The 856,569-nt window shown below is 42.1% G+C and overlaps 8 protein-coding genes and 6 long non-coding RNA genes across 53 annotated transcripts; 7 read left to right on the top strand and 7 right to left on the bottom strand.

The window, feature by feature from the left end:
* Positions 1–72,633: 72,633 nt before the first annotated feature.
* LOC128352417 (uncharacterized) lies at positions 72,634–99,700 on the bottom strand. Of its 5 annotated transcripts, XR_008320396.1 has the most exons (5): positions 98,419–99,700; positions 84,077–84,346; positions 81,320–81,390; positions 76,845–77,077; positions 72,634–74,080 (listed from the first exon to the last, which is right to left on the bottom strand). It is a non-coding gene; the product is annotated as an uncharacterized LOC128352417 (long non-coding RNA). The 5 variants fall into 5 exon arrangements; XR_008320397.1 differs by lacking the exon at positions 84,077–84,346; XR_008320400.1 differs by lacking the exons at positions 84,077–84,346; positions 98,419–99,700 and adding an exon at positions 82,249–82,276.
* LOC128352419 (uncharacterized) lies at positions 81,945–84,232 on the top strand. Its single transcript, XR_008320401.1, has 3 exons — positions 81,945–82,129; positions 83,754–83,902; positions 84,144–84,232. It is a non-coding gene; the product is annotated as an uncharacterized LOC128352419 (long non-coding RNA).
* A 75-nt stretch (positions 99,701–99,775) lies between the features above and the next one.
* On the top strand, positions 99,776–125,804 carry PDHA1 (pyruvate dehydrogenase E1 subunit alpha 1). Of its 2 annotated transcripts, XM_053312998.1 has the most exons (12): positions 99,776–99,973; positions 108,505–108,519; positions 111,096–111,164; positions 113,230–113,403; positions 116,835–116,961; positions 117,466–117,557; positions 118,590–118,682; positions 121,373–121,528; positions 121,637–121,708; positions 122,564–122,631; positions 123,905–124,013; positions 125,314–125,804. In XM_053312998.1, the coding sequence occupies exons 1-12, from the start codon at positions 99,911–99,913 to the stop codon at positions 125,476–125,478; spliced, it is 1,203 nt and encodes a 400-aa protein (XP_053168973.1). In that variant the 5' UTR covers positions 99,776–99,910; the 3' UTR covers positions 125,479–125,804. The 2 variants fall into 2 exon arrangements, with proteins under 2 accessions (XP_053168973.1, XP_053168974.1); XM_053312999.1 differs by lacking the exon at positions 108,505–108,519.
* Positions 125,540–272,525, bottom strand: MAP3K15 (mitogen-activated protein kinase kinase kinase 15). 8 transcript variants are annotated; one of them, XM_053312982.1, is made up of 31 exons: positions 272,379–272,520; positions 269,432–269,513; positions 240,264–240,403; positions 238,937–238,960; positions 225,672–225,749; positions 219,605–219,798; positions 211,401–211,569; positions 210,663–210,769; positions 182,860–183,030; positions 179,443–179,555; positions 177,962–178,121; positions 174,671–174,821; positions 171,893–172,000; positions 168,576–168,625; positions 165,705–165,800; positions 164,517–164,604; positions 158,370–158,503; positions 156,827–156,954; positions 155,091–155,221; positions 154,778–154,883; positions 152,195–152,352; positions 147,491–147,674; positions 146,671–146,848; positions 145,400–145,574; positions 139,603–139,788; positions 130,667–130,772; positions 128,651–128,858; positions 127,462–127,574; positions 126,798–126,895; positions 126,632–126,708; positions 125,540–126,529 (listed from the first exon to the last, which is right to left on the bottom strand). In XM_053312982.1, the coding sequence occupies exons 3-31, from the start codon at positions 240,384–240,386 to the stop codon at positions 126,448–126,450; spliced, it is 3,696 nt and encodes a 1,231-aa protein (XP_053168957.1). In that variant the 5' UTR covers positions 240,387–240,403; positions 269,432–269,513; positions 272,379–272,520; the 3' UTR covers positions 125,540–126,447. The 8 variants fall into 8 exon arrangements, with proteins under 8 accessions (XP_053168957.1, XP_053168956.1, XP_053168954.1 ...); XM_053312981.1 differs by lacking the exon at positions 269,432–269,513 and having other exon boundaries at positions 272,379–272,525; XM_053312979.1 differs by lacking the exons at positions 269,432–269,513; positions 272,379–272,520 and adding an exon at positions 258,646–259,349.
* LOC128350506 (uncharacterized) lies at positions 261,642–271,353 on the top strand. Its single transcript, XM_053308928.1, has 3 exons — positions 261,642–261,721; positions 267,667–267,844; positions 268,379–271,353. Exons 1-3 carry the CDS (start codon positions 261,642–261,644, stop codon positions 268,856–268,858), a joined length of 738 nt encoding a protein of 245 aa, XP_053164903.1. The 3' UTR covers positions 268,859–271,353.
* A 5,104-nt stretch (positions 272,526–277,629) lies between the features above and the next one.
* Positions 277,630–563,132, bottom strand: SH3KBP1 (SH3 domain containing kinase binding protein 1). Of its 7 annotated transcripts, none has more exons than XM_053307972.1 (19): positions 563,005–563,132; positions 523,289–523,420; positions 470,965–471,088; positions 430,660–430,766; positions 419,398–419,524; positions 416,219–416,293; positions 402,123–402,319; positions 362,600–362,675; positions 352,223–352,317; positions 331,678–331,779; positions 327,632–327,683; positions 317,918–317,998; positions 314,326–314,488; positions 309,972–310,057; positions 302,004–302,113; positions 300,267–300,392; positions 299,007–299,278; positions 283,681–283,744; positions 277,630–281,765 (listed from the first exon to the last, which is right to left on the bottom strand). In XM_053307972.1, exons 2-19 carry the CDS (start codon positions 523,325–523,327, stop codon positions 281,724–281,726), a joined length of 1,938 nt encoding a protein of 645 aa, XP_053163947.1. In that variant the 5' UTR covers positions 523,328–523,420; positions 563,005–563,132; the 3' UTR covers positions 277,630–281,723. The 7 variants fall into 7 exon arrangements, with proteins under 7 accessions (XP_053163947.1, XP_053163943.1, XP_053163945.1 ...); XM_053307968.1 differs by lacking the exon at positions 563,005–563,132 and adding an exon at positions 561,268–562,021 and having other exon boundaries at positions 523,263–523,420; XM_053307970.1 differs by lacking the exon at positions 563,005–563,132 and adding an exon at positions 561,268–562,013.
* On the top strand, positions 343,642–352,046 carry LOC128350179 (uncharacterized). The gene is made up of 4 exons (XR_008319191.1): positions 343,642–343,828; positions 346,022–346,160; positions 349,668–349,714; positions 351,669–352,046. It is a non-coding gene; the product is annotated as an uncharacterized LOC128350179 (long non-coding RNA).
* Positions 517,850–544,957, top strand: LOC128350180 (uncharacterized). The gene is made up of 3 exons (XR_008319192.1): positions 517,850–517,928; positions 518,934–519,098; positions 544,841–544,957. It is a non-coding gene; the product is annotated as an uncharacterized LOC128350180 (long non-coding RNA).
* A 10,871-nt stretch (positions 563,133–574,003) lies between the features above and the next one.
* Positions 574,004–617,934, bottom strand: BCLAF3 (BCLAF1 and THRAP3 family member 3). 5 transcript variants are annotated; one of them, XM_053305135.1, is made up of 13 exons: positions 617,796–617,927; positions 613,660–613,803; positions 603,707–603,780; positions 599,698–600,276; positions 598,685–599,353; positions 596,466–596,644; positions 595,143–595,251; positions 593,405–593,468; positions 593,017–593,135; positions 588,153–588,267; positions 582,279–582,377; positions 575,944–576,093; positions 574,004–574,410 (listed from the first exon to the last, which is right to left on the bottom strand). In XM_053305135.1, the coding sequence occupies exons 3-12, from the start codon at positions 603,745–603,747 to the stop codon at positions 575,947–575,949; spliced, it is 2,121 nt and encodes a 706-aa protein (XP_053161110.1). In that variant the 5' UTR covers positions 603,748–603,780; positions 613,660–613,803; positions 617,796–617,927; the 3' UTR covers positions 574,004–574,410; positions 575,944–575,946. The 5 variants fall into 5 exon arrangements, 4 of the variants coding, with proteins under 4 accessions (XP_053161110.1, XP_053161109.1, XP_053161111.1 ...); XM_053305134.1 differs by lacking the exon at positions 613,660–613,803 and having other exon boundaries at positions 617,796–617,934; XM_053305136.1 differs by lacking the exons at positions 613,660–613,803; positions 617,796–617,927 and adding an exon at positions 617,682–617,703.
* On the top strand, positions 615,053–617,417 carry LOC128349156 (uncharacterized). Of its 2 annotated transcripts, none has more exons than XR_008318589.1 (3): positions 615,053–615,180; positions 615,766–615,883; positions 616,776–617,417. It is a non-coding gene; the product is annotated as an uncharacterized LOC128349156 (long non-coding RNA). The 2 variants fall into 2 exon arrangements; XR_008318590.1 differs by lacking the exon at positions 615,053–615,180 and adding an exon at positions 615,234–615,368.
* A 2,008-nt stretch (positions 617,935–619,942) lies between the features above and the next one.
* Positions 619,943–726,497, bottom strand: MAP7D2 (MAP7 domain containing 2). Of its 15 annotated transcripts, XM_053305119.1 has the most exons (19): positions 726,341–726,497; positions 687,934–687,999; positions 660,990–661,067; positions 660,001–660,164; positions 656,590–656,704; positions 655,741–655,836; positions 650,652–650,762; positions 648,035–648,157; positions 647,028–647,176; positions 645,378–645,505; positions 639,162–639,406; positions 636,454–636,580; positions 635,911–636,115; positions 634,815–634,919; positions 631,288–631,341; positions 626,791–626,884; positions 624,935–625,121; positions 622,029–622,304; positions 619,943–621,571 (listed from the first exon to the last, which is right to left on the bottom strand). In XM_053305119.1, exons 2-18 carry the CDS (start codon positions 687,938–687,940, stop codon positions 622,055–622,057), a joined length of 2,238 nt encoding a protein of 745 aa, XP_053161094.1. In that variant the 5' UTR covers positions 687,941–687,999; positions 726,341–726,497; the 3' UTR covers positions 619,943–621,571; positions 622,029–622,054. The 15 variants fall into 15 exon arrangements, with proteins under 15 accessions (XP_053161094.1, XP_053161098.1, XP_053161093.1 ...); XM_053305123.1 differs by lacking the exon at positions 660,990–661,067; XM_053305118.1 differs by lacking the exon at positions 687,934–687,999 and having other exon boundaries at positions 726,341–726,492.
* Positions 726,498–749,592: 23,095 nt separating this feature from the next.
* EIF1AX (eukaryotic translation initiation factor 1A X-linked) lies at positions 749,593–759,653 on the bottom strand. The gene is made up of 7 exons (XM_053310187.1): positions 759,398–759,653; positions 758,075–758,158; positions 756,614–756,717; positions 754,386–754,436; positions 752,866–752,947; positions 752,672–752,763; positions 749,593–752,072 (listed from the first exon to the last, which is right to left on the bottom strand). Exons 1-7 carry the CDS (start codon positions 759,411–759,413, stop codon positions 752,067–752,069), a joined length of 435 nt encoding a protein of 144 aa, XP_053166162.1. The 5' UTR covers positions 759,414–759,653; the 3' UTR covers positions 749,593–752,066.
* An 11,972-nt stretch (positions 759,654–771,625) lies between these two features.
* Positions 771,626–853,766, bottom strand: RPS6KA3 (ribosomal protein S6 kinase A3). 3 transcript variants are annotated; one of them, XM_053306829.1, is made up of 23 exons: positions 853,385–853,766; positions 843,715–843,771; positions 827,881–827,997; positions 825,886–825,967; positions 818,901–818,981; positions 814,747–814,826; positions 814,224–814,330; positions 813,458–813,495; positions 812,721–812,863; positions 796,778–796,848; positions 790,902–790,990; positions 790,749–790,813; positions 790,553–790,655; positions 783,889–784,013; positions 782,919–783,044; positions 782,134–782,223; positions 779,756–779,914; positions 778,180–778,341; positions 777,016–777,092; positions 774,601–774,718; positions 773,333–773,473; positions 772,603–772,727; positions 771,943–772,060 (listed from the first exon to the last, which is right to left on the bottom strand). In XM_053306829.1, the coding sequence occupies exons 1-22, from the start codon at positions 853,460–853,462 to the stop codon at positions 772,650–772,652; spliced, it is 2,187 nt and encodes a 728-aa protein (XP_053162804.1). In that variant the 5' UTR covers positions 853,463–853,766; the 3' UTR covers positions 771,943–772,060; positions 772,603–772,649. The 3 variants fall into 3 exon arrangements, with proteins under 3 accessions (XP_053162802.1, XP_053162803.1, XP_053162804.1); XM_053306827.1 differs by lacking the exon at positions 772,603–772,727 and having other exon boundaries at positions 771,626–772,060; positions 853,385–853,763; XM_053306828.1 differs by lacking the exon at positions 772,603–772,727 and having other exon boundaries at positions 771,626–772,060; positions 782,919–783,041; positions 853,385–853,762.
* An 86-nt stretch (positions 853,767–853,852) lies between these two features.
* On the top strand, positions 853,853–856,323 carry LOC128349806 (uncharacterized). The gene is made up of 2 exons (XR_008319001.1): positions 853,853–854,185; positions 854,774–856,323. It is a non-coding gene; the product is annotated as an uncharacterized LOC128349806 (long non-coding RNA).
* The last annotated feature ends 246 nt before the right edge of the window (positions 856,324–856,569 follow it).

The following is an 856,569-nucleotide window of genomic DNA, read 5'->3' as shown; positions in this document are numbered from 1 at the left end:
AATCTTCTCTGGCTTCTGCCCTCGGTTCACTGAAAAAGAAGGCCATTGGAAATGGCAGTAAACTCCATGGGGCCAGTATGGAATGCCCAGAGGGGAAGTTCGGAGAGCTGGAATGCCAATAGATCCGACAGGAAGAACTCCCTCACTATCACTTCCTGTTCTCTCCTTGATATTTTCCTGTACTTCATATAAGTGTATTTTACAGTGGTGGTCAACCTAAGGCTCTGCTGTTGTTGTTGAACTACAACTTCCATCATCCCCAACCACAATTTCTTGCAGCTAGAGATGACAGGAATTGTAGTGCCAAAACAGCTGGACAGTATCAAGCTGACCACTCTTGCTCTGTTATTCTTGATGAGAGCAGTTTTCCAGTTAAAAATAAAGGTGGTGTGTCCATCCCAAAACCTATAGACATTCCGCCTCATTTATGTTTTCTGCACTAGTTTTATAGGCACATCCTTAAAAGGTACAGTGTGCTGTCAAGTCAATTTTGAATCCTGGCGCCCACAGAGCCCTGTGGTTTTCTTTGGTAGAATACGGGGGTGGGTGGGTTTACAATTGCTTCCTCCTGCACAGTATGAGATGATGCCTTTCAGCATCTTCCTATATCAGGGCTGCCAATATAGGTGTTTCCAACAGTCTGAGAAACATACCAGGGGGGGATTCAAACCTGCAACCTTCTGCTTGTTAGTCAAGCATTTTCCCACTGCGCCACTTAAAGTAGTAGGCACATCTTTACAGCTATTCAGTTTAGCAGGTCAGTTTATGCCTGTCCTCAGGGGCGTAACTACCATTAGGCAAGGGGAGGCAGTCCCCTTGGGGCCCCACTGCCTCGAGGGGGCCCCCAGAGGCACATCACATGACTCCCCACCTGCCCATGTTGCACCCCCTATGAATTATATTGAGTCTGTTGGAGATTGGCAGGAGCAGAGAGTAAAAAAACTAGATTCAATGTGAACTAGATATTCACCGTATTCATAATGGGGATGTGTGTGAGTGCACTATATATTGTGAAGTGTGTGTGTGTGTGTATATCAGCGAGGGGCCCATTTTAAAATCTTGCCTCTGGGCCCCCTCCAACCTTGCTATGCCCCTGCCTGTCCTGTAATGCAGAAGTTTTCTATGTGCATTACAGGACAGGCATGAAGTGAAGTCCTTATAAAGTTTAGCTAATTGGTTATTTATTCTTATCCATACAGAGTGAGTCAGTCTTTTGTGGTTTCTCATTTTGTTGCCAATATATACCTACTGGGAGCTTTTAGTCTACTTTCCAGTAGGCTTATGAGATTACCCAGCATTCCATCCATGTGTCCCTGTGTGTGTCTCCCCACCATCAACTTCACTTCACAATGCCTGGACCAACATGAACCATATTGGGTACAACTGTAGGGAGACATAGGGATACCTCAATGGGATAATTTGTGATTATGTGATCCACCCCAGTTCAAAATGACAGACACACACGTTTGAGACACAAGTGGGCTAACTTGTGAACCACTTAACTGATTTGAACCAAATTTGCTACAGCTGTAGGGACACATAGGGTCCCTCAATGGTATAATTCATGATTGTGTCATCCACCCCAATTCAAGAAGGAAGACACGTGAACATTTGAGGCATAAGTGATCTGAAACAAATTTGTTACAGTTGTTATAAGTGGCACACAGGGATGCCTCAATGATAAAGTTTGTAATGATGTCATCTACTCTGATAAAAAATGGTGGATGTGTAAACGTTTGAGGCACGAGGGCTAATTTGTGGACTGCCTAACCGATTTGAACCAAATTTGCTGTGACTGTAGGGACACCTCAATGGCATAGTTTGTGATGTCATCCATCCCAATTTAAGGTGACAGATATGTAAATGTTTGAGGCGCAAATGGGCTAACTTGTGGACCATCTAATTGATTTGAACCAAATTTGATACAGTTAGAGTGAGTGACACATAAGAAAACCTCAATGGTGCAGTTTATAATGATGCCATCCACCCTGATTCATGGCAGACATGTGAACATTTGAGGTGCAAGTGGGAACTTATTTGGACCAAATTTGGTACAGTTGTAGGGACACATAGAGTCACCTCAAAGTCTGTGATGATGTCATCCACATGAACATCTGAAGAACAAATGGGCTAACTTGTGAACTGCCTAACCGATATGGACCAAATGTAGTCCAGTTGTAGGGATAGTGAAAGGAAAGTAGGCAGATAAGTATTTACTAGAATCTTGTTTGTACTAGGAGAGTGTTTTATAGCTGTTTCCCTCACAAACACAAAGTAACGTTATAGATTTAACTCCAGGAGAGCATTCAAGCTTCCTGCAATCTTGTCTCTCAAGGATCTGCAGATGTCCTTCCATGATAGAATTCTCCAGGCCGGCTGTTGACCATGAGGCAGCAAGATGTCATTGCTGGTGCTCACTAAGCCTGCTCCCCATCCTCTCTCAGTTCCCTTCTAGCGCCTTCTAAGAACAAAAACATGTTTCTCCTCCTGCCACAAGGCCCTTTAGGTCCTGCCCACTGTGTGCTGAGTGGCTGTTCCCTAGCCTGTCAGTCAGGACAGGGTTCACTTCTGGTTTACTCTTCAGGGTAAGGGAGGGCCGATTGCTACAAGTGGGTTAATGTAGTAAATAAGTAAATCTATGTTTGTACCTGTGTGTGTATGCACTTGCTGATCTCTTTTAGAATTTGTTCTGGGTAAACTACATTGCAGGGTTTTAAAAATATATTATGCAGATACAAGAAAAACACATTTAGAAGCTACCTTCTAATTTGTGGAATAATTTGGGCATTATTATACTGTTTGAGGTATTGATAAATATAGCAGTGATGGATGAAAACAATGAAGAATCCTGTGGCACAAAACTAACACATTTACTGAGGCTATTCCCATGATCGACGGAAAGTGGGCTAAGGGAGCTTAGCCCGCTTTCCATGGATCGTGGGAACCACTGGGCTCACGGGCAAGCCTAGTGCTCCCAAGGTGGCTAGCCTGCTTAAAACATTCTCCCCTTAAATGAGGTTAACGGAGCAAGTGCTCCATTAACTTCATTTCTTTGCTCGTGTGTCACCGTGGCACATGGCGACACACAAGTAGACCTCTGACCGGGAGGCTGCAACCAGCCTCCTGGGCTTGGGGGTCTCTCTCCAGGATGCGCCATGTGTTTGCGTGCGGCATCCTGGAACATCTGGAGGATGCCCCCGATCCCTGTAGCCCCTACCGGCTCCGTGGCGGAGCCAGCAGTTGTGTGGGCGGCTTATGTGGCCTGGCCACCCAGCTACAAGCTGCTGCTCAGAACCCCATCAGTGTGAAGTGCCTCATTATGTCATATGCTTTTGAGAGCCAGAGCTCATTTTATCAGACACCTTAAGTGGTCACTTCTGTTGATGAGTTTCTATATCTCTGGAGGAGAGAGAGAGAGAGAGAGCAATGTTTTTTACACAAAGGATAAGGATTTCCAAGTAGCATTTACTAAGCAATTCATTTTTAATGTTCTGTCAAATATGAAGCAACAAAAATCAAACAACCTGCAAGAGCCCCTGGAGTACCGTTAAGGATACCACCTTCAAACTACTACATTGTAGTTGTAGTGATCCTCACACCACTCCAGAGCCAGCCAATTTTTAACAATCATTTTGTGGCAGACATGTTCCACAGCATTAGGACATAGAACAAAAGTGGAGCCCTTACAGAGCGGTTACTGTGGAACTCAGCCAAAGGCTTGCCATGCAGCAATTTTCATTGCTCTCCCTTTCCCTCCAAAAGTCCTTTTTGGCTTCAAGGAATATATTTCTGAGGGTCAAGCTGGTTTACGTGACAAAAGGAATAACAAGATGGTTCCCTGTCCTCAAAGTATTCACAAAATAAAAAGAAATGCAAGGGAATACCGGCGATAGCAATGTTTGGATGGAGAGGCCCAGTTGCTACTCCTATAGCACTTTAAAAGTGCCTCTTTGCCCTGTGAGCAGGAGTCAACTTTACTAATTTATCAATACTGGAACAACTGATACAAAACACCTATGAGGGTAAGCTGACCTTGTAGACCTCTATTGGAATTTGTATGACAGGAGTCGTATCTTATCCAGACCACTGTATGTGAAGAATTTTTTAGCTCATCTGCAATTCATGAAAACCAGAGTATTTGTCTATAAATCAGATCAGTTATGCAATTTATCAGTGGGGAGACCCCTGAGACCCGGAGGCTTGTGGTAGCCTCCCATTCAGGGTCTCCTTGTGAGTCACCATGGCATAGATCCCTATTGGCTTGAGAAGAGCACTTAATTTCCTCACTTCTTACTGTAAAGATCATGCTCTGCAGATTAACTACTCTAAAACGCAGATTATGAGGTTTGCTAAGCGCCCCAAGTTTATATGCTGTTCTATTGACAGGCATAAGCTTGAGCAGGTCAGTTGCTATAAGTACTTAGACATTGTATTTCACTCCACTGTTAGTCGTCAACCCCAACAAAAATACGTCATCCAAAATGCTCAAAGGTCATTATCGGCAATATTGGCATTTTCCTACTCTAGAGGTGGTACTTTTATTCCTGCAGCCATAAGACTCTTTGAGTCCAAGGTGCTGGCTCCATTTGCTTTAAGGAGCACAGCTTGGCCTTTATCCTAACATACAAGCCTTAAAAGCTGTGTAATCTAAATTTCTTAGAAAACTGTTTCAGGTACCATGGGCTTCCTAAGGCAGCTTTGACAGTTGAGGTAGGTTTGATAAATATTTGCAAAAAAAATCAAATTTTTGTTTAAAATAAACTTTAATCCCACTGGATTGCTACCACTTATGCTAGCAGATAAATTCACCTCTAACTGGGAAATGGAAGTTAAAAGGAAATTGTTCTCTTATGGTTCCCTGCCACCACCACCCACTCCCCACCACCCCGTTATTGCTACCAATGAATCTTGATCAAGCCAACCTGGCACTCACCCAAAGAATTTGTGATGTAGTGTGGCAATCCGATAGAAGTTCTTTATCAAAGAGATTAATGGTGGGTAACCAACTTTTGAATATGAAACATGCTAATTATTTAGATAAGCTTAGAATAGCAAAATACCTTAGAGCTTTTACACTAGCATGCTTTGACGTTCTTCTTTCTGCTATGTTTGAGGGTAAGATTTGAAAAGTCCCTTATGCAGAGCGGTTTTGTCCTTACAACAAGGCAGGCGCTATTGAGACACTATCCCATGTGCTGCTATACTGTGGTTTCTACAGGGACTCTCGTTATGAATTAATAGTTCCCCTTCTAGCAAATTACCCTGAATGCCCAGATGAATTCTGTTTAACTATCTTTTATCTCACAGTGATGACAGAATCACTTATGCAATAGCTAGGTTTTGCCTTGTTGCCATTAGAATTTGTAGCAAGAGAGTACCTGTATAATTAGATTTCATGAAGTTTATGAATACCTGGTTTAATTATTGTTACTCTTTGGACTGTTTGTATATATTTTTCTGGTCAGTAGCTGCAAATAAACTGAACTGAACTTTATATTTTGCCTGGAAACCTATTGGCAGCCAGTGCAGTTGTTTTAAGACATGCACAATATGGTCTCTCCTAGAAATACCAGAGAAATCGAGCTGTTGCATTTTGGATCAACAGAAGTTTCTGAACTACATACTAAGGCAGCCCCTTGTAGAGGTGATTGCTGTAGTCAAGCCTAGAGATTACCAGAGAGTGCACCACAGTTCTTCAAGGAACGGACACAGTAGTTGTATCAACCAAAGTTGATAGAAAGCGTTCCTGGCCATAGCTTCAACCTGAGATACCAGAGTGAGGCCCGGGTCTAGAACCACTCCCAAGCTACATACCTGTTCCTTCAGGGGAAGTGCAACCTATCCAGAACAGGAAGACCTAGCATGTCCCTCAAAGTATGACCCCTTAGCATGAGTACCGCTGTCTTGTTTGGAATCAGTTTCAATGTATTATCCCTCATCCAGTCCATTACTGCCTGTAGGCAGGCATTTGGGTGGAGCTATACTATTTCCTGATGATGGTGTTATGGAGAAATTGATTTAGGTGTCATCAGCATATTGATAACACCCTGCTCCTTATTTCTTGATGATCTCACCCAGCGGTTTCATGTAGATCGGGGTGGAGAACCTTGGCCCTCCAGCTGTTTTTGAACTACAACTCCCACCATCCCCAGCCACAATAATTGTGGCTGGGGATGATGGGAGTTGTAGTTCAACAACAGCTGGAGGGCCAAGGTTCCCCACCCCTGATTAGGGATGTGCACGGAACCACGGAGGCGTGGTCCGGCACTGAGGGGAGTGTGGCTTTAAGGGCAGGGGGGGTAGTACTTACCCCTCCCGCCGCTCTTCCCCCTCCAGCGCTCAACTTTGCAGCAAAGTCGAGCACCAGAGGGGGAAGAGCAGCCGGAGGGATAAATACTACCCCCACACCCTTAAAGCCACACTCCCCCCCGCTGGACCGGCCGAAGTCCGAACCATTCCGGAGGCCTCTTGAATGGCCCCAGACCAGTTCGGGCACACTCCTACCCCTCATGTAGATGCTAAAAAGCATCAGTGATAGGATGGAGCCCTGAGGGATACCATACAATAGCTCTTGTTTCAGAGAGAAACTATCTCCTAGCAACACCATCTGGAATCTTCCTGATAAATAGGAATGGAACAACTTCAAAACAGTACCAGCTATTCCCAAATCCCCCAAACGATCTAGAAGAATACCATGGTTAATAGTATCGAAAGCTGCAGAAAGTTCCAAAAGAATGAACAGAATCACATTCCTTCTGTCCATTCCTTGGTAGAGATCATCCATCAAGTCGACCAAGGCTGTCTCTACCTCATAGCCTTCCCTAAAGCCAGTTTTAAATGGATCTAAATCAGTGTTTCTCAAACTTTGTTGGTTCGCCGCCCCCTTTTAGAAAAAATTGAATGCTTAATGCCCCCTGCCAAGCCCCGCCCCCAGGGTGGGGGTGAGCTGCCCAAGCCCCACCCCTGGAATGCCCCGCCCCTTGCCTAAGGCACTGCTGGGGGTTGGGCCAGCCCCGAGTAATGGTGAGGACATAGAGGACAGGAATACGAACTAAACTAGTAACAGAATAAGTTTTAATGAGAAGGATGAGCCTGATGAGATTCTAACAATTTGTCAATATTCGGCTCCATGTTTGTTAACAGCATTCTCAAATCTCCACGATTAGCTATCTGCAGCCTATTTCTTTTTTTTTGTTATTAGCATTGTTACTGCACTGAACCCACGTTCCACTAAATAAGACGAAGGGAATGCAATAAGAAGTTTTTGAACAATAGTCCATAAACCAGGATAAAGTTCGGGTATCTGCTTCTGCAGCCAAAACTCTTGGTATCCAGATTTAAATTTAAATTTCAGCTCTTCATTTGTTCTTAACTCAATCAACTCTTCTAAGTTTGGAGATGCTTCTGAAATTTCACAGGAAAATGGGTCCAAAAGCCAATCAGGTACATCCATTTTTTAAATATCCTGAAATCGTTTTTTGAAGTCCAATTCCAGAGTTTCCAAATGTTGGCAATATTCAAGTAAATCTTCGTCATTTTTTTCTACTGTTGACAGATTTGGAAAGTGGATAAATTCTCCCCGTCCCAAGTTTCTTTTATGTATTTGAAGCTTTCCCACAAATGCAGAAATTACATTTTTAGTTTTTATTAGATTCAGGTCATCACCTTGGAGCTGAAGGTTCATTTCACTTAATTTGTTAAACAAATCTGTCAGATAAGCTATATCTGGTTTTGATTTCATCAAATCTGCTCTTAAAGTAGTATCTTTGTCTTCCAAAAACTCTAGCACTGAGTTGAAAAGGTTGGAAAAACGGCTCAAACTGGCTCCCTTTGATAGCCAACGAACTTCTGTATGAAGAAGCAGACGATTCTAATCTTCATCGTTCTCCATACAGAGTTGTCCAAATAACCTGTCCTGCAAAGAATTACCTGATTTTGTTCACTGCTCTGATGACGAGATGAAGTGAGCTATGTAAGCGTTCACTCAGGTTTTTCGCTACTAGATGTTGCCGGTGAATAACACAGTGTACAGCCAATATGAAGGGCGGCAGCTGCCTGAAGACCTCCAGTGTCTTCAGGCAGCTGCCGCCCTGGGCTTCAGTCCTCCAGCGTCTCAGTGGAGTCTCAGTGGGTGGCAGAGGATTTAGCCGGCTCCCCTGCTGCGCCTGCGCAATGAGCCCCTCCCTTGGCTCATTGCGCAGGCACTGCAGGGGAGCTGGCTGAATCCTCTGCCGCCCACCAATTGGTTCCTGGTGCCCCCTAATTTTACATGGAGCTTCCAACGCCCCCTTGGATTTCTCCAACGCCCACTAGGGGGCGATACCGCCCACTTTGAGAACCATTGAACCAAAGAATTTGTCCACATCCTCAGGAGTCATAAATTGAAACTGATCAATTCTAATTGAACCAGAGGAGTTACTGGACACCTCTGCAATTGACCCCACTGTGGAGTCCACGTTGGCTCGAATGTGAGAGATTTTATCCACAAAAAAGTTGTTAAAAGCATCACAGCCAGCGGGATGATCCAAATCTAAGTTCAGAGAAGAGGGAACCTGAGTCAATTCCCTAACAACTCTGAACAACTCCACTGGACATGAACTTGCAGACGTAATACGTGTAGAATAGAATTGCTTCTTTGCTGTATGTTTTGCTACAGAATAAGCCTTCATATGGGCTTTATGTCATGTCTTATCGGATTCAATTGAGTCTTCCGCCACTTACGTTCCAGTCTGGAAGAAGTTGTGGCCTGAGGCAGTCACTTCTTTATCTGCTGCAGCTGATCCCTCAGTAGCAGGTACCACCATTATAAGAAACATAGAAGTCTCTCAAAGTATCTGGTTGATATTACCAGTGCACCACTGAGGAAGGCTCTTACAACTTTCTGTTTCCAGACTATGCAAACTCCCAGTAGAACAGCACCTCTGTGGCTCTGGTCATGTGGAGGACATTATCCACTATGTTCTTTATTGTCCTATTCACGAGGTGATCAGGGGAAAAACACATTTGTTCAACCAGGCTTTTAATTAGATACTGTTTTAATAATTTGATGGTTTTTAATAGTGTTAACATTGTTTTAAATTTTAAATTGTTGTAATGTTTTAACCTTTTATTTGAAATTTTTATTGTATTGTTGTAAACTGCCCAAAGACTTACATTTTGGATAGTATACAGATATGTAAAAATAAATAAATAAGCAAACAAACAAACAAATAAATAACACTATTGATAGATAAACTTAAAGGGTCGGATGTAGAATGTTTGACCTATATTTTTGTGGACGCAATTTCTAATGTCATCTGCCAAGTTGCCACCTTCGCTATACTTTCTTTTAAACTCAGAAAGAAATTTATATGTAGCATAGGTTTTAGCTCAATCTAATTGATGTAATCTTTCAGTATGTTGCATTTGCTTTTGTGGCTGTGGTCACAACAATAAACTTATTACTTACTTACTCACTCAGTAGCTTACTCATCAAGCCACATGAAGTGAAGGAATTCCTCCAATCGCATCAGGAGGAGTTGACTAAGGAAGAATTGGAGGACATCATCCAGGCAGTTCCTGAGATTGAGGGAGAAGAGGAGAAAGAGGAAGAGAGGCTCCCCAAGCCCCTCACCACAAAGGGCTGACTGAGGTACTGAAGCTGGGGACTGCCTTGGTGGACAAAGTCTTTGAGATTGATCCCCTGATGGAGTGCAGCATAAAGTTCAAAAGGCAGCTGGAGGGTTCTGCAAAGCAAGGGGAAGCAGATGACCATCACCAACTATTTTGGAAAGATAACTATACCCACCACCACAGCTGCAGAGTGGTCATCATCGGAAAGCAATACCTTCACTTTCCATGGCTTCGAGGGGGAAGAGGAGGAGATGATGTTGTTGTGTTGATGATGATGATGATGATGATGATGATGATGATGATGATGATGATGCCAGCAGCAGATCTGCCTCTGCAGGGCCTGCTTCTGTTACTTGATCTGTGCTCCAAGCAGAGACTTGAGATGGAGTGCTGCGAACTCCAGCAGTGGAGTGAAGGAATCCACTGCTTTTTCAGCTTGATTTTTGCTGCTGCAGGCCAGAGACTGGAGAGAGAGATGGAGTGCTGTTAACTCCAGCAGTGGAGTGAAGAAACTCTGCTGTGTGTATTTACTTGAACTGAAACCAATTCTGTGCTGCCTCTTTGGCCAGGGGTTTGTGCTGCTAAGTGTTATACTTGAACTATGGGGTAGGGAAACTTCACTATTACAAATTACTGGAGCACCTGGAGAGTGGCCGAGCTGAGGTGGCCAGGGAACAGTGCTATGCAACATCCTTATTTCTGCTCTCCCCACAACTTTTTGTGATTTTTCGGTCATTTTCTGGGACTCTAGAACTTAAACTCCAAATTCCCTTTGGCTCAAGGTCTCATTATTTGCAGTTTCGCTATCTGCAATTGTAGGCTGGAACAAAACCCCTGCAAATAAAGAGGACCACCTATATACACTTGTATCATTTAATGATAATTTCATGGATTAATTGACACTTGGGATTAATTTTCATTTGGTCTACCCATGCTGTTGTTTATCTAATGATACTGAAGTTTTTCCTCTAGGTAATATTGGAGTTCTTTCAGTAATTTCCCAAGAGGGTTTGAAACAAGTGTTTCTGGGGCCTGGAAAGCCTGGTTAGGTCTGGAGGCTAAGAAATAATTCTGCAGCCCCAGTTCTGCCACTGCTGAAATTACACATCCTCATTGCTCAGATAAACTGCTCCTGCTGTTCTCCAAGGAGTTGCTCGGAAGCAGTCACATGTCTTACCAGAATGACATGTCTGATTTTCTTTACCTTACAATGGGTATTCAATGGCTGATTAGGCTGCAAAGCTAATAAAAAGATGCATTAGTGACACTTGCCTGCACTGCAGTTCACACTAACTCACTCTGGGTCCAAGTGAATCTAGCTTTGATTTGATTAGATTAGCATACTGAAAACCTTTCAAAAATATTACATTTAATGTTATTTTAATAACTGCCAATATATGATATGGCATGTTATATTTATTTTGCAGGTTGTGTCCAGGGCAAATACCTTTTATTATCTCACTCTGTTGACACTGGTGAGTGCCACTGTTGTACATTCTAGAATAGATATTGATCCACTTGTACCTTGCCACAGTTTTGCCTCTAGTCTACTGAGCTAGGAAAGAGTGTTATGCGGGAGAAGCAGTGTAGTCTTGACATCTGTCATAGCTAACTTCATGGGCTCTTCCAGTGGTACCACAAATCCCTGTTGCCTGTGCCACAATATGGCTACCCATATACATAGCTTCTAAAACTCTGAATATCACATTTCTCATAGCATAAACTGTATTGATGAAACATTAAAATAGTATGTAGTGGACTCTTTGAAAATCACATTGAGAGGGGAACTTCCCCTCTGACTAACAAAATACCAGCATTAAAGTCTAGATTCAAAAAAGAAATATTTCATGTTTTCCAGGACAAAAGCTAAAGTTTAGTCATCTCTGTTGGCAACAATAAATAAGAAATGATTTAGAATTGGGTAGTATCCAGTGAAATTATTGGAGCAAAACCAGATGTATTTTGTCATTCAAGCCTAGATTTTAAAAGCCAATTTTTCAGTGCAGAAATATCTTGAAGTGTGACACATCTTCATCAAGAGATGAAAGTCTAGAACCACTGGTAGTTTACCTGTAAATTGCAATCACCTTGAATGTAATGAAATCCTTATCCAAAATATACAATATACAGTATGTACTTCTAAATCACAGGCTGTATAAATAACTAATGGATAGTATTCTACTCATATAAGTTTCTAATATTTCTCCAGAAAGCACCAAACTATTTTCAGTGAGTTAATAAGGTTGTTCTCATCACCGTTCCTGGAGCGGGGAGGGCAGGCAGAGGAGGGGCAGGATTGTACCTACCTTCCCTAAAAGATTATCGGCTGTCCTCTGTGTGGTGCATGGCTTGCACACCCACATGATCTGCACTGCTCTGATCGGTGCAGATCTCTGGCCAGGAAAATGAAGCCCAGCTTCCAGGTACCCCTAAATGCACTGCACAAGGGGCTCAGTGCATTGTGAGATTTCCCCTCAAGCCAGGTGCTCTAGGCACCTGGCTCTGTATCTGTTCAGGCTGCGTGCAGCCCAAGCATACACATGATCCTGTACCTGGGTAAAAGGACATACTCACACCCTTTTACCAAGGTAAGAGGGTGTGTACCAAGGTAAAGGGGTGGGTAAAAATCCCGGGCTACGCAGGAAGGCAATGCTGGGATTGACTTTGATCCCGGCATTTCACATGAAACAGCCCTACCTAGTAGGGCTGCCCAAGCTTGGGTAGGGCTGCTTGTGCAAACAGCCTCTATATCTTTCCTATCAGCTTGTTTTAATATATAAAACATTCTGGCAACAGAGAACAGGAAGTCGCTTTCAATCATGATTACTCCCCCCCCTTTTAATATAATCAGTAATGTGCAGTATAATTACAGTCCTGTACTTTAACATTTTTAATAAAATTGTTTACATGTTTAAAAGGATGCACATCCTAGGTTGCAACTGATACCCTAGTGAGGCATTCGATTTCACATGCATATCAATTTTGCAGGATTGTTGTTTATTACCGACAGACTGGAAATGCATATGACACCTAATACTATACAGTAGCATCTGATCAGCCACTTTTGGAAGCAGAATTGTAGATCATCCATCAGGGCTTTTCTTATATTGTTACATTCACCATTATTTTTAATTCGATTTCTATACCGCCCTTCCAAAAATGGCTCAGGGCAGTTTACACAGAGAAATAATAAATAAATAAAATGGATCCCTGTCCCCAAAGGACTCACAATCTAAAAAGAAACATAAGACAGACACCAGCAACAGTCACTGGAGGTACTGTGCTAGGGGTGGATAGGACCAGTTACTCTTCCCCTGCTAAATAAAGAGAATCACCACGTTAAAAAGTGCCTCTTTACCAAGAATACTTGTGATGGACTGATACAATGACTGCTGCAAAGTGACGAGCAGTTATCTTCTGAAGGCATTTTGAGTTCAGTCAGGAGATTGAGCTGAGGCAGTAGCAAGGGCTGGTATTGCTTTGCTATGAACATTGTCTGATATTATGTATTTTATTATTTATGTATATTTCTATACCACCCAGTCCAAATGGCTGTAGGTGGTTGGCCTAGATGCTATATCGTGTGAATACTTATGTGGTATAGCATCATCATGCAAAGCTGTTGTGAGGCCAGAAAAGGGTATGTTAGGACCAGGTTAGGAATCAGTCATTCCAAAGGTCTTGTGACATTCAGTTACACGGGCGTGTGATTACAAGCCGAAGATGTTCAAATGACATATTTTAAATGGCATTGCAGCATTTGGCATTGTGATATGTTTCTGATTTTGCAGAGTCCTTTGGGAGGACAGGGAGCACTCCGAACACTACAGGCTCTTGCAGAACAGCATGGATGCAGGGGGAGATGCAGGGGGGCTCTTGGCATGCCACTATAGTCCCTGAAAAAGCTCATGCTTTGTTAGGCGTAACCAGTGAAGAAGCACTTGAAGTCTCCATAGACAGCTACCATATGGTGAGCCGTGACAAAGTGAGAAAGATTTGTCAGAAGACTGAAATGGTTTAATAGCTGATATCATAGTAGCTGCATCATGTCATCTCAAGCGTTTGTGTACGTACTTGATGTACATTGGTATATCTAGTTTAAAATCTATGATTGCATGCCAGGAGCTCAATGACAACATGATTGGATGTTGGATGGATAGATCCAATTTCCTAAAGGGAGAGAGAGAAAATGGTATCTAGATAATTTGTTTTTAAGTAGAACATACCCAGGGAAACATCCATTCTGCTTATTTTAGAAGGCTTGTTGAAAGCTAGGAGCCTTGCATCACGCCATATACTGTCACGACTTTCACTTGCCTATTCTCTGGTATGAGTGAAATTCATTGCCTAAGCTCTTATCACTATAACCTTTAGTTCCAGTTCTTTTCCCCCCAAGGCTCCATCTGTACCTCTGAATGGAATAAGATCATTCAGAAGCAACCTCAGTCTCGTTCCTCACGTCTCCAGTAGTTAGAATCAAACAGAAATTTTGTCTTTCCTTACTAACTCAATGATAAAAAGCAAACACTTTAACTATGATTATGAACATTACTCTAGCAACTGAGAGGTTCCTGCAGAGAAAAAGTAAAATATTTCATATCTGGTAATATAATCAGGACTCAGTCTGAGCCAGGGCTCTCCAGGGACGTTTTGACTTATAATGAAGCAGTAAGAATGTAGAGAACATATGTGAGCATGTACAAGGTGTATTTTCTCACCACTGACAACAGCTGCCAGTCCTCACACATCTGTAATTAGGGCAAGGGAGTTCCCAGTTCTGACAAAGCATAACTTTGAACAAACTGAAAACCAGGCAATTCTCAGTTTACAAATGGTAACAGTGACAGGCCTAGTTGTCAAAATGGATGTCAAAGCCAGCATCAAAACCTATGAGACTCAATGAGCTGGGGTCTCAACTTGCAAATGCAACAAAAGAATGGCTTCCATACCTCTTGGTATTAACTTGTAACAACTGGAAACTAGGCACCTCTCATTTTAGAAATTGCAACAGGGATGGCAACATCCCTGAAACATTTCACTCAAAGGATGCTTGGATACATGTTGGCATTTAATTCGTGTACAGAAAGTCCCTAGTACACTAAGGGGAATTTACCATTCCATATTCCAAAGCTATCTTAATGTGGAATAAAACCTATGGTATCTGAACTTTATCTCACATAATCAGAGCGAGTCAGCAGCTGGTGGCAACAATTGGTACAAAAAATAAAGTAGTAATTTGGCTCCCTTCTAAGGGGTCAAATGGCTTTAAAAATTGTCTGCAGAATTTTGCCTCTTCCTTGTAAGATAAATATGGTTGACACTTAACTAGTCACTAGCTTCAGAGTGATTCCTTTGCAGCTTTTTGTTATCTGGCTGGGCTTCTTGAGCATATCCTTGATGCCAAGCAACAGGCAATTTTCGAGTGACGTATGGCAAATCAAACATTCAAATTAACAACTTCCCTTCTGTTTGGTATCCAAGAGAGGTGGCAACCCTAAAAATAAAGGAGTTTCTATCAAGCTGGTGCCAGACAGACTGCAACATTGCTAATGCAGCCACTGAGGTGCTGAAAGGCTGACATCTTCCAATATTCAGAGGATGGTACAAACAAAAAATAAAGTAGGGTAGAATTATCAAAGCCTAGTAGATGTGAAGACAACACCTGTGTGTAGCCCTGTAAAATCTTTAAAGCTTCTACTTTTGGTAATAGTACTTTATAAAAGTTTTGTCAGCATTTCTATTAAGCAAACATATTTTCAAGGAGTTGTAACTTGGCCATTAAAATCTGTTCTGGGTGGAACTTGACAAGTTTTCATCCTGGAACACTTCACTTTTTGCAAATTCAATTTTTTAAGGTCCAAGTTGCAAGCAATCCAGCTACAACTCAAAAAAGCTGTTTTGCTCCAACTTGGGCTTTTATCTTAGTATTGGAAACCAGATCCACAAGATTACTCAAGATCAGGGGGACTGCCCCACAATTGACACTGTACAGTTCTTCATTACATCTGCTATATCTGAAAGCAGGCAGAAGTACCTCCATGAGATGGACAGAAGTTTTGGTTGTGGGCCTTTGCTTGATAGGCACATGTATTCCCAGTACTTCCTCTTTTTACAAACTTCTGTAACAGTCTTCAATGGATAATTCATTTTTCATTCAGTGGACATGATAAATCATGCAAACAAACTGTGTTTGTTACATCAATCACTACTTTGGTTTATAACTTCAAGCACTTCAATTTTGTTTGCCATTGAGGTACATAAATCAGTTGTGCAATGAGTTCTAATAGCAACACACAGAAACAGAAGTCCCGCCCCCTTTTCTTATTCTTGGGTTCCTGTATTTGACTATCAACTCTCAGAGCTGGGAAGAGCCAAAATATACACCTGAGACAATTCAGCCAATCAAAGCAACAGCAGGTAATTGCCAAACTTATTCATGCTAAATTAATTCATCCAATGCCTTTCATCAAGACCGGTTCCAATTTGAGGGAGCCCTTATCAAAGTGTCCTCAATGGGCCCCCTCCTACTTGGGTGGCCCCTCTAAGGTTTGTGAGTCTTACCTTGGTGGTGGAGGAAGGGACTTGTAAACACTTTTGTGTAGGGGTTATTATGCCCTCTTGCTCAGCATATCCTCTTGCTCTCTGGGGATACAACAAGAGGAGAGGAGTCTATGCCAAGGAGGAAAGAGGAGAGGGATTATCCACCCTAATCCTCCTTCCCAGACCTTTCCTGATTCCCAGAGATCCCAGTGAGGATCTAGGGTGCCATAAGCAGCAACTTCTGATAGAGGGCGGGGAGGAACTAGCATACTGGGAAGCCCACAAGACAACAGTAAGAGGAGGAGGAGCTGGTGATGCGGATACAGCTTCAAGCTGAGGATGATATGGTCACCTTCCCCAAAAGCCTTGGATGTGGATCATATTGGTCTGCCCCCATTAAATCTATCTTAGCCCTCAAGCCCAAATGACCATGTGGTAAAAGCACATCCAAGACATCTAAAATGCTTCATATGTAAAACAAATTCCTGAAATGCTTGATTTCATATTTGTCATAATCTGTCAGTAGCACAACTTATCTCTGAAACAGCCATTATTACTAAAATACTTTGAACACTTTTTTAAAAGTCCCAAATTTTTCAAGATATATTCATTTGCAGAAATACTGATTTTTCCCCCATTGGAAATGACTCAGTGCATGAAGATTTATACCAATGAGAGACTGAACCGATTAAAGGACTACAGCTTCTTGGCAAAAGGAAATGATTGGGACTGGGTCCTATGTTACTTGGGTTTATTCTGTTTGTTGTGTGCATGTATTTTTGATCCCATGTAATTGATTTCTGGGTCTGGGTCCACCACACTCCTCCCAGATTATAACTCTTAGTGCAACATGGTGTATCAAATCCTGGTGGTAATGTGGCATCAGTGTGAAAGTGTTCTGGTTGAATGTTGTTCTTTTCCACCAAAAACCAACAACATCTTCTGGCCAACATGCTGCACAACACAATGATGATGTTTCCAACCTGCTGGAGCCACTGCACATGCGAAAGCCAGCCCTGCCAGTGTTGCACAACTATCTAAAATGGTGCATGGCACCTGCATACTCTTTTAAATAGTTTCATAAGCAACCTTGCACAACACTGCTGGGCTGGCTTTCACATGCAGAACAGCTCTGGCAGGTCAGAAACACCAATAGGTTACACGTTTGTCACTTTCATTAGAAATCTCTATGTGTTCTTTTTCCATGTTCATATGTCCCTTCCATCCTTTCTTGCTCTCACAGTTATGTGTACATTTTTAGGTTTACAGAATCACAGATTAAACATACCCATATAGTGACGGGGAGGATCTTTCCTCAGAGTGACAAGAGATAATGTCAAAGGTAGGCTGGAAACAAAGGAGATGGCATTGGAGTGAGAGAGCAGCAGGGGTCAGGAGAGAATGTGAGTTTAGATGGTGAAAGATCAATTTAGACTGCAATCCTATGCGTGCATTTTTGGGAGTAAACCCCCAGGTATCATCAGTTGCCCTTTATGGGAGCAAGGAGCAAAGTTTTTGCTCCTGCCTTGTTTGGTCTTTGAGCAGGGGTATTTTCATCCTCCTTGGGGGTACGTCTAGAACTTCTTTGTCACAGCTGTTTGGGGAAACAGTTGGCATGCTGGTAATAACCTGGGAAGATACAGTGATGAAAGATAAGACCCAGAGGTTAGGAGGCAAATATGGTCATTCATAAAGTAGGGAGGACTTGTAGAGGACCTTGCCAAAGAGAGGACAGGGCCAAACAGCAGGTTGAGAACTTCTATTTTGTCCTGTGCTTTGTCCTTGGCTTGTTTAGCTGTTAGGTTCCTTGAGCTGGAGGAAAAGTAGGTCCATTAGTGAGAGTGTGGGGTACAACTTGAATCAGGAACAATCCATCCCATCCCCTTCTGGGTTTGCAGTGAAGACTGACATGTTACCCCCTGATCCCTGCATGAAGCCATGTTGGCTGGTTTTAATGCATTTTCAATAAAGTTGTGGCCATATTCAAATTCTTTTTGTGTGTGTGTCTCTTTTTGATTTAACTTTGTAATAACACTCCATGCAGGTGTAACTGCAGTTTGGGAGAAGTGGAATACATCATTCATTATGAAGTATACTGCCCTTCGTACATATTTCTGAGAGAGGCACTTTTAAAGATATATTTGTCCAAAATGGCTGGCTAGCTTGCAAAGCTTCTACTTAGCTACCAGCACGAAATATCAACATGCATGTTTCTGTTAAAATCTTGTTTGTGACTGGTTCAGCCTAGATTCACTTGGAAATGCTGAGCAAAAATCCTCTAGGCTAGAGAGGTGATGAACACAAGTGATGTGATATGAACTATGTGTGACACTGATGTATTGTATTGTGGATCTGTAAGGAATTAAAGCCTTTGTCTCAGGGCTAGCTCATGTGAGGGAAAGAAACTGCAGAGCCAGCCCTGCTGAGCTGCCTGGGTGGGCTTCTCATAAAACTATTCTGTATTTCTAGTAGATTTTAAATGCTGCTGCCACCATCCCCTTATTGACAGAGCCTGAACTAGGGATGTGCACAAACGGAAGCCCTTTTATGGGCCTCTGAACAGGTTCGAACACGGGGGGGGGGCGTGGGTGGGTCTGAAGTTTGAAGGTGGGGGGTCTCACTTTAAGGGCGGGGGAGGGTGCACTTACCCCTCCCCCCGCTTTCCACCCATCAGCGCTTGGTGTCGGTAAAAGCCTTCGAGGAGGCAGGGTACCTCCCTATGCTGGATTCCTCTTTCCTTGAAAACTCAAGGAAAAACTGTTCCCTATGCTGGATTCCCTTTTCCTTGAAATCTCACCATAACTCCTGATTAGAAATCAAGCTTCCTACAGATATCTCACCCTGAGAAATTATCCTGCAGCCTCCAGCCATGAGGCATCCGATCCCATGCTAGTCCACACTCTCTGCACAGACTTCCTATCTTGTTCCCAGAATTCCCAGCAAGAACTCTCTAGGTCCCACCCATCCCGGTAGACTGATTGGGCGATCTCTGGAAGTCTGTCAGTCAAGACAAAGGTTCACTTCCAGTTAACTCATTAGAGGGAGGGGAGACTGGTCACTATAGGATCTATTTAGTTTTTTATGATACATTGTAAGATAGGATTTCCCCCCCTATATTATAAGGATTGGTTTGAATTTAATTATTTTGCCCTGTCTAGTGCATGACTATTACATAATGCCATGCATGTACATGAGGCTTTACAAATGAGAGGATGGGACTGAGGGACTTACAATCTAGGTATCAACACAAGGAAAACAACAGAGGGAAGCGGAAGGAAATGGAGGCAGGAGGAAGCAGAGGAAGAATATATTAATGTTTCAGGTATATGCTTATGCTTTACTGAATGGAATGGAGACTAAGGTGTTGTGTCAAAGGCTTAATGTAAGGGTAGGTTTTAAGAAGGGATTTGATGGAAATAGGAGTGGAAACATTGCCCAGGTATTCTGGGATGCAGTATCCTGTCCTGTCTTAGCTGCCCGCATGGTTTAGGCTGAAGGCAAGACCGTGGTCAGACTGAGGCAAAGCAAGGCTGAAGCAAGGCAGGGCTGTAGGACCCTGGATAGGTCTCAAGGAGCAAGTTGACTCGAGCAAACAGAACCCTTAATTGCTCTGGAGCTCAGATTACTTCTCCTGGGTTCTGCCCCCATACCATTGTCCTGAGTCAGGTGCTCCTTCTCCATTCGAACTGATTTTCCCTGGTTTGCTGGTGGCACTGGCACGCTGATATGGGAGAGCACATAAGGGAGAAGCTGGCTCTATGTCAGCTTCAGGTTCCATGGGTTCTGCTTTAGGGGGCTCCAACACCATGGCTTCTTAGCCTCTGTTTCAGTGGTGAGGTCTATGATTGGGGCCAGCAGTGGTTCCACCTCCCTGCACCTCCCTTACTTTGGTAGGATCCAGGAGGTCAGCACCAGCTCTACCCGCTCTGCATCAGACTTGGAGTGCTACTGAGAGAGGGAGTGGCAGCAGGTTGGGCCATGATAGGCATCTGCAACAGGGACGTAACTACCATTAGGCAAGGGGAGGCAGTTGTCTTGGGGCCCCACTGCCTCGAGGGGTCCCCCAGAGGCACATCACATGACTCCCCACCCGCCCATGTTACACCCCCTATGAATTATGTTGAGTCTCTTGGAGATCGGCAGGAGCAGAGAGTAAAAAAACTAGTTTCAATGTGAACTACAGTAGATATTCACCGTATTCATAATGGGGATGTGAGTGTGTGTGCACGATATATTGTGAAGTGTGTTTGTGTGTGTATATCAGTGAGGGGCCCATTTTAAAATCTTGTCTCTGGGCCCCTTCCAACCTTGCTACGCCCCTGATCTGCAAGCAAAGGAGGCAGAAAAAGAGAAAGGTCAGACACATCTGAGGAAGCAGGAAGCATTTGGACTGTTGAGATCAGTGGAGCTGGAGCAGTGGAAGTCATGGGAAAGGCCATGGAGGCTTTGAAGGCAAGGACAAGGAACTTGTGCTGCATCTGGGAGCAGAAGGGAAGCCAGTGAAGGAATTTGCAGGGAGGGTTGATTTGGTTGGAGCAGTGAGAGATGTGAATGATATTAGCAGCTGAGTGTTGGATGGGGGTGAGGAGATCAAGATGAGTCAAAGGAAGGAAGACCAGCGAGAAGTAGGTTGCAGTAGTCAAGGCAAGAGATGATCAGAGATGTGAACATGAACTAGAGTTTTTCCTGAGGGAACAGAGAGCAAAAGCCACATGCTTGTGATATTGTAAATGGCAAAGTAGTATGATTTAATGACAAAATGAAGATGGGGAGTAAAGAGGAGAGAGAAGTCAAAGATTCAGCCAAGACTTCAATCCTGTTAAGAGGGTATATGGGGTTGTTGTCAAAGGACAATAAGAGAGTATGAGGACAGGAGAGCTTGGGGGGGGAAATGAAGAGTTTGGTTTGGGACACAGTGAGCTTGGGATGACAATGATAGGTCAGACAGGCAAATAGGACTGGATGGAGGGAGAAAGTTCTGGGGTAGAGCTGGCTCAGCATACAGATAGTAATGAAATTATTATTATTATTATTATTATTATTATTATTATTATCATCATCATCATCATCATCATCATCATCATCATCATTATCAATTCAATTTCTATACCGCCCTTCCAAAAATAGCTCAGGGCGGTTTACAGGAGAAATAACAAACAAATAAGATGGAACTTTACAAGTTTTGAAGATGCTCACCACTTTAGGTGCCATAATTGCCTTGAAGTATGCAAAGAAAGTCATCACTAAGTATAAATGAAAACAAGACAAGTTAGTCATGACTAACGTAAGTGCCATTAATTTCAGTGAGACTTGGTCATGATTAGCTTTCTTTGAATACAACCCACTCCTGGCTGAAAGTAAATGATTACTCTTTGGTTTATCTCCTCTCAAACATTAAAAAAAGTTCAATAGTGTAATGGAGTTTTCATAGGATTGTAGCTTAAAGAAAAATGTTTTAATGTGCAGATAAATATTACTTTTATAGTTTAGGGTATTTGGCACATAAGACACAATGTGCCTTGTTACTTATGCACAACAATTTTCTTTTGACAATATGGTGACCAGACACTGAACAATGTTATGGAAAACATATGTTTTGATCTTCAGTATCTAGAGGAAATCATATGCTTTCAATGCAAATTATATGGCTAAAGAAGTTCAAAATAGGCGTTTTAATGAGATCAGACACCATGTGAGAATACACCCTCCTTTTTAAACACTCCTAATGGCATGCTGCTACACAGCACATCTGTACAAGAAATGGATGCACAATTCGTTTAGCATAGGATGATTTGAGAGGCATTTGTGTCTCTGCTTGAGATAAAAAATTATTATTATTTAATAGAATGCTAAAGTTTGCTTAAACTACTACTAAAAACTACTACTACTACTAAAAACTTTGTCATAAGGATGCACTATGTGGTCTTATATGTGTGTGTGAACTGTCTAGAGCCTTGGGAGTCAGGCAATATATAAATTAAATACATAATAAATGACTGAAAGCCTGTATGGTTTGCAGGGCCCCTCCCCTTCTTGGATTCCTAAGGCAGCTCCCCTCCAAAGGGGGCACCCAGGCTGGGTTCTCTTTCCCCTAAGGAGGCGCATCAGGAGACAGGCCCTGAGCAGTCAAGCGTGTACTTTGACCCTGGAGCTGGAGCTGGAGCTCCAGCTTAGCCAGCATCACCTCTGATTCTGGAGATCCAGAGGCAAAGTAGGGGGCTCTCTGAAATGGAGCAGAACTCCACCAAGAGGCACTGCATCCTCAGTCCTTTGGACTTCCCTAGGGGAGCAGCTGGTTCTGGCTGCCCTTGTTCTGATGATCATTCTGCGGGGTTATAATCAGAGGTAGGAACCAAGCTAGGACAGATTCCCCCCTCTTCCTCTGAATCAGTCTCTGCTGTATCTATGTTCAGATTAACCCTGACATCAAATCATCACATTCCAATGTTTTCTGTGTTGTCTTCCATATTTTTTCAGACCTAATGTTTATTTTTGGAAAGAAAGAAAAGGAGTTGCATCATCAGGCTGCAGGACAGACAAAGCACAGGTTTTTTTAAGGGCTACCCTGGCTGTAATGTTTAAAAAAAAAAAAAAATCAGGTTAAGAGCAGCTGAGAAATAATCGATAAATTGTCTGCTAGTTGCTATAATAGAAAGAAAAGAAAATAACAATGAAAGGAAAACACCATCCCTAGAGGGAACAGAAGCTGGCATTAAGGAGCAACTTAGCACTAATCCACCTCACTCATGCTGAACAAAAACCAATAAAATGGGTTGAATGTGAAAGCAGGAAGTTTTAATTAACAGCAGGAGACCTGAATGTGATTCACTTGCAAGAAAACATTACAGAAGTGTATTAGCCCTGGGGAAGGGCATTTCTGAATAATATAGCACTATATTAAGTGCTGTGTAGAATCACCAGTTTAATTACACTCCCAGAAAACTACAGAAAAGCAAGGCCTCATCATTGTGGGCTCTAGTGAGGAAGCAGTCTTTGACTAAGACTTGGTTTGAATCTCCGCTCAAGGGCAGATTCAGTGTTCCACTTGGTAAAGACAAGAAGATTAATCACCTGTGTTGAATTCACACGTCATATATTGTGCCTGGAATATAGTTGATTATTTTTGTGAAGCAGCTTTCACAGATCAAAAGACCACATTCAGTGATTTCATATCACCTCACATGGCTCCATATAATATTCATTGGGCCCCAATCACATTTTTATCCAAAGATCTTCTATATGATAAGTCTGTCAGTCAGATAATCATTGTAAGAAAGAATAAAACCGAAATTACAAAGCATTCTGCAAACTAGAAACATTCTATTTTGTGTATTGGATGAAAGCCATAGACTGGAAATAAATTAGTGATTGAGAAGTACAGTTCTTCAACCCAGAAAGGTCCATGGCAACATCTCCACAAACATGCTTACTGGTCCAGAATACAGTTCTGCTTTTTTCTGTTTTTGTTTTGTCATTTTTACGAGCTGCCAAGTAACATCTTAGATAGTGATAGCAGACCTACCCTGTATATATTTTGCAGAGCATTTATCCTCAAGACTGAATTCGCTACTGGCATTTGGAGTTTAGATAACCCATTTAACTGCAACAGTTTGCTAACAACACTTGGCAATTACTGTGTCAAAAAATGTGTAAACACGAGACAGCCACTCAAATATTAGGATTGTGTTTTATGAGCTGTGTGACTTGAACATTGCCTCCTAGCCTGTTCTTTTCCAGACCATTGCACTTTACAACTACGTACTAATAACTAATGGTTTAAGGTGCTACCACTTCAGGCATTACAGGGCTGTTAGGATCCACAGAAATCTAGTTTTTGCCAGTCTGAGAAATAAGTTCCTTTTGACTCAATTGCAGAAGTTGTTCTCTTTTGCTTATCATAAGTTTCAGGCTGAGATTCTGCTCCAATTCATCCATAGGATCCTTGCTTTACAAAACCAGAAGAAAAAAATATTTTGCCAATTAATAGCAGTGGAAATAGCAAACTCCAGCATTATTGTCCAAGCTGCAAATTTATGCTGGAAGAATATATTGATAGACACATATGTTATTTGTTATATTCCAAAGTTGGGCAACCTTTTTAAAACTGCTGAGACAAATTTATTTTGTGTCAGAGGCAAGATGCCTATTTCTCTTCAGAGGCACAATACTTCTGAATGTTAGTTGCAGGGGAGCAACAGCAAGAGAGAGGGCATGCTCTCACCTCTTGCCTGCGGGCTTCTCAGAGGCATTATTGTGAACCAAGCCTGATCTGTATACTAGATATGTTCCGGAGCTAGCATATGAAATTAGGCTTGTTTCATCAGTGTCACAAAGTGACCAGTTCTTTATATGATGACCATGTATAGTCTGGTTATGAAGGTAGAAATAAGAAGAAGAAGACCCAAAAATGCTTCAAACAATTCAATGGGCTTTATTGATTATTGAAGAACAGTAGCATCAATCTAACCAAGCAGATTGCAGAACAATCAATCTGAACTACTAACAATATTTCAGTTACTAGTGTTTTTAAGCCCGTTATAATAACGGGCTCTAGGGGGTGTGTGCTAGTTTGCTCCTCTTCCCTTCTCCTTCCAGTTGCTACTTCCTTCCTCCCAGTTGCTAGGATGGAGTCCCGTCGCCCGAGACCCTCAACAACAGCCGCAGGAGCAGCAGCCAGATAGGCGGCTGCAAGTTGGTTTTGGGATGGAGGGGCTTTTCTTCGGCCGGGCTGCGCACCCGGCGGCAGCCGCTTCTCGTCGGCCATCCCACCCGTCCGGTGGCGGGGCCTCTCCTCGGCCAGCCGCACGCCCGACGGCGGCCGCTTCTCCTCGGCCGGCCGCGCGCCCGATGGCGGCTGCTTCTCCTTGGCCCGCCTGCGCGCCCGGCGGCAGCCGCTTCTCCTCGGCCGGCCGGCCCGCCCGGCGGCGGCCGCTTCTCCTCGGCCGGCCCGCCAGCCCACCTGGCGGCAGCCGCTTCTCCTCGGCTGGCTCGCTTCTCCTCGGCCGGCTTCTCCTCGGCCTTGCCAACATGGCCGCCCGTGTCTGGGCGGCCATATCTTTTTTGGCGGTTCTGAGCATGCGTTCCGCGCATGCTCAGAACCGCCGAAAAAGACACGGGCAGCACGGCCGCACACTCAGGGTCTTTATTATAGAGGATAACTAGCAACATCAGTAGTCCAGTGTTCCTAACTATCGTGTGTGTGTGTGTGTGTGTGTGAAATCTTCCTAAAGCGCAACATAATTCAGATATAGATGGAAAGCGGCAGAGTAAGGAAGGTACAGGAGTAGGATGATTGGAGGAATCAGGAATTAGTAGAGGGAAGAGGGAGTGGAAGAAGGGGGAAGAAAAGAGGGATCCAAGGCTTGCAGAAGCAGCATATTACCAGAGTCCGATGTGGGGAAGCAAATGTGCGCAGCTTGAGCGTGAGGCTTGAAAACGATGAGGCTTCAGATGAAGAAGGCTGGTGCTGGGGTCCACAGGCAGAGTTAGCCCTTGATTCTTCGCCCCGTGGCAAGAATTATTGAGCAGTCTCTTGTCTGCAGGTTCCAAGCCTCTGCTAGCTCCGCAGTTAGACAGCCAACACTTGGGATGCACACATGAGCAACTATTGCTTATCAGGCAAAGATTGCTAATTGCCATGTCCAGAGACTCCCTTCTTATAGTGGTTTCATCATTTGATGTCCACTGAGTCTCCTGGATTTCAAAAGGTGTCCATTCTTGTTATCCTCTGGATATTGTCTTTTAATTATCAATATTAGTTCAGGATATTAGCTCTGTACAGGCTCTGAGTTCCATCTCCTGTTAGTTGCTTTGGGGAGAAGATTGTTCTATTGACATTCTCAAAACAAATCTGCATCTTTGAGCCTCAAATGGGCCTCTTCTCCTGTCCCCAGATTTCTGGCGCCTGGTCCCAGAAGGTGTTAAAAGATGTTAACAAAGAAGAATCAAAGTGATAGGTATGAGACAATGATTAAATTATTTTCTTTTGTGTACATCTACCCCAGAATTTGGAAGGCCATGTTTGGCTTTTGGCTCACGTTGGGGTTTTTTTTTGCCCTGATGGGCTTGCCCCGCTAGTCTTAGAAGATTCTTTTAAGACCCACTGGAAATGGGACATCAACAATAAATTAAGTAGGTTGGGTTTATCATTTCCAGTGATAAGACGGTTGGGCCTCGAGAAGGCTTCAGACACCATAAACCAACGTATAATGGACATTGCCAAGCAGGAGGATGTTAGCAAAATAAGATCTGGGGGTTTTATGGGAGCCCAAATTGATAGACAGCTCCCGGCTAGATACCTGATAAAGCTATCTTTTGTTGAACAGCATAGAGCAATGACTGTGGCCAGACTCAATGCCCTTCATTCTGCCATCCTGGAAGGGTGATTTCAGAAGATACCCTATCTCCAGAGATTGTGCCCGTGTCAAGCGGGAGAGGTTGAATCTACTGAACACATTTTGCTGAACTGTTGTTTTTACAAGGATCTAAGAAAAGAATTAATCTCTCCCCTTTTAAGAGAGCCTAGATTGACCTCAGGCCAGGATTGAGTGGAGTTTTTACTCACAGACTTCGACGATTTCATCTCGGCAAGAGTTGCCACGTTTCTTTGCACTGCAAGTAAACTTCGCATAAGATATGTTGAGAGGGTAGACGTGGGCATAGCACATTAGGAGGGTGAACAGATTTTATTTATCTGTAACTTCCCTATGTATGATACTGTAGCTTTTATTGTATTGTTCCAATTGCAGTTTCTATTGATACTACTGATGTGATGAGATGTATAGCTCTCTGTGTGGTTCTGTTGTAATGAGAGGCCGTTGGCTATAATAATAATAAAGTTGAAGTGTATATCTACCTAGCATGGAATTCCTAAAGACAGCAATCATTCATTCATTCAATTTAATTCATTCAGTTGGGTGTAACAATACTATTAATTCTACATGGTGGATGTTTCTCAGAGAGAGAGAGGATTATTCCCTTTGGACAGAGCAGAGCAATCATTAATAAGGATTAACATAGACTTTTTGTAGGAGGAAATGCTCGCTCAGCTCTTAGCTTCAACCAGAGACATTATCTGATAGTAAGTTAAATTTTAGCATTTGGATAGAAGACCAAGCTTGGACTTTGTTTCTCTTTTGAGTACCCATTTCACAAACTTTGAGAATGTAATGCTGGATTGCCTCTTCCTTCACCGAGCAATTACTAGAGGCAATCATGAGACCTGAGTGTCAGGCCTGGTTAGTTCATCTTGAGTTCAGGCATTAATTGATTCCTTAATAAAGTGGAATCAGACACAGGCCTGAATTCTACATAGTTCTGGATTGGTAGCTCTGGGTCCAATGCTGTAGTCAGAGTGGCCACAACAGCATCTGGTGGGCCAGTATGTATAACAGATTAGATAGGCCTTTGGCCTGATCCAGCAGGGCTATTCTTATGTTCTTATTGACCATGTATGTATATTAAAACTTTTTATTTAACATGAGACTTAAGATGAGTCCTTCTATGCCCTGAGCAATTTCTGGAAGAGCGGTATAGAAATTGAATGAATGAATGAATGAATGAATAAATGATGATGTTAAAGGTATGGAAATTTAAAAGTAATCTGGTCACCCTGACTTACACCTTATATTGTTATGACACTCTTCAGATTTTGTTGTATATTATTCTCTTTCTTTCTTTCTTTCTTTCTTTCTTTCTTTCTTTCTTTCTTTCTTTCTTTCTTTCTTATATTTATAAACCACCCCATGTAAAGGCTATGGGGCCTTTAAAAATTAATCAGAGCAGGACACCCATACTTCCTGTTTTATGTTTCCATTCCCCTAATCAGAAATAGCTGTTGCCAATAATTAAACAAGTACAGCTTCAGTAATCACTTGGTATATATGGTGGTGATTACTGCAGATATACTTGTTGATGAGAGGCTAATTTTTAAAGGAAGGATAATATACGACAGTGTCTGAAGAGATATGAAGTGTAAGTCAAGCTAACCATATTTAAGACTATTTTTAGACTATATGAGTAAAGTGAGATTCACCTTAAGTCTCATGTTAAACCAAAGGTTTTTAATCTACTTTCCTTAAGGAAAGCAAGCTCATGAGATCACCCAGCATTCTCTGTGTGTGTCCATGTGTGTGTGCATGCTCACCCACCGTACCCCCACATCAATTTTGTAATGCCTGGACCAAAATAAACCAAATTGGGTACAGTTGTAGTGACACATAGGAACACCTCAACTGTGTAGTTTGTGATGATGTCATCCACCCCAATTCAATATGGCGGAGGCATAAACATTCAGAGTACATCTTGCATAGGGGTCAGGGCACACAATTGCACTTTCAGGGACACTGTATCCCCATTTTGTATAACAGGTGGATTTGCACAAACAGGGAACAAATCCATTCCAGTTTAGCTAGTAGGCTAAGACTGCACACATCAGGTTTATATGCAGCATGCAAGTAAACAAATACAAAAGGTATTGTACTGATGTAATAGGTTTTGGGAAATGTACCAGTTTAATGGCAGCAAGCTTTGGTGTGGTTCAAACCATCGTTCAAATGTAGGTTTAATGCGAGTTAACAACATTAGCATGATTATGTGAATCCCTGCCAAGGCATAAATCTCAGATTCATCTCAGGCCATAAACCATCTTGGCATGGGTCCACACAATTATGTTAGTCAATAACCCACATTAAACCTAGATTAACATGACTGTGTGAACCAGGCCTAGTAGTCAAAGTCTGATTTTCAGTTGCTTGTTTTTGATAATTCCATGTTCCAATTGTTGTGTACTGCCTCTGTAAGAGAGCAGCCCAGAACAAATGGGAGGAAATAGTTTCTTTTTGTAGCAGGAGCCTATGTGAATAGTTGAGTTTGTATAATCTCATCCTAAACAGTCCTAAACAATACTAGGCCCACAGGGACTACAAACTAGAGATAGTGGGCAGATTCAGACATCACATGGAAATATTATTTATTTAATCTAACTCAGGAGTGTAGCTAGGGGAGAGGGGGCCCATGTTCACTCCTCTCCCTGGCAACCCCTCAGAGTGAGGGAGATAATGAATAAAATAGGAAGAGGTGGAACTGGGGGCCCTCATGAGCTGGGGACCCCAGGTTCTTTGAACCCATCCACTCAATTATACTACACCCCTGATCTAACTGTGATTAATGTGCATGTCTGAACCTGAGCCAGTCAGTAAACCATGATTTATGTCAGGCAGTCAATCTAAAATCTTTATCCAAGATTTGAAGTTGGTTTGCTTGTTCAAATAATGGTCTTGTGTGATGTCTGAATGCACAACTGTGTTTTAATCTTGGTTTGTTTCAGTGGCTGATATTACACTAGCTAGTTACATGAAGTCAGGAGCTTTGATTCCAGACTAATGTTGCACTGGTATTACAGGGTGTTGGCAACTGTGGCATGCCTCCTGATATGAAACTTCTTCCTCAGTCCATATATGTTGCACAGAATGATGCAGAGCTATCTGCTATCCTTGTTGCATGAGTACAACACTTGCACAAATTGACCAAGAGCACAAGAGATTGAGCAACTTTGAGCATCCACTCAGTGACGTTACCTTCTTGCATGGCTGCCTCTTTGTTCATTGCACCAGTGCAGCATTAGTCTGGATGTCAGCCAGTAGCTGTGCCCTTGCAGGGCTCTCACAAAGAGAGAAGCAAGCCTAGAATAGGAGAAGTAAAGAGAAGAAGGGAGACCCAAACAAACCAGGATATGGTGAAACAAAGCTGCTGCCCGTCTGAGTAGACAATACTGAGCCAGATGGACTTGGTAAAAGTCCTATGTTCCTATGTCAATTTAGATTTCTTAAATAAACCTTAGTTAAAATAAACCATGGTTCCATGTGATGTCTGAACCTAGAAACTCAGATATGTTGCTTACTAACTGGGCAAAGAGGCACCTTTGAAAGTGTTGCCCTCATGCATTTAGCAAGGAGAAAGCAACTGTTTCTGTTTGACCCAGCATAGCTTCTTCCCAGTGGCTGTTCGTTGGTGTCTCTCTTGTGTCTAAGACTGTGAACCATTTCAGGCAATAGAACTATTTTTTCATTTTATATCATTTTATTTGATATATAAACCATTTAAAGATTTTTTTGTTGAATAACAGTATAAAAATAATATAGTAAGGTCATTCTAATCACTATTTTCGGCAGGCAGAGAGGGTGTGAGGGGAAGGCAAAATCAAGCTTACCGTCCCCCCAAATTATCACAATCCATGTGTGGGATGTGTAGCTTGTGTGCCTACATAATCCATGCTGCTCTGAGCAGCACAAAGTTCTGGAGGCCTGGAAAATGCAGCCCGGCTTCCAGATATCCTTAATTGCACCACGTGATGAGCACAGTGCACTGAGGGATTTCCCCGGCTCTGTGCCTGGGCACACACAGCCCTGGAACAGGTAAAAGTCTGGGTAAAAATCCTGGGCTACCCAGGGAGGCAGCACCACGATTGGCCTCGATCCTGGTACTCCTCACGAGCCTGGATAGGGCTGCTTGTCTAAACAGCCTCAATGCATGTATGTTGTGTTTGGTGTTTTGTTTCTCACCAATAAGTATTATGAAGTGGGCTTTCCAGTGAATTGATAGTATGAAATAGGTTATTAGAAGAGGTCAACTGTGTGCTAGAAGTCGCAGAAATGCTACTTGGGCAAAAGCTTGCTTTTTTTCTTTAGACATTGGGGATGGGGGCCATAGCTCAGTGGTAGACTCCCATGTGGAACCTTGAAGAGCTGCTGCCAGTCTGTGTAGACAGTCCTGAGCTAGATGGACCAAAGATCTGGAGCTGATAAGGCAGCTTCCTGTGTCCATATTCTGGTAGCAGAAGTTTATGGTGAAATGGTGTTTGATGTGTATACTGTCATTTTCTCTGCAAAATGTAAGTTTCTTAAGGGATATGTTTACCTTGGGATAAGTTTTATGAAACATGGTATATAAACTGAAAAATAAATAAACGGACATAATTCAGTTCAGAAGTAGAAAGAGAGCCGTGCATGGCAACCCTCTTGATATAGATAGATGCAGAGTTTTGTATTGAGCAGTTTGAGAGGAGTGAGGGTGGGAAGGAAGAAACTGCAAGCGGGGTAGGACAGAAGGTTCCATGGAGAAGATGGAAGAGAGTTATGGAAAATCAGGGAGCATGCTGCAGTAGAGACTAATGCTCCTCATTTATAGTACACCCATCACTATTACTTCACCAGCAAAGCAGAAGTATCCTCCACTTTTTGCTGTAATGTCTCTTCAAAATTAAGACAATACATTATTTTATTAGTGGTAGTATTAGTATATCCAAAATCACTAGATACAGTATGGAAAATTTTAAAATAACAAACCCTGCATGCAGGCTGACAATCATGGGATCATAGAAAGCTTCTGTATACTGAGTCAGACCATTGGCCTATCTAGCTCAGTATTGTCTACACAGACTAAAGTACATCTAAAAATCCTGAAGGTTGCAGTAATGAGAAAATACAGGAGGCACATTTGAGTTGGCGAAGTTGGTGATATTCAAAATGAATATCAGCCCTCTTAAGAACAGCTGCTTGCCACCAACCCCAATGCCAGATTAACTGACAGAGGTACTTTTTGAAAACAAAAATGAAAGCCTCAGACACATGCATGCTGGGTTTTGCTTTTGTTTCATTTTATAAATATCAGTCAAGGACAGCTGAGTTGGTGAGGGAAGCAATATAAAAGAGCCTCTACTAGCCTTACTGAAAGAAGCTAATAAAAGAACTTAGTGGTTTTCAAAATGCCATGGGTTTCTTGGTTCCCCCCCTCAACAACATCTCCTATCAGCTAGACCAGGACTTCATGGCATGTGTGTGCATGTGATAATCAGCCGTTCTACCCACAATGATTAGTTTAAAAGTGACAATGACAATATTTAATTGGAACACTTGGAATTTTGCCCTGATGTGGTGTCATTCCACTCCTGGAGATTCGAGGAGGTGAAGAAGGCTCTGAGGATGGGGCAAGAGCCTGTCTGGGAATCAGGGGGTTCCACAATGCTCCCAGCTTCTTCTGAGGGAGCAACCACTTCTGGCTGTTCCAGCTCTGAAGGATCTGGGAGTTGGTACCAGGTGTGGGGATTCAGACTGTGATGGGCTCTTCCTTGTTTGATGGAGCCTCTTCTGAGTCACTGTCTGGGCAAACCTCGACACTTATGTAATTGGACTGCATATATAACATACAATAAATAAAATATAAGCAATCTACTATTTTCTGACTGAACAGTGGTGATTTCCCCCACAACTGGGGAATGGTAAAAATGCACATTGAATGGCGCATGAATGAACAATGACTAACAAGCAATGTATATAGCTTCACTGAACATATCTTCAGTTTCGTTCAAGCAAATATTATAAGCTGCAGAAGGATATTACTTTGAAAAGTTACCAAATTATTAAAACTTTGAAGAAGACCAAGAAAAATACTCCAGTGTGCTACAGTATTAAGAGTGGTTTTTCATGTCTTCACCAGATTCTGCACAGTCCTGTTTGGGTGTTACCTGTTCTGTCTCAACACCTTGCAAATGAAAATAATTGGAATTCCAAAGCATTGATTGTGCTATCATATTAATGAGGAGTCACAGAAAGTGCAATCTATGGTTAAGGTGAATTATAAATTATGATGTGGTGCTGTCAAGGGAACAATTAAAAACATTTCTTAGAATACGATACTTGAACAAAATGATATTAAAGAGCACACATATTTCAATTGCCCATATATACTGTTTCAAACCAAACAGAAATTCTGTTGGATTTTTGCTTTTTTAAAGTCCACTTGCTGAATGTTCAGACTCTGATCTGTAGATTCAAGGATCTAAATAAAATGTGCTTGAATGAGACACATAATTTACCCCTGTAGTTGCTCTTAGAAAATACATACAAAGATATGACTCAATAATTTGTTTGGGGAGTAGAAAGTGGGGAATAAGTGTAAGGCCAAAGAAAGGGGTGTCTGACTCTCATTTATGCCAGCCAATATGGTCTAGTTTCCAATGAGAAAAATGAAGGGGAAAAAGAGCAAGAACAGGAATGCTATATACACCTAATAACAAAGGGATAGAAAAGTCATCCCTCGATTGATACTGATCCAACAGTTTAGGTGCTCAGGGCAGGGTAGTGGGTAAAGGGCTCCATTGCACACACAGGAGCTCTGTACAGACATGAGTGCCTTATTTACTTAAGCCTAAAGTAGCATTTCCCAACCTTTTTCATCGTGAGCACACTTAGATTAAAATATGTATATTTGGGGCACACATGCACACAAACCCCACCCCACTCAACACACATAACTTTGTTCTGTCAGCAAAGCTGCCACACATTGTTTATTTTCACTTCCTCTTTATTCTTAAATTATTTATATTCTTATTTGTAGCTGTCCCTTGCATCGTTGCTGGAGCTGATTCATCCCATATCACCCCAAGCAGGATATGTCACTCCTGGTGCACAAGGGAGCAAACCAGTTCCAAATGTGGGGAGCTTAAACTCACTTCATTCCTGGTGCATAAGCAGTGCATTTAAACTCCCTGCTTTTGGAGTTGACTCAGAGCAAGTCAGTTGTGGCACACAGTGTCCTGTGGTACTGGTTTGTACTGGCTGGGCAAAACGGGTCTGAAGATGCCTCTCAGTGATCATTTTCCCCACTTGGAAGCCAATGTGGCAGCTTCTGTTTTTACAAAGCTTTGTGCACGAATAATGCTGCTTTGGATCATGGTACGCAAGTCTGCATATACAACATAAATTTATCTATATTCCATGGCAGCTTCCCGATAGATTATTTTTAGTATTTATCAATTTGATTATAAATATACTGCATTAGTTGTTGTTGTTTATTTACAATCTTAGATCAAACATATACTGCATTAGCAATGGACTCTACTCAAAATTCATTTTTAAAAAATCTCAGTTGTGTAATAAAAATTTAATTTGTTAATGCTACCTTTGTTGGGGGCAAGGAACTGGGTTTTGTACTGTTCTTGTTTACTGTTGTTTTTTTAAAAAATCACTACTACATTATTCCACATATTATTTGTTTTAATCTATTATTTACATAGTGATGTGATTGGTAAGTAAGGATTGTCAAGTATTAACTTTAAAATCTCTGAAAATAGCAAAAGGAGGAAGGATTGTGCTTCAAAGGAAATAGAGATACTGTAATCCTCATTCTAGGTTCACTTGATCAATGGAAGTCTTTCCTTCATTTATACTGCTCTGGAACTTAGGGCAACCATACCTAGGTGAGTAAAAGTGACTGTTCTCTCTTTGGCATTTTCCCTTATAAATGTAGCAAGGGATTCCTCAGGATATATCAGTCCTACGAATATTGCAGTGAATTGCCAGCCTTGCTGAGGGGATTAATGGCAGACATCAAAGTCATAAGGGCAGTTCCTAAAGGAGTCATTTTATGTTGAAGGATATTTAGGCTCAGACACAAGCACGTTGTTATGTGCTCCCAACTCCCCTAAGTAATCAGAAGTTTCAGGGACAATGCTACTAGTTTCAGGTAAAGTACACCAGAGAGATATTTGTTTTTAAATATAGCAGAGCATTAGCGGAAGCAAACAAGCATTCCTTCAAGGCAGAAGACCTTCCATGGATCAAAGTGCCAACCCTGCCAAGGCAGCACCTTCGTTTTCAGCTAACTTCAGCTCTCTGCTCTTTCCGTCTTTTCCAAACTGCCAACACACATACACACACCTGTCCCCTCCATTCAGCGGGGGTATTTATTTATTTAAAATATTTATACCCACACAACAATAAAATAGATACAATATAAAATAAAACTATTAAAATTAACCAAATTAAGTTTGCAAAGGTAAAAGTCAGGCTAAAACCACAATTAGAATTGAGTTTCAAATTAAAAGTTATTTTAAAGCTAAACATTGAGAATTATAAAAGCTAAGTGCTAAAGAATCGGCGAGATATAACCAAGATGGAGCATTAAAAAGCTTCTTTAAAACGAAATGTTTTAAGTTGGGTTTTTTTAAACACCGAGGGAGGGAGCATGGCAAAGCTCTTCTGGGAGGGCTTTCCAAAGCCGAGGGACCACAACCAAAAAGGCCCTGTCTCTAGTCGCCACCAGCCAGATCTCTGTTAATGGTGGGGCCATGATGAGTTCCTGCTTCTGAGATGAAGAGCAGAGGGTCCTTCAGGGCCTGAGATGAAGAGTGGACTGCATTCACATAAGGGCTAATGCGACAGGTACCCTGGCCCCAAGCCATGTAGAGCTTTAAAGGTCAAGACCAGCACCTAGCCCAGAAGTGGACCGGTCACCAATGAAGCTTCCGTAGGATGAGTGTGACACTCATGAAGTGACTTGCGTCCACAAACATCCTTGCAGCAGCATTCTGGACCAGCTGAAGCTTCTGAACTGTCTTCAAGGGCAGCCCCACGTAGAGCGCATTGAAGTAGTCCAATCTGGATGTTACCAAAGCATGAGTGACTGAGGTCAGGTCCAACTTCTCCAAGTAGGGTCGCAGCTGGCATACCAGCTGTACATATGTGCCACCTTCTCCAAGCTCTGATTGGTATCATTGTTCTCGCACAAAGATTCCCCATGTATGAGAAAATAATCACCTAATATTTAGTTTTCATGGCTGAGAGATCAACTGCCCATTCTGTACCATTAACCAGCAATAGGGATGTGCATGGAACCATCAGGCGCTCCATTCTAGGAGCGCTGAACCAGTTCCGTCCACTGATATTCAAGCCAGTTTGGAGGACGGGGTGTTTCATTAAGGGGCAGGGGAGGTGCTGCCTACCTGCCAGTCCCGGCCCTGCCACTTTTCCCCCACTGGTGCTCTTCCAAAAAGCGCACGCGCACACACATCAGCCATTTCCGTGGCAACGCTGATCGGGGCTGCAGGGAGGCATACTGCAGCGCTGCGTGCCCACTTTTTGCGAGAGCACCAGCAGGAGGAAAGTGGCATGGCAGGGGCTGGCAGGTAGGAAGCACCTCTCCTGCCCCTTAAAGAAACACACACACACACACACACTCTCCCGGGAGTGCATGGAACCGGTTCCATGCACATCCCTAACCCGCAATAAGAATAACCAGAAATAAGGATAGTTAACATAAGAACAGTTAACTAGATACCTAGTAGCTACAACAGGACATCCATTAAATAAACCAAACACAGCTCAGATGTCTTGAGAACAGCAGAAGAGCAGACTGATCTTCTGCCTTTAAATTTACCCCTGAAGCATAAGATGAGATGATGCACAATACCTTCTCTGGTCTGTTTTCCCTCTGACCTTGATATCCTCCTTTCTCTGTCTTCTGTAATGGGCAGGACACAATAAAGACCACAAAGTAGGTGAGAGTAGAATGGTGGTGGACAAAACAACAGGGAAAATAAACTAGGAGGTGCTTCACACAAGCAGTGTGACTCACCAAGAGGTGGTTTGCAGAGAGTCCCCGCAGACGATCACTCACCCATTGCCGGGTGGGCAAATCGCCTGCCCAGACGAGCAGTGGCTTGTCTCCGGCACTCCCGCGCCTGGCCGCAGCTCACCCAGCAGCTCCAGGCGCCGGGCGTAGGAAAGCGGCACTGTGCGGCACCCTGCCCCCCAGAGCCCCCTCCCTCCCCAGTGTGTCCACTGCAGCTGCAAACAGCTGTAGCAGACACATTTGTTAACCGGGTGTTTGGACGCACTTGTGCCCAAAACCTGGGTTAAGTGGTGGGCTACCTAAGAGGGCTTGCTGCTGCCACGCTGCTGGGAGCCCCACAGCACGGTGGTTCACACATGCAGCCGAAACTGGGCTGGGCTCCCTTAGCATGCTTTCTGCTGTGCGTGTGAATAGCCTCTAGCTGTCCTTTGATTTAGCTGAGAACTTAGAAGTTTATGAGCAGTCTCCTTACCCTCTTATTTATGCCTCTGTTACCAGAAATTGTACATGTACCCAGCTTGATTGCAAATTGTGAGCAAATGGAAGCGTATTTATTTATTTAACATATTTATATACCAGCCAAAACTAATGTCTCTTGGCGGTTTACAATAAAACTGCCCAGCTTAGCTTAAGCTTAGATAAGTAACTTCAATTTCATCTTTAAGTAAAAAGAAAATAGTTGTGTAGAGTGGCTTTATAGTGCTAACTGAACAGAGACATCATGGTATCAATTTATTGCTTCTTCTTCTTGCTGCTACAATTTTTAGTTCAGATCCTACACATCCAAGTACGTTCAAACAAATGGATTCATAAAAGGCTTCTGTTCAGGAAAATTCTAGGAGATTCTATCCTAGCTAATAAGTACCAAACTGAAGTTCAGGAGATGCTTATCTGCTCATATATGCCCATTACTTTGTACATTGACTTTTCTGAAGATGTGAACAGAAACATTTCTTTGTGTCTTAAAGTACATTATACCTTTATTATACAAGAGCCAAATAGTACTGATTATATTCACTCTGGATCATGAATGCCCTCCAATAGAGAGGCTTTTATTTTAAATAGGGGGAAATAGGTATAGGAACATAGGGAACATAGAAAGCTGCCATATACCGAGTCAGACCATAGGTCCATCTAGCTCAGTGTTGCCTACACAGACTGCCAGCGGCTTCTCCAAGGTTGCAGGCAGGAATCTCTCTCAGCCCTAACTTGGAGATACCAGGAAGGGAACTTGGAACCTTCTGCATGCAAGCAAGCAGGTACTCTCCCCAGAGCAGCTCCATCCCCTAAGGAGAATATCTTACAGTGCTCACACATGTAGTTTCCCATTCATATGCAACCAGGGTGGACCCTGCTTAGTGAAGGGGACAATTCTTCCTTGCTACCACAAAACCAGCAATACTTGGGCTCTGTACAGATGTTTCCTAGCTTCCCAGATATGCATATTTACTCAGACGTAAGTCCCATTGAGTTCAGTGGAGTTCACTCCCAAGGAAATGTGCACAGGATTGCAGCCAAAGTCTCCCGTTGTTGTCTCATCATAAACATAAGTTTCCTGAAGCAAAGGGAAGGATGAGATAGGGACTGTAATCTTGCATTTCTCCTTTTGAATGCCTATTTTTAAGCTTTAAGAACGATTTCAGGAGATCCACTCAGGACTCTCCAGCGTCACATGTAGTTTGGCCTTCACTACTATGCAACACCAGCTCATGCTATTCATCTAGATGCTGAAGGCCTCAACAATACTGAACATCAATTCCTTTGTTTAACACATGATGAATAATCATTGTGTTGGCTGTCCCTTAGTCATAGTGCAACAATGTGGGATACCTGCTATCTGCGACTTGGGATATATTTTTTGTGCTTTCACAATTGAAAAGAAAAAGCATTATGTTATAAAGAAGGCTTAGTTATATAAAAAAAGAGAACTTGCTAGTAGGGTTGCCACCTGGCAGAAAAAAACACATGCCTGGCTTGCTTGTTTCCCTTTAATAGAGGCCATGAATCTTTTCACAGTTGTGAATCTTTATCAGCCGTGAACATGGAACTATGGGCGTTTTAACTTGCTGATTGCTAAGATCAAACTGCTGTTAGAGGAACAGTTCCAGGTATTAGCTCAAAAGATGGTAACCCTACTTGCCACACAGCCATCTCAAGCTTCCCACTGCATGTACATACAGTGAAACAGACATGTATGCTTGGTATACACATTTTTTCCCTTATGGAAGTGATATGTATTTTGGAATCTTTTTTATTGTGGAAAGCAAAATAGCTGTGAAGTATACCACATAGTTCCTTCCACATGTAAATTGAACATTATGTGATTGGAGCAATAGAAGTATATTTAACTCCTTCTTCTGTAGAGACTCCTGGCCAATATTCTGTAGAGAAACTGGTTCTTTATACAACACAGAATTTATGGAATTTGCTGTCATAGAAGAGAGGCCTATCAATGGTTATTAGTCATGATGGCCATGTGGAATCTCCACGTTCAGAGGCAGTGTGCTGGGGGTGGGCAATGTCAGGGGAGGGCTATTACATCCATTTCTGGCTTGCGGGCTTTCTAGGGCCACCATGAGAAACATAATGATGGACTTGAGAGAACTTTGGTCTGATCCAGCTGGCTCTCTCTTTGTATGATATCTGTTGGTAGGATTCTGATACAAAAGAGAAGAGGGCTTCTGAGCCTTTATCAGGGGTAAAGAGTAAGGAATTTCAGCAAGTGCAGCTTTCCCTTGCTTGTATGATCAACTGCACCTAACAATATGCCATCTTCTGCCCAAGCATTAATTTAAGGGGAGGAGGTCACCGTGTTTATTGGAATTCCACAAATATTTGATTTTTTTAAAGCTTATCTTTTGAATGCTGTTTATTTAAAGAAGCGCATGTCTCTAATAATTACTTTTTTGCAACCCTTCTTTGTTTCTAAATACAGAAGCCCTAATTAGTATCTGCAATGACTTCTAAAAAGGCTGGCATGTCCATTATCTTTATTTATGGTGTTTTCAAAAACTATACGCAAACTGTCCTGAGGAAAATACAGGACTGGTAACATTTACAAGACAACTGGGAAAGCCTGATAAACACTAACAGGCCACTGCACACATTGTCAGGAATATACAATCCCCCAGCTTGTCAATAGTTGGTGCTCCTTAGCCTTTGAGATAGCACCTCTTAAATCAATAGCTTCTTTTTAATTTTTAATGTCCTCCTACCATTAGCTCCTTCTCATGTCCCCTTTTTATTGCTTATCAAAGCAATTGGCTATGACCTTGACATTTTTCTCTCCCCACCCCCAGGTTTTTCAGCAAAGCTCATGTTTCACTCGAATGAGCAAGCACAGAAAAACCTTTCCAGTGATCTGACAGCCCTCCCCCAGTATAATGCTTCAGGTGCATTCAGTGCATTGTTTGGCCAAAAGGCAGCTTTATGGCTCCCAGGATAAGGTATATAAAACCTAGATTGTTAGCATTTACACAATCCTGTTTTTGTTGTATATATACAGCCAGTGGCACGTAATCAGACACCTTATGTTATTAACAAGAAAAAGTAAGACACTAAGGGCTGCATATTATTCAATGGATAATAAATAATGAAGATCATCTCATCTGATTATTTCTTCTCATGCTGGTTTGCTCAAAGGAAATTTAGGGCAGCTATCCATGAACTAATCTTAGTGAATGGTGTTATATAATGCAACGGATGAATGTTGCAATGTCAGCTTGCAAGTTAAACTTGCAAATTCCACCTAATAGAGAAAATAGTAGCTTCAGGGGTGCATGTGTATGATTCCGATCAGGGAATCAGCTTGGCAGCAAAAAGTGTGCCTCTCCTGCACTGTGCCCCTGACTTGGATTTGGTCCTGTAATAAAAGGGTTCTACCAGGCATGCAGAATGGATTGAAGAGCTGCCAATCAGGAGAGGAGTCCCTCCTACAAATAGAACCTTGAAGAGTGGGAAGGGGAGAAAACCAGGGCTGGCCCAAGGATTGGGGGTGTCCCAAGAAAAGCCTGGCTTTAGCACCCCCCAAGGCCCATGTGGGTGCCTCCTGTCAGGTGATCCCTGTCACCCGTCCTGGCTGGCTGTGACTGGCTGGCTGGCTGTGGTGACGGAGACTATCCCCGTCACCTGGCTGGCTGGCAGTGACTGGCTGATTGACTCCAGTGCATACACGACCCAGCCTGTCGGCACCCCTCCCTGCTTGGCACCTTAGGTGGCCACCTAGCTGACTTAGTGGTGGGGGGGACAGGCGGGCCCTGAGAAAAATGCTTGGTTTTTAGCAGTTGGTCTGAGGGAGCTTTGGGAGGGATCTCTGAGGAGAAAAGCCTTCAGGAAAGTTATCAGCTGTGTCTGTGAGGAGCCCTTGGGTTCTGTTTCGATGTTATCCATCCATAAATGTACTTCCTAAAGAGAAAGTTTATTTCAGTAGCAAGACTGTAGCCTTTTTGAGATAAGCTGGCTCTGTTGTTGTTTACTTTTCCCTTCAGTTTTAATCCTAGTAAGCCCATAGAAGCCAAATAAACCTACCACCTATACTACAGAAATCCAGCCTTGTTTTGAGAAGAATTCTCCTCAGACTATTTCCCCCATGATGCATTCCACTTGAACACAACAGGTGCTCCTCCCCAGACCCCGGTTCCCTAGGGTCAAAAAATGGACTAGAGGCAGCAATTCTAATTATTTTACAATATAAAAGGCCCTGTTTACCGCACTGAAGGTAAGTCACATCACAGGCCTCATGGCTACTTCTTCAAGGGGGGTGGGAATCTTTGGGGCATTCCAGTCATGGAAACCCATGTATTGTATATTTTGACATATGCAATAACTTTCTTCCCTTAATTTGTTTTGGTCTTTTATATTAATCTATAATAGTTTAAGAGCATTATCAGGCCTTAATGCTTCACTTATAATCAGGGTATTTCATCAGTATATCAGGGACATCTACTGGGAGCTTCCCTTCCAGGGCTAATAGCAGCTTGGCGGCAATGCTCCCTCTAAGAGGGATTCTCAGATATTGTTGACTATCACTCCGAAAATCCCCAGCTGCAATGGCTTTTGCTTGGGGATTCTGGGAGTTGTAGTTAACAACATTTGGGAATTCCAGTTAGAGGGAACACTGCTTGGCGGTGGTCCATTTTCATCAGGTCTGTGGCACAAGAGGAAAAGATTAAATACCCCTTCTCCAGATATGCTGCCCCAAGCCTGATTGAAGGTCCCTTGAAGTAGCATTTGAGTTATTAAAAAAACAAAACACCAACCCACAAAGGGCCTTCTATCATAGTACATGTTTGGTCATAATTATAACAAAAAGTGGGATGTAATATTAGAGACATTCTTTTAAGCCTCCCAGCCGGGGGCTGCTTTTAAGCTGCCCGGCCAGGGGTCTACTCACGAGTAGCCACGGCACCACGGCTACTCACGAGCAGATAGCCCGGGTTTGCAGAGTGCTTGCTCCGCAAACCCAGGCTAAGGGGCAGGCTACCGGAGCGGGTTAGCTGCTCCAGAAACACCGGGCTCGGCTGCGAGCCTGGTGGTTCTGACGATCACAAAAATTGGGCTAGGATTTTCCTAGCCCAATTTTTGTGATTGTAAGAATAGCCCCATTAACTGGAAGCATGCCTCACATCTGCAGTTCACATTGGACACTGCTCTGTGTCCAAATGGGTTTCGCGCCCATCTGAACTCTAGGTGAGTAGGGAGACATCACAGAGATGCAAAAGCAAAGGAGCTAGAGCAAAGACGAGACATTGCCTTATGCATCATAATTCCTCCTCCTAAAAGGATAATTTCTCATTCTCCTGCTTCTAGTGCTGAAGCATGCATGCTGCTGCCTTCCAGACATGCCAACATAGTAAGTGAATAATATGTTTATTTATTTATTTTCTTGCACGTAAAGTAAAATAAATGTGAAGATTCAGGAAACAACTGACAGTGGTTTTAAAAGTGTTAGGATTAGATAGCATACAAATTGCATTCAAGGTTCTAGGGCATGGAGAACGACAGTAATGGAACGTCTGCAAAACTTCTAGGAATTTAGCAAAGTAAATCCCATTAGTAAAGATACAGCAGCCGTGCCTCTAGATTCAAAATGCAAGTTAGATAACTTAATTTTTAGACTTTCATTAAAAATGTTGTTATTTTTCATCCTCATTTTGTTGAAGAATAACCTTTGCACAAATGCCACATACTAGAAGTTACAAATAGGGTTGCTACCTCCTCATAATGTTTGTCAATTGCTCATGTTTAAAGACCTCTGTCCACATATACTGAAAACATAATATGAACACGGTTTGTTCATATATTTTCCTTCATTTTCAAAACAGTGACTGGCATCCTCACAAACAGTATGCCCACATGCTGAGAAGACACATCCCTTCTATGGAGAGTGTCCTGAGCTCCACAGAACTTATCATGTGAGTGTGGGCACTTTTTAAGGATCTTTCTTTCCCCTTTGAAGTGCCCTAAAAGCCGCCCCAAAAAATGTCTCCAAGGGTTGCATAGTCCTCAGTGGCTCACATGTCCTACAGGCTAATGCAGGCAGTTCTGAAGCGCCTGTGCCACTGTGGGCATCCAAAACACATACATTTCTTTGCAAAAGGGCTGTTTGGCTACTACTTTCCATTGCACAATCACACATTGTGACATGACTTGTGTTATTTCCAATGCAAGTTGCATTGCAGTTTGCAATCATGCAACAGTAACTCGTAACTTATTGTTGCACAGCAATGTGGGTGGGTGTTTTAGATGCTCACAGTGTTTAGAACCATCTGGTTTATGCTGCATGTCATATCAGCCATTGACATATTTTTGGGTGGCAGAGGGCACATCTGGAGGAAGAAGAGTTTCTGAAGGAATTATCCCACTTGCATAATAAGCACTGTAGAGCTTAGGAAGCTCTCTGCAGCAAAGATGTTTCTTTCCAGTGTGCAGGCATGTGATTAAGGGGATGTCAGCCACTGTTTTTGAATAGAAAGGACTTTTGGAGGCAGCAAGGAGCGATAGCAAGAACACTTTCTTAAAAAAAACCCCAATAATAACTATAATGGGTAAATTGTTTTGTAAAAATACTATGCAAACTATCATTTTTGTGTCATATCCATTCTTTAAACTGAAACAAATGTGTAAAATAATGAAAGATTAAAATAAGATTTTTTTGTGGGGGGAGGTAGTTTCCAACTTCATATTTAGTATTTAGCACAATACAAGTACATACCCATGGTCACAATAAGCTCTGTGATGTCATCCTTGTTTTGCCCTACTGATGCAGGGATAGAAAGAACTGTCCATACTCTGTCAGGCTAAAAGTTGTTAACAGTATTTTCAAAGCAAGTACAGCTTGGTTCAAAGCTAATTTAAGTTAATTATCATGGAAACCTGAAATATTTTGCAACCTCTTGCTGTTTAGACTGCCTTTAAGCAGCCTGGTTTTTCAAAACTGATTATTTTTGATAGTTATGATGAAGCTGCTGTGGAAAACTGTTCTGTTTAATCTGCTTTATCCATTTTAATTACTGTATGCTGTGTTACATAATCAGTGTCACACACTAAGGATGTCTACTATTTCTGAAATAATTAAGTTAGTATATCTACAGTGGCTTATTGACTGTTAATAGATTTCTCAATGCCCCCCCCAAAAAAGGGTTACATTATTTTAGAAACTTGTTTTTACAATTCCAAGGTAAAATGTAAAAGGCTAGTTTTAATAAATTCTTGCTTGTAAGTTATAGTACATTGAAATGAGCAAGAAGGAAAGTGCTCATCATGCACCCATGAGACAAGTTCTGGCTCCAAAGCCTAGTTCTGGAACTCTGAGTATAGAAGTGTGTTTGGCTGAAAATGTGTCTTGGATGAGTAATAACTCTAAATTGGAAAACTCTTGCTTTGCAGACAAAAGAAAGGGGAAATAACATAATATGGGAGAATGGAAAGCCAGGAGGGGGGGAAATCTAACCCCAATTTCCAGCATTTAGCACCATCTCAGTTTTCTTCAGTATCCATTGTTTCATGGCAAATGGCTTTTAATTTTATAAATCCTAACTATGAAAGAAACCCCATACATCCAGCAAAGTTAAAGTTCACAGATGCATTGCTATGCACAAAATTACTTATTATAATTTTGTAAAATTATACGGAATTATATAAGACTGTAAATAAACAAGTATAGTTTATTTTGGTTGTGGATCTATCAAAATCCAAAAGGTTACTTATACACTTAAGGTTGAGTTGAACAGGAGGTCAGCAGGACCTAGTGGCAGGATAACTCCCCAATATTCTCTTTGCCAGCTTTGATGGTTAACCCAGCATTTGGGTCAATCAAAATGGACTGGAAGTCAACTTGAGTTCAAATGGTAAAAAGCTTGAAAAGAATCTGACTGAACATGCTTTGGAGCCCATTTTGCAGACCTGTGAGGTAGTAGTAAAATGGTAGCAAATATATTTTTGTCTGCTACCATTGTATCAGTTAATCCCCTCCAGCTAAGCTTTTCTAGGAGGTTCAGAGTCTATTAGATCCAGATTCCAAGCTCCTGGGTGGTAAATAATCTGTTGCTCCTTTTGACAACTTTGATTCTTTGCTGATAGTGTCTCAATGGACAGCTGTTGGTGCTGAATCTACCAGCAGTGTCAAATGTAAGCACTTGTTATTGGGGCTTGCTTGGACCTTCTCAGTCTGCTAGAACAGGGGTAGGGGACCTTGGCCCTCCAGCTGTTTTTGAACTACAACTCCCACCATCCTCAGCTAATTGTGGCTGGGGATTATGGGAGTTGTAGTTCAACAACAGCTGGAGGGCCAAGGTTCCCCGCCCCTGTGCTAGAAGTTCATTTAACCTTTTCAGTATGCAGAAGCCCTACTAGAAGGAAAGTTGGTAACACTTGAAAGGATGTTGACCTAAAGATGGACTCTGTCCACAGAGGAGGCCAGAAATTAATGTTTTAAGACACATGAGATGTTCCTAATCTAGCAGCAGAGAAATTGGTTTTTACTGTTTATTTGGTTTTTATTGTTTGTAGTAGAAGTTTGATTGTCTTCTCTTCTACATTTGTTTTAATCTCATGCTGGTCGCTGACTGAAATAAAGAGAGAGAAATTGGGGAAAGGTGGCGATTTTTAGCATAAACCAAAGGCCATTTGCCAATTGACAGAAATAATCACAGAATCGTAAAGGCCAAATAGCACATTGTAGTTGAGCATCAGGATCCTCCTCTTTCTTTTTATAGGAAATCTCCTTCATTGCCAGCAGTAGCAGCATTTCAAAATGTGGCTTTTCTTCCTGGCAACTGGCCCACAATGCCATGGAGAATAAGGCAATGTCACAACATTGCTTCCTTTCCCTGGTGCATTATTGGTGTGTGGCGGTGGGCAGAAGGGAATGGCTGCACACTATAACTATGGTAGCAGCCACGTTTTTCCTCAGTAATGCACAGGAAAAAGAAGTACTGTGACATTGGTGCCTTTGCTGAGGCATTGCGGACCTGCTGCCATGAAGAAAAGCAGCATATAAAAATAGTGCTGATGCCCAGGTCTTGATTCTCCTCAGATGATTGACAGGCTGTTGGAAGGAAGTAATTCCTGTGCCACCAGACAGGTAGCCTAATTTTGTAGTGCAGCCCTCCATTTGCGTAAGAGCTTAATAACGGGAAAATAGGTGATGGATTAAAGGCCAGAGCAACTTGTAGCTATAATATGGCTAGCTGCAGGTGGGCATGCAGGTAGAGGTATCACCTGTATATCATCAGTAAATCTAACGACAATATTTTCCCAAGCTCCTGAATTGTTTAACCCCTCTAAGATTTAGGAGTCGAGAAGGCAACTGGTTGAGTTCTGATTTGTGCGTAATAGTCTCATAAGTATGAAATACTGCTGCCTCCTTTATTTTTAATTATTTTAGTAGTATTTTCAGTACCTTGATCTACGCTGAGTAGGACTTTTAAAAATTTATTTGGTGTTATTGTTTGTAATAGAAGTTTGATTGTCTTCTCTTTTACATTTGTTTTAACCTCATGCTGGTCGCTGACCGAAATAAAGAGATTATTATTAAATACTGCTGTTGCCTCTGCTGCCAGAAAAACTGGAAATTTCTTAAAGAAGAAAGATAGGTAGACTGCTAGTCAGCTATCATGTAAGTCCTCTGCACTGATACAGTCCAATATTATACAAGGGTGTATCTGACACCCTTGCATTGGATCAAATTTGAACAGTTTATTGGACAAATTGTCATCAGACCACGTCTGAATAAAAATTGTCCGATAGAGCCTGCACCACATCAATTCCAGTTATCAACCTGATGCAATGTTCAGTCTATTTATATAAACAACAATTGCAATTACAGTATTTTTTTAATGTTGTCAGTCACTTCACTGGAGAACATTCAAAACAGATACAATTCTACTTACAACTCCAAAACTCAGTGCTTACTCATTCCTCCTTCTTTTGGTGCTGATGCAGGTCACCATGCAGGAAGACATCTGTCTCTGACAGTGAGCTAGGTCTCATGATCAGTGAGACCCAGTTTGGGCAGCACAGCGGGGAGAGCGAGTTAAGCCCACTCTCCCCGCAGACAATCCGGGTGGGAGCCCTGGGAGGCCGGATTGGCCGCCCACATGATTGCCGGCTCCAAGACAGAGCCAGCGGGGCCTGGGAGGAGAGGGGGCCAACTGGCCCCCGGAAGCGCCAGCATGCCCTGCTTGAACGCACAGGGCATGCTGGCGAGACCCCCGGAGCTGGGAGGCTGCTTTTTGCCTCCCCTTCGGGGGTCTCCTCATGAGTAACCACGGCACGGAGCCACGCCATGGCTACTCATGATCTTGAAAACCGGGTTTGTGGACTGCTTGCTCTTCAAATCCGGTTTGGGGGGGTAGTTAGGCGGGTTAACCGCCTAGGAGCCACCAGGCTTGCCTGGGAGCCTGGTATCTCCCATGATCAGGCAAAATCAGGCTAGGCTCCCCTAGCCCGATTTTGCCTGATTGTGGGAATAGCTCCAGTATCTTCCAAAGTTTATATTTCAGAAATTCAGTCCACATACAAGGCAACAGATAATAGAAGGTAAAATAAATATGAGGGAAACCTGCACTAATTTGAAAACAAAAACATTGGAGAGGATGTGTCTAATCAAACTAGCAACAGTAATATAATGCCCCCTTTTTAGTTCCAAACCTTTATCTTTCCCAAGCCAAATACCAAGGTTACATACACATGGTTCTGGAATGCTGTCAAGGATTAAAACAGATGGAAGGGGTTGTTTCAAGGATGAAGAGACACCTTTCTCCATTGCTTGAGGGAACAATGGAGAAAGGGTGATAGGGCTAATGTTATGCACAGCTTTAGTGCAGTGAGGAATGGAAGGTGGTCATGTCTCTTATGAAAGGCTGAGGCATACAGACAGAGCACTGGGGAAGTTCAGGGTATGAGACTACTGCATGCACTTCCCATGTAATTGTTCCTTTCCATGTGGCCAATTTATGCTGAGGGTGAGAGGAAACATACATGGCTCTGTGGAGTACTATGGGCTAATATGCACTGAAGGATTACATTCAGAAGACTCATATTTTAGTTTATTTCATGAAACTAGAATAATGTAAGATCTAGATTAGTGTATGGCATGTGATGAAACATCTGGACCTTTAATCAGGAAAAGTGGATTTGTTTCAGTCTTAAAGAAACTATGGCAAAAGATCTAAGAAATATTTGTCTTGATACTTTAATGGCTGCAAAAGAAGCAGGGTTTCTATTTATAACATTTACTTCAAAAGCTATTATAGTATCCAAATTGTGGTAATACTTTGAATGAGCCAGATCCAGCCTGTATTATTGGCAAGTTTTATTGAAAAATATTACCCTTTTACTGTCCTTAGCTACACCAGGAACACATTATATGAAATTCTTCCCCCACTCATTTCTTTCAGACACTCCCTGACATACTAAACACATGTACTTTAATAACATTCACAGAAAATGCATTTCGCAGAAATGAAAACTGCAATTTATATGAAATAGTCATCATTTGTATGTAGGATTTAAGGAATATTTTAAACCACAAAAACACAAAAAAAACCCCTACATGTCATTTTTGATATATTTTACAGAATTTCATAGATGACCGAGGCTCAGCTGCAATACAGAGTCACTTGCTATAGATAGGTACACTCTAGGGGGACTGAGTGGTGTGATCTTTGGTTTTGCCCTCCCAGTTCCACCGGGCATACTTCCAAGAGCAGTGAAATATACGAGAAATGCAACTTCTATTAAAGTCTCTATTTTTTAATGATTATGATGGATTTATCCTTCACCAGCTTGAAACCTCAACTAAAGCATTGCAGACATACCTGTGTCTATTTCCGAGAATATTTCTCTGCAGTGAGTGCTATCTTAGGTTTTCTGATTCTTTCTTAAAGACATGAAAAATAAAAGCGGACATACAAACAACATCTTATATTTAGAAAAGTTTCAGATAATCTATCCAATATTAAACCAACACAGTGAAGTGGTTAGTGTGTCTTATTAGGATTGAGGAGACCAAGGTTCAAATTCTCACTCAGTCATGGAACTCATTGAGGTCACTCAGTCATGGAACTCATTGAGGTCGTACTTGACCTCCTTTCTCAGGTCCAGGGAGGTGTGGCATGAGAGCAACAATTGCTGCTGCCTTCCCTCACACAATCGTTGCTCCCACCCCAGACCGCACTTTGACACAAGCACCACTGTGGTGAGCAGCGCGGCAAGAGGGAGGCTGGGGGAAGGACACCCAGCCTCCAGAAAACTCACAATGCACCACCCTGCTCACAAGGTGCATTGAAGGCATTCTAGGGGGCAGGGCTCTCCTTCTCCCAGCCTCTGAAAATGGGGCTGCAGGCAGTCTGTGCTGCCACACGACAGAGTGGTGGGGTAAGAGGGCCCATGCATGCCCTCTTACTTCACTTTTAGCCTGGGTAAAAAATCCAGACTTCCCAGTGGGGCAGCGCCAGGACTAGGTCCTATCCCGGTGCTTCACATGAGCAGCCCTATCTGGGTAGGGCTGCATGTGTGAACTGCTTTAAAGTGTCCTTGGGCCAATCACCATCTCTCAGCCTAACCTACCTCACAGTGTTGTGAGGATGAGAGAGAGAGAGAGAGAGAGAGAGAGAGAGAGAGAGAGAGAGAGAGAGAGAGAGAGACATATACTACCCAGAGCTCTTTATAGTGAGATATAAATATCAGAAATAATAATAAAAGGTAAGCTACTGTGGCTGTAATCCTATGCACATTTATTTGAGTCAGTCCCTCCCACTGAAACCAGTGAGGCTTATTTCAGAGCAAATATACAGAGGATCAGGCTGGAAGAATTAAAACAGTTTTGCTTTTTATACTGTTGATACACACACACCCCTACAATAGTATAGCATCCTAAAAGTGTTAAAGCCACCACAGAGTTGGTCATGTCAGCACAGCCAGAGCCTAATGCCGCTTATATTAGGCATTAACTTGGACACAACCCCTTCCCCAAAGAGTTTACGATCTACATTGTATGATCCAGACAATGAAAGGAGAGAAGACATGGACTGGTAATGAGTAGTGAGAATGTGTAGAATAGGGGAGAGTAAAGCTTCAGGCAGTGCAGCACTAGGAGGATGGCTTTGTGTGAGTCTTGCATAATTAGATGGATATCATACCCACTCTTAGTCATATCCGCTGTGACTTGTTACATTCCCCCTTGTCAAACTATGTGTTTTCCAATTGTTCGATGTTTAGAACATTTAAATCCTTCCTTTCCATTCCATAAGAACCAAGGCAGCCACATTTAAAAAAGCAACTAACACAGAATAAAGCTGTGAATAAATAGTAAAGATAGATAGATAGATAGATAGTTTTACTATTGCTTTATTCTGTGTTAGTTGCTTTTTTAAATGCAGCATAGATAGATGGGTAGATAGACAGATAGACAGACAAAGCCACAAGTGGTAATAGAGTAGAGAGCAGATGCATCCAATCATGCAATCTGACCCAAAAGCTCTCTGAAACAGGACTGTTTTGACTTGGTACCTGAATCCTAATAATGAGGGAGCCAAGCAGCAACCCCTTCTCAACTGGGAGTTAAGAACAGCCCTGCTGGATGATGCCCAAGTGCAGCATCCTGTTTCACACAGTGGCCCAATAGATGCCTCTGAGAAACCCACAGGCAAGAGGTGAGGGCAAGCCCTCTCTCTTGCTGTTGCTCCACTGCAACTGGTATTTAGAGGCCTCTTGCCTCTGAGGCTAGAGGTGGCCTATAGCTACCACACTAGTTGCCATTTATAGACATGTCCTCCATGAATTTTTCTAAGCCCCATTTAAAGCCATCCAAGCTAGTGGCCATCACCACATCCCGAGGCAGAGAATTCCATAGATTTATTATGCGCTGTGTGAAAAAAGTAATTCCTTTTATTGGTCCTAAATTTCCCAGCCTTCAGTTTCATGGGATGACCCCTGGTTCTAGTGCTATGAGAAAGGGAAAAATATTTCTCTCAGTCCACTCTCTCTACTCCACACATAATTGTATATACCTATATCATGTCTACCCATAGTTGTCTCTTTTCCAAACTAAAAAGCCCCACGTGTTGTAGCCTTGCCTCATAAGGAAGGTGTTCCAGGCCCCTGATCATCTTGGTTGTGCTCTTCTGCATCTTTTCCAGTTCTACAATGTCCAAATGTGGCTGCACCATAGATTTGTATAAGGGCATTATAATATTAGCATTTTCCTCTACCTGCTTCCTAATGATCCCTAACATGGCTTTTGCCTTTTTCACTTTGGAGCAACTCACAGTCTGTTTTAGAGTTCACTACCCTAAATAGTTTAGGGTCTTTTGCAAATTCAGCCACTTCGCTGGTTATCCCAAATTCTAGATCATTTATGAACAAGTTAAAGAGCAATGGTCCCAGTACAGATCCCTGGAGGACTACAATTCTTTCTTTCTTCCATTGTGAAAACTGTCCATTTATTCCTAATCTTTGTTTCCTATCCTTCAACCAGTTACCAACCCATACATGAACCTGTCCCCTTATCCCATGACTCCTAGGTTTACTCAAGAGCCTTTGGTGGGGAGCTTTGTCAAAACTTTTTGGAAGTCTAAGTGTACTATGTCAACCGGATCACTTTTATCCAAATGTTTGTTGACACTCTAAAAGAACTCCAAATAATTCGTGAGGAAAGACTTGCCTTTGCAGAAGCCATGCCAGTTCTCCTTCAGCAAGGCCTTTTCTTCTATATGTTTAAAAATTTTGTCCTTAAGTACGCTTTCCATCAGTTTACCCAGCACAGAAGTTTAACTAAACAAACTGGCCTGTAGTTTCTCAGATCCCCCCTGCATCGCTTCTTGAAAAAGGGAGTTACATTAGCTACTTTCCAGTCCTCTGGTACAGAGCCTGATTGTAAGGACAAGTTACGTATTTTGCTAGGAGATCAGCAGTTTCACATTTGAATACATTCAGAACTCTTGAGTGGATGCTATCTGGCCCTGGTGACTTGTTAATGCTACCCTGTCCGAAGTTGCCTTCTCTCTGGTTGGTTCCATGACCCACTGTTCTATGGCACAGTTATTTAGCATGTCTAGAAATCTGGCATCTCTGTCAATACCCACATGTGAACTTGCCCAGTCTATGTGAGGGTAATTTAAGTAACCCATTATTACAGCTCTGTCTTTGATGCTTCTCTGATTTGCTTCTCCAACTCCAGGTCACTCTCAGCATTTTGATCCAGAGGGCGATAGCACACCCCTAGTAACACATTTCCATTTAGTCCTCATATTGTCACCGATGGTGATGCTGTGGAGGACTCTGGTCCTTCTAGGTTCTCTAGCTTTTTGGATTCTATCCCTTCTTCGATATACAGTGCTAATCCACTCCTCCTTGTCCTTTCTGTAGAGTATTCAGGGATAACATTGTCCTACTGGTCCTCACCGTACTACCAATTCTCTTACACCTACTATATCTATGTTTTAATTAGCAATCAAGCACTCCAACTTGCCCATCTTGGCTCGGAGACTTCTAGCATTTGTTTGTATTCCTGGCTGTCCCTGTTATCTTCAAAAGTCTTCTCCAGCACCAAAGTTCAAAAGCATCAATGCTTTTCCTATCTTTCTTCTTCAAAGTCCAGATTTTGCATCCATAGAGTGTCATGGGAAAAGCTATTGTCCTAATGATTCTAATCTTTGTAGGTATAGACTGCTTGCCCCAAAATGTATCCCAGAGCCTAACAAATCTACACCCCTCCTCCCGGCACCACTGTCTCATCCATGCATTGAGACCCCTCAGCTCTGCGTGTCTCTCTGGTGTTGCGTGTGGAACAGGTAGCACTTCAGAGAATGCTACCCTGGGGGGTCCTGGACTCAGTGGCGTAACTAGGGAAAACGGTGCCCAGGGCAAGCACTGAAATTGCGCCCCCCCACCGCACCCCCCGCCACCCCCCAACATACATCTGACAGACACATGTTTCAGAAAACTTTTATTTTAAAAATTTAAAAAATTACAAAAATTACCAATATCATACATGTGGTCAAGCTCCTATCTACCACTTCAGTTTATTTTTTAAAACTATCCAAATTGTGGGGCTATCATTAATTTGTTTGGATAGCTCAGGTTAAAATGCTGGAAAACGACAAATTTCAGTATGCTGGGGCTCATGAAATCCCCAAATATTATGCGGAGTTGTACTTGGAAAAACTAAAAGAAGTGCCTGTCTAATTCTCTGCTATGCATTGTAGCATCACGATTACATAAGTTTTAAAAATAAATGGAGAATTTGACTTTTCCCAGATACTCTGAAAATAATTAAATGATATGCAGAGTAAACTGTATCACTGCTTGGAATATAGTCTAGTATTTCAGAAAGACAGTAAAAATGAGAGAAAGAGCAAGAAACTCCCAGTGGGCCTTAATACTAAGGATTTCACATTGATTCAAAGACAAACTGACCATTAATAGCCATATTAAGACATCACATTTAGCTCACTTATCACAAGAAGCAAAGTAAGAGCAAATGGATACAATCTTAGCTCATAAACTTCAGCTCAGTATTCACAAGCCCTTATTCTCTGTACATACTGCCAATCTGAATATGTGTACAGTGACATATTATATTATTTAAAAAAAAATTACCTGTAGCCCCTTCGGGGGACATCTTAAAGGCTGTGGGGGGTCTGCAAAATTTCCCCCTCCTCCCACTGGCCTCTAGGGCCTCACAGGCACCATCTGAGCATGTGCGGTGGTCATTTTTAATTTTTTTTAAAAAATGGCCGCTGAAAACAAAATGGACACTCATGCTCAATGGCCTCTGCGAGGCGTGGCATGCTCAAATGGCCTCTGCGAGGCGTGGCATGCCCTAGGGCCTCACAGAGGCCATTTGAGCATGCCCAGTGGCCATTTTGTTTTTGGTGGCCATTTAAAAAAAATTATTTAATTTTAAGAAATTGCACCCCCCTTCGAGTGGTGCCCGGGGCACGTGCCCCCCCTGCCGCCCTATAGATATGCCCCTGCCTGGACTTCAATATGCTACCTAGCAGCCTAAATTGGGCTGCCAGGACCTCACAACTGCATTTCCAAACATTTCTGGTGCCGACATGCACCACAGTGGCTGACTTCATCAGTCTCATCGCCACCAGGACCAGCCCTACTATTAAGCAGAGTGACAGACTGTGGGTTGCTTCAGGTAGAGGATTATGAGCCAGTTCTCAGATGCAGTACAGTCAGCAGCCCACCCAGCATCTTTGCCTTGGGTGCCTGGCAGAGAAAGGAAATTGAAATAGCATCACAATGCTGCTTCCCCCCCCCCTTCCCAATAGAAAAACAAGGAAGAGGAAGATAGCTGAAAGAAGGAATGAAGGGGGTTTGTTTTCATAGGAAAAGAGTCACAGATGAAAAAATATGCCAATCAGTGCTCTGCTTCAAAGAATAAAATATCATGGGACAGCATTGGTTGCTACTACCAAGAACACAGTTGGCTGGTAAAGGAGGAGGTGAATTACTGCAGATGTTGAAATAGAAATAAAGGTTGCTTCTGATGTCCAACCAAAGGTACTTATTGAGCCAGGTCTTGGAAAGACCTTAGGTGCTTGTCTTTCCTGGATGCCAATACACGGCCAAGTGAAGAAAGTGTGAGAGGGAAAGAAAATAACCAACTGAACTGAAAAGATCCAAATGCAGATACCTTAATTATTTCCTATGTATTGTTGATATCTGAAATAACTGCACAAGAAAAGATGACACTGCGTAAAAGAACATCTTGAGAGGCATTGCCTCTCAGATTGCATTCTTTTACAGTCATAAATCTTGGAGTCCTACAAACTGGAAATGGAAAACCCGATTAGATCAGTGTTGTTCTGTTTCTTGCCAATGCCACATTTTCCCTCCACAGTACAATATTACTGAGTACATCATTATCCAGAGTAGTTCTAAATTACTCAATCAATTGGGCTTCCACAGTTTCTCCAGAAGAAACTGCTCCACATCCTAATTCACAATTGTAAATGAAGAGCAGAAACAAGTTGCTTTGCTCAGTTCAACATATTTTATTTTATTTTTAATGCAAATTTTCTTAACATTTCTTTTAAATTTTTTGTAAAGAATAAAATGTGACAGGAACTCCAGGGAGGAAAAGCAGCTTGGAAGTGTGCGTGGGATGTGGCAATACAGAGAGATTTGAACTAGAAAAACAGCTTCTTCTCTGTGCAAAAATACTCCATTTCAAAGCCATGTTTATTGGTCATTGGGCATTTGCATGTAATGTATAGTTTGCCCCCAAGTTGCTTTGAGGTCAATGGGAATTCTTACAAGTGAATATGCAAAGATTAGGCAGTAAGCATAATTTGGGCATCGGGGGGGGGGGTATATCTACTGATTTGGGGCAGCTATTCCAGTGGTGGTGGGGAATAGAAGAAGTAACATTGACAGGTCAGCAGGCCATTGCAGGGGAAGGGAAATCAGAAACTTAATTGCTATTTTTTCTTTCTGGCTGTCCTGCCAGCTCTTTGACTTTAGAAAGCAATGCCAACCACCCACAGAGCCTCGTCAGTCTTGCTCCTTTGTAATGCCAGGTCAGTCCAGAAAAAAACTGGAATCATCCAGATTCTGGATGAAGGGGCCAATCTGGTATGTATTACAGATACTTGGTTGGGGGAGGATGATGGGTGTGGAGGGCAACTCATCAGGGCAGTGGACACGATCACTCCTCAGCATCCTCTCTGACTCACTTTGAAACTGGTGCCTTTGTATACGGAAGAGTTATGGGGGCTGAAGTGGCGAGGGAGACGACTAAAGCACAAGTGGAGAAAGATTCAACTCAAATCTGGCGATATGTGCAGCAAAGAAGTGATTCTTTTCCTCCCATATCATGTCTGCAAGTTTACATCCAGCAGAGTTGTTAGGGTTGTGTGAAGGAGCTAATGTGCGCCCCTTCCCCCTTGAATCAGTTCTTGGAACCAACAATTACTCGCTGTGATGTTTTTAATGAGTTTTTTGTGGACAAAATTTCTCATATTTGCGCTGACTTGGAGTCAAAATTCACAATTGTTACAGAGTCTGATGCCAAGCTGTCTAGCAGCTCCTCTTATGTGACGACCCTGGATCAAATTCAGTTTGTGACTCTTGAGGATGTGAACAGGTTGTTCGGAATTATGTGGCCTACCACCTGCCCTCTTGATCCTTGCCCGACATGGCTTATACTTTCTGGCAGGGCGGTTATTGTAGAGAGCTGGTAGAGATTCTAAATGCTTCTCTGAGGGAGGGCAGGATGCCTCCTTGTCCAAAGGAGGCAATCATTAGATTGAAGAAGAAGCCTGCCTTGGATCCCTCAGAGTTAAGAAACTACAGGCCTGTCTCCAACCTTCCATGGCTGGGCAAGGTGAATGAGCAAGTGATGGCCTCCCAGCTCCAGGCAGTCTTGGAACAAACTGATTATCTAGACCCATTTCAAACTGGCTTTCAGGTGGGCTGTGGGGTAGAGACTGCCTTGGTCGGCCTGATGGATGGTCTCCAATTGGGAATTAACAGAGGGAGTGTGACTCTGTTGGTCCTTTTGGAAGTTTTCGATACTATTGATCTTAGTATCCTTCTGGAACGTCTGAGGAGATTGTGGGTGGGGGGTGGGGGACTGCTTTGCAGTGGTTCCACGCCATGGGCAGATTCCAGATGGTGTCTCTTGGAGACTGTTGTTCTCCAAAATCTGAACTTTCCTATGGTGTCCCTCAGGGCTCCATGTTGTCTCCGATGTTGTTTAATATCTACATGAAACCGCTGGGAGGGATCATCAGGGGATTTAGTGCAGGGTGTTATCAACATCATCAAGTGAAGGCATAACCTCCCTAAATGCCTGCCTGGAGGCAGTAATGGATTGGATGAGGGATAACAAACTGAGGCTGAATCCAGATAAGACAGAGGTACTTCTTGTGCAGAGTTGGAACTCAGGAGACAATTTTGATCTGCTGGTAACCCTATAGGCAAGTAGTTTGTTTTACAAACACCTCTTCTTCCTTGCATGAAAGAAGTTGTTCTGTATTCTCGCTATAACAAATTAAAGTCTAAGGATGTAATCTATGAAGCATCTGAGCTGGAGCCTTTGTATTTAAAATAGTTAATAACACGTTTGGAATGTGTTAAGTGGGAAGGACCTCAACCTGTAATGTTCTCAGATGCTTTACCCCTGATGCAAATAGAAAATAGTCCACACCAGGTATCTGAGTTAGCACAAGAACTAGCATATGACTCCCATTCAGATTCACTGCAATGTATTTCTGAAGTAGTGTACTTAGGGATGTTTTTTTTTGTGTGTGTGAGGGTGGTGTTTTTTGTCTGTTTGTTTAAGCTTCCATGGTTTTGTGCAAGGAACTGCGGGGGGAGTCATATGCTAGTTATTGTGCCTGGAAGTTTTTCACACAGGGCTTTTAAAGCCCTTTAGCTCACATCTCCTCTGGAATAAAGGGTGTGCATTCACATATCAGGCAGATTTACCCCAAAGTCCCTGCGAGCTATCAGGGAGCACTTCACACACAATTCAGGTTTTTCACTGCGCATTAGAGGATATGTGCATTAGCAAACAAGCACCTATATTGGGCAGCACTGATATTGGAAGTAGGGGTGTGTGAACAGGAACTCAACCAGTTTGACTTTGAGCTGGTTCAGTTTGACAGTTTGGGGTCAAGCCAAACCACCCCCGGTTTGGTTCAACCCTGGACTGAACCTCCCTCAGCCATCTGGGGGGGGGGGGTTGTGGACCAAATAGATTTTTTAAAAAAATTCCAACCTACCCCCTCTGGGGGGCTTGCCCAAGGCAGCACAGGGGTGTCTCTGGAGGTTCCCCTTCCCCCCACCGGCCTCTGTTCTTACAGCCATCGCCTGATTCAGGCAGTCTTCAGCCCTTTCCGTGCCTTTACTCCAGTTCAGTGGCCGTTTTGGAGGCTGCCGCACGTGCACAAATAGCCCCTGCTTGGCCTGGGTCATGACCCACCATGCAAGGGCCATTTGTGCATGTGCGGTTGCCTCCAAAATGGACGGAGTATACAGAGATGGAAGGAGTATAATGAAAATATGTACAGCAGGGATGTCAACATCTAAGATACTCTAAAAGATATTCCCTTCTTTCAAGAACTTCTAGTACGGGAAGATGAAGTTAGATCAGCACTCCAGTCATTACCAAGTCAGAAGGCTATAGGAATTGATGGACTAGCTACAGAAATATGGCAGGCAACAGAAGATGATTCAGTCAAGGCTCTAACCAAACTATGCCAGCATATTTGGAGAACGACACAATGGCCAACAGATTGGAAGAGGTCAGTCTACATACCCATACCAAAGAAAGGAGACTTAACAGATTGTGCAAACCATCGCACAATATCCTTCATTTCACATGCGAGCAAAATAATGCTCAGGTTCATCCAATGCAGATTAGAGCCCTATGTGGAAAGGAAAATGCTGGATGTTCAAGCTGGTTTAAGAAAAGGCAGAGGAACAAGAGACATTATTGCTGATGCACACTGGATAATTGAGAAAGCCAAAGAATACCAAAAAGAAGTCAATATTTATTTATCATATGTGCTTTATTGACTACAGAAAAGCCTTTGATTGTGTCAACCATGTCAAGCTTTGGAATATACTTAGGAAAATGGGCATCCCAGAACATCTCATTGTTCTCATGAGAAACCTATACACAGGACAGGAAGCCACAGTCCAGACAGAACATGGTGAAACAGACTGGTTCCAGATCGGCAAAGGAGTAAGACAAGGCTATATATTTTCTCTTTCTTTATTCGATTTATATGCTGAACATATACTGAGAGAAGCTGGATTGCAAGAAGATGAGCATGGTTTTAAAGTTGGAGGAAGAACCATCAATAACCTGGCTACGCTGATACCTCTCTAATAGCTGAGAATGTGGATGATCTGCAAGTTCTAGTAATGGAAGTCAAGGAGTACAGTGAGAAAATGGGACTATGACTAAATGTAAAGAAGACTAAACCAATGACAATGGGTACATCAACCAGCTTCAGAATTGATAATGAAGACATTGAAGTGGTGGGTAGCTTCTGCCTTTTAGGATCAACTATCATCAGTAAAGGATCCAGCAGTCCAGAAATACGCCGCAGGGTTGCAATAAAGACCTTGGAAACGATATTTAGATGCTGTGATGTGTCTATACTTACAAAGATAAGAATCGTTCAGACAATGGTTTTTCATGTGACAGTCTATGGATGTGAAAGTTGGCCTTTGAAGAAGCAAGATAGAAAAAGTATTGACAGTTTTGAACTTTGGTGCTGGAGAAGACTGAGGATACCATGGACAGCCAGGAAAACAAACAAATGGATCATAGAACAGATCAAACCAGAATTTTCACTCAAGGCACAAATGACCAGGCTCAAACTATCATACTTTGGACACATTGTGTGAAAACCCAGCTCCCCTAAGAAGTCCATATTGCTGGCTAAAGTTGAAGGAAAGAAAAAAAGAGGACAACCAGCAGTAAAGTGGATGGATTCGATTACGACAGCAGTGAATGCATCATTGAGAGACCTTAAAGGCCAAGTTGAAGACAGATCATCCTGGAGAGAATCTATGTATGTGGTTGCTTAAGAGTCGATACTGACTTGATGGCAGTTAATGAATCAATCTATCAGTCAATCAATCCCTTTCATCCCCACTTCTGCCATGATTCCTGAGGTACTTAGAAAGGAAGAAACCGTATTTCAATCTGATTTTCAGTGTTCTGTCTAATAAATCACTTCCTGAAAATCGTGCTGAATTGCACGCTTTTCTGGGAGTATGTTCTATTGAACATAGTGGGACTTACTTCTGAGTAAATATACATCTATTCTGTTGAGACTACAAGCCTCTTTTGTATGTTTTTTTTAAAATGTAAAATTGCTGCTTTTGTCCTCTTTTGATAACTGTGGGGGGCAATCTCTCTCTCTCTCTCTCTCTCTCTCTCACACACACACACACACACACACATATAGAGAGAGGGTAGAGATCACTTAAGTGTTGAGTCCAAGTAGGAAGGCATGGGGGCTGCTGCTGCTGCTACAGTCAGCCATCCACATCTCTTTCTCCAATGCTTTGGCCATAGGAATAGTGGAAATCACTAAAATGTGTATGAATAAATGTGTTTTTCATCATAACAGGGTGAACATAGCATACATGGTAGACCCATGTGAGGCAATTATATCACGCAGATTTCAAACATATACATCTCGTTTATCCACATGCACACTTTAAAGTTCTGTGGCTTGACTTTTGCCATTTATATCCTCAATAGAATATATTCGATTCTATATAGAATAGAGATTCTGCGAGGTAGAATCTCTACCTTGTTCTGTGATCAAGCAAGAATAAATACAGTAAGGAAAAGCCATGAAAGGTGTTTCACGAATTGGCAGGCAGATTGTCCAAGGAAAACAAGGGATGTGCAAAACTTCATTCAGACCACCTGCAAAATCACGTAAGAATCAGCTGTCAGGTTGGCATAATCCACTATCTGGAAAGACTCTTAGAGAGAGTGATTGAAGCAGGACAAAGTAAATCTGCATCCAGTGTGCAACCATTCCCCAAAATCTGCAACAGCTGGTAATTTCATCCCTCACTGGTTTCCTGTCTTTCTTTCCATCCCCACCAGAGGCAGCTGTAAGTGTACAACTAGCACTGGGCATGTGTACAATCATAATGTGATAGTTAAAAAAAACAAATGGGCACCTGCTTTGCTAACTCCCTGTGCTCTGGGATTAGCATCAATGCCAAGCAGGGTACACAGGAAATTTTATCTCTGAATGTGCCTCTGTTCTCATCTGATTAAGTATGTCTCTTTGCTCTGTAAACAACAGGAGCAACAAAAACTACACAATCAAATGAAACAAAGGTAATGAAAAAGTAGTGGTGTTTTTTTAAGACAACATTGTCCATAGATAAAAAGCATTATTGGATAGGAATCCATACATTAGAAGATTTATATAAATTAGTAGAAATGTTCCTCATACTTGCCAACATGTCCCATTTTTGTTTCCCCAAATTTAAAAATACAATTGGTCATCTAAACAATAAAACTAGGAGATATAATTTTAACAACTGAGATCAATAGGTTGATCTTATAGATTTACTGATTCTACTAGTTATGCAATAAGATATTTGTACCTTGACAACATGGCATTTTTTAATGAGTTGCTTTAAGCTCAAAACCATGTAGGAACATTTGGTTTCTCTTTTGAACTTAAAAGTAACGACAAAAATCTATAATTTGTTTTGCAGATGCATGTTAGAAAGCAAAATATGGAACATGCAAATTCAATCCACATTGAAATTTAATTTCTTGTGCAGAGGAATAGAAGGTCAGAAAAATTCAAAATTTAACTGCTTGTATTATTTCCAGAGGATTTATTTTTTTTTTTTGGGTGGGGGAGGACTATGTTTGAGGCATGTTTTCAGGAAAAAATTGAGTTGGAAGTTCATATTTCAAATTTTATTTATTGATTGATTTTTTACATAATAGAATTTATATTTGATTATAAATTAACATAAATATGATATGCACATTTAAACATTAACATAAAAAGAAGCCCTTAGAAATGTTCATCTATGTGGTACAGCATGTTTCCCGATAAAAAATGGTGAAGGCCTTGTCTGTTACTGTTACTACATAATCAATATTAGTGCATATAGTTGGAGTATGCAGAGTATAAAAATCCATTATAACCTTATAACAGGTAATTTGTAATTAGGTTGGGATGTAAGATGCTGATGTATCTTTATTATGGCTTGTTATTATGGCTTCTCAGATATCATGAGTTGATCTAGTACTGCAGAGTGGGTGGATCATTCTGCCAGGGACAGCCTCCATCACTAGATACATTGGTTATGTGCAAAGAATTCCATAGCACAGAAAGGGGAGGAGATGGGGTGTGGCTGAAGTAGGATTAAAGATGATTGACCTGGAAAATCCACTAAAGGCATTTTGTAGAACTATCAATTCAGGTCCACAACTACACACTTGCGTTATGGTTGTATTGGTGATATTGGACTGAAATTCAGAAAGGCAGGGAAAAGACATGGCTACTTACCCAACACATGACATCAATGCGATGACACTGGTGCATGTTCCCTCTGTGCATTGCTGCAGCTGTGTATATTTTTAGAACAGAGGTGTCAACTAGCCATTTCCAAATCCAATAAAGTGCGCCGGGTGCACTGGTGCTGCACGGAATCGGCCATTTGCAGCACTGCAGTCTCTGTACAGTACTGTGTGTTTCTGGTGGTGGGGCTCCTTTACGGGAAGCTGAACCCTATAATGTCCCAGTGGAAGCTGGGATGGCATTCGAGGTGTGGCAGGAAGTGTACGGAGGGATAGTTCTCCAAGCACTTTCCCCAAGAACTCGATGGGGAAAGCACTTGGAGGAACTACCCTCCCCTTGATTTCTGCACAATCTTCTTCTGCACCCCACACACTGTCCTAGCCACTGCAGGGGTAGTAAAGGCTCATTTTCCTGTAAGGAACCCCCCCCCCCGCCGCCGCTGCCAGAGTTGCACAATACTGCACGGAGATGGTGCTGTGTCACCGGCACCCCAGTGCACTTTATTCAGATTCAGAGAGACCGCAGCACAGGCCTAATGTCAACTAAAAACAGAATGATTGAGGTAGTGCAGTGTCGCTTCTAAGAGAATGAGCTGTGAACCAGAATGGCCCATTTCAAATCTCACCTTTGCCATGCACTTACACTTACTTGGCGAGCCAGTCTCTCTCAGCTTCACCTCTCCATTTGTAGTACAAGCATAATGATGGCTTACCTTACAGGGTGGTTATATGAATGATTGAAGAATGTATGTGAAGCATTTGAACACTTTAAAGTGCTATATAAATGTTACATATCATATTGTAATTAATTCCAAGAAAAAAAACCTAATATAAAATAAATTAACTTAAATCAAATCTCATTGGAGCTTTTCCAATAGCCTGACTGAACTTCCCTTCAATGAGGCTTGGTCTTTACTGTCACCAAGTAGTGGAAATTAAAGTGGAGGCTGGTCAGTAAGGGCAGGAGGGGCAGTGCCCCCCCCAACAAAAACAAACAAGCTAATAAAAGATCGGACTTTCCAGCAGCCAGGTAAAGCTTCAGAGCAGGGAGCTTCTTCCAGCCCCTTCTCCCCTGCCTGTAACTTCTTGTTTTGGTCCTACTGGCTGGAACAGCTGCTACTCAAGCTGCTCCAGCCAATCTGATTCCTAGGGGGCTCCTCCTGGCACTGCCCTCAGGAAGAACTAAAATAATAGGTTAAAAAGGCACTTCCTGGTTGCTTCAGGGACTCAGGAGTATATTTTAAATATATGTTTCCCCTTCTTCCTGGGGGGCAGTGCCAGGAGGAGCCCCGTAGGAATCAGATTGGCTGGAGCAGCTTAATAAGCATCTGTTCTAGCCAGTAGGACCAAAAGAGCAGGCAGAGTAGGAGGGGCTAAATAAGCTCCATGCTCTTTAGGATTCCCTGGCTGTTGGTAAGTCTGATCTTTTACTAGCTTGTTTGTTTGGTGGGAGGTGGGATGCAATCCCTACTTTCTTCCTTCTGCCCTTCCTTTCTGTTTTCTGCCTTTCTCCCTGCTTTTTGCCCTGGCTTTTTTGCTTTCTGCCTTCTTCCCCCCACCCCACAAAACCTTTCTGTTTTCTAATTTTAACCCTGCTTTTCTGCTTCCCTCTACCCTCTTTCTGTTTTCTTCGGTGCTGGCAGGCTTGAGTAAATACCCAAGCCCACTGGTGTGGAGGAAAGGTGGGCAGGGTGGGGTGCTTCTGACTCAGTTCTCCCCTGCCCCTCCTGCTCCAGTGCCCACCAGCCACTACTAGCCTAAGTTATCTGAAATACTCTGGTACCACCACTGCTTTTATGTACTAGATATTTCAATAAAGCTAAGTAAATAAGGCAAGCATAAGAATGGAGCAACCACACACTCCACCTGCCACCAGTGACATTGCCTGGCCCTCACCTAAGCATCCTTATGCTGCTTCATGCAGCCCTGTGCACCCCACCTCGTCAGCTGCCCGGATCAACTCCATCCCCACTATATTCCTTCAGGAACCGAGGAAAAGGACCGGCTATCCGAACAGCCAGATCAATGAAAATGTAGTGAGCCACTCTATCATGCCAAACAAAGCAGTTATTCAAATGCACAGGCACTATTCATAACTGCCCTTCAGTTTGTCAGTGTGTGGGGAAACTAGTCACCATTGAGGTGAATAGAAACGTTTGATTTGCCCTTGGTGAAGATTTGTTTCTTCACCTACCCCCCACACACTGATCTGTTTCATAGGCAATATGATCTTACTTGTGGGTGCTTTAAATAGAACAGTCGCAATCACAATAAGTAGGTGAATGTGGGTATGGGGTGGGGGCAAAAGAACATAGGAAGCTGCCTTATACAGAGTCAGACTATTGGTCCATCTCGGTCAGTATTGTCTACACAGATTGGCAGCTGCTCTTCCAAGGTTGCAGGCAGGACGCTCTCTCAGCCCTATCTTGGAGATGCCAGGAACTTGGAGCCTCCTGGTCTCCTCAGCACAGCAACATCATTTGGTGAACAATCAGAGGTATTTTTATATTGAAGGGAGGGTCTTCATTAAACAGCATCTCAGCTTTGTCCAGGAATTGGCGATGATTTCATTGCCTCGCCCACTCAGGGCTATAGGGCTTGGGAGATGGCTACACAAGGAAATTTCTCTTTAGCACAGCCAAACGTGTAGCTTAAAGAACTGGAAACAGATGACTGCTGTTCTTGCGCCCAGTTGGCTTGCCTGGGAAAGAGGGAAGCTGTAACTGAAATGATGTTTCTGCCTTAGTGATAGACTGGTACCCACATTCTAGGTCAGGGCCCTTCAGCTTTGGCCCTTCAGTTGTTTTTGGGCTACAACTTCCATAATCCCCAGCCACAGCAGTCAATAGCCAGGGATTATGGGAATTATAGGCCAACATCTGCAGAAGGGCCAAAGTTGAGCAGTCCTGTTCTAGGTTAATTGATATTGCAGATATGTGTTTACAGTTGTTAATAGAGTTGTGGCCTGAGTTTTCATTCATTTAACTCCATGTACTCCATGTAGTGTTATTATTTAATGTTTGTGTCTTATTTGGGGTCTATATGCGTGCAACCACAATGAGAGCACCTGAAGCCAAACATATGGGAACTGCATATCCTGTGCTTATCTTGCACTCATTTCTGAGTTGCTCACTAAGCACACTGGCTATGTCTCAGCACTCCACATGTCTGAGTGAACAGAACACATAGTCCCTCGGAGCCATCTGGTGAGCCTTCTTTCTTTGTACCAAGCAAACGATGGCAGGATATCTGTGACTGGATCTCCTATGGGTTTGTGTTTGCTTTTTAAATTAAAGATTAAAGGCAACTATAGCAGAATCAGGCTAGATTTGGGTAGTGGGGCAGGTACCTGTGCAGCACTCAAATGTTCTCTCCAAGAGCAAAAAAACCAGAATGAGACTGTTCTCACAAGCAGCCTAACCTAGGCTAGAGCAGCATAACCTGGGCTAGGCTGCTTGGGTGGAGGTCTGGGAGCCGCATGGATCCTGGCGCTTCTACTCAGCCTAACCTCACTCCCAAGCCCAGCTCTTAGCTGAGGTCAAGGGAGCAAGACAAGGTTAAGGGAGCAACCAGCTGGTGGGCTGTGTGTCTCCTTGGCTCCATAGAGCTGAGGAGACACAGAGGCAGGCGCTTAGAGTGCTTATCTGACGGGGGGGGGAACCCCCCAAGACACCTTGTTAATCACGTGGTGCCTTGGGGAACATGCAGAGGCCAGGAAAACATAGGAACATAGGAAGCTGCCATATACTGAGTCAGACCATTGGTCTATCTAGCTCAGTATTGTCTTCACAGATTGGCAGCAGCTTCTCCAAGGTTGCAGGCAGGAATCTCTCTCAGCCCTATCCTGGAGAAGCCAGGGAGGGAACTTGAAACCTTCTGCTCTTCCCAGAGCGGCTTCATCCCCTGAGGGGAATGTCTTGCAGTGCTCACACATCAAGTCTCCCATTCAAATGCAACCAGGGCAGACCCTGCTTAGCTATGGGGACAAGTCATGCTTGCTACCACAAGACCAGCTCTCCCAGAGTCCCAGTTTCTGTTGCTTCACGCGGCACCCGGCAACACAGGCTGTGTGCCTATTTATTTATTATTTCTTAATTAAAAATTTCTTATATACTGCCTCTTCCAGAGACATGTCAAAAGGATCCAGAGCGCTTGTCTGGGAGGAAGGTTAGTTCAAACAGCGTCACCTACCCCGCCCAGCTAGCCATGTGAACAATCTCTCTGTATGTGTATGTATGTGAGAGAGGGAAAGGGGGGGGGAAGAGAAATGGCATTAAGGCAAAGTGTTACCAACCCTTCTCCAGTGCCAGGGTGTTGGCCCAATCTAGCCCACCTGCAGCTGCTTGCCATTTCATCAAATTTGACCTAACTTTACTATGGTTCTGTCTGAGCCATTTCAAAAGGCCTGCTAGCCACCTTCCCCTCCACTAGTTATTTGAAATGAACGCCTTCTGAACATTTCTTGAGTGAAAAATAAGTACCATAGTAACAAACATTTGAGCTGAGCTTGCAACTGACATGTGTTTCCTTTTTTAGTACAGCTGGACTTTAAAATATTAAAAAGTTGCTTATAAATAATATCCAGAGTGTAGAATCAATGAGTTGACAAGAAATTTAGCTAATCTCCAGGAAACATAATTGCATGTGGTCTAAAACAGTGGGGGGAGGGCAGAAATACCCCTCCTTAAATAGTACCCTTTCTGTGCAAATCTGGTATTAGTTACATCTGTGGTAAGCAATCATTTGTAAATGGAATAATAATTGCAGCTTACTCTGCATCGCCAACAAACATACAGACATGGCCTCAGGGGGAGGGGGAGGGGGAGGGGGAGGCAAGGTGGGTATTCTGTTTATCAGAAAGCTTGATCTCGCTCTGGGGAAAAAAATCATTACAAGTTACAAATTCAAGCTGGCAATAGTCACTGCAAATGCTCTGACTAGTTTTGAAAAGGTTCCTGGTGTGTGTGTGTGTGTGTGTTGGTCACAGTCACCATGGTAACTAACTGGTTCTACATAAAAGTTATCATGCAAGCCAGCAGGGCTGTAATGGAATACATTCCTTAGGATGAGTCAATACTTTCGCTGAAACTGAAGCACACTTGTCAAAATGAATTTTAAGATAGTATTACTCTGATGAGGCTGGAAATTAAAATGGTTCAAAATAAGTTTGTTCCTTGAAAATTTGAAAATGATGAAAATGTTATTAATTTAAGATGCTTTCATGACCCCATTCCTCCAATATGCACATTTGCTTCAATATGACAATCATTTCATATCTATATATATATAAAATACACTAAGGTCGTACTTGGCAAGCCCCACCCACACAGTGCTTTACCAATCGGAGGTAACTTATGGAACAGAAGTACTGTGGTGATTGGGCCATGGGGATTCCATGTGAAGATAGGGAAGAAGAGTGGGTGGTGGTGAGTGAGTGAGCAAGTAGGGAGGGGAATGAGCGAGTGAGCGGGGAGGGGGCAAGTGAGGGAGTGAGTGGCAGGGAGGCGGGGAGGGGGTGAGTGGTGGGAGGGGGTGAGCGAGCGAGCAGCAGGGAGGGGGTGAGTGAGAGCAAGTGGCTGACACTGAGCAATAAAGCAGGGGCTGTGGCAGAGGGCAAGGAGAGCAACAAAGTCCTAGCGCACAGATGATCTGTGTTCAGCTAGTATTTCATATTTATTTAATGCATTTTATAGTGCCCCATCTAAATAATATTTATTTAATGCATTTTATAGTGCCCCAGCTGTAGCCAGTTTACAATAAATAAAAACATCAATTAAAGCAATCAATAAATGAAAATAGCAATTAAACAATCAAACTGTTAAAACAATTTTAAAACAATTTACCTAAGGACAGTGCTGCTGAATCAGGCCCAAGGCCCATATAGTCCAGCATACTGTTACACACAGTGGCCCGCCAGATGCCCCTGAGAAGCCCATAGGCAAGTGGTGAGGGCAAGCCCTCTCTCCTGCTGTTGCTCCTCTGCAACTGGTATTTGGAGGCATCTTGCCTCTGAGGCTGGAGGTGGCCTATAGCCAGACTAGTAGCCATTGATAGACCTGTCCTCCATGAATCTGTCTAAGCCGTTTTAAAACCCTCCAAGCTAGTAGCCATCACCACATCTTTTGGCAGAGAATTCCATAGATTAATTTTGCACTGTGTGAAAAAGTATTTCCTTTTGTTGGTCCTACATTTCCTGGCTTTCAGTTTCATGGGAAGACCCTTAGTTCTAGTGTTGTGAGAGGTAGAAAAATTTCCTGATGTCTTCTCTACTCCATGCACAATTTTATAAACCTTTACCATGTCTCCCTGTAGTTGCCTTTTTTCTACACTAAAAAGACTCAGATGCTGTAGCCTTGCCTCATAAGGAAGCTGCTCCAGGCCCCGATCATCTTAGTTGCCCTCTTTTGCATCTTTTCAAGTTCCACAATGTGCTTCTTAAGATATGGTAAACAGAACTGTATGCAGTACTCCAAATCTGGCCACACCATAGTTTTGTACAAGCACGTGAGAATATTAGCAATTTTATTTTCAACCCCCTTCCTAATGATCCATAGCATGGAATTTGCCTTTTTCACAACTGCTACATACTGAGTTGACACTTTAAATGAACTGTCCACCATGACCCCAAGATCTCTCTCCTGGACAGTCACTGACAGTAGGGATGTGCACGGACAGATTCAGCACACCATTTCTGGAGCGTCAAACCTGTTCGAACAGTGGCATTTGAGCTGGCTCAACGTGTGGCTGGGGAGTGCCCTTAATAAACAGCTAAAGAACTCCTTATCTGCTCTCCCCCTCCCTGCTGCTTTCTCCCCACTGGTGCTCATTTTAGAAACAGCCATGCGGGGCTGCAGCATTCCTTCCTGCAGCCCTGATTGGTGTCAGCACACACCTGAATGGAACACACACACGCCAGCCATATGCATGCCAACGCCTATAAAACATCAATGGAATGTTTAATCCAGGAACGGAACCTTCATGGTTGGTGATGGACAACTGTACACTGATGGGGTCTTAGCTGTCAGTTAGGGATGTGTATGAGCTGTTCATGCACTCCCTTGCAGGGCGGTGAATACTGCCTTTAAAAAACAGCTAAGGAGCTCCTTTACCTGCTCGTCCCACCCCACCACTACCCCCCACACACTGGCACTCATTTTAGAAACAGCCATGCAGGCCTGCAGCATTCCTTCCTGCAGCCCTGATTGGTGTCAGCATGCACATGGCCAGGGCACATGCACGGAAAAGACAGAAAAAATAAGGCAAAAATTAGAAAAAACGCCCTCTGACCCCCCCGGAAATGATTCCCTGATGCCCATAAATGACCCCCGAAATGCCCCAAAATTGCTCCCAACCCCCCAATCACCCTTGACCAGGAACATGACCCCCTGACCCCAGAAATAACCCAAAACCTACCCAAATTTGGGTGGAAAATGACACCCAACTGTGGATACTTGGGTCACAGTTGGCAAGGGTGAACACAATTTCCCAGTCATGGATACTGAAATCTGCAATTTGGAAATCCATGGTTGGCAAGGGACGACTGCATATGTAAAGTTGGGATTTTTTGCCCCAATAGGCATCACTTTGTTTCTTGCTTACATTGAACTGCATATGCCATTTTGTCACTCACTTGGAGATATCCTTTTGGAGCTCCTCACAATCTGTTGTGTCCACTTCCGCAATGCATTGTGGCCACTAGACGAATTCCTCCTCCAGATCTCAGCTCTGCCAACCATCTCTGGCAGAACCAAAACGAGTCTCTGATCATCTGGAAGGAGACAGGAAGGAGCCTGCCTCCCACACAGCCTACCCCAATTTGGCTGTGTGAATGACCTTATTATATGGCTGATGCTGCATTGCAGCAGACGGCAGGCTGATAAGTCTCTTTGCCTGGTAATATCTGTGGTGAGACAGGGAATAAAGCACTTCAGTTCTCCTGTGATGGTCCCTAGAGCCTTACAGCAGGGACTAGAGTCAGGGCCCTTTCAGTAACAGTCACACAATTCTGGAATTACCTTCCCTTGTCTCCCTTGTTTACTATATTTAGATGAATAGTAAAGATCTTTTAAACAGTGTTTTATATTACTAGAATCTTATTTTATAATTTTATGTTATTTTTTAAAATGCTACTGGTTTATTCTGGTTTATTTTGTTGCTCTATATGAGTATTGTTATTTTCATGGGTTTTTGATCATTTGGCATATTTATTATCTGAATTGTTTCAATAATTGTGTAAGCTATTTTGCTGATTCTATATGAAAAATGTAACATTTATTAAATAAATAAAATCTTGACAGAAACTTGGAAATAATGTTGACATGTTGCACAGAAGTCTGGAGCCACTGTGCATCATGTCAGGGTTGCTATGGACTCATAAGTTAGTAGGCCTGTGTGCCTTTAGAAAATTCTAATTTGTATAGAGATTCAACCCAAATCAAATTTGACAATATCGGATTTGGATTCTATGGGTTCTGGTGATAGCAGATATTAGATCAGATTTGGAATTTAAATTCAAATTCTGACTTAAATTTGGATTTCCTCCCATAGTGGTCAAAGGGGAAATCCAGTATGGATTTTACCAATTTTTACAGATTTGGGCAATTTTGGTAAAGTCCGAATTTTCAAATCTGAATTTGCACAGGCCTATAAGTTAGCCCCAGTGCTGTAGAGTACCCCTTGTACTGCCACTCATTCTTTACAGTGTCAGGGCTGCCTAATGACTCTATAGCAGCCCTGACATGTTGCATAATGGTCCTATGCTGAGCCATACTCTGTAACGCTGTGCATCATGTCAGCCAATGCAGTTACCCATTAAATCATTCAAGTGCTGAGCTTGCTTGATTAAAGCTAAGCACTTTGCTAATGAGAGCCAGCGTGGTGTAGTGGTTAGAGTGCTGGACTAGGACCGGGGAGACCTGAGTTCAAATCCCCATTCAGCCATGAAACTAGCTGGGTGACTCTGGGCCAGTCACTTCTCTCTCAGCCTAACCTACTTCACAGGGTTGTTGTGAAAGAGAAACTCAAGTATGTAGTACACCGCTCTGGGCTCCTTGGAGGAAGAACGGGATATACATGTAATCATCATCATCATCATCATCATCATCTAAGCTTGCTAGATGAAAGCTAAGCACTTTGCAAACATACCCCTGCTTCTTTTCACATTAATTACCTTTTTGTTTGTAACTGTTCACACCAAAACATTATAAGTGCAAGTTTGCTCACTCCACAAGCAGTTGATTGCTCTGGATGTCAGCCACTGTTTAGATAAAAGGAATGGCAATGCCAAAATTTTTTAATGTCTTGGGTTTTGGAAAAACACTGGTTGGCATGAAGTGCAGCATTTTGGCGATGGTGCAATCTGCACCAGGGTTGCTATGGACTCATAAGACAGCCCTGATGCTGTTGAGAATGAATGGTTATGCAAACAGCACGGCCACATTTATTTTCATTCACCACAATGGGAATAACTGCCATGGCACCACTTGAATAACTGCTTTCTCTCAACAGCATTGGGGCTGCCTTATGAGCCCAAAAAGCAGCCCCAGTGCAGACTGCACCATCACTGGAATGCTGTACATCATGATGGCCACTGGTTCCTTTTGTTTTGTTTTACTTTTGCTATATGTCAAGTACCACACTCTAAGAGCTCAGAAGCTGAGAACTCTAAGGTGGGATGGAAGTCTCTACATTTCCCAACAGTTACCAGCCACAGGACCCCATTTATTTCTTCTGTAAACACTCTATAGACATAAACAAGAACAGTGTACAAGCAAATAGAAGTTCATTGATATTTATATCTGGAATTTATGCAGTGCTTTGTAGTAATTTGTCATCCATTAAGTTCTGTTTACACTGTATTACTGCATGCCATTTAAACTGGAACTGATGGTAAGAGAGGTATTAAATGTTAGTCATTCTCATATTTTCCTGTATAAAATCAAGCTGTAACTTGTCAAAAATAAAACCAGATGGCAAAGTGCACTTGCTCCTATGCTAGTCAAAGGCGAGGCAGCCTTAATTAGAGTTAAATGAGAAATTTAATAGTAAGACATAAATCATGCAATAACCATGCTATTTCTGTCTGGATTTTTAAGGCCCTGGCAGGTCTTTCTCTAAGCTAAAAACACTCAAATTTCCAAATATAACTTTCTGAATGTTGACAGGTCTGAAACTTACTTTCTTTCCATTGCTAATGGAGATGGATGAACTTTATTATTTTACATGGAGTTTGAAAGAGAGTATTCAAAGCCTTTCTCACTAATTTTGTGCTCCTTGCCAACATTTTAATGTAACAATCAATTAGCAAGCTAATTAACCTTTTTTTAACACAATGTAACTCAATCATTTGTGTAACAAGAAAACACAGCAGGGGAACATTACATTTGAGACTTCATATGGCAGCCTTTTCATGCATGGAAAGGGGCAAGTTAAGGCTAGCTGAGATCTCACTGAATGCTTTCCAACCTCATATTATTCACTACTATATATTTAGTAGATACAACACTTGATTCTTCACTATATAAGACTGTCCAAGTGGTTGTGCTGGAAACACACAGTTTTATTAGAGGTTTGAGACAAAAAGTAGAATTTCAGTTTTGGGAAAATAATATGTTATGAAGAATTGTGACTAAACGGTAGATACAGCACTTGCAGAAGAGTGTTTAACAAGAGTAATGAGAATAACAAGCATACTTAGTGGAGTTAAAGATGTTAAATCTATTTCTTTTCAACAGGCATGTTTGCCACTATATCAGTCTTGGTTCAGAACCTTAAAAATTGTATGTCTCTATTGTGAAGTAGCCTCATGAGAGGTGGGATTGCTGCACCAAAGCAGCAGTCTTTGCAGCCATGCTCTAAATTTTGCATATGCCAGAGCCAGAGGTGCTCTTACCTCTGAACCTTGGGACCCTGGCCTGTGGCCTCCAAGGTCAGGGGAGCCTTCTGCCGCCACCCCACACCTGCCTCCACTGTCCCATTGCGAGGCTGAACCACTGATTTTTTCAATAATTCTAGCCACTGGGGTTGAGGGGGTGAGCGGAGCAGGCCTCCCCATGGTGGCAGCAGCAGTAGCAGGCAGAGTGGGAGCAACCACTGGGCCTGACGGCCCAGTGGCCTCTGACAACTGTGAGGTGCTCCAGTGTGCCTGCACAGTTATAATAGTGTCGCAGTGCTCTGTTATAAATGTGCAGGTGCGCTGGAGCCGCTGGGGCTGGATGGGCAGGCTGAGCAGCCACTCCCACTCTGCCCATTCCCACCACCACTGCCATGGGAGGATGCCAGGGAGGCCTGCGTGGCTCACCTCCCACCCTCCAGTGGCTAGAATTATTGGGGGGGAAAGGTGGTTTGGCCTCCCAGTGGTGGGGGGAAGCTCACAGCAATGTCAGGGGGCTCGCAGCAGTGTGGGGAGTCTCATGGGGGGGGTCCCCACAGCAGTGGGGTTAGAGTTAGCAGTGGGGCTAGCCTTGCGGTGGGTGCAGTCCAGGCACCAAAATTACCTAGGTACACCACTAGCCAGAGTTGATTCGAAGTGATTCAACCTGTGATGATTCAAACTGATTCAACCTGTGATGTTGATCACAGGTTTCAGTGCTCCTGCATGTAACAAATAAAATAACTTTATTAGATATAGAAACACAGGATGTAAAACAGAAGGGTTTTTTTTTTTTTAATAGCTTTTCATATATTGTATCATGTGTTATTTCTGAACATATGAATTCATCATCTGTGACCCACTGGCAGTATCCAGAATAAGTTAGACATGACTAAATTCCATGGATTTCAATTGTGCGTAATCATTACTGACGAGGCGGCATGCTGCTGAAAGTTTTCATTTTAAATTGCTCTTTGTTGGTAAGCTGTTAGGCATGAATTCTAGGAGAAGCATGCACATAGAGTTTGTTCCAGCATTGCATTTCCTTAATCTTTGGGAACTGAAGTTTTTTCTCAGTGGCTTGTTCAAATTATTAGTATCTGTAAGAGATTAGCAGAGAAATAGCATACAAGATTTACAAGCTACAAGCTTTCATTATGGCCAGACAATGAGCTGCAACTAGTGGGCTATCTTTGGGATTTGCCCCAGATTAGCATAAAAAAAATACACCTCATAAATAGCCAGTGTTTCTCCACTTCCCTACCAAGTCTTCGGGCTGATCGGCACAGGCATATTACATCACTCAGTATATTGTTGCTCTATAAAATGATCATATGGGGGACTGTGGCTGAATATATGAACGGCTCCATAGAAAACTGTTATGTTTGACTGGCACAAACCAGTCAGTTCAGCACACTGCCTTCCCCCTCTGCCACATAAAGAGCTCACAGAGGACAATTCCCAACCACTCCCCACAGCCCTGCAGTTCCTCTTCTGAAGCTTCTGATCTCCTTAGTGCACTGAGCATGCTGAACATGATTCTTGCCCCGCACAACCAGATCCCCTTTCTCCCTCCCCTCCCATTTCTTTACCTGGTGTTGACTTTGGTAGCTGCTGCCACTTAGGTGCATCCTTTCCCACTGCTTATCCAGTGGCACCACTCTCTCCATCTTTTGAAAAAGCAGGGTAAAGGGAACAGAGCAGCAGGATATTGTACTCATACTTCCTGTTGCTCTGTTCTCCATCCCCTGACTTCTCAAAAAGCAGGGAGAATAGGAAAACTAGAGTAGTAGTGGGAGGAGGATGTTTTTGCATAGCAGCAGCAACCGCCACCAATACTAGGTCAAGAAGGGCAAGGCCAGTTAGATAGTAGTGGCTGGGCTCCACCTCATCTAATCCACTTTCTGAAGTGGCTGTCTCACTGGTCCTTATTAGTGGTTTGGCCCTGATATTTCAGGTTAGGTTAGGTAATATGAAAGCAGTTTGTCTGTGATGGTTGTTTCAGTCATAGAAGTCATCAAGAGATAAGCATGCATGTGTCAACTCAGGATGCTGGACTCGATGGACTCATACTTCTGTTTTTCTGATCCTCCTGGGTTCTTCTCATATTCTTATTCAGTTTTCAAGGGCCAGAGACATGACTGAATAATACTTATGATAATGTAGAACACAGAAAACTCTTGTCTATCCTTAGCATTGACTTTCTGTAGGCTGATTTTCCATGACTAGCTAAAGATAAAGCCAGAATGCACAGTGATGTTTTCTTTCTTCATAAGACAGTTTAAACATATGTCTGCTACCTAAGCCAGCTCTCATATAACTTTCAGCTCTATCTAGCAGTTGGCTTCTCAGTGAATCAGCATGCACTGGTAAAACTTCTGAATCTTTTACATGCTTCTGAGGGGAGATGAGAAATCACCTGCAGCCTCCTGCATCTTGCCTGAACCGATTATGTAGACAGACTTCATGAGATGAGAGAGGCGAGGAAACTTCTGATACTGTTTTGGACTGGTGTTAAAAGAACTACTGTGGCTTTCAGTCAGGCGCGGAGAGAGGCCAGCGGTAAGCCCAAGTTCTGCTGCCGCTGCCACCCTAGCACTGTCCCTTGCATCTGACGTCAGATGCAGGGACCGTTTAGCCACGCCCCTGCATCTGACGTGGGGATGTGGTTTAGCTCCCAAATGGGGCTGCGCAGCCCCATTTGGGAGCTAAATTGGCCAGTGTCAAATTTGCAGTGCTTCTAGGAGCATCCAATCTAGGGCAGTCAAGCGTGGAGCATGGTTTGGGTCTGAAGACAGATCCAAACCAGAGGCTAGGATTCAAGCTGGAATAGGCTGTAACAAAAGCTGTAGCTGATGGTATCGCTAAAGCCAAACCACATTTGTTGGCATTTGGGCTAGAAATAGGCAAAATCATGCCTTCAGGCCATACACGGGTCACACTTCCTTGCTGTTGGGGCTGATATCCATGGCTGACAAAATAATTCATATTGCTTGATTTGATCACCAGTAGGTGTGATCTTGATGAACAAAGTGAAATGTTTGAACAAATTGTATGGGCTGGAGTGAATGGGTGAGCTCAAAGCTTATCTGGCACACCAGGAAGACCTTTCAGGTGGAGAGATAATAATTCTTTTGACACCTCCTGGTCTGTGCCAGGCCATTAGCTCAGTAATAGAGGGGTGGGAGTGCTCAGCCTTATCTGAGTTCTTGTGAAGATGATTAGTGAAACTAATCTTTTATGCCAAAAAAGGGAGTTTTACTATTCCTTCAAGAAATAGTCTGTCTCCTTAACTCACATCTGCTAGCCAGCTTCCTTCTCTGAATAGAGAGGGCCATAGGGTTACACCTTGTAGTCACTTGTTATGGGTAATAGTTGCCCCATGTTTGCTTGTGCTAAGCCACCAACTTGAGAATTTTGCCAAATATGGGCATGTGAAGAGTTCACAGTCCTGTGAGCTCATAGCCAAGATGGAGATTGTAAGCCTGCAGTTCCAAATCACATATTGGGATACAGTTTGTAGCCCCCAAACAGGCAGTTCTAGCAACAATAATATAAGGCTTTGGGATCAGTTATGGACCTCTCCCCTTCTGCCCATGAGGGAAAGTACAAAAATTGATTGCAGTGCTTTGGAGCCCAAGCTGTATGATTTCCCCCACAAACTTCTACAGCATTGCCTAGGGGGTTTCAGTTCCCTGGGGATTTTCAGTTACCCCATTCCTGCCCTTCTTTTTGTTCCTTGCATTAGTCCCCCTGCCCACCTTTCTTCTGTTCACAGTTCGCTTAACAGCCTTACCTCCTGCACCATGCTGTGTATTTCACCTCATTGTGTTGCTTCACTTGAAAAGCTAGCACTTCACTTACCTGGCTTTATTATGACAAACATTTCACAATTTGCCTGTTTCCTGCTAAGTTTCCTTCTCCTTGCTCATGCTTGCTGGAATCAGTTCAATCTGCCTCCCTCCCTTTAATGAGGCAATTTGCTTCCCAACAGCCTCCCCCAAAGAATCCTGGGAATTGTAGTTTGGTAAGGGTGTTGAGAATTCTTTGTTCAAGATCTGTAGCTCCTCTCACAAAAACTGCAGTTCCTGGGCTTCCTTGGAATGAAGGAATAACCAGTAAACTATTATAGATATAGGTAGAGTTTCATTGAAGAGGAATTCCCCTTCAGGGGCTACTTCCTATTTGAAACATGGCATTGTGATGTGAACAATCAGATATGATAGAATTCTCCCTTTTATACAACTCTCAAAGGTACCGGAAGCCTCTTAGAGTCTGGACCAGACAACCAATGTTTATTAGCAACTTTGGTATGAAGTTCTGCTGAAATAACAGAGTCATGCTTTTTGCAGTGAATAATAGCTTCCGTGGGTGAGAACAGGGCTTTCCTATCTGCATGTCTTTTGGGTTAGTCTTGTTGACCAGGTTCCAAAAGGGGCATGCCTTGGCTACAAATTGGTCCTTTTTAAAACCAAATGAATAATGTATTCCTAGTCTAAAGTCTGGGGGAAAATGGTGTATCTGGAGGTAATTTATTAAGTAATATATTCCAGACCTTTGAAGGAATAATTTATGCACTCCAGTTTTCTCAGTTGTATGTCCAACTGGAAGTTGTCTGGTGGCTGTGTGAATTTTTATAAATCTTTCAATGGTGGTGGATGCCAGATGTTAAAATCAAGGGCATTATTTAGATTATTCTTGAAGGTTTGGCATCTGGAAGCAAATTAGTGGGAGTAGTAACATAAATCAAGGCAGCAATGAAGACATCACTAGCCTAAATCTTGATATGAACATGATTTTGAAAATGTATACCCCCACATCGCACATAACTCAAAATTTGTCATAAATAGCTGACATTTTGCACAGAACTGTGTAACAGGAGCTGCTTTAGTAGAAGACTGCATAGCAGCTCTGCCCAATGTGTTGCCGAGCAGGGAAATGCACATCAAAGGAGGGGGGAGTGATTTTCACTTCTCTCTCTCCTTCCTCCATACTGATGGTTTCTTTAGGGATATGTCCTTGAGGGCTGCACAGGAACATCGTGGGCAGAGCTGGGATGCAGTCTTTCACTGACATGGCTCCTGTTGAGCAATTCTAATACTGCATAGTGTCACCCACTGTTTCTAATACTCTCTCTCTCTCTGCCTCTGCGCTCTCTCTCTCTCACACACACACACAGTGGCGTGGCAAGCTTTGAAGCGGCTGGGGACAAAGTGCAGGCAGGGGCCCCTCCGCTTCTCCATTATGTAAGAAAGCACGTGCGCCCCAAGCCACATCCCATGTCTGATGTCAGATGCAAGGGGCAGGGCCAATAATCTTGCAGGACTGGGTCAGCTACTTACATCAGGGGACCTGCCACTCTCCGCCGCCCCCTCCTCTCCGCCACTGTGGGCAGGCACCACACACCCACAGTGAGAGGTCTAGCCTGCTCCAGTGCCACTTTGCCCCAGCCCGCCCGCACCCACATGCTGCTACTGTAGCAGTTCTGACCGGTCTGCCGAGAGCTAGCCATGGGCCGAGCCCAGCATGGTCACTGTGGCAGGCAAGCATAACTATAGCTAGTTCTTCCTGCCCACCCCACCCCATCTAATCTCTAAAATGAGACCCTGCTGGGTTTCTCGCCATTGGCCCTGCCCTTTGCGTCTGACATCAGACACAGGGCCAGGGCCAATGCCTGGGAGAGGGTCCATCACTCTTCCAGCTGGCTAGAGAGGAGAGGGGCATGCTTTGTGCTCCCAGCTGGCAAGTGCTTTGCTCTCTGGCTAGGTGCAGGAAGGGGCAAGAAGGCACCTTGACTGAGGGCAAGGTGAAGCCCTGGGGCACCACAAACCCTCTGGGCCTGGGGACAGTTGTCCTCTCTTGCTGAATAGTCGTTATGCTTCTTCTTTCATACATACATACATTCACACACACACACACACTGCACAGTGTACCTTTCTCATCTTTGTGAATTATTGTGAAATTAAAAACCCTACATTTAAGATCTTCCTAGTCAAATATCAAACAGTGGGGAAAACTGTTTTCTTTCAGCAAAACATCCATATAAGATACATATTTGTATATTTATCTCAATATTCTAAAACACACAAAGGGTCAGTTCAAATTCAGATCCAGCACATGAGGAAAGATCCCAATGTCCATCCTCAGTCCCGATGCTCATCCAACTCCTGATGCCCATCCTTTGATCACATGTGTGGGGCTGTTCATTTTAATGAAACAATTTGGTGTGTGTGTTTAGGGGTCATTCAGATGAACAATCCACACATTATCAAGAAACATGCTAGGAGGGCATCAGGATGTCTGTGGAGGATGTCCTAAGAGGTGTGCTCTTGGCACATCTCCTTTTCCATGTGTTCTGGAGCCAATATTGTTTGAACCAGCCTGAAGAGAGACATTCTTGACCACATCCCTACTCTGTATATTTCCTTCATTATGGAACTTCACCCTACTGCACTAGCGATGTGCATGGAGCCACGCGGGGGAGGCTCAAAGGTGGCAGGGGTGCTGCTTTAAGAGTGGGGGAGGGTGCACTTACCCCTCCCACCACTTTCCCCCTGCCAATGTCCATTTTAGTCAAATCATGTTCATATTGGTTCCACTGGTTTGACGGCAGGGGGTGTCCAACTTTTAAGAACAGGGGAGGGTGCACTTACTCCTCCCGCTGCTTTCCCCCCACCAGCGTCAGTCAAATCCCATCGGGCCGGAAGCATACCTCTCTGCTGCCCCATTGCCCCTGTTGTCTGGATATGACCAGAAGTATCCGACACGCCTGCACATCAGGCACAGGTGCATGCCGGACATGATATGTGTGGGCCCGCAGACACGTCGGATGCTTCTGGTCATATCTGGACAATGGGGGCAACGGGGTGGCAGAGAGGTACATTGCTGCCCCGATGGGATTTGACTAAAATGGACGCCAGTGGGAGAGAAGCAGTGGGAGGGGTAAGTGCACCCTCCCCTGCTCTTAAAGTTGGAGGGCCTCCGAACCAGTTCCATGCACATCCCTACTGCAGATGTGCTGACCCCAAATTTGCTCCCTGCTTCCACAGCCATATGTGAAAGCTATGTTTCAGAAGCTATGGAAGTGGAGAGACATTTGGAGGATGTGGGGGATGAAATTAATGTTGGGGAGCTGGACAAAACTGCTACTCTCAGAGGCTGCAATTTTTCCACAGAAGCTCCCAGAACTACTCTACATGATGTCATAGAAAAATGTCCAGAAACTGCAGTTGGTACAGAATGCAGCAGCCAGATTGGTCTCTGGGTCATCTTGAAGAGACCATTTTACTCCTATATTAAAAGAACTACATTGGCTGCCAGTAGGTTTCCCGGCAAAGTACAGTGTTGGTTATAACCTATAAAGCCCTAAACAATGTAGGCCCTGGGTCTTTAAAAGAATGTCTTCTTCATTACAAGCCCCATCACCTATTGAGATCATCTAGAGAGTTTCATCTAAAATTGCCACCAGCGCATCTAGTGGTTACATAAGGATGGGCCTTCTCTGTTGCTGCCCTGAGACTCTGGAATGCACTCCCTGCTGAAATAAGAGCTTCTGACAACCTTTTAAAAAGGTAGTTAAGACACAGTTGTGCACCCAGGTTTTTAACTAGACTTGTGGTTTTAAATCGTTAAGGTTTTAATTCCTGTTTTAAGTTGATGTGAAACATCCCCAGAGATGGAAATGTGGAGATGTACAAATATAATAAAATAAATAAATAGAATCACTGATGGGGGCTTTGGGAGGAGAGAGAGAGAGAGAGAGAACTAGCATGCTCAGTGGCCTCCAGGACCTGTGCTATGCTGAAGCTTTCAGCAGGAAAAAAAACACCCAGAAAATTGGGTTGTGTAGAAGAATTGGCCTGCTTGAAACCCTGTTATAGAGGTGGGCACTAGGCTCAAGGAATGCAACATTTTTGTTGCAGGTCCCACTTGCAGATCTAATGCATCAACCCTATCTGGATTTGAAATTCAGTTTTTTTCCTGGGATACATAGTTAGTAACACAGTAAACAAATGGTTCAGAGCACAATACACCAGGAACTGTTCATATGCAAGTCTCATTATATTTAATTAGAAGTTTCCAGTCAACTGGCCTTCAGTCATCTGTTTCAACCATTCAAGAATTTTTTTTAAACAAGTTTCATCTCCTTTTTCCATCTTAATTTCTCAATTTTTCCCCATCAAGGGAGTTTGCTCTCTTTCACAAACTCAGCCTGGAACATAAACATTTCCCATTCAGCCCTTCATTTATTTATTGGTTTCTTTTTTTATCTCTCGATAGGAAAAAAAATCACAATACTTTGCATGTTTCTCACTACTAATATCCATTGTCAGACTTACTATTAGTAGTCAATGAAGGTTTGCATGTGAGAATCCTCTGTAGATGACATACAGCATGGGAAATTGCTTTTCTAGTGAAATAAGAAATGTAGAGAAGTGAAGCTATTGTCAATGTTACCACTATGATTAAAACATAACAAGAAATTTAGCTGGATCTCAACAGAACTCTGCACTGCACCTAATAATGCAATGTTCATATTTGCAGGATGTAATTTAAGATCTAAGGGTTAGCAGACTCCACTCTTTCCATCCCCATAACATTTAATAAGCTCCTTTATTCTAGTAAGAATTTCATGGAAATTCTTCCTAAATATATATTTAACCAGCTGGGCCAGGTGCAGAGCATCTGCGCCTCCAGCTGGCCCACCCACCACCACTGTTCCTACACCACCTCCACCACGCCGGCATGCCCGGCTTTCTGGCTGGCCGGGCGGCCACCCCTGCCCCGCTTCTTAGTCCCCGCTTTCTGGCAGGCCAGCTGGCCAGCCTGCTTCCTCTCCCACCCCCACCCCATGCTTTCTGGTTTGTAGACCAACCGGAAAGCCAGCCCACCACTTCCTCCCACCCCCTCCTCCTGGTGGCCGGGCCAGGCTGATGCAGCACCTCCTCCTGCCTCTCAGCGGCCAGGCTGGGTCGCCCTGCCGGCACCACCTCCAACCGGCGGCCAGGCCAGGCCAGCCTGCCACCACCTCCTGTGGTCGACCAGTGGCTAGGCCAGGCCGGGCCGCCGCCACCATTGTTTCCTGTCCCCATCGCTATCCCCCAGGCAGCTGCTCTTGCGAGAGCTGCCACACATGGAATTAGCAACAGGTACGTTTAGAATTAAATATATAGATGGTAGGGAAATAGTGAGTCCTGTTAACGTCATTGCTGGCCTGTCTCCAGTTTCCAGCAGATTCAAAATGCATTCACTGTAGTTGGTTACCTACCTTTCCTGTTGTTACAAGCATGCCATTCATCCCAATTTGTTTCCAAGCTCAGTTCAAGGTGCTGGCTATGACTTTTAAAACCCTTTGCAATTTAGGCCCAAAATATATTAGGATCTGTTTTCTCTCCTACAAACCTGCCCACCTGTTAAGATCTTCAGTGGCAGCTTCATACCTGCCAACGTATCCCTATTCCCCTATTCAGGTGAATAGGGACATATTGGTAGGTATGCAGTCTTGTTTCATGCTCCACCTCCTATGGAGGTCTGGTTGGCAATGACACAGGATAAAGCCTTCTTGGTATCAGCACCTCAGCTGTGGAACTCCCTACCCACAGAGGCCCAGATGGCCCTTTCATTATGTGCTCTCCATCGTTGAAACTTTCATTTTCAGCCAACATTTGGCATCTGATAGTTCATCTCCTGCTGCATTTTAGGGAGGTTTTTTTAAAACAAACACACACACACACACACACACACACACTGTGTTGTTATTTTATTTTAATTTGGTATTGTTAATCTTATAAACTGCTTTGGGCACCTGTTGTAGGAAAAGCAGACTATAAATGTCATAAATATCTACAGATATACATATATCTCCTTATACATTTTCTAGTCCTGACTTTTAAAGTTCTCCATCTCTCTTCCAATAACTGTGCCTCCTTCACAGCCATTCTTACTCCCTCCATCCTGTAGAAGTCCACAGGTTGCAATGCTTTCCCAGTTGTTCCTTTCTCTCAATCCCATCTCTGCTGTGCTGTTCCTCAAGGGCCCTTTTGAATAATCTGTTGCCCTATTACAGATCCCACCACTGTATGTAGTTCAACCTTTTATTCATTTTAAAAATGTGGAAAACAAGAACAAGATCAGAAAATTCAGAGGTCCTTGGCTCATTTAGTTTTCAGTGAAGGGTAAACAAACTCATTTGTTATCATCAGCAGATGAATTTTCTATTTTGTTGGCAAACAAAGCAACCTTTGAATAATCCAGGATTGTCAACCAGGAAGTACAGCTGAAACACCCTGTTCATTAAAGAGGGTTTTAACTTAAAATACCAGCCCTGCAACAATTAATCTGACAATGAAATTCAAGCTGTCTGGCTTATCAAATGTAAACAATGCTTCTCTTTTTTGTTTACTGCTACAAATGAGTCCAAGGATGCTTGTCTCAGATTTTTCTTGTCCCAAGAAAAACAAAAACAAGGAGCACAGGCAAAGCGAAGCACTTTTATGTCCCATTACTGCAATAGCACTGTCAAACATATGCAGTGGAATTGATGTGATCCGAAAGTGCTCAAATCTGTTTGGATTATGCTTTATGTCCAAGTTTTTGAACTTTATTTGTACCTGGGATATGGGTACAGCTGCTACTGCCTGGGAAAAGTCTATATTTCATCAGTAATCAGGATGCAGCTCCTAACACACTGGTCATACTCTCCAAAGTATTTTAACAGAATTCTGAACAATGCATTGTACTCCATGAATGCCATGTTATATTTCATATCTACAGATCTTTGTGCAACAGCTACACATATTTTCCAGCATTCTGTTGTATGATGGCAAAATAAGTATGTCACAGGCAAGCAATAATATAATTCAATTTATTACCACTAATGACTCATTACCCAGGAGAGGCTACATCTGGAGCAATTTATGATGGTGAGTTCCTCCTATTTACAAACAGAACCAGTTTGTTAGATGTCATTTTTAAGAGGAATGTTTTGTTATTTTGTTATGCAACATTTTACATATCTTTTTCTTCAGTTATTGTTAAGAATTTTCAGGAATAATTTTGTAATACAGACACCCAAATTTTAATGTGAAGTGGCATACCTGTATAATCCTTTGCCCTCCTTTTTTCAGTTTTCTTTGGTGCTCGCTCAATTTTATGTCTTTGCAGAGGCTTCTTTCTGGCATTTTTGAACAACAGATTCTTCTCTTATGAACATTTACAGAATTTATGGCCACTCAACCCAAACTAATGGAGGGGGGCTTAATTAAGGTTGGAGCCCCAAGCTTCTACTAGAGAAATGTTGCATAAAGAATATTGTCTGTAAGATGCATTTTGAGATGAACCATGATCCCACATCCTTCTGGACACTTCTGGCAATGTAAAGAGAGAGAGAAGATGCTGAATGAAGGAGAGAGAGGGGTGGATACGACAGTTTGGAAGAGCTCATGCCACTCCCCAAGCCTTTGGGGTTTCTCAGTTCTCTGAAACAGTTGGACATTTTGGTACATTGCTGGTGTATTATTCCCTGCTTTGTTCCCCCTTGGCCCACCCAGTCTTCACCAGTGTTAATATTTATTCAATGCTGGCATGCAGTGAAGGGTGGGGGCTTCTAATTTGCAGGATTTTCATGTGTAATATGCATGCTCAGTATCTAGGAAGCCAAGAAACATGTCAAGTTAACGAGGTGGATGTTTGCATCATGTACTGGCCCTTTCTCATTGTAAACAAGGGGTATTTCTAGATGGAGGACCTTTTCATGAAAACTTCTGTGAGCAGGTACAATGAACTACATGTCTATATCTAGCAGTTCTTGCACTCTCTTCTGACTATTTTCTGTCTGCACCAGGGGACAGAGCATTAAGGAATATTGTGGTCTGGGGCCCTCTGCTGCCCCACTCCCTGAGGATTTTAATTTTGATGCAGGGTGTTATCAGTACGCTGATGACACCTAAATCTATTTCTCCAAATCAGAGTCATCAGGGAATGGCATAAGCACCCTAAATTTTATTTTTATTTATTTATTTATCACATTTGTACACCGCCCCAAACTTTCATCTCTGGGCGGTTAACAATAACATAAAACAAGTTAAAATATATACAAAAACTTAAAACAATTTAACCATTTAAAAATCAACCACAAATTAAAACCTTAAAATTTTAAACTGAATGCTTGCCTGGAGGCAGTAATGGCCTGGATGAGGGATAACAAATGGAGACTGAGTCGAAATAAGACAGAGATATTTATTGTGTGAGGTTGGAACCCAGGAGACAATTTTGATCTGCCAGTTCTGGATGGGGTTACATTCCTCCAGAAGGAACAGTCTGGGAGTTCTTCTGGATCCAAACTAGGGGTGTGCATGGAACTGAGAAGCCTGATTTGGTTCAAATCAAATTGAACCAGGCCCAGTTCAGTTCTGTGCATGTCAAGCCAAGCCCCAGTTCAGCTTGAGGTCCAGCTCAAAGATGGGAATCCAAAAACTAAAAAAGAAAGAAAGAAAGAAAATTAAAAAGAAAGAAAACTTAATGCCCAGGCTGGTGGCCTCTTTGGGTGTGTGTGTGTGTGTGTGTGTGTGTGTGTGTGTGTGTGTGCTGCTCCAGGAACAGGATGGGGGTATTTTTAGGGCTGGATCAGTCCATTTAAAGGCCTTTTTGGCCCTCTCCTTGTGGCCATTTTGAAGGCCGCTGCACATGCTCACTGGCCATTTGAGTACCGCAACCTGGGCAAGCCATTGAACAGGCCTGGCTTGATGGCAAACCAGCTCAACCTCGAACTGGTTCACACATCCCTAATCCAAACCTCTCTCTGTCTCAGGTTGAGGCAGTTGCCAGAAGTGCTTTCTGTCAGCTTCGGCTGATATGCCAGCGGCATCCATTTGAGATAAACGACTTCAAAACAGTGGTGCATATACAGAAAACTATCCGGAAACTGCAGTTGGTACAGAATGTGGCAGCCAGGTTGTTCTCTGGGTCATCTTGAAGAGACCATTTTACTCCTATATTAAAAGAACTACAATGGCTACCAATGTTTCCAGGCAAAATGCAGGGTTCTGGTTATAACCTAGAAAGCCCAAATCAGCTTAGGCCCAAGGCATTGGTCCTGCTGACAGCCGAGAGGAGTCTGCATGTGCCCCAGGAGTACTCACTGTAGAAGAGACACTGAGGCACTTCACACAATTAGTGTGAAGCACCAGAAGGGTTCACGTGGGGAGAGCGGACTTAGCCCGCTCTCCCCACACACAAGCAGTTACTCGTTGCTGAGCGGCCAGATCGGCTCTGTCGGGAGCTCCGGGGATCGGGGGAAGGGGAACACTGCCGCGTGTGCACGGTGCCATCCTGGGGTCCTCTCCCCCCACCCTGAGTGTGCCAGCCGCGGTTGCTTCATTAACCTCATTTAAGAAGAGGAATTGTCAGGCAGGCTCACTACTGTGGAACCACCGGGCTCAACTGTGAGCTCAGTGGTTCCTACAATCACTGAAAACCGGGCTGGGCTCCCCTACCCAGTTTTCAGTGATCATCAGAATAGCTTCAATGAGGGATTGCTGGTCAGGCATAGCTGAAGCTCAGAAGTTGCTGTGGATTGCAAGTCAAGGAGCAACAGCAGAAAAGAATAAAAAAACTCAGGCCAGGCACAGTGAGCTCAGTCAAGGAACTGGTCTTGGTTAGCAGCAGGGAGAAGACTCCTTGCAGCAAACAGATGCTACCAGCAAAGACCCAAAGCCAGGAAGGAACTTATATAGTCCACAGAAGAGCCACTCCTTTCCTTCAAGCTGAGGTAACTCCTGAGTAGACCTCAGTTAGTCCTCCTCTTGAGTAGACCCATCCTGAGGCAAACACCTGGCAGCCATCCTGCTATTTTTCCCCCTTTCCTCCTATGCATTTATCCCCATTTAATAACTTAGCTGCAATCCTATGTGCACTTACCTGGGAGTAAGTCCCATTTTCTTAATGGGACTTACCTCTGACTAAACATGCATCTTTTCTGCTGTTGAGACCACAGGTTTTTGTTTTCATGTTAAATGTTTGCTTTTTCACTCTTTCCATTACTAGGGTGAGGAAGAATAACCAATACTAGCTTAACCCATGCAGAGCATCTGCACGCTAGTACTCAATTGCTCCCCTCACCCCCTGCCACAGCCCCGCTCACTTCAGAGATCTCTCCACCCTCACCTGAGCTGCACTCCTGCTCCTCCTCCTCCATCCAGTTTCTTCCATCCCCCTCACCCCTCTTGGGCACTCCTCCATCCCCCTCACCCCCTAGGTTGCAGCTGTAGCATTGCTGGCACCTATTGGCCAAGCTGCAGTCCCCTATCCCCAGAGACCTCCCCACCCTCACCTGAGCCCCGCTCCTGCTCCTCCCCACAGCAGTTCGTCGCTGCTGACACTACCATGGCAACTCATTCCCCTCAGGCTGTTGACAGGCCCAAGCCCTTCCCTTCCCTTGCCTGCCTGCGTCATTGGCCTCAGTAGCACAAAGCAGCAGCAGTGGTTGACTGGGCCCTTCCTTGCTGCCAATAGGCACCACCATGGCCGCTCATTCCCCTTAGGCGACTGACAAGCTCAGGCCCATCCCTTGCCCTTCCTTCTTTCTCTCTTCCCCTCCTTTCCTTTTCTCTCTTTCTCTCTCCTCCACTCCCCCTTTGCAGGGGGGACATAATGGCAACCTCCTTTTCCTGAAGAGGCTTTTTCCTCCCTACAAACCCTCTCTTCACAGATCCCTGCCCACTATCCTTTTATATATAGATTCCTCTCCTCTGCAATCAAGAACATCTTCCAACCAGTAACAGTTGCATTCCAACTGACCTTAACTATCACAGTCTCCTCCTCCTTATCTGCATATAGAATCTCCATTGCCCAATCACCACGTTGCTTCTGCTCATGAACTCTCACAATAGCTGCCATACACGAGATTAGCCATGGGTACACCTTAGAGAATTAGATAGATAGATAGAAAGAAATACTGGGGGGAACACGCAATATGAGAGTACAGGTGAAGGAGAAGAAGAAAAAGTTGAATCAGTTAGGTGTTGAGCCCAAGGAGGAAGGCATGGAGACTGCTGCACCTGTCTTCATCTCTTCCTCAAGACTTCGGCAATAGGCTATAATGGGGAATCACTAAAATGTGTATAACTTCTTGTTGGAATGGAATGAAAATGATAAGTAGAGTAGACCCTCATGAAGCCATTACATTTGTAGTGATTAGCCTCCCCTTCCTCTAAAGAGTTAACCAGAAGTGAACCTTCGTCTTGACTGACAGGCTGATGAACTCCAGGGCTCAGCCAATGAGCACACCAGGTGGGTGGGACCCAGGGGCATAGCTAGGGGAGAGGGGTCCGATGTTAATCCCTCTCTCTGGCGGCCCCCCCAGAGTGAGGGAGATAATGAAGAAAATAGGGAGGGATGGAGCTGGAGCCCTCAGGAGCTGGGGGCCTGTGTTCTTTGAACCCTTACGCTCAATTATAGCTATGCTCCTGGTGGGACCTAGAGAGCTGTTTCCAGGAAGAAGGTAGTTCTTTGTTAGAAGAAGCAAGACTGGAGGTGCACAGTAGGACATGTGGCCATGGAGGCTGGCTGCAGGAGAATAACTCTGTAGATCCTTGAAAGACAGGAGAGCAGGCAGCTTGAATTCTCATCAGGAGTTTGGAAAGTTCATGGCAAGGAGCCAGGGCTTATGACTTTGGAAAGTTTAGCATAGGGGAAATTTTGTTTAGTCAGATTTTGCATTAGGGATATTTCTTTAGTGTGTGTGCTTTTGCATATTCCTGATACTGTTCTATTATTGTTTACCTGTAACGTAATTAAAATAAGAAACACTAGCCTATGCCCGATACACCTAGGGCATTGCAAAGCATGCATTAAGGCAACCTATTTGTGTAACCCTACTAAGTATTCTTAACTGTATCTAAAAGCTGAGAAAGCCTCAGACAGAAGCAGTTTGTAGTAATTTAATAAAACCGGGGTGGTTTTTTTTTAGTTCTTTTCTTTTTACAAGCCTCTCTGAGTTGGTTTTTAACTCAGGAAAAGGGTGAGGGGAGGAATGGGGATTTCTCTGGTGCTAACATGTCCTCAAACATTCAGCAGCTATCAATTTTCTCATCACATGTAGGCTTGCACGTGAACGATTTTTGTACTTATCCAATAGCAAAATAAAGAGAATTTTCCCTAGGATTCCACCCCAAACCCAGGGAAATTCAAGCTCTAAGAGGGGTGGTGATGACAGCATTTTGAACCTACCGATAATACAGAATAGTTTTAGGAGAAGCCTAGCCAGGCAGCTCAGCAAGGATGATCCAGCATTTCTTCTCCTTATGTGAGCTAGCCTTGAGACAAAGGCATTAATCCACTACAATACTATTCAAATTTCATGGAGATACATGCTGGGGTTTACATACATGCACACTTCAAAGTTTTGAGGCTTGAATTTTCCCATTTAAATCCCTGTGTGATTAGAGGAGATTAAGATTTGCTCAGTGTATGACCAGAGATTTGATGTGGTTTAGTGTGGCTTCTTGTTCTACAGATCACAAGCAGCAGCAATCTTTCAGAGGGCCAAAGAGAGGCAGCTGGAGAGGAGAAGGCTTATTTCCTTAAGGCTAAATAAAAATAAGAGAAATGTTGGGGGGAAGTCAATAAAAGCTTTTTTTTTAATGAAAAGTAGATGAAAAAAATCATAAAATGGCTCAAACTGGCTGCAGTTAAAAAAGAAAAAAAGAATGGTACAAGGTGAGAACGGGAATAAAAGTGCTCTCAGGTACACAAGTGAGGGTGTGTATGGGATGTACCCTTGTGAACCCAACCCTAACAGATGGCACCACTGATAATTACTCCTCTACAGGTAGTGCTGCTGCCAGGTCCATCTACACTTTTTCCACCTCATGCAAGGTCTACCCCTTCTGTGATCAAGTTAGAATAATGTAGTATGAAAAGACACTGATGTTTCATTGATAGTCAAGCAGAAGTTACACAATGTACAGAATGCTGCTTCTCACCACCAAATTGCCCATAAGAATCAGTGGTCATGTTGGAAGAAACCACTATCTTGAAAGTGGTCATGTTGGAATAAACAACCATCACAACTCTTCCAGGATTTCAAAAGCTATTTTGTGGGGGTTTTTTGTAAGCAGACATCAGTTCCAACTTAAAGGACCATTTAAGAGATATTGAACATTCATTGTCACATCAGGGAAGCTGTGTAGATGCAGCACTAACATTCAGGTTGTATCAGTCTTCTCCACCAAAGCTTAATGCACAATAAAAATGTATTGAAACATTATTCCTGAAAATTGGATATAATGATTGACATTCCTGGGCAGGTTGTTACTTCAAGCAACAAACCTACTTGGAGACACTGAATCACTGGGAAAGACAAATAAACCTGCTTTTACTATTTAACTTTAGTAGCCTCACATAAAGAACACAAGCAACTTTCAATGAAGTCACTACAACTAAACAGCCACACCCTCTGCACTGAAACAAGTTTATTTTCATGTGGTCTCATTAATAATGTTGTAATACTACTTTTTTCAAGTAACCAAGCAACCTATAGCCTATTAATCACAACTGTTATTATTAGCTGTACTTTAGTAACCACTTGAAAGGATATATGAATAGGGAAAGATAACTGTATTCTTTAAGTCATAGTGCCATCTTATGGTGTTTTTGATATGATGTGTTCTATGGGTGGCCAAGGAGAGCTTTTCTTTTCATTCACACACACACACACACACACACACACACACACACACACACACACACACACAAACATATATGCAAAATGGCCGGATTGGATCTTTCATGTGGCAACAAAATACTATGAATAATTCATTATACATTGTGTACAAACGACCATTTTGTACATCAACACCACTCTTTCCTAATCTTGGTTTGCAAAATATCAATCTGTTCTTACAGTGAATGATGATGACCTGTTCACCACAGGCAATCTGTTCACCAGACGACATGTCCAGCACAATCTGGGCCTGGAAAACGAGCAACAGGCCACATACAGAGAGCAGTTGCATTATTTGGCTTTCACAAAGAACAGAACTGAAAGCACTTTAAAATGGTTGTTGTTGTCGTTACATAACTATTTAAGTGGACATGGCCAAAGTCTTAAGTAATACAATTAAAAGAAAATTATAGCTTTATAATTAGGGCCATGGGATTTATATTGAAAGAAGTCTAATTTTTATTTAAAATGAGAGATTGTTATGATGTGAAAGCCAGAATTAGAGCTGTAAAGCTATCCAAAACATGATGGTATATTGAGTTCCCACCCAGGATTACTGAAAACAATGAGTTTTGAACTTTTTTAATCCCTTGGGTGTGCTAATACTAAACTCACATATGGCAGTTCACTGTTGCTCAACAATTAGATGTTACAAAAAACCAGTTATGTTCATTTGGAAGGTTTAAGAGTAACGTTTCAAAATATTCTGCTGCCTTCCTAGTATCCTTTTGATCATTTATCATATTGACATTCCGGTCCTAATCATTAGCGCTGATGTATATTTTGCAGTACTTAATTAAAAATTATGCTACACATGAATACATGCCTTCCAACAAGTATATAATTACCTTTCCTTGGCAGTTTCAGTTATCTGAAGAGCCAAGTAACAGCCATTTAGACTATAAATCCAATACATGCTTATGAAAAGCTAACTTTGCACTCACTTCCCTAATCAAACCATTCTTTGCAACTGCTCAACTAAACCTTTGTTTAGAAAACAACTTTTCACTCTTTTAGAAAAACAAAATGTTTTTTTAAAAAATTACAGTTGTAGTCTTTTTCCATTTGAAATGGAGCTCATCTAATATATTTTAAAAGATATTTTTAAATTAACCAGTATTCTTGCATCATATTGAGGCACTTCACATGACACGTGTGAAGCGTCTGAGGGGGTTCTGTGGGGAGAGTGGGCTTAGCTGGAGTCACAGAGCTGGCAGGGGCTGCAGAGGCCGCACAGCCCCCGGAAGTTCTAGGATGCCCTGCACGAGCACGAGGGGCATTCTGGAGAGACTCCCGAGCCCAGGAGGCTGCTTGCAGCCTCCCAGCTGGAGGTCTACTTGTGTGTCTCTGTGCACCGCAGCGACACACGAACAACAAAATGAGGTTAACTGAGCACTTGCTCCATTAACCTCATTTAAGGGGAGGGTGGTTTAGGCGGGCTAGCCACCTTGGGAGCACAGGGCTTGACTGCAGGCCTAGTGGTTCCCATGACCACTGGAAAGTTGGCTAAGCCCACTTTCCAGTGATCGCAGGAATAGCTTCATTTTGTTTTCACTGAACTTTCAAAATGTAAGCAGTTTTCTGTGCAAAAAAAAAAATGTTGAGCCGGGTCCCACGATCCGTGAGACCCGGTTTCTTCAGGTGAGCAGGGAGGGAGCCCTGGGCGGCCGAATCGGCTGCCCACACGGTTCCCGGCTCCGAAACGGAGCCGGCGGGGGCTGGGGAGTTCGGGGGATGCGCGGCCCCCGCAAGCCCCAGTATGCCCTGCGTGAGCGTGCAGGGCATACTGGGGAGACCCTCGAGCCGGGAGGCAGCTTTTCACCTCCCAGCCAGGGGTCTACTCGTGAGTAGGCACGGTGCAAAGGCATGCCGCGGCTACTCACAATTGTAAAAAGCAGGTTTGCGGAGCACTCGCTCCGCAAACCTGCTTTTTACCAGGGGTTCCAGAGCGGGTTAGCCGCTCTGGAACCACTGGGCTTGGCTGCGAGCCCCGTGGTTCTGATGATCAGCAAAAATCGGGCTAGTGGAGGCTAGCCCGATTTTTGCTGATCGTCAGAATAGCCCCGTTATTTTACCAATTTTGGAAGTGTCAAAACACAGCTCACACCCCAAAAAGGCCCTGGGTTAAAACAAGCAAGCTTAAATGTAGAATGTAAGCAAATATTTGATATTTTTAAAGATTTACAGATTATAGCCTTTAAATGCTACTGATACTGATAATATATTTGACTTAACCCTCATCTGGATTTTGGGGTGGAATTCCACCCAGCTGCGTAAAGGTGTATAATGCACTCCCAATTATGCTCTTGTTGACAAACTCTTATTTGGAATCTGACACACAATATATCCACAAGTATGGCCCTTAACTACTTATGATAATTATGTTATTTATAAAAATATGGCACAGGTTAGAAAACTACACCAAAATGAATGGCTTTCTATGATGGGGTGGTTTTTATTCAATTCCCATAAGTCAATTGGAAGAAAAACCACCCCAGAAATGAATGGGCTTTCTATGGTGAGGTGATATCTATCCCATGCCCATTTTAAGCTCTTTGGAATAGAGGAAGACACCCTGTTTCTCTTTGAAAACTTCAGTTTTGTTTCCCCAGATGATGATAGTGTCTCAAAACTAGTCTGAGGCACTGTATTCTGTGCTCCCAAGTTAAGGCAGATGAAACCAGCCCCAGTGTTTGGAACACGTAAAGCATTCAGAACCATCTGACTTCGCAGAAGCAGGGATTTTAGCCTGCAGAACAAAGCCAAATGGATCACAACAGCAGCAACTACAACACAATAGCTTCAGTATGCCTGGCACCAGTGATTCAACCATCCGCAGTACATCTCTGGTCCTTTCCCATTTCTCCTCCTGGGAGACAGCCCTGAATGGAGGAGTTGAAACGTGGTTCCAGGTGGAGAGAGCAAGAAGATGTAGCAGTGGGATGTGTGTGGTAGGGATGTGTGAACTGGCTTCGACATTGAAGTGACCCAGGTCAAGGTCAAGCCAAACTCCCTTGGACTGGCTTGGGGCTGGTTCAGAAGTTCTACGTGAAATTTAAAAAAAAAAATTTTTTTTAAACCTACTGCCTCTGGCAGCCACCCAAATGGCCAGTGCGCATGCGTGGCGGCCTCCAAAATGTCACCTGCCAGTGCAGAAAAGGCCAAAATGGCTCTTTTAAGATCGGGGAGGCTGCCAGGGGGGAAATCGCTGGAGACTTTCCCTGCGGCAGCACGCCCTGAGGCCACCAGAGGTGGTAAGTTTTAATTTTTTTGCCCCCACCCTTGAGCAAGGCCAAAAATGATTCAGACTCAAACAAGACTGGGGCCCAGCTCAACATGCACAAAATCAGAGCAGGCCCAGTTCAGCTCGAGTCCAGTTCAACTCGAACCAAACTGGGTTTTCCGGTTTTGTGCACATCCTTAGTGTGTGACTAAATAGTTTGCTGAACCTCACTCACCTGTCATTGAATGTACCATAATAAAGTGTTACATGACAAGATAATGTGTTACATGACAAGCAGTAACAGACTGGTCTACAACCAGTCTATTACTCTCCCATTGCACAGTGCTGAGATGGGGTCCGTGTCCTCAGGTGAGAGGCCAGACCAAGAGAAGTTTAGTCAAGCAGGAGGAGGCAGTGAGTGAAGCAACTCCCTCCCCTGCAATCTGAAAGGGAGAAAGAGGAACATCGTGAACCCCGAGGGAGGAATCCAAATACTGTCTGAAGTCCTGGAAAGCCACTGCCAGTCAGAGTAGACAATGATTGCTGCAGATGGACCTATAGTCTGACTTAGTAGGCAGCAAATTCCTATGTCCTGATGGAAGCACCTTGACCTAACAGAACTGAAAGTATCTTAGCCTGCTAGTCCTAACTGGTGTGTTTCATGCCAATCAGGCAGTGTTGCAGAGAATGTGGGCATTTGGGGGCTTCTTACTTTTGTGCCACAATACCGCTGAGATTATTTGAGGACATTACAAGTAGTTTAAGCTTCAATGTCAAAGTCACATGACAGGAGAGAAGACATTTGCAGTGCCCTGGATGGGTGGGCACAGGCTATTGTTTCTTAGCTTAGTTACGTTATAGGCACACACAGTCCTAGACCAGTTTATTTGCTGGCACCAGAGAACAGAGAACACGAAATATACAGAGAACACAGAGCACAGAATATACAGAGAACACAGAATATACAGAGAACACGAAAGGAAAATAAAAGTCTAATGCAAACTGACTAACAAACTGTTCCCTAGGCTAAAGTTCCAGAAGCCCTGGCTTCCTTCACCCTTGAACTCACCCCAAACTCCAGGAGAGAATTCAAGCCCCTGCAGTCTTGGTGGATACCAAGAACGGCAATCCTCCTTTCTGCAGCCATTTCCCTGGCCACATGTCCGGCTGCAAGCCCAGCCTAGCTTCAACTGAACAAAGAAATCCCTTTCTTCCTGTCTTATGGCCCTCTAGGTTCTACCCACCTGCTGGCTGATTGGTTGAGCACCAGCCTGTCAGTCAGGACAGGATACACTTCCGGTTCACTCTTTAGGGGAAAGGAGAGGCTGTTACTTGCTGATCATTACAAGGCCTTTCCCAGCCCTTTCTTCATCCTGTGGCCTTCTACACTCCCCAAAAGCTGATGATGAGGACTGGTGGATAGTGCAAAGATTGTGTGAGGCATGGTATGGGGGCACAGCTAATGGAAGGAAGAAATTATGGAAATCTGACCTCCCTTGTGAGGTCATGTGGCTCAGGAGCCAGTGGCAACTCATATAGACATAGGAAGCTGCCTTATACCGAGTCAGACCATTGGTCCATCTAGCTTAGTACTGTCTACAGACTGGCAGTGGCTTCTCCAAGGTTGCAGGCAGGAATCTATCTCAGCCCTATCTTGGAGATGCCAAAGAGGGAACTTGGAACCTTCTGCATGCAAGCAATCAACCCTAAGTATGAATCCCTGAGTCTTTGTTTCCAGCATGTGTAAAGCTTCGACCAAAGTCAAACATTCCACACAATCCCTACAGTATGGTGTGGGGGCAACCATTTCTACTGCACAGTGCTGTGTTTTTCTCAACACCAGTGGGGCTTCTTTAAGGGGAATGGAGTCCTCTGGAGCCCAGCACTATCTTGGAAGGTGCACATGGAATGCTGGGAAATGTAGTCCTTCCCAGTGCTCTATATTAGGAATGTGCCTGGAACCGGTTTGAAAGACCAGTAGTTCTGCCGGTTCGATGGGGGGGGGCATACCTTTAAGAGTGGGGGGAGGGTTCCTTTACCCCCCTGCCACATTTTCCCCTCCAGAGCTCCATTTAAAAGGTCTGTGTCGGGGCAGCAGCATACCTCCCTGCCGCCCTGGTATCCTCCTCAGCTGGAATTAAAAGGAAGTACCCGGTGTGCGTGTGCACATTACACTCACTTGTGCACCCAGCATGCACGTATGCTCCAGGTACTTCCTTTTATGTCCGGCCGAGGAGGATACCAGGGCGGCAGGGAGGTATGCTGCTGCCCCGACACAGACCTTTTAAATCATGCACATGGGTACCATACCCTCCCTACCATCTCACAGATGAAACATAGGTCCACATTAGGGTCGTGCACACAGCCAAACTAGGGATAGGGAGGGTGGGCAGAGAGGAAGGCAGGGATGGACCTACCTTCCCCGCTTCATTCTCCTCTTCATTGTGTAGCCACGTGCCCACACAATCCGTGCTACTCTGAACAGCATGGATCACCAGAGGCCAGGACTTGTTTTCCCAGCCTCAGGAATCGCACAAGGCACCACGAGACAAGCACACTGCTTTGGGGGATTCCTCCGGGAGTCAGCAGCACTAGGCACCCAACTCTATGTAAACTTGGTCTCTGTACAGCTAGAGTATACTCCAAACCCTGGCACTGGGGTTAAGGGTGTGCTTGTGCCCTTAACCATGGCTAAAGGCTGGGGTAAAAGGTCAGGTTAAGCGGGACAGAAGCACCGGGATCAGAAGCAATCCCAGTGCTCCACACATCCAGCCTAATCCAGGCTGGGCTGCCCTAGCCTGGGTTACGCTGCTTGTGAGAATAGCCTCATTGTATATTTGGGCTAAGCTGAAAGGGGACAGGAACTGCATTCTTCACAAAAACATTTGCAGCCCAGTTCCTTTCACGAACTGAAGGAGCTACAAAAAGCATAAAATGTTTGCCATTCAGAATGAGTACAGGAAGCATCTATATATTTAATTCTCTTGGGACATGCGTGCCCAGGATTTGGCGGCAGAACTCTCGCGACACACTGCGAGAGTTCCGAAGTGAGGAGAGGGGGAAGAAAGTGCCGGCAGTGGCCACTGGCTGCCAGGTGGAGGGGGGAGAGAGAAAGGCGGGTGGCGAGCAGCAGGCGAGGGAGAGAAAGGCGGCAGCGGGCGGAGGGAGAGAAAGGTGGCGGTCGACGGGGAAGAGAGGCGGGGGCGGGCAGGGGGAGAGAAAGGCGGCGGCAGGCAGGGGAGAGAAAGGCAGCGGCAGGCGGGGGAAGAGAAAGGTGGTGGTGGGCAGGGGAAGAGAAAGGCGGCGGTGGGCAGGGGAAGAGAAAGGCGGCAGCGGGCGGGGGAGAGAAAGGCGGCGGCGGGCAGCGGAGAGAAAGGCGGCGGCGGGCAGCAGGCAGGGGGAGAGAAAGGCGGCAGCGGGCAGCAGGCAGGGGGAGAGAAAGGCGGCGGCGGGCAGCAGGCAGGGGGAGAGAAAGGCGGCGGCGGGCAGCAGGAGAGAAAGGCAGTGGCAGGCAGCGGGCGAGGGGAGAGAAAGGCGGCGGCGGGCAGCGGGAGAGAAAGGCAGCGGCGGGCAGCAGGCAGGGAGAGAGAAAGGCGGCGGCGGGCAGCGGGCAGGGGGAGAGAAAGGCGGCGGCGGGCAGCGGGCAGGGGGAGAGAAAGGCGGCGGCGGGCAGAGGGCAGGGGGAGAGAAAGGCGGCGGCGGGCAGCGGGCAGGGGGAGAGAAAGGCGGCGGCGGGCAGCGGGCAGGGAGAGAAAGGAGGCAGCGGGGCCCTTCTTGGCCACCTGCCACGGCTCTGTGTGGGGAGGAATGGGAGGGGAGAAGGGCTGGAGATCACAGAAGGGGAAGAGAGGAGAGACCGGGGTAGGAAGAAGAGGGAGGGGGAAACAGCCGGCCCCAAAGCGCCACACAGATGCTCTGTGCGGGGTTGGCTAGTTGTCCTTATTCTGAATAGACTTTGTGATGCCATCATATAGCTAAATCTGATTGGTTACATGACAACATGCTCATGACGTCATCTCCAAGTTGCTGGGGTCACAGTTGTTCTTTTCAAAAAGCAGCTGTTTTAAATAATTACCTAACATACATGCCATCAGTGGCGGTTGGTGGACACTAAGGCTGAAGGCAGGGAAGCCCGATCACTAAAGCAGGAGCTTCCTCTCCCCACTCAACATATTTTTCTCCATGCTGATGGGGGGAGCAGAAAAGTGGGGCACAAAGAATAAATCAGAAGCAGGGGGAACAAGAAAGCAGGGCAAAAGGGGGGAAATGGGAAGAAAGCAGAAACCAGGGGCCAAAGGGCAGAAGACAAAGATGGGGGAGAAAGTAGAAGGCAGGGGCTGAAAGGCAAAAGCCAGAAACCAGAGAGCAGAAAAAGACTGGCAGGAGGAAGGAGAAAGAGGAGCAGAAAAGAGAGAACTCAAGGGGGAGAAAGCCAGGACTTGCATCTCCTAACCAAACAAAATAAACAAACTACGAAAGAAACTCAAACTTACCAGTATGGGCAGCTAGCAAATCCTGCAAAGCACAGAGCTTCTTCCAGCCCCTCCTCCTTGCCCATTGGTTCCTTCCTTGGTCTTACTGGCTGAAACAGGCTGCTAATCAAGCTGTTCCAGCCAGTCTGATCCCCAGGAGGCGCCAGCCTGCCATCGACCACTCCAGGAATCTTAAAAATGGGCTAAAAATATACTTCCTGGTGGCTTCAGGGGCTGCATTTCCTACCTATTTTTTCGTTCCTGGAGTGGTCGATGCCATAAACTGTTCAAAACAATAGTCATTCAGTATGTGTCGAAGTAGAAATATAAGTGTTCCATTGAATAATTACATGAGGTCTGAGTCTTGGGCACAGAATAAGGACAAGTCCCTCATTGCAGCCCCCCCTTAAATGAGACGTGTGGTGACATTTAAACGCAAGAAAACCAAGACATTATAACATCGCCTTTCTCCTTCAAGCCAAGGGAATCTAGGGAACAGCATGTTTTTGGCCTTTGCTCGCCGGGAGCCACTAGGGGTCAATAACAGCCGCCGCCCATGACGGCTCAGACAGAGTGATATATGAGAAGTCCAGAGTGATGACTACGGCTCGGTATAGGAGATTTCCAGGTTTTCATTCGTTAAGTCACTTCTAGCTCTCTCTTGGGGAGGAGAAATCCAGATTTTTAAAATAAGTGAACGGCAGCTTGTGCACCGGAACCAAAAGGCAACAACAGAAAGGCGAGTGCCTACTGTTTAGATGCTGGTTTTGTGTGGGAAATGTATGTGTGTGTCTCTGTGTTAGTTTTTTTTAACCCTTTAAAGTATAGCTCTACTAATGCAAATTCCAATGCTAGTACAGTCTGTACTATATTGCAGGTTGTTAGGCCAGGGGGTGAGCGAACGGAGCAAAAGACAGCCTGCAATGTTGCCAATTTAATATTGTAGGTAAGAAGAGGGACTGAAGCTGGTTTGGATTTCCAGCCAAAAATGCCCCATGCAGAACACCCCGCAGATTGTCGCTGCAAGAATCAATCTTCCATTTCTCCACCAGCACCTCTTCCAGTCCAAACCCAGCTCGACTGCTTTATCTTGCATACAGACGTACTATGCTTTTAGTCTTTAAGAAACTTGAAGACGAAAACTACGCAAGAGACGAGTCTTGGCTGCTACCTTTTTTGAGGGATGGGGAAGGGTAGCTCCCCCCTGCCATGCCAGCTACGCTAAAATGCCGGATTTCTCTGGGCAACTCTTCCCCCGCAGCCCGCCGGAGGAGGAGGGGGCGCGCGATGAAAACCGGAAATGCGATTTTGTGTCACTCTGGCCAATTATAGCTTCATGGTCTCTCACACCGGGAAAGTTGCGTGTCGGCCTGGCAGCGGTGCCGTTCACCGGCAAAGGGCGGGGCGTGGTGGTAGCAGTAGCAGCTGCCTGAAGGAGAGTCGCCGGCCTTTGCGGACATCATCACATCCCTGAAAGCAGCAGGGTCGGTTGCGAGCGACGCCCCGGCACTCCATGCGCAAGATGCTGCTGGCCGCGCTCTCCCGCCTGCTGCAGGGCCCGGCGGCCCAGAGACCGGTGAGCCCCTCCTCGGGAGGCCCTGGAGGTGAAGAGGGCTGCGGGGGGTCCCCAGGGAACCAGAAGGAGCCGCGGAAGTGACAGTTACTCCCCTCCGCGTCCCATAGAGAGGCAGGCTCTTGCCTGGGCGGGAGGGCACCTGTGGGGCTGCCCTCCCCCTAGCCCGGGAATGGCAAGCGCGCCCACCCAGCGGGTTAAGTTAAGCACGCGCGGGAGGCAGATTGAGGCCGCCTTTTCTCTTGCACAGGGCGGGGCGGGGGCCGTTTTAGATCCTGTTGCTGCAGACCAGGCGGGGAGCCTGGGGAGATGGGATTCCTCCGGGCCCTTCCCGGAGCCTGGCTGCTCTTGCCAGGTGCTCTAGCGCTGACAAGGGCACAGACGGGGTAGTTTCTAGGCCTGGGGCTTCCGCTGCATTTTGATATCGCGGCTTTTGCTTGGTTAGAGCCAGAGGCCCAGAGGTGTAGCTATAACTGAGCCAATGGGTTCAAAGAACTCCCGGCCCTGAACTCCTGAGCCCCCCCCCCCCCATCCACCCTTCCCTGTTTTCTTCATTATCTCCCTCCGAGGGGCTACTGGAGAGAGGCCCCCTCTCCCCTAGCTACACCTCTGCTTAGAGGAAACTCAAGCCCTTTGGGGACCAGCTCAATAAAGCTACATTGCAGAGACTGCCAGCATTGACTTCTGGGCAGCAGCCACCATAGTAGACAGGAGAGCTCCTTTGGAGGTTTGCATCCCCTTCCTCTATGGTAACATATTCCCTTTGCTAACTCCTTCTTCTGCCCACACAAGCCACTACTCTCTGGCCTGCCAAAGCAGACCCTCAAGCAACTCTTTGATGCAATGAGCATCCATCTCTGTCCACTTTACTTGTCCTTCACCTGGGCAGCAGTAGGTATAGAGCCAAGCACCACCATCTGGCAGGTGTGGGCTGGCAAGCAGAAGTGTCTGCTCCTTGTCACTGTGCCACCTGGCAGCAAAGAAGACAGGCAGGTGATCAAGGGGAGATGGCAGCAGCAGCTGCTTCAAGGAGCATTCACCTCACTCACCAGCATGCTCTGCTCTCTCAGCCTGGAGGGTGCAGAAATAGCTGCCTCCCATCATTGGTCATCTCTCCTCATTCAGCTGCCCTCTCTTTTGGTTGGCCATGCATACTGAAATCAGTATCATGCCCCAGGCAGATGAGTGTAGGTGGCTGCTTCTCATTGGTGCTGGCCCACTCATCCAGACTGGTGAAGTGAATGAGTGACCGTTACAAGGAGCAGCCATTGTTTCCTTTTGAGCACTTGCCTGTCTTCTTTCTCTAAGTAGTGTGGCAGTTGGAATTGGACCTGCTGGGACATACCTGGGCTAGGCTCAATCCCAACTACCCTGGTGTCCAAGTAAGCAAGAGAGTACAGGAAAGCAAAGTTGCACCACCCAGAAACTGAGCACAAAGGCATGAGTAGAGATTATCTACTCTTCCTCACAGCCCCCTTTGCTGCTCTCATGCTTGTGCAGACAAGTGACAAATGACAGTGTTGCAAAGAGAGCCATATATAGTGAGACACCCATCAAACTGAATACTTAAATGTACCTTATTGAAGAATTTTCACTGCACATGTTAGACAGATCCCACCATTATTTGCACACTATTTTTGTAGGCATTGTGGTTATGTAAGTTTACTTGTGTGCAGTGGTCCGTGCAAGTCTTCCCCAAGTGATTCCCAAATTCAGTCATATACATATAATTTACAGTTTGGTAAGCAAAATTGAAATAAATTTGCATCAAGCCCATGCGCCATAAAGCTAATGCATCTATAGACAAAACATTTTTCTTTAAAGTTAGTGGCACCATCACTGAAAACGATAATGCACGCAGAAGAAGTTTTCAAGATATGAAGATTACAGGTAGGGATGTGCACAAAACTGGATTTGCCAGTTCAACTCAAATCTGGATTCAAGCTGGCCCGGTTTTGGTCCGATTGAACCAGACCTAGTTTGAGTTTGAACCAAGCCAGTTCAACCAGCTTTGAGCTATACTGGTAAAGGAGAATCTGGTGAGGATTCTCCTTGACCAGTACAGGGGCAGGGCGAGGGGGGCTGTCTAAAGTATAGAGGGGTGGGAGGTGAGTAAATCTGTACTTATACGTAGAAGCCACAGCTGTGGGAGGGGGGCATCAGCAGCTCCCCCTGCCCCTGCTGGTCTCCCCTTGAGTAACCTGGGCTGCCAGTGGCCAGTTCAGGCCTTCTCAGGCCTGGTTCGGGCCTCTGTGCATGCACAGGGGCCATTTTAGTGCACGGCCATGCAGATTTACTCCTCTCCTGTCCCCTCTATACTCTGGACAGCCCCTCCCCCCGCCTGCAATGGTAAAGGGGAATCCTCAGTGGATCCCCCTTTACCAGTATAGCTTCAAGCTGGCTCGATTTGGCTCCAACTTGGACCAGCTGAGGCCGGTCCAGTTTGACTCCGAATCTGCCAAGCCAGATTGCACACCCCTAGTTACAGGAGAAAGGCCTGATTTTCTTGCTAGACTGCCTGTGACTGTTCAATTATGACACTGGCTTAAATGTTCTGAGCCTCCTAGAAGTTTACTGATAAATATGGATACTCTATGTTGCTGGGAATCCACAGAAAGAAAATTCTGGGATAGTCCCACAGAACTAGAATGAATGTGAAGAGTATACAAACAGTACTTTTGTCCTTAAAGCATGTCAGAAAAAAGGGATGACTTTGTGAATAACTCCCTAAAAAAAAACCCCCTACCAATACTGTTTCCTTATGTTAATATTAATACAGTTCAAAATCCTGTTCATCCATGTCTCTCATCTTAACCTGTCTCAGGAAAGGTTGTGGAGGACAGGATAGCTCAAGATTCAAAAAGAAAACTAATATATCTGGTTCTTTCCATATTTCAGGTTATATGACTATTTGTGGTATCATATATACTCTTTTTGTTCAACTTTGCATGTTCCAGTTTTTATCTCATGAATGAGATCTGTTCCACCCTAACAGCAGTAGTTCATTTCAGAATTATGATTGGACTTAGTGGGAGTATCATCATGAATCTTGCACACTAAGTCTTGAATCTTTTTGTTTTTTTTAACAAAAATACAAATATACACTTTTCTATGTCTGTAGGAGTTTCTCATTGCATTTTAAAGACACAGTGATTATGAACATTTGAAAGTACATTTTAAATATTGGCTATATTGTTTTGAAGATAGACTTTGGTCATTGACCAGTACATAGATACAAGAAGTTGTTCTAGTAAGAACTAATCAGCCTGCTTTCCTTTCACTGTCTCTACAACTGGATTAAATTTGGTTCAAATTGAGGTCCACAAGTTAGATCTCTTGTGCATCAAATGTTGATGTGCCCACCATCTTGGATCGGGGTAGATGACATTACAAACTGCACCATTGAGGTGTCACTCACTACAACTGTACCCAATTTGGTTCACATGGTTTAGACAGTCCACAAATTAGCTGGCTTGCAGCTCAAAGTTCATGTGACCGCCATCTTGGATTGGGGTGGATGACATCATCACAAATTACATCGTCGAGGTGTCCCTATGTGTCCCTACAGCTGTAGCAAATCTGGTTGAAATCAGTTAAGTGGTTTACAAGTTAGTCCACTTGCACCTCATAAGTTTCTGTGTCTGCCATCTTGAATTGGGTTAGATAACATCATCACAAACTATGCCATTGAGGTGTCCCTATGTGTCCCTACAGCTGCAGCAATTTTGGTTCAAATTAGTTTAGCAATTCACAAGTTAGCCCACTTGCACCTCAAAGGTTTACGTGTCCGCCATCTTGAATCGGTGTGGATGACATAACAAACTATGCCGTTGAGGTGTCCCTGTGTGTCACTCACTGCAACTGTGCCTAATTTGGTTTAGATTGGTTAGACAGTCCATAAATTAGCCCGCTTGTGCCTCAGATGTTCATGCGTCTGCAGTCTTGAATTGGAGTGGATGACATCATCACACACCACACCATTTGGGCATCCCTATGTGTCCTTACAGCTGTAGCAAATTTGATTCAAATCAGTTAGGAGGTTCAAAAGTTAGCCCACTTGCGCTTAAGTCCACACATTCGCCATCTTGGATCGGGGTGGATGACATCACAAATTACACCGTTAAGGTGTCCTTATGTGTACCTACAACTGTACCTGATTTGGTTCATATTGGTCCAGGCGTTACGAAGTTGCTGGGGTGGGTGGTGGGGACACACACAGACGGACACACACACACACACACACACACACACACACACACACACGAAGCTGGGTGATCTCATAAGCCTACTGGAAAGTAGATTAAAAACAATATTGTTTACTAATTTACAGCAATAGTAGATAGCAAATAATATTACCGTAATGCGCTATGTTGTATTGTATTGGTTTTGGAATGTATTGGAGAAGGTGGTGAATTTGCATGATAAAAACAGTTAAATATGCTCTCACCCTCTTTTTATTTCTGCTCCTATGCATACAAATAGCATGCAATCTGATTCTAGGCATGTTTACTTGGAATTAAGTCACTGTGAGTTCAGTGGGACTTACTCCCAAGAGTACATAGTATTGTGCCTTAATCACTATTCTTTAAGAATGGAGGTCATTTAAATGCAATTTTAGACAAGCCAGATAAATTAATTCCTTAGATTAGCCTCTTAAGGCAGACAAAACCACAGTTGGTTAGCTAATGGTCTGCGCCATAGATACTGTTCATTAAATGATTTTATCAGGTTCCTTGTGGCCTTACCAGATTTTAATCAAGGGTTGGAATAATCTTGTGCACAGTTTATTTCATAAGTAAAAGCAAACTGCAAGAGATATTTAATGTTTTAGGCTTCTGTGTAAAGCCCTGTCTGTTCCAGAGAATGTGTTTTGTAACCATAGCACCCTTAGGTAGCACTGATTATTATAGAGCCTGACTGCCTGTGACTCCTCGCAAGGAGGCTGGTGGCCCGTTTTCGCTGCCTGCTTGGCCATCCTCAGTGGCTCGTGATGGCTCCTCCTCCTCTTCAGTCTCCCTCTCTCCCTGCCAGCTCCCAGCAGCTGCTCGCAAACTCTTGCGAGAGCTGCCATGCACGGGATTAGCCACGGGTACGCTTTAGAGAATTATATATATAGACTATATGCAATACTCCAGATGTGGCCATATCATAGATTTGTATAAGGGGATTATTATATTAGCATTTTTATTTTCAATCCCCTTCCTAATGATCCCTAGCATGGAATTTGTGTCGCACACAGCTGCCATGCACTAAGATGACACTTTCAATGAGCTGTCCACCATGACCCCAAGATTTCTCTTCTGAAATACACTCAGACCACATCAGTGTATATGTGAAGTTGGGGTTTTGTTTTGTGTTTTTGCCTAATATGCCTCACTTTACCCTTGCTTACATCAAACCGCACTTGCTATTTTGTCGCCCACTCATCCAGTTTGGAGAGATTGTCTTGAGGATTTGACAACCCTAAATAGCTTAGTGTCATCTGCAAATTTGGCTGCTGCTTATCCCAACTTCTACATCATTTATGAACAAATTAAAGAGCACTGGTCCCAGTATGGATCTTGTGTGTGGGGGAGGAACCCCACTTCTTACTTCCCTCCATTGTGATAACTGTCCATTTATTCCTACCCTCTGTTTCCTCTCCTTCAACCAGTTACCAATCCACACATGAACCTGTCTCCTTATCTCATGACTAAGTTTACTCAAGAGCCTTTGGTGGGGAACTCTGTCAAAACTTTTTGGAAGTCCAACTATACTATGTCAATGGATTATATGCCTGTTGACACTGTCCATATGTCCATACGCTGTCAAAGAACACCAAAAGATTTTTGAGGCAAAACCTGCCCTTGCAGAAGCCACGCTGGTTCTCCTTCAGCAAGGCCTGTTCTTCTATATGTTTAACAGTTTTGTCCATAACTATGCTTTCCATCAGTGTAACCCAACACAGAAGCTAAGCTAACCAGCCTGTAGTTTCTTGGATCCCATTTTTGAAAATCGAAGTTCCATTAGCTATTTTCCAGTCCTCTGGTACAGAGCTTGATTGTATGGGAAAGTTACATGTTTTTGCTAAGAGATCAGCAATTTCACATTTGAGTTCCTTCAGAACTTTTGGGTGGATGCCATCACAATTTTTAATTTTTAGTTTTTCATGACAACTTAGAACATCGACTCTCATCACCTCAAATTGGCCCTGTTATTCAGCCTCCAAGCTTGAGAACCTGAGTTCCAGATTGGTACAGATCTGGTGTGGAAAGTGGCTAAGATGCAGCAGTTTAAAAACTGACCCTTAAACTCTGGAAAACAAGTGTTGGCTACTGGGCTGTTCATTGGGCGCTGCAATCCCAATGAATCTGCAGCATCCCCCTGGTGCTGTTTCCATCATAGCCATCACATTCCTGGTACGGGGAGGGTCTCTTTTGCAGGAAGCAGAGCCTATGGGGCTGAGAATTCACACAGAATTCACCATAAATTCTGAATTCAGCAGAATTCACATCTGGGAAGTGTACTTCCTCCCCACGCTATTTCCATGGCTACGGTGGAGTGGTGTATGAGCTTGGGAGGGAATGCCAGGAGGTGGTAATGAATTGTGGAAGAGATCTCGATCTAGGTTGAATGCTTCTGAGGAAGCACAAGCTGGTGGCATGGTAACAGGCGTCCTTACAAGCTAGATGATGCAGTGGGGGCAGGTTGATGAATCGACTTGTGAAGGCACATATGGCAGCAATGAGGTGGCAATTGTACTTATTGGGATACAAGGCAGAAGCGAGATGACTGGCGCTTTGTGGTGGCATTTAAGCTGCTGGCATATGGCCTTTGAACACAGGCTTGAGAGGTATACTGCATAAGAATGGGAAGACTCCACTTAACCAGCATGGGTAAGCTCTTCCCCTTAGTGTCTAATCAGACTTTCATTTTTAAAACATCTGGAAAGTCAGTAATCCAAAAACCTTTGGTTTGAGATGAGAGTTAAGATGCTTTACATTTTCACTCATGCTCTAAAAAGAATGGAGATTCCAAGTTAAGGTGCCCATCTTAACTTCTGTGCCATATAAGCTGCAAAGACTTTGTACAGTCTGGTATATGATGATGGCTTCAGAAATGAGGCTCCATACACCCATGCTTTGCTTTGGTCTTTTGTTTGAACATTGGGCTAGGGAGGGATGCATCCAGGCAGGCATTTAACAGGTACAGCTTCCCCAATCACTTCCTGGGGATGCCCCTGATGAATTTCCACCTGATGCATATCTGATCAAGGCAAAGTGGGTGCATGGAGCCTCATTTCTAAAGCCATTATATACTTGATTGCACAAAGTCTTTACAGCTTATATGGCACAGAAGTTAAGATGCGTACCTTAACTTGCAATTTTCATTCTTTTTGGAGCACAAGTGAAAATGTCTTAACTCTTATTTCAAATCGAAGGTTTTTGGATGACTGAATTAAGAAAAGCTGATGTGAATTGTTTAGTAACTGGGTACAGTAAATAAAAGAGCAAAAATAAACACGTTCATTAGCATATCTGGAGAGTACTCTTTACCAATTAATCTTATTCTTTGCTACTAAACGCTTATGGAAATGATGCTGAAAACCAAGGCAATTGCCCATTTAAAATTTGGATTCTTAATCTAATTAAGAAACTGGATCAATATATCTGTATTCCATTTGAAACTTGCTGGACTAGTGGACCAGTGATCAGCTTCTCAAACTATGGCGTGTTAAATAGTTTTCTTCTCCCCCCCCCCAACCCCCCGCACCCGCTCTTGTCAGTTTTGTAGTTCGAGAGAGCAGTTTTAGGGCAGAGGCAAGGAAGGGATTTTTCACTGTTTCCTCTTCTGCTACCCAACATGAGGGCTTTTCAGCCTCCTAAGGCGGGGCTGCTCAACTTTGGCCCTTCAGCTGCTTTTGGACTACAACTCCCATAATCCCCAGCCACAATGGCCAGTAGCCAGGGGTTATGGGAGCTGTAGGCCAACATATGCAGGAGGGCCAAACTTGAGAGGCCCTGCTCTAAGGCAGTGGTAGGCACTGTGTGGCACTCCAGGTGTTGTAGTAAATTGTGGCTGGGAGTGATGGGAGTTGTAGTTCAGCAGCATCTGGAGAGCTGCATGTTGCCTGCCCCTGCTCTAAGGGATAATTCACACTCAGCGACTTTTCTCCCTAAGAGGCATTTCTGTGTAGCAATAAGCATCTAACCTGTATGTAGATCGTCAGAAAAAGAGACTTGTTTAGATATAGGGAAGTATTGGAGAAGTATTGAAGAAGATCCTAGTGAGTCTAGGCCCAGGGCACTGTTCTCTGCCCTTTGCTGTCTCCCTCCTCCCCCACTCTTTTAAAGGAAACAAAAATGAAATTTTGTACAATAAGATTCACTTTTAAGTTTGACTTGTATAAAGAACAACAGAAAGTGCGGCCTGGCCTGACTAATTAAAATCCCTTGATTCATAATTTATTGATGAGAACTTCTTTTTCTTAGATTGGTATGATAGTAGCTGACATCCTTTTCTATTTTTGTTCCCTCTTAATTCTGCTACTCTAGGGAGCTGTTAGTGAGGTAAGGCTGTATCATTATTTTAACTGTGTGTTCTTTTCTCGCTTTAACTGTCAATATTTGACTTGATGTAAAAAGCTATATATGCCTTTCTTACTTGTTGATCTTATAACTTCATTTAGCCTTGCAAAAACCCAGTACTACATCAGTGCACAAGAATTTCATCTCTTTTAAATATAAATGTCCCCGCTCCCCCATGATGGGGGCAACCTTAGCTATGCCTGGTATGGAAGCCATAATAAAGGCTTTTAAAAATATGAATCCCAATAAACTTTCTTGTGGCTGGAGTATATCCCTTTCTGGCCAGCCTGTTAAAATGGATTCTGAGATGCACGTTCGCGTGAGTTTCTCTCTCGAATCTACAGGACAACTTTGAAAAACCAGAAGCAGTGGAAACTTCCTGATAAATGTAGTATCTCTCCCCCCACCCCCAATATTTCTTCCAGACATATGCTGTCATTTAATTGTGCCTCTGTAACTAAGTGCAAGATATTCCATTCCTTGCCTACCCTGCATGTACAGCACATGGCATGAGGATGACTGATAGTAATTGTTTGCATTTGTAGAATGTTTCAACATAGTCACAATAATTGCTGGGAGCTGTGATAATACACAGAATATGGCAGAGCTCCTTAAACGCTGTGTAGTGTTCAAAAAGGGGGAGATCTTATTCTAACATGTTCACCTCTACATCTTAATCAGTTTCTGTATCTCAGAACTTCTATGCCTGGAGTGCACCAATACTCTTACTGGCATGCTAAATATTCTGGTGGTATTCAAATATGCCTTCTGCTAATGGAAAGACACTTCTGCTTTCCAAAGTTGCCCTCTGATTTCTTCCATCTCCCCCTTGCTTTCAATCTGTTCTGGAGGGTCCTTCAACCCTCAGGCAGGTTCTGGGAGGCTGTAGCCGAGCACAGGCAGCAGGAGAGGGTTACTGTGTGAGCCGAACTCTGCTTGAATAGCATTGGATACTGTTCCTAATAAACAATGCTTACTGGATACTATAATATTCCTGTTATGAATGTTGCACCACTCTCTCTCATTGCACATTTACTTGCTCCTTTTTTCCTGTTGATCTTTTATCCCTTCTGCCCAGTTTCTTCCACTTCTACATACAGAATAATCCAAAAGTAATTACTGCGTTCTGCCTCCCCCCCCGCCAACAGTCACTAACAGATGCAAATCCCTGCACCTAAATATGCACGTAAAAGCTCAAAGTCAGTTTCGCTACCCTAATTGTCAGAACAAGCATATTCAGCTATTGTCAGAACAATCGTTCGTTTATTTATTGAGTTTGTATACCACCTAATATAGAAATCTCTAGGCAGTGCACAGAATTAAAACATAACATAAAATACAAAACATTTAAAATTCATAAAAAGATAAACGTCATAATAGATTTAAACACATTAAAATTTAAATAATTGGTTTCAGTTGAAGGCCTGGGAAAATAGGTACATCTTCAGAGTCCTCCTGGAACGATGCCATTTGTTGCAATTGCACTCACTGATATTGCAGTAAGCATGGTATCAGCACAGCACATAAATACAATGATGAAAGATTCAACAACTCCTGCTGTTCGCACAATCCACGTCAACGCAGGAACAGGATGACTCCTAATAATGTTCTGTAGGCAGGGCAAGTACACACCAATGAAAGTGCCCATATGTGGAGCCTCAATTTAATAGTTGAAGCATATTAAGAATTTTACTAATGCAAAGTAATTTTTTCACCCAGTCCCATTAAGTCATTGTTATTGGCTTGGTACTGTCTTTCTGCGATATCCCATGACCTTATATTGCATTTGTCCCTCTCAAATGTTCATGCTTTTTCACCATGGGCCCTCTGTACCTGCATTTTTAAAAGAAGCTCAAGGCTGCCACTTTCCCCTCTGGTAGTGTGTATATTACTGGTCTCTCTTCAGAAACTAGGATTGCCAGAGAATTTCAAAATGAAGACACACTGAAGCAATTATGTTTGAAATGAAAGACATCTGTTTTATGGAATTTGAGTTGAGACATGAGTCAGGAGGAGATTGCATGGTATTTGGGAATGGAATATGAAGTGGAGAGAAATCTTGGCAGGCAACTGACTTGGCTGTAGTGCTGCTTGCTTTCTCCAGTGATCTTTGCATCCTGACCAGTAGGCACATGTCTGTCATGTGGAGTTCTGCCCATGTGTGAATGTGATATGAGACCACAGAGCAAGACAGTTAAACATTCACTGGTAAAAAGTGAAGCTTACTCATGTTTATGGGAGGAGGGGATGTTTATAGTAAATGTAGCCCCTATTTGCTGGCTTACTGAACCTCCCTCCTAAATGTCTTGAGGATTAAATACATAAACGTACACCTTCTATGGCTTTAATAATGTGAAGACGTAATATAGGAAGGTGCTCAGTGTATAATTTCTAGGTGTATAGAATTACTGTTTGTGGAACACATTTTGGGCTTTGATAACTTTTCAATTGCACACTGAAATTGGAAACCTTTTCATCTTGGGGAAGTTAAACTTTAAAAAAAACCACTTTAATTTTAACTGTCATTCACACATCTTCCTCCTCTCCCCCCCCCCAAGGTTGCTCGTGTGGTCGTTGCCTCTCGTAATTATGCAGATTTTGCAAATGAAGCTACATTTGATATTAAGGTAAGTGGGTTGGTTGATTTATTTTGTAAAACTAATTTTGGAAACAAGCATCATGATGCATCTTAGCATATGCTGTTCACGTAGACTATTTACTAAAATACTGGCTCTGATCCAAAGGTGCCCTTCCTCTAGCAGAAAGCTAGGTACAGAAGGGCTGTTTCCAACCTAGTAGGAAAGTGCTGCATGAGAAAAAGTGACCCCAAATCCAGAAAAACCCTTCTGTTGTGCAAGCTTTTCTACAGGCTCTTAAGACCTTTTTATGGCCAGCTAGAGTTTGCTACAACCTGTACCTATTCACCATGTGTCTTTGTAGTGTAGCCCAGCCCGTGTTACATCGTGGTGCTGCACTGTAAAAGGTTTTCCCCCAAAACGAGCTCAAGGCTTCACAGAACAGCACACAGAACAGTACTCCTCCTGTTTATGATTCTTCAGAACCAAACCATTGTTTTAAACGAGTGAACCAAAGTCATCAGTATTTGAATCTGCTCAAATACCAAAAAGGAAATCAAAAACGTAGGCCCTTCCATTCCCACAGACAGTTGTTCTTGGAAATGAAGGTTTATTACCCATTATATTCTGGATGACATGGATTTTAACCATATGACCTTGGTGCAAATACAGTATACATGTTATTTGGCAGTTTGCATTTCTTAATATGGAAAAGATCCTTGGTATTTCTAAGCCAGTTTGCACACATGAACTTGGCTTGCTGTTTACTAAAACATTTTGTTTATCAAGTTTAAAATAGGATTGTTATAATCCAGTTTCAGATTATACACAAGTGCACATCTTGTATGTGGGCTACTGTAGTCTACATTATATTTGTATGTTCTAAACTCTGTCCATAATAATATCAGAGCTCTCCATGATCTGTTGGCCTTTCGTAAGGCATGTAAGACTGAAATGTTCCGCCGGGTGTTCGGTCGCTGAGATAGCTGGTCATAGAGTGATCTTGTTATTATGTCATGTGGAAGTTATGAGGCTATGTAAGATATATGTTTATGAAATTGTGTTGTTGTGTATGTTTGCTTGTAAGCTGCTCTGAGTCCTATGGGAGTAGGGCGACATATAAATCTAACTAACGAAATAAATAAATATTGGATGCACAGTAAAAAGTATTGTACTAGAGACTCTAGAACATAAATGCTGTGCTGGGTTGGATCAAAGGTCCTCCTGGTTTTCAGCCAGATGCTTGCAAGCCTTAAGGAGAACACGAAGGCAACACCCCTCCTCCACTCTTTGCTCCCCTGCGACTGGTATTCAGAGGCATGCAGCCTATGAACCCAGAGGCACCATTTAGCTATTGTGGCTAATAAGTCTGTCCTCTATGAATGTCATAATCCCTTTTTATTTCCATCTAAAACAATGGTATTGTTTCATCTCGTGGCAGCAATCTATATCAATCAATGTATGTGTTATGCAAATAAATACTACTTGTGTCTATCCTTTATTTACTGCCAGTTGGTTCCACTGTGCAACAATGAGTTGTTATGTTTTGAGAGAAAAATTCTCTATCCACTTGTTCCATAGCATGAATAATATTCTTTGTAGGCAAGGTGCTCCAATCCCAACTCAACACTGCACAAGTCCCTGCATTGAGTCTGACATGACCAAGGAGACTCTCCGTACTTACCAAATCCCCAAGGGAATTGGCAGCCAGTGAAACTGACCAGGTTGCCATGGAACTTTAAGGGCAACTACCAATTACATTGCTTTCACGTTCCAGTCTGGATTACGTAGATGCAATCAGTAGAAGACAGGAGAGATGACAGAAGCTGTATTGTATTTGCTAGGGAGCCACCATCCTTCTAAAGACTACTCTGCATCTTGTGTTTGGTTTTAAATGGTTTTAAATTCTTTTAAGTTTTTGTGTATGTTTTAAACTTGTTTTAACGTTATTGTTAACTGCCCGAGACGGAAGTTTGGGGCAGTGAACAAATCTAATAAATAGATAAATAAATAAATAAATAAATAAATAAATAAATAAAATAGTTACATTTTTTCCATACAAAGTCATCTTTGTATGAAAAAATCAGAAATGACTACTTGTCCTTCTTTTCTTCAGAAATCTGATCTCCATCGCTTGGAAGAGGGGCCGCCTGCCACAAGTGTGATGACTCGAGAGCAGGGTTTGCAATATTATAAGACTATGCAGACTATTCGGCGCATGGAGTTGAAAGCAGATCAGTTGTATAAGCAGAAGATTATTCGAGGCTTCTGTCATCTATATGATGGTCAGGTGGGTGACTTGGTAAAGAAACGTTGTACCCAAGGCTTGTGCTCCTTATCTTCTGCTTCATTTTAATGAAGACTTTTATAGGAAAGGATATTGCTCAAGAGTGTGTGTGTATCCTCTGCATCCATACAAAGACATCAAACCACTTTTAAAAGAAGAGAAAGAGGAGGTTTAGCAACTCCAGCATGACAACTGTATTTGATCCATGCTAGTATGTTTGGCAGCCACAAGCAATAATGGGAGGGTTTCTGAAAGTGAGTGTAGCTGTGCCAGTAGTCCTAGCTTTGCAAAGTTCCACCCATTTCTGCAAAAAGAAACCTGCAAGATCACCATGTGAGTTCAGCAGAGGTGTATCCAGGGAAAATAGCGCCTAGGGCAAGCACGGAAATTGCGCCCCTATCCAAACAGGGATGATGGGACTTGTAGTCAACAATATCTGGAAATCCTTGTTAAAAGGAACACTGTACCATCTAGACATTGTTGTTGATCAAAACCTGAAAACATGAGCCATCTCGGTTAAAGACTTAGAACAACAGTTATGCGAGGATTCCAAGTGTCATTTTCTCTGTCTCATCTCATTCTTTTTAAAAAACATGACTTTGTCCTAAAAATATGACACCTGCCCAAATAGCCACTAGCAAAATAGGGGGAAAAGAAGGTGGCGGGGGGGGGGGGGGGGAGCCTATAAACCGGTGAATGATTCCTGCCATCCTTTGTCTTGTGATGACTGTTGGCTCATGATGGCGTATATGTGCATTCACCACACTAGTGCTTACTTTGACACCAGGAGGGAGGAGGATACATTAGTTTGCCACACTAGACAGCGGAATTTGCAACAGGAGCAGACAGCCAAGTTCTGCCAGGGCCAAAACTAGCCCCTGCCAGACTAAGAAATTATTGTAATTTGCCCCTTCCAGTCATAAGCAGTGTGCTGTAGGAGTGTGCACAGTTCGGTCCGGCACAATTCAAAAGACCGCCGGACCGGTCTGGAGGTCCGGATGGGCGGGGGACTGTTGCTTTAAGCGGGGGGGTGGTAGTACTTAACCCTCCCCACCGCTCTTCCCCCTCTGGCACTGGTCATTTGCCCCCATCGTTGTTTGTAAAGCCTTCAAAGAAACGAGCGCCGGTGTGCATGTGCCCTGCGCGGCGCGCACGCTCATCTCTGACGCTGCCGCGTGCGCTGCATACGTCACGGCGCGTGCGCTGCAGCGTCAGTCGAGTGCATGCGCCGCGTAGGGCGCATGCGCACCGCTAGCGCTTGTCTCTTTGAAGGCTTTACAAACAATGACGGGGGCAGGGGCGGCAGAGGAACTCTGCCGCCCCAAGAAGATTTTTCAAATGACTAGTGCCGGAGGGGGAAGAGCAGCATACGTCACTTCTCAGTCTCCCCCACACCTCCCATATCAAAGCCCTATGGCAAGCAGATCCCTATATATGGGGGGGGGGGGGCGTGTAACCACAAACAGAAATTCCCATTCTACCTGGCAAAAGCTGTGCTGGATGGTCTGATTAGAGGGTCTTCTGCTGCAGAGAACTCTGCCTGCCTGCCTGCCTCCTTGCTTGCTTGGGGCCTGCCAAGTTCACGCTTCAGGGAGGCCTGCATAGAGGCCTCTCTGTAAGCCCCGCCCACCCGCCGATCACCAGAGAGGCGGGGAGAGAAGAGCTTTGCAGTTTGCAGGCTGATCCTAGGCAGGAGGGCAAGGCAAGTAGGACAGCAAGTGGCTGAGGGACCCTGGGGCCGGGCAGGTGGGCAATGGGGTGGGGGAGCAGGCACTGGCATGGCGCCCCCCCCAGTGGTGCCTAGGGCACGTGCCCTGGCTGCCCCCCGCCCCCCCAATTACGCCCATGAAGTTCAGCTATAGTTTATCTAGTGCTTTTTTGGCTTTCTCCTTCTACACTTCCACAGACTCCAGCTACTGGCAACAATTCCCTCCCACAAACCTTGCTAAATTAAGAGTAATGAGGTTTTCCATGTTCATAAATGAGGTTGGTGTTGTCACCTTAACAAAAAAAACAAAAAAAGTTATTGTAGTTTGTTCGTGCAGTGCACAAGAATATCCAGTCTACTGTTTTTGAGGCCCAGTTTCTCTTAACTGCTTCTGGGTTAATCTACCTGAGACAAGTTATTTGATCTGTCAGCTAAGATAGCATTCACTAGGCCTGTGCAGTTAGCATCTGTCAGAATCTCTGATATACTGCCCTCCAATGTGCCATGCAGAGGCTCCAGGCAGTAGTTGCTGTTTCTGGCATGGGGTGTGGCCTTCTACTGGAATCGGAAGGGTACTCAGGGGATGCTGGGATGGTGTGGATGGGATGCTGGAAAGACATGTGAGGATGCCTCGGAACTTATTCCTCCCTGCACTTTCAAGCGCTGGGAGAAAGTACAGTCCCCAGACTTCCCTGTGCACCTTCCTGGTCTTCCCTGCGCAGCTATTAGTCCTGGTACACTAAAGTGCCACTGCAGCCACCATGTGTGCATGCCGGAAACAGGAACTGGTGCCTGGCGCTGCACAGACCTAGCTTCGCCAAAGCAGGACAAAGTCTTCTTCACCAAAAGTCTTCCCTCAAAGGATTCCCTCAAAGGAACAATCTTGTTGATTGTTCTATCTCTTTTTCTGGAAACCAAGGGAGGTGTGTTGTTTTTGTATTTGGTTTATTGCAGGGGACCCTTCAGTCCTTAAAATGTACTAAATTTGTTTTGACTTCCTTTCTCACCCGTTATGTGTGTTCAGATATTTCAAACTGAAAGAGCTTCAGAGTAACACTTGCACACCCAATCCTAGCAGAAGGCATCTTCCTCTCTCCCTGCTGAAGCTACATGAACACCTCCCCCAACAAAAGCTGAGGCTCAGGGAACCGTTTGCAGGAGCATGGGATGTGGCCTGGGGGCTGCAGAGGGAATGCCTCTACTTGGGGCATCCTGATATTTCCTCCGTCCTTCTTTCGCTCCCCTGTGCCACATCTCACGCCATTGCCAAGTGTCCCCTGACCCTCAACTGCAACTTCTAAGGAGGCTTAGATGGAAAGCTTCAGTGGGGAGAGGGGCAGGGGAGGTGGCTTCTATTTCCACTTATGACACAAATACTATTCTGGATGGCATCCAGTCATCTGGTCCTATAAGGTTTCCAAGAGATTAAAATATCTGGAGGAGGCAAAGCTCTGTTGATGGCTTTCCATACGATGCTTACTACAGTGTAGTTCCAGATGAGGGAATATATGCAGATCTTTCATTGCCAGTTCTTAACTTTGGCATCATGTGATGTACTGGACCGGGTGCAAGGACCATTATTTTCCCTAGGTAGCCTATTTTTCTGTTTCATCAGTTCCCAAATGGTCGTGCAACTGAACGGATTGTTTAGAATTTGGGTAAAATGTTGTACTTGTGGACTGTGGCATCTTGTACCCTATCTTCAGGCTTATTTTCCTTACTTCAGGAAGCTTGCTGTGTTGGACTTGAGGCTGCCATAAATCAAACAGATCACTTGATCACTGCCTACCGGGCTCATGCCTTTACGTATACTCGTGGTGTTTCAGTCCGAGAAATCCTTGCTGAGCTCACAGGTTTGTATGAAATGAAATGTAAACATAGGAAGAAACATGACATAGCTTGTACTGTGGATATATGTAGGAGACTCTGATTCAAATATTTTCTCAGTGACAAAATTCCAGCTTAATTTACCAATCGGGAATTTGCTACACTTGTTTCCCACCATCTCGCCAAGGAGCAGAGGGCTGGTTCACATACAGTATGTACATTCAACATCAGTCTTTCTAAACTTGATTTTGGTTTAGTAATCATTAAAAGCACAGTTTTAAATGCCTTTCTGGCTGTGAAGCTAACATATCTTTTATTCAGTTGCAGCTGTATACCAGTTAGCATATTCCATTCTAAGCATACCTGTATGTTGCCAAAATGAGTTTTAAGGGGGGAAATTGTACCTTATTCTGGAATTTTAAAATCTGTCCAGTTTCTCATCAAGGGGGGGATGGTAGGCAAAGGAAGACACTTATCCTATTTAGTGGATGCTAGATCAGATTTTTAAAAGTCACTTTTAATCATTTCAGGTCGGAAAGGTGGATGTGCTAAAGGTAAAGGAGGCTCAATGCATATGTATGCTAAGAACTTCTATGGTGGTAATGGTATTGTTGGTGCTCAGGTGAGCTACATGAATAAAAATTATTTTGCTTGTGGGATAGGGTAGATTCAATTTTCAATCTAGATCATATTCTTAATATTCTAATACCACATTCTTAAAGTGTACTTAAGCCCCAGTGACTTAAGTGAGTTTAAGCATGCCCAGTTTGTGCTAGATATTCAGCTTTGGCCCTAGTATTTTTCCTTTTATAACTATAACTTAAACCTAAATTGGTAGTGACTTGTAAATTTCAGGCTTTATCTAGACAATGTCATTCTTGCTCTCAACATAGGTCTAAAAGAGCCTTGGTCACTCACTGAATGACCTTCACTAGAAGAAAGTCAAGGGGAGTGTGACTGGGTTGGTTGATGCTCCTGGTTTCAGCAGCTTTTGATACCATAGACATGTTATCTTCTTAGCCTAGACCAGTTTTGGTCAGTAGCCAGGGTCTTTGCTCCACTCACCCAAAGAACTGGAAGGCCCATGGAAACCCCATTACAAGTACTACATTGGGGAACAAGAAAATAAGTATCATAATAAGTAAACTTCAGCGGAGAATGATATCTACTTAAGCTAATGCTTTGAACATTATATGTTGGTGTGATGCTACTTTGAAATATATTTTCTTTGTTTTGAAAGCTCATAGCCTATTGAGTGAGGCTTGTGGCCTATCTAGAAGTTAAGCTGTGGCATAATCAGAATTAGGCAATTCTATACGTTGTTTGGAACCTTTGAATTAAGTAGAAACCATGTATGTTAAGGGAAGACGAAAACCAGAGGGAGAATGTGTGACGCTGACTGACCACCTCCGCAATGTCCCTGGGGCTGGCTTTCATGTGTGCAGTGGGTGGAAACACTGACATTGCCTTGGCCATTGTTTAAATGAATTGGTCTCCACCTAAACGTTTTGCTGCAATTGGGCTATATTGCATTTAGTCTTCATAATCTGCATAGTGCTTTTATGATCATAGTTAATTATTACTGCTATATGCTTGTTACTGTATTTTCTGAAAATGACCAGTAACTAGCTTTGCATGTTTAAATTAATGGTAGGTTCCTTTGGGAGCTGGTATTGCTTTGGCATGCAAGTACTTTGGCAAAGATGAGATCTGTGTGACGTTATATGGTGATGGCGCTGCCAATCAGGTAAGCTTCAAGGTTTACTCTAGGCAGTTAGAAGTATACATAAATAGAATATTCGTCATAATATGCTTTCATGTATGGAGAATGTTTCTGAGCCTGGATAGTGACAGTGCAGTGTTTCAGTTTGGCCTGTCAATATGCCCAGTTTCTTATCTAAGTATGAATTCATGTAAATGTGATAGAGAGCTGATTCATGTGGGTGCCACTCCCCTGTGTCTTATTTCATCTGGATATAAGGATTTTATATAGTGTTTGGAAGCAAGAGTTTTGTGGGTGGAGCTAATTATGTAGTTCCTTCCCACCTGGATGTCGCTGTGACCCACCCTCCTAGTCAGGAGGGAGGATGACAATCTGGTGAGAAGGAACCATGTAGCTCAGTTTGGGTATGGGTTTTAAACCAGAGTAGCACAGGAAGAAGCTTCATAGAAACAATTCTCATGCCATGGTTGTAATGTGTAAATTGGTCATCAGCCTCCTAGAATGCACAGCCGGGAATTACTTTTTTTTTTTTTTAAGAACATATGTGGATTTTATCATGCTCAATCCAGGCAATGAAATGCAAGCAGTTGGACCACACCCCATCTCTCCCACACCCACTGCAGTTTACATGATAGTGCCAGTAGCTTCAGTGCCATGATTGAGCATGATAAAGTCCCCATATGTTTTCTAAATAAAGTAAGGGCATCTATATACACTCTCCCATGGGAGAGCAAGAAGAGAGGGGGTGTATATAGACGCCCTGTGGATCTAGGGAGAGCGTCGGCCTTGGGAAAAGATGGCTGGGAGCAAGTATGTACACATGCACTCGTATTTTGGAATGAAAAGGAGCAGTTTGTTTTACCCACATCTTACATTAGTTGCAAACATGAAGACATTCCTGTGCAAAGAGGCACCTTTTAACGTGGTGATTCTCTTTATTTAGTATGGGGAGAGCAACTGGCCCTATCCACCCCCAGCACAGTACCTCCAGTGACTGTTGCTGTTGTCTGTCTTGTGTTTCTTTTTAGATTGTGAGCCCTTTGGGGACAGGGATCCATCTCTTTTTTGTTTTGTTTTGTTATTTCTCTGTATAAACCGCCCTGAGCCATTTTTGGAAGGGTGGTATAGAAATCAAATTAATCATCATCATCATCCCAGTGGTAATTGGTGCCCTGGGTGCAGTTCCAAAAGACAATGAAGAGCACCTCAACACCATAGGGGCCACAGAAATCACCATCAGCCAATTACAAAAAGCAGCTTTACTGGGAACAGCCTATATACTGTGAAGATATCTATAACAACAACAACATTGACAATAAAATTCAGCCATTCTACGTCCTTGGGAAGGACTCGATGTCTGGATAAAACAAATCAGTCAGTAACACCTGTCTGTGTAAACAAGAGAATAATAAAATAAGTAAAGTTAAAGTGTGCCATTGAGTCAGCAACCACATAGGCCTGTGGTTGTCTTTGGTAGAATACAAAAGGGGTTTATTATTACCATCTCTCGTGCAGTATTAGATGATGCCTTTCAGCATCTTCCTAAATCACTGCTGCCCAATATAAGTGTTTCCAATAGACTGGGAAACATACCAGTGGGGATTCGAACTGGCAACCTCTGGCTTGTTAGTCAAATCATTTCCCCGCTGTGCCATTAGGCGGCCATGTTTATCAAGTAGACTGTTTTAATTGGGATCTAGTTAGTGCCACATCTTTTGAATTAGTAATGGATAACATTTGGTCACTGCTGATCTACTAATCTATGTAGTGTGTGGTTTTTTTTTTTAAGGTGGCTGAGAAAACCCTGAAGCACTCAAAATCATTGTGAACCGCCCAGAGACGCAGGTTGGGGTGGTATACAAGTGTGATAGATAGATAGAATATTTGTGTCTTAGAGCAAAATCTTCTATACATGGTGGTAACTGTTTTTATGAAAGCTGTGAACTATACAGTGAGGCTATTCCCACAATCCCTGGAAAGCGGGCTAAGGGAACTTGGCCCACTTTCCAGGGATCATGGGAACCACTGGGCTTGCAGGCAAGCCCGGTGCTCCCAAGGCGGCTAGCCCACCGAATTCCCCCTCCCCTTAAATGAGGTTAACGGAGCGAGCGTGCCATTAACCTGATTTTTTTGCTCATGTGTTGCTGTGGCGACACACGAGTAAACCCCTGGCCAGGAGGCTGCAAACAACCTTCCAGCTCGGGGGTCTTTCCAGGATGCCCCATGTACTCACACGGGGCATCCTGGAACTTCTGGGGGCCGTGTGGCCCCTGATTCCCCGCTGGCTCCATGACGGAGCCAACAGCCGTGTGGGTGGTTGATCCGGCCGCCCAGGGCTGCCCTTTGATCGTCTGTGGGGAGAGCAGGGAGAGCTCTCCCCGCCGACCCAGAAGAAGCTCTTCTTACCGATCGTGAGAAGAGCTTCCGTGTGTTTCTTTTCCATGAAGCGGCTAAATTTTGTGTTATGACAATGCTGAAATCAGCTAGACCATTTGCCAAGCGAAGCAATACACATAGTAGTATTTAAAGAGAGTGAGAGTGAGAGTGAGAGTGAGAGTGAGAGTGAGAGTGAGAGAGAGAGAGAGAGAGAGAGTGTGTGTGTGTGTTTGTGTGTGTGTGTGTGTGTGTGTGTGTGTGTGTGTGTGTGTAATGCAAGATAGAGAGAAATGAAGAGGGAACTACAAATGTACTGAACCTTTTTATTCTTCTCTTAGGGGCAAATATTTGAAACGTTTAACATGGCAGCACTGTGGAAGCTGCCATGCATTTTTATCTGTGAGAACAACAGATATGGAATGGGTACTTCCGTAGAGAGAGCTGCAGCCAGTACAGACTACTATAAAAGGGGAGACTTTATTCCAGGGCTTAGGGTAAGAATAACTTTAACATTGTCCCTCTTAAAGTAGAATTCAGAGGCAATTCATTGAAATCTTAACTCCCCCCCTCCCCTGCCCCCTCTTCCCCTTCTGTGACCATAGGTTGATGGCATGGATGTTCTTGCTGTAAGGGAAGCATCAAAATTTGCTGCTGACCATTGCAGATCAGGAAAAGTAAGTTTTAGTTTGGTTGCTCTTGATATTTGCTGGGTTTCTCTTGCATAACAAACTGAATAAATTTAGGTAGAGCTTTGGAGTTATCTGCATATTCATCTCTACCCAAAGCACAAGGTTTTCTACTCTTCATTTATCTTGTGAATCCCAAAGCAGTTTCCAGTATGTGATGTCCATAGGGCTAATAGTTTAACAGACCAAGAAAGTTACCCTCTGCCTTTCTGGTGTGCTCTTCTGCAGGATAGTCCTCCCTGCATGCCTGGATTTGTGTGTGTGTGTGTGTGTGTGCATGCACGTGAGCGTGAGCATTCACTGTGCCATCACCAGTTGTCCAGTTTATGTGGTAAGCCACTGCACATGAATGGTTCACCATGTGGTAGCCAAAATATGTCAGCACAGCAAGAATGCACATAGTGCTTGCAATTATAACTCTTAATCTGGCAGGGAGAGCTCCTATCCTACTTCAGGCACAATGAAGGGAAGGTACAATGGGAAGTTGGGGGTGGGTGTGTAGCAGGGTTAGTCACAAACACAAATTTTGGCTGGCTGCTCAAGCCAGGACCTGCCAAAAGCAGGTAATAAGTTAAACAGCAGCTTTAGTCTGGACACTGCCCACTGTTTGAAGTGGTTTTTAGACCATCTTGTGACTGAGTCCCATTGAAATTTAATGCATCATTAGTAATGACTGACTTTTTTCATTGATTTTAATGTTGCTTAGTCATGACTAACTACTTCTAGCCAGTAGTCCTAAAATGCTCAAAAACACTTATCTGTTAGTTGACATTGCCTATTGTATAATCAATATATTGTCAGTGTGCTCAGAGCTATGATAGCCTCTGCAATTGAATTTTATAGGGTCCTATTGTGATGGAATTGCAGACATATCGTTATCATGGACACAGTATGAGTGACCCTGGAGTCAGGTACACTTTCTCTCTCTGCATTCCAAATAATCTTTTTGGGGGAAATTAAAACTAGTTTCTCTTTCCTCCTAATGCATGATGTATATGAAAAACAGCTGAATGTTAGAATGTCCCTGTTTTTCATATCTGAACCTCCTACATTTTCTCTCACGAGAAACAGACAATTTTACTTGTCCTACCTCTCTGATATAGGCTGTATAAGTTTTACTGGGGAAAGCAGGGTAACTTTAATAGTGAAAAGGGAAGTTTTTTCTGCTCATGAGCTGTGAGCCAGAACATGACTAACACCTCCCCTTCCACTTCGTGTGTTAAATTAAAAGATGACACCTTAAAACTATAAAAGCACACTATAAAGCCACGCAAGTAATATTCATCTGGAGCAGCCAGTTAAATTATTGCATGGTGATTTCAAAATGACATGGTCTTAAACCTGTGGCCTTCCTCTTTCACCATCAGTCTCTGTGTGGGATGGAGGATAAGAGCAGCTGGTAATTCTGGTTTGCACTTGCATTAGATGTGACAGGATCCAATCATTCTTGGTGCAGAGGAGACTTGGAATTCTGTGCTGCCCATAGAGGCATGCCCAGAACAGTGACTTGGGCAGAAATACAGGGAGTGTGTTCTCCTTTTGAGGGTTGGTAGCACTTACTTGTTACACCCCCAAACATTTAGAGTGAAAATTAAAGTATGCCTTCAATTTTAATTCAGAAAACGTGTGCTGAAGCTACTGAAAATATGAGAAAAATGCCTCTAATTCATTACTTGCCGTCAGCCCATATACTCTTCCCCTTGTTGGTTTTTTTTCTTTCTTTTCCTTCTTCAGTAGAGAAAGAAACAGAGGGCCAGTCAGGATACTAAATAAATGCTTAGGAGATTACAGTAGCTCCTGGATGCTCTCCTCTTTAACCAGGACATGTTGTGCAGTATAAAGCAGGCAGTTCTGAGCCACATGCAGGCTCCTAAGGAACCGCTGATGGTCTTGCACTTTTTGTGCAAGAGCAGAAATCCTTGTTTCCAATCCAGGAAACAAGTGCTTTTGATGTGTGGGCACGCTACTTCAAATATTTGCAGTGGTTCCATAGGAGCCCACAGCAACACAGGCAGCTCAGAAGTTGAACCGCTTGTGTTACACTGCAGAACGTGTTGGCCATTGTTGCTCAGACATGCCTGGATTATGCAGGACTGCTGTTGATGGAGGAACATCTGCCTTCCCAGGAAACAAATAGTTCAGAAGTCTGCTATGTTGTATATTGTTGACTTGGCTTTTTTGCAGTTACCGTACAAGGGAAGAAATTCAAGAAGTGAGAAGCAAAAGTGATCCCATTACCCTTCTGAAGGATAGAATGGTGAACAACAACTTAGCTAGTGTGGAAGAGTTAAAGGTAACAGGCCTATGCTTCCAAGTTCAATTTTGCAAAAAACAGCTAAATCACTAGGAAATATAATTAAAGGAATTCTAGTTCAGGGTATTTGATATATTTTAAATTGGTCATTTATCCTATAACAAAACCTATCAGTGTTCTCTTTAGTTTTTTCCATCTGTGTGCGGAATGAGTTTTGTTCTGGGTGGCAGTATGAGGGCAGTGTGTATGCACATATATTCAGAGTGGGGCATTCTTCATTCAATCTGAGTAGGATATAAAAATAACAGAGGAGACATTAAAAAAAACTTGTGTGCTCACGCACGCCTTAGAGAGAACACTGTTAGCAGTGTACTATCCGGCATCTTCCTCTGGGACCTGTATTGTCAGTGAAATCTTGCCAGGTTGGGTTGGAAAAAACTTTAAAGGAAACCAAACACCATCAGAATGGCATCACATCATACATGCCACCTGCTGATGAAGCAGGGCTAGCAGCTATTGATTGGAGGCTCCCTTACTTTGCTCCCTTTACTTATTAGCTTTAATGCTAATATTGTATTGTCAGGGCCATGGGAGTCTAGAGATTTCTTTGTTTGTATGTGATTGCTTGTGCATGTCCCTCTGGTATGATCTGACCTATACTGGTTCAGCTGACCCTCTACTACCCACTGTGATCTATAGGCTGTGGGAACATGCTTATATAGAAAACTGTACATTAGTTAAAATGTAGTGGTAATTCCTGGATACAGTGGCTTGCATCCTGACTAATGAAGTGCTTGTGTGACCAGCAAAGTTGTGCCAGTGCAAAAACACCACATAGTTGCATTAAAGACAAGAGATTTGTGTTACCGCACAAAAGTTTCCTTTAACACACATGAGATGTGTCACAGACTTTGAAAGTAGCTAGCACAATATTCTTCCACAAGCACTTTATTATGTCAGCCAGTCAGTTAAACAAATAATACATGAAGTGTTTCCCTGTGCAAGTTCTCTACATACATGTGAAAACGAATAACTTATGGTCATTCTAAATCGGGATTGCATGTTGGGAAGGACAGAGTTTCAAGTTAGACTGACTTCTGAAATGTAATAGCAGTTCGCTTTAAGTTCTTGATTCTACAGTAGCATTCAGTTGTCTGCTTCCAAACTCTGTACTACAAGATAAGTGACAAATTGATTTGGGGAATGTAATATAATATCTGATTGTTTATAGATGCTGTAGTAGTAGTAGTAGTACCAGTAGTAGTAATTTTGGATTTAGAGAGGAGAGGAATATGTTTGTTTCCATTCACAATTTCCTGCCCACCCCACTCTCATTCAGGAGATCGATGTGGAAGTAAGGAAGGAGATTGAAGATGCAGCACAGTTTGCCACAACTGATCCAGAACCACCTCTGGAAGAGCTAGGCAATAATATCTATTATAATGAGCCACCCTTTGAGGTACGTGGCCCAAATCAGTGGATTAGGTACAAATCTGTTGGCTGAATTGAGAATTTTAACACCAGCAGCCAGCTAACTGATGGATTTGGTTTTTGGGGTTTTTAAAAAAAAAAATATATATATATATAGGGGTCTAATTCTTGTATCTTGTCTAAGAAAAGAGAAAAAGACTTGTTCATATAGGTGGAAAATTTGTTTGGCAGCGAATGTGACACTGTATTCTGAAAGCTACTCAAATAACTGAATTAAGCAATGTTTCTGTATACTTAGTAATGATCTTGGATTGTTGTATTTATCAAAGTTAATCAATTAAAAATCCCATTATGTACAGTTGAATAATTGGCACATTAAAAGTTTCCTAAGCAGTGTTATCCCATGTACTTTTTTGTACATCATACTTTCTCTCTCCACTCCTGCCATTCCCTAAGGAAAACAACTTTTTTCAGTGCATTATTTTTAACTTTAATCTTTTAGTACATACAAAGTTGTGCAAGGATACTAAATGATTTAAAGTACTCTGAGCCTTATATACCTTATTTTCACTTTTCATAAATATACACACAGTAATGGTTTATATGTAATAGTTTATTGATTGGAAGGTAGAGAGTTGTGCAAACAATGTTTAAAAAGCAGCTATTAGCCTAAAGTTGCACCATGTATTTATTATACATGAGTGGTTAAAGTTCATATGTTAAATAGGCTTCTTTTCGATGCATCTATATCAAAAGCAAGTTGTTCTCCAGCTAGTGTACAATTTACACATGGTTTTTAAACAGCTGTATATTCCAGCATGTCTTAATAGTAGAAAATGGCTAACTGCCAAAAGAACAATAATAAAACATGCTATTACAACTGTGTGGTCCTCCTCTTTAATAATATTTCCAAAGATAAAACCTATTTTATGTCTTTGTGCAAAACTTGTAGGACCAGTATACACAGGCTGTACAAAATAATAACTTAATTAGCTGGAATGTGTACTTTTTTCATAACCCATGGTAGAAATGTGATGGCGTGCTAACCTTCCATTTCCAAGAGTTTATTATTCCGTTTTCTGTGTTGTGATATTGCATTCCAAATTCTGCAGAGAAGACCACCACTGTATAGAGAGGGGGTGGGGTGGGGGAGGGAGAGAGTATTTTAAAAGCAAACAGTCCATTTGAAAGCAGATACTTCTAGAATTGCACAACCCTTTTCTTACCGGAGTCTAAGAAATCGCAAGTCATCTTTAGTGATATTGTAGAGAATATCACTAAGTGTATAATCCTCTTGAACAAACTGAAAGACAAATAAGTTTCAATATGTTAAATTTGATCAACAATTATCAGTCAATATTGGAACTCTCCCTGACCTCTATTTAATATTACCCTGTCAATTGTATCTGAATCAGCGCTTTGCTGTTGCAACCAGGTGATAAGATCTTGGTCTACAGTGGGCTGAAGAGCCGATGGAGATGGTTGAATTTCTGAAAAATAGAAATGTGTATTTACTAAACATATACTAATTTTTTTTAAAATCAGCTTTGTCTTAGGGCTTGATTTTTTTTAAAGGTAGCCAAAACATATTACTATTAATATGACCACAAGTGAGCATGCAGTCCCTGTGGAGAGGTGGGTGGTCAGCCAGGTCGCAGCCTGCTAGAGTCCTTTGGGTTGGGCCTCAGAATTATGGGAGGAGCAGGTTCACTTGACCTTGCTCCTCTACTTTGCAGTTTCTCTCTTGGCACCTGGTCCCTTTCTAGAGAACGAGGCACCGTCTGGCTCCAAACTACCCTTATCACCACCCTGACCTTCCTGAAATACAGAGTCTCAGGCCAGGCATCCTGTAGCTGCACTGCCCCTCCACTCCCCAGAACCTTTATTATTGGGCTCTTGCCCAGCCCCATGGTTCCTGGTGATTTCTTCATTGGCTTGGGTTGGTGCTACTTGTGCATCAGTCCTCTCTGGCCCAAAACCGGGGAACCCAGCTGTCCCTGCTGAGACCCTGCCGGCTGGCAGGATGAGTGACAGTAACTTGCATTCCTGTACCTACCAATAGTTTTCAACTGTAGCTGAAGAAGATGCAAATCCTGTGTTTTTTGCTCTAGGGTTTGCCGCAGAAGTGTCTGATATTCCCTCTCTCTCTGTACCAGACTTTCCAGTAACCTAAGGGTCAGATTTCTGACATGAGTATTTTAATGGGGGGAAGTTAATATAAAAACAGTAGTACACTTTTTATTTGTCAGGAATCCTAGTTCTGCAAAACACGTTTTAGTAAATCTTGTTTGATTTCCATTTTTACATCAACTTAAACCAAGAGGTCCTATGAAAACAGCACAGAGAAAGCAAGGGGAAAGGCCATTTTGGAGCCTTGTGCAAAATGTCTCTTGGCTCTCCTTTAAAAAAATTGAAGAATTGAAAGAATGAGAGCCACTTTAGTAAAGTAAAGTTGTGCTGTTGCGTCGGTGTCAACTCCTGGCGTCCACAGAGCCCTGTGGTTGCCTTTGGTAGAATACAGGAGGGGTTTCCCATTGCCATCTCCCGTGCAGTATGAGATGATGCCTTTCAGCATCTTCCTATATTGCTGCTGCCTGATATAGGTGTTTCCCATAGTCTGGGAAACACACTAGTGGGGATTCAAACCAGGAACCTCTTGCTCCCTAGGCAAGTTACTTCCCCCCTGTGCCATTAGGTGGCTAGTTGCTTTAGTACAGGCCTGTATATGGCAGCTGCTTCTGAGGAGCTAGAGCTGCACATATGCAGAGACTCACTTGGTTTCCTTTAGAGGCAGCTTAAGCACAGTACATGTGCTCAGGAAAGTTGTTAAATTAGAAGAATGAGCTTATTGTTAAGGAGCATCTATCTGTAATAGAAAGCTGCTTGGGCCTCACTCACAGGCTGACATGAAACTCCCAGAACAAACCACATAAGATGGAAATGTGCCATTTTCACAGGTAGGTTCTAGATCTATCATAAACATTCAAAGCCCCAGAAAAAGTCAGTGTCCAGGGAAACATGCAAAAACTCTTCAACTGAAAAGTGTGGAGAGAAATCATATGTTTCTATACCCTATAAAGAGCGAGAAAGACTAGAGCCTCAGTGTGATAAGACATAAGACCAAACTGAAAGACAAATCTGTTTCAATGTGTTAAATTTGATCAAAAATTATCAGTCAATATTTGAGCTCTTCCTGACCCCTATTTAATATTACCCTGTAATATATATTCAGGATAGTAATTTACCTGTTAGTTTCCTGCTTAAGTCTGCTTAGCTGTAGGCTAAGTTGCTGCTGGGTGTCAGCAGACACTGAAGTGAGCATGCATACTCCAGATGTGGTAACTGGCTCCTCATGTCTTTTTTGTTCTGCTTGGTGGTAATCATCCTCCACTTCATCTGCATCTTTATCTACTCCTTCAGTCTCTGATGCTGGTTCAAAGTGAGTTCGAAGTTCTGCACAAACCAAAAAGAATCGCAAGGAGAAATCCTAACTTTCTTGGTTTTCCCATGTGTATAGTACCCATTCAAGAAGAGAGAGAGAGTGGGTGTGGGTGTGGGTGTGTGGAGTTAATCTTCACAGGAGGCCTGTTTCCTGAAAAATGCTTAGGTTCATTTAAAAAATGACAGGTGCCTACAGAGTTCTTTAAAAGTGACTAAATTGATCACATTAAATGGAGGCTATATTGCAACAAAAGGGTGCTACCTTGTTAAAAAGCAGCAGCAATAATAATAAGTGTGCATTGTTAGCAGGTATATCTCTGCTTAGACTGATATTCACAAACATGAAGCATACATTCACCTAGATTTAGTGTTCAGAACAATCAGAACTTGCTTTGTGAAGGTATTGGGAAATACTTCCAAGGAGAAGTATAGCTACTATTACATTCACAGAGGACCATAAATTCTTGAACTGTGGCTGTTGAGATCACAACTGAAAATGCACAAGTGCCATAGTTGGTTTTTTTAGCTTAAATTTCTTAACATCTGCTGAATCTAGTTCAATAACCTGAAAACAAGCTTTTTCTGCAGTGCCTGCAGTTGCAGTGAAAACTTCTCCACAAGCGGTGAGGGCATATTTCTTATGCAGCATCTTTAAATGAACAATAAAAGTGTTGGGATATCAGATTACTACTACTTCCTGTCACATATAGTTTTGCTCTAAGAGCCATTGTTATAGCCATATGAATTGAGTGGAAGAGACAGGCTGGTCTGAAAATACACTTCAGTATTCAATGCACACATGATTACACAATTTACAGCAAACTCTAAATACATCTGTGTGCTAGAACACCTACAGAGTTAAAATAAGCAAGCCAACCAACTGGCAAAGTTATCAAGTTTCAAATTCATATGACTAGTCAATTGGCAGGACACACCACACATCCGGGCACCTGAAATATTTTTTTTCATTATTCCAGAGATTGGTATGATTTAACATACTTGTGTGTTTAACAAGTGTTAAACATAATTTATGTTTACGTTTAACATAAACATAATCTCTCAGGATTATGGATTGGGTTCTAACATGAATGAAAGTAGGCTAGCCCAGTTTCACACTGGTGCCAAATTGAGGGTAGCTTCCACCATCCAGTCCCTTTCTTTATATCCATATGGGTAGCAGTTCAAAGCAGGAATACAATGTAATAGTCGATGTTGTCTGTCCAACTCCCTCGCTGGGCCATCCTTTTTTCTGAATCGGACATATACTGCATTCTTAAACTCAAAAGGTTTATTTTAGAGTGGCCAATAAGAAAGACTACCTGCTGTCAGAGAAGCCTACTTCCTACATTCAATCATTCATTCCATTTATAAACCACCCCATCCAAAGGCTCTAGGTGGTGTACAACAAATTTAAAAAGACCTAAAAACACATACCATTTAAAACAGTTCTAAAAACAATATAAAAACAAATAAAAAAATTTTTAACCATTTAAAATTAATTAATTAATTAATGCATAAGACATTGTTTGGCTGTGTTCTTCAGAGTATGGAGTAATGGATCCAGTTGCAGAAATTCAATATAAGTGTCATAGTGGAGACTGAATGGAAAAAGGTAATGCCAGAAGAGTTACTTTTGCATACAGCAAAACATCCTTCTTTGTGGGTGGATTCTTCAGCATACCTTTGATTACTTAATCAATTTCTTTCACATAGCGCGGTCCTGTTAAGGTACACTAGTATGTCTCATCCCACAGTTTTGAAATTAGTATTACTGGGTCTATGCATATCTTATTTAATGTACAGACTTGGCTTTCGCCTACCTGGAATAAGAATAGTGACAGCAGCTTGAACCGCTCGTCGTATTATATTATCCATTGCAAACATCCAATGAGGCCTGATTAAATGATTTCTTAGTACTTTATTGACCTATAAGAAGAAGAAAAACAATCTAACTTCAATTAACCACACAATTTGTAATCCAGAACCTGAATGGATAAATGGGTTTGTTTAATTAGAGAGTCCACTGGAATCAACAAATGCAGCTTAGATCAACAGTGGTTTCAAATACCCAGATGATATGTACTAATCAGAAAAAGAGCTGCAATGCAGAAAAATAGTGGTCAACATGACACCCAGCATTCCAGCACTAGAATGCTCCATGATGGAGTTGCTGCAGACACAGAGGCAGCCCTGATGCTGTTAAGAATAGTCACACAAGCAATGATGCTGTAGTTGTCACATTGCGGTGAGTGGGAATAATTGCGGTAGCACTCCTCGCATAACTGCTCGTTCTTAACAGTGACAGAACTGCCTGTGTGTCCACTGCAGCCCCAGCATGTAGTGTTCTGGTGCTGAAATGCTGTGTGTTAGGTTGGCCAGCATTTTTTTAAAAAACAGTTAAGTCTAAACATAGCCTTACATCCTAATGAAGTGAGAACACAGTAAAATACAGCTCTTAACACAGTGAGAGGCTTCTCCACTTCCACAGAGCATGGGGAGGGAGACTCTCAGGGCCATCATCTGGGAAGGCAGAGAAGATCAGCAAAAATCCACGCACACCCCGTGCACTGTGTAAGTGGAGAAGCTTCCCACTGCATCCTCACTTTGTTAGGATGTCAGCCATAGACTAAGTTGTTGGTTTTTTTTAAAGTGAAGTCATTTCTATCTGAACCAAAATGTTTAATGTAATCAGTATACACTGCTTTACAGAATAACAAATAGAAGAGACAGGTCACTAGTCAAAGGAGCTTATAATCAAATTTTAATTGATGTGCTTGGAAGGCAGAATTTCAAACCTTGAAAATAGTACTCAAATAGGCTATGGGAATTGCTATTGAAATATCTCAATAATTATTTTTCACCCCCACTGACTCACAAAACTGTGATGCAACTGCAAAGAGAGAGATTGCAAGGATACGGCTGCAATATGGTTTTTTTCTAACTGCATAATGATTCTAGTCCTATTCATATGATTTTTTTTAAAAAACCACACTGTAACCATGTACAGCATCGAAAGTAGGGCTGGAAGTCCTGCCTGGCTTGCTACTCACCTCCACACCAGCCTTGCTCATGGGTATACTGTAGTGGCAATTGTCTGTAATGCTGAAAGTGTGATGGCGGTTGCTTCCGTGATTCGCAGAATGGATTGCCCCAGGTTTCAGAGTCAGAAATGCACCTAGATAATTTTGGAGCCCGTGCCTAAAGGCCTTTGGAGCACACACACCCCCACTACAAGTTAAGCATCCTCCTCCTACACACACACACACACACACACACACACACACACACACACACACACACACGGGTTCTTGAGGGCACAAACAGCAATTGAACTCACAAGAACATTAAGAATATAAAACAGGTATATTCTCTGCAATTATGCATTCACAGAAACATTTCAACACACAATTTAACATATTCCCATCCCACATTTCTTTCCCCTTCTCTGTCGCTAAAGTAGAGGTCACGTTCAGCCGCCCAGTGCAGTGGGCCAGCAGCACAGCAAGGTGACCACACCACCTGGGACAGACTAAAGAGGATTTGGGCAACCCCAGGGAGTGTGGAGGCCCTGGACTTTGGCCCAGAAGTCCAAGGGTAAGAGCACTTGTGATCAGAGTTTGCCTCTGCAGACAATTACCACTGTAAAAACAGGTTGCTCACCTGTAACTTATGATCTGGGAGAGATCCATCTACATCCATAAGTATGGGTTCTGCGCCTGCGCAGGGACCACGCAGCAGCCATGCCTCAGCTTGTCGAGGCATCCAAGCCCCGCCCCCACGTGGGTAGTGTGCTATTTAAGAGCGGGCTGGACACCATGTTCCCCAGTTTTTGGACGACTGTCTAGGAGGATGACCATCCAGGTACGAAGGTGAGTTCATCAGCGTCGAAGCATTAGTGGTGAGGGGGCTGCACACAAGCACACATATAGAGGAGCACTACTGCAGAGGGGAGGATGGGAGGGTCTTATGGATGTTAACGGATCTCTCCCAGATCATAAGTTACAGATGAGCAACCTGTTTATCTGGATTGAGATCTGTCGAGATCCATAAGTATGGGTGTCTAGCAAGCTCCCCCAAGGAGGAGGGGGCAGTAGTGGTCATTGCAACACCCTTTTAAGTACGCTTCTCCCAAAATTAGCCTCCGCAGCAGAGCACACATCTATGGCATAATGTTTGATAAAGGGCATCTCCGTGGACCATGTTGCCGCTTTGCAGATGTCCACAAAAGATACCCCTGACAGGTGTGCAGCTGAGGAAGCATGGGCTCGGGTGGAGTGAGCTTTGATTGCTTCTGGGGGCTTCTTGCCCTGCAGGTCATAGGTAAGCTTGATGAGCTCAACCAACCAATGTGACAATCTCTGTCGCGATATACAAGAACCTTTGGTCGAGCCTTCATAGAACACGAAAAGGCGGGTGGGATGAGCGGAAGTTCCTAGTCCAAACCAGATAGAATAGGAGAGCCCTGCGTACATCTAGCAAGTGCAAGTGCGCTCCAACGAGGTTGTAGGACTCCTGAAGAACGTAGGGAGCACAATGTCGTAATTCAGATGAAAATTAGAGATGACCTTTGGTAAGAAGTTTGAGTCCGTACGCATCAGGACCTTCTCCAGATAGAACCTTGTATAAGGTGGATCTATCCGCAGAGCAGTGAGCTCACTCACTAGCCGCGCTGTCGTAATAGTGATCAGGAATGCAGTTTTCAAGGAAAACACAGTCTTAGGGGAGCCGTGGCCATAGGCTCGAACAAAGCTTGAGTAAGCAATATAAGCACCAGTGAGATGCTCCAGGGTTCCACTGGAGTTCTAATGGGTGGGTAAACATTTGAGAGACCTTTGAGAAAGGCCTCACTTTTTGGATGTGAAAACAGGGTCTTGCCATCACAGCCCGGGTGCTTTGAAGACAAGGCCGCCAGATGTACTTTCAAAGAGACATTAGCTAAACCTCTAGTCTTCAAGGCAGTGAGGTAAAGGAGGATGTCCTGAATGGACGCACATTTTGGCAGGAAACCGTGAGCTTTAGCATGAGTCTTGAACCTGAGCCACTTTCCATAGTAGTTCCGCCTGGTAGAAGGCTTCCATTGATTAAGCAAAATGCGGTCTAATGTCCAATTTGCCATGTGGTCAGACGGAGAGTTGGTACGTCTAGGTGCAGGACGAGTCCTTCATCCTGGGACAAGAAGTCTGGAGTGCGAGGGAGATGACGGAAGCGGTTCCGAGATAATTTGAGTACTTGAGGAAACCATGGCTGCCTGGGCCACCACGGTGTCACCAGAATGCCTGATGTTGGTGAGGTCAGAAGTCAGGCGACTACCCAATTGATAATAGGCTGTGGAAGGAACATGTAGGGAGTTTCCCGTGACCAGTCCAGCTGGAAAGCATCCCCCAGGGATAGGGGGTTGGAACAGAAACGAGTACATTTCCTGTTCTTGGAAGTCGCGAAGAGGTCTATGGTTGGATAACCCCAGAGTTCGAAGAGGAGAGTGACATATTGCATCTTGAGTGCCCACTCATGTTGACACTCCTGAAGAAATACACGACTGAGATCATCGGCCAGGACGTTCTCCAGACCCTTGATGTGGATTGCTACTGGGGACACCTGATGCCAGATACACCAGTGCCACAGTTGAACACTTAGGGCACACAAGCTTCGAGATACATTTCCGCCCTGGCGATTGATGTACGCCTGGGCCGTAGTATTGTCCAGCTGAATCTGAACAACGTTGCCCTGGATCAGAGGTAAGAACTCCTGTAGATCCAGGAATACAGCCAGCAATTCCAGGAAGTTGCTATGCAGCTGTGCCTGGTTGTGGGACCACTGACCTTGAACAAGGTGGTGTTGGCAGTGAGCTCCCCATCCCAGAAGTGATGCATCGGTAGTCACCCAAATTGTGGGGGATGGAATCTGGAATGGTACTCCGACTAGAAGGTGAGTGCGATTTGCCCACCAAGACAGTGAGCTCAGAATCTGTGGAGGCAGCTCTAGGTGCTTCCTCTGTCCACAGTGGGACGGAAAACTGAGAAAAGCCAAAGTTGCAGTTTCCGCATCTTTAGTCGAGCATAGGGTAGAACAGCATTGCAGGAAGCCATTAGGCCGAGGAGGCGCTGAATCTGTTGTGCTGGCTGTATCAGCTGTTGTTGGAAAAGATGAACCAGATCTCAGATACACAAGTATTGGCCTTCTGGCAAGTATGCCCTTTGGGTCACTGAGTCCAGCACTGTCCCATGTAGGTAGTCACCTGCATCGGCTCCAGATGCGACTTCTTCTAGTTTACCTCGATCCCTAGTTCTCGGAAAAGAGTTAGTACATACTGGATGCGCAAAAGTAACTCTTCTCTGTCTTTGGATGTCAGGAGCCAGTCGTCCAAGTATGGGTATATGGTGATGCCCCAGGTTCTCAGATGGGTGATCACTACCACCATACACTTGGTAAAAAACCCGTGGGGCGGTGCACAGCCCAAAGGGCAAGACATTGTATTGGAACACTTGGTGTCCCACGGTAAAACAGAGATACTGCCTGTGGTTTTCTCAAATGCTGATGTGGAATTAGGTGTCTTTTAGATCCAGCATCGCAAGCCATTGTTCCTCCTGAAGAAGTGGTAGAATCTGTTGCAACGCCATCATTCTGAATTTCCTTACTTGTTCAGGAGGCAGAGATCCATGATGGGGCGTATCCCTCTGTCCCTCTTTGGAATTTGAAAATAGCGGGAGTAGAATCCCTCCCACCTCACCCATGGCACTGGGGAGATAGCACCCTTCTCCAATAACTCCACCACCTCATCCTTCAATGCATTTGATGGAGGGGTGATCCTCATTCCTGTGAACTGAGGGGTTTCTTTGAACTCTATGGCATACCCTGAAGATATGATCTTCAGAACCCAGCAGTCTGATGTTATGTGGTGCCATGCGGGGGCATGGCGTGCCAGCCTGATGTTGTTGCATGGCAGCGTTGGTAGTATGATGGTATGCATCAGTCCAGATGTTAAGGCCCCCGCAGGCAGGAATGGGGAATGAAGTAGTGCCAGTGGGCCATCCTGAGGCTCAAGCTGTTTGGTGCGTTGTGAGTTGGAGGTCTTAGCCTTGCCCTGGAAAGGGTGTTTGATATACGATGGATATGGCCTCCTGTACTCACAGCGATCTTGTTGCCGGAATGAAGAACTCTGCTTATTCGAGTAGGCACGATACTTAGAGCCATAGGTTAAAGTCGAGGGTTGCGTAGAGAACATTTTGGCCATGAATTTAGATTTCTTGAGCTGCTCCATGGTTGCGTCCATAGACTCACTAAAGAGTCCTGCTCCATCAAAGGCCAGACCCTCAGTTTTGTCCTTCATGTTGGACTGGAGAGTGGTCGATCTCAGCCAGGCGTGGTGGCGAAGCGTCACGGCTGCAGTCGGGGATCGGGATTCAGACTCTGCGAGGTGCTTCACAATGCTCAATTGCTGTCTCATTAGTTCTGCTGATTTCTCCAGAGTCTGTTGATATCTCTTCTTAAAGTCCTCTAGGGACAAGGTCTTAAGATTGTTCTGAAGTAAACCCCATATGCTATGACTGTATTTGGCAGTGCAGGCTGCATAATTTGCCACCTTAATGGATAGACATGAGGTGGAATAAATCTTTCTACCTAGCAAGTCTAGTTTTCACTCTTCTTTCTCTGGTGGTGTCGTGTAATGTCCCCCTGATTTTGAAGCAGTGCAGTCGACCACTAGTGAATTTGGTGCTGGGTGTTTCAGCAAGTAGGTGTTATCTTTTTCCTGTATCCAGTACAGGCTCTCCAATTTCTTAGAAGTGGGCGTGGAAGTGTGGAGTGCCTCTCATGCACACTTAGCAGCTCTGGTGATTACCTGGAGCATGGGTAAAGTTACAGGTTGAATGGACTGTGTCTTGAGCATGAAGTTATAGACCGGGTCATCAATCATTGAGAGCTGCGACTGTAGATCCAGGCCCGGTGCCTCTGCCATGGCACGCATGTGCTTATGGTAAGACTTCATTTCCTCATTCAGGGACACGTCGGTGGTATATCCGCAGGAGGGTCCACGAAACTGTCCACATCATCCAGATCCGACTCAAAGTCGGAAGAGCCATAATGTTCAGAGGTTGAAGCCACCAGGGAAGAGGGAATTGTCATTTGAGTTTCCACTGTAGCATATGGAGACGGGAATGTAGCACACGTTTGGCTACCAACTGTGTTGTAGAATACCGCAACAGTCTGTGTGGCCTTCTGATCTAGCAATCGGGGTCGGGTCTGTGATGCCATTGAAACTGACGGAACCCCTGTGGGCTTGGAAGGCAGTTGAGCCAACGTAGTGAGCAGCAAAGACGGAGCGAGTGGAGTATAAGGCCTCCAGGGCTGGGCAGCCATATCGGAATATGGGGCACCAGGGGAGCAAATACCCAGCACTGACACAGTTGAGGAGGCACCTATCGGGGGCATATGTGAAAACCCACAGGTGTGCCAGGTGGAAGTATCATGGAAATGGCCAGCTGACAAGGTAGGTAATGTAGAGGCCATGGTAGTGACTGTCTTGGAGTTGGTAGGCAAAACCCCCTTAAAAGTGGATGTCAGTAGTGTGCTAGACGTCGAGTCCAAAATAGAAAGTAAGGTCTGAGCTGTGGATGGGTCGAGTGCTGTTGCCGAAGCGGCAGCTTCGTCTTCATCAACGTTGAAGGTTGGTAGTGGTGATCAGCATTGAGGAGATACCCTAGTCGATATCAACACCACCGGTGTGTGCAAAGATGACGCAGGAGGAACCGTACGTTGGGCACTCAGTGTCGAAGGTGGTGATGACAAGATTGGTGTCGAGGCTGGTAACAAGGAATGAGCCCTCGAGGTTGAGACTCCCGGTGTTGAGGGTCGGAAGGTCAGAAGATGTCAGACCAATGTCGATGCCGAAAAAGCACACAGGAACCAAAGACACCAAGGGCGGAGCCTGCATCGAGGAAGGAGACAGAGTACGAGTCAGGTCAACAAACTTCTGGCATTTCGGCAGTGGAGGCGATGAAGCTTTAGAAGCGTGGTGTCCCATCAATGTCGAGGCTTTCAATGCTGATGATGGGCGCATAGGTGACTTAGATGCTGAGAGACGCTTAGGCGACTTCGATACTGAGAAGGTCTCGATGTCGAGGTCTTTTGTTGTGTTGACGTCGACGATTCTAATTTCAGATGTGCCGACGTTGAAGACAGTGTCAATGTCGACTTTGTGGACTTCGACTTATGAGGAGTCGACAATGAAGGGGCCAAAGCTGACTTAGGAGGTGTTTTCAACACTACAGCCAACGGGCGTGGTTCGCCAGGTGTCGGAGGACTTAGAACCTCATTGTAAATGGCGGCCTGTAAACATAGTGCCCTATTCTTGTGGGTTTGTTTCAAGAAGGATAAACAAATCTTGCAGGAAGCAACATTGTGCTCTTCCCCCAGGGACAACAGGCACTAACCATGGAGATCCTTCGAGGGGAGCTTTGCATTACAGCTCTCACAGCGTTTGAAGGATTTTTTCCTCCTCAGCCATGATGGGGCACGCAATCGGTCAGTCAGGTCCGTTCCATAGGTCAGAAAGCCAGTCAAAACACATCAGCCAGTCCAAGTCAAAGCACCAAACTCAGTTCGTCAGCCAGAAGAAAAGGTCAAACACAAAAATCAGTCTGAATATACAATTTTTGAAGACGAACTCATGAAGGAACTTTACCAATGGGAGGCGGCAGACCTAAGTCCAAATGCAACGGCAGTCAGAAAAGAACTGGGGAACATGGCATCCAGCCCACCCTTAAATAGCACGCTACCTGAGTGGAAGCGGGGCTTGGACGCCTCGACAAGCGGAGGCATGGCTCCCACGTGGTCCCTGTGCAGGCGCGGAACCCATACTTATGGATCTCGACAGATCTCGATCCAGATCTGCGAGTAGTGCTAACAAGGGGGTGAGTGATGCACTGTCAATCAATCAATCTTTATTATGGTCACAGACCAGCATAAAAGTACATTTTAAAACCTAAGTAACAATAGATTAAGATGATTTTAAAAATACAATAAGAAATACAAAAGACACTAAAATACATTACTAGTATAAAATGATTTAAAATATAGGCATAAGACTGCACTAAAAATTTAGCTGTGGCTGGAATAAGAGACATAGTAGGTTCTGGACGACATTTTACTACTAGCATAAAATGATTTAACTGCGGCTGAGTGATGTGCTGAGCAGAACTTCTGGCTCTGCTTTCAAAGCTGTGCATAGTTACAGATTTATTTATTTTTAATATAAATTGGGGTTGAGTCGTCCATTTATGTCATGTTGTGTGCACAGACTGTGCTTGCTACACATTCTGCCAAAGACTTTCCCCATGAAAATAAGTATTGGGACTCCTTCCATAGTAGTGAATACTATTACACTGTAGTAATATTAATGTATTATTAGTAGTGAATACTATTACACTGGAGCCTTTCCTTGTGCATTCTGTCCTGCATCTTGACTGCCATGCTATGGAAATTATAGGTCTAGAGACTGCCAAACAGTTCAGCTGCCACATTATAGTCTACAATTCCTTTCTCCTCCCATGCCCCTCCTCCAGCATAATAGATGCTTCATATTATCTGCTTGAATAGCAGCAGATGTAGTGAAAGAGCACTGCATCATCTCTCACGGGCTACAGTGATGGGGGAACATTGGTTGACCCAGAGGACCAGTGGATCCATGAACATGATTTGCAAAAGCAGAACTTTTCTCCACACATCCCCATCACAAATACTATACTTTTGATGAACTTACTGCATCCTGAAACCCAAACAATACTAGATGCATCTGATTGATGGAAGTACTGTCAAAATCCAGGTCAATTTTCAGCTTGGATATAGTTGATGCCATAACCCTATGTTCAGGCGAGCGTATGAAATCTCTCAAAATCCCAATTATCTGCTTGATGTGAGTAACTGAAAGATGCAGTTCTTCAGAACTCTGAAAAAAGTTGAATATGCAAAATTTAAAAAGCACAGATCAGCAAATGCTACATTCCATAGATATGAAAGCCTGTTTGCTTAGCAGGCAAACAAAAATTCTTGGTATTACTTTAACAACATTAACTGGAAAGACTTTTATGCCTGTTTTAAAACAGTTGCACTGGCTGTCAATAGGTTTCTCTGAGCAAAATACAAAGTGCTACTAAGTACCTTTAAAGCCCTAAACAGCTTAGAACTAGGTCACCTGGGAGAGTGCCTGTTTCAGCATGATCCCCGCTGCTCATTAGGTTCATCAAGAGAGGTCCGTTTCTGGCTGCCACCAGCTTATCTGGTGGCAGCTCAGAATTGGGCCTTCTCTATAGTTGCTCCTGGGCTGTGGAATGCACTCCTTAGATATATTAGAGGCTTAAGATCTTTACCAGCCTTTAAAAGAGCTCCAGACACTTTTTTTAAAAGCGAAGTGTTTAGTGACTCTTAAATGGTATTACTTTTTATTATTATTATTGTTGTTGTTGTTGTTGTTGTTATTGTTTTTAACTGTTTATCTTGTTTTTATTCATGCGAACTGCCTAGAGCCTCTTGGTTAAGTGGTATAGAAATTTAATAAATTAATTAAAAATAAATAAGATAAAGGGGACTGCCGTAACCATATCACTAAAAGTCACATCAGAACAGACACAATTTTGCCATTTTCAGTCTTGCTAATATTGGGCAGCAGTGATATAGGAACATGGTGAAAGGCATCATCTCATACTGCGCGGGAAATGGCAATGGTAAACTCCTCCTGTATTCTACCAAAGAAAACCACAGGGCTCTGTGGTCGCCAGGAGCAGATACTGACTGGATAGCACAACTTTACCTTTAATCACTATTTTGGAAGATTCATTTGCAATTTTTGCCAATTCACAGAAAGAGCAGCAAAGGGCAGGTTTCTAGCAAGCACGTCACAAGTACTTTGATACATGCATTAAATTAGCTAACAATGCAGAAAATGAATTAAAGTCAACATTAATGTAATCCAAGACTGAAACAAAACATTTCACTAAATTTCATTTTCTTTGGTGTAGATCAAGCTGGTGATGATGCCTTTCAGTGAAGGAGTATTGTACCACTCAATCTTTAACAGGCAAATTAATATTGTAGGCAAAACCATGGGAAAGATATGAGGATGACACTTTGTCTGCCACTACACACAATAACAGTGTGCACTTACTAGTAATTTCTAGTGTGAGTAGAGAAGCAGTTTGGATGAACTGGCCCCCACAAAATTAGGAAGTGGTGCCCCTGAAAACTGGGAGAGGAGAAGGATATGCACACTTGTGTATGTCCTTATTGCATGTGGTGGGCCGGGCTGACAAAGGATAACCTAAACTAGCCCACTGATAGATTTAAAATGTGCTGTATTGCTCAGGGAAATGCTATTAAACCTCAGGTACATTCAGAAGGCAATATTATAAGATATTTCAAGTCATTTGGCTTCTACTGTTTTCAAACTAGCCCAAACACATCAAGTAGAGATATATGTAATATGATCACAGGCTACGCTTTTTTGAATTAAGCAATTTGAGAATTCATGTCTGATGTATTCTGATTTTGTTTGTTAATTTTTGTATAAATCTAACAGAATTCTTTTTCAGTGTTTTAATAAGCCAATATACAATAAAGATTCTAGTGCAATGCTTTGGAGATGCTTTTTTGTGATGAGGAAACCACGTGCACAGTCTAGACTTTCTGTACGGAATTGCCAGACCAATTCTGTGATAGGTAGGTAGGTAGGTAGGTAGGTAGGTAGGTAGGTAGATAGATAGATAGATTACAAATCTATCTATCTATCTATCTATCTATCTATCTATCTATCTATCTATCTATCTATCTATAAGCCTAACTCAGATGGCTCTAGGTGGTTCACATGAATACAAACAAAACAAAATAAATAAGCCATTAAAAATTAAAATTAAACCATTTAAAAGTCATTAAAAGTCAGGTTTTAAGAGTGTGTCTTTAGGGCTCCTTTAAAGGCTGGTATAGTTCTTTAGCCTTCAATATCTCTAGGAAGTGCATTCCACAGTTCAGGATCACCAATAAAGAAGGTGAAAGATTTAGAGGTTCTGAAGAGCAACCAGAAGAAGGCCCAATCTCGAGTTGCTGACAAACAAGCTGGTGGTTAGGGATGTGCATGGAATTGGCCAGGCCAGTTCGGTTTAATCGCTGGACCGGTTTGTGGACTGGTTCGGGGGTCTACTTGTAAAGTGGAATCCGATGAGGATTCTCCTTTACAAGTAAAGGGCCAGGGGAGCTTCCCTACCACTAAAGGGGGTGAGAGGAGAGTCAGGGGTATTTATCTTCAGCAGCAGCAGTGGCTCCCTCTAACCTCCTCCAGAAAAGCCCTTCTCCAGCCCAGTTCAGGCCTCTGCACATGCACAGTGGCCACTTAAGTGAGGTCACTAAAGCAAGGTCATTTACCGACCTCACTAAAATGGCCTCTGCGTGTGCATGGAGGCCAGAACCAGGCTGGAGAAGGCCTTAACTGGCCCACAGCCTCCCCGGGCTACTCTGGAGGATGCCAGTGGGGATTGGGGGAGCTGGAATCCTCCAGAGTAGCCTGCCTCTTCATTGTTTAAGATAAGTACCCTACCCTGACTCCCACTCACACCCTTTAGTGGTAGGGAAGCCCCCCTGAACCTTGACTAGTAAAGAGGAATCTTCATCAGATTCCCCTTTATGAGTATTCACCCAAACTGAAGCTGGTATGGTTCAAACCTGTACCGGTAACCACCCTACCTTTTGGGGGGGCCAGTCTAGTTTAAACCTGGCCATTCAAACTGCACCGGTTTGAGACGAACTGGGGTTTGAACCAGATCAGTTCGCACACCCCTACTGGTGGCAGCCAGAGGCAGACCTTCCTCAATGACCTCAATGTGTGGTGGAGATCATGCTGAAGCAGATGCTCTCCTAGGTAACCTGGTCCTAAGCCATTCAGGAATTTAAAGATCATTACCAGCACTTCGTATTTTGCCTGGAAACATATCGGCAGTCAGTGCAATTGTTTTAAAATTAAGAGCCGTTCTCAGATCATTTGAGTTTTTAAAAGAGGCTCAAGGAATAGTTACAAACTAGCCGGATCTGTGCGCTCTTTGGGGCTGGCTGTTCCCCCCTCCCTCCAGCCTCCCTCCCTCCCTCTTCTCTTGCCCCTCCCCCTCCCTCCCACCCCACTCTCTCTTGCCATCCCTCCCCTCCCACCCAATTCTCTCTTGCCCTCCCTCCCATTTCACCCAATTCTCTTGCCCTCCCTCCCCCTCCTGACCCACTTTGTCCTGACTTCCCTGCCCCTGCCTCTGCCCCCTTCTCTCTTGTCCCCCCTCTTGCCCTCACTTCCCCCTTCCCCACTCTCTCTTGACCTCCCACTCCCCCCTGCCCCACTCTTGACCTCCCCCTCTCTTTTATCCTCCTGTCCACCCCTCTCTCTTGCCCTCCCCTCTCCCTCTTGCCCTCCCCCTCCTCTCTTACCCTCCCCTCCCCACACTGAGTACTTTACCTCCACTACCACAGGCAAGGCCCTCCTTAGGGCGGTAGGCGGACGAAAAGGGCCCTGCCGCCGCCGTTCCTCTTCCCAGGCAGCGAACAGGGAAGTCCTGCCACCCGGTTCCCTTCCACCCCGGCGTCCCACGGGCGCCTTGTCTCAATGGGTGCCTCCGTGGGCGGGGTGGGCGCCACCTCGTCGCCACGGCCAGGCCCACTGCTGCCGAGTACTGGCTCCCTGGCCTGTCGCTTTCCTCCATGGTTGCCACTTGCCTCCCAGTGCCAGTCCCGACCCCCCACACAGAGCATGTGTGTGCTCTTTGCGGCCAGCTACCTCTCCACCCCCACCTGCCCCAGTCTTCGGCGGGCCGAGTGCCAGGCCTGCCACCGCACCTCGCCTCCGCAGCTGGGCCCACCGCAACCGCCGCTGCGGCCTGGCCCGGCCCACCATCACCACGGCTGGGCCCGCCACCACCTTGCCTCCACAGCCGCCCAGCAGGCCAGTTCTCCTGGGTGCACCCCAACCAATCAGGCGCCTCCACCGCCCAGCCAATCATTCCAAGGCACACCCAGGAGAATATATATAATAGATGTACATAATTTGACAAGGGCGGGGGGAATACTTGGAAGGGGAGTTTCAGGTGAAAAGTGGTACATGGAAGAATCAAGTCCCCCACTCCTTATCCAGCTGAAACTGCTTTCTCCTGACCCTGCTGTGTAGTGAAGTACTGAGCTATTGAAGTCTTCTTGCACACATTCCCATGCAATGTACAGATGAGCTCTGAGACCCGAACTATAGCATCTTGTGCTACAGGAATTAGAGCACACTGAATCTACGTTTTGCATATTATATAATGGAAACATTTAACAACAAAGGAAAAAAGCTAGGCTACAGTTAAAGAGAATGCTCTCTCTCTCTCTCTCTCTCTCTCTCTCTCTCTCACACACACACACACACACACACACACACTCACTCCAGATTGATATACAAGGACAACGTGAGCAAAAACCATTATGAAAATGCTTGTTGTCCACAGCTTGCGGCTAGCAAGTCACAGAAGACTAGAAGGAAAGCAATTTATTGTTTGTTGTAGTTACACACAGGGATGACTTCTCTCTCATATCCTGTGTTCTGCCATAACGGTTTAAAATTCATTTGCATTTGATATTGACGTCTTCCTGCTTCTTGCCCTGTGACTGGCAGAACACTAGCAGTGTTCAGAGTAGAAACAACACACTACAGATGTTACCAGACATTTTTTTAGTGCTGGGAGTGGGCTAACACCATGAGTACTGTTTCCTTCTATAAATATCTACAAACACCTTCCTTATGGCAAGCTTTAAAAAAATAGAGCAATAGTTAAAACTGATTTTGACCTCTCATTTTTAGCAGTGCGCCTCAAGTTTCGGTTCACCGCTAGAATTACACATCTCCCTAAGATTCAAATAGTTATTATTTTCATTCTGCACCAAACTTGACATAACTCTTCCTTCACTCTGAATGGCCATACATGCTCCCAGTCCTTCACCAATATGCAGTTTCATTTTTTGTGTCTCCCTGGAAATCTTGAGGCAAAATGTGTGCATTTGGGAGTGTAAAGAAGGACTGAAGAAGAGTGTGCAAGGGTGCTGCTGTACTCTCGTCCCATGATTTTTTAGAACGTCTCTCTGATCCTGAACTTCCTCCCCATAATCCTAATACAACCCAGCAGAGAAATGCAGCTGATATTCCAATATCAGGCCTCCTCCCCGATTTAGAATATACAAAGTCACTTTGTGTGAAAGAAAAAGAAAAGCTCAAGGGAACTTCAAACATCAGATATGTGGTTTAAAATTGCCATCCCTCCCTCCCAGATTTTATCTGGGGTATATTTAGGCAAGAAATGTAGTGAAAGCACATCTCCAGGGTATCCATAACCAAAACTAGGGGGAAAGGGTCATGAACCACAGCAATCTTTAGCTTATTGCTTTCCTTCCCAAGTTACATACTTATATGCTTTAATTTTTTAATTAAAAATACCAATTTTTAACAATGCTGCTTCTTTAAAAACAAACAAACCCACACACAATCCACCTCAAAGTGGCATTACCTGTGCCACACATTCTTGTAAGTTGGAAGCAACTTGGTTCTGCTCCTCCTTGAGGATTTTATAGAGAATTGCACGGCGTTCACTGTCCTTTCGCAGCAAGAAAAGACCAGAATCTTTTTCCTCAAGAGAAGGGGAAGAACTCCGTTCATCCGAAACTGAGCTCTCATCAGGAATACTAGGCCAGAAATGACATCAGCATTATTCACTAGGAAGTATAAATGAGCAAGCTGCCATCTACAAGGATATAAATCACTCAATTAAAATTTATTAACTAATTAAAATTAATTGGGCTGATCACTCCAAATGAATGAAACAGAATGAATGTACACCCTATAGTTGAATGTAGCAATGAATCAACCTACCAAATGAATGTACACCCTACAGTTGTTCATTAGCCAAAAATGCAGTCCTCTGTGTGGCAGACCCTAGGCCAACCGCATACTTAACATCTCCAGGAACAAGACAGAATGATCATAGAAACTAATATAGTCTTAGATTATCAACAGAAGCAGGGAGTCCAGAACCCAAGAAGTCATCATTCATCTCCATTCTGTGCTGGTCAAAACTCACTTGGAATACTGTGTCCAAGAACATTGATGAATTGGAACAAGCTCAGAAGAGGACAAAAAATGGTGAGGGGTTTGGGAACCGTCCGATGAAAAATGGTTGAAGGAGCTCAGTATGGACAGCCTGGAGAAGAGAAGACTAAGGGGAGATATGATAGCTGTCTTCAAATGTTTGAAGGGCTGTCACACAGAAGGAGCAGACTTGTTCTCTGTTGCTCCTAAGGGCAAGAACAGAACCAATGGATTGAAACTACAGGGAAGCCCATTGAAGCTAGGACCAGGAGGGAGGAATTTCCTAACCGTAAGAGCTGTTTGACAGTGGACTAGCCTGTCTTGTGCAGTGATGGGCACTCCTTAGCTAAAAGTTTTCAAAGAGAGGCTGGACAGCCATCTGTCAGGAATGCTTATGTAGCAGTTTCCTGAACTGAGCAGGGGGTTGGACTGGTTCCCTTCCAATGTTATGACAGTCATTTGGAACAGCTTCCTGTGCTTTTGGGGTAAGGGCTTTGATTATTCCATCTAGATGGTTACAAAGGCTCTTGCTTGCAGAGACTGCGACAAAACTCATTTTAAATTGACATTCAGTTCTAACAAATGCTTTTATCATTAGAATTCAGATTAAGAACTGCGTTGATCCATTAGCTAGAAGCACAATAAGCTTTCCCAGTAAAACTAATAGGCACTTCTGCATAGGCCAGGGCTTACCTCAGTAAATTGGAAACGGGATGCTTGGCTTGAACCTCCGACACAGACCGCTTTGCCTTTTCAAAGAATATGTCATGTTGCACATCAGAGTCTGGCGAGACTGAGCCATATTCACTGCTGCTGCTCCCAGCCTGCTCCCCTTGGACTGGCAGAGGAAGAGATGTACTGCGATTATAATCTGTAGCACAAGAGGAAAAGGGAATTAGCAAGGAAACCCACCCATCCTTTAAGCAAATGAAACAACTCAACTATAATGAAAATTGAATAAATATTAATAGCAAATTAAGTTAAACTACTCAATATGAGAAGGCTGTGTGTTTTTCATACAGCATAAATAAAACATGCCAATTAATATGAAAAGTTCCAGAATAACATCAGCAGCGGTTTTGACCTTGCTAGTGCAAAACAACTAAGAAGTGGGCTAGAAGAGACTTTGGTCCAGTTCAAACATAGCAGAGCTGAGCTAAGAATGGACTACACTAAGGGTGCTTGATCTAAGCTAAGACAATGAAAATAGGTCCCTTTGAGGTTTCTCCAAAAAGATTTTGCCAGTGAAAATATCAGTAACTTTGAAGGACCTTGGCCAAGATCATCATCATCTTTTACTAAAGAAAAAAAAATCCCAAGACACTGGTTTCAGCCAGTTTGTGAATGTGTTACATGAAAATTAGGCCAAATATGCACCATAAAAGGTACTTTTTCAGTCTCCAGCTTTCTTGGCATGTCCAAAGTCCTGAATAACAGAAATGAATAATTATTAAAATTTCTCTTTTCATAACCCTCAGTTACTTTGTAGATATTTTGGTTGATAATTCCTTACCCGAAGGCTTGAATGCAATTCTGTTTTTTTTGCCCTTGTTCACTTGTTTCAAGAATGGGTCTTTAAGTAAGTCAGATGCTGTGACACGTTTATTTGGATCAGGTTCAAAACAGAGCAAAATAAAAGCTCTTGTTTCAGCAGAAAGTGACTCAGGAATTTCAGGGTGGATTTTAAACATTCCAACCTGTAAGAAATGAGGACAGTCCACATCATTTGAACAAGAAATGCTGAATGGCATTTTTTTGACATCACAACATATCACCACACAATTTAAGACACAGAACAGTTTTGTTGCTATACTTTCTCTTAAAATTAGAAAGTGTGTGTGTGTACACGCACATGCACACACACTTTGGCATGGTACACCAGCTAGACTAAATTACTTAAATGTGTTCAATCTTAAAGAAGATTAAATGTATAATCTTATTAACTTAATGGGACAAGTCAGTCATGACCAACTTGTCTCAATTATTTCAACTACTTGTGACTAATTTAGTCTGGATGTCAGCTATTGCTGTTATTTTTTTATTCACACGAGACTTTTCTAGGTGCTCATTATATTACATAGCGTAGAGGGGAAGCTGCTAGACACAGTCACCTGTGAGGTCACATAGTGAGTTAATGATTTAAATAGAGATTTCCCTATTAGGCAGAGAGGGGGTGATCTAGACTACAGAAGAAGGGCAGAGGGGATTTAACCCCTGCCTGCTGCCATAGTACCAATCCAAGATTGCGGGGGAGGGGGAGTCCACAAGTCTTCTCCCACCATATGTCCATCCAATATAAGGTTCTCATCTAATGTAAACAGCATTTCCCCAGGGTTATCCAGAACTTCTCTCCTCAAAGTTTTTTAGCAGAATGGATCTGGTGAGGTACTTCTAGCAGGGGAATCTGGTGGGGTACTGTGTGAAACAGCATGCTGGACTGGATGGGCCTTGGGCCTGATCCAGCAGGACTGTTCTTATGTTCTTAAGCCTGGCCTTGCAAGTGCTAAATGGTCACATTTTTCTTTACAACGCAAATGCAACATACATTTCACATCAATGGACACTCTCTTTGGACTGGTTCTCACACATCCGATTTCAAATTAGTGAACATTGTTTCTTCAGGCTCACCTTACTCACTCCACACACCACTCTATTTATTATTATCATCTACTGTACCTTTCAGCATTAACAGTGACTGAGCCATGCAGATGCCAGCATAAAAACAGAGTATAAGGACAAAACCAGATATCAAAGTCAGGAAATACAAATTGTTTCCCCTTCCCCAGCTCTTCCACATGCCTCTAACCCCACAAGCAGATGAACAACAAATAAATGTTTTGAGGGGAGGGACTCCTAATAAATAGCAGAGCTAGTGCAGTTCCACCAATAAGACAATAGTCTACCTCTAAGAAAATGGGTTCTGTAGGCCACCGTCATACCCCTTGGGAAACTCCTCAAGAGTCTCAAGCATCTGGGTAGTCATGACTATTATACACACTATGGAGTTCTATTTGTGACAAAAACTTGCCTTGGTCTTAATGCAGTGGTAAAAATGAGTCAGTAAGGTTGTAACTAGGCAGCTAAGCACAGCAAGATGGATTGCCTTTATTGATTGATTTATTGATTGATTGTTAAATTTATATACCGCCTTTCATTAAAACAATCCCAAGGCAGTTTACAGCAAAATTTAAAAACAAGATGGTAAAAAAGACACAATTAAAATATTAAGTGAAAAATATTAAACAAATCTGATTAAAAATTAAAAACAAAAGCATAAAAGCAATACGGAGTACAAAGAGCAGCAGCAGAGAATCAAATAAATGTCTGGGCAAAAAGCCAAGATTTTACAGAGACGCCCAGAGACGAAAGTTTGGGGCGGCATACAAATTTGATAAATAAAATAAATAATACACTCTTTCTAAAAGCTGTGATGGAGACCAAGGAGTGAATGGCCACCGGGAGAGCATTCCAGAGGCTGGGGGCAGCAACAGAAAAGGCCCTGTCCCGCATGCACGACAACCGAGCCTCCCTCATTGCTGGCACCTGGAGCAGAGCCCCCTCACATGACCTCGTCAAGCAGGCAGCAACCCTTGGGAGCAGGCGGTCCCTCAGGTATCCAGGGCCCAAACCGTTAAGGGCTTTAAAGGTCAAAAACAGCACCTTGAATTGGACCCAGAAACAAACTGGTAGCTCTTTCAAAATGGGTGTGATGTGCTCCCATCAGACAGCCCCAGATAAAAACCCTAGCTGCCGCATTTTGCACTAGATGCAGTTTCTGGAGGTTCACTTTACAAAATTGCGGTGAGATCCTACCCTTCTTTAGGCCTATATTGTGTTTTTACTTTAGTTCTGATTTTCTTGTTTGGCAAATCTGTATTTTACTGTGACTGAAATATGTCAAATAACACTCATATAAGCCTAGTTTATAAGCTTTAATTATAAACTAAGTAGTTCAGAGTCACTTATTAAAGCCTTGACCTCCCTTGTCTGGTTGCATCAGCCTTGGTTAGCACTTCACAGTTCTCAAACAAATAAATATTTTGGAAATTAAATATTTGATACATTCTACTGAGTTTGCAAAATTATGTTTCCCAAATTTAAAACAGCTGCATAGAATAGGCTTTGGAGAGCAAGCAGGATGGGCCCAGCACTAAAGCTGGTCATAGGGTACAATAGCAGCTAAAGAGTTAAAGATTTGTCTGGTGCATGCTAAGATAATCAAGCATTTAGAGCAGAACTGAGGCAGTGTGGCACTATTACACATTTACAATAGCAAATTAGCTTCAAACATACAGTAAAGCTCAATGCTGGCTGAAACAAAACAACAACAGAAACAAGTATCTGAATCACAAGACAGCATATTGATGTATTAACCACTTCTAACTTGGCACAATAACTCAATTTAACAGGTGCCATTTCAAAGATTCAGGAAACATCAGTATATGTATACAGAGGCACTCTTACCTCTGGACTGCTGGGCTGGAGTCCAGGGCCTCCACAACCCCTGGGGGCCTCCAAATCCTCTTTAGTCTATCCCAAGTGATCTGGTCGCTATGGATGTACACAAACTGGCAGACGGCCAGTTTGGCATGGGAGGGGTTACCTTTAAGAATCGGACACAATTTTGTGGCTATTCAGGACAAAATTGAGTTCTTGGGTCTGTCTATGGACTACCTGGGCCTGTTAAGTCACGACCAGGCTAGGCAGATCCTGAAACAAAGACTCTTGGACTTTGAAATCCAACAAGAATTCTCCTGAATCTCTGATTGTACTAAAAGGAGGCTGGGTTTGAGCAGTTCTAGTTGGGGCCCTGCTGCTTATTTGAATGCCTTGAGCATGACGTGTTACCAGAGGGCCTTTTTCAGAGCAAGACATGATATGTTACCTTCAGCGGTGCTCTCGGGGAGGTTTCTGGGGAATCCTAGGGAGGATAGATTATGTCCATGTGGTATAGGGGAAGTTGAATCCATCCAACATGTTTTGTTGCGCTGTCCATTATATAGAGATTTAAGATGTTCCTTATTAACTCCTCTTCTGGCACCCTTCCCAGGTTGCTCAGGAGATTTTTATGTTTCCTATCTTCTTGCGGATAGAACTTTATATGTCACCTTTAAGGTGGCCAAATTCTGTTCTTTTGCAGTATTGTTACGGCAGCGAGCTTGTCTTTGATTAATTTTAAAATCTTACTGATTATTTATTCATGGATATTTATCTATATATTTACATATTTCTTTTTTCCAATTGTATCTTTCTATGTTATGAGATGTTTTGTTTATGTTATGTTGTGCTGACCTTGGGTCGCAAATAAAGAACTTTGTACTTAAGAATCGGGGAGGGTGCTTCCCCCTTCCGTTGCGTTTCTCCTGCCGGTGCTATCTAAAATTCGGGGAGGGTGCTTCCCCCTTCCGCTGCGTTTCTCCTGCTGGTGCTGTCTTTAAAATAGCTGGCGCTGGGTGGCAGTGTACCTCCTTGCTGACCTGGTTAGTGTGAAACTGGAAGTGCCCAATGTGCATACGTGCACACACGCAGTCAGGCACTTCCAGTTTGATGCTGACTGGGGCAGCAAGGAGGTACACTGCCACCCTGCACCAGTGATTTTAAAGACAGTACCAGCAGGGGAAATCCAGCGGTGCTGGAGGTAAAAGCACCCTCCCTGATCCTTAAACCACATCACATGTAAACCACATCACGCCAAACTGTAGACTTTCAAACTGGTTTGGCAGTCCGCAAAAAGACTGCTGAACCGGTTCATGCACATCCCTACTGGTTGCTGCGCCACCGGCCTGCACTGTGTTGGGCAGCTGAGCATGACCTCTGCTTCAGAGACGGAGTGGGGAGTGGGGAAAGAAAAATGTGGGATGAGAATATGTTAAGTTGTGTGTTGAAATGTTTCTGCTAATGCATATTTGCATAAATATATGTTTTATATTCTTACATTCTTGTGACTTCAGTTGCTGTTTGTGCCCTCAAGAATCCACATGTTAAAAATACTCCATGTGTCATCATGTGTGTGTGTTTAGCGGGATGATGCTTAACTAGGTGCACCTCTGTATGTATAGCAAACTTGTTTGCCAAAAGCTGTGGAGCTACCCTAAGGCTGACTCCTCCAAGCAACTGAGCAGACTCATGGGAATGAAGTAAACTACTCCAGAAGAGGTGATATCAGAATTACGGCAATGAGCATTAGAGCACAAACTCTTTGGTGAACAGCACTTACTTTGAACATAGCAGCTTGTGGTTCCCCCAGTTCATGAAATGGAGGCTTCCCTGTTGCCATTTCAATGATCGTGCAGCCCAGCGACCAAATATCAGCTGGTGCACCATATCCTCGAGGCCCCTTATCAATAATCTCTGGAGCCATATACTGCAAAGTGCCTAAAGTCATGAAAAAGAATAGGTACACGTCACATTTACATTACTGAACATACCATGCTCTTCCTTAGGTGTTTAGCAATCAGGCATTTCTCATGCAAACTGATTTAACAGATGGATAAGTGCCATCCCCAAACAACTCTCAGCTGCTATACTGCATTTCATCACAATTTTTCTGCATGACTGCAATAGATTTCAAAGAGATGAAAATTCATTTAACCCATGAAACTAGGTTGAAAAGGTTACCATTGACTACATTTTCCATTGCTTTTGCATATGTGGGGTTTGACTGCATTTGTCATAGATTGGATAAAATTGGGCTATGAAGATGCCAATTTACTGGGTAGTCCACTGAGAAAAGATCTAGCGACAGCTTTAGAAGCATGGCCAATTAATAATTAGCTGTGCACATAGTTGCACTTAACAATAAGTTTCCTGGTTTGTTTGTTTTTAAAAGGTACTGTACAAAAGATACAGCAGCATGAGTATAGCCCAACAGCATTGTATCCTAAGGTACTGCAGCAAATTATTTTTTTACCACAAAGATAAAAACCAGTTCTACTGCAAGAACATTGATCCTGCATACCACTTCCCTTACTTCATATGGAATTAGGGCTGCAATCTTGAACAATCTTAACAATAAGTGGGGTTTATTTTCTGAGTAAAATAGTTAGGAACAAGCTGCAAGACTAATAATTTAAAGTAGGAGATGCAACAAGAGTTGCAAATATGACTTCAAATATGCAAGAAGATCAAAGCAAGCAGAACTGCTGCTCATCTGGAGTCCCAAACAGCCACTTGTCTCTGGAAATCGGCATCACTTGCAGACTGTACTACGGATAACATGACAAGTCTTACATGACGAATACAACAAATCAGACACTTACTGCAACTTTTTATTCGGCTAGGAAGACACTTGCACTTTGTACTTTCTTCAGAAGCCACATAAGGTTTTATGATGTTTAACTATTGTATTTTCTGTTACTGTGCAGAGAAATCAGTCATATGACTTCATATGTAATTTGGTGAGGCATGCAGTTCACTTGGTGCTGGGTGCGCTCAGACTAGCAGTCTTGTGCATTTAATTGTACCAGTACTAATCTTTGTGAGTTTCCTGTATGTGCATGCTTCCATCTCCCAGAATTGTGAGAGAACAGCTGTTGTTGTTTTGCTTTTTGTTTTGATGATTATTTTATTAAACTAAATTTGCACAATTGTACTGTGACAAGATCTGCCTCACTAATTAGCAATCGAGAAAAGCAATGTGGACTTTCAATTGGGTCAGTTGCAAGCCATTTTGATTAATCAAGATTCCAGGTGTGGCAAGTATTCCCTTTCCCAGCTCTTGTTATACTACTAGGGATTTGTCCCAGTCTTTATTGAGGTCCCAGCCCTTTAATTCCAGCCTGGTTGTCCACAATGTAACCTGGAGCTTTTCTGCAGGCGGCTTTTACAGAGCTTTTGCATGCTGAGGTTTAGGATGCGTTCATTTGAGGGCAGGATTTAGCCTGAATTCAGTACTGAGACAGCAAGGTTCTGTTTATATAGCAAGTGGAATTATTCAGGTTTTATCTTTACGGATGGAGCTTAACTCAGAGTATCTGCTTCCAAAGATAGTTGCACTTTCTATGAAGTTTTTCTGGGCTACTCAGTCATTCTGTAGGGTATGATTCTGATGTGTGGAGAGACCTCACTTATAAAGCATCGGTGCACAAGGCCATAAATTATGTTCTTAGAACATGTCCACCCAATTATGGTTCTGCCCCATTGTGTCCTTCCCGTGGAGAATTACAAGAAAATGCAGCTATTGCGCCAGCCTCCAGTAATACTACAGGGATGCAGGGTTGCTTCTTTTCCCAGAGCATTGTGGGCCACTGGCTGGCAAAAAAAAGGCAGCATAATTAAAACAGCTGCAGCAGCTGCCCAATAGGCAGCAAACTTCCAATAAAATTTGGAAGGAAGGAAGGAAGGAAGGAAGGAAGGAAGTCCACTGCTGAGATTCAGTTAGTCTCTCAACCCCACCAATACTGTACAGTTAAATACAATATTATATTGTATCAAATTGTATCTTTTTATCAGACAACTTTTTCTTCAGATTGTATCTAATGAAAATTTGTCCAACTGGGCTTGCATCACATAGATTCTGATTATTGTCCTGGTGCAATGTACAGCACTAACAATTACATAGACACTGGTAAACTAAAAGCATGTTATCAAATGTCAACTGCGCAAAGTTGCAGCTAGGCATCCCAAGCATGCAATGGCCAATGAATGTGTAGCTCTGGTGTAATCTAGCCATCCTTACAGAAGGAACCTCCCTAATCCCAACAATTATACCAGTCTACAAAGAAATGGAAACAAAAACCCAAATCCCAACTATGAGCACTAACCAGAGAAGCAAACAAAAATGTTCTGGCTTTGTTCTTACCTGTAAATGTCTCTGTACAAGGATTGACTCCTGCAAGGCGTTTGGAAGTTCCAAAATCAGAAATTTTTACTACACCACTGTATGTGTTCACTAAAACATTATCTCCCTAAAGGAAATAAACAGTAAGAAACTGGTACACAACATCCACCAGAAGCTCTGCCAAAATTCCCCTGAATTCTGTGTCTTTATATTTATTAGCAATTCTTGGGAGAAACTGATTAAGCCTCCGGTTAATCCTCACAAAATACAACTGCAAGTAATGAAGCATTGCATTTCTGCTATATATAGTAAATCAAAGTATACACATGCTCACTTTTATGTCTCTGTGTACAATTTGATTCTCATGAAGATACTTCAGGCCTTCTAGGATCTGCTTGGTGTAAAACTTAATTGTGGGTTCTTTCATTGGTCCCCATTTTGATCTTAGCAGTGCAGAAAGACTTCCTGGATTGAGGCAAAAATGAAAGAATACAACATTATTTTGTCCAAGCCTGTTATAACTAAATCCTCACTATTTTACACATGCTGGGCAAAAATTATACATGGCATGCAGACACAGAAGCTTATGCTGTGGATACAGATGAAGAGACAAATCTCAAGTCTGTCAGCATTCCATGTGTAGATGGGTTAGCTCTAACACTCTAGTGAGAGGTTATGTGCAGGGAGTTTATATGGGCTTTTCCTTGGGTCTAAGGCTCTACAACACATTATTTCAACTTTTTTGTTTGTTTGTTTCTTGATGTTTCCAAAACAAAACAAACATCTGTAAACATATTTATTCCAACCCTGGAAGTGTAGGCAACCAGAACAGAGTTCAGTTCAAAATCACAAGGAAGATTTAATTGCTAATCTACCCCTTGAAAAGTACATTTTAATATGGGCTCAGCTTGAGTTGAGACTCAAGGACTAATCAAGCTTTGCACTCCAGGGAGACTTCTAAGCTAATATTAGTCTCAGGATCATGCTTGGCAGAAAGATTTATTTATTTATTTAGATTTATATACTGCCCTTCCAAAAATGACTCAGTTGCTTTGACCACAGTGGATGGCAGGATGCAGGTGGTATAGTGTGGGGCATCTTGCCACTCTGCTGGCAGCTCCCAAAATGCACCACTCGAGGCAACCACCTTACATTGCCTCATGAAAGGTCTGCCCCTGCATCTCGCCATCTGTCATCTATGGTCAAGCTCCTAACATTAGCACCCATGTGCTCCTAACATTAGCACCCATGCTGCACTAGCCACTGTGTTAGTACTGAAATGTGAAGTCCAACATGCTTTGTTGCAGCAAAAATGCATTGCTGAGGCTCAAACATCATGTTTCCATTGTAAGAGAGTGCTTCTGGAAAACAGGTGAACTCTGAAAGTATTGAGCACCCACACTTCAGGACTGGGCACTGATGTTAGGAGCGCCCATGCTGCATTAGTCATGATGTCAGCCAGTGAATTTAGGAACAACAACAATAAAAAAAAAATAATAAAAATACAAAGAGTGTGGGGAGGAATTGTCAAATTCAGATTCAGATTCAGAAAACCAGATTCAGAAAGTTCTCTCTGGAATGTAATACTAGGTCAATCAGTATTGTGTTTGAGCATGGAACAAATCTAGCAAATTTGAGCAGTTTGTGAAAGCAATATTTACATGTGACTAAATACCTCACAACGTGGATGCACATTTCCTGATCCAGCAAAAGATATGCATACATACTGTCTTACCCTTTTCAGGCTGTGTATCAGGGCTGCTCAGCTTTGGCCCTCCTGCAGATGTTGGCCTACAACTCCTATCATCCCTGGCTATTGGCCATTGTGGCTGGGAATTATGGGAGTTGCTGTCCAAAAACAGCTGGGGGGCCTAAGTTGAGCAGGCCTGGAATATGTTATAGATGTTTGAGAGGTGAATCAGTAATATTACACAGATAATTTACATGCAACATAAAACTATACACCAAACCTATTATTCTTATGCAGCAAAATTGTGTACAGAGAAAAGCTAGCTCCTACTCCAATTTATAGGAAGGTGCAAAATAAGGGGAAATTAAAACAATACAAACCTCCTGGTACCTGTTCCATGAAGATTTTAATATATCCATCTTCAGAAATAGAACCAAGGTACTGGACAATATTTCGGTGCTTTAGATATTTGTGGAGGGCAATTTCTTCATGCAGTGGCTGAGAGTATCTATCATGAAGATATAAGCCAAAAATAGTTGAAGCTTATAAGTGAATTACAAGAAAACCTGCTAGTCTAAAATGACTAAGTGTAAAGTGTACACAGGTCCAGATCCATACACAGGCACAGTCATTCACATATTATGTTGAACGTAGGTACAGAAGTACACTTCCTATCTGTACCATGCATCTGAAGGGCCTATATCCAGTTTCACTTTTAAAATGAACAGAGGTACAGTCATTCTCACAAACATATGTATGAGTATACAGACTTCTGTACACTAGTGCAATGACTGGATCAGGCTAGTGTCTCAGCAAACAACAGGATGCATGCAGTGAGAGGAAGTGATAAACTAATGCTGGGAGGCAGAGAACTGCAACAGGATAAGCAGCAGTAGCAAGTGCATTGGGGCCACCACAGTTGCTTCTTTCCTCCACACACCCACTGGAAAACAGAGGAAACCCATGGATGAGAAATGAGAGGGAGAGATTCCCTCTTCCCTCCCAATAGCTTAAAATAAGTGGAGCACTCAGGACTGGCCTTAGTCTTCTTGCCACCTGAATTAAGAATTGCCTATTTGCATCTAACAATCAGCCTTTGTCCTTCAGAACCCTACTAAATGAGCAAAGAGGTGACTCTTTTATACATGAAGTCCCCAACTTACAAAAAGGTTGTGTTCCAAAAGTTTGTTTGTTAGTCGGATGTTCATAACTTGGAACACATATAGTTCCCAAGAATGACAACTTTTTGTAAGTGCAGGTTGACCTTTGTAAATTGGAGACTTTCTTAATGTAATGGAGCTCTATTTGTAAGCGTAGGTGTTTGTAACTCAGGGAGTGCCTGTACTTAACACAAAGAGAACAACTCTCCCAATTCTGCCCAGCATATCTTTCCTTTAGTGGCTGCTGCTGGTGTCTCATTTGCATGTCTTTGGATTGTGAGTTCCTCTGGAACAGGGAACCATTTTTCATACCTTTCGCTATGTAACTGTTTTTAAAACCTTTTTAAAATTGAAAAACAGTATATAAATATGCTATTAACAGCATCAGCATCGTCAACAACAACATACCACCATCACATTTAAGAAAGTATAGGAAGTATTTTGGGGAGTTTGCAACCAATGTGCATGCCCATAGGCATCCCTGAGGTATTTCCACATATCCATTGCCAAAAGAGGGATGGTATATTTTAGACAAAAATTATTTAACATGCTTTCCCTTAAACTAAAAAACAAATCTTCTGCTTGGCTGTCGCTCAGAGCAAAAGGAGAGAAACATGATTCTGTATTTTTATGTTAAGCAATTTACAGTGTAAGTGGAGTGCACTGAGTGTCATACCTGTGTGAGAGAGTGAGAATAACTCAAGATCAAGAAGAATTCCCACCCACCAAATGTACTGGAAGATAATACAGTATCAAGACTCACCGACTGTCCCTCTCTGGTATTTCTTTGATGGCTATTCGGACCTGATTGCTAAGATCTCTCCCAGCATAAACTATCCCATAGGTTCCTTTGCCTAAAACCACTCTGTCTCCATTCTCATCATAATCGTACTCGTACTGAAAATGAAAGAGGATCATAACAGAATGCACAAATAGTCATTTTTCAGATACAAAAGGAGGAACATATAGTTAAAGCATCAAACTGATATTTTTAAACAAATGCTATTAGCAATTTATTGCCTTGGAAGACCAGCAGATTTTCTAGAAATCAAAGCGCACACATCTTTTATAATATCTGAAACTAACTATGGTATGTGATGAACCTGCACAAAATAAATTTGTATGACATAAAAGCTATATTATAATCAACAGCTAGGGTCACTGACCACACACACACACACACACACACACACACTCACTCATTTTTACACTATGTGAGCAGTTGTCCATAATAAGAACGTATGGCATAAATGTTGCCTTGGACATTGAGTCAACAGGGATTTTTGTCTGAATAAATAATGAAGAATCTACAACTACAGTAAAAGAAAATCTGTGGCAAGTGGGTGTAAAATGTCACATGTAGGAAGATTCTCATTCTTTTTCTATGTAACCCACTCTGAGAACTTGTTTTGTTGAAAAGTAGTATATAAATAATAGCAGTGGGAAGAAAGAAGGATCAAAAAAGCAGGAAGACTCTAGATTTGACTAGAAATTTTTTGATATAGAATGATAGCACATTCCAAGGCATAGATAAAGCAATTTAAGTCTCATTTCTCAACAGACAGATCTCTGCTTTTTAAGCCTACTGATACAACCTATGCAAATTAATTCACTTTTGAGAAGGTCCCTATTTTGATATTCCCAATAAAAAAGGCAAAGACAAAACAAAAAACAAAGGGTAATAACCACACAAGTAGTGCTCACAGAATCAATTTTCCCTACCCCTCCCTCAGTCTCCTCAAAAGTCATTCCAGAAGGTCGAGGGTCCCTCAACCACTAGAAACAATGGTTGGGGGAGGGTAAGCTCAGGAACTGCAGAAACTAAGAGGGAGTGGGGGAAATCAATTCCATGACTGCTGATGGTAATCCTGGATGCTATCCAGTGATAAAAAAGGATGCTGTTCCGATGGTTTTATTGTCTATTATTTGTTTAAGTGTTGGTGTAACTTTATTGTAAGCCTACATTTAGCCTTTACAAATATAGGAAGCTACTTTATAGAAGTCAGGGCATGAAGAACATAAGAACAGCCCTGTGAATCAGGCCCAAGACCCATCCATTCCAGCATCCTGTTTCCCACAGTGGTCTACCAGATGCCTCGGAGAAGCCCACAGGCAGGAGGTTAAGGCATGCCCACACTCCTGCTGTTGTGCCCCGCAACTAGTATTAAGCAGCATCTTGCCTCTGAGCCTGGATGTAACCTATGGTCAACATGACCAGTAACCACTGATAGACTTGTCTTCCATGAATTTGTCTAGGTCCCTTTTAAAGCCATCCAAGCTAGTGGCCATCATCACATTCTGCGGCAGAGAATTCCTTCCATTAATTATGTGCTACGTGAAAAAGTCCTTCCTTTTGTCAGTCCTGAATGTCCTGGCAATCAATTTCATGGGATGGGATGTTCTGGTGCTGTGAGAGAGAAAGAAAAAATTCTCTTTCCCCACCATGCAAAATTTTATAGACCTCTATCATGTCTCCCCTCAGTCGCCTTTTTTCTACTCAGTATTGTCAACACTGTCTGGCTGCAGCCCCAGAGATTTCAGACAGATATTGCCCAGCTATTTCCCTGGAGATGCTAGGGACCTGCTGCGTGCAAAGCAGATGGTCTTCCATTGAACTATATGCCCATAAAACACACCCTGTTTTAATTTATTCTGTTAACCACCTCGGGGCTGTAGGGAAAACATGGAAAATAAATAGATACAGGAGCCTCTTGAATATTGTGAGTTTATTTTCCGCAGTTTTACCCATTCACAGGTCACCTCTGAGTATATGAATGTATGTTATGACATGGGTAGTTTTGGTTATTTGTGGGTTTTCTACCCCACTAACTAAATTGCAGGCTGCTCCAGGAGGCTCACAGTTAAAGAATCCACTCTCATGCCATTCCTCTACTGGCGTGCAGGGTTGGATATTTAAACTGTAAACCTCCCCACATGTCATGCTTTGTAGGCAGAAGGTCCCAGGTTCAGTCCTGGCATCTCCAGGTAGTGCTGGAAAGACTCCTGTCTGAAACCTTGGAGAGTTAGTGTAGATGATACAACGCTAAATGGACCAATGATCTGCCTCAGTATAAGGCAGTTTCCTATGTTCCTATATGGGTCTAGTCAGCACCTGGATGAGAGACTTCCTCGGAACCCCATCTTTGCTGCTTTGAACACAGTGGAAGAAAGGTGGGATATCATTATAAGTAGTACGTTTGGTCTCTACCTTATTACAAGTTTGATTAAAAAGGTCTCTCAATTCACTTCTAAATGAAAATGTCAGCCATTTTGTAAATATATTAATGAGCAGACATTTGAAAATAATTAAGCAAATAGGTGTGTCATAGCATAGGATGTACAGTTCCATTTCTCTTAGTCCTGTCCCTTGTTTTGTCAGACAAGTTTATCTCTCTGCAGTAGTACTGGAAACCAGGCTAGTACAAGCATCTCTCAGTTGTCTGTGCAAATTTTCTATCAGTATGCTCTTGAAATTCTTCCCTTGTTCATTTTGAAAGTCACTGCCAATCTTTCTGTCACCATACAGAGAATGTCAGGGAAGTTTCTGTATTCCCCAATATGACCTGCCCACTAAATAAGTTCACCTTTCAAGCAGTTTCATTTTTCATGCTTCAGCACTTCACAGTTCATTATACTGAGCTGTTATGTGATATGCACTATTAAACCAACTAGGACCTGACAATGTTTTTTTTAGCACATCCATATTTCACAGTTAGAGAACAGTATTTAGCACACAGAGATAGCTTGAGAAAGACAAGTGAATTTGTAAATGTGAGTCTTAATAACATTTTTAACATATATCTAGGATTGTGGAAAACATCCTAAGATAAATATTTCTGTGCAATGGGCAGTCCTCCAGGCTAGATATTCTGATGACAACTATTATGCTCTATTTTATTTTCTAAGCAACCAAATCTCAGTTGGGGATATATATATATATATATATATATATATATATATATATATATATATAAAATAACCATAGTTGTGTGTCATTGCACTTTTGAACAAAGCAGCAGCATCTTTTACATGATCTTTTACATGACCTTGGCAAAGACATGCATAGTGATGTCAAGTTCATGAGATATGATATTTGGAATTCAATAACACTGTTCGAATTACAGGATCTTCATCCAGAGTACAGACATACAGATATGGCAACTTTATTTCATTCAGTTCAGGGAAGTCCAAAATATTGTACAAGAGAAGCTCCATTTGCGCGGGGGTTCCATTCTCCACTACTACCACAACCGCGGATTCAGAGTCATTGGGGCAATGCAAATCAGGGGGTTAGGTATCTTGTGGGTGTAAAAAGTCCCAAAAATGGGGGTTAAAGTCTCTAGAAATGTGGGGTGAAGTGGCTTTGTATGCATTGCAAGTCTCCAGCAGTGCCACCCCCCCCCCGTATTAAAAAGGAAGCTGCAAAATGGCCCAAAACCACATTTTCAGGGTTTGGGGGGAGTTGTTTTTTTGGCAAAATGAGCTGTTTTGAGGCTCCCAATCTCAAAATGGCCAACCCTGAACCACAGATATGTGAGGTTACTCCTTCCCCCACCTGGTTTCCCCACCCCGCATATAGTGAGGTCAGGTGTCAATTACCTAAACGCGGATATGCGAAACCACAAGTGCTGAGTCCGCGATTAACAAGGTTCTCCTATATTGTGCCTTCTAATCTTTGCCAACTATGACTATTTTTAAAGGTTGCAGTTACACTAAATGCTACTTAGAACCTTTTCTATCCCTGAGCTATGACCCCACTCTTACTCTTTATGACTTTCATTTTGGCACTTTGCTGAGAAAGCTTGCTATCTAGCAATGTTAGTGCACTATACTGAGTTTTCACATCTAGTCAGTTGTTATAAGGCATAGGGCTGATTCAGTCTTTTCTATTGGAATATATGGGTAGAACATTCTCATTTTAAATACACAACTGCACTAAAGCAAATGCAAAAACCATAGATGTGACCATCAGCAACGTGTTTCTGCTGCAGAGGGCTCTGGGGACACAGGAGAGCACTCAGGGAGTGCTCACTGGCTCTGTTGTGCAAAAACAGGTGCATAAGTGAACTAACAGAGTCACGGGAGCAGTCCTACTGCATGCTCAGAAGTGCTATACACATGCACACTTCAGCAGTCAGGATGTCAGCCACTATACACACTTCTGTGCCACACTGACATCTTTTTAAGCACATTGTCAACTCAAAAAGCATATGCTGCCCTCACATGCCTTCTTCCATTTGTGGTAGTGGCAATTTGCCATAGTGTAACTGCATGGGCAGAACTACCATTAGGCAAGGGGAGACAGTGGTCTGGGGGCCCCACTGCCTGGAGTGGCTCCCCAGAGACACCTCACATGACTCCCCATTGCCCCCTGCCCAGGCCCAAGGCCCCTCAGCCACTTGCCCTATTCACCCTCTCTCCTGCTTGTTCTCCTGGCCGGCAATCTAAGCAGCAGGCAAATTGCTAGGAGCTCCTTTTCTCCCCGCCTCTCAGCTGATTGGTGGGGCTTCCAGGGAGGCCTCCGTGTAGGCCTCAGTGAAGCCTGAAGCTGGAGTAGGCCTGCAGGCCCTAAGCAAGCAAGCGAGGGAGGCAGCAGCCAGAGTGGCCCCCACAGTTCTCTGCAGCAGACCGTCTGCCGCCCAGCTCAGCCCAGCCCAGCCCAGCATTTGCCAGGTAGAATGTGAACTCTTTGTGGTTACCTTCCCCACCCGGATATATAGGGATCTGCTTGCCACAGGGCTTTGATAGGTGGGGCGGAGACTGAGAAGTCTCTGAATATTTAATTTAAAACAAATTGGAAAATTTGCTGGCTTTAAAAACAAACTATCTAAAAAGTCCTATAAGTGGCTTGTTCCATGGCAGAAAATTACAAAAACTTCTGGAACAAACAATATTATATTTATTCTATTTATTCATTCATTCAATTATAAATGCACTTATGTTCAAGTTGTTTTGCAACTCAGAAGGTCTGAGTGAGAACTGTGAAGCATGTGTTGTGCTTTTATTTTATTTTATTTTTCTTGTGTGTGAACTGCTCCCCAATAACTCGCAGGGACTTCAGGGTACATCTGGCCAACATGTGAATGCAGCACTTCCATTCCCGAGGAGATGTGTGTTAAAGGGCTTTAAAAGTCTTGTGTGAAAAACATCCTGGAATCAAACTTTACTGAATTTGTTCAGAATTCTGAGAAAACATACATAGGCTAACACTCCATGGTTGAAAGTCTCCTTTGCTAATCTGCAGCGAGGGGGCCATTTTACTAATTAGTGTTTCTAGTGTGTTCTAGGCATTAAAAGTAGCACAAATATATACTACTCAATGTATATCACTATATATTGTGAAGAGTGTGTGTGTGTGTGTGTGTGTATTCAGTGAAATGTATTTCCAGGCAGCATACTTATTTTGAAATATCAGACTTAAATCCTTGGGGGCCTGGGGTGTGCGGAGGCCCTGGACTTTGAGGCGGGGGGCATTATAAAATCTCATCTCTGGGCCCACTCCAGCCTTGCTACGCCCCTGTGTAACTGACTGCCATAGACAGAAGGCAAGAGAGAGAGAGAGAGAGAGAGAGAGAGAGAGAGAGAGAGATCCCTGCTATCCAGCACTTAGTTGACAGAGATTTTTGAGGCAGCAAACAACAGCTAGATACCTAGTTCCATAGATGTTTAACTGAGATCTCATGCATTTAAAGATATAGTGAGAATTAATTTTTCCTTTGTAAAAGTAAGTTTCCATTACCATTACACTTTGCTTAGCATGACACAAACATACTGAACGATGTTTAGAAAAGTTGCAGTTCCTAAATATTTAAAAGGCTTAATGTTATTATTTAAATATATTCATCATTTAAGAACAGAAATACAGAAAACAAACACAAAATCTCCTGTTCCTCAAATCAAAACTACTTACTTCTAATGTGTCACCATCAATCTCTCCTTCCAGTTCCAGAGTACTTCCTACAGCATCAGTTAAAATCTCTTTAACCAAACCACAGAATCTGAAAACAAAATCCATTCCCACAGTCAAAGACAAGATTTCTGCAGAACTGACCATTCTCTCTCCAAAATCACTATGGCATCAATATTATGTATTGATAATAGTATTGTTACTTTTAACAATAATATTATTACTTTTGTGGTAGAAAGTGAAATGCATAATAGACTATGCATATTTCAAAATAATCTAAAACTCCTGAAACTCTTTTGGCTGATTACAACAATTTAAACTGAATTGAACAACTGAACAATTTAAATTGAATTGAACAACTGAAAAGCGGTATATAAATATTTGTTATTGCTGCTGCTGTTGCTAAGTGCATTTCTTATATAGTAATTTTCACTAGACACTGCACTTTAAAAAACTGATTTGAAGATCCTTAAATACTCATTTTTAAATGTTTAATAAAGCACATATTTACTTTGTTGGGAAGTTATCTCCAAAATCTTTTTAAAAGCTTAACGTCAGCTTTTACACTATGTTTTAAAATGCATTGCTACAATGGCTGGTTAAACGTCTGGAAGCCACACCACATTTCACTTGTTAAGTCAGAAGCAGGGGTTAAATTGAGGAAGATTGCTGTAATCTGTTCCCTTGCTATCAGACAAGAGACCTGTTTTGTAGAATGGTGCATATGCCACGCATGAGAGCTTGGCTCAGAGTCCCTTGTAAGGAACATTTACTATTTACATCTGAGATAGAATGGATGGAGTTCTGTTTTAGTCAACCATTTCAATATTACATCACCAGTGAGGTATTCTCAATGGAATACATGCTACTTCGACATTGCTAAAAACTAAGTAGATCTTAAGCTAGTTAGTCCTTTGGATGACAGACCAATTTATACCCCATGTAAGAGTTGTATATAAAGCTAACAATGTAATGAATGCTCATTCAATCTGCTCCAGGTTCCTCTGGTCCTATGTTCTGAGAAGTGTAATATGTACAATGGCATTAACCATACAGAATGAAAAAAATAAATCCAGAAGTGATATTTTTGTTTATTATGTAAAATTACATAAATATCTATGGTATATCCTCAACAGTTTTATGCATTATTTTGATGGCTAGGATAAACAAAGTGAAATAAATTACTCTCACCTACTACATTGGCTCTCCGTAGAAAAGTAGATTTGAAAGTCATCAGAGTTATCATGGACATACAGAAAGCAACATCGTTCATCAAATTTTGATATGCTGCAAGCAGTCAATTGAAAACAAAGTTATTGAGTACAAATATGGGTAAAGAAGGACAATATTATGTTGAGGAGCCAAATGGAGGATATCAGCATAATCTAATTCCACATACAGAACTTCTGAATTTTCCTCCTGAGGCACAGGCTCAAACAGAGATAACCAATGGTAGTACTTTACATTCAGACCCGCTGAACCTCCCAAAAATATGTCCTTGGGGGTTCTACAATCCTCAGGGACATATCTATAGGAGGCATAGTGAGCTGCAGAAGGAAGGGGAGATGGGTGGAAACTGCACCTTCCCCATTGTGCCAAAAGTTTTGCAGTGCAGGTGTTAGTCTGGATATCAGTTACTATCACTTTTGGTTTTTTAAAAATCTGCCTCCTACTGACTGGATAGGGGAAAGCCTGCACAGTAAGGTTACAACCAGAAAGATAAGAAAAAATGGGAAAACATGTTGAGAAACGACAGTATACAACTTGCATAACAGAAGTCACAGGTTGCTTAATAGAATATGAGGGAAAGCTAAGATATTTGATCTTCCAAGGAACACTCGCAAGCTGTGTAAGGAAGCAATTGGTAAAATCATGAGTGTCAGTTGTACTATATATTGTTATATTCTAAACTGTGTTCTGTAAGAAAGTACTGGCTAAATTATGATTGCTGGAGATTACTACTTATCAACTGTTAGTTTTTTTTAATCTGGTCAATGACTGTAATAAAGATTCCATTCAGTTCCCAAGAAACCCCATGGTGATCCAGATCTTTTTTTTTTCTTCTTTTTGGGGGGGGGAAGGGGGGATTTCCTGGCTCTGTACCAACCTGTTTATGCCTTTCATTGTTCAAGTTATATACTGTGCATGTTGCAACCCTCAGGTTGCTTGCTGCTAACATTATCCAATCAAAAGCAACAATATTTTCAGGATCATTGTATCATAAATAGACCACAACAGTATATATAAGCAAATCTAATGAATTAGAATTATAAGCAGGAAAAGAGTATGTTTTCCCCAACTCCCAAGACAGCTCTATATCTATATATGACACAGATAAAAGCTCTAATTTACATAAGTCAATGAAGGCTAAATTTTGCAGACAGTGTCTGTCAAATGCTATATATGCAGGAGTAAAATAAATCCATATTACCCTAGACTATCAAGAGCAAGCAATGACAATATTCAAAGGCTACACAAGAAAAATCAATATCTGCCCATCTTCCAATTTGTTGATCTAAATATAGCACATTATACAGCAATACATGTGGATAGGCTGACTTTTTGAAAACTACATCTTTTAGGAATGATGGTATGAACTTGAGCATTACAGGAAGCTGCCTAACAATGAGTTAGACAATTAGTCCATCTACAGTATCTCAGTATTATCCACACTGGACAGACAACTGAAATAAATATAACTCTTAAGTTTGCATAATGAAGTGCCATTGAAATCAATGGGACTTAAGTTGGTCATGCCTTATATATTTCAATGGTGCTTAGTCATAAATAACTTAACCTGGAACTGCCCACTGACTAATGGTGGATCTCTAGGGTTTCAGAGAGGGTATCCTGCCCCAAGCCCTACCTAGAGATGTTGCGATTGAACTTTAGATCTTCTGTATGCAAAACACATGCTCTACCCCCTGAGCTAAGGCCCTTCCCCAATAACCTTGTGTTTAAAGAAGTGGCATTACAAAATCAAGAAGATTTTGTAATATTCAAAATATAAAATAGTTTGTGGAGGGGAAAAAGAGAAATTTGAAACTGGTATGCTGGAAATTATTAAAACGTACATTTCTCTTTTCACTCTTACAAAAGCTCAAAGTGGCTACTAGGGCTGGGTTCTCACAATCCCAGTGATCCTGATTAAAGAGTTAGCCTGGATTGTTGAGCCCTGAGGGGCTGGTTGTAAGAACACAGATTTCATGGGTGATCCTGGGCAAACTGTAGTTAAACTGTGTTTAACCAGGATCTTGCCCAGGAAGCAAATATTTGCAACTGATCAATAGCTGTTACAATCGTTCAGGTTCAGGGAAGACTTCTTTAGGAGTGGCCGTATGCCCACCTCTTTCAAGTTGGCTGGACCTACTCCCGTTCACAAGGAGATACTAAATCTCCCACACCCAGATATCAATTGCTTCCTGCTAGACATTACAAGCCAAGAAGGCGAAAGACTAGACACATGCCTGGTAAGCCTTGTCGCCATCGGCAGGCTACAATAACTGATTTTGAACAGCAAAAACTAGATCAGACAGTGCCTTGGATACAATAATAACTGAACTGCAGAACTATAGGAAGTTCCCATATAAATATACTTTAGAAAAGACCTCCATTTGCCTAGGCCTTACTCTGTAGCATAATAGCAATCACATGATGTCAGTCATCTACAGTGATGTTTTAAGTATATCTTTAGTTGTTTCTCAAGAATTATTGATTAGATGGAGCTAGGACAACTACTCAAAGCAGGAAAGAGCAAGTTAACTAGTTAAAAATAATGGTGTGTGTGTGTGTGTGTATAGACACACACACACACACAAAATTTCCCCCAAACAAGTTTAAGTGGAAATGTTTATATCAGATAGATAGATAGATAGATAGATAGATAGATAGATAGATAGATAGATAGATAGATAGATAGATTCTCAGTCCTGTTTCACTTGAAAATCATGTTCTTTTATGTTCAGAACAGAGAAAGGAAAGCAGAGTTCATTGTCATAAACACTAAAGTATAATGAGAGAAATAAATTGGGGGGAAATGAAAGAGTTTTCAAGTGCACCAACCTTATTCCTCTAATAGAAGCAGCCGTAAAATTCCACTCATGAATCTGTTTCTGTGTAAAACAGAATGGATAACAATACAGATTATTTCAATATAATCTGAAGATTATGACCATGTCTCATCACACAGAAGGGTCCTAAAGATTGTACCAATCTAATTCTCCCATTTGGGTGCTAGCATTTTCATGCTCCAGTATCAATATTGACAAGCTTGCTGCTCCAGTTCATCTAGGATAGGCAAGGCGGAAAGGATGGCAAGGTACACAAGCAGGAATCTGGGAAGATAGTAGGTCTTGGGAAGGTGTACCACACTATTCTCCTGTACCTCTTCTGTCTTCAGTACATCTGAAAGTATCGGTTTGTGTGTCATGACAGACAAACAGTATGACACATAAAATCGGTTTGTGTGTCATGACAGACAGACAGCCACTGCCAATTCATGGTCAAGTCAGGGCAGGTCTGTAAATGAAGTGCAGTGAGGCAACTATCCCATGTGGCAGTTTACCAAAAGCAAAAGTGGGAGGCATACTGCACACACCTCACCAGCCACTTCACCGCTCCATCAGCTTGCTGCCTGCCCCACCAAAGGTGGCTCATCAGGGCAGCTGTGCCACCAAACAAACAAAACAAACAAGCTACTAGAGAAACTCTAACTTGGTACAGGCAGCCAGCAAATCCTCTAAAGCACAGAGTTTCCTCCAGCTCCCTCCTCCTTGGTCTTATTGGCTGGAACAGCCTGCTAATCAAGAGACATGTGCCCAAACTGGTTCGGCGGTCCTTTTCCAGACCACCGAACCAGTTTGGAGATCTAGCGTTCGAGCTGGTTTGGTGGCGGGCAGGCGGTGTTACCTTTAAGAGACCAGGAGGGTGCTCTTCACCTCCTGCCATGTTTCCCCCACCATTGCTCTCACCAAAATTCCTGGTGTGGGGCGGCAGCATAGCTCCTTGCCGCCCCAGTCAGTGTCAAACCAAAAGTGCCCCTGAAGGCACCAGGAACTGAATTTTTAATCCATTTTTTAAATTCCTGGAGTGGTCGATGTCAGGCCAGCACCCCCTAAGGATCAGACTGGCTGGAACAGCTTGATTAGCAGGCTGTTCCAGATAGTAAGATCAAGGAAGGAAGCAACGTGCAATGAGGAGGGGCTGGAGGAAGTGCTGTGGTTTGGAAGATTTGCTGGCTGCCTGTACTGGTAAGTTTGAGTACTAGCTTGTTTGTTCTGTTTGTTTGGTGGGTAGAGGGATGCAAGTCCTGGCTTTCTCCCCTTTGAGTTCTCTTTTCTGACACTCATTCTCGTTTTCCCCTGCCCCCCCCCCGCTTTCTGTATTTTGCCTTTTGACCCATGCCCCCCCCCACTGCTTTCCTGTCTTTTGTTTTTTGCTTTTGCTTTCTCCCCCTTTTAGCCCCTGCTTTCTGCTTTCTCCCCCATTTTCTGGTTTCTGCTGTTTTTCCACTTCCTGGTTTCTTCCTTTTGCCTGCTTTCTGCTTCCCTGTTTCTGATTTATTCTCTTTGCCCCTGCTTTTCTAGCTCCTTCCCTGTTTTCCTCCATGTCTGTGGGCTCTCCCCCCAGCAGCCACCACTATGCCCCAGTAGCCACCACTATGCCACACCCATCCTTGCCCAGTGGCGGCAGCAGCAATGGGCCCACCACTCTAGTCCTCTGCACTTCGTTCCGCTCCATACCCTGCTATTAGCCTTTTGCAAAGGCAAGGGGCAGGAACCGCAGAAAAGAAGCAGCAGTGGCCAGGTAAGGGGAGATGTGGGGGGAATGGTGCACAGTGTGCATCATGCAACACCGTAAGGGCGGGAGGTGGCCATATCACTATGCTGCTACAGGCACCAGTAGGGGGCCTGGCCCAGGCCTCAATCAGGTTTCTGAAAGTACATAGGAACAAATTAAGTAGATATTACCATTTGACACAAAAACCCTTGGAGAAACAGATAATCTCCAAGAAAAATCAGTGCATAAAATACATAACCTAATCAAAAGTAACAGATGCACCATGTACCTGCAGAAAGGACATAAGGGCCAGGCCTTGGCAACATCAATGACACTGGAGAATTAGAGCTCTTTTTCCTAAAATGCACCATAAGGAATTTCTCTTCCAAGGAAGTCTGATGTACACCCAAATGTAATTATGCCTTCACACAGCATTTGTGACAATGGCTAGGTCAAATAAAACCCAGACATCTCCCTAATAGGGATATTTTTCGGTGTACTCAGCTTCTACAAACCATGCCATAAAGTATGCATTGCAATGAAATGAAGTATATCCTGGTGAAACTGCAGAACTATCAAAATGAGCTGTCTACAGGACCTGCTATTGGCTTCCTTAGTCAAACACCAACAAAGTGAAGTATATGCTCATTCCTATTCTTCTCTGTTCCCTTCTTCAAAATAGACATTTTATTGATAAGTAGATATATACACTGCCCAGAATAAAAATGAGGAGTTTTGGTTGTGGATTCTGTGGCTTAGCAGCTATGATTCCAAAGCAGTCACAGCCATGACTTCAAAGTAGTTGAGCATACTCATGCCATAGCCTGCCAAGTAAAATGCATCGAAATATATGATATGTAAAGTAAAGTTGTGCCCTCAAGTTGGTGTCGACTCCTGGTGACCACAGAGCCATGTGATTTTCTTTGGTAGAATACAGGAGGGGTTTACCATTGCCTCCTCCCGCGCAGTGTAAGATGATACCTTTCAGCACATATCAGCGGGGATTTGAACCAGCAACCGCTTGCTTGCTAGGCAAATAATTTCCCTGCTGCACCATTAGGTGGCTTATATGGTATGTACAACATTATAAAAATTGTACCAGAACTAGTATTTAACAACTGGTAAGTGAAAGGTGAAATCATTAGCACTAAATTAATGACCCTCTGTTTTCCTTCGAGTAGATTTGGAAACTCAGGAGTAAAGCTCTGGCACAAGCTTGGTTTCATATTCTAAAGAGAATTCTGCAAGTTGAATTTGTTTAATTTTTTATTATTTACAATTTTTATTGGCATTATGTGGTAATTTGTTTCAATTTGTCTCATGACAAATAGGAATTGTCTCTGAAATATATTACAGTAAAATATATTTTAAAATGGAATTGATGATTATGTTATATTTAATCCTATCCTAATGTACTTCTTTGGGACTTAAGAGGAGTCATATATTGCAACATCTCAATTTTAACATCAGTAGAACTGAGAAGACATGCATGTCTAATGATGTTTATGTGAAGACATTCTTTAAGAATTCTAAACACATACTTTGGCATACAAGTGTAAAGAATTTATAGTGTGGCAAAAACAACTCGCCATTGAATTTACCATTTCTGCAGGAGACACGTGCCACAGGGAAACAGTTCTCTCATCGGCTTCATTGTTGATTGAAACATATGCAGGCTGATATACTTTAGTTGGTTCTATCACTAATACCTAAAACAAAGAACGCATTTGTTCAGTGAAATCTAACTATTGCCATAACACAGGCTGCTCAGAGTGAGCAGCAGAATGCTAATCCTGAATTTGCTTACAAGAAAATAATTTTTCCTCTTCATCAATGAGAAATTTAAGAGATCTTTCAACAGAGTCACAAAAAGGATAAAACAAAGAATTATATGATCAGGTTTCATACAGTTTCTTATAATTGTCCCTTCTTGCAGTTTCTTGTAATATTAAATCCTATTCACTGCTATTTTAATTAAGCAATTTAAGGAAAATAACAGAAGATGCATGAAGTTTATTCCTAATACTTCTACAGATTAATTCTGGTTGCTATTGACAGATTACTCCCAAGCCCTTAATGTGCAGGATTCTAAAAACTTCATAATTAACCTATGGTAATTATTAAATGACTGAGACATCTGCTGAGGAGGCTGGGGAAGGACTACATAATATAATTAACTGGCTAAGTTGTTAAAATTGCATGTAGTCAGGTTAGTTACTTATTGTGCAAAGGTCACCACATAATGGTTCCTCCTTCCTTTTTCTTCCTAGCTGAATGACTTTTCCATTCAGTTACTGCAGTCCAGGGTCAGGTGGAAGACCTAAAGAGAAAGTGTGGGGCCTCACACTTCCAAACTCTTTCACAGGAAGAAGCCCTTTCTCCCTTGGTATTGCCCCATTCCAGCTAAATTATCATCTGTCCCATGAGAGCAGATGGAAGTAGCCCCACCCAGTAGACCCATGGTTCACATCTTGCTCTCTACTTGTGTGCTTCTTTTGAGCACTCCCTTGCTGGGCCTAGGCTTCCAGATCTGCCTCCACATCAAGACAAAACACAAAAGAACCCAAATGTATATATCCAATGTATAAAAATATATTATTTAGAATTACGCTAATATATAATAGTAATAATATTACTCATAATATAATAAAGTGTATAAGAAATTGTTAATTCAAAAATAAAACAAGTATCACCACCAAGCAGAAAGTGGAAATATGTATACTCCATAGTTCCACCAATAGCTAGTCCATGCCTAGGACATAATCCGATATCCTGATATCAATTCATTCCCTAAAGAATCCAATGGTGCATTCCTGTATAAATTCTGGAGTTGAAGAAGTCCAAATGTGAAAATAACTGCTGTCTTGATGAATTGTCATCTAGAGAGCTACTCCACAGAGCATAAGAATTTTACTTCTGATACAAAAATCATTGGTGGCTTACTTGATATGGTGGACACAATGAGGTTAGTATCAACAAAGTCTGTATTTTGAAGCAATGCCACTGAATAAGGCCTCATTTCGGCTGAAACATGTCTGGCAATTCATCAAGTTACTTTAGCGTTTGGACTTCTTCAACTCCAGAATTATGAGTATGTTATAGGTATTGTAATTGTAAATAATAATTTTTTATACATTGGATATACATTTGGGTTCTTTCGTGTTTTGTTTTGGTATATGTGAATGCAGTCACAGGTCTTTTTTTGGCTTCTGCCTCCACATCACTGTTCCAAGGATGGTCAGTTTCTTTCTCCACCTCTGGACTGGCCTATGGCCTGATCCAGCTAACATAACATCTGATTGTCATCAGTCTGAACCAAATTGAGTAGACATCTCATTGTCAAGAGCCACAAGGGCTCTGTGGTAACCAAAATAATCCTTCAAATAAAAAATGACTTTAATGGATACCCCCAAACTATTCTTTCTGCCAAGATCAAGTCATATAGTTCCCTGCTAACCAAAAGTCTTGTTATTACAGGTGGCCCTCTTTATCTGCAGGGGTTCTGTTCTTGGCTACAACAGCAGATAACGAAACCTTGAGTGAATGGGAATTGAGGGAATTAGGTTCCTGAGAATGCAAAAAAGCAGAAATAAGAGCAATAAAGCAATGTAACATGCTCTCCAGCTGTCCAGCAATGCCCCTCCAAACCCCCAATTCTTCCTATTTCCGTGAAAAATCATGGGGAATTTTTTAAAGAGCCACAAAATGGCTCCATTCAGTAGAATGGTGGCCGGAAATGACCTCGAGGTCATTTCTGGCCACCTAGGAACCACGGATAGGCAAATTTCGTGTATTTAGATCAGCAGATAGTGAGGCTAGGTCTATATGGCCCAACTGCAGATATGCAAAACTGCAGGTGCCAGGACCGCAGATAACGAGGGCCACATGTATTGCAGTAAAGATAAAACTCTATCCATGAAGGAACATTTGATCCAGGCCAATCCATGTGATTTTACTTAACACTTTGTCAACATCTACCAACAGCATTTTCAGCTAGCTGAAAGAGGTGGCTATTACCACCATTTTGAAGCGTATACAATACATGCTTGAGTCTTGACAGCTGATTATCTCTATAGAAAAAAATGTTTTAACTTGTGCCGATTGCCACACAGAAGTGGAATGACTATAAGGCCTTTTTGCTACAAAGTTTTTGCCATTTCTCAGCCAGATCCTGCAGATCATTTTTGGCAAGAGAACTCAAGTAACGACTTGCCTCACTCCTGCTGAAGTCCAAACCATGGCTCTGCCCTAGATGACAGGCAACACTACATAGGTTTACCTGTCACCAGATTCTATCAGGGCAGTTCATAATATCAGGCCACAGATTTCTGATACTTTCTGCTTGATACTAAACCACTTTTGTGCATTAAAGGTCTTACTGGAAATCTCAAACCATTAGTTGTTTCTTTGGTTGCCTCAAAAATGATATCTAACCAGAAGTTCAATCTCTCTTGTCTAGGAGAGTGTTCTGTGGTGAGTTTCTTGAAACGCTGAATTAACATCAGGTTCTGTACTAGGGACTTCAAATACCTGAAACACAAAAATCATCATTTCCTCTTAAGTTAGTGATGAAACTAAACTTTTTATTGGAATAAATAGAAATTTCTGATTGAAACAAATAGTTTGGAGCTTGCAAGAGTGATTTGTGTCTTTAAATATCTTACAATGCACTGTAATTAACTTATTCAAAGCACAAGCCACCCATACTTACACTTACAACTTAAAACCAGTGCCCAGATTAGCTGGCATGTGAATAAGCACTGAAAAGACCCAGAATAAGTATATAGCCCTACACCGCATGTTCACACTTTTCTCATCAAAATCCCCTGTGGATGTTGGAGCTAGGGCCCTGGCAGCATCAGCTCTCCACTGCAATGTCTCATAGTGACCACTGCGGCGGAGGGGAGGGGTATGGTCATGGATAAAAGTGCTGGACTCCTCCCCTCTTTCTTCTTCTAGTGTTAGTCTCCATTTTGTCTCTCCAGAGATGGTTGTTTGTTTAGTCTCCTTCCCTTTCAGCCTTAAGCTCAGCTTTCCTATCCTTTTGTAACTTCTAAATAAATCCTTGTTCTTCAAACTTAAAGAACTGTCTCCAGACCTCTTGCTTGGCTGAATTCTTCCCAAACTGGCTTTGCTCTTCTAATGCGAGCTGAACTGCCATTCTTCTCCTACAGTGGATTCTTGAGATTATTCTCAGGAGGCTCTACATCACTAACTGACATTCCAAGAGCAAGTTGATGTCTTATGCATTTCAACTATTTTTCTTCCTTCCTTCAGAATTGTTACATAAATGGATTTGTATATAAACCATGTATAGTAATCTATTGAAAAATTACACACCATAAATCAATATCGTATTACCAGAAAACCATTGTATCCAAAAAATGCCATACAAACAAGTTCCTTACACATCTGTGGTAATTTACAAAATGGACAATTGTATGGATGTATTAACAATAAAGAAACACAATTGTATGGATATATTAACAATAAAGAAACACACAGTGGCAATGAAAGAGTCCCAAGGTAGTAGCTGAAGGGTCAAAAGATGATCAATAGCTCCTTTTTAGGTGTACAATAAATCAAGAGCTTCTTGTAGTGTGTCACAGGATCAATTCTCACATTTGCTCAATCTTGCTACTGCTCCAAAAGATCAATTCTTGCTGTTATTCGCGGTTACTCAACAAGTATCCTGGTAAGCAGGTATCTAGGTAGTTTGTAGCCTGTTTCCTCCTGCTCTAAGCAGGGCTTCATCAGGAGGAGTTTTTAGCAATTTTCATTAATGGCTCATTCTACAAAGAATAAAAAAACCCCACAATAATACAGTGATCCTTTCACTATTAAAATACTCTCAACAGAATTATTATATAAACTCAAAAAGAGGGAAGGTTTACTTACTTTGTTGCTCCTTACTTTAAACAATTTTCATTAATAGCTCCTTTTCAGTAGTTTCACATTGGAACTCTACTGATTCAGGGTCATTCAAAAAACAACTTCTGCAATGCTGCTTAATATACCTCTCAACCTCCCTCAGCCTTATACACTCCCGTTAATTAACAACAGTGTGATCATTATACAATCAATTATATAAATACCTAAGATTACAGGCACTAACACACATGTGCAGAAAACGCCATCAAAGCATCACAAAGAAAGGGGGAAAATGTTAGACCTTTTTTTAAAGGATAAAGGTTCAAAAGTCTATAAGGATCTACAAAATGTATGAATGTTCCATTAATACAAAACTTTAATAACACCAAACATCTGTTTATCTCCACCTGTTTGGTCTCTATAGGCCTATAGGTATAGGCCAGGTCATTGACCTGATTCAAGCCCAATGGTTCTAAAGTTCGAAGTTGGTATATAAAAAAACTTCCCTTTGTAGGAGAACAGTTTTAATATCTGAATAGGATAATTCTTTAGGTTTGTATTTATAAATGACAAAAAATTCAAAATCCCTGGGGGAATGTCCTGCCTGTATAAAATGGCTAACCGTGGGGCATTCCAAATTCTGATTCCTTATGCGGGTACGGTGTTCCAAAATGCGAGCCCTGACTGTTCTAGTTGACATCCCTACATACCTAAGAGAACATGTATTATATAAATGATGTTTTTTGTTAAACAATTTGCAAAAAAGTCCAAAACATGTTAATACATCCATACAATTGTCCATTTTGTGAATTACCACAGATGTGTAAGGAACTTGTTTGTATGGCATTTTTTGGATACAATGGTTTTCTGGTAATACGATATTGATTTATGGTGTGTAATTTTTCAATAGATTACTATACACGGTTTATATACATATTCTTATGTATATGGTTTCTTTCTTTATGACCAGTGTGTCCTCCTTACTTTTCATTACATAAATGGATTTGGCAGAGCAGTTCAGGAATATCCCATTTAATAGATTATTAGGTCCAGAGTTTGAGAGATTTCTACACCTTAGTTATACAACGGAGAGTTTCACCAAGAGTGGCTATTCCCATCAGAGAAATGTGTTGATGGGAAAAGCCATTCAGTGGCAGGAAAAGGGTGATGATTTCCCCATATTTGCAGTTCTTCGGAATTCTTTCAGGGTATGGACCTGTCCTATGCCAACACACATTCTGTGTGCAACACAGTCCTATGCCATCACGCATTCTGCATGCAGAGGATTTATTTATTTATTCACTCATTCATTCAATTTCTATACCCCCTCCCCAAAATGGCTCAAGGCCGTTTACACCGAGAAATAATAAATAAATAAATAAGATAAATAAAATGGATCCCTGTCCCCAAAGGGCTCATAATCTAAAAAGAAACATAAGATAGGCACCAGCAACAGTCACTGGAAGTACTGTGCTGGGGGTGGATAGGGCCAGTTACTCTCCCCCTGCTAAATAAAGAGAATCACCATGTTAAGAGGTGCCTCTTTGCCAAGTTAGCAGGGGTACACGTTAGCAGGATGCTACAGAAATAATAAAATTCATTCCAGCAACCCCATATAAACCACGACACAGGCAAACACACAAAATCTCCTACAGCACAAAGGCCACAGTCTACTTCATTCAGTTTTCTTGAGAATGCAAATATGGCCACTTTATTCATCATGTAATGGTTATCATGCCCTGAGCAGTGAAGGAAACATGAGAAGCAACAACAGATTCAAATTATGCCATGATACATACCAAATTGGTGGTTTCAGTTTAAACAGCCTTTCTGCTGCTTGCACTGCTTTACCCACATCACTGGCCAACATGCTTACACTGAAGAACTGCCCAACATCCCAGTAATTATTCATTTTTTCCAAGCTCCCTTTTCTTCCCAACAAACTGTTTAATCGTACACCTTGAAGAATTCACATAAAAAAGATGTTACAAGTTAACACAACAGTTCCTATTCAGAGACTGAAAAGAGGAGGGCATGCATTCTTAATTATGGGAAATAGAACTGCAAGGTTTGTGAGGGAGCTGAGAACACCAAGCGCATAAAGACATTAACCTTCAATCCACAACTAAATATCACTGATGGGAAGGAAATGTTATAGATGGCATTTTTCTTCTTCACTGATAATGTATTTTATCTATCTATCTATCTATCTATCTATCTATCTATCTATCCATCCATCCATCCATCCATCCATCCATCTATTCATTCATTACATTTCTATGCTGCCTAATAAGTCTCTTGGTGGTTTAATTCAAGAGGAAATCAACAGTACAATCTACATGTGGTCAAAGGCACTAATTATGTACAATCTTCCTTACAGCACTTTACAATAGGGGTATGCACAGAACCGGCTGGTTCGGTTTGAATCTGAACTGGACCCATGCCGGACCAGGCCAGTTCGGTCTGGTACCCCCTCAAACCCCCCAGGTTCAGTTCAGTCCAGGGGGGGTTCGCGAACATTTTTTTTAACTTACCCCCTTTGGGGGAGTTGTTGGAGGTGGCGGGGGGCTGGTGAGGTTCCCCCTCCCCTCGCCGGCCTCCCTTTATGCCTATACTGGTCATTTGGCCAACTCTTCAACCCATTCGGGCCTTCCCTCTCTGGTGTGGTGGCCATTTTGGAGGCTGCCGCACCTGCACAATTGGCATCTGTGTGACCCAGGCCACACAGAGGTCAATTACGCAGGCACAGCAGCCTCCAAAATGGAGCTGTCCTAACGGCCAGTATAGGTATAGGGAGGCTATCGGGGGGGAGGGGGAACCTCCATGCCCACCACCACCACCTCCAACAACTCCCCCAAAGGGGGTAAGTAATTTTTTTTTTTTAAATCACTGTTAAATACTATAGTGCATGATCATTCATAAACAGGAGTTAGCAACCCCACATTACACCAAAGAATTTTGTGTTTGTTCACCTATTTTCCTTAATTCTATAGAGGTCTGCAAACCCTGCGAACAGTTCGCGAACAGTCCACGAGCCCAACCGGGGGTGTTTCAACACATTCGACACTGAACCTGTTTGCACATCCCTACTTTACACTAGAATTGTATATCACATGCAATATGTAATATACAATATATACCTCCCCCCCAAAAAAGGTTAATATAACTCTCCAATATACTTCATGCTAGCTATATCACTGTTAAATACTATAGTGCATGATCATTCATAAACAGGAGTTAGCAACCCCACATTACACCAAAAAATTTTATGTTTGTTAACCTATTTTCCTTAATTCTATAGAGGTTTCAAACTGCTGCCCTGCAACAATTAGCAAAACTGCAAGGTTAATTCCCGAGTATAGAGTTGACTGGAGTTCAAACCCTTTACGATACCTGCAAAAGACAAGATTGTACAATTTAGATAACATACTTGCAAATAAAAACCATCTGAAAATTTCAGCTCACAATTAACAAAACAACTCTTTGTTGCATACCTCAGAAAGTTAGTTGATTTTTAAAAATATTTAAACAGATAAGTAATCGTTATTACTTATAAAGTGGGCCTGTGGGATTTGATTAACATGAGAGAGAGGACATTGTTCACAGCACAACCAAAATAAAGAAGTGAGAGGAGGGTGCGGACATCAGGCTGCGGAACGGACCCTTCAAGACGTTTGAAACTCCTGGACAAGAGCGGGCATTGCACTGTATGTAGATCTGCAGGTACTGACATTCCCAGGAGTAGAGAGGCCCAGGTTTCCAACCCACCCACCCAGAACTGCTGCTTCGCACGTTGGGGGCCACATTGGCAGGTGGGATGGTAGGGCGCAGGGTTTGACAGCAGCTTCATGGCCAGTCATCAAGACCAGGAAAGCACAGGCCCGAGTACCCATCCCCACAGCTTTCCTGCACGGAGCATCCTCCCTTACTCTTTTTAGTCTGCCATGCTCGTGAGAGCTCAGACCGTGGGGTTGTGGCCTGCCATTGTTGCCCAAACCATGACTGCCAGCTTGTACAGCAACAATACCACATCATGCAGTTTGCACTAGTTCCCCATAGATGGTTCTTCTCATGAGCAAGATTTAGGGAGCAGACATCCCACCCACCCAGCCCCTTTCCCCATCCTTACTTGGTGAAAAATAGAACTTGGCTGCTCTGGAATCCCTTCTGGGGTTTGCCTTCCAGACCCCGCCAATTGCACCCTCACAAGAAACAACTGGCATGGATGGTGTGGGCAGTGAGCTGCAGAATGAGCCCTTCCAGCCATTTGAAATTCCTGGGCCAGGGCCGGTGTATGTAGATCTGCAGGTGTGGAGATTCTCAGTAGTGGAGAGCCCCAGTTTCAAGCTACCCCATGATGGCAGCTTTGTATGTTGGGGACCATGGGTAGGGGCACACATTTCCACAATGGCAGTTGGGTTGGCAGGATGCTGGGTTTGACAGTGGTTTGACTGCGGTTGCTAAGACCGGGAAAGCACTTGCCCACATGCCCATCCTCACAGCTTTCCCACATGGAGCATCCTCCCTTACTCCCCTTAGTCTGGATGCGTGGAGCATCCTCCCACACTCCCCTTAGTCTGCCACTCTCATGAGAGAGCGGTCGGTAGGGTAATGGACTGGAGGTTTAGCCTAGAACATGAACACCATCGCATAAATTTCCAATTAGTGCCCCAAGGACTGCTCTTCTCATGAGTAAGACTTAGGGAGCAAACCTCCCCCTCTGAGAAAGAAATGGGTCTCCCTTCCCCACTCTTACCTGGTGAAAAATAGAACTTGGCTGATCTGGAATCCCTTCTGGGGGGTCTGCCCTTTAGACCCTGCCAATAGCTCCCCCACGCAAATTATTTGCATGGACGGTGCAGGCACTGGGCTGCAGAGCGGGCCCTTCCAGCCACACAAAATTCCAGGCCAGGGCCATTGTTGCGGCATATGTAAATGATACACCATGGGGCATTTTAAGCTATCTCTGCCAAGCCACCTGGGCTTGGTAGGCAGAGAAACCCATGCATATGTGCTGTGGGGTGACCTGGCAGGTCGCCCCACCTGACCTATTGCCAGGTGAGTGGTTGTGATCTTGCTGTCCGCCATCCACTGAGACCGGGCAAGGCGTTGCTGGGGTTCCCTTCCCCAGGGCTTGTATGGACACAGTATCCTGTCTGGGCATCTCCCCAGCCCTAAAGCCCGTGTGTTTGCCACCATGGCCTGTTATTCTCATGAGAGAGCATTTCCAAGTAACCAGATCAGAGTCAGCGAAGCAGAGGGAGAATACACCCCTCATGTATTCTACCAAAGACAACCGCAGGGCTATCTGGATGCCATACCTGCCTCACATGAGAATTCTGATCACTTCCCTGAATGTTTCTTCTCATGAGTATGACTTAGGGAGCAAGCACCCTAGGTCATACTCATGACTTTAAAAAAGGAGCAAGAGACCCCTTCCCTACCCTTTCTGTGTGAAGAATATAACTTGGCAGTGGCTGCTGTCCTGCTTGGGTCTGCCTTTGGGCTTCCCCCTCCTGCACATTGTATCCAGTTATATAATGTAGTTAATTGCCAATTATACAAATTCTGTTCAGGCATGTATGTGTTACCAGTTGAAAGTCTAAACAGGGTTCAGCATCCCCACAATCCCACAAACAGAAGATATTCCACTCAAGCAGGGGCGGGGGGCTGGTTATTTTCACCAATCCATCCTTTTCTCTGCAGTTCCTTGCTTCCTGAATATACATCCCTGGAGGTCAGATGACCCCCCAAGCAGATGTTGGAGTTGCAGGGGGCAGAAACATAGGGAAGGGGGATCAGTGAAAAACACCCCTTTCCCTTACATGAAGAGAAAAGTCTTCCATTCACAGAAGGACTATTTGGTATGCTGGCCACACTTACTAGGATGTGAGTCTCACTGAACTCACTGAGACATTTCCAAGTAACCAGATCAGAGTCAGCAAAGCAGATTCAGATGCAATTGCGGATGATTAAAAACAGAAATTATAATTACTGTATGGAATTCATTGTCACAAGATGTGGTGACAACCGCCAGCTTAGATGGCTTTGAAGGGAATTAGACAAACTAATAAATAGATGATAGATCTTATCAATGGCTTTTAATCATGATAACTAAATAGAAACTACAGTGGCAGTATAACTCTGGATATCAGTTGCTGAAGGCTACCACCTTCCTGACCTGCTAAGTCACTCCCTAGAAGCGCTAGAATGCCCACTGTGAAAAACAGGATACAGATGTACCTTTGATCTCCTACATGAGGGAGAATACACCCCTCCTGTATTCTACCAAAGACAACCACAGGGCTCTGTGCTCGCCAGGAGCTGAAACCGACTTAATGGCACACTTTACCTTTACTGACTTAAAAAGCTTTAAAAGGGAATCAGACACAATCATGGAAGACAATCCATGATAACAGGTATTAGGCACCACAGCTCCATGCTCAGAAGCAATATGCCACTGAATGTTAGTTGCTAGGAGGCAGAAGAGGACTGTTGCCTTCCATTCCTGCTTGCAGGCCTCATGGAAGTATTTTGTTGGGTTGGCCACCGTTGAAAACAGAATGCTAGACCAGATTTACTTTTGACTTGAGCCAGAGGGCTCTTCTCATGTTCTAATGTAGATATTCCTTCATTCTAAGCATTACAAAGTTTATTTGATAATCTGAATCCACCCATCCATGGTCTTTTTTCTTACCATTCAATTGCTCTGTCTCTGCTACTGGTGTCTTTACAATCCGAATCAAGGAATATGTCTTTGTAGATTCTCCCACATAGGCAGAACATGTCTGGTGCTGGATGATCACATATCTGGAGCACCTGAAGCATCACTTGCAGTGCCTTTCCTCGATCACCTGCATTGTTCCTTCTGAAATTCAGGCAGAATATTATGAATTATATATGAATAAAGAACTATACATGTGAGATCTAACTCACTCCGTGTTTCTGTCAATGTACAAACATACATTAGCTTTCTGAGTTTAACTAGGTTTAAGTTTACATAAGTACTTTATGTAAACTTCAGATTTCAGCTTCAGATGCTGGTTTATTTTGAACCACGGTAGCCAGAATCATCCAGTTTGAATGTAACAATAGATCCTGGCTTGTTCTAAGCCAGGATGGGAAGTAGAATTCTTCCTCCCTTCACAGGCAAAGGGAGTGGGGAGAGCACACATGCCCAGGGTTAGGGGACATCACTCAGTCCTGGCTCCACATTATGTCTGAACTAGGCCACTGTCTTGTTCAAAGAAACAGCGGGATATTGAGGACTATAAAAAGTCTTGTAGCATCTTAAAGACTAACAATGCTTTTAACAACACACTTTGAGGCTCTTCTCACGCACAGCCTAACCCAGGCTAGGGAAGCCCAGTCTGGGTTAGGCTGCATGTGTGAACTGCTGGGATTGGGCCCAATCCCAGTGGGGCTGCGCCACCTAGCCCAGCTTTGTAACTCGGCTTTTAACCGGGGTTAAAGGTGCCAGCAAACCATTTACACCAGCTCCCTGATTGTGTGCAAGCTCAGGTTGCTTCCAGCCTGGTTGCACACAGCAACGGGTACCTAGAGGGCCTTCCGTCTGGGGGAATCCCACAATGCACTGCATTTGGCATGCAGTCATCCCGGCCTCTGAAGTGTCGTTTTGGCCTCTGGAGCTGTGTGCTGCTTGTTAAAGCACTGCTCATTTGGGGGGAAGAAGGTAAGATTTGCGCAGCCTTCCCTCCCTCCTGCCCACTTCCCTGCCCACCCAGTCATGTGAATAGCCCTATTATCAGTAGAGCTCCATATATATATTAAAAGCAATTAACTATTTTCCATCAACACTACTTCAGGACCACTGTCTAAATAAAGTAGATGTACCTTAGGCAAAATCAATGTAGAACTTTTTCTGTTTACATTATAAAGACATTTTAAAAGTTTTTTTTCCACGTTCAAAGCAAACACCACTTTACAGGCTAAAAGCCACTTCGACACATGCTGTTAATCTCTAGTGGGGTTTAAACTATTTATCAACCTCTTTTCAAATCTGCTGATGAATTGCTGATTCCCAAATATCTAGGAAGAGGCTTGTATTTAAAAACTAGTGTGTGTACAATGTCAGATGAATAGCACTTCCCCATTTTTATTCACAAGGGAATATATTAAGTTGTCTCAGCTTCTGAAGCAATGCAAAGGTAATAAAAGTATAACTATAATATAGCTGCATAAAGCACCCTTCCATACACATTAGTTTGCACAGAACTTCTTGCAAAAGTACAACTATACAGATCTGTAGCTAATTGTCCAGTTTTTGTTGGGACATTAACTTATTTGCATGGATTTTACATTACTCAGCAGTAAAACAAATAGAAATCTACATCAGATTATCTAAATGCTACTTACTGGCAGTGTTTCTAATTAACACTGGAATGAAAGTTGTAAACACATTGTCATGTTCAACATACAACTCCAATAATGGTTGCACACACACTGAAGAGTTGTTTGGATCAAAGTCAGTATGCAGTTTTCTGGAGGTGCAGTAAACAGCTGCTATATTTGTGGCCAAGGTATAGCACAGCCAGAATCAACTTTGCAGGAGCAACAGACACTTTCAAGCTAAAGTAAAAGTCGGTTCTGTCTGAAAACTAAAATACTACTCACTAAGAATGCTACTGTTAACCGGTGTCAATAACTTCGTTACTTGGTCATCTCTTTTTGACAGAATGTTGTGTAACAGCCCAGAAGGCTACTGAAGGTTTAGGGCATTTATGGTTCCAAAATATCCTGAATGGGAGAAGCAACATAGCACATATTCTCCATATAATGCAAGGGTGTCAGGGGCCTCACCCCACAACTCCACCTCCATCAGTTTCACCAAGTAGGGATCAGTCCAGCTGGCAAAGTTTCTCCCACAGCTTGTGGAAACACATCTGATGGTATGTTTCCCTGCTTCCTCCTGGTATCTGGGCCCCGATGCAGCAAGGACCTTGCAGCAGTGTCAGCACAGCCTCCAGAACAACACTGATGCTACTGTCAGCTGACCTCTCACCAAGGTCTGATGAGAGACAGGGTTTCCCACACAAAAGCCAGGTGCACTCGTGGGGCTGCAGTGAAGATGGGTGGGTATTTAGGCCAGAAAGGGAGGAGAAGCAAGGAGCAGCAGTGGAATGAGGGGACCCCAGAAAAGGGCTAGCTGAAGGCAGGCCAACTGAGCGGAAGGAAGAAGAACAGGATGGCAGCTCAACCTTCTTCCCCTTCCTTACTGAGGACTCAAAGAGAAAGAGAGAGTGTGCACAGGCCAACATGGAAAGGTGAAGCACTTCACAGAGAGTATAAGGTCATCCTTTTCCACTAGGTAGACGTTGGTGTCAGTGAGTATGTGGTGATGGGGCGGGGTCAGCAAAATGAAACAGCAGCTTTAACTAAGCAAGACAGACACAGACACAGGTTGGTTAATAGGCTGAATTAAATCAGAGAGGGCAGAGACCTCAGCCTTCTTAAAGTGCAGAGTTTTCTCTCAAGGAACTAATATAGCCTCTATTGCTGCTTGTAGGAGTGTTCTGTCTGTCTAATGCTTAAATTGTATATCTGTGAATAACCAAGTATTACAAAGACACCATTAGCCTCCAGTGATCTCTCCTCCTAAAGAAGCCAGAATCCTAGTAGCACTAAACTCACAACCTAAGGGAACTGGGGAGCATACGCAACATTGTGTTAATTCATCAAATACAGACAGTTTATAAACTGCTTGTGCTACACCTTTCTTCAAAAGCATTGAGACATTTTTTTCTAGCATGTCTGCACTAACTTTGCTTTGATTAAGTAATCAGAATAATTCCTTCAAAAGGTACACTTCTGACTAATCTAGGTAGTTTTGTGTGTGAGTGTGTTCAGGAAGCCCACTATGGAAAGGTTTGGAAATCATAGCCATAGACTAAAAAGGAGTAGGCATTATACACTATAGAATAAAACAATTTTCACATTTCAGATCAGCCTGTAACTTATTTTGGAGATTACATTAAATAGCAGGATCCCACAACCCTCACATATTTCGGAGGCACATAGACTGCAGAGGGAAGGAGAGATTGGTGAAAATTGTTCCTTCATTTCATGTGTGCAAAGTTTTTCAGTGTAAGTAGCATTAGTCCAAATGTCAATCAAATATGCTTATGAACATCACTCTTAAAACACACACGATATTCCTTCCTAGGTTTCCCTCTATAAATGCTTTCTGTTTATCAAAGAATTTATCCCACTGTTTTATCTGCAATCTATTTATGAACTTGTCATTTTCTTTCTTTGAAGTAGTATTATTTTAAATATTAAATGGAAACATTTTCACTCCTGGACAGACAGTGCCCTTTTATAACCTTACACAGAAGAAAGTTTGCTTGAATTTAATCTCATACTTACTGCATGCACTCTTGAAGTATGCATACTTACTTCCATGGAGATATAAAAACAAACAATACCGATATGTTATACTGAGCCTTTTACAAAAATTCCAACTAGATACAAACAATTAAACAGCAGAAATGTTCCCTCTATAAAAGATTTTCACAGAACTCTTTTCAAACTTCCTTATCCATCAATCTATCTAAACCTTATAAAGATGAATCAAAATGGCACAAAATTTTGAGCAGAGAGCATTTGCATTCTCTGCTTATCATTAGGGTGGATGATAAGCAAAGCAAAAACTATCTCTGCTTTTTTTTAAAGTACACATTCATTTTAGTTAGCAACTACACCTACTTCTTTTGTATTTGTTAGATTGATTGATTGATTGACTGATTAAGTGCTGTCAAGTCAGTGTCAACTCTTGGCAGCCACATGGATAGATTCTCTCTAGGATGATCTGGCTTCAACTTGACCTTTAAAGGTCTCTCAGTGGTGCATTCATTGCTGTCATAATCTATCTTGCTGCTAGTCATCCTCTTCTTCTCTTTCTTTCAACTTTGCCCAACGTTATGAACTTCTCAATTGAGCTGGGTTTTCGCATAATGTGTCCAAAGCATAATAGTTTGAGCCTGGTCATTTGTGCCTCTAGTGAAAATTCTGGATTGATTTGTTCTATGATCTATTTGTTTGTTTTCCTGGCTGTCCATGGTATCTTCAAAAGTCTTCTCTAGCACCAAAGTTCAAAAGTGTCAATACTTTTTCTATTTTGCATCTTCAAAGTCCAGCTTTTGCATCCATAAAGTGCCACGGGAAAAACCACTGTCCGGATTATTCTAATCTTTGTAGGTATAGCCACGTCACAGCATCTAAATATCTTTCCCAAGGCCTTCATTGTAACTCTACCAAGTGCTAGTCTGTGGCATATTTCTTGACTGCTGGATCCTTTACTGTTGATGGTCGATCCTAAAAGGCAGAAGCAACCCACCACTTCAATGTCACCACAATGAGACTGTGGAATGTGCTCCCTGCTGAGATACAATCCTCCCCATCTCTGGCAATTTTTAAAAAAACACCTGAAAACCCATCTTTTCGCCCAAGCTTTCTCAGCTTTTAAAAATTTTTTGTTTTAATTTTATGGTTGATTTTAAACTATTGATTTGTTTTAACTCTTATTTGTGTTTTAATTGTTTTATGTTAACCGCCCAGAGACGAATGTTTGGGCGGTATATAAGTTTGATGATGATAATGATGATGTCTTCATTGTCAGTGTCAATTCTGAGGCTGTTTGCTGTACTCATTATTAGTTTGTCATTAGTTTAGTAAATATAAATTAGTTTACATTTAATTGTAGTCCCATTTTTTCACTATGCTCTTTGACTTTCATTACTAGAGCTTGCAGATCATCTGCATTCTCAGCTATCAGAGTGATGTCATCAGCGTAGCGCAGGTAATTGATGTTTCTTCCTCCAGCTTTAAAACCATGCTCATCTTCTTCCATTCCAGCTTGACTCAGTATATGTTCCGCATATAAGTTGAACAAATAAGGAGAAAGTAGATAGCCTTGTCTTACTCCTTTGCCAATCTGGAAACAGTCTGTTTCACCATGTTCCGTCTGGACTGTGACTTCCTGTCCTGTGTATAGGTTTCTCATGAGAACATATATTCTGCGACACCCATTTTCCTAAGGATATTCCACAACTTGACATAGTTGACAGAATCGAAGACTTTTCTGTTGTCAGTAAAGCACATATTGACTTCTTTTTGGTATTCTTTGGCTTTCTCAATTATCCAGTGTGCATAAGCAATGATGTCTCTTGTTCCTTGGCTTTTGCTTTTTCCTCGGTTTTCTGAAACCAGCTTGAACATTCGGCATTTCCCTTTCCATATAGGGCAAGTTGGATGATCCTGAGCATTATTTTGCTAGCATGTGAAAATAAGGATATTGTGCAATGGTTTGCACAATCTGTTAAGTCTCTTTGGTATAGGTATGTAGACTGACTTCTTCCAATCTGTTGGCCACTGTGTCATTCTCCAAATTTGCTGGCATATTTGGTTAGAGCCTTGACTGATTCTTCTTCTGTTGCCTGCTATATTTCTGTAGCTATTCTATCAATTCCTGTGGCCTTCCGACTTGGTAATGACTGGAGTGCTGATCTAACTTCATCTTCCCATACTAGAGATAGTTGCTATTCGGGAATATCTTCTAGAGTATCTTGGATGTTGACGTCCCTGCTGTAAAGATTTTCAGTATACTCCTTCAATTTCAGTTTGATCTCCTCTGAATCAGTTACTATCTGTCAATTGGCATCCCTTAACATACGAGTTCGAGGTTGGAACCTCCTTCTGAGTTCAGAGATCTTGAAAAACAACTTGCCTTGTTTTTCCGTGTCTATTTCCATTCTCAAGGTCTTTACAGATGTCATTGTAGTACTACTCCTTGTATCTTCTAACAGCTTTCTGAAATTCTCTATTATGTTCCTTCCTGAGGTCTTTATCTTTCTTGACTTTGGCTTCTCTTCTCGGCAATTTCCACTGTCTAGTCTGACATCCATTTTGCTTTCTTCTGTTTTTTGGTCTTTGGCAGTCTCTTTTCACATTTGTCCTTAACAACTTTGATTTAATTCCACAGTTCCTCTGGTTCCCTATCAATGAGGTTCAGAACTTCAAAGCAATTCCTGATGTTCTCCTTGAAAATGGTGGGTACATTCTCAAGATCATGTCATGGAAACTGGATAGCTTTGTTTTTCCTTTAGCTTGACTCGGAACTTGCACATGAGCAGTTCGTGATCAGTTCCAAAATTGGCCCTTGGCCATGTCTTTGCTGTTATAACTGAGTTCTTCCACCTCCTTGCACCAATAATGTAATCAATTTGATTTCTGTGTATTCCATCTGGTGAGATCCATGTGTATAGGCACCACTTTGGTTGTTTGAAGAATGTGTTAGCAATGAAGAGATCATTGGCTTGGCAGAAACTAATAAGTCATTCTCCTGCTTCACTTCTGTTTCCTAGGCCATGCAGTCCAACTGTGTTTTCCTCCTTACCATTTCCAACTTTGGCCTAACCTACTTCACAGGGTTGTTGTGAGGAGAAACTTAAAGTGTGTAATACACTGCTCTGGACTCCTTGGAGGAAGAGCAGTATATAAATGTAGTAGTAATAATAATTATTATTATTATTAATTCCGACTATGAACAGACAAACATCTGCCACACAATACACCAGATATAACTGTAGTCGATAAGAAAGAAAAACAAGTTAAAATAATTGACATAGCAATACCAGGGGATAGCTGAATAGAAGAAAAAGAAATAGAAAAAATAACAAAATACAAAGATCTACAAATTGAAATGAAAAGGCTGTGGCAGAAAAAGACCAAAATAATCCCAGTGGTAATTGGCACCCTAGGTGCAATTCCAAAACTATTTGAAGAGCACCTCAACACCCTAGGGGCCACAGAAATCAGCCAATTACAAAAAGGAACTTTACTGGGAACAGCCTATATTTTGCAACAATATCTGTAATAACCAACAGTATTGATGATAAAATTCAGCCATCCCAGGACTCGATGTCTGGATTGACAAACCAGTCAATAACACCTGTCTGACTGTGTAAACAAGAAATTCCAGTCTCCAACAACCAGCATCACATCCTGCTTGCATGTTCTGTCAATTTCAGACTGAACTTCAGCATAAAACTCATCAACTTCCTCTTCTTCTGCATCGGTCGCTGGGGCATAGACTTGAAAAACTGCAATGTTAAAGGGTTGTCTATGAAATCGAATTGATATTAGTCGGTCACTCACTACATTGTACCCAAGTACTGTCATTGCTATATCCTTCCTATGAAAGCAACACCGTTTGTTAGATTAGCACAGGATTTTTGTAAAATATCTATATCAAAACTTTGGCCAGTCCCTTGTGACAGTGTATTTCGCTAGATTTGAAACACACTGTTACAACTGTTGGGGTAAATGCAGACTATTGAGGATGAATTTGATCTAAGAAATGTACATCCTTACCTCATGAACCAGAAAACAGGGATGAAACTGCTGGATACAGTTTTTGCAAATAGAGCTAAGTGAGACATGACTTTCATCAGGTCATTGGCTTTGGAACTCTTGCTTTTTCTTACATAAATAGCAGGTGTTGAGCCCAGATCTGAATTAGGACTGTAGTGAGGGGTGAGAGGCTTTAAACCTACCCCGTTGTGGTCCCAATCAGCTCTCCTGCACATGTGCATTTGTATTTGCTTCCACTATAGTCAACAGAAGCTTTCTTGGGGATGATCTGGATCATGACTCCTTCATGTGCTTACATAAGAAAAAGCAAATACATCAGGGCCAGTGAGATGTCCAGAATTACTTCTAGTTTAGCTCCTACAAAGAAGTATGTTAACTAGATAAGGCAGAGCAGATACGGCAAGTAGGCTGCACATTACAGGGGTCTCAAACTGGTGCTGCTCTACGGTAAATCACTAGTAAAGACATGCCAAAAACTGGTAGAATTAAAGTGAAAGGGATAGGAATTGAATAGATGCATAAAAGCAACAATTTCACATATTCTGTGTTCGTTAATAATATTTAAAAAGCAAGCATACGAATCTACGTGAAGGGGCATATATGTACGGAAAAATGAACAGGAAGATTAGTACTGGGGCGGCTTGAGACATTCGAGAAAGTAAACATGAAGATTGCTGCAGATTCATCTTCCTGGGGTCATCTATCAGTCCTTTCTGAATGCAAGTTTCTAATAGGAGTTTCAAAAGCTATTTGTTCTAAGAGAAAAAGTTCAAAAATACTATTAGATGCATGCACATCCTTGAACAGCATGAAATGAATGAAGTAGTCCTTCAAATCCCAGCATACTCACATATTTACATCTACATTGCTTAGGTGTTTTGAAATTTACATCATAGACAGCATGATCACATAGAGCTTTTTCATATCCCTTTAACTATATGTTATGTAGAGGTTCTCAAACTTAGGACCCCAGCTGTTGCTTGGCCATTGTGGCCGGGATTATGGGAGTTAAAGTCCAACAATATCCGGGGACTCAAGTTTGAGAACCCTTGAGTTATGGGATTTTAAAAAAGGGAAATCAGTGGGCAACATTCAGACTTAGTTAATCATGACTAACTTGTCTCATCAATCTCAACAGTGTTTAGTCATGACTTACCAGTCTAGATGTTGCCCTTGGTATGCAATATGTACTCATGTCCATAAGAAGATATTTGTCCTATCTCACAACTCAACACTTTTTGTTTTAGGTAAAGACTAACAGCTGAAGGAGACACTGAGGTGTTGAGTTAAAGGGTGCCTGTTAATTCTGGCAATGGTTCTGGCCATCTTTTCATCATGTTTGTCTATGGGTAATATTTAGGCTATGACTTTAGTCTTGAAACAGCTGTCACCAACAGTTTACTATCCAAGTTATCATTTATAAAACATGACCTCAGTGTTAGATTGCACAGTAATGAAAATACAGGACAGCTGAGTCTATAATAAGTATGACGGAACCATTCACAAAGTAATTGGTGTTTAAAATAAGCACACACAGTATTTTCATACTGTGGCATCAACAATCTTAGGTCATTTCTCTACTATAAATGATCATTTAGATTGGACACAACCTAAGTTGTACAATGAAAATATATCTCAGCTATTATTGACTGCATTAAAATTCAAAGGAAACTGTTTCACAATAATGTTTGCTTACCTACATTAAATGAGACCTGCTTCTAGAAGTTTAGGACAGGCAAAAACTAGTAAATGTAAACAAGGATATTCATATTATGTGAGAGCATAATTTAAGCAAAGATTATGTGTTTATGTACAGCTTGGCCTCAAAACAGAAAAAATATTATGTATATCAATAAACTCTCAAATAGCATCAAACTCAGTGATGCCATTTGTAGGTGGAGCGCAAACAGAATCATAGACTGAGGACAGCATAGGTCAATTTAAAATACCTGTGATTAGTAGCATTCAGAACTGCTGTAATTTGACAATGAAGACCACAATTGTACACCACCCAGAGCATTTGGATGGGGAGGTATAGAAATGTTTTTAAAAATTTTAAAAATAGGTTGCTTCTTTCCTTAATCAAGGAAGGTATCTTTAGGACTTTATCACATGCTTTCCCTATACAGATGTGTGACAGGGGTATTCCCTCTAACAGGGATTCCCAGATGTTGTTGACTACAACTCCCATAACTCCTAAGCAAGAGCCAAAAGGGGATTCTGGGAGTTGTAGTCAGCAACATCTGGGAATCCCTATTAGAGGGAACACTGCAGGGGAGGAAAGAGTACAGTAGGGAGACCTATTTTATTGCATGTACACTCAGGAGCTGATTAAATATGACTTCATAACACACATTAAAATGCAAAGACAGACATGTGAACATAGCTTTGCTCTACATTTGTTTACACCTAGGGAAAATATTATGTGTGAAGTAGCCTATTTGTATTTATGTGTACTACTTGCTAAGGAATGAAACATAGCAGGAACCTATCTTTCTTTTTACCATAGTACTAGTTCCCCTACTTTTTCCCCTTCATAAAAATAAACTCATCATCTTATAATGTAAATGGGTCAATTCAAATGAAACATCCAATTGGCACCACTCACATTTAATTAAAAGCAAGTGCATGCACATCAAAAAGCATGCAAGTGCATGCACATGCAAAAAGCATCACTTACTAATGTGGGGGGCAGGAACTTCCAAACTGTCTTTAATCATGTGGTTCTAATACTGCTTTAAAAGCAGTGAGTATGTGGATCAGAATATCATGTCAACATAAGAACAGCCTTGCTGGATCAAGCCCTAGGCAGGTTCCCTGGATTGATTTTGCCTTTTTCACATCTGCCACATACTGAGTCAACACTTTCAACTAGTGATCCACTATGACCCCAAGATCTATCTCCTGGTCAATCACAGCCATCTCATATCTCATCTACATATATGTGAAGTTGCGGGGTTTTGGCCCAATATGCATCACCTTACACTTGCTTATATTGAACTGCATTTGCCATTTTGTCGCCCAATCCCATAGTTTGGAGCTATCATTTTGGAGCTCTTCACAACCTGTTTGGGATTTCACTATCCTCAACAGTTTAGTGTCATCTAGAAATCAGGCCACTGCTGCTTACTCCAACTTCTAGATCATAATGAACAAGTTAAAGAGCACTGGTCCCAGTATGGATTCCTGGGGACCCCGCTTTTTACTTCCCTCCATTATAAAAACTGTTCATTGATTCCTACCTCTATTTCCTGCCCTTCAACCAGTTACCAATCCACACATGTACCTGTCCCCTTAGCCCATGACTGCTACGTTTATGCAAGAGCCTTTGGTGGGGAACTTTATCAAAAGCTTTTTGGAAGTCCAAGTATACGATGTCAACTGGATCACCTTTATCCACATGTCCGTTGACACTCTCAAAGAACTCCAGGTGGTTAGTGAGGCAAGACCTGCCCTTGCAGAAGCCATACTGATTCTCCTTAAGCAAGGTCTTTTCTTCTATATATTTAACAATTTTGCCCTTAAGTATGCTTTCCATCAATTTACCCAGCACTGAAGTTAAGCTCAACAGTCTGTAGTTCCCCAGATCCCACCTGGATCCATTGTTGAAAATGGGAGTTGCATTAGCAATAGCAATAGCACTTACATTTATATACCACTCTATAGCCGGAGCTCTCTAAGCAGTTTACAATGATTTAGCATATTGCCCCCAACATTCTGGGTACTCATTTTACTGACCTCGGAAGGATGGAAGGCTGAGTCAACCTTGAGTCAACCTTGCATTAGCTATCTAGTCCTCTGGGACAGAGCCTGATTGTAGGGACAAATTGCTTATTTTTGCTAGGAGACCAGCGATTTCACATTTGAGTTCCTTAAAAACCCTGGGGTAGCCCATCTGGCCCAGCAAAGGTGGGATCCACACACTTCCACTTTTTATCATGCGATGAGTTGGGCCATTTACTCATATCATTTTGCACATTATTTGCTTCAGGATTTAAATTAAATATTCTATTCTATATTCATATATATCCAAATAGAAGTATTACATATTTTATAATTATTTGCTTTATAAGAGAAAAAAATAGCCAGATGTCAGGCATTCCACTGATGTAAACTGCTAGAGACTACTACAGGAACATTTAGATTATAAGTCTGAATGAGGTAAGTGAACACATACATCCCGCTTCCCTTCCTGGCATGCTGACCCACAGGCCACATAATCAGATGGAGGCAGTTCATCCAAAGTGCTCCATAAACATTAAATGCTACATAATGCAATATTTGCATATGAGGGATCATTCAAACAAACCATCTCCCAGGTGATTATGCAAACTAGAAAAGCATGCTAGGAGAGAGAGCAGGATATGCATGCTCATATCCCTCCTTGCATGATGGACAGGGCTGACTGTGATATTGTTCAAATTTGTATTGTTTGTCCATACTTACTCCTAGTAAATTAATAAGATCATAGTAATAATAAGACCATGGTGGCCTTATTTTATTCAGCACTATTAGCTGACAATATGACAAAACAAGAAGCTTACTGAATACCAAACTAATGATCTAAAGAGAGGGTTGTCACTGAGGTGGAGTTGCTTAAGATTTATCTTGGAACCAATTACTCTCTAATTATTGGTTCTAGAAGGAAGAGAAAGATTTTCTCATTTTAAAACAAAATTTGTACATTCATGGTCAGAAGGATATGCCAGTAAGTATAAGGATAAAATGCATTCCTTATACATCACATATGCTTAGTGCTGGACATTAAATACAGGCCTCAGCAATTTTACATACCCTCCAACATTTCACCGATGAAAACTGGGACATGCCTGTGAAGGTGCCCAAACAACCTGGGAAGCTTGGTATACATGTCTGGCTATAAACATGTCACAAATGGAAAGCAGACAGTAAGGTGCATGCAGAGCACATTATACCAGATCATCAAAACAGCTGATTCAAGCACACATTCCCCAACTTTTCACAGATGAAAAGTAGGGGTACACTTTTAACAACCAATAGAGATGTGCACAAAGCATTTTGTGCACAACCAGGGGTGGGGGTGGAGAGTGGGAGCTTTAAAAGGAGGAAGGCAGGACTGACCTGCCCCTCCGACACTCCTCCACCCCCACCCACCCACCCTCACTGCAGTGCTGCCGGTATTGAACACTGTGCCATGCAGCTGCAGGGCTGCTCCCAGCCCGCAAGTGGCTTTGGCAACATGGAAAGTTCTTGGAGTGTTTGAATCCACCCGCAGTAAATTACAAATATACTTCCACCTTTTCAGCATTTTCCTCCACAGGAAAGACTCAGCTTAAAACACTCTGAGTTAAGACAAACAACATTTAAGACATTTGAAAAATGCCACCTTGTTTCAAGTTTACAAGCACAACTGTGCTTCACTGTATACCACTCATTGCAGAAAGTGAGACCCCCACTAGATGGCTGCTGGTGCATGGGCTATGACAGGGGTTCCCAAAGTCAAGGAGCACAGTGAAAAAAAATGGGACTTTGACTAAATGTAAAGAAGACTAAACTAATGACAACAGGTACAGCAACCAGCCTCGGAACTGATAATGAAGACATTGAAGTGGTGGATAGCTTCTGCCTTTTAGGATCAACCGTCAACAGTAAAGGATCCAGCAATCAAGAAATACACCTCAAACTAGCACTTGTTAGGGTAGCAGTGAAGGCCTTGGAAAGGATATTTAGATGCTGTGACATGTCTATATCTACAAAGATTAGAATCATACAGACAATGGTTTTCCCCGTGACACTCTATGGATGTGAAAGCTGGACTTTGAAGAAGCAAGGTACCGTAGGAAAAGTATTGACACTTTTGAACTTTGGTGCTGGAGAAGACTTTGGTCAGCCAGGAAAACAAACAAATGGATCATAGAACAAATCAAACCAGAATTTTCACTCGAGGCACAAATTATCAGGCTCAAATTATCATACTTTGGACACATTATGTGAAAACACAGCTCCCTTGAGAAGTTCATTATGCTGGGAAAATTTGAATGAAAGAAGAAGAGGGAGACCAGCAGCAAGGTGGATGGACTTGATTACAACAGCAATGAATGCACCACTGAGAGACCTTAAAAGCCAAGTTGAAGACAGATCATCCTAGAGAGAATCTATCTATGTGGTTACTAGGAGTCGACACTGACTTGATGGCACTTCATTAATCAATCAATCAATCACTCCAACAAATATAATAAATTGTAGCTGGGGATTATGTGAGTTGTTGTTCAGCAATATCTGGAGTCCAAAGGTTGGGAACCAAGGTTGGATGAGAAAGGAATGGTGATTCAGGCTCACATTGTCATCATGAATGGTGGTGGCATCTGCTGCTGCACCTGTGGAGGGATTGGCTGCCCTGCCTGACCAAGATGCTCTCACTGCCATCACTTCAGCAACTCCTTCTCCAGGCTCTGTGTTGTGAGGGTGAATCCAGCCCCTTCCCAGCCCACATGCCAGTTCTTGCCTACCCTCCTTCCTTCCCTGTCCAACCATTGCTGAAGAGGAAGAGATGAAGGTTAGCTAACCACTTGCCAATGGCAAATGCTGTTCAATATAAGCAAGTGTAAAGTAAATTATTTACTAAATATTGGGGGTAATATTGGCCCCAATAATTTTTTATTTTTATTTATTATTTGACATATTTCTATACCACCCAAAACTTGCGTCTCTGGGAGGTTAAAATTAAAATCATTTAAAAGATAAAAATATTTAAAACCCAGTATTAAAATTATTTAAAACTATAAATCTAATTAAAAACCTGGTTGAACGAGTGTGTCTCCAATGCCTTTTTAAAAGTTGCCAGAGATTAGGAGGCTCTTATTTCAACAGGGAGCACATTCCAAAGTCCAGGGGCTGAAACGTAAAAGGCCCGTTCCCAAGTAGCTGCCAGATGAGTTGGCAGCAGCCGCGGGCTAACCTCTCCAGATGTTTTCTTAAATACCCAGGGCCTAAGTTGTTAAAGGCTTTATAGGTAATGAACAGCACCTTGTATTTTGCCTGGAAACATATGGTAGCCAGTGCAATTCCTTCAAGACAGGAATAATATGGTCTCTCCTAGATGACCCAGAGACCAACCTGGCTGCAGCGTTCTGAACCAACTGAAGTTTCCGAACTACGTACGAAGGCAGCCCCACAAAGTGCATTACAGTAATCAAGTCTGGAGCTGACCAGCAGATGTACTACTGCTTTGAGGTTGTTCATCTCAAGAAATTGACACAGCTGGTGTATCAGCTGAAGCTGATAAAAAGCATCTCCAGCCACTCCCTCAACCTGGGACACCAGGGACAGGTTTGGATCCAGAAGAACCCCCAGATTGCACACCTGTTCCTTCTGGGGAAGCGTGACCCCATCCAGAACAGGCAGATCAAAATTGTCTCCTGAGTTCCGACCCCGCACAATAAGTACCTCCGTCTTAACTGGAGTGGATTCAGCCTCAGTTTGTTATCCCTCCTGATGATCTTGACATGGAGAAATAAAGTTGGGTGTCATCAGCATATTGATAGCACCCTGGACCATATCCCCTGATGATCCCACTCAGTGGTTTCATGTAGATGTTAAACAACATTGGAGACAACATGGGAGCCCTGAGGGACACCATAGGAAAGTTCAGAGTTTGAAGAACAACAGTCTCCAAGGTACACCATTTGGAATCTGCACATGATGTAGGAGTGAAACCACTGCAAAGCAGTGCCTCCCACCCCACCCCAATCTCCTCAGACGTTCCAGACGGATTCTATGGTTAATAGTATTGAAAGCCACTGAGAGATCCAAAAGGACCAACAGAGTCACACTCTCTCTGTCAATTCCCAAGTAGACATCATCAATCAGGCCAACCAAAGTAGTCTCTACCCCATAGCCCACCCAAAAGCCAGTTTGAAATGGGTCTAGATAATCAGTTTCCTCCAAGACTGCCTGACGCTGGGAAGCCACCACCTCATCAAGCACCTTGCCAAGCCATGGAAGGTTGGCGAGAGGCCAACTCTGAGGGATCCAAGCGAGGATTCTTCAGAAGTGATCTAACCATTGCCTCCTTAAGACAAGGAGGCATCCTGCCCTCTCTCAGAGAAGCATTTATAATCTCTACAGGATTATCTCTCCCTGCCAGATAATATAAGCCATGTCAGACAAGGATCAAGAGGGCAGATGGTTGGCTGCAGCATTCCAAGCAACTTGTCCACATCCTCAAAAGTCACAAACTGAAATTGATACAGGGTCATCACATAAGAGGAGCTGCTGGACACCTCGGCATCAGACTCTGTAGCAATTGTGGAGTTTGAATCCAAGTCAGCCCAAATACAAGAGATTTTGTTCACAAAGAACTCATTAAAAACATCACAGCAAGTAATTGTTGGTTCTAAGTACTGATTCAAGGGCAAAGGGGCGCACATTAGCCGCTTCACGACCCTGAACAACTCCGCTGGACGCGAACTTGTGGAGGCGATATAGGAGGAAAAGAATTGCTTCTTTGCTGCACGTAATACCTGAGCATAGATCTTCAAATGCTCTCTATGTAATAATCTGTTGGATTTGAGTTGAGTCTTCATCCACTTGTGCTCTTGTCGTCTATCTTGCCTCTTCAGCCCCCATAGTTCTTCCATATACCAAGGGGCAAGTTTTGATGCGGGTTGGAGAGGATGCTTAGGAGCGATTGTGTCCACTGTCCTGGTGAGTTGATTATTCCAATTCTCCACCAGAGTGTCAACAGGGTCACCAACAGAGCCAACACTAAATCCCTCCAAGGCTTCTTGGAATCCTATTGGATCCAGTAACCTTCTTGGGTGGACCATCCTAATGGGTGCCTCGCCCCTAAGGAGGTGGGATGTGGTCGTGAGTCCAACCTTAACCAGATGGTGGTCTGTCCATGACAAAGAGGAAATCACAGGAGTCCCCACCCACGGAACACCAACCTGTTCAGAGTGAAAGACCAGATCAAGCATGTGACCAGCAATATGCGTTGGTCCCGAGACCACGTGGGATAGGCCCATAGTCATCATGGCCTCTATGAACTCCTGAGCCAGCAATCACTACACCAACAGAAGTCCCAGTCTATCCCTGGTCCCAAACTTAGGTACCCACATTCAATATGGTCAGACACTTCAACAGGGATCCTGGCAAGGGAGATATTGCTATTGCAGATCACAGCCACTCCACCTCTCCGCCCACTTCGCCTCCCCTCCTGTCTTCTCAACAGACTACCCTGGAGGAAGAAGCTGGGACCAGACTGGGCCACCAGCTTCCCCCAACCAAGTCTCCATAATACATACCAGATCGGCCCTTTCATCCAGAATCAGATCATGGATGATTTCAGGTTTATTAATACAGGCAAAAAGATTATACAAGAATTGTTTTTTAACTGGGCTTCTTTAACAGAATTCTATAAAGGAGTAAGAACTAGATGGGATCTTTTACCAGCAAATTATTTGTCCCATATTACACTCAGCAAATTTCAGTGGGATTTACAAGGGCGAGAACAAATTCTTTTTCTTCTGCACTATTAGCTGGGAGATAATTCCAGTTCCTCCCCTGGAGGAACGCTATTGTAGATGCCCCAGTGGAAAAATAGAATCTATTGAGCATATTCTATTATCCTGTAAAATACATAGGCAATTGAGGGAGCACTTAATTTTACCTTTGGTCTGTAAACTGACGGAACAATCTGCTGAAAAACTTGTTAAATTTTTACTTTCTGATGATGAGGATGTTTCAATTTTTAACTCTGTAGCTAAATTTTACTATATTGCTTATAAGATGTATAATGAGAATCTATAGAGTTTCTTATACATTTGTTTTGCCTTTTGCATGTATGGATTGTTTGGTCTAGGATTGTAAATAAAAACTGACTTGACTTGACTTAACATACCAGATCAGCCCCTTCATCCAGAATCAAATCATGGATGATTTCAGGTTTATTCTGGACTGACCTGGCATTACAAAGGAGCAAGACGAGGCTCTGTGGATGGTTAGCATTGCTTTCCAAGGTCAAAGAGCTGGCAGGACAGCCAGAAGGGAAGGCAACAATTAGTTTCTGATTTCCCTTCCCCTGCAACGGCCTGGTGACCCATCAACATTACTTCTTCTATTCCTCATCATCACTGGAATAGCTGCCACATAATCAGTGGATACACCCCCTTGTATTTAAATATTGTACATTTAAATAATTGCTAAATATTGGGGGAAGCATCAGCTTCACATATACACTGAAGGGATCTGAGCTGTCAGTGACTGACCAGGAGAGAGATCTTGGGGTCGTGGTGGACAGCTCATTGAAAGTGTTGACTCAGTACATAGCAGCTGTGGAAAAGGCCAATTCCATGCTAGTAATCATTAGGAAGGGGACTGAAAATAAAAATGCTAATATTATAATGCCCTTATACAAATCTATGGTGTGCCCACATTTGAAGTATTGCTTACAGTTCTGGTCACCGTATCTTAAGAAAGTTATTGTAGGATTGGAAAACGTGCAGAATAGGGCAACCAAGATGATCAGGGGCCTGGAACACCTTCTTTACGAGGCTAGGCTACAGCATCTGGAGCTCTTTACCGTGGAAAAGAGGCAACTAAGGGGAGACATGATCGAAGTGTATAAAATTATGTATAGAGTGGAGAAGATGGACAGAGAAAAATTTCACTCACACACACACAACACTGGAACCAGGGGTCATCCCATGAAATTGAAGGCCAGGAAATTTAGGACCAACAAGAGGAAGTACTTTTTCAAACAGCATATAATTAATCTAAGAAATTCTTTGCCATGGGACATGGTGATGGCCACCAGCTTGGATGTCTTTAAAAGGGGCTTAGACAAATTTATGAAGGGCTATCAATGGCTACTAGTCTGCTGGCTGTGGGCCACCTCCGGCCTCAGAGGCATGATGCCTCTCAATACCAATTGCAGGGAGCAACAGCAGGAGAGAGGACATGCACATACCTCTTGCCTGTGGGCTCCCTAGAGGCATCTGGTGGGCCACTGTGTGAAACAGGATGCTGGACTAGATGGGCCTTGTGCCTGATTCAGCAGGGCTGTTCTTATGTTTTTATGTTCTCCTTTTCTTCTACAAGAAGTGAGAAGAAGCCAGGAAGGACTGGGAAGGGAGTGAGTGGGAATGGTAAACAACTTCTGATTCTTCACCATCAACTTCTCTGCTGCATGTCTGTACATATCTGTGACTGACACACCACCAGCTTCAACAGCAGCAGAAAACATGTTGTTCTGGTAAGTACTAATCTGCCTACTTTCCTTTCACTATCTGTACAACTGGTCTAAATTTGGTCCACATCGGTTAGGCAGTTCACACATTAGCCCACTTGCACCTCAAATATTCACATCCTAAATCGAGTGGATCGTCACAATCCACCCAACTGGGGCATAATCACAAACTATACCTTTTAGACATCCCTATGTGTCCCTACAACTGTACCAAATTTGGTCAAAATTGGTTCCCACTTGCATGTCAAAGGTTCACATGTCTGCCATCTTGAATTAGAGTGGATGGCATCATCACAAACTACACCATTGAGGTGTCCCTACATGTCCCTACAGGTGTAGCAAATTTGGTCCAAATCAGTTAGGCAGTCCACAAGTTAGCCCACTTGGGCCACAAATGTTCACACATCTGCCATCTTGAATCAAGGTAGATGACATCATCACAATCTACACCATTGAAGTGTCCCTACATGTCCCTACAAACTACACCATTGAGGTGTTGCTACAGCTGTAGCAAATTTGGTTCAAATCATTTAGGTGGTTCACAAATTAGCCCACTTGAGCCTCAAACATTTATGCATCTGCCATCTTGAATTGGGGTGGATGACATCATCCCAAACAACAGCATTGAGGTGTCCCTACAACTGTACCCAATTTAGTTCATAATGGTCCAGGCCCTGCTAAGTTGATACAGGGGGACACACACACGGACACACAGAGGGACGGATACACACACACACACACACACACACACAGAGCCAGGTGATCTCATAAGTTTACTTTCCTTGAGGAAAGTAGACTTTCCTTGAGGAAAGTAGGCTAAAAATAGGGTATCCAGCCTTGGTTAAGGAACTAAATCCCGTTTATAACATTAAATTAGGAAAATGGGTTCGAAGTTAAGCTGTGAAGATTTGAGACAGTGTTTTCAGGAGCCACTGTGTCGTAAGTCTGAGAACCTCCTGTATTTTCACCATAGTTTCTGGGGTCACCTAAAAGTACACTCCTGAGTTACTCCATTTATTAAATGCCATTTAGTGCCAAGAACATTGCTAATGTTCTGCAAACCTTTTTAGTCCTACCTGGGTCTAAATCAATTAACTGGTGTGATACCTGACTCACTCATTAAAAGCAGATTAAATTTTAGGTTTATAACTAAAGCGATTCCATATGATGGAATGATGTTGGCATGGTTATGCAGTCTGGTTCCAAACTGTAATACGATTTAAGCTCACAATAAATCCATCTGTTTGTGTTCCTCGATGAAACTACAGCTTAAAATAGTTAGCCTCAATATATAACCTTATACTGAGGCACAGCAATATTTCTTTGCATAATTAATTAATTGGTTACTTTAAACTTAAAGCAATCAAACTAAAGCAGTAGTTTAACTGACCCAGCTCAACAAAACTCTTTGGAGTGAGTAACTAAGCTTTTACACAGTATTCTAAGCATAGGGGGGAATGTCCTTTATATACGTAAGGACATATTTTCTGTATTATTTTGTATTTCTTTACTAAGAATGTTTCCCCATGTTTTCACAGAGGCAGCCCATTTGGCTGACATTTTCATGAAGCTACACAAAATTATTCCAAGAAATGTAATATAGCAGCCACTGCTGTTGGAGAAGCCCCATTACAACAGCAATTTTATCTAGTTGCCCCAGTCCATCAATGTAACTTTACGTTAGGGACTTTGCTCATGTGGAACAGCTGTTCTACATGCACAAATGTACACTATAGACACATGCATCTGCCAGTGGACAAAAATTGGCAGATTTGAAAGGCCTATTTACCACGAGCTTGTCACTGCATATGGTTCTGTGCAAGTAAATCAATAACAGCTGCAAATGCTGATGTAAACTGTCAGGAACATACTGCGCACAGAGATATGTATCACCTAATGTGTTCCTTGTGACCGGCCATTGTGCAAATTAAAGTGCATACTTCCTTCTGTCTCTTCATGCAGGTGGGACTACATATTCACATCTCTTTCTTGCTTCCACACAATAATTGCCAATTTAACACCTGGTAACTAGCTTTTAAAAGTGGTGGCTCTCATATTTAGCGAAGGGAAAGCCGGTGTCTCTGCTCAGTTCAACATGGCTCAGTTCAACTTGGAACCAGTGGATGTTGCTGGTGTCCCTTGAGCTTCTGTTTATCTTGTGAACCCTTTTGGGACAGTGAACAATCTTCTCAGTCTCATTGCAATGCAAACCGCTTGTGGGTTGTAAAGTGATATATAAATATCCACTGCCACCAAAACAGGTAATGGAACTGGGGCTATTTTCTCCTCAAGGCACAAATCTTCACTTAGCCATGATGAACAAGAACTGCCCCCTTGCTCAGTGCTATAAGCTCTTAATTCTTCAAACAGGCTTTTGCCGTTGCCATTTTAAATACCATCTACACAGCTACATTGCAGAGTGTGTCTAGATATTACTTTAAGTAAATGACACTTTCCAACATGTCAGTTTTCAGTTTTCTAATTCCCACCAACAGTTGTTGCTATTATTAGTGGGGGGTGGGGGTGGGGGTAGAAGCACTGTAAAACCAAAATAAGCAGCAAAGACTTGCACAGTCTGATATTTGAACATACCTACTTCACAAGCATGAAACAATTTCAGTTACATAAGGCACATATTACAGGTGAGCAGGAAAAAGTGAAATTATTATTGACTGAATTACAAATCTATTAAATTGTAGATTGCCTCCTATCTTTCTGTAAGGAAGTTGTTTATTCTAGGATTTCCATAATATTGATTTCCATAATAATTATTTCCATAATAATGATTTTTAAAAGATGCTAGCAAAACACACAAAATTTCCCCACTAGATCAATCCAGTGGCTCACCTACTGCAGCATGTTAATTAAGGAAGCACATAAAACAGCAGTCTATTTTTGATCTGAATCTAGACTAAGAACTTTTCAGTAGGCTTGTGCATTTTGATTCGGGTACAAAATGTTGAAAATGGCAATTTCGGAGGTTTTGTAACCAAAACAAAATCAAGAATTAAAAAACAAAGATTTTTGTTTCCAAATCAAAATGACTGTGTTTTGGACAGAATGCTTTGTTCTTTGGAAAAGCATTGCAGTTGAAATTGACTTCTCTGACTCTCTCCACTCCAGCTGAGGCACTGAGTAATTAGCAGGAGATAAGACATGCAAAAAGCCTTTAAGCTTGAATGGTTTAGTTAAGTATGTGTTGTATTCAGTGTGATTGAAATGCAAACTGACCTTGCAAAGGGATTTGGAAGACAGCATTTTGAGACAGAAATACCCAAATATCTTTGGGAGTTCAATGCAATTCCAAAGCTCTTGCTAAAAGCCATGGTATAAATTGTGTGGAGAAGCTTTTTGAGAAGCTGGTTAGGAAAGTTTTGAAATTACACAGGTTTTTCTTTCCAAAGGTTTAGAAAGAATCTCTTGACTTGTTCAGGGGTCTTTTGAAGGGCTATTTTGTTTTTCTTCTGATTTTTATGAGTTATAGTGGTCTCTAAGTTTTTTTTGCCCAAGTTGAGCAGTCTAATGTAATTTAGGCCACAATGCAATTTGGTGGGACATGATGTCTAAGCCAGTGGTTCACAACTTTTGCCATTGCAGGGACAGGTCATCCACATGGGACTACAGGAGACAAAAGGAGGGGGGTTGGGAATATCTCTGTCAATTTATTGACATCCTCAGGAATCTTAGTTGCTTCTCTCTTTCTTGTAACCATGATCCATAGTTTTGCACTTTCTTAAATGCAGTGATGATAATTCTCAATAATTCTGAACAGTAGGCTGATTTGTTTGGGCTACGGCTCACTCCACTTCAGTTAAATGAACATTTGAAGCTGTTCCATAGTACCAAGGCAGTTTTATTTTTTATGTATTTATTTTTTTACATTTTATATCCCACTCTTCCTCCAAGGACCCCAGAGCGGTGTACTACATACTTAGGTTTCTTCTCACAACAACCCTGTGAAGTAGATTAGGCTGAGAGAAGTGACTGGCCCAGAGTCACCCAGCTAGTATAATGGCTGAATGGGGATTTGAACTTGGGTCTCCCCGGTCCTAGTCCAGCACTCTAACCACTACACCATGCTGGCTCACTGGTCTATCTTGCTATCTCAAATAGGGGTGTGCAAGTTGGATTTTCTGTGTTTCAATTTGTAACCAATCGAAACAGCCCTGATTCGATTTGGATCTGAATCTAACCCACCCGAATCAACCCAAATTCGATTCGGATCTGAATTGCGGCTGATCCGAATGGAATTGATTTGGGTTTCAGATCTGTCCTATTAATTTCCCCAGATTCCCAGCTTTCATTTTAAAAAAAAACTAAGCTCTAGCCCTTATAGAAGTGGAATTATGGAGCAAAATGTGTGGTCACTATTTTTTAAGTGTTCGGATTCTTTGGTGTATAATAACTTTCACTCAATGAATCCTTATGAGGGTGGAAGAGTGTGGTGAGGTGGTAGTCCCTAATGGGTGGAGGCTACCACCCAAATTATTATTATTATTATTATTATTATTATTTATTTTACATTTATATCCTGCTCTTCCTCCAAGGAGCTCAGAGCGGTGTACTACATACTTGAGTTTCTCTTTCACAACAACCCTGTGAAGTAGGTTAGGCTGAGAGAGAAGTGACTGGCCCAGAGTCACCCAGCTAGTTTCATGGCTGAATGGGGATTTGAACTCGGGTCTCCCCGGTCCTAGTCCGGCACTCTAACCACTACACCACGCTGGCTCTCTAATTGCAGAGGAATTGGACAAAGGGCTGATTTTTGGTGAATTGTTGAAGGTTTAGTGTCTTTGAGGAAGATTTGGGGCATAAAGTGGGATCTGGGGTGGAAGCGTGTGGTGAGGTGGTAGTGCCTAATGGGTGGAGGCTACCACCCAAATTGCAGAGGGATTGGGCAAAGGGCTAGTTTTTGGTGAATAGTTGAAGGTTTAGTGTCTTTGAGGCAGATTTGGTGCATAAAGTGGGATCTGGGGTGGAAGAGTGTGGTGAGGTGGTAGTGCCTAATGGGTGGAGGCTACCACTCAAATTGCAGAGGGATTGGGCAAAGGGCTGGTTTTTGGTGAATAGTTGAAGTTTACTCATCTTTAAGGTTTTTCCCTATAAGGTATAATGGAGGGTTCAGCAGCCCCATAAGTGCACTTGGAGGGTGCTGGGGTGGCCCAGAGTGAGTGGTGGTGTAGTGCACATAGGGTGCCAGCCACTCCCATGGGGTTGCTAACCCATGGGGTACAGGGTTCTGTTGTTTCTGAGGTGGTCTGAGTGTAGATTCTATGGTAGCAAATGAGAGTGGATTCATGGTTTGTACTGAAAATCTCATTTGCGACCAGAGAATCTACACTCAGAACATCTCAGAAACAACAGAACCCTGAACCCCATGGGCTAGAAACCCATGGGAGTGGCTGGCACCCTCTGTTCACTACACCACCACTCACTCTGGGCCACCCCAGCACCCCCCCCCCCAAAGTGCAGTTATGCGGCTGCTGAAACCTACATGATTTCCTATGGAAAACTTCAACAATTCACCAAAAACCAGCCCTTTGCCCAATCCCTCTGCAATTTGGGTGGCAGCCTCTACCCATTAGGCACTTAACTTAAACTGAGTAGTACCTCACTGCCTTGCGGGTGGGAGTGGGGTGTAGTTGGCACATGGCAGTTGACAATTGGCACTGTCCTAAAGACAGTCAAAATGAATAGAAGAAATGAAGGTGTGTAATGAATCCTCATAAGGATTCATTGAGTAAAAGTTATTATACACCAAAGAATCCGAACACTTAAAAAATAGTGACTACACATTTCGCTCCATAACTCCACTTCTATAAGGGCTTGAGCTTAGCTTTTTTTAAAAAATGCAAGCTGGGAATCTGGGGAAATTAATAGGACAGATCCGAAACCCAAATCGATTCGAATCGAATCAGCCGTGATTCGATTTGTACCCGAATCTAGCCAATGGACCACAGGGGTGATTCGTTTTGTCTCCGAATCACCCGAATCAGCTAGATTCGGGTACAAATCGATTTGTATCCAAATCGATTCGCACATCCCTAATCTCAAATGACCTGTGGTCACTGTTCCATGGGGAGGGAGTGTTTTTATTGAAAAATTTCTTGAATCCACAAATGGGTTGTGCTGTTGTGCTACTGCCACAGGGACAGGTTCCCACCCACTGCAAAATTCTCAAATAACTGTTCCAAAAAATTAAGTGTTGTTGTTGTTCATCATTCTCTTCACTCTTTCAACTTGTTTATGTGGGGCTTCAGGGGCAAAACAGTGGGTTGGGTGGCAGTGCCCCAAGGGTGGTGCACCCAGATTCCAAATAGGGCAAAGGGCTGATTTCTTAGGAATTTTTGAGGTTTACGTGTCTTTAAGATTTTTTCCCCATAGGGGATAATGGAGGTTTCAGCAACCCCATAACTCCACCTGGGGGGCACTGGGATGGCCCAAAGTCAGTGGTGGTGTAGTGCACAGAAGGTGCCAACCACCTCTCTGGATTGCTAACTCATTAGGGTACTGGGCTTTGTTGTTTCTGCGGTGTTGAATTATAGATTCTCTGGTAGCAAATGAGATTTTTTATGAAAAACCATGAATCCACTCTCATATGCTACTGGAGAATCTACTCTTAGAACACCTCTAGAACAACAAAACCCTGTACTTCATGGGTTGGCAACCCATATGGGTGGTTGGCACCTTATGTGCGCTACACCGCCACTTGCTCTGGGCCACCCCAGTGCCCCTCAAGTGGAGTTATGGGACTGCAGAAACCTCCATTATACCCTACGAGGAAAATCTGAAAGATACGTAAGTTCATTAATTCTTTAAAAATCAGCCCTTTGCCAATTTCCTCTGAAAAAATTGTGGTAGCTTCCTTGTATCAACTGAACACTACCACCAACCACACTCCACTCTGGGCCACCACACACACCCCCACGTGAAACTATACTTTTCCTGAAACCTCCATTATACCCTATGGGGAAAATCTGAACGACACGCAAACTTCAAAAATTCACCAAAAATCAGCAGTTTGCCCAAATCCTTTGAAATTTTGTGGTAGCTTCCACTCATTGGGCACCCACCCACTATTTTGACCATGTGACCCATTTTTTAATCTGAATTAATTTGGATTCAGATTCGGATTTATTCGGATACAAAACAAAACTGGGGTGATTCGGAAGGCTTAATTTTGGACAAAATACAAAATGGGGTTGATTTGGATTTGGTACAAATTGGAACAGAAAAAATACAAAACGCGCAACCCTACTTTTCAGCAAAAAACAAACAAAACCCAAAACAAAACATCATTTACAAGCAACCCGGCATGCCCGGAAGAAAGTGGCAAGACAACTAAATTTTGACCCCCTACATCCACATGGAAATGACACTGTGAGAAAACCCGCACATTTTGATAGATAAACTGCCAATTTTATGGACGCATTGGGTAGAAAAAGCAACCAGTCGACTATCACCGTTGATAAATGAGGAGGATAATTACAAGCCCTTAGCCTCCCTGCAAGAGGAGTTCCACCTACCCCCAGTCAGTGCCTGGCAGTAAATGCAATTGAAACATAGTATATCTGCTCAATTCGGACCCGGTGCACTGGTGGCACCAGCAAGTCCAGATATATTAGTGCACACCATTAAGATGTCTCCTCTTTCAAAACTAAACAAATATCTGTATGCCTTCACGCATGGAGACACGGACCCTGGCTTGGATATATTTAAGGACAAATGGAACCTGGAACTTACACATAAACTGTCACCAGCACAATGACAAGATATTTTGGGTAGTTTTAAATGTAGCTCAATGGATCTTAAATTCATTTATTCATTTGTTTGTTTATTTATTTATTTACTGACCATTTATCCAATGTATTTACTTATCTCGAGGGCTTATTTTTCATGTGCCGCTAACTCGAGCAAGTCGTGCACCCATTCCTTGCTCCTAGGGGGAGCGGGAGATTTCCATCGTCCTTGGATAAGGTGCCGCATTGCACCTTATCCAACAGAAGATTATTTTCAGGGCATAATGGACCCCTCTACACCGTAAGCGATTAAAAATGGTCTCAAATAGTAATTGCAGGAGATGCAATAATCCCCATGCCAACTTAACACATATGTTCTGGGACTGCCCCATAGTGCAAGGATCCTGGAGGAAGGTATTTATGTGTATTAATTTAGTGATGGATTCATCCCTTGCACTGAAGGATCTGAATGCAGTACTGGGGTATATCCCAACCAAGTGGGGACTAAAACCAGGTCCTAAATAATGGCTATAGAGAAGCTTAGTGGTAGCCAAGAGATTAATACTGAAGTGATGGAAGTCTCCCGCTCCCCCTAGAACGGGTGCATGACTTGCTCGAGTTAGTGGCACATGAAAAATGGGCCCTCATAAAAGTAAATACATTGGATAAATGGTCAGAAATCTGGGATAATTTTACTGAACTATTCTTAGAATAATTAAACACACAAACAAAAAACAACCAAAAACACCATTTCTGATTTACCCACATCTCTTGGTGCAACGGTGTGTATTTCCTTCCACTCCTGCTCACCCTCTTCTTCTCTCTCTTTCCCCCCATCTCTCCTTTCTTTTCCCACCTCCCCCCCAAAGCCAGCGCAGTGCACAAAGGCTGGCTAGGGGAGGGAAGGTCGGGCTTGGGGATGGAGTGGAGCAGATGGGGGGAAATGGGGAAGGATGTGTGTAAAATACTAAATGTCAAAAATCTTTTTTTTTTAAATCATTTAATCTTACACCAAGTATTGTAATCCATGCTTGCAATTATTAATGTGATAATAATTATTAATGCATTGAATTATTCGTGCTGTTGGATTCATGGGGTTAACTATGCATTTCAGTTTATTATGAATGAAATATTTAATCTTACCGATTCAATGCAAATGCATAGTGAAATTTAATATTTTGCTGATCAGCCAGATCACAAGTTGGGAGCATTTCCAGTGTTTCCACCAATTTCACCATAGCATCATAGTCCTAATAAAAGTTGAAAAAGCCAATAAAAGACAGCTTTACTAAATGAAATTCATCCATCAAATAGTTTTTAATTTACTAGTTTTCCAAAAGTAACTACAGTCAAGAATTTTTAAGAAAGATTTCTAGCTTCAATCCTTCACAAACATTTTACCCTAGGACAGCAAGACACTCTCAGCCTATAAGGAACATACCACTCTACTGGGAGCAGGATTTATGAACTAATACAATCCTTAATGACACTTGTCCTTCTCTGTGTTAACAAGTCACTCATGTCACTCTACTAGTTAGTTAACATTTCTCTTTAAACACTTTCATATTTCCAACTGAAGACAGATTTTCAATGAAATGACAAAGCAGCCTTACAGGTAATCTATGTGTGTGCAATACTGTAGATTGCTATAAATCAACAGTAGAAGGAACACATTAACAAATGCAAATTAGAGCTGGATAACAAAAAAACTATGAGGTGCGTATTCTCAAATTACAAGTCACGTTGATAAAATGCGTACGAAAATGTGTAGCAAATTGCTATTAATAAGACACTGGATTTGAATCAAAGTCACCTTTCAAAACATCTAACCACGGGTGAAAATTCTAATAACTTATTTCCTTCATTGTAAATATAACATACCTGAATATCTCGATATGACAGAAGTAAATTTATTACAATGTCAGAAGTCAGAACTTCAGTATTATCCATACGAAGCTTAATCCTGGCCAGCTCTTTTGCCAGTTCTTCTCCTTGATACTTCTCTCTAGCTTTTCTAATGTCATTTAGCAGAGTTTCCTTGTAGTATGTGCTAAGGGATTAAGCACAGGAAAAAAATACATTAGTTATCTAAATTGTTGTCTTCAGCTAGTTGAACTAGACTAGTAACTACCAAAGCATCAAGTCTTGGTTTCTCTGTGGGGAATTCCTCTTGGTGGCTATCTGAAGAGATTCAAAGTATATTTATTGAAAACAATTAAGGAACATTCGGAAGAGAGGGACTATTCTGTCTTCTATCCTCAAAAGCCTGTGTAGGTAATTCAGACATTATGTAGTACCTGTATTCAGATATCTGTACACAGGTACATGTTCTGTGTTAATGACTGTGCCTGCATTAATTTCAAAAGTAAACCTGGGTACAGGCCCCTCAAATTCATGGAACATATAGGAAGTGCACTGCTGTACCTGCATTCAACATAACATGCGAGTACTTACATTCAATATGTGAATAACTGTAACTGACAGATCTGTAGCCATGTACACAGATTGTACAAGTGTTGAACATAACATGAAAAGAGCTATGTTCTGCACAAAATCTACACACACACACACACACACACACACACAGAGCTTTTTCCCACTTAGGCTCAGTACAGAATATCAGACCACCATGCAGAGGTTAAGAATGGGGCCACTGGTAATGATCCTATGCATTCCTTCTATCTGATATGCCACAGGACTAAAAGTTTCTACCCCTGCAGAGTACTAAAAGCACAAAGCATGAACAAGGCTAACTCCCTGCTCAGTTCACACACACAAAAGCAATCTCTTGTTTCCCTCTTAACTTCTTCTGTTTTGTTCCTTATCTTACTACTTTTCTGACTTAAAACAGGATTTTTAAGAATTCTGCAGGGCCACCCTTCAAAAAAGCCAAAACAAAACAAAAAACACCACAGCCTAATTATTAGAAGCCTTTCTTCTTTTCAATAGTTTTGTTTCACACTTTGCTGTAACAGTTTATTTAGAATTATTCTTCATTTCTATTTCTTGTTGGAGCAACAAAAACAAAAACATAATAAACTACTGATAGAAAAAAGAACCCCAGGAAACTCTATTACCAGAAACCAATTACCAGAGCTACTTTAACATGCCCAAATTCTTGGATGTGTATTACTGATTTTATTTTTCTTCTAACACAGCAGATCACCAGGCCATATAAACTGCTTTATAAACTCCCCTTTGGGCTGCAGTGCATGTTATCTTAAATACATCTTTAACAAATAGGCTCAAAGCAGTACGTGAACTGGAACTAGGGTTTTTAAAGCCTCCAGATAGGCATAGCACCCAGTAAACACGATCTTTTATAGCTTCCCTCATAAACACAGAGCAATTTTATGTTTAACTAAGCTTTATTCAGAAACAACTCTATTTTTCCTCCTCCTTCTCTTTCCGACTCTGCCCCCAACGACTCTCTACAGGATCCCCACTGTGGCAAACTTCTTAACATAAATGTTTGCTAGACAGAAAATACACAGTAAGTAGGGTTAACACTTTCCCACTCTGCCATTTTTACACTGAAAATTGCCAGAGTGGCCGTTTGCCCCAAATCAGTTATTTGTTTGTGAAACATAGGCTCTTGGGCATATTGAACGTATTGCATGCCTCTTTGGATGCTGGCCAGTATGTTTAATGTTAAAAGACTCTTATACACTGAATTTTAATCTTCTCTATTGTTCTTTGAAAAATAAAACTAATTTTATGTGGTGCAATTTGGAGGAAGTTAGGTTTGTCTAGATCAGGGAGTCTCAATGTTGGGTCCCCATATGTTATTGGACTTCAACCCCCATAATCCTCAGTTCCAGTGACCTTTGGTTGGGGATTATAGGAGTTCAAGTCCAATTACATCTGAGAACAACATTGAGAATCCCTGGTCTGGATCACACTGAACAAAATAGGACTTAAGACAGGGGCGTAACGATAGGGGTGGCAGGGGGGTCACGTGCCCCAGGCGCCACTTGGCAGGGGAGCGCCAAAAAGTGCCCCCACCAATCCCCTGCCTTTGCCAAAAAATATTTTTTTATTCGCATTTGATTTTTTTTTTTTTTTAGTCCGCAAAGACGCAGCACTCCCCGCCCCGCTGCCCTGCCACCAGTCACGAATGCGTCGGGAGGAGGAAACGCCGCGCATGCGTGTCTGGCCTGGGAGGAGAGCTCACCGCCTGGCGCCTGCACGTGCGTGCACTTTGTCTTCTCTTTAATCAAGTTCTAAAACTGTGTGTGCTGCTTTCTGATAAAGTGCACCATGTGGCCACTGGGGGCAGTGAGCCGGGAGCCGCCGCTGCTACCGGAGGCGGCGGGAACCGGGTCTTTTTCCAGAGCCCTCGTGGCGGCTCGTCCTGGGAGGATTCGGTCGCCCCATTAGCAGTGGTGGTGCAAGTCCAGCAGCAGCAGCAGCGGCGCCATCAGCAGGGCAAAGTGAGTCAAATACGATCGCAAAGAGCTGCGGAAAAGGCTGGTGCTGGAGGAGTGGATCGTGGAGCAGCTCGGGCAGCTCTACGGCTGCGAGGTAGTAGCCGCGCGGTAGCCACTGGCCAACTTCAGAGGGGTGGGGAGAGAGTTGGCTTCTTCCGGGCAGCAGCAGGCTCCCTCCGCCCGGGTCCGATTGTACAGTCTGGCCCTTGCCCGAAATACAAGAGAACCCGCCCGCCCATCGAGGCACACACGACACCCCTCACACGGCACAGTTATCCAGCGAGCGCTGAGCAAATGCAAAACACTCGCAGTTCAGATTTCCGTCTCGCTATTTTAGGCGTCTTCTAGACTCAAGCATAGGCTGAGCTCCGAGCAACCCCAGCTCGCGCTTTCTTTTAATTGTTTTCGGGGGGTTGTCTTGTTCTTCGTTAAATGTACTTGCAGAAGAGAGGTAATTCAAACAGTTTTACTGCAGGCAGCAGACCCCCTAAAGGAGGTATTTGCATTCAAGTTTTCAGAGGAACCTTGCCCTCTGCAGTCTTATTTTTTAATTTTGAATATGAAGCGACAGAGTGAAGTTGTTCAGCAGCAGCGAGGAAAAACACTCTGGAGACTCTCAGAGCAGAGGCACGCTCCTTTAGACCAGTTGATATCCGTTTCCTTCACGGGCGGAAGGAGGGGAGTGTGGCTAAATCGTGTCCTCAATCCTCGGTCTGCATAGACCGAATTCTTTAAATAGTGCTCGTCGCTTTAAATTGCTCTTTAAGAATATGAAGAGCTCCTTGGTTGACAACTGTGTGTGTGCGAGAGAGAGGGAGAGAGAGACACACACAGACAGAGAAGCCACTTCCAAATGACATTCCCAGTGCTTGGTTTCCCCATTCTTTGCCCCGTTCTCTATTCCCCCACCCCCACCCTTTATTTTCAAAGAAGGGGGGGGGGTATCTGTGTATAGGATTTCTACCTAGCCCTGTAAAAACCCTTTAAAAGGCAAGTTGGCACTCCTTAAGATCTTGGCATGTTTTGTGATATAGGGTGGCGGGGGGGGGGGGCATTTTTCAGTGTTCATACATGCAGTTTCTTCTCTGTATCATGTGATGCATATTACACTATGGTTCTGCCCACCGCAGCTTAGCTGAAATTGTTCAGCTGCCTACAGAGAAGCTCTGACTTTATGTGAGGGTGATGAATGTTTCATTTGCTGTTTCTTCCTAGGTTCAAAATCTTTACCTTTTGATGCCACATACTGTTGACAATTATAGACATTGTCTGAGCTGATTTATCTGGCTGTAATCTCTCTGTGTGATCACAAATCACAGGTTTAGGTTGCAAATAGACTTAATGGGTTTTAAAAATGTGTGGTGAACCTTGGGTTAAGTGGAGTCTCCCTGTTCTGATAATGCTGTGTACAACTGGAAGAATATAGTAACCTTGGTGTGTTTCTGTTAAGTTTGTCCAGAAACTGGTCTTATGTTACTGGATGCCTCTACAAGGAGGTAGGTTTGGCTGGGAGTGATTGGCTACATGCATTGATTTATCTGGTTGATTGGTACATGCATTATGATTGGTACATATGATTGGTACATGCATTAAATCCTGATCTTGTCCGTAGCCAATTGACTGCCTGAAGAAAATCGCTTCATTATAGAAAATCGCTTCATTATAGAGGGTTTCAATTTCTTGCCCAGAATATCCATCTGGGACTGTGTAAATAAAATATCGGCGACTCAACCGGTGGTAGAAAAATGAGAGTAAAATAGGCAATTTGCTGATATCCTTTGCCTTTCTTTCTTTCTTTCCTTCCTTCCTCCTTTCTCCATACTCTTTTTTTAATCTCTACTTCACTTTCCCTCGAGCTCCTACTCCTTCCTTCCTGGGGGTATTTATTTATGTGTATTTATTTCAAGCAAGTCAGATGTATGCTGGGGGGGGGGACGCAATTTCAGTGTTTGCCCTGGGTGCCGTTTTCCCTAGTTACGCCTCTGACTTAAGAACTTAGACTTTTTGGAAGTCTTGTAGAACATTTGGAGTCACAAGGAATTACATAACAGATACCACTTACTTCTTAACAAGTGGATCCTCATCTATTGAACAAAAAAGTACTCTTTGCAGAACTTAAGCACCGATTACTAAATATGTGCAACTAACTGTACCTGTATAACATACAAAATATCCTCATAGCACAACAAATTCTGGTACAAATGAAAGTGTTCCTGCTCACCATCAGCTCAGCTCAATGGATTTATCTCCAGTTTAGGCTACTAGTGTGTCAATAGCATCACAGTTCAGGGCTGGAATATTCCAACTAGCATATTCAAAATAATATTTCTCATTTGCCAATACATTTTGATTTTACTTTTGACTTATCTTCCTTAAAAACCAACAATTAAAATAGCAATAGCAATAGCACTTACATTTATATACCGCTCTATAGCCGAAGCTCTCTAAGCGGTTTACAATGATTTAGCATATTGCCCCCAACATTCTGGGTACGCATTTTACCGACCTCGGAAGGATGGAAGGCTGAGTCAACCTTGAGCCCCTGGTCAGGATCGAACTTGTAACCTTCTGGTTACAGGGCAGCAGTTTTACCACTGCGCCACCAGGGGCTCAAAATAAAACTGATCTGCTACAGACTATACTGTATATGCACCTGAAGTTGAGTTATCTATCATTCACTAAAATATAATTTGAGATCTAAACATGAGCTGTATCTATAAACATCAAGAGGGCAGAAAACAGACTGTCAGAAGACATTTTGCTATTTCATCTCTTAACTTAATTCAAACAATTGTTACCAGCTTTTTTAAGAAGTGGGACTTGAGCACATATTGATTCCACTCCAGCTAAAATTAGTCATGATGACTATGTCCTGATGGGTGTGAAGATCCTGCGTTGCCCTGCCTCCCAGAGCCACCTGGTACTGACAAGGGCTGCCTTGCTCCCCTGTCTTCCCCACTGGCTGGTGCACAGCAGCAATGCTGGCCATCCCCAGCACGGCACACGATGCTCCTGCTGCCCACTGCAGCTTCCCAGGCCCAGCCGCTGACCTGGCTGGAGCGCGGGGGCTGGAGCGCGGGGGCTGGAGCCACTTTCCAGGTTGGACCCTGCTTCCTTCCTCAGTGGCAGCAGAGGCATGTCCACACTCCAGCTGGCTCCCCACCACACTGTATTGTTTCATTAGAACAGGGTTTCTCAAACAGGGGTCCCCAGATGCTGCTGGACTACTACATCATTCAATCAACAGCATCTGGGGACCCAGTCTGAGAAACTCTGCTCCAGAAGATTATATTCTTAAGAAGCCAATGTTGTTAATAGAAAATAGTAAATTGCTTAAAATTTCAATAGTACAATATTGGGGGGGGGGAATCTAAAGCTATTGTATACATACATGAACACACTGATTTTCCCATCACTATGATATGAATAGACAGTGAATAAAGAATATTTTCATGCATGGCGCTAACTGAAAGGGACATTTGCCATAACTGAAGACCAGGAGGATAATGGCAGAAAATGTCAATAATGAGCCTCCCAGCTCCAGACAGTTTTGGAGAAAACTGATTATCTAGACCCATTTCAAACCGGTGTTCGGGCAGACTATGGGGTGGAGACTGCCTTGGTAGGCCTGATGGATGATCTCTAACAGGAAATTGATGGAGGAAGTGTGGCTCTGTTGGTCCTTTTGGATTTCTCAGCAGCTTTTGATACTATCAGCCATAGACTATAGTATCCTCCTGAGGGGGTTGGGAGTGGGGGACACTGCTTTGCAGTGGTTCTGCTCCTACCTCTCAGGCAGATTCCAGATGATGTCACTTGGAGACTGTTGCTCTTCAAAACATGAACTTTTATATGGCATCCCTCGGGACTCCATACTGTCGCCAATGCTTTTTTAACATCTACATGAAACCGGTGGGAGAGATCATCAGGAGATTTGGTGCAGGGTGCTATCAGTATGATGATGACACCCAAATCTATTCTCCATGTCAGTATCATCAGGAGAAGGCATAACCTCCCTAAATACCTGCCTGGAGGCAGTGATGGGCTGGATGAGGGATAACAACCTGAGACTTACTCTAGATAAGATGGAGGTACTTATTGTGTGGGGTCAGAACTCAGGAGACTATTTTGATCTGCCAGTTCTGGATGGAGTCACACTTCCCCAGAAGGAACAGGTATGCAGTTTAGGAGTGCTTCTGGATCCAAACCTCTCTGTGGCATCTCAGGTTGAGACAGTAGCCATTGGTGCTTTCCATCAGCTTCAGCTGATATGCCAGCTATGTCTGTTTCTTGAGATAAATGACCTCACAACAGTAGTACATATGCTGGTAACATCCAGTCTTGACTACAGCAACACACTCTATGTGGGGACTACCTTTGTACATAGTCCGGACACTGCAGTGGGTACAGAATGAGGAAGCCAGGTTGGTCTCCGGGTTATCTCAAGGAGACCATATTACTCCTGTATTGAAAGAACTACACTGGCTACCAATATGTTTCTGGGCAAAATGCAAGGTGCTGATTATAACCTACAAAGCCCTAAGCAGCTTAGGTCCTTGGTAATTCAGAACATCTTCTTCACCATGAGCCCCACTGCCCATTGGAATAATCCAGTATGTCTGCAGTTCCCACCAGCTCATCTGGTGGCTACACAGGGACAGGTCATCTCTGTTGCCAACCCTAGACTCTGGAATGCACTCTCTGCTGAAATAAGAGCCTCCCCATCTCTGACTACTTTTAAGAAATCTTTAAAGAAGCGTGTTTTCACCCAAGCCTTTTAACTAGACTTGTGGCGTTAAATCATTTTAAGATTTTTATGTCTGTTTAAATTTGTTTTATGTTGTTGTAAACTCCCCAGAGACAGATCTTTTTGACAGTGTACAAATATAATTAATAAATAAACAAAATTAAGCATTTTAAATTAGTATGAAGGATTATTAAAGAATAAATGGAATATAAATGTAATGAAAAATACCTACCTTGATGTCATTAATAAATGTCGAAAAGTGGGGCAGTTTATCCAAACTAGTCCTCAATGCACAATTTAAATTCTACATTAAAGTAGTGTTAAAACTACATGTTATTAATACTGCCTGATTAGACAACAGCATATCAGGTGGCAGGGAGACATGCACACTCAGGCTCCTCCCCATGCACACCAATGTACATATTTAAATGGGCCATGTAGTGCTATATTTACTGCAAAAAAGTGCAAAACTCAATGATAACTGTAAAATTTGTTTTCTATATTTAGGTGTCTGCTGTGAAAGGGTAAAGTTGCAGACCAAAAACACCAAAACTCATGAGGCTCCAGAAATATTGATTTCAAAGCATCTTATTACAAATGTAGGCTTTGAAATTCATATTCACGTTATTTATACCCCTCCTTCCCCCCGCTGACTGGACTTGAAGCTCTGCTTCTGCTTATCTTAGAAGATAGCTCTAAATTACTATGGCTAGCTTACTAGAACAGGTGCATGAGAGAGGTAACGTTTAAATCAAATTAAGACCATACCATAATGCATTAGGCAAGAAAAATCTATGCTTGCTAGAAAGCATGGGGCTTCATTCATACACACACACACACACACACACACACACACCCCTTGGAAAAATAAAACTATAAATAAGGTGGCAAAAGAATGGTAAAATTACCATGATGTGACATGGATGTCCTTGAGAAGGTTGATAAACCTGTCCATCAGTGGAAGACAGAGAGGCCCCAGAATGGTATCCCAGTTAGGCTGCATGTACTCAGAGGCTCTCCGCTGGGCATCACTTTCACAGCAAAAGTAATCAGCACACGGTGTAACAATGTATGGAATGAAGTAATAATTGCCAGTTGAAGCCTAAAGAAGATAAGGCATCAAAATATTAGAACCAAGAGACCGTTATTCTCATGGATGGACTGATCTCACTTTGAATCTTTTAGGAAACAAGGCGCAAATGACAATAGACAGGCACCCTGAATGCTTTGAAATCTAAATACTGCACATCCAGTTGTCCATAACATATCAGTGAAATGCTTAGCATTTTAAGCATTTATCACATAAGAAAAGACAACAGACTTGCAACATTAACACTTAAGCTGTAAAGCTCTACAATTTCGAACAAAGCTATTAAATTCCTATGAAGTAAGAAAATGATGAATGTTTTTAAAGAACTAAGGATATAACTAGAAACATGGAAACTGGTGGTGGTAGCTGCTACATGGCAATCAATGGAGTGATGGGTCTCACAGTCACCTGTTCAGTGATGGTCAAATGCTACATTTTGACCCTTCCACAAGGCACATATTGATGGAAACATGAGCCAAGAAAGAAAAACTGTTAAATTAATCTCCTTAATCCAACCTACAATCAGAATTCCCCCCCCTACATTGATTATTACATGGATAGTTGCTATTGAACACATTCTAGTAGGAACTCCTGAGGACTATGTACTTTTCAGGTAACTTCAACACAGAAAGCTCCCTTGTTTGAGGCAATGGGACAGGAAAGATATTCAACTATTCCAGATCCTCCAGTCTATAACAACTCACAGGAAGAAAGTATGTCTTCTTCCCCACTGTGCTAAGTTAAAGTTATATACTAAGCAGAAACTGTTTCCCTGAACTAAGTTAAATATACTAGCTAATGTCCAGAAAATAATTGCACATGCCAAAAAAAATGGTTCACATGCACAACAGAGGATGGCATTTTTCACCAAATTCCCCTTCCCTCTGCAACCCACTCTGCCTCCTAAAATGTCCTGAGGGTTGCGGGACTCTCATGGATATATTTTTAGGAGGTATAGTGGGCTGAAGAGCGAAGTGCAATCATGCAAAAATCACTCCTCCCCTTGGTTGCACATGCAAACCTCTTTTTTTTAGCATGCTCAACTTTAGTTGGCTGACATTCAGACTAAAGTTGAGCATGCTAAAAAAAAAAAAGTTTGGTTGTGCATGTGCAACCAAGGGTAGGAGTGATTTTTGCTTGATTCCACATCCCTCTTCAGCCCACTATATAAAAATATATCCATGAGGGTCCTGCAACCCTCAGGGACATTTTGGGAGGCAGAGTGGGCTGCAGAGGGAAGGGGAATTTGATATGGCCACAATCTTCAAACACTGCAACCATAACTATGTTATCAAATATATATTATATGTTATCAATAAGTAGGATATCAAATCAGTATATAAATGCCTGCAACACAAATGGAGACCAGGATCAAAGTATTTTTAACTAAACATACATTTATATGTAGAGGCCCTAAATATGTTTAAACTACTTATGATAAAAGCTCTTATCACCTTAGAAAGGGTAAAACCCATAGCGACCAGTGCAGATGTACCATTCTCAGACTTTTAAACCTTAATCACTTTCTCTCATCCAGCCATGCATATTTGCCCACAATTTTCCGTTTTTTATTTACAGAAGACATAAACAGAAACAAAGACATCACAATTCAAGTTAAAAAAACAACTCTTGTATAATCTTTTTGCCTGTGTTAATAAACCTGAAATCAGCCATGATCTGATTCTGGATGGAGGGGCTGATCTGGTATGTATTACAGAGACAGTGTTGGGTGAGGCTGGTGGTCCAGTCTGGTCCCCGCTTCTCCCTCCAGGGTAGTCTGTTGAGGAGCAGCGGAGGGGAAGTCGGGGGGAAGGTGGAGTGGCTGTGGTCTTTAAGAATAACCTCTCCCTGACCAGGATCCCTGTGGAAGTGTCTGATCATATTGAAAGTTTGTACCTAGGTTTGGGGACCAGGGATAGACTGGGACTTCTGCTGGTGTACCGATTGCCCCGCTGCCCAACGGAGTCCCTAACTGAGCTGATGGACTTGGTCTCAGGGTTGGAGTCTCCCAGGCTTGTGGTGCTGGGGGACTTCAGTGTTCAATTTGGGACCAATTTGTCTGGAGTGGATCAGGAGTTCATAGTAGCCATGACAACTATGGGCCTATCCCAAGTGGTCTCAGGACCGACGCATATTGCTGGTCACACACTTGATCTGGTCTTTCACTCTGAACAGGGTTGTGTTTTGTGGGTGGGGACTCCTGTGATTTCTCCTTTGTCATGGATGGACCACAATCTGGTTAAGGACCACAATTAAAATCAATTAATAAAAATCAAAACTAAATCAATTACACAATTAAGTTTAATTGGTTTAGTTTTGATTTTTATTGTTAATTGAATTTAATTGTTTTTATTTTGATGTAAACCGCCCTGTGCCATTTTTGGAAGGACAGTATATAAATCAAATAAATAAATGCTATACAGAAAGATCACTCATCCACTCACTCACACCCCACAGTGCTCCTACTCCCAAATAAGTTGCATATTCTGCCTAACTAAAAAGTCTCCATCCAGAACTTAGACACCTGGATGGCTTGTGGTGAATTGGGTTCTGCAGTCTACCCTGTCACATTCATGCTGAGAGGGGAGGCCTGCCCCAGCATTCACCCCAGACCTTTTAGGATGACCTCTCTAAAGTCATACCTTCAAGGAGAAGGATTATACATTGCTTCCTGAGGAATGCCCTCTAAGTGCTTTTAAGAATGCCAAAGACATACATAACCGAGGGGTAAAAAGACCAAAAAAAAAAAAAAAAGTATATAAAACCTAAGTATGGCTGAGAGTTCAGGAAAATACCTCCTGTGGCCCCCTAGCCCCATCCTCCATATCTGACATCTGATGTCAGGCGCAGGGGGTTGGTTAGCCACGCCCCCACGTCTGACGTCAGATGCGGGGGTGTGATCTCCATGCCAAACAGGGCCGCGCGGAAGGGAGACCAGTCCGCGCAGCATTTGGCATCGCAGGCTGGAGCGACTCTCCCTGCCAACATAGCACAGGCTGATCTCCCTCCCAAACAGGGCTGCTGCGTTGGCAGCAAGACCAGAAGCAGATCTCCCTGCCTTTAAGGCAGGGAGAGTCACTCTGGCTGCACTGCCAATGCAGCGTGGGCCAATTTCGGTTCCAAACGGGGCCACATAGCCCCGTTTGGGATCAAAATAACACACACACACCCTGCATCTGACATCAGACGTGGGGGGCTTGTATGGCGCATGCGACCCCTGATTGGTGGCGACCCAGGTTCTTTGAACCCATTCACCCAATGGTGGCTCTGCCCCTGATACCTCCGCCCTAACTAAGACAGAGAACTAAATAGGTAACTGATTGTAATTATTCAGTTAAGGCATTTAATTGCCATCTTGTCTCTGGCCACAATGCTAATTTGAAGAATTGTGGAATTTGAAGAATTCCACAACCTTGAAGCTATTCTTCCAAGCTGTGAAATGGACACTTCAGAAAGAATGACTCTTTTGCAGAGGGCTAAATTACATGTTACGAACATAACAACAGCTCTGCTGAATCAGGCCCAAGGCCTGTCTAGTCCAGCATCCTGTTTCACACAGTGGTCCACCCGATGCCTTTGAGAAGCCCACAGGCAAGACGTGAGGACATGCCCTCCAAACTAGTGGCCATCACCACATTCTCTGGCAGATAATTCCATAGATTAATTAATTATGTGCTGTGTGATAAAGTACTTTCTTTTGTCAGCCCTAAATTCCTAGCATTCAGTTTCATGCAATGAACCCTGGTTCTAGTTTTGAGAGAGAGGGAGAAAAATTTCTGTCCACTCTCTCTATTCCATGCATAATTTTATACATCTCGATCATGTCTCCCCATAAGTGCTTCTTTTCCAAACGAAAAAACCTCAGATGCTGTAGTCTTGCCTCATAAGGAAGGTGCTCCAGGCCCCTGATGCCGTGTGTGTGTGTGTGTGTGTGTGTGTGCGTGTGTGTGTGAGAGAGAGAGAATGCAGATGGGATGTTACATGATTAATGTGGAGGAACATTCAAAATCTTTCTGCCCACAGAAAGCTGGCAGGTCAAGAGCCCTGTACGTACACCATTTCCAAGGTGAGTGAATACACCTATGTGTGCTGAGCTGAATGTCTGCATGGTGTATATTCACATACAATATACACAAGAAGGGTTCTCTCTGTGCAATTGGAAAACCTACTTTCCCAGGGTTCGTGATGGTGTGAAGAGCACCCTACACACAGCATGGGATATTAAAAGTATTCTGAGCTAGTGGTTTCATCAAGAAGCAGTGTAATGCAAACAAAGTTTCCACATGCTCAGTAGGCTTCCCCATTCACTCTAGTTGAAGCGGCAACTCAATGCATAAATTCCTTGGCAAACAAATACCTTGACCATTAGAGAGAACATAGAAGTCAACTGGCATGGAAGCTTCAGCACACATACACCAGAGTGTCCACACAGCTTTAGATCGGGGACAGTGTCTAGCGAGTTTTGAACCACATTTGGTTAGAGTGTTCAACATCCTACCAAAGCACTTGTGCAATGAATGAATTTGTCCTAGTACAGGAAGACAGCATAGTTGCACTAAAAACAGGGATTTACAGAACTGTGCTCCTGCATGAAAGTTCCCCTTAAAACAGATGAGGTGTGCCACAGGTTGCACAACACTAGCCTGGAACATTAACTAACTACAGACCTAGCACAAGTAGCTGGCACAGCTTTCACTAGAACTTTGTTAGTCAGGATGTCAGCCTACAGAAACAGCGTCAGCTAGCATATCTCACAATGTCCAAATGATCTCTTGTTTCCTCTTGGAAGGTGTATAAAAGCAAAGCTTTCAGATTTTTTCTAAATGCACAGGAAATCTCTGCAATGCAAACATAAAAGAACACTTTACTGTTTAAACAAACATGTTCAAAACAGAGGCAAGGTGGGAGGACTGTGTATACAACCAAAGGGGAGAGCTAACAAAAGGTGACTAGTTCAGCTATTATCAAACAGAACTTTATAAAGTTCTATTCCACTGCATAAAGGCATACCAAAGAACAAAACAAAACCCATAACTGCACAGCAAAGTCAGGCATCATTCATTAGATATAACAGCAAAGCACAGACAAGCACCATTCATTAAACTAATTTACAAAGACATTGCCAGGAGCAACATGCACAAGACTTCTATTTATCAGTTATTTAAAAGATCAAGAAAAAATGTCAACGTCAAGCAAAAGTTTGATTCATTTTACTTTTTTTAAAGTATGTGGTCACCTAAATATCTTATTTGCAGATTGAAGCTATATTTTTAAAGTCTGGATAGAGAAGTATTTACCACTTAAACAAGAGTATGACAGCTCTGCTCTTTATGTTACACAGACAGCGCAGGAAAGTCTGTAAGTGCACTGTTGCCAGAGTGATATGAGAAGACTTGGGTCCTGTGGGAGGACCATGCATTACGGTTCTTCCTCACACTGGTATCATCCCTCTTTGTACTGACATACAAAGAAACAGCATCGTAGGCTCTTCATATCACCCCAGCAGTGTGGAAGGAGTAATACTGCAAAGGCCTCCACACCACCAGCATATTGTAAGAATTGCCCGACAGATGGTCTAAATCAGGATAGGCAACCTTGATTCTCCAGCTGTTGTTGAATTACAACTCCCATCACCCCCAGTCACAATTTGCTGGGGATGATGGGAGTTGTAGTTCAACAACAGCTGGGAAGCCAAGGTTGCCTACCCCTGGTATAAACAATGTTATTGACTATTCCAAGGGTCAATAAAATAGCCAATAAAATAAACTATAGCCAAGTATCATTTTGAAATACACAAACAAGAGTGTTTTCAAATGCACAATAGAAAAGAAATATACAGCAACACTTATTAAACATACAAGTGGAATAAAATAATGAATACATACTTTGCCTATCACACCACCACTGTGGTATTCAGGAGGTAGTTGGACTCGAAGAAAAGCTTTGTGGTTGGCAACTGCAGCCTACTCCAAATTGTAATGGGATATGATGGAAAATAAAGATCACAGAAGTAAGCATACTTTCAAGAAAAGGCACACAGAACAGAAAAACTATTAAAAGGAGGGAAACAGTGAAATATGAGTACACACATGCAGCAAGAGTATATATGTGATCAAAAATGGTTATGTCCTTTATAATGAAAGTAAAGAGGCATTCAGTAGAAAGCCAGGGATAAAATTTCTTGTTACATCAGTACGCTCACCCAGAAACCTTCCATGTGTTCACAAGCTATTATACACATAGTTAAATTTATGCCTAGATAGAACAATATTTTGGTAAGAAATCCCTGATGAAATTAAACCATACAGAATGACAGTAGCCTATATGACTGAACACTTGTCCATCTCTTACAACTTCTTCTGACACAAATATGCACCTGTTAGCTAAATTCACAGTTGCGGTAAATTTGCCAGCTAAAGAAATGAACAGAAACCATGGTGTATTGAGGCACTATCAGGGAAGCATGCTACTACTTTTCTGTGCTTAAAGGGCCTTTGAACCTATAACAGAAAACTCCAATGCAATGTGAAACTCAAGAGGAATTGTAGAATAAACGGCAGAATTGTAGATGCGGCAGAGTATAAAACAGCATAGATGACTTCCTATAACTTAAAAACAAAACAAAAACAAAAAACCCAAAAAACCCTTGAGGGCTATCCCCCCCCTCCCCTGTCAGGAAGATAAGTGTTGATAAGTCTGACATAGATCAACGTAGATCTAATCATATAAGATCAGGTGTAACTTACTTAATTCCATTATGCCTTTTATTTATGCATAAAAGAGAAGCTATGAGACTTGAACATTTACTTTTACCAGCACTAGTTAGTCCAATACTCAGAATCACTTCAGCTGGCTGTTCTGTGCTTAAACATATGAATTGCAGTCCAATGGTCTAAATATGTTGTAATAAACATGTATAAATATAGAGATAATTTGTACAGCCTCTGATGAAATTGCAAAACAATCTACTTTCAGCACAGGCTATGATGTATTAATTATTTTACTATTTAGTACCCTAACCAAAGCATACTGGGTTAGGGTACAACCATCTGTGGATGGCTTCACATATTGGGAATTTCAGATAATCAGTTTGTATGGACACCCACATGTGGAGTCTTCTATATACACCACACAACACATTCTCATAGATTTCTCAGTCCCCAGCTTCCATGTTGGCCCAGGGCTTCTTAATGAATATTCCTGGTTCTAGAAGGACATTACAGAGAGGCTCTTATAGTCATAAAGGCATTCATTTGCATAAGTTCCATACCAAACAGCTGCCTCTCACATTGAAGACAGTCAATCCTATGCATTAGATGCTTAAATTAAAGGTTAGGAGCAACAGTATCTAGCCTATCATAACTGCAGAAATTGGCATGCATTAATACCACCACTTAGATGACTATTGTGATGGGCCCAAAATAAGCAATATAAGAACAACGCCATCACTCAATGACATATTTAATGTGAAATAGTCATGATTATAATTAATTTTTTTGGTGTGTATTTTACTATTATAGTGTAGCTCATGCCCAATACATGAAGAGGGTCTGAGCACGCACATCCTGCTCCATGTCCTGGCACATTGCTCAGCTTTGCAGAATCACATAGGGAAGTCCTCTCCCACATCTGATTTAAGTAATACCTAGAATAGTAAATACTACTACTACTACTACTACTACTACTACAGCATTTCAATTATTTGAGGAGATAGTTTGGATGAACCACCCTCCCATGCAACTAGGCACAGAAGAACAGTGAGCTAGGAGGGGAGTGGTACATATGTAGCCATGTCCCTCATAGCATAGTAGGTGGAGTGAGATGAACCAGTACACTGTTGTACATTTGATTGTAAGCAATCCTGAAAAATGTAATTTGAAGGATGAGGTATAAGTTGGTTGGTTAAATAAAAGTGTCCAATGTTAAGTTCATCACTAGAAAAAAAAAGCACCAATGTCTTATGTAATACTTGAATTCCCTTTTTGTGTGATTCTGTGATCTATGTGTTCTCTCAGGTTAGTGATATCATGTCATTCCCTATATCAAGAAAATTACTGGGAATCTAACTTCAGATTGTTTAAATGCTTCCATATACTCTGCAGCCACCAATTTGCAGAGACCTAAGTTTTGGGCAGTATAAATATGATTAAATACATAAATAATTTAATTGAAATTCTGTTGTTGTCCAAAGGGACAAACAAAATACTCAGTTAATCAGACTTCGGACAAGAGAGTTTGACATTCATGTATAATTAGGCTGATAGGGGCAGAAGGCAGAGTGCATTCACACCAACAGAATGCTCTATCATAATTTTATTTTATCCAACTCAGATCTCTAATGCCCCAATTCTAACAAAACACCTAAAGTATAGTCAAAGATTCATCTCACTCATTTATTCTTGTTTTAGGAAAACAGCAGTAATCTTCATTGTCTATGTTGTGCTTTGGGTTCCAAATCCATACCCAAATAACTACAGGACACGCATAGTTGGAAGAAATTAGCGCCACTTTATTAAATAATTACAAAACCTGCAACGAGGAACTGAACTAAAGTGCAGGTATCCCCTATGTGGGTTAACCTCATAGAAGGCATGCCCACAGGAGGGCGAAGGACCAGGCTTTGATTCGACTCGGTTTACAGTCCAAACCTCTTCTCGACCACAAGGTTACCCCCAACAAGGGGAAACATGCCAGACCACCTTAACCCAGGTTGCAAGGCACTGAGTGGCGTTCGCTGGCATGCATCCTAGTGGGAGCGGATCCAGCCGTAGAGTCACAAGATCACCAAGCCCTCTTCCATATTCCCACACACCATAACGGCCCTCCAGCCCAACACCAATGCAATTAACCTGCCCTGACCCACACTCATCTGCAAAGTGACCAAATAAACCCAGCGACAAAGTCAAATGAGAAGTCAGTGAGAAGTAAGCGGAAAAAGGCCACAGCCATAGCCAAAGCTAAGACCCCCCCAAAATCCCTACTTGGCCCCAAAAGGCAACCAGAATATCCCTCACTGAGTTAAGGGATGGGTGGGAGGGTGCCTGCTCGCAGAGCAACTGAAGGGAAAAGTGATGGAGCTGGCTGCTTATGCAGGTGCTCCTAGAATTTGATTGGCTCGCCGGCAACACAAAAATGGCGGCCCACATGCCCATCTCTTGGGCCAGGCCTGTAACTCTGATCCCCACTCTCCCAATTTTATTCATTCATTCATTCATTCGATTTTTATACCGCCCTTCCGAAATGGCTCAGGGCAGTTTACAATTAAAACAGAAACCATTAAAACCAATAACAATTAAAACAGTAATATAAATATGAACACCAATTAACAATTAAAACATCTTAAAAAACAATTAAACTATCAGAACAATTAAAACCCTGAAAACCTAGTTAGCATTAAAACAATTAAAACTAATTAAAAACCCCAAAAGGCCAGGCCAAACAGATCGGTTTTAATATCGCCGCTAACATGGCGAAAGAGGCTGGGAGCATCTTTTCTAGAAACTTTAGTTGTTGTAAAACATGGTAGGATCTTTAGAAATTATTTGATACATTGCTAAATTTCTCCCCTGACAAAATCAAATGCAGACTCTCTTTCCCAGTTGAATCCAGCAATCCAAGCTTAGGGTAGTCAAGGAAAGCTAGAAGTGGAATACAACATGCAATAAAGACTATATTAGATATGTAATCTCACATATTACACAGAGTCCTCAGTATTCAAAGAACATAATTTCACCTCTGTTCCCAAACCATGATCTCACCATGGTAACACACTGCGAAAGTAGAGGTTGTTCCACAAGGCTGAATATTTGTAATTTATTTTATAGATAAGTGCTTTGATAGGCTTGGTAGAGTTGTGCACACACACCATTGCTGATTGAAATTGCCAGCCAAAGTTCAGTTCTCCAAAGAATTTCAGCCACATAAAGGAAGGGGCATAGAAAACTGTAACCTTTCATTACATGCAAGGCCAGTTCTGTTTCGGGAAGTGAACTCAAGTATGTAAGAAGCAGCTCATAATTCAAGATTTAGGATTCTCAGTTGGGCAGTAAATTAGCAATACAGAATTATAATTGTTTGCTTTGAGGGAGTCAAGCAGGGCAAAATCTCATCTCCATCTTATCTCCGTATATTTCATTACTAAAACAACAGAAACTACAAACCCCGGATTTTGGGGTCTTTCTCATGTACAAGAGCTTAAATCAGTATCTGAGCCTTATCACTCAGAGCATCTACAAAACTACTGGAAGATTTTCACATTTAGCTCAGCTAGGCTCAAAGGTCATGTCCCAACAGATACATTGAACTGAACTGCTTATATGATTGATTTAAGCTTTATATCCCACTTCCTCCTCCCTTGACAAAATTAGACTTCTGGTTGAATGTGTGTGTGTTTTTTTAAGGAAGGTGGTGGGGGAGTCAAATTACAATCTACAGCGGATAAGAAAAATTACTTCCTTTTAAAGGGTATCAATCACTTTCTTCTTTCTGCATTGTAAAGTTACTAAATATACAAAAAATTAATAACAAGCCATTTCATACTGGTTGAGGATATCCAAAAAATCATGCCCAGCTGGAAAAAAGAAACACGTTGAGGATCTGACCAGACCAGGAGTGGGAGATGGGATGAGAAGTCCCAGAGGTTTTTTTAAAGCTGAAAAGCAGCCAGGAGGGAAGGGGCAGGGGTGGTAAGTTTGATTAGGATAATGGCACTAAGGAGGCAAGTTAACTTTCATCCACACCATTTCTACAAGGAAGATCACCATACTGAAGCTCCTTTAAGGTTTGCTGAATAAAAAAGGCAGGTATATTGTACCTGTGTTGTACGTGTCTTTTTTGCCTAGCAAAGTTATTCGGTTATTAGTGGCTTGGGGGGGGGGGTAATTTCACTTGGGAAACAGGATTACATCCCCTAGGGCCACAGCCCCTTATACAATTCAATACACACACTGCTGCTCTGACAAAACAGATTCCCTGTGTCACATCTAGTTTGGCCCTGAGCCAAAGTACTAGTTTGGAAGTTTCAGCACACCCCTCACTCTAGTTGACCAAGGACCCAGTTCTCAGATCACTTTTTGATACATAGCTGAATCACAGGACCATTTACTGTATGGCAACCGTGACATATGCCTGCCAGTACTACACACTATGGTGGCTGTGCAATTGAGTGAGCAGAGCGTGATGTGGATTGGTTTCCCACACACTGCTGTAAGCAGAGTTTTTCAAGTCATCACACTGGCATGTAGAAATCCATTTAATGTTAAGGTCATCTGAGCAGGTCTGACTTCAGTTACCACCAGCACGTCTGGTGGCGACTCAGAGGTGGGCCTTTTCTGTAACTGCTCCTGAGCTGTGGAATGTACTCCCAGCAGAAATCCGTAATTTGCATTCATTATTGGTTTTCAGGAGAGCCCTTAAAATCTAGTTTTTAAATTGTTTTAAATGTTTTAATTATTAAAATTGGTTTTATGTTGTTTTTATAGTTTTTGTTTTTAACTATTAATTAATTTTAATGGTTTTTATTTTAATTTAAATTGCCCCGAGCCATTTTTTGAAAGGCAATATATAAATCAAATAAAAAAATAAAACATAATAAATTAATAAATGTAGAGTTCTGCATGAGCTACCTGCAAACATGTGCATTTATCAGGCTAGAAGAGGTTGTGTGGCTCAGTCCACAGAAAAACTACTTTCAGTGATGCAACAAGCTCTGAAGGGGCCCGTGTGCAAGTACTGAACATATTGTATTGATATCCCATAAGATAATTTTCTCATAGGGATAAATGGGAAACTAAAAAAGATTAATAACTCCTAAATGGCTGGGCAGAAAACTCAGTTTTAGAGCCTTTTGGCGGGGGAATCATTAATTCATTTTTTAAAAATCATTTTTAAAAATTCATAACTTCCCACCATGAAACAAAGAAATAATGATATTTTAAAACAGTCCCCCATTTTGTCTTAATGGGGCATTAAGACATTTTCTGTCTTAAAACAGTTGAATCCCCCATTCAAGCCTCATTTGGAGGGAACTGTCCATTGCCTTCATATAAAAGTAGTACCCCCATTTTGGGGGGCACTTCATGTTATAATGCCAGAATCTCCAGGCAGAAAGTTCTCAAAATTAATATGGGGATAGCACATGATGGTAGCATTAAATTTGTGAATGTTCAAGGAGCTCAGTCCACCGGTTGATTTTTAATGAATTTTTTAAAAAGTTTTAATTTTTAAAAAATCATTTTAAAAAACACCAATGAATGTTGTGATCTACTTGAGCATCCACACATGTAAATTCTGCCATCATGTAGAAACACCTAATTAAATTTCAGAGCTTTCTGCCCAGTCATTTGGGGTTTATTAATATTTTTGGAGTTTCTCATTTATTCCTATGGGGAAATTATGATTTAAATGGAAATTTGGGCACAGCTCCTCCCAGGGGTGGATTACTCTTTTTGCCACCCACAGGTAGCCAAAGATTTACCACCCCAGGAACAAGAGCAAGGGGGCTTTGGGGCAGGGAGGGAAACTTAATTCTGTTTTTTACCTTTAAAAATGCCGCTGTGTAGCAGTGGAGGCTCCACCCACTTCTTAAACCATCACAGGCCGTGAGGTCGGGCACTGGAAGATGGTGGTAAAAGAGCTCCACACTCAAGCCCGGCTTACTCACAAATGACACAGAACAGGCAAATTCGGGCCTCTGAGTGTGCGTGAGCAGAAGCCCGAAATCTCCCGCTCTGTGTCATTTGTAGGTAAGCCGGGCTTGAGTGAGGACCTCTTTCACCGTCATCCTCAGTGCCTGACCTCACCTCCTGTGATGGTTTAGGAGGCAGGTGGAGCCTCTGCTGCTACACAGTGGTATTCTTAAAGGTTGTGGGGGGGGGGGGGGATTAAGTTTCCCTCCAAGACACTGCTCTCCAAGATTTGCCGCCATAGGCGGTTGCCTATACTGCCTATGCAGTAATCCACTATTGGCTCCTCCTAGTGTCATTTCATTTATTACACACATTTGTTCAATTCTAGATCCACCCCATTACTGTGATTAATGCCACCACATCAGTTAGCAGAGGTAGCTGCATTATTTTGGGTACCCTCAAGCAAAGTCACCTGATCTTTCTTTGATATGGAAGAGAGGATATGTATAACCCAAGAATTCTCTTAATCTGCTCTCATCTAGTCACAGAGATAGTCTTATTGATGCAGAGAACTTTAATGAAAATGCCATCACAATAATACAACAGAAAACACACAATTCAGTTGAGCCCTTTTCTCCTCATCTCCCTCTCCAACAAGACCATGACACACACACACGGAGTGGCTGGGTGAGAGCAATAGCCAGATAAGTGAAAGGAAGAAAAAGTGCAAAAACCTAAGTATACCAGCCTTCAAATTACTCAAGCTCTGAGCTGAAGGAACTAACTTGTATGCTGGAGATGCAGAAAGGAGAATCTGAATGAGAATAATGGAAGTATCCACAGGCTCCACAGTCTTATACATTAACATGTGTGATATGGTCACATCCATATTGGGTGGGAAAGGGCTCCACTGAGCCCAATGCCCATCAATTTCTGTGTGGGGATGGATCATGTTTTAGCATTCATGTATTGTACCCTATACTTCTTCCAAAGCTACCAGGAGGAGGTACATGTAGTTTATTCAATTTTATTCTCACAACCAGTCTGTAAAGTAGATTAGAATGCAGTGACTGTTAGGTGTCCAAGTGAGATTTACAGTAATGTAAAATCCTTGTTCAGGTGTGATATTCCACCCCCTAAAGCACACTGCCCCGCTTTTCCTTTTTGTGTATGATTTGTTTTTAAAAGATGAATCTGAATTGCATTAAAGAAAATTGCAAGACTCGTGTATGGAAAAAAGCCTAAAAGTTATGTAGTCCTTATAATAAGGATGGAATAAATCAGCTTAAGGACCCACAGATACAGTAATCAGGTCACCAATGGTGACGAGCATACATTTAATTTTGATAATCAGCAAGGAAAGCTTCTGGTATACTTTACTATAGGAACAAAGTATACTATATTTGAATAGGAGTAATAAGAGTACAGGAGTAATACATTTAAAACCATAAACTGTGGCAACAGTTTTTCAAAATGCTACCAGGCTGCATTTTGAGTGATGCACTAATGCAGTACAAGTGTTGCCCTTTGGAATGCTCTCTTAACCCACATTTACCAGGCAACTGGTACAAAAGGATGTCCTTCCTTTGTCTCCATGGAACAGGAAGTGAGAAAGCTTGGCCTTGCTGGCTGCTAGAATAATGGAAATAAAAAGGAAAGATTGAGCCTTTGGTACGAGATGATGCCTTTGCCATTGTCACTGAAGTGAGCATCTGCCTCCAGCACCTTCCTATATCGCTGCCACCCAATATAGGTGACTACAAATATGTATGTACTAGGTACAGTCTGGGAAGCACACTGGCAGGGATTTGAACTAACAGCCTCTTGCTCCCTAGGCAAGTTGCTTCCCTGCTGCACTACCACAGCTGATGGTAGAATAATGACTGGCAGTCAAATTTGTGAATTCCTGGGGACCACAAATTTGTGGTCCTCCAGTTAGAGAGAAGATTACAACAGGGATCAAGTTGTGCTCCAGCTGATTTTTTTCTTTTTCTTGTGAGAGTATTAATAGATGAGTTTTGTTTCATGATTGAGGTTTAGACTATTGCCATATTTTAATGCTGGAAATGAACTTTCTTCCAGGTCAGATAGATCAGCAATTCTAGATAGGATATTTTTGTATTTATTATTCAACGCCCTTAAATCTATCTATTCTGTATGTAAGTTTTGCATTATGACTTGGTCTGTTCTGTTGTTGTACAGGTGGCCACCGGGGTTTGTGTGGGTTCTGTTCTCACCAATAACCACAAGTACAGAAACCATGACTAAAGAAACCTTACCCCATTGGAATCCAGGGTTAGGCTCCTAACAACAACAAATGTCAAAAAAGCAGGAAGTGGGGAGGTCATAAGAGTAGAAAAACAAAGTACCTTGCTCTCCAGGACTCCAGAAATGCACTCTCAAACTGGCCTACTTTTTGGTGAATATTTGCCAAAAATATTTGTGTGCATATTTTTTTAAAGAAAGAGCCTCAAAATAGGTCTTCAGTAAAAAGGTGGCCGGAACTGACACCGCAAGTTCAAGCCACTGGGGCTGCTGTTTTAAAAAGAATTAGGAGAAAATAAAAGAAGTTGGCACTCCAGTTGAAAATGATGAGAGAGAGAGAGAGAGAGAGAGAGAGAGAGAGAGAGAGAGAGAGAGAGAGAGAGAGAATGAATCATATAAGCCCAGCAGGGACTCTCTGTCTCTCTCTCCACTCACTGGGCCAGGCAGGCAAGCCCAGGCCATCACCACCATAAGTCTCTGCTCTCCTCTCAGTGCTGCTGCAGTCTCTCTCTCTGATCTTTCTCTCCTGAGACACAAATGGTCCTCTGTCTCTCTGCCTCCAAGCAGCCTCTAAATACATTTTGAAACTCCCTCCTTTGGCCTTCCCCTCTCTTCCCCCTCTCCCAGCCAATGGGACACAGCTGCCCATGCCAGCACTTGATTTGAATGACAACAAGCCAAACAAGGAGCAAAGAGATAACAAGCCAAACAAGGAGCAAAGAGATAACAAGCCAATCAGAAGCCACTGCCAGAAAACCAATCAGCAAGGGGGAAACACGGAAACAAAATGGCATCCGCTACTCGAATCACTCCAAGCTCAAATTGGGGGTGATTCAATTCTACCTTGCATCAGGCACTTCATTTTAGGAGAGATCCGATTTGAGCTTGAATTATGCCAACTCGGGCTCAAATCAATTCGAGTTGAGGGAAATCAGAGGCATATGGCCAGTGATAGACATTAATAGAGATTATCATTATTTATTGTATTTTCTGGAACCGAAAATATCTCTCCTTGGAAAAATCACCACACTCATATACAGGTTGAGTATCCCTTATCCGGACTGCTTGGGACCAGAAGTGTTCTGGATTTTGCTGGATTTTGGAATATTTTCATAATGAGATATCTTGGGCATGGGATCCAAGTCTAAATACCCTGTTTCTCCGAAAATAAGACATACCCATAAAATAAGCCGTAGCAGGATTTCTAAGCAGTTGTGCAATATAAGCCATAAGAAAATAAGACATAGTGGTGATCTCTCCTGGCTCAGTAGTAGGCTGCTTGCTGAAGCTTTTCCCCTATCCCCCTGGTATGTGTGTGGGGTGAGAGAGACCCACAAACAGGGGCGTAACGATACCGGTAGGGGTGGCAGGCTGCAAGCTGAGGCATACGGTAGAGGGAAGTACGGTAAAAAATCACCTCAGAAAATCTCCTCCTCAATCTCCCCTCCTCCTGGCGCGGTGGTGCGGGAGGCGGCAAGAGTACGCCGGGAAGCGACGCCGGGCCTTGGCGTCGCTCTGCGCACTGGCGGGCGGGAGTGCGCAGAGCGACGCTGAGGCCTGCCGTCTGGCCCGGCGTCGCTTCCTGGCATACTCTCGCCGCCTCCCGCCACCGCCGCGCTTACTCTCGCCACTGCCCGCCACCGCCAGGAGGAGGGGAGATTTTTGAGGAGATTTTTACTGTACTTCCCTCTACCGTATGCCTCAGCTTGCAGCCTGCCACTCCTACCAGTATCGTTACACCCCTGTCTGTGGGTCTCTCTCACCCCACACACACACCAGTAAAGCTGCTGCTCCCCAACACTGACCAGCAACAGTCTGTGGGTCTTATATGGATCATATGAGAGTTATGCAGGGCTGGACTGGGGGCACCGAGAGGGCGCCGGAATGTATATGGGGAGGGCGCCAGAATGTTTATGGGGAGGGCGCCAGGTTTTGATCAGAATAGGTAATTAAGGGTGAGAGTTGGGGCGCAGGGGCACCACATGGGTAGGGCGCACCGGGAATATGCCCTGTTGACCTATGGGCCAGTCCGAGCCTGGAGTTATGACGATGTTCCAGAAGAAGATGACTTAACTATAATTGAATAAATGTAGATTGTTGTACCACACTTAATAAAAATAAGACATCCCCTGAAAATAAGCCATAGTGTGTCTGCTTGAGGAAAAATAAATATAAGACAGTGTCTTATTTTCGGGGAAACACGGTATGAAAGGTTACTGTATTTTCCCTCTAGTGCCAAAGAGAGAACATGAAAGAACATTAAAAAGCTTCACAATAAAAACAGAGCCACAACTAGAGAGAACTACAGACAAATTACAGCATGTTTAAAAGCAGCAAAATTGGGAAGCTGCGAGAGAGCGAGGGGGGCTCTCCTTCTCTCCTCTTCTGCTTTTTTAATGTTTTAAATCATCTTTAGCGATCTCAGCCATTTTAGCTGGGGTGACGGGCTCAGCGTCTCCCCAAGGGAATGTGTAGCATCCAGCCAGCAGCGTCTCCTTGTGGTGGAAGCTGAGAGGGGGGAGGGACTGGGGCGGGGGGGGGGGGAAGGGGTGGGCTTGCAATTGCAAAGGTGGTCTGCTTTTGTTCGCCCGTGTGTTCTGCTTGTGGATCAGGAACACACAAGGAGAGGAAGGCAGGTAGCTGCGCCTACAGCCAGTTCGATTTGGGACCTGAAGTGTTTTCCTTTTGCTAGTGAGCTGTGCGTGTGTGAGAGCGATTGTTACAGCAGTCGTCAAGGCTTTTAAAAAAAATAATAAACGTTTGTAGCTCATTGCCTGATGGCTTCTGGCACAAGCAAGGTCCATCAGGCTGGGACTTGCAATGGGTCTTCTAAAGCTACTAGTCATTGTAGTTCATCGGAGGAAGGAGATCAGGAAATGCATATGAAAATGTCTAAGAAGATTGCCCAGCTCACCAAGGTAATAAAGAAGTTTTGTTTTTTGTTTTGCTATGGCGCACGCCGTGGTGGTTTCCGGATGTTGAAGCATTCTGGATTTCGGATGTCCGGATAAGGGATACTCAACCTGTATGATTTTACTATATTTTACAAAGGTAATTAAATTACCTTAATTAATTAATTAAATTATCTCACAGTCCTTTCCAGTTTCAGATGCTTTCAAAAATTTCCACAGTAAAAACCATCACTGCTAATTGAGCAAAGAGGCACCTTTTAAAAGTAGTGATTATGGAGCTGGAGGAGAGCAACTGGACCTATCCAGCCCCAGCACAGCATCCCGCCAATGGCCACTGCTGATGTCTGTCATATTTCTTTTTAGATTGTGAGCCCTTTGGGGACAGGGAGCCATCTTTATTTATTTTTATTTCTCAATGTAAACCGCTTTGGGAACTTTTGTTGAAAAACAGTACATAAATATCCATTATTATTGTTGTTGTTGTGTCTGAAACTCAGTTCACTGACACAAGCATAGTCTGAAGTAGTAGTCTGCATGATTTTCAGTTACTAGGAAATTTAAGGAAACTAATCTCCCTTTCATTGAGTAGGCTGCAATTCTATGCTTACTACAACTACTAAGGCTTGCTTAAGCTCACAGACCTCAAAAGCAACATATATATGTAAACTGGATGCAGAATTACAACCGTTTCAGACACCATAGACCACTATTCCACGTGAAGTCTGCAAGCCTCAAGAGCACATTCTGTCTCCGCCCCTGCCTGCATGAGTCTCAGAAGAATTCTACTTCTACGTTTAGACACAAACCAAGAATGGTCATGAATATCTGACTTGCCTGATCTTAGTTTGTTCTAACCAACCTCCTTGAAATTATCTGAAATCTGAAAACACACCTTGGGTCAGATCTTGGTTTATGTCATAGGAACATAGGAAGCTGCCATATACTGAGTCAGACCATTTGTCCATCTAGCTCATTATTGTCTACACAGACTGGCAGCAACTTTTCCAAGGTTGCAGGCAGGACTTGACAAATGATGTCAAGGAAGTTGGTTAAAATAAACCAAGATTGCTTGGCTCAGTCATCACAATCTTGGTTTGTTTGTAGTTCAGCTGGAAGCAGAATTCTTCTGAGGCTTGCATGGGCAATGGAGGGAGGCACACATGCTTCCTAGGCTCAGGGACATCACATGGAACCAAGATTTAACCATGGTTCAATATGACATCTGAACCAGCCTATTCCATACTTCTTAACACTCAAAGTTATACAGCATCAAGGAATAGCTGTCCTCTCCACAGAAACCCTTTATTATCAGCACATGTTTTAAAATATAGGATTTTAAATACTTACTGTGTTTTTCTGGGACACCATGTCCTGGAAAAGAAAGGGGGGGAAGGAATTGAAATTTACTAAAGTGATCTCTTCCCCACCCACCCCAAGTAAAAAACCATAGTAATGTAATTTTGAAGACTGAAATGATTTCAAGAATCCAAGGCTTCCATAGAAATGTGGCTTCTACTGAATTGTGAAAATATGTGGTGTCATTTTAAAGTGAAGTGATTAAAAAGTTGCCATTTTAAATAAATGATAAGTGAAATGTGGGCAAGTACAAGTCTGTTCAAAATCTGATAAAATATTTTTAGTTACAGCAGCTTAAAAACTGGGTTGTTTCTTCGTTCATTTATCAAAGTTTCAACAACAAGAAAAAAAGAACAATCTTGATTCCCTTGAATACCACCATATACAAGGTAGGACCATGGAAGCCACACATATACTAGTCTTCAAATGGAAATCAGATCTCTGCATTTCCCCCTCTAATATGCAAATTAAAATTAAGAAATTCTGCTTCTAGTATTTAAACTGCTAAACCCAGGCATTTTTCAATATCTCTCTGAAATCTGGAATGCTTCGACACTTCACCAAGAGATATTCCATATCAAGATGACAAGTCATTCTGATAATATTAGGAATATAAAGATAGTCAATATCAACTTGGTAGCTAGTACAATAAAAATCCAGACAGATATTCAAGAGGTACAGCTTTCCCAATCACTTCTACATGAATTTCTGCCCAATGAATGAATTTCTGCCCAATGAATGAATTTCTGCCCAATGAATGAATTTCTGCCCAACAGTGGCTTCTTTCAAGTCAGTGGGTGTCAGAAGTTCATTGCAGGAAAAGCCAGTCTGATGTGTAGTAATAAATAATCAGGTAGAATTCAACAGGCACAGTTTTTCCAGTCCCTTGCTACAGACACACATAATGACACTGTTTAGTGTTTAGGAATTAAATGAAGGTTGGTAATGCTGCAGGAGGTGTAATTCCTTTTCAAAAACATAATTTCTAGGATGAAGAAACCTTCCATGTAAGAGAAGAGTTACCAATTCACTAATGCACCAAAAGCATTAAAATTGTAACTTGAAACTTTAAATTAAACTTAATTTAATCAGTAATTAAATATTAAGCTTAATTTAAGCAGTAAAGATGCTCTAGTCTCACATTTTGCTTGCTTACAACTTAAGCTCCATTTTGTGTTTGAGGTTATAATTTAGTTTATTAATAAGCACATATATTTTTTATTTTATTATAATACATATGCCTATTTAGACAAGCATATTCATACCAACATATCAAATCCATATCTTTAGCCTAATTAAGAAATAAATAGAATCATACCTTTAGTGACTGAGCAGTATCAGCATCAGTGTCATGGTAGAGTATAACATTATTGGCCATGTCAAAGCTTTCACGTACTCCAAGATGATAGAATAGGGATGGCTGTCTAGAAACATCACTCATATCCACCACTGCAACATCTGCAATAAGAAAATCAGATAAAGCCTGGTGTGGGATCAGTTTATCTCTAAAATTAATCTATCTTTGTGCATGTGTAGCAATAATTTCTAACCACTCACTATTGAGGCATTGTGACCAAGTGAACAGGGCTTCAGTTATCAGAGTTCTAGGCCAGATACAGAATCTGAACAATATTTTGTTGTTTACAACTGTAATTACAGATTATTGAGTGATTATGGGGGGCAGTGCAACAACTCCATGCCAGTAAGCCTCAGCCAAGAAACATTTCCCCCTCCGTTTTCTAAACATTATGCTCAGAATATACCACATGCAAGTCTCGATCTATATAAAACTGAAACCAAATTGGAAACAAGCAGGGTTTCACAGACAATACGTAAACTACAAGATGAGATACTATCTGAAAATTGATAGTTCTGAATACACAGATACAGCCCAATTCAGACTTCATGCAGTAACGTCTCTGCTTCTCTACCACCTGACTGCTAAGGAAGCCCACAATGTTTGAAAAGGAGATTTATGTTGGTAAAGACACTAGGGTTCACTGTGAGACATGCCATGGCAATACACTCTTCTGCCACATAATTTGGGCAAGGGCTATGGCTTTGCATGCAGCAGATCCTGGATTCTACAGACAGTATCTCCAGTTGAAAGATCAAATAGCAGGGCTAGGAATCAGGGGTGCAGCCAAGTTGCTAGGCCCTGAGGCAAAGTTCTATGATGTGGGTCTTCTATGATGCTCTGTATTTCCCCCAGCCTTCCCCTTGTACCAACAATATTGCTGCATAGCACAAACCACTTAGAAAAATATATTTTCTTACATTATGCAATACTAGTCTACATCCTGTCTTTTGTAAACAGGAGCTTTTTAGTTCTAGAATAAGCCAGTGTACTATTTATATAGAATGTTTGGGGGGAATCACTGATTATTATTTAAAAATGTAACATGTTAAAAAATAAGCACTTTAGGCCACAAGCTTTTAAGCTGTTAATCAATAACGAAAAGTTAAAGCAAATTGCCTCCCAGTGTCAAAGGCTTTCCACAGCTCAACAATCGAAGAGAACTTTCTACATTGGTGAAAATGTCTACTTTATCTACAGTTTTCACAATCTAGTTCTGAGGGGAAGTACCCAGTAAGTATGCTAGAAATACAGTGCCAATTCCATTATGTATATCTGATCCAATAATAACTGCCATTTAAAATATTACTATTGAATTCTACACCAGAGGGAAATAATCAGGAAGAAGGATGGATGAATAGTACCTAACATTCTGGAGAAAATTCAAATCTTCAAAAGCTATTTATCTTTTTAAATATTTGTAAAGAACCCGAAACAGGTTCTATAAAAATTTAGGTGGCAAGTAGAACTGCACTAATGTATCAAAGTCAAACATTTTCAGCATGACAGAGGAACACAAAATGTTTCCCACAAATGTTATCCCTGTTCACTGCTCGTCTTGGCAGCTGCTTCAGGATACTTTAGAAACACTGGTTAACTTCCAGACGAAGTTATTCCTGAATAGTCCTATTGAAATTAAGTGGTTCTTTAAGCTACTTCCATACTCTATCCAGTAAGCTAATCTGGATATCAGCCAGTATCTTCTTTTGTGAACTATGTTATCTTAGTCAGCTAGAGATGATGTAGCTAGCATGACGACACGATATAAATAACCAATCAGCTCTGTCTTCATGACAATGTCACAAAGCTAGTTCAGTTCAGTTCAGTTCAAAGCCAAAACCTGCTTCCTGCCCTCACACCTGAATTGTGAGGGCAGGAACTTTTGCTCCTGCTTAACCCATTAAAATATTGCCAGGGTAAAATATTGCCAGGCTCTCTTAGCCTGCTTTTGGTGGATCGTGAGAATCTCCTCAGTATATTCATATATCTTAACTGTTGATGATTATGTTGGAAAAGAAGAGGAAACTGATCTGATAAAGATGCAGGAATGAAGAACTCAATTAATTAGATGGAACACAAACACACACAAAAAGTTAGAACTGCATATACAGCTTCTTGGTTAGTGTAATTCAGAAAATACATTGTGTACATCAGTACAACTTTAAAACAAAGCTCATGGTAGCTTAGCCATGTCTGAGCTACAACTTCATATAATAAAGGATGAATATAGATATACAGCTTTATTAAAATATATTGAAGTCTCAGGTGTGCTGAAACTAGTGATGGGGAAATGTCTCCTAGTCAAGCTTGGAATTTGGCTTGAACAATTTCCCACAACTCAGAATTTTCTTTTTTACCCATGTCAGGTCTTTTTGGGCCCTGCCATGATCTACAGGATGAAATTGGGAATGCAACAGGGTGCAATCCAATCCCTTGCATATCCCCTTTAATTCTTAATACCATCCCTCTTCCTTGCCCATGTCTCTCCCACATATAAAATTCTTCTTGTTTTAGCAGCAGAAGACCTCTCTCTCTCTCTCTACCCTTTCTGATGTCTATTGTAAGAAGTGCTGGGAATTGTAGTTTTTTCCAGTGTTACTGACCCACGGCACCCAGGGGAGAGAGATACCCCTCAGTCACTGGAGTAAGGGGAAAGGTAATTAGGGGGAAGAGGGGATGTGCAGACAGGGCAACAGGGTTTAGGTTCCTCTCCAACTTGGATTAAATTGAGAAAATCCAAGTTGAGGAAAAACATTTGGCCCATAATGCTTGTCTCACTTTAGAGGTGAGCATTACAATACTGCTAAATTTGGCTTCCAGGCTGAGCTCCAACAATGTTCAATATCATCACAAATAAACACAACAGATTCACTACAGGGAGGGTCTATTTAATAAAAGCAACATAGAACCAGACCAGCACTTTGGAGTACTCTGTTTTAGAAGCTTTTTGGAAAAGTTATTTGTTTCTAGCCCAGAAACAATAACATTGTTATGGTCAGAGAAAGTGATTGTACAGTAGTGTTCCATTTCATTTCCTTTGAACTAGGAAAATATTTTAGCTGTCTAGTTGAATAACAGTTATAAAGGAAAATTGGTTTGTTATGATAATTGTTCCTACAGTTTGAAAACTCCAGTGACTTAATAGATATTACTGAAATCACCTTAATTGTTCAACCTTACATGAACCTAAGAAGTGTAGTATAATGATCCCGATCAAGATTGAAGACAAAACGTTGAAAATATGGCAGAGACAATTAAACTCTTTTTATTGGACTTCAAAAAACCAAGAGCCAAATTCAAGATTATACAAGATACAAAAGAAAGAGGAGATCTAGCTGTTCCTAATCTGAAACTATATTATCATGCTAGTTGTTTGACATGGATCTCAGACGGGATCAGAGCACCATAAGGCTCGTTTACGGATATGGAGGAATCAGGTTTGTCGGAAGGATAAGCTTTTATGGACTAATATAAAAAGAAATAATCTAGAAATAAAATCACATACAATTAGAAACAGCTTGTTAAGCATTTGGGACAAATATAAGAAAAGGATTAGTCCAAAATTATCACCTCTGGCATCAATTTTGAATACACACACACACACACACACACACACACACACACACACACACACAGAGAAGAGAAATCCAGCAAGTACGACCTTTGGAGAAAGAATACATATACTTTACAAAACTTAACTACTGGAAAGGTTAGACCGAAATCAATTCAAACTCTTGCTTTGGAATGGCTTGAAGAACCTCCTTGGTTTCAATATTTACAAATTAGTTTGACTGTACAGAAAGAAACAGAAAAACAAGGTGGAATGCTCAGAGATCTAACATAATTTGAAGAATTAATAACTAAAAATGTGGATCATTTACTGGGATTGATATATAAGCTGTTATTAAAATATGATACAGAAATAGAACAGATCAAAGACTGTATGGTTAAAAGGATGCAAAACATAAATAAAACAATTGTTATTCAGGATTGGGAATATCAGTGTAAGACAAACATTAAATTTACTCCAAACAGCAATTTAAGAGAAAATTGGTATAAAATATATTCCCATTGGTATACCACTCCAATGATCATCAACAAGATTGATTGCAATTATCCATGAGATAGTTGGAAACGTAAGCATCATGCGGGGACTTTTTATCACATGTGGTGGACTTGCAGTAAAGCTTAACAATTTGGGGGGAAAATTCACTACAAGATGAAGCAAATTTTAAACATAAATATTCCTTATTTACTAGAACTTTTTTTGCTGAATATGACTAAACCTAGCATACCCTCTAAATATCATTGTATATGATTACAGTGATTGTATATGAGTTATCATTGTATATGATTACAGCTGCCAGGATTCTTTATGCCACTAACTGGCAATCACAGACAACTCCGACTCTGGATAAATGGCTATTAAAATTATGGGAATACACCTGTATGGCTATCTTCGTCACAATTCTGATGAATCATTTGCATTAATTTAGGAACCCTTTATAAATTTTAATATTTTGCAAGGTTATCATCCACACCCAAGATTTGGTTTTTCTTAAATGTAAACTATTTATATTTGTATCTTTGCCTAACTTCACCATGGGGTAAGGGTGGGTAACTGGGGGAAGAGGTTTTTCTTGAATGTTATTCTAATACTTTATATATAATTACTGTAAACTGGAAGTTCACGAGATTATAATGTAACCATGTTCCTCTCTTTAAATAAAAAAGTTTAAATTGGGTTTTTTAAAAAAGAAGTGTAGTATAGTACTGTGTGACCATGCACTGAGACAAAGTATTTCTTAGAAATTGTTAAATATTTATATGTGGTCCAGTCCCATCCATGTTTACTTGGCAGTCCCACAAACGTCAATGCTTTCAAGCATGGATTGCAGCCAGTCTATTAATGTGTAACTTTCTGACATTGTAAAAGTTAACATGCCGTGATTCTACCACATAGATTTTGTTCATGAAAGTGTTGTGTGAACATACACATGGCAAAAACTAGTATTTATGACACCAAAATAATATAGCTGTTTTCATCATTTAATGGTATATTCATGCTACTTTCAATGACAGTACCACATCAAAAAGTAGCATGTGTTGTCTGCCCCATGTGTTATCCCTTTTAAGCTGCACTGATTTCAAAGAGTTTTTGTAAGGTAATGAAACCATTGCCTCAGAGAAAACAATGCAATGTTAACAGTTAAAAGTATTGTAATGAAGACACTGCTAAATATCCCTGTTGCTGTCCACTTCAGTGTAGCTTTTGGTTCTTAGAGTTAAAGCTCTACAGTTCTCTGAAAAAGACTATGGATTAATTCACAATGGATACACATCATTCATTCAATGACTCACAACTGCCTATGTCTAGCCACCAACAAATAAGTCTGTTTGAGCTATATGAAAGCTCTGTCCCTGGCATTTGAGCCACAATGTCTGTTTCATCTGATATTTACAGTCTCCAGTGTTGAACATACATGTGTGCACTCACCCTAAACACACCTTATATCCCCTTATGCTTTCTCTGCTCAGCCTTTTACCTTCTCCTCCCTCACACTTCCATTCCTACCATGTATCATTCCTTCAAACTCTTCCCCTGTAAACACACTCCTTCAGAAAGTCTGTTTCTCAATAATACTAATTGCACCTTGAATGAACTTCTCCTTCAATATGACCTTTTCTTACTGCTTCCTCACTACACCTTTATCACTGTCTGTTCACTTCCAACCTTCCTCACCTGATATAGGCTAAGCTACCTAGGCATATACTACAAAATCTTTAAAGTAAAGTGTGCAATTGAGTAGGTGTCAACTCCTGGCGCCCACAGAGCCCTGTGGTTGTCTTTTGTAGAATACAGGAGGGGTTTACCATTGCCTCCTCCCGTGCAGTATGAGATGATGCCTTTCAGCATCTTCCTATATCGCTGCTGCCCATAGGTGTTTCCCACAGTCTGAGAAACATACCAGCGGGGATTCGAACTGGCAACCTCTGGCTTGCTAATCAAGTTATTTCACCACTGCACCATTAGGTGGCTGCACATTGTTTTTATGTGGTATATGCCTAGATCATCTTTAATGTAGCACACTGCACAAAAACACTAATATTTTTAATATATTATTCCATTTCTATACCACTTTTAAGTAAAATAATCCCAAAGAAGTTTACAATTAAAATTATAATTTTAATTTACATAACTGAAACAATGTACAATTAAAATACAAATTAAAAGTACAAATATTAAATATAAAAATAATATATCTCTATTTAAAAGTTTAAAAAGCTATATAAAAGAGTAACAAAAAACACAAAGTAGTAGCAGTAAAAACTGTACTTTCATATAAAAACCTGGGTGAAGAGCCACATTTTTACTTATTTTCTAAAAACTGTGATGGAGGCTGAGGAGCAGATGGCAATTGGGAGAGCATTCCAAAGCCTGGGGGCAATGACTTAGAAAGCCCTGACCTGCATGCCATTGGCACGCGGAGCAGAGCCCCCTCCAATGATCTTGTCAAGTGGGCAGAAACCCTTGGGAGCAGGCGGTCCTTCAGATATCCAGGGCCCAAACCATCAAGGGCTTTAAAAGGTTGAAACTAACGCATTGAATTGGACGCTGAAACAAATTGGTAGCCCGTGTAGTTCTTTCAGAATGGGTATAATATGACCCCAACAGGCAGCTCCAGATAAAATCCTATCTGCCGCATTTTGCAGTTTCCAAATATTCCTCAAAGGCAGCCCCATGTAGAGCGCATTACAGTAATCCAGCCATGACTTGGGTAACTGTGGCCAGATCTGGAAACTAAGGCTTGGGTAACTGGCTAGATCTGCCCTCAGGCAAGGGAACACAGCTGGTGCACTAACCGAAGTGGTGCAAAAGCACCTCTGGCCACCACCTGCACCTGAGCATCCAAAAAGCAGAGCTGGGTCCAGCACTATTCCCAGGCTGCGCACTTACTCTTTCAAGGGAAGTGCAATCTAATTCAGAACTGGATGAGGAATCAAATGAGGAATCAAGAAGTAGTCAAATTCCTCCATCCCGATTGGCTCTCCTACTGACCAATATCACCTCCATCTTGGATTCAATCTCAGCTTATTAGCCCACATCCAACCCATCACTGTCTCCAGCCCCTGCTTCAGGATATTCACTGCCTCCACTGGATCAGGTGATAAGGAGAGATAGAGCTGAATGTCATCTACATACTGCTGGCAGGTCCTGGATGACATCTCCCAGCGGTTTCATGTAGATGTTGAACAGCATGGGGGACAAAACCAAACCCTGAGAGACCACACAGGCCAATGGCCAAGGCAGGGGCGTAACAAGGCTGGAGTGGGTCCAGAGACAAAATTTTAAAATGGGCCCCTCACTGATACACACACATACTTCACAATATATAGTCATGTGACTTGCCTCTGGGGGGCCCCTCGAGGCGTGGGGGCCCCCAGGCAGCCGCTTCCCCTTGCCTAATAGTAGTTACACCCCTGGGCCAAGGAGCTGAGCGGTACTAAACAGGCCTGACCCTGCTCAACTTCTGACATCGGACAAGATTGGGTGCTTTCAGAATGATGTGGCTGTAGGCTGGAGCTGAGCAGTAGTCGCCCAGCAGTTCTCATATGTGGAATGCGCAGAGAGAGAGAGAGAGAGAGAGAGAGAGAGAGAGAGATTATATAAAATGTGACACTGAATCACAACCATTGCATTTACCATATAATTCGTCAGCAGCTTACATGTCAGTTAAACAAAACAGAATGGAGCATATGAGTCTGTAAAGACAGTACATAGTGAACTAAGCCAGCCAGAAGTAGTAGGTGTACTCAAACACTTCTCCTAAATATATACCAAGACTATGGTATTAAGTTACAATTGTACCCAAATACTACATCTATCATTCTCCTGGAACACACAGCACTGGCTAAAAATAGCAATACTGCTTATTCCTGTGATTAGGTATCAAATGAATTGCATCTGCTTCTGAAACAATTTGTTCCAATTAGTATAAAATTAGAGCCTATTAAATATTTAAAAAGCAAACTCAACATTTCCACACATGCACATGTGTGTGTGTGCGCACACACACACACACACACACACACGTAGTCTTTATTAATTTTGTTCCCTTTCTTTAAAAGTCCATAGAGAATGCAGACCCACTCTACTACAACCAATGGAAGTTAAGCATTAATTTCAATGGGATGAATATGAATAAGAGATCAAAAAGGTGATAAAAGCCCACATATTATTATAGAATTTCTAATCTAAAGTTCAAATGTAAAGGTCAAATGTATTCTAGTAGAAATGTTTATCTAGTGTTTGTTGTCATGGTGAGATATCTTTAAGATCTTCAAATGGGGGGGGGGGGACAACAACACTGTATGCTTTCATCTGAGAAACAGTTGGTAAATGGAAAATCCCAGAGTTGCTTCTTACTATGAATAATGACTGACGAACTGTGAAAGAGTATGTTAGTCTAGTAATGTTGCATTTGTGCAATCTGTACAAATTGCAGATTCAAAATTTGCAAAAATTGTGTTACACAGTATTGGAATAGTAAACTGTGTAACACAATTTGTGCAGGGGTGTAACTACTATTAGGCAAGGGGAGGCGGCTGCCTGGGGGGCCCCACGCCTCGAGGGGCCCCCCAGAGGCAAGTCACATTATTCCCCAACACCCCCAGAGCTTCCTTCATTATGATTCTTCCTTCGACCTGGCTAGTGTCTCTCTCTCTCTGTCTCTCGACCCTCCCTCCCTGCCTCCCTCCTTGTAGGCTCCTCCTTCCCTGTCTCCAGCCAGCCTTCTCTGGCGATGGTTAGGGCTCACAGAAAGGCTCTCATTGGCTGGCAGGTGCATGTGTCGGCACTGTAAGGGACAGAGAGGATCCATGGAGATTTCATAATCCCATGTGAATTAATGACCTATTCTTCTATACAGTGGTCCCTCGACTTACGTAGTTAATCCGTTCCGAACGGACGTTCGTAAGTCGAAATTTTCGTAGGTCGAAAAGCGCACCCACGGAGGTCTGGAAACACTCGTAAGTCGAGGAAACCGCATCTAAAAATTCGTAAGTCGAGGAAGCCAAATCTAAACCGCCAACTACTTCCGGTCTTTTTTGGCGTTCGTAAGTCGAAAACGTTGGTTGTCGAGTAGTTCGTAGGTCGAGGGACTACTGTATAATTAACTATATAACTATATAACTATATTTATGTTTATAATGATATAGACTATATATTTATATAGTTATATAAATATAACTATATAAATATCCACCATATTCATTATGGGGATGTGAGTGTGAGCGCACTATATATTGTGAAGTGTGTGTGTGTGTGTGTGTGTGTGTGTGTGTGTGTGTGTATGTATCAGCGAGGGGCCCCATTTTAAAATTTTGTCTATGGGCCCACTCCAGCCTTGTTACGCCCCTGAATTTGCGCAAACAGTAGAAATGCAGCATTACTAGACTGATGTACTCTTGCACAGTATGTCAGCCATGGTATTCCAGAGACAGACATCTATCTGGGAGTTTGTCTTTGTTTTGGTTTCTTTTGCCCCAAGCATTTTATGCTCTATATGACAAAGTTCATCTATGGAGAGTTTTTTCCTCATGTTTTACATGAAAACTTCAGTACAATTATTTTTTTATGATCTAGTTTTCAAATGTTCCTTGAAATTTTAGCCCTAATTAGCTCAAGTACTGTTTTTCCCCATCTCACAGGGCCAATAGCAGCTTCAAAGGCTCCATTTGCATTGGGAAAACTATATAGGACAGAGGGTTATATGTCGTTGCCTGCCAAACCCCCTACACTTATTACATTCAGAGTCCCACTACCCACTCACTCAATAGCTGTAGGATATCCCATTAAGAATAAGTAGTGTGATGTTTAGCTTGTCTCTAGGACACTCTGGTGTTCTTAAATAAATAACAGGCAATGCTTTTAAATAAGAATTATCTGGTAACCCTAACAGAGAAAGTTGAGAAAGGCATAGCACAGTAGTCAAGAGACTGACCTACAGATCATAAAGTAAATAGTTCCAACCATAATATACATTGTTTCTGAAGGAACATATAAAATACTACATATGATAGCCTCAATGTGTAGAATGACTTTATACAATTCTGTCAATTTTATTTCTTTGACCTGTTGTGTCAATTCTTGTCACACAATTTCCCCTGCAAAAAAAAGAGAGAGAGAGTCAGGATATTATTGCTTTTATTGTTGTTGTTGTTGTTTACACAGTCAGACAGGTGTTATTGACTGGTTAGTTTTATCCAGACATCGAGTCCTTCCCAAGGACCTGGGATGGCTGAATTATATCATCCATATTGTTGCTGTAATTGTTATAGATACCGTCACTGAATATAGGCTGTTCCCAGTAAAACCCTATGGTGTTGAGGTGCTCTTCAAGTTGTTTTGGAATTGCACCTAGGGTGCCAATTACTACTGGGATTATTTTGGTCTTTTTCTGCCACAGCCTTTCAGTTTCAACTTGCAGATCTTTGTGTTTTGTGATTTTTTCTATTTCTTTTTCTTCTATTCTGCTATCCCCTGGTATTGCTATGGCAATTATTTTAACTTGTTTTTCTTTCTTCTCCACTACAGTTATATCTGGTGTATTGTGTGGCAGATGTTTGTCTGTTTGTAGTCGGAAGTCCCATAATATTTTTACATCTTCAATTTCTTCAACTTTTTCAATTTTATGGTCCCACCAATTTTTGTCTACAGGTAGCTTGTATTTTTTGCAGATGTTCCAGTGTATCATCCCTGCTACCTTGTCATGCCTTTGTTTGTAGTCAGTCTGTGTGTTCTTTTTACAATAGCTGATTAGGTGGTCCACTGTTTCATCTGCTTCTTTACAAAGGCAGCACTTGCTGTTTGTTATTGATTTTTCTCTTTTTGCATTTGTTCTTAGTAATAATGCCTGCTCTTGTGCAGCCAGTATTAAACCCTCTGTTTCTTTCTTCAAGTTGCCATTCTTAAGCCATTGCCAGGTCTTGCTGATGTTTGATTTTCCAGTTATATTGTGCAAATATTGACCATGCAGTGGCTTATTTTTCCATTTTTCTGCTCGGTTCTTGACTTGTTCTTTCTTGTAGGACTGCTTTGTTTCATTGGTGTTGAATAGTTTCTCACTATTGACCATTTGAAGTGCATCTTCTTCACTGTCCTTGATATATTCTTCAAGGCCTCTTTTCTCCTCCTCTGCTGTTTGATGGACTTGCAGCATTCCTCTTCTACCTGAGCTGTGAGGGAGGTATAGCCTATCTACATCACTGCGGGGGTGCAGAGCATGATTGATGGTCATTATTTCCCTGGTCTTACTATCTAGCATCTCTAGCTCTGCCTGGGTCCAGTCTATTATTCCTGCAATGTATCTGATAATAGGTATAGCCCAGGTGTTTATGGCTTGTATGTTGTTCCCACCATTGAGTTTGGACTTTAGGATTTTTCTAATTCTCCTGATGTATTCACTTCCAATTTTTCTTTTAACTTCAGTATGTGCAATGTTATCAGCCTGGAGAATGCCCAAGTATTTGTAATGTTCTTTCTCTTCCAGGTTTTTGATGTTGCTTCCATTGGACAGTTCTATTTCTTCTGTTTTTGTTATTTTTCCTCTGTTCATTATTAATGCAGCACACTTGACTAGTCCAAACTCCATTGCTATATCGCTACTGAATATACGGACAGTGTTTAGCCATGATTTGATTTCTGATTGGGACTTTCCATACAACTTCAAATTGTCCATGTAGAGCAGATGGTTTGTTTTACTTGATGTTTTAGATGTTTGGTATCCGAGGCCTGTTTTGTTTAGTATTTGTGAAAGTGGTGTTGTTATTTTTTATTATTATTATTATTAGTAGTAGTAGTAGTAGTAATAGTAGTAGTAGTAGTAATAGAGTCAGACTACATTCAGATAATTATTCTCCCCTTGCTAAATATCACACACACAAACACAGATACATGCATGAGAACCACCACTTAAAACATGCCTATTTTCCCACTTAGCAGGGGTGATGTTGTTAACTTGGATGAAGACAGTACAGTCTGCACAATATGATGCTGGTATACACAGTCTGGCCTTGCAGCAAATTCCGAGTTCTCATATTATCTTGAATAAAGCAACTCAGATAAACTGAAATGGAAGTAACAAAAGTTTAAACTGTTTGGTTGATTTTTTCCCCTGGCAGCTAAATGGCACAACGACGAGTGTAATTCAGCAAGAGAGATCTGAATGCAGAAACATATTTCTGTATGTTTGCTTGCTGGTTGACATCCATTTGTACCACACAATGCTACCCATATGGATTCACTGGCTCAATACCTTCATTCCTGTGCCACAAAAAGTGTGAAAGAAATTCAAATGTGCTTCTCAGCGTCCCATATGAAAATGCCATTCAACTTCTTAACCTAAGTCTCATTTTCCATTTCCACAGTTGCCCTCGGACGCTAGGTCTTCTTTACTGAAATGTCTACTATATTGTTTATGGCTTATCAGTTCCTCCAGACTTGGGACATGAGTAGCAGTGAGCAGGAGGGACAGATAGAAATATTTTAATTTTTTTTTTTAAATCTGTTATCTGTCATTTAATGCAGCAATGAAGGAACTCTTGAATAACAAAACCAGCATGTGAAGTGCTAGTAACACATTTTAAACATATTTACCTATGAAACAACACTTGATGAAGGGTTATGAGGACGGAAAGGATGTTCATAAAGGGCAACATTTTTACACTAACACTCAGTGTCCATGATTTAGTTTGCTTTAAGTGCACCACAAAATAAGTCATGCAAATATGCGTGGGACTTGGACCAAGAGAGTTAAAACGGAGGTCAGGAGGCAGCATAGAAGAATACAGTAAAAGAATGAAAGCAGTTTATCTCCTCTACTTTGGCTCTACATTTAAATATATTCTACCTGAAGAGCTACATTCCTACCTTGCTGTTGTCACCACAGTAGCAGTACTTGAAAGGAAAAAAAGAAACAAAAATAACAAGCAACAAGCATGCCTGCAACTGCCAATGCAGGGTATAGAAATTTCACCCTCCTCCTCTCTCACACTGAGTTGGTTGGAACATGCTCAGCTAATAGCACTCCTGAGGTGAGTTGTCTGCTCATAGAATGTTCCAAGAGTCTGGACTAGCACCAGAGAGCTGGAGCTGTTTTCAGCAAGCAGTGAAGAGATCATTGGTGGGCATCCAGGGTCGATATTCTGCTGCCTTCTGAATACAGCCTGAAGCATCAATTGATCCAAGGAATTGTGAGCTTTATCTGATCATCAGCACTCATGGTGCTATAATAGCATTTTGCATTCAAAAGATACGTTCTTTTGCTCTTCTGTGCATTCCTGTGGGTGCTGAAGAGGATTGTAACTCCTTGAAGTTACATAGCAAGGACTCACTATAAGACAATTGCAACGAGATAGCAGTTATATGCATTGACTTATGCACAGTCTCCATGCCCAAAGTTATATATAAAAAGGCAGAATATTGGATTTAACAAGCTGCAAAATTATTTGTTGCTATACATTTCTTTATTGGATTAGCTCAGGGTTGGCTATTGCAACCATGAATGGGAGTTCTGTTGTCAATACAGAATGCTTACTACCCAGTGGTTAGCAGGATACGTTTTCATCACTGCCTGTTGCAGTTTTAAAGATATATTTTTTTAATGTGACCGTTCTGTGAGATCTTGAAGAACTAATAATGGAGAAGTATTGAGGAATAATTAAGCTATCTTAATTACTTGATTTTTTAGCTAACATTATTTCACAACTGAATTTGGCACTATGATTTTTTGCAAGTATGTAAAATAAAATATACATCTTTTAACAGTTTAAGATGGGCAATATACTGAATTTCCCTCCTACTGTAGAGCTAATGAATGCCCTGAAGCAACTATAGTAATTAGTATTGCTCCTTGCTTTGTCATCATACTTTTTTCAGCTTTATTATTGTATTTTTGTTTTTCTGCTTCACAAATTTATCATCACATAAGAATGGCTGGTGAAGCGGACGAAAACCCACATTAATAGGATAGATTTTTCAGTAACACTTCTAAATAATTAAACAAAGAAGTGGGTACACGGATTGGTTTGGAGTCCAATACTCATTTTCTCAAGTTAGTTTTAAACTTGAGGAAAGGATCCGATTATTAAACTCCAATCCAGTTAGTTTATCAGGAAGATAATATTTTGTTGAAGTAAAATATGCGTTAAATAAAAGAATGAGCAATCAATACCATCCAGTCAGTACAGATAAATAATGTTCCAGGAAGCATTTCACAGTAATAAGCAATGCAGAAAGTTGACTTGGTAGCAAACACAAAAAGTACTAATGAGTTTGTGGGCCTAGCCCAGCCTTTCACTTGCATCACTGTCAAAGGGGAGTGTGTAAAGGGCTACAGGCCAGGGAAGCTGAAGGGAGAGATCTCCCTGTTAAGTTCTCCACTGAACATACCATAGCACCTTAGGTAAAGAGCAGCGAAGTCCCTATCCGACCTTCTCTTTCTACAGCCCTTCATCTAAATCAGGCCTGTAAAATGTAAGGCCATGGGGTCAGATCTGGCCTGCGAGGACTTTTTTGCTGGCCCCCAGCAGGATAGTAAATATTTCCTGCTGCAACAGCAGGAGCCATGAAACATTCTTGACTTGTCCCCACTGATAAGCAGCAGCAACTCAATGCAGTTGAGTGCTTGAGACCAGATGAGATACACGTGGCAGCAACAGAGCACAATGAGCTAGTGAGCCAGTTGCTGCTGTTTGATCAGCACCAGTGACGACGGATGGAGTGAGCTGGAACAGTGGTGGCAGGCAGGCACAAGCAGAGCACACCCCCAAAAGGCAGATGATCACTCTTTTGGTCAACTCCCTCTTCTCTGAGGGTGGCCATCCTCTGCAGAAGCTGTCTTACAACATCATCCTATGCATGTTTATGCAGAAATGCATCCCTCCCACAGCTTGCTTCTAAGTAAGCATGCCTAGGATTACTTCTAAGTAAGCATGCCCAGGATTAGAGCCTGAAAGAGGAGAGGACTTGGCATTTGTTTGAGGCTGGTATGCACACCAGGTGCCCCACTGACTGAGCAGGAGCATGGCCTATTTTCTGTCCACTATCCTTGATTAAAACTGTGGATCCCTTGATCGGGAGGCGGTGGGGAGGAAGATCCATGAGTAGTTAATTGCTTTTATTAATAATGGATTTTAATGTAATAATGTGCTGCAGGGGCATAGCAAGGTTGGAGTGGGCCCAAAGACAAGATTTTAAAATGCACACCCCCCCCAGAAGTAAAGAAATCTTAAATGAGGCTGAATAGTGGTAACAAAAACTATCTATATCTATATCTATATCTATATCTGTATAGATAGATAGATAGATAGATAGATAGAGATAGATACAGATATATAGATATACAAACACACACACACACACACACACATACAAACACACACACACACCTATGTGCCACAATAGAACATCATCCCAAATTATTTTTAAAGAAAGACATGCTCTTCTGGTAGCTCCAGGTCTTAACACTCACATCAATTTCGGAGGATGAATACAACTGAAGGAGTCCCGGGTGGCTGTGCGGCTGAGGGAGTCAGTCATGTGACTTGCCTCTGGGCCCCCCCAAGGCAGTGGGCTCCCAGACAACTGTCTCCCCTTGCCCTATTATAGTTACGCCCCTGATGTGCTGAAAATTGTCCTTGGCCCCCACACAGCAAATAAAGTTTGGTTCCAGCCCACCAGGGCATTTGAATTGTGCACCCCTGATCTAAACCCTGAGTGTAGAACAGCCTGTTCCCCAATTCACTCTGTGCCACTGTCAGGTCACTCTATTGCCAGGCAGAACCGAGCCCAGAACAAAAAGGAAGAATAAAGGGAAGAAGCTCCATGGAGCAGAGGTGTATGGGCTGCAGGATTTCAGCCCATCAGATGTGGACAGACCAAGTGGTACTAAAAAATGGGGTGGGGGATGGGGCTCCCTAGAACTTTCAGGTACAATCCTAACATTTTATTTACAAATATAAATGTTTTATTATAAGATCCTCAAGAATAAGTTCCCATTCTCCACCATCACCATCTTTAGACAGATTCACATGAGACAGGTCTATCAAGAGAAGTTAACCTTGATCGATAAAATACAGCTCCATGTTTAGAGACATATCTCTTTGAATGCAAGATGCTGGAGACAAAATAGAGACAGCCATTGCCTTCATACCCTGCTTATCAGCTTCCAGTATTATCTGACTTCCCGTTACTAAAAAAGAGAGTGCTGGACTAAGTGGACCATGGTGTGATCCAGCAAGGAAATTGTTACGTTCTTATGAAAAAACCTGAGAGCCTTGCAAGAGCTCCATTGTAAGTTAAGACCAAGGGTGCACAACTTTGGTCCTCCAGCGGTTGTGGGATTCCCATCATCCAGCCACAGTGCCAGTAGTCAAGGATGATGGGAGTTGTAGTCCAACAACAGCTGGAGGACCAAAGTTGTGCATCCCTGGTTAAGACCAAGGTAAGTTTTGCAAGAGACCAGCTGCAATTCAGTTAATATTTACAAGACAGGAGAGCAAAGCCAAGATTAAGACCGCAATCCTGTGCACACTTACCCACGTGTAAACCGTACTGAACAACAGGACTTTTGAACAAATATGCATAGGATAGCACTGCAAGTCTTTTTAAGATCAATCTTTAAATATGGCAACAAAAATGTCTGTTTTTAATACACAGAGGAATGTGCACTGATCCTGGTATAATCAATCAACCAATCTTTATTGGTACAGTCATAGACCAGCAAATAACTCAGTACAGATCAGAGAAATCGAGACCCTGGTATAAGTTAAACCTTGTATATTGCACTTCAGCTGTCCAAGTTCCTCCCATTACAGCTACTATCATTCCTTTTGTACAGACTGTGAACGGTGACTGAGATATTGCATTGCTCAAGGACAACCAACAGCTAGCTAGCTCCCCGATGCATCCTTCCTATTCTATAAGTTCCCTCTTAACTTAATTTGGAACAGGACTCAGCAGCCACATAACTTGTTTTCAGTGGTCTAGCAATGAAGCAGCAAGATGCTGGGTTCTTATATGGTTTTGCTCATAATGAGCCCTGAATAACTATAGCCGATCCCAGGGGTGTAACTACCATTAGGCAAGGGGAGGCAGTCTTGGGGCCCACTGCCTCGAGGGCCCCCCCAGAGGCACATCACATGACTCCCCACCCGCCCATGTTGCACCCCCTATGAATTATGTTGAGTCGCTTGGAGATAGGTAGGAGCAGAGAGTAAAAGAAACTCAATTCAATGTGAACTAAGTATTCACCGTATTCATAATGCGGATGTGAGTGTGCATGCACAATATATTGTGAAGTGTGTTTGTTTGTGTGTATCAGCGAGGGGCCCATTTTAAGAGCTTGTCTCTGGGCCCCCTCCAACCTTGCTACGCTCCTGGCCGATCCACACACATGGAAGTTACAGTGCCCACAAGCAATGAAGACAGAACTCCTGCTTTTTTTTTTTAAAAAAAAATTATTATATAGAAGAGGGAATTTCAGGTGCAACCTACTGTCTGAGCAAAGATACACCTTTTAAAGTGGCGATTCTCTTATATGAATCAAGTGGTGATTCTCTGCCACTTTTTGGGACAGAGAACCAGCTAATATTTTATTATTCCATATAAACTAATGTAAGAACTTTTGTTGAAGTGGTATATATACCCATAGTTGTTGTCTCCCAGAGCTGCAGCTGCTACAATTCTTTTTTTTCTGCAAAACGATTCAAAGAGCCTTCCCCGCCCCGCCAGCAGGGCTGTCCTTAGGGCAAGGAAAGCAGGGCGACAGCTCCAGGCCCTGCTCTTTTAACCCCTAAAAAAAATAACTGGAAGGGGCCCGCAGTGGCTGATTTGCCCCAGGCCTTGTTCCCTGCCAGAGCTCTTCAAGGACAGCCCTGACTGCACACCTGTGGGGCAGGCTACGGTTTCTCAGTGGTGGTGATGGTCATTCTACTGACCATGAGGGGTCAGTTCTTCCCATCAAAGGAGGCATATTTTTCAGGGCAGGAAAAGTTTTTAGAAAAGAGATGGCTTCACTTTTCTTTTCTTTTCAAGTGTGACATTTGCTGCAGCGCCCCCTTTCTTCCTAGTCCAGAGCCGGGCTCTCCCAGCTGCTTATCTGGAATCCTGTATTATAAACAGGCAGGCACCACCGGCGGCTTTAAGGTCTTCTTGCTGCTGTTGCTCCATCAGCATGACTTCCGCCAACTTTGCAGACGCTGGTTGCCGACGGAGCGCACACCTCCTCGACAGAGACAGCGGAGCGCTCGCGCGCTTCTCCTCCCAGTCCCCGGTACTCACCCGCGTCGTAGAAGGCGTCCAGCACAGCCGTCTCGCCAAAGTCCAACTCGCCGAAGTTCACCGTCGCGAGCTGGGCTCCCTCGAGCTCACAAGCTCGCACCAGGCACTGCAGCGCTCCGGCTTCGGGGCTCCGCGCCCCCGAACCGCCTTTGGGGTTATCGTTGAGCACATACACGGCCCGCAGGCAGCGCTGCCGCAAGACCGAGCAGCTGCCCTCACCACCGGCGGCGGCGGCGGCGGCGGCGGCACCCGCCCCAGCCGACTCGGAGCCCGCAAGTGCCTCGGTGTCGTTCTGCGGGCTGAGTTGCTCAGCGTCCCCGCTCACTCCTTGCTGCTCTCCGGCAGCTGAGGCGCTGCCGCCACTGGCCGCAAGGTTCTCCATGGGGCTCGGTGACCCGTGTGCTACCTAGGACAGGGAGGCGCGCCGTGCCCCGCGGCAAAAGCTCGGCGGAGGGAGCCCACCTTCCCCAGGGTGCACACCTGAGCTAAGCGTGGCTCATTGCGGGAGTTGGGCAGAACCAAACTGCGCCGCCACACGGTCTCGAGCCAATTGCTCAGGGAGAGCGAAAGAGCCTCGCCTCAGGGGGAAGGAAAGTGCCGGCAACGCCTAGGTGGCGCCTCGGCCGCAGCAGCAGCTCGCCTCCTGACTTGTTCCAGACTGACTGAACTCCGGAAAGCTCCCACAGCGCTTGTGTCACTTGACCAGCTCGCTCACCCGCTGCTGGTGCGCCGCCTTCCAAGCCCCACCTCCCTTTCACACACGCACAGAGCGAGTGAGCGAGAACGAACACGTGGGGGGGAGATGTTTTCAAATTGCCCACTTGCATCACTACTACAATGTTTTCAAAACACAAGAAAAATGCCATTGACTTCTGTTACGGGGAGAAGCTACAGCGTGTAATAGGTACAGTATCCCAGAACCTCATAGGTGTTCAACTTGGAGGTCAGGCAAGCTTATTCACTAGCACTATCAGTAACCTGGAAAATTCAGAACTAGACTCCAGTAGCCATACTGCTACAAGAGATACAAATTTATATCTTGAGGAACATGAGTGAAAGTAACCCACTTTCCACTCGTTCTTCACTCCCTGAACGTCTAATTTTCCTTGTGGTCAATAGTTAAGAACATATGTGTTCCGTATAAGTACCCATTGCAAATGCTTAATTTACTTTTTTTTTAATAATGTAACTCTTCAAATAAAGACACTTGAAGGGTATTGCTTTCCTGTCACCATACAATGCTACTTATTTATAGCTGACACTGACTAGACTAAAAGGAGTCTGTGGTCTGGTCAATTCTGCCTCTCCATTGTCTCATGTAGAAAACAAATTGGAAGAATAGAACAAACTGGCTTTCCCCTCCAGACTGAGAATATTTCCCTTGCCTCTTTTCACTTTTTTAAAATAGTTCCAAAACGGCTATGGATGCATAGAGGCACACACAACAATCCAACTAAATCCTATTGACAGCAATGGGGCTTAAATTAGTTACAACTGGGATGATCTCAGTATTCAGAGTAGAACAAGGGGTAGGTCAGCAAGGCAGCCATCTCAGGCACAGCATGCATAGGGATTCAACAAGTGCAGAATTTAACTAAGCATGACAGTTTATAAGCATATGTTTACTATCAGCAAACTCCAATGTATATACAGTACTATTTTATGATGCATCAAGTCTCAGGCATTGAAATGAAGGCCCAAAGTCTTTCAGAGGACAGCACCGCATGGATATTTGGCTATAAAAATATTTGCAGTGTGGGGGAGGGAGGCATTATCTGGACCATTACAGAAGGCAGGTGACGAACATAGCGACAGTGCAAAACAAGAATACTAACCTTCTTTCAACCGTAATTCACTAACCCTACAGTCTGATATGTACGCACCATCTGACTGCTTCTCAAGAAGAAAGCTATACATATGTTTATGGCAGGAGAGGGTAGCAGGATCCTGTTATATAGCTGGTTCACATTACCACCTGAAAGTAAGTAAAACCAGAGGTTTCCCAGGGTATGCATCCTCCCAGCAGACTGATAACAAAGATGGAGGAAAAGATGGGAGGAGAGAGTCACAGGAAGAACATGCATTCAGTTCAATTGCATGTTCATACACATAGTTTCAGCAGAGGATGGGGACTAAGATGACTTCACTAAAAGCATGGGTTTTTAATTTGAAGGAAGACAGATATCACATACAATTTCTGGATGGGAGTATCATACATAAAGGCTAAAACCATTTTAGGTGGCAGGAGAGCTTCAGATAAGTGTGCAAAGTCTTAAAATTCTCATGTTTGCACTCATGCGCACAAGCAAATAATAAATACTTATTTTACTGAATGACTTATATGTGTGATTCACCTATAGATTAGCACAATCCACCTTCAAACCACACTGCCAGTTTTAAAAAATAATGTTAGCAAAGTAACATCTTCACAACAGCTTGATATTTGCTGGAAAAAATAGTTTTGCAAATGAAGATTTAAACTCTCAATATATTGCATTGATCCAAATATTTCCTTGGATCTTGAAGTAGAGCCATACATACATTGTCTTTTCAACCTATGGTTTCTTTCCAAACTTTAATGAACAGTGTATTAGGTGGGGGCTTTTAAAAAGGGTTTTGGCAGTCCAGAAATTAAGTTAGTCGAGATAACAAACCACCTGTTTCTAGCTTAATATCTCTTTTTAGCCAACTTTTTTTGGTAAACTGCAAAATAGAATAGTCCAAAAGCAACTAATGCTGTCTAAAATAGTCCTTAAGGAATTCCATCTGTCCATCTGTGTTCTTTGTGTTAAGTATAATGTTCTGCTTGACTAATACATTTCTTATATAATGAACAATTACATACAAAGTGATGCCCTCCCTCTTGTGCCTCTGATTTTAAAGTGGCAGAAATCCAGCACAGTTCTTTTATGACCTAATATTTTTTGTCCTTCTAGTCCTAGTTGTCTGCCAAAATATTTTGTTTAATTATTTAACAGAAATACAGGATTGGGGTAATGCTGTACTTACTTGGGAATTATGAAAGGAACATTACTTACAGAGTTAGAATAATTGCTATCTTCAAAACATTTCACAGGTAAGTACACCATTATACAGGACAGTTAAATGTAATCAAAATTATTTCATCTTCCCCAGAACATAATATTCCCAATGTTAATATTATTTATCTTTAACAAAATAGCCCCAAAAGGATTAAGTCATTTTCACACTAGTGCAGCTAGCTAAAATATGTTTCACCCCAATCCAGAAATGTAGATCCTTGCAGGGAAGCTGGTTTCTGTGCAGAGATCCTTTTGCCAGATTGGGATCAATGCAAAGTACAGGCTACTACACATGTGGATTCCTCTTGACTGGATAACTGAATCCAGCAAGCTGGTCTGAGGGGGATTCTAACACTATCAGGCACCACATATGTACTACCCAGCTACAGATCAGTGCTGATAGTATATTAATCAGAGCACAGTCTCCATCCAGGCTATGTAGTTTGCGGGACATGCCCTTGCTATCATATTCGACTGCAAAAAGGGCAAATTCCATAATTCCCAACTATCAATTTTATTTTAAAATATTCATGTTTCACCCTCTCCCGCTCAATACTGCTCAGGGCAGCTTACAACAATAAAAACAATATAAAACGATAAAACAGATAGCACGCTAAACATTATAAAATTAATAAAAGAGCAACTATTAACAACTAGTTCTGCTAACAAATTGTAAGATCAACTATTAACAAATTAATAAAATATAAAGATAATAATAATAAATAATAACAAACAACTTTGTAAGCCGCCCCATAACAAACTGTAACACAACATTAGAACATCCAATAAAAACAAACACCACATTAAATAATAACAGACGAAAAGGGAGAAAAGAACATACAATACAAAGCAATTTAATAACCAGTTAAAAATAAAATTTAACAATCAAAATTTAAAAGGCCTGAGTGAACAAAAAGCCTTTACCTAGCATCTAAAAGAACAAACTGATGAAGCCAAGCAAACCTCACTGGGGGGCTGTTCCAAAAATGAGGTACAACCACTGAAAAGGCCCTCTTCCTAGTAGCCACCCGTCTCACCTTGTTTGGCAGGGGCACTCGGAGGAGATCCTCCAAAGAAGATCTTAAAGTCCTAGTCAGAACATATGGGGTCAAGGTGCTGTTTCAGGTAACCCACTCCCAAGCCATTGAGGGCTTTAAAAGTTAAAACCAGCACTTTTAATTTGGCCTAGAAACAGACTGGGAGCCAGTGCAGCTGATGAAGCACTAGTGCAAGATGCTAAAAATGTCCAGTCCCAGTTAATAATCTTGCAGCCCTGTTTTGTACTACCTGCAGTTTCCGGACTGTTTTCAAAGGTAGCCACATGTATAAGGTGCAGAAGAGGGCAACCAAGATGATCAGGGGCCTAGAGCACCTTTCTTATGAGGCAAGACTACAACAGCTGGGGCTTTTTAGCTTAGAAAAAAAGACGACTGCTGGGAGACCTGATAGAGGTCTACAAAATCATGCATGGTTTGGAGAATTTGGAGAGAGATAAATTCTTTTCCCTCTCACATAAGACTAGAACCAGGGGTCATCCCATGAAATTGATTGCCAGGAGGTCTAGGACCAACAAACGGAAGTACTTTTTCACACAACGCGTGATCCACTTGTGGAACTCTCTGCCACAGGATGTAGTGACAGCCAACAACCTGGATGGCTTTAAGAGGGGTTTGGATGACTTCATGGAGGAGATGTCCTTCAATGGCTACTAGTCGGAGGGCTGTGGGCCACCTCCAGTCTCAAAAGGCAGGATGGCTCTGAGAACCAGTTGCAGGGGAGAAATGGCAGGAGAGAGGGCACGCCCTCAGCTCCTGCCTGTGAACTTCCCAGCAGCATCTGGTGGGCCACTGGGTGAAACAGGATGCTGGATTAGATGGGCCTTGGGCCTGATCCAGCAGGGCTGTTCTTATGTTCTTATAATGCATTGCTGTAATGTAAGCAAGTGGCTACCAGAGCATGAGTAACTGTGGCCAAGCTCTGTCCAGGTAAGGTCAAAGTGGGCAAATCAGCCAAAGCTGATGAAGGACACTCCAAGCCACAGAGGCCACTTGAGCCTCTAGTGACAGTGCTGGATCAGTGAGCATCCTTCTTTAGCAGGTGTGCATCTAGAACAGGCTGAACATAATTCAACCGGTCAGAGGAACCACCAATCCGCAGTACTTCTTTCTTGTCTAGAATGAGTCTCAGTTTGATCACAGGAACATGAGCATGCTCAGGGGCATAATTTCTGTGTTACAGAGAAGCATTAAACCATCTTGACTCTAGCAAACCCTCTCTGTGTTGCTGGTTACCCCCTCCATCTTCTCAAACTTACGTTTTTGCTTGGGAAGATGGAACGGAAACTGGCAATGACAGCTGGCTAGCTATGGTAGGGACTGAGCTCTATTTTGAGCCAGATAAGATATTTGAATGGATCCTGATAAAACATTAAAGGCTCATTTAATCCCATCCCCAGTTGCAAATTCTGTCTCTTTGCTGCTGAATCTCCTTTTACTACCTCAGACCATTAGCACCATGTGAACGCCTATCTCTAGATGGGAGCCTGTAGGTCATCTGTTAAGAGTTCAGATGACATGATTAGACCTCAGATGACATGATTAGACCTCATGCAGAAATAACTTGAAATTTAGTGGTGGTATTAAAAGGTGTACAAATACGAAATGGTTTTCCTTTAATTCTGTAGTGTAAAGATTCCTCTTGGTATTGAAAAGAGGTTTTTAACATGGCAAGAGGGAGGCACAGTGCCGGTTAGGTCACTTTTGCGGAAGTAAAATATTTTACTTTCATGGTGTGAACTAGTACTGTAAAAAACAGAGGGAGAAAGGATGGGTTCAGGGTCACAGCTGTGGTGGGACCAGTAGGGTAGATTGACCTGCCTGAACTATTGGCTCACCCCTCCTAAGAATTTTGTAAAAGGAAAACAAAAAACCCACCAAAGATATGAACCAGGCCCAAACATGATACAAGCGATAGCTTCAATTTAAGGAAGAATATATTATTTTTAGGAAATGTTATTCTCTAATTTTTAAAAAAGCAAACAGTGGTGCCCTCTCCTACCAAAAAAAGATGGCAGTACTCTAAAGCCCTACTCACCTGACCTGTCCAGCTCTGCCAAATGAAGACTGTCCCAAGCTCATGTGGATTTCAAGATCACTGTCATCCTTATCATGGTGAAGTGACCCCAAAGAGGGGGGTGGGAAGTGAAACACTTCAGCTATGACTGTGATAACATGAAATTGCTCATAAAGATTGGCCCGTTCTGGGCCTCACCCCTGTCTCAGTGGCCATTTTGGCATGTGCATGTCTAATTGGCCTCTGCATGGCCTGGGTCATGACTGGGCGAAGGTGGCATTTTGGAGGCTGGTGAGGGGGAGGTGCCTCCAGGGGCCTCCCTGTGGCCACGCTAGTGACCCCTGGAGGGGATCAGTAACTAGAAATATTATTTTTTTAAAAATTATTCACCAACACCCCTGAACGGCTGGGGATGTTTAGTCCAGTGCTGAACCGAACCGGGGGTGCTAAATCTAGTGCCAGACGATTGAACTGAACAGGTTCAAGGATGAACCTGTTCAACCTCAAACCTGTTTGCACACCCCTATGAGATTGCTGTTTTCTGTCCCATCCACTTAAAGAAGACAGCAAGCTCACACCACTTTGCTGCCAAGGTAAGCAGCTGTGCATTCATGTTACCAGGCACATTTTAGCACTTGTCAAAATTCCAGAAGAGCTCATTTAGAGAAAAGCTTCAAGGGCAGCACAATCGAATGACGATTTACTCAGAAGTAAACACCATTGTGTTAAATGGGGCTTACTCCCCTAAAACGTAGGCATAGGATTTCAGGCGAAGATTAGGAAGTCTCATCATCTGTGACACTTTGACTCATAAATAAAATCAGCCATTTTATTTATTTATTTATATCTATGTAAGCTGGGAAGTGTTATATAAATATCCATCATATTCGTATCTGCTAACCTTCGGAAAACAAGATACTTATTCTACATTTTTGACTGAACAAAGTGGAATCTTTAGTTTGAATTGCCTATGGCATTTTCTTAGTTTTTATTTGTAATACAATCTTTCTGTTGAACACTGAAATACTGGAATGACATTTGGCATATATACTTTGCACAAAAAATAAAAATTTATTTCAAGTCTGAATATCAGCTTGATTCCTGAACCCAATTATAGAAGGGAGAAGAACATGCAAAATGTTCTTAACTGATATCTGTTTTGAAGATTGAAGTGTAACCAATGAAGGTTGGTGAACAGATTTAGGACATGATTCTACATTTCAAGTTCTAACCCCTGCTCAGATCTCACACCCATTATCCAGAAGGCTAGAATATATGTAATGTGAAATCTGCCATGGCAATTGAAATATCAGAATGTCACATGGCATGCATATTTATCATCGAATTATCCATTTGATGTCTGAATACTAGCTTAGGACACACACCGATTTTAAGTAGGATTTGTGGGAAGATTCCAAATACATGGCAATGCAATGAATATTCTTCTTGAAAGGGGACAGGATCTGTTTCTTGAAAAAATATTCAGAACACAATTCTCTGCTTGGTTTGAAACCAGTTTAACTCCTGCACACATTTAAAAATGTGGGGGGTCAGATGCAAAATAGATTGCACAAAGAAACAAGAAGCAAGCACTCACAATTCAAATCTTGTGATTTACTAATTTGTGTTTATGAGGAACGTTCTTAACACTTAAATAAACAACCTAATTGTGTGTTTGTGGCTTAATTGCTCATGCTTCAAAATATCTACTTCCCCTCACCTTTTGGGATACTGAAGAGTTTACAAAGTTCAGAACTAGCCAGCATTCCATGCTCATACACAATAAAAAGCACCTCTGACATTTAATTACCTGTCATTACCAAGTGCCATTGTTTTCAGCGGAGCAATGGCTTCCAATATTTCCACCACAAACATGTTGTGAGAACAGGGAAAGCACCTGGAAAAAGGACACTGGGGATGGATGAGGGCTATACAGCAGTGCAGGGGTGGAGACACCATTGAGCAGGTGGGGTAAAAGAATCTGGCCGTGAGCCATGAATGGGCCATGCGAACCCCCTGGAGATCATTCCCGGTACTATTTAATATTTACATGCATCCACTACCCTCAGTAAATGCACCCAGCCAGCTGGGAGTGAGCTCTGGAGGGTTTGCACAGACCCGCCGGAAATGGGTCCATGCCTCTTTTGTATGTGACATCATGTGCACGTGGGCATATCCCAGTCTCCGGAAGGCCTCGAGAGCGCATTCTCAGGCAGTGTTTGCTGGTGGGGTGCATCTATTTCCCTTCCTCTCCTTCCACCCATCGGGCTATGCCCACGTGCGCATGATGTCATGCACAAGAGGCATCACTGGCATATGCATGGCTGGGCTGCTGGGGACGGGGCAGAACCCTGCCTCCATTCCCTGGCTCCGCCATTGCTGCAGTGCAGGGAAAGAGAAGAGGATCAGAAGCAGAGAGGTGGGGCACTGGGGTAGAAGGTTAGGTAAAGGGAATACATACAGAAGGGAAGAAGAGAGGGTGGAAGGAAAACAGAATGGAATTGTAAACAAACTCTGGAAGAAACAGGAAGCTGCAGAGGAGGAGGAGGGAAGCAGCAGGAACAGAACTTGACAAAGAAAAGTGGGTAATGGACAAGAGCTGAAGTAGAAGGAGAGGACCTCTCCAGGCACAAAGAAAGAGAAATAAAGGTAAGAGGGAAAGGAGACTGTGAGGATACTATCTCTTTAAGAGGGTCGGGCTTGAAAGATAATTGCCCAGGTCTCAGCAACCCCTCAGTTGGAGTTGAACTGTCAAACAGGGCAGAGCTAGTATATTTATCTAAGTATAACGTGGACTCTTTAACTATGTAAATAAAGTTTTGTTGTTTATTTCATGACTGAGAAGCTGGAAGTTATTCATACTAGATTATCACATGGTACCGTGAGTGACTGGCTGGTTGCTTGCCAGCTGGAGTATTTATACAGTAGACACCAAGGACACACAACAAAGAAAGATAGACCAGCTCAGAACTCCAGCACTTCTCACTCTTTCCAGGAATGCAGCAGACAACTGGAGAAGATTCAGACAAGAATTTGACCTCTTTCTGAAGGCAAGTGGAGCTGTTCAGGAGGAGGATGAACAAAAGGTAGCTATCTTTTTGAATAATCCTGAGACTGAGGCCTTAGATTTATTTAACAGTTTTGAATTGAGTGAAGAACAGCAAGCTTGTTATAAGAATGTGTTACAAAAAATTCAGGAGTATTGCACCCCTAAATTAAATGAGACACTTGAGAGATAATAGTTTCATATGCAAGTACAGAAGGAAGGGGAGACGTATGAATCTTTTAATACAGATCTTATACAGTGGTCCCTCGACTTACGTAGTTAATCCGTTCCGAACGGACGTTCGTAAGTCGAAATTTTCGTAGGTCGAAAAGCACACCCACGGAGGTCTGGAAACATTCGTAAGTCGAGGAAACCGCATCTAAAAATTCGTAAGTCGAGGAAGCCAAATCTAAACCGCCAACTACTTCCGGTCTTTTTTGTCGTTCGTAAGTCGAAAATGTTGGTTGTCGAGTAGTTCGTAGGTCGAGGGACCTCTGTATTCCTAAACCATGCATGTAATTTTGGAAAGCTTGCAGATTCACTAATTTGAGATCAAATTGTTGTTGGTATTCAGGATCCAGGCCTGAGAAGAAGATTACTTGAGAATTCCGATTTAAACTTGGAAAAGTCAATCAGCATTTGCCAGGCTTCCGAACTAACACAGGCCAGACTACAAGTTTTGGAGGGAAACCAAAACTATGCAACAGTAGACTCTCTTAGACAGCCTCACAGCAAAAAGAGTCTGCAACAACACAACAGAATGGAAGCTTCTGGTTTAAACTGTACTAGAACTTGTCAAAGTGAATCTGCAAAAAACTATGTGAATGACTGTTCAAGCTGTGGAGTTGAACAGCAATTCAGGCAATGCCCTGCTTTTGGAAATACTTGCCATATTTGCAAAAAGCAGGCTCACTTTGCAAAAGTCTGCAGACAAGCACAAACTGTGGCTATAAAAAACAAAGTATCAGTGTTCTGCAAGGTGGAGAAAGCATCAGAGCTCCTTTGCACAGAGAAGACTTTAACATTAGCACAGTGGAGACCTTTTATGTGGTAAGTTTGCAAGACACAACAGCTTCCAGTGACTGGACAATTTCTCTAAACACTAATGGGACTTTTGTTACATACAAGCTGGATACAGGCACTCAAGTTACAGTGATATCTGAGATTAATGTGAGAGGCCTAGAGACAAAGTCAGGTCATATGGAATACAGATTCACAGAAGACTTACAGAGGGGAGTTTCTTCTCACTCTGGATGAGAACTAGATGCCATGGTAAAGGGTAACATAGTGAAGCTATGCTTTGCAGTGGCAGACCAAGATTTAATGAACACTTTCAAGATGTCTTTATGGGCATAGGTAAGCTCACAACACAATATAAAATTGATCTGACTAAGCCTTATTTTTCTGTCATTCATGCACCCAGGAATGTTCCTTTGGCTCTGAGATACAAGTTAAAGCAGGAATTGGATTGACCGATAGAACGACATATAATAGAAAAAGTTGAGGAACCCACACAATTGGTTAATTCTCTAGTCATTGTAGGAAAAAAGGATGGATCCCTAAGATTATGTCTGGATCCTAAATAACTTAATAAATTTGTTAAAAGGGAACATTTTCTAGTACCCACAAGAGAAGAGATTTTTGGTCAATTGTCAGGTGCAACATCTTTTTCTTCTTTAGATGCATATGCTGGATTCTGGCAGATGCCCCTGGAAAAAAAGCAGCAAACAACTGTGCACTTTCAATACACCTTTTGGAAGACATTGCTTTACTAGATTGCCATTTGGGCTGTGTTCTGCCCCTGAAGTATTTAACAGAAAAACAACATCAGATGTTTGAGGGACAGAAGGTACTAGAATCTATACAGGTGATATCTTAATCTGGGACATTCATTAGAAGAACACAATCTGAGAATACAGAAGATTTTGGAGAGGGCTTGTGAAGCTGGTTTAAAACTCAACAGGCAAAAATGCAGGTTTCGAGTTAAAGAAATAACCTATCTTGGAGAGAAGTTAACTAAACATAATGTCCATATTAATCCCAAGAGGATTCAAGCAGTCACAGACATGCCAGCACCCACAGACAAGGAGGGCTTACAAAAATTTATGGTGAATTTTGTTGGAAAATTTGTTCCCAATTCAGCTGTTCATACAATTACTCTCAGGAACCTATTGAAACTGGGATGCCAAGTTTGAGAAACTTAAACGTCTACTAAAGACATCACCAGTTCTGCAGTTTTATGACAGCAAAAGGCACATCAAGGTGTCAACAGATGTTTCTCAGCATGGCCTTAGAGCAGTGTTGATGGTGGAAACCTGTTGGTTATGTGTCCAGAGTCTTAATCAAAACAGAGCAACGGTATGCACACATTGAAAAATGAGGCTTGGGCAATAGTGTTTATTTGTTAGAAATTTCATGTGTTTATGTATGGAAGATCAATTGTGGAGGAAACTGACCACAAACCATTGGTATTGATAGCAAAGAAGGGGTCTGCAGATAAACTTTCCAGATTGCAAAGACTGCTCTTTGAATTGCTCTGCAATTGGAGTATAGTCCTGGCAAACTTAGTGATTACTGACACTTTGTCCAAAGCTTACAGTGGGACTGAGACTGAAGCAGACACTGACTCTGATGTAGTACACGTTAATCTGCTTAAGAAGACATTCCCAATCTCTGACCAGATGTGGATAACAATTGCACAGGCCACATCTCAGGACAATATTTTGCAACAGGTCATCTGAGTTATTAATTCTGACGGGTCAAAAATGCATCTACCAAGTCCTTATAGTCATTTTATGGAGGGCCTGTATGTGCTAGATGGAATTCTGTCCTAAGGTACTAGATTTGTAGTTCCAGCACTCTAAAGGCAGAAATGCTGAAATGGGAACATGAAGGACACATGGGCATGGAAAAATGCAAACAACATGCTAGAAGTGTCCTATGTTAGCCCAACATGAACTCCGACATATAAAAATTTATACAAAATGATGGGACATGTCAAAAATACAGAGACTATAAACAAAAGCAGCCTATGATGGTGATCTCACTGGCCAGTGAACCATGGCCCCAGGTAGGCACTGATCTGTTCTTTCATACAGGACAAAACTATCTGTTGGTTCTGGATTATTATTATCTTTTTCCTGAAATTGCTCTGCTATCCAACACGACTGCCAACCATGTCATTTCCTGTCTAAAGTCCTTATTTGCAAGGCATGGCATTCCTGCTGTTGTCATGTCATATAAGTCACTGCAGTTTGCCTGTTGTGACTTTACAGCATTTGCAAAGCTGTATGATTTCAAGCATATTACTTCCAGTCCCAGATATTTGCAATCTAATAGGCTCATGGCGAATGATGTCAAGATCATTAAAGAGCTGCTTAAGAAAGCAGAGGATTCAAATGCAGATCCTCATCTGGCTCTATTGAATTATAGGGCTACTCCTTTGAAAATGGAGTTACCTTCTGCTGAACTGTTTGGAAGAAAATTAAGAACAAGATTGCCTTCCTTCCTGGACATAGATAATAAAACCAAAGATGTTGTAAATGCATGGAAACTCAATAAAAAGCCAAACAGATATTCTATGATGATAAAGGCTCATGTGATCTTCCATCATTGCATCCACAAGAGAGTGTATGTCTCTGTATCTGACAACTTCAAAAAAGTTCACCATGCCCATAAATTTTTGTGTGCCCTCTTTATCTACAGGTGCTGGTGTGTCTGATGATAATTGAAGTAGGACTGAAGCAATCACAGAGATTATTAAAATAGACAGAAAAAGAGAAGTACATATGGAGTTAGGGGAAGGCCTACTGGAATAAAATCAACTTTCATTTGAAGGTTGAACTACATATTTGTGAGCATACTAGAGTCACCTTAAGATGTTGATAGAGATTTCTAATAATAATGTATAGGTTGGTTTTTAAAAGGCAAACACAATGATCAAGAAATTGGCCTTTCAATGAATCAAATATATGCCTGCCTGAAAAGAAAAAAACTCTGGAGTTCTGTTGAGCAAAAACGAACACAGAGACAAAGTATATTTCACTGAAATCTTGCATAATTTCCTTCCTTTAGAATAGTTCAGCCGTGCATAATCACATGAGCATTGCAGCACAGAAGTTGGCAAATTCAGGTCTGACAAACCAAGTATGTTCATAGAGAGGAACTATCAGGCACCATAACAGGCTTTAAGAAACACCCAATTTGTGTCAGGAAAGCTTGAAAAGTGGTATAAAGAACCACCACCCAAACACCAAATAGTTTCATTCAAGTCTTTTCAATTGAAAGGCCAATTAAGTGTGCCAGAGTGTCGGGCCTGCATATAAGTTCTGCCTCATCTCCTGGCCGACCTCCAGCATAGGCTTCTTGTGAAAGCAGCATCAGTGGCTCAAAAGCTGAAGCAACCACATCCCCTTGCATTTTCCTCTCATGCTGCTTCTCATTAGCCACTTGCAAATGCTCCGTTTGTCTCTCTTGCTGCCCAAATCCAAACTGTCGCTTGGAGTAGCTACAAGCCTTTAAAGGCCATTAAATCTCTATATCCGACAAAGCAATCACATAACACTGTAAATTACCTCAGAATCTTGGCTCACAGTCGCATGAGACACATTTCTCTTTGAACAGTAGTTTTGCTGTCCTCCAACGAATGGTGTTAGGAATTTACCTTCTTTTTTTCACCTTAATGACTGCTATGCAGAACTATTTAATTTTTCACCAGGGCTCAGCTAACGTGAATCCTAATTAGCAGTAGCTGAACTATCTGCAACAGGTGTTGGCATTTAACATCAGAACCCAAACATAGCAGGGAGCAGAAGTGGATACTTTACCCAGAGGGTTAACCATATTAATCTGTAGCCTCAAAAACAACAAGTCTTGTGCACTATAGAACCAAACACCTTTGTAGCATAAGCTTTTGTGTCCATTTCATATGGATGAAATGTGGAGGCATGGCTATAGTGGTGGGGTCAGGGAACAGAGAAAAAGCTGAAAATGAAAGTGCAAGAGGCCTATCTAATAACAAACATACAAGTATAGAAGATAAGCATGGTGGCAATTTTCAATAGCAGTGAGTGGCAATAAACATTCTAGTTAACCAACACTAAGGTGATTCACCAAACACCCCCCGCCCCAAACCCCCACCACACCTTGCCTCTATTCAAACCTATGGTGATGGTATCAAACTTAATTATACATTCTGGTTCAATGTATTTTCACTCTAGTCTTCCTTTCAAGTTTTTCTGTTGATAAATTGCCCTTTTAAACTCTGCAGTAGACCATCCTGGAAGATTAAAATGTTCTCCTGCAATTTCTGAATGTTCCCATTTCTGATGTTGGATTTATGTCCATATACATAGAAACAGATCTGTTTGTCCTGACAAACACAAGGACACTGTTGGTGGATAGCAGCATATATCATGTTGGGTGATGAATATATATCAACATATATCATACGTTGATATATATGGATAATGGATATATGATTAATATATGGATAACAGCATATATCATGTTGGGTGATGGAGCCAGCATGGTGTAGTGGTTAGAGTGCTGGACTAGGACCGGGGAGACCAGAGTTCAAATCCCCATTCAGCCATGATACTTGTTGGGTGACTCTGGGCCAGTCACTTCCCTCTCAGCCTACGCTACTTCACAGGGTTGTTGTGAAGAGAAATTTAAGTATGTGGTACTCCTTGGAGGAAAAGGGCTCCTTGGAGGAAAAGCAGAATATAAATGTAAAGTAATAATAATAATACTAATAATAATAGAATGAGTATAGCTAATATTACTGGGTCATGTATTTGGGAATATCTGTACTAGTATAGTACAGATATTTGGAGATAACTGGCATCAGGATTTGAGGCAAGGTCACAGAATATTAAAGTTGAAAGGGACCTTGGAGGACTTTTGGACCCCTACTCAGTGCAGGAAAATGCCATAATATCTCTGACAGATGGCTATCCAGCCTCTGTTTGAAACCTCCAGTGAAGGAGAGACTGCCCTGCATAAGGCAAACTGTTCCAATGTAGAACAATTCTTAAAGACAAGCAGTTCTGCTGTTTAGCTGAAATCTGCTTCCTTGCAATGACAATCTATTGGTTCGAATCCTGTCCTTGGGAACAGGAGAGAACAAATCTGCTCCTCTGTTACAGCTATTCAGATAGGGGAGATAACTATTTTCAATTTAGTCTTCTCTTTTCCAGGCTAAGCAAATCTCACTTCTTCAGCTGTTCTTGGGACCATCTTTGATGCTTTCCTCTGAGCCCATTCCAGCTTACCAGTGTCCTCCTCAAAATGTGGGGCCCAGAATTGGACATAGTATTCCAAGTGAAGTCTGACCAGTGCAGAATCGAGCAGAATGATTACTTCTCATAATTTGGACATTATGCTCTTGCTATGCAGCCTAAGGTTTCATTTGCTCTTTAGCAGCTGCATCACACTGTTGGCTCATGTTCTGTTACCATGCCTGTCTGGCTTGGTTGCTCCCCTGCACACCTGTGATCTTTATATTGCAGATATTTGGAGAGAACTGGCATCAGGCTTGGTGGCAGGGTCACCAAATTTGGACTTGGCTTTTCTATAGTTGTGACACTGTTGTCTCTGCTTCTCGCTAAGATGCCAGTCACATCTGCCCATTCAGTGGCAGATTAGTCATTCCAAATTGGGTATGTTCCAGATGTCCCTAAAATCAATAATGTGATTGCAGCGGATTGGGAAATACCACTGTAGTTGTTTGCTGCCTCTAGGCATACACAGAGTTAATCATAATAGACGGGCCCCTCTGCCCATTAGACTTGGGAGGAAGACTCTTTAAACAAGCACATAAGGAATGCCAAGAAACACAAGGTCAGCCGCATCCTACAAATAAGTATTCCCAGTCCCAGTCAAGATGTGTCATACTGGAAATCACTCCCTTTTGCACTCACAACTTGCATTGAAATCACCCCACACCACTTTTGCTTGAAGAAAACACTTGAAGAGCACCTAAAAAGAGCTCACTATTCAGCAGCCGAATACACTGCAATTCCTTTTATTCAGAGTCATTCAGGAGCTTGATCACAGTGGGCACACCCTTGGTCATATTCCCAGGTTGCTTTCCAGCTATAAGACTCCTTCACCTTTTTTGCCTCATGGGACAAAGTACAGATCGAGATCAGTGTGTTTCTTTCTTGTTTTGCTTTTGTCACTGTCCCAAAGGCATCTCATTTTTTGCACATGCACAGAGTTTTCTCCTCTTGCACCAGGCAATTTTTGCTTTCTCCCCTTTCCCTGGGAGGTCCTTTGGAGTACCTCCCTGACCTTTAGACTGCAGCTAAAGAACTACACTTCCTTTCCAAGAAAGAAGCCAGTATCTCTGCAACATAAGCCTTCAGGCCTGGTTTTGGAACAAAAACTGCTTTGGTCACCCTCTGGGATAACCTGTGCAGATAGAGAAACAAGGGAAGTACAACCCTGTCAGTTCTCTTGGACACCTCAGCAGTTTTCGATACAACTGGCCATGGTATCCTCTTGGATAGGTTGGCCAAGTTGGCCGTGGGAGGCCCTACTTGGCCGTGGTTCCAAACCTACCTGGATGCCATTTCCAAAAGGTAGTGCTGGGGGATCACTGCTCAAGCCCTGGGCAGTTGTGTTTTGGTGTTCCCCAGGGTTCCATTCTTTCCTCTATGCTATTTAACATCTACATGAAACCACTGGGAGAGGTCATCCGGAGGAGGTTAGGCTTGAGGTGCCATCAGTATGTGGATGACACTTAATTGTATCTTGTGTTCTCGTCATATGTAGGTGAGGCAACTGTCCTAACAGTTGCTTCACCTGCATGTGATGCAATCATGGACTGGATGAGGGTGAACAAGTTGAGACTCAATCCAGACAAGACAGAAATACGGTTGGTCAGTGGTTCCTCTGCCTGGGTGAATGATGTTCAGTCTGTTCTACATGGGCTGCATTCCCAGATCTGTGTCTTGGTCCCTACTTTCCTTCTCGATTCATTGCCCTAAACATTATCCGGTCAGCATTAACTCTTGAATGTGTATTGGAGGCAATTCAGTCCTATTCTCATTGCATTAACCCCTTAAGGGAGACCATTGCCAGAAGCTTTATAGGAGAGCATTAACTATTGTTTTGATTTGTAAATTTATGTTCTCTAATAAAATGTTCTCTAACAATAATAATATTTTCTACTAAAAATTAGTACTTTCAAGATACCTGTGACTCCCTCCTGAGCACCCTATCCGACCCATGACCAGGTTTACTGATACTTTCATTATTAAATTGTCTGTAGGTAAGTTTGCTCCCAATCTGAATTAGTTCCCCCACTTTATCAAAAAACATAGGCCCAATTCAGAAATTATGCGGTACAAGTATACAGATGTCTGTACACAAGTACATGTATTTGTGTGAAGGACTGTACCTATGTCCATTTTAAAAGTGAACCTAGATACAGGCCCTTCAAATACATGGTACAGATGACAAGTGTGCTTCTGTACCTGCATTCAATATGTGAATGACTGTACCTGTGTACAGATCTGAATGAAGTGAAAGTGAAATATTTGAATGTTTCTGTTTTTGTGGTTAGAAAGAATTTCTCACTTTCCCTTCCAGCCATTAAGGGTTTAAAAGTTGTGAAGTCCTTTTAATCACTTTTTTAAAAGTCTGCCTGTTCCTGCAATGGGGAAGAAAAATAATAATATACAATCAAAGGAATGTCCTTTTTCTCCACATGGGGGTGAAATGATGATCCAAAGAGGGGCTTCAAATCCAGAACCTTTTGTAAAGTTCTAGCTTGAAACAAGCCAGATTTCACCATTTTTAGCCTTTAAAACAACAACAAAAAACCCAAAACAAAAGTCAGAAGAGTGACCTATAGCTTGCCGGGGGGGGGGGGGGGGGATGACACAGAGTCCTGGACATCACGTGTGCCAGATTTCATAACTTTATGCCCATCCATTGGAATATAAAGGGAGTGGGGCTAAAGGGTTACCCCTTTTGATGAAGGCAAAGGACAGATTATTCCACACATTTGTGGAATGATGATCCAAGGAGGGTCTTCAGCTTCAGGAGCTTTTGTAAAGTTCTGCCTTGAAACAAACCACATTTCACCATTTTTAGCTATTTTTTAAAAAACAAAAAAATTCAAAAGTTATTAAAAGGGGGGGAGGGTTGGCCAATTTTCTTCATATGCACTACAGGTGACCCTGAGCCCCTTCCCCATGTGTGGCAAGTTTCAAGGCTCTAGGACCAACTGGTGATTTTTGGTGATTTCACTTCTATTGGGGGAAATGGCACTATTTTACAGATTCCGGAATTCCTAAGCATTTCTGATATTTTTTATATTTCAGAATTAATTCTGATTTTACTAATCTGATTTTAAAGATTCTGATTTGGATTTTACCTAATTTTAGAAGTTTTGGCCAAATTTTTGAATCTGAATTGGCACAGGCCTAATAAATATAGGGACAAATATTTCACTAAATATATTGAAAAATATAGATGATGTAATACTTTGTGTTGTCTTAATCTGAGATTTCTAAATAGAAGAAATAAATAAATACAGACTGTAGATCTAGGCTAGTCTAACTGAATTATGTAAGGAAACAGTGTGTGTGTGTATATATATGTGTGTGTGTGTGTGTGTGTGTGTGTAATGGAAACATACGTATTAAACATGAGTTATAAAAGAAAAACACAGTTATTAATGATAACCAAAGCCATATATTTTATAGTGCACCTTGATTTCAATATGAAATAAATGCAAGTAATAAAAGTTGCTTAATAAAGTTTGTTTTAAATAGCAAGTTTCTGTGTCTATTAAAGTCAATATAATACAACTCAAACAAGAACAAAATTTAATCACCATAATTCCAAGAATCTGCCAAGTGTGTCTGTTTTGCTTTGACCAAATATATATATTTTCAGCATAACCATGTTATAACTCTAAATGTAAATTCATCACTGGTAATCTTTTTCAAATGTGTTGAAAATGTCATTTCTTTGTAATATATTTTCTATTATCTGTAAATTCAGTGGAGGATAAACAACATATTTCCAAGAACAATGAAGCTTTGAACAAGTTATTTCCACAAAATCTCATTTAATCTTATTTTACAAATCACAATACGTTGGACTCCTCAATACAGTTTTATAAAATGACAATTTACCATCATAACAGGAGGGGGGGCGGATTAGAGGCCCTGATTTCAGGATGATTAATGCTGCTCAAGTTTTTACCAATATAACATTTTTAGAACCATGTCTTGTATTTCAAGACTCTGTCTATGAATTCATACTGTAATAATTCACAGTTGTTTTTTTAAGTGAGTGAAATCAGGCATCTTGTATGCTCTCCTGTAATTCAAAGGCTTGTTTATATATAATTAGAAGCACTACCTATCCAACTGCTGACTTCTCTCACTTTTGAAGTTAGTAGCTCTAAGTTTTTATTGCTAGAAAACTAGGAGAGAACTAGAAAGGTTCAATACAAAAAAAATACTGGTTCAGAGCCTTCCATCCATAACTCTTGAGAATTTGTTTGTTGAAAAGCGGTATATAAATAGTAACAAATAGAACAGATTCAGGCCCAATTAAGATGTTATTGTTGCAGCATGAGAGCTGCCTTCACATGGTAAGAAACCACACTGTTCACTCAACATACAGTTTCTTTCGGCAGATGTTAATGGAGCAGCATAGGATGCAACCATACAGGAGGTAGGCATGTGCACGAACCTGTTCGGTGTTCCATTCAAGGAACGCTGAACAGGTTTGGAACCACTGCATTCGAACCAGTTAGAACGCAGGGGTGGGGTGGCTGTAAGGCGTAGGGAGGGTGTTCTTACCTCCCCTGCCACGTTTTCCCCACCAGCACTGTTTTAAAAAATGCTGGTGTGTGGCTGCTGTATACCCTCTTGCCACCCCAGTCAGCGTAAAACTGGAAGTGCGCACATGTACCCACCACACAAGCACATACAGCCGACCCTGCACAAGCATTTTTTAAAGCAGTGCCAGAGAGGGAAGCCCAGCGGGGGAGGTAAGAGCACCCTCCCCATGCCTCAAAGCCACCCCCTGCCTCCCGGGTGTGCAAGGACACACCCCTAACAGGCGCAGTTCCCATGCTGCAATGGTAATGTATGAACCAGCCCTCTGAGAACAGCCGGGAGACATTCTATCTCATGGTGGCTTTGCATACTCATTTGCCACACTGCTGCCTGCAGGTTGGAACGTATGGGGATCCCTATTACATATACAAGTGCATGTTAAAAGCATTCATTACCAGTAACACATTCAAAACAACATGCCACTGAAGAGCAGCCATGGCCACACCAACAGGCTTTGGCATCCTAAGTACATATCTGAAGTTTTCACTAGCCTCTTGCCCTGAATCCGAAACACTAAGCTGGCATATTCATTTGTAGTGCTCTTGCACTATTGTTGCAATGCCAGATCATTATCCTTAGTAACACTGTATTAACATAATTGTTGCAACACACTGTCCTAAGTGCTTGTAAGTCTTAGGACTGGGAATTAGAGAGTTTCTTTTGTAAAATGAGTAATACTGACCTGTCTTTTTCACACATAGATGTTGTAAAAATTGAGTCAATTTTGTGTTATTTCACCATAGAGATCTTCATGCTGTTCTAAAATCCTAGTAGGTCTCACAGTGACAAATGTTTAATTAGTGATATATACATATAAGCCCGATTCAGACATTTACGTTATACATGCCTTCAGGTACCTGAACACATGTACTTGTTTTTGTTTGAATAACTAACTGTATGTGCAGTCATTTTAAGTGAGCCTGGGTACAGGTCCCCTGAAATACAGGATACAAACAGGAAGTGTACTCTGTATAAGATGTGTTCAGTATAAGATGAGAATAACTGTATGTGCATGCAGATTGTATATGCATTGAACATAATGTGTGGATAGGGCTATAATAACGTAAGGGTTCTGATGTGTCTCTAATCTCAAATATTTGCTGTACCGCCTTGTATGCAACTATTTATAGATTTAGCTTCACAGAAATCTTTATAGATACTACCACCTGTAGTACACTGGTAATAGAAGTAAAATAAATAACTTCTGTTTGTGAAGAAATGCTGGCCACACTTGTTATGATAGCAGATCCACTGCAGAATATTTAATGTAAATATAACAGCTCTGATGGTGGAGTAGTGCAAAACATTGTTGTACTGTTAACACTCCACAGCAGAAAGTGGGTGATTCACTAGCACATATGCATAAATATGTTCTAGGATGGGGTAGGAAACCTTGGCTCTTCAGCTGTGGTTGAACTATAACTCCCATCATCCCCAGCCACAACATCGCCTGTCTAGGAGGTTTAATGTATTCTATATTAAAATATGAAATAGTGATGTGCATGGACCAGTCCGGAGGCCATTCTACAGGCCTCCGGACCGGTCCGGAAATGGGGCATTTCGGCGCCACCAGGGGGGGTCCTTTAAGAGCGGGGGGGAGGTACCCTGCCACCCCAAATGCTTTCTAAAATATGCGCGCCGGTGGGGGAAAAGCAGTGGGAGGGGTAAGTACACCCTCCCTCCACCCTTAAGGGAACCCCAACCCCAGTGCCAGACTGCAGCTCTGCGGTTCCGTATACATCCCCAATGTTAAACCCAGCTACAGTTTTTGTTATGAGCTATTTCAGGTTGTATGCGCTCTCTCTCGCAATCTCTCTCGCTCTCTCTCTCTCACACACACACACTCATTCAGTTACATTTAAAAGCTGAAATCCTCACTACTTATGAATAGAAAAAGCAAACATTGCTTCATTGCTTTTCCATAACTGTAGGAAACACGACCCAGCTGTTAGAATTCCATAACAACAAAACTATTCCATTTCCCAACATTAGCAGGCTCACAATGGAGTGTGACAATTGACATCAAAAGCTCCAAATTAACATTGCACAACATTTTGTGCATGAAATAATACAACTCTCTCTTATTGTTTTATATTTTATTCATGTTTACTCTTAGATTACGCATATTCTGTTCACCCAAGATGTGCAGAAGTGGAGATGAAGCAGGTGTTTAAAAGTCCACATGAAATTAAGCAGAGGTGAATTCAACTGAATAAAAAACCCCTACAGCTGTTGAAATACAGCTGCTTCAACCTGCTGTGGCTATTTAAACCACCTTAGCAAAAACATCTGTCTCTTCTGAGCAAGCAGCTAGGATATCGAAAGAGTGACCTCTAGCGGACTGACAGGCCTCATTGTGGTAGCTACATTACTAAGATCTGGCCTACAACCAGCTCCAATCAGTGTTTGGCAAAAGAAGGCACAAATCATTGCAAAGACCAGATTTCTCTTCAATTTCCTTTTTAAATACACTATTTGTACACAAATGAAAGATTCATCTTGTAGATAATTTTTGGACATAAGATTGCATATGTAATAGTATTCAAAACAACACAAATTAGGCTGCTCTATGTGAAGGAAAGGGGGTGGGGAGAGAAACAATCCCTCACCCAAATATCAACATTCATTTCTGGCTATATGTAGTACAAACATTTTAAGAATCTGTGACAAAAGACAATTTAAAAAGTCAAAATCATAAAACCTGTAAACTGATAAACCTTAAGTACATATTACTTATGGAAAATATTAAAATAGTACCACTATGAACTAAACTGCCTGAGTTTTCAGTTTGTTTTTGAAGTTGAAGTAGAGAAGATTTTAGCACAGAAAGAACAATTTCAGTCACAACCAGTGCCATAATTGAGCAACTGCTTCACGTGGAAATTTCCCCACTGGAATTTGTGTTGTGCTATTAAAACTCTTGTGCTAGTTGTTCAAACAAAGGGATGTAGAGGCAGATCTTTACTCATTTGGCACAAAGTTATTTTGTCTGGGGCATAAATTTGAGTCTCTGTCACAATGAATAATACAAACATTCCATCTATCAGGTATTCACTTTGATTGAAGAGCTTTCTTTATATCATTTACCTCCATCTATAAAAGGAAAAAAGATCCAGATTAAATTATTTCCATGCAGCTGTTTTCTGAAAATATTAAGAATGTCCAATACCTAATACCTTCTATGCTTGGTGTCGATTGGAGATTGTTGCTCTTTGAAATCTGAGCTAAAGTATGGTGTCCCTCAAGGCTCCATACTTTCTCCAATGCTTTTTAACATTACATGAAACCACCGGGAGAGATCATTAGGGGATTTGGAGCTGGGTGTTACCAGTACGCTGATAACACCCAGATCTACTTCTCCATGTCAACTTCATCAGGAGCTGGCATATCCTCCCTAAATGCCTGCCTGGAAGCAGTAATGGGCTGGATGAGGGAGAATAAACTGAAGCTGAATCCAGATAAGACGGAGGTACTTATTGCGCGGGGTCAGAACTCTATACACTATTTTGATCTACCTGTTCTAGATGGGGTCACACTTCCCCAAGAAGAACAGGTTCACAGTCTGGGAGTACTTTTGGATTCACACCTCTCCCTGGTTCCTTAGGTTGAGGTGGTGGCCAGGGATGCTTTTTATCAGCTCCGGCTGATATGCCTGCTGTGCCCGTTTCTTGAGATCAATGGCCTCAAAAAGTGGTACACCTATTACTACTACTACTACTAAATTTGATTTCTATACCGCCCTTCCATAAATGGCTCAGGGCGGTTTACACAGAGAAATAATACATAAATAAGATGGATCCCTGTCCTCAAAGGGCTCACAAGCTGAAAAGAAACACAAGATAGACACCAGCAACAGTCACTGGAGGTACTGTGTTGGGAGTAGATAGGGCCAGTTACTCTCCCCCTGCTCGATAAAGAGAATCACCACGTTAAAAGGTGCCTCTTTGCCAAGTTAGCAGGGGTACCTGTTGGTAACCTCCAGACTTGACTTCTGTAATACGCTCTACGTGGGGCTGCCTTTGTACATAGCCCTGAAACTTCAGTTGGTTCAGAATGCGGCAACCAGGTTGGTCTCTGGGTCATCTCAGAGAGACCATGTTACTCCTTTACTGATGGAGCTACATTGGCTGCCAATAGCTTTCCGGACAAAATACGAAGTGCTAGTTATAACTTATAAAGCCCTAAATGGCTTAGGCCCTGGGTATTTAAGAGAGTGTCTTCTTCACTATGAACCCCACTGCCCATTGAGGTCATCGGAGAAGGTCCGTCTCCAGTTACTGCCAACACGTTTGGTGGCTACACAGAGACGGGCCTTCTCAGTCGCTGCCCCGAGATTGTGGAATGTGCTCCCTGCTGAGATACGATCCTCCCCATCTCTGACAATGTTTAAAAAACACCTGAAAACCCATCTTTTCTCCCAAACTTGCTTAGCTTTTTAAAATTGTCTGTTTTAATTTTATGGTTGATTTTAAACTGTTGATTTGTTTTAACTTTTATATGTGTTTTAATTGTTTTATGTTAACCACCCAGAGATGAAGGTTTAGGTGGTATATAAGTTTGATGAATAAAATAAATAGATAAAATAATTCAAATACAGATGTGCATACAACACTTTCCTTATCCAATTTGGACAGATTGGTGAACATATATAAAAAAGCCTTTTAGAAAGGAGATTCAAAGGGACAAACTGGATGTATCACGGATATTCATGATCAAGAATATCCTGCTAACTTGGCAAAGAGGCACCTTTTAATGTGGTGATTCTCTTTATTTAGCAGGGGGAGAGTAACTGGCCCTATCCACACCCAGCACAGTACTTGTGACTGTTGCTGGCGTCTATCATGTTTCTTTTTATATTGTGAGCCCTTTGGGAACAGGGATCCATCTTATTTATGTATTATTTCTCTGTGTAAACCGCCCTGAACCATTTTTGGAAGGACGGTATAGAAATCGAATAAAACAAACAAACAAACAAACAAACAAACAAATAAATAAATAAATAAAATACCTGTAACCGTAGCCGGATCTTCTTTTCTTCATCTAGTTCAGACAGCAACTGTTTAATCTCTTTTCTGAATAAAACAAAAGAGAAATGCTTCAATTAATATGCTCCATGCAAGAGAGTATTCAATCGTTTCTTCTAGACATGCTTTATTTTTATGGGGTTTAAATGTCTAAAAGCAAAGCTAGATAAGTCAACCAGGAGGTCTGTAATCAGATCTCCTGCCATTTGTAGAGTGGTTAATGCAGTTGCAGGACCTGCAGTTCCAACTGATGCTGCAGCACTGTGTGAGTGGTGGTTTAACCTTCTTACCTGTGTGTTTTCCAAATGCGAAATAGCCACAAGTTATTTGCCTTGCAGGGGCAGGGGAAGAGAGGAGAAAAACAGGTTTGCACACCTGTAACTTTTTATTTTATTTTATTTTATTTTTTGGTGATCCGGTATCATTCACAATGTGGGCGCTGGGCCAGTGCAACAGTTCCCAAGGCAGGATTTCAAGCTCCTCATAGTGCTCTGGAGCATGTTTGATATCTTCAGCGGCAGAGAACTTCCCAGCTCAGTTCCTGAATGGCTGCAGTGTAGAATGGGCTTCACAAAATAATCAAGGTAAGTGCAGTAGGTACATCCGAAGAGCGGACCTGCGTAGGTGTTATGAATGACAGTGAATCATCAAAAGAGCAAAAGTTACAAGTGAGCAACCTTTTTATTTTAATTGTGACCTGGTATCCTTCACAATGTGGGTGCTTAGCGAGCTCTCCTAGTAAGGTCTATAAAATCATGTATGGTGTGGAGAAAGTGGATAGAGAGAAATTCTTCTCTCACATAACACTAGAACCAGGGGTCATCCCATGAAATTGATTGCCAGGAAATTTAGGACCAACAAACGGAGGTTCTTTTTCACACAATGCATAATCAACTTGTGGAATTCTCTGCCACAAGATGTGGTGACAGCCAACAACCTGGATGTCTTTAAGAGGGAGTTTAGATAACTTCATGGAGAAGAGGTCTATCAATGGCTACTAGTCATAGGGCTATAGGCCACCTCCAGCCCCAAAGGCAGGATGCCTCTGAGTACCAGTTACAGGGGAGTAACAGCAGGAGAGAGGCCATGCCCTCAACTCCTGCCTGTAGGCTTCCAGCGGCATCTGGTGGGCCATTGTGTGAAACAGGATGCTGGACTAGATGGGCCTTGGGCCTGATCCAGCAGGGCTGTTCTTATGACGCTGGTGGAGGTGGAGAAGGAGGCCTTTGGACAGCTGTAGGAGGAGAAGAAATCAGGGCTGTCTTGGTCATCATGGTGTATTATGCATCTGGTCCTGTGTTGTAGGATTTTGCTCAGAACACGAGAAGGAAAGAGAAGGGTGGGAAGAGACAGTCTAGGGCAGTGGTCTCTCTAATTTTTTTCATCTTTGTGAGGAATGAGTTTTGTTCTGGGTGGCAGTATCAAGGCACTGTGTGTGCACATGCATTCAGAATGGGGCCTTCCTGATTCAAACTGAGCAGGATCTAAAATTAACTGAGCAGTCATCAGAAAACTTGTGAGCGCAGACATTTGTGCACGTCTTATTGGGAACAGTGGTCTAGGTGATTTGATAGGCATTCCCTAGGAACCCTTCACCTACTGCCACTTTTGAACAAAAGGGGACACTTTTTGTTTTGTTGAGTCATGAAGAGGTCCACTTGGGGAGTTTCTCAGTGTACTAAAAGATCAAAAAGAACACTGGGATTGATCTCCTATTCATGTCGACAGGATAGGTTTGTTTCCCTGATGAGAGTGTTTGCCAATGTGTTGCCTATGCCTTTTATGTGAAAGGCCAATGGGTAGATGTAATAGTGAATGGAACAGTCCCACAGTCAAATGGACAGGTTGCAAAGGGATTTTGGAACTGTGCCACCTTGGCAGTTTATGGATATGACTGCTGTCGCACTGTCGAGTAGGATTTGGACCATCTTGCCCTTCAGAATTCGAAGGAAAGATTTGAGGGCTAGAACAGTCAAGAGTTCTAGATAGTTTATATGGAGGAAGTATTGTTGGTGCTTCCAGAGACCTTGTGCATAATTGGTGAGCAGTACTTTGTCTGGACAAGTGAGCAACCAATCATCAAGGAACAGGGAGACTGAGATACTTTCCATCTGGAGATGGGCAACAATGGCACCCACACATTTGGTGAAGACACGAGCGCTGTGGAGAGGCCGAACGGGAGGACCGTAAACTGGTAAACTTGGTCCCCAATGGTGAAGCACAGATATTTCTTGTCAAATCCCCAAGGGAAGATAGGCATCTTTTAGATCTAGTGTGACAAGCCACTGTTCCTCAACTAGGAGAGGGAGAAATTGTTGAAGGTGAGCATCCGAAATATTTTTCGTGTGGATGAAGCTGTTAAGGGAATGTAGATCTAGGATTGGTCGAAGACCACCATCCCTTTTGAGTACTTGGAAGTAGCTGGAGTAGAATCTGCCCATTGATGCTTTTGTGCAACCAGTACTATTGCTCCTTTTGACAATAGTTCTTGAACTTCCATTAGTAAGGTAGGTGTGTGTTTTATTCCTAGGAAAGGGGGAGTTGTACGGAATTCTATGGCATAGCCAGTGCACATGATACTTAGCACCAAGGCATTGGATGTGATAAGACACTAAGTGGAAAGGAAGTGTGCAAAGTCTGATGGGTGTGGAAGTTCCAACGGGCATGGGGAAGTGAGAGTCAAAGATGTTGTTTGGATTGTTCCTGGATGTTGGTCTTTTGTTGACTACCTTTTTGAAGAGTGTTTCTGAGAGTATTGGAAATATTTTCTGGTATCTCTCCTGTCAGAGCAGTTGTACTGGTACCTGAGTTTGTCAAACTTCCTAAATCTTTGAGTGTCAGCTTGAGGAATGGAGGAGGATGTCAAGGTCCTGGCTGTAAACGTGGATTTTTTCATGCACTCCATAGTTTTGTCAGTTTGAGAGCGAAAGACATCTACCCCGTCAAAGGGGAGATCTTCAATTTTTGTGTGTCATGTTAGATTGTAGAGAGGACGGAGCCAGGCTTGTCATCTTAAAGAGATGGCACTAGCCAAGGTGCAGGATTCACTTTCCAGCAGTTATTTTGTGGTACTTAGAGTTTGATGTGTGATGTCTGCTGATTTAGATAGTAGATCCTTGAATCTTGTTTGTGTCATTTCAGGAGTGTCCTTTAGGTTGTCTTTGAACTCCACCCAGACTGAGTAATGGAACTTGGTCATACAGGCCATATAATCAGCTATATTCATTGAAAGGGACGAAGAAAAATAAATTTTCCAGTCAATGGAGTCAAGTTTCTGCTCTCTTTGTCAGTGGGAACAGAGTGCTTCTGACCAGACTTGGTACCCATAACACAATCCATGACTAGCAAGTTTGGTAGGGGTGCTTAAATAACAACTCGCAGTCATTTTCCTGGAATCTATAAAAAATTTTGAGCCTCTTGGAGGTAGATGTGGCACTAAATGGTGCATCCCATGCAGATTTTGCTGAGTTGATCAATACCAGCAACACGGGAAAAACTGCAGTTTGTGAGGTTGTAGTGGAGGTCTTTAACAACTGGCATTGGAGATTTGAGTTCCTAGCCTAGCCATCTCAGCCACCCAAATCTGATAGACTTTATTTCCTCAATTGGAGAGTTGGAAAGATTAGTTAGCATGTTGGCATCTGGGGAGGGATCAGATGGGTTTTCTGTGAGTGTGGATTCAGTGTCTGAGTGAGAGGAAGAAGTGTAGTCACATCATTGGACAACTGTTTTTCTGGAGTAGTAGGTATTGCCATAATGCTTAAGGAGGAAAATGTTTCTTTAGCAGGAGAAGCCAGAGGAATTGGGTTGGAGGGCTGCAGCACAGGAGAGTGTGTGACAGGGGGTTGTGGCACGGGAGAGGATCCAGTGGACTTTTGAAAGCAGAGTCTGGGAGAGCAGACAACAATGCAACTTGAGAAAGGTTGGCAGATTTGAGTTGCTTACGTTTCCAAAGGCAGAATTCTGCATAATCATAAAGCAGAGATGCGGAAGACATGAATAGGTCATCTCCCCATACTCCTGATATGGCCTGGGTCCAGGGCCTCAGGGGAGCTCCAGTAAGGGAGTAGGGAGGAAGAGAATCCTTTCCTTCCAAGGTTGGACAGGAAGGTGTGATGGAGAGCAATGAGGGGTTGCTTGCATTGGAGATTCAGATGGTGTCTTGGGAATCTACAATGCACCCGAGGCAGTATCAATATCTAGGCCATGGAGGAAAAATCTTTTGAACAAAGCCAGAAGGCATTGTCATGGAAGAGAGAAAGTCCTTCAACAATGACAACGTTGACGCAAAATGTGATCCATGTCAAAAGGTGTCGAGAAAAAGCCTGAAAGAGCGGGTGTGAGAATAGAAGGTGCACTCCAAGTCGAGATCAGTAGTGTGGTCGACATCAAAACCTGGGTTGTGGCAGACAGGGATGGCAGCGCAGTCCTAGAGATTGAAGTTGAGTCCGCAGCTGTTCAAGCCACTTTGATCACCTTCAGTGATAAGAAAGATGAATGGGATCCGACAGTCTGAACAACGGACAGAGACAGTGTTTGAAAACTGTCCAATGTTGACGCCAGTGAGGGTCAAAGAGGATGCATTGAAGAAGGTGGGTGGGTCGATGCTGTAGTCAATGTTCAGGCTGAAGGTTGTGCTGGCACTGATGGTGGTGCTGGGTGAGGTAGGCTGAAGTGAGCCCTCCAGAGCTAATGGCATCAATGTCCCGGTCAAAAGCTTCCGATGTTATGATTGAAGAAAGCTTCCAATATTTTGATTGAGAGAAAGAGTCTCTTCCTGATGTTTGTGGTTTTTATTATGTCTATGGCTTTCTTTAGAAACATCCTGTGGCTTCTTAGAAGTAGTTGCAGAATAGGGATGTGCACGGTCCGGAGCAGCCCGGACCGGCACCGAAGGGGGGCCTTTCTTTAAGGGCGGGGAGGGCTTGCTTACCCCTCCCGCCTCTTTGCCCCCTCCAGCGCCCGTATTTAACAGACTAACGGGGCGCTGGAAACCAGGTGCCCCCGCCGCCGCCGCCCCCGGGCCTCCCCCCGCCGCCGCCGCCCCCGGGCCTCCGGCGATCGGCGTCCTTTGTGGTGCGTGCGTGCGCAAAGCGCCTTCAGTATGCAGCAGGCCTTTGTAGCGAGAGGAGCTCCGTCCGGTAGCTCCTCTCGTTTTTTCTAAAGCATCAAGTGAGTCCTCGGGTGGGCGGGCAGGCAGCTGGGAGGGAGGGAGGGAGGACTGGCGGCGGCGGCAGGGGTATTGGTAGTTTTGGTGGATAAATCTGCCCGCGGCGGGGGGGGGGGGGGCGGCTGGTTTCCAGTGCCCCGTTAGTCTGTTAAATATGGGTGCTGGAGGGGGCAAAGAGGCGGGAGGGGTAAGCAAGCCCTCCCGCCCTTAAAGCAATACCCCCCACCCGGACCCGGACCAGCAAGGGCCGAACCGGTCCGGCAGTTCGGCCATACTTTAGAATGGCCGCCGGACCGGTTCGGACTCACCCCTATTGCAGAAGCAGACAGGGAAACTCCTAAGTCGAGAACAACTTCAATATCATAGATATCAAGGGTGCTGGTGATAGCGGGGAGCATGACATTGGAGTTAAGGGGTGCAGAGCTTGTTCATATATGGCTGCCCAGAAATGTAATTTCCATGTTTGTTTGGGAAAGGATAACAAACGGAGACTGAATCCAGATAAGATGGAGGTAAATTGTGCGGGGTCTAAACTCGGGAGATGAGTTTGATCTGCCTGCTCTGGATGGGGTCACACTTCCCCAAAAGTAACAGGTAGGCAGTCTGGGGGGTGCTTCTGGATCCAAGCCTCTCCCTGGTCTATCAAACTTCAGGTGATATGCCAGCGCCATCTTTTTCTTGAAACGACCTCAGAACAGTAGTACATATGCTGGTAACTTCCAGACTGGATTACTGCAATGTGCTCTACATGGGCTGCCTTTGTATGTAGTCCAGAAACTACAGTTGGTCCAGAATGAGACAGCCAGGTTGGTTTCTGGGTCATTTCAGAGATAACATATTACTCCCATACTGAAAGAGCTACACTGGCTGCCGATCAGTTTCTGGGCAAAACACAAGGTACTGGTTATAACCTATAAAACCCTAAACAGTTTGGGCCCTAGGTATTTAAGAGAATGTCTTCTTCATAATGAACCCCACCGCCCACTGAGATCATCAGAAGAGGTCCATCTGCAGTTGCCACTTGGAGAGGACTGTAAAAAGAAAATAACTTTTAAAAGAGTTTTATTCAGTTACTACAGACTGCTTCCCTCTAAGGCTTTCTCCGCTTGTAGGTACAGTTAAGAATACTTAGTAGGGTTACAAAAATAGGTTGCCTTAATGCACATGTAAATGTTTATAGAATCTTTTGCAATGCCCTAGGTAGGATGGGTGTAGGCTAGTGTTCCTTATTTTAATTACGTTACAGGTAAACAATAATAGAAAAGTATCAGGAATATGCAAAAGCACACATAGCAAAGAAATATAACACCCCTAATGCAAACTTTGACTAAACAAACTTTCTCCTAGACTAAACTTCCCCTTTTCCTTGAACTCACCAAACTCCTGATGGAACTTCAAGACTCCTGTAATCCTATCTTCCCAGGCTTTACAGTTATTCTCCTGCAGCCAACCTTCATGGCCACATGTCCTCCTGTGCACCTCCAGCCTAGCTTCTCTTCTAACAAATAACTACCTTCTTCCTGTCAACAGCTTTCTAGGTCCAACCACCTGGTGTGCTGTTTGGCTGAACCCTGGAGTTCATCAGCCTGTCCGCCAGACAAGGGTTCACTTCCAGTCAACTCTTTAGAGTGAGGGGAGGCTGATCACTACACACACATCTGTTCACCCAGGCTTTGAATTAAATATACTGTTTTAATAGTTTAAAACTTGTTTTAAAATATTCTTTTAAAATTCTAAATTGTTGTAAAGTTTTAACTTTTTCTGTTGTCATTTATTTCATTTTGTTGTAAACCGCCCAGAGACATAAGTTTTGGGTGGTATTAAATGTAAATAAATAAATAGATAGATAGATAGATAGATAGGCAGGCAAATTTTACAAGAACGGCTGTTATGGTCTTCCCCAAGGCACAGCAAGCAGAGTTTGTGCTTGCTGGAAGAGGGGAGGGTTCCGCGGCAAGAGGAACACTGTTTAAAAGTCTTTTAAAAGTCCATTAGCAACAAATCCAAAGTGTTAGGCAAAAAATGACCAGAAAACAGTCCAAGGTCAGAAAAAACTAGATGAACAAGCTGTAAATTTCAGGAATTTCAGGAATCAGAGGATAAAAAACCAAGAGAACTGTTCACGATGGTGGTTGAGAAGGAACTAAGCTGGGAAGGAACTAAGTATCTCACTCTTTGTGCATGAAGGGCAGAGCTTCAGGGCACTATGAGGAGCTTGAAATACTTCTGTGGGGACTACTGCACAGGTGGAACGCCCACATTGTGAAGCATTCTGGATCACCATTAAGATCACACAGGTTCTATATAGATAAATGTATGTTTACCACCTGAAACTGTGTGATGTGTCAACTCCAGGGATGGGGGGAATTCAGACTGGGGAAATTGCACAGATGGAAGGTTAACATCCCTAGTCCTAATTGCTCCCCAGCTGCATTTACCAATTCAGTTTAGTTTTATTTCAGTCTCTGACCAGCAATACAAAGTAGACAGATAAACTTTAAACATTAATATCAATTCATCCTACAGTGTAACAACTGGATTAGGTATTAAAGTCTGCCTGATTCTATTGGCACAAAATTTAGCTACATTATAAGTCACATCAGAGTCATGGGCAGCAAGAAGAAAACAAACAAAAAACTCAACTGAATGGCCTGGAAAGTTTCTTAGTAAAGGAACTATAAAAGAAATACGAAAATCTTAATAAAAATACAGTATAATAAAACATGGGCTATAGACTCAACTGCTCCATCTCTACACAGGCATACCCATTCCTCATAAGGAATACGCTTAAACCTACCCTCCAGAACTGTGGACAGGAGAGCATTACAACTTGCCAATGAGAACATTCTTCTGTACTTAGGCACTGTTAATGTGCTAAAGTACAGTACCTAGCTGGTTTGGAGTTATATATTTGGGTCCCAAGGTAAAACTTATTTATAACATAACTTAAATCATTTTGGAGTTCAGTATCTAGGAGCCTTTGTTTGAGGGCTAACTTGGCACGTTCATGGCCCTACTCGATAAATAGCTCAGGAGAGAATCCAAGTATACAGAATTTCTTCACTATTAGTAAATTCCATCACGACTCAAAGCCATTCTTCAGTATCAAAGGTGCCAAATCCTTAGGGAGAAAAACAAGATTTAACCATATATTACAAATGGCTAGCCAGATCCTAGTTTCCACACTTGGAACACCTGCCTCTGAATGTAAAATCACATTAGCCACACAGCAAGGGACTTGAAACAGGCTTCTCAAAAACATGGTTTGGGTTGTTTCTAAGGCTGCAAAATTGGAATATAGGTGATCTGGGCACCATATAGGAGATAGGCTAACACTTTATCTTTGTATAGTTTGATAGCAGCAGGGATAAAGTGTCCACATCTAGTTTAAAAAGAAAAGGCAAGAATGCTGAAATATATATTTTTGGCATTTTACATTACAGACTCTTTAGGTGCATTTAAACTGCTTTTTGCTTGGAAAACTACTTCTAAATATTTAAAACTGTCAACTTGCTTGATTTTAAATCCATCAGTGCTCCAATTCAACTTCTTAGGGGACTTCGCAAACATTATGATTTCAGTTTTTTTGCAATTAACCCACAAGGAATCTTCCTTGCAGAAGCATGCAAGAGCCCACAATGCTCTTCTTAACCCAACAGGAGACAGGGATAAAATCATAGTGTCATCTGCGTAAAGGATCACAGATATGTGCTTGGATGCTAATTTTGGAGGGTGGTGATCTAAATTACTTAACCTCTCCACCAAGGAATTTTTATAAAAATGGAACAAAGGTGTGCTAATATGCAACCCTGCCTTATACCTTTTTGGGTAAGAATATCTTCTGAAAGCTGTCCCTGTGCATTGCATCTAACTCACAAGGAGGTTTTCTCATGCAATTTGTAAATAAGAAGCGATCTCTGATAAATCGAGGAGGCTTTAGGTTTTCACCATAGTTTCTCCCACGAAATTAGATCAAAGGCAAACTTGAAATCTACAAAAGCATAATATAATGCCAAATGGGAATTTTGAGTATATTTTTCTACCAAGCCCTGGTGTATGGTTGAATGACCAGACCTAAATCACCTTCAATAGAATCTTGCTCCTTCAATAGAATCTCTTCTGTCTCAAACCAATTAAGCAATTTCTCATATAAATAGCAGGTATAAATCTTACTAATGATTTTTAATAAGTGTATAGGGTGATAATTGACTGGATCATCTCTCCTGCCCTTTTAAAATATGGGGATTATTATGGCCAGTCCCCATTCTTCAAGAACACAGGCCATCCAATCAATCAAGGTAAAAGAGAAGCTAAAATAGGGGTCCACCATTCTAAATTATTTTTAATTAACTCAAGTGAAATAAGATCACTCCCACAGGCTCTGCCTGGTTTTAAATGAGTTATCAAATTGGCCAGCTCTGCAGCTGTAACTGGAGGCCACTCAGGGAGAAAAGCAGACCTAGACTCTACCTCGAAGAAACTTTCTACTTCCTCAAAGTACAGATCACAAAAATGGGCTTCCTAGACTGCAGCTGAAATATGGCAGCCCAAACAGGATGTTCCATAAGCAGGACTCTCTGCAACAAGGTACCAAAACCTAGCTGAACCTTTTGCCAGCTGCAGTGATCAATTGTTGTCTGGCAGCTTTCACTGCACTATTTTATGTAGTAGTAGTATTAGTAGTAGTAGTAGTAATTATTATTATTATTATTATTATTATTATTATTATTATATTATTTCTTGTTTACACAGTCAGACAGGTGTTATTGACTGGTTTGTTTTATCCAGAGATCGAGTCCTTCCCAAGGACCTGTGATGGCTGAATTTTATCACCAATACTGTTGGTTATTATAGATATCATTGCAAAATATAGGCTGTTCCCAGTAAAGTTGCTTTTTGTAATTGGCTGATGGTGATTTCTGTGGCCCCTATGGTGTAGAGGTGCTCTTCAAGTTGTTTTGGAATTGCACCTAGGCCACCAATTACCACTGGGATCATTTTGATCTTTTTCTGCCACAGCCTTTCAATTTCAATTTGTAGATCTTTGTATTTTGTTATCTTTTCTGTTTCTTTTTCTTCTATTCTGCTATCCCCTGGTATTGCTATATCAATTATTTTAACTTGTTTTTCTTTCTTCTCAGCTACAGTTATATCTGGTGTATTGTGTGGCAGATGTTTGTCTGTTTGTAGTCGGAAGTCCCATAATATTTTTACATCTTCATTTTTTACAACGTTTTCAATTTTATGGTCCCACCAATTTTTGTCTACAGGTAGCTTGTATTTTTTGCAGATGTTCCAGTGTATCATCCCTGCTACCTTGTCATGCCTTTGTTTGTAGTCAGTGGCAACAAAGCGGGATGCACGCCTGATAGAAAGTAGGATAGAAAAATACCGTGCAAAGGCAAATACTGAGGGACCAAAAAAAGCTATTGTTAGCGGAGGCACTGCAAATGCTGCATAGAAACCAAAATTCAAAATAAGATAAATCGTATTGCTAATGTATGTGTATTGCTAATGAACGTGATGATAGGTCTTTCATCTGGTTATATAACTATTGTGCTTGTACACATCAGTTACTGACAAGAATTTGGCTGTCACTTATCATCTGTATAGGAAAGTTTTGTGAATTGCAATTAGGAAGAAAATGTTATGTGTTACGTACTGCATGTGTTGCTGTATTTTATAACGTTTGAAATATCCAACTGATGATTGTTTTTGCAGATAGTGCTTCTTGCAATAATTAATGGCAACACATTTGTGACATGCTTAGAATCTGAAGAGTAGAATGAATTGTGTACCTGCTCACTGCTTTGGCAGCTTTAGCAGGATGATAATGTTGACAACCTGAAAGTTAAGATAAATCGTATTGCTAATGAACGTATTGACATTACACAGCTGATGCCTTTACATGCTTATCACTATCTTGGAAGACCAATTTGTAGGTGGGTTCACCTGATTAGAATTTTCTTAATTGGTATCGGACTATATATTCTCAAGCCTTGCAGCTTGTCAACTAGTAAGCGTTTTTCTCCTTAAGAAGATGTAAGAGGAAAGGTTGCCTCTAAAAGATTGTAAGCCTAAATAGGAGGAAAGTTGGTATGTATCGCTTTGTATATAAGAGGGAGGATATTGTTAACAATATTATGATTATCTATGAAAATCCTTGACTGGGAGACTTGTTAGTTCTTGTTATTAGAGAATAATTGTGGTCTCTGATGAAGGATCAGGATCATCCGAAATGGGCTTAAGAATCCCGGGTTAGCCTATTGGACTTTCTCCAGTTTGGCAAGAAGCTTCAGTTCCCCCCCTTCATGATGCTATATTTTTCCACATGCATGCTCAGACATTATTCTACATATCCACGTTTGTGACTCATTTGGAATCTTTATCAACGTTGGAGTGCTTATTATTCTTCATATGGACTTGTATACTATAAATTGTAGTATATTCATGTGTTTGTTCAGATGTACATCCATTCCTTGTTATGAATATTCATTCATTATTTGAGTCAATGAGTTTGGGTATATGTATGTGCAGAATTATCTATTAGATTACTGCTTATTGTTTATCTATTGTTTATCTATTAGATTACTGCTATTAGATTACTGCTTATTGTTCTAGTTTTCTAGATTTAAGATTGACATGACTTTATTACTAACTTTTATAATATAGCATCCAGAATTTGTCTCACAGACTTTTGCGTAGTGCTTTCTTTATTTTGAATTTTGGCTTCTCTGCAGCATTTGCAGTGCCTCCGCTACCAATAGCTTTTTTTGGTCCCTCAGTATTTGCCTTTGCACTGTATTTTTCTATCCACTGTATTTTTCTATCCTACTTTGTTTGTAGTCAGTCTGTACGATCTTTTTACAACAGCTGATTAGGTGGTCCACTGTTTCAGCTGCTTCTTTACAAAGGCGGCACTTGCTGTTTGTTGTTGACTTTTCTACTTTTGCTCTTATTGCATTTGTTCTTAGTGCCTGTTCTTGTGCAGTATTATTATTATTATCATCATCATCCAATAGTTTATACTTTTTTCTGCAGTAATAACCTTGGGAAGGCATTAAAGCTGGAGAAATTCCCTATATTCTTCAAAAGCTCTAATCAAGCTCCTCTTAGCATTATAGCAATCCATCAAACCAACCTTTAGAGCAATGTGGTTTAAGCCGCATTTCTTTACAGGTGTGCTGCATAATAGGTATTGAAATGCTTCTGTGAGGTTGCCATACTGTAACAAAATATCCATTTCTGTCTTGGATGTCACAAGGAGTGAATTTGCATAAGCCTCTCTGAGTTTAACCATGTTAAAATAATTCTGGTTCACCTGTTCAGACCACCTTATTTGGGAGGGTCTAACCTCCACTAATGCATAAGGTCTATAAATTGGGTCTGCAAACAGTTGGCTGCTAATGGGGCTCAAGAACATAGCTGAGAAATGGTCACTGTCTGGATGTGTAACAATTTAAAATTTTTCCAAAGAGACTAGCAAATCATGAGATATTACTATCTAATCAATAGTACTTTTATGTTCCCCCACGGCCAGGACAATCATCTGTTGTAGTGCCATTTAACAAACAGAGATTTTAATTAAGAGTTTGTGCCAAGCACAAGCCTGCATAATTACAAATTACATCCTCAGTATAGCAAGAATGTAGGAGGGGCATTTCTTCTTGCTCAGGTGGATGACGCTGAAATTTCATGAACGATCATTAACACCCATCCTCGCATTAAAATCACCCAACATTATTAAGGTTGCCTGAGGATGAGAAGCAAAAAGGTTGGAGATATAATTGCCAAATTTCTGCCATAGCTCTCCAATCTGAAGTTTAGTACTTAATGGGGGGAAATAAACATGAACCAGCAACAAATTGTGGTGCTTAGATTTAATTAGAACTGCAAGTGCATACTGATCAAAAGATATGAACCTAGAATTCACTGTCAGCAGAGAAGTAGAAATAAGTATACCAAAACTACCTTTAAGTCTTCCCCTCCTGCTGCATTTACCATTTAAGAAGAACTTGTGGGAGATTTGATGATGGTTGTTCTGCTGTTTTGCCTAGTTTGGCTCCTACTTAAGCTGATTGTCACATATGTTACTACATTAACATGACATTTATGCAATGACTCAAAGAATACTATGCATGGATCCAGGCCTAACTGCACGTGCACCTGGGTTCTCTTGGTTTCTTATTCCACTTACAGCTCCTGCTTATGCATTGGAAGCCACTTCACAGAATTTCTAGGTTTTCTACAGTACTTTTATTGAGGGTGGGCACAGTGCAAGGGCTGCAGTGGGAAGAAAGGCTCAGAGACTCAAGAGTGCAAGCAAAAGCTCTGCCCACACCACTGGTTAAATCACACCACTTAGAATCACACCACTGGCTAAAATTTATTGTCTACCCATATCAAGAATAATGATAAAGCAGAAAATTATTGATCACAAGCATACAATATGAATAAGGTGAAGCTAATAGGAATAGCAGACAACTGCTTAGCTAAACTAGTGAGAATGTGAAGAAGGCTCCACAGGTTTGCCTTCTGAGGCTCCTCCAGAACCCTTGTCTATTGTACTTCTGTCTTGCTTAGACCTGTGTGGTCTTAGCTCAGCAGAATCTTTGCTCTTGAAAAACATGGAAAGGTCTGCTGTTTTTAAGTATGGCAAAATTAGTACAAAGTCATACTTGAAATCAGAGATTATAGACAGCATTTTTTAAAAAGCTCAAAATGTTGAAGAATAATGCCAGCAGAACTGAACGACTGAATTTACTGTGAATGAGTGCTTGAAGTAGTGATTTCTTAGGAAACAGTACTACTTCACAACTCTAAAGGCTGTTCATACATTAGATTGTACAGATGTACAATCTGTGTATGGTGTACAAGTGCTACAAAGTATACATTGTGTACAGTGTATGTACAGCATACAGGTCAACTATTTTGCTGTACAGCAGTACATTACACTTGATGTCCCAATCCCCACATTTATTTTTAAAATAAATATATGTATAATCATTCACAGAAAAACATGTATATACAGACACCTGCACATATGTACAACAATGCCCTTAAGTATGAATCGTAAATAGGAAATTCCTTTTTCATTTCAGAGTTCTTAAGTAGCTAATAAGAAGATTAGAAAGTAACTCATACATGGCAAATTCAAATTATGGAATCTTATAAATGCATTAGAGCTCTACAGTATGTTGTAGTGTTTGCAAGCATTTCCATTACTAGCCATTTCTCATAACACCTTGAAAGAAAAAGACAAAGGACAATTGAACAAGCATAGCCCCTGCTAAATGGGCAAAGAGGCACCTTTTACCATGGTGATTCTCTTTATTTAGCAGGGGGAGAGTAACTGGCCCTATCCACCCCCAGTACAGGACCTCCAGTGATTGTTGCTGGTGTCTATCTTATGTTTCTTTTTAGATTGTGAGCCCTTTGGGGACAGGGTTCCATCTTATTTGTTTGTTATTTCTCTGTGTATGTCCCTGAGCCATTTTTGGAAGGGTGGTATAGAAATCAAATGAATGAGTGAATGAATATAAAAGGTTGAACCAACAGATAAAGACAAAGGATGACACCCAGAAATTCTCAGGCCAAGTCAACAGCAGTAGAAGGGACATGCCTTCTGTGGGAAACAGAATGCTGGACTAGACAGGAGCTGGGCCTAAACCCCTGCTAACTGGGCACCTTTTACCGTGGTGATTCTCTTTATTTAGCAGGGGGAGAATAACTGGCCCTATCCACCACCAGCACAGTACTTCCAGTGACTGTTGCTGGTGTCTATGTTTCTTTTTAGAATGTGAGCCCTTTGGGGACAGGGATCCATCTTATTTGTTTGTTATTTCCGCCCTAAGCCATTTTTGTAAGAGTGGTACAGAAATCAAAACAACAACAGTAGTAGTAGTAAAATTCAGCCATCCAAGGTCCTTGGGAAGGACTCAATGTCTGGATAAAACAAACCAGTTAATAACACCTGTCTGACTGTGCAAATAAATAAATAAATAAATAAATAAATAAATAAATAAATAAAAAACCAGCAGGGCTGTTCTTATGTTCAGACTGACACTGTGCTTGACTAACACATGACAAGAAGTATTATACAGCATCACAACAAATCCTAAAAGGATCACTAACACTTACTTCTGCTGGTCTTTCATTGTTTCAATGATGGTTCGTAGCTCCTTAACTTGTGTTCTCAGCTCTTCCAAAGCTGCTTCACCTTGGCTGGAGTGATCAGTCTTTGGCTTTCCTTCAGTACTGAATAAAGATGGGGAATTTGACCTATGGCCTATTGTTCCTACTGAAACTGAATGAAATGCAGATGAAGATGAGGATGATAATGAAGATGGAATATTACTTCCACTTGTCAAGCCTCCTGGCTTGGTAGGCAATGAAGCTTTATTATCAGATACCTATTTAAAAAATAAACAAACATGCAAGCATTAGGATGCCAACAATGACAAGCTTCTATTTCCTAGCACTGTCCTACAGCCTCTCTGCCCATAAACCATGTTGACAGTGCTCTGGACAGATGTTTTGAACAGTTGGCAATGGAATAAACAGCACAATTTTACACTGCTTCTCAAATATGTCTCTCCAAAATGATCTTGACATCGAGCCGACATGAGCCTGCCATTAGTCATCACCCATGGAAGCACTGCTGGTCAGATTTCATTCTGAATTTGCCTTTACTGACCAGAAAGAATGTCACTAAAAATTGGGTCACTGGGGGGCCGGAATTAACAGAAAATATACCAAAGAAGGCAAGACACAAAAGATACTACTTTTTGTAATATAAAAGAAATCAAAATTAAAGTGATTTGACCGATTTATTTCATTTTTAAATGTCAAATGTATCTAATCTAATCAACGTGGTTCTGTTTGCAGCCACTGAAAAAGCATTTAAAACTGCTAGAGTCTAAAGAATGTATGGAAATAAGTGATATTTCCAAGGGGAAAAGTAGCAGCAATATGGACTTATACTTGGCATTGGAAAAGCACAGCAGATAGAAAATGAAAAGTGTGAAACTCAGATTCAAATTCCTATTTAGCTTTGACATTCTCTGGGCAAGTCACTGTGGTCTGGTTCTCACATTTGAGTTCTTGCCAACAGCTGAAAAAAGGGGCAGGCCTTTATTTCATACATGTGCCACATGCAGACAATCATGCAACTCCCCCAAACTGACATCATATTTTGATTTTTTTTTCTTTCATTCTTTTGGGGTGGTGGAAAGATTGTGGAAATCAGGTGATCACATGTCCCTACTCTGAGGTGAAATCAGATTGTGTGTCTAGTTACTACCCTACTGAACATTACATAACTGTCCTCCACTGCAATGACAGTATTATTACACTAGGGACCATCCCTCACTTTTGCTAAAACTATCCCAAATAACTTACTAGCGATATTGTAACAGTCTTTGTTTTCTTCAATGGTTCAGCTACTTTTTGTGGAAGAGAAATGCGTTCTTCCTTTTCATCTTCAGGACTTGGTGAATCAAAGAAGTCAGGACTCGAAAGTGAAGACTGTAGAAACAGAATATTTTCTTTCTATATATTTATTTATTTATTACATATATATACTGCCTCATACAAATGTATTGTGGTGGTTTAGAAATGAACAATAAAATCAGAATTAAAACCAACATTTAAAAAGTAAATAATAGTAAAAAACCACAAATTAAAACAGCAGCAACAGTAATGATAAAAACCAACTTAGAGCTGATTGATGAAATAAAAGCATCTTGAGCACTCTTTTAAAACCTGTAAGAGATGGGGAAACGCTTTACATGGCTGCTCAACTTTGGCCCTCCTGCAGATGTTAGCCTACAACTCCCATAATTCCTGGCTATTGGCCACTGTGGCTGGGGATTATGGGAGTTGTAGTCCCAAAAGAGCTGGGGAGCCTAAATAGAGCAGGCCTGCCTTACAACAACAGGGAATTCATTCCAGAGCCTCACGGCAGCTATAGAGAAGGCCTGACTATGAGTCCAGGTGATTCAGGGTCAGGCCTTGACTAGATATCTGCCTAGTATTCCAGATGTGTTCTAAAAAGGATGTTACTTGCTATTTTATTTTCAATCCATTTTCTAATATCTTTAGCATGGAATTTTTCACTACTTGTGTACACTGAACTAGTATTTTAATAAAAATTCCAAGAGGTGTATGGAGAGAGAGAGAGAAATTTGTGTTAAGTTAGGAGTTTTTGCTCCAGCATGCATTGCACTGAGCCTCATTTGCTATTTTTGTTATACATTTACCCAGTTGGGAGGATCCTTTGCAGCTCTTCATACTATGCTTAGGATTTAACCATTCTGGTGTCATCTGCAAGCTCTGCTACCTCAGAGCTCACCCTGAATACATATAATTTATAGGCAACTTATGAGCATCTTTTTTCTGAATTCCATAATGCTCACACTCTTCACCACAATAATTCCATTCCTATCTGTTACCTCCTTTTCTTCCTTCCATCTCTCTTTTGCTCTGTTTCTGTTCCCTTCCCTAATTCCTAATGATCTCACTGAGCTGTGCAGCAACTTCAGTTTCCCAACAATTTACATACTGAGGGAGTCTCAGGTGCACATGGGCCATACAGTCTGCCTGGCTGGAGCATGCTTGAAAAACTGGCACCAGTTCTATTGTGTGCCTCTGAATCCAGGAGGTAGAGGAGCAGCACAGAACACAATGGAGCAAGGATTATACCATCCCTACCTTTACTACTGTTGAGTGGCCTTTGTGTTACCACAAGGAGAACAGGTCTCATACAATAAGCCTTTGGAATTTATCTATGGAGCTATAAACAGTCAGGGTGGAGGACACGATTGATCCAGGCATTTGTTGCAAAGGCTTGCTGTAGAGTCTATATCAATTGCAGCACTCAAAGCTGCATGACAAACCCTTTGTTTAAGAAAAGATGCATGGCATGGATGATTTGCAACTAGATTCATCTTGGAGCAATACCTGCAAATATCTCTTGACTGTCCATGAAAAATCCAGGAAAAACAGAGCTCTGTTGATCTTCTGCATACGTTTCTAAATATGTGGTCAAACTGGATTATGCTCAATGTATTATTTGGATTAGTGCACAAAAGAAAGAGGTAAACAAAGAAAGTGTATAATTTCTTCAAGGATGCTTACTGATGTGAATGACTGTGATGGAGGTCTTCTGCCAGTAGCTTTTGGTCTGGTAGTTGTTGGGTGACTTAGCTTCTCAGCAACTGGTACTACGGAATCAAAGCCTTCCAAGTCTTAAAAACATGGGGGGAGGGGGGATCAGATAACAGTGAAAATTCTGAAGTTGCTTTAAATAGAAGACAAGACAATTTAAAAATGTCATTTCTATATTACATTACTAAATTCCTATAATGTTAATCTGATCTGTTTCATGCAAAAACATTAACATCAGTAACATTTTTATTCCACTCTTCCTTCAAAAGGAGCTCAGGGTGGCAAACACCCCCCTTCTGTTTTACCCTTACAACAACTGTGTGAAGTAGGTTAGATTGAGAGATGGTAACTGGCCCAAAGTCATCCACTGAACTTAACAGCTGAGTAGTGGTTTGAACTGAGTTTTTCCTAGCCCAACAACTAGGATCTAACAAATACAGAACACTGACTCCCAAGAGTGGATTAAGAATGAATGAAATTATGCCTTTTGCTGATTAGCAAGGTAATGAATCTAATCAAGCACAGATAGTGCTATTCCAGCACTGTACATAAAATGAATGACTAATCTAAAAGCACTTTCACAAGCAATAATAACCATATTTGAATTTTACACACCTGCATGTAAAACAAGATGAAAAATTCATACTGAATAGAGTACAAATTTTATTTTAAAATACTCTCTTTTGTTCTATATTTTTCATTTCAGACACCTAGCAGCAACACACTGGAATTTAAGAGTATTTGCAGTATCATTTCTGAAAATACCCTGCCTCTTAAGAGTGAAGTAAGTTAATGTGTTTACTTCACTGCCCAAGCAACCTTACACCTTTGACTCGTAATGTGTCTGCTTCTAATTCCTCCTTTAATCAAGTCCTGTAGGATTCAGTCTGTCCTGCCATAGTGAAATGTTATACATTCTGTCACTCAATATTTGGCAGAGCATGGAGTTCTAAGTTGACCCTAGTAGAGATGACGATACAATCATTTACAGAGGAAGAGCCTTCTGTTAGGCTTGTGATGCCCAACAGCCTCATAAAATTCTAAAGCTGATCAACAACTTATTTTTCTGGAAGAAATATTATGTATTTCCACCAGAAAACCTAATGCAGAATCTGATTGACTACTAAACCAATTTGCTAGTTGAGCAGCACAGAGCTAGGTGGCTTGTTTAAGGTCACAAAGTCAACCGTGACTTGATTTTGACCCACTGTCTCTTTTTTCAGCCTCTATACAACAGTAACATTTCAGTTAAAGGGATAAGCAATGATTAACTTATACTATTTTTATATTCATCCTTTCTACTGAGGAATTAAGAATTATATACAAGGCAACTTCAGTAAATTAGGTCTTTAAAAAAAATTCCATGACTGCTGCTTTTACCAATTGTTGGTTGCTGCTAGTAAACTGGAAAGAGTAACTTGGAGACAAGATGTTACTGAAGCAGTAGTATATTCATGTACATATTTGTTCATCATTCCTATTAATATATATTTTTTCATGCAGTACATAATCTTCTCTGGAAGAGTGAAATCAAGTTACATCAACAAGGACACAAGCAAGTACATGAAAGTCACACGTAGAAAAGGGTTACAGGTTCACAACCTGCTGTCAGTACATGCTGAAATCATCTGAAGGTTAAGCTTTATTTTCCCTCACTTAGTTTCTAACCTCCCTCAAAGTTATTACCTGACCTCTTCTACATAATTGACCTCTTAAAAAACACCAAGTCTGAAAATTACAAAATCTTCCATTGCTAGCATATTATAGTGACACAAAAACCATAGAGAGTTGGTCAGTAGCAGTATATTTACTGCTGCTAACCAACTCCGTATGTTTTTTGTGTCACTATAATATGCTAGCAATGGAAGACTTTGTGATTCCAACTCTGCCTTCTGCACTGAAACAGCTCAGTGGTTTTTTTTGGGGGGGGATGGGATAAAATGGTTTTTGAGGTGAGCTGGCCAAGAATGGTTCACACATCACTAAGTAGGGTTGTCTGCCCTAGGAGTTACTTGAGTGGTCCCATCCATTTACTTCCAGTACAAAGCTGGCACAGCAAAAATCTGAACAGAAAGAGAGCATTTTAAGGGCAAATGACAAAGTCTTATTTTCTGTGATCAGTTGCCATTGTAGCAATGGTGGCACAAGACTTAGGAACATAGGAAGCTGCCTTATACCAAGTCAGACCATTGGTCCATTAGCTCAGTATTGCCTACACAGACTGGAAGTGGATGCAGGCAGGAGTCTCTCTCAGCCCTATCTTGGAGATGCCAGGGAGGGAACTTGGAACCTTCTGCATGCAAGCATGCAGATGCTCTTCCCAGAGTGGCCTCATCCTCTAAAGGGAATATCTTAACAGTGCTTACATGTAGTTTTCCATTCAAATGCAAACCAGGGTAGACCCTGGTTAGCAAAGGGGACAATACATGCTTGCTACCACAAGACCAGCTCTATCCAGACATTATGCTGTACATTCACACACGTCTGTACACATGTATATACTTTAGTGTGAATGACCACATAGATTCACTTTACAAAGGAAACTAGGTACTGTTTGGAAATGTCTGGAAATTAGAGGTGTGCACGGAACCGCGGTCCAGCACTGGGTTGGGGGTTCCTTTAAGGGCGGGGGGGAGGGTGTACTTACCCCTCCCATGCACATATTTTAGTCAGCAATTGGGGCGGCAGGATACCTCCCTGCCGCCCCTTCCCCCGCTCGGCTGCAAAAGGCTTCAGCTGAGTGGGGGAAGGGGAGGCAGGGAGGTATCCTGCCGCCCCAATTGCTGACTAAAATACGTGCACCGGAGGAGGGAAAGTGGTGAGAGGGGTAAGTACATCCTCCCCCTGCCCTTAAAGGAACCCCCACCCCAGTCCGCCCGAACTCCGAACCTCCCATGTCCGGACTGGTCCGGAGGCCTGTAGAATGGCCTCTGGACCAGTCCGTGCACATCACTACTGGAAATGTATACTGTATGTGCATTGAACATACTTTGTGAATAATTATACATGTACAGATCTGTACGTGCATACACTGTATACATCTTGTACATGCATTCATTCATAACATATGAACAGGACTTATCCCTCTTCAAATTCCCTGATCAAAACCCACATCTTCTGTGAAATTTTTCAGTTCTTAGATTAATTTCTCAGTGCTTGTCCTCAGCTGAAAAGAAGCCTTAAGTATGTGTAAGTACATTTCTAGATACCAGGTGTGTAGCTAGGGAGGAGTGGGCTCATATTTGCCCCTCTCCCTGGTGGGCCCTTGTGTGCACCACCCATGCTCCCCTGCATGTGGTGTTGCATGCAGGGTGCTTGGCAACCACCTGGAAGGGCCCTCCTGAGTTCATTTCCAAGCCGACAACGAAGCCGGTTGGGTGTTTATTTACTGGTATCTTCTAGAATAAGAACCAGTTTGTTTGAAATTTTGGAAAGGGATTGCTAGTCAGTGTTGTCAATTCTGAGCCAGATGGGATCAGATGGGACCAGTTCAGTATAAGGCAGCTTCCCATTTTACAGCACTACTTGATAGTGATGGTCCTTTGCAAGATATTGTCTTTCACCCTATCCCCAAAACCAGATAGCTTCATTCTGTTTGGGAGTGGGGGTGTCTTTCAAGGTTGCCATTCAGTCACACATTATCAATACTGATGCGAAAAGTTATTTTTGCTTTTAAAACAAAGATGTAGCCCAATGTAAGAAACAGAAAATGCCAAGTAAGGAGATATAACCAAGGGTTCGCAAAAATAAGCATCTACCTTAGTTCTGAAACACATAAGCATAACTCTACGGCCATCTTAGGAAATTTTTTTCCTTAGAACACTGGCATAAGTATTAAGTGAAAATTCAGTAGCAAGAAAGGACAAGATGTTACCCTGTGCACATCTGATGTGCAATTCACCAGCAGGTTTTTATTTTAAGAGATTTAAAAATGTGCCAAAAAATATTACTGATAAATTAATATGCTGCTCTTAGATAAATTTAATATACATAGAAAATATGAATATGCAGACCATTGGTCCATTTACCTCAGTATTGTCTACACAGACTAGCAGTGGTTTCTCCAAGGTTGCAGGCAGCAATCTCTCTCAGCCCTGCTAACTGAACCAAGAGGCACCTTTCAAAGTGGTGATTCACTTATATTTATCAGGGGAGAGCAAGTGGCCCTATCCAGCTCCAGCACAGCATCTTTTCAGTGGCTGTTGTTGGTGTTTACTCTATATTTATTTTTGATGCTTTGGGGACAGGGAACCATCTTATTTATTTATTCTTTATTTTTCTATGTAAACCGCTTTGGAAACTTTGTTGAAAAGTGGTATATAATGTAAATAGTAGTAGTAGTAGTAGTAGTAGTAGTAGTAGTAGTAGTAGTAGTAGCAGCTGCCATATCTTGGAGATGCCAGGGAGGGAACTTGGAACCTGCTGTTCCCAGAGCAGCTCCATCTTCTAAGGGGAATATCTTACAGTGCTCACACATATCGTCTCCCATTCATATGCAACCAGGGCAGACCCTGCTTGGCAAAGAGGACAAGTCATGCTTGCTACCACAAGACCAGCTCTCTGTCACTATCATCACCTCTAAAGTGTGTTCAACATACATATCTAGCAACATATCTAGCAAAATTAAAATGATAGTAAGCGAGGTTATATTATTCCTATAGCTGTCTGAAAAGATGCAACTATTTTAAAATCATTACAGAGGCAGTTATCTAGTGGTCCAATGAGCAGATTAGCTTTTCGATATACAGTGGTGCACATCTGTGTGTGTGTTTTCTGTTAACTCCAAAGGACATTTCCCTCCTCAGAAAATACGAAAAACCCCTGCATGAGCAGTCCATTCTGTCAATTATATGTTATATTGGCCCAAGATGCGTGCATTTTAGTTTATGGTAAAGATGGGCTTGCACTATTTAACAATGTTTTTCATTTAACTTATAGTGATGCTCTACAAATGTATAGTGAGATTTTAGGAGGGCAACACACTTCACAATAGTGATCAATATTGTATGCATAATGGATATACGCAGACACCAATGCAATGTTTCCAGAGGCATTGTACTAACACTTATAAACATCTCAGTCCACTGAACCACTGCTTGTGTAATAGCAAAGAAACAATAGAATGTCAAGAGAATGATACAAGACATGCTGCTCATTCTCAGGTAAAATAATGACAGGACAGACAGAAGGTGGAGAACAGCCTTACCATCATCAAGTGAAGAAGAATTACCCATGGTAAAGGGATGTAAATGGGGAAAGCTTGAAGAAATGTGAGTGGAAAGGAAAAGAAAGGCATCACTAGAAATGCAGAAAAAAGAAAAGAAAAAAGGTATGAGGAGGAAAGGGAAAAGATTTCTAAACACACACTTAACAATAAGACTAACATACTTTCTTTTAAGAAGCGAGGTGGGAGGCACAGATAGACATAGGAAAATAAAAGTCTTGTGTGTCAATACACACACAAAAAAACACACACATATAAAATCAAATGTAGTCACCATTAACTGATTAAGTAATCTGACCCTATTAGATATAAATACTCCAGGTCTTCATGCCAAGAAAATTACATCAAACCAATATATTCTCCTGGGAGCCATAATCACACACAAATGCTGCCACAACTTTGCAGTCGCATAAGAGGGCCAATAGAGTCAGTAATGTCAGTCGGTCACAGTAACTCCAGATGGGAATAAGGCTCATCTCTTTCCATTTGACACGATGTGAAATCCTACTCATCCATGCTGATTGCAACTTACAGCCAGCATATTACTAACATTGCTCCCTTTCCTCCCTAAGGGGATATTTCCAGAACGTTGTGCTAGCTTTTTCTTTTACAAAACAAAACTTGCCAACTATTTCTGAATCATATTGTGCTCAAATCAATCTACGAAGACTGTAGAGGGAGCCCATTCTCTTGCAGATAAAACCATGTAAGATGCTAAGACAGTATTGAGAATATTTCTCACCTCACATGCATTTCAGTTTAATTCCCACTGCCCTCAATCTGCCCTCAGTCTATTTGTAGATATACATAAATCTATTTATGTTCTCCATCATTTTCACTAACAACAATCTAATATCAAGGGGGGGGGATCAATTCACTATTTATTTCCTTCCTATTTAAATAATTAACCCATTAAATATATCTAAAACTGTCGCTTTCTAGTATGTGAAGCACACTGGACAATGCTTTAATTTTTCAGTGTATATTTAATTCTATATCTCAATATATGGCTATTTATTTCCTTTTTTTAAAAAAATGACCATCAAGAGGCTTATGAAAATGCAAATAGACTATGAACACTCATGCTCTATAAATTGCTATGGACTTATTTCAAATTAGGAAATTGTGACTTGCCATTACAAATGGCATACTGTTGTGACATTTATGCTTGCAAAAATATAAATCCTATACTTTGATTTAATTAATTCCCTTAAACAAAATGAAAATACTAGAGATTAACCATACAGTTGCATGATAGTGTTTTTTATGTTGTTTCATTTGTTCTTGGCTTTTTAAATATTCAAAAAGGAGATTCTGTTCCAAATTCCCTAGCTGATCCCTTATCGGTATCATGGTTAGAGTTGTTCACTGCTAAGAGGAAGCATACAGCAGTTCTGATTATGTGCAAATTCTAAGAAGCTATTTTTTAAAGCTGTAGGACATGAATTTATAAAATTAGTTATATAACTAATGAAGAGGCCATCAAAAGCAGCACACACACACTGCATCCTGGTGAAGCTCATCACTAGAAATTATAAATGTGTCGATTTAAAAGTTCATGCAGATTTTTGTAATTTGTTTATCACTATAGCTACCTTACTTTGCTATTTACAAGTTTGGCTGAAAAAGCTTTGTTTTATAAATTGAACCATTCCTTCAATATTAGAGACACAGCAGGAAAAAACACAGCAGGAAAAAACAAATGCAAGAAACAGAAGCAAAAATTGGAACAAAAATATAGGACTTTAACATACTGCTGATTCTAAACATGTTTTCATGTTTACTTCCTATGTTTACTCGGCATTAAGTCCTACTGAGTTCAATGAGATTTAACTTCCAGGTGAGTATGCTCAGGATTGTAAGCTAATGATTAAAAGTTTGGTTTTAGAAGTTAGTATAACAGTTGCAAATAAATGCAAGGCTGCCAACTCTGGAGAGAAGCAAGATTAATTATAGCAGCATAACATTATCAATATGTGTTCTGTGAAGAAACCACAACATAAAAATAACAGTGCATGCTAGCAATGAAATTCTGTAATGCTTACAATTTAGGATACAAAGACTCTGACTCCTACATGTCTGCTGCAGCACAGTTGTTTCTGAACTGAGTGACTGAAGCAGATGACATTGGAATATTTCCATCAGCAAATGACACTATCCTTGGGTTTGCTTACAGATATGTGACCACAGCAAGAACACCTCACTTTTTAATGGTCAGGACTCCTCTACCCCATCAACTCAGAACATATATCTTATGGACTGCAAATTTACAAAGCAGGGGTGGTGGGAAACCAAATTTTATTTTTAATCCTTTCAAGTTTGGTTACATAGCATTTCAGGTTTAAGTTCAGGAAGTCTGATACATTCTTTTTAGCTACCCCAGAGATCTAGAACTCCTTTTAAAAAGAGCAGCAACTATTTCAAGTAATACTTTTTAAAAAATTAGTTTTTTAAAATCTAAATGATCTGCAATCACAATAAACAAAACTTCAAAGATGTAAAATATTTTGAACCTGATTGTTTCTACTTTAAAGGAACATTTAAAAAAATAATATGCAATAAATGTACTGTATTTATTAATTTAAAATGTTAAAACATTGTATGGCTATATAAGCAAACATGAATGCATATGTAGAAGCTTGATGAAATTAACTCATTGACATCTAAACAAGGTAACTTCATAGGTCAGGTATAAAAAAAACACCTCATCTTACCAACATCATTGGTTCTTTCTGTAGAATCCTTTTCTAAGGTGCCGGACAGTGTACATCCTACTAGGTCAACTTTTGGAATATCACTCCTGCAGTCAGAAACAAAAGGGGAGGCATTTATATGAATTGTCTGTTACAGTAAATGCTTAGTTTGAATCTAACAAACACGAGGAAAGAAGTTTTCCTCTCCTAGGTCACAGCACGCTGTCAGAGGGAGCCATCTCCTGTAAACCGACATGCTGCCTGGATTAACCTTATCTTGTTTCTCTTTAACACCTGTCAAAGGGGCCTATTTTAGACACACTAGTGTCCTAAACAATTTCTCAGATGTTAACAGTATCTTGAGATGAAGAAAATAAAAAGGACACTCTTTTGATCAGCAATTTTAAAAATAATTTATGCCTGCAAATCACCAGAATGTGAAGACTCCATTAACTGATAACCTGATGAAGTGTCAAGCTGTGATAATGGGGCTAAGCCCTCCCCAATTCTGCTGCTAGCCACAGCTTCTCCAGGATGAGTGACTCACTTTGACTCATTAGTTAATGGCTTTTTACAACAATTTTACATGGAGATGTATTACATTTAAGTGGTGTCATCATGGATGAGCACCAAAAGGTATATGGATGTTCTGAAAAGTAAAGATCATCATGGTATAGCTTATTGTATATCTGCTTTCTTTCCAAAACATCAAGCACTTGAAAATATTAGCTTATGGTGACTGCTGTATATATATGCCCTGATTTTTATTAAGAGAATGCTTTAAAGTTGCCTGGTGTCCTTCCATCTCCTTCACTGAGTAAGTTTTATTCTAAGCTGTAGATATAATATTGAACTTTGGTATCACAGCTCCAACCAGAGATGTGGAGGTGTTTCTTACACCAGGAAGCTATTCATTTTTTTCTTGGGTGAGATTTTAAAAAGTTCTTTTGTTTCTGGTATGATGAAGAAATGACGTGATAGTGAGGCACTTGTGCTTCCTGGCTTTCCCACATCTATTCCATCTAAAGCCACATTTAGACAGGCTGCTCTGCCTCTCCCGTGTGTAACTCTACTTTGCAGTGAAGATGGTTAGTGTCAGGAGACAGAGCACCCAATTATTTCCACAGCAATCAGATCTGGAGTCAATCATTTGCAAACTCTATAGCACCCACAAGGCAAACACAGTTTACTTTCATTGCTGCCAGATAACCACAACCACTTCCTGACACTGGCTGACACCGGGACTAACTTTCCGTTGACACATCAGAGTTTTCTTGCATGAAGAGTGATTTTTGGTGATCTCCCCTTCCCACTGCAGCCACCTGTGGCTCACAAAACAATCTCCCTGAAGGTTGCAGGACCCTCAGATACATAATTTCAGGAGTGCCAACATCATCACCCCCCTGCCTTACACTGCAGAAAACCCTGTATTGGTGGAGGGTTAGTTTGCATGTCAGGCACTGACATCCTGGAGTGCTTCAGGCCTAGCAGCTGTAACTTTTGAAAATTAAGCAATTATCAATCTCTCTCTTCTTGATTGATTGATTGATTGATTAAGTGCAGTCAAGTCGGTGTCGACTCTTAGCAACCACATAGATTCTCTTCAGGATTATCTGTCTTCAACTTGGCCTTTAATGTCTCTCAGTGGTACATTCATTGCTGTTGAAATAGAGTCCATCCACCTTGCTGCTGGTTGTCCTCTTCTCTTTTGTTCAACTTTCCCCAGCATTATGGACTTCTCAAGGCAGCTGGATGTTCGCATAATGTGTCTGACGTATGATAGTTTGAGCCTGGTCATTTGTGCTTCGAGTGAAGATTCTGGATTGATTTATTCTATGATCCATTTGTTTGTTTTCCTGGCTGTCCATGGTATCCTCAAGTCTTCTCCAGCACCAAAGTTCAAAAGTGTCAATGCTTTTTCTATCTTGCATCTTCAAAGTCAAGCTTTTGCATCCATAGAGTGTCACGGGGAAAACCATTGTCCAAACAATTCTTATCTTTGTAGGTATATACGTGCCACAGCATCTAAATATCCTTTCTAAGGCCTTCATTGCAATCCTATCAAGTGCTAGTCTGTGGCGTATTTCTTGACTGCTGGATCCTTTACAGTTGACGGTCGATCCTAAAAGGCAGAAGCTATCCACCACGTCAGTGTCTTCATTGCCAATTGCCCACCCCCTATTCCCCACAGTGTCTTGCTACTGAAGGAAAAAGGACGCCATTTCCACTACCACTTAATTTCATGGCTGATTTTTTAAAAAATCAAGCACCTCTGCTAACCTGGCTACCACAAATCCTTACATTAAGGCTGAACTCTAAATCTTTAAAAAATTTTTAAAAATAAGTTAACTTTGGTTCAAAACTGTTGGTTACAGGGGATGAAAGTTTTCCCTAAACCATTCTCTTTGTCTTATTTTGCTGCTGCCACCTGTTTCAGGATTCTGTCAGCAGCGATGCCTCCTGCAGGTCCACCAATACTACAAGGACTGCCACTACTGGTAAGGGAGGGCTTTTGCCTCTTTTCATCCCCACCCCCACCTTAAATTGCCAAAATAGCCCCACTTTGCTACCTACAAATGTTGGTGGTAGAAGAATGGGGGGCATTTTGACTCTACAACTTTCCCCGCAAACTATCAGTGCCACTGGTTCACAATGGGTGTTTGGACTATGCTTTTCCAGCCCGTATGATTAAAAAGGCGACATGTCAAGAGGACACCCATCTTGGGGTCTTTTAAGTTCAAGTCCTGACTAGTTTAAACTAGTTGGGCTGGGTGGGTGAGTAGAATGGTGATCTGGATGAACTGCTTTCCACCTCCGCCCCATAAAGGAGTACATTTTCAGGTTGTTTGCAAAAACTGTCAGGTTTTGGGTGCACTCTTGGTTGAATCCCCTTTTAATTGTGTGGGCCAGATAACTCCATCCAAACTGTCCCACTCTGTGTCACTTTAGAGTCCAGTGATGACAGACCTTTTCTTGCAGCTTCTGAATCTGGGAAGACCCACTACTCATATGCAGTAAAAGTGCCTCAAACAGGCCTCTAAGACATAGTGGCTGCCTTCTTTACAAGAGTAAGTCTTATTGAAATTTAGTAGAGCTTTCGAGTAACTCCTGAATTGTACAACTGAGTAAGAACATAACATAAGAACAGCCCTGTTGGATCAGGCCCAATGCCCATCTAGTGCAGCATCCTGTTTCACACAGTAGCCCACCAGATGCTGCTGGAAGCCGCAGGCAGGAGTTGAAGGGATGCCCTCTCTCCTGCTGTTACTCCCTTGCAACTGGTATTCAGAGGCATCCTGCCTTTGAGGCTGGAGGTGGCCTATAGCCCTCCAACTAGTAGCTGATGCTAGACCTCTCCTCCATGAAGTTATCCAAACCCCTCTTAAAGCCATCCAGGTTCTTGGCTGTCACCACATCTTGTGGCAGAGAATTCCACAAGTTGATTATGCATTGTGTGAAAAAGTACTTCCATTTGTTGCTCCTAGATTTCCTGGCAATCAATTTCATGGGATGACCCCTGGTTCTAGTGTTATATAAGAGGGAGAAGAATAATTTAGACAGGATGTCAGTCAGTAAAACTAATTCTTTGTGTGTGGAGCAACACTGATGAAATCAGAAGTGGTCCACAACTCTTTCCTAAAACTTGGCAAGGAGGCTTATAGAAGCCACAAAACTTGAAACATGTGTTGGGGGAGGAATGAATGTGCTCTTGTTGCTAAGGCAACAGGGATGATACTTCCTGTCAAGCTGCTTACTGACTGTAGTAACACAGGGCATGTAGGCCTAGTTATCTTGGGAATTGACACGTTCTCCACCCATCCACCCAGCTTTCCTGCATAATTGGTGAATATATTTGTCCCCTTCACAGCACTCTGTGAAACACTTCTGGGCATTGACAGGGAGGCACTTTCCCCAGAAAATCCACCCCTCCACCCACCAATTTTGGTTCAGCCCTAAAAATGGCTGTTATTCAATATTGTTGAAGTTAATACAAAGTTTAATCTACAGCCTTTTTGTCTGATCAAGGAAGACCATCATCATCAAACTACTTCACAAAATGGATCAGTATTATTTTATTATGCCACATGTAGAAAAAAGTAACTAGTACCACTACCGGATTGGAAACCAACCTTACAACTACTTCAAAACAGATTTCAAAATAGTAATATAAATAATATTCGATTTCATTTCAGGATTTCTACTATGTCACATTTTTAAGGCTGGAGTTCTACATATAGATATACTTCACAGGAAATTAAGTAAATTCAGCGGTGTATACAGAATTGTAGCACAATATAGGTATGTCCATCACCCATCAAGTTCTCTTACAGAGCTAATCAATCATCATTTCAGCTAGCAATGGAAGAAACAATACCTTGTATGGGTCATAGGCACAACTGGTCTTTCTGGTCTTCTTGGAGGCAATGTACCAGGTCTGTTCATAGAGTTTGTTTTGGGTGGTCGAGGTTTCTTCGGTGGTATAGCAGGAACAGAAGGCTTCTGTAAATCTAACAGTTTTTGTTCTCTCTCTGGTCTTTCTTTAAATCCATTTCCCACAAAAAGAATAAATACATTTTTAAGCAGACCTTTCTGACAGTACGGAAGCTACAATACTGGCAAAACGCAATTGCAGACCAATCTGGCATTGTTGTTATTATGGCAGAAATAATATGCTCATATTTTATTTACTGTGTGTGCACCTGTGCTTCCCCCACCCCCCACAAGGGCACGCGCACACACACACACACACACACACACACACACACACACACACACACACCATAATCAATTTAAGTGTTCTTATACTTTGCATGACTTTTATAAAGCACAAATACAGGAGAACCCCATTATTCACAGGAGTTCTGTTATGCGGAGGGAGGGGGCGGATAGTGAATCCACAATGATGGAGCATTAGTGCTAGGGGAATCAGGGAATTAGGTTCCTGGATTGTCCAAAATGCCGAATCTACCAAAAATCAGTTGCCCTGCCCCAAATCAGTCCCAAATGTTCCCTACCACGCTCCAGTGTCACCCACAGTGCCATAAATTGGCCCAAAATCATGGGTTTTGCCCCCATTTTTAGTAAATGCCAGAAAATGGCTCCCAAACAAAAATTAGTGGCCAGAAATGACCTTTGAGGTCATTTCCTGCTACCTTGACCTGCGAATATGTGGGTTTTACCCTTTTTACTGTCCCCCACCCACATATACCAAGGTCAGGTACTAATTACCCGACAGCAGATACACATAACCGCAAGTGCTGGATCCACAATTAACGAGGTCCTCCTGTAATCACTTAAGCTCAATAGTAGAACTAAAATCCATATACAAACATTCCTCTAGATCAGGGGTTCCCAACTTGTGGTAGTTCAGCTATTGCTCCTGCTCTAGACCACAGTTTCATCATCTTTGTTCTCTATAGCTGTAAATCTAAAAGGTAGCACACCTGCATCCTTAAATCAATGAGGTAACTCTTTGACAGCAATGAGATTTCTACAGAACTAAGTGATATGACAATCACCAAGTAATTTTCTTCAAACTACAATAAAACTTTCGATAAAATATAGGCATTCTTAATGTTCCACTTAAAATCACAAATAGTTTAATGTTTACCTAATGCTTTGCAAACAAGGGAGAATCAGTTGCCCATCTACTTGCCATGAGCCTCCCTGAACTTTCTCCCCCCTGCCACCCCAGTAGCCTTCTCCAACTCCTAGAAGATATGGAGAGCCAGGAGGAAATGGCAACTCCTGTTAGAGACAAGTAGTTTCACTGGCACCATGCTAATGGTGGCTTTTCTGTTTAAGTCAGTGTGGATTGGCTTAAACAGGACTCTGTAAAGGAAGCTGCCAATGCATCAATTTTGTTTTCCCTTTCCTTCAAGCGGGAGATAGAGTTACAATTACCCATGCATGCAAATGTGTGCTATCAATTTGAAGCACATCTCCTTTTTGTCAAAATAGCTGTGCATGGGAGAGGGGACCATGGGATGTTGGGTGGTTCACACTTTCCGAACACCCTTTCTGTTAGGGCATGGAAAAAGAGTGAACCTCCCCACATGCCCTGGTCCTGATAAGATCCACCCTCCATCCCCATTAGCCTTGCCAACTGTCCCAGACATCCCGTAATTGATGAGATTTTCAATGAGACACCATGAATCCACTCTAATATGCTATCATAGAATCCACACTCAATACCTCAGAAACAAGAGAACCCTGTACCCCATGGGTTAGAAACCCATGGGGGTGGTTGGCACCCTATGTGCACTATACCACCACTCGCTCTGGGCCACCCCAGCACCCCCCAAGTGCACTTATGGGGCTGCTGAAAGCTCCATTATAACTTATTATGAGGAAAAACCTTAAAGATGCGTAAACTTCAACAATTAACCAAAAATCAGCCCTCTGCCCAAATCCTTTGAAAAAATTCAGGTAGCTTCCTTGCCCACCCTAGGAACTACCACCCACCACACTCCACTCTACGACACCCCTTTGCCCCCGACGTGAAGTTATACATTTGCTGACACCTCCATGCTTCTTTATGGAGAAAAACCTTAAAGATGCGTAAACTTCAAAAATCACTTAAAAATCACCCCTTTGCCCAATTCCTTTCAAATAATTCTGATAGCTTCCTTCCCCACCCTAGGAACAACCACCCACCACACTCCACTCTACGACACCCCTTTCCCCCCGACGTGAAGCTATACATTTGCTGCAATCCTAATTATTCTCTATGAGGAATTCAAAAATACTTTAACAATTCACCAATAATCAGAGGAGTGTCCAATTGCCTTGGGATTTTTTGGGTGGTAGGCACCCCTGTCTTTCTACCACCCACCCCACTTTTGTGCCCATAGGTGCTCCACAATAGGGGATATGGACTGGTTCGGGTCCCATTATACTCTATGAGAAAAATAATATAAAATATTTCAAATATTCATAAAAAATCATAGGGGTGTCTGATTGCTTCAGGGTTTGCATGGTTGTTGGCACCCATGGGTGCTCCACAATAAGGAATAATGGCCTGGTTCGAGCCCCATTATATCCTATGAGAAAAAAGAATTTTCAAAAATTCATAAAAAATCGTATGAGTGTCCGATTGCTTTGGGGTTTGGGTGACAGGTACCCCTGGGTGCCAGCTACCATCCTACCAACTTTCAGGTGTCCGAACTGATCCAAACCATTCTGAACCAGTTCGGATCCGAACTGAACCAGGGGGTGGTTCGGACAAAACCAAAACCAAACCACCCCCTCCTGGTTCGGACCCGGTTCAGATCTGAACCGAACTGGGCAAACCGGTTTTGTGCACATCCCTAGGAAATTCTGACTCTTCTCAGGCAGGCAGTTAGGGGTGTAGCTATAATTGAGCCGATGGCTTCAAAGAACCTGGGCCTTCGAGCTCCATTCCTTCCTATTTTCTTCATTCTCTTTCTCACTCTGAGGGACTGCCAGGCAGAGGGGCAAACACGGCCCCCTCTCCCCTAGCTATGACCCCTGCAGGCAATTATTTGTAAGCCTACTTCAAAGTTCCCATAAACACAAAGTGTCCCATACACACATTTCAGTTACTGTTACAACAGTCATACAGTAAATATAATTATTATATAATATTGCAGATGGGGAAAAGGAAGAATGAGGTTGAAAGAAGGTGGTTTGACTAAGACCACCACAAGTTGATGGCTGAAGATTAAAACTAGGGAAAACACTACAGTAGCATTGTATTGGCAGCAGTATGAAAAATATACTACAGAATTTATGAATGACTGAGATGGAACTTCCCTTACTCCTGTCCCAGAAACTATCCAGAATTCACAGCAGGATCTCTACCAAATATCTTTACTATTCCATTTCTCTCAGGTTAATATGAACAAAAAGGTATGAATAGAAAAATACACATATTTGATCTCTTTGCTAAAAGGTCAGAAAACATGGGCCCAAATACTGTTTTTAATGAGAAGTACACTTCCTACCTTTCTCTTCTGTTCGATGAGGAAGACATTCTGGTCTTTCAGGCGGTACCTTTTTGACGTCATGCTTTCTATCTGTGGTGGCTGTCAAAATATTGCAATTTAATTATTGAGGGGCAAGATTAGAGTATTTTAAAAGCTCTCTCCATCCCCACCCCTCTGTTTTTATTTTCCATTGAAGGACCAGCAGCCCTTAGATGTGGAAGACTGAGCTGAATAGGGTCTGCATGAAGCTGCCACTATGCTGCATAGTCTGGTGTTCATGTGCTCTCCTAAGAGACAACTGCTGTTCACTAGGGGAAGCAAGACAAAATACAAGGCTGTAAATAACAGATACAGTATGTTCTCTTGCTTTTTTTTAGTAAATAAAACTACGGTCGACCACCTTCTTGGTCTAGTCTGCCATTTCTAGAAACAGACATTAGTGAATCTCATAATGTAATCAAAGGATGCATCTCAAAATACTAATGGCTTTAATTTTAATTGTGAATATCTCCAGCAAATAACCATTGTTAGTGCTCTTATTTAAGAACTACTAGATGGCAAAGGTGTATTATTGCTACTGACGTTTATTGTTGAATGATATATTGTTGCTACCGGGCTACCAAGATTTATCACTGAATGAATGGTAAACTTCCATTCAGTCATTAAAAATCAAAGCTATTTTATTTTCAAAAAAGGTAGACATGCACTAATAAAATAAAAAATAATAATTACAGCAAACTGATCTATATTCCATGGATTAATTAAGAAGCAGAACAACCCTTCCTCGACTAATGTAATTTGCTAAAATGCAACATTTCCCTTTCTCACCCAACTCAACTAATACTTGGCTAGCATGATCTCCCTCAAAAATTCTCAGTCATCAGCATCCCCAAAACTTCTAGAGTAGTTATGACTGTGACAAAATGGGGGTGTTTGTCTGTATTTGGGTTTGTGAAATAGTTTAAAGTTATATTGGAGGTTCTGTATTGAAGGTAATAGAAGCAACAAAAGCACAATGGTAACTGGGCAGTGGGGATTCCATATGCAGACTTCATGAGAGAACTGTCTGTGGCAATTAAGGTCAGTTAAAGTCAGGGTGGTTCTGTTAACGGTTGGAAGATGTGCTGTACTGTAACTCTGCGAAAGAAAGAGAAGTGTTATTTTATGTTCACACAAAAATAAAATCTTGGTGGTTTATCCTGAGTGGCTTTATTATCTGTTAATTTCCACGTGAGGACAGAAGGATTGTGGTGACAAGGTGGCAGAGCAGCACCCTGAGATGCTTGAGGGTTCAAGGGGAGAACTGAAATTTACCTTATGTTGTGGCAGCGGTGGATTAATGTCTCAAAATCTCAAGATGAAATGTCACACATGATGGCCATAGTGGATGCAATGTAATTGACAGATAAATAAGGCAAGGATTTGATATATTAGGGAACTTGGTCAACTGAAGCCTAAGTTTGAGTGGCCTCTGTAGAGTCATGGTAGCAAGGCTAGCACACATGAATAAGGCTGAGCTTATTGGACTGTCAGGCCATAGTACTCTCAAGTGAGGGCCTAGACATCATTGGACTGAGAAATGAATTGCAAAGGCTCCAATGGTGAAGGAGCCCACTGTATAAGTGGGCATTGTTCCCTCTAAGGCGTGCGCATGTGTGCGCGCTCACGCGGTTTTTTATGTCCGCTCAGTTAATTTTTGATCCCACTCAGGTTGAATCAGGAAGTCCCCATTCTGAATGCACATGTGCACACACTGCCTTGATACTGCCGCTAAGAACAAAACTCATTCTGCACACAGATGAAAAAAATTAGAGAGAACTCTGTATGTGGGATGTGGTCAGCCAGGACCAGAGTATATACATGAGCTGAAAGAGCAGAACTGGTTGAGAGAGATGGAAGAGGAGAGGCTGAGGACAGAAAAGTGCAGTGCCAGTTGGAGGAGTAGTGGATGAAACATGAGAGGGAGATATTACAGTTCAAGTTGTAGCAGCCAGCAAAGATCACTCCTAAAGTTTTTTCTCTTTTTGCTCCTGGAGAGGACCCCCTGGGTGTTTTTGTCCAACTTTGAAGGAGCAGTGGAGAAGTGGGGTTTACCTGAAGAAGATTATTTCCAGCTTGGTCAAAGAAGACTTGCCTTGGGGGTGGGGGAGCTGTTACATATGTTGAATACGAGAAGGCTGTATATAGGAGGTTTAGATTGGGGCCTGACTTTTTTCAGGAAGAGGTTTAGAATCCTGAAACCTGAACAGGAAAAATCTTATGTGCTGGTTCAGAGCAAACTTGATGGATTTATTGAATAAATGGGTTGAAGGAGCTAAAGCCGATGGCTGGGAAATGTTGGTTAGTTTGGTGTGCCGAGACCAATTTTCAGATTCCCAAGAAAATTAAGTTATGCATTAAAGCCAGGAACCCAAGGGATTTTTTCCAAGCAGCTGCCTGGCAGATCAATGTGTGTTAAATAGGGTGGGCATTATTGCAGAGAATTCCTGTGTTAGAAGAAATAAATCAGTCTGTGATAAGAGTCAGTAATAAGAGTCAGTGATGAAAGTCTTCTTCAAAGATGGGAATAGGTGCCAGAGTTTTACCTGAGTCGGGGGGACCAATGGGGTGAACACAGTCTTAGCGAGGGAGAAAACCTGTTACAGTTGTGGGGAAATGGGACACCTTAGAGCCAGCTGTCCCAGGATACAAGATACAGTTATAGTCAAACCAGTAAATAAAGCTTCCCTAGTACAGGAGAATAAAATTGACATTGAAAAAAAGAGGGTGTATACATGTTTAGTAAGGTTAGTCAATGATCAGGTGGCCCAAGCAGAGTTACAAGAGCTTGTTTGGATAGAAGAAGCACATAGTTTTGGATTCTTGGATACTATGATGTCACCTATAAGGGCTAATTTAGTGTCTCCTCAGGTCATGGGTGCAGGAAAAACCATGTGGATTAAGGGATTAAGAGGATCACCATTTGAAGTATCAGTAGCATGTTTTCCTATAGTGTGAAGAGAGGGGAAGAGATGAGGAGCTACTTGTACCTATTTTTCTGGGGAGGGAAGTATTGGAAGCATATGCTCAGATTTATGTGGTTAACTCAAAGACAAAGTGTTCAAGCGACAACTTTTCATCAGGACAGGGGTTTGACAAATGACCAGACAGAGGGTAAGGTTGTGCACAAACTGGTTCAGAGACCCTTTTTTGGGCCTCTGAACTGGTTCGAATATTTGGTGGTTCAGCTGGTTTGAAGTGGGGGGTATCTTTTAAGGATGGGAGAGGTTGCTCTTAACCCCCACCTGCATTTCCCCTGCCGGTGCTGCCTTTAAAACGGTCCGGAGGGGAGGCAGTGTACCGCCTTGCTGCCCTGGTGCCTCATTGGGCCGAAGTGACTGGAAGTGCCTGGTGTGCGTTCGCACATCATGCATGTGTGCACACACAATGTGCGCACATGTACTGGGCATTTCTGGTCACAGGAGGCACCAGGGTGGCAAGGAGATATGCTGCCACCCTGCTGAACTGTTTAAAAAGGTAGCACTGGTAGGGAAAATTTATTTATTTAAATGCAGCAGGAGGAGTAGGAGCACCCTCCCCGTCCTTAAAGATATCCCCCCCCACCTTCGAACCAGCAGGTGCCATTTCCATGCACACCACTAACAGAGGGTCAGAGGCAACAGGCCCAAGGGCTTGGGGGCAAGAAGAAGAGAACAGCTTGGGTGGGGCACTGACTGGGTTGTTTTTGCCTCTGCCCCACCTTTCCTCCAGGTGTGTTGGATGTCCTCTGGGCTGCTGCTGCTGGGGCTCTGCTGCTATATAGGGCAGGCTGGCCCAAGGGCGCGAGCCAAAGGGTGAGAGCACAAAGGGCTCTCGTTCTTGTGGCTCTCAACCATGGGGCGAGCTGCTGGGGGCCGGGAAGACCTCCCTTCCTGCTACCAAGAAGTCAGCAAGAGACTGCATGAATATGGATTTGGTTTTTATTAAGCTAAGGAGCTGTGGTGGGTTAGTCTGGGGAGATGTGTCTGGGAGAGCACAAAAGCAGGGATGGAGTGGGGGCAGCAATATCACAGGTAGCAGGCAGAGGGAGGTATGGCGGTGGGAGTTGGGCAGGCAGTTACAGGGGGAAACAGTCCAGGCAACTGAGGCCTGTTCCTTTTTCCAGCTCTTCTCCCAACCCTCTGACCCCAGGGAGCTCTGAGAACACTCCCTCGAGGATTAGGGTGCTGCTGCTGAATGCCAGGTCAGTCAATGCAAAAACCTCTCTCATCCATGATTTGATTGTGGATGAGCATGCTGACCTGGTATGTGTGACGGAGACCTGGTTGGATGAGTTGGGTGGGGTTGGTCTCTCTCAGCTCTGTCCTTCAGGTTTCCAGATCGTGCAAAAGCCCCGCTTCGAGGGTCAGGGAGGGGGCTTTGCAGTCATCTACCAAGAGATCCTCCTCGTTTCCAGGTGCCCGGTCAGGAATTCTCAGAATTTCAAGTGTTTGTCCTTGAGGGTGGGCCTCCGAGATAGACTGGGGATTCCGCTGGTGTACTGACCACCACACTGCACTTCAGTCTTCCTACCTGAGCTGGCGGGGGTGGTCTTGGAGGTGGCCTTGGGTTCCCCCAAGCTTATTGTTTTGGGGAATTTCAATGTCCACGCTGAGGCCCCCCTAGTGGGTGTGGCTCAGGATTTCATGGCCTCCATGGCAACCATGGGCCTGTCTCAGTTGGTATCAGGCCCTACCCACGTGGTGGGACATATTCTGGATCTGGTTTTTGCCGACCGGGAAATAAATGATCTGGAGGTGGGGGAATTTGAGACATCTCCCTTGTCATGGACAGATCATCATCTGGTGGGGTTTAGTCTGACTGCTCCGTCTGCCCTCTGCAGGGGTGGTGGGCCGATTAGGATGGTCCGCCCCCGGAGACTTATGGATCCGCTTGGATTCCAGATGGCCTTCGGGGAGTTTCCAGTGTCCAGAGCTGGTGACCCTGTCGAGGCCCTGGTTGATCTCTGGAATGGAGAGACGGCCCGGGCAGTTGACACGGTTGCTCCTAAACGCCCTCTCCAGCTTGGTGGAGCCCGATCTGCTCCTTGGTTTTCCTTGGCGCTTAGGACGATGAAGCAACTCGGGTGACAGCTGGAACGACGCTGGAGGAAGAGTCATGAAGAATCCGACCGAACACGGGCTAGAACCCATTTTAGGGACTACGCTGTGGCAGTGGGGGAGGTGAAGAAATGTTTTTTCTCCGCCTCCATTGCATCTGCTCAGTGCAGACAAACAGAGCTGTTTCGTGTGGTAAAAACATTGCTCCACACATCCCCCCAGGTAATGGGGGAGGAATAATCTACAGCTCACTGTGATCGGTTTGCCTGCCACTTTGCAGATAAAGTCGCTCGCATCCGTGCTGACCTGGACTCCAGAGTTTTGGCAGTTCCGGCAGATGTGCCTTTGGTACCATCTACTCCTGTTGTGTTGAATTCTTTTCAGTTGGTGCAGCCTGAGGATATGGACAAGATCCTGTGCAGTGTGCGAGCGACATCGTGCACTCTTGACCCTTGCCCTTCATGGCTAATAAAAGCTGCCAGGGAGGGGACAGGCAGATGGTTGGAGGTGATCATTAATGCTTCATTAAGGGAGAGCAGGATGCCATCGTGCCTCAAGGAGGTGGTGGTAAGACCACTATTAAAAAAGCCCTCCCTTGATCCCTCCAACCTAGACAACTATAGACCGGTCTCTTACCTGCCCTTTTTGGGCAAGGTGATAGAGCGTGTGGTGGCATCCCAGCTGCAGAGGGTCTTGGATGATACAGATTAGCTGGACCCTTTTCAATCTGGCTTCTGCTCTGGATATGGGACTGAGACTGCCTTGGTCGCTCTAGTGGATGACCTATGCCAGGAACTGGACAGAGGGAGTGCATCCCTGTTGGTTCTGCTGGACCTCTTGGTGGCGTCCAATACCATCAACCATGGTATCCTTCTGGGCCACCTCTCAAGTATGGGAATCGGAGGTACTAAGCTGCAGTGGTTCCGGTCCTTTCTCGAGGGAAGGGTCCAGAAGGTGGTGCTGGGGGACGAATGCTCGGCACTGTGGCCATTGGCCTGTGGGGTGTCACAGGGTTCGGTCTTGTCCCCCATGCTGTTTAACATCTACATGAAGCCCCTGGGAGAGGTCATCCGGGGACTTGGACTGAGTTGTCAGCAATATGCGGATGACACTCAGCTCTATCTCTCCTTGTCATCTGATCCTAGGGAGGCGATGGAGGTCCTGAAGTGGGGGCTGGAGGCCATGATGGGTTGGATGTGGGCTAATAAACTGAAATTGAATCCGGACAAGATGGAGGTACTGTTGGTCAGTAGGAGAGCCAATCGGGATGAGGAGATTTTACCGGTTCTGGATGGGGTTGCACTCCCCTTGAAGGAGCAAGTACGCAGCTTGGGGATATTACTGGACCTGGCTCTGCTTTTGGAAGCTCAGGTGGAGGCGGTGGCCAGGAGTGCCTTTGCACGACTTCAGCTAGTGCGCCAGCTGCGTCCCTTTCTTGACAAGGCAGATCTAGCCACAGTTACCCATGCCTTAGTCACATCACGGCTGGATTACTTTAACACGCTCTACGTGGGGCTGCCCTTGAAGAATATCTGGAAACTGCAGCTAGTGCAAAACGGGGCAGCTAGGATTTTATCTGAAGCTGCCCAATGGGAGCACATCACACCCATTCTGAAAGTGTTGCACTGGCTGCCAGTTCGTTTCGGGTCCAATTCAAGGTGCTAGTTTTGACCTTTAAAGCCCTTAATGGTTTGGGCCCGGGGTACCTGAGGGACCGCCTGCTCGCAAGGGTTGCTGCCTGCTTGACGAGGACATCTGAGGGGGCTCTGTTCCGGGTGCTGACAATGAGGGAGGCCCGGCTGTCATGCACTCGGGATAGGGCCTTCTCTGTTGCTGCCCCCAGACTTTGGAATGCTCTCCCAGTGGCCATTCGCTCCTCTGACTCCATCACAGCTTTTAGAAAGCTTGTTAAATCTTGGCTTTTTATCCAGACTTTTACATAATTTTTTTTATTGCTGCTTCTATGTGTTTTTACCTGTGTATCGTTTTTATGCTTGTATTTTATAGATTTTAAATTTGGTTTGTTTTTATACTTTTAGCTTAATACTTTTATTGTCATTTTATTGTACGTTTTTTAACTTTTGTAAACCGCCTGTGATTGTTTTTAATGAAAGGCGGTATATAAATGCAACAATAAATAAATAAATAAATAAATAGATAGATAGATAGAGTAATGAGTTAAATGAGGGATGACACAGGGTGGAGAACCTGCAGAAATTGAGTTAGGAACATCCTATCAGTCTGGGATTTCCAAAACTCGCATTTTGGGTGGTATTTGTTTTATTTATTTGTTATTTCTCTGTGTAAACTGCCCTAAGCCATTTTTGGAAGGGCTGCCCTAAGCCATTTTTGGAAGGTATAGAAATCGAACTCCCCTAAGCCATTTTTGGAAGGTATAGAAATCGAATAATAATAATAATAATAATAATAATAATAATAATAATAATAATAATAATAATATGCTAAATAAATACAGGGGGATACTATGGAGCAGGTGTAGGCAATGTGTGGCTCTCCAGATGTTGCTGACCTATAACACCCATCATCCCCAGCTGTAAAAAAATATGGCTGGGCATGATGAGAGTTCTTGAGAGCCACACTTTGCCTACCACTGCTATAGAAGATAATAATGCTGAGAGCGAGGATGGGAATCCGGTAGAGGACTTAAAGAGCAGTGTATGGGCAAACAATGATGAATTCAGGTTCATCACTGAGAGAGAGAGAGAGAGAGACAGAGACAGAGAGACAGAGAGAGAGAGAGGTTCGTCACTGAGGAGAGCTGGTCTTGTGGTAGCAAGCATGACTTACCCCTTAGCTAAGCAGAGTCTGCCCTGGTTGCATATGAATGGGAGACTGCATGTGTGAGCACTGTAAGATATTCCACTCAGGGATGGAGCTACTCTGGGAAGAGCAGAAGGTTCCAAGTTCCCTCCCTGGCATCTCCAAGATAGGACTGAGAGAGATTCCTGCCTGCAACCTTGGAGAAGCTGCTGTCAGTCTGTGTAGACAATACTGAGCTAGATGGACTTTGGGTCTGATTCAGTATCTGGCAGCTTCCTAAGTTCCAGTTGTGAGGTCATGTGGGAGCCTAGTTTAGAGGGTTTAAGAGGATTAGCCTTGAACCAAGAAGTCCCTTTCACGGAGCAGCTCAGAGAGCAAGTGATGTGGAAGCAAGGCTTGTTATACAGACTTTGCTTAACTGTATAGGAAAAGGTGACTTGGACTCTGGTCAAGCAGTTTAATGTGCCAGAGAAGTTTTGGCTACGTTTGCTAAGACTTGTGAATGTAATATCTTGTGCAGGACATCTAAGCATGGGAAAAACTCATAGGAGGTGTGTCAGTGTGGGGGTGGAGCTTTCAAGCATGATCTTGGAGATGCTGTCTGCAAGTACAGCATCCTCACTTTGTAGAACATTTGAACAGGGCTTTTGTTTATAAGGTCTGACATGGTGAGGAAAATTAATTTCAATGCCTGAAAAATTAAGCAGCATTGTATCTGTGTTGCAACATAATCTTTTTGCAGTTGAGCAAAAGTGTTGCATCAAATGCAAGAAGTCTGTAAATGAAGTTGCATAGTTGTCAGCCACCAGAAACATGCATGCAATATTGCACAGTATGTCATCCAATGGGACTATTTTGTGTCATTTTCCCCATGTTGATCAGCATATGTTGCAAAAATGGCTTCACACACAAAGTGAAGAATCTATGGTGACCTGTCCACAGAGTGCTATGTCAATCTCTTCCCAATTTGATAATATAAGAGTGTAAAAAGAGTCCTGCTGAATCAAACCAAAGGTCCATCTAGTTCAGCAGTCTGTTCTGCACAGTAGCCAAACGGATGTCTCTGGGAAGCCTGGGAGGCAGGATCTTTAGACAAACACTCTTCTGCTGTTGCTTCCCAGCAGCTAGTATAGCCATCATGAATAGTAGCCACCATCAGACTTGTCCTCAGTGAATTTGTCTAATTCCCAGGTGGTTGGCAAAATTTTATTGGCCTAGAATGGCACAGGATAATTTCCTAAGGATTGCTGCAAAACTGAGCTTTGGAAAAAGATCAGTGCTTCACTTAAGAAGAGGGGGAGATGTGACAAAATGAAGGTTTTTGTTGTCTATTTTTATTTATGTTTGTGATATGGTTTAAAGTTATATTGAAGTAATAGTTTTGTATTGAAGGTAATAGAAGCAGCAAAAGCTCTGTGGTGATTGGGCAGTGGGGATTCCATATGCACATTGTGTGAGAGAGAATCTGTGACAGTTAAGTCAGAATTAGGGTGTTCGTAATGGATGGAAGATGTGCTGTATTGTAGCTCTGTGAAAAAGAAAGTAGTGTTATTTTTATGTTCAAAAGAATAAAACCTTGGTGGTTTATCCTGAGTGGCATGGTTCTCTGACAGTTCCCACATGAGCACAGGAGGATTGTGGTGTCAAGGTGGCACAGTGGCACCCTGAGATGCCCGAGGGCTCAGGGCGAGAGCACTGAGGGAAATTTACTTCAGGTGGCGGTAGCACTGATTAATGTCTCAAAACCTCAAGGTGAGATTTCACAATGGAAGTACAAGTAGTTTAACAATTATTAAATGGCATGGTGGATAGAATAATTTCCATCCAACGGTGTATTTGCTGATGCTTATTATGTGACAACAGTGATCCTTACCTGATCCTTGTTTGATTGTGGGAGCTGATGGAGGTGGTGGTTTTTTAGGTCTCTAAAGCAAAAAGGAGTGCACACAGTTAGCAAGAAATTGTACTGAACAGATGATGCTTTTTATTCTTATACTACAATGAGAAAAACAAGGTCTCTTTAGTTTGTAAAGCCTTTCATTAGCATTGCAAATAAATTAAATTCATGCAGAAAATGTAAATCAAGAGAACTCCTTTCCGCTTTAAAATTATTTTACAGAAGAGGAAATATTAGAGACGCCTATTAAACAACCAAAGCTATCTTGAAAACACAAGTAGCACTACAGAAGCTGAAAGAGATGAGTCAGCTGGATCAATAAATGCAAATGCAGATCAAGAAAATGGACTCTCAAGGTCATGTTTTTCGCTTTTGCTGCTATATGGCCTTATTCCATTTTTTAAAAGCACATTTTAATAAAACTTTCCAATTCTGACAAAATTAAATTGTGAACATCAACAACCCATTAGAAGTCACCTTTTTCTCTCTAAAGCTCACACCACTCCAAATCCAAAACAATCTGCAGTACAGGAAATGTAAAACAAACACAATTACCGAATCACTTCTTGAACCAATTCCCTTCTTTTGCATTATGTTGACATGATAGAGGTGTATACAATTATGCATGGAGTAGAGAGAAATTTTCCCCTCATCTCACAACACTAGAACCAGTCATCCCATGAGACTGAAGATCAGGAAATTTAGGACTGACAAAAGGAAGTACTTTTTCACACAGCACATAATCTATGGAATTCTCTGCCAAAGGATGTGGTGGTGAACACTAGCTTGGATGGCTTTAACCTGGAGGACAGGTCTATCAGTGTCTACTAGTCTGGTGGCTATTCGCCACCTCCAGTCTCAGAGGCAAGATTTCTCTAAATACTAGTTGTAGGGGAGCAACAGCAAGAGAGAGGGCATTATTTATTTATTGTTAAATTTATATACCGCCTTTCATTAAAGCAATCCCAATCTCAACTCATGCCTGCGGGCTTCTCAGAGGCATATGGTTGGCCACTGTGTGAAACAGAATGTTGGACTAGTGCAGACGGCCAGTGAATGACTAGCCCCACGCTAGCCCCACACAGTGGGAGAGAGTTCTCAAGTCCATCATGGTGACAAAACTCTTAACACTTCAGAGATGAAAAGATATTGCTGTGAATTTTGAAATCCATTCTCAGGCAATTTCTTTCTGGAAATGAATGCTGAGGCAGACAATTCATATTGAAGAAAGAGTACAGTAGCTGTTTATTGGGGGTTGAGGTGCAATAAGCAAAGAAGAGTGTATTTGAGTGTATAAAATGTACAGCCCTTTGGGGAGCAGGATTACATATTACATTCTTATACCACTGTGCAGCACTTCCTAGGTGAAATACAAGAGGGAGAGAAAGAATAGTTGGCAGTGCTGTACTTTTGGCACTGCTTATACACCCCCCAAGAACTTGTGTCCTAGATGACCACCTAGGCCTGCCAAGCCGACAGGCAGCCCTGGGTCCCAAGCAGTCACGGGGAAGCGGATTCAGGAACAGGAGCATGACATGAGGATGAGGGGGTGGGTAACACTTTCTCTCTCCACTAATGTTGCACCCACCCAAAGCCACACCCTCCTGAAGTGGCTTTGTCTGAAGTGATTATTTCTGCAAGTATTTACAGTGTGTATGTATGAGATTGTTAGTGCATAAATGACGAGGTAAACATTAACTCCCATTAGCCATGATATATCAGGCTGCCCCCCCAAACAGCTATTTGTAGCCTTAAAAGGACCAATTACTACCTTAAATCCCTCTGTTGAAAACTGGTTTAAAGTGATAGGTTTCAGAATTATGTTTGTATATCTGCAGAACAAATTTAGTAGAGGATCTTGTATGTTCTATCTTGTACTGCCTTTTACTGTACATGCAAAGATATATTTAACATTCCAAAAGCCATTGTTTGATAGGATTATTCAGGAGTCAGTTGCTGGGGGTTACAAGATCTGTTGCACTGTTCATCCTATCAGCTAAAAAAAAAAAAAACACCCCGCAAAAAGTTATATTTATTTACCATATTTTTATACCACCTGATATGTGCACCCCACATATTTTATACCACCTGATATGTGCACCCCACATATTTTTATACCACCTGATATGTGCACCCCACATGGGCAGTGTACACAATTTAAAACACAACAGATATAAAACAGAGTTCATTATATATTAGTTTGTTATATACTAATATATACTATATACTAGTATATATTAATATACTAATTAATTGGATTTATAGTTTTAATACTTTTAATGTTGGGTTTTAAATTATTTTAACGTTAATGAAGTTAATGTTTATATGATTTTAATTGTAAACCGCCCAGAGACGCAAGTTTTGGGCAGTACAGAAATATGTCACATAACAAAGAGAGAGAGAGAGAGAGAAAATAAAATATAATATATTAACCATATATGAATATATTAGTTATATTACTATATGATCAGTTTATGGAATATTCTGTACTTGTAGGATATAGTATTTTACATGCTGTATTAATGCAAATGTATCTATCCAAGATTTTATACTGTCATGGCCAAAACAGTGAAATAAAGCTACCTTCCTACTGTAACAAAGCAATCCAAGTGTTGCCCTTTTCCTCTTGAAATAATGCATTAAGTTATAACTGCTTGTAAGATAAAAGCCTCTTTCAGACAATCCAGATTCCTCCTGCGCATATAGTGAAAATGTGGAGGGCAGGCAGAATGTGCCTCTTGGCCCCATATCCTGGTGTCTGAGTGATGAACAGAACGCCTGAAAACAGAATGTCTGAAAAGGGAAGCCTATAGATGCTAGCTAAGCTGAATGTGCAGATACTGGAGCCAGTGATTAGGGGTGGGCCAGCAGGCACATTCTCATTTCCTCCCGCATTCACTCTACATGTTGAAGAGGGATGACAAAGCTACTGCCACAACCTTGACATGGTGAGGCAGGTGACAATGCTTAACCAAATAACTATTTGCAGTAAGAACTAGGTTTGTTCAAAGTACAGATACTTCGCTAAACAGAAGGTTTAGTGCTTCAGCCTCAAGAGCTATATTTTATCTCCTGGACTACCAAAATGGAATAATTAATTACAGAAAAAGTCTGACCCAATGTATCTATGTTAGGAAGAGTGAGAATATTTACTATCTTTATGCTACTGAAATGGACCCATGTGGTTGAAACCCTTCCTGCAAAGGGTAAGTTTAGTATTCACAATGTTACCTTGTCAGCACTATTGCTACCATGTCAGCACTGTTACAAGTACCTGCAGAGTCACCCAATATTTGTGATAGGCCCAGTGACATACCGTATTTTATGGACTATAAGACTCACTTTTTTCCTCGAAAAATATCTGCCAAAATTCAGGAGCGTCTTATATGTTTTAACAGTTTAATATGTTAAAACTCTGAAAAACTGGATTAAAATTAAGGTGCGTCTTATAGTCTGTAGCGTCCTATAGTCCGTAAAATACGGTATTTATAAACTGATGAAATGGTTTTGGCAGATATACAAGGACTTCTGGACTTTTAAAAATGTGCATGATGGTAGAAAACCTCTCACTCATCCACACATATATACAGAGTAACAAAACAAATGATCGAGTGACATACGTTCAAAGCATGTGGCTTATATGTTTACTCCTTAGCATGCCCAGTACTAATGATCCAGTCACTTCTTCACATTTAACAGCAACAAGTGGAATATTTTTGAATACAATTCCATAAAGCAATTTAAACATGAAATAGAAGCAAAAACTAATAGAAACAGAGGTTTCGGGGCACTCTGCAGAGCAGTTTCATCTGATTTACAAGACAACAAAATACTCTGGAAGAGCAATACAACATAACCTCAAGCTGCACAAACATGCAGTCATATGTAAATGTGCATCCATCCATAAAATAGTTTTCTGTGAGCTTTTAAAGAACCAGCGTTTGGATGATTTTAAGAAACATATTGCATAAGGCAGACATAAGTTTATAAAATATTTAACTTCAACTATTATACTGCCCTACCTCTTTTTCAAAATCAGGAGGAAGAAGCTTAACAAAGTTATCTGGAAATACTCCTCTTCTGCCATTGAGCTCTCCTTCCCACCAGCCAGCATCAATGCAATCCTACAGCACATTAAAAAGAAACAGAGAATAACTGAGCATATATTGAAAGACAGGTTTCTTTGCCAGTAGAAATAGCATAAAGCTATTTGATTTATGATTAGGTTTTCATACTCCTCTGGTTCATTTCCCAACTGCCACCTGTTAATTGCATGCAATTTCTCTGAAGGGCAATTCCAATAAATTGATGGGATGGTGATTAATAGGGTGATATAGATAGGAGGCAATATGGGTGTAGTGTGGTGTCTAGTGTTAAATGAGTTAAAAAGTCACAGACAGGTTGCAAGTTCACTTCTCAACACATTCTTGAAAATGGGATCGCGGCAATAGTGGCAGGTCATGACTTTGTCACATATTTGCAAGCTGTTCGAGCATTAAAAAGTTTGGTACCTCCTCCACTAAACACCCAACAGGCAATTTCAATTTATTTATTTATTTATTTGATTATTTATATACCGCCCTTCCAAAAATGGCTCAAGTGTTTCAGGTGATTTGAGCTGCAACATTCTACGTTGCAACATTCAGTGGTTGTGGTGCACATCTGGGCTAGGGATTTTGAAGACAGGGCTGTCCAGTTCTGGTGTGATAACATGGCCACAGTGCAGGTGATCAACTCAGGGACTTCCAGGAGTCCCCGGGTGATGTGCTTGGTTTGCTGCTTCACGCTGCAATGCCTGCGCCACAACATTCTTTTTGCTGCATGGCACACGCTGGGGTTGGATAACAGCATTGTGGATGCGCTCTCTCGGATGCAGGAGGAGCGCTTTCCAACTCTCGCCCCAGCAGCCAGGGAGCTTCCCAAAGTTTTTCCACCCCACCAATGGATCTTTGGTTTCTAGAGGCAGAGGAGGCCATTTGCCTATCCCTAGCACCTAGCACAAGAGTGCGCTATGCATCGGCTGTCCTTGAGTTCCATGCATTTAGGGTTGATACAGGGCTGGAGGACCTATGGCCCATCCCAGTTGAGCACATAATGCACTACAGCACACATTTACATGGGAGGGGCTTGGCCACGGGGTCCATTGCAGGTAGGTTGGCAGCACTTGCTTTCCAGGCAAAAATGAAGGGGTTTGCAGACTCCACGGCTGACTTCCGGGTTTGCTGAATGCTCGAGGGATGGGTGCGAGAACACCCCCCTCGCCCAGATACAAGGGTCCTGCTGGCGCCAACAACCTTGCAACTTTTTAACGATATTTGTTTTTCCACCTTTGAGGTACGGTTGCTTAGGGCTTGTGGCCTTCTTCGGTGCGCTGCGAATCAGTGACCTGGTTGCCTCCTCCAGGTCTGATATGTCGGCGCGGGCTTTGCAGAGCAGGGATGCCCGGATAGAGAGGGACAAGGTGGTGTTGCGCCTGAGGTGGGCTAAGACCGACCAGAAGGGCAAGGGAGTCACCATCACCCTGGCAAAGGGGTCTGACGAGGGCCTTTGCCTGGTGTGGGCCATGAAGGATTACATGGCGGTGCGTGGGGAGGGAGAAGGCCAGTTGTTCTGTCATGTGGATGCTACGCCCTTGACACGCTTCCAGTTCTGGGTGCTGGTTAAGGAGGCTTTGAGGAGAGCAGGTCTAGACCTGCGGGTTTATGGCACCCACTCCTTTCGGATGGGGCAGCATCTTCAGCGACAGTGGCGAAGCTGCCTGAAAACCGCATCTGGGACTTAGGGAGGTGGCGTTCGTCTGCATGTCGCCGCTACATATGCCTGCTGCCAAAGTGATGGCCCGCAGAAGTAACACCCAATTTCGTCTTACAGATGGTCAGGCAACTCCTTTCCCTTTGTGGATACTCATCTAAGGGCACAGCTATGTGTTTTGGGCTAGTCGGTGAGCTCGGCAGACCAGCTTGGGTACCCAGTTGGGCCTGGCAGGAGCGGCGGAAGTGGAGTGGATGGGGCACCGAGGAATGCTGTGGAACCTTTTCCTTCCGCTTCTAGATGAGTACATTGCTGCAAAGGGGGCACCACACATCTTGGTTGTACGCCTGGGAGGCAACAACTTGGGTTTGTTGCAAGGCAGAGCCGTGAGCCTGCAGGCAATCAAGGATTTTTGGGGCCTGGCAGCCTGATGGCCTGAAATGCGGTTGGTCTGGTCTAACCTGCTCCCAAGGACATGCTGGAGGGGCCAAGGGGGCCCCCTATGCTTCAATAGGGCATGTAAAAAAGTAAATAAGGCAGTTGGAAGAGCGATCACTGCCTTAGGGGGAAAAGTAATACAGCACCCTGACACACAGGTGCAGGAGGCGACCCTGTATAGAGGGAACGGAGTGCATCTCTCTGACCAGGGGTGAGGTGTTCCTCCGGGACTTGCAACGCGGTCTCCAAGAGGTACTAGCGGGGTGGGGAAAGCGGGGCTAAACAGAGGTTTGCCCCACTTCTGTGGCAGAAGAGTGTAGGTGTTGGGTAGGTAGATTCAGGGATCGGTGTTTGGCTGGAAGACCAGCTGGGTGGGGGGATCAAGGAACAGCCTTTCAGAGCTTTGATGGCCCGTAAGGTTGGGAATGGCCCCCACTCGGGGGGTGGGCACAACTCACCAGCTCAGAGCTTTGACGGCTTGGGTTGGGGGGGTGTCGGACCACCATCCCCTCGGCGGGGTGGAGCCCCGCGGTGAGAGGAGGCCAGGACTTGGAGCCTAACCAAATCAGGACCCGGCCCTTCGCCCAGGTGTGGGGTGCCCTTCACGAGGAAGGGCCACCACGTGAGAGGAGTACCCATACTCTAGTTAATTGGGACCCCGTTGCAAGTGTTGTTACCTCTGTACAATAATAAAAGTGGCCCTTATTTACTCCAACTAAGCGTGTCCTGTCTTCATTGGGGGCCTGGGGGTGCAAACTGCAACTTATGCAAGATACTGCAGCTAAAGTTCTGACCAGGGCCAGTTTGGGGAGCTTGCACCTCCCTTGCTGCAATAATTGCACTGGTTACTGCCAGTCTCTTTCCAAGCACAATTCAAAAAGTTAGTTATTACCTTTCACGTCCTATACATTTTGGAACTAGGATACATAAAGAACAAGCGAGAAGCTCTGAGCAGTAGGGATGTGCATGGAACTGGCACCTGCTGATCTGAAATGGGGGGCACACGCACTTTTGGAAGACAAAAATATTTTGAGAAAGGTAAAAAGCCCAACAAATTATTGGTGTACCAATTGAGAAGAGAACAGGAGAAGAGAGCTATCACTTCAATATTCAATGGGGAAGAATTAATCTCAAATATGGACAGATAAGATGATCGACCAATTTATGGAATACTATACCAGATTATACAGAAAGGTAACACTGGATCTTGAGAAGGTTTCACAGTATTTAGAGGATTTACAAATATCAGAGTTCACTAATCAGCAGAAAGAGCTGCTGAATAAACCAATCTCAGAGGAAGAAACAAAAGAGGCAATACAGCAGTTGAGGCCTAATTCACTGGGACCGGATGGATATTCAGTGGTTTATTACAAGTCTTTTCAAGAAATATTAATCAGTCCATTGACCCAAGTAATGAATGAAATATTACATTGATATACGTTGCCTTCTTCTTGGCAAGAAGCATTCATTTCTCTTATTCATAAGGAAAAGAAGGATCCAACTAGACCAGAACTATACAGATCAATTTATCTGCTGAATGTGGATTACAGACTTTTTGCGGCAATTTTGGCAGGAAGGCTGAAATGTTTTTTAATTGATATAATACATCCGGATCAGACAGGATATGTACTGAAGAGATACATGAAAGACAATCTGAGATATATATTGAATGCTATAGATGATATTTCAAAGAATACAAGTAAAGCAGCGATGATTTTCTTGGATGCGGAGAAAGCTTTTGATAATCTTGATTGGTCCTTCTTGTTTAAACTATTAGAAAAAATGAACTGTGGTCTCAATTTCCTTACATGGATTCAAAGTATTTATCAGGAACAATCAGCAAAGATAATAGTGAATGGGACGATATCCAAAAAATGCCGTTACAAAGGGCACTAGACAAGGGTGTCCTCTTTCACCATTGTTGTTTATCCTAGCTCTTGAACCATTGGCGATGAAGAACATATGGGAGGAACAAAACGTTTCCGGAATTAAAATGGCGGAGCAAGAACATAAAGTAAAATTTTATGCAGATTACTCAACCAAATGACTCTTTGGACTCAATAATAGAACATATGAATCATAGCATGGTTTCAGGATATAAGATGAATAAAAACAAAACACAGATCCTTACACAGAACCTGTCAGATACAGAACTACTACATTTGAAAGACAAGACTGGATTTCAACTGACAGAAAAACCAATTAAATATTTGGGGATTAATTTAACAGCAAATAACAAAGACCTGTTCAAGAATAATTATTTACCATCGTGGAGCATTATTATGGCAGATCTAACCAGGTGGAAAAAAATTAAATCTTCTTGGCTGGGAAGGATAGTATCTGTCAGAATGAGTATTTTACCAAAGATGAGCTTTTTTATTTCAAATGATCCCTATTAAAATTGAGGATAAGACATTGAATATGTGGCAGAGGAACATAAATTCTTTTAACTGGGCCAATAAAAAACCAAGAATTAAGTTCAGGGTCATACAAGATGTAAAAGATCGGGGAGGACTGGCTGTTCCTAATTTGAAATTATATCATCCTGCCAGTTGCTTGACATGGATTTCGGACTGGATTAGAGAACCATATGGTTCAATGATGGCTATGGAAGGGTTTGACCTTCCAGAAGAGTTATGTAAGTATTTATGGACTAATATAAAAAGGAAAGATCATGACATAAAATCCCATACAATTAGAAGTAGTTTATAATATGTTTGGGACAAATATAAGAACAGGATAAGTCCGGAGCTATCGCCTTTGGCATGTATCATAAACATCTTTTTTCATGGAGAAGAAAACTCTAGAAATTTTGCCCACTCAAGAGAGAAGGCATACAATTTGCAAATACAGAAAAAACAAAAATGAAACCCATCCAGACTCTTGCTTCGGAATGGTCCTATGAGCCCTCATGGTTTCAATATCTACAAATTAGTATTACAGTGCAGAAGAAATACAAAGACAAGGTGGCAAACTTAGAAACTTAACAGAATTTGAAGTATTAATTACTAAAAATACCGATCATTTACTGGGATTGATATATGTTGCTATTGAAATATGATTCAGAAACAGAACAGGTATAAGACTGTAAAATGAAGTGGATGCAAACTTTAAACAGAACAACTGATATGCAACAATGGGAATATCAATGGAAGGTGAACATTAAATTTACAGCAAATAGCACTTTAAAGGAAAATTGGTACAAAATGTATTTTTAATGGTATATTACTCCCATGATGATTGCAAAGATGGATATTAATTACTCAGGAGATTGTTGGAAGTGTAAGAGCCATGTCGGGACATTTTATCATATGTGGCGGACATTTAGCAAAGTGCAACAATTCTGGGGGGAAAATCACCGTAAGATGCAAGAAATTTTAAACATAAATTTCCCTTATTCTCCAGATGGGGTTTTTTTTTGGTTAAATATGACTAAATCCTATATTCCTACCAAGTATACGGAGCTGTCTTTGTATATGATTACTGCAGGCAGGATCTTATATGCTGCTAAATGGAGACAACAAATAATCCCGACTGTAGATGAGTGGTTATTAAAATTATGGGAATAATATGACTCTATGGCTAAGGTTATTGCTTACTTACGGAATACTTCAGATGAAACATTTATTTCTATTTGGGAGCCTTTCATAATTTACAATTTAGCACAGGGTCAACAGCCTCATCCAAGATTTGGTTTTTCTTTCTAGAATAGACGGCTAATTAAAGTGTTATTTCTGTGGGGGGGGGGTTGGGGTTTTTTGGGTTTGTTTTTTTTACAATTCTTGGTAAGGGTGAGTGTGTATGTGAGTTTTCTTTGGAAGGTGGAGAACAGAGGGCTGCTGAATCCCTGATTGATGTATGTAATTATGAGATGTCCAAGAAATGCTAACTGTAAAGTTACTTTGATCTTTCTTTCTTTTCTTTGTCTCTCTTCTATTTCTGTTATCTTGCTGAAAAAAATAATAAAAAGATTTTTTTAAAGGAAAAAAAAGGGGGTGGGGGGAAGGAGGTTCCAACCTCAAACTGGTATGTTAAGGGATGCCAAAGGACAGATAGTAACTGATTCAGAGAAGATCAAATAGTCATGGATGGAGTATATTGAAAATCTGTACAGCAGGTACATCAACATCCAAGATACTCTACAAGATATTCCCAACTTGCAAGAACCTCTAGTATGGGAAGATGAAGTTAGGTCAGCATTACCAAGTCAAGAGGCTACAGGAATTGATGGAATAGCTACAGAAATATGGCAAGCAACAGAAGAAGTATCAGTCAAGGCTCTAACTAAACTATGCCAGTGAATCTGGAGAATGACAGTGACCAACAGATTGGAAGAGGTCAGTCTACATACCCATAGCATAGAAAGAAGACTTAACAGATTGCGCAAACCATCGCACAATATCCTTAATTTCACATGCTAGCAAAATAATGCTCAGGATCATCCAACGCAGATTAGAGCCCTACATGGAAAGGGACATATCAGATGTTCAAGCTGGTTTTAGAAAACGCCGAGGAACAAGAGACATCATTGCTGATTCAGGCTGGATAATTGAGAAAGCAAAAAAAGACTTTGTCTCTGTGATACTGGGGAGGTAGAAACCACAGAACATGTATTCTCTCCCCCTCCCCACTTTTATAGAGACATTTGGGCCAAGTTTATATTTCTGTTATTTTGCATGTACCCTGGCCGCCCAAACCACGTCTATACCTGCCCGCTGCTCTCGGATGAAGACCCGGCCTTCACGTATAACACCGCCAAGTTCTGTGTGGCAGTGTTTAGGATCTGCCGGGTCATGACTTCTAGGCCATTTCCTTGCATCAGCTCTGCATAGTTTTAAACTGCTGATTATACTATTATTTTTAGTGTTCCTATTTAGATGTTTTATTTTATATACTCTGTTTTAGCCACTGGTTTTTTTGCATTTTATATATTCCACATTTTATATGCTTTAAATTTTAATAATTTTATAGCTATCATCTTTTTGAAGGGTAGCAGCCTTTTAGTATTATAATATTATAGCTTTTTAGTACTAGAGTAGAAATTTAAAACAACATAGTTTTATGGCTTCATAATTTATTTTAATCATGCTGTACTGCAAGCCTGCTCAACATCGGCCCTCCTGCAGATGTTGAACTACAACTCCCATTACCCCTGGCTACTGGCCAATGTGGCTAGGAATTATGGGTGCTTTAGTTCAAAAACAGATTGGGGGCCCAAAGTTGAACAGGTCTACTCTACTGCTTTATCTTATGCTGGTCTCAAACTGTATTAAAGATAGCAATAGCAATAGCAATAGCACTTACATTTATATACCGCTCTATAGCCGAAGCTCTCTAAGCGGTTTACAATGATTTAGCATATTGCCCCCAACATTCTGGGTACTCATTTTACCGACCTCGGAAGGATGGAAGGCTGAGTCAACCTTGAGCCCCTGGTCAGGATTGAACTTGTAACCTTGTAACCACTGTGCCACCAGGGGCTCATGATGATTGATTGACTAGCCATGCTAGGTCTTTAGCACATCAGAAAGAAAGGTGCAATGGCCGGTGGGAGTTGTCTTTGCAAAGGCTGCCACAATTCCTTGACTCTTGCAAAGACTACAGCTCCCAACAGCCACTGCACCTCTCCATGATACTCTGACAATGCTGTGTGTAAGGTCCACTCAGCAAACAGAGTTTTGCTGAGTCCCTCACCCTCCTCACCCTTGTACTTTATCCACAAGCATACTGTAAACCAGAGCAACTGGAAGGAGGGAAGAAAGGAGGGAAACCCCTCCCCATTCTTTGCTGCTGCTAATGGATAATATTCAAACTAATGTTACCTGCTCTGAAAAATCCTGCACATGCACAATGGAGAAGTGATGTTCTCCAATCTCCTCAGCCCACTCTGCCTGATGAAAATATGTCCCTGACCCTTGGGAACATATTTTGGGAATTGCAGAAGACTATGGAAAATCTTTCCTTCCCTTTCGTGTATACAGTTTTTCAGCTTGTGCAGTGTTAATCTGGATGTTAGCCACTGTTTCCACTGTTGTACAGATTAACAAAGGTCATGGTTTTTGCTGTAAAACGCCTTGGGATTGTTTGAATGAAAGGCAATGTATAAATTTAACAATAAATAAAACGAATAAATGTTTTGGGAGTTGGGAGGGGGTAAGCTTTTCTGACACTTGAATTGGTTTGCCTTTGGAGATTATCAGAATTAGTCCAGATTTTTTCAGGAAGAAATCAGATATTAATAATAATAATAATAATAATAATAATAATAATAATAATAATAATAATAATAATTTGATTTATATACTGCCCTCAGGGTGGTTAATCTCAGATAACCATCGTTAATATAAGGTGAGAGAGAGCGTGAACGAGAGTGCTTGAATCCCTCATTTTTGGTTTAAATCAGGGTTTCTTAACCTTGATCCCCCAGACATTGATGGGAGTTGTAGTCCATTAATATCTGTGGGCCCAAGGTTAGGAAACCATGGTTTAAATTGTAAGTTTCCTTTTATTTCATTTCAACAACACATCTGGATTTTGTTAAAAAAAACCAAATTCCAATGTAGTTTTTATTTGCCAAATCCAAATATATATCCCATAGAGACTTTTCAGACAGCAGGCTTTACCGCAGGTTTACTACGAGGCTTTACTGTGATTTCGAGGCATAATGGATACTCTGATGCAAAAAGAGGAAAGATGTGGAAAGGGGGGAAAGGTAGTTGTGCTGCACTTTGAAGAACTGTGTGGACCCTTCCTATTTTGTAGAAAGCCTGTTGATTGTGATATACTAGAGAACTTGCCGCAGAACCTAGCAAACAGAATATAGAACCAAGGTCAGAAAGGACATTTGAAGTTGCCTTACGCATATCAGTGGTACATCTAACCCATTCCTGCCTACTTCAGCTATAGCAGCAATTTTCAAGCAGAAGTCTTTTCTAGGCCTGCTACTGAGATCGTTTTAATTAAAAAGGATTTAACCTGGGGCCTTCTGCATGCTAAACTATAAGCTCCATCATTGAGCTCTGATTCTTCTATAAATATGGGATTCTTCAGGTTTTAATACTTTCCTCAACATGCAGCAAACTGGAAGAAGAATACAAACATGGCTTTTTATTAACGATAATCTATGATTGCTTGAAAGAAAAAGTAACTATCTTCTTGGCAACTTTTATGGTGTAAAATTACTCTCTTCTGTAATTACTGTGAGGGAAATAATTTAGACCTCAAATACTATTGAGGTTTTATTACAAGTTTCCAAAAGACAGCATGATTTACAGAGATCTAGTGAGTGAAATGTTACCGTATTAGGAGCTGAGTGGCAGAAGCAGGTTTTCAAATAAAACTGCTACATAATGTGTTTGCATATATTCAGTATTCGTATGACTAAGGTGCCCTTTAGACTTTTCCCAGGTTGTGTGGAAGATGCTTATCTATAAGCAGATCCCACACAGAACAATGAAATTAACACATGGGTCTTTTCTGTGGAACCTGTACCTGGGAGTTGATAATTCAGATGCAGTCCCAGCCACATGGAAACCATTCACAGATAAATGGCTCCCATGCTGCCCAGAGAACATTTAAAGGCAACATTTAAAATGCCAGATATATTAGAAGTTAAATTAAAATTAAACTGCCATTAATTTAAGAATAACACTTTACAGAGTAACACATTATTTACTTTCTTAAAACCTATCTATGCTGTTCTCTCTAGCTCACAATAAAAGCAGGAACAATATATGAAACAAATCAACATAAAAGATAAAAAACAGTAACAGAAATTTAAAGAAACTAAAAGCAATGACAGAGTTTAAACTGAGAAACAAATTAAAAACAAATTTAACATACCTCTTAGAAGAGGGTTTTCAAACTCTTTTTAAAACTCAGGAGTGAGGGAGATTGGTGAAACTCCTCTGACAGGACATTTGAAAGATGAGGGGCCAATATTGAAAAGGCTTCTTACACCAATGCGCATCAGCAAGAAGAGCAAAAATCTCTAAACACTCACAAGCCCTATTCACACGTTATATTCAACACTTATACAATCTGTGTACGGTAGATGCACACATACATTGAACATAACTGCCCACCTGTACCCTGCATTTGAGGGGGCCTGTACCAAGGTTCACTTATAAAATAAACACTCATACAGTCATGCACACAAAAGCATATGAATGTATCACTAGCAGAGTCAGACTGTGGGTGGCCTGTGTCTAGCCGCTGCAGTAGCCCTGCTCGCCCCACCCCTACATCCGACATCAGACACAGGGGGCGTGGTCTGGCTCCCAAATAGAGCTGCGCGGCCCATTCAGCAGTTAGATCCTAACAGGGCCCCGCAGCCCCACTCGGGAGCTAAACCAGTACCCCTCATGTCTGATATCAGACGCAGGCGGCGTGTCGGAGCCATGAGGCGCGGCCCCTGAGAGGCGGAGACCCAGGTTCTTTGAACCCAGTCACTCAAAGGTGGCTACGCCTCTGGAATGTATGCACAATTAGTTTATTGTCTCAATAGCACTGCTAGACACAACAGTTAAACACCGACTTTCGGCGGGGGGGGGGAGAACCAATAATTCTTACAGCACATAAAATTACTAGAACTTTATTTTAATTTTAAGATTTAAGTGAATAGCCTTGTAAAGCTGTATTGTTAAGAGAGAGCTATAAATCTTGATACAGACTGCATTAATGCCAGTTTTATGAGGACTGCTGTAGGTGACATTATTTATCTTTATCAACCAAAACTGCTGCCTATAGGTCAGTTAAGAATTGTCTTAATCTTTCTTTTGACTCTATCTGGTTTCACTGCAAATCCCTTAATACATTTACTGGATTATTTAAAGTAGTGTCAGTCCTCAGTGAGCTATCTTTGTACACTGGGCAGCATCCAGACTAAGTTAGCTCTTACTAACAATATTATTATAGCTGGTGACCATCCAGCTGAGTATACCTTCTGGGCTGGTTCTAGATTCTCCACAATTGATTGTATAGCAATCTCAACAGGTTTGCTAACAAATCTAGGGCAATTTAAAATTGCTAGCCTCCCAGATAGTGACTATCTCCCTGGAGAGTTACATTTGAATCTCTGTGGAAGCTTTTTACTTGCAGAACCAACCCATTTTACAAATTCAGTGTTAGAGGTGCGACCCTCTTGTGTAAGTTAGTCTGAAAGGACAGAAGAGCAAGTCTCAATTCTAAAAATCTTACTGTTCTTTGCTCAACATTTGCTGGCTACTGAGATAGCATTAGGCTACTGAGATAGCATCGTAGAGCACTATAGTAACATTGTCCATGTACTACATCCAGTGTTAATTTTTACCAAATCTCTGAAGGGCCATGGTGCTATTTTGCACTCTATGAGCTGGTTTGATATGGATTGCATTAATGCTAAAAAGGCGCTTGTCAGTGCATATCAAACATATAGGGATCATCTGTCGCTTTCTTCCCCCAGAGCATTATAAAACAGAAAAGCAATACAAACAGCTGTTGAAAACAGTTTCATTCACTGAGCCACCTGCACTTAAATTGAAAAGATGTTGAGAAAAAAATAATTCCGGAAGATTGAGTTAATTATGTTAATATATTTAGTTTGACTAAAGTGAAACAACTGATTCTTTAAAAAACAACAACATAGATGGCCTATTCTATCAAATTTCATTGTAGAGTGAAGGTTATTTTGCTATTCTAAACAATTCCCAGCGTAGCCTAACATGTAATGCCTAGGAGAAAGCTGGAGGAGGCAGGAGCAGGTTACCTAGGTAACCAAGAGAAGCAGCTGAACTGTTGCTGGAGCTGTTGGTGAGGGAGAGCAGTTAGAACTGTCAAGGAAGAAGAAGAGTGGAAAGAAGGCTACAGAAGAAGCTGAGGTGAAGAAGCAAAGACTTGCCTATTGACCCAGTTCCAGGATTTAAAGTGTCAGGCCTGACTGAAGCTTTGAGGGAGTTTGATGGGACGGTGGGAATGGCACCTCCAGAGGTGGGGGAATCTGTCAAGGTTTGTTTATACTGAACGTTTGTGACCACATTTTATTTACTTTACATCTGCTTCTTACTTTTGCCCATAAATTATTTTAAATTTACCCTGCTGGTTAGATCTTAATTTCTGAAAACCTGGGACCTGCTACACCAGTATATAACAATGCAAATTTTTTTTAAAAAGCAATACAACTTTGTTCAGAGTAGAAGTGGTGGATATGAAAACATACTGTAAAACTTAGCACAATCAATAATTACTTAAAGAGTCATTTATGAAAGAGCTAATTAATCTAATTGGGCAGAAAATCTAAACGTTTAAAGAAAGCAAGATATTGTCTCCAAAGTCAAATACATGCCCCAATAACTGGTGGAACTGTCCTTGAGAAAAGTGAGTTTGTGTTTGTATTTATGTTTGTGATGGTTTAAGGTTGTATTGACAACTTGTTAAAAGTTGTAAAAGCAAAACTTAAATCTATTCAAACTCTTACTTTGGAATGGTCAGAGGAACCCTCTTAGTGTCAATATTTACAAATTAGTTCAATAGTGCAGAAAGAAATACAAAAACAAGGTGGTAAGCTCAGAGACTTAACGGAATTTGAAGTATTAATAACCAAAAACACTGATCATTTGCTGAGATTGATATACAAGTTGCTGTTGAAATACAATTCAGAAACAGAACAGATTAAAGACTGTATGATTAAGTGGATGCAAAATTTAAACAGGACAATTGATATTCAACAATGGGAGCATCAATGGAAGGCAAACGTTAAATTTACAGCAAATAGCACCCTAAGAGAAAATTGGTACAAAATGTATTTCCGTTGGTACATTACTCCTGCGACCATTAGAAAGACGGACAGCAACTACCCAGGAGAATGTTGGAAATGCAAGGATAATGTGGGGACATTCTATCATATGTGGTGGATTTGTGGCAAAGCACAACAATTTTGGGGAAAAATTCACTTTAAGATACAACAAATTTTAAACCTAAAATTCCCCTATTCACCTGAGCTCTTTTTGTTAAATATGACTAAACCCTGTATACCTACCAAACATAAGGAGATGTCCTTATATATGATTACTGCCACCAGGATTCTCTATGCTGCCAACTGGCGGCTCTAGGCAACCCCAACTTTGGATGAATGGCTGCTAAAGCTATGGGAATACGCCTCGATGGCTAAGGTCACTGCTTATTTGCGGAATAACTCAGATGAAATATTTGTGTTAACTTGGGAACCTTTTATAAATTACAATATTTACAAGGTTAACACCCACACCCAAGATTTGGTTTTTTTTAAATATTGAGGGCTGACCAGCATATTATTTATATCTTTCTGTAATATCTATTCTGAGGGTGAAGGCTGACAAAGGGTGGAAGTAGAATCTTAGATTGTCATATGTAATATGTCATACTAGCCGACCCGCACAAAGCATCTGTGTGCTCTTTGGGATCGGTTGTTTTCTTCTCCCTCCCTCCCCACTCTCTTGCCCTCCCTCCTCCTCTCACCTCAACTCCGCAGCCGGGCCCCCCGCCTGTCTCCACGGCCGGGCCGGGTCCGCCGCCTGTCTCCGCAGCCAGGCCCCCCACCGCCTTGGTGACCAATCCTCCTGGGTGCGCCTCAGCCAATCAGACGCCTCCGCCACCCAACCAATCAGCTGGGCGCAGGGACACACATTCTAAGGCACACCCAGGAGAATTAATAATATAGATGTTAACTGCTGGAAGTTCAAGAGATAATGCAATCATGTTACTTCTTTTTATTTTCGTATTAAATAAACATATTTTTAAAAATAAAGTTGTATTGGAGGTTTTTGTACTGAAAGGAGTAGAAACAGCAAAAGCACTGTGGTAATTGGGCAGTGAGGATTCTGTATGCAGATTGGATGAGAGAGGATCTGTGACAGTTAATGTCAGTTTAAGTCAGGTTGAGGGTTGTGTTAATGGTTGGAAGATGTGCTGTGTTGTAGCTCTGTAAAAAAAGAAAGAAGTTATTTTTATGTTCAAACAAGAATATATATTTGGTTGTTCATCCTGAGTGGCACAGTTTAAACACAAGGACAGAAGGATAGTGGTGGCACAGTGGCCATGAGTTGCTTGAGTATTCAGGGCAAGAGCTGAAATTTACCTCAAGTGGTGGCAGGAGCTGATTAACATCTCAAAGCCCCAAGGTTAGACATCACAATACTGTATTACATATTCTGTTCTATTTAGTAGGTGGACCTTGTTACATGGCTTGTGTACGGAGCAAGACAATAGTGGATGTTGAACAACTTTTACATGGACCTTTGGCACTTGGATAAGATACAGTAAATTGTTCTATACCTCATGTCCACATTCTGAGAGAAACAAGGTAGGCAAATAGATGGATGGGTTGTTCATATGGTGGGTGGGTGTGCATGCACACTCATGTGTACTGTTGTCCAACTTCACTTGCAGAATATTTACACTTGCAAAACAGTGTTCTAGAGCAACTAGGCAAACGTTGCATTCCACCGTGAGTATAAAGTTGTGCAATATGTCAGCCACTGCATCCTGTGTCAATGTAATAACCCCAAATAGTGAAATAAAATATAACCCCAGGATCAAAAGTTAACTGATTAGTTTTACTGCCTTGTATGAAAAGGATTGATTTGATCATTTCAAATACTGAATCATACTTTGGATGCCTGGCCTCCATGTGTGGGGCCCAGGACAATTGCTCTTCTTGTGCTTCACCCCCACAAAGGCCCTGAGGACTATCCTTATGTTATTCCATGTGTATGTTTGTACATTATATTGTATTTAAAGGCAAATCCAGTTTAACTAATGCTTATTGTTCAACATTCAAAGCAAAGACTGGCTAGCTATTTTTCATCCATCTGGTCTAATTAGCACTCCTTATTCTGTGCAATTGGTTTAATTGTGCAATGATTTGCAGCTTTTTTTCTGCTGAACTGCAATAACTTCTTGGAACGTTATTGCTTTGTTTGGAACACATATTCACAATCCTGGTTATGGACTTTGCATTTCAGGAAATTAAAGTTCCATTCATTTGTTGCATTTATAGTGTCATTAGTCTCTGCTAACAAAAATCAACTGGCTAATACCTCTGTTAAGTGGTTGGGGTGGGACTACATGTTATATGTGGCTGCTGTTGAAAATGGCATCTTTGTGCCAAGTTCCATTCTTTCTGGTATGTCAGCCACTGTATCCAAGGGTGTGACCCAAGGGTGTGACTTCATCATTTTGTGCATTTTCCTTCCTCAACTCCATATCATTGTCTGCCACTGGTGGGAGCAGGGTAATGCATAATGTGATAATGCATGTAGTGAGTTCAGTGGTCCCAGGAATGGGGAGGTGGGGGTTGATTTAGATGCCTTTTTTGAAAGCAGCTCCGTGCCATGTATAGTGTGCAGGTAATACATAAGGTTAGGGCAAATGAAAAACCCAAAGGCAAAGCAACATTACACTAAGTGATGCCCATGCTCAGTATAATTTATTGTAATAATAAATTAGTACTATAGCATGAGATAGTAAAAAGAAACCATTAATTTACAAAATTGAGAGGGGGGTCATCTACCTAAAAACTATGAGGAATACAGGGGTGCAAAAATAATGTATATACAGTGGTCCCTCTACTTACGAAATTAATCCGTTCCAAATGCACATTTGTAAGTCGAAAAGTTCGTAAGTCGAAAAGCGGTTTCCCATAGGAATGCATTGGGAATGGATTAATGCGTTCCGGAGCCTAGAAAAAAGACCCAGACCCCCAGTAAGGCTTGCAAACTGCACAGGAACATTTCTTTTCAAGAATAAACAGGCAGTAAACAGGCAGGCAAGTCAAGGAAACCGCATGTAAAATTCGTAAGTTGAGGAAACCCCATCTAAAAATTTGTAAGTCGAAAAAACCGCATCTAAAACCGGATCTAAAACTGCCGTTTGTAACTCGAAAAATACTTATGTCGAGTAGTTCGTAAGTCGAGGGACCACTGTATATCTTAATTATGGTTGATTGTTCTATGCCTTGTTTTTTTATTTGTAAATTTTAATAATCTGATACAGCCAATGAGCAAAATAATAAAGCTAGATTGAGAGGACTATACTTTAATTATTTTACAGTCCATATAATTCATATTTTTTAGTAAGAAATAGAATGCAAGAACCTGATGTCTTTATTTTCTGTTAATTAAGTGTACATGGGATTGGCTATAAAGACCTTTTCCTCTTTATGCTTGAGTGAAAAGCTTTTCCAGGGCAAATAGCAGGCATGGGTGAGTGGGAGATTTGTTTCAGAACTATCACAGGGACAGAGGGTTACACCTCTCTCCTTCAATGAATGGTCCCAACTTGTGGGGGCTGATTCAGCTGTTATTCACTCAATTTAAAAAGCAAAAAACCAAGCACACTAGTTCTAATTGCATGCTTAAAAGTAATGCATAGTTGGATCCCAACTCTGCACTCTGTTCCACTACCACCAACACTGAAACATTATGTATTTGTTTTGTAAAAACAATATGTATATTTTGTTCTTACAAAACAAAAATATTTTTGGCAGAGTCTGTTTTCATAAAACAATGACCATGTGCACAATTAAGAATTCAGAACTAAAAGCCATATGACAGGCAGCCCTGAGAGCATTGCACAAGTAGTTGCACATCTGCTAAAAACTGCATACCTGGACTTGTACTGTGTTAATTAAATTGGAAATAATGTAAGTAGTGATATGCAACTGTGAGCACGCAGCTGTAAGTAGTTGCACAAGTGCCAACTTGCAGAACACACCAGGGCTGCCTGCTAAGTAAGCTGTAGCATTGTTGACCAGGAATCCTTATGACAACTAATACTGACATCTATTTCATAATCTGGAGCGAGAAAGAGATCTGTTTACCTAAAATGTATCTGCTTGTTTAACTTCAGTAGGTCTGCTGGTTTGTTCTATCCCTCACCTAATGCATATCCCAGATACTAAAGAGAAGAGGAAATATTAAGAGCATTAAGTTTTATATAGTGGCAATGGAAGAAACATTAGGGTTTTAACAGAAGGGGGAAAGGAAACAGAGGATGGTGTCATGAACCTGTATTCAGAACAAAGTGGACATCCTTGGATAATTCAAGGGATGAGATAGGGTGAGAAGAACCTATGACCCAGACCTTGGGTGTCCCGTGTTGCAGAAACCTCCCATGCAAGAAGAACTTGGGGAACCTGAGCTAGCATTTCCATCATGACCTGAGGACACAGCCCTGTCTTTGACCTCCAACCCAGAGGGGTCCCTAGAGGAATTACCAGTATTAGCAGAGGCCCCCCAAGCATCACAGGAGCCAACCATTAAAAAAACCCAGGCAAGGTCCTTTCAAGAAGCAGATCCTTCTCCAGGGAAGGGTCAGGGCCAAGTCACCATGTTTGGGCAACAACCTGCTTTGGAGCCATTGGAGCAACATTCCATTAATGTTGCCATACCCAGCTCCTGTAATCCTGCTCGATGTTATCTGAACCTTTCCTGGTCCTCAAAGCTGCTCAAGGTTGATGGCACTCCTGTATCCTTACCTTGGTGGAGTCTTAGCTCAGCCCACAACAGGTAGATAGTGCAAGTTGAGGTAATAGGAACAGAACTCTCCATCTACCATATGATCCAACCCATTACTTTCTTCTTCTGCTGCTTCTTTTTTTAAAGCTGAAAGTTCTCTGAGAATGTTTGACTTGAATTTTTGATAGGTGATGCAAATAATTCTACAGAACTGCCTCCCAGTTGTTACTTTCCTTTACAAAACAAAACAACCTACTGCTGCTTTTATTTTGTGGCAAAGATGATAACAGTGCTTTTCTTTTCTTTTTTGTTTTTGTAACCAACCCCGCCCTCTGCCCCAACTCTCTCTGGAGGATGCTATTTCAGCTCATAGTAAGCCAAGACACACATGGGACAGAATGTGAGTATGGGGCTACTAAATCTGAAGAGGCAAATACTTTGGGGAGGGAAATCTTACAAGAGCAGTGAGTGAATTTCATTTAATCATAATAAAATACTTTCAGTTGTATTAACTGGTCTTTAAAGTGTCATTTTGACACAAGTCAGAAAGTTAATTTTTCATCTCACTGTGATAATTTAGAGGAGAGCATAATTAAGTTTAGTTTTTTAGGATAATAAAATATCTGTGTCAGAATGGTCAAACTTAAAGAACAAAAATTTCATTTCCCATATACTAATGAATTTAAGATGATGAAATTCATTCTAAATCCTAAATTAGTGTATCCTCTGAATGAAGAAATACCATTGTGCCCTTCTTTAAATGACCACAACAAGATGAACAAAATGGTGTGTTGTGCCAGGAAATGCAATGACTGAGCCGTGGTGGTGATGACATATGTGAAATGTACCTATATCAAGAAGAATTCCAGAGATAATTAATACTGAGTTTGGAAATGCTTTTAATGTACATGATTAACTTATTAATTTATTATTTAATTCTTAAAAATCAAGTCAATAACTAAGATTAGAAAGGCTTATGTTTAGTTTTTCCATAAAAGCATACTCCAGCATCTTTATGAATATTAAAATTATGTGGATAACATGACATCATCAGTTCTATGGCTTGTTAGAAGTAGTATCTAGTAGGGCTGGCAATATTGGGTTTACAGTTCCTGAAATGACCTGATAGAGGCCATTCCAGAGGGTATAGAAGATATTCCAGATCCCAAACAGGGAAGCCTATTTTGGTCCAGAATTATCCGATACTGTTCAGGAAATTCAAAAGCGTTCTGGAACTCCAAATGGTGGTAGGAAATTGCATTCCCACTGCCTATTACTGCTGGGAGTGGGGGAGCAATTTTCTGCCATCTATGTGCCTACCCTTGCATTTCTCTCTTTCTCTTTTTTAATTTTGTAGCTGGTTATTTTACTTATAGTTTGAAAAATAAAGTGGTAGATTCTCTGATGTTACATAACTTTTCTTGCCCGATTCTCCGCAAGTAAAATTTCTGGGTTACTAATAAATAAATAAATAAATAAATAAATAAATAAGGTAGTAAGATCCACTTGTAATTAAATACACAGTCTAGCCATCCTTATTAATTGCGTGCCAACTTTCAGGGCTCCTTTTTTAGCTCCCCCCCTCCAGAGATTTTTTTTTTAAATTTCCCAGTAGACGTCTATAGGGATTTCTGCCTATTAAAAATGGACTCTGAAGCTGATACTGGAATTCAGAAGGGTCCAGAGAACCTGGAATAACTATGTTTCCGATTTGATCTGGAATTTATGATCGTGCACAGTGCTAGAAGCCAATATAAACTTTAAAAAGTATACACAAAGATCTGAATAGATGCAAAAATAAAAATGTGCTGTTTCATATTTCATACAAGATTAGTTCCTAGAAGAGCATACAGATTTTCTGGCCAGCACAGGATTTACTGATATTATCCCTCAGGAAAATGGTTCAAATTGAAGGACAACTGAAGTTTATGTTGCTGAAACTGAAGTGGTATCTTATCTAAACAGTATTAGGAAAGCAGAATCAGGAATATTCCTGGAGCCCTCAGTTATGGTACAAGGGGTCACCGGCCTTCTCATTTCCCCTCTCATCTTTCAAAGGGCCCTTTGTGTGGCACAGAGGTATGGTAATGTAGAATATAAGCATTTGTGCTTACTGCTTTTCAGTGAAGGAGGCATGAATTGTATTGTTTAAATAAGGGGGCATGTCACCCTTTTCACAGGAACCTTGCTTCAGTACTGCTTAATTCTGAATGGTTTTTAGAAGGAGGAAAGCAGTTCTGGATTACTGCAACTGCAAGCCAAAACACCCCAAGACAGATGTAGTGTCTACTTGTGGCATTTACTGTATGTCATTAAGCATTTTCATTGTCCTTGGTGTTTTATTCATGTTTTAGGCTGTGATCCTATGCAAACTTACATGAGAGAACGCTCCTTTGAACACAATGGAATTTACTTCTGGGTATGCATGAAAGAGAAGAAGAGGACGACCAGCAGCAAGGTGGATGGACTCGATTATGACAGCAATGAATGCACCACTGAGAGATCTTAAAGGCCAAGTTGAAGACAGATCATCCTGGAAAGAATCTATCTATGTGGTCGCTAAGAGTCAACACCGACTTGATGGCACTTAATCAAGCAATGCATGAATAGGATTAGGATGTAAAGGAGGGAATGCAAGAAGCAAAGACAGGATACATAGTGCTGAAAACCAATTAATGATGTAGAATAAACATTATGCCTTTTAAAACTAGGAATAAATATTTCCAAAGACATAGCATGATCCATCAGTGTTTTTCATATAACAAATTATGCTTTAGTGCCAGCCCTAAAACTATACATCATGATCACACAAAGAGACCCATTTTGACTGAGCATTAGCAAGTGTCAAAAGCTATTTTTCATATAAAAATGCATGACAACTTTTTAAACAGAAAAACATTACAATTACCTTATTTACAAGAGTGACAATATCACCTTCTTTGATTGTCAATTCATCTTCATTCTGTGCTTCATATGGAAATATAACTTTGCAATACTCCTTTACTGAAAGAAAAACAAACACACACCCAATGTATTTCAATATATCACTATCTAAACATACTCCCTCTACATATAATCATGTACAGGCGAACCTTGGTATTCACAGGGGTTCTGTTCCCCGCAATTACCATGGATAAGGAAACTGCAAATACTGAGTCATTAGGTCAATGGGATTGCCGGGGTTAGGTTCCCGCAGGTCCAGAAATTGTCGGGGAAACGACCAGAAAATGTAAAAAATGGGAGAAATAAAGTGCCCTACCATGCTCCGTGGGCCTTCAGCTGCCCAGCAATGCCCCCCAGAAGTCCAAATTGCCGCATTTCCCCATGATTTTCCAAAAGAAAGATGGGGGGGGGAGGTTGTCCCAAATAAGCCACGTAATGGTTCCTCTTCACAAAATGGTGGCTGGAAATGACCTTCGAGGTCATTTCCAGCTGTCTCCAAAACGGGGATATGCAAAATTAACCCTTTTGGTTGTTTTTTTTCCATGTATGCCGAGATGAAATGTCAATTGTGTTTTAAATTTCTTGCTTTTAAATTTTTTTTTGTTTTTGTTTTTAATTAATGTTTTACTTTTAATCTTGTTGTAAACTGCCCAGAGACGTAAGTTTTGGGTGGTGTAAAAATATGATAAATAAATTAAATAAATAAATTACTTGACTGCAGATATGCATAACAGTGGATGCTGGATCAGCTTATAGTGAGGTCCACCTGAACTGCAAAAAGTACAGGTGGACCAGCTGAAGCGGCGAGGTAGATGATTAGAGTGCAAGTGGAAGAAGGTGGGAGTCTGATCGGGCACAACGCAGAGAACACTGGAAGACCTATGCTCTGGCAGTGTGGGCGGCAAAGAAGCAGTTCTTTTCTGCCCGCATTGCTTCCACAAATTCACATCCAGCTGAGTTGTCTAGGGTTGTGAGGGGGCTAGTATGTTCCTCCTACTTGAATTTAAACTTGGAACCATCTTGGATGGTTAAACTTGGAACCACGGCCACTTGCTGTGACGTTTTTACCGACTTCTTTGCGGATAAATTCTCTCATATTTGCGCCAATCTGGATTCCATAGTTACTGCAGAGTCTACTGTGGCGGTGTCCAGCAACTCCTCTTATGGGATTAGATTAGATGCTGTTTAAAAATATTGTTTTTAAAATTTTAAATTGTTTTAATGTTTTAAACTTTTTGTTTTTGTTTTAACTAATGTTTTAATTCCTGTTTTTAATTTGTTGTAAACCGCCCAGAGATGTAAGTTTTGGGTGGTATAAAAATATGTTAAATAAATAATAAATAGGTCATTTTTGGTTTGTGACTCCTGAGGAAGTGGACTAACTGCTTCGGACTGTGTGTCCTACAACCTGTTTTCTTGACCCTTGCCCAACTTAGCTTATCTCATCTGATAATCATATTATAGAAATAGAAATAAATAATAATATAGAAACTGAATAAATATAACAACAACAGACCTGTTTCTAATCTTCCATGGTTGGGCAAGGTGGTTGAATGGGTGGTGGCCTCTCAGCTCTAGGCAGTTTTATATGATACAGATTATCTAGACCCATTTCAAACTGGCTTTTGTGTGGGCTATGGGGTTGAGACTGCCATGGCCTGACAGAAGATCTCAACTGGCTATCGACAGAGAGAGTGTGACTCTGCTGATCCTTTTTGATCTCTCTGAGGCTTTCGATACCATCGACCATGGTATCCTTCTGGACTTTATGAGAGGGGTGTGATTGGGTGGCACTGTTTTACAGTGGTTCCACTCCTACCTCTCTGGCAGTTTCCAGATGGTGTCACTTGGAGACTGTTGTTCTGCTAAGCAAGAACTGAAGTGTGGAGTCTCACAAGGCTCCATATGGTCTTCAATGCTTTTTAACATCTACATGAAACTGCTGTGAGGTTTGGTGCTATCAATATGCTGATGACACCCAGATCTACTTCTCCATGCCAACCTCATCAGGAAATGTCATATCTTCCCTAAATGCCTGCCTGGAGGCAGCAATGGGCTGGATGAGGATAACAAACTGAGATTGAATCCAAATAAGACAGAGGTACTGACTGCTGGGGGTTGGGATCCAAGAGATGGTTTAGATCTGCCTATTCTGGATGGAGTTACACTCCCCTGAAAGATCAGGTACGTAGCTTGGGAGTGCTCCTGGACCCAAAACTAACCCTGGTTTCTCAGGTTGAGGCAGTGGCCAGGAGCGCTTTTTATCTACTTTGGCTGATACATCAGCTACTTCCATTTCTAGAGGTGAATGACCTTAAAACAGTGGTACCTATGCTGGTAACCCCCAGGCTTAACTACTTTAATGCGCTCTACATGGGGTTGCCTTTGTACATAGTCCAGGAACTACAATTGGTACAGAATGAGGCAGCCAGATTGGTCTCTGGGACAACATGAAGGGACCACATAACACCAGTTTTAAAAGAACTGCACTGACTGCCAATATGTTTCCGGGTGAAATACAAAGTGCTCGTTATTACCTATAAAGCCCTTAATGGCTTGGGTCCATGCTATTTGAGAGAGATCTGGTTATAGGTAGGTCCAGTTACGGTAGCCACCGGCTCGTTTGGTGGTGACACAGGACCGGGCTTTCTCTGTGGCTGCCCAGGGTTTTGGAATATGCTCCCTGCTAAAACAAGAGCATCTCCTTCTTTGTTTGTTTTCAGGAATAACCTCAAGACTCTGTTTTCTCAGGCATTTAATTAGAATTTTAATAATGTTAAAAACTTGTTTTAATAATTATTTTATTCTATTGTTTTTTATTGTCATTTATTATAATTTGTTAAATATTTTCCATTGTATATATTTTACGGTGTACAAATATTTGTACACTACCTAGATATGTACATATCAGGCAGTATAAAAATATGTTAAATGAATAATAAAACCAACAAAAAAGAATTTCCTAAAGTTTCAAAAGCAGCTGGCTTTTAGAAAGTTTATGAAATATTAAAACATTTGATGTTCACACAACAAAGAAGAACAGTGAGGGTTTCTGCAGAAATGCTAATTAAAAAGCTACTCTGGAAATACCGTGCTTATTTGACATTCACATTATGGCTGTCTTAAGGTATAACCTGTAGCATCACCACTTAGCACTAATATTTTTAAAGGGAGTGGAATAGAAACAACATGCCTGGAGTTACCAACCAGAGCATCACAATCGCCCTGCTTCTCTCCCACCATCAGCTGCTGGAGCATGTTTAGTAAGTGGTGCACCTTAGATAAGCAGTTTGCCCTCAGAATGTTTCAGGAGTTTTGTGTAGTACCAGAGAGAAAGGATGGGCTGAGAAGGCCTGCAGAGAACACTGTTTATGGACCTGCTTTTTTAAATTTTATTTGCAAGATGTAGCCATCCAAAAGTTGCAGTTCTTCCACCTACTGAATACAGCCTGACCATCCACTGATCCAAAGGAACTGTGAGTTTCATTCTGATCACCAGACTGGTGGCTCTTCCAGATAGGACTTTTCCAAGTACAATTTTACTCTGTTTTGGCAGGCTTGCATCGTCTTTTCCAGTGTGAATTCATACTCTGTTCAGATATACAGGAGAGTCCTGGTGTGATTTTCTCAGCACTATCTGCTGGCCAATTCTTGCTTTCTGTAAAGAACCACTATTCATCAGAAAAGTAGTAAGCGTTTATTCATGGTATGCAAGAACCAGCCAGAAGATGGCTGAGAAAAATATCACTAGGACCCTGGCTTTGTATTTCACAATGGCTAGAATTAGTAAGCTTGCTGAAGTGTGTGGAAACAAGGTAAAATTGACCTTGGAAAAGTGCCTTTCCAGCACTTATTATTGCTATCTGGGAGAGCCCTGGAAGTCATGGAATTATAATATCGCTTTAAAATATACTAGCTGAACCGGCGCACAGTATCTGTGCTGCTAGTCTTTCCTCGTCACTTCCCCCCTCCCTTCCACTCCAATCTATTTCCCGTCATTTTCGCCTGCTGGCTGCCTCCTTTGCCAGGGCCTGCCTCCTCCTCTGCCGCTCTCCCCCCTCCCAGCCCCCACAACAGGCCCAGTTGCTGCGCCAGCCTCCGCCCAGCCATTTTTGGGAAACTGCTGCTGCCAGCCACCCAGCTGGGCTCCTCTTGGTGGCACAGCTCAGCCGCCCGCCGCCTCCTCTCCTTGCTAGCTGTGCCCAGCTGCCGGAGTGGCACCCCCTCGGCCTCCTCCACCAACCCCCAACCGACATTTCCCTCAGACCCGAACTCTCGCAGCATGTCGCAAGAGTTCCATCGCCAAATCCTGGGCACGCATGGTCCCAAGAGAATTAAATATATAGTAGTTCTTATATTGTTCTATGCATCCCTGTGGGTGCTGAAGAGGACTGCAACTTATTACAGAGTCATATAGTAGGAGATCACTATAAGGCAATAGCAATCAGTCTAATTATACATATTGCAAGTTGTGCATATTGCATTTCATATAAATTGTTGAATGTTAAATTTAATAAACTATAAAATTATTAAAGAGTTACAACAGGATTCCCAAAAGGAATCCTTTTGATACTGCCCCCTAATATAACATACTTTTGTGACCATACCTCAGTGATTAAAGCTACTGATTTGATTAGGCAGAGATTTAAAAACACACATTCTTTTTCAATGAGAGGGATGAGCTTGCTTGCTGCTGCTTAGCTTTTCAGACCCAGGCTTTATGTTTGAAACCATCAGTTTAATTTTGGGTTACAAGTATTTTATCATTATTTGCTCTTTATAGCAGCAACTGCTGAAAATTCTGATTCAGACTACTAAGATGCTGCAAAGGGAACCAGCATTTTCACAACCTTCTTTGTAACGGTAATTCTTTGTACACATCTTCCACACTAATCATCAGGAATTTAAAGAAGTCCCAAAGAGCTGTTCCACCATATGTGAGGTTCAGGGAGCCAGATGAGGAGTCATAAGCCAACTACCAGTCAGCTCCTCCACTATTCCCAAAGCCGAGGACAGGCACAGCAATGGCTTCTTTGGCTGATGGGCCAGAAGAGAGTTCCTTTATTAGAAGACACTCATGAGAGCTCATCTCCTGAGAGAGACTTCTTCTAGACCATCAGCCAAAAGAAGCACTGCTTTTGTGCCTGCCCTTGGCTTTGTACATGATGGTGGAGCTGGGTGGTTGTTGGCTTCTGTCTCCAAGCCCACGTCCCATTGCCCCTGACCATCCACACACCTTGAAGACAGCAAGCGAGGCCCCTGCGTCCTAAAAGCTCTCTCCTGATCCTCTTTAAAGATACTTGCAACTTCAGGACATCCCTACCAACAATTTGAGAATTCTTCTTAGAATTCCCAGAATTGTATGTCTGCCAGATGGGGCTCCTGCAATAAAAGGACTTCTTTAACTTCAGAAGTTACATCTTGTAGCTCCCTCCCTCTCTTTCTCTTTCTCCTTGGCCTGAACCAGCCTGACCTGAATTAATCAGTGATAGTTCTTCTTGGCCTCCTTAACCACATCAAAGAAACAACAGAGAAATTGTTTTCCCCCCCCCATTAAACATTTTTTGTAATTATATTTCCGCTGCCACCAATTATATGATGAAGCCTCTCTAACCCTTATAACATAACTCTATATAACATGGCTTTGGAGGCATGAGGAGGATTTGCTACAGAAATCAGATGTACTTTAAAACAAAACAAGAATAATATTTAAAGATCTTATCTGAGGTTTGTTTCACTACTACTTAGTAGGACTGATGGTGATGAGAATAATAATACAGGGGTCTGCTTTAAAATCCAATGATAATCTTAATCTAGTATTACTTGTCTGTAGTTTATTTGTATTTCAAAGAAGTTGTCGCCCTGTATCAGAAAAATGTATTTCTGAAATAATTTTTCTACACTTCTCACATACCACACTTTTTGATATCTCTTTTGCCCTTAAAAACCCTCTTTGCCTGGTCTGCTATGTACAAGAACCACTTTCTGCTACAGTGGTTTTCAGTGCTCTGGAAATAGCTGTCATGCTTCTCATTCCCATCACACAGCTCTGAGGAGAATTCCAAAACCCAAAGCAAGATTAAGAGTCCTTCCTTAAAGCCATGGTGGCATTTGATCTACTTGCTATTGTTATCAGAACTTAGAAAATGGAGAAGTTATTTTAAAAAAACCACCCTGTGGCCTTCAAAATAGACAGGAAGGTGGGGAAAATGACAAGGGAAAGAGCATTTGCGGATAATATAGGTTTCATAATTTTGAGGAAGCTTTTACGGAAAATCACATTTCTGGTTCTTTGAATAAATGGGGATTTCAGACTTATTTGCCTTTCTGTTATAAAGAAAGAACAATTAGGGAACATCTATAAAAGTACTTTATTTCCTTAAAGTACCATTTTTAGAATTCCCTCAACAAATTCCAGTTTTTTACTTCTGTTTAGCAATTTCAATGCAGCATAATCAGAAATCCTTTCGAATTTCCTTCTCTCCATTTCTCTTGCAATTTTAGCAGTTCCAATGTACCTTGTCCTCATTATGAACTACTAAATCAAATTAAATCAAATGAATCTTTATTACGGTCACTTACCAGCATAAAGTATAAGGGATAACTATATATTACATATTAAAAATAAAAGTAGATTTTACAAGCCTAGGTATGAGCAACACAATACAATCATATGCTAAAAGACCATAAATATCAGAAATAGAAGTAGTATTTAAAAGAAAACTATGGCTTTCTAGGTCAAAATCAAGACCGCAAACTAAATGACCCTTAATGGCTGGGATCTGAAGATTGCAGTTAACAATAATTAATAATGGCCATAAAAGAATCATAAAGGCATAAAAGCAAAAATGCATTAAAAGGTTATATGAAAGGCGTGGAGGCATATAAAACCATACAAGGGCAACTATATAGTAAGAGTTTTATCAATTTAAGGCAATGTGAAAAGCCAAGAAGCTGTGGGACTGTAGAACTGCAGGAGCACAGGGCTGCCATGAAGCACTCTGAGGCAGCAGGCAAAGGGCATGCTGGAGTTAGTCCATAAAGTTGGGCGCTGGGCACGAGCAATAGGTAATCATCCACCGGATTTTAATTACAGCTGCGCAAAACCTGGCAACACTGTAAAGTGGTGGCGGGGTTGTTTTCAGAGAGCAGTAGAGATAGTGGTCCCTCTAATTTTTTTCATCTCTGTGTGAAATGAGTTTTGTTCTGGATGGCAGTATCAAGGTAGTGTGTGCGCATGTGCATTCAAAACGGGGCCTTCCTGATTCAATCTGAGCGGGATCTAAAATGAACTGAGCGGATATTCAAAAACTTGTGAGTGCACGCATGTGTGCACGCCTTAGAGGGAACAGTGAGTAGAGAGCTGAAAATTGGTCCATATGGTTAGGATACTTAGGGAATAGTGATAGAATGAAGGTGGAGTGAATATCCCTGTAATATGAACATTGAAGAAGGATGTGCTCTGTTGTTTCTACTTGCCCAGAGTCACAAAGGTATTGGCGTCCTGAGGGTGGGATCTTCTTATTTCGTCCGTCAAGAACAGCTGAGGGGAGAACATGGCAATGTGCCAGTGTGAAGGTCCTCCTGTGCTTTGGAACTTCCAGTTGTGTTAGATATGCCACAGGAGAGACAGAATACCTAAGTCCTTCACAGATGAGGAAGTTCAGGGCCCTGCCTATATCAGATTGGAGCTCTATGTCTGTAATGCGCTGTTTGATGAGAGCCTTGGCTGGATCGTAGCCCATATTAACTAAGAGGGGTGGGGATAGGCCCAGGGACAATATTTTGGTCATAACTGACCATTTCCAGTTGGACTGAAAGTCATCGCTCAGGGTTAGGGGGGAAAGACTTAAGGGACAGAAAGATAGTCTAAGCCAATAGTTAAGTATTGTAATCCAGACCCTTGCCTCCACTTTCATCAAGCCTGTCTCCCACAGGGTGGCATTAGAGACACGTCTTTGAACTTGGAGGGCTACTCTTAACAACTTTGATTGCACACACTCTAATGGGGCAAAGTTGGAGAACGGACCCAGCTGGACACCATAGAGAAGCTGTGCTAGTGGCTTAGCTTCATACAATTTAAGCACTGTGGGTATATAATGGCCACTTCTTGTCCAGAGAAACTTAAGGATAGCAGAAGTACTCCTCTGTGCATTTGATGCAACATAGTCCACATGTGTCTTCCTAGTGCCAGTGAAGGACTACTCCCAGGTATTTAAAGCCAGGAACCTGTTCAGTCTTGTGCCCTTCTATAGACCATATGGACTACTGTAAATGCATTTGATTTTTGCCATTGTTGTGGCTTGCATTTCCAGGATTTGTTTTCCTAAAAAGTCCTTGGTTTGAATTTTAAAATAAAGCTTCTTGACTACTTCCCAATCTGTTGACCTGTGCACAAAAGCTTTTAAAAAAAAACACATACTCATTGAGAAAAATGTGTTGGTTTAACTATGTGTTTTTTTAAGAACAAAAAAATGTCCTCATGCCTCAGCAGGAAGTTTTTCACACAGGGCTTTTAAAGCCCTTTAGCTCACATTTGCTCCGGAATGGAGGATGTGTGCTCATATTTTCCCATTTCCCCTTATTCCTTGCCACTTCCTACCACTGGAATGCCTTCCACCCAACGTCCTATTCTTTTCCTCTCTTATAATCAAGTGGCTCCTTAACTATTCACTCTGGTTTTTCCCAGTTCATTATTCTTCTCTTTACTTTCCTCCCTCCTTAATGTATCTTTTCTTGAATCTCAGGTTACAAACCTGTAGACGGGGCCTCTCTTGATGCTTAATTTGGATACAGCACCAACTGATTTTAAGTACAAATAACTAAATAATTATAGCAGAAATATATTATTATCAATGATTATTAATACTTATTTCTCCATTCAAACAAGAAATATTTATATACCGCTTTTCAACAAGAGTTTCCAAAGCAGTTTACATAGAGAATAAATAAATAAAGGTGGCTCCCTGTCCTCAAAGGGCTCACAATCTAAAAAGAAACATAAGATAGACACCAGCAACAGTCACTGGAGGTACTGTGCTGGAAAGGGCCAGTTACTCTCCCCCTGCTAAATAAAGAGAATCACCACGTTAAAAAGGTGCCTCTTCAAGACACTGCTTTATTTTTCAAGACATTGCTTTATCAAGACATTACTTTAACTTCTACAATTCAATTCTATAATTCAAGAATTCTATAATTAAAGACATTGCTTTTTCTTCTACAAGCCACAGTTATCAACTTTGCTATTGGAAACAAATTTATAATCATCTCCAAATCAGCACAGTAACCAATTGTCACAGATAACCAAACAATATATACAGATACTCTGCCATTTTCTCAGTGCAGCACAAGCTACTTAAGAACTCTGCTGAACACACGTACAGCATTTTTCATCATTTGCCAAATAGATTTTAAGGTATTATGTTGAAACCTCCTTTTCCAATTTTATTAAGTATCTCAGAGAGAGAAAGACAAGAATGTAATGGAGGAAGCTCCATTCCCTGATGTATTTCATTGGCTCAATCTGTCTGCTTGCTCACCTTTCCCAATAGAAAATGAGATGGACAGGCTGAACTGCAAACAAAGCAGGAGGAGAGTAGGGACTTTCCTCTCTCATAGCATACTACAGTCTCAGTTAACCATACTTTCAGACTTTTCCAGAAATAATCTAATCAATTTCAAAATAGCATAATTTGGGGGAAGTGGCTATTAAGAACTTGATTGTCTAAACAGGATTAAAACATGAAAAACTAATTGTAATATAACGACTTTTCTAGTTAGCAAATCAGAGGTAAACAAATATACTTAATTATAGGTTTCAACCACATTTAAACTCAATTATTCAGAGTGCTGGAAATGCCCTACTACTATTTTTATTTCCTCTGGGAGAGGCTTTACCATATGACAGCATGTTTTCCTGCAAATTAAACATGCAGAGTGAGAGAAGTATAAATACTTCTTGCTTTTTATTCCCAGGCACATCTGCAAGACAGAATTTTTAAAACCAATTTAAAATTATCCCCCCCCCCAACAAATTGGATTTCTTTAGGGGCTGAAAGTGCAATTTAATCCAATATTCGGTGGAAGACAGCAGGATATAAAGTAACAGGATAATACCATTTTTAAGGTCTGTGAAACAAAATGTGTTCTCTTGACCTCTTTGTCCAAAGCCTCATGGTACATTTTCTTTATTTTGAAATTTTAGAACTGCCAAGATAGAAAAGTGGCCCAGATTTCCCAAGAGGCCTTACTACTCTCGGAAGGGCGGTATAAAAATCGAATAAATAAATAATACTCTGAGCACAAGGAGTGGGTGGGGCATGGAAATAATAGCAAGACCTACTCTTTGTTCTGCTGTCCAGTTCTATTTTCGCTGGCTCCTGAATTGCTGTAGCTGTAGGTATTCTTTTTCCAACAGTCTGTAAACATATAAAAGATTCTTTTTAATCTGTTTTATATCAAACAATATAACTAATAAATCAGATACCACTATTAATGTATTTGCGCCTCTAAAGAAGCATAGTCAATACAAACATTTTCCACCTCCTAAAAATTCACTGAGTTCTTACCTGCTACGATTCCCTTGAGAAGTTTAACTGGTTAGTTAATTGACCCTCTGTTACTTTATAATTACATATTTTTTCATGCAAAAGAAATTCTCCTCTGTGCTGTCATATGATTTATCAAAGCTCTGTTGACACATATCCCAGCAAAACTACCTTTTAACTCTACTTCATTACACTGATAATCATACAAGCATAGGTAGAAACAGGGATTTAATCATGTGTTACCCTGTTATAATTGGCTATGCTATTCCATAGCATTTAACTTGAGGTAAAACAGTGGCTTACAGTTGTCATGTGATTATACTCAAGAGAAACAGCATTGATTAATGGATTTATGGAAGCCATGTGGACAACATTTGGTCAAAGGAAATAAATATGAAGGGAGAAAAGGGAGTTTTCTGGTTGCATATTTACCAGCACTGAATCCACAACCTGAATTAAACAATTTTGGGGGAGATGGGAATTTGATTTTACATCTGCTACTTTCATATCTAATGGCTACGGAAGCTGAAGAATTGAACAGCTTGCCTTCTTAAGAGAGTGGTAGCAGCACATAAGACACTGACCTTTTCTGAATAAGATATAACAGCAGAGGGGCAAACTGGAAATATGCCCCCTGCTATATAAACTCAAAGAACAAATAAAAGAGTGATTCAGGTGACTAAATACAAAGTAGAAGTTTAGAGGTCCTTCTTTGTTTTAACAGAAAAAAGAGAGGCTCTCAAATGCCATTAAGAGGATCCAGGAAGACAGTCTAAAATGTATGAGGTGTGGGACAAATCTACCTCCTGAACTAATTTAATTAATTAGCTAAAATGATTGGATACAAGAACTCAGGGCAGTGGAACAAATTTCATTCTGGCAGGCTGTTTGTATGGAAATTGAAATAGTTGATTTATGTTTAAGGTGACAAGAGGTGACCTTGCTAATTAAATACATTTGCTTTTAGATAGATGACATTGCAGGGTTGCCAGATGTGTTTTTTTTTACAAAAAAGATGTCTTATGTTCAAAGTATTGCCCTGTACCAGATTAAAAGCCCCATAGAACATACTCTAGGACAGCCCACTATAAATCCATGTAACGGTTTTGTGTTTCCGATGTCTCATAAAATACAGAACAAATACTGTTTTTGCTTTTCATATTGTTTTTGAAACCCATTATAATGCCCTTCAGAGTTACAGACATACGTTAATGCTATGTTTTGTTTTGTTTTGAATAAGTCCTTGCCATCTTTTGAAGCATTTCAGACACAATACTCCAAGGGCCTATCATCCTAGAAACTGCAATTTGAGACTTTCACTATCCTCAGATTTGAGTAAACAAATTCAAGGCAAAATTATGGTAAATGTGTTGCTGAGGGCTTTGAGGTTCTTCCATCTTCCCACCCTACTGAACTGGAGAACAGTCACAAAATCATGTCATTAAAAGTGCCAGGTTTCAATGGCTAAGTTAAGCTTTTCAAACAAAAGCTTTCTATTTCCACTTACAAATTTCAAGTACATCAACAGTTTAGCTGAGAGGAGAGTATTCTAATTGTAAAACTATACCAAGAATTCTAATCTAAAATTAAAAGGAGGTTGGTGACTATACACACACACACACACACACACACACACACACACACACACACACACACACTGCAATAATATGATTTGAATTGAATAGAAGTACTGGAACACACATTAGGCATAGCATGTGGTGATAAGACAGATCAGGGGTCATTATTTCAGCATGCAGTATCTCAATTCCACACCCCACCCCCTAGAATTTCAAATCTAGATTTTCCAACTTCTCATCTGCACATATATTTAAGCATTAAACATTTTGATCAGAGGTTTATTCAGAGAAGACTAAAAATTACACTCCCTTATTCACAATCTTTCTTCAGACATGACAATTATGTGGGAAGAGCAGGAAGCACTACTGTACTGTACTTCCTGTGTATACGCTTCTCTAATTTGTCCAAATTAGAACCTTCATATTCCTGCCCACCTCTAATGGAAATATATGGAAGTTCTATTTCAGACAAGATAAGAAGTGCGTGAATATAAAGCATATGACATTTTCACTTTCTGTCCTCTGCACTATGATCACATCTGAAACTGCTTTGAATGGCTTTTACTTATCTGTATGTTCATCGGGCTTGGTTACATGCAGTAGAGGAGCATGAATGACCACACACTGCTGACCACAAGCAACTGTAATGCCTCTGGGAGTCCCACATAAAATATGAGAATCAACTGTGCAATTTGGATCTACAGAATTTAGATTTTTACCATGTAGTGCTATGGCAACCAGACAACTACACATAGATGACCACAGCCATCCAGAAGATTATCCTGGATGAGCATGCTGACTTGGTGTGAATTATGGAGATCTGGTTGGATGAATGGGCAGATGTAAATCTCTCCCAGCTGTGCCTATCAGGTGTCCAGGTGCAGCATCAGCCAAAGCAGGGTGAGTAGGGAGAAGGGGTTGCCCTGGTTTATCATGATACCATCCCCTTCACCAGATGCACTGTCTGCAATTCTGACCAGTTTGAGTGCCTGCATGCAGTGAGATCATGAGGGATAGATTCTGTTGGTATACCACCCACCCTGCTGTCTAACAGTCTTCCAGCCAGAGCTGCTTAAGGTGGTTTTGGATGTGGCGGTGAGAACCCTGAGGCTGTTAGTCTTGGGGGACTTTAATGTTCATGTGGAGGCCACCTTATCTGTGCAGCTCGGGACTTCATACCCTCCATGATTACCATGGCCTTGTCTTGATTTCTGGTCCCACACATGTGGCAGGCCATACGCTCAACTTGGTCTTTGAGTCAAGGGTGGATAGTGGTGCTCTGTGGAAAGTCGAGGAGGCCTTAATACCATGTATGGATCACTATCTGGTGACGATTGCCCTGAGGTTGGACCCAATATAACTCTAAAGGAGTGGGGGACCAGTTAAGATGGTTGCACTCAGAGGCTTATAGATTCTAATGGATTACTGATGGCTCTGTGGGGATTTTCCTGCTGAGAGAATGGACAATCCTGTTGATGCCCCGGTTTTCCTCTGGTATGAGGAGATGAATCGGGTGATTGACATGGTCACACCCAGGTGTCCTCTCCTGACCCGGCTAATCCAAGTGACTCCCTGGTATAGAGGTGAGTGGCGGACAATGAAGCAGGCTGGCAGACTGCTTGAGTGTCGTTGGCAGAAAACTCAGAATGAAAGTGACAGAAAACAGGTTAGAGCCCATATTAGGGCCTATTCAATGAAGGTGATAGCAGTGAAGAAATCCTACTTTTCCACCACCATAGCATCTGCTCAATGTCGTCGTGGAGCTTTTACGAGTTGTTTAGGGCCTCCTATGTAAGGGTTTCAAAGACCATCAAACAGAACCCTTGGCAGCCTGCTGTGATCAGTTTGCATGATACTTTGCAGATAAAACCACTAGTATCCATTCTGACTCGGATGCTAAGGATTTTGCGGCACCGGAACTGGATGCTGCCAATGCACCATCTGGTCTGGTTATACCAGATCATTTTCAGACTGTGTTGCCTGAGGAGGTGGACAGGCTGCTTGGAAGGCTGAGGCCTACTACATGCGTGCTCAACCCTTGCCCTCATAGTTCATAAAGGCTGCTAAGGAGGGACTGGGTCCATGGGTGGCCAGGGTGGTGAATGCCTCTATAAAGCATGGGGTGGCACCCCCCTCACCTGAATCAGGTAGTCATTAGGTAGTCATGAGGACAAAAAGTCCTCATTGGACCCAGATGACTTAAGTAACTTTCAATTAGTTTCTAACCTCCCCTGCTTGGGCAAGCTCCAAGCAGTCCTGGGTGAATCTGATTATTTAGATCCTTTCCAGTCTGGCTTCTGGCCTAGATATGGAACAAACACTGCCTTGGTCACCCTGGTGGATGACCTATGCCATGAGATAGACAGAGGGAGTGTAGCTCTGTTGAGTTGCCTGGACCTCTTAGCGGCTTTGATACTATCAACCATGGTCACCTCTCTGGGTAGGGACTTGGGGTCACATTTATACAGTGGCTCTGCTCCTACCTGGAGAAAGAAGGTGGTGCTGAGGGATGCCTGCTCTATCCCTTGTCCTTTGGGGTGCCACAGGGATCTTTTCTCTCTCCTATGCTGTTTAACATCTACATGAAACTTCTGGGAGAGATTATCCATGGATGTAGACTATGGAGCAATCAATATGCTGACGACACCCAGCACCACCTAACTTTTAGTTTAGTTTGGTCTGGTGGCTGTTCTGGACCAGATGGGGGCAAACAAGCTGAAATTTAATTCAGATGATGCAAGTTTTCTGGGTTGGTAACACTGGTCATCCGAGCAAAGAAGTAAATCTGGTCTTGGACAGGATCACACTCCCCACAAAAGACACAATCTGCAGCTTGGGGGTTCCTTTGGACCAAAAGCTGTCCTTGGAGTCAAGATGGCAGCAGTGTGAAGAAGTGCTTTTTAGTCTGGGTTCCTACTTGGGCAAGTCAGACCTAACCTCAGTCACTCATGCTTTGGTGATGTCCAGATTGGACTAGTGCAATGTGCTCTACATGGGGCTGCACTTGTAGACAGTTCAGAAGCTTCAGCTGGTCCAGAATGCTGCTGCAAGGATGCTCGTGGGTGCAAGTCACTTCATGAGTGTCACGCTCAGCCTGCAGCAGACTTCACTGGTTACCAGTCTGCTTCCAGGCTAGGTTCAAGGTGCTGGTCTTGACCTTTAAAGCTGTACATAGCTTGGGGCCGGGATACCTGTTGGACCACATTCACCCATATGAACCTGCCAGGGCCTCCGCTCGACATCTCAGGCCCTGCTTATGGCCCCACCACTAACAGAGATCTAGCTGGCAGGGTCAAGAGGGAGGGGAGGGGGTGGGGGCAAGAGGGAGGGGGGGCAACAGGGAGGGGAGGGGGTGGGGCAAGAGGGAGGGGAGGGGTAGGGCAACAGGGAGGGGAGGGGGTGGGGCAAGAGAGAGTGAGGGAGGGGGCAAGAGAGAGTGAGGGGGTGGGGCAAAAGAGTGTGAGGGAGGGGAAAAGAGAGAGGGGCAGGAGGGGGGCAAAAGAGAGTGGGGCTGGGAAAGGGGACCAGTACGCCCCCAAAGAGCGCACAGATGCTCTGTGCGGGTTGGCTAGTAATTGTATATTTTGCTTCAGGAAAACACTGCAGCAGTAACCCGCACCTATGTGAGTACGAATCACTGAGAACCTGAGTTGCTAGCTATGAAAATGAACATTTCAAACCTCAACATCTTAGTTCTCAGCATTTCAGCTGAAGGGAACACAGTGTGACTAATCTAAAGGCAATCAAACATCACTATGATTCTATTTATAATGCTATTTCATTAACCTGAATCATGGGTTACATTCTGAAAATTTACATGGGATTTTTCTTTTACAGTTTGTAACTTTTAAATGTAATTTTAATTTGGTCTTCTAACTTATTTAATTTTATTATTTTTAAAATTATTTTATTTTATATCTATTTTGTTAATGTTATAAGCTGCCCTGAGCAGTAGTGGAGGGATGGAGTAAATATTTTAAATAAATAGATAAATAGGATTGCATCAGGTCCTGATGGCCCAACAGTAAAGCTGAACCCATCAAGAAGTATTCAGAAAGGAAGATAAGCATTAGATATTATCATATATTTCAGGAGTGAGGTCCTGTAAGCCTCATTTATATTAACAGCACAGATTTACAACCACAAGGTTTAACGTGAAAATTAAAGTTGGCACTTTTATAGAATAGTAACAAGTAGTCAATATATTAATTTTAAATATGCATGGAAAACCAGAGTTATTTTTACAGACCTCAGGAAGTGTCTAGGTGTGCCTACATAATAAGGCTTATAGTCTCTCTGAAAGAGATATTTTGCTCCATCTTATATATTCCCTTTCCAATCCACCTTCCCAAAAGACTGTTCACTCTTTATTGAAAAATACTGTGCTTTCTTCTGGTTTAAAGGTAATAAAATTCACCTCCAGTGACATATAGTACTGCTGACATGAAAACACTACACGTAACTGGGCTGACATATAACAGCTCAACCTCCATCTTGTAGATGGTGTTATTGGGGACAATGCAAGCAATGACTACTGCTTTGGGTTGTTGCTATGGTAGCAGTAGATAAGATAATCAAAGCTGTAGTACATGTTGGTGGCCAGACCCAACATCAGCTCGGATATAATGGAAGTGATTATATCATCAGCAGTCATCACCCAAGAAGCCCCCATCACTGCTGTAATTCAGCTGGATTTCCAACACATTGGTGTGCCAATTGGCTCCCACCAATTCAACAGCTGATGTGTTCCTGTAGTGGCACCTACTTGTCCCACTTGCAGGAGGAGGATGGAGCTGGGATGGCAACATCAAGCATAGGAAAATCACCATGAAGACATTCAGAAGCAGTGACAAAGTGAAAAGGGCAAAGATTGGAGGAGCTATTCCTCCACTAAGAACAAACAGCACTTAATTTAAAGTATCATCTACTGATACTGGAAACATTATTCATTGCAATAGTTTCCAATGAAAAATGACCTAATAGGGTTTGCATTGTTCCTACTCCTAAGTGGAGCCTACATAATTAGAGCTTCCATTTGTTAAATTTGTTTGTAAATAAAATCTCTTTATTATTGTATTATTATTTTCATCCTAAGTTTGGCTGAAAAAACAGTGATGTGGAACACATGCTATTGATACCATGTTCTTCAGGAACAAAATTATCAGAGTGGCTTCCAACGTGCTAAAAATAATAATACAATACACAGTTGGGGTGTATACACAGATACTGGGAATAGGAAATGGCAAGTCATTCACAATGTTGGAATGGTTTATAAGTGGGACTGTTGTTTTTGGTTGTGAAGACATTACAACCTGTAATGTCTGCAGATGACTTCAATGGATAAGCTTTCACACTATCCTCTCTCACACAGTGCCTCAAGGAGAACATATTATTTTGGGGTGATAACTACAGCATTAGATTTGTTGAGCCAGAAAGCATTTTAACTAGTTATCCATTCCAATCCACTTGTCCATCTCCATGGTACTGACTCCTCTCCACAGTTGTTTTTTAAGCTATCGATGCAAGCCATGCTATTTTAAAAAAGGTATAAGCTGTTTTCCCAATAGTGTGTGACTGGCTATTTATTTCTTGTCCCCACGAACTTTGAAATTTCCAAGAATGCCAGTCATGAATGAATGATGGTTGTTTTCTGACACATATGACCTATAGTAAATGAAGTTGTAGCCTGAGGGCCAGTGGACACAACTTCTAGACTTGTGGTAGCTGCTTGAAATTTGCTGCCTATGTTGGTTCTCTCCCTGTAGGCAGTTAGTCATGTGCCTCCATACCTTTAGTGTAAGCCAGAAACAGATAAGAATCTGGCAGAGGATACAGAACCAAATATGAACTGAGAAAATGGACAGTATCGTAAACTGAATCAGCATTTAAGTCACTCAGAAAACATCAGAAATGTAATCCTTTCCCTACCATAATATGACCTCTCTGCTTTTGACTTATGGTCCAACACATGTCCAAACTATAGACCAACCCAAACACTGAAAATACATCAAACCAGGATTTCTTTGCAGGTTGTCAAGATGAAGAAGTGTTGAATTCTTCAAAAAATGAAAAGGTGAAAGCAATGATTTGCTTTTAAGAATGGCAAAAGGCTCAGTTGGAGAAGTCTGTCTTCATGCAGCTATAACCAAATGTGATTTATACATTGATAGTGTGTTTAGTCCTTATCCGCCCCCCAACTTGGCAAATGAGCAGTCATAAAACCAGCACAAGTTATGAAATCTGTGCACTTGGCTTCTGATTTAAGTATGAGGGTCTGCTAGAGTAAAGGCATTTACTTCCTCCGGAGCGTATTTTCATGGTCACGTGTATTGCAGAGAACCAAACTGGCAATCAATAAGGCCAATAAGACATGGCATGTGAAATTACTTTAAGGGTTGATTCACAAATACATTTATATTGCTTCAAATATCTATCTATCTATATAATTAATTCTCTTAGCCGGTGTGTGTCCTGAGTTTGGCGGTGGAACTCTTGCGACTCATTGCGAGAGTTCCTGGGCCCAGCAAGAGTTGAGGGGGAAGAAAAAATGGCAGCAGTGTGAGCAGGTCGCAAAATGGCAAGAGGTGGTGGCCTCGGCTGGCTGCTGGGAGGCGGCGGGACGGCCTGTCCTTTCCAGGCCAGGCCATTCATGGTATGGAAGAGGAAGCGGCAGCGGTAGCGGCCCAACCCGGTGGGAGGTGGCGGGGCAGCTTGGCCGTCCCAGCAGGGGCGTAACTACCATTAGGCAAGGGGAGACAGCTGCCTGGGGGCCCCCATGCCTCGAGGGACCCCCCAGAGGCAAGTCTCATGTGAAGTGAGTGTGTGTGTATCAGCGAGGGGCCCATTTTAAAATTTTGTCTCTGGGCCCACTCCAGCCTCGTTACGCCCCTGCGTCCCAGGTATGAGAGGCGGCAGCGGCCTGACCAAGCGGGAGGCGGAGGCAGCAGGATGGCCTGGCCTGGCCAGGCTGTCCCAGGTATGAGAGGTGGAGGCCCGACCAAGTGGGAGGCAGAGGCAGCGGGATGGTCTGGCCTGGCCAGGCCGTCCCAGGTATGAGAGGTGGTGGCGGCGGCAACCTGACCAAGCAAGAGGTGGCGGGACGGCCTGGCCTGGCCGTCCAAAATATGGAAGAGGTGGCAGCCCGGCTGGGCCTGGATGCTGGAGGCAGGAGGCATCAGAGGCCAGGATGGGAGGGAAAATTTTTGGCCTGCTGCCGCCCAGTAAGAAGAGATTGGGGGAAGGGGGCTGGAGGGGGAGGGGGGAAGAGAGAGTAGGGCTGGAGGGAGGGGGAAGGGGCAAAAGAGAGTGGGGCTGGAAGTGGGGAACAGCACGCTCCCAAAGAGTGCACCGATGCTCTGTGTGGGTTGGCTAGTTATAGTTAATTGCATTAAACAATATGTTTGGTGTGATGACTGAATATATGAGACCACTGAAGACTGTGGCTTGGATCCTAATTTTTATTCCTGCCTTCCACTTCCTCTGCATCCCAGTCTTGTGCATTGCGCTGGTGGTGGGGGAGGCCTCTGAAACATGATGGCATGCAACATGAGCAAAGTGCTGCAGGAAAGGGGATCAGCAAAAATTCCCCTTGTGTGAATTGATGTGCCTTCTTGCAGGAGAGCAATTTCAAATTCAAGCCCTTTATATGCAGGTTCATCAGAATTTTTCTGTTTTCTATACAACAGTATGTTTAAATGCTTAATGAATGGTGATAATTATAGTGAATGAAAAAGTCATCAGAGATCAAACCTTATAGGTCTTCAGTAAAATAATAAATTATAATTTTACGGTTAAGATGCAACTTGTGGTCAAAACATAACAAATATAATGAATATTTATATACCACTTTTCAACAGACATTCCCAAAGCCATTTACATAGATAAAATCAAAACAAACAAATAAAACGGCTCCCTGTCCCCTAAGGGCTCACAAACTAAAAAAGAAACATAAGATAGAGACCAGCAACTACTAGAGGGATGCCGCGCTGGGGATGAATATGGCCAGTTGCTCTCCCCCGGTAAAGAGAATAATCACTTTTTAAAAGTGCTCCTTTGCTCAGTTAGCAGGGAAAACATTAAGGATTCCTAAATTAAAGAAAGTAGTCAGCTTTTCTGGCAGTAGTCACTAAAAAGCAAAGACCTAAGTATACAAAACATTATTTCATGTCTGGGATGAACCAGACACAATCCCCGCCCCCCACAATTCAGTCCTAATTCCATACAAACAAGAAGTTTTAAACTAATACTTTGCAAAGCCATTTCACACAGGTTAAAAAGGACCACCCAACTACGATATATCTTAATTATCTAGTATTAAGAAAAAGAGGTACTTCATATCCTTCAAAATTATTGATGATAGTCTTAGCAGTTTTAGTTTGCTAATCCCCTCAGTCATTGGGTATGTTAAGAAGTTTAAAAAGCTTTGCCACAGGAGGTTTTATTGGGATTACTGTATCCAAATGTCAAATGGAATGCAGGAAGTGGAATGCATTAGTTTAGGTTGAGCAGATGCAGCCAAAACAAACAGAGCAAATCATTTCAGGATCAGTGATGAGAACATGCCAACCACACATACACTGAAAGGGAGAAAATGAAGGGTCTTTTACATAACACTCCCCATTGCTAAATGATTAAAAACTAAAACTAAATGTAATAAATATGAAAATATTAAACTAGAGTCTTGATTGTTTTGTTCTACCCACTTTTTTTTTTCAAAAGTAAAAAAGAAAAAGAAAAAAGCCTGTGATGACATGCCATCCATCTAAACGAATATGAAAAGATTAGTATACAGTATCATTCTTATAGTTGGAAGTTAATTAAATTTACACAGTTTTGCGAAGTGCACATTTCCGGAGTTTCATTTATTTATTTATTGCATTTTCCCTCATCCAGCCTCCAATGACTGTGAGGACATACATGGTTCTTCCCGCACTTTTATGAGTCATAACAACCTTGTGAGGTAGGTTACACTAAGACACAATTACTGGACGAAGGTTGCCCATTGAAACTTAATAGCTTAGTGGGGATTTTAACCTGGGTCTCCTCAGATTTAGTCCAACATTTTAGCTATCACACCATGCTGTCTCTCTGTTTCAGAAACTGTTGTTTATAGCAGTACAGAAACAAGCAGAACTAAAATCCAACAGTCCAATTAGATGTGATATTAAATGTATCACCTAGTTTGGGAAGTTTCTTAAACCTTAAAAGAGTAGTTGCATAGGCTGTGACATGGCTTGGGACTGCCACACAGAAGAAGGTGTTCAGCCCTCTAATTCCATGGCATTTTCCTGCCAAAAATCACTCCCTGGCTGCTAATGCTATAGGTCAGACTAGACACCAGAGTGGCAGCTACATCCATTATTCCCATGCCTGCCCCATTCATATATAAAGTAGGAGGAGCCTCTGCCTTTCAACGTAGTCTAGCACAAATTCGATAAACAAATGGTCTGATTCAGTATGTTCATACAACTGCAGGTGGGTTGTCACATATTTTAATGTTCTGCTATGTTAAACGCACATAATGGTGGATAAAGACAGAGGCATCTGCCTATGGCAGCAAAATTTGAGGAGAGGCAACTTTTGCTGCTCCACAAATTTTGCCATGCCTCTCTGGGGGCGGCGGTAGCTGTAGGGAGGGGAGCACAAGGGGGAATCCTCCCTTTCCCCTCTAAATATTGCCATTGCCATGGCGGGATGGGGCACAGTGTGAGTGGCTAGCTACAGGGAGGGTGGGGAGCAAGGATGAGGAGAAAAGAGTGTTCCCATTTAAAACAAAAAACAAAAACCCAACAACTTAAAGTTTCAGGAGTGGTGGTGGCCTGTCTCTGGCCGCGCCACCCTCCAGTAACATCCTGCAGTGCACGGTGTCATCTGACCTGGCTCACACCACCACTCAGGCTCCGCCTCCGATGCCGAGCAAGTTCTCCTCGCTCCCTCTTATTTCAGACAGCCTTTTGCTGCCTAACAGCGCTTTATTTCCCTTTCTCTCTCACACACCCTTTGTGTTCCCCTTCCCTACAGCGGCAAATTTCTCTTTGCTTATGGGTGGCAAAGAGGTTAATCCATCCCTGAACTCACAGCACTCAGGAAACTAGCACAACAGGCAAAGGGCTGGGGTAGAACCTCTCACCCCACAACATGCTAGCTTCTCTGTGCAGGGACTTTTTGTTATTTTTAAGAGCATTCAGAAGTGATATTCTTTACTAACTGCCTGAAGTAGTGTACTACATTTGATTCTCATCTCAGCACTTTATCAGCTCATTACCATTGTATGCTTGTGCATGTGTAAACCTGGCTAGAATGGAGCAGCCATGTGGACTGCCTTAATTATAAATAGTTTCACCTTTAGAAAAGACTATTTTCAACATAAACATTATCAACAAACTAGAGAAGGGAGTTCAGTCTCTCAAAGAGATTTTAAAAACAAAACAAAACAAAACAAAACAAAACAGTTTCTCCAGAATTCTTGTAGTTCTGATTTAACTCCTTATATTTCTGACACCTCTATTTGTCCTTTCACTGGAGTGTAATCAGGAAAGCTACTTTTAAATGCACTAAAAGGGTACACAAAAACATTGCACAAAAACCATTATTTTAAATTTTAATGCTTTACCTGTGCGAACTCTGATCAGCAGCAGTGGTGCTGATCTTGCTCCATAGTATACCCCATAGAGGTACTCTTGTTTGGGGGAAATGGGGTATCATTTAAGAGCTTTTAGTAAAAATATGAATGGGGGATATATTTACTTAGTTATATTTTTTAAATTTTTTTTTAACAATACAGTACTTATTTCCTGCCTTTCTATGAAAAATGCTCAAAGCAGTTAGCCACAAAATTTACAAAGCAACAACCAATGATAAAGAGATGACATCAGATAAAATAAATCACCTCCAGGAAAACAGTTAAAAACCCCAATTAAAAGGCCAAAGGCCTGTTTAAAAAGGAAGGTGTTCACAGAATATGATGATAAGCCGTTTTAGGAAAGGGATTCCAAAACCAAGGGGTGGCAAGAGAAAAAGGATCTTGTATGGGCCATCAACCATGTTCTCAGATGTCAGGATGACACAGAGAAGAGCATGATTGATTGATCTTCATGGAAGGACTGGTTCAAGTGAGAAAGACAGTTCCTTGGATATCCTGGCAATTTAGGGCTTTAAAGGTAACAACACCTAGCAATTTAGCAAAGGATCAGACAACACCTAGCAATTGACTAGAGACCAGTGAAGCTGTTGCAAGAGATACTCATACTCCCAAACACTGGTTCCAGTGAAAATCTTTGCTGCATTTTGGACCAGTTGGAGTCTCCAGACACGTTCAAAAAGGCAACCTCATGTAGAGCACATTGCAGTAAGGCAGTCTTGATATAACTAAGGCATTGCTGACTAGCTAAATCTGCTTTCTTTAGGAATGGATGCAGCTGGTACAACAGCTTAAACTGGGATTAAAGCACTCCTAGCCACAGCTGCCACCTTTGATCAGGCATGCTTTTGCCTGGCTTAGACTAGTGTGCCAGGGGTGTGTGTGTGTGTTGGAATGGGGAAGCTTACAACTTTGAATGGAAAACAAATTCAGAGAAAAAGAAAAAAGGATTCACAAAACGGCAGGGTATTGTTGCAAAGGAAGGACAACAAGCAGACTTACTGGAATTATTAGCCGCCAACTCGTTTGGCGGCTACACAGAGACGGGGCTTCTCGGTCGCTGCTCCGAGATTGTGGAATGTGCTCCCTGCTGAGATACGATCCTCCCCATCTCTGGCAATTTTTAAAAAACATCTGAAAACCCATCTTTTTGCCCAGGCTTTCTCAGCTTTTAAAAATTGTTGATTTAAATTAAATTAAATTTAATTTTAAAATTTAATTAAAATTTAATTAAAATTTAGTTAATTTAAAAAATTAAACTGTTTTAATTTTATTGTTGATTTGTTAATGTTGATTTGTTTTAACTTTTATTTGTGTTTTAATTGTTTTATGTTAACTGCCCAGAGAAAGGTTTGGGCAGTATATAAGGTTAATGAATAAATAAATAAAAGCAACAGCCACTGGAAACACATGTGCTGCTGGATACCCTTAATTTAAAAAAATTCTTGGAGGGGGGAGGGCTCAGAGGTGCTCTTACCCCTGGATTTCTGGGCCAAAGTCCATAGTCCCTGGGGCCCCCCAAATCCTCTTTAGTCTGTCCTGGGTGGTGCAGTCGCCCAGTGGAGCATGATGATGCTTAATTCGCAGGGGAGGGATACCTCCAAAGGCCTTTAGGTCCAGGCTCCAAAATTACCAAGGTGTACCTCTGGGTGGGCTACAAGCCCTTCTATGCTCCAGCTGTACAATGGAGGGAGCTCTCAGCTTCTAAAGAAATACATTATTTAGCCGACCCCACACAGAGCATCTGTGTTCTTGCACAGAGCATCAGGCGCCTCCGCTGCCCAGCCAATCAGCTGGGCATCGCGACGCACATTCCAAGGCACACCCAGGAGAATTATATATTTAGATACAACGTTTTTAAAAAGTATAAATGGAACAGGCATGGGGCTGTAGAAATGTGTGTCACTCACCACCATGTCTAATGGGAGGAGCCTGTGACACTCACACAAGCATATTCCACAGAGCTTTCTAAAACTGTCATAGGTGTACTAGCTGACAAAAATACCCCCTGCATTCTCCTAGCAACAGCACAATGGTATCTGAGCACTGGGAAATGTGACCTCACAAAACAAGTGCTTAAGGAATACTTGGCAACAAGATTAATCATAGTTCTGCATTTATTGAGTGAATAGTGCTCTAGTCTAGGCCATTTACTTATTCCTTGGTCTAGAGCTCCATCAACTATTAGATAAGTACTATCTTATCTGGGTTGCATTTCATTCTTCTGTTCTCACAAGCTAAATTAATGCTAAAATTAATTAGAATTAATTTTAACAATTTTAATTTGTTTTATACTATTGTTTTTATTGTGTTTTATGAATTTTAATGTTTTTTTAAATATCTTAAATTTTGTACACCACCTAGAGATGTATATATCAGGTGGTATAAACATATGATGATGACAGACAGACAATTGTATTGGTGCTCTGTCAGCCCAGTACTGATACCACGGTATTCTACTTTCTCTGGAATTTGAAAAAGTGAAAAAAATGTGAGTTAAGGTTTGAGGTTGAGCACACTCAACCTCAAATCCTGCAATAGCCTTTTGCAGCAGCCTCCTGCAAATGTTTAAAAGAAGAGTACAGGGGACATCTTGTGGAACCCTACAGGGTAATTAACTCTGAGTTGAAACTTCTCACTGCAGAATTTCAGACTCAAATGAGATGGAGAGAATGCAGAAAATATTGGTGTCATTTCTGATCTTTCTTAATTTCCATGGTTCAGAATAGGAGTCGGTCAACACCACCTTCTGAAACCTATCTTACTGCTTCCTGTTCCCTACTCTGCCAAGTGCTTCAGAAAGATGGCCAAATTGAATCAAAATTTTCTGAAAGGTCCTGGAGAATCAACAAGGACACACTATCTTCCATCAGTAGCAATCCACCAACATGGGCAAGGCCCAGGATTGGTATCTGGGTGGGTTTGCCATACAGTTGCTGCTCTTGTGCATGACTGAGGAAGTTGTGGCCTAGTATTACTGAAACAAAGGAGCTGGTGGGGGTGGTTGGGCTGGGGATATGTGACTGGGAGAGCAGAAGAATGGGGATAGTCTGGGGTAGTGATTTAACAGGTGGTGGGCAGAGGATGATATGGCAGTGGGAGTTAGGTAGACCATTACGGGGGAAATAGTCCAGGCAATTGAGACCTGTACTTTTTCTGGTTCTTCTCCCAACCCTGCAGTCCCAGTGAGCTTTGCAAACACTCTCTCTAGGATGAGGATGCTGCTGTTGAATGCCAGGTCAGTAAATGTTTGATTGTGGATAAGCATGCTGATCTGGTATGTGCGATGGAGACCTAGTTGGATGAGCTGGGTGGGGTTGGTCTCTCTCAGCTTTGTCCTCCAGGTTTGTCCTCCACACTTTCTGATCCTGCAGCAGCCTCGCCTTGAGGACAGGGAAGGGGGAATTGCAGTAATCTATTGTGAGACTTTCCCCCTTTCCAGATGCCTGGTTAGGCAATCTCAGAATTTTGAGTGTTTGTCCATGAGGGTGGGCCTTTGAGATAGCCTGCGGATTCTGTTGGTGTACTGACCACCCTGCTGTGGTCTCCCTACCTGAGTTGGTGGGGGGCAGTCTCAGAGGCGACTTTGGGTTCCTCCAAGTGTATTGCCTTGGGAGACTTCAACACCCACGCGAAGGCACCCCTTGTAGGAACAGCTCAGGATTCCATAGTTGTCAGGGCAACCATGGGACTATCTCTATTGGTATTGGGCTCTACCAATGTAGCAGGACATGCTCTGGATCTGGTTTTTTCTGACCAGGGAATACATGATGTGGAGGTGTGGAAATTTGATATAACTCCCTTGTCATGGACAGATCATCATCTGGTGGGCTTTAGTTTGACTGCTCTGGGAGCAGTGGACCAATTAGAATGGTCCACACCTGGAGGCTTATGGATCTGCTCTGTTTCTGGACAGCCTTGGGGAGTTTCCAGTGCCTAGAGCTGGCAACTCTGTCAAGGTCCTGGTGAATCTCTGGAATGTGGAGACAGTCCATGCTGTCTGGTCCAAAACCAAGCCTGAAACCAGACTGAAATATGCCTACAAGCAGAAAAGGTAGGAGGGTATATTCAGCCAAGGTGACTGTGGTGGGAAATGAAATTCAAGCAAACACATCAAAATAATAAAACTATCGTTTAAAAATCCTATAATTAATCACAACAGAAAATACGAAACACTCAAACTCAGCAGCAGCTATAACCAATCTACTGTATCACTGGTATATTTATTTCTCTCAGATTAGTGTTCCATGGCAACCAACACACCAATAACAGGATTTCTGAAATGCTCTTTCATCCACTAATGTAGAGATTGCATGCACACTTACTTCAAAGTAAATTCTATCAAATTAAGGTGGCTCAATTCTAGTTAAACGAGTTTAGAATCAGGATACAAGTCTGCCTAAACCTACTAACGTCCAGCACAAACACATCTTCAGCACTGCTTTAAATGGTACATGTTTTCTCTCAGACATACACACACTCTTTTGTTTCTTCCCTTCCTTTTTGCGTACGTATTTAACTATATTATGTGGCCTTTTCTCTGTTTCTGTTAGTTCTTCCCAGGAGGTAGGTTTTCCTTTTCTTTTCCACCAGTGCAATGTCTTCCTCATAACTTCCTGCCCTCAAGTTTTTTTTTAAGCTAACATCTGTGTAAAAATAACATTGTTTCCTTTTTAACTGTTCATCAGACAACCCACACATGTTTCCAGACTCATCCAAGTGTCAGTTTCTGTTACAGGTTATGAAAAAGAACAGAAACTGACAAATAAGTAATCTTCGTATTCTTCCACAGAATGCCATATCAACACAAAAGATGACAATGAAACAGTTGGTCTTGTGTGCAGGGACTGAAACTTTGCTGAGCAGCCAAACTGATGTAATTAGCCCAACACCAAAACCACAGCAAAGAGCAGCCTGCACAACTATTACACATTTCCACTGCAACAGGTCCAGCTTCAGGTTTCCTTGGATGTTTTCAGTAGCACCCAATTTTTTCCACATTGCTATAAGAATGAAGTGCTAAAACCAAGTTAGTTCAGGAGCTTTTCCCACTGGCCTCTGTGAAATAAATGGAAGACTGCAAAAGCACAGACAATGTTCACTTGCATATCTTTTCATTTGAATATTTCCAGATGGAGGGTGATGCTGTTTTTTGTGCGAGATTCAGTGGGCTTGTACTTGAACTGCTTAGGGGAGTTGTTCTTGGGCATCCACACCTAGCAGTGCTCACACTAGTTCATCCTTCTATTGACTATGTGCACCAAGTCAGACATTGTGAGTTTTGGCCCCTCCCACTTTCACTACCCCCTAAGCTGCTTAATGTATGCATGTACAAAATTTATCTTTTAATTAACATATTGTTGTTACATAATAGCAGCACACTGCACTCCTGCAGCACCCAAATTTAGGCTGATAGGTAGTGTATTGAAGTCCAGGACCCCCGAGGTAGCATTCTCAGAAATGCTACCTGTTCCACACGCAGGTACAGTGAGACAGGCAGAACTGAGGAGTTTCAATGCGTGGATGAGACGTTGGTGTTGGGAGGAAGGGTTTAGATTTGTTAGGCACTGGAATACATTTTGGGGCAAGCAAGGCCTGTACAAAAGGGATGTGCTGCACTTGAACCAAGATGGAACCAGACTGCTGGTGCTTAAAATCAGAAAGGTTGCAGAGCAGCTTTTAAAATGATACCTGGGGAACTGCCGATGGGAGCTGGGCAGTATCCCGTTTGGCAAAAGCCTTCCTTTACAGTATGAGGGTGCAAAGGATTCAGATAAAACAGAAGGGGACTGAACAGAACCTCACAAAGAGCAGACAGGAGCCTGTGCCAGCTGGTCAAAGAGTCAAAAGAAAGATAGCATACATCAGGTGAGAGATTCAGCATATTGGTGCTTATATGACAATGCCAGAAGCCTCCGGGCCAAGATGGGTGAGCTGGAGTGCTTGGTTGCTAACGCAGAAATAGATATAGTGGGCATAACAGAAATATGGTGGAACAGTGGGATACTGTTATCCCTGGATATAAACTCTATAGAAAGGATGGGGGGGGGGCCTTGGAGATGGAGTAGCACTGTATGTTAAAGATGGCATAGAATCTAACAAACTAGAAAACCTAGGTGGACTGGAGTCCTCACAGAAACTCTGTGGGTGACAATACAAGTGGGAACGTGATACTGGGGATGTGCTGTCGCCCTCTGGATCAAAACTCCAGTGACTGGGAGTTCTAGCAGGAAATCAGGGAGGTGTCAAGCAGAGGCAGGGCTGTAGTAATGGGTGACTTCAATTACCCACACATTGACCAGGTAAATTCACAGTCAGGTCATGACAAAGAGGTCAGATTTCTAGATATGCTAAATGACTGTGCCCTAGAACAGTTGGTCTTGGAACCAACCAGAGAGAAGACGACCTTGGACTTAATTCTGAGTGGCACCCAGGACCTGGTGTGTGATGTCAGTGTCATCAACCCTTTAGGGAACAGTGACCATAGTGCCATCAAATTCAGCATACATGTGGGGAGAGAATCACCAAGAAAGTCTAACACAGACATTTTGAATTTCAGAAGAGGAAACTTCTCCAAAATGAGGAGTATGGTGAAAAGAAAGCTGAAAGGGAAAAATCAGGAGAGTCACTTTGCTCCAGAGTGCATGGAGTTTACTCAAAACCACAATACTAGAAGCCCAGTTAGATTGTGTACCCAAAAGGAAGAAAGGTACCACTAAGTCCAGGAGAATGCCAGCATGGCTAACAGGTACTGTCAAGGAAGCTATAAAAGGGAAGAAGACTTCCTTCTGAAATTGGAAGGCCTGTCCAAATGAAGAGAACAGAAAGGAACACAAACTCTGGCAAAAGAAATGCAAGGCAACAATAAGGGAGGTGAAAACAGAGTTTGAGGAACATTTAGCTAAAAGCATCAAGGGGAATAACAAAAACTTCATTAAATACATCAGAAGCAGGAAACCTGCCAGGGAGGTGGTTGGACCATTAGACAATGAGGGAGTGAAAGAGATTAGATATGGAAGTTGCAGAGAAGCTAAATGAGTTCTTTGCATCTTTCTTGATAGTAGTGGATACTGAGCATATACCTGCTCCTGAACCAGGCTTTTCGGGGATGGAGGCTAAAGAACTGAGTCAGATAGAAGTGATGAAAGATGATGTTCTAAACTGTTTGGAAAGACTGGACAAATCGCCAGGGCCGGATGGCATCCATCCAAGAGTCCTCAAAGAATTCAAATGTGAAATTGCTGACCACCTTGCTAAAATATATAATTTATCCCTGAAATCGGGCTCTGTACCAGAAAACGGGAGAGTAGCAAATGTAACACCGATTTTTAAAAAGGGATCCAGGAGCGATCAGGGAAATCACAGGCCGGTTAGCTTAACGTCCGTTCCAGACAAATTGATGGAAAGCATCCTCAAGGATAAAGTTGTAAAGCACACAGAAGAACAGGACCTGCTGAGAGTGAACTAGCATGGCTTCTGCAAAGCTAAATCTTGCCTCACCAACCTTTTGGAGTTTTTTGAAAGTGTCAACAAGTGTGTGGATCAAGGTGATTGAGTTGACATAGTATACCTGGACTTCCAAAAAGCTTTTGACAAAGTTCCTCATCAAAGACTCCTGAGGAAACTTAGCGGTCATGGGATAAGGGGACAAGTACATGTGTGGATTGCTAACTGGTTGAAGGACAGGAAACAGAGGGTAGGTATAAATGGAGAGTTTTCACAATGGAGGGAAGTAACTGGGACCAGTGCTTTTTAATTTATTAATAAATGATCTAGAAGCAGGGGTAAGCAGCGAGGTGGTCAAATTTGCAGATGATACCAAACTCTTTCGGGTAGCGAAATCCATAACTGATTGTGAAGAGCTCCAAAAGGATCTCTCCAAACTGCGGGAGTGGGCGACAAAGTGGCAAATGCGGTTCAGTGCTGGCAAGTGTAAGGTGGTGCACATTGGGATGAAAAACCCCAAACTTCAAATATATGCTGATGGGATCTGAGCTGTCAGTGACTGACCAGGAGAGGGATCTTGGGGTCATGGTGGACAGCTCGTTGAAAGTGTCCATTCAATGTGCGGCAACTGTGAAAAAGGCCAACTCCATGCTAGGGATCATTAGGAAGGGGATTGAAAACAAAACTGCTAATATTATAATGCCCTTATACAAAACTATGGTGTGACCACACTTGGAGTACTGCGTACAATTCTGGTCACCACATCTAAAAAAGGACATTGTTGAACTGGAAAAGGTGCAGAAGAAGGCAACCAAGATGATCAGGGGCCTAGAGCACCTTTCTTATGAGGCAAGACTACAACTCCTGGGGCTTTTTAGTTTAGAAAAAAGGTGACTGTGGGGAGACATGATAGAGGTCTATAAAATCATGCATGGTGTGGAGAAAGTGGATAGAGAGAAATTCTTCTCTCTCTCCCATAACACTAGAAACAGGGGTCATCCCATGAAACTGATTGCTGGGAAATCTAGGACCAACAAACGGAAGTACTTTTTCACACAATGCATAATCCACTTGTGGAATTCTCCGCCACAAGATGTGGTGACAGCCAACAACCTGGATGGCTGGGTTTGGATAACTTCATGGAGGAGAGGACTATCATCAGCTACTAGTCAGAGGACTGTGGGCCACCTCCAGTCTCAAAGGCAGGATGCCTCTGAGTACCAGTTCTAGGGGAGTCCTAGGGGAATAAGTGTAGGAAAGAGAGCATGCCCTCAACTCCTGCCTGTAGGCTTCCAGTGGCATCTGGTCGGCCACTGTGCGAAACAGGATGCTGGACTAGATGGACCTTGGGCCTGATCCAGCAGCGCTATTCTTATGTTCACACACCCCCACACACACTTCTCTCAATACCCTCAATACTCCCATGGTGCTTGGACTGAAGAAACAAAGCATTTCCTTATTTGCTTGACATGGTTACTAATGTCTTAATCAATTACCTCCTAAAAATTCCACTGAACTGTTTCCATTTTCTCCTGGCCAATCATCCCCTTCTATTTGCTTAGCTGAAATCTTACGTGCACTCTTTTGAGAGTAAATCCAATTGAAATTAGTTAGGTTTACCTCTGAATAAACATGCATTAAGTGCTATTAGAATTACAATTTTAATCACTTTTTAAAATTTAAGTCAGTCAATCAAATGTTTATTATTGTCACTGACTAGTAGATCACAATTCAACCCACCACCATCCATCCAATTACCTATATCAGACTAAAACACTATCATTCTAATAAATCAATCTGCAACAAAACAAACCTAAATAGAACAAACAACTTAGTTTACATAATCTCCATCGACTAGAATGTGAAAAGTGTTTACAGAAGCCCTATCCACCCCCAGCACAGTACCTCCAGTGACTGTTGCTGGTGTTTATCTTATGTTTCTTTTTAGACTGTGAGCCCTTTGGGGACAGGGATCCATTTTATTTCTTTATTATTTCTCTGTGTAAACTGCCCTGAGCCATTTTTGGAAGTGCGGTATAGAAATCAAATAAATAATAATATTAAAATAATAATTTTTCATGAATTTTATGTGCAATAGCACAACATTTAGCAATACTTGTGATTACATGTACAGTTCTGTTGGAAAGAACATAAGCAAAACAAAATTCCTCTAACCTACCCAGTATACAAGATAAAAGGGGGATGACCAACCCTAATCTTTATCAAGACCAATAGCAACAATCATTTGGAGACATGCAACAGAGAGAAAGATATAGAAAAGATTTAGTAGGGGGATGGGGGGAAACCTTCTATCACTAGAGCCCCTGGTGGCGCAGTGGTAAAAACTGCCACCCTGTAACCAGAAGGTTACAAGTTCGATCCTGACCAGGGGCTCAAGGTTGACTCAGCCTTCCATCCTTCCGAGGTCGGTAAAATGAGTACCCAGAATGTTGGGGGCAATATGCTAAATCATTGTAAACCGCTTAGAGAGCTCCAGCTATAAAGCGGTATATAAATGTAAGTGCTATTGCTATTGCTATTGCTAAATACTTAATACGACTGTTATTGTGCAAGAACAGCAATCAGTATTAAAAGTAATAATAGGTGTGAAAAAAATCATAGAGTTGATCAACTGGCCTGTGTGTGTGTGGAGGGGGATGAACCACAAGGGCGAAAACTAGGGAAAAGTGCACTCAGCTGCAAGGCCTGTGGGAGTGTACCCTAGGGCCCAGCTCTCCCATATGTCACCACTTACATGGGTAAGCACTACTCAATAGGTTGTGCTATGCCTGTCACAATTTGCCTCCTCGCACAAAATTTTGCATCACGAATTCAGGTTAGAGAATAGTAGTATTGGAAAAGGAACACTTTTTTTCATTTTGGGGGTAGCTAATCATGGCTAAAACGCCCAGGAAGGGCTGTAAGTCATCTGAACTCCCAGCAAGATTGCACACAGGATTAACTGAAAATGATGAAATCTATCACCATCTGAAAAGATGCTGCAGTAGGTCTTGTAAAGGAGAGGTTCCTGATCAGTTCCATCCTCTGTTTATCAGTGGGTAGAGCCAGCGTGGTGTAGTGGTTAGAGTGCTGGACTAGGACCGGGGAGACCTGAATTCAAATCCCCATTCAGCCCTGATACTTGCTGGGTGACTCTGGGCCAGTCACTTCTCTCTCAGCCTAGCCTGCTTCACAGGGTTGTTGTGAGGAGAAACTTAAGTATGTAGTATACCGCTCTGGGCTCCTTGGAGGAAGAGTGGGATATCAAATGTTAATAATAATAATAATAATAATAATAATAATAATGTGAATTCACTTTATGTGGTTAAAAATGTGCAGAACACTTCAGACATTCAGTATCTATCAAACTTTTAAAATACTGCCCTTCCATCCATCTCTTTCTTGCTCTCTTTTGTTCCCTTTCAAACAGGAAAAGGAAAGACACATGGCACATAGTAATTGAAAAATCTATTCATGGAGCTATGTAGCTTCATTCTATGTTTCAAGCAGAAGCCCCAGACATACAGACAGACAGACAGACACACACACACAATTGGAGATCCATAGGTACAAACACAGATTCAGGAATTGGCATATCATACAATAGTAGTTCATATAATCCTTCACTTTGCTGTACAATTGCACAAATTGTCATGTTTTAAATATATATATATTTACTGTAATGGATTTCAGATGCAAGCATAACCTTGTTTTACTTTCAAACAAATATAAAAAAGATCTTCTAACTAAAAATAACATTCCAGTATTCTTTCTCTGGAAGAGAACAAGAACTTCAGCACAACCAGGCTATTTTGGAAGCCTACTCCCTTCTCCTCTCGTCTTTTTATTTTAAATCAAACAAGCCTATGAAAAGTTTAGTCTTCCTAGAAAGATGGAACAAGATAATAGAATAAGATGACTTAACACACTACTGTTTTGCTTTAAAAAAATCACACTAAAACAAGAATCTCATAAAACATCGGAATAAGTTTTCAGATCAAAGAGGAGAAAAGATACAGCTAAAGTGTTCCAGGGCAAGTTCTGCCTTTGCAAACGGATTGTTTCTTTCAGTATGTTACTTATTACTTCACAAACACAGATGGAGCTGCTTTCCATTTTAAGACTTCAGTGAAAAGTCTTCCACTTTTAACACATCATTTTTATGCCATGATATGATCAGCCAAGGGCCCTGCCTGCCAAACATCTGCATTCTACATTACATGAGTTGCAGATAGAAGCGAAAAAGAAGTGTTTTTAAAAAGACATACCTCTTCTCCCATTGTGAAGTAAAGCTTCCTTTCTAGAGATTATACTAAGCGTTCAGAAGCAGCACTGGGAGTCCTCCCACTTCCTTGTAAGTGCTGAGCTCACTAAGTCTGGGAGACCAAGCCTAAAACTGAGTCACAGTTAAGGCTAATAGAGCTACTAGGAAACAAAGTTCACATTTGTTTATTTCACAGAAACCTGGAATTTCTCTCCGTTTTGACTAAATCGGGATAGCGGTTTTCTCTCCTTCCCAAAGAGAAGAATGTGGCTTCTTCTGGCTTAACACATTCAGAAACGCAGAAGAGGCAACATGGGCACAGGAGGGCATAATCTTTCTCAATCACCAGAGAGAAAAGTATTTTAAAATAAAACATTATTCATAAATTATTCCAGAGTAGCATCCCTTGTTTAAATAAATCATCTATTTACAAAATGAGATGATCAAATATCTTTCTTCCTTAAGATGTTCCTCTCCCCTTTGCATGGTGGAAAATGGTTATTTCTCAGCAGAGTGACTCAGAAGAGCCAGGCATGTGGATTACAGGTTTTTATTAAATAAGCTATATTGCATAACAGATGATCGAAGTATCTTCTGCAGTGCTGTTATGTACCTATATACAAGTATCAATGAGCATCTAATGCTCTAAAAGGAAGGTGTTACAAGACCAACTTACGAAGAGAACTCTGATTAAAAGCAGGGGAACCTTAAGAGATAGGCAAGTAACAATTTTATCAGGGCTCCCAATCACATTTGTTTATGTCCTAGCCAAGAAAACATGGTAACATTTAACAAACAGAAATAACAACCACCCTGGTCCAGTTTCTCACACACACACTGGGCACCTCCAAAATGCTCAGCTCAAAACCATGCAGTTGAACAGGTTCAGATTTGACTCACACAAAGCAAGATGCCGCCCACACTGAGTCACCAAACCCAGTTTCCTAAAGTTGAGTTTCAGTTCAAGCTATATTGAAAAACACTGCTTGGAAACACTGACTGAAGTATAGCTCTTCAATTTTCCAGCAGTTTACCCTTAAAAATAACTTTATAGGACATCATCACTATTTCAGAATGCCAATGTACTCCAGTGTGCAGAGAAAAAGCTGTAAACTTGACACATCTCAATTCAGGTCTACCCAGAAATTAAATACGAGCTCAAAACATATAGCAATCATTAGCTGAGGCTCACCATTTGTGCGTTTAGCTAACTAGACAGTGGTGCTGTAATGGCAAATTAGGCAATCTTTTCAATGCTGCTGAAGTTCAATAATGTGCCCACATTATGATGGTCATGGTTTAGTGGATGGAGCTAATCCAGCTACATAGTTGGAGTTTTAGCATCTTTTATCAATGCTATTTTTGAATCTGCTTGGATAAATAGCACTGGGCATTCAAATAAACACACTTCTATGAAAAAATTGAGAAGTCCATTTAATGGGTTAATTTCATTGTCACACAACGTGTGACCAAAAAGCAGAACACCCCAACTGACAGGGACTACTAGTTAAAGTTGTCAGTGGCTGACATTAAGTTCTATGAACAAACTAAATGGGCTGCAACAGGCCTCTCACATAGGTCACTGTCATCATTAGAAGTCAATTTCACCCTTACTCCAACAGTACCCCTCCAAGTACCCCATACACTGGACAAAACCATCTTCATCAATTGAATCTCTGTGGAGTGGGTGTCTGTGTTTGTGTCTAGCATAGTGAGGACAACTAGTACTGGGCAGAGAGACTGGATCAGGACTCAGGGTCACTGCCTGGGCATTAGGGGTATGCACAAAACCAGAAACCCCAGTTCAGCTTGAATTGAACCAGACTCGAGCCAAACCGGTCTGGTTTTCTGCACAAGTAAACTAGGCACGGTTTGGTCCCCCAAGTTCAGGAGTGGGTGGGTTTTGAAGCCATACTGGTAAGGGGGAAGTGGGGACCAGGGGTCTTAGCTAAAGGAAGTTGGTGTGGAAGGGAAGTTACATTTTACCTTAAAGTTGCCACCAGTTGGTGGCCACGGGCGTGGGGTGGGGACTCCCCCCGACCCCTGCCAGAGCAAACAGGCCATGTTTGGGCCTCTGTATGTGCAAGGAAATCAACAGAGACCATTTGTGTGATCATGCATATTGCATGGTCACACAAATGGCCTCTGCGCATGCGTGGATGCCATTTTATTGACCTGCATGCACAGAGCCCCAAACCAGGGTGGTGAGTCACTGGTGGCAACTTTAATTTAACTCCCACCCCATTCCAACTCTGTTTAGCTAAGCCCCCTAGTACCCCACCCCCCACCTTTACAGGGGAATAATTACCAGAATCATTAGCAGGGAGAGAGTAACTGGCCTATCCACCCCCAGCACAGTACCTCCAGTGACTGTTGCTGGAAGTGGGGAAATAGAATCTATTGAGCATATTCTATTATCCTGTAAATTACATAGGCAACCAAGGGAGCACTTAATTTTACCTCTGGTCTGTAAACAGACAGATCGATCTGCTGAACAACTTGTTAAATTCTTACTTTCTGATGAAAATGTTTTAAATTTTAACTCCGTAGCCAAATTTTGTTATATTGCTTTTAAGATGTATAATGAGAACCTATAGAGTTTTCTATAAATTGTTCTGCTGTTTGCATGCATGGATTGTTTGGTCTAGGACCGTAAATAAAACTTGACTTAACTTGACTGTTGCTGGTGTCTATCTGATGTTTCTTTTTAGATTGTGAGCCCTTTTGGGGACAGGGATCCATCTTATTTATTTATTATTTCTCTGTGTAAACTGCCCTGAGCCATTTTTGGAAGGGCGGTATAGAAATCGAATAAATAAATATAAAATAATAATTCCCTTCACCAGTATGTTCCGAGCCAATTTGAACCGGGCCCTGCTTGGCTCATCCAGAACCCCACAGAGCCGGCTTGTAAACCCCTGCTGAGCATGAAGCCAGGAGAGAGGGACAAAACCATGAACCAAGAAGAGTGGAAGCCAAGCAAGGATTGCGGCTAACAGGTGGAGTTGGAACCATCTATGCGGAACTCTGTATGGAGTTGTTGTATGAATAAAGGCCAGGCCTTGAATGAGACGTATATATGGAAGCCAGGAGTCCCACCCCTTCCTGGAGTTCAGATCAACCTTGATCCAATGCACTTGCTTCCTCCTGGATTCCCTCCTCCTGAGTAAGACCATTGGGAAAGAAGCCTCAGGCGGCCAAGTAGAATGGTAGAGCTCATTGCCTCCACTGCTGTAATTCTGGAAGCAAAGAAGGGGGACCTGGAGGTGAGATGGGGTCTCACAGGGAAATATTAGATCCTTGAAGTCCTCAGGTTCCTCTGATAGGGTGGCTACAAGGAGTGGACTTCAACTGTTCAAGGTCCATGAGGGGCTCTCACTGGGGCCAGAGGTTCTAGCAGGAACGTGTTCTTCCTTCTCCAAGAGGATCTCCTCAGACCCTGAGCCTGGGTGGGTCCTGATAGCAACACATGACATAATATGACTCTGCAGCATCCCTGCAATGTATCCCCCCGCCCCCACCCACTTGAATAGGAATTGCTCTAGCAGCAAACAAATGCCAGATGGATAGAAAAATGACCATATAGCCACTGTCTTATTCCAGCTATAATGATTCTCAATACAGTTCACTTGGTATTACAAACAAGACAGTTAATAAATTCAATATGCAGCTTAGATCACTATTTGTGCCCCATCCTGAATTGCAAGAGAAATGCCAACAACATAAAAATCCAAAATACTAAATACTGCGCTTCCACACCAGCATGGGCATAGCTACAGTAGCGCACAGACACTACCAACCTCAATCTTTTATTTATTGTGCACTAACAATGTTGGTAGTTGCCCTGCATTCCCTCCTCCTGCTACTTCCTATTTGCTTACACAGTCCTCCTTGCAAAAACCACACAGAGTTAACACTCAGCTCTAGTCTGCCAGAGCCAATATGTTTTGACCTTTCTTTCAGCCCTTTTGTTTGAGTATGTAAGTGGGAGACTCAAAGAGACATAGGTTTTGGGTGGTATAGAAACATGTTAAGTAAAGTAAAATAAAGACTCTGGAGCCTTGCCCATCAATTAACGCACCAATGGGGTTGATTCCTTTCCAGCAATTGTGTACCCAGGTCAGTTTATCTGAGGAATGCTATCTTCTGTTCATTGTAAAGATAAATCTGGTCCCATCTACTCCAACCTCATTTGGTGATATCACATCCCTACCCCCACCCCACCATTGTGCCCTCTTCTTCTGGTGGACTGTAGCTAGCCCTGTTTGTTCCTCCCTGGTTAAGCTGGCCAGGTTCACCTGGCCAGGGTCTGCTCATTCATTAGGTAAACTAGGTGGTCACCAAGCAAGGAGGGGCCAACAGCCTGAGTCATGTGCCACCTGGCAAATCAAAAGCAGAGCCAGACCATCCACCCCTGAGAAGGCAACATGTGGGGTGCTCTGTTGCACCCCTTGCCCCCTTCACCCCTGTGTGAGCAAGTGGGTGGGTGATCCCCTGCCTCCATCCCAGTTGCCCTCTATGCCACCCACCTGCTCTCCTTGCCACCTCTGCCTGCTGTTCTTAGGCAGCCAGCCTGCTACAGCACATTATAATCGTGTTGCCGCATCACGTGGAGATGTCATCACATGCGGACTGCTCAGAAACAGCTGGTAGCGGCAGGAGCAGGGGCTAAGGCACTAGAGCGGTGAAGACAAGTGGACAAGCAGGAGGGAGACAGGACCACCCACCCACTCGGATGATGGGGACTGCCCACCTACTCACCCACAAGCTCCAATGACAGGAGGGACCCATCTGAGTGGGTGAAGAGGCAGGAGATACCAAAGCCAGGCTTCTTCACCTGGGGCGCCAGCAGTCCTTGGACTGACCCTGACCCTGGCCTATATAACCTGTAAGTATTCCTGTAAATTAGGTCTGTAGGGTTAGAAGAGGATTTGAAAATTTTTACTTTCTTATGTACCTGGTCTTTTCCTACCCTAATCCTTGTTCCTAAACTTGTAATAAAATCATTGTTGCATTTTGACTGTGGTTATTAGTGTGTGACTGGTCTGAAAGGTGTTTACCTTCCAAAGTGCCTGTCTGACTCATGCAGTTGTTTCCTCAAACTCAAAATACATAGGGATGTTGACTGTGTCTTGCTCTGTGTATATGGGAAGGCGGAGGCTGCTGATTCCTAATGAACAAGCCTGAGAAACCTCGGTCCTCTCCTAGGGTCTTTAAGGTAGTATTACGGAGGTGGTGGCAAGAAGGATCCAAAGAAAAGAGGAAGCTGGGGAGCCAGGGAATAGATAATGCCTGATGGATCCTCTCCCCACCAAGATCCTCGTCATGCTGTCTATTAACCATTTGCTCTTAGTCGCAGTTTGTTGTTATGCCGAGAAACAATTTAAAACAGGGGTTTCCAACTTGTGGAACTCCAGATGTTGCTGAACTACAACTCCCATGATCTCAACTTGATTGTAGCCGATTTAAACTATGGCTTGAAACTATGGCTTAAGAATGTAATAATGCAATTGTAGTATTGACAGTATTTTAAACAATATTTGGTTTAGCATAAAACTGGTCTAAACAGACATTAACAGTATTAACATAATCTTTGGGTGCAAATGTGTGTTTAACAGCACACACGTGCTATTAACATCTATGCATATTTCCCATCCCAGGCCAGTTGATGCTCAAGACCCTGAAAATGAAGTGCAATGAAAAGGACTACAAGCTCTGCAGCCTTTGATTTTTATTGTGCTTCTTCTCTTGCACATAATCCTTACTACAGGGAAACTAATCAAGGAGGTCTTTTGTGGCAGCACCTCTTCCCTCCATCACTACATATACCGACATTTTAACACAAATGAATGCTAGAAACAGAAAAGTGCAAAATACATTTTATTTTATTTTATGTGGGATGAGGGGGATAATACAAGTGAAGTGCTTTGCACGACTCAAAAAGTGGTCTACAAATGAAGTATTATTTTTATTATTATAATTAATTATTCTCTTTTGGAATGTTTGCTCAGTGGAACAAAATTAACTTTGCAAACTACTGCTACGATAGAGGGATTGCTGTAGTAGTAGTGGTCAGATTGCACTGCCTCCTGTACACATCTAGTCCAGAGTTTTCAAGCCTGCTTTTTTTCACTCAGAGAAATGGTCTCGCAGAAACAATATAAAAATGTGCTGCTTTCTCATAGATATCAGTTCTAGAAACTGCTGAATCTTAAAGGCACATTTTTGACAGAGGAAGAAATAATATTCTGAAGAGGCTCTATCAAATTCAAAGAACAAGGAAGTGTGGATTAGTTGGTTAAACATACTGCTGTCACTTGGTCCACTGGAGTTGTGGGTTCAAATCCCAAGATCCTGCACCAAATGATTTGTGCAAATGTGCAAACCCCCATCCAGGATTGCTTTGAGCTTCCAATGTCAGGAATCATAGCTCAGCAGTAAAGCATTTGGGGCACTTAGTGGTAGGGCCAATGTTATGCATGCAGATGGTTAAATCTCTGCTATCTCCAGGTTGGGCTGGGAAAGACCCCTATTTAAAACCCTGGAGAGTCATTGCCAGTCAGTGAAGATAATACTGACAGATGAATCAATGTCCAGACTCATAAAAGGTAAATGCAAATGTTCAATGTAACGGAATATTTTCAGAACACCTAGGCCTCTTGATGTCAGTCATATCACAGAAAGCAGAGTGCCATTACCTACTGTTTCACAGAGTCTGCTTTTTGTACAAACTAATGATAGTGTTAGGACAGAGTTGTTATAACCTTTATCAGACACCATCCCTAACTTTGCTACAGGCTTCTAATGGCTTAGATACAATAAAACTAAACATAACTTGTGTACTCTTATCCCATTGTACAGCCATTCTCCTAGATGTGAGAGCCAGCGTTCATCTGGTAACGCCATCTGCTAGAAACACGGGAAGGAGTGGTAACTGTTTCACTTTAAATAACGTGAACCTGTATTTTGTATCACTTGCTCATATAGTTGAGTTTAAAATTGAGTAAAAGAAGCTACAGAATTGCCTTGTAAGAAATCTACCTTTTCTCCAGTTCCCCAGCCTAAAACAAGTTTCACTAAATGCAGTCGTTTGGAAAAACCAGCTTTGCCCAAAAGGGTACAATGATTTCTTAGAAAAGGAAATTCTTGGGAAAGTTGTTTGCTTTCCAAGACTCATCATCATCTGAGAAACCCTACCAAGATCGTTATGAATTGAAAACAGACCTCTTATTGAGAGAATCTGTGGGGTTTTCAAGTCAAACAGGGGAAAAATAAATTTCAATTTCAAGTGATTATACCACATTTCTCTTTTAATTTCTTCTATATAGAAACTGATTCTATTGACTTTTTGTGGAAATGTGCAGGAGGAAGTGACATATCCAATATAATTTATGACAGAAAAAATCACAAACTCTAGATAGTAACTAAAGACCCTTAATTGCATACAAGCTTTCGGACTCGATGTGAACAAAGACAAATTTGTTGGAGCCTGTGACTAGGGATGTACACGAACCAGTTCAGCGCCTCTATAGGTAAGTGCCAAACTGGCTCAGGTGCCTGCAGCTGAACTGTTCCCTTAACAAGCAGGTCCTTACCTGCTCCTGTGCTGCCCCACTGCTTTTATGAGCATGGTGCTCACTCTACAAAAGGCCATGCACGGCTGCAGCGCTGCTCCCTGCAGCCTACATGTGGTGGCCATGTATGTGCCAGTGCCGTGCACAGGCTACAGGGAGCAGTGCCACAGCTGCACATGGCCTTTTGTAGAGTGAACGCCATGTCTGGAAAAGCAGGTGGAGGTGCGCAGGAGCAAGTAAGGACCTGCTTTTTAATGGAGCCGCTCCCCACCCTGCCTGCAGCTGCCCAAGCCCATTTGGGCTCATCCCTATTTGTGATTGTGGGGGAAAACAGCAAACACTAAAAAATAATATAGATACAGGAAAAAAGTGATTGACAAACCAGAGTAGAGTAGAACTCACCAAAAGTTTTCTTCATTATGGCTTACAGAAACAACAAAAGCTAGTAGAGTTCCATAGTTCTCAAAATGAGGCATAAATTAATATGTTTCTCTTTCCCATTCAAATTCCTGTATGTCTGAAGTAATCATGTTGCAATTGCTTGGATCATTTGATCCTTCAAGGATATGAACAGGGCACTTGGCGTTATGAGCGCCTTTGGACTCATTCTATGGACTCGTATTGCCGAACAGAATTTCGCAACAGTGTGTGTGATAGACCGAGTCACATCTGTTAACAAATATTTGAGATAGAATATGTACAGGGGTTATGTAAAACAGGGTCAATTAATCTTTGCCTAAGACCTATATAAAAGACACACCGCAGGAGTACACGTGCAACTGACTCAATCTCCTCAGACTTACAGGGGCAATATCTCTGCTCAATCTAGAGATGTACATATCAGGTGGTATAGAAATATGATAGACAGACAGATTATACTATATCTGCCAGCCAGTAGTTCCTAAGGGAAGGCATTTATACGGCCCTCGAGAATCTACATTTAGGGAAGGTGAGGAGGAATAGATAATCTGCTGGGCGAGTTCTCTTCCCACCACTGAGCATGTGGAGTGACCTAGATGTCCTCAACAGGTCTTTCTGAAACTCAATATCCCAGATCCTTTGTTTAATAAGTTTTTTGGTCCTGACCAATCCCACAGAGAGGATTGCCTCAGGTGAAAGACCATAGGGATGGAGTTTCCTGACACAGTTCTCCCATCAGCTCCAGCACTGCCTATCCAATAATACCAAGGGAAGGAGACTAGAGGGCATTAAGTTGATTCTTGCTCCGTTTATTAGTATTAGATACCAAGCTCTGGTCTCTATCAAGATAATATCCACTTCCAGTCTTCAGAGTGGCATTAGAAATACATTTGGGTGTCAGAAATAATGTTCTTAAGAACCTAGCTTGGACCCGCTCCAGGAGGGAATCGTTAGCATAGGGTCCCAGCTGTGCCCCATATAACATCTAAGCCATCAACTTTGCCTTGAATAAGTTAATGGCAGCTGGAATGAACATCCCTCCTTGCCGCCTGTGGAAGTTGAGAGTTGCTGACACACTTCTCTGTGCCTAAGTACCTTTGTGCAGTCTTCCTCCCAGAATGCTGAAATATGACCCTCCAATACGTAAAACATTTAACCTGTGCTATATCATGATTGTCAATCCTCCATTTATATTTTTTCTCCTATTGAAGAAGGCCAAGATTAGTTTTCTGATCATTAATGTCCAAGTGCTCTTCCTTGCAATAGAGGACTAAGACCTTAAGAGTTCTCCTCATCCCCACTTGTGACTGGGGAAACAAGCAAGAGCCTCTTATCAATCAAGGTGCTATGGAGCCTGGACCATAGGCGTACTGTAGAAATTGAATCGAATGCCTATGGAGCCTATGAATGAAGCAAATAAGGTAGATCTGGAGGATCTTGTGTATTTCTCAGCTAAGTGTTGTACGACCAGACAATGGTCAGTCATAGAATGCCCTGGTCTGAATCCTGCCTGCTCATCTTCCAGGAATTGCTTCTGCTCCAACCAGTCCATGGGTTTCTGATTTAATAGCCTAGCATACATTTTGCTAATTATATTAATCAGGCTTATGGGTCTGTAATTAGATGGAACATTTATATTACCCTTTTTGAAGATAGGTACCACAATTGCCAGACCCCAGTCTTCTGGTATGCAGGCTGAGTTGTTCATATGGGTAAATAAGGCTGCTAACACTTGTGCCCACCTCTCGGGATTTGCCTTGATCATCTCAGCTGGGATAAAATCAATTCCAGGGTCTTTACCACTCTTGAGTTGATCAATAAGTTGTTTGGCTTCTGCAATCAATACTGGGGGCCAATTCTGAGTTATTTTGAGTGAGAGCTCTGACTCAGGGGTGGGATGATTGGCAGTATCAAAAAGTGTGTTAAGATGTGCCTCCTATACCTTAGCTGGAATGCAGCAAGTCAGGAGAGCTGAATAGGCTTGAGCCATAGTTGTCACTGCCTCTATGACAGAGGTAGGCACCACAGAGTTTTGAAGATGTTACCTTGGGGGGGGGGGCATGCCATCTCAACTCCAGATTGACAAAAATGATCTATCCAATTTTCTATCCATATACTATTTTCCTGATTTTGTAAATGGCATCAAGCGTGTGATGGCTCAGCAATTCCATGCATTTCTGAATGATGAGCCCCTGGTGGCGCAGTGGTAAAACTGCCGCCCTGTAACCAGAAGGTTACAAGTTCGATCCTGACCAGGGGCTCAAGGTTGACTCAGCCTTCCATCCTTCCGAGGTCGGTAAAATGAGTACCCAGAATGTTGGGGGCAATATGCTAAATCATTGTAAACCGCTTAGAGAGCTCCGGCTATAGAGCGGTATATAAATGTAAGTGCTATTGCTATTGCTATACCATCTTTCCTTGAGCTATTTCAACCTGTCATCTGGATGCTCTGGCCTGGTTTGGACTGAAGACTGCTTTGGAAGCCTTGGCGGATTATCTTTGCCCAATAGCAGCTTCCCTCCTGGCACATATAGCAAGGCAATAAAGGGTTTGGCAAGGGAATAAAGGTTTATTAACTCTCCCTTTCAATGGGCCTAATTGATATTCCCCACCACAGCTACTGTATTTAAAAAGAAAGATGGAACTACAATCTGACCTTAAGCTATAGGCAACAGCCCAAGGAAACAATGGAAAATTGAATCCATGCAGGACAAAGCTATGAAAAAACAACTGAAAAACAAAGGGCCAAACTACTTTCTCATTGCCTGAAACAGTCAATGGAAAGAAGGAATTTGGAGTAACAGTTAAGAGAGGTAGAAGGAAAAGTTTTTGCTTCTGTCAGGGTAACAAATACAACAGATTGAGACTGCAGTTAACTTATCTACCTAAATGCAGTGCACTAACAGGTGCACTGCAAGAACAAGATTACATGATCTTGTGCATAGGTTTTTTTGTTCATTCAAATACATTTTTAACTTTCATCTCATTCTCTTATTTTTTTTTAATAGTCTCCCCCCAGCACCACAAGTCCTTTTCTCTCTCTGAAATGGTTACCTTGCATCTATGGTTCCCTTAAATCCTCTTGCCCCACTTCTTTTAAGTGTCTTGACTGAGCTGCTGAGACTGTTTAAATGAATTATCTCACGGAGCTGCAGATACAATTCTGGTGGTTAGGGCCACCACCTTTTCTCCCCAGGGACCCTGTACCATCAACAACGCAAAACATTCAAGAAGTCACCAAAGGAGCTTTCATTGCTGCATCTCTGTTGGAAATGTGTTTTCAGATGCATATCTGACATACAGCTGTTAAAAGGTAAACCCTTCCACCTACTTCTACAAAACAGATCAAAAAGATATCCTATATTGCTCCATATTCAAAAGAGAGACATTTTGGCAACACCTGGAGGCAACTCAATTTAAAGAATATATAGAATTATAAATTAGAATTTCAATTAAAGTCACAGTCCTAAACATACTTATTGGGATATAAATCTATTGAAATGAATATTATTTCTGAGTCTGTATGTTCAGGATGTTTGCGAAAGTACACCACCTACTCAGAAACTACTTTGCCTCTGCTTTGCCCCTTTCCCAAGCTGTATGAATTATAAGGAAACACCTTCTAACCATTGGCTAGAAACATCCCTCCAGTGTCTGTTGCAGCTGGTGTCTATCTTAGGTTTCTTTTTTAGATTGTGACCCCTTTGGGGACAGGGATCTATTTTATTTATTTATTTATATCTATGTAAGCTGCTTTGGATACTTGAAAATCGTATATAAATATTTGTTGTATTTGTATATCATCAGTAAGATAAATTATGTTTAGGATAATCAGCTGAATGAAGACATCTTAAAGGCTGAATTATTTGAGCTTTAATCAACTAAGCAATTAAATCTTCATAACTGTTCTTATAATAAAAAGCAACAATTCTAAAGATGACATACTTTGTTTCTAGATAACTCACACAAATTCCAGCAGGCACCATCTTAGAAAAAGAAAAAGAAAAAGTAAAGATTGTGTAGTTGAGTCGGTGTCAACTCATGGTGACCACAGAGCTATGTGGTTTTCTTGGTAGAATAAAGGAGTGGTTTACCATTGCTTTTCTCCCGCACAGTATGAGATGATGCCTGTGCCATTGTTATCTGCCTCCAGCACCTTCTTATATCACTATCAATCCCATCAGCGTACATGAAAGTTGTGTGTGTGTGTGGGGGGGGGAAATATCTTTTCTAAGAAGGCTCTTGCTATATTATGCAGTTTTGTAACTAATTGTTTAACAACATACATTTAGAAATCTGATGTCTAGTTAACTGAGGATACTTTTTAAATGTATTATTCTAATCAACTGACTAAACACTGTAGCCCCAAATATGAAACAGAAAATTTCTATCATTACCAAATAAGGAGCAGGATGAATACACTGCCAGAATTCCAATGCACAAAGGAAGAGGGTGGACAAAGGCTCCTCCAGTCCCCACCCCAAGAGAATCCGTGTTAACAGAGGCAGGATTGCCCAGTGTCAATGTAAGTGGAATGTTCTACCTACTTCATCAGTGCTTTCGAGAGCAGCACTATTTAAATGCCAATGTTCTATTTAAGTCAATGTATGCAACTCATTTAAAATGAGACAAATAAACACTTCTGCTCTTTGATGCAACACTAGAATCTCCTATGCACTGAAAATACTGTGTCACCAAACCAGGGAAGCTGTGACACCCTGATTAGGTCACACAGGATTTTAAATGAATAGAGTATTTTTGTCCTCTAGTTTTTACGTGATATTCTATGTTTCTGCACTAGATCTTACAGTTTATGAAAGAGCATTAGAAAAGGATGACCAGATTATAACTGGAAGTTAGACTTCTTGACTCTCCCTATTTATGGGAAATTGGCCATGTCTCTGTTTCTGCATAAATATAAATACTAAATGAATTAATGAATTTTCCCATTTAAAAAACTTGTCATGTTTGATAAGTTAATTTTCCTTCTTCAACTCACTGTTCTCAAAACCAACCATGCACACCCAATCTCTTGTCTACTACATATCTTATATTACATATTAAACTTTCAAATATGTTAACTATATACAAGATAGCATTTATTGCATATAATAGCATGTTCAAAATAATAATTCAGAATACAGTACAAGGGTAAAACTTAGTTATAAGAACTGACTAGTTGTGTGATCTAGGGATGTGCAAAACGTTTCGGGCACAGATCGATCTGTGCCCGAAACGAGCAATTTCGGGTGATTCGGGGTCAAACCGAATCACCCACGATGCCCCCCGATATTTTTCGGGCCCGAGCCGAATCACCCCTGATTCGTGCCCGAAAAATTTGGGTGATTCGGGATGACGTCTCTTTGAATTTCCCGCCTTTTTGCCTCCATTGATTTCAGTGCAAAAAGGTCTGGTATGACGTCTGCTCGAATTTTGGGTCCCAGGGGCAAAATAGTGGTGTGGGGTGGTAGTGACCAATGGGTGGAGGCTACCACCCAAATTTCAGGGGAATTGGGCAAAGGGCTGATTTTTGGGGAATTTTTGAAGTTTTAGTGTCTTTGGGGCAGATCGGGGGCATAGCGTGGGATCTGGGCAAAAAGAGTGGGGTGGGGTTGTAGTGCCTAATGGGTGGAGGCTACCACCCCAATTTCAGAGTGACTGGGCAGAGGGCTGATTTTTGGGGAATTGTTGAAGTTTATGCGTCTTTAAGGTTTTTCTCCATAAAGAAGCATTGAGGTGTCAGCAAATGTATAGCTTCACGTGGGGGGCAAAGGGGTGGCCTAGAGCAGTGTGGGGTTGGTGGTTGTGCCAGGTAGGGGCAAGGAAGCTACCTGAATTTTTTCAAAGGATTTGGGCAGAGGGATGATTTTTGGTTAATTGTTGAAGTTTACGTGTTTTTAAGCTTTTTCCTCATAGGGTATCATGGAGCTTTCAGCAGCCCCATAAGTGCACTTGGGGGGTGCTGGGGTGGCTCAGAGCGAGTGGTAGTGTAGTGCTCATAGGGTGCCAACCACCCCCATGGGTGTCTAACCCATGGGGTACAGGGTTCTGTTGTTTCTGAGGTATTCTGAGTGTGGATTCTATGATAGCAAATTAGAGTGGATTCATGGTGTTTCATTGAAAATCTCATTTGCTATCATAGAATCCACACTCAGAATACCTCAGAAACAACAGAACCCTGTACCCCATGGGTTAGAAACCCATGGGGGTGGTTGGCACCCTATGTGCACTACACTACCACTCGCTCTGGGCCATCCCAGCACCCCCCAAGTGCATTTATGGGGCTGCTGAAAGCTCCATGTATACCCTATGAGGAAAAAGCTTAAAAACGCGTAATCTTCAACAATTTACCAAAAACCAGCCCTCTGCCCAAATCCTTTGAAAAAATTCAGGTAGCTTCCTTGCCCCTACCTGGCACAACCACCAACCCCACACTGCTCTAGGCCACCCCTTTGCCCCCCACGTGAAGCTATACATTTGCTGACACCTCAATGCTTCTTTATGGAGAAAAACCTTAAAGACGCGTAAACTTCAACAATTCCCCAAAAATCAGCCCTCTGCCCAATCACTCTGAAATTGGGCTGGTAGCCTCCACCCATTAGGCACTACCACCCCACCCCACTCTTTTTGCCCAGATCCCACGCTATGCCCCCAATCTGCCCCAAAGACACTAAAACTTCAAAAATTCCCCAAAAATCAGCCCTTTGCCCAATTTCCCTGAAACTTGGGTGGTAGCCTCCACCCATTGGGCGCTACCACCCTACCCCACTACTTTGCCCCTGGGACCCGTTTTTCCTACCCGAATCGATTTGGATTCGGATTTAATCCGAATCGAATCAGGGGTGATTCGGGAAGCCCATATTCGGGCACAGAACAGAACGGGGGTGATTCGGTTTGGGTCCCGAACCGAATCACCGAAAACCCAAATTGCACACCCCTAGTGTGATCTGCTACAATATGAATGGGATGACAGCTGGGATAATATGTTAACCACAATATATTTAGGAAGAAGTCTCTAGAAATATACAGACCATGAGTACCCAAAATGGGGTAAAACACAGCAGATAATATGTTGTTAAACTACAAGAACTGCTTTAAGACAGTATAGCTGCTTACTAAGATGATGTACCACAATAATATTAGTGTAATCTTCAGACAGACACTGAAGGATTGTTTTTTAACTACTAGTTAGTGAGACCAAAGGGAACAGGTGTGCATTCAGGAATGAATCACTAGTGTGAAGTATCATTCTTCTAGCCAATGAGGATGATTAGTTACCAGTTTGTCAGTGCTCATTGTCTTGACTTTGGCATAGCAGAGGGCAAAACCTAATGGCCAAACTTAGGGAAGAAACCAAGCAGCTCCAAACATTATGTGACGAATTGTTACAAACTGTACCTTTTCAACTGGCAGAAAGTCATTATCTACTTCTATTGACCTTGGACGAAGCTTTATAGGTTTGTCCTTAAAAATGTCTCCAAAGCCAATCCCCTTGACCTTTTTGGGTTGGATTGTTGCTGCTCCATTGGCTCCTTCTGATTTTGTACTGCTTGAGTCTCCACCATCGCTTTCAGAGCCTGTAGCATCTCTTAAACCTATCAGAAGGGAGGGAGAAAAAGAAACCTCTGACTTGGTGTTTGATAATTTTGAAACAGAAAAGTAAACAAGTCACATTAACACCCCATGCAACTATATTGGAAACTGGAAAAACTATATTGTTGGTGAAGACAAAGCAATCAGGAGCTGGTGTATTAAGGTTCTGGAGTATATATGCAACAAGCACGTCTTTCTTTCTTTCTTTCTTTCTTTCTTTCTTTCTTTCTTTCTTTCTTTCTTTAAGTCTGAATGATACCTCTAGAACCTTTGCAAGGCTGAAATATGGGTATTCTCTGAGGCTTCTCATCTTTAGCTTCTCATCTTTAGCTCATCCAAAATAAAATTCGTAGGCACACCATCCCCCTTTTCACTACTCCAAAAAAGAATCTTGCTAGAGAAAGTGATAATTCACATGCATATTATTGGCTCAAATTTATTTACATGCCTGAAGACAGACTTATAAAATGTCTGTTTATGGACTAGTTTCATATTAATCTGATTAATATATTTAACTCATCCTATAGGTTAGCATGCCTGATTCAGTCTAATGGCTTCTCAACCACTTATTTTGCTGGACTCAAACAACCCAGTATTTTAAAAGAGGGTGTGCAACCTTTTAAATTGTATGTAATTTGTCCCTTCTGGTCAATGCTAGCATGGCTCTGTAATGTGTGATGTTTTAAAGATAGTTTTGAAACTTATCTAGCAGACAGACACAAGTTGCCATTAAACAATGTGCTTGTTACAACAAATGCCTTTTGCAGTTTTAGACAGAATATATCTTAATACACTGCCTCCCTGACCCCTTATTTGTAGTAATGGGGAAAGGGAAGATGTTTCACACCATTTATTTTCCTATCCAATTACTGTGATCATGTGGTACAAATTCTCCTGTCAATGAGAGACTATGACCATTGGTCAAGCCAACGAGATATAGATTTTTGTCTGCAAACAGCAGCAGCAAGAGGCTCTTGCAAAAGTTGCGGCCTTTGCTTTGTGACGGCTAAAATGCAAATTAACACCCACATGCTTCACTGACATTTTAAAACGTTTTAATGTCATTTATTTTATTGAAAAGATTTTTACGCAGCCCTTCCACTAATAGTATTCAAGACTTTCATACAAACTTGACAGAATAGAAAACGTTAGTTTGGGAGAAGGAATGCTTTCATCTAGTGCCTATAGTAATGTTAGCATAAGGTTAATATGTTTGGATTGGGGTGCTACAGCAGAGAAGGCATTCTTTCCGGTGGCCACCATTCTAACTGGTGGAGCGCCCTGAGCAGGGCATCAGTTGGCAATCTCAGTATACAGGCCAGTATGAAAGACCAGTTATGGTTTATGGCTGAAACAAAAAAGAGCAAACATTAGTGGCGGGGAGGGGTGTCGTGCTGAGCACCATCAAGGTTACCTTCTTTCATACCACTATATATGAAGCAACACACACTACTACTACTAGCTCCAGTAGGTGGCAATTCTCAAGATGAAAGAAACTACTTCTGAACAACAGCTGTGCAATGAGAATGAAGAAGAAAAATCAAAAAATCAAATTAAGTGCCAGGTCAGGTTCTATATCACTCCACCCCACAATGGTATTTGTAGTAGCAGTTACGCAATCAAAATTAAATCTAAGGAACAAACAGAAAGCTAGATATCAGTTAATCAAATATGCAGTCAAATAAGCTGTGTAACACTATCTCTGTCAACACATTTAATTATATCCCTCTCTAGCTAAGGCAATCTTGTTACACATCCACATCCCTGTGCAGGAATAAAATACATTTAAACAGACAACCAGATTGGCATTACCAGTCTTAGTGAAAAAGGCTAGTGCATATAGATTAGCTAAGAGAGGAAACTAATTTTCCCCACAAAGCACTGAACATCTTCATGGATAATCTCTACCTTGTAGTAATGGTCTCATACCAAATATTTCTCTGTCAAGCAAACTCAAGATGTGTTGTCAGATCATTCAGTTCCAAAAGGTATACAGAAATATAGACAGAGCAATCATCAGAAAGAAATAGTGTGAGAAATTCTGAAAATTAAAACGTAAGTAGTCCGCAACCTAACACCACAATATTAATCTAACAAACCTGTGTTGTGCCAACTACAGCACTCTAGTAAATAATTCTGGACTGCAACAAACTCTGGTTGGGACTGTACTTAATTTCATTAGCATATGGAGAGATCTGAAATTTATGAAATGTAATAAGCACTGTTAACATCCATGTGTGTTCCAACAGGATTTGCTTATGTAGTAAAAGGTGCTAGGAGATGTTTCATATTAGAGTCTACTAACTGGGCCACAACCAACTTCTTCCACACTTTACCATAGCTCTGGCAATAGATTTCAAAGTGACACTATAAAAAGCAAATATTAACTTTTCTTCTTGCCCAACTCCCTACTGAGTTTTCCAGAAACAAGTACCCTCCCAAATCATATCAGTTATTTTGCAATTTCTACTCTAGAATGCAACAGACACTTCAGAATTAATACACTATCAATAATCTCCTCCAGATTTATGTTGGCATCAGTCCAGAATCTGCAATACAAAGAGATACTAAGACAGAATAGTGATAAGCTGAATTAATCTTTTAAATTTTACCAGTGTTTACTTTCAGTTCCATTTAAAATATAGAAAGCAGTGGTTTTTATTAAGTAATTTTTATTAAGTAATAAAAAGAAACACAATAGATATACAGATTATTTCCATGCTTTGAAAATAAGTTCTGCTGGAGAGATCAGTATTATATTACTACTTGTATTCAGCGACATGCTTCATTTGGGGTTTACTTTCTCTTATTTCATCTGGGAGTGGACAGGAAGCCAGCATAACATTTGAGTGGTGTGTCATGATAAGTAATGTGAAGGGTTTTGGCAGAAGACTTGTCGACAGAGGTGACGGGACTGAGGTGAAGTGTGTGTTGCTAATTCTCTGACTGGCACGTTTTCCCCTTTAGGTGCTTACTTCCCAAATTATGTTTCCATTCCAAACTACTCAATTTTTACATTTTGTTTCTGAATTTAATTCCTCCTTCTTCAGTTCCACTTGTGTTTTGTACTAAATACAAATTTTGATGCAGGTCTGTGTGTATTCCTCTGTTCCCTGTTCTTCCTAATCCTTTCCCTTGTCCAGCAAATGATGAAAGATAACCTTTCATTCTTGGGGTTCCCTGAGCTGCCCTCTAACTTGGGATGAATGCCATGTTGCCAAATCAAGGGCGATCACCAATACTCCTGTCTACATCCCCCCTCCCCGCACTTCTTTATCTCATTCTGTTCTCAACTCCTCCTGCCAAATGCTTTCTGCCTCCTGCCAGTCTCCTTCTGTTCTTTCCTCTCACACTCTACTGCTCCTGAAACCACCAGCTATCACTCTCTTCCCACAAACCTGCCCCTTATGGGGCACATGCTTTGTGAAGCCACGAGGTAACTGGAATGTCCTTCCAGAGCCTGCAGTTCTTTTGCATGCCTAGCAGTTTGCCAGTGTGTGTCTCATACATGCTTAACTCTGTAAGCTATTAGCCTGTTATACCCAAGATGCTGCAAGCATTCCCTTGCTGTGTCCATTATCTCCATCTCTTTTGTGCCAGGATACCTTGTGCTACTCATAATGTGCAGCGGTAGCAGAGCAGGGATAGCGGCAAGAGCTCCTCTTGCCTCCCCAACTAGGTTAAGTTGGCAGGCACACAGGACGCTACTCGGGGCCAGCATGCTGAAAGGCATTGCAGGTGGGTCTTGCGAGAAGGTGGTGAAAGAGTCCCTACCCAACCTGCATTCCACCCCAAATGAGGTGATCGGGGCTGATTTCAGGCTTCTGAGCATGTGTGCTTTAAAAGTTTAATTTAAAAAGAAGAAGCAGCAGCGAGAGAAAGCTTGTCCCAAATGGGATGAGCATTTCCCTGCTGGAAGTAGGGACATCCTGCACAGTGAGGGACACTTGGCAACCCTAAGACAAACACCCTGTCCCCACACACCACTCCTGCTGCCTTCTTCAATAACAGACTGGCCATATGAAACCATGCTGATGCTGCCTGCCTGGAAAAGACTGGCCACTGCAACTTCAGGCTGATGGACCATGAAGCTTCAAGAAGCTGGCCCATGTGCCCTCCCCAAACAGTGTGTTTCTGTGTACTAAAGCAACAGGCATACACTGGCCCATCAGTGTTCCCTCTAACAGGGATTCCCAGATGTTGTTGACTACAACTCCCATAATCCCTAAGCAAAAACCACTGCAGCTGGGATTCTGGGAGTTGTAGTCAACATTCGGGAATCCCTGTTAGATGGAACACTGTGTCCCATTCTCCAGACTTTGTTGACTACTTTTATTAAAAAAGGTGCCCTTCGAACACTGGATTATACAGGCTTTAAAAAACTTTTTCTTTCACTCTCTCATACCCTCACATGCAAGTTTCACTTCTCATAGGGCAAGCACCACTATCCAGAGAATTTGAGGACCTGGGATGACTGCTATTTCCCAGAATCTGTGTCTTTCTGAAATGTATGTCTGTTACCTACCAGTCATTTCCCTATAGATCGGGAGCTATTGAAGAGTCAACAGCCACTATTCAGGAATGAGAAAGCATCAGAGAACCAACTTGAGGTGGTTATTCCAGTACATAACAATGGGAAACTTTATATTTTTAAAAAACCCTAAAACTGAAATAAAACTAAAAAAAACATTTTTTTTAAAAAAATGCAAAACTACACTAAAATGCTATCTCCTGCATCACCCTACTCCTAACTCTAAATATTATAGTCCGACAAATGAGCAAAACCCATTCACTTTCCTAAGAGAAATTAAGGAGTGCTCCTCCGCTTCTAGGCTGGTTGGGAGCTGTGGAGAAGATTGGAGGACTCCTCATGAAGGCAGCAGCTTAGCCCTCCTATGCTGCAGGAACCGGAGCAGTGTGGTCAGAGCCGGGCTTGATGATTGGGAGCCAATGAGAAGCAAGGGAAACTGCTGCCTCTTCCTTAAGCATGCAGACTATGTTGTCTCCTGCTGTTGGACCCTCCTCCACTCCTTATTTTAAGCACACACCCACCCTGGACCAGTTCATCTCATAGCCTAATGCCCAATTCTGAGGGCGGGGGGAAAGTTGCATGCATTTTATAAAGCGGAAGAAATATTAACTAATGTGTCTACAGTACAATGCAAAAGAGTATCAAAGCACAAAGTCCTATAACATTACTGATGGATGTATCTATCTTTTTGGGATATATTCTTCCAAGAGATTATATTGTCCAATTTTCCCCCCATTTTCTTTCAGTTATATTGACTTCCTTTGCGTAATGACTCTTGTATATGCCAAAAAAGCTTGCCCTCTACACACTTTGGCAACAAATCATGCAGGATAAAAGGGGAATGAGCATCTCCTGTGCCATGGGACAACATGCAGTAAGCAGCAAGAATATCAGGGCCCTCTTCTGCATGGCTGTGAAACTTTCAATATGGATGCAGGCAGCTGTTACCATTCTCAAACTGTAGCAAAGTATAATTACATTTGTAAGTGTGCATGTGCTACTTCTGTCTGGTGCCTTCCTTCCTTCCTTGTTTTGGTTTCCCTTGTACTTATAAGTGTATGTTGCTTACTTCAGAGGAGGTACAATATAAACAATGAAGTTCCTCATAATACTGAAAGTTTTCCCTTATAAGTACAAATCATTTTTTGTGATTTAGAGACTGGCTTTTATCTTCCTTTTACTCCTCCACCCCAAGCTGTGCATCATTTATATTCCTAGCTTCTGTCTAATTTTTAATCAGCACAACTGTCCTTTGCACATGTGTTTATCATGTTTTTCACATTTATACTGTATTACTGGAGTGTGGGAAGCTATTCAGAAATGCATGTTTGGAATGATTATAGTAAATGGCAAAGCCATCCATATTTTCCTTTATTATACTTTGTACATAAAATGCGGTACTTTTTATCAGCTTCTGAAAAATTACATTTAATGAGTATTTTACAATTAACGTCAGAATAGCAAATGCATCTAGATACCCCTCCACAAAATCTAGAAAAGTCAGTTGCTGCTGGATATATCTTGAAGTAGTCATGATAATAATCTATCTATCTATGGGTCAGATCATAGCAAATCACAATATCCCTGGTGGTTCTAGAAATACTTGGATAAATCTTAAGAGCAACCACAACAGCATTTTTTGGGTCTGTTTTCTCCAAGCTCATTCCTACACTTATTTATTTAGCCCTTTCAAAAATGGCTCAGGTTAAAAACAAATTTACCTGAAAATCAAACGTTTCAGTAATGGGTACATAAACTGGAGTGCAATGCATAGGAATACAACATATATTTAGCTATATAGTATGGGAGCATGCCCAATGCCATGGGATTTTTGTAATGAAAGCAAACCACCTACACAGTTCTCCTCAAAATACTGCAAAGAATAAGAAAAAACATACTGGCAGTCTGAGAATCTGCTCTGACTGCCATGCTGATCTGTGAAAGTTGTTAATAATTAAACAATAGATAATAAACATTTTGCATAAGTGACTTGTATAAGTTTTGTATAAGGGTTTTTGTTTTTTTTACAAAAATAAACTACCTAACACCTAATTAATATTACCGCAAAAGAAAAATGTTCATAATTAAAAGGTTTTTTGCACTTTGGCACATCACATTATGTGTGTATTTATTTGCTTCTTCCTCGAGATCCTCATCGTCATCTTCCTCTAGCTCCTCGTCCTCTAGATCTTGATTCTCCATCATGTCACAAGCATCCTCTTGGTTATGTGTATTTTGAGATGCACAGGAACATGTCACAGCAGATCAATCCTGCTTTATGACAGTTGCATCTTCCTCCCTGACATCTGGAGATAGTGCATCCACACTTCACCAATTGCAGTACAGCCTTTGGAGCTGGGAGTTGATCCGATTCAAATTGCTTTGAGATTCAGATTTCTCCTATTATTTTCCCCAGCTTCCTAGCTTCCATTAAAAACAAAAACAAAACAAAACAAAACAAAAACACACACAGCTAAGCTCTAGCCCTTGTAGGAGTGGAGTTCTGGAGCAAAATGTGTGGTCATTATTTTTCAAGTGTTTGGATTCTATGGAGTATAATAAATTTTTCTCAATGAATCCTTATGCGGATTCATTACATACTTTCATTTCTTCTATTCATTTTGACTGTCTTTGGACAGTGCCAACTGTCAACTGCCATGTCCCAACTAAACCCCCCTCCCATCCACAAGGCAGTGGGGTACTACTTAGTTTATGTTCTAGGAATTTTTTCAAGTGTTTAGACTCTTTGGTGTCTAATAATCTTTCCTCAATGAAACCCTATGAGGATTCATGACACACCAAAGAATGTAAATACCTCAAAAAATCATAAAATATAAACGGAGTATCCAGTGGCTTGGGGGTAGTTGGCACATGGGATGCCACTAATTCCCCACCCCCACCTGCAAAGCAGTGGGGTCAAAATGAATAACAGAAGAAATGAAGGTGTGTAATGAAGTCACCAAAGAATCTAAACACATCAAAAATTCCTAAAAAAATAAAAAAATAAAAAATAAAATAAACTGAGTACCCCAGTGTGTGTGTGTGTGTGGGGGGGGTGTAGTTGACAGGTGGCACTTGCCAATCACAGTCAAAATGAACAGAAGAAATGAGAGCATATAATGAATCCTCATAGGGATTCATTATGAGGAAAAGTTATTATATACCAAAAAATCCAAACACTTGAAAAACAGTGACTGCACATTTTGCTCCATAATTCCACTTCTACAAGAGCCAGAGCTTAGCTTTCTAATAAATAAATAAATAAATAAATGAAAGAAAGAAAGAAAGCAAGAAAGCTGGGGATCCACATTAGGGTTAGGATAGAGCAACTTCAAATCCCCATTATTTCCTATGGTGGAAATATGCAAAATTAGTAATAACTAAAATAAACAATTAAAAATCAATCAAGTGCCCCACTGGCATAAATTTGGGTGGTAGGTGGAACCCATGGAGACCTACCCACCACCCAAATGTGATGCCCCCAAGACCTTTATAAATGGTCCAAATAGATCTGAATCCAAATCAAATCAAATCAAAATTGAATCTGGGGTGATTGGGGGCAGATTTGGACACAAAACAAATCAGGGGTGATTCGATTGGGGCACAAATTGAATTGACAAAAATCAATTTGTGCACAATCCTAATATGTAGTTCTCCAGGTAGGAGTACAATATTATCCAAATGCTTTCTAGCCATTTGGAGGTGATTTGCTGGCTTGTAGAGATCCATGTCTAGTGTGATGACTGTTCTACAGTAAGGACCTACAACTTTTGCATTGATACCCTGTGCCTGCATGAGTAGTCAGGAATTTCTTCCACTCATGTGCAGATGCTGCAATTAATGTTGGTGTACCAACTTGTGTTTTGGGGAGTCCATGTGCTAACAGTGAGTTGTATCCAGACCATGTGGGAATGCTGCATTTGCTAGAGTCCATTACTTTATCTTCATCACCTACTCCACTGTTTTTGCCTGTACAAGGAATGCTGATTACATTCAGTTTGTGAGATCTAACCACTGACTGTCCCATAAGCCAGGTAATGTCTGCAAGAGAGGATTCTAGTAATTGTGGTTGGGAGTATTCTTTTAAATTGGATGAGATGTATACCAAACGTTGCTTTTGCTGATGCTTTATAACAATCCAAAAATTTAGTTATTGTACTGGGGAGTTTCTTCAGTGAGCAGTTTTGATTTCTCCTTGTTAGCTGAGTTATTGGTGCCTCATCTTCAGCCTCACATCTCTGATATATAGCTATTGCTGTTCCATGAAGTGTTCATTTACCATCAGGAGTATCTTCAGTGAAATCAATATTGTCTATTGCAAAGAATATGAACCTTCCTTCAACTACATCAGGAGGCAAATAGATGCCATCATTCTTTCAACAACAGTTGTAGCTATCTGTGTTCAAGTCTTAAAATCCTGTTATAGACAACACATGAACCAAACTAATGCATCATGTTGAGAAGCTTCTTGCTCTGAAAAGCTTGGAGAACTGCTATTGCAATTCCCAGTTGTGAGGCATTTCATGGGTAGTCCTTTGAGTCTGTGATTTCTTGTTTCGGACCTAATCCTAGAACAGAAACAAAGACACTGCAGTCTGAGCTAAACTGCTGGTTGATTTCATAGTCTTTCCCCCCCTGTGGATAGGCTTGTGTTTGGTCCTTTGAGAACCCAATGGAATAAGCTATACAATTCACTTGTAACAGTGTGATCTGTAACTTCTGTGAACCAGAAAATACTCATCTCTCTGCTTTGGTAATAAGTTTTTGTAGAATCTTAGCAGCATCATAGAGTATTGTCATGCCGTCATTTCCGTCAGTGTTGCTCTCTCCTGATAAATGAATTGTAGCATTTCTTAAAATTCTGATAGAAACACGTTCTGATTCATTCACTTGTTTTAGTTTATGGAGTTCTACACTTGGTATATCATGCTGCATACGTTGCTTTATTTTGGCGGGGCTGTGATAGCTGTCTACACTATTTGCCATAAGGATTCTTGTGTATTGCTCTTGAAGATGAGCCATGGTGATGGCAAGCCATATTTCCATCCAACAATGTATTCTCAAGCAGACTAAGGAATTAAATTCCAGCTGCCACCTCATTTGCCTTGCTTGTTTTTTTGTGGGTTGAGTGCTGAGCGATTGACATTTGTTACGTGTTGCCCAGCACCGTTTGTGGTATTTGATAGTATCTGATGTACAAAGCTTGACAAGCAGTTTCTCATTTCCACTTCTTTCAACTACATCTTTAAGTGACTGACCAGCATTTTCTGTAGCAACTAAATGCAAAGGGTTCTTGTAATCCTGTCCATTCTCACAAAAGAAACACAATTCCCTTTTGTAAGGTGATAATCGAGATCGAGTGAAGGTACTGCTTGACAGTATTGGGTCTTCCTCAGTATTTAGTTTTATCTTTTTTTCATATTGTTCTTTGGCATGATTGAGCATTTTGGTATGAACAGTCTCTTAATAACATTTTCTATGCCACAAACATCCTTTTGCTTGAAGATCTTGCTATGTGACATCACCAAGGCGCCAACTAATCTCATACTGAGTATGCTCCTTGATAAAGCTCAGTATTTTTTCATAGGATATAGCAACAGTCTTCTCCTCCAGTCCCTCATTTCTCTTTCTCTGACAGATGATACAGAGCGAGTAACTGTCATATTTCACTACTTTAGCTCCATGTACATCAGGGTGGGAAACGCCTTCCACTGTTAATTAATGAACAGTTTCAACATTTAAGTGGCTCTGAGGATCTGAAACACACACCACGAATTGAAAACTATACTAAAGCAAACTTGAACACGTCAAAAACAACCTCAAACCCTTAACTAGGGAAATGTCATGATCAGCTGGTTTCCGCAACACGCAACTCCCCCCAAAACCAATGATAATGTTGAATTACATTTTTATGTTATAAAGGGAGTTAAATAATTGCCTAACTGTGGTTAATTACCTTGTCTGTTGGTTTAACAGACATGAATATTGCTTTTACATTATAAAATACATAAAAAATTAACTTTCTACTTTGAGGGATTATAAAACCCTCCTACCTACCTCCCACCCCAAATGCAAAGACAAAGAAGGTGAATGAATGAAAAGAGGATTTGAGGGTATGGAGTAGATCTGAGCAAAGAAGAGGAGTCTGGATATAAATGCATGGGATGGGGAGGGGAGGGAAATAGAAAGTGAAACCAAAAGTGAACAGAACATATTCATGCAGTCCTGAGGAAACATTTTCTGAGTATATCCTCCACTGTAGCAGGGAAAAACCTATCATGACAGCAGACAGTATCAGAGACACCATTTGGGAATTTTAAAATGAAGTTCCTGTAGCCAACTCTTGTGGGTAAGAAAGGCATGTGTGTGAAATTCAAACAATGCAACAAAATAATTTTTAACAAATTTTTAACCTTTCCCCAAAACTCCCATTGGATCCTATGGGTGTTTGGGGGAATGTTTAAAAGTTTTAAGTAAAACTGCATGCTTCCTGTTTCTTTTGTGGGTTGGGTGGTAGATAGTACACACCATGCCCTACCACACAACAAACTTTGGTAGCTCTAGGAGTTACCCATGGAGAACAATGGGGTGTTTCAAGTTTCCCCTTGTTCCCTATGGCTGGAACAAGCTGCACTCTCAGAGTGAACAGCACAAAAGTCTGACATTGTAAATTTGCAATGCATCTTGCAACCCTGCCTTGAAAATCACTGCAGAAGCACACAACAAAAGGGAATCTGCCCTTCCCAATACAGAACACACTTTTCAAACACAGTCCAAATATTGCCGAAGAAGAATCACTGATCCAGAATCCCCTGCCCGGCACAGTGGCACATGTTGCTCTCTCACACATTATTATGACACCTTGGGTTCCTTCCTAACATTGCAGCAGATGCCACCACAGCTTCCTTCCTTAGCAGCAAGCATTGCCATAAGCTCAACTAGAGCAACTTCAGCCACATTTTGACTGAGTACACCTTGCAATGCAGATTGCAGAGCAGAGCAGTGAGTGAAGCAAATGATAGAACAGACATGTGGCTCATCACAGCAATCACCAAGAAATCTCTCTCTCTCTCTCTCTCTCTCTCTCACACACACACACACACACACACACACACACACACACACACACACCTACCTGCCACTGTCTATCTCTCACCACAACACTATGTACAAACAAAAACAAACCACAACTCAAGGCTCTGCCTTTTGCCAATCTGAGATGCAGCAAAACCAGATAGTTATAAAAGCAATAGCAGCATATTATACTCAGTGCTGAGAAAAGAAAACTACAAAATCAAACCTTCTCTCCTCTCCTGATGTATCCTCTTCAGGCACAGTATAAGGGCTCTCTCTGCCTCCCAGTCCCTTTGAATACATTTTGAAATTCCCTCCTTTTGTGTTTCCTGACCCTCCTCCCTCCCCCCAGCCAATTGGGGGCACAGACAGTTGACCATGACAACACTTGATTTGTATGCTGCTAACAAGCCAAACAAGAAGCAAGGAGAGCACAAGCGAATTGGAAGCCAGTGTCAGAAAAACAATCAGCAAAGGAAAAACAGACCTCCAAAATGGCAGCCAGAATATTGAAACGTTTTGATTGAAATGGGGTTAATTTGTTCTGAGCTTGAAACAGGCCCTTTATTTAAAGGCTGAAATTTAAAGGGGTAAACTTTATTTAAAGGGTGGGAAAAGGGATCAAAATGCCCCCTTTTGAGTTGAAACATTTCAGCGCCGCAATGTTCTGCACATCCCTAAGTGCTTAACCCTACTTGTTGTTTGTGTTGTTTGTTTGTTTGATTGATTTCTATACCGCCCTTCCAAAAAATGGCTCAGGGCGGTTTACACAGAGAAATAATAACAAATAGATAATAAATAAGATGGATCCCTGTCCCCAAAGGGCTCACAATCTAAAAACAAAAAACAAGACAGACCTCAGCAACAGTCACTGGAGGTATTGTGCTGGGGGTGGAGAAGGCCAGTTACTTGATTGAAATGGGAAACTTCCATCCATTGATTCCCCCCCACCCCCATAACCTCTCGGCCCATTTGCTGTTCCCTTGCAAACTGCTAAATGCACATATAAAACCTCAATTGAAAAAAGGGGGAAAGTGGTAAGCAAGTGAAGGGTAAGAGTATTCTCACCTGTTTCTCTGTCACTGCCTTCCAATTTTGTTTGAGGGCCAGTGTTGTGTCGTGTTGAGAGTGACGCAGTACAACTAGGGAGATCAGAGTTTGAATCCATGCTCAGCCATGAAGCTCTCTGACTAACTTTGGGTCAATTACCACCCCTCATCCTAACCAATTTCTCATGGGGTTGTTGAGAGCAGAAAAAGAAAGTAGCCCATTAAAACCACTCTGTATACGCAGTTTTCTGTGCTACTTCTCATTTAGGGATTTTGGCAGAGCTGGTTCTGGGAACATGGGTTTATGCCAAAGATTTATATCCTTGAAACAATTCTGTCCAAACTTCTAGATATGAAATGGCCTAGAAAACCAATTATACTTGTATCTGCTATACTGGCAGGTATACTCTGTCTTCTTTGTTAACAAATAGATGTGGAGTTCATTATTATCATCACCCTATTAAAAAAAAATCGATGTGTGGTCTTGAACAAATTGATTATTTATTTATTTAACATATTTTTATACTGCCCAAAACGTACGTCTCTGGGTGGTTTACAACCAGATAAAAACAAAGATAAAATGTTAGTTAAAACCAAAAAATCAAAATAAAACAAAATTTAAAACACAGCAATTTAAATACAATTTTAAAAAACAATATTCTAAAAACATTAAAACAATTAAAACAATATCAGTTAAAAGACTGGTTGAACGGAACAATGTTTAAATTTTCCCCATCATGGTGATTTAATACAAAGAACATATGAAGTTCCCTTCTATCAAGTCAACCTATTGCTGCATCTAGCCCCGTACTGTCCCATCCAACCGACAGCAGCTCTCCAAGATCTCAGGCAGAGATCATTCCCAGCCATGCAACTTAAGCTCCTTTTAGCTGGAGACATGGAGAAGTGTGGCATTCTGCATGCAAAGCATGTGCTCTATCACTAATCAATAGCACATCACCAGCAGTTTGGTCACCATCAAAACTGTTCAGTAGAATTCCATGCCTTTGTGTTTCCCAACACTGTACAGACATGTACACCCATGCTGAAAGGCAATAGTATTCTCAATGCAGTGCAGTGGAATCATCAGCAAACCAAACCAACTTTAGCTCACAGACAGACAAATACTCACGCCGAATAGCCAAGACTGAGTGCAATAGATGGACATTATTTAGTAGCAGATGAATTGCACATGATCAAGGAACAAACTTAGCTTAGCATTCCTTTATTTTTTTTAATTAACTCACTGTTATAGCGTCTGTAGCTGTCAATCTTTGTTGGTGCCATTTTATACAGAATTGTCCCTTGAAAGGCAGACTTTCCTGACAGCAGAATGAAAGAAAAGGAAAGCAACACAAAAAAGGAGGTAGGAGAAATCGAATAATGGCAAAAGAAAGGAAAGGAATAGTTTTTAATTTCTGTTTTGCATTGAAAGTTTGATTAACAAAATGAGACTTTCAAGAGAAGAAGTGTAGTTGATGCAGTCCTTTGTATGCATGTCAGAAAGGTAGTGCTTACAACAGTGCGAAGGATTAAGTCATAACATGAACTGTACAGTGTGCATCATTTCCTGTAACCTCTAATGTCCAATCAATTACAGATGCTGGCGGGGGGCAGGGGGATACATGTACATATTTCTCCTCTGTGTATGACATAAGATTCCTTTTTTAAAGTCCTGGTACATTTTCTGCTTATCTTTTATTCTACTACTCAATGAACACATTTTAAACCAATTAACTTCATAATGCACTAACATAATGCATCCTTCTTTTACTCACCAACTAAGATTAACTACATAGTGTGATGCTATGTGAAGAAATGTGAAGAAAAGAAATGTGAAGATTTCAGTTATAGACTGAAAAATGAGATACTTAAACAAGATTTTAAAGCTATTTTTCTTTAAAGCAATGGCTTATTTCTTGTAAACATTTTTTAAAAAATCTTGTTTCAAACACAATGTTGTTATCTTTCTAGAGATCTTTTTCTTCAGGTATGTATGGGCTTCTGGGTAAAAGAGACACAGTGGCCCCCAACCTGAGCAAGAGACCAGTTCCTCCTTGTGAGAGCACTGTTTGCATCACTTCAGTGATGCTTAATTACTTTCTATGCTGGCCTTCCAAGTGCCAAGTGAAGGGGTGTGTGTGTGTGTGTGTGTGTGTGTGTGTGTGTGTGTGTGTGTGTGTGAGAGAGAGAGAGAGAGAGAGAGAGAGAGAATATATGTGTGTGTGTGTGTGTGTGTTTAAGTATCTGTAAGTACACCCCTACCTTTGAAGTATTTAGGTACACATACCTAAGAGCTTCCCTTGTTGAAAGTAAAGAAGTTCCTCAAAAGATGAAGATATAATGTGACAAGGCAGAACCAAGTACAAAAAAGGAATGTTGGTATTTAAATAGAGCAGCCAACAATGATTCCATGAGGAATCCTTTCTGCCAGACAGATTGGTCTGTGGGCAATATGAGAGCAGGGCCATGTAACAGTCTGCAACAGGGCCCGAGATAACATAGTGGTTGCTAACTGAGGCTGAAACAATATATTGTGATATGAATATGGCTAGAGCTGAAAACACCCCTTCTTTCCTCTCTCTGTGTACATCTGCTACAACTTACATTATCAAAACATGATGCATCTCCCTACCCACTGTCAGCCAATAACGTGGTCACAAAGAAACACAATGTCATGATCTTAGGACATGAGTAAGCTGCATTATCACCTTAAATGGCGCAGCAGGGAAATACTTGACAAACAAGCAGAAGGTTGCCGGTTCGTATGCCTGCTGCTACTAAATCAGGCAGCAGCGATCTAGGAAGATGCTGAAAGGAAGATGCTCCTCATACTGCATGGGAGGAGGCAATGGTAAACCCCCACTGTATTCTACCAAAGAAAACCACAGGGCTCTGTGGGCGCCAGGAGTCGAAATTGACTTGACGGCACACTTTATAAAAGCTGTATTAGCTATTATAGTAGGGCAGAGAAGAGTAGTTTTTGTAGAGTCTAGTTCTCACCTGAGCTAATCCTTCAGGAAGCTCAAAGGAGTTGTTTAAATCAAGGCAATACTTTTCAAGTCCAGATTTAGATTTATCTTGCAATAATATCACAAAGGATAATCAACATTATAAACCACTGTGCAATTTTTGTACAATACAACAAAGCAATATTTATAACAATACATAGAAGATAACAAAAATTGTTATTTTTGCTTTAAAATGGGATCAAGCTATTTTGCCTCCAACTCAAAAAGAGAGGCTTGCATATTTTACTTCTGAACTGAAAAATTAACCCTTAACCAAAATCAGATTGAAAATCTGTCACCATGAAAGTACTACATTATATGACTCTGCATGTCATTTAGTATTACAATTGATAGTAGAGTAATTTGGTCTGTGGGAATGCAAATCCTTAAAGCTACTGCAAAAATTCAACTGCAATAGAAAATAGTATCTGAACTGTAATTTCAATTCCACTAAATATAGTTTACAATGTGTGTTGACCATTCATTCTGGTAATAAAAAAGCAATCTGAGGAAAGCAGCAGCAAGCATAAAACTTTTCAAACACAGTTGGCACGGACAATAGTACTGAAGCAAGCAGATAAGTAGAGAGACCAGCAATAACAGGCTTAAAGAGCCTTTTGGTCGTTTCTTCCAAAGATTAATGGATGTGAAAGGGGTCTGCAGAACTTCCTAAGGAAGATGAACTGCGATTGCCCCAAACAATAAATTGCGACTCCATTAAAACTGTTGCTAAAATAATTCCATTCACTGTACAGGTGTTTTGCCAAGTCTGATCACTTGACAGAGACAGAAGTCCTTACAATATGAATAAATATTGTCACAAAAGTTCAAATTTTTTAATCTATGGACAGACCAAAGCAATTTTAACACACCAAAGAGAAAAGCAGAGCCAGTGCAAGTATAACACTTGGCACAGTTCTAGTAACCGGGAGCAGGTGGGGACACAGGATCATGTGCTCTCTTCTTCACATTTTGAACCTAGTTTCCTGAATAAGTGTTTAGGGGAGCCCAAAGGGGAGATACAATCCAAGAGGTAGATGGAAAGCCAAACCATGGTTAAGAGAGATGGGGTAATTAAAAAAGCAGAAAGAACATGGGCAGGTAGGGAAAGGGTAATTAAAAAAGCAGAAAGAACATGGGCAGGTAGGGAAAGGGTAATTAAAAAAGCAGAAAGAACATGGGCAGGTAGGGAAATACACAATTGGGGAACCTGCTCACAATTGCTAAGCCATAGTGAACATTATATCTGTACCACCCCACACTGTTCACTCCACAATGTTTACCAGATAGTTAGCTTTTTCCACTTCATATATGATGCAGTGGATGATTCAAAACAGGAAATGCCGTGTTGTCAATAAGAAACAAACAAATCAACTAAAGCTAAAATAATAGGACACTGAATACTTAATCCTTACTTGGTTTTATTAGTTGCTCCTCTAGGACAGTTCCAGCATCATCACAATCAGAGAGCTCCTTTATGAAGTTAGAAGGAAACATGCCAGTCTTCCCATTGAGAACTCCTTCCCACCAGCCCTCTTCCACCTATGTAGACAAAAAACAAACATATGCACAATATATTCAAAAGTTCAAACCTACATATGAAAAGTTTGGGAAATGGTTTTAGCAATGCTTACATACACAGACCTTTTATTGGCTTTTCATAGATAATAGACAAATCCTTTTAGATTGCCTATAAAATCTGTGAGTGGGTGAAACCACTTTAGGATTATTGTGCTACAACCAATCCATTAGGATACAGACTAGCAGTTTGAAGTGCAGCATTATCAATATGGTGAAGAGCACTGATAGCATCACAGAAGAATTATCTAAGTCGAATTTGCTAGGTCTGTCTCCAATGGAATTGAATTGTTTCTGGGCTGAAATGTAAGTTTAATCAATACTTAAAGAAAGTCAAATGACCATATTACTTCAATTACGCTGTAGTGCACAACAATTTATATATTTCCTATTCTTTTATATACAATATGATACTGTGTGGCTTAAATATATGCAGCTGAACATAGTGGCTGATATCTTCACAAACTGAGTGTACATGTTAGGAGGGTCTGTGGTGATGTGCTGAGAGTCCTCGTGCAACTTCCCCAGTCCTCCTGTACTCATGCAGCTGCGCAAGAGAACTACTACTTCCAAGCACTTACGCTCCAGAAGTGTTCTGTAAGAGTGGAAACATGTCACTGAACAGCACTCAGTAGTATTAACCTTCTTGTGCAACAGTGTGAGTGCAGGAAGATGGTTCGTGGCGCATCTCCATAGACCCTCCTAATGTGCATGTTCTGTTAGTCAGGATGTCAGATACTGAATCAACAAGACAAACGATTTACATTGGAAGAAGCACTATATGAATTATAACAGTAATAGAAAATAAATGTGTGCCACATCAAATGATTAAGTTCCTCCTATGCAAATATATTCCATGTGGAATGACAGCGTCTAAATACCAAATGCCCTTGGGTTATAATGTGACAGCAGAAAATGACTCATCCTCTATACCAGCTAAGGATTTCTTTGACATTTTAATAATTTCCATCCATCAGACATTGCCTATCCACAGAAAACTGACAGAAGAGGACAGATTCAGTATGTCAAAGATCAGTCTCTAACATGGGTCCAACCTACCTCTTTCCAGCAAAAGGAAATGAAAAATTATGAAAAAATCTTTTTTTGAAAACTGTACAAGACTGAACAAACAAAGCAAAGTTTAAAAAAAAAAACAAAACAGCAAATGTATTACATAACATTGGTTGAGCATATTATGTTTAAAAAGACATTGACAAATCATTTCAATTTGGGAATAGCTGAGTGATTTTTTACTTCTAGCTTTGAATTAAGTACACTTACTCAAAGTTCTTGAATTTAAAAATTTCATAAACTCATTGATTACAAAATATATCCACTGGCATACAGTGCAGCAAAATGAAGCAGTGCAGGTGGGGCTTAACTGCCCACATTTCACTGCATTTTATGTCAATGACAGTTTGTCTGCAATACAGTTAAACCAATATACAAGTCAAGGCAGGTATATATTTAGTACACATGTGTGCATGCACACAGAGCACCTTTTCATAGAGCAATTATTTTGAAGGAAGGAAGAAGAAATACAAGATAAGGGCATAGAAAGATAACCATTTGACTTCCTTACATACAGTAACAAAAATGCTAGTATTACTATATTCCATTCAGTGATTATTTTTTATTTATTTATTTTTGTTTATTGTTAAATTTTTATACTGCCTTTCATTAAAATAATCTCAACGTGGTTAGCATCAGCATACTACTGATGCTAAACCAACAATAAATAGCAGCAACAGGCTATAACAGAAGGTTCACTCCCCATTTCCAAGCACTAAAGCCTGAACTTTCTTATTTCACTTACATGAGTACAACTCTGATCCAACTGGCTGCCATGGGAAGCAAGCCACCAAGCACTGCTACTAGGCAAATGCCATTCATTTCAACAGATTGAGCTCCTGGTTATCAGAAAGTAGAAATGAAACTACTAAAACTTTCAAAGTCCAGCCACCCCAGACCATTAATTAATATGTTAATCCCCTCAGCCAGTCCAGCTGCTGCATCAAGGTTTCTTATTTCTTCCTTTGAAACATAAGCCACTCTGATTCACACTAGTTACACCCCCTGCTTGTTTAATCTTAATAGGCATTTATTTTCTTAATTCATTATTCATGTTGTTGAATACAATTAATGTAGGCAGCATATCAACTCAATTATTCATCTATAAATTAGAAAGCACAGTGCTATAATTTTTATATTTCCAGCATAAATAGAAGTATCAAAGAGGAAGTCCTTCTAGAACAATGTTTTAGTATGTTCTGACAAATTATTATTCTTCATCTAAACATCTGAAAATCCACAGACAACATATCTCCCCTGTTGACCAAGCACAAATCTTTGGCTTTATCTTGGATTCCCCCCCTTCATTTGCTCCAGGGCTCAGTCTGTCACCATGTCAAGCTAGTCCTTGTATGACATAGCAAAGACACATCTATTCCTCTCTGTCCCTCTGGTGAAAATGCTAGTTTGCGCTCTGGTCATCTGCTGTCTTGACTATCGCAACCTTCTTTTCTTTGGCCAAGCACTGTTACACCTCACCCTCTCACCTCTGTCTAGAACCCTGCTCAGAGTTTCATTCATCTCCCTCACTATATAGGTGCTGCTTTTTAAATCCCAGCACTGGCTTTCTGTTAACTCCCAGATACAGCACAAGCTTTTCATCTTCAAAACCCAGCATATCCTTGACCTCCCCCATCTCCACCATCCTATCCCAAAAATATGACTGGTGTGTGTGATCATTGCTCCTCCAGCTACACCTCCTCCAGCAGCCTTTTGAAGGTCTCCTACTTCTAAAATGACTCTGACTTTTCCACTGTGATGCACTTTAAATTTGGAAGTCCCTCTCAGAACACTTACATGATTCCACCTCTCTCTCCCTTAGAATACCTCCTCAAAATCCACTTTTCCTTTCACTTAATCCAGAATCCTTATCCACTACCAAACTAAGACCAAGTAGGTTATAACTTAACTGCAAGCATATTCTTGCTGTTATTCTCACCCCATCTTCCTTCCTTTCTTTCGTAGCCTGACCCTCTGCAAAATTTAAATTCCAGGCTCCTCAGAACAGGAATCTGCTTTTTTATTATTACTATCAAAAGTGTATGCATACTGATATAAATGAATATAGATAGGATGTGTGCACATAAGAACTGTACGTTGTAGCAACTTCAATTACAGGACAGAAATTATAATGCACTGTAACTATGCACACACCTGTCTCTGAGATTTAGCAGGTCCAAACTGGGATAATCTTGCGCCTTATGATTTGAAATTGTGTGATACATTTAAGCCAATAAAAGCTTACAAATGGAAATACATTATTCATGAAAGCAGCCTATTTCCACATATATATATATATATATATATATATATATATATATATATATATAAATAGTACAATCCATCACTATACTAGCAATCTCAAAATTACTGCACGTGTACAGAGTATTACTCAGTATGCAAGCACAGAAGAAAATGCTTTCCTATAGATGAAGAAAAGCAAGAACAAGGATTCCTGCAGCAAGGAAAAGGTTCCTTTGGTTTAATTGCTGTCCTACTGTGGTTGCCAGGAGTCAACACCGACTCGCCGGCACACTTTACCTTTACCAGTATTATTATGTATGGCATAGTTCACTCAAAGTTAAATGGTTTTTTACTTTCTGAATAACACAACCACCGCATTTTCTTATCTGACTATTCATCGCAACCACTGTGAGTTGAGTAAGTTTTATTTATTGCATTTTTATACCATCAAATTATAAAATCTCATGGCAGTTTACAGAGAAGGAAAACACACAGATAAAAATGATTAAAACCAACAAACACAGTTAAGAGCAGTTGAAACATGAACCAAAAGTCTGGTTAAACAGGTGTGTCATTAAGGACCTCCTAAAGGCATTGGAAACACCCATATCGGGCAGCAGCAATATAGGAAGATGCTGAAAGGCATGATGTCACACTGTGAGGGATATGGCAATGGTAAACCCCTCCTGTATTCTAACAAAGACAACCACAGGGCTCTGTGGTCGCCAGGAGTCGACACTGACTCGACAGCACACTTGACCTTTAAAGGCATCAGAGATGTTAAGATGCTTACCTTCAGCAGGAAGCTTGTTCCAAAGCTCAAGAGGCAGCTATAGAGGCCTTAGCCCAAGTTGCCACCAGACAAGCTGAAGCATGATACTAGTTCCCAATATAACAGGAGTAATGTGGTCCATGTTATCCTGGAGATCAACCTGGCTGACAAACTTTGCAATAGTTGAAGTTTCCAGACTATATACAAACGCAACCCTATGTACAGCACATTGCAGTAGTCAAGCCTAGAGGTTACCAGCATGTGCACCACTGTTTTCAGGTTGTCCTCTAGAAATTGACATCGGTTATTGCCAGTCCAAACTGATAAAAATTACTCCTACCGGTAGGCATTGCCACAACATTAAGTACTAGTGAGAGGAATGAGTCCAGAAGTACACCCAGACTGCATACCTGTTCCAACTGGGGGAGTGTAACTCCATCCAGAACAAGAAGATTGATCCCTTCTACTGAGTTATGGCCACCCACAATGAGGGATTTAAACCAGTGCAGGGATTTGAGGTGCTATCCACATGCTCTGAGGGACAAGACAAGTTAATGATTTGGCAGCAGAATTTTGGGTAATGACTCAGGAGAGGTAAGGGAAGACTATGGAGAAGAACACTGCAGCAATCCAGATAGGAAATTATTCATTTCCTCCAGAGATAGCATTGCATGCATGAACTGAGCAATATAAAAGTGGAAGAGATATTAGAGGGAAATTTTCTGAGTAAGGAGCACATCACACATCACAAATGTTCCTGTTCAAATGAAGAAGACTTCTTTCCCAGTACCGTATTTACCTGAATAGAAGACTACCCTGAATTTAAAACAACCTCTTAAAAACAGAGGTTAAATACAGGTTATGCCTCTATTTAGCCAAAAGGAACAGACTTTGAATTTAAGACAATCCCCCGTTTCTAAAAACAAAGAACTCAGAAAGGATCTAGTCATGGATTCAGGTAAATATGGTAGATTCAATACTGAGCATGAACTGCAAAGCTCTTTAGAAAATGAGGATAGACAGAGATGGGAGGGTGGAGAAAGAGATTAACCTAAACTAACACACAGAGATAGCTAGGTGATTATTCTGGCACAGCCATGCCAGTACAGTTAACATAAGGAGTGTTTTCAATGTTCTACCATTATAAGCCCTGAATATTCTATTGCTTATAAATTCAGAAGTATCCACCCAATACCTCTGAAATCATGCACACATAAATCTGGGGGCAAGAGATACCACCCCTCCAAATTTCGTACACGTCTGTTGCAAAATGGCTGAGATACAACAGTTTATGTTTTTAACTCCTAAAATGAGGTTTCAAGTTTTGGTGACCTTTTTTCACCACAGATATTTTTTAAATGTTTTAAGTTGTTTTAGCATTCCCCCAAAATTCAGATCCATTTATGAGATGGTGCCTCTTTGTGGTTTGAAAAACATCAATCTAGTGAATTTTTTTTTATTAATTTCAAAATCCCTATAACAACACGGAAAATAACTAAGGGAAATTTAGCTAAGAGCATAACTGAGTCTGCCCACTGAGAATTCTGAAGCCAAAAGTTGTGAGGGACAAGTCCTGGCAATTTCTAGCAAGTGATTTCCTGGTTCCAGTGCCTGATAAGGACAGTTTATGAGCACTGGCACCATTCCTCCCCTTCCCTTGCTTTTCATAAGCATTTGTTTTATCCCTTTAGCCCCTTTCTCTCACCCTCACCAGAATGGGGGAAACAGAGGCCCGCAGCAAAGCTTGGAATAAATTACTAGAAAATAAGTCCATTTATTCCACTGGGGCTTACTTCTGAGTAAGCACACTTAGGAATAAGACCAGCAGAGATCCTAGGCAAGAATGTGGGTTCTCTTCCCCTCCGCCCTTCCTCAAAGCCCCTCAGCAAAGCACAGAAGGAGGAACGCCATTTATTTCTGTGGGGCTTACTTCTGAGTAAAAATGTAGAGGATCAGAACCAAGGACCCCATGCTACAAAGTTCTGAAGGAGGAACCCTCAAGGAAATCTGTTTGTTTGTTATTTCTCCATGTAAACCACCCTGAGCCATCTTTGGAAGGGTGGTATAGAAATTGAATGAATGAATGAATGAAATCCTAAATACCATTCCTATCTAGAAACATGAGAGCCAAACTGCTAGTGAATATGGTAGCTTTACTTGGCCACACTTAAAAATGAAGCCTCCAAGTTTATAGGTGGTTTGGCTCTTATGTAGAACCTCCATGTTCAAGGGCAGTCTACACCACAATAATAGTTTGTTGGCACTGGGTTAGAATGGTTTCCGGGATTTCCTTGCTGTACTTCTTAGGAACTTTCTGGAAGTATGTAGCTGAGCACTGTGAGAAAGAGGATGCTGGGCTGGAGTACACATGCCTTTTCCAGCAACATTTTGGTAACTGAACCTGCAATTCTATGTGCACAACTCAAAAGAAAGCTCCATTAAAGTAAGTGGGACTTGTTTCCATATAATGAGTGAACAGTTAAACAATCTCTGAAAAAATGGTCTTGTGGGAGGGGAGAATAATGGAAACGTCCTTTTAAAGATGAAAGTGGAAAACAATGTTAAAATCCTGTGAGATAAATCCACCAACACCACACCCAGCACAAAGATTGTTCTCAGAGAATCTGACATTAGCAAAGCATCCTACAGGGCATAAGCTCCATTTGTATATTTAAAACAAAAATGCCAAAAATTCATCCTCTCCTACTTTGTAGTGAATGCAGCAAGAAAGAGATAGCAACTGACATAAATGAGGAACATTACTCAAAGTTATCCTACTGAAATTAAAACAATGTCCAATGTCCTTTTAATTTTAGTGAGACTACTTTAAGTAAGCCATTATCCTATCAGCCATTAAGTGGCGACCTGAGGCTTAAAGGGAATAAATCTACTTCGTCTATGCTCAGAGGCTACATCACTTGTGTAAAACTTCTAAAATATACTTCTAGTATATTTAGACACTAATAAGTATCTGAGTCAGACCATTAGTCTACCTAGCTCAGTATTGTCTACACAGACTGGCAGTGGCTTCTCCAAGGCAGGAGCCTCTCTCAGCCCTATCTTGGAGAAGCCAGAGAGGGAACTTGAAACCTTCTGCTCTTCCCAGAGCAGCTCCATCCCCTGAGGGGAATATCATACAGTACTCACATGTAGTCTCCCATTCAAATGCAACCAGGGCAGACCTTGCTTAGCTAATGGGACAAGTCATGCTCGCTACCACAAGACCAGCTCTCCTCCCACGGTGATCTCTCTGAGGAGGGATCCCCTCAAGTAATAGAAATGTCAACACATAGGTATTCTGTGAACTATAGCTATCTGTTATCCCTCATCCAGTCCATTACTGCCTGCAGGAATGAATGCCCTTTCCTGATGATGAAGATGAAAAGGAGAAGTAGATTTGTGTGTCATCAGCATATTGATAACAGCAACAAATCTCCTGATGACCTCACCCAGCGGTTTCATGCAGATATTAAAAAGCAATGGTGACAGAATGGAGCCCCAAGGGACTCCATATAACAGCCTCTATTTTGAGGAGCAACACTGTTTTGTGTCACCAAGCTCCACCATCTGGAATCTACCCGAGAGATAGGAGCGGAACCACTGCAAAGCAATGCCCTCTATCCCCAACTCACCCAGGCGATCCAGAAGGACACCATGGTAGATGGTATCGAACGCTGCCTAGAGATCCAAAAGAACCAGCAGAGTCACACTTCCTCTGTTGATTCCCTGGTAAAGGTCATCCAGCAGGCCAACCAAGGCAGACTCAACCCCACAGCCTGCTCTAAAGCCAGTTTGAAGTGTCTAGATACAGTGTTTCTTAACCTTTTTGGAGTCAAGGACCGCTAAATTCCTCGTGCAGAGTTTCAAGGACCGCTACATTCTTCATGCGCAGTTTCCCAGACCAGCAGTTAGTAAAGGGGTTTCAAGTTTAAGTTTTTCTATCTATCTATCTATTTAACAGACTTCTATACTGCCCAAAATTTGCATCTCTGGGCAGTTTACAATTAAAATAATATAAGCATTAAAATAATTAAATTTGGAATCTTTTGCAAACATGGAATATTGGGGGTTCTCAACCTTGGGTCCCCAGATGTTGGTGGACTTCAACTCCCATAACCCCCAACCACAATGGCATTTGGCCATTATGGCTGGGGATTATGGGAGTTGAAGTCCACCAAATCTGGGGACCCAAGGTTGAGAACCCCTAAATTTAAAAGCCTGGGTGAACAAATATGTCTCCAGTATGTCTTCAGTATGTGCGGGGTGGGGGTGCTTGTGATTACTCAATGGAGAGGGGATGTTGGGCCATTAGAAAAATTCAAAAACTACGAAACCAACATACAAGCAAGCTTTTGCATTCCCCAAAACTCTTCATCAGGCTGGATGTCAAGCAAAGCAAAAAGAAGGTGAGGAGAGGAGAGCTGGGCAAGTTGTCAGTAGAGCCCGAAGTCTACAGTTTAACCCTCTCTTGATGGAGGTGGAGTTTTAGCCAGAGTTGTGTAGTCGCAGGGCCGGATCCAGACCACGTTAGTCAGGACCACCCACTGAAATTAATGTAGTCATCTCTCATTTGTCTCAATGCTGCTTGGTCATGATCACCTGGCTTGATCTGGATCCTGCTCTTAATTGTGCACTTTGTGAGGCGGACCTAATGAAACCCGTGCAGCTCCTCCAAAACTCCTTACAAACAGTTACGTGGCAGGCGCTGGGAATGGTGTTTTTTTTAATGGTGAAAGAAAACATGAAGAACAACGGTGGGGACCTGGTGTTAAAGGGAAGGGGGCAATTCTGAGATGGCGGGGCACGCGGGGCGTTGTAGTGGTGGATGGCTCGTCTTCCCCGCTGGGGTGACGAGGCACTGTTCAGGGTGGGCGAGGCAATGGTGCACCGGACTGCGCTCGGAAGGTCACCTGGGTCCAAGAGCTGCTGCTGCTGTGCTTGCGCACCAGAGTGTAGCAGCTGTTCCCCTAGCGCACGCTTCTGTGCCCCCTCCCAACTCCCCTGCATGCGCCAATCACACCAGCCTGCCTTTGGGGCCACAAAGCTCACGTGGTCCCACATGCCGCCCGTGTGTCACTGCGAGGCAAGCCAAGGCAGCCCTCTTCCCTCCCTCCACTTCTTAGCCCTCACTGCGGCGTGATCCCGGCCAGAAGTTGTCCCCCCGCCCGGCGAGGTCATAAAGGGGGCTGCCATCTTCCACTGGCGGTGCAGACCAGGGGGTTATGGGGGCCGAGGCACCACAATGCCCCACCAGTGCAAGAGGGAAACGGCGTTCCCTCTCAAGGTGCCTTGGCTGCAACAGGCAGCTGGTTTTAAATCAGTTGGGATCGGACACGAACCGCCCTGGGCATCAAATCCCCAGGATCACTTCATTCTGTGCCATTCATCCAATGACCCTTTTGCATGAATGCACAAAATGGTCTCTTGCCTCTCCACCGCACCACGCTGCCTTCCTCCGCCACTTAGCCCTCCTTGATACGTGTGCTTGCTCCCCCTCCCCAAGGAAGGTCCACTTGCACTCCCTTTCTGCAAAGCCCGAGCCAAGGTGGCCCTCCTCCTTCCCTCCACCGCTTAGCCCTCACCACGGCATGATCCCAGCCAGAGGTTCCACCCCCTGGCGAGGTCACAAAGGGGACCACCGTCTTCCACTGGCGGTGCAGACCAGGTGGTTACAGGGGGCCGAGGGACCACTACACCCCACCGATGCAAGAGGGAAACAGGGTTTCCTCTCAAGGCGCCTCGGCCGCAACAGGCAGCTGGGTTTCAATCAATCAACCTTTGGCTGCAAATAATGAGCATGCAAGAACCAGCAGCCCTTCAAGTGGCACCCACTGCCATACCTTTTCCTCGATGCCCCCACGCCACATACAGTTTGAAGTTGTAAAGATAAAGATAGCTGTAGGAAGATCTCAGCAGCATGTGGAGGCAAGGTGGAAGCAGGGTCCCGTGCCTCCATGATACTCCTCCTCTCCCTCTTCCGTGCCATGTGCAAAATTGAGGAAGTGAGGTCCTTGATTGCAGTTGTTTGGCGGGGGGAGTTGACTCCCAGTCAGGGACCGGCACTCAACCCTTCGGGGACCGGCAGCGGTCCAGGGACCGGTGGTTGAGAAACTGTGGTCTAGATCATCAGTTTCCTCCAAAACTGCCTGGAGCTGGTTGGCCACCACCCTCTCAATCACTTTGCCGAACCAAGGGAGATTGAAGACTGGCCTATAACTATCCATCGCTAAGGGGTCCAGGGAAGGCTTCTTAAGAAGCCATCTAACCACTGCCTCCTTCAGACAAGGAGGCACCCTACCCTCCCTCAGTGATTCATTTATGATATTTACTAGGCCATCTCCAACAATTTCCCTGCTAGATAGAAGCAGCCAAGTTGGGCAAGGATCCAGAGAACAAGTGGTAGGCTATATTGCCCCAAGCAGCTTGTCCACATCCTCAGGAGTCATAGATTGAAACTGATCTGATCTAAAACTGCAAGATTTCTGGACACCTCCTCCATAGACCCCGCAAACGTAGTGGAGTCCAAGTCAGCCCAAATACAGGAGATTTTGTCCACAAAGACAAAGTTAATTGACGTCTTAACCCAGATCTACCAATCTACACCCTAAAGTCATCTGAATAGCTTTTGAAAAAGACATACTAAAGACACTATTCTGTTAGCTTCAGGCATGGCACCTGCACACAAAATATTCCAACAAGACTCAGAAAAGGTGTGACCTCCCCTCTTCCTGCCCATGTGTGCAAACTGGCAGTGTGAGGGGCCACTGGGATGAATAGGCGGTCTGCCCATTTCTCCAACTTCTCCACCGGTTTAAGTTACATATGCTTGAAATGAGAAACTTGTATCAAGGCAAAAGAGAGGCTGTGTAGCTGTGGGCTTCTGTGTGTGTATGGAGGAGAAAGGAGGAGAGACAAAGAGCTCTATTGAGCCCTGATGGGAACCTCCATGTACAGGGACTAAACATGCAATGGACTAGATAATGTAGGAGGACAGTACAAGGGAATTACTTACTTCTCCCACCACCTCAATGATGTCTCCAACTTTTAACTCCAGTTCATCTTCATTCTGAGGCATGTAACTGAAAGCCACCTGACATCTTCTCCGTCTATTTCTCTCTCCTATACAAAACAATTTAAAAAATAATAATTGTGCTTAAATATCAATTACACATGATCCATTACAAAGATGTGAGGTATTCTATATTTCTAATCACATTTGCATGAAAATTACTAGCAATGTAGCAGCAGCAGCAGAGCAATTGTATGCTTTGTGTGTCCACAATGGTTTAGCAAACGAATGCAAACATATCTGTGAAAGTAATTTATTTTAAACATTTATATCACACCAAAACCTTTAGGCTATTTTCCTTTAGTGCTAATAGCAACTGCAGAAGTGTTATTTCCATGAGAAAAGAAACAGAAGGTACTTCAACACATTCAGTAAATGCACAAGTCAAATGTTGAGAGCCAAGACAAGGTGCTTTCTAAGTAATTCTTTACTAGTTCTTCTAAACTATGTAGAGATAGTGGGAGGCGGGCAGGTGAGAGTAGAAAGATAGCCACCATGATACTCTGAGGCCTCTGTTCACATTTATTAAAATATACTATTATCCCAAGGTTTTCTTAAATTCATTTACTTATATACAAGATATAATCCCTGAGAAAGAGAACTGGAATTATTGTTCTAACATATTTCTAGCAAGATTCATATTAGGGAAATCCTAACACACAGTAAAATACCATGAAGATAAATGTGTCATTGTGCTTCTGTCCCACCACATAGTATATGTTCCCATAGTAGTCACGGGAAGCCAAATCCGATATTGAGACTTCAGCAGCTCTGATTAAAATTGTGCCCCCTCACTAACTGATCTGAAAGGGAAGCTGCCATTTGGCACTAGAGGCAGCTTCTCTTCAGAGGCAAATGCTATTGGAGGTAGATGATCCTCAGTCTCACAAAGCATGGGGATTGAAGTTAACCCTTTTCTTCCTTCATGCCACAGTCTTGATCTGGATTGCCTCTGCTGGTGGCTGGTTTTTGGTTTTGTTTTTTAAAGCAAGCACAAGGATGCTTTTAGCAATTGTTTGCATGGGTTGTAGTTAACAGAAAACCAAAAACCATACAAAGGGCGAAGGATGAGGGATTTGTTGAATAAAAAATCCAAAATGGCCAACGTATTTTGGCATACCTTCAAGAGGCACTAGAAAGCAATGTACATAAATGTTCAGTATAAAATTATGTAAAATGTTTTTAACCTTATTATATAAACTACACTATCCAGTTGCTCTGTTTTTTCCTCTGTACCCAAACTTTGGGTTCTCTATTTCAGTTCAGAGAGTAAACATACACGTTTATGTAACCTTTCATTGAAACATTATATCTGTCTCTTAGTAAACTAAGCTGATTTATTTGCTATCTTAGTCTGCACTAGAGCAAGTGCCTCCTTAGTTAAAAATATGTTGGTCCTACACACATGGGCTCCAATTGCCATCTAATCTAAGAAATTCCTTAAAGCGCCCTCAGAATAAAACAACAGTTACTGATGCAGCGGCAGACATGAACTCAGCATGAGAGTTTATACATCCAGCCATCCTCAAGAAAAATCTCACCAGGAGGAACCCTCAATTGCAATGCTCATGTTAAAGACTTATTATTACTTCATGCCTACAGCTAGGCAATTGCTATAATCCAACAGTAACCCTGCCATACAAAAGGGGTATTTTATATACTACTTTGTTATTTGGTGGTTAACCTAATCCTTAGGGCTATGACAACAGGACAAAAGTCATGAAAGAAGCTTCACAAAAGTCATAACACAGGAATAAAGATCTTGGTCCTACTGCTGCTTGGACAATAACCAAAAAATGTAAGAAGAAAATTAGCAATTATTTGCCATTCTTGCATGGCTCTACCATAAGCATTTCAGGATGGTTCTATTATTGTCCAGCCCTTTGGGGTTCAGAATGCTACAAAGCAAAGCTTAAATCAAAAGAGAAACCCCCTTGTGCCTACAATGGAGGAGAACGAACAGCAGAACCACCACCACCACCTAATGGCAAATGATTGCTTCTCTGTGACTACCCCTGGAGAACAAATAGATGCATGATACATGAGAGGGTTCAGTGCATGTTTTCCTTTACCACTCACTCCTTTTGCACAGCTCCTGCAGGGCAACATCAAACATTGTTTTGGAAAGTGGCTAGCTGCCAGCCAGTTGATGGAACTGAGAAGGAATTTTACCATGCTTTGAGGGTAGGCGGTAGAGGGAGGAGAGATGGGTTTCAGCCTTCCTCACAGCAAATCTATACCAATATTAGATGGTTGCAGTAAAAATGTGCTACATCTCAATACCATAACTAGCAGGTGAACACTAGACACAGAGATTACTCCAAGGGGTAGCAGAAGTGCTCCCTCCCAAATATTTCCCACTCCCACTCCCCTATCTACCAGACTGAAAACTATAGGTCAAATTAATTATGTTTTAAGACAGCTCATCCAATTACTCTTCTACCTCAGAACAAGCAGTAGAAGCTATTACAGCAAGACAAGACAGGAGATTCCTCCAGCCTTCCAGGAGCCAGGCCAATGAGGCATGGAGTTAAGATTCTAAGTAAAGTGGTTTACTTAGGAAATACATCAGAGAGACAGGAAAGGCCTACATGCATAGCTGCTCACCACATCAGGAAGGAAGGGTGGAAGAGGAAGTTTTCTCCTTCTCAGGTGAGACAATGAAACCTGTGATTATCAGTTTAATAGGGGTGGGGTGTGTGGAGCCAAGATGGCACTGAGCTAACAGCTCCTTTAAAGTTTGCTGCTGTGATGAGGATTACTATTTTACTGATGTTTCAAGCTGAGAGTTGTAAAAAAAAAAATTACCTTCAGTGGATACTTACAATAGTGTAAATTATGACAGAAGGCTGCTGTTGCTGATTTTTCTCATGAAAGAGTGTATGGAAGGCTAAGTAATTAATCCCTAGCATGTGAAATTGGCTGTGAGTGGAATATGGTGAGTTGACTATACTAATAATTGGGCTGCTGAAGGATGAGCAGCAAGAAAAGGCAGCGTTCCAGCCCTAATTATCAAGAGAAATGACAGGTTGCTTACCTGTAACTTGAGTTCTTCTAGTGGTCATCTGTGCTCTTACACGAATGGGCTTTGTGCCTGTGCAGAGACCACATCGGAGCTTCCAAACTAGAGTTCTAACTCTTGGTTCTAACCCGCCCCCTATAGGCGCCCCTTGGTATATATACCACCCCCTCAGTATATAGGTGGCTGCGTGGGCTTCCCTCTCCAGTCTTGAGTCCGCAATCTGAAAGAGACTAGCAGAAAAGACATGAGAAGAGGGGAGGATGGGTGGGCATGTAAGAGTACAGATGACCGCTAGAAAAACTCAAGTTACAAGTAAGCAACCTGTCGTTCTTCGACATGGTCTCTGTGCTTTACACGAATGGGCGCATAGCAAGCTGCACCCGTGCCATCCTCACCTGGAGGAGGAATCAGGCGAAGATGGATTGTAGCACCGCCCTGCCAAATGCCGCGTCTTTCCTGGCTTGGACATCCAGGGCATAGTGTTGTACGAATGAGTGTTTTGACACCCACATAGCCACCTGGCAGATGACGTCCAAAGGAATGGACCTGTCAAAGGCAGTGGAAGCTGCAACCACGCTCGTTGAATGTACCTTGATGGAGGGCGGGAGAGGCTTCTTGGAAATTTGGTATGCTAGGGAGATGGTGCAAACCACCCATCTGGATATAGTCAGTGTAGAAGCCTGCTTGCCTCTGTTAGGTCCAGAGTGGAGTACAAAGAGAGAGTTGGAGGTGCAAAGGGCAGAGGTGCTGTCGATGTAGAAAGTGAGCGCCTTGCAAACGTCTAGAGTATGGAGACGTCATTCGGCCTCAGTCGACAGCTCGGAGAAGAATGCAGGTAAGGAGATCGGTTGGGAGCAGTGAAACGAGGTAACCACTTTCGGTAGGAAGGTAATGTCCAGTCTAAGGACGGCTTTTTCGTGGAAAATTAAGTATGGCAGGTCAACTCTAAGTGCCCTGAGTTCACTGACCTGCCTGGCCAAAGTGATAGCCGTGAGGAAGGCTACTTTACAGGAAAGGAGGTTGAGAGAAATTGTAGCCAAGGGTTCAAAGGGAGGGTACATGAGGGAGGAGAGCACTAAGGTCAGGTCCCAAGCCGGGGCCATGACCAGCGGGTCTGGATAGAGGTGAGTGAGTCCTTTAAGGAAGCGCTTGACAGTAGGGTGCTGGAACCATGATGGTGTGGAGGGCGGCGAGTTAGCCACTATGGCTGCAAGATGAACGTGCAAGGAAGTCATCTTAAGTCCAGCCTGCTTGAGGGACAGCAGATATGAACAAGCATGTTCTACAGAAACAGAGTGTATGGGAATCTCCTTGTCTTTTAGAAAGTTCTGAAAGTGTGTCCACTTGTGGGAACAGGAGATGACAGTAGAGGGTTTACGTGAGGCCTGGACTATTCTTTGCAGGTCTACAGGCAGGTTGGGACTATGTGCCGAGCTGTGAGATGGAGGCAATGTAGATCTGGATGGAGAAGGTGACCCCCTTGTAGGGAGAGGCGGTGAGGCGTGTGTGGGAAGCAGTGGTAGTGGTGTTTGGATAGTTGGAGGAGTTGGGGGAACCAGGGCCTCCTGGGCCACCACGGGGCAATGAGTATGCAATGCGGGCGGTCCTGGGAGATCTTCTGAAGGACTCGAGAAAGTAGAGGAATTGGAGGAAAGGCATAGACTAGGAGTCCTGTCCAAGTCATGGCAAACGTGTTCCCCAATGAATTGGGTCCGATCCCAGACCTGGAGCAATATTGGTGGTATTGTGCATTTGCCTCTGATGCGAAGAGGTCTATTTCTGGGAGGAACCAGCAGCGGAAGTGGGTGCGGAGCATGGGGGGATGTAGTTGCCATTCGTGTGATGTTGTTTGAGTTCTGCTTAGCCTGTCCGGCATGACGTTGTCTTGGCCCTGTATATGGACCGCCAGGGGGGTGACGCTGTGGCGAATGCACCAGAACCACATTTCCATGGCCAGGAACAGGAGGGAGCTGGAGGAGGTGCCGCCCTGTCTGTTCAGGTAAGCTTTGGCGGTAGTATTGTCCGTTTGGATGAGAACGTGAGAGCCCCATATCAGGGAGAGAAAGGCTCTCAGGGCCTTGAAGATGGCTAACAGTTTGAGATAATTGATGTGGTGTGCAGCTTCGGTCGGGGACCAGATGCCATGGATGTTGTGATTGTTGGTGTGGGCACCCCAACCTTCCATGGATGCGTCCGTGGTGAGTAGGACAACAGGACGCGGGGGCTGGAAGGGGGAGCCGACGCTGAGGTTGACAGGGTCCGTCCACCACCGCAGGGAGTATAGGACCCGAGGCGGGATCCTTAGGGTGTTGACGAGGGAGTCCTTGTGTGGAGAGAACACTGAAAGGAACCAATGTTGAAGAGTCCTGGCCTGTAGATGGGCATGAGGGAGGATGTAGGTGGTGGAAGCCATGTGGCCTAATAGGCACTGAATTGTTCGTGCTGACTGACGTGGGTGGTAGAGGAGGTGGGATGACAAGTCCAGTATAGCCTGAATTCTGTGCTGAGGCAAAAAAATGTTTGACTGAATGGAGTCGAAGAGGATTCCCAGTTATTCTATCGTTCTGGAAGGCTTGAGCTTTGACTTCTCATAGGTCACCTGGAGACCCAGGTTGGAAAGGAGATTGATGACCGTGTGAAGGTCTCTGAGTACAGACTGCGGGTTGCTGGCTACCACAAGCCAATCGTTGAGGTACGGAAAAATTTGAATGTTCTGTTGTTGCAGGGCCACCACCACCTGGGCCATGCATTTGGTGAACACCTGGGGTGCGGATGCCACCATGAAGGGGAGGGCGCGAAATTAGTAAGTGTTGTCTGCTATTTGGAAGTGGAGGAAATGACGGTTCTGGGGTCTGATGGTAATGTGATAATATGCATCCTTGAGGTCTATAGAGACGAACCACTGATTTTTGTGCAGAAGGGAGATGATAGTGGGGATAGTGACCATCTAGAACCTGCGATACGTGATGTAGGAGTTCAGCTCCCGGAGATCCAGGATGGGCTGAAAGGAGCCGTCCGGCTTGGGGACTGTGAAGTAACGGGAGTGGAAACCCGGGGACTGTGGATTGTGAACCAGTTCTATTGCAGATTTGGAGAGTAGAGAGTCGACTTCCGCCAAGAGAGCCGGGGTGGGCGGAGTGGGTAATGGAGGACTGTATGGAGGAATGGATGCAAATTCTATAGCATAACCGACCCTCACGATGGTCAGAGCCCAGGAGTCTGTGGTGATATTTTCCCAGGTGGGAATGAAAGGGGAGAGTCTGGTACCCCAGTGGGGAGGAGGATGAGAGTCATTGTCTTTTGGCTGGGGGCTGAGATCCTTTGGATCGTTGCTGTAATTTGGATCCAGCGAAGTGTGCACGCTTTCTGTAAGGCTGGTACCTGGCAGAACGAAAAGACTTGTCTTGAGATTGATAGTATTGATGTTTGAAGGAGTATGGTTGATGCTGCCATTTTTGTGGTTTATAATGACAGGATGTGGACTGTTGAAAACCCATGGAATGGGCCGTGTTACGAAGTTTCCTCACTTTTTGAAGAGTATCATCCATTTTCTCTACGAATAGAGAGGAGCCATCAAAAGGAAGATCTTCCACTCTAGATCTAGCGTCGGGCGTGAGGCCAGAAGACTGGAGCCAGGCATGGCAACGGAGGTCGCCATCACCTTAGCGGCCCCTTCCGTGGAGTGGAGAATTGCATGGAGCTCTTGTTTGGAGACCTGCGTGGCCTCATGGAGGAAAACCTTGGCGGGACCCTGCTGTTCTTCAGGGAGATGGTCCAGAAAGGGGGCAATATGGTCCCAAAGAAAAGACTGATACCTGGCGTAGTAGGCCTGGTAATTTGTAATTCTTATTAATAAAGAGGCAACTGAATACAAACGCCTTCCAAACGTATCCAGTTTCTTTCCTTCCTTGTTGGGTGTGGGGTGGAGGAGGAATACCCCCGGAATTTAGAGAGGGAAGACTCCACAACAATAGAATCAGTAGATGGGTGTTTCAGGAAGGAGTCGTCCTGATCTGTTGAGGTGTGAACCTTGTAGGAGGAGTCAAGCCACTTAGATGTTTGGGGAAGGGAGGAAGGCTTGGTCCAAGAGGCCTTGGCCACCTTGAGAATGGACAGGTTCAATGGGAGCGATACCGATGGACGGGCATCATCTTCGATCAGCTGGAACAGGGGGTCGGGTTTGGATTTATCCCCCTGAGAGAGCTAGACTCCCAAGGAAGCCGCCATATGCGAGACAAAGCCTGTGTTTAATTTTGGAAATCTTCCAATGGAGAACTGGGCCTAGGATCCAATAGCAGAGAAGGAGACGAGGAGCCCAATGATATTCTGTCAGATAAGGATGACTCTGGGCCCTCCTCATCCGATGAGTCGAACGGAATCAGAAGTGGAAGCAGCCGAATTCGGAGTCGAGGAGCTGGTCTGGAGTCCGGGGCAATGGTGGCCGTAGCTACCTGTACAGGTGAATCTCTAGGTGGAATCCGTGGTGGTAAAAGGGATGTAGTTTGGGGTGGAGGTGGAGGAGGGAGAGGTGTCGGTCCCGAAGGCGGATTCGGGATCGAAGCCGAAGTCGAGTAAGCTGGGCGAAGAAATGCAGGAAGCCGAAGGGGCGGCTCTGCGGCAGTCGAGGCCTGAGGGCGTTGGCGAACCTCCTGATGAGCATAGAAATAGCCCGCTTCTTCCTCCACTTACCTGGCGTAGCGCTCGTTCAGAGCAGCTTCGAGGTCCTGATTGGCATCCGGAGGGAGTTCCTCGGGTTCAAAGTCGTGCTCAGACTCGTATACGGGATTGTGAGGACTAGAACCATACGCCACCTCGGAATCTAAAACAGTCTCCGTTTGTAAAGTGTGGGATCGACATTCGGTATCGTGCATCGACTTCTGTTTCTTTGTTGGCGGTTCGGAGGGAGCACGACGGTCCTTCTTTCTCTTTTTGGCTGGCTGGACAGAGCGTGGCTCAATCAATGCCGCCGTCAAAATCAACACTGCCACCGAACTCCTCAGCACCAGCGTCGAAGCCCGAGCCACGGGATCAACCGGTATATGTGCACCTCTGGGGTGGTCGCCGAGATCCCGGAGGAGATGAATTGGGCTGTAAGCCCCAGGCTGCAGGGGAGGCACTGGACGAAGCCTGTATAGTGGACAGTCTGTCCAAGCCTGTACCCTTGAACGCTTGTTCCCAAAGCCAAGAACGAAGCCGAGAGGCCCGATTTTTGCACGTCTGCTTGGTAAAGGCCGCACAATGCAGACAAGAGCCAACTTTATGGGTTTCACCCAGGAAGAAAAGGCAGAGTTTGTGGCTGTCAGTCGAAGGGATTTTAGATTTGCAGCGACCACACTGCTTAAATTTTGCAGTCTTTGCCATAGGCCGAAGAAGGTACCAAAGAAAAAACGGAGGCAAAGAGGCCGTAGCATGCCGGGCCTGAAGGCCGCGACGGAACAGAAAACAAAACAAAGGGAAGGAGGGAAGGATACCGGGGAGAAATAAAAACGCTAACGAAGGGGAGTACTGAACAGAAATATAGGGGGAAAGGTGATAAAGCAGTACTTAGCAAAGATTCTAGCAAGGAGTTGCTCAACAATGTGTCTTTGATCGCGGACGAGGAAAGACACGAGAGGGAAGCCCATGCAGCCACCTATATACCGAGGGGGGTGGGGTTACCGCCAAAAGTTAGAACTCTAGCTTGGAAGCTCCGATGTGGTCTCTGCTCAGGTGCAAAGCCCATTCGTGTAAAGCACAGAGACCACGTTGAAGAACAAAATTGCCAAGCAAATGTGTATAGGTGACCTTATTAGTATAAAGAATCCAGTGAGCACCATAAACTCTTTTTCTACATCAAATAAATATGTGCCACTGGCAGTGGATAGGTCAGATGTAATGGAAGGGTGATCTACTCCTAAGGAGGACTTAAATTAAATGAGGGACTTGGCTCCCGATTTAAATTCTCCTCATTTGGTTAATTTCCTTCCTTTAGAAGAAGAAACACTAAGAAGCCCTATAGTGTTGAAAGGTCAATGTCAGCTAAGCCAAGCTGTTTACAGCACTGTTTTTATAGCACAACAATGTCTCTTAATGACACAAACTGTGATAAACATCCTGGGGAAAATGAAACTTTATTGTTCAAAAAATGGACTTAATTGAAACATCTTTCAATTCATTTATACAGAAATATCTAGGAAATTGCTCTGGAAGATGTAAGCTAGATTTCCAGCAGAATGTTAACTCTATAGTGAACTTTCATTCTATGAAGTGTCACTCAGTAAATCAAGCTGCTAAGAAGTGTGAAATAATGAACTGCACTTGGACTTTACAACCTACTCAGATTATTTTGCAAATCGCCCCTAATCAAATTAATGCTGGATGATGGGTAACATATGATTGGTGAAAATTTCTCTTAGTCAATTACTTAGATGCCAAATTCAACAAGTTGATACAACAGCTATTGAATGGTTTCCTAATTCTGAGGCTTTCCCTAATTCTGAGAGTTCTACCAATGTTTGAGCTGCCAACGATTCTATCTGTGCTCTTAAAAATGAGATTGTATCAGTCTAACAAAGGGAAGGTAGAACAGAGAAAGCATAGTCAGAGAGAGGATTCCCTTGTTCACCATCTCTACCCCTAGTGGTCAATAGGGTTACTGGTGCTAAGTCTTGATGCCGTCAGGAGCTGCTTCTCCACCACATTCCTGGCCAGGAACTGGGTTGGGTGAGAACATGTGTGCAGGGTAATCTCCCCTGCAGATTTCAGCTGATCTGGTACTGACCTTTCCCTCCATTCCAGTCTTTCCTGCCACATGGTCTTGGGGAGGAAGAGGATACTAATGTGGAAAGCAGGAAAGTTTTGGCCTAATCCAAAGAGAAAGTATTTTCCAAGAACATGGCCCATTTTCTGACCCGTATGACAAATGACTGGTTAAAGGACTTGTTAATGATGGATACTGAAAAAAATGTTGTCAAAAATCTATTGATATGAAGGAAGTTGGAGACAGATTTGTTTCTCGTTGCAAAAACAGGCATATTCGGCTTTATTAATAAGGTAAATACACACTGGTAAAGTAATTAATGTTAGTTTGATGTATAGTAAAATCCTCACTCCCCTAAAAACATTCTTTGCCACCCTTTGATCCCCCAAACTAGTTCTTATAGTAGGCCTGATTAGGCAGGGATCATAATCGGTACGCAAGTGGAGATTTATTTTATTTATTTATTAAATTTATACTCCACCCAAACCTATGTCTCTGGGCAGCTAACAACAATTAAAACACATATAAAAGTTAACAGTTCAACATATAACACAAATAAAAGTTAAAACCATACAATAATTTAAGAACCATAACATTAAACAAACAGTATTTTTAAATTAAAAACCTGAGAAAGCTTGGGTTAAAAAAGGGTTTTCAAATGTTTTTTAAAGAAAGCCAGAGATGGGGAGGATCGTAACTCAGCAGGAAGTGCATTCCACCATCTCGAGGCAGCAGCTGAGAAGGCCCATCTCTGGGTGACCACCAGACGAGTTGGCGGTAACTGGAGACGGACCTCCTCAGATGACCTCAATGGGCGGTAGGGTTCGTAACGAAGAAGACACTCTCTTAAATACGATGGGGGAATTAAGAAGGCAGATGGACTCCCTTCTATCCAAATGGGACCTCCTTAAGGGCCTCAGGAGTTGGAACATACTGCCAATCAGTCCACTGGGGACTGTCTACCATCTGCATTCCCAAGTTTGCAGCTATGAGCACCATGCACAACTGGCATTGGCTGCAGCCTTAAGAGTACTCTTCCTCTCCAGTTTATGCAGCAGGTGGCCTAGGCCAATGTCGCTAATGTTCCTGTCCACTTTCATGTCAAAGTAGAGAAGCTATAACTAAAAAGTAGTTGCCTGTTTTTATCCCAGCGTGGTGCCTCAAATTCTCTCTTCCCTCCACTCCCTAATGCATACACACATTTATTATTTTGAATTGGGTTCTATGATCTTGTTGTTTTGTTGCTACTAATACATAAGAGTAATCCTTTGCAACTTGCAACAAGAGTACACACTTCTTATTTGGAACTGAAAAACAGGATGACAGACCTAAATTCTAGAGGACATTTTAAAAACTATATTTAAATTTAAATTACAATAAAAGATAGTGTTTAAAATGTTATCTGTAAATATTTCAATCACAACATTTATCATTCGTCCTCTAATAGTTCTCCAGCATTCTTAAAATAGCTAAGCCATATCAACTTGTGATATCAACGTTTTTGAACAGAAAACTGTTCAAAAATATAATCTAATTCAATTATTTCTGTCCTTTGCCTGAACGTCTCCTTGGAAACCATACCCTGTCTCTAAAAGCTGTTTTGTTGAATATGTTTGAAGAGTTGATTTTGCTTTCGACATAGAAAATTTGCATAGCTACAAAGAAGACGCAAACACAGATGACGAAAGTTAGAAAAATGTAGCAGCCTATGATGAAAAGACTTCTTTAAAATAGGCTGAACAATCTAACTAATATTTTAAATGTTTTTCTTCCAAGTAGTGATTAACATTTAATTTTTCCACTATGATTTAAATAGGAATGCAAGATTCAATAGGGAGAGAATCAGCTGAAGTTTAAATTGGTTAATAGTGTGGACCAGTTCTAATCAGTGGACTGCAAGAGTTAAGGAAACACATTTTAAATATGATTTTGTCTGCTGAATGCACCTGAAATATGGTGCGAAAGAAATGGTTGAAGATGGCCTAACAGTGTGTCATGTTTTCTTTCACGCCACATTGCAAGTGAATCCAGTCTAGAGATCTAAATGAATCTCAATCACATGTCTTTGAGGCATCTCAGAACAGTAAAGATACTGCAAATGTATTTAAATTTTATCAATGGGGTGCTTTGGCAACAATCCCAATGGATAAATGTGTTAGGAAATATTATGCAAAAATCAATTATTTTTACATGGATTCTTCTGGAACGATTCTGTCAGAAGGATCTTTACTTGGAGGCAAACTGCATCATATCTCTCCTGGAAGTCAAACTCTGACAGAGGTTTTCATGCATGCACATATCAAACATACTTTCACAGAGGTAAGCATTACATGGGCAGATATCCAAAAACTTGTGAGTGTGCGCACATGTGCACGCCTAAGAGGGAACAGTGGTTGGGGGCAGAAACACGTTGATGGATTATCATCTGTCTTGGCTCCTGTTTAAAAAACCAGTTGCCTGACATGCCAACGTCCATCTCTCATGACCTTCTATGGATGATACAAACCTTTTTTTAAAAATGTAGTTGCACATTTTGCTGAAATTAACTAGGCAATTTGAGAACAACTTTCTTTTAAAAATTATGTTATTTTTATTAAATGTTTAGCATTAAGTTGTGGTTATTTATGCTACTGTAGGTTTCCCAGATGTTTTTCTAGCTTTTTTTTGCTTTTAAAAATGTATCATAAACATGTTGAATTTTAAGATAAGGTGGGTAGAAGGGAGGCCGATGGTCCACTGGCCAGTTTCTGGTGGACCACGTAGCACCTGCTAGGATTACTGGGATTCTTGAGAACAATACTGGATTAGGTGAACCACAGTCTGATTCAGAAAGACAACACCACTTAGTTATTTCCTGTTAGGAGACCCTGAGTTAGGCTCTCTTCCTTTGTGAAAACCACACGGATTCTGGTAATACATACACACATACCCACACACACACACACGAGTTGATAATGGAAGATTTCTCAGCCTATCCCTGTAATAATATTTTAAAACCCCTTAGGATAGGATGTGTAAATAGTTCTTTAACTTCACTATGAGAGCCAAAGCTCCCCCCGCCGCCCCCCACTGATGGTTGCACAAAGTCTCACCATTTCTGTTTGTGCTGATATGGTTTAGTAAACTTCATATCTGGACAGGAGGAAAGTATTCAGTACTAACCTACATATAATCCCCAGAGATCAGAGATGACATTCTTATAAATATATTCTTAAGTTTGATGAAAGCAACACTTCCAAAAAAACCCAAAAACCTCCCTTGCCCAAACTATTTTCCAAATGCCAACTTCTATCTCCAGAGTACTCCTGTCCTGAACATTTCACCAGCTGTATATTTGTGAGCCAAACAGTACTATGATAAGATGCTTCTAGATTGAGAACATATCTGTGACCAAGTATAAATTAGGGCAGCAAGCTTTAATAGCTCAGTCAGCTTAAGCCTTAACCTGATTTATTTCCATAGACCAATTTTATTCAGTGGGGCAGTGCTTAAGAACACACTTTTGGGGGTGGGAGTTATCATTTGTTACTATACTAGGGAGGGGAATGAAAATGAAAATAGAATGGTCTTTCCTTCTAACACTGAAGAATCAGTTACCATTCCTTCTTACCCTGAGTTTGTCAGTTTTGTGTCAGTTACCTTACACTTTCTTAAAAATCTCAAGAAAGATGCCTGTAAGTGAGGATTTGGCAACATGTAAATTAATTTAAATATCAATTAAGAACTCTTTAAATTGCTTGACAGCTCTATTATGTTATAAAAATTGTATGGTGAGAATTTTTATAACTAGTTTTAAATTTTTATAACTGGAAACACTTGGAGGTACCTATGACACGCAAAATTGTAACTGCCAAGATAGGTTTTGGGGGAATACAAATGTACTAAATAAATAAAATATATGTGTACTACAACTTGTAGTCTGGAGAAAATCTATGTGGTTGCTAAGAGTCGACACTGACTTGACAGCACTTAATCACAACTTGTAGTAATATTGTGGTCCTAAGCAGACTTACCAGGAAGTAAAAGTCACTGAAGATAGTGAGACCTGGTTGCAAGAAAGCATTTTAAGAAACAGGCTATGCATTTTCATAGTTATGCTGTTTAACATCTACATAAAGCTGTAGAAGAGGTCATCTGGAGATTTGGCCTGAGGTGTCATCAGTATACAGATGATATTCATCCGCATAGTTTAGCACGTTTAGTTCCTGCTGATCTTTCCTTTTCCATCAGACACAGGTGAGACAGTTACTCTCCTGAATCAGTGCCTGGATGTAGTAATGGACTGGATCAGGGTGAACAAGCTGAGGCAGACAAGACAGAAGCACTAATTCCCTTTAAGCTGCACGCGCACACACAAAATCCATCCCCGCCGCCGCACAGCTATTTCAAATAGCCACGCAGTCTCAACCTTGCCAAGCAACCACCTGCCTCTACCACTGGCTTCCAGACTGCCAGCTTTGTTCCCCCCAACTGCTGCCTTCCCTCGTCTGTTATCTGCTGCTGCTGTCAGCTTCCTCACAGCCAGCTGTTGCTCCCCAACCCCGCCTGTTCGTCGCTGTGTGGGCTCTTGCTGTGGCAATATTGGGAAAATTGACTCCCTCCTGCAAGCGACAAAGTTGTCTCCCACGTTTAGTAGGCATTTGGTTTCAGGGCCAGTGGAGGAAGGAAATGCAGGAAGAGTCTTAGCTCTGCCACTTCATTTGGTCAAATGTGTTAAAGCGGGTAGTGGGAGAAAAGGAAGCTACTGTGTGCCCACATGAAAAATATTATTTATTTAGTTGTTTAACATATTTTTATACCGCCCAAAACTTATGTCTCTGGGCAGTTTACAACAAAATAAAAACAGAAAAAGTAAAACAAAAACAAATTTAAAACATTGCAACAATTTAAAATTTTTTAAATATATATTTTTAAAAAGCATGAAAACCATTACAACAATACTAATTAAAAGACTGGGTGAACAGATGCATCTTTAAAGAATTTAAAAAAGCTGTCAGAGATGGGGAGCCTCTTATTGCTGCCATGGAAAAATAGATCTCTCCCAGCGGTTTCATGTAGATGTTAAACAACATCAAAGACAATATGGAGCCCTGAGGGACACCATACAAAAGTTCAGATTTTGAAGAAGAGCAGTCTCCAAGGGACACCATCTGGAACCTGCCCGAGAGGTAGGAGTAGAATCACTGCAAAGCAGTGCCTGCCACTCCCAACCTCCTCAGATGCTCCAGAAAGATACAATGGTCGATAGCATTGAAAGCCACCAAGAGGTCCAAAAGGACCAACAGAGTCAAACTTCCTCTGTCAATTCCCAATTGGAGATCAACCATCAGGCCAACCAAGGCAGTCTCCACCCCAGAGCCAGCCCGAAAGCCAGTCTGAAATTGGTTTAAATAATCGGTTTCCTCCAAGACTGTCTGGAGCTGGGAGGCCACCACTCTCTCAATTACCTTGCCCAGACACAGAAGGTTGGAGACAGGCCTGTAGTTGCTAAACTCTGAGGGATCCAAGGCAAGCTTCTTCAGAAGCAGTGTAATGATTGCCTCCTTAAGACAAGGAGGCATCCTACCTTCCCTCAGAGAGACATTTATAATCTCTACCAGGCCTTCTACAACAACCCCCCTGCCAGACAGTATAAGCCATGTCGGGCAAGGGTCAAGAGAACAGGTGGTAGGCTGCACTGTTCCAATCAGCTTGTCCACATTCTCAGGAGTCACAAACTGGAACTGATCCAACCTAATCACATAAGATGAGTTGCTGGACACATCCACATCAGACACTGAAGTAATTGTGGGGATGGAGTCTAAATCGTCCTGAATATAAGAGATTTTATCCACAAAGAATTCATTAAACACATCACAGCAGGTAATTGATGGTTCCAGATTCTGATTCAAGGGAGGAGGGGCACACACTAGACCTCTCATAACCCTGAAGAACTCCGCCAGACATGAACTTGCAGATGCAATACGGGCAGAAAAGAATAGCTTCTTTGCCGCACGTATTGCCTGAGCATAGGTCTTCAAATGACCTCTACGTTGCAATCTGTCAGATTCAAGCCGAGTCTTTCTCCACTTGCGCTCCAGTCGTCTACCTCGCTGCTTCAGCCCCCGTAGTTCTTCTGTATACCAAGGGGCCAGTTTTGAAGCGGGTCGGAGAGGACGCTTAGGAGCAATTATATCTACTGCTCCGGTGAGTTTGCTGTTCCAGTTCTCCACTGGGGCATCAACAGGATCATCGGCATAGCCAACACTAAATCTCTCCAAGGCTTCTTGAAATCCTATTAGATCCAATAACCTTCTTGGGCGGGCCATCCTAATAGGTCCTTCGTCCCTGCGAAGGTGGAAAGTGATTGCGAGTCCAACCTTAACCAGATGGTGGTCCGTCGATGACAATGGGGAAATCACAGGATTCCCCACCCACGGAACACCACCCTGATCAGAGGGAAAGACCAAATCAAGCGTGTGACCAGCAATGTGCATCAGTCCCAAGACCACTTGAGATAGCCCATAGTTGTCATGGCTGCTATGAACACCTGAGTTGCTCCGGACAAATTGGTCCCAAAATGAACATTGAAGTCCCCCAGCACCACAAGCCTGGGGAACTCCAATACCATGCCCAAGAACAAGTCCAGCAGCTCAGTTAGGGACTCTGCTGGGCAGCCGGGCGATCGGGCGAAGTCCCAGTCTATTCCTGGTCCCCAAACTGAAGTACACACATTCGATATGGTCTGACACTTTAACAGGGATCCTGGTAAGGGAAAGGTTATTCTTATAGATCACAGCCACTCTATTTCCCCGCCCATGGTCCCTCACCACTCCTCAACAGAGCACCCTGGAAGGAGATGCTGGGACCACACTGGGCCCCCAGCCAGGTCTCTGTAATACATACCAGGTCAACGCCTTCATCCAGAATCAAATCAACGATGGTTTCTGATTTGTTCTGGACTGACCTGGTATTACAAAGGAGCAAGGTGAGATTCCAAGGTTGGTTGGCACTGCTCCCCAAGGTCAAAGAGCTGGCAGGACAGTCGGAAGAAGTAACCGCTATTGAGTTTCCAAGTCCCCTTCCCCTGTAATGGCCCACTGACCTGCCAACGTTACTTCTTCTGCTCCTCACCACCACTGGAATTACCAACCCATGATTATTGGATACGCTTCCTGTCTCCCCCATCTCCAGATAAGCCCATACACATTTATAAACAGAATTAAAACAAAATCACTCAGGACTAATGAAAACAGAAGCCACATTAAATACCTACCCATATGAGAATTCTTGGGCCAGGAAACCTGGCCCTCACCCTCACTGTTCTCCGAAGTGGCTCCCGCAAAGGGGCGACTCCCTTTGGTGTTGCCCCTTCAGTGGTGGGCCCACCACTACAAGCAGCAGGCTCAGAGATGACCACCCTGGTCAGATGGAAAGCAGGGACTGCTGAGTCACTCCTGGGCCTCAATCCTGCAAAGCAGCCACAGCCAGAGGCCAGAGTCCCACAGGCCAGGCAGGGGGCTGGCAAATGGTCTCACCTTCTCCTGTAGGCAGGCATGCAGCAGCAGCAGCAGCAACAGCAACAGACAGCCAACACCAGTCTCTCATCCTGGGGACTGTCTGGGAAGCAGGTGTTCTCTCCTCTGCTGCAGGGCTTCTTATCACAAACCCTTTTAAAAAATTATTTAAAAGAGAGAGCAGAGGAGCAGAACTCAGCTGCAGTTTCTGCTGTGCGAGCTTTGAAATGAATAGCACCAGTGCAAGAGCTGGATTTCTACTTCTGGTTCCTAGTCCTTGTGGTTGAATGGAGTTTGTAAAAACATGAAAACATCAGGGTCTCCTTAGGTCTTATAAATGTGAGGGTGAAGGGAGGGACTGAAGTAAAGGCAATGCCTCCTTTTTGCTTGATATTTTTGTGAAATGGCTGCTTATTTGCTTGATACACTGGCTGGATTGCTCTGTTGACCTGATTTTTTTGATAGCTAGCCACCTAATGATACACTGATACACTGGCTGGATTGCTCTGTTGACCTGATTTTTTTGATAGCTAGCCACCTAATGGCACAGTGGGGAAATGGCTTGACTTACCAAGCCAGAAGTTGCTGGTTCAAATCCCCACCGGTATGTTTCCAGACTATTTCGGAAATATAGGTGGGAAACACCTATATCGGGCAGTAGTGATACAGGAAGATGCTGAAAGCATCATCTCATGCTGCGTGGGAGGAGGCAATGGTAAACCCCTCCTGTATTCTACCAAAGACAACCTCTGGGCTCTGTGGTCACCAGGAGTCGACACCGACTCAATGGTACACTATGCAACAGAAGAATAAAACTGAACTTTAAAGAAAATAAGTTGCAGATATTTCTCACTTGTTCTAGTTTAAGCTTTTAAAAATACCTTTTGATACCCCTTCTTCATTTCAAACAACTTCCTCCATTCTTATGGAAACTATAAGAGCAAATTTTGAAACAAATACTCTTCTGTTTTAACATATATGTGTATGTTACGTTATCCGCTCTGTGTGCACATTTAATTCTTGGTAATAATTTAGCATTCTTTATGCTGCACAAATTTATTTATTTATTTATGCAATAAAAGTTCTGAAAATGGTTGATACTGGAAAGACAAAATAAAATGATTCCCTGACCTCAAACAGAAGGAAAGGGAAGCCTACTGTCTTTACAGGATAAGAGCAAGAAAACAAGGATGAACTCAGATTTAAATAAATAAAACTTAGACAAGAGGAAGTTATTTATTTTATGTTATTTAATAAAATTGATTAAATCTAGTATAATTTTATTATTCAATACAAAATATTTATTTTATAGTCCACTTCTAATCATAAATTACGATTAAAAACAGAAAACAGATAAAGGAAATTGGCCAACTCCTTGAATATTGAAGTATTATCACTTCCAATAACTGTTTATTGAAATAGATGTTTTTATTATACTTTGTAATAAAATAGAATAAAATAGTAAAATACAATTCTTTCTTTCCATATTTATGGTGTGTGGGCGTTGTATCTATAGTAGTACATAATAATGAACACTAGTGGGCCCAGGCACAGAGCATCTGTGCCTCTAGCTGGCCCACCGTCAGGGCCTGGCCCACCGCCGCGGCCGCCTGCGCCACAGCCGGGCCCGCCGCCTTGCCTCCGCGGCCGGGCCCGCCGCTTTGCCTCCGCAGCCAGGCAATTCTCCTGGGTGCACCAGAACCAATCAGGCACCCCCGCAGCCCAGCCAATCAGCTGGGCTGCCGGGACGCATTTTTCCTGGGCACACCCAGGAGAAAAATATATATAGATGTTTGCACCCTGCCTTAATACTGCAGCACAGAACAAAACTAATTCCGCTCACTGATGAAAGAAAATTAGATGAAACACTAGACAGAAGTACTGATGATCAGTCGTTTCTCTGCCCACATGAATGTTCAGCCTGTCCTAGATGTGGCTGCACTCCCCCTGAAGAACCAGGTTTGCAGTTTGGGGGTGCTCATTGATTCAGCATTGTCACTAGAGGCTCAAGTGGCCTCTGTGACCTGGAGCGCCTTTTATCCTGTTGATATGCCAACCAAGACCTTCTCTGGACAGAGATAGCTTGGCCACAGTTACTCATGCTCTGGTAACCTCTCGCTTAGATTACTGCAATGCATTGTACATGGGGCTGCCTTTGAAAACGGTCTGGAAACTGCAGCTGGTACAAAATAGAGCTGCAAGATTAACTACTAGTCTGGATGTTTTGAGCACATTACACTAGTGCCTCTTAAGTTGCACTGACTCCCAGTCCGTTTCCGGGCCCAATTCAAAGAGCTGGTTTTAACCTTTAAAGCCCTAAATGGCTTGGGACTGGGTTACCTGAAAGAGTTCCTTGCCCCATATGTCCCAACCCGGACCATAAGGATCTTCTCTGGAGGCCCTCCTATGAGTGCCCCTGCCAAATGAAATGAGACGGGTGGCAACTAAGGAGAGGGCCTTTTCGGTGATTGCACCCCATTTATGGAACAGCCTCCCTAGTAACGTTTGCTTGGCTTTATCACTTTGTTCTTTTAGAAGCCAGGTAAAGAACTTTTTGTTCACTCAGGCCTTTTAAATTTTGATTTTTAAACATGATTTTTAATGGATTATTAAAGAGTTTTTAAATTGCTTTGTTTGTTTTTGCATTTTCTTTTTCCCTTTTTGGTCTGTAATGAATTATTATTTCATAGTTTATGTTTAAGAATAACTTCTTTCAGAGAGCCATTACAATGTGTTAGAGAGATTTTTAAAAATATCCATACATTATGAACACCTCACAGTAAAATGTCAATAAGCAGACATTAACCAAATTAGTTATACATGCCCAAGATAACCATTTGCGACAACCATTTAGCATGTGCTTGAGATCACACCTTTCATTATACATCACCCAGTTCCTCAAACATAAAACAATTTTACTTCATTACCTCAAAGTCTAGGTTGAGATTAGTTCATATTAGTGAATTAAAAGCCCTAGGAACATAGGAAGCTGCCATATACTGAGTCAGACCATTGGTCTATCTAGCTCAGTATTATCTTCACAGACTGGCAGCGGCTTCTCCAAGGTTGCAGGAAGGAATCTCTCTTGGAGAAGCCAGGAAGGGAACTTAAAACCTTCTGCTCTTCCCAGAGTGGCTCCTTCCTCCTGAGAGGAATATCTTACAGTGCTCGTACTTCTAGTCTCCCATTCATATGCAACCAGGGTGGACCCTGCTTAGCTAAGGAGACAAGTCATGCTTGCTACCACAAGACCAGCTCTTCTCTTTGTATGTTGTATGTGTGTTGTATGCCAGGATAGGATTCTTCAGTGTGAGCTGGCATATACTAAATTACCCAGGAGACTGAGGCAGAGTTTGACATAGGCTACTGCAGGCATAATGCAAAGACACAGCTTTTTATTTTTATTTTTAAGGAAGATTAAGATGCTGGGTTGCCAGATCTTTTAGTACCATTAACATAACTGAAGTATGTTTGTCATGATAAAAATTTCTCAAGCACAACCTGAATCACTTCCAGATGGTGCATTTTGTAGACAGATAAAAGTAGAAATCAAATTAAAAACCTTGCTTAAAGCAAGTGATGACAAAAAACTTATATTCTCATGTTACAGAATTATATTGATAGAAATTCAGGGCTCCATAATACATAATATACATAGAACACCCTCCCTGAAGAGCTTCACCATGCTCCCTCCCTCAGTGTTTTTTTTTTTTTTAAACTGAACACATATCTTTTTAAAGAAGCTTTTTAATGCTCCATCTTTGGTTATACAGTATCTGGCAGGTTCTTTAGTTTTTAGTTTTCATCATTCTCAATTTTTAGCTTTTTAAGTAACTTTTAATTTGAAACTTAACACTGATTTGAGTTTTTAATCTGACTTTTCACTTGTTTACTTAATTTGGTTAATTTTATTACTATTACTGTATATTGTATCTATTTAATTTTTTTGAGCTACCCTGAGCAGTAGTGTACTGGATGAGTCGGGCATAAATATTTTATATTTTTAAAATAAATACATAAATAATAATAATAAACAATAAATATCTTTTTTATGAAGATTGCCCTCAGTATCCCAGTGTTTAGATTTAAAAACGTAAACTGACTTATGTAAAGATAGATTTGTAAAAATGAAGGCAAGTCTTGAATTCACTAGGCTCTGCTGTAGATAAACGAAGACTGCTTGATAACAAACATCAGCACTATTCTGCCTCCAAAGGAGATAAATGAATTTCTTTGCAAAATAAATATATATAAATAATCTATGAGCTATATCATGATCCAGCTGCTATTCTGATTTTTTATCTCTGTGTCAAATAATAATCTGTGCTTGTATTACACTGTAATGAAAATATAATTATAGTGGCAGTCCTGACAGACCCATACAAATCTGTAGTATAAATCATCCCTACCTAAGTACAGAACCCATCAATAGTAGTGGCTGGATAACAATACAAGAACTATAGCTTCATTTTCAAGCTAAGGCAAGCAGTGAGGGGGGAATTGACTCACAAGCACATGTCCCCCGAGTCAAATTTCTTTCTCCCTTCACATTACACCCCAACCTAAAAGTTACAAGGATTTTTTAAAAAAAATCGTACAAGTATTGCTTGTCAGTATTCATTTCAAACCTATAAGCAGTAAGTCAAAATAGACATAACTCAAAACTGAAGATCTGTGAAAGAAACCATGGAGGAAGAGGAAAGTACTGGCCTCAGCGGGTGGTGTTGGGGAAGAGAGAATGTGTGTCTTCCAATTTCAACTCTTTCCCTCCATGTGACTCCAACTGTGAAAAAGAAGTCCCCTTGCTGCTTCTGTTTCTTTGGGGAGTTGAGAATATTTTGACTCTTGAAAAGCATGGAGCAGCAGTACTATCCTGTCCAGTATGGAGATACTAAGTGCTATTACAAGTTTCCGAGGTTCCTGTGTCTTTGAAAATTCAGCTGCTTCCCAGTTCAGTGCGGCAGAGGAATATGTGCAGAATAACATGTGATTTGCTCACTGAATACCCTCAACTTAGGAACAGTTTCTTTTCCTATGAAGGGAAGTTTTAATTGTTTAGTGCTATTTCACTATTACAAAAAAAACACCACAATAAATCTCGGTAAGAACTAATCTGCCTACTTTCCTTTCACTATAATCTTAACTTGCTTAACCCACACAGAGCATCTGCGCATGAGTATTTGATTGCTCCCCTCTCCCCTTGCCATAGCCCCCCACACCTCAGAGTTCACTCTACCCTCACCTGAGCCACACTCCTGCTCCTCCTCCTCAATCTGGTTGCTTCCATCTCCCTCGACCGCAAGGTCACTCCTCCATCCTCTTCACCATTCTTGATTGTCCAAGCTGCAGCCCCCTATCCCCATAGACCTCTCCCACCCTCACCTGAGCCCTGCTCCTCCCCACAGGGCAGCAGCGCCCTTCATCGCTGCCGCCATTGCCATGTCCACTCGTTTCCCTTAGGCCGCTGACAGGCCAGGGCCCATCCCTTGCCTGCCTGCGCCAATAGCCCCAAACAGCAGCAGTGGTTGAATGGGCCCTTCCTTGCTGCCAATAGGCACCGTCACGGCTGCTCATTCCCCTCAGACCGCTGACAGGCTAAGGCCCATCCCTCGCAATTCCTTCTTTCTCTCTTTCCCTCCCTCCCTCCTCTACTCGCCCTTCCCTTCTTTCTTTCTCTCTCTTTTCCTGAGTTAACAGATCTTATTCATCTTGTTTCCTCATTTAATTCACACAATGGCAGCCTCCTTCTCCTGAAGGGGCTCTTCCCTCCCTCATGACCCCTCTGTTCGCAGACCCCTGCCCACTATGCTTTTATATATAGATTCCCCTCCTCTACAATCAAGAACATCTTCTGACCAGTAACAGTTGCATTCCAACAGACCTTAACCATCACAGGCTCCTCCTCCCTATCTGCATATGGAATCCCCACTGCCCAATCACCATGGTGCTTCTGCTCTTACAGGCTCCTCCTTCCTATCTGCATATGGAATCCCCACTGCCTAATCACCACAATGCTTCTGCTTGCGAACTCTCATGAGAGTTGCGACACACAGGATTAGCCATATAAGTAGAAAGAAGATTGGTAATTATCTACCTCCGCCTCAAACATTCGCATGTCCACCATCACCACAAACTACACCATTGAGGTGTCCCTACACAACTGTACTAAATTTGGTCCAAACTGGTTCCCACTTTAAAATTTATTTATTTACTTACTTACTTACTTAATTTCCATACCACCTTATATAGAAATCTCTAGGCAGTGTGCAGACTAAAACATAATATAAAATATAAAATATCTGAAATTCATAAAATAGGTAAAAAAATCTCAATAGATAAAAACACATTAAAATTTAAAAATGTAGATTTCAGTTAAAAGCTTGGGAACATAGATACGTCTTCAGGATCCTCCTAAAAACAAACAGAGAAGGAGGCACCCTTATTTCAGCAGGGAGTGCATTCCAAAGCCCTGGGGCAGGCACAGAGAAGGCCCAGTCCCGAGTTGCCAGCAAACGTCTTGGTGGCAACCGTAACCGGACCTCTCTAGATCTTAATAGGTGACAGGGTTCATGACAGAGAAGGCTTTCTCTTAAGTACCCTGGACTACAATATACAGCTTCCTATGGACCATTGGTCTATCTAGGTCAGTATTGTCTACCCAAACTGGCAGAGGCTTCTCCAAGGTTGCAGGCAGGAATCTCTCTCAGCCCTATTTTGGAGATGCCAGGGAGGGAGCTTGGAACCTTCTGCTCTTCCCAGAGCGGCTCCATCTCCTAAGGGGAATATCTTATAGTACTCAGACTTCTAGTCTCCCATTCATATGCAAACAGGACAGACCCTGCTTAGATAAGGGGACAAGTTATATTTGCTACCACAAGACCAGATCTCCTCCTCTTTCACCTTCTTTCCATCCCATCCAGTATCAGCTATTAAGAAGTTCTTATAAAGATTTCAGTAGAAATAAAGGGTGGGGAAAAGGCATTTTCACAATGGTGCTTTGTTATGTATAACTAAATATTTCAAGGGTAAATAAGTGTTGGTTTAATTCCTTTCAATTATATTAGAACACATAACCACTCGAGCAATAAAACTCTCACTAAACACCAAGTGTTTTAACAATAGTCAAATGTTTAGTTAGTAAAATGTCCTCTCTTTTTGGTACTGTGTGGGTGGGTAGGGAGAACAAGATTTTTTTCACTTCCTTAATCTATTTGCAAGGAGTTCAGATAAACATCCTTATTAAACATTAACACTGCAGCCCTTCACGAATCAACAGAAGACCTCTAACTGTGTTAGGAGTATAAGTGAAAGCCTTTTACAAGTATAAAACAAACAGCAGCAGCTTTGCTACTCAAGACTGTAATTTATTTCACAGGCATACAAAAGCAAATTATTTATATTGGGCTAAATCAGCAACATATACCAGCACAGTATTTGCATACAGCATTTGATTTTTATAACACAATAAAGAGTTTTGCAGCACCTTAAAGGCTAAAAAAAATTATTGCAGCACAAGCTGTTGTGGACTAGAGCCCATTTCATGAGATAAAGGTAAAGTGTGCTGTCAAGTCGCATGAGATACATGAAGCGAATTTCTCAGTAGGCAGGTAGGGGTGTGTGTGGCGCGCGCGCGCACACACACACACATACACGTAAAATGGACAACAGTGGGGAAAATGAAGTCACATAGAAGAGGAAATGCAGAAAGCCTAGTCTCGTAACAAGTTTAAAATACAGAAATCAGTGGTAACAACCTCTCAGCAAAGCTAAATTAAATAAACTATGGTGATAAAAAGATCCTTTGTCTCGACTGAGCGCTGTGCTAATGTGCTCAAGACTCATGATAAATTCTAATACAGCTGATTCATACTTTTAAATTTCCCTTTTTAAAATGTTCTGTTTAAGAATTGTTGCTTTATAGTCTGAAGCAGAATGTTCTCTCACCGGTTTCTGAATACTGCCATTTCCAATGTCAGATTTGTGTACATTTATTCTTTTGAATAGAGACTGAAAATTTCAAAATCATAGATTAGATTGTGAAAAATCTGAATTAGAATGTATGGAGGTTAACACATCACTGCAGGCCTCAATCAAAACAAAGGCGTTTAGTTAACTCTCTAATTTAACATTGCCAGAAGGTTATCACCGACTGTAAATTGTCACTATGGTTATCTTTTTTCTTTTTTTTTTGAGCTCATCACAACACTAGGTCTTTCACATTTCCCCTTCAGTTGAACTCTGTTGATTTCAATTTTTTTCCCCTATACTCACGAATAGCATAAAATAACTGCCTATGGAAGATTTTACTTAATACAGCTGATGGACTGTAGCCCGTGTAAGTTTATGCTACAAAAGATGTTTTAGTCTAAGTTGGCACATTTTTCTTATTTTGGCTGCTATAGACCTAACACAGCTACCACTTTGGAAGTTTCTAAGAAAGAGCCGATTGAGCTTATACAAGCTATTTTGTTAAAATTGGGTTGTAATTGAAATGCAAAGTTGATTTCTCTCTCTAAACAAAACTTAAGCATTTTCATTTTGGTGCTTCAGAGAAGACTATGATTCCTTTTCTCTCAAGGATTCAAGTATCGCCCCATTCCCACCCATCCCTGTCCTCCCCCTAATCAACTGAGTAACTTTAATATGCATTCTGTTACAAGGTAAGGGGAGGACGTTTAACAAACCAAAAAAAAAAAAAAGATCTGGAGCAAATAAGTTATCACCAATTTATTATTTGTTTTCTTTGTCCCAATTATGAATATTTAAACTTTAAAAACTAGGCAAACATGGCAAAATGTAACAGAAAATGTAACTTGTCAAAGTTCATGGGTTAACAGAAATAGTCTCATCTTTTCCTATTGACCTACAAATGTTCCTAGTAGTACTCGCTAATAGGGATGTACATGAAGCATTTCATGTACATCCTGAGGACAGAGAGCAGACACTTTAAGAGGAGGAAAGCAGGTCTTACCTGGTCCTACACACACACACACACACACCACCCCAATGCTGTTAGGATTAACCACTCCACCAGGGCGCCTTGGCATGGAAATGGCATTTGAGCATGCACTGATCTTGAGTGGTCAGTTTGGTATTGCTGACCACTCAAGATGGTGTCGGTGCATGCTCAGATGACATTTCTGTGCTGACGCCACCCCACACACTGCTGATAGCAGCCCTGTAGCTGAGCAGTAGAGTGTTTAATCCCAACTGGGAAGGGTGTGTGTGGAGGAGCAGGTAAGACCTGCTTTCCTCCGCTTAAAGCTTTCACTCCCCTGCTGCCAAAACTATTTGGTGGGGGAAGCTCAAAGCATTTCAGCACCTCGAAACAGGGGCGAGAAAATGTTTCGCACACATGCCTAGTAGTTAAGGCTGAAATTTTTTTTGAACAATTCATTTATATTTTTCTAGATGGCATTTTGGCCTACAGCATCCTTGGCAAAAACGGAAACCAGCACACTTCTAAACCAACTTTAAATTACTTTGCAATTACTTCAGTGTCTGATGTGGAAGTGTCCAGCGACTCCTCTTGTGTGGTTAGATTGGATCAGTTCCAGTTTGTGACTCCTGAGGATGTGGATGAGCTGCTTGGAATGGGGTGGCCCACCACCTATTTTTGATCCTTGCCCAACATGGTTTATACTATCTAGCAGGGGCATTGTTGCAGAAGGCCTGGTAGAGATCATAAGTACCTCTCTGAGGGAGAGCAAGATGCCTCCTTGTCTGAAGGAGGCATTCATTAGACCACTTCTGAAGAAGCCTGCCTTGGATCCCTTAGAGTTAAGCAACTACAGGCCTGTCTCCAAACTTCCATGGCTGGGCAAGGTAATTGAGAGAGTGGTGGCCTCCCAGCTGAGGAAACCGATTATTTAAACCAATTTCAGACTGGCTTTCGGGCTGGCTATGGGGTGGAGACTGCCTTGGTTGGCCTGATGGATGATATCCAGTTGGGAATGGACAGAGGAAGTGTGACTCTGTTGGTCCTTTTGGACCTCTTGGCTGCTTTTGATACTATTAACCATAGTATCCATCTGGAGCGCTTGAGGGGGTTGGGAGTGGCAGGCACTGCTTTGCCTACCTCTCTGGCAGGTTCCAGATGGTGTCCCTTGGAGACTGATGTTTTTCAAAATCTGAACTTTTGTATGGTTCAATATTGTCTCCAATGTTGTTTAACATCTACATGAAACTGCTGGGAAAGATCATCATATTTGGTGCAGAGTGTTATCAATATGCTGATGACACCCAAATCTATTTCTCCATGTCAGCATCATCGGGAGAAAGCATAACCTCTTCAAGTGCCTGCCTGGAGGAGGGCTGGATGGGAGATAACAAAATGAGACTGAATCCAGATAAAATGGAAGTACTCATTCATTGTGTGGGGTCGAAGCTCGGGAGATTAGTTTGATTTGCCTTTTCTGGATGGGGTCACACTTCCCTGGAAGGAACAGGTACGCAGTCTGGGGATGCTTCTGGATCCAAGACTCTCCCTGGTGTCCCATGTTGAGGCGGTGGCCATAAGTGCCTTCTATCAGCTTCGGTTGATCTGCCAGCTGCATCCGTTTCTTGAGATAAACAACCTCAAAACAGTGGTGCATATGCTGGTAACCTCCAGAATGGATTAGGAAATGCGCTCTATGTGGGGCTGCCTTTGTATAGAATCTGGAAACTATAGTTGGTCCAGAATGCAGCAGTCAGGTAGGTTTCTGGGTCATCTCAGAGAGACCATATTACTCCCGTATTGAAAGAGCTACACTGGCTGCCGATAAGTTTCTGGGCAATATACAAGGTGCTGGCTATAGCCTATAAAGCCCTAAACGTCTTCTTCAGCGTGGTGTAGTGGTTCAAGTGCTGGACTAGGACTGGGAAGACCCGAGTTCAAATCCCCATTCAACCATGATACTTGCTAGGTGACTCTGGGCCAGTCACTTCTTTCTCAGCCTAAGCTACTTCACAGAGTTGTTGTGAGAATAAACTTAAATATGTAGTACACCACTTTGGGCTCCTTGGAGAAAGAGAGGGATATAAAATGTAAGTTAAATTAAATTTAAAGAACCTCACCACCCATTAAGAACATCAGAAGAGGTCTGTCTGCAGTTGCTACTGGCTCGTCTGGTGGCTACTAGGGGACAGGCCTTTTCCGTTGCTGCCCCGAAGTTTTGGAATGCGCTCCCTGATGAAATAAGAGTCTCCCTAGCTTTGAAAACTTTTTAAAAGTCTTTAAAGATGCATCTGTTCACCCAGGCTTTTAATTAAATACTGTTTTAATAGTTTTGACATTCTTTTAAAATATTGTTTAAAAAATTTAAATTGTAGCAATGTTTTTAAACCTTTTCTGTTGTCATTTATTTTGCTTTGTTGTAAACCACCCAGAGACTTAAGTTTCGGGTAGCATGAAAATATGTTAAATAAATAAACAAACAAACATTAATACATTTTGGAGGGAGAATAAATTGATATAGGATACTGCTAGTGTCATTAAATTTACTACTGTGTCACAGTCCAAGAATCATGTTTACAAGTTTCAAGGGAATACATTTTAGATCTTTTCCACTGGTGTTTGCAATTATATTATTATTATTTACTCAGTTTCTATAACGCCCTTCCAAAAATGGCTCAGGGAGGTTTACACAGAGAAATAATAAATAAATAAGATGGATCTCTGTCCCCAAAGGGCTCACAATCTAAAAAGAAACCCAAGACAGACACCAGCAACAGTCACTAGAGGTACAATGCTGGGGGTGGATAGGGCCAGTTACTCTCCCCCTGCAAAATAAAGAGAATCACCATGTTAAAAGGTGCCTCTTTGCCAAGTTAGCACTAAAAATGTTAGTGGGGGGTAGTGGGGAGGGCCTTCACACACTTCTATTATGCTATGCAACTATCCTATGGTATGTTATATTCACCAACATCAAATGACAGGTATACAAGACAGGAACAAATTGTTATGGCATGTTTAATTCTGTATGCCTAAAGGCCATACAGAAAAGTCAGTCTCTAACACAATCAAGTTAGTTGGAAACATTTATACTAACTTCCCTCTTATCCAAATAGGAACGTCTCACAATCTAATGTTTTAATGCTGCAAAATGTTTATGACCTTAACTTAGCCCACTCAAACATTTTTAGTATGATACCCTCTCCAAATGGTTTTATAAGATCTAGGATTCAAAATTGTGACTAACAATGCATGGTTTGGATCAGAGAAGGTGAATTATCAGAATAATTGAATCATAGAAAATAAGGTACTTTTTTTTAAAGAACTGAAACAAATTTCAAAATATGATCATATACTTTTTTCTTCTTCAATTTCTTTTGTATGTTGTCTGTATGTTTCCTTATGACTACTTTTTATTATTTCACTTTTATTATGAACTAGCTGAACCTGCACAGAGCATCTATGCACTAGTAACTGCTTGCTCCATTTGCCCCCGCCACACGCCAGAGACCCCTCCACCCCTACCCTGAGCCCCCACTCTGTCACGTCCCCTCTGCTGTCATTGTTTCTCATCCAGTCTTTCCCCACTTGCACACTCACAGAGAAACCCAGTTGCCTTGGAAGCCCCACCCACACACACTGCTCTCCCCGCCACAGCCCCCTTATTCCACAGACCTCCCCATCATCCAGCGTGGCGGCAGCAGCAGCATTATTTTCCTTCCCTGCGTGGGCTCCTTCTTGGGCCTCCCTCCTCCGCCACCCTCCTGCTCTTCCTTGTCCCCCCCCCATCTCCGGTGGTGCTGTCTGCCCTGTCAGGCTCCTCCAGTTCCCGACCAGTCCCAAGCTTTCCCTCCCTGCACCCCTCCACCTCGGGCCTTGCTCCTCCTCTACCCTCCTGCTCCTCCTCCTCGGTTGCCCCGTCAGGCACCTCCAGTTCCCCGGGAACCCCCCACCAATGCTGCCCTTCTTTTTTACTCTCTGCCCTTCCTTTCTTGTTTCTCTCTCTCTCACCGCCCCTCTCTCTTCCCATCTTATTTTCCCTCCTCCTTTCTTAATTCCCCCCTCCCATTCCCTCTTTATTTCTTCCTCTGGCTTCTTCTTTTTTCTGTTTATTTCAGAGCGTCACCATAGAATAGAATTCTCACCGCTGGAGAAGCCTGCCAATTGGGCCTCCAGTGTCACTGCTGATTGGTGATTATGCATTGCATTGGCGTGGCTTGCCATGTACCACCTAAGGCTTTTATATAGAGAGAGAAAATGGCAGGATGCAGATTAAGTTAGTCATGACTAACCTGTCTCAATTATTTCAGTGCTGTCTAATCAGAACTAACTAATCATAATCTTGCCAAACCAAATTTGTTCAGCTGAGAGTAAAATGATTAGGATCTTTGTGTCTTATGAATAAATAACTCTCTCATTAAAGACAATGGCTGGCATCCAGCATAAAGTTGTGTGTATGTCAAAAATGATTTTACATGCACACAACAGGGAAGGAACAATTTCCCCCAATCCTCCTCACCATGCCTCCCAGAAGTATGCCCTAGAGAATTGTGAAACTGATCCTCAGGAACATATTTTCAGGAGGCACAAAGGGCTGCAAAAGGAAGAGACGACTGGCAATAATTGCCCCTCCCTCACTCATGTGTGAAACATTTTCAGTGTGTGCAATGTTAGTCTGGATGTAAGTCACTATATAACTAGTTCTGAACATCCAAGGGAGCTTCTGATTTACAGTCTTCTCAAGTAGTAGCAACCTGCCTTTGTCACACAGTCAAAGAGTAGTAAAAGTGGTAGTTGAGTAAGTTGTTCAAAGGTACAGGATAAAAAAGATCCCAGTGGACATGCAGAAGTCTCTGGGGTGCACCTAAAGTAGCTCTTTGGATCTTGGCTTTTTCTCCCTATTAAATAAAAAATAATCACCATCATATAGATATAGACAGATGTTGCTGCCACACAGCACAAAACATGCTGCATTCCAAACACCAACAACCTGGGAAACTGGAACATCTTCATCTGAATCCCCAGACTGGATTAAGCATTTATCATTTCCATACAGAGATTGAATATCAACTCAGCTATCCAAGTGGAACATATGTTCCCCTATACAAGGAAGCAGTGTTATACTGAGTCAGACCATTGGTCCATTTAGTTCAGATTTGTCTACACTGACTGACAGCAACTCTCCAAGGTTTCAGGCAGGAGTCTTTCCCAGCTCTACCTGGTGATGCCGGGGACTGAATCTGGGACCTTCTGCATACAAAGCAGATGCTCTACCACTGAGCTATGGCCCCATCTCCCAAGGGGAGTATCTTACAGTAAACAGTGATCATGTTGCTCAAATGCAAGTCAAATTCATGCTTGCTAGCACAAGAACAGCTTTTGTCCTCAAAGCAAGACCAGTTCTTTCAAGTAGACACCTCAAAAGAGCTGCTCTTCACATCTCACCACAAATGTGACCACTTGCATGGCAAGTAATCTTACTCTTCTGTGATTAATTTACACTCTGCAAATTATTTGTATAGAAGGGATAACTATCATTCTCTCTGCACAATCCACCACAAGAGGGCAGTCACCATAAAGCAAGTATACCCCATGGTTCAGATTCAGGACCAGCTTTTCAGCTTACATATGCCAGTTTACATACACACTTACATAAATGCAGCTATACTCTGGAAAGACCACAAGGAAAAAATAGTTCTACCATGATTATTAAAGCTATTGCATTCCTTAGCATGAGGTCACAACACTATATATTCCATTCTCTGGTGTTCATGTTTTCAAGTAAGTCAAGCTGTCTTATATAATATCAAATTTTAAATTCTTAAGTTCCAACACTAAGCATAAATACAAATCTGAGCCCAAGCACTCGTACTATAAAATGTTTTATGAAATAATTATCACACTATATTTGAAGGAAAAGTTTCATACAGGACAAATTGTCTGCAGTAAATGTGTGGCAATAAAAACAAATTAAGGTATAACATTTTTTAAAAATACAATATACTTTGTCTTAAATAAGTTAGCAGACACCATTTAAATAGTTTAAAAAACATATAGAGGTTTTTTTCCGGGAGGGGGGGGATGGCACTGGAACTTATGTTTGGCAACTCCTCAGGGGAGAGAGCAATCCAGACAGCGCATTAGTGCACTTGCAATTTTTTTTTTTACAAAACTCCCATGACATTGATCCATAGAACTCCTTGACCTTTCACAAACCAGATGGAACATTAGGGTGTGAGTACAGAAACATTACACAACCCCCCATGCCACAGAGCTTCTTGATCATTTACAAACTAAGATCAAACATGCATTGCTAAAAAGAAAAAATTGCACAAGCCCATGGGCTCAGAGAGCTTCTTGACCATTCAGAAACCAAGCGGAGCAGCAAAAGGCAGGGAAAAACCACACAAGAAGGGCCGAGCTGTAATTGTGTGCATGAGTTTCAAGAACCCATGTGTTGCTGCTGCCGGGGCTGCCTTCAGCTATTTCTGGGACTACTGCCATAACAAGTACCTCAACAAGACTCAGCCACCTTTGTATAGCACTGAGGATGATGTCTTACATCGAAACGTTTGCTATTTTGCTACATCTATGGTTTAGTTTTTAAACTTTTGAATGTTTTTAAACTTTTAACTTTCAATTGTGCACTAAAGAGGTCATTGAAAAAATCTTTGAAGTGTGGAAATGCGAATTTCATCACCCATATACCGCCTTGTCTCATACTAGATAAAGCACTTTTCTGTCCCAGATCTTGGGGCAAAATTTCCATCTTCAATGAAACTACTGCCCTTGCTTATAAACAGTGTGCCCTCTGAGGTGTGCGTGCGCTCACAAGTTTTTTGATGTCCACTCAGGTAATCTGAGATCCCACTCAGGTTGAATCAGGAATGCCTCACTCTGAATGCATGTGCGCACACAGTGCCTTGATACTGCTGCCCAGAACAAAATGAACACACAGATGAAAAAAATTAGAGAGAACACTGCTTAAAAACTTTCTCCATAAGTGCCCCCTCCCTATATTATTATCACATCTCCTCAGCTGTTCTCACATACATGCTCTCTCTCTAGCAAGGAATTCCAGGCCAGGTCACTCTCCACTAGGTGGCCACATAGAAGCTACCTGAGTGGATTACTGGCTTGGCCTTTAGTCTCTTGGCTTTGTGACACAGGCATTCCTAATTAAATCTCAGGCTGCATTTGCACTATTGTGGTCAAGAGCATGGTCCAAGTCTGGTCAGAAAAGTTGATACTACCTTGTTCCCAGTACAGCCTCCTGCTTGCAGATCAGCACGAGCATGAAAGATACCTTGTTGGCCCTACTAAGATTAGGGCTCTTGTCTCATTATCTATCATTATATGTTCCATAATATTTTAAGTCCTAGAAATGATAAGAAAGGCAATAAAGCAGTTGTCCCTGAACAATGTACTGGTGGTTTATCTGGGATAAAAAGGAGGAAATTAAATCCCTAAAGTTTGGCAAATGCTGTAGTGATTCATCAGGGGAACAGACTGATGGCAATGGAAAGCCATGTAACCATATAAGTTCTCCTTGGAACAAAAAACCCACTGCAAATTACCTAGCTGCTCCACTAACCACATGATTTAAAAAGCGACATTGAGGATTATAGCCTTTATATCAATTTACAGAGAGCAGTAAGATCCTATTTTGGGTCTTATAGTCAAGCAACACATATTCAACAGCTAGATTCTAAGGAGGAGAGAAAGGTTAAGGAAGGCCCCACAGATCTTGTAGCAACTGCCCATGTTAATTTGGCAAGGTCTCATCCTTGGTGCTCTGTAAACGTTAAACACATAAGCTGAAAAGCCTACTTCTATGTTGTCACAGAATGCTGACACAGTTATATTGTTCAACTAGAAACAATTAACTGAACCCCAATGCCATGTAAGCAACACATGGTTTGGAATTGGATAATTTATGGAGCTTGTTGATGCTGCTTGTTCATTGTTATAATTGTTACTTAACTGGTTGTGTTAACTGGTTTTAAGCCATAAGATAAGGAAAGATTATTCAAGGTTAGACTCAAGATTGACAATCTCTCTCTCCTCATCCATAACCGAGACCCAAGAGCATTAGCGTGTCTTTAATATGACTTGTCTTCCAAGAATGAGGAACATTTTTTAACCAATGAGCTACACTTAAAAGAAGAATTCATTCCCTCTCTCACACAGAGCAATACTATCTCTGTGTAAAAAGTGAAGACTCCATTCTCATGTTGCTTTATCTTTCTCTAAAAAAAATCTCCTTAAGCCAAGCCTTCATATCTGGCTGGTATTAACCACAGAGATGGGAATGGATAAAAAAATCAGGGCCTATGATAATTACAAGGAGCAAGGTGGTCCAGCCTACAACCTAAAAAATGCCACCTCAGTTTTCTTTAAAAATCAGCAGGATATGAATTCCTAAGGAATAAATACAATGTTAAAAATATCACGTTGCATTCTGATTTCATTGAAGTTTTCCTACCTCATACAAGTCTCAGCAGTCAAGTTCCCTGTTTTACCCATTTCCCTTTTCATTTTATTCTTTTTGGCATACTGTGTCATTTAAAAATATCTTACATACAAGTGGAATTGAAGACGATATTAAAAATTAAATAGTTAGCTTAAGACCAAGCATACTAAACTGCTATTAAAAATTACTAGGTTTTAAAAGCCATTGCTGTTATAACTGAATGTGCTTTCTTTTCATTCTGGTGCCCCGGTTTCCCAAGACCCAGCTGCCACAAACCATATGGAGCCTTCCATTATTGCCAGAACCACCACACAACAAGCAGTGCCAAGTCTTTTAGAACACCAAAAAGATATTGCAAACATTTTACAAGCAGTGGGTCTTTGTTTCCTGGAATTTCTCCAGAAGTCTCACTATCTCAGATTATTGGTCTAGATTAGTTTTGGTTGTTATAGTCTTTTTACTCTTCTTCTCTGCTTTCCTTTCTGAAAGATCACGCCTACCTGGAAACTTCCCCTATTCCTTTATTCTGCATGGTGCTTCCTAACCAGAGTTCATCTACCTGTTGGAGATGTTCCAGTGCATCGACATTTTGCACCAACTACCCTAATGACCACTAGGGGCATTGGGAGTAGAGTAGTTAGGGAGGGTCTCCTTACCTGTCCCTGCTTGCCTCTACTCTCTATGACCCCTGCCTTGACTCTTCAGGAACTTCCTGTAGTGAGTCAGTCCTCTTCCTTTCCTCCTAGAGAGAAGATGGAAACATCTCTCTCCCCATACCTATTCATTATGTAGCTGATAGAAAGGATAGGTCTTTCCTATCCCAAATGTATTTCACCAATAAACTAACTTAGACTCTACAGTTATCTCCATGCGTGTTTCTTGAAATAGCTGCAATAATTAAACTCTGCAATCTGTAACTGGTAGTAGCTTCCTTGGTGCTTTGCTAAATAATCACAAACCCTAACATCCATGAATGTTCTCTTCACTCACACTAACCTTAATAACATTCTGCAACAATATTTCTAAAGACAACTATGAGGGAATGATGACTGCCTCTATAAATAAGCCAAACAATCTTGGAGTTTCAAAACTATTTTAAAAAATGATTGTATTGTGCGTAATATTAGTAACACAAATTTGCCTCAACTTGCGTAGATGATACACAGGGGCAAATATCACAGCAAATAGCTGCCTTTTTAGTCTGCATACCATTCAAGATAGAAAGAACTGTTTTACAGCCCCCACCAGTTTGCAAACTGTAAAGTAATGTTTAAACAAAAACTACTCTGGTGAAAATAATTTAGCATAAAAATTGCAGGCAATTCTGCCATAAAAATGAGCAGCATTCCATAATTTGTGAATACATTTTTTAAAAAATCCGTTCAAATACAGACTAAACTGACCTTTGACCAAACAAATTGAATTGCAGCTAGTTCAACTAAATTTTTGTGTTATGCTGTCCTAGAAATATGAAATTATATTGGAGAGTAAAGGTGGGCAGGCAGTAGATAGTGATCCACCTAGGATTACTGCTAATAATGTTGGATTAGGTAGAACTTGGTCTAATATAGCAAGACCTCTTATTATCAAGAGAGTGCATCCTCAGAATAACTAAACTCAGATTAGCTGTGCCTTAACTGTGGAGAGAAGAGATCTTGATCCATTTTTTTAAAGTAGGCCACAGAAGACTGAAGTCAGCCCACCCTGTTACAGGATATTGCAAGCTTCAAAACAGTAGCTTATATTATGTCAGTGTTCTCTGATGTTTATCGGTGTTCTTGTGTGTAAATATCTTCAGATAGTTGTTCCTTCTTCCCATCTAGTCCATTAAGTGTAAATTTTGAAATGCTCCCTTTGTCCCCTTTCCACTGAAGAGATTGCATTAGTCAAACTACAAACAACTTCAGTCTTTAAAACAAGCAATTGCCAAACTGCTTGATGGTTTACATACAGGTATGTTTGTCTGACAAAGTTTGGTACAAATCAAGAGAAAACATCTGTACTCAAAAAGGGGGGGGGATCCATATTGGAAATCAGTTCATAGATTCACCATGCAATAGTCAGCTAGAAGTTATATAATTTTAGAAGACAGTTACAGATTTCTGCTAGCAAAAATTTCAGTACCTGAAATGTGTGGATTCAACTCACGGACAAACAAAAATAAGTGTAAAGTCACCCTATGCTTTCACAAAAATTCACCCTGGCAAGCCTTAAGCCAATCAAACCTTTGTCTTTGGACATTAAACATCAATTTCCAGTATGGACTCATACCTAACCTTGAGTCAAAAGGTAAGAAAATTGGTGTGTGTGTGTGTGGGGGGGCTCTTTTGCAACCCAAGGTGTGCTTGTGCTCAAATCTCATCCACTGTGTATGAGTGACCCCCCTGGCCTCTCTACTAGGCACCCTGAGTTTTAGCAGGCTCTGGTAACCTAAGTCTAAGCTATCTTCCCACTGCACCAGAAGTACTGCCAATTTGGGCCCTCCTTTCCCACAACTTCCATCACTTCCCCCACAAAAGGGGTCTCCCCCGTCCACCTTAACAGGCGCTTATGAAGGTTCTGGGCCAATCTACATGCTCAGCTGGCAGACAGCAATATATTAATAGATAACACTGTTTGAAGTATCATAGTCACCAAAGACCTGGCTCTGAGATAAACAGACTTGGGTAAATCTCCAGTGTACAAAAGATAGCATTTATTCTTGAAATATAAATTCTCTGCTGAATTATTTCATGCTCTCTGGAAAGTGTAACCAGTGAAGCAAAACACAGTCACACATATGTCAAAATCACGCCTTTTCCTTCAAGCAAAATATATTATGTTCAGTAGGATATACTTTTCTAGCCTTTGCACATAAGTAATGAACTATATTAGAAACATGCTTTTTTATATAATCGTGCTGTAAGGCAAGATAATGAGAGAAAGTATCATTTCAAAAAAATACTAGTAAATCTGATGAAGTACTGGTCAATAACTCAATATATTTATACATGAATTGGCTGCTATACAATTGATTATATAGAATTGATTATAGATGTGCACAAATTGATTTTTGTGATTCGATTTGAGGTTGAATCGAATCAGCTAGATTTGATTTGAACTCGAATCTGCAAACTCAAATCCGATCAGATTAGATATGATTTAGATTTGAACTGACCCACTTTTAAAGGTGGGTCCAAAGTGGGGTGGTGGGTAGGGCCCCATGGGTGCCGCCTACCACCCAAATTTCAAGGTGGTGGGACACTCAGTTGATTTTTTTAAATTAATTTTTTAGTTTTCAATGATTTTGTATATTTCTACTATAAGGAATAACGAGGATTCAAAGAAGCCCTATTACTCACTGTGGGCTGTGCCAAGGTGGTCAAAGGTGGGTACTAACTAACTCCCAACCAGCAAGCCAGTGGGATACTAAATTCATTTTTCAGGAATTTTTGAAGTGTTTAGACTCAAGGTGTGTTACAACTTTTTATCATACGGAATCCCTATGAAGATTCATTACACACCCAAGTCTAAACACTTCAAAAATCCCTTTAAAAATGAACTGAGTAACCCACTGGCTTGCTGGTGCGAGGGGTCATTGGCACACAGGCTGCCACGAATCCCCCCCCCCCGCAAGCCAGTGGGGTACTCAATTCATTTTTTAGGAATGTTTGAATTGTTTAGACTCTGGTGTGTATTGAATCTTCATAGGGATTCCTTATGATAAAAAGTCACCACACTGCAACACACCAAAGAATCTAAAACTTCAAAAATTCCTTTTAAAAAACCTGAGTACTTCACTGCCTTGTGGGTTGCGGGGTGGATGGCACATGGGCTAGGGATTAAGGCTGTTATGCTTAAGCCTTGTCACAGTCATCATTTACATCCTGAGATAAATACAGACAATGTAACACCAAAATGACTATAGGCTTTAAAAAAGACAGGGGGCAGTGAGAATTCATGGTGCAAAAAGCAAAATTCACACACAAACAAATATCCATAGAAAATAAGACTACACTAAGTTTGACAAATTAACATCAGCAATAGAACAACCACAACCACAACCACAACAACAAAAAGTACAGCTTTTCAGTTAGGGCTGCAATTCTGTACACACTTATTTGAGAGAAGATCTGATTGAAACCAATGGTGCTTACTTCTAAGGAGGCATGCATAGAATGGATTGTACTATAAAGGCAAAGACTTTAACATTACAATACACAGCCTGTTAGACAGTGATTTAAATCAGAATCAAATTATCCTCTCAACTGCCCTAATATAGAGATCTCCTGCTGATAAAAAGCAAAGGCAACGGTTCTTCAGGGGATTACTTATTGTGAATCTCTCCCAGCCAGTGCTTAACTCTCCTGTGCTTTAACTGCCTTAATTGACAGGGAGACCCGAGTTCAAATCCCCATTCAGCCATGAAACTAGCTGGGTGACTCTGGGCCAGTCACTTCTCTCTCAGCCTAACCTACTTCACAGGGTTGTTGTGAAAGAGAAACTCAAGTATGTAGTACACCGCTCTGGGCTCCTTGGAGGAAGAGCGGGATACAAATGTATAATAATAATAATAATAATAATAATAATAATAATAATAATAATAATAGGGCTAGACCAGATTCAAGTCGAATCAATTCAACCTCGAAACGATTTGCACATCCCTACAACTGACTGCGGTAGCATTTTCTCAAACTTTGCCAAGTGGCTACAGACAGCCATTTACCAACTGTGAACTTACCATGGCATGCATGTAACTATAGGGGAAACAGTGGCAGTCAGTCCCTATGATGGTGAAATATTTAGGTAGTAAATGAGGTAGTACTATGAGGTAGTAACATAGTAAAATTCAGATATTATACTAGCAGTCAGTTTTTGACATGACTGGTAACATTCTGGTAAGTTTATATATAGTAACAAGCAATCTACAGTAACTGTCTTTGTTTATATTAGATATAAGAGACTGTTTTACACCTGCAGGAAGATTCTTTTAAACTACTGAGTAACAGTCAAATGTGTAATCCCCTTCCTGAATTGCACATGCCAGGAAGGAATGTACCATGTACTTTTTTTGTACTTCTGAACCCGCTGAAAGTAGAGCTGTATGACAATGGGGCCCTTCAAATAACTCAGTTAAATAACTCAGTTCTATATGACTCTCACCAGAGTGAGTCAGTAAAATGTCACTGTGCAAGAGAGAAAAGGAGCTGCTTTAAGAAATTCTAGGTAAGCATTTACTTTTAGAGGACTATATGGAAGAAATTAATCCTCTTGTATGTTGCTAGTTCATAAAAAATCTACCTAGTTCACTAAAATACCTATGTTCTTATTAAAATAATTCTAGTCAAGAAAGAAGCAGTAAGGTACACGTAACAACTGAGGTGTTATGGTCAGATGTAAATAACGTATATACCATCTCAATGATTGAATGTTTGAATCTGCCCTTGTGCATCTGTTTGTCAGTCTAAGGTGATTTATTTCCACCTTTAATATATAAAAAAGAAATGCACATATCTCAACAGTATAGCTGTATGGCTTGAAACACTGCAAATATATTTTACCTTTATAGTGCTCCACTGAAGTTTGTAATTCAATACACGTTACCTTTTTTGGAGGTTCTAATAATTGTCTCCGACAACAGTAAAGGGCTTCCATTGGAAATTTCATGTATAGACTTTTCTGGTGCTTTGTTGGTAAGACTTTCTTTCTTCACATCTTTTTTTATTTCCTGTATAAGAAAACAGAGATGAAGAGAGGGGAAACAATAATTAAGAACACACATTAAATGTCAGTGATCAGCAAGCAGATGTAGTAATCTAGTTTAATCCTGTAGTACTTAAAGGGGAAAAATGCTTTTAAAACCAAATGGCAAGTTGTCAATTATACAACCACCAAAATTTTCCCTATAATTTTGAATAATTTGTGTAGCACTTTCCATACAAACATTCCTTTACAATACTTACTTTTTATGTATGTATTTTATTTAACATATTTGTATGCTGCCCCAAACTCACATCTCTGGGCAGTTTACAATACAGATTAAAAATGAAGTTAAAACATTAAAACAATTTAAAACAATGATATATCTAATTAAAAGCCTGGGTGAATAAATGTTTCTTTACAGCCCTTTTAAAAGCTGTCAGAGAAGAGAAGGCTCTTATTTTGGCAAGGAGCACATTCAAAATTCTTGGAGCAGAAACAGAGAAGGCCCTTCTTTGAGTAGCCACCAGACAAGCTAGTGGCAGCTGCACACAGACCTCCCCAGATTATCTCAATAGGCAGCAGGGCTCATGACAGAGAAGACATTATCTTAAATACCATCAGCCTAAGCTGTTTAAGGCTTTATAACCAGCACTTTGTATATTGCACAGAAACATACTGGTAGCCAGTGTAGTTCTTTTAACACAGGTATAATATGGTCTCTCTTCAATATAACCCGGAAACCAACCTGGCTGCTGCATTTTGCACAAGTTGCAGTTTCTGGACTATGTACAAAAATAGCCCCACATACAGTGCATTGCAGTGATCAAACTTGGAGGTTACCAGCATATGCACCACTGTTCTGGATTCATTTATTCCTCAGAGAAGCATTTATTATGTTTATTAGTCACCCTCCGATCAACTGTCTGCCAGACACTACAGGCCATGTTGGACAAAAATCAAGAGAACACGTGGTGGGCCCCATTGCTCCAAGCAACTTGTCCATTTATTGCACTGATCACATTATATTTGACAAACAGCTGATATTTGTCCTTCTGAATAATTATGATTGCTGGTCCTCACCCCCAAACAGAGAAAACCCTAAATTATATAGCATATTTAATTAAAGCTAATGTGATGAAGAATGGAAGAGGGAAACAGAAGTCCACAAAACTCCACCATTTGTCCTTTTCTCAGATTGTGTGTGTATGTGTGTGTGTGTGTGTGTTTACATGCACGTGTAGTCATACACACACCCTTCCAAATCACAGATCAAAGCCTAAAATGATTTAGAACACACATGAAAATAGGTAGTCGTAAGAAGACTTCCATTTACAACGGCATTCTCAGATTTAGGAACATAGGAAGCTGCCTTATACTGAGTCAGACCACTGGTCCATCTAGATCAGTACTGTCTACACTGACTGGCAGCAGCTCTCCAACATTTCAGGTAGAAGTATTTCCTAGCGCTACTTGGAGATGCCAGGGGTTGAACATGGGACCTTCTGCATGCAAAGTAGATGCTCTACTACTGAGCTACAGGCCATATCTCTTAATATTCCCATTGCAATGTGAAGTACGTAATCCTACCTGGAAGTTAGTCCCACAGACAGAGGAAGGGTGCCAAATAAACCTATTTATGACCAGGATGTAAATTTGATTATGCACTTGCTATGTCTTGAGAACGTAAGAAAAGCCTTGCTGCATCAGGGCCAAGGCCTATCTCCTCCAGCATCCTGCTTCCCACAGTGGTTCACCAGATGCCTCTGGGAAGCCCAAAAGCAGGAGATGAAGGCACATACCCTCTCCTGCCGTTGCCCCCCCATCTCTAAACCTGGAGATTGCTATCATCATCAAAACTAGTCGCTATTGATAGATTTATCCTCCACAAATTTTCTAAGCCCCTTTTAAAGCCATCCAAGCTAGTGGCCATCATCATATCCCATGGCAGAGCATTCCACTGATTAATTATGTGTTGTGTGAAAAAGTACATAGTTCCCTTTGTCTGTCCTAAATTTCCTGGCAATCAGTTTTCTAACCCATTTCTAGTGTTATGAAAAGGAGAAAAACTTCTTTACAAATATTTACACACAACGCATAGTTTTATAAACCTCTGTCATGTCTCCCCTTAGTAGCTTTTTTCCTACACTAAAAAGCCCCAAACATCGTAGCCTTATCTCATAAGGAAGGTGCTCCAGAGCCCTGATCGTTTTGGTTGCCCTCTTCTGCATTATTTCCATTTCTACAATATCCTTTTTGAGATATAGTTACCAGGACAACACACTGTATTCCAAACGTGCCTGCACCATACAGTTGTATAAAGGCACTATAAAATTATCAGTTTTATTTTCAATCCCCTTCTTAAATGACCCCTAGCATGGAATTTGCCTTTTTCACAACTGCTTCACACTTTTCAATGAGGTGTCCACCACAACCCCAAGATCTCTCTCTTGGTCAATCAGCAGCAGCTCTGCATCACTTTATACCTCCTTAGATTGAATTGCATTCCCTATTTTGTTGTCTACTCATCCCACAGAAGAAGATGCCTTTGATTTATACAGGAGAACCTCGATATTTGCAGTTCTGTATATCCATGGAGTGTCACATTGACACATGTTTTCAGTATCCGCAGATATGAAAGAGTTAAAATCCACGCATCTGTGGCTCCTAGAGGGCCGGAAATGAACACAGAGGTGACTTCCGCCAACCATTTTTTCTCCAGGGAGCCATTTCATGGTTCTTTTCTTTACAAAAATGGACTTTTACTTTTTTCTGTGATTTCTAATGGTTTTGGGGGGCATTTAAGGGCATTCCTGGGCACATACATATCCCACAGAGCCATGCCACAGTAAGTTTCTTCATATTATTTTGTCATTTTTGGGCCATTTCCTCACATTTTGCATTTTTTCATGTTTTGGTTCCTCCACTTTGGAACCTAACCCCTCTTTCCCCATAGCAATGTTGACTCATTACTTGAGGAATAGAACCCTTGAGAGTAACAAGGTTCTCCTGTATAACAGGACAAGGGGATTCAAATTTTGTGTGCAGGTTTGCTATCAATCCTCTAATTTTTATTGTGCAAGAAATAATGCTCAAGAATCTGGAATGAGTGGAATATGTGGAGACATATGCAAAACACACACACACACACACAAAACACTTAACCCCAACACCCCAAAAATCCTTTCTGCACAGAACAGGCTCCAGATACCCAAATCATGCCCACACCATGAAGATAATATACCATACAAGCTGGAGCTTTTACATGCACAGCCATTCATACAGAGGTCCCATTTTCGCCTCTCCTTTTCAAAGGGGTAAATCATGTGAAGAGAGCCTTTGAGATCAGTGAAGACGGGAATGTGAACTCATCTTCCTGCAAGCGGAATTAGAACCAATTGATTGAAATTACAAGGAAGCAGATTCAGCCTAGATATTAGTAGGAGTTTCCTAACTGTAAGAGCTGTTTGATAGTGGAAGAGACAGCCTGACTTGCACAGTGATGGGCTCATCTTCTCTACAGGTTTTCAAATAGAGACTGGACTGAACAATCACCTGCCAGGTATACTGTAGCAGTTTCCAGCAATGAGTTGGAGACTGGAATAGATGACCTCCAAGGCTCCTTACTACTCTAAAAGTTGTCAATGGGCTTATAATTCTTGCATCCTGTTCTCAGCGTAAACCTCACCTTTCACTGATCTCAGGCTCCGTTCTCAACATCAGAACTTGTCCTGAGAAATTTTCTCAATGGAATCTTGCATCACACCTTGCAAAGATTTGCACACAACTAAAAGCAGACTTTGTTTGCTGTTCTTATTATCTGTTACATAAGTCTCCAGTTGGCAAAGCTACTTATGATACTGTAAACAAAGTTCTGCAAACATGCTATGTCATCAAGAAATAGAAACTCCATGTTGTGGGTTCTGACTAGCTTATAGTCTGTGACTAATAAAAAGTAAGTTATTAGAGCCTAGTTTGAGTGCAATGTATCAGTGTATGGTTCCTAATACCTGTGCTGAGCTCTCAAATCATGACTGATTTTTAAAGAAAGCCTTCACAGGATCCTGGAGCTATACAGCACTTATTACTCTAAAGTGGGAGCCAACAAGGAGGAACATAGGAAGCTGCCATATACGGCATCAGACCATTGGTCCATCTAGCTCAGTACTGTCTACACAGAGTGGCAGTGGCTTCTCCAATGTTGCAGGCAGGAATCTCTCTCAGCCCTATCTTGGAGATGCCAGGGAAGGAACTTGGAACCTAGATGCTCTTTCCAGAGCAGCTCCATCCCCTGAGGGGAATATCTTACAGTGCTCACATGTAGTCTCCCATTCATATGCAACCAGGGAGGACCCTGCTTAGCTAAGGGGACAAGTCATGCTTGCTACCACAGGACCAGCTCTCCTCCCATGGCGATCTCTCTGAGGAGAGATCCACTCAAGTAACAGAAATGTCAACACATAGCTATTCTGTGAACAAGGCAAAATGCCCTTCTCCTAAGACACACTAAAGATGTTTTTTTAGCCCTTTTTAACCGGGGTAGAGGCCAGCAATCAGTACTCTACAGCATATTCTAGTTTTGAATGCTAAGTTCTTAAGTTGCCTCTGTCATATTGAAAACTTCTGGAAAATTGAACTGAATCCCCAATTCAATAGGCTTCAAACAAGCACAGGCTACACTTTTTAGAAGTGTAAACTTTGTTCACACAAAGGAAGAAAGTGGATCAGCAGCAAGTCTGTCAACTCACCATTTCTAGCAATTAGAGACTATTTTCAGAATTTAATCAGAGTGTACAAAGCAAATTCCCTAATGGGGTATTTCCCTAATTTTCAGAATTCATTGTGTTGCCAACTGTTGTAGTTTTTTTTTTTTTTTAATTACTTTCAATTTAGCTGAAAAGTACTATCTGGAAAGAGATTGAAAACATACACCCCATTGGCTTATGTGACTAACATCACTCTCCTGTTCTGCTCTGAGGCAGAGCAGCTTATTCTGTTGAGATTTCTCTGCCTTCTTCTTTGCTGCCAACTAACGGGACCTAAAATTATTAAGGTGCGAAACTACATGTGACAGGTGTGTGTGTGTGTGTGTCGAATGGGACAGACACACTCTCTCTTTCTCTGTAACTGCAGGTGTTTGGTTTGTGAGGTGGTGGCAGCTCTGATTAGGGGGGATACTGGAGGAGGCCTGAGGAACTCTTTCTATACACCACCTCCAGTGATCCTGGGAGTGGGGTTTGTTGGGGGGAGCAGAAGGGAAACTACAGACAGCATCTTCACAAGGGGTTGTTTACTTAGTTACACTGAAAGACCAAGGAAGTTGGGTTCCCTGCATCTCTCCCACGTTCCTAAAGGGAAAATACCCTAACCGGGGAAGGCCAAGAAGAGGAAGATAGGAGCAGAGCAGGAGGGGGCTGGCTAACAAGTGTGCAGAGAGTAACTCAGCTAACAAGGTACATTTTCAGTCTCCACTGTTGATAGGCTAACTTTTCTTGAAAACGATAAAAGTTAACACATTGTTTTTTATTTCATTACCTATGAATTATGTGACAGAATGTAGTTATGGGAATGATACAGAAATCTGAGAGTTAGAAAAATACCCTATTTAACAAAGCGTGCCATCAAGTCAATTTCAACTCCTAGCACCCACAAAACCCTGTGGTTTTCTTTTGATAGAATACAGGAGGGGTTTACCATTGCCTCCTCCTGCACAGTATGAGATGATGCCTTCCAGCATCTTCCTATATCACTGCTGCCCGATATAGGTATTTCTCATAGTCTAGGAAATATACTAGCTGGGATTAGAACCGGCAACCTTCTGCTTGTTAGTCAAGCATTTCCCCACTGCACCACTTAAGGTGACTCCCCATTTAACTACACTGTCTAAATGCAGAACTTCCCCTTTATTAAAACATTTCCTCTTCAGATTAAATAACTCGCTCTAACTCTGATATTAGAAGGAGAAATTAAAAAGTACATAAAAACTATGAGAAAATGTTTTTAGTGCCACCTGAAATAGAGACTCTCATCCAGTGTCTGCCTGCGTTTGTTTCAATGGGTACTCAACCCCAGTCCAACACCGAGAATATCTTCTGGCTCTAGCCTTTCTGATCGTCATCTACCCCAAAAGGTTTGGGATCAGGTTATGGCCTTCTCCCACAAAGACTTTACAAGGCACTAAGAGCGGCTTTCTCCCTCATAGACTTTACAAGGCATTAAGAGGGGCTTTGGAGGCCCTGCTCTGGAACTCACCCATTTGAAGGAAAGCAGGAATTGATTTGTGAGAGGGCCTTCTCTGTGGTGGCACTGGCACCCCATCTTTGGAATGCTATCAAGGGAGAGTCTATTATTCTTTTGGTGCCAAGTGAAAACCTCCTCTATTTGCTCAGGCCTTTTAGATGTATTTTAACATTTTACTTGGTTTTATTCTACCATGGTTTTGTTTTGATTGTATTTTTTATTTGTTCTGTAAATTCAGATATTTTTAACCTGAAGAGATGTAACATTCAACAACAGATAGCGACCCAAGCTGGAAATTCTAAAAGAAAATGACGAAGACATACATGATCATACATCAGTTTAGAGCAGCCTCTCGTAGTACTTCAAACATATGCACACGGCTTGTTATGCATATTACAACAGTTCAAGACTTACAATTTAAAAAAGTGTAATGGACACAGAAGAAACTTAATGTTCATCTTATATGCTTAGCTGGTTCCTCAAAACATGCACTAACTATTCTTAGTGGCTCCAAAATGAATAAGTGGAGACCGTTACCAGAAAAATAACCACAATCAGAAAAATGAATTTTACAAGTTATGGTCTATGCTCACTTGGAGTTAAAGGTTCATTTTCTTTTCTTTTTTTCAGTTATAGAAAATCAATAGATAAACTACATAGAGCTTATGTTTTAGAAAGAAAATTTGATTCTCTATAAGCACAGCAGAAAACAATCAAATTAATCTTACTTGCAGCCACAAAGGCTTGGATAAGAAAAGAAAGCAAATATGCAAAATTGGGGAGAAATGCAAGTAAAAAGCCAGCCTGGTTACAGTTGGTTTCATAGCCACAATCCAGCCCCACAGGGGTGGAGGACCTTTTAAGATTGTCTGCCCGAGATGGCTGCTATACCCAGTAGGATTAATGTTAGTCCTGCCAGGATTCTGTCGATGTCCTGGGAGGAACCTGGAATAGGAAACGCACCAAGGCAGTAGACACGATCGCTCCTGAGCTTCCCTTACAACCTGCTTTAAAAGGGGCCCCTTGGTATCCAGAGGAGTTGCGGGGTTTGAAGCAGCAAGGTAGGCAACTGGAGTGCAAGTGCAGGAGAACCTGGCTTGAAATTGACCGGACACAGCATAGAGCCCATTTGAAGGTTTATGTGGAAGTGGTGCATGCAGCCAAAACACAATTCTGGCCTGCACGCTTTGCTTCTGCAAGGTCACATTCAGCAGAGCTGTCCCGGGTTGTGAGGAGTTTGATTCAGGCTCCTTCCATTTCAGCCAGTCCCCAGAGACTTTATTCTGTTCCGATGCTTTTAAGGGGTTCTTTGCAGACAAAATCTCCTGTATTTGGGCCGACTTGGACTCTACTGTTTCTGCAGAGTGCATTATGGTGGGGTCCTCCTGCAGTATTAGATTGGATCAGTTTCAATCTGTGATGCCTGACGACATGGACAAGCTGCTTGGGGCGGTGCGGCCTACCACTTGTTCTCTGGATCCTTGCCCAATTTGGTTGCTTCTATCTAGCAGGGAAATTGTTGGAGATGGGCTAATTAATATAATTAAGCAACGTGTTTTAAATGGTGTTTGTTTTTATGTCTTTTTAAACTTGTTGTGCACCACCCAGATCCTTTAGATGGGGCGGTCTATACATTTAATAAATAAACAAATGAATAAGTGAATAACCACTCAGACCTTCCCTCAGTTTCTACCAGTTCTGTAAGCCTAATAAAACTGAAATATTAATTTAAAAAGCATGAACTGTCTAAAGAGGACACGCAAAGAACTCTGTCCTAACAACAGAAAGATATGAACTATTGTAAAGAAGGTAAAAGTTCCAACTTTAAAACACTCTACCACTACTGCTTATTTCATGGTGGTAAAATGCTATTACTCCTTGTCACACACTTCCCCCTCAACAGACCAGGTTCACTCTGGTGATCCTGCTCTTCATCTACCCTTGAAGCAGAATGGAACTGCAAAACTTGTGACCAACCAACAGCTAAATGAATCTCTTGTTTCTGGGGACTGAAAAATGTATGTGGTTTTCAAGCACCTATCAGGCCACAATGCACGGCTGGTGGACTGCATTCAGTTTGATGGGTCAAAAGTTAACAGCAGAAAAGCAAGGCTGAGCAAAATCACCGCTTTCTCCTGCTCCATTTCCCACAAAATGCTGGCAGTTTAAATCTAGAGTTGCATTTAAACTCAGCAACTTTTTTCTTTTAAAAACAGTTACTTTTTGAACAATGGGCGATTATGATTTTTAAACGATTCAAGTGAAACAAAATATTAACAATGCCAGTGAAAATAAATACTGATGATTCTGTATTTCACACCACTAATTTCTAACATATTCAGATAGACAGGAACAGGGGTGTAACTAGGAGAGAGGGGGCTGTGTCCGCCCCTCTCTCCGGCGGCCCCTTGGAATGAGGGAGATAATGAAGAAAATAGGGAGGGGTGGAGCTGGTGGGCCCCCAGGAGTTGGGGGGGCCTGGGTTCTTTGAACCCATCTGCTCAATTATAGTTATACCCCTGGACAGGAAGCATTGTCACCATCTGAGGAGTGATCATAAAACTTCTTTCTTCCCCAAAATAGTTCAGCATGGGCAATAACATCAAGCAGCTGACTGAAACTCCCAAAGAAATCCTAAGCATGGGGTCACTTGCCTGTGCACACTGTCCTGCAGTTCTAAAAGGCAGTCAGTTATTTACTGCCGGGCAATATGCAACCCACAATATATAGCTGCACTACAGCACAACCATGGAAATAAGAAACATAGATTTATTTATTTAAAGCATCATGAAATGCTAGCAAATGATAGAAAGAGCACGGAATAAACAAGCTTGAATAAAAGATGACAAGATATTTAATGATGCATTGTTTCTCTTTTGTCAGAATGAACAGAAGTGTCTGTTTTTGTCGTCATTCTTACTTAACCAAGAGAGGTGGGAGCTATAAATATTTGGGTAGTGGAAAAGTAACTCAAATGGAAAACATGTGGCTCTGCTTCAAAAGATTACAAGTAAAATCCATGTGAATAATTTATAGAATTACTGAAAGCTTTAGAAAATCCCAAGCTGCATTTTACTCTCGGTCCAACTACACTGTAATGAAGTGGCATTTAACGGAGAATGAGAAAAGCACAAGATCACGTAGTTGGTGTTCTGCTATTAGTCTGGTATCACGGAAGGTGATTTCCACACACCAGTAAAGACAAGGATGGAGATTCATACATAAACGTCATTTCAAACTCCAGCATTCCGACTCAAGATGGTATCCTTTCACAACTCAGCCTTGGGTCAGGCTCAGTTAACAACTGGCTCAAATTTTCTCAGGATATTGAATATATGGGGCAAGCTGGCAACTAGATCAGGAAGTGAAGGAGCCATTTCCTCAGAGCAAGCTATATATTACCACAGAATCACCATCATATTGACTATTTTATTAAATTTACACATAGGACTAGTTCAGATGCCACACAGAACCACAGTTAAATATCCACCTGCCTGTGCAATCATCTGAAGAATTCTATTTCCAAAATTTGGTTAGTAAACTAGTTCAGTCATGACACCCAATGTGACTGATCTTGGTTTATTTTAACCAACTTCACTAAAATAAACCTAGAGCTGAACCCAAGGTCTGAAGTGGTTTTCAAATCTAGGTTCATTTTAGTGAAGTTGGTTAGACTAAATCAAGATCAGTTGGCTTGGACATCGTGACCAATTTGTTTCATTATTAACCTAAATTGGAAGTAGAATTCTTTGCAGATTTGAGTGAGCAGGGGAATGGGGAACACATGTTCCTGAGGGACACATACATTGTGCAGAACCAAGCTTTAATTGTGGTTTCATCTGATCCATTATGAATTTAGTCCCAGGCACTACCTGCACTAAATAAATTCTGGATTCCAATTTACCATTTGAAACAATAAGACAATAGACTAGATTCCTGGATTAAATTTTGAGATTGGTTTAGCTGATTTTTTTCATGATCTCAATATCACTTTTAAAAAAAAAGATCTTCACAACTTCTTCACTGTTTTTCATATACAGTTTTCATGTGGTTATTTCTCAACTCAACAGTTGTGCTCTTCTCCTGCATGTTCAAGAATTCAGTCCTTCCCTATTCAAGTATCTTTATTACTACACCTTTTCTTCTGCCAGCTCTGTTTTCATGTGCATTTTTCATCCTCCCAACAAACCCCCAGCATAATCCTTCTTTGGCATACATTTCTATTCATCTTTCATAACTCTATCCTCAGAGAAAGAATGCATTCACAAAGTACCTCTACAACTAAACTGGATTGCAGGCCAGCTCTTACGTTCAACAAGGCTGCTCAAACAAGACCACATTTTTTAAAACAACCAAGCAAGCAAGCAAGCAAAAAAAGAAGTATTTTAAGCAGGCACACACAAGTTCACGGCTGAATAAGAGCCTGTAGCCACATCTATTATGGGGAGCGTGTGTGTGTGGGGGGGGGGGGAGCTTGAATTTTCAGGGTCTTATTTTCTGTGCTGGGGCATTAGCTTTTACCAAGACCTTTGGAGTGCCCTGTATTGCAACTAATATGCCTCCAAAAATGGCCACTGGTGGACAAGGGAGCCACTATTTGGAATCCCAAAAGACCCTAGTTGTCTTCTTCTGAAAATGAGGTGTTATGGGAGAATTGAGGACTTTAGTTGTGCACATGGAGGCATTGGAGCAGGCATTGGAGCAGGCGAGGAAGGCGGCAACAGATGATGGTGTGGCACCTGGTACTGCTGGCACAGGTAAAGAAAGCACCAGGGGTATTGCCAAGGCTGAGTTAATGCAGACTCTATCCAACAGACTGGCAGCTCTAGAAAATGCTGTTGAGGACCTGTACCAGCTCCCTAGATGTTTAAGGACAGAATATTTGTCCGCCTTCAGCACCAGAGGCTCTGGCACCAATTGACCTGACTTCAGCTGGAACATCAGAGGAGCATACCGGGCGGGGGGGGGGCAACCTGGTGGCTATCCTGGGCCATGACCAACATACTCTGTGGAAATGTCACCTTATCCAGGCTTAGGCTATGAACAGCTCTTGGCTAATCAGGCCCTTCATGCATGGCCAGGCTGCAGCATGCCAGCCTTAGCTGGCAGCATGCCTTCCCCATATGGAGTCTGTGAACAAGTCTGGCATCATGTGGATACACCTGGCCAGGCCACAGTTGGGACAGATTCAGGGAATTCCCACCCTATGGGAGTGGTTCCGTCTCTTCTACATTCCCCTTATGGGGACGTGGCTTTACCTCTGGTGGACCATTTGTTGCCTGCAACAGAGAAAATATGGTGTGGCATATATAATTTACATGTTAAGCCTACTTTTTAGGTAACCCAAAGTCAAAACTTAGGAAGGGGAGCAGGATAAGAAACAAGAGGCTGCCAAGAGGAAGGCAGTGGAGCAGACCTGGAACAATTGGCTATCAGGGTATACCATTTATATGGGAGGTGTTTTTGCGCATCCAGTTATACAAAAGGCGCCCATGCTTTTGAAGTGCTTAGACATCATAAACTGTGGCTTCATATACTTTGTGGGAACGTTGTGGGAACACTATGATGAAAATTTCAGAATGTGTGCAGCATTAAGCCCCACCCCTCCTTGAGATGCCCCATGGTTGCTGATTATGTCACCTTCTCTAACAGCGCTTGCCTTTTGCCCAGGCCTTTGGGATCTGCTGGTGCTTTGGGCTCAGACTGGCAGTGGGTTCAACTCCACCTTGTCTGCTGGGAATTTAAAAGTGGAGGGCACTATGCAGATTCAGACATGCCTGTGGAATCTGCAGGGCCAAGCATACCAGTACATGTAATTGCAGCTGGCCAGGGGATAATGGCTCTAGGAGGCGATCATCAAACCAGAAGAAAGGAGGGCCTTCCCAGCCACCATCTGTAAAAGGGTCCCAGTCTAATTGATCTGTAATGCCTACTGGCGGACTATCCTAATCTGCTGGATGCTGAGTACTTATGGAAAGGTTTTTCTGGAGGATTTAGAGTTTCTTTCAGTACAAGAGGATGGATTTCCAGGTGCCAAATCTGCATTCAGTTCATGGGACCGAGCAGATTGTTAGATTGCTAAACAACTTGTAGTTGGAAGGGTGTTGGGCACCATTTCAGTCCCTGTCCATTCCACACCTTAGGGTTTTTCCACCTGGGGTTGTACCTAAGAAGACCCTGGAGGAGTATCACTTAATAAACCATCTTTCATTTCCAAAGGTCTCCTTCATGAACGAGGGTATCCCGGAGGAGCTTTGCTCTGTACATTACACATCGCTGGATGGTGCCATGTGTATTGCCTGGGGTTGTGGAATGGATGCTGTGCTGGCTAAATGAGACACTGAATCTTCCTTCCTCCTCTTACCGGTCCATCCCAACAACTTTAGCTTCTTGGGGCTTGCTTTCAAGGACCAGTTTTAGATGGGCAGGCCATTGCCCATGAGCTGTTCGGTTTCCAGCTCTTCTTTTGAGACCTTCAGTACCTTTTTTGAGTGAGCTTTGAGGTGGAGGGCAGGTTGCAATTCCACAGACCATTTTCTTACTCATTTTTTGTTTGTGGGCCCTGGGGATGGGGGTCATTGCCATTGGCTTTTACAGCAATTCGTGGAACAGTGAATAATTAGGGGTCCCTTAGTTGCAGGTAAGAATTAGCTTAGGTGGTGGGGTTGCAGCCATCTCTCAATGGACAAGCTTGCCACTCTTCAAGAACAGAATCAGACAGTTATAGGCAAACATTGAGGAAATGTGTTTTAGGCCTACAGATGGGCCAGCAACCCCCCCCCCCCAAATTGGAAAACAGTTTGGCTTGGGCATGGGTTTGTTGGCTGGGTATGCAGAGTATGCTTTGGAGTCAGCTTCTACCAGCTATTCAGGGGTTTATAGCAGTTAATGATCCCCTACCCTGTTGACAGAACATTTTGGGGGGAAATGATTTGGCCAAAAGTACTGGTCTTTCACTGATTCAGCAAGCCAGAGAGGATTTCACCACCCTTAGAGCATGGGTCCCTGGACTCGTCATTTTATGGACCAACTTACTGCAGAAAAGAGTTTGGAGGGGGCAAAAGGTCTGAAAGTCCTGGAGAGGCTGAGGTGAAAAGTCAGTGCCATTATGGGAAGGGATGATGATGATGATGTTGTTGTTGTTATTATTTCTTGTTTACACAGTCAGACAGGTGTTATTAACTGGTTTGTTTTATCCAGACATCAAGTCCTTCCCAAGGACCTGCGATGCCAGAATTTTATTGTCAATTGTTACAGATATCGTCGCAGAATATCGGCTGTTCCCAGTAAAGCTGCTTTTTGTAATTGGCTGATGGTGATTTCTGTGGCCTCTATGGTGTTGAGGTGCTCTTCAAGGTCTTTTGGGACTGCACCCAGGGCGCCAATTACCACTGGGATTATTTTGGTCTTTTTCTGCCACAGCCTTTCAATTTCAATTTGTAGATCTTTGTATTTGGTGATCTTTTCTATTTCTTTTTCTTCTATTCTGCTATCCCCTGGTATTGCTATGTCAATTATTTTGACTTGTTTTTCTTTCTTCTCGACTACAGTTATATCTGGTCAATTGTGTGGCAGATGTTTGTCTGTTTGCAGTCGGAAGTCCCATAATATTTTTACATTATTATTATTTCTTGTTTACACAGTCAGACAGGTGTTATTGACTGGTTTGTTTTATCCAGACATCGAGTCCTTAATAATAATAATAATAATTCAATTTCTACACCACCCTTGGCTCAGGGCAGTTTACACAGAGAAATAATAAATAAATAAGATGGATCCCTGTCCCCAAAGGGCTCACAATCTAAAAAGAAACATAAGAAACACACCAGCAACAGTCACTGGAAGTACTATGCTGGGGGTGGATAGGGCCAGTTACTCTTCCCCCTGCTAAATAAAGAGAATCACCACGTTAAAAGGTGCCTCTTTGCCAAGTTAGCAGGGGTTATGTGGCAGCCAGTAGGGTGGGGGAGACCTCATCTGGGTATCATTCATTCTCTTCCAGAGTTGTTCAAGCCAGATGGGGTTCACCTATCTGTGCAAGGAACTTGACCAAGCTGAAACAGGGGCTTGCTGAATTTCTGGAATGGTGGGTGGTAAGGCTAAGCAAGGCTAACCTTCCCTTGTGGACTGGGTTTAAACGCAGTGGGGTCTTACACTGGTGAGCACCTTTGGGCTGGCTTAAAAGGCTGGACATAATCTGTCCATAGAGGCTTGGTGGTTCAGCAACTATGATTTTCACATCACCTATATTGGGGGGCTTCACAAACCTTAGGGTTGGCAGATATGAGGATGAAATCAGCAGTGCTTCATACTCTGAGCCAGGATGTGTCACCCTTATGAGGCTGAATAAGTACGTGTTAGATCTGAGCTCCTGCGTTCGGCTTGCACTGCCGAGGGTGAAGTTAACTTTCAATCCAGTTCTTTCCATTGGATATGTTTAATAAGGTTGTGGCCCTTTCATCCACTATACTTGTCTGGCGTTTTTCTTTACTGCGTAGCCTCGGGTGTAGGGGCAATCTAACTTTTAAACGAGGTCTGTTCTAAGTCACAAAAACCAGTTCTCTATCTAGAAGATACTTTGTGAATAATCTTATCTTGTGCCTACTTGGAAGATTTCTGTTGCAGCCATAACACACAACTTTCCAGTTCAAAAAATGACAACTGTTGTGGCTGTGTAAAAGGAGAACTGAAACTAACCAATGAACAGAAGCAGAAGGTGTGAACTGTGAGAAGAGGCTGTTCACAGTTTCCTGATCTGAGAAATAAAGAACATGGTGGTTCAATTGCAATATACAGAATAAATGTGGTCCCAATATAACCCTCAACATTAGGCTTTACATTTTTATACAAGTTTTTATACGAAAGTTGATATCCCAAGAGTATTCTTTACTGAATGAAGGAATAAAGAATCAAATCAAGAAAATAAAATCCTGTACCCCAGTGATATCACTGCCTTGAAAGACTGCACACTGTACTGTTAGTGCTGTGTAAATAAGCCCATGCATATCTCTTGACTCTGCATTCTGGGGGAATATTTCAATTAATTCTATAACTATTAGTTAAACTCATATGTCTAAGAAACTCAGAGCAGTGCCTCCATCATTAATACAATGAAAATAATAAAGATGGCATTCTTTGCTTTTTCTTAAGGACAAATGATAGCTCTTCTCTTTTAAAAAAAAAGTTAACTTACTCAAGCAAATCTATTATCTTCATTTGGCATCTTCACGAAAACATCTTCACTGAAGTGTTCAGAAATCAGAAGCCAAACAATTATGATTAGTAAAGAATTAAAAAGTGCCATCAATGTGCATGATGCTTTTACAAGCTGATTAGGAAAAAGTGTTTCCATTATACCTTTGGCATGATCCCCTATAACCTAGAGTAACAAACAACTGCACATTCTTCCTCTGTTTACCCCAGCTCCATTTCCTTCTGCTTCCTCTGTCATCTCTGCTGTGTTGATTTATGGACTATAAGCCCTTCAGAGCAGAGTCCTGTTACCTTATACTTAGTAAAGTAGTATGAACATGGATGGCACTACATAAACAAATGAGGTTACATTATCTTTGTCAGCAGACAGGCCTTTTTCAAAGTCTATGGCTCAGCATTAGAAGGTCTATGACTCTGAAGTACTATATAAAGCAGGCAGAGGGCAGGGGGAGAGAATACTACAAAAACAGCAAGCATGTCTGCTGCATGGGACACACAGTCCAGTCCTACACACAACCATCTCCAAAGTCAAATGACAGAGTTATATGTATGTCTTCCATGCTGTGTCAAAACCTTGTTTCTCTTCTTACCATGTATATAACTTCTGTGAACATTTTATGGAGTTATTTCATGGAAACAAATGAAATCGAAAGCATGACAGATTTATTTAGGTGAGTGATGTCCTAGAATCTAAAAATAAGCTTTCTGCCTACATAAATAGGAAAAAAGCAAAACTACACCAAAAGTTACCACAGAAGCAAAGAAAGCATTAAACCTCAAATACAGTGCCTGAAGGAGAATTTATTGGTCCATTATATATACACATTATGCACACAAACACACACAGAGTTTTGACAAAACATTTTCCTCTGTCAGGGTTGATAAAAATCAATGACAAACAAAATCAGATTTTTAAAATTCAAATCAGATATTTAAAATTTAGATGTATTAATAAACAATTCATAAAGAACCTAGGTCAGAGATATCATCATGAATGTTAATAAAAACTTCTAAATTCTGTTAACATGTCAACAGCCGTATATGGTGATGAGGAACAACAGATATTATCAATCCTATTCTGCAGGTCATATACATGCAGTGCATGTGCGCACACACACACACACACACACACACACACACACACACACACACGTCAAGCCCTTGCCCCCCCCCTTCTCTAAAAGTGCTGAGAGAAAGAAAGTCAATGAGTGAATGGAGGATTGTGGGGGATGGAGTAGATCTGAGCAAGGAGGAGGAGTCTGGATCTAAATACACGGGATAGGAGTGGGGAGGAGAATCGAACGTGAAACCAAATGTGAATGAATATATTCATGTCTTAGTCCTGAGGAAATGTTTTCCTAGCGTATTCTACATTGCAGAAGGGAAACACCTATCAAGGCAGCAGGCTGTAAGAGACACCCCATTTGTGAATATTGTAATGAAGTTCCTGCAACTGGGTAAGAAAGTCATGCATGCAAAATGCAAACATTGCAATGATGAAATGCAAGACCTGGTTGCCCAAATTAAACAGCATTATTCTTTCTCTTATTACCATGATCTAGAATACTAGGACCCGATTGCTGATGGGTGTAAACTATCATGGTAGTTAGAAAGTGTATACCTACTTTCTAAAAGCAAAACCTACACCTATCTCTAAATATGTATTAAGGTTATATTGGTCAACAAGAATGTACTTTTATAGAAAATGATGATTAAATAGAATCTTCCTGGCTAGTGATTTAAATAAAAAAAAAATCAAGTCCTTCCGTGAAGTGATTTAAATTGATTTGATTTAAATCAAATCAACCCTACTCAGGGTTGACAGTTACAAATGCCTGTTTCAAGAAGTGCTTCCTCAGAACTGTAATTAACATAGGAAGAAAGTCCTCTAGAAAGTGGAAGACCTTTAGAAATTGGAGAATTCGCAGTTGTCACTTCTAGGGAAGTTAGTTCGTCAAAACATGTTTGGTAGTTTATATCCTCTGCAAACTAGAACTCTGAGGAAGCACCTTTAGAAATAACAAATACTCTAAATATTACCCATAGGAAAAGACATTTTGTTAAAACACATTGGACTAATTTGAACAATTATTTTTTCTCTAGGCATCAACCTAAAGTTCTCTCCACAGTGAGAATATCTGCTTATGTCTGCAAAGTATTCTAGTATTCATACAACTCATACCCGACTGAGATATTTTAATGTTTTAATTCCTGCCTGTAATTTTATCTTGCTGTTTTTATGCTTTATTTAATTAAAATATACTTCATTGTATTATACACTTATAATAGAGTGTTGCAGAATACAGAATACACATTGTTCACTATAATACACTGAAATATTATTAATATTTTGGTGGCATAACCACCATTAGAAAAGAGAGACACAAAAGCCCAGGGCTGTGGGTCTGCAGGGGGACTGCCTACAACCCTCTCCCCCACATTGTATGTTTCCTGCTCCTCACTCGCTCAGGCCCAAAGCTGGCTATGAAATGGGGCACCAACTATGCCATGATATACCTGCCCAGATATTTCTGGTCTGACCATAATGGCATGTACTTTGGTAACATCACATCTGAGTTGCTGCAATGAGCTCTACATGGGGCTGCCTTTGAAAAGTGCCCAGAAGCTTCCACTGATCTAGAATACTAGGACCCGACTGCTGATGGGTGTAAACTATCATGTCTATGCAACTCCAGCTTTTGCAATATCTCCACTTGTTGCCAAAACACTTCCAGGCACAATTCACATACTGGTTTTGACCTCTCAAGCCCTAAAATGACTTGGGGTCAGGATTCATAAATGCTAAGCTTCTTCCATATGAACATATCCACCCTTTCATAGTAACAGGATAGGCCTCCCTGTGTGTCCCACCAATATCTGACAACCATTTGATTAGAACCCAGGGGAAAAAAATTTCCCTGGATCCATGCCCAAGTTCTAGAACTCCCTTTTCTTGTTAATATAAAATCAAATCAAATGGCAGATAAGACATACTTGTGTTTTGAGCCGCCTTGGGCATTATATTTTTAATGGAAAAAATAAATAGATAGACAGATATACACACACAAACACACACAAACACACTCATTCCTAAAATAAGTACCACTTCCATTCCTAGCAACAGGAATAAAACTAGGACTCTTCTCTAGTAGTTTCCTTTTGGGGGGAAATAATCCTTACACAGGCAACTTCAGTTGTAGAACAGGAAATGTGTGGCTCAGTGGATTAAGCATGCTGCTGTCATTTACAATGACTGCAGGTTCAAATCCCATGGTCTACTCTGTTGAGGGAGATATGCACCTGCATCTAGGATGAGCTTTCACTGTCGGGAACCAATAGCTCAGTGGTAAAGTTTCCTGATGGATTCAAGTCCTGACACCTCCGGTTACACAGATTTGAGGTAGGAGAGTTGGGAAAGACCTCTGACTGAAACCTGTCAGAAAGAGGACATAGTTCTGGCTTGAGCATACAGTGGTCTGAAAATGAATAAAACCTACTGCAGGAGTAGTCCAACTTCAGTCTTATATTGTCTACTTCCCACCCACAAATACTAGATCAGACTAAAGTTCACTTAGTCTGGATTTTTTTTAAGAATACCAACCAATAGGTACCACAGGTACTGGAATCCACCATAATTTGGCCAGAGGTCCCCCAGTGGATACCAGTCTACCTTCTTCCCATTCCTAATGTATGACACCCAGTGAATGTTGCAACTCCAAGTTTAGCAATACAGAATACATCCAGCAAGTTCTATAAAATAAAGCCACTTAAAGTTTGCTTTATACTAGTTGTAAAGGACATTACAACTGTTCAATTTTTGAAACAATGTTATCTCATTAAAGACCCAAAGTCAGAGCTCTTGAGCACCTTCTGGAAGCAACAATAAACTGTGCAGCACTAAATGTGATGGTGTTAAACAGCACATTACAGACTGGGATAAAATACTACCAGTGTTCTAGATGCTGTTTCATGATCAATGATGCAAGTTAATTATTCTGACCAGAATTCATAAAGCTACTTTAAGCTAGCCCAAGAGCTTGCACTCACTCAGTAATATTTGAGGGTTGCTGTTTTTTTTACATAATGTAGCAGACCAGGTGCCATATTACTCATCATTTTTGCAACATCCTATCATTTCAAAAGTCCTTTGCCCTGCAGGATGTGAGGCTTATATTCAAATAAGAAATATCTATGCACTCTATCCATGTAGGACTATTACAAAAGAAGAGCCTTCCTTTTTTTACACGTATCCTAAATGTTTGTTAGTTTACCTAATAAATTTTCTAGTAAGCAATTCCAACTCCCATTAGAATTGGTAGCCAGCGTGGTGTAGTGGTTAGAGTGCTGGACTAGGACCGGGGAGACCTGAGTTCAGATCCCCATTCAGCCATGAAACTAGCTGGGTGACTCTAGGCCAGTCACTTCTCTCTCAGCCTAACCTACTTCACAAGGTTGTTGTGAAAGAGAAACTCAAGTATGTAGCACATCGCTCTGGGCTCCTTGGAGGAAGAGTGGGATAGAAATGTAATAAATAAATAAATAAATAGTGGCTGGATACTTTATTCTTTTTTCAGAGTATATAGCTTGTAAAATACAACCAAAGGTTTGACAAATTACTGCAATATCTACCACAGTTTACTGTTTTAGCTTCAACAATACAAATATTATTTAGTTAAGACTGCAAGGAAGGAACATCTACTGTACCTACATAAGTACATTAAAACAACTGTAAAATCCTATTATATGCAAAAAAAGAGAACAGACACAGCTACTATTTAAAGCCTCTTTTCAGATTTATTTTTTGAAGGAAGTGTTCACAAAAACCTATTTATAGACTACAGGATCAGCATGTATGTTTACATGAGCTTCTCTACTAAAGGTACTGTTCAGCTATTCATGCAAAGGAAGGAGCTGATCAGGAAAAGAAGCATTAGTATCCAAATCACACCCTTTGTGAGCCGTATGTGCTGCTACACTTGAAAATTAGAAAGTACAATTTAATGCCTCTAGGTTTGCAGCTTGAGAGTCCAATGTCAGAAATGCTGGTATCAAAATTATATCTGACAGTTTCTCAAAGACATGTTATGAATTCTCTCAACAGCTCAGGATCTGAACCTCAAGCTAGAAGTTAATCAGAGCTGCTGGTGATTCTCATGTATTCAACTGTTAAAAATCTAACTTTTTAAAGTAATTAATGATGCAGTCCAAAATAATTGTTATAATAATTCTTCTGATTTTTCTTCCATGGTGGTCTACATGGGGCGGGACTTTTGCAGAAGCAAGTTCCCACACATGAAGCTCCTCATCTCCATCTCCCTGCAGCAGCTGGGTAGTGACATCATCATACTGAGTTGAAGCCAACAGCAGCAGCATTTCGAAGAGCCCACAGAGGCCAGGCGGGCAACAGTATTGTTCAGGGCCCATTAAGTTTGGGTGGGTGGCAGCAGCGACAACCAATTGTGGAGCCACAGAGGTCAGGCAGGTGGTTGGTGGGGTGGGGGAGGCAAGATGAGTGGGAGCATGAAAGCTTGGACGGAAACTGCCAGCCTTGCTATGCCACTGAAGAGCGCCAAACATGTTTTCGTTTTTAATGTTAAACCTTCCTTCCATTGCAGAAATGCATTATTGCATAAGCAGTTTCTGCCAATCTCACTAGGACCAAAAGATAGACAACTTAGGTTCAGACACATTATTCACATAATTGTTATTCAATCATCTTAATGTGTCACAATAGTTTCTTAACATTTTTAATGAGCAATCTCAAATGAGAACCATGCTGATCATATTAAAATTGTATCGTTTAAATGTGTGACTTTGCTTCAAAGCAGATATTATTTTAATTTTTGGCAAAATCAAGTAAATGCATCTGCCTTAAAGTGCATAGAACTAAATGGCAAAAGGAAAAGGAACCCATGACAACACAACACAACTCAATCACCCCCAAAACGTAACTACAGAAATATGCTTGCTTTAATTCCCATTTTACTTGACTATTCAATTTTAGTGATGTAAGGAAGTTAATCTATTTTTGTCTTATTGTTTTATATGATTTTAAACTCAGCTGACAACACAGAAGCTGTTAACTATACTATCTGAAGGTTTTGTTTTAAACTTTCACTGGGCATAATTGCATGAAAATACAATAATTGCTCCTTGAAATGAAGGTGTATAACTTATCTCTTCTTATATCCAGGACAGGTATCAAATATGACACATTCATTACTGAATATGGCAACCAAACTTTAACAGCGTTTTTCAAACTATATACTACTAAAAGTGGCATTGAGGGCAATTACTGGCCAATTATAAGAAACACTCTTTCTTATAGGAAAGAGTATGAAATACTTCAATTTAATTCCATTTCAAGATTTAAAGAACAGGCTTTAAACACACCTTGTGAAAACAGAATACAATGATCTAGCTGACAAACACAGTCTTACAACAATGCAACTAGTGCATTCATACTGGTCTTACATCTATCTCAAGCAAGCTGTGTCACATAAACCACAAAGTGCTAATGGTTAAAGGGACAACCTCAGTTTCACTCTAGTGTTCATGTCTGCCTATCATTTCAGGAATGTGTGCCCTTTTATGCCAGAGAGCCCTCAGCTAATAAGCAGTGGCATAAGGCCCCAACAGCCTCAGCCCAATCTGCATCAGTCCTCCTCTGCATGAAGTAGAACAGAGGCAAGACCAGGTGCATAACAAGGCTGAAGGCACCCCCTCCCTCTGCCTGCATTTGCAGCTTCTCGGCCCACCCACGCACTCACCACTGACCTGCCTTTCTGGGCAGTACTACCTGTTAGTATTCTCAAATGTGAGAATAGGCATGCCTTAAACTGGTTCTCTCTGGGATGGAGCAGTAAACTGGTGCTGGGTCCGAGCAAGTGGCCAGCAGGAAGCACAATGCAGGGGAGGGGTGAGAGGCAGCCTCTTCATGAGACCCCAGGCTTTTTTTGTTGTCTCCCACAATGCCCAATGTGGAGAGGATAGAATGGGGGGGAAATCAATTATGTGTTGGGAACCAGACTTTCAGATGATGACTTAAAGAACCAGTAAGCAAGAAGATTAGAACTGAATTGTCAAATAAGAAGTTTCTTGCTTTCTCCCTTGCTAATAGTTTTATATCAATACATTTATTCTTTGAGGCATGAGCTGTCATAGGGAAAAGTCAGTCAGACACCTAAAGCAAATGCAAAATACATGGATTGGGGAAACACTGGATATAAAGCTAGATAAGGTTCCCTAGGATATTAGCATGCCACTAGCTTCCCAACTCATATATCAGTAAGCGTAAGTATTTCCTGCAAAGTTTTGTTTGTTTCCAACACATTATCCCTGCTAAATACTGTATAATAAATCCAACAATATCCACTGAACTCTATGAATATCATTCTGAGATCTCATGTGTCAGGGATACTGAGGATGCAACTTGGTATGAATTTCCGTCTAGCTTTTGTGTACTCAAGTCACCACAGAGTCTCTTTCAGGCACAGGAAAGAGCTGGGATGGCAATACCTATCCCTGTGATCTGCAGACAGTATGAAACCAGTGAATTCTCTGGACTTGGTACTGGATGCCTGACCTACAGAGCAATATCTTCTCCCAGCTCCAGGTTCCAGCTTCCACCCCTAGTACCCAGATCCACATGCAGGAACTAAACCTAATCCTGAACCGGAGCCTTCCGGTATAGATTTGAGTACAGCTCCCCACAGTCGCAGCCTGGTCCTGACATGTTTACTTGGACTTTCTTGGAAGATACATTAAAAGCAGTAGCAGACTTTAATTTGCAATATCCAATTGATAGTGCAGCCATGGAGGAAAAAGCAGAGAAAGCACAAATGCATACACACAAAGCACAAAATTGAGAGCAACATCTTGGTGGTGAGTATACTTTCAAAGCATAATTTAGTAAACATCTAGAGGAATTCTAAGGAATAATTAATATGGCATAAGGCAGAATAATGCATTTCCACACAGCTGCTCATCACTGTTATCTTGTTATTACTTTGACAGTTCTGCTTCCTTGTCATCATTTGCAGTCATATTGCACAACAACCTCAAGCAGCCTTATTCAAATGTTAATTAATTTTACAAGATACCAAAAGTTACTGATCCATTTCTACAATATCTCAGAAACACAGAGCTTGAAATTCATTACCCTTGGGAATTCCTTTGGCTTTGTTAGAGACACATTATATAAAAATATCATTTTCTAAACAATCAAGAGTTCTCCACTACACTTATATGTCACGTTACCCTTTGTATTCTGACGAGTTTTGATTAAATTACTCTACCTCCCAATTCTTCTCTCTTGGAATGTTCCAATAACTTTGTTAATCAATTTCTCTTGCAAACACTCTCTGAGCTGACCATACAACTACTTTGATTTCAGCATCCCTCAAGTGGCTGTTGCGTCTGCCTTATGTTTCTTTTTAGATTATGAGCCCTTTGGGGACAGAGGGCCATCTTATTTATGAATTTTTCTATGTAAACTGCTTTGAGAACTTTGAATGAAGAGCGGTATATAAATATTTGTAGTAGCAGTAGTAATGTTTAGGATAAAAAGGAAGTATACGCTGCACATCCTGAGGAACATTAGACTCTCTTGAATGGCAGTTCCTTAAAGCAATTGGCTAATGGTTTCAGAAATTCAAGGAGTTTTTAGAAGCCATTTGAGATTTGCCACAGGATTGTGAATTTCAATTTAAAAAAGAATCCAAAAGCCAGCAATTCTGTCTCAGTACCTGCCCATATCAAACAATTCAATCTACAGACAGATAGGGATGTTCATGGAATGGGATTTGTGCTCTGTTCCGAGCTCAGATCGCAACACAAATGCCAAGAATGTTCCGTTGGAACAACTGGTCAAGCTGGTTGTTCTGACAGAACGAGTTTGGAAGTTCCAAGTATTCCATGCGCCATTTTGGAGACAGGTTTCTCCCTTGCTGGCTGGTTTTGGTACTGGCTTCCATGATTGCTGATTGTTTAACTTGAACTCTACACCCAAAGATGAAAGTGGTCATATTTCTGCTTCTGAGGTCCTAGAGATCTCGGTTAACAAGCTTCATTCTTCATGCTCAGGAAAGCATGAGCATCTGTCTCATTTGGGTCTTATAGAACAGGGGTTCTCAATGTTGGGTTTCCAGATGTTATTGGACTTCAACTCCCATAATCCCCTGCCCCAGTGGCCTTTGGTTGGGAATTATGGGAGTTGAAGTCCAATAACATCTGGGGACCCAATGTTGAGAACCCCTGTTATAGAATCTGGCATGGTGAAGAGAGAGGGGGGACAATAAAAAACCTGATGCTAATAATCTTGGAGTCCCTCACATTCTCCAACACATGTACAAAAGCACAGAAATACCACTTAATTAACAAAAAAGCCATACACAGAATAAGACAGTAATGTTTAACCATTTCCCCCACACAACCTAGCTAGATATAGGTGTCAAACCTCGGTCCAATTGTATGGAATGACTGTTAACAGCTGGGAAAACCACATATGCTGTGGCACAGCATGATGTTTGTTGGGGAAGGAAGGAAGGAAGGATTTACATAAAGGATATTTGGTTTAGTGTTTACAAGCTAGTCAAAATATAATCAGGAGACTACATAGTTGTGTGTGTTTAAGACCCTTTGGAAGCAATACATAAACATATACAGCTGTAGACTAGATAGCTACTTCTGTTAGGAAAATCCAGAACAGAGATTTATACTCTTATTACAGCATAACAGACATAAAGGCCATACCCCACAAAAAAATGGAATAGCCCAAATTACATATTATGAAATGTACTTGCATAAGACAGGTTAGTAACACATTTTCAAAGCTTTGCAGCCCATTTAAACTGATTTTAAAATGCAAGTCAAATTATCCCAACTTGTTGATCAAAAGCATCATTAAGCCACTAAAATACATTAACTATGTCCCAATTCAGAAATTCCTTTCAACAGGTGTAGTTCAGCATTATACCGCTGTCCTCTGCAGCATGCAATTTCTAATTCCTACTGAAGATAATCTTCTCGTTAAAATAAAAACATTCTGCAACAAAAGGCCACTAGTTCAGATACCAATACATCAAAATTACATGACACTTTAGAACTACACATTTTGCTTTAGCCAGGATCCTAAACATCAAAAAGAGATCTTCCACATGCACAGTTAGGGTATCTGAGTCCCTCCGCACCACTCTACTTTACAGCAGTCTCCTATACTATCCAAGAAAACATATAACTCAGGAAGTTTCCAAGAGCAGCACCCAATTCAGAGGGAAGTGGTGACTCATGGTTGCCTATGAATGTATTAGCAAGGGGTGGGGCAGAGGTTTAGGGGACTACCGTCCTAAACAAACAGGACTTTATAAAGAAGTCTGCTAGACTAGGTGGTCCATTGATTCAAAAAGCCACTTGTATGTATGGGATGGAAACTGTCTTGCTTGTCCAGGTGGATGACCTACAGAGATCTATTCTGTCCCCTATACTGTTTAACATCTACATGAAACCGATGAGGGAGTTCATCCATGGGTGTGGGCTGCAGTGTCATCAATATGCAGATGAAACCCAGATCTACCTATCATTTACGTCAACAGACACCAGGAATGCAGTGAATGTTTTGAACCAGGATTTGGAAACTGTTCTGGACTGGATGGGGGCAAACTGAAACTTAATCCAGATAAGACAGAAGCACTCTGGGATCATAAAACTGATCATCCAAGTAGTGAGGTAAATATGGTCTTGGACAGGGTCACACTTCCCCTGAAAGACACTATCTGCAGCTTAGGGGTGCTTCTGGACCCGATGGAGACAAGGTGATAGCAGTGTCCAGAAGCGCCTTTTGCCAGCTACGGCTGGTACACCAGTTGCGACCCTATTTGGGGAAGTCAGACTTGACCTCAGTAATTCATGCTTTGGTGATCTCCAGATTAGACTACTGCAATGTGCTCTATGTGGGACTGCCCCTGAAGACAGTTCAAAAGCTTCAGCTGGTCCAGAATGCTGCTGCTAGGATGCTCGTGGGAACAAGTTGCTTCTTGAGTGTTACACCCTTCCTTTGACAGCTTCACCGGTTACCAGTCCACTTCTGGGCTATATTCAAGCAATGTTCCTTCTAAGGAGTGCGCGTGCTCACATGTTTTTTGATGTCCGCTCAGTTAATTTTAGATACTGCTCAGGTTGAACCAGGGAAAACTCATTCTGACTGCATTGTGTGCATACACTGCCTTGATACTGCCACCCAGAACAAAATTCATTCCGCACACAGATAAAAAAAAATAATTAGAGGACACTGTATTCAAGGTGCTGGTCTTGACCTTTAAAGCCCTACACAGCTTGGGACTGGGGTACCTGTCGGACTGCATCAACCCATATGAACCCCTGCCACGGCCTCCGCTCGGCATCTCAGGCCCTGCTTATGGCCCTGCCACTAACAGAGATCTGGCGGGTGGGGACTAGAGACAGGGCCTTTTGGGTTGTGGCTCTTGACTTACAAACATCCTCCCAGAAGATTTTTGCCATGCTCTCTCCCTATATGTTTTAAAGCAACAACTGATGTAGTATGTATTTTAGAGTAGCTTTTAAATCTCTTATCCTCTGTTTTTATCTGGTAGGTCTCTTAGTGTTTAGCTTTTTAGCCTTTTGCTAATAACTTAAAATCAGTTTTAAAAAATTTGTGGTTTTAGCCTGGTTTTAACTTACTAACCTTATTAATTTCTTATCCTATATACTTTATATATTTTATTCATGTTGTAAGTCACCCTGAACAGTAATGCACTGAAGGGGTGGGGTGTAAATATTTATGATGATGATGATCTGATTCAAGGATACATACAGGTTGAGTATCCCTAATCTGGACATCTGGAATGCTCCAAAATCCAGAAACCACCACGTCGTGCACCTTCAGCACCAACTCAACATTATTTTCATATGAAATCTGAATTTCATCTCCACCTAAAATGCCATGTTTGAATCTAACATGACCAGCAACATTATTGTGTTGAAAATTTTCTCGCAATTAGTTTTTATTACATTTACAGCTACCTGTAGTTATCATAAATTCAATGCTTATTTGTTTTCATACTTTAAATAAAACCTAAAAAAAATAAAATACAGTGTACAGTAACCTTTCGTGTTTAGACTTGGATCCCATGCCCAAGATATCTCATTACAGTATGCAAATATTCCAAAATCCGGAAAAGTCTGAAATCTGGAACACTTCTGGTCCCAAGCAGTTCGGATAAGGGATACTCAACCTGTATTTGGTATCCCAAGTAACCTTGCCTTAATAATTAGAACACCAAGTATGCATTCTTGTTTTATAAAGTTTGAAATATGTGGATGTACCATCAGGATTCTAGCCAAAAAACTTGAAAAAGAAGAATTGGATTACTCAAACTGAAGACCACCTATCCCTGCTCTTGCACAGAAGGACACTTGTGTTCTTTTATACATGATCCATTCTATTTGTGTACACAAGTGTTCCTATACATAGAAACATCTGTATACACAAATTGAACTCTTTAAGATCTAAAACAGGGATGTGCACAAACTGAGGTTTGTGCACTGGTTTGGCACCAAACCGGTTCAGATGAGGACCAAACCGGTTTGGCACCAAAAGGAGGGCAGCAGCAAGCAGGAACTTTTTTAAAAAGAGGAGTTTACAATTCAGCTTCATCCTGGGGCAGTGCTCGTCCCAAGAACCTGTGCATGGTGCAGGCACGCATATGGCATCTGTGCATGCATGGGCACCATTTGCATGGTCAATACCATTCTGACCATGCAAATGGCACCCACACATGTGCAGATGCCATGTGCATGCAAATGGCACCCACACATGTGCAGATGCCATGTGCATGCTGGCACCATGCATGGGTTCCGGGGACGAGCACTGCCCCAGCATGGAACTGCAGTTTTAAAGCTCCTCCTACTCGCTGCAGCTCCCCTTGGTGCTGAACCAGTTTGGACCTCATCTGAACCGGCTCAGTGCCAAATTGGTACATGAACATCGGTTCGTGCACATCCATAACCTAGAACTCATATAGTGTCATAAACCTACCCAAAGAAAAGAAAAATGCTTACATTTTAAAAAATGTAGTGAGTGAGTATGTATGTATGTATATACATATCTTTTCCAACAGAATCACAGAATGCGGCTATTGTTTATCATCTCTCTCTAGATCTGGTTCAAGCCACAGTCTCTTGCAAAGACAGTAGTGCCATGAGGGAACGCTATTAGCATTCAAACCAGTTAATAAACACACAATATGTTTTTTTCCAACATCAGTTAATTCAAACACATTTCCTTCTATATTCATACCCTTCTGTTTTGAATGGTTAGAGCAGGGCTGCCCAGGTTTGGCACAATAGTGCCCTTTTGTCTAAGCGACTCATCTGAATGGCAACCTCCTGACCCAAGCATTTGCTCTTGACCTAAAGAGCCCTAATTATCTTCTTGAAACTTCCAACCTCTGCAATCCCTGCCAGACCACCCTTGGCTTTGCTCGTGAAACAGCAGACTTAAGGTATAAAAGCTGCTCCTTACTTTCTTTCTCCCCCACATTCCATCAACCACCTACTGTTACTGTCTGAGTCTCTGCCTTCTGCCCCGTCTCTCTCTTTCTCCCTAGGAGCTGCTTTCACTCCCATCACCAAATACCACTTTGCCAAATACCACTTCAAATTGTGCCTCATGTACAAAAATAATGTTGCTCATTTTTCAAGAGTCTTTTTATTTGCTTCTCTGGGTACTCTAGCATCTCACAGACTGCCTGGACTGCAATCTATATGTTATTGATGCTTACAAATTTGGTTCCAAATATGTTCCCCATTTTAGCTTCAAAGCAAGCACATGTTTGCAGTACACATGAGTTTGCAGGTGTGAGAACTTTGCATGACTGAAGTCAGAGCCATGCAAGTGCCATTCCATGATGAAACAGATTTTCCCATGAAGAACAGCATCCACACTGAAAATAAAACCAGTGGTTACAATGCTGTCAATGTAAGTAAACAATGTGGGCAGGGTATTACAAGCAATGAAGAAAGCAATGTGGGCAGGCTATCAGTCCAAGGCAAAAGTGGGTTACATTCATAGTCCTTCCATATATCTATGAAGACTCTAATCAAGCACTAAACAAAACATTTTAATATAACAGATGATAATAACCCCCAATTGCCCCTACTGAAGCAATTTTCAATTCTCAAAGCATTTAAGTCTCTTCAACAAAGTCTTCAATGAAGACTTCACAGAAGCTGCAGCCACCAAGACTAGATGCTTTTCAGAAGTGTTAGTTAACAATGAATATTGCACTCAAGATACCTAGTGGGGGGGGGGGAACCATTAAGAACATTTAAGTGTTTTCTTTGCAATTCAGAAGAAAAAAAGTATTGTGAGAACACAGCACATCAATTTCCAGGAAAATAATCTTGCCTGTACTGCTATCATTCACTAATTGCTGCACTCAAATCTTCTTTTTAATTCTACAGTAAACTAGTTTTATGTACTTACATTAGATTATATACCAGAAGCCAGTAAATCCAATTACAATGTTTAATTGTAATCTTTATTGTAATCTTTATTACGGTCGTTGACCAGCACAAGTTGTAAAACAGTAATACTATACAGTAAATGCAATATAAAGAAAGTGTTGCAGTATTACGGAGATTAAAATTGATGTAGCATTAAGACTGAGGGGGAGGGAATCTAAAAATACAAAATTTTAAAACATGATATAAAACACAAACAGAATAGATAAAATGCATGTAAGCTAAAAAGGACTCAGCCAAACACTTTGTTTCAGTCAAAAAGCAGTATAAAATCAGAACAAATTTAAAAGAGGGGATAATCAGCATTCTATGGGGTCCTGCTCAGCACAGAGTCACTGAAAATGCTAGTAAAATACTAGTGAAATAGATTAAAATAAAAGGGCAGCTTATTCCTGCTTATTGAACAATTACAACTCCAAACACAGCTCAGCTCCCAATCTGGGAGGAGATATACAATTCAGGGGCTCTATAAAGTGTTAGCATTGAATTAGCTACTTTTAAGCTGGCAATACCTATCCCCACATGCCCAGCTACAACTAGCCGAGATATGAGTACAAATTGCTCTGGCATTGTGTCGTTTATTTGTCCATTTTTAGGCTCTTCCGAAAGCGAAGGGCTGCACTGCAAAATTTGGCTACCTGTCTAGTGGAAGAGGAATTACTTCCTTCCAGGAGCCTGGCAGTCATCTGAGGTAGATTGAGACCTGGGAATTTGACTGTCAGAGGGTGAATGAAATCCCGGCGCAGGTCTCTGTAGAGCAGGCATTCCAATAGTACATGGGTATCTGTTTCAACTTGACCCTCGCCGCATGGGCAAAGCCTCTCCCCATAGGGGATCCCTCTGTATCGTCCCTCTAAAAGGGCTGAAGGCAAGGCATTACATCTTGCCAAGGTGAAAGCTTTTCTAAGAGGGGGCACCTCCAGGGCGGTAAGATAGGGTGCTGGGGCCAAGCAATACCTACCTGATTCCTAGCACTGAAAATCAGGTACCCTTGCCATGTCTGTCTGTCTCTCAATATCCTCAATTCTCTGTTTGATGGACTTCCTAGCTGTCTCCAAACTTTGCGTGAGCAGGGCGGACTGATCGAGGCCCAAAGAAGTCATCTTTTGGTTCAGTGAACGCTTCCAAGTCGACTGGTATGAGTCTGCTAAGACTAGGCGGCTCAGCCCTATCTCTGAGGAATGGACTCAGCCAATAAAACAGCGCCATTTGCCAACATCTGGCCTCAACTCTAACGAGGCCCGCCTCCAGTCTGAGCCTCACATTGGAGGTGCATTTAGGGGTTTGAAATAATGCTCTCAGAAACTTGGACTGCACCACTTCTAAGGGGAACAGATCTGTATAAGGACCCAGTTGGGCACCGTATAATAACTGTGCCAATGGTTTCGCCTGAAAAAGTTTTATGGCCGCGGGGATAAGATGCCCACCCCTGGATCTATAGAACTGCAGAATAGCTCGGGCGCTGTTTTGAGCGGCCTGGGCCACATGCAAGGCATGGGCTCGTCTTGAACCAGATGAGTGAACAGCTACCCCCAAATATACAAAGTTTTGGACCTGCTCTATCCTTTGTCCATCAATTTTCCAGACCCGTCTCTTGGGTCTCCTAGCAAAGGAGAGCACCTTTGTTTTCTGGTAGTTGATACTCAGCCGTTCAGTCTTACAGTAGACTGCCAGTGCCCCTAAGGCCCTCCTAAGCCCAACTGGGGTTCTAGCCAAAATGGCCGCATCATCTGCATACAGTAGCACTGAGATACTTCTTCCAGCTAGCTTCGGAGGATGGAATTCACAACTATCTAGCTGGGTCACCATATCATTGATGTATAAATTAAACAGCAGAGGTGCCAGCACGCATCCTTGCCGGACCCACTTTCCAATTGGAATAGCTCTAGTTAATCCTCCTTGCGGGTTGTACCTAATCCTCATACTTGGTGATGCGTGTAAAGCTCTAATTAGGGCTAAGAGTCGCCGATCAATATTTAATTTGAACAGTGTTTCAGTTCACTGGAAACAAACCCTATTCAATTGCACTGCATTGTTATGACACATCTCACAATACAATGCAATTATTCTGCATGCTATAATAAAACATACTAGGGTTGTGTGAACTCGTTCGGGGGGTTCAAGTTAGAACCAACTCCCCCCCTCCCTGGTCTGGCCAGACCAGACCAAACCCCCTGCCTCAGTTCGTGTATTATTATTTTTTAATTCCTTTACATGTTGCCCCTTTAGGGGACTTCTTAAAGGCAGTGGGTGGGGTCTGCAAAGGTCCCCGCCCACTGGCCTCCTATCTCACCCCTGCAGCCCATCCCAGGCTGACTTTCGGCCCATTTGGGCCTGTAAAGATCGGCTCAGTGGCCATTTTGGAGGCTGCCATGCATGCTCAAATGGCCTCTGTGAGGCCTGGCAAGACCTAGGGCCTTGTAGAGGCCATTTGAGCATGCGCAGCAGCCTCCAAAATGGCTACTGCGCCGATCTTTACAGGTCCAAACAGGCAGAAAATGGGGGTGAAATAGGAGGCCGGTGGAGGGAGGGGGGACCTTTGCAGACATCCCCCCCCCACGGCCTTTAGGAAGCCCCCTGAAGGAGCTATAGGTAAAGTTTGTTTTTTTAAAAAAATAAAAAATCCATGAATCCACACCAGACTGGGGGAGGGGTTCAGGGGGTGCCGGATCGAACTGGCCCCGTCAGGTTCAGGTGCAGTTCGCACATGAACCAAACTGGGCCACCCAGTTCTGTATACCACCCTAAAACATTCAATTCACAGTCCATTGTACACCTTTTCTATGTTATATCATAGAAATATGTTATGTAAAATAACCATGGATAGAAATGTAAACATAATTTTTTAAAAAGTTCTTTATTTGGTCAGGTTTTTTAATTATTTGACTGGTTTCAAACTTATCCAGTCTTTACAGGTAATAAGGCAAGATGTCTAGTGACCAGGCTGAATATAAATCTCTAGATGCAAATCACCAGTTTTTAATTTAACACCCATACCCCTTGAAACACTTCTGAAAGAAGAGGATTAACCAGGTAATAATGAAAGACAATGAGTAAATATTGTAGTTTATGGGGAGAAAATATGCAGGCTGCTCTATCCAGTTCTAGGTTACATGAATAGGAAGGAAATATGGAAGTCTTCAGCCAGTACTTCTCCATAATATTTTTTGCTAGTCATTTACTGTTTGTAATGTATAGATCAATCTCAGACAATTAAAATGGTAACAATTAGTATAATATAAGATGAAGTTGTTTTCATCCTGTGGTGAGGAAAGGGAAAAGCCAAAATCGACTCAAAGGGAATTCTTCTGGGTATTTACTTTTGAGTCTATTTCTCCTATGGATCTCTATGAGCAATCAGATTTATCATCATATTTATAATAGATTTATTGTATACATATTTAAGGGACTATTTCTGGCCACTAATATACAAATGAGATTTATCCCTTTTAAGACTTTTGGGTCTGTCCAGCAGACTTCACACAGCTGGTATAAACAGGCCTTTTTGCATGTGAGTTACTCAGTATCCCAGAGACTTGGTAAGAGTAAGGTTGAAAAGGAATCTGGTGAGACACTTGCAATATTCTATGAAAGGATTATATAAGTATCGCATTTAATGTTATATATTTGTGAGAAGATCCGCCTAGATAGGTTTGATTAAATCTCATATTTTCAGATTTAAAAATACTATATTGAAGTAGTATTTTATCTTATGAAACAATATCGGTTGGTTTTGTCACTTATTTATAAGATGTTTTGTAATTATTTTAATAATATTTTAATAAGCAACTTAGGGACATTTACCATTATCTGAATATTTGATTTAGTAAATGAGTATGGAGGAATTTTGTCTGTTTCAAATATAATACATGTTTGCATTAGTTTAATGTATAAGGTTGGAAATATGTATATTTTATAGGATATATTATATTATTATTATTTCAATTTCAATTATTATTACAATTTCAACTGTAATCTATATTACAAGAGAAGTTCTTACAAAGGATTTATTCCATATCTTTGAAAGTTTTTTTCAACATGGTTTTTGAGTCAGAGAGGATATTGTTAATTTTCATTAGAAACAATACAAACTTATACATGGACTCTTGATAAAGCGGTTCAAAACTGTTTATCACCAAATTATCATGCATTATTCTGGCATATATTATGGACTATTATCAGTGGTTCCCAAACTGCGAGCCTCCAGATGTTGCTGAACTACAGCTCTTGTCAGTCCCAGCCACAATAAATTGTAGCTGGGGCTGATGGGAGTTGTAGTTCAGCAACATTTGGAAGTTCCCAGGTTGGGAACCACTGGACTATATAGTTCTTTTAAAATTGGATGTTATTTAGGGTATTCCATGTTTTAATTAGTAATTTTACTTGGTATGATCAATTACTATTTCTATTTGACTATGATTTATGATACAGTCAAGGTTAATAGTTCATTTCTTATGCTTTTTTCTTTGCATTTTGATTTGTTTTCTTAATTTCAGATCCTTTTACATTGATTGTGTGGTGCCCATTCTCAACCCCATTTACTTTTGTAAAACAAACCAACTTACTCTCAAATAAATTCTGTCAATTTGCAGCTGAGGCTGTATGGGAATAGGATTCTGGCAGCATATCATGCAAAATATTGCACAATCTGTCTACCTCATTCACCACACTGGGTAGGACTACTGTTGCAGCTACCCTTGCCCCACCCAGCCCATGTCAACTATTAGCAGATAGGACTGAAGGATTTTTATTTTCCTTCCTACTGCAAATGTACCGATTTTCTGATTTAATTGTACGTTTTTCTATTTTAGGAGAAATTAGCACAAATGTTAAGAATGGTGTTTTGAACCAAGACAATGCAACAGCACATTCACTGCCCTTGCCTTTAGCCTCTTTATTAATTTCTTACTAGAGCACTTAAACAGTAAGCTGTCTTCAAAATCTGTTGCAATATATTGGCAGAAAGATACACATTTCCTTCCATATTTTCTACAGAAATGATGTGGAAGCCAATAAGCTGTTTTTGTAACAAGCAACCTACAGGGTTTTCTGAGGGTTTCCCCCCCAAAACAAAAATGAAAATAAAACAAAAGACCTAAATATCTCCTGCTTTCTGGTATGAGAAGAAAACACACATAGTTTCTCTGTATCATAAGATGCAATTTATTATGTTTTAAATTAAAGAAAATGTCTTCTGTTCTAGAAATCTAACATTATGGAACAATATCCAGGCTTATATTTTAGCTTTCCTAGGCAAAGCATCGTAAAGTAGATTTCAAACATCTAGTTAAATCTGAGGGTAAGTAAATAAATACAAAAATATATCTCTTCTGAACTTACTATCCAGACTTAATTATATTGCATTTTTAAAAAATGATACTGTGCCTGTGGCTCTAGCTCATTTATAGTGAACCAAAAGGAAATTTATAATAGAGCACTACGCCTGTGAAAGCCAGCAAGATATCCCCACAACTATCACCAGAACATGATAGTGGAAAAAGTTTCTTTAATGTGTATGATGACCTACCCAAATCTGAATGAGATGTCATTTCACTGTAGTTTGCCTGCCGCATTTCCAGTACAAATACACATGTTTGCTCAACAAATTATATGAAAGACGTGCTCCTGGCCAGGTGTGCATATACTTCTGACACCACTGTCAAGCAGAAATTATCTAGGGGATATTTGGGGTTGTAAATATTTAAACACAACCATGATTAACAGAGACAGCTGCTGACTGTATAAAATAACACAAATACATTATTTTAATGAAACTACATCCCCCTCCCCTATAAGGTTGTAGACCAATATGAACTACTATGATTTTGAACCCTGAGCAAAACTGGTTCACATCAATGAGAAGATGTACTGAGAACACATACACCCAACCTAGAAAGGCTCTAGACACAAAAGAGAGGTTGTGTGTACACAGATTTTTTTGTAAAACGACAAAGAGAAGCTTAACTCTTTTTATCAACTTGGCAGCCAAATTATTCTAATTACTCCATAGAGGCAGCTAAAACGATGCAACCATTATAATTTTTACGTCTATCATTCTGGCTCTTTCAATCAAACATTTTCCTTTCAATTACTCTGCTCTTGTTCCTATGGAGACAATTTGAGAATTTTATTACAGTAAAAAAAATCATATAAAGTTATTCATCATTAGCATTAGAAATTTAGCAGTGACTGTAAAATAAAGCAGATTTATGAATGCAAAACCTTCCTAGACAGACTGTATGTACATGGTTACAGCAAGTGACATGCATGCAGACCTTCTCTAACTCAGGGAGTGCCTTCTTCTACAAAACATATGAGGCCAAATGAAGAAAGCCAAATGAAAAAGGTCCGAGTAGGTGAGGCAGAAAATAGTACTAGCATCATAAAACTATTAACTAACAAGAAGCCGGTCAATTTTGTTTTCTCTGCAGGGTCATATACTAAGAGAGCCTGGAATTAATGGGGTTTGACATAAGATACTCTGATAGATGGGTTATTTCTGGTCTGCCCCAGAAAAGATGTTCTCAAACAGATGATATTTCAGAAGCATATGGAATTAAAAAATGTTCTAGAAATTTCAGTATTGCGACATGAAGAAGATTGGAAGAACTACAAGAGACATAACTGTCTCTATAAATTAGAAGAACGGTACCAGCTGGGCTCTCAATGACCAATCGTGCTTTCTATAAAGGAGGTCCTTTATTCCCTCATGAGTGTTCAATGCAATGCCACAATGCAGCTGTTGATTTCAAGATCAGAGTGCAACAACAAGATGGCTACAAGCCCACTTGGATCATCACAAGGCTTCAAGCACTCCTGGTTGCAGGATTTTCCTCCATCTGGTAGTTTATACATTAATAAAGACACCGTTATGAACACATCCAATGCTCAGATAAATGTTGTGCAGTAATGTACTCAGTGGTTACAGTGAAGAGTCTATTAGTGTTAACATCCATTCCAGTAGAAAATAAAAGCAATGGCTACAGATGGTTACCAAATGAGATTGCTGCCATTTAAATTTTAAAAAGTCACTTTAGCCAAGCTTAGCGAGACCACCAGCATTTTAATCAATCTCTTTCCTCTCAAACAGTGTGCATGTGAGTCCGAGTGATATTTTATTTAGCACCTACCTAAAAAGACACCTAAATATTCTGCAGACATTTTCATCAATTTATTTGCTATAAGACGTTTCTACTGCCTTTCAACAAAAGTTTCCAAGGCAGTTACAAAACAGAACATAAAATCAAATATCAAACACAAAACAATTCAAAATAATAATTAAAGCAGTTTTTAAAAACCTGATAAAATGGTCTTTATCTGATGCTAGCAAGCTTCCCTGGGGGGGAAATTCCAGAACAAAGGCCCCACAACCAAGGCAGCCTTCTCCCCAGTCATCACTCACCTTGTTTTGGATGAAGGGTCCAATGAAACCTTAGGGTACAGACAAGTTAATGTGGAAGAAGGCTTTCCTTCAGGTACATGGTCCTAAAACACATAGGGCTCTGAACAGATTGGTAGCCAGAGGAGCTCTTTAAGCACCAGCGAGATGTATTCTCAACATCTAGTACCTAGGTGCTGTATTTTGACCTAGCTGTAGCTTCTAGGCAGCCTTCCAAGACAGCGTCATCTACAGTGCATTACAACAGTCTAACCTGGAGGTCAGCAGAACATGCATAGCTATGGCCCTAATATCCATGGCTCAGGAAATCCACTAGTGTACTTGTCTATGAGTAGAAAATGGTGTCTGACTAATGTAAAATAAATCCTGGTAAGTAACAGATTGTATCTGTTTTGTTGATGTTGTGATCCACCCTGAGCAGTAGTGTACTGTAGGGGTGGGGTATAAATATTTATAAATAATAAATTTATTATTATTATTATTATTATTAATTATTATTTCTTGTTTACACAGTCAGACAGGTGTTATTGACTGGTTTGTTTTATCCGGACATCGAGTCCTTCCCAAGGATCTGGGATGGCTGAATTTTATTGTCAATGTTGTTGTCGTTATAGATATCGTCGCAGAATATGGGCTGTTCCCAGTAAAGCTGCTTTTTGTAATTGGCTGATGGTGATTTCTGTGGCCCCTATGGTGTTGAGGTGCTCTTCAAGGTCTTTTGGAACTGCACCCAGGGCGCCAATTACCACTGGGATTATTTGGTCTTTTTCTGCCACGGCCTTTCCATTTCAATTTGTAGATCTTTGTATTTGATGATTTTTTCTATTTCTTTTTCTTCTATTCTGCTATCCCCTGGTATTGCTATGTCGATTATTTTAACTTATTTTTCTTTCTTCTCGACTACAGTTATATCTGGTGTTTTGTGTGGCAGATGTTTGTCTGTTTGTAGTCAGAAGTCCCATAATATTTTTACATCTTCATTTCCTTCAACTTTTTCAATTTTATGGTCCCACCAATTTTTGGCTACAGGTAGCTTGTATTTTTTGCAGATGTTCCAGTGTATCATCCCTGCTATTAATTATTATTATTATTCTCTCTCTCTCTCTAAGGCGAACCTGTGGCTAATCCCGTGTGTGACAGCTCTCACGAGAGTTCGCAAGCAGAAGCACCTCACTGGGCAGTGGGGATTCCACATGCAGACAGAGAGAAGGAGCCAGTGAGAGCAGAAGCACCATGGTGATCGGGCAGTGGGAACTGAACTCATTTATTTACAGTCAATGACCAAATAAACATTACAGCAAAGAGCAATACAGTACAATACAATAACATAGGTAAAAATTTAAAAACCAGTTTGCAGACACCTTATTTTACATGCCTCCAAGCCTGTGAGAGTAGAAGCACCATGGTGATTGGGCAGTGGGGGTTCCATATGCAGTTAGGGAGGAGAAGCCTGTGGCACTGTGGTGATTAGGCAGTGGGAATTCCATATGCAGATAGTGGGGAGGAGCCTGTGATGGTTAAGGTCAGTTGGAATGCAACTGTTACTGGTCTGAAGATGTTCTTGATTGTACAGGAGAGGAATCTCTCTCTCTCTCTCTCTCTCTCTCTCTCTCTCTCAAAGGATAGCAGGCAGGGTTCTGTGAAAAGAGGGGTCGTGAGGGAGGAAAAAGCCCCTTCAGGAGATGGAGGCTGCTGTTTTGTGAATTAAATGATGAAACAAGATGAACAAGGTCTGTTAACCTGGGTGGGGGGGAGAGAGAAAGAAAGAGAGAGAGAGAGAGAGAGAGAGAGAGAGAGAGAGAGAGAGAGAGAAATAAGCAAGGGACGCGAGCCTGTAAGCGCCCTGAGGAGAACGAGTGGCCACGGCAGCGCCTACTGGCAGCAAGGAAGGGCCCAGTCAACCACTGCTGCTGTTTGGGGCTACTGAGGCCATTGATGAAGGGAGGCAGGCAGGCAAGGGACAGGCCCGGGCCTGTCAGCGTACTGAGGGGAATGAGCAGCCATGGCAGTGGTGGCAGCGAGGAAGGGCCTGGTCAACCGGAGCAGTGTTCTCTCTAATTTTTTTCATCTGAGTGAGGAATGTGTTTTGTTCTGGGTGGCTATGTGTGTGTGTGTGTGTGCGCGCGCAATAGCATTCAGAGCGGGGCCTTCCTGATTCAACCTGAGCGGGATCTAAAATTAACTTAGCGGACATCAAAAAACCTGTGTATGCACACATGTGCACACCTTAAAGGGAACACTGTTGGGAAGGTCTCTGGGGATAGGCGGCTGTAGTTTGGCCAATAGATGCCAGCAATGCTACAGCCATGACTAAGAGGGGTGAGTGGGGTGGAGTAAAGGGGTGGAGGAGTGACCAAGAGGGGTGAGGTGGATGGAAGCAACAGGATGGAGGAGGAGGAGCAGAAGCGTACTTCAGGTAAGGGTAGAGAGATCTCTGAGGTGAGGAGGGGCTGTGCCAGGACGTGAGGTGAGGTGTGCCATCAAGTACTAGTGTGCAGATGCTCTGCGTGCATTAAGCTAGTAATTAATAATGTACCAACATGGCTCAATGAATAAAATGTTTGTCTGGCTGTTGTACAGAGTCAACATTTGACCCTTGTTGATATCTATCTTAATTAAACATTGTAATGTATCAGATACTTGGTAGCATGCAACTATTCCAGAGCTCTGAAGAAAGTACAAAAAGAACTTTTGCTATAGATCCAGTAAACACGTCACTTTGAGTGGCGCAGGGGGAAATGCTTGACTAACAAGCAGAAGGTTGCCAGTTTGAATCCCCTCTGGTACTGTATTGGGCAGCAGCGATATAGGAAGATGCTGAAAGGCATTATCTCATACTGTGTGCGAGGAGGCAATGGTGAACCCCTTCTGTATTCTACCAAAGATAACTACAGGGCTCTGTGGGCGCCATGAGTCGAAATAGACTTGACAGCACACTTTACCTTTTACCAGTAAATACAGAAGACAGAGTGCTATCCCAAGTACATCTGCAGATAGTAGAACAATTCAAATGTCTTTCAGCAATATTTTGAGCAGTTTGACTAAGTCCTATAACTACATTTCCTGTATGACTGCGTACTTGGTTCAATTTTCATAAAGATTTATGAGATACACCACATATGCTGCAGTTCTATAAACACTTCATAACATATCGGCATCCTTGCCCACACCAGCAAAGCATGACACATTTGTGAGAACATCCAAGCGCTTGAGGAGTGTCTTTCCTCACAAAAGCAGCAGCCTAAGTAGTAACTCAGTGAACAGACTCTACACACTGTTTTGTTCAAACCTTATTTTGCACCAAGAAATGGTCAATCAGGGTTGTGGTGAGAAAATATGGATATGCAACATAGTTCTGGCTATGTTTTATATTATCTTGAAACTACAAGACAGAAGTCCAAAATAAGGAAGAATCCTAGTCTTCTTCGAAACACATTGAAAAATGCAGGCAGGCAACATTCCAACAAAAGTGAAAGAAATCACAAACGCCAAGGAAATGCCTTAACTGAGATGACAAAAATAGATTACATCAAAAGGCAAGTATGTGTTCTTCTCTTTCCCACATCCCTATCTCCCAAGAGAACTGTGTGCATCAGTTAGTATTCTAAATAGCTCTTTACTATTTTGCATAATGTAGTCACTACAATACAAAGGTAATGGCAGAATCAAAACAGAAAAAGAAACCAAACAGAAGCACAACTGGGAGAGCATGAACTTTGAATAATCTCAATTCCGACAAGATTCTGAACTGCTTTCTGAAGATTCTGTCTTCAAATTATTATTCATTCAACCAGATACACGTGACTCAGTACTGGTGGCCCTCTTTATTCCCAGGGGTTCCATTCTTGCCTATAACCATGAGCACAAAAAACACCAATAAAGAGATCTTTCCCTATGGGAATCCAGGGATTAGTTTCCTAACCAAACCAAAAAAGCAGAAGGGTGGGGTGTGTGTGTAAAAATAAGAGTAGAAATGCATAGTACATTGCTCTCAATGGCTCCAGAAATGCCTCCCTCAAGCTTGCCAAACTGTTGGCAAATGTTCACCCCCCACCTATTTATTTATTTATTTATTTATTTATTTTATTATTTTTACATTTTTAAAGCAAGAGCCTCAAAATGGCTCTGTGCTGTATAGTGGTGGCCAGAAGTAACACTAAGTCTTTTTCAGGCCATTTCTGGCTGCTCGGCAACCACAAAATTTCAGCCTATTTTTATACTGCAGATAAAGGAAGACCCATCGGTAGATACACGAAACCGTTGATACGAGGGCCACCTGTACATCATTGCATTGTCTTACAGCCAGTCTTTACAGGAGCACAACAACTGTAAGTGTCAATGAAGTAAGAGCTTAATTTGAAATGCAGCAATATCTACACACAATAATCCAACGAGGCTAGTAGAAAGCCGCTTCCATTAAAGGAAGGATAGTTTCTTACCTAGTAAAAGCGTTGCAAGAGAAAAGTGATGCCGGAGCCAGATAAATCTTCCACTTGAACAAGCTCTTTTATGATCTTTTTATAGCCAGTTACAGCTTATACTGTACAATCTGTATCTTCCTTAGTTATTCTTTCTCTCATACTGTCATATACTCTTGATATACTGTGAGTCTTCCCCTTGCACAAGAGATCACAGAACAGTACAAGTGCATCTTTTCCTTCTACTCATGGTTCTTTGGATCCAAGAACTAGAACAGTTCACCTAACAGCTAGGATAGGTAAGGAGCATTCCTACATTTTATTCACAAGGTGACAAGGAGGTACTTCTGTCTCATTCAGAGTCCAGCTCACCAAACATAATCCACTAAGGGGCAAAGTAAACATGATTAAAGATGTTGCTTGGCCCAGTGTATATGTGGAAGTAGTAAACAGCAGCTGTATGGAGACTACAGAGGGACCAGATACAGATTGGGAGTGTAGTAGGGGCAAAAGGTTAAACTCCTCCTCTACAATACTACACATCTGGATTGAGACCCTTTCATGGCTGCTAGGTAGCTTTGCATTATTTTTAAAAGCAAAACACACACACACACACACACACACTACGCAGCGCCAAAAAATGTGTTCGGACCACAAGATATTTATTTTTAGCCTACTTTCCATTCTTGGATTTTTGTCTCATTACATGGCTTCAAAACAACAAGGCCCTTCAAATTGATTGTTTATGCAAGAGATGCCTAGTTCAATGGGTTTTGACTCCCTACTATTCCTAGAACAGGAGCAGCAACTTCAGCTATAGTCACAAAGGCTGATTTAAAAAATAAAATAAAATAAAATAAATCCTAATCATTCATTTCTCACACTGCCTACCCAACTAAATTTGAGAGACTTGAATACTTGCACTTAATTCCCTGTCCTGAGTCTGAAGATACTCACACACTAGCTGCTTACTCTGACATTGCCATCCTTCACTCACTCTTTATTGAGAATCCAGGCAACACTGTTGCCAAACTACTTCTGAGGCTTTTTAGAATCTCTATCTCTATGCCTTTAATTTACAAACTTCCTCCTTATATCCTATCCACTTGCAATTAGGAAATTGTCCATTAATTCATTTTGAATTACTTGGTTCCTGTTTGGAGAACATAATCTAAGTAACTTGATTTCCTCTCAGTTTTTGTCTTTTGCATTATAAAATGGCTCTATTTAGTACATTTATAAACCACTTTTCTGCCAATGTACTCAAGGAGGTAATGGACATGATACAAAATAGGGGTGTGCAATTCGATTCACCCTCAAATCAATTCGGGTCAAATCAGGGCAATTCACAAATTCGAGTCCGAATCAAATTGCCCTCAAAATAGAGGGCCCAATTTGGGGTCAAGGAAAATCATTCCTGATTTGACCCAAATTGATTTGGGTGATTCCAATGCCATTATGAGAAAATGCCATTACTAGGGAAACAGGCCTCGAAATGGCATCTTTTTCTGAGGAGAGCTGGTCTCCCAGTTGGGGTTGGTGGGCAGACCAGCCCTCTTTTTGCGACCTAGCACGAGTGCCTGCCTTGGAAGACTGGTGTACCAAGTTGACCAGTCCTCCAAGGCAGGCAGACATGCTAAGTCTCGAAAAGAGGGCTGGTCTGCCTGTCAACCCCAACTGGGAGACCAGCTCACCTCAGGAAAAGGTGCCATTTTGAGGCCCGTTTTTCAGGAGAAATTGGCCTTAAAATGATGGTTGAATCATTTAAATTGATTTTAGTGGGTCGAGGTTGATTCGTTGAGGCAGCTGGCCAAGTTGGCTTTTTGACGAATCAATTCAAGTTTTTTGCTATCCAATTTGAGCTTGAATTGAATAGCAAAAAATTGATTCGTGCACACCCCTAATTCAAAAGTAGTCTGGAAAGCAAGGAAAGCAAGCAAAAGGAGGTACCAATTATTGTATAATGTTACATAACTGTTACAATGATCAGATGTAAAGACCATTAAGGGGCATCATTCAGTGAGGCAAGAAGTAAAAATGGCAACTGGTCCCAACCAAGTCAATGGAGTTGTCCTTGCTGTCTGATGCAGCCGGATAGAATGGCAACCGACAGAAGCAGTTTTGGAGGGGAGAATAAGAAGAAACCAATTATTAAAGCCTCTACCTCTGAAGGGAACTGAATAATAAAGAGGATATATACTAATGCTGCCTCCCGGCTGTACAAGTTACAGGGACAGAAGCATCAAGGAGAAAGCTTCTAATTAAAGTTGCAAGGGACCTTTTGTTGAATGGGATTTCCTTCTCTAATGGTTACTCAGAATTATCTTGGCTATGGGTTGCTGGATTGCTGGATAACATAGCACTATAAGCGCTTAATCGAGTCAGCATTTTAATTATACTTGCAGCTGATTCCGGAAAAGCATGCTTCAGCAGCACTGAAGAGTAGAAATCAAATCAGGAGGGCTATCTGTGGCATACCTTTCAGATGCCGTCTATATATGTCAAGCAGAAGTTACTGAGCTCTCAAGGTATGCATTTAGATAGAACACCATGAAAAACAATACAGAGCAAATTTGCTGCATTAGTGTTTAGCTCAAGCAGGATATAATAAATAGCAAGTGTAAATCAACCCAATGTTGATAAGCTCTATATCTGGAGCATTGCAGTAGTTATGCAACTTGAAAAGACCACTACAGTTAAAGTCTTCCATTCATGTGCATTTCAAATATCCCTCTAATAATTTTGACATGAAAATCTTCTACACAAACAAAAACACTGTGCAGAAGGGGAAGGTTGTCTTCCTCTTCAGGTTCTTGGCCAATAAAAACATCTAGCCAGTTTTCAGGAAAAAAGAGATACAGCTGCTCACCTACAGACATCCGGTCTATTGGCAAGGAGTTGGACCAAATACCTTTAGGTTTCATCATACATCTGCTGTTTTACAAAGAGGGTATAAATGCAGTCAGCTGGATGATCTAAGTTAGACATTCATTCTGCTTTTAATAAGTAAAAGCTACTAGTGCTAAGAAGCTATCCTGACTCTGGGTACTCATACAACAATTTGGAGCACTATAAACATCTGCAGTTACAACTGTGAAGTTTGCCAGTATTGTGCACGAACCACCGGAAGCAGCTGTGATCCCACAACTTTATCTTTCACTTGTTCAGGAGATAGATGCACCTGGTGAGGCTGCTCGCCTACTTTACAAGTCATTTGGAGAAGTGATTACATCCAGAGAGAATTGAGACCACTGTTGCAGGTTCTCAAGAAGCAATCCACAACAATACCAGATACACAGTTGTTTTTGCAAATTAAAGATGTCAAGCACAGCAATGCCACCACAGTTTCCTGCTTTATCTCTCTCCCCATATGCAATCAGCAAAATCTTACTGTTTCCCAGCTGTATATTCAAAGATAGTAACTTGACTAGGATAAAATTTGGATTAGGAAGGCATATTTTAAGTTTTTTTTTAATTTCCTTATGTCACACAAACAAGAACACACAAACATACAACCATATACTATTAAGAACACACAAAAGCAACACACAACTGTTAGTACTTCTTGGAAAAAATCAGTGTGTTTAGTTCTAACTCTTTTATTTTATTCAATCAACACAAGCTCTCTAACACAAACTATCTGATCAAGTTAACTTCCTCCACATGTAAACTGCAAAAGTTTTCTTCCCCTTTTCATGTATCTACTTGACTTTTTGAAACATCGATACTTCTTTCTAAAACTTTTCTTTGCCACTTCATCCTTTGACTTTTCAATACTCAAAATGAACATAAGAAATAAAATGTAGAATCTGACATTTATGTAGTGTTAATTTACAAAGTGGTTATTTGTAAAGACAAAACATCCATGCCAGTCCATTTAACATGATACAGTAATGGAACTTACAATCATTGCAAATTAACCAAATTATTTCTAATTCAAGTAGTATTTTTTCCATTCATGTCAATTTCTCCATCACCACCATCTTTGCAACAAGCAAGAGTATATATCCCAACAGAAAAGGTTAGGTAGCAAAATAAGAACCTCCACCTGTTATTAATTGCTCTGCGTTAACTTAGAGATGGTCAAATTATGCACATGTACAATTAATGCACATTATAGTAAATTAAAACCATCATTCATATTTACAACTGCATAGGTCTTCTCCCTCCAGTATCTTCTATTGAACTGACAATATTTTATAAAATAATCATGACTGTCTACCTTCACAATTTTTTTTTAAATCTGCTTATGAAGAGCAAAGCTCCATCTTCAGTCTGATAATGGCCTCAATATGAAGATATGTAGAAAGCATAAAATGATGTAAAACTCATAAAATGATGTAAAATATTTTTGTTTCCATAAAATATTTACTGTAATACAAGTTTATCCCCTAATATTTCAGTCAATGTTCACAAAGCATAATCTGTATGATGTTAACATTCTGGCCACGTGGAATTATATACAAGAATCCAAAATCATGATTATAGACCTGTCCACCAAATTTAAACAACAACCTGGGTTCAGAAGCAAGTCAGCAGATAATGAAAGCAGAAGCATATTTATAGCATATGAGATATATATATATGCTCTAAATGCTTTAATCATACATTCAGATATTCATGGAAAGCAACAATAAATTCCAAGATGGAGAACACTTAGGAACTGGGCAGAAACATATGAAACATGCCCTTTAAAAACCTTTAAATGAGTTTGTGAGAAAACAGAATAGGTTATGTCTGTCTCCTAATGCTGCCAAGTGGACATGCAATGAGGAGTGAGACAAGCCTTTCTTCTTTAAGGCTAAAGGTTATTCCAATATCAACAGAAGAGGTGCCATGGTAGGAGACATGGTATTGGATTCCACAAAATGGATGAAACGTCTCCACTTTGCAGCATAAGACTTGTGTGGACATTTTTTTGGCAGCTGTCAAGAATGCTTGTACTTGAACGCTAAACACATTCATGCTCTCATTTTCCAGGTGGCGAGATGCAGTGAGTCAATAGCTGGATGGAGATGGCCGTGGTCCCCAGTCAGCAGGTGCAGAATCAATGGAAGGTGAAGATAAGTTCCTTGTGACAGTTGTTGAAGGGTGGTGAAGACTGTCTCAGTCACCATGGTGTGATCATGATGCATTTGGCCCCATTTTGCAGACACCAGTGCCGAAGGAAGGCATTCCCCTTGGACCTTGGGTCTGTCCCTGCTCTGCTGCAAAAGTTGACACCTAGAGTATTTTGGAAGGTTGCAACAATATTTAAACAGGGAGTCCCCCCATTTTGGAAGACCATCTACAAAATTCCAGGGTTCAGCTCCCATCCATGGGAAAGCGAGTTCCGTCAGCTCAAGGCATCTGCTAGGGTACCTCCTGAATGTGAACTGCTAACAGCCACATTCTCCAATCCAAGCACCACACCAAAAGGAGCACTGCCAGGCAGAATAGTTACCTGGACACCATGCCTCTTTGTCAGTTCACATAAGACTGAGCTGTGGTGTTGTCTATGAGGATGATGACAGAGTTTCTGGCTATCCAATGGTGGAACACCTTGAACACTTTGAACATGGCCAACGATTCCAGGTAGCTGATATGCTGCTTCTGCTCCATTAGGGACCAAGTCCCAGCAACCACTTCAGGTCTCTGAAGTGTGCCCCACAACCTAAGGTGGAAGCATCCATAGTGATGGTTAGGTTGGGTGAAGGCCTGAAAAAAAAGCGGGGGGGGGTACCCTGGGCAAGGTTGGATATCCTTATCCACCAGAGCACACTATTCTAAACCCTGCAAGGCACCTGTAAGGTTTTGCATTGAGTGTGCCTCTGGGGATGGAAGTTGTTGAGGAGCTATGACTGCAAGGCTCTCATGCGTAGGTGGGCAAGAGGCAGCACTGCTGTCTATGAGGCCATCTGGCCTAGCAATCACTGCACAAACTTCATGCTGTGGCTGTGTATAGTGCAGAAGCATACCAATTAAATTCTTTGGTGGGGAAGATAGTCTTTCATGGGGAAGATAGAAAATGGCTCTTGAGTCAACGGATGTGCCCAGAAACACAAGTTTTGATTTTTTTGTAGTTCATTCGCAGGCCTAGACAGTTGAGGAGGCGTAGAGCCAGCCGTATGTGGTTGCGACCAGAAGCCAGTTGTCAATTATAGGAACATCCTTCGCATTGAAGGCAGAGATGAGCTGCTACAATGGATATACACTTTGTGAAGTCTGAGTGGAAGGACTTCATATTGGTAGGTAAAGGAACCTATACAGAAACTAATATACTTTCAATGATGGGGTGCTACAGAAATATGAAAACAGGTGTCTTTCAGATCTATGGAGGCAAATCAAGCTTTTGGAAAGTGGAGACATAGAATCATGGGGATGGTAATCATGTGAAACCTTTTGTAGTATATGTAGTCATTCCTGCCTCTCAGACCAAGGATGTGTCTTAACCCTCCATCCCTTTTGGGGACTGTGAAGAAGTGGGAGTAAAAACCTATATGCTGGTTGTGATATAGCTTCTTGATGCCTCACTTCTACAGAAGGGATCGGTCCTCCTGGACAATATATAGAGAGGGGGACATGATCCGAATTCTTGAATAGGGAGGTAGGACTTGGAATTTGATTTTGTAACCATTTTGTACAATAGCCAGAACGCATACATCTGATGTTATAGCAGATCATGCCTCGTAGTACGTTGATAGGGGTGATGTGGTGGCGTCATGGTCTCTTTGAATAGGATGTCTTGAACTTGAGAGCAGCTCGAAGTCTAGAGCCAAAAGTGGGATTGGAAGGTGTGCGATGCTGGAAATGGTGCTGGTGGCGAAAGCAGTCACTAGAGTGAAAGGTCAACGTAGATGTTGAGATGTTCCCCACCCATTGATGGGGAAGCCCTTTTTGGCCAATAGACAGACCTTAACCAAGCATGTCTCCTCAAAGAAATTGCTACACGATGCCTGGAAGCCTGCAACTGCTGTTTGGCCACATGAAGGCCCTCATTTAAGATGACCAGAGCTGCATCCTTCTGGTCCTGCTGAAGTTGGTTGAGGAATGGCACCAACTTGGCTAAGATGAAGTGCTGGTAATGTGTCCAACATGTTTGGTGGTTTGAAATGCGGACGACTAGCAGTAGAATAGACTTGCTTGCCCAATGTGTCCAATTTATTTCCTTCTCTATCAAAATGAATAGACAACAGGCATTGTCTATTTTAAGACTGGGCAGATTCAACAACAATTCAGTAGGACACAGGGTGTTTAGTTAAAAAGGCAGTGTCCTCCTATTGGATCCTATACATATTATACAGTTTTTTGGAGGATGCAGAGACTGATGCCCTTTCCCCATGTTTTAATGACCTGGGCCACTGTAAGTATCAAAGGTAATGCTACTGGAACGTAGGTATCTGATTGAATCAATTCAAATATTGAGTCTTCCAAAAGTGGCATTTGTTGATGAGTGTCCAGACCTAGGGAGGAGGCCATTAGGGATGTGCACGGTCCGGAGCAGTCCGGACCGGCACCGAAGGGGGGCCTTTCTTTAAGGGCGGGGAGGGCTTGCTTACCCCTCCCACCTCTTTGCCCCCTCCAGTGCCCGTATTTAACAGACTAACGGGGCACTGGAAACCAGCCGCCCCCGCCCCCGCCCCCGCCGCCGCGGGCAGATTTACCCACCAAAACTACCAATACCCCTGCCGCCGCCGTCGCCCGCCAGCCCTCCCTCCCTCCCTCCCAGCTGCCCGCCCGCCCGAGGACTCACTCGATGCTTTAGAAAAAACGAGAGGAGCTACCGGACGGAGCTCCTCTCGCTACGAAGGCCTGCTGCATACTGAAGGCACTTTGCGCGTGCGCGCATGCACGCGCCGCAAAGGACACCAATTGCCGGAGGCCCGGTCTACCCGGCCCGGCAGGTAGACCGGGCCTCCGGCGATCGGAGGCCCAGTCTACCCGGCCTTTTCCGGCGGGTAGACCGGGCCTCCGGCGATTGGTGTCCTTTGCGGCGCGTGCATGCGCGCACGCGCAAAGTGCCTTCAGTATGCAGCAGGCCTTCGTAGCGAGAGGAGCTCCGTCCGGTAGCTCCTCTCGTTTTTTCTAAAGCATCGAGTGAGTCCTCGGGCGGGCGGGCGGGCAGCTGGGAGGGAGGGAGGCAGGGAGGGCTGGCGGGCGACGGCGGCGGCAGGGGTATTGGTAGTTTTGGTGGGTAAATCTGCCTGTGGCGGGGGGGCGGGCGCAGCTGGTTTCCAGCGCCCCGTTAGTCTGTTAAATACGGGCGCTGGAGGGAGCAAAGAAGCGGGAGGGGTAAGCAAGCCCTCCCGCCCTTAAAGCAATACCCCCCACCCGGACCCGAACCAGCAAGGGCCGAACCGGTCCGGCAGTTTGGCCATTCTTTAGAATGGCCGCCAGACCGGTTCGGACTCACCCCTAGAGGCCATATGCATCCATTGTTTGGCAGAGTATTTTGATTATTTGGGGGATAAATTTGGTCCTCTGTGTGTTCTTGTATCACCTTCTCGATAGGTAAAGCTACTAGCACCTACTGAGGCGATCACAATGCAACTTCTTAGCATTATGTATTTATTTTATTTACAAGTTTTCTATGACTGATATCCAGATTAAAGCTGCAGTGGCGCTATAGGGAAACAGCGATTTGCCAATCTGCCCATCCCTCTGACACCCCTCCCACCAAAAATGTGTCCTTGAGGGTCACACAAGAACGTATTTTCAGGAGGCACAGTGAGCTTCAGAGGGAAGGGGAGATCAGCAAAATTGTCCCTCCCCCATAGTGCCACTACAGCGTTAGTCTGGATGTCAACCAATATATTTTTTCAGCAAATACTTCCAAGACAGATCTCTCAGCAGAATGAACATAAGAACATAAGAACAGCCCTGCTGGATCAGGCTCAAGGCCCATCTAGTCCAGCATCCTGTTTCGCATAGTGGCCCACCAGATGCCGCTGGAAGCCACAGGCAGGAGTTGAGGGCGTGCCCTCTCTCCTGCCATTACTCCCCTGCAACTGGTACTCAGAGGCACACCCTTGAGGTTGAAGGTGGCCCACAGCCCTCTGACTAGTAGCCATTGATAGACCTCTACTCCATGAAGTCATCCAAACCCCTCTTAAAGCCATCCAGGTTGTTGGCCGTCACCACATCCTGTGGCAGAGAGTTCCACAAGTGGATCACGCGTTGTGTGAAAAAGTACTTCCGTTTGTTTGTCCTAGACCTCCTGGCAATCAATTTCATGGAGTGCCCCCTTGTTCTAGTGTTGTGTGAGAGGGAAAAGAATCTCTCTCCACTTTCTCCACGCCATGCATTATTTTATAGACCTCTATCATGTCTCCCCGCAGTTGTATTTTTTCTAAACTAAAAAGCCCCAGGTGTTGTAGTCTTGCCTCGTAAGAAAGGTGCTCTAGGCCCCTGATCATCTTGGTTGCCCTCTTCTGTACCTTCTCCAGTTCAACAATGTCTTTTTTAAGATGTGGTGACCAGAATTGTATGCAGTACTCCAAGTGTGGTCGCACCATAGTTTTGTATAAGGGCATTATAATGTTAGCCATTTTATTTTCAATCCCCTTCCTAATGATCCCTAGCATGGAATTTGCCTTTTTCACAGCTGCCGCACATTGAATAGACACTTTCAACGAGCTGTCAACCACAACCCCAAGATCCCTTTCCTGGTCCATCACCAACAGCTCAGATCCCATCAGCATATACTTGAAGCTGGGGGTTTTCGTCCCAATGTGCATCACTTTACACTTGCTAACATTGAACCGCATTTGCCATTTTGTCACCCACTTCCCCAGTTTGGAGAGATCCTTCTGGAGCTGCTCACAATCCGTTTTGGCTGGTATATTACTTGCAGCTGTACTGCAGCTACTACCTCAGAACCCAGGAGCAAAGTAGGGTTCAGAAGTCACCTTCTCAAGCTGTGCACCTGATCTTTCATCCAAAGATGAAATCCCATCCAAAGCAGCCTTCTCCCTACCAGTTCACCACTATCATTTACACTTTGTCTGATCATAATCAAGAATTTTTTTTAAAAAAACCTTATAAAAGTATGGAAGACAAACTGTATATAATCCCCAAAACTTTTTTTTTAAAATGAGACACAACCTTCGGAGTCTGGGAATGGAGGAAAAACAGGAGCAGGGGTGCTTAATTCTTTTCCTGCAGACTGTTTTTCTGCTGAACCCCCTCCCCACCCCCGGAAAAATCTGGGGCAATTCTGACTAAACAGCCAGCTGAAAAAAAGAGTTAAGCCTCCTATTGTGGAAATGCTTACATGAATTTACTGACCCTTTGTGTTGGCTTTCATGACAACGAATCTTATAACAACTTAAAAATATATTGGCAAACCTACATCTGAACATAACACAAGTCAGTGACACACAAGACAGTAACAGTTTTCACTTTGTACTCACTCTTACAAAGTTGTCAGGGAACAAACCTCTTCTGCCTTTGAGCTGTCCTTCCCACCAGCCTCCATCGTCTTTTCTGATATTGGTGATTATGTCACCTACAGTGATCGTCAGCTCATCATCATGCTGAGCCTTGTAGTCAAACTCCACTATCGCCTCCACTGAAAAAGGGAAAACATAACCACATGTTACAGCATTAGGAAAGATATAGGTTTTCAAGAGCTCAAAGATCTTCCATGACTTCAGTGATTCAAGATTTTAAAAAGGCATCATCAATACATTTCCATCAATTTCATTAGCAACTTTTAATACAGCAACCAGCACCCTGAAAAGTAAAGACAGATGTGAAAACTAAACATAGTAATTACAAAGATAGTTATTTGAACAAATTCAGTCTAATCAGCTATCTTTACTATTATAATTCATGCACAAACATACAATTTCAGAATTCATAGTGTTGCCAACTGTTATTCACATACAATAAAAGTAAAGTGTGCCGTCAAGTCGTTGTCTGGTGACCACAGAGCCATGTGGTTGTCTCTGTTAGAATACAGATGGGGTTTAACATTGCCTCCTCCCACAGAGTACGAGAGGATGCCTTTCAGCATCTTCCTATATTGCTGCTGCCCAATATAGGTGTTTCCCATAGTCTGGGAAAAGTACAGATAGAACAGAAAGAGCTGGTAGAAACAAGAGCCAGTGCTCTGTTATAGTTTTTCTTAAAAAGTACTTTATATTTAGCTGAAAACTGCAATACTAGAAAGACTGAACACACACACCCTTTGGCTGATTTGATTAGTTAATCACTTTCCTGTTCATCTCTGGGGCAGATATACTGCACTTTATTCTGCTTGGTTTTCTCTGCCACCTTCTTTGCTGCCAGCTAACAGGTCACAAAATTATTAAGGTGATAAATTACATTGGGGGTGGGGGGGTGGGATTCATCCAACTTTGCTAACCACTAATCAGGAGGTTGTGGCTCTGATATGTGTAGGATACTGATGTGATGGGGGAACTACCTGCCAGCAGATCTGTAAGGCAGAGGAGGCAACAAGCTTGTACTTCTTTCCAAAAGAAGATACCAAGCAAGGAACACCACAAGGAAACAAATCAACAAGAAAACAAAGGGGTATGGAGAAGCTAAGTTTGTTAAGGCTAGTATTTTCTAGGGTTTGATTTCTGGATGGCTAGAAGTATGTTTTTTGACAACACAGGAGCAGTTAGCCTGACAGGGGGATTAATTCCAGGTGAGTGACTCAGCTTCTGGGAGGGGTCACATTCCTAAGGAAGTCAGATATCCAGCAGGTTTTGGAAGACAAAGCTTGGACCAGAAGAGCTTTTCTCCCAAGATCCTTGCTAACAGGAGTTTGCAGATATGGAAGACGTTTTGCAGGAGTTTAGCGGAAGATGGTTGGGGAACTCTGTGGGGAGGCACATAAGAGTCCCCCCTTCATCCCAGAGGAGACACATAGCACAAGGATAAGGTGAGTACTACCTGGCTTCTATAATTTTCTTGGAGGACAAAGCTTAAAACCTTTAATTAGCTGACAATTGCACCCAATACATAGCTTCAGATGAACAAGCCCTATAAATTCTAAATAGACACTCAAACCAGTTACAAAGGAAGAATGCCAGCAGGTGCGGGGGTGCTGCCCAGTGTATTGCACAGAGTGTTGCATGTATGACTATTGGCCTGAGGGGCACAAGCCATGGGTGGGTGCTTGCTGTAGGGAGCTCGTGGCTCTCAGGGAACAGGTTCATTCCTTTAAAGCCAAGGTGGCTGACCTGGAGAAGCGCAGGGAGACAGAGAAGTGTGTGGATGAGACCCTCAGAGATGTGGTAGAGGCATCCCACTCCAAGGCTGACAGCACTTCTGCTGTCATGGAGAATGAGGGTCTCAGGCAAGGAGGACATCATTCTAAGCAAACACTAGCAGGGGCCCCTTCGTTGGGTGATGCACCCATATCCTCTCTCTCAGAGGATACTCCTCCAGTATCCTCTGTGGGGAAGGCCTCCTAGTAGTGGGTGATTCGGTTGTTGGGGCATAGAGAGAAGGGTCTGTGACCTGCGTGTAGTCCACACGGTGACTTCCTGCCTGGTGCAAAGGTTGCGAATATCACGTTGCATCTAGGTAGGCAGTTAGGCAATGCTGGAGTGCAGTCAGCTGTCATGGTGCACGTTGGCACCAATGATGTTGGGAAATGCAGTCGGTAGGTCCTGAAAGCCAAATTTAGGCTCCTAGGTAGCATACTGAAGTCCAGGACCCTCAGGGTAGCATTCTCTGAAGTGCTAACTTCAGAGTTAGCAGAGTTTTAACTGATAATGTTTTGATTGTTTTTAATGTTTTAGAATATTGTTTTTAAAAAAATAAATTGTTGTGTTATTAATTAAAAACAAAAACAAGAAACTTAAGTTTTACTTTTGTTTTTATCTTCTTGTAAAACGCCCAGAGACGTAAGTTTGGGGCGGTATAAGAATATGTAAAATAAAATAAAAATTAATAAAATAACTGTTACACATGCAGGGACAGTGAGACAGGCATAGCCGAGGGGTCTCAATACATGGATGAGACAGTAGTGCCGGGAGGAGGGGTGTAGATTTGTTAGGCATTAGGATACATTTTGAGGCTAGCAAAGCCTGTACAAAAGGGAAGGGCTCCACTTGAGCCAAGATGGAGCCAGACTGCTTAAAATAAAAAAGGTTGCAGAGCAGATTTTAAAATGACACTTGGGGAATTGCTGACAGGAACTGGGTGGTATCTGGTTCAGCAAGCAACACCCCTAAGATGTGAGGGTGCACACATTTTGGTTAAACTAGAAAGGGACAGAGTTTCGCAGAGGGAAACACAGGACAACTGGCCAAAAAGGTCAAAAAGGGAGACAGCACACACCAACACCAAGTGAGTGACCTGGTGTCTTTATACCTATGCCAGAAGCCTCCAAGTGAAGATGGGTGAGCTGGAATGCCTGGTTACTAATGAAAACAGATATGGTGGGTGTAACAGAAACCTGGTGATGGCGAGAACCAGTGGGGCACAGTTTTTCCTGGATATAAACAATACAGAAGTGTCAGGGAGGGGAGGATTAGCACTATTAAAGAAGGGATAGACTCCAACAAGCTAGAAAAACTAGGTGGACCCAAGTCCTCCACAAAATCATTATGGGTGACAATACAAGGACTGTAAGGAAATACGTTACTAGTAGGGATGTGTGAATTGATTTGGGTACAAATCTATTTGTACCTGAATCTAGCTGATTTGGGTGATCTGGAGACAGAACAAATTGCCCTTGTGGTCCATTGGCTAGATTCAGGTCCATATTGAATTGCACCAGATTTGATTCGAGATTCAGATTCCTCCTATTAATTCCCCCAGATTCCCAGCTGCCAACTGTCAGCTGCCAGGAACCAAATACATCCCCCTCCCACCAGCAATGCAGTGGGGTGCTACTCAGTTTATGTTCTAGGTTTTTTTTTAAAAGTGTTTAGACTCTGGTGTCCAATAATCTTTCCTCATAATAAATCCCTATGAAAATTCATTACACACCAAAGAGTCTTCTACAAGGGCTAGAACTTACCTTCTTTTTTAAAAAAAATGAAAGCTGGGGATCCATGTATAGGGCTAATTCGAATCCCCATTCCTATGACGGAAATATAAGTAACCAGTAAAAACTTTAAAATATATATATTTAAAAAATCAATTAAGTGCCCCACTGCCTTGACATTTGTATGGCAGGTGGCACCCATGGGGACCTACCCACCAACCAAATATGGTTGGCCCTAGGCCCAACCCCTACATATGCCCCTAGAACCTTTATAAGTGGTCTGGATCAATCCGAATCAAATCCAATTTGAATCTGGAGTGATTTGGGGGGATAGATTCGGACACAAAATAAATAAGTGACGAATCAATTGGGGCACAAATCAAATAGAAAAAATTGATCCATGCACATCCCTAGTACAGAGTGACACACAGAGTGATCTGGAGTGGGAGAAGCAAATAAGAGAGGTGTCGGGGGGGCAGTAATAATGGGTGACTTCAACTGCCCACACACAGACTGGGTAAATTCACACATTCAGGTAATGAAAGAGGCCAAATTTCTAGACATGCTAAATGACTGTGCCTTAGAACAACCAGTCATGGAACCAACCAGAGAAGAGAAGTTAGAGAGCACTTGTCCCAGTACCGATTCCTGGGGGACCCCTTTCCTACTTCGCTCAATTATGAAAACTGTCAATTTATTCCCATCCTCTGTTTCCTGTCCTTCAACCAGTTACTGATCCACACACGAACCTGTCCCCTTATCCCATGACTGCTAGGTTTACTCAAGAGCCTTTGGTCAGTAACTTTGTCAAAAGCTTTTTGGAAACCTTGTCTGCCCTATGCTCCTTGAAGGAGAATGTTAACACAACAGAATAATGGGATATAAATGAAAAAATTAAAATCATCTTCATGCACAAGAAATAGAACTCTTCAAATGAGCCTTTAATATACTATAACATCTAGGCTAAACATTTGAGATCTCCTAAATCTTTGAAACCCAAAGATTCACAATTACCAGAATAAGATTTCTAATACTTCCACAGCAGTTGCAGAAGCAGGCAATTATAGTTTAGCTTTATTAAAAGTGATTTTAATGTTTTCTAACTACTTGCATTCAGTTAAACTAGTTTAAGTTAATTTACATAGAAGTATAGAATTTTAATCAGTTGTCAGTTTCACAATTTTTCAACCAATAAAGAAAAAAACCCACATTTTCATTAGGGATGTGCACTGATCGATATCCGTGCACAGATCTGAAGCTGAACCAGTTTGCAGCACCACCCTTCACAGTCGAATCGGTTCGGCAGCCCCACAAACTTGTTCAGCTTCTAATCTGTGCACAAATCTCTATTCATGAACATCCCTGCTTCAGGCTCTTGGATCAAGGCCATTTCACATCCTGGCAAATGTGTTTGAAGCCACTGCACGTACAGACAACAGGGCTTCATAGTTAATCACAGCTCTCTGATGCATGTATCTTCATGAGACAATCATTTCAAAAAATGTGCTTGTAGCATTTACACATACAACAGGCACACTTTATATGCACAATTGAAAAACAAAAACCCAGCTTGAGGAAAGCAACTCTTTTACCTACTTGTAGTTAGATTTATAAACCATTTGACATCCTAACTAACATTGCTTCACTAGTGATATCGACATAAAACAAAGTATGTACAGTTTTCCAAGCCAGCTTAATTCCCCCACCTTTTCTCAGGATCTCCCCAGTACTCAGTGCTTACCACAGGAGTGTCCTAAGTTATATTCATAGACAGAAATGGAGCCTGAAGATTATTCAGTTGCCTTTCACCAAATTCCACCAAACTGTCCTTTCTTGACCTATGTATGTGTCTTCAGTAAACTCCCTAGCACTCTATCTTTATGTTGCTTTATAAACGAGACACCATACTCTAACCCCATTATACATGAATACATCTACCTTACTCACAAGTACACTTGACGCCCTTACTTGTAAGTGGACCCATAACCTTACTCCTTACTCTTGATTCCTTGGTTGCAAATAGACCATCCATTCTTACTCATTGAGCCTTACTCAAATGTAGACCCCCACACTTATAGGTAACTACAAGTAAGGATATATTACCTTTGTGAAGGAATGAGGCCTGAAGAGGAGGCTTGAACCTCCTCTTTTTGTATATACAGGAGTGTAACTATAATAGGGCAAGGGGGGACAGTTCTCTGGGGGCCCACTGCCTTGGGGACCCCCCAGAGGCAAGTCACATGACTGACTCCCCCAGCGACGCACCTGCCCGGGCTTCCTTCAATTGTATTCATCCTCCAAAATTGATGTGAGTGTTAAGACCTGGAGCTACCACAGCTTGTCTTTCTCTAGTACCATTAAATGACTTGCATCGTCCACAATTAACAAAAGCTTAAAAAAAATAATTTAGGATGATGTTCTATTGTGGCACATAGGGTGTGTGTGTGTGTGTGTGTGTGTGTGTGTGTGTGTGTGTGTGAGACCACTATTCAGCCTCATTTAAGATATCTTTACTTCATGAGCTGAGCTTCAGTGTGTAGGAGGCCCATTTTAAAATCTTGTCTCTGGGCCCACTCCAACCTTGCAACGGCCCTGTGTATACAGGATTTCTGTGTTGCAATTGCTTTCCGTATTCCCTATGTTAAAAAGCTGAGCAGAGGTCAAAATTTCATAGCTCCTGTTCTACAGTTGGGTTTTGGAGGAAGAAGAAATATACTGGTTTGATTTGATAGAGTAAATAATTGAGGCAACTTGAGTTGTATTGGTTTGTTGATTGGTTTGTTTGAAAACATTTGGAGGGAAAAGAGAATATAAGAAGGCTGCCTTCAGCAGAGCTTAGTGCAGTGCAAGTTGGAGAGCTGAAGAGAGTTAAAGAGAAGGAGTTGCTGTCAAGAGCTAATCAGAACTAGTGCTGGAAAGAAAGTTGAGCAGTCAAAGGGAGAGTTGTGACATTCCTTTAGGAGAAATGGATCACTCCTAAAGCCGCTGAAGGAACAGTCTGGGAGGGAACTCAATCCCTAGAACTGGGAAGGAAGAGCAAGATCTGAGGCTGAGCGAGGGAAAAGCCAGTCTTGCTGCAGAAGCTGACTAGGGGTGATTGCAAGGGGACTCTTGGTCAGGACTCTGAGTTAGAGCCCAGTATTTGTGCCGGATAGATTGGATGCATTTTGCTCATATTTTGTTTCTTCCTTGTGCTCATTTGGTTGCTGTCTTGCACAAGAACTATTGTTTTGAATTTAACTATTTTAAAATAAAATTTCTTGTTTTGAAGTTTAAAATATGTATCATTTCTGGCCACAATGGTAAACTATCAGTGATGATAGGAGTTGTAGTTTAACATCTGTAGGATGGCCAAAGTTGTGCAGCCTTGTTCTAGACTCTCTTTATCAGGCAGCTACATTCAGAATCCGGAAGTCAGTCACCAGGACTTCCCTTCCAATTCTGGCTTCAGAACCCTCAGTGGACAAAACTGACAATAAACACCCTTTGTTGATTTTACTCTGTTATTGTTAAGAGTTCAGAGGATAACAACTCAGGAAATACTGGATTTATATTTTTCAAAACACAGGCTTATGCGTCAGCGCATACATGCATTTAAAAAACATTTTAAAGATAATTTTAAAAACAAGTTGTTCTGGTAAGAACTAATCTGCCTACTTTCCTTTCACTATAATCTTAATTGATCATTACCATCTTCATGAGTTAGGTCGCTTCAGCCTTAAAGGTTCACACATCCGCCATCTTGAATTGGAGTGGATGACACCATCACAAACTATGCCACTGAGGTGTCCCCTTTGTGTCACTCACTACAACTGCACCAAATTTGGCCCCAAATGGTTAGGGAGTCTACATGTTAGCCCACTTGTGCCTTAAATGTTCACGCATCCACCATCTTGAATTGGGGTGAATGACATCATCAAAAACTCATTGTTGAGGTGTCCCTACAATTTGTACCCAATTTGGTTCATATTGGTCCAGACATTGCAAAATTGATGGGGGGGGGGAATGGACACACGGAATTATGGGTGATCTCACAAGCATACTTTCCTTAAGGAAAGTAGGCTAAAATATATGTTATTTAATGGCAAAAAAGCATAGCAAACGAACAAGGCATCCCTTTTTACGAGTGATATTTAAATTGCTGAATCTCAGCCATTTTTCAACAGATCTGCATCAAATCTGGAGGACTCTCTTTGATCACTTAGTTAATAGCTGCATGGGGTCAAGTAGATTGGACGATGGTTTCAGTTTTATGACCAACAGAATGATCAGGGCTTATAATGGTAGAATGTTGGAACCACTCCTTATCTTAACTCTGCTCGCTGTTAAAGGTAAAGTGTGCCGTCGAGTCGGTTTCAACTCTTGGTTTCCACAGAGCCCTGTGATTAGTGCTAGTATAATACTGTTATCATGCTTTTCCTTATATGGAACTGTTTCTCCTATCAGTATTTTCATTCCATTCTTCTTCTTCCAGTGGCCCAAGTGTACTTCTTTGTAATTCGTCTAATCCAGAAGAAAAAGACTAAACTTAACCACTGTTAGTATTTTACTCCCAACAGTGGTTATGCTGTGTTTTTCAAAAGTTAAACCATGGTTGAATATTAAGCGTTAAACACTCCTCAAGCAGTAGAGCAGTATTAGGAACCACTAATATGCTACCCAGAGTGACATTCTCCCCAGAGGTGCAATTCAAATTTGTCACCACTGATATAAAGATCTTAGTAAATAACGATCCCAATAGTACTATTCTGCTAAAGCAGTCTGGTTGCCATTGCCAGAATCCACAACAACTAAATCTGGAAATCACAGGCACATCTAGAGTTGAATCATCTCCAGGACACATTCATTCAGGATATTTACAACTCTGAAATTGAAGGAGCAAAGAAAGAAATACCAACATGCATCAGCTTTCAAATGTATGTCTCTGCCACTATGATAAGCTAATATTGCAGTTGTTAGGGAAACAAGCTGCCAGGACAGTCAGGGGAAAATATATATATTATATATAAAAATATCTATCTATCTATCTCCAATGCAGTAATTAAGAAAATAAAATATTAGCTTAAGAGCTGTTACATCGATATGCCCATGGGAATGGTCATAGCTACAGTAGTGCCTGGCAGCGCATGTGCACTACCAACCTCAAGCTTTAGTTACCATGCACTATCATTGCTGGTAGCTGCACTGCACTCCCTCCTCCTGCCTCCCATTTGATTTCACAGTGTCACCTAAAAACTACAAAGAGTCAGACATTTTTCTTTTTCTCTATCCATTACCTCCAGTTGGCCAGAGCCAATAAGTTTTGACCTCTCTTTCAGCCCTGTTTGGGGATGTAAACAAGAGACTCAAACACCCCATGGTCTTATCGATCAGTTTATCAATGGGGTTGATGCCCTCCTAGCAAATCTGTTCCTAGCTCTGAATCTGAGAGATGTCACCTCCTATTCAGTGTTTCCTCTAAAAGTGATTCCCAGTTGTTGACTACAACTCCAATAATTACCAGCCAAAGGCCATTGCATGTGGGGATGTTGGGAGTTGTAGTGAACAACATCTGGGAATCCCTGTTAGAGGGAACAGTGCTCCTATTGGTTGTAAAGGGTAATTTTGGTCACGCCTACTTCCATCTGATTTGGTGAAGTCATATGTTCTCTCCTCCATTGTTTTCTGTCCTGCAGGTGAGCTGTAACCAGCCCCATTTGTTCCTCCCTAGTTAAGTTGGCCTAGAAAGATATAACCTGTTAGTTCTCCTGCAAATCAGGCCTGTAGGTTAAAAACTAATTCAGAAATTTTTACTTTTTTATACACCGGGTTCTTCCTTCTACCCTGACCCTTGTTTCTAAGCTTGTAATAAAACTTTTAAAAAATTATTATTATTTTTTTGACTGTGTGGGGTTAGTAGTGTGTTATACCTTCCATAGGGGCTTGCAGACAACAGACATTGGGGTGTGTGGTTTGAGCGTGCGTGCCCCCCAAAATGTGGGAACCACCAGCAGGAACTTGTCCCCAGCCACTGGCGAGCTCCTTGCACCCCTAATCTTCCTCATGTCTGTTGGGCTCACACAGTTTTTCAGAAACCCCAAAGACAAAGGAATGTTGGCAGCATTGTTCCCTCTAATTTTTTAAATCAGTGGAAAAAGTTTTATCCTGGGCAGCAGCATTGAGGCAGTGTGCGCACATAACTCACTCACACAGACACACACATAAAGTAGTTTATTGCATGTACAGGGTGCAAACTTTAACTTTTCTTCTCCTGCCAGGGGGAGTCGCCACCTCCGGTACTCCTCCCCCTTCCCCCAGCTCCAGTCTCCATCTAGGCCACTGGGGGTGGGGTGGGGGGTCTGTCACCACCGCCTTCCGTCCTCTGGTGCTCCAAGCTGGAACTGGAGAGGGTGGCGGCCCTGCCGGAGGGCGGGGGAGGAGGTGCAGCAGCACGGTGAACCAGTCGGGGAGAGGGGGAAAGCTCGGAAATCTTCCCAGTGGCAGGGCGGGGGGAAGAGCAAAGACTGCGCACCTTCAGAAACATCTGTGCAGGAGCCTGGAAGCTGCACACCTTAGCGGGAACAGTGGTTAGAATATAAGAACAGCCCTGCTGGATCAGGCACAAGACCCATCTAGTCCAGCACCCTGTTTCACACAGTGGCCCACCAGATGCCTCTGGGGAGTCCACAGGCAAAAGATATATGCATGCCCTCTCTCCTGCTGTTGTTCCCCTGTGACTGGTATTGAGAGGCATTGTGCCTCTGAGGCTGGAGGTGGCCCACAGCCACCAGACTAGTAGCCATTGATAGAGCTGTTCTCCATGAATTTGTCTAAGCCCCTTTTAAAGCCATCCAAGCTGGTGGCCATCACCACATCCCATGGCAAAGAATTCCATAGATTATGTGCTGTGTGAAATAGTATTTCCTCTTGTTGATCCAAAATTCCCCAACCTTCAGTTTCATGCAGTGACCCCTAGTTCTACTGTGAGAGAGGAAAGAATACTTCTCTGTCTACCCTCTCCACTCCATGCATAATTTTATACATTTCGATCATGTCTCCCCTTAGTTGCCTCTTTTCTAAGGTAAAGAGCCCCAGATACTGTAGCCTAGCCTCATGAGGAAGGTGCTCCAGGCCCCTGATCATTTTGGTTGCCCTCTTCTGCACCTTTCCCAGTTCTACAATATCCTTAAAATATGGTGATCAAAGCTGTACACAGTACTCCAGATATGGCCGCACCATAGATTTCTACAAGGGCATAAGAATATTAGCAGTTTTATTTTCCACCCCATTCCTAATGATTCCTAGCATGGAATTAGCCTTTTTCACAGCTGCCGCACACTGAGACGACACTTTCAATGAGCTGTCCACCAAGACCTCAAGATCACTCTCCTGGTCAGTCACCGATAGTTCAGATCCAATCAGCTGAATGTGAAGCTGGGGTTTTTTTGCCCCAATGTGCATCACTTTACACTTGCTTACATTGAACCACATTTATTTAATTAATTAAATTTGATTAATCAATTAAAGCATTTTTATACCACCAAAAGCTTACATCTCTGGGCGGTTTACAACAGAATAAAAACAAAGTAAAACATTCGTTAAGACAAAAATGGGGTGGGGGAGGAACACACACATTACAACAATTAAAAATTTTTTAAATAATATTTTAAAACAGCATTAAAACCATTAAAACAACATTAATTAAAAGCCTGGGTGAAGAGATGTGTTTTTAAAGACTTTTTAAAAGCTGTCAGAGATGGAAAGGCTCTTATTTCACTAGGGAGCGCATTCCAAAGCCTTGGGGCAGCAGCAGAGAAGGCCCATCCCTGAGTAGCCACCAGACGAGCCGGTGGCAAATGCAGACGGACCTCTCCAGCATATCTCAGTGGGCAGTGGGGTTTATACAGAAGAAGGCGTTCCCTTAAATATCCAGGGCCCAAACTGTTTAGGGCTTTATAGGTTATAATCAGCACCTTGTATTTTGCCCGGAAACATATTGGCAGCCAGTGTAGCTCCTTCAATACAGGAGTTATATGGTCTCTCCGAAATAACCCAGAGACCAGCCTGGCTGCCGCAATCTGGACCAGCTGTAGTTTCTGGACTACGTACAAGGGCAGCCCCACATAGAGTGCATTACAGTAATCCAGTCTGGAGGTTACCAGCAGATGTACCACTCTTTTGAGGTCATTCATCTCAAGAAATGGACGCAGCTGTAGTATCAGCCGAAGCTGATAGAAGGCACTTCTGGCCACCGCCTCAACTTGGGACACCAGGGAGAGGATCGGATCCAGAAGCACCCCTAGACTGCGTATCTGTTCCTTCTGGGGAAGTATGACCCCATCCAGAACAGGCAGATCAAAATCATCTCTTGAGTTCTGACCCCGGACAATGAGTACCTCCGTCTTAGCCAGATTCAGTCTCAGTTTGTTATCCCTCATCCAGCCCATCACTGACTCCAGGAAGGCATTTAGGGAGGTTATGCCCTCTCCCGATGATGCTGACATGGAGAAATAGATTTGGGTGTCACTGGTAGCACCCTGCACCAAATCTCCTGATGATCTCTCCCAGAGGTTTCATGTAGATATTAAACAACACTGGAGACAGTATGGAGCCCTGGGGAACACCATACAAAAGTTCAGATTTTGAAGAACAGCAGTCTCCAAGGGACACCATCTGGAAGCTGCCAGAGAGGTAGGAGCGGAACCACTGCAAAGCAGTGCCTCCAACTCCCAACCCCCTCAGACGCTCCAGAAGGATACTATGGTCGATAGTATCGAAAGCCGCTGAGAGGTCCAGAAGGACCAACAGAGTCAAACTTCCTCCGTCAATTCCCAATTAGAGATCATCCATCAGGCTGACCAAAGCAGTCTCCACCCCATAGCCAGCCCGAAAGCCAGTTTGAAATGGGTCAAGATAATAAGTTTCATCCAAGACTGTCTGGAGCTGGGAGGCTACCACCCTCTCAATTACCTTGCCCAGCCAGATAATTTGCCATTTTATTGCCAAGTCCCCTGGTTTGGATAGATCTTTTTCGAGTTCCTCACAATCTGTTCTGGTTTCACTACCCTAAATAGTTTAGTGTCATCTGCAAATTTGGCCACTTTGCTGGTCACCTCAACTTCTAGATCGTTTATGAACAAGTTAAAGAGCACTGGTCCCAGTACTGAACCCTGGGGGACACCACTTCCTACCTACCTCCATTGTGAAAACTGTCCCCTTATTCCTACTCTGTTTCCTGTCCTGCAACCAGTTACCAATCCTCACATGAACCTGTCCCCTTATTCTATGACTACCAAGTTTACTCAACAGCCTTTGGTGGGGTACTTTATCAAAAGCTTTTTGGAAGTATACTATGTCAACCAGATCACGTTTATCCACATGCCTGTTTTCACTCTCAAAGAATTCCAAAAGGTTAGTTGTGGTCGGCTGTGTCTTCCCTGTCAGTGTACACAAGAAGGCTGGAAGCCACTTATTCCTACCAAACAAACCCTAAGAGAACCAAGTCCTCCTCACAGAGGTCTTTAGGGTGGTATTAAGGAGACTGTGGCAACAAGAACCCAAAGAAGAGAGAACTCTGGGAGAGGTAAGGGATGGATAATACCTGACTGGCCCTCTCCCTACCATCACACCATCTACAGTGGTCCCTCGACTTACGAACTACTCGACATCCGAATTTTTCGACTTACGAAAGGAAAAAGTGGCTGCACGCTTACGAATTTTTCGACATCCGAACGGAAAACCGCCTCTTTGCCCCCGCCAGAGGCCGTATTTTACAGAATAACGGGGCGCTGGAAACTAGCCGCCCCCGCGCCGCCCCCCCGCTGCAAGCAGATTAAGCCCAAAACTACTGCTACCACTGCCGCCGCCGCCGTCGCCCGCCCGCCAGCCCTCCCTCCCAGCCGCCCGCCCGTGTCCTCACCCGATGATGCCGTTGAAAACAAGGAGAGGAGCTACCGAACAGAGCTCCTCTCTCTATGAAGTCCTGCCGGCTACTGAAGCTTTGCACGCACGCATGCGCACGCCACAAAGGACGCCGGTCTACCAGGCCTTTTCCCGGCGGGTAGACCGGGCCTCCGGCAATCGGCGTGCGCATGTGCGCGCGCAAAGCTTCAGTAGCCGGCAGGACTTCATAGAGAGAGGAGCTCTGTTCGGTAGCTCCTCTCCTTGTTTTCAATGGCATCATCGGGTGAGGACTCGGGCGGGCGGGCGGCTGGGAGGGAGGGCTGGCGGGCGGGCGACGGCGGCGGCAGTGGTAGCAGTAGTTTGGGGCTTAATCTGCTCGCAGCGGGGGGGGGCGGCGGGGGGGCGGCTAGTTTCCAGCGCCCCGTTATTCTGTAAAATACGGCCTCTGGCGGGGGCAAAGAGGCAGGAGGGGTAAGCAAGCCCTCCCCGCCCTAAAAGGAAGGCCCCCCTTCGGTGCCGGTCCGGACTGCTCCGGACCATGCACATCCCTAGCATTTTGCATGCCTTTAAAGTGCACTTGATAAAGAGTTTTGCACATAATACTGGGTGTCTGGGTCTTTTTCCTAGGCTCCGGAACGAATTAATCAATTTCCAATGCATTCCTATGGGAAACCGCTTTTCGACTTACGAACTTTTCGACCTACGAATGTGCATTTGGAACGGATTAACTTCGTAAGTCGAGGGACCACTGTACTAGCCATTTGTTGTCATGCTGATAAACAATTCAAAGCAGAAATGCAGATGTTGGTCTTGAAACCCAACATGGTTTTGAAAATTGGTTTCAAACACTACAATTGTGTTTTAATGTAGAGTCCATATAAGTCAGGAGTAGAGTCAGCAGCTGTATTTAGATGTTCAACATTTGTTTAGATGTTAAACATTTGTGCAATGTGTGTTCAGTGTAGGGAGGCACAGTTCTCTTTATGTGCGCAATTATTTGCACTTTACGTTGAGCACAGGTATAGCAGTATGCTTCTTATCTGTACATGCATTTGAAGGGCCTGTACCCAGCTTCACTTTTAAATCACACAAAGTTGTACAAGCTCCATGAGTGTACAGCTATCATACACTCATTAAAAGTGTCCAAATAGGAATAGGGAAAGACAGTGAAGAAACTGCTTCAAATAAACCCAGCAAAGTTTAGATTATCTGTTTTAGTAATAAGGAAAAGAAATTCTTATTGTGCACAATCAGACCATCAATGTTCTCAGTTTGAAGAACAAGAAATGCAAGTACCAAATGTGTGGCACCTCAACGTTATGTTTTTGAGCCACAAGGCAGTAACATTTCTGTTGAGTACCACCTTAACCAGTCACCCTATGCCCTTGATTATACCTAAAGTGCTCTTTTATATGAGTGTTAACCATTGTGAAAGTCATGTCAACATCACTGTATTGATAAAATATGGAGCTGGGAGGGGACAATGATTATTTTAACATTTAATACAAGAAACTAATTGGCTGACTCTGTTAGCCACATGGGGGGAAACTGTAGCAGTAATGGGTAGCATCCTGAGAAGCAGTTGTACAATAATGTGCACCATTTTCTTTGCCCCCTATTCCCCTCTGCAGTCTCTCCCCCCCCCCCCCCCACAAAAAAAAGCTGCTTCTGAGGGTCAAGGGACTTTTGGCAACAGTGTAGGATGTGGTGTGAATGGCTGCAGAAGGGAGGGAAAATACCCTTGAACTAGGTGAAGATTTTCCAAGTGTGAAGCTCATTTCTGGGAGTATCGTAAGTGTTTAATCACAATAATTAAAAGATCATATGAAACCATAAGCAAAGCTATACTGAAGCATCAGCTACCACACATGGAAACATTTATCTTTCCAGTATGGCTTTACATACTACCCATTCTTTCCATTTCTGTACACCTTTCAGCTCAAAAAGAGCCCTGAGGTGACCAACAACTTAATAAGAATTATTACAGTGTTAAAACCCAATACAACTAATAAAACCATGACAATAATAACAGTTTAAAAAGCCAGTCATTCCCATGGATCCAAAGCAACAGAAGTCTGGAGGAACAAGTTTTTACCTGCTTTGTAAGAACAGCTAACCTTGCAATCATCCTGTAGAAAGAGTTGTACTATAAAAAAGGAGGAGCAAAAACGGAAAAGGGCCTACCCGAGGAGCAAAGTTGCACTTTATTATGACACATGGAGGGGATGAGGGGAAAATGAGATGCCCTGGAATCAGGCTACTTAAAGGCTTAGAAGCACAATATCTGCATCATGAATTGAGTATGGAAACTAACTAACAACCAACATAGTTGTATCAATTCCAACAATACGTGAACCATATGACTGGCCCGACAGACTGCCACATTCTCAACTAGCAACCATTTTTGAGCAGTCTTCCAAGGTAGATCCAAACATCAGGGTTTGACTTTACAGTCTTGTATGATAGTGGCAGTTATCACCATCTAAAGCCAGAGTGTGCATGAAATCAAAGAACTTACACAGGATGGGTTGTGTAAAGCAGCAGTAAGACAGTCAATTTCAAACACAGAAGCAGCAACCAGAGAAGGATACTGAGCCCTTCACGCACTTACCGGCTTCCACCAACAACCTGCCCATTTGGCCAGACTTATTTCAGGTCCTGGAGTCTGACTAGAAGAAAACTGGCTTGGGGAGGAAGCGATGGACAAGGGTTCAACATTGTCTTCACATCTGCTGATTTACGAATTGAACCTCCCCCCACCCCGCACGTGCACACATGCTCATGTAAAAGATGTATGACAAGTCACATTCTAAAGCAACGGTCCACTGCAGCAACATGTGATTAGTCTTGAATGTTAGAAGTTTCTACATTAAACTGAATCTCCATATTTATCATTTAAATTGCAAGCAAGATAGTCAAGCAGATGGGGCATGACGAACAGTAGCTCACACTCTCTTGGGCTAAAATCTGTAAATATCAAGACACTATCTATACAAGAGAATAGTGGGTTGTTGTTTTTTTACTGCTACTTGGCAATTTTTAAGTTTTGTAAAAGTTTATAACATTGGAAAACAATTTACTTGGTGAAACTAAATGTTCCCACTTTCCCCCAACCTTCCACAACTCATATCCTGGAATTTGCCTGAAGAGACAGTAATTAATAACAGAAATGATGTTTTGAAATATAACATATTTCACTCCTTATTTTAGCCTTCCTTATAAATAGAAAAATCTGTATCCATTGCCTCCATTTAAAAGGCTGTGAAGTTTCTAATACTGTCAGATTATGGCAAAAATTATGTTATAGGTTTTAGAGCAGCTTTACACGGTCCACATTCATGATTAGAACAGTTTAAAATCTACATCTGAAGTTGAGAGGCAAAGTCCAAATCAACGCTGAGTAATGGTCTGTTTTCAAAGCATCAGTTGGAATTTACTTTAACACCAAGCTATTTAACTAGAACTACTAAGTGCACATTCCACAAAACACTTCACCAAGTCCAATTGAAATTAATTTTGACTTGTGCATGAGAGAAGCCTTGTGGATTGTATTCTAGGCTATTCCACAGAACAGAACCATAACTGAACTGGCAACATGTAAAAGAAATAGGAATAATTTTCATCAAAAACTTTTCCACACACAAGGGAAGTCAGGGAAGGGAGAATATGTCAATACAACATGAGAAGTTTGCTGCTTTGCAAAGATGAGATATTTTATTTAGTTATTACATTTATATCCCACTCTTCCTCCAAGGAGCCCAGAGAGGTGTACTACATACTTGAGCTTCTTCTCACAACAACCCTGTGAAGTAGGCTAGGCTGAGAGAGCAGTGACTGGCCCAGAGTCACCCAGCTAGTATCATGGCTGAATGGGGATTTGAACTCGGGTCTCCCCTGTCCTAGTCCAACACTCTAATCACTACACCACACTGGCTCTCCATTAAAATTAAACATTAAAATTTAACACAAGTTAAATTACAGGGTTGATTTGCCTTGATTGCCAAAATTCATACTGCACAGAGATGAAAGAAATTAAATTACAGAAATAACAACCAATAATTTGCAAGAAACAAACCAACTAATGTACAGTACAGCAACAACACCACCACAAGAGCTCGGATATAAGATCAGTGGACCTGTAAAAGAAGAAAGTAGTACATCACCTAAATGGAAGATTAGATTAGAAAATAAAATCGCCAGGCTTAGATCAGATGCTAGTAAACTGAAAGATATGAAAGACAAGAATCTGAAGAATGAAAACACCAAACAGTATCTGATCCAAAAATACCACCTAGATTCAAGGAAAATTAGAGAAGTCCTGGAAATAATAAAGCAGCAAATAACAGCAGTGTCAAAGAAGATCAGCAGATACAAAGCCGGAATTACACAACACAGGCAGAACCTCCAATTCCAGTCGAATCAGAGATGTTTCTACCAAAGCATAGAAGGAGAAACTGCAAGAAACATAGAAACACCAAATAAAGAAGAAAGAGTGCAATTCTGGAGGAAACTATGGGGCAATCCAATAGATTATAATAAAAAAGCAGGCTGGGTGATAGAGGTCGAAAAATGTAACCAGCAAATGCAAGATCTAATAATAACACCAGAATTAATAAGTGAAAGAGCAAAGAAAAAGAAAAATTGGACTGCACCAGGTGACAATGAACTGCATGACTTTTGGCTTAAACACCTAACAAGCATTCATAAACAACTATCAAAACAGTTCAATCACATTTTGCAAGGAGGTGATATTGAACAATGGCTAACAACTAGGAAAACTCATCTCATAATGAAAGACCCAGCAAAAGGTGCAGTTCCAAGTAATTATAGATCGATAACCTGTCTGCCAACCATGTTCAAATTATTAACTGGAATAATAGCAGATGAAGTGATGCAACACAACTAACAAACAGCTTCCGGTTGAACAGAAAGGAAATTGCTTGAACACCAGAGGAACAAAAGACCAGCTGCTGATTGACAAAATGATTTTAGAAAATTGCAAGAGAAGAAAAACAAATCTAAGTGTTGCTTGGATTGACTACAAGAAAGCCTTCGATTCATTGCCTCACACATGGATACTAAAATGTTTAGAAACCACTGGTGTCAGCAAAAACATTCAGATATGTATTTAATAAGTAATGAGCATGTGGAGTACACAGTTAACAATCAATGGTGAGACACTTGGACAGGTTAGCATTAGAAGAGGCATTTTCCAAAGGGACTCACTATCCCCTCTGTTTGTAATCGCCATGACTCCAGTTTCACAAATACTAAACAAAACAGGCCTCGGATACCAAACATCTAAAACATCAAGTCAAATCTACCATCTGCTGTACATGGACGATCTGAAGTTGTATGGAAAGTCCCAGTCAGAAATCGAATCACTGCTAAACACTGTCCGTATATTCAGTAGCGATAGAGCAATGGAGTTTGGACTAGACAAGTGTGCTGCATTAATAATGAACAGAGGAAAAATAACAAAAACAGAAGGAATAGAACTGCCCAATGGAAGCAAGATCAAGAACCTGGAAGAGAAAGAACATTACAAATACTTGGGCATTCTCCAGGCGGAAAACATTGCACACACTGAAGTTAAAAGAAAAATTGGAAGTGAATACATCAGGAGAGTTAGAAAAATCCTAAAGTCCAAACTCAATGGCGGGAACAACATACAAGCCATAAACACCTGGGCTATACCTGTTATCAGATACACTGCAGGAATAATAGACTGGACCCAGGCAGAGCCAGACAAGCTAGATAGTAAGACCAGGAAAATAATGACCATCAATCATGCTCTGCACCCCCGCAGTGATGTCGATAGGCTCTATTTCCCTCACAGCTCAGGTGGAAGAGGAATGCTGCAAGTCCATCAAACAGTAGAGGAGGAGAAAAGAGGCCTTGAAGAATATATCAAGGACAGTGAAGAAGATGCACTTCAAATGGTCAATAATGCGAAACTATTCAACACCAATGAAACAAAGCAGGCCTACAAGAAAGAAGAAGTCAAGAACCGAGCAGAAAAATGGAAAAAGCAGCCACTGCATGGTCAATATTTGCACAATATAAGTGGAAAATCAAACATCACCAAGACCTGGCAATGGTTTAAGAAAGGCAACCTGAAGAAAGAAACAGAGGGTTTAATACTGGCTGCACAAGAACAGGCACTAAGAACAAATGCAATAAGAGCAAATGTCGCAAATACAACAACAAACAGCAAGTGCCGCCATTGCGGCCATTGCTTTGCAGTGGTTCCACTCAAATCTCTCGGGCAGATTTCAGAAAAGCCGTTACTTGGAGACTATTTCTTCTTGAAGAGAGAGCTTTTGTATGGTGTCTCTCAGGGTTCCATTTTGTCTCCAATGCTTTTTAACATCTACATGAAACCAATGGGAAATATCATCAGGGGATTTGGTGCAGGGCGTTATCAGCACGCTGCTGACACCCAAATCTATTTCTCCATGTCAGCTTCATCAGGCAATGGCATAACTTCCCTAAATGCCTGCCTTGAGGCAGTAATGGTCTGGATAAGGGATAACCAATGGAGATTCAATATGGAGGTGCTCACTGTAGAAAGCCACAGTTTGGGAAATGGGATAGATCTGCCAGTTCTGAATGGTGTTACACTCCCCCAGAAGGAAGTTTTTCTGGACCCAACCCTCTCTCTGGCACCTCAGGTGGACTACTGTAGTGGTCAGGAGTGCTTTCTATCAGCTTCGGCTGGTTCGACAACTGCAACCTTTCCTTGAAGTGAGTGACCTTTAGACAGTGGTGCACATGCTGGTAGCCTCCAGGCTTAACTACTGCAATGTACTTTACGTGGGGCTGCCTTTGAATGCAGTCTGGAAACTTCAATTGTTGCAGAATGCTGCTGCCAGGTTGGTCTCTGGGATGTCCCGTATACTATATTACTCCAGTTTTAAAAGAACTACACTGGCTACTAGGAAGTTTCCGGGCAACATACAAAGTTCTGGTTATTATCTATAAAGCCCTTAATGGCTCGGGCCCAGGATATTTAAGAGAATGCTTTCTTCATTATGAACCCCACTGCCTATTAAGATCTTCAGGAGAGGTTTGTCTGAGAGTACCACCAGCTTGACTGGTGAGCCTTCTCTGTAGTTGCCCCAGAGCTGTGTAATGCACTTCCTGCTGAGATTGGAGCTGCTCCATCCCTGTTGACCTTTAGGAAACAACTGAAAACATCTCTTCAGTCAAACTTTTTAGCTATTTAGTAAGTTTTATAGCTATTTTAATTTGAACTTTTATATTTTTTAAGTTTTTTTAAAAAATTGTTTTAATGTTGTAAACCACCTAGAGACTTCTGTAGTGGGTGGTATACAAATATGCTAAATAAATAAATAAATGTGACCAGGATCTCAAGTTGGGATATAATCACAGCTTCATATTGTTTCTTTTGCAATTCTGGCTAGAAGCAGCCAGAACCATCTGGTTCAAATGCTAGAGACTGCCATTTGTTCTAATCTACAATCAGAAATATAATCTGCTTCCACCCTTAACATGCGAGGGTGAGGGGTGGAAGCAGTGAAGGAGGGTGAAGCAGTGAACACACAAGGTGAGCGGACATCGTGTGAAACCATGACTCAATCCTGGCTTTGCACTACAGCTGAAGCACACCACTGTCATTTCCATTTACTTTTGATATTTTTTTTTAAATGGCTGTCATGGAAATGTCCTAGGACCACAGATGTTTGTGATTCTTTTAATTAGTAATGCTACTTGAGAACCGAAAATGGACCAGAAGCAGAAAGGCAGTAGTCATATATTCGGAATTACAAGCCTATTTATGCCTCCATAGCAAAGATTGAGTATCCATGACATACCCAGGACATATTGGGAATTAAGATGCATTAATAAGGCATTGGCATTGTACCCTATTACTTCAAAGAATTACCAAAACAGTTACTTATGCTTACTTAAGCTAATGAAACAGCAGCACACTTTCTCTTTAGCAAATAAACTGTTTATTCTAATTAAATACACAGAAGGCCATCTTTAACATCATCTTTTTATAAAACAGAAAATATGGAACCTGGTATACTCTGTTCAATGAATTTTTGGTAGCCACTGGACATCTCCCCCAATCAGACCACCACCAACGTATCTCTAATCTGTTGCACATGTGCTTTGTTTCATTTTCAGATTTATGCTCCTGGATGGTTCCAATTCAAGGAATAGAAAATGTCTGCAAGGGGGAGCACCACATCGCTACATTCTATTAAAGGTGTGGCTTTGTTTACTGTCTGGTGAAGGTCAGGCGATGAAATACTTCATACTGGAGGTTTCAGGCAAAATGTTCCATTTTCAAACTTTTCTAGAAATCAGGGTGCCTTGGGCTACATGTGTACCGTATTTCATATTAAAAATGGACAAATCCCATCCTGTCAGTACTGTAGAATATTCAGACTGAAAGACTGACTTGCATTCTTTTTAGCTGAGGACAGTCAGCTTCAGATGCCTGTGGATTTCATTGCAAGCAGAAAAGCCACAATGGCTTCACCCTGAAATGTAGAGTATCTGCTAGCTTTGGATATAAAACTGTCTTCAATTTCTTTCTGTCATGTTCAGCAAAAGGAATAGGGAGCCTACTCAGCTGCGTGCCCTTCGGTCTCAGTCCCATGGATTAACCAGGGGACAAGCTTTAATCTATTAAATCTTTAATTGATTAAGATACCAATGAAACCGCACCACATTCCTAATTTGAGTACAATGATGCAAAAATAGCTGGGCCGGCCACTACATTTTTTCATCTCTTTACTAATTTTACTGCTAAAGTCATAGGTCAAAATGAGAAAAAAATATATAGTTTACTTTAAAAATATGTTTGCCCAAAAAGCCACATGCTGAAGTATGAATATTGTGGCTGTCAAGTGTGGTCCTTGTGTGCCTGAAATCAAGGTCAGAAGACTACAAAACCATCAAAACCAGAACCCACAAATGAAGCAAAGTTAGGCAATTCAGCTAATTTATTTCCTCCAGTTAAAGGGAAAGTAGTCAAAAATAGAAAGCAAGCAAGTCCATGCAAGTCCAGCATGCTTTAAGCAACATAAAATTGAATAAATAAATAAATAAAGGAGGGCAAAACATATTGAAAGCTCACAAAATTAGGGTCTGTCCCATGGCCATCCCCATCAAATTGGAGACACATCCAACACAGTCACCACTTTCTGTCCCAAACACTCAAACAGGTTCAGGAAGGAACTCCTCCTCCTAGCAAATATTTTAGTCTCCTGAGGATAGCTGAAACACACTAACTACCATACATGTGGGCCCCCAGATTTTCATCAAACATGCAAGAGTAAAGCAGATTCCTTAGAAATGGACACTGTGCAATACAGATGGAACAAAACTGTCACATGCTTCAGGAACTTAGCCAACACAAATAGCCCCTTTCTTTGGACCAAAGGCAGAAGAGGCATGAAGAAAGGAACTTTGGGTCTTACCTTGTGAAGGGTCCTTTTTCCCTGATCTGGAGTTCATCATGATGGGATCAAGTACTGAGCATGCTCAGACAAGGCCGGAAGTTCAATTAGAATAGCTCCTCCCACCGCAGGGTGCCTTCCCCAGTTCCGGGATTGATGCGAAGGTGGCAAGGACTAATCGTGCTCTGCTGGAGAAAACTGGATACGTAACAAAGGAGGAGACAACTTATAAGATACAAGCCAGAGGAACAGGAAAGAATGGAAAGGTGGGAACAGAATGCAGGCCCAAAGGGACCAGAATCCAGAAATAGAAACTGTAACCCGGGTACATGCCTCCACCCCCAAATGGCCCAACCATATTAACAAACCGACAATAAGCAGACTAACAACAGCTGGGCGGGCCTGATAAACTCCAGATCAGGGAAAAATGACCCTTCACAAGGTAAGACCCAATGTTCCTTTTCCCCCTGTCTGGAGTTCATCATGATGGGACATGCCCAAGCAGAACAGACCCCCCGAAGGGGCAACTCCTTGAGATGGGAGGGAAGGATGTTCAGACCACCTGTTGCAAGATTCTACGGCCGAACGCCACCTGAGACTCTAGAAAGGAGGAAATCTTATAATGGCGAATTAATGGCATCGTGGAGCTCCAAGTAGCCGCTCTGCAAATATCTGCTAATGGCACTTGAGAAGAGAAAGCCGCTGAAACTGTGGCACTGCGAATAGAGTGGGCCGTGATGCCTGCGGGAGGAACCAGGCCCAACGCTTCATATGCCAATCTGATGCAAGCATGAATCCAGGCGGCCAAAGAGAATTTAGAAGGACACTGTCCGAGGTTGTGCGAGGAAAAGGACACGAAGAGGGAGTCTGTTTTCCTCAGTTCCTTAGTGCGCCTCACACAGAATCGGAGGGCACGACGCACATCCAATTTATGCCAGCGTTCCTCCACCGGATGAGAGGGATTCGAGCAGAACGAAGAGAGGATGACCTCCTGTGCCTGATGAAAAACTGAATTGACCTTAGGTAAGAACGTGGGGTCAAGGCCCAACTTGACTTCGTCTGGATGAAAAACGCACAGTTCTTTGCGGGAGGAGAGGGCTCCCAACTCTGAGATTCTCCGGGCGGACGTAATGGCAATGAGGAACAGGAAAGCAACTTGAGAGGAATAGAATGCAAGGGCTTGAAAGGGGGCACCGTCATGGCGTTCAGAACTTTGTTCAGGTTCCATGAAGGAAAACGGAGAACTGGTGGCGGTGCAATGTTGGCTGCCCCTCTCAGGAAGCGAGAGATGTGAGGGTGGAAGGACTGGGTGCCTGGGTCCGAAATGTCGAGAACCGAGGCCAGGGCCGATACCTGTCTGCGCAGTATAGCTGGTTTAAGCTTGAGGGCAAGGCCCGCCTGAAGGAAATCCAGAACCCCCGGGCCTCCCGCTTCCAGTGGGTTGATCTGCTTGTTATGGGCCCAACCCACAAACGCTGCCCATGATGCCTGATATATGCGTTGGGTTGATGGCCTGTGGGATGCCAGAATGGAGGAAGAGACCTGAGTGGAATAACCAGCCGCATTCAGTTTGCTGCGTTCAACCTCCACGTATAGAGCTGGAGCCACCCTGGATCTGGATGGAGGATGGGTCCCTGGGACAGCAGGCCCAGCCAACAGGGAAGCCACCAAGGAGGAGTCGTTGAAAGGTTGACCAGATCCGAGAACCAGGCCCTCCGGGGCCAGTGGGGAGCGATGATTATGATATCTGCACGCTTGAGGCGGAGTTTCCTGACAACTTGAGGAAGAATCAGAATTGGTGAAAAGGAGTAGAGCAGTCCTCGGGGCCAGGGCGCTGTGAGGGCATCCATCCCTTCTGCTTGGGGGGAGAGGAACCTTGAAAAGAATCTCCGAAGCTGGGCATTGCTGGGGTTCACGAACAGGTCCACCCAAGGGCTCCCCAGGTGGCATGTGATCTGATGGAATATTTGTGGATGTAGTCTCCATTCTGACCGGTCGACGAACTGGCAGCTCAGCCAGTCCGCTTGAGTGTTGTCCACTCCGCTTAGATGTTCAGCTGTGATGGAGAGCAAGTTCTTTTCAGCCCAGTCGAAGAGGAGATTCGTCTCTGAAGTTAGGCCCTTGGATCGCGTCCCTCCCCGATGGTTGATATGGGCCTTGGTGGTCGTATTGTCTGTCCTGATGAGGACATGCTTTCTTTGAAGCAACTGCTGAAATGCCAGGAGGGCCAGTCTGGCGGCTCGCAGTTCCAGACGGTTGATGCTCCACTTCTTTTCCGGTTCCAGCCATAGGCCCTGGGCAGGTTGGCACTCGCACATTGCTCCCCAGCCCACACGGCTAGCGTCTGTGGTAAGCAGAATTCTCTCCTGTACTATGAATGGTAGGCCACGATCCAGAGCCCTGGAAAGCCACCAGTGGAAGGACATTTTCACCTTGGATGAGAGGGTCACGGGGACGTGACTGACCGACATGATGTCCTCCTGAAAGGGTAGCAGGAGCGACTGCAGTGGCCGGGAGTGCCATCTGGCCCAAGGGACTGAATCCATGGCTGCTGTCATCATGTGAGCCAGAAGCCATCAGGTCCGCTGATTCTGCCTGAAGGAGGAGCAGAATGGTGGAGGTGAGCTTGACCTTCCTGTCCCCCGGAAGCATCACTAAAGCCAGGACCATGTGAAAAACTGCTCCCAAATGTTGGAGTGACTGTGATGGATGAAGATGACTCTTTTCCTGGTTCACCACGAAACCGTGGTCCTTCAGACATGTCAGGGTGGTCTGGACATGGAGGGCAGCTGTCTCAAACGAGGATGACCTGATCAAAAGATCGTCCAAATAAAGGTGAATGCAGACCCCCTGCAGACAAAGGTGAGCCATGAGAGCCGCCATCACTTTGGTAAACACCCAGGAGGGCGACGCTAGGCTGAACGGCAGCACTCGATATTGGTAATGGTGCCCATTGTAGAAGAACCGAAGAAATCTCCTGTGTTCTTGACGGATCGGAATATGCAGGTAGGCCTCGGACAGGTCCACCGATGCCAGGAAGTCACCCTGCAGAATGGCTTGTTTGATGGACTGAAAAGATTCCATCCGAAATTTGCGCTTCCTGACGCGCTTGTTGAGGCGCTGGAGGTTCAGAACCGCCCTCCAGGAGCCATCCTTCTTTGGCACAAGAAAGAGTAGCGAGTAAACGCCTGAACATGTTTTGATGCAAGGAACTGGTTCGATTGCCTGTGTGCGTAGAAGGTGTTGAATCGCCTCTATCATCTGAAGGTGCTTCTCTAGCCTCTGAGATCGGCGGGGTGACAAAGAAGGAGTCGCGAGGGGTGGAGCAAAACTCGATTGCGTAGCCTCTGGTGACTGTGTCCAGCAGGAGGTGGACAGCCGGTGGATCCCGGGAGGTGGACAGCCACGTGAGGGCAAACCATTGAAGTCTGCCCCCTATGGCCCTGTAGTCATTGTCGTCTACTGAAATGGACAGGGGGATTGGGAGATTTCCTGCCCTGCTGTCGAAGGTCGCCCCTGCCTCTTGGTCTCCACTGAGATCTATTGGCACTTCTAAAGGAAGGTTGTCTATACTCTCCGTAGCGAAAGGAAGGTTGAGGTGCAGATTCAATCAAAAGGCAAATTCTGCCCACGAAACCCCCTGCGGAGACAGGAGCAGGGGGCTGGAGGGGGGAAAGCCCAGCTGGCAACACAGGGTTAGCAGGAGCAGGCAAAGGCATAGGCACGGCCAGGGGTCGGGGGAGCAGAGGCTGTGACAAGTCACCAGGTCCCCTAGGAGTCTTTGAAAGTCTGGGGTCCAAATCGGATTCTGAGGAGAGAGACACAGGCTGCCACCTTTTGCACTGGGAAACGTGGGTCCGAGGTGCAAAACGGCCCCTCTCAGCCACAGGGATGGCCTGCCTACAAGAGCTAGATGCAGGTGACGAGGAGGATAAACATTGGCGAGACCTACCCAGGAGGACAGCAGGCTCGGGGCGCGTTGTAGGAGCGCCCTGCGGTTGGCTGACAAGAGGGAGGCATTCGGACAAAAAGAAACTGCGGAGTCAATCCGCCACATCCACCGGGAGGGGGGAGGAAGGGGGCGGGTTAACAGGAAAGATTGTACCTGTTTAAGCTGCGACCGGCAGAGGCTGTGCTGCATCCTGTGAGGGCTCTCCTTGCCCTTCATTGGGCTGAGAGAGAGGAGCTGTAGAAGCCCATGCGGGCTGTGCATCGGGGGGAATCCAGCCAGTTCGCCGCCCGTCACCAGGATAGGAAAGGTGCTTATGGACGCTGATTCACCTTGTCGGTTGTCCTTGCCTCGCTTAGCCTTTTGCTCCTTAGCGCGGCGAGAGCACTTGCAAACGGCTTGAATGAGCATCCTCTTGCTCAAACGGACGGACTCCAAGAGCGATTTCTTTTTCTGCTGCTTGCCGTTGCCTTCTTTGGAGTTTTTTGCCTTCTTAGGCGCCTTTCGCGGTGAGCAGTGGGGTGGAGGGGGATGGGCCACGGCCGGAGTGGGAATGGCCATCCCCAAGGTAGTTTGTGTGCCCACAAGGGGCTGTGGCTGCCCAGCTTCAAGATCTGGGGCTACTGAAGCTTCAGAGAGGGAGCCATGTAAAAGCTCCCCTGCATGATCTACCTCCATTGTTCCCAACAGGGAACATGCCCAGCCGCAAAAATAGCAAACAATGAAAACGAAAGTAAAAGTCCAAATGGCCAAATTGAAAATAAAAAAGAATTTTTAGATAAATGAACAAAAGCCTATATGCAGTACCTTCCCCCCGCCTTGCACACTCAGAAATTAGAGCAAAGAGGGGAATCGAAAGATCCAATAGAGATTTCCAGCAGAGCTAGCAAAAAAGCATGGCCAAGCCTGAGCAGACAAGACCGGAACTGGGGAAGCCACCCTGTGGTGGGAGGAGCTATTCTAATTGAACTTCCGGCCTTGTCTGAGCATGATCAGTACTTGATCCCATCATGATGAACTCCAGACAGGGGGGAAAAGATCACAATGTGAACCACTCTGTTATCACATCACAAAAACATACATGTTTTGACATCAGTTTAACAAAGCTAATATTACCCATGCTTTCAGGGGCAGAATAGCACTTTAACCATAACAGTTTAAAAAGGAATTCATGTGTTAATATTATTTTGAGGTGATGTAGCTTGGTCGGATTCAGCTATACAAAGCAGTATCTTCTAAAATTTCAGTATGCCTCTTAAAATACAAAAGCCAACTATATTTTCACTCCTTAACTTGCCTATTAGTACAACAGTTCTGAGCACTACCTCACATTCAGACTAATGAAATACTGGTGCTATGGGAGGAGCACCAACGCCTCTGTAGAGTTCAACTAACTCACTTCTACAACTCATGCAGAGGAAGGCAAATTTCAACAACTTCCCCTTTCCCCAGAAGAACTCTGTGCCACCCAAAAAATATGTCTGAGGGCTTCACAACCCCCAGGAACATATTTTTAGGTGGCACAGAGTGTTTCAAGAGGAAGGCTAAGTCATTTAAATTTGACATCTGCCATATACAAGCACTGGTGCAGCATTAATCTGGAACTCTTCAGAAACGCAAGTGCTTCTCTTGAGACATCAGTGCTTCATTAGTTTGGATGTCAGCCAGTATCTTTTCCATTATGTTCATATTTTATAGACAAAAGCACATTAGTACATATACAGGCCTGGATAAGTTTGTATTTGCATGCTCAAAGAACAGAGGTTACACTAGATTCTGTTTTATTCTTTTTTTAGCAGCTGCCCAACATTTGTAAGCTTATCCTTATTTTTCCACCCCAAAAGCTATTTCCTTTGCCTAACCATCAGCCCATCTTCTCCTCTTCCCATACCCAATCAGCACAGGTTGGTTGATAAATTCCAGCATCCAGTGTAAATTTTAAACCAAACCCTACACTGCTGCTGCACAGATATTTGCTGGGGAGTGGGGGCTGTGAGCTAAGTAGCTGCATGTTGCTACAGCTCCTGGCTTCCCAATGAATGCCGCTAATCTAAAGAATATCTATTAAATAGAATGCTGTTCCTGCTAAGTGGTCTGCTGGGAATCAGATTTAAATCTATTTCCTTCCTTCTCCTTGGAAACGTATAAGAGAGACACATATGCAACAAAGGATATTCATGTTAAATGCTCAACAATCTGCACTTTGACACATGCAAGACATTTCCCACACCCTAAGCCTTGCTGTATTCCGCATTTTCAGAATTCCCATGCAACATCGATAGAATACCAGGAAGCAAGTGAAGAGCATGCTGAAAAATACTAAGACACAATGCTGACATTTTATTCAAGTTGAGTTGATGCATCTTTTTTAAAAATCATTCATAAGGTTAAATGCTATGCTACTTCATATTTTCTAAGCATCTTTACTAAATAGATAAGGCTCAATTAGTAAAAACTGAGCCAGAAACAGTAAACCAAATATTGCATAAGCACCATTGGGCTGTATTTATAGAACTGTACAATTACAGCAGCATGGTTTTTAGTACTTACATACAGGTTAGCTAGGGTTGTTTTTGATTATTTTTAAATAGAGCAATACAGTGATTAACTCCCTGGTAGAGATCCATGCTGCTTCATCATCTAGGAAAAGTTAGCTCATTCTGATGCTGACATAGCCAAATGAACTTACTTTTGTTCATCACATGCTTGATTTACACTGCTCAGAAGCCCTCATAGGGCTTCTGTATCTGGCTCCCTCCTCCTAGTTACTGGCAGCATATCTTAAAAGGTAAAGTGTGCCGTTGAGTCAGTGTCAACTCCTGGTGACCACAAAGCCCTGTGGTTGTCTTTGGTAGAATACAGGAGGGGTTTACCATTGCCTCCTCTCACACAGTATGAGATGATGCCTTTCAGCATCTTCCTATATCACTGCTGCCTGATATAGGTGTTTCCCATAGTCTGGGAAACATACCAGCGGGGACTCGAACTGGCTACCTCTGGCTTAGTAGTCAAGCCATTTCCCTGCTGCGCCATTAGGTGGCGTATCTTACTCACCCCAAATTGGCCTAATTTTCATTCTGGTGAAAATAGCATAATTGTGAATTTCATGTATTGATTATGCATATTTGTAAATACAAAACTTATATTGCTAAGATGATTTGCTTACTACAGAGCCCCATTCTAGTGAATTTGAGCAACTGAGGAAAGTAAAGCAAACTAGAAAAGTTGACAAGGAAACTGAAGGGGGTGGCAGGGAGGCAATCTAGCTGAAACTCAACACAGCCTGATTACAACTGTAATTGTGATGTTGGCAAGTGACATTCCATTAGCCACTATACCGTTGTAAACCGCCCAGAGATGCAAGTTTTGGGCGGTATAAAAATATGAGAAATAAATATGCAAAAGGCAGGGGAGGAAGTCACAGAGGCATATATAGTGCAATAGAACAGATTCAATGAGGCCTTGTGACTCCAAGTAAAACAGATTCCTCCTCCTTTTTAACCAGTTGGGACAGACTCCAGAGGGCTAACCAGTTTAGATATTACAGGGGCCAACATTTGCTTGTACTGTCAAGGCCTGAAGTATAGGTCACAAAAGTCAGCAATAAGGGCTTCTCATACCTCACTGGCCACTGAAAAGGGCTAGTACTTAGGATTTCAGTACAGTTCAGACTCTCATCTTACAATCTTACCCAGCAGCAGGCAGCCCAGAGCAACAAGCCAATCTCACAGCAGCTTTCCACAGTATTCTGCTCTCTGCTTATGGCACACTCTGGTCTAGCTCTCATAGGCTGCTCCCTTGGAGACAACTAGGTAGATCAGTCTGCCAAGTGGCTAGGCTAAATGGCCTCTCAGCTGCTTTTATGATCCTATGAATTAAGGCTAATTCACACGGTTCTTGTCGAGCACTAACACACAAGTTGAACATATTCTTACTGAAAACCAGATGTGTGGAAAGAGGGTCACTTGACCACTTTGCCACAGAGCTAGCTTGTTATTTAGTGCATGGTGAAAATTTTAGCTTCATCTATGTGTCAGCATAAACTGATCATATGGCTAGAAAACAGGCAGCTCTGCAAAATTAGCCCTGGGATAGTCAATAATTACTAGCTGGGCTGGGCGGAGAGCATCTGCGCCTCCGCTGGCCCGCTCCAACCCCCCGCTCATGGTTTCTGGCTCCACCTCCTTCCCCCCACCTGCCAATTCCCAGCGGCCGGGCCGGCCTGCCGCCACCTGCTGCTCAGGCCAGCCACTGGAAATTGGTGGGCAGGTGGAAGGAGGTGGCGGGCCGGCTTTCCGGCTGGCCTGCCCACCAATTCCCGCCACCTGCTGCTCCCGGTAGCCGAGCCGGTTTGCCTGCTGCTCCTGGTAGCCGACATCCCTATTTTCTCCCCATCACTAATCGGCAGCTGCTTGCGAACTCTTGCAAGAGCTGCCACACATGGGATTAGTGATAGGAATGCCTAGGAGAAAAAAAATATATAGATGGGCCATGAAGAAATCAGAGAATGAATGTCTACGTCCCCAGTTAAGGGAGTTAAACAAGAATAACAAAAGAATTCAGCTTCATATTCTATTGCCATCTCATCTGGACAGTGGACTTGATCAGACAACCCAACAATACTACATACGTTGTAGCCTTAAATAACTTTTTAATCCCAACTTTCCATGACTTTCATCAAAAAAGTATATTTTCTGGAAAACTTTTGCTTACAGAGTTAGTATTTTTCCAAGCTGGTTTATCAGGAATCAGAAGGAGCTCACACAAAACTATTATTAAAACTGATCCAATTGCTCTGGAAAATAAAAAAAGATGTTTAATCTTAAACATATGTTTAGTGTATTAGCCACAAAAACAAATGAGAATTACCACTGGCGTTACATAGCACTCTTCTGAAAAATACCCACAACTCTCTTTTCCCAATGTTATAGTGCAAAAACCCCACATCTATACACATGTCAGCCAGCTTAGAACATCTTGGCATTCCCATTATTGAACCATGAACACACAAACTCACTGGAAGACTCCCAGATGAGTGCAAATCATAATATGAGAAAAGGTCTTAAGATCATCAAGATCATTTGGGTGCTCAGAAAGAACATGAAAAGCAGCTACCTGCCAACTGCCAAAACTAGAGGCAGAACTTTATAGATTGTGGGGAATTTGCATTCCATTAATCTTTTCCTTGATCAGATTCCATGGAACTGGAGTCTGTTCAAGGTCTGGCTAAATTACATGATATTTGGGATCAGCCACAAACATTACTGACGTCAAATTGTCTAGAAAGTCTGAAATGATGTTGTGTTCTTTTGGCCACCTGGGTCACATGGTTCGATCCTTGCAATTGACTCATCTGGGTTTCTTTATTCAGCAACTGCATTTTCTGCATTATTCTACTCTCCCGGGGTACACACTGTGTTCTGGATTGCTTGTGCTGATCCTGCCTTGCAGCAGCTAATTTAAGCTGAACTACTGTTTGTTCTCTACCCATTCTACAATTTTAAGAAAACCACACAGGTATGAAAGCCAACAAAAGCATGTACTTTATAAAGTTATTTTAAGGTTTTTAACCACATGATGGTGTTTAATTCATCCCAGAGCCTTGAGGGTAAATTATTTTCTCCACCGAGTGACTCCCTAATGGACAAAAATCAGCATTGTTGAATTATCCAAGTGTTAAATGCTCCCATCCAGTAGCAAAAGAAATAACTGCACACCAGACTGCACACTAAACACAAACCAGAGATGAGGGTTTATGCAATAGCAGGGAGTAGGCTCTACAATACAAATTCAGTTTTACAAGGGACGTTATATAATACATATGAAGACATTTGTGCATAATGAAAAATGGAGTTTATCTACATATGGCTGTGAATCTGCAAGCATTCGTTAGATAATATTAAGGCAGATCTGGTTGATGGTCCCAAGGAAGCTAGAGGACATTGCTGAATAAGACACTAATGACTGTCATAACCTGAGGGGCAAACTATCAAGAATCTTGCAAGAGTCACATACCTTACATCCAAAGAGGGGAGAGACTGATGTGAGATAACATCATTCTCCCTCCCCTCCAACCAGGAGTGAGTGTTTCATCTGCTTAAAAGCAACAACAAAAAGAACAGTGGGAATCAGCTGCTATGAGAGAGAAAGGAAGATTTGGTATGGTATACAGAGAGATGTAGCCGGAAATTCAGAAGTAGCCGGAAATTCAGAAGTACAGGTGCTCTCCATGACAGCCCCCTTAGCCACAGCCACTATGACAGCCAGACCCCATAGCCACAATGGCCCTACACCCACCTAGACAGATGAAACTGGGGTAGTGTAGTGGTTCTGTTACAAGTCAAGGATCATGTAGACTCTAGGTAATGTACTAAAATGAATGACTGGGAATGCCCACTGAAATGCACTGGTTCCTTCCAAATGTCCATGGAATGCATTGAATTTCCAAATGGCTAAGAGTCATTCAGAAATTCCATGCATTCCTATGGTCATAGGAATTTAGGATGTCTTGACACTAGTCTACTGCAAGACTTTCATGCTGACATTCCCAGGTTTGCTCCCTGGCAGCATCTTCAGGAAGGGCTGGGAAAGGCTCCTGCCTGAAACCTTGGGAAACCACTGCCAATCAATGTAGTAGACAATACTGAGCTTGATTGACCAGTGGTCTGACTCCACAGAAGGCACCTTCCTAGGTAACTGATGTAACAAACTGTTGGAATAGCAAGAACATCACATTCTTTCCATGTAGAAACCCAAGGAGTTTGCATCCCTCCTGACATCCCTGAGGGGGAAATGTACTGGGATTGCATCCCTACCCACCCCTGCAGCACTACGCCATTGGTGGAAAGAGCCTGGAATGAAAAAGCAACACTGTTGAGAGTACAGAAACCCGATATAATCTGTTGCCAATTTATGGAAGTGCATATTTAGTGTCTATTTAATATGTGCATAATATGTCTATTTAATGCTTAACTTGTCTATTTGTGAGAATAAACCAAATGTCACAAAGACACCATTAGTCTCCAATAATCTTTCCTTCAAAGGAAGTGAGAATCCAAGTAGTGTTATACCTCTGAGATTTCTGACTGCTTAGAGGTTGGAGGGTAACAACATGGGCTGTTCTGGATAGTGATATATTCCAACTAGAGGGCAAATGAAGATAAATAAAATGAGAAATCCACATGATGTACAAGGATGTTGCATAATATCCTTAACACAGTTTGCAGTAGGGGTGTGCCTGAACCATCTTGGGCAGCCACAAATGGGGTGGGAACTGGTTCCTTGAAAAACTGGTTCCTTAAGAAACTGGTCCTTACCTGCTCCCCCGCTGCCCCACCACTTTTCCAGGTGAGGTGCTCACTGTCCAAAAAGCTGACACTTCTTGACTGAGGGGGGGGGGGCTATGCCCCCTCCCTCCCCTAAACAAAAACACAGGATCTAGCAGCATATTGGACTTACCAGCAGCCAGAGAACTCTATCAAGCAGAGAGCTTTCTCCAGCCCCTCCTCCCCATGCCTGCAACTTCCTGGCTGGAACAGCTGTTAAGCTACTCCAGCTCCTGATCCCTCCTGGGTGACTCCTGGCATTGCCCACTCAAGGAAGTAAAAACCGGTAAAGTGAAAACCCGTGTGAGAAAACAGCCATTAAAGCCAAAAGGAACTGTATTTTTTTCACACATTTTTACTGCCCTTTGGGGGGCAGGGCCAGGCCAGCACCCTAGCAATCAGACTGGCAGGAGCAGCTTGATGAGCAGGCTGATCCAGCCAGTAAGAACAAACAGGGGAAGGAGGATTGGAGGAAGCTCTCTGCTTGGGAGAGTTCATTGGCTGTTGAAAGTCTTATTTTTCTCTGTTTGTTTTCTGTTTGGGGGCAGGGAGGGGGACAAGAGGAAAGCGGGTTGGATGGCAAGACAGAGAGAGAATGAGAGGGGCTTGGTTAGAAAGAGAGACAAGAGAAGTTTGGTGGGAGGTTGAAGAGAAAGCGGGGGCCTGGCGAGAGAGAAAGAGAAAGAGAAAAGCCCACAACTGACTCCACCTCTCACTATCCCTGGCTCTGCCCACCACCTGTCCTGCCTAGCACCGTGCCCCGCCCAGTCTCAGGTGCCACCACAGTGCAGGAGGTACTTGTAGCACCTTCAGGATCAATTTGCCTAAAAGGCAAACAAACACATCTTAGTCATCATGAGTTTCTCTTGTATCAACTCAAGCAGTTGGATATATATATAGATAGATAGATAGATAGATAAATAGATAGATATAGATATAGATATAGATATAGATATAACAACATTTTCTTGGCACAAAATTTGGACTTTTCAGGTACAGAATACACAGGCCATCCTTCAATTCTACTGGTATTCAGGGGGTTCATGTACATAGCTCCCCACTCATTACTGCAAGAGAGACAATATATGCTAAATGCTGTGGCTAACATCCTAACAAATCACGTGCACTTCAAGGGACTGCAGAATTGCACTGGGAGCCTTTACACAATTCCCCCAGTCCCCCTGCATGTGAACCATTGCACCACAGCCCTCAGCATTTGAAAACACAGTCCAGAAGCTCTCTTTAAGAGCAGAAACATGAGGGATCAGCAACATGTTTCCAATCATACAGAGCATTTCCAGAGCACAGGCAGTGCTCCGAACTCTAAGAGCAGTGGTGCAACAGTGCACATAACCAGGGGAGCTTCACGAGAGCTCCCAGCACGCCCCCCACAGGGCATCGAATCACACACACTGTGTTAAGTCAGGATGCCAGCCACGATGACGTTATAAGTGCTGCCTTTTCCAGTACCATAACAACGTGCAAACTGAGGCCTAGCACTAAGTTTTATTCTATAATGCTGCAGATGACAGTCAGACCCATATTTCCAATCACATTTATGAGCAATTTTGGCAACATCAAGCCTGAAGCAAATGAGATTAAAGTCACCTGCTAAATATCTGTATCAAAATCAGCACACGGGAAAAAGTTACCAAAATGAGTCTGAGGAATAAGATTTCCTACATTAACTGTAACATTGCATGCATGATGATGCTCAGTTTAATCTTAATGGGTAACAGTATTTTATCAAGATGCAACTGAGGCTGGAAATGTATGCACACACTTAAAAAACTCAAATACACATATTAAAAGCATGCTGCACAGAAGCAGCACTGAATGGTGATTTGATGTCTATAATATAAAAGAGTAGGCACACAGCAGATGTACTAATCTGAGTTCAACTACTTTAACTTCAAACATACTGATTGAATTCAAATATATTAGGAACAACTGAATGCAAACATCCTGACTGAAATTCATCTAGCTTACAAGAACTGAAGCGAAAAACTGGTGCTGCTATGTCACATGATGCGCGCATGAGCTACAGTTGCAAATCCCTTCCTAAATATCTGGCCAGCTGAAATGGTTTTGCAGCTATCAACAAGGAATAGCTTCTCCACTCCCCAGTGAGATGCTTCTTTCATTCATGAAGGCTTCTATCTACTAAAAATATAGGATATAATGACTTCCCAAAATACACACATGTATTCTTTTCAGCCAGCTAGAGGATATTTTTACTGAATTACAATCAATGTGTTTCAGTAGAGTATACCATGGCCTACATTGTAGGGTGGCTATGGTAAAAGAATAAACACCCCATTTCCCCCAAAGCACGAATGTTTGCAGTACAGAGAAAGCATTGTGTTATTATGACAAACACATACTGTAAGAGTGAACATAGTCCCTTTTGCAGGCGGGAACAGGCTGCTTGCCCATGTGCTTCCCCTTCAGACTGCCTAGTGCCTGGCACTGCTGCCTCTCCATAGCCTCAGATAGGGATATAAATGGATCATTCATTCTGCAATTCTTGCCGAGATTGCGAGCAAACCTTCTAGGCTGTTTCTGAATATCAGCAGGCATTTGTGCATAATGAACTCCCCACGCTGCTACTCTATGCTTATCTTTGTGTTTCTCTCTTTTCTGAAAACCATTCACAGGCACTACTGGTGTGCCAACCTGAAGTTTCAAAAGAGAGGAACAAAGGGGGCGGGCGGAGAGAGGCATTCCAGAGCACTAGTGTTCAATGGGTCCAGCATACTCCTAAAATAAGGGGAAGGCCCTGTAGCAGCAAGGTGCGCCAAAACCATCCGATAACCCTAGACTGCCCTTTCTTCATGGAAGGCAGCCAAGATCGATGAGGCTCGCCAGCCGCAGCCCCTTCCAAAAACCTGCCACACCACACCTCCAAGTCTGAGCTGCCCCTAGAGTCCGGCAGCGAGAGCTGCACAGGTAAGCAGGCAGCGTGAAAGCATAGCCTCAGACTGCTCATCGATGAACAGGCGTCTCCAAGCGATTGCTACGGAAGGGGAGGGGATGCTGTGCAAGGCTGCCAACAAGGCATTTCGTTTATGGAAAAGGAAGCTCCGCGCTCTCCGCCCCGAAAGGGGGGGGGGGGGGCCCGGCGGAAATGTCAAACGCATAGCGCGCCCCTCTGATTTCCTGTCATGCAAAAGCGACTGATTTCTCAGTCTTTTCTCTCCCTCCCTCTCTCCAGATGCGAAGGAAAAGAGCAGCCTCTTCCGACCAGAAAGGGAGGGGGTGTCCTGGCTCGCGCTTTCTTCCCACCCTTCTTTATCTTCGTTCCGCTCCAGCTTGCCCCGACCCCATCCGCCCTTCCAGTCTCACATTACAACAGCAGCCACGCCGTGTAGCTCGACGACGACACCAGAGCATTATTATTTTTTTGCCAGCGTGTGGCATAATATTGGTTTTGGCATGGCTTCCCTCCCTTCATTCAAAGCTTTCCAGTGTCCAGCCTTCTCTACCTCACCTGCTTGACTAACATTCAACTCACGAGCCATAGGGAGGGAAGCAGCTAAAGGTCTGAAGAGACTAAACGTCTCTTGGCCGAACCTTAAAATATCAAGGGGGGGGGGGGGGCGGACGGTCGAGAGGTAACACGAGACACACCCTCCTGATTCTCCAGCCTAGCCCAAGCATCCCATTTGCGGCCCACGAGACTGCATAAACACCACTAAAGCAAGAAAAATCTAGAAGCGGAGGATCTGTCTGTGGGCACCTGGCCTCTTCGGCCTGCTACTCAAGCTTACGGGCCACAGTAGAGACCCCCGCACGAGGCTCGTCTCGCCTCGATACTCCGCGAGACGCGAGCACCCGCGCCAACTCCAAGCCCAGCTGGCGGTCCACACTCACCCATTTATGTCGAGTTGGGGCTCCACCACACAGGCTGAAAGTTTCAGATGAACGCAGGTTTGGAAGGCAGACTAGGGAGGAAAATAAGAAGAGGCGGCGAAGACGTGCTGATTGGGGGGACGCTTCCTTCAGGCTGTGGTGGTAGCAGCAGCAGCAGCAGCAGCTTCTTCTCTGTTTCCTCTCAGCGAGTCAGTACCCATTGCAACAGTAGCAAGGCTGCATTTAATTTCCTGCTCTTAAACCCTCCCTTGCAAGCAAAAAAAAAGAAGAAGCTCTTCTTGACATAAAGGGAAGTGGGGAGGGGAAAATAATACCCCGACGTAACACCAGCAAATGCTGAGGGACGGAAGAGAAACGGGAGAAGGAGGGAGATTTTTTAAAATCCTGCAGATTCCACCTGGAGCGAGCGTGTGTTGTGTGTGTGTGTGTATGAGAGAGAGCTGGAACGCAAGCCAAGGGGCGGCGGTAGCGATTCTCTGCAAGGGAATGGCTGGCTGAGGGGGTGGGTGTCGCCCCTGCTCGGGACCCTTCGTGCACCAAGGTGGCAGCGACAGCAGCTGACGCTACTGCAAAGCTGGCTCCAGTCGCTCAGAGGACTGGCACTGCTTCTTCGCTACCTCTGCCGCTGCTCGATGGAACCACTAGCTACAAGGGAAGTGTCGCGAGAATGCGCCATGGTGGCTTCGCTGCACCGCCTCCGGACGCCCAGCAAACACCCCCCCCCCCGAAAAAGCGGGGCGCGTCGCCCACTGAGCGGATGTTTAGTGAAGGGCTGGAGCACGAATTTCTTGGGGCTTACACCGATGTCGTGCGCGTGGGTCTCCTTGCTGGGCGGCGGTGTAGAACACTAAGGGGAAAGAGGCAGGCGCTTGTTGTAAGCAACTCCCAACGTGCAGCGAGCGACCCACACACGCCGGCAGAAATCTCTGTTGCAAAACCATAACCTTTTCCACGATTCCGGTATGAAATGGGGGTGTTGAGGGGGCGGGGAAAGTCCTTAACTGCCTAGCTGAGGAGTTAAAATATCTGCGCGGGGAGTTAAAAATATCTGCAAGAGTGCCTCAAGATGAAAACGAAAATGCCGCTGTCTTCAATGTGCTACACATGCAGGTGATTTGTTGGCACCGAGTACTCCTTTTCCACAACAGTGGCCACATGCCTCGCCACACCCACAAAGTCCGTTGCTGGCTGCCTCGGCTTAGCTCAGTGTAGAGGATCTCTGCAAAGCACCCTGCGACATCCCGTTAGCCACAAAATAGCTTAGCCTGCGGGCTGGGGAATTAAGTTTCACGCTTAAATAGCACTCGCGACAGACGGCTGAACACATTGAGGCACCCAGAGTAACTAGGATGCTGCACAAATTCTTGTTTCTACATGGCACTAATTATTCTCCTATATAGCAGAAACAGGTTTTCGGCTTTCTGTTCCCAGGGACGCCATTTCAGGGGGAAGAGAAAACAAAATATTTAAGTAGAGCATGAGCAAGATTCAAACTTTGAAATCCGGTTCTTATCTTAACTACAGTTAAGATAATTTACAAGCAGGGGGAAAAGTATTACCGCCAAGAGACTTTGGTTTGGGGCGGCGTATAAATGTATGAAATGAATGAATGAAATGAATGAGATTGCGGTTACTAATCCATTGCCGTTCTTCGGCTAAATGAGCCTTATCTTATACAAACGTACTTGGCTGTTAGTTACATATTCTTTGATTCAAACAGGGACAGCTAATACATACCCTCCCGTAACGTTTACAGGATAACTTGACCAGTTTGAAGCAGCAGAGACCGTTTCTTCCAGCTTAGTTGCTGTGATGAAAAGTAGCAATGGCTGAAGAGCATCTTAAGGCCGAGACTGTTAACTCCGATTGTTATTAAAAAGCCTCTTACGGAGGAGAAAGAGCAAAGAGAACCTTTCGACTGCAATTAGCCACCCCCACCACGTTGAGGTTTTTTTATGCGATAGTGCCCTCTAGAGAGCAGAAATGTGCTCTGCAGCAGAGGCCAAGCATGAGTACACAAGCAAAGTATCAAGCTATATTTACCTTCTTGCAGAAGGAGCCATCACATATAGCGCTTACTTCTGCGTAAACACTTAGGATGGGGGGTACTGATCCCAGGACGGCTAGTTCCTCCCACAGCAAAAGTTTCCAAATGTAGCGCTAAACTTTTCCCCATAATAAATGAACCTCCTGTTTCTATGAAAGGAAAAGTAGAAGAGACTTTGTATGACTTGCTGGAATACAGCGAATCGAAATCTGAAAAGCAGTGTGGCCAAATAAAAGCAACATAGAAACTCACTTGCCATGGGAGATCAGGTCCCTATGGCCAGTGGCACACCTAGGCAATGTAGACACCCGGACCGTCCTGCCACGAGGCCTCCGCAAGGCCCCTCACAAGTTGTCGCCACTGTGAGGGCGAACCGCTGATTTTCTAGTCACCACGTGTGGCTAGAACATGGTGGGGATGAGGCGAACAGGTCCCCCGCCCTGCGGTGGCAGAGTGGGAGTGGCCGCTGAGCCTGACTGTCACGAGCTTGCAACACTCTATTCTAACTGCACAGGTGCACTGGAGCGCCTTGCAGTTCTCAGAGGCCGCCGAGCTGGACAGTCAGGCTCAGTGGCAACTCCTTCTCCGTCTGTGGCCATTGAGAAGGGAGGCCTGCTTGCCTCACCCCCCCCCCCCCCACCACATCCGCACACATGGCAAATAGAATATTGGTTGTTTGCCTCCCCGGGGCCTTTGGAGTTCCCCCTGGGCCTCACCCCCAAGGTCCAGTGGTAAGAGCGCCTCTTATATTTAGCCCACTCTCCTTTCCCCAGCAGAAATTCAACAGCATGCACAAGAAAGAAATGGAGAACAACCATTTATACATGTTCTCATACTAAAAACACCACATATTGATTGATTGACTGATTGATTGATTGATTAGAAACACTTAATTCTCCACCCACTCCGAAGACGCCAGGCAGTGCACAAAAACATGCAAACAAGGCAACATTAAAAATTACATTCTACATTAAAAACTAAAGTAACTAACAAAAAACAAATAGGTAAACTACAGGGCAAAAGCTTGGCGAAAAAGAAAAGTCTTCAATAGTGATTTGAAGATCAGTAAGGAAGGGGATAAATGAATCTGGAGGGGAAGAGAGTTCCAAACAAGTGGGGCAGCAACCAAAAAGGCCCTTTTGCGGGTCTGAGAGCTCCAAACCTCTCGGAAATCAGGGACCGACAAGAGGGCCATCTGAGATGATCTAACCGGACGGGATGTAACTGGATGGGAGAGGCAGGTCTGTAGGTAGACAGGCGCCAAGCCCTACAAGGTTTTGAAGGTGGAAACCAGGCCTTTAAATTGAACACAGAAGCGAATAGGCAACCAGTGTAATGACTGCAGGAGAGGTGTTACCCTGTCATATTTTCTGGCACCCATGAGGAGGCGAGCTGCTGCATTCTGGACCTGTTGTAGCTTCCCGATCGTCCTCAAAGGTAACCCTAGATAGAGAGCATTACAATAATCTAAGCAGGAGATAACAAGGGCATGGGTCACTGTCATTAAGGCCTGCTGGTCAAGGTAAGGGCGTAACTGGCGAACCAGATAAAGCTGGGCAAAAGCACTTCTGGCCACAGCGTCCACCTGCTGTTCATGCAAGAGGCGCAAATCCAAAAGGACCCCCAAATCCCAAACAATCTCCTTTGGGGACAGCACCACCCATCTAAAACAAGGTTCACATCCAGCTGTTGGCCGGTACGAGGGCTGAGTAAAAGTAGTTCAGTCTTAGTGGGATTCAGTCTGAGATTGTTTTGATTCATCCAGACCTTAACGGCTTCCAGGCATCGAGTAAGCACAGAAACAGCATCCCCAGAATGGTCTGGGATGGTGATATACAGCTGAGTATTATCAGCATATTGATAAAATCTCACCTCAAACTGGGAAATGACCTGACCCAGTGGCTTCAAATAGATGTTAAAGAGGACAGGGGCAAGAACTGAACCCTGGGGAACTCCATAAAGGAGTAGCCATGGGTCAGAGCACCTGTCCTCAATGCATACCGACTGGACACGCCCGCTAAGGTAAGAACAGAACCACTGTAAGACAGTGCCCCTGATTCCCAACCCACGCAGGCGGTCTAGAAGGGTAGCATGATCGATAGTGTCAAAAGCTGCTGAGAGATCTAAAAGGACCAAGAGAGGAACACTACCATCGTCAAGGTCCCAAAGAAGATCATCTACCAGAGCGACCAGTGCTGTCTCTGTGCTATGCCAAGGCCTGAAACCCGACTGATAAGAATTAAGATAGCTAGTTTCTTCCAAGACCCTCTCGAGCTGGGCACATACAACCCTCTCTAACACCTTCACTAAAAAAGGAAGGTTGGAGATAGGTCTATAGTTGTCAAGGGCCTCAGGGTCCAGTGAGGGTTTCTTCAAGTGAGGGAGAACTATCGCCTCTTTAAGGGCTGCTGGCACGAAACCCTCACGTAACAAGGAGCTAACCAACTCCTGTAATCAAGAATTAACATTCCCACCGGCTGTTCTAACCAGCCAGGAGGGGCAAGGGTCCAAGCAACATGTTGACGCACCCATACCCGAAAGAATTGTGTCCATATCCTCGACCAACTCAAAGGTGTCGCATGTAACGTCAGAAGACGGAATCTCTTCTATCTGATCGGATCCTATAGAAGTAGAGTCCAGCTCTAGCTGAAGGCGGGTGGCTTTATCAGCAAAGAATTGGTCAGATTGAACAGCGGTCAGATTGAACATCTACCGGATCCACTCTCCTAAGAAGGGAGTGGGTAATCCGGAATAAGGCCGCTGGACGAGAGTCAGGTGATGCAATAAGAGTGGAGAAATAGTGAGATTTCGCCGTTCTTATCGTCCTAGAATATTCCCAAATATGAACAAGTAATCACATTCGGTCATCTTCAGCACCAGTTTTCCTCCAACGACATTCCAAGCGTCTTTTGGTCTGGTGCTTCTCCCTAAGCTCTGCAGAGAACCAAGGGAGCCGGGATCCACGAACCTTAAGAGGATGCTTGGGAGCAATTTCATCTAACACTTTCGTGGCATCTATGTTCCAAGATTCCATGAGCTGCATCGGAGAAACACCCACCAGATTGCAAGGAATGTCCCCAAGAGCCTCTTGGAATCTGACAGGATCCATAAGGCGCCTGGGGCGGACCATCTGTGTTGTAATGCTGTCCTGGTGGAGACAGGGGGCCGCTACAATATGCATATTAACCAGAAAATGATTGGACCATGGCAGGGGAGAGATGACAATGTCTCCCATGATCAGACATTGCTCTGAGAGATAAACCAAGTCCAAGGTATGTCCACCCACATGAGTTGGGCCCAAAATGATCTGAGATAAGCCCATGGTAGCCATAGAGCTTATGAACTCCCAGATCATTGAACCCCCATCAGGAGCCGGAAGATTGAAATCCCCCAGAATCATAGGTCTAGGGGTTGTAATCACCAGCCCTGACACCAAATCAAGGAGCTCTGAAAGGGCAACAGAAGGCAGGATGCCTCTGAGTACCAGTTGCAGGGGAGTGACAGCGGGAGGGAGGGCATGCCTTTGGCTTCTGCTTTTGGTCTTCCAGCAGCATCTGGTGTTGCTGCTGGAAGACCAAAAGCAGAAGCCTGTGTGAAAAAGGATGCTGGACTAGATGGGCCTTGGGCCTGATCCAATAGGGCTGTTATGTACTGGATGAGAGCATCTATTAAATACTAAAACTATCAATCATTAGGTACCCAAGACGTAAAAGCTTTAAAGGATCTAAGTTAAAGTAATTTGTATTTATCAAGAGCTGCCATAGTCATGACTATTAGACCTAAAATAACCCCAGCTATTTTGTAAAGTAAAATATGGAAGCAAAATGGGTTGTTTCCTGCAAGATCCATAAGAAGCAAATATTTTAAAACATCTAAGAAATGCAATTTTTCACCATCACACTTTTGCATTATTTTGATATTAGAACACCAAAATATATTTTCTGTGTTGAAGTAAAACGTTTCCAATTGCACTAAAGGGTTGATCATAAATATGTAATGTTAGGGTTTAAGCCTCAGAATTGATAATGAAGACATTGAAATGATGGGCAGCTTCAGCCCTTTAGGATTGGCCATCAACAGTAAAAGATCCAGCAGTCAAGAAATATGCCACAGAATAACACTTGGAAGGGCTGCAATGAAGGCTTTGGAAAGATGATGATGATGATGATGATGATGATGATGAATTCAATTTCGATTTATATTTAGATGCTGTGACGTATCTATACCTACAAAGATTAGAAATGTTCAGACAATGGTTTTCCCGTGGCTTTTGAACTTTAGTGCTGTGTTATTTCCTGCACTAAAGTCCACGGACTTTTGAGGATACCATGGACAGCCAGGAAAACAAACAAATGGATCATAGAACAAATCAATCCAGAATTTTCACTCAAGGCACAAATGACCAGGCTCAAACGATCATACTTTGGATACATCATGCAAAGACCCAGCTCCCTTGAGGCCATAATGCTGGGGAAAGTTGAAGGAAAGAGAAGAGCACGACCAGCAGCAAGGTGGATGGACTCGATTACAGCAGCAGTGAATGCACCCCTGAGAGACCTTAAAGGCCAAGCTGAAGACGGATCATCCTGGTGAGAATCTATCTACAGGTGAAACCTGGAAAATTAGAATATCGTGCAAAAGTCCATTAATTTCAGTAATGCAAATTAAAAGGTGAAACTGATATATGAGACAGACGCATTACATGCAAAGCGAGATAAGTCAAGCCTTAATCCTCTCTAATAAAATGCTTAGTGTCCGTCCGTGGACGGACACCAAGCGTGCGTTCGTGCCTCGCCTGTTCTGGGCATGCGCGGAGCGCATGCCCAGAACAGAGCTGGGAGACACGACCGCCAGCACCCGGCGGCCATCTTGGGCGGCCAGAAGCGGCCGCCCCGAAGAAGCCGGGTAAGCGCCGGCGGGGAACACCGGCAGAGGCAGCAGCGCGGCCCAGGCCTGGCCGCGCCGCTGAAGCCGGGCGGGGGGAAGAGGCGGCGGGAGAAGCCGGCTGAGGTGGTGGCAGAGCCGCCGCCGAGGCCTGGCGCCGCTGTCGGAGCCGGGCGGGAGGGAGGAAAAAATGCAGCCGTGGCCGACGCCGCCGACCTACCACCCTCCCACCCAACTGCTGAGCCCACCTTACCCCGGCCCGTGTCATTCGGGCGCAGATAGACCTTAAATTCAGAGGCAGAGAGGAGCTCGCAAGCAGAGCTCCTCTCTGTGCAAAGCCTCTTCCCCAAATGGCGTTTTGGGCACAAAGGACACCTACTGCGTCCTTTACGTCCATGCTGCCAGTTCCGGCACAGCCTTTGCACAGAGAGGAGCTCTATTTGCAAGCTCCTCTCTGCCTCTGAAATTAAGGATTATCTTCGCCCGACTGACAAGGGCCGGGGTAAGGTGGGCTCGGCAGTTGGGAGGGAGGGTGGTAGGTCGGCGGCGTCGGCCGCGGCTGCATTTTTTAAAAAGGATTTCTAGGGCCACCGCTCCACCCCCGGTCCCGGCCTCAGAAAAGTATTAAAAAACAAAACAAAAAAACAAAACCCTAAAAGGCGTGAGAGAAAGCTAGCGCCCGTTATAACGGGCTTAAAAATACTAGTTTGTTATAATTGTGATGATCATGGCGTACAGCTCATGAAAACCCCAAATCCACAATCCCAGAAAATTAGAATATTACATGGAACCAAGAAGACAAGGATTGTAGAATAGAACAATATCGGACCTCTGAAAAGTATACAGTGTACTGTGCTTGATTGGCCAGCAAACTCGCCTGACCTGACCCCATAGAGAATCTATGGGGCATTGCCAAGAGAAGGATGAGAGACATGAGACTAAACAATGCAGAAGAGCTGAAGGCCGCTAATGAAGCATCCTGGTCTTCCATAACACCTCATCAGTGCCACAGGCTGATAGCATCCATGCCACGCCGCATTGAGGCAGTAATTGCTGCAAAAGGGGCCCAAACCAAGTACTGAATACATATGCATGCTTATACTTTTCAGAGGCTTGACTTATCTCGCTTTGCATGTAATGCGTCTGTCTCATATATCAGTTTCACCTTTTAATTTGCATTACTGAAATTAATGGACTTTTGCACGATATTCTAATTTTCCGAGTTTCACCTGTATGTGGTCACTGAGAGTTGACACCGACTTGACAGCGCCCAATCAAGGTTTAAGCAAATCTCTTCCCTGTTTGGTTGCATTCAATGAATTATCATAGCTTTGTACCCAAGACTTATATGAACACCCATTTACATGGAGTAGTCATTTCCAGTGTTGGGGGATATACAGCAGGCCTGAACCAATCCTCCGCCTCCAACCAGTGGCAGTTCATAGCAGCCAGGGGAACAGAGGAGTCTTTTTGCCATTTACCCAAGTCCTATTCCTTTATGGCTGTCATGGGTAGGCAAAGGAAAGTACTCGGGAAGACTGCAGAATATCCTGTGATTTTGTTAATTTCTTTGTTTTATTTATCAGATTTGTATACCACCCCAAACTTTCATCTCTGGGCATTCTTTTTCTAATTTAAAGACACCTTTGGCACTCAGTGGGAAAGGCAGGGGGGAAAACCAGAAGTATTTTGTGGAGAACGGAACTGGCATATTTAGGCCTGGATTCTTTCCATCTATCAGAAGCACTGTTAAGCAGTTTGCATTGATTTTTTCTTAAAATGCCAACACAAGCAGCTCATGAATGGGAGAAGAGTTCTGCAAATGTGAAGATTTTAACAGCCCAGAGGCCTCCTAATCCATTAACAAGAATTAGAGCAGGCCTGCTCAACTTTGCCCCCCCCCAGCTGTTTTTGGACTACAACTTCCATAATCCCTAGCCAGAGTGGCCAGTAGCCAGGGATTATGGGAGTTGTAGGCCAACATCTGCAGGAGGGCCAAAGTTGAACAGGCCTGAATTAGAGATATAGCTCAAAGTATTGTCTGTTGCAGAACGGAGACATCTGGGATTTAATTGCTCCCGAATCAAAGATCACCATAACTATAAAATACAGAGTACAGTACCACTTCTGAGGTGTACTCGCCACAATTTGATTAGATGTCATAGTCCAACAATCATCTGCATCAGTGTAATTAGAAAGGTAACAGAAGATATGCAGGGTTTTTTGGCTACCAAAGCTTGGGCTTTCCTGCTCAGTTTGACATTCGAGTTAAGCAGTAATGTTTACTTTATGAACATGAAATGATCATTTTAATTTTTATTGTGCTTTTATCAATTCATTTGAAATGCCCTGTTCAAAGGCTTATTAGTAACTACTGTAAAGGCTCTCTGGCAGCTATAAAGCAAATTATCTAGTGTGAAACAATAACCTATGTGTATGTTAATCATGTTATATGCTTTTGCTTGCTGTAGAGTATTATTCTTAGGTGTGAAAATACTAGTCCCTCTCCATTGACTAACACACTAAAGCAGGGGTTCTTAACCTTTTTTTCACCTACAGATGCCCCTGCCCAGTTCTTCAAGTATTACCCATGGGCTCGTGTGTGTGTGTGTGTATACAAAATACTCTAGCAAAAATTAGATTATGAGTACTCAGGATAATTATCTTCAGGAACTTTAAGATTTCTATTGCTGCTGCACTTTTTATGATGCTTGTTTTTAAAAATCTTTTTAGTCAGATCTGTATTTTTATATTCTAGCATAATATTTTAACTGTGTAATTTTTATAGTTTTGTTTTAACATTTGTGTAAACCACCTTGAGATTGTTTAAATGAAAGGCAGTATAGAAATTTAACAATAAAACTTTATTCTGGCCTATCAGGATACAAATTAAATTCAGTGCACAAATTTCCAGAGACTACGGACCCCAGGTTAGGAGCCCCAACTTAAGCTCCTGAATTTTGCTACTCTCTCTTTCTTGTAAAAGCAAGTCATTTGGGTTCACGTGGCTCTCTTTAGTATTAAGTAGACTGACACACCCATCTGGGGTATTTCTTTTTAAAATCTTATTTGCACAAGATTACTAAAAAGGAGAGCACATTTCCCCATGTTATCTATAAGAGGTACTGTTGACTGCTTTTATAGGAAGCTGCCTTATACCAAGTCAGACTTTTTGGTCCACTCAGCTCAGTCTACACAGACCGGCAATGGCTTCTCCAAAGTTGCAGGAAGGAGTCTCTCTCGCATCTTGGAGATGCCAGAGGGAACTTGGAACCTTCTGCATGCAAGCATGCAGATGATCTTCCCAGAGTGGCCCCGTCTCCTGAAGGGAATATCTTACAGTGCTCACACAACTCCCATTCAAATGCAAACCAGGGTGGACCCGGCTTAGTAAAGGGGACAATTCATGCTTGCTACCACAAGACTAGCATTTGAGAATTTCTCAATTTTTTCAGCCTCCAGTCAAAACTAAGTATCAAAGTGGTACAACTGGCTTTATTTTAAAAAACTAATCTCAAGAATAAGTAGAAACAGGATCATTCAAGAGAGAATTCAAATGTGCTGTATGACTACACCCCATCTGGATGCATAATATCTACAGGAAAAGCTTTATCTGTTTGCCTGCACTCCAGGAGTGCTCAACACGAAACACATTACCTGACCTCAGCAACATGTTTCTGGTCTATACATCATTAGGATGTCAGCCAGTAGTTTTAAACATTGGGGTGGGGTGGTGGTCACATAGTCTTATATTTTATTTTAGGGGGTCACAATATCCATACGTTTGAGAACCACTGTAATACAGTATGATCTTATATATCATAGCACAGATCTCTGACGGGCTATTCTTTTTACCTCTGGAGCTGTGTTTGTTGGGATAAGTGAAGACTGGAGGAAAGAAATCTTTGGATACAGAGAAAGCCCCTTCTGTCAGAGGAAGACAATAGTTGAATGCAGCCCAGTGTGTGCTGCCCTTGGTGGGACAGATACAAAAGAGAATATTACCGAATGCTAACGTTTGAAAAAAAGAAAATTAAACCTCTCTAAAGAACTCCGTTGAAAATAGCTGAGGAAATCTTATAAATGAAAGTTATTCAGTTTCTGGAATTTGCAAACACACCGTCCATGGGGATTTTTGTTCAAAGAACAATAGAACAGTGTTCAAAGAAATGTTTACATTTTAGGGAACCCATGTATTCCTAACTAAACTTTTGTTGTTAAACACACTTTTAAAATTAGTTCTTCAATTAATAAGTGGTATATCTTACAACAATGTAAGTGATTTTCTGAAGATTCAACCTTACTGTTGGAAGGATTGTGTATAGCTTAAGCTCAGACAGCAATTATGAAGCCATTTGTGCCAAAGTGTGTCTGCATCAATGAGCACTAGACACTGTGGCTTGTTCAGGGACTCTGCGCTTATTCTGCTTCACCAAGCAGCTGCTGAAAAAATTAGTTTCATTTCTGGATATATAAATAATTAATGGCAAATACTACCTAAGAATCATATTTAAATCTTGGTAATATCCAATATATCTGTATACTCTGTTATTTCTAGTAATTTACAGGACATATCTACCTACTTGCTAAGGAATACATTTGTCACATCCAAAGGTGGATGACTGCTACTCAGACTTGTCAGTATTTTTGTATAATTATGCACCAAAAATATGACATGAAAAAAGCTCTACAGAATCTGTTGTTGTGTTTACAAGGATAGTGATGGTAGTGATTATGGTTCACTGAAAATGCTTAATGCCTTTCAAAAGCCATGGCTTTCCACTGTTTAATTCCTGTTTCCTGTACAAATAATTATCTACTTATATATAGGTAGATTTACAGTGTAGCCATATTAGGCAACAGGTGTTTTTTTTTTTTTTTAAAGAATCTTAAGTACAACATATGCCAAATATGTAAACATAACGACAACTAAATATGTATCAACAGCCATTAATTACCTACCCAAATCACTTTGTCTGCCTATACGACTAGAGGAAATAAGTATGGATTCTGGGGCACTGGTGTAATGTGCTGACAGCCGGAGTTATACCTTCAGAAAGCAAGCAGCTGTGATCTTCACAGAACACAGCCTCAAAACAAGCCCAAGCATATATTAACAGAAGTATTAGATTAGAAGTAGTCTAAACTGCACATAGGTAAAGTAACTTGCCTCATGCTAAAATGCCTCGGACTAGTGCTGGCTGACATTATGACCTAAGTTACAGATGTATATGTTGGCTTTTGTAGTTTCTGTGCAAGTAATGGCAAACTGATGGGGATTTTATGAGAAACTTCCTTAAAGAACAGGGATACTCTTTATGTAAGAAATGAGAGGCATTTCCTCTGTCCTACATACTGAATTGGCCAACTTGTCTCCATACAGAATTGTAAGGACATATTAATAAAATCCCTGTCTACATATATGCAAATCTATAAAGCATCTACTAGCTCTCCTGTGGAACCCGATAATGTAATACTTTATTAAATCTTTGGTTGTCAAACTTGATGCGGGGGCGGGGGGGATAAAATGAGCCAGGATATTTCTCAATATCCCGATCCTCTAACATCTTTTCAGTGCAGTTATAAGCCTACTCCTAGTTTAGTCACATTCCTTTATCATATTTTCTAACGTCTCTAAATCAATTACAAGGTGTTTTTTTTAGCAAATTATTTACAAATTCCATATCTGCATACCAAAATGTAAGCAAAACCCTTAAACCTAATACAACTTCCTAGTGAGCAGAGCAACAGAACCTCAGAAGGAATTGTTTGGGAAAATAAATAAATAATCCTGCTATTAGAGAATGTAGGCACTTTTGTTTCTTTTATTATATAAGCAATAAACTTTAAACATATAAACTTCTGTGTATAACTCAAGTTCTAGTAATAAAACCATGCTCAGAGGGAAAAGTTTTCAATAAATAAAGACCCCCTTCGATTTGTTTGGTTGGTTGTTTTTGAGACTTGCCTGCAAGAGAAACTAAAATGAACCATCCTACAACGTTCAGTTGAATACTGTATTTGAAAAGCCATTATTAAAACCGTAAAAAAGTTCTGCAGCATTCCACTACTAAAAATAAATTTATCAAGAAAAGTATGTTTTGCTTTCTTCCAGTCCATTCTCAAGAGAGCAGTCAAATGCAAATCTCCTTTGCAGTGATCACCATAACCAGAGAGATATAATTCTGTAGTGTAACTCAAATTTCCATATCCTGTTAAGGAGAGAGAGAAAAAGTTACTTACACAGTTAACATTTACTTGTTATCAAAAATTATCAATAAATATGTTTTTATTAATCTAGAATTTCACTGGAATGCTACTTTTGAAGTTCCCACAAGTTTTGTCTACTGCCTTTCAGGTAGTTGCTTTTGGACTGAGACATCTCCAGTGCTCCCGCACACATGATGTGGACAATACACCATATGATCCTCTAGATCAGAGCCAAAGAATCACTCAGGTTGTCCAAACATTTCCCCTGAACACTTCAACTGTAATAGCTAGGGATGTATGGACAGGTTTAGTGGTCCTGTGCCAAACCAAACCCTCCCCCTGCCCAGCCCGTTCAAAAGGGTTCACTATCTTTTTTTTTTTTTTTTTAATTGTACTTACCCCCTCCGGGGGGCTTCTCTGAGGTCACGGGCAGGGAGTCGGCCTCCAGAGGTTCCCCCTCCCCCTGCTGGCCTCAATTATGCGTGAGATCACCCTGTCCAGCCTTGTCCGGGCCTCACCCTCATCATAGTGGCCATTTTGGAGGCCACTGTGCATGCCCAATGGGCCTGTGTGGCCATCTGGGAAGGGGAACCTCCAGAGACTGACCCCCCCGATGGCCTTGGAGAAGCCCCCCAGCAGGAATAAGTACAATTAAAAAATATATATTTTTTTTAATCTGTGTGTCGTTTTTATGCTTGTATTTTATTGATTTTAAATTTGGTTTGTTTTTATATTTTTAGCTTAATACTTTTGTCATTTTATTGTATGTTTTTTAAAATTTGTAAACCGCCTTGTGATTGTTTTTAATGAAAGGCGGTATATAAATGCAACAATTAATTTTTTTTTAAATGGTCGCGAAACACCCCCCACAAACCAAACTGGGGGGGGGTCCCAAGGGGATGCTGGATTGGCCTGGCCTGGCCCCAATTAGGACATGAACTGGGCCAGCCGATTTTGTCCACACCCCTAGTAATAGCCTCCAGCCAAAAGTAGCGCACAGAAGAGATTTAACGAATGGATTCTGATGCACAAAGTAGCTTCAAAACATTTATGTGACAAGATTTTCAGTAGTATACAATTAAAATCTTTTCTTTTATTTCTGGGAATTCATTGATTCTATTCGAATTTTTAAAAAGATGATCACATAAAGGGTTCTTAAATTTACAGGTGCTGCTAAGTCAGCACTATAACATCATACATACTAACCATAGAAAGAACACTAAAGGCTACCTGACTGATTTCTTTTCCCCTCCCTGTCTCCCTTTCACCCTTACACACAGGAAACAATTGTAACCTGAAAATAAGATATAGTATGCAAATCTGCATACAGTGGGTAACAGCTATAGCTGGCCTTAGTGTGAAACAAAAGTTCTTACATCAGAAAAAGCACTTGTTCTCTGAAGTGAGGACTTTTGTTTCAGACTAAGGACAACTGTGAATGCTCCCAGTATTTTTTAATAATTAAGTTTCTGCAGAAGGAGATACCATCAAAATTTATCACTTTGACATTTTGATCAAAGTAAAAATTCACTCACCTTTTACTTTCTCAAAAATCCTCCTCGAAATCTATTAGTGGTAAATCCCCTTGCTCCTGCATAACGTAACCGCTGATATTTGGCCTGTATATATAAACCCCTCTGTACTAAGTTTGATTTAAAGTGGGGTCGACCATCAATAAAGTTGGGCTGTTGAGAAGAAAAGAAATGTTCACATAAACAGTTCCCAAAACAGTTAACCCAAAGTGCTTTTAATATAAAAGTTCAAGAATTTAAAAGTGCAAATATCCTATAGAAGTGTATGTAATACAATTATTATTAGAATGCAACTCCCTATGGCCACCTCACATTTAGTAGCAGAAGGAAGTATATGTTAAAAAAAAACTACACTACTTATTATACAGTAATCAACTTCACAGGGGTCGGCACTCCAACCCCTGTGAATAATTCTCATCAACCCCAGTCACAATTTGTGTCTGTGGATGATGGGAGTTTTAGTTCAACACAGCTGGAGTGCCTAAGGTTGATGTATAAAGTAGAGGGGTTCAGTCAAGCTGGGATATCAACCTGGCACTTCCTGTGGTCCTAGGGCTCTTCAGGGCACATGTGGAGAAGCAAGCATGTACATGAAGAGCAGATGAGGCAGGGAAGCTGGGGAAGAGTAGGAGTAGGGAGGGGGGACAAAGAAGAACTTGGAGGAGTCAAGCAGCGGAGCACAGGTGGAAGAGGGAGGACAAATGAACAACTCAATGGAATGGGAGGGATTCCTGTCCCATTCTCTTGCTTGTCTACCCTTCTCTTCTCCAGCATCCAATGCTTCTTGCTCCCTTCTCCAGAGGAGAGAACAAACTACCTAACAGCAGCTTGCAGGGATGAGGAGAAGAGAGACTCAGAACATTCAGAAATTAAGAGGACCAGGGAGGTCAGACAACCAGGGAAATGATCTCCTCCCTTCCTCGCTTGATTACATTGGGGGTAGTGGTGGTTATAGCAATGACAGTACTTGGATACAATGCGGTCAGTGAATAACTAATATCAATTAGATTTCATGGACAACCCTTTAACATGACAGTTCAAGTCTATGCCCCAACAACTGATGCAGAAGAAGAGGAAGTTGATGAGTTTTATGCTCAAATCCAGTCTGAAATTGACAGAACATGCAAGCAAGATGTGATGCTGGTGGTTGGAGACTGGAATGCCAAAGTTGGAAAAGGTAAGGAAAAAAACACAGTCGGCCTATATAGCCTAGGAAACAGAAACTAAGCAGTGGAATGACTTCTTAGTTTCTGCCAAGCCAATGATCTCTTCGTTGCTAACACATTCTTCAGAATACCAAAGTGGCACCTACACACATGGACATCACCAGATGGGAGTACACAGAAATCAAATTGATTACATTATTGGTGCAAGGAGGTGGAAGAGCTCAGTTATAATAGCAAAGACATGGCCGTGGGTCGACTGTGGAACTGATCGCGAACTGCTCGTGTGCAAGTTCCAAGTCAAGCTAAAGTGGAAAAACATCTATCCAGCTCCCATGATAGGATCTTGAGAATGTACCCATCATTTTCAAGGAAAACATCAGGATCCACTTTGAACCTCACTGATAGGAAACCAGAGGAATTGTGGAATGAAATCAAAGAAGTTGTTAAGGATGAATGTGAAAAGAGACTGCCAAAGGCCAAGAAACAGAAGAAAGCAAAATTGATGTCAGAACAGACAGTGGAAATTGCCCAGAAGAGGAGAGAAGCCAAAGTCAAGAAAAATAAAGACCTCAGGAAGGAACTTAATAGGGAATTTCAGAAAGCTGTTAGAAGAGACAAGGAGCAGTACTACAATGATAAGACCTTGAGGATGGAAATAGACACGGAAAAACAAGGCAAGTTTTCCAAAAGATCTCTGAACTCAGAGGGAGGTTTCAACCTCGAATTGCTATGTTAAGGGATGCCAGATAGTAACTGATTCAGAGAAGATCAAACAGAGATGGAAGGAGTATACTGAAAATCTATATAGCAGGGACATCAACATCCAAGATACTCTAGAATATATTCCCTCTAGTAGGGGAAGATGAAGTTAGATCAGCACTCCAGTCATTACCAAGGCGGAAGGCCACAGGAATTGATGGAATAGTTATAGAAACATGGCAGGCAACAGAAGAAGAATCAGTCAAGGCTCTAACCAACTATGCCAGCAAATTTGGAGAATGACACAGTGGCCAACAGATTGGAAGAGGTCAGTCTACATACCCATACCAAAGAAAGGAGACTTAACAAATTGCACAAACCATCGCACAATATCCTTAATTTCACATGCTAGCAAAATAATGCTCAGGATCATCCAACGCAGATTAGAGCCCTACATGGAAAGAGATATTCAAGCTGGTTTCAGAAAAGGCAGAGGAACAAGAGATACCACTGCTGATGCACGCTAGATAATTGAGAAAGCCAAAGAATACCAGAAAGAAATCAATATGTGCTTTATTGACTACAGAAAGAAAAACCTTTGATTGTGTTGACCATGCCAAGTTGTGGAATATCTTTTGGAAAATGGGCATCCCAGAACATCTCATTGTTCTCATGAGAAACCTATACACAGGGCAGGAAGCCACAGTCCAGACAGAACATGGTGAAACAGACTGATTCTAGATCGGCAAAGGAGTAAAACAAGGCTGTATACTTTCTCCTTCTTTATTCAATTTATATGCTGAACATATACTGATAGGGATGGGCCCGGACCGGTCCGGAGGCCATTTAAAAAGCCTCCAGACCGGTCCGGACCTGGGCGGTCTGGTTCGGGGGGTTTCTTTAAGAGCGGCGGGAGGGTTTACTTACCCCTCCCACCGCTTTCCCGCTTGGTGCCCGTAATCTTTAGAATAATTGGGGCGGCAGGACACCAGCCGCCCCCGCCGCGACCGGATTAGGGGCCAAATTGGCCCAAACTACTGCTGCCGCCGCCGCCCACCCACCCTCCCAACCGCCCAACACAAGGCCCGATTTCGGGCCAAGGAAGCCACCCCACACACGGCCGATGATGGGCCGAATCGGCCCAAGCTGCCCGCCCACCCTGCCAGCCGCCCGAGTCCTCACCACAACAAGGCCCGCGTCGGTCAGGCCAATCAGGGCCCCACAATTCGAAAAGGAGAGGAGCTCGCAAACAGAGCTCCTCTCTCTGCAAAGTCTCGGCCCGAACTGGGGCTTTGGGCGCAAAGGATGCCTGGGAGTTCCGAAGAGCGTCAGAACTCCCAGGCATCCTTTGCGCCCAAAGCTCCAGTTCAGGCCGAGACTTTGCAGAGAGAGGAGCTCCGTTTGCGAGCTCCTCTCCTTTTCGAATTGTGGGGCCCTGATTGGCCCGACCGACGCGGGCCTTGTTGTGGTGAGGACTCGGGCAGCTGGGAGGGCGGTCGGTCGATCGGTGGCAGCGGCTGTAGTCTGGGCCGATTCGGCCCTTCATCGGCCGTGTGGGGGGTGGCTTCCTTGGCCCGAAATCGGGCCTTGTGTTGGGCGGTTGGGTGGGTGGGCGGCAGCGGCAGTAGTAGTTTGGGCCAATTTGGCCCCTAATCCGGTCGCGGGGGGGCGGCGGGGGCGGCTGGTGTCCTGCCGCCCCAATTATTCTAAAGATTACGGGCGCCAAGCGGGAAAGCGGTGGGAGGGGTAAGTAAACCCTCCCGCCGCTCTTAAAGAAACCCCCCCAACCAGTGCCGGACCGCAGTTGGCGGTTCCGTGCACACCCCTATATACTGAGAGAAGCTGGATTGGAAGAAGATGAGAGTGGTTTTAAAGTTGAAGAAATATTAATAACCTGCTCTACACTGATGATACCACTCTGATAGCTGAGAATGCGGATGATCTGCAAGCTCTAATAATGAAAGTCAAGGAGCACAGTGAAAAAATGGGAGTACAACTAAATGTAAAGACGACTAAACTAATGAAAACGGGTACAGCAACCAGCCACAGAATTGACAATGACACTGAAGTGGTGAATAGCTTCTGCTTTTTAGGATCGACTGTCAACAGTAAAGGATCCTGCAGTCAAGAAATACGCCGCAGACTAGCACTTGGTAGGGTAGCAATGAAGGCCTTGGAAAGGATATTTAGATGCTGTGACGTGTCTACATCTACAAAGATTAGAATCGTTCAGACAATGGTTTTTCCCATAACACTCTATGGATGCTAAAGCTGGACTTTGAAGCAACAAGACAGAAAAAGCATTGACGCTTTTGAACTCTGGTGCTGGAAAAGACTTTTGAGGATACCATGGACAGCCAGGAAAACAAACAAATGGATCATAGAACAAATCAATCCAGAATTTTCACTCAAGGCACAAATGACCAGGCTCAAACTATCATATTTCGGACACATTATGTGAAGATTCAGCACCTTTGGTAAGTTCATAATGCTGGGAAAAGCTGAAGGAAAGAGAAGAAGAGGGGGCAACCAGCAGCAAGGTGGATGGACTTGATTATGACAGCAATGAACGCACCACTGAGAGACCTTAAAGGCCAAGTTGAAGAAAGATCATCCTGGAGCGAATCTATCTATGTGGTCGCTAAGAAATGACACTGACTTGACAGCACTTAATCAATCATCAATCAGTGGTGATTATAAGTAGTCCAAGAATGGAAGCACAAGCATTTATATGCAGTATGTTTTCGAAAAGTGGAGAAGGGAGTATCAGCTATCCTGAGTGCTAGGACTACGCAGGCTCAAAGGAAAAATGATTGTGTTGCTCTGGTTATGGACTAAATCTCCTTTACAAACTGCTTTCATCAACTTTAGTTTAAAAAAAAAAAACACCACAAAAATATTGTCAAACCAAGTAGGATTTGACTCACATTTCTCATTTGAACCCAAGGGTGCGTATTCCCCTGTTCTGCCTATATGATTAGTCAGCACAGGATTTTGCAACCAAGACAGTTCAAACCACACATACTTATCAGAAGGGGAACGAGACTCGAGGGGGTGGTGATGGCAGAAGAGGAACTTGAGCATACACATCCCCAATTGTTGCAGGCAGGGTCATTTTGGACACATCGTCCAAACCTATTTAGATAGTCTCCATATGTACAGTACAATAATTTATTTGAACTCCACTTGCAATGAGTTGGCAAATCAGAATGATTCCATGTCTTATATAACAAATCAAATCAATATGCGAAATAGTATAAAAGTGATATTCTGTAAGGGAATCAATGACTAATTAGAACAAGTCCATTTTTCAAACCAAGAACAAGTTGCCCCAGATTCAGTGAACTTTCTTCTTTCCTGTTGTGAGTGCAAACTAATTGGGTCCATGTGCTGCTTGTAATTCACAACAGGTAGGAAAGATACAAAACATCTCATTCGTATTTAATTACTTACACAAACAGGCATCCACAAAGGCCCTTAAGGCCACAGCGCCGTCTCTGCTACAGGAGTATTGTTTCAAATGTAGTTAGTACAGCCACTTATTCTTCTAGAATAGGCAACCTTGGCTCTCCAGTGGTTACTACAATTCCCATCATTAGGAAAGGGACTGAAAATAAAACTGCTAATATTATAATGCCCTTATACAAAACTATGGTGCGGCCACACCTGGAGTACTGTGTACAATTCTGGTCACCACCTCTAAAAAAGGACAATGTAGAACTAGAAAAGGTTCAGAAGAGGGCAACGAAAATGATCAAGGGCCTAGAGCACCTTTCTTATGAGGCAAGGCTACAACACCTGGAGCTATTTAGTTTAGAAAAAAGTATGACTGCAGGGAGACATGATAGAGGTCTATAAAATCATGCATGGTGTGGAGAAAGTGGTTAGAGAGAAATTCTTTTCCCTCTCACATAACACTAGAACCAGGGGTCATCCCATGAAATTGATGGCCAGGAAATTTAGGACCAACAAATGGAAGTACTTTTTCACACAATGCATAATCAACTTGTGGAATTCCCTGCCACAAGATATGGTGACAGCCAACAACCTGGATGGCTTTATGAGAGGTTTGGATAACTTCATGGAGGAGAGGTCTATCAATGGCTACTAGTCGGAGGACTACAGACCACCTCCAGCCTCAGAGGCAGGATGCCTCTGAATACCAGTTGCTGGGCAGTAACAGCAGGAGAGGGGCATGCCCTCAACTCCTGCCTGTAGGCTTCCAGCGGTATCTGGTGGGTCACTGTGTGAAACAGGATGCTGGACTAGATGGGCCTTGGGCCTGATTCAGCAGGGCTGTTCTTATGAGAGTCAAGGCTGCCTACTCCTGGTCTAGACCCTTGATGTTTTCCTTAACTGATATACGTTGTATAAAGCTAAAGAACAGGTACTGCAAAACTGGAAGAGAACGAGAAAGAAGAAAATAAATGAGCTCTTCCACTCCAACAGAATCCAGAAGAACTGAAGTCATACCTTAAAAGGCCTTCTAGATGCTTCAGGATTCTCAGTATCCCCCTCAAACTGACTTTGTTGTACAATGTCATCCCGTGATTTTGCAGTATAATAATGATTCTGGATTAAAAGAAAATTGAATTTTTCACTAAAATATCAACATATTCAAACTTTAAGAGTTTTGTACATTATATTCTATGAACACAAACTTAATACACTACTTAATTACAACAAAATATTTTCAGTGAAGGTAGTGACAAATTTAGTGTCTATAGTAACCAAGATGACAGAACCTCTCTAAATACACCTCTTTAGGATTACTTTGCAACAAAGGAGTAATCCCTACCCCATGCAAGTCTTAGATGACACACACATTGCTGCAATTGCAAAGAAAAAGGACCAAGAGGACATGAGCAATGTGAATGAACTACGGCTATGAATGGATTCTGAGTAAGATGTACTAAATGCAAAATTCCCTAGGTGATTTTAGCATCAAGAGCCTTGTTTGTCTGATAGGTCCATTAAAGAAAATGTTTCAAGACAGACAGTATTAACAGTATGCTTCCATTCCAACTTCTGCTGCATAACACCTTCCTCTTCTGATCCCCATGCTCTAGTTACATCATCTCCTACCCGAGATTTCTATTAATATGCAGCAATCTGTAACAACTGTGAGGAATTCTTTCTTCCGACAACTGATCAAAACTAGTCTGCTTTCTCCAGTAGCTGAAGAATAAATTGAGAATAGGTTATCACCATACTATGACATTATGCCTCAAAGGAAAGGAAAATAACTGAAAGGGGAAAAACCACAAAGTGTTTTTTCTTAACACACTTTTAATGAAAACTATGAAAATATTTCCAGTTAACAGTATGTTCTCTGATCAGACAAACTGCATCTATGTATCTCTATGAGTTAAAGCATTATATTTAGACTGCAGACAAGAACAAAATAGATAATCCCTCCAAGTCTTCACCATAAGGGGAATTACTAAATTATATCTATTTGAGTAGTTAAATTTGTTCCAGGATCATCACTGTAGCATGGAGTCTTAAGAGGCACTTCATGACGGAAAGGATGAAGGCTGCTTAAGCTGCCCTTCAAATTTCTTCCTCTCTTCTGTTGAACACCATCGCCATCTGAGCATTACACACCATCAGTGTGAACAGCCCTAGGGATTCAAAGACTGGCCATTAACAGTTTGGGTTTTTTCACCCCTTGTTATATGGATTCAGACATGGTTGGAGAACCATCTCCGCCCATATGATACTGCCTGTCCACTGAGCTATTAAACTCAGTGGACAGGCAGTATCATATCATATCATAGTATCATACCATATCAGTATGATATGGGGGTATCCTCTTGCATTGGATGAAGGGTGAAATATGCATGGTTGGTGGGGATGTGATCGAAGATTATCTCAATGCGGCACCCAGCCCTTCCTGCTCCAGAAAAGTTGGTTCGGCCCCCTCTCTGATTATTTCCTGGACACAATAAAAGTTATGCTTGGATAACATGAAATAAAATACCTGCCTTGGGTACCAATGTTCAAGGATTAGGAAGGCAGAGTATATCAACAAACAATATAGTACGGGAAACAATGCAAGATCCATAGTTTGCAACACTATTGGTGGTATTAGTGTTCTCCTATGTGTGGTGCTGACATAAGGTGTACACATATATGCATTTTAGTGTGTAGAATTCTCTTTTGGAATGCAGATGCTCCTTGCTGTAGTACACAGCTGTATGTGGGCATCACTGTGAAGTTTGCAGTGGGACATGCACTATGCACACCCTTCTGTCTGCCAGTGTGATTTTATCTTCCAGGGGTTTTTTGCACCTCATTCTTAGTGGACATGTTCTACATTTGTAAGAAACAAAAAAGAGAGAGAGAAAATATGAACAAGAATTTATGGTCAATAAGCACTCCACAATTTGACTAAATGTCAATTGCAGATGACAGGGTAGCGCCTTAAGAGTGGCACCTCTTAAGAAGCACCTGAGATGCGAATGTGAATTCAAAGTTATCTTATTGTACACAGAAAGTAGAGGTGCCAGGGCTGTTGCTTGTTGCTTTAGTGTATTGGCCCGAAATCCCTGATCCAGGCCTTCCTGCAGGAAAACGAATAACTCAAGGAGGCCACAACAATCTGGATGGATGTTGCATCTGCGACACCAGCACAGGTACACTTGCCATGTACACGGATAGATCTGGTTGGTGGAATCCCTCCTGGAAGCAAGAATGGTGTCTAGAACATTTGGTATATAACCACAGCATTTTAAGATGCTCTGCTCAGTCACCATGCAGCAAGGTTGAACCATGCCAGGTTGGGATGCAAGATCGGGCCCTGTTGAACTAGGTCCACGATTAATAGGAAGGTGCAAAGTGTAGGATGTCTGCAGACCAGGGACTACATAGCCAATGTGAAGCCATTACTTGAGTTTTGAGCAGCTGGATTCTGATTAGGCGGCAATCGACGACTGGAACTAGTGGAAAGGTGTAGAGCAGTATGTCAGGCCATGGGCAGAGAGGGCATCCACAGCCTCCATGCCCTCATAGGGGACACAAGAGAAGTGTCCCTTGATTTTCGTGTTGGATGTGGAAGCAAACAGATCCACTCGAGGATGGCCCAGGGCTTTAGTCAGGAGCGGGAATGCATCTGGGTTCAGACTCCATTGCATGGTTTTGTCCAAATGAGCCAGTCTGCCTCAGGACTTAGAGACCTGTTGATGTGGTGTGCAATCAGCAATGACAGATGGGACTCTGTCCAACAAAAGTTACAAGGTTGCCTCTAGGTGTAAGGATTTCAACCTGATGCCCCCTTGGTAATATTCACATGAGCTTCGGCCTTTATGTTGTCCATGTTAACAAGTACATGCCGGTGTTGCAATAGTGGCTAGAAGGTTCTTAGGGCTAAGCAGATGGCTTTGAGCTCCAGCCAGTTTATACTGTGGCTCCATTCTAGTGGATTCCATTTTCCTTGGGTGGTAGGTTACAGGCAGTGGGCCTGCCCAGCCCTGTGTTACAATTATCTTCAGGGATCCAGGAAGATCTTCCCCTGTGTAAGACGTGACTTCTGAGTCCACCAACGTAGAAAATGTAGTATGTGTGGCGGGAGCTCCACCGTTGCTGTGAGGCATTGAGCAATTTGAGCTCGGAAGGGCAGCAGAAACCATTGCAATGTACAGAGGTGGAAATATGTCCAAGGTAATTCTTCCATAGATGCTACCATCAAGCCTAGTAGTTTGGCCAACAACAGGACCAGCACCTTCTTGGATGCTGAGATATGCTGTATTAGTGTAGCGATCTTCAGAATGTGCTCCGAAGGTAGAATGAGACGATCCTGAGCTGTGTCTATGGCCAAACCTCATGTAAAGTAATGAAGACTCGTGGATGGTGCGAGATGGCTCTTAATCTTGTTCACTAGAAACTCGTGGTTTGCCAGTGTTTGGAGGGTTACCTGCACATTGTTGACCTGCCTCCAATGATGATGATTTGATGAGGAGGTTGTCTAGATAAGCAAAGACCCTTATCTTCTGCAGGCGGAGGTGCCAGGACCTTTGTGAATATTCACTGGGCAGATTACATCCTGAACAGAAGTGCCCGGTATTGAGAATGCTGACCTGCATACCTAAAGCAGAAAAGTGGATGGCTTGCTGGGTTAGGGTATGCATACCTCCGTCAGGTATGCCTCTGTCAGGTCCACTGACACCAGGTAGTTGGAGTGCTGAAGAACCTCCGCTATTGTGCGGAGGGTCTCCATTCTGAATTTCCTGCGTTGGATGTACCTGTTGAGAAATTTTAGTTCTAAACACAGCTCTTAGTCTTTTTTGGCCACAGTAAATAAAACAGAATAGATGCCTTTGCCCTGGAACTGGTTCTACCGCTGCTATGGAAACTAGATGCTAGATTGCACTGAGGTGGTTTGCGTGCCTGGTAGGCAAATTTGACCGGGGTGTTGGGGAGAATGCAGTCATTGGGGATGGCATTTAGTTATATTTTGTAACCATGTGCTATGGTGTTCAAGACCCAGTTGTCTGACATGCTGGACTCCCAGGCGTGGAAGCAGTGGGACAGGCGACCTCCTACGCCAAGCCAGGGGGAGTCAGGAAGACTGTCTAGGTTTGAGTCCTGAAAGCCTGACGCAGCTGGTTTGGCTGTGTGTTGTTAGTACACTGCTTATTCCAAAAGGAATGTTGTGGCCACTGATTTCTGTCTCTTGGTCTGAATGAGGTGTGAAAAGGATGAAAGGATTGAAAGAATCTGCAAGGAGGTCTATCCCTCTTTTTTTGTCTTTCATTTCCATGAGTACCTCCTGGAGGTCCTCATCACCAAAAGGTTTTGTGGACACGTAAGGGACTGCTGCCAAGTTGTTACGGAAGGCCACCTGCCAGTGTTTGAACATCTGGCTACTACCATGGATGCTGTTAAGCTGGATGTGAAGCATATGGAGTGGCATCTGCTATAAACGTGGCATCTGCTATAAACACCTATGCTTTTGAATTTTTAACATCTGGCAATGTCTAGCCATATCTGCAGGAGGGGACTATAGTAATTCACCTACCCAGAGCAGAGAAGCATGCCATAATGGATGCTCTTTCTCAATGTATAGCCAGAAAGGAGGCCTCATCAGGTTAGATTCCATCTTCTTTTCATTCTAGTCCCTGAGGGAGCTGTCTCCATCATGGGATAGAATTGCACTAGACAGTAAAGCCGCTACTGGAACATTTGTGGGGAGTACCTGAAACATTTCAGATGTTGTTTGTGTGAGACCATATAGCTTATTAACCAACTAAACAGGTTTTCTCTGTGCTGCTGGCATTTGCCACTCCTGTCTAACTATCTCGGGAAATGAATCTGGGAATGGAAATAGCGACTCCTTTAAATCTGGCATTGGAAAAACTAAAGTTTCCCTGGAGGAAGTTTGTTGTTCCATTTGTGGTTGTTGTTGTAGGCCTAGGATGTTTAATACTTTGTGGAAAAGGTGTGGAAATTCCTCAGGGAGAAATAGCCTTTTAAAACTAGAAGAACACTCTAAATTCTGGTGATCTGACCATTCACCCAATTCTCTGGAGTCAGTATCTATGTAAAGGTTGTCTGGAATTTCCATGGGGCTCTCAGTGTTATCAGTGGGTCCCAGGTTGGATGGATTAATGCCAGGTCCTGAGGTGGGGATCAGGTGAACCATAAATGGAAGTAGTAGAAGAATGGAATGGGGAGCCCTGATCCCCATGCTGTTTTCTAGATTTTTGGAGACTGAAGAGGAAAGGGAAGAAAAAAAGAGGACTGAAGAGGAAAGGGATTTTTTTTTTTTTTTTTAAGGATTAAAGAGAGTAAGAAGGAACTTACTGGCCAAGGAAGCCTAGAGATAAGTAAGAAGAATAAAAGTAAAGAGGAATCAAGGAGGAAGTTGGAAAATCAAAGAAGGCTTGGCTGGGAAGCATTAGACTGGCTCTGGAGCAAGATTGCAGGACTAGAAGAACTGGGAAGAGTTACTCTTCCCAGGCTTATAAAGCCCCAAGCTAATCAACACAAGTCCTGGCCTCTGGAGCAAATGGGACCGATAACCCACATGAGATATCTTCATCCAGCAGCAGAGAAAAGGGAGGGTACCATCTCAAGACAACAAAAGGGATCAGACAGACATGAAACAGCCCAGAAAACCAACTGTAGGAAGAGAGTCAAAAGGATGAAAAAAGTGTCCAGAACTTCTACTGCTGAGGAGGAGCCGCCTTGCTGGTTTTAGTAACTTGTTCTTAAAGATCCCATGCTCTTAAAGATTGTTCTTAATGATCTCATGTCAAAGTGGTGATGCAAAACCACATTTCAATGTGAAATACAGTATACAAGTTATATAGCTTTAAAAAAGGGATCTATTTTATTTCAACTTACCATGTAAGGTTTCCTAATAAACTTTCTAAAAGGTGGTTTTAGGAATCTTGTAGGTTTTTGGAATCCATATATTTGAGTGTTTTGTAGTTTTGGAAAGCCACAACTCTGTTCATCCCTAAAGGGACACAATATTAAAAGCTGTGAAACTTAAAAGGAATTAATTTTAAAAGGGCACAGGTGTTTTAAAATTATGAAAACCAATATCTTGAAAAACTTAACTAAGCCAATATATTTAAAAGCAACAATGCACTGATTAGTCAATCTACTCTTGAGTACTGAAACCTAGGCTTAAGCAAACAAAAAAGAAATAGAAATCACTAAAATGCAAAATATATGTTAATGTATGTTTCCATTAATCTTTCATAATTTGGCTGGAAAGAAACCTAAAAATAATCCAATAATAAAAATAATCCATCTACTTTTTTCTTTCACATTTAGCAAAACATTTTAAATCTGAGTAGACCGGTTTCTCTCACACCAAACAATTTTGAAACTAGAGTCCCACAGAAACAATTTCTTTCCTTATCTGCTATCAAATATGCAGGGCATCCTTACCTTGCCAAATTCCTTATCTTAAGATTAAGAACTACTGCATGATTGACAAATGTGGATTACCGAAGCCATAAGAGTCATTTATGCAAATATCTAAGAAGAAATCATTTTCTTCCTGCATACTGCTTCTATTAAGGTTTCAATGCTTCAGTTTTACAGAGTTCATATGAACTGTCTGAAAGAACAGTGAGATACATTCTGCTTTAAATCTAAACTTCAAGGAATGGCCAGTTCCAGCCTTGAGGGGAACCTCTCCTATGCGAGTGGATGTGGAATGCACCTGTTTGGTTTCAAAGTCCAGCTAATCCCCTGCATGGGTACTGTTCTGCCAGAGCCCTTCGAGTTTGGAGCACTCACTGTGCTCCAGAAAGGCTCTGCACTGTTTCTTCAGAGTGGTTCCTCCAAAGTTGGTAGGGAGAATAACTTGATACTATTGAGGATGGATCCCCCTCTCCTGCCACCCCAGTGCCATAGGGACAATTTAAAAGAAAGTCTTGACTGCCATGATCCCCACTGCCATTTAAGATCATCTGGAGAGCTTCTCTACAGTTACCACTGTGATGGGCCCTCTCCGTTGCTGCCCCGAGGCTTTGGAATGCACTACCTGTTGAAATAAGAGCCTCCCCACCTCTGAGAATGTTTTTAAAACACCCAGGCTTTTAATTAGATTTATAGTTTTTGAATAGTTTTAACCTTGTGTTAAATTATTTTAATGCATTAATGTTTTAATTCTGTTTTATTGTAAACCACCCAGAGATGTGAGTTTAACATACAAATATGTTAAAGGAATAAAATTTAAGTAATTCTTATTTAAATAGGCAGAGGCAGCAGCAAAGCTCTTCCTCCATGTCTTTCTCTCCTCTTACATCTCCTTGCCATCCCCTCCCCATGCCTACAGGGCTAAATGCAGAGCAATGGGTCATGGTCCATTGCCGTCTCCCATTCACTCCATCTGCAAATGGGAGCTTTTCCTCAGGTTTCTGCACCACTGCAAGATCCAAACTATGGATGGGATAGACAAGGGAGAAGTGGTGATGATGAAGCAGCTCTCAGCTGTGCAAATTACTCCATTGCGGCTACCACACAAAGTCTATGGGCTCTTCGCACAGGTGGTCAGGGATCAGCAGTGGGCCTTCCTAATAGCCCAGAGTCCTCACAGCTGCCCAACAATGCCAGTGCTGCAACAGGAAGCATAGCACACAGACACACTTTAATTCTTAATGTTAAAGTGTGCCATCAAGTCGATTTCGACTCCTGGCGCCCACAGAGCCCTGTGGGTTTCTTTGGTAGAATACAGGAGGGGTTTTTCATTGCCTCCTCCCGCACAATATGAGATTATGCCTTTCAGCATCTTACTATATTGCTGCTGCCCAATATAGTACCAGCAGGGATTCGAACCGGCAACCTTGACTAAGCTAGTCAGTCAAGCATTTCCCCACTGCGCCACTTAAGGTGGCTCACTTTAATTCTTACAGCTTGTTAAAATGTCTGTAGGGGTTCACACAAAGGTATCAAAAACATAAAAATGAGACATTCCAGGAAAAAAAATATTTCTAAAACAAAAGTAGACTGTGAAACAGCAATCAAAATAATGCTGGCTACTAAAAGCCAGTAGAACTCTTAAAGTGCTCAACTTGGACTGTTCCTCATTGTATTTGTGAGGGGGATGAACTAATAGTAAAACAGCCACTGAGAATGCTTTGTTATGTGGCCTCTTTGTGAACCTGCCACATTCATATCATTCTATTTTTCTAAAAATAAGAAAGAGAGTAGTCCAGCCTTCTCATCAAATGGAGCTACAAAATGGAGTTCCAAGTATGACTACGACTCCAGCAAAATTTCAAGTTTCCAACTCCAAATGACTGGCAACTGATAAGAGACTATCAGTCACTTAATAAGCACTAAGGAACAGCAGTGGGTGCCCATATAATCAACAAATTGATGGCTTCTCATAACAAGCCTATTTCCACACTACAAACTGTGATAATGCCTAGCAGTCTCACATACAGAATGCACAGAAGTGAGAGGAAAGAATACATCTATGCAGAACATCCACAAGGAACTCTCTGCTAGGAATGAAGAGACACTTTCCTGGAAAAGCCCATAAAGATAATCTTAGAATAAGAGTCAACCATCTGAGAGGCAGAAACTGTGAAATAAACCAGCAATTGGCTTCTAAGTGCCATATGCCACTTGAAAGCCAGATAGATAGATCAATGGATCAAAAGTAGACAGCATCCAGCTCACAGGGTTGTTGTGAGGAGAAACTTAACTATATACACTGTTCTGGGCTCCTTGGAGGAAGAGTGGAATATAAATAAATAAATACCAAACTTGTACAGAGGTCAAATATTCCCACGGCCTTGGAGAAAATGTGGCAACTGCCTAGAGAGCTGGTGGCAAAATTCAGGTTTCTGGAGCAGGAAAGCATCAAATTTAACAATGTAATTCCATTTCTTTCCAAAAGGCATGGGTCAATCATATATTTCTGAGCATTTTTTTTTATATACTGAAGAATGACTATCTGAAATTGATCTCAACAAAGAAAACTAAACAAAGTCCCTGATACCGAGAACAGAGAGCCTATATTCAATTAATGTAAATTTTATTTGAATAAAAATGATTTGGCCTGCAAAGCATATGACAAAGTCACTACAGAGAGCAGAGGATGACTCACCCCCTCCCCAGTGGAGACAGCCAGAGTTCACCAGGCCATTCATCACCCAGAACAGTTTTGGCAGACAGCACTTTGCAAACACTGTGACTGAAGACAAGATATATTGCTTTGCTGCTCTTACAGCAACAGGGCAAGGCTACAGAGACTGAAAACTTTTGGAAGTCTAGGTCCTGTACTATATAAAATACAATTTTGATAATCAAATTTTACATTAAGATGCTTAATAAGATTTCAATAATTTGGAATTTTACAAAGACTTACAACATGAGAAGAAAAGACAGATCAGTAAGAGAAAAGAGACAGGCCATATATACCTTTTAAATGATCTCACATTCCATCTGTAATCAAACACTGGCCATACGTTCTGAAGCTTTAATCTAAACTCACAGGGACATAAACTCTTCCCTCTCCCCCAAATTAAAACTTAGAATATTTGTCCGTCACCAAGTTAACGATTTCCACACTTCAATATGCCACACCACAGTTCTATCAGGCCAGCAACATAGCAAGTTCAATTGTTATAGAATTCTAGAATCCAGTTAGCTCTATGACTGCTTAAGGGCAGAACTGTTCTAATTCACTGAAATCTAAAGATAACATTTGCCATAGAACAATGCACAATGTTTTCTCTGAATTAGGCCAGAAACTTTGTTCCCCGTTTTCGTGAAATTTATGGAAGTAAATTCTAGTATACCAAATATACAATAAGTCAATAATGCAATTACAAATCACTCTGTAATGCCAGTTAGCTAATTGTTTTAGGTAGAGTATACTGTTAAACAGTATGAGTCATGTTAAATGACAATGAGGGTCAGTATTCTCTTCCTATTGCTATGCATCATGCAAGTCATCTTTCTTCTAACTCCCATGTGGCAGAGATGCCATAAGGAGGAAAGCTGCCCTCTAGGCAAAAAATAAAAAAAAAAGGTGGGGGTGCTCATAGCAAACTGTGGCTAGCTTCAAAGAGATGGGAGCCAGATGGCCATGGCTAGCAAAGGAAGAGTGGGATTAAGGACTGAATGCGCACCTTGAACATGACAGATAGCCAAATCTCAGCAACCATGATTAGGACTCCACTCTCTGACTGTGGTCTCTTAGTTCATCAATACTACCAAAAGCGAAGAAATTTTTTTAATGGACTTTGTAACTGAAAAACAAGCTACAGCATTCTCACAGGACACTTGCACTTGATCTCAAGCTCAAGATGAAAAGGAGACAAGAGCAAGGAGATACTTTTGTGTACCATGAGCTCTTGAGTAAATCATTGTTCACATGTCCCAAGACAGCCTGCTTGACAGCTAAATATCATCACAACTAGTTTAATTTAGTATCCCCTACTAATTGTAATTAAGAATGGTGGCAGAATGAAAGATGCTTTTTATTGGAGCCAAGAATAGATGTGAAGTTTGCCAACAAAACCAAATAAACACCTAACTTTTTAAAAACACACGTAGAAAACAGAGCAACGCTGCAATTTTTGAAACATTTTCGTCAGTGAACATAATCTGAGGGGAAGGAATAAATAATTACACTGTAAATACAAGTTTTTAGAAGGTACATATGTAAACTAAATATATTAACCATTAGAACTTAAAACACATCATGTGCTCAGTTAATACTTCTCTTGATAACCACCTTCGTGGTACACCGTCAATGTAAAATGTGTTCTCATCTTCATTCTGTAGCCTCTCTTTTCTCCTCCTCTCTATGTCATGTCTTAAGTCATTTGGATCTTCTAGTACTCTCACAACACTCTAAAAAAATACAAATAGAATATTGAGCAGAGCTTCTTACTTCCATTTTTGTTTATATGTTTATCTCACTAACATGATCAGCTTTGGAAATATTCAACAGAAGAAAAGAAAAGAAGTGCTTCCAAGTTTACAGACACCAGCAAAATGTCACAGGTTATATGTTTTTAATATAAATTCCAATAATCCAAGTCCGTACATCCTGAATAAGCAAAAATATTTAATTATAATGCCACTGAAAATACACATTGTTTTCATTAAGAAATACACACCTGTTCAGGTTCATATGGAACAGCTCTTTTGTTTTGAAGTTCTGCCAAAGATATATCGATTCTCCTGATGTAATGAGCACATGAAATTCAGCATAGGTGAGGCGGCCAAACAAAAATGAAAGGGGAAAAAAAGAACTTCAGTGTAACTCAGTATCTCAGTTATGTAAAATATACTTGCATTAAGCATTTTTACAATCTGGAGAATGTTGTGAGTTTTTTTAAAAAATTCCACATTATTTTAGTGGTGCTTTGATTATGCATTAGAGAGGCCAGTTTGAATATAAATATAAAGGTGTGAAGTAAACATAGACTATGGCAGAGATGAGAGAGGATGCAAAAAAACAGGCGCAAGGACAAGTGGGTAGGTAAGAAAGTAAGTAAGTATGAATGTACTTACCTACTTTCTTAATCTTAAATAGATAACAAATGGGTCTTCTTGGCCAAATTCACATGATCTAGATAATGCAGCAACTGAACTTCTCTGCTCACCTTCCTGTTTACCTTATGGGAGGAGATCTGGTCTTGTGGTAGCAAGCATAACTTGTCCCCTTAGCTAAGCAGGGTCCACCCTGGTTGCATATGAATGGGAGACTAGAAGTGTGAGCACTGTAAGATATTCCCCTCAGGGGATGGAACCACTCTGGGAAGAGCATCAGGAGGTTCCAAGTTCCCTCCCTGGCATCCCCAAGATAGGGCTGAGAGATTCCTGTCTGCAACCTTGGAGAAGCCGCTGCCATTCTGTGTAGACAATACTGAGCTAGATGGATCAATGGTCTGACTCAGTATATGGCAGCTTCCTATGTCCGTATGTTCATCTGAGCCATGTCTTTTGTCCAACATGTATAATCTCAAACTACGCAATCAACATACAAAATTCAGGAAGTGACTGCACATTGCAAGCCTATGCATGTTCAATTAATTATATATTTAATATCAATCTGGCCATGATGGAAGATGGAGAGAAATATTCAAGAGAAAGCCTCACAATGGAAAACAATACACGCAGGGAAGTGATCACCTTTTGGTGGCTATAGTCTGTCAAGCATGATTATATAAATTCACTCAGACTGCAATTATATGTAGTTACTTGGGAGCAAGTACCAGTGAACACACAGGTTTGATTAATGTATTACTGGTGCAATGGGGGAAAGCATCAGTCTAGCACCACTGCTTCAATAGTTCCAGACTAACACTGCACTGGTGTGCTAGTGTATGAGAGAATTTTCGCAACCTTCCCTTCTCCTGGAAGCCCTCTGTACCACTCAAAAAATATGTCCTTGAGGGCTGTGCAGAGAGCTTCCTGGAGGCCGTTCAGATCTGTCACCACAACTAAGTCAGCAGCAGAGCAGAGTGAGTTGAACTTTTCAGAACCACTGGTTCTTCTTCTGTTCCATCAATACTTTGATAGGCAAGATATCAGCCAGAGGGACTAACATGTGCAAGGTCAAGTTGTTAGAACATTCTTAATTATTTAGGATTAAGGGTTCATTAAACCCAACATGTGCTAATGGTAAAAGGTTGGCATAAAACCCAGATAATTAGATTAAAACTTAGCAAAATTGATTACACAGTAATGTTAAGTACATTTATATACTGCCCCATACAAAAAGGTTTCTGGGCAGTCAACAATATAAAACCATTAAATCATTAACATAATTAAAACAAAACAATTAAAAAAAACAAATAAGTAATGTCTTCAGTAGAAAGATTCTTTATTAGTAAACTTAAGTTATTTTACCTGTGAATTTCTGGATCTGAATGTGTTTTAACTTCATTTAAAACTGGCTTATCTTGTATTTTTGAGAAGCGTTCATGTAAGGTTAGGTCAGAAGATTTAAAGTAATTTGCTGTGAAAAGGATAAGTGAAAATTTAGCAAATCCTTATTATTGCAGTTTTATAGTTTAAAATGCTACTGAAAATTCCACATTGAAGAATGGTTTAAGTTATTTATGTCCTCACGACTCATCCTAAGTACCATACCTTTCTTATTAAAAACTAAAATTGAATTAGAAGTACATAGCTTGCTACTTTTTGTCTCTTAACGTTTAGAGTCAGCATTCTACCATCACTTGGTAATTTCTAGAGGCCATAAAGATAAACTCCTGTAAAGATACTAACTCGCTTAGACATCAAACTGCAAAAGAGATCAACTCAATCTTTCCTTGTTTTTTAAAAACCGGTAAGAATAGTAAATGAGGTAGAAGTTACAAAATATACATACAGTACTAGGTTGCAGTCACAGTACAGCTCACAAAACAGCACAAGTGGAAGGTATTTTCCGTGTCGCCCTTCCCTTTTGCAACTTTACTGGGCAGCACAAAACACCACTCCTGAGATTTAGGGAACCCTGAGCAACAGCATGGCACATGGCACCAAGGTAAGGGACTGGAGGAACCTGGCATAGGCATCTTCCACACGTAGGCCCACATCATTGCCGAGTGTCCTGTACCAGGAGCACCAGTTTCGGCGATTCAGAAGACTACAGTGGAGAGGAAGGAGTAGGGAACATCCCTTCCACTCATACTGCAGAAGCAGCAGTATTGTGAATGCAGCTCATATTTTGGTTTTCCTGTGAAAAATCCTCCAAGGTCATGTGCATCTCTCATGTTCCCTACAAGTAATCTATATGACTTGGAGAGAATAAGCAGTTAAAAAAATATTTTTGTTCAGTATCTCTCAGCTCGTAGTTGTCTTTGTGTCGAATCTAACAGAGAAAAAAAGATTGCTTTTATTTCACTTTCCAAAAAACACTAATATGTTTCCCCCCTCTTTAATTCAGAGTGCTAAAGCTCAGCACTCAATCCTACATCAAATAATCCTTAATCTAGCAAACAGAAAGACAACCTTTCCTGGATTCCTGGTTGCAAATTAGCACATTTCCTTCTCTTAAGCAAAATACCCACCAATATTAAGCACAAACTATTTCTCCACATAATTCTCACACAACAATGTAGTCCACATGATGCATCACATGTTTTGGGCTATTTGGACTCATGGTAATTTGATTACACAGAGAGACAACACCACATAGGATCTAAATAATCAACATATTGTAACCACCTTTTACTTGATGGATAATTGTGATGATTTCCTGAGCAAATTCTTTTGATGGGTTATGTTCTAACTTCTGTGACACAGATTTTATATGCTGAAATACTGGATGGAAGTTTTCCGTTTTTCTACCCACAGCTACCAGGTCACATGATGTTTGCCTCTCTGTGATATGGCTAGAAGAACTCCTGGAATAGATGTGTAATCATTTAGAAAAATATTGCCTTTTTAGACGTTCAAAATATTTAACAGTAACAATACAAGAAAAGTTAAATGAAGAGTAATCCACAACTGAAGAAAGGAAAGTTTGATTTTAATAATTTAAAGATTTACTTTTAAGAGTTTATATAAACTGCTATATACAGAAGTCTTTATAATCGTCACTTCATTCATACTTTGGTAGAACACACACAAATGCCAGTTTGACCTGGTAAAATGTGTTCAGATCAATCCTACTAAAAGATCAAGTCTGAGCAAAAATGGTGAGGACTTTACAAAAAAATCATTCTCTTGCAGCTTTTCAAGGGTGTGAAAGTGTTTATGGAACAGAAATGCAACACTGACTCCCACACTCCCCTCTCTAGTATCATCAGCAGCCACAGTATAGCAGGATCCTTTTTGCCAATCTGTTTGGCTGTTGCTTGAATACAATTTTTTGTTTTCCAATAGGTCCTATGCTGCCTGGGAACAATGACATCATCCTCTTTATGACATCACTATTCCTAGGCAGAGCAAGACTTATTTGAAAAACAAAACAAGAAGTGACTTTGGGTCTTCTTAAAGTGTCCTTTTTTGTGTTAAAAATGTTCACCCCTCAAGCATTTGAGGGAGGACTATAAATTATAGGACGTTATATCTGAACAGAAGTTGGCATATATCATTTAGTCTCTCACCTTCCCTTTCATAGTCTCCACTATTCCCTTTCTGGTTTGTAGTATATCCAACAATCCAGGAAGGTGTTTTTCCTACATCTTTTTTTGTTAATTGATTCCAAAGGAACCTAAGGTGTGTTCTCCATGGTGTATTCTCATTCTCTAGTGTTATCGTGACTTTGTGCTGTGACGAAAGAACCCTCCTGCAGAAAAGCTCTTCTCTTTCCTGTCTAGAGAGTATAGAGCATAATGCATCACAAGATGAACATGCAGAAATTCCCAAATGAGAGAAGCTACTGCCCATTTTGCCTTAAATTGTAGCGATTAGAATTGTAGCAACTTGAAGGTCAGGATCAAAATATACCAGTGTATGCACCTCAGGGCTCAGGAAATCCATTGGTCTCCTAATCTGTTACAAGTGAAAAATGATGCTTGATGAATGAAAAAAGCCCTTTGGCCATGGTGGCTGGGAATGATGGGAACTGTCGTCCAACAACATCTGGGGACCCAAGTTTGAGAACCCTTGCACTCAGGCAACTATCGTACTAAATGCCAACAAAATTTCAGAACTAAGGAACTCACAGGTTAGATGCTGGTATCCATGGAATTGCAACCTAACACTTAGGGGGAACTTTTCCTACATAGCTGGATTGTGTCACCCCTTACAATTTCTAGGTGCTAGCAAGAACTCCTCTGAACTGGCCAGGAGCTTCAATTAAACTTCCTACTTTTGAGAAACAGAGGCTGACATCCAAAATAGCCCTCCGCCAATACATCTAGATCTTTCATTGTGTGAGGGGGAAAGGTGATATTTTCAACGAGGAAGCTGCCTTACAAGAAGTCAGACCACTGGTCCACCTAGCTCAGTTTTGTCTATTCTACCTGCAAGCAGCACTTCAAAGTTTCAGACCAGGATCTTGCCCAGCCCTGCCTGTAAATACCAGGGACTGAACCTGGGACTTTCTGCATGCAAAGCATGTACTCTTTCACAAGAGATATAGCTGCTTTCCTAATGACTTTCCCCATTAAGCAGAAAACATTTCAGTGTGTGCATGGATTGGGGCATGTGTGTGTCAATTTTTCTTTCCAGCAGCAGCTTGCATTGCACTGAATGCTGTGCCAAAGTGTGTGCCCCCTCCTACAACTTTCAGAAGCAACATTTCAGGGGGCACAAGGGGCTGTAATGGGAAGGAGCAGAAAAGCTCCAGTGCACAATGGAATGCTGTACACAGTTCTTTGAATCCTGATGATTAATTTCAATCCTATCATACTCTAATTAACAAAGTGACTGCAAGATTGATAAATTCATAAGTTCCCTGCAAAAGAAAACTTTAACAAAGCTGAAAAAAGCAATACCTGTACTTATTTATTGTTTTCTTCATATCCACTTTGACTGTGAGTCTTTGCTTCTTAGTATGAACATCTGAAAATTTCACATCTGCAATTTTGTGTTGCGTGTCATGCTGGTGACTACTGGGAAAATCTATTTGTCCCCTAAGATCTCCTTCTTTCTTTATTTTTTCCTTTTCTTTTTGATCAGAGGGTAGTAGACTGGCATCACTTTTGAATGTTTTAGCACATGAATTGTAGCCCTTCCCCGAAATATATTTACTTGATACTTCAGTGTGAGGCGCTTCTGCATGGCTCACTCTCTCACTGCTATAGTAATCTGAATATTTGCTATTCCATGCTCCTTTGGGATAATTATATTTCCTGTCTTCTGACTTCATATATTTTTCTGTTCTGTCATCAGAAATGTATTTCCCTCCATCTGGATGTCTATGACGTTTCTGACTATAGTTGTATGGTATCTTTGCTTGACAACTGTCACTGTACTCTTTTTCAACAGGCCGATGGTTCTGAAGACCATGATTTCTTTGTTCTCCCTTGTCTTGGTTGGGCATAGAAGAATGGTCTTGTTTCCACTTGGAATTGCTTGCTATTTCTCTATCATCATATCTCTCCATTTCTCTAGCCCTTTTAGATGTGTGCCCATATTCTCTGTATTCACGATCGTCAGGATACCTGTGTTGACATAAAGTGGTTTATACTTGCAGTAAGGAAGAAAATGAGAACTTACGTATGCAGAATGCTGGTAAACACAGGCGTTTATGTAGAATGTGTCACCCCGTGATCCCTCAAGCCAACAAAGAGAGGGGGAAATTATGATCCTTTTATATGCTAGCCACCAACAGGATTAATTTAAGAGATAAAATACTCCTCTACCACCAGTAGCCCACAATTAAACTATGATTTATTCTGTTAGAAAAATGCCTTTCAGGGTAGAAATCTTCAACTATAAGAGCAACCGACTTTCACGTGAGCCTTTACACCACAAACAAATCATTAAAACTGGGCAATTTCTCTACCTCTTCTGTAAAGCGCTCCTTGGCATAAACTCATCAGAAAATCTTCGAGGTGACTGAGTATACTTGTCTTCTTGTAACTGCTGGTGCCTCAAGTCATTTTCATTCCATTTCCTTTCAAATTTACATGAAGTCCCTAAGGGCCTATGAAATGTCTTCATCCCTTTCGTTTTCTCAAAAACTCTGGTGTCTTCATGTATCTCTCTCTCATGTATTTTGGTAGGATAAAAAGAGTGATTATATTCTTTGCGAAATGTTTCTGAATATCTAGAAGGAAACTGGCATCTTCTGATATTTTCATTCCTTTCTGGTGAATGTATTCTGCAAGATTTATGACTATGTACATCTTCTGAAGGAATTCGTTTCAGAGTTGGTGAATGTGACCTACGTTCATAAAGTCGGTGGTGGTTAATTTCATGTGGTGTGTATCTAGAATTGACTTGTCCATGTTTCCCATCTTCCATTCTCCAAGGCATGGGCTTCTTCATGTCTCTCCGAAAACCCTTGTAATCACAGTCATAGTTTATGTGATTGTGCCTTTGTCTGTTATGTTCCGGACTCCTGAAGGCAGGTGATAAAGACCTAAAATAAATACACAAAACCCATTCCATTAATATTAATATTAATATTATTATTATTAATAATAATAATAATGGTCAATAACGAGAAACTATTCAACACAAATGAAACAAAGCAGGCCGACAAGAAAGAACAAGTCAAGAACCAAGCAGAAAAATGGAGAAATAAGCCCCTGCATGATCAATATTTGCACAATGTAACTGGAAAACCAAACATCACCAAGACCTGGCAGTGGCTTAAGAATGGCAACTTGAAGAAAGAAACAGAGGGTTGAATACTGGCTGCACAAGAACAGGCACTAAGAACAAATGCAATAAGAGCAAAAGTAGAAAAATCAACAGCAAGTGCCGCCTTTGTAAAGAAGCAGATGAAACAGTGGATCACCTAATCAGCTGTTGTAAAAAGATCACACAGACTGACTACAAACAAAGGCATGACAAGGTAGCAGGGATGATACACGGGAACATCTGCAAAAAATACAAGCTACCTGTAGCCAAAAATTAGTAGGACCATAAAATTTAAAAAGTTGTAGAAAACAAATATGCAAAAATATTATGGGACTTCTGACTACAAACAGACAAACATCTGCCACACAATACACCAGATATCACTGTAGTTGAGAAGAAAGAAAAACAAGTCAAAATAATCAACATAGCAATACCAGGAGATAGCAAAATAGAAGAAAAAGAAATAGAAAAAAAATCACAAAATACAAAGATCTACAAATTGAAATTGAAAGGCTGTGGCAGAAGAAGACCAAAATAATCCCAGTGGTAATTGGCGCCCTAGGTGCAATTCCAAAACAACTTGAAGAGCACCTCAACACCATAGGGGCTACAGAAATCACCACCAGCCAATTACAAAATTGAAGATACTTAAAGAAAAGAAAGCCTTGCAAGTGCAGCTTGTAGCTTTTCTAAATGCTTTTTAAAAGTAACTCAAAATACAAGTTCTGATACAAGAAGTAGTAACCTATACACAAAAGCAGGTTCCTGCATGTACATCTTTCCAATCACACAGATAGGAGACTTCAGGAGTTGTGTACATGAACGTCTACAAACCCCAATTTATCCACAGATGTAAAAGAAAACTACATTCAGCGCTCCATTCATAAAGTGCCTCATCAAATATGCAGGTGACACAAAGCGGGGGGAGGGGGGCGCAGGGTGGTTGGAGGAATAGCCAACACCTTAGAAGACAGAATCAAGATTCAGTCTGATCTGGACAGGCTCAAATACTAGGCCAAAATGAAGTCCAGCTGTGACACTGGAGGTTTCTTGCATTTGGTCAAGTAAAATAAAATGCACAAGTACATGAGGAGGGTGACCTGGCTTAGCAGCAGTACATGTGAAGGAGACCTAGCTGTCTCAGTGGACAACAAGCTGAACATGAGGCAGCAGTGTGATACAGGTGCACAAAAAGCTAATACAATCTTATGATGCATTAGTTTGATGTCCAGATCATGCGAAGTAATCATTCCATTCTATTCTGCGCTGGTCAGATACCACTTACAATACTGTGTCAAGTTTTGGGCCACACATTCTAAGAACCTTTATAAACTGAAATGGGTCCAGAGGACAACTAAGATGGTGAGGAGTCTGGAAACCAAGTCCTATGAGGAAGAGTTGCAGGAGCTCAGTATGTTTAGCCTACAGAAGAGAAAATTAACGGGGGATAGGATAGCTGTCTTCAAATATCTGAAGGGCTGTCTATGGAAGAAGAAGCATACTTGTTCTCTGTTATTCCTGGAGGCAGGACTAGAACCAATGGGTTGAAATTACAAGAAAGCAGATTTAGGCTAGATAGCAGGAAGCATTTCCTAACTATAAGATCTGTTTGACAGTGGAACAGTGTTTCATGCAGTGGTGGGCTCTTTTTCACCGTAGGTTTGCAAACAGCAGATGGACAGATATCTGTCTGGGATGTTGTATCAGTTTCCTGTGTTGTGGATAAATGGACTCATCTGGCCTCATCTGGCCTTCCTGCTTGGCATGAGGGGAGCCATTTTTGTGCCAGAATTGTTCGGAAGCTAAACTTTGTTCCTACGTGCCATTGGTAAGAGCCAACCTGATCTTAATGAGGAGAAAGAATGCTAATAACCAAAATAGTATTCACGTCTCAGAGGAAAATCTCAAGGACAAATACACTAAATGGATTGCTTTGAAATTGGGGAGGGGGAGGTGAAATGAGAACTCTCCATTTGGGTGAAGTGCTAACGAGTTTTAATCATGAGCTGATGGGGTAAGTGAACAGCAAGCCTAGGGCTGGATGAAGAATTTACTTTTACAAGTAGCAAGAGTGCATTAGTCTCCTGTTCAAAGATGGAGCCAGTCTCTTATGAGACTAGAAATGACTGCTTTGAATTTTGTTTTCCCCCTTTAAGATGCCAGGAAGTGCTTAAGAAGTACCTTTAGCATGTAAGCTAGTGTTAGCCTTTTGGGGCAAATATACTGTCAGATAGTGGCGGGGGGGGCGCGGGCGCTGTTAAACACTGTTGATTATTATGGATTATCTATTCTCAAAGAAGTTAAGTTTAAACTTATGTATTTATTTTGATACAAGCCCTTTTTTGTGATGGTAAATTATCCTTTTGATACAAGCCTGATGTAAACTTTTGATTTTTTAAAGAAGAGCTTCTTGTATCAAATCTCTGTATTATAAATTGTTTATTTAAAATATTTCTATACTGCCCAAAACTTGCGTCTCTGGGTGGTTCACTACTATAATGTTAATAGTAGATCGTTAGACAATAAAAGCTATGTAAACAAAAGCGCCTATGCCTATAATTATTATTACCTGCCTCCCCTGGATTCTGCAATCATCCCCCACCCCAACCCCAATTTTGAGGCTGGCTACAGACCTGCTATAATATGTTCATACTATTCCATGGCAATGTCCACAAAGTGTTTGCTTCATATCAGGAGGGTCTGACTGGCAAAGTCCCCATATACAAAAGAGTTATCCTCAACACCTGCACTGAGCACAGGATTGAACTAGAAGACCTTCAAGATCACTTTCCAACTCTAAAATTTTATGTCCAGGCATCTCCTTCCCATTCCCACAAGTTTTTCATCCCTGTTCAGTCAGGAAAAGGGGAAAACATAACCACACTTGTGATAATATAAAACAGGGACAGTTTCTTTCACACTGCTAGAGGGACAGCCAGTTGGCCTGTTGTAGCAAAACCCAACAGAGTCTTGTGTACCTAAAAACAATAGTGTCTTGTAGCATCTTAAAGGCTAACAATGTTTCAGGATAAACTTTTGAGGACTAACTTTTCATTTCTTTCACACTAGAGAGACAAAATGTTTATTTGCAAGAGTTATTAGAATTGTCTCCTTACCCAAATTTTTAAGAACTCTCTTCACAGTACCATTTAATGCTTTCTTATAGCAATCTAAGTGAAATCTACATAACCACCAGGAAAACTTACCTTCGTTTCCATCTTGGCGACCTTGACCGTGATCTAACCATCTTCTCATGCACTTAGCAGTTGGTTTCTTGAAACTACAAAAAATTAATGTGACATGTCACAAATGAAGCTTATTTTAAATGGAATTAGTTTATTATTTAAACAATTTCATACCTTGTACATTTTCAAATTCTCTTTGGGTCCCTTTGCCCCATGATTTACCAGATTCCAAGAATTAAAAACCAGGAGAGAGAACAATTACTATGTGAAATTGAAGTACTAGCAATTGGTTTCTACAAATTAGTGTAGATATCACCCCCCACACCAGATATTAGGCAATACAGGTGGAACTCCTTATCCACGGAGATGCCATTCCCGCAGATTACTACAGGTAACAAAACCAAGGCTAATGATGTTGGAGATGGAGTTCCAGTGCATCGACCTTTTGCACCAACTATGCTAATGACCACTAGGGGTTCTGCTACTCAGAACAAAACTCATTCCGCACACAGATGCAAAAAATTAAAGAGAACACTGCTGCCCGCCCAACAATGTCGTCAGGGGGACTTTGCTCCGTGTGATGACATTGAGAGAAACTAGACTGTCTTGCATGCAGGACAGGGCCATTTCTGTTGTTGCTCCCAGGTAGAGATGTGCATAGAACCAGAGGGGGCCAATTCGAAGGCGTGGGAGGGGATAACTTTCAAGGGCAGGGGAGGGTGCACTTACATCCTTCACTACATTTCTCCCACCAGCGCTTGCTGGTAAACTGGTCCAGCAGGGTGGTTGAGTACCTCTCTGCCACCCCATTCTCTTCTCAGACCGGAAGTGACAGGTGTCGGGTGTGTGCACGCTACTTCCTGTCACTTCCGGACCGAGGAGTGGACAGGGCAGCATTCTGCTGCCCCGCCAGACTGGTTTTCCAGCAAGCGCCAGAAGAGGAAACGCGGCAAGGGAGATAAGTGCACCCTCCTACACCCTTAAATTTATCCCCCCTCCCACCTTCAAACTCCCTGAACTGCCGAGTGTTTGAACCTGTTCGGAAGCCCATGAAAGGGGCCTACATCCCTACTCCCAGGCTCTGGAATGCTCTCCCAGTGAATGTCCACTCTGACATCTGTGGCTGCTTTAAAAAAAAAAAACCAACTACTAAAGACCTTTTTATTTGTTCAGGCTTTTACTTTTATGGGGTTGCCAAGCCTCTCAGCTCTCCTCTTTCTGTTGTCTTTTTTATGGTGGTTTTTTGTGCTTAATGGCTTTTACTGTTTAACTGATTTTAAGGTTTTAAATGATTTTTGTGGGATTATATTCTATTTTAACTTTCGTAAACTGCCTTGGAATCACTGTTCCCTCTAAGGTGTGTGCACCTAGTTTTTGATGTCCGCTCAGTTAATTTTAGATCCCACTCAAGTTGAATCAGGAAAACCCCATTCTGAATGCAGGTGCACGCACACTGCCTTGATATTGCCACCCAGAACTAATTCTGCACAGAGATGGGGGGGGGGGGAATAGAGGGACTCCTGCTTGGGATGCTTTAGGAAAGGTGGTATAATAAATAAATAATAATAAAGGTGGAATAATAAAGAAAATAATATATATTGCAGTCCATTATTCCAGTTCTGACGGGTCACTGAGTTCCTGCTGGTTACTGATATTTTGCAATGAATGCTGGACTATATGGACCTTGGCCTGATTCAAAAAGGCACTTACACTCTTGAGACCTATGCACACTTACTTAGAATAAACCCCCGAGTCAGTGGCGTAACTATAGGGGGGCGGGGGGGGGGCACGTGCCCCGGGCGCCACCCTGCCAGGTCACTTGGGGGGCACCAAAAAGTGGCCCCCCCGCCGCCGCCCCCTGGATCGCCTGCTGAGTGTGGCGGCGGGCATGCGGGCGGCGATTCGGCGGTGGGTCGCCCGCAGAGTGGTGGCGGCGGCGGCTGGTGTGGTGGCTGGCCTGGCGGCGATGGGTTGGTCTCCTCCTCATTGTAGATGTAGCGGGCACGGCCTGCGCAGAAGCGACACCGGGCCAGAAGGCAGGCTCGGCGTCGCCGCCTGCACTCCGCGCCGCCGCTCGGCCGCGCCCGCTACATCTACAATGAGGAGGAGGCCACCCCATCGCCGCCAGGCCAGCCACCACACCAGCCACCGCTGCCACCACTCCGCGGGCGATGTGCCGCTGCCGCCGCGGCCCGCCACATCGCCGCCGTTTCCCCCCGATACGCCACTGCCCCGAGTAAACATGCAGGATGCACTGCAAAAAAGCATGCTCTGGATCACTTAACAAAGCTTACTTAAAATTATTAAGTCAGTCTTTGTACACATTATTGCTTTCTGAACTCAACACACATCAGTGGACTACTGGGATACTAATTTTAAAAAGAAGCAGAGGCAAGACACAACCTAGTTCCTCTTCTTTCACATAAGGTATTTTTCAGTCAAAAGGCGGCAAGACTTTAAAGTCACTATCCAATACAACCTAGGAAAATTACTTCCCAAACCAAGACATGGAGAAAATTTACATACGTCTGTCTTCCTGGTCACTTGAGCTTTCACATGCATCTGGCTTGGGCAGGTGATGAAACAACATGACCGAGGAGGAGGAGAAGGAGGAAAAAACAACCCACCCCCACCTTGCTTGCTCACTCCTCCTCCTACTGGTTGTATCTGACTCAGGTACCACACTTGCAATGTTCCTGGATCAAGTTGTTGCTCTAGAAATTTTTGAAGAAACCATGCCTGGAAGCACTTTGCATCAACTCCATCCTGCAAGAATGGCACAACCCTTTCACTATAGACCTAGATGTCTTAATGTTGAGATCTGACCACTAGATACACTCAGGCCACTCTTGAAGGCTGTAGAGAAGCTTCTGCTGATAATATGTTTCCATTGATCTACTTTATTACCAAATGTAAAGCAGACGACAGATTTTCTTTAGATCTAGAAGCCAGCTCGAAAAATTAGGAGCCAGAGTGTACTCTGTTGGTGAGGGGAAAGGGTCAATGCTTGCCACTAGCAATGCCCTCCTCTCTGTAGTGCAGTGAAGGAGGACTTGCCACTCACTCCCAGCAACACCACCTGCTCCACTGGAGGGTGGGGATAAACTTGAATGTGTTCAGGAGGAAGAATGAGCAAGCATCTGGCTTGGGCAGGTGATGAACCAACATGACCAAGAGGAGGAGGAAGCAACCCCCCGCCCCAGGAGCAAGCAACCCACTTAACCCCTGCTAACTTGGCAAAGAGGCACCTTTTAATGTGGTGATTCTCTTTATTTCGCAGGGGGAGAGTAACTGGCCCTATCCACCACCAGCACAGTACTTCCAGTGACTGTTGCTGGTGTCTATTTTATGTTTCTTTTTAGATTGTGAGCCCTTCGGGGACAGGGATCCATCTTATTTGTTTGTTATTTCTCTGTGTAAACCGCCCTGAGCCATTTTTGGAAGGGCGGTATAGAAATCAAATCAAATCAAAATCAAACCTTGCTTGCTCACTCCTCCTGGTTCTGTCTATTGCGTGACTCAGGAACCACACCTAAGTTTCTAGGCACCATGGGGAACAGGTGCCTGGGAAATGTTGAGCCTTGGTCTAAAGTCTGAACTGCCTTTCCATAACATATAAAAAGCATAAAAAGGCTTAAACAACTGCAAACCGTTTTTATTTTATTTTTGACAGTGCTTTTCCCTTCTTGAAGAGTACAGGTAGACAGGATGTATTAACACCTCTATTCATTATTTTAAATGATCCATGTGTTTTTTTTTACAAGAATCCAGTGTTCTATTTCTAGCAGTATCCATTCTTTAGTGTATGAGTTCTAAATTTTAGTTTATTTCCTTGTGCTTTGCTGTTTTTATGAAATGTCCTATTATCAGCCAACTGTCTCTACATAGTTCACTTACAAGTAAAATAACATTGCTATCCTTGTCCCAAATGACTATGGAAAGCCAAGAAAATCATCATAAAAATCACAGCTCTACCAAACTAGAAATTGGATATGTGTGGCTCAAGTCACAGCCAAGAAACAAGTCGTCTCATCCAAATCAGCAATACAGTCACATTGGTAGCGTGGGAAAGACTGACATCACGCACAAGATCTTGCTTTGGGATAAATAGAGCTAGCATAATTTCAAGTGCAGACACTCCTTTTGCCTTGTGGAAATATATTGTTCATATGTTTTAAACACAGGGTCTTTAAACTTCACCCCAAAGTAAAGTCATTACTTTATGACTAAACAGGAATTCAACCTGTTTAAAGAGAAAAAGGTTCATTCTGGAAATTGTTCATTTGTTTTGCCAATCAAAAACAAATTATTACTTAAATATATTTCCAAAATCCAATATCCCTTTACAACAACTTGGATCTTCCCATCTTGGCTTTTGCTGGCTAGCAAAATTAAAGAAGAGGAAACAATTCTATGTTTCAAAACTTTGCTCTAGCTGAGAAGTACACAGCACAGTTTATGCTTCTTTATATGAAGAGAGATAATTAAAAAGTTATTCCAAAGGCTCAGTCTCATTCACTGTGACTTCAACCTTTGTGGGTGGAAGTTTGTTGCCAAGTCTAGGATGCAACTGCTTGAGGCAAGTGGGTGGATATTATGGCATGCCTTTACTTTTCTGAAGATATTTTATGAAGTATGCGTAAGTGAATAAAATCCATTGTTTGCAGCTCAGGTGAATACAACTCCACATTTGAAGCAAAAGTAAAACCTGGTCCCGCTTTCTACCAAGATTCAGAGGGATCATAATCCATTCTGCAATTCAAACAATAGAATTACGAACATGATAGCAAGAGGGACACTATCCTCTTGGCTGCCTTTGTAAAGCTAGCTTCAAAGTTTGCCCTCTCAGAAGCTCCAAACTCCATGCCCTAAGAGCTGGATAGCTCCTTACTGTTAAACATTAGCATTTCTGTTGCCAGGGGATGGTCACTGAGGCTTGGGGCAGGTTGAGCACCTCCTCATGGCTCAGTGCATGCACTCCCTGACACCTAGGCTGCAACCTATGAACACTTGCTTGGGAGTAAGCCTTCTTGAAGAGCAACATACATAGGCTAGAACTGCAAGTGTTACAGAACTACCCAGTGAGAGCATCAACAGAGCAGAAATGTACTGTACATGGGATTGACAAGCAATGATCAAGCATCTTGTAAACTTGCTGCAGAAATGCAGATCACATTCACTGCAGTTCTCCTTGAATGCAGAAGTTTATTATCATACAAATATTGCAAACAAACATCTGCTTGTTGTACTTTCTAAAACATTCACATTCTGCAGCCCTAATGCACTGGAAGTAGAGCTGCCAGTTAACATTTTAGGAGAAAGACTCAGTTGCCATAGCAGTAGCATAGGAAATGTCCTTACACAGAGAGATATGCAAGAACACCACCTTTTTTGCTTTGTTGTCATGGTCATTGGCTTCTGTCCAGTTTTCAACAGAGGATACATTCAGACTGACAATTGCTTTCTTGTATTATAGTCTTTTTCTGAAGTAGTCTATGTAACCAAAAGCCTGGATGGCATCAGGCTTCATCCAATAAGGCAAGACATTTACAACTGCTTGCACAGAAATCATTGATCTCAAACTTGAGGATGGATACAGAATTCATCACCTAAAAATTAAGAGGGGTGTTATCCCTCACCCAAAACAAGCCATCTTGATTCCATAAGTCTAACTCTTGCATGTACAGTATACACAAAATAAATACCACTGAGTACAATGAGACTTGCTCCCAAATGTGCATAGGACTGCAATTTTAGGGCACAATTCTATGGGCGGGGAGGAGAGGGCAGTAGCATTGGATTTTGTGCAAGTCCCCTAAGAGATGTTAGTTTTCTGGAAAATTTCAAACTCGAAGTTCTATGCAGTTTCTCATTTGCATGAAATTTGTATTTAAAATCCCTGGAATGTTTATTGCAAGTTTTCCTGATGTCAGACTGAGATCTGATTTAGAAAAGTATTTGCAACCTACCATATTATCCTCCTGTTTACAAAATGTATGTACTCTCTCACAAACTTCCTAGGGACAATTACTGAAAAATATTACTACTTTAACACTGCCATGCTTATCCAGTATTGCACTGGCACCCCCATAATAAAGATTGGACTGGCACTGGCATCTATTCATTGCTACTAATAAATGTTATGAATCAATGGATTTTTAGAAATGAAAAATGTCTCACAGGAAAATCAAGTATGGGGAAATGTTCTGTGGAAAAATTTCAACCCCACATCTGAGTTATGAAAAAAATTCAACCCCACTTCTCTGAGCTCCCTGCATTGGTGTATCTCCAGAGTTGCAGTAGAGCAAAGTTAGAACAGTCTAACTCCATAACCCGTGGAAAAGACAAAACACAGAGGAGGCAGAAATATGCCATGGATGGGGTGAGGTGTGCTATGCATGAGGAGAGGATTTGCACCAAATACTACTCAGACACCAAGCACACCCCCAGAGATGGCCTAGTGTTACACACATTTCACTATACGAAATACGTATGCAAGTAGGTGAATGGAGTACCTAGCCTCTATCCACACAGGCCAAGAAGAAAAATAAATCAGCAATAGTAGGTTGCTAATGTACTTAAGGCCTCCAAGAACTAGCATGACAGCATGCACTTGTTTAGCAGTACCAAAATTACTCAAGGCAATTGCAGAAATATCAACCGTCGGGGGCAGAGGGGAAGGGGTTTGGATGTGAGAAGAACCAAAACACTATGCCCTAGGAGCTCCCAGGGCAACTAACACAAAACTGCAGATGAGGAGAACAGTTCTAAGTAATTCCTGAGTCAGGATGGAGGCTACTACCATTTCTGCTGTAGCTATTATAAACATGGGGGGGGGGGGCGGGGAGGAGGAGAGAGAAGATCCACAGCTGTCATCTATAAGGAATATTTAAAATGATTTAAAATGCTTCTTCCTGCCCCTCCCTTTTCAACTGTGCTGTTTAAAATTGCTATTTCTTAACCCTTTGTTTTTAATCCTTACTGAAGTATGTGAAGAAACTTGGATGAGTCCTAAAGTGTGCCGTCAAGTCAATTTTGACTCCTGGTACCCACAGAGCCCTGTGGGTTTCTTTGGCAGAATACAGGAGGGATTTACCATTGCCTCCTGCTGCACAGTATGAGATAATGCCTTTCAGTATCTTCCTATATCACTGCTGCCCGATATAGTACCAGTGGGGATTCAAACCGGAAATCTTCTACTTGTGACTGGATGAGTCCTACAAATAGCTAATTTGTATTGGCACTGAATAAAATATTAAAACAAGAGCAAGCACCAGGGAGCAAATTTACATAACTGAAATTTGCTTCGTTTTGACACACAGCCCTCCCTTATATCAGCCTTGCACATAAGTCTGCAACTTGCTAGGCCACAAACATTTTTAATAATCTGCTTGTTGTCACATATCAGGTTAGTTATTTGTGGCACACGGATGTCTGAAAGGAAAAAGGAATACACTATCTTCTAATCAGCCTCCTAACCAGTTGCCTGGGGATCACTGTTCCTTCTAAGGCATGCACATGTGCACACGCTCACACATTTTCTGATGTCCACTCAGTTAATTTCAGATCCTGCTCAGGTTGAATCAGGAAGACCCCACTCTGAATGCATGTGTGCCTTGATACTGCCATCCAGAACAGAACTCATTCCACACACAGATGAAAAAAAATTAGAGAACACATTTCTGGGGATATTCTTACTCACCATAGATAGCCAAGCAATTGGTTTTATTTATATTGGACACACATATACATACACATACCCACACTAATTTGCTTGTTAGAAAAGTCTCCAGTAAATTTTTAGATAGCTTACCTCCTCTCCTTATCCATTTAAAAGAAACAGTGCCTCACACAAGATATTTATCCAAGAATTTATTCAATAGGTTTAAGCTCTTCCTTATGAAACTTGTCACAACAACAAACATAATATAATTTTGCCACAAGATTAATAAGAAGATTTGTACTGGACGGTTTTGAATTATTTTTTCCACAGCCCTGCCCTAGGGCAATGGAAACCAGAATGCCAGTCTAAATAGACTACTACATCTGGGAAATGCATTTAACTTTGAAAAACAGTCTGTTAAAAATTGATCTGTGCCCAAAGACGATATACTTTCAAGTTCTCTACATATGTTGAGAATCAACATATATAGAATGGGGATCATTTTGTAAAAACCCAAATAGATATTTGATGTTTTCACAGATACGAAATTTATTCAAATGATTTTTCAGTATTTACTTCTTAAAAGTATCTGCATTCAATTTAGATTTTAGAAACAGATAAAATAAATTGACAAAATGCACACTTTCCTACATGCTTACTTTATTTCTACTTGTACCATAAAAATTGGTGACCGTTTTGGTGAGACAGCAATAGCAACCGAAGTGGTTAAATGATTTTCCCTACTGCTAGGCATTCACAAGACAAGTTTCCACATCACACACACTGCAGAGCTATGTGGAAACTTGTCTTGTGTATGGCTGCACTGCTACCAGGTGCTCAGCAAGCCAGAACCTTACAAGGAACAGGATGACATGAGGACAGAACTTGAACTGAACCCACCTGTGAGACCAAAGTCCCTATTGCAAATTGGTGTTTGGAGGAAAACAAGTTACAGTCTTCAAATGAAATCTTGAATTTGCTATAAATATGTTGAAGTCTACACTTCACTCTTAAAATTGAATCCATGAGCTTCTGCCACCCTCACTGAGCAACATCCAGGTTAATCATTATTTGCTCAGACCATTAACTTCAGTGGGATTTAGTCATGACTAACTTAGTTACTACTACTACTACTACTACTACTAATATACTGCTTTTCAACAAAAGTTCTCAAAGTGGCATAGAATAGAATAATAACTAGCTGAACCTGCACAGAGCATCTGTGCACTAGTACTTGTTTGCTCCTCTTGCCACCACGCCACAGCCCCCTCACCCCAAAGATCTCCCCACCCTCTCTCTCTTCCCCTCTTTCTTTCTTTCTTTATTTCTTTCCCTCATTCATCTCTCCCTCACCCCACTTCCGGCTGGTCTGGTGTGCTCCACTGTCAGCAGCCCCATATGCAGAGGGATCATCTTTGCTTTCCTGTCCGGCTCTCAGCCCACCCATTGCCATATACTAGTTGCCCTCCTAGGCCCCCCCCATGCCACAGCCCCCTCACTCTCCTTCCCTCTTCCTTCCTTCCTCTCCCTTCATCTCTCTCCCCCCTCCCTTTCCACCCACTGATCTGGTGTGGTCCATTGCTAGCAGCCCCACATGCAAAGTGGCCGCCTTTGCTTTCCTGTCCGTCTCCCTTTGCTTCACGCTAGTTGCTCTTCTCCCACCCACCCACAGCCCCCTCACCTCAGAGACCTCCCCACCATTCAGCGTGGTGGCAATAGGAGCTGCCACTCACACCCTCAGCTCCATCCACTGACTGCCGAGGCTCATCTCGAAGAGGACTGCCAAGCTGGGGCTTCCTGTCCAGCCTATCTATCTATCTAGATTAGATGGTTCCCTGTCCCCAATGGGGCTAAAAGCCTAAAAGGAAACACAAGGTAGACACCAGCAACAATCCCTGCAGGGATGCTATGCTGGGATTGAATAGGGTCAACTGCTCTTCCCCTGCTAAATACAAGAGAATTACCACTTTGAAAGGTGCCTCTTTGCCTCGCTAGCAGGGACAATCTGGATGTTGCTCACTGAATTAAAGACTGATCTCCTATTTAACTGAAAGAACTATGGGCAAGAAATCTTACTTCTGGGGTCAAACATTAGATATGCAGAACAATAACTCATGTGGTATTTTTGTAATGTGATGTTATATATTTTTAACCACACTAAAAACAAAAGTAGGTATATTTTCCACTCGCACCCTTGCTTCTCAAAGGTGTTGGGAATTTAGAGGTGCTGAACGTTGAGGGCTGTGTTCAACAGAATCCTTACATTCACAAAAGTGATTTTATATTCACATAAGTGAATATTCATTTATACCTTAGAGAGCTCCTTCTTTTGTATGATCTCCATTGCACGTTGAGGTCATCTAGAGAGGTCTGTCTCCAGTTACCACCGGTACATCAGGTGGCGACTCAGAGCCGGGCCTTCTCTGTAGCTGCTCCTGGCCTGTGGAATGCACTCCTGGCAGATATATTGTTATGAATTGTTATAAAATGTTTTTATATTGTTTTAAGCAGTGTGTTTTAAATGGTGTTTGTTTTTATGTTTTTTAAAACTTGTCATACATTGCCCAAAACCTTTGGATGGGGCGGTCTAGAAATGTAATAAATAAGTAAGTGTAGCATGTTTGCCCACACAAAGAGACAAATGGAAATCGGTGACTTCAGCAGCTTGAATTGGTCAGTTGGTATGACTTTTTCATGAAATAGATGGAATTATATACAAATAGAAACTTGATTTAAATGTGTAATTTCTCTTAATCATTTAAAACAATCCTCTGTGCAAAGAGACTGCAAAGGAGAAGACGTCAACAGCCACCTGCTAATGAAAAAAGCTGATGTGCAAAACCACCTTTAGGCAATTCAACAAAAAATGGATTTGCAGCAATATACCTAGAATAAGAAGCATGTGATGTATTATTATTTATAACCATCTGCCTTCACATGACACTCTATTAAGCAAGTCTCTGATCCAGAGAGAATTAACCTCCCAATGCATGCAACCCCACAGAGGCTAACAAGCTCGTCAACTTGCTGAATGGTACCCAACAGTAAATCCAGCAGTATCAACCACTTCTCTTTACACACCAGAAGTATCACACTTAACAACTAAAAAGAAAAAGGAAAGCATATCTACATAAAGAAAAAACAGGGTTCTCAGAATCAAGAAGAGGAGAGCAAAAAACGTGTGAACAAAAAATGGAAAATGGCTGAACAGACTCTAAACACACTGAAAAACAGTCAAACTGATATAAAATATGTAACAAAGATCGCCTTTATGAAATTGCCAAAGTCACCTGGTCAAATGCGGACACACAAGACAGACGTGTCGCCAAAACGATGGTAAACTGGCACCTTATCCAATTGTGATCAAACCACATGAATTACCAGCCCACAATGAAAACATCTTATAACACACACAAAAATAAATGACCAAATTCAAAGTAAAAATGCAACATACAAAACCAATAAATATACAGAACAACAAATATGAAAATTGGAGAACTAATAAGTAATATGTAGGTATCCAGGCAAAATCCAAGAGGTCTTCAAGATAAGGAATTATAATGAGTACATGCAGTTCAAGTCATGAGTCCTTGAATCAGAAAAAAGCAAGTGACGCGCTCTATGAAATGTTATAAGTACATACAGTTCGAGTCGTAAGTCCCTGATTCAGAAAAAAGAAAGCGACATGCTCTGCTTTGAAATACTTGGGATCTATCTATATGGGGTTCTCTCAGCCTATATATATCTAGGATTTGTTTCATCGCCCCACGGTGTTCCAGCCAATAGATTTCCTCTGAGGTCTTTCTTCAGTTATTTCTCTGTCATTACAAAGGTATATGGAGGTTTATTTGCGGGTTCTCTCTTTTTTGTTTGTGTTACAGTCCATGCGACATTCAGCTCTTTGCCCAGGGTTTGCAACGTTCATTTGTTTTGGGTGGTGTGGTTCCCCTGTAGTTCTGTGAGGCTCTGTATTTTTTTTACCTGTATCTACTTGGTTACTTTGGGTCCTTCAGAGGTATGGTACGTTTCATGTACTTTGTCTATGAGGTTGCAATAACTGAAGTGATGACTTACAGGTTGTATCTACACTACACTTAAGCTTTATTATCAATGTGGTATAGTTCTGGGTTTGCCTTTTTGTATTTAGGAGTGGTTATACCTTTAAATTAAGTTTGTGGTTTCTTTAGAACAGCTGTAAAACCTTTTTGGTTAATTATTCTTTTTGTGTATAACCTGTGAAGAGCTCTCATCAGAAAGGTGAACCTTGAGGCTTCAATATGTTTGGAAAAGTTTGAATGTTAATAATGTTACTCTACCTTCATGTGAATGTTTTTGTATTCATTCTTTTGTGGGTTTTATTAGTAATGTTTTACTGTTTAATAGATACTGTTTCATGTATTTCATATCATTATTTCAGCCTGTATTAATGGGAAACAGCCCCTGATGAAGCGCTTTGCGAAACAGCTACTTATCCTGGAGTGGCTGTTGTGTGCTCTTCCCTGTTTGATTTGTCATCCACCAACAGTCATTACAGAGTATGTTGCTTTCTTTTTTCTGAATCAAGGACTTATGACTTGAACTGTATGTACTTACAACATTTCATAGAGCATGTTGCTTGCTTTTTTCTGATTCTGTCTTGTGTGTCCACATTTGGCCACGTGACTTTGGCAATTTCATAAAGGTGATCTTAGTTACATATTTTATATCAGTTTGACTGTTTTTCAATGTATTTAGAGTCTGTTCAGCCATTTTTTATTTTTTATTTTTTGTTCATGGGTTTTTTTGCTCTCCTTTCCTATATCTACAGGCAGGAATTTAAGAGCTCTCACAAGCCAAACCAAACTTCAGATGTTACAAAGTAGTATCCCTGATTTTACAAGTAATCTGTAGAACTGCTTTGAGGTTCCAGTGTGTTGTCAGGAGAATCTGTCCTATGGAGAAATTGATTAGCTCAGAAACAAGCTCATCTCTCTCATCACAGGGCAGATGCCATTAACTTACTTTTGTGTGTTACATCAGAAACATTAATACTAGACAAAGAACACTAAATTGAATGTTACTGAGAATCAAAGCTGCTTTTCGTTCCCCTCCCTCAGTGCATGCTTAGAATCAATGAAAGTTACCCCTTACTTAGAGCTGGAAAAGTTTCAAATTTCTAGGTGCCATTATCAAGTGTTCAAAAGCCAGCATATGAATTTTCCAGTCCTGTCTTAAACTTTAAGCCCTCTTTTGCACTCAAAATCAAGGCAGCTGATATGTATTTTCTTTACAAGTATGGATTCACGTCTATTTTAGTGTTTAATAATATGGTACCATGGTGTGGCAATTGTTCTGTATTAAATTAGTCTTTAAAATAAAGCATTAATTAAACCATTACTGCACATACAATTTGGGCATCTAAGTGAGACTGTGGCCTTTTACTTCCAGGTAATTAACCCTTCAGACACATTACGCGAAAACCCAGCTCCCTTGAGAAGTCCATAATTCTGGGGAAAGTTGAAGGAAAGAGAAAAGGATGACCAGCAGCAAGGTGGATGGACTTGATTACAACAACAAGGAATGCACCACTGGGAGACCTTAAAGGCCAAGCTGAAGACAGATCATCCAGGAGAGAATCTATCTATGTGGTCACTAAGAATTGACACTGACTTGACAGCACTTAATCGATCAATCAACCCTAGACCACCCAATGGTGGAGTGAGGAACTAACCTGCCTAGGGAGCAAAAGGTTGCAAGTTCAAATCCCCACGGGTATGTTTCCTAGACTATGGGAAACAAGCTCATTTCTCTGTTTCCCAGACTATGGGAAACACCTATATTGGGCAGCAGCAATATAGGAAGGTGCTGAAAGGCATCATCTCATACTGTGCAGGAGATGGCAATGGTAAACCCAACCTGTATTCTACCAAAGACAACCACAGGGCTCTGTGGGTGCCAGGAGTAGAGACTGACTGGACGGCACAACTTTACAACTTAATTAACTCTAAGACTTTCTGTGACATCACATCTCACACGTATGGATACCCTAATCCTCAATAATCAACACACTATACTGCTAAACCATTTGTGTAAAATCCCCACCTATGAGCATTAATATATATATATTTTTAAAGACGGGTGTCCGTCCATTTTTAACAAATAATAATAATTCTAACCTGTACTACTGCGATAAAGGCTAACCCAACAGTGGCAGAACAAGGGATTTCACCCCAACATTTCAATTAAAGGGTGACTAGAGCAACGTCCATCTCAGGGGATTCAGCCTGCACCCCCACCACGTACTCTCGGCGAAAGAACAGCCCCCGCCCCCCCACACACACACCCCACACTGACCTCAAAGAGGCCCACGCCACAGCCTTTCCCCCTCTCCCAACCACATGCTCAACCTCACGGAGGGCCTGAGCGCTGAAGGCCCCGGAGGGGGGGGCGGGGTCCGGAGGCGCTTACCTTGCCCTGCCGCCGCCGCCGCCGCCGTTTCAGCCTCCTCCTCCTCTTGTCTCGACTAACTGCAACTCCTACCAGACCGTCTTTCCAGTCGCCGCCGCCGCCGCCTCTTCTTTGCCCCCACTTCAGCTCCCCGCCGTCGCCTGGAGCTCAGGCCAGGCCTTGGGGGCGGGGAAGAGCAGCAGCCCCGCACGGCGCGGGAGCAGCGAGGCGAGCGAGCCCTTCTTCCCCGCCTGCCCCCCTTTCTCGCCCGCCCCGCCTCAGGCTGGGCTCAGTGCTCCGGAAGTGAAGGGGCGGGGAAGGGAAGAGAGAGCGGCGCGGGACTCCCCCCCGCCGACTGTTCTTCTGGGGCTAGACGGAGCGGGATGTTTCGCCGCCTTGCCACACGCACACACCCCTCTCCTGTTTTCTTTTTTCGCTTTATGTAAGGAAATGGTTTTTCCTCTCCCGAAGCTGGAGAAGCAATACGTTCCGTTCGGTTCCCCACCGCACCCACATAATTCTTGCTCTCGGACACAAAAGGTGCCGTGCCAGGGCTCCACTCAGTTTTTGCTCCGGATATCATACCAGGCGGGGTGTGACCGTGTACTGGGGGCTGGCCAGCCACCTGGTGAGGGAACCTGGTGCTTCACATGCCCAGAAGCACGCCTTCGTCACTTAACTTAGGGCTGAGGCCTGACATGCAAAATCCCTCCTACCCACCACCCACCCCTGCAGGAGAATCTGAGCATGGAGCTCCCTCTTCATGCATGGACATCTTCGAGGGACTGGGGCAAACATTTTGAAAAATAGAAGAGCCTGCCCATTCATAGTGTCATTTGTCCAAAACCTGAATCAACTAGAAATACTTGGCGTTAGTCTCTTTGATGTTTCCATAGCTGAGAATTAGCTGCTATTCTGCAGCATGCGTGGAAACGACTAAACAGACATGATTTTTAAAAATGTAATTCAGCCCAAAGAAACACTCATAATAATCTTTTTTGTTGTTTACAGTGTTACCTAGAGATTTCTTTCATTCTTCAAGATGATGTTCTCAAGTGGCTCACTTTCAGGGATGATCGGTGCTTCTATTGGTGTACTGTAAATCTGGAGTATTGTTGGCTGTCACAGCAAGAGAGCTATGCATGTGCAGAGCTTCTACACATGTACAATAAACTGGCCACAAACACATTAGAGCCCTATAAACATTGCAGAGCCTTCCATTCCTCCAGTTCAGAACAAGTTGAGGTGGTGATGACAACCTAGGATGCAGCAACTATAGGGGCTTAATGAAACAAAGGTGGATAATGAGTGTTTTAGTAACAAAGTAGTGACAGAACGTAAACTAAGAACTTAATGCTTTCGCGGTCCAGTTATATGGGCTCTAAAAATCTTTTATACTTTATGAATTTGCTTCTATATTCAACTGAATCATAATTAACTCACTGTAGAAACCACAATAGATAACCAGTGCCTAACAATTGAGGATAACATGTCCAGCTTCAGCCAAAGTCACAGCTCTCTTCCTTCTGCCTGATAATGCTGATGATCAGACCCTCTACCCAGGGCAATTGTTGCACTTTCTTCCATATCCTTTACACATATGACTTCATAACTCATGTTATGGAATCAGATCAGATTTCAATATTTTCAGTCTCTAGTAAAGGTGCTCCAACCAGCAGGTCCCCTGGGTGGGAGGGAAGAAAGTTGTGGCAGAATCAGGCTGTTCTTCCCCCCTCATCCATCCCATCTCCAGGGATACCAGGATCTTCATGCTTGCTGGAGGGCCTGAAGGGCTGTACAAATGATTCAGCAATCAGGTGAATAAAGGATCAAATGAAACAGTGAGAGATCAGCAGGGATCAGCATTTAGCTGACTCTACTTCAGGTTCTTTTTAATGTGAATGAACTATCAATGTATTAACTATTAAACCTGGAATCCTCAGAAGTTTGAAGTATTTGTTTTATGTTTATAAACTTATAAACTTCTGTCATAACTAATTGGAAAACTAGTACCAACCTCGACCCCTTAATGAAAATGTGTTTCACTTGTATATAGTGCTATTGTGTCATGTTAGTTGTAGAATGTCATAATAAAATACCTAAAGAGATATCTCTATCTCTATTAAAACACACACACACACACACACAAACTTTGTATCATAGCCAAATATGTTCAGTTTGTTTTTTATTGTTTAGGAGGAAAATTGCAGAATTAATTTTGGAAGACACTGTACCATGCTACAACATACTGCACAGTTACAAATAAAGTATTTTTGCTGAAATACATCAACATAAATATTGTAAGCATTTTTGTATATTATCACATAGTTCCATTAACTACTCTTTAACATTTGCCAGTTTTAGAATCACAAGAACAGAGCTACGTTACATTTTAACACACCTCTACATAGAAAACTTTTCCATTTTCTTAGCTTCAACATAATTCTTTTTGGAGTTTTTTTGTTTGTGTGTTAAAGAATGGGACAGAATTATCCTCTAGACAGCACAGAATACAACGTAAAAGTTAGAGTTCACCAAAAGTTGTATTTTGTTGTGATTGATCCAGCCCAAGTTCCATTGATTTCTATAGGAGAAATCTATGCAAGTGCTTATGTTTTGTATTACAATTAATGGGATTTTAAATGCTTAGGTGGGCTGCATCATGCCCTTCGTATAGCATACAGAATATCTATACATACTTAATAAGAACTTTCTTCATACATGTCTGTAGAGTGAGAGAGGCTAATAGACTACGAAGAGATGTGCAAGTACCACTTTCAGTACTCATAGTTATGTTATATAGAATCTTGTTGCCCAAGTCTATATATTGTTTGCTGTTGATTATATGTTGTTGAGTTGTAGGATATTAGCGAATCTCATGAATGAAAAACCACCTGGCATTAATAACAGATGCTGAATTTTTAATATTAGCATATCATCAGCCTGGTCCCCATGATACAGTCACTTATACAGTAACATACTACATGTGAGTAAAAGTACTGGTCTTTTTGCATATACAGTTAAAATTAAATATGCTTTATAAAGATGGATGTAATGAGATCTTACTATTTTATTTTAGCACAACACTAGTGCTAAGTTGAGTTCACTGCCAGCTGAACTGCTGACAGTTCAAAATAATAAAATAAAAACAAATTTATATGCTGTATTTTAATGAGGGATAACTTTAATGCTCCATTATCTGCAAGAAAGTCCCTTGGATTCCAGCAGTTGCATATATGTTTTCAAGCCTTCCCAGTTATAGGTTTGCAATTAAACACCTGCAATAATGGCATTAAAAAATCCATCTTTTTCTAAAAAACAACAAACCAAAAAGACAGGCACATGGCAAACACAGAACACACTATTTTGTTTTAATGTGCATTTACCAAAAAAATCCTGATCACTTCATGATAAAATTAAAATGATGTTTTAAAATAAATGAATAGGCCCTGTTTGGTCTAATGACCGTAAATAAAATTACAATTACAATTACAATGAATACGCTCACTCAGGAGCCCAGCAAGACATAAATTTAATATCCAACATTTCTCAGCACTTGAAGCTCAAATTCTAAACAAAAAAATTCCCGCAAATGCTCCCTGAAACCAGTCTGAACTGAAGATTCCACTCTTTAACAAAATGACTAGTAGTTCAACAATGCACACGGGAAGACAGTAAATTCAGTGCTGAGTAACAGGATATCCAGTGTTGAGGACTGCAGCAGCTTCTTCAAATGACAAGCTCTTATTTTACTGACAGCAGCATTGGGAGTGTTTATATCCTCCAAATCATTTCCCCTGTTAATCAGAAATAGAAATAGTTGTGAGTTGGCATACATTAAAAATTTCATATTTAGATTCTATTCTGTACCTATTATACACTTATTCTTGCGGCATTTACTTGCTCTGATTTTATTTCCAGTCTCCAAGGACCAAGGCATAAAACAGAATACTGAAGACATTACCCCACAAACATTATGGAAGCCACATGTTCCTTACAGCCACTTCTTTGTATCTAAAGGCTCATTTAATAAAAACTATTAATTGTTAATCTTTCCCTCAACACCTCCCAGGACTAGCAGATCTTCTAACCTTACCCACAAAAGGAAAAACAAAGATAGGTTTTTTGTGTTAGAACACATTTCTCTGGTTTTCCTTTTATTTGTGTGGCAAATACTTGGCAGTCACAGAAATAGAGAAACTTTGCTTGCAAAGGCTTACACATATAATGTGCATTAACAAAAATATTCTGTACCTTATCGCAGAGTAGTAGCATGTTCATCAACACAAGGTATTGAGTGTTGTATCCTGTCCTGGACTATTAAATCCATCAATCAAGTTTTTATTACAATCATCTATGCTAATGCTTTCACTTGACAGCTTTGGATAAGTGGCCTGGCCAGTAAAATCTAGAAGATCTTGAAGAGCCTTTCCATTATTTGATCCATTTTGGTCCAAAGAAACACCAGGCATCATTTCATTCAGTGGTGAAAACTCAGGGATAGATATAAGTTCTTCTTTTGAAGCAGGACTGTATAGAGAGAAAAAAAGAAGAGTTATTAATTTTAACAATACACTAGTGGGCCTGGGCGCAGAGCATCTGCGCCTCTAGTTGGGCCCAGCTGTCCCGGCATGCCCGGCTTTCTGCTCCCCCACCCCCCGTCGCCATCCCCCTGGGCCAGGCTGTCCCAGGGGGATCCCCCTGGGCCAGGCTAGCCTGCCAACGCTTCCACCATGCAGCTGGGCTAGGGCCCGCTGCTGCTGTCTCACTCAGGCGGGCCAGGCTGTCTTGCCGCTGCCTCCCGCTTCCTTCTCCTGGCTGGTGGAGTTTTGCCCACCCCCTTGCTGCTGCCATTATTACTCCCTGCCACCGCTTCCCACCTCCTCCTGCCGGCCAGCGGGGCTTTGCCCACCGTCCACCCACCCTTTCTGGCTGGCGGGGCTTTGCCCGCCGGCCCTCTGCCTCTGCCTCCTGGCCGTCACCATTATTTCTCTCCGGTTCAATGCTGGAACTCTCGCGCGCTCTAGAGCATCTACGCACTAGTACTTGATTGTTCCCCTCACGTCAGAGATCTCCCCACCCTCACCTGAGCTGCGCTCCTGCTCCTCCTCCTCCATCCAATTGCTTCCATCCCCCTCACCCCTCTTGGTCACTCCTCCATCCCTTTACTCCATCCCCCTTACCCCTCTTGGTCATGGCTGCAGCATTGCTGCCGCCTATTGGCCAAGCTACAGCCCCCTATCCCCAGAGACCTCCCCACCCTCACCTGAGCCCCGCTCCTGCTCCTCCCCACAGGCACAGCAGCAGTGGTTGACCGGGCCATTCCTCGCTGCTGCCACCACCATGGCTACTCATTCCCCTCAGGCTGCTGACAGGCTCGGGGCCATCCTTTGCCCTTCCTTCTTTCTCCTTCCCCCTCCCTTCTTTTTCTCTCTTTCTCTCTCCTCCACTTGCTCTTCCCCACTTTTTCTTCCCCCTCCCTTCATGTTTTATCTCTCCCTCCCTCCCTGAGTTAACAGATCTTGTTCATCTTGTTTCCTCACCAAATTCACACAACGGCAGCCTCCTTCTGAAGGGGCTCTTTCCTCCCTCACAACCCCTCTCTTCGCAGACTCCTGCGTGTTAGCCTTTTATATATAGACTAGTATTTTTCAGCCTGTTAAAATAACGGGCGCTAGTGGCACTGGGTGGGGGGGTACCTTTAAGAGCGGCGGGAGGGTTTACTTACCCCTCCCGCCGCTCTCTCGCTTGCCGCCATAATTATCTGATTAATTGGGGCGGCAGGACACCAGCCGCCCCCACCGGCCCCCCCCACCTGATAAGGGGCCAAATCGGCCCAAACTACTGCCGCTGCGGCCGGCCGCCCACCCTCCCAGCTGCCCGAGTCCTAACCTTCTACGCCGACCAGGGACCCATAATTGGATAAGAAGAGAGGAGCTCGCAAACAGAGCTCCTCTCTCTGCAAAGCCTCGGCCCGAACTGGCACTTTGGGCACAAAGGATGCCTGGGAGAGGCGTCCCAGGCGTCCTTTGTGCCCAAAGCACCAGTTCGGGCCGAGGCTTTGCAGAGAGAGGAGCTCTGTTTGCGAGCTCCTCTCTCCTTCTCCAATTATGGGTCCCTGGTCGGCGTAGAAGGTTAGGACTCGGGCAGCTGGGAGGGCGGGCGGGCGGCGGCCGCAGTTTGGGCCGATTTGGCCCCTAATCAGGTGGGGGGGCGGCAGGGGGGGCTGGTGTCCTGCCGCCCCAATTAATCAGATAATTACGGCGGCAAGCGAGAGAGCAGCGGGAGGGGTAAGTAAACCCTCCCGCCGCTCTTAAGGGTACCCCCCCCACCCAGTGCCGGACCGCAATTTGCAGTTCCGTGCACACCTCGTCGGGCCGGTCTCTTCTCCCCGCTCTAATCTCCCCGCCGCTTCAGTTTTTAACTCCCACCATTGCCGTCTCTGCTCTCCCGGTGCCCCTGTGGCCCGTGTTTTTACTCTTTTCTTTTCTCCCCACCGTTTTTTTTTTGTTCCCTGCTTCCGCCTCTGCTCTCCCAGTTCCCCCGCTGCCGCCTTAGCCCTCCCGGTTCCCCCGCTGCCGCCTCTGTCCTCCCGGTCCCCCTGCGGTCGCTAAACATGGCCGCCCGTGTCTGGGCGGCCGTATCTTTCTCGCCTGTTCTGGGCATGCGCTCCGTGCATGCCCAGAACAGCTGAGAAAGACACGGGCGACACGGGATCACGCTGGAGGCTTTTATTATAGAGGATAGATTCCTCTCCTCTACAATCAAGAACATCTTCCGACCAGTAACAGTTGCATTCCAATTGACCTTAACCATCACAGGCTCCTCCTCCTTATCTGCATATGGAATCTCCACTGCTCAATCACCACAGTGCAACAGGTTCCTCCTCCCTATCTGTATATGGAATCCCCACTGCCCAGTCAGGTGCTTCTGCTTGCGAACAATGTCAGACAATAGCCTCCTCCCCCTCTGTCAGCCAATTGCCTCCTTTCTGCCACGTCCCCATGCATCCTGTCTTGGCAAATTAATTATATAGATATTTAATTATATTCATGACTATTATGATCATACAAAAGGACACAGGTCTGAAGCAGCAGCAGCCACATGAAACTAGTTATATGGTACTTTAGATTCTGACCAAGATTTGTAGTGGTATGTACCTCACATCCATAGACTGAACTTCATCTGTTGAATCATCCATACTATTGGATTTCCCAGCCATTGTATTCAGTTGAATAAGGCCCATGAGTGGCTTAAGTCCATTAGAAAATACATCACGAGGAAAAGAATCAGGCACAGCACATCCTAGACTGTTATCTTCTTTACAGTTTGCCAGTCCATTCATTTCTATAAAAGAACCTCATTAGTATGACTTAGAAACACCACACACACAAAGTTCTTAAGTCACTGAAGTTAAAGATGAAAGTGATTCCTCATATTGTCTGTTAGTATCCCTACCACAGAATTGCTCTCAAGAAAACATGTATGAAATATTATGCCTGAAGTCCATGAATCCATCCATCCATCCATCCAGAAGAGAAAATATGGAAGTTTGAATCTATACTGTTTAAAAACCTGTCTAGATATTAAAAGTCTAATCATGAGAGACCTCTGATGGTTCCTCTGCCAAGAGCACAGCAGAGACCTCAAGCAATTTTCCCAGTGCCACCTTCCAGAAAACACTATTTTCCCCAGTCGCAAAAGTGGTCATGAAAAGGGACAGGTTCTACTCAGAATACAAGATCGGGCTAGCAGGTGGTGCTCTGTAAAATGTGTGAAGTCCCTGTTCAGTGTGTGTACAGAGGATAAGATCACACTAGTAGTAGTGCAGAAATTTGCAGTGTGTGTACAGGGAAGTGAGATGACTCTTGGGACTTGTGTGAAAACTTGAATAGCCTGCACTTTACTGCTGTATAGAAGTGGTTTAGGGGAAGTATATACAATGGTTGGACAAAGGCAGCTACTCTTTTACTATGTGCCATTTTAACTACTCCAGTTTTCTCTGCCTATTGAATATACAAGCTGCATTATACCAAGTCAATCTTGCTTCATTTTGTCTACATGGACTGACAGTGGCTTTGTCAGGGGTTTCCCTTTCCCTTTCAGACAGGGGTTTTCCATGCCTAGAGAGGGCAAGCTATCTATCCTATCCAGCAGCTGCTCATGAACTCTCGCAAGAGCAGGCACACATGGGATTAGCGATGAGTATGTTTAAGATGCAACTGCATCTGAAGAAGAACTGTCAAGTTTGAAATGCGTCAGGCAAAAGGTTTTATTTATTTATTTGGCACATTTCTATTCTGCCCATATGCTAATCTCCAGGTAGGTTACAATTTATAACACAATACAAATAAAACAATTTAAAATATAGATAAAAACCCTAAAACTTGAAATTCTAAAACTATACATTTAAAGCCTGATTAAACAGGCGTGTTTTCAGATTTTTCTTAAAACATCCAGAAAAAGGGAGCCTCTAATTTTGTTAGGGTGTGCGTTCCAAAGTCCTGGGGCAGCCCTGGGAAAGGCCCAGTTTTGCATCGCCAACAACTGAGCTGGTGGCTACTGCAACTAGACCTCCCACAATGATCCTAACAGAATTAATAGATTAAATAATGAACTGAATAGAAGTAATACAGCATCTTTGGGATCCCCCTCTTCCCCTCCTCCGCCAGGTTCTTAGATGTCAGAGTATAGAATCTTGCAATTGGTATTATGTAGGACTTGGAGTGTTCAATACCAATTCCCTGGGAAATTTACTGCACATAGAATTGGACAATGAGCAGGGCAATACTGCATTTATTTGAATGTGGGATCTCATGCCCCTACCATCCAGACTTGCTCTCACTCTCATCATATGTGGAACTTTGGAGATGGGATGAGGGAAGAATGGCTCTTGAACAGGTGAAGTTTTGTAGAACTTTCTGAATGTATTTTCAGAAATTATAACAATCTATCAGGATTCACAAAGATATGCATTTGGGGAAGGATGGGACTATAACAAACAAAAAACTTTTACCTGCTTGACTTATCAGTGACTTATCAGTGGCAAGTGGCTTTGGCTGTTTGTCAACATTTAGGGCTGATAACACCTCTGGTTTGGAGTCTTCCTTCTGTACCATAAAACATGTTACATTCATTAGATGTGAACAGAGAGGCAGCTACCTAAATAGCATCTACATCTTAACAGTAGTTTTTTGCTTGAAATATGTAAATGCACATGTACATACACACACCGACACAGAGCCAGCTCCAGATTTGAGGGGGACCTCAGCAAGTCCCCTTGACTGATAACTTTCTATTTTGCAGGGTGGTTTACCTTGGTGGCAGTTGTAATTCTGCCAGCATTGGCTGGCTACCATTTTTTACCATGTGCCCCCAACATAACATCTTTCTGGGTCAATGTGAAGAAAAAATGGCACCCAGTTGCCACTGAGTAGCACCACTGCCACTATGGTAAGTTGGCTCTGAAATAGCTGAGCTCAAATCAGAATAATTTTTATTATGGTCTCTGACCAGAAAAAAACCAAAGCAAACCAAGTACAAAACAAACAAATAAATCAAGAAGTGAAGAGATATACATATTGTAGTAGTATATAAACACAATGTGGGCGAGAGTATTCATTAGGTAACACAGAAATATCTTAACCAGATGAAAACCCATTTGCATACCTGTATCTATACCAATTGAAGTGTGCTGACTACAGAGAGGGGGGGGATTGTCAGCTAATTAAAGATTGAATCAACACCTCCTGTCAAACTTTGCTTGCAATCAGACAAAACTTAGCTACACTACTTGAAATTTCAGCATTCTGATCAGGTAAGAGATAACAGATATAAAAAAGGTCTGGTTGCCCTGGGAAACTGGCAAAAAAGCAGAGATGTTCAAGTGAATGGTACTTTCCTGAATTATCCTTCCAAAACTGCTGTGTGTAGTGCATTGAAATATGCCAACATCAATGCTTGACAATACTTTGACACCATAGTTAAGGTACTAGGTTAAGGTACCCAGCTAAAGATCCTTCTAGGAATGTGACTCTGATCAATTTGGCATTCCATATCATTTATTCGCTGCCTGAGGGCTGATTTAGCATTCTCATAGCCCATTTAAAATAGCAAGACAGCTAAATCCATAGTGAAAAGCTTCTCTTCCAGCCATTGTTTCCATCTTGAAGTGAAGCTGTCAGCAGAGGTGCTAGAACCGAAGGATGGACGTTTAGCTTTATCCGTAACTCAGATATGGTAGTGGTTGGCCGCTAGGGATGTGGCCGCTTAGGGAGGAAAGGAAAAGAAGGAAAGCAGGCAAGCAGAGAGGAGAACTGAACGGACTGGGGGAGAAGGGAGAGGGGAAGCTGCAGGGAGAGAAAGCAGCGGAGCCTGGCTGGGCAGAGAGACAGAAACGGCTGACTGCTTTGGAAGACGCTCGTTAGAGGGAGGGCCATGCAGGAAGGAGCCGGCTGAACACTTGGCTGCCCGACACTAGGGACTGGAGGGAGGAGGAGGAGGTGGCAACGACCAGCAGGGAAAACACAAGCAGCCTAGAAAGCGGCGGGGTGGCGGGGAAGCTTGAATGAGAGAGAAAGAGGGGGAAACGGAGGAGGGAGCAAGCTGGAGCAGAAGGCTTGGGGGGAGGGGGCTGCGGCAGAAGGCTTGGGGGGAGTGTACTGTGGAGGCAAGTGGCGGGCTGCAGAGCCGCCGCCGGCGGGCCCAGCCCACCCTCAGAGGCCAGGCAGCAGCGGGCCATGGAGGCCAGGCGGCGGCAGCGGGCCCGGCTCACCCGTGGAGGCAAGGTGCCCGTGGGAGGCTGGGACAGGAGGAAACCGGGCAGCTAAACTTCCCTGTTCGCCACCCGGGAGGAGGAGCAGTGGCGGCGGGGCCCTTTTTGGCCGCTCGCCACCCAGTAAGGCCTGTGGCAGCAGAGGCAAAGAACTCAGTGTGGGGAGGGGGAGGGCAAGAGAGAGTGGGGGAGGAGGGAGGGCAGGAGAGTGGGGCAGGAGGGGGAGGGAAGGTAGGAGAGAGTGGGGCAGGAGGGGGAGGGGGGGCAGGAGAGAGTGGGGCAGGAGGGAGAGGGGAAAGCCAGCCCCAAAGAGCGCACAGATGCTTATTATCTAAAGGAGGAACAAGTGAGATAAAAATTGAATAATAGCGGTGCTAAAATACAGTCCTACTTTATGCTCTGAAAGTTGGAATTTTGTTTGTGAGATGCCCCATCAAACTACACCATACTTTTAGGCATGAATCTTCATATAAACTTCTGCATTAAGAGAAGTGGGCAACCATCAGTTGTGAAGCCATAAGGTTAACTCCATAACTTTTCTCTAGAAATTAAATCAAATGTGAACCTAAAGTCAACAAATGTGGTGTAAAGGCAGTGTTTGGCTTGGTAGAATATTTTTCAGCCAGGTGTTATAATATTAAGGCCTGCTCTATTGGGGAGCAGCCCACTCTAAAGCCAGCCTACTCTTCTGCCAGTATATTTTCAGAGTCAAACCAGTCCAATAACCTATCAGTCCAATAGCCTGCCATACATCTTACTTATTATACTTGGATGGCTGATAGGGTGATAGCTTGCAAATAAATCTCATTTACCTTTTTTATAGATTGGAATTGTTATTGCTATGCCCCAATCTTGGGAAATAGGCAGTATGATCAATTTATGAAAAAAGGGAAAGCCAAGACTGGCACCCACCATTCAAGATTACTGCTTATCAGTTCAGAGGAAATAAAATTGCTTCCTGGGGCTTTACCTAATGTAAGCTGCTTGGCCAGGGAGCTCAAGCCCTCCCTGGGGAAGGGCAAGCAGAGGACAGACATCAGTGGTGGGCCCTGCTGGAGCAACAGAACTCAGCAGCTGTCTAAGGATGGCATGTGTTGATGCTGGGTCTGCACACATACACAACAAACGCTATGTAATAAAAGGCATCTATCTCTACCTGCAGTGGTTTGGTTTGCAGCAGGTATAGGAGGGCTCCCAGCAGCAACTAAATGCACCTCCCCATTAGACTGTAGAAACGAAGTATAAAATGAAGAAAACATGGGGCGGGAGGCAGAAACCAGCAACAGACTTGTGTGAAAGGGATGAGAACTCAATTCTGGTACTGAAAACAAATTCCTGGGCTAAGCATGTGCTCAGAGGCACCCTGTTCTTTATTACAATGCGTACCCCTGCTCTTTATATAAACGGAGAGGGGGCAAGGCCTGTTCAAGGTGATAAATGAAAACATGATCCATGTAACATGCCTGCACTGTGGGAAAAGCAAATGCTGCCTATGTAATTATTGTGCCAACATGGTCTCCTAGGATCCTAGAATCAGCATTGCATACTGATATCGACAAATCACAGAGACCTTGCCCCAATATGGACCCCTAGCAATTTGGTTTTTTTAAAGTAAAGATCAGTTAAGGAGCTAGTTAGAGAGGCAGGGACTTAGCATATTTGGGGGATGTAATTCATCCCTGTCTTTCCCTCCTTAAGTCTCTTGTGCAAATAACGGCTGAAACAATAGACAGAGAATTCAACATAGTCCCTCCCTTTCCCATAGTCCTTGCAAATTTAGCATATAAAGAGCCCCTGGTGGCGCAGTGGTAAAACTGCCACCCTGTAACCAGAAGGTTACAAGTTCAATCCTGACCAGGGGCTCAAGGTTGACTCAGCCTTCCATCCTTCCGAGGTCGGTAAAATGAGTACCCAGAATGTTGGGGGCAATATGCTAAATCATTGTAAACCGCTTAGAGAGCTCCGGCTATAGAGCGGTATATAAATGTAAGTGCTATTGCTATTGCTATAAAAGTATACACCAGCCAGCTCTAGAGGCTCATGCTGTTCGGGAGTTGAACTAATCAGTTTCAAACGGGTATGGTTAGGGTATGCTTAGGGTTTCTAAGCTCCACACTCTGTTCCAATCTTATCTAAGTAGATCTTTTGCCAATCCTCTATTCAGATTTCATTACTGGACTTTTAGTCATAATGTTTCTCTGGAAAGACAGTCCATTTTAAAATTCAAACTTTAAGGTGCTACAAGCTTTATAAAAATAATTTCTCTTAATTTAGTAAACTTGAGACTCCTGAAACTTAGACAAGATTTAAAAGCTATCTACTTCCAAACAATGTCGTTATGCTTAATAGCAGAAATATATATATTAAAAAATATCTCTATTTGTGGAGTTCTGGAGATTGAAGATCTGCCTCATTATTGATTATATTGCCCATTGTATTCAGAATCATGTTCCATTTGTATTTTAGAATTCTTTTGGGGAAGTTGTGTTAACTTTTTCCAATTCAGATATTTTTTGTGACCCATAAGATCTCACTAGATGCTTCACAAAATAGTGAAAAACTATTTCAGACAATGGAGTCAATTCTGAATACTGTATTCTCACTCTAGAACTTTTATTGTTGCATTTGTGTTAAGTGTTATATTGTGCCTTGTTAGGCGTGTAATATTTTATTCAATGGTGCCAAGTAGGTAGGTAGGTAGGTAGGTAGCCTGGCTAAAGATGGGATTCTTTTCCATACCTTCACATCTGGTGTTTCACTTTTTCTTGTCCTTTTCATTATTTCATCAATTCTCTGAAAAGAAATCAGATTACAAAAAATATTTATGGTTTGTTTACTACCCATTGCCTTCCATATCTAGTTGAAATTGCAATATTAGATTGCACAGCTAGTGAAAATATTTCTTCTAACAGTTTTCCTTGAGCCTCCAAGTGGGAATTGACAGAGGGAGTGTGACTCTGTTGGTCCTTTTGGATCTCTTGGTGGCTTTCGATACTATTGACCATAGTATCCTTCTGGAATGTCTGCAATGATTGGGGATGGGAGGCACAGCTCCACTGTGGTTCCGCTCCTACCGCTTGGGCATATTCCAGATGGTGTCTCTTGGAGACTGTTGTTCTTCAAAATCTGAACTTTTGTATGGCGTCCCTCAGGGCTCTGTATTGTCTCTGATGTTTAACATCTACATGAAACCGCTGGGATAGATCATCAGGGGATTTGGCGCAGGGTGTTATCAATATGCTGATGAGACCCAAATCTATTTCTCCATGTCAGCATCATCAGGAGAAGGCATAACCTCCCCTGTACCACAAGGGCAAAGACATTCTTCAAGAGGTGATATCTCCCTTCTAATCAGCGATCAATTGTGGAATTAAGAAGTTTGTTCCACAATTTTTCTCTAGAGATCAGGTCGAAAGCTGCCCTAAAATCTACAAATGCTGCAAATAAAGCAGAACCTGCGCTTCAAGAATATTTCCCAACCAAATGTTGTAAAATGAGTGCAGGGTCCAATACGGAACATCCTGCGTGAAATCCAAATTGCTCCTCAGTTAATATATTTTCTCCTTCGCACCAGTCCAGTAATTTACAAAATAAGTGCTTAGCATACAACTTGCCTATTACACTAAGCAGGCTGACAGTATGGTAATTTTCCAGGAGTTTCCTGTCCTCCTTCTTGTAGATAGTAATAATTACCACTGTCTGGTCTATGAACATAAACAAGGAGGCCATAATCGGAGTCCACCATGCCAAATTTTTGCTAAGAACTTCTGCAGTTATATGATCAATTCCAGGAGCCTTGCCAGGTTTTAACTGAGCAATCTAAGCACCTATTTTGTCACAGGACACAGGTGGCCACTCAGGTAGCTGACTTATGGCACCCGGCCATAGCAGTTCCGAATAATGTTCCTTCTTAAATAGCTGAGAGAAATGTTCTTCCCAAACTGATGGAAGAATTATGCAATCTGGGCGCGACAAGTCCCGAAGGGGTTGGGAGGTTATCATTCGCCAAAAAGCCGAGGGATTTTTTGATTTAGCAGCTATAATTAATTGGTTCCAATCTGCTCTTATAGCTTCTCTTTTTTTGTTGTTTCAACAGCTGCTTATATTGTTTTTTTCTGATTTATAATGCTACTAAGTGAAGCAGGCATTGGAGCATATCTATAGGTTTGATAAACAGAGATAAGTTTTCTTTTAGCGTTACTACAATCTGTGTCAAACCAGCTTTTAGAGCATTTAATATATTTATTTGCTCCCTGATGCTTAGTTCGGGTTAGTACAGGTTGGAGTGCCTGGACAATATTGTTATAATGGTATATTATGTCTTTACCTAGGTCATTTGATAGTATTACCGAACGAAAGTAAGTAAGATTCTGAGAGGTCAATAAGGACCTGACTTGAGCACCCAAACTATCAGACCATTTTACCAGGGAAGGTCTTACCTCTAATTCTGAAGCTGGAATATATCTCATATCAGCACTAGATTATCAGAAAAATTTAAGTGCAACTGTCCAGGCAAATGATAGCTCTCAGGACGACTGACTATTCTAAATTTCATAAGGCGTGTAAGAAGAGTGTAAGAAATTGCCATATAGTCGGTCGTAGAGAGGCGAGAGCCAGACCAATAAGTATACTCAGCTGGATAATTAATCTCCATGAGTTGGGTATAGGTTTAGTTCATTAAATGTCTGCAACAGACACAAGCCTTCAAAGTTACTTACCTTATCCTTAAATTGATGGGCAAACAAAGGTGGTGGAATTTCTTGGTCAGATGGGCAGCATTTAAATTTGGCAAATAGCATTTTATTATCATTTCCAAGTCTGGCGTTAAAATCCCCATCAACAACAATATGAGCATGGGGGAAGAGTATTGCAACTCTTCTATATAGGATTTAAGTTTGGTCTGTGCTGACTTGATTTGAGAGCTCTGACGCAAAGGAGGAATATACACATTTATGAGCAGCAGAGATACAGAATTAAATTTAAGCACCAGGGGGGCCATAGCAAGGTGGTCATAGCTAGGTAAATGGCCTTTTTAAAATGGCCTTAGAAGAAGTATTAACAAATATATAAAGCCCACCAGAGTGCCGACCCCTACCACCCCCAGGAGAGGCAGCAATTGAGAAGGAAGTAAAGCCATCAAGGTAGGGCTCTTCAAACATCCAAAGTCTCCTGGAAAAGCAGGAAATCAAAATCGGCCATGAATCTTAGAAATTCGGGGTCAATCAACCTAGCTCTTTACCCAGCTACGTTCCATGACAGCCATTTTAAAGGGCAATAGTGCAAGCAGTGTCAATCAGAGTTATCAGAAGTAACTTTATCATAAACCAGGGACTCCAGGGTAGGAGCAGTGGTTGGAATTTTTTTTGGTCAATTTTTGTTCTGTCAAGTTGAAATCAGTGATAGACTGAAACAGTTCAGCCCCCTGTTGAAATGCATGATCCAGCAAAGATGGTAAAAGTGCATGTGATCCATTGTCCAAGACGTTAAGTAGATAAGTAGAGGAAGAGGAGCCTGATGGAGGGGGAAGATCATGATTTGAAATCAGAGAAGGGCCAGATGATGTCAAAGATGTAATTTCATAAAGTGTGGATCAGAGGCGAAAGGAAGAACTAAAGGACTTTTGAGTGTATTCACCACCCTTAAATTAGAAGAATCCTAAGAATGGGCATTCAATACAGGCAGCAATTGTGATGAAATGGCTTCATCGTTAGGTATGGCTGGAGAGGAATGGGGAAAATGGGGAAAATCATCTTGGCACAAGTTGTCTTTTAAAGGCATTGATTTTGTCATTTTGTCTAGAACAAGTCCATCACTCTCCTTTAAGTTACCCTGTGTTTCAATTAAAGAACTAGCTACAGAACAGACTGAAGCAAAGGAGTCTTCAAGCTGGGAGATAATTTCAGATATAGATTGAAATTGGCTGCTGTCCAAGTCATTTGGAGAGACTTCGAGGTCAGTAGTTGTTTTGCAGGCCTCCTTAGTAGATAAAGTTTGCGTTTGTTTCTCAAATAATTCAGGAGTAGCTGGTAGATCCCGTGACCTTGGAGTGTTCTTAGCAGACAAAGGGCAACTGCCAGCAGACTCTTTAGACTGTACATCAGAGAAGACCTTCCGACCGAATATTTTAAAACTACTTAGGTAGTCACGCATACGAATAAGTGAAGCTGGAATTAAGGATTGGTTGGGAAAGTTGGTTGATGGATAGATGTTGTATACGCACGCAAAGAGAAGTAAACATTGCTTTTATCTTGATATTAATTGGTTACCTTCTTTCGCTCTTGTCTTTCTTGCTCTATTTGCTGCATGATTTGTTCCCTTTCCAAACGCAGATGTTCTGCTGCTTCCCGAGCCTTTGCTTCTGCTGCTTCTTTCTAAAACAAACATGTGAGCCAACACAGAATTTTTTAATTCACTCTTAGAAAAAGTGACCAGCTTACATAATATTTCAACATACTCTTCCCTCAAAACATACATCCAACACTTTGAATAACTTTCTGCTGCTACTGAAGTCTAACATTTTCTCTGAGTGGTTGTAGATGCTATGTGGCTGTAAGAACATTCAACTAACCTTCCCAGTCCCTTTGCTGAACCACACATCAATGGCACTGGTCCCAGGAAGGTATGCAGTTCTCATATGATTCAACAGACCGATGTGGAAAGGGGGCTTCAACACACACAGCAGCATAGAATACTCATCCTACAGAGGCAGTTTTAGAAAGATGATAGCCATCCTGCTAATGGAATATTCGAACCGGGCTCAAGTCAGGGACTCTGGTAGCATTTGAGCATGTACGCCATTTTAAAAGGCAATAATTACAGGTACATTAACATTTTTTTATATTAACATACCACATATTATAATGCTACACTTAGGTTCAGTTGTAGAGTGTATGCTTTTCATACAGAAAGTTCCAGGTTCAACCCTTGACATCTCCAGATAAATGATCACAGGGCTCAGAAAGACCTGCATCCAATGTTCCCTTTAACAGGGATTCCCAGATGTTGTTGACTACAAATCCCATAATCCCCAAGAAAAATTCTCCCAGCAGCTGAAGATGCTTGGAGTTGTAGTCAACAACATCTGAGAATCCCTGTTAGAGGGAACACTGCTTACATCCCATAGTGGGCTCTACCAAGTTATGTGGGCCAATGTTCTTATGCAGTATAAAGCAGTTTGATAGCTTTACATAATAAGCAATGTAAAGAAAGAAAAAAGCTATTGCATAGAGCTTGTCTGTATTAGCCACTTGTTATAATAAATATTTATTATGTTGGCATGCTAGGCTCCATCCTGAGAAAAAGACTGCACAGTTCAAACACTTTTGAAGTAGGGTGTGATTTTGTACCTCCAAAAAGCCATACCTGTGTCTCAATCATAGCTTGCAATTCCTTTTCTTGCTTTTCCCTTAGTATGCGGTCATCTTCAGCTCTTCTTTTAGCTTCCTCTTCTGCTCTTCTCCTAGCCTCTTCCTCCTCGTGCCTTTTTTTCTCCTCTCTCTTATGGGCCTCTTCCTCCAGTCGAATCCTCTCTTCTTCTGCCTTCCTTTTCTGCTCTTCTCTCTCTAGCCTTCAGAGCCACAGCAGTATTTTTAGAATGACAGAAAGGATTCACCTTGTATTACACTTAACATAGCAATTAAACATATATTTTTCAGGTAAGTAGCATTTACACTTAGGTTTCCTTGGGAAACAGTAGGCATGCCCAAAATTATGGGGATCCAGCACTGGCAGTCACAGGTCAGGACATATCACAGTTGAGATAATCATAGACATGAAACTCGGACACTTGTCTATGCTCATGCTTGACTAAAGGAGAATCGAATGTGAGGGTTCTTTTGATGACAGCAGTGATCAGCTAAGTGTACATTCTTATTAATTAAAACAAAAGAGAGGTGGGGGTAATACCTTTCACGTTCCTCTCTCTCCTGCCTTTCTTTTTCCTCTTGCTCTTTCTGGAGACGAGCCTGACGTCTCTTCTCTGCAAGAATTCTTGTTGCTTCCTCAGCATCTGTTGTCCCTGCTGCAAGTTTCCCTGGTGGCATGGTGTTGGAATTAAAATATTAGAGAGAAAACTCAGGGCCAAACTTCACATTCCACTGAAACATGTATAATAAAACCATGATGGCTGTGATTCTTTGAGGCAAAGCAATGTTGGGAGCAGAGGGGGAAGGAGAGGGGTCATTAGCTTTTATTCCATGTCATAAGGCTCCAGAAGCATTTGTTGGGCAAGGAGAGCAAGAGAGCAAGCATGCACGCTGGGGGAGACCTGCAGGGGGAAGGGAGCGGATGGGAAAGCACCCCTGCCTTGACATTTCTATGCTTTAAAATCACCCCCATCCCTGGAATTTTGGTGCATGCGTGTTTGTGTACAATGTGAAATTCAACATTTAAAGCACAGTACTTAATGGGCACAGTTAGGGTTGAAACAGTCAGGCAACATATTGAGAACACCACATCTTCTGTATTTAATGCATTCCTTTAGATGGTCTTGTTTAGCAGACAGCCTGTTTTCCTCTCTTCTCTATTTTGTTGAATGGTGAAGATCCATGCCCTCCACTGAAATATTCCTAAAGCAGAGAAAGCCTGAGAAGAGGTTTGGATGCTGCAAGAGGAATAAAAGTCTCATAACTAGATTCAAGGATCCAGTCATCCAGGGGTTAATTCTCCAAAGCAGTGAGAAGACACCTGGACCCAGTGGGAGGGAAGTCACTGTGGCAAAACAACAGGGTCCTTGGGAGGCAGTCATGGTCCTAATAGAAACAACAGCTATGCTAAACAGGGGCTACTGTCTAGTCAAACATCCCCATGTGTCAGGGTAGAACTAAGATAATGTGTTGCTGTGGGGGGTAATCCTTACAGTCTTGCAATAAAAAATAAACTGATTGATTAAGTGCCGTCAAGTCGGTGTCGACTCTTAGCGACCACATAGATAGATATTCTCCAGGATGATCTGTCTTCAACTTGGCCTTTAAGGTCTCTCAGTGGTGCATTCATTGCTGTCGTAATTCAGTCTATCCACCTTGCTGCTGGTTGTCCTCTTCTTCTCTTTCCTTCAACTTTTCCCAGCATTATGAACTTCTCAAGGGAGCTGTGTTTTCACATAATGTGTCCAAAGTATGATAGTTTGAGCCTGGTCATTTGTGCCTCAACTGAAAATTCTGGATTGATTTGTTCTATGATCCATTTGTTTGTTCTTCTGGCTGTCCATGGTATCCTCAAAAGTCTTCTCCAGCACCAAAAGCATTAATACTTTTTCTATCTTGCTTTTTCAAAGGGCAGCTTTCACATCCATAGAGTGTCACGGGAAAAACCATTGTCTGAATGATTCTAATCTTTGTAGGTATAAACACGTCACGGCACCTAAATATCCTTTCCAAGGCTTTCATTGCAACCCTACCAAGTGCTAGTCTAAGGCGTATTTCTTGACTGCTGGATCCTTTACTTTTGATGGTCGATCCTAAAAGGCAGAAGCTATCCACCACTTCAATGTCTTCATTATCAATTGAGAAAGAGAAACTAGAGAAATTAATACTTGTTTGAACTATCCAAGGATAGTTCAAACAAACATTTTTAAAAGGAGGAGGATTATTTGCTCCCCTAATTTCTCTTTTATTACAAGGCTCACAAAGAATAACAGCAGCAATACTCAAACACTGAAATTAAGTTAAGGCACACACTTAGGTAGAGGTTCAGTTAACAAAAGGCAGTAAGCAAGTAGCAGGTCCAAAATACAAAAAGAAAATACAAATAGCAAGCTTCAGAATTTTTTTAAAAAGTTCCTCTTTCCTAAAACACAGCGATGGCTTGCAATGAAATCTCCTTCCCAGATGGATTCACTCTAACGTTCACTCCAGATCTCTCCCCTCTGCTCCTAGAACACAGTTCAAGCCTCTGTTATACAGATGCACTCTCACCTTTCCTCCTCCCAATTCGAAACAAGACAGAAGCTGATGATCTCATTGTCATGCTCGGTCTTGTTTGGACTGGGAGGGGAACAGCGAAGGCCATACACAGAGAGCACAACAGGTGTTTTTGCAGTTCTGCTGTTTCAACAAAAGCAGGACTGTGAATAACTAAGGTAGCTATAAACAACAACAAAAAAACACCCTATCCTTACACAATTAACTAGGTTATTTAAGAATGTCTTCTTCTACATGATCTCCTCTGCTTAAGGACTTTGGGAAACATCTGCCTCCAGTTGCTACCAGCTTGGTTTCAGGTCTTCTCTGTAGCCACATCTGAACTTTGGAACTGTTTTTAATTGGTTCTGTTTAATTACATGTTAATGTTTGAATTTTAACAGGTTTGTTTCAATTGGTTTGTAAACTGCTAGAGATTTGTGATTAAGCGATATATAAATGCAGTAAGTAAATAAAAATAAAATAAGCTAATTATGTGAACTATCTCTTTCTGGTAGGCTTATGCTGACTGAAGAACTGGCAAATCTGAGGAAAGCAGTTAGAAAAGCGTAGGTGGCACTTCCTGGGTTATAGCCAAATTTTGTTTATCAACTACCTAGTTATTAGAATCAATACTGTATAGAGTTAAGGAATACTAGGCAGTTAGCAACAAAGAAACATACCATCTCTCAGGGTTAAAAGCACAAAACACACCTTCATTGCTTTCAGCCTTTCCTGCAGAAGGCACAGCTTTTTCAGTAACAGGTTGGCTTACAGCTTCTTTAACAGGAGATGCTTGAGTTTTCTGACTCATGTTTTCTCTCTGATTGTCTTTATGTTTTTCCGCCCTTTTTTTAGGTGTTTCTTGATTGAGATTTGAAGCACTGTGGTGTTTCACAGGAGAAACTGGATATTGTTTCGTTGTTTTGGGAGACTGAGGGTAAGTCTTTGTGATTGTTCTAAAAACAATTAAAATTAAATCATTCAGAACTGCAGTAGCAACAGGATACAGAACATACAAGTCAGTGGAAAGTTGTTCTTAACTTTGGTTATTTTTATAAGAATGAAAATAATAAGCTATACATAAGATACCAAATGAGAATTAGGCTTGCAGGCTGATCTCAGGCCAAAGTCAAAGAGTGACAAAAAATATTTGGGAAAAACAAGGATGATGTGCTGTCAGCAAACCAGCCAGTTAAAACAGGGAAATAGCAATTGCGCAAACCATGATTAATAGCAATTTATGGCTTGTTCACACAAAATTACATTATTATGAAGCAATTTGACTTTATTCTGATTCATAGTCTGACATCGCATGAAAATATTTGCAGTGGACTTACTCCAGAAGGAAATAAACCTTGATGTAGCAAAGTATACCCAAGGTAAATTGTGTTCACTGAAGATGCATATAGTCTGGGTGCCCAATGCTTTGTATTGGATCAACCTGGAATTTTGGTATGCACAACAGGGGCGTAACTATAATAAGGCAAGGGAGACAGTTGTTTGGGGGCCCACTGCCTGGGTGGGCCCCCAGAGGCAAGTCACATGACTGACTCCCTCAGCTGCTCACCTGCCCGGGCTTCCTTCAGTTATATTCATCCTCCGAAATTGATGTGAGTGTTAAGACCTGGAGCTACCAGAACAGCATGGCTTTCTCTAGTACCATTAAATGACTTGCATCGTCCACAATTTACAAAACCTTTCAAAAATAATTTAAGATGAAGTTCTATTGTGGCACATAGGAGATATATAGGGGGGCCCATTTTAAAATCTTGCCTCTGGACTCACTCCAACTTCGCAACGCCCCTGCAGATTTGAGATATTTTGCTCCAAATTCCACAAAATTGATTTTTTTTAACAATTATATTCCTTTTTAAATTTATGTAACAAATATTACATTACATTGATTTCTTCTCAGAAACAAAGACTTACATAATCAGATGGATGATTATATCTCATATAATCAGTGACTGACATAATGGCAGAAGATAACAGTATCAGCTATATATTGCAGTGGGAAGAAGAAGAATAAATTACTAGAGCTGGTACTGATTGTATTTGCTCAATCATCATAGCAAGTGAAATGCATGGTGATGGTTTTCACAGATGGACTGTGAAGGCCACCACCTTCAGCTTTTAAAGTCAATTGCCAATACAACCACAACCTGCCACAGATATATATATAGGGCCAGTTATTCTCCCCCTGCTAAATAAAGAGAATCACCATGGTAAAAGGTGCCTCTTTGCCCAGTTAGCAGGGGTGAGATCAGCCTGCAAGCCTAATTCTCATTTGGTATCTTATGTATAGCTTATTATTTTCATTCATATATATATGATATCTATATTATGTTCATATATATATATATATATATATATATATATATATATATATATATGAATGAAAATAATAAGCTATACATAAGATACCAAATGAGAATTAGGCTTGCAGGCTGATCTCACCCCTGCTAACTGGGCAAAGAGGCACCTTTTACCGTGGTGATTCTCTTTATTTAGCAGGGGGAGAATAACTGGCCCTATCAACCCCCAGCACTGTACTTCCAGTGACTGTTGCTTGTGTGTGTCTTATGTTTCTTTTTAGAATGTGAGCCCTTTGGGGACAGGGAGCCATCTTATTTGTTATTTCTCTCTGTAAACCGCCCTGAGCCATTTTTGGAAGGGCGGTATAGAAATTGAATTATTATTATTATTATTATTATTATTATTATTATTATTATGTGTGTGTGTATGTATATAAACTCATACACAGAAACAAATAAAAGGTTGGGTAGGTCCAATGGCGTCGCTCCGCCTTGGCCATTCATTCAAATGTTGTATATGATTTGGCAAGAAGCCAAACGGTAGTAAACTGTCACAGAAAACACTGGTCAAATCATTTCTTCATGTCAGTAAGTAAATGTACTTTGAATGTGTGAGTAATATGGATTATACAGAGCCTCCTCTGCAGAATATAGAGTTCTCTTTGAAGAAGGGCTTCACATTAGATCATCTAAAACATTTGTGTGAAGGCCCATGGGAACTACTCTCCTTTGATAGCTTCTTCTTGAGCCTTTATATATGCATTTTTGATGTGCAGATTGATACACATGATCGGTGGCAGGTTATTATTGTACTGGTATTAAAAGTTCAATTAGCTGACTGAAGATCCTCACCTGAAATTCACTTACTGTACTGAGCAAATGTGACCGGGAGGGCCCACTCTGGTAAGTGCTTTATTTATTATTATTTATTTATTTATTCGATTTTTATACCACCCTTCCAAGCTGGCTCAGGGCGGTTTACAATTAAAAAACAGAAATCATTAAAAACAAAACAGAAATACAAATATAAACACCAATTTCTTGTTTACACAGTCAGACAGGTGTTATTGACTGGTTTGTTTTATCCAGACATCGAGTCCTTCCCAAGGACCTGGGATGCCAGAATTTTATTGTCAATTGTTATAGATATCGTCGCAGAATATAGGCTGTTCCCAGTAAAGCTGCTTTTTGTAACTGGCTGATGGTGATTTCTATGGCCCCTATGGTGTTGAGGTGCTCTTCAAGGTCTTTTGGAACTGCACCCAGGGCGCCAATTACCACTGGGATTATTTTGGTCTTTTTCTGCCACAGCCTTTCAATTTCAATTTGTAGATCTTTGTATTTGGTGATTTTTTCTATTTCTTTTTCTTCTATTCTGCTGTCCCCTGGTATTGCTATGTCGATTATTTTGACTTGTTTTTCTTTCTTCTCGATTATTACTATTACTACTATTATTATTACTATTACTACATTTATATCCTGCTCTTCCTCCAAGGAGCCCAGAGCGGTGTACTACATACTTGAGTTTCTCCTCACAACAACCCTGTGAAGTAGGTTAGGCTGAGAGAGAAGTGACAGGCCCAGAGTCACCCAAAAAACAATTAAACTATCAAAACAATTAAAACCCTGAAAACCAGGTTAACATTAAAACAATTAAAACTAATTAAAAACCCTGAAAGGCCTGGCCAAACAGATAAATTTTAAGGTCTCTCTTGAAAGTCATTAAAGAACTAAGATTACGAATTTCTGCTGGGAGTGCATTCCACAGCCCAGGAGCAGAAACAGAGAAGGCCCGCCTCTGAGTCGCCACCAAACGAACCAGTGGTAACTGGAGACGGACCTCCTCAGATGACCTTAACGTGCGGTGGGGATCATATAAATTTGTTTGTCATAGTTGAATATACAGCAGTTATCATCTTCAGCTAGTATGTGAGTGCTTCATTTTGAAAAGATTGTTTCCTCTAATTCGTGACATACTGTTTAGAAGGTACGTAATGGTGGGGGGGCTGTTACTGAGTGGCATCTACTGTGCACAATAAATAGATAATTATAAAATGGTTGGCACACCAAAATTCTTGGTTTCTGAATAAATAATATGCAAAAGTCATGGTGGAGTAATATTATTCTAGGAGGAAATAAAAACCTATCTTAACAAAACAAACAAATACTCTGGGCTCATATTAAATCCAGAGAAGTTACATTAGGGTCAAAGGATCACATGTGTGAATTTGCCCTGATAATTACTGTCCTCAAGTAAAGACACTGCTGAAGATATGTGAAGATCCTTTGAATGTTACTGGACACAGATCTGGACAAGGCAGCCACTTCTTCAGTTTTGCCCTGTCTATCAATGTCACAAGATGTTTCTCTATTGCTAAATAGTTCTACCATTTCCTGACCTAGCTCTAATTTCAGACAGCTTTGCGAGTGCACACATACACACACCTTTGTCCCATATGTCCTCTAGTCATTGTTCCTTGTTATCAGATTTATCCTTCATTTTTACTATCTTATTCTTTGTATGACTTCTGGGAGAAGTATGTTAATTGCTTCTACTGATTTTACTATGTAGTCTCTCTAAACCACTGCAAACTATCAAAGCATTTCTTGCATTAACTAGCTTTCCAAATGTTCTCTTTTGCTTTTAAATTATTTTTTATTCTACAGTTTTATACTAAATTATGTTGTTAAATGACCTTTATAAAATGCTGGCCAGGATTCAGAAAACAGTGCATTTATTTCTATGCACCCAAAGAGGTTTTGAGCTTGAACAGCAGCCCATCACTCTGGATTGCGAACCACTTTTGCAATCCAGAGGGGTCTTTTAAGTAAGCTGTGTTTATATACCTTCTCTGCCCCAACTGTCCTTTCCCCAGGATTATTATTATTTTTTGCTTCAAAAGTTCATATCTTCACCCTCAAAATGGGAAGGGGCCACAGCTCCATGGTAGAAGAATGTTTGCTTTGCAAACAGATCCAGTTCCTAGCATCTCCAGTTATAAGATCAAGAAGCAGGTGATGGGGAAGGCCTCAGCCTGAGACCTGGGGAGCCACTGCCAGTCAAAGTAGACAATGTTGGGCTAGCTGGACCAATGGTATAAGACAGCTTCACGTATTCAACACGAACCAAGTGCACATCTATAGGCTTGGCCACTACTTACTACTGCTGCTGCTGCCATACACTCACCACATTTGAACAGGCTAATGCTAAGTTCATAATCTTTTCAAGTACGGTAAATTTCAATGATACAATTGGATTGATTCCACTATGTAAGCAGCATGAAAACATACAATTTTAAATAAGAAAAATGATGCTGCTGCTAACCTACAACAGTTCACCTCAAGGAACATTTTCTGACCAGGGATGCCCAGATGAGTGACTGCAGTTTCCAGAAATGTTTCTGTTCCATTGCTTACAGAAAAATGCCATCAAGCTAAGTGACAAATCTTGCTTACTCATCTGACACATTTTACTTTTTAATGAGATTGCTAATAAACTCTAAAGATGTAGGCCAGGAATGATTTGAGTTATTCTGAAGCAGTTTTACATCATATGCATTAAGAAAAGTTAAATTCAATAAATGATGATGCAATATGATTGCAAACCTAATTTTAGAAAATCAGCCATTTTCTTTTCTGATGCATTCCATACTGGGGGCCACTGTTCCCTCTAACAGGAATTCCCAGATGTTGTTCACTACAACTCCCAGTATCCCCAGCAGCAGTGGCCTTTGGCTGGGAATTATGGGAGTTGTAGTCAACAAGATCTAGGAATGCCTGTTAGAGGGAACACTGCTGGGAGCCATAACTCTGAAAATTTTCTCATTCTTCCTTTCCCTCACAATGAATGTATTTTAGAGGCGGGGAAATGAGCTCTGAGAAAGTTTCTTCTGAATCTAATTTTCCACCCCATGATTAATCTAGGGACAAAAGACAGTCTGTGGGGAAGAACTGGGTGGTCCTTGAACCAACTTAAGGGGTGGATAATTGGGGAGAAAACTGAGCTCAAGACAAAGTGCAAAGGAGTGTTCTGTCTCCATACCCAATCCCATCACCACCACCTCAAAGGTTGCTTTTCAGAGTGAGGCCTCAGTTTCCCTTCACCTCTGAAAAAAGCCGATAGGGGAGGCAAAAATGGGAAAGAAGATGCTTGTGAAGCTGTTGACATGGTCAGATTGCTTTTGGGCTATAGCAATGGCCGCTTCTAGAGTTGTCCCAGTCAGTAGCTGCTTGTGCTGGCAAGGCAACAAGCTAACTGCACTTACTTCTCACTTATCCAACACAACTATCCTACCTCCTGCAGGTCCAGGTACTGCCCACAGCTGCTGTGGATATTCCTCAGCAATGCGAGTTATACGAGCTTGCAATAATTCTTGCCCAGGAACTAGAAAGGAGGAGGCAGGTGGCATTCAAACCCACCCCCCACTGTTCTTCTGCAATAGTAGCAGTCTCTACTTTATATATGTAGAAAACAATATTCACAATCTTATATTTAATTTAAGAATAATTGAAAGCAAACAACATGTGAAAGTGGCATTCTTTCCTACACATGATTAAGCTTTCTTGGGGGTCAATGAGTTTTCAAATAGAAAAACGAGAAAAAAATACTGACTTGGGGGTTGCAGGTGATGCTGATCTTTTAGACATAGCTGCTGGAGAATCAGACCTCCTAAGAGGAGATCCTAAACCAGATGATGTGCCAGCTGTTGTGGGTCGCTTCTCTTTCTTTTTCTTCTCATGCTTAAAAAGAGAGACAGGGAATATTCCTTTAGTATTTAATGCTTCAGTGAGAAATTCAGCAGAGAGATTCCTTCTGCATAATGAACAAAAGAAGTTTAAAAAAAAAGTATAGCTAAGTATTATAATTGATTTTCCTTTATAACTATCCAAGAACCATTAAGCTTTAAAAAGAAGGCCCCCCCCCCACACAAATGTCCCATATACATTTACTGAATATAACATTTGTGTCGAGTATCTCTTGGCTAACCTAACCAGATAGTGTGTGAAGAGCACCCCTAAGTAGGGGTGTGCACAGAACTGCCAACTGTGGTCCAGCACTGGGGTGGGGGGGTACCTTTAAGAGCGGCGGGAGGGTTTACTTACCCCTCCCGCCGCTTTCCCGCTTGGCGCCCGTAAGCCTCTGTGTAATTGGGGCGGCAGGACACCTCCCTGCCGCCCCTTCCCTGACGTTACTTGCAAAAAAACCCAGCAGTCCTTTGCGCGTGCGCACGCACCTCACAGAGACATGCGCGCGCTCATCTCTGTGACGTGTGCAAGCGCGCAAAGGACTGCTGGGGTTTTTTTGCAAGTAACGTCGGGGAAGGGGCGGCAGGGAGGTGTCCTGCCGCCCCAATTACACAGAGGCTTACGGGCGCCAAGCGGGGAAAGCGGCGGGAGGGGTAAGTAAACCCTCCCGCCACTCTTAAAGGTACCCCCCACCCCCAGACCGAACCACCCAGTTCTAGACCGGTCCAGAGGCTTTTTTAATGGCCTCTGGACCAGTCCGGGCCCATCCCTACCCCTAATTGCCTAGGCAGAGCAGAATCAGTACATTCTATAATTCATAAAACAGCAACTATCCTCATTATTTCTAATTCCACAAGGAGCTGTGAAACACCAGAATAACCCTCCTACCATAGCAAGGACACACAGACTGAAAATTTCCTTAAAACCCACCCAACTAGCATGCACAATCTTGCTCCTTTCATCATATTTTTTTCCAAAATACATAGGTAGAAAGGTAAGAAGCAAAATGCTCAAACTTTACATGCAGTATTTATTTTTTTGCAGTACAAGCTATTTTTCTGCTTCAATAAAACACTTGAAAATAACCAGTTAAATTTTCTGCTTTTCTCCTTTCTTTAAAATTCCTGGAAGACAGTACATTTTTAATACTTTACAGTAAATGCACCTTCAGTAAGGAGAAGCTGGGACAGAGGCAAAACTTGAAAGTATAACCATGTTATGCAACATGGTTGCTGATAATCAGAAATACTTGTTCTGCTGGTAATCTATTCCCAGTTTTTAAAATTCCAGCACATCTGGGAAATACCATGGGGAAGGACAGATTTCTTCAATAACAATATTACCATTCAACAGTGCAAGCAACATTGTTTAACAACTGCTGGTGAGCAAAGGCAAGAAAGCAACAGTGTAGGGGTGGGTGGGAAGAAAGAAAAGTCTTAAGATACAGAATACCCAACCAGCATATAAATACAGAGAAGAGAACATCAAAATTGACACAACCAAGTTTCAAATTCACCTGTGAGACTTCAGCTGCAGTTGCCCCTTTCATTGCATCAGAGGTGGAAGGAGAAGCTGCCTTCTTTCTGTCTGCACTTCGGGTGGGGGAAGGCTTGTAAGGAGATTTAAGAGGGCTAGCTGGTGCTACACGAGGACAGATATGGAATACTAAAGAGTTATAGTACAATAGCAAGAGCAATAGGGAACATAGACAAAGGAAGTGAGGAAAAAGGGAAAAACAGCACAGTCTTATTAGAAACAACAGAGAAAAAACCACTCAGACACATTAATGAACTAAAATCCCTCTGTTTCTGCAACCACCACATATTTATCCAGTGCCTTTGCTAAAATTATAAAAGTCCATGTAAACACTTGAACTTAGACATGTCATTTTTAAAATCAGGTCAGTTTTGATCAGAGATTCTAAACTCTGTTCTTCTGAGAATTGTTAGTGGTTTAGGATAATTTTTATGACAACCAAGTGTTCGCAAAAATACTTTTTAAATTCCTAATATTTTGTCTGGGGGCAGGGCAGGGGGCAGATATTGTTTAGATTCCTGGAAAAAATCAGTTTAAAGACTATCACTGTGAATCTTTTTTCTGGAAATAAACCCTTAACAAAAAGACCCTTAATTGCACAAAAAATAAAAAATAAAAGTTGATATACATAAATAAAAATTTAAATTTAAAAAAAAGTATTTAAAAAATATTAAATTTTTCTTTTTTGTGCAATAAAGGGTCCGTTTGTTGAGAGTTGAGCTGTTACTATGTGCATTGCATCACTGACATAGCAACTTATCTGGAAATAAATCTAAGCACAACCAACCTTTTTACCCATCTTGAATAGTACATTATACATACATGTAAGAGATATGGGCTATAATTAATTAAGGTTAAAACTCATGGACAGAAAACTGCAGCTTTTCCAGTACTACCATAAACATGGTATAAAATGAATGTCTCCAGAAAAGTCTTCAATCAGTTATTGTGGGGTGCCTAACACATTCCTTAAGATATTACGTTTACCTGAATCATTGTATTGCTCAGAAAGTATTAAGGTACTTCTACTTCTGGCTAAAGAAGCTTGTGTGGGAGTCAGTAGCCGAGAAATAATAAAGTTTTCCATTGGACTAAGGTGCATGCGATGAGCTGAAGGATGGAAGCAAATGAAAGTCATTGAGTTAAAGAAAACAAGCCACTTTTTAAAAATTGCAAATTAATATAATGAATGACCAAATGAAATGAACAAAGGGGAACAACAACAAAATAAAACAAGAAGCAGTAGATTAGAGACCCTTTAAGTGAGCCTTCTCTGAAAGAGGGTTTCATCGTTTTAAAGCTTATGCCCTATGAAGTCTAACAAGCAAAACAGACACCGAAGTGTTAACTTTATTTATGATTCATCAGAATATAGCCACTCACGTTTCCATTACTATAAACACTACATTGGCTAGATAGTATAGTTTTTTGCTTCACAAGTTAAGCTGAAAGTGTGTTTCCTCCCCAACCCTTCATTTGATGGCAATGTTCCTACATGGGGCGATATTTGCATTCCACATTTCTTGTATGTAGATCCAGATTTTGGTGTATAAATGAATGGGTCCACTCACATGTTATCTCTTAAGTGCATTCATTATGCTAAAACAGTTATTAATGGCCTGATTCATAAGTTCTACACTGAGGCAGCAGTTCTAAGAGCCAAGGCTGGAATCTGATGCTAAGACCTCCTACAAGCACTGCACCTTCGAGGGCTGCCAACCCACCAGGATTGCCCTGGAGTCTTCAGGAATCAGTATCACTCTTCAGGTGACTACTGAAAAGCAATCCTGAACATTTAATAGCTTGATATTGTGAAAAGTATTGCGGGGAACTGGGAAAAGGAATCTCCAGGACTAGCTTCAGTCAGAGTTGGCAACCCTAGTTCCTTCTGACACTAATGTGTGCAACAGTGAAGTTAATATTTCAAGCTGTGGGGTCCTCCCAGCCCCTTTGCTTGGCAACCAATGAGCTTCTGTGCCATAGGACCCACGGAGGCTAAGGCAAACATGCACTGGCCAAATTTAGCAGTAAGAGAGATGGATTAGTGGTGATGACATTTAGGAAGCAGGGTCTTGACAATTAGGACAAACCAGTTGGCTTTTCAGTGAGTACCAAGTGTAGAACTGCATTTTACCTTCAGTAGCACAAGGTCATCGCCTGCAGCACTGTAGCTAAAAACTGATGCAATCAGGTGCTAGTCTATGATCTAAGCCATACTTAAATAGAAATAAGGTCCACAAAATCAATGAAATGTTTTAATGCACTGAAGCAGAATTAAAAACCATTGTAACTGGCTTCATATTACATTAGATTTGCAACGGTGGGGGGTGGGGCCTCTCAATTAAAAAAAAAATGTACTTAAATATTAGCAAGTCAACTGTTCCTGGATGTTACTGCTGTCATGGCATGGAAGGCTCAAGCCCTGTAAATTAATCCTGAAATGTGGGAATTCACTAACTTCATTGCCAAATTTCTCTACACAGTCAGAGCATAACCAAAGAGATCTATGCCTGGAGCTTCCTCTCTCGTTTCCTCAGTTACCTGCTGCCTACAATAGTGTTCCTCAAACCTTTTAAACTTGCCCACTTCTCAAGACTTACTCTATCTTTTCAGGTTCCCAACTCAGCACAATAAGCATTTAGAGACACTTCATATTCAAGAATCTGTGAATTGAGATACTAACCCCAACACTCACATTAAAGAGAAATCCTGCTCTATTAATCTCTCTGGCCCCCCTCTTAAGAGTCATGGAAAACATCATACAATCAAAGTAGCAGTTCTTTGAGCCCCCTTCTTTCCCCCCAAATATAATTTTATGATAAGGCATTGAGAGTGTAGTCCACTCCCCATGCTCTGGCCTACCCAACCAATTGAGAACTACTACTCTACAGGGAACCTTTGTTCATGTTCCATCCATCCACTATCTAAAATTTGTTCCTTAAGGGAAAAGAGATCACACAAGGCATTCTAGTCATATAGAAACCATGAGATCTCAACTGGGGACTTTCTAGTTCTCAGCTCAGTTGCTATGATACCCTGATTCTCAGCAATCTTTAAACTCATACTGCCATTCTGCATACTTTTCACTCCAGCTCAAAATGAGCTTGAAGAAACCAGCCTCCTCCTGCTCCATGTTTAATCCCATGCAGTCTGGAGCCTCCAAGATGGCAGCATGATCCCAGGCAAGCTGTAAAATCTTATGTGGGGCTTAAAACCTTTCCACAGTAAATAAAGTATTTAGATGCGTTTAAGGCAAGCGTTCCACTAAGATGTAAGCTGTAATCCTTAAAAGCAGTGAAATGAACCAGCTTTATGCTGAAACTGCTTTGAAGAATGCATTATGCCTTTTTTTAGTTGCTACTGCTACTGCAACTGAATGCTGCACTCTCGTCCACAAAGAGAAACTGGATTTGTGCTAATATCCTTAAACACCACCGTGATTTTTGCATTGATTTATGCTTAACACTACTGCCTCATGAGGATTAAACTGATCAGAGAAGGGAAGGGAAAGCAGTGGGGAGAAGAGAGAGAGAAAGAAATGCATATTAAAAACAAAAGGAGAGATTATTTCTGGTGTGACACAAAGAGCAGCACATTCACTTGCCTCTGTCAGGGGAATATGTTATTGTTGCTGTGGAGGAGGAGAGACGCTTATTGATAGGCGACTCCATTTGCTTTGGCAGATTCATTGTAGAAGCTGAAAGTTTGTCACATGCTGCAGAGAGACGCATTGAAGACATTTATATTCATTTCACAGTGCTGGATGCTCCCAGAGCTAACCTTTCGTTTTGTTACCATGGTCCTTGTGATTGGATGAGAGCAAAGAATAAAGCCCATCTGAGAAAACCAGAAGCTGGAGATGCCTGTGAATTCTATAAGCTACAACTTTAACATCTGCCTACAGGTTTAACATTTCAGTTTTACAGTGTGGTGTAAGATTATTTCATAGCTACGCCAAACTGAGTAAAATAGTACTAAACACAACAAAAAGGAATGCAAAATCACACCACCTTTATAAGCAAGCTTCGTGATACCAACATCTTAAAACTTTCAGCTTCATGATAGAAAAACTGGAAAATGTTCTACAATTTCTTATAATTTAGGGGTTTATACATTTGCTCACCATGGTGAGCATCCACCTTTCTTCCAGTTGGGGCCTTCAAAGCTCAGTGCAAGAGAGAAGAGAGCCCACTTTCTCCTCCCAAGCTTAGAGTTCAGGAGCACAGTAGCCATTCAAGATTTTGGAGGCATCGAAGGCATTCCTTGAAGCTCACTGTGATAGCAAAGAGTGAGTCACTGTCGCCTTCCTTCCTTCCTTCCTTCTCCTAAGCTTGGAACTAGGAAAGAGGAGGGTGGTGGATCATCCTCACCTTGTGCTGGGTTTTGAAAGCAATACAAGAGTCTTCAACTCTGGTGTGATGTCAGAGACAAGACACCACCCCTATGGGGCATGGTCTTTTGTCTGGCTACTAAAACCCGCCAAACTTTTGGGGCTGTTGGCAATATTTTATTCAATATCTAATAACAATGGTGTCCTTTGATGGTGCACTGATTCCCCCCACAGCTTATACACTAAATTTTAAAATGGTTCCATCTAATTTCTTTATTCCTCACATATTTTTGGTATAAATATCAGTTCAAAACACTGATGAAATAATGTAATTATTTCAGTAATTAACATACAGTAGTCTTCCAACTACATTTGGTCTAGTGTTCCGCATCCAAAGACTCTTGAGAAAACCTAGCAGTCATGGGATAAGAGGACAAATTCACGGGTGGATTGGTAACTGGTTGAAGGACAAGAAACCAGAGGGTAGGAATAAATGGAAAGTCCTCTAAATAGAGGGAAGAAAGAAGTGGGGTCCCCTAGGGATCTGACTGGGACCAGTGCTATTTAGCTTGTTCATAAATGATTGAGAAGTTGGGGTAAGGAGCGAAGTGGCCATATTTGCAGATGACACCAAACTATTTAGGATAATGAAATCCAAAACAGATTGCAAGAGATCCAAAATAATATCTCCAAACTGGGAGAGTGGGCAACAAAATGGCAGATGGGTTCAGTGTTAGCAAGTATAAATAAAGTGATGCATATTGGGGCCTAAAAACCCAACTTCACATATATACTCATGGGTTCTGAGCCGTTGGTGACTGATCAGAAGAGAGTAGGAATGTGTGGACCGGTCCAGCGGTCTGGTCCGGGGGTTCAGGGTCGAACCAAACACACACACCCCCGGTTCTGTCAGACTGGAACCGGACCGCCAGGTCCGGTCTGGACAGGTCCGCAAATTTTTTGTTTTTTTAATTAAAGTATAATTTAAATACCTTTAGCCCCTTTGGGGGGCTTGCTGAGGTTGTGGGGGGGTTTCCACGTGGGTTCCCTCTCCCCCCACCAGCCTTCCTCATCACCGCTGCGGCCCGCCGTGGCTGGGTATCTTAGTATTTTCAGCCCTTTCGGGCCTCCGTACGAGCGTGCGGCCACCGTGCATGTGCCAATGCCCTCAGCGAGGCCAGCCTCGCAGAGGGCATTGTGAATACGTGGCGGCCGCCAAAATGGCGGCCGCACGCTCATACAGAGTCCCAAAAGGGCCGAAAATACTAAGATACCCGGTTGCAGAGGACCGCAGCGGTGATGAGGAAAGCCGGCAGGGGGAGAGGGAACCAGCGCGGACACCACCACCACCACCACCCCCCGCGGCCTCAGCAAGCCCCCCAAAGGGTCTAAAGGTATTTAAATTATACTTTAATTTTTTAAAAAATTTCACGGACCGGTCCGGAACCGGACTGGATCGGGGGTGGGGAGTTCGATGGGAGCCAGTCGGTTCCATGCACACCCCTAGAAGAGAGATCGTGGTGGACAGCTTGTTGAAAGTGTCAACTCAGTGCATGACAGCTGTGAAAAAAGGCCAATTTCATGCTTGGACTCATTAGGAAAGGGATTGAAAATAAAATTGCTAATATCATTACACCCTTATACAAATATATGGTGTAGCCACATTTGGAGTACTGTGTACAGTTCTAGTCACTGTACCTCAAAAAGGACATTATAGAAATGGGAAAGGTACAGAAGAAGGCAACAAAGATGATCAGGGGCCTAGAGCACCTTCCTTACAAGGCAAGGCTACAACATCTGGGGCTTTTTAGTTTAGAAAAAATACTGAGGGGTGACATGATAGAGGTCTATAAAATCAAAATTGTCTCCCTCTCACATAACACTAGAACCAGGTCATCCCATGAAACTGATTGCCAAGAAATTTAGGACGGACAAAAGGAAGTACTTTTTCAAACAACACATAATTAACCTATGGAATTTTTTGCCACAATATGTGGGGACAGCCACCAGCCTGCCTGGCTTTAAGAGGGGCTTAGATAAATTCATGAAGGACAAGTCTATCAATGGCTACTAGTCTGAGGGCTATAGGCCACCTCTAGCCTATGAGGCAAGATGCCTTAAATACCAGTTGCAGGGGAGTTACAGCAGGAGAGAGGGCATGCCCTCAGCTGTTGCCTGTGGGCTTCCCAAGGGCATCTGGTGGGGCACTGTGTGAAACAGGATGCTGGACTAGATAGGCCTTGGGCCTGATGCACAAGGACTGTTCTTACGTTCTAAGACCTGGTGAAGTCATGTTGAGCAAGCATACGTTTCTGTGTAGGGATCAGTTTTGTCTTGTGAGGGTTAAGCTTAAAGACATGGAATCCTGTCTTTGCTTCCTAATTTCATCTTCTTCAATAGATGCTGAGATTCTCAGAGCATACTTTTAGAACTTGGAGGGCAGCACTTCACTTTCCTTGTTTCCTACTGCTTCTTCAATGCACAGAGAGCACACATTATACTATATTTCCCACCTCTTCTGTCTTGTGGAAGTAGACCAATGAGAGGAGAACAGAAAGATGCCATGCATTAATCCCCTTCCACTCACTTCATGGTTTCCCTGCTTTTCCAACTGGAAGATGGCGAATCTCCATCTCTGAGCTATGCATAAAATGGCAATAGCATTTAAGTGACCCACCTACAAGTGCTACTTGGTTAAGTATGTTGCTGTAGTCAATATTAGATTCTTGCCCTACTTTTATTATGCTAAAATAAAGAATGGTTTTGGGGCCACCTGGTGTCAGGTTCAGTTGATGGCTTTTATACCCACACTGATGTTGTATTCTATTTCAAGAGCTGTTCAACAGTGGAACAGTCTGCCTCATGCAACAGGCTCTTCTTTGCTGGAGATTTTCAAACAGAGGCAGTACAGCCATCTGTCAGGGGTGCAGTAGCAGTTTCCTTCACTGAGCAGGGGGCTGGACTATAGTGATCTCCAAGGTACCTTCCAACTCTAAAATTCTAGGCAACATTTTCTCCTTGAATGAATGGGAGCTATTTAATTATGTGGCAGAAACTAATGGTAAACTCTGAGGGATAAGAATGGAAGAAACTAAACCTGCCCATGATCCCAGTGCCTGCAATGCGTTAGTGTCTCTCAGTTGTGTTCCAGATAGGAGCCCATTTACTTGATAGGAGTCACTGAACTGAGCCAGCCCCTAACTACATAGCTCAACCCCAAGATCTACTTCCTAGTCATGATGAAGTGTAACAGAATGTTGAGAATACAGCACAACAGAGACAGAATGTTGGGAATTGACTGTAATACATAAAGATATACACGAGCAACGTGTATGTATACAAGGGTACTTTTCAGTGCAAACATCTTCAGATATCTTGGTGGGTTGTCATAAAAGTCATCTAGGTATAAATAAATCACTGCAAGTTGTAGAAAGGTACCAGAAGTTGTGTATGTGTCAGGTGTAAAATTGTTATGCCAATCATAAAGTAAATCACTGGTATCCAGCTCTTAAAAAAAACAAAAACATATATAATTCTAAGCATATCTATGGAAATACCCAGTTATGCTGCCAACTGGCAAACTCAGGTTTTTATTATTTCTAAACTGCCCTGTACTACTTTTAAAAAGTTTAGATTTTTTTTGGCAGGCTAAATCACCATCATCAAGAGTAGTTCTTGAAATTATTCATTGCAATCCATAACACACTTGCTCCAGAGTAATACCACTGACATAATGGGTCTAATCCCAATAATAATTCAAGTGATTATTAAATCTTTCAATTATTACACGATAGATAGGTATCTGTCTGGAGAAAAATGATGATTAAGGAATTGATATTATGTGCTTCTATAGTATAACTGAAATGTTTCAAAACAGTTTATTCGCTTATCCATGTTCACCTGCACTATCTATTCAAAAGGTACACAATACACATGACACATGTGTGTCCCACACCTGGACAAAAAGAGATGAACCAATCATCAGCTGGTGGAAAAGGTATTTTAAACATCACTATGATGTTGGAATGCCAAGCATGCATTGTTTCACTATGACAAAGAAAAGGTAATAGTAAAATAGACCCCCCAAAAAGAAAAAGAAATAGTAAAGTGCATAGGTGCAATCCACCATGATCCTGCTGCCCAACCTCCATCCATTTCAACTGGATTTACCACACAAGCCCTAAGTGAGGAATGGGGAGAAGCAGTGCTTTGAGGAATTGGGCCCTTAAGTTCCAACAAGAATGCTGTCAGGGATTGAACTGAAACAACAGAGAATACAACAGGTGGGGTGGGGGGACACACAAGACTGGTGGATGTGTTCAGGTGATCAACGAGACACTATGGTACTGTGAGTCTCAAATACCATTGGAGGGATCAGCAGCAGCAGCAGAGGCCACAGGGTCTGGAAGAAGGGTGTTGGCAGTTAAACCTAGAGGGGGTGGGGTATTTTCTGATTCACCTACACAACAACAAAAAACGAGAGCAAAGAGAGGTGATAGATTACTAAACAGACACCAAGAGTATTTAAAACCCAATACAAGAGGAATGTTTAAAAGCCTGTTTCTAAGAGCATCAAGAGATTGTTTTCTGATGGTGAAAATGAATATTCTGCACTACCCTGAAAAATTATATACAAAGCTTTAATCAGAATGGCAAAATTTAAGACACAGCTCTTTTATCACTTAAAAGATGCTTTGCCTAAACACAAGCTATTGGGGAAAGCTGGTGAATGATTTCTGAAACAAAAAGCTTACATGATTGGTGGTAAAATAACTTGCTTTGAAACTAAACCAAAGAGAGAGCAGCAAAAGACAGGAACAGAAGAATTCATTTTCAGCTGTGAATACTGCATAATCATTGAGAAGTCCCCTGAGCTTTTAGGAGTGTCTAAGATAAAAACAGATTTTCTTCTGCACAGTCATATAGAGCTGACAAGAATTGTGAGACTATTCAGTATAATCGTTTATTTCAGGGGCATTGGTTTAAATTTCTGATATAACATCTCTATGGACAAACTTTGGCATTGGCTTATTTCCAAGAAGATATCAGGGAGTGAAATTCAGTAAGCAATAGAAGAATATATATTAATAAATGCACCTGAACAGTTTCTCTCTCATATCACAAATAGTACCAAGAGTGACTGTGCAGTTTTTAGAAAAGGAAAAGCATTTGCAATTGGGAATCTGCAATGCAGCCAGCCAGTTTGACTCACCATTTCTTTCGCCTGAGCCTGCAGCCAGTGCTCCTCCCCATGACCATCTCTTCTGTTTCTGCTCTAGCTGCTGACTTCGCTCCAGGGACCGCCGCATCATAGCCTCTAATCGCTCCTGGGCAATTGCAAAAAATAAAAAACAAAACCAGTCTGAGTATTTAAAGGACTCCCACTACAGAAAAATCAAATGTTTATTCCGATTGCACATACATACAGCGACTAAAGGGTTCCTATTCCAAATGTAGTCAAAAGAAATAAGCAAAGGAGGAATCACGACATCCACTCACCTCCAGATGTATGTATTCTTTGTCTGCAGTCACTACTGAGGTCACTATAAAGGCTGAAGTTAGTAACACAAGTTACATCACCTCCAAGCATCTGCTCCTGCTGGCAAGACTGCTGCTGTGGCTCTGTCTGGGCTTAATTTGTTTAAGAATAATGCATGAGAAGCATTAACTGTGTCATCTCAGCACAGCTCAGTCTTCTCCTTTTAGTGGTGAGACTCAGCTGCTGCAACGATTCCTCCCAACCACACAGAAATAAGCTTTTAAGGTTGAAGTATGTAATCATAATGTTAAAAAAACCCAAACCCCAAAGCAGTACCACCACTTCCCTCCATCATCTTCACATAATCTCTTGGCTCCCCCCACCCCCCAGACTTGTTTCTTGTATAGCATGTCTTGATCATTGTGGAAAAACAGTTAAGTTCCTGAGATAGACACTTTAAAAATCTTAGCTAAATATGTAAACAAAGGTATTATTTGTGGGGAAGAATTTAAGTGTGATGTTTCAGTGTGATGTTTCAGCTGAATCAAAGCAATAGCCGCAGCTGCAGAAAATACTACAATTCCCAGGATACCTTGCTTCTCCCTCAGGACTGCAGAGGAAGGATGAAAAAAATCTCGCCCAACATCCTTTTAAAAATGAAGCCACAGAAGCATAAGAACATAAGAACAGCCCTGCTGGATCAGTCCCAAGGCCCATCTAGTCCAACATCCTGTTTTGCACAGTGGCCCACCAGATGCCTCTGGAAGCCACAGTTGAGGGCTGTTACTCCCCTGCAACTGGTACTCAGAGGCATCCCTTACCACCCTCCTGCATGCTAAGCAAACTAGGAGTCAGCAGAGATGAAGCTTCAGCCTGATTCAGTCCCCTTTGAATCTGAATGAAGTAAATCTGAACTCCATTTAAGTACCAAGTAGAATTGGGATGGAATTCAACATTCCATCCCAAGGAGCCAAGGCTCAACTCTCATTGGGTCATGTGAACCTTTACACATCAAGTCTGATATAGGTCAAGTTATGATGTTTGCCCTGCCCTTCCTCCAAGGATCTTGGGTCAACAACAGTGCTTTTCTCCAGCTTTGCTTGAAAGTGGATTTTCACCAGTGTTCTCTCTAATTTTTTCCATCTGTGTGTGGAATGAGTTTTGTTCTGGGTGGCAGTATCAAGGCAGTGTGTGCACAGTGCATTCAGAGTGGGACCTTCCTGAATAAACCTAAGTGGGATCTAAAATTAACTGAGCGGACATCAAAAACCAGGTGAGTGCACACACACGTGCACACCTTCGAGGGAATACTGACTGTGACTTTCTCAATGCACTCTTAGCCATGCCATGACTTGGATAACTACATGCAAAATACAACTCAATGGGTGTCAAAGGGAAGATGAATCCCTTGAAGGATAGATATTTTCATTGCTCTTGAATAACCACCAGTAATTGCCCTAAGTTTTTCCACATTACAATTACCTCCATGTGGCTATGCCATTAACATCAGAGAATGCCTCTCCCATGCTGAACTTTCAACAAGCTACTTCCTCCAAGTCTAGGCATGCGGCTACAGATGTCATCTACAGCTGAAAAAGTTATTTGATTCTGCATGCTGCAGTTGGTATCCTCTGATAATTACAGACCCCATCTTGCCATCTCTATGGCACCAGACTACCTAATGACATCTAGTGGTAGTGCATTGATCTCCAACTTATATTGGAAGTTATGGTAAGAACTAATCTACCTACTTTCCTATCACTATAATATTAATTGATAATCACCATCTGCACAAGCTAGCCCACTTGCACCTCAAATCTTCATGCATCCACCATCTTGAACTGGGGTGGATGACATAATCACAAACTACACCATTGAGGTCCCTATTTATCCCTACAACAGTACCAAATTTTGTCCAAATCAGTTAGGCGGTTCACAAGTTCACTTGTGCCTCAAACTTGCATGCATCCACCATCTTAAATAGGGGTACATGACATTATTTATTATTATTATTATTAATTCAGTTTCTATACCATCCTTCCAAAAATGGCTCAGGGCGGTTTACATTGAGAAAGAATAAATAAATAAGATGGATCCCTGTCCCCAAAGGGCTCACAATCTAAAAAAACATAAGATAAACACCAGCAACACTAAAAAAAACATAAGATAGACACCAGCAGCAGTCACTGGAGATACTGTGCTATGGGTGGATAGGGCCAATTACTCTCCCCCTGTGAAATAAAGAGAATTGCCACGTTAAAAGGTGCCTCTTTGCCAAGTCAGCAGGGGTTAGGGACATCATAAATTATGCCATTGAGGTGTGTCTATGTGTCCCCACAACTGTACCAAATTTGGTTCATTGGTCTGGGCATTGTGAAGTTGACAGCAGGCGACACAGACACACACAGCTGGGTGATCTCATAAGCTTACTTTTCTTAAGGAAAGTTGGCTAAAAATGCCACAGCTGTTTATAAAATATACGATACTTGTAGCCAAATATTCGATGTATCATCACAATTCAAGCTTCAAACCTACAGCTATTGCAAATTTGATAACTCCTTGGCCTACTGTCCCTGTCCCTCATCATTTTCCTTACTTGTTTACTCCTTCCAACCAGCAGCACACTAGGCCCTTTGTGATGTGCACTCCTGAACTCCCTCCCTTCACCCTCTGGATATCCTCCACCCACCTTTCCTTACATATTTGCTCCATTGTCCATTTTATGCATCTTTTCAAGACCACAGTCCCTTAGCTTTCCTGTCTCCAAGGATCTATTCCAGCTTTTATTCCTTGCCAGCAGAAACCACCTTTCTAGCTGCACCAAGCAGAGCTTTTTGTCTCCAGGCCTTGCGTGGATTTTTTGCTAGCCAAATTGACCTCATTTCCTTCAACAGATGTACTGCTCAACAGTGTTCTGTTTTAACACTCACCTCTCAGCAACCAGAAGGTTCCCAAGAATTCTCTGACATCACAGCAGCTCAGACAATAAAGTGCCAGGAGCAGACAGGTTAAAAGCTGGCTATTATTCATCAACACTTTTATCTTTCAGACTATCACTTAGTACTACTCATTTAAATCCCTACCCCCAGAACTGGTGTTCTAGTCTAAGTAAGCACTAATAGGACATATTAATGTACTGCCTACCTCTTCTTCTCTGAGCTTCTGTCTTCTCTTTTCTTCAACAGCTGCCCTCTTTTGTTCCTCCCTCTGCCTCTGTTCTTCCAACTTCCTCCATCGTTCTTCTATTTGCTTTTCATACTGAAGTTTTGCTCTCCTTTCTTTTTCTAAGATTTGCTGCTCTCTGGCAACTTAAACAAACATTATTTTACTTTGTCACAAAATTCATCTTTCTTTGATGGTTAATAATATATACGATCATGAAAACAGAAAGAAAATGACACAGCATACAAAAATAAAATCTTGGCTCACTATCATGTTTTTAAAGAAGTGCATACACACACATCATGTATGCACGCGCGCACACACACACAAAACCAGGAGGCAATCATTAATTTAAGCAGTCAAATTATGCAACTCATCAGTTAACCAGAAAAATTAAATAAAAACTACATTTAGACCTAGGTCCGCAGAGTGTGAATAAACCTCTCTTTGAAAGCATACGTTGCAGCACAGAGAAGCATGGGATGAAACAAAAAAACCAATGGTAGGGCAGGTCAAATTAGATCTCACACATTCCATCTGCTCCTGGATGGCTACTGGCTGCCTCCCCATACCATGGTACCCTATTTGCCACAGAACTAAGTCCCACTGCAGCAAGAATATTGGAGATGCTGCCACCAAAGGACCAGGAGACTGAGATCAAGTTGTAGCTATGCTAAGGATAGGGAAGGTGGGTGGCAGAGTTCATTACTTAAAGAACTTTCCCAACTCCTTCCAGGTGGTTTGGCCTAGCCCTGCCAGTGAGCCTTGAAAGGAGAGTGCCAAGAGAGTGCACAGGCTTCTCCTGTGCAATTCCTTTTCAATTTAAAGCAAGGCATTACCATATTAGATGTATAACTATTTAGAAAAAACTGTGAGATGACTTCTAGGAGGCCAGGCTTAAAGTCTGAACTAGATCCTAGAGAGTGCTTGCCAAAGCAGACTTTCCACCAAAGGAGAAAAAGACAACTTACCAAGATATTTTTCCCTTTCTTCTCTTCTTTCCCTGGCTAGTCTTTGCCTTTCATCAGTTTTCAGAAATCCATCCACAGCTAACAAAGAGGGAGGAAATATGAATTGTGGCAAAACCATAAAAAGTCTAAATCTACTTTTCTGGACTTATTAACTATCTATATAATTATCTAAGGCATACCCGTGGCTAATCCCATGTGTAGCAGCTCTCACAAGAGTTCATGAGCAGAAGCACCTGATTGGGCAGTGGAAATACCATGTGCAGATAAGGAGGAGAAGCCTGTGATGGTTAAGGTCAGTTGGAATGCAAATGTTACTGGTCAGAAGATGTTCTTGATTGTAGAGGAGATCTATCTATCTATCTATCTATCTATCTATCTATCTATCTATCATCTAAAACAGGCCTGCTCAACTTAGGCCCCCCAGATGTTTTTTGACTACAACTCCCATAATTCTCAGCCACAGCAGCTAATAGCCAGGAATTATGGGAATTGTAGGCCAACATCTGCAGGAGGGCCGAAGTTGAGCAGGCCTGATCTAAAAGGATAGTGGGTATAATAGGATAGTGGGATAGGATAGTCTGTGAAGAGAGTGATCTTGAGGGAAGAAAGAGCCCCTTTAGGAGAAGGAGGCTGCCACTGTGTGAATTAGATGAGGAAACAAGATGAACAAGATCTATTAACTCAGGAATGGGGGGACAGAAAGGGGAGAAAGAGAGGGAAAGAGCAAGTGGAGGAGTAAGAAAGAGAGAAAAAGAAGGAAGGGGGAGAGAGAAAAAAGGAAGGGTGAGAGATGGGCCCGAGCCGGTCAGCGGCCTGAGGGAAATGAGCGGCCATGGTGGTGCCCACTGGCAGCAAAGAAGGGCCCAGTCAACCACTACTGCTGTTTGGAGCTACCGAGACAATTGGCAGAGGCAAGCAGGCAGGCAAGGGATGGGTCCGGGCCTGTCAGAGGCTTGAGGGGAACAAGCGGCAGTGGCAATGGTGGCAGCGAGAAAGGGCCCAGTCAACCGCTGCTGCTCCTGTGGGGAGAAGCAGGAGTGGGGAGCGGGTGAGAGTGGGGATGTCTCTGGGGATGGGGGATGAAGTTTGGCCAATAGGCGCCAGCAATGCTGCAGCCGTGACCAAGAGGGGTGAGGGGGATGGAGTAAAGGGATGGAGGAGTGACCAAGAGGGGCGAGGGGGATAGAAGCAACCGGATGGAGGAGGAGGAGCAGGAGGGTGGCTCAGGTGAGGGTGGAGAGATCTCTGTGGTGAGGGGGGCTGTGGCAGGTGGTGAGGGGAACAATCAAGTACTAGCACACAGATGCTCTGAGCAGGTTAAGCTAGTTCATATTATTAACAGGGCTTTTTCAACTGTCCAATCTTACTGCAAAATTTCACAATGCCCAAGTTTGTTAATTGGTACTTACAAAATACAACTTCAGATACACATCAAAACTCTCAACCAAATCAAAGCCAGTGAGCATAACCATCTCAACATTTTCACTTATTTTCTTTAACATTGGGTTTTGGATAATCTTGCATAAAGCAAGCTGCAGCAGTACAACCCCGAAGACAGGACAAAGGTGGCCAGGTTATAACAACAGAGGATGCAATTAGTGAACCAATCCTGACAAAAGCATTCACAGAATTTCCAAGTATTAGAACCAGGTTCATAATTACCATCTCAAACTATGAATCTTATCCATCAGTAGGGTTGCCAGCTAGGTACTTTTATGTAGTGGACATGCAACTGCTTTGGGGACTAAATGGGCTATTTTCTTTTTCTTTTTTGGCATTAGGAGGAAGACACACTATTTGGGAGACCAAATGACCTTTTTTGCATGTGTTGTGGTGTCCAAAGTTCTGGGGAGCAGCAGGAACATTTTGTTCACTCAGAACACTGTGCTCTCATGTGCAGCTTCTCCTCGTCTGTCTCCTTTCCCTTCCTACTGACCATCCATCCAATGGGGAAGCCAGAGGGGAAGTTCTGCTTCAGTAGCATATTGCAGAGCCACATGATGCAGGAGCACAGATAGGTGGGCCCGGCAGGTGCAGCTTGCTTCCTTCATGTGGCAGCGGCAGTGAGAAGTTAGCAGTTAGAGAACTAACTTCACTCAGTTAACAGTTACCCCTGCTAACCAGTGTTCTCTCTAATTTTTTTCATCTGTGTGCAGAATGAATGTTGTTCTAGGCAGAAGTATCAAGGCAGTGTGCGCGCATGTGCTTTCAGAATGGGGCCTCCCTGATTCAACCTGAGCTGCGCGCACTTGGAGGGAACACTGCTGCTAACTGAGTAAAAAGGCACCTTTTAAAGTGATAAATCTTTTCTATTTATCATGGGGAGAACAACTGGCATAGGGGGCATAGCTGGGGAGAGGGGGCCCGTGTTTGCCCCTCTTTTTGGCGGCCCCTTGGAGTGAGGGAGATAATGAAGAGAATAGGGAGGGGTGGACCTGGGGGTGGGGCCTCAGGAGCTGGGGGCCAGGGTTCTTTGAACCCATCTGGCTCAGTTATAGCTATTCCCCAGACCCTACCCAACCCCAGCACAGAATTCCTTCAGTGGCTGATGTGTCTCTTTTTAGAGTGTGAGCCCTTTGGAGACAGGGGAGTAACTTATTTATTTTAATTTGAAAAACACTGTGAAGCCTTTTGTTGAAAAGCAGTCTATAGATGTTTGCAGTCATAGAGAACAGCAAGCGAGTGAGAGACTGTGCACACACCACTGTGCTGGCATGCAAAGAGGCTGGCTTGGGAGAACAGACTGGGGGGCCTGTTGGGAGGAGGGCAGAAGACTGTGTGTGTGGTAAACCTAACCAGTAGATGAATTTACGGTTAAGCAACAGGGGCCTTGAGAACTCTGTACCTAGACAGCAGACTGAGCAGACATACAGTTCACCTGGTCATCAGCTATACACTGGTGAGCTGTATTTATTCTCAAATTATTTTATTTTATTTTATTTTATTTTAATTTAATTTAATTTAATTTAATTTAATTTATTTATTTGTTTGATTTCAACACCACCCTTCCAAAAATGGCTCAGGGCAGTTTACACGGAGAAATAATAAATATCAAAATATGCATAAATAATGCCAATAAAAATGCAAATTTTATGCAAAGTGGAGACTTTTTTTGGTGAAAAGTATCCTCTATTTCCACTTTTTTGGTGATAGATATCAACTTTTTTCACCATCTGTACCTGGTAACCCTAATGAGATCAAGTCAAAAACTCTTTAGAAAACTGAGCACACACACACATATTATGCTCTCTCTCATAAAAACAAAATGAAAACAAAAACCCAAAACTTCTCATTTAGGGATGCTTTTTGGTAAGGCTCTTTCAAACGATTAAAAGCTTTTATACAAAGAAGTAGAAAAATACCCTAGGCTGTAGCTTGTTTGTGGTTTTGCTACATATCTTACTATTTAAAATAATAATAATAATAATAATAATAATAATAATAATAATAATAATAATAATAAATTTTTAATTTAAAAAAAACTTGGAAAATGGAAGTCAGATGCAACTGAACAGGTCATATGTTAATATTTTTGGATGAGAGATAAAGGCTTTTAAAATACAAGGTCAAAGTCAAAGATAAGTGACAGCTGGTAAAGCCTGTATGTTGTCATCTCCACAACACAGCTGCCCTACTCACAAACAAGTTCCAGAGTCTGGTTAGCAACAGAATGCTGCTCCTTGGGCTAGAACAGATTTCAGTGAACATCAGGTCAGTCTGATACACAGGAAGAGATGACTATCCTTGCCTTGAGTTCCCAACCTAAGGGGCAAATTATGTCTTCATAATGTGAACATACATTGGAGATAAATAAGAAAGCTATGAACGTGCTGGGCAATCCTATATTCCAGTTAGGCCAGTGTCCTGGTTATGCTAGCCTAATGTTTTCAGGATCCTATACCAGTTCAGCATGTGAGAGGAGAAGAAAACAAGAGCTGGAAAAGAACCCAGAAGTATGGAACCCCATCAGCCACTCTGCATTGGCCAGGCATAAAAGGAGCCTATCCATGCATGGTGGCAAGGATACACCCCATAATGTCAACACCCCACACAATTCGTCTGACACAAGAATGCCACAGTGCCTTCTACTGCATGTGCTACAAGCAGGAAAAGACTAGAAATTGAGCTAGGAGGGCCACAAATCCGATGTTATAATTCTCTTTTCCTGTTCTTTTCTTAACTGATATGCTAACAACTTATCTGGCTTATTACCTTTCTCAAAATATCTCTGTTTTAAATCCTAAAGGGATTTGAATCTCCTTGGTTATGAGTAGGGTGTACCCCCCACAACCTACTAATTACCATTTTTGACTATTTATTATTTATTATTATTATTTATTCAATTTCTATACCGCCCTTCCAAAAATGGCTCATGGCGGTTTACAAAGAGAAATAATAAATAAATAAGATGGATCCCTGTCCCCAAAGGGCTCACAATCTAAAAAGAAACACAAGACAGACACCAGCAACAGTCACTGGAGGTACTGTGCTGGGGGTGGAGAGGGCCAGTTACTCTCCACCTGCTAAATAAAGAGAATCACCATGTTCAAAGGTGCCTCTTTGTCCAGTTAGCAGGGGTTCTACGCAATACAAAACTAAGGAAGATAGCTCCCTTGAGAATTGGCAGGGATGTGCAACACACACACATATCTTCCTAGACAAGGGCTTAAGTCACATGGAGGAACACCAGCAAACTGCAGGAAAGCATATTCTTTGCCAGGGGAGGAATTAGGAAAACCATGCGAGGAGCCCAAACTGCATTCAAGCAGCCAAGAATTCTGGTAGTTCAGCACACAGAAACCCAGGATGGGAAGCAGGCAATACCAGGTTTGAGGGTAATGTTAACTCTAAGACTAGCTCATCTTCTGAACAGCTTACCAGAAACATCAGTTCATCATCATACAGCGACCTCCTTTCCCCATGACATAGCTATCTACACAAGAGGTTGAAGGTAGAGTCCTAGTCCTGTGGAGCAGCATAGCAAATTCATATGGAGAAGAAGCCACAGATTCAAACCCTGGCTGTGACCTCCCGCCCCTGCCCACTGGAAAGGTTAAGAGGTGTCCTCACAGAAAGCCATGCCTGAAAGACTGCTGTGTGCCAGGCAGAAGGGGGGCCAATCAGTTGGCTCTCACATCACACAGGTTGCCTTTTGTTTCAGCCATCCATCTAGTGACACACACACCATGCTCATTTGCTTGATCAGCTGGGCATGCGGCAGTCCTTGATAACCCTTATCTCTGCACCCACCTACCTCCTCTGACTGGTTTCATTCATCATCACAGCAAAAGTCAATAATATGAACACCGAGTCTTCCTGACTATTCTGCCATTTTGTTGTATTGTAACCCTGCTTTTAAGGACTTTTTCTGCTATAATTCATTGACTAACCATTTTACTCTTATAGCTCTTTTCTATGCATGTCAAGGGGGCAGAATAGCAGAAACTACCATACTAGCAGCTAAGCTACATCAGGGTCACCAGACACTGAACGTGCTGACAGATTTATAAATAGCCTTGCTCAATGAAACCACAATGAGAGTACTAGATTAGCAGAGTCCCAGATACCTTGTTCGCCACTTTTATGTATTAGCCCCATAGAGAGGAATAAGCCTTAAATCTGCAACCTTGTATACATACATACATACATACATACATACACACACACACACACACACACAATTTAGCATAATTGTAATCCTGCCCTGTTCCCTCTTTCATTTGATTTCCTTATCTGAAAGACTATGTGACCAAAGTACCAGAATGGAAAAGTGATTACTGTTCAATCATTAGTGTCTAACTACCAAGGCCAATGACAACAGGTACAGAAACCAGCCTCAGAATTGATAATGAAGACATTGAAGTAGTGGATAGCTTCTCTCTTTTAGGATCGCCCATCAACAGTAAAGGATCCAGCAGTCAAGAAATACGCCACAGACTAGCACTTGATAGGGTTGCAATGAAGGCACTGGAAAGGATATTTAGATGCCGTGACGTTTCTATACCTACAAAAATTAGAATCGTTCGGACAATGGTTTTTCCAGTGACACTCCATGGTTGTGAAAGCTGGACTTTGGAGGACAGTAAAAGTATTGACGCTTTTGAACTCTGGTGCTGGAGAAGACTTTTGAGGATACCATGGTCAGCCAGGAAAACAAACAAATGGATCATAGAACAAATCAATCCAGAATTTTCAGTTGAGGCACAAATGACCAGGGTCAAACTATCATACATTGGACACATTATGCGAAGACCCAGCTCCCTTGAGAAGTCCATAATGCTGGGGAAAGTGGGTGGAAAAAGAAGAAGATGACCAGCAGCAAGGTTGATGGATTCAATTATGACAGCAATGAATGCACCACTGAAAGACCTTAAAGGCCAAGTTGAAGACAGATCATCCTGGAGAGAATCTATCTATGTGGTCACTAAGAGTCGATACCAACTTGATAACACATAATCAGTCAATCAATCACCAAGGACGAAGGCTTGAGTTAAGGGGAAAATGTAAACAACTTATTTGAACATCTCAGGATACAAAACATAAGAGGCGGTGTATGCTGAGGCTATGAGAGGAGAACATCTAAAGAACATCTGTAGACCCAAGACCAGACAGGTGGAGTCAGAGGACTGACCTCAAGAGCAATCAAGGACCCAGAACAGTATAAAACCAGAAGACTGCACCCCAACTTTCAGAGGGCAGGTTCAGAAGATACATCTTCTCCCTCTTCAATGCTGCCGCACCCCAGCATCTGCAGCCCATCTTCTCATCGAACCCTAGCATCTGCTTTTATCGGGAGAGACCTTGAACTGGCAATTTAAAGTTTCTCTGCACCTTGGTAATGAACTTGATCTGCTTGCCCCCTTCCTCCCATCCCCTTTTCCCTTCCCCTGCTAGGTAACCTGCCTGTATTAGAGTTAGGTAAATTAGCTTTGCTTGCTAGGACCTTATATCTATTGTACTTCACAAAATCTATTTCCTTAAGTTAAAAAAGAGAGACACTTCTGGTCTGGTTCCTTGTGTCTCCTTATGCTCCCACTCGTTGAACGCTTCTTTAAATTAGGCAGGAATGCTCAGAAAGCTTTAGAGTTAAACTTACAGGTATAGACTGGTATGCAGGGGTATTAAGTTGGCCTGCTGGTATAAACTGGCATCTGGAATATTGGAATTTGCAGCCATAAACTAGTATGCAGGCTGTCCGCAGGTATAAACTGGTGCCTGGACTATTTGTATGTTGGCTTGCAAGTACTAATGGGTGTGCAAGAGCATTAAGTTGGCTCGCTGGCATGAGCTTGTACATGGAGCACCTGTCCATTAAGCCTGCAGATATAACACCGCAAGCATGCTCATTAAGTTGACTCGTTGGTACAGCTTGGTCTCTGGGCACTAAGCACAGGCATTGACTGAGGACCAAAGGGATGCATAACATCAGCATGACTGTTTGTGAGTCCAGAGTAGCTACCCCATAATCCCATCATAGGGGTGATGGTGGAGAAATTGCATACCCTAGTACAGGGCTGTTAAACTTTGGCAATTCTGCAGATATTGGCCTACAATTCCCATAATCCCTAGCTATTGGCCACTGTCGCTCGGGATTATGGGAGAAGTAGTCCAAAAACAGCTGGGGGGGGGAATGTTGAGCAGGCCTGCCCTAGTTACAGAGGAGGGGGTGTCTCTGCTTCCTCCCCTGAAGAATCTTCCAAATGGCCTTGGAATGGAAAAAAGCAATAGGGATGTACGAATTCATTCAGGTACAAATCGACTGGACTCAAATCTAGCTGATTCAGGTGATTTGGAGACAGAACAAATCACCTCTGTGGTCCATTGGCTAGATTCGGGTACAAATCTAATCATGCCAGACTCAATTCGAATTCCTCCTATGAACTCCCCTAGATTCCCTGTTTTCATTTTTTAAAAAATGTTAAGCTCTAGCCCTTGTAGACATGGAGATATGGAGCAAAATGTGTGGTCACTATTTTTCAAGCGTTTGGATTATTTGGTGTATAATAACTTTTCCAATCAGTCCTTATGAGGATTCATTACACACCTTCAATTCTTCTATTCATTTTGACTGTCTTTGGACAGTGCCAACTGTCAACAGCCATGTGCCAAGTACACCCCACCCCAAAAGGGAGTGGGGTTTATATTCTAGGAATTTTTTCAAGTGTTTAGACTCTTTGGTGTCTAATAACCTTTCCCCACAATGAATCCCTATGAGGGTTCATTACACACCAAAAAGTCTAAACACCTCAAACATTCCTAAAATTTAAACTGAGTACCCAGTGGCTTGTGAGTTGGGGGATAGTGACATGGGATGTCACTAATTTCCCACCCCCACCCACAAAGCAGTGGGATCAAAATGAACAGAAGAAATGAAGGTGTGTAATAAAGACACCAAACACTTCAAAAATACCTAAAAAATAAACTGAGTACCCCAGTGTGTGTGTGTGTGGTGGTGGTGTAGTTGACAAATGGCAGTTGGCACTGTCCAATGACAGTCAAAATGAACAGAAGAAATGCATATAATAAATCTCTCATAGGGATTCATTATGAGGATAAGTTATTAGAAAGTGTACAATGAATCCTCATAGGAATTCATTATGAGGAAAGGTTATTATACACCAGAGAATCCAAACACTTGAAAAATAGTGACCACACATTTTGCTCCATTAAATTAAACCCCACTTCTACAAGGGCTAATGCTTAGCTGCTTTTTTTTTTTAATTAAAGCTGGGGATCCATGTTAGTGTTAGGATAGGGCAACTTTGAATCCTCATTATTTCCTATTGTGGAAATTATTTCCTATTGTTATACAAAATCATTATAAACTAAAAGAAAATCATTAAAAATCAACCAGGTGCCCCACTGCCTTGAAAGATGGGTGGCACCTATGTGGACCTACTCACCACCTATATTTGGTGCCCCTAGGACCTTTATAAGTGGTCCAAATCAATCTGAATTAAATGGAATCAAATCCTAATCGGATCTGGGGTGATTCACAGGGGGGCAGGGCAGATTTGGACACAAAACAAATCAGGGGTGATCTGATTTGTCCACATCCCTAATAAGCAACTGGGAGGGGAGGGTAACAAAGTAACAACTATGACAGAATGAAAGCATCAGATAGAGCAGCATCTGAAATTAAGACATGTGTGTCTTCTTCTGGCAGTATCATTTCACCTGCTCCAGATGTCTTTACGCAGGCACTTGTTTTTCTATGAATGACTTTACCTGCATTCAGTTTTTAAAAAGTAAACCTGAGTACAGGCCCTTTAAATGCATGGTACAGATAGGAAGTGTACTGCTGTACATGTGAATAAGTGAAAAGGTAAAGTGTGCCGTCGAGTCAGTGTACAAATCTCTACCTGAGTACACTGTATTCATACTGTATGTGTTGAACATAATGTAAGAACAGGGCTATGATGAGGTGCCTTTTCAAAAGAAAGTAAAATCACAGAAATTACAGTCAATGCTTCATAGAACAGCAATGAATTAAAAAGGGACTGAATGTATGCAACATATATGTAGGTGAAGTCTAAAGCCCTCTGCATAAAAACCAGAAGCAAACCCCTTCATACTGCAATATTTACTTTCATAAAGACATTCCAAATAAGCACATCTCTTTCAAAAGTTAGGCATAAGCCTAATTTTAAAAGGATGAAATGATTTAAAAGGGATCATTGAGACAGGCATTTCACTTTATTTCTTAGAATGCTGTTATATAAGGTTTGTGCCCTATACATAAAGTTAAGTCCTCACAGTCTCTTTTTTTTGGTACAGTATTGTCAAGTTGCCTGATGGCAATTTAATGCTGGAGTCTCTTGCGGCATATCTATCTTTCACAGCTTGACAAATGAGGATTAGCTCAAGTCAACATCTCTCACAAAGAAAAACAAAAATCAATTTGTTCTGTGGGTTGGAATGATTACTATTTCCCAACTGATGTCTTACAAGGTTAGGTTAGACTGATAGAAGACTAATAATAAAAGCATGAATCAGATATTCATTTTTTTAAAAGCTCTATAAAGTAACATATCAATTCTAAGGAAACATCTTTCTCAGTATCCCCATTCCCTCTCAGTCACTCTACTACTTTTTAAATTGTATCATTGTTGATTGCTCTGTTTTCCTGTACACATTTAGCACAAGCACCAAAGATTGTGTCATTGCATTACTAACACACCAGTTTTATGAAGGCTTACCTGGACATACATCCCATCAAGTTCAATGGGGTTATTCCCAAGTGTATATAAGATTGCGTCCTGAATCACCTAGATATCCACTCTTTCACTAGATCCATATTTTACTCAGTATCATAAACACAAGATTATTCAAGCCTTGAAGATCTTGCGATCTAGCTACATGATACAAATGATGGAACAGGAAATATTGGTACACAAAAGAATTAAAAATCAAAGCAAGTCAATATCTGAACCAGAAGCAGAAATGGGTATCTTAAATACATCCATCCTTAGGGTATAGTCCAATGTTAGACCATATTTGGAGCTGTAGTGATGGGAAGGATTTGAGGAAGGACCAGGCCTCATTTAGAACAACTGCTGAGAGGGTAGGCCTTTCCTAGTAAGGCAAAAAGCACAGGAAAATCAAAACCAAATGACCAATCCAGAGGACTTGGGAATTCACAGTTACCAGTAGAAAATAAAGCTTTGTTCTGTTTGTTTGTTCTGTTCCAGGAGTGCCCTGAGGAAGCAGCTGCTTGAGAAGCTGCAGGAGAAATGGGAAGGCCACAGGCTGGAGGCAGGATACCTGCCCACAAGCAATAAGATAGGAATCAGTTCAGTTATATGTGTGAGGGAAGTTATTTTCTTTTATTGTATTGCTTGAATCTTAGTTGCCTGGTTAATGAAAACTTCTCTCTCTTACAGTCTGCTTTATGAAGAGACAATTGTTCTCATTGCATAGTCTTGTTTTTCTTTTAATCTAATAATAAACCCTTGTTGAAGTGTACTACTCTTTACTTTGGATTTGCCTTAGTTACATGGCTCTGGAGGCCTAGAACCTTCTAGGGATGGTTTTGCCATTTTCTCTCTCCCCCGCCAAGAATCTTATATGGAGAGAGTGGTTTGTCCCACATTAAAATAAAGTGAATCCCTTACAGTCAAGGAGTCACACGCGTAAACTACACCCCACCACCTCTGGCTCAAGCTATGACAGGAGCTTGGGGATTAAATGTCCAAGAATGACACAAGAATCTGGCTCTTCACAAAGAGGCAATTCTCCATCATTTTGGAGAACTATAAATATTACTATGAATCTATAAATATTACTTGTTAGCCTGTTTTACAGTAGGCTTATGAGATCACCCAGCATTTTGTGTGTGTGTGTGTGCGCGCGCATCCATGTGTCCGTATGTGTGTCCCCTTATCAACTTCGTAATGTCTGAACCAATATGAACCAAATTGGGTACAGCGTGACACATGTGACACTTCAATAGTTTGTGATGATGTAATCCACTCCAATCCAAGATGGCAGATGTGTAAACATTGGAGGTGCAAAAGGGCTAAATAATGGATTCCCTAATGTGATTTGATTCGAACCAAATTTGATACAGTTGTAGTGAGTGACACATAGGAACACCTCAATGGTGTAGTTTGTGATGATGTCATCCACCCCCATCCAAGATGGTGGACACATGAACATTTGAGGTACAAGAGCGCTAACGTGCCTAACCAATTTGAACCAAATTTGGTACAGTTGTAGTGGGAACTGATTTGAACCAAATTTGGTACAGTTGTAGTGGGAACTGATTTGGACCAAATTTGGTGCAGTTGTAGGGACACATAGGGACACCTCAAATGCATAGTTTGTGATCATATCACTCACCCCAATTAAAGATGGCAGAAATATGAATGTTTCTGTGAACTGCCTAACCAATTTGGACCAAATTTAGTTCAGTTGTAGTGATAGTGAAAGGAAAGTAAGCAGATTAGTTCTTACCAGAACAACTTGTTAAATAACCATGAACAAATAAGAAGGGAGAATGAAAGCATTGCTCCATACTGTTCCACTCTATTTACTTATTTAAGTGTCTGTCTATTCATACAGGTTTACAAAGCAAATTATCAAGTGTACTCTCAAATTATCAGTATACCCACTGTGTATCTATTTCTTGATACAGTTTAAAGTCTTTTCTTCTTTATATTTATTTCTCTAAGACGTACCTGTGGCTAATTCCACAAGTAGAAGCTCTTGTGAGAGTTTGCGAGCAGCTGCAAATAGCCACAGGAATGGGGTGAGAAAATGGCGGTGGCAGTGGCAGACGGGGAGGGGAAGCATTGGCCAGGCCAGCCAGTGAGGGAAACCACTGCCGTCGGCGGGGAGGAAAGCACCAGCCCGGCCAGTGAGGGAAACCGCCATTGGTGGACAAGGAAGGAAAGGCTGGCAAGGGAAACTGCTGCCAGCGGGCAGCCAAGGAAAGCATTGGCCAGGCTGTCCAGCAAGGAAAACCCCACCACTGTTACAGGTGGAGAAGGAAAGCGGACTGGGAGGGAAAGGAGCACAGACTGGGGCTGAAGGGAGGGGGGAAGGAACACGGATTGGGGCGGAAGGGAGGGGGGAATGAAGATGGGGAGGAGAGACAGAGAGAACTAGGGGTACAGATGCTCTGTACCGGATTTAATTAATACCTTTGAGGTGTTAGCCAAGTGGCAAGCTGATCCTGCCTTGCCTAACTGGATTATCAAGGAATTGCTACATCACAGAACAAACTCAGGAACATTATGCAAATACGGTTACACTGCTCATTAAACTTCATACAGGGACTTGTTGTACAGGGATTATCTTGGGTTAGTCCAAATTGGAAAAGATAAAAATCAGTGTTTTTAAAAATAAAGCTTTAAAAAAATCTGTGGTAAAGTTTAAATTGTATTTGTTTGGATTTAATTTCTCAATTACAGCACGTGTCTCTTTTAAAATAGCTTGGTATAAGTTATCTGCGAGCACATGGAGCTAAAAGCTGATTTTCTATGCAAAATAGAACCACGGGGAGAAATAAAGCAGTCCTGAGGTTAAGCATTCGAAATGACTCAGTAAACATGTGTTGTATTTATTATTGTGAGCTTCCTACTGAATCCAGAGACTAGGAAGTCATCACAGGTGCTAGAATCCAGAAGATGCCAACCTATATCTCACCAAGGTACATGGAACCCATACAAGTAATGTACTCCTTTTTAATGCTTTCCAAGTTCCTGCATTCCTCAGTGTGTTTAAGTTCTCAAATCATGAATCTTTACAGTTCTGCTAACAAAAACATGGACATTTACTATCCATTTCGTGCCGAAGCATTGTTTTGCCCAACAGTCACCAGCCCCTGCTCTTAGAAAGTTCTGAACGCTTACAGATTGGTTCTGTATATATTTAACTTGACAGTAAATCTCACATTTTTCATAACGATTTATTTATTTCTAAACTAAGAGTGCATAGGATTGCAGTAGGAATCAAACTACGTTACATACCATTGTGCATTTCTCTTACATCCCCACACACTTAAAAAAACAACTCTTAAACACAGCAGTTTGGGAGACCATCACCCTACCTCCATGAATGCGTACAAGATACAGGAAATAATCGATAAAGATAGGATTTGTTTTCAGTGCACACTTCTTTTCAAAGAATATCCACATCCACACTTATATATCCAATATTACTTAGCAGAACATGGCATCTTGAAAATGGTCCCATACTACCACCTTGTGGGCATTGGTTGAGAAGTCACTCATGAAGGCAATGTTTCTGCCGAAGACCATCTATTAGTGGAGATGTTCAAACTAAGCTCTTATTGGCTAATAATGGCAAATGCAGCCACTAAGAGTTGACACTGACTTGACAGCCCTTAATCAATCAGTGGCAAATCAATCAGTGGTAATCAAATCAGTTGGTTAATTACTTAGCATTTTTGCAATGATATTAACATTATTATTATTAATTTACACAGTCAGACAGGTGTTATTGACTGGTTTGTTTTATCCAGACATCAAGTCCTTCCCAAGGACCTGGGAATTTTATTGTCAATGTTGTTGTTGTTATAGATATCGTCGCAGAATATAGGCTGTTCCCAGTAAAGTTGCTTTTTGTAATGGGCTGATGGTGATTTCTATGGCCCCTATGGTGTTGAGGTGCCCTTCAAGGTCTTTTGGAACTACACCCAGGGCGCCAATTACCACTGAGATTATTTTGGTCTTTTTCTGCCACAGCCTTTCAATTTCAATTTGTAGATCTTTGTATTTGGTGATTTTTTCTATTTCTTTTTCTTCTATTCTTCTAGCCCCTGGTAGTCCCATAATATTTTTACATCTTCATTTTCTTCAACTTTTTCAATTTTATGGTCCCACCAATTTTTGGCTACAGGTAGCTTGTATTTTTTGCAGATGTTCCAGTGTATCATCCCTGCTACCTTGTCATGCCTTTGTTTGTAGTCAGTCTGTGCGATCTTTTTACAACAGCTGATTAGGTGGTCCACTGTTTCATCTGCTTCTTTACAAAGGCAGCACTTGCTGTTTGTTGTGGATTTTTCTACTTATGCTCTTATTGCATTTATTCTTAGTGCCTGTTCTTGCACAGCCAGTATTAAACCCTCTGTTTCTTTCTTCAAGTAACCATTTTTAAGCCATTGCCAGGTCATGGTGATGTCTGATTTTCCACTTATATTGTGCAAATATTGACCATGCAGGGGCTTATTTTTCCATTTTTCTACTCGGTTCTTGACTTGTTCTTTCTTGTAGGCCTGCTTTGTTTCATTGGTGTTGAATAGTTTCTCGTTATTGACCATTTTAAGTGCATCTTCTTCACTGTCCTTGATATATTCTTCAAGGCCTCTTTTCTCCTCCTCTACTGTTTGATAGACTTGCAGCATTCCTCTTCCACCTGAGCTGCGAGGGAGGTAGAGCCTATCTACATCACTGCGGGGGTGCAGAGCATGATTGATGGTCATGATTTTCCTGGTCTTACGATCCAGCGTCTCTAGCTCTGCCTGGGTCCAGTCTTATTATTCCTGCAGTGTATCTGATAACAGGTATAGCCCAGGTGTTTATGGCTTGTATGGTGTTCCCACCATTGAGTTTGGACTTGAGGATTTTTCTAACTCTCCTGATGTATTCACTTCCAATTTTTCTTTAGTATGTATGTGCAATGTTATCAGCCTGGAGAATGCCCAAGTATTTGTAATGTTCTTTCTCTTCCAGGTTCTTGATCTTGCTTCCATTGGGCAGTTCTATTTCTTCCGTTTTTCTTATTTTTCCTCTGTTCATTATTAATGCAGCACACTTGTCTAGTCCAAACTCCATTGTTATATCGCTACTGAATATACGGACAGTGTTTAGCAGTGATTCGATTTCTGACTGGGACTTTCCATACAACTTCAGATCGTCCATGTACAGCAGATGGTTGATTTTACTGGATGTTTTAGATGTTTGGTATCCGAGTCCTGTTTTGTTTAGTATTTGTGAAAGTGGGGTCATGGCGATTACAAACAATAGAGGGGATAGTGAGTCCCCTTGGAAAATGCCTCTTCTAATGCTAACCTGTCCAAGTGTCTCGCCATTGATTGTTAACTAATTATAATTATTTCTATTTCTATACCGCCCTTCCAAAAATAGCTCAGAGCGGTTTACAAAGAGAAACAATTAATAAATAAGATGGCTCCCTGTCCCCAAAGGGCTCACATTCTAAAACAAAACATAAGATAGACACCAGCAACAGTCACTAGAAGTACTGTGCTGGGGGTAGTTGGATCCCTACAGAACACTTGGTTTAAGTGAAACTACAAGTTATCTGCCTCTTAACACCCATGGAATTCTAACCATCAGTTTTTTGTATTTTGTTACGATTTAATTTCTTGTAGCCCAATACACACACACACACACACACACACACACACACACCTGACTGCAACTTGTTGCTATTCAGCTCTTGAGTAGCTATATATATGTATCAGGAACATAAATATGATACAGTCTGGTCCAGGTGCCCCCATGTGGGCATACAAGTGACTTGCCACAGATCATTTGGTCTGGAGCTAGGAGAGGAAAACCAGCTACTGCAAGATCTCACTGCAGAAATCTCCTCGTTAGTTTTGGCATGCTAAAATCAAGGATTATGTTTATACAACAAAATGTTCAATGTATCACCTAAAAGCATTACTGAGACTGTTTATAAAATTACTGGGGAAAGAAAAAGTACTAAAATTCCTTTTTTAAAGAATATCACAACTTATTTTGGTTGCAGTCATCTTTAATTGTATTGTATATAAAAACAATTACATATCAGTACGAAATGTGCTCTTTCCTCAAGCCCCCTGGAACTCATTCTGAATTCTTCCGAAAGGACAATGCATTGTCAGACTGTACCTTTTCCCTTGGCCAGGAATTCTGGCAAGAGACAGAATTTGGTCTCTGCTTTATACAATATACAGCAGAGGACAAAGGAGAGGAGTGAGTCAGTAATAACTACGAATAATGGTTGGCTACCAAGGCCAGCCAAAATTTGTGTTTTTCTGTAGGGGTGATGGGTATTTTAATCTCAACAAAGAACAGCTTCCTGCAAATAGTGTCATTGTCATTTAATGTATACATTTTGGTGGGTTTTATTATAGGGCTTAATAATCATTTTAGTCACAGGCCAGAACAAAATATCTATTTTCTTATCAAAGGGAACATTGTAGAATATTGTAGATAGTGAAAAAGTTCCCTACACTACAAACTAAAGCACTAGCAAAAGATACAATCCAATACATCATGATACTGGATTTATTAATTATTATTGTTATTACATTTATATCCCGCTCTTCCTCCAAGGAGCCCAGAGCGGTATACTACATACTTGAGTTTCTCTTTCACAACAACCCTGTGAAGTAGGTTAGGCTGAGAGAGAAGTGACTGGCCCAGAGTCACCCAGCTAGTTTCATGGCTGAATGGGGATTTGAACTCGGGTCTCCCCGGTCCTAGTCCAGCACTCTAACCACTACACCACGCTGGCTCTCATACAATTTAGTCTCCATTCATTTCATTGGAAGTACAGATATAATGCTCAAGCCCCTGTAGGAAGTTTCAACAGCATATAGCTTATAAATTCAAATGTAACCAGACTTTGGCTTGCTCTATGCCATACTAAAGTGAGAAACAATCAACTCATTGTGGCTCATTAAGCTTTCAAATTTTAAGTTGTGTTTAATACAGAGCTACGGCAGTGTGCTCTAGAGACTGTCAAATACATATCAAAAATGAATAAGTGCAATGAGGTGTAGCAGAATACCTTCAAATGAATGCAAACTGAGGCATGGTGCATTTCTGCTCAGTCCTTACTTGATGAATTCCACAAGTCCTCAGTATACTAAATAAGGCACTGAAGTTCACTGATTTAATCAACCCTATGCTTTAAATATATGTTGTAAGAGGACCATTCATTTAAAAATACTGTGCAGCAGCAATTTATTACATGTTTCTCTTATTCCAAAGAACTCCGAGTGGGATAGACATTCCTCCCAATTTTATTCCTCACAACAACCCTGTAAGGTAGGATAGGTTGAGAGAGTGAGTGATCCAAGGTCACCCAGAGAGTTTCATGGCTGAGTGGGGATTTGAACCTGGATCTTCCAAGGTTTTAGTCCAATTCATTAACAACTAGATTTAACACAAGGAATTACAGATGGCTCAGTGTCTCTGCTGTCAGGCCCAGTGCTTTGCAGTCTACCACCCCAAGGCTGGCTATTAATAGCTTACTTTAAAACTGTGACTGACCTCCAGACTAGCCCTGCAGCTGATAAACCAGAGTTTTCTGCTGCTTGGTAGGGCCAATAATCAAAACATGTGTGTGAACAAACACAACATAAAACTGTGGTGTCATGGCACAAGGTTACTCTAAATCATGGTCAGTGAAAGCAACTCTGTGTCAGCTCTTTTCCCACTCGGGAACTCTTAGTGTGGGGCTTCTAAAAATGCCCAACAGCCTGCCTCAAAGGGGCAAAGTACCCTTTTGACTTCTAACTCTAATTTCTCATTCCCATTTATGAGTTACTAATCCATTCCTAGCTCTAATGTTCAATTTCCAAATGGGGTCCCTATCCCCATTTATGTGTCTATGTGAAAGAGGGCTGCACAAAATGGATTTTGCTATTTGTTTCGAACTTGAAACAAATAGCAAAATCGATTTGTTGAAACAGCAGCCAAAGCCAGCTGTTTCAATTACTCAACCTGGAAATACTTGAATCTGTTTGAGTGTTTCGAGCGCCATTTTGAGGCCTTTTTTTCCAGTGAGAGCTGGTATACCAATTGGGGTTGATAGATGGCTGAAGCAGCCCATCCAGCCATTACTCACCACATGAGCTGAATAGGAAATGGCAGATGCATACATGAGAATTGTGAGAATACTAACCTTATTCAGGCATTCCCAAATACAAAGGGATAGGTGCAGTCTTCTTCCTGCAAGGTGTTTTTAAATAATGGATCCATGATTCCACAGCATGACTCACTGGAGGCTGTTTATGGGGCTCTTATTAAGAAGAACTCAAGTACCTTGAACTGCTCTGGATGTTTCTCTAGATGTCCCTTGATTAAAAGGCTCTGAAGCTGATGGTGGCAGTGGGGGCAGGGAAGGAGTCTGTCCTGATCCTGGGGTAGACCAGTCTAATCAATTCTCAGGCTTCTGTTCAGCTAACCTGCCTTTCAGGCAGTTATAATGCTAAAATTGTTCCTTTCTGGCCCATTGCAATTCTATTGTTGTCCAACAATGCACTCAAGTCAGAACAACTACCAAATGCATTCCCCACCAACTAGGAGTGAGGTTCTGGGCAAAATGGAAGATAGCAAGAGAAATATGGGGGTACAGCAGAGCATCCATAGAGGGTAACACTGCAGCCCTGCTTATTCACATAGCATGGACCACTAGCCTTAATCTACTACAGCTGCTTGCTCCACATTCTGGACTAGTGTATCATAGGGGTGTGCAGAAATCAAATTTTGCTATTCAATGTCAAATCAAATTGCAGAGCCCTTGAACTGATTTATCAAAATGAGGACTGGGTAGACCTGTCCTCCAAGACAGGCTGATGCGTGAAGTCCAGGGCAGAGGAGTGGTCTATCCGCTGACCCCAATTGGTAGACCAGCTCCCCCCCTGGGGGGAGTGCTATTTTGAGGCCTGTTCTTCCAGTGAAATGGACCTCAAAGTAGCATTTGAATAACCCAAATCAATTGGGTCAAATCGGGGGTGATTCCATTCTACCCCAAATTGGGCCCCTCTATGGGGTGTCAAATCTGATAATTGCTTCCAATTTGACCCAAATCAATTCAAGGTTGAATCAAATTGTACACCCCTAGTATAGCAACAGACTACAAGTCTGGCAAGTACCTACCCAGACCTGTTAAATTTGTTTATTCTGCCTTTTTAAAAGTCATCAGCAATCAAAGTTCTGCTGAAAAGTCTACAAAATGTACAGATCGTACTTGCTGGAGTCCGAGTCCAGTACTTCTACTAGGACCAAACTTAGGCCATGCCACTATGGTAGAATGTTCTGGAACTTGGAAACCAGAGCTGGAATTTATGTGCCAACCCAGGATTCCTGCTGTCGGGAGCTAGAACCTAGAATCTGGAGCACAGCAGACAAAGGTGTTGAGGCAAGGGCAGAAGACTAGGCTCCTAGAGCTTCTAATGACATGTATAGCTTCTTAATCTTAGTGACATATGTTGCATGTTTCTATTCCATACTTTAACTGAAGAGAAAGATTGTGGCCCCAAGTATACACAGCCCTGGTTGTCTCACTAGAATCCCTGCTAACTTGGCAAAGAGGCACCTTTTAACATGGCGATTCTCTTTATTTAGCAGGGTGAGAGTAACTGGCCCTATCCACCACCAGCACAGTACCTTCAGTGACTGTTGCTGGTGTCTATCTTATGTTTCTTTTAGATTGTGAGCCCTTTGGGGACAGGGATCCATCTTATTTATTTATTATTTCTCTGTGTAAACTGCCATGAGCCATTTTTGGAAGGGCGGTATAGAAATCGAATGAATAAATAAATAAATAAGATCTGTGCCTCAGCACTAGATCCCACTCTCAGAACATGAGGTTCCTTGTTCAAGCTCTGGATTCCCTAAGACATAGATTGAAAATGTTGTTTATCAGGTTTTTTCCTCACTTTGGAAAGCAGGAAGGGAGGAGAGAGGTGCCTTCAGCTGACAACTGCAGGGGGAAATACAATATAGTTTAGACACTGAATATTTGCATTAAAATGTTTTTTGTGCTGACTACTGTAAATGTGTTTGTACTTTTCATGCATATTAGGAAAAAAATGGAGTGGCTCTGTGACTCTTAACCAGTTTTTAAAAGTCAGCAATTCCTCCCCTCCCATCACAAGAACCTATGCAAGAGACATTTCACAATTCAGCTAATGGAAGTTAGATACACTATATTTCTTGTGTTAACAGTCTAAAATTTATTATTTATTTGTTCAATTTCTATACCGCCCTTCCAGAAATGGCTTCATGAGGAATGAAGATGGTGGCAGAAAAGTAAAGAACAAAAACAGAGATCAAAAATTCAAAGACAAACATTGGGAGTGCCGAGAGAAAAAACTGAATGCTATGCAGATCTGAACAAGTTTTGTCATTTTAAAATATCATTCATTTTACTTTATCCAGAATTTCTGAATTTAATATACAGATGTTAAAATGGTGAAGACCTGGTTTGTAACCATTTGGTGATGTGTCTTCAAGCACTGGTTTATTACACCTGAATAGTTAAATATGCCCAATTTAAGTAGCAGACAAGGACTCCACCACCTCCCCTGCCCCTGCACTTCCCAGACCATTGGTACTGGAAGAGGGGACATATTGGGGAAAAATATTGTACATTTAAGTGAAAAACTGGCATCTTTTCTTCTGCAATGAGAATCTTCATAATAACCCTACTAGAGAAGCATTAGTGCTTCAAAACACACACACACACACACACACACACACACTCTTAGTTGGAAACAACTTTGAACAGCAGTAAGGATGGTCAGATGAAGAAGCCAAATACAGTAAGGATGGTCAGATGAAGAAGCCAAGAGGCAAAAGCCTTAAGAAACAAATGTCATTCTATCAATAGAGAAGGCTCAATGAACAGAACTAATGAGAGCTTATAACATAGTGAAAGGACAACATAACATAGTCATCCCAGGACCTGACTTTGAACCCATTAGTGCACCAATTGTAAGCCTAATACTGAACAGCCTTTTGGAAAACCAAGGGAAGAAATACAGTAACACAGTTTTACATCAGACAGCAGAAATGGATCTCAGTTTTTGGTTTTCACTCTGCTTTTCTATACCCAGATATTAAAAGTGGTTTAGAAACAATACATTAAAGTACAGTACACGTATTGTTTTATATAAAATAAGATCATACATATTGCAACATCAAATACATATCAAACAACCAATTTTGATACTGGGGAACAGTTAATCAGTAGTATAGCCAAACGCCTGTTGGAGCAGATGGGTCTTAAATGCCCTGTCAGTCAAGTAATAACACAGCCAGGCTGGTATGCCACAGGAGGACATTCCAAAGTCTTTTTCTTCCCCCACACACTTAGTGTCTAATAAGAGTCCATGAAAAATACCAGTAAGGCCAACAGTGTAGTTCCTATCTGTGCTATTGCCCTGAGGGAAGGATTGTGGGGGGCAAGACCTTAGCTGAGTCAGTGCTGTACCTTTTATTTCTTTATTTCTTTATTATTTCTTTCTTGTTTACACAGTCAGACAGCTGTTATTGACTGATTTGTTTTATCCAGACATCGAGTCCTTCCCAAGGACCTGGGATGGCTGAATTTTATCATTATTGTTGTTATTATTATTATAGGTATCATCGCAGAATATAGGTTGTTCCCAGTAAAGCTGCCTTTTGTGATTGACTGATGGTGAGTTCTGTGGCCCCTATGGTGCTGAGGTGCTCTTCAAGTTGTTTTGGAATTGCACCTAGGGTGCACTGGGATTATTTTGGTCTTCTTCTGCCACAGCCTTTCAATTTTGATTTGTAGATCTTTGAATAATAATTATTTTTATTTATTTATTTATTAGCTAATTAATTAATTAATTAATTAATTGAGTATACCACCCTATACGAAAGGTCCCTGGGCAGTTCACAATATAAAAACCATTAAAACATTAACACAATTAAAACAAAATTCTAAAAACTAAAACTTTAAAACTATAAACTAAAAGCCTGACTAAACAGGTATGTTTTTAGTTCCTTCTTAAAAACATTAAGAGAAGGAGAAACTCTACTTTCATTAGGAAGCGAGTTCCAGAATCCTGGGGCAACTCCAGAAAAAGCCTGGTTGGGAGTTGCCACCAACTGAGCAGGTGGCAACCACAACTGGACCTCCCCAGATGATCTTGAGAGGTCGTGGGATTGACGAAGAAGAAGGCGTTCTCTTAAATACCTCAGACCCAAGCCATTAAGGGTTTTTTCGGTAATAACCAGCATGTTGTATTTCGCCCAGAAACTTACTGGCAGCCAGCGTAGTTCTTTCAAAATGGGAGTAAAATGATCTCTTAGGGCAGCCCCAGAAACCAACCTGGCTTTTGCCAGGACACAAGTTGTTACTCCCCACCAGATTAAAAATATGCCTCCTACCAGTAGCAAGTGCATTTGTAGACATTGGTCATGCTTTTTCAATTGCAAAACACTCCAGACTATTACTAATGCAGTTATATTATTTTTGCCTAATATTCTAGGATACGTAATACGATCAGCAAAAAAAAAAAAAAGTTGCAGGCAACTCATAAAATGTTAAGTCTGATTATGAGCATAATAATTACAGATTCAGAAAGCTTCATGGTATTGATGGCAATTCAAATGCATTTCCCTTGGTGGAAACTCAAAACTAAATTAAATGGGTTCATAGAAACTCAATAAGCTACTTGTAGGTATTAAACTCAACTCCAAGGACTAAGTACCCTGCTATGTGTATGCATTCTAACATTTTTTGTAGGCTGAGTACTCCCTTCAAGTCTCCATGTAAGCAACTTTGTGAAGTTTTTGTTGAAAAGCAGCATATAAAAGCTTTAATTAAACAAACAGAACTGAATGCTTTCACACACAAATGGAGGGATGATTTTTGGTGATCCCCTCTTTCCTCTGCAGCTGCCTGAGACTCCTGAAAATAGGTCCCTAGGAGTTAGGGGACCCTCAGGGATATATTTTCAAGAGGCACAAGCAGCTGCAGAGTAAAAGAGGCACTGCCGAAAACCACCCTCCCCTCTGCATGCAAGTGTAAGGGCTCTCCCACTTAGTCTGGATGCTAACTGTTGAGCTTGCATTACTATTATTTGTTTAGGTAGGTAGTTATAAGTTGATTAAAGGTAGTTAAAAAGAGACTTCTCTTCAGAGAAAAAGAGTTAGCGAGAACAAAGCAGTAAGTTTAAACCTCTGAAACAGCTGAAGCTGTTGATTTGGCTTTTCTAAGTTTTGCTTCCATCCGGGGCTCAGTGGTAGACGTACAATCCCTGACATTTCCAAGTCAAAGGCTCTCAAGATATCAAGCAGGGCCACCACTTTGGAAAGCTGTTGTCAAGAGCAGACAGCACTAATGCTAGATGGGTCAATGGCCTAACAGTCTAAGACAGCTTAACACATTCCGATTGTTCCCTTTGGTCAGGGCTGTACAACCTTGGCCTTCAAGCTGTGGCTGGACTAGAACTCTCATCATCCTTGACTACTGGCCGCTGTGACTGGTGATGATGGGAGCTCTAGTCCAACAACAGCAGGAGGGCCAAGATTGTGCAGTCCTGCCAAAGGTTGCACCCATACCAGCACAGAATCTTGAATTTCTTTTCTGGGCAAGGAAAGGCCTCTTGACATGGGAAGTTGTCCTAGGCTGTTCAACCTCACCTTTGCCACCTTCTGTGTGAAATCCTTTTGGGGTTTCAAGAATATTACCTTTTCCCAAAAAGTAAGAATATTATTTCTTTGCTTACATAATAGCCAATCAAGACACATTATTCTGATGTGTAACTTTTCCAAATAATCATGGTGCATGATCTGAAGCAACACAATTTTTAAGGCTCAGGGTATTAACATGTCATTTAAGTACAAGAGGATGCTGCAGTGCAAAAAACTAGTACAATTTTAATTCATGTTGTTATTGCAGCAAGTCACTTCCATGAGAGAAGTCTCCCCAAAGGTCAGGGGCCCCCTGAGCAGCGTGCCATGAGGAACAAAAGATGGCTGTTAGATAAATTTGGTCACCACAGACTCCTTATGACCCAAGCCATAATTTAAAGATTTGAAAAATTATTTTCTTCAGTGCTGTCAAGACTCATTTGAAATACTGTGTTTGGACTCTAGCATCACAGTTCAAGGAGGATATATACTAGGAGAAGAGAGAGGAATGTGATAAGGGCAACAAAATAAAAGCTGGTGAAGGCATGTTTAAGCAGCAGAGTTTTAAAAATATTTCAATGGATGTCAGAATGGGGGCGGGGAGAGAAAAACTTGATTATCCTGTCCCCATGATCAAGTCCTCTAACTATAAAAGCAGCTATGCAACTGTTGTAAAGCAACTTTTGAAAGCCCACCAGTTTTAGCAGTTTATACTGTTTTAAAGTTTTATTGGTGGTTATTTTAATCTGTTTTATATGATTTAAGGTTTTAATTGTTGTTGGCTGCACAGAGGTTCTGTATAGAGCAGTATATAAATATAATTAACAAACTAACAATGGAATAAATAGGGAGGATGTGAAATTTTCTTTTTTGAAGGTTTTCAAAAGAATAACTTGTATCTAAAGCATACTGAAAAGATGCCTTACTGTCTTAGAGCAGAGACACTGAAATTAACAAAGACCCTGTCATATAACTTATTACACATACAAACACCACAAGATGGCTCTGAGTAATTCCGATAGAATGTTCTGCCAGGAGGCAGTGTAAAGGACATTCAGTGAAGGACAGCAAATACTCCAGATGTGCAGAACATAGTCAGTTAACTGTTTACATGCCTCTAGGCTCCAAAGCCAGGTTAAACAGCAACAGGGAGGAGAGCTTGTCTTGTGGTAGCAAGCATGACTTGTCCCCTTAGCTAAGCAGGGTCTGCCCTGGTTGCATATGAATGGGAGACTAGAAGTGTGAGCACTGTAAGATATTCCCCTTAAGGGATGGAGTCGCTCTGGGCTAGATAGAAAGACAGATTCTTTATTTCAGTCATTGACCAGTATAAGGTTCCAAGTTCCCTCCCTGGCATCTCCAAGATAGGGCTGAGAGAGACTCCTGTCTGCAAACTTGGAGAAGCTGCTGCCAGTCTGTGTAGACAATACGAAGCTAGATGGACCAATGGTCTGACTCAGTATATGGCAGCTTCCTATGTAACATGTCAACACATATCAAAATTGGGGCAGGAGGAAAATGAATAGTCTAGCTTATGCTTTTTAAAAATCCAAAATCCATCAAGACAGTGCTTATTAAGTATTTGGAACATTTATAAAGGTTCTTTTCAAGGTGTATTTGAAATATTGATTAGTACTTTCCCTTTTGTATACTGTCACACAGTACACACTGCACTTTACTAATTTACACTTTACAAATGCTATTAGTTACGTGTTTTCAAATGACTTGCTATATCTGTCCATAAAATGACATTCCTTACATGTAATTGTAGCCATTAAAACATGTGCTCAAGGTGTCATGATGTGCACACAGGTGAGAGGAACCCAAACTGTGAGAATGGCAGGGGAATTAAAAATATTATAAAAGGGCAATATACTTGCATTATGAATTTATTAGGTGATCCTGCTTCTCTTCTCCACATGAGTACTCAACGTGGCTAACAAAATTAATTAGAATGACTGACACAAAGTAATTACAAGGTATACAGAAACACAGCAATGACAACCAGGAGAAGTGAAGAAAAACATTCTCACAGTGGTCAGGCCAAAGGCCTGCCAAAACACAAACAACAAAAGTTTCAGCCTAAACTGGAAGTCTAGAAAGCGAGCAGATGTAATTCCACATCCTGGATTTCACAAGGAAGGCAATTTTCACATTCTCACCAACCAGATGGTGGCAGGATATGCATAAAGATCAGTGGATGGGCAAGATCGTACGGGAAGGAAACTCTGCTTTAGGTATCCTTGTCCCAAACTGTACAGGACTTTGAATGTAATGAGCAGCATTTTGAATTGGGCCTGGAAATGAATCAGCAGCCAGTTACATTCAAGTTTGTATAAAGCAGGAGTCAAATGCTTTAAAAAACAACTCGCCAGTCAGAAAGGTTGCCACTACATTTTTTGCTAGGTGGAGTTTTGATGCTCCTCAAACACTGGTAATCAGTCTTGGATTTAATTTAGGCATATATGACCATGGCTAGATCCACATTTTCCAAAAATGGGCATGCTTGGCACACCAACCTAAGCTGGTAATCCCCGAACAAGATCAGCTCCAGAAGCATCCCTAAGAACTGTGAATTTTGTTTTTCCAAGGAGAGTGCATCCATAAGAGCCTGAAGCTTTATTGCCTGGATCTGCAGTTCAACACACTTCTGACTTGACTGGATTTAGTTTGAGCATGTGAATCCGCATCCAACTCATATGGATAGCTCCCCATTAATTATCACTGTTGCTACGTCTGAGGTAGGAAGAATATGGATCTTCACTAACTATACACAATTTAAACTACAGTATTTTGGAAAATGTGGATGATTTTTAGAATAAATTTCATTTAGCAAATTTTTGATACGTCAGCTACTTTAGAGGCATCTATCCATCAAGGCACACAACACATGCCTTTATAAAATATCTAAATTGTCAACAAATTTAAATTAAAAACACACACATTTCATTGGATGTTTTAAAGCATTCATAAATACCTGGCATATAGAATCTGAATAAAGTATCAAACAAATACAGCAAACAGAGTCAGGAATAAAACTTCCCTCTATTTTAACATAATGCATCACCTACCATACATGTGTGAGGTGCTTTACAAAGAGAAGAGCAAGAGAGGTCCTTGTCCTGTAGGCTCACTATCTAAAGAGACATAAGGAAGACAAGTGGATCAGGGGCAGAGTGCACTTGCCAGCAGCCCAAGTACAGGCTTGCATTGGTGGCCCCTCCATCCACTGCTGTGTTTACCAGCCACAGAATGCATGGCCAGCACCTGGACGTGGGTGCACAACCCCTCTCCTGCTTCTTCCTGGCCTTTCCTGTTGGCTGCTTGTTTTGTTTTCTTTCTTTCTCTCATTCGGAGCAAGAGACAGAAAGAAAGAAAGCACCCAGCCAGTCCTTTGTTCTCTGGCTGGTAGCGGGCAAGCAAAAATGCCAATATATACCAAATATTTCATAATCTTCATGTGCTACTTAAATGTTAACAAGCAGCTACTCAGTTCAGTTCTTCCTTGCTGTTACTGACCATTATTAAAGAGAATAAATGTTCAACATGCTTGAAGCAGATGTTTTTGTTCATTGTATAATTGTGCTCAATGTTCAAAACCAACACCACAATCCTTTACACATTTACTAAAAAGTAAGTTAGTGTACATTCAGGATGACTTACTGCCTTGTAGGTGGCTGACATTCAAAGCAATGGAATGTCAGATTCCTTTATTAGTCAACAGACCATAATACAATAATCAAGTAGTACAAAATACAATTAGTGACATGAGAGATTCGCCACAGACCCCTGGAATTTATACTGTCTCTTCAGTTCAAGCAATTGTCTTCTTCTAGTGAATAAGGTATCTGGCTGTACTTATTGTTACTACGGTACTTTATCATATCCGGCAAGAAGAGAAGCAACATACAAACCTCTGTTCCTCCCCTGAAACGGAGTCAACAGGGGTTTCAGAAATTTACATCTAATATCATTGTAATGTGCACATTCTAACAAAACATGCTCAACAGTTTCAACATACCTTTGCCCATAGGAACACAGTCTCAGGTCAAAGGGGATTTTGTTTTTAATGACCTTCCGTGACAGCAGTAGGTAAACAATTAAATCGAGCCACCATAAAAATTTCCTATATTTGGGCACGGTTAGGGTATACAGATGGTTAGAGGACAACCTTATGTCCTGAGCTTCACCGCAATCAATGGAATGTGCACCCACTACATCTTCAGAATATTCATTGTAAATAAATATTTCTTCTAAATGTTTTCATTTTAGTTTTCAAATGTATTGCATGTCTTATTAAATGAATTTTATCTCATTCATGAATCTTAAAGTTAAAAAAAATACAATGATTGTACTACATGCAGACAATGGGATCAAAAGAACGTGAAAATATCAAGTGCATAAATTTGCAAGTGTGCCTTTAAAAAACAACAACTAATATATGATGAAATTCCTTTCTACATAAATTTATTAGCCCAAGGCCTAGATCCAAAGAGTCTCACAAACTGGTCAACTGCATGCACTGATTCACATTTCTTGTGTAGTAAAGTAAACCCACCGTAACTACTCAGAAACAGAGTTAAGTTTCAGAAGTGGTTTGTGATGCAGTATCTGCTGCTACAAAAAAATATCAAATTTCTCACTGGGCATACCCAAACCTTTGTGCACTCCTAAGCGGTTGTTTAAAAAAAAAAAATCTTGTCCCAAGAGCTATAATAACGACTACAAAGAAATATTAATCATTTTGCTTTACTCCCACTGCATACGCTTTGTTACTATAAGTTTCAGCTATAAAGATGATCACCTGGCCTAATTTTAAAAAAATAAATCAAAAAAGAATGGAAACATGAGTAGAGATGAAAAGTTGACAACTGAAAATAAATTATCACCCTTTTAAGACATTTTCTAAGCAAACAGAGGTACAGAAATTCTTGTTAATTTAAGAAAATTAAAGACTTCCACAATTTTTCAGTACGTGTAACAAGGTTGTTTTCCCCTACAACAAACATACCCACAATTATTCAGGAAAAACAATTAACACAACTTTTGAATAATTGAAAGCTCATGCAAAATTGAAATGCTTTTCTATAAAAACAAGCAAAGCAGTGTACAAGAATAGTAAAAACAACAGTGATCAGGACCCAAAGAACTTCACAGCTACTTCCACACATCCAAACAGTAGTTCCTTATGCTTCATTACAAGCAGCTTTTGAAATAGAGGGGACTATGGAGGGCAGTTTGTGACATGATATGTGGGGCCCACTATTCAAAAGAAAAAAACCAAGTCAATATTTCCCACTGGGCATGCCCACATTTTCAGGAATCTCTACAATAGTTCTTTGGGTTCTGCCAATATTTAAAAACAGAGTGGGGGCATAAATCGTCCACTGCATACATCAGGGGAGGCTCGTCTGTGGCTACCTTCATGTCGTCTAGTGGCCACCCAGGGACAGGCCTTCTCAGTTGTCGCCCTGAGACTTTGGAATGTGCTTCCCGTGGGAATAAGAGTCTCCCCATCTCTAGCGACTTTTAAAAAGTGTCTAAAGACACTTACCCAGGCCTTTTAGCTTTTTAACTCTGTAACTTTTAAAATTTTGGAGTATTTATTGATTTATTTTAAACTGTTTTTAATATTTAATTGATTTTAATGTTTTGTTTTTATTTGTTGTGAACTGCCCTGAGACCTTGGGTTGGGGAAGTATAAAAATGCGCTAAATAAATAAATAAATGAGCTAACTAACTACAAAGTACTGGTACGCATGGAAAGTGCTACAAAATGCTAACAACATACACAAGGTAGAATAAACTATTACAAGTTGAAATTCAGTTGGGTTGCATTCAGTTGGGTTGCAAACTGCTCAGAGACGCAAGTTTTGGGCAGTATAAAAATATGTTAAGTATAAAATAAATAAAAAAAATTCTGCTCACACATCACTTTCACACTTGCTTGCAAGAAGGACACAGGTGTTGTTGTATTTTGCCAATCCCATCTCTCTGGCCTTCTGCCCGCCGCTGGCCAAAAAAATCTGCCCCTGAAAACCCTCAGTAGCAGATTTTTAGAAGTTTAGGGAGCTGGAGTAAGGGAACTGGCAAAGGTTCTTCCTTGCAGGAGTACTATATAGCACAAGCACTAGGTGGCAAGTACTCACACAAGGTGGGGTTTCTCTGTAGAATGGAGGCTGAGCAAGAGCTGATTCATAAATAAACAAAAATCAGATATCTGCATCACTGTGAATGTTGCTTCTCACACTACAGGTGGTTCCTACAGCTGTCCTCTATGTCCCTCTTATGGTCCATGCTAAACTTAGTATGAGAATCCCCACACTCTCACTCCCATCTGTTAAGATATATTAAAAGCTTTGATTTTGAGGTTGTTAAATCTCCTTCACAGATGAAATTCTTATTTTTCCCCGCAGTCTCTTATCCCTGTTCCTACAACTTTTACAACAGAGTCTACTTTTTAAAAAAGAAAAGAAAGAGGGACAATGCTCTAGGACTCAAAGACAAGGGTGAGCCAAGTCCATCCAACCCCTACCCCCCCACCCCCACCCCCACCAACACCAAGTAACATTTTTGCTCCTTTTGCTCTTGCAAGATCTTCACTGGCTGCTTTACTGTACCAAGCAAGCAACACCCTCTTCCTTTTGAAATGTGCTGCTACTTATACAGTATTAACTTCCACCCCACCCCACCCCCGCAAAAAAAGACACTGTTATATTTTTATTTATCACATTTCTCTCTTTTTTGACACAGATAATCCCAAGTTGATTTACATCAGGCCTGTGCATGACTAGAAAAATAGGATGGGGTACAATCCGTCCTGAAACCAGAAATGGTGGTTCGGGTCATTTTGGGCTCTTATAAAGGTTGGTTTCAGTAAAATCAGGTTGGTAAAATCGGTTAAAAATCCCCATAGGAGTCTATGAGGAAAGAAAATTTTCAAAAAACAACAACCAACAACATGCTAGCTGGGGAGCTCTTAAAGCTGGGACACAAGCAGATAAGGATAGTTGTACTCTGTGTATTTAATTAGAATCAACTACTTAAATATCAGGCTTTTATTCTAAATTTTTTTTTTAAAGTAACCTGGAAATTACACTCACAGAGTACGCAGAAGAAAAGTTATGTCATGTCTTGAGAATCTCAGGGAAAGTGATATAACAGGAGAGAGCCCAATGGGAAGTGATGCAACACCAAAGCACCTTCCACATTCACTTTTAAATAGGAAATAAACTTACTTACTAAATACTTTTAAAAAATTTAAAACTGAATGGGCATGCTGGCAGAGAGAAGCCAGAAGGTGGCTTTTAAAAAACTCAACACAATCGGGAGGGCTAGGGAGAAGCATACTTCTGCCACCATTTGCAGCTCAGAAATGCTCTGATTAGAGAAGTTAGAGAAGTCTGACCCAAACTAGGCTGTGCAAGTTTGGATTCAGACTCTCTCCAAACCCCTCTGATCTAGGCAAAATTGGACCACTTTGGTTTCACCAAACTGATTTTGCACAGACCTAATTTACATGCTATACAATTCAAAAAGTTAACACAGATGCAACTGTAGACACATTGAACCAAAACAATAAAGTTACACTTCCAGTTAAACCCCTGATGCCTGGTATAACAATAATGTGTCTGAAACATGGCCAAAGAATAATACAGACAGACTTCTTAAAAGGTCAGTATTCCACAGCTCTGGAGCCACAACCAAAAAGGTTGTGTGCTTTGTAGAAAATAATCTCAGTTTCCAGAAATATGGCACTTGTGGTAGTGCTTTATCACAAGAACTGTTTGGGAGGTTGTGTGCTTGTATTGGAAAAAGCATTTTCCAAGATGGTCAGAGCTTAGACCACACAGGGCTTTAAAGGTCAGACAAGCACTATGAATTAGGTTGAGAAACATACTGGCCAACATTTCAGAACTGGCCTAGTTGGTTCTCACCAGCTCACATTTGTTATTTACAGTAAATCCTGCCCCTTTAGTGCAATACTGTTTGGTTAATAGCAAAACAATAAACAGATAAAACACTGACCAATATAGAATAAATCAACTAAAATAGACCTGATTAAAACTGAATTTTAAAAAATTAAACACACATCAGATATAAGCTGGAGTTTTAAAAGGCATTAAAAAGTATCTCTAAAACAGATGATCTTTTAAAAACTCCATTGTTGGCAAATAGGCAGAAGCATTCTGTGCCAGCTTAGGTTTTCAGACTCTTTAAAAGGAAGCTCCACATACAGCATGTTACAACAGTCTAATATGGAAGCTACCATAGCATGGATGACAGTAGCTTGGTCTCCAAGTGCAGATCCTTGACAATGTTCTCAATGTCACACCATAAAATTGCCAAAATGAAGACACTAGAAAAACATATTTGCGGAAAGACAGAATCAATGTCAGCTGAAATTATGCTGCTACTTTTTCAAATAATAATTCAAAGAGGAAACGGGAAAAGATTAGTTGAAATATATATTATACAAAGTTTGTTATATCTCAGATGCAAGTATTCAGTGGCCAATACTGTTTAATGACTTGATTAGGGGCTCTGCAGTTTAGACAAAAAAGCAAGTTGCATGATCTCTCCAAGATTCTGCCACAGATAAGAATCTACACAGATGCTCCCCCCACCCCCGCTTAAAAAGCAAACAAGACGTTAATTAAAATATAGCTGTTTGAAATAAAGTTGTGCTGCGGAACACACCACAATATTACTCTCAAGAACTTCTGAGCTTAGAATCTGATTCACTTTTAAGCTTAGAATCTGCTGGCACAGCATTTGCCCAGCAGTGCTAAGCTGACATCTCTTACAGTGTGCAAGCATGATAAGCGAAAGACTAGCCTTGAGGTGACTTTTAGAGAGTAGAGGAAGTCTAAACATACAGAAAATATATTCCAGAAGAAAGATAAAAAGAAACATTGGACTTACCATGAATGGTTGTTCCTTCACAGTGTAGGGAGGTCATCATTCCCAATGATGGGTTATGCTCCTATTTGCTCCAAAGGAAGATTTCAGGTAAACCAGGCAGGTAACTGATCTGGCCTCCTTACCCAGCAGGAGCAGGACCCTCCCGGTTCCCAGACTGTTACAGCGCCCCGCCCCCCCGCCAAAAAAAAAAAAAGTGTGTTACAGATGTATGGTGAAAAGGAGACATGGACAGGCAATGAGGAAAACCCCATAAAGAAATAAGATATCTGGAGTGAACTGATCCACAGGTGGGCTGGATGACCTCTGTCCACTGTGAGGAAAGAACCATTCATGCCAAGTCCAACATTTCTTTATCACACAGTGTTTGAGGTCATTATTCCCAACAATGGGACATACCAGAGTGGTACCGCTAGGAAAGGAGTGGATCAGACTGTAACTACCTGCTGGATCACTGCTCGCCTGAAGGCAGCTTGTACTAAGTGGAAAGCATTTATCCTATAATGCTTAATGAAGGGTGAGATGGAGGACTAGGTGGCAGCTCTGCAGATTTCAGACAGTGGGACATGTGTAGAGAAAGCCGCTGAGGTGGAAGTGCTGCCCATGGAATGGGCCGTGATGGAATGTGGGATGGGAAGGGATAAGGCTTGATATGCCAAGGTGACACATGCCAGCATCCAGAGTGCAAAGGTGACCTTTGATACCCTGGAGCCCAGGGATATGTGGTAAAATGAGACAAAGAGAGAATCCAACTTTTGAAACTCTTTAGCTCTGCATATGTTTGCACACAGTGCTCTGCAAACGTCTAACTTGTGCCAGAGTCACTCCTTAGGATACACTGGAGACAAGCAAAAGGATAATGTCCTGAGACTGGTGAAAGGTGGAGATGACCTTGGAGAGGAAGGCAGAGTCGGATTTAAGGAGTACTGCATCCAGCTGGAAAATGCCAAAACCTTTTCTAACCAAAAGGGCCACAAGCTCAGAGACCCTGAAGGCTAAAGTTATGGCAAAAAGGAACAGGAACTTGCAAGAAAGAAGCTTCAAAGAGATAGAGCATAAGGGCTCAAATGGAGTATGGATGAGAGCATTAAGGACCTTACTGAGGTTCCAGGAAGAAATCTGTGGATTGGGAGAGAGGCTATGTTAGAGGCCCCTCCTAGGAAGTGAAAAATGGGAGGATAAAGGGAAGGATACATTGAGTGTTTGAGTTTAAGGACTAAGGAGGAGGCTGAAGGTGCAGAACTCTAACCAGTCTGGGTCTGGATGGAGCAGAGGACCCTGAGAAAGATGTTCCGGATGCTGACAGTGGAGAGAGTCAGAAAATCAGAGAACCACAGTTTCCTGGGCCAATAGGGGGCCACTAGAATTAACTCCACTCCCTTGGAGTGCAGCTTTGCCATGGCTATTAAGGCGGTGGGGGGATATAATAGGCATGGGGGACATGTGAGCATCTATACGCTCTGCCAGGGAGTAGTGGTGTGTTTGGAACTGCAGAGCTGGGGTTTGACGCTGGCGGGTGGCTCTTTAAGGGCGGGGGAGGGTGCACTTACTCCCCTGCCGCTCTTCTCCCGCTGGTGTTCCATTTTTTAAAAAGTATATGGGGGCAGCAGCGTACCTCCCTGCCGCTCCTTCACCCGTTCTCGGCTGGAAGTAACGTCTGCGTGGGCGCAACACATGCACGATGCACGTGCGACTCATGCATGCTGCATGCCTAATCTACCTCACAGGGTTGTTGTGAGGATAAAAATAACCATGTACACCGCTCTGAGCTCCTCAGAGGAAAAACAGGATATAAATGTAAAAAATAAAATAAAAAAAGTAAAAAGACCTCCTGTGCCAAAGAGGAAGAGTCTATTATTAATTATTATTATTATTATTATTATTACATTTATATCCCGCTCTTCTTCCAATGAGCCCAGAATGGTGTACTACATACTTGAGTTTCTTTCACAACAACCCTGTGAAGTAGGTGAGGCTGAGAGAGAAGTGACTGGCCCAGAGTCACCCAGCTAGTTTTTATGGCTGAATGGGGATTTGAACTCTGGTCTCCCTGGTCCTAGTCCAGCACTCTAATCACTACACCATGCTGGCTCCCTCTGTGTCTGGTGCATCAGTGTGGGGAGAAGAAGCATTAATGCCCTTCTTGCCCTTCCAAAAAATTTCAAAATCTCCTAGATCAAAAAGACAGGAAATGGGGCTAGTAGGCTTGGCTGTATCTTCCTCAGAGAGCTCACCCTCCTCCCTTGCCGATGTAGTGTGATTAAGAGTGGAGTCTGGTTCTGGCTCTGATACCTCAAGAGGAGCAATGTCAGTGGGGGCTGAACCACCAGCATCAGAGGCCCAGAATTAGAAGGGCCTCTTGAGGTCAGGGCAAACCTGTTCCCCTGATGATGATGATGAGTGGTACCATGTCCTTTGCTTCTTGGCTGGAGGCCTAGAGATAAATCATCCTCAGTCTGATGAGGTGATTTGCTTTTGGGTTGTACTATTGTCGAGGAAGGGAAAGGACTTACACAGCTATTTGCTTGTGCCCCTCAGTTGTGTCAAGACTGGCCTGGTGGAAGAGCCCCTGGGGCTATGTTGGGATTTGGGTCTGCTTTGGAGTTGGGGTCAGCAGATGCTGGACAATGGACCCTCATTTTCCTGGTTACCAGATCCCTGATCAGCAGGAGAAGTCCTAGGGAAGCCCCTGCCACAGGATCTGGGGGAGGGGGCTTAATAGTATGCCCTGGAGTCACATTAAGGGGGAAAGTGGCTAACTTGGCAAAGAGGCACCTTTTAACATGGTGATTCTCTTTTATTTAGCAGGGAGAGAATAACTGGCCCTATCCACCCCCAGCACAGTACCTCTGATGACTGTTGCTGGTATCTGTCTTCCGTTTCTTTTTAGATTGTGAGCCCTTTGGGGACAGGGATCCATCTTATTTATTTGTTTGTTATTTCTCTGTGTAAACCACCTTGAGCCATTATTGAAAGGGAGGTATAGAAATCAAATCAAATCAAATCAATAATACAGTCTGCAAGAACCAGAGCTTTTCCTGAGGTGGCGCTGCAGTTTCTGTTCAATCTTCGTTATAGTGAAATCCATGTACATGGCATTTCACAAAAGAGGAGAGGACAATCATTGCCTTGAGTGGCTTACAAAACACAGGAGAACCTGTTATCTGTGGAGTTTCCATTCAACTGGGGGGTGGATAGTGAAACCGTGGATAACGAGGCATTAGGGCTATGGGAATTGGAGGGTTAGGTTCCTGACACAGTGGGGCAAAGGGGCTGGTGAGAACAGTGTAAAGGGGCTGGCAAAAATGGGGCGGAAAACAGACTGAAATGGGTGAAGGTGGGGTGAGTGCCATACCATGCTCTGTGTCCCCCAACTGTCCAGCAATGCCCCCCAAAGTTTAAAAACATGGTTTTTCTGTGAAAATTGCTTTCTTTCTTTTTTTTTTTTTAAAGGAAGCACAAAATGACTCCTGTCTTCAAAATGGTGGGTGGAAATGACCTCAGAGGTCATTTCTGCCCATCACCAGCCTGCTCATATGTGAGTCTTAACTCCTTAAATGCCTAATTTTTTTTTAACATATAGCAAGGTCAGGTGGCAATTACCCAACCAGAGATACACGAAACTGTGGATGTTTAGTCTGTGAATAATGATATTTGTTCATTTATTTTATTGTTAATTTCTATACCTCCTATCATTAAAACAACCTCAAGGTGGTTCACACAAAAGTTAAAACAAGACTACAAAAATTACACAATTAAATTATCACCTAAAATATAAAAATACAGATCTGATTAAAAGATTAAAAGCAAGGACAATATAACCATAAAAGATACAAAACAGCAGCAATAGGAAGAGTCATATAGGAGCTTGGATAAAAAGCCAGATTTCACACACTTTCTAAAAATTATGATTTGAGACTGAGGAGCAGATGGCCACCAGGAGAGCATTCCAGAATCTGGGGGCAACAACTGAGAAGGCCACGTACAATGTGTACGACAGCCAAGCCTCCCTCATTGCCGGCAACTGGAAAACAGCCCTCCCGCACACAGATGACCACATCAAGCAAGCAGCAACTATTGTGAACAGGCAGTCCCTCAGGCATCCAGGGCCCAAACTGTTAAGGGCCTTAAAGGTCAAAACCAGCACCTTGAATTGGACCTAGATACAAACTGGCAGCAAGTGCAACTCTTTCAAAATGGGTGTGATGTGATCTCAGTGAGCAGCTCCAGATAAAATCCTAGCTCTCGCATTTTGCACTAGCTGCAGTTTCTGAATATTTTTCAAGGACACTCCTACATAAAGTGTGTTACAGTAATCCAGCTGCAAGGGAAGCACAGGGGAAATATGCTATTTTTTCAGTTATATCTACTTAAGCTTTGTTACATTATTGGTAATATTATTATGTTCTTCTATACAAAAGAAAAAACATTTTGTTGGCAGAATGTTTTATTGTTGGTGCCTTTGAGTTGTCTTATAAGCTGCATTTTTTTCTTCCATTGTTGCTTTATTAAACTGCCAATGAAAATTATTGGAACCAAAGATAAACATTATTCAATGGACATTTTGAAGGTGGTTGGAAAGGGTTAGACTCTGAAAGTGAGATTCTACAATATATTAACCATGTTGTGAAGTTTTTCACATAGTGTAGAATGCCATTGTTCCCAACGATGGGTTATTATGCTCTCCTATTTGCTCCCAAGTCAGGAAGGTTTCAGGTAGATCTGAATGCTGCATGCACACAAAGGATTCTTCCAAAAGTGGAAGAGGTCCTTGCATCAGTACAACTCTCATTCCTCAAGCAGGATCTTCCAGCAATGGAATACCACTGCATCAAAGGCTTGGATGCTCCCAAAGCATTCAAACAAAATCATAGAAGTGCTACCCATTCTTATACTTAGCAGTTTCTGTGAATAAATGTATGATGGGCATACTTTCACCTAGAGAGATTTCCCCTTTAAAATCTTATTAGAGGTACAGTTCCTTTTAAAATTATCATTTGTCTGGGTTCAGCTGACATGCTTAGGATTAAAAAAAGAAAAACTTGGATGATTTGATCTCTGTCCACTGGAATAGGCAATTGGACTCTTTCATCAATGCCCTGGAACATGTGCCTCCCTGGCAATTGATGTGGGCCTTGGCTGTGATATTGTCCGTGCATATGAGGACATGTTTTCCTCGGATGGAAGTGCAGTAGAGCCAGTCTGGCTGCCCAGAGCTCCAACCAGTTGATGCTCCACTTTCCTTTGGCTGTGGACCACTGACCTTTGGCCAAGTGACCTTTGCAGTGTGGACCACAACCCTTCAGGCTGGCATCTATAGTGATTGTGACCCTTTGGGGAGATCTGTCAGAGGAAGGACCTTGTCGATTGCTGGAGAGAGCCACCATCGGAACCATTGTCGGACTGTGGGTGGAAATGTATCTGTTGGTATGTCCTAGCCATGATCAATTCCTGGAATGGTAGGAGGAGCCAATGGAGGGGTGTGAATGCCGTCTGGCTCATCTTGTGCACTCCATGCACGTTACCATAGATCAGGTATGCAGAGTGGAGATATATGAGTAGCAGGAGGATCAAGATAATCTGTCCTGCGGAAGCTAAATCAAAGCTGGGACTGTGTCGAACATTGCCCCCAGATGTTGCAGCAACTGTGACAGATGGAGATGATTCTTCTCCTGGTAGATGATAACGCCATGGTCTCTCAGGCACTGGAGAGTCTGCTGTACATCTGCTTGGGCCTGATGGAAGGATGGTACCCTGATCAATAGATAGTCCAAGATATACACACCTTGCAGGTGGAGCTGGGCTATAAGCAACACCATGACCTTTGTAAATACCTGTGGGACCGAGGAGAGGCCAAACAGAAGTGCCCTATACTGACAATGTTGGTTGTCGTAAGTGAAGTAGAGAAATCTTCTGGCAGTATGGGAATATGCAGCTCTGCCTCCAAAAGGTCCACTGAGGCCAGGAAGTCATCCAGTAAGACTGCCTCCTTAATGGACCGGAGAGACTCAATCTTGAATTTTAGTTCCATTATAACCTGTTGAGACGCTTCAGATCGAGTACTGCCCTCCAGGACACATGCTTCTTGTGGATGAGAAATAACAGCAAATAGACACCACAGCATGCTTGAGTTGAGGGTACCGGCTCGGTGGCGTCAATCCGTAGAAGATGTTGCATCACCTGGGTCATCTGAAGGTGTTTGTCTGCCCTCTGTGAACATGGAGTAACTGGGAAAAATTCGGGTGGAATATGTAAAAGGTCCAAAGACTAACCTAGGGAAATTGTGATCCTGGGTGGTGGACATCCAGGTGAGGACAAACTCAAGGAGCCTGCCTCCTATGGGGACTCAGTCATTGTTTTTTATTATGTTGGGAAAAGGTGTTAATTGGTTCAACTACTAATAATAAAGTTTATATACTGCTCTTCAACCACAGTTCTCAAAGCAGTTTACACAGAAAAATAAATAATACATAAATAAGATGTTCCCCTGTACCCAAAGGGCTCACAACCTAAAAAGAAACATAAGGCAAATACAAGCAACAGCCACTGGAGTGATGCTGTGCTGGGGTTAGATAGGGCCAGTTGCTCTCCGCCTGCTAAATATAAGAGAATCACCACTTTAAAAGTTGTGTCTGCTCAGTTAGCAGGTTCTGGATCCTTGTGGTCTAGATCAGGGATTCTCAACTTTGGGTCCTCAGATGTTATTGGACTTCAACTCCTATAATCCCCAGCCAAAGGCCACTGTGGCTGGGGATTATGGGAGTTGAAGTCCAATAACATCTGGGAACCCAACGTTGAGAATCCCTGGTCTAGATGATCCCCTGTATTGCCACTGATAACATCCTGCTCCCTTGGAGTTCCTGAAATCACTTGACTGTGCATTTAGGTTGTCTTTGGTTATGAAAGGAAGAAAAGGGGGCTCAAAATGTTTTCCTCAATGCTTTCTGTGTCCAACACATGGCCTTCTTCTTGTCCTTGGTTTCAACTAGGGCGAGGTCTAGGGAAGGAACAAAGAGGTTAGATCCTGAATAGGGTGAAGAAATGAGCGCAATCTTTGACAGAGTCTAATTGCCAGCTCAAGAACCAAAGCAACCTACGAAAGCAACCCCTAATGCTAGTGCCCTGGAGACCTGCTGAATGCAGTTGAGGCTGGAGTCTGCCACGAAGGCTGCTGCCTTCGTCATTTTGATAACACCCTGTCAGAGCTTTGTATTTTAATGAGGCACGAGAGCAACCAACTCCTCGATCCACAAAATGGATACCCTGAAGAAAATTGAATTAGTGGTAACCGCCTTAATTATGGTGGCAGAGGCCTCATGCGCTTTCTTAAGTATTTAGTCACACTTCCTATCTTCTGTGGGTTTTAATTGTTCCTGGCCCCAGGGACCATTTGTACTATAGGTGCATTGATGCGAGGAGAGGAAAGGAAGGAAGCAGCCTCGGGTATAATGGAATAATGTTTCCTGGGGTAGCTCCCAATCGGTCTGTAGGAGGCCGGCTGTTGAAATTCAGCAAGCATGACCTTGCGAAAAAGGTCAGGAAAACACACAACAGCGAAAAAGGTCAGGAAAACATCAGGTCGGGGAGAAGACACTCTGATCTAGATCTGGTGTCTGAGTAGCCTCTGTAAGTGAGACATCATTTACTGTCCTCTTAGCTTTGGACAGCAGCACTTCAAAATCAGAAGATGAGAAAAGACAAGTAGATATGGGTGCTATAGGAGCAGTCTCCTCCTCTGATAACTCTTGTTATCAGAATCTCGGAGTATCACAGGTTTAGGCGAATAGGGAATAGGGTAGAAGGCTCGGATTCTGGTCTCAGTGGAACCTTAGCAGCCCATGGTAGCACAGGTAAGGTGGGGGCAGGTACGGGGTAATACAGAGGGAGGGGTGGTGCAGGAAGAGGTTAGGGCTGGGTTGGAAGGGCAGGAGGAAGGAGGCACTGGAGCAACCGGCTGGGTGCATGAGCTAGCCTCTTCTGACTAGCTTAAAGACTCTTGAGTGCAAAACATGCTCTCTCATGTAGAGAAATTGCCTGCCTCCTTGAGCTAGAATCAGGAGAGGAGGAGGATAGGCACCTGGTTGGGCGGGCAGGCCTCTGTGGTGGTGTTGGCCATACTAGAGGCAATGGTGGGTTTTGAGGTGATAGCTGTGGCAATGGTGGGTTCAGAGGCAGCAGCTGAGGTTGGGAATAAGTGGTAGGCATTCCCTAGAAAAAAATTATTTTAACTGGCCCATCACATCGGGGGGGGGAGGTACCAGCCCTGTGGGGGAGCAGTGTTGCCTCTAATGGCCCCGATTGTCCATCCAAGTGATTGCCAGATGGGGTGCCATTGCCTGGGGGAGACTCTTGGAGAGAAGCAATGCTGCTTGGGTCTGATTGTGGAGGCTGCGGAGCCTCGGCTGGAGGCAAAAAGTTGGCTGCTGGATCCAGGTGGTGTGTGGAGGGACTGAGTGGGCCAGCCAATTCCCCCACTGGAACAACCACAAATGGGGTGCTAAGCAAAGATGCCAATTGTTCACCCGAAGGGTGATGGTCATCCACCCCTTTTTTTGCATGCTCCCTTGTGACGTCCCTTGGTCTTGGCTTGGTCTTTTTGCAGACAGCTTTAATTAGCAAACACTCGTTGAGGTGCACAGAAACCGAAGGTTTCCTCTGCTCCTTTTGTTTAAGTTCAGGTTGCACCTTGCAATGTTTCATTTTCTTAGAGGCTTTCCTAGGGAGCAAGGTAACTTCCGTCGCATTTGCCTCCACCAGAGCAGGAACGGCCCCGGTTTGAGAGGGAAACTGGTCTGAGAAGGATACGCCAACCTGGCCCGCAGAGAGCCACTCAAGGTCTGATTGGTTGTTGGCCCTCCAAGAGGGATCCCTGCAAAAGCTCCTCGGCATGTGCATGCATAATTAGGAGTTGGAAGAGGCATGGTAAAAAAACGAACGTTAAAAATAAAAGTAAAGAGCCAATCGGTCAAATCGATAAAGAAAAAAGCAGTTGGAATATGCAAAGAATTAAAAATATATGCCTATGGCAGCTCCCTTCCCACCCTTGCACAATTTAAGGTTGGGTAGGCAAGGGAAAGAGAAGAAGAGGACGACTAGCAGCAAGGTGGATGGACTCGATTATGACAACAATGAATGCACCACTGAGAAACCTTAAAGGCCAAGTTGAAGACAGATCATCCTGGCAAAAATCTATCTATGTGGTTGCTAGGAGTCGACACTGACCTGATGACATTTAATCAATCAATCAATCAGGAAAGGGAGGGGAAAAACAAAGACATGTAGAAGAAGGAACTAGCCTGAACAATCTCTGAGAAGAGCACTTTTGCAGCCCTGCAAGCTTCGAGCAGACAGGACTGGAACAGGGGACTGGCGCCCTCTGGCGGCAGGAACTAGCCTCATTAATTTTCGGCCTTTCTCAAGCATGTGCCCAATCCCATGACTCAGTGCCCAATCCCACTACTGATGAGCTCCAGGACAGGGGAAAATGAAGATTTATCCTGCCTTTTTTCCATTATGGAAAGCAAGGCAGCATACATAAAGTTCTGCAGCAGTCTAACCATATCCAGACCTGCTTAACCATATCCAGACCTGCTTAGCTTCAGCAACATTGCTACATCAGTTGCCTTCAGACCATAACCTGGGATTTCAGCCCATTCAAGCACCCAACTATTTACTTCAAAGTTTCAGAGTGTAAAATCCGATTACTGCAAGGAAGAGGTTGCAAGAGCTAGAACATTTGTTAGCCAAATTAAGTATACCATACTTTGATACAACAGTAATGTTTCCTGCCTATAAGAAAGGCAGGACTTGCTGGGAAAAGAGAACAGGAGTTTTGTTTTGGTCCCCCCACCGCTGTTTTTGGTATTTATCTTCAGATTAGTTTTGTATTTTACATCTAGCATTACAGCAGTACTTTCCCCAAACAATTTAAAAGTAATTTCAGATACTGTACATTGAACTAGGAAGCATATACAGAAACCTCTCCACAGGAATGTGTAAACTGGTTCATGACAAGCAAGACAAAACAAGCTCAACCATTTGTGGCAGGGTGTGCTTTTAAGATTTGAGTTGTACATGCCTTTAAGTGGTTTGAAAGTCAGCTGAGGGGAGTCAATAGATAAAAAGGGGATTGGAAGCAACAGGGAAGTTCGTCAGTGTAGGTTGTTTTGTACTGCTGTTGTGTTGGAACTGCTCTTAATAAAAGTGCATTGGCCCTTTCTTACACCTTATTCTGGATATAACACCATTTAATTTGACTTTTGAGGTTTCACTAGTTAAGAAACTAAATCTCACATTGTCAACAAAAGCATTCATTAAACAGCTAAAAATTATACAAAAATATCCTGCTTCCATACAATAGTTATTCAAGCACACTGAATTAAGTGTGATTTAAAAAGTGTGTCATCAAGTTGGTGTCAACTCCTGGTTACCACAGAGCCCTGTGGTTGTCTTTGGTAGAATACCGGAGGGGTTTACCACTGCCTCCTCCCACGCAGTATGAGACGATCCCTTTCAGCATCTTCCTATATTGCTGCTACCCAATATAGGTGTTTCCCATAGCCTGGGAAACATACCAGCAGGGATTCAAACTGGCAACCTTCTGCTTGTTAGTCAAGCATTTCCCTGCTGCGCCACTTAAGGTAGTTAGAGGGTGCTTTTCTAAATCGTTCATTCGTTCACCCAAACCACCAAAGGGGAGCGGGGAAATAAAAATACAGGCAGCTACAGATTTGTATTTTCTTCCTCTGGAGCAGGCCCCACCACTCTGGTAGGTATACCTGGATACAGCAATTCAAGAATTTATAGTTGCAAGATGGTGATTCTTAAAAGCTTCAAAATGGAACACTTTATTATGAAATACAGAGTAGTACGGTCAGGAAAGGAGAGCTGATCTTGTGGTAGCAAGGATGACTTGTCCCCTTAGCTAAGCAGGGTCTGCCCTGGCTGCATATGAATGGGAGACTAGAAGTTTGAGCACTGTAAGATAGTCCCCTCAGGGGATGGATCCACTCTGGGGAGAGCAGAAGGTTTCAAGTTCCTCCCTGGTTTCTCCAGGACAGGACAGAGAGATTACTACCTTCAACCTTGGAGCAGCCGCTGCCAGTCTGTGAAGACAGTACTGAGCTAGGTGGACCTATGGTCTGACTCAGTATATAGCAGCTTCCTATATTTCTATAAGTTAAAGCCATCTTCTCTGCCAGAACTCCTCAAAAGGCATTAGAATCACTCTTTTATAAACAAACAGCATACACTGTAAACTAGATTTGATAACAAAATTAAAAACCTGAGATTTCAACCTAAGTTTAAAAAGGGAGCTTTGAGTATCACCACATATAATTTCAGTTTCAATGCACTGCCATCATATCTCACTAATACCATTTTGTAAGGTAAAGGTAAGTGTGCTGTCAAGTCAATTTTGACTCCTGGCGCCCACAGAGCTCTGTGGTTTACTTTTGGTAGAATACAGGAGGGGTTTACCATGATCTCCTCCCACGCAGTATGAGATGATGCCTTTCAGCATCTTCCTATATCGCTGCTGCCCAATATAGTACCAGCAGGGATTCAAACCAGCAACCTCTTGTTTGTTAGTCACGCATTTCCCCGCTGTGCTACTTAAGGTGGTAGGAACTTCCAAATCCAGGTAGGCCTCCCCTTCTCTGGATGTTTTTAAGAAAATTCTGAAGACACAACTGTTTAATCAGGCTTTTAATCTGTAGTTTTAAAATTTAGAGTTTTTAATCTATATTTTAAGTTATTTTAATTATGTTAGTGTTTTTATTATTGTTGTGTTTTAAATTGTAAACTGCATAAAGATTTTTATTTGGGACAGTACAAAAGTGTGCCAAATACATAAATAAAACAAGAACATGCTTGAAACAGAAATGTGCTAAATACATAAATAAAACAAGAACATGCTTGAAACAGAAATGTGCTAAATACATAAATAAAACAAGAACATGCTTGAAACATGTTCTTGTTTTATTTATGTATTTAGCACGTTTCTATGCTGTCCCAAATGCTTGAAACATGTATACATTTAAGAGAATTGGCAATTTGCCCATCTGAAGTAATTAAATATAAGCAAATTCTAAAAGAAAAATTAAATCTAGTTGGACTTTCCACCAGAGGTCAATTTCCCTTAGGTATTTCTAGACCTGAACTAAGTTTCCATCAGAGTAATTTAAATTCAATGTCTGCATACTAGGTACTTGGCTACAGGCACTCCTTCCACATCTAGCCTCAATTATCCCTTCATTGAAGCACTCTTTTCACCTCATATAACTCCCAACTTTCCCTCTGAAGAGAGGCCTTGTGGCAGAATGACTACACAAGCTTGAACTTTCTTTCAGAGTTTGTCAGTTATAATTTTGCCAATCTTACACACTTGCTTTTATAATCTGTTACTCCTGCTATACCCAGCAGTGACAAACGCTGATTCTGCAGTGTTTTCCTTTTATAATCAAAGAAGCGCTGACCATCACGATCTACGGCAAATGGGAAAGAGGCAGACTATTGCAGAAGATACAACAGAGAGTTTGTGGCACCTTAAAAACTAGTATATTTGTTGTGACATAAAGTCCATCAACAGATGCATTAACGGGTAACTTAAGTCAGGTGCTCCCAACTGGTGGTACTTCAGATGTTGCTGAACTACAACTCTTATCCTAAGCCACAATCAATTGTTTCTGGGGATTATGGGAGTTGTAGTTCAGCAACATCACCGGTATCACCGGTTGGGAACCCCTGACATAAGAGGACAGAGCGTATCCTCAAGTACAGAAAATAAGAAGAAAAGTTTGATATCTGAGAGAAGTCAAAATGTCAAGCAATGCAAGCAAGATACAGAAGAAAGCAAATGGCTAAACTACAGGCACTGGATGACCTACAATGAAAACAAAACACTTAAAAGAGGGACAGTTGTTTTCTGTAGAGAGCTAGCCATTTTCAGAATTCCTGGGTCACAATTTGTAACAGATGACAAATAGTTTTCCATGTGGAATCAGGACTGTTGATGCAACATGCAGGCCCTCTAGCAATGCCAAAACAAATAGCATAAAATTACAAAATTAAATATTTGAGATTGTTTCAGAATCTAAGAATGCTATGAAGCATAAAAATAGTACCTGGATTCGACCTGATCCGAATTTGACAATATGAGATTCGGATTATACGGGCTCTGGCAGTATCGGATATCTGATCAGATTAAGAATTCAAATCTGAATGCCGACTTAAATTCAGGTTTTCCCCCATAATGGTCATCTTCTTCTTCAGGTGCTATCTCCTACCCGAGGTTAGCTATCATTAAGGCTATTCTGACTTTGGATGCCGCTGCTCTAAAAAGTTGTAAAGATGTACATCCAAACCATTCCCACAAATTTTACAGTCAGGGTGTTCTTCGTCTTTCAACACTTCTTCCTTTAATCTTTTCCTGGTCAATGGTGAAATCTGGCTTGTTTCAAGCCAGAACGTTAAAAAACATTCTGGAAATGAAGACACTTCTTGGATCATCATTCCACCACCATGTAGAGGAATCTGCCGTTTGCCTTCATGAAAAGGCATAACAGCATGATCCTTTTGCTCCCCTTTTTATATCTCCTGGATGGATAAGCATACCATTATGAAACCTGGCACATATGAAGTCCACATTAGCATGACATTGTGCAATTCCCCACCCCCACCCCAAAGATATGGGTCAATCCCCTTATTTTTATGTGAATTTTTACAACGTTTAAGAAAAATGGCTAAGAATGGTGAAATATGACACATTTCAATCCAGAACTTTACAAAAATGTTCTGGATCTGAAGCCTCTCCGTGGACCATCATTCCAACCCCATGTGGAGGGGAAAAGGACATTCCTTTGATTTTATATTAATTTTTTTCTTCCCTATTGCAGGAATAGGCAGACCTTTTAAAAGGGATTTAAATGATTTCACACTTTTCAATTCCTGAATGGCTAGAAGGAAGAGTGAGAAATTCTTTCTAACCACAAAAAAAGAAACATTCAAAGTACTTTCGCTTTTACAGTGTGCTTCTGAAATGGGGAAGACAAAGATTAATATAAAATCAAAGAAATGTTCCTCCACATAGGGATGGAATGATGGGCCTAGGGAGAGCTTCAGATCTAGAACTTTTTTGTAAAGTTCTAGTTTGTTTCAAGCCAGATTTTGTAATTTTAAAGCTAAATTTTCAAACATCCACCAAAATCGGGGGATTGTCCCATAGCTTTGGAAAAAATTACAGAGAGTCCAGAACATAAGACATGAGAACATCCCTGCTGGATCAGGCCCACAACCCATCTAGTCCAGCATCCTATTTCACACAGTGGCCTACCAGATGTTACTGGAAGCCTACAGGCAGCAGTTGAGGGCATGCCCTGTCTCCTGCTGTTACTCCCCTGCAACTGGTACTCCGAGGCATCCTCAGAGGTACTCAGACGCATCCTCCTATAGGCTGGAGGTGGCCTATAGCCCTCCGACTAGTAGCCATTGACAGACCTCGACTCCATGAAGTTAGCCAAGCCCCTCTTAAAGCCATCCAAGTTGTTGGCTGTCACCACATCTTGAGGCAGAGAATTTGACAAATTGATTAAGCATTGTGTGAAAAAGTACTTCCATTTGTTGGAACTAAATTTCATGGCAATCAAATTTATGGGATGACCCCTGGTTCTAGTGTTATGTGAGAGGGAGAAGAATTTCTTTCTATCCACTTTCTCCACACCATGCATAATTTTATAGACCTCTATCATTATAGACCCATAGCTGTCCTTTTCTAAACTATCTAGCCCCAGGTGTTGTCTCATAAGGAAGGTGCTCTAGGCCCCTGATCATTTTGCCCTCTTCTGCACCTTTTCTGGTTCTACAATGTCCCTTTTTAGATGTGGTGACCAGAATTGCACGCAGTACTCCAGGTGTGACCACACCATAGTTTTGTATAAGGGCATTATAATATTAGCTGTTTTATTTTCAATCCCCTTCCTAACGATCCCTAGCATGGAATTGGCCTTTTTCACAGCTGCCACACATTGAGTCGACACTTCAAATGAGCTGTCCACCATGACCCCAAGATCCCTCTCCTGGTCAGTCACCAACTGGTCAGATCCCATCAACGTATACTTGATGTTGGGGTTTTTCATCCCAGTGTGCATCATTTTACACTTGCCAACATTGAACCGCATTTGCCATTTTGTTGCCCACTCACCCAATTTGCAGAGATATTTTTGGAGCTCCTCACAATCCGTTTTGGATTTCATCACCCGAAAGAGTTTGCTATCATCTGCAAACTTGACCACTTCGCTGCTTACCCCTAGTTCTAGATCATTTATGAATAAATTAAAAAGCACCGGTCCCAGTACAGATCCCTGGGGGACCCCACTTCTTACTTCCCTCCATTGTGAAAACTCTCCATTTATACCTACCCTCTGTTTCCTGTCCTTCAACCACACATGTACTTGTCCCCTTATCCCATGACTAAGTTTCCTCAGAGGTTTTTGATGAGGAACTTTGTCGAAAGCTTTTTGGAAGTCTGGGTATACTATGTCAACTGGATCACCTTGATCCACACACTTGTTGACACTCTCAAAGAACTCCAAAGGGTTTGTGAGGCAAGATTTACCTTTGCAGAATCCATGCTGGTTCACTCTCAGCAGGGCTTGTTCTTCTACGTGCTTTACAATTTTATCCTTGATGATGCTTTCCAACAATTTGCCTGGAATGTACGTTAAGCTAACTGGCCTGTAATTTCCCAGATCACCCCTGGGTCTCTTTTTGAAAATTGGTGTTACATTTGCTACTTTCCAGTCCTCTGGTACAGAGCCTGATTGCAGGGATAAGTTATATATTTTAGCAAGGTCAGACCTCCTAATTCACCCTGAGCGGGATCTAAAATTGAGCTGACATCAGAAAACTTGTGAGTGTGTGCATGCGCACACACCTTAGAGGGAACAGTGATGTCAAGTAGCTGGGCTTTGCTTGTATAGAACACTGAAGGTATCCCTCCACAAGTAGGCAGAGATAGCTAGTGAGGCTTGAAGCACTGGCCTCCCCCTTGTTATCTCTGTGTTTCTGCCAAGTAATTTCCACCAAGTAATTTTTTGTTAATGGCTATTTTGCCCCCACAGTTTGGAGGAACAGAAAAGCAGTTAACTAGGAGTGAGAAATCAAGCCATGCTGACACTTCTTTTTGTGGCAGAAAATGGCCAGCTTCACAAATAATGCAGCAAGTAAAGCTGCCACAAACTGCTGTTTCCCAAAGCATGCACAGGAGCCTGACTTCCAAAACACTGGGCGTTCGGTCTAAACCCATCAGAGTGGACATATTCTACACTACTTGCGGTGCCAAACCCCACAAAAGCAACCACTTCAAATCCAGATGTCAGGTTTGGAACCACAAGAGGGCAGAATATGCTGACACTAGTGGGTTGACATTGCCTTCCCAACACCAGAAGTCAGGCTCTCATGTGCTCAGCAGTGGGAGCTAGCTGTTTGTGGCAACCTCACATTACATGTGAAGCCTCCCAGTGAATCCAACAGGACTCTCCAGAAGCACAGGGATGGCAATAAGTAAGCCCGTACTTCTAGCCATCTCTGCTGATAAGGTTGGAAGTGTGGGGGTAATCCTTCACTATAAATATACAAATCAAACTAATCTATTTGCCACACAAGGTAGTATGTAGCTCAGCTCTGTGTGACTGTATAGCTCCAGATCCAAGGAAGATGGCAGCTACAAGAATCAGAAGTAACACATGGGAGAGCTTACACTGAACTATTATTTCAAAAGACTGAGGGGAAACGTCATGACTCCAACTTCAAGAAATCCTTGCCCACGTAAAGCCAGTATGTCAAATATAAAAGTAATAACAGTCGGGAAATTCTGAAGGGGGAGCATTCAAATATGTAATCTGACTAGGGATGTTTATAGAATCTGTCTCTAGCAGACTCCACCACAGATTTTGTGGTTCTGGTTTATTAGAAGTGCTTCCGAAATGGATCTCAAACCTTTAGAATATATCATTCTTTCAGGTATATTTCCAGAACTTTGAAAGAAAGGGAAAGGGTCTTCAATTCATCTCTTTTCTCTTCCAGTCTGTGCTATGCAACAAGTCCAGCACTGGCCATGAGAGTCAGATGACGACGACTTCTCCTTCTTTTGCCTTTCTACTTTTATTTTATCCTTATGAAATTGCACCATAGCGTGATCTTTTAACAAACAAAATTATGTTTTGGAGACCAGGAATAGCACATGTGCAGAATCAGTTCCACCACCATTCTGAAATCTGAATCTCCAGCTGGGATCAAACCAGTACAAAACCAAAGAAAGGTAAGAAGCTCAAAACAACTGCAGAATGGAACTGAGGGAATAGGACAGCCATAATCTAAAGCTATTCTTAAACAGAAACACACCTACATTATGCCATATTGCTTTTGAAACTGAAGTAAGTTTCAAATACGGCTGAGCCAAAATGAGTGGCGTTTTTGCAAATGCAAATGCCCAAATCTTTGGCAATCAGAACGGGGGTGCTTTTAAACTTTTATCCCAGGGAAATGCAAACAGAACATTCTCAACAACTATTCAGGCAGCCTACATTCCCACATCTGGCATTCAATGAAAGTGGCAGCTTTCAACTTTGAGGTTCTTTGCAAGCCTAATTGGTTGCAATTTCTGCCCCATTTTCTCCCACCAAGTCAGCTTTCTTCCTTAGCTGAAACATTGATATAATCACATAACTAGCATTCAGCTATGTGACAATCTCACTGAAGGCCAGCAAAGCTAATTCAGAGTGAAGCCAATGCTTTCTGCGCAAAACAGAAAATACGACTTGCTCATTTGCAAGTCTACTGGACTCTACTTACAGATATATGAATTGAGTTAAATGTAGTGGTGGTAATTTACAGCAGACAGTTTTAAAATCCATCTTTCACACACACACACACACACACACACACACACACACACACACACACAATTTGATTAGTATTCCAAGCAAACAGCTCCAAATTTTAGTGAATATATGGCAGTTATAACATCATGTGCTAAATTCTGGGAACACTGCACTTTGCAACATTTGGAGTGAAATATGAATGAAAATTTGGCCTGTACCATCTACTATGTTGCATCAAAGACATTTATATGGGCATATTTTGTTTTGATCAAGTGACCTTGTTTGAGCTGAGCATTAGCTACAAAGAGACACATCAGGATCTTCTTACACTGTCTGGCCAACAATACTTTCTGCTTCTTTTAGTCCAGTGAGCAGATAAGCACTGTTAACATTCTTTCACAGTACTCCATAGATTCACTAATATCTAGACTAAATAAGATGACTGGTGGATAGGGAAACAAGGTTTCCTTGGATATTCTCTCCCCTTCCCCTCAACCGCCTGCCCCCGCCCCCCCACCGCATGCTAGAGAGGATTAGAATGGTCCTTCTGAAACAGAATATCCATAGAACAGCAAATTATAAAAGTTTTAAAAATAGTTTGCAAACTCTGTATCTTCACTTGCTTTTAGGACAGGAAGATCTTGATCTGGAATGACTCAGACTATACATTCAAGCATTCCCAGAACAACAAAAACAGCATGCTAACTTAGCTAGTAGTTTGACGTAGGGCCAGTCTACATGGTATCATTTGGAATATTTCCTGCATGTCTGTTTTCCTCTGCTGCAATATCTAGGGAGAACTATACTTCTGATGCACAATCTCTATGCAAGTGCTACACATTCCTGGTAGTGGATGATGGTGACCTGTTCTCCAGGTTACAGTAGCAGTAGGTGAAAGAAAACATACAGAAGCTACTTCAAGCTTGAGAAATGTGAAACATATGTATTTAAAACATTTATATCTGTTCCACAAACCACAGGTTAGAGTAAAAAAAAAGAAGTTTTGAAAAACCATAACCCTCTTACAAAATACTTTCTGAGAATAGTGCATGAAATACTTTAGGAGCATGGGAAGTTGCCTTATACAGAGTCAGACTATTTGTCCTATCTCAGTATTGCCTGCACTGACTGCCAGCAGCTTTCCAAGATTTCAAACAGAAGTCTTTCCCAGGCTTACCTGGAGATGTCAAGAATTGACCTGCGACTTTCTGCATGCAAAGCAGAGGCTCTACCCCCAAGTTATGGCCCCATCCACAAGCTCAAGCAAATACCTTTACAAGGTACAGCTTTAAAATATCACTTCCTGCCCATCATTCTTTTAAAGTGCTGCCTAATGATATAATATAAATGAAAAATTATATAATTACAATTCTAATCCTATATCATATAGTTCTATATAACTTTAACATCCCAGATGCATTTCAGTCTTTGCTCTCACAGGATGCACTGTCATCTGTAGTACAGGAACATACCGGCCTGGGCCCTTCTTTGTCTGTAAATTATTGCCTGCTTTCTTCTGGCCTGCCTTCTTTGATCTGGAGACATACTATCCTCCCAATTTGGTCCCTGTTAATCTTGAAGATATTGTCAAATAACTGCAACACCATGCTTCATCCTCCTACACAGAGAAACAAGCAGCCTGCCTTCTTGTGTGAAGAGAAGTAAACACGTCAGAGAAGGCAGATGCTGAAAAGGGCTTGCTCAGGAGAAACCTGATCATTGACATTGGGGAGCTTGGAATCTGCTTCCTTCTGGTTTCATTCCATCCCTCCTTGATGTCAAGGTCCATTGGAGGAAGCACATTAACTGCATCTTACAGATCGATCTTTAGCTCTACATATATTTGAAATTATTGTTCAGTATGCTTATGACATTTAAAAGTAAGAATGAATGAATCTTTATTTTGCTCACAGACCAGAGAAAGGAACAAAAACTAAATAATACTAAACATAATGCTAATCTAATACTAATCAAACAGTTTAAGTGTAACATGGCTGAAATATAACAACAAACATTCAAATCAACTTTTCTTCTGTGGAACTTTCCCTGCTGTAACTTTGCTACACTTAAAGATAACATATCATTCGTATCAGATAAAATATTACTTACATAAAAACTTATCAGAATGCTCCTGGATAATCTTTTTTAAGACAATAAATAATAACAACTACAAATACCATTATTAAAATTGCAGTATTAAAAAAATATAACTGTTTCAACACTTCCTGTGTTACACAGACAGAGATGCTTTGCATACAGAACCTTCTTAAACCTTCCCTCAAGCACAGCTGCACACAATGCAAACAAGCTAACAAAAGAGCTTTACAATATTTGGGGATAGTAATCTGGCCAAGGTACAGTGTAGGCTTGATGTTAAAAACATGAGTGCCCAGCACCACAGACTTGGTCATTTGGCTCGATTCTATCTGCCGTTCTATGCCATCCACTCACTGTTTAATCATTAAACTAGCCCCTTTCATAGCTCATTAATACAAGAATATCTAAGCAGAAGCCAAAATGACAGTTTCCTTTCTAAAAAACTTTTCCAGCAAGATGAAAATTTATCTAGTAACTAGCTGACCCCACACAGAGCATCTGTGCAGTTGTGCACTGAGCCTGTGGCATCACCCCGCAGGGCTCTCACTCGCTTCCCCCCCCCGCCGCTCACTCTCTCTCCCCCCCGCCGCTCCCCTCATTGGGCGGGCCAGGTCCAGGCCATTCTGCTGCCACCTCCCACCTCCTCCTCTCAGCTGGTAGGGCTTTGCCTGCTGTCTGCCCACCTCCTCGCCACCACCATTATTTCTCCCCACCACTGCCTCCTCTTCCTGGCCAGCGGGGCTTCGCCCACCATCCACCCACCTCTTCTGGCCGGAGGGATTTTGCCTGCCAGCCCTCCACCTCTGCATCCTCACCGCCGCCATTATTTCTCTCCACTTCAATGCTGGAACTCTTGCACGCTCTAGAGCATCTGTGCATTAGTACTTGATTGCTCCCCTCACCTCAGAGATCTCCCCACCCTCACCTGAGCTGCACTCCTGCTCCTCCTCCATCCCTTTGCTTCCATCCCCCTCACCCTTCTTGGTCATGGCTGCAGCATTGCTGCTGCCTATTGGCCAAGCTGCAGCCCCCTATCCCCAGAGACCTCCCCACCCTCACCCGAGTCCCGCTCCTGCTCCTCCCTCCAGGAGCAGCAGCAGTGGTTGACCAGGCCCTTCCTCGCTGCTGCCACCACCATGGCCACTCGTTCCCCTCAGGCCGCTGACAGGCCTGGGCTCATCCCTTGCCTGCCTGCCTGCCTGCCTCTGACAATGGCCTCAGTAGCCCCAAACAGCAGCAGTGGTTGACTGGGCCCTTCCTTGCTGCTAGTGCTGCCATGGCCGCTCATTCCCCTCAGGCTGCTGAAAGGCTCAGGCCTGTCCCTTGCCCTTCCTTCTGTCTCTCTTCCCCCTCCCTTCTTTTTCTCTTTCTCTCTCCTCCACTCGCTCTTCCGCACTCTTTCTCCCCCCCCTTCATGTTTTCTCTCTCTCTTCCCCCCTCTGTGAGTTAAAAGTTGTTCATCTTGTTTCCTCACTTAATTCACACAGTGGTGCCCTCCTTTTCCTGAAGGGGCTCCTTCCTCCCTCATGACCCATCTTTTTTCAGACCCCTGCCTGCTGTCCTTTTATATATATAGATTTCGCTCCTCTACAATCAAGAACATCTTCCGACCAGTAACAGTTGCATTCCAACTGACCTTAACCATCACAGCCTCTTCCTCCTTATCTGCACAGGGAATCCCTACTATCCAGTCACCACAGTGCCACAAGCTTCTCCTCCCTATCCGCATATGGAATCCCCACTGCCCAGTCACCATGGTGCTTCTGCTCTCATAGGCTCCTTCTCCCTATCTGCATATGGAATCCCCACTGCCCAATCAGGTGCTTCTGCTTGCAAACTCTGTCAGCCAATCGCCTCCTTTCTACCACGCCCCCACACATGGCCTGCCCGTCTTGGAGAATTAATAATATATACCAAAAGGAGCTAGGCCAGTAGTCCTGCATTTGTAACACAATGTGGTATCTGCAATAAGCTCCAAGAACTTTGATTGATGAGCTTCAAGTTTTGCAGGATTTATATACTTGCCCCCAGTACAGAAACTGTGTACAGGACTTGGGCTAAATATAATTTAATTGCAGCAGGGAAAAACTGAGCACCCTTAGATTGATAGAATGTTAAAACAGCCCTTGTAGTCCTCTGGGTATTTTGATGAACATAATTTAAATGCGCTATTCTACTGTCCAATGCTTGCACAACTACATGAAGATATTTGAAACAGGTAACCTGCTCCAACCTATGATTATTCAACAGCCATTTTCTTGTTTTAGGTCTTTCCCAAATGCCATTATTTTAGGTTTATCATAATTTATTTCTGATGCCCGCTAATCACAACACAGTTTGGGCCTGCAAGACTCCTTAAACCAACTAATGTCTGGGAAACCACAATGGCATCATCCACATAAAGCAGAATCAGTAAATGCCTATCAGTCAGCCTTGGTGGATAGTATCTCAAATCCTGATGGGAAACAAGAGTTAATATAAAAATTAAATTGTATCGGCACCAGCATACAGCCTTGTCCAACTCCTCCCTTGGTTGAAATTTATTTTGTAAGATGTCCTAGCAAACTACACCATACCTTCAAAATGAAATCTTTATACAACTTATAGATTAATAGAAAAAGTCAACAGTCAGTTGTGGAGTCCAGCAGCTTACACCATAATTTCTCTTTGGAGATTGAGTCAAAAGCACTCTTAAAGTCCACAAAAGCAGCATACAAGATATTTATTTATTTATTTAAACACATTTGTATGCTGGTGGTTTCATGGAATACTTTTCAACCAAATGCTGCAGTACTAGGACTTGATCTATAGTAGAATGACCTGCACTAAATACGGCTGTTCATCCGCCAAAATATCTTCCAAATCAACCCAGTCCACTAACTTTTAATATAAATGCCTAGCATTGATCTTACTCACCACCCTTAATAGACTTATGGAATGGTAATTGGCACGATTGTCTCACCTTTCCTTTCTTATAAAGGGGAACCGTTATCACAGTTCCCCAGTCTTTTGGCACCTTGGCAGTGAAATCAATTGCCATAAAAAGAAAGGCCAACACAGGCACCTACAGCCTTCCCTCTAAGGTATGTGTGTGCACAAGAGTCTACTCCCCCGCCCTGCTCAGCTGATTCTAGTAGCCGGTGCGCTCCCATGGCTGCGTCAAGTGATGCATTTTCCTTCCCCAGTGCTGCCTCTGTGGAAGTCTTGGCCTCGTCACACCTTGATCTTTTGCTGCAGTGGGGGTTGTTTACTGCAGGCGAAAGTGAGAGAACAACTAATTCTCCCGCACCCGTGCAGCAGGAAGGCTGCTTCAAGTGCCATCCTTTCTTTTCCCAGTGCGGCCTTTCCCTTCCCTTCCACAGCGATCTTCTGCATTCTCCCCCGCCCACCACTGCCACATCTGCTCCTTCTGGGGCCTGAGTGGGAAAATTGGCTCCCTCCTGCAAGGTGTGCCCATCACCATTTCCAGTAGGCTCTTGCCTCAGCCAGGGTGGGAAAATTGGTTGCCTCACTTTCAGGAGGGAGATGATTTTCCCACTTTATCTACAGCAAGTGCAAACGCAGCGGCAAACACAGAAGATTGCTGGGGAAGGGAAAAAAAACAGTATTGGGGAAAGAAAGGATGGCACTTGAAGCAGGCATCCTGCTGAATGGGTAAGAATCGGCTGTTCGCTCACTTCTCTTGCCTGCAGTAAACAATGCCCACTTCCACTCCACAGGCAGCAAAAGATCAAGGTGTGACATGGACAAGTCTCTGTCATTGTTCATCCCACCCTGAGCGTTTACAGGAATATAACTGACAGGTAGGTAACTTCTATGAGTTTTGTAGATTCTGCTTTTATTCTGCTTTTTAAAACGTATTTATTTCTGTGAGCCACTTTGAGTGCATTGGAAAAGCAGCCTAAAATGGTTTAAATAAAATAGAACACATACATAAAATAAAGGATTCCATGTGGGGTAAGAAATACACTCACATGGACGTGTAGCTACCTTTGGAGCTTGCATGTTTATTGAACAAATTATACTAAAAGAGCTAAAATGCACTGGGTACTTGAAGTGTATTAGAGATCACACTATTAAAGAAGGCTGTTCTTTTTTCAGCAGTACACAACTGCAATTATACATAAATAGCACAACTGCTGAATAATTTTTCTTGCTATATGTATATACAGAACAATTGGCTTATCTAAGCCAATTGGCTTATCTACAAGCAAGAACGTGTACAAGAATTGGGGCAGCGGGGAGGGAGTGTTACTGGAGTGCTGGTTGCTATTATAAAGAAGCCTTTGTCCTGAGTTCCAAAAGGTAGAGGAAGTCCCATTTGCACGCTTTTCTAGCATTTTGGATTTTAAAAAGAGGATTTCCCCCTATTTCATTTCCCTATGGTTCACCCCAGCTCACATTCCTCCTCAAGTGCTGAACTGGGGAAGAGAGCTGGTCATGTGGCAGCAAGCATGAATTGTCCCATTTGCCCAGTAGGATCCACCCTGTTTGCATTTGAATGGGAAACCACATGTGTGAGCACTGGAAAATATTCCCCTTAGGGGAGGGACGGGGCCGCTCTGGGAAGAGCACCTGCATACTTGCATGCAGAAGTTTCAACATTCCCTCTCTGGTGTATCCAGATTGAGCTGAGAGAGATTCCTGAGCTAAATGGACCAATGGTCTGACTCGGTAAAAGGCAGCATCCTATGTTTATTCATCTTTGGATTACCTGCCTTGAAGGTTCTAATCAGTTCCAAAAGGTAAAACAAAAATGTAAAAATTAATCAATTTGTCAAATCAATCTACAGTTAAGACTCTTATTTAAAACTCTCATTTTGGCCATCAGCTAGTTTGGTTAATCCAAGGCATGTGTTAGCTCCAATCTCCATGAAATCTGGAAGGAAATAGGAAGCCAATTATAGGGGCAACACATACTCAGGCAATCAACATTTTACAGGATAAGAGCAGGAAAAGAAGGATGAATTCACATTTAAACAAAGAAAATTTAGGCAACAGAATTATTTATTTTATTTTCATTATGTTATAGGTCACTTTTAACCATCAATGGCAAATACAATTGCTATTAAAACAGAAAATAGATAAATAGAACAGAATTACAAACTACACTTCTTTCCTTCCATGTTTATGGTTGGAGTGTGTGTGTGTGTGTGTGTTGTATCTATAGTGGCACATAATAATCAACATGTGTGCACACAGTCTTGGCACCGCGGCCCAGAAGAAAACTCATTCTGCTCACTGATGAAAAAAATTAGAGGGAGCACTGCTACGAGTCCAAATTATCTCTATCTCAACTGCTATAAGATCATTTCCAGGACTTTGCCTGTTTTAAAGTGCTGCACCTTTAAATGTTGTTGCATGTTGTTACTTATGGCCATCTTGGTATGGAATCCTTGTCTAACTCAAGAATAAATTCATCAACCTCTTCTGCGACATACAAATTATAAAAATAATACTTCCACATTTTAGGTGGAATATGACAAACTGGGCCAGATGGACCATAGAATGGTTGCATTTTAATAAGTCACCAGAAGACCGAAGAATCTATTAGGTGTGTTGCAGCAATCAATCTGATACTATTGACCATAGTATCCTTCTGGACCATCTGAGAGCGTTGGGAATGGGAGGCACTGCTTTGTAGTCGTTCCACTCCTACATTTTGGGCAGATCCTAGATGGTGTCGTAGACTGTAGCTCTATGAACTGTGAGCTTATATATGGCATCCCACAGGACTCCATACTGTCTCCAATGCTTTTTAACATCTACATGAAAGCGCTGAGAGAGATCATTCAGAGATTTGGTGCAGGGCATCAGTATGCTGATGACATCCAAATCGATTTCTCCATGTCAACATCATCAGGAGGAGGCATAACTTCCCTAAATGCCTACCTGGAGGTGGTAATGGGCTGTATGAAGGATAATAGGCTGAATCCAGATAAGACAAAGGTACTTATTGTGCTCTGGACACGATTTTGATCTGCTAGTTCTAGATGGAGTTACACTTCCTCAGAAGAAACAGGTATATAGGGGTGTGCACGGAACCGCCGAACTGCAGTCTGGCACTGGAGTGGGGGGTTGCTTTAAGAGTGGGGGGAGGGTTTACTTACCCCTCCCGCCACTTTCCCCCTCCGGCGCCCGTAGTTCCTTTAGTAATTGGGGCGGCAGGATACCTTCCCTCGTTTCACTGCTCAAGGCCCAGCCCAGGACCCAGGAGTCTTCTGCGCGCGCGCTTCACGCCTTTAAAAATATCCCCTAAGGCGGGGGGGTTTGCAGCATAATACCTAATACCTAAGGAGGTATTGCGGCGGCAGTAATTGGGGCGGCAGGATACCTCCCTGCTGCCCCTTCGCCCGTTTCACTTCTAAAGGCTCCCAGGACCCGGAAGTCTTATGCACGCGCTTCATGTCTCCGTGACGTGAAACCAGTCTGGCTGCCACATTTTGCACCAACTGTAGCTTCCAGACTACATACAAGGGCAGCCCCACATAGAGTGAATTACATTACAGCAGTAAAGCCTGGAAGTTACCAGCATATGCACCACTGCTTTAACGTCATTACCTTCAGAAATGGATGTAGCCAACATACTGCCTGGAGCTGAGAGGTTCAATCACCTTACCCAACCATGGAACATTAGAAAGAGGTCTGTAATTAGCCAACTTCAAGGGATCCAATGCAAGTTTCTTCAAATAAGGTCTAATAATAGCCTCAAGACAAGGAGGAATACTGCCCTGCCCTCAGAAAAGTGATAGACAAGAAATATGTGCTGAACCTCTCCTACCTACATGTTCCTTTCTTGAACCCCATCTGCCCCAACCCGCTGTGTGCTGGGCTTAGAACCTAGACAGGAAGGAAGCAGCTGTGGGGAAGGGGGCGGTTGGGAGAGAGAAAGCAAAGGGAGGGCTCTATTCTTCTCAATATTCTTCTCTTGCAAACCATCCAGAGATTGATGTTTTTGATGGTCTACAAATGTGACAAATATACAATCAGCGATTCTCCTGAGGACACAGGAGAGTGATACATACAAGCTCCTGAAAGAGCGAGTCTGACAACTGTATTTTCTGCAGTATTTTCTTCCTTGGAAGACGGGATGGGAAGAATGATGTAGCCACTGGAAGTTATTTCTTTAGTTAAAATGGCTTGCTTTCTGCAGACTCAGAATTGTTGAATACCAAACCTAAAATTAAAAATGACAGAGACATTCAACACACACCTAGGCTTGGCTCCAAAAAAATCAAAAGACAAGCTCTGAGGTGATCTGAATTTGTGCTTCTCAAAGAGCAGCTCTTCATGCTGCATGGCAAACTGCTTCTGAAAGTGCAAATTTCATAAGCAGCACAAGATACAGTGTACGCAGCCTGTCATTCCAAGGGGGGGAAAGCAAAAATTCCTTTTGTCATGAAGCCCTTTGGTGTATTTTGTTGCTTTTCTTTAAAATGGTGGTTGTGTGTAGTGATGTTCATCTGAAACCATATACATTAGAGTGACCCTGGTCTACTTTCCCAGCAAAGCCTTTCCTAACCACAAAAGTCTCTGGGGACTTCACTGCACCTTTGCTATCCTTTGACTCTTGAGCGCTGTTCACATGTCAGGTTCAACACTTGTACAATCTGTGTACATAGGTACAGATCTGAATACAGGTACCATTATCCACATGTTATATATTAAAGCAATATATACGGATATCTATACAGATTCCTATCTGTATCCTGCATTTGAAGGGGCCTCTAAGAGGGCTCTGTGTGCACCAGGAGTTGAAATCGACTTGACAGGACACGTCATCTTTACTTAAGCACTATTTAGTTATTATGTTGTACCTGCATGCAGATGTCTGTGCAGATGCATGTGTTTTTGTGTGTGTGAATGACTGTGCCTGCAGTTTTATATTATCTTTATTTTGTGTGTCTAATATAGACTGTAAACTCTCTGGACAAGAACCATGTCACTGTTCTGTATGGCTCCTGGCCTACTAATAGCTGTCAATCTGCGGAATACTAGAAATTTACCCTCCATTTGGGAGAGCTTCCATTTGCTAAGTCATTCTCAGAAAACACACACACAGAGAATAACCAAGTTTCAATTTTAATTTATTGTAATGCTATGCCTTCATTATTTATTTAAAAAATCTTAATAAAATCACATTTTTAAAAGAATTAAGCTCTCTTTAAGAAACAACCATAAAAAAAACCTGGAGAGTTAAGGCAATATTTTCTTCTACCATTTTGTCATGAACTCATACTATATGAAAATTTAACTGTTGGAAACCACAGATCAAAACAAATAAAAAGCATTAAATTTGCATATTTAATGGGTAGAAAAATGTACAAAGGCATAACCTTTCTAGAAGTATTAGACCACTAGAAGTGCAGTATAATGCTTTGGTGTGCATTTAAGAGGGAAACAGTAGGAAGAAAAATCTTTATGTTTTTCTCTATGTGTACTGTCTACATCAATTGAACTAATATGTTAACTCTTTAGTCCCAAACGTAACCTACAAAGCGACAACTTCTACTAGTAGGGATGTGCACAAAACCAGTTTTGCCAGTTTGGTTCAAATCCAAAATGAATTTGAACCGACTCGGTTTTGCTTCTGGGTCTGGTTGACCATCAGACCAGTTCAGTGCTCTAGGAGTAAAGAGAAAGGGGGAGGGGCTTCCCTAAGTGTAGGGAAGCTTTACTTTACCAGTAAAAGGGCAGGGGGGCTTCCCTAAGCATAGAGGGTGTGGGAGGTGAGTCAGTACTTACAGTACTATTATCAGCAGCGGCCCAACCCCACCGGCCTTCCCCAGAGTAGTCAAGGCTACCGGTTTGGGCCGCTGTGCAAATGTGGAGACCATTTTTGTGATCTCCGTGCATGCGCAGTGGCCTTTTGCATGACCACACAAATTGCATGTTCATGCAAATGGCCTCCTCACATGCACAGATGTCACTAAAATGGCCTCCACATTTGCATGGAGGCCTGAAATGGGCCACCACAGGCCTTGGCTACTCTGGGGGAGGCCAAAATGGGGGAATTGCCATCATGGAATTGCCACCATGTCCCCCACCTCCCTATGGCCACTGCCGATGATAGTACTTGTAAGGACTAACTGATTCCCCTCCCGCCCCTTCTAGGCTTAGGGAAACTCCCCCTGCCTCTTTACTGGTAAAGGGGAATCCTCACCTATCTGTTGTGCGTACAGCCTATACAAATGTACTGCACAACTGTCCCCTTCAAACATGATGAGGCTGTATTGACAGCCAAATGCTGATATAACTGTATAATTAGCTGGCTGTGTGGGATTCTCACCTACAAATCTGTAAATCCCACTGAAATTAATGGGATTTGAATAGAATACATTTAATAGTATGTAGGGTTACAGTTTTTATACCCATTTCTGCCTGAGTCAGGAGTCATGATGAAGAGAACAACTTGTAACCAAGAGGCTAACTACAACAACTTTGCACATGCTGCTTGCTTTTTTTGCTTGCTGATCGCAACAGAACATATGAAGACTTCATGATTGGATTTGGACAGATGCCTGTCATGTTCCAAGCTTCATTTTAAGGAAAGAGTGAGAGATCTTAGATACACACAATTATTTGCTTTAGGCTACTGAATAGGCTTCTTTAACAGCTATTTCAGAGGATAACGGCTGGCTTTGAAATGGTGCACCTAACTATGTAGTTTATGTTCAGTTTGAAAGACCTGCTTTTAAACTCAGGTGTCTTATATAGTCTTGATTTACTGTATTTACCTGCATCTAAGACTAGGTTTTTTTCAAGTTCTTTGATGTTAGAAACCAGAGGTTCATCTTAAATTCAGAGTTCTCTTCCTCCTAAGTATAGGTAGAACCTGTAAACCTTTATTTTTTAAGGGGCTTGTCTTAAATTCAGAGTCTTCTTGTATTCAGGTAAATACAGCATCACACATCAGGTATATTAATGATTATTATTATTTATTATTATTACATATTTATAACACACTTTCCAACAAAAAGAGTTCTCAGAGTGGTCCACATAGTGAAATGAAATGAAATGAAATAGAAAGCAGGTTCCTTGCCCAAAGTCCATTACTGCTCTAAACGAAACAAGGGAGTCACCAACAACAGTCACTGAACAGAAGCTGTGGCAGGCTGATTAGGGACAGTTGCTCTTTCCCTGCTAAATATAAGAAAGCACCACGCTGAAATATGCTTCTTTGCCCAATTAACAGAGGAAAATCTATATCACACCATTCAGTTCTCAGGCTAATCAGAAAACCCAGGCCAACAAGCAAATAGTAAATGGTCTTAGTATTTATATCGAACTAAATAAATATGACACAGAATAATTTAGATCTCATCTCTGTGGCATCTAATGGCAATGCTAGTAACTTCCTTTGTAACTCATTTGACCAAATATAGGTTAACTGTTGCTCATTTGTAAAATACATAGTTTTGAGCCACTAAGAGTAGCAAACCATTCCTGAAGCCAGAATGAATGGTGGCTGCTCAATAATCTATGGGGTAATGCAATGTAGTCTAGAAATCAGTACATACTTGGACCTTGGTACTGTTTCCAAGTTCAAGTCTGGATAAGCAACTTTTATGTAGAATTCTTGAAAAGTATTAACTTGAATACAGACATATTGTAAAGGAACACATGACTAATTGAATTATTGTGGCATAGATTTGGAAGTGGAAAGCCTATTTCATCAGATGCATTAAATGGGCTGATTTTTAAAAAGTTAACAGGGCAACTGTTCTGGAATTTCTAGCAGATATCCAGAATGAATCAAAGTAGGTTGCTCTCTACAAAACTTTGTGCCAGAATAGATCACTAAAAGGCTACCATGCTAATAAAGACACTGGACAGCATCTGTTGTGACTTCTGTGACAGGAGTAGGGTCTATGTGTGCAAAGGGGTTTTTGCACCATCCACCATCCCTCAGTTGCCCCAGTGCCCCTGGATATATATCCTTGAGGGCTACTCTCTGCAAAAGCAGGAAGTACTTTCACAAGCCAAAGTTTCATCTGGATGCTGCCCACTGTCCTAAAATTTATTCCATGACATAATTCATCAACTGAATTATGTGAAGCAGCACTTTGCTGGGAAGCCTTCTGATTGCCACTGGCTTATCTCTTATAACTAAGAACACTTACTTTCATACCTGGCTGCTTACAGCCCTGTTAGCAATACTTAAAGCACATTTAGCCCTGGAAGTGGGAAGTAGAAGTAGAAAGAAGTCTGTTTTGTAGATTGCATACCAGCAAAGACAATACAAGCATTGCTGGAAACTGGACTGCATCCTCACTGGCTGCTTTAGTCAGCAGCAATGCCTCAAGTATCTGGCAACATATTCAAGGATTGTGTAACTGTCTCTTCTACATGGATATGCTATGCAAGACCAACCCAACAGGTTTAAAGAGAGAAAGAGACATGTAAAAACACCACCAAAATGCATTATTTTCAGCATTAAAATATTTACCTCCCCAACTGCATATTTAATCATGTCATTTTAGCCTCTCAGTAGCAGAAATCATTACAATTTATTTTCAGTGCATGGAGAACAAAACCTTGTTTTACAGCCACAAGGGACAGCAAACTATTAAAGCATTCAAAGCTCTCTTCTGTGGTGAAATGGACATGAAAACCTTGCAGCAAAGCATTCCTTTCCTAGTTGACTGCCTTGTGCTTCTTAACGGGGAATCTGCAGACAAGCTTATTGATAAGTGGATGAGAAAGCCCCCATCTCAAGTCAAAACACAGATTCACCACTTAAAAGAAAACCCTCCATCCTAGACTTGGGTACTGTTGAGTACTATGTTGGGAACTCCAGAAATCATGAGCCTCCACGTCACTATAGGAAGCAATACTGGAGATTTTAATTATAGTTTGATATTGTGGAAAAAATATACCCACTAATAGCCAGCGATGTTGTTGCAAATTCAGTAGTGCAGGCGCTCTCCATGACAGCCCCCATAGCCATGCCCGCCCCAACAGGCAGAAAAGCCGATAAGCACCGGCGCTCCGTCCCTGAACTCCCCCCTCCCTCCACTACACCCCTGCAATAGCTTCAGAGTTGGAAGCCCTAGGCAGTGACCTTCCCCAGATATTAAGAACAAAGATCTCCTACACAAGAACCCTGTATCTTTCTGATCCACCCACCTGCCCGCGGGCGAGGCTCACCCCATCCCTTGGGATGCGCCCCCCTCCTCCCCGCGCCACCGCCAGATTCCCCGCTTCCTCCCTAGCCACCCAAGCCTCCTTCCGGCTCCTTCCCAGGTCTCCTACATTACGATTCCCAACGAATCCGCCTGCCAAATGCCACGGCACGGCACACACCCACTCTTGCCAATAAATCACACTACCACAGACAGCGGCTGTTCCCAGAGATTGCGTGCAACTGAACAGCAGCAGCAGCAGCACGTTGCAGCATCCGCGGCAACAAGAGAAGACACACCTGCTCCAGGGACCCCCGATCCCACAACTCTGACTCCCTGCCTCATACCGGGAGAGGGGCAATGGGGATGGAAGGGGAAAGGCATCTTGATAGAGCGGGTGCTGCTTTCCCACAAACCACACCCCCGTCCCGTCCCTTCCCGCCCTTGACTCCTACCTGATGCCCGTGGGTATGGGGGGGACGTCCGCGCTGGCCCCGGCTCCGCCATCTTCCTCCTCCGGCGCGCTAGCTGCGGCTTACTTTTCTCCCCTGGCGCCTGCTGCCGCCGTGCTCGAGTACCGTAGTTGCTAATGCTGCCGCACAGGCGCACTGCCCGCTCCGGCGCGGCACCTGACGCTGCGTGGTGGAGGCGGGAAACGGGCAAGCAAGGCCAGCGGAGACTAGGGGTCCGAAAAGAAGGCTTGTGTGGTTGCTCTGGGCTACGGCTCTTTGGAAGATGGGAGGAGAGCAAGAGAAGATCTACCACGCAGCATGCGGCGCCGCCAGGTGTGGCCTCCTCTCAACTCTGCTTGCTACACTTTTGCTAACGTGTGGCAACCCGCCTCGTGCTTGTTCTCCCAGGCCCGCCCTCCTCTCGCCCGGGGCTGGCTTCTGGCACGCAGCAGCGCCTGTTCCACGGGCTCCGTCGAGTTTCGCGCCAGAAGGAAGCCGCGGCTGCTGCGCTAGTTCCCAAAGGTCCTCTAACTTGCGGATTAATAATCCCTATAGGGCTGATACTTCAACACCTGGGGGGGAGGGAGAGGGAACCTCTGCGGGCTTCTTCTTGGCTGAGTTTCCAAAAGCACCACACAACCTTCTCTCTTAACGGTGAATTTAAAACAAAAACATCCAGCCGAGGAGAGATGAAAAGCAGCAGCGCAACGCGTCCCAGCTAGACGACGTGTTGGGACAGAGGCGCTTCGCTGTTGAATTGTGCCTTCTCCAAAAACAAGGTGCAAATGCGTCATGCACTCTGCATAGCGCCACATAGGGAGTGCTTTATCTGTGCCACTATGAATCCTAGGTGTGTTGTTTCTTTTACCCCCAGCCTCCCCTTCCTTTTAAAAATGTTTTGCCCCCTTAGATATTTCCAGTTGATTCAATGGTACCTCGTGTTGGTACTTGACCTTTTTTCGGTTGGACACGGTACCTCATATAAGACTAGGCAACTGCAACTTCTAATTCCTAACAACAAAATACAAAAAGTCGAATCTTTATTTTTACATTTATAATAGAAGGCGGCATTATATAACAAGTTGCAACGTTGTATTTTCAGCTGAAGGTGGGAATGGGCTATATATACTATATAGCTATAATGAAAAAACTCTGTTTTGCGACTTTGTACCAAAAGTCAGTACTCCACGTGAAGAAGGTATCCAAGTGGTTTTTTAAAACTATATTTTCCACTCCACCTCCTCTAGATATTTCTTATGACCCACTTATGTCCATCCTTCCAGTCACCAGCCTTAGGTGATTCTTCAGGTACCCACTTTCTCCTGTTTCCACTCCATGGAGCATTTTCATGGTAATTTCCATTAGTTATTTAGTTCAAGGTGGATTTCTATCTCTCCCATTGCTCCTCTCTTCCATCCCAGAAAATGACTTTTTACCTCAATCCTTCTGATCTTTCATGCCCATTACCAGGCTTTCCAGTATGTTTAAGCATGCTTCCAAATGGCACACACCTTGCATCTGATCTGGGATCACACTTTGTTCACTGACTCCTGTGGGAGGAGGGTTCACATGACATTCTCATCCATCTTCGGCCCACCTGTATTTAACTCAGATGCTTAGTAACATTTGTGAAAGTAGAACATCCAACTTTTTATGAGAAAAACAGTGCAATGACCAGATAGGTGGACTCTTAGTGCTACTACCACTTTTTTTTTTTAAGCACAACTGAAAAGGGAGCATGGAGGGGGGGAGCAGTCTACTGTGTTCCAAAATTACACTGTTTCCTGATGAATGGGAGGGTGTGAAGGAACAAGGCCGAAACCTCTTCAATTTAAATGGGAATCTATGTTATTCACTGTACTAGGATAGACTGAGCTAGGGTCAAAAGTTCACACTTTCTGCTCAGTAGTTTCAATTTTGAGAGAGACCAGTTTGACAGTTAAAACATTGGAGGAAAAGGTAGGTTTGATTTTATTTGTCATGGTTTGAAAAATAGAGGGAATTTGCATTGTGCTGATTGGGGATTTTCTAAAGTATAGGAGGGAAGTTTGTGTATAGGATGCTTACAGCAGAGCTTGAGTGTTTGTTCAGTGTTAGTTCTGCTTCTGAAGAAGTAAAGGTAAAGTGTGCCATCAAGGTAATTTCGACTCCTGGTGCCCAGAGAGCCCTGTGGTTTTCTTTGGTAGAATACAAGAGGGGTTTACCATTGCCTCCTCCCACACAGTATGAGATGATACCTTTCAGCATTTTTCTATAGCACTGCGGCTCAATATAGTACCAGCCGGGATTATGAGTTGCTGGGAAAGGAGTTTAAGAAGAAAAACTGAAGTATCTGCTGGCACAGTGCAAGGATCAGAACTGGGGCTTAAACAAGAGCTAAGAAATCACTGGCAGAGAGTGGGCATTTTCTGGAGAACTGAAAACACTCACCAGCGAAAAGAACCAGTCTGAGCTGCAACTCAGAACTGTGAAGAACAGGATCTGAGGCTGAACAAGGAGGGCGGGCGGTGGGGGATCAGGGATTGCTGAAAATCTGAAGTGATTGCAAAGGACTCTAAATTAAGGGCAGAGTGAGAGTCAGGTCAGTTGGATGCGTTTTGACCACAGCTTTATAATTCTCTTAGCCAGCCAGTGTGGGGATGTGGCAAGGCTATGCGTGCCAGCAAAGGAGTTGGCCCGGCCACTGTGAGGAGGCGGTGGCGGTTGTAGCAGGCCTAGCCCGTCCATGGTTGTGACCGTCGCAGCCGCGGTCTGGGCTGGGAGGAGGTGGGAGGCAGCGGAACGGACTGGCCCTGGCCCGGGCAGTTGTGGCGAGAGTGAGTGGAGAATGGCCGGTGGGGGCAAAGCCCCCGCACCCGTTGCAGCCTGGGGCAGGTGGGAAATGGGTGGTGGGGCTTCCTTGTTTGCTGCCCGGGAGGAGGAATGGCGGCGGCGGGGCCCTTTTTGGCTGCCGGCCGCCCAGTGAGGCTCTGTGCAGGTGGGGGGAGGGATGGAAGGGGGGAGGGCAAGGTAGTGAGGGGCTGGAGGGAGGGGGGAGAGAGGAGAAACCGGGGCAGGAGGGAGAGGGAGGGGGGAACAGCCGGCCCCAAAGAGCGCACAGATGCACTGTGCAGGGTCGGCTAGTTTTGTTTATTCCTTATGCTCTTTCGGATGTTGATTTTTTTGTACTAAACTTTTTAAAAAGTCATTATTTATTTAAAGCAAACTAATTGCAAAGTAAAATTACTTGTTTATCTTTAAAGAAAAATGGTTGCTTCTGTTTTCTCCACATAGGAAACCGCCATATACTGAGTCGAACCATTGGTCTATCTAGCTCAGTATTGTCTTCACAGACTGGCAGCGGCTTCTCCAAGGTTGCAGGCAGCAATATCTCTCAGCCCTATCTTGGAGAAGCCAGCGAGGGAACTTGAAACCTTCTGCTCTTCCCAGAGCGGCTCCATCCCCTGAGGGGAATATCTTGCAGTGCTCACACATCAAGTCTCCCATTCAGATGCAACCAGGGCAGACCCTGCTTAGCTATGGGGACAAGTCATGCTTGCTACCACAAGACCAGCTCTCCTCTCCGCCCTACACCTAACTCCATTACTACTCTACCATAGCTTTTTGGGTGTGTTTTTGTTTTTTGTTTGTTTGTTTTGGTAAGAGAGGTTTGAAAACCTGTTGTAGCAGACTCAGCCAGAATAAGCCAAAAGTCTACTTGGTGGCAGCAGTTAAACTTGAAGGTCGCCAGGCTGGTTGAGACCAAGCTGTGACAAGTGGTAGCAGCATGGGGTAATCTATGACAAAGGGACACTGCAATGTCACATGAGTGCAAGTGGAAAATCGCTGGCTGGCACTGCAAAACTTAGCAGTCCTGGGATAAGGGAAGAGGTTCAAATGTGGATTGGTAATTGTTTGAAGGTCAGGAAACAGAGGGTAGGAATAAATGAGCAGTTTTTACAATGGAGGGGGGTAAGAACTGAGGATGGGGTACTGAGACTGGTGCTCTTTAAGTTGTCATAAACGATCTAGAAGTCAGGGTAAGCCATGAGGTGGCCTAATTTGCAAATGACACCAAACTATTTAGGTTACTGAAATCCAAGAGACTGCGAAGAGCTCCAAAAGGATCTCTCCAAACTGGGGAAGTGGGCAACAAGTGGTCAAATGCAATTCAATGTTAAGTGTAAAGTGATGCATATTGAGGCAAAAAACCTGCAACGTCACATATACACTGATAGGGTCTGAGCTGTCAGTGACTGACCAGGAAATAGATCTCGGGGTCATGATGAACAGCTCATTGAAAGTATCAATTCAATGTGTGACAGCTGTGAAAAAGGCTAATTCCATGCTAGGGATCATTGGGAAGGGGTATGAAAATAAACTGCTAATATAATAATGCCCTTATATCAAACTATGGTGAGACTACATCTAGAGTACTGTGTGCAGTTCTGGACAATATATTTTAAGGAGGGCATTGAAGAACTGGAAAATGTGCAGAAAAGGTCAACCAAGATGATTAGGGGCCTAGAGCACTTTCCTTACAAGGCAAGGCTATAACACCTGGGGCTTTTTAGTTTAGAAAAAAAGACGGCTGTAGGGAGACATGATAGTCGTCTATAAAATCATGGTGTAGAAAAAGTTGATAGAAATCTTTCTCCGTCTCTCATAGCACTAGAACCAGGGGTTATCCCATAAATCTGATTGCCAAGAAATTCAGGACTGACAAAAGTAATGATGCATAATCAACCTATGGAATTCTGTGCCACAAGATGTTGTGACAGCCAACAGCCTGGATGGGTTTAAGAGGTTTAGCTAAATTAATGGAGGATAGCTTTATCAATCGCTACTAGTCTGAGGGCTATAGGCCACCTCCAGCGTCAAAAGCAAGATGCCTCTAAATACCATTTGCAGGGGAGCAGCAGTAGAAGATTGGGCATGTCTTCAGCTCTTCCTGTGGGCTTCCCAGAGGCATCTGGTGGGCCACTATGTGAAACAGGATGCTGGACTGGATAGGCCTTGGGCCTGATCCAGCAGGGCTTTTCTTATGTTCACTGCAAAGACCACTCCAGGAAGTTCTTTCAAATCTCCCCAAACCATTTTAGCATTACCCTTGAATATCTCAAAAACATTCTATTCCTCCTTTTATTTCCAGTGCTTTTCTTGATTGTTGCCTGCTAGGCTTTTGACTGTTCAACTCGTTTTTGCTCAGTACACTTTAACCCAAGATGCAATGGCACTAGCTTTGGCTGCAGATGATTGTAGATCATCTTGTTTTATTTTGAATAGTGTTCCAATGGTGGAAGTGTATAATAAGTGCTTTCCCCAGCAGAACACCCACAACTGCAAACCCTTATTCAAGAGACAAGAAGTTACTGTTGGCTGTCTCTGATAAAAAGTGTAGTATACCTAACACATTAAACATGACAAGAAACTGCAAATAAATAAAATAATTTTCATTAGCACCTAAAGCTTGCCTGTTTTGGGTGGGTACAAATCACTCAGTGCCTTATTTCTATATATTGGCCTAGAGGCAATATATTCAGCATGTTACCCAAAACCAGCTCTTTGGACCATATACAATGCTGGGACAGCTTATAAGAGATCTGTTCCAACAAATGGGAGACTATAATGATGTGGCCCAAACCTATCTGAAGCCTCCAAATTTCCCAGTTCCTTATTCTAGTGCATTGGCCTTGTAAGCATCATATAGTGTGTTGCACATTTACTGGAACTCTGAACCATAGACAATGCAGGGGTATTTTGTATGCAAGTAATACTGTGAGAGTGTATTACTTGTGACCTAAAGCTTATTTTGGGGTGCAGAGGTGTGCAAACTTCATTTAATTATGGAGGTTGCCCATGTAGCTGTGTTCAGTTTTTTTAAAAGCCTGAGCTAGACTTCTCCCAGAATGGACCTGATGTGAAATGAAAGGTTGCAATTGGAAAGAAAAATTGGCAACCCCCCTGCTGTGAACACAACCAATTTCCATTTGTGCATTGAACTGCATGGATGCCAGCCAGAGCATAATCAAGGTTCCAAGATATTCTCTCTGCAATTACCAGGAACTCTTGCCCCAAGGCTTGAAATCCTTATAACTCTTATGTGGCTCATGTTCTCATAAATGAGCCCCATGGGGTAGAAGAGCTATAGCCACAGATTTTTTTAAATAATTTTTTTTTTTAGCTTTAGGTTCTTATGTTTTATCCAGCAATTAATTTGTATTAATTGCTTTACATGATCAAGATTTTGCAGAATTCTGTGCCTAGAAGAGGTGGGTAATCATCACTTTGTCTTCAGCTCTGGGATTAATTGAAACACTCCTTTTACTGAAATAAGGGAAAGACATTCCCAACTTATCATGCTGTAACAAGATACAACACTGCCTAAGCAATACTGAGGGAGTCAAGAAGACTCCCTCCACCCAACTGTGGAAGCATGGTATACATGCCCTAGAGCCACTGGGGGAAAACAAACCATGAATTAGGGATACCTGATGAAATGAGATGGCAAGGCTTTTGCATAAATTATCCTGGAGTTGTGAAAGGCACACAATATCTTTACACTGCAACAGTTGCTTCAACATCATAGCTTTGCAGGCTAATGTTACATAACATCAGTATTTAAAGTAGAACAGAAGAGCATTTCCCCCATTTTGAATAATTTTGATTATAACTTGTAGCCTTCATTTTTAAATGATACAAATGAATTGTTTAATACAGGGAGTCCCAACCTTTAACAAGTGTACCTAGAGTTGCCAACATTTCATTGCCAGAATAAGGGACACAATTGGGGGGCTTGCTGGGGGACAGCACGGCAGGAGGTGTATGCAGTAGTAATCTGGAGCCTGAGTACCATTGACATAATGTAATTGAATTATATGCTATTGAATAATGCCAGCATTATTATTTAGAACATATTCAAATTTGAATAAATAATATTTAATTATTTGAATAAATTAAAAAATTATATCACTTTTCAACCAAAAACTTCTCAAAATAAGAAGCTGCTTGCCCCGCCACCAAAATGAGTGAAAAATGCTGTCCCTAGAGACCAAAATTTCATCCCTGAAATTAGAGACATCCTGCATAATAAGAGACCGTTGGAAACCTCACTTCTGTCACAAACCTTCAGAGGGAGGAGTAAGTATGTGTATACACATACAAGTGTAAGTGTTAGAGTTATGAGACAGGGTACTTTAGTCACTAATTTACGTTCAGACCAAGTTACTCATGAGTACTCCCAGTGAAGTAACAGGTCAAATAAACTTGTCCTATTAATTTCAATAACACTGCTTATGAGTAACCATCTGGATGTAAGGCAGTGACTGGAATAATCTATCTCATAACTAAGATGAGAGAGAGAATAATTTGATATTCAATGATCGAGAATAATGATTCGATGGCACACTTTACTTTACTTACTAAAACCATTGGCTCACATCCACACTAAGTTACTCACTAGCAACTGACAAGTTATTTACTTGTCCCATTAATTTCAATGAAATAATTCAGTGTTAAATTTCTGAAGCCTACCAGTCAGGCTGAGGGAAGTGGGTATGCAGAGCTTCAGCATGTAGCCAGCCAATTAGAAGCAGAGGAGGAGGGTCTCCACCCTTTTCCCTCCCTTTCTACAGCAGACACACAGCTGAGGATGTGTCGGCATCACACCGGTGCCCCTCAGATGGGAAAGCGATAAGGTGGCAGCAGCGTCAGAAGGCAGGAAAGCTCTGAGTACCTGGTTCCTGGGAACCCTCAAAGTACTGCTAGGGGTACCAGTACTCCCTGATTTAATACACAAGCATAAGCACATTTTTTTCACAGCAGGATGCCTTATTTTATAGCCAGCATGTTTGATACGGAATGATCCACAGACATCCCTATCAACTGAGAATATTTCATTAAAATGGCAAATGCTAAGAATAAGTACAGTGTCACTTGTTACCTTAAAAGGTAAAGCCTACTTATTTTTGTGCAATCCTTCAGTCTCCACAAAACAGTTTGAATATGCAAATTTATGAACAGAGACGGTGGTTTATAAACCAAATACAGCATTTGCTTAATTACTCTCTCACAATTCTCTTCTGTTCACAAATACTGGTGCTACATTTTATAACTGTTTATAACATAACTTATAACTGCCAGGACAACAGTTGGTGGCTAAATCTCCAGATGTACATCTCTTTGCTTTTTAAATAAATCCATAAGAAATTCTATTTCTCTATTTTTTTTTAAAGCAAACTGAAAACTTTAAAACTATATGTTTCTTACCATAAAATCACGTTATGTACATTTTCTGTATTTATTTCAACGCAGTTGCTAAGTTCAGCTTTTAAAAGATATAGATATATATTTTATTATTTTGGTTAGCGTTATGCTATAAAATACTATCACCTGGTAAAATGAATTCAATTTTGAGTATATATAAAATTGTGGAACAGTAATTAGGTATATAATTACTGTTAAAGTACATATTAGATAATATACACAATGTTAGTTTCAGGAGAAGGCTCAGGCCCATGTTAACTTTTCAAGTTAAAGAGCAACTCTGTATTAAACTAAAAGTAACAATGGAGCACTACTTTTGTTAGGACAAACTAGAAAATCAGCAAAAAGTGATCAGGATTCCAAGTTGAACAAAACTCTCCATCAGACTGGATGTCTGTGGAGGATGAGCAGGTGGAGGACAAAAAGTGTGGCACAACTGAGAAAGCTCAATTCTGTAGACTCAGGGGCGTAGCTATAATTGAGCGAAAGGGTTCAAAGAACACGGGCCCCGATCTCCTAAGGGTCCTCCAGCTCCATCCCTCCCTATTTTCTTGTCTCCCTCACTCTGGGGGGCCGCCAGTAGGGATGTGCAAAAAATTTCGGGCACAGATCGATCTGTGCCCGAAATGAGCAATTTCCAGTGATTTGGGGCCGAACCGAATCACCCTCGATGTCCCCCAATATTTTTTGGGGCCGAGCCAAATCACCCAAATTTCGAGGCTGAAAAATTCGGGTGATTTGGCTCATGACCGATTTTGGGGTTTTTTTTGAAGTTTTAGTGACTTTGGGGCAGTTCGGGGGCATAGAATGGGATCTGGGCAAAAAGAGTGGGGTGGGGTGGTAGTGCCTAATGGGTGCAGGCTACCACCCCAATTTCAGGGGGATAGGGCAAAGGGCTGATTTTTGGGAAATTTTTGAAGTTTTGGTGTCTTTGGGGCAGATTGGGGGCAGAAAGTGGATCTGCCCCAAAAGAGTGGGGTGGGCTGGTAGATAGTGCCTAATGGGTGGAGGCTACCACCCGTCCCCAATTTCAGGGTGATTGGGCAGAGGGCTGGATTTTGGTGAATTTCTGAGGTTTTTCTTCATAAGGTGCAGTGTGCTAGATTGATATTCATAGTAAATGAGAGTGTGAAAAAGTGAAAGTGGGGTCATGAGAGTTCTTTAATTGAAAAAAATCTCATTTGCTATCATTGAATGAGAATTCACACCTCAGAAGTTTTTCTGAAGGGATGTTATTCCCTTATTTTCTGAGGTGTGAATTCTCATTCAATGATAGCAAATGAGATTTTTTTCAATTAAAGAACTCTCATGTCCCCACTTTCACTTTTTCACACTCTCATTTACTATGAATATCAATCTAGCACACTGCACCTTATGAAGAAAAACCTCAGAAATTCACCAAAATCCAGCCCTCTGACCAATTACTCTGAAATTGGGGACGGGTGGTAGCCTCCACCCATTAGGCACTATCTACCAGCCCACCCCACTCTTTTGGGGCAGATCCACTTTCTGCCCCCAATCTGCCCCAAAGACACCAAAACTTCAAAAATTCCCCAAAAATCAGCCCTCTGCCCAATCCCCCTGAAATTGGGGTGGTAGCCTCCACCCATTAGGCACTACCACCCCACCCCACCCTTTTGGGGCAGATACACTTTCTGCCCCCAATCTGCCCCAAAGACACCAAAACTTCAAAAATTCCCAAAAAATCAGCCCTTTGCCCAATCCCCCTGAAATTGGGGTGGTAGCCTGCACCCATTAGGCACTACCACCCCACCCCACTCTTTTTGCCCAGCTCCCATGATATGCCCCCGAACTGCCCCAAAGTCATTAAAACTTCAAAATTTCCCCAAAAATCAGCCCTTTGCCCAATCCCCCTGAAATTGGGGTGGTAGCTTCCACCCATTGGGCACTACCACCCCACCCCAAAATTTTGCCCCTGGGCCCTTCCCCCCTGAATCGATTCGGATTAAATCCGAATCTGAACCGAATCGAGGGGTGATTCGGGTGGCCCATATTCGGGCACAAAACAGAACAGGGGTGATTCGGTTCGGGTCCTGAACCGAATCACAGAAAATCTGAATTGCACACCCCTAGCCGCCAGAGAGAGGGATGAACACGGGCCCCCTCTTCCCTAGCTACGCCCCTGAGTGCAGCAGTCTTAAAACTGAATGGTGTAAGTGTTGTGCAGACAGATTTAGATTAGGGCTGTCACTGTGCTTGATGCAAAAATATCTTGGGTTGTACCAAAGGCTACAGAGATAGAGAGAGAAACATAGTTACTCTCCCTTTAAAAATATAAAACACCAGCAGTCATTCAGTTATCTCTAGTACTAATTGAAAGACTGGTCATTCATGAGGCAGAGAATAGAAGAAAATAAAAATGTATTAGATCTTATCTTAGAAAAGCTGGAAGGTGTGGTGCATGTGAGAGTCAATAGAATCCAAATTGGGTTGTGTTACTTGATAACCGAAGGGCACGTTCATCATCATCATCATCAATTACGGTCCACAACCAGCCAGCAATTACAATAATCAAGAGTTGCAGGGAATATACAAAATACTCCAATACTACATAATAATGAATAATGCTAATACAACCAACCCACCAACAGAACACCGCATGTATTTTACATAATGTAAGGGTTAACCATTTGTTTCCTGATATTACAAGCAGTGGCGCAAAATTTGGCCACACAGTAGGTAATCTCGGCATTGGAGTCAGGAAGGAGGAGAAGGGCGTGTTGATTTCTCCATAATTAGGTGGCAGAAGTTCATCCACCTCAAGTTCTAAGATATCCCCTTTTTAGTTGGCTAAATCTAATATTCTCCAAACTAAACATCAAAATGTAGGTAGTTACATCCATTCATTAAAAACAAAACAAAACAGGGAAATATCTTAATCAGGACCAACTAAAAATTAAGAGAGCACAAACTATCAAGGTTTCTAGCTTGTAGTGTTTTCTGTATTCGCAAAATAATTTGCGGAAGTTTGCACCCATTCTATAGAGATTTGGTATATTTCAAGAATATTGGTCTAGGTTTCATTATCTCACTGATTTAATGTTAATTTTAAATTTTTAAATTTTTAATTTTAAAATGTTAATATAGGGTTGCTCCCCACATTGCACTCAATGTGACATTTGAGTGTAATATCCTAGTTACAAGTGATTCCCCTTGTTAGGGTGATCAGATGAAAAGGAACACAGGGTTCCAGTACCTTAGTAACTGTGCCAAATGTATGTCAATCAGATCACCAGAGAAAGAAGGAAGAGAATAATTTATGAGGATATCGTTTCTGGCATCTCTTAGATACTGAGCAGCTCTTGAGCTACATATCTATTAGCAGCTCATGAGTGCCTCCTGCAGGGCATGAACACTCTTAATCTATCAGTAATTCACAGAATTGCATGTTTCATGTATACGCCTACAATATAAAGACACCTAATGGCACAGCGGGGGAATGACTTGATCTTTAAAAAATAATAATATATTTTTATTTAATTTAATAAGAAAATAAAAAGAAGTAACATGATTGCATTATCTCTTGAACTTCCAGCAGTTACATATAACATATTACATATGACAATCTAAGCTTCCACCCTTGCCAACCTTCACCCTCACAACAGATATTACAGAAAGATAATACACTAGCTATCCCTCAATATATATATATATTTAAAAATCCAAATCTTGGGTGTGTGGATGTTGACCCTGTGCTATATTGTAATTTATAAAATGTTTCCAAGTTAACGCAAATGTTTCATCTGAGTTATTCTGCAAATAAACAGTGACCTTAGCCATTGAGGCATATTCCCATAGCTTTAGTAGCCATTCATCCAAAGTCAGATTGCCTGTGAATACCAGCTGGTAGCATAGAGAATCCTGGCAGCAGTAATCATATACAAGGACAACTCTGTATGTTTAGTAGGCATACAGGGTTTAGTCATATTTAACAAAAAACTCAAATGAATAAGGAAAGTTTATATTTAAATTTTGTTGCATTTTAAAATGATTTCCCCCCAAAATTGTGTTTTGCCACAAGTCCACCACATATGATAGAAAGTCCCCACATGATTCTTGTATTTCCAACCGTCTCCCGAGTAATTGCTGTCCATCTTTCTAATGGTTGCAGGAGTTTTTGTATTTCTTTCTGCACTATCAAACTAATTTGTAAATATTGAAGCCATAAAGGTTCCTTGGACCATTCCAAAGAAAGAGTTTGATAGATTTAGGTTTTGCTTTTCCAGTAGTTAAACTTTGCATACTATATGCCTTCTCTCCAAAGATCAAACATTAGAGTTTTCTTCTTTATGGGGAAAAAAATGTTTAAAATGGATGCCAAAAGTGATTGGTCTGGGCTGATCCTTTTTCTTATACTTATCTCAGACACTTAGACTGTTTCTGATTGTGTGGGATTTTATTTCCTGGTCATTTCTTTTTATGTTAGTCCATAAAAAACTATGTAATCCGTACAACAGATCTGATCCCTCCATGTCCATAATCAGACCGTATAGTTCTCTGATCCAATCCGAGATCCATGTCAAACAGCTATCAGGGTAGCATAGTTTCAAGTTAGGGACAGCCAATCCTCCCCATTCTTTTGCATCTTGTATAATCCTAAACTTGATTCTTGGCTTCTTGTAAGCCCAAATAAAGGAATTTATATGCCTCTGCCATGTGCTCAACATCTTATCTTCAATCTTAACCAGAATCATTTGAATAAAAAATTCATTCTTGGTGAAATATTCATTTTAACTGATGCTGTCTTTCCCAGCCAGGAAAGATTTAGTTTTTTCCACCTATTTAAATTTGCTAAGATAAGATTCTACACTGGTAGGTAATTGTTCTTGAACAGGTTTTTATTGTTCCCTGTTAAAATAATCCCCAAGTATTTAATAGGTTTTGCTGTCATCTGAAATCCAGTCTTATCTTTCAAAGACAATAATTCTATAGCTGACAGGTTCCATGTGATGATCTGTGTTTTGTTTTTGTTAATCTTGTATCCCACGATCCTACTGTACTGATTTATATGCTCCATCTTTGCATCTAGAGAGTCCTTTGGCCGAGTAATTGTGAGAACCACATCATCAGCATACAATTTTATTTTATGCTCTTGATTCGCCATCTTAATTCCGTAAATTCTTTGCTCCTGCCGAATCTTCTTTGCCAGAGATTCAAGAGCCAAAATGAACAACAGTGGAGAAAGAGAGCACACTTGTCTGGTACCTTTGTTGATGGCACATTTTTTAGATAAAATCCCATTCACTATTATCTTTGCCGATTGCTCCTGATAGATACTTTGAATCCATGAGAGAAAATTTGATCCACAGTTCATTCTTTCCAAAACCTTAAACAGAAAGGACCAATCCAAATTATCAAAAGCTTTCTCTGCGTCTAGAAAAATCATCACTGCTTTATTCTTCCTCTTTGAAATATCATCTATTGCATTCAGTACAAATCTCAGGTTGCCTTTCATATATCTCTTCAGTATAAATCCTGTTTGATCTGGATGTAATATATCAGTCAGAAAGCCTTTCAGCCTTCCTTCCAGAATCACTGCAAAGAGTTTATAGTTGACATTCTACAAAGAAATTGGTCTGTATGATTCAGGTCGAATTGTATCTTTCCCTTCCTTATGGAGAAGAAAAATGAATGTTTCTTGCCACGAGGAGGGCAGCGCATGGCAGTGCCATATTTCATTCATTACCTGAGTCAATGGGCAAGTTAATATTTCCTGAAAATACTTGTAATAAACCGAAGAAAATCCATCCTGGCCAGGGGTATTATTTTTTAAACATCGTATTGCCTCTTGTTTCCTCCTTGGAAATCGGTTTATTCAGCAATTCTTTCTGTCTGTCCATGAGCTCTGTTTTCTGTAGATTTTCCAAGTACTATGAAACCTCCTCCAGATAAAATGTTTCCTTTCTGTATAATTTAGTGTAATAATCTGTAAACTGGTCGATCATTCTATTCGTATTTGAAACAAACTCTTCCCTATTCCATATGGAGGTAATGACTCTCTTTTCACATTCTTTTCTCAGTTGGTACATCAGTAGTTTATCAGGTTTATTATTCTCCTGGAAATGTTTTTGTTTTGCATAAATTATGTTCATGTATGTTGCCTCTTTTGCTTCTATGAGATCCATTTGTTTACAAAGCTCATTTATACTCTGCCATATGTCCTTCAAAGGATTCATCCTGAGAGTCATTTCTAAGTGGTTCAGCTCATTTAGTAAGGACTCCTTCTGCCTCCTTCAGGCCTCCGAGATAAGCAATCCTCTCATAAAAGCTTCACTAGAGTCCCATACAGAGAATAATGAGACTTCTGATGTCATATTTCTCTGGAAAAAACTCTTTAATTCATCTTAGCATTTCAACTTAACTTCTTCTTGCAGTAACAGAAGATTGTTCAATTTCCACCTTCTTGGCCCTATGTGTTCTTTGTTAAGTCTAATTACTAGTGGATTGTGATCAGCATACGTAAGCAGAGCCACTTCCACCTCAATCAGTCTCGGTAATGCAGATTTCGAGACCATACACATATCTATTCTGGAGTAAGTTTGATGGGGTTGGGAAAGGAAGGTATAGCCCCTTTCCAGAGGATGCTTGTATCTCCATGTGTCTTCTAAAGACAGAAGCGTCATGCAAGCCAGCATGTTTCTTGGCAGTTTGCCGGAGTTCTTGTGTTGTCCTGATTTGCCAAGGGCTAATGAGAGAACTGCATTCTGAGCCAGTGTGGTGTAGTGGTTAGAGTGCTGGACTAGGACCGGGGAGACCCGAGTTCAAATCCCCATTCAGCCATAAAACTAGCTGGGTGATTCTGGGCCAATCACTTCTCTCTCAGCCTAACCTACTTCACAGGGTTGTTGTGAAAGAGAAACTCAAGTATGCAGTACACTGCTCTGGGCTCCTTGGAGAAAGAGTGGGATATAAATGTAAAATAATAATAATAATTCCAGTCTCCCATGACAAAGACTTCTCCTTCAGCTATCTCCAGCAGTGACTGAAAAAATTGCTCATAGAATTGAGTCTTGTTATCATTTGGAGCATAAATTGAGGCTATTGTGAGTTTGAGTTGTTGCTAGGGGTGTGCACGGAACCGCGGAGCTGCGGTCCGGCACTGGGGTGGGGGGTTCCATTAAGGGCGGGGGGGCTTTACTTACCCCTCCTGCGCTTTCCACCTTTGGCGCTGTAATTATTGTAAAAAACCCGGCGGCAGGATCCCTCACCACCTGCTTCAATCGAAGACGATGGCTCCTCCGTGGTAAAAAAAATCAGGCGGCAGGATACTTCCCTGCCGCCCCTTGAAGCCTCCTTGAAGACCCTGCTGCTGCCGCCCCCTTAAATCTCACCCCGGCCCCGACCGCTCACTCTCTAGAAACGGGCGGGTGGCAGGGGGATGTCCTCCTGCCCCCTTCCCTGCCGTCTGCAAAAGTCTTTAGGAAGCCTTCTGCGCGTGCAGAAAGTCAAAAACTTTAAATCCAGGTGCTCCCTTAAGATATCAAGTACATGTGATTCAGCTTGGAGTTCAAGAGCATTCAGAGTCAAAAGGATTCCTTACTGATGAGTGCATAGAGAAAAATATAATCCCTCCAACTCTCAACACTGATAACATGTTTTGCCTCATGTTATTTCTTGTAGAGATAAGTTAACTTTTACGGACCAATAAAAATGCACACACTAATGTTTTCTTCCTGCAGGCAAATATTCCAAGTTTAAAACAGTAGCACACACATACACACGCAACCCTGAAGGAATACCAGCAAAGCAATACAGGACCCTTTGTAGAAATTTTGTAAAATCAAATCTAAATTCTTCACAACTCAACATTTGGATTCTTATAAATTAGACTGTGTGGAAAGAGCTTTACAATGAAGATGGATGAGCTTCCTTATGAGAAAGCATTATAAGCTTTAACCCAGATATAACCAGGGCCACTTGAATCATTCTCCAGACAGGAGTTTCTCCATGCAGTGGCTGTATTGTGCAGAACTGTTCAACACATGGAGTATTGGCACTGCATGAGGAGTTTCCACAATACATCTACAAGTATGTGGCATGGACATAAGCTTTTTATAAGATGCAAGTGATCCATCTGAATAAATATTTTTATCTTATTTAAAAAGGAACTTGACCCAGAGTGCAGAAGGTTGGATTAAATGGCCTTTTGCTCCTCATCAGTGTTTTCTGTAACAGATGTTGCGGACTGCAACTCTCAGCATCTTCAGCCGCAATGGCCTTTGGACAAAATCAGACAGTTCAAAGAGCAAGTATAGTATACATGTGAGCCGAGGCATCTCTGGCTCAACTCTTGCCTTACCACAGATAAGATTGACTTTTAATCCATTCTAATACAGCATGCAAGATGCTTAAAGGGAGCAGGATTGGGGCTAGACATGCAATTGAGAAGAAAAACAACTGTGGGATAGAGGAGTGGGGGAAGATACTGAGCTCAAAAATACAAAATCAGGAACAATCTTCTCCCACACCCAAAGAAAAGGTGTGCATTATTGAATACAAAAAAGGTTTCATAAGAACAGCCCTGCTGGATCAGGCCCAAAGCCTATCTAGTCCAGCACTGACACACCAGATGCCTCAGAGAAGCCCACTGGCAAGAGGTAAAGGTATGCCTCTCCCCTCTCTCTGCTGTTGCTTCCCTGCAACTGGTATTCAGAGGCATCTTGCCTCTGAGGCCAGAAGGGACCTATAGCTACCAGACTAGTAGCCATTGATAGACTTGTCCTCCATGAATTTGTCTAACCCCTTTTTAAAGCCATCCAAGCTAGTGGCCATCACTGCATCCCACGGTAGAGAATTCCATGTTTTAATTATGTACTGTGTGGAAAAAGTACTTACTTTTGTTGGTCCTAGCCTTTAATTTCATGGCATGACACCTGGTTCTAGTGTTGTGAGAAAGGGAGAAAAATTACTCTGTCTACTCTCTCTACTCCATGCATCATTTTATCTCTATCATGTCTCCCTGTAGTCATCTATTTTCCAAACTAAAAAGCCCCAAGTGCTGTAGCCTTGCCTCATAAGGAAGACGATCCAGACACCTCATCATCTTGGTTGCCCTCTTCTGTACCTTTTCCAGTTCTACAATATCCTTCTTAAGGATACAGTGATCAGAACTACACACAGTATTCCAAATGTGGCTGCACCATAGATTTATATAAGGGCATTATAATATTAGCATTTTTATTTTCAATCCTTCCTCATGTTCCCTAGCATGAAACTGGCCTTTTTCACGGCTTCCACACAATGAGCTGATACTGTCATAGCTGTCCACAACCTCAAGCTCTCTCTTCTAGTCAGTCACTGCTCAGATCCCATCAGTGTATGTGAAGTTGGTGGTTTTTGTCCCAATATGCATCACTTTATTTATTCGATTTCTCTACCCCCTTTTCCAAAAATTGCTTGTATTGAACCACATTTGTCATTTTGTCACACATCCAGTTTGGAGAGATCCTTTTGGAACTTCTCTTGGAGAAAACGGATTATCTAGACCCATTTCACACTGGATTCCGGGCTGGCTATGGGGTGGAGACTGCCTTGGTCGGCCTGATGGATGATCTCCAGCTGGGAATTGATGGAGGAAGTGTGACTCTCTTTTTCTGTTGGTCCTTTTGGACCTCTCAGCGGCTTTCAATACTATCAACCATAGTATCCTTCTGGAGCGTCTGAGGGGGTTGGTGGTGGGAGGCACTGCTTTGCAGTGGTTCGGCTCCTACCTCTCTGGCAGCTTCCAGATGGTGTCCCTTGGAGATGACTGTTCTTCAAAATCTGAACTTTTGTATGGTGACCCTCAGGGCTCCGTATTGTCTCCCATGTTTAACATCTACATGAAACCGCTGGGAGAGATCATCAGGAGATTTGGTACAGGGTGCTATCAGTATGCTGATGACACCCAAATCTTTTTCTCCATGTCAGCATCATCAGGAGAAGGCATAACCTCCCTAAATGCCTGCCTGGAGGCAGTAATGGGCTGGTTGAGGGATAACAAACTGAGACTGAATCCAGATAAGACGGAGGTACTCATTGTACGGGGTCGGAACTCGAGAGACGATTTTGATCTGCCTGTTCTGGATGGGGTCACACTTCCCCTGAAGGAACAGGTACACAGTCTAGGGGTGCTTCTGGATCCAAGTCTCTCCTTGGTGTCCCAGGTTGAGGCAGTGGCCAGAAGTGCCTTCTATCAGCTTCGGCTGATATGCCAGCTGTGTCCGTTTCTTGAGACAGATGACCTCAAAACTGTGGTACATCTGCCGGTAACCTCCAGACTGGATTACTGTAATGCGCTCTATGTAGGGCTGCCCTTGTACATAGTCCGGAAACTACAGTTGGTCCAGAATGCGGCAGCCAGGCTGATCTCTGGGTCATCTAGGAGACCATATTACTCTCGTATTGAAGGAGTTACACTGGCTGCCGATATATTTTCGGGCAAAATACAAGGCGTTAGTTATAACCTATAAAGCCCTAAACAGCTTGGGTCCTGGGTATTTAAGAGAACGTTTTCTTCGTTATGAACCCCACCGCCCGTTGAGATCATCAGGAGAGGTCTGTCTGCATTTGCCACCGGCTCATCTGGTGGCTACTCAGGGACGAGCCTTCTCCGTTGCTGCCCCGAGGCTTTGGAATGCGCTCCCTAGTGAAATAAGAGCCTCCCCATCTCTGACAGCTTTTTAAAAGTCTTTAAAGACACATCTGTTCACCCAGGCTTTTAACTGATATTGTTTTAATGTTGTTTTTAGAATATTGTTTTAAATTTTTAAATTGTGTTTTAAATTTCTTGCTTTTAAATTTTTTGTTTTTAATTGATGTTGTACTTTTTAATCTTGCTGTAAACCGCCCAGAGATGCAGGTTTTGGGCAGTACAAAAATATGTTAAACAAACAAACTCCTTACAATGTTTTGGATTTCCCTACCCCAAATAATTTCATGTCATCTGCAAATTTGGCCACTTTGCTGCTTACCCCAACTTCTAGATCATTTATGAACAAACTAAAAGCACTGGTCCCAGTACAGATCCTGGGGAACCTCACTTACTTCCATTGTGAAAACTCTCTTCTACCCTCTGTTTCCTGTTCTTCCTCCAGTAACCAATCTACACATGAACCTGTCCCCTTATCCCATGACTGTTAAGTTTGCTCAAGAGCCTTTGGTGGGGAACTCTGTCAAAAGCTTTTTGAATGTCCAAGTATACTATATCAACTGGATCACCTTTATCCACATGCCTGTTGGTACTCCAAAAGGTTAGTGTGACAAGATGTCATTGTAGAAGCCATGTTAGTTCTCCTTCAGCAAGTCATGTTCCATATGTTTAACAAATTTGTCCTTAAGTATGTTTCCTATCAATTTAACCGGCATTGAAGTTAAACTTACCAGCCTGTAGTTTCCCAGATCCCTTTTTTTTTAAAGTTACATTAGCTATGTTCCAGTCCTCTGGTACAGAGCCAATTGTAGGGACAAGTTACATATTTTTGCTAGGAAGTCAGCAATTTCACATTTGAGTTCCTTCAGAATTCTTGGATGGATGCCATCTGGTCCTGGTGATTTGTTAATTTTTAGTTTTTCAAGAGAGTTTATAACATCTTCTTTTGTCACGTCAAATTGGGCCAGGTCTTCTGCCTCCAAGCCTGAAAAGCTCAATTCTGGATTAGGTATATGGGCCAGTGAAGACAGATGCAAAAAAGGCATTCAGAACTGCAGACTGAGTTACAGCCAGCTGGTATAATTAACATGAGTCATCAGTTCACATGAACCACCTGTTGTGTGCTTCAGCCGCTCTCAAATCTAAACCACTACAACAATCACTTCTGTGATCCAAGAATATTTCAAAGTGTTGGAGAACAAAGTTGCTGGGGCTAGATTTGTGATCTCATGCATTAGGCTGCTCATGAGAATAGGCATATAACATTGCCTCATAACACATCTCAGGGAAGTTTATAATTTAACCAAACAACTAAAATCATGTACAAATTCAGATTACCATCAATAAACTTTAAAACATCAACTAAAAGCCTGATAAAGCAAGTGTGTTTTCAAAAGTAATTTAAGAACTAGAGATGGGGAAATTCTGTTTTCATTTGGGAGTGTGCTCCAGAGTCCCGAGGCAACTCTAGAGAAGCCCCGGTTTTCTGTTGCCAGCAGCAAGTGAGCTGGTGGTAACTACAACCAGACCTTCCCTGGTGATCTTAATAGGCAGCAGGGCTCATAAAGAAGGTGGCGCTCTCTTAAGTTTCCTGCGCCCAGAACTGTTCAGGACTTTATAGGCAATAACCAGCACTTTGTATTTTCCCCCCAGGAACGAATTGGCAGCCAGATTAGTTCTTTTAAAATAGGAGTAATGTGTTGGGTAGCCTCGGAGACCAGTTGTGCTGCTGCATTCTGAACCAACTGCAGTATCCAGACTATGTACAAAGGCAGCCCAACATAGAGTACATTGCAGTAGTCAAGCCTGGATGTTACCAGCATGCACATCACTGTTTTAAGGTCATTTATCTCAATCTGAAATATCAGGGTTTGGACACAGAAGTACTCCCAAACTACATACCTGATCTTTCGGGGGGATGTAACCCCATCCAGAACAGGCAGATCTAAACCACTTCCTACGTTCTGGCCTTCCACCAAGAGTACTTCCTTCTTGTTTGGATTCAACTTCAGTTTGTTCTCCTGCATCCAGCCCATTACTGATTCCAGGCAAGCATTTAGTGAGGTTAAGCCGTCTCCTGACAAGGTTGATATGGAGAAACAGATTTGGGTGTCATCAGCATATTGACAACACCCTGCAGCCAATCTTCTGATGATCTCTCCCAGCCGTTTCATGTAGAAGTTTAAAAGCTTTAGAGATAGAATGGAGTGCTGTGGGATACCATAAAATAGCTCTCACTTTCAAGAGCAACTATCTCCAAGCGATAGTATCTGAAATCTACACGAGGTAGGAGCAGAACCAATGCAAAGCAGTGTCTCCCACTCCCAATCCCCTCAGGCGCTCTAGGATACCATGGTCAAAAGCCACTGAGAGCACCAAGAGGACAAACAGAGCCACTCTCCCCGTCAATGCCTAATTGGACATAATCCATCAGGCTGACCAATGCAATCTTCACCCCACAGCTCACTTGAAAACTGGTTTGAAATAGGTCCAGATAACCTGCTTCTTCCAAGACTGTCTGGAGTTGAGAAGTCACCACCCTCTCCATCACCTTGCCCAACAATGTGGAATTGGAAACAGGTCTATAATTGCCTAACTCTGAAGAACTCAATGCAGATTTCTTCATGAGTGGTCTAACAATTGCCTCCTTAAGGCAAGGAGGCACCCTGCCTCCCCTCAGAGAGTCATTAATGATACTAACAACTTCCTTGCTAGATTGTATAAGCCATGTAGGGCAAGGGTCAAGAGAAGAGGTGGTAAGGAGAACCTCTCTGAGCAGCCTGTCTACATCCTTGCGAGTCACAAACTGAAACTGATCCAATCTAGCCCTACAAGAGTTGCTGCTGAACACTTCGATAATAGACAATTCAGTAACCATGGAATCCAATTCTGCTTGAATCTGTGAGATTTTATCTGCAAAACACTCGTTAAAGATGTCACAGATGGATCTAAGTTCATATTCAAGGGAGGAGAATGTACTCACAACCCTGGACAATTCTGCTATATGCGAGTTTGTGGATGTAATGCACGCAGAAAAGTACTGCTTCTGTGCTGCACACATTGACCAAGCACAGATCTTCATACGCACTCTGTGTTGTAGTCGGGTGGATATGGAGTAGAGGAAAGCTGGTCTTGTGGTAGCAAGCATGACTTGTCCCCTTAGCTAAGCAGGGTCTGCCCTGGTTGCTTATGAATGGGAGACCAGAAGTGTGAGTACTGTGAGATATTCCCCTCAGGGGATGGAGCCACTCTTGGAAGAGCATCAGAAGGTTCCAAGTTCCCTCTATGGCATCTCCGACAGGGCTGAGAGATTCCTGCCTGCAACCTTAGATAAGCTGCTGCCAGTCTGTGTAGGCAATGCTGAGGTAGATGGACCTATGTTCTGACTCCGTATATGGCAGCTTCCTATGTTCCTTTCTCCACCTGCTTTCTAAATGCCCACCTTGCTGTTTCAGCTCCCTAATTCTTCTGTATACCAAGGAGCTAATTTAGAAGCAGGCTGGAAGGGACACATAGGAGCAATCATGTGTACTGCCCTAATTAATTATTCCAAGTCTGAACCAAGGCATTGACAGGGTCACTGGCAGAACCAGCCTTAAAAACCCTCTAATTTACGAATTTCATGTGGAGAAATATTATTGTTATAAGTCTTTCCCCTTTGATTATATATTCTACTTATTAAAGGGCATTTATCCTGCCTTTTTGCTTCAAAATGGGGCAGGGCAGCTCACAAAAGAACATAATGGTTTCATCAATTATCACTACCAAAAGCTATCAGAATACTATAAAACTGTCAATGAAAAAATGCATTATCAAGAGCCAGACAAACGTTTCAGGTGTTTAGTGACACATTCAGAAACACATCTGGATACTTAGCAGGTCAAAGGTCTACCAGAATGAAGATTCAACCAGGACACTGAAAGAGGGGAGGAGGTAGTCTTGTAGTAGCAAGAATGAATTGTCCCCTTTGCATTTCAATGGAAAACTACTCATGAGCATTGCAAATTAGGAGGTGGGGCCACTCTAGGAAGAGCATCAGGTTCCAAGTTCCCTCCCTGGCATCTCCAAGATGGGGCTGAGAGAGACTCCTGTCTGCAACAGCAGACAAACCGCAGCCAGTCTGCATAGACAATACTGAGCTAGATTGACTCTGTATAAGGCAGCTTCCTATGTAAAGAGGGGCTAGTTAGATCTCACGAGGCAACTAGGTTATGCCAACAAAGGCAGTCCAGAGAATACATATTCTTGCCAACCATGCCCCAGAAATTGGCAGGACACAGAACAACCTTTGACAGACAGTAGTACAGTAAAACAATTTACACTAAAAAAAAAAAAAAAAGGTTTTACCAGCACCAGAAACTGCTATTTTAACTGAGTTGGTTTTTTTAATCAAGCCACCATTAACTTATTTAAGTACATACTTGCGCAACTTATACATGACCAGCATACTGCATTGTTACATGGCACCAACTTTTCCTTTTTAGAAAACAAAGATAGAACAGTCCAATGTCTTATATTCATGTCCTTAAAAATCAGAATACTATTAGAAGTTCATACATGCACAAACTTTACATCTTCTGTAACGGAGGAGTAATGTTCTCATTCACAGTCTAAGCAAAGTGACTAACTGTGTCAGCTGAAGAGACTACAGCCTTTTAAAGTAATCGTGACAGGAATTGTCCAAAACGTTTCATAGAGATATAGTTTGACAGCCACTGGGAAAGTGAGCTTGAACGCAAAATGCTCATGTTCACATTCATGCTAAGCCATGAAGCTCACAGAGTAGCCTTAAGCATGCCACATTCTCTCAGGCTCACGTTGTAAGGAGGATAAAATGGGATTAACTCATACACAACCCTGAGCTCAGCTCCTTGGTGGATCAAATACATAATTTTGGTAAGATCACAGCTGGAAGAAGTCTGCTATCAAACTTGAAATCACTCTTCTCTAGACCATAGTTATAGATATATAATGGTATCTTAATTTAGAAAAAAGACAATTCAGTAAAACACCACATAACTTGCTCACAGAAGACTCAAGATTCAATTCTTGGTACCTGCACAGCTAAAAAGGATTTCAGATAGAGTGTGCTACTATCAGGGTCAATAGAATTAGGTCAGTCATGGACCAGTATTCAACTTGATATCAAATGGCTCTTGTCTTTATATCTTTTCTCTTAATATTGGTAGGAACATTACCAGTTCCATCCCAGTTAAGTATTTGTATAATACTGCTGCTAACAAATCTACTTGTTTATTGAAAAAGGCCAATGCCTGAATTTTACCTATTGTGAGCTCTAACCAACTGCTCATCCTAAAACTATTGTCATAATTGTCTAGCAGCCAATATATCCCCCACACAAAATTATGCAGTGTGCAACAGGACACCAACTTTGTGAATTTAAAACTTGCTTCCCTGCCACCCTCATTCATCAGAGATAAAATTCATATCAACATTGAATTGTTTACATTTGACAATGTTAAATAGTCATGAGGCAAGCAATATTAGGACTTCACGTCTTCTTAGCAGATCCTCAGTGTCAAATCTCAACATAATTAATTCCACGGTATGTTATAATATGCAGCTGGAAACACAGGCAGCTGAATGAATTTTCAATTCTAATGTTCTTATTTTCTCAGGTAAACTTTAGCAGTATGATAAAATTAAAGAATTTAAAGATTTCATATAAAAACTGCTAATGTTAATGTGTCATCTAACAGCAATTAAACCTCCTTGATAAAAACAGAGAATGCAGTACAACATTAAAGAGACACAAACCCAATACAGAACTTGTCAGTATTTATAGGACTATATTAGTCTTTATTGAACTTTTTAGGTGCACTACTCCCACTCAAACTGAACACTTATTCCATTCATTTCTCTGATGTGGTAATTGAAGATAGAGATTTCCAGAATTTGTCAATCTCATTTATATACTCCAATTCAGAGTGTACAAAATTCTTTCTCCAGTTGTACCTCAGTGTATGGATTTTAGGATTAAAATAAAACTTTCTTTAAACGTAAGTTTTTTTTGTAATGTAAAAATATTCTAAGTATGTATAAACACAACTGTTGAGCACTTATTTTGTAAGGGCAAAAGAACCTTTTAAAATGTTTAATTACAAGAGATACAGTGCAAGTATTTCAAATTAATGAATAATTTAAATTTGGTGCCCCCCAGTGTTTAATGTCAGTATTACCACTGCCAAATACAGAATAGCTGTTCAAACATACACAATTTTTAAAAATTTATTCTCTTTCCACTATGGTAAATTTATCTGTGAAAGAGGAAATTTATTATCAAAACCAGTATAAAAATAACATGCAACTAAAACTTAAAACGCAGATTCCGGTACTATGGATTTTAATTTTAATGAAGACTTCTGTCCCTTCTATTATCAAAATCTTACAAGTTGACTTCAAGGAAAGGGATACTAGAAAAAGACACTGCACTGGCAGATTGGAAACTGACCTGACTGAACTGGGTATTTAATCAAAATCCATGATAATTAAAGGGCAAGCCATTTTTATTTCAAGACACAGCGTTAGTGAAGTTTAGTGGTGAAAACAGATGAAGCAAACATGGGAGTGTATTTACACCCAGATGTAAAAGTCTAGTTGATAAAGAGACAAAAATAGTTGTAATATATCATTTCACTTTTGCAAGTCCATCATCATCTGTTTCTTAAAGAAATATAAATACTTAAACATTGGCCAAGAGATTTGTTTGCTGTAACTACAAATGTTGTGCAGTTTTGTTCTTCTTAAAGATAGGGACTTGAAACAAAATAAGTTTTGAGGTGGAACGCTGGAATGTATACCTCTCAGTTCCAGTTAGATCTGTAAGAAAATGTACATGAAAATATAATGCAATAACTATAAAGTCAAAAATGTCTCAATTCAGATAATGAATACTATACAAAATAACCCAGTCCATGATGAACTTGATATTTGGTCTTCTGTTTCTTAAAAAGTTTTTATCTTAACAACTGTGCTGCATAATGACCTTGTATGATGTGTTATTCTCTCATACTGATACCAATGACCTATTAGTGCTTATGTATGTATGACTACGTAATGTTGTATGTTATGTTATAATTTTGTATGTTATGTACGACTACATAATTTTGCAATGACCTTTTTAGAAGTTTCTATTTCTACACCTGAAAAAGATCAATCTCTACATGGCTTGAGAAGTTAAATGACGTTTAGGGATTTAGATCCCAAACTCTAAAACTGCAGCATAAAGTCATGCATATTCATGCAAAGAGATATTACTTGCCTATTGGTTGGGCAATGGAACCCCTATGGATAAACTATGGAGCACATGACAAGCTCCATACTTTTTAAATCAGAAGCTTCAAAGTTTTACCACACTGTCCCTTGGAAAAGCCATGTGAATATTAAGGCGACTCCATCCCAGGTTTAAGACTACTTACATCATCAATATCTTCATCATCATCTCCAATATCATCAAACTGGATTTCGTCGTCATCACCAGGCCCAAATGTGTCAGTTTCATTAATTTTGGCTAAATAAGAATTAAATTAAGAGTACAGTTAGTTGATGGCTTTCTGTAATTTTTGTTCCTTTATTCCCAGCAACCTCCCATTTGTTTCTGAGAAATTCTTACCATGCTCTGGAAGTTCTCCATATGCCTTCAGACTTCTGGCTTCATCTGCATTGTACTTTAGAATGACATCAGCCTTGTTATCCTAAAAATATTATTGAACTGATAAATAGTATTTCAGGAGAGTTTATTTTTGTTAAAACTATATCAAACTTTCTATATTGAACAAAGGCATTTCTTTGGCACAATAAAAACTGGTTTATTGTGCCATTTGCTTTCAATAGCAAGAGCTTGTTTTAGTAGGTATGTGCATCTGATGAAGCACAATGTTGCCTACAAAATGCCAAAATAGTGCACAAAGCCTTCTTTTGCTGCAACTGAGTAACATGGCTACATTTCTGAAATTTATACATTAAAAATAGTTTCAGCACTAACATGTTTATGATTAAAAGACTTAGTGTCATGTAGTAGCTAAGAGACTGAGAAGCATACCAAGAAAATTTCAGCTCCCAAACTCATTTGGCGATACATTAGGCCCCTTTCCAGACCTGACATATGGGGAAATACTGGCCTACCTTTCAGGAATGTACTAAGGATGGCTGAAATATGAAGCACTTTTGACACTTAAAAAGCACAATGTCAAGTATTTACCAATATAATTGTACTAAATACACCAATTTACAACTATTATTAATATTTACGGGTGATGCAAGTAAAATGCATTACTATGACCCCCACCCCAATCTTTCAACCTGTTGGGTCATAAAGTGACTGTTGGGGGCAGCCTTGTCCCTGTATTCCTAGAGACTCTTCTCTTCACTTCATCCTCAGCATAACTCAGTCACACTGGTGCTTGGCTCCAAGTGTGTACAGGGCACAGAAAGGGAGAGAAAAGTCAGAAAAGCAGGGGCTTTATTTGGCAGGAGGACAGCAACTGGCCCTATCCATCCCAAGCATAGTATCCCTCCAGTGGCTGTTGCTGGTATCTATCCTATGTTTCTTATTTAGATTTTGACCCCTTTGAAGACAGGGAGCCATTTTATTTATTTATATCTATGTAAACAGCTTTGGAAACTTTGGTTGAAAAGCAGTATATAAATATTTGTCATCGTGCAAGATTGTTCCCTCACCTTGATGCCCTGTAGCCCTTCACTGAAGCCACTGTCACTGTCTTGATGATGTAACGGCAATGGAGCTGGGTCCTGGCAAGTCCACCCTTGCCCGATTCTACCCATATCTTGCCAGGAAAGCAAAATGAGTCGCTCCATAGATAAAGGACTCCAAAAAGAAGAGATGGCATGGGGAAGCCTTTCTTTTGTCTAGCAGCTCTTACTGGGTAAGCATATATCCCACAGTTTAGTTATCCCTTTTCCTTCTGCCCAATATATTGCTTGGGCTGGAGTGGTGGTGGTTATAAAATATATCCAGAAGAAAACAAGTTTATATGAACTTCTCATATTCACATCCTCTATAGTCAGGATAGATTTTGCTTACAGGAAGCCATCAATGACTTAGTCAGTGCTTTAGAACTCCTGGTATACACTATTTATAAAATCCCACCAAAGGAAATAAGGAATATTTACCTGGTAGTCTCTTAAGCCCACCAATATGATATCTGATGTATTTATCCAGACCTAAAATCCAAAAACAAACCATTAAATCCTACAAATTCTAGCATATTCCTCATTAGCAAATCAATATTAACAGTATCACTTAAGTTAAAAAGAGTGAACTATTTTTCATTCCAATGAGCGTCAAGCCCTTAACTTGCTGAATTCTGCATGTCTGAGTACTGTGTAACTGAAGCAATGAAAGGTTTCAAAAGCCCATGACAGATTTGTACTCAGGAAGAAACACATGGATATTGTGTTGAGAAGGGTAGTTTCACCTGACCACGAAGGGCATATCTCAGCTTGCATACTTGAGAGAAGTTGAGTGCCTGGTCAACTGCTGAGTATGGGATGACACTGTACATTATGCTGTTGAAGCAGATTTAGAGCTTAGAGATTTAGAGCAGGGAGGTATGTTGCCCCCCCTGACATTTCTCCCACCGACACTCCATTTTAAAAGTGTCTGTCAGGGGGGCAACATACCTCCCTGCTGCCCCCATGTCCTCCTCAGCTGGAAGTAACAGGAAGTACACACACAGTCTCTACCTGCTACATGTGGAGCTTTCACATTATTTTTATGCGCCATGGAACAGGAAAACCATGAAGACCCAAAACAGTGCATCAGCAAGGTACCACTTTCAGGATCCATAATCATCAGAAAAGTGTACTATCTTCTCGTCTCCCATCACTGCATCCAGCAGCATGGATAGAATTTCCTGCTCAGTCCAGATGTACACAATGCTGACATAAATGTGACTAGAGCTAGCAGTGCTAGAATGGTAGGAGTTCTATGGTGGTAGTCCTTTATGACAAAGTAGAATGGTGGGGGCAGCAGGGACCGGCAAGTGCAAGGAGCAGCAACTACTAAATGTAATAATATTAACTGTGCTACATTTACAAGACTTCTGTGCAATCTACACAGTGAGAGATCAAGGCACTTCTAAGGAAAGAGACCTTGAGTAAACCACAACATGCCAAGAAAATACAAGACGACAAGAAATCTCCAGTTAAAAAAGAAAATAAAACAATGTAAAACAGAGCTAAAGATAAAAGCTGCTGAGTCACCGGAAGTCCTCCAGAAGTCACACAGTGAGAGATCAAAAAGAAGGTCAATGCTGAGGATGGGTTAGGGAAGAGTCAGGTAGCAATTAAAGAACTAGTAAGAGGATACAAGGATAGTTCAGGAAAACATTCACTGAAGTGGAGCTTGAGATAGGATGTGAAGGAGAAGAAGTGGTATTCAGGCAAAAAAACAACAACAGGATACAGCATTGTAGAAAGCTTGAGTAGAGTAGAAGCAAGAAAGGGCAAAAGAATTTGGAGAAAAGTTAGTATTGCAGTCTACTAGGTCCTTTTAAGGACCTCCAAACCAGTTTGAACAACTGGCTGTTCAGCCAGCTCAAAGGCAGGGGTGGCGGTGGCATACCTTTAAGAGCGGGGCCGGTGCCCTTACCCCCTCCTGCCGCATTTCCCCCGCCGGCGCTCCATTTTAAAAGTGTCTGTTGGAGGTATTTCCTGTTACTTCCAGCTGAGGAGGACATGGGGGCAGCAGGGAGGTATGTTGACCCCTGACATTTCCCCCACCGACACTCCATTTTAAAAGTGTCTGTCAGGGGGGCAACATACCTCCCTGCTGCCCCCATGTCCTCAGCTGGAAGTAACAGGAACTACCTCCAACAGACACTGATAGCAGCTGCTCCGTGTAACTTCCTGCCCACCCACCCTCTGCCAAGCTCCAGAGAATCACTGCACCACCCAGTACTGGGCAGGCAGTTAAAGGACCCCCACCCCCATCCCCACCAGCACACTAGTCAGTATACTTTCCCCATGATCTGATGCCTCATGCTGGTGGGGAAGGGATTTCCAACACAAGAAATCCAATTATATTGCCACACAGAGTCCTCATGCATAATAATGTTAGAACTCATCTCCTTATCATAGTCTGGTCTGTCAAATAATAATACTTCTGCTCTGTAAAAACATCACCCAAGAGGTGGTTAGTGGAAACCACCTGACTCTTAGCCCACATATAAACAACCTTCAATTTTTCAGCTAGCTTCAGGCATACCATCTATTCTAGCAAGTCATCCAAGCTGTCGGAACCATTGGCACAAAACATACATAACTGACAGCATCTTGTTTAATTTTAAGAGCTGTAAACTCACTTATTAGAAGTACACATCAGAGTGACCTTAACATACCTTTTTTCTTAGCTTTCCTCTGATATGACATAACCTCTTTACACCATCAAAACATAACGCCTCCAGTCTGCCATTTCCCAACATCTTGATAACTTGAGCATACTCTGAAAGAGATTATGTAGCAGTTCAGACAGCACTGTACAGAAAAACCAAAAAAATTGCCCCACTAGAGTTTGTATTTTGCTTCAAGCTACTCAAAGAACCAAATGTTTTATATGACAAAATAATAGATGGATAGTTAACAAAAATATGTTGCTATGTGAGATGTTTGCATTTACAGGATTTCTATGTTCACCAGCCAATCCATTTTCCAAGCCCTGATAAATCAAGTCACCCATTCAGCAATTTCAGATATGTATTAGGGATTGGGGCCTTGAATCACATAACAATGCAACAGATCAAAGGCTGCTACAGAAGCATGATTAGAGGTAAGGAATACACAGCACAGTCTTGAATCCAAGGCATTCAGATGCCTCAGTCATTTTACTCAGTTGTGGTCCTAGCAATTTCAACTAGGAAAGCTGCCTGTGAAGAGGAATTTTACATTATTTATTATACATAAATATATGTATATACAGACATATTATAGGCATATTTATTATACATTAATAAATGTATACTATATCCTAAATTCTGTTCTGCAAATACATTCAAAATGGTTTACAAAAAATAACTTAAGATATTAAGAATAACCATATAAACACACAGTAGAAGTGTCAATGAGTAGCAATATCACACTAAATAAATCTTGTGACAGCTATAAGAACTCTTCTGGCTAAGCTAAATTAAAATCAAAGCAAGTTAATGGAATAAGAATGTCATGTTATGCTGAAAAATATAAAGCAAGGGAACCTGTAGTCCCTAGCAGAAAAGGACTCCCACAATTACAGTGTTTACACAGAAAAGACTCTACTTCAAAAGCTCCCCTATTAATATGGTCAATACAACTAGAAATCATGTTGAATAGTAACAGGACAAACGATCAAAATAAGCTTCTGTACTCATCTGCAAGATTTTAAGTGTGACAAATTCTTAATGTTTTAAGAACAGAAATCCTGTTCCTTATACTGTGCACCCAAATATCTAAAATACAAATCAAGTATAAGCATCATCATATATTTAAAACCCAAGTAGAGCTCTCTGGAGAGGCTTAGGTAGGTACCAAACAAAATATCAGTATTTTGCCCAAACCCTGGTTTTTACTGTCCTCATTACTTACACCACACATTCTCAATTTCTCTATCTCCCGATTTTGGCCACTGTTTCTTTTTAACCTTAGATAGAAACGTTTTCCTGTTGGTATGTTTCTCTGTAATGTGAGCTATGAAGAGTCTTGTGTTCTGTCAAAACAATCTTCCCACAAATAAGCCTCCATCACTTATTAAAGCTTCAAGCACCGAAACACAAAACTACTAAAAGGTTATTCTGCGCATAAAGTATAAATAAAATTGCTTGACTCACCTTGCCCATCTTCCTTGAACACCAATTCTCTTTTTTCTGATTCATTCTCGTTCTTGCCTCGTCTCCTGTTTTTACCTCCCTTACCTACATTGCAAGATGAGGATTAACCATAATTTGGAATCTGCATGACAACCACTATTGAGAAAATCAGCAACATGTTTACAAGCCCTCAAAAAACCCGACACGCTTTTCCAAACACATTGAAAGTACAGTAGTATATATAGATTCCCATCCCATCTTTTTCTTTAAGAGTCAATTTAATATTGATTTAAAGATATTCCAAATGCTGCAACTAATAATAATATCGGCTATGAGGGATTTCATTAAAATAAAATTATAAAAATTTTATATGGAAGTGTGATTTGATAATTAATCATTTACTAGTACCTGAGACCACTACATTTAGCCAACTATGGAAAGCAAAGGCATGCTAATACCAGGGATAGTACAACTTAACCCTGCAGTACACCTGTATTTTAATATAACTACAAACGCCATGGGAAAAGGATACATGGGAAATTATGCAGTCTTTATATAATCTAAATAGCAAATCAGAAATCCCACTATTTTCAGTACTGTATTAAGTTACTGATGTATATCAGATGTGAACTTTAGTACTTCAGAGTGTCCCCTGCTCAGCAAAGGCTCCAACAAATTTTGTGTACACATATTTAAGAAGTTTAACGAAACCTTCTAATACAAAAAGTTAGATTGTATGACAACTAGATTAGACTGTATGACACTGGACAACTAGTGTGGATAAGTTAAAATTAAACTAATTTAATTAGTTGTTACAGATACACATAGGCACTTCAAGGAGCACCAGGAGCAGTAGCTGCTCTCCTACTTAGCTTCCCCACTGCCAAAGATTTGCTGAAGAGAGGTATATAAACACTCTTGGTAATAGTAGTAGTAGTCCTATTACACATAGCTAGGAAGCAAAACAATCAAAACCAACAGAATGAATTATAGCACACAGGAACCAAAGAAAAACAGGAGAAAGGCCCGGGTGGGTGGGCAATCACGAACACCCTGCCAGGCCGCCTCCCTGAAGCGAGGGGAAGGAAGGGGCCAATCGTAGGGAGAAGCCCGACAGCTCAGCGGGGCCGATTCCTGAGTAAACGAGAGTAAGGGGAGGCCGGAGGCCGGGCCAATAAGAAGCCCCCTCAGGCCATTCAGGCAGCACTTGCAACCCCGGAACAGACTCCGCAAGAGCGAAGCGGCAACCCCCACAGGCAGACCGAGAAGGGGAGAAGGGGGGACCCAGGAAGAGGGAGGCGGGAGTGGGGGGAGGGAGGGAGGGAGAAGCTCTTCAGGCCTCGCCTTTATTCTTCGGCATGGCGGCGGCGTAAGCGGCGGCGGCTGCTGCTGCTTCGGGGGCTCACGCGGTGTCGGAGGGAAGAGGTCCGGCCAAGGGCTCTCTTGACGTTCCTGCTGGAGACACGAAGAAAGACGGAAGGGACCACCGCGGCGGTAGTGACGCGTCTCTCGCGACACAGCCGTGCAATGCGCTGAGCCTGCCTGAGCACAGTGCAAGCGGAAACGAGGAAGCAAGCTTCCTCCTCCTCGTCGGTCCCAGGGCGCACTTCGTTCGCGCAGGTTCCGCCAGCCCCTCGCTGACTCTCCAGCGCCCCCTTCCGGTGGGAGGGATGGCTGTGTCTATTTCTTTCTTTCTTTTGCGCGCGGTTCTTTCCGCGTTGTCTCCCCTGCCGTGCTTTGACGGCCGTCATTGTCTCTGTCAACGGGGCGAGGCAACAAGCGGCTTCTGACTCTCCCTCTTCTCCGCTTGGCTCGGCATCGCAAGGGTTTTTCTCGTCGGCTCCAGCCTCTCCAGCTCAGGCCGACCCAGGATAGAAAATATAGAAATAAATAGGAGGGCTGATTATTTCAATGGATGGGAAGATTCATGGCGGCAGGGATAGACAGACTTCAGGCTCCTCCTGGGGTCTACTTTGGTTTCTGCTGGAACGCCAGAGCTCCACCTGACTGACTGACTGATTGATTGATTAAGCGCTGTCACATGGATAGATTCTCTCCAGGGTGATCTGTCTTCAACTTGGCCTTTTAGGTCTCTCGGTGCATTTATTAATGCTTTTGTAATCGAGTCCATCCACCTTGCTGCTAGTCGTCCTCTTTCCTTCAAATTTCCTCAGCATTGTGGACTTCTCGAGGGAGCTGGATTTTCACATAATGTGTCCAAAGTATGATAGTTTGAGCCTGGTCCTTTGTGCCTCGAGTGAAAATGCTGGATTGATTTGTTCCATGATCCATTTGTTTCCCTGTCTCTCCATGGTATGTCCTTTGAGGACTCGACACTTTACCTTACTGCAAATCACCCAGAGGGCTACCAGTAAAATCCTGCTCTACCTTCTTTTGTCTCGACTGCCTTATACATATGGAACAGAACAGCTATAAGTCTTTAATAAATTCCAAGGCAGTTCACACATTAAAAACCATAACTTCTATAACAATTAAAAAACACAGGCACAAAGCAATTGAAATCCAGCACACAAAAGTAGTACCAACAGCAAGAAAAAAAGCCACATCACTCTTAAAGGACAAAGGACTAATTAAACAGCCATGTCTTTACTTGCTTTTAAAAGTAGTGAGGGAAATTGATGAGCAAATGTTTATCGGGAGACCATTCCAAAGCCTGGGGGCAATGATCAAAAAGGCCCTGTCCTGTGTGCAGAACAGTCAAAACTTCTTGATGTCAGCACACAGAGCAGAGGCTGCTCTGATGATCTGGTCAGGTGAGCAGAAACATTTGGGAGCGGTCCTTCAGATATCCAGGGACCAAACTGTTGGAGGCTTTAAAGGTTATAACCAGCACCTTGAGTTGGTGCAGTTAATATGGCCCCAACAGGACAAAGACCAGTTGCCACCATATTATAGAAAGTAATAAAAGTTATCCATACACTTAAGAGAACTACTGAATGTGGGGTATGTGAAAATGACTTTATGGCAAAAAAAATGTTGACATTTTATATGAGGGTTTTTCTAGCATTGCTGCTTCATGGAGTCCCTTATCTCCCAAGAAATCTAGGTGAAGCATGAGATTATTATTATTATTATTTTTTGCAGGTTTGGGGCGAGGTGGGCTTTTCTAAGGTGCGGTCAGTTCACAGAGAGTGCTGGCTGAAGACATATTGGCCATGTTCACACATAATGCCAAACCGGAGTTAAACATGGCCAAGGTTGGAACTCCAGTATGGCAGAACACACAAAACTGCACTTATGGGCTGAAAGCGACCTCTGGTTTGCCTTGCCAAACTCCAAACCGAACCTTCAGTTAACTAAGGTTCACCACCAGTACCTGAGGTCTGGCCGCTGAGGTGTTATGTTCGACTCCTGGTGCAGCCATAACTGCAGTTTCATGCCAATTTCCAAACCACAACAATAGAGGCAGCAGTGCAGACCCATCCGAGGACGTGGCTGTTCTAAGTCTTTGGCACTTCTCACCAGCAGCTTCTTGGATAACCAGCCCAGCCCCGCCCCACCTGTCATGGAGTTGCCAGACTACAGGGCCACCACGCCCCATCCTGTCAAGCTGAGCAGTCGCTCGGGGGCATCCACTCTGCCCTTTGTTCCCACCACCTGGCAAGCGGTAGGAAAAGGGTGACAACACAGGTACTAAGTGCTTTATTCCCCGAGAAGGGAGCAACAGTGATGTTCACAAGCACTCCATCATAAGCAAGTCACTCCATCACAGTGGTGGGAGGGGATCAGATGCTTGGGAGGGAGACCCAGGGTTGGGTATAAAAGGCCAAGCATAGAACCTTGCCCAGGAATGTCCCCCCCCCCAAATAGGTTGGGAAAGGGGACCTGTGCCTCTTCTCCTTGGGGGTTTGCACTCCCTAGGCTTACTCATGAGAAGAACCACCTGAGGGGACTAATATAAAATGCACAAGATAGTATTCTAGGTGCACAAGGTGGTACTCGCTGGCCCTATCCAGCCCCAGCACAGCATTCCTCCAGTGGCTGTTGCTGGCATCTGCCTTATGTTTCTTTTAGATTGTGAGCCAGTCTAAAAGAAACATAAGGCAGGGGCATAGTTTTTCTGCAAAACCATGCCCCGGGGCATGTGGAAATGTGCACTCCTGTTCACAACCCCCAGGGGCAATGCTGCCAACCCAGGGTAAGCTGGAAACCAGGGCTCCTCTTTCCTGGGAATCCCCACACCTGCAGATCTACATACGGTGCTACGCTGGACCAGACAGAACTTTGAACGGGTTTAAAGGTCTATGCCTAAACCCACTGTCTCCCCCATCCGTGTAAATGGGTTTGGGGGGGGGTTGCTCTGGGAATGGTTTAAAAGGCAGCCCCCAAACAGGGATTCCCGAACAGCCAAATTATATTCTCACACAAAGCCTGGGGAAGGGTGCCCAGCCCCTTTTCTGGTGTGTGGGTGTGTGTGTTCGCTCCTGGTCACCAGGATCAGTATTGGGTAAGCCGTAATTCTTCTTAAAATATATGGCCACCCAACCCAGGGTACACTGCTCAGGCATGAGACAACTCATGAGAAGGATCATCAGAGGGGAGGGGGGGAAATTGCCAAGCAAATTCAGATATAATGCTGGATGGCAGAACATCTCCTTATCCTAGGAACATCTCCCTCATGAGAGTGTCAGGCTATGAGAGCCAGGTTGCTGTGTGGAGGAAAGCCATAGGGAGAGATTCCCTGGAGACTGTTTTCCTCATCTTGGAGACTACTGCCAAGTAGCTGTAAAAGCATGCTCCCTACCAGCCCGTCTGCCAATGTTGACATGTGCACCATTGCCAGCACCCTGGAATAGGGGCTCCCCCTCCCACGATTCCCCACGCTGGCACATCTGCATACAGTGTGATGCCCGATGCTAAGTTCTGACCCAGTGTCTCCCCTCCGCACATGCATCTGGGCCATGGCACATGGAGCATCTAGATGTCTTCTGGGTGGGGGAGGGGGAGACACTGGGTTTTTGGGGGGTGGGGGAGGAGATTACAGATAATATTTTCTATTTCTTACCATTGAGAGTTGAGGCTCCTACACAAGCAGGGAGTCCTTTGGTGTGCTGGCTCAATTTGTGAGCTTGCAGCCCATGGGCTGGGATTATGCTCCCATATACTGGCCTTCTCCTGAGAGGGCTAGCCTGCCTGCCAGCAATCTTCCAGACAGCTTTCAGTTGGTTCTGCATGGAATGGTTTTCCAGGATCACCCCTTGCGACATCATCCAAGGTTATGGTGAGACATAGCCCACAACATTCCCCAGAATCCTCCCCCCCCCCTATATAAATGAGGGCAAAGGATTCTGGGGAATGTTGTGGGCTTTCTCTCTATATATATATAAATATATATTTATTCCCTCCCTGGGAGTCTCCATGCTTTGCTCCCATCACTTAATTAAAGCAGAACTCCCTCCCGCACCCCAACCCCCTGAGAACGTGTGTTTGTATTGGGGGAGGGCGGTGTCCAACAATGCTTTAAGATCGTGGCCAATTGCAGCCACCCCATTGACATGGTGATGCTTTGCCCACAGTCTGGCCATGTAGCTTGCTGGGATCTGCCTCGGAGGCCGTAACTGGAGTTTGGCAAACGTCTGTGGCACGATTTGGAGTTACGATCTGAAACCTTGGCCACGTTTACCTCCAGTTTGGCATTATGTGTGAACTGAGTCTCATGATTACACAACTCAAACAGCGCATACCTAAGAACACGCCCTGCTCTAACTTGTGGTTGTACATAGCAGAGGTAGATTGCTTGTGTGGTGGCCGAACTATATTTCAGGGAATCTTGTTCACTATCCCTGCTCCCATTCAAGGAAGCACAACAAGCTTTTGAGGAAGCCCAGAGTTCCCCAGAATGCAGTTTGAAAACTACAGTTCTAAATGAATAGTTGTGTTAGCTTGCAACAGTAAAAAGGAGCAAGAACAAGGAGATATTTTGGCACAAGAACACCAGTGACAAACTCTAAATCTAATTCAAATATTTGGCAGTATGTAGTCACCCAAAATAATCCCCATATGGATTTCTGGGTTATATTTGTCAATGGTGAATTGTGCAGTTCAAGTGCCATTGCATAAAACACTTCATGTCAGTGTGCACCATCTAGAGCACTTGGTTTGGGTTTTGCTTTTGGCACATGTGACACTGGACACATGGTCCTGCTCCTGTGGGGTGGTAAAAGGCCAGGAGCAGCAAGTTGTCTCACTTGTGCTGCAGCAGTTCAGGGCTCAGATCTCTGCAGGGAAAGACAGTTTGATTCACAGATAAAATCAGGCTCTTAGGCTGTTATACTGTAGTAGTTTCTACAGCTTATTTCTAATGGTTGATATGCAGACTATATTACTCATGAGCAGTCTTACTGAAATTAATAGGGTCAGTTAGTATATCAATATGTATTTATATCTACACATATAAATTAACATGTGCAAATTTTATGCAGACCATTGCCCCCCTTTTTTACATCTCCAAAAGTGGGGGCACAAAGGACATGCATATCCTATTTTGTATGTCCATATTTTTAAATGGTCTCTCCCTCCACAGTGTGCACGAGCACAGCAATGCCAGAGAAATGTTCATTACAAATGTGTCTTCCTGGCATGTCCATGGTGCACTGCTCTGGATGTCAGCCAGTACAAGTAACTCGTGCTGCTTCTGCCTGCTCCAAACCTCAGCATATCATGAGAGATCCTGGAAGGAGATATAGCTTGTGCAGAGTGCTAATTAGAGGGGTGGGGAGGTCTTTGTCATGCTTTGGAAGCAGAAGCAATGTGAGTCTCTAGCACTGCATCTATCTACTCCACAGCTCAGTGAGAATTTAAAGGCCTTTCTCTACCTTACCTCCAAGCCCTTTGCACATCCTTGAAGACCCAGGGGCAGCAAAGGGTTTTTGGCAAATCACAAATAATGGCGGGCTACTAAGCCAAGCCAAGCCAAGTTTATGGATCCCTTCCCCACATCATATAGATTTTTATGCTACAAAACTGAATTATTTGTGGACAACACAAACTTGTTTGTTTTGTAACAAAAACTTAGGAAAATGATAGACTACTTCATACACACATTAATATCTTTCAAAGTTTATTTACTGTATAAATTCCGTTTCTTTTGAAGATTATAAAACCTGCCTTTTTGACAAGCAATGGTATCTTTCCAGGCCTGTTTGTGGTTATGTCTGGAACAATTCCGATTACACAAGTACAGTATTTTAAAACATTCATAACGCTCAATAAAACAGTCAGAAGTATTCAATACTTAGCCTTTTTACCAGCATTTCGGTTCCGTGATGCTAATATAAGCATCTGACAGATGCTATTTTACTTTTCTACTTTAAAGATACAGTACAGTTGAACTCCTGTTACTGTAGCTTAGACTTGCATGCCATGCTGAAAGTCAATATAAAGAATGATTGTACAGAATGGTAGAAAAATATTTTCTGATATTAAAAAAAAACTCTTAAGTAGATTCCCAACCCACCCCCCATCCCCTTTCACTAAAACTGCAAAATAATTACATCCCTCAGGAGTGCACTTTCCCTTTGATTAGGTCAGAAGTATCAAGATAAAGCTAATCATATACATCATTTTCATGAGTTAAAAGCCATTCATTACTGCTTACCAAAGATTTACATGCCTTAAAGCCTTCCTTTCCATTATCAGAAAAAGCAGTGCTTTAGTTGATCTACATTTACAACACAAAACCTAAATACATTTCTTTATGCCCTGATTCTGTATTTAAACATCAGTTTTCAATACTTCACTTGTTTATTCTTTACTAGACAGACAGCTAAACTAACAAGGAGTACTGAAGCAAATCTATTTTCCTCTGCTCTCAGATATTGAAAATATTGGTTTTGCTTTGCTAGCCACCATCTAATTGCAATTCTCACACACTTTCCTTCCATTTATTTACTTTTGTCTTGTAAATAAAGAGTACAGTAAGGGTACTTGTGGTTTTCATGAAACCAGCTTTAGCTTCCAATATGAGTCAGCACAGTGCATATTTGAGGTAAGTCATACTGCTATTCTGTCAAGGGGCGCTCAGTTGGCTTGGATAATTGCTTCACATTACCAGACATACAATCTAGGTGGACTAAATTCTTGCTGCATATCTATCAAATGGAAATCAATTCTTGATATCTTTGACAGATATATATTGATATTGACAGTAAGAAAATGTCCATGGAAAGTGGTCCATGGACACTGAAGAAGTGGTAATCATTCAGCCTTGTGGCTTAAGGTGCCAAGATGTATTTGATTCCTCTTACTAGAGTTATAAATACACAAAAAAGGTGCACTGAGTGTAGAAATGAAGAGCGTGGGTATGAAGATTAACTCAGATTAACTGAGTATGGGTCTGAAGTAGTGGGTATGAAGATTAACTTTTCATTTGAGTGCTTCCCTCAATAAATTCTATAACCCGACCACAAATTACCCTTCAAAAAACAGAGACAGGTAAGCAGTCCTAAACACCTAGGAGTTACTTTTAGCCATTTCTCATTATTATAAGTTAATTAATTTGAAAATTAGATCAAATTTAGACAATTCATTATTTTTTAAATCTTTTGGTTTTAATATAATATACATCATTGATGTTAATATTTCAGGCCAAAGAGGGAGAGAAGCAGCAAAGACTGCAGTGTGGTTGGGTATTCTTCTTAGACATCAAGAAATTATCTCTCTCTCCCCACACACTCCAAATATCTATGCAGAAACTTATTTTACAGTAGTTTCAGTTAGAGTATTTCTATTTTAAATGTTTAGGAAGCTGCCACTTGAGAGGTGGAATAAAGGGAAAGGGAATATTTTAACTGGTTTTTAAGCACTTTTAGAATGAGGACATAAAAAAACATTTCCGGGCGCTGAATTTAAATAGCTTACAGAAATATAATGGGCTGATGTGAGCTAATCCATGTGCAAAATGAGGTGAACCAAACTGGTGATTTCTTAATTTTTAATGTGATTTGGCTAGTTATGGAATTGCAGCACAGAAAGGTTTTATTTTAAAAGTGAAAAGATAGCTGCCTTATCACTGTCTGCAATGATTAGAAACAATAGCCAAGACTTAAGTAAAGTTGCTATCATGCAAATTAACTTGCACCTATAAATTATTTTACAGGACCCTGATTCTCCCATGAGTACGTTGCTCTTTGAAATAGCACTGAAAATTTTTCCCATTCCATAGTGGTAAATAACAGCACAGCAAAATACAACTGGATTCAGGTAGTTATGAGTCCTAGAGTCTAAATGTGTTTTGTTTGAAACAAAAATTGTGACTGGGCAAAAACCTTATAGGGTCTCAAAAAACGATTCTTGTGAACAAAAAAGAGCTCACCTGCAAATATATATATTTTCTATTTCTTCATCTATTCACAACAGTTTAAATCAGAAATATAAATGTAAGTTGAATATAGATCCTCAGTCCAAACTTTCACTTATATAGACAATAAATAGTATATGGTAAAAAATATAAGCCGAACAAAATCTATAGAAATCCTGTGGAACAAGTAGTCAATCCCAAACTATCTAATCTATCTATCTATCTATCTATCATTACACACACACACACACACACACACACACACACACACACACACACACACTCACTCTTCTGGGTAAAGTTAAAAAAAAAAAGTCACAAATATATGTGAAAAAACTTACATTATAAAATCTAAAAAGTCCCCCAAAGGATGTTCCAATGGGAGAGCTGGGCTCCATGCAAAATGGACAAACATCTGGGTCCGATGCATACAATAATCTGTTAGGAAGCTGCCATATACTGAGTCAGACCATAGGTCCATCTAGCTCAATATTATCTACCCAGACTGGCAGTGGCTTCTCCAAGGTTGCAGGGAGGAGGAATCTCTCTCAGCCCTATCTTGGAGATGCCAGGGAGGGAACTTCCTGTTCTTCATGGAGCTTGTACTGCTGTGGTGTATTCTTCTTTACCCACTCATTGGGTATACATTGAATATACACTGTCATTATTTATATGTGTTTTGTTCAGGATTGACTACATGCTCCATAGGATTTATATAGATTCTAGTCAGCTTATTTTTATGATCATATGCTATTTATTATAAAGACATATAGTGAAGATTTAGAATGAGGATCTATATTGTCCAATTTATTACTATATTTATATTTCAGATTAAAACTACTGTAAATAGATGAAGGAATACTTTATATAATAGTTTGAAACAACCCAAGATTATTGATACAGAATGCTGATCAAGAAGCTAAAGCACTGTTCAGGAAGGAATACTCACATCTGTGTAAGGAGAAGACCATAAGAAGGAACTACAAGAACACAAACAAGGAAGCTTGGCCAGGAAGAGCTAACATTCTTTTGTTGGATCAGATGGAAGTTTTGACTCCAAGAGAAACTTTGAGACAGTGAACTTGGTCTAGAAACTTACTGCCCCAAAGCCTGAGAGAGGAATACAGTATAAGAAGCATGGATATGCTTGCATCTGACTGTACAAAGTTGTAAACATAGGTTTAAGGAAGGGGATGATTTAAATTAAGTCATGTTTTTTTAGAGCAGTTTATGAAAAACAAGAATCCCCTTAACTACAGGAAAATTGTGGTTGCTCGTAGATTTAACAGTACAGGTGAAAATGCACTAACAACTTTACGTTTGATAATAATCCCTGGATGAGTAAGCCTGTGCCAAAATGACATTTTCCTTCATAGGTGAAAAGTGTTTCCTCTGAGGTTATCAAATCTGTTACTAAAAACTGAGATCACACGAGGCGGAAACAGCAAGTGATAAGAATTCAGTTCAGTTTCCCAAGACTGAAGGACAAGATAAGGATTATTGTACACCAGGCCTGCTCAATTTAGGCCCCACAGCTGTTTTTTTAAAACTACAACTCCCATAATTCTTAGCCACAGTGGCCTATAGCCAGGGATTACGGTAGATGTAGACCAACATCTATAAGAGGGCCAAAGTTGAGCAATCCTGTTGTACACATATTAATCTTTGCTTGCTCTTTAATAACAAGGTCTTACCTTGCTCCAGAACGAACTTTAAACAGCTTGCAAAATCTAACTAATAGCTGCAAGCATTTCAGCATCTTTGCCAAATTTAAGATGTAATAGTCATGTTTCCCCAACTTCAACCAGTTGCATTACAATATTGAATATGCCTGATCTTATAGAAATGGATATGCTTGTTTTCCTTTGGGTTGATTTACATTTTTTTTGTGAGGGGGAGGGATTTATCTTTCTAACTTGCTTCTTCACAAATCTAAAAACACTATAAAGGGTTTTTTTTTAATGTAACTATAAATTGCATTACATGTATTATGGTGTTGATGAACTTGTATCTGAGAAATATTCTAAGGGGCCAAACTACATAGTATATGTTAAATATGATGTTTAGAGACATGCTTAAGACTGGCAACTTCTTTTTGAAACTATGGGCAGGGTGAAAGGTTAACCTTTTTCCTCTGTGCTGTTTTCCCCACCAAATATCATTCCCTACCGCCCAATGCTATTTGCCCCTCCAGGTGACTATCTGTGGCAAACAGCTGCACTGGAGGCAAACTTCATCTTAGGAGCTCTGTGTGTGTCAGAGAGAGAGAGAGAGGAGGGAGGGGGAGGGAGGGAGGGAGGGAGAGGTGCAGGGGGAAAGGATTAATCTGCTGGCCAGATTTTGTTAGTTGCCAGTATTAACCATGCCTTTAATGTAATATGTAGTTTGCCCACTACTTAAAGATGAAACATAACAAGGACCACAGAGGTAACAATAGCCATCATTTTAAAAATTCTGATTAAAAAATCAATATAAAAAAGATTATGTATTAGGTGACTATTTTTTATAGATCATAGTCAAGAAATCCCAACCAGGAAGATGTGGGTGGCTCATTCTTTACATAGAACATCCCAAATTACATAAACAAGGAGTAATGGATGTTTAACCACCCAGATACTGAAATACAACATCTCAATATGAAATGTTCAAAACAAAAATGCACACACCACCATGCATAACCTTTGTTCTTTTAAATTGAAGTCACGGGGATTAGCTATTTTGGATTTGTTACTGCAATGAAGACTGCAGGCAATTTGTGGAGAAACCTTAAACAAAAATAAGCATAGAGTAGTAAATGATCTTACGAACAATAAGTGATCAAATTAAGTGTAAGGCCCCAGGGAATTAAACTAAAGGGTGAAGTGTCTCTAACACAGCTAGCAGTTTCTGAGGGAATTACAAACTATTGTGATGGCAAAGAAAATTATTCTTGAAATAACAATGTTTTTCTGTTTGTAAGGACCAATTATAAATAGTGTTTTTAAAAAATAATCTGAAACACAAAAGTGCTAGCATAAAGGAGACTAAATTAACACCAAGGAATTGCATGAGCATATAAGGCAAAAGCACATGGAAGCAAGCAAAAGAGAATACACATACATGTGAAGTACATGGAAAACTAAGGAAATCATAGGCCTCCACAACTAGGAGGAAGGTGAATGTTCAGTAAAGACCAAGGAAACAACTGCTTGGTCTTCACTTTGCTTCCATTTTCTTTAACACCCCAAATGGTTGGTGAAATGCAAGACAAGGGGGAAATACTATAACTGCTACAGAAAATAATTTCTTTGGCAGAATTCTGGGGTGATCCGTCAAAATTATACTGCTCTTCAGTACATTGTATTTTTCAACATAACATAACTTCACTTTCCCCGAAAGCAGATACCTCCAAGATCTTTGAACTGATAAAGTTGGGCACATGGCCCTTCCCCCGCCCCAAAGAAAATGATGGAAACATTTTGTTTTCTTTTACCTTAGTGTGGATTCTTATTATATTACTATAGACATGGAGGTTGCCAGTCTAAAGATCAACAACATTAATCAGAGTCCAATTATGACGTCAGAACTACCAGGAAAAGGTTGAAAAGACTGAGCCCATTCCATTTTGCTCAAATCTTCAAATCTGTCTTCAAATTATATTTCCTCCATATTGCTGTTTAGCACTACACAAGAATACCTACTCTCAAAGCAAAGAAATTTTAAAAATGATGAGTTCATTAAAATGATCTAAAAAGCAACATAACTGAAGTGAAACTATATTTGGCTATAGCTCCCTAGGTCAACAAAAAGACACTCAGACTGGAGATACAGACAATTTACCTTTCCAGATCAGTATAGCACTGATTTAATGTGTGGTGGTAAAAGACCTATTAACCCATTAAATGTTATAGCCACTTTAGTTTCTCATGGCTTCTAATGATTTGTTTATGGGTATACATAGGCAACACACACACACACACACTCACAGAGTTACATTCAATAGCTGTTTAACAGTCAAGCTGTTTCAGAGATGTCTAACCATACTGATTAACCATTTAATCAGATGCAATTGTAAAATTAATAGTCTAAATAGAAGGCATGTAAAGGAAACAGTACAGAAATGTACTGTTATGAAAAGTGTATAAAAACATATAAAATGCTGGATGGCACAAATGATACAGTGCTAATATAAACAGATTGTTTAAGCTAAGTGCTTAACATAAACTGTCCATCCATTCATATAACAAATAATGTTTTAGAAGGGACAACAAATATTCCCTATAAAAATAATGCTATATGGTGCAGAGTGCTTTATTCAGTGTATTTATGTGACAGAAGAGGTGTTCATAATTCTATTATCTCCATGAACATGTTCATTTCCCATTGATTCAACTTTACACTCCATCCAAAAGGGCAACATTTCCCATCAATAGTTTAAAGCAAGAACAGATGAAAGCAGGAACAGCAGCATAATAGGTACCAGCTGGAACAGTGTGCTTGCAGGTATCTTGGATATGTGCTACCTGTTGCCATGATTTGTGCTATAATCTTTTATTATGGTACCACATTTTGCAACTGAGGTCACTTCATAGGGCTGTTGAGGTAATTTTTTTGACACCTCTTCGCTGAGCAAGGGTCGAGCGGCCCACTGGCTCTAAAACTGGTGACTGATTGCGGTTCAATGCAGAGTATGTAGCAGCCATAGCACCCTAAAAATAAAAAGGTAAAATAATAACAATAATGATATGACTATATCCAAAACAACAAAATACTACTCAATGATTAGAGATGGTTTTTATTACAAATAAACTGTTTTTAATAATGTGGGAATATATAACTCTCCATGTATCAAACTCTAAGAATAGATCCACCTAGACAATTAACTCTAAATATAGATCTACCTCATGTTTCTCTGGTTTATTTTTTGTGTTATTTTAGTTCACCTTGTTCACACTGGCTAGGGGCACATAATGTAACACTCTGATGATCTAGTCATGATTAAGCAATCACAAGTACTCTATGGACTTACATGCTCCTCACTCTTCTCCTCTGGCACAGACATTTCCCCATCTCTTGCAATTAATTTTTACCATGATTAATGCCAGCCACAATGTGCAATTACAAATAAGCTTGTAATCTGTTTTGAGGTGGTTAGTATTATCAGCAGTGCACACACAACACTAAACACAGAAAATGCCCATGCAAGAGAGAGGAGTGCATGAGTAAGGAAGGTGCTTCTTATTAACTTAACTATTGATAAGTGAGTTGGCAACAATACATCTGCCAGTGTATTTGTCCTTAGTAGCAACTCCTTCCCATGCTACGTTTTCTATTGTCCATTTTTGCCTTTGTTTCTTGCAGGCTTACTGTTGGTGACTAGTGGAAAAAACACAAAATAAATCCAGGTGTTTCTTTTTTAATTTTTTAATTAATACCACATGCATCTGGAGCTGAATTGTTGTTTGAACTATATAAGTGAGACGTGGGCCCCCTTCCAAAGGCTGACTTTCAACAGATCGCAGTGAGGGAGCTGCTCTGCTAGGTACGAAAGCCTGACCCAGAATCAGATCGCCTACGAATCATTTAGCACCAGGCTCCCCATGAACGGTGCGCTATGGCTGAGAGGTGGCCCCCTTCAAGATATATACTTTCATATCAAAACATACGTTATTTTGAAAATAAAGTAGAACTTTATTTTTCAAAAGACAACAAAATTGTTATATATAAAGAAATTAGTGTTGTAAGAGATAACATAAGTTTAAAAAGACCTAGCAGAAAAACTGGAAAGGAGAAGTACAGGCTGCCGCATCATGAAAAAACAAGACAACAAAAACTGTGGAAGTGCAGGTGGTGATGGCAATACTTGGGAGCACAGAAAAATGGGATGTGGAGAATTTGAGAGCAGAGAGTTTTTGAAATTTTAGAAAATTCAAAATTGTTCTTAACCGAGTTTCCAAAAACACACTTATAGAAATGCTTACCTTCACAAGATGTGGAGCATCTTGCCTGTTTAGTTGGTACTGAGGCAGCTGGTCACAGTGAACAATCCATGGATGTCTTAGAACCTGGGCAGCAGTTAATCTCTGATGAGGGTCAACATGAAGCATTTTCGAAACCAAATCCTATGAACGATGAAGTAATTACACCGAATAAGCAATTTTTGAGGCTTACAGTATGCAACAAGCATGAACATTCTGAATCTCCATGGTTTTTAATGTAAAATCTTTTTTACACAAAGCAGTTTTTAATTTATATTCCATGCTGGAACATGGTCAGGAGTCGGTTATCAAGAGAGGGAAGCAAACATTTGCTGAATACAGAGGATGATCAAAATAAAAAACTAAAATGACTGAGGCATGTTAATTTAGACAAAAGGCCCCTTTTGAATTATTGTATAATAATATTGTCCTCCTGTACTTTTATTTTATTGTTTGTAATTGTTGCTAATCACTTTGGCTTTTTTTAAAAAATTAAAAAGTAGAATACATATGTACATGCTTAAACGTAAATAAAAACAATGAATAAGTATTGTTGAAGAAAGTAAAGAAAAAATAGTGAAGGTACAATGGATCACAACAAAGACCTTTCCCTTTCCCAGAAGGTGGGGGAACTTGTGGCAGAATCTTCAGCTCTAGATCTTGTAAATACATATACAGATTTCAAGTTTGACAGTTTTGCAGAATACAGTGCAAAGAAGGGGATGACATAATTGTGTATAACCACACACTTAATTTTGTTTCTACAAATACAATTTTTCAAAACAGAATGTTCAAAACCAATGAAAGTATACATACCAAACATGAAATTTGTAAAATATGTCACTATGACATTTTGTTCTTAGAATTTTGAAAGTACTTGCAGCAAACTTTCCCAACATTTGGGCAATTCCAATGATTTAGTTACAATAATATACCATATGCCAGAGACAAATGTATTTTCATTAAGGGCTGCAAAAAGCTATAGTTGCACAGAAATTGAAAACAACATTTACTGCTAGAGATACTGCATATTATAAACATATCTATATGCGTTTAAACATTGGAGTGTTAACATGCATCCTGCTTGTTGTTTTAACCTTAGGTATAACCAATTTATCTTAAAACTCAATTTTTATTTCCCTGCAATGATAATTAAATCTTGTAATAGGCAAACTGATTAAACAAAAATCACTAATGTACTATTTCCTATGGCACCATAAAACATGTGAATATGCATCTAATGCAGAATGGAAAAAACTTTATACACTTGCCTTTGCTGTATCGGAAACAGTATTCCAGTATCCGCCCGTGAGAGAGAACTTTCCACTACCTATTCGTGCCAAGATTTCCTCTGGGGTATCATCAGGACCATTTGCAAAGGGAGTGTAGCTAATTAATCACAAAACAATTAAGTGTTATTGACAGTTAACAATAACAATTAAGTGTTATTGACAGTTCTTTGTTGAATTCTTACCATGACAAGTGGCAAGGACACTAGATTAATTATCAGACTGATAGAAAATTGTGAATCATTGATTGTAGAAAACAGCTCACAAGTAACATGCATGTTAGGAAGTGCCTTTCTTGATGCCACTTTATTGAAGTCAGTGATAAGTGGTTTCAGAGTCATAGGATGCAGCTTACTTTGTCCCCTATGTACCAAAAGGGTTTGATGTCAGGAAGCTCGTTCAGTATTGCAAATACCAAGACTTGGGAGACAAGAGCTATTCCACACGATAACAGTGGCTATCCAGTTCTTTGAACGTGAATAATGGCAGGTACATATTTTTTGAGATGCTGTTAGTTTGTTTATTTTTTGGTGCAAAGTTAAAAAGTGATAGTTTATGTGCTGTTTTAGGGATGATTAAGAGTAGGTCCCACTCACATTGTGTGTTTCTTAATTCCTACAATAATTCCTAGAATGCAGAAGATAGTTTGAAGGGGTAACAACTTATTTGCAAATTATGCAAGTGATGGGCAAGATCCAATTAGTCATGACTAAGTTCCAAAGAAAGGAATGGGACCTCTGAAGTAATGTTAAGCAACTTAGAACCACACAGGAACAACCAAGTCACACAAGACAATGGAAGGGCTCATGCAAGTCTCAAACCCATTCCCTCTGTAATTGCACTGACTCCTTTGTTGGTAAGTAATAGCTCACTAGGGCTTTTGGTGATCTGGTCAGCTAAACATATTGCAGGCACAGGGCAGAATTCAGACTAAGCCAGTCATGATGAAGCACCACTGAAGTCAATGAAACATAACTAACTTAGTCTTAATTCTGCCCTATGTCTGTAATATCTGGATTTTAGTTTAAAACATTTTAAAAAATCATTTTGTTTTTATTGTGTCATTTTTATTTTTACTGTATTTTAAAAACAATGTACACTACCTGGAGAGAAATATTTATGGCAGTTTACAAATATGAAAAATAAACTTATTGAGCTGAACAGATCACAAAAAAGCCAATTAAGCTATTACTTACCAAAAGAAAAAAGAAAAAGAAAAAAGGAGTCAGTGCAATATGAGAATGAGTGTAAGGCCAGTTGCACATGAGCCCTTCTACTGTCATGTGCAACTGGGCTTTTCCCATGTGGTTTTGAGTTTCTTAGCATTACCTCAGAGGCGTGGGAAGCCAGCACAGGTAAGCAGCTCATATGACCACAACATATGAGGGGGTCCTTATTTATATATCCAACTAGAATTTTCAGATAAGAACATGTAATGTGTTGTGATTGGTCCATTATGCAGCCTACCTTGATACTTGTTTTGTGAATCACTTGTATGATCTTCAGATCTGCTAAAAGCTGGTTGAATAAACAGTATGAGACTTGCACACTAAGGTTTAAAATGGGCAAGTCTTTCCCCATGCTAATATGACTGGTAAGGCAATATGAGGAAGCCAGCAGGGAGACTGAATGCTGAAGCAGAATCAGGAGGATATTTACATCTCAGATATGCTGTGTGTGCACGATGGCTGATGATGAAGAGAAGTGCGTATGCATGTACACATATATGCATGTGCAGGTACGTGAGTAGTTGGGATGCAGAAAGTGCAGGAAACAAGGCAGCATGGCTGGACAATAGAAGGCAAGAGACTAAGTTCTGCATAAAACAGTATATATAGGGTGTGTTGCAGCAAATGTGTCCTCAGACCAATAGAATAGTGGTGTGCATGGAACCGGCGCCTCCCAGTTTGAAAGGAGGGGAGGAATCTCTTTAAGGATGGGGGTGTTAAGAGGGTGCTCTTAACATTCCCACCACATTTCCCCCACCGGTGCTGCCTTTTAAACCGGTCCGGCAGGGCAGCAGCGTACCTCCTTGCCACCCTGGTGCCTCCTCGGACCAGAAGTTGCCACTGCACGAGCGCAGATTGCGCTCGCTTGCGAGTTTGGCCATGCACACACGCAGTGGCAACTTTTGGTCTGAGCAGGCACCAGGGTGTCAAGGAGGTATGCTGCCATCCCGCTAGACTGTTTTAAAAGGCAGTGCCAGCAGGGGAAATGCTATGGGAGGGGTAAAAGCACCCTTCTCTATCCTTAAAGCAACCCCCACCTTCAAACCGGCGGAACCGCCAGTCTTTCCGTGCACATTTGAGGCCAGAAACTCCAAGGAGTGCATCAAGAAAAAGTTAGAAACCCCACAATTCACTTTTACAAGTACAAATTGGATTCTTCAACACATACCCAGTCAGCATTGTATAGAGCAGGACACCAAGGCTCCATATATCACATGCAGCATCATAACCTTGCCTTTTTAAAACCTATGGAAAGCAGATTATTCATTAGTTTCAATGAAAAACTGTAGTTTCAGTGACTTTATTATTTATTATTTATTTATTTATTACATTTATATCCCGCTCTTCCTCCAAGGAGCCCAGAGTGGTGTACTACATACTTGAGTTTCTTCTCACAACAACCCTGTGAAGTAGGTTAGGCTGAGAGAGAAGTGACTGGCCCAGAGTCACCCAGCTAGTATCATGGCTGAATGGGGATTTGAACTCGGGTCTCCCCGGTCCTAGTCCAGCATTCTAACCACTACACCACGCTGGCTCTCTTTGGCTGCCAATATTACAGTCACATTACTTCAAACACTTTAAAGAACTGCAATAGTGGGCTTTGCCCATTACATATTTTAAGAAACGGAAGTAAAGTACTAAACTAACAAGAGCGCTTGAGGTGAGAATTTGCCATTATAGTTCAAACTATGTTTAAAGGTCACTGTGCAGCCACCATAGGAGCACCAAAAGAAATCAAAGAAGAAAATCCCAGTCAAGTAAAATAAGGGCTACAAGTCCTGGGAAACTGCATCAGCATAACAAGGCTAGAACTAAACAAAAATTAAGAAGAAAACCAGCCAAGAGAAATTCATGAATATCAGTGAGCAGTGTTCCCTCTAAGGCATGTGCTTGTGCACATGGACACAAGTTTTTTGTATGTCCACTCAGTTAATTTTATATCCCACTCAGACTGAATCAGGAAGGTCCCACTCTGAATATACGTGTGCACACACTGCCTTGATACTGCCACCCAGAACAAAACTCATTCCGTACACATATGAAAAAAAAAAAAAAGAGAGAGAACACTGTCAGTGAGGGAGAACAGAGAAGAAAATCACTTGCCTCCAAGTGGTGCCTGTCTAATCTCAAAGCTCTTAGAATGCAGGAACAAGAATGCCTCGTGTTCTAAGAACTCTGGATGCTCTGCGGTTTGGCACAGTCTTACATGGGAGAACTGCATAGCCACCACAGCTGAGTTGCAGTGCAAACAAAATGCCACTTAATGGGATCGGGAGTAGGCTGTGAGACTGCATGCTTTCTTCTCCATACAAAAAACCTACTTTATATTTACCTCAGGAGCAACAAAGTTTGCTGTGTAACAAGGAGTCATTAGAAGGCCATTTTCTGCTCTCAACTGCTTTGCAAAACCAAAATCACAGATTCGAATTGATTCTGGATTGCCTGATTCATCAACATAAAGGATATTGCTAGGTTTCAAGTCTCTGTGTACAACCTAAGTTGAAAACAAACATGACAATGTTTTAATATAAATGGCGGCATATCAGTTAATGTTCTATCCCCCCCGCCCACCCCACCGGCTACATTTACAAAGGATATGCTCCCAGAAACAATTTTTATTTGGCTACATTCATTTAAATGAAGGTAAGCCACCTAATGGTGCAGCGGGAAATGACTTGACTAGCAAGCCAGAGGTTGCCGGTTTGAATCCCCGCTAGGATGTTTCCAGACTATGGGAAACACCTACATCAGGCAGCAGCGATATAGGAAGATGCTGAAAGGCATCATCTCATACTGCGTGGGAGATGGCAATGGTAAACCCCTCCTGTATTCTACCAAAGACAACCTCTGGGCTCTCTGGTCACCAGGAGTCGAGATGACAGCACACTTTAGCTTTAATCTTGGGTCCTGCATTCAAACTTGATATATGATGAACATGGCACCCCATTTTTGCAAGTTAAATCATACAGAGTCTACTTATATTTTCCATCTTATTCACTATGTCCCATTATCAACCTGGTTTCTCCTTTTGGCTGCCCTGCATTTCAACTGAAAGTTCTCAGTCGTACTATCTTCCACCCCAGGTGGCAGTACCGAAACCCCAGCAAGATGCTGAAAGCTTTACCCCAGCAGGAGCTCCATGCAGCTGCCAACAACCTATCTTGTGATCTTGCCAAGTGAATTGGCACTATCTTCACAGTAGTGTAATGGTTAGAAAATCAGGCTAGGAGTAGGAAGATCTACATTCAAATTCCTACTCAATCATGAAGCTCACTGGATAATCTTGGGCCGGTCACTACCTCTCAGGCTTGTTAGGAAGATAAAGGGGCAGGGGAGAAAACATATGCTGCACCTGAGCTCCTTGGAAGAAAGGCTACACCAGCATCTTTGAAGAAATGGTAACACTGGTTTGGAAATGTTCTATAGAATAGCTAATATATAACAATAATATATGTTAGTGGTTCATCACCAGTCCACATTATGAGTCAATAACATATATTAGAGCAGCCATGTGGAGCCCCAGCCATGGGAAACAGTCTCAGTAGCTACTATATTACTGCTGTGAAGTATCAACTGGTTCACAGCTTTTTATTAGTGTCTAATTATCCCTACACTGTCCCTGCTTAGCCCCAGTGCTCCTCAGTGGCTGTCTACTTTGTGCTTTTTAAAAGAATGTGAGCCTTTTGGGAGAAAGGAAACATATTCCTCATTTTTTCTATGCGCACCACTTAGAGAACTTTTATTTTGAAAACTGGTATATAAAGAATATTTATACTTTAGATTTTAAAAAGAAAGACACAGAGGAAGTAAGAGAACTACTTCTATAATGGAAGAACACATCTCTGTAACACAGTAGAACTATGAAGTCAATGAATTTACAAATATATTTTTCAAAGACACAAACTTACTCCTTGTGCATGGAGGTATTCAACAGTTTTTGTTATTGTCAATAGGACAGCACTGGCTTCTCTTTCTGAAAAAAATTTTTGTCTAAGGATTTTGTCCAACAGTTCTCCTCCTTTCATAAGCTCTGTTACCAGATACACATATTTCCCATCATCATACACCTGGAAAGTACAATATTGCATTGACAGTTAAGTTTTGTCACATACTACAGAAAGTTAACTACATGACAACTTTACAATTGAACAAGTACTGACTGAATTAGCAACCTCAAAAAATACCTTTAAATTTTTTAAATAAGGTGTATAGGTATATTTCTAAATAAGATGTAAAACATCTGAAGGACCCACAACATATTCCAAGATACAGCATTAAAACATGTGGGTAAGATATAATGCTTACAAATAGATAGTCAGTTAAACTAAAATTGAACGTTTAGCTTTTTGTTCTAGAATCCAGAACAAACTTCAGTCTGAAAAGTCAAGCAATTATCCAACAAGTAGTGCAACAAATTATACACCATTCGTGCTTTGAAATGGTGAAGAAAAAGCAATTAGTGAAATCTGATGGTGACTAGATTTCCAACCCCAGGTATGTATAGTCCATTTACAGAAAGCACATTCTTTAATAGGGACACAGTTTACACATCAAGGAGAGGATTCAAATCTCACCAAGATCTGCAAGTCAATGAGTCAATGTAAGAAGCATAGGAATTTATTTTTTATATAGAACCTCATTTATTGCGGGTCCAGTACCTGTGGTCTCATGTATCCACGGGTAATGGACACCCGACCTCGGTATACATGGGGGGAGGGTTAAACCCGCACATCTGTGGGTCGGGGTGGCTGGAAATGACCTTGGAGATCATTTCTGGACACCATTTTGTGTTCAGGAGTTATTTTATGGCTCATTTACTTTAAAGGGGGTGCTATCTTTGGCCAATTTTCAGCACTGTTTTTGCTTATGGGCAACTCTGGAACAAGGCAGGGTACTTTGGCCAATTTACTGGTTTTGGGGGTGACTGGGGAGTGATTTGGGGGCAATCTTGGGCAGTCCTGGAACCTAACCCCCCCAATTTCTATAGCCCTAATGCTCCATTATCCACAGGTTCTCTATATGTACCCCCCAAAACAGAACCCCCACAAATAATGGGGTTCTACACACACACACACACACACACACACACACACACACACACACACGGCCCACCAGTCTGCATAGACTACACATATAGAAACATTCAAGAAATTAAATATATGTAATATAACTTTTTCTTAATGCGTTTGCAAAATGGAAGTGAAAGAGCATTTTGAAATTCATAGGATTTCAACTTCAAACTTTGTTTTATTGAATAATTACCATAGATAATAAATTTGAATCAGAGTAAATTTGAATTTGTGGAAGATTTCCTGCTCCTCTTAGGCATGATGATGTTTTGGAATTATTGATCAATAATCAGATCAATAACTGATTTTTAACATTCAACAGTGTTAAAAATCTGTTGAGAACAACAAAACATGATCGTTATATTCATAATTTCTTCTAATTTTTTTAAAAAAATATTTAAACCATTCCCCGAGCTTATTCTGGTAAAAAGTAGTGTATTCCGCTAATTTCAGTGGCAGATGTTTATGCAAAAGTTGTCATCTGTAGGTAATTGGGAAATATTACTATTTTGCACAAACCAACAAATTACTCAAAGTATACTATAAAATATATAATATAGTAGAATAGCAAGTTAGAGAATAAATGTCCATATAAAGCATATTTTGTTGTATGTGCTTGACTTGCAGAGAACTTGGCTGGAGAGGGATGGAGGAAAGCAAGCAGAAGGAGGATGTTTTCAGTTTTTGCTTTGGACAATTGCAGACAACACAGATAGCAACTCACTGCCTTCTGTAAAAGCCAAATGAGCAGATAATATCCTCCCTGCCCAAGTTCTGGAATTGGCCCAAATAAGGTAGAAGCACCTTTTGTGAATCTGCTCATGCAATCTGCCTCCGCCTCACCACCATTTCGCATCAGTCTAGAGATCCGCCCCCTCCCCCCCCCCAAAAAAAAAGTTCAGGAGCAGCTTCTCAGGGTCACAGTAAGGTGGGGGGTGGTGTATTTGTTCAAGGTTATGTTCTTATGTTCTTACAGTACCAGTTGCAGGGGAGTAATGGCAAGAGAGAGGGCACAACCTTCCTGCCTGTAGGCTCCCAATGGCATCTGGTGGGCCACTTTGCGAAACAGGATGCTGGACTAGATGGACCTTGGGCCTGATCCAGCAGGGCTGTTCTTAAGGTTCCTTCCAGTAATACAAGTTAGGAACAACCTATTACACTGATATTTATAATTGAATTATATTAAAAATAAGTGAAGATATACAGAAATTACTCACATCTTTGAGTGTAATAATATTTGGATGCTGCCCATATCGCAGCAGGATTTCTATTTCCTCTGTGGGGTCTCTTTTACTCTTGTCTATAATCTAAGGAGATAAACAATTTGAATCAATAACTATATATTATTAACTTAAGTTTTCCAAATGTCAATATTTCTTTGAACATCTCTCGGAAGTTTCAACAACAATTTGGTATGGAGAGGCAATCCCATTCCCAAGCCAGCTTTCCTTCTAAGCTCATATTACTTGCCTCATTGGGTGGATCCTAGTTTTGTAATTCCCCAACCATGTCAATTCAGCTGGAGAAGCCGTCTCCCCCAAAACTCACACCACCTTCTCACCCTGTGGACATAGTCTCTAAGATGCTCTCCAATCTCCCTAACACAATGCAACTCCTATCTCAATGATCTTGATCAATGAAAGGAGAGCTGGTCTTGTGCTAGCAACTAGCAAGCATGACTTGTCCCCTTAGCTAAGCAGGGTCTGCCCTGGTTGCATATGAAAGGGCAACTAGAAATGTGAGCACTGAAAGATATATTCCCCTAAGGGGATGATGGAGCCGCTCTGGGAAGAGCAGAAGGTTTCAAAGTTCCCTCTCTGGCTTCTCCAAGATAAGGGCTGAGAGAGATTCCTGCCTGCAACCTTGGAGAAGCCGCTGCCAGTCTGTGAAGACAATACTGAGCTAGATAGACCAATGGTCTGACTCAGTATACGGCAGCTTCCTATGTTCCTATCTTAGAGCACTGAGAATACACTTATATTACTGATAAGAAAATTATTACCTTTACTGCATATTCCATATTTGTTGCTTTATGTATACATCTTTTGCAAACTGAATAGGAACCGACTCCTATATCTTGTTTCACTTCATATCCATCAGTAAACTGAATACTGTTCCTGTGCAACTGCTACCAAAATAACATTATCAATTAATGAATACTTTACCAATATCCAATATAGCTCTTCACATTAGAGAATAAATGTTCACAGCTGCATGAATGTTTTGCACAACTTAATACTGAATTTTAGAGGAAATATTTCCCAATCTAAATTTTCACCTTTTTTTGCCAGCTTAAATGCTATGTTCAAGCATGCAGATTAGAACGGAAATACACACAGTTATTGCTGTTTGATATATTTTATGTGCAAAAATTATAACAGTTATCTATGATCAGTTATAACAAGTGAATAAATGGTTTGAATAAAATCTGCAGAGTAAGAAAATAAAACAGAAGAACATTGGTCCGTTATGAGCAGAGCCATTAAGATGAAATGGATAGAACCAAAATAACCAAAAACAGAAGTATGAGGGAAAAAAGCAGCCAGATATGAGTTACTATTTGTATGTTTTGCATATGGGAATAATTTAGAACATTGAGACTTCAAGGCATTTCTTTGCATTGAGGATTTATATTATTTACCTGCCTTGAGCCCCTGAGATACAGCAAGCTACCAATAAAAAAGAAAAAAAATAAGGAAATATCCAAAGATTTACTTTACTGGGCTTCCACATGGTAAGTGTATTTTCACTTAAAATCCATTCACACAAGTGGCTTGCAAGAAATAAACGAAGCCACTTTCAAACACAGATGTGCAAGTCCTTTTACAAGGCATATGCAAAGTTTAGCTACCTGTGCATATAACTTGGGCAAGCTTGTGTATCCATATGAGGAACTGCACAAGCAATACTGTTCTGCTTATAATTGTCTGGATCCCAGCCAATATGAATAGTTCTTCATTAAGAACATTCACCTGAACAATAGAGTGCCCAACAGATGTCTGCATTGCTTGACTTTCATCATCTGATGCAATAGCTACGAAACTGAAGCCCCGAAAAAGCTGGTGAGCATTAGCGCTAGGTGGAATGCCAGGTGAATCTAAAACACAACACACAAAACACAATTCATTAGAAAAAAGAAGAAGCAGCTTGCTCCTAAAATGAGATAAGAATATGTTACCAGCTGAGCTTATTCTCCCTGCTCCCAGAAGCCTCCCTGGTTGTTGCAACTGCATCTCCAGGCTTGGGAATTGCACTTTTGCTATGCTCAGGAGCTGCACTACAAAGTGAGCTCCCAGTCCATGTTATACATGGGGACAAGTTGCTTAGTTGGCAGTGGACTGGTCACCCCTAGATTTGGCTACAGGCCCCACAAATTAGAAAGGAGATTACATCCACACTCCCTTTCTGTGAGGTGGCCTGACTAAGCAGACTCCAGGACTAGCTACTGTTAAGTGTCTAGCATTCAAGATCATTTCAGCCTTGGAATGAAATCTAAACTCCCCTCTTCCTCTTGCAAGAGAGATAACACCTGTTGTTAACGAAGCACTCAGGCCAGGAAGGACAACAACAGGCTCCATTACAATAGGCATGAGTCAGTGATGCAACTTTGAAAAGGTGCTCATTGAAACTTTGGATAGGATTATTGGGAAGCCTTTCCCAGCACAGGATATTCTTTGAACGCACCTGCAGACTCTGATTTTCATTCAATCAGCCTTGGTGATTGAATGATTCACACCATAGGTGATTCACACACCTTCATACCCAGAAACAATGCATTCTAAAAAGGTTGTCTGGGCTCCCCTGTTCAGCAGAGCAGGGCAAAAGACAAGTGCCCTCAAGGAACATTTTGGGACATAAGTATCCCTATCTCCATGACCCAGTGTGCTTCCTTGTGTATCGTACTAACTACACCTGAGACTCCCACTGTGAAACATCTGTGTTCCCTTGTGCCTCTCACTCTGGACCCCAGCTGACTACAACAAGATACTCCAGCAGACCACCTTGGTGTTCCTCTCCAGGACAGGTGATAGCCTCTTGCCCGGCTTCTTCAGGACTGAACCTATCCCTTTCTCTTATTTCTGAAATCTTGGCCCTCTGTCTTAAAGTGCATCTCTAGCCCGTCTGGGAATATACACATAATTTGTAGTTACAGAACATTTAACTTTAAGCTAAATTTGCCTTACAATAGTCTATTTTTTAAACATATTTGCATTGCTCCTACTTTACTTAGTCTTATTATTTTTGCTTTAAATAAACTTTTTTATTTAATTAAAACCTCTCTCACAAGCTTTCATATGCTTGCACAAATTAAGGCTGATTGGAACTGTCTCCCCTTTTGAGCTATGTTCCCCACATTTGCCCAAACTAGGGGGTTCAGGCCAATCACCCTTGAGGCAGTTTCATTAACAACTATTTCTGTATCCTCAGTACAACTTAGAACTATTAATGTGCATGGTTATAACTATTAGACAAAGGCAGTTTGTATGAAAAATGTATTCCCACTCTGAACAAGCTACAGCAAACTGATAGACAACTGAGTTACAATCCAGAGAACAATGTAAATAATCATGTGCAAGCAGAGGGGCTTCTGACCCTCAACCCCACAAATAGTGTTCATCTGAACTGAAACCTTTATCTATTTACAACTAGCAAAATACACATAATTAAGGGGTATAGAGTGTATAGGCTTGTGCACCGGTACCTGGGAATGATATACAGTGCGCCCGTTGTGGAATCACTGCTTATGTAGACTAGGCCATACAACAGTAAGAGTAAAGGGCAAGTTTTAGTCTTCCTACAACAAAGTGAAATGCTTATTTTTCCCCATAGGAGTGAATGGCAGCCATTCATTTCTATAATTAATAGACCACTTGGGAACACTGTTGGCATAGGTAAGCCCAGCCATTTAAAATTATGTGCCTATCTCCACAGCCTTTGTCCCAGAGAAGCTAGGTTCAGGCACAGGTATATGCTCAGTATCCTCCGCCATGAAGACAAATGCAGTGAAGTCAGATTCAAAGAACTCGTTTAGCTTCTTTGAAATCTCCTTATCCTCCTTAATAATCTCTTTCACTCCCTGGCAGGTTTCCTGCTTCTGCCCCTTAGGTTGTTTCTTAGTCAATTTAGAGCACGATGGAAAACTGGGCATGAGTCTTTATTTTATAGACATATACATAGCATGTTCATGTTGCCTAGCACCTCAACTTCTTTGCTCACAGATAAGCCACATACAAATATATACTGGGGCATTCTATGCCCAATCAAATAAGGATTACATTATATTCATTGATTGTCATTTGCAGAGTTGTTATAAAATGCTGCTTAAATGCATCTATAGGCACTGGGAATCACAGCCCTTTGAAAATTGGTTTCAAGAACATATTACCCATAAATGTGTGTGCTTTCTTTTTGCTATAGAATGTGCAACCCTTAAAGCTTTCTTTCTCCAGAAGCACTCTGTGCAACCTGTAAGTAGGCCCATGAGGGTCATGCAACCCTCACAGACCTACTTCTACTTCTGGATTGTACAGAGTGCTGTGGGGTGTGGATTGGCAAACATTAGCCCTCCACTTGTGCAAGCATCTGTACTTCAGAAGTGGGGCCACTAGAGGTGTGCATGTGGCTTTTATCACTGCATGTGTGCACCATTAGCAAGGATGACAGCCATATTTTATATTTTCATGTATATGACATTTTAGGCTGTTGGGTTTCTGAAAAATGCCAGAATGCCCCACATTGGTACCCTCAAATCAGGATATGTGCAAAGTACTATAATGATCAAACTAGTTTAGCAACTTCAAGAACAATCATCCTAATATTCCCATGGGCTATATGTTTAAACTAGGCAGAGCTGCTTAATAGCTATCTTGCATCCCTTGTCTTCTCCCACAAGGGAAGCATGGCCCAACTGGGCAAAAATTGCACTAGCAAAGTATGGAAGAAATCATGCCTCAACACAGTAAGGAGATAAGAGAGCAAGTAGCTACTTTACATTAATTTAACTCTCCAGGAGCAGATGACCTATATCTCAGGGTGCTGAAGAAACTTAACAGATGTGATCTCTGAGCCACTGTCTAATCTTTGTGAACTCCTAGAGAATGGTTCATGTGCTGGAATACTGGAAACAAACAAATGTTGTTCCTATCTTCAGAAATGGCAAAGAGAAGAAACTACAGAAGCCTGAAGCTGACACCTGGCAAAATCCTAGAACAGATTGTTAGGAAGCTGGTCTGTGAGCACTTAGAAAAGAATGCAGCGATTAGCAGAAGCAGCATAGGTTTGTTAAGAACAAGCCACAGCAAATTTATCTTACCTCCTTTTTTGACAGAGTTACTAGTTTAGTACTACAACTATGAATATTGGTAGTAAATTTGGACTAGATGATATTACTGTTAGGTAGATTCACAGCCTGCTGAACCACGGTACCCTGTGATTGCTAATGGCTGCATGTCAATCTGAAGGGCAGTACTGAGTCAAGTGCCATAATGCTCTGTCCTGGACCCTGTGGACTCAATATTTTCATTTACGAAGGGATTTGTCCTTTGGCCCCTGTGGCTGGAGCTGATGGGAATTGTAGTCCAACAATATTTGGGGAACCAAGATTGAGAACGCCTGCCTTAGAATCAAGATTCAAACCAATCTGGACAGGCTCAAATGTTTGGGAGAGAGGGAAGAACCAACACAAAACCTATATGAAGTTCAACAGAGACAACCAAAGTCCTGCATTTAGTTAAGAAAAATCAGATGCATAAGCATAGATTGCAGGAGACCTGGCTTGGCAGCAATAATGTGTGAAAAGGATCCAAGTGTCTTAGTGGACCACAACTTGAACATGAGCAGCAGTGTGAAGGTAGACAGCAGTATTAGCAGAGACATGGTGTCAAGATCATGAGAAGGAACTGCTCCCCAGAGCAGAACTAGAACCAATGGGTCAAAATTACAAGGAAGCAGATTCTGACTAGATATCAGAAAGAATTTCCTAACTATATGCTGTTCAAATGTGGAACAGTCTGCCTCACGCAGTGGTAAACTTTCCTACTCTGGAGGTTTCCAAAACAGAGTCTGTCAGAGATGTATGACCTTCCTGCAGTGAGCAGGGGGCTGAACGAGAAGGCTTTCACAGTCCCAACTAAAATTCTGCAATTCTATGTTTACTTATGTCGATATTAGCTCTACTTCCAAGCCATATGATTGATAATAGCGCTGTGCAAGATTAAAATTTTCATTTTCTTTAAAAAAAAATTCATTTGTTTCATTTTCACTTGATTCATTTTGATTGTGTTTTCATGTATAGCTTTCCCCCCAGTAACTGATCTTTTCAACACAACCACCCCCTGTAGACACTTTTCAATACGTATAATAGCTCTGCAAAATGTCAATATCATCCAGAATGATAATGCAACCCTCATGAGCCAGATTTTATTGATTTGGCATGGAACCATCATCATGCAGTGTGCATTTAATCCCCACCTCTTTTTGCATGTAGAATGGCTTACCTTCATGCAGCAACAGCTTGTACTAACAAAAAGCAGAGCCTTGGAGCAAAATAGATGCAACAACGGTAGACCCATATCTTCAAATGTAAGTTACCACCAAGCAACCAGTACAGCACAAAACAGCAGCATTTCAAGTGCAGTAGTAACAGAGGAAATTGTTGCTGCGCTTTCCCCTCTACACAGGGAGGTAGCTATTAGTTGAACAAGGTGGAATAAATGGCCCTGGGCCCTTCTGGGGCTGACTAGGCAACAGCTCACTCATGCATGGAGAGTGTGCAATATTATTTGCATAGGAACAGGAGAAAAAGGGATGCAGAGAATGCTTTGTTTTTCATCTTGTCCCTATAGTTCTTCTGCCGCACAGACAGGGTCACAGGAAAAGGTGGCAGTGGGGAGGGGGAGGAGAGAGAGGCAAGGGCCTATCTTCATTTCTTGCCCCAGGACCCACGCCAGCCTTGCAATGCCACTGCCTCTGCAAGTGTTTCCCAGCCATATTTTTCCAGCTGAACCCCAAAGCATGGAAAGAAATCAGCCTAGGGGCAGGACTCGTCAGAGCAAGTTTTGAGCAGAGGAAGAGCTCAGTGGCTCCCCTTCTGTACATCACTGCTCGTGAAGTTGCCCACCACACGTTCCCCTTGTCCTCTTTACAGCTAAACAGTAACCCATGATTGAAGTCTTGCTGCTGCTGTCATCACATCTAGTTTCATCCTTGCACACAGGAGGATTCTGGACACAACAGATGCTTAATACATGAGCATGTTACTGAAAGCCTGAGCATGCTAAGGCATATCAGGAAGTCCACCATGTTTAAGTAAACATACATAAGCTTCTGTTATGGACAGCACTCAGTTTTTGGTGGGTGTCTGATTTGGTGGTGATTTGGTGGGTGTCTGATGAATTGGCAAAAGGGCCTGAGCAGAGCCATCTTGACTCAGGAAAAACCATTTTGTGCTCTTTATCCATAGCCCTATTTTTCTGAGAACAGCAAGACAGCAAACGAACCTATTGTTGTGCCCTCTGCACATGGCCTTCACCTCCTAATCAAAACAAGGCCAAGCTTGGAGCATGAGAATGAAATCACCAGCTTCTGGCTTGTTTTGAATTGGGAGGGGGGGAAGTGCTCATGCAACTGTTTATCAGAGGCCTGGACGGTGTTCTCAAGGCAGAAAGGAAAAGACCCGAGAGGATACTAATATGGATTGGAAACATCTAGGACGGGGAAGTCAACTTGGGAAGCTATTTAGCAGGCCCTCATAGGGAGAGAGCATTTTATTCTGAAGCTTGCCTTTCATATTTTTGTTCTATTTGCTTACATGCTACTGTACCTTGCAACTTAATGAAGACCTCAACTTTACGTCAATGACTGTGTTGTGTTTTTGTTATTCTTTGTTATGAGCAATAAAAGAGATATTAGGGGAGAAAAGAATCCTTCATCTGCTTTATTTTTACTCGCTGGAACAGTCCTTGGCCTAGCTACACCCTAGAACCATAGGGTTTCCTTGGTTGGGCGAAAGGCCAACCAAGGTTAAAGTATACATTCTTGGCTGGCACACACCTCCCCACTCCAGTGATGTCTTGCATATGATACTTAGAAAGTCAAATACACACTTCGTATGCTAACTAAAACTTCTTAGGTACTTAATAGGAAGACCTGTAGCACATCCAAATAAAATTTAAAGAGGACAAGTATATATCAGCTTAGGAAGTAACACAAAATCATAGAAATACTTGGGTGTTTCTAATGCACCAGAGCTATGCAACCACCCTAAGTGGCGCAGCAGGGAAATGTTTGACTAACAAGCAGAAGGTTGCTGGTTTGAATCCCCGCTGGTACTAATATTGGGAAGCAGCATTATAGGAAGATGCTGAAAGGCGTCATCTCATACTGCACGAGAGGAGGCAATGGTAAACCCCTCCTGTATTCTACCAAAGAAAACCACAGGGCTCTGTGGGCACCAGGAGTCGAAATCGACTTAACGGCACACTGTACCTTTAGAGCTATGCAACTGCATGAGAACTCTAAAAAATCATTTCATTTTGCAAATTCTAGCCTCAGAAATGTTATGTTAAAACCATACAAATTCTTAAAATTTAAACCATAGCTTTCTTATGCTTTCTGAAGCCAGTAAATGCATCTTACCTTTTGGAGTTTTTGCTGTAAATTCAGGATCAAAATAAAATGTATCTTCAGGTCTACCAGTTGCAGGTTTAAATGGTGGATTAATTTCTCTTCTGAACAATTTCTACAAACCAGATTTAGGACATTAGAAAAATATAAAGCGTTTCTTAAACGTTGAAAAATTGTGTACTCACAATCCAGTCTATTATGTACTTACATTCCAGTCTATTGTGGAGAAAAATGGATGCCTCTTAATTTCTTCAACACCATCAGGACCTGCTCCTATTGGATATCAACAATTGACAAATTTAGCATAGAACTTATTTAGTATAATGTGGTCTGAAGTAAATATCTTAATTAAATACTTTACCTAATCTGTTTGCAGGGTTTCGCTTGAAAAGCATTCGGAGAAGACTTTGAGCTTCTGGACTCAAGAACTGGGGCATTCCAAGTTTGGCTCTATACAATACAAACACATTAACAGCATACACACATTTACAATCGGAATCTGTGTGTTCACTCAGTGTTTTACACAACACTGAAAAATGCAACTGGTACTACAACATACAAAAAAGCTCCAATCATGCAGATATATCATCTAAAACTTGCCTGTTACAACTATGTAATATTAGGAGAACAGGAAGGAAATGTAAGGGAAAACTAGGGAAAGGAATATTTGGTAAAAACAATGCCAGATGTAAGAGTTTATATTTTATTGCAATTTAATTTTTCACACGTATAAGTAGGCCTGTGTGAATTCTGCATCCTAAAAGCTCAACTTTACAAAAGCATAGCTGCAAAATATGAAGGCAACACCAGGTAAAACCTATGAAGCCAAAAGGAGGGTCAGCAAGATTTTCTTTGCATCCTTACCTCAGCTCCTAAAAAAAATACCAATGAGAACTACCCCAGTACTCATGCTGCTGCTTGCTTCTACATGCATTTTTTACTTTTAATCCCACTATTTTTCCACAGCTACAATTAATCGTATTAATCAAATATTATGAAGTACTTGTCAAGAAAAAGGTAGCATTCATAGATGAACTGAAAAGATTATATAAAACATCATATAATCTTTTCAGTTAGTCTTCGAGTGCTACCTTTTTCTTTACAAGTACTGCTTAATTCCATCAGATGGCATTTGTAGCCAGAAAAGAAACACTGATGAAAATTCATAGATCCAGAGGAACTATAGAGCAATACTTTAACAGACAGACCTACTTAACAGACTATCCTACCAGGATGCCTCAGAGTACCAGTTGCAGGGGAGTAACAGCAGGAGAGAGGGCATGCCCTCAACTCCTGCCTGTAGGCTTCCAGCGGCATCTGGTGGGCCAATGAATGAAACAGGATGCTGGACTATTCTTATTTAACCTCCTGAAACTGTTCCTTGAAACGACCAGCAAAGCAAGCCATCTGTACCGTAGCAAGCCAACTTGGAAAGGCTAACTGGTTCTTTTGAAACACCAAATCTGTATCTAAATTAGAATCAATGTGACTTTTTGGAAAAGTGGCTGTAAGCATTCCATCAGCTGCATCTGGCACAGTTAACACTGATGGATTGTAGCTTTGCTGAGGCCTGAAACACACCATGACCTTGAAATGCTATGATTAACATCTCCGTATTATGGCAGAAGATTCTCTTGAAAATCCTTCATTAGTGACTGGTTACTTCACAGCAAAACAAAAGCCTGCTGCAAACTGTCGAAGATTATACAACTGCATGAATGAGAACTGTTTTGTTTCTTATTTCTGATAAGCATATATGAAAGCATGCCTTAATCGAGTTAGGACAAGATATGCACAAAAAACAGTTACTACTTCAGGCTGATGACTTTGAAAACTCCTCCTCCTAGTACTGGAACAAAAATACACGCCCAAGAGAAATAAAACACTGGAGGAATAACCACTACTGATCCAGGAGTTTGCTGCCCGCAGAGCACTAAATGGCATCCTCTCTGGTTCCTCCTTTTTATTCTCCTCCCACCCTCTCAATTCCTTCCTTTTCTATTAAATGAAAAACTGGGTGATGCCATGTTGCCTTCCTTCCTCTGCAGGCCATCCATGGGTTTGTCACCTTAAGTGACCTGCTTCACCCTCCTTCATGGTAAGGCTGGCCCTGGAAATAATGCTGGTTTTGCAGCAAAAAAGTGGGAATGATCAAGTGATGTCTCCATCCAGCGTGGTATAGTGAGAGTGCTGGAGACCTGGATTCAGATGCCCACTTCACCATGAAACTTACTGCGTCATCCTGGGCCAATTATTTTTGTCAGCCTACCTATCTCATAGGGTTGTTGTGAGGGATTAAACTGGGGTTGGGGGATGAGAACCATATATGCCACCCTGAGCTTTTTAAGAAAGGACAGGATAAAAATGCAATTCAAAATAATAAAATGGTATGATAGAAAATGTGAACTTGATATTATCACCAAGTTAATTTCAATAAAATAATTAAATTCAAATAGAACATATTACGTGACATGAAAGCTTATAAGAGGAGTCACACTTGGTAAAAGGATCAAAGTCATTTCATAGTATTACTATATAATAAAAATAAATGTATGGATGTATATATATGTAAATTATTTTTATACAATGTAAAAAACTGTCAAGTAATTATGAAACTATTCAATCATTTGTATATCTCAGTTTATCATCATTACTTCATCTAAATAAATGCTTTATAAATGAAAGCACTAAACTTGTAAACACAATAGAAAATATTGTGCTAAAATTAGCATGGGGGTCACTTGTATTTTGTTAGCAAAATACAAATAAGCAGTATAAGGAAGAAGCTACAGAGTACAACATTTACAGTGTCAGAAAAATGATTCACAGCCTTGGATAATGCACAGATTCAAATAACCAGTTATGCATTCAGGGTGATATCAGAGGGTGCCTGTTTTGTATTGTTTAGTTACAGCCTCTGTCTAACCTAGAGGTTTAACAAATGTCTAAGAGATTAAGTATTCTTGCCTTTGCAGTTAATTGACAACAATCCTGGTTCTTTTAGTTTACACAGTCTGTCCAATTTTACAACTATAGCACAGGGAGTAAAGTGAAAAAAAAAATTTATACCAAAAAATGTTTGCGCCCCCCCCCGGACTGAACCACCTGGGGGGGGGCAATGGGTGCCGGACCGAACTGGCCCAGTCAGGTTCGAGTCCGGTTCTGACTCGAACCAAACCGGGCCAGCCGGTTCTGTGTACATCCCTAGCTTGGACCGGAACAAACATGAGTGGAATTCCACTTTCACAATAGGGATTTTCCATCCACAGCTCCCCACTGCAGCCCCATGTCATCCCCAAAAGTCACTCCCAAGAGGCAGGAGACCCTCCAGAACAGAATGAGATACAGCACAGGGAACTACAATGGAAGAGGGGAAATTTCCAGCAGTGGAAATCGGGAGAAGTATTACTATATCTTATTAAGCTGCTAACAGCTAACTAACTGCTGCTAAACTAATTCCCTGCTAACCAAGCAAAAGGTGGTGACTCAATATTTATTAAAATAAATATTTATAATATATTCTATTATATGATAATATTTATTTAATAAAATATTAAAGTGGTGATGCTTGTATTTAAGAGGGGGAGAGTAACTTTTCCTACCCAAACCCAGCACAGTGTTTGTCTGTGTTAAGATTGTGAGCCCTTTGGAGACAGAGAATCATCTTATCTTTATTTCTTTCTCTATGCCATCGGCTTTGTGAACTATTTTTGTTGAAAAGTGGTGTGTAGATATTTGTAACATAACACCACCACTCTACTGTCCTTGGTTAATATTTTTCAACTCCAAATTATAGAAAGCAGTTTTCTTGCTTTCTTTTCACCCTCACTAATCTGAAGTAATTCTTCTTCTTGGGAAAAGTCCCAGATAGATAATTGTTGCTGTGTTTGCTACTCTTCCTCCTAAGCCTTTGGTGGTAGGCAGGCCAGACATCAGGACAAATAGAACACTATTTACCTTCTGATGACCAGATTGAGCTAATGTTGCAGCAAACCATGTTGATGTTGAGCCCCTGCTGGTGAAGTGGTAAAACTGCCGCCCTGTAACCAGAAGGTTGCAAGTTCGATCCTGACCAAGGGGCTCAAGGTTGACTCAGCAGCCTTCCATCCTTCCGAGGTCGGTAAAATGAGTACCCAGAATGTTGGGGGGCAATATGCTAAATCATTGTAAACCGCTTAGAGAGCTTCCAGCTATAGAACGGTATATAAATGTAAGTGCTATTGCTATTGCTAAACCAGGAACTACTAGTTTTGCTTACAGACTGCAATCTTAAGATTAGTTAAGAGTGTCATGTGCACCTACAATCTGGGAGATAACAGCAGCAAATTTCTGCTGGGGGAAAATAGCCCCATGTCATCTTGGACTATATTCAGAAATCAGTAAAGAGCTCAAGGCCACAATAAACTGACATCATTTTTTAAAAAAACCTATTTTATTCAACTGATCTACTTATTGCCTTTATCTGTGTAAATATGTGGTTGTGTTTTTCCTTTAATCCTTTATGTTCTTTAGATTATAGTTGATTTATAGGAATCATGGGTTTTTTTTTAACCATATCATGGTTTCTGCTCTTAGCATAAATAAATCTGAGATGAAGTTTAATGTTTTTCAAATTCACATTTTCAACTCTCAAATTGCCCTGCCCATTTGCCTAGTGCTTTCATATTTTTCTACAGTTCTTCACAAACTAGTTTAATTTGCTATACTAAGTATTTTACCATTTGCTAAATGTTTTTGCATTGATAGAAAGAAGATTTATAGAAAGAGACAGGTAGATTTTCACTGCAAAATGGCAGGACGAAGAAAGTCATACGCACAAACACACCCACACAAGAATAACTGCTGAAACAAATGAGTACATCTAACCATCTAGATTTAGACCAGGGCGTAAGGACCATGGAACAAGTGGGGATGATCGTCCTCCTGCTGCCAGGGTCTGGGGGTGCTGCCAAGGCACTCCCTTGCCCCATCCCTCACCCAGCTGGCAAATGAAGCACTTGCTGGCTGGAAACACGAGGCATGCCCCTCTCCTCCCCAGCCAGTGTTTCACTGAAATGCTGGCTGTGCTGGGGGGGAAAGTCCAGCCATCCAGTGTTTCAAGGGAGGGATGGGAGAGAGTCAGGCAATGGTCCCGTCTCCAGGATCTGATGTCAGATACAAGTGGACGGGGCCAATGCCAAGGATGGGGTCCATCGGAACTTCTCTTCCCCAGTCAGTGGTTTGTGGAATCACTTACTGGGAGATCATCTGCGTGAGCTCCCAGTCAACAATTCCATGAACCACTGACTGGGGAGGAGAAGCTTTCCATTCTTATATCTTCCTGTCATCGGCATTGGCCCCACCCCCTTGTGGCTGATGGGTGTGTGGCTTGGGGCATGTGCATACTTTGTGTCTGTGATTGTAAAGCCTAGGGTGTGGGGGAGCTGCTGGAGGCCAAATTGCCTATGTTCTTGGTCTAGACACAAAGTGGTTTTGTCTCTCACGTTATTCTAGGTGCACACAAATTTCAAAACACAGGAAAGATCAAGTGTCATTTGAGTTGCTCCAGAAGCTAGAAAAGTCAAGTAATACAGTAGTGTAAAATACAGAACTGTCAAATGACCAAGTCAGATATATGTGCATATGGCCACAAACAGCTTAGGATACAGGAATATTTCACAGTATCAGATTTTGTTTTAAACACACACACAAAAATACTAACATCTAGATAAATACGAACATGATTATCAATACAGATGGAAAGCTTATTTCATGCTATAATTGGATAATCTTCCACAATCCATAAATCTTATCTGCAGGCAACTTTTTATGGATGTTAGAATTAAAACAGTACGTGAGGAGCAGGGAAGGATATTTTGAGGAGGTTGCAGAAACAGGAGAAGCACTGGAAGGAGCAGTAGTTTGTAACTGCAGGATTGTAAGGAGGGAATGTGAGAAAGCTTTCCAAGGTTGGATTGCATCATTAATGGAAGATGGTAAAATATTAAGGAGCAGAAAATATAAGGAGAGTCATTAGGAGATAATAGAGTTGAAAAGATATTATTGCAAATCAGAGAAGTACTGGATTACATGTTCTTAAAACTTTTAATCCAGAAAAGGTCATTAGTAGTATGCATTAGGGAGTCAAGATTTATCAGTACCTTTGAAAATGAGGGAAGAGTAGAAATTAGATATTGCAGCCCGGAGGGCATCCCCAGTAGAAAACCTGATGAGATATATAAATAAGAGTGTACTCACTTGAGAATCATAGTCATGGTTTCTTTTCTGTCTTTCCCTTGGAAAGGTAGAGTACCAGTGAGCATTTCAAACTGTATAGAGTAAAACTTTCATCAATTATGTTAAAAAACCTGGACACAACCTACTTTGACAAAATTACTTAGCAGAATATTTTGCTCCTATTTAAACAAATTGTACATATCAACAGAAAGCCTTTGCAATGCAGTATTGTAGTATTGTACAGCTTTTTGTTTCAAGGGTTTATAACATCTATAATTCATGCAGTTAATTTGTGTTTAGATTCCTCAAGTTTAAGACTGGATCCTTATGGGCAGGGGGAATTATGTATACATTTCTACTCCTGATGAGTTTTAGGATCTTAAAAAAAAAAAAAAAGCTGCTTTTCATGAAGAAAAATTCTTTATCTATTTTAAATATGATTGTGATATTTTGTTTCCCATTCTTATATCTGTGCAAATAAATGTGATATGTAGTTGTTTATTAAAAAAAACCCTACGTTGAAATTAAGCAAAATTTAAATGGCCACTATAATCCCATGATCAATGATATACACGCACATATGCACAGGAGTTTTTAGTGTACATTTATAGTTCATTGTTACTGTCCAAGTATTATTTTCCTCTGGAAAGTGTCTCCTTATTTATCTTTGCTCTGGCCACAGAAAGGCATATATCACCTTATTTTAAATCTAGAGCAATGGCAGCTAAAATTGATTACAAGCAAATGGAAACTAAAATTCAATATGGTTCAACTGTATTTTCTCAAGAATAAGACTTTCAAGACTGAGAATGCACATCCTTTTGTTTTATCTTAAGCCTTGCACTGCAAAAGTATGAAATAGTCATTTAACAACTCACAGAAGTCACCATTCTAATTCTTTATATGAAATTGTTCCATTTACTTTACAATTTCTCAAAAATGTACCCCGGGAGGGAGAAAAGGAACTTAGAAGCTTCTATAGTTGTTTTTTTTAATGGAAGCAATCAAAGCGTTCATCATATAATACCATCAGGTCATGTTGCACAGAACATACAATACAGCTAATTTATTAACTTGACTTTATGCAAAAACAAAGACATGCAACTCAAAACCTACATTGGTTTATATGCTGGAAAGCTGAAAATTCTCAAGCAACCAATAGGTTATTAAGAAAATCTCACTTTTTAACCACTTGGGGCCAATGCACACACAAACCACGTTGGGTCAGTTCTAACAAACGCAGTAATTACCTAAAGTGAAGGAACAGTCTGCCCCGCCCACTAGCTGGCCCCATGTCTTGTGTATCTCTTTCATATAGTACAAACACATCATGAATTGAATGTGTACAGACTCAAATAGCAGTATTAATCCCTCACATAAAATTTGAGAATTGACCACTTTATTTGCACTTATATGATGGATTTCGCATGCTTAAGCGCTATACAAATGAGATGCCCACATGTGGACATGTGGCAGGGAGAAGTTCATTGTGGGTGATCAAGATCTCACCCCCACTGTGTGCTGAAATTTGTCAAAACTGACCCACTGACTTCCTGAAAACTGCAGTTAGCAAACTTGTAGAAAGCATCAGGAACACACAGTTCCTTTTAAAAACTGTTTGCCTGCATAATAGTAATTAAGCAGTCTGACAACACCAACAATAACTTCAGTGATCGTATCTAAAGGAACTGAAACCTACTTCAAATTGCAGTATCAATTTCAGGGACCCTCAGGTTTCTCTTAGGTTTCAGATAACAATTGTGGCAACTAACTGTTTAAATGTGGTTAAAGGGCAAATATACTTTTGATCTGGAGGAGGACTGTAGGAAGGAAGCATGTATTTTCTGAGGTTACCCTCAATTTGCTAAGTACAATTAGCAGGAATTTAGTATTTTATCTGCATTGTCCCTTTGTGTCACTTATCTCAGTTGGTAAATTTCAAAACTGAATTCAGATCAAAGCGAAGTTTACTTTCAAACAAGAGTCCACAACATTTTAGGTTTAAAAATGTGATTTGTGATGAAAATAAGATAATATCCAACTATAAAGCTGTGTCAACTTTTAGACCTTTTTTCACCTAAGAAATGATCACAATATAGCAGAAAAATCTGGTATTTCTAAGTTGTAAAACAAGAGAGGGAGAAATATAAGACACTTCAGTAACTTGTGCATCAGGTTTTTGTACTTGTTGTGTACCATGTAAATGGGGAAGGTGCACAGTCCCTCCACGTGGACCTGGAATTTGGTATGTGCACTCCCTTTGCATCTTACACTACAAGCAGAGAGCTTCCTCTTCCTAGCATGTTTTTACTGTACTAAGCACCTTACTTGCTTACTCATATATTTGGTCCCACTCAAAAGAATTGAATTTACTTCCAAATAAATGTGCTAAGGATTAGTGATCCAGAGAAAAACAGGTTGCTCACTTGTAACTTTTGATCTTTTGGTGATCTGGTATCATTCACAACATGGGCTTTGCAGCTGTACAGTAGTCCAGGGGAAGGATTTCTAGCTCTTCACAGTGCTCTGAAGCTCCACCCTTCATGTGCAAAGCATGCTTAGGATCCTTAGCGCCAGAGCTCTTTGTCTCTCAGTTCCTTCATAGCCACTGTGCAGAATGCACCAAACAGATAACATAAAGGATCTGAACTGTGATACATAAAAATAAACCAACAGATTCGATAATATAACAAAAAACAAAAATACAACTTAATATATAAACACAGACTATATTCAAGGTGAAACAAACATATGTGTATGATAATATGAATAACTCATACAAGTAAATTAACAATAGAATCCAATCAACAATAGAAATATGAACATAGAACAACATATGAACATAGTATAATATTTCTAAAATGTGTAAACACAGCAGCTTTCTGGTAATGTTTGCTGATTCAATAGACTTTTTAAAGTGCTCATAAAATTTCAAATTGTTCTTCATAAGAATAACATCTTCCTTATATTTCTGTGCTGAATAATAGATCCTTTTTCATGGGAGTCCACCAGTCTTCTCCCACCATATGTCCATTCAATATAAATTGAACAAAAGTAAACAGTATTCCCACAGGGTTTTCCAGAACCTGTCTCCCCAAAGGTTTCTAACAGAAAACTTTCATTACTGGAAAGCTGTTGTGTTTACACACTTTGGAAATATTATACTGTTCTGTTGTTCTATGTTATAATTTCTGTTGTTGATTGGATGTTATGTCTTATTTACTCATACAAATTCTTCATATTATTATACACATATTTGTTTCAACTTGAATATAATTTGTATTTATATATTTTGTTGTATTTTTGTTTTTTGTTATATTATTGGATTTGTTGGTTTATTTTTATGCTGTGCAGACTTCACAAAATAAGTAAGGTAAGTGAAGTAGGTACATCCAAAAGAGCGGGAAGGCTGGGCGGGTGTTGTGAATGATACCAGATCACCAAAAGATCAAAAGTTACAGGTGAGCAACCTGTTTATCTTAATGGTGATTCAGTATCCTACACAAAGTGGGTGAATAGTGACTAAAACCAGCTTCAGCTGCAGAGTGGATGTCCAGGGTGCAGTGTTTTACCAAAAGCAAGTTGGTTGCCACTTTCCATATTTCAGAAGAGGCAATGTTGGATATGTGAGTAGCAGAGGTGGCCCTGGAGGAATGGGCTTGGATGCGTCAAGAGGCTTGACATCTTGCTTAACATAGCAAGTAGAGATTAGTTGGACCAGCCATTCAGAAAGACTTTGCTAGGAAGAGTCTATTGGAATTTCTAAAGCTCTTGGTCCTGTCCAGGTAGTAGAGGCATACCCTCCCAACATCCAAGGAAAGAGCATTCCAGAGGGAAGACAGGGTTCATGAAAAATGTGGTGAGTACAAATGCCCTGGTTAATGTGGAAATTTGAGACCACTTTAGGTAGAAAGATGGGGTCAATCTGCATCACAACTTTATTGGGGCAAACAACAAATGCAACATCAGCTCTTAGAGCAGTGTATTAGCTAACCCTCCAAGAGCTAGTAATGGCAATTAGTAAAGCCATATTAAAAACAAGAGTGGTTTAACAGAGGCCTAGGATAACAGTTCAAAGGGGGCTTCAGTGAGGGTGGAGCACCAATGAGCAACTCAGAGTTCTTAACTGGGGGGGGGAGGAATAAAGGTTGTTGAGGCCTTTCAGAAATATTTTGTAGTTTGGGTGCAAAAATAAGGTTTGAGTGTCCCATCCCGAGTGTATTGCAGACAAGGCTGACATATGTGAATACGATGAATATATACAGGTGAAACTCGAAAAATTAGAATATTGTGCAAAAGTTCATTAATTTCAGTAATGCAAATTAAAAGGTGAAACTGATATATGAGATAGACGCATTACATGCAAAGTAAGATAAGTCAAGCCTTAATTTGTTATAATTGTGATGATCATGGTGTACAGCTCATGAGAACCCCAAATCCACAATCCCAGAAAATTAGAATATTGTGAAAAGGTTCAACAGTCTAGGCTCCAGGTGCCCCACTCCAATCAGCTAATCAATCCATAACACCTGCAAAGGGTTCCTGAGCCTTTAAATGGTCTCTCAGTCTGGTTCATTAGGAATCACAATCATGGGAAAGACTGCTGACTCGACAGTTGTGCAGAAAACCATCATTGACACCCTCCATAAGGAGGGAAAGCCTCAAAAGGTAATTGCAAAAGAAGTTGGATGTTCCCAAAGTGCTGTATCAAAGCACATTAATAGAAAGTTATGTGGAAGGGAAAAGTGTGGAAGAAAAAGGTGCACAAGCAGCAGGGATGACTGCAGCCTGGAGAGGATTGTCAGGAAAAGGCCATTCAAAAGTGTTGGGGACTTTCACAAGGAGTGGACTGAGGCTGGAGTTAGTGCATCAAGAGCCACCACACACAGACGGATCCTGGACATGGGCTTCAAATGTCGTATTCCTCTTGTCAAGCCGCTCCTGAACAACAAACAATGTCATAAGCGTCTTACCTGGGCTCAAGAAAAAAAGAACTGGTCTGTTGCTCAGTGGTCCAAAGTCCTCTTTTCTGATGAGAGCAACTTTTGCATCTCATTTGGAAACCAAGGACCCAGAGTCTGGAGGAAGAATGGAGAGGCACACAATGCAAGATGCTTGAAGTCCAGTGTGAAGTTTCCACAGTCTGTGTTGATTTGGGGAGCCATGTCATCTGCTGGTGTTGGTCCACTGTGCTTCATTAAGTCCAGGCTCAACGCAGCCGTCTATCAGGAGATTTTGGAGCACTTCATGTTTCCTTCCGCAGACGAGCTGTATGGGGATGCTGACTTCATTTTCCAGCAGGACTTGGCACCTGCCCACACTGCCAAAAGTACCAAAACCTGGTTCAATGACCATGGGATTACTGTGCTTGATTGGCCAGCAAACTCGCCTGAACTGAACCCCATAGAGAATCTATGGGGCATTGCCAAGAGAAGGATGAGAGACATGAGACCAAACAATGAAGAAGAGCTGAAGGCCGCTATTGAAGCATCCTGGTCTTCCATAATACCTCAGCAGTGCCACAGGCTGATAGCATCCATGCCACGCCGCATTGAGGCAGTAATTGCTGCAAAAGGGGCCCAAACTAAGTACTGAATACATATGCATGCTTATACTTTTCAGAGGTCCGATATTGTTCTATTTACAATCCTTGTTTTATTGGTTTCATGTAATATTCTAATTTTCTGGGATTGTGGATTTGGGGTTCTCATGAGCTGTACGCCATGATCATCACAATTATAACAAATTAAGGCTTGACTTATCTCACTTTGCATGTAATGCGTCTATCTCATATATCAGTTTCACCTTTTAATTTGCATTACTGAAATTAATGAACTTTTGCACGATATTCTAATTTTTCGAGTTTCACCTGTACCACTTTTCAACAAAAGTTCCCAAAACAGTTTACATAGAGAAATAAAAATAAAGATGGCTCCCTGTCTCCAAATGGCTCACAATCTAAAAAGAAACATAAGATAAACACCAGCAACAGCCACAGGAGGGATACTGTGCTGAGGTTGGATAGGGCCAGTTGCTCTCCCCCTGCTAAATAAAGAGAACCATCACTTTAAAAAGGCACCTCTTTGCTCAGTTAGCAGGGGACTTTTATAGATGAATTGGAAAGGGTCAGCATGTTTCAGGGAAGTCAAGTGCAGGAGGACTTGTTGGCTGGAGGCAGCAGTTGGTTCTAAGTCCTTAGATTTCGTAAAGGTGATTAATCTCTTCCATTGACAGGAAAAGTTACGTCTGTTCAAGGCTTTCTGCTTGTGGAACAAGATCTGGTCTAGAAGTTCAGCCTCCAGGCTATCATGTTCAATATTCAGAGGCTGCGATGGAGCACTTGGCTCCCGTTCTGGGAAGAAGATCCAGATGCTGGTGGAGACCTGAGTCATAAGAGGAGGGACAATTATGACTGCCTTGGCCACCATGGTATGAGTTATATGCATTTTGTCCTGTGCTGTAGGATTCTGCTGAGAACATGTGACAGGAGAGGGGTAGAAAAGATGTGTGGTCCAGGGGATTTGAAAGGCATCCCCCAGGGACCCTTCATCCACTGCCACTCTCAAGCACTTTTTTTGTACTGCGTAATGAAGAGGTCCACTTGGGGAGTCCCTCAGAAACAGAAAAGATCAGAAAGGATGTTGTGGTTGACCACCTATTGGTGTTGACAGGATAGGCTTGTTTCTCTGCTGAAATTGTCTGCCCACATGTTGTTGATGCTCTTCATGTGAAGGGCTAGTGGGTAAGACTTGATGGTTTATGGACCAGTCCCGGAGTTGAATGGATAGGTTGCAAAGGGATTTTGATATAGTGCCGCCTTGGCAGTCAATGTATGCAATTGCAGTTGTGTTGCTCAGTAGGACTTGGATTGTCCTGCCACTCAGAATCAGTAGGAAAGCTTTCAGGGCCAAGAGAACAGCTAAGAGCTCCAGAAAGTTTATATGGAGAAGCGATTGCTGGTGACTCCAGAGTTTGTTCCATATTCCAGAGCTCCTGCGCAGTGAACACCCTGCCCCTTTTAGGGAAGCAACTGTGGTAAGAGTTATAGTGGGGATAAGAGGATGGAATGGGATGCTCTTTGTTTGGTTTTCTGGTAGAGTTCACCAGAGCAGGGAGTCCAGTACGGCTGGTGGCAACAACAGTTGCACTTGTTGGCTGTCCACATTTGGCTGGAACTTTGAAAGAAACCACAACTGGAGCTGTCGCATGAGGAGTCTGACAAAGGACAGTTGCAGTGCAAGATGCCATCAAGCCAGAAGAGGCATTAGATGGTACCTATATAAGTAGAGATTTCTGGGGAACAGGCTGAATTTCTTCAAATTCACTTGGATGCCCAGGTCCTCTAGGAGTGCGAGTACAGTCTGGATGTGACTGGCAAGTATTGCCTTGTCTGGAGAGGTTTTCAACCAACCACCCATGTATGGAAAAAGGTACATTGGTACTCACCGTGAAGGTGTCTTCTGGCTGGTGTAGAAGAGGTCACCCAAGCTTGGGATTACATCCCCCCCACATGCTCCAAAAGGCAGGAAGTAGTCATACTTGAAGATCCTTAACCCAGTGCATGTGGGCGGATCTCCTCAGTGCTTAAAACAGCTCAAGCTACGGAATGAAAACCACAGAACACAACAGAGAATATACAACAATATACAAACAATAATGCAGAGAAAGACAGAAAAACTGTCCCCCTACAACCAGATCATCAGCTCCAGCCGAACACAACCCGGGCGGGCCTTGGGTGACCTCTTCTACACCAGCCAGAAGACACCTTCACGGTGAGTACCAATGTACCTTTCTCGGCTGGTGTAGGAGGTCACCCAAGCTTGGGACATACCACAGCACCAACCACGGGAGGGAAAATACCCAAGCTGGAGCTACTGACCCGGAAGGACCTGTTGCAGGATCCTCCGACCAAATGCTGCTCTGGCAGCTTCATGTTCATCCAACTTGTAATGCCTTGAAAATGTAAAAGGCGACGACCAAGTAGCCGCCTTGCAAATCTCTTCATGGGACACCGGTGAAGATAACACAGTGGAAGTGGCTGCCGATGTAGTTGAGTGCGCCGTAATCTGACCAGGCACCGAAAGTTTCTGGGCTTCATACAACATCGTAATGCATGAATGAATCCATTGAGCAATAATGGCTGAAGAGACCTTGCATCCCATCTTAGAAGCCTTAAAGGCCACAAAAAGAGCATCTGACTTACGAAAAGCCTGCGTCCGGTTGCACTCCTTCTCTGCAGGGTGACGAGCATCCGGACAAAAAGAAGGTAATTAAATGACCACCTCACGATGAAACTGAGACTTTACCTTAGGGATAAACGAAGGATCCGGGATAAGTCTCACAGAGTCCTTAGAGAAATTACACAAATTACTCTGAACTGACAGAGCCTGCGATTCAGAAACCCTCCTGGCTGATGTTACAGCTACTAAAAAGGCCACCTTCCAGGAGAGCATCTGCAATGATACAGATCAAAGTGGTTCAAATGGCGGAAACTGCAGACCCCACAACACAATATGCAAATCCCATGACGGAAAATGATGGCAGACCAGAGGAGACAACAAAGCTGCCCCCCTCAAGAACTTGCGTAGAAGAGGGTGCCACGCCTGAACAAACGCTGATGAAGAAACAACATCTGGATCAAGCACGCCGCCTGGTGTTTAAGCGTGTTGGGTTTCAGACCAAGCGCAAGGCCATCCTGAAGAAAACCTAGTAATCCCCTCGACCTGCACTTGTCCAGCTGCAGGGAGAGCTTTGCTGTCCAGCGCAGAAAACTACGCCAAGTCGATTGGTAAATCTTGTTGGCTGAACACTTTCTAGATGCAAGGATGATAAATCGGACCTTGACACAGCCGAACTGGATGGTCTGGCAAACTGAGTGGATGACCTACGGTCAAGTCGACGATCTCGGAAAACCAAGGCCCTCGGGGCCAAAAAGACGCAATCAATATCAGGGATGCCCGGAAACCCCGCAGCTTCCTGAGGCAACGGGAGAGCAGCGGCACTGGAGGAAATGCATTCAGCAGACACGGAGGCCATGGCACCGATAGCGTATCCGTCTCTTCTGCCCCCAACATCAGGAAACGTGAGTAAAACCTCTGAATCTTGGCATTCTGAGGATATGCAAACAAGTCTATCTGGGGACACCCCAGCTGCTCTGTCAGCCACCTAAATACTTGAGGGTGCAGGCCCCATTCTGCCGGCTGGATCTCCTGCCGTCTTAGCCAATCTGCCCGAACATTGGAAATTCTGTACACATTAAGATATTCCTTCCCTTCACCAAGGGCGTGAAGGCTCTTAGGGCCAGAAAGACAGCCCACAGCTCGAGCCAGTTTATGCTATGGAGCAACTCTTCCACCGACCAAAGCCCCTGGGCAGCACTGTTCCAACAGTGAGCCCCCCAGCCCGATAGACTGGTGTCCGTCATGACCATCACTCTCTCGGGTTCTATGAACAGCTTGCCCTTGTCTAGGTTCCCCGGGCCGTCCAACGAATCGACTCGCGAAGAGACACCTAGAGAGGAATGTTCTTGTCACGTTAGAGGGCAATCCTGTGCTGGTAAGGGAGGAAACCCCACTGTAACTGGCGTAGATGAAAACCTCGCCCAAGGCACCGAGTCCATAGCCGCCACCATGAGACCCAACAAACTTGCTAGATTGAGAAGGCTGGCCCACAGTCTCAAAGCAATCACACGAGCCAGTGACGTTAAGACCTCCATCCGATCCTGTGGCAGCAACAGTTTGCCTACTGAGGTGTCCATTACCATGCCCAAATGACGAAGGCTCTGTGTGGGCATCAGGTGACTCTTGCCCACATTTATCAGAAACCCATGCGCACGTAACACAGACATTGTTCTGGACAGAGCCGACTGAACTGCCCCTTCTTGAGCAAGTTGTCGAGGTAACAATACAGGTGGACCCCTCAGTGCATAAAGTGGCCACTAGCAGACTAGAACCTTCATAAAAACTCGGGTGGCTGATGAGAGACCAAAAGGAAGGGCTCTGTACTGATAATGCCTCCCCATGTAGCAGAAGTGGAGTATATGTCGACTGCGTGGATGAATGGGGATGTGTAAATACGCCTCCTGGAGATCTATTGAAGTCATGTAGTCCCCCATCTGCAATGCCTCTGAGATGGTACAAAGGGTTTCCATCCTGAACCTCCTTTTTATCACAAAACGGTTGACTGGGCGTAGGTTGAGAACTGCCCTGGCCGATCCGTCCTTTTTTGGCACCGTAAAAATCACAGAATAGATGCCCTTGCCTCTCTGAAGAGGTGGGACGTCCTCTATGGCCCCTATAGCCACCAGATACTGAATGGCCATGGACAACCCCTTGTGCTTTTCCGGTTTCCCAGATCTAGGGGTAAGGAGGAATCTGTTTCCTGGGGGGCTGGCCAGCTCCACTTCGTACCCGTGTAGGCTAATGGAAAGAACCCACCTGTCGATGGATTCTTTCCAAACAGGCCAAATGGCAGACCCCCACTTTGCCTGAGTGGGAGTCAGGACTGCTGCTTGGGGGCCCCGCTGCTGGTTTCCGAGAGACTGATGGTTCTGCTGAGTGAACCCTTGCCTGCCTTGGCCTCTGGATCTGTTCCACTGCGATCGAAAAGGCCTAAAAGGCTCCCTCTGACAAACTGAGGTCTAAACGCCCTGAAGGTTTGCATTGGTCTATGATTAAAACTCTTGTCCTTCTTCCTAGGAGCTGATGGCAGAGCCCTGCGGTTATCCTTAGTTTCAATGAGGACCTCTTTCAGGGCCTCATTCCCAATTAGCTTTCCCCCCAGCATAGGGAACAGCGGCTAATTTAGCCCTAGACGTATTATCAACTTCCAAAATTTTAGCCATATGTTGCGTCTTGCCAGGACACCTGCACTGACCGCACGTGCCGAGAACTGAACACTGTCCAGAGTAGCATCCACTGAAAAGGCAGCCGCCCTCTGCAGACGAAGTAGCTTATGCCACATCTTAGACTGATTAGTGGGTCATTGGGTAACTCGCCAATCCACAAGACCGATGCTCTAGACACCAAGGACACAGTGGTGTCAGCAATGATGGCCACTGCTCAAGCCTCGTGGGCCCTGCGCAGTGCAGATTCTGCTTTTCTGTTTTCTGGCTCCTTAGAAGAGGAGTCCCCATCCTTGGGTACCACTGTGCTACTAAGTAGGGCCCCGAAGTGAGCAACCGTAAGTGGCACCTTCAGCAAGTCCAGAGTCTCCTCCTCAAAGTTGTACAATTTGCTAGCCAATGTCAACATACGCTTGGGGAGTCGCAATAGCTGCCCATTCCTCCTTGATGGTCTTAGTAAAGCCCTCAGGTATCACTGATTTAATCTGTGGTACCTTAGCCTTAGGCAGCACCAAGGAGCCCTTGGACACAGGAGAGATCTGTTCCTCTGTAACTGGCTACAGATCAAGCGCAGCAATAGCCTGGTTAATTAGTGGCTGAAAATCCACCATAAGAGAGAGCCTCTGACTGTGTAAGTTTGCAGCAGAGTCCTCAATCATCTCCCCCTCTTCCGAGGAGGAGGGCCCCTTGTCTGGGTTGCCCAGCAATGTCTCTGACCCACTGACCCTGGGTCACAATAGATCTGGGGAGTCCTCTCCAGACTCATCTGAAGACCTCCCCCTATACAAGGGCACAGAGTCCTGGCGTATAGCCACCCTGGGCTGCTTAGCGGGCACCGTCTCCTCCTGAGAGTCTGAGGGCGACACATGGATCACAGCCTGCCTTGCAATGCCTTGCAGGCTTCCGCGCTTTAAGCGCCGCTGCCAGTGAGACCTGAACGGCCTCCTGAATCCAGCCCTTTGCAGTGGCAGCATGAGGGGGAACCCCCACATTCCCTGTAGGAGTAGGCCCTGAGGGAGGGGCCACATAGGGGGCATCTGCACTCACCTCCTCCCCCCCGAGCAAGTCCCGATCTTACCGGAGGGAGCTGTTCATGGCCTTCTGGGTGCTCCGACGCCCCATCCACGGGCTCAGCACCGCCTGCCTCATCATCCTGCACGTCTTCCCCGTCTGATTCCGACAGGCTCTGGGGCGGCCACTCCTGCTGACGTTCCTTTCAGCGTGGCCCCAATACTCGCTGAGGCAGTCCTCCTCCTGCACGCCCAACTGCTAGGGAAAGGAGTTGGGGGGGGAGGGGCGAGGCCAAACATCACAGGCTTACCTTGCTCGCGCTGCCAGGCGAAAGCTCTCTCACCAACGGGGCCTCCTTGTAGGGAAGCCTCCGATTCTGGTGCCACCACTTGTGTCCTGCTTCGGTGGATTGCTGGTGGCATGAATTGCGCCCAGTCTCCTCACCGGTATCTGGCCACCAACGGGGCCTCCTTGTCAGGAAGCCTCCGATTCTGGTGCCGCCACCTGCGTCCTGCTTCGGTGGATTGCTGGTGGCATGGATTGCGCCCAGTCTCCTCACCGGTATCTGGCCACCAACGGGGCCTCCTTGTAGGGAAGCCTCCGATTCTGGTGCCGCCACCTGCGTCGGTGGATTGCTGGTGGCATGAATTGCGCCCAGTCTCCTCACCGGTATCTGGCAACAGAGAGGACCGCTGTGGCCTACAGGCGCCAGCAAGGTCATCTGATACATCTGCCATTTTCCTTACAGGATTTGCGCAGTCCCGAGTTTTTGGCGGGAACAGGCGCTGATGGGCGGATCTCTCCCTAATAGCCAGGAGTCCGAAGGTCTTTTTAGCGGACATCGGCCAAAAGGTCGGCAAGAGGTGAGGAGAGGTAACGAATAACAGAAAGGACAGTAGAAGAACAGATATGAATTTTTTTTTTTTCTTAAATTTAAAAAAAAAAATTTTTTTTCTTTTTTCTTTAGTAACTAGAGAGAACTAATAGTAGTAGAATACCAGGTGAAGAATAGATTGGAAATAGTCAAAAACAATAGGAATATAAGCAGAAGAAAAGAAGAGGCCTAGTTAACTAGGCCAAAGCCTGCGAGCTGTAATGCGAGCCTTCTGGAGCAAAGGCAGGAAGTAGAACTGAGGAGATCCGCCCACATGCACTGGGTTAAGGATCTTCAAGTATGACTACTTCCTGCCTTTTGGAGCATGTGGGGGGGATGTAATCCCAAGCTTGGGTGACCTCCTACACCAGCCGAGAAATTGAGATTCCATGCATCCTGAGGTGGGCAATGATGGCACTCAAACATTTCTTCCACACGTGAAGACATGTGGGGCTGTGGAGAGGCCAAATGAGAGGAATGTATATTGGTAGACTTCGTTCCCCATGCTGAAGAATAGATATTTCCTGTGCTTCAGTCAGATCCCCATATAAAATTAGGCATCTTTGAAGTCCAGTGTGGCAAGCCATTCTTCTCCCGCTAGAAGAGAAAGGAGTTTTTGAAGTGTGAGTATTCATTCAAAATTTCTTCATGTGGATGAAACTGTTGAGGGAACCTTAGTCTAGTATGGGTCAGAGACCATTGTCCCTTTTGGGTGCCTGGAAGTACCTGGAATAGAACCATAACCATTGTTCCATCTCCGAAACTGGCTTTATTGCCCCCCTGGACAATAGTTCATGCATTTCTGTTAGTAGGGTAGGAGTTGCGAGAGTGGGTTTTATCCTAAGAAAAGGGGAGTTGTATGGAATTCTATGGCATAGCCAGTGGAGACTACACTTAGCCCCCGGGGCGTCAGATGTGATAAGATGCCAGGTGGAAAGGAAGGGTGCAAGTTTGATGGGGGTAGAAGTTCCAACAGGTAAGGGGACTTAGAAGTCAGATACTTTGTTTGTTTTGATCTTGATATTTGGTCTTTTATTATGGCCTACTCCTTTGAGGGAAAGAACATCTCTGAGAGTATTAGAAGGACTTTCTGTTATCCCTTTGGTCAGACTGGTTGTACCAGTACCGAGGTCTGTCAAATCTCTTAAACCGCTGGAGTAGTACTGTGGAGTAGAGGAGGATGTGAAAGTTCTAGCTGTAAACTGTGACTTTTTCATTAGTTCCATAGTTTTGTCTGTTTGAGAACTGAAGTGGCCTTCCCCATCAGAGGGGAGGTCCTCAATTTTGTCTCTCATATCAGGTTGCAGAGAGGACAAACGGAGCCAGGCACATCATCATAGAGAGATGGCACCAGCCATGGTGCAGGATTCCATTTCCATAAGGTGTTTGCTGATACTTAAATTTTGGTGTGTAGTATAGTGTGTAGTGGTCCCTCTAATATTTTTAATCTCTGTGTGGAATGAGCTTCATTCTGGGCAACAGTATCAAGGCAGTGTGAGCACATGTGCATTCAGAGTGGGAACCTTCCTGAGTGGGATCTAAAATTAACTTAGCAGACATGAAAAAAACTTGTGAGCGTGAGCACGTGTGCACGTCTTAGGGGGAACACTGGTCCAATGGATGTTTGAAGGATGGATCAGCGAGTGCACGAGACATCGGACTAAGCAGCAGTGGTAAAATCGGAGTCTCTTAAGCTTCCAAAGTCGAAACTCTTCATAATCATATGGCAGAGATGGGGAAAGCCTGTACAAAGTGTCTTTAAATTTCCCCATCCTAAATTTCCCCATACAACCTGGACCCAGGACCCCAGGAGAGCTGCAATAGTCCAGCCATCTCTGGTAAGGAGATGTGAAGGAAGTGAAGGGCTGGACAGGAAGTTGAGATAGAAGGCAATGATGTATTGCTCGTACTAGATATGCAGATGGTGTCTTTGGAACCTGCAACACACCAGAGCTAGCTTCATTGTTGATGTTAAGGCCATGGAGAGAAAACCCCTTAAGGATGAGCCAGAAGGGTTCATCATTGGAGAAGCCAGAATGAAGTCAATGTTGTACAAGTGAGTAGGCCTTTGATACTGACAGTGTTGAAGGTAAGTGTGATCCAAAGACAGATGCTGAGGGAGCAGTCAAAGGAGGGGTGTGTGCTTGGCCATCACATGCTTGGTCGAGTTCAGTAGTGGAGTCAGCATTGAGGCTTAGATTCTGGCAGAAACGCATGGTGGCGCAGGCACAGAGATCGACAGGATCGGTGTCTGTGTTGAAGCCAGTGTCAAGAGTGGGCTGTGGAAGCAACTGCGATAACCCCGGGTGAAGAGGAGGACGAATGAGAATGGACAGCCTAAACAACTGATGGGGGTGGCATTCAACAGACATCTGGCATCGCTATTGGCGATGTTCAACAAGGCTATGGTGAAAGCAGTTGGAGGCTCGACGTCGAGATCGAGGTTGATGGTTTAGTCGGTCAACAGCAGTGCCCAAGTCAAAGCTCTCAATGTCGAGGTTGGACACTTCTCCCGATGTTTGTACTTTTTGTGATGCCTATGGCTATTTTTTGCCATAGCATCATGCATCACAAGGCCTTTTCAAAGTAGCTGAAGAAGCAGAAGATTTTGAAGTTGAGCCTGACTTCGAAAGTGCTTATGTCGATGGTACTGGCAATAACAACAGCAAGGCATTGGAGTCAACAGGTGAAGGGCCTGTTCGTAAAGTGCAGTTCTCAAGCGCAGTTCTCTGCTTTTATGTGTTTGTTTGGGAAAGGAGAGGCAAATTTTACACGAGAAAATATTGCGATCTTCCCCAAGACAGAACAAACAGAGGTTATGTTTGTTGGAAGGGGCAAGGTTCTGCGGCAAAAGGGACACCACTTAAATGTCTTCCTTGAGTCCATTAGAAGAAAATCCCAAATGTTAGGCAATGAGTTGTCAGAAAAAAACAGTTCAAGTTCACTGTAACTAATAAAATAAACTGTAAATTTCGTCTTTCTGGAACTGAGCACGAGGAGCTAAAACCAAAGGAACCATTCATGATGGCAGTCAAGAAAGAGCTGAGACACAAAGCGCTCTGGCGTCAAGGATACCATGTGTGTTCTGCCCGTGAAGAGTGAAGCTTCAGAGCACTACGAAGAGCTCGAAATCCTTCAGCAGGAACTATTTGCACAGTGCAAAGCCCATGTTGTGAAAGATACCAGATAACCATTAAGATCCTAGTATTATCACTTTCAATTAACCAGAAACCTACCATTAACACACCAAATGACCACCAGTCTGCACTCTGCATATGACCTCGCCGATTCACAACTTCTGGTGCCATATATTCTACTGTTCCACAGAAGGAGTATGCTTTTTTCTCATGGTCAATAGACTCTTTGCTTAAGCCAAAATCTGAAAGGAAAAAGTAAAGCAAATTTAGTAAAGATTTCCTTTCAGCAGATGAACATTTAAAAACAATGCTGATATTTGGTAGGGCTGTGCTTTGCAATGCCCAAAGCCAAATGACATGCAACACTCCTTCAGAATCATACAGAGGTGGCTGCTTCTAGCACATCCATCTTTATGCACTACTGTGTGCTTTTGGTGCAGGATAGGAGTCAGTGTTTGCTGAGAGGTGCATGCAGGGAGTGCTGGGAGGTGTAGTCTTCTCCCCATACAGCTATATGGGGAATGTACTTGAAAGGGTTACATCTCCCAGCACTCTCAGTGTATCTTGCAGCTGTTGCTGGAACCGTATGGGGTTCTGTTTCCCATAAAGGAGCTCCTTCATCAGAAGCGCTCAATACAACACAGAGATGAACTCGCTGGGAGTGGCTGCCTCCATAAGATTGATGAGGTGGTGCGCATTAATCAGCTTTGGACATTCTGAAGCACAGCCCTAATCTTTAGGATATTTCCAACCAGTGCATACAATCTCATACAGCTTTAGACAAAAAGAAAAGTGTCTACAATTTAATTATGGAGTGAAAGCTTGTTTTTACATACCTGTTAATTTAATATGCCCTTCTTCATCAAGCAGTATGCTATAAACAAAAGAAAGCTTTTAAAATATATTTCAAATATTTGTCTTTACAACAGTTAATGAGTGCCTGAAGTACTCATTATATGAGATACTGTTTGAAGTACTGAAAGACTGAAAAGTTATCTCAGGAAAAGATGGCATTTACTGTTAAGCATTCTCCATAACCAAATCTACACAAAAGATATGACACTTAAGAAAACAACATAAGGTCAAGAGAATTATTTTACTTATTTACTCTACAGGTTTTTGGACTCAGTGAGTGAGATCCAACATCCCACCAGCATGCATGAGCAGAAAGCACTTCCCATTTATGCATGGGAGGGAGGGCAAAAATTCCTTCCAATGACAGCCCTTTGCACCTTGTGGTGTGCTGCTTTGAAGGGCCCCTGACCTTATGAGGAAGCTTTTCAGAACCGCATTATAGTGTGATGCTAGAGAGCTCTGCAGTCTTGGGGTCAATCAAGGGAAGAACTTTAAAAGCTTTAATGTGTGCACACAGCTGCTGTGCTTGTGGTGTTCCAGATTCTGGCTCATCTATCTAATAAATCTGGAGCTCTAGTAACTTTTATCATGTTTGCAAAGATTTTTTTAATCCAAGCAGTAAAATACTATCAATTTAATTTTCAATGAACTAGTTAATGGATAATAATAATACACAGTTTAATACTATAATTCTTTATATATAGCGAGAGCTTACAGCTGCATTTATTTAAAATAACTACTACTTACTTTTCTGGTTTTAGGTCCCTGTATATTATTCCCAGACTATGTAGATGATCTAAAGCAAGTGCTAACTCAGCCAAATAGAATTTGACATCATCTTCTGTGAACATCACCTAGTAAGGAAAACATATATTTTCTAAAGATAATACAGAGTAAAAATGCACCCTCACCCTCAGGGATAAGTGTTATTTTCTAGTTAGAACATAAAACTGATGATCCATAACTTGTGTATTTTGTGTTTATGAAAGTCCCTGGATTGTCAAGAGTAACAATAGATCTGGCATTTAAGACAAATGAAAGTGTGGCAATCAGCTATCAAAGATATTTCAGTAACTTATATGTGCGTATATATAAATGCCACATGTTGTAAAAAGTAGCCTTCATGTAAAATTCAGTGGTTGACATAAGACTAACAAAGGAAGTTCTGCAGGGACACCCAACTCCTCCAATCTTCATCCATGTGCACTGTTCCTTAAAATGGAACCTCTACTAACGTAGTTTCCTAATCAGAGTTATAAGCACTGTTTACCTCTTTGGATAAGCGTGTAAACAAGTCACCTCCCCTGAGAAAGTCTAATATAAGGTAGAGCTTCCCTTCCGTTTGAAAAGCTGAAAAAGAATACACATTTCAATAAAACTCAAGAATCAATGCATTCTTAGTCATGCAGTAGCATATTTAGCGATTGTTCTCATTTACAAAGAAACATCGATTGCCATGCAAAATCAAAAATATTTGTTCAAAAGTATTAATTTGCAATTAATGTACTCTACCAATTATTGTGTCTCACCATTTTAAAGCATCTTTTCATGAGGAATTTGACCTACAGACTAAATCTAGCAGCACCACTGAAGTTTAATAATTATTTTGTAGACATTTTGCCCACTCACAAGGAAATCCCACCCCTCTCTCCAATTGTGAGATGTTTCGCACTTTATATACAGGATCCAAAACAGAGATCCATCATTAATGCTCCTAGTAGAAACTTTTAAAAGCAGTATTATACATTTCATATGTATTGCTCTCTCATATAAATTCTGGAAGTTAAGAGGCCAATGTCAATTTGCTTTTCAAGGCATTTGCTTGTTTGAGTCGTGTTCACGATTTGAACTGAACCTTGTACAGTAATTTTAATAGATCCTCAGGGCACTACCAAAACAGTAATGAAGTGAACAAAAACATTTTCACTGCATTCAGGGAGGGCTGGACATAAACTTCTTGGGAATGGATTGATTTACAAAGAAACTAGGGAAGTACTATTAAAGAACAGTAAAACATAAAACTTCAAAAATGGAATTCTTGTGCAGGAACAAAAACTCATCTTTAAAGGTCAACTGTATTTCAAATTTAAGCTCTGTTTTTTTGCTGATGAGAAAAAGATGGTTAAGAACAACTCTGCCATACTTTTGCAAGCCCCAAGATCTTTTACATTGAATAACAGGGATGTGATCCCATGTATAATCTCTCCTTCCTGATCATCACTTCTAACAAATGACAATTGCATAATTTTGTTCTCTAAGATTTGATAAGATCAGGATTATGGAGTGCCAGTCAGCAGTACATTATTAAGGGCACTTGGCACAGATTGCACTCTACCATTATAAACAGGATTCAGGTGGGCAGCAATGTGGTAATTCCTCAATTTATATCTTCTGGAAGAAGAGTAAATTTGGCTTGAAACTTCCCATGCTAGTTCCCATGGTGTAGTGACCAGCCTCCCCATCTTAGGAAGTGACCCTTATCTTGACTGACAGGCTGGTGAATTCCAGGGCAACCAATCAGTACACCAGGTGGGTGGGACCTAGAGAGCTGTTGCTGGGATTTCTGGGAACAAGAAGGGAAGTCATAGCAGAGAGTTCAGACTAGTATGACGTTGGATGCCTCATGGCGGAGCTGCAGGATAATTTCTCAGGGTGAGGGATCAGCAGGAGACTTGATTCTCATCAGGAGTTTGGTGAGTCAAGGAAATGGGAAGCCAGGACTTTGTGGCTTCTGGAACCCAGCTTGGGGAAAAGTCTGTGTAGTCAGACTTTGCAACAGGAAAGTTATTTTGATTTGTGTGTGTGCTTTACCTTTCCTAAATATCTGTTCTTTGCAACTAAGTAACCAAGATTTTTAAAGTGTGCCACCCCAGCATCATCAGGGTGATTTTGAAGTATTCTTGTATTTTTAAGCATTTCTAAAAAGCTAAAACCTCAGACGGAACCAGTCTGTTGTAATTGAATAAAAGTTTTTCCCTTTGTTCTCTACCTTTTTCAAGCCTCCAAGGGTGGTTTTTAACCCAGCAGGGAAAAAGGGAGTCGCTCCTTAGAAGGGGGATTTCTTTGGTGCAAAATGCATCTCAAAGACAGCTTGGCCAAATTAACAATTAGCTCCAAATGCAGGCAAAACACATGGGAGGGAAATCCCCCCCCTACTTTAGTCTTGCCTGTTAGCAAAAAGGGGGAGCAGATTTTTGCATTTGCCCAGTACCCAGCTTTAGAGAGACCTTGGACTAAAGCACTCAATCCAATGGTCCAGTTCCAGGAATGCACAGAACTGCCACGCCGCACATGTCATGCTGCACAAGTTGGATGCATGTGCAGTCGCTGCTTCTGACCACTTCCGGCCAGGAATGGGGGAAGGGGCAGCAGGGAGGTACGCTTCCACCCCAAAAGGTTTCCTAAAAACGGAGTGCTGGCGGGGGGAAGCGGCGGGAGGGGTAAGTACACCCTACCCCGCCCTTAAAAGAAGACACACACACCCGGTGTCGAACCATTGATCTGACACCTGTGTGAACTGGTTCTAAGGCCTTTTTAATGGCCTCCGAACCAGTTCGTGACACTAACCAGAACTTCTGGGTTTCCCCAGAATCTTTTTCTTAACTTTCAGGTCTTGAAAGTTACAGATTTTTAAACCAGCCAGTCTGTGTCTCAGAACACAGGAAAGGGATGACTCAGCACTAGAGTCTTCCCTCATGTTGCAGAACTGGTTTAGACCAGTCAGGGAGATTATACAGTAACCTAGCCTGAGTCAGGAAAGGAATTTTCCACTACCCACAATACACTACACAGCAGGTCTATTTAAAATTATACATGTTGCATTTCAGAGTAAGCTGGAAAATGGTTGCATTACAGTTTATTGAAGTACAGCTTGTTTAAAAAAATGGTTTAACAACTTCTCAATTTTTGTTCAAAATGCATCAATTTTTAGAAAAAATATTGGAAAACCTGCTTTCTAAGCACTGGGGCCATTTTTACTTACAGAGTCTGTTGTATTAATTCCAGAGAATGTGGATGCATATCCTGTTGGTGAGATCTGGTTCTTGAGGGTTTTTTTTATTTTTACCCCCCCCACCACCTCCACTCAAAACAAAAGAAAACACAAACACAAAACCCTACTAGTCTCTTACTCTCACCCTACTAGTCTCCTGCTCTCAGTAGTAACCTGCTCTGACTTGAGAAAACTGTTGAGGCAGTTCTTCCCCCAATTCCAAGGGGCTACTTGAGACCTGTTTGTCCTAAAGGAATAAAGAAGAAGAATGCTCAGGCCAGAGGAAGTCATATTATCGGCTTTTGAAGGGACCAGTGTTGGTATGAGACATGGAGGTTCCATTTAGCCAGTGTGACTAATAGCTTGATGTTCCATTAATTTCTCTATAACATTAGTCTCTACCTTTTAACATATGGTTAGAATTGCCACACTTTGAGTTATTGTTTAATAAGTTTTGCTAAATTTTTGTTGCTACAGAGCATAATTCCGTTATGCTCTGTTGAAACTATTGAGCAGAGTATGTTATGGGAATGCATGTCACAGCACTCCATTTTTAAGGATGTGTGACACCGTTCACATTCTACCATTATTAACAGGATACAGGGGGGAATTACCTGCTTCAGCACCCTTTCAGAGAAGTTGCAACCTGACTGACATTTTCATATTTCCCCCTTGGTTTTCAAACAAATTGGCCACACAGCCATGTGATAGGTTGTATGTGTATCCTTATACTCTTCTATATGGCAGTGGTGGTGGTGTATATTCCTTATTCATCATACTACGCCTTTGCCTTTTTCTTCTTTGAGTTTCTTAGTTTACATTTAAAGTTTTAGTTTGATGGTTCAGAAAATTTTATACTTAGAATTTTCAAGAAGTGATGAAATTCAATAAGCAACACACCTTTTGGTTTATCATGCTATATTAAGGGCATATTACCATATTCACTCATGTTCTAAAACACCAGGAAGTTACATGTGATAAGGCTGTGGCCTTCAGACTCATTTTTTTAAGCTAATACTGTATAGACATGGTACAGTACCCTGTACTATGATTAGTTCCAGCTTCACCACTACTTCGGAGCTAGATGGCTGGCAGTGGCAGAATGGTGGACCTCCCAGAATTGTCTCTTCACTGGAAAACATACATGGCATCTATGCAACTGAAGCTAACATTACATATTATGAACATTCAACTAGCAATCAATATCATCCACATATAGTGATAAAGTTGGAAGGGACCTTGGAAGTTATCTAATCTATAATTTACTGGAATTTTGGAACATTTGTAAATGTGGCAAGCTCTTAACATCACATGTTAAATTGAACGTTTGTCTATTGAACTTTATATACAGATGATTTATACATATAAATCACCATGGCAGCAGGAGTCTTAGAAACATTTACTTTAGTCGTTACAAAATGTATTAAACTTACCATAATGTAACTTGACAATAAAGGGATGATTAACTTCTACTAAGATGTCCCGCTCCATTTTTGTCCGAACACGATCACGAACTATGAAAGACAGACCAACCTTTAGTTCAAATTAATATCATTGACACGGCTGCATAGTTAGACTACTTTTTTCAGGTAAGTATCAATGATATGCAATAGTTCCAAAATACTTTGAGAATTATTTTCATGGTACTAAGATGTAACAGTGATGACCAGATGTAGTAGTGATGACCATGATTTTGATGATATGATAGTATAGCTAGCCATGCAATCAAATGATGCACTTGCATAAACAGATGAAAAAAATTAAGACAAAACTGAATTTAGAATAGTCAGCGACAATCAACACACGATCAACTCCAGGTTGCTTAGGAAGAGTTTGTAATGCACCTGGATAAGAGCAGGAAAGGTACTTTGGCCAGGCTATGATATAGAGTATACACTTGCCTCTTTCTCCTGTGTGGCACTAGTGCCTGGACCTTGGCTTATTAGACTAGAAAGAACCACATCATGGTACAAGGTACATTACAGTGGCACTATTAAATAATTTCACTTTGGTTTATGGCACATTTTCTTAAAAAACAGGCCAGATTCAATTAACTGAACTACGGACTGAGGGACCAGAAAAGAAAGTAAAGGAGAACTGTAACATGTATTCAGATGTTGCCCAAGTATTGTGGCATCTGAGTCATGGTTTCAAATGCAAGCTTAAGAAGTGGGGGTGGGGTGGCGGAAGGTTTGTCAACAGCAATCTCCTCTCTTGTGCTTCTTGCAAGTTTTGCAAGGAGTGTGAAGAGAGGCACTCCGTGCAAAACTTGCAAGGGCCACATTGATTCTAAAGAACTGTTCCAACAGAGATGCAGAGGGCACCCTGCTGGCACCCCAATAATCCACTGTCTGAGATAACTACCTAACGCCACCAAATGAAAAGTCTGCTCCCTGTATGTATTATTTAGCAAATGAGTGTCTAGCAAACTCTCATCAACCTGACAATCTTTCTTGGTTGCTATAACATATACATAATGCAATAAAAACATCTTGCAGAAATAAATGAGATATTTGTTATACAAACCAAGAGGATTATGTACATTCGCTTCATGAGCGTGAATACTGAAACTATGACAAACTGATTTCATTTAAGTCTTATTTGCTCACATGACTAGTAGAGTTTCTGTTATGTACACCACCCAGAGCCTTCAGATGGGGAGGTTTATAAATGTAATAAATAATAATAAATGTAACCATAATATACTACATTTGTGAGTATGAAGACTTGAATATAGTCAGTCTGTCATAGCTTTAATATTAGTATACACACAAAAATATACATAATATGCTTTGTACAAGAAGTTGCATGATGTATATTGCATGATGTATATTGAACATAGATTAGTTGGGACAAATACAGTTAGAGATGTTTTAAACCACATTTTTAGAAGTAGCCAGAGCCCAAATTAAAACAGTCAGAAAGTTATACTCTGAACTTTGATCAATCTTTACCTAATGGCTTAAAAACAGACTGAAGAATTATTGAATTTCTGATTTGAAATTTATAATTGGTGCTCTACTTCAGAAGCTTGCGATAACAGCCCTGCAAAACACTGTGTTCTATACAATTAAAACTCTTTATGTAATGCAGTTAAAATACACACACACACACACGGGATCTATATTCTAGCAAACTATTCTGATGTAAAACAGTCCACACTGAGTGATCCTTGTAAAACTGCTAAATGAACAAAATACTCTGTGCTACCATCATTCTTCTACAAACGAAGCTGTAGACAAATATTTAGAGCTTTGATTTAAGTTGCAAGAAGTATATTCAGTAGACTTGATAGACTAGATTTTAAAGATACAATCAAGACAGATTAAATTTAGATCCTCAAGCAGTGGTGCACTGAGCCAAAAGTGGTGCCTGGACCGCCCCGCCGTGAGCCCCCTCTGTATTTTGGGGGGGTCCTGCTCTCACCCTGTGCCCACCTCACCTCGCCGCCCTGTGAAATGTTACCCCCCCTTTAGCCGCCAAAATGCATGGCCAGGGGTGTGAGCCGAGCAGGCCTCCCCCTGCCCCGAGGCAGTGGCCTGAGCGGCCGCTGGGTAAGCATGTCTGACCCAGTGGCCCTTGCAAACCGTGAGGCCCTCAAGAATGCCTGCGCCTCACAGTTTGCAAGGACCGCTAGGCCAGACAGGCAGGCTCAACAGCCACGCCAGCTGCCACAGAGCGGGGGGAAGTCGGCTCAGCTCACCCCCACCCACGCACATTTATCAATCCATCTATCCATCCATCCAATCTGTACACAATCCCAAACTTTCATCTCTGGGAGGTTAACAATAGCATAAAACAAGTTAAAACATATACAAAAGCTTAAAACAATTTAACAATTTAAAAATCAACCACAGATTAAAACCTAAAAAATTTTAAAAGCTGAAAAAGCTTGGGTTATGTGGTGGGTTTTCAAGTGCTTTTTAAAAATTGTCATTGATGGGGAGGATCGTATCTCAGTAGGGAGCGCATTCCATAGTTTCGGGGCAGCAACCCAGAAAGCCCATCCCTGTGTGGCCACCAGCCGAGCTGGCTGCAAATGGAGGCAGACCTCTCCGGATGACCTCAATGGGCAGTGGGGCTCATAATGAAGAAGATGTTCTCTTAGATACCCAGGGCCTAAGCCATATAGGGCTTTATAACTAGCACTTTGTATTTTGCCCGGAAACCTATTAGAAACCAGTTTCTATCAGCAAAGAAGTAATGTGGTCTCTCCGAGATGACCCACAAACCAACCTGGCCGCCGCATTCTGTACCAACTGAAGTTTCCGGACTACATACAAAGGCAGCCCCACATAGAGCGCATTGCAGAAGTCAGGTCTGGAGGTTACCAACATATGTACCACTGTTTTGAGGTTGTTCATCTCAAGAAACGGACATAGCTGGCTTATTAGCTGAAGCCGATAGAAAGCCCCTCTAGCCACCGCCTCAACCTGAGATACCAGGGAGGGGTGTGGATCCAGAAGTACTCCCAGATTGGGAACCTGTTTCTTTTGGGGAAGTGTGACCCCATCTAGAGCAAGGAGATCAAAATCATCTCTGGAATTCTGACTCCTGCACAATAAGTACCTCTGTCTTACCTGGATTCAGTCTCAGTTTAGACTCCCTCATCCAGCCCATTACTGCTTCCAGGCAGGCATTTGGGGAAGTTATGCCATCTCCTGAAGACGCTGACATAGAGAAGTATATCTGGGTGTCATCAGCATACTGATAACACCCCACCTGATTATCTAACCCAGCGGTTTCATGTAAATGTTAAAAAGCATTGGAGAGAGTACAGAACCTTGAAGGACACCATACTTAAGCTCAGATTTCGAAGAGCAACAGTATCCAATCAACACCATCTGGAATCTGTCTGAGAGGTAGGAACGGAACCACTGTAAAACAGTGCCCCCCATCCCCAACACTCTCAGATGTTCCAGATACTATAGTCGATAGTATCGAAAGCCGCCGAGAAGTCCAAAAGGACCAACAGAGTCACACTTCCTCTGTCAATTCCCAATTGGAGATCATCCATCAGGCCAACCAAGACAGTTTCCACTCCATAGCTCGCTCGAAAACCAGTTTGAAATGGGTTTAGATAACCAGTTTCCTCCAAGACCGCCTGGAGCTGAGAGGCCACCACCCTCTCAATTACCTTGCACAACCATGGGAGGTTGGAAACAGGCCTATAGTTGGCTCAACTCTGAGGCATCTAATACAGGCTTCTTTAGAAGAGGTCTAATTATTGCCTCTTTAAGACAAGGAGGCATCCTGCCCTCCCTCAGAGAAGCATTTATGATTTCTACCAGGCCTCCTACAACAGCCTTCCTGCTAGACAGAACAAGCCATGTTGGACAAGCGTCAAGAGAACAAGTGGTAGGCCTCACTGTTCCAAGCAGCTTGTCCACATCCTCAGGAGTCACAAACTGAAACTGATCCAGACAAACCACATAAAAGGAGTTGCTGGACACTTCAAATTCAGACATCAAATTAATTGTGGAGTCTCCATCTAAGTCAGCCCGAATCCAAGATATTTTATCTGCAAAAAATTCTTTAACACATCACAGTGGGTAACTGATTGCTCCAAATTCTGATTCAAGGAAGGGGGGGTGCATACTAGCCCCCTCACAACCCTGAACAATTCCACCAGACGTGAACTCGCAGATGCAATATGGGCAGAAAAGAACTGCTTCTTTGCTGCACGTATTGCCTGAGCATAGATCTTTAAGTGTGCTCTATGTCGTAATCTGTCAGGTTAGAGTAGAGTCTTTCTTCACTTGTACTCCAGTCGCCTACCTTGCTACTTCTGCCCCTGTAGATCTTCTGTATACCAAGGGGCCAATTTTGAAGCAGGTCAGAGGGAATACTTAAGAACAATCGTGTCTACTGCCCTGGTCAGCATGTTGTTCCTGTTCTCCACCAGGGCATCAACAGGATCACTGAAAAAGCCAACATTAAATCCCTCCAAGGCTTCTTGGAATCCTATTGGGTCCAATAACCTCTTCGGGCAGACCATTCTAATAGGCTCCTCGCCTCTGCAGAGGTGGAAAGTGGTTGTAAGCCTAACCTGAACAAGATGGTGGTCCGTCCATGATAATGGGGAAATCATAGGAATCTCCACCCATGGAACACCACCCTGATCAGAGTAAAAGACCACATCAAGCATGTGACCTGCAATGTGCGTCAGTCCAGAGACTGCTTGGGATAGGCCCATAGTTGTCATAGCCTCTGTGAACTCCTGAACTGACCTGGATAAATTGGTCCCGAAATGAAAATTGAAGTCCCCCAGCACCAAAAGGCTGGGAGACTCCAACGCGAGTTCCGTGACCAAGTCCGTGAGCTCAGTAAGGGATTCCGTTGGGCAGCGGGGTGATCAGTACACCAACAGAAATCCCAATCTATCCCTGGTCCCCAAACTTAAGTACACACATTCAATATGGTTAGATACCCCGATAGGGACCCTGATAAGGGAGATGTTATCCTTATAGAACACAGCCACTCCACACTGGCAGCTAAAGGAAGGTAGCTTTTCATGGGGCAGGAGGACAGCGGCAGGGTGGGTGCTGGGTTGTGGCAGGAGGCCCCCCAGAACCCCCCATCTATTGGAGGCCCCCCAGACCTTGGAGGCCACGGGCCTTTGCCCTCAAGCATGCATTTATTGCAATATAAGGGCAGTTTCACAAATAAATGTTTTCCTTTATGAAGACAGGAAACTATCTATAAATAGTATTATGGGGGACGCATGCCTTTTTAACACAGTCGAGAGCTTTCCCCTATAAGCATGATTAGGATTAGAGTCTGAAGTCTTAACACTATAACTCTGGCTTAAACTCAGCACTGACTAAGAATAATTTAGCTAGTAGCTCATTAACATATATTTACATATAACATTATCAGTGTCTTTGGAAGTTGTGTTTGAATTGATTAAAATTGCATGACTTGAGCAAGGGATATATGTACCTACTAAAACAATGTATGGAGAAGGAAACCCAGTCTAACCCTGACTGCTTCAACTGCTTTTCCCCTTGTCCTGTGTGTAGGAATGGCGCACCCCATGCTAGAGCATGGAAGCAGGGCCCAACCAGCAGACCAACGGTGAGGGTGAGATTTGGCTATGTAGCAATGGATCCTTGCTCAGTTGTCCTGCAACAGGATATGTTTCCCTGCTATTATAGGCCATGGTGAAGCAGAGAGTGACAGTCTACTTACCAGGCCAACAGAAATGAATTTTCAAGGAATTTCTTGAAGGGGAAGAAAGCATGGATGACCTTAGAAAACAAGGGGTCAGGAAGATCCCCTAATGGCTCTGCAGGGTACAAGCGAGTGAGCTCAAGGAGCAGAATGAGCAATACGGTGGTAGCTGGCAACTCCCTTCGGCAGTGGTTTGGGAAGTAGTCATATATCCCACCTTTAACATTCTGCTTCCCCCCACAATCCCTGGATTGGCATTTTTGCTCTTCAATTCAATTTATGCAAGTTTGATATCTCAGTTTCATTCTGAGGAATGTAGGGCCCAACTCATGTGAGGGAAGAAACCACTACTGTGTGAACACTTAGCAGACTCACTCCAACATGTTGCGAGTACAGCATATTTGTTACACACTGACTGACATGTCCCACAGTGCTACACACGGAAGAAGCACTTTGTGTGACCACAAGTAAACTGACACGGAGTGCAATTCAGCTTCGTTGAGGAGTCCAATATTAGCAGAGTGGGAAGCAATTTTCGCTACCCATCCCTCTTTCAAGAAGGACTTTTCACTTCCAGGAATATGTCCCTGAGAGCCCCTCCACTGGGCTGTATGACAAGGCTGTGTTACAGCTCCGTGCCAGCCTCTCTGTGGTCCCAAAGAGCTTCTTCCACATTTGTAGCACTGTGGGACATGTCAGCCACTGACTTAAAGCACACATTCTGAGAGCAAGTTTCCAAGATACAAAAGCTTCAGAAGTGACATAACTACAAGAAAAGAATTGCCTGAAGATCAGCTAGAGAATGGCTAAGCGCTAAAGCAGTGCAGGATTGCCTTACAGAGCCCTAACCGTTTCTGGGGGTGGGTGGGGGAGGGTGTTATGTTAGCAAAATTGCCATGTTTACACATACTTTTTGGATTTTTATATTCCTTTGATAATGAAAATATTTTTGTTTCTTAGGCAAGTTTGGACTCCTTTGAAATTTGTGACTGTAATCCATGAGCACAAGTATCGGACTCATATACAGATAATATTTTTTATCTGTGCTTTAATTTGATTAAAGTGCTTTAATTTGATTAGCAGTACCTCCACTGAAGCCATTGCTTATTGAAACTTAAGTTTTTCAAGCAGAAGAAACATGTGCAAGTTATGAGCACCTCACTGCACAGCTAACAGTTTCTTGTAGCAAATAAATTTCTATGTCATTTCTAAAAGGATGAAATTTCTACATATGGTATAATTTACCTTTCAGTGTTGCTTTTTTTAATACCTTCATTGCATACAGCTGCCTGGCATCAGTTCCTGAGATTTTTTTTACAAGGAACACCTGTATTAAGCACATGTAAATATTATTATGAAAGCAACTTATCAAGTTAGAAGAACAGAACACAGGTAAGAACATCTTTGCAGATGTATGCACACACATGCGCACTCACACACATTTATATTTATAAATGTATTCAAGCAGGGGCGTAACTACTATTAGGCAAGGGGAGGCAGCTGCCTGGGGGCCCCCATGCCTTGAGGGCCCCCCCAGAGGCAAGTCACATGACTATATATTGTGAAGTAAGTGTGTGTGTGTGTATGTGTGTGTATCAGCGAGGGGCCCATTTAAAAATTTTGTCTCTGGACCCACTCCAGCCTTGTTACACCCCTGTATTCAAGTTTGAAGATGAGCACAGTGGAGGATCAGGATCAGACGTGCTCACTCTGTACATGCCTGTCGTATATCTAGTCCCAGCTAGCATGCAATGTTTACTTGGGCTATATGTGTTAAGTCCAACACACACAGGCCAAATCCATGTGATCTTGAGCCTTGATTCTGAAGCAATTAACTCCACAAAGACCTTAATTAGGTATTTTCTAACCTGTGAATGCAAGGCTAGGCCCAAGGGCAAGGGCAGGCACAATTCTGACCTTCTAAATGTAGATTCTGCATTATTTGATATACATGTAAATAATTTCCATTAATACAAATGCAACTGCATTGTCAACCCATTTTAAATCCTAAAAATATTTTTGGACACCTGGCTGTCCAAATGTTTCAGCTATCACAATTAGGTTGCTGAAAAACAAAAATATGCTGCATACTTATTGCCTACAGGCACCAAGTGTTATTTTCTCCATATGGAATGGAGAATACTGTAAGTAATATTGACTACAGTTATTGAATACTATTAACCAAAGAACAGAAAAAGTTGGGTATCGATGTCCAAGATATCATTTAAACTGCCACTGATTTTAACCTACTGATTTTTGTTATAACAAAAGTGAATTAGTCAACCAGAGCTGTTCTGAAAATATCAGTTAAGCATTAGCACTCTTTTTCCAATTATGATTTGAAGTAAGAAAATGTTCAGTTATTTAAAAAAACACCTTTGGGCAAGAAAATGGGTGATAATACTGCACTCAATCAAGTAGAATATTTTGAGGGAAATGTGTGTGTGTGGACATCATACCAATCTCCTAGCATTTAAAGGAAAGCCTCTCCACATACTAGCATTTCTAAGACCATGCCTTGTTTTCAGGAATATAACTTTCATTCCAATTATGTCAAAGTACTAGAAAACGTGGCACAGTGGGGAAATGCTTTATTAACAATCAGAAGGTTGCCGGTTCGAATCCCTGCTGGTATATTGGGAAGCAGTGATATAGGAAGATACTGAAAGGCATCATCTCATACTGCATGGGACTGGCAATAGTAACCCCCTCCTGTATTCTACCAAAAAACCCCACAGAGCTCTGTGGGCGCCAGGAGTCAAAATCAACTTGACGGCACACTTTACCTTTACTAGAAAAGATAATTAAAATATGTTTATTTCACAACAGAATTTGGTCAGATAAACCATGCTTTGTAATAAAAAAATAATTTTTATGGATGTGGACTGAGAATATATATATTTCAGTCAGTAAGTGATCAAAATGTGAATTAGAAACAAAAGCTGTGCATGGTAATTCATCCGTGAAAAGATCCCACATAAATGCAAGTGCATCCATTGGAATTTCAAGAAATATACTAGTTAATTGCTACTGGTAATTGCATAACATTTGATAATAGGCATTCCCACATATCTGAATCTGATTTGAGCTAAGGCAACAGAAGACAAGTAAGCAGATTATAACAAAAGAGTCAAGAGGTAGTATTACAGAACCAGAGCATCTATTCTGGGAGCAATCAAGCTAGGGCAAGCCTTCAGAGGCCTCTAACAGCTTGTACAAATACCAAATGTCCTTCCTTACCTTTCCAAAAGACCCCTGTCCTAGTACTTTAAGGAGTTCAAATTGTGAAGGATCTGCTTTTTCATGTCCTTCCTTGACATGATGTGTTATGGCAATCTCTTTAATAGTACCTTCTTCCTGAGAAAGAAAATAAAAATAAAGCTCTCATTTCATGATTGAAATTCACGCCAGGAATATTTTTAAAAATTTCATGTGTCAGGTAATTATCTATCAGTGAAGACTAACAAGCCAAAAATAGATTTCATTAATGTTAGCGCAATTCGTAAAAATAGGTAATTTTGGCAAAACGTTTGATTTTCTTAATGTTTATAAAACCACCAATTGGAGCATGACTGATATCACATCAAGAATTAGAGGTATATAGAGTAAAAGAATTAAAAAATAGCAGAAGAGCATCTATCACTAGAAACATCCTGCCCTCCCCAATTAAGAAAGATAAATGGAAACAGCCTTCTGGTATTTTCAGATGCACAGTAGCACATAAAGGTCATTACTGCATGCCACTCTAATGTCTCCTAAATAGTTTTCTTTTTGTAACACCACCACAATTGTCACACTATCATCTCAGTTTGCCATTCAGAACTGTAGACTTGTCTGCCACATCTAGAGTTAATTCACACTTTACACAGAAGTGTAAAGCACAATCGACTGGCTTATGCTTTTGGTGCAATACAGTTATCCCTCACCAATGGCAGTTTTCCCAATCACGGTTTCGTATCAGCGGCTGGGAAATTGTGGCCTGTCTTGCCAACTGCGGCCTGAATATCCGCAGTTTTAAGAGATTTTTTAGTTATTTGGGTTCCCCCCTCCCACAATCTGGGGGTGGGGTTTCAGAGCAGTATTCTCTCTAATTTTTATCATCTGAGTGGAAAGTGTTTTGTTCTGGGTGGCAGGATCAAGGCAGTGTGTGCACATAACTCAAGAATTAATGAAAAAGTTTGTTATGTTCTATGGACATTGATTTTTTAATTTTCCGATTTTAAAGAGGAAATCATTTGATGCCTACATCTTCAATGAGGAGGAGGGTGAGATCCCCTCCCCCAGTCACTATTAGGAGAGAGATCTGTTGTGTTAGTGGCATATTAGCTACAGAAAGGGCACTGGCGGACTCAGAATTAACAAGGATATAGCAATGTATTGCTTGGTAGTGTCTTCTGCACAGATTTTGTGATGTTTAAATGCCAGCTAGTTTACTTGATAAACGCACAAAAACTGGGGGAAGAGGTGACTATCACCTGAACTCATTACAACAATGCAACTATTAAAAAATTTTCAGACCTGGGCATCTCCCAATGCTTAGTATGTTGGGAAGTTTAGAATGGGACAGATCTTTTGGCATGCTAGTGCAAAATATTGTTGGGAGATAAGCAAGGAACTGAGCAAGACTATTCGATTGCCTGAATCTTCAATTCATTCTCCTACTCCAACCCAGGGCATTTTATAAATAAAGCTAAAAATATGTCTGTGCGCTCACTCGCGCGCACTCTCTCTCTCTCTCTCTCTCTCTCTCTCTCTCTCACACACACACACACACACACACACACACACACACACACACACACACACACACACACACTCTAAGATACCCTTTTCAGACTTCTATAGGAAGTTTCACTCCTGTTATTCCGTAAATCCCACTGAGTTCTAGGAAACTTACTCCCAGGTAAATGCTCTTAGGATTGCTGCCTTAGCTAGGCAGCTTCATAGACACATCCAGATGGAGGGGCGGGGGGAGGAGCCAGCTTTGAATTAACCTTTACAAAGGCTAGACAGAATTATAATCTACTTCTCAGACCTAGCAATTACTATGTATAGCAACAAATTCTAGATCGCTGAACATAATGTTCACACACACACACACATTAAACAATTCCTGTCTCTTGTTCATGGTGGAGCATGCCATAAAGGCGTTCCTTTCCACCAACTTCACCACCAGCATCTGCTGAGGCTTTAGACATCAGAGCAGCAGCTGACTACTCAGTTCAGAACTGGAAATGGTGCAAAGGGCCATTCCCTTTGACATAAGACTATAAGAAGAACCCTGCTGAGAACAGGCCAAAGGTCCATCTAATCTAGCCAAGCATTCGGTTTCCAGCAATGCCTGGGAAACTCACAGGCAGGGCATGAAGGCTACAGCTATTCTCTGCTGCTGGTGCCTAGCACCTGGTATTCAGAACTGCCTCAGAACATGGAGGTTCCATTAGTGATCATGACTAATAACCTTTGATAAACCTTTGGGTGAGCGCAAATAAGTGGGAGGGGAGATGGGTTAATCCTAGAGGGTTAGGGGCTTGGAAAGAAGGGAAGGGTGGTAGAGCTGGGGCTGGGAAAGGGGAACTTGATTTGCAGGGTGTTTTGAGGGGAGGGAGATTGCAAGGTGGCAATTAAAGCAGGCAGCAATAATAAAACAGGAGAGACGGTGCCGGGCAGTGGTGGCGGGTACAGCAGAGATTGTGTGCCCACCAGAAACTGCTGCACGGGGGCCTGGGGGTTTGCACATGTGCACGCACACTCACATACCTTAGAGGAAACAGAGGTTCAATCCATTCATTCCTCTTGCTGACCTTGCCAACTCTTCACGATTCAAAATGACTGAGTGGTTTTTTGGGGTACAAAAATGCCTTCGAGCGATTTTTGTGTTTAAAAGAAAAAGGGGAATAGATGCGTTCAGGCAGAAAGCACCGCCTGAAATGACAGAGAAGCGCTTGCTCGGGCTCTCCGGAGCTTGAGGCCGCGCCCCCTTGGCACATGGCCTCACACCCCGGAGAGCCCGAGCGAGCACTTCCCTGTCATTTCAGGCAGCGCTTGCTGCCTGAAAAGAACAGGGAAACACTCGTTCGGGGCTCTCCATCTCCATAGTGGGGAGTTAGCTCGGGGCTGTTCTGGAGCCCTTGTCTCACACCCCTGCGGGCTTCAGTGGCCCCTACCATTGGCAGCCTGGGTCTTTGAACCCATTTGCACAATGGTAGACTCCTGCTTTCTCTGCTTCCATGTTATGAGCAAACTGGCTGGCACTTCATGAGTCAGGGCTTCCATACTCACAATGAGTACTGGCTACACTCTCCCATAGTCTAGCCTTTTCAAGCAATGTTGAATTTTTCAAGAATACTAAACATACATCTTCCACTGTCTAAAACTACACAGCAGTTCCAGATGCAATATACTGCTAAATGAATATTAAATAACTTCAAAGGTTGCATTATGTTGGTGGGTGTTATATTTCTGTCTATTTGTTGGAAACTTAAGCAGCAGCAACATTTTCAGTCTACACAGCTGTCCAACTAAATTAACTAAATGTTTCCTAAGAGTTTGTACAACCAATGGGAACGAATACGTGCCCCAAGAGGCTTGACCCTAACTACAGCTTAATGACCATTTAGATACCTCAGTAGTCTTCTGATCTAGTCATATTTCCAAGTTACACCCCAAACAACTGTTTCTTTTATGTGCCAGATAGTACTGATAGTACTAACATCTGTAGTGAATTGGCAAGCTTGTCGGTGTTACTTTACTAGCAAGAATTCAGACTGGCACTAGTATTACAAATATTATTTAATACTAGCTGGCCCTGTGCAGAACATCTGTGTGCTAGGATTTTATTGCTCTCCTTAAAGTCATGCCACAGCCCCTGCTTTATTGCTCAGTGTCAGCCACCCCACTTGCAGCCACCCCCTCTCTGCCACTCCCCCAGCTCACCCAACCGCCACTCACTCCCTCAGCTCTAACCCCTAGCCTCTAACGCCCAGCCGAGCCTCCTCATGAGGAGGATGGCTAAGCCGGGGTGGGAGAGAGAACAGAGGGCCATTTGTGCAGGCTGGATGGGAAGCCCCGGCTTTGCCATCCTCCTCGCAAGGAGATTCAGCAAGGTGTCAGAGGCCGGCAGTTGGAGTGAGCAATACCACTGCTTTTTCTTCGGCCCTCCTGCTCCTCCCTGGCAGCAACTGCCCCTCCATCCACTCATCAGCCTCCTCCTCTGTGCCTTCTCTCCCTCTCTCTCTCTCCTCCCGAGTGTTGTCAGAACTCTCACAAGATGTGCCACATACCATGGGATTTATTACATACGCCCTAAGGCTTTTAGATATAAAGAAGATATATTTCAAGTTGCTTTGCCATTGCTTTATTACAGATAGGATAATTACCCCAGTTTTCATACTGGGCAAGATCCAGACTAAGTCATGGCTTTGTCCGGATCCTGCCGTCAAGTGTATGAGGAGTTGTGGACTTTATTATGGATTGTCTAGAAAGCAGCTTCCCTTATGCAATGTTTCATACTGGAGTCGGGGAAGAAATGCCACAAACAGAATACACCCAGTATTCCCACATATTTGTATAATACATTCAATACTGAATCTGTGCCATCTTTACTGATCTTGCTAGCTTACAGTTTGGCAGTGGTGAAGTGTCCTATGAGGCTTTGAGGCTGAGCCTACCCAAAAATAACTAAAATACAATACATAAATCTATAAGAAGCCAACAACCAATAACGAAAATATATTGTTCCTTTATTGTATCTGTATTTCCCTATTCCAGGTGTAACACTGCCATGCGCTCATGAGAGGCTGGCAAAATCCAGCCTCTGTTGGGAGACTCCAGAGTCAGCAATGTGGCAGGCATGCATGGGGAAAAGGTGCGGAAGGGTTGTAAAGAAGGGCTAGTACGTCACGATCTGAGGCTAGCCTCTACGTCACGATCTGAGGCTAGCCTCTAGGTGCAAAACCCAGTGGTGAATATCCATCACTTCTGTTTCCGCTGTCATGCAGATTCTATTAGGCAGGGGCAAATAATGGCACCAAAAAAGCAGCTAGTGGGATCGATTTGTGCCCCTTTCCCGCTTGCCAGACGAGAAGGCGGCTGCTATATGTTCTTCCTAAATAATTTTAATTTTCAACCTCTCCAGTTCTGCCTGATTAGCTTCGCCACTGCAGTTTGGATTAGCAGAATGCAGGCCATACACAGTTTACAGAGGCCCGATATGCTAAACCAGCATGTCAGGCACCTGGAAAGGGTTCTGCTAGGAAGTCTTTTACTTTTTCTACTAAAGACAGTGCTGGTAAACAGAATCTAAAGCTCTTTGCACTTTACAGTGTGCATAAAGAGCTGCTGGCTGTAAAGCATTTCCTATTGACTTCAGTGAAATACAATGGAGAGAGCTGCTGTCACTTAATTGATTGGGCATGGAACTGAATTTGCTTGTTAAGGAACCTGGACCAGGCTGAAACTGGTTAGGACTTCTGTATAATGAGCAAAATATATAGGTCGGAGGGGGTGAGGAGAAGAGAGTGGGGTAGATTCTGTCAGCTTCCCTGACCTCTGACAAACAGCCATCTTGCCCTGCCTGCGCATTCCTGACTTGGCCGAGGAGGTTTGTTTTTGCAGCCCCGGACCTTCTGAAGAAACGCTTGCTTGCAGGTTGATTGCTTTCCTGTCCCACCTGTGCTTTCTACCCGACTGATTCCACCTGGCCCTGAGGACCAGAGAGCTCTTGTGAGAGGGGAGATTTCTGGAGCCCTTGGGAGCATAAATAGGAAGAAGGCACCATGGAGGCATGGCCGCCAAGGGGGACTAGCCATTGGTGCCAGTCCTTTGGTGTCGGACTGGAGTCCAGGAGGGAGGTTTTACTAAGTCGGGGTTGGAGGTCTGGGTTAGTTTGTTAGTTCTCCTTTTATTGGGTTGTGCCAAGTGTCTTGTTGAAATGTGTTTGGGTCCTCTTAGGCAAGGTGGTGTGTGTGTGTGTGTGTGTGTGTGTGTGTGTGTGTGTGTGTGTGTGGTGGTCTGGCAACTCTGGGGCAGCTACCACTTCTGTGGTGGGCAATAGAAGAATTGGCGCTGGCAGATCAGCTGGCAGTTACAGAGGAAGGGAAACCAGTAATTTAGTAACTGTTTCCACTTCCAGCTGCCCTGTCAGTGCTCTGGCCTTGGGGGAGTAGTTCCAACTACCCACAGAACCAAGCCTTGCTCTTTTGCAATGCCAGGCTGGTTCAAAATAAGACCGAAATGATCCATGACTTCATCATGGATGAGGGAGTTGACCTGGCTTGTATAACCGAGACCCGGATCTGGAAGGCAAGTGGCCCAGTTTGGGCCCAGCTTCTCCCACCAGGCTACTCTGTTGTGGAGCAGGCTTGGGGAAGTCAATGGGCGGCGAGGAGTGACTGTTGTCCATAAGAATACCGTTCTTATGGTATACCATTTGCTTGCCAGGGCCCTGTGAGACAGTTAACTTATACTGAGTGCATATTTCTGGGGCTGGGAACTAAGGATAGATTGGGGATTCTGTTGGTGTAATATCTACCCCGTTGCTCAACTGACTCCCTAACTGAGCTGACGGAGCTGGTCGCAGAGTTGGTGTTGAAGTCACCCAGATTCTTAGTGCTGGTGGACTTCAATATCCATTGTGAAGCTGACTTGTCTGGTGCAGCTAAGGAGTTCATAGTGGCCATTACAGCTATGGGCCTATCCCAACTAGTTTGAGGACCAACTCATGTTGCCTTTTGTTCAGATTGGGGTGGGGGGGGAGGGTGTTCCGTAGGTGGAGAATCCTGTGGTTTCCCCATTTTCATGGACAGACCACTACCTGGTTAAGGTTGGTTTCACAGCCACAGCCCAGCCCTGCAGGGGTGGAGAACCTATTAAGATGGTCAGCCAAGACAACTGCTAGATCTAGTAGGATTCCAAAGAGCCTTGGAGGGTTTTAATGTTGGTAGAGCCAGTGATTCTGTCGATGTCCTGGTGGGAACCTGGAATAGGGAACTCACCAGGGCAGTAGACACAATCGCTCCTAGCGTCCCTTCTGACCTGCTTTAAAAGTGGCCTCTTGGTATACAGAGCAGTTGAAGGGTCTGAAGCAGCAAGGTAGGCAACTGGAGCACAAGTGGAGGAGAACTCGGCTCAAAATTGACAGGTCACAGCACAAAGCCTGTTTGAAGGTTTATGCGGAAGCGGTGCATGCAGCAAAAAAAAACAAACCACAAAAAACCCCACCAATTCTGGTCTGCACGCATTGCTTCTGCAGGTTTGAATTCAGTAGCATTGTCCTAGGTTGTGAGGAGTTTTGATTCAGGCTCCTTCCATTTCAAACCAGTCCCCGGAGACTATGTTCTTCTGTGATGCTTGTAATAGGTTCTTTGCGAACAAAATCTCTTGTATACAGGCCGATTTGGACTCCACTGTTTTTGGAGAGTCTATTAAGGTGGTATCCAGCAATTCCTCTTGCAGTATTAGATTGGATCAGTTTCAATCTGTGATGCCTGATGACATGGACAAGCTGCTTCTGGCAGTGTGGCCTATCACTTGTTCTCTGGATCCTTGCCCAACTTGGCTGATTCTACCTAGCAGGGAAATTGTGGGAGATGGCCTAGTTAATATCATTAACTTTTATCTGAGGGATGGTAGGATACCTCCTTGTTTGGAGACAATTAGACCACTTCTTAAGAAGCCTTCCCTAGATCCCTCAGTGATGGATAATTATAGGCTGGTCTCCAATCTCCCATGGTTGGGCAAGGTGATTGAGAGTGTGGGGCTAACCAGTTCCAGGCGGTTTTGGAGGAAACCAATTATCTAGACCCATTTCAAACTGGCTTTAGAGGAGGCTATGGGGTTGAGTTGGCCTCAGTGGACCTGATAGATGATCTTTACCAGGGCATCGACAGAGTTTGACTCTGTTGGTTCTTTTGGATCTCTTGGAGGTGTTAGATACCATTGACCATGGTATCCTTCTGGATCGCCTGGGGAAAATGGGAATAGGGAGCACTGCTTTGCAGTGGTTTCATTCCTATTTCTCAGGCAGATTCCAGATGGTGGAGCTTGGTGACAGTTCCTCTTTAAAATGGGAGCTATTATATGGCATCCCTCAGGGCTCCATTCTGTCATCAATGCTTTTTAACTTCTACATTAAACTGCTGGGTGAAGTCATCAAGAGATTTGGTGCAAGGTGTTCTCAGTATGCCGATAACATGCAAATCTATTTCTCCTTATCTTCATCAGGAAATTGCATTCATTCCCTAAATGCCTACCTACAGGCAGTAATGGGCTGGATGAGGGATAACAAATTGAAACTGAATCCAAACAAGACGGAGGTGTTCATTGTGGGGGATAGCAATTTGAGGAATGTTTTAGATCTTCCAGTGCTGAGTGCAGTTACACTCTCCCAGGAGGAGGAACATGTACGCAGCTTGGGAGTGCTCTTGAATCCAGGCCTCACCGCGGTATCTCAACTGGAGGCTATGGCCAGGAGCACTTTCCATCAGCTTCAGCTGATTTGACCACTGCATCTATTCCTTAAAGAGAATGATTTCAAAACAGTAGTGCATCAGCTGGTAACTTCCAGGCTTGACTATTACAATGCCCTCTAGGTGGGGGTGCCTTTGTATGTAGTTTGGAAACTTCAGTTAGTTCAAAATGCGGCAGCCAGAGACTGGTCTCTGGGGTAACCCGGAGAGACCATATTATGCTGTTTTAATACAGTTGCAATGGCTGCTGATATGTTTCCAGGCAAAATACAAAGTGCTGGTTATTACCTTTAAAGTTCTGAACAGCTTGGGTCTGGGCTACCTTAGAGAGCACCTTCTTCTGTATGATTCCCATCTAATGTCAAGGTCATCTGAAGAAGTCCATCTCCAGTTACCACCGGTACGTCTGGTGGCAACTCAGAGCTGGGCCTTCTGTGTAGCTGCTCTTGGGCTAGGGAATGCACTCCCAGCAGAGATCCGTAATTTAGGCTCATTGTTGGCCTTTAAGACTTACTTGTTTGGCCTGGCATGCAAAAGTTTTTTAATTGTTTTCTAAGTATTTTAATTGGTTTTAAATGGTATTTAAGTATTTTAATTGGTTCTGAATTGTTTTAAAACCTTTTAAAAATTGTTTTAAGTAGTATGCTTTAAATGGTGTTTGTTTTCATGTTTTTTAAACTTGTGCACTGCCCAGAGGCTTTGGATGGGGTGATCTAGAAATGTAATCAATAAAATAAATAAATAAAATTTTAAAAAATTGTTGTCAATGACTATTAGCTACGATAGCTTGCCGGTTCCAAGGTACTGTGTCCCTGAATACCAGTGGCTGGGGAGCGAACAGTGAGAGAGGTCTGCTGCCTTTATGCCTTGCTTATGCTTTCATAAGCATCTGGTTGGCTCTGTTAGCAATATGGTATTAGACTGGGTAGACTTTTGGTCTAATCCTGCAGAGGTCCTGTGTTCTTAAATATACAAGTCTTCCCTCCACATACTGCACCCAACACATGAACATTTTGCGTATGTACATAAGCGCAGCTCCTCAACATTCCCTCTCACTCCATTATGCTCTGGCTCATATTCAGAGTACATCCGAGAAAGAAGTCAGGCTAGCAGTTTGATGTGCACATTGTCTCAATCTACAGCTTGGATCTAGCTTTGGAAGAAGGATCTTTCCACCATTTAACAAAATGGCAGGGAGTGGGCAAGTTTAGGGGCTGAAGCAAGAGCAGACAGAGGCAGGAGGGTCAGGAGAAGTATAATGACAGAGGAAATGGATGAAATCCTTCCCCCCACAGTTTCCTAAACCTTACCCATGACATTTCACAGGCCTTTAACTAGCCATTAATAATAGACAGATGTGCTTTTATTCCTCTTCACTTTATTATAACATCTCAAATGGACAAGTTGAAAATAGATGTAAATGGGTTTCTTGGCCCTTTTCCATCCTAAAGTGTCATACATAAAGAGTTCTTGGCATATTATGCTAAACTCTGTCAAGAATCTGCAAAGCTTTAAGTTCTTTTATGAATTTCAGAGCATGAACTTCAAAAGCTTATTAGGTTATATAAATTGCAGGAAGCATCTCACTTGATCTGGGAAAAACAAAATATTTTGTTTTTAGTTATGGAAAAACTCAGACAAGTGTTTACAGCTCAACAATATAAAAATAAAATCCATTGTTTGTGTTTAAATCATGCAATTGGTCTGTCAGCATTCTAAAGAGCATGCAGTTTTACCATCTGCTCCTTGTAGGTGCTCCTTATAGTAAAACAAGAGCATTCTATCACACAGGAAACTGTTTTACTTAATTATTTACAACATTTGTAGGCTGTCTATTAGGCTAGAGACAGATTCCAACAAAGTAAGGCATTAAAACAATCCCAATCCCAATGAACTAACAACATGTACTTTATAGCATCAATACTAAAGAATTAGCAATAGTCAGATAATTTATGGCAATTTCCCCCTGCAGCCATGGGTGTCTCCTGAAACTATGTCTCTGTCTTCAGAGAGATAGTTTTGATAGGCAAAGATGACTGTAGAGGGAAGAGGAGATAATCAAGCACTGCCCCCACCTTGTGCAATCGGAAACACTGACACATTAGCAGAGCTTAGTCTGCATGTTGACAAGGGAGCACCTAGGTAATTTTGAGGCCTGGACCTGAAGGGCTTTGCACACTGCCCCCCCCCCGCTTGAGAGCGGGGTGGGGTCGGGGGCAAGTTAAATCTTTTTTTCAAACTTCTTCTCAACTGCTGCTGTGTGACGGGGATGGTAGCAGAGACGGGGCGGCAAGCAGGGTGCAGGCACTCGAGAGGAGATGGAGGCAGCAGCAAGAGCTCCTTCCCTGAGCCCACTTGCTGCCCACCTCCATTTTTGGCCCATTTAGGGTCTCTCTGTGCACATGCCATTTGGGTGGCAGGTGGGCTCAGTGAAGGAACTCTTGCTGCTGCCTCCCTCGCCTTGGACTCCCCTCGAGTACCTGCACCCCACCGGCTGCCCACGTCTCTGCTACCATCCCCACTGCACAGCAGCGGTTGAAAAAAAATATATTTTAAATTTAAGTTGCACAGCAGGCGTGGGACAGTAGTGGGGCCCTGGAGACAGGAGGCCACAGACCAGACCCCCAAGATATATGGCAAAGTGCGCCTCTGCAAGTTGGCCACTCTATCTACAGCTACAGAGGTAGGTTTGACAGATTGGTCTCTGTTTCACATGCTTTGGTCATATCCAAATTAGTTTACTCTAGTGAATTGTGTGCAATGTTGCCTTTGAAGAATGCTTTAAGAGTCATTTCGTGCAAAATGCATAACGTCATGTACCTTACCCTGCAACATTTTCACAGTGGAAAATGGAATATATTTGTAACAACCGATTCTAGTACCAAGTCCCCACAGCTGTGCTGTGTACTGCCATAGTGCCTTAGTGATGTGCACCTATTTACAAGCAGGTGCACAACATTAAGGCCCTATGGCAATACACAGCATATAAGAGTTCGAATTCAGTCTTCATGCATTAGAGACGTGATACATCCACCCACCTACTTAAAGATTTAATTTGTAGAATTCTGGGAGAGAGTTGAATACTGAAAAATGACAACTAGCAACTCATATTTAAACTTGGTCACACAAAACTTACCAATACAAAATTACAGCCAATTAACCAGGGACAAAATCCAGAAAAGGAGAACAGTGTGTACTGATTGGGGCTCACTTTATTGATCATATCACACCAAAATTATATTATCTTTGTCAGCTATCAATCTGTTTCTGAGCCCAATTCAAACTACCGGTTTTGGCCTTTAAAGTCCTAAATAGTATGAGATCCGAATATCACCTGCTCAGATTACCTCCTCCCCTACAAACTCTCTTGCATGCTTACATCAGATTGCATGCCTCTGTTCTATATCCCACTATTGGTTGAGGTCCAGTGAATGGATATGTAGAACAGAGCCTTCTCAGTGGTTACCCACTGTGGAATTCTTTGTCCTGAATATACAATCAGTTTCCTCCCTGTTTGCCAACAGATACCAGGTTAAGATGTTGTTCTTTCAGTGTGCTTTTGGCTAGGCTAGAACTGTGTCTGCGCCTTTCATCAGGGTTTTTTTTGCTGGTTTTCTTACTTTTCTTTTTGACTATTACCAATTGGTGTTTTTGCTGCAGTGATGGTGTATTTTTTAAATCTTCTATAGGCTTTGCATCCTGTTCAAAAAACCACAATAATTGTCCAACCTCAGATCTCAATGGGAAGGAAGTGTCAGAAGTTAAAAGGCACAGCTCCTTGTTGCAGATGTCCTTATTTCAGAATTAGTCCCCGAGGTAGGTGAGCTTCAGGCCATGAAGGTTTCAAGGTTAAGAACTAGTACCTTGATTTGTGCCTGGAAATTAAATGGCATCCAGAGCAATTGCTGTAAAACAGGCCAAATATTATGTTGTTTTCCCCTCCCCACATCTACTAGTGGGCAGACTGTGGCATTTGTACATACAGACATTCATACACTATCACAATTATATAGCATGCAAACACTTTAGGGGAGAAGAAAATGGCTGTCTTAAAGAACTAATGCCATCTCCCTATAGTCAGGAAAAGCAGCAACAGCAGCAGAGAAAAGGGGAATGCACTTTCAAATGTGATCTCCCTTGCTTTGGGATAGCCTTGCCCATCTCAGCTGCCGAGCAAAGGAACAAGCTGTTTTCTCTCAGCAGTTAGGACAGTGGCAACAGCAGATATACTACAAGAAGTATGTTTGCATGTACCGAAGTAAAGAACTCCCCAAAGTAGTTACAAGTTCCACCAATAATCTAAACAGTCTAGGAAGTACCCATACACATTAATCTGATATAGGGGACCTTCTCGGTAAATGGCTGTACAAATGGTGAAGTGCAGTACATTCCATCTTAAATTTACTCTGCTAGTATTTATGTTTTACTAATTGTGTTGCTCCTTTTAGCAGCAGTTTATCAGCACATACATGTGAAAGAATCAGACTTTTTAATTTGAAGGACACCTAAATTTAATTAAGTTCATTTAAAACAAGTAACAGCAATGAACTTATACAACAAGCAATCTTGTCCTGCTAGGCCACTGTTCTATTGGACCACAGCAACACAGTGAGGGTTACTGGAACGCCCAGTGGCTTTAAAAGGATGACTCAGTGCTGGCATACATCCCTCTTGCACGATTTCTTTTTCCTTTACTCCCTTAACTCAGGAAATGATCTAGAAGAATTTATTTTCCACAATGGGCTATGAAAAGAAGATTTAGTTCTTTGAAGACAAATTGGTGTTAAATAAAATGAGTGTACCAAGGCACCAAGTGCAAAAAACAAATATCTATCCTTAGTTTTTATGTCCTATAACACATTCAATTAATGTTACCATGTGTATTACATAGGAAACACCATACTCCATCCCTCCAAACTAAGCATTCTGAAATGGGAAATGTTTTGGTTAAAAATTAAGCTCAGAAAAGCCTCAGTAATCACAAGGAACAGGGTAAAGAAATAAAAACTATTAAGTAAACAACTAACTTGTTTAACTAGATAAAACAAGTGTACAAGCACCACCACCCCCATTTTTGTTGAATAGTGCACTTTAAAATATAATCTGAAATGTGAACCAACCTTGCTGTGATAAAAAATTATGCTCCACCCCCCTCCCTTAAAGACATGAGCAGCACATCTTAGGACATACATGCTGAAGTGACCAGTAATGACTGTATAAGAGACTACAGTCATCAGATTAAATTTTAGAGGACAATAATGGCCTGCTTTGGAATGTAAGTAAACATTTCTAGATTAGCTACAGAACAGGTCAAAACTTCTTCTTTCCCTTTTGATAATAAGAACTTACACCTCCATATGATGAATCTTCATGACATGTTAATTTAGAAAACTTTAAGACATTAAAAGTAGGCTTTAACAACCTTATTAATTGTTAAATGTCAATAAAATTGTCATAACTGAATTAGTAATCTGTGACCAAGATACCAAGTTCAAAAGTATTCTTTCAAGCTCTGATATTTAATTGTTTCTGTCGAAGGTTAAAGCTTAGTGAGACAAGAACCTGATTCTTTATCTGACATCAAGATACAGTACTGTACAAGTTTCTAGACATCCAAGGCTCATTCACAAACAGCAAATAGTTCAGAGCTGCAGGTTAACTTGCTATGTAATTTTTTGTAACTAAATAACTTTTGCTATGTAAATACATTTAAGAACTGTTTTGTTGAAAGGTAATATATAAATATTTTAAATACATATTAATTTCAAGTACATAGAGTATTTTCAAAGCTTCTTGTTTTTAAAAATAAAATCTTACCTGAAGAGAGCAAACATATACAGTCAGAAACTTAAGCATGGTTATCGAAGTCTAATACTGAATTTTTCCTACTAAAGCTGTCAGGAAGGACCAAGCCCAAACATTCTTACAGCTACCAGATGTTTCAGCACTTAGAATATTTCCTGTTAAAAGGCCTGAATTTTCTCTTTCAAGCAGAGCAACAAAAGCCAAAAGCGATTGGTGATAGTGTACTTGGGGCATAGGTTTAGAAAATTCTATCATCCTAGTTACTACTAAGGAGTATTATTTAAATCTTTTATTTTACTGTCATCTTTTTAAAAGATTTAGTACAATCTTTTCTTTTACTAGTATTATAGTAGCAGTAGCAATAGTGTATATCATGTATATAGTACTTTAGAGAATGCTCATGTACATTGCAGTATCTTGTAATCCTTAGAACTATAGGGCAGGTCAGTAAAATTTTTGATTGACTGATTAATATTGCAAGGCAGGGGAATGAGGCCAAGAGAAAATGACTTGTCTAAGGCCACCTCTAGCATGTTCCAGCAAGATATGAATCAGGATCGTCTTGATTTGTAGCTCAGATCTTTTCCACTATGCTACATCATCTTGATACTGTATGTTTACTGAGAAATACGCTAACATACTCCATATGTGGAGATTATCAACCATCACAAGGCAATGATGATGATCCTGCACATATCTGATAGATGTCCATTATTGTGAAGTTAAGCTAGTGCATGCTCATGACGACAGGTTATCACCTACATTCAATGGAATTTCTTCTACATTTTCTGACATTCATCTGATACATGAGAAATTGGCTGTAATCAGACACTATCGCCAAAAAATTGTTTGCAATATCTTGTTTTGCACAAGCTAGCTTCAGACTCAAACAATCTGTCATCCCACTCTCTCCCCATACACCATGATTCCTACCTTTTTCTTTCTTTCTGGGTTCTCTCAGCAAACCATACTTTACCACTGTATCCAAACACTACTGTGATCTCAGTTTTCAGAAACCATATTTTGTTATGGTCAGATGCAATGGCAAACTATGGTTTCCCCAAGAACCCAGAAGTAAATGTGCACAAGGGAAGGGGAAAAGTACAGAAGCCAAAGACTCCTCTAGGCTTGTTCCTGTCTGACTGCAGCCATTGTCAACATTCTCAGCTATAATTTAGATGGTAACACTTGACCTCAAGTGGCACTGACATATCAAATATTTATAGTCTGAGTACTCAATAATGTCTTTTACACTGACATTAACTACAAGATTTCATGCCACTGAATAGGAACACCTAAGAGCTGTAAAAATGCATGTAATAATTCCAATCCATAATTAAGGAATTGAGCTTCAGTTCTGCATGCTTCCTTTGCAGCCTTCTTTGGTGTGAATTCCCCTGGATGATTTAACCATGGGTTAGGCCAATTGAGAAGAGCAAGGAGTTTGTGTCTGAGACAGGGGTTAGAGCTAGAGGGCAAGCGAGCAACCAATACCCTATGTCTGTACCTGAATCATGAGATGCACCTTAAAACATGGGATCAAGTCAGGCTTATTGGTCTAGGATCATGATCCTCATTTTTGGTGCGAGAGATCCTGTGCTCAATTTCAAAATGAAGCACAGGGGATGGAGGGCCCACATGTTTTCATATAGATATGGCGATAGCCACTAGTTTAGATGGATTTAAAGAGGGATCCTATCAACTCATACTGTTACTTTCAAGCTAAAGAGTTCCTGCTTGCCCAGTTTTCTGACTGGAAATAAATTGTCAAGCAAAGTATGAATACTCATGTGTTACTTACCAATTGCGGATTTATCTCTTCTTCTCCCATAGGTTCATCCATTATTTGTTGGCCATTCTGCAAAAAGCATAGTTTGTGTTTTTTAAAAAAGAAAGTTAAAAGGCAAGCGCAGTCAATTCATTTCAAATCTTATTTGATTCTTCTGGAGCAACCAATTCATATAAATTAAAGAGACACCTGTAACTTCTGTGGAAAAGCTAAAGGGGGATGGGAAATGACGAGTGGTGCCACATATTGCTTAGCCTTTTTTTGCTTCTGAATTGTTTATAATGCTGGTAGATAAGACTCCCAAAACTGCAAACAGGCACTGGAAAACATTTATGTGGTAGAGTGAATGTCTGAATTGGGTCTTGGTGTTTGAAGCTGAATATGTTAACTGAATACACTGAAAAACATGGTATTTGAAGAAATATGAAAGTTCTGTTACTGTACAGTGAAGGTATAATTCAGTTTACCTACAGATCATTTGGAGAGCTAGATCTCCTATGTTCTGTTATAGGAACAGCCATCCTGAGATTTTGCTTTGCACAGCCATCTGGGTTTTAGAACCCGATTTTCATACCACAACCATCTCATAGTAAAATCCAGAAATAAATTAATGTTACTCTGTGACATTACAGAAGTTAGAGGAAAGGCCTCCCAAGCCTGTTTCCTCCATCCTCATCAAAGACATGCATAAAGATCCCCCAGCCATCAGGAATGAACATTAAACAAACCTTACCCGGAATGCACAGAAGGTACAGGTTAAACACACAAAGCAGAAATTTAGCATCATTGCAAAGGGGCCATGCACAAAATGAAGTACAGAATTGTGACTCAGTAGAATATGAGACCAATAGCATGCATGGATGTAAGTGGGAGTAAAGCTGCAGCCATCTTGGCTAGAGTGTAACTCATCTCCACATTTCTCATTCAGGCTTGAATTCTTGTAGTAGGTTGTTCCAAAGCCCTTTTTAAGGCTACAGTAGCTTAAAACAAAGCATCAAAATGGGCACATTTCAGAGATAGTTGGAACTAAACACAGCTGTGAACATGAAGCAAAGAAGCGGGGTGGGTGGGGATGTCTCAGCATGACTTGCTCCTCTCTCTCTCTCTCTCTCTCTCTCTCACACACACACACACACACACACACACACACACACACACCATTTAAACCAGGGAGTTTTCTAACTTTCAGTGCCAGTGACAACGAAGTAACCTTTAATAACACATGGAAACTCGAGAAATGTGAAAACTATTCCTTGCCATTTTCTCCAGGCAAAGTGCCACAGGAAGATATCAGTCTCTTCCTCATTCTCATGAATACAAATCAAAGTACAAAGCTGATTTTAAAAGTATTTTAACAGGGCTTTTTTAATAAAAGAAAAATTCAGAACTGCACAATTGTATGTGAATGTCAATCACGCATCTAGTACAGTGAGGAAAATAAGTATTTGATCCCCTGCTGATTTTGTCCGTTTGCCCTCTGACACAGAAATGACCAGGCTATAATTGGAATGGTAGGTTTATTGTAGCTGTGAGAGACAGAACAACAACAAACAAACCATCAAAAGCCCAGTGCCCAAAAGTCAGCAATGGATTTGCATTGTAGTGAGGGAAATAAGTATTCGATCCCCTATCAACCAGCAAGATTTCAGGCTCCCAGGTGTCTTTTCACTATATGCAGGTAACGAGCTGAGATGAGGAACACCCTCTGTAAGGGAGTGCTCCTAATCCCAGCTTGTTACAGTACCTGTATAAAAGACACCTGTCCATAGAAGCAAGCAATCACTCAGCTTCCAAACTCACCACCATGCCCAAGACCAAAGAGCTGTCGAAGGATGTCAGGGACAAGGTTGTAGACCTGCACAAGGCTGGACTGGGCTACAAGACTATCGCCAAGCAGAAGGTGACTACAGTTGGCACGATAACTCGCAAATGGAAGAAACACAAAATAACTGTCAATCTCCCTCGGTCTGGGGCTCCATGCAAGATCTCACCTCGTGGAGTTGCAATGATCATGAGAACGGTGACAAAGCAGCCCAGAACTACACGGGGGGAACTTGTTAATGATCTCAGGGCAGCTGGAACCATAGTCACCAAGAAAACAATTGGTAACACACTACGCCGTGAAGGACTGAAATCTTGCAGTGCCCGCAAGGTCCCCCTGCTCAAGGCAGCACATGTACAGGCCCGTCTGCAGTTTGCCAATGCACATCTGAATGATCCAGAGGAGAACTGGGCGAAAGTGTTGTGGTCAGATGAGACCAAAATCGAGCTCTTTGGCATCAACTCAACTCGCTGTGTGTGGAGGAGGAGGAATGCTGCCTATGAGCCCAAGAACACCATCCCCATCGTCAAACATGGAGGTGGACACATTATGCTTTGGGGGTGTTTTTCTGCTAAGGGGACAGGACACCTTCACCGCATCGAAGGGACGATGGACGGGACCATGTACCGTCAGATCTTGGGTGAGCACCTCCTTCCTTCAGCCAGGGCATTGAGAATGGGTCGTGGATGGGTATTCCAGCATGACAATGACCAAAAACACACAGCCAAGGCAACAAAGGAGTGGCTCAAGAAGAAGCACATGAAGGTCCTGGAGTGGCCCAGCCAGTCTCCAGACCTTAATCCCATAGAAAATCTGTGGAGGGAGCTGAAGGTTCGGGTTGCCAAACATCAGCCTCGAAACCTTTCTGACTTGGAGAGGATCTGCAAAGAGGAGTGGGACAACATCCCTCCTGGGTTGTGTGCAAACCTGGTGGCCAACTACAAGAAACGTCTGACCTCTGTGATTGCCAACAAGGGTTTTGCCACCAAGTACTAAGACATCTTTTGTGAAGGGATTGAATACTTATTTCCCTCACTACAATGCAAATCCATCGCTGACTTTTGGGCACTGGGCTTTTGAGGGTTTGTTTGTTGTTATTCTGTCTCTCACAGCTACAATAAACCTACCATTCCAATTACAGCCTGGTCATTTCTGTGTCAGAGGGCAAACGGACAAAATCAGCAGGGGATCAAATACTTATTTCCCTCACTGTATGTGCTGCAACACACATCTGTGAATTTTCCTGGTCTGTGAATACATGCCTTGTGCCTAGAGTCACACTCCAAGACATTTAGAAGCCTACACAGAGCAGGAGGAAAATTTAAAAATTGTAAATTTGACAGTACTATTGCAGAAGAGTATTATATTCTTATATAATATAATACTTACTTGATATGTAAATTTTATTTTTTTTCTGTTTTGGGGGTGATTTCTGAGTGGGGATGACTGGTACTCTTTCTCAGCTCCTTTTCTTCCAGCCGTAAAGTTTCAAGAGTTAATGGCTGGTGTGGGATCAGTTTAATGTTTTCATTCCTACAACTTAGGTTGTAGGGAAGGAAAGGCATAATGGAATAGGTTATAGCTAACGGTGAATTTTGTTAATTGTGAGACTGTATGTACACACATACAATGATCAGCAGATTAACAGATTTACAAAGCTGTGAAATTGTTGGTGAAAAAACTAAAGAGTTTCATATAACTATCCCCTTCAGAAGCAGAAGGGGTTGTGACTATCTTAATGGAGTATTCTTCAAGCTGAGAATTGTCCTGCTCTTTTTTGTTCAAACCCTCCATCCCTTCACCACTGAGTTCCATTAGCTCCACCCACTTGCTTGTCCATCAATCCTCTGAGTCCACAAACATTGCGCTCCACTGTATTACACTGAGGGATTTTGGGAGCTTTTTGGTCCTTTTAGAGTTTTTCCTCTTAAGATTTTTGTGTAAATGACATCTCTGTGGGTTACCCCAAGTCTGCCGGCATCTTCCACTCACTTGCAGACGCTCCAGTTATCTATTCATAAGGATTTTAGTGTTTCCAGCTCTTTCAGAAATAGTATATGGATAAGGTTTGGATGGCATATAGTTTTTTTTTGTTACAATAAGCAAGCCACATCCAGCAGATCTTTAATTTCAGTCTTAAGCCTTGGCTAGACAATTAAATACATAACACATTATGTACTAACAAGTGAATTTCGGCCCATTGAATAATGGGCGCTAGTAATGGCGCTCCTGGCCCCCCGCCGCCATTCCCCTTCCCTCTGCCGTCCGCCCTCCCAGCTCCTTTGTGTCTCCCCCCCACATTTAAGGGCCAAATCGGCCCAGGCACTTGCCCCCGCCAGGCCGGGGAGACGGAGGCCGGGACCGGGGGCGGAGCGGAGGTCATGTAACTTTAAAAAAAAAATTGCTCCCACGGCCAACGCCGCCGACCCTCCCTCCCAGCTGCCGAGTCCCCCTTACCCTGGCCCACTTCCGTTGGCCGAAGAAAGCCCTCAATTTAAGAGGCAGAGAGGAGCTCGCAAGCAGAGCTCCTCTCTGTGCAAAGCCTCTTCCCGAACTGCTGCTTTGGGCGCTTGCGTCCTTTGCGCCCAAAACGGCAATTCGGGAAGAGGCTTTGCACAGAGAGGAGCTCTGCTTGCGAGCTCCTCTCTGCCTCTTAAATTGAGGGCTTTCTTCGGCCAACGGAAGTGGGCCAGGGTAAGGGGGACTCGGCAGCTGGGAGGGAGGGTTGGCGGCGTCGGCCGCGGGAGCAATTTTTTTTTAAAAGTTACATGGCCTCCGCTCTGCCCCCGGCCTCCATCTCTTTCGGCCGAGGCGGCGGCTCTGCCGCCGCCTCGGTCAGTTTCCCCCGCCGCTGCTTCTCCGGCTTCTTCAGGGCAGCCGCTTCTGGCCGCCCAAGATGGCTGCTGGGTGCCGGGGATCGTGTCTCCCTTGCCCTGTTCTGGGCATGCGCTGCGCGCACGCCCAGAACAGGGAGGCACGGACGGACACCAAGCGTTTTATTAGAGAGGATGAGAAGTATAATGAAATGTGATCTGTTATATTAAAAATGGGAAAAAATGACATACTACAAAACCCTGTTTAGTCTTCTGTCTCACTATGCATCAGTATAATTCTAAAATAGACACAATAGTCTATATAAAAACAGACACATATGTTTGCTTCAGTAAAGACTGTACTGTGTTGGGGCTAAATTAAGTAAGTGCTAAACCGCAGAAGAAGAACAGAAATAAGACCAAATCAATTTAGAATTTTGTACAGCATTGGTAAATATTAGCTAGACCCTTCAATGCAAGATAGATTACAAATGTGCAAGTATTATAGCATTACTAGAATAACTCTGAATGTCAAGTATCTTTATCTACACAGTATGAAAAATATATAGCCCCTATTAGGGGCGGGGTGGTTGTGGTTGTAAGTTTCATCACTGACAAGTTGGAATAGTAAGAGACAGCAACTTTCAGGTTTATCTTGCCAATTTTCTAGTAAAAAATGTAAAAGAAGTTGAGGTTAAATCTTATACCAGGATTAATAGGTGTTTTTTTAAAGTATATAAAGAATGTACAGGTTAAAATAGTTATACAGTCTTCACAATCAAGATAATAAAGAAAGGTTGCAATGAATCCATACTATTTCAGTACTGAATAAGCATTATCAGTGTTTCAGGCATCTATCTTCCATTCATTTCTCAGTCTAATATAATTAACTTTTTAAATATCTAGCAGATTGCAGAAATTATAAAGACAATAATCAGTAGAAGGTGTTCTCCTACTTTTCCACTTAGGGAAGCCTTGCAGGACATAACAAAAGTGTCACAAATTCCATACCATAGGTTTACAGTTTGCCCTTCAGTTAATGCATAAGAAAAATCATTGTATCCCTTGCCAATTTTACCTCTTAAAGGTAAAGTGTGCTGCCAAGTCGGAGTTGACTCCTGGTGACCACGGAGCCCCGTGGTTGTCTTTGGTAGAATACAGGAGGGGTTTACCATTGTTATCTCCCGTGCAGTATGAGATGATGCCTTTCAGCATCTTCCTATATCGCTGCTGCCCAATAAAGGTGTTTCCCATAGTCTGGGAAACATACCAGAGCCTCTTTAATTCTATGATCTTCTCTCACAATAAAACTGCTTATGAAATATGCTGGCTCTGTTTACAGCATGTCATATAATCTGACATATGTGCAATTGAAGAGATGCTAAATAGCACTGCAACCATAACTTTGTACAGATTATCCTTCACAGTGTTTTGCTTGTAAATTTCAGAAGTATATGCAAAAATCCCAAGTATCTTGCAGAACAAAGTTCTGCAAAGTTCAGACCTCACTTTTGGTGCAATGTGAACTATTTGCCAAGGAAACCTCCTCTGTTATATCCTTATACAATCCTTGGATAATTTGTTTTTTAACAAAAGCTTCTCAAAACTTGACCTAGCCCTTGATCTGTCCAACTTTCAAAAGAAAGGAGACAAACAGCATGCTCATGGCAATGACATCTACTTTTCTGATGGAATCGTCAAATTCCATACACATTTCTCTTTATGCCAACCATCAGAAAACCCTGTGTGTCACATAACTTGGCTAAGTTTCAGCTTAAAATTATTTAGCCAGAGCTATAAAAACCAATATGAAATACTAAATAAAGTTTTATTCCATGTAAGCCTCCAAATGTGTGTTGGAGTTGTACCCAAGACTATCGTACTATGTAAGCATAATGTCTTTTGGGGTAGTAAGTTAGCACTGAAGATACCCAGATTCAAAACCTCACTCAGGCATGAAATGCACTGGATGACCTTGGGCCAGTTACCATTTGTCAACCTAACCTAACTCACAGGGTTGTTAAGAGGGTAAAGGGATGGGGAGAGCACATAGTTAACTATGTAGTGCCAAGTTGTTTGGAAAAAAGGTGAGATAAAAATGTAATAAAGAAACACAAACTATTAAGCCAAGAATGGGATGTCACTTGTGCATGGTGGTGGGGACAATCCAAAGACATTAGGACCAGTGTTCCCTCTAACAGGGATCGCCAGATGTTGTTGACTACAACTCCCATAATCCCCAAACAAAAGCCACTGCAGCAGGGGATTCTGGGAGCTGTAGTCAACAACATCTGGAATCCCTCTTAGAGGGAACAGTGAACAGGACAGGATGACATGTGCCAAGTGTGTGACAGAAACTGAGAACCAGAGTGGCACTGATTCTAGTCTCTGAAATGACAACTGCAATTCAGTTAGTACAATCGCACCAGATACAAAACTTACAGGATCATTTTGCTCTGGATCACCAGTGTTTCTCTAGATTCTAATATTAAAAATTGCAAGGCAGCAGCATTCAGAAAAACGTTCATACTCAATCTCAAATCATACTGTCATGTATACTACACTGGAATTTTTGGTGTGAAGCAGTATACACAATACATACATATGTAGATACAGCACAATGTGTCCAGCTTTTTTCTGCTATAATTTATTATTTATAAGCAATTACAGAAACTATATATATTCTGTAACATACACAGAGTAACAGATCCAATCTTGTGACTATGCACATGTATTGCCTCAGAGAAATATGATGTCTGCTCCAGAGTCAACTGCAAACAGGTGTGTATGTGCTGGCATGTAGATGCTACACAAAACCAGCCCAAAGCATGTGTGGTTTCTTTAAAATATTAGTCTCAGCCCCTGGATGGCATGTTATACAAGTACTTTTTGGCACCTCCACAGATGTTTAAAGTAGTCTGTAGTTGTTTGTAAACAAGTGATAAAGCATTTTAGGCTAAACAAATATCTGAGGTGAAAGATATGAATTTAGTACCGTCATTTAATAAAGTGCTATGGAACAGTACTGCTCCATTTATTGTTCGAAGCCAGAAAAAACAGAATATTCCAGTTGATGAGCCCCTGGTGGCGCAGTGGTAAAACTGCCGCCCTGGAACCAGAAGGTTACAAGTTCAATCCTGACCAGGGGCTCAAGGTTGACTCAGCCTTCCATCCTTCCAAGGTCAGTAAAATGAGTACCCAGAATGTTGGGGGCAATATGCTAAAATCACTGTAAACCGCTTAGAGAGCTCCGGCTATAGAGCGGTATATAAATGTAAGTGCTATTGCTATTCTGTGAAGTAAATTCAGCATGGAGTAGATTTAAGCATAGTAAGTGTTCAGAAGATGTAATTATCATTAGGAAAAAGAAACCAATATATGAAGCATCTGAGCTGTGTTCTCAGAACTGTGTTTTAAAACCAACATATCAAGCCAGACTATCAGTATCACAAGAACTCTGCTTTGATTAGATAAAGAGCAAATTGCCTCTACAAACATGACAACTGTAAGACAAAAAGTGTGGCAACAGATTACCACTAGTTCCTATACTAGTATCTTCCTTGTCACAGAAGCAGGATATGATGGGAACTTCCCCTTTAAAAAACAACAACAACAACACCCTAGCTTTTATGTGCAGACTGTTCCTCCTCCCTGGCTAAAGCTGGTGTGTGGAGGAAGTCAAGCATCCGGGCAAAATGAGGGGAAATGGAGGGAGGCAAGACACTAGCTGTGAAAGTAACCAGACACCACCAGAGCAGAACAAAAGCATCAGTCCTACAACCTTACAGTCCCCACTCACCGCTGACCATTCGTCAGCTGCCGCCCCCACCCCAACGGATAGTATGGGCTCCAGGAAGATCCCATATTTAGACCAGTCCCCACAGGAAGGTGGAGAAGGGGAGAAGAAGGGAGGTTTACTGGGAGATTCCAGGACTTTGCACTTTTTGACTCCTCCTCTGGCGAGATCCAGAACAGTAGCAGCATCAAACACTGGCAGATGCGGAAGGGGAAAGTCCCTTTGCTTTCTCCCTCTCCCCATCCTCTTCACCCACTAGCCTTCACTTGACCTACAGTCATTTCCCAACACAAAGCTCTTGCCACCTCCATCCCTCTTGACCACTGCTCACTGGTCCTTTTCTTCAGTAATGAGACAGGCAGATTGTTTGATAAAAGGTAGTATTGACTCGCTACGATAAAGAGGGAAGCGGAGCTCCTACAAGCAGTATTGTCTCTCCTCTACACTCCAAGGGAGTTCCCAAGTGGGCTAAAACAGGCTGCACTCTCTCCTTTCATTATGTCATAGACTATCAGCAGCATCTTACATTCTCTTCCCTATTCGAAACAGGCTACTGTCCTCGGAACTGGAGTAGCCAGCTGGGACAGAAGGAAAGCCGCATAGTCAAAGTTACACCTTGTACTTGGAACTCAATCATACCCGAAGAATTGCCAGGCATCTCATTTTTGCCGTATATTCCACAACTAACATGGATCGGAACCCCGGAGGAGTCACACAACACTGAAAAGTGCCGGACTCGGCAAGCCACCCCTTTGTCCCTCTGGACAGGACTGCGAGAGAAAGCCGAGAGTCAAGGGCTCTTCCAGGGCAGACTAGCTGGATGTGTAAGTAGCCCCAAGTTGTCAGGCGAGTCGGGCAGAGGAGCGTTGGTTGTGGTGGCGGTGGCGGTGGCGGCGCCAACAAACGGGGCGGAAAGGGAGCCAGAAACTTAAGAAGTGAGCGTGCAAGGAGGAAGAAAAGCGAGCCCTTCCGCCCTTTCTCCCCCACCGCCAAAGAACGTCTTGCGGGGAAGCCTCGAGGACAAAAGGGGAAGCGCCTTTCTCCCAACTCTTGCAGTTCTGCTCGGACTCGGAGGAAGCCAAGCAGCGACGTTCCTCTTTTCAGGTCGCCGCGGAGCACACCGGCGGCAAGCCTTTACTTCCCTCCACACCACCCCCAGCGGGTTTAGCTGTGCCAGGCGGCAGGGGGTGCTAGAGCCGGAACTCCGCACAGCTCCCCCTCGGACATGCACAAGGTATTCGGGCTGCCTACCTCGGCGCTGGTGCTGCCCTCAGCCGCGCTCTCCACAGCCATTTTCTGCCAGGGGTCCGCCAGCTGTGCCAGCGGCATCTTTCCTCCCTAACTTCCGAGTCCCCCGCCTGCTGCTGCTGCTCCTTAGTGTGCCGCCAAAGCGCAAGGTCAGGACTGCTCGGTTGGTTCTTTCTTTCTTTCTCTCTCCCTCCCCCCGACAGGGGAGGAGACTGCCTAGACGTTTTCTACCCCGAGCACAAAGGAGGCGGCGGCGAGGGACAAATTCAGCGCGACACCGCAGCCGTCACTTGACAAGCACAACCTCGGCTCCGGACTCGTCCCGTAGAGCTCTCGCGACTCACTCCGCTTCCGCTCCCAACATGGCGGCGCGCGAGCCCTACCTGCCTGTCAAGCGGAGACTGGCTGCGTCATCCCAGAAGGCGGGACGGGCCCAGCCAATCGGTGGTCATCTCAGGTAGTAAAGGGACAGTCACGAGTGCGCTGGAGGAGGAGGAGGGCTGTTCTGATCCAGTTGCGACAGGCGTGGGAGAGGCTTGCCGAGGCTCGGGGTACGCGCTCTCTCTCTATCACGGTCTCACGAGTGAGGTATATGGGAGGCTGACTGTACTTTGCTGTAGTCACGGAGAGCCTCCGGCAATCCCGCGTCATCTCTGGCAATTTACGGAATCTCTTCGTGTAAACGCAGGATTGCACTCTTTCTTCTCTCCGGGTGAATTGATCGGACATAATTGCCACCCTCTTAGTTATGACGGCAATGTGGAGAAGGATCTTAGAGATAATCTACAGGAAGCAATTAGTTGTGTACGTGCCCGGTCTATTTATTCTTTCGTTGGTTTAAAAATATTAATAAAACATTTTTTTAAAGTGCCTTTACTGAACTTTAAACGTGGGTAGAAGTGCATTTAGCAATGTATGTTAAAGTTGCAGCGTGGTTAAGGAATGACGCAAAGAATTTCAAGAATGTGTGGCTGCTTTTATGCATATTCATCACCTGGAACATTTTTCGATTAGTTTTTTCCATCTGCAGTTGCTCCTACTGGCGAAACTTTAGACTGTAAGCTTCTCGGGACAGGGACCAGACTATTTTGCTTAAGTTACACTATTAAGTGCTCTGGTGTGTGTGTGTGAGAGAGAGTGAGAGTGATGGGTTCAGCATCTGTAGAGCTGACCACAGAGAATACCCAGCGCAATTTAAGGCTATAATCCCAACAGGATTATAGCCTTGGGGAGCAACTATAGTTGACAGTGGCACAGTCTAGCGGTGCAGGTTATGCCGAATTCCTACAGGTGGGGGAGTAGGGGTGGGGAGTGGAATACTTTTGCTTGTGCTGTTTCTGTTCCTCCACCCCATTCCTCTCAACTGCTTGTCTTCTCTTGTTTTTTTTAAAGCTCCTTTCTTGATTGATTGATTGAGTGCCATCAAGTTGGCGTTGACTCCTAGCGACCACATAGAAAGAGTGAAGTCCAAGACAGCCAGAATACAAGAGATTTTTTCCGCAAAGAACCCATTAAAAGCAGCAGAACAAAGTCCCTGTAGATTGGTTTGAATTGGAAGGAGCCTGAATCAAACTCCTCTCAACCTGGGACAGCTCTGCTGGACACAAACCTGCAGAAGCAATGTGCACAGTCTATTTAGGGCCTAGGCCCTAAAGCCATATGAGGTGGTTCCAATATCCACATACATTGGTTCCAATATGCATTTTAGGAAAGATAGAAGATGCTGCTTATATTTTGCACACCTTCTCAAAAATCAGTATTGGATACAAACCGATCCTTATAATGAAGATGATTATCCTGTGAAACATTATGAAGCAATGGAAACGGAGTGCCCATTCTATGTGAATTAGATCGTTAGTCCATCTATTTTGGTGTGTTTTTATTTATTTTAAATAATTTATATCCTGCTTTTTCAGTCAGCTTGTGACAGCTCACAAGTATTTAAAAACCAAGACAATAAAGAACAATTAACAAGGCAAATGCACATTAACAGGACTAATACAAAAAAGCAGCAATAAAAATCAATTGCAATAAGAAAAACAGAAGACAATGAATTAAAGGTTTGTTTGAAAAGCCAGACTCTGAAAGGTAGGAAGGCTGGATAGCAGGCAAATCTCTCAAGGCAGAGAGTTTCAAATTTTAAGGACCACCGAAGAGGAGCCCACCTTGTACATCCCCCACCAATCAGGCTCTAAAAGTGACAGGAAGCACAAAAAGTCCTCTCTGGACAATCTTATGAGGACAGGCAGTCCTTTATTGGACCCAAGCAATTAAGGACTTTCGAAATAAGAACCAGCACTTTGTATTGTGCTTGGAAGTGGACTGGGAGCCAGTAAAGTTGGAACAAGGGAGTCTCACGCTTCCAACACTGGAGCAGCAGCATAATGCCCAAACTGCATTCTCTGAACTATCTTCAAAGGCAGCCCTACATAGAGCATGCTGCCATCTTCCAATCAAGATGTGACAATGGCATAGATAACCAATATTATCTGCGCACTGACAGGCAACAATTCTCCAGGGTTTTTGCCAACTCTATCTGGAAATACCAGGGAATGGGATTGAATTTAGGTCATTGCATGTAAAACAGTTGCTTTGTCACTGAGCACTTCTCCTCCTCCCTGATCGGAGAAGCCATAATACAGCTTGTACTAAGAAATGATAAGAACAAATGCTCATTTATATTACACTTTCCATACAGCGGAACCTTGTTAGTATGTTACACGTCAACATAGTTTTTAAATTCCTGCATTTCTTTTCAATAATAGTGTGATCTGTTAATGATTTAAACCCTTTTAGTTGCACTTAACTTGATCTAAAGCCATTGACTAAATTGAAACTAATATCCTGGTCACAAACCAACTTATTTTAAACTAAACTCTATTGAAATCAACATTTATTTCCAATTAAATGACCTGGAATATTAAAGTGTGGTGTTCACATCATTAGGGGCTACTATTTGAATGAACCATTTTATTTCACCTTGCCTTAAAAGTCACAAGCATTATAAAGTGCAGGTATATTCCTTTAAGGGGGTGGGCAGAGGCTGTAAGGCTTTGTGTGTGTGTGTGTGTGTGTGTGTGTGTGTGTGTGTGTGTGTGTGTATCATCTCACATAGCAGTTCACATTATCTCTCACTGTGTGTAAATGATTATTTGTCTGGATCTCTGCTGAATGCCAGCCATTCTGAT

Source organism: Hemicordylus capensis, chromosome 3 (genome assembly GCF_027244095.1).
Source record: "Hemicordylus capensis ecotype Gifberg chromosome 3, rHemCap1.1.pri, whole genome shotgun sequence".
Classification (NCBI taxonomy): Eukaryota; Metazoa; Chordata; class Lepidosauria; order Squamata; family Cordylidae; genus Hemicordylus; species Hemicordylus capensis.
The sequence above is the reverse complement of the archived record's forward strand: the minus strand, read 5'-3'. Positions and strand labels throughout refer to the sequence as shown.

Excerpts from the sequence above, each read along its gene's own strand:
- PDHA1 (XM_053312998.1), top strand. The coding sequence starts at position 99,911 with ATGCGCAAGATGCTGCTGGCCGCGCTCTCCCGCCTGCTGCAGGGCCCG. Across the intron at positions 117,558-118,589 it reads ATGGTATTGTTGGTGCTCAG|GTTCCTTTGGGAGCTGGTAT; the intron begins GTGAGCTACATG and ends AATTAATGGTAG. Across the intron at positions 122,632-123,904 it reads ATGAGTGACCCTGGAGTCAG|TTACCGTACAAGGGAAGAAA; the intron begins GTACACTTTCTC and ends GCTTTTTTGCAG.
- MAP3K15 (XM_053312979.1), bottom strand. The coding sequence starts at position 259,027 with ATGGAGAACCTTGCGGCCAGTGGCGGCAGCGCCTCAGCTGCCGGAGAG. Across the intron at positions 225,750-238,936 it reads TGGTGTCCCAGAAAAACACA|GCTGCAGTTGCCAACCACAA; the intron begins GTAAGTATTTAA and ends AATTTGGAGTAG. Across the intron at positions 172,001-174,670 it reads CTAATGGTTTGAGATTTCCA|GTATTAGTGATAGAACCAAC; the intron begins GTAAGACCTTTA and ends TCTTTGTTTTAG.
- LOC128350506 (XM_053308928.1), top strand. The coding sequence starts at position 261,642 with ATGCTGTACTTACTTGGGAATTATGAAAGGAACATTACTTACAGAGTT. Across the intron at positions 261,722-267,666 it reads ATCTTCAAAACATTTCACAG|CTGGAGTATTTATACAGTAG; the intron begins GTAAGTACACCA and ends GTTGCTTGCCAG. Across the intron at positions 267,845-268,378 it reads AGGAGGAGGATGAACAAAAG|GATCCAGGCCTGAGAAGAAG; the intron begins GTAGCTATCTTT and ends GTTGGTATTCAG.
- SH3KBP1 (XM_053307968.1), bottom strand. Across the intron at positions 430,767-470,964 it reads TATTAGAACCTCCAAAAAAG|GAGAGAGAAATAGACGGAGA; the intron begins GTAACGTGTATT and ends TGTTTTGTATAG. Across the intron at positions 283,745-299,006 it reads ACAATGAAAGACCAGCAGAA|AAAAGAGATTAAACAGTTGC; the intron begins GTAAGTGTTAGT and ends TGTTTTATTCAG.
- BCLAF3 (XM_053305134.1), bottom strand. The coding sequence starts at position 603,747 with ATGGTTAGATCACGGTCAAGGTCGCCAAGATGGAAACGAAG. Across the intron at positions 596,645-598,684 it reads AAAACAATAAATAAGTACAG|GAGTTCTTCTAGCCATATCA; the intron begins GTATTGCTTTTT and ends CATCTATTCCAG. Across the intron at positions 576,094-582,278 it reads CATCTAGAAGGCCTTTTAAG|CCCAACTTTATTGATGGTCG; the intron begins GTATGACTTCAG and ends TCTTCTCAACAG.
- MAP7D2 (XM_053305118.1), bottom strand. The coding sequence starts at position 726,392 with ATGGCGGAGCCGGGGCCAGCGCGGACGTCCCCCCCATACCCACGGGCA. Across the intron at positions 655,837-656,589 it reads AGGCTCAGGCGAAAGAAATG|GTGAATCAGAAAATACCCCA; the intron begins GTGAGTCAAACT and ends GTTGTTGTGTAG. Across the intron at positions 636,116-636,453 it reads GAGAGAGAGGAACGTGAAAG|GCTAGAGAGAGAAGAGCAGA; the intron begins GTATTACCCCCA and ends GTGGCTCTGAAG.
- EIF1AX (XM_053310187.1), bottom strand. Across the intron at positions 756,718-758,074 it reads GTTCAAGGAAGATGGGCAAG|AGTATGCTCAAGTTATCAAG; the intron begins GTGAGTCAAGCA and ends AATCTCTTTCAG. Across the intron at positions 752,764-752,865 it reads TGGAGAACTTCCAGAGCATG|CCAAAATTAATGAAACTGAC; the intron begins GTAAGAATTTCT and ends ATTCTTATTTAG.
- RPS6KA3 (XM_053306827.1), bottom strand. The coding sequence starts at position 853,462 with ATGCCGCTGGCACAGCTGGCGGACCCCTGGCAGAAAATGGCTGTGGAG. Across the intron at positions 812,864-813,457 it reads AGGGCATATTAAATTAACAG|ATTTTGGCTTAAGCAAAGAG; the intron begins GTATGTAAAAAC and ends TTTTCCTTTCAG. Across the intron at positions 790,656-790,748 it reads TCTCCACAATAGACTGGAAT|AAATTGTTCAGAAGAGAAAT; the intron begins GTAAGTACATAA and ends TCTGGTTTGTAG.